Raw genomic sequence first — 1,153,433 nt, 5'->3', positions numbered from 1 at the left:
GGTGGATTGATGGGTTGTCTACACTTGCGTATTAGCAAGCTTTTTCATATCGCTATATTTTTATCGCAGTATTTCTCCCGCAATCGCAGATTTTCATCCCTATCGCTGGATTTTACCTCGCCCGTTAGCGGCGTGTTGATAATACGCCGCTAACAGGGCGTTGGAATCCAGCGATAGGCAGCGATAATAAAAACCTCGCTAAACGAGGAATGCGATATTTATCTCATTTCTTTGCTAATATGCCCCTCAGTTCTTTCACAGCAGCTTGAAAATGAAAATAATCATACCATTTGTGAAGCGCATGGCTACTTCTCGCCAAGTGTCCAAGCGCTAGGAGGCTGAATACAGACAGGAGGAGCTTAACTGGAATCAGAGAACCAGGGGGCATATTACCAAGCAATAGCTATAATTATCGCTATTGCTTGGTTAGAGACAAAATTTTACCGCTGAGCTGCGGCGATTTTTATCGCAGATAAACCTTGGTATTACCAAGGTTTACCGCAAATGCGATAAAAAACGGCCGCAATGCATGAATATCGCTGAAAAGTCAGTGATATTCATGCATTACCGCGCTAATGCTCTTAGCCATGTTATCCACCTCCCATTGGATAACATGGCTAAGAGCTGCTCAGGGGCAGGTGTTAGCTTTTGGAGATATTCGCGCTTAGCGCGAATATCTCCAAAAGTTGGTAATAGGAGATAGCGATGTTAGCGACTGTTTCCAGTCGCTAACATCTTGGCACGCCCACTTTGCATGTCATGAGTGATAAATATCACTGACATGCAAAGCGGGGCCCAAGATGGTCGCTATCTCCTACTAGCTGTCGCTAACTGGTGTTAGCGACAGCTAGGTAATAGGGAGATAATTTTATCTCCGCGTTCTTGGCTTTTAAAGCCAAAAAAGCGGAGATAAACCCCCTTGATAATATGCCCCCAGGTTTTCAGTTTTTCTCCATAAAATTAGTTCAGAGCGGGCTAACCAAAGTTCCAAAGGTAATGAGTTCCAGATTTTAGGAGTAAGATAACTGAAGTCACAGCCATCAATTCCAGCTTTTTAAAATCTAGGAACGAGGCCAATTTGGCCGCGGCCGACCTCAGATTTCCGTCTGGAGCATAGAGGGTCACCACAGCCTGTAAACAGATAGGGCCTTTGCAGGACAGCGCCTTGTGACAATAACAGTGCGCCTTAAAGGTGATTCTCAGGGGCAGATTTACAAGCCTCTTGCACCTTTCTTGCGTCACTTTTATCATGGGAAAAGTGACCCAAAAGTGGCGCCAGTGGCTTGTAAATCTGAACCAGTGCAGTTTCCTCAGTATGGCGCTAATAGAGACTTGACTTGGGAGCCCGAGCAGCGTCCGAGCTGCCCTATGTTGCAAGATGTTTCTTACAGAGAGTACAGATCTTAATGTGCAAACCACGTATAAGTGGGCAGGTGTCCATGCACACTAGGGAAGGAACAAGGAATGCACGTGCACACGGGAGAAGCCACTATAGAACCAGCTCGATAGGTAGTGGAGGTTCCTAAAAATATAGCAATACAACGAGTGGCATAGCTAGGCCCTTTGCCGCCCGTGGCGGTCCCACACTTTCTGCCCAGGGTGACCAACTGGCATTGGTGCAAATTCAGGACGGTGAGTGTAAAAATTCAGGACAAAGGGTCAAAATTCAGGACACAAATTCAGGACAGGAGGTCAAAACTTCAGCACAATAGGTAAGTTTTACAGGCACATCAGAGGTCGCGCAATAGTATATAAGTAAGCCCAGCCATATCCAAACATATTCAACCATTTGCAAACCTATCCATCATGTATCCTTCCATCTATCATTTCACTCATCCATCCCTCTGATGAAGCAAGATTTCGCACATTACGCGACTTGCTGAAATCAAGAACCTCGAATCACATTATAATCCTATAATTCAATTTGTATGTTTTACTAATTTCCTTTATTTTTGATATGCATGTATCTTAGTGATGCTTGCCTATGGGTTTACTAATACGAATAACTCGTGTCCTTAATATGGCCGCCGCTTGAGGATTTGCTTCTGCGCATGCGTTAGTCACACTCACGTGACGTGACGTAGTTGCAGTTCTGGTGGGAAAATGTGCGCATGCGTGCTAGCTTCTAAAATGGCTGTTGGTGTTATAACGTGGTGAAGCTTGTGCAGATGCTCTTGTGTTATCTTTTGTTGCACTAACTATAATGCAATAGTATATTTTCTGATTTGAGAAGTATAAAGTAGCCTTTCATGGAATATGGTGAAATCATTTATTTCTATGTTTTAATTTGTTTTCGCTTACTTTTCATGTACCGCGGTATTGAGGGTCTGATGCAAGGCTCAAGACTCCATATTAAGAGGATAGTCCGCGCATGTCCAAACTCTGGCTGTGGCATTGACAAGATGCCAACTGAAGGTCCCTGCCAAGATGTGCCTGAGAAGATGCACCTTCACCCAGCCGGAGAAACAGAATTTGTACTGTATTCGCAACAATTGTATAATCTGCTATTGTATTCTGTGGAATAGGTCATGGGAACCCCAAATTCACTAGGCGGTTCCATAAAATGCAAATATGAGCTTGTAGAAGTTTGTTCTGATTGGTGTGCTGACCTATCCTACTTGGGGACCAATTGAAATTTGGGATTCTGACACTTGCAACATTTGGGGGGTGGTACACTGACCCAAAAACAGTATAACTAGCCTAGGTTTAGCTGGAGAAATTGTCCTACTTGTCTGAATAGCTGACCTGTCACTGACCCAACGCACTCAATAGGCGACTGAATACAGAGTGCTGCGGAGCACTCTGTCCGAATTTGACCATAGACTCTAAGGTTTTACTAAACCTTAAGTGCTGGCGGAGCACTTTGCTGGGGAGTTCGCTAACCCAATCGGGGTTCTGACTGATAGCTGCAGAGAGGGTGGAGCGCAGGCGTTTGCTTCCGAACTGCGGGTGCTGGTCGTGCCTTGGTGGTCCTGTCCTGATCTTAATCTGGTTTTCCTGTCCTGTCCTGGGGTGTCCAATCTGCACCTGCTGTCCCATAGATGACTGTCCTTCCTTGGGGTATTTCCCGTCCTTGACTGATCCGTGGCCAGGGTTGGTCTGCACACCTTTCTAGGTAAATATAGTGCGAAACCTCTTCACTGCATCTTCTATATTTTCTGTCTTTGCTTTAATAAAGACATGTCTTTGCATATGTTAATTTTCCATGCTTTCCGCAACCTACTATAAAAGTCACACAGTATATTTTTCTTAGCATGTTCCTGTGTTTCTCTACCTCTTAGAACACATTCTCTCCATACTGTTTATGAATCATAATTGTGATATATAATTTTCTCCTGAAAATCTGTTTTACGTAATGATGCTAGAACTATAGCGTGCTCCATTTTTTCCCCCTCCTATAGATGTATAGGATTTCCAATCCTTACCTTGCAGTATTTTCCCAACCAGTAAAGTCTAGTTCGTGATACATTTTTCCTAAAAAATCTATTTAGTAGATCGCATTATTATAACTTTCCTATAGACTCATAAATGGTTGCCCTGACACTGTTTCTCTATGGTTATGTTCTTTTCGTTATCTTGATTATTGATTGCCTTCTAACTGTAAACTTGATGATTTCCGAATCTGATTTCTAGATAAACTCTTAAAACTTCCCAGTTGTCTGTGATCATTTAATGCAAAGGAATATAAGTTGGGTTTGGTATTTTTGCCTGCTTTTCTTTTACAGCTAGCTCCCTGATCCATTGTGGATCTTAGGTACCTGTAACGGTGGATTGGTAAGTCAGGTACAATAGAAATCAATAGGAAGGAACCAGGGTTACTGGTAGTAGAAATTGTTAGGTCACCCGATTAATGTATATGATAAATTGGAAAAATATGGGCCTGGTACGTGTATGGTGAAAATTATTGGCCGGGTGACCTGCGATCTCTATCAGTAAATTTTCTGGTAGCAGAGATATGGTTAGGGACTAGTTAAAATTAGGTAGGACTAGTTAAGCTAGATAGGTTGGATGCTGCTAATTGAGAAAATTATTTGCTGCTAAAAAGGTAAACATTTTTCGTGAATTGATCACTCACGTGAAATGTTTGCTTTGAAAAATTATGAAATGTTTTAAATTGTTTTTCTTATTATTGTTCTGATATATGTATTAACCCACTCGTTAGTAAAGTGTTTATATGTTTGTTGGGAATCCCCGGGTAATTGAATAGCGAGTGGTGAAGAGAATCCACTTCGCGTTGAGGTCACGGGCCTAAGGAAGGTTAGTGCAGGTTAGGCAGAACTGGAAGCACTAACTAGGGTTTTTCTGAATGTATGTTTGAATAAATGATAGCGACGAGATCACTGGCAAAACTTCTATTGTGAGAAAAACCTAGTAAGGGTCACATCGTAAGGAGTAGCAGGTTCATCGGAGCTTGGGTGATAGCAAAGGGGTTCGCTGGTGAAACTTTAGACTTAGTATATATCCCGGAAAGAAGTGGATAAGTCCAAAGAAGTAGCAGGTTCCCTAATGCTTGCGTGAAGGGTAGGCAAAAGAGATCTATCCGTAGTGAGTGAAAAGTAAATGGAAGTAGTTTACTTGCAGTGAAACAAAGCTTTGCTGTCTAGACACTTGGGTACAGTGGCGAATGTGTATTCGTTGTAAAATACCAAAAGCACTTGCACTTTTAGAGAGAAATTAAGTTTCCGTTACCTTGTGAGGGAGGGAGTTAGTTGCGGAGCTGCTCTGACGTCTTTATGTGCGGCGCTGGGATTGGTAGACGAAGCAGGTGTGTAGCGGAGCTGAAATTGTAAAGAAGGGGTGAGTGCCGAAGCGTGAGAATCTGTCTCACGAAAGGCCGCGCACCCATTGGTCGAGATTATTTGAAACCGTGCACTTTATTGGTTGCACGAAAATAAAAGACGCATTTGGATTGGGAGTGACTTGTAAACAAAGCCGCTCGCAGAAGTCGTATGTGGCACACGTATACTCCGGAGACTAGACCTGATCCAAGATACCTAGGGTTTGGAAAAGATAAGTGGAAGACTAATAGATACGACATTATGTACGGAAATAAGAGAAAACTATCCCTTGTAAACAAAGTAAAGAATTATTTTAAAAAGGACAAGCCGATTAAAACCAGAGAAGGTGTTTGTAGGAGAGTAGGGTCTGCTATCCTATGGTCACCCCAAATTTTTGCTTTTTGCTTCACTGGTTTATGACTTAATGTGGCTGTGGGCCTGCTAATCAGACACACAGCCTGCTGTTCTCTCTCTAAATTGTTACCCATGTACTTTAAGTGCATAACGAAATTGGAACTGGTTCACCTTATTGGCCCCTGTAACAGTGTACCCAGGTACCCAGGGCATAGGTGTTTCCAAGGCCTACCAGGGGCTACAGCATGTATTGTGCCACCCCTGGCCTGGCCTCCATATTTGACACAACTGGCTGATCACTCAGCTGGGGTAAGTCGGTGTAACCACCCCTTACTTAGATGTAGTATGCCTATACCTAACCTAAAATGGACACATATGTCCCTATCAGCCACTCCTATGGAAGGCCTCATCAATCCTGGAGGCAGAGTGCTTGGGAATATGTGAGATAGTGCTCTGGCATGAGCTGAGCCTGTCTGCAGCTTTCGGAACCATGTCCTTTAGCTGTTTCATGATACTGCCATACCATATACTCTTAAGTGCATTATGAACCTCGCTGTTAAATGCTATATTTGGTTTGGCTTTATCAAAACATGTCGAGTAGGTTGTCATACGAATTGGAATACTACCCCCTCGCCAGTTCTGGCGACGGGGGTAGCATTCCACCCTTCTAGAGGGACACGACATGTACCTAACCTGAACCCCGGTTAAAGTTAAACAGAGCCTCAGCATCACAAAATGGATGCTGCCACCACAGACACAAGTCTGACCTCCTGCTGCTGGGAGTCCTTCCAGCGAGGGCAGCTTGGACAAAGGGTTTCCTGCCTTGGGAGGTGCTAGCACCACCCCAGACAGGATTTTGTGTATTGGGTAGGACAGGGCTGAATAGAATCAGACATGCCTGGGGCACACAAGGTGTCCCTGTGCATAGGCCAGTTCAAACCGGTGCTGGGGCCTCCCAGCCCCAGTCCTGGCGCAAAACTGGACAAAGGAAAGGGGGTGTAACCACTCCCCTTCCTGGTCCCACCCAGAGGAGGGACCTAGTAGGTGATCCGGCCCCCCAGATACAAATAAAAGTGGGAGCTGTGTCCTGAGACTTCAGATCATCCTGAATCAACTTGAAACTAAGAAGACGACTGGACTTCGACATTCTGCTGCACAGAAGACTGAAGAGCATCTCCCTTGTGGCCTAGGAGTGGCCACCCTGTGAACACAGGCACCATCCAGCAACTCGATGTCTGCTTTGCCGCCGCCTCCCGCTGGAGCCCGAGCCCAGAGCCTGACAAGACCCTGACTCCCAGACTTCTCACAGCCCGATGCACAGTCCCTGCAAAGAAGGGACCTGTGGAGGCACCGAGAGACGTGGGACCGGACCTCTTGAAAGACCCCCGAGAAGCTGACTGCGCAGTATCCAAGGCACCCTCGACACTGTGCTTTGGGGTTTGAGAAGCCCCAACCTCGAGCAGCCCTTGCACCGAAGATCAGCCCCCCAGCATCTCCACGATCTGCGTGGGGCCCTTTTGCACTGTGCCACTCGATGCGCCATCCCAGCCACTTGCCACGTGGCTAGCGGCCATCTTGGCGACAAAAACGACAAACTATACTGCTGTCTGGTTGCTCCAGACTGGCCCTTGCTCCCCTGAAAAGGAGCACCCGCTCTGACCTTGCTGGTCCAAGTGAGAAGCTTGAATCACTTCCTGCGTTGCTTGCTTTAGCCAAGGCCTGTTTGCTCCAATCAAGTTGCCAACACCGCCATCAGCGAGCGCCTACGTGGGACAGCTCGTGACCGACTCCTGGACGTCCTTGACCTCTTCGTGTCCATGTGGCTGCAGAGACAATCTTCACGACATTACCTGTTTGCACCCGACATCGCCTGGTTCCTTCCTGGTTCCACGGTAGTCACTGGCTAGTGACTTTGAACATTGTCCCCTCTGCTTTCAGGTCTTCACCTCTTCAGATCCACCCTTGGATCCACCGGAACTCTTCACATCGAGCCGCCTGCAGCATCTTCAGCTCCAAGCACCATCGACCTGCGTGACGAAACCCGACACTACTTCGACCCTGTGCACCCGCTTCCTGTGGGTGAGGTAACTCAGCAACGCCAGTGTTCCCACACTGGTACACACCTCTAGTGCCTGTGTCTAAAGTTTCATCCTTCTAGGTCACTCGGAAGGTTCCTTAATAACTAACTTTGTAACTTTTACGCACCATTGACATTGCATTGGTATTGCGTGCACTTTATTTTATTTTATGTGCTTTTATAGCGCCTGAATAGACCCCCGAAGGGGTATCTCCGCGCTTGTTCTAGAATGGAGATTTGTCCCATGCCTGGTCATTTACAGAGGTAGTAAATCATAAACTGGTTAATTAATAGTAAAAAGGTGGGTCTTGAGGGTTTTGCGAAAGGATAAATGGTTGGTGATAAGTTTGAGTTTAAGGGGAAGGGAGTTCCAGAGAACGGGTCCTGTGTGTGCCAAAGCACGACCTCCCTGACGAGATTTTTTTATTTTAGGGACCTGTAGTAAGTGGAGATTGCACGATCGAAGTGATCGGCCTGGAACATAAGGTCGGAAAGCTTTAGTCAAATATTTGGGGCCCTTTCCTGTCAGGCATCTATGAATGGTACACAGAATTTTGAACTTCATGCGTTGCCGCACTGGCAACCAGTGAAGTTTGGCTAGTAGAGGACGGGAGGGAGTTCTAGATGGAACATTGAGGACTAACCTCGCCGCCGTATTTTGGACCACTTGTAATTTGTTTAATTGGCCTTCATTAGCTGACAAAAGAAGGCCATTACAGTAGTCCAATCTACTGATCACTAGTGCCTGGACTAGGGTTTTCCTGTGACTATCAGGTATGTAGGGAAAAACCCTTTTCAATAGTCCAATGGCCCTAAAGCATGTGCCAGCAACTTGGTTGACATGATGTTTAAAAGTCAAGGCTTGATCGAATAACACCCCCAAGTTTTTGACAGTCTGCTTAGGGACAGGAACTGGTCCTAGTTCTGTGGGCCACCACTCCCCAGACCATAATGTTGCTGCCTCCCCGAACAGTAAAACCTCCGTTTTGCCCACATTACATTGTAGGCAGTTCTTGGCCATCCATCTCGACACAGCCCTCATGCCTTCTGCAAAAGATTTTTGCAGGGCCGGTGTAAAAGTTTTAAAGGGGAACAGCAGCTGGGTGTCATCAGCGTAGGATATCGGGGTAAACCCATATGGTCTTACTAAGTCGGCCAGGGGGGCCACATACACATTAAATAATGTGGGGCTAAGGCATGAGCCCTGTGGCACACCCCTGGTGAGCTCCCTAGAGGTGGACTTATGGGAGCCCAGCCTGACTTCTTGAGAGCGACAGGAGAGGAAGCTTTCCACCCAAGACAGGGCTGCACCTCCCAACCCTACATCCCTCAGACGGTCGAGAAGCACTTTATGCGACACCGTATCGAAAGCAGCAGATAAATCCAACAGCACCAGAATCGTAGACCCCCCACTATCCAGTGTCAACCTGATGTTATTGGTCACTTCTAGTAGGGCCGATTCGGTGCTGTGGTTTGGCCTGAACCCAGATTGAGAAGGGTCCAGGCTTTCTGCTGCTTCAAGGTGATTCGATAGGTGGATATTCACGTGCTTCTCTGTCATTTTACCGATGTAGGGTAGAAGGGAGATGGGCCGGAGGTTGGAAAGATCTGTCCAGGGGGAAGCCGCCTTCTTCCTTATAGGGTTTACCGCCGCTATCTTCCATTCCCTCGGGACTTGTCCTTTCGCCAGTGAGGTATTCATAACTGACTGAATGGAGGGTCCCAGGATGGAAATCAAGGGAGCCACCATTTTAGCAGGAAGGTGATCGTTTGGGGAGCCAGTTTTCATGTGGTTAATGAGGAGTGGGAGATCTACATCACTAACTGGTGGAATAGTAAGAAAAGTATTTTCAGTGAGTGCAGAGGATACACCTGGGGGGGAGGACCAGGTTTCTGTGCCTTGGGAAGCAATGATTTTATTGTAAATCAAATTAATTTTATCCTCAAAGAACATGGAAATCTCATCGCACAGTATCTGTGAGGCATCGTCAGGGCTCTCACTAGCTGATGGCTTTACAAAACTTAGTAGGATTTTGAATAATTCCCTCGGACAGTTTCCCGCCGCATCTAGTTGTAGCGATAGATTATTTTTCCTTGCAAGTTTTATATGTCTATAATAATTTGACTGAGCTTCTAAAAACATTTTCTTTTCCTGCTCATTTTTAGATTTCCTCCACGCTTTTTCTAGCCTTCTGCATTTCTGTTTTTCTTTCCTAAGGTCAGGGGTATACCACTTTTCCTGCTTAGTAGGGGGGTACTGTTTGTGAAGTTTTAGCGGGGCGAGTGCATCAATAGCTAATTTAAGAGAATTATTATACTTTTCCAGTGCCACTTCGGCTGAGTCTAATTCAGAGAACTGAGGTTATTGCCAATGTTCACGCAGATTTTCAACTGATATTTTATGCCATTGGCGACGGTAAATAGGCGGGGGTGGTGTTCTAGGTTGTCGCTTGGTAGGTCCAGCCAGATAAAACTCAATCGAAAAGTGGTCTGTCCAGTGGACTTCTGTGGCCGGGAGGCACCTGACTTTAGTGCAGTTGGAAAATATAGCGTCAAGGGTGTGACCCGCTATATGGGTCGCCCCACTATTTTTCATCTCTAGTCCAAGATTGGACACATCTGCTGTTAATTGTATTGATTCAGGGTCTTCAGGGTTGTCCATATGTACATTGAAATCACCAAGGAGAAAGAAATCCTCCTTAGTTCTGACATGGGGGGCCAATAGTTCCAGAAGCGACAGAGCAAAATCTGGATTATGCCCAGGTGGGCGATATATTAGTGCGCCCTTCGATGAGATATTGCTTGCTAGGTTAATTTTAAATACCATAATTTCCAGGAGGGGAGTGGAGCTCTGTTCTAACATTGCTATCTTAAAGGTGTCTTTAAATATGATAGCTAATCCACCTCCTGTTTTAATTGCCCTATCCACATGTATGATTTTATAACCTGCTGGGACCCCTACTGTTATTGCAGCAGTAGTATGAGGTTTCATCCACGTTTCGGTAAAGAAACATATGTCAGGTTGCTGGGAGAAAATCAAATCCCAGATCTGAAGTTGGTGTTTAGGAAGAGACCGTACATTAAGGAGAAGACACTTAAGTTCCAGGGGAGATGCCAGTGTGGTTACATTGGCGTGGGAGCTGTTTGTTGGCACAAATGATTGAAAACGACATTGCCGACATGAAAAGCAACCCTCGAGTAGCTGACAGGATAATTGTGTCGCACAAATACTCGTGGGTTGTAACTGGCGCAGGGAACTAGCAGAGTAGGAAATACAGCGAGCACCAGAAATGGTAGGGTCCATAACACATGGGCCCTGACCCCTATGCCCCGTCCTGTCGCGGACGGGCGCAGACGAGCTGACTCTGGCGTGACTCCGGCGCTGAGGAGGCGCGTCCGCAAACGCGACCGCTAGCGCGGAGGACAACCGTTTCCTTAAGTACAGGACACTGGAGCGCTCTCACCACTCTCGCCCCCTCACTCAAGATGGCCGCCGTAGATGATGTGCTCACTGCCCCTCGATCTACAGCCCTAAAATCGGCTGGGATCGTCAGAACACTGCGAAAAAGTGCCTAGTGAGTGCCAAGTATGCTGAGTGCAAAGCAGTATGGAAATTCTACAAATTAAAATTCGGCGTTTTTAAAATCAACAAGTTGCATGCAGTCGCTCTAAATGGCTCCTAGCGTGATCTGAAGTCAAGCAGAGTTTTTAGCAAGTATTAGGAAGCGCTGCACCCGAGTCCCACGGGCCTTTCCCGACTTCTTCACTGCTAGTCCCGAACAGCTCCAGCGATTTCCCAGGCCCTAGGCCTCTTCACTTTCCCCATAGTGGTTCTTATACCACTATTTTAGTATATGGTTTAGGTGGCCCCTAGGGCTCATCCATAATTGTGCAACTTTGGTATATTTAAACTGTGTTTTGTTTTAACGCATTTGCTTCTGTGCTCATAAAGAGTATCAGGGTTATTTGTAGAAATAAATCTATATATATTTTCAATATATATCTGTGTGGTGTCCTTTCATTTGGTATTCAAGGGATTGTGTATGGTAAAACAGCTTGCTTCACATGCCTTTACAGAGTTTAGCCTAAGACTGCTTAGTCCATGCTACCCCTAGGATAGCTTGTCTATAAGGTTGACTTTACAACCTGCACCAAGGGGGTTGCTTGGCATGGTACAAGGTGATCACTAGAACTAGTGAGCATCATATACCAGGCCAACTTCTCACATTGGTGAGCAGCGGATTGGGATTTGAGCTTGCTGTTGTTTTACCATTACAATCTTTGAAAGTATCATTTGAAAGATCATACAGGTACCTGATAGGTACACTAAAACAAGACTAGTATACTTAAGTTCTACTGAACTTAGTGGTTGTAGAGGATAGGTAGTAGCACACCCTGACTACAACTACTTGATAGGTTTTGTAGGAAAACACAAGTGTAGGTAGATTGCAACACACCCACCACACTAGAGCAATGTCTGGAGCAGAGGGATCCACTGGACCCATCTCTGTTGAGAGTGACCCTCCAAGGGCACCATCCAAATTTGCTATCTTTCCTATTAAGGAACTGAGGCAACTGTGTTCCATGAGAGGAATCAAAACAGGTCCTACTCCTACAGCAGGACACCTCAGAGAGCTTTTAGACCAGTCTGAAACTCTAAAGAACTCCAAACCAGGCCCCTCAGGGACTGGTGAGGAAGGTTCTCCTTCTGAAGAAGAAAACACTGATGCCCCTGCCCCTGTTATCCACATAGATGAGGAAGACCAGGTCACTGGAGATACTCAGCCAGAGGATGAGGAAGAAGAGGAGGAGGAGGAAGAAAGTGGGTCTGATGATGAGAGAAATAGCCAGGTGTTAGTCAGCAGGCTTAACCAGGCTAACTTAAGCTTATTTGGGACTGAAGGTGGGTCCAACCCCTTCAGACCCCCAAATGGACTTAACCAGGAGCATAGGAGGAGGAGGAATCACTCAGGTGAATCCAATACTTCCCATGTTTCTAGAGGTTCTCATGGCAACTCCAGAAGGGAGCTGACTAGCCCTCAGAGAAGGGAACATGAGGCCAAAATGAGAGAGGCTGAACTTAGGATCCAGAAGCAAGAATTAGAAGTTGCCCTGGCCAAAGAGAAACTTGCTAGAGCAAGGCAGCCTAGAGAGAGTGGATTAGGATCCACTGGTGGCAGCACTATCCCTAAGGATAAAGACAGGTCCTATGACAATAGAAACCTGAGTAAGATTGTGCCCCCCTACAAAGTTGGGGATGATATCCACAAATGGATGACTGCACTTGAGAGAGCTTGCAAAGTACAGCAGGTCCCTCAAGATCAGTGGGCAGCAATCTTGTGGCTCTCCTTTGAAGGTAGAGGCCGAGACAGACTCCTCACAGTTAGTGATGGGGATTCTAGAAACTACCTGGTCCTGAAGAGTGCTCTGATTGATGGGTTAGGCTTAACCACTGAACAGTACAGGTTAATGTTCAGAGATACCCAGAAGACGCAGATTCAGGACTGGTCTGAATTTGTTGAATGTGCCACTAAGGCTCTGGAGGGCTGGTTGCTGGGAAGTAAGGTTACAGACTATGAAGGATTGTACAATTTGCTTATGAGAGAACAGATTTTAAATAACTGTCAGAACCAGCAGTTGCATCAACATTTGGTTGACTCAGATCTAACCTCTCCCCAAGAATTGGGAAAGAGGGCAGACAAATGGGTTAGAACCAGAGTTAAGCAAAAGAACCAGAACCAGAACCAGGGTGGTGACCAAAAGAAAACAGACCAGAAGGGTGGGGAGCAGAAAGCTAAAGACCAGAAGTCTTCAACAGGGCCCCAAACTAATCCTGAGGGTGGGTCCCAAACTTCCAAGAAGAAGAAGAAAGAAGGTCAAAGAAAACCCTGGTGTAGCTTTTGCAAAAACACCACTCACTGGACAAGTGATTGTAAAAAGGGTGGAGCCACCAACACTGCAGCCCCTAAGGCACCTGCACCCACTAGTACAGCTAGCAGTGTTGGACCACAGACTAAGGGGGTAGTGGGTATCACCTTGGGAACTGATGGAGATTCTGACCTAGTCAGAGTCCCCACACAGGCTGTTCTGATTTGTGATGGGGAGATTGATTTTTCCCCTACTGCCAGTCCCAATAATTTGGGCAAGTACAGACAGACACCTCTGATTAATGAAAAAGTGGCTCAAGCATACAGGGACACATGTGCCAGTGTCACTATGGTGACGCCTAGCTTTGTGGACCCTGGACAATACATACCAGGTGATAATTACCTGGTGACCAATGCCAGCAATGTCACTACTACACATAGTGTGGCAATTGTTAACTTTTCCTGGGGAGGGGTAACTGGCCTAAAAAGAGTTGTGGTTAGTGCTGATCTCCCAGTAGAATGTTTGTTGGGCAATGACCTGGAGAGCTCTCTATGGTCAGAAGTTGAGTACAGGACTCATGCAGAGATGTTAGGGATATCATCACATGTCCTTTCTGTGACCAGGTCACAGGCCAAAAAGTGCCTCTCTGAACCTCAGGTCTTGGATCCTGGAACAATGGACCAAGTACCTCCCAAGACAAGGAACAGGAGGGTAAAGGCTGTGCCTTCCCAAATGCCTACAAGTGAGGATCAGCCTTCACAGGAAGATGATTCTGAGACCCCTGAAGGAACTGTCCCTATAGAGCTCGAACCTGATCAGGTTGAGTTTCTGGGGACAGGGGGACCTTCTAGAGCAGACTTGGGGCAGGCTCAGCTATCCTGTCCCTCTCTTGAACCCCTCAGACAGCAGGCTGCTGCTGAGGCTGCTGGGAATGCTCAAGGTACCCATAAGGTTTATTGGGATGATGGGCTCCTTTATTCAGAGGGTAGAGACCCCAAGCCTGGTACAACCAGGAGGTTGGTCATACCTCTGCAATTTAGGGGCTTCCTTCTTACCTTGGCACACGATATTCCCTTAGCAGGACACCTAGGCCAGAACAAAACATGGGACAGGCTTGTCTGTCACTTTCACTGGCCTCACATGTCAGAAGATACAAAGGAGTTTTGTTGCTCCTGTGTAACCTGCCAAGCAAGTGGCAAAGCAGGTGGTACCACAAAGGCCCCCCTGATACCAATACCTGTGGTGGGGGTGCCCTTTGAAAGGGTAGGGATTGACATTGTTGGACCAATGGATCCCCCTACAGAATCTGGGCACAGATTCATACTGGTGGTGGTGGACCATGCCACCAGGTACCCAGAGGCAATTCCACTTAGGACCACAACAGCTCCTGTTGTGGCCAGGGCCTTACTTGGAGTTTTCTCCAGAGTGGGGTTTCCTAAGGAGGTAGTATCTGATAGAGGTGCAAACTTCATGTCAGGATACTTGACAGCTATGTGGAAGGAATGTGGTGTCAACTACAAGTTCACCACTCCCTATCATCCACAGTGCAATGGGCTTGTTGAAAGATTTAACAAGACCCTGAAGGGCATGATCAAAGGATTACCTGAAAAGCTCAGGCGAAGATGGGATATCCTTCTGCCCTGCCTTCTGTTTGCTTACAGAGAGGTCCCACAAAAGGGTGTTGGCTTCAGCCCCTTTGAATTTTTGTTTGGGCACCCTGAAGAGGACCCCTATGTCTGGTGAGGGAAGGATGGGAGTTACCTCTCAAAAAGCCCAAGCAAGACATAGTGGACTATGTACTTGGTCTCCGCTCCAGGATGGCTGAGTATATGGAGAAGGCATCCAAAAACCTTGAGGCTAGCCAGGAATTACAGAAAGCCTGGCATGACCAAAAGGCTGTCCTGACTGAGTACCAGCCTGGACAGAAGGTATGGGTGTTGGAGCCAGTGGCCCCAGCAGCACTCCAAGAAAAATGGTCTGGACCCCATACAATCCTTGAGAAAAAGGGAGAGGTTACCTACTTGGTGGACCTTTGAACTCCCAGGAGCCCCCACAGGGTGCTCCATGTTAACAGGCTGAAAGCATATGTTGACAGGAGAGACATGGGCTTGCTCATGGCTACAGATGAGGGGCAGGAGGAAGAGAGTGACCCTCTCCCAGACCTGCTGACTCAGAATCCTGAGTATGGCTCAGTTGATGGTGTGGCCTTAGATGGCAGCCTCACTGAACATCAGCAACATGACTGTAGGCAGGTTTTGCAGTCATACCAACATATGTTCTCCCTGACACCCAGTCAGACTAACTGGTGTACCCATGTGGTGGACACTGGTGATAGTCTTCCTGTAAAGAACAAAATTTACAGGCAGCCTGACCATGTCAGAGACTGTATCAAGGCTGAGGTGCAAAAGATGCTGGAATTAGGTGTCATTGAGCCTTCAGAGAGCCCCTGGGCTAGCCCAGTGGTTCTGGTCCCCAAACCTCACACCAAGGATGGAAAGAGAGAGATGAGGTTCTGTGGGGATTACAGAGGACTCAATGCTGTCACCAGGACAGATGCACACCCAATTCCAAGGGCAGATGAGCTCATAGACAAATTGGCTTCTGCCAAGTATTTGAGCACATTTGACTTGACAGCTGGCTACTGGCAAATCAGGTTAGCTGAGGAGTCTAAAGCCAAGACAGCATTTTCTACCCCCAGTGGGCATTACCAATTTGTGGTGATGCCCTTTGGTTTGAAAAATGCCCCTGCCACCTTCCAAAGGTTGGTGAATCAAGTCCTTACTGGGCTGGATGACTTTTGTGCAGCATATCTGGATGATATTGCTGTCTTTAGCTCCACCTGGGAGGATCACCTGGTCCACCTGAAGGAAGTGCTAGAGGCTCTGCAAAAGGCGGGCCTCACTATCAAGGCAACCAAGTGCCAGATAGGGCAGAGTAAGGTTGTGTACTTGGGCCACCTTGTGGGTGGAGGCCAAGTTCAACCACTGGAGAGTAAGATTCAGACCGTAAAGGACTGGACTCCTCCAACTACCCAGACTCAGGTCAGAGCTTTCTTGGGCCTGACTGGGTACTACAGGAAGTTTGTTAAGAACTATGGGTCCATTGTGACTCCTCTTAATGATCTGACATCCAAGAAGATGCCCAAAAAGGTTCAGTGGACAGAATACTGTCAAAACGCATTTGATGACCTGAAGAAGGCCATGTGCTCTGCACCTATCCTGAAGAGTCCTGACTACTCAAGAGAGTTTATTGTCCAAACAGATGCTTCTGAGTTGGGAGTGGGAGCTGTGCTTTCACAACTTAATGTAGATGGTCAAGACAGCCCATTGCTTTCATTAGCAGAAGGCTGACATCCCAGAGAGAAACGTTGGTCAGCCATTGAGAGGGAGGCCTTTGCTGTGGTGTGGGCCCTGAAGAAGTTGAGACCATACTTGTTTGGCACTCACTTCAAGATTCAGACCGACCATAAGCCCCTCTTATGGCTTAATCAGATTAAGGGTGAAAACCCCAAACTGCTCAGGTGGTCCATTTCCCTACAGGGGATGGACTTTACAGTGAAGCACCGCCCAGGGACTGACCATGGTAATGCAGATGGTCTCTCCAGGTACTTCCACTTAGAACATGAAGACACAACTGGTCAAGGTCAGTCTAATGTCCCTGCGTTTGGGGGGGGGGGTTGTGTAGGAGAGTAGGGTCTGCTATCCTATGGTCACCCCAAATTTTTGCTTTGTGCTTCACTGGTTTATGACTTAATGTGGCTGTAGGCCTGCTAATCAGACCCACAGCCTGCTGTTCTCTCTCTAAATTGTTACCCATGTACTTTAAGTGCATAACGAAATTGGAACTGGTTCACCATATTGGCCCCTGTAACAGTGTACCCAGGTACCCAGGGCATAGGTGTTTCCAAGGCCTACCAGGGGCTGCAGCATGTATTGTGCCACCCCTGGCCTGGCCTCCATATTTGACACAACTGGCTGATCAGTCAGCTGGGGTAAGTCGGTGTAACCACCCCTTACTTAGGTGTAGTATGCCTATACCTAACCTAAAATGGACACATATGTCCCTATCAGCCACTCCTATGGAAGGCCTCATCAATCCTGGAGGCAGAGTGCTTGGGAATATGTGAGACAGTGCTCTGGCATGAGCTGAGCCTGTCTGCAGCTTTCGGAACCATGTCCTTTAGCTGTTTCATGATACTGCCATACCATATACTCTTAAGTGCATTATGAACCTCGCGGTTAAATGCTATATTTGGTTTGGCTTTATCAAAACATGTCGAGTAAGGTGTCATACGAATTGGAATACTGCCCCCTCGCCAGTTCTGGTGACGGGAGTAGCATTCCACCCTTCTAGAGGGACACGACATGTACCTAACCTGAACCCCGGTTAAAGTTAAACAGAGCCTCAGCATCACAAAATGGATGCTGCCACTACAGACACAAGTCTGACCTCCTGCTGCTGGGAGTCCTTCCAGCGAGGGCAGCTTGGACAAAGGGTTTCCTGCCTTGGGAGGTGCTAGCACCACCCCAGACAGGATTTTGTGTATTGGGTAGGACAGGGCTGAATAGAATCAGACATGCCTGGGGCACACAAGGTGTCCCTGTGCATAGGCCAGTTCAAACCGGTGCTGGGGCCTCCCAGCCCCAGTCCTGGCGCAAAACTGGACAAAGGAAAGGGGGTGTAACCACTCCCCTTCCTGGTCCCACCCAGAGGAGGGACCTAGTAGGTGATCCGGCCCCCCAGATTCGAATAAAAGTGGGAGCTGTGTCCTGAGACTTCAGATCATCCTGAATCAACTTGAAACTAAGAAGACGACTGGACTTTGACATTCTGCTGCACAGAAGACTGAAGAGCATCTCCCTTGTGGCCTAGGAGTGGCCACCCTGTGAACACAGGCACCATCCAGCAACTCGACGTCTGCTTTGCCGCCGCCTCCTGCCGGAGCCCGAGCCCAGAGCCTGACAAGACCCAGACTCCCAGACTTCTCACAGCCCGATCCACAGTCCCTGCAAAGAAGGGACCGGTGGAGGCACCAAGAGACGTGGGACCGGACCTCTTGAAAGACCCCCGAGAAGCTGACTGCGCAGTATCCGAGGCACCCTCGACACTGTGCTTTGGGGTTTGAGAAGCCCCAACCTCGAGCAGCCCTTGCACCGAAGATCAGCCCCCAGCATCTCCACGATCTGCGTGGGGCCCTTTTGCACTGTGTCACTCGACGCGCCCTCCCGGCCACTTGCCACATGGCTAGCGGCCATCTTGGCAACGAAAACGACAAACTACACCACTGGTCTGGTTGCTCCAGAATGGCCCTTGCTCCCCTGAAAAGGAGCACCCGCTCTGACCTTGCTGGTCCGAGTGAGAAGCTTGAATCACTTCCTGCATGGCTTGCTTTAGCCAAGGCCTGTTTGCTCCAATCAAGTTGCCGACACCGCCATCAGCGAGAGCCTACGTGGGACAGCTTGTGACCGACTCCTGGACGTCCTTGACCTCTTCGTGTCCACGTGGCTGCAGAGACAATCTTCACGACATCACCTGTTTGCACCCGACATCGCCTGGTTCCTTCCTGGTTCCACGGTAGTCACTGGCTAGTGACTTTGAACATTGTCCCCTCTGCTTTCAGGACTTCACCTCTTCAGATCCACCCTTGGATCCACCGGAACTCTTCATATCGAGCCGCCTGCAGCATCTTCAGCTCCAAGCACCATCGACCTGCGTGACAAAACCCGACACTACTTCGACCCTGTGCACCCGCTTCCTGTGGGTGAGGTTACTCAGCAACGCCGGTGTTCCCAAACTGGTACACACCTCTAGTGTCTGTGTCTAAAGTTTCATCCTTCTAGGTCACTCGGAAGGTTCCTTAATAACTAACTTTGTAACTTTTACGCACCATTGACATTGCATTGGTATTGCGTGCACTTTCCGCGCTGCACCCGAGTCCCGCGGGCCTTTACCGACTTCTTCACTGCTAGTCCCGAACAGCTCCAGCGATTCCCCAGGCCCTAGGCCTCTTCACTTTCCCCATAGTGGTTCTTATACCACTATTTTAGTACATGGTTTAGGTGGCCCCTAGGGCTCATCCATAATTGTGCAACTTTGGTATATTTAAACTGTGTTTTGTTTTAACGCATTTGCTTCTGTGCTCATAAAGAGTATCAGGGTTATTTGTAGAAATAAATCTATATATATTTTCAATATATATCTGTGTGGTGTCCTTTCATTTGGTATTCAAGGGATTGTGTATGGTAAAACAGCTTGCTTCACATGCCTTTACAGAGTTTAGCCTAAGACTGCTTAGTCCATGCTACCCCTAGGATAGCTTGTCTATAAGGTTGACTTTACAACCTGCACCAAGGGGTTGCTTGGCATGGTACAAGGTGATCACTAGAACTAGTGAGCATCATATACCAGGCCAACTTCTCACAGTGTTGTCATTCCGCCACCTAATACTCCCGCATCTTTCATGATGTTTGATAAAGGGTACCACTCGTGTGTATGGTTGGAAAACTGGGCGGAGTACACCAAGGATGACGGAATTTTGGCTTTTCCGTTAGAGGGTACATTCAATGGCAGAATTCTATTTAATTTGCGAACCCGAATGAATGACTTACATCCCAGACCTAGATTAACGCAGTACGAAGCATTAGAGGAATGGGAGATCGAAGCTTTTGAGAGAGACAAGCCCCGAATGGATAAAGGGTTAACAACATTTTATCCAAAACTAAAACAAGAGACCCGTGATAAAAAAATGAAACAGTGGAGACAGAATATGATCGTAGAAGGGTTGTTTCCAATGATGCCAATGGGTGGTCCTCCTGCAGGAGAGAAGAGAACAGAAAAATGCAAACATTGGGTGCCCATGGGGGAGTCGGATGATGAATTATTGGATGACATGTTTATGAGAAGTCCGCCTCCTTATAATGAAGGACACCGACCCTCTAGTGAAGGGGATAATTCTCGGAGACCTCCTCCCCGGGAAGAGGCCAGATCAGTAAGTGTAGGAGAGGGTTGTCAAATACCTCCGTATAATGAAGGGTTAGGATCCCTAGGTGCTAGAGATATCTGTCAAAGAGTACCATTTAGTGGGGAGTCAAGATATTCGAGAGAAAGAGACTTCTGCTCTAGACCTCCCTACGAGGGTGAGGCAAGGCCCTCAACGTCAGGAATTCCGTTCTCAAGACCCGCGTCTGAGGAGGAACCAAGATCCCTAGGCACAGGAAGTTTGTTCCCAAAACCTAATTATGGTGAAGGACCAAGTGAGACACATCCCACTGCCCCAACTTTGACCCCGCAGGTATTATATGAGAATTCCTTAGACAGGATATTGGAGGACAGGGAACGAGAAGCCCTAGCTAAGCAGAGAGCCGAGATAATTCAGAAAATCTCCCAGTTAAATACAAGTCCTGAAGCCTTGACGATCCCGGTAACTATTGGACCAGTGGTTCCGCTGTATGGGGATAGACAGGGAAGTCCGAAGACTCCAGTTATTACTCCAGTTGTAGCACAGCCAAGACCGGAGCCCTTAATTGTGGATGACCAGACCAGTGAATGTGAGTCCGAGGTCTCGCTAATGGATCTGCCCATTAGGGGTGCAGGAAAAAGGTTACAGAAAAGACATATCCTTTCAACACGAGGGAGATTCAAATGGAATCGACTTCGGGTACCAACAGTGTCACGTTGGTGACTCCTGAAGAGATTGAAAGGTGGAGTCGAGAGTTAGAAAAACAAACTCCTCAGTCGAAACCTTTAGATATCTTCAAGCTTAGAATAGAAATGGAAGAGCTAATGGCAGGAAATGTAGGTTTAGACAGATTAAATACCTATTCTGAAGAAGAGTTGCTGTTTATCGGCAAGAGTTTTACCCGAAACACCAGAGTGCTCCATGAAAAATTAACAGACACTGCAGCTAGTATGGGAATCGATATTTCAAAATCAAAGCCACTGCAGAAACCCTATAGAGCTGATTTTTCAGACAAAGATCTGGAAAATATGAATGTGTCAGGAAAAAAGGCGCAGGTTAAAGAATTGTTGACTGTGTTGCAAAAATGGGGAGACGTAGAAAAGTGGAAAGCCAGATGGGCAAAGAAGAAAGATGAGGCCAGATCTAAACAGACGACTTCCGAGTTCGTTCTAAAGGAAGCTGACAAACCTGAGCAGTTATACCCTATGCGTGAAGTGCCAGGTGGAAAGTATGTGCACGTTCCATGGTCCAGGCAGGATATTGTGTCCTTTACCAATGACTTTCCAAAATTACGAGAAAAGCCTGTGGACTGGTACAGGCAGGTGTAAAGGTTTGTAAAGGTGCAAAAGTGTTTGTGGAAAGACCTGGATGGGTTTTTCGACATTGTGGTTCCTGTGGCTTTATGGACCGAATGCAAGGTTGCCATTGATTGGCCCAACAAAGAGTATGACAGGGACCCTGTAACCGGTGCTCCCTCTGATGAGGTAATGAGAAAATATGACCAGGTCATGTTACATCTGAAAAAGAAGGTGCCTGCAAAAGAAACTGATTGGACCAAAATAGATAGAACCACGCAGGAAAGGGATGAGTCTGTGCACTCATTTTATGAAAGACTGTTACAGGTGTTCAAAACTTACAGTGGTATAGATAACATCGAGATGAAGGATATGACCCACTTCATTTACAGGTTTGTAAACGGTTTAAGACCCGAAATTTGCCAGTGGATTAAAGACAATAAGATTTGTTGGCAGTCTAAGAAAATGGATGAGGTCTTACGGTATGCAAAGTACTGTGAGGACGAGATGGCAGATAAGAAAAAGACACTCAAGGACAAGGTTATGTGGGCACAAGTGAAGCTAGCAGAACAACAGGAAAAGCAATTGAATAAGATGAATAAGAATATCCAAAATCAAGGCTCTGGGGGTGGAGGGAAGCCCAAGGTAAAAATGAGCAGAGAAGAAGCTAAAAAGAAATTTCCCTGCCACCAGTGCGGAGAAATCGGGCACTGGAGAGACGAGTGTCCATATTTACAGCATGATAATACCCAAACCCCTGATTTAACTCCACAGACGCAGAATGAAAAACCAAGAAAGACTCAGCATCAGGTAAAGGCAAGTCAATTGCCCTGAGCGCCAAAACCAAATTATAAAGGAAAATTGCGATTCTCCTATTAACATGACCAGAGAATCTGGATTTCATTAAAGACATGGAGGCTAACATTATGCATACAACTTTTAATGCAACTCCAAACAGCCGCATATGTCACAAAGCAATAGTTCCAATGGAACATTACTAACAAAACAATTCTAGTAAGCACCAGGCAATCAGCCTCTTTTAAATAAGGAGTAAAGGAGATGAAGGAAATGTCCCAATGAGAAATTCAACGATGAGACTTCAAGTAAACCAAGGTAGATGAAGGCAAGAAAGAGCTCCAAGATCCGTAGGGAAGGAATCAGGAACCGGAGTTCACGAGAGGTTATCTGAAAAGAAAGAAGTGTAAATAAATCTAGAAATACGAATAAAGATAAATTTTGAAAAGGAATTGAATAAGAATTAAGATAAAACAATTTAATAATTGTAGTATGTTCATTGTTAAGGCAAGAATATTATTGCATATAGGAGAAATAAGCAGTAAGTAAAATATTAACCAACAGCCACCCAGGGAGGGTGGGAGGGATAATGTTAGCCTCCGTGTCTTTAATGAAATCCAGATTCTCTGGTCATGTTAATAGAGAATCGCAATTTCATTACAAGACCGGAGGCTACCATTATGCATGTTGGTAGCCATGTAATACAACATCAGACATATGAGTGATCGGTTTGCAATAATGATGAGCAAAAGTTCTAGAATTCGACCAATCAGCAGCTTTAAGAATATCATCCAACTTACCTCCTGACCAAAAGGACTTACTGGCCATAGCACCTCTGATAGAGTGTGGTTTGAAGATATTAAGATCAATACCAGCAAAATTCATAACAATTTTTACCCACCTTGCAATAGAAGCAGAGGAGATACCCTTATGAGGTTTAACAAAGGATATAAGCAACTGATTAACACCACAGGGGCGAAGAGCATGCATCATCAAATCATATTGTTTCATACAATCCACAACACAAAGTTTTTTACAAATATCAAAACGAGGATAGAATATGGAATCAGACATAGTTTTAGTCCTTCTGTGGAGTTCAAATTTAACTCCAAACATATCATAAGATCTATAAGAAATATCTAGAGCTTTAACATCAGAGACTCTACGACATGAAATTAAACAGAGCAGGGTAGCTAATTTAATAGAAAGATTCTTTCTGTTCAAAAGTGAACTGGCCAATTACAAAAAAGGTCAAGAATTAATTTGACATCCCACAAAGATTGATATCTAGGTTTGGGGGGTCTTTTAAGTCTGATACTTTTAAGAATTCTGCAAATTATAGGATTTTTACCTACCGTTTTATTGTTGACTAAGGAGTGACCAGCAGAAATAGCGGATCTATAGCAATTGATAGATCTATAACTTAAACCTCTGTCAAACTGATCTCCGAGGAAGTTGACTATATCAACGATAGGTGCTTCCACGGGATCCAAGTCCCTTTCCAAGCACCAACGTAACCATACTTTCCAGATGTTGTTATACCGGTAGTGTGTCCCTGGGGCCCAAGATTCTCCGAGGAGAGTTGAAGCTGTAGACGAAAGTCTTGCGAGATCGTTGGATCTCCTGACACTCTCCAAGCAAGAAGGTTCAGCTTCCCTATATGAACAAGAGGGTGAATTTGACCGTCTATGTCGGTGAGAAGGTTGTTGAGGGAAGGAATTAGGAAGGGAAGGTCGTAAGACATCTCTAGAGTAGTTGGGAACCAGGCTTGTGAAGGCCAAAAGGGAGTTATCAGAACAATGGAGGCATGTTGATGTCTCACTTTCTGGAGGAATCTCTGAATCATGGCAAAGGGAGGGAAGGCATAGGCGTTGACTCCCACCCATGACTGAAGAAAGGCGTTGACTGCTAGAGCACCCGGATCGGGCATCCAGCTGTAGTAAGGATCTAGTTGGAAGGTCAGTCTGCTGGCAAAAAGGTCTATTTGAAAGGGACCCCAGAAATGGTCGAGGGATCTGAAAACTAGGGTGTTGAGTTTCCAATTGGAATGATCTAAAAGGAATCTGGAATTCCAATCTGCAGAAAGGTTGGAATCTCCTGGAAGGTATTCTGCTCTTAAAGAAATTTTGTGTTCTAGACAAAACATCCAAAGTTTTTTGGCTAAATTTGATAAGTCCTTCGACTTTGTTCCACCCAGACGATTTATGTAAGCAACAGCTGAAATATTGTCCATTTTTAGAATTACTGATCTGCCTTGAAGAGAGTGTTTGAAGCTCATTAGAGCATAAAGGCCTGCAGTCAGTTCCAGATAGTTTATATGGTGAGAAGACTCCTCTCGAGACCAGACTCCACCAGTATTCTGATCTAGGAGACAGGCACCCCAACCATGGAGGCTTGCATCCGATTCCAGAATAAAATCTGGTGTTGAACCGAAAATTGCTCTGCCATTCCAAGCATCCAAATTCTCCAACCACCAGGTTAGTTCTGAAATGGATTCTTGATTTAGGGAAACATGGTCTCCGTACCAGAGACCTGATCTCAAGGCTTTTCCTTTTAACCTCTGGAGGGCTCGATAATTCAGAGGGCCTGGGAAGATGGCCTGAATGGAGGAAGAGAGAAGACCGAGGAGTCTGGCCAGCTCTCTTAAGGAAAGGTTTTGATGTTTGAGGACATGTCTTATTTCTTTTTTGATCTTGGAAATCTTCTTCTGAGGAAGAAGGAGGAGACAGTTGGAGGTGTCTACGGTGAAACCTAGGAATTCCATGGATTTTGAGGGGGACAGTATTGACTTTTCTTTGTTTACAATAAAGCCGAGATTTTCTAGAAGATCCATGACGACTTTGAGATCTTGAAGAATTTGAGTAAAGTCTTGGGACATGATAAAGATGTCGTCTAGGTAAATAATCATACAAATCCCTTTCTCTCTTAGAGAGGATGCAACAGCTCTCATCACTTTGGTGAAACACCAAGGGGCTGATGAGAGGCCGAAGGGAAGAGCTTGGAATTGATAAAGTCGGTTCTTCCAAATAAATTGTAGGAAGGTTTGATGTTCCTTGGCCATAGGGATGGTAAAATAGGCGTCTTTGAGATCTAGTTTGACTAAGCAGTCTCCTTCTAACAAGAGGTCTCTCAGAAGATGGATACCTTCCATCTTGAAATGTCTGTAAACAAGGAACTTGTTGAGTTCCCTGAGATTTATGACGGGTCTCCAACCCTTGTCCTTTTTTTCCACAAGAAAAAGAGTACTTACAAACCTCAGAAGTTCCATGGAGACTTGTACAATTGCGCCTTTCTGAAGCATTGAAGAAATCTCCTCTTCTATAATCACTTCCTGAGCTGGAGAAAGAGACATTACTCTTGGGAAAGAAACTTGAATTGGGGTATCTATGAAATCTATTGTAAAACCGGTAACGGTGTTCAAGACCCATGGATCTACAGTGATAAGTTTCCAATTTTGGAGAAAGAATTTCAGTCTGCCTCCCACTTTCATGGGGGGGGAGGAAGGAATTGAAACACTTACTTTGTGGGTTGTTGTCATTGGGTCCTCCTCTTGGTCTGGAGCCTCTCGAACGGAAGCCTCTTCCTCTTGGAGGATAAAATTGAGATTGGTAGGAGGATTGGTAACTGCCTCTGCTGTCGAAGCCTCTGGATCTACCGTAGGGCCTTCGATTGAAACGGCCGAAAGATTGGCCCCTTCTTCCGGCCCTGCCAAAAAGGTTATTAGTGTTGGGGTTGAAGACTTTCTTCATATTCTGGTGAGCTCTATCTAGGGCAGTAAAGGTTGACACATATCTACCTAGTGTCTTGATTAGGTCTTCACCAAAAAGTAGCCCTTTAGGATTGAGGGAGGGCTCTTTGTCAGCCAAGTCGCTCAACTTTGGGCTAATTTTAGTAAGCACGACTCTCCTTCTTTCGGAGTTAAGACCAGCATTTGCGTTTCCTAAAAGGACTAGTGCCCTTTGACTCCAACCACGTATAAGGTTAGTATCCAAGGTGGAGCCATTGATGTGACTGTCTTCAGCTGCATCTATAATTTTGGAGAGGGGGCCTAAGATGTCCAGAACTCGGTCTTGACAAATTTTAAGGGATCTCTCCATACCCTTCCTGGGATCTCTGCCGAGTTTGAAGAGATATTTTATCAACTCTGGGTCGAGATTGGGTATTTGGCAGACTTTGCCTTCAATAGAAGGTCTTGAGCATTCCATTCGTAAGAGGTTGCGAGTATTTCTCTCAAGGGGATTCCTGATCCACTTGGTGATGAATTGGCTAACGTGTTCCAAAGGAGTCCAATCATAGCTCCTAGGATGTTTAATATTGAGGGGAGAAAACATTTCTTGACCAAGAGGGTCTAAGATACTATCCTTTGAGGAGGAGGGTAAGTTATCATCAATAGATTCGAAATCTTGATCATCCTCATCTAAATCGAGGATGTATTCATCAGGAAAATCTGAGATAGTATCGTTATAATCATCGTGAACAAGGTTATAAAAATAATCATGGCTGATGGAATCATTATTTCGAGCACTAGGATAGGTGGTGCCGCTGAGGACACCTTTAAGATTTGTGCCGCGGTGGACACCTTTATATGTTGTGCCGCGATGGACACCTTGATAAGTTTTGCCGCTGGGGACACCCGAGGTACTAGGACCTAAAATAGTGCTCTTAGGGGTAGGGTCAATATTTTTACCCCTTAAATCAGTGAGGTCATTATCGAGTCCCTCTTGGAATTCATCTTCCTCTTCTGGAGAAAGGGATCTCTTGGATGCCATGACTTGGGAGAGTGTAGAGAACATGCACGATCGCATTTCTTTATGAATAAGAGATTTAAATGCCTCATTGTCAATATTAGGGAGAGAGACATTGTCTTGATCTAAGTCTGAATCAGACATTGTGGAGAGAAAAGAAGGTATAATATAAAATATATATAATAATTAATTCTCCCTTATTCTCCTCCCTTTTTTTTATATTAGATAAACAGAGGAATTAAATAAGTATATTTCCCCATTTTTTTCTTTTTTTTAATGTATTATATTGAGCAAATGGATTGACATTTGTTTAAATTAAGCTCACTATAGCTTAAATGAACCTAAAATACAAGCGGAGTGAAGCCCTACATGAGAAACAGCTGATCGCGTCGGAAAAACTCAGTTTCCCGATCGCGATCAGCCGGTTGCTTAGGAACGCTCATTGTGAGCGCGCGGTTAAAGGAAAGAGATAGGCGGGCGTAGCACGCAGCGCGTGTGTCGCCAAGGGCCTTTCCTTGGGAATGGGAACTGTAAAACGGGGCGGGCACGAAGAGAAGGGCAGCCGGGATCGGAGAAAGGCAGCCGGGATCGGAAAGTAACCGGCGCTGCTAACATAAGCGAAGGAAAGGATGGGGAGCAAAGCGAGGCATCGAGGGGGAGCCGACCTCCGTAAATTGGAGGTCGAAGGCTGCAACAGGCCGGGGGAAGGAAAACGAGGCCTTCCGGAAGGCCTGAAAGGAGAAACCTGTGGCGAGTGATGGCAGCAAATCAAGTAAACAACACAGTTTATAACAATGACATAGGGAAAAGAGCGATAGTATCAGGTTAAGACCTACCGTAATAAGGCGAATACCTAGAAGGTAAATACATGTCAAGTGGAAGTACACAATAGTAAATACAAGTTAAGAGTAATATATATACATGTCAAAGTGCTAACATTATAAGAATCAATATCGGAAGAGAGCAAGAGAAAGCATGACTTATCTGCTTGGAGCCGCATTTAAAAGAGGCTGATTGCCTGGTGCTTACTAGAATTGTTTTGTTAGTAATGTTCCATTGGAACTATTGCTTTTTGACATATGCGGCTGTTTGGAGTTACATTAAAAGTTGTATGCATAATGGTAGCCTCCGGTCTTGTAATGAAATCACCACAGGGTGATGACACAGAGATCTGGGGAGGCAATGAGAATAGAAATGCAGCAACTTCGCAGTTTTTGTTGAATGATACTTTTTTCTGTGACGACCAATACTGACGGGGCCTGAGAGGGGAGGACAAGGAGTGTGTTCTTGGCGCCTCCTTGCCGGTAGACCAGTCAGGGCCATACATTGAAGGAAAGGTTGATGGAAATGATGTCACCTTTCTATTGGACACTGGTGCTACCCGTTCTACTGTGAGAACAGCGGACGTTCCAAACCTACCCCTCTCGGGAGAAGCAATCCAAGTAGTGGGTGTATCTAATCAATTGATTAGTACCCCAGTTACCGAGCCTATGGAGATCACAATAGGGAATTTCAAAGAAATGCATAGATTTGTAGTTTGTGATACCAGTCCAGTAAACTTACTGGGACGTGATTTGTTGTGCAAAATGAACTGCACCATCTTTTGCACACCAAAGGGCGTCGAAATTCAAACCCCAGACGAGGATGGCATATACAAATTAATGTTAATTAGACCAGACTCAGAAATTAAACAAATGACTATACAGGACTTACCTGAAGAACTCCAAAAGACAGTGAAACCAGAAGTATGGGACTTTACCGGAAAGGATGTAGGATTAATGGCAAATGTAGATCCAATACAAATAGCCATGAAAGAAAAAGCAGTTTATCCTAATACCAAGCCATACAAAATGAGTGCAGAAGTGAGAGCAGAAGCTGCCATTGAAATAAAAAGACTGCTAGAAGCAAACATCATACAAGAAGTGATGAGTAGTCCGTGTAACTCACCCATAATTGGAATCAAGAAACCTAGTGGCAAGTACAGGGTAGTGCAGGACCTGAGAAAGGTAAACAAAATAGTGGTTCCTTGTTGTCCTATTGTTCCAAACCCAGCAGTGATCCTATATCAGATTCCCTGGGATGCTGAGTGGTTTACCGTGATAGACCTATGTCATGCATTCTTTTTGATCCCATTGCATCCAGATAGCAAATTTCTTTTCTCATTTGCTTTCGACAGTCACGTGTACGTTTGGAATCGGGTCCCTCAAGGGTACACCGAAAGTCCCTCTATCTTTAATCAGATTTTGAAAAAGTGCCTTGAATCTTTAGGGTTACCTGGAAATTCTGTCTTGGTGCAATATATAGATGACCTTTTGGTGGCATCTAAAAGTCATAGAGATTGTGTTGTTGACACCATTGCTTTACTGAATCACCTAGGTGAAAAAGGACATAAAGTGTCCCCTGACAAATTACAGTTCTGTACAAAATCAGTGAAATATCTGGGACACCAGATAGAAAAAGGCATCAGAAAAGTCACTTCTGAGAGAGTCAGAATAATTCGGAACATGCAGTTACCCCGTACTCAGAAAGAAATCAGAATGTTCCTTGGAGTGGTAGGTTACTGCAGGCAATGGATTGTGGGATTTGCAGTCCTGGCAAAACCTTTGATAAAAATGACAAAGAAAGGAGCAAAGGACCCAGTGGAATGGGATGATGAGGGCATAACAGCATTCACTAAATTACGAGAATGTCTGTGTACAGCACCTGCTTTAGGGATGCCTGACTATTCTAAAGAATTTGCACTATTCTGTGACACGCGAGACAATTGTGCACTGTCAGTCTTAACACAGGAGCATGGTCTGACTAGACGTCCAGTGGCATATTTTTCTGCCACTTTGGATCCAGTGGCTGCTGGATTACCCGGATGTCTGAAAGCAGTAGCTGCAACTTGCACGAGTCTAGAACAGAGTGAATCTATTGTAATGGGACATCCTGTAACTGTGTATGTTCCACATGCAGTTGTGATTTTATTGACCAGAACTAAGACACAGTATCTCACCCCTAGTCGGCTGACTAAATACGAGAGGATTCTCTTGGGTGCTGCAAATGTGGTCATTACTCGGTGTAATATCCTGAACCCAGCTACCCTGCTCCCTGACTCAATGATTATGGAAGCCGAGGGAGAGGACGAACATGACTGCATAGATCTGACAGAATTCAGTACTAAACCACGGCCAGACATTAAAGAAGTACCTTTGCCTATAGAGGATGAGGAGCTGTTCGTGGATGGCTCATGTATGAGACACGAACTTGTAGGCCTAAGTGCTGCTTATGCTGTAGTCTCTATAGACGCCATTAAAGAAGCTTCCTGTTTATATGGAGTAAAGTCTGCACAAGTAGCCGAATTGATTGCATTGATAAGAGCCTGTAAAATTGGGAAAAAAAAAGAATAACAGTATATACTGACAGTCAGTACTGTTATGGAGTTGTGCATGACTTTGGCCAATTGTGGCTACAGAGGGTGTTTCTGACTTCTTCAGGTACTCCCATCAGAAATGGGAAAGTTGTACAAGATTTACTGGAAGCAATACAATTACCAAAAGAATTGGCAGTGGTCAAATGCGCTGCTCATAAATCTGGCATTGACCATGTAACTTTGGGAAATAACTTTGCTGATGAAGTGGCCAAACATTGTGCCAGAAATCGCATGTCTGTAAATGTTAAACTGGGGGGACCTGGAAACAGCTGCCAACTTATGGTGTTTGAAGAGGTGCCTACCTGGGAAGAGTTGAGAGATTGGCAGCATGCGGTGCCAGCAAAAGAGAAAGAAAAATGGAAGAAACTTGGTTGTCGACCGAGAAGTGGGGATGGTGTCATTGTGGGCCCAAATGGTATGCCTGTGTTGCCTAGACATCTGCTTGCTTCTATGGCCAGACTGATACATGGAGATTCACACACTGGTAGGGACACCATGGTTCTGGTTTTCCAACAAACATGGTACAATCCGAAGTTCAGGAAGGTAGCAGAGTCACTCTGCCAGAGGTGCTTAACATGTCAGGAGTTTAACGCTGGGAAAAGGACAGTAGTCGAGTTGGGAAAAATTGGAAAATCAGGAGGTCCCTTTGTAAGAGTGCAGATTGATTTCATCACAATGCCTCGCTGTGAGGGAATGAGATATGTCCTTGTCATTGTCTGCCTGTTTTCAAAATGGGTGGAGGCCTACCCTGCCAAAAAGAGTGACGCCATAACTGTAGCTAAATTGTTACTACGTGAATTAATACCTAGGTTCGGGGTTCCAGTCACAATTGAATCAGATAGAGGACAACATTTTCAGAATGAGGTAATCGATCAGCTCTGTAAGGCATTTAAGATCACCCAAAAATTGCACTGTGCATATCGTCCAGAGGCTTCTGGAGTGGTGGAGCAAGTAAATGGCACTATAAAGTCAAGATTAGGAAAAATGTGTGACTCTACAGGCATGAACTGGATAAATGCTTTACCTCTTGTTCTGATGGGACTTAGAAGTATTCCAGATCGGAAAACAGGCCTGAGCCCTCATGAGATCCTGATGGGAAGAGTGATGAGACAAGCATGGGTACCAGGACATAAACTGCTAAACATTTCTGATGATTTGGTACTTGAGTACTGCAAGCAACTGGGTGACCAAGTGCGTTCTATCTCTCGCCAGATTGGGGAAGACGCCGTCGCCAATCCAACAACTCCAGTCCACAAATTGGTTCCTGGCGACTGGGTTAGAATCAAGAAACATACTCGTTCGAGTTGCCTTGCACCGAGGTGGGGAAAACAACGCCAAATAATACTGGTGACCACGACAGCGGTGAAGTGTGCCGGCATTTCAAAGTGGATCCATGCCAGCCATACAAAGAAGGTGATTCCCGACGAGAAAACTGACGCTGAAGGTTGTCCAGCTGAGGGGTCTGCAGAAGTTGGTCCTGAAGTAGCTGATGACGAACAACCGAGCACCAGTCAAGATGATTTGATACCCATAATCGAGCTGACTAATGACCCAATCCGAACAAGAAGTCAAACCTATGCAGATAGAGAGTGGGATAGAGAGGAAGAGATAGGCACAGGCGAAGATCCTCAGATTATTGAGATTCACGTCAAGTCTGAGGAGGAAGAAGGACAGACAGGGACAGAGCAAGTGATCGACACACCTCCACAAACTCCTGAAATCGAAAAGGGACAGACCAGAATTAGTGAAAAGGTTCAAGCAGAAGAAAATCAAGGGATCGAAGTGCTTGAACAGGATCAGATAGAATTAGAAGAACGTGTTCAGGACACAGAAACAGAGACGCTCGAAAGTCAAAATCAGAATACACCTGAACAAGGCCAGCTTAGTAACCAGGCAGAAGAAATAGAAGAAAGACCTGGAACTAGTCAGACAGGAAGGGAAGCATCAGAAGTGCCACAAACAAATGAAAATAAAAGAGCATTAGAAGAAAGCCAAATCACAGTGCCAACTAAAAGACTCAAGAAAAAGAAACATATCGAACCAAGATATATTAAGAGACTGAGACTGAGAATAAAAACAGTAGAGGAGAAACTTGCAGAAAGAAGGAAAAGTCCTCGTATTGCAGAGCAAGTTGGAGAAAGTTCACAAAGAAGGAGTGACCGAATAAAAAGACTGAACGAAAAATACCAAGATCCTGAATGGACATATTTAGTGTTAGAGGAATTCGAAGATCTTGATATTACTGACGAAAGTGACGAAGAACAAACAGCTGATTATTCTGCCGAGGAAGACGAACCAACCTGAAGTTGTGCAGGGTAAGCTACCTGTGCAAAGTTATAAAGAGGGGTTGAGAAATCTTCTTCTGAACGAAAATGTCTGATTCAAATGTGAATGGAAGGCCTAGACGCAGTTGTTGCAAAACATGCTGCAGAGTATGTATATGTAGCATAGCTATAGTGTTAATAATTTGGATAGGACTAACAGTTTTCATTCCTTATATGGTGAGCAAAAATACTAATATTGACCCTACTCAGACTGTGACCACTGACACTGAAGAACTGACAACACGAAGTGTAGAAAGACGTGAAAAAGCACTCAGACAAACAAAACGAGACTTAGAAGCATCAGATGAGGAAGGACTACACTATCATGGAGTTAAAAACCAGACACAGTTAAATGTTTTCGCTAATCTTTTAGTGCACTATGTAGAAACTATGGAAATAGAAGACTTATGTCTGCATGAAGTTACCTACTTCTGTAGCTGAAGGTGTGAGGTATCATCACCTACCTTTGACCTATGGAATTTCCTGTAGCATTTTAGCTAGTTTATTTTACAAAAGAGGACCGTTACAGTACTACTATTCTAACTCAGACGTGATATTTTCTGAACTTCCCATACGTGGAAATCTGAATCCTGTACATACTAAAAGTGACGTTACACGTTATATGGGAGAATACTTCCTGACAATAGGTACTATAGACTTAAATGAAGCACACAGAGATAACTTGACCTGTTCATTACATGAACAAGAAAAAATGTTTTTAAACATGGCAGAGAAAAGAAGGGAGAGTTTCCAAAGAAAGGCAAATGATAAAAGACAGAAAACTCCTAAATGGGCTGAAAACATGGAAAGCACCTCAAATGGTGGGAGTGGTCCTGCTTTGTTGCTGGATTTCGAAAGAAAAGGGAAACTCTGTCTTCATCGTGAGAAGACTAGTTATTATAATAACATTTTCATTGGTTCCAGTCAATGTGAGCATAATTACAAGGTAATTGGAGGTTGGGGTTTCAAAAATGGGTCAGAACCTGTGTTTCCCGGAATTTATTATATATGTGGAAACAAGGCTTATTTCAAATTGCCGGATCACTGGTATGGAAGCTGCTACTTTGGCATTGTCTTCCCGAAAATATACCAAGTGAAGGAAATTGCTGGAAGCAATGAAAACACTAATGGCTTAGTGCGTAGTAAAAGAGAAAGCGTAGGTGAAATAATGGGTAATATTTTTAGTGCACTGATACCTGGAGTGGGAGTGGTTCTGAACACACACAGAATTTGTAAATTATCCACAATAGTGGATGTGTTGTCTACTGACACAGCTCATGGATTCCTGCTGGTCAATACCGAAATGGTTGCGATCAGATCAATGGTTTTGCAGAACAGACTTGCGCTGGACACCTTATTAGCAAAAGAGGGCGGAGTCTGCCGGATGTTGAAAGCGCAACATTGTTGCACTTACATACCGGACAAGAGTGTACAAATCAAAAAGTACGTAAAGAACATTACTAATTTGGAAAAGGAACTCAAACCACTAGAGGTTGATATTGCCTGGAAGAGACTTACTGATGGTCTCTCCGCTGTAGGTCATTGGTTTGCTAATTTAGGTAAGGGTTTATTGTTTAAGGTACTGATGCCAATTGGAGTGATAGGTTTCATCATCTTTCTCATATTTGTCTGTTGCAAATGCCGCAAACACACAAAGAAATACGCTGTGAATAAGAGAGGTGTAAAACAGAGTATGGATGAACTTGAATTGGAAGACTTGAATAATCAGATTTACAAAAGGGTGAAGAATTCTCACCCTAACAAAGATGTGAAAGAGAAAATGAATCGTCTGTTGGAAGAGATTGAGATGCACAAAGTGTGAGAGAAGTTGGCATCTGGTTCCATTAGTTTGTGATGATAGTAAATATCATCAAAGAGCAGATTGATGAAGCAAGATTTCGCACATTACGCGACTTGCTGAAATCAAGAACCTCGAATCACATTATAATCCTATAATTCAATTTGTATGTCTTACTAATTTCCTTTATTTTTGATATGCATGTATCTTAGTGATGCTTGCCTATGTGTTTACTAATACGAATAACTCGTGTCCTTAATATGGCCGCCGCTTGAGGATTTGCTTCTGCGCATGCGTTAGTCTCACTCATGTGACGTGACGTAGTTGCAGTTCTGGTGGGAAAATGTGCGCATGCTTGCTAGCTTCTAAAATGGCTGTTGGTGTTATAACGTGGTGAAGCTTGTGCAGATGCTCTTGTGTTATCTTTTGTTGCACTAACTATAATGCAATAGTATATTTTCTGATTTGAGAAGTATAAAGTAGCCTTTCATTGAATATGGTGAAATCATTTATTTCTATGTTTTAATTTGTTTTCGCTTACTTTTCATGTACCGCGGTATTGAGGGTCTGATGCAAGGCTCAAGACTCCATATTAAGAGGATAGTCCGCGCATGTCCAAACTCTGGCTGTGGCATTGACAAGATGCCAACTGAAGGTCCCTGCCAAGATGTGCCTGGGAAGATGCACCTTCACCCAGCCGGAGAAACAGAATTTGTACTGCATTCGCAACAATTGTATACTCTGCTATTGTATTCTGTAGAATAGGTCATGGGAACCCCAAATTCACTAGGCGGTTCCATAAAATGCAAATATGAGCTTGTAGAAGTTTGTTCTGATTGGTGTGCTGACCTATCCTACTTGGGGACCAATCGAAATTTGGGATTCTGACACTTGCAACATTTGGGGGTGGTACACTGACCCAAAAACAGTATAACTAGCCTAGGTTTAGCTGGAGAAATTGTCCGACTTGTCTGAATAACTGACCTGTCACTGACCCAACGCACTCAATAGGTGACTGAATACAGAGCGCTGCGGAGCACTCTGTCCGAATTTGACCATAGACTCTAAGGTTTTACTGAACCTTAAGTGCTGGCGGAGCACTTTGCTGGGGAGTTCGCTAACCCAATCGGGGTTCTGACTGATAGCTGCAGAGAGGGTGGAGCGCAGGCGTTTGCTTCCGAACTGCGGGTGCTGGTCGTGCCTTGGTGGTCCTGTCCTGATCTTAATCTGGTTTTCCTGTCCTGTCCTGGGGTGTCCAATCTGCACCTGCTGTCCCATAGATGACTGTCCTTCCTTGGGGTATTTCCCGTCCTTGACTGATCCGTGGCCAGGGTTGGTCTGCACACCTTTCTAGGTAAATATAGTGCGAAAACTCTTCACTGCATCTTCTATATTTTCTGTCTTTGCTTTAATAAAGACATTTCTTTGCATATGTTAATTTTCCATGCTTTCCGCAACCTACTATAAAAGTCACACAGTATATTTTTCTTAGCATGTTCCTGTGTTTCTCTACCTCTTAGAACACATTCTCTCCATACTGTTTATGAATCATAATTGTGATATATAATTTTCTCCTGAAAATCTGTTTTACGTAATGATGCTAGACCTATAGCGTGTTCCATTTTTTCCTCCTCCTATAGATGTATAGGATTTCCAATCCTTACCTTGCAGTATTTTCCCAACCAGTAAAGTGTAGTTCGTGATACATTTTTCCTAAAAAACCTATTTAGTAGATCGCATTATTATAACTTTCCTATAGACTCATAAATGGTTGCCCTGACACTGTTTCTCTATGGTTATGTTCTTTTCGTTATCTTGATTATTGATTGCCTTCTAACTGTAAACTTGATGATTTCAGAATCTGTTTTCTAGATAAACTTTTAAAACTTCCCAGTTGTCTGTGATCATTTAATGCAAAGGAATATAAGTTGGGTTTGGTATTTTTGCCTGCTTTTCTTTTACAGCTAGCTCCCTGATCCATTGTGGATCTTAGGTACCTGTAACGGTGGATTGGTAAGTCAGGTACAATAGAAATCAATAGGAAGGAACCAGGGTTACTGGTAGTAGAAATTGTTAGGTCACCCGATTAATGTATATGATAAATTGGAAAAATATGGGCCTGGTACGTGTATGGTGAAAATTATTGGCCGGGTGACCTGCGATCTCTATCACCTCCATCCACCCTTTCACTCATCCATCCATTATCCATCCAACCACCCTTTCACCCTAACCATCCATCCACTCTTTTTCCCATCCATCCATTCACTCATCCATCCAGCCATTTACCCTTTCACCCATCCAGCCATCCTTTCATTTACTCATCCATCCACCTAGTCACTTATCCTTCCACCCATCCACCCACCCTTTCAGTCATCCATCCATCCTTCCTTTCTCTCTCCATCGACCCTTTCACTTATCCATCCATCCTTCCTTCCTTCCATCCATCCACCCATCCATCTACTCATCCACTCATCAATCCACCCATTGACCCTATCACTCATCCATCCTTTCTCTCATCCATCTATCCTTTCACTCCTTCACTCATCTATTCATCCTTTTGTCCATCTACCTTCCTTTTCACTCACCCATCCATCTTTACATCCACCTTTTCACTCATACGTCCATCCATTCACCTTTGCACTTATCAATTCATCAATTCATCCATCATTTCACTCATCCATCCACCCACTCACTCATCATCCACCTTTTCACTCATCCATCCACCCATTTACCCGTCCAGCTACCCTTCCACCCATACATCCATCCTTCCACTCGCTCATCAATCCATCCATCCTCTCTCATTATCCATCTATTCAGTCTCTCATTCATCCATTCACCCGTTAACTAATTCATCCAGCCATCTACCCATCCCTTCACTTACTCACTGGCCCACCTTTTCATATTCATTTTGAGCTGAGCCTTTTTGAGAAGAGGCCCATCAAGAACGTCACCCTCGCTGCAGGAGCTATTACAGGACTGGGACAGAAGCCACCCAGGGGGGAGACAGGATCCACCACAGGGGGGGACAGGAGCCATCAGAGGCGGGGTGTGGGGGTGGACTGGAGCCACCACATGGGGGGATAGGAGCCATCACTGGGGGGAGGCTTTAGCCATCACAGGAGGGGTACAGGATCCCCCAGGGTGGGCACAGGGGTGGGGCATGCAGTATTCTAGTATCATCTTGGTCTCTTCCAGGGTGGGGGAGGGCTCCTCACCCCCTCCTGGACAAGACAACGAGAAGACAGGCTCTGTTTCCAAAATGTTAGTTTTGCCCCCCCCCGACCCCCCCCCCCCCCCACACTGATGTACAGTACTGAAAGGAGATGCTCCAAGAGAGCTGATTTAACTGATTGTCATCCATACTTTGTTAATCAGTGTAGGTGCGATTGTGCCATTTCTTTATTTTATTACATTATAGACTGCATGTTTGAAGAACCGAGGTTTGCTTACAAGTTAGTGACTAATTAAGCTCTGTGAAGAGAACCACGTGCTGCCTCGATGTAATCAGATGTTTGGGGCCCTGGGCAGAAAGGGAATGTGTGAGCCCCCCTCTAGATAGCAGAGACATGACACATTCAGGGCTGTTTGCATGTGAATAGATGTCGCTGCTCCTGAACCTGCAGCCCCTCCCTCTCAGTCACCTTCAAGCACTTCTTAACAGCTCATCAAGGGCTGGAGGTGTGAGGGTTGCCATCCCGCTGTGCCTCTCCAATGCTGCTGGGTATCTGAGCTTTGGTACAGCATCGGAGTCAAGAAGGGAGGTGGGGGCAAGCTGTGCCGGCTTTAGGGTGGTGCGACCAGTGCCAGGTTAAAATTACGGACAAATGGCGTCCGTTAAAGAATTCTTCACGGACAACGGACAGACGGCCGAAATTACGGACTGTCCGTGAAATTTACGGACGGTTGGTCACCCTATTTCTGCCCCGCGGCAGCTGTAAGAGAGGCGGTGTGGGTAATTCCAGCGCTTGGTGCCTGCGACTGCCGCAGGTGGGGGGTGCGCCACCCCCAAATCTCATGCCGCCCCGGACAGACTGCCCCGCGCCCCTATACCAAGTTACTGAATACAACAGCACAACACTTATGACACTTAAGACGGCATGTGGCACGTGACAAAAGATGAAGCAGGTATGACCCCTTTCCCGACATCCAGAAGCCAACCCCTGAACAGAAGGAATACACTTATACACAGGTGCAGAAAAAGTAGTACACTTACTAGACACAAAAAGGCCAGGAGGAGTACATGGCAAGAAGACGAGAGAAACTGTTATAAGTAAACTGGCACAGACAAATAGATGAAACTGGGATGCAAGTGCAGGAGTAACAGGACAAAAGGGCAGACCTAGAGACTGACTGGAGCAGGGCAAGTACTAGTGTGAGAAGGTGAATTATTAACGGGGGTCGATGGGGATCTACCACCAGTAATAAAACCACTAACTTGTTAGGTTCACTCAGAGGGTTCAGTAAATTAACCCCTTCCCTGCGGGGCTAATTCACCCGATGTGCTGGGGGTAGGGGAGGCACGCGAGCTCGTCACGCAGCACGGTGGCGCTGTGCTCATGACGAGCTGAGCCCGTTTCAATGGAACGCTCAGCACAGCAGGGTAATTAGCCCCACGTGTGACCGCCGCGCGTGTCATGACGAGCTCAGCTCGTCATGAGCACAGTGGCACTGTGGCACTGTGACTCATTACGAGCTAAGCTCGTCATGAGCATGGAAGGGGTTAGAGGGTTAAAGCTGAGCTCAACCCCTGGTAGCTGTGGCGCAGAGCAGGCAGACCTAGCGTAGATAAAATATGAAAAGAATATAAATGTTCAAAGCAGCTAAAAAGGGGAAAATACAACACAGTAAATATCAGACAGAGTGCCCCAACAGAACCTGGTGAACAGGCATTGACACAGTGCTGACACCCACAGACAGGCAGCTGTGAAACAGGAGCAGCCCCAGATGTAACAACAGCTGGACATGGTGGATGGAGAAGCATTTTGGGAAGTTGGGGCAAGGTCTAGGGAAGGGTAGTGGCCTGGTTGTAATCTCTGGCTCTTCTGCAACCTGGGCCTCAAGGCAGCATCTCTGCTTCCAATATAGATCCTGATGTTCCAGTAGTCAGAGGTGTTGACTCAGGTTGGATCCAGACTCCTGCTACTCTCGCTTTCAATGCAGTCACCTCATCAGGGTTTCCTCGAGGGGTAGTGCTCGGTATAATCAAACGGCGACGACGCTTCTAATCTTACGTTTCTCAGGGTCATTTGAGGACACAACTCTTTGCTGAGTTTCATAGACTACGGTTAACCAAGGGGCGCTGTGTTTTGTAAATGTAATGGTTCACCACAGAAGCGCTATGAATATATTTAAAGTTCTAGCCCAGTAAAGGAAGGTACTAGGGGGCTTATTTATGACCCTTGCGTCATTTTTCCATCTCCAGTGCGTCACTTTTTGTGAGGCACCAGCAGCATATAAAATGCGCCATGTTGCGTCATATTTACAAAAGTGGCGCATCTAGTTAGATGCGTCACTTTGTAAGCTCCTGCGCCACATTATACCTGCGCCAGGTATAATGTATGCAGGGTGGGCGTTCTGACACAAGTATGCCTCGTAGAAGTGACGCAGGGAAATCTATGAGATTTCACGGCGTCACTTCTAGGACGCAAATGCGTCAGTATCTTACGCCTGCCTCACAGCAGGCGTAAGACTGATGCAGGCACATTTGAAATGACCCAATGATGGAGTTGCGTCACTTTTGTGCCTACAGATACGTCAGAAATACTGACGTATCTGTAACTCCTTGCAACATGATGCTTCATACTGTAAATATGACGCATCATTGGTGTCGCAAGGAAGGCACAATGAAAAGTGACGCATCGCTGTTTTCACGCAGCGATGCGTCACTTTTCATAAATGAGGCCCTCAATTCTTATGTTTTCATAGTGTACCTGGCTGAACTTTACTACAGATAAATGAGAAACCCACAGCCGTCACAGACATGACAGGTTGGCTGAGACTTTGACCTATATTCCCCCCCCCCCCCCACTCACCGTCTATGGGGATCTTTGTCGAATCTGCAGCCTTTGGTGCGATGGATACACTGTCAATAAAGATAAATGTGGTGGACAGACTGCGCGGGCGAAGCGAGTGGCTGTTCCACTGGTGGTCAAAATGTGCCAGTGGAACCACAATTCATCCCGCCAGACTCCAGGTGACCCTACCAATGCTTTTTTAATGAAACAAAAAGCTCTGTACATTGAGGCCGATTCTCAAAGTAATTTATGAGTATATTATGTAGTACTACAGGAGTACCATCTGCACCGTAGTATTGTCATCTGTACTACAGTAGGCATGTACTACCAGTGGCGGCTGGTGACATATGGAACTGGTCAGGCGCCAAAATTTTTTTTTACAAATTGGGAATAACAGAGCCCGTTTCAACACATGCTGCACACTATTAAAGAGGGGACTAAAGAGGGGACATGGACCACCTGCCAACAGATAAGCACATCTAAATATCTCTTGGCCGTGGCTGAACGTGCCTAACGTTTACTACCACCCTTTAGCTGAGACTTAGAGGCCTGGCTCCTCTGTTAATGTCTCCTCTTGCTTATAGTCTCCTCATTTGTTCCTTATTTTTTTTTAATTTTTTTTTTTTATTAATTATAACACAAGAGAAGAAATGTACATATCGGGTGTCATTTGGAGGAACATACTGTGATGGCGAACGGGCAAATGATTTGAGGATATACACAGCAGTTATAAACATCTGAAAGTCAACAATGCCAGCTTAGAGCTGGGGCTGAACAATGCAGTACAGATAACCTTAAGCGAACAGCATCGGAACCCGCCCGCCCAGAAGACAGGATATTAAAATCTAACATTCGACACCCAGATATGAGGAACTAAGCGGCTCAGGATAATATACCACATCTCTTGTGAAGAAGGGAAAAGGGAGAAAGAAAGGCCATAGAACATAATAAAGGAAAAATAAACCCCCCTCTTAGCCCCCCACCCTGCACCCCTCCAGATGGCTACGACCTAACCCCACTAGCAGCGTGCCTGTTGCCCACTAAACTAAACCCCAAGGAAGGGAAAAGATGGAGGAGGAAATGTCATACAATACAATACGAGCTCCCGGACTCCCCTCCCCCCCACCAAACGCGGACAGCCCCAACCGTCGTACAAAGCGAAGGAAAGCAGACTAATAAGCAAACAGATCGGGGAGTCACAAAAAAAGAGAATACCTTCCCGCCCAACCCCCGGCACAACAGAGGCAGCAAATCCCTTATCAAACAGAGCAATTGTACCAAACCCAGACGATCAGACTTCCATCTGGCCCCTACGCTCACAGACACCACCCAGCAGAGCCAAAAGATAGTCACTGTACCGAATTCAGACAGTCAAATTCAGCCCTGGCCCTCACGATCCATCGCACAAACCCCATCCGGTCGGACCGACATAGTAGCAAAAGAGTCAAAACATTGTAAGAAAAGAAGACCTATACTGCTGGAAAGGGTAAAAAATGTTAAGTCTCGAAGTCTCCCGGATACACGAAAGTCAATCAGAAAAGTATGAAAGGAGGCCTCCAGAAGCGAAGGAAAAGATGAGTCCTGCGCGGGCGATGACTCTGCCGGTCGTGCTGGTTGTTCAAGGGATCCTGCAACGTTACGCTGCACTCGTGCATAGACAAATGGCACCAGGTCTCGATTATGTTCGGGGTTCTCCTCTCGAGTTAGATCAAGCTGCACGGGGGTCACCGTATGTTGCAGGTCTGACACAGGGCTGGAGTCCGGTCTCAAACACACAGTCTCGATGCTTACGGCCAATTTGTAGAAGATAGCCTCCATTTGCAAGTGAAGAGCCCCAATGGCGGCCATTACGGTCCCCAGTGATGGTCCACACATCGTCCGATCCATCGCTGCTTGCACGATAACAGAGCAGGTCCTTAACCCCGGAGGCCGGCTACTCCGGGGAAACAAACAGGAGCAGGATGGACGGAAGCGACGGGCGACTTGTAGGTTTGGCGCTCTTTACACTGTTGCCGCGAGCGGGGGCCCCACCCGCGGACCCCGCGGGATGCTACAGGGTCCCCGGGACCTGGCCCCCCACCCACCTAAGCAAACACATCTCGTCGCCGTCTGTCTAGTATTCGCCGGGACCAGAAACCACCACCAGGATCGAAGAATAAATTTCACTCCGATGAGACCGGACTCCGCCAGGTACCCGCCGCCGATGTTGTTCAACTGAAACCCGGCAGGGTCAGTACTGAAGGCCCCGGCTTACACACTGGAGTAGGCCCAAAAATGAAAGACGGTGTAACTTCGTCAATCAGTGCGAGAAAAACTCCGGGAATGCCCCCCTGGGCTCAGCAACGATTCAGACACCCGGGAGTCGGGCAGGAGGTCAGGATTAATTGCAGGATAGGTCCGCCAGCGACGGAGGTCGACGGAGCCGGGAGCTTATGCGGCCATCTTGGTTGCTAGCGTAGCTCCTCCTCTGTGTTCCTTATTTTGGCAAATTGTGTGATTTGGTTTAATTTGAGCAAGGGGAAAACTAATAAATAAAAAGATAAGTAAATCCTGTGACGTGGGCAGACAATAATTCTGTGCTGCTTGTAGGCCCCTCTGTATCTTCACAGTAATGAAACAGAAAACAGCTGCTTGCAGCTAACGCATGCCCGGACAGAGACAAGTAGAACACAGAATGGACACCCAGCACCAGTAAAGCTAAACGCATGCCCGGACACAGACAAGCAGTATACAGAATGAACTCCCAGCTCCAGTGAAGCTGCACTCATGCCCGGGCACAGACAAGTAGAACACAGAATGGACACCCAGCTCCAGTGAAGCTGCACTCATGCCCGGGCACAGACAATAAGAACACACAAGGAACACCCAGCTCCAGTGAAGCCAAACTCATGCCCGGGCAGAGACAAGCAGAACACAGAATGAGCACCCGGCTCCAGTAAAGCTAAACTCATGCCCGGGCACAGACAAGCAGAACACAGAATAAACTCCCAGTTACAGTGAAGCTGCACTCATGCCTGGGCACAGACAAGCAGAACACACAAGGAACACCCAGCTCCAGTGAAGCCAAACTCATGCCCGGGCAGAGACAAGCAGAACATAGAATGAACTCCCAGCCCAAGGGAAGCCAAACGCATTCCCGGGAAGAGACAAGCAGAACACACAAGGAGCACCCAGCTCCAGTGAAGCCAAACTCATGCCCGGGCAGAGACAAGTAGAACACAGAATGGACACCCGGCTCCAGTAAAGCTAAACTCATGCCTGGGCAGAGACAAGCAGAACACAGAATGAACTCCCAGCCCAAGGGAAGCCAAAGTCATGCCCGGGAAGAGACAAGCAGTACACAGAATGAACTCCCAGCTCCAGGAAAGCTAAATGCATGCCCGCTGAAGAGACAAGCAGAACACACAAGGACACCCAGCTCCAGTGAAGCCAAACTCATGCCCGGGCAGAGACAAGCAGAACACAGAATGAACACCCAGCTCCAGTGAAGCCAAACTCATGCCCGGGCACAGACAAGCAGAACACAGAATGAACACCCAGCTCCAGTGAAGCCAAACTCATGCCCGGGCAGAGACAAGCAGAACACAGAATGAACTCCCAGCTCCAGGAAAGCTAAATGCATGCCTGCTGAAGAGACAAGCAGAACACACAAGGACACCCAGCTCCAGTAAAGCTAAACTCATGCCCGGGCACAGACAAGCAGAACACAGAATGAACTCCCAGCTCCAGGAAAGCTAAATGCATGCCTGCTGAAGAGACAAGCAGAACACACAAGGACACCCAGCTCCAGTGAAGCCAAACTCATGCCCGGGCACAGACAAGCAGAACACACAAGGAACACCCAGCTCCAGTGAAGCCAAACTCATGCCCGGGCACAGACAAGCAGAACACAGAATGAACACCCAGCTCCAGTGAAGCCAAACTCATGACCGGGCAGAAACAAGCAGAACACAGAATGAACACCCAGCTCCAGTGAAGCCAAACTCATGCCCGGGCACAGACAAGCAGAACACAGAATGAACACCCAGCTCCAGTGAAGCCAAACTCATGCCTGGGCAGAGACAAGCAGAACACAGAATGAACTCCCAGCCCAAGGGAAGCCAAACCCATGCCCGGGAAGAGACAAGCAGTACACAGAATGAACTCCCAGCTCCAGGAAAGCTAAATGCATGCCCGCTGAAGAGACAAGCAGAACACACAAGGACACCCAGCTCCAGTGAAGCCAAACTCATGCCCGGGCAGAGACAAGCAGAACACAGAATGAACACCCAGCTCCAGTGAAGCCAAACTCATGCCCGGGCAGAGACAAGCAGAACACACAAGGACACCCAGCTCCAGTAAAGCTAAACTCATGCCCGGGCACAGACAAGCAGAACACAGAATGAACACCCAGCTCCAGTGAAGCCAAACTCATGCCCGGGCACAGACAAGCAGAACACAGAATGAACACCCAGCTCCAGTAAAGCCAAACGCATGCCCAGGCAGAGACAAGCAGAACACAGAATGAACACCCAGCTCCAGTGAAGCTGCACTCATGCCCGGGCAGAGACAAGCAGAACACAGAATGAACACCCAGCTCCAGTGAAACCAAACTCATGCCTGGGCAGAGACAAGCAGAACGCAGAATGAACACCCAGCTCCAGTGAAGCTGCACTCATGCCCGGGCAGAGACAAGCAGAACACAGAATGAACACCCAGATCCAGTGAAACCAAACTCATGCCCGGGCACAGACAAACAGAACACAGAATGAACACCCAGCTCCAGTGAAGCCAAACTCATCCCCGGGCACAGACAAGCAGAACACACAAGGAACACCCAGCTCCAGTGAAGCCAAACTCATGCCCGGGCAGAGACAAGCAGAACACAGAATGAACACCCAGCTCCAGTGAAGCCGAACGCATGCCCGGACACAGACAAGAAGAACACACAAGGAACACACAGCTCCAGTGAAGCCAAACTCATGCCCGGGCACAGACAAGCAGAACACAGAATGAACTCCCAGCTCCAGTGAAGCCAAACTCATGCCCGGGCAGAGACAAGCAGAACACAGAATGAACACCCGGCTCCAGGAAAGCTAAATGCATGCCCGTTGAAGAGACAAGCAGAACACACAAGGACACCCAGCTCCAGTGAAACCAAACTCATGCCCGGGCAGAGACAAGCAGAACACAGAATGAACACCCAGCTCCAGTGAAGCTAAACTCATGCCCGGGCACAGACAAGCAGAACACAGAATGAACACCCAGCTCCAGTGAAGCCGAACGCATGCCCGGACACAGACAAGCAGAACACAGAATGAACACCCAGCTCCAGTGAAGCCGAACTCATGCCTGGGCACAGACAAGCAGAACACACAAGGACACCCAGCTCCAGTGAAACCAAACTCATGCCCGGGCACAGACAAGCAGAACACAGAATGAACACCCAGCTCCAGTAAAGCCAAACTCATGCCCGGGCACAGACAAGCAGAACACAGAATGAACACCCAGCTCCAGTGAAGCCAAACTCATGCCCGGGCACAGACAAGCAGAACACAGAATGAACACCCAGCTCCAGTGAAGCCAAACTCATGCCCGGGCACAGACAAGCAGAACACAGAATGAACACCCAGCTCCAGTGAAGCCAAACTCATGCCCGGGCAGAGACAAGCAGAACACACAAGGACACCCAGCTCCAGTAAAGCTAAACTCATGCCCGGGCACAGACAAGCAGAACACAGAATGAACACCCAGCTCCAGTGAAGCCAAACTCATGCCCGGGCACAGACAAGCAGAACACACAAGGAACACCCAGCTCCAGTGAAGCCAAACTCATGCCCGGGCACAGACAAGCAGAACACAGAATGAACACCCAGCTCCAGTGAAGCCAAACTCATGACCGGGCAGAAACAAGCAGAACACAGAATGAACTCCCAGCTCCAGTGAAGCCAAACTCATGCCCGGGCAGAGACAAGCAGAACACAGAATGAACACCCGGCTCCAGTAAAGCTAAACTCATGCCCTGGCACAGACAAGCAGAACACACAAGGACACCCAGCTCCAGTGAAACCAAACTCATGCCCGGGCAGAGACAAGCAGAACACACAAGGAGCACCCAGCTCCAGTGAAGCCAAACTCATGCCCGGGCAGAGACAAGCAGAACACAGAATGAACACCCGGCTCCAGTAAAGCTAAACTCATGCCCGGGCACAGACAAGCAGAACACACAAGGAGCACCCAGCTCCAGTGAAGCCAAACTCATTCCCGGGAAGAGACAAGAAGAACACAGAATGAACACCCAGCCCAAGGGAAGCCAAACTCATGCCCGGGCAGAGACAAGCAGAACACAGAATGAACACCCAGCTCCAGTGAAGCCGAACGCATGCCCGGACACAGACAAGAAGAACACACAAGGAACACCCAGCTCCAGTGAAGCCAAACTCATGCCCGGGCAGAGACAAGCAGAACACAGAATGAACACCCAGCTCCAGTGAAGCCAAACTCATGCCCGGGCACAGACAAGCAGAACACAGAATGAACTCCCAGCTCCAGTGAAGCCAAACTCATCCCCGGGCACAGACAAGCAGAACACAGAATGAACACCCAGCTCCAGTGAAGCCAAACTCATGCCCGGGCACAGACAAGCAGAACACACAAGGAACACCCAGCTCCAGTGAAGCCAAACTCATGCCCGGGCACAGACAAGCAGAACACAGAATGAACACCCAGCTCCAGTGAAGCCAAACTCATGACCGGGCAGAAACAAGCAGAACACAGAATGAACTCCCAGCTCCAGTGAAGCCAAACTCATGCCCGGGCAGAGACAAGCAGAACACAAAATGAACACCCGGCTCCAGTAAAGCTAAACTCATGCCCGGGCACAGACAAGCAGAACACACAAGGACACCCAGCTCCAGTGAAACCAAACTCATGCCCGGGCAGAGACAAGCAGAACACACAAGGAGCACCCAGCTCCAGTGAAGCCAAACTCATGCCCGGGCAGAGACAAGCAGAACACAGAATGAACACCCGGCTCCAGTAAAGCTAAACTCATGCCCGGGCACAGACAAGCAGAACACACAAGGAGCACCCAGCTCCAGTGAAGCCAAACTCATGCCCGGGCAGAGACAAGAAGAACACAGAATGAACACCCAGCCCAAGGGAAGCCAAACTCATGCCCGGGCAGAGACAAGCAGAACACAGAATGAACACCCAGCTCCAGTGTAGCCGAACGCATGCCCGGACACAGACAAGAAGAACACACAAGGAACACCAAGCTCCAGTGAAGCCAAACTCATGCCCGGGCAGAGACAAGCAGAACACAGAATGAACACCCAGCTCCAGTGAATCCAAACTCATGCCCGGGCAGAGACAAGCAGAACACAGAATGAACACCCAGCTCCAGTGAAGCCAAACTCATGCCCGGGCAGAGACAAGCAGAACACAGAATGAACACCCAGCTCCAGTGAAGCCAAACTCATGCCCGGGCACAGACAAGCAGAACACAGAATGAACACCCAGCTCCAGTGAAGCCAAACTCATGCCCGGGCACAGACAAACAGAACACACAAGGACACCCAGCTCCAGTGAAACCAAACTCATGCCCGGGCAGAGACAAGCAGAACACACAAGGAACACCCAGCTCCAGTGAAGCCAAACTCATGCCCGGGCACAGACAAGCAGAACACAGAATGAACTCCCAGCTCCAGTGAAGCCAAACTCATGCCCGGGCAGAGACAAGCAGAACACAGAATGAACACCCAGCTCCAGTGAAGCCAAACTCATGCCCGGGCAGAGACAAGCAGAACACAGAATGAACACCCAGCTCCAGTGAAGCCGAACGCATGCCCGGACACAGACAAGAAGAACACACAAGGAACACCCAGCTCCAGTGAAGCCAAACTCATGCCCGGGCACAGACAAGCAGAACACAGAATGAACACCCAGCTCCAGTGAAGCCAAACTCATGCCCGGGCAGAGACAAGCAGAACACAGAATGAACACCCAGCTCCAGGGAAGCCAAACTCATGCCCGGGCACAGACAAGCAGAACACAGAATGAACACCCAGCTCCAGTGAAGCCAAACTCATGCCCGGGCACAGACAAGCAGAACACAGAATGAACACCCAGCTCCAGTAAAGCTAAACTCATGCCCGGGCACAGACAAGCAGAACACAGAATGAACACCCAGCTCCAGTGAAGCCGAACGCATGCCCGGGCAGAGACAAGCAGAACACACAAGGAACACCCAGCTCCAGTAAAGCTAAACTCATCCCCGGGCACAGACAAGCAGAACACAGAATGAACACCCAGCTCCAGTGAAGCCAAACGCATGCCCGGGCAGAGACAAGCAGAACACAGAATGAACTCCCAGCTCCAGTGAAGCCAAACTCATGCCCGGGCACAGACAAGCAGAACACAGAATGAACTCCTGGCCCAAGGGAAGCCAAACGCATGCCCGGACACAGACAAGAAGAACACACAAGGACACCCAGCTCCAGTGAAACCAAAGTCATGCCCGGGCAGAGACAAGCAGAACACAGAATGAGCACCCGGCTCCAGGAAAGCTAAATGCATGCCCGTTGAAGAGACAAGCAGAACACACAAGGACACCCAGCTCCAGTGAAGCTGCACTCATGCCCGGGCACAGACAAGCAGAACACACAAGGAACACCCAGCTCCAGTGAAGCTGCACTCATGCCCGGGCAGAGACAAGAAGAACACAGAATGAACACCCAGCTCCAGTGAAGCCAAACTCATGCCCGGGCAGAGACAAGCAGAACACAGAATGAACACCCAGCTCCATTGAAGCCACACGCATGCCCGGACACAGACAAGAAGAACACACAAGGAACACCCTGCTCCAGTGAAGCCAAACTCATGCCCGGGCACAGACAAGCAGAACACAGAATGAACACCCGGCTCCAGTAAAGCTAAACTCATGCCCGGGCACAGACAAGCAGAACACAGAATGAACACCCAGCTCCAGTGAAGCCGAACGCATGCCCGGGCAGAGACAAGCAGAACACAGAATGAACACCCGGCTCCAGTAAAGCTAAACTCATCCCCGGGCAGAGACAAGCAGAACACAGAATGAACTCCCAGCCCAAGGGAAGCCAAACGCATGCCCAGGCAGAGACAAGCAGAACACAGAATGAACTCCCAGCTCAAGGAAAGCTAAATGCATGCCTGCTGAAGAGACAAGCAGAACACACAAGGACACCCAGCTTCAGTGAAACCAAACTCATGCCCGGGCACAGACAAGCAGAACACAGAATGAACACCCAGCTCCAGTGAAGCTAAACTCATGCCCGGGCACAGACAAGCAGAACACACAAGGACACCCAGCTCCAGTGAAACCAAACTCATGCCCGGGCAGAGACAAGCAGAACACAGAATGAACTCCCAGTTCCAGTGAAGCTGCACTCATGCCCGGGCACAGACAAGAAGAACACACAAGGAACACCCAGCTCCAGTGAAGCCAAACTCATGCCCGGGCAGAGACAAGCTGAACACAGAATGAGCACCCGGCTCCAGTAAAGCCAAACTCATGCCCGGGCACAGAGAAGCAGAACACAGAATGAACACCCAGCTCCAGTGAAGCCGAACGCATGCCCGGGCACAGACAAGCAGAACACAGAATGAAGACCCAGCTCCAGTGAAGCCGAACGCATGCCCGGGCAGAGACAAGCAGAACACAGAATGAACACCCGGCTCCAGTAAAGCTAAACTCATCCCCGGGCAGAGACAAGCAGAACACAGAATGAACTCCCAGCCCAAGGGAAGCCAAACGCATGCCCGGGCAGAGACAAGCAGAACACAGAATGAACTCCCAGCTCCAGGAAAGCTAAATGCATGCCTGCTGAAGAGACAAGCAGAACACACAAGGACACCCAGCTCCAGTGAAACCAAACTCATGCCCGGGCACAGACAAGCAGAACACAGAATGAACACCCAGCTCCAGTGAAGCTAAACTCATGCCCGGGCACAGACAAGCAGAACACGCAAGGACACCCAGCTCCAGTGAAACCAAACTCATGCCCGGGCAGAGACAAGCAGAACACAGAATGAACTCCCAGTTCCAGTGAAGCCGCACTCATTCCCGGGCACAGACAAGAAGAACACACAAGGAACACCCAGCTCCAGTGAAGCCAAACTCATGCCCGGGCAGAGACAAGCTGAACACAGAATGAGCACCCGGCTCCAGTAAAGCCAAACTCATGCCCGGGCACAGACAAGCAGAACACAGAATGAACACCCAGCTCCAGTGAAGCCGAACGCATGCCCGGGCACAGACAAGCAGAACACAGAATGAAGACCCAGCTCCAGTGAAGCCGAGCTCATGCCCGGGCACAGACAAGTAGAACACAGAATGGACACCCAGCTCCAGTGAAGCCAAACTCATGCCTGGGCACAGACAAGCAGAACACAGAATGAACTCCCAGCTCCAGTGAAGCCAAACTCATGCCCGGGCAGAGACAAGCAGAACACAGAATGAAGACCCAGCTCCAGTGAAGCCGAACTCATGCCCGGGCACAGACAAGCAGAACACAGAATGAACACCCAGCTCCAGTGAAGCCGAACTCATGCCCGGGCACAGACAAGTAGAACACAGAATGAACTCCCAGCCCAAGGGAAGCCAAACGCATGCCCGGGCAGAGACAAGCAGAACACAGAATGAACACCCAGCTCCATTGAAGCCGCACGCATGCCCGGGCAGAGACAAGCAGAACACAGAATGAACACTCAGCTCCAGTGAAGCCGCACGCATGCCCGGGCAGAGACAAGCAGAACACAGAATGAACACCCGGCTCCAGTAAAGCTAAACTCATCCCCGGGCAGAGACAAGCAGAACACAGAATGAACTCCCAGCCCAAGGGAAGCCAAACGCATGCCCGGGCAGAGACAAGCAGAACACAGAATGAACTCCCAGCTCCAGGAAAGCTAAACTCATGCCCGGGCACAGACAAGCAGAACACAGAATGAACACCCAGCTCCAGTGAAGCTAAACTCATGCCCGGGCAGAGACAAGCAGAACACACAAGGACACCCAGCTCCAGTGAAACCAAACTCATGCCCGGGCACAGACAAGCAGTACACAGAATGAACACCCAGCTCCAGTGAAGCTAAACTCATGCCCGGGCAGAGACAAGCAGAACACACAAGGACACCCAGCTCCAGTGAAACCAAACTCATGCCCGGGCAGAGACAAGCAGAACACAGAATGAACTCCCAGTTCCAGTGAAGCTTCACTCATGCCCGGGCACAGACAAGCAGAACACAGAATGGACACCCAGCTCCAGTAAAGCCAAACTCATGCCTGGGCACAGACAAGCAGAACACAGAATGAACTCCCAGCTCCAGTGAAGCCAAACTCATGCCGGGCACAGACAAGCAGAACACAGAATGAACTCCCAGCTCCAGTGAAGCCAAACTCATGCCCGGGCAGAGACAAGCAGAACACAGAATGAACTCCCAGCTCCAGTGAAGCCAAACACATGCCCGGGCACAGACAAGCAGAACACAGAATGAACATCCAGCTCCAGTGAAGCCAAACTCATGCCCGGGCAGAGACAAGCAGAACACAGAATGAACACCCAGCTCCAGTGAAGCCGAACGCATGCCCGGACACAGACAAGAAGAACACACAAGGAACACCCAGCTCCAGTGAAGCCGAACGCATGCCCGGGCAGAGACAAGCAGAACACACAAGGAACACCCAGCTCCAGTGAAGCCAAACTCATGCCCGGGCAGAGACAAGCAGAACACAGAATGAACTCCCAGCTCCAGTGAAGCCAAACTCATGCCCGGGCACAGACAAGCAGAACACAGAATGAACACCCAGCTCCAGTGAAGCCGAACGCATGCCCGGGCACAGACAAGCAGAACACACAAGGACACCCAGCTCCAGTGAAACCAAACTCATGCCCGGGCAGAGACAAGCAGAACACAGAATGAACTCCCAGTTCCAGTGAAGCTGCACTCATGCCCGGGCACAGACAAGCAGAACACAGAATGAAGACCCAGCTCCAGTGAAGCCGAACTAATGCCCGGGCACAGACAAGCAGAACACAGAATGAACTCCCAGCTCCAGTGAAGCCAAACTCATGCCCGGGCACAGACAAGCAGAACACAGAATGAACTCCCAGCTCCAGTGAAGCCAAACTCATGCCCGGGCACAGACAAGCAGAACACAGAATGAACACCCAGCTCCATTGAAGCCGTATGCATGCCCGGGCAGAGACAAGCAGAACACAGAATGAACACCCAGCTCCATTGAAGCCGCACGCATGCCCGGGCAGAGACAAGCAGAACACAGAATGAACACCCAGCTCCATTGAAGCCGCACGCATGCCCGGGAAGAGACAAGCAGAACACAGAATGAACACCCAGCTCCAGTGAAGCCGAACGCATGCCCGGACACAGACAAGCAGAACACAGAATGAACACCCAGCTCCAGTGAAGCCGAACGCATGCCCGGGCAGAGACAGGCAGAACACAGAATGAACTCCCAGCTCCAGTGAAGCCAAACTCATGCCCGGGCACAGACAAGAAGAACACACAAGGAACACCCAGCTCCAGTGAAGCCAAACTCATGCCCGGGCAGAGACAAGCAGAACACAGAATGAACACCCAGCTCCAGTGAAGCCGAACGCATGCCCGGGCAGAGACAAGCAGAACACAGAATGAACACCCAGCTCCAGTGAAGCCAAACTCATGCCCGGGCAGAGACAAGCAGAACACAGAATGAACTCCCAGCTCCAGTGAAGCCGAACGCATGCCCGGACACAGACAAGAAGAACACACAAGGAACACCCAGCTCCAGTGAAGCCGAACGCATGCCCGGGCAGAGACAAGCAGAACACACAAGGAACACCCAGCTCCAGTGAAGCCAAACTCATGCCCGGGCACAGACAAGCAGAACACAGAATGAACTCCCAGCTCCAGTGAAGCCAAACTCATGCCCGGGCACAGACAAGCAGAACACAGAATGAACTCCCAGCTCCAGTGAAGCCAAACTCATGCCTGGGCACAGATAAGCAGAACACAGAATGAACTCCCAGCTCCAGTGAAGCCAAACTCATGCCCGGGCACAGACAAGCAGAACACAGAATGAACACCCGGCTCCAGTAAAGCTAAACTCATGCCCGGGCACAGACAAGTAGAACACAGAATGAACTCCCAGTTACAGTGAAGCTGCACTCATGCCCGGGCACAGACAAGTAGAACACAGAAGGAACTCCCAGTTACAGTGAAGCTGCACTCATGCCTGGGCACAGACAAGCAGAACACAGAATGAACACCCAGCTCCAGTGAAGCCAAACGCATGCCCGGGCAGAGACAAGCAGAACACAGAATGAACACCCAGCTCCAGTGAAGCCAAACTCATGCCCGGGCAGAGACAAGCAGAACATAGAATGAGCACCCGGCTCCAGTAAAGCTAAACTCATGCCCGGGCACAGACAAGCAGAACAAAGAATGAACACCCAGCTCCAGTGAAGCCAAACTCATGCCCGGGCACAGACAAGTAGAACACAGAATGAACTCCCAGTTACAGTGAAGCTGCACTCATGCCCGGGCAGAGACAAGCAGAACACAGAATGAGCACCCGGCTCCAGTAAAGCTAAACTCATGCCCGGGCACAGACAAGCAGAACACAGAATGAACACCCAGCTCCAGTGAAGCCAAACTCATGCCCGGGCACAGAGAAGCAGAACACAGAATGAACACCCAGCTCCAGTGAAGCCAAACTCATGCCCGGGCACAGACAAGCAGAACACAGAATGAACACCCGGCTCCAGTAAAGCTAAACTCATGCCCGGGCACAGACAAGTAGAACACAGAATGAATTCCCAGCTCTAGTGAAGCCAAACTCATGCCCGGGCAGAGACAGGCAGAACACAGAATGAACACCCAGCTCCAATGAAGCCGCACGCGTGCCTGGGCACAGACAAGTAGAACACAGAATGAACACCCAGCTCCAGTGTAGCCGCACGCATGCCCGGGCAGAGACAAGCAGAACACAGAATGAACACCCAGCTCCAGTGTAGCCGAACGCATGACCGGGCAGAAACAAGCAGAACACAGAATGAATTCCCAGCTCCAGTGGAGCTAAACTCAGGCTGGTATCAGTCCTGGCTCCTCTTTTCATGCCCTATTGATGAAAGTAGTGACCAGCTGCTCCTGAAGTAGGCATGTCTGGGACAACCTAGCATATACTATAACAGGCACATACAGGACACCACAGTCTTGCAACAGGGGAGCTGCACAGTACACTAGACGCTTGGATAAATGTAATATTGGTATTATTACCATTCATGGAATTACTCCCCCGGATAGCGTCTAAACATAAACCCACAAACATAGAGACCAACTGAACAAGCACCGACAGACACCATGACCACGTTGCATCTGTATCAAACTGTGCATTCACCTATCAAATTAGGGAATCTACATCATACAACGGTTTCTCTATAAGTGGGACATGCATTTCTCACCCTATGGTGAGAAAAAGCCAGCCAGCCAGCAAAAGTTCTGGAGAAGGCGGTACAGGAGCAACTGTCCGAATATTTAGAATCTAACCAGATGCTACATGACTCCCAGTCAGGCTTTAGGCCAGACTTCAGCACAGAGTCGGCCCTACTGGAAGTGTCTGAGTCAATGCGCGAGTGTGTGGATAGGGGAGAGGAGGCCATGCTGGTCCGTCTCGACCTATCCGCAGCATTCAATACGATATCGCATGACACTTTGTTGAACCGCCTCAGCGAGGTGGGCATAGGAGGGACCTTCCTGACGGACAGAACTCAACAGGTCTTCCTCAGGCCGTTTGTCTCCACGGAGAAACCATTGACATGGGGGGTCCCGCAGGGCTCTGCACTCAGCCCTCTTTTATTTAACGTATATCTGACTCCGTTAGCAAAAGTGATCGAAACCTGGGCCGTCAGAGTGATCTTCTATGCTGATGATACTCAGCTGGTGTTTTCTTTTAAAGACCACTCTGAAAGCTCCATGGTAAATTTCCAACACTGTCTGGGGAACATCGCCTCCTGGATGTCCTCCAATAATCTCAAACTGAATACAGATAAAACAGAGGTTCTATTTTTTAATCAGAAAGCCCCAATTCCAGCCAATGTTTGGTGGCCGCCTGAGCTTAACCCCCCTCTGGAACCAGTTTTAGCTGCCCGTAATCTGGGTTTCCAATTTGATTCAGCTTTATCCTGTAAAACCCAGATTAATAAAGTTTCGTCATCTTGCTTTGGAAAGCTTCGAATGATCAAAAAAATCATTCCCTTTCTCCCATTGGATTCACGGAGGACGGTGGTTCATGCTCTAATTACGTCCCACTTGGACTACGCTAATAGTCTGTATGCAGGAGCCATGGCGTATCTCATTAGCCGTCTTCAGACAGTGCAGAATTCCGCGGCCAGGCTGATCTGTAATATTCCTGATCGCCACTCCATTACACCTTATTTGGCTAAACTGCACTGGCTACCAGTGAGGTTCCGCATACAGTTCAAGGCCCTGGTCCTTGCCTTTAGGGCTCTCAACGGACGAGGCCCTGCAAACTTGAGGCATAGACTTAAGATGATACAATCTGTACGTGATCTCAGATCAAATCATCTTCGCCTGTTATACGCCCCACGTTTTCGTCTTGCACGCACCGGGGGCCGGGCCTTTGCTGTGATCACATCCAAACTCTGGAATGAGTTACCGAAGGAACTTAGATTCACCACTTCTGAGCCTCTGTTTCGGAGGAAACTCAAGACCTGGTTCTTCTCCATGATCTAGCCCTCAGTGAATCCCTCTGGTTGCCACTCGTCAGCAGCGCTGGGACACCCCCGATGGGGGTAGACGTGCGCTTTATAAGCTTCAAAATACATAAATAAAATAAATGGCTAACAAAATGGCACCTGAGTTAATGGCCTCGCTGGTGTGTGGGCCTGTTTTCCTTCGAGACGCTATGAACCACGACAAGCTGTTACTGCCACACAGCAGGAGAGTAAATCTCGTCAGCCTTTTTACAGTAACAGGCGCAGCCATCAGTCACTCGTCTCTCCCTGTAATTATGCCGGGTGTTCCTGATTTTGATTGAGCCTGCATTGCAACCACAGGAGATGATCCAAGCATCTTCTGGGCTCCTCTTCGTACACGTTATCGGAGAGATATCATATTGTAAGACCTCGTGACTACATAGGAGCCAAATCTAGCTTCTCGTGATTATCATTCCGCTAAGTATTTCCAAAAGATCTATTCATTAAGGGGCAGAAGATATAACGCACATATTGATACACATAAATATCGCTTGTACAATTGGATTGAATTTGAAGCAAGTATATTTACTTGGTTCCAATCTGGTGCCCTCTGATTGTGATTCTTGATACACCTATCGACTCTCTGGTTTATCATACGCAGCTGAGTACATGCCCTGACGAAGTTCCATCACGGAACAAAACACGTTGGCTGTGTGTTTTACCTGGCAAATTGTCAAAATAAAGAAGATATTTGTTTGGACTATAAACATCGCCTCTGTGATATTTCAATGAGTGCGCCTTCCGCCTTTTGAAAAAGCATATTGACCGGAACTGTGCCTCGGGACGACAGGCACTGGATGTGTGCTGCACCACAACGATACTTAACTATACTGTTGTTTTGGTTGTGCTGAACCTTGGTCAGGTTGTCCTGTTCTTTTTTCTTAAATCAGTCACTCGGTGTGTCTGTCAATCAGAAAGAAGTTGGTCCTGGCACTCTAGGACACTCTCCACATGGTCACTACCAAGACGAATCACTCGAGAGGTGTGTGGTTGTATATGTAGTTTGTACTAATTTTAGTACAGTACAACAACTGTGCTTAATCAGGTAGCATAGCAGTTAGATTAACAACATCCTCAGATGCTGTGATTAAGCAATTTTATATGCTAAAAAGCATATAACCAATTCACAAAAGTGAATTTTTTCAATGAAAATATTAGGCAATGAGAAAGGTGATGATTTTGGGGTTCCCCCTAACCTAGGGGGAGGACCAAGGAGATGCCTTGAACACAAATAGCAACAACAAGCACATCTTGTTGAACTTCGGTGGTGGTCCCATCCTCTTAGGAACACCCCAAGCACAGTTATTGGCAAAAAAACAATCCCAACCAACGGCCCTGCCATATGTACTACAGGAGGCCATCTGTACCACAGGAGTGCTATCTGTACTACAAGGGTGCCATCTGTACTACAGAAGTGCCATCTGTACTACAAGGGTGTCATCTGTACTACAGAAGTGTCATCTGTACTACAAGGGTGTCATCTGTACCACACAAGTGCCATCTGTATTACAGGAGCACCATCTGTACCACAGGAGTACCACCTTCCCTACAGGAGTGCCATCTGTACCAGTAGGGCCATCTGTACTGAAGGAGTGCCATCTCTACTACAGGAGTGCCATCTGCACCACAGGAGTGCCACCTGTACTAAAGGTGTGCCATTTGCACCACAGAAGTGCCATCTGTACTACAAGGGTGCCATCTGTACTACAGGAGTGCCATCTGTACTACAAGGGTGTCATCTGTACTACAGGAGTGCCATCTGTACAACAGGAGTGCCATCTGTACTACAAGGGTGCCATCTGTACTACAGGAGTGCCACCTGTACTAAAAGATTGCCATATGTATTACAGGAGTGTCATCTGTACTACACGGGTGCCATCTGTACTACAGAAGTGCCATCTGTACTACAAGGGTGCCATCTGTACTACAGAAGTGCCATCTGTACTACAAGGGTGTCATCTGTACTACAGAAGTGCCATCTGTACTACAGGAGTGCCATCTGTACCACACAAGTGCCACCTGGATTACAGGAGAACCATCTGTACCACAGGAGTGCCACCTGCACTACAGGCGTACCATCTGTACCAGTAGGGCCATCTGTACTGAAGGAGTGCCATCTCTACTACAGGAGTACCATCTGTACCACAGGAATGCCATCTGTACTACAGGAGTGCCATCTGTACTGCGGGAGTGCCATCTGCACCATAGGAGTGCCAAATGCACTACAGGTGTGCCATTTGCACCACAGGAGTGTCATCTATACCACAGGAGTGCCATATGTACTACAGGAGGCCATCTGTACCACCGGAGTGCCATCTGTACTACAGGAGTGCCATCTGCACCACAGGAGTGCCATCTGCACTACAGGTGTGCCATTTGCACCACAGGAGTGCCATGTGTACCACAGGAGTACCATCTGTACCACAGGAGTGCAATCTATACTACAGTAGTACCATTTGTACTACAGGAATGCCATCTGTACTACAGGAGTGCAATCTGCACTACAAGGGTGCCATATATACAACAGAAGTGCCATCTGTACTACAGGAGGGCATCTGTACCATAGGAGTGGCATCTGTACTACAGGAGTGCCATCTGCACCACAGGAGTATCACCTGCACTACAGGTGTGCCATTTGCACCACAGGAGTGCCATCTGTACCTTAGAAGTGTCATCTGTACTACAGGAGTGCCATCTGTACCATAGAAGTGTCATCTGTACTACAGGAATTCCATCTGTACTACAGGAGTGCCATCTGTACTAAAGGAGTGCCATCTGCACCACAGGAGTGCCATTTGCCATCTGTACCACAGGACTCTTTGTCAGTGAAATTGCTCTCCCTCCCTCGCAGCTCCACCATTGAGTGAGGCCTGCCCCAGCCCGTGCACTCTCTATTGTGAGTGTTCGAGGCCCTCCTCCACCCCCAGATTCACATGCGCCGCATCCCTGGTGGACCTCTGTCTCCCGCTTTCCGCTCAGTTTTTTCACTTTTTCACTTGTTTTTTCACTCGTTATCACCCTTTTTCCTAATCTATTTTTCTGCACTTTTCTGCTTTGTGCTGATTTCTCTTTTTCCCTTTCTACCTACTTTTCCTCTCTTACCGCCCATATCTCCCCCGCCACTGCTGCACCCCCAGCCCCTCTCCCCCAGCACAACCAGTGCAACCAATCCAGCTCCCCTCCCTGCTCCTGTCTCCCAGCTGCAAGCTAGCATCACCAACTGACACCCACGTACCTTTCATCTGTCACTGCTGCTGGCACACCTGCAGCACCGCCAAGAACACTGATCCAGCACAACCCGCCCAAAAGAACACAACCAAACCGAAGACCCTGCAATGCATCCTCCTCAACATCCGATCCCTCCACAAACTCGCCACAGAAATCTGGAACCTCCTCGACAGCACCACCCCGGACGTCGGCTTCTGCACCGTAAACTGGACCAACACCACCATCGGACCGGACATCGCCATCGCCATCGCCATCCCCCAAGGATACAAGATCTCCAGGAAGGACCGCCCCACCAGCCCGGGAGGAGAAATTGCCATCATCCACAAGTCCACACTCTGCCTGAGCACACTCCCCGACGAGCCTACAGAACTGATGGAACACCTTCACTTCAAGATACTGGCCAGCCCCACCGCCACCCTGCGAGGAAGCCTCATCTACCGACTCCCTGGACCACGCGGACCCTTCGCCAACTCCATCATGGACATCATCTCCCCGCAGGCCTTCGCATCCACCAACTACACCCTGCTGGGAGACCTCAACTTTCACCTCGACAACCAACTGGACCCCAACACCACATCCCTCCGGGACAACCTCCACAACATTGGACTCAGCTAGATCGTGACCGAGCCCATGCACTCAGCAGGACACACCCTCGCCCCCCTCTTCACTACAGGAAACTCCATCACCTTCAGCCACACCACCGAACTCCCATGGACCAACCAACACTGTGTCCACTTCACCTTCAGAACACCCACCATCCACAGACACCAGCACCTGCTCCCACGAAGAAACTGGACCAAAATCACGGATGACCTCTGCGACAAACTGAGCACCTTTTTCCACCACAAAATCAAGAGCATCTACGACAACTTCGACAAAGACAACCAACACACTGTACCCTCACCAATCACCCCCGACACCCGGAAACCAGCGATTGACAACTGGACAGCCCTCACCTCCGAAGACAGACTTAAAACAATGAAGTCAATCCACTCAGGGGGCCCCACGGACCCCTGACCCCACCAGATCTTCAACAGAGCCGCCAACACCATCGTAACACGCCAAGGTCAACCACCTCCCAAAGAAACCCTCAGCCGACCGCACCTACCTCAAAAACTACTGACCCATCTCCCTTCGCCCGTTACCAGCGAAAGTCATCGAGAAAGCCATCAACAGCCAACTCGCCACATTCATCGAAGAACATAACATCTTAGACTCCTCCCAATCCGGCTTCAGAAAAAAACATAGTACGGAAACCGACCTCCTCGCCGCAACAGATGACATCCCCACCCTACTTGACAAAGGAGAAACAGAAGCCCTCATCCTCCTCGACCTTTCAGTGGCATTCAACACAGTCTCTCACCGCACCCTAATACGCAGACTCTATGACGCAGGAATCCAGGACAAGACCCTCGACAGGATCCGCTCCTTCCTCTCAGGCAGAACGCAGCGGGTCAGACTCTCCCCTTTCCTCTCGGACCCTACACCACCACCTGCGGAGACCCCTAGGGCTCCTCCCTCAGCCGGACGCTCTTCAACGTCTACATGGTTCCACTCGCCCCCATCGTCAGAACCTAAGGACTCAACATTGTGTCATACGCAGACAACACCCAACTCATCCTCTCCCTATCCAACGAACCCAACACCGCCAGACACAACTTTAGAGAAGGCATAGAAGCCATCGCCAAATGGATGAAAAACAGCTGCCTATAACTGAACACCAACACAACAAAAGTACTCATCATGGGCCCAAACCCCGACGCCTGGGGCGACACCTGGGGGCCCCCCGCCCTTGGTAACCCACCAACCCCCACTGACCACACACGCAACCTGGGACTCATCCTGGACTCTGAGCTCAAAATGGACCACCTGATCAACTCTGTCTCGTCTTCCTGCTTCCACACCCTCTGCCTCATTCGTAAGACCTTCACATGGATCCCCTTCAAACACCAAAAGACCATCACTCACGCCCTGGTCACCAGCAGAATTGACTACGGCAACGCACTCTACGCCGGAATAAACAAAAACCTCACCTTCAAGCTACAGAACATCCAGAACGCCGCCGCAAGAATGGTCCTCAACCGGCCAAAACACTGCCACATCTCCCAGCAACTGCGCACACTCCACTGGCTCCCAGTCGAGGCGAGAATCACCTTTAAGTTAGTCACCAATGCACACAAGGCCCTCCACGGCACTGGACCAGCATACCTAAACAGCCGACACAACTTCCACCCTCCCCCCCCCCACAAATGGACCCTACGATCAGCCCAGCACTCCTACGCCATGGTCCCCGGCACCAGAAAGACCAGATTGGGAGGCCGCTCCTTCTCCTTCCTCACGGCCAAATCATGGCACGCCCTTCCGCTCCACCTCAGACAGACAACATCGCTCCCCATCTTTGCAAGAAACTGCAAAACCTGGCTCTTCGACAGACCCCCTTCTTGAAGGGTTGGAACCTGAACCCCCCCACCCCTAGCGCCTTGAGACCCTTACAGGTGAGTAGTCACGCTTAACAAACCCCTGATTGATTGATTGATCTGTACTACAGGAGGCTATCTGTACTACAGGAGTACTGTCTGTGCTATAGGAATACTATCTGTACTATAGGAGAACTATGTCATAACCTCTTAAATACCCATGTGAACCAGACCTGGAATGTCTCAGTACCTTACACTCATGGGCAATTATTTGTGCTCTATACGATTTTCTTTTCATTTAATTTATTTTTATTTCATGTCCAAATTCTATTTGTAAACATACAAAAAGGGCATTGGCCTTTCTAATGGTGCTAACTGCATGCGTCTATTCACTGAAGTTTCCCTTTTCAGTTCAATTTAAATGTTTAGGGCTCAATTCACAAAGGCATGTAAGAGGACCTAAAGATACTACAGGAGTGCCATCTGTACTTCGGGAATGCCACTATACTACAGCATTATGATCTGTACTACAGAGTACCATATGTACTACCGGAGTATCATCTGTACTACTGGAGTACGCCTCTGCCTCACCGAGTTGATTGAGTTCCTCAACCTCGTCATCCTCCTGGGCTGTGCCTCGATCATTCGGTCCTGTGCCTTACTGAGAGTCAAGGGCTGAAATGGAGTCGCCGTGTGACACAGTTATAGTACCGTGGTACCTGAGGCTCCAGTGGTGAATGAGTCAAAACAACACTGTCGTTAAACACGGATCGTCTCAGGATCTCATGTGAGCCTGGCATCCTCACATGAAACTTCTTGGAACCTTACTTTAGCCTCACGTGTTCTAGTGTAAGGCTCATGTCAGCCTCGGGTGAACCTTCTTAGGGCCTCATGTGTACCTTCTTAGAGCCTCATGCTGGCCTCATCTGTGCCTCAAGTGAACCTTCTTAGAGCCTAATGCTGGCCTCATCTGTGCCTCAAGTGAACCTTCTTAGAATCTAATGCTGGCCTCATCTGTGCCTCAAGTGAACCTTCTTAGAATCTAATGCTGGCCTCATCTGTGCCTCAAGTGAACTTTCTTAGAGCCTAATGCTGGCCTCATCTGTGCCTCAAGTGAACCTTCTTAGAATCTAATGTTGGTCTCATCTGTGCCTCAAGTGAACCTTCTTAGAATCTAATGCTGGCCTCATCTCTGCCTCATGTGAACCTTCTTAGAGCCTAATGCTGGCCTCATCTGTGCCTCAAGTGAACCTTCTTAGAATCTAATGTTGGCCTCATCTGTGCCTCATGTGAACCTTCTTAGACCCTCATGTCGGCCTCATCTGTGCCTTGTGAACCTTCTTAGAGATTCATGCTGATCTCATGTGTGCCTCAGGTGAGACCCTTGTCCGCGTCAGGTGAACCTTTTTAGAGCCGAATGCTGGCCTCATCTGTGCCTCATGTGAACCTTCTTAGCATCTAATGCTGGCCTCATCTGTGCCTCATGTAAACCCGAATCTAATGCTGGCCTCATCTGTGCCTCATGTAAACCCGAATCTAATGCTGGTCTCATCTGTGGCTCATGTGAACCTTCTTAGAGCCTAATGCCGGTCTCATCTGACCCTTCTTAGACCCTCGTGCTGGCCTCATCTGTGCACCATGTGAACTTTTTTAGCATCTAATGCTGGTCTCATCTGTGCCTCATGTGAACATTCTTAGAGCCTCATGCTGGTCTCATGTGAGCCTCAGGTGAGACCTGTGTCCACCTCATGTGAACCTTCTTAGAGCCTAATGTTGGCTTCATCTCTGCCACCCTCCTTAGATCCTCCTGCTGGATTCATGTGAACCTTCTTAGATCCTCCTGCTGGATTCATGTGAACCTTCTTAGATCCTCCTGCTGGATTCATGTGAACCTTCTTAGAGCCTCATGCTGGTCTGTGAGCCTCAGGTGAGACCCATGTCCGCCTCATCTGTGCCTAATGTGAACCTTCTTAGAGCCTAATGCTGGTCTCATGTGAGCCTCCGGTGAGGTCTTGTCTGCCTCATCTGTGCCTCAGGTGAACCTTCTTAGATCCTCCTGCTGGATTCATGTGAACCTTCTTAGAGTCTCATGCTGGTCTGTGAGCCTCAGGTGAGAATCGTGTCCGCCTCATCTGTGCCTCATGCAAACCTCTTAGAGCCGAATGCTGGTCTCTTGTGCTGCTCGTGTGACCTCACTTGAGGCTGTCAGCCTGAACTCCGCCTCAGGTGAACCTTCTTTTAACGTTATGTTGTGTTGGACTCATGTGAGCCCTGTGAACTTTGTATACTACCCGTGCCCCTGCGTGATTTTCATATGAGCTTCAAGTACAGCAAATATGTACCTCGTGTGAACCTAATGTCAGCCTCATGTCAACCTAAGCCTCGTATCCGCTCTGGTCAGCCAATCTGGTGTGAGTCTCATGTCAGTTTCATGACAGCCTCATTGGAGCCTCGTTTATGCTTCATGTCAGCCTCACTGGTACGGTATCAAAGAAAGGAGTAAAGGGCTATTACTACTTGGTCATAAGTAGAAGGTCCAGCTACAACGTGCCCTTAAAGGATACGTATATGCAAAATTGCCGTGCTGTTCCTGGAGGGAGGAGGAGATAGATACAGTGTATAATGCGAGTGGTATTGTTAGGGTAACAAGAAGTTAATCCTGGGGATCCATTTTGTTGTATTTAATGCCCTCACACACCCTTTCAGGTGTCATGCTTCATCATTTGGGCCTGCTCCTCGTTGGGTCGGCGGTGCAATACCCAACGGGCAACACCTCATAGAGGGGCTCTTTGGCGGAGATCTTTTTCCAACAGCGTATGGATGAAGTGCGGGTATGGGGCCAGAATGGATTAGTAGACGTTGAGGCGTGAATTAAAATAAAGCTAGGGGTACCGGGAAAGATTTATTCGGATGGTCCGCTGCTTTAATTAAAAATTGATTTCTAGAGGAGAATGCTGGAATATTATGCTTCCAGAGATCCTCCAGATCGTGTTATTGTCCGGTCAACATGTTTCTCGCTGGCGTCAATTAAACAAGCGATTCTTCAGGACCTAAGGGACTATTTAGCTAGTATCTAGAAAGGTGCAAACTGTCTACTCTGATTCCCTAATGTGTAGTGTATGTACAATAGTGTGAGTACAACAAAACCTAGGGATGAAGGGAATTGGGAGGGAAATTATCCCTATATTACCCTTCCTCTGTTGAAACCTGAGTTAAGCTGTCATTACCTGAAAATTGTAATGGTCAGATAACAACAGTATCCAGCGGGTAAAGCTTCAGGTTAGATCTTCCACCGCATGGTTGGGAGTGCCTGAGCTGCGTTGCTAGCGCCTACGCCTCGCCGCTGGATCCGGTCAGCGTCACTGGAGCCTTGTGTCAGCCTCACTGGACCCTCATGTCAGGCTCATTGGTGCCTTGTGTCAGACTCACTGGCTGGAGCCTGTCAGCCTCACTGGAGCCTCATGTCAGCCTCTCTGGAGCCTCTTCTGAGCCTCACTGGAGTCTCTTGTGAGCCTCACTGGAGTCTCTTGTTAGCCTCACTGGTGCCTCTTGTCATCCTCACTTGTGCCTCATGTCAGTCTCACTGGAGCCTCCTGTCAGCCTCACTGGAGCCTCATGTTAGCCTCATTGGAGCCTCGTGTCAGCCTCACTGGAGCCTCACTAGTGCCTCGTGTCAGCCTCACTGGAGCCTCGTGTCAGCCTCACTGGAGCCTCATGTCAGCCTCACTGGTATCTCATGTCAGCCTCACTGGTATCTCGTGTCAGCCTCACTGGTACCTCGTGTCAGCCTCATTGTAGCCTTGTGTCAGCCTCACTGGAGCCTCTTGTCAGCCTCACTGGTGCCTTGTGTTAGCCTCACTGGTGCCTCATGTCAGCCTCACTGGTGCCTCATGTCAGCCTCACTGGTGCTTCATGTCAGCCACACTGGACCCTTGTGTCAGCCTCACTGGTGCCTTGTGTGAGCCTCACTGGCTGGAGCCTCATGTCAGCCTCACTGGAGCCTAATGTCAGCCTCTCTGGAGCCTCTTGTGAGCCTCACTGGATTCTCTTGTGAGCCTCACTGGAGTCTCTTGTGAGCCTCACTGGTGCCTCTTGTCATCCTCACTTGTGCCTCATGTCAGTCTCACTGGAGCCTCCTGTCAGCCTCACTGGAGCCTCATGTTAGCCTCAATGGAGCCTCGTGTCAGCCTCACTAGTGCCTCGTGTCAGCCTCACTGGAGCCTCGTGTCAGCCTCACTGGAGCCTCATGTCAGCCTCACTGGTATCTCATGTCAGCCTCACTGGTATCTCGTGTCAGCCTCACTGGTACCTCGTGTCAGCCTCATTGTAGCCTTGTGTCAGCCTCACTGGAGCCTCTTGTCAGCCTCATTGGTGCCTTGTGTCAGCCTCACTGGTGCCTCATGTCAGCCTCACTGGTGCTTCATGTCAGCCTCACTGGACCCTCGTGTCAGCCTCACTGGTGCCTCATGTCAGCCTCACTGGTGCCTTGTGTGAGCCTCACTGGCTGGAGCCTTGTGTCAGCCTCACTGGAGCCTCATGTCAGCCTCACTGGTGCCTCATGTCAGCCTCACTGAGCCTCATGTCAACCTCACAGGAGCCTAATGTCAGCCTCACTGGAGCCTAATGTCAGCCTCACTGGTCCCTCGTGTCAGCCTCACTGGAGCCTCGTGTCAGCCTCACTGGAGCCTCTTGTGAGCCTCACTGGTGCCTTGTGTCAGCCTCACTGGAGCCTATTGTGAGCCTCACTGGTGTCTTGTGTCAGCCTCACTAGAGCCTCTTGTGTGCCTCACTGGTGTCTTATGTCAGCCTCACTGGAGCCTTGTGTGTCAGCCTCACTGGAGCCTTGTGTGTCAGCCTCACTGGAGCCTCGTGTGTCAGCCTCACTGGAGCCTCGTGTCAGCCTCATTGGAGCCTCATGTCACCCTCACTGGAGCCTCGTGTCAGCCTCACTGGAGCATCTTGTCAGCCTCACTGGAGCCTCGTGTCAGCCTCACTGGCGCCTCGTGTCAGCCTCACTGGAGCCTCGTGTCAGCCTCACTGGAGCCTCTTGTCAGCCTCACTGGAGCCTTGCGTAAGCCTCACTGGAGCCTCGTATCAGTCTCACTGGAGCCTCACACTGTAGCCCTGTGTCAGCCTCACTGGAGCCTCGTGTCAGCCTCACTGGAGCCCTGTATCAGCCTCACTGGAGCCTCTTGTGAGCCTCACTGGAGCCTCGCGTCAGCCTCACTGGAGCCCTGTGTCAGCCTCACTGGAGCCTCGTGTCAGCCTCACTGGAGCCTCATGCCAGCCTCACTGGAGCCTCGTGTCAGCCTCACTATAGCCCCTTGTCAGCCTCAATGGAGCCTCTTGTGAGCCTCACTGGAGCCTCGTGTCAGCCTCACTGGAGCCTCGTGTCAGCCTCACTGAAGCCTCGTGTCAGCCTCACTGAAGCCCTGTGTGAGCCTCACTGGAGCCTTGTGTCAGCCTCACTGTAGCCCCTTGTCAGCCTCAATGAAGCCTCTTGTGAGCCTCATTGGAGCCTTGTGTCAGCCTCACTGGAGCCTCGTGTCAGCCTCACTGGAGCCTCGTGTCAGCCTCACTGGAGCCTCGTGTCAGCCTCACTGAAGCCTCGTGTCAGCCTCACTGAAGCCTTGTGTCAGCCTCGCTGAAGCCTCGTGTCAGCCTCACTGGAGCCTCTTGTCAGCCCCACTGGAGCCTTTTGTCAGCCTCACTGGAGCCTTGTGTGTCAGCCTCACTGAAGCCTCATGTCAGCCTCACGTGCCTCGTGTCAGCCTCACTGGAGCCTCGTGTCAGCCTCACTGGTGCCTCACGTCAGCCTCACTGGACCCTCGTGCCAGCCTCACTGGAGCCTCATGTCAGCCTCACTGGTATCTCATGTCAGCCTCACTGGTATCTCGTGTCAGCCTCACTGGTACCTCGTGTCAGCCTCATTGTAGCCTTGTGTCAGCCTCACTGGAGCCTCTTGTCAGCCTCACTGGTGCCTTGTGTCAGCCTCACTGGTGCCTCATGTCAGCCTCACTGGTGCCTCATGTCAGCCTCACTGGTGCTTCATGTCAGCCACACTGGACCCTTGTGTCAGCCTCACTGGTGCCTTGTGTGAGCCTCACTGGCTGGAGCCTCATGTCAGCCTCACTGGAGCCTAATGTCAGCCTCTCTGGAGCCTCTTGTGAGCCTCACTGGATTCTCTTGTGAGCCTCACTGGAGTCTCTTGTGAGCCTCACTGGTGCCTCTTGTCATCCTCACTTGTGCCTCATGTCAGTCTCACTGGAGCCTCCTGTCAGCCTCACTGGAGCCTCATGTTAGCCTCAATGGAGCCTCGTGTCAGCCTCACTAGTGCCTCGTGTCAGCCTCACTGGAGCCTCGTGTCAGCCTCACTGGAGCCTCATGTCAGCCTCACTGGTATCTCATGTCAGCCTCACTGGTATCTCGTGTCAGCCTCACTGGTACCTCGTGTCAGCCTCATTGTAGCCTTGTGTCAGCCTCACTGGAGCCTCTTGTCAGCCTCATTGGTGCCTTGTGTCAGCCTCACTGGTGCCTCATGTCAGCCTCACTGGTGCTTCATGTCAGCCTCACTGGACCCTCGTGTCAGCCTCACTGGTGCCTCATGTCAGCCTCACTGGTGCCTTGTGTGAGCCTCACTGGCTGGAGCCTTGTGTCAGCCTCACTGGAGCCTCATGTCAGCCTCACTGGTGCCTCATGTCAGCCTCACTGAGCCTCATGTCAACCTCACAGGAGCCTAATGTCAGCCTCACTGGAGCCTAATGTCAGCCTCACTGGTCCCTCGTGTCAGCCTCACTGGAGCCTCGTGTCAGCCTCACTGGAGCCTCTTGTGAGCCTCACTGGTGTCTTGTGTCAGCCTCACTAGAGCCTCTTGTGTGCCTCACTGGTGTCTTATGTCAGCCTCACTGGAGCCTCTTGTGTGCCTCACTGGTGTCTTATGTCAGCCTCACTGGAGCCTTTTGTCAGCCTCACTGGAGCCTTGTGTGTCAGCCTCACTGAAGCCTCATGTCAGCCTCACGTGCCTCGTGTCAGCCTCACTGGAGCCTCGTGTCAGCCTCACTGGTGCCTCACGTCAGCCTCACTGGACCCTCGTGCCAGCCTCACTGGAGCCTCATGTCAGCCTCACTGGTATCTCATGTCAGCCTCACTGGTATCTCGTGTCAGCCTCACTGGTACCTCGTGTCAGCCTCATTGTAGCCTTGTGTCAGCCTCACTGGAGCCTCTTGTCAGCCTCACTGGTGCCTTGTGTCAGCCTCACTGGTGCCTCATGTCAGCCTCACTGGTGCCTCATGTCAGCCTCACTGGTGCTTCATGTCAGCCACACTGGACCCTTGTGTCAGCCTCACTGGTGCCTTGTGTGAGCCTCACTGGCTGGAGCCTCATGTCAGCCTCACTGGAGCCTAATGTCAGCCTCTCTGGAGCCTCTTGTGAGCCTCACTGGATTCTCTTGTGAGCCTCACTGGAGTCTCTTGTGAGCCTCACTGGTGCCTCTTGTCATCCTCACTTGTGCCTCATGTCAGTCTCACTGGAGCCTCCTGTCAGCCTCACTGGAGCCTCATGTTAGCCTCAATGGAGCCTCGTGTCAGCCTCACTAGTGCCTCGTGTCAGCCTCACTGGAGCCTCGTGTCAGCCTCACTGGAGCCTCATGTCAGCCTCACTGGTATCTCATGTCAGCCTCACTGGTATCTCGTGTCAGCCTCACTGGTACCTCGTGTCAGCCTCATTGTAGCCTTGTGTCAGCCTCACTGGAGCCTCTTGTCAGCCTCATTGGTGCCTTGTGTCAGCCTCACTGGTGCCTCATGTCAGCCTCACTGGTGCTTCATGTCAGCCTCACTGGACCCTCGTGTCAGCCTCACTGGTGCCTCATGTCAGCCTCACTGGTGCCTTGTGTGAGCCTCACTGGCTGGAGCCTTGTGTCAGCCTCACTGGAGCCTCATGTCAGCCTCACTGGTGCCTCATGTCAGCCTCACTGAGCCTCATGTCAACCTCACAGGAGCCTAATGTCAGCCTCACTGGAGCCTAATGTCAGCCTCACTGGTCCCTCGTGTCAGCCTCACTGGAGCCTCGTGTCAGCCTCACTGGAGCCTCTTGTGAGCCTCACTGGTGCCTTGTGTCAGCCTCACTGGAGCCTATTGTGAGCCTCACTGGTGTCTTGTGTCAGCCTCACTAGAGCCTCTTGTGTGCCTCACTGGTGTCTTATGTCAGCCTCACTGGAGCCTTGTGTGTCAGCCTCACTGGAGCCTCGTGTGTCAGCCTCACGTGCCTCATGTCAGCCTCACTGGAGCCTCGTGTCAGCCTCATTGGAGCCTCATGTCACCCTCACTGGAGCCTCGTGTCAGCCTCACTGGAGCATCTTGTCAGCCTCACTGGAGCCTCGTGTCAGCCTCACTGGCGCCTCGTGTCAGCCTCACTGGAGCCTCGTGTCAGCCTCACTGGAGCCTCGTGTCAGCCTCACTGGAGCCTTGCGTAAGCCTCACTGGAGCCTCGTATCAGTCTCACTGGAGCCTCACACTGTAGCCCTGTGTCAGCCTCACTGGAGCCTCGTGTCAGCCTCACTGGAGCCCTGTATCAGCCTCACTGGAGCCTCTTGTGAGCCTCACTGGAGCCTCGCGTCAGCCTCACTGGAGCCCTGTGTCAGCCTCACTGGAGCCTCGTGTCAGCCTCACTGGAGCCTCATGCCAGCCTCACTGGAGCCTCGTGTCAGCCTCACTATAGCCCCTTGTCAGCCTCAATGGAGCCTCTTGTGAGCCTCACTGGAGCCTCGTGTCAGCCTCACTGGAGCCTCGTGTCAGCCTCACTGAAGCCTCGTGTCAGCCTCACTGAAGCCCTGTGTGAGCCTCACTGGAGCCTTGTGTCAGCCTCACTGTAGCCCCTTGTCAGCCTCAATGAAGCCTCTTGTGAGCCTCATTGGAGCCTTGTGTCAGCCTCACTGGAGCCTCGTGTCAGCCTCACTGGAGCCTCGTGTCAGCCTCACTGAAGCCTTGTGTCAGCCTCACTGAAGCCTCGTGTCAGCCTCACTGAAGCCTCGTGTCAGCCTCGCTGAAGCCTCGTGTCAGCCTCACTGGAGCCTCTTGTCAGCCCCACTGGAGCCTTTTGTCAGCCTCACTGGAGCCTTGTGTGTCAGCCTCACTGAAGCCTCATGTCAGCCTCACGTGCCTCGTGTCAGCCTCACTGGAGCCTCGTGTCAGCCTCACTGGTGCCTCACGTCAGCCTCACTGGACCCTCGTGCCAGCCTCACTGGTGCCTTGTGTTAGCCTCACTGGCTGGAGCCTCGTGTCAGCCTCACTGGCTGGAGCCTCGTGTCAGCCTCATTGGAGCCTCATATCAGCCTCACTGGTACCTCATGTCAGCCTCACTGAACCTCTTGTGAGCCTTACAGGAGCCTAATGTCAGCCTCACTGGAGCCTAATGTCAGCCTCACTGGTCCCTCGTGTCAGCCTCACTGGAGCCTCGTGTCAGCCTCACTGGAGCCTTTTGTGAGCCTCACTGGAGCCTCTTGTGTCAGCCTCACTGGAGCCTCTTGTGTCAGCCTCACTGGAGCCTCGTGTCAGCCTCACTGGAGCCTCGTGTCACCCTCACTGGAGCCTCGTGTCACCCTCACTGGAGCCTCGTGTCACCCTCACTGGAGCATCGTGTCAGCCTCACTGGAGCATTGTGTCAGCCTCACTGGAGCATCGTGTCAGCCTCACTGGAGCATCGTGTCAGCCTCACTGGAGCCTCGTGACAGCCTCACTGGAGCCTCGTGTCAGCCTCACTGGAGCCTTGTGTAAGCCTCATGTCAGCCTCACTGGAGCCTCGTGTCAGCCTCACTGGAGCCTCGTGTCAGCCTCACTGGAGCCTCGTGTCAGACTCACTGGAGCCTCGTGTCAGCCTCACTGGAGCCTTGTGTCAGCCTCACTGTAGCCATGTGTGAGTCTCACTGGAGCGTCGGGTCAGCCTCACTGGAGCCTCGTGTCAGCCTCACAGAAGCCCTGTGTGAGCCTCACTGAAGCCTTGTGTCAGCCTCACTGGAGCCTCGTGTCAGACTCACTGGAGCCTCGTGTCAGACTCACTGGAGCCTCGTGTCAGCCTCACTGGAGCCTTGTGTCAGCCTCACTGTAGCCATATGTGAGTCACACTGGAGCCTTGTGTCAGCCTCACTGTAGCCTTGTGTCAGCCTCACTGAAGCCTCGTGTCAGCCTCACTGGAGCCTCGTGTCAGCCTCACTGGAGCCTTGTGTCAGCCTCACTGGAGCCTCGTGTCAGCCTCACTGAAGCCTCGTGTCAGCCGGTCAACATGTTTCTCACTGGCGTCAATTAAACAAGCAATTCTTTAGGACCTAAGGGACTATTTAGCTAGTATCTAGAAAGGTGGAAACTGTCTACTCTGATTCCCTAATGTGTAGTGTATGTACAATAGTGTGAGTACAACAAAACCTAGGGATGAAGGGAATTGGGAGGGAAATTATCCCTATATTACCCTTCCTCTGTTGAAACCTGAGTTAAGCTGTCATTACCTGAAAATTGTAATGGTCAGATAACAACAGTATCCAGCGGGTAAAGCTTCAGGTTAGATCTTCCACCGCATGGTTGGGAGTGCCTGAGCTGCGTTGCTAGCGCCTACGCCTCGCCGCTGGATCCGGTCAGCGTCACTGGAGCCTTGTGTCAGCCTCACTGGACCCTCATGTCAGGCTCATTGGTGCCTTGTGTCAGACTCACTGGCTGGAGCCTGTCAGCCTCACTGGAGCCTCATGTCAGCCTCTCTGGAGCCTCTTCTGAGCCTCACTGGAGTCTCTTGTGAGCCTCACTGGAGTCTCTTGTTAGCCTCACTGGTGCCTCTTGTCATCCTCACTTGTGCCTCATGTCAGTCTCACTGGAGCCTCCTGTCAGCCTCACTGGAGCCTCATGTTAGCCTCTTTGGAGCCTCGTGTCAGCCTCACTGGAGCCTCACTAGTGCCTCGTGTCAGCCTCACTGGAGCCTCGTGTCAGCCTCACTGGAGCCTCATGTCAGCCTCACTGGTATCTCATGTCAGCCTCACTGGTATCTCGTGTCAGCCTCACTGGTACCTCGTGTCAGCCTCACTGGTACCTCGTGTCAGCCTCATTGTAGCCTTGTGTCAGCCTCACTGGAGCCTCTTGTCAGCCTCACTGGTGCCTTGTGTCAGCCTCACTGGTGCCTCATGTCAGCCTCACTGGTGCCTCATGTCAGCCTCACTGGTGCTTCATGTCAGCCACACTGGACCCTTGTGTCAGCCTCACTGGTGCCTTGTGTGAGCCTCACTGGCTGGAGCCTCATGTCAGCCTCACTGGAGCCTAATGTCAGCCTCTCTGGAGCCTCTTGTGAGCCTCACTGGATTCTCTTGTGAGCCTCACTGGAGTCTCTTGTGAGCCTCACTGGTGCCTCTTGTCATCCTCACTTGTGCCTCATGTCAGTCTCACTGGAGCCTCCTGTCAGCCTCACTGGAGCCTCATGTTAGCCTCAATGGAGCCTCGTGTCAGCCTCACTAGTGCCTCGTGTCAGCCTCACTGGAGCCTCGTGTCAGCCTCACTGGAGCCTCATGTCAGCCTCACTGGTATCTCATGTCAGCTTCACTGGTATCTCGTGTCAGCCTCACTGGTACCTCGTGTCAGCCTCATTGTAGCCTTGTGTCAGCCTCACTGGAGCCTCTTGTCAGCCTCATTGGTGCCTTGTGTCAGCCTCACTGGTGCCTCATGTCAGCCTCACTGGTGCTTCATGTCAGCCTCACTGGACCCTCGTGTCAGCCTCACTGGTGCCTCATGTCAGCCTCACTGGTGCCTTGTGTGAGCCTCACTGGCTGGAGCCTTGTGTCAGCCTCACTGGAGCCTCATGTCAGCCTCACTGGTGCCTCATGTCAGCCTCACTGAGCCTCATGTCAACCTCACAGGAGCCTAATGTCAGCCTCACTGGAGCCTAATGTCAGCCTCACTGGTCCCTCGTGTCAGCCTCACTGGAGCCTCGTGTCAGCCTCACTGGAGCCTCTTGTGAGCCTCACTGGTGCCTTGTGTCAGCCTCACTGGAGCCTATTGTGAGCCTCACTGGTGTCTTGTGTCAGCCTCACTAGAGCCTCTTGTGTGCCTCACTGGTGTCTTATGTCAGCCTCACTGGAGCCTTGTGTGTCAGCCTCACTGGAGCCTTGTGTGTCAGCCTCACTGGAGCCTCGTGTGTCAGCCTCACTGGAGCCTCGTGTCAGCCTCATTGGAGCCTCATGTCACCCTCACTGGAGCCTCGTGTCAGCCTCACTGGAGCATCTTGTCAGCCTCACTGGAGCCTCGTGTCAGCCTCACTGGCGCCTCGTGTCAGCCTCACTGGAGCCTCGTGTCAGCCTCACTGGAGCCTCTTGTCAGCCTCACTGGAGCCTTGCGTAAGCCTCACTGGAGCCTCGTATCAGTCTCACTGGAGCCTCACACTGTAGCCCTGTGTCAGCCTCACTGGAGCCTCGTGTCAGCCTCACTGGAGCCCTGTATCAGCCTCACTGGAGCCTCTTGTGAGCCTCGCGTCAGCCTCACTGGAGCCCTGTGTCAGCCTCACTGGAGCCTCGTGTCAGCCTCACTGGAGCCTCATGCCAGCCTCACTGGAGCCTCGTGTCAGCCTCACTATAGCCCCTTGTCAGCCTCAATGGAGCCTCTTGTGAGCCTCACTGGAGCCTCGTGTCAGCCTCACTGGAGCCTCGTGTCAGCCTCACTGAAGCCTCGTGTCAGCCTCACTGAAGCCCTGTGTGAGCCTCACTGGAGCCTTGTGTCAGCCTCACTGTAGCCCCTTGTCAGCCTCAATGAAGCCTCTTGTGAGCCTCATTGGAGCCTTGTGTCAGCCTCACTGGAGCCTCGTGTCAGCCTCACTGGAGCCTCGTGTCAGCCTCACTGAAGCCTCGTGTCAGCCTCACTGAAGCCTCGTGTCAGCCTCGCTGAAGCCTCGTGTCAGCCTCACTGGAGCCTCTTGTCAGCCCCACTGGAGCCTTTTGTCAGCCTCACTGGAGCCTTGTGTGTCAGCCTCACTGAAGCCTCATGTCAGCCTCACGTGCCTCGTGTCAGCCTCACTGGAGCCTCGTGTCAGCCTCACTGGTGCCTCACGTCAGCCTCACTGGACCCTCGTGCCAGCCTCACTGGAGCCTCATGTCAGCCTCACTGGTATCTCATGTCAGCCTCACTGGTATCTCGTGTCAGCCTCACTGGTACCTCGTGTCAGCCTCATTGTAGCCTTGTGTCAGCCTCACTGGAGCCTTGTGTCAGCCTCACTGGTGCCTCATGTCAGCCTCACTGGTGCCTCATGTCAGCCTCACTGGTGCTTCATGTCAGCCACACTGGACCCTTGTGTCAGCCTCACTGGTGCCTTGTGTGAGCCTCACTGGCTGGAGCCTCATGTCAGCCTCACTGGAGCCTAATGTCAGCCTCTCTGGAGCCTCTTGTGAGCCTTACTGGATTCTCTTGTGAGCCTCACTGGAGTCTCTTGTGAGCCTCACTGGTGCCTCTTGTCATCCTCACTTGTGCCTTATGTCAGTCTCACTGGAGCCTCCTGTCAGCCTCACTGGAGCCTCATGTTAGCCTCAATGGAGCCTCGTGTCAGCCTCACTAGTGCCTCGTGTCAGCCTCACTGGAGCCTCGTGTCAGCCTCACTGGAGCCTCATGTCAGCCTCACTGGTATCTCATGTCAGCCTCACTGGTATCTCGTGTCAGCCTCACTGGTACCTCGTGTCAGCCTCATTGTAGCCTTGTGTCAGCCTCACTGGAGCCTCTTGTCAGCCTCATTGGTGCCTTGTGTCAGCCTCACTGGTGCCTCATGTCAGCCTCACTGGTGCTTCATGTCAGCCTCACTGGACCCTCGTGTCAGCCTCACTGGTGCCTCATGTCAGCCTCACTGGTGCCTTGTGTGAGCCTCACTGGCTGGAGCCTTGTGTCAGCCTCACTGGAGCCTCATGTCAGCCTCACTGGTGCCTCATGTCAGCCTCACTGAGCCTCATGTCAACCTCACAGGAGCCTAATGTCAGCCTCACTGGAGCCTAATGTCAGCCTCACTGGTCCCTCGTGTCAGCCTCACTGGAGCCTCGTGTCAGCCTCACTGGAGCCTCTTGTGAGCCTCACTGGTGCCTTGTGTCAGCCTCACTGGAGCCTATTGTGAGCCTCACTGGTGTCTTGTGTCAGCCTCACTAGAGCCTCTTGTGTGCCTCACTGGTGTCTTATGTCAGCCTCACTGGAGCCTTGTGTGTCAGCCTCACTGGAGCCTCGTGTGTCAGCCTCACTGGAGCCTCGTGTGTCAGCCTCACGTGCCTCATGTCAGCCTCACTGGAGCCTCGTGTCAGCCTCATTGGAGCCTCATGTCACCCTCACTGGAGCCTCGTGTCAGCCTCACTGGAGCATCTTGTCAGCCTCACTGGAGCCTCGTGTCAGCCTCACTGGCGCCTCGTGTCAGCCTCACTGGAGCCTCGTGTCAGCCTCACTGGAGCCTCGTGTCAGCCTCACTGGAGCCTTGCGTAAGCCTCACTGGAGCCTCGTATCAGTCTCACTGGAGCCTCACACTGTAGCCCTGTGTCAGCCTCACTGGAGCCTCGTGTCAGCCTCACTGGAGCCCTGTATCAGCCTCACTGGAGCCTCTTGTGAGCCTCACTGGAGCCTCGCGTCAGCCTCACTGGAGCCCTGTGTCAGCCTCACTGGAGACTCGTGTCAGCCTCACTGGAGCCTCATGCCAGCCTCACTGGAGCCTCGTGTCAGCCTCACTATAGCCCCTTGTCAGCCTCAATGGAGCCTCTTGTGAGCCTCACTGGAGCCTCGTGTCAGCCTCACTGGAGCCTCGTGTCAGCCTCACTGAAGCCTCGTGTCAGCCTCACTGAAGCCCTGTGTGAGCCTCACTGGAGCCTTGTGTCAGCCTCACTGTAGCCCCTTGTCAGCCTCAATGAAGCCTCTTGTGAGCCTCATTGGAGCCTTGTGTCAGCCTCACTGGAGCCTCGTGTCAGCCTCACTGGAGCCTCGTGTCAGCCTCACTGAAGCCTTGTGTCAGCCTCACTGAAGCCTCGTGTCAGCCTCACTGAAGCCTCGTGTCAGCCTCGCTGGAGCCTCTTGTCAGCCTCACTGGAGCCTCTTGTCAGCCCCACTGGAGCCTTTTGTCAGCCTCACTGGAGCCTTGTGTGTCAGCCTCACTGAAGCCTCATGTCAGCCTCACGTGCCTCGTGTCAGCCTCACTGGAGCCTCGTGTCAGCCTCACTGGTGCCTCACGTCAGCCTCACTGGACCCTCGTGCAAGCCTCACTGGTGCCTTGTGTTAGCCTCACTGGCTGGAGCCTCGTGTCAGCCTCACTGGCTGGAGCCTCGTGTCAGCCTCATTGGAGCCTCATATCAGCCTCACTGGTACCTCATGTCAGCCTCACTGAACCTCTTGTGAGCCTTACAGGAGCCTAATGTCAGCCTCACTGGAGCCTAATGTCAGCCTCACTGGTCCCTCGTGTCAGCCTCACTGGAGCCTCGTGTCAGCCTCACTGGAGCCTTTTGTGAGCCTCACTGGAGCCTCTTGTGTCAGCCTCACTGGAGCCTCTTGTGTCAGCCTCACTGGAGCCTCGTGTCAGCCTCACTGGAGCCTCGTGTCACCCTCACTGGAGCCTCGTGTCACCCTCACTGGAGCCTCGTGTCACCCTCACTGGAGCATCGTGTAAGCCTCACTGGAGCATCGTGTCAGCCTCACTGGAGCCTCGTGACAGCCTCACTGGAGCCTCGTGTCAGCCTCACTGGAGCCTTGTGTAAGCCTCATGTCAGCCTCACTGGAGCCTCTTGTCAGCCTCACTGGAGCCTCTTGTCAGCCTCACTGGAGCCCCTTGTCAGCCTCGATGGAGCCTCTTGTCGGCCTCACTGGAGCCTCGTGTCAGCCTCACTGGAGCCTTGTGTCAGCCTCTTGTCAGCCTCACTGGAGCCTCGTGTCAGCCTCACTGGAGCCTTGTTTCAGCCTCACTGAAGCCTCGTGTCAGCCTCACTGAAGCCTCGTGTCAGCCTCACTGAAGCCTCGTGTCAGCCTCACTGAAGCCTCGTGTCAGCCTCACTGAAGCCTCTTGTTATCCCCACTGGGGCCTTGTGTCAGCCTCACTGTAGACCTGTGTGAGCCTCACTGTAGCCCTGTGTCAGCCTCACTGGAGCCCTGTGTCAGCCTCACTGGAGCCTCGTGTCAGCCTCACTGGAGCCTCGTGTCAGCCTCACTGGAGCCTCGTGTCAGCCTCACTGGAGCCTCGTGTCAGCCTCACTGGAGCCTCGTGTCAGCCTCACTGGAGCCTCGTGTCAGCCTCACTGGAGCCTCGTGTCAGCCTCACTGGAGCCTCGTGTCAGCCTCACTGGAGCCTCGTGTCAGCCTCACTGGAGCCTCGTGTCAGCCTCACTGGAGCCTCGTGTCAGCCTCACAGGAGCCTCGTGTCAGCCTCACTGGAGCCTCGTGTCAGCCTCACTGGAGCCTCGTGTCAGCCTCACTGGAGCCTCGTGTCAGCCTCACTGGAGCCTCGTGTCAGCCTCACTGGAGCCTCGTGTGAGCCTCATGCCTGCCTCGTGCTGCTGTTCTATAAAGCCCCCTCCCCTCAGAACAGCCCCTCACGGAGACCTGGAGGCTCCTGTAGTGTCCTGTGTGTTTGACATCAGGGAGTCTGTGTGGCTGACCCCTCCCATCTCTAGAAGTGACCTCCTGGTGTTTGAATCCCTCTGAAGGACGCGCCTCTCATGAAGGAAGAGTGAAAGCCATGAACAGAAGAGGTCAGTCCTTCTAGCGCTTGTGATAATGCAGTGCCTAGAAGCATGGCACTGCTGCAGTGTGCACGGGCCAGTACTGACAGAAGGAGGCATTGAGAGTGACTTTCCCGTTAAGACTTTTAAGTTTTCCTGATCTTGCCGCATCCACGCCTCTCTCACATCTAATATTGCAAATGGCTCATTTGCGCAGAGCGGACACCTGGGCAGGTGATGGCTCGTGCCGCTAAGTATTTGAGCAAATGAAAGGGAAAGCAGAAGGCCGGATTGAACACTGTTTGCAGAAATATGTGCATGTATGTGTTGGCATAGGAGCTGGACTGATGCATTACTTGGGCAAACCTCAAGGGTTCACTCACTAGTGGGCAGATTTATGTCTGGGGTTGCTTCGCTCTTGCACCACACAACATGGTGCAAGTTTGACGCAAGCCCAAAATGCAATTTATGAAAACACAGAAGGCCACTTTACATGGCCATTAGTGGCTTCATAAGTCTGGGGTAACGCAGCAGAGATCACTGCGTTGCGTTACTCTTCCCTGAGTAAGCGTTCTATGGACGTTTCAGGGGAAACGGCCTTTACAACGCGGGCTGAGCCACACGTGCCGTTTCCCTAAAAGTGTGCCCCGCTTACCTGAACCCAGAATCTGCCTTAACCACGCATATGCCTGGTTAAGGCAGATAGTGCTCTACTGTCCGGATGGGCGGGGAGAGGAAGAGGAAGCACCTGTACAGGAAGCTCCGGACACAAGCAGGTAAGTGGGGCTGAGGCTAGGTTGAGGGGGGGTAATGTTTAGGGGTTGAGACAGGTTTTGGGGCTCAGAGCGTGGGGGGTGGCCGGGGTAGTTTTTGAAATGGGGTCAGGGTTTTAGGACTCAGGGAGGGGTGGGGTCGTTTTAAGGCCTGGGGCCAGGTTTCGGGGAGTAGTTTTTAAGGGTGGCAGTAGGTTTTAGGATTCAGGGTTGGGGGTCGGGCAGGCTTTTTAAAAGAGGGCAAGGTTTTAGGGCTCAGGGCGGGAGAAGGGGTCAGGTTAGTTTTATGGACTAGGGCTGGGTTTGGGGGTGAGTTTTTAGAGGTGGGGTCAGAATTAGGGCTCAGGGAGGGGGGGGTCGGTAGTTTTTAGGTCTCGCCTACGCAGCACGCATGCGTTGCATAAGAGACCTTTAGCAATCAATTCCCTTTTTCTGCCAAAAACGTGCAAGCATTGCATTGCTTTGAATGGCAACACATGCACGTTTGGCAATTCCCTTGCGGGAGTGAGCTTTGAAACCATCTGTTTGTAATTAACAGATGGTTCCTGCTCGCTCCTGCAAGGGAAACCGGTGCAGGCCCCCTCCTCCCATCCCTCCCCCTGCTGCTCTTGTCAGCGCGAGGCGCGCACGCTTGTTTACAGAGTGTGCCTGTAAAGTGGTTCTGACTATATTGACTCTTGTGCCGGTATGTATGTATGTATAGGCATTTATATAGCGCACTACTTACCCGTAGGGTCCCAAGGCGCTTCGACCGCTGCGAAACCCTTCCTGGCTTCCCTGAGAGATGGTCCCTTAATGGGTATCTCCAGGGTGAGACCAGGCATCCCCGGCGGTCTGGTGGGGCCGTTAGTGAAGATGAGGCAAGCTAATGCCCAGAGTTGCCGAGTGTGAACGCTGATCAGAGTGGGCACCGAGGCGAGAGAATTATCGAGTCCGCTGACCCTGGTCCAGAAACCTGCCGCGCCGGGAATCGAACCCTGGTCCCGGGCCGTCCTCTGCTCTCGGGTCTGCCGCCTCTAACCAGTGAGCCACACTACTTCACGGTAAGCTGCAACATTTGTTTTATTGGGGCCCTGATGCATTTGTAGCCCGTACTTCTATACTTTGGGAACGAGTCTCCCTTGTTGTCATTAGTGCGTCAGTTGAAAAGGCCTGTCACTGTCCTCAGGTGTTAAGCTGCTATTGAGGATGTGACATCTCTGCCAAGCAAGACCATGTTTTAAAATGGCAAAATAATACAGCCACAGAACGCGACATTCTAAACCACATACTTTGCCTTTTCTTGCTACATAATTTGGTTCAAACCCTCTGGTTCATCATTGCTGCAGGATTTGCATGTCCTTTATTTTGACTTTTTCAGTTGCAATCACATTGTACATTGTGTATCCTCATTTATCAATTTTGCAAATATTAGGCAGAAAAGTGGATGTGATGAAGCAGAAATCTAAGCATGGGCAGGAAATCACTAACAATGAAGGGGGACATCGGAGGCGTCCTAGAGAGGCAAATGAGGAGATGCTTCTTTAGGACTAAGAACCTGTGAAGGGTAATCGCAAGATTTCTGGCCTCCAAGGACAGAGTGATGAATGAAGGAAGGAGAAAGGGAACATAAGCATGTGTTTGTCAGGGGGTTCTTGATTTAGTTTTGATGATGTGTGTCGATGTCTCCTTGATCCACTAGGATTTGTAGGGCTCCTTCGTACAGATCCAGTTTCTTGGCAGCCCACACCGAGACAGCGAGATGGTGGGTGACTGGATGAAGGCGCACTCCCCGGACGCCTCTACTCCAAGCCTGAAAAACAGAACAGTGTCATCAGATTCTCACTGCACTGGACACATTTTTATAGTCACAAAGCTACCAATGTCTGGGAGGAAAGGCCACGGTGAACCGCAATGAGGCATGCTCAACAAACCAGAAAAGACCAGAATCGAACACTAACAATGTCACTTCCGCTTCCATGCCATTTCTATGAAGAAATAAAAAAAAAAACAGTACATCTGTACAGGTGAAAAACGGACTGTCACAGAGGTACATGTATTTCTGTTTGTCCATGAAAACTCTTTGCAAGACGTAGCCACTGGAAGTTTTAAGAGATGATGTACAAACATTCTTGACCGAGTTGCTGTTACTTTGCAGCATGAATGCCTAATAATATACAAGCAGCTTGGGTTACTCGACTTTGCACTGTGTCTGGTTTATTCATCCACGTGCACTTTAATCGCATGTTATATATAAGGGCCACTACCTTCCGATTTGTAATAACTGGAAACATACACAAAACTGAGTATAACATTTGTTTGAGCAATGGGTCAAAATCTAAACTAAGAGCTGCAGTTTGAAAATAACGCCATGGCACTCAAACTGAACACGTTCCGATAATATACTTTTAAAGATAATGGAAAGTCTAGATAACTGTTACTGGAGGATAGCATAACATTACAGCAATAGTGGGGCTAAGTAAACAAAAACTACATCCCCCAGCATCCTTTAAGCGTGGTGGCCAATCAGAACAGACTCGTAAGTGTCCACTGTAGTCTTGGGCTTTGTTATTTACCTGCAGCAATAGAACAAGCATTTGCAATGCAATAGGTCTCGCATTTACGCAAGTTTAAGCTATTGACATTGTAAATGACAATGCCTTTTATTTATGTTTTAAAAACCAAAACATAAATAAACGGCATTGTCATTAAAATGCCAATAGATCAAACTTGTGTAAATGCGAGACCTATTGCACTGCAAATGCTTGTTTGTTTTCCCGCAAGTCCGCAGATTGGTTTGAATGCACATTGCACCTGACAGGCAGTATAAATGAGGATGATCACTTCAGACTACGATCATGAAGCACCGGGTGCAACCGAGGGAATGAAAGGCTCAAAATAAGGATAGCTGTGACGTGAGGGCCTGGGTGCTGTTTCACTGTGAAGCAGGTTTCAGCAGCGTTACAAATATACAACGGGCCCTATTGCAAACAAGGGAATACTTTTTTTAAGGCACAGAGTGATTAAGTGATTTGCCCAGAATCACAGGATGTTGAGACGACGCAGAGAATCAAACCTGGTTCCCCAGGCCCTTAATCGCCAGCTCTGGCCATTATGCCACATTCTCTCCCAGCACAGGAAGCCTTCGGACCAAACATGACCATCAACAGCAGCTGTCCATGCCACAAACGCAAAAGTAAAAGCCCTTTTATAGTAAAAATACTGCCTGGATGCTGATGTGGAGAACTCGAAGGCGGGAGGAGGCAATTAAAAGCCGCAATATACAAGCGGTTTTAACTGCTTAACAGAAATAAGATGTGGATTCAGATTACGAAATTACACTAAAGTCGACCACCTAACCTTACATAAACAAGCACCACCAGGATTGCACACAAGTCACGAGCCACTAAGTGATGCAAATGTGCGCCCCTGCCTTTGCGTGAAATCCCGGCGCCAAATGAAAACAGTCGCAACCAAGGGACAGAGGGTGAACAGTAAGTATGGGCCGAAAATTCGTTCCGCTAGCGGAATTTGCGGATTTTCCGCAATTTTGCGATCCGCGAATCTCGCGAAATTGCGGTAAAATCAGCGGATCCGCGAGCGGGAAGAATATTTTCCAGGAAGCACTTACAGGGTTACAGCAGGTGCCCAAGTTGAAGCTAATTTCTTTGTAACCAAAATGGTTACAAATAAATTAACTTCAACTTGGGTACCTGCTGTAACCCTGTAAGTGCTTCCTGAGTGGCGCCGAAGCAGGGTCAGAGAATAGTTACAAGTATGGCACAATGCCCCTGTCACAAAAATTAAACCGCAACAGGAAGCACTTACAGATAAGGAAGCAGGTGCTGGACTTGAAGCTCAAATTCAGTAACATATTAACCAGCCCAAATTAATTTGTCTCGGTTGAGGCTGGCTGGGCAGGTGTGCTTTCTCCCCATAATCTACAGTGGTGAACCAGAGGGTGCTGTGTTGAACCAGAGGGTGGTAGTGGTGAACCAGAGGGTGGCAGTGGTGAACCAGAGGGTGGCAGTGGTGAACCAGAGGGTGGCAGTGGTGAACCAGAGGGTGGCGTGATGAACCAAAGGGTGGCAGTGGTGATTCAGAGGGTAACAGTGATGAACCAGAGGGTGGCAGTGGTGAACCAGAGGGTGGCAGTGGTGAAGCAGTGGTGAACCAGAGGGTGCTGTGATGAACCAGAGGGTGACAGTGATGAACCAGAGGGTGGCAGTGATGAACCAGAGGGTGGCAGTGATGAACCAGAGGGTGGCAGTGATGAACCAGAGGGTGACAGTGATGAACCAGAGGGTGACAGTGATGAACCAGAGGGTGACAGTGATGAACCAGAGGGTGACAGTGATGAACCAGAAGGGTGACAGTGATGAACCAGAAGGGTGACAGTGATGAACCAGAAGGGTGACAGTGATGAACCAGAGGGTGGCAGTGGTGAACCAGAGGGTGGCAGTGGTGAACCAGAGGGTGGCAGTGGTGAACCAGAGGGTGGCAGTGGTGAACCAGAGGGTGGCAGTGGTGAACCAGAGGGTGGCAGTGGTGAACCAGAGGGTGGCAGTGGTGAACCAGAGGGTGGCAGTGGTGAATCAGGGGGTGGCAGTGGTGAACCAGAGGGTGACAGTGGTGAACCAGAGGGTGGCAGTGATGAACCAGAGGGTGGCAGTGATGAACCAGAGGGTGGCAGTGATGAACCAGAGGGTGGCAGTGATGAACCAGAGGGTGGCAGTGGTGAACCAGAGGGTGGCAGTGGTGAACCAGAGGGTGGCAGTGATGAACCAGAGGGTGCAGTGGTGAACCAGAGGGTGCAGTGGTGAACCAGAGGGTGACAGTGGTGAACCAGAGGGTGGTAGTGGTGAACCAGAGCGTGGCAGTGGTGAACCAGAGGGTGGCAGTGGTGAACCAGAGGGTGGCAGTGGTGAACCAGAGGGTGGCAGTGATGAACCAGAGGGTGGCAGTGGTGAAGCAGTGAACCAGAGGGTGCAGTGGTGAACCAGAGGGTGGCAGTGGTGAACCAGAGGGTGGCAGTGGTGAACCAGAGGGTGGCAGTGATGAACCAGAGGGTGGCAGTGGTGAAGCAGTGGTGAACCAGAGGGTGCTGTGATGAACCAGAGGGTGACAGTGATGAACCAGAGGGTGACAGTGATGAACCAGAGGGTGACAGTGATGAACCAGAGGGTGGCAGTGGTGAAGCAGTGAACCAGAGGGTGCAGTGGTGAACCAGAGGGTGGCAGTGGTGAACCAGAGGGTGGCAGTGGTGAACCAGAGGGTGGCAGTGGTGAACCAGAGGGTGGCAGTGATGAACCAGAGGGTGGCAGTGGTGAAGCAGTGGTGAACCAGAGGGTGCTGTGATGAACCAGAGGGTGACAGTGATGAACCAGAGGGTGACAGTGATGAACCAGAGGGTGACAGTGATGAACCAGAGGGTGACAGTGATGAACCAGAGGGTGACAGTGATGAACCAGAGGGTGACAGTGATGAACCAGAGGGTGACAGTGATGAACCAGAGGGTGACAGTGATGAACCAGAGGGTGACAGTGATGAACCAGAGGGTGGCAGTGATGAACCAGAGGGTGGCAGTGGTGAACCAGAGGGTGGCAGTGGTGAACCAGAGGGTGGCAGTGGTGAACCAGAGTGTGGCAGTGGTGAACCAGAGGGTGACAGTGGTGAACCAGAGGGTGACAGTGGTGAACCAGAGGGTGGCAGTGGTGAACCAGAGGGTGGCGCTGCTAAACTGCCCGGGAGCCCTGTGGGTGTGAGCCCCCGTGCTGCTGAACTTCCCTGGAGCCCTCTCAGTGTGACGTGCTCAATTGCCTGGGTGCCCTCTGGGTGTGAGCACACATTGTGCTAAGTGCCCCCCTGCCCCCAGTACATATATACCTGTACCGCACAGCACCATTATGCTCTTGCACCATGAAGTCTGGTGCCTGGATGCTCCTGATCCGTGTAGGTGGTTCCACCGTCTGGTGCAGTCAAAATGTAAAGTCATAACTTGATACACAGCACCAATAAACATGTGTCTCCCCTGGCACCGGTATGCGCATGTACCAGGCGTGCAGCACCCGCATGCCAGTGCACCCTACTGCCCAGCGCCAGCATATGCCTGTACAGGGCAGTTTAGTATGAGATGGGACATTGTCCAGCAGCAGCAGCTGCATGCGCCTGTACCCACTGAGCAGGATCAGAATGGATTTGCACCAACACGCGCAGCAGAGCTATCTTGGACATCTGAAGGATTCTGGGGTCCTGTGCCAAACGTATTTTTGCATCCATGAGTTTCCCGAGCGCCATCCCCGTGTAGCTCCTGTGACCAGGAGGCTGCTTTCTCCTCATCTGCTGCTCTGCTCGGTCTCTGACCCTTTATAAACAAGATGCATTTGAACTCACATAGAAGCCCCGCCCGTTTGGCCCCATCCACCACACACTAGCAGAATGAAACATCTTCCCGCCCGTCCCCACTATAATGGCCAGCTCACTCAAGGGACCTCAGCGCCTTTTGGCGCGCTGGCAAAGTTACAGGCACACGTGGTCACATATTTGTGCAAATGGCACAAAAATCCGCGAGTTTGCGGGAAAATTCGCGAATTCGCAGATTTTTTTGACATTTCGTGCGAATTCGCGCACCGCGAATGATCCCAACTCAGAGGGATCGAAACGCCCATACTTAGTGAACAGCACCATGGTTCCATGGGCAAAACATGAAACTCCCTTGAAAGGGATGCATGTTGCTGATTGAGCCCCGGGTGGGTGCGTGTGTGTCCAGAGTGGTCCTGGAGGGTGTGCATGGGGCACACACTTACTTGCCAATACACAATGATAAATCCTCTTAAGCATTACGCAAACGTGACGTTTTTCGCGTAACCATGACCAGTGACGTCAGCAGGTACCACGGCGCAGTGCTTGCAGCTGGCGCCAGCGCAGCCTACAGGTTTCCGTGCAGAGTTGCCCACATCTCATCATAAATGTGGCATGTGAACGGTTCCAATGCAGATCGCATGAAGATACTCGGGCCCTTCGACTCAGCAGCAGCTTCCAGCAGCAGGGCCGGCGCTAGGCATGGGCAGCATGGGCAGCTGTCCAGGGCCCCCGTAGCTGCTGGCAGCCTTGGGGCCTCGCGCCTTTAAGGACTCCAGAGTTCCGAGGCCCAGGGGGCCCCCTAAGAGATTACATTTCTTCTTTTTTTTATCAGTCTCCCCTGCAGTTCTCTCTCTGTGGGCCTAATGGCTGCATCTGCATGTCGATGACAGTGATTAAAAAGTTAATTGAAGTTCCCTTGCCTGGGAAGTGCGCCCTGCCCCTGTATGAATGAAAGGCAGAATATCCTGCTGGCGCAGAGCAAAAGAATAGCGGCGCATCACAATGGAAACTCCTCACTAGGACAAGTGGAAAGGGAGCAGGGGGTGAATAACAGGGTTAAGATAAACAGAATAAAGTGGGGAGTGGGGGGGGTGGAGCAGATAGGTGTGAGTATGGCAACTAGACAAGAGGTGCATGCAGAGGAGCAGTATCAGCATGCAAAAGTGGATGGAACAGAGTTTAAAGTCTGCTGGGTTACTCGAGTCTTAGACCTGGTATTAAATTAATATGGACTTTGAAAAGGGGCCTTAACTTTTCCTGCAAAAACATTAATCTAGTGTCTGCAAAACAAATGAAAGTTCAGAAAAGCAGGTGATGAGACGGGCTGCTCTCCATTTTTGCAGTCATCCTCAGAGTGAAAACACAAATCTTAACTCTGCAGCAGCACAACTCTCTGCTGCCTTTAATGCAACTTCAACAACACTCGGTATAGTTCTTTCACAGTCTCATCATGTCAGAACTGGAGCATTTTCGATATTATATACAAGGAAGCCATAGATGTTGCTTATTTATCGTATGCAACTGATAATCACTGACAAAGCCAATAGTACTGGCATGTTATAGGTGTAATTTTACTTGTTGTAATATTTATCTGGAGGCAATGACAGAAGCAGCAAAATACCAGGTCGGCGGCGCACTATGCTAAGTACAGATTTATATAGCTTACACTTTTTTAAGCGACTGCCTTAACTACATTAGCCATGCCCCTTTGAAAGACCCCCCTAGTTTTTTCATCCCACTTAAAGTCCTGCTGTCAGGTCAGTATGTTGGCCATTTTTTTGGCTAGTTGTTGACCTGCTTTATGGTCAGGTGAGCCAGTTTTTACTATTGATTTTCATGATATTAAAGCTTTTATTGCCTGCAGAAAACTAAAATCAGTGTTGTGAGAAGTTGGCCTGATATGCAGTGCTCACTATTCTAGTGATCACTATGTATCAGTCCAAACAACCCTTATTGATGATTGGTTGTAAGTCAACCTTATAGACCAGCTATTCTAGTAGCATGGATACGAGCAGTCTAAGGCTAAGACTCTAGAGGGCGTGTTAAGCCAGCTGTTTTACCATCACATTACCCCTTGAACACCCAGTGAAAGGACACCACACAAGTTGTTATGAAAATAAACAGTGTATTTATTTATAACAAGACTACCCTGGCTCTTTATGAGACAGGGAGCTAAGCACACAACAAAACTCTTATAAAAATACTTCAAGTCGCACAATTTACACAAATGCCTGAGGGGCACGAAAAACCATATACTACAAAAGTGGAATGCGAATTACTAGCAGGTAAGTAACGATTCTCAGAGGCTTTGGGATCGCTAGGGCTGGACTACTGAACCTTTAGATTACTAGCAGGAGGCCTAGGGAACTCGGGTGCAGAGTGTGCACTCTCACGCGGGATGCGGGACAAAGTCTATGGAAACTAGAATTCACAAAGTTAGTGTTCTCGGGCGAACCCGACTAGGTAGGTCAAAAACGAAAGTGGATCTGGACCCTTGGATAGTGAGGCTATGCTGGGGAACCGAAATGCCGAAGTTACCTAGCCCAGGGGCTGCAGCTGCATAGGTCTGAAAAGACGTCGGGATTCTCCGTTGACGAACCAGGAGCCTGAAGGAAAGGAGTTGCTGGCAGGCGACCAGTGAAGATTGTTCGGGTGATCCAAGCCTGGATCGAAGATAGATGACACCTGAAAGCAGAGGGGACCAAGTTCGTGACTACTAGCCAGTAGTCAGGTGGCACCAGGAGGGCACCGGATGGTAGTCACCTCGACTAGGTGAGTGGGCGGCGCTGGGCTCTGTAGTCTCACGGACCAGGAGGCGTTGTCGGCGACCAGGATGGAGGTACGAGCTGTCCCACGATGGATGATGCTCTCGACGTCGCTGGACCCAGGATTGGGGCAACAAGTCTTGGCAAATTCAAGCCCACGCAGTGGACCTAAAATGGCGTCTGGAGTGGACCAGGAGGGTCCGGGGTGCTCCTCTCTTGGAAGGGAGCAAGGGCCAGTCTGGAGCAACCAGACCAGCAACAGTGATGTCGTCGGGCGTCGTTAAGAAGGCCACAAGCCAGCGGGCTAGTAGCCAAACAACGCGGTGAGCAGCAAAAAGCAGAAGGGCCCCACGCAGATCGTGGAGATGCTGGGAGGCTGAACTTCGGTGCTGGGGCTGCTCAGGGTTGGGGCTTCTCGGACCCCAAAGCACTCACCAGAGGATCCCTCGGCGGTCGTGCTGGAAAGAAGTCGTGCAGTCTTGAAGATGGCCGGTCCCTCGAGGTCTCGTCGCACCCACGGTTCTCAGCTTAGCTGTAGAGGTGGGTAGAGGTCAGAGGTGCCAGGGAAGCCGGTTCTCGTCGAGCTGGGCAGTCAGATTCCGGAGGAAGGACTTGCAGCAGACCGCAGTGTTCTTAAGATGGTGCCTGCGGATGCAGGGTGACTACTCCTTAGCCACAAGGGAGAATCTTGAAGAAGAAATCTTGATGTCCTTTCGTAGAAAGTCGTGTCTTGATTCCAAAGATGATCTGATTTGGAAGGGGGCCTGCTCCTACCTTTATCTTGGAAAAGGGGGCTGGCACGTGACTAAGTCCTGCCCTATGGGTGGGACCAGGAGGGGGGTGGTTACACCCCTCTCCTTTGGCGGGCTTTCCCCAGCTCAGGGGCTGGTGTGCCCCTGGAACTGGTTCAAGCCGGCCTATGCACAGTGAGCACCGGGGTGCCACTTGCAGTCACCTTCCTCTGTAGCCCTGCCTACCTGGAATACACAAAACCCTGTCTGGGACGGTGCTGGCACCGCCCCTGGCAGGAAACCCTTTGTCCTTGCCTCCTGCTCTGGGAGGACTCCCAGCAGCAGGAGGGCAGACTTGTGTCTCGGTGGCAGCATCCATTTTGTGGATGCTAAGGCTCTGTCTGACTTTAACCGGGGTTACAGGTTACATCCATGTCGTGTCCCTCTAGAAGGGTGGAATGCTAACCCCGTCGCCAGAATTGGCGAGGGGTTAGTATTCCAATTTGTATGACACCTTACTCGACATGTTTTGATAAAGCGATACCAGAGTTGGCATATAACCGCGAGGATTATAATGCACTTAAGAGTATATGGTATGCGATATCATGGAAACGGCTAAGGGATGGATCCCGAAAGCCGCAGACAGGCTCAGCTCATGCCAGAGCACTATTTCACACGATTCCAAGCACTCTGCCTTCAGGATTGTCAAGGCCTGCCATAGGAGTGACTGATAGGAGATCTGTGTGTCCATTTTAGGGTTAGATATAGGTATACTATATCTAAAGCAAAGGGTGATTACACCACCTTGCCCCAGCTGTCGTGCAGCCAGTTGTGTCAGATTTGGATGGCCAGCCAGAGGTGGCATAATACATGCTGCAGCCCCTGGGTACACCTATACCCTGGGTACCTAAGGTACACTGTACAGGGACCGATAAGGTGACTCAGTATCCAATTAGATATGTACCTAAGGTACATGGAATCCATTTTACAGAGAGAGCAGTAGGCCTGGGGTCCTGAATAGCAGGGCCCCAGGTCAACTAAGTCAGAAAACCAGCAAAACACCAGGCAAAAAGTTGGGGGCAACCATAGTCAGGGATCTACCTTCCTACATAACCCCCCCCCCCCCAAACGAAAGGAGATAAGGCTATCCTTGCCAGGTAAGCCTATATTGCCTGAGTGGCCATATAAGGAAGTACCAGCACTGGCATGGTTACCCCCTATCTCATGGTCCACTAAGCAATCCCTCACCCTAAGGGTATCTGAGGGTCTCCACCATAGGGAATCTCTACCTGTGGTGTGTTTTGGCAAAGGAAAAGGCTGGTGCTGAAATGGAGTACTGAAGTGAGGCTCCACTAATTTTGGGCTCAGCTTCCTCCAATCATTTTCCACCATAGAGGCCTTTCTTTCCAAGACTGAGTTGTTTTGGGCTCTCAGGGTCAACCTCTGGCTACCTACAGCTGGAGGTTGGGTCCCTCTGTTTGGCTTACTGGAGGGACAGGTCAGGTTTGGGGCCCTTAGGTCCCAGGTCTGGCTGTGCCCAACAGTGTCCATCTGTGGGAGGTCCCTAACTAAATTTAAGGGGGATCCCTCAGGAGTTGGTTTTATTTTCACTTGGCTAGGACTACTAGCTTCAGTGCCCTTAATCTGCTGATTGGAGGGTTCTTTTGGACAGGGGGCCCTTTGGGGTCCAACACTGGCCGCCCTGACCTCTACAGCCCTGGGCTGACTGAGGCAGGGTAGAGAGGGGCAGGTTACCTGCTCCAGACTGGGTCCCACCTTGGAAGGGTCCACTGACATCAGGGGTTCTGCCAGGCTAGGCCTGACTACCTCTGTGGCAGTTTCTTCACAAGGGGTCAGATCAGTTCCCTGAGGAGGCTGACCCTTTCCTAAAGTCTGGTGGGAGGGAGATTTCTCTTCCTCCTCAATGCTCTCTGTCTGAGTGGAGTGATCCATAGTTTCAGGCTTCACAACACTATCATCTGTCTGAGTTTGAGCTGTGGCCATCACAACTCTCCCGACCTTTTCAGGAGGGGGCTCAGTTTGGGTATGGGCTGTGACCATCACAGCCTTGACAACCTGTTCTGTGAAGGAAGTTGTCTGAGATTGGGCTGTGACTGGCACAGCCCTCCTGACCTGTTCAGGGAGGATATCTTGGACTGGGGCTGTGGCTATCACTGCCCCACTAACCTTACCATGGATGTTTACCATTTTAGAATGGGTTTCTTGCTCTACTTCAGCCCAGGCTGAGAGCTCTAAATCATTCCCCAGTAGGCAATCTACAGGCAAGTTTGGTGACACTGCCACTCTCTTGTGGCCAGTGACACCTCCCCAGCTGAGATTGACCACTGCCATGGGATGATCTCTCTGTACTCCATCAATATTGGTCACCTGGTATGTGGCACCAGGTAAAAGTTGCCTTGAGGGGACTAGACTCTCAGTCACCATAGTGATGCTAGCCCCTGTATCTCTATAGGCCTCAACTTTTATACCATTGATGAGGGGCTCCTGTCTGTACTTGCCCAAAGTGTTGGGACAAGTTGTGAAGTTGGCAAACCCCATGCCAGTCTCACAGACAAGAGTATCTAAGTTTGGGGACCTGGTTAGGCCAGAGTCCCCAGGAACTCCCAAAGTAAATGCACCCAAATTCTTGGGGGCACTCCCACCACCTGGGGGATTACTACTAGTAGTAACAGGAGGTTTGGGAATGTTACTTGGGGGTATGTTCTCCTTATTGTTATTCTTTGGGCAACTGCTGTCAGTTTTCAAATGACCCACCTGTTTACAGGGATAACAATAAGGTTTCTTTTGGTTATTAGAAGGATTCTGGGACCCACCCCCCTCAGAGGATTTTTGGGGCCCTGATGTGGTTTGATCTGCAGATTTATTCCCACCCTTCTCTTGAGGCTTGGTTGATTCCTTTTTCTGGTCACCACCTTGGTTCTTGGGCCTAATCCTGGTTCTGACCCATTTGTCTGCCCTCTTACCCAATTCTTGTGGAGAGGTCAGATCAGAGTCTACCAGGTGCTGGTGTAATAACTGGTTCTGACAATTATTTAAGACTTGCTCTCTCATAATAAGATTATACAATCCTGTGAAGTCAGTAACCTTGCTCCCCAGTAGCCAGCCTTCCAAAGCCTTAGTGGCACAATCAACAAAGTCAGCCCAATCCTGAGACTGAGTTTTCTGGGTATCCCTGAACAGCAACCTGTACTGCTCAGTGGTTAAGCCAAACCCATCAACCAGTGTATTTTTCAGGACTTGGTAATTGTTAGCATCCTCCACTCTTGTAGTGAGGAGCTTATCTCTACCTTTGCCATCAAAGGAGCGCCACAGTATAGCTGCCCACTGACTTTGGGGAATGCCCTGCACAGTGCAGGCCCTCTCCAAAGCAGCCATCCATTTCTGGATGTCATCCCCTTGCTTAAAGGGGGGCACTATTTTTGTCAGGTGTTTAGTGTCTAAACCCTTCTCTCTATCTCTTGGGAGATTGCTGCCACCAGTGGGAGCTAACCCACTCATCTGCTGCTCTCTAGCAAAGGCAAGCTTCTCTTTGGCCAGGGCAAGTTCTTCCCTTTCAATCCTCAGAGTAGCCTGCCTCATCCTAGCTTCATGCTCCCTTCTCTGAGGGGAAGTCAATCTCCTCTGGGGAGAGTTCCTTCTCCTCTGAGAAGAGGCATTAGAGTGCAGAGATCTATTGGAGTCCCTTGAAAGAGATCTATCTCTCCTAACTCCAAGGTTAGGCCTACTTAGGGTCAGTACTGGGGGTCCCCCAGATCCTAGCCCAAGCAAGTCTATGTTGGCCCTAGTTAGCCTTCTGACTACCTCAAGACCTTTGTCTACCTCATCCCCAGAGAGCTCCTCAGGGTCCTCCTCCTCAACTGCATTTACAGTGTTGTGGAGGTCTGGATCACCAAGGTGCCCTTCTAAGGCTGGCATATTCCCATCTCCCTGAGATGCTTTCCTAGCATCATAAGTCTCTAAGAGACCCAACAGAAAGGGAGTGGTGGGGTTAGCCCCCTGTTTCAATTTCCTGGAGGTACACAAGTGTCTCAACTCCTGGAAATTGAGAGCTGCATATCTTGAGTTGACCTGTGGAGGGTCAATAACCACAAGGGGAGTCTCTGAAGACTCTCCATGGGTAGACATGCTTTTCTAGTGAGGTGTAAGTGGTGCACTTACCTACACTATATGTTTACCTACTGATCCCTTGCTAGAGTTGTAGTTTAGGGTGTGCTAGGCCCTAGGGGCTACAACAGCTGGTTCAGTAGAACTCAGAGTATTCTAAGCTAAGTTATATGTACCTTTAGTACTTATGTGATCTTTCACAAGATATTCTTAGGATATGTGTGGTAAAACAACAGCAAGCTCAAATCCCAACCGCTGCTCACCAATGTGAGAAGTTGGCCTGATATGCAGTGCTCACTATTCTAGTGATCACTATGTATCAGTCCAAACAACCCTTATTGATGATTGGTTGTAAGTCAACCTTATAGACCAGCTATCCTAGTAGCATGGATACGAGCAGTCTAAGGCTAAGACTCTAGAGGGTGTGTTAAGCCAGCTGTTTTACCATCACATTACCCCTTGAACACCCAGTGAAAGGACACCACACAAGTTGTTATGAAAATAAACAGTGTATTTATTTATAACAAGACTACCCTGGCTCTTTATGAGACAGGGAGCTAAGCACACAACAAAACTCTTATAAAAATACTTCAAGTCGCACAATTTACACAAATGCCCGAGGGGCACGAAAAACCATATACTACAAAAGTGGAATGCGAATTACTAGCAGGTAAGTAACGATTCTCAGAGGCTTTGGGATCGCTAGGGCTGGACTACTGAACCTTTAGATTACTAGCAGGAGGCCTAGGGAACTCGGGTGCAGAGTGTGCACTCTCACGCGGGATGCGGGACAAAGTCTATGGAAACTAGAATTCACAAAGTTAGTGTTCTCGGGCGAACCCGACTAGGTAGGTCAAAAACGAAAGTGGATCTGGACCCTTGGATAGTGAGGCTATGCTGAGGCACCGAAATGCCGAAGTTACCTAGCCCAGGGGCTGCAGCTGCATAGGTCTGAAAAGACGTCGGGATTCTCTGTTGACGAACCAGGAGCCTGAAGGAAAGGAGTTGCTGGCAGGCGACCAGTGAAGATTGTTTGGGTGATCCAAGCCTGGATCGAAGATAGATGACACCTGAAAGCAGAGGGGACCAAGTTTGTGACTACTAGCCAGTAGTCAGGTGGCACCAGGAGGGCACCGGATGGTAGTCACCTCGACTAGGTGAGTGGGCGGCGCTGGGCTCTGTAGTCTCACGGACCAGGAGGCGTTGTCGGCGACCAGGATGGAGGTACGAGCTGTCCCACGATGGATGATGCTCTCGACGTCGCTGGACCCAGGATTGGGGCAACAAGTCTTGGCAAATTCAAGCCCACGCGGTGGACCTAAAATGGCGTCTGGAGTGGACCAGGAGGGTCCGGGGTGCTCCTCTCTTGGAAGGGAGCAAGGGCCAGTCTGGAGCAACCAGACCAGCAACAGTGATGTTGTCGGGCGTCGTTAAGAAGGCCACAAGCCAGCAGGCTAGTAGCCAAACAACGCGGTGAGCAGCAAAAAGCAGAAGGGCCCCACGCAGATCGTGGAGATGCTGGGAGGCTGAACTTCGGTGCTGGGGCTGCTCAGGGTCGGGGCTTCTCGGACCCAAAAGCACTCACCAGAGGATCCCTCGGCGGTCGTGCTGGAAAGAAGTCGTGCAGTCTTGAAGATGGCCGGTCCCTCGAGGTCTCCTCGCACCCACGGTTCTCAGCTTAGCTGTAGAGGTGGGTAGAGGTCAGAGGTGCCAGGGAAGCCGGTTCTCGTCGAGCTGGGCAGTCAGATTCCGGAGGAAGGACTTGCAGAAGACCGCAGTGTTCTTAAGATGGTGCCTGCGGATGCAGGGTGACTACTCCTTAGTCACAAGGGAGAATCTTGAAGAAGAAATCTTGATGTCCTTTCGTAGAAAGTCGTGTCTTGATTCCAAAGATGATCTGATTTGGAAGGGGGCCTGCTCCTACCTTTATCTTGGAAAAGGGGGCTGGCACGCGACTAAGTCCTGCCCTATGGGTGGGACTAGGAGGGGGGTGGTTACACCCCTCTCCTTTGGCGGGCTTTCCCCAGCTCAGGGGCTGGTGTGCCCCTGGAACTGGTTCAAGCCGGCCTATGCACAGTGAGCACCGGGGTGCCACTTGCAGTCACCTTCCTCTGTAGCCCTATCTACCTGGAATACACAAAACCCTGTCTGGGACGGTGCTGGCACCGCCCCTGGCAGGAAACCCTTTGTCCTTGCCTCCTGCTCTGGGAGGACTCCCAGCAGCAGGAGGGCAGACTTGTGTCTCAGTGGCAGCATCCATTTTGTGGAGCTGAGGCTCTGTCTGACTTTAACCGGGGTTACAGGTTACATCCATGTTGTGTCCCTCTAGAAGGGTGGAATGCTAACCCCGTCGCCAGAATTGGCGAGGGGTTAGTATTCCAATTCGTATGACACCTTACTCGACATGTTTTGATAAAGCGATACCAGAGTTGGCATATAACCGCGAGGATTATAATGCACTTAAGAGTATATGGTATGCGATATCATGGAAACGGCTAAGGGATGGATCCCGAAAGCCGCAGACAGGCTCAGCTCATGCCAGAGCACTATCTCACACGATTCCAAGCACTCTGCCTTCAGGATTGTCAAGGCCTGCCATAGGAGTGACTGATAGGAGATCTGTGTGTCCATTTTAGGGTTAGATATAGGTATACTATATCTAAAGCAAAGGGTGAGTACACCACCTTGCCCCAGCTGTCAAGCAGCCAGTTGTGTCAGATTTGGATGGCCAGCCAGGGGTGGCATAATACATGCTGCAGCCCCTGGTAGGCCCTGGGTACACCTATACCCTGGGTACCTAAGGTACACTGTACAGGGACTGATAAGGTGACTCAGTATCCAATTAGATATGTACCTAAGGTACATGGAATCCATTTTACAGAGAGAGCAGTAGGCCTGGGGTCCTGAATAGCAGGGCCCCAGGTCAACTAAGTCAGAAAACCAGCAAAACACCAGGCAAAAAGTTGGGGGCAACCATAGTCAGGGATCTACCTTCCTACAAGTGCAGTCTTCCATACCTTACAAAAAACTTATACAGCAGGGCTTTACAAGTTTAAAACTGCCCTAGTTTGCAAACATGAGACACTTTTCTAACTAACTCACTAATGGGGGCCCCTTTTATTTTGGTACTGGGGCCTACTTTCTTTCCCAGTCTGATGCTTCATGTTAGGCAGGGCCACTGGAATAATGAGATTGTGCAGCGATTTCTGCACAATTATGCATTTGACGCATTTGCCACATAATCCATCATCGGATTATGCCGCATAATTTGCATTTTCATGCCGCATAATTTACTCACCCTGCCACATAATTCCAGTGGTCCTTATGTTAGGGTAAAACAATGCAGTGATTTTGTTCCTGTTTATATTTCACATGCTTTAATTAATCTTGCTTTCCTCAAGAGGGCTAGCTATTTTCAGCATGTGTGTTTCTGTATTTCATTTCACAGCATATTACTCTTGGATGATGCACCCTTTGTACTGTCGCCTCCAGGTGTTTATAACAGGCTACAGTTGAGCACTTCGGAGTTGAGGATGAAGGCAGGACAACTTTCACATTATGCCTGTCTGTGGGTCAAAAAGGTGTTCAGGTTACATGATCATTCAAAATATGGCCTCTCTGCAGAGCACAAAGAGCAATGGTCCTGCATTCCATTTGTGATTGTATGCAAATGTGTGTGAAAGAGCTACTTATTGGTCAACGCAAAAAGGTGAAAAGAAAATAATTTATTGTTGTTGCTCATTTAGCTTAAACAGCTAACAACCATTGACAAAACCCAGTCAAGGGTGTGCAGTTTGGTTTAATTTTAATTATAAAAAAAAACAAAAAAACTTTCTTTAGCCGGCCCGATCCGATTCCGCGTGGTCTCTGCTTAGGGGCCTCACATATTCCTATTCTGCCTGGGGCCCCACATATCCTAGGACCGGCCCTGTCCAGCAGAACTCGGACTCCAGCAGCAATCAGTGCTCATTGTTAGGTGGACAAACCTGAGAAAGGCTGAACACTTCTGACTTCTGCAGACAAAGCTTCATAACGCAGAAAAGGACACATTCCTCTGAGCAGAGCTGGCTGTGCGTGTCCCCTGAATACAAGTTATTTAAAGTGACCCCCTCACAGGAGGTCCGGGGTGAGCTGGGATGTCACACAGATGATATAAATGCAGGTCGTCTGACCCGTCAGTCCACAGGTGGGGGCGCTTATGAAGCCCCTCATTCAGGATGCTTTGGTGTCAGCAGCGCCTCTCTCTCTGCCCCCTGCAGGGCTGTCAGCTAGAAATGGAGAGCTTGCTTGACAGCGCAGCCCCCAGCAAGGATGGAAGCCCCGTGGCGAGGGGAGGGGTCAAAGGAGCAGCCGGCAGTGTAGGGTGGACATCATTGGGCCTGGTGCAAGGAAAATAGCACCAATTTTCAGTGTTAAATGACGCCAGGGATCTCAGACCGGTGCCACTGCACCTGCTGCACAAATAGAAGTTAGGCCTCTGGGCCCACGTTTCTGCTCTCCGTTTGAGTGCACTGAAGAGGTGACATAAGGAAACAGCCGTTTGTGCTCTCTGCCTCCTGAGATATGTGAATTAGTAGGTGCAACTCAGCTCTTCATCCTAGTGAGGTCGGTAAAAATGCATCCCTGAGCAAGACAGCGCACATTATTTTTGAAGATGAATTTTACATATGAGGACTTAGAAGTAGCCTGGCTTGCGCAGGCGCTATAGAGGATCAAAATTCATAAAATTAAAGAACGAAATCTGACCTCCTTGTGAGGCCTGCAGTAGCTCCTTTTAGCGGCATATTTATATAATCTTTATTAAAAGCGGTTCTCCTTTCAAAGAGGCGATGGCACCTTTTGTGTCTGACTACCCGCCTGTGTTTCCCGTGCCCAGAGCCGGGTGCCAGGAGAGGACATCTCCGCTGTAAACAAACATCCCCTTGCATTGTTCGAGGGCATTGTGCGTGAAAGAGTCAGAAGAACTATCTGCGCTTTGATCCGCAGCCACTGAAGCTCAGCGGGCTACTGCACCTGCTGCTGCATTCTGCTTGCGATCTCCCTGTCGCTGCGTCTACGCTCAGGCGCAGCCTTTCATCTTCCAGTGGTTGATGAAAGTATGGCTAGTGGGCTGCGAAAGGGTAATGTTGCTACTGGCAGTGCTTCGACGCTACTGCGCTCATTAAAACGCGATCCATTGGCCAAGGTTCGTCCCATCAACAGCCAGCACTAAAGCAACGAAAACCTCTTCTGCAAACAGTACCCGACAGTGGCGAGAAGATATAAGCTTGGTTTGCAAACTAACAACATTGTGATTTTGTAAATGTGTGCGGACAGTTCAGCTGCTCCGCAGCACAGCGCACGTTTGATGGAGGTGCGTGACACATTAACACGCCTCCTGCATTGGAGTGTGTGTACCTTCAATAATGCGCCAACGCACCCCGTTTCAACGACTTCGTAGCGCTTTACGCAAGTTGACACAGCCGAGTTTATTATTTAAGGTGGATATCTGGAGCACTGAACTCTCCGAATTCTGCAAGGTTAAGTACAAAGAAAGCGATTATAGTTTGCACAGGATCACACGGTTTGTTCAAGTGGACGAATTAGGATCTGAGGCAATGCAGTCTTGCACAGAAATCGACCACTTTTCAACTGATATACAACTGTCTGTCTCTCAACTGTCTCTGAAATCACAGACGGGCATCTCAGCCGATACCTGACCACACCACACAGTACGTGTGTAAAAAGAAAGTTTTTGAAGAAAATCCTGTTAATATAGCGCCTAGACAGACGCATCGGTGCGGTACAGACCCTACACAGATGCACGAGGGCACTTAGAAATTACCAAAATCCATCTGATGATGTTCACAAACCACCATGATTTTGCTTATTTCTCTTTTTATTTCGATTTACAAGTTCTGTGTTTATTTATTGCTTGATGTCTATCACACATTGTTTTACTTACATTCATTATTTGCATACAATGTTACGTTTTATGAATTGTCATGCTCCATTCCCCCTTTTATTTTGTTTTCTTTTTTTCCTTCCTTGCTATTTCTTTTTTCATGATTTAGCTATAGGTGTTTATTGATTCCGTTTTATTATACCTCCTTAAATGACATTTGTATATCTCTTATGCCTCTCGTTGATCGACTGTATTACATTTTGTATTTATGCTATGTTTTTGGTTTCAATAAACTTGAACTTAAAAAACAAAAAAAAAAACAACAAAAAAAAAAGAATCTTCCTGCGGTACATTTTGGGGTGAGGGGAAACAGTGCACCGTAACTCCGAGTTCCTCATGTAAGTATGTATAGAAAGATCAGCAGGGGGCAGGAGCGGAGGAAGGGCACACAGTGGGACAGCGGGATGCGCCGGGAAAGGATGCCTGGCGGAGTGGAATGAGTGTCGTTTCAAAGAGATGGTCTCAGGACTGTCAGTCAGTGCGCAAATACGCGCCTAGGAGGGACGACGCCGGAGCTCGCACAGTTACATCTTAGACCACTTACAAGCCTGCACAACAAATATTCATTTAGTCTCAAAAAAAGGACGACAAAATGAACTAAGAGAACTCTGTCTGAGGAAATCTACTATGTGTGTATATAGAGATAACTCTAATCACTATTATATACAGTAGACCGTTGTGCTCTCTACCATTCCTTCGTGACTCTTAGTGTATATCCATTTGTATCCCTTCCCTATGTATATAGAGATAACTCTAATCACTAGTATATGCGTAGACCTTTGTACTCTCTACCATTCCTATGTGACTCTTAGAGTATATCCATCCGTATCCCTTCCTTATGTATATAGAGATAACTCTAATCACTGGTATATGCAGTAGACCGCTGTGCTCTCTACCATTCCTATGTGACTCTTAGAGTATATCCATCCGTATCCCTTCCCTATGTATATAGAGATAACTCTAATCACTAGTATATGCAGTAGACCTTTGTACTCTCTACCATTCCTATGTGACTCTTAGAGTATATCCATCCGTATCCCTTCCTTATGTATATAGAGATAACTCTAATCACTGGTATATGCAGTAGACCGCTGTGCTCTCTACCATTCCTATGTGACTCTTAGAGTATATCCATCCGTATCCCTTCCTTATGTATATAGAGATAACTCTAATCACTGGTATATGCAGTAGACCTTTGTACTCTCTACCATTCCTATGTGACTCTTAGAGTATATCCATCCGTATCCCTTCCTTATGTATATAGAGATAACTCTAATCACTGGTATATGCAGTAGACCGCTGTGCTCTCTACCATTCCTATGTGACTCTTAGAGTATATCCATCCGTATCCCTTCCCTATGTATATAGAGATAACTCTAATCACTAGTATATGCAGTAGACCTTTGTACTCTCTACCATTCCTATGTGACTCTTAGAGTATATCCATCCGTATCCCTTCCTTATGTATATAGAGATAACTCTAATCACTGGTATATGCAGTAGACCGCTGTGCTCTCTACCATTCCTATGTGACTCTTAGAGTATATCCATCCGTATCCCTTCCCTATGTATATAGAGATAACTCTAATCACTAGTATATGCAGTAGACCTTTGTACTCTCTACCATTCCTATGTGACTCTTAGAGTATATCCATTCGTATCCCTTCCCTATGTATATAGAGATAACTCTAATCACTAGTATATGCAGTAGAGTGTTGTACTCTCTACCATTCCTATGTGACTCTTAGAGTATATCCATTTGTATCCCTTCCTTATGTATATAGAGATAACTCTAATCACTAGTATATGCAGTAGACCTTTGTACTCTCTACCATTCCTATGTGACTCTTAGAGTATATCCATCCTTATCCCTTCCCTATGTATATAGAGATAACTCTAATCACTAGTATATGCAGTAGAGTGTTGTACTCTCTACCATTCCTATGTGACTCTTAGAGTATATCCATTCGTATCCCATCCCTATGAATATAGAGATAACTCTAATCACTAGTATATGCAGTAGAGTGTTGTACTCTCTACCATTCCTTCGTGACTCTTAGAGTATATCCATTCGTATCCCTTCCCTATGTATATAGAGATAACTCTAATCACTAGTATATGCAGTAGAGTGTTGTACTCTCTACCATTCCTTCGTGACTCTTAGAGTATATCCATTTGTATCCCTTCCTTATGTATATAGAGATAACTCTAATCACTAGTATATGCAGTAGAGTGTTGTACTCTCTACCATTCCTATGTGACTCTTAGAGTATATCCATTCGTATCCCTTCCCTATGTATATAGAGATAACTCTAATCACTAGTATATGCAGTAGAGTGTTGTACTCTCTACCATTCCTTCGTGACTCTTAGAGTATATCCATTTGTATCCCTTCCTTATGTATATAGAGATAACTCTAATCACTAGTATATGCAGTAGACCTTTGTACTCTCTACCATTCCTATGTGACTCTTAGAGTATATCCATCCTTATCCCTTCCCTATGTATATAGAGATAACTCTAATCACTAGTATATGCAGTAGAGTGTTGTACTCTCTACCATTCCTTCGTGACTCTTAGAGTATATCCATTTGTATCCCTTCCTTATGTATATAGAGATAACTCTAATCACTAGTATATGCAGTAGACCTTTGTACTCTCTACCATTCCTATGTGACTCTTAGAGTATATCCATCCGTATCCCTTCCCTATGTATATAGAGATAACTCTAATCACTAGTATATGCAGTAGAGTGTTGTACTCTCTACCATTCCTATGTGACTCTTAGAGTATATCCATTCGTATCCCATCCCTATGAATATAGAGATAACTCTAATCACTAGTATATGCAGTAGAGTGTTGTACTCTCTACCATTCCTTCGTGACTCTTAGAGTATATCCATTCGTATCTCCTCCTTGTGTGACTTTACATCTTGTACATTTGCAATTTTTCCCGCGTGTATCCTCTTTTTAACGCATGTAATCCTAAATGCTTATGTTTTCCAACTGGTGCTTTTGTAAAGCGCTCTGACACCTTCGGGTAAAGTTCGCGCTATAGAAAATCGCATAAATAAATAAATAAAATGAACTTTTCCAGCTCGTTTCACCACACGACCAATAAAACGTTCATTAAACGCAGACTTACCCAAAAGGACTAACAAGGAGACGGCATGCAACTTTTCATCAACTTTTCATGACAAAGACATCTTCCGCATGCGAGTGGCAAGGACAGAGAAAACTCTCGATCGGGTTATGTTGTCCCTGATCTCTGCTTCACTGCTTCAGCCCACGCCTCTACGAGACCTAAACACGCTGGGTAAGAGAAGAGTCAATGTACATGCTTTGCGTCATACTGCCACCTGCTGGATAGTCTAGGAATAATGTATCTATGTATTTGTTACCGGTGTTGACCAAAACTCTTATTATATGTGAGTAAAGAGCTCCCCCTGCTGGGCAAGCCTGTTGTCGCACACACGCGGTGCATTGACTTCAGCAGTGCTACTGGCTGCAGGGGGATAGGGTTTAAGTGTGAGAGGTTGCAAACAATAATCCATACATTGACTGCACGTGTCCGCAGTAATCCAGGGGAGTGCATGCGCGGCGGGCACAGCTTTAGGGGTGACACATTGACAATGAAAGCTGGAGAGGCTTCTTCCCTCTACCCTGCTTACTATAATATAGCATGTATCATGAATATAGTATATTTAATATACTATACATATCCATTCAGCAATCCTGCATGCATTATTAGATGTACTAATGCACTGCCTTTACCCTGGGTGTAAAAGACAACATATGTGGAATCTTCAAACTCTGCAGCCAGGGGCAGCCTTAGGCAGGTGCAAGCTGTGCACCTGCACAGGGCCGCCAAACCCCAGGGGCCGCCACGCCAATATATATCCTTAATGTAATAATCCTCTGAGGATGGATACATATTTGCGTGGCGGCCCCTGGCAGGGATTTTTTTGCAGACTCCGGCTCTGTTCCACTTCAACGTTTTATTAAAACACCTTCCTGAGCTCCGGGGGGCTCCGGGGGGCTCCGCACCGCCCGGACCCCCTCTTCTGGGGCCCCCTACCTACGCTCCCTGTCCAGGGCCGCCATGAGCCTAGAGCCGCCCCTGCTGCAGCGCCCTTTTTGGTTTCGGACCAGGGACAAAGAAAGGCAAGGAGACTTCCCCCGAAAATACACTCTAGATACATGTACATGGCCAGCAGTGGTTTACCAGTAAATGTGGTTGTTGCACTGTGAGAGCCTGGATTTCACTAACCCAGAGGAAGAGGTGATGGAAATAAAGAATAGTTATTCAGTCGGTGGTCAGCAATAGGCAAAATGGCGCTCTAAGGTCTATCACAAGTACAAATCAGTTATGGTGGGTAATCTGGCAGGGTGCATAAGGTAGGGAAAAACAACCAGATCCCCACGTGTGTGGCCAGCAGACCACTTATGGTATGGTATGGTATATATATATATATATATATATATATATATATATATATATATATATATATATATATATATATATATATATTTATATATACACACACAAATCCTCTGCACACGTTCAAAAGTAAATACATAAAGTTACATAAAATATCACAATGATGCTCGTCTTTATATTGTCAGATGTCTTTAATTCAAGATCTTTAAGCCTTCTTAACCAAAACACGTGTTTCGTCGCTGTCGCAGACTGCTGATTTGCACGGCGAACAGGCAACGGCCTGGAGATCCGAAGGGCTCTACCTAATACTGCCGGATGGGGCAGCTCTTCTAAAAGAAACTCCCTTACATTTGGAAGCATATTTAGCTTTCCCGACACAAGACAAATTAGTCTACCTCTCCAGAAGCAGAACTTATAGGAACCTCTTCTGGGTTGGAATTATCACCAGAACTGAGAGGCTACTTGACACTGACCTCAGCCCTGAAGAAGTCGCGGGGTAATTCCCTGTAACAGGGATGAAACAAATGTTGGCTAAGAAGGCTTAAAGATCTTGAATTAAAGACATCTGAAAATAAAAAGACAAGCATCATTGTGATATTTTATATAACTTTATGTATTTACTTTTAAAGTGTGCAGAGGATTTGTATGTAAGACAAAGAAACCCAAGGTGTCAAGTGGTGAATGGAATGGTCTACAATGGCTCGAACGCGCACCATGTTTAAGGTCCAGAGAATGGCGAGGTGTAGTGGGATATCACTCACGCTTCCGTCTATTGTCTGCTTAATATGGATAGGTGACACAACCCTGGAAAGAAACTTAGGGTTGGTCCTAAGGACGACCCTGTTTGCATGAACACGGACAAAGGCTTTTGTAAAGTGAGAGCCTGGAGATCACGGATGCGTCTTAGTGAGGTGTTCGCTGTAAGAAAAGCTACTTTCCAAGAGAGGAACAGCAAAGGGCAAGAATGTAGCGGCTCAAATATGGAACCCGAGAGTCTTGCAAGAACTCTGTTAACGTTCCAGAGAGGGGTGGGTGGTGCTCGGGGTGGGATAACCCTTTTAAGGCCTCCCATGAAACCTTTAATGATTGGAATTATAAAAAGGTTGAATAATGCTCCCTTTTATGCAGGAATAGCAGCAAGATGTATTTGTAAGGGAACAGACATCGACTTGGACGGATGGTTTGGGGATCTAAATGCTTGGAACTGTATTATGGGCAAAGTTTCCCACTTTGTGCCACAGCAGGCTCGAGCAGTAGGCCTGACAACTTCTTTTAAGATATCCATACATTCTTGAGGTAGACTTAGATAAGCAAACTGCCAAATTACTGCACTGAGTTTCCTGGGGTCTGGATGTCTGATCCTTGTCAGCTTCTGAGTGAGAAGGACCAGGCTATGGGGAAGCTTCTCATGAGGAATAACAGACAACTCGAGTAGCACTGGGAACCATGGTTGCCTGGCCCACGCAGGTGCTACCAGGATAAGATTGACGGAGGTTTGCTGTAGCTTCCTTACGTTTAGGAAAAGCGTAGGCCAATTTATCCATAGGTCTTTGCCCATGGGGTGTGGGTGGGGAAAGCTATGCTATTTTGCATTTTAGTAGGTGGCAAACAGGTCTATTTGTGGAGACCCTAACATCAGAAGTACTGCAGAAGGACTTGGGTGTAAAGTGTCCACTTATGGGCTTGTGGATGTGCCCTGCTGAGCAGTTCTGCAAAGCCATTGTCCACTTGTGCTCTGCCAGGAGGTTTATTCGAAACTTAATTGCCTAGTGCCAAATGTTTTGAGCCAGTGCTGGAAGCTGTTGTAAATGAGTCCCACTCTGTTACTGTGAGTAATACCTGGGGGTAATGTGGTCTCTTTTTACTAGCACTACTTTGCCATGAATGTCCTGACAGAGGGTTTTGAGAGCTTGGCTGTTGATATAGAACCCCTGTTGCTAGGGTGACCACAGACCATGGATGTGAGAGAAGTGCACCCAGCCAAAGAGGGATGCCTCCATGGTTCATGGGATCCACGTAGGGCCTGCCCTGCACCAGATTGCTGCCACTCCACCACTGCAGAGCGCGATGGGTACTGGCCTTTACCAACACTGGATCCCCCAAGTGGCCCTCTGCTTGTGACCGTTGTGTGGAGAGGCGCGTCCTGCAATGGGCGAATGTGGAATCTTGACACGGGGAACTACGAGCAAGAAAGAAGCCCTCATCCCTAGGAGGCGCATCACTGCGCTGACTAGAAGATTAATGTTTTACTGAACAAGAGGTCGCAGTTGCTGGAAATCTAGCACTCTTGCATGGTTGGGGTATCTTTTGCCGATAATGGCATAGAGAACTGATGCTAGAAAGGACTGAATCTGTAGGGATTAGAGGTGAGACTTGGTGGCACTTACTGTAAATCCCAAACTGTGGAGCAGGAAGATGGCAGATGCCGCCCGCCTGCACTCTTGGTCAACCAATCTACTGAATAGAGGAAGACACAGGTGCCTCCCCTTCTGAGGTGAGTGACTACGACTGTTATGAAATTTTGTGAACAGTCTTTGGACTGTGGTAACCCAGAAAAAAGGAAAATGCTACTTACCAGTATGCATCTGTTCTTGGCATGTAAAGCTGCAGAGTTGTACACTATGCTTTAGATCGCCACCTGGTGTTGGGCTCGGATGATTGCAGGTTGTTGTCTTGGAAGAAGTCTTTGTAGTCACGAGATAGGTGACTCCTCCCTTGGACAATACTGGGCATGGGCATCGGCTCCATCCTTAGATTGTTTTTCGCCATGATGGGAAATGATGGAGCTAGTATAAGTAAAGAGAAAGGATGTCCATGCGTGTGCATCTAAGTAAGATGAAAAGCTGGAACGGATACAAGTCGTGGGGAGGCAGGAGGGCGTGTACAACTCTGCAGCTCTACATGCCAAGAACAGATGCATACTGGTAAGTAGCATTTTCCGTTCGAGGCATAGGAGCTGCAGATTGTACACTTAGCAACGATTGTGCAGCAGTGTCTCCCGTAGCGGTGGTCAGCTGTGTCTGTTGCAGTAGTTTGCAAGAGAGTTCTAAGGACAGCCTGGCCTACTGCAGCATGCTGTTTGGCTTGCACATCAACACAATAGTGTTTGGTGAATGTGTGTGGTGTAGACCATGTTGCTGCCTTGCCTATGTCCTCTAGGGGTATGTTTCCTAAGAAAGCCATAGAGGCTCCTAGTTTGCGAGTGGAGTGTGCTCTAGGAGGAACTGTTAATGTACGTTTAGCTTTAATATAGCATATTTGTATACACTTTACAATCCACCTTGCAATCCCACCCTTTGAGATGGGGTTGCCTTTGTGTGGAGGAGAGAAAGATACAAACAGTTGTTTTGTCTTTCGAAAGGATTTAGTTCTATCTATATAGTATAGGAGAGCCCTCTTAACATCTAATGTGTGTAAAGCCCTTTCCGCTACAGAGTCTGGGTTTTGGAAAAACACCGGTAACTCTACGGATTGATTTAGGTGAAAAGGAGAGATAACCTTTGGAAGAAATTTTGGATTAGATCTACGAACCACTTTGTTAGGATGTATTTGAAAAAATGGTTCTTGTATAGTGAAAGCTTGTATCTCACTTACTCTTCTGAGAGAAGTAATGGCAACAAGGAAAGCCGTTTTCCATGTTAGGAATTGCAGTTCACATTTATGTAGCGGCTCGAAAGGGGGCCCCATGAGTCTTGTAAGGACAAGATTCAGGTTCCACACAGGAGAAGGTGGCAATCTGGGTGTGATTATTCTTTTTAATCCTTCCATGAATGCTTTGATTGCAGGAACTCTGAAGAGAGACAGATGTTGCCTGTTTTGCAATTGCTGCAAGGTGCAGGCGTTTGAAAGAGTATGCCAAATTAGACCTTTGTAAATGTAAAAGGTAACAGTTAATATTTTGGATGGAAGCATCCAGGGGATCAATTTGGTTATTGTTGCAATAAATGGCAAATCGTTTCCATTTAGCGGCATAACATGCTCTGGTAGTGGGTCTTCTAGCCTCTTTAATGATGTTCATACAATCTGGTGGTAGGTTTAGATAACCAAACTCTAAGACTTCAGGAGCCAGATCGCCAATTTCAGTTGGTTTGGGTCTGGGTGTCTGATTTCTCCATGGTTCTGTGTTAACAGGGAGGGTGTGAGCCGTAGCTTTTGATGTGGAACTAGAGAGAGATCTAGTAGTGTGGTGAACCACGGTTGACGTGCCCATGTGGGAGCTACTAGAATCAGTGTGAGAGACTGTTGTCTGCGCTTGCGCACTACTAATGGAATGAGTGGGAGAGGCGGAAAAGCGTACGCAAATCTGCCTGACCAGTTCATCCACATCGCATTGCCTTCGGACAGTGGGTGTGGAAACCTGGAGGCGAAGGCTGGGCATTTTGCATTTCCGTGTGTGGCAAACAGATCTATGTGTGGGTGCCCCCACCTTTGGAAGAATGGCTGAGGAACTTTTGGATGTAGTTCCCATTCGTGAATCTGTTGTGACTGCCGAATTAACAGATCTGCTATCTGATTGTGAACTCCTGGAAGGTGTTCCGCTAACAGATAAATGTTTTGAGGAATGGCCCATCTCCAAATGTTCTGTGCAAGTTGGGACAGTTGCAGAGAGTGTGTTCCCCCCTGTTTTTGTATATAGTACATGGCTGTCATATTGTCCGTCCAGATTAGGACAGCTTTGTTTTGTACTTGAAGTTGAAAAGTCTTGAGTGCTAAGAATATTGCTAGCAGCTCTAGATGGTTGATATGGAGCAGTTTTTGTTGGTTTTGTCCATTGGCCCTGAGTTGTGTGATGTAAGAGATGGGCTCCCCATCCTGTGAGGGATGCGTCTGTTGTGAGCACTACTTGTGGAACAGGCTCGAGGAACGGCCGCCCCTTTGTCAAGTTTTTGGTGTTCCACCACTGCAGAGAGCGATGCGTGTGGCTGTCTACCAACACCAGGTCTGTTAGTTGACCTTGAGCTTGGTTCCACTGTTGTGCTAGGCATTCTTGTAATGGGCGCATTTGCAATCGTGCGTGTGGTTCTATGAAGATGCAAGGTGCCATCATGCCTATTAGTCTCATGAACACCCTGGCTTGCAGAGATTGTTGGTATTGAAAGGCTGTGACTAAGGCTTGAATGCTCTGTATCCTGGCTGGACTGGGACATGCTAGAGCTGTAGACGTGTTTATTGTAGCCCCTAGATACTGATGTACATGCGAAGGCTGCAGGTACGACTTGGTGTAGTTTATTGTAAACCCTAAGTCGTGCAATGTTTGAATTGTCTGATGTGTGTGTTGGACACACTGATTGAATGACTTGGCTTTTATGAGCCAGTCGTCCAGATAAGGGAAGACATGTATTTGTTGTCTTCTGAGATGTGCTGCTACCACTGCTAGGCACTTTGTGAATACTTACGGTGCAGTTGTCACTCCGAATGGAAGGACTTTGAACTGATAGTGTTGTCCTCCTAGTACAAACAGTAGATACTTTCTGTGAGCAGGATGTATGGGGATATGGAAGTAGGCGTCCTTTAGATCTAGTGTTGTAAGGAAATCGCCTTGTTGCAGCAGTGGAAGCACTTGTTGTAGAGTGATCATATGAAAATGATCTGATTGTATGTAATGATTGAGGGGCCTGAGGTCGAGAATTGGCCTTAGTGTTCCGTCCTTTTTGGGAATTAGAAAGTACAGCGAGTAAACCCCTGTTCCTCGTTCTTCTAAAGGAACTATCTGAATAGCATCTTTTTGTAGAAGTGATAGAACCTCCTGTTGAAGCAGAGTCAGATGGTCTGTAGACATTGGACGCTGCCTGGGAGGTATGGTTGGAGGGGTTGCTGTAAGTTCTAGGCAGTAGCCATGTTGGATAGTCTGTCTTACCCACTTGTCTGTTGTAATGGAGTTCCAGACAGGTAGGAACAATGTTAATCTGCCCCCTCCAGGAGTGGAATGCTGTGGGGGGAGCAAAGGGAAGTCACTGTTTTGTGGCGGAAGAGGATCGGTTGTTATTGTTACCGTGACCTATTCCTTTGTTATTATTGCCTCTGTATCCTCCTCTAAAGTATCCCTTGTTAGAGGATGTTTGGGATTTGAAAGATGTTGTAGTGTCTGCTCCAGTTTGTTTGGAGCCTCCTCTGTAAGAGGAGCGACCAAAGGAGCCTCTAGCTGGTGTGAACTGTAAAGCCCCCATAGACTTTGCGGTGTCGGTATCTTTCTTCATTTTTTCCAGTGTAGTGTCTACTTCTGGGCCAAATAACTGGTTCTGATTAAATGGTTGGTTTAAAATGGTGGTTTGCACTTCTTGTTTAAACCCTGAAATGCGTAACCACGCATGTCTCCTGAGTATGACACTGGTGTTTACAGCTCTAGATGCTGTGTCTGTAACATCTAGCGCACATTTTATTGAGGCATTGGATATTAACTTGCCTTCCTGTATAAGGTCATTTGCTTGATCTTTGTACTGATCTAGTAGGTGCTCAAGTAGTTTTTCTAATTGGTCATAATGAGCCCTATCGTAACAAGAGGAGGGCTTGTGTATTTGCTATACGCCAGATGTTTGTAGCTTGTGCAGCTATTCTCTTACCTGACCCGTCAATTACTTTTGATTCTTTGTCAGGTGGGGGTGCTTCGCCAGAAGTTTGAGAGTTTGCCCTCTTCCTAGCATTGGCCACAACTAATGAGTCTAGTGGCAGATGTCCTTTAATGTAGACGGGATCTGTGGGTGCTGGTCTATATTTTTTCTCGATTCTAGGGTTTAATATTCTAGAGCCTACAGGGTCTTTAAATACCTCTGGAGCGTGTTTTATAACCCCCTTGATCATGGGAAGAATTTGAGCAGACCGCTGAGACTGCTCAAAGGTATCTAGGAGAAAATCCTCTTCTATGCTATCGGAATGCATAGGGACTGGACTCCATGGTAAACAGCATCTCTGTTTAACAGCTGACCAAAACCAATGGTATCTTCTGGAGGGGAAGGCTTTGATGGGTATGACTGCGGTTCAGGAATGTCAGGCACATTCTGTGGGTTTGTAAAGTCCCATATAGGCACATTTTTTGGGTTTGAAAAATCCCATACACCCTCATCTACATGGTATGAATCATGGTCTTGCATGTCCTCCCCTCCACCCACATTGTATTAATCATCATTCTGCTGTGGGGAATGTGATGATAATGGAGAATGTACAGAAGAGATTTGAGGTGATATGTGAGGAGGAACAGGAGAAGAAGGAAAGAAAGGTATAGGAGAGGAAGGGTGCATAGGAGATGTTGCACAGTCCTTTTTGGCAGGAACCACAGGTGTGGGTGGTGCATCTGCTGGTCTCTTCTTGTGAGGTGTAGCATCTACATGATCTGTTTTTGGGTCTATGTAGATCTTCTTTTGTCAAGGATCTGGTCTAAAATGTTCTTCCTCCTCTACAACCTTCTTGGGCGTCAATTTTATCAGTTACAGAGGAGGTTGTCGTGTGTCTTTAGCCTTGGGAGGTGTTATAACATCCTGTGGCATAGTTTTTGGTGCCGAAGGTGTTGTTTTCGGCTTTGTAGGCATGTTCGAGGATTTGGGCAACTTGGAATCAGGCTTTGAGTTCTACGGCGTCGAAGCTGTAGAAGTAGACGGCTTCGGAGCCGGTGCTTCTTTTGGTTTCGGTACGTCTTTATGTTTCGGTGCAGGTACTGGTTTAGGCTTCGATGCCGACGGGTCTTTTGGCTTCGGTGCCGAAGGGTCTTTTGGCTTCGGTGTGGAATGGTCTTTTGGCTTCGGCGCCGAGGCATCTTTATTTTGTGGTGCCCATGGAAGAGGCTTGCTCGGTGTTGAGGCACTAGAAGGCTTAGTTGGTTTCTTCGGAGCCGGGCTGGAAAGCGGGGCTTTCGAAGCAGGTATTTGGCCTCGACTGGGCACTTTGGGCGGAGTGCTGACCTTTGCCTTCGTTTGGGAAGAATATGTGGTGCAGGGGCAGTAGTACTCACGCGCTGACCCGATGGAATGGAGTCATCTGAGTCGTCTGCCTCTGATACGATCTGGAGATCAGGTAAGTTTTCTTCGGGAACGAGGGGAACCTCTTCGTCGAAGATGTCTTTCGGTACTGGAGTTGATCTCCTCATTTTGTGTCAACGTGCTCTCCGATCCCGGATGTTTTTCTTCAATCGGAAGGATGCACAAGCTGTGCAGGTCGACTCGTCATGTTCCGGCGATAGACAGAGGTTGCAGACCTCGTGGTGGTCGCTATGTGGAAACTTTGCTTGATATACCATGCATCTCTTGAACGGAGTTCTTTCCATGTGGTGTAGGCCGCACGGCGTCGGTAGGCCCAACGGCCCGCGTCAATGTCCGAAATGGAACTGATGGCGTCGAAAAGTATTGTAGTCGATGTTGAAGGGAGTTGTTGGAAGTTTGTGTGAGTTCTGCGCTTCGAAGTTGCTGAAAAGTGTTTTTCTAGCCGGAGCAGAGAAACTTTCATCCAAACCCAGTGGCGGAAAAAAAACAATCCAAGGATGGAGCCGATGCCCATGCGCAGATTTGTCCAAGGGAGGAGTCACCTATCTTGTGACTACAAAGACTTCTTCCAAGAAGACAACAACCTGCAATCATCCGAGCCCAACACCAGGTGGCGATCGAATGCATAGTGTACAATCTGCAGCTCATATGCCCCGAACACCCACCTTCCAAGTGGTAGTGTGGGCAATAACCACGAGTCGCAGGTAGCGCAGTGCGCCAGGTCGATGGCCATTTGAAAGTAGGCTTCCAGGTTTAGTGTGGTCATGAAGTCGCCTTGCTGTAGTAGGGGATAACATTCTGTAGTGCTGTCATAGGAAAAGGTCCTGAGAGGATGTATTTGTTGAGGGGTCTGAGACACAGGACTGGTCTGTGGGAGACTTCCTTTTTGAGGATTAGGAAGTGTAGGGAGTAAACCGCTTTGCCCGGGTGTTGCAAGGGCACTGGTTCTGGCCCTTTTGAGAGGGTGGGTGGGTACCTCCTCCTCTAGAAGGGGGGGTGCTCTGCACTTGGGGTGTGTGCACAGGGCTGAATGTTTGGTATGGTTGAAACTAGCTCCAGTCTGTGGTGATTTCCTCCCAATCTGCCCTCAACATGTGATGTGTGATGGGGGTGTGTGTGGCAAGTGAATGTTTAGAGATGGAGGGCCCCTTGGCTGGAGAACCTCTACCTCTACCCTTGTTGGAGTTGTGAAGCAGGTAGTACCCATATGTGCAACCTCTGCCTCCTCAAGAGTGCAGATGTTCAAGAGGCGTGGCCCTGGCTCCCCCTCTATGTTATTGTTTGTCAAAGAAGCACCTGGTTGATGATGTTTGAGGGCACCTATACATTTGGCGTTATCAGTGCTTATTTTACATTTTCTCCAGCATCTCATATGCCTGAGGGCGGAAGAGATGCTCTGCATCGAAACTTAGGTCACTGAGACGTGGTTGGACTTCGGGCTTAAAGCCGGAGACGTGTAACCACAAGTGATTGCGAAGGGCGATCAAGGCATTTACTCCTCTAGCCGCCATGTCAGTGGCATCATGGGTGCATTGCGCAGTGGCACTGGAGAAGCAGATACCCTTTGATATAACTTTCTCCCCTTTCATCCTAAGCTGCTTGGGGAGGTGCTGCAACAGGTCCTCCATTTCCTCCTACTGAACCCTAACAATGCATGATAGGAACTGATGCAATTGGAATATACCAGTGCTTTGCTGCACTACCACTACCATCTCTCGCCTGCAGCAACAACTTTTTTAACTCTCTTTATCAGGCGGTAGGGGGATCGCCTGCAGCTTTAGCAGCAGCATGTATAAGGGCTATAGGCACTATTAGTGAGTCTGAGGGGAATGTGTCCATGGATCTGAGGGAGGTGGTTTGAGCTTTTCTCCACCCTAGATATGACCCACTGTGTGCAAACACCAGTGTTTTAGCAGGCTCTTTCAAAATGGCAGGAGGAGACTTGTACTTGCCCTTTAACATGGGGTAGGGGCTGTATATAGCATTCTGCCCTAGGCAGCGTCTCCAAGGGGGAAGTCTTCCTCAGGTATAGTGCGCTTGTCTACCCTGTGCTATGTGGCAGCCCCTTCGATACATCCCACGATAAGCCACAGAGTCATCTGGGGGAGAAGCCCCTAGTGGGACTGGCTCTAGACCTAGATCACCAGGGGGCTCCACATCATAATCTTCCCATGGATAGTCTGTGGGACGTGGGTAGAAATGTGGACCATCGGGGGGCTATGACCATGGAGACGCTTGTGGAGAATCTAGAGGAGCGATGCTGATGGAGACGGAGGTAAAGTAGGTGGAGGAAGATGAGGGGCAGGTAATGGGGAGGAGGTGGAACTTAAGGAGGAGGGCAGGAGGGATGGCAGCCACATTATACGCCTTTTAGGAGGCAATAAAGGCTCTAAAGAAATGTCCTCGAAAGCCAGCCTCCTTAAAGAAATCTTCCCAGTTGAGGGATGGATGCGAACGCGTTTCTATTTTTCATCTGCTCCTCTGTAGCTTGGTGTTGTCGGAGTTGGATGTGGAAGGTGGTCAGCACTGACTCATTATTCGGTGCTGAATGCAGCAAAGATAATCGATGGGGCCTTGGGCATTAAAGGGTGCCTTGGCTTATTGGTGACAGAGGGCCAATGGTGGTCGAGGGTATTTGCTGATGCCTTTCCTCGGTGCTGCCAGAGCCCGAAGGTGGCTGAGGACCTGCACATGGCAGTGTCTTACACACAGGACTTGATGATGCCTGACTCTCTAGGGAGTGGTTCCCTGCCTTGGTGTGCCTCTTGTGAGGTTTGTGGTTAACACAGAGTTCTGCCATACTCACGTCTCTCTGTGCCAACTCTGTGCGAGGGCTGCTGCCAGTTGAGGCGAATGTACCACCTTCCCCTTCCTGTTCTTTTCAGCTCAGTGGTGCCAGAGTCAATGACATCTGAGCTGGGCTGATGAGGAAGGGTGCTCAATGATTTGCCTCCTTCTTTGGTGCCAAGCAGGTTCAGCATATCATCTGTTGACTGCCGCTGCGTCCTGATGTTCGCCCAGTATCTGTCTCTGTGGAGTAGAAAGGTCTTCTTGCACCAAATAACAGGCAGAAGGCGCACTCGCGTCCTTGTGACCCGGAGAGAAACAGATTACCAACCCTGTGGAAGTCAGCCTAGGCATACTTGCAGTGGCATTTAGGGCATTTCCTGATGGACAACTGATTTATCGCCTTCAATGCCTCTTAATTCTTTGAAGTTGATCAAGGAGATAGTGCGGAGCCCCGAGATTTGGTGATGATTTCCACAGCATTTCAGAGCTGAGGGGAAATAACCTTAGATACTGAGGAATGACTGGGTTGGAAGATTTGAGTGCATTCGACGAAGCAAGGAATGTGGAACATGTCAACTCCAAGAGCCCCACCATTACGTGCCTGGATCCGATGGCAGAGAAAACCCATCTAACAATGGAGTTGGTGCGTTCCCAACTAAGGGCGGAGTCACCGAGTGTCTTTTTTGAAGAAAACCAACTTGCACCATCCAAGCCAAAGACTAGATGTCGGAAGACAGAGCAATAAACATATTGGAGAACTGCAGGCATGCAGTTACCCAAGCGCTCCAACAACGTAGACGGCCCCTTGTGGGTGGTGACCTTACCGTTGTGGTTGAGGCCCATGAAGCACTTAGGACAGAGGTATTCTATTCATGAGTTACATTCCCAGCAGAAAATGAACGATCACAACTTTTTCATGCTTACACTGCAGGTGCAGTTCATAATAACACAGTTTACGAAGCACTAGAAATAACACGGACATACCAAGAACACCAAAATTGGTTTGAAGGTGCCCTACCACATACCACAGCTGTAGTTAGACTCGGTCCCCTTAGCAATAAAGTAGCAACATGGCCAGTCTTATTCCGGTACACAGCATTACCAAACCTAGCAACCCTGACAACATCACAACTACGTACCTTGTACGCAGGCCTAGTCAGAATATTCAGATGTTCAACACAGTTCATCATGCGAACAATGACAGTAAATTCTGCAATGACTGCTCAAGCTGTACAACCACGATTGGCTACACTGGTCATCAGCCACAGACGATCAATGCAGTCACGGGTAAAATTCCCATTAGAGGGGAGGACATTTCATTCTGGATTGCACAAAAAAACAAATCAGCTTGAAGCAGTGTTTACCCATACGCCCCACTGAGACCTGCAAATTCCAACAAGACCTCCAAACATGCCAGCTGGTACACCCCAGAACTCAGGATCACCAAGCGCAACTGCCACCAACTGGAGAAAGGATGGTGCACCACTAAGAACCCCGCTGACAGAGCAGCCCATCTTATCAGAGAATTGATATGGTATGGGTAATGCCCCCGAATGTTGCTGCATTTACTGCAGAGACCCTCATCGAGAGAAGAGATCTGGGGGCTGCCGGGAGGTCCAGAGGAATTTGGAGACCCAAGAAGGGAAGAACGTTGCTGGCTCTACTTATGGGGGTGAAACTCACTCCAGCCCATTAGCCTAAACTTTTGTGTTTGGTCCTTAGGTGTTCGGGAGTACTTACCAACATATGGGATCAGCTGTCCCCTATGCCTCGGCAGTGCTTCTGGTGTGTTGGACAACCACTCTAGGGGGTTACTTTACTGCTCAGTGAATGTCACAGTGGACAGCGGCGGCTGTGGAAACTGTGGGAGACTGCTATTCTGAGGGCTCTGTCTGGCCCTTCGGCACATTGTGATGGAAGATGGCTTACCAGGTACCCAGTTTATGACATAAGGGGCACTAACCCAGGCTGTGAGCCAGTTGTTTGGGGGCTCTTGAGCCTGAGCCATTTTTGCATGAGCTCTTTTAAACCATATTAATGTTTGGCGGGGGCAGACACTTGGTATCCTGGTGCTACAAATCGGCACGGTTCATGCGGACGCATGACTTAATGTACCTCAAGACTAGATGAGAGGCCAATATTGGCAGGTCTCTGTGAGGAAAGGAATTGGCGTAAACACTGAAATGCACTTACTCCTCCACAGGCAACATTAGATCCAAATATGCACAATTCAACTATATCCACTGCACATACCTCACTCCTCATAGACTTCATGTGATGTTGCAGACTACTGACCTGAGCTGCCCTGAATGAGCCCAAATTGATGGAGATTCCCAGCACATGGTTTGGAATTGCCCGATCATAACATTTCTGGTTGCAAATGCACTCTCAATCATGAGTGATTGCATACAGTGGAGGTCTGCCTCCTTGGGTTAAATAAAAAGTGGCCTGCACAAAAGGTGGGTAACAGATTCCTAGATTTGGCTCTGGGAATAGCACACAGGGATATTGCCTGTCAATGAAGTCCCCTCATAGCAGAGGGCGAGCTGAAGTGGGAACCTGGGCAGTGGCTGAAGGAGAGGCGCTCTGCACGGAGGACTGCAGAGGTCTCCGCAGACGACAAATTTGCAGACCTGTGCAGGGTGCGGGGAGGTGGTCTCCAGCTTCTAAAGGCTAGATTAGGGACAAACAATTTAAAGTTGAATAAGCAGCTCCTTGCTCCACCACAGTGTTCCACGGGGAACCGTGGCAATGATGGGGTGGGGCATAGGCGAAGGCTTGGATTGGCTGGGAGATGGATACAGCCCTCAGCGACACCGTCCACTTCTACCCCCGGGCTCATCTGACATACACTCTGGCTAAAGACGCCCTGGACTGCTTGAGTAGAACACTAGACAGGCCTGCAAAGAGAGACAATATACATGACACTGGGCAAAGTTAAGTTATGAGTTGTAATGCTGCTGATACTAATCAGTATGTGGTTTAGACAGGGTAGGTGTGTGCGATTCTGCGGGGTGAGATGGCTTGCACACACAGACAAACGCGACTATATGACAAAAAACTTGCCCCAACAGCGTAGATGACCAAGCCATGAGACATTGCTGAACTACGCAACAGCAGAGCCCAACACACTCACTGCTAGTTGTGAAACGTACACTATGTACCTCTGAAATGCATGGGCCATTTTATACTTGAATCTAAAAAAATATATATATAAAAAAATACAAGTTCCTGCTGTGGCTATTGTTTTACACACATCAAAGAAACTTACAATGTCCCTGTGTAGCTTTCTCCGTTCACCCAGGAAAGCACGTCTCCCCTCTTGCGAAGTCCAATCCAATAGGTCTGAGTATCAATGCGGCTTAATATGAAATTCTAAACAAAACCAAACAAAGAGAAATTCAAAAATTATTTTGACTAAACACTTGATGCCCAGCAAAATATGCATTTTTAGGTTTAGCAATTTCAAGTCGGTACTTTGATGTGTTAATTCTGAGTTTTCTGCTTTTGTCTAAGACACCAAGTTAGATAGAAAATTAAAAACACCATATTCAGAACCACAAGGACAAGTTTAGATTGACATCAGGTGGCCAAGAAACTGTCATCCAAGTATCCCGACTGTCGGTGGTGGGGAGGGGACCAGCTCAACACTTCCTTTATTAAAAAAAAATGAGTTTATGTAACATTTTTAATACAGAACATTGCATATTCTGTGCCAAGGTTTACACAGATGTAACATTTAACAATACGGTTAAACTGTTGCCACACTGAAAAATGCACAACCCTGTTTTGCAGCACTTTATGGAAGATAAATCTTGAAAACTGACCAAGAAAGAGCGAAGAGTTTGGGGTTGTGCGATTATAGAGCGACACTAATCTCGCTTAGCTGCCATCGCCAGGCGTTTCTGTACAACAGCCTGTGTTTGTGGCCCTTGTCGGCTATGTCCCACACATGCAACAAGCATGTCGAAGCGACTGTGCCCAGGGCGAGCACCGTCTTGTGCTATATGGTGCTCAAACGGAAGAAAGTGCCCTCTTGATAGAGGTCTCCCAAAGTATATATGTGCCTTGTGCCAAAAATGCAAACCATTGACTGTGTGCGATGCCTCTCGTGTCCGGGCAGCCCTTGAAGCAGGATCCCAGGGGCATGTGGGATGACATGTTACATGCGTTGGTGAACTCCCTGCGTACATGTGTTGGCTAGGATTCTAATTTCAGGTATGTGGTGAATAATTTGATCCTTGGAAGAAACAATTGGAGCAGTTCCTCTGGTGTTACTAGGCCCTGGCCTGAGCCAGTGTCACACAACATGTCACAAAGCACATAACATTCATACAAATAAAAAAAAATGATAGAATTTACAGAATATTAAAATTAAATAAAAGCAACCGCTTAAGAAAAGTTAGGCTCAGTAAACGTAAAAGTGAAGGAGACAAGAACCAGGCATGACAGACATAGATGTAAAGGGTTAATGCATCATCTATTCTTTAAGAGGGGCATCAGCTAAAAAAAGAACAAATATCCCTCAGTTAGTTACCTGGCCCGGGATGAAGCCCTCTAAACTATCTCCCGTTGTCTGAAACTCACAGAGAGAAACTATCCCAGGTATCCTCATAGGTGGATGCGACAGCCCAGGAGGAGTGGACAGACAGACGTCACAGCATGACTTGGAAAACTGAGCCTCCGGGGTCCCCGGCCAGCATTTCTTCATGCCTAGCAACCTCCACATCCGGATGTGCTCCTGCAGGTGCCCCAATGTCTGCAACTGGCATTTGAAGAAAGAGCTAAAGGTGTACTGGAAAGGCCTGCACCCACAGGGCACCCAAACTCCTTGGCGGCATGGCTCCTGCTCCCTTCGCACCAAGTCCTGGAGCAACTGATGCTTGGGGGAGATGACGTCGTGGGGGGGATGGACTGGTGCAACCTATAAACATAACACAATCCTCAATAACCTGTGTCTTCTCCTTCTGTAGATGGTGTGTGATGTTGCATGTAATGCAAAAATGGTTTCAGCACTCTATGCACTAGTATTAATCTTTCTTATCCCAATCGGAAAATCAATAAGTTTAGATGGTTTTGCACATAAGGGAAAAAAATGTATTTTCCAAATACAGAGTCTGTTAATCCTGTTCCAATGTTCTCTTTATTTTTCAAAAAGGAAATTCTTCCTTCACAAATTCATTCACCATGCCAACGCGTTTCGTCTCATTGAGAGACTTCTTCAGGGCTTTCAATGTATGGCATATAGTGTATCCTCCAATCAAACCCAGTGTTTCACAAACCGGTATGAATAAAATATTTGTACAGTGTTCAGACAATCGAAAAGCGGCCTAGTAACCGCACGCAGTCTGGTCAGTGTTCTCACTAGTTTTCGTGCACCATTAAGTTACCTAAGGACACTATCTATGTGTTGAGTGCGGACTTCATCAGCCTCTGCCCTCAGTTCTGTTGCTTATATGTGATGTTGCATGTACCTGGCCGGATTGGGACCAGACAGCCATCTGCAAGTTGACCAGCACCTAGCATCTGCACTAGGACCCATTGCAGGTCAGACAACCTACAAGCCCATGTGGTCCTCAAGTCCCTACTCAGAAACTGTGGCCATCTGTTGTCTGGGTGAGAATCACCACTGCTAGCCGGGTACAGAGCGCTTCCCTCCTCTGAACGCCACCCTTCTCCTGCCCCTGCCTTGTGCTACCGCCTAGTAATCATGCCAGAAACCGGTCCTCGGAAGCTTGTTTCCATCACCACCCCCTTTTGTACCGCTTTGGCCGCCATAAGTTGGCAGGGTATGCTCAGACGTGAGTCCCTTGCTCACTTTGCCACTGGATTCAAGCAAGCCGGGCTGAAGACGGCTGGAATGCCAGAAACCGGTCCTCGGAATCTTGTTTCCGGTCCAGGGAAGGCATGGCTTGGCAGTTCGGGCTAGACTGTTCCCATGAGGCACAGGGTCAGACTGATTTGCATATGGCCATGTCTGAACTGGGGTGGCAGAGTGGGCTAAAGAACGGTGATGGATTCAACCCAGATCTGTTGACTGGGTGTGAGTGTTTGATTGATTCAGATGCTCCGTCCATCACCACCCCCTTTTGTACTGCCTAGTAATCAGCCAAAGATGGCTCAGGCCTGGAGAATTTGAAACTTAGATGGAGTCTGGTTGAGTGCTGGTGTCCAAAGTAAGATAAGCACAGCCCCACTCAGAGTTGTTGCTGTCTGCAGTATTATCCCATCTGCATTCTTGTGATGGCTTCTGAAAAAATAAATCACTAACAAAACCAAGTCCCTGGACCTCTGTTGGATCTGTGATGCCTCAACCATGCCACATTCCAATGGCTCCTGAATTAAGTAACATTGCAATGCTGGTCTATTTGTCTCATCTCCATGGCACTACATGGCTGTTTGTCAGGATACCTTTAATGAGCTGTATATTCCCCATCATCAATCTCAGGTCTTTAGCTATCAAACCATAGCCTCCTCTCCAGAGAGCTGGCCAGATGTGAGAACTCTGATGCAAGCCCTCGCCAAACTCTGGGCTCTTCCTGGTAGGGGCGCCCTTCTCTCTAGCCAACACTTGACGAGGATTTCCTCTAACTTAGGAAAAACTTGAAATTGCAGGTTGGCTTTCATCATGTATGGGGGAGAGCATATTCTGCTCCCCTGTGCAGCTGCAAGGGGTCATATTAAGGCTGCACTTGTGAGCTGCCCACAGCTCTGAGGCATTAGACAGGTCTCCGGTGTCTCTGTCCTTGGAATGATCTGCTCCAGGTTTATGGCCCTAGTCATTCCTGGCCTGGAGATGTTTGGATTTGTGGGTGGTGGGGTTTCGTGTAGAGTAATCGCTCCAGGTAAAATGGCATCACTCGTAAAGAGGCTCTACGAGGCGACTACAGAGCGACGAGCAGCACACTGGCAAAAAGACAAATATGTAAAGATAAATAAAATCATGAACAAGGACCACTGGCTGCTCCCTACATATCAAAAATTGAGAAATATGCACACAAAAAAAGCACAAATTACAGTAAATCCCAGAACCCATTGAAAGTGGAATTTCATTCCGGTCACGGTAACTGTTCTAATGTGCTGTAAAAAATATCTTTGGAGAGGAAGATTAAATTCACATTTGAACCCTGCTGAGGTTTACATCATGCTATTGATCCACAATGCAACTTCACCATCAAATGTACTAAACAATTTCCTTTGAATAAGCCTTGGATTTTTCTATTGTTCCCCTTTATTTGGTAATTAAAACATTGTTGCTCGCCTTGTGACCAACAGAAATGGACCATGTTCAAATGTCAAGATTGTCTACCACCTGTGTCCAACGTTCATCTCAGGCACCGCCTCAATTGTGGGACAAAATATGGCTTCTTCGGTCCTCCCTCTGCCTGCTCATTCTGTTAAATACTGCCAAGTGCCAAGACGACCACGAAGAATAGGGTTGAACTGTATTCATGCTGAACCGCGCACGGCTGTGCGGATACACCATGCAGTTTATAGATGTACAGATGAACATGGCCACCACTCATGGCATGAAGGCTTCCATCCTCTCACAACTGAGGTAGGCCCTGAGGGTACACATGGAAGATAGGGAAGTGCCCAGTGGCACCTGGGTACAAACTCAATGTATGGGTTTGACTTCAATGAATACGCATCAGACAACCATGGCCTTGCTCTTGCCATCTTGGGGTTGACAAGATGCCTTTCTGAAAAACTCCTGGGAGGTTCACATTCTGCATCAGCTTTTTGTAGATGTTCAAACTGCTGCATGTACCTTATTGAGATTTGAGCCAGCCAGAGCAGATAAACCCCTAATTTGTGTGTCACTCCAAAAGGCATATTAACTAAAACCTCCTTTGCAATAGAGTTATGTACAACTAGACTGACAGACCAGTACCCTAAAAGGCACAGGGGTTGTTGACAATCTAACTAGACAGACAGGCCAAAGAATCTCATTTGAGAGGGTGAAGCAGATACAAACAACAAGTTAGGCGAGAAAGTGGAGGGAAATTGTTGGATGTATTGAATTGGCAGGATGAGTGAGAAGACAACAAGCGGGTTAAAAATATTCAATCACACAAAGAAGTGGGTACAGAAAAGAAGACCTGAAAATCAGGTACTCAAGAGATCTGAAGATTACACACTTCAGAGGTGAAGAGGTTCGCTAAAAGAAACTATCAACATGAAGATACAATTTGATAATCTTGCATTGCATACTCACCAAGGTCTCTTCATTGGGGATGACAGCAAGAGAAGCATCGTGTGATGAGCAGTCGGCGTCGCAGGCACCCCACGGCTTTGCAACATCCGAGAAGAAGAAGCAGATCTTTCTGGAGTACATCCAACCCTCGGGACATGGCTCCAGGTGAAGGGAAGCGTCAAGGACCGATGTACGTGAGACAACTAAAGAATGGAAGCCAAAGAACATCAAAGAATTCAAATCCCTCTGGAACTGTGGTGCTGCCATCAAAAGGGAAGAGGATGCTAAATGCATGGGGCAGCAAGAGAGCAGGGCATGTGCATTGTCCCCGAGGAAAGAAAAAGAAGAAGAGACATTGGAAAATAAGTATAAGAAAGAATGGCATAGATAGAGTTCCTCATCGTTATTTATTCCAGGTGGATGTACAGACACCAAAACGTAGCCTACATTATCACACTGCATGAAGAGCTACAGAACTGGGCACATCACATAGCACAAGCACTCTGGCAAGCCAAAGACCATGACCCTTGCACCCTGACCCAGAGTGAAGCAATCTGGTAGGCCCTACCCAGAAGAAGGCCACCACTGCCCGAAGAACAGGGCATACAGGCTGTTGGTCAAACAATGGTCACAGTTGTATACATTTTTCTTAGATCAACTGGAAATGGGGATTGGTGTCATTCCATAGCCAACAATGCCTCACATTAGCAATTCACCTTTCCCCTGGAAATGTCAGAGGGAAAACTATTTTATCTGATACTTCTCCCCACCACAAACATAAAATTCTGGGCAAATCTGGAGCCAAACTTTGGCGCATTAACTAAGGTGGGCTTCTAACAACATTTGTCTACTCATGACACTGAAACATATGTTATGTTTCTTATCATAGTCCGGTTTAGATTTAATGGTTAGAAGAAGAGGAAGTAGGGATATTTGCTCCGCGGTTGCTATCTTCTCTGATCACATACTTATGCAAGTGAGTTAATTATCCAGGACACAAAGAAGTGGCTTTACGAGAAACTAACAGGCAACTGTTTAACCTGCTGTTCCTAAGAGAACATTTGTGTCAAGTGTAATATACTTCAGTAATTAACCCGCCTCACGACAACAGAACCACAATATAAAGGCGCTGTATTTCTCGAGACTCGCCAACCCACTATCTTATAAAAGCAGTTTAAACACACAACTGTTGCAGAAGACCGCATATTACACTCCAACTGCAGAGGGCCTTCAAAGTTTTATTAATCAGCACCCAAAAGCTGCTGATCATCAACAAAGCAAAATAAACATAAAATGTTTCCTTGGGTCATATGCTGAAGTGTGTACCCAGCTACACATACCTTGGTATTAGCTTTGAATTTCTTTTCATGGATAAAACAAACCTGTAAGCATTGTACAGGTCCTAAATGTGTGAAGGAATCATTTAATCACAATAACTATGATGACCCTTCTGTGTGTTTGTGCACCAAAACCTTCTTTATCCAAAATTTGACTTAAGTGCTGGGTAATGTTTCTTAATTAAGGCCTTGATTACAATTACCTCCTTAATTCCTAGGCCATGCAACCCGTTGTTTTGACGGTTATTGTTATTATGCGAGTGTCAGTAAAATCGGGCAGATATTTCATCTGGTAAGTTTGGCGGGTGAAACCTGCTGAAATTTCCCAAGTGAAAAAAGACCTGGCCATGCGGATATTAGTGCAGTGAACACCAAATCTTCAGGTTATAACTAATGTTGTGAGCAAACTTTGTAATTGCCATTCTTGATTGCATCCGATAAAGGTAATAACCCCCTCTGATAAATATTGGTTCAAATATATAACATTTGTAATTAAGTCTTAGAAGCCAAATTCAAAAATGTATGTGTACACTTTAGAAATTTCTAAATGGAATTCACGACAAATTCTGCAATCATATATTTACAACTGGGTGCAGCTTGGAGGCTTTTCCAACATACAAACTTCCATAACCAAACTGGTTTCAACCCCTGGCAGCTTGACACAGAACTGATAGCCTTAACTTAGGGAAAAATGTCTAAAGTATTTAGCAGTAACAATTAAAATGTCAAATCAAATATTCAAAACATAAAAAAATTGCAACAAGAAAGTTTTTGAAAGGGAAAAAAGCACCAAGAAAAAGTAAAGCGCCAATAAGAAGTCACTGTCCGCAGTTGACGGGGATCTAGTTGGGATTGAAGGCGGACCTCAATTGTTGGATACACCTAACATCAACTCGGTCAATGTTCTTACATTCGGACTTAAGGCTCAGGTTAGAGTTTGGAGAGAAGATTCTCCGTCTCAAAACTGAGACGGCTCGCCTCATTTAGAATCTGGCAGACCTTCAGCATGTTGATGGCGGAAGCTACTCCGCCTTAGCCATTGATATACACCTCTGACGCCCGCAGGAGTAAGAGCCATTACTCATTTGTCCACCCGCTCTAGAGTGGGTGAACACATGGCAGGTTTTTACTGTGTGTTTGGCAGCAAACATCAATAAAAACTGAAAAATGACCCCCACATCGTAGAGAAAACTTCCATGGCAAGCGGGTCACTGCTTTTTTTATTTTCAAAAACAAAATCCTACTTTGGAATTTTGTTTTTGTAGGAAAAAGGTGAACACTGAAAGTATGCCTTACGGCTCCTTTATGGTCCATTTCAATGCACTGACAGGAAACGCCATGATGGCGGTTCCTGCCAATGCAAGACATGTCAGCTGGGCCCACGGACACCTCTAAATTTGAAGGGCGGGTCTCCCTCTGGGCGATGGAGTACATTACTCCGTAACTCTGACAGAGTAAATCCAGTCTGCCAAGGTCTAAATCAGGCCCTTAATATTTTCTATTTCGAAATCCTCTAATGGGGCGAGGCTATCCTATCAAAGTCGGATAGAGTTTGGGTGAGGTCTCGCTCATGTCAGTGGTGTTGGTGGGAAAAGCTCTGAGTGAGAAAATTCAGATTGGACACCTGTTTAATTCCTCTAACCACTCAGATACTTTTCACACCTTGGTCGGGTCAAGATTTCTACCTTTTGTCTAGCTTTTTTTTTTTTTATGGAGCTCAAAAGTCTCCAACTGGGCAAACCTGAAACTGTACCTGATGAAGTCACCCTTTGCTACAAAGTTCCACTGAGGCTCTGTTCATCTCCCAACCGATTTAACTGGGCAATTCAGGCATCTACTAATCTACTACCATATACTTTATTGATGGGTTTCCTAATGAAGGTGCATACCCGCCGAAACGTGTAGATAGAAGACACAGGATGACTGATAATTTAAGCCACAGCTGTTACATCTGCATAGAGTATTAATTGTTATCTGTATTATCAAAGAGATGGAAACTTGATGATCCAATTTATCATATCGATGATGTTATGAAAACTAATAATGTACGTTATGCTTGCTAGGTATCATGCAATATTGTTGTACATAACCAAAGTATGAATGTAGGAGTGAATGTTGTGATTTTCTTAGGATGATATTACACCCTCATAAAGAATTGTTGCGTTTATGTATGAAATATTGGTATTTTTTAACAATATCAGTTTAAATCACATGTTTTGTATGAAACATTCTATTTATGTTGCATGTTAATAGGCATGCTTCAACCCAATGGGCATAACCTTAAATTGAAAGTGTCCCAATGGGTGGAAAATGAAGAGCTCCGTTTGCTACCCTCAGCCAGGACAATCTGCCAGTTATCAGAGATCGAGCCAAAGGTACTAGGCAGCTCATAATTTGTCGATGAACTTATCAGCTCCGGGCATAGTGTAAGCAGCAGTTTTAGTGAGAGTGTTGAGCCCTTGTATTCCACCCAAAACTTCAGTTCTCGGATCCTCCCCTTGGGGGGTGGCTTTAGATACCAATACAATGGGACTGAACGAAGGGATGCAGAAAGGTTCGATCACCCCCAGGGACAGCATTTGGGCTACTTCCCCCTCAATGCCGGCCCTCATCTTGTCTGACAACCTGTATATTTTGTTGTTAACATGTAAGCTGCCAACAGTGTCAATGTCATGTACACACCACTGGGCCATTCCAGGTGTCAGTGAGAACAGTTGAGCAAACTAACCCAAGTAGTAACAGTCTCTTTGCTGCTGATGTTCTGACAGTAAAGAGGAGAGCCCAACTCTCTTCTCTGGACCATTGTTTGCATTCTGGGACAGGAGGCCCTGGAGTGGCTCACTCTCCTCTTGCTCATCTGAAATCTGTCAGCATTAACATGGTCCTATCCGCCCTGCAAAAGGGAGGTTTCAGGTGGCTAATATACATCAACCCTATAAGGGTTTTTTGAGAGGGTGCCTTTATCCACTGAATAGGTAACCACACCAACTGTAATGTAGAGATGGAGGCAAGGTTTCTTCTTAGTTCTTTATTTCAGATAAAGGTAAGAACAGGTGGTGCCAGGAAGCACAGCTGTACAGCAGATCAGTCAGGCTTCAACTGACTCTCACATTCAGAACACACACCATGTATAAGCATTCCAGAGATGAGCTCGCTCCTAACACGAGCCTTAAAGTAATACACAACATAATAATAAGTTACAACATAACATAACACAAAGAAACCAAAAAAAACAAAGAAGGGAAAGGGAAGGAAAACAGAAAAGGAAGGAAAAAAAACAAACCCTAAGAAGCCTACCTAACATAATCCTTAAGCCAATTAGGCAAAACTCTTTTCCTTTTTGAACCTTCCACGCCAGACGAACAAGGAACAGAGTCTGCGTCAAGATCCACGGAAGAAGGACTCTCATTTACACCCTTGTATCTTACATCATCCAGACCAGGTGAACACACACTATGACCTGGATCTTGCGAAGGCTCACCAGCCTGACAATCAGGAACACCAACCACCACTTCCCCCTCCTTCAATTGGGGAAGCGAACTCCTAGGCGCTAGCTGAGATTGCAACTCACTGTTATCAAAATAGTCTTCAATCCAATCAAAATCGCCTGATTTCTTCATCACAGGTGGCTCTTCATCATGATCTTGACAAATGTCAAAGGCAACATCCTTAAGGTTCCAAACTTTACCGTCACTTAGTCTGACTGAGTTCCTAAGAACATCAACAACCCTTTTAGGCGAATCAAATTTATTCTCCCCTTTTAAAAACTTGAAAGGTTTCTTGATCCTTACCCAATCTCCAGCTTTTATAACAACATCCTTTGCACCATGTCGTTTATCAAAGTAAGTCTTACTTCTGCAATGAACCAACTCTAAATTATTTTTCACCTCCACAGGTGACCATTCCTGAACACTGTCTTTGAAAAGCCAACCTGGATTAAATTTACATCTGGGTAATCTACCTCTCATCATTACAAAAGGGGACACACCTGTACAATTGTTTAACGTCACCTTATAAGACCAAACAGCTTTCTGTATTTCCAATTTCCAATCTAAGCCCTTGTTGTTAGCCGCCTGCAAAATGCCTTTAATCACCCTGTTAAAGCGTTCTACGGTTCCATTTCCGCTAGGATTATATAAAGAGGTTGTTTTATGTGTGATGCCACACTTTTCAAAATATTCTCTAGCAGCTTGGGACAGAAATTGTACTCCGTTGTCCGTTAGAATGTTCACTGGCAACCCTTCTACCACGAAAATCTTATCCAAGAACTTCAACACTGCTTGAGTATCAACTTTATTTACAAATTTAACCACTTGCCACTTGGTGAATAGGTCAATAGCAACCAAACCGTATTCCTTTACATCACCAATCGGACCTAAAATGTCCACAGCGATAGTTTCCCAAGGCATACTTGGAATGAGACCCTCACTCATCGCTGGTCTCAAAGTCCTCAAGGATTTATCTGCAGAGTTACAAACAGAACAATCCTTAACAAAGGTTTCTACTTCCTTATCAACCTTCGGCCACCAAAACAAATTCTTGACCGACAGTTTAGTCCTCACTATACCAAAATGTCCTTCGTGACACATCCGTAAAATCCTTTTCCTTAACCTGGCAGGTGGAACAATTCTGTCCCCCCTCATCAAAACTTCTTTCTCAATTGACAATTCAGACCGTACCTCCCAAAATGATTTCAACCCATTTGACAAAAACTTTTCTGTGGGCCATCCTTGACAAATAAATTTTGAGACTTCCACTAACTCCTTGTCCATATCATGCTCCTTTAACCAATCCTCCCTGCTGATGGCCGGAACACCAGAATCGTGTACAAACGCTACCCTGAAATTCTCCCATGGGTCATCTACACATTCTTCTAGTGGTGAAGGTAATCTTGATAAACAATCAGCTACTACATTGTCTTTTCCTGGTACATAAGTGATACTGTATATGTATTCCTTCATACGCATAGAAATCCTAGCCAACCTAGCAGAAGCAGTTGCAGTACCATCAGTAGATAAGATGTGGACTAATGGTTTATGATCTGTCCTGATGTTTACCATCTTACCCCATACAAATGCACGAAAATGTTCTAATGCCCAAGCACAGGCTAAAGCTTCCCTTTCTATAATAGGATATCTGCTTTCTGCTGGTGACAAGGCTCTAGACGCAAATAAAATAATTCTTTCTTTTCCATTCTCTCCAACTTGTGACAATACTGCGCCTAAGCCTTTATCGCTTGCATCAGTTGTCAGAACACAATCTAAATTCGGATCATAATTCGATAAGGCGTTAACTTTTTGCAGTTCCCATTTAATTTCAGCAAACTCTCTTTCACACTCTTTGGTCCATTCAAACTTTACATTTTTCTTTAACAAAGACCTGATGTTATACACTTTGGAAGCAAAATTTGTAATGAATTTGGCACAGTACTCTGCCATTCCCAAAAAGGATTTGATATCTTCCTTAGACTCAGGTGCAGGCGAAGCAACAATGCTTTCTATCAGCGATACTTTTGGCCTGACACCCTCCTCACTAATGATATGGCCACGGTATGAGACGCTTCTCTCACCAAATTTGCATTTGGATAATTCTACCGTCAACCCTGCTGAATTAAGTGTGTCAAATACCTTCCAGAGTTTAGCATCATGATCATCTTTGTCAGTACCTGCAATTAAGACATCATCCTGAAAATAACAAATGCCATTCATATCACCAAATAGTTTGTGCATTAAACGCTGAAACACAGCAGCGGCCGACGCAAGGCCAAAAGGCATCCTTATAAATTGGAAACAGCCAAACGGCGTGATAAAGGCTGTTAGGTGTCGTGACTCTGGTTCCAAAACTACCTGGTGGTAGGCAGCAGATAGGTCTATGGTAGAGAACCAAGTTGCCCCTCTTAAGGAAGAAACCATTTCGTTAATTTTAGGCAACGGAAATCGTTCAATTACAATATTTTTGTTAAGGTGGCGCAAATCAATACACAACCGAATTTTGACATTGGATTTCCTTGCTACAACCACTGGACTAATCCACTCAGAAGAATCTACTTCTTCAATAACACCTTTAGTCAAAAGACCTTGGATTTCTTTTTTAACTTCATCCCTTATCAACAGGGGGATAGGTCTGACCTTGTGCACTTTAGGTTGTGCATCACCCTTGAGCATAATTCTATGCTCAAAACCTTTCAACTCACCTAACTGTCCATTCACCACATTGGTGAATTTACTTTTTAAGGCGTCTTCAATTCTGCTACACTCATCTAAGACTAGCACCTTCTCCTTGCTGTTAGGGTCTAAGATGATGTGAAGATTCTTCTGGTCATACCAGCCTAGGACAGATGGTCCCGTTTTGGTTATGTATAATTTGCCTCTAGTTACTCTACCTTTAAAAAGGAAAGTGAGCCATCTGAATCCCAACAATTCTATCCTTTCCCCTGTGTAACTCACAGGATTAACATCTGAGGCATTCAACTTGTCTCCTATTTTATGCGTAAATTTCTTCCTCCACACTTCCTCATTAACGATCGTGTATGGAGATCCAGAATCCGCATACACATTCACTTTAATGCCACCTAAAGTTACTTCGCAAATTGGTTTACCCTCCATTGCTTCATCAGTGATATTTAGCATATAGTTCCCTCTTACATTTTTCACACAACCATCCTCATCATCACCGCTTTCACTAGGACTCACATCTTCATTCCAAATGCATTTGACATTACTGCGTTTGCGACAAAATTTGCTAAAATGGCCCATTAATCCACACACTACATTTTTTCCTCAAGGCAGGACACGACTTGTAGTAAGCCATGTGATCTTTGCTACCGCAACGGTAACACCTTCTGTCATCTACTCTGTTGTCCCTTCCTTGATTCTTGAAAGGTTGACTAAAAGTTTTGTTCTGAAACTGTTTAGTCTGAGTTTTCGTTGTTCCTTGAATCTTGAAAACAGCAGATGATGCTTTGTCCGATTCCTTTACCGTGTCCTTGACAACAGTAGCACATCTCCCTGACATTTCCGACTTCCTCATAATAGCCAGAACGTCATCTAAGGGTGCGTCACCATTTACCCAAAGACGATCCTGAATGGGTGAGTTGTCATTGTGCATAACAAGTTGGTCTCGAATGAGGTCATCGTGCAAATTTCCAAATTTACAGTCAATAGCCAGTTTTTTTTAAGTCATCTAACCGTTCATCAACCAATTCTTCTTTCTTTTGTTTCCTCTGAAAAAATGTGTGTCTCACCACTCCTATACACACCTTAGGTGCAAAGTACCTGTCCATATCTGCGATGGTGTTATCAAATTCACTTAGATCTGTATTAATTACTTTTTGGATTCGTGAATAAGTCTTTAAACCTTTAGGTCCCAAAGAATGCAAAAGTATTCTTTTCTTTTGTTCAGATTTCATTTTTTCATTTTCATCGATAGCGCAAATATAGTTGTTGAAATATTCTTTCCATTCAACCCATTTCATGTCTGGTTGAGAACCTGTAGCCCAAAAAGGTTGTGGGGGACTAATCACAAAATTTTGTTGAGCCATATCTTCTTTTAAACTTCCTTGTGGTTGATCTCCAGTATCCATATAGGTGAATACTTAAATATGAAATTGCTTCAACAATACACAATAATAAAAAAATAATATATGTGCCCCGACAATCTCACCTGTTCTCCTTGTATTTGTCTCTTGAATAAAAGTCGCTTAATTGTTTCTAATAAGTAATGCCACTTATTTAAAAAAAAAACAAAAAAAAACAAAAAAAATAATCGGTGCTACTTCGTTTTTTTTTTTTCCTCGGTAAACTGTGAAAGACAGAGAAATTTCCCGACCAATTTCCAAAATGGCTGCTACGCAGGGTCACGCAACGTGACCTTGCGCGAATGTGTCATCACGCGATAGACAACGAGACGTGACTGACGTGTGGATGGTTAGTGATTCGCGCAGCGGAGGACCGTGCATGGAACTTAGCACACGATTGAAAGATGCTAGCATGCGCCACCAACCGAAGTCAGTAAGTAAATTCTCGTGTCCTGAGACAACCAGATGTAAACGATAACAATTTTAAATGAAGTCCTTTAAATTAAGCAGACGCCGTAAAGAGGATCGTACAAAAGTTAATTACCCATTCCAGGCGTCGTTTTCTTTTCCGTGAATGGGGAGAAAAAAATGACAATAATCCTCACGAAGTTGATTGTAGTAGGATCCAGATCCCATCCTCGTCGCCAATTGTAATGTAGAGATGGAGGCAAGGTTTCTTCTTAGTTCTTTATTTCAGATAAAGGTAAGAACAGGTGGTGCCAGGAAGCACAGCTGTACAGCAGATCAGTCAGGCTTCAACTGACTCTCACATTCAGAACACACACGATGTATAAGCATTCCAGAGATGAGCTCGCTCCTAACACGAGCCTTAAAGTAATACACAACATAATAATAAGTTACAACATAACACCAACCTTCTTGGAGACAATTTAGGGGTCAGTCACCTTGACTTGGAGGTCCCTGGAAGCCACTAATCCAGCAGCCACACGTTTTGACCAGATTGGAGCTCTACCAAGGTCAACTTCCAATCATGATGCTGCTTGATCAGTTCCCAACTGGCTATTCAGCCTCGTTGGCTTTTTTCATGTAGTGAGACATTCTAGATCTCAGGCCCATTGTGCAGTCCACAATGTTGTACTTGGGTTCTTTGAGAGGTTTCTCCCACCCTTTCCTTACAGGATGATTCAAATAACCTGTGACACGGTGCCCATACATATGCTCAAGGGGCTGCAGCCCAATCCTTTCAGCGGTATCTCCCTGCAGGCAAACAATAGGAATGGAAGTAAGACGTCCCAATTCCCTATGATTTGCTCTTTGAAAACCAATGGTCTTAATAAATCTCTCAACAAACCTTTTGTTTGGGGGTGATCAGGAGTGGTGAAATTGTAAGTCACACCATGCTCATCACATATGGTGTTAAAGTATGCTGACATGAAGTTTGTCCCCCTGGTCAGAGAAAACCTGGCTAGGGAACCCTACTATAGTAAAGATATGAACCAGGACCCTAGCCACCACAGGCACAGAGACTATCCTCAGAAGTATTTATTTGGTTAACTAGTGCCATGGACCACAACTACCAGGTTGAACCAGTCTCTCAAACAGTGCCCCCGCCACTAGTTAGGGGATCAGGGGAGAAATAGGTTGTCCTCCTGTTTTGCCACTTGACAGAAAGTGCAGGAGAAAAACTCTTTCACCTTCTCAGACATCAGAATCCAGTAAAAGTGGTTTGCTAACTTTTCTAATGTTTTTATCTGCTCTAGACACTCTGGTAGTAACGGAGCGCGTTATAAAACAGCTAAATATAAAATAAATAAATAGATGCCCAGCTGGGGTGATGTCATTGGCCAAGTCCAGCAGGTGTTCCCTATCGGACAGAGGAACTATCAGCCTCGTGGCAGCCCCAGGTTTAGGGTCCCCTGCCTCGCTACATGGGACTTCATCCTCCCAGTAGATCCAATGGGATCCACATTCTCTTTCTTCTGCACCTGAGCCTGGCACTGAAGGTCGTAAGTTGGGAACTCTCTCGGCACCTTGCAGAACTCACCCTAAGATGGTTCCTCCTCACCCTACAACTCAGAGTTCAGGTTGGTCTGCCCGGATCTTGTCCTCTACCCTTTAGGCCTCAGATCCTTTCTGCAGGGTCAGACTCCCTCTAAGATGTGGTAAAAGGTGCAGCAGGTTTCCCAAATCATCTCTCTTCCTCTTGATCATGGTAACTATGTCCATTTTGCCAGACTCAAAGCCCCCCTGATGGGCAGTTTGTGCGCTGGTGGCCACACAAACACCCAACTCAGGCAGACCTAACATTTGAGCATAGATCCTTCTTTGTACCTCTGTCCAAACAGATGATTTTAGAGCTTTGCCCGACAGGCACTCCACCGGAGCAGCAGAGCTCACAGCTACCTTCTTTGGTCCAGTAATCCCATCCCACTCTAAGGGGACCATTGCCCAAGGATTTTACATCATTTCATGGTTAGCATTGACAACCTCATGAAGGACATCAGAAATGATCTGCTCCGCGGATACCAGCTTATCTAACACTGTGGTTGTGCTTCTTCGTGTGTCCCTCAGAGCCATAATATGGACCCTGATGCCCAGCGAGTGAGTGGGATGCTTGGTATATGCCGAGCATTCTTGTGTCCCAACTGTTTACAATCATAGAAAACTGCGGCATTTGAGGGAACCCAATATTTACTATTTGTACCCACTCCATTTATTTTCAGTTGTGGTTTGGGAATCCCTCCTCCTTCGCAAACTTTTGGGGTCCTTATCATCTTTGTTACTCCCCTCCATACCCCGTTAAGTGCCTGACCTTCCCTTCTTGGAGACACCCCCCTGAGGCTTCTTGGAAACCCTAGTGCAGTTCCACAACTGACTACCGTGCCACTCTTTCTGGGGTAAGTCTGATTGTAGTCTATTAGATGCAGGTATAACTCTGATAAACAATTACTTAAGATACGCTCCTTCATAATCAAATTCCGAAGCTCATCATCAATATTCACTTCACTGCCCCTCACTCTGTCCTTTAGTGCTTACAGTGAAATGTGTATAGCGCCATTCGAAGACAGTTGTGGATCTTTGGCAATGCTTCTAAATGTCTTACGGCATACTGCAGGAGTAAGACCAAACTTATTCACCACTGCATCCCTCATGTGGTGGAGGGCTATGCTACATCCTCATCTCGGGTTCGGAGTGTATTCCTTAGTTATGTAGGTACCAACCCTCACAGCAATGCTCCCCAGTGCTGTCCATCCACCCTATGCATTCTCAATGCCCTTTCATGAGAAGCAGAACATTTGTCAATGTCATCCTCCACCACAATTTTAGGTACAACATTTTAGGCAATATAAGGAGCAACAAATCCCCTGTGGACACCTCGCCCTTGCGGCCACCATCTCATGTGGACTTAAATCCAAGCTTGGCCCTCTTCTCCTCCAAAGCAAGTTTATTTTCCTCCAGAGCAATGCCCCTTTCTGCCAGGGCGATGGAATGCTTCTTGGCCTGGCAGATCCTCTCTGACCACTAGACAAAGAGCATTCTTTCTGGCATCTGCCAGCTATGAGCGGTGTCATGCTATGGGTGCACTCACTCACAGCCATGGAAGGTGCAAATATGACCTTTCTTCTGGGCAGATTATCATCTGCCTCCTCTTCTTCTTGGACACCCCCCTCTCCTCTGAGGTAGTTTGCAGCTGATGGGCCTGCAGGCCTGGAGGACTTCTGGGAAATCCTCCTTTCTGGATTCCTTGCTCAACTTCTACCCTCTGTTTGACCAGGGTGCTCAGCTCTCAGGACAGAAACTGTCCAAAGCAGAATAACATAACATAACATATAACATAGCATAACATAACATGTATATGTGTAAAGCGCACGTTCACCTCTGAGGGATGAAAGGCTGAGTGGACCCGTCAGGATTTGAACCTGTGACCATGAGGCCCCTGCAGCAGATGCATTAGTCCACTGAGCCACCAGACTTGGCTGGGTCCCAAGAGATCAATCAATCAATCAATCAATCAAAGCATTTATATAGCGCACTACTCACCCGGAGGGTCTCAAGGCGCTGGGGGGGGGAGGGGGGGGGTCCGCTACTGCTCGAACAGCCAGGTCTTGAGCTGCTTCCTGAAGGCGAGGTGGTCTTGGGTCAGGCGGAGGTGGGTCGGAAGGGAGTTCCAAGTCTTGGCGGCCAGGTAGGAGAAGGACCTTCCTCCTGTGGTGGCTCTTCGGATGCGGGGGACGGCGGCGAGGGCGTGACTGGTCGATCGAAGCTGGCGTTTGGGAGCGTAGAAGTTGAGGCGGCTGTTGAGGTATCCTGGGCCTTGGTTGTGTAGGGCTTTGTGTGCGTGGGTGAGGAGCCGGAAGGTGATTCTCTTGTTGACCGGGAGCCAGTGCAGGTCTCTCAGGTGTCCGGAGATGTGGCTGCGGCGGGGGATGTCCAGGATGAGTCGTGCTGAGGTGTTCTGGATCCGCTGGAGTCTCTTCTGGAGTTTGGCGGTGGTTCCGGCGTAGGGGGAGTTGCCGTAGTCCAGACGGCTGGTGACGAGGGCCTGGGTGACCGTCTTCCTGGTCTCGGTGGGTATCCATCGGAAGATCTTACGTAGCATGCGCAGGATGTTGAAGCACGACGAGGAGACGGCGTGGACTTGTCTGGTCATGGAGAGGGAGGAGTCCAGGATGAAGCCCAGGTTGCGTGCGTGGTCTGTTGGTTTGGGTGCACTGCCCAGGGCGGGGGGCCACCGGGAGTCGTCCCAGGCGGAGGGTGAGGATCCCAGGATGAGGACTTCAGTCTTGTCCGAGTTCAGTTTCAGGCGGCTGTTCGACATCCATTTGGCTACGTCTGTCATCCCTTCGTGCAGGTTGCCTCTGGCGGTGGCGGGGTTGTTGGTGAGGGAGAGGATCAGCTGGGTGTCGTCGGCGTAGGAGAGGATGTTGAGGTTGTGCTGGCGTGCGATGGCTGCGAGGGGGCTCATGTAAATGTTGAACAGCGTGGGGCTGAGCGATGATCCTTGTGGTACGCCACAGTTGACTTCGGTGGCCTCCGATCTGAACGGGGGGAGGCGGACTCTCTGTGTCCTTCCGGCGAGGAAGGAGATGATCCACTCCAGTGCCTTCTCCTGGATTCCGACGTTGCTGAGGCTCTGTACTAGGGTACGGTGGCAGACAGTGTCGAAGGCCGCGGAGAGGTCCAGGAGGATGAGGGCCGCTGTTTCTCCGTTGTCGAGCAGGGCTCGGATGTCATCGGTAGCTGCGATCAGGGCGGTCTCGGTGCTGTGGTTGGCCCGGAAGCCAGACTGCGAGAGGTCGAGGGAACCGTTTGTCTCGAGGAAGGCGGCCAGTTGCTTGTTGACGGTCTTCTCTATGACTTTTGCCGGAAACGGGAGCAGCGAGATGGGGCGGTAGTTCTTGAGGTCGGTGGGGTCGGCTGATGGTTTCTTAAGTAGAGCGCTGAGTTCGGCGTGCTTCCAGCTCTCCGGGAAGGTGGCGATGTCGAAGGAGGTGTTGATGATGTCCCGCAGGTGGGGTGCGATGACAGCGTCGGCCTTGTTGAAGACGTGGTGAGGGCAGGGGTCTGTCGGAGATCCGGAGTGGATGGAGTTCATAGTGCGGATGGTGTCTTCGGTGCTGATCGGGGTCCAGGCGCGGGTGGTGGTGGTGGGGGGCGGTGGTTCGGTCGTGGCGTGCGTCGGTTGAGTGCTGAAGCTGTTGTGTATGTCCGCGATCTTGTTGTGGAAGTAGGAGGCGAGGGAGTTGCAGAGGTCCTGCGAAGGGGTGATGTCGTTGTTTCCGGCGTTGGGGTTGGAGAGCTCTTTCACGATGTTGAAGAGTTCCTTGCTGTTATGTGCGTTGTTGTCCAGTCGTTCCTTGAATGCGGTTTTCTTGGTGGCGTGGATCAGTTGGTGGTGTTTTCGGGTGGCGAGCTTGAGGGCAGTCATGTTGTCCGGTGTTGGGTCTCTGCGCCAGGTTTTCTCGAGTGGTCTGCAGTTCTTCTTGGAGCTCTTGAGTTCGTCGTTAAACCATGGGGCTTTCTTGCTGCTGGGTCTGCTCGGCGGGGTCTTCAGATGAGGTGCAATATTCAAAACAAATAATTTGGTTAAAATGACCTAATCAAAGACCTTATGGCAATTAAAAAAGATTTTTCGGTTAATTATGTAGAGTTTTTTTTTAATTGCAACTTTTTAAAACTGAATGGCAACTGCTATACACAAGTTCTGGATCCCACCGCTGAACACCAATGTATGAAAATGGGATATTGATTAGCGAGAATGGGAGTCCTGTGTAAGATATATGTCCAAACCCTTGCCAGGTCCAACAGGAGTAATATATTTTCAGGCAAGAACTGAAAGATCACACACAAATTTCATAGACGTGCGTGGAAGGAAGCTTCTTGCAGTGGAAGGAAAATGTTACATTTTAAACTTACTGTTTGTAGCTTGAACTGTTGTAGGTTCACATGCTCTGCATACTCCAGCCATCTTGTGTTGGGTGTGGGAATTTCAAGTTGTTTTTCGTCAACATTTTTTTGATGTTGAGATATTTTTTTTATGCTTCCCTTAAGCCCAAAATGCACCAGGACTAAGACTCTATTTCAGATTGTTTTCCTCAGCAGGTGAGTAATGGAGGGAAGTGATGTCAAGGACCCAGATATTCCAATTCCAGTTTATGGACTGTCCCAGTTGAGGACGATTTCTTCTTGATCTAGAATGCCTTTGCACAATAAGTGTTACATGTGAAAGATAGGTGTCTGCAGGAAGGGTCGCAGTTGGAAGAAAAGACAGTGTCACAAAAATCTCCAGGAGGTGCAAGACCGCACCAAAACAAGACCTAAGACTCTCTAAAACCTCCAGAGGTCGAGGCAGTGAAAAGGAAGTTGGTCCTTAAATAGCGTATAGACAGGGAAAAAAATGACATAGAATTCATATGATAAGAGGCATTTGAGTTGGGGATAAAGAAAAGCAAATACTAGTGAGCCTCCACATTGGAACTAAAGGACAGCACATGGAAGACAAGGCCTGGACTCCATTTTCTATACAGATTCCCGTAGGCCCTTAAACAAATGACAGCCCTCCTGCCTCACGAAGGACTTGAGGTAGCTGGTGAATATTGGCACCGATACCCTCCTCCACTCAGAGTGCAAAATGGCACAGGCTAAAGGCTACTAGCCAGAACATCTACCTAGAATCCAGGAGAACACTAGGGGACTGCTGGTGAGCCGAACTTCCTGCAAAGGCATTTGCCGAATGTTGGTGATAACCCCCTGACCCACGAGACTTGTCCTCAAGACAATTTTATATTTTTTAAACTTTAATAGAGTTTCTTCAATGTTAGCGCTGCGACATAATGTCAATCAGCAATGCTACCTCCCGTGACAATCGTTTGCATGTCACAAGTTCGTGGTGGCTCAGCTGTCAAAGCCCCCAAGAGAAACCTGCCTTTTAGGTCAATCCTCCCACAAAGTGCAAGCTGACAAGCTGGAAGAGACCTATTGTCAGCTTACCAAGAACCTACAGTGGGCTTACAGCATGCTTATTGTTTACCATTTGTTTGGCTTTATTATCACTATATTTTGCTTACTTTTTATTTGATGGCTTGCCTTGCCCATTTCGTGTTAGTCCCTCCCCTGGAGCAATGCACCTTTTTACTTGTGTCCTACTGCTTACTTTTAAGGAACTACTTTTTCATTTTGATTAAGCCCTCAATGAGAGTGCATGTATTTTCCAGCTGTCTCCCACGTCTTCTTCTACCCCACCCCATGAGTTTCGTCTTACTTTCCTGTCCGTATGCTTCTCACTCGCCTTCCTCCATGTGCTTCTCCCCTCCTACTTCGTGTTGCTGATCGTTCATGTACTTCTCTTGCTCAGTGCTGCTCTCCAATTTGCCTTTCCCATCCTGCTCCTCTATTGCACTCACATCCATTGTTCTTTTTTAAATATGTTTTTTTGAAGGTCAGGCAGCAAATTGATGCCGGCCCTCCACAAAAGCGCTTTGACAGGTTTGCAATTTTTTATTGACCAACTTAAACATCACCCATTATCTTAAATTGGTCATTAAAAAATAAAAAGTAAATGGCGCTCGAGTTATTCTGTAGGTGGTGCATGATTATTAATGCATGCATGCACCTGCAAAAAGACATGACTGTCAACAGTTTTCACATCATGGCTCTTTTTTTTTTTTTTTTTTTTTTAATACCAAACAGTACCAGCAAAAAGCATTGGCAAAGTCAGTATCTCCCAAAGGTGAGATGTATTTGCTTTGCCAGTGCTTGTTGAAGATATAGCAAGTAAAAGAAAACACCCTGCACTGTCACACTAAGAAATTCCACCTGCTTACTTCTACCGTAATGGAGAAACCTTCTCATTTTGTAGCGTAACCCAGCTGTGTGATTGGCTTGCTTGCCTCAGAGGATTTGCCTACACTTCTGAGGAACTTTCAAGTAACCAAATCTAGGACCTCAGATGCTAAATTGCTAGATTCATTTCCCTGATGTTTGTCTGCAGTGACCCTGAAGCTTTATCAGTAGGTCTAGTACAAGTGGCAGCTTGCTGTGCAGATGAACTGACATTTTTCGAAGCAGTGATCCCCCTGGCTTGGAGGACTAGGGTAGGAGTCACAGATGTCCGCTTCATTGGCTGCAGCTCAGCAGTAACTATCTAAGGTGGTTCCGCAGCCAGACCCTGCAGTCCTTGAAGCATTCCCTGGCGTTGGAGTACCAGGGCTTGGTGTGGGGGGAGGGAGCCTTTGGTGGTTTTGCAACTGAGCCCTTCAATTCATGAACATTGCCCTTTAATCTATGGAGTTTGCCGTGGCGTTGCTGTACTGGGGTGGGAGGGAGCTTGGTGGGCTGGCCTTTGGTGATTACGCAGCGGGGTCCTTAAGTCTGAGAAGCTTGCCCAAGCATGGGTTTGAAGGGTGGTCAGTAGCGTGGCAGCAACCGCCTTTGCACCCGCATAGTCATGCCACTCCACTCCACTCCACTCCACTCCACTCCACTCCACTCCACTCCACTCCACTCCACTCCACTCCACTCCACTCCACTCAGGGAAGGCCATCCTGCTGTGAATCTACCAGGTGGGTGGTAGCATGGCAGCAACTAGCCTTGACTCTGTAGAGCGGAGCCCCTCTAGCCTGGGAAGCTTGCTTATGTGTGGATGTGTCGGGAGAACGGTAATCTCATTTGTCCATGCACAGCAGGGTCCCTCGATTACGGGAAGCTTGCCCTCTTGTGGGTGAACCATGTGGATAGGAACTTAGTCACAACTGCCTTTGCGGAGCCAGGATCCCTCCCATCCAGAAACCTTGCCCTGGTGGGGGTACACCTGGTGGGCTGCACAATTGCAAACCACTTTGCCCATGGGCAGCTGGACCCTTCAGTCCATGAAGCTTGCTTTAGCATTAGTGTACAAGGTGGGGGAAGCTTGCAAGTGCTGTAGACCATATCTGATTTTATGTTAGCCAGTAGGGCCTGGCTGAGAGCCTTAAAATATCTGCAAATCCTTCGGAAAAGAACATTAATCCACGCTATGTAGGTTATTTCCTATTTCTTCTTACGTTTGCTTTCTGGTATTTTCCTTCCCTTCCTCCCCTTAGGCAAATGAGGCTGTTTTATTATTAGGCATTCATTACATGTTCTGATGAGATCCGTACAATGTGGTAAATGGATCGAAACGCCGTCGACAACTATCTGCACCTTATACATATGGAATTACCTATATGCCCTTTAAAAGTGTGAAGGTGTTAATATTGTTCTGTTTCATAATCAAAACTGTGCAAATTAACAAGTTTACAGAACGCTTAGCTTTTGCCTATAAGCCCTTTTGTGTGTTCCCTTTTATTTGCTCCCCTTTGCTGATGTTTTTTGCATGATAAGCTGGGTGCAGGCTTGTGCCCTTTCTTGTATATTGTGTGGGAATTATGTCTTACATTGACTGAAAAGTAAACATTAAGACTTCTGCCCGGCTGGGTATGTCATTTACAATATAATAACGACTTCAACTATATTCATTGATTAAGTATTAATACTTGTAAGGGACCACTGTTGCCTTAATAGTATTGACTCCCAAGGTCCCTTGCTGACTTCTTTGGGTTCCCTTGTTGTCCTTAATAAAAACCCACTTGACAGATGGCACAAAACTTTCCATGAAGAAACCAAAGTGGGTGAAACTTTTGTTTGGAAAGTTTCAAAGTTCATGCCTTCCTATGGAAACTCTGACCTGACCTAACCATAACAGCTGCCAGTATAACACACACAAATATTATATATATATATAATTTGTTTCTTTTCTTACAAGGATCCAGTAGCTGCAAAGTGGTGCAAGTCCGCTTACTCCCATTTCTACCTTTTGAACAACTTGTTTTGACCTTTATTCACTTTTAAGTTATCGGTTCGATAGGACCATAGACCATGTTAGATTGTTAAAGTAAAAAATGGCCTCTAGCATCATGACGCATGTGCAAGCATCATGCTCAAGTGTGCACAAGTGTCACAAGGTAAGCATTGGATGCCATCTTGGAATGGGTCTTTTCCTTTAATTAAGAATGCATTTCAAGATTGCCAGGCAGTGGAGTGTCCATGTCCACGCATGTAATTGAAAAACATAAAAGCACTGGCAAAGCCAAGAGCTTGCCATTTTGGAGAGGAGACCTATTGGCTTTGCCAATGCATCTTCTTATACAGTTGTATTTATTTATTTAGCAACTGTAGTATTTCCAAAATGTTATCTTATGTTAAAAAGGGCTTATAATGCGTGCAGCTACTCAGCGGAGTGTCCCGGCGCTAAGACAGAAGATACGGGGACCAGAAAGGAGAACTCAGATTCTGGGGTAGCAGCCATTATGTTGTTTGTTGAAGCAACCAGGTTTTCAGTTGTTTCCTGAAAGCTAGTATGTTCGTGGCCTGCCTAAGCGGAAGTGGTAGCTTGTTCCACATTCAAGCCACTTGCACTTGAAAAGAGCGGCCGATGCTGGTGTGCTGATCTGAGGGATCTGCCTGGAACTTACCCCCAGATTCATCAAAGTAAAATCGGCTCGCAAAGGGCCAGATTCTGAGAATCTGCCCCTTTGCGAGCGCTATTTTTGCATTTGGGATTCATCATCCCAAATGCAAAAATCGCATTTGTAGAAATCGCTAAATTGCGAATAATTGCATTTAAGGAATCTCAATTTGAGATTCCTTAAATGCAATTCATGAACCATTTAAAATTTGTGAAATCGCAATCTGGGGCCGCTATTTACTGCGAAGTCTGACTTCATGGTAAATAGCAAAAACTTAGAAAAATGCACTTTAGTGCATTTTTCTTAGTTGTATGTTACACACACACATGTCCTTTGGACATGTGTGTGCGCAACACCAGTGTACATTAGCATTTCAGGGGTGCTACAGGGTGTCCTTTGGACACCCTGGCACCCTTGAAATTGCTTCCTTATTTGCGATTCGCTAATTGCTAATCGCAAATAAGGCCCATAGGAATGGCATTTAGGCCCATAGGAATGAATGGGAAAGCCATTCCTTATTTGCGGTTTGCAATTAGCGAATCGCAAATAAGGAGGCAGTAGAAATCGCAATAAATATTGTGATTTCTACATGAATGCCGTTTTGCGAGTCTTTAATAGCGATTCCTTAATAATCGCTATGAAGGACTCACAAAACATGACCATGATGAATCTGGCTGATAGTGTGAAACTCTCCTGCAGATGTAATGAGCCCCCATGCCATGCAGAGCCTGGAAATGCTGTACACAAGAATCATTTTGGTATACTGATTAAATAACGTGGTGTTAACATAGACCCAAATGTTGGGATTGAGGTGCAGATGAGAGGACAGGGAAGACAAACAGGCATGTCACATGTAGAAATTAAATGTCCCATGATAAGCATTCCAACATGGCCGTCTCGCTTACCCATCAACGTTAATGCAACGAAACCAAAAGTGATGAGTATGGAAATAGTTGCAATGAGGTGCTTGAGTCTTCTGAGCCACCGGTGCGACAAGGGTTCTAAGAAGCAAAATAGAGAGAATCGTCAATAAACGTCACCGCAAGGTAAGAGCAGAGGTCCAAGGTAAGTCATGCTGTTGGGGACATGTTCTTCTATCGTCTCTTCCCCCCCGGCTTCAAACATCTGAAGATAACTGAGCTGGTTAAATAATAATAATAATGTACAACATATAAATGGGGAAGGAGGTGGTAAATAATAAAAGTCAAGTTTAAGGGTTACTGAAAAGGGTAAGGTATAACATAAGGGGAAGTTTATGCAAAAAACTAAAAGGTAAAGGGTCCATGTAAAAAGGAAAAAGATGAGGGCCAAATTAAGTGAGGGTGAACATAGAGGGGGTCACACCCATGAAAGAAAATGCAAAAAACAAGGGACACAATGACACAAACTACAGTCTATGGTCGAAAACCCAGAACAGCTGATAGCGCTAGGAGGCAATTGTTAGAAAATGGGGTTTCTGGTTAGCTAGGGTGTGCACCCAAGCCAGGAAGAACCCGCCAATCTAGTCAGGGCAAGTCAGTTATACAGGTAAGATAACCTAGCTCACTCTCTGGTAGCTTGGCACAGAGAAGGCAGGCTTATTCTCAGAGGCAATAGGTAAAGCGTTTGTGCAACACACTCATTCCGTAACACAAGGATTACACCACAAAAAGAGATTCCAGACAGGATTATATGAAAATAGTTGTCTACATTGTTCATAATACAAGTCCAAAAAAACACACCAGTAGTGCAATTATTAGATAGTACTTATTAACCTGATCACTACAAGGCTTAAAATTACATACATCAGAAATACTTAGTAATTAATGTCGGTCTCGGGGGCAGTCTCCTGGTCCTCTCGGGGTCCCCCCACAGAGGTTTACCCCATAATGTGGAGATAGTGCAATGCCCCAAGGATCCTTCTGGGGCCTCACTAGTCACCACCAATGCACCCTAGGAGACAGATTGGTTAGGGTGCCCCTCTGCAAAAGAACGGAGGGGCCGGGACACATTTATGGCTTCCCCCAGCCCTACTCACCCTCAGTAGTCTTCAGGGCACATGAGAAGCTTTGCAGGCCACAAGGCACTTCTCTGGGGCAGAGTCAGCACTAGGAGCTAAGGGACTCCTACACGTGGCACGGACCACTACTTTAAATGCGACTCCTCGCACCCTGACGTGGAGAAATTCACTTAAAACGAAGAAATTTCAGTATGAGAGTTCCATACAATATTTGAAAACTACACAAGTTGTGCGAGTACAATCCCCCCTTTTTGTATTGTCCTGACGAAAGCTCCACAGACCCGGCTGGGCCCAGGAGAGCTGAAACATGTCGACCTACCCATAAGAGACATATGATAATCCAGTAACTCGATTATCCAATATACCCCAGTATTTTTTAACCACCAGTGCCCACCTCTTTAAAATAAATGTTGGTTTTGGTGTGACACTGCTTTTTAACAATTCCTTTTTTGACTGCTCTAGACATCATTCCTCTGTTGCTGTCCCTGAAATTCCTGGACACTTCTAATTTTACCAGAGGTTGCCTCGGGCGAGGCAGGCATATAGCACGTCACTTGACTACCTGATGACTATGCCATGACGCTGGATAAGGGGCGGACAAAAAGATACACTGCATCGTCATAATCAAAGCGTCTATGAGGGTTGTCAAATATAACCATTGGTTATAGTAGATACCAGTGTCCATTCCCAATTTTGATTGCCATACTTCTCTGGGGCAGTCAGTGATTGATGGGCCTCAGGGGCAGGGCAAAAACAGGACTTCTCAGGCCACAGGAGACCCCCCGAATGGCACTAATGATGCCTGTAGGAATACCGGCGGACCCCTGGGATTTTGTATAGAACAAGAGCCTTGAAAAGTAAATTGACTTACTTACCTTTGTATTGTAGGACCCATGGTGTGATATCTAAACTTATCACCCTGAGTAGTTGATGTAACTAAAAAGGTCAGGGTCCTTTTGAGGGGTGTCGGTGGCAGATTGAAGCGCCTACAACTGATGGTTCAGTCTGAGGTCCATCTCCCAAGCCGCTCCATGTTCCTCACTTTGGATTTTACCGGCTGGGCAGGGCTGGTGATGCATGTTGTAGGGTGTGCTAATCTGTCCACACAGGTCCTGGAAATGTACCGGCACCTGATAAAGTTCTGGATCCCCAGACACCACTGCTCCCAACCCCAAGAGAATATTCTCACCGTGCAGCATACGGGAGACTTCTTGGCACTACGGTGTAGGTGCAGTAGTGTGAAGGGTATTCTGACACTGTCTTCCCCTGGTATCCCACTGGGGAAGTAAGACCTGCTGAGGAGATCTGAACCCAATCCTGGTTAACCAGAGCTAAGCTCTGGCTGGATGTAGTGCTTGGACAAGTGCACTGATCTCCTGTCAATAAATACACATTGTTTGTGAGACAACTTTTAACTGGTTAGACTCATCTACCCACATACTGATCAATGGATATTATTCGTTCCAGGGGGCTCGGGCACAGTCCCACCCGGGGTGGGGATGGCAGAGATACGCGTCGCCATGTTCCACTTGATTTCTTTTGTCCCAGCTGACTTTTTCCAGACTCGGCCAGTGTGGCTGTCCTGGGTGCACCTTACACAGCATCCTAAGGTTATAATATGAAAGCTGCACCCAGACCCTCAGCCCATGCAGCTAATAATCACTGCCAGGCAGTGCTGGGCTCTAGGGCCCCTGTCATGCCCCTGTGGTGCACTGTAAAGCCACTGATCCAGGCCACACCGGGGTTTGTGTGTGTGCGATGAGACACACTGCAACAAAAAATAAAACAGCTCTGTCAGGGCTGCTTCCTTAAAACAAGCACTGGCACAGCCAATAGGTCTTGCCTATGAGACAGCTATTGGCTTTGCCAAGATGTTTTAGCCATGTTGCACACCAGTGTGGCTGCTGTTCAGCATGGTTAAAACTTAGTAGCCTTGGGGGAGTGTCTTAGCATAGAATGGGGAAGAATGGAGTAGAGTGTCGTGTATTGGAGTGGCATAGGGTGGAGTGGACAGGTGAAGTGTGTAGTCGTAGAGTATTTCAGACTGCAGTGATATAGAGTGCAGCAGCATCGAATTCAGCAGCGTACAATGCAGTGCCGTAGATTGAAGTGACGTCGATTACAGTGTTGCACAGTAGAGTGCAGTGGCAAAGCGTGCAGTTGTGCAGAGTGGCATAGAATACAGTGATACAGAGTAGAGTAGCGTGGAGCAGCTTAGAGTAGAGTGGACTGGTGTACAGTGCGTTGGCATAGAGTACAGTGGCATAGAGTGCAGCGTAGAGGGCAGCAGAGTACAGTGATGCAGAGTAGAGTGGCGTGGAGCGGTGTAGAGTAGACTGGTGTAGAGGGGATTGGCATAGAGTTTTGCAGAGAATACTGGCGTAAATGCAGCACCAGAGAATTCAGCAGCAAATAGTGCAGCATCATAGGAAACAGTAGAAGTGATTATAGTAGTGCATAGTAGGGTTCAGTGGCATAGATTTCAGTGGTGCAGAATAGAGTAGAGTGGAGTAGAGTGCATTGGTGTAGAATGCAGTGCTTCAGAGTGCAGTGGCTGAGAGTGGAGTGTTGCAGAGTCTAGTGTTGTAGAAGGAGGTGGTGAAGATTGACGTAGAGTACAGTGGTACAGAGTAGCGTGCAGTCGCGTATAGTGCTGTGACGTAGATTGCAGTGGTTTAGAGTAGATTGCCAAGGGTTCAGAAGACCCCACAATTGAGATCTGAAAAATGATCCGAAAGAAAGAGGCAATTCGGAGCACAGGATAAAAATACGAGCCAGCCCACTCTACGCAGTAAAGTAAAAGTAACTTCTTTCCAGCGCTTAAACCGCGTGGTTCAATGTAGCCCAGGTGCAGTGCGCTAGGCTCTCAAGATGTCACCTCGAAGGGGCTTCAGTGCTTGCTTGGGTTTCAAGGCACTTTATAATAGGGGACAGAGATGGTGCTCTTATAGGCAGACCCGAGGTCGGGCGGGGCGTGTCGGATGGTGTGCCAAGCTGCCCAGGAGTTGGCCCAATATAAGTGTGGCTGTGAGAGCGAAGATTCTCTGACCAAAGTGCATATTGGTTTACAGTGAGTATAACAAACAGACCAGCAGCTGTGCTGTGCTCTCCGAGCAGCCCAGAGGCTCCATGAGTGAGGTGGTCACAGGAGCAGTTGTCTCAGGTTTGGTGCAGCCTCATTCACCATTACCCACCCTCATGGCGGTGAGTGAATGTAGCTTGAACAAGCCTTTCTGCACCAAGCACACAATGTGTCAGGGGTCAGCTAGGCAGAGTGTGAGCCTCTATGCTGCTTTCAGCTGTCAGCGCTGTGAGGTTGATAGTGGGTATTGTAATGCCTGTCACAATGACCTTCTCTTCGAGTTAAAATACGACAACATCTGTGGGGTTCTTGGGAGCTCTGTGGACTCCCAACTAGGCACCAGGCAGAGTGCATGGGGGCAGCAGGTACTCAGCCCGGGACGCTGACTGCGACCTATGGGAAATGTTCACTATGAGCCATCAAAGACCCAAAAGAAACGTGGTCTCCAGCTCTGTTTTCGCGAGTGCCTAGGGGTGCTCCTGCACTTGTTAAAAGTTAGGCTGAAAACCGTCAACATTATCGGCGCCCTCTTGCTCTCCTTAAACCTTTTGTGCGCGTAAAACAGCCGCCATTTTTGGACACCATGGCTTCCCGGCTCTCGCCGAGAGCCAGCGCGTCTCTCTCTCCCTCCTAACTTCGCTAGCAACCCCCTGCTTGCACCTGCCTTGGGTCATAAACCCCTCTTCGGCGCTGCTCTGCCCCAGGCCCTCATCCTGTTCCCAGCGCGACACCTCCCTGTTTCCCCGTCATGACCTCCGGCCCTTTTGATGCAAACCCCTTTTCCCCGTGTGCCCGTTTGTCTTCCCCGTTCCCAGACCGACACCTAGCTCTGCCGATACCAACCTCTTGCCCCTCCCCATACAATAGGAAGCTTCCCTCCCCAAAGGATCCCCGAGATGATCAAAGCCCCCCCACCCCACGAGATCCGATCGAAACCCGCACACTCCGTGAATCGGCGGAATACCCAGCTGCGCAATGATCATCACCTGTTGTGAACGGGGCGGGGACTTCCACTATAGCCTTGCATGGGAACGGGCTGGGAAGGGGGGATTCTGAGGATGTCTTTCCGTACATCAAAGTATCAACGAGAATGTGTTACATGTAATAAAGAGATAAACTCGTGTATAAGAGGCCAGGCCTCCGGGATGCAGTTAGAGCACCTCAGAACGATACCTTCTGTCCGTTTCGTTGTGTTCTCCTCCGGAGAGAATAAAAACCCTTGTTTCCTGCCTTCCAGTCTCCAGCGCCTGCCTCTTCAATAGTTTAACTTCTGTGTGGGTTCAAGAGGCGACATCGCCGGGCAATAATTAAGGATCTTATATTCTGGTTGGTAGTGCCCCCCCAGTTTGTATTTTTCCACAATTGGCGTCCCAAGCGTGGGGCCCATCAGCGACCCATGGATCCAGTGGGAGAGGTCCTGACGACAAAGTGAACGACTGCAACGATCGGGAACGCGTCTGTCCGATAGACCCTCGTCTGACAGCCGATCATCCGAACTTCACTGGTTCCGAACAGACCTCTCTCGAGTGATCTACGGTCCTGACTGGGAACCATCAGGAGTGCCGCGAGGATAACGAAGAAGAGAGGACGATCGGGCGCTGGATTCGGAAGTCAGGAAACTGTCCATGCGGTCCGGGTAAGGTCGTGTTACCACGACAAATTGCGAAAAATTTGCTTGATTGTTAAATACTAGTATTGCTCTTTTTTTTGTTTAATTGGAGATTCACTGTCTGCAAACGGAGAAACAACAGGCTCTCTCTTTGCAAGCGGTGGAGGATAGGTAGGGCAGACAACCGTGCTTATTTTTCTCCCCCACTCAATAGTCACCTGAAACTGAGCTGTTGTTCACAAACTATTGTTTCCTGGAGATTCCCTGTCTGCAAACAGGGAAGAGACCACCCTTTTTGCAGATAGTGAAAAAGGTAGGTAACGCAAATCTTTGCGGACCTACTCACTCTCCCCATTGTTATTTGTCGGTCTTTTGTTATCTTGATCCACGAGGGATTCACTGTCTGCAAACGGAGAAACAAAGGTCTCTCTCTTTGCAAGCAGTGGAGGATAGGTAGGGTAGCAGCCGTGCTTATTTTTTTTTCTCCCTCACCCTATAATTGCTTGAAACTGAACTGTTGTTCGCAAAATTATTGTTTCCTGGAGATTCCCTGTCTGCAAACAGGGAAGAGACCACCCTTTTTGCAGATAGCGAAAAAGGTAGATAACGCAGATCTTTGCGGACCTACTCATTCTCCCCATTGTTATTTGTTGGTCTTTGGTTATTGTGATCCATGAGGTATTCGCTGCCTGCAAACAACGTAGAATAGAAATATTCTGTCCAGTCTTTGCACCTAGTGATAAGATAGGCAGTGCTGACTTTTTAGTCCCTCGTTACGAGCCGTCATGTCTGTCTTCTCCCCACTGATTGGTAGCCTGTTTAGCCCGGACCGCTTATTAGAGATGGACCATCCAGCCCCACTGGAAGGCACCCCTAATAAGGACATGTTCATGAAGCATGGATTGACCGCTATTGCCTATAGTAAACTATGGCATAAATATACAAAACAGGGTCAAGAAAGTCAATGGCCCCTGACAGGATCCTTCGATGATGATAAAATAAAAATGCTAGAAACTGCCCTGGGTAAAAACAAAACAACACCCACTATGCTTGATAGCTTCGGCATGTGGCGAAAAGAAACTGAACAGCGTAAAAAGAAAACTGAGAGTAGGTTGGAAAAAGAGCTGCAAAAAGCAGCCCACCTAGCTGCTCAGAAGCTAAAAAAGGAGATAGAGGAAAGAGAGAAAGCTAAACAGAAACTAGAAAGGGAAACGCCAAGCCAGTGTCCGGTTAGAACCCCCTCCATGCTCTACCCTGACTTGCCCTCGAAACGACAAGCCAATGAGGACCTGCTGTTAGGTCCTCCTATCATCTACATGCCCCCTCCATACGCCCCTTCTCGGCCCTTGGCGCAGCACGCGCCACCCCCAGGTACAAGCGAAGGTACCGCCGCAGCGTCGGCCCCAATGGCCTCTGTGCCAGCCGAACCCCTGGTATTAAAACCCGCATCAACGACAACGTTAGACGAGCATGAGACTCGAGGGGCTGGCCTTGCAAGAATAAACAGGCTAGACAAAGATGAGCGAGCGGGGATCGACAAAATAGCAAGGACACTGGTAGAAAGGAAGGATGATGAAGAGTACATCACAGATATGTTCAGCTCGTATACAGGGAGTCACAGACGACATTTTACCGTACGACTGTGTTATCATGTCTTGAATGCATACGAGGACCGATATCGAGACAAAGGTCCCGAGAGCCTAAGGACTCTGTACCGGAAGGTCGATATCGGGGATGAGGGCGAGTGTGATGTGTCGGACCTCTTTACGCGTACGCTTGAGGTTTTCCGCCACCTCACTGAACGAAAGCCGGGAGCTAAATCCGCGGCCCCCGTAGTGACCGAACCGCCAACCGAGCAATCTAACACCATGATGCCGATACGTGAGGCTGCCCCTTACTGGGTTCCTCCTCGGGGTACGGGGACTCACGATGATGCAAACAACCAAGATGCGAAGGGAAGGGTAGTATACAACTGGGTCTACCAGCCATGGGACCGGCAAGAGATACTGACATTCCGGAAATCTCTACCCGACCTACGTAAAAACCCCACTGCCTTCTATACTGAATTAGGTACAGCCCTGGGTTCGACTATCATGACCCTGGCTGACATCGACTTGTTCTTCGGGTTATGTCTACCAGCTGATGTGTGGAAGCAAATCCGGAAAGTCGACCACCTTGAGCTGTTCGGACATACCTGGCCACAACTCGATGACTTGGACAAACAACGGGGACCAGGACAAAAGCCGTTGAAATCCATTCTAGACCTCCCAGATAAAATTGTAGAGAAATTAAAAACCCTAATCCCAGAAAAGAAAGTGGACTGGTCGATAGTAACAGCCTGTCGCCAAAAACCCCAGGAGGATGTATCGGAATACTTCTCCCGGTTTGAAACGGTGTTCTCCGATTACAGCGGCCAGGACATGACCACTGCAACCGGACACCATCTGTTTGTCCAGAATTATGTTAAGGGCCTATCATTGGACATCTCCCAGAAACTACAGGCCAGCGAGAGTAGTTGGGCAGCCTCCAAACCTACAGCGATTCTTCAAATGGCCCAATATTATGAGCATCAGAAAAATGAAAACGATAGGGCGACAGAGAAAAAGAAGAAAGACTTAAAGGAGAGGGTGATGATTGCCAAACTGCAAGGGGTGACTATAGGACGAGACCAATACCGGGGAAACTACCAGACAAACGCCCCTAAGACTGCATTTCCCCAGGACCGCACTCTGACTCCCTACAGTGGACGCACAGACCTTAGAGATGACCAGTGCGCTTTCTGCAAAGGGACTGGCCATTGGAAATCCCAGTGCCCAGTTCTCCTGGAAATGATCAGGAACAGAGACCCCAGGGAGGTAGCAAACGGACCGAGACCTAGGGGAACACAACGAGGGCCCCCAAATGACGCGACTAATGACAGATCAAGCAGACCGAATACGTTCGATCGACCCAGACAGAACCAATATCAACAATCTGACTATGACGACACTCACACCTTTGCATAGGACAGCCAAGGGCGAGGGAGGGATCCAGTCGAGCTCTATGTTGACCAGCAGGGCCCTTATGTCACTGCTAAGGTCCTGGGTACCAAGTCTCCATTTCTGGTAGACACTGGCGCAACACGTAGTGCGTTATCTAAACGACTGATTCCAAGGGCACCCTTGTCTGGCTCACTCATAACATCGACAGGTTTCGATGGAACGCCCTCCACCAACCCTTTGTCTGCCCCGATTCTCTTTGACGTAGAAAACAACACCACCGACACCACGTTCTTGCTCTCCTCCAATAGCCCTGACGCCATTATGGGACTTGACTTACTGAAACACTTCCGAGCGACGATTAGGTGTTCTCAAGATGGAGTTCGAGTGTTTCTTTACGACAACCCCGTTCTGCTTAAACATTGTTCCCCCCGACACATGTTTTCCATCACCGACGTCGACGCGTCCCTACTTGACACCCTGCCTCCGTATCTGTGGGCCAAAGCGGATTCGGACGTAGGGCGTATGTTAATTGACCCAGTGCACATTACTGTCCGACCAGATGCAACACTCCCAAAACTCCCACAATATCGGATATCGCCAGAGGGCGAGAAGGCATTGGTAATGATTATCCAGTCACTGATAGACGCAGGGGTGGTAGAGGAAGTGGTTAGCAACGTTTGCAACAGCCCTATCTTGCCCATTATCAAGAAGCAGGGAGAGGGAGATGAGAAAGCATACCGTTTCATCATCGACCTCCGAGAGATCAACAAAGTGGTAGTACCCCAGTACCCTGTGGTCTCAGACATCACCACCATCCTGACCTTGATTCCATCCACTGCAACCACCTTTTCCGTCATCGACCTCAAGAACGCATTCTTCTCCATCCCCATCCACCCAGACAGCCGATATCTCTTCGGCTTTACCCTAAAATCCCGCTCATATAGGTTTTGCCGAGCCCCTCAAGGCTACACGGAGAGCCCTAGCATCTACAGCCAGGCCCTCAAAAGGCAACTAGATCAAGTCCGGTTACCCGACGGGGTGGTGTTGGTACAATATGTCGATGACATCCTCTTGGCAGCCGACACCACCCCTCTAGCGGTTACCGCCACCATTCAACTCTTGCACTTCCTTGCGGAAAATGGCCACAAGGTCTCCAAGAAGAAGTTGCAATTCTGCCTACCCCAGGTCACTTACCTAGGCCACCTTCTGTCCAAAGATGGAAGGAAACTCACCCCTGATCGAATCCAGACCATTCTAGACACCCCTGTCCCTAAAACCCAGAAGCAGGTTCGCTCCCTATTAGGCCTCACCTCCTTCTGCCGACAATGGTTGCCAAACTTCAGCCTCGTTGTAAAACCACTGCTCTCTCTCTTGAACAAAGACGTCCCTTTCCCACTCCCTTGGACTCCTGAGTGTCAAACCTCCTTCACAGAACTACGAGATGCCCTTTGCTCAGCCCCTGTCCTGGGTACCCCTGATTACAGAAAGCCCTTCTCCCTTTACACTCACGAAAGGGAGGGGTGCGCTTTATCTGTCCTGACCCAGGCCATCGGTCCTAAGCAACGACCGTGCGCTTACTTCTCTGCCACTCTTGACCCTGTCGCCAGAGCCTTGCCTGCCTGCCTTCGAGCTGTAGCTGCTGCTGCAGTCTCTATCCGACAGAGTGAGGGGATTGTACTCTCGAATTCCCTCACGGTACTGGTACCCCATGCAGTCGACACCCTCCTGAACCAAACCAAGACGCAACATCTGACGAGTGCACGACTGACTGGATACGAACTAACCTTGCTTGCCCCCCATATCACCCTGAAAAGATGCACCACACTGAACCCAGCAACTCTGTTACCCCTGCCAGAGAACGACCCCAATGTGCACCCCGTACATGACTGCGTGACTCTTACGGACGAACAGACCAGGAGTAGGGTCGATCTCAGAGACACAGCTTTCCCTGACCCCGACGGGGAGTTGTGGGTGGACGGTTCTTGCATCAAACTCTCCGATGGTACCACTTCCGCTGCCTATGCAGTCACCACAGCTCGAACTGTAGTAGAAACAGCCCGCATCACCCAGCGATCTGCCCAGGCAGCGGAACTGATTGCTTTGACGAGAGCCTGCATCCTGGCGACAGGAACCACGGCGAACATTTACACCGACAGCCAGTATGCCTTCGGGGTGGTTCACCATTTTGGGCTCCTCTGGAGGGAGAGAGGATACTTGACCTCACACGGCACACCCATCCTGCACGGGGATTTAGTCTCCGCCTTAATCGAAGCTGTCCTCCTCCCCAACAAACTTGCCGTTATCAAATGCCAGGCACACAAGAAGGTGACAGACATTATTGGACAGGGAAATGCACTAGCCGACATCACCGCCCGAACGACAGCAGAAAATAGAACGACAACACGTATGTACGTGACCAGGTCACAAGCAGAAAACTGGACTGACGCCAAGGACACAATTAGAGACATACAAATGGCTAGCACACAACATGAATTGACTGAATGGGCACGGGTGGGATTGAAAGACGATGAAGGCTGCTGGCGGACAAAGGATACGAACAGATGGTTGCTACCTGATTCATACTTGATTCCCATATTATCCATGGCACACTCCCCAGCCCACATAGGATCAGCCCCCATGATCGAACTTGTCTCCAGGGTTTGGCACAATGACAAGATCCCAGATTCCGCCAAACGCCTGGTCCAACAATGCTTAATATGCCTGCAACACAACCCCGGGAAGGGAACTGTAGTACCCCGGGGGGGATTTGGGGTCCCAAACCACCCATTTGAAGTCCTGCAGATGGACTACATCCAGCTAGACAGATGCCAAGGCCTGAAATATGTACTTGTCGTGGTGTGCGCATTTAGCAAATGGGTGGAAGCATATCCGACCCGTGACAACACCGCTATGGCCACTGCAAAGGTCCTGTTAAAAGAGTTTTTCCCCCGTTATGGCCTCTGTCGTGTTTTATGGAGTGATAATGGCCCCCACTTCGTAGCCAACGTTATCCAGCTCATCCTAAATGGGCTGGGTATCAAACAGAAATTCCACGCAGTCTTCCACCCTCAATCTGCTGGGCTGGTCGAACGACACAACGCCACACTAAAGCTTAAACTGGCCAAAATAGTGGCTACGACGGGCCTGAAATGGCCAGACGCCCTCCCATTGGCATTGCTATCGATGCGCTCTACCCCCACCCGACATCACTTAACCCCTTATGAAGTTGTCTTCGGCCGACCCATGAGCGTCTGGTCTGCCCCGAAACCAACGTCCATTCATGACGTTCCGGATGTCCTAATGTCTGATTATCTGTACAAATTGACTGAAACTTTGTCTGTCCTTCATCAGCAGGTGCGGCAGGCCATCCCCGATGCTTCCAGGGGTCCGGGTCACGCCATCCAGCCGGGGGACTTCGTGCTGATCCGAAACTTTCAGCGATCAAAGAGTTTGGAACCCCGGTGGACGGGCCCCTGGCAAGTGCTGATCACCACTCGGACCGCACTTCGAGTGGAGGGGAAGAAACACTGGCTGCACGCTCATCACTGCAAAAAGGTCTCTCCAGCCCTGGCCACGACAGACACCGTCAACACCCAAGAAGAGCTCCTGAACCGGGACCGACCATCGTTGAGCTGCTACCCTGATACAGAGACACTTGAACTTTCAAAACATCCTGACCCCACTGTGCCATCTCGAGAAGGGTATTTCCTGCGTCGGAAGGAGGGAGCTTCGGCTAAGTAGGCCACGGACTAAGCTTAAGAATCTCAGAACGGTGACCCAAACTACCAAGGGTTACCTGGAGAGAAGCTAAAACTGAGTCTGTGGTCCTGCCCACTACCGAGCACCTTGAAGACGAAGATGATGGAAGCGCCAGATAAGAAGATGATGGAAGCGCCAAACAAGAAGCCGACTGAGACAACAGGAAATACCCACTACAGAAATCCGAGAACAGACAGGCTCCATAGCTCAAAGACAATTGCACTCTTCATCGTAATCCTCCTCTGTTTTCTCCTCATGACTACGCTCTGGATTATGGAAGAACACGCACCTGCGCACGAAACATTCCTAACCACTGCTCAGCCTATCACCACGAAGGAACATTATCTAATTTCGCTCTCTCCTCAACTAAGAGAGAGGCGAAAGGAGTTTTGGAACAACTCTTTCGTGCAGCTACTTCACCAGCACAATCTTGCCACCAACGCCACCAACTGCTGGATCTGTGGGTTGCTACCCCATGCCACTGGACATTCAATACCATTCATCCCTTCACCCTTCTCCGTCCACGGCTCCTGCCTTGCCTGGCTGATCCTCCTGCAAGAGAGCTATACGGAAAATGCCACCTCCAGCAGAGCTGCAGCACATTCTTCTCATGGGGCCGGGCGAAACAAGACAAAGACACACTTCTGCCCGCTGACACCCAGCGACTCAATCCAAATGGACATTCCGGCCAAAGAACGAATCGAAATGCAGGTGTTCCACAATCCAACCAGACCCACCTTCTCCTATCTGCGGAAACGAACGGCTGCCACTCTGACTGTAGCCCTGACGGTCATCAACGTCACAGGCCACATGTGTGTAGAAGGACTTGGGACACAGCTGGTGGGTCACAGCGCTTGCCGCTTTACCAGAACTTTGGACTCCACGGATCCACCTTCCTTTGTGTCCTCCCCAAACATGTATTTCATCTGTGGCACGAAGGCCTACACCTGGCTCCCCAAAGGCTGGGGGGGCACTTGCTACATCTCCTTCGTCCTTCCTCCAACTTATGTGGCCCCAGCGAATCACCACAGGCAAAAACGAGCAAAAGACGTTGAGCAAGCCGACTCAACAGGAGCACAGTTCCTCGATGCTATGAAAGGACTCGTCCCCCTCTGGGGCCCGATGGCAAACAGCCGTGCCATCCGACATTTGACTCAGGCAGTCGAGACAACCATGAACATCACAGCGGGCATCCTTGCCAACAACACTGCCGAGCTCCAAGCGGTCCGTTTGGTGGCCCTTCAGAACCGCCTCGTTCTAGATGTAGTTCTGGCGGACCGTGGAGGAGCATGCCGCATTATTGGGGCCAGCTGTTGTACATACATACCGGACAACTCACCCTCAGTGTACAAAGCCATCGAACATCTTCACAGACTCTCTTCGGAAGTCCACCAAGAGCAAGAAGAATGGTCGCTTGGTGGTTGGTTCTGGGACACCGTCAAAGGCTGGGGCTGGAGACTGCTCACCATTATCCTGATTCCCGTAGTTGTAATATGTGGCCTATGCTTAGGAATTCAATGTTTGCCACCTATGTGTTCTTTATGTGCGAGTTGTATTTTTCCCAAAACTGTGGACATTGGAAACGAACATATGAGGGCATTATATGATACCGAAGTTAGGAATTTGATGAAAATTGACATTGAATAAGCAAGTTGGCTAGATATGTTGAAAAGGGAGGACTGTTAAAAGTTAGGCTGAAAACCGTCAACATTATCGGCGCCCTCTTGCTCTCCTTAAACCTTTTGTGCACGTAAAACAGCCGCCATTTTTGGACACCATGGCTTCCCGGCTCTCGCCGAGAGCCAGCGCGTCTCTCTCTCCCTCCTAACTTCGCTAGCAACCCCCTGCTTGCACCTGCCTTGGGTCATAAACCCCTCTTCGGCGCTGCTCTGCCCCAGGCCCTCATCCTGTTCCCAGCGCGACACCTCCCTGTTTCCCCGTCATGACCTCCGGCCCTTTTGATGCAAACCCCTTTTCCCCGTGTGCCCGTTTGTCTTCCCCGTTCCCAGACCGACACCTAGCTCTGCCGATACCAACCTCTTGCCCCTCCCCATACAATAGGAAGCTTCCCTCCCCAAAGGATCCCCGAGATGATCAAAGCCCCCCCACCCCACGAGATCCGATCGAAACCCGCACACTCCGTGAATCGGCGGAATACCCAGCTGCGCAATGATCATCACCTGTTGTGAACGGGGCGGGGACTTCCACTATAGCCTTGCATGGGAACGGGCTGGGAAGGGGGGATTCTGAGGATGTCTTTCCGTACATCAAAGTATCAACGAGAATGTGTTACATGTAATAAAGAGATAAACTCGTGTATAAGAGGCCAGGCCTCCGGGATGCAGTTAGAGCACCTCAGAACGATACCTTCTGTCCGTTTCGTTGTGTTCTCCTCCGGAGAGAATAAAAACCCTTGTTTCCTGCCTTCCAGTCTCCAGCGCCTGCCTCTTCAATAGTTTAACTTCTGTGTGGGTTCAAGAGGCGACATCGCCGGGCAATAATTAAGGATCTTATATTCTGGTTGGTAGTGCCCCCCCAGTTTGTATTTTTCCACACACTCCGGTCCTAACCCTTCCACTGATGACTCCCCGCCTCGACCACCGGCGTAGCGCCTAGAGAGGTTACTCCACCAGGCCATCTCTAAGCTACAGAGTCCATATTCGAGCAGCAGATCAACTACTTGATGTCAATCGTTTCCATCAGATCCCACCGATCGACTCATTACTATCACATTACACTACTGACCCATTACTGCCAATCACACCACTCTGATACAAAAATCAGAAGTCTGCCAGCTTTATGATGGCAAACTTAGGAACCAAGGGACAGGGTTATGTCCTCTTCCCACAGGAAGTGGTCATGCAGGGGGGTGTAAAGACTCCAGGAGTAGGTAGCCCATTGTCTACAACACTACACTCCCCTAAACCTAGTATTAAAGGAACCCCCGGCACCAAGAAATCAGATCCTGCCAACCTAAAAGGAGGACTGAAGAGCTGTGAAAAGCAAGAACCGTGGAAGGAGCAACTGACTTGGTGCCAAAGCTGGCAGCCTGTTCGCTGTTTCCGATGATTGTGCCAAACTCGACTCACCCTGTAAGCGGCTGTGCCTCCAAAAGCCTGGGAGAACCACCAGAACTTCTGCTAAGACTCAGGAACTCCTGTGGAGCAACGGGAATGCTTCCCTGCACCCTGCAGGTACCAAAGAAAGATCTGCAAGGACTCCAGACCATGTGAACCAGACACCGGCCAGCACCACTTCATCCGTTTCTCGAAGTCCGAGCTGAAGTGGGCTAATAATGCCAGTGTGGTCCCCCACCCCTTCAAAGACAAAGCCCACCTTGGGCTTGCCAGGAGGGGTCTACTTGACACCGTCTGCAGCCTTTTGGTGCAGCCTCCCCCCCCCCCCCCCGACTGCAAGAGACTCAGCTGTGAAAAACCCAAAGCCTCATGACACCTCTGCACTAGTCCGAGTAGAAGTGAACTGGAGATGTCCCCACATCCCAAGCATTGTGAGACCCGAGCCTCCCTGTTGGTTCACCCTGACTGGTTACCCAGTCCAAGCCTGCAGCCTCTTTTTGACCGGACCGATCTCCATTGACTAACAATGGGCAGCCAACGCTGAAAAGCACCTTTACTCCCGGCTGCCTGAGGTGACTTGTTGGTGCTATCTTGGACTTTACCCCATATTTACCATAAGTCGAGGAGATTGGTCCTGTAAGTCACTGTGAAGTGCCCGAATGCAGTACATGCTTTTCCTCCCATAGGATAACATTGGGCACCCGACGCTGAAAAGCACCTCGGCACCCGGTGCCCCAGTGCCGCCCGAAGTGACATGTTGATGCTGCCTTGAACTTTGCCCCATACTTGCCATAAGTTCAGGAGATTAGTCCCGTAAGTCACTGTTAAGTACTGGTTTGCAGTGTATGTCTTTCCTCCGTAGGATAACATTACAGAAATTGCACTGTGTTGATTTTTCAAACCTGTTAAAATTCATTACTCGAAACGTACTTACCTGATTTTGATGATCTTGGTGCCAAAAGTTATATAAAGATAAGAGTTATTTATATAAATTGGAGTGGCTCTCCTTATCGAGTTGTGTGCTTCATTTGTTGACTGTGTGTCTATTTGCAGAAGTCTAACATGCCTCTTTGATAAGCCTAAGGCTGTTCGACCACGCTAACCCAGAAGACCACCTTAGGATTGTTAGAGCAAGCCCCTGTCCACTCATAAGGGATACCTGGACTCTTTGCACGGTATATATCTCTTACTGGTATACTATATATAAAGAGCAAGCTTCCTACAGGAGTCATTACTGTCACACCACACTGCACTGACTCATTACTATCACAACACACTGTTCTGAAAAATTACTGTCACATCACACCACTGTGGCCCATTACTGTCACAGCACACTGCACTGGAATAAAGTGACCCTCAAGTTGACAAAAAGCCTAGTTTTCATCTTTCTTTTTAACAGATTGAGAGACGAGAACACTGCCCCAATGTCAGCAGTGAAAGAGTTCTACATCTTGGCAGCAGGAGGAAGGCGGACCACCGGTCCAACGGAGCTGAAAGTCAGGACTCACAAAGACGTGTCTGGGCAATCTATGTAGGAGGCGTGAAGCCAGATAGGGAATTAATCTACGGTCAAGTTACAAAGCACCTGAAGGGTTAATAAATTCAATTTAAATATAAGGCATTTGTGGGCAGTAATTAAATGAAGTTCCCTAGGATGAGCAGAGATGGAATTATGGGGTGTAAAGGTGGGAGTAAGTCATGCTGCAGCTTTCTGAATGGTCTGGGTACAGTGGGCCAAGTAAGCAGAGCAGGAAAGTACAGGGAGTTCCCACTCCAGCCTAGAGGTAATCAGTCCATCTACCACTGTCCTACAGGTGTCTAGTGGAAGGAACGTAAAGACCTTTTAAGTAAAGAGAGATGTACTACCTTCACTTCATTGACTTGATGGGACAAAGTGGGTTTATAAAAAAACAATGCAAAAAGACTAACTCTGGGAAATCCCATGGGAGGGAAGTAGAGGCGCGGAACACCGGGGCAAGCTAGCCTTCAGCCTAGCATGAACACGCAACAGAAGCTGCTACAAGTACAGTGACCGAAACGTAGGCAATGTTAACTTTAGAGAGAGCTGGCATCTCACAAAAAGTGAAGGACTGCCCTATCACACCACCTGGTGTCATGCTTCATCATCAGCAGTCCTCACTCTCTAGAAACTTGGTTTGGTAGAGAGTGGGCCTACACCTGGAGACAGGGCGGCACTTCTAAAACTAAGTGGGGGCCACAGTTTCAAAAATCAGTATAAATCGCCAGAATGCATTTATTCAGATAGAAAATTAGATGATATTAAAAAATGCAAGAACGGTAAGAAGGGGAGTTACTGCCCCATCACCGTAGTGGTTAATTTTGTCGACATGTTTCCGCCTATGTGGCCTTAGGGGTCTGCGGCATTCATCAGGACGGAAAAATGAAAGAGGGGTCCTATCTTTCCAAAATATTAGTATGAAGTACTGGGTAGGCTGACCAATGTCATACTCTACCTAAGTTGATTTCTTGAAACCCTGGTCAAGCTTCCTACACGCCCCATGGGAGGAGAGTGAAGGAGACCCATGTAGTTAAGATTTCTGATAGCTGGTGCAAAGATCAGAAGACAGCCTATCTCAGGCGGCCACCATGATAAAGTCCAGGGTGAGGGCTGATTTCCAAGTAAAAGAACTTTGGTTTTGTCACTATTCCGTTTTAAATTGCTGGGATCCATCCATTCAGTGTGGATCATATACAAGCCCAAATGGCATCCTGAGTGGCAGAGGAGTCAACCGAGAAGGTAACAATGTTTTGTGCTTCTTCGGTGTAGGACTTAACTTTAAAGCTGAGGAAAAAAACTACAGTGGCCAGAGGAGCGATAAAGAGAATATATAATGTCAGCCTTAATAACGAGCTCCGGGTATCTCAAAAGTGATGGAGGAGATATACAGAAAGGTGGAACAGAGACAGATTGAGCCGTATCAGAGAGAAAGAAACACAACCAACTGAGAGCCTGCTTGCAGACACCTAGTTTAAAGAGACTAGAAATAATAATAGGAGTGAGAAACAGTATCAACTGCAGCAGAAAGGTCCAGTGGGAACAGAGCTGCAGAGCTGCCTTCATCAAGGGTTAGTCTAAGGTCCCTGAATATCACAGTAGAACAGTTTCAGTTTTGTGTGATGGACAGAAACTAGGGGTGGGCGGAACTCGCGGAGTTTCACTCCGTGGAGTTAACAAAAACTCTGGGAGACTGATCGGAGTTCATCGAGCAGCGGAGTTTGGTACGTTAAACTGCTCGTGATTACTTTTAGTGCCGGGAGCTTGTCCTGCGCTCTAGAATCAGCACGAACGGCACCACGCAGCACATTAGAGGGTACTGCTTTTTTCTGCCACTCAAGATTTTCTACTCTAGCAGCAGCTTTCTAAACGCAAGCAGCAGTTTTCTCAATGCGAGCAGTAGTGACCTGTCGCGACCGCCCGTGTTGAGAAGTCTCGCTGAGAGCTGGTCTAGAACTTGATTTTCTCACTTGCCGACTTACCGTTGTTCAACCGCACAGCACTAACAACGGAGTTATCCGGAACTTCACACTCCAAGCGGATTGGGCAAAACTCTGTGCACTCTGCTGGAGGCGCAGAGTTTACAGCCCACCCCAATCACAAACCAGGCTCAGCAGAAAGTGAGATTCTAAGAACTGAGATGACTGTTTATTTACATGTTTTTCCGGTGCTTTGGGGGGGAAAGGGAAGAAGGGAAATGGGGCAGTAGTTACTGCAAAGCAGCGATGATCAATGGGTTACTCAAGAAGAGAATGACTAGAGCGTGCTAGAAATAATCTGGACTGTAGCAGTAGAAATCTAAGTACACAACAGCTGACGTCAGAGGCCATGGAAGGAGCAGGAAGAGGATAAGCATGAAGAGGAGATCCAGACTTGACAAAATGTTTTCTTAAATTTTGTGTAAAGCACCGTCCAAATCTTTGATAAATATCTGCACAAAGCTATTTGCAAATAGACATTTTATACCTTTTTGATGAAATTGTAATAATATTAGATACCTTGTATTTTATCTGTTAAAGAACTTGCCAAATCGTTTTATATATTTTTTTTTTTTATATAAATCTTTTATTAACATAAAGGTGGTGCAATCAGTGAGAATGATGCATACATTTGTCACATTTACGTTTGCATAACATCAACCTGGAACCATTGGCGGTAGCAATCTAATTACAACACAATCTTAATCTGTCTGCCCAATCCTCGCCGATGGAGTTCCGTACATCAATATATATTACCAATAGTGCTTAACTTGTCACGTAGCAGTGTCACGATGCCCAACCTATGAAATTGTCTAGTAACTTTCAAGAAACATATCCCCCCCATATCCCAACTTAGTTTCATCACTTCTAATTAGGTCGCATACTTCTCCTGAGCCAAGCACGCTTCTTTGCCCTTGTGTCTGAACTCAGTGCCATCCTCCCATCACGCCGGTACAATTAGTACTGAAAAGCATAAATCTCTAGTCTCATCTATCACTCCCCCTCCTCCTCAGAATCTAGGTCATCATCCTCCGGCAAGGGCTCACAGATTTCCCCCCTGTAAACATTCCAGTCTGTCCACACCTTGTTCCATTTCCTGGGGGCTGCTCGAAGGACATACACAGCTCTTTCCGTAACCATTAGGATGTCCATGTGTTCAGCCCAACCTTCCACTGTGGGCACGTCCGGAGCCCCCCACTTCTGTGCAATATCACGTTTCGCTACTGCCATGGCAAGTGTGGCCCAGATGATGCCATATCTGTTCAGGTCATTGGGGTCCCAAATGTTTAGAAGGCACTTACGCGGGTCTGGCACAGTGGAAACCCGAAGTGTCTGGGATATGGTGCGCATTACCCGTGTCCAGTATCCCCGTATTTTTGGGCAGTCCCAGAGTGTGTGGAACAGTGTTCCCTCCTCCCCGCAACCCCTCAAGCAAAAGGGAGTGGGTGCTCTGTGTATTTTGTGGAGTAGTGTCCTGGTGTAGTAGATGCGATGCAAGATTTTTAGTTGCACCAGTCTAAATTTGGCCGAAATGCCTATTTCCCTTGGAGAAGCCAAGGCCTCATTCCACTCCGATTCATCCATCATACCTATCACACCCTCCCAGCGTTCCTTAAGTTTTGTCGTGGGGTCTTTTAAGTTGTTAATTAGCTTTTTGTAGGTGAGGGACGTGGCGCTCTGCTGCATATATTCTGTTAATAGCCTGTCCTCAAGTGGCGAGGAGTCCGGCAGTGCAGTGCCCTGCGGGATCGCTTGTAGCAGTGCGTGTCTAATTTGGACATAGCGAAACGTTTCAGTGGGTCTGAGATCATATTGCTGTTGAAGTTGCGAGAATGGTATCACTGTGTCATTGTCCCAAAGGTCCCCCACCGTGGAGATACCTATGAGGTCCCACTGTGTGAATCCCTTGCATGTTCTAAGGTTCCCCAGTGACTTCGTGTCCCACAGTGGCGTCATTTTGGTAATTCTTCCTGTCCAGCCCAGTCGTGCCTGTGCTGTATGCCAGAGGGCTGCTGTGTGTCGTGTCGGGCCGTGCAGATGTTTAAGCCTTGGTTTATTATACAGTACCGACAACATGGAGTCTGCTCCTAATTGTGCCCAATCAGCCCTGTACGCGGGGTCGTTTCTCGGGGCGTGAACCCACTGGTTAATTATTTTAAGCTGAGCCGCCCAGTAATACACCTGAATGTTGGGAAGTGCGATTCCCCCCTCATACCAACTTTTTACCAATTTGTCGTAGGCTATTCGCGCTGTACCATTGCTCCAGAGGAGAGCGGAGACCAATGCCGCGATCTGTGTGAAGTATCGCGGAGGGACAAGATGCGGGGTGTTTTCCAGTACATACAGAAATCTGGGGAGTGCCATCATCTTGAATAAGGCTGCGCGCCCTAAGAGGGTGAGGGGCAGGGTTGCCCAGTGCTTAACATCAGCTCGCAGGCGGTCCAGAGGCGGCTTTAGGTTGCTAGCGAAGAAATCTGTTTCAGAATGTACAATGATAATGCCCAGGTACCTGAAGGAGGTCACCGGTTCTGCTAAAGGGCAATCGACCGGCAGTCTCGGCGCCGGTCCCTTCAAGAGGTAGATCACTGATTTCGACCAATTAAGGGTATAGCCCGAAGTCACCCCATGTGTGTTGCAAATGTCCAGAAGGGCTGGGATGCCGTTATCAGGGTCGACCATGTAAATGAGCATATCGTCGGCATATAGGGAGACCTTGTCTTCCCACCCCTCCTCCCATTGAATGCCTCGAAACAAGGGTGTGTGTCTGAGCAGGAGAGCTAAAGGCTCGAGTACCAATGCGAAAAGCAGGGGCGACAAAGGGCACCCCTGCCTGGTACCTCTGCTCAACGGGAACGCCGGCGAGACGTGACCATTAGACACCACTTGCGCCACTGGGTTAGTATAAAGTAGACGTATCCAGGCGATAAATTTTGACCCAAAGCCCATACGTGCGAGCACCTCGAAGAGGTACTCCCATTCCACTAGGTCGAAAGCCATTTTCGCATCTAGGGAAAGGATCACTGCCCTCTCAGTGAGAAGGTGTGATCTCGCCATTACCCCATGAACTCTCCTGAGGTTCAGTGCCGTGCTCCTATGGGGTAGAAAGCCTGATTGGTCGGGATGGATCAGGGCACTCAGGTGTGGCATCAGGCGGGTGGCCAGAAGTTTAGCCAGTATTTTGGCTTCCACATTTAATAATGAGATCGGGCGATATGAGGCACAGTCTTCCGGGGGTTTACCTGGTTTAGGTATAGCTACGATCGTGGCCGTGCGTTGATCCAGTGGCAGTTCAGCCCGTTCCCTACTGTCCAGATACATGTCCAGCAGGGGACCACTAAGTTCTGAGGCCATCGCTTTATACCATTCCACCGGAAGCCCGTTAGGACCCAGTGCCTTGCCTGATTGTAGTGAATGTATCGCCAATTGGATTTCCTCTTCTGAAGGGTCTGCCTCTAACTCTTGTGCAGCCTCTGGCCGTATGCCGGGGAGGGGAATGTCCACCAGCGCCGCCGCCGCCATTTGAGCAGTGACAACATGCTCTGGTGTGTATATGGTGTGAAAGTGACGTGCCAAAGCCTGCACTATGTCCTCTGGGTGTGTTAGTACCTGGCCGTCAGTATTAATGAGTCTCTGAATTCCTCTCGCGCCTCCCTCCCTCCTATCTAACCATGCCAGCATTTTCCCTGCCTTGTCGCCTACTTCATAAATTCTATGTTTAGTGTTCGCTAAGTAGCCCTGTTCGGTCGTTCTCAGGTGGGTCTGGTACTGCTGTTGCCGCAACTTTAACGCGTGTGTCGCCTCCGGGGAAGGGTTCGCCATGTGTGCCGTGTTGGCAACGTGGAGTGCCAATTCTAGCTCTGTGAGCTCCTTCCGGGAATCACGCTTGTGTCCCGTAATGGCTGCTATTGCTGCCCCTCGCAGGACGGCCTTGTAGGCCTCCCATAGAATCGACGGGGAGGTCACCGAGCCACTATTCTCCGCAAAGTATTGTGTCGTCGCTAATTTCAATTTCCGTCTCAATTTAGGGACCTTCAGATAATTCGGATAAATGGGGTAGAGCCTTGCGCATTTCTGTTCTCCAGTAGTAAGGGTGAGCGTGACTGGTGAGTGGTCAGATACGCCCCTGGGTAGAATTTCGATCGTGTCAACCGTGCCCAACCCCCCCCCCCAGGAACAGGAAGTAGTCAATGCGAGATAGGCTATTGTGGACTGCGGAGTAAAAGGTGTACTGAGTCGCTGTGGGGTGTAAATGTCGCCATATATCCACAATGCCCAATGCATCTAAAAACTCAGGAAGAGGTGAAAGTCCCCTTGAGCGGGTCCTAGTGGGAAAGGCGTCCAATGCAGGGTCCACGACGGCATTCAGATCCCCCCCAATGATCGTGTCACCCTCAGGGAGGTCCAGCAGGAATTTACCCAGTGCAGGCAATGTCATGGAGTGTAGTGCCGGGGGAATGTATACTGATACCACATTAAGCGGTCTACCCTCCCATTGGCCATGTATCGCTGCGAAGCATCCCCGGTCGTCTGTCGCATGGTGTGTGAGTATAAAGGGTGATGACTTTTTCAGTAGTATCCCCATTCCCCTGGATCCTGAAGTAAAATCTGCATGTGTCGCCATCTTGTATCCGCGCCGATCAAGCGCTTTGCATGTCGTCCCCGTAAGGTGCGTTTCCTGGAGCAGAACCACATCTGGGCTCCGCCGCTTAATAGCCTGCAGTACCAGGCCCCTCTTTATTTTGTCACCCAACCCCCTGACGTTCCATGTGAGCATGCGCAGAGGGGGCACTCCCACCGTTACCGTGGCATTCCCAGCGGGTGGAGTCTGAGGTAAGTTAGCCATGAGACCGTTGCGAGATTGTTGTTAGCAATGTGTCGGTGACCAGCGTGATGAGAACGAGGAGCATGCCATGGCCTAGGGTGGTATCAGAATGCGCGAGGTGAGTGATGAACAATATCAAAAATGTAAACAGTAAAACATTAACCCCATCCCCCCTCCCTGCTCCCCTGCTCCACGGGCCGAAACCCACCCGTATCCCCAACTTCGCAGAGTGCTTTAGTCCTTCCCCAACTATCTTACTTGCTCGTGGGGTTGGTGAGGCCCCCTCAGGCACTAAGTGTGTCCACCTTACTCAGCGGCAGCAAGTCCAAGGTCCCACGCGGCATCCCCAGGCCATCTCCTGCACAGACAATCTCCAGATCAGTGTTGGTCGCCCTGGGTCAGCGGATCTTGTGTCGAGTCGGACTCCGTTGCTGCCGTGTCCTCACGGTGAGGCGGGGGGGTCGGTCTTGTCTTCCAATGGTGTGACGTTCCGATGATTAGTCCGATCTTTGCGAGGACGATGACGCTGTCCCACCTGTCGCCAGCCCTCCAGCCAGTCGCGAGCAGTCTCCGGCTTATCGAAGAACCACGTCTTTCCATCAGCCACTACCCGTAGCTTGGCGGGGAACAGCATGGAATACGGCAATTCTCTGTCCCGCAGTGCTTTCTTCACCTCCGTGAACGATTTGCGGCGTCTGGCCACCTCCGCCGTGTAGTCCGGAAAGAAGGATAATGTCGCATTCTGAATCTTAACAGGCGGGGAGACCCTCGCTGCTTGCAGGACCGCATCCCTGTCTCTAAAATTGAAGAGTCTCGCCAACACAGGCCTCGGCGTCGCCCCCTGCTTAGGGGGCCCGCCCGGAACCCTGTGTGCTCTTTCCACCGAAAAAAAGTGGGACAGTCCTTTAGGTTTCAGCTTGTTCTTGATGAGGTCTTCGACGTAGAGGTCCATGGCCCCCTTCCCTTCTGATTCCGGAAGACCAAGGATACGCACGTTATTTCTTCGTGAACGCCCTTCTTGGTCGTCCAACTTGTCTTGCAGGAGTTTGGTGACTTTGTCCATGCGTTCCATGGCAATCTGAAGTTCGGATGTGTCTTCTATCAGTGATTTCGTGACTACCTCCACCTGGGACACTCTTTCAGCCATTTTGTGAAAGTCTGCACGTAGGAGCGTGACTTCAGAGGAAATGGAGCCCACAGTTGCCTTGACCTCCGTAAGGGTGTTCATAATGTCCTCCAACGTTATTTTCGCGGACCCTTCCGTCGCCGGGGTGGCCCCCGTGGAGTTGCGCCCACCGTGCTGAGCCTGCCCGTGTTGGCTGTAAGCAAATTTTTCCAGTCTGACCTGCGTAGTAGACCCACTCCTGGTGCCCTTGCCCGCCATGGCGTCGAGACTCTTGGATTTCGGGTCCTCCTCCTCGCCCGCTGCGGATCACTGAAGGGTAGCGTTTCTCCTCCCGATATGTACGTCAGGGGGCCGCCGGCGGGGGTGCAGTCCGACAATATATTCCAGTCCCCTCAGCGCAAGCACTTTAGTGCAGGATACCACCGGCGGGCATCCGCGCGTCCGAGTGTTCTTGCCGTCTGAAAGGCTTTGCTGTCCTCATCCACTATGTCCGGTGGGCAGAACACCGCGTTGCTGGCAGGCAGAGGTCGTGCCGTGTACAGGAGGGTGGTAATCGCAAACACCGCAGTGGGTGGTACGTTGGTAGAGCCGGCAAGGGCCCAGGCCGCACGCAGCCAGGCCGAGCACCACACTAGATACACTCAGGCTCCTCAACGCGCGAATAGAGCGTCGCGGTCTGAAAGGAGGGCAAAGGCCCAGCAAGGTGCCCCCCACTGTGAGGCCGCAGTATCAGGAGCGGGTCAGGACCGCCAGTCCATCTGCCAGTGTGCCAGGGTCGTTGGGCGCTGTTTGTATGCACCGCTGTCATACGCGGTACAATGGGTTTATGAGCCGTCCCCCGGGGGCACCAGACTCCTTTGCTGTCGGCTCCCCGCCCGCCCGCACAAGCAGATGCACGGGAGGCCAAGTCAGGTGAGGCTCTCCTGCCGGGTCCCGCAGACGTCCCCCGGGGGCACCAGACTCCGTTGCTGTCGGCTCCCCGCCCGCCCGCACAAGCAGATGCACGGGAGGCCAAGTCAGGTGAGGCTCTCCTGCCGGGTCCCGCAGACTTCCCGCACAAGTGGCCGGAGGGGGGGGGGGGGCTCACCGCCTCTCCGCGTCTCGTGGCCCTCTCGGCTCTCCTTCACCCCCGTGGATTTCTTTTCCCCGCCGCCGCCCCACGCCAACACCAGCAGGCGGAGTGGGGTTTACTGTACCCCGGCACTGGGCAGATGGTACCTCCGCTGCTCCGGTGGCAGTTCTCGCTGAGTGCAAGCCCCCAACGGGTCTCCGGGCAGCGTCCCCGTCCTCAAGCCGGTCCGGTCCCACTTCCGCCGGGGCTTGTGGGGCACGCAAGGCCGGTGCTTCTCCTCCAGCAACAGGCCTCTCACGTCAGGATTTGGTCCGGCGGGTTCCGGACCTCGGCGGCCTCCAGAATTTCACCTGGTGGATCCGCTCCGACCCCGGACCCGACCGCCGCCGCTTCAGGTGGTTGCTGACCCGGATTTATGTGCCGGATTAATGATTATTTCGCAGTGCCCGAAGGAGCTCTCAAACTAAGCTGTCGCCATGTTGGCTGCTAGCCACGCCCCCCCCCGTTTTATATTTTTTAATGAACCGAAGTGTGTGTTATATGTACTTTTATGGTTTTTTACAAATTATGGAAACCGAATAAAGTTGAAATTGAATTGAATTGAATTGACTTGACAATAAAGTTGTGGGAGATCACAGAGTCTATATGTAAGATGTTTGTGAGAGAAGATCCCGACAGGAGAACAATGGTGGATTTAAACCAGAAAAGGAGGCCAAACGTTTCTAAATGGAGAAGCTGGAGTGGATTTTGCCAGTCAAGAGTGTAGAGATAAAGGGAGGTCTGAGCGAAGAAAAGCAGCAACGACGGCACGTGAAGTAGCCTTTGAATGACGAAGGCAGTAACGGGCTAGCAGAAGGGAGCCTACCCACTGAGTTGAGGGAGAGCAAAGTATTAGTGGAGCAATGAATAATGCAGGAGGTTGGGGTGGCGTGGACCCAGGGTTTCGAACACAGAGCATGGGTTCGCTTTTGAGAAGCCCACTGCGCAGAGACAAGAAAATGCATGACAAAGGGGGGATACATAAGAGGGGGCGTGACCCGAACCAGAGTGGAGTAAGGTGCACTCAAAGATAAACTCATGGCGGTAAAAAACACGCTGGATCCCAGCAGCCCTGGTGCATCCCAGGAAGGTCCCTTCGTGGTGGCATCGGCTGGGAACCGAAGCTTAAGGAAACATGTGATAGTAAAGTGAAGTGTGCTGTTATTGTGGAGCCACACAACTCCACTACATTACTAGGAAAGAAAAGGAGAGTTGGGAAATAGTGTCCAATGCTGTCCAGTAAATGAAATAACTCGTCCAGCGAGCGTTGCTAATGGTGAGGCTCCGCACCAGCGCAAAGAAGAGACGAGTGTGACCTGGGCCAACGCTAGAGCGCTACCTTACACACAAAAAAAAAAATGAATATCTGTACACTTTTTTTCTAAAAAAATGTAATTAAAAAAAGTACTTTAAAGTACTCATCCTCTCTGCTGCTGAGCCACTGTACCCAGGTCAGGTTCCAAGCTCCTCTTTTCCTCACATTCCCTTTAACTCTGTTTAAAGTATCAAAGAGCAAGGATGGGCGGACGCTCCTTTTCTGTGATGGCGGCAGCTCTCTGGAACTCTCTGCCTGCCCCTCTTCGTTCCATCCCTGATCTGCTCTCTTTTAGGAAGGCCTTGAAGACCTTCCTATTTTCCACTGTTTAGTTCCTCCCCTTGGTCTTATTAGTTTTCGTGTTGTGTTTCTACCATATCCTAAGCGCCGGGACGCCACTTGGCTGCGGCATCTGTGCGCTTTATAAAATAAAACAACATAACATAACAAAAAGTGGTAGTTTTCACGCAGATGTGCCGTGCAACCTCTTGGCTTTAGAGTTTGTGCGCGCAGTATCCAATCTTTAGTCCCACTGCAAGTCTCACCAATGAACATCTTAGTCCTACACCGGCTTCGGTCAGGGGCCACAGCGCCTGTCTGGTTCCTCCTCCTTCTGGGAGGAAGACGCGCCAGATGCGAGTATAGCGGTCACCGGCTCAGGTATCTGGTGTAGCATCTACGGAAGCCACTCCCCGGGTCCAGCTGTTAACAGGTTTCCCCATTGCTGATGGTCTCTGAGGATCACAGGCCCTTTCCTGGACACAGGGTGAGGTAGGCGGGGGTCAGAGGTCAAGGGACCACCGTTGGTACTGCCCTAATCTACTCATGATGATGGGGCAGTGACTTAGTTCCCTTTGGGTTCAATGTTCAGCTTCACAGAAGTGCCGCCTGCCCAGACACTCTTTTGGATATGACACATTCATGGTCACAGCAGATCTGTGACTGGGGTGAGTGTCTGAAAAGTTTCAGTGCTCCGTCCATCGTCTCCTCGTGTTTGCCCTAAGTTGGCAGGGTATACCCAGACGTGGGTCCCTTGTTCACTTTGCCACTGGATTCAAGCTAGCCTGGCTGATGATGGCTGAATAGCCAGAAACCGGTCCCAGGATGCTTGTTTTTGGTCCAGGGAGGACCTGGCTTGGCAGTTCGGGCTGGACTGTTCCCATGAGGCACAGAGACTGATTTGCATATAGCTGTGTCTGAACTGGGGTGGTGAAGTGAGCTAAAGAATGATGATGGATTAAACCCAGATCTGTGACTCGGGGTGAGTGTCTGAAAAGTTTCAGCGCTCCGTCCATCATCTCCTTGTGTTTGGTTTGGAAAGTGAGAGCACGCATGACGCGCTGAATGTTGCAGGGAAGCATGTTGTGCCTGCAGTAGGAGAAACTCATTGAAGAAAATAGTGCTTACAGACTAAATACGACATGCTGTGTAACAACAGAAGTAAAAGGGCGCACAAAGTAGATACAACAGTCATGGCTGGAAAAATCCACTTTCTTTTGGGAGCCAGATTTCATCTGGACGAGCTATTTTTAGGGCCTGCTCACCCTTTCTGGCAGAAGACAAACTGACTGTTGTCCTGCGCCTCTGAAAGAGGCCCACATGTGACAAAGATCGCAAGAATCAAAAGCATCTTTATTGCTCACAAAGTGAATGAACAATAAAAATGGCTTTAAATCTTCTTAACTTGTCACTTTTGCTCACAGAGGTCGCGTGCATACAGTTAGGTCACGCAGATGTTACAAGTTACTAGGCCTGCAGGTGAATGGATGCTCATTTTGCTTATGTATTTAATATATGAAACCTCGCAAAAAATGGGGAAAACTGCCCTCCCTGAAGAGCAGCCGAGGACATTTACATTTTCACTTTTTACAAATGGGTAGACATTCGTCATCTTCTGACACACGAGTCGGCACCGTTCGAGCTACAGGGATTATTTGTGCCCTTTTGTATTCTCGAGAGAGTCGTAAATACTACGAGTGAGCGTGTGTTACTTTCGAGCACAGTCTTTCCCTGTGGCACACAGGAACTAAAGCTGCCTCCTGCCCTCTACGTGCGGGTTTGCGCAGCGCTGGCTGCAACTTTGAAGACGGCTTCAGTGAGCATCGAGCAGGACAGGGACCCGGCAGCGCCCCCGGCTGAAGCTTTATCTCACTCACCCAGCAGGGCCTGGTGGTCTGTGGGGCTCTAGCAGCCCCGTCCAGCCGGGTGACTCCCTCCTTGCGGCCCTCGGCAGCGGCTGCCGGGTCTGGCTGTCCGCACGGAGCCACAACACGATTTTATTTATTTAATGCGTTTTTCTATAGCGCGGACTTTACCCGAAGGCGTCAGAGCGCTTCACAATAGGAGCAGTAATGATACACGAGGAGAAAATTACAAGTGAACAAATTACAAAAACAAACGTTACGTTACATGAGGCAAAAGTGACAAATGTGAGCCAACAAAATACAAGAGGTGGCAAAGGTACATTACAGGAGGAACAAGTGACGTGTGCAGGTTCCAAAAGCGCACAAAGTACAAGTAGAGGTATAATACTGCAATAAATGGCAGACACTCAAGCATGTCAGGTGCTAAGAACCTGTAGAGTGCGCATGCTATTGGCGCGCTACGCAGAGACACACACGGACACCTGGCTTGGTCTTACGCGTGGTCCCGACTAACTCGGGGACAAGCCCTCTTTATTTTTATATCGTACGCGGCGTCGTGCGCCGCCGCATATGCGCACGCCTACGTGCGCCTGACAACTAGACCGCAAACGTGCGGTCTCAACATTACATTCCTTTCCACCTTTAGTAGAAAACAAAACATTGGCAGCAGTAAGGTGGCAATAGTAGTGAGATCAAACAAATAACAAAACTCACGGCCATCCGGCCTGTTACCAGTCTCTAGTCTCTCTGTGTTCCATCAGCCCACTGCATAGTCCGCCATCTGTGAGGAGGGTGCTGGATTTCTTCTCAGTCCATAGCCTGCCGCTTCACCACGGAATAGCACTCTCCTGGGTGGTTCATTGCTGGAGGTTTCGATGGCCAGGGGGCTCCGGGGGTTTCTAGGAGTAGCGGTATTGGGTGTCTCAGAGGCACGTGGTTCTTCAGCTGGGCTGCTGTTCCATTCCTGGCCTGCGCTTTCAGGAGGGCTTTGATTGCCTTCCGATCGAATGGGCGACTCCCTATTCCTCTCAGAGTCAGGCTGGTCATTCCTTGGACTGACGGCTTTTTTGAAGAATGAGATATTCCTGGTAACCGTTTCCTCTCCTCGTTGGGCAGTGACCATTGTCCCATTACGGCCAGTGACGGTCCATGGCCGTGGTTCATACGGAAGTCTGAATTTGCTCCCTGGATACCCGTCTCGGACTTAGACCCAGTCATTTTCAGCAATGGACGATTCTTTGGATTTACGCCGGAAGCTGGCATAGTCATTCGATTTCTTCCTGTTGGACACAGTCCTCCATGAATCTGCACTGGTGGGGTTCCAGGTGTGGTGATTGGGGAGTGTGTCTCGGATTATGCGTCCCATCGTGGATGGACCGGGGGCTGCATCAGTGGTGCGGTGTGGTGTAAGCCTGTACTCCCGGAGGAACGAGTATATTCCTTTTTCCAGAGATGTTCCTTCAGCATGGGCAATTCGGATGGTTTTGTTTAGCGTGCGCATAAACCTTTCCACCTCTCCGTTTGCTTGCGGCCACCGGGGTGTTATCTTCCTGTGTTGTATCCCCCATTCTGCGAGATACTCGGCGAACTCTTGGCCTTGGAAAGGGGGGCCGTTGTCAGTTTTGACCCTCTCGAAAATGCCATGGGTTGCGATGGTCTTCTCAAACTTGGCGATTACTTCCTTTGCAGTGAGGGACGTTACAATTTCCACTTCAGGGTATTTGGTGTAGTCATCCATGATGACCAGCATGTGTCTCCCGTCTGGCAGGTGACCAAAGTCAGCACTTGCATGTTCCCACGGTTTCCGCGGGCCAGCTTCTGTGATGACCGGGGGCGGGCTCTCTGGGGGTCCTGCTGCCTGGCACCATCGGCACTCCTTGACGGCTCGTTCCACTTGTGAGTCCATGTCAGGAAACCATAATTTTGCACAAAGTCTGCTCTTTGTTTTCACCACTCCCTGGTGCCCTCGATGAGCGAGTGCGATGGCTTGATGGGTGACGGTTGAAGGCATCACGATTCTGGGCCCCCTTAATACGCATCCTTGACTGTCCACCGATAGTTCTTCCTTGACCCTCAAGAATGCTTCCAGGGCTTTTTTGGCTTGCGGTGTTCTCTTGCCCAACGATGCTTGGAGTGTCTTCCAATCATTGGTGCGTATGTTGTTCGAAACGAGCTGGGAGATCTCATCATTTCTTGTGGCCTCGATGATCATGTCCAGACTCATGGGGAGTGGTCTGGATCTCTCAACCACTGCGTTCACATAGGACTCTGTATCTTCGGCGTCTTCTTCTTCTCCAGGGGTGGCCGCCCTTGGGTGTCGCGAGAGGTAGTCCGCTGGGTTGGTGGCTCCCGGTCTGAATTCTAGCTGACAGTCATATTCTTGCAGCTGCAGTATCCATTTTTCTGTCCTGGGGGTGGTTTGGATACCGATCCCCTGAATAGTGGAATCAGGGGTTTGTGGTCCGTCGAGACAGTGAACGGGTGCCCATACACATACATATGGAAATGTCTGCATGCCCAGTGGATCGCTATGGCTTCCCTCTCTATTTGGGAGTACCTTTGTTCTGTCTCTGTCAGAGACCTGCTTGCGTATGCGATCGGTGCCCAGTCATCTTCTCCTTGACGTTGTGTAAGGACAGCACCCAGGCCGAAAGGACTGGCGTCGACGGCGATGTTGGTCTGTTTGGAGGGGTCAAAGTAGGAGAGTGTTTTCTCCGCCGATAGGGCTGCTTTGGTGTTGTGGAATGCTTCATTTTGTTCATCGCCCCACTGCCAGGGTGTGGTTGATTTTGTGAGCTCTCGGAGAGGTCGGGTGAGGTTAGAGAGATCTGGGATGAAGCGACCACAGAAGTTAACCATCCCTAGAAAGCTTCGCACCTCAGAGATGTTCGTTGGGGCAGGAGTTGTCTGTACATCCCTGACCTTCTCGGGATCGGGAGCAATGCCTTTGTCCGAGAATGTGTATCCGAAGAAACTTATGGTATTTCGGAGGAATTGGCACTTCTCGCGGTGCAGGATGAGGCCAGAGTCTTTAATTCTTTTCAGTACTCCTCTCAACCTCTGGTGGTGCTCTTCCACGGATTGGGCATATATAAGCAAGTCGTCGCTGACGTTGAGTACACCCGGGAGCCCGCTGAGTACCTCTCGGATTGTATTTTGGAAGACTTCAGCAGCACTGGATATGCCAAAGTTGAGGCGGCGATATCGCCGTAGGCCCACATGGGTGGAGAAAGTGGTGATGTACCTTGAGTCCGGGTGTAGGGGCAGCTGGTGGTAACCGGAGCGGAGATCCATCTTGGAAAACCATTTGGCGCCATTGAGTTCGCCCAAAATGTCGTCGAGAGTAGGCGTCAGGTGACGCTCCCGCTTGACTGCTGCGTTGGGCAGGCGCATGTCTACGCATATGCGGACCTGCCCTGGCTGTTTAGGTTTCCTCGCTACCACGATCGGTGACACCCAGGGAGTGGGCCTGTCGACTTTCTCGATTATTCTTTGTCTCTCTAGACTTTCGAGTTCATCTTCCACTTTCTTTCGGAGGTGGAATGCTATCCTCCGGTGTCTGAGGGCCACTGGTTGGATGGACGGGTCTATGTGCAGCGACACCTCTTTCCCCTTGAGGCATCTGATGCCTTGAAACGTGTCTTCGAATTCTTCGAGATTGGCATCTAATTCATCCTCGAGGACTGCCATGGCATAGAAGATGAGTTGAAGTTCTTCGGCAGCCCCCCCACTGAGTAGCATGCCACTCCCTTCCTTCGTCACGTAGATGGTGGAGGGGACTTTCTTGTCTTGATGATAGATTTCCGTCTGGAAGCACCCAATGAGTGGTATCGGGGTTTTCTGTCCGTAGGCAAACACTCGGATTTTCGCCTTTTTCAGGGTTGGCTTGTCCCGTAGTTGATTGTATACATCCGCTGCCATCAATTCTATTGAGGCCCCCGTGTCTATGGTGGCTCTCACCTCTTGCTGGTTCACTCGGCTGTCTCTAATGAAGTGTGCTGCTTCCGGCTTCTGTTTTGAAGATCTACATACTGAGGCGAAATGATTCATCCGCCCGCACGCGCCACATTTCTTGCCGTTTGCCGGGCAATCTTTCGCACGGTGTGCTGTGCCTCCGCAGTATCCACAGTCTTTCCGCCGTTCTTGTGGCTTCTTCCCTCCGAACGGTCGTTGTTTGGGTCGGACGACATTCACTTGTTCCGCTACGTTGACTTGTTCAACCTTCACCGGCCTGTGCAAGGCCGCCTCCATGTGCGATGCTCTCGCTCGTGACAGTTCCTTGGATCGGCCTAGTTTCAGGATCTCGGCTAGGGGCTTTCCATCTTCTTGTAGGATTTTGACCCGCAGGTCGGACGAATAGCAGTTTTGAATTATTTGACCGCGTATCTCTTCCTGTTCGTCTCTAAATCCACAAGTGCTGGCGAGTTCCCTCAACCTCCCATGGAAGGCATCAAGGGATTCATCAGCCTCCTGCCGGGCCTGACGAAAGATAAATCTCTCGTAGTCCTTGCTGGCCATGGGCTCGAAATAGGCGTTGAGCGCATTCAGAAGGGTGACATAGGTGTGCGGCGTAGCCTCCGTCAATGTCTTGTAAATTCGGTGAATGTCCTTACCCCCTAGGTGAAGGAGGAGTGCTCGGCGACGGTCCCTCGCCGTCCCTGCCCCCTCAAAATAAAATTGTAGGCGCTCTGTCCAGTCTTTCCATCTGGGCGCTAGGGACGCAGGCGCTCCGTCGACCGCAAATGGCTCGATGGGAGGGATGGCTGTCATTGTGGCGCAGATGATTTCAGCCCTACCGTGGGGGCAACCAGGAGCGTTGGCTGGGACCGGTCTGGAATCCTACGCTGGAGTCCCCGGGGAAGAGCGCCCCCTGCAGCAACTACCACCGCCTCAGCGTAGGGTGTGGCACTACCGGCAGACTCGGCGCCGATGGGCACGTGTCGCGGCCTAGCGAATCCGCATGCCCACCGTGTAACACTGGCACGACCTTCCTACCTCGCTCGGCGGGACTCAGGAGAAGCTGGGCACACGTGCGGCAGCGCTCGGCGACCACACAGCGCCACAGCTGCGGTGCTGGGGCCAGGGCCTCAACAAGGCCTACAGGGAACGAAGGCAGGAGCCTGGCTGGCCCCGGAGGCTCCAGAAAGCAGGCCGGAGCATAGGGAGAGGCACAGCATGGGATCAGTTAGTCCTCGTCGCCATTATCAGGTGCTAAGAACCTGTAGAGCGCGCATGCTATTGGCGCGCTACGCAGAGACACACACGGACACCTGGCTTGGTCTTACGCGTGGTCCCGACTAACTCGGGGACACGCCCTCTTTATTTTTATATCGTACGCGGCGTCGTGCGCCGCCGCGTATGCGCACGCCTACGTGCGCCTGGCAACTAGACCGCAAACGTGCGGTCTCAACATTACATTGCACAAGAACAAACATTACGTAGGCAACGGTGGCCCTTGTGCAAGTATCGAAAGCAAACAAAATGTGAGAGGAAGCAAACAGTGTGTTACAAGAAAAAAGTGACGTGGTCATGTTACAAAAGAGAACCAAACACAGGTAGAAGGATAATACCGCAATAAATGGCAAACACTCCAACCAAAAGAACACAATGGGAAGGCATTTCCATAGTCGTGGATAGCTTGTATCTGGCATTCCACGAAGAACCGGCACACACACACACCATGTCTACGTCATCATTCACATATGAATGCTGGCTGCTCAAGGGGACACTGTCTGGACAAAGGTTTCTCAGTAGTAGCACTAGGTTAAAACACACATACACCAATATGAAGGGTCTGGAATCCAGATGTTACTCCTATTCAATGCGTCAGTCGTTCTTCACAGGGGGCCACCAGACACACTGACTGGGAGGTGTTTTGAAGTCTTTGTTACCAGACCCCGGCTTCGAGGGACTGACACGGCTAGAGCCAGCAGCCTGCATAAGCTCAGCTTGTGCTGCATTTCCATGTTCCTCTTTCTTCCTTCTCCCCATCCTATGAATGACCTGTGCGCGCATGCGCAGCACCGCACCTGCTGATGCTGAAGGAAACAAAGGCAAGTCGAGTGGGTTTGCTTTCACTTTCGAAGGGCAAGACCTATTGGCTATGCCAATGCTTGTTTCGAATCCAGCACTGGCTCAACAGTCGTTACAGCCTCCAAAGCGAGCATCTTTCTGACCCCTGCCTTTGTTTATGTTTGACAAACAGCGAGCCGGCTGCCGGAAATAAGACAACTTTTGCACTTTGAAAATTGTTCTCTTCGGCGGAGGACGAAGTTTTGGGGAAAATTTACCTCTAAAACTTTGTTTGCATTAAACAAAACAAGCTCTCGTTACAATGTAAACAATGTATTTCTCCACAACCGGCTTCCCTTCTCTGGCACTTTTGTGACTCTGTCAGGAGCGCGCGCTGGGAGCGAGGCGACCGGCCCCTGCCCCCTCCCATAAATGCCAACCCCGTCCACACCACAAGACTACAATACTCTTTATAAACAAATCTCTCACTATCCCAAGGGGGCTCGCCTCCCTCACCCAGGCCCCCAGTGGTTAACGCCTCAAATCACCATGATCGTCAGATTAGCCCCCCCCCCCTTCTAGCCCCTCGCTCAGCTCTAGGCTCATGTAGCGCCCACTCTACCCTCCCTCACCCAGGCCCCCAGCGGTTAACCTCTCAAATCGTCATTTTATTTATTTGTGCGTTTTTATATAGCGTGGTCTTTACCCGAAGGTGTCAGAGCGCTTCATAATCATGACCGTCACCTTAGGCACCCCCCCCCCCCTTCTAGCGCCTAGAGAGGCTCATGTAGCGCCCACTCTACCCTCCATCACTCCCAGCCCAGGGTCTCACCCCCAGGGGCAGGCCCCAGCCCGGGGTCTCCCTCCTCCACTCACCGTGGCCCCCCTCCGCCTCCAGGTCCTTCCACCCTTGTAGCGCCTCGCTCAGCACCCGCGCCCCGTAGCGCCCCCGGCGGGCCCCGGTCTCGGGGATGGGCCGCAGCGCCTCGGCCTCCAGCCCCCGGTACAGCTTGGGCCTCTTCGGGGTGGGGTCCGGCCGGCCCCGGGGGTCGGGATCGGGCCCTGGGCCCCTCAGCATCGCCGCGCGCGCCCAGTGTTCCGGGCCTCAAGGCGCGGTCAGACCCGGAACCGAAAGTGAAAGTAAAACCAGGAGGGTCAGGTGGAGCCGCCGCCCCGCCCCGGGGGCGGTTCCTCATATCGGCCCATGGCGGCCCTGGGGAAAGGAGCAGAGGACGGGCTGCGGGGGCCTGACGAGGGCCCCTCATCCGAGGGCCCCTCCGAGGGCTCCAGCCCGGACTCCACGCCCTCCCCGTCCCGACCGCAGCCGGACTTCAGCTGGGGCCCCGGGGGCGGCTCCACGCACGAGGGTCAATCGCTGCTGCCACAGGAGCCCGATGCCAGGCCTGGGGGCCACCGGGGAGGGGCCCCGGAGCCCCCAGAGAACAGGGACGAGCCCGGGGGCGGGGCAGGTGAGAGCTTGGGTGGGGGTGAGAGCCGAGGGCGCCTCGGGCCTCAGAGGGGTGTGTGTGGCTGTCTTTAGACCTCGGAGCTGTATCCGAGGGGTGAGCTGTAGGTCTGAGGGCGGAGGGTGTCTCGGGCCTCAGAGGGGTGAGCTGTAGGTCTGAGGGCGGAGGGTGTCTCGGGCCTCAGAGGGGTGAGCTGTAGGTCTGAGGGCGGAGGGTGTCTCGGGCCTCAGAGGGGTGAGCTGTAGGTCTGAGGGCGGAGGGTGTCTCGGGCCTCAGAGGGGTGAGCTGTAGGTCTGAGGGCGGAGGGTGTCTCGGGCCTCAGAGGGGTGAGCTGTAGGTCTGAGGGCGGAGGGTGTCTCGGGCCTCAGAGGGGTGAGCTGTAGGTCTGAGGGCGGAGGGTGTCTAGGGCCTCAGAGGGGTGAGCTGTAGGGCGGAGGGTGTCTCGGGCCTCAGAGGGGTGAGCTGTAGGTCTGAGGGCGGAGGGTGTCTCGGGCCTCAGAGGGGTGAGCTGTAGGTCTGAGGGCGGAGGGTGTCTCGGGCCTCAGAGGGGTGAGCTGTAGGTCTGAGGGCGGAGGGTGCCTCGGGCCTCAGGGGGGGTGAGCTGTAGGTCTGAGGGCGGAGGGTGTCTCGGGCCTCAGAGGGGTGAGCTGTAGGTCTGAGGGCGGAGGGTGTCTCGGGCCTCAGAGGGGTGAGCTGTAGGTCTGAGGGCGGAGGGTGTCTCGGGCCTCAGAGGGGTGAGCTGTAGGTCTGAGGGCGGAGGGTGTCTCGGGCCTCAGAGGGGTGAGCTGTAGGTCTGAGGGCGGAGGGTGTCTAGGGCCTCAGAGGGGTGAGCTGTAGGGCGGAGGGTGTCTCGGGCCTCAGAGGGGTGAGCTGTAGGTCTTAGGGCGGAGGGTGTCTCGGGCCTCAGAGGGGTGAGCTGTAGGTCTGAGGGCGGAGGGGGTCTCGGGCCTCCGAGGGGTGAGCTGTAGGTCTGAGGGCGGAGGGTGTCTCGGGCCTCAGAGGGGTGAGCTGTAGGTCTGAGGGCGGAGGGTGTCTCGGGCCTCAGAGGGGTGAGCTGTAGGTCTGAGGGCGGAGGGTGTCTCGGGCCTCAGAGGGGTGAGCTGTAGGTCTGAGGGCGGAGGGTGTCTCGGGCCTCAGAGGGGTGAGCTGTAGGTCTGAGGGCGGAGGGTGTCTCGGGCCTCAGGGGGGTGAGCTGTATGTCTGAGGGCGGAGGGTGTCTCGGGCCTCAGAGGGGTGAGCTGTAGGTCTGAGGGCGGAGGGTGTCTCGGACCTCAGAGGGGTGTGCCTGTAGGTCTGAGGGCGGAGGGTGTCTCGGGCCTCAGAGGGGTGAGCTGTAGGTCTGAGGGCGGAGGGTGTCTCGGGCCTCAGAGGGGTGAGCTGTAGGGCGGAGGGTGTCTCGGACCTCAGAGGGGTGTGCCTGTAGGTCTGAGGGCGGAGGGGGTCTCGGGCCTCAGAGGGGTGAGCTGTAGGTCTGAGGGCGGAGGGGGTCTCGGGCCTCAGAGGGGTGAGCTGTAGGTCTGAGGGCGGAGGGTGTCTCGGGCCTCAGAGGGGTGAGCAGTAGGTCTGAGGGCAGAGGGTGTCTCGGGCCTCAGAGGGGTGAGCTGTAGGTCTGAGGGCGGAGGGTGTCTCGGGACTCAGAGGGGTGAGCTGTAGGGCGGAGGGTGTCTCGAGCCTCAGAGGGGTGAGCTGTAGGTCTGTAGGGCGGAGGTGTCTCGGGCCTCAGAGGGGTGAGCTGTAGGTCTGTAGGGCGGAGGGTGTCTCGAGCCTCAGAGGGGTGAGCTGTAGGTCTGAGGGCGGAGGGTGTCTCGGGCCTCAGAGGGGTGAGCTGTAGGTCTGAGGGCGGAGGGTGTCTCGGGCCTCAGAGGGGTGAGCTGTAGGTCTGAGGGCGGAGGGTGTCTCGGGCCTCAGAGGGGTGAGCTGTAGATCTGAGGGCGGAGGGTGTCTCGGGCCTCAGAGGGGTGAGCTGTAGGTCTGAGGGCGGAGGGTGTCTCGGGCCTCAGGGGGGTGTGCCTGTAGGTCTGAGGGCGGAGGGTGTCTCGGGCCTCAGAGGGGTGAGCTGTCGGGCGGAGGGTGCCTCGGGCCTCAGGGGGGTGAGCTGTAGGTCTGAGGGCGGAGGGTGTCTCGGGCCTCAGAGGGGTGAGCTGTAGGTCTGAGGGCGGAGGGTGTCTCGGGCCTCAGAGGGGTGAGCTGTAGGTCTGAGGGCGGAGGGTGTCTCGGGCCTCAGAGGGGTGAGCTGTAGGTCTGAGGGCGGAGGGTGTCTCGGGCCTCAGAGGGGTGAGCTGTAGGTCTGAGGGCGGAGGGTGCCTCGGGCCTCAGGGGGGTGAGCTGTAGGTCTGAGGGCGGAGGGTGTCTCGGGCCTCAGAGGGGTGAGCTGTAGGTCTGAGGGCGGAGGGGGTCTCGGGCCTCAGAGGGGTGAGCTGTAGGTCTGAGGGCGGAGGGTGTCTCGGGCCTCAGAGGGGTGAGCTGTAGGTCTGAGGGCGGAGGGTGTCTCGGGCCTCAGAGGGGTGAGCTGTAGGTCTGAGGGCGGAGGGTGTCTCGGGCCTCAGAGGGGTGAGCTGTAGGTCTGAGGGCGGAGGGTGCCTCGGGCCTCAGAGGGGTGAGCTGTAGGTCTGAGGGCGGAGGGTGTCTCGGGCCTCAGAGGGGTGAGCTGTAGGTCTGAGGGCGGAGGGTGTCTCGGGCCTCAGAGGGGTGAGCTGTAGGTCTGAGGGCGGAGGGTGTCTCGGGCCTCAGAGGGGTGAGCTGTAGGTCTGAGGGCCGAGGGTGTCTCGGGCCTCAGAGGGGTGAGCTGTAGGTCTGAGGGCAGAGGGTGTCTCGGGCCTCAGGGGGGTGAGCTGTAGGTCTGAGAGTGTCTCGGGCCTCAGAGGGGTGAGCTGTAGGTCTGAGGGTGTCTCGGGCCTCAGAGGGGTGAGCTGTAGGTCTGAGGGCGGAGGGTGTCTCGGGCCTCAGAGGGGTGAGCTGTAGGTCTGAGGGCGGAGGGTGTCTCGGGCCTCAGAGGGGTGAGCTGTAGGTCTGAGGGCGGAGGGTGTCTAGGGCCTCAGAGGGGTGAGCTGTAGGGCGGAGGGTGTCTCGGGCCTCAGAGGGGTGAGCTGTAGGTCTTAGGGCGGAGGGTGTCTCGGGCCTCAGAGGGGTGAGCTGTAGGTCTGAGGGCGGAGGGGGTCTCGGGCCTCCGAGGGGTGAGCTGTAGGTCTGAGGGCGGAGGGTGTCTCGGGCCTCAGAGGGGTGAGCTGTAGGTCTGAGGGCGGAGGGTGTCTCGGGCCTCAGAGGGGTGAGCTGTAGGTCTGAGGGCGGAGGGTGTCTCGGGCCTCAGAGGGGTGAGCTGTAGGTCTGAGGGCGGAGGGTGTCTCGGGCCTCAGAGGGGTGAGCTGTAGGTCTGAGGGCGGAGGGTGTCTCGGGCCTCAGGGGGGTGAGCTGTATGTCTGAGGGCGGAGGGTGTCTCGGGCCTCAGAGGGGTGAGCTGTAGGTCTGAGGGCGGAGGGTGTCTCGGACCTCAGAGGGGTGTGCCTGTAGGTCTGAGGGCGGAGGGTGTCTCGGGCCTCAGAGGGGTGAGCTGTAGGTCTGAGGGCGGAGGGTGTCTCGGGCCTCAGAGGGGTGAGCTGTAGGGCGGAGGGTGTCTCGGACCTCAGAGGGGTGTGCCTGTAGGTCTGAGGGCGGAGGGGGTCTCGGGCCTCAGAGGGGTGAGCTGTAGGTCTGAGGGCGGAGGGGGTCTCGGGCCTCAGAGGGGTGAGCTGTAGGTCTGAGGGCGGAGGGTGTCTCGGGCCTCAGAGGGGTGAGCAGTAGGTCTGAGGGCAGAGGGTGTCTCGGGCCTCAGAGGGGTGAGCTGTAGGTCTGAGGGCGGAGGGTGTCTCGGGACTCAGAGGGGTGAGCTGTAGGGCGGAGGGTGTCTCGAGCCTCAGAGGGGTGAGCTGTAGGTCTGTAGGGCGGAGGTGTCTCGGGCCTCAGAGGGGTGAGCTGTAGGTCTGTAGGGCGGAGGGTGTCTCGAGCCTCAGAGGGGTGAGCTGTAGGTCTGAGGGCGGAGGGTGTCTCGGGCCTCAGAGGGGTGAGCTGTAGGTCTGAGGGCGGAGGGTGTCTCGGGCCTCAGAGGGGTGAGCTGTAGGTCTGAGGGCGGAGGGTGTCTCGGGCCTCAGAGGGGTGAGCTGTAGGTCTGAGGGCGGAGGGTGTCTCGGGCCTCAGAGGGGTGAGCTGTAGGTCTGAGGGCGGAGGGTGCCTCGGGCCTCAGAGGGGTGAGCTGTAGGTCTGAGGGCGGAGGGTGTCTCGGGCCTCAGAGGGGTGAGCTGTAGGTCTGAGGGCGGAGGGTGTCTCGGGCCTCAGAGGGGTGAGCTGTAGGTCTGAGGGCGGAGGGTGTCTCGGGCCTCAGAGGGGTGAGCTGTAGGTCTGAGGGCCGAGGGTGTCTCGGGCCTCAGAGGGGTGAGCTGTAGGTCTGAGGGCAGAGGGTGTCTCGGGCCTCAGGGGGGTGAGCTGTAGGTCTGAGAGTGTCTCGGGCCTCAGAGGGGTGAGCTGTAGGTCTGAGGGTGTCTCGGGCCTCAGAGGGGTGAGCTGTAGGTCTGAGGGCGGAGGGTGTCTCGGGCCTCAGAGGGGTGAGCTGTAGGTCTGAGGGCGGAGGGTGTCTCGGGCCTCAGAGGGGTGAGCTGTAGGTCTGAGGGCGGAGGGTGTCTAGGGCCTCAGAGGGGTGAGCTGTAGGGCGGAGGGTGTCTCGGGCCTCAGAGGGGTGAGCTGTAGGTCTTAGGGCGGAGGGTGTCTCGGGCCTCAGAGGGGTGAGCTGTAGGTCTGAGGGCGGAGGGGGTCTCGGGCCTCCGAGGGGTGAGCTGTAGGTCTGAGGGCGGAGGGTGTCTCGGGCCTCAGAGGGGTGAGCTGTAGGTCTGAGGGCGGAGGGTGTCTCGGGCCACAGAGGGGTGAGCTGTAGGTCTGAGGGCGGAGGGTGTCTCGGGCCTCAGAGGGGTGAGCTGTAGGTCTGAGGGCGGAGGGTGTCTCGGGCCTCAGAGGGGTGAGCTGTAGGTCTGAGGGCGGAGGGTGTCTCGGGCCTCAGGGGGGTGAGCTGTATGTCTGAGGGCGGAGGGTGTCTCGGGCCTCAGAGGGGTGAGCTGTAGGTCTGAGGGCGGAGGGTGTCTCGGACCTCAGAGGGGTGTGCCTGTAGGTCTGAGGGCGGAGGGTGTCTCGGGCCTCAGAGGGGTGAGCTGTAGGTCTGAGGGCGGAGGGTGTCTCGGGCCTCAGAGGGGTGAGCTGTAGGGCGGAGGGTGTCTCGGACCTCAGAGGGGTGTGCCTGTAGGTCTGAGGGCGGAGGGGGTCTCGGGCCTCAGAGGGGTGAGCTGTAGGTCTGAGGGCGGAGGGGGTCTCGGGCCTCAGAGGGGTGAGCTGTAGGTCTGAGGGCGGAGGGTGTCTCGGGCCTCAGAGGGGTGAGCAGTAGGTCTGAGGGCGGAGGGGGTCTCGGGCCTCAGAGGGGTGAGCTGTAGGTCTGAGGGCGGAGGGTGTCTCGGGCCTCAGAGGGGTGAGCTGTAGGTCTGAGGGCGGAGGGTGTCTCGGGACTCAGAGGGGTGAGCTGTAGGGCGGAGGGTGTCTCGAGCCTCAGAGGGGTGAGCTGTAGGTCTGTAGGGCGGAGGTGTCTCGGGCCTCAGAGGGGTGAGCTGTAGGTCTGTAGGGCGGAGGGTGTCTCGAGCCTCAGAGGGGTGAGCTGTAGGTCTGAGGGCGGAGGGTGTCTCGGGCCTCAGAGGGGTGAGCTGTAGGTCTGAGGGCGGAGGGTGTCTCGGGCCTCAGAGGGGTGAGCTGTAGGTCTGAGGGCGGAGGGTGTCTCGGGCCTCAGAGGGGTGAGCTGTAGATCTGAGGGCGGAGGGTGTCTCGGGCCTCAGAGGGGTGAGCTGTAGGTCTGAGGGCGGAGGGTGTCTCGGGCCTCAGGGGGGTGTGCCTGTAGGTCTGAGGGCGGAGGGTGTCTCGGGCCTCAGAGGGGTGAGCTGTAGGGCGGAGGGTGCCTCGGGCCTCAGGGGGGTGAGCTGTAGGTCTGAGGGCGGAGGGTGTCTCGGGCCTCAGAGGGGTGAGCTGTAGGTCTGAGGGCGGAGGGTGTCTCGGGCCTCAGAGGGGTGAGCTGTAGGTCTGAGGGCGGAGGGTGTCTCGGGCCTCAGAGGGGTGAGCTGTAGGTCTGAGGGCGGAGGGTGTCTCGGGCCTCAGAGGGGTGAGCTGTAGGTCTGAGGGCGGAGGGTGCCTCGGGCCTCAGGGGGGTGAGCTGTAGGTCTGAGGGCGGAGGGTGTCTCGGGCCTCAGAGGGGTGAGCTGTAGGTCTGAGGGCGGAGGGGGTCTCGGGCCTCAGAGGGGTGAGCTGTAGGTCTGAGGGCGGAGGGTGTCTCGGGCCTCAGAGGGGTGAGCTGTAGGTCTGAGGGCGGAGGGTGTCTCGGGCCTCAGAGGGGTGAGCTGTAGGTCTGAGGGCGGAGGGTGTCTCGGGCCTCAGAGGGGTGAGCTGTAGGTCTGAGGGCGGAGGGTGCCTCGGGCCTCAGAGGGGTGAGCTGTAGGTCTGAGGGCGGAGGGTGTCTCGGGCCTCAGAGGGGTGAGCTGTAGGTCTGAGGGCGGAGGGTGTCTCGGGCCTCAGAGGGGTGAGCTGTAGGTCTGAGGGCGGAGGGTGTCTCGGGCCTCAGAGGGGTGAGCTGTAGGTCTGAGGGCCGAGGGTGTCTCGGGCCTCAGAGGGGTGAGCTGTAGGTCTGAGGGCAGAGGGTGTCTCGGGCCTCAGGGGGGTGAGCTGTAGGTCTGAGAGTGTCTCGGGCCTCAGAGGGGTGAGCTGTAGGTCTGAGGGTGTCTCGGGCCTCAGAGGGGTGAGCTGTAGGTCTGAGGGCGGAGGGTGTCTCGGGCCTCAGAGGGGTGAGCTGTAGGTCTGAGGGCAGAGGGTGTCTCGGGCCTCAGAGGGGTGAGCTGTAGGTCTGAGGGCGGAGGGTGTCTCGGGTCTCAGAGGGGTGAGCTGTAGGTCTGAGGGCGGAGGGTGTCTCGGGCCTCAGAGGGGTGAGCTGTAGGTCTGAGGGCGGAGGGTGTCTCGGGCCTCAGAGGGGTGAGCTGTAGGTCTGTAGGGCGGAGGGTGTCTCGGGCCTCAGAGGGGTGAGCTGTAGGTCTGAGGGCGGAGGGTGTCTCGGGCCTCAGAGGGGTGAGCTGTATGTCTGAGGGCAGAGGGTGTCTCGGGCCTCAGAGGGGTGAGCTGTAGGTCTGAGGGCGGAGGGTGCCTTGGGCCTCAGAGGGGTGAGCTGTAGGTCTGAGGGCGGAGGGTGTCTCGGGCCTCAGAGGGGTGAGCTGTAGGTCTGAGGGCGGAGGGTGTCTCGGGCCTCAGAGGGGTGAGCTGTAGGTCTGAGGGCGGAGGGTGTCTCGGGCCTCAGAGGGGTGAGCTGTAGGTCTGAGGGCGGACGGTGTCTCGGGCCTCAGAGGGGTGAGCTGTAGGGCGGAGGGTGTCTCGGGCCTCAGAGGGGTGAGCTGTAGGTCTGAGGGCGGAGGGTGTCTCGGGCCTCAGAGGGGTGAGCTGTAGGTCTGAGGGCGGAGGGTGTCTCGGGCCTCAGAGGGGTGAGCTGTAGGTCTGAGGGCGGAGGGGGTCTCCGGCCTCAGAGGGGTGAGCTGTAGGTCTGAGGGCGGAGGGTGTCTCGGGCCTCAGAGGGGTGAGCTGTAGGTCTGAGGGCGGAGGGTGTCTCGAGCCTCAGAGGGGTGAGCTGTAGGTCTGAGGGCGGAGGGTGCCTCGGGCCTCAGAGGGGTGAGCCTGTAGGTCTGAGGGCAGAGGGTGTCTCGGGCCTCAGAGGGGTGAGCTGTAGGGCGGAGGGTGTCTCGGGCCTCAGAGGGGTGAGCTGTAGGTCTGAGGGCGGAGGGTGTCTCGGGCCTCAGAGGGGTGAGCTGTAGGTCTGAGGGCGGAGGGTGTCTCGGGCCTCAGAGGGGTGAGCTGTAGGTCTGAGGGTGGAGGGGGTCTCGGGCCTCAGAGGGGTGAGCTGTAGGTCTGAGGGCGGAGGGGGTCTCGGGCCTCAGAGGGGTGAGCTGTAGGTCTGAGGGCGGAGGGGGTCTCGGGCCTCAGAGGGTTGAGCTGTAGGTCTGAGGGCGGAGGGGGTCTCGGGCCTCAGAGGGGTTGAGCTGTAGGTCTGAGGGCGGAGGGGGTCTCGGGCCTCAGAGGGGTGAGCTGTAGGTCTGAGGGCGGAGGGTGTCTCGGGCCTCAGAGGGGTGAGCCGTAGGTCTGAGGGCGGAGGGGGTCTCGGGCCTCAGAGGGGTGAGCTGTAGGGCGGAGGGTGTCTCTGGCCTCAGAGGGGTGAGCTGTAGGTCTGAGGGCGGAGGGTGTCTCGGGCCTCAGGGGGGTGTGCCTGTAGATCTGAGGGCGGAGGGTGTCTCGGGCCTCAGAGGGGTGAGCTGTAGGTCTGAGGGCGGAGGGTGTCTCAGGCCTCAGAGGGGTGAGCTGTAGGTCTGAGGGCGGAGGGTGTCTCGGGCCTCAGAGGGGTGAGCTGTAGGTCTGAGGGCGGAGGGTGTCTCGGGCCTCAGAGGGGTGAGCTGTAGGTCTGAGGGCGGAGGGTGTCTCGGACCTCAGAGGGGTGTGCCTGTAGGTCTGAGGGCGGAGGGTGTCTCGGGCCTCAGAGGGGTGAGCTGTAGGTCTGAGGGCGGAGGGTGTCTCGGGCCTCAGAGGGGTGAGCTGTAGGTCTGAGGGCGGAAGGTGTCTCGGGCCTCAGAGGGGTGAGCCTGTAGGTCTGAGGGCGTCTCGGGCCTCAGGGGGGTGAGCCGTAGGTCTGAGGGCGGAGGGGGTCTCGGGCCTCAGAGGGGTGAGCTGTAGGGCAGAGGGTGTCTCGGGCCTCAGAGGGGTGAGTTGTAGGTCTGAGGGCGGAGGGTGTCTCGGGCCTCAGAGGGGTGAGCTGTAGGTCTGAGGGCGGAGGGTGTCTCGGGCCTCAGAGGGGTGAGCTGTAGGGCGGAGGGTGTCTCGGGCCTCAGAGGGGTGAGCTGTAGGTCTGAGGGCGGAGGGTGTCTCGGGCCTCAGAGGGGTGAGCTGTAGGTCTGAGGGCGGAGGGTGTCTCGGGCCTCAGAGGGGTGAGCTGTAGGTCTGAGGGCGGAGGGTGTCTCGGGCCTCAGAGGGGTGAGCTGTAGGTCTGAGGGCAGAGGGTGTCTCGGGCCTCAGAGGGGTGAGCTGTAGGTCTGAGGGCGGAGGGTGTCTCGGGCCTCAGAGGGGTGAGCTGTAGGTCTGAGGGCGGAGGGTGTCTCGGGCCTCAGAGGGGTGAGCTGTAGGTCTGAGGGCGGAGGGTGTCTCGGGCCTCAGAGGGGTGAGCTGTAGGTCTGAGGGCGGAGGGTGTCTCGGGCCTCAGAGGGGTGAGCTGTAGGTCTGAAGGCGGAGGGTGTCTCGGGCCTCAGAGGGGTGAGCTGTAGGTCTGAGGGCGTCTCGGGCCTCAGAGGGGTGAAATGTAGGTCTGAGGGCGGAGGGTGTCTCGGGCCTCAGAGGGGTGAGCTGTAGGTCTGAGGGCGGAGGGTGTCTCGGGCCTCAGAGGGGTGAGCTGTAGGTCTGAGGGCGGAGGGTGTCTCGGGCCTCAGAGGGGTGAGCTGTAGGTCTGAGGGCGGAGGGTGTCTCGGGCCTCAGAGGGGTGAGCTGTAGGTCTGAGGGTGGAGGGAGTCTCGGGCCTCAGAGGGGTGAGCTGTAGGTCTGAGGGCGGACGGTGTCTCGGGCCTCAGAGGGGTGAGCTGTAGGTCTGAGGGCCGAGGGTGTCTCGGGCCTCAGAGGGGTGAGCTGTAGGTCTGAGGGCGGAGGGTGTCTCGGGCCTCAGAGGGGTGAGCTGTAGGTCTGAGGGCCGAGGGTGTCTCGGGCCTCAGAGGGGTGAGCTGTAGGTCTGAGGGCAGAGGGTGTCTCGGGCCTCAGGGGGGTGAGCTGTAGGTCTGTAGGGCGGAGGGTGTCTCGAGCCTCAGAGGGGTGAGCTGTAGGTCTGAGGGCGGAGGGTGTCTCGGGCCTCAGAGGGGTGAGCTGTAGGTCTGTAGGGCGGAGGGTGTCTCGGGCCTCAGAGGGGTGAGCTGTAGGTCTGAGGGCGGAGGGTGTCTCGGGCCTCAGAGGGGTGAGCTGTAGGTCTGAGGGCGGAGGGTGTCTCGGGCCTCAGAGGGGTGAGCTGTAGGTCTGAGGGCGGAGGGTGTCTCGGGCCTCAGGGGGGTGAGCCATAGGTCTGAGGGCGGAGGGTGTCTCGGGCCTCAGAGGGGTGAGCTGTAGGTCTGAGGGCGGAGGGTGTCTCGGGCCTCAGAGGGGTGAGCTGTAGGTCTGAGGGCGGAGGGTGTCTCGGGCCTCAGAGGGGTGAGCTGTAGGTCTGAGGGCGGAGGGTGTCTAGGGCCTCAGAGGGGTGAGCTGTAGGGCGGAGGGTGTCTCGGGCCTCAGAGGGGTGAGCTGTAGGTCTGAGGGCGGAGGGTGTCTCGGGCCTCAGGGGGGTGTGCCTGTAGATCTGAGGGCGGAGGGTGTCTCGGGCCTCAGAGGGGTGAGCTGTAGGTCTGAGGGCGGAGGGTGTCTCAGGCCTCAGAGGGGTGAGCTGTAGGTCTGAGGGCGGAGGGTGTCTCGGGCCTCAGAGGGGTGAGCTGTAGGTCTGAGGGCGGAGGGTGTCTCGGGCCTCAGAGGGGTGAGCTGTAGGTCTGAGGGCGGAGGGTGTCTCGGACCTCAGAGGGGTGTGCCTGTAGGTCTGAGGGCGGAGGGTGTCTCGGGCCTCAGAGGGGTGAGCTGTAGGTCTGAGGGCGGAAGGTGTCTCGGGCCTCAGAGGGGTGAGCCTGTAGGTCTGAGGGCGTCTCGGGCCTCAGGGGGGTGAGCCGTAGGTCTGAGGGCGGAGGGGGTCTCGGGCCTCAGAGGGGTGAGCTGTAGGGCGGAGGGTGTCTCGGGCCTCAGAGGGGTGAGTTGTAGGTCTGAGGGCGGAGGGTGTCTCGGGCCTCAGAGGGGTGAGCTGTAGGTCTGAGGGCGGAGGGTGTCTCGGGCCTCAGAGGGGTGAGCTGTAGGGCGGAGGGTGTCTCGGGCCTCAGAGGGGTGAGCTGTAGGTCTGAGGGCGGAGGGTGTCTCGGGCCTCAGAGGGGTGAGCTGTAGGTCTGAGGGCGGAGGGTGTCTCGGGCCTCAGAGGGGTGAGCTGTAGGTCTGAGGGCGGAGGGTGTCTCGGGCCTCAGAGGGGTGAGCTGTAGGTCTGAGGGCAGAGGGTGTCTCGGGCCTCAGAGGGGTGAGCTGTAGGTCTGAGGGCGGAGGGTGTCTCGGGCCTCAGAGGGGTGAGCTGTAGGTCTGAGGGCGGAGGGTGTCTCGGGCCTCAGAGGGGTGAGCTGTAGGTCTGAGGGCGGAGGGTGTCTCGGGCCTCAGAGGGGTGAGCTGTAGGTCTGAGGGCGGAGGGTGTCTCGGGCCTCAGAGGGGTGAGCTGTAGGTCTGAAGGCGGAGGGTGTCTCGGGCCTCAGAGGGGTGAGCTGTAGGTCTGAGGGCGTCTCGGGCCTCAGAGGGGTGAAATGTAGGTCTGAGGGCGGAGGGTGTCTCGGGCCTCAGAGGGGTGAGCTGTAGGTCTGAGGGCGGAGGGTGTCTCGGGCCTCAGAGGGGTGAGCTGTAGGTCTGAGGGCGGAGGGTGTCTCGGGCCTCAGAGGGGTGAGCTGTAGGTCTGAGGGTGGAGGGAGTCTCGGGCCTCAGAGGGGTGAGCTGTAGGTCTGAGGGCGGACGGTGTCTCGGGCCTCAGAGGGGTGAGCTGTAGGTCTGAGGGCGGACGGTGTCTCGGGCCTCAGAGGGGTGAGCTGTAGGTCTGAGGGCGGAGGGTGTCTCGGGCCTCAGAGGGGTGAGCTGTAGGTCTGAGGGCCGAGGGTGTCTCGGGCCTCAGAGGGGTGAGCTGTAGGTCTGAGGGCAGAGGGTGTCTCGGGCCACAGAGGGGTGAGCTGTAGGTCTGTAGGGCGGAGGGTGTCTCGAGCCTCAGAGGGGTGAGCTGTAGGTCTGAGGGCGGAGGGTGTCTCGGGCCTCAGAGGGGTGAGCTGTAGGTCTGTAGGGCGGAGGGTGTCTCGGGCCTCAGAGGGGTGAGCTGTAGGTCTGAGGGCGTCTCGGGCCTCAGAGGGGTGAGCTGTAGGTCTGAGGGCGGAGGGTGTCTCGGGCCTCAGAGGGGTGAGCTGTAGGTCTGAGGGCGGAGGGTGTCTCGGGCCTCAGGGGGGTGAGCCGTAGGTCTGAGGGCGGAGGGTGTCTCGGGCCTCAGAGGGGTGAGCTGTAGGTCTGAGGGCGGAGGGTGTCTCGGGCCTCAGAGGGGTGAGCTGTAGGTCTGAGGGCGGAGGGTGTCTCGGGCCTCAGAGGGGTGAGCTGTAGGTCTGAGGGCGGAGGGTGTCTAGGGCCTCAGAGGGGTGAGCTGTAGGGCGGAGGGTGTCTCGGGCCTCAGAGGGGTGAGCTGTAGGTCTGAGGGCGGAGGGTGTCTCGGGCCTCAGGGGGGTGTGCCTGTAGATCTGAGGGCGGAGGGTGTCTCGGGCCTCAGAGGGGTGAGCTGTAGGTCTGAGGGCGGAGGGTGTCTCAGGCCTCAGAGGGGTGAGCTGTAGGTCTGAGGGCGGAGGGTGTCTCGGGCCTCAGAGGGGTGAGCTGTAGGTCTGAGGGCGGAGGGTGTCTCGGGCCTCAGAGGGGTGAGCTGTAGGTCTGAGGGCGGAGGGTGTCTCGGACCTCAGAGGGGTGTGCCTGTAGGTCTGAGGGCGGAGGGTGTCTCGGGCCTCAGAGGGGTGAGCTGTAGGTCTGAGGGCGGAAGGTGTCTCGGGCCTCAGAGGGGTGAGCCTGTAGGTCTGAGGGCGTCTCGGGCCTCAGGGGGGTGAGCCGTAGGTCTGAGGGCGGAGGGGGTCTCGGGCCTCAGAGGGGTGAGCTGTAGGGCGGAGGGTGTCTCGGGCCTCAGAGGGGTGAGTTGTAGGTCTGAGGGCGGAGGGTGTCTCGGGCCTCAGAGGGGTGAGCTGTAGGTCTGAGGGCGGAGGGTGTCTCGGGCCTCAGAGGGGTGAGCTGTAGGGCGGAGGGTGTCTCGGGCCTCAGAGGGGTGAGCTGTAGGTCTGAGGGCGGAGGGTGTCTCGGGCCTCAGAGGGGTGAGCTGTAGGTCTGAGGGCGGAGGGTGTCTCGGGCCTCAGAGGGGTGAGCTGTAGGTCTGAGGGCGGAGGGTGTCTCGGGCCTCAGAGGGGTGAGCTGTAGGTCTGAGGGCAGAGGGTGTCTCGGGCCTCAGAGGGGTGAGCTGTAGGTCTGAGGGCGGAGGGTGTCTCGGGCCTCAGAGGGGTGAGCTGTAGGTCTGAGGGCGGAGGGTGTCTCGGGCCTCAGAGGGGTGAGCTGTAGGTCTGAGGGCGGAGGGTGTCTCGGGCCTCAGAGGGGTGAGCTGTAGGTCTGAGGGCGGAGGGTGTCTCGGGCCTCAGAGGGGTGAGCTGTAGGTCTGAAGGCGGAGGGTGTCTCGGGCCTCAGAGGGGTGAGCTGTAGGTCTGAGGGCGTCTCGGGCCTCAGAGGGGTGAACTGTAGGTCTGAGGGCGGAGGGTGTCTCGGGCCTCAGAGGGGTGAGCTGTAGGTCTGAGGGCGGAGGGTGTCTCGGGCCTCAGAGGGGTGAGCTGTAGGTCTGAGGGCGGAGGGTGTCTCGGGCCTCAGAGGGGTGAGCTGTAGGTCTGAGGGTGGAGGGAGTCTCGGGCCTCAGAGGGGTGAGCTGTAGGTCTGAGGGCGGACGGTGTCTCGGGCCTCAGAGGGGTGAGCTGTAGGTCTGAGGGCCGAGGGTGTCTCGGGCCTCAGAGGGGTGAGCTGTAGGTCTGAGGGCGGAGGGTGTCTCGGGCCTCAGAGGGGTGAGCTGTAGGTCTGAGGGCCGAGGGTGTCTCGGGCCTCAGAGGGGTGAGCTGTAGGTCTGAGGGCAGAGGGTGTCTCGGGCCTCAGGGGGGTGAGCTGTAGGTCTGTAGGGCGGAGGGTGTCTCGAGCCTCAGAGGGGTGAGCTGTAGGTCTGAGGGCGGAGGGTGTCTCGGGCCTCAGAGGGGTGAGCTGTAGGTCTGTAGGGCGGAGGGTGTCTCAGGCCTCAGAGGGGTGAGCTGTAGGTCTGAGGGCGGAGGGTGTCTCGGGCCTCAGAGGGGTGAGCTGTAGGTCTGAGGGCGGAGGGTGTCTCGGGCCTCAGAGGGGTGAGCTGTAGGTCTGAGGGCGGAGGGTGTCTCGGGCCTCAGGGGGGTGAGCCGTAGGTCTGAGGGCGGAGGGTGTCTCGGGCCTCAGAGGGGTGAGCTGTAGGTCTGAGGGCGGAGGGTGTCTCGGGCCTCAGAGGGGTGAGCTGTAGGTCTGAGGGCGGAGGGTGTCTTGGGCCTCAGAGGGGTGAGCTGTAGGTCTGAGGGCGGAGGGTGTCTAGGGCCTCAGAGGGGTGAGCTGTAGGGCGGAGGGTGTCTCGGGCCTCAGAGGGGTGAGCTGTAGGTCTGAGGGCGGAGGGTGTCTCGGGCCTCAGAGGGGTGAGCTGTAGGTCTGAGGGCGGAGGGTGTCTCGGGCCTCAGAGGGGTGAGCTGTAGGTCTGAGGGCGGAGGGTGTCTCGGGCCTCAGAGGGGTGAGCTGTAGGTCTGAGGGCGGAGGGTGTCTCGGGCCTCAGGGGGGTGAGCTGTATGTCTGAGGGCGGAGGGTGTCTCGGGCCTCAGAGGGGTGAGCTGTAGGTCTGAGGGCGGAGGGTGTCTCGGGCCTCAGGGGGGTGAGCTGTAGGTCTGAGGGCGGAGGGTGTCTCGGGCCTCAGAGGGTGAGCTGTAGGTCTGAGGGCGGAGGGTGTCTCGGGCCTCAGAGGGGTGAGCTGTAGGTCTGAGGGCGGAGGGTGTCTCGGGCCTCAGAGGGGTGAGCTGTAGGTCTGAGGGCGGAGGGTGTCTCGGGCCTCAGAGGGGTGAGCTGTAGGTCTGAGGGCGGAGGGTGTCTCGGGCCTCAGAGGGGTGAGCTGTAGGTCTGAGGGCGGAGGGTGTCTCGGGCCTCAGAGGGGTGAGCTGTAGGTCTGAGGGCGGAGGGTGTCTCGGGCCTCAGAGGGGTGAGCTGTAGGTCTGAGGGCGGCGGGTGTCTCGGGCCTCAGAGGGGTGAGCTGTAGGTCTCAGGCGTCACTGCTAGGAGGCCTAGAGGAGAAGGACGGGGCCAGGGCAGGTGAGAGCCGAGGGTGTCTGACCTCGGAGGGATCCGTGTATAGGGCTCATTTTAGACATCAGGCGTGTTTCTGTAGATCTGAGGGACTGAACATGCCTTTAGCGCCCGAGCGATGAGCCTGTAGGTCTGAGGGCCGAGGGTGTCGCACAGTACACCCCATCTGAGTCTCTGGGCGCACAGTATACCCCATCTGTGTCTCTGGGCGCACAGTATACCCCATCTGTGTCTCTGGGCGCACAGTATACCCCATCTGTGTCTCTGGGTGCACAGTACACCCCATCTGTGTCTCTGGGCGCACAGTACACCCCATCTGTGTCTCTGGGCACACAGTACACCCCATCTTTTGCATCTAGGTGCACAGTACACCCCATCTGTGTCTCTGGGCGCACAGTATACCCCATCTGTGTCTCTGGGCGCACAGTACACCCCATCTGTGTCTCTGGGCACACAGTACACCCCATCTGTCTCTCTGAGCGCACAGTACACCCCATCTGTGTCTCTGGGTGCACAGTATACCCCATCTGTGTCTCTGGGCGCACAGTACATACACCCCATCTGTCTCTCTGAGCGCACAGTACACCCCATCTGTGTCTCTGGGTGCACAGTACATACACCCCATCTGTGTCTCTGGGCGCACAGTACACCCCATCTGTCTCTCTGAGCGCACAGTATACCCCATCTGTGTCTCTGGGCGCACAGTACACCCCATCTGTCTCTCTGAGCGCACAGTACACCCCATCTGTGTCTCTGGGCGCACAGTACATACACCCCATCTGAGTCTCTGGGCGCACAGTACACCCCATCTTTTGCATCTAGGTGCACAGTACACCCCATCTGTGTCTCTGGGCGCACAGTACACCCCATCTGTGTCTCTGGGCGCACAGTACACCCCATCTTTTGCATCTAGGTGCACAGTACACCCCATCTGAGTCTCTGGGTGCACAGTACGCCCCATCTTGTGTCTCTAGGCGCACAGTACACACCATCTTTTGTCTCTAGGCGCACAGTACGCCCCATCTTTTGTCTCTAGGTGCACAGTACACCCCATCTTTTGTCTCTAGGCGCACAGTATCTTTGTCTCTAGGTGCACAGTGCACCCCATCTTTTGTCTCTAGGCAAACAGTACAAACCATGTTTTGCCTCTAGGTGCACGGTACACTCCGTCTTTGCCTCTAGGTGCATGGTACACACAGTCTTTGTCTCTTGGCGCACACTACACCCCTTCTTTTGTCTCTAGTCTCTCAGTACACAGCATCATTGTCTCTAGGCACACAGAACACATCATCTTTTATCTCTAGGCGCACAGTACATAGCATCTTTGTCTCTAGGTGCACAGTGCACCCCATTTTTAGTCTCTAGGTGCACATTACAACTCAACTTTGTCTCTAGGTGCACAGTACACAGCATCTTTGTCTCTAGACGCACAGTGCACCCCATCTTTTGTTTCTAGGCGTATACTGCACCATATTTTTTGTCTCTAGGTGCACAGTACACAGCATCTTTGTCTCTAGGTGCACAGTACATTTCATCTTTGTCTGTATGTGCTCAGTACACAGCATCTTTGTCTGTAGGCGCACACTACACAGCATCTATGTCTCTAGGTGCACAGTGCACCCCATATTTTGTCTCTAGATGCACAGTACACAGCATCTTTCTCTCTAGGTGCACAGTACACAGCATCGTTGTATCTAGGTGCACAGTACACAGCATCTTTGTCTCTAGGCGCACAGTACACCCCATCTGTGTCTCTGGGCGCACAGTACAACCCATCTTTTGTCTCTAGGCGCACAGTACACCCCATCTTTTGTGTCTAAGTTCATAGCATATTTGTCTCTAGGCTCACAGTACAAACCATTTTTTGTCTCTACACGCACAGAACAGTTCGTGTTTGCCTCTAGGTGCATGGTACACACAGTCTTGGTCTCTTGGTGCACAGTACACCCCATCTTTTGTCTCTAGTCTCACAGTACACCCCATCTTTTGTCTCTAGTCTCACAGTACACCGCATCTTTGTCTCTAGGCGGACAGTGCACCCCATCTTTTGTCTCTAGGCGCACAGTACACAGCATCTTTGTCTCTAGGTTCACAGTACACGGCATCTTTGTCTCTAGACGCACAGTGCACCCCATCTTTTGTTTCTAGCCATATAGTGAACCATATTTTTTGTCTCTAGGTGCACAGTACACAGCATCTTTGTCTCTAGGTGCACAGTACACAGCATCTTTTGTCTCTAGGCGCACAGTATACAGCATCTTTTGTCTCTAGATGCACAGTACACAGCATGTTTGTTTATAGGCGCACAGTACACAGCATCTGTGTCTCTCGGCGCACAGTACACCCCATCTGTGTCTCTCGGCACACAGTACACCCCATCTGTGTCTCTGGGCGCACAGTACAACCCATCTTTTGTCTCTAGGCGCACAGTACACCCCATCTTTTGTGTCTAGGTGCACAGTACACAGCATATTTGTCTCTTGGCGCACAGTACACCCATTTTTGTCTCTACAGTTCGTGTTTGCCTCTATGTGCACAGTACACACCGTCTTTGCCTCTAGGTGCATGGTACACACAGTCTTGGTCTCTAGGCGCATAGTACACCCCATCTTTGTCTCTTGGCACACAGTACACCCCATCTTTTGTCCCTAGGCGCAAAGTACACCCCATCTTTTGTCTCTAGTCTCACAGTACACCGCATCTTTGTCTCTAGGCGGACATTGCACCCCATCTTTTGCCTCTAGGCGCACAGTACACTGCATCTTTGTCTGTATGTGTACAGTACACAGCATCTTTTCTGTAGGCGCACAGTACACAACCTCTTTGTCTCTAGGCGCACAGTACACATCATCTTTGTCTGTAGGCGCACACTACACAGCATCTATGTCTCTAGGTGCACAGTGCACCTCATCTTTTGTCTCCAGGTGCACAGTACACATCATATTTTGTCTCTAGGTGCACAATGCACAGCATCTTTGTCTCTAGGCGCACAGTGCACCCCATATTTTGTCTCTAGGTGCACAGTACACCTCATCTTTGTCTCTAGGTGCACAATACACAGCATCTTTGTCTCCAGGTGCACCGTACACATCATCTTTTGTCTCCAGGCGCACAGTACGCAGCATCTTTTGTTTCTAGGCGCACAGTGCACCCCATTTTGTCTCTAGGTGCGCAGTACTCAGCATCTTTGTCTCAGTACACAGCACATTTGTCTGTAGGCGCACACTACACAGCATCTTTTGTCTCTAGGTGCACAATGCACCCCATCTTTTGTCTCTAGATGCACAGTACACAGCATCTTTGTCTCTAGGTGCACAATACACAGCATCTTTGTCTCTAGGTGCACAATACACAGCATCTTTGTCTCTAGGTGCACAGTACAGAGCATCTTTGTCTCTAGGTGCACAATACAGAGCATCTTTGTCTCTAGGCGCACAGTACACATCATCTTTTATTTCTAGGTACACAGCATCTTTGTCTCTAGGCGCACAGTACACAGCATCTATGTCTCGGCGCACAGTGCAACCATCTTTTGTCTCTAGGTGCACAGTACACCTCATCTTTGTCTCTACGTGCACAGTAAACAGCATCTTTGTTTCTAGACGCACAGTGCAGCCCATCTTTTGTTTCTAGGCATACAGTGCACCCCATTTTTTGTCTCTAGGTGCACAGTACACAGCATCTTTGTCGGCACACACTACACAGCATCTATGTCTCTAGGTGCATAATGCACCCCATCTTTTGTCTCTAGATGCACAGTACACATCATCTTTGTCTCTAGGTGCACAGTACAGAGCATCTTTGTCTCTAGGTGCACAGTACTCCGCATCATTGTCTCTAAGCGCACTGCACACAGCATCTTTTGTCTCTAGGCGCACAGTATACAGCATCTTTTGTCTCTAGGCGCACAGTACACAGCATCTTTGTCTCCAGGCGTACAGTACACAACGTCTTTGTCTCCAGGCGCACAGTACACAGCATCTTTGTCTCTAGCCGTACAGTACACCCCATCTGCGTCTCTGGGTGCACAGTACACCCCATCTGTGTCTCTGGGCGCACAGTACACCCCATCTGTCTCTCTGGGCGCACAGTACACCCCATCTGTGTCTCTGGGTGCACAGTATACCCCATCTGTGTCTCTGGGCGCACAGTATACCCCATCTGTGTCTCTGGGCGCACAGTATACCCCATCTGTGTCTCTGGGCGCACAGTATACCCCATCTGTGTCTCTGGGCGCACAGTATACCCCATCTGTGTCTCTGGGCGCACAGTATACCCCATCCGTGTCTCTGGGCGCACAGTATACCCCATCTGTGTCTCTGGGCGCACAGTATACCCCATCTGTGTCTCTGGGCGCACAGTATACCCCATCTGTGTCTCTGGGCGCACAGTATACCCCATCTGTGTCTCTGGGCGCACAGTATACCCCATCTGTGTCTCTGGGCGCACAGTATACCCCATCTGTGTCTCTGGGCGCACAGTATACCCCATCTGTGTCTCTGGGCGCACAGTATATCCCATCTGTGTCTCTGGGCGCACAGTATACCCCATCTGTGTCTCTGGGCGCACAGTATACCCCATCTGTGTCTCTGGGCGCACAGTATACCTCATCTGTGTCTCTGGGCGCACAGTATACCCCATCTGTGGTCTCTAGGTGCACAGTACACCCCATCTTTTGGCTCTAGGCGCACAGTGCACCGCATCTTTTGTCTCTAGGCGCACAGTACACAGCATCTTTTGTCGCTAGGCGCACTGTTCACAGCATCTTTGTCTCTAGGTGCACAGTATACAGCATCTTTGTCTCTAGGTGCACAGTACACAGTATCTTTGTCTCTAGGTGCACAGTGCACCCCATCTTTGTCTCTAGGTGCACAGTGCACCCCATCTTTGTCTCTAGGTGCACAGTACACCTCTTTTGTCTCTAGGCGAACAGTACACCTCTTTTGTCTCTAGGCGCACAGTACACAACATCTTTGTCTCTAGGCGCACAATATACAACATCTTTGTCTCTAGGCGCACTGTACACAGCATCTTTGTCTCTAGGCGCACTGTACACAGCATCTTTGTCTCTAGGCGCACTGTACACAGCATCTTTGTCTCTAGGCGCACAGTGCACCTCATCTTTTGGCTCTAGGTACGCAGTACACCACATCTTTGGCTCTAGGTGCACAGCACACAGCATCTTTTGTCTCTAGGCGCACAGTGCACCCCATCTTTTGTTTCTAGGTGCACAGTGCACCCCATCATTTGTCTCTAGATGCACACTACACAGCATCTATGTCTCTAGGTGCATAATGCACCCCATCTTTTGTCTCTAGATGCACAGTACACTTCATCTTTGTCTCTAGGTGCACAGTACTCCGCATCTTTGTCTCAAGGCGCACAGTACACAGAATCGTTGTATCTAGGTGCACAGTACACAGCATCGTTGTCTCTAGGTGCACAGTACACAACATTTTTTGTCTCTAGGCGCACTGTACATAGCATCTTTTGTCTCTAGGCGCACAGTATACAGCATCTTTTGTCTCTAGGCGCACAGTACACAGCATCTTTGTCTCCAGGCGTACAGTACACAACGTCTTTGTCTCCAGGCGCACAGTACACAGCATCTTTGTCTCTAGCCGTACAGTACACCCCATCTGTGTCTCTGGGTGCACAGTATACCCCATCTGTGTCTCTGGGTGCACAGTATACCCCATCTGTGTCTCTGGGCGCACAGTATACCCCATCTGTGGTCTCTAGGTGCACAGTACACCCATCTTTTGTGTCTAAGTGCACAGTACACCCCATCTTTTGTCTCTAGGCGCACAGTATACAGCATCTGTTAGACCTGGCACCTTGGCGTGAGTTTCCCTTCCACTTTTTGCTGTTGTGCCTCCAATGTTTTGATGGTGTCTGCTACTCAGGGCACTGCGCCACGGCCAACCCGTGCCGCAGTGCAAGTGCTCCCTACTGTAAAATGTACATATGATTGATGTCCATGATTGGTTCATTGGATTCACTGTTAGTCCCTAGTAAAGTGCACCAGGAGTGCCAGGGCTTGTGAATGCCAATACTGCTAGTGGGCCTGCAGCGCTGGTTGCGCCACCCACAGAAGCAGCCCTAAAATGTGTCTAGGGTCTGCCATTGCAGAACCTGCGTGCAGTCTGGTACTGTCACCCTGGCTGGGCAAGTGCACACACTTGCCAGCCCCTAAACCTTCCCTTAACCTTCATATTAGTCACCCCTATGGTAGGCCAGAGGGCAGGGTGCATTGTAAGTGTAAGGTAGAACATGCCCTGATGTGTGTGGCATGTTCTAATAGTGAATTACTGCCAAAGTCGTTTTTCACTATTGTAAGGCTACCTGTTCCCTTCTAGGCCAGATGGGCTGCTGGAATTATTACACTCTATAATCCCAGCAGGCTCAGGGAACATGGTAGAAATTCGTGTTTAGTATGCCTGAACTCAGAATAATAAAATACTTCTTTTAGTAAAGTTTATTTTAATATCCTGTGTTTGCAAATGCTACTTTTAGAAAGTTAGCATTTGCTTGCCTAACCATTTCAGCCCGCCTCTGCTTGGATGTGGATCTGACTGTCTGGTGTGTGTGAGTGACAGGGCTGGGAGTTGACAGGTAGTGATTAGCAGGAGGACCCCTTAATGGGTGGTGGGAGTTTCCCCTGAATGATGCATCAGGCTGTGCCCCTGCCACCACAATGCTGGCTCCGCCCTCCTGGGGAGCGACTGATGACTCAGCCTGCACCTGGCCCAGGAAGGACCGAAGCTTGTAAACAAAGTGCTCAGGCCACTCCTGCCCTCTCAATGCCGGCTCCGCCCCCCTGGGGAGCGGCTGATGTGCCTGCCCTCACACTGAATGCAGAAGTCATAAGTACCCACAACAAGTACTCAGAGACTGGAGCAGTTATGCAGAGGCCCCCCTGGCTTGCTAGAACAAAAGAAACTGGGTATAAAAGTAGGAGCCCTGCTCCTTGTAAACTAGATCCTGTTTGTGCTACAAGAGAAACTCTGCCCGAAGAGAAGGACCTGGAAGGACTACAAGGAGGAGTGCTGACTCTGGCCTGTGTCTGGTGCCTTGCTGCCAAAGGAGAGGAGAAGAGAAAAGACTACAAGAGACTTTTGCTTTATTTTGAACTTTGTGCCAAACTCTGCTAAAAGATCTCCAAGGGCTTGCTGCTGAACTTGCCCCCTGACCAGCGCTCCAGGAACAGTGAGCGCTAACCCCTGACCAACGCATCTGCTGTGTGTGCTGCTTATCGCTGCAGCGCTGTCTGAGGAAGACGAGAGCATCAAGCCCCCTGCACACCGTGACCGTGGGTGAGCAGATCGCCATAACAACGTGAAGCCCAGCCCGCCGCTGGCCTGAGCACCGTGACGGCATCTGCACCTGACCCCACGAGAGCAAAGTAACGGAGGACCCGTCCGGTCCAAGCACCGGAGTCTACTGGGCACAAGCGCCGTAGATTCCCCCGCAAAGACGGACTGCCGCCCTTGTCATCTCCCTCGCTATCAGCGTCTGGCCTGTTGCCCCGCCGAAGGGACATCACCGCGACCGGCACTTTGGCTGGGTACGTCCCGCACTTGGGGACCGTACTGCCACTGCGCCACACCCAGCCGCCGCCGTCAGGAAGACAGAGAAGACGGAGTAAAAGGACCTGAGCCCCCATCGAGCACCGCCGCCCTGGGTGACCCGTGACCTGCTGCCTCGAGCCGCAGCTCGCATCGCCCGTCAAGGAAGCAACGCGACGTGGGACAGCTCCCCCTTCAGCCGCCCTCTCCGAGGATCACCACAAGAAGTGAAAGGTACTGTCTTTGCCCCTCCGCGGCGCGAGCGTCCTGCAATCTGAGCTCGCACCGCGCGGTCTGATCCCAGGCACCCCGGGAGCCTCGCAGCTGCTGTTTGCTTGGCAGCGCGAGCCGCCCCAGAGTCAGAGGCGCGCTCTGCTCTTGGCCCCCGAGGCCCCGCCTGACGCTTTCCGAGGCCCGCGGCCCCCTCTCCCCGAGTCGAGCCCCGAAGGGTGACTCATTTCGAGAGCGGAGACAGCGGGAAGCGCCTTGAAGCGCTCTAAGACACTGGAACCTTTCTAACGCTGGGCAGAAGGCCCAAAAGACCGCATTTATTCAAGAACTGTGCCTTTTTCATAAAGAGTAACTGGAACCTGCATTTGAAGTAACCAAGACTGTATTTACAAGCCTGCTTGAGATTTATATAAAGAACATATATTTTTACAAATACAGTTTGGTGTCATTGTGTGGTGGGTTGGTGGCGTTGGTGTAATATTGCAAATGTTTAACCCTACATGCCCCAGAGATTAGCCTAAGACTGCTTAAGCCACACTACCTAGAGGGTAAGCAGAGGTTGTCTTGAAGGTAACCCTCAGCCCTGACGAGGAAGAGAGAGGCCCTGCTTGTCGCCAGTGTTGCACTGCGCCAACCAGAGACTCCCCCTTCCTACATTGGACGCAGCGGTGAGGATTCGCGAATTTACATTTGCAGTGTTTTACCTTAGCTACTGACCATTGCATAGTGATTACAGTCCAGTAACTTAGCCACAGACTTGTTGATTTTTTAATTTTGCTAAAGAAGAAGATCCCTAGTGTTGCAAACATGCCTGGCACAAACAGCATTGATGGAGGAGAGTCCATAGCCTCTAGTGCGCAGGGGCTAGAATGGGACGCATCAAAGCTGGATGACTACACAAAGAAGCAGTTGAGTTATTTTTGCAGGAAACTCAAGGTTCCACACGCAGGATGCAGAAACAAACCTGAGTTCTACAAGGCCATGAGAGCCTGGATTGAATCTAGGAAGGCACCTGAGGATCAGAATGCACCTGTGGATCCTGTGGGTCTGGAAAAACCAGACAGCGTTCTTAGCTTTGGCAGAGGCCTGTCGCCAGAGGAGCTGGCAGACAGACAGGCAACCAGGGATCATGAGATCAAGATGGCAGAATTGAATTTGAAGGGCCAAATGGAGCTTGAAAGCAAAAAAATGGCTCTGGAAGAAAGAAAGCTCCAGTTTGAGTATGATATGAAAATGAGGGAGATGAGTCTAAAAGAGAAAGCCTTGGATCATCCTCCCTCTGGTGGCAGCACAACGCCGGTGCAGGTAGAGTCAAGAGTGCACATCCCCAAAGATGTAGTTAAAGAGTTCTTTAAGGGGGATGACATAGGACAGTGGTTTAGGGCATATGAGGTAGCCATGCTTTCCCACCGGGTCCCTGAGAAGGATTGGGGAGCGGGGTTATGGGGAAGGTTCCTTAGCGAAGGAAGGGACACCCTGCTAGATTTGCCCACTGAAGACCAGAGATCCTATCCCCATATGAAAGAAGCTTTAATGACCAGGTATGGGCTTACCCCTGAAATGTATAGGCAGAAGTTTAGGGGGTGTAATAAGCGGCCTGGGAATACGTATGTGGAGTTTGTGACTTTTTTTTGCAGAGCACTGGATGGTTGGGTGAAGGGTAACAAAGTGAATGATTTTCAAGGTCTCTTTGATTTAATTGCATGGGAGCACTTGTCTGATCAATGTTTTCCTGAGTTACGCCAGCACCTGATTGATAGCAAGTTGTCCAACCCGAGGAAACTTGCTGAGGAGGCGGACCGCTGGCTCAGCACCAGGGTCCACAAGGGTCCAGTGGGAGACTGCGCCAAGGGTGGGCAGGGTCCCCAGCAGAAGAGTGGGGGGGACAAGGGAAAACAGAAAGGGTTCCAAAAAGGCCCCCAAAGTAATCCCCAAGGGGACCAGCAGAAAGGTTCTCAGCCTCCCCCACCCCCTAAGCAGAATGGGGCCCCGACAGGTCGACCTGTTCCAAAGGGGCCCTTCAATTGTTACAAATGTGGTGACCCGGGGCACATAGCCAGTGACCCCAAGTGTCGCCTGTTTGGAAAACCAGCACCCACTGGTGCTCCGCCCGACAAGTGACCAGTGTTCACTTAGGAGAAGAAGTGATGGTCCCGGGGGGTGGAGATCCTGTTCAGATGACCCTAGTCTCACTAGGAGACAGTGAGATGGTCCCTACAAGCTACCTGCCCTCTAACACTAAAAAATATGGGCAGGTGGTTACCATCAATGGTAAGAAAGCTGAGGCTCTTAGAGACACAGGAGCCAGTGTGACTGCAGTGAGGCATCACCTGGTGTCTCAAGAGCAGGTTGTACCCCATGCCTACTGTAGGGTTGTCAACGCTGACAATTCAGAGAGTCAGTGTCCGATGGCTCAAGTTCCCTTCGAGTGGGGGGGGGTCTCTGGTACTCTGCAGGTCTGTGTGAGGAAAGCCATGCCTGTTGACTGTTTGCTAGGGAATGACTTGGAGGACTCCCCTTGGGAAAAGGTGGAGAAAACGACTCACCTGAAGATGGTGGGTCTACCTGACTGGGCGTGCGTGACCACCCGGTCAATGGCAGCCAGTAGGGGTGATCAAGAGGTCCTGGGGCCTGACGGAGAGGCCCAGGAACCGGCCTTAGGGAGAAGGCGCAGGGCGCGCGGGAAACCGGCCCCTGAAGTTCCCACGGTCCAGGAGGAAGCAGACCTTGAGGGGGATGCCCTGGAGCCTACTGGGGAACAGATTGCCGAACTGGGGGACCTGCCTGAGCTGACCCATTGGCAGCAAGAAGGAGGCCCCTCCAGGGAGGAATTCTGCAGGGAGCAGAAAGAATGCCCTTCTCTCGTGGGTATGCGGCAGCAGGCTGCAGACCAGGCCAATGGTGTTCAGGCCAAAACACATTATGTGTACTGGGAGAATGACCTCCTGTACTCAGAGCCTAAGGCTGCTGAACCTGGGTCAGCCCGTGTGCTGGTGGTACCCCAGAAGTTCAGAGCCTTCCTACTGGGACTGGCTCATGATGTGCCTTTAGCAGGACATTTGGGGATGGACAAGACCTATGACAGGCTTGTCACCCACTTCTACTGGCCCCAAATGCACAAGAGCTCAGATGCTCATTGTAGGACCTGTCCAACTTGCCAGGCAAGTGGGAAGAGCGGAGGGAAGAACAAGGCTCCCCTCCAACCCTTCCCTGTGGTCAGTACGCCATTCCAACGAGTGGGTATTGATATTGTTGGGCCTCTGGACCCCAAGACAGCCATGGGCAACAGGTTCATCCTGGTCTTGGTGGATCATGCCACCCGGTACCCTGAAGCCATCCCTCTGAGGACAGTGACGGCCCCCGTGGTGGGGCGTGCACTAATGGGAATTTTCTCCAGAGTGGGGTTCCCTCTAGAGGTGGTGAGCGACAGGGGGACCAACTTTATATCCAAGTATATGAAGTCCCTTTGGCAAGAGTGTGGTGTAACCTACAAGTTCACCACACCTTACCATCCCCAAGGAAATGGGTTGGTTGAAAGATTCAACCGAACCCTGAAGGGCATGATCATGGGCCTGGAAGGTCCAATGAGGCGTAAGTGGGACGTCCTCTTACCATGCCTGCTCTTTGCATACCGCGAGGTGCCACAGAAGTCTCTAGGGTTCAGCCCCTTTGAGCTGCTGTATGGTCACCCCGTGAGAGGACCACTGAGTTTGGTAAAGGAAGGCTGGGAGCAATCTCCCAGGAAACCTCCCCAGAATGTATATAGCTACATGCTGGCCTTCAGAAACCAAACCAGGCGCTTCAGACAACTTGCTGAGGCAAATCTGGAAGCAAGCCAGGAGGAGATGAAGCGGTGGTACGACCAGAATGCCACTCTGGTAGAGCTTCAGCCTGGACAGGAGGTGTATGTCTTGGCCCCAGTGGAACCCTGTGCACTTCAGGATAAGTGGACAGGCCCATTTGAGGTTGTGGAGCGCAAGAGCTCAGTGACATACTTGGTGGACATGAAGACGCCCAGGAATCCTTTAAGGGTCTTACATGTCAACCGCCTCAAGCCCCACTTGAAAAGGTCCGAAGTGGGCATGCTGTTGGCCACTGATGATGGAATGGAAGAGGAGTCTGAGCCTCTTCCTGACCTCTTAGTGGCCTGTGAGAAGGATGGGTCAGTGGATGGAGTTAACCTCTCACCCACCCTGACCCCTGAGCAACAGGAAGACTGCCGCCAGTTGCTGGGGCAGTTTCCAGACCTGTTCTCCCTGGTTCCTAGTGTCACAGATTGGTGCGTCCATGATGTGGACACAGGAGACAGCTTACCTGTGAAGCATAAGGCTTACAGGGTAACTGACAGGGTCCGGGCCTGCATCAAGGAGGAGATCTCCAAGATGCTTGCTCTTAGGGTGGTTGAGTCTTCCAGCAGTCCTTGGTCCAGCCCCGTGGTCTTGGTCCCAAAGGCTGCTGCGCCGGGAGCCACACCTGAACTCCGGTTCTGTGTGGACTACAGAGGACTCAATTCAGTCACCAAGACTGACGCGCACCCTATCCCCAGAGCTGATGAGCTCATTGATCGGCTAGGGGCTGCCCGGTTCCTCAGCACGTTTGATTTAACGTCTGGGTACTGGCAGATCGCCTTAACCGATGGGGCAAAGGAGAGGTCAGCATTCTCCACACCAGATGGGCATTTCCAGTTCCGGGTGATGCCATTTGGGATGAAGAATGCCCCTGCCACCTTTCAGAGGTTGGTCAACCAGGTGTTGGTTGGGCTGGATGAGTTCAGTGCCGCCTACCTGGATGACATCGCAGTGTTCAGTGGCACCTGGCCAGAACACCTGCAGCACCTCTGGGAAGTGTTGATGGCGCTGCGCAAGGCAGGCCTCACAATCAAGGCAAGCAAGTGTCAGATTGGGCAGGGTTCCGTGGTGTACTTGGGACACCAAGTGGGGAGTGGCAAGGTGGCACCCTTGCGACCCAAAATTGAGACCATCCTGGCTTGGGAACCCCCCAAGACCCAGACAGCAGTGAGAGCCTTCCTGGGGCTCACTGGGTATTACAGGAGGTTTGTCAAGGGCTATGGCACTATTGTGACCCCCTTGACAGAACTGACTTCTAAGAAGCAGCCCAGGAATGTGATTTGGACTGACACCTGTCAGAAGGCTTTTGACACCCTGAAGACTGCCATGTGCACGGCGCCCGTGCTCCTGGCTCCTGATTTCTCCAAGGAATTCATAGTGCAAACAGACGCTTCAGAGCATGGTGTAGGGGCTGTTCTCTCACAGATGACTGAGGAGGGCTTTGACCAACCCGTAGCCTTCATCAGTAGGAGGTTACTTCCACGGGAAAGTAGGTGGAGTGCAATAGAGCGAGAAGCATTTGCTGTGGTCTGGGCGCTGAAGAAGCTAAGACCCTACTTGTTTGGGTCTCACTTCCGGGTTCAGACGGACCACAGGCCCCTCAGATGGTTGATGCAAATGAGGGGTGAGAACCCAAAACTGTTGAGGTGGTCCATCTCTCTACAGGGTATGGACTTCACGGTGGAACACCGCCCTGGCACAGATCACGCCAACGCTGATGGTCTGTCCAGATTTTTCCGCCTTAGTGATGAGGAACTCCCTGGGGAAGGGTAGTTCTCCCCACATTTCAGCTGGAGGGGACACGTGTTAGACCTGGCACCTTGGCGTGAGTTTCCCTTCCACTTTTTGCTGTTGTGCCTCCAATGTTTTGATGGTGTCTGCTACTCAGGGCACTGCGCCACGGCCAACCCGTGCCGCAGTGCAAGTGCTCCCTACTGTAAAATATACATATGATTGATGTCCATGATTGGTTCATTGGATTCACTGTTAGTCCCTAGTAAAGTGCACCAGGAGTGCCAGGGCTTGTGAATGCCAATACTGCTAGTGGGCCTGCAGCGCTGGTTGCGCCACCCACAGAAGCAGCCCTAAAATGTGTCTAGGGTCTGCCATTGCAGAACCTGCGTGCAGTCTGGTACTGTCACCCTGGCTGGGCAAGTGCACACACTTGCCAGCCCCTAAACCTTCCCTTAACCTTCATATTAGTCACCCCTATGGTAGGCCAGAGGGCAGGGTGCATTGTAAGTGTAAGGTAGAACATGCCCTGATGTGTGTGGCATGTTCTAATAGTGAATTACTGCCAAAGTCGTTTTTCACTATTGTAAGGCTACCTGTTCCCTTCTAGGCCAGATGGGCTGCTGGAATTATTACACTCTATAATCCCAGCAGGCTCAGGGAACATGGTAGAAATTCGTGTTTAGTATGCCTGAACTCAGAATAATAAAATACTTCTTTTAGTAAAGTTTATTTTAATATCCTGTGTTTGCAAATGCTACTTTTAGAAAGTTAGCATTTGCTTGCCTAACCATTTCAGCCCGCCTCTGCTTGGATGTGGATCTGACTGTCTGGTGTGTGTGAGTGACAGGGCTGGGAGTTGACAGGTAGTGATTAGCAGGAGGACCCCTTAATGGGTGGTGGGAGTTTCCCCTGAATGATGCATCAGGCTGTGCCCCTGCCACCACAATGCTGGCTCCGCCCTCCTGGGGAGCGACTGATGACTCAGCCTGCACCTGGCCCAGGAAGGACCGAAGCTTGTAAACAAAGTGCTCAGGCCACTCCTGCCCTCTCAATGCCGGCTCCGCCCCCCTGGGGAGCGGCTGATGTGCCTGCCCTCACACTGAATGCAGAAGTCATAAGTACCCACAACAAGTACTCAGAGACTGGAGCAGTTATGCAGAGGCCCCCCTGGCTTGCTAGAACAAAAGAAACTGGGTATAAAAGTAGGAGCCCTGCTCCTTGTAAACTAGATCCTGTTTGTGCTACAAGAGAAACTCTGCCCGAAGAGAAGGACCTGGAAGGACTACAAGGAGGAGTGCTGACTCTGGCCTGTGTCTGGTGCCTTGCTGCCAAAGGAGAGGAGAAGAGAAAAGACTACAAGAGACTTTTGCTTTATTTTGAACTTTGTGCCAAACTCTGCTAAAAGATCTCCAAGGGCTTGCTGCTGAACTTGCCCCCTGACCAGCGCTCCAGGAACAGTGAGCGCTAACCCCTGACCAACGCATCTGCTGTGTGTGCTGCTTATCGCTGCAGCGCTGTCTGAGGAAGACGAGAGCATCAAGCCCCCTGCACACCGTGACCGTGGGTGAGCAGATCGCCATAACAACGTGAAGCCCAGCCCGCCGCTGGCCTGAGCACCGTGACGGCATCTGCACCTGACCCCACGAGAGCAAAGTAACGGAGGACCCGTCCGGTCCAAGCACCGGAGTCTACTGGGCACAAGCGCCGTAGATTCCCCCGCAAAGACGGACTGCCGCCCTTGTCATCTCCCTCGCTATCAGCGTCTGGCCTGTTGCCCCGCCGAAGGGACATCACCGCGACCGGCACTTTGGCTGGGTACGTCCCGCACTTGGGGACCGTACTGCCACTGCGCCACACCCAGCCGCCGCCGTCAGGAAGACAGAGAAGACGGAGTAAAAGGACCTGAGCCCCCATCGAGCACCGCCGCCCTGGGTGACCCGTGACCTGCTGCCTCGAGCCGCAGCTCGCATCGCCCGTCAAGGAAGCAACGCGACGTGGGACAGCTCCCCCTTCAGCCGCCCTCTCCGAGGATCACCACAAGAAGTGAAAGGTACTGTCTTTGCCCCTCCGCGGCGCGAGCGTCCTGCAATCTGAGCTCGCACCGCGCGGTCTGATCCCAGGCACCCCGGGAGCCTCGCAGCTGCTGTTTGCTTGGCAGCGCGAGCCGCCCCAGAGTCAGAGGCGCGCTCTGCTCTTGGCCCCCGAGGCCCCGCCTGACGCTTTCCGAGGCCCGCGGCCCCCTCTCCCCGAGTCGAGCCCCGAAGGGTGACTCATTTCGAGAGCGGAGACAGCGGGAAGCGCCTTGAAGCGCTCTAAGACACTGGAACCTTTCTAACGCTGGGCAGAAGGCCCAAAAGACCGCATTTATTCAAGAACTGTGCCTTTTTCATAAAGAGTAACTGGAACCTGCATTTGAAGTAACCAAGACTGTATTTACAAGCCTGCTTGAGATTTATATAAAGAACATATATTTTTACAAATACAGTTTGGTGTCATTGTGTGGTGGGTTGGTGGCGTTGGTGTAATATTGCAAATGTTTAACCCTACATGCCCCAGAGATTAGCCTAAGACTGCTTAAGCCACACTACCTAGAGGGTAAGCAGAGGTTGTCTTGAAGGTAACCCTCAGCCCTGACGAGGAAGAGAGAGGCCCTGCTTGTCGCCAGTGTTGCACTGCGCCAACCAGAGACTCCCCCTTCCTACAGCATCTTTTGTCTCTAGGCGCACAGTACACAGCATCTTTGTCTCCAGGCGTACAGTACACAACGTCTTTGTCTCCAGGCGCTCAATACACAACGTCTTTGTCTCCGGGCGCACAGTACACCCCATCTGTGTCTCTGGGCGCACAGTACACCCCATCTGTGTCTCTGGGCGCACAGTACACCCCATCTGTGTCTCTGGGCGCACAGTACACCCCATCTGTGTCGCTGGGCGCACAGTACACTCCATCTGTGTCTCTGGGCGCACAGTACACTCCATCTGTGTCTCTGGGCGCACAGTACACTCCATCTGTGTCTCTGGGCGCACAGTATACCCCATCTGTGTCTCTGGGCGCACAGTATACCCCATCTTTGTCTCTGGGTGCACAGTATACCCCATATTTGTCTCTGGGTGCACAGTATACCCCATCTGTGGTCTCTAGGCGCACAGTACACCCCATCTTTTGTGTCTAGGTGCACAGTACACCCCATCTTTTGTGTCTAGGTGCACAGTACACCCCATCTTTTGTGTCTAGGTGCACATTACACCGCATATTTGTCTCTAGGCTCACAGTACAAACCATCTTTTGTCTCTTGGCGCACAGTACACCCCATTTTTGTCTCTAGGTGCACAGAACAGCCCGTGTTTGACTCTATGTGCATGGTACGCACAGTACACCCCATCTTTGTCTCTTGGCGCATAGCACACCCCATCTTTTGTCCCTAGGAGCACAGTACACAGCATATTTGTCTCTAGGCGCACAGTGCAGCCATCTTTCATCTCTAGGTGCAGAGTACACATCATCTTTATCTCTAGGCGCGCACAGTACACAGCATCTTTGTCTCTAGGTGCACAGTGCACCCATCTTTTGTCTCTAGGTGCACAGTACACAGCATCTTTTGTCTCTAGATGCACAGTACACAGCATCTTTGTCTCTAGGTGCATAGTACAGAGCATCTTTGTCTCTAGGTGCACAGTGCACCCCATCTTTTGTCTCTAGGTGCACAGTACACTGCATCTTTGTCTCTAGGTGCATAGTACAGACCATCTTTGTCTCTAGGTGCACAGTGCACCCCATCTTTTGTCTCTAGGTGCACAGTACACAGCATGTTTGCCTCTAGGCGCACATCACACAGCATCTTTGTCTCTAGGTGCACAGTACATAGCATCTTTGTCTCTAAGCGTACAGTACACAGCATCTTTGTCTCTAGGCGAACAGTACACAGCATCTTTGTCTCTAGGTGCACAGTACACATCATCTTTGTCTCTAGGTGCACAGTACACAGCATCTTTGTCTCTAGGTGCACAGTACACAGCATCTTTGTCTCTAGGTGCACAGTATACAGCATATTTGTCTCTAGGCCCACAGTGCACCCCATCTTTTGACTTTAGGTGCACAGTATACAGCATCTTTGTCTCTAGGTGCACAGTACACAGTCTCTTTTTTTTCCCCTCATATTCCACCAGGTTTCAAATATTACAGGTTGTTCGTGTACCATATGCTGTCTCAGTACAAGACTGGCAAGGATTATGAACTGTTCCTATTTCGCGACCCTTCAGCATAATAAAAGTACCTTAAACCTGCAATTGAAAACCATGTGCTTGTGGATGTTACTGCCAAAGAGAATGAAACCGGGGAAGTAGGATCCAGTATAACGGAGGGAAGTAAACCTTGGCAGCATAATCATTGGACCGGGAAAAAAAAAAAAACCCGGACAGCTAGTTCCATTTCAGCAAGAGCCAAAAGGATCTTTTATTGCGGTTCCCAGCTCTTGCCAAGTCCAGTTTAGACACTTGAAGGACTGAAGCTCGCCAATCAGGTAGCGACGGTGGATGCTGATCCTTCCACTTTATACAGATCTCCCTTCTTGCCAGCAAAATGGAGTAGAAAATAAGATTTTTAGCTGGACTTCGAATTCCATCACTCACTCCCAATATGACAAGAGGTAGGTCTATAGAAATTTAAAACCCAAAGAATCAGAAAGCAACTTGCTAATGGAATCCCCAAAAACTGAAATACAGGGGCATTCAAAAAACATATGTGCGTCGGTGGCCTCCAACAAGCCACATCTAGCACAGGCCACCGGGGAACCTTGGACAAATTTTGAAATCCTTTGTGGAGAATGAAATGCTCTATGAAACGTGTATAGGTGGTTTCTACGCAGCCATGCAGGCTTCACAATATCCCATAGGACTTGAAATGATATGGTCCACAAATGAGTTAGGTTAGGACATGCAAGGACAGAGCCCCACAACACCTCTGGAAGTTGGAATTCTCCTTCAGACTCCTCCAATATCCAGTTATACCACACAGATACCTCTTTTTTGCCCAATGGTTTGTCTAAAAGTAGAGCCTCAAATTGGTTGCCACCCCCAATTGGAGTTCGACTTCGGGCTGATGTTTGCGAGGTATAGTGCTGCATCCAGCTGGTAATCTGGATATATTTAAATTTGGAGAGGTTCAATCCTATTTTTATAATTAGAACTTCCCATGGTAACACGCTTCCTTCCACAAATATGTCTCCCCATACCTCCAGGCCACCAACACGCAAGGGAGCAGACAAACTGTCTTTCAGCCACTCGGGACTTCCAGGAGAATCCCAAAGCGGGGCCCTGCTAGAAAAGTAATCAAGTTTAACTAAGGTCCTCACCTTATACCATATTTTGGCCATCCCCTGCAAAACCTTCAACTTAATTTTCTTAAAGAATTTGGGGTCTCCAAATTTAAACAAAAAGCCTGATTGTGAAACCGCTTCCCCTTTGAGCATAGCTGAGAACAATAAGCCAATCCCGTGATCCACAGGCATTTTCAACAACATTCGGGTATGACTAAGTTGGAAAGCCCAAGCATATGCCTGTAGATCCGGTGCTGCCAAGCCCCCCTTCTCCCTGCGCCGCCTGAGCTTCTTCCATGCAATTCTAGGGATATGTTTATCCCAAATAAAATATGTTATGTCTCCCTGTAACTTAGAAATATCAGTTGGGTCAAAAAAAAGAGGTATAGTATTGAAAAGAAATGACACCTTTGGCAAGATAGTCATCTTAACTAAATTAACTCGTCCTAACAAAGTTAACGGAAGATGGGACCAGGTTTGCATACGATTGCGACATTCCCATGCGACATTGGTGAAATGAACTATTGCGATTTTATTAATGTCTTTGATTATATTCAGACCCAGATACCGGAGACTAGTAGTAGGCTGTACCTCCAATATACTATCAGTATCATTCCAGATCATTACCTCAATCTTGGAGGCATTTACGTCATAGCCAGATATTTCACCAAATTCTAACGCAAGATTAATGGCTGCTGGAAAGGCTGAACTTATATCTGAAGAAAATAACAAAATGTTGTCGGCATATAAAGCCACTTTCCTCTCCCACCCTTCAAAGACAAATGGCTTAATAGTCTCCTCTTCCCTCAACCGCTGAGTGAAGGGCTCTATATAAAGATCGAACAATAGAGGGGAAAGAGGGCAACCCTGACGGGCTCCCCTAGTGATAGGAAAGGGATCCGACAATTCGCCATTCACCAACACGCAGGCAGAGGGCTTAGAATATAAAAGGCTTACTGCGCGACCAAAGTTCTCTCCAATATTAAAGTTATCCAAGACCCTCGACAGGTACGCCCAGTTCACCCTGTCGAATGCCTTGGTTGCATCCAGTGTTAAGACTGCCAGAGGGAGTGAATGCGTTGCTGCTATATCTATAGCCCCTATCAAATCATAGGTTAGCTCGTACAATTGGCGGCCCTTCACAAACCCCCTCTGGTCCTGGTGCAAGACATCTGGAGCTACTAAACCTAGCGTCTTCGCGAGAACCGAAGCAAAAATTTTGTAATCCCCGTTCAAGATGGATATAGGCCTGTATGACCCACAGGTTAGGGCTGATTTCCCTGGTTTTAAAATTATGGTTATGGAAGCACTATCCCAGGAAGCAGGTGGAGATGTTCCATCCTGCAAGATTTGGTTAAATAACCTAGTTAGAAAAGGGACGACTGCTTGCTCTGGAACCCTATAGATCTCGGCTGGTAGTCCATCTGGGCCAGCAGCCTTCCCCTTACCACTATTAAGGATGGCAGCCCTGACCTCCCCCCTCCGTAATGCTAGCATTCAGAGAGGCCTGTTGCTCATCGGATAGGGATAGAAGAGACGTCTTATCCAACCAGTTGTCAATAGTTTCATTATCCAATATTGTATCCTCGTGGTAGATGTTTGAGAAAAAGTCTCTGAAGATTCTCCTAATATCCCCATCTGATGAGCACTCCGGGGAAACATGGCGGCAGCAAGGTAAGCTGCTGCGGTGCTCCATCCAATACTTCCCGTTGTTTTTCTAGTTTCGGACTAGCTTCGGGCTACGTGCACTACGATGAAGTACGCTAGATACTCTCAAAGTCGAAGGGGGCCCTCACGGACTTTGGGGTGGCTCTCAATCATAGCACAATTGTACCTGCTGAGTTTGCCGGCGAGGTGTGTTGTTGGCGTCCGACACGTTCCATTCCGGCCTCTTCCTGCTGCCGGCGGACGGATTGCGGGAGAGTTGTCGGGCTCGGAGGCTCGGCTGTTTGTTCATCCTCCTCATTGCCAGGACCGGGCTCGGTCCTTGGTCCGGGGCTACAGCGTTGGTGTAGGGCTGCCCTGGAGCTTAGGAGAGGGCGGCGGCTTCGGAGCCTTTTGCACGCTTCTTGCATTGCGAGCGGCGGCTCCAGTGGTTTCCCTGTTACTGTTGGGGGGGGGGGGGAGGAGGGGGGGGTAAGAAATACCTGCGGACACGGAGCTGCTACAAGAATCAAGCAAGTTTTTTGATGGCCTAACAGAGCCCACTTTCGAGGTTAGGAGAGATTGTGGGGATGTCGTTTTTGCTAAAAATGAAACTAAAGCAGCGAGCTTAGTGAAAGCTGTACAGACTGCCACAAAAAACAAGCATTTACAATGCAATGGTCTCGGCATCATTAAAGGTAGAGCTATTGGCATTGCTCATGACATTTCTTTTTTTTTCTTTAAATCATAAATAAATGGCATTGTCATTTACATTGTCAATACACACCACTCTGCACTCAACTGCACTCACCTGCACTGCACTGCACTCACCTGCACTGCACTCACCTGCACTGCACTCAACTGCACTCACCTGCACTGCACTCACCTGCACTGCACTCACCTGCACTGCACTGCACTGCACTCACCTGCACTGCACTGCACTCACATGCACTGCACTCACCTGCACTGCACTGCACTCACCTGCACTCACCTGCACTGCACTCACCTGCCCTGCACTGCACTCACCTGCACTGCACTGCACTCACCTGCACTGCACTGCACTCACCTGCACTGCACTCACCTGCACTGCACTCACCTGCACTGCACTGCACTCAACTGCACTCACCTGCACTGCACTCACCTGTACTGCACTCACCTGCACTCACCTGCACTGCACTGCACTGCACTGCACTCACCTGCACTGCACTGCACTCACCTGCACTGCACTGCACTCACCTGCACTGCACTGCACTCACCTGCACTGCACTCACCTGCACTGCACTCACCTGCACTGCACTCACCTGCACTGCACTACACTCACCTGCACTCACCTGCACTGCACTGCACTCACCTGCACTGCACTCACCTGCACTGCACTGCACTCACCTGCAAGGCACTCACCTGCACTGCACTCACCTGCACTGCACTCACCTGCACGCCACTGCACTGCACTCACCTGCACTGCACTCACCTGCATGCCACTGCACTCACCTGCACTCACCTGCACTCCACTCACCTGCACTCCACTCACCTGCACTCCACTCACCTGCACTGCACTCACCTGCACTGCACTGCACTCACCTGCACTGCACTGCACTCACCTGCACTGCACTCATCTGCACTGCACGCACTGCACTCACCTGCACTGCACTCACCTGCACTGCACTCACCTGCACTGCACTCACCTGCACTGCACTCACCTGCACTGCACTCACCTGCACTGCACTGCACTCACCTGCACTGCACTCACCTGCACTGCACTCACCTGCACTGCACTCACCTGCACTGCACTCACCTGCACTGCACTCACCTGCACTGCACTCACCTGCACTGCACTCACCTGCACTGCACTCACCTGCACTGCACTCACCTGCACTGCACTGCACTCCACTGCACTGCACTCCACTGCACTGCACTCCACTGCACTGCACTGCACTCACCTGCACTGCACTCACCTGCACTGCACTGCACTCACCTGCACTGCACTCACCTGCACTGCACTCACCTGCACTGCACTCACCTGCACTGCACTGCACTCACCTGCACTGCACGCACTGCACTCACCTGCACTGCACGCACTGCACTCACCTGCACTGCACTCACCAGCACTGCACTGCACTCACCTGCACTCACCTGCACTGCACTGCACTCCACTCCAGTGCAGTGTGCACTGCACTCACCTGCACTGCACTCCACTGCACTCCACTGCACTGCACTCCACTGCACTCCACTGCACTGCACTCCACTGCACTGCACTCCACTGCACTGCACTCACCTGCACTGCACTGCACTCACCTGCACTGCACTGCACTCACCTGCACTGCACTGCACTCACCTGCACTGCACTGCACTCACCTGCACTGCACTGCACTCACCTGCACTGCACTGCACTCACCTGCACTGCACTCACCTGCACTGCACTCACCTGCACTGCACTGCACTCACCTGCACTGCACTCACCTGCACTGCACTGCACTCACCTGCACTGCACTGCACTCCCCTGCACTGCACTGCACTCACCTGCACTGCACTGCACTCACCTGCACTGCACTGCACTCACGTGCACTGCACTGCACTCACCTGCACTGCACTGCACTCACCTGCACTGCACTGCACTCACGTGCACTGCACTGCACTCACCTGCACTGCACTCACCTGCACTGCACTCACCTGCACTGCACTCACCTGCACTGCACTCACCTGCACTCACCTGCACTGCACTGCACTCACCTGCACTGCACTCACCTGCACTGCACTGCACTCCCCTGCACTGCACTGCACTCACCTGCACTGCACTCACCTGCACTGCACTCACCTGCACTGCACTGCACTCACCTGCACTGCACTCACCTGCACTGCACTGCACTCCCCTGCACTGCACTGCACTCACCTGCACTGCACTGCACTCACCTGCACTGCACTGCACTCACGTGCACTGCACTCACCTGCACTGCACTCACCTGCACTGCACTGCACTCACCTGCACTGCACTCACCTGCACTGCACTGCACTCCCCTGCACTGCACTGCACTCACCTGCACTGCACTGCACTCACCTGCACTGCACTGCACTCACGTGCACTGCACTGCACTCACCTGCACTGCACTGCACTCACCTGCACTGCACTGCACTCACGTGCACTGCACTGCACTCACCTGCACTGCACTCACCTGCACTGCACTCACCTGCACTGCACTCACCTGCACTGCACTCACCTGCACTCACCTGCACTGCACTCACCTGCACTGCACTCACCTGCACTGCACTGCACTCACCTGCACTCACCTGCACTGCACTGCACATACCTGCACTGCACTCTGCACTCACTACTCTGCACTCTGCACTCACTACTCTGCACTCTGCACTCACTACTCTGCACTCTGCACTCACTACTCTGCACTCACTACTCTGCACTCTGCACTCTGCACGCACTACTCTGCACTCTGCACTCTGCACGCACTACTCTGCACTCACTACTCTGCACTTTGCACTCTGCACTCACTACTCTGCACTCACTACTCTGCACTCACTTCTCACTACTCTGCACTCACTACTCTGCACTCACTACTCACTACTCTGCACTCACACCTCACTACTCTGCACTCACTACTCTGCACTCACTACTCTGCACTCACTACTCTGCACTCACTACTCTGCACTCACTACTCTGCACTCACTACTCTGCACTCACTACTCACTACTCTGCACTCACTACTCACTACTCTGCACTCACTACTCTGCACTCACTACTCACTACTCTGCACTCACTACTCACTACTCTGCACTCACACCTCACTACTCTGCACTCACTACTCTGCACTCACTACTCTGCACTCACTACTCTGCACTCACTACTCTGCACTCACTACTCTGCACTCACTACTCTGCACTCACTACTCTGCACTCACTACTCACTACTCTGCACTCACTACTCTGCACTCACTACTCTGCACTCACTACTCTGCACTCACTACTCTGCACTCACTACTCTGCACTCACTACTCTGCACTCACTACTCTGCACTCACTACTCTGCACTCACTACTCTGCACTCACTACTCTGCACTCACTACTCTGCACTCACTACTCTGCACTCACTACTCACTACTCTGCACTCACTACTCTGCACTCACTACTCACTACTCTGCACTCACTACTCACTACTCTGCACTCACTACTCACTACTCTGCACTCACTACTCACTACTCTGCACTCACTACTCTGCACTCACTACTCACTACTCTGCACTCACTACTCACTACCCTGCACTCACTACACTGCACTCACTACTCACTACTCTGCACTCACTACTCTGCACTCACTACTCTGCACTCACTACTCTGCACTCACTACTCTGCACTCACTACTCTGCACTCACTACTCTGCACTCACTACTCTGCACTCACTACTCTGCACTCACTACTCTGCACTCACTACTCTGCACTCACTACTCTGCACTCACTACTCTGCACTCGCTCACTCTGCACTCGCTCACTCTGCACTCACTACTCTGCACTCACTACTCTGCACTCACTACTCTGCACTCACTACTCTGCACTCACTACTCTGCACTCACTACTCTGCACTCACTACTCTGCACTCACTACTCTGCACTCACTACTCTGCACTCACTACTCTGCACTCACTACTCTGCGCACTCACTACTCTGCGCACTCACTACTCTGCGCACTCACTCATCTGCACACTCACTCATCTGCACACTCACTCATCTGCACACTCACTCATCTGCACACTCACTCATCTGCACACTCACTCTGCACTCACTACTCTGCACTCTCTCTGCACACTCTCTCTGCACACTCTCTCTGCACACTCTCTCTGCACACTCTCTCTGCACACTCTCTCTGCACACTCTCTCTGCACACTCTCTCTGCACACTCACTCTGCACACTCACTCTGCACACTCACTCTGCACTCACTACTCTGCACTCACTACTCTGCACTCTGCACACTCACTCTGCACTGTGCACACCGCTGATATCACGGAATCTTCCACCACACTTTCTAAAACTCTATAGTCCGAAGCATAATAGGCACAGAACCAAAAGAAGGGTAGACATTGCTTAAAATAATCTTATTGTATTTATGAGAAGCAAAAGCGAGACTGTGAAATGTGCTGAATATCAGTTTGTTACGAATCAACAGAGTGGAGTTAGAGAACCAAGAAATAGTAATTTAGAATCCGGGTTAGAAGGAGTAGTAATCACAAGCTGAGGATCAACGGGCGCGAAACAGCGTGGTGGGCGCGCAGGAGACGCAGATCAACGGGCGCGAAACAGCGTGGTGGGCGCGCAGGAGACGCAGCGTGAGCGTGCACATCAGCTGAAGATCGCCGGAGAAGACACCGAGCCTGCCTGCTGCCGTGACTGACCCCCTGCAGAGGGAAAGAGCCCGATGAGTGGGGGTAGAAGGGGGGGGCGGCAGAGAGGGAGTGGGCAGAGAGGGAGGCTGTGTGTGTGTGTGTGTGCGTGTGTGTGTGCGTGCGTGTGTCTGTCTGTGTCTGTCTGGTGTGTGCCTGCCTGCCTTTGTGTGTGCGCGTCCACAGACCCTGGTCGGCTCGTGCACCGCTCTGTACTCCCTTGCGAGCTTACATGGCGACAATAGTTCTCGTTGCCGAGACCTAAAAAGCATTGTAAGATGTTGAAATAGAGTGCGGCGTGCCGTGTGAGAACAATGTAGTAAGGAAAACAAGGGGACTCTAATAAGTGAACCTGGGGTTGACTAATGTTTTAGAAAAACAATGGTTCTTATGTGGCCATAAAAGGTCCTTGGTAGGAAGCAGTGTCAGAATTTGTGACTGCCCTAGAGTCGAGATAGGTAATAAATATCTCAGGGACGATAAGTAATATGAACAGCCTGTGCGCCTGTAAACACTGGTGCTCACACGAGCTGCTCCTAGAACTAGTGAAACGACAAGTCCTCGAAGAGCGCACTCGGACTGGACACTGCTTTGGTGGGGAAGAGATGCAGAACATAAATCAGTTTGAAGGCCGCCCGAAACACACCAGTGCTGGTGCAAAACCGCGGTATGTTAGGAATCTGAATAAACTGCGACATACGTGCAAACCTGCACTCCAGACCACTGAATGGAAAGGCACATAGTTGTGTAGATCTCACAAAGGAACCAACTGGATAAACACGAAAAAGATGTAGAAGGTGCAGCCACCATTGTTGCTGATTAGGAGCGGCAGATGTTGAAATAGAGCTAGGCGGGCTGCGTGGCTGCCCTTGTTGAAGATTACGTGTAGCGTGCTGTACTACTGTAAAAAAATGCTAATGAATACCAAAAAAAACCCCATAAAAGCGGGCTCCTGTCAAAATATTAAGCATGGCGCCAGTGTTGTTAATATGAAAGCTGGCGCAGTGCGAAAACCTAAAGCACGACGCCCGGGGCGGGCCAGAGATGAGGAGCAGGGAGTGGAAAAGCAGGTGTCCTTGTAGGAAAGCATGTCGTATGTGCAATAGGAGAATAGGGAACACTTTCTGGGGTGACTGGTGAAGTAGCAACCCTGAATGGGGGTAGGAGGGAAAGAAGCAACACCGACCGTGGGGGGTTGGGGGTTAGGAAGAAGCAATACACACTGGGTGGGAAGGGAAGAAGCAACGCATGCAGGGGGTGGGAGGGGAAAGCAGAGGAAAGAAGACAATAAATAACAAGCAACCAGTAAACGTGTCCGTCCTAGATAAACAAACGCATTTTAAAACAAGAGGTGCTAATGCTACCTGCTGTGCGTCTGAGATGCCACGGAGTGCTAGCGGAAGAAACGATCGCTATTGTAAACAAGCTGAGGATCAACGGGCGCGCACGACGAAGCGTGGGCGTGCACATCAGCTGAAGATTGCCGGAGAAGACACAAGTCTGCCTTCTGCCGTGACTGACCCGATGCGGAGGGAAAGAGCCCGGTGAGTGGGGGGGGGGGGCAGAGAGAGTGTGAGAGTGTGAGAGTGTGTGTGTGTGTGTGTGTGTGTGTGTGTGCATGCATGCATGCATGCGTGCGTGCGTGTGTCTGTCTGTCTGTGTGTGTGTCTGGCGCATGCCTGCCTGCCTGCCTTTGTGCGCGTTCACAGACCCTGGTCGGCTCGTCCACCTCTCTGTAGTCCCTTGCTAGCTTACTAGGCGACAATAGTTCTCGTTGCCGAGACCTAAAAAAGAGGTAAGCGTAGGGGCAAAAAGAAGTCTTTGGGAGACAAGGGTGACACGGTGCGACTGGGCGAGAGTGAGAGTGAGTCAGTCTCTACATCAGGTGCGCCAGCGCCAGTTCCAACATCTTTTAAGCCTGGCAAGTCTGTTAAATCTGTGACTGGTGAACTTTTTGCTGCGCCTGTTTCTCCAAGCTTAAAGGTTCTGGGATCAGTTAGACCTAAGAAGCCCTCCTCCTATTTGTCTACAGAAAGCGGGCAAAAGGATCTAAGGCATTGAAAGGCTTTAATATACCTATAGGTGCTGGGGCTGGGGCCAAAATGACACCATCACTGCGCTCCTACTTCAAGGTCATTCCACAAGTGCTGCATCTTAAGGAGGACTTTATCCCAGATCAGATTATTCCCTTGGGGGCCAAAACGCTGGATTTAAGCGGAGCTGCCACCAACAGTATGGAGGAGTCCCCTTTTACGGCCCTTGCAGACGGTCTCTGCTTGGGCGAAGCCACGGACGCTGACATAATTGTAAGCACAAATATTGACAATGCTGTAGGGGAGGCAGAAACTGCACCGCCCTCCCAGGTTGTCGATAAAACCTCAGTACCACTAGAAGGGGCAGGTATGGGCTCAGAGGACATGGCAGCAGAGAAATTACTGGAATTGGTTGGTGCTCAGGTAGAGCCTTTGCGGGCTGCTACTGATGCTCCCACGACTCCCACTTTGCAGTCTATGTTTCTAGCATTGACCAGTGACATTAAAAATGGCTTTGAAGCATCTAAAGCTAACCAACTGGAGATAAGCAATTTCTGTGAGTCCCTTGACAACAAGATAGACGGCCTGTATGCAAGAACATCAGCACTGGAAGAGACCGTGGCGGGACTGTCATTACATCTAGATCAGGCCAAAAGTGACATCATTAAACTTAATAAAGAAGATCTGTTAATTGCTGAGAGGATGGAAATTCTCAAACAATTCTAGACGTAGTAATTTACGTATTTTGAATGTCCCTGAGGGAAATGAAGGGTCCGACATCAAGTTGTATGTGGTCTCTCTTTTGAAAGAGTCATCTAAAGACCTGGCCAAAGACATCCTTGTTGTAAATTATTTTGTCCACCCTAAGCGTGGAAGGGTATACTCAGACATGAGTCCCTTGCTCATTGCACCATCAGGATTCAAGCAAGCCGGGCCGAAGACGGCTGTAATGCCAGAAACCGGTCCCCGGAAGCTTGTTTCCTTCCCAGTGTAAGAATTGGCTTTTGTAGTTTGGTTTGCCCTGTTCCCATCATGCACTGGGACAGGAACAGACTAATTTGCATACAGCCAGGTTCTGAAACTGGGATGGTGCAATGAGCTAAAAAACGGTGTTGGATCTAGCCCTGATCTCTTGACTGGGTGAGAGTATTCTGCTTAATTCAGAGACTCTGTCCCTCACCACCCCTTGTTGTAAATAATTTTGTCCACCCTAAGCGTGGAAGGGTATACTCAGACATGAGTCCCTTGCTCATTGCACCATCAGGATTCAAGCAAGCCGGGCCGAAGACGGCTGTAATGCCAGAAACCGGTCCCCGGAAGCTTGTTTCCTTCCCAGTGTAAGAATTGGCTTTTGTAGTTTGGTTTGCCCTGTTCCCATCATGCACTGGGACAGGAACAGACTAATTTGCATACAGCCAGGTTCTGAAACTGGGATGGTGCAATGAGCTAAAAAACGGTGTTGGATCTAGCCCTGATCTCTTGACTGGGTGAGAGTATTCTGCTTAATTCAGAGACTCTGTCCCTCACCACCCCTTGTTGTAAATAATTTTGTCCACCCTAAGCGTGGAAGGGTATACTCAGACATGAGTCCCTTGCTCATTGCACCATCAGGATTCAAGCAAGCCGGGCCGAAGACGGCTGTAATGCCAGAAACCGGTCCCCGGAAGCTTGTTTCCTTCCCAGTGTAAGAATTGGCTTTTGTAGTTTGGTTTGCCCTGTTCCCATCATGCACTGGGACAGGAACAGACTAATTTGCATACAGCCAGGTTCTGAAACTGGGATGGTGCAATGAGCTAAAAAACGGTGTTGGATCTAGCCCTGATCTCTTGACTGGGTGAGAGTATTCTGCTTAATTTAGAGACTCTGTCCCTCACCACCCCTTGTTGTAAATAATTTTGTCCACCCTAAGCGTGGAAGGGTATACTCAGACATGAGTCCCTTGCTCATTGCACCATCAGGATTCAAGCAAGCCGGGCCGAATACGGCTGTAATGCCAGAAACCGGTCCCCGGAAGCTTGTTTCCTTCCCAGTGTAAGAATTGGCTTTTGTAGTTTGGTTTGCCCTGTTCCCATCATGCACTGGGACAGGAACAGACTAATTTGCATACAGCCAGGTTCTGAAACTGGGATGGTGCAATGAGCTAAAAAACGGTGTTGGATCTAGCCCTGATCTCTTGACTGGGTGAGAGTATTCTGCTTAATTCAGAGACTCTGTCCCTCACCACCCCTTGTTGTAAACAAAGACATCCAACAGCATCTTTTGTCTCTAGGCGCACAGTGCACCCCATCTTTTGTTTCTAGGCGCACAGTGCACCCCATTTTTCGTCTCTAGGTGAACAGTACAGAGCATCTTTCTCTAGGTGCACAGTACCCAGCATCTTTGTCTCTAGGCGCACAGTACACAGCATCTTTGTCTCTAGGTGAACAGTGCACCCCATTTTTAGGTGCACAGTGCACAGCATCTTTGTCTCTAGGCGCACAGTACACAACATATTTGTCTCTAGGCGCACAGTACACAACATATTTGTCTCTAGGCGCACAGTACACAACATATTTGTCTCTAGGCGCACAGTACACAACATATTTGTCTCTAGACGCACAGTACACAACATATTTGTCTCTAGGCGCACAGTACACAACATATTTGTCTCTAGGCGCACAGTACACAGCATCTTTGTCTCTAGGCTCACAGTACACCTCTTTTGTCTCTAGGCGCACAGTACACAACATCTTTGTCTCTAGGCGCACAGTACACAACATCTTTGTCTCTAGGCGCACAGTACACAGCATCTTTTGTCTCTAGGTACACAGTACACACATCTTTTGTCTCTAGGTGCACAGTATACAGCATCTTTGTCTCTAGGCGCATGGTGCACAGCATCTTTTTCTCTAGGTGCAAATTACACAGCATTTTTGTCTCTAGGTGCACAGTGCACAGCATCTTTGTCTCTAGGTGCACAGTGCACCCCATCTTTTGTCTCTAGGTGCACAGTACATAGCATCTTTGTCTCTAGGTGCACATTACACAGCATCTTTTCTCTAGGTGCACAGTACATAGCATCTTTGTCTCTAGGTGCACAGTACGTAGCATCTTTGTCTCTAGGCGTACAGTACACAGCATCTTTGTCTGTAGGTGCACAGTACACAGCATCTTTGTCTCTAGGCACACAGTACACAGCATCTTTGTCTCTAGGCGAACAGTACACATCATCTTTGTCTCTAGGTGCACCGTACACAGCATCTTTGTCTCTAGGTACACAGCATCTTTGTCTCTAGGTGCACAGTACACCTCTTTTGTCTCTAGGTGCACAGTACACAACATCTTTGTCTCCAGGCGCACAGTACACAGCATCTTTGTCTCTAGGCGCACAGTACACAGCATCTTTGTCTCTAGGCGCACTGCACACAGCATCTTTGTCTCTAGGCGCACAGTACACCGCATCTTTTGTCTCCAGGCGCACTGCACACAGCATCTTTGTCTCTAGGCGCGCAGTACACACCGTTTTTGTCTCTAGGCGCATGGTATACACCGTCTGGGTCTCTAGGCGCATGGTATACACCGTCTGGGTCTCTAGGCACACAGCACACCCCTTGTTGGACTTCTCCCTTCTGGCAGCTTCACCCCTAAAATTTTGCTTTTAATGGTGACCTGGTAATGGAGATTTTTGGTTTCTGCTCACTTTCACTGTGTCCCAGTGGAAAGTGCGTGCACACTCTGAGTGCATGTGGTGCATAGGCCTGCCCTCCCATAGGAATGCATGGGGAATGTATGTGTCCCTGGTAGTTCCTGATGCGTGGGGTGTGCAGGCTCGAGTCTGGTATGTGCGGACTCGTGTGATTGAATGCTGCGCAATGATGTATGCGGCGTGTATGTGTCTAGTGTGGAAGTGCCACTACTAGACATGGGTGTGCGTGTGCAGAGAGTGTGCTGGCATGTGATTGGCTGGAGCTGGCTGGTGAGCCTGGCTCCAGGTGTCTGGATGGGTCTGCCACGGTGGTGAGTGTCTAGATTGATGTGAGAGAGTGGTGCACCTGGGACCTGAATAGGGCTGGGCTTTCCCCACACAATGCTGGCTCCACCCCCTGTGGTGCGACTGATGACCCTAGCCTGCCTGGTGAATGGAAAGGGTGGCTGGGGAAAACAAGGTACTCCAAAACCAGGTGTGACTGGTTTCTCCCCCACCCTGCACCTTGAGACAAAGGGATTTGATGTATAAAAAGGGGCTGTGTCCCCTTGCAATTTGTTCTTATTGGACCCTGTTGCTGAGGGGGGCTGCTGCTGGGCACCAGGAGGACCGCCACTGGGGATTGCCTCCCTGCCTAGGAGGACCCTGTGAGCTGGCTCTGGGCCCAGCCTTGCCCCCCTGCCTGCCTAAAGAACTTTGCTGGATCATGCCCTTGCCTCTAGCGCTTGAGAGCGCTTTATCTTGCCTCAAGTGCTTGGGAGCGCTTTATTTTGCCACTAGTGCCTTGGGGGCGCTTTCTGTTCATAGCCGGTGCCCACCTGGCATTTTCCTCGCCTAATTGCCAAGTTTAAGCCCCTGGCAGGTGCCCACCCCGCCAGGGACCGTTTTGTGCCCCCCAAGCGAGTGCCCACCTCGCTTTATTATTGATTTTGAGGGAGCCTACCCCTCGTGTGTCTCCCCGCATCACCGCAGCAGCCCGGGACAGCCGAAAATCACCGCCCGGCCCGCGACCAGGAAGTCAGGCAGGCCGGGGGCGGGACAACTGGAAGATGACGGGAGCCCACCCCACGCTCCGGTGAGAGGGAAGTTGAAGATGCCGGTCAGGAGTCAGCTGTTCGCCCTGGGGCTCCCGAGCGGAGGGAGAGCCCCGGACTGACCTGCTGAGCAGAAGAAGCCGCCTGTCCTGCAGCGGGGCCTCCGTGGTGTGGAGAGAGCCCCGCAGCTGCAGGCAAGGAGGAGCTGCCGGCAAACAAAGAGCTAAGGCGGAAGGGGGGGCCGAGGTACATTGTCGGTACCTGCCCCGCCGCCTGTCAGCCCCGCGCCAGTGCCAGCCATACTGAGTGTCCGCCAGGAAGCCCCTGCCGAAGGAGAAGAGTCCCCCAGCAGAGGCCCAGTAAGTGCGGGTGCCTCGGAGAGGTGGGACGGAAGCTCTGACCCCATTGTAGAGCGGCCCCGGAAGGCAGCGGGCCGCTCCAATGAACCCGGGGGCATTTAGAGATTCAGAGTCCCCCGAGCGGGACTCCCACGCCCGGGGCATTCTTCGTTAGAGCCTGCGAGGCTCAGGGGGCATCATTATTTCAGAGCCCTGAGAGGCTCTTGAGGGCATTTCACCGCTTCGAGTCCCCCGAGTGGGACTCCAACGTTCCGGGCATTCTTTATTTAGAGCCCACGAAGCTCCAACGATCCCCGGCATTCCTGGTGGTAGAGCGGCCCCAGCCGGCAGCGGGCCGCTCCCCCAGTGGTGGCAGCATTGATCAGAGCCCACGAGGCTCCCAGGGGCGTAGTGTTGTGGCCACCGAGCCTGCAAGGCTCACAGGTGGTTCTTGGCCCCATTGATTGTTTGTTTAGGAGCCCCGCAGAGAGCCAGGAGGCACGCTGGTGCCAGTCTCCCTACTACAGCTGCCCAGCACTTAGTGGGCAGCTGCCACGTTTAGGCTTGTTCTTTGGCTGCCTGCAGCCAGCCCTGACATTTGGGACACAGGGCGTTCTAAGCCCCAGAGAGGTCAGTTGGCCTGGGGACAGGTTATGTATTTATGCCTAAATGTGATTTCTGCACAATTGTTCTTTCCTGCACCTCTGAATGTGTTTTGATGCGTCATGTGCCTTGTTCTTACACCGCTGAATGTATGTTTATGCATCAGGTGTTTTCCTTCCCACCACCTCTGAATGTTGTGAAGCATCATGTGTAAAGGGTTATACCTATACCCCTAAATGTATGGTGATACTTAGGTGGTTGTTTTTCTCTTAGTACAGGTGTTGCTAGTGAGGTCCTGGTTCCCTGTGTGACCTTTTCCTAAGGTGGTTAGGGTTGCGTAGGTGGTACTTACCGGTTACCAGTGATTACTGGTTGTGTGCTTTGTGTTCTATTTTGTGCTAAAGTGATTATTATTCTATGTACCAAGTGCTATTTCCAACAAGTATCCTAAGTCTAAAAGTGCATATTCCTGACAGTGGTCCATGTGGCCCTGTCTTGTACATATCCCCTGTAAATTCTGCCCGTGCCTGTTGGCACATTGTAAAGTGTGTGTTTTTATCTAATGTGTTTTGGTGTAATACAAAGGCTATTTTTATACATAACCTCGTGTGGAGTTTCCTTTGTGGTGGGCCTTGGGTGTTGTTGCTGGGTGCGCGCGCAAACACTTAACTCACATTGCCTCAGAGTTTAGCCTTACTGCTCGTGTCACGTTACCAAGGGGGTGAGCAGGGGTTATCTTGGTGTGTAACTCCCTTGCCCTTACGTGGAAGTGGTGGTCTCTGACTGACTTTGGCGCAAGCCCTGGCCAGCCAGGAATCCCATTTCTAACACCCCTTCTTTTGTCTCTAGGTGCACATTACACCCCATCTGTGACTCTGGTCGCACAGCACACCCCATCAGTGTCTCTGGGCGCACAGCACACCCCATCAGTGTCTCTGGGCGCACAGCACACCCCATCTGTGTCTCTGGGCGCACATCACACCCCATCAGTGTCTTTGGGCGCACAGCACACCCCATCTTTTGTCTCTGGGCGCACAGTACTCCGCATATTTGTCTCTAGGTGCACAGTACAAACCATCTTTTGTTTCTTGGCGCACAATACACCCCATTTTTGTCTCTACGTGCACAGAACAGCCCGTCTGTTCATGCTTGTCCTCGCACTCTCCCCGTGTTAGCCTCTTGTTACAGGCATTTCTCCTCCCCTAATTATTCACGGCCGGCCGGCCGTAGTTTCACTTTCACTGCCGCCAGGCCGTGTCTCTCGTTTCTTCTCCCCCTTACCCCCTCCCCACAGCAATGCCAAAAGCTTGCTTGTTTTCATCATGATTCCTTCTCTTTGTTTAGAGAGCTCACTCACTGATTAGTGCACAGTACAGAGCATCTTTGTCTCTAGGTGCACAGCACACAACATCTTTGTCTCTAGGCGCACAGCATCTTTGTGTCTAGGTGCACAGCACAAAACATCTTTGTCTCTAGGCGAACATCTCCCCCTTTTCCTCCCCCACTAATTAATGCCAAGACATTTGAAGCAACCCAGCAGTCTGTACAACCTGCACTGCCCCCTCCAGCGCCCAAGCACGAGTTGTTGCAACTTGGAGCAGGGACTTCGCAGCTTGTTTTACGATGCAAATAATAATTAAGAATGATAATAATGCCATAATTATAGCAATATTAAGCTGGCCCCATGTGGTCTCTTGACTTCTCTGATGCTCATTGTTTTCAGGTCAGTGGCGGACGCTCGTGAGCTGGAAGAACCTCTCAAGACTGTTGGCTGTCGCCCTGGTGATTGTTTGTGGCCTATGGTTCTACTACTTTCTAAGTAAGTGCTGATCCGGGTGAAAGTTGCCTTTTTGTAGCATTATCTATAATGTGTAGTTTCATAACTTGAGTGTAAAGTGGAGCAAGGTGAGCCCAGAAATATTATTTCTGCGCGAGACTGGAGTACCTTCAGAACTGCACATGCTCAAAATGCAAAGAAAAGTTGTGTGCAAAACAAATTCTTGTATGCAACCAACAGGAGCATTGGCAGTGCCGACGTGTTTTTTTTATGCGGTATGTTTTAGAGTGCACAGGGAGAGACATGTTTATTTATGCAGTAAGGCGGGCCCGGGGTATGGTAGAGTCCATTAATACCCAGGAAGAGACCAGTCACAAACCTTCTCCAAGGGTGACCCTTCCCGCTCCGGCCCTCAGTAGAATGAGTCTGAATAGTTCCGTGTCCAGCAGTGCTTTAAATGGAAAAAATAAGTGCAGGTACTCACCAAGTTACACTGTGGGCTAGGGGGCGGCCAGAGGGTGTGGTTTGGGGTGGAGCTAGGGGCAAACATTTAAAGGCATCCAGATTTTCTTTGTGCATATAATAGAGACATTTCTGTTCTCTTTAGACTATGCTTGTTGCTCTTGCACGTGCAAAAGGATACCTTTAATATTGATCTTTGGAATGTCAGTCAATCCCATTCTGCCCTTTTTCGGTCGAGCCTAACGTTGCAGCGCATGCGCTGTTCGCTTTGGGTGGCATGCTGCTGTAGGGTTAGAAGTGGAAGCCCTATCCATATTTTTCATTGGCTAGTGTCATTGTCTTTTGTAAAGTCTGGCTTCCGATTCAATATGAGTCTTCTTAGTCCCGCCTTTTTACCGCCCTGTCTCCTTTTATGACCGCCCATCAGGACTGGATCTTTTACTTGCAGTGTTACACAGTTTCCTTCATTAGTCGGTAAGCACTATTTTTGCAACGGTGGCCGCATGTTTATTTTTGCACGCGCTTTCACTTTAACAATAGCTGCCACCCCACAATGCGAGTGCTGTGTGGGGTGGCAGCTATTGTAAAGTGAAAGCTCAATGCAAATCTAGACAAGCGGCTGCCTTTGCGCAATGGCGACAGCTTGTTATTGTTTCCAATGCGTCAATGACAGTCAGCTGTCCAGCCTGATGTCGTTATTGTTCAGCACAGTCATTAAAAGTTTAATGTACTGCTTGTTTAAACAGTGCAACAGCATGTTTTCCTGTCTGCAAGGTACTTAGCGAGTGAATTCTTGGCTCTTGTATTAAATCGTTGATGAGTCAATCCTTCCTGCCCAAAGTATAGAATATTAGGAGTCCACTTGAGGCTTTCCACATATATTTCGTTGTTCCTCTGAAAATTGCAATCTTTGCACTCCAGTTGTTGGGGTGAGCCTTTTCAGGAGCCCACCTGGTGCAGGGGTTCGCCCTTTTGAGCACTGGTCCTTTAGACTGACAAAGTAGAGATTGGCACGGAAGCTGTACTATCAAGAAAGTATTTTATTAGGACTCCTGAGTGGAACTACATCGATACAGAACCCTCAGGCAATTTATGAGGCGGCACATGGAGTACAGAAACCATGGGCCTTTTATACTGTAGTAAGTGCAGTGTAAGCATGGAGGTTAAAAAAGAGGCAGTACAAGTGTACACACAAATAGATTTGCACATACAAGGATATATGACAATTGCTTAGTCAACAAAATGGGAGGCGCTATAACACTGCTGACATCAGTTACAATAGCCTGACCGTTAAATACATGACAGGTGCATCCTAACAGCTAAAACTTCTCTGAGCATGCGCAGTACTCGGGTTCAGTGCTGCAGGAGCTAACTATAGATGATGACTCAGGCGTAATAGAGAAGCAGGCAACAGCGAAGACTGGGAAGCACATGGCAAACACATGTCTTAACTAAAATGAATGCCATAAAACAAAATGGCTTCAGCTCATGCTAACCGTAATCTCTTCCAAGTTTCGACATACGACCCTTTTAGCATTAGCTGAAGACATCTATGATTTAGAAGGAACAAAGAGAACATCTTGTACATCAATAAACATCATTTGATTAACTTCTTGGTCTTATACATATTGGGCGTTTACACTCTTAATGTTGCGTTTGATAGGTATACAAGCAGTGATACAGAGGGACATAAACAACATAATAGTAGGATTGCAAAGAAGAAACATAAGATCATCAATAGTTTCCAGCCCCAGGTAACAAATAGTGTCCATAGCCAACCGGTTAAAGTCCATGTTCCGGTATCAGGGTGAATCTTGGTAGCGATTTTATGCAGTTTAGAGATTGCATTGAAAACTGAAGGGGCGTGATCAGGGATATAAACACAGCAACTGCTCCCGATGATGCGACATGCACCAACACGGTCAGCTAAAACAACATCAAGGACCATTCTATTCTGAAGTGCCACAATTCTTGCAATTTGCAGTTCTTCTGTGATGTTTCCAAGTGCCATAGCTGTCTGGTTGGTCACAGCCTCTACGACACGTGTTAGGCATCTGATACCTGCTGTTCAAAGCGGCACCAACAAAGAAGAACAATCCCAAATTAATGTCAACATATTGCTGCAGTGCAGTGTCAGTCTGATCCACCTCCTCATGATTTATTGTCCTCTTATATCGATTCTTGGAAATGTCATTAAACAGTCTATAGTCCTTGTGATAAGATGCATGGACTAAAAACACAGGTGGTAAAAAAAGAACACCTAGTACGTTCCTGACCATCCAATTGGTAGATGGTAGTATCCTTTCCTCCCACAGTTGAAGAAAGTATTGTGGGATGACATAAAGCTACTTTTATTCACCCCAGTAATGTTCAGTACCAGGGTACAGTCGCTCTTCCCCCCCAGGAATATTTCCAACACTGTTTACACACAAGTCTGCTCGGGCTCTAGGAACAGCTATAACAGGTGGTCCATTTCCCTTGGATGTTCATTTGTTTGGGAAAACATAGCGCATGGAGGAATTTCCTCGGCGATACTCCTCTATCTCCCATACAGTTCCTTTTGCCTGTGGATCTCCTTCCTCATCAGGGTAACACACTTAATATAGCCGGAAATTTAGTCTGCCTACAACAGCATAGGCGATATTAGCAACTTCAGAAGCCCACAGTAATGCGAACCAAGCTTGACAAGAGCCATTGTGTGAAAATAGTAGAGGAAGGAAAGGTGTACCTCCCTTTTTCTGATGAGCTGGCATCATTTTACACACCAAACAGTTGGTAGTGTTCGTAGCATTATGGGTGTGATGCAACATCTGAATGAACATATTATTGAGGTACGACATTCTTTGCTGCTGTTCATGATAGGGAAGGGAGAAATAATGGTGCTCAATGGGGGCTGGAGTAGTGGCATTCAGTGCTTGTCGAACAGGAGCCTCTACAACCCAAGCTATTGTAGCATTGATGAAGATAACAGAAGTGAGCCCAACAATAAACATGGCCTTTCTGTCACAAACTTTCGCAGCAGTCGATGTCTTCTCCATAGGTGTAGGAAGGGGGAGTCTCTAGTTGGCGCAGTGCAGCACTGGCGACAAGCAGGGACTCTCTCTTCCCCGTCAGGGCTGAGGGCTACCTTCAAGACAACCTCTGCTTACCCTCTAGGTAGTGTGGCTTAAGCAGTCTTAGGCTAATCTCTGGGGCATATAGGGTTAAACATTTGCAATATCACACCATCACAACCAACCCTCTACACAATGACACCAAACTGTATTTGTAAAAATATATGTTCTTTATATAAATTTCAAGCAGGCTTGTAAATACAGTCTTGGTTACTTCAAATGCAGGTTCCAGTTACTCTTTATGAAAAGGCACAGTTCTTGAATAAATGCGGGCTTTTGGGCCTTCTGCCCAGCTTTTAGAAAGGTTCCAGTGTCTTATAGCGCTTCAAGGCGCTTCCCGCTGTCTCCGCTCCAGAAATGAGTCACCCTTCGGGGCTCGACTCGGGGAGAGGGGGCCGCGGGCCTCAGAGAGCGTCAGGCGGGGCCTCGGGAGCCAAGAGCAGAGCGAGCCTCTGACTCTGGGGCGGCTCGCGCTGCAAAGCAACCAGCAGCTGTGAGGTTCCCGGGGTGCCTGCGATCAGACAGCGCGGTGCGAGCTCAGATTGCAGGACGCTCGCACCGCGGAGGGGCAAAGACAGTACCTTTCTCTTCTTGTGGAGATCTTCGAAGAGGACGGCTGAAGGGGGAGCTGTCCCACGTCGCGTTGCTTCCTTGACGGGCGAGGCGAGCGGCGGCTCGAGGCAGCAGGTCACGGGTCACCCGGGGGCGGCGGTGCTCGATGGGGGCTCAGGTCCTTTTACTCAGTCTTCTCTTTCGTCCTGACGGTGGCGGCTGGGTGTGGCGCAGTGGCAGTACGGTCCCCAAGTGCGGGACGTACCCAGCCAAAGTGCCGGTCGCGGTGATGTCCCTTCAGCGGGGCAGCAGGCAGGACGCTGAGAGCGGGGGAGGACAGAAGGGCGGCAGTCCGTCTTTGCGGGGGAGTCTACGGCGCTGGGGCCCAGTAGACCTCGATGCTTGGACCGGACGGGTCCTCCGTTACTTTGTTCGTGTGGGGCAGAAGGCAGACGCCGTCACGATGCTCGGGCCAGCGGCGGCTGGGCCTCACGGTGCTAGGGCGACTGGCTGACCCCACGGTCACGGTGTCCAGGGGGATGGATGCCCTCGTCCTCCTCAATCAGCGCTGCAGCGATAAGCAGCACACACAGCAGATGCCTTGGTCAGGGGTTAGCGCTCACTGTTCCTGGAGCGCTGGTCAGGGGGCAAGTTCAACAGCAAGCCCTTGGAGATCTTTCAGCAGAGTTTGGCACAAAGTTCAAAATAAAAGCAAAAGTCTCTTGTAGTCTTTTCTCTTCCTCTCCTTTGGCAGAATGGCACCAGACACAGGCCAGAGTCAGTACTCCTCCTTGTAGTCCTTCCAGGTCCTTCTCTTCGGGCAGAGTTTCTTCTGTAGCACAAACAGGATCTATTTTACAAGGAGCAGGGCTCCTTCTTTTATACCCAGTTTCTTTTGTTCTAGCAAGCCAGGGGGGCCTCTGCATAACTGCTCCAGTCTCTGAGCACTTGTTGTGGGTACTTCTGGCTTCTGCATTCAGTGTGAGGGCAGGCACATCAGCCGCTCCCCAGGGGGGCGGAGCCGGCATTGTGAAGGCAGGGGCAGCTTGAGCACCTTGTTGACAGGCTTCGGTCCTTCCTGGGCCAGGTGCAGGCTGAGTCATCAGTCGCCCCCCAGGAGGGCGGAGCCAGCATTGTGGAGGCAGGGGCACAGCCTGATGCATCATTCAGGGGAAACTCCCACCACCCACTAAGGGGTCATCCTGCTAATCACTACCTGTCAACTCCCAGCCCTGTCACTCACACACACCAGACAGTCAGATCCACATCCAAGCAGAGGCGGGCTGAAATGGTTAGGCCAGCAAATGCTAACTTTCTAAAAGTAGCATTTGCAAACACAGGATATTAAAATAAACTTTACTAAAAGAAGTGTTTTATTATTCTGAGTTCAGGCATACTAAACATTAATTTCTACCATGTTCCCTGAGCCTGCTGGGATTATAGAGTGTAATAATTCCAGCAGCCCATCTGGCCTAGAGGGGAACTGGTAGCCTTACAATAGTGAAAAACGAATTTGGCAGTAATTCACTATTAGAACATGCCACACCCATCAGGGCATGTTCTACCTTACACTTACAATGCACCCTGCCCTCAGGCCTACCATAGGGGTGACTAATATGAAGTTAAGGGAAGGTTTAGGGGCTGGCAAGTGTGTGCACTTGCCCAGCTAGCATGACAGTACCAGACTGCACGCAGGTTCTGCAATGGCAGACCCTAGACACATTTTAAGGCTGCTTCTGTGGGTGGCGCAACCAGCGCTGCAGGCCCACTAGCAGTATTGGCATTCACAAGCCCTGGCACTCCTGGTGCACTTTACTAGGGACTAACAGTAAATCCAATGACCCAATCATGGACATCAATCACATGTACACTTTACAGTAGGGAGCACTTGCACTGCGGCACGGGTTGGCCGTGGCGCAGTGCCCTGAGTAGCAGACACCAGCAAAACATTTGAGGCACAACAGCAAAAAGTGGAAGGGAAACTCACGCCAAGGTGCCAGGTCTAACACGTGTCCCCTCCAGCTGAAATGTGGGGGGAACTACCCTTCCCCAGGGAGTTCCTCATCACTAAGGCGGAAAAATCTGGACAGACCATCAGCGTTGGCGTGATCTGTGCCAGGGCGGTGTTCCACCGTGAAGTCCATACCCTGTAGGGAGATGGACCACCTCAACAGTTTTGGGTTCTCACCCCTCATTTGCATCAACCATCTGAGGGGCCTGTGGTCTGTCTGAACCCGGAAGTGAGACCCAAACAAGTAGGGTCTTAGCTTCTTCAGCGCCCAGACCACAGCAAATGCTTCTCGCCCTACTTTCCCGTGGAAGTAACCTCCTACTGATGAAGGCTACGGGTTGGTCCCAGCCCTCCTCAGTCATCTGTGAGAGAACAGCCCCTACACCATGCTCTGAAGCGTCTGTTTGCACTATGAATTCCTTGGAGAAATCAGGAGCCAGGAGCACGGGCGCCGTGCACATGGCAGTCTTCAGGGTGTCAAAAGCCTTCTGACAGGTGTCAGTCCAAATCACATTCCTGGGCTGCTTCTTAGAAGTCAGCTCTGTCAAGGGGGTCACAATAGTGCCATAGCCCTTGACAAACCTCCTGTAATACCCAGTGAGCCCCAGGAAGGCTCTCACTGCAGTCTGGGTCTTGGGGGGTTCCCAAGCCAGGATGGTCTCAATTTTGGGTTGCAGGGGTGCCACCTTGCCACTCCCCACTTGGTGTGCCAAGTACACCACTGAACCCTGCCCAATCTGGCACTTGCTTGCCTTGATTGGGAGGCCTGCCTTGCGCAGCGCCATCAACACTTCCCAGAGGTGTCGCAGGTGTTCTGGCCAGGTGCCACTGAACACTGCGATGTCATCCAGGTAGGCGGCACTGAACTCATCCAGCCCAACCAACACCTGGTTGACCAACCCCTGAAAGGTGGCAGGGGCATTCTTCATCCCAAATGGCATAACCCGAAACTGGAAATGCCCATCTGGTGTGGAGAATGCGGACCTCTCCTTTGCCCCATCGGTCAAGGCGATCTGCCAGTACCCAGACGTTAAATCAAACGTGCTGAGGAACCGGGCAGCCCCTAGCCGATCAATGAGCTCATCAGCTCTGGGGATAGGGTGCGCGTCAGTCTTGGTGACTGAATTGAGTCCTCTGTAGTCCACACAGAACCGGAGTTCAGGTGTGGCTCCCGGCGCAGCAGCCTTTGGGACCAAGACCACGGGGCTGGACCAAGGACTGCTGGAAGACTCAACCACCCTAAGAGCAAGCATCTTGGAGACCTCCTCCTTGATGCAGGCCCTGACCCTGTCAGTTACCCTGTAAGCCTTATGCTTCACAGGTAAGCTGTCTCCTGTGTCCACATCATGGACGCACCAATCTGTGACACTAGGAACCAGGGAGAACAGGTCTGGAAACTGCCCCAGCAATTGGCGGCAGTCTTCCTGTTGTTCAGGGGTCAGGGTGGGTGAGAGGTTAACTCCATCCACTGACCCATCTTTCTCACAGGCCACTAAGAGGTCAGGAAGAGGCTCAGACTCCTCTTCCATTCCATCATCAGTGGCCAACAGCATGCCCACTTAGGACCTTTTCAAGTGGGGCTTGAGGCGGTTAACATGGAGGACCCGTAAAGGATTCCTGGGCGTCTTCATGTCCACCAAGTATGTCACTGAGCTCTTGCGCTCCACAACCTCAAATGGGCCTGTCCACTTATCCTGAAGTGCACAGGGTTCCACTGGGGCCAAGACATACACCTCCTGTCCAGGCTGAAGCTCTACCAGAGTGGCATTCTGGTCGTACCACCGCTTCATCTCCTCCTGGCTAGCTTCCAGATTTGCCTCAGCAAGTTGTCTGAAGCGCCTGGTTTGGTTTCTGAAGGCCAGCATGTAGCTATATACATTCTGGGGAGGTTTCCTGGGATATTGCTCCCAGCCTTCCTTTACCAAACTCAGTGGTCCTCTCACGGGGTGACCATACAGCAGTTCAAAGGGGCTGAACCCTAGGGACTTCTGTGGCACCTCGCGGTATGCAAAGAGCAGGCATGGTAAGAGGACGTCCCACTTACGCCTCATTGGACCTTCCAGGCCCATGATCATGCCCTTCAGGGTCCGGTTGAATCTTTCAACCAACCCATTTCCTTGGGGATGGTAAGGTGTGGTGAACTTGTAGGTTACACCACACTCTTGCCAAAGGGACTTCATATACTTGGATATGAAGTTGGTCCCCCTGTCGCTCACCACCTCTAGAGGGAATCCCACTCTGGAGAAAATTCCCATCAGTGCACGCCCCACCACGGGGGCCGTCACTGTCCTCAGAGGGATGGCTTCAGGGTACCGGGTGGCATGATCCACCAAGACCAGGATGAACCTGTTGCCCATGGCTGTCTTGGGGTCCAGAGGCCCAACAATGTCAATACCCACTCGTTGGAATGGAGTACTGACCACAGGGAAGGGTTGGAGGGGAGCCTTGTTCTTCCCTCCGCTCTTCCCACTTGCCTGGCAAGTTGGACAGGTCCTACAATGAGCATCTGAGCTCTTGTGCATTTGGGGCCAGTAGAAGTGGGTGACAAGCCTGTCATAGGTCTTGTCCATCCCCAAATGTCCTGCTAAAGGCACATCATGAGCCAGTCCCAGTAGGAAGGCTCTGAACTTCTGGGGTACCACCAGCACACGGGCTGACCCAGGTTCAGCAGCCTTAGGCTCTGAATACAGGAGGTCATTCTCCCAGTACACATAATGTGTTTTGGCCTGAACACCATTGGCCTGGTCTGCAGCCTGCTGCCGCATACCCACGAGAGAAGGGCATTCTTTCTGCTCCCTGCAGAATTCCTCCCTGGAGGGGCCTCCTTCTTGCTGCCAATGGGTCAGCTCAATAATTTACAACAAGGGGTGGTGATGGACAGAGTCTCTGAATTAAGCAGAGTACTCTCACCCAGTCAAGAGATCAGGGCTAGATCCAACACCGTTTTTTAGCTCATTGCACCATCCCAGTTTCAGAACCTGGCTGTATGCAAATTAGTCTGTCCCTGGCCCAGTGCATCATGGGAACAGGGCAGACCAGACTACAAAAGCCAATTCTTACACTGGGAAGGAAACAAGCTTCCGGGGACCGGTTTCTGCCATTTCAGGCGTCTTCGGCCCGGCTTGCTTGAATCCTGATGGTGCAATGAGCAAGGGACTCACATCTGAGTATACCCTTCCACGCTTAGGGTGGACAAAATAATTTACAACAAGGGGTGGTGATGGACAGAGTCTCTGAATTAAGCAGAGTACTCTCACCCAGTCAAGAGATCAGGGCTAGATCCAACACCGTTTTTTAGCTCATTGCACCATCCCAGTTTCAGAACCTGGCTGTATGCAAATTAGTCTGTCCCTGGCCCAGTGCATCATGGGAACAGGGCAGACCAGACTACTAATTTGCATACAGCCAGGTTCTGAAACTGGGAGGGTGCATTGAGCTAAAAAACGGTGTTGGATCTAGCCCTGATCTCTTGACTGGGTGAGAGTATTCTGCTTAATTCAGAGACTCTGTCCCTCACCACCCCTTGTTGTAAATAATGGGTCAGCTCAGGCAGGTCCCCCAGTTCAGCAATCTGTTCCCCAGTAGGCTCCAGGGCATCCCCCTCAAGGTCTGCTTCCTCCTGGACCGTGGGAACTTCAGGGGCCGGTTTCCCGCGCACCCTGCGCCTTCTCCCTAAGTTCGGTTCCTGGGCCTCTCCTTCAGGCCCCAGGACCTCTTGATCACCCCTACTGGCTGCCATTGACCGGGTGGTCACGCACGCCCAGTCAGGTAGACCCACCATCTTCAGGTGAGTCGTTTTCTCCACCTTTTCCCAAGGGGAGTCCTCCAAGTCGTTCCCTAGCAAACAGTCAACAGGCATGGCTTTCCTCACACAGACCTGCAGAGTACCAGAGACCCCCCCCCCCACTCGAAGGGAACTAGAGCCATTGGACATTGGCTCTCTGAGTTGTCAGCATTGACAACCCTACAATAGGCATGGGGTACAACCTGCTCTTGAGACACCAGGTGATGCCTCACTGCAGTCACACTGGCTCCTGTGTCTCTAAGAGCCTCAGCTTTCCTACCATTGATGGTAACCACCTGCCCATATTTTTTAGTGTTAGAGGGCAGGTAGTTTGTAGGGACCATCTCACTGTCTCCTAGTGAGACTAGGGTCATCTGAACAGGATCTCCACCCCCTGGGACCATCACTTCTTCTCCTAAGTGAACACTGGTCACTTGTCGGGGCGGAGCACCAGTGGGTGCTGGTTTTCCAAACAGGCGACACTTGGGGTCACTGGCTATGTGCCCCGGGTCACCACATTTGAAACAATTGAAGGGCCCCTTTGGAACAGGTCTACCTGTCGGGGCCCCATTCTGCTTTGGGGGTGGGGGAGGCTGAGAACCTTTCTGCTGGTCCCCTTGGGGATTACTTTGGGGGCCTTTTTGGAACCCTTTCTGTTTTCCCTTGTCCCCCCCACTCTTCTGCTGGGGACCCTGCCCACCCTTGGCGGAGTCTCCCACTGGACCCTTGTGGACCCTGGTGCTGAGCCAGCGGTCCGCCTCCTCAGCAAGCTTCCTCGGGTTGGACAGCTTGCTATCAATCAGGTGCTGGCGTAACTCAGGAAAACATTGTTCAGACAAGTGCTCCCATGCAATTAAATCAAAGAGACCCTGAAAATCATTCACTTTGTTACCCTTCACCCAACCATCCAGTGCTCTGCAAAAAAAAGTCACAAACTCCACATATGTATTCCCAGGCCGCTTATTACACCCCCTAAACTTCTGCCTATACATTTCAGGGGTAAGCCCATACCTGGTCATTAAAGCTTCTTTCATATGGGGATAGGATCTCTGGTCTTCAGTGGGCAAATCTAGCAGGGTGTCCCGCCCTTCGCTAAGGAACCTTCCCCATAACCCCGCTCCCCAATCCTTCTCAGGGACCCGGTGGGAAAACATGGCTACCTCATATGCCCTAAACCACTGTCCTATGTCATCCCCCTTAAAGAACTCCTTAACTACATCTTTGGGGATGTGCACTCTTGACTCTACCTGCACCGGCGTTGCGCTGCCACCAGAGGGAGGATGATCCAAGGTTTTCTCTTTTAGACTCATCTCCCTCATTTTCACATCATACTCCAATTGGAGTTTTCGCTCTTCCAGAGCCATTCTTTTGCTTTCAAGCTCCATTTGGCCCTTTAAATTCAATTCTGCCAGCTTTATCTCATGATCCCTGGTTGCCTGTCTGTCTGCCAGCTCCTCTGGCGACAGGCCTCTGCCAAAGCTAATGACGCTGTCTGGTTTTTCCAGACTCACAGGATCCACAGGTGCACCCTGATCCTCAGGTGCCTTCCTAGATTCAAGCCAGGCTCTCATGGCCTTGTAGAACTCAGGTTTGTTTCTGCACCCTGCCTGTGGAACCTTGAGTTTCCTGCAAAAAAAACTCAACTGCTTCTTTGTGTAGTCATCCAGCTTTGATGCATCCCATTCTAGCTCCTGCGCACCAGAGGCTATGGACTCTCCTCCATCAATGCTGTTTGTGCCAGGCATGCTTGCAACACTAGGGATCTTCTTCTTCTAGCAAAATTAAGAACCAAAAAGTCTGTGGCTAAGATACTGGACTGTAATCACTGTGCAATGGTCAGTAGCTAAGGTAAAACACTGCAAATGTAAATTCGCGATCCTCACCGCTGCGTCCAATGTAGGAAGGGGGAGTCTCTAGTTGGCGCAGTGCAGCACTGGCGACAAGCAGGGACTCTCTCTTCTCCGTCAGGGCTGAGGACTACCTTCAAGACAACCTCTGCTTACCCTCTAGGTAGTGTGGCTTAAGCAGTCTTAGGCTAATCTCTGGGGCATATAGGGTTAAACATTTGCAATATCACACCATCACAACCAACCCTCTACACAATGACACCAAACTGTATTTGTAAAAATATATGTTCTTTATATAAATTTCAAGCAGGCTTGTAAATACAGTCTTGGTTACTTCAAATGCAGGTTCCAGTTACTCTTTATGAAAAGGCACAGTTCTTGAATAAATGCGGGCTTTTGGGCCTTCTGCCCAGTTTTTAGAAAGGTTCCAGTGTCTTATAGCGCTTCAAGGCGCTTCCCGCTGTCTCCGCTCCAGAAATGAGTCACCCTTCGGGGCTCGACTCGGGGAGAGGGGGCCGCGGGCCTTAGAGAGCGTCAGGCGGGGCCTCGGGAGCCAAGAGCAGAGCGAGCCTCTGACTCTGGGGCGGCTCGCGCTGCAAAGCAACCAGCAGCTGTGAGGTTCCCGGGGTGCCTGCGATCAGACAGCGCGGTGCGAGCTCAGATTGCAGGACGCTCGCACCGCGGAGGGGCAAAGACAGTACCTTTCTCTTCTTGTGGAGATCTTCAACGAGGACGGCTGAAGGGGGAGCTGTCCCACGTCGCGTTGCTTCCTTGACGGGCGAGGCGAGCGGCGGCTCGAGGCAGCAGGTCACGGGTCACCCGGGGGCGGCGGTGCTCGATGGGGGCTCAGGTCCTTTTACTCAGTCTTCTCTTTCGTCCTGATGGCGGCGGCTGGGTGTGGCGCAGTGGCAGTACGGTCCCCAAGTGCGGGACGTACCCAGCCAAAGTGCCGGTCGCGGTGATGTCCCTTCAGCGGGGCAGCAGGCAGGACGCTGATAGCGGGGGAGGACAGAAGGGCGGCAGTCCGTCTTTGCGGGGGAGTCTACGGCGCTGGGGCCCAGTAGACCTCGATGCTTGGACCGGACGGGTCCTCCGTTACTTTGTTCGTGTGGGGCAGAAGGCAGACGCCGTCACGATGCTCGGGCCAGCGGCGGCTGGGCCTCACGGTGCTAGGGCGACTGGCTGACCCCACGGTCACGGTGTCCAGGGGGATGGATGCCCTCGTCCTCCTCGATCAGCGCTGCAGCGATAAGCAGCACACACAGCAGATGCCTTGGTCAGGGGTTAGCGCTCACTGTTCCTGGAGCGCTGGTCAGGGGGCAAGTTCAACAGCAAGCCCTTGGAGATCTTTCAGCAGAGTTTGGCACAAAGTTCAAAATAAAAGCAAAAGTCTCTTGTAGTCTTTTCTCTTCCTCTCCTTTGGCAGCAAGGCACCAGACACAGGCCAGAGTCAGTACTCCTCCTTGTAGTCCTTCCAGGTCCTTCTCTTCGGGCAGAGTTTCTTCTGTAGCACAAACAGGATCTATTTTACAAGGAGCAGGGCTCCTTCTTTTATACCCAGTTTCTTTTGTTCTAGCAAGCCAGGGGGGCCTCTGCATAACTGCTCCAGTCTCTGAGCACTTGTTGTGGGTACTTCTGGCTTCTGCATTCAGTGTGAGGGCAGGCACATCAGCCGCTCCCCAGGGGGGCGGAGCCGGCATTGTGAAGGCAGGGGCAGCTTGAGCACCTTGTTGACAGGCTTCGGTCCTTCCTGGGCCAGGTGCAGGCTGAGTCATCAGTCGCCTCCTACGGGAGGGCGGAGCCAGCATTGTGGAGGCAGGGGCACAGCCTGATGCATCATTCAGGGGAAACTCCCACCACCCACTAAGGGGTCATCCTGCTAATCACTACCTGTCAACTCCCAGCCCTGTCACTCACACACACCAGACAGTCAGATCCACATCCAAGCAGAGGCGGGCTGAAATGGTTAGGCCAGCAAATGCTAACTTTCTAAAAGTAGCATTTGCAAACACAGGATATTAAAATAAACTTTACTAAAAGAAGTATTTTATTATTCTGAGTTCAGGCATACTAAACATTAATTTCTACCATGTTCCCGGAGCCTGCTGGGATTATAGAGTGTAATAATTCCAGCAGCCCATCTGGCCTAGAGGGGAACTGGTAGCCTTACAATAGTGAAAAACGAATTTGGCAGTAATTCACTATTAGAACATGCCACACCCATCAGGGCATGTTCTACCTTACACTTACAATGCACCCTGCCCTCAGGCCTACCATAGGGGTGACTAATATGAAGTTAAGGGAAGGTTTAGGGGCTGGCAAGTGTGTGCACTTGCCCAGCTAGCATGACAGTACCAGACTGCACGCAGGTTCTGCAATGGCAGACCCTAGACACATTTTAAGGCTGCTTCTGTGGGTGGCGCAACCAGCGCTGCAGGCCCACTAGCAGTATTGGCATTCACAAGCCCTGGCACTCCTGGTGCACTTTACTAGGGACTAACAGTAAATCCAATGACCCAATCATGGACATCAATCACATGTACACTTTACAGTAGGGAGCACTTGCACTGCGGCACGGGTTGGCCGTGGCGCAGTGCCCTGAGTAGCAGACACCAGCAAAACATTTGAGGCACAACAGCAAAAAGTGGAAGGGAAACTCACGCCAAGGTGCCAGGTCTAACAATAGGCATATTTATCTCGATGTTGAAACAACAAAGCAGATGGAGCTCTAAAGTCCTGGGCAGCCGTTGGCTTCTTCACCGAGATTTTAGGCTGGTGTCACTAGGAAAAAGATCACCCCCCCCTCGGCTCAGCCTTTCACTAACCCAGGACGGTTGCTCAACCAGTCTTTTTTGGCAGTGCAGTTTATCTCCGGGGTCGCAGCTGATATTGAGGCTCACCAGGGATTGTGTGGTCCGGTAAGACTTCCTCTGGTCCTTCAGGGGATCTAGCTTGGCCTCTCTCTGTGCCCAGGATGTCTCGATGGTCGGCAAGTGCAGCAGGCTCCACCAGGGTTGACGGCACTTTCTTGCAGTGCATGGAGTGGATCCAGTTTTTCCTATTGGTCACTCAAACTGCAATTCTTGTCTCCAGGAGCACCTGCTCAGGGCCATGCCACCTCGGTTCCAAGCTATTCGACCTCTGGAAGACTTTGAACATCACTTGGTCGCCGGGCCTTAGATCATGGTTTGTGAGAAGTTGGCATGACCTATGCAGTCCACTATTCTAGTGGGCACCTTGCACCAGTCCAAACGACTCTTATTGATGGTAGGTTTAAGACACCCTTTATAGAAAGTTATACTAGTGGTAGCTGTGGAGAGCAGCCTTCAGGCTAAGTCTTGAAGGAATGTAAAGCAGCTTGTTTTACCAGTCTATAATCTCATGAATGACCAAATGAAAGGAGAATCACACCAGGTATATATAATATATATATGTATTTATTTTAAACACATCCCTCTAGTCTCTTTATGAGGCTAGAGGCAAAAGTACATACAGGAAACCTAATTAGCACACAGTAAATTAGCACAGTATACTTTTTGCCCTAGGGGCCTCACAAACCATATACTAAAAAAGTGGTATAAGTACCACTACAGACATAGAGACAAGGCCTAGGGCCTGTAGAACCGCTGGGGCAACCAGGAACCACCCATGGTAGGGACGCAGGAGAACCACAGGGGACGCGTGCAGTGTCCAAACACAGCCGCGAATCACCATTGACTTCTATGGAGAAAGTTGCGGTTAGATTTTTAAAGACTAAGTACACTTAGAGTGGACTAGGAACAAACCCTTTCAGTTCTGGACACTTCGTCAAGACCCACAGGAACACCGAAGTACTCGTGTTACCTCACCCAGGGAAGCCTAGGTGTTTCCACAGGCCCGCCCCCCAATGTTGCTCAGGCACACCATTCATTCTTAATGCAATCTCATAAGAAGTAAACCAGGCATAAATATCCTCACTCCAATGGTAATTCTGTACCAGATCCTTGGGAATACATACTTTACCCCCTGCACTGGCTGTGCGCTGCCACCATTTGAACCGGAATCCACCTGCTTGGCCTTGAGATCAAGTTCTCTCATGCTCAACTCATGAGCCAAAAGCAATTTCTTTTCCTCCAAGGCACGGGCACTTTTGCTCTCCTCCTCCGCCTTTTCTTTCTCCATTTCCAATTGCTTAATCTTTAACCTCATGACTTCCAAGTCATATTCTCTCACTCTTTGATTCTCCTCTAACTCTTCTGGAGTGAAACCCCTACTGGAATGGTGACTGCCAGGCCTTGAGCCTGGTCCGCCCATAGGCAGATCTTGGGGTTGAAAACCATTCCTTCCACTTGCATCATTTCCCTCTTGGGCCTCCCAATAGGCCTTCACGATGCTCTGCAGCTCCTCTTTCCTCAAGCTGCTCTTTATGGGGCACTCAAACTTGTCGCAGAATTGTCTAAGCTGTGTAACTTTGTAAGAATATAAATCCTTAATGCAAAACTCCGGTTCGGCCTTCACACTTGGTGCCTTCCCATTCAGTCACATGATGCTTTGAAGAGTTATTCAATAATAGAACCAACCAAAAACAATAGTATGCAGTAGCGTAGTGGTCTGCACTCACTAGTGATGTACACCAATCACTGTAGGTCTACTACAAATAAAAGTTCAAATCCCACCGCTGCCACCAATGTTAGAACTGGGGGTCTCTAGTTGGCAGAGGTAGGTACCACTGTTCAAATAGGGACCCTTGCTTCTAGTCAGGGTAAGGAGGAAACCCTTGCACGAGCAGTCAAGGCTTATCAAAGGCAATGTGTAAAGTATTTGTACCAACACTCACAGTAACACAGTGATAACACCACAAACTGACTCCAGAACAGTTTAGAAAAATAAAGGTATTTAATCTAAACTACACAAGACCAAAACGACAAAAATCCAACATACACAGTTCAAGAATATGGTTTCAAATGAGTTCTTAAAGTTGCGATAAAATAATCCACAGTGGCGTGAAAAGTTAAGTTGCGTCACGTTTAGCAACCAGTACCTTTAAATGCGACAAAGTTCCAAAACAGAAGCTGGTGTGGTGGAAAACAAGCGATGCGTCACTCCTGAGACCTTGGGGAGGCGATGCGACAACCCTGCTGGATGTAGCGGGCATGTTGCGACGAATCCGGTCTGTAAGGGGAGGGAGGCAAATACCTTGTATGGATTCCGGTTCGGAGGTTCTGTAGTGAAAAAAGCTCGCAAAGGCACACGATGATCTTTGGGGCCTGCGACGATCTCTGGGGCAACGAGGTGCGGACCAGCGGTGATCTTCCTCTCGCAGCTCCTCGATGCGATGGCTCTGCGACGATGTTCGCAGTGACGTGATGCGGTCCGCAAGCAAGCGACGTGATGCGGTCCGCAAGCAAGCGGTGCGATGATCTCACCCAGTGATGACAGGCTCTGCGACGATACTCGCAGCAATGGTAATCTTCCCCCACCAGACTGGTGTGTCCCGCAAACGAAGGGTACGTCAACTCTGGCAGCAGCAATAGGCGCTGCGACGATCTCGGCCTTCGTAGCGGCGGGAATTTCCTCGCACTGACAGGGATGCGGTCCGCAAGTGAGCGACGCGATAAAACTTACAGAAAGTCTTTAAAATCTTGGTTTCCAGCATCTCAACACAGGTACAACTTCCAGAGGCACCACAACTGGCCCATGCACTCTAGGAAGGACAGAACTCTCTCAGCGGAGTTCAGGGAAGCTGGGGGTGAAGTCCTTTTGTTCCTGGGACTTCTTAACAGAGAGCCAGCTCTTCTCGGGCCCTTGGAGATTCTTTCAAGCAAGGAGACACAGCACAAAGCAATGTCCTTCCCCTCTCCTTGGCAGCAAAGCAACTGCAGGTCATTCCAGCAAAGCAACAGCAGGACAGTCTTCCTTCTTCAGTCTTCCAGCTTTCTCCTTGGCCGAGGTTCCTTCTTGAGTCCAGGATGATCTAATGTTCTGTAGTCAGGGGTCCTGTACTTAAACCCCTAAAAGTATTTGATCCCTTTGTGCAGGAGGGCTCTGAGCCCGGTCTGAACCAGTTCTGGGTGTTTCTTGAGCACTTTGTTTTCCTGGCCTCTCCTTCCCTTTCAGAGAAAGGGGCAGGGTCATCAGCCGCCCAGCAGGAGGTGGAGGCAGCATTGTGGAAGGCAGGCACAGCCCTATTCAGGCCCAGGTGCTATTCCCCTCCCACCACTCAAGATGCAGATGCAGTCATTCAGCCTAGTGCTGACTCAGCCAGCCTCCTGGGGGCTCCCAGCCTCTGTCACTTTCAAACCAGATAGTCAATTCACAAACAGGCCAAGGCACACCGAAAGGTCAGACAAGAGAACAGCAACTTTCTAAAAGTGCGGTTTTCAAACACAGAATTTAAAAACAACCTTTCCTAAAAGATGTGTTATTAAATTCTGAGTTCAGGGATACTAGACTTGTATGTCCTATCTTGCTCCTATGGGAAGATATGCTGGTAGCCACTGTAGCCAGCATTCCCCATGATAGCCTAGTAGGCAAGATAGCCTTACAATAGTGAAAAATGAAAATGGCTGTAATTCACTACCAGAGCATGTCACCTGCACTAGTACATGCTCTACCTTTCACATACACTGCACCCTGCCCAAGGGGGTACCTTGGGCCTTCCTAAGGGGTGACCAATGTGTACAGAAAGGGAAGGGTTAGGCCTGACCAGGAGGACATGGCAGTTCACAGACTGCACACAGGCACTTCGGTGGCAGGCCCGAGACACCATTTTAGGGTTACTCCTGTGGGTGGCACAATCAGTGCTGCAGGCCCACTAGTAGCATTTAAATCACCAGCCCTGGCACTCTCAGCGCACTTTACTAGGGACTCCTTGGTAATACAAATATGCCAATCATGGATAACCAATCACAATAACAATTTACCTAGAGAGCACTTGCACTTTGACACTGAACAGCAGTGGCAAAGTGCCCAAAGCATCTAAACCAGCAAAAACGAAATCCAGCACAGCATCAAAAATACAGGAGGTAGAGGCAAAAAGACAGGGGGGAAACCACGCCAAGGATGCCGGGTCTTACACGTGTCTCCTCCAGCTGAAAGTGGGGAGAACTACCCACCCTCTTGGGAGTTCTCTTCACTAAGGCGGAAAAACCTGGACAGACCATCAGCATTGGTGTGTTCTGTGCCAGGGCGGTGTTCCACCGTAAAGTCCATTCCCTGTAGGGAGATGGACCACCTCAACAGTTTTGGGTTCTCACCCCTCATCTGCATTAACCATCTGAGGGGCCTGTGGTCTGTCTAAACACGGAAGTGAGTCCCAAACAGGTAGGGCCTCAGCTTCTTCAGAGCCCAGACCACAGCAAAAACTTGCCTTTCAATTGCACTACACCTCTGTTCCCTGGGGAGTAGCCTCCTACTAATGAAAGCTACAGGTTGGTCCCATCCCTCGTCGTTGATCTGTGAGAGTACTGCTCCCACACCGTGCTTTGAAGTGTCTGTCTGCACTATGAACTAACTGGAGAAGTCCGGTGCCTTGAGCACTGGTGCTGTGCACATAGCAGTCTTCAGGGCATCAAAGCAGTTTGGCAGGCTTCGGTCCAATTCACTTTCCTGGGCTGCTTCTTGGAAGTCAGCTCTGTCAAGGGGCAACGATGGTGCCATATCCCTTGACAAACCATTTACCCGGGGAGCACTTGCACTTTGACACTGAATAGCAGTGGCAAAGTGCCCAAAGCATCTAAACCAGAAAAAACAAAATCCAGCACAGCATCAAAAATACAGGAGGTAGAGGCAAAAAGATAGGGGCAAACCACGCCAAGGAAGCCAGGTCTACCAATAATGATTTATTGATTCCACCTTCTAGGAGGAATACATCTAGTTATTAGTGCATGCATGGTGCTTGGTGGTTCGACCAACACAAGTATATTTCCTACCTGCAGTTACCCCATTACTGCTGCCCATGCACTGTGGACCCAACATCTGCACAAATGACTTCTCTCGATGGTAGTGAGGTACACCCGCTTCATGCATTCCCCAGCAGGGTGATGAGCCATGAATGTGGTCATATTTCTTCATGCCCTGGAAGATGCTTTTAAAAGCTGTCCATGTGGAGTCTGAGAGGACATAGGACCAGGCTTTCCATCCACCGGCAGGTGAGAGACATTGGTTTCTAGAAGTTGTTTCACTTTCTTTAGAAGAGCGAGCTGGTCACAGGCCATCTTGGGTGAGGTTGTTGTCTGGGGTAAATCCAAGTGACTCCACTCCACTTATTTTCTTGTCACATTGACAAAATGCAGCGAGGGCGCCCATGCCCAACTGGACCCAGTATATTCATCCAGATGGAAGGCGGGACAGATGCATCTCCTCGTCACCTCGATGCCCCCTGTTCACTGTTGCATGTCAAGATGGACTCCTTGAAAGACTCCTGTTTTGATTCAGTGCCGTAACTCAGCACATGTCGCAATCATGGTAAGTCCCATAGACCTGCTCTGTCTAAGGGACCCCCAGCTTAAAGCTCACCCACCATTGGTCCTTCAGAAAGTGAACCCCTCATGGCCACAAGAAAAACACCCCATCCTCGTACTGGAAACATCACCACCTTGTGAGATTGAGTATTCTCTATCCCCAGTCCACCCTTTATTTACCATCACAGCTCTCCCTGTTTTGTTTGCCCATCCAGTTTTTGTAATATATTTCTATCGTGATCTCTGAATCTATCCCATTTATTGTAGATGCATTTTACTTATTTTTTTATTCCTTGTTTTGCTCATATATTCAGTTTTTTAGAAAAGGTCCATTGGCCGAAATGTGCTTTTGATACAACTTGAACTAAAATGCTACCAAACAAAAGATCTAGACCTCAGGATAAACAAGACATAAACTCACTGCACTCATTACGTCGAGCCTCGACAGCGCTGGGATAGGGTGATGTTAGGCGATCTGTTGTCTGCGCTTTGTGGGGTCTGACTCCTCCCGCACTTTGGATTGGCTTTTGCATGCGTCATTAAAAAATCGCTAATGGTGGGTGCAGGTCTCACCTTTTCTGAAAAATTCACTCCCATGGAATATTGCTGTGGGCACGAGGAGCAACATGCATGCAGACCCTATGTGCAGTCGGGGGCAGTCCACCTTTTCATCCACATTATTATTTGTTTTACTTTGGCAGTGCAGCACACTTTAACTACAGTGGCTGCGTGCCTTCCTTTTGTTTTTTTGGGCAGTGAGGTATGCTTTAACCGGGCACCCTTCTTTTCCTCAGAACTTGCCCCGAGCACCTTGGTATTTGTGGGTGACCAGACGGCTCAGTAGGTTGAGCATTCACACATAACCTTCTAGTTAAATACCGGCAGGCCTGAGCCCATGCTTCAGCTGAAGAAACAAGCATTTGCAATGTAATAGATCTCGCATTACTGATAGTGTGAGGTATTGGCATTGTAAATAATGCAACGCCAATAGCTCATACTTTCATTAATGTGCGACCTAGTGCATTGCAAATGCTTGTGCAGTGAGCCAGTGTAGGAACCTGGATCTGTATATACTATACCAAAGTGTTGTATAGTGTGCACAGAGTCCAGTGGTACCCCAAAGGTAGGCAGAGGTAAAAGCAGATAGCACCTTACTCTCTATTTGTGGCAGTATGGGCGAGTAGTAAGGCTTTATCAGAGGGTAGTGTTAAGCATTTGTTGTACACACTCAATCAGCAAATGATGTCACACACTCAAAGACTGAACTCAGAACAATTTTGTTTGCATAAAAAAATATTACGTTTTTTTATTTCTTAGAACTAAGCAAGCCTGGCACAGGTAAGTGGTTTATACTTTGCAGTAACAATACAGTTGAATTGTAGTTGTATATGTATAATTTGCTTTGGTTACAGTAATAGCACTGGTATTGCAATACTTTGAAATATTGTACATATACGTTTATAATGACACGCTGACCTGACGAAATGCCCGGTGCCGCCGACTGAAACTTCCCGCCATTGCATACTTAAAGATTGTTATAAGAATAGAATTGGATGCGCCGAATACATTGAGACCAGAATCGCAAGAGTGGAATTCTTCATTCTATATTGTCGCGAATCCGTAATTGGAATTGTTGATAGTAGAGTGATTTCTCTAGAGAATACAACAGAGGTTACCGCTTGTGGGAAGGGAAGTTGAGGTCTAACCACTGATTGGAATATATATATAGATCATCAAGCACTGTCATAAATTTGTTTGACTTATACTGGAGATAGAATTGTTTCTGTGAATATTTTTCAATGAGAGCCCTGATGATGTCCGCCATCGGACGAAACGCGTCGGCTGTTTAATGTTTTGATTACTGGATGCATTTGTGGATTTACTAGAAACTTTGAAATTGATTGAAGGAGCTGTCGTCAATGTGTGTCTGATATTTGAATAAAAGCAAAACTTTGGGAATCAACAAAATTTGACCCTGTGATATTTATACGAAGTGGACGTCGCTCCCTCAAGTCATTGGAGGTTACTTTGGGCAGTTTGTGGATCTTCAGACGGTGGATCCATTTGAGGTGTTGAGCTGACTGTGGATCAAGAAAGGGCAATTTATTGTGAATTTATTTACTAATTTGGTTATTTTCTGTGCTTTAGCACCTTTACCCTCACCGTCGTTCTTGTTAGTGTTACGTTTATAATGACTTTTCAGTAGTAGTGAATATAAATTAGTTTGCAGATTACTTTTCTTATACAGTGTAGTATACCTGGATACTACACTGAGACATTTCCTAGATAAATGTAAGTAAATGCGTTTTTGTTATTTGTACACAATGGTATAAACTTTTATAGATTTTCCAACTCCACACCTAGAAACTTTTTCACAGAAAACAGTAAATGATATTGTATTGGAGGAAATAGAGTTATCGGTTAACAGGTAAGTACTTTGTTGTGGGAGTGGGTTTTCTGGGGTTAGACTCAGGGTCGAGTATGCACTCTCAAAGCACCCTCAGGAGCTTTAGGGAGGCCGGGTGCAGAGTGCTAAGGCCCAATGTTATCCAACGGGGATAGGGGGCCTCTGGTTGGTCGTTGCTGACAAGCAGGCCACAAGGTTGTGGGAGCAAAGCTCCTGGACTTTTTACCCAGGGCAAATGGGGGTTCAAGGTAGCACCAAAGGTACACCCTCTGCGACACTAGGGCGGCCGGTGCAGGGTGCTTGTTTGGCGTTGGGTGCCCTGTTACTTTCAATGGGGATTCTCTGGTTTGCAAACGCACTTCAGGCTCGAGGACGAAGGTCTTCTGGGTATGACCACCACTTGGAGAGGTAAGTTGGGATACTGGGGGTTGGCTGGACACCGTTGGTTGAGCCACCCAAGGCCGTGGGGCGTCGGGTGCAGGGGTGTCTTTTAGGGTCTGATCTTCTTACCAGCTCCTGGTCGCGGACCCTCTGGATTTGGGCTTCAGGCGTCGATTGGAGACTTGAGGCAGGTCAGGGATCACTGGATCTCGGGTCAGGATCGCCGGGGAGACCTGCTTGTGGTGTTGGGCCACTCTAACTCGGGCAGTGGGCGTCTGGTTCAGAGTGGTGCAGACTCGCGGATCCAGCCAGAGTCTGTGGCTGAGCAAATCCGGTGCTCACAGGAGACAAAGTCTTTTCTGGGAAGGCAGGGCTGTTCCTCCAGGTTCTTGGGGGCTGCTGGCTGCAGGACACACCAGAAATTTGCTGTAGCAGGTTTGAGGTGGGGACAGGCCGGTAGGGCTAGGGCCAAGTCAGTAGGCATCGTCCTCTTCTTAAACAGCACGGCTCTTTCGGCCTTCTTTTCTTCTTCTTCTTGGTCGTTTCTTGTCTGAGGGGTCAAGGTTCAGGGGTGCCCCTAAATACTAAATTTAGGGACATTACAGGTAAGTTAAGCATGGGACCAATGGGTCCCTTCCTTGGGGTAGGTACACCACTTATTATGCCACCCTCCAGTGGGAGGAAGACATATGCCTCTCTCTAGTTGGCTGGATCCCCCCATCTGCAAGAAGACAGGGACTGAGATTTGTGCTTCACCTCGACTCCCCCACTTGAGGGGTGGAGTTGGCAGAGGTAGGCACACCTCCCTTCCTCACTTGGTTTCCCCGCTGATTCTCCCACCCAAAGTGGGAGTCAGAACCGGTGGGGACCAGTTGCTGGAAGCAGCCAAGGGCCTGGGGAGGCTCACAAAGGCGGCAAGCCTTTGAAACTTCCCCTTCGTGGACCCTACCCATCCTGGGGGAGGAGGCTTGGCACCTCATGACAGGATGTGCATTGTTTCAGGCCCCCGAGAGCAGCAGGCTCTCAACCCAGGGGTCCAGAAACATGTCTGGTGGCAGCAGCTGGGGAGCAGCCACTCAGCCTGGACACTAGTGGTAGGTCGTTTTTCAGGGGGCATCTCTGAGATGCCCTCTGTGTGCATTTTTCATTAACTCTCACACTCTCATTTTACATTTAACTCTCACACAAAAAAAAAAGAAAGCGTTAGGAGAGAGCATGTCCTGCCCAACAGTAGGCAGGATAAAACAATTTAATCAAAATAATGCTTGGAGGCTGTAATTAAAGCCTACAGACTAACAATACATGTAGGATGGCCAGTCCTTATGGGAGGTGGAAACAAAAAATATTTGCAATGCAATATGTTAATGTTATGTTAATGATTTGTTTGAGCGCACAGCTGCCCCAGCCAAGGGACGTCCCGGCGCTAACCGTATCATTGTACCAGAAAAGGAGACTCCAAGAAAGAAGGACCTAAGTCAGAGGGAAAAGAAAGGTCTTAATGGCTTTCCGAAGAGGGAGAAGCTCATCGATGCTACGAATAGATACAGGCAAGGAGTTCCACAGTTTGGCCGCCAGCAGTCGGAAGGAACGACCTCCAGCACGGCAGAGTATGAACTTGGATATGTTATCCAGATGTTGACCTAAGGAACGCAAGTTACGCTGAGGAATATACGGAATGGGCGGAGTAACTCAGGGCTGGTACCTTTCAAGATTTTAAACGCTAAACAGAGTATCTTGAACTGGATTCTAGCTTGAATCGGTAACCAGAGTAAGGCTCTGATAGTGGCTCTAGCAGAACATCTGCGAGGCAGTCCGACAAGAGCTCAGGCTGCTGAGTTCTGAACTCGCTGAAGACGCAGAATCTCAGCTTTATTTGGGCCCAAAAGTAGCGCGCTAGCATAATCCAAGCGCGATAGAATTGTAGCCTGGATGATAAGCTGCCGAACAGGCGCTGAAAAAAACTTCAGAATAGGGCGGAGGCCCCTCAACACGCCCACACATGTCGCTGCCACCTTCTTCATTTGGCACTGAAAATTAAGATCTGCAACCAGCCACACTCCCAAGTTCTTGACCACTGGCTTGGAAGCAGGCATAATGCCTAAGGAGGGTGGCCACCAATGTTCATTCCATAGGGAGATGTTTTTCCCTACCAGCATCACATCGGTCTTAGTGGCATTTAATTGGAGGCAATTTTCACCCATCCATTGGGCAACAGAAGTCATCCCATCTTTGAACATCGAGGCAGCGGCAGAGGGACCTTCAGCCAAGGTGACAATCAGCTGGGTATAGTCAGCGTACGAAACTAACGTTAGGCCCCACTCTCTAGCCACAGCCGCGAGAGGTTGAACATAAAGGTTGAACAATGTTGGGCTCAACGCAGAGCCCTGCGGAACCCCTCGGCAGATGGGATGGGCTTGAGACCGAAAAGGTGGCGCCGAGACCCGGAAGGATCTATCCGTCAAAAATGCACTGAACCATTCCAGGGCCTGATCCATGTTCCCAATTGCCTCCAGACGGTACAACAAGATGTCATGAGACACCGTATCAAAGGCAGCGCTAAGATCTAATAGTATAAGCGCTGCACTCTGACCGGCGTCAAGGGTTGCTCTTAAGTACTCCGTGGAGGCCAACAAGGCTGACTCAGTACTATGACCCGATCTGAAGCCGTTTTGAGACGGGTCCAGAATGTTGTTAAGGGTCATATGGCGAGCCAGCATCTCGTTCACATGAGCCTCAGCTATTTTAGCCACCCATGGAAGCAAAGAAATAGGTCTAAAATTCTCAGGCAAAGAGGGATCAAGTGTGGGCTTTTTAAGGATAGAAGAAACTAAAGCCTGTTTTCAAGCCAGAGGTACTATCGAAGTGGTAAAAGACAAATTAAGGATCTGCTGTAGAGGTTTCAGAACAAGATCCATAGAATCCAAAAACTGTGTCGGCCTGATAGGATCAGATGGGGACCCTGATTTAACCTTATTACAGAGTCTCACAAGTTCGTCACACGAGAGCTCAGGTATCATGGTGAAAGTGGATATCCCCTCTCTGGCCGTGACAGGACCTAAAGCAGAGAAATACTGAGGAAAGGTGGCATAGATTTTCTGCACTTTGTTCAAAAAGAAAAGCGCACGGTCCTCGCATTGCTGCGTTGAGTTTACATGTGAGACTGAGGTTTTGGTGTTTTTTAGCTCCTGAACAATCTTAAAGATGTATTTCGTGGGATTCGAACTATCCCTGATTTTTTCCGCGTAGAAATTGGCGCATGTGGAGCATATCATTTTATGGTAGTTTTTTAATTTAGCCAAGTACACAGATTTAAGGTCATTGTCATAGTCCCTTCTCCACAGTCGTTCAGCTCTTTTACAAGGGTTAGAGATCGAATTTCGCCCCCTGGCCCACCTAGCTGGAATCAGAGCGTCAAGCCCTCCACTTATCCAGTCGCAAAAGACGGTATATGCGATCTCAGGATCAGCCAAATCTTCTACAGTGGTCTCTCTCAGGTAGGTGTGGAAATCATCTAGATTAAGTTTATGCCAAGGCCTTTTAAACTTCAAAGTTATCTTATTAGAATTTGGGAGTTGTGTCATCTCCAACTAACTTTGATCAGATAATGATCAGTCCAGGCCATAGGAAGAGGTTGATCAACCTGAACAGCAGGGATGTTGGAAAAAACCGGATCCAATAGATGTCCTACGACATGAGTGGCATCCCGTACCAGTAGGTCCAATTGGAAAGCTGCTAAATCAGCTATCAGATTACGGATAGAACAGTCCTGTGTTTGGTCAAAGTGGAGGTTTAAGTCGCCTAAAATAGAGAAGTTGGCGGATTGCAACACCAATGAGCCCACTAATTCTAATAAGGCTTCACAAAACTTAGAAGCATGACCAGGAGGGCGTTAGATATAAAGTCCCGAGAAAGCAAAGTGCGGGTTTATATCTGGTCTAAAGCGTGCACATTCACAGCCCCACAGCTTCTCCGCCGTAAAAGTACAGGGATACAAAGCTTTATAAATAACAGCAATCCCACCACCCCTGGAATCACGGTTAAGGGTCTTAATCAGATAGCCTTCTGGGAGAGATAAACCAGTTATTCCTGCCATATCATCCCGCAGCCAAGTCTCACAAACAAAAAGAACATCAGGGGTTTCGTCACTAAGCAACGAAGGAACTTCCATATGGTGTTTTACCAATGAGCGCACATTTAGTTGAAGGACTGTGAACACCGTTTGTGTCCCTAAGACTTCAGTACTCCGGACCCCCGAAGGAGAGGATGTTGTAAAAACACAGGACTGACACCTCAGGCTTGACTCATCTAGCTGTAATGGCAAATCCACACAAACCCCCGCATCAGGTTTTAAAAGCAAGAGTTGTTCCTTGTCATACCTGTGCACAGGAAGTAGGACCGAACCAGGGGTACTGGCGAAAGGCGATGGACAGGCGATGACGGGCGCAGACGGGCTTGCCTTTGGCGCGCGCGCCCGCTGCGCCGTCGGTTCCATATGCACATTATATAGGGAGAGGGTAGGGAGCGCAAAACAACTAGAGCGCTGTCCTGGTGTCCACCTAAAATGGCGGCAACGTTCCTGTAATCACGCTACTGCAGTGGCTGTTCCTAAGTGCAGTGCAGTCACCCACTAAATCAAGTAAAGCGCTGAGCAGTTTCAGCCCAATCAGAAGAACAATGTAAGCACAACAGATAAAAACATACGGCGGAAATGAAATAAAATAAATTCGAATGTGATTTTAAAATACAGAGGCAGGTTAGAACCCCCGGCTCACGCCTCAGGGGAGTAAGATACAATGTTACGATAGGTCTTGCATTTGCGAAAATTTAAGTTCTTGTCATTTAGAGTGTCAGTAGCTTAAACTCTCATAAATTCGAGACCTATTGCATTGCAAATGCTTGTGATTCCATGTGACATTGAACAATCCTATGTGCTCAGTTTAAGCTCTTTTAGGTCAGAGCGGAGCAGCGCGGCCTGGTGCAGGCTTTATGCATCTGTTTTGTTATTGTCTCCCTCTCAGTGAGTGACTGTGTACCGCAGCCTGCCTTGCGCCCCTTCCCTGGTGGAGACTCTGGCTGCTTCTGAGAGCGGTGTCTGGCGGCCTCTCCTGCTGCCGAAAGTGCACGTGCGCTCCGGAAGTGCGGCCCAGATTTGCTGAGAAGTTCCACCTGATTGATTTGAGTTCAAAGCCACGCTGGGACCTGGCGTCAACTGCTTCCTGCTTGACTTTTGTTTGCGTTGTTGCTTTTCGGCTTGTTTATCCGTACACACTAAACTCACCTTCATGTCTCACGTTAACACGGTAGTATCTTCCTCATTCTACACTTTAAGAATGATAAAGAAACTTCTACCTTACCTTCCAATGAATACAAGAAAAACTTTGATCAGCGCACTTATCATGGCCCGCATTGACTACTGCAATGGCCTGCTAGTCAATGCCCAAGAAGGTGTCTTAAAGAAACTGCAACTTGTGCAGAATGCCGCGGCCAGATTGATTACCGGACTTCCCAAGTACGCCTCTATCTCCGGAACTCTCCGGGAGCTCCACTGGTTGCCAGTGCAGAAAAGAGCCAAGTTCAAGGCTCTCTGTATTGCCTACAAGGCAATCCACGATCAAGGACCAACGTATCTGAAAGACTCCTTTCGTCCTTACGAACCTACCAGATCCTTACGTTCATCAACCGCTGGACTACTCCAAGTCCCGAGGACAAAAAGAGTTTCCTGGGGAGACAGATCCTTCATAGTAACTACCACTAAACTTTGGAATAGTCTACCCTCCTACATCAAAATCTCCACTTCTCTGCTCTCCTTTCGCAGACAGATAAAAACCTGGCTGTTTAAGCAATAATCTCCTCATGAGCTAATTCGTTTCACTCAGCGCCGAGATACCTAAGGGTAATTGAGTGCTTAACAAATAGCCTAAAAAAAAAAAGCCATCCAAGCTCCTTCGTCGAAAATATCTAGCCAAATATGTGAGATAACTATGCCTACAGCCAGCAGCACAATTGGAGACAAATTTTGGAGGGGGCTACTAAAAATTTTGGGACGGGCTGATACTTCCAGCAATATGCAGAGTGGAAATGCAGGGGCTCTAAGAAAAGGTGAAAACACAGCAAAGCCTTGTTGGCAAGTAAATGGACTTTTAACCCATTAGCTGCTGTCGGCCAACGGCCGTCGTGAGCACTACCTCGGTAGTGCTGCGCACGTTGTTGGCCGACGCGGCCTCGCAATGGAATGCCCGCAGCGCTGCAGATTTGCGCCACGCTAAACGGGTTAAAGACCTGTGAAGTACTCAGGTGCAGCTGTGTGTGTGCCCGGGAAGCTGTTTCAGCCCGGGCTGACCAACACAAGGGAAGGGAGTGGGGCTGAAGCCCTTTGAGCCCAATGGGCGTTGCACGCCTGCCTCCTGCAAACGTTATTTGTTGACGTACACAGCATCGAAAGCTCAGTACCACGGCGATATTTGGGCTGTACAAACAATAGTTAATTGAATGAGGCTGACCAAGACATCAAACAAAATATCCATTTAAAGTAGTTTAAGACTGGCGTCATCATTAATGTAACTTTTATGGGCTGTGTGGCATTTAAGACTAGTTATTTATATTTTGACTTTTTTGCTACTGTAACAGAATTCGTACCTTCCTCTACCCCGCTATCTGTTAACCCTCAAGTACCAGATGCTCACTTCTACCAAAGCATAAACAAACATTTGGTTCACTGACAATATGGCAGCTGAGACACATTACTTGAAGGTACATAAAAGGTGCTAAAAACAAACATCTTAACCCCTTCCGCGCTAATGACAAAGCCAGCTCGTCATGGGCGTTACCTGCGCTATGCGGATGACGAGCTGGCTTTGTCATAAACAAGCAATTTTTCAAATTCCAGCGCACAGCGGGAAAACGCGGTAGCGCGGTAGGGGTTAATATGTTACAAACATTTCCATTACAATGCCAATTTCTTAAACTCATAAAAAACTAAAAAAAAACTGCGAGACCTATTGCATTGCAAATGCTTGTTCCTGTTTGTCTACTCCGCTCTGTCCCACCTGTACACAGCCGCCTCTTCGCAGGTGGCACCGGTTTCCAGAATTAATGCCCTCTTATGTTTCAGATGATGCGGGTGGCAGCAGAGAGCCTCGTGAGCCGTGCCCTGACGTCTGGATGTACTACGCCAAATATTGCTACTACTATGCAGAAGATGAGACCGACTGGAAGAGCGCCAAGAAGTCCTGTGAGGCGAACCAGGCCTCTCTAGTCACCTTCAGAGACAAGCTGGAAATGGTAAGCAGTGTGTTCGTCGTCCTGATCCCTTTACATGACTTCTGTGCCTTGAGGACAGTGTTCTGGTGTCTGACCGGTTCCTACTCTGGGCCGGTCACCCACCAGCCTTCACATGGAGTGGACCCCAGGTCAGGGCCCTAATAGAAGCATGTGCATGTCACTTGAGTGTTCGAGCAGTGTTTTGAGCAAGCCACAGATCCTTTTCACAGCGCTATACAAGGTCTTCAGGCAGTGGCGGGTGGTGACATTTCAAAGCAGTGGGGCATAAAAGTTGATGATAAGTGTTCCGTCACGAGTGAGCAAGACCAACATAAGACGGTGTTTGAGTGGGCTAATGCTGCCTTTTTAAAACAGAGTTCAGGAAGTATGAAGGTAAATATCATGTCTGGCTATGTTTGAATTGTAATCCTGGCTCCATCACTTAGGAAATTGTGTGATCCTGTACCTCAGCTCCCTTATCTGCACATACTGGAAGCGCTTAGAAAACGGAATAATCGCATTTACTCACATTACCATACTTCACTCAGTGGCCTCTTACTTCATGTGGCTATATTTACAACTGAAGTATCACACTATAACCCATGCTCCATGGATTGTGAGAAGCTAGCCTGTCTGAAAGGAAAGGAGCAGGTCATACCAATTGGATGTACCCGTTTGGAAAACAGGATTCTTTTCGTGAGTCCCCTCACTCACCAGAGGTTGCCCTTAGGTGACATGCTTTATCATTGGGTCTTCCCAAACATCTACTGTCTGGGGCGTGCTGCGACTTGCGAAGAATACGTAGGAGCACTTTTTCTGACACTATGTGTAGTGTGGTGTATGGTGGAGTGGTGTTTTTTTTTATGTGAGTTACAAATACCTAACTAGTAAGCCTACACATTTATTCTTGCTTCTAGTTGGTATAGTAAAAAGGGGGTTAGATGTAGGGATTGGATCCTCAATGTGGTCTAAAACCTAACTATTTTGTCGACATGTTTCAAGATGTCCCCTAAACCTTTTCATCAGGACAACATGAGGACCAGCCTCATGTTTGCCACTCCGATTCAGAACCGGTAATGTGGTTTTCACAATTAAATGTAAAGACACACCTATTTTGTGTATCTAACTTGTATACATACGGTTAAAGATGAAGCCATAGTATTTAGTTTTGAGCAGTAATATGCCCCATGGTCCGCCTGGGTGGAGGGGCCTGTATACCTTTAGCTCAGCTTCCCTCCGTCATTGCAAACCTATTCGTACCTCGGGTGGCCGAAGCAAGGATAAAGGTATAGGCTTACTAGTTAGGTATTTTTAACTCACATTTAAAAAACACCACTCCACCATACACTACACATAGTTTCAGAAAAAGTGCTCCTACCTATCCTTCGCAAGTCGCAGCACGCCCCAAGCAGTAGATGCTTGGGAGGCCCCAATGATGAAGCATGACACCTAATAGCAACCTCTGGTGAGTGAGGGGACTCAAGAAAAGAATTCTCTTTTCCAAATGGGTACATCCAATTGGTATGACCTGCTCCTTTCCTTTCAGACAGGCTAGCTTCTCACAATCCATGGAGCATGGTTTATAGTGTGATACTTTAGAATTAAGAGGCCGAACCTAGCCTTAGCCTCTTTCTCCCTCCTTTTTTGGTAACTATATTTACAACTGAGCCAGAAGCAGGAGGTGAGGGCTAAAGACGAGTGGCGGCCAGTAATTTTAGCTGTAAGTGGGGACAAGCGGCCCACACATACACATTCACTCACACTCATGCGTTCACACACGCACTCACACACCCATAATTACAAAGAGCAGTCTTGTGGTTGGTGCTCGAAGCAGGTGCCACTAGGCAGTGCTCCCTAAGTTGCACATCTGTACGACTATAATGTTGCAAAATCCTTGCTTTTACTTTTTGTTTCGTTTGCCCCAAATCTGTATGATCACATGCACATACTGGCACATGCGCACTAGCACATACATGTGCCTCCTGAAATCTGCCTGGCTTTCAGACTTGTTACAAACAGAGAGTAACAGCCAGGAGGCCCAGGCAGAGTTTAAAACAATTGTGGATGGTGATTGTTCTTTGCATTCACCGTTTATATGACTCGAAGTATTGGGAGGGCAGGGCCATGACCGGGTCCTCTAACAGTCAGGAGCCGGACCCCTAGCAGCCCAGACCGCCGGACCCCTAGCAGCCCAGACCGCTGGACCCCTAGCAGCCCAGACCGCTGGACCCCTAGCAGCCCAGACTGCTGGACCCCTAGCAGCCCAGACTGCTGGACCCCTAGCAGCCCAGACTGCTGGACCCCTAGCAGCCCAGACTGCTGGACCCCTAGCAGCCCAGACTGCTGGACCCCTAGCAGCCCAGACTGCCGGACCCCTAGCAGCCCAGACTGCCGGACCAATAGCAGCCCAGACTGCCGGACCACTAGCAGCCCAGACTGCCGGACCACTAGCAGCCCAGACTGCCGGGCCACTTGCAGCCCAGACTGCCGGGCCACTTGCAGCCCAGACTGCCGGGCCCCTAGCAGCCCAGACTGCCGGGCCCCTAGCAGCCCAGACTGCCGGGCCCCTAGCAGCCCAGACTGCCGGGCCCCTAGCAGCCCAGACTGCCGGGCCCCTAGCAGCCCAGACTGCCGGGCCCCTAGCAGCCCAGACTGCCGGGCCCCTAGCAGCCCAGACTGCCGGGCCCCTAGCAGCCCAGACTGCCGGGCCCCTAGCAGCCCAGACTGCCGGACCCCTAGCAGCCCAGACTGCCGGACCCCTAGCAGCCCAGACTGCCGGGCCCCTAGCAGCCCAGACTGCCGGGCCCCTAGCAGCCCAGACTGCCGGGCCCCTAGCAGCCCAGACTGCCGTGCCCCTAGCAGCCCAGACTGCCGTGCCCCTAGCAGCCCAGACTGCCGTGCCCCTAGCAGCCCAGACTGCCGTGCCCCTAGCAGCCCAGACTGCCGGACCCCTAGCAGCCCAGACTGCCGGACCCCTAGCAGCCCAGACTGCCGGACCGTAAGCAGCCATGACCGGGACCCCAAGCATCCCAGAGCGGAATCCCTAGTAGTCCAGTGTGCAAGATCCCTAGCAGCCATGATCTGAAACCCCAAGCAACCTAGAGTGAGACCCCTTGGAGTCATAACCAGGACAGTTAGCAGCCCAGAGCAGGACTGCTAGCAGCTCAGAGCAGGACTGCTAGCAGCCCAGATTGCTGTACTACTAGCAGGACCGCAAGCAGCCCAGCATTATGGACCCCTAGCAGCCCAGCCTGCTGGACCCTTGGCTGCCATAACTGTGAAGCCTAGCAGCACAGACAGTAGGCTGTTTATAGTAATCATGAGTGTGAGGTTCATAAGTGCGCATGTGCCTGGTCCCATGATGGTGGACCATAGACATTTATAGTAATCATGAGTGCGTAGTTTATAAGTGCGCATGTGCCTGGTCCCATGATGGTGGGCAGTAGACATAGTAATCATGAGTGCGCAGTTCATAAGTGTGCATGTGCCTGGCCCCATGATGGTGGGCCGTAGACATTTATAGTAATCATGAGTGCGCAGTTCATAAGTGTGCATGTGCCTGGCCCCATGATGGTGGGCCGTAGACATTTATAGTAATCATGAGTGCGTAGTTTATAAGTGCGCATGTGCCTGGTCCCATGATGGTGGGGGATAGACATTTATAGTAATTATGAGTGCGTCGTTTATAAGTGTGCATGTGCCTGGCCCCATGATGGTGGGCCATAGACTAGTACAGTAATTATGAGTGCGCAGTTCATAAGTGCGCATGTGCCTGGCCCCATGATGGTGGGCCATAGACATTTATAGTAATCATGAGTGCGCAGTTCATAAGTGCGCATGTGCCTGGCCCCATGATGGTGGGCCATAGACATTTATAGTAATCATGAGTGCGCAGTTCATAAGTGCGCATGTGCCTGGCCCCATGATGTTGGGCTGTAGACATTTACAGTAATCATGAGTGCGCAGTTCATAAGTGCGCATGTGCCTGGCCCCATGATGGTGGGCTGCAGACATGTACAGTAATTATGAGTGCGCAGTTCATAAGTGCGCATGTGCCTGGCCCCATGATGGTGGGCCATAGACATTTATAGTACTCATGAGTGACCAGTTCATAAGTGTGCATGTGCCCAGCCTCATGATGTTGGGCTGTAGACATTTACAGTAATTATGAGTGTGCAGTTCATAAGTGCGCATGTGCCTGGCCCCATGATGGTGGGCCGCAGACATGTACAGTAATTATGAGTGCGCAGTTCATAAGTGCGCATGTGCCTGGCCCCATGATGGTGGGCCATAGACATTTATAGTACTCATGAGTGACCAGTTCATAAGTGTGCATGTGCCCAGCCTCATGATGTTGGGCTGTAGACATTTACAGTAATTATGAGTGTGCAGTTCATAAGTGCGCATGTGCCTGGCCCCATGATGGTGGGCCGCAGACATGTACAGTAATTATGAGTGCGCAGTTCATAAGTGCGCATGTGCCTGGCCCCATGATGGTGGGCCATAGACATTTATAGTACTCATGAGTGACCAGTTCATAAGTGTGCATGTGCCCAGCCTCATGATGTTGGGCCGTAGACATTTATAGTAATCATGAGTGCGCAGTTCATAAGTGTGCATGTGCCTGGCCCCATGATGGTGGGCCGTAGACATTTATAGTAATCATGAGTGCGCAGTTCATAAGTGCGCATGTGCCTGGTCCCATGATGGTGGACCATAGACATTTATAGTAATCATGAGTGCGTAGTTTATAAGTGCGCATGTGCCTGGTCCCATGATGGTGGGCAGTAGACATAGTAATCATGAGTGCGCAGTTCATAAGTGTGCATGTGCCTGGCCCCATGATGGTGGGCCGTAGACATTTATAGTAATCATGAGTGCGCAGTTCATAAGTGTGCATGTGCCTGGCCCCATGATGGTGGGCCGTAGACATTTATAGTAATCATGAGTGCGCAGTTCATAAGTGTGCATGTGCCTGGCCCCATGATGGTGGGCCGTAGACTAGTACAGTAATTATGAGTGCGCAGTTCATAAGTGCGCATGTGCCTGGCCCCATGATGGTGGGCCATACATATTTATAGTACTCATGAGTGCGCAGTTCATAAGTGTGCATGTGCCTGGCCCCATGATGGTGGGCTGTAGACATTTATAGTAATCATGAGTGTGCAGTTCATAAGTGTGCATGTGCCTGGCCCCATGATGGTGGGCTGCAGACATGTACAGTAATTATGCGTGCGCAGTTCATAAGTGTGCATGTGCCTGGCCCCATGATGGTGGGCCATAGACATTTATAGTACTCATGAGTGACCAGTTCATAAGTGTGCATGTGCCCAGCCTCACGATGTTGGGCTGTAGACATTTACAGTAATTATGAGTGCGCAGTTCATAAGTGCGCATGTGCCTGGCCCCATGATGGTGGGCCATAGACATTTATAGTACTCATGAGTGACCAGTTCATAAGTGTGCATGTGCCCAGCCTCATGATGTTGGGCTGTAGACATTTACAGTAATTATGAGTGCGCAGTTCATAAGTGCGCATGTGCCTGGCCCCATGATGGTGGGCCGCAGACATGTACAGTAATTATGAGTGCGCAGTTCATAAGTGCGCATGTGCCTGGCCCCATGATGGTGGGCCATAGACATTTATAGTAATCATGAGTGCGTAGTTTATAAGTGCGCATGTGCCTGGCCCCATGATGGTGGGCCATAGACATTTATAGTACTCATGAGTGACCAGTTCATAAGTGTGCATGTGCCCAGCCTCATGATGTTGGGCTGTAGACATTTACAGTAATTATGAGTGCGCAGTTCATAAGTGCGCATGTGCCTGGCCCCATGATGGTGGGCCGCAGACATGTACAGTAATTATGAGTGCGCAGTTCATAAGTGCGCATGTGCCTGGCCCCATGATGGTGGGCCATAGACATTTATAGTAATCATGAGTGACCAGTTCATAAGTGCGCATGTGCCCAGCCTCATGATGGTGGGCTGTAGACATTTACAGTAATTATGAGTGCGCAGTTCATAAGTGCGCATGTGCCTGGCCCCATGATGGTGGGCCGCAGACATGTACAGTAATTATGAGTGCGCAGTTCATAAGTGCGCATGTGCCTGGCCCCATGATGGTGGGCCATAGACATTTATAGTAATCATGAGTGTGAGAGAGCGCAAACTGATATAAATGTATGAGTACATCACACTTACCTATAGTAAGCACAAGTCATGATGAGAAATGCCATGAGTGCTAATAGTATCTGAAATTATATTCTAAATGTATAGCTAATATAGAGATTTAAGTAGAAGTGGAACTAATACAGAAATGTGTGACATTATATGATTTTATTAGACGTGATTATTTTGAATCTATGTCGTGTAGCTGTTAACATATAAGATGGTCTGTGGTAAAACGCAGAACGTGGTAGGCCTCAGGGCCAGAGCTGGAGCTAAAAGGGAAGGTGTTTCTTTTCACGACACAGATTGTTTAACGTTTTTGGTCATTGCATTAATGGGCCGTGATTTAGAATAATGTTTTCTAAATAATAGAATAAGAGTTTAACATGCTTTAATTAAATGAAGAATTTGAATGCTATAATCATAATGTGAAATATTGTAGGCCTGAAATGTTTTAGCAGTGATTTACACGTACATGTCTGGGCTGAGAAATGTTGCAAGCCTTTTTAGAAGTCTATGAGAGTTGGGTTCTTGGCGGCAGATATCTGTCTGCAACAGGAAAGGGGGGATCCAATTATAAGTGAATGAATAGAGGTCTGTTCAGTAGACGGCCCAGACATGGAGGAGGGTTCTGGAATGTTTAAGGGGTATCAGCGGGCCGGAGAAGAGACTGAGAAGCAAGGTCAACTCTAACGTCTGAGGCCCAATACAAAGCATCATGGAAAAAGCCTGAAGTTGCACCACGTGAGAGGCGTTTCGCAAGGGGCGTCTCAAATGTTGTTGACTGTTTTGTATTAGGGACAGCACCCCTGGGTGGAGTTAGAGCAGAGACCTGAGGACCCTTTAGAGAGCGGATGGGTAGGCAGTGAGGGGTCATGACTGGAGAACTTTAGGTTTTCACCAAGAGACTTAGAGTGGGTGACTTCCCTTGGGGGTCATTCATTGCTGACACCTTTGTTAGGTTGGGATTTGGTTAAGTAGGGATACCATCTAGAACAGGGTAGGGACGCCTAACCTGTGTTTGTTTTCCTCCAACCTAAATGAAGGAGAGATATGCGTCTATGCTGATAGCTTTGCTATTTTTAGAACTTGTGTTAGTGATTTCTGTTGCTCGTCTGAGGGCTTTTCGAGAGCACATGTATGTAATTGGACCTGTGTATCTCGTGAATCTCATTCTGAGATGCTTGTATTTGCAGCTCATTATATCTTTACAATAAACTTTTGAAACCTAGAAGTTGTCCGTGATCTTTAAGAGTAGAGTCCTTTATTGGGTGAACTAACTTGCAGATAGGTGTACTGTTTCCTTCCAAGACAGGCAATAAAGGTTCAGTCGACCAGATCGAGGTTTGGATCAATAGATATAAGGTATCGATCAAAATCTCGCCCTTTCAGTTGGTAGCTATAGAGGATGGTTGCCTTCTTGAGGACGGTGACCTAGGCCAGGTTAGCTTACCCCAAGGCCCCTAGAAATCGATGATCGGAAGAACAGCCCGCAGATGAAGATCCGGATGACGTGAGACAGAAAAAGCAGCAGTATCAGAGAGAGTGAGTATAAAGGGTTATGCGTGTTAGATTGCGGTGTTTTGTATTGTATCTATGTTGTAATGTCTGGCGGAGTTGAATGTCTGTAGAGTGACTGTGGAACAGGTTGTGAGCGCGCGCAACCGGTGGAAATCTTAAGTTCAAGGAGAGCTTAAGTGGTTCGGGTGTATCGGACACCCAGAGTAATTGTCAACTAGAGTGAAGGGGGTCATGAGGTACCATTGATCACCCGAGAGACCGAGATAGGGGGAACGTAAGAGTGAGTGCGTGAGTAACGGACGCTGGTCGGAAGTTACTGTGTGTGTAAGTAACCTATCAGAAAGACGATAGACATCTCGTCAGTTGTGTTGACAATTACAGATAGACTGTGGACGTACAGTCGAGAGAAGTGACCGCTTGGTCGGAAGTAGTCATTTTTCAGTGTATGAATGGGACGCATGCATAACCGGGAGACGAGTTGAGAAAGGAGGGGTGCTGCTGCGAAGCGGAGAAAAGAGACGTCAGGTGGTGTCGCGCAGTGATTGGCTGACCGGAGAAAGACCGCGCTGTGATAGGCCAGCTAGCGAACACGTCATACAGGGTCGCGACGTGATTGGCCAACAGGAGAAAGACCGCGCTGTGATAGGCCAAGCTAGCAAAGCCGCGACAGGATTGGTGGATTGTCATCAGGAAGTAAACAGAGTAGCGAGGCTGGATTTTGTGCGCATAATTATGAAGTGTTTTAAATGGTTGAAAGCGCTGTTTAAGAAAGAGAGGCGAGGATCGTATGAAGGGGAAGAAGCCCCGCCGGAGGGTACGCCAGCTCGTTATATGGCAGTAAATGTTGGGTTGCATACGATCCTTTGGATATCAGAGTGGAGTAAGATTACTGAAGGAAACGAGGAACTGACGTTCCCGAAGTACGGGACGTTCAGATTAGAGGTGTTACATCGATTGAAATCAGTCATGACCTCAAAGAGACCCTTGCCTAGACCAACCCAGTTTGAAGCCCTTGAGGCATGGCTTAGGGCAGCGCATGAAAGGAATATGAACAGACGACAAGAAAGGGTGAAACGCTCGGTAAGGGCAGTACAGGATGCCAGGTGGGATGCGGATGCTAAAAGATGGAGAGTGCATAATTTGGAAATAAATAAACTGTACCCAGTGTTAGAGGCGCCAGTAAATAAAAGCCCCCTAGAAGAAGATGATGAGAGCGAAACAGAGGACAGCCTGATAAACAGATTACTGACAGACAGGCCACCCCCGTATAATAGAGCAGGGGGAGAGGTCGAGAATACTGAAGGAGAAAAGGGGGGCAATGCAGGAGAGCATAGACCGCTTCCCAGTTCACAGTGGGATCCTGAGCCAAAGAAAGAGTTGCTCCAGCCTAGTCAGGTGCAACAGGTGGTCGGTAGGTTTGTGGTACAAAGAGCGCCGGAAACGGAAAGCGCCACATCCTACCCATTGCCAGATGCACTACAGGTACCTGTTACCATAGGTCCTATAATATCGATATATGACCAAGAGAGAGCAAAAGGGGAAGAACGGAAACGGAAAGACAGAGAAAGAGCAGAGCAGGCAAGGAGGAACGATACCACTAATTCCCCAAGTCAGATGCCAATACCCAGAGAGTGGAGTACCCCGATGCACACAGCAGGGGACCCAGGAGGAGATCCTGGGGGCCCTAGATGGCCAATGGATCTGAGGGGATCTGGACGAAAATCCTTTCAAGAGCTAAATGAGTACATGAAGCAGTGGGATGAGGCAGTGAAGGCTCAAAAGTGCATCAATGCTGCAGAAGCAGAAAGGGAAAGTCAGGACAGCAGAGCACGAACTCACTGCGGGGCTGGGGAGAGTAGCCCGGAGTGGGACTGTAGAGGGAGTAGGGGAGTCACCCATTGGGCCCGGAATGGAGGTAGAACAGACCTGGAAAACGGGGGCCCCGGGAGTGAAGGGGTGGCGTGCCCAATACTCAGTGAAGGGGAGAGGAGAGCGCAAGAGTACAGGAACAGCTTTAAGTGTCCACACTGTGTGCCTGGCACCAGAGAACAGAATGGGAGTTGTGAGAGGTCGCACCATAGTCCCTGTGATGACAGAAATGAGCGCAGCCCAGGGAATATGGGGAACCAGGAAGGATCGTATCGGATACTGAGCGATACGAGGCAAAGGGAGTGTAGCGACCAGAGGGAAAATAACAGAGAGATGTGCGGTGAGAGGAGAGAAGAAGACGAGAGTGGGCAGAGAGAGAGTAGGGATAAAAGGCCCGTGTTCCATCACCTTCCAAGATTGGATGGCCGAGCATGGGACCTGGAGAGATGGGAGCAAGGGAGGCCACCCATTAATTCTCCTGAGCCCAAACGCAGAGCTCGAAGTTGGGATGGTAGGGAGACCAGTGAGCCCCCTTCAAAAGACATATTGCGAGCTGAGATAAAAGCCAAGAGACTTGATGTCTCCAGCTTAAGGTCAGATCTGGATGACATGGTAGATGGTACCCTGCCTTTAGAAAGAATGGAAATGTATGAACAGGATGAAATACTGTATATGGCAAAGGACATCACACGAAAGGCGAGAGCAGTCCATGAGAAGTTAGTCGAACTAGCAGGCAAATATATGGTGGACTTGTCAAGAACCAAAGCATTACAGGGTAACCACAGGCTACATTACTCAGATCGAGATCTAGATGAGAGGAGAACGATTGGGCTGAAAACACACATAAGGGAACTGATTACTGGAATAAGGACATGGAGGGCACTAGATAAATGGGAAGAGAGGTGGTCCAAGAAAGGGACCGGCAGAAGAAGCATGATTGGTATAACACCAGGACAGCAGGGAATAGAAGCTTACCCTTTGCGTGAAGTTGCCAATGGGAGCTATGTACATGTCCCTTGGAGTAGGGGAGATTTAGCTGCTTTTACCACATCTTTCCCCAAGTTACGAGAGAGCCCCGTGGAGTGGTACAAGCAAGTCGAGAGGTTTGTAAAGATCTCAAAAGTCCTATGGATAGATCTGAACACGCTGTTTGACATTGTAGTACCAGGAGATCTGTGGACAGCATGCAAGGTTAGCGCTGAGTGGCCCACAACGGAGCCAGAGAGAGATGCTAGGACTAATGGGCCGTCCGAGATCGTGATGGCAAAATTCGAGAGAGTGATGACTTGGCTGAAAGAAAAAGTGCCAATGCAAGACATAGATTGGGTCAGAATAGACAGAACGAGACAGGAACCCAAAGAGACAGTCCATGAATATTACGAGAGATTGCTGAAGGCGTTTAAACAGTATAGCGGCTTGGATGTAATGGATCCAAAGGACATAGGGCAATTTGTGTCCAAGTTCGTCCTGGGACTGAGACCGGATATTAGTTTAATGATTCAGCAACACTCGATTTGTTGGCAAAGTAGACCCCTAGATGAAATACTGAGATATGCCAGGTACTGCTGTGATGAGGTAGACTCCAAGGCTAAGAAACTAAAAGAGAAGCTGATGGTGGTACAATTGCAGGCAGCAGGAAAGGGGGGACCGCAACAACAGCAGCAAGGGACAGGTACAGGAGGTAAGAAGCAGTACAGTCAGAACAAGGGTAATGAGGAGAGTACTACCTTCAGACCCAGAGTAGACATAGCTACCTTGAAGAAAACGACTAGGTGCCACCAGTGCAACGAGTTGGGGCATTGGAAACGCGAGTGCCCTTACAATGTAGAGATCGGAGAGCAAGAGATAGAGGAGGAAGAGGTCCAGAGCGCACCTATGAGAGGGGCGACGCCATACCAAGGAAAGGTGCTCAAAGGGGGGGGGGCTCCTCCCCGAGCCCAGTTCCCGCAACCTCCTCGAGTAGGGAGTATGGGTAAGACCTATAGACAAATGCCTCTGTTTGTGGAAGGTGAAGAATGCTATTATGTGGACCCATTAACCGGACAGAGAGTGGAAAGAGAAGACTGCACCCTTGGGGCAGCCTTAGAGGTAGATCAGAGGGGACCCTATGTGGAAGCAGAAGTAGCAGGGTGCCCTACGACATTTCTGGTGGACACAGGAGCCACTAGATCCACGATCAGATCAGCTGCAGTTCCAGACCTGCCCATGTCTGGAGAGACCATACAGGTGGTAGGGGTCGCAAACAGGAGAATAACCAGCCAATTGACAGAACCGGTACAGGTGAAAATAGGGAAGTACAGCGATGAGCACCAATTTGTGGTTTGCGATTCAAGCCCTGTGTGTCTGCTAGGAAGAGACCTGTTGTGCAAATTGAATTGTACTATATATTGTACACCCCAGGGAGTGGAGGTATTGACTAATGATGATGATGCAGATTTCAAAGTTGCAAACTCAAGAATATGTGTGGAGCTGTACCCTACTTTGACAGTAGACGAGCTTCCCTGGGATTTGAGGGAGACAGTGGCATCAGAGGTATGGGATTTCACTGGGGAAGAGATTGGATTAGTCAAAGGGGTGGACCCAGTGAAAATTGTAGTGAAACCGCATGCTGAGTTCCCAAGAACACCCCAGTATAAATTGACTCCAGAAACGATTGCAGGCATAAAACCCGTGATCGAGTCCATGATTAAACAGGGAATACTGAAAGAAATCGTGGGTAGTCCATGTAACTCCCCGATTATGGGTCTGCAGAAACCAAATGGGAAATTTCGGATAGTGCAGGACCTTCGAAAGATTAATAACATAGTCGTTTCATGTTGTCCAGTGGTACCGAATCCATCAGTGATACTGTTTCAGATTCCATTCCAAGCAGAGTGGTTCACTGTGATAGATCTTTGTCAGGCTTTCTTTTCGATCCCTTTGGACGAAGATAGCCATTTTCTTTTCGCATTTAAGCTGGAAAATCGCGTCCTAACATGGTGTCGTATCCCTCAGGGGTATACAGAGAGTCCATCGATCTTTAACCAGCTTCTGAAGAAAAATCTTGAAAGTCTAGTGCTGCCCCAGAAGTCAGTTCTGGTCCAGTACATAGACGACCTCCTTGTGGCGTCAGAAACAGAAGAAGCTTGCAGGGAAGATTCCATTGCTTTGTTAAATCACCTAGCTGCCAATGGGCACAAGGTGTCCCCGGGAAAATTGCAGTACTGCCTGACAGAAGTACAGTACTTAGGACACAGAATTGAGAAAGGCAAACGAAAGGTGTCACCAGACAGGATAGAGGCGATCATGAAAATGAACGCGCCTCAGACACAGAGAGAGGTCAGGATGTTCCTAGGGATGGTGGGTTATTGCCGACAGTGGATCGTGAACTTTTCACTGAAAGCAAAGCCCTTGCAAAAACTGACGCACAAAGAGGTGAGTGATCCGGTACCATGGGACAAAGACTGTTTGATGGCGTTCCTACAGTTGCGAGAGGACCTGTGTCGTGCTCCGGCATTGGGAATGCCTGATTACAATAAACAATTCTTTCTTTACTGTTGTGAGAGAGAAGGTTGTGCGTTGTCTGTGTTGGTCCAAATCCATGGGAATGCCCGTAGACCAGTTGCTTATTTTTCAGCTACTTTAGACCCAGTAGCCGCAGCGTTGCCCGGATGTCTCAAATCCGTTGCTGCAACGGGTGTCAGCATTGAGAGATGTGAAAATATCGTTATGGGGCACCCGTTAGAGGTGTGCGTGCCACATTCTGTTGAACTGTTGATGACCAGGACCAAAACACAGCATCTGACCAATAGCAGGCTCACGCGCTATGAGCAAGTTATTCTTGCTGCAGAGAACGTGACCCTCAAGAGATGCTCTGTTTTGAACCCTGCTACCTTAATGCCACTTCCAAATGATATTGATGATGATGATGAATATACAGACCATGACTGTCTCGATGTGACTGAACTATGCACCAAACCCAGACCCGACATCGTGGATGAGCCACTGACGGACCCAGATGAAGTTTTCTTTGTCGATGGCTCATGTGTAAGAGACGAAGTTGGGCAGTTGAGAGCAGCTTATGCTGTTTGTACAATTGAAGGAGTTGTGGAAGCTGGGTGCCTGGAAGGAGTACACTCCGCTCAGGTAGCCGAGATTATTGCCCTAACACGTGCTTGCTTAGCAGGCAATCAAATTCGAGTCACCATCTACACCGACAGCCAATACGGGTTTGGGGTAGTTCATGATTACGGGCAGTTATGGTCTCAAAGAGGGTTCATGACTTCTTCAGGCTCTCCCATTCGCAATGGAGAGTTTGTGCGCTTGTTGTTAGAAGCATTGCAATGTCCAGCAAGTATCGCAGTTGTAAAGTGCATCGCACATACCAAAAATGAGGACTTTGTTTCGAAAGGCAATAGATATGCTGATGAAGTTGCGCGGTATTGCGCAGAACAAGGTTACTCTTTCACAGAGGTGGATGTGGGTGGAATAAATGTAAGAACTGAATTAGCCATGATACTGGAAACTGTTGATACTTGGGATGAATTGTCAACCATGCAAGAAAATGCTCCTGATTCTGAGAAAGAAACATGGGAAAAGGCAGGATGTGTAATGGGTGAGACTCATTTTTGGGTCTCAGCAGACGGCAGAGCAGTGTTGCCCAATGAGATGGTGAGTCCAATGGCTAGACTCATACATGGTCCCGTACACTTAGGGAGAGATGCTATGCTGAGAGTGTTTAGACAGACTTGGTACAATCCTAAGTTTAGAATAGCAGCAGAAGCAGTGTGCCAGCGTTGTGTGACCTGCCAGCAGCTGAATGTAGGGAAAAGAACACCAGTTGCACTAAGTCACATAGGAAGGTCTGGAGGTCCATTCAACAGAATGCAGATAGATTTCATTGAAATGCCAAGATGCAACCGCCTCCGCTATGTCTTGGTGGTTGTTTGTGTGTTCTCCAGGTGGGTTGAGGCATACCCTACACGTAGGTGCGACACCCTCACAGTGGCTAAGTTACTGCTTAGAGAACTTATCCCTCGGTTCGGGGTGCCGGCCTTTTTGGAATCAGATAGGGGAACACATTTTAACAGCGAGCTTGTGAAGATGATTTGTGTTGCACTGAATATCGACCAAAAACTCCATTGCAGTTACCGACCAGAAGCCTCAGGAATTGTGGAACAAATTAATGGCACGATCAAGTCCAGAATAGCGAAGGTTTGCTCCTCAACGACCCTGAGTTGGCCTGACGCCCTGCCATTGGTACTCATGAGCCTTCGTAGTACCCCAGACAGAAGAACAGGGTTGTCACCACATGAGGTGTTAATGGGGAGAGCAATGAGACTGCCATCTATTCCAGCTACTGCACTGTTAAATATCACAGATGATATGATCCTGGACTATTGTAAGGGGCTGTCTGACGCCATGCGTTCTGTGTCCCTTCAGGTGCAGGCTGCAGAGGTTCCAGCGTGCCAGGGCCCTTGCCATGACCTGTATCCTGGGGACTGGGTCCTGGTGAAGAAACATGTGAGAAGAAGCTGCTTGGATATTCGTTGGCGTGGGCCCTACCAGGTTATCCTGATCACAAGTACAGCTGTAAAGGTGGGAGGCCTGCCCAACTGGATACACGCGTCGCATACGAAAAGGGTTCCAGCACCTCTGGAAACAGCTCCTCTCTCGGATGGACGTCCAGCTGAGGACCAAGAAGCCATAGAGGGGGCTAGCCAAGCTGTAGAGGTGCCAGTGGAAGCAGGGAACGAGTCTGACCAAGCTGAGGACGGTCAGTACAACAGCGAAACAGAAGACGCTACAGAAGGAGAAGACAGCTGGGAGTACGAGTCTGACCCTGACAGGTCTGAAAGAGAGCGAGAACAGACCAGAAGGAGAAGGAGTAGAAGGGCACGTGGAGAAGCAAATTGGCCGCAAAGAAGAAGTTCTAGCCTGAGGTCAACTCCAGAAGCAACCCTTCCTCCGATATCAGAAGACTCAGACCCAGAAGAAGGTGCTCAGGGCGCTGAAGCACCAGACCGAAGAAGGTCAAGAAGAGTGCGTGTGCCTAACAGAAGATACTCCACACCTGAGTGGACATATCTGGCGACAAATGTCTGTGAAACCGGAGACAGGGAGGATCCGAGCGGTGGTGGTGTCCAGTTCTGAGCCCATTATCACCGTGGAAATACAACTGTTGGTACCCGGTGTCGAACAAGAAGGGTCACTAACATTCGTGCTCCCCAGACCTCCCCGCCTCAGCAAGTTAAAACACATGTTTCTTACAGAATTGAAATTCCCCGACTTTGGTACCACGATAACAGCACATGAAGAGCATACTCTTCGCATGGAAATATTGAACTATGCTATTGAAGCTGCAACCACAAATCTAATAGTCGATTGTTAAAGGACTTTGTAAATAAAGCAAGCAGAAGAAAAGAAGATTACCTAGCGCCCAGGAAGCAGAGAATTTTAGGGAACCCCTTGAGTGGATGGAGAAGGGCTAGGGTTGTCTTTTTGAACTGTGAAAGGACTTTTTGCGAAAAAGGCTGTCAGCCTCCAGCTGTGTGGATTCTAAAGACAAAAAAAGGATTGAAAGAGACTGTAAAGGAACGAGAGGAAAAGAACTTTTTGCAAAGAGAAAGGGAAAGCTAGATTGTCTGACGAAATGGAGGCCGGCACCCCGAACCGCAGAGCTAAATGTATAATAGGTACACTAATAGTAGGAGTGATAATATTAATAGCTTTAGTGGTAACAATTTCTTATGTAAAGGGACATGAGGAAGAGGTAAAGGTAACTGATGCGAATTCTGTAGTAACACTTACACCCACTGTTGCAGGTGAGAAAAGGGAAAACACTCAAGAGAAAGCGTTATTGGCTGCAGAAGCCCGCAGGTTACATGTAGACGAGTCCCAAGGAGACTTTAGGTCAAATGCTTATGCTAAACTTTTGTATGAATACGTGGATGCCATGGAGGTTAAGGATTGCTACGTCTGCATGCAGTTGCCTGCGTCTGTAGATGAAGGAATTCGATATCATCACCTCCCTCTGACATATGGCATTACATGTAGCTTATTGCTTAGTATATTTTATGAGAGAGATAGTTTTGAATACTATTTCTCCAATTATGATTCTGTGTTGCCAGAAGTCCCGAATTATAAGCAGATGAATAAATGGGATTACTGGAAGAGTGAAGACAGATTGGCCAAATTCTTCATTCCTTGGATTACCTTAGATACTTCACATGCCCGTAGAAATAATCTGACATGCAAGGTGTCAGAAGTCGAGAAAAAGTTCATAGGGCAGGTGGATGATCGTTACAGGAGACAAAAGATTTTGAAAAAATCAGGACAAGGGAAATTAGATTGGACCGAGGAAGAGAAGTCACATAAGAGAAAGGGTAGTAGTGGTCCAATAGCTTTAGATAAAGCGCAGAAAGGAAAGTTATGTCTTCACCGAGCCAAAACGTATTATGAAAATGTATACGTGGGTGAAGTTGACTGTGAACATGCTTTTAATTTAGAGTACTACACTAAGGATTTCCTGAAGGGAATGCAAGTAATTCCAAATGTGTATTTTGTATGTGGAAGAAATGCTTACGTGAGACTACCTGACAACTGGTATGGATCATGTTACTTGGCAATTGTCTTCCCCAAAATATATCATGCACAAGACTTATTGATCATTGAGGGCCAGACATCATCGAGGGGAAGGAGAGATTTAGGCGATGCAGAAATGGTTGGAGATGTCTTTGGAGCTATGTTCCCTCTTTTGGGAATAATCCTTAATGATGTTAAAATTAGACGACTGGCAACAGTTGTCGACAGGTTGTCTGCCAGCACTGCTCAGTCCTTAATGCTGGTAGAAGGAGAGATGCAATCGATAAGGGCTATGGTTCTTCAAAATCGGCTTGCATTAGATGTCTTATTAGCAAAAGAGGGCGGAGTCTGTAAGGCTTTGAAGGTTCAGGAATGTTGCACTTACATTCCAGACCTTTCAAAACCCCTTGAGAAAGTTATTAAGAACATAACTAATATACACAAAGAGATCGAAGACTTGAGTAGAGAAAATGTCTGGGAAAAGGTGGGCCACGGAATGAGTACAGTTGGAGGGTGGTTTTCCACCTTAGGCAAAAGCTTTATTTGGTATATCCTAAAGCCTATCATCATAATATTGATCTGTGGGATAATATTGTGGGGATTGGTGAGGGTATTCAAATGGTACAGAGCAAGAAGGTCAGAAAGGGCCCAAAGAGAACAGTTGCAGAGATTGGCTGCCATACAAGATAATCAGTACAGGAGCCTGAGAGCTCTGGAAGCGCAGAGAATGCCAGCAATAACTGCAGTTTAAATGTTAGTGATGACCCCGAGAGGTCATCAAAGGGGGGAACTGAGAGAGCGCAAACTGATATAAATGTATGAGTACATCACACTTACCTATAGTAAGCACAAGTCATGATGAGAAATGCCATGAGTGCTAATAGTATCTGAAATTATATTCTAAATGTATAGCTAATATAGAGATTTAAGTAGAAGTGGAACTAATACAGAAATGTGTGACATTATATGATTTTATTAGACGTGATTATTTTGAATCTATGTCGTGTAGCTGTTAACATATAAGATGGTCTGTGGTAAAACGCAGAACGTGGTAGGCCTCAGGGCCAGAGCTGGAGCTAAAAGGGAAGGTGTTTCTTTTCACGACACAGATTGTTTAACGTTTTTGGTCATTGCATTAATGGGCCGTGATTTAGAATAATGTTTTCTAAATAATAGAATAAGAGTTTAACATGCTTTAATTAAATGAAGAATTTGAATGCTATAATCATAATGTGAAATATTGTAGGCCTGAAATGTTTTAGCAGTGATTTACACGTACATGTCTGGGCTGAGAAATGTTGCAAGCCTTTTTAGAAGTCTATGAGAGTTGGGTTCTTGGCGGCAGATATCTGTCTGCAACAGGAAAGGGGGGATCCAATTATAAGTGAATGAATAGAGGTCTGTTCAGTAGACGGCCCAGACATGGAGGAGGGTTCTGGAATGTTTAAGGGGTATCAGCGGGCCGGAGAAGAGACTGAGAAGCAAGGTCAACTCTAACGTCTGAGGCCCAATACAAAGCATCATGGAAAAAGCCTGAAGTTGCACCACGTGAGAGGCGTTTCGCAAGGGGCGTCTCAAATGTTGTTGACTGTTTTGTATTAGGGACAGCACCCCTGGGTGGAGTTAGAGCAGAGACCTGAGGACCCTTTAGAGAGCGGATGGGTAGGCAGTGAGGGGTCATGACTGGAGAACTTTAGGTTTTCACCAAGAGACTTAGAGTGGGTGACTTCCCTTGGGGGTCATTCATTGCTGACACCTTTGTTAGGTTGGGATTTGGTTAAGTAGGGATACCATCTAGAACAGGGTAGGGACGCCTAACCTGTGTTTGTTTTCCTCCAACCTAAATGAAGGAGAGATATGCGTCTATGCTGATAGCTTTGCTATTTTTAGAACTTGTGTTAGTGATTTCTGTTGCTCGTCTGAGGGCTTTTCGAGAGCACATGTATGTAATTGGACCTGTGTATCTCGTGAATCTCATTCTGAGATGCTTGTATTTGCAGCTCATTATATCTTTACAATAAACTTTTGAAACCTAGAAGTTGTCCGTGATCTTTAAGAGTAGAGTCCTTTATTGGGTGAACTAACTTGCAGATAGGTGTACTGTTTCCTTCCAAGACAGGCAATAAAGGTTCAGTCGACCAGATCGAGGTTTGGATCAATAGATATAAGGTATCGATCAAAATCTCGCCCTTTCAAGTGCGTAGTTTATAAGTGCGCATGTGCCTGGCCCCATGATGGTGGGCCATAGACATTTATAGTACTCATGAGTGACCAGTTCATAAGTGTGCATGTGCCCAGCCTCATGATGTTGGGCTGTAGACATTTACAGTAATTATGAGTGCGCAGTTCATAAGTGCGCATGTGCCTGGCCCCATGATGGTGGGCCGCAGACATGTACAGTAATTATGAGTGCGCAGTTCATAAGTGCGCATGTGCCTGGCCCCATGATGGTGGGCCATAGACATTTATAGTAATCATGAGTGACCAGTTCATAAGTGCGCATGTGCCCAGCCTCATGATGGTGGGCTGTAGACATTTATAGTAATCATGAGTGTGCAGTTCATAAGTGCGCATGTGCCTGGCCCCATGATGGTGGGCCATAGACATTTATAGTAATCATGAGTGACCAGTTCATAAGTGCGCATGTGCCCAGCCTCATGATGGTGGGCTGTAGACATTTATAGTAATCATGAGTGACCAGTTAATAAGTGCGCATGTGCCTGGCCCCATGATGGTGGGCCATAGACATTTATAGTAATCATGAGTGACCAGTTAATAAGTGTGCATGTGCCCAGCCTCATGATGGTGGGCTGTAGACATTTATAGTAATCATGAGTGTGCAGTTCATAAGTGTGCATGTGCCTGGCCCCATGATGGTGGGCCGTAGACTAGTACAGTAATTATGAGTGCGCAGTTCATAAGTGCGCATGTGCCTGGCCCCATGATGGTGGGCTGCAGACATTGTTGCCAACCGCTTCCCTGTCCCTCCGCTTGTCCCTGCTCTGCTCGTTCCTCCCCCAGTTCTCCGTCCAGGCCGGAGCCGCTCCAGGCACTGTATCTAGATGGGACCAGCATATCCTCACTGGAGCACAGGGGAGGTCTGGGTGTCACTCCTCCAGTCTGAGCAAGATTCAGCCTCCACCGGAGGAGAAGAAAAACTTTTCAGAGGGTGCAGAACATGCGCAGCCCCCCATCCCCTCCCGTCACCCCCTCTCGCCCTCCATAGGCATTGCTGGATCTGAGTTCTTTTCTGTGAAGAGTCAAACTGAGCTGGCTTTGAATAGTTAATTTGCACCGATCACATTTTTACTGAACTATAGGCCCTTTAAGGAACGGAAGCCATTTGTTTTAATTAGTAGCATAAACTTTACTTTCAGGTTATTGCCTGTTATTTAAGTCTCATCTGTGTCTGAAATTCTACACGGAGAACTCCAGTCTCACTCATTCTGAATTGACACGTACGCATTTGAAGTTATGTTTGCGCTTTCACTCTTAGAGGCGAAATGTCACACCTGGTGAGCACGGATCGAGTCTAAATTGTAAATGCAACTTCTCTTGTAGGGGATTTCCGTGTATAGTCATAAGCACTTGAATAGTCCTGCCCACGTGCGGGGAGCCCGGAGCACTTCTTTAGATATATCTTCTTAAGTGGATATTATTTGCCTTTCTTCAGGAAGTCCTGCAAAGAATCTTAAGAGATAAAAAAAAGACAATAATGCAGCCTAACTATCTAGGCTACACTGGCCACTACTTCATCCTGAAGTGAAAAAAGATAGCCAGTAAACTTATATTTAACAATTTTTTAGCATTTCCTATGTGGCGATTTCCTAATAGCGATTCCTCCTCTGTAGGGATCGCTATTAGGAAATCTCTAGTTTTGCTCATTCCATTTTGGAACTGCCTGAATATCGATTTCTTGGGATTCGCTATTTAGGAAATGCAAAATTCAAATTTCTGACATATGGCCCTAAACTGTCCTACCGAATTATTGTTGAATGTGCAGTTGTAGTTGGCGATCCACGCTCGAGCTGGGCGATGAAATGCTGAATCTCTTGCGATGAAGAAAACAGGAAGGCAATGGAAGGCGACTGTTCGTGGCAGACCCAGAAGCCTTTTGGTGCTCAGATATGTGCTCAAATTGTTCATGTTTGAGAATTCATTCAGGATCTGTAAAAGTGGGAGCCTCCTGTGCACCGCTCAATGAAACAAGACACCCTTCCTTTACTGCCAATGGCATCAGTCTTTGGAAGCGATAAGAACCCTGCTTTAACATCTACAGTGGGCTTGGCAGGATTTTGGCCTCCTCATCATCAACCCTTGGCTCATACCCCTTTCACTTCCTACCTGTTAAAGCCCAGAATATTTCAAGAGTCCTTTGAGACAACTGCTGGTCTAAGAGTTACCTGGGCCTGCTTGGTGTCTTGTACTCTGCTTATGGACAGATGTCTTGTCTGGATATCCTTAATGTGAGCAGAGGGGTCTGGGTTATAGCAAGTCCTCTAAGGAAGGGTCCGCCCCAGTCCTGCTGTCATCTCAGTGACACCAGTTATAGCTACCCTATTGGCTGGGGCAATAAGGAGCATGGGATGCTCCTTTTCTTTCTGTGGGTTCCTATGCTTGAATGGGAGGGGGATAGTTCTTGGGTGAATGTACATGTTGCAGAGACCTTTTGTTAAACTCTAGGTTAGGCATTTTAATCCCGGTGGAACTGACTTGCCCTTCTTTCTTTGGAAGTCGATAAAGCAAGGACTATTGTATTTTAGGTCCTCATTATGAGATGTCTGGTAATGCACTTATTATTAAAACACGTGTGTAAAGGTGCTAGGATGGATTGTCGCCAGAGGCAGCAGACCCCTCCTCCTTTACCTGATACATGGCTTGGTGGGAATATGTGAAAAGGTGCTAGAGTGGCAGTAGTGAGTGTGAGTGGTTTGCCACCAGTGACCGAGCAGATTGGAAGGAGTAAGTGTTAGTGGATTGTCACCAGTGAAAGACTAGTTTGGCAGTAGTGAGTGTGGGTGGTTTGTCACCAGTGACAGACTAGTTTGGCAGAAGTGAGTGTGAGTGGTTTGTCACCAGTGACAGACTAGATTGGAAGGAGAGAGTGTGAGTGGGTTATCTCCAGTGATAGACCAGATCGCAAGGGTTGGTAAGGTGTGTGTGAGTGGGTTTTCACCAGTGACTGACTAGATTGGGTGCAGTAGCTTTGAGTGAATTGCCACCAGTGATAGACTAGGTTGCAAGGAGTGAGCGTAAGTGGGTTATCACCAGTGATAGACTAGGCTGCAACGAGTGTGTGTGAGTGGTTTGTCACCAGTGACAGACCAGATTGGAAGGACTAAGTGTTAGTGGATTGTCACCAGTGACAGACTAGTTTGGAAGGAGTGAGTGTGAGTGGTTTGTCACCAGTGACCGACTATATTGAAAGGAGTGAGTGGGAGTGGGTTATCACCAGTGACAGACTAGATTGGATGCAGTGAGTGTGAGTGGATTGCCACCAGTGAAAGACTAGGTTGCATGGAGTGAGTGTGAGTGGTTTGTCACCATTGACAGTCTAGGAGGAGTGAGTGTGAGAAAGTGGCTCTATATATATACTGGACCAGGAGAAGGTACAGTGTGTGTAGAGTCCACAAACCCCAGAGGTATAACAGAGGTTAAAGCCAGGTGTGACCTTACTCTCTAAAGTGGTAGCTTGGTCAAGCAATAAGGCAGTACCAGAGGACAGTGTAAAGCATTTGTTGTGCACACTCAGTCAGCAAAAGGTTTCGCACACTCAAGGACTGAACTCCAAGCCAATTGTTTTTATACCCAAAGATATAGGTGTTTTATTTCTAGAACCAACAGGTATCAAGATATACTGTTTTCAATACGAGAGGTCTCAGATGAGTACTTTGCAGAAAGGCAATAAACTTTGTAAACAAAATAGGTACAGGGGTTGCAGTAGGCAACACAATTCTAAACACAATTTAGCATTGAGCTCAATGGGTTTTCCTCATATAAGTACAGTGGATTACTTTGTAGATTACTTTGGTAGTTCCTGGGCTGGATCCTAGATTCAGTACTGGGGTCTAAGCTGAAAACAATTTAGTAAAAACGTTTTAGTTATTGCAGTGATTTTTCAGGAATATAAAGCTATTTTAAAAGTTCACACTTTGAAACTTTTCAATGAAAATCTGGCAATGTTATCCAATGGGAGAAAATTCAGGTTGCAGGTAAAGTACGATCTCGTTACTTTTGTAATCCAGTACTGGGCTCCTAGGTCCAGCACTGGGGTCTCAACATAAAACAGATAAGGAATTACGTTTCAGTATTTCGTATGATTTTTAAAGAATATGTCAAGTTTTCGAAAGTACACACGTAGAAGAAATTTCATAGAAAAGCAGACAATGGGTTCCTATGGAGAAAATACAGGTTAATAGTAAACCTGGTCAGGATTACTTTTGCGATTCAGTACTGGGCTACAAGGTACAGTACTGGCTTCTCTCCTGATCCCAGGTGAGTACTTCGGAATTCGGTTGATTTTATATAAATATTTTAAGTTTCCAAAACTTCACACTTTGAAGATTTTTCAAGTCAAACCAGTCAATGTTATCCAATGGAAGGTAAGAGAGTTACCGGTTTCCAGGTGAGTACTCGACTTGTGAAGTTAGGGTTCTGGGCATAGACTTCAGGGTCCTCTAGTGTCAGGTAGGTACAGTTGGTTCATCCTCAGCGGCATAGGGGCGGCCGGGTGCAGAGGTAGTTAGGCCCAATGTTATCCAATGAGGGGCAGGGGGCCTCCGGTTGGTGGTTGCTGGCTAGAAGGCCACGCGGCTGTGGGAGCTGAGTTCCTGGTCACTTGTTCAAGACAAATGGGGAAGTAGGATAGGGCAAAGGTTGCATGGCCAGCGGTACTCGGGCTGCTGGGTGCAATGTGCTTTTGAACTATCGGGCGCTCACTGTTATTCAATGGGAAAGGTAAAAAATGGACAAAGGTTGCAGGCTCGGGGAAGGAGACTCTTCAGGGGCGACCAGCACTTTGAGAGGTAAGTTGGGATCTTGGAGCACAGGTAGGTACCCCAAAGGAAGGCACAGGGAACTGCAGGGCGCCGGGTGCTGGGGTGCCTTTTGGAGTCTGGAAAGCTTACCCTCAGCTGGTCGCGTTTAGCGGGGCCCCTGGTTCTGAGTCTGCAGGCGTCGTCTGGGTCGTCGAGGAGGGTCTTTGGGCACTGGACTTTGGGTCCCCGTCGCCAGGGGGACGTTCTCGTGGTCTTGGATCACTCGGGCACGGGCCGGGTACGGCGGGTGCAGAGTGGGCTGGTCCGGAGCTTCCTGGCTGGTACCAGGGGTGTTGTTGCAGCAGAGCCTCTGCTGATGGGAGTCCCAGTCATTAAGAGGGTCAAGGCAGGCAGGTCCTCTGGGTGTCCCAAGGTTGCTGTCCGCAGGAGTTGCTGGGATTAGGCAGGGGCAGGTTCCAGGATCGACAGGCTGGTAGGGCTAGGGCCAAGTTAGTTGTTGTTGTGCTGTTGTTAGCAGCTGCACGGCGTGTCTTCTTCCTCTTGATCTTCTTTCTTCTTTTCATATCGGGATCTGAGGAAGGAAGGTTCATGGAGCCCCTAAATACTGAATTTAGGGGCGTTGCAGGTAGGGCAAGGGCAGGGACCAATAGGTCCCTGTCCTGGGGTGGGTACACCCCCTAGCCTGCTCCTCTCCTGTGGGAGAGGGGCAGGAGCCTAGCTGTGATTGGGCAGGGTTCCCCATCTTCAAGATGGCCGGAGCCCATGGGTCGTGCTTCACCTAGTCTCCCCCACCTGAGGGGTGGGGTTGGCACAGGCTGGCACCCCCCCCCCCTTCCTGACGTAGTTTTTCCCGCCAGTCTTCCCACCAGAGTGGGGGTCAGGACTGGTGGGGGCCAGTTGCTGGGTACAGCAAATGTTCTGGAGAAGCTCACAGAGGCGGCAGGCCTTTGAAGCTTCCCTCTGCCCATCCTGGGAGGGGAGACCTAGCACCTCACCCAGGATGTGCATTGTTGCAGGCCCAGGAGAGCGGGGGGGGGGGGCTCTCCACCTAGGGGTCCAGCAACATGTCTGCTGTGTGGCATCCTAGGCAACCTCTCAGTCCCAACGTGGATTGTGGTTAGGTTTTAGGCGGCATCTCTAAGATGCCCTCCATGGTGCCTTTTTCATTAAATTCCACACTGGCATCAGTGTGGATTTAATGTGCTGAGTAGTTTGATACCAAACTTGTCAGTCTTCAGTGTAGCCATTATGGTGTTGTGGAGTTCGTAATGTCGACCTCCCAGCACCATATACTCTTAATGGCAGCACTGCACTTACAGTGCCCAGGAATGGACCTGGGTACTGTAGGGGTACAGGGCTCATGCACCTGTGCCCACACCTCTGGCATAGGGCATCCAGCTAGAGGGGTGACTGATGTATGCCAGGGCAGTGGAGTTGTGGGCATGGCACACGGGGATGTGGGACATAGCGACTCTTTTTTAGTTCTGTACTTAGACACTCAGCCTGCAAAGGCAGTGTGTGGGTGCCAGGGTACAGGGCCCCTAAGGATGGGACAATAAGTGCTGCATCCCTGAGGGGTGTCCTCTGGTCACCATGCCCTGGGTACCTAGGATACCATTTACTAGAGGCTGACAGGTGGCCAGGGATGCCAATTGGGTTTTAGTTTCAACACAGTTTTAGGAAAGGAACACAGGCCCTGGGTACCTGGTTGGCAGGAGCCCAGGGCACACTCAGTCAAAGCACATGAGCAGTTCAGAAAAAAGTGGGGGCATACCAATGCAAGAAAGATGCCACTTTCTCACAGTGAGTGTGAGTGGATCGTCAACAGTGATAACTAGATTGGAAGGAGTGAGTGTTAGTGGAGTGTCACTAGGGACAGGCTAGATTGGAGGCAGTGTGTGTGAGTGGTGTGTCACCAGTGACAGACTAGATTCGAAGGAGTAAGTGTGAGTGGATTGTCACCAATGACCGACCAGTTTGGAAGGAGTGAGTGTGAGTGGATTGTCACCAGTGACATACTAGTTTGGAAGTAGAGAGTGGCAGTGGATTGTTACCAGTGATAAGTAAATTGGAAGGAGTGAGTGTGAGTGGATTCTCACCAGTGATAGACTAGATTGGAGAGGGGGGAGGGTGTGTGTGTGTGAGTGGGTTGTCAACAGGGACCGACTAGACTCGAAGGAGTAAGTGTGAGTGGGTTGTCAACAGGGACCGACTATATTGGAAGGAGTAAGTGTTAGTGGATTGTCACCAATGACAGACTAGTTTGGAAGGAGTGAGTGTGAGTGGATTGTCAACAATGACAGACTAGTTTGGAAGGAGTGAGTGTGAGTGGATTATCACCAGTAGCATCTGACCTCCTCGTCCCTTCCTTGATTCAGGCCCAGGTGTGAATAAATAAAGAGCTGTGCACGAGGCGTGGCTGCTGATTATGGCCTTATCTCTTCCCCCTATTGTCCCAGATGGCATTCACTGGCAAAGATCAATGTACCCTCAGATGCCCCTCACGTTCATTCGTTGTATTTGGAGTCAATGCTGGCACACCCTGGGCCTGGTGAAATGTTTAGAAAGTAGTGTAAAGCAGAAATCTTAATTTGGAATACTTTATCCTGTGCTATAAACCCAATATTTAACCCTTCATGAGACCCACACCAAATAATAAATTGTTGTAGACCTGTTTTAACGGTGACAGATGTAGTGAGAGTTGTTTAAGATAAAACAGTGTTGCTAATGAAAGTTTGTTGACGCGAGAGTTAACTTTGGGTGAAGGAACCAGGGAGGGCTGCCACTTTCTCAAGGCTTTTCAACCTGCTCATAGACCTGTTGGTGGTCACCGGGGCTGCAGCCCACAGGGGAAATGCCCGGTAAATAATAGGCCTTTCCAGGCCTGATTCTAAAACAGGCCTGTGTACAAAGAGCGCCATCAAACTGTTCCTCAGTGTTTTGTCATTCAACGCTTCTTGCTATTGGCTCAAGGACACTACTCACAGCTTGCTTTCAGGGTTGGGAATCTTTCTACAAAATCCAACTGAAGGCCATGGTTTCATCTCCTTGTCTTCATGCAGGATTTCATCCTGAAGCGAGCAGGCAAGAGGAGCTACTGGGTCGGTCTGCGGAAGCGGGAGAAAGTCCTGGAGTGGATCACTGGGGATCTGTTGGACGACAGACAGTAAGTTCTGGCTTCCTTGCACCTACATCTTGACTGACGTAGTACTTGTGTATTATGTGTGTGTCTGAGGTCAAGAAGGGGAGAGTGAAGCATGGAAAACCTCACTCTCTGTCAGGTGATGTCAGCTTGGCTGCCATACTAGACCCATGCACACTGGCAGTGGTGTATGCCTACATGTATTTAGGGACAGCGAGCATCTTCTGATCCAGATTTGAGGTAAAAGCAAATATAGGGGACCTTCTTTCATTTAAGTGCTCAAATCCTCAGCCACCGTACTTCAAAATGCTTTCAAGTGCTACTGATGTCGCCAGCACCTGAAAGAGCGCCTTGAAGTACTTGAACTCAGGATGTGCTTTGTACAGGAAGGAGCCTTTGGGCATTATTTACACCACATCTACTAACATACATCCAGAAACTGAGAGATCTAAACCATTACTCCTAGAGAGGTAGCCGATAAGCCACCATCAACATGAAGCACAAAAGATATTTGGGCTCCACACTACTAAAAATAGGGCATGATTGGGATTTTATGTTGAGATTGGGTTTTCCTAATGATCGCTATTCAATGGCTGCTGTTTAAAGTCTGGTATTGTACTGCTTCTGAGGAAGGACGCTTACCAGAATCCTCCCACCTTTTTTGTGGTAAACCATTGATGTCCTTCACTGTTCTAGCTTGTAATGACTTATGCTTTCCTCCACTGATCTAGCTTGTAATGATTCCGCGCTGTCCTCCACAGTTCTAGCTTGTAATGATTCCGCGCTGTCCTCCAGAGTTCTAGCTTGTAATGATTGCGTGCTGTACTTCACAGTCCTAGCTTGTGACGATTACATGCTGTCCTCCACAGTTCTAGCTTGTAATGATTGCGTGCTGCCCTCCACTGATCTACCTTGTAATGATTGCGTGCTGTCCTCCAGAGTTCTAGCCTGTAATGATTGCATGCTGCCCTCCACTGATCTACCTTGTAATGACTTATGCTTTCCTCCACTGATCTAGCTTGTAATGATTGCGGCTGTCCTCCACAGTTCTACCTTGTAATGATTCCGCGCTGTCCTCCAGAGTTCTAGCTTGTAATGATTGCGTGCTGTCCTCCACAGTTCTAGCTTGTAATGATTGCGTGCTGCCCTCCACTGATCTACCTTGTAATGATTGCGTGCTGTCCTCCAGAGTTCTAGCTTGTAATGATTGCATGCTGTCCTTCACTGATATACCTTGTAATGATTGCGTGCTGTCCTCCAGAGTTCTACCTCGTAATGATTGCGTGCTGTCCTCCACAGTTCTAACTCGTAATGATTGCGTGCTGTCCTCCACAGTTCTACCTCGTAATGATTGCGTGCTGTCCTCCACAGTTCTACCTCGTAATGATTGCGTGTTGTCCTCCAGAGTTCTGGCTTGTAATGATTGCGTGCTGTACTTCACAGTCCTAGCTTGTGACGATTACATGCTGTCCTCCACAGATCTAGCTTGTTATGATTGCGTGCTGTCCTCCACAGTTCTAGCTTGTAATGATTGTGTTGTCCTCCACAGATCTAGCTTGTAATTATTGTGTGCTGTCCTCCACAGTTCTAGCTTGTAATGATTGTGTTGTCCTCCACAGATCTAGCTTGTAATTATTGTGTGCTGTCCTCCACAGTTCTAGCTTATAATGATTGTGTGCTGTCCTTCACAGATCTCACTTGTAATGATTGCGTGCTGTCCTTCACAGTTCTAGCTTGTTATGATTGCGTGCTGTCCTCCACAGTTCTAGCTTGTAATGATTGCGTGCTGTCCTCCACTGACCTACCTTGTAATTATTACGTGCTGTCCTCCACTGATCTACCTTGTAATGATTGCGTGCTGTCCTCCAGAGTTCTAGCCTGTAATGATTGCATGCTGTCCTCCACAGTTCTACCTGGTAATGATTGCGTGCTGTCCTTCAGAGTTCTAGCTTGTAATGATTGCATGCTGTCCTCCACAGTTCTACCTTGTAATGATTCCGCGCTGTCCTCCAGAGTTCTAGCTTGTAATGATTGCGTGCTGTCCTCCACAGTTCTAGCTTGTAATGATTGCGTGCTGCCCTCCACTGATCTACCTTGTAATGATTGCGTGCTGTCCTCCAGAGTTCTAGCTTGTAATGATTGCATGCTGTCCTTCACTGATATACCTTGTAATGATTGCATGCTGTCCTCCACAGTTCTACCTCGTAATGATTGCGTGCTGTCCTCCACAGTTCTACCTCGTAATGATTGGGTGCTGTCCTCCACAGATCTCACTTGTAATGATTGCGTGCTGTCCTCCAGAGTTCTAGCTTGTAATGATTGCGTGCTGTCCTCCACAGTTCTAGCTTGTAATGATTGCGTGTTGTCCTCCAGAGTTCTGGCTTGTAATGATTGCGTGCTGTACTTCACAGTCCTAGCTTGTGACGATTACATGCTGTCCTCCACAGATCTAGCTTGTTATGATTGCGTGCTGTCCTCCACAGTTCTAGCTTGTAATGATTGTGTGCTGTCCTCCACAGTTCTAGCTTGTAATGATTGTGTTGTCCTCCACAGATCTAGCTTGTAATTATTGTGTGCTGTCCTCCACAGTTCTAGCTTATAATGATTGTGTTGTCCTCCACAGATCTAGCTTGTAATTATTGTGTGCTGTCCTCCACAGTTCTAGCTTATAATGATTGTGTGCTGTCCTTCACAGATCTCACTTGTAATGATTGCGTGCTGTCCTTCACAGTTCTAGCTTGTTATGATTGCGTGCTGTCCTCCACAGTTCTAGCTTGTAATGATTGCGTGCTGTCCTCCACTGACCTACCTTGTAATTATTACGTGCTGTCCTCCACTGATCTACCTTGTAATGATTGCGTGCTGTCCTCCAGAGTTCTAGCCTGTAATGATTGCGTGCTGTCCTCCACAGTTCTAGCTTGTAATGATTGCGTGCTGTCCTCCACTGACCTACCTTGTAATTATTACGTGCTGTCCTCCACTGATCTACCTTGTAATGATTGTGTGCTGTCCTTCAGAGTTCTAGCTTGTAATGATTGCGTGCTGTCCTCCAGAGTTCTAGCTCGTAATGATTGTGTGCTGTCCTCCACAGTTCTAGCTTGTAATGATTGCGTGCTGTCCTCCCGAGTTCTAGCTTGTAATGATTGCGTGCTGTCCTCCCGAGTTCTAGCTTGTAATGATTGCGTGCTGTCCTCCAGAGTTCTAGCTTGTAATGATTGCGTGTTGTCCTCCAGAGTTCTAGCTTGTAATGATTGTATGCTGTCCTTCACAGTCCTAGCTTGTGACGATTACATGCTGTCCTCCACAGATCTAGCTTGTAATGATTGCGTGCTGTCCTCCACAGTTCTAGCTTGTAATGATTGTGTGCTGTCCTTCACAGATCTCACTTGTAATGATTGCGTGCTGTCCTCCAGAGTTCTAGCTTGTAATAATTGCGTGCTATCCTCCACAGTTCTACCTGGTAATGATTGCGTGCTGTCCACCACAGATATCACTTGCAATGATTGCGTGCTGTCCTCAAGAGTTCTAGCTTGTAATGATTGCGTGCTGTCCTCAAGAGTTCTAGCTTGTAATGATTGCGTGCTGTCCTCCACAGATCTCACTTGTAATGATTGCATGCTGTCCTTCACTGATCTACCTTGTAATGATTGCGTGCTGTTCTCTAGACTTCTAGCTTGTAATGATTGCGTGTTGTCCTCCAGAGTTCTAGCGTGTGATGATTGCGTGCTGTCCTTCCCAGTCCTAGCTTGTGACGATTACATGCTGTCCTCCACAGATCTAGCTTGTAATGATTGTGTGCTGTCCTCCACAGTTCTAGCTTGTAATGATTGTGTTGTCCTCCAGAGTTCTAGCTTGTAATGATTGCGTGCTGTCCTTCACAGATCTCACTTTTAATGATTGCGTATTGTCCTCCAGAGTTCTTGCTTGTAATGATTGCGTGCTGTCCTCCAGAGTTCTAGCTTGTAATTATTGCGTGCTGTCCTCCAGAGTTCTAGCTTGTAATGATTGTGTGCTGTCCTCCAGAGTTCTAGCTTGTAATGATTGTGTGCTGTCCTCCACAGATCTCACTTGTAATGATTGCGTGCTGTCCTCCAGAGTTCTAGCTTGTATTGATTGCGTGCTGTCCTCTAGAGTTCTAGCTTGTAATGATTGGGTGCTGTCCTCCACAGATCTCACTTGTAATGATTGCGTGCTGTCCTTCACAGTCCTAGCTTGTGACAATTACATGCTGTCCTCCACAGATCTAGCTTGTAATGACTTATGCTTTCCTCCACTGATCTAGCTTGTAATGATTGCATGCTGTCCTCCACAGTTCTACCTTGTAATGATTCCGCGCTGTCCTCCAGAGTTCTAGCTTGTAATGATTGCGTGCTGTCCTCCACAGTTCTAGCTTGTAATGATTGCGTGCTGCCCTCCACTGATCTACCTTGTAATGATTGCGTGCTGTCCTCCAGAGTTCTAGCTTGTAATGATTGCATGCTGTCCTTCACTGATATACCTTGTAATGATTGCATGCTGTCCTCCACAGTTCTACCTCGTAATGATTGCGTGCTGTCCTCCACAGTTCTACCTCGTAATGATTGGGTGCTGTCCTCCACAGATCTCACTTGTAATGATTGCGTGCTGTCCTCCAGAGTTCTAGCTTGTAATGATTGCGTGCTGTCCTCCACAGTTCTAGCTTGTAATGATTGCGTGTTGTCCTCCAGAGTTCTGGCTTGTAATGATTGCGTGCTGTACTTCACAGTCCTAGCTTGTGACGATTACATGCTGTCCTCCACAGATCTAGCTTGTTATGATTGCGTGCTGTCCTCCACAGTTTTAGCTTGTAATGATTGTGTTGTCCTCCACAGATCTAGCTTGTAATTATTGTGTGCTGTCCTCCACAGTTCTAGCTTGTAATGATTGTGTTGTCCTCCACAGATCTAGCTTGTAATTATTGTGTGCTGTCCTCCACAGTTCTAGCTTATAATGATTGTGTGCTGTCCTTCACAGATCTCACTTGTAATGATTGCGTGCTGTCCTTCACAGTTCTAGCTTGTAATGATTGCGTGCTGTCCTCCAGAGTTCTAGCTTGTAATGATTGTGTGCTGTCCTCCACAGATCTCACTTGTAATGATTGCGTGCTGTCCTCCAGAGTTCTAGCTTGTATTGATTGCGTGCTGTCCTCTAGAGTTCTAGCTTGTAATGATTGTGTGCTGTCCTCCAGAGTTCTAGCTTGTAATGATTGCGTGCTGTCCTCCAGAGTTCTAGCTTGTAATGATTGTGTGCTGTCCTCCACAGATCTCACTTGTAATGATTGCGTGCTGTCCTCCAGAGTTCTAGCTTGTAATGATCGCGTGCTGTCCTCCAGAGTTCTAGCTTGTAATGATTGTGTGCTGTCCTCCACAGATCTCACTTGTAATGATTGCGTGCTGTCCTTCACAGTCCTAGCTTGTGACAATTACATGCTGTCCTCCACAGATCTAGCTTGTAATGACTTATGCTTTCCTCCACTGATCTAGCTTGTAATGATTGCATGCTGTCCTCCACAGTTCTACCTTGTAATGATTCCGCGCTGTCCTCCAGAGTTCTAGCTTGTAATGATTGCGTGCTGTCCTCTAGAGTTCTAGCTTGTAATGATTGGGTGCTGTCCTCCACAGATCTCACTTGTAATGATTGCGTGCTGTCCTTCAAAGTCCTAGCTTGTGACAATTACATGCTGTCCTCCACAGATCTAGCTTGTAATGACTTATGCTTTCCTCCACTGATCTAGCTTGTAATGATTGCATGCTGTCCTCCACAGTTCTACCTTGTAATGATTCCGCGCTGTCCTCCAGAGTTCTAGCTTGTAATGATTGCGTGCTGTCCTCCACAGTTCTAGCTTGTAATGATTGCGTGCTGCCCTCCACTGATCTACCTTGTAATGATTGCGTGCTGTCCTCCAGAGTTCTAGCTTGTAATGATTGCATGCTGTCCTTCACTGATATACCTTGTAATGATTGCATGCTGTCCTCCACAGTTCTACCTCGTAATGATTGCGTGCTGTCCTCCACAGTTCTACCTCGTAATGATTGGGTGCTGTCCTCCACAGATCTCACTTGTAATGATTGCGTGCTGTCCTCCAGAGTTCTAGCTTGTAATGATTGCGTGCTGTCCTCCACAGTTCTAGCTTGTAATGATTGCGTGTTGTCCTCCAGAGTTCTGGCTTGTAATGATTGCGTGCTGTACTTCACAGTCCTAGCTTGTGACGATTACATGCTGTCCTCCACAGATCTAGCTTGTTATGATTGCGTGCTGTCCTCCACAGTTCTAGCTTGTAATGATTGTGTTGTCCTCCACAGATCTAGCTTGTAATTATTGTGTGCTGTCCTCCACAGTTCTAGCTTGTAATGATTGTGTTGTCCTCCACAGATCTAGCTTGTAATTATTGTGTGCTGTCCTCCACAGTTCTAGCTTATAATGATTGTGTGCTGTCCTTCACAGATCTCACTTGTAATGATTGCGTGCTGTCCTTCACAGTTCTAGCTTGTAATGATTGCGTGCTGTCCTCCAGAGTTCTAGCTTGTAATGATTGTGTGCTGTCCTCCACAGATCTCACTTGTAATGATTGCGTGCTGTCCTCCAGAGTTCTAGCTTGTATTGATTGCGTGCTGTCCTCTAGAGTTCTAGCTTGTAATGATTGTGTGCTGTCCTCCAGAGTTCTAGCTTGTAATGATTGCGTGCTGTCCTCCAGAGTTCTAGCTTGTAATGATCGCGTGCTGTCCTCCAGAGTTCTAGCTTGTAATGATTGTGTGCTGTCCTCCACAGATCTCACTTGTAATGATTGCGTGCTGTCCTTCACAGTCCTAGCTTGTGACAATTACATGCTGTCCTCCACAGATCTAGCTTGTAATGACTTATGCTTTCCTCCACTGATCTAGCTTGTAATGATTGCATGCTGTCCTCCACAGTTCTACCTTGTAATGATTCCGCGCTGTCCTCCAGAGTTCTAGCTTGTAATGATTGCGTGCTGTCCTCCACAGTTCTAGCTTGTAATGATTGCGTGCTGCCCTCCACTGATCTACCTTGTAATGATTGCGTGCTGTCCTCCAGAGTTCTAGCTTGTAATGATTGCATGCTGTCCTTCACTGATATACCTTGTAATGATTGCATGCTGTCCTCCACAGTTCTACCTCGTAATGATTGCGTGCTGTCCTCCACAGTTCTACCTCGTAATGATTGGGTGCTGTCCTCCACAGATCTCACTTGTAATGATTGCGTGCTGTCCTCCAGAGTTCTAGCTTGTAATGATTGCGTGCTGTCCTCCACAGTTCTAGCTTGTAATGATTGCGTGTTGTCCTCCAGAGTTCTGGCTTGTAATGATTGCGTGCTGTACTTCACAGTCCTAGCTTGTGACGATTACATGCTGTCCTCCACAGATCTAGCTTGTTATGATTGCGTGCTGTCCTCCACAGTTCTAGCTTGTAATGATTGTGTTGTCCTCCACAGATCTAGCTTGTAATTATTGTGTGCTGTCCTCCACAGTTCTAGCTTGTAATGATTGTGTTGTCCTCCACAGATCTAGCTTGTAATTATTGTGTGCTGTCCTCCACAGTTCTAGCTTATAATGATTGTGTGCTGTCCTTCACAGATCTCACTTGTAATGATTGCGTGCTGTCCTTCACAGTTCTAGCTTGTTATGATTGCGTGCTGTCCTCCACAGTTCTAGCTTGTAATGATTGCGTGCTTTCCTCCACTGACCTACCTTGTAATTATTACGTGCTGTCCTCCACTGATCTACCTTGTAATGATTGCGTGCTGTCCTCCAGAGTTCTAGCCTGTAATGATTGCATGCTGTCCTCCACAGTTCTACCTGGTAATGATTGCGTGCTGTCCTTCAGAGTTCTAGCTCGTAATGATTGTGTGCTGTCCTTCACAGTTCTAGCTTGTAATGATTGCGGGCTGTCCTCCAGAGTTCTAGCTCGTAATGATTGTGTGCTGTCCTCCACAGTTCTAGCTTGTAATGATTGCGTGCTGTCCTCCCGAGTTCTAGCTTGTAATGATTGCGTGCTGTCCTCCAGAGTTCTAGCTCGTAATGATTGTGTGCTGTCCTCCACAGTTCTAGCTTGTAATGATTGCGGGCTGTCCTCCAGAGTTCTAGCTCGTAATGATTGTGTGCTGTCCTCCACAGTTCTAGCTTGTAATGATTGCGTGCTGTCCTCCCGAGTTCTAGCTTGTAATGATTGCGTGCTGTCCTCCAGAGTTCTAGCTTGTAATGATTGCGTGTTGTCCTCCAGAGTTCTAGCTTGTAATGATTGTGTGCTGTCCTCCAGAGTTCTAGCTTGTGACGATTACATGCTGTCCTCCACAGATCTAGCTTGTAATGATTGCGTGCTGTCCTTCACAGATCTCACTTGTAATGATTGCGTGCTGTCCTCCACAGTTCTAGCTTGTAATGATTGTGTGCTGTCCTTCACAGATCTCACTTGTAATGATTGCGTGCTGTCCTCCAGAGTTCTAGCTTGTAATAATTGCGTGCTATCCTCCACAGTTGTACCTGGTAATGATTGCGTGCTGTCCTCAAGAGTTCTAGCTTGTAATGATTGCGTGCTGTCCTCCACAGATCTCACTTGTAATGATTGCATGCTGTCCTTCACTGATCTACCTTGTAATGATTGCGTGCTGTCCTCCAGAGTTCTAGCTTGTAATGATTGCGTGCTGTTCTCTAGACTTCTAGCTTGTAATGATTGCGTGTTGTCCTCCAGAGTCCTAGCTTGTGACGATTACATGCTGTCCTCCACAGATCTAGCTTGTAATGATTGTGTTGTCCTCCAGAGTTCTAGCTTGTAATGATTGTGTTGTCCTCCAGAGTTCTAGCTTGTAATGATTGTGTTGTCCTCCAGAGTTCTAGCTTGTAATGATTGTATGCTATCCTCCAGAGTTCTTGCTTGTAATGATTGCGTGCTGTCCTCCAGAGTTCTAGCTTGTAATGATTGGGTGCTGTCCTCCACAGATCTCACTTGTAATGATTGCGTGCTGTCCTCCAGAGTTCTAGCTTGTAATGATTGCGTGCTGTCCTCCAGAGTTCTAGCTTGTAATGATTGTGTGCTGTCCTCCACAGATCTCACTTGTAATGATTGCGTGCTGTCCTTCACAGTCCTACCTTGTGACAATTACATGCTGTCCTCCACAGATCTAGCTTGTAATGATTGTGTGCTGTCCTGCACAGTTCTAACTTGTAATGATTGTATGTTGTCCTCCAGACTTCTAGCTTGTAATGATTGCGTGCTGTCCACCACAGTTCTAGTCTGTGACAACTTCATGCTCATTTCCACAGATCAAGCTTGTTACAATAGTATGCTGTCCTCCAAGGTTCTAGCTTGTGACAATTAATCGATTGCATGCTGCGCTCCACAGTCCTAGCTTGTGACGATTAATCGATTGTATGCTGTCCTCCACAGTTCTAGCTTGTGAGGATTGCATGTGAATTTAGCAGACTGGATGTTGTCATTTCCATCTGATTGAGCCTTTAATCGAACCGCTGTCTTCACTGTGCACATGTCTTCACTGTGCACATGTAGTGTACTAGTACTAGACTAGATCAGTTTGAGTGTGCTTCCTGGCGCTGTGATTTTAATTTAAATTGTACTGTACAGTATATTAAACTTAATCTGCGAAATACCGCAGGATACATTCAGTGTTGGAACTGTAATCCATTTAAATTACAGGGGAGATTTCTAGGGCCCTTTTTAGGTCGAGACTGTGTAGGATGCGCGCATTCGCAGTCTTGCCAGCGAGACTTAATGTCTCAGAGTAGCGAGGGTGAACCCCGCCCCTCTTCTCCATTGGCTGGCCTCCTAAACGGCGGCCAGCCATTGGAGAAGAGGTCTCTGTGATGTCATTGTCTCGCTGTAAGCCCGTCCTTTTCGAATTGAGGGGCGTGTTTTTTTCGTTTATTTCTCTCCTTTCCTCCAGCCAGTGAAGAAGAGGAGAGAAAGAAAATCACGCCCCTCAATCCGAAAAGGACGGGGCTTACAGAGCACGGCGAGCACTTGTATCAGAGCTGACATGTTGGTTACGTGTGTTGGTACAGTTGGTGTCAAAGAAAGACCTCTTCAGTGTAACCACGTTTTCTCTACATGCTGTGAATTTCCACATACACACGTTTATGGGGGGTGGCGGGTCTGCAGGCTTTCCTGGGCGGGGTGTGCTGCAGAATGAGGTTATATCCCACATAACTCTTTCGGGGAGAGACTTCCTGCAGGTAGTTTGACATGGTGTCTTGGTTCTCAAGGGATCAACAAGTCACTTTTCCGTAGGACAGTATGAACGGAGCGAAGGGCAGTGTTTAACTACATCTACGATACCTTCCTGAGACCCAGGTTGATGCTGCCCCCTCCACTCCCAAAAAACATAATTTCTCCTCCAGACTAACTGTGCTGCATTCGTTATCGTGTTCTAAGTCAACAGAGAACGGCAGAGCAGACACAATCACACGTTTCCATCTATCGTCTTACGCTGAACACTTGACCTACATCTGGGAACATATTTTAGCCAAGCTCAGTGAACCTGTAAGCGTTCTTTTAAAACCGTCTGCTTCCACGCTGGGAGCGTCCCTCTGACCTCACCTGCTTTTCGGACCAGTGCCAGGTACAGCGTGCTTACCCAAGGTGGAAGAGATAAGAAGGCGATCGGGGCTTAAAAATATTCGGCATTGCGGTGCTGATGTGAGAGGAGCACGGGGTGGAGCCTTCTAGCTGAGGGATGTGCCTTGATAACTCCGTGAATTGGTGGCTCCATCCCTGCTCTGTCCTCCCCTGGGCTTTGGAAGCCCTACTGACCAGGGCGTCATCTTCAGGGTGGGAGTGGACTGCCGGGGGGGGGGGGGTCCGGTACTTGCAGATATGCCTTGAGGGGTTCATTGGGGTAGTTTAGGGGCAGGGTCTAGGTCTGGAGGGAGGGTGGGCCAGGGTGGGTAGGTTGATTATCTTACTGTGACTGTACTTGCATTTGTCAATCATTGTCAATGAATTTCCGCTGCTAACTGATGTGCTATGTTTTGGAGCTGGTTTTTATACAATAAAAAGATTTAAAAAAAAAAAAATATTCGGCATTCTCATGCAAAACAATATCATTCTGTAAACCCAGGATTTGCGTCAATGTCCACAAATGGCTTCGATTTTACGCTGTTAAGGGACTTATGGGAGCTATTAATGGAACGGATGTGCAATTAGTCTCTAGCGCTCTATTTTCATAATTAAAGGGCGAGGTAGCACCAACACATTCCAACTTCAAAACGGGAACATTTTGATGGGGGATATAAGGGCTGTATTAAAAGATGCACATTAACCTTATAAAAGTAATCACTAGCACAATGAAATGCTCACATGCTAGCCCTAGCGGCTGGTTTAGTTAAAACCCTCTTAGGAGCTGTGATTTAGTACCCGACAATTTGCTGGAAGGGGAGGGCACATCCCAGCTGGTGCTCTGCTTATGATTCGGATTTTACATTGCTTCTGGTGGGTGAGTGTGCAGCGCATGTGGGTGTTATCCCGCTGGCCCTCTTGTAGGTAAGAAGGACATTGTTGCAGCATTGCGGGCTGAGCAATCAGTGGCTAACAGACCCCCACGACAGGGAGCTTAATTAAGATTTCAAATTAAGGTACTCCTCGATGTGCAGCTAAAAGTGCAGTGCTTAATTTGAGCCAGTGGTTTCCGGTGCTCAGCGCTCTGTGTGTGTGTGTGACTCTGTGTGTGTGTGTGTGACTCTGTGTGTGTGAGTGGCTCTGTGTGTGTGTGTGGCTCTGTGTGTGTGGGTGGCTCTCTGTGGGTGGCTCTCTGTGTGTGGGTGCAAATGCAATAGGTCTCGTATTTGCGAGAGATTAAGCTATTGGGATTGTAAATGACGCCATTTATTTATCTGTTTTCAAAACCATCACATAAATAAAACGTTTGTCATTTACAATGTCAATAGCTCTAACTTTTCCGAACGTGAGACTGTTGCATTGTAAATGCTTGTTGTGTAGTGGTATTAGAATACTTCCAGACCAGGAAGGAGGGGTTACACCATGTTGCTAGTAATATGCGAAAAGAGGTGTGAGAAGCGTGACCAATAGAGAAGCCTCTCTCTTAATAATAGTGATGTCATCTCACCGGGCCCTATTGCCCCGAAAGATGTAATTCCCATAATTTTAACCTCAATGTCCTTCGTAGAAGGGGCACCAGATACTGCAGGAGGGGAACGAAGTTCAGGTAAAGGAATACAACTCAACTCTGTACCAGCATTACCTGAATGTAATTAATCTAGGTAAACACTCCATCCGCTTCCTTAATTGGAATACGGAGAGATAAAATAAAATCCCAAAATATTTTAACATCTTTGCAATAAGCGGCTTCTTTTAACTGATACCAATTATAGTTGTCCTTCTACTTCTTAAGGGACAATTTCAATCTCTGTCTTCTTTTTCAGGACATTGATTAATTTACTTTGTTCTGCTAAGGAAGAAAAACAAATTGACTCCTCACTATTTATCTCCATATTTTAGTGAATAACGGGGTCAAGATGTGGTCTCCTTCATGAAACTGTATTGTTTAAATTGCATATAGCTACAAGGAACTTTATACAATTTTCATACTTGTGTAGTGCCTCTGGAAACAGTTGACTTGGTACTTCAATGAGTTCTACCATTTGCTCTCTCAAACCTTAAATCTGGATCTTTGAAATTCCAGGTCCCTACTTCCTTCAATACGAAATTAATCATGCAATAAACAGTTAGTGATCACTATAAGGGTTATCATGGACATTCCTAACTGGGATCATGGTAAATATAGTAAACCGGACAATCGCATAGACGATGATTGAACAGCTGAGAGTAGAAATGTGATTGAAGTTCGTGGCAGTATCATTCTCTATTCTTCCATTTTCTATAAAAAATTATTTATTCCTTATAATTTCCAACAGCTGTTGGTCTCTTTTATCCATTCTACTATTGACAGGAACAATTGAAGGTGCACTGTTTAGAGCATCTTCTTTGTCTTCGTTTGCAAATAACCTTAAGGCATATTTGGAAATCTTACCATTATGATCACCTACCAGTACTATACACATACATTCCTTTCTCTTCATAATAGTTGCCAATCCATACTAATATTATAAAGAGAGAGCCCAAACCGTTGAGGCGGGTACGCTCCGGAACCACAGCGCCAACCGGAACACCGCATACAGATTCGGAACGGCGAGTATAAGCAGATGGACATAGGGAAAAAGACCGTTAGGGACAAAGTAGTCAGTTGTGGGCGTGGGCGTTGTGCTGTAAAGCGATGGGGGTGTGCTTGAAGTGGGCGTGTCGTGCGAGGGGATAGCGTTCTGGGGCGTTTGACGTAGACGCACTGTGTGGCGACTAAGTGCACCATGCCGTGTTTGTGGAGTGCGTATTGTGCATGCCAGGACCGAACAGGGGCGTCAGCGGGAGCGGACACACACGTCTGCCTCCCTTGTCAAGGACACAAAACCGCAGAGCACACGCTCACCTTCAGTGCCTTCAGCGCAAACAATTGACGGATTCTGAGTGCCCACACAGAAGGAACTTCTGCGCATTCATCTGCGGGTGCAGAGGCACTTGAGCATCGCTGGGGCGCTATTAAAAAAGTCACGGACTGTTGGTGACACACGCACAGCATCTCGTGACCGCTGTTGGACACTGTGAGGCCAAGGGCCAAAACTGCATCCACACACGCTAAACGTTGTCGCTGCAGAGGCACCTATCACTGTGGCGCTTCCTCACACTGGCTGGACAAGCGGAGGCACATGTTCGGCTGCAATGGACCCCTAGCGTTACCGTGTATGCACTGCTCGACTTCACAGGTAAAAAAGAACTTTCTAGACTTTCATTTTCATCCCCGGACAACGTCGGGCCGGGCCGCTAGTTGTCCATAAAGAGGATCAGGGAGGGTATATGCATTTACCACCAATATTGATTTATTCATATCCTGTCTACTCTGAATTTTATAGCCTGAATACATTTTGAGTCTTGTATAATTTCATTAAATGTCCAGCTATAAATATTACTTAACAATATTGCAACTCCCCCTTTGCGTGACCCCTCCTAGAAGGCTTTGCGGGACAACTTATAACAAAGTAACCTTCTAGCACAAAATCTGTGGTTAGCCAGGTTTCTTGGACACATATTACATCGGCTGCCAGACTGTTCAAAAAAGTCATTTTATGACTATCCGACAGTAGTCCAGCATCATTCCAGGAGACCACGTTGAGACTATTGCTAGGTGCTTCTGTTGCAGTTTGGCCCAATAGAACCCTTGGAGTTAAGGATACTAGCTACCCAACTACAACTCCCAGACTCCTCATCTGGGTTGGGGCGGTCTCTCTTCCCTTCCTACAGTACCTGGCAACCCTCCTGCCCCTCTCTCCAAACGAGACCCACAGATTATCTAACTTTTCATTTGACAAAAATCTAAGTGCAGGGAAGCCGGGGGTAGTTCCCGACGCCCGCGGTTTTAATCGGGAAATTCTAGTATTCTTCTCCTCTTGTACGGGTATTACATCAATACCACGACTAAGTAACTTGTTAACATTGTTCATTAATACTAGATTGGATACCACTTTTGAGTTGAAGATTACTCTAGCCGTGCAGTTTGTCCCTTGGTTTTCAATTTGAACCGCCAGTGAAATATCACTACTTTTAACCGTATGAAGCTCATCTATGCCACTGGAACAGCCCAGTAGGAATACCCTATTAGATTTCTTGATAAAAAATGGATGTAAATTCAAACATCAAAGGCACATTCAAAGTTTTACAGAAGATGTTCTCCCCCACTGAACCCACATTTTCCCAAATGTAAATAATATTATCCACCACAATAGAAGAGAATATTTTAGCATGAGGGAAAAGAAGGACCTCTTGTGGGGGATCCATGATGGGGGTAGCAATAGTATCCTTTGCTTGTGGGTATAACTGTAAACCTGGAGACAGTTGTGAGGGGGCTGTTACTACCCTATGCTCTTTTAAGTCATTCTCATAACTCGTCACTGTCACTCCCAAGTCAGAGTTTGAGTCAAAGTAGAGTTGTGTGCACTTTTCTATCTTTGTACAAACTATACACTGTTTCTTCTTCCTCATGGCGTGTTGTTTGTTGCCTTCCTTGCTCTTCTTATGGTTGTTACTTTTCTTCCCCGCAAGACTTGGCAATGCAGGAACTTCTTTACTCAGAAAGATCGTAAATCGATTATTTGTTTTATGCTTGCTAGTGGGGGGAGGAGAGGCAAAGTTAATTCTTCTGTAGATTTTGATTCAAACAGATTTTGCAGGTAAAAAATCTGCTTAATCTCTGACGGACTGTGGAATTTAATATTTCTTTACATACATTATGGAGAGCCATCTTGCGTTCCGGAAACCTTGCAGCGACGATCAGATTGAAGACCCCCTCCCACTAGGATTAACTTGATGAGTGCTGATTGAAGTGCCTCAGCTGAAGAGCTAATCCCACCTTCCGTACTCGAGGGTAAGGAAGAAGTAGCCTTCCCCAACCGAGATCTTTTATCCAAGGTCAAAGATTTAGATATGGTCAAGAGGGAGTCTAAGATATGATCACAATTATGAACTGATTTTTCCAGCAGAGACAATATAGAGGACAAAAGTATCTCAAGACACTGTAGGGATTCACAATACTGAATCTAATTCCTATGGAGGTTACTCAATGAATGGGAATTTACATGCTATTAATGGTCGTATTGAAAATAGTGGAGAAATTCCTGCCGGGAGTGCCACTAAAATTCTGCATCCTAGCATGCGAGATGGGACCCAAGGGAATATCCGAAAAGCCTTTTCCCGGGCCAGGAGGGCAGAGCGAGTTCAGGAGATGCTCTTTTATATTGCCTAGGGTGGATGTCGAGATCAGAGAGACTGAAGTCTTCTATGATGGGGGTATTTTCCACAGTCTTTGGACTCATGAGATCCATACGCCCAGCCATGCCATCGGACACAAAAGGCTTGGAGGCCCCTTGGCTGGATAGAGGTTCTAGTGCAACCTCCGAAATCGACTTTGCTAAAGCCAGTCTGTTAGATCCGACATCCTGTTTGGGAAAAACTGCTGAAATTGCATTAAATCCTTTCAAGGATTCATTTCACAAGGGATTTGATTTAGTTTTTTTACATGGCCGTACATAAACCAGTTTACCAGAAAGAAGTTTCTTAGCTGTCATGGCTTCTTTTTCAGAGAACTTATCTTCTCTATAAGGTCTAATGTGATAAATGCTTAATGCACTGATGGTGGGCTCAGCTTAAAGTTACTTAGGGTGCTGAAGGAAAAAACATGTTCAAATTTATATCTCCCATCCGTACGCAGGCCTCAAAAAATCTACACCCCCACTCGCTATGGCAAGTCAGATTTTATCAGGTCGGGTTACATTAAGGACCTACTCTCCCATTTTTGTGAGTTAACAAAGAACAGGTGTTCTGTTTGTGGAATTTTAGTTCGTGTACTAAACATCATCTACGCCATCTTGCCGATTCACGTATGAACATACACGACAGCCATTTTAGGTACCATGGTCTCCCTGTTCACGATCGCCCGTCAGCACACTTCCCTGAACCTTGCAAGCCTTCCCCGCGCCTCCTGGCTGCCCCCACGCTCACATGCACAAGTCATGAACCCCCCCCCCCATGACTCTGTCTCAGGGAATCTCACCCCGCGCCTGACCAACACCTCCTTTCCGTCCATGAATACCCCTCCTTTGATGACCCCTTCCTCTGAGCCCGACTGCCTGTGCGAACCGCTGGTCATCCCTTAGCCCGAGGATACAGTTTATTGCCCACTACTGTATGCACTCGCCTCTCCTGAAAGAGACCACTATTGATCATGACGTCCCCACCCCCTGAGATTCGATCAGGCGCACACATTCCAAAGGAATCGGCAGAACACTCAGCTGCGTGATAACCCCCTCCCAATCATATGAGGGGAAAGGGCTTCTACTGTTATGTGTTGGAATGGGCCGGAACTGGGGGGGTGCCGGGGATGTCGTTCTCATACTTCACAATGCCCTTGTTGTAATAAAGAGCGTTCACATGTCTTAACCCAGGGGATAAAAGACCAGGTCTCAGAGAGGTTGGGGGAGCACCTCGAGACGATACCTTGTTGTCTGATCTGATGTGTTCTACTCCGACGGAATAAACTTGTTTCCTGTCTTCCTGTCTCCAGCGCCTGCCTCTTTATTGAATAACTTCGTATGGTATTAGAGGCGTTTTACGCCGGGCAAATTTAACTTAGGAAACATCTACTGAAAGCGCCTGACCATTTTGAATTGATCTTTATCAATTGGCGTCCCAAACGCGGGGCCCATCAGCGACACGTGGATCCAGTGGGAGAGGTCCCGACGACAGAGTGAACAACTGCAACGATCGGGAGATCTCCTGTCCGATAGACCCTCGTCTGACAGCCGATCATCTGAACTTCACTGATTCCGAGCTGACCTCTCCCGAGTGATCTACGGTCCTGACTGGGAACCACCAGGAGTGCCGCGATAGCAACAAGAGAATAGAGGACAATCGGGCGCTGGAAGCGGAAGACGAGAAACTGTCCATGCGGTCCGGGTAAGGTCGTGACACACGACAAATTGCGAAATTGATTGATTGATTGTTTGAAAATACTAGTATTACTTATTGACTGTTTCTGAGAAATTCTCTATTTGCAAACAAGTACAGAATCGCCATACTCTGTTTAGTCTTTGCAGATAGTGAAGGGTAGGCAACGCAAGCCTTTAACACGTCGTGCCTATTTTTCTCCTCATTGATTGATTGATTGAATCGAGCATTGAATTGTTCGAAGTTGGTTCTCTTAAGGATCTTCTCTGCCTACAAACGGGGAAGAATAGGAATATTCTCTCTCCCTTTGCAGATAGTGAAGGGTAGGCAACGCAAGCCTTTAACACGTCGTGCCTATTTCATTCCTCATTGATTGATTGTTTGTCCAAACATTGACTGTTTGGAATTGGTTCTTTCTGGAGGTATTCTCTGTTTGCAAATAGCGTAGAATAGAATATTCTGTCCAGTCTTTGCAAATAGTGAAAAGATAGGTAGTGCAGGCTTTTGCCCCCCATTGTAATCCGTCGTGCCTATCTTCTCCCCATTGGTTAATAGTTGGGTCAACCCGGACCGCTTATTAGAGATGAACCATCCAGCTCCACTGGAAGGCACCCCTAATGAGGACATGTTTACTAAGCAAGGACTAGTCGCTATAGCTTATAGTAAGTTATGGCATAAATATACAAAAAAGGGTCCTGAAAGTCAGTGGCCACTGATAGGTTCTTTTGATGAAAATAAAATAAAAACACTAGAAGCAGCTGTAAAAATAAACAAGGCAACGCCCACTATGCTCGATAGTATTGGCATGTGGCGCAAAGAAGCAGAACATCGAAGGAAAAGAGAAGAAGCAAAAATAGTGAAAGAGTTACGAAAAGCAGCCCATCTGGCCGCAAAAGAACTAGATGAAGAAATAAGAAGAAGAGAGGAAGATAAACAAACGCAAGAATCAGGACTGGCAGGCCAATGCCCTGTCAGGACCACCTCTGCGCTCTACCCGGAGATGCCCTCCAAACAGCGGGCAAATGACGAGTTACTGCTCGGTCCTCCAATTATCTACATGCCTCCTCCTTATGCTCCCAGCCAGCCTCTAGCACAACACTCACCAGTTCAAAGTGCAGGTGTGGGTGACCCTAGCGCTAGTGCCCCGGCTCTTACGGCCTTCGCACCAGCCGCATTGGTAACAACAGCAGATGAACATGAGACTAGCAGGCACCTAACAGCCAGACCAAATAGGTTGAGCAAAGATGAGCGGGATGGAATCGACAAGATAGCAAAAACATTGGTAGAACGGAAGGAGAGCGAAGAATATACGATGAATATGCACAATTCACATGCCGGTAGTCACAGACGGCATTTCATCTTACGGTTCAGCTACCACACCCTGAACGCGTATGAGGATAGGTACCAGAATAAAGGTCCTGCTAAATTGACGGCTCTATATAGAAGGGTCGATGTTGGAGATGGAACTGAGAGCGATGTGACGGACCTCTTCATGCAAACGCTTGAGGTCTTCCGCCACCTCGCGGAACAGAAACCAGAGGTCAAGATCACAGTCCCTGAGACGATTGAGTCCTCATTAGAAGCAGCCAACACGATGATGCCTATCAGAGAAGCCGCCCCCTATTGGGTTCCCCCAAGAGGTCAGGGAACAAACGATGATATCAACCACGCAAATGCAAAAGGGAGGGTTGTGTACAACTGGGTTTACCAACCATGGGATCGGCAAGATATTTTAACTTTTAGGCAAACCCTGCCCGATCTACGAAAGAACCCTACAGCATTTTATACAGAACTAGGCACAGCCTTGGGCTCAACCATAATGACTCTATCGGACATTGATTTGTTTTTCGGGTTGTGTCTGCCGGCTGATGTGTGGAAGCAAATCCGGAAAGCCGACCACACAGACCTGTTCGGACACACCTGGAAACAACTCGATGACCTAGATAGGCAGCGAGAGCCCGGAAAGAAACCTGTAAAAGACATACTGGAACTCCCCGACAAAATAGTACAGAAGCTAAAGACGTTGATCCCAGAAAAGAAGGTAGACTGGTCGGTAGTCACGGCTTGTCGTCAGAAACCTCAGGAAGATGTATCAGAATATTTCTCCCGATTTGAAACAGTGTTCTCCGACTACAGTGGCCAAGACATGACCACCGCAACCGGACAACACCTATTCGTGCAAAACTACGTAAAAGGGCTATCGCAAGAGGTCTCCCAAAAGTTACAGACGAGTGAGAGTAGTTGGGGAGCTTCCAAACCTGCAGCTATCCTTCAGATGGCTCAGTATTATGAACACCAAAAGAACGAGAACGAGAGGGCGAATGAGAAAAAGAAAAAGGACTTAAAGGAACGAGTGATGATTGCTCAATTGCATGAAGTGACTACAGGAAGGGAACGATATAGGGGAAACTACCAGTCGAATGCCCCTAGGAATTCGGCCCCTAGAGACCGCAACCCCACACCTGGCGCTCCACGAACCGACCTCGATGAGAACCAGTGTGCATTTTGCAAAGAATTTGGGCATTGGAAGTCTCAATGCCTGGCCCTTCGGGAAATGATTAAAAATAAAGAAACAAGGGACATGACAAATGGCTCCAAAACTGGAGGGCAGGGACGAGGGCAGACCCGCGACACCACCAATGACCGATCTGGCAGACCAAACACATTTGACCGCCCCCGACAGAATCAGTGCCAACAGTCCGACTGCAACAATGCTCACGACTCTGCATAGGACTGCCAGGGGCAAGGGAGGGATCGAGCTCTGTGTTGACCAGCAAGGTCCTTACGTCACTGCTAAGGTCCTGGGTACAAAGTCTCCATTTTTGGTAGACACTGGAGCGACACGTAGTGTATTATCAAAACGACTGATTCCAAGGGCACCCTTGTCTGGCTCACACATTACCTCGATAGGTTTCGATGGAACGCCCTCCACTAATCCCCTGTCTGTACCTATCTCCTTTGACCTAGGAAACAATCCCACTGACACAACATTTCTGCTCTCCTCCAACTCCCCTGACGCCATTATGGGTATTGATTTACTGAAACATTTCCGAGCTACTATTAGGTGTTCCCCGGATAGAGTCCGAGTCATCCTGTACGACAACCCGAGCATGTCCAGACCCTACCCCGCACGACATATGTACGCCATAATAGATGCTGACCTATCCTTGCTCGATACCCTACCCCTGTACCTATGGGCCAGAAACGACTCGGATGTAGGACGAATGATGATCGATCCTGTACACATAACTGTTCGACCAGATGCAATACTCCCGAAACTCCCACAGTACCGGATATCGCCCGAAGGCGAAAAGGCATTGGTAGCGATTATTCAGTCCTTGGTAGATGCAGGAGTGGTAGAGGAAGTGGTTAGTAATGTCTGCAATAGCCCTATCCTACCCATTGTTAAGAAGCAAGGTGAGGGAGATGAGAAAGCGTACCGCTTCATCATCGACCTGCGAGAAGTCAACAAAGTGGTGGTACCACAGTTCCCCGTAGTCTCAGACATCGCCACCATCCTGACTCTCATCCCGTCCACTGCCACCACCTTCACCGTTATTAATCTTAAAAATGCATTTTTCTCTATCCCCATCCATCCAGACAGCCGTTATCTCTTCGGCTTCACTTTAAAAAACCGTTCATACCGATTTTGTAGAGCTCCCCAGGGCTACACTGAAAGTCCCAGCATTTACAGCCAGGCCCTCAAAAGACAGCTGGACGCCGTCCAGCTACCAGATGGAGTGGTGTTGATCCAATATGTTGACGATATCCTTTTGGCGGCCGACACCACTCCACTTGCAATCACAGCCACTATCCAACTCTTGCACTTTCTTGCGGAGAATGGCCACAAAGTCTCCAACAAGAAACTGCAGTTCTGCCAGCCCCAAGTAACATACCTAGGCCATCTCCTGTCCAAAGAAGGGAGGAAACTTACGCCCGACCGAATCCAAACCATCCTAGACAACCCCATTCCAAAAACACAGAAGCAAGTTCGTTCATTAGTGGGCCTTACTTCTTTCTGCCGACAATGGTTACCAAATTTCAGTCTCATTATAAAACCCCTACTTTCCCTGTTGGCCAAAGATGTTCCGTTCCCACTCCCGTGGACTCCCGAATGCCAAGCATCCTTTAAGGAGTTGCGGGATGCCCTTTGCTCGGCACCCGTTCTAGGAACACCAGATTACTCCAAGCCCTTCTCCCTCTTCACTCACGAAAGGGAGGGATGCGCATTGTCTGTTCTAACTCAGCCCATCGGCGCCAAACAACGCCCTTGTGCCTACTTCTCTGCCACTCTTGATCCAGTCGCCAGAGCTCTACCTGCCTGCCTTCACACAAGAAGGTGACAGACCTAGTCGGACAGGGAAACGCACTGGCCGACACCACTGCCCGAACCACAGCTGAGAATAGGACAACGACACGCATGTATGTGACCAGGTCACAAGCAGAAAAATGGACCGACGCTAGGGAAACAATCAGGGACATCCAATCGGCCAGCACACCACACGAACTGACTGAGTGGGCGCGGGTGGGTCTAAGGGACGATGAGGACTGCTGGCGGACAAAAGACACGAACAAATGGTTGCTGCCTGATGCATACTTGATCCCCATACTGACCATGACACACTCCCCTGCACACATAGGTTCTGCCCCCATGATTGAACTCATCTCCAGAGTCTGGCACAACAACAAGATCCCCGACTCAGCCAAACGCCTGGTCCAGCAGTGCCTATCTGCCTACAACACAACCCCGGGAAAGGAACTGTGGTACCCCGGGGAGGGTTTGGGATCCCGGACCACCCCTTTGAGGTCCTTCAGATGGATTACATCCAATTAGAGAGATGCCAAGGCTTGAAGTACGTATTGGTCATTGTATGTGCCTTCAGCAAATGGGTGGAAGCCTATCCGACCCATGATAACACTGCCATGACTACTGCCAAAGTACTACTGAAGGAGTTTTTCCCTCGCTACGGCCTTTGTCGAATTTTATGGAGCGACAATGGCCCCCACTTCATAGCTGAAGTTATCCAACTAATCCTGAAGGGGTTGGGGGTAAAACAAAGGTTCCATGCGGTCTTCCACCCCCAATCCGCTGGCCTGGTTGAACGACACAACGCTACACTGAAACTGAAACTGTCAAAAATAGTGGCCACCACAGGACTTAAGTGGCCAGATGCCCTTCCACTGGCATTACTATCGATGCGCTCCACTCCCACTAAGCACCACTTGACCCCCTACAAAGTTGTGTTTGGGCGGCCTATGAACCTCTGGACTGCCCCCAAACCGACCTCCATTCACGACGTCCCCGACGTCCTGCTGTCAGATTATTTATACAAATTAACTAAAACGTTGTCTGTCATTCATCAACAGGTGCAGCAGGCCATCCCCGATGCTTCCAGGGGTCCCGGTCACGATATCCAACCGGGGGACTACATCCTAATCCGGAACTTTCAACGAGCGAAGAGTCTGGAACCCCGGTGGACGGGCCCCTGGCAAGTACTGATCACCACTCGGACGGCTCTTCGAGTGGAGGGGAAAAAGAACTGGCTGCATGCACACCACTGCAAGAAGGTTTCCTCGACCCTGGCCACGACAGACAACGTCAGCACCCAAGAAGAGCTCCTGAACAAAGACCGACCATCACTGAACTGCTATCCTGATACCGAGGCACTTGAACTTGCAAAACACTCTGATCCCACTGTGCCATCTCGAGAAGGGTATTTCCTGCGTCGAAAGGAGGGAGCTTCGGCTAAGTAGGCCACTGACTAAGTTAAAAATCTCAGAACGGTGACCCAAAGCAACCAAGGGTTACCCGGAGAGAAGCTAAACAAAGTCTGTGGTTCTGCCCACTACCGAGCACCTTGAAGATGAAGATGATGGAAGCGCCAGATAAGAAGATGATGGAAGCGCCAGATAAGAAGACGTCGGAAGCAACAGGAAATACCCACTACAGGAACCCAAAGACTGACAATTTGCACAAATCAAAGACAATCGCTTTCTTTATTGTCTTCCTCTTCTGCCTCCTCCTCATGACTTCCTTCTGGATCTTGGAGGAAAGCACACCCTCTCACCAGATGTTGCCAACCACTGTCCAGCCAACCACCATGAAAGAGCACCACCTGATCACCCTTTCACCTCAGCTCCGAGAAAGGAGTAGGGAGTTCTGGAACAATTCCTTCGTACAACTGTTGCACCAGCACAACCTTGCTGCAAATGCCACGAACTGCTGGATCTGTGGGTTGCTCCCACATGCTACCGGACACTCCATCCCCTTCATCCCTTCTCCTTTCTCAGTTCACGGCTCCTGCCTCGCCTGGTTGATCCTCATGCAGGAAAGCCACAAGGACAACGCCGCTTCTGGTCAAACCGTGTCACACTTCTACTATGGGTTCTGGCTGAACAAAATAAAAAAGACGTCTGCTCCCTTTTGTCCTGCAATTTCAGGTTCAACCTTCCTCACGAACATCCCTGCCAAAGAAAGGGTCGAAATGCAAGTGCTCCACAATCCAGCCAGACCCACCTTCTCCCACCTGCGGAAACAAACGGCTGCCACCCTGACCGTGGCCCTGTCTGTCATCAATGTCACAGGACTCGTATGCCTCGAAGGACAAGGAACGCAGCTGGTGGGTCACAGTTCTTGTCGCATCACCAAAACATTGGTCTCAGCTGACCCCCCCTCCTTTGTTGCTTCCCCGAATATGTACTTTGTTTGTGGCACCAAAGCTTACACTTGGCTCCCAAGAGGCTGGAGGGGTACGTGCTACATCGCCTTCATTCTTCCTCCCACGTATGTGGCTTCAGCCAACCACCACCGACAAAAGCGCGCCGGAGATGTTGAACAAGCCGACTCCACCGGAGCACAGTTCCTGGATGCAGCAAAGGGACTTGTTCCTCTGTGGGGACCAATGGCAAATAGCCGTGCTATCCGACACCTGACTCAGGCATTAGAAACAACCATTAACATCACCGCTGGCATCCTCGCCAACAACACGGCTGAGCTTCAGGCCGTCCGCCTGGTGGCTCTTCAAAACCGTCTTGTTCTAGATGTGGTTCTGGCCGACCGCGGAGGAGCATGCCGCATCATCGGCTCCAGCTGTTGCACCTACGTGCCAGATAACTCACCTTCAGTCTACAAAGCAATCGAACACCTCCACAGACTGTCCTCAGAGGTTCACCAGGAGCAGGAAGGATGGTCGCTTGGAGGCTGGTTCTGGGACACTTTGAAGAACTGGGGATGGAGATTGTTCACGTTTTTATTGATACCAATCATGATACTGTGTGGGTGTTGCCTAGGTATTCAATGTTTACCACCTTTATGTGCACTCATTTCCAACTGTATGTGCCCAAAGACTTTGAACTTTAAACCTGAGCACATGAGTCCCCTATACGAGATAGAGGTGCGTGGTCTCATGGGGATCGATCCGAACTGACAAGCTGGCGAGACATGTTAAAGGGAGGACTGTGGAATTTTAGTTCGTGTACTAAACATCATCTACGCCATCTTGCCGATTCACGTATGAACATACACGACAGCCATTTTAGGTACCATGGTCTCCCTGTTCACGATCGCCCGTCAGCACACTTCCCTGAACCTTGCAAACCTTCCCCGCGTCTCCTGGCTGCCCCCACGCTCACATGCACAAGTCATGAACCCCCCCCCCCATGACTCTGTCTCAGGGAATCACACCCCGCGCCTGACCAACACCTCCTTTCCGTCCATGAATACCCCTCCTTTGATGACCCCTTCCTCTGAGCCCGACTGCCTGTACGAACCGCTGGTCATCCCTTAGCCCGAGGATACAGTTTATTGCCCACTACTGTATGCACTCGCCTCTCCTGAAAGAGACCACTATTGATCATGACGTCCCCACCCCCTGAGATTCGATCAGGCGCACACATTCCAAAGGAATCGGCAGAACACTCAGCTGCGTGATAACCCCCTCCCAATCATATGAGGGGAAAGGGCTTCTACTGTTGTCATGTGTTGGAATGGGCCGGAACTGGGGGGGTGCCGGGGATGTCGTTCTCATACTTCACAATGCCCTTGTTGTAATAAAGAGCGTTCACATGTCTTAACCCAGGGGATAAAAGACCAGGTCTCAGAGAGGTTGGGGGAGCACCTCGAGACGATACCTTGTTGTCTGATCTGATGTGTTCTACTCCGACGGAATAAACTTGTTTCCTGTCTTCCTGTCTCCAGCACCTGCCTCTTTATTGAATAACTTCGTATGGTATTAGGGCAAATTTAACTTAGGAAACATCTACTGAAAGCGCCTGACCATTTTGAATTGATCTTTATCATGTTAAGTCACAAGATAAAGGAGAAATAAAGATGCATTTAATTATTATTTGTATCTTGTCAGATTTGCTCTGTGTTTAGAGATAGAGGTCAGAAGTCAGTTTACAATTAGTGTTCCTTTTCTGACTGCAGAGTTCCATGATTTTGTAAAGTGAACTATCTGACCTGTTGTACGAAGTGTGAAATGAAAGGCTGTAGGGTATCTGGATTTCCTAACACACATATAAATAGCTATTAAGTCAACTGTACAAACATTTCAAAATAAATTTCAGTTGTTGTAAAAGCCCATTTTTTGTACTTCTGTGTGATGAAAATAGTATTTTAATAGAGTGAAAAATGCATCATAACATTTTACTTAGTTATGTGCAAATGATAAAACCCATTTTTCACAGATTATTGTTAATACACTTTTTATGAGTAAAGCTGCAAGATAGTGGGAAAGTTTGTGGCCATTTCTTTGAAATCTATTGTCTGTAAATGACAGTGCTCTACCACATCATGCTTTAGTAATATATTTACTAAAAGTTAGTGTTGAAACATCTGAGCAACACTCCTGCCCTGATGGCAATGCTATCAGTAAACTGAGAGGCGGGTCAGGTGTACCCTATACATGGGCTAGATTCTTATTACACATGGAGCAAATGTTTAGTCTGTTAAAACAAATGCATTTTGTTTTGTATAGCAGAATTGCTGAACTCAAAAATTTGAAGGTGCTCTCATATGTCAGAATGAAGAAAAAGGCAACTGTAAAATAGAATATTAGCCAATAATAACACAATTTGAGACCAATCTACAGGTCATATACATTACAGTTAGGTTGAGTCGATTATTCAAGTTACTTGACCTGCAGGTCTAGTAACATCTTTTTATTATTTTTTGAGGCCTGATATGCCCATCCAAGCCATCGGACACCAAAGGCGTAGATGCACCGAGTCTAGATAGATTCTAGTGCAACAGATCAGCAAGTGGTTGATATAAAACTGTTTGAAACTGAAGTTCTGCTGTTTGGAAGGAACACCCCCTTTTCGTGCCCAAACTGGTGGCAACAGGAATTAGGTAATCTACCCACTCCAGCAACAATAGTTAAAAACCTGGGGATCTTTTTCTGTAGCAGACTTTTATTTGAAAGTCAGTCATATTACAGCCATTTTTTTTTTCTTCAATCTGAAACTTCTAAGGGAAGTCTTCCCATTTATCCCACAAGAGTTGCAGAAAACTGTGGTATTTGCCTTCCTGGAATCCAAACTGATTTCTGCAATGCTTTATTTATGAATTTGCAGAAAAGAGTCTTAAACAAGCTTCAGATTGTGCAAAACGCGGCATCTCACTTATTGTTGAGGATCCCCAAGCCTCAATCTGCCTCTCCAGCCCTGACCAAGTTTCATCGGCTCCCGGTAAAGAAACACATTGATAGCAAAGTGCTGACTTGAGGGGATTGTAAGGGCGATAAGTTAACTCTGCTGGATAGTGCAGTTGTGGATGAGGTCAGTGTACTGTCCAGTCACTGTTGTGATTCCTCAAGTAGCACGGAATGTTAATGTACCTGCTGCAAAGCACATCATGTAACGTGCACATCACAGGTTTGTATTTTATGTAAGCAGGAAGCAGGTAAGTGGACTACTTGGTTTGTCACTCGGATCATTTTGTTACTTCCAGTTCATCAGTTGCAATCCTTCTAATATAGCACAAAGAGCTAGTCATCGGCATCAAGGAGCTGCCTAAAAAGTGTAAGTCATAGGATTAGATCTTATTGGTTTTTTTTTCTACATCTGGTGTGATTCTAGGATTGCAAAGAAGGGTTCTTCTGGGAATTAATAAAGTCTTGTTAGTGCAGACAACCCCAATCACTGTGTTATGTTTTACATCCTACCCTTGTGGTTCTCCCAACCATTCACTCTTACACCTTACAACCCCCATTGTCTTAAGTAATAATTCCTGTATGTTGGTGTACATAGTTGTATGAAATATTGTGTCTCTGTTTGTAATGTAAATTAAGCTGACATATTTTACTGGGATGAGGAGTGCTACAAAAGTATTAAATAAAAATAAATTGTAGGTGCCATTTAAATCATTATGTATGCAAGTACTCATTCACTGATATGAAGCTTTCATTCATGCAGATCACGTACATCTCCTTCATGGGGGGCGTTTGAACAAAGTAAAACACCTGCCTTTGTGTGGTAGTTTCTCTAAAGTACTTGTAAAGTGATAAGCTGCGTGCCTTTGTTTGCTTCTATTGGCACCATAGTGTTGGGATCCAGATGACTTCCAGCCAGGAAGATTCTTGAGCAAAAGAAGGGCTGATAGCCATTTAAATCAAGTTTTTGTGTAAAAAATAAGAAATAGCCCCCCCCCCCCCACACTGCCTGCAGGTTCCTGCTCTGAACGGAATGTAGACGATGTGCTGGCACTGCTGCGGGTGTCAAAAATCTCATCAAACTCGCATATTTGCCTGGGTAGACCAGATCCAACATCTGGACCAGAAATTGCTGCGGAACTTGGATCCGACGTGATCCCCCCTACTTTCCAACCCTTGTTCTATTACAGAAATAAAAAAGTTTTGCTGAGTTTTTCTTCAGTTGATAAAAGTTGACTGTCTTTTTTTCTTTTGTAGGTTTCAAACTCAAGGACATGAAGAATGTGGTTTTATTTGGTCTAAGAATGGACTTGTCATCTCCCTGTCCACCTGCTCCCTGCCTAGGAGTTCAATCTGTAAAAGGGAGCCATACAGCTGAAGAAGGGATTGGCTCATAGAACGGACCTCTACATTTATGTAAAAAAGCTTTCCTACTTTGTTTGAAGATCTCACCTTCCAATCAGCAAGAGAACTACTCAAGAATGTTCCTTTGTTTGATGTCTGCTTGGGTAGTGTTAACTCATTCACTGGGGGCCTGCAAAAAACAATAATGCTTTTCATAGATGGGAGCGGTACATGGCCTGCAAGTATACACACACGGTTTAAGAGTGTATACAACTTCAAAAAAGGAAGAAAAACTACAGTGTGCCAGTGAATCGTGGACGTTCATGGAGTCAAACATTAGTAGAGAAGGTAGAAATGATGCCCAGTCCAACCAAACAACGTCCCCTTTCTTCTTCCCATTACTATCACAAATTAGGAATAAAGAAGATTTAGGTTACCGTAGAGTTCCGTAAAGCCAATATACTCCTGTGAGAGAAGCTGGATCGCTGGGTTGGTCCTATTAATGTTTCAATTGCAAATATTCTCTAGTTTGATCCCCAGTGGTACAAACTCAACAACTGGAGGTAGGCGGATACTTGAAAAACAGAGACTGCTGAATTTATTAATTTGAAGTCCAGTAGAGCCAATTTACATCATCACATCTGCCATTGAATTGAAAAGTTTTTGAAAAGTTTTTGTTAACAAACGTGCCATTAATGAATGTATTTTTTTTAGCATTCTTGTGTAAATATGTCCATTGATGTCAGTACTAATATAATGGTAGCATTGATGCCAGCATGAGTAGAAACGAACACTTCGTGAGTTACTCTGATCAGATCTAACTTACTTTCTTCTTAGGTATATATCTATCCTCAATCTCTGCTATAAAAACCATAGGAACACCGTCTTTGGTGAGTCTTTATGAATATTTAGAAGAAGAACCACCACAGAGCTTTTCCTTTTTAAATGCTGCTTGAATAGCCACTATAATATCTACATCTATCTTTCTCTGAGGACTTGAAACTTTCTCGGTGTGTTTGTGAGCTTCTGTTGGCAAGAAATATGGTGCCAGACCTTTGATCTCACCGTATAAATCATATTCCAAAAAGAACAATTCAAGCGTTGCAATATTCGATAAGCAAAAAGTCATTGTGGCTTACCACAATTGGTAAAAACCACTTTCATGAGGCGGGACACATTTCGGATGGGGTTTTTTCTAAAGACTCCCGCATCACGGTAATGGAGCCCTTTCGGCTCTCCTGGTCAGATCATTACCCTGTTCCTTTCTCTTTCGTGATCGCTCTACCTCACACATCCTTGAAGAGAAGAAAAAGTAAGGTAGTGAAAAGAATTACAGCGGTATTAATAAGGAAGCTTTCCTTACAACCGCAAGCAATCTTCACTGGACTAGCCATTCAGATGCCAATTCGGCATCTACAGAGATCTCCAATTGTCTGTTGACAGCTGTTGATTCTCTCGCTCCCCTTGAAGAGCATTATGCAGGCAGAGGAAAGCCCACCACCCCTTGCTTTTCAGATAGGCTATGGAAGCTCACACCATCCTGCCGCCATCAAGATCTGGGGCTGAAATTGCTACCAGATTAAAATAGACCTTCATAAAAAGAAATTAGCTGAATACAAAGCTGCCATCAATGAGGAAAAGTCATCATTCTACTCCCAAATTACAGAATCTCTTAGATCCCCTAGGGAACTGTAATTACCTCTCGCTTCTACCCTTGTCTCTGCTTATATTGAGAGTTCACAGGATCTCTGTGATAAGATGGCCAAATATTTTCATTCAAAGATCGCAGAAATATATTCCTGCCTGGATAATCTCAGTTTAGATCTTAGGCTGACAAGAAACGCTATCGCTGCTAGCGCTTGGCGCTTATTTACAAGCTTCGTTTTTTAACTGACCCGTTTTGTATTTTATTTCATTTTTAGACCCGTTTTGTATTTTATTTCATTTTTAGTTTTGTTGTTCCCCTGTTCTTAGAAGCCCCCTCACCTGCACTATAATAGTGAATCCACCGCTGCTTGAGCGGGTCCGGTTCTCGGGGTAGGCTCCCTGTCCAGTCGCCATCTTGGAGTGGGGTAGTCACTGAGTTCCAGCTCCAGCGCGCACCTGAGTGCGCAGAATCCGGGGTGAGACGCCTATTTAAGGCGAGCTGCTCCCTGGTTCGCCCTGACAAGAAACGCTATCGCTGCTAGCGCTTGGCGCTTATTTACAAGCTTCGTTTTTTAACTGACCCGTTTTGTATTTTATTTCATTTTTAGTTTTGTTGTTCCCCTGTTCTTAGAAGCCCCCTCACCTGCACTATAATAGTGAATCCACCGCTGCTTGAGCGGGTCCGGTTCTCGGGGTAGGCTCCCTGTCCAGTCGCCATCTTGGAGTGGGGTAGTCTTTGAGTTCCAGCTCCAGCGCGCGCCTGAGTGCGCAGAATCCGGGGTGAGACGCCTATTTAAGGCGAGCTGCTCCCTGGTTCGCCCTGACAAGAAACGCTATCGCTGCTAGCGCTTGGCGCTTATTTACAAGCTTCGTTTTTTAACTGACCCGTTTTGTATTTTATTTCATTTTTAGGTCGAAGCACGACCTGCTTCAATGCGTAACATTGAAGCAGTGTGCTTCGACAACTATTGCTACCCGTTTTTGGGAATGTGGACAGGAGAGGGTGCACGAGCACAGATCTGCTCAGTTTTGACCTCGTGAGCGCGCACGGCGCCGTGCCCCTCTCCTGCCTCATTCCCTTGCGCAAACACTCTACACTCACGCATGCGCACATACACACACGCACCCTCCCTTAAACAGACACACGCGCACACAGACAGACAGACACACGCACAGACACACTCAAACAGACACACACGCGTACACCCCACCCCCACTCACCCCTCCTCTCCCTCAACACACTCACCTGTTCTGGCGGTGCTCGGCGGCGGTTCTGCCTCTCGGGCGGCGGTAGCGCTTTGCGGGGCTCTCTCACCACATGAGCCCCGCCTTCCCCATGCGCCCGGCCGCTCTTCACCCGGTCCCCCATCTCGGGACCGGGACTGAATCCGAAGACTTCGTGGCTCTCTCTCGCTCTCTCCGCGATGGGGCGGGACTTCCGGTTGGGGCCGCGATGGGATTCGCCGGCTGCCCAACCGCTTCCGGGTCGTCGCAGGCAGCGCGGCGGCCTGGCGGGGACTTGTTAGGTTTTTGTTTCTCCCTATTCTCCCTATTGCTCAATCATGGAAACTCCCTCTCTCCGCTGCCAGGTCCCACCGCCTCTCCCCCTTCTGCCTGCACTGCTCCGGCCAGCGGAAGGAGGCGCCCCTGCTTCTGTCCTGGGCTGCTGTGCACAGCTGTGCTCCCAGATGTGGCCAGCGCTGGACAAACCAGCAGGGAGACGGGACCCCGCCAGACCCGAAGGCCCCAGGGGCGAGCAGGGTCTGCTAGTAAAACCAACTATTAAAATAGCTTTAATCTGAGGTAATCCTACATATTGTTAGAGTGAACTCAGTTTGGGGTAATGTTTACTTTACTTTTACGGCATGTCTGTGTTTTTAGCCAGCGCGCAACTGGTCCCATGCCCTGCAAATAGACAATAATGTTGATTTTTTGTTAATAGCGCTTCGTGACGCACTTTACCAATTTAAGTGCTGCACACAGCAGGTGTCAATAATGTCCAGTCGGTCCTCTCCATCAGGAACGTTCCTGCTGGTAGAGATGCTTCGTGTAACTCGTAGGCGGCTATTTCAACGCCTAATAGGAAAGCGCTGATGCATAGAGCGCTACACAGATGTTTGTGTGAACCTTGGTCCTTTTCTCGAGAGTAGCTCAGTGGGTTGATACCTCCACGCAAAGATCAGTGAGTGACCTGCGGATAGCAGGTTCCAATTATGCTCAATAGCCCAGTGGGCTGTCACAGCGGCTGCAACATTCTGCACTGAACCTGCAGACCACACGGAGAGGCCTACTCAGTAATTCATCTTTCCAAGGCCAATAAAATACCTTTGAGGTGGATAGTAACAGAGCAGGTTAATTTAGTGCCAATGGACACCAGTTTGTCCGTGCACTTTAAGAATCTATATGTCTGTATTAGCAAAGGCTCCTTACGTCATTAACGTCGTGTTGTTTTTTGCTAATAATAATGTGTGCAATCATATTTAAGTGGCGTTTTTGCGTGGCCTCTGGAAAGCAGGTGTTTGGTTTATTTTCTTGCTGCAGCGTTTTCTATTTTGGATAGTCTCCTTTCTCTGATGTCATTATGCTGCAGGGACGTCAGTTCCACTTGCCGTTGCAGTCTGTAACATCTGAGGGAACCTGAAGTCACACTGTGAGACTGCTGCTGGCTCATGACGTCACACTGTGAAATGCCCTACAAAAACTTAGTACTAGACTATCCTACCACTGCGATGACATGACGTCAGTCTGTCCATCACTTCAGCAACCCGACGTCAGGCTGTGACATCACTGCAGACAATGGCAATAATTCTAGAATTTGCATCAGACTCAGATATTACTTCGATTATCACTTCAGGAACATACTTCTGGGCTGTGACATAACTGTAGGAACCGTGCGTTAAACTCAGATATTTTTACACAATTTTGCAACAGACTGTGACATCCCAGCTGCAGGAGCCCATTCTTACTCTGTATTTTCAGTCTAGCTGCAACATGGCGCCCGGTTGTAGCCCACCACCCAAAAGTGCTCCCCTTCAAACAGCACCTTGCGATTAGCAGGTGCTTCCTATAGTTCTGAGAGGATTTTCAGTAGTAATCTGTACTACACCTGCACACCTGTGTTTAGTTCAAAATTATTATCTCATTGATTAAAAACTTTTTATACGTTTTAGTTCATTCTTGCATAAATCTCAATATTTAACATGATCTCACATCCAGTTCATATTTTGAGATACCCCAAAGCACACTTCATAAAAACATCACAATAATAACACACGATATTTAAAACAACTAAGCATTCATGAATATATGTAACTGTTAAATATATTCATGATTGGTTTTTATTGTTAGTTTTAAAAAAAAAATAAGTGAGATCATATTTTTTAACTAATTACAGGCATGTCTTGGACCTGCCCGAATGCAGGTCCACAATATTGCGACTCCTTTAAGGGGAGGAGCGCGTAGCCTTTAAGACTGCGTGCTCCCAAGCTATTGTCTATTTTTTACTAATAAAGTTAAAGCAGCAATAATAATGCTTGACGCGGAAAAGGCTCTCGATAGAGTCCCATGGAATGTCCGCTTCACAGTCCTGAAAAAAATTGCAGTGCCATCTAAATCATGCCAGGTAGTGAAAAATGTATATTGTAATGCCAAGGAATCTATAATAATAAATGTGAATGTAGCTGGCTCAATCTTAACCTCTTCTATGCTCATGACGAGCTGAGCTCATCTGCACTCGTCGTGGCGGTTCGTCCATTGGGGGCGTTGGGGCGTTGCCCCACTAGCCATGGACGACCGTCACTGACACTGCGCAGCGCATACCAAAAATAACAAGCATTTGCAATGCAATAGGTCTCGCAGTTGTGAGAGTTTGAGTTATTGGCATTGTAAATGGCAACGCCTTTTATTTACGTGTTGGTTTTTAAAACATAAATGAAAGACATTGTCATTTACAATGCCAATAGCTTAAACTCTCGCAAATGCGAGACCTATTGCATTGCAAATGCTTGTTAGTTTTGTTGTTCCCCTGTTCTTAGAAGCCCCCTCACCTGCACTATAATAGTGAATCCACCGCTGCTTGAGCGGGTCCGGTTCTCGGGGTAGGCTCCCTGTCCAGTCGCCATCTTGGATTGGGGTAGTCTCTGAGTTCCAGCTCCAGCGCGCGCCTGAGTGCGCAGAATCCGGGGTGAGACGCCTATTTAAGGCGAGCTGCTCCCTGGTTCGCCCTGACAAGAAACGCTATCGCTGCTAGCGCTTGGCGCTTATTTACAAGCTTCGTTTTTTAACTGACCCGTTTTGTATTTTATTTCATTTTTAGACCCGTTTTGTATTTTATTTCATTTTTAGTTTTGTTGTTCCCCTGTTCTTAGAAGCCCCCTCACCTGCACTATAATAGTGAATCCACCGCTGCTTGAGCGGGTCCGGTTCTCGGGGTAGGCTCCCTGTCCAGTCGCCATCTTGGAGTGGGGTAGTCTTTGAGTTCCAGCTCCAGCGCGCGCCTGAGTGCGCAGAATCCGGGGTGAGACGCCTATTTAAAGCTCCCTGCTAAGCGCAGCGGTACCGCGCAGCGGGAACGCCTTCGCTTAGCCTGAGTCGTGCCAGAGTCCTGCCCGTCTGCGCCCGTCCGCGCTCGGTCGCGCTGGTCCGGTGAAGACTCTGTTCCCCTACACCTATGCACGATGCTCAGCTATACCAGGGAAGCTCTTTTGGCTGTCAACCACCACCTGCCCTCTTGCGACGTATCCCGCGTTTACCCCTTGTGTGGCCCTTATCGATGCGCGTGCGGCAGGTTGCTGCTTGAAACACCCTCCTCACTGGGGGCTATTGGAGCAAAGTCTGCTATCTGCAGCAACAGCCCCTTGGACCATATTACCATCTGGAACCTGAACGTAAGGTCGCTAGTCAAACACCATCACGACATAGCTGACCTTATGAGCAAGGAACCTCCTGACATATTTTGTATGACAGAGACCTGGCTTCAGGACTCCGACACAGCGGTCCTTAACTTGGCGTTTCCCCCTGAATATTCCACCTATACGCTCAATCGCTCTTCCAGGGGCGGAGGAGTAGCGCTTGCTGTAAAATCTTGCTACCCCTGCACCTGGAGAGTTCAAAACATCGCGGGCTGTGAAAGCGCCTTGTTTAAGGTGTCTGTCACGCCTCATTTTACTTTCACAGGGTTGCTTATCTATCGCCCGCCGGGCAGCGATGTGGCATTTCGAGAGGCTCTTCCTGAGGCAGTCAGTTCACTGGCAGTAGGGTGCGCCAACTTTTCCATCATCGGAGATTTGAACCTCCATTTTGACGCCTTGGCCCTACCCTCAGTGAGCAGGATGGGGGCTGATCTTGAGGCCTTTCAATTGGCCCAACTGGTCTCGGATTCCACCCATGTCGGGGGACATACTTTGGACCCCTTCTTTTCAAACTTAGTGGGGGTAAAGGTGGCCCCTTCCCTTGCCCTGGACAGATCACTCGCTGGTGACGATTCACTGCCCACTGTCAGAGGCTCCTTTTAAGTCCTTGTCGCGAGCTTTGCCCAGGCGACGTTGGAGCAAATTAAAGTTGGAAGACTTTTACCGCCTCCTTACGGAAGATCCATTGGGCTTAGTGGAGGATGTGGAATCTGGTTATGACCATTTCTGCGAATGGGTAACCAGGGCCCTTGACTCCCTTATCCCGATGATAACGAGTAAGTGCGGTCCTCGTGATCCCAGCCCCTGGTATAATGGTACTCTGCGCGCACTGAAAAGCTCCTGCAGACGTGCAGAGAGAGAATGGCGAAGAGCGTACGATCAGAGCAAAAAAACGTTCTATATGGCCACTGTCAAGGTTTATCATCGAGCTGTCTGCAGAGCCCGGGCCGCTTTTTATGCTCTGGAATTTCGCAACAGCTCGAATCCGGTCAAAACCATCTTTAAGGCTCTTAAGGACCTTGTGGCAAAAAAGCCCGCTGCTGTTACCATCAGCTCTAATGCCCATTGTGAAATGCTGGCGGCCTTTTTTCTGGAGAAGGTTCATTCCATCTACAGAGCCTTCCCTGCCGCGGGGCAGGTCGGTGTCGGGCCGCATACTGTGCCTGGACAGGTGGTGCTAGATTCTTTCCCCTGTCTTACTCCGGAGACTTTCAAGACTTTGGCTCTTCGAGTCAAATCTGGGTCGCCGGCAGACCCACTCAAGCCAGTAATGTTTAGAGACTCGACACTCTCTCACCCGGTCCGCGATTTGATTAATATCTCGCTTACATCTGGCCGGGTGCCTTCGAAGTGGAAGCAGGCAGTAGTAATGCCCATTTTAAAGAAGCCATCTCTCGACCCCAGTAAATCGGAGAACTATCGTCCCATCTCACTTCTCCCGTGGCCAGCCAAACTCGCGGAGAGGCATGTTAACATCGCCCTCACTGACCATCTGTCGCGCACCAACGTTCTGGATGATACGCAGAACGGTTTCCGAGCTGGCCACAGTACGGAGACAGCTCTCCTGTTTATGGTCGAGCATTTGAGGGCAGTGCTTGATGCAGGTCAAACGGCGGCGCTTGTTTTGTTAGATCTGAGCGCCGCCTTTGACACTGTCTCGCATGACATCCTCCTGCAGCGCCTTGAGGAGGCAGGTGTGACTGGTACTGCACTTCAGTGGTTCCGTTCATTCCTAGCGGATCGGTCCTTCTGTGTGGCTGCCCCGCCCTACCAGTCCAAATTCCATCCCTTGTCGTTTGGGGTCCCGCAGGGTTCCTCGCTGAGTCCCACGTTGTTCAATCTCTACGTGAGGCCGCTGGCTGAGGTTATGAAGCTCTGCGGTTTGACTATGGTGTCATACGCAGATGACACCCAGCTAGCGGTCACGATCAGCGGGGACCCCGAGGTGGAGGCCCCCCGATTCAGGGACGGACTTCGGGCGGTGGCCAGTTGGATGACGTCCAACTGTCTCCAACTGAACGCCAATAAAACAGAGGTGATGGTCTTCGGCAAGCGGACGGATCTCTGGGGAGATACCTGGTGGCCTTCTGAGTTGGGTCCCACTCCCACTCCGGTTTTGGAGATCAAAAATCTGGGGGTGTGGTTGGACCCCTCACTCAGCTTTGTTGGTCATACCAAAAGGACGGCAGCCTCCTGCTTTGGCATTCTGCGTAATCTGAGACCTGCACTCAAATATTTTGATGCCGCAACCCGCCAACTTGTGGTTCAGGCAACGATACTGGCTCGGCTAGACTATGCCAGCTCCCTCTTTATAGGGCTAAATCAGGCCGAGCTGACTCGTCTCCAGCGAGTGCAAAACGCAGCAGCCAGAGCAGTTGTAGGCCTCCCTAGGTTCTGCTCGGTCTCTCGCACCCTGCGTGCTCTCCACTGGCTGCCGATCAGGCAGCGGATTCATTTTAAGGTGCTTGGTTTGGCTTTTAAAATCCTAAAAGGCCCGTCTGCTCCCATATTGCAGAATCTTCTGCGCCCATATATCCCAGGCCGTTCCCTTCGCTCCTCGGATCACGAATTGGCAGCAGCTCCACGCTTCAATCGTAGTCGAGCTGGGGGATGTTCCTTCAAGGTGCGGGCAGTAGCTTTGTGGAACGCATTGCCTCCAGAAATTCGGACCCTTGCCGACCTGCTTTCTTTTCGCAAGGCCGTTAAGACTCTCCTGTTTCCTTAGCCCTGTTAAAAACTCGAATTTTTAAATAAATCTGCTCCTTGGTTATGTTGTGTGGCTACCTTGTCGGGCGCCGGGACGCTCCTTCGCTGGAGCAGCTGAGCGCATTACAAATACCATTAACATAACATAACATAACATTAATACAGCTGCAACTATCAGCTCTGCCTTCATCAACTTCCCCCTATCCAATCAGGGGGAAGCAAATCTAGATGCCTTCACCTCCTTGTCCCTAGAGATTACAGATCATCTCCGTTGGGGTATTACCCCTGACTCCCCTCTGGATTCCTGTCCCCTGAAGATCATGAAATTAGGAAGGGAGATGATTGTCCCTCACCTTACCTCTGTGCTCAATGCAGCTATCTCATCGGGGCAGAGCCCCCAACATGGAAAACAGCAGTGGTTAAACCGTTACTAAAATACGTCACATTGGATCCTTCTGAACTAAACAACTTTTGGTCTATCTCTTTGCTACCAGTACCTGCAAAGATCTTGGAGAAGCATCTAAATCTCCATCTTAGCTCCTATTAGGAGGAACATTGTCTGCTTGATGGCTCTCGGCATGGCTTTAGAAGTGGCAATAGCCCAGAGACTGCTCTAACTTCTGCTATAAATGATATACGTATTCAGGCTGATGCTGGGAACACCTCACTTTTAATTCTCCCAGACTTAACCGCAGCTTTTGATACCATCTCACCTATGAGGCTGGTTGACCGTCTCAAAGAAATTGGGGTCACATGCTCCGCTCTGATGCTTCTGTCCTCATTTCTTACGGATCGGGTACAAAAGTTGAAGCTGGATCACTTCTACGCTGATGCCACTCATACCTTTTGCGGAGTTCTCGGGATTCATCATTAAGCCGAACCTTGTTTAACATCTATGTTGCTCCTTTGGCCAAGGTAATCAGATCTGTTGGGCTGGAGTCACTGTCCTATGCGGATGACACACAAATTATTGTGTCAATCACCAACAGCATTGAGGCGTCCGCTGCAAATTTTAAGAGCTAAATGCTGGCTGTGGCCTCCTGGATGGTAGACAACAAACTGCAACTCAATGGGGACAAGACCGAGGTTTGATATTTGGCAGCCAACAAACTATATGGTCCTACTCCTGGTGGCCGGAAATGCTTGGCTCATGCCCCTGTCCAGCCTAAGCAGCGAAGAATCTTGGTGTCCTTGTTGACAGCTCTCTTTCTTTTAACCCCCAGATCAAAAGAACGGTCTCTACCTGTTTTGATATCATTAGGATTCTGAGGAAGGTCTTTCCTTTTCCGAAACCAGGCAGCGGTGGCCCTGGTTCTGTCCAGATTGACTATTGTAATGCGCTCTACCTGGACATCAATAAGGGTTCCATCCACAAACTGAAGCTTGTACAGATTGCAACGGCCAGATTTCTAATGGATCTTCCCAAATTCTAACCTGTTTTGGCATCCATTGGTAAACTGCACTTGCTTCCAATGGAAAAAAAATGCTGTTCAAGGCCCTCTGCCTTGTCCATAATGCCCTCTACAACACCGCCCCTGAAGGCATTAAACGCCTCTTCCTACGGTATGTCCCTAACAAACCACTGCGGTCTACCAACAAAAACTGGTTGGTAGTTCCCAGGTTCAGGAGAGCCAGGTGGGGGGGGAGAGCCTTTTCTGTTGCTGCTGTCGAGCTCTGAAATTCTCTCCCCCTATCGATCTCTGGGCAAGACTTTCACCTGTCGTTCAGCAAGGCATTAAAAACTTGGTTCTTCACTCTCAATTTCTAGGCGTTTTCTGTGCTTCTCCCGACCTTCCGCTCTATCCGTAGCACCTTGAGATCCTTGGGCAAAGTTTGCTCTCTCTAAGAATAATATTCATTCATTCATTCATTCTCTTTATATCTGGGTCACTATTCTGTCCATCCATTTCAAAGCAAAGCCAGTCTCTATCTTTATTTTGTCATGATCCCCTCAGAGGAGACAGGTAGCACCACTCATGTCAGTTTGTGACTTTTACGTAGACTGTTTGTGACTTTGATATTAATTTGGATGCTGAAGCTTCCCTCTCCGCTAAAATGTCTTTGCTTTCATTATATGTACTGTTTATCAGCATTATTATGTGAAAAATGTGCCTCATTTTTGATATTTGATAGGAAAAGAAACTGTGACCCTGACAAAAGTTCCTTCAGGTCAAATCTCAGACGATGCAACCAGCAGATAATGCCAAGGAAATATTCACCATTGTGAAAGACTTCACCTCACTGGCAGCAAACTCCACCAGCATCACTACCTCACAGGACCTCTGCAACCATTAATGCCATTTCTTTAGCAACAATATCACCAGCATGTTTGACCACTTGGATCCCAAAACTAACCCCTCAAACCATTGTCTGCACTTCCCTTCATTAAAAGGATTGACTGATAGAATGTTGCTATGTGTGAGTCTTTAAGGATGAGAGCCTTAAACATGGATGATGTAAACCCGGAGAATTCACAGGAAAATCCACAGAAGACAAGGTTCAAAGTACAAACCATGAAGCTTTATTGACATTTTATGAATAATTACAGGTGGCAAAAAATAATGCATAGCCAATCAATTTAAAATGTAAATGAGCATTTGTAATGGAAGCTGAACCCAAATCAAGTTAGTAGCCAGAAACTAATGCAGACTAGCACAGTCTGCTGGTTATTATGCCACGCGTGCCACATCCTCCCGTTTCAAAGTTTTGACAACTATGTGTCACCTCACTGCCATTGAAGAAATAAAGAATTATTTGTGATGCCATTTGCGATATACGACTTTCCTACGTTCATTATAACTGAGTTGGTGAGATTCTATATATATATATCAGATAAAGAGGGAGGTGCATTGCGGTGCTACATAGAGCATATGATTATTGGCTGTATCCGTGAGAGATTTTACTACACATCCTACATTTTGAGGCCTAATATATGCCCCTTGTGCTTGGATTTTTGTAATATAGCAACCCTGACGAAGTTCCCTCTGGCAAAGTTTCGGGAACGAAACGTGTTGGCTCTGTGCCAGTTTTAAGAGATTTACTGAATAAAAGGACTTTATTGTGGAACTACTCTTTACGCTGCTTCCTTGATTTCAGAAGGAGTGCACCTTCCAATTTCTGTTGTAAATTTTGGCTTTCATTTGACACCCCTGGACGGCGGGTGTTGGGAAGAGATTGCACCACCATTTGAATTGCTAGTACTTCTGGACTGGACGTGCATGGCCTTGGTCTGCCGTTTGTTCTTTCATTAACAAAGGAAATAATGGGCGAAGAAAATTTGTCATAAGAACTGCTCAGTATAATAGGAAAGTACGAACATGAAATATTTCTAAGTACAGATCATAAAACAGGCTAACGTGGAGTCTTCTCTCTAAAGAGACCGGAAAGGAACCTGAATAATCTGAGTGCAAAATTAATAAAGGCTCAACGTAAAGTCTATGTCTAAGAGCAAGGGTAATTCTTGGCTCATCTCCTAAATGAGATGTTATACATTTTTAGGCGGAGAAATTGCATTCACCGTAGTGTGAGGTAAATGATACATTCTTTGTCTAATAGTGAAACTGGAAACCTATCGTGTGGTATGATGTTTGCCTGACCTCTAGCAAACAAACTGCAACAGAAAACAACAGCACATTCCAAATATAGTCAGCACCTTCATTTGGACAAACAAAATTATGTCCAATTGAAATTTTCCTTTCTTCAGGAAAATTACCCACACTTAAAAAAAATGTTAGGGCCTTATTAGGAAGTCGGGCAGACTTGAGTCCACCCAACACCATTTCGGTGTGGGGACTGACCAACCATAGGAACGCGGTTCCTCACACCGTATTATGATGCAACCACACATGGTGCGGTCGTAAAAACTCCCATTTCTCCATGGGAGCTTGGTGCTTTGGGCGGGTTTTCGGCTGCAGCACAAGCTCTCATAGAGAAATGGGAGTTTGTGTAAATCTCTGCACCATGTGGCAGGCACCTTATGGTGCCTGCCACACATTGCAGAGATTTACAGGGGGCACCATTGGTGCCCTTCATGCCCCCAACCGGAGGCTGCAGTGTCATTTGGGCCCTGCCAGGGGCCTCCAAAGTCACTTTCCAACAGCCTTTCCATTTAGGAAAGCCAACATGAAAAGTCTGTGGGAAACCGACATCATAATCTCGATGGCGGAAACCCCGTCCGTAGGGGATTAAGTACGGCCTCCAACTGGTCGACGGGCCCCTCGAGCAGGTTCGAAGCCAGTCAATAATACCGGCCAGTTTAAACTCCGACCGCCTACATTGTAATTTGGAGGCTTTCTGACCGACTTCCTAATGAGCTCCTTAGTTGCTACATGCAAGCCGGACCTTAAATCTAACTGAAGTACGTACAATCAATTAAATATTGATGGTCACATTTGAGACTCTTCAGTGGATAGTACGAGAAAGAGAAAACATAATAGTATCACATGCATCTGAAAGTGCAGTTTAAACTCCACTAGGCCTACTCATGTCAAATAAAAAAATATTCTTATACAAAACACAGTACAAACATTGCATTTGAATTTCTTGAGTGTTAATTTAAAGTATAGAATTAATAATTGTGAAATGTACTTCCATAGCTGCCCCCTCTGATGATAATCATCTTCACAAAATCACACTACAAAACCATTTCATAAATTACTCCTCATCCCTTTCACATTGAGCTCTGCTATTTCCACTACTCATTATAGGTCTTGGCTTTGCCTTCCATATCATATTCACCCCTTTTCTTCTGTTACCTGTTGTCATTTCTTATTTCATGCACTCATAATTTAACCCTTTCTTCAACCTGTTAATCCTAAAGAACTTTAGAATACGTTTTAAACCTATTATACACAGTATGATTATATTTAGTGGTAGAGCTTTTTCAATATTCCAATACCCACATCTCCAAACCAGTCACTAAGCTTTGAAATGTCATCTACAATCACAGTAAACCATTAACCAGTTGTTTACCATGTACCAGTCTCTTCAAGAGTCTTTGCCTTCCCAGAACAGAGCATTGCTGATTTCTAGTACACCTTGTTCACGCAGAATTTGAGTGAATATTCTACAAGTCAGACCGAGGTCGGTGATAATTAATTGTACGTCACCCCCTCTTAGACAGTAACAACCGTGTGTATATATACATAATTAAATAAGTTCATAATTAGTAAGCATTTATTTAGCAAGCTAGCATAAGTGTGCTCCCTGAAATCATTAATAGGCACATCATAATGAAATATTTTGTCTCCATAATTGTTAGTATTTGTAAACGGTTTAACTTGAGACTTAGGTGAGGCATACCCATCAGAATTGTGTAGGCTAACCAGAATAACTTCCGAGATTATCAATAAAAATATAGAAAATATCTTCAGCATTAACAGCTCTTCTACAAACATTTATTACATTTGAAAAAATTAAAGTACTGACATGTTGCAAAAAATCTAATTCTTCAAATTGCTACACATCACCAGCAGAAGTTGAGTTCCAGAGAAAATGTTCATAAGAAAAATACTGTCTTTGACTGGATACATAAGGTACTCAATTGATCTTCAAAGGTAAGGAATCAGACTCTAATTATATAATATAAGATTTTGTTTTTATTTTAAGCATTTATTTTTCAGCGCTCCCTCAAACATTATTCAACATTGATTTTTTTCTGTTTCCTTTCACATGTATAGATGGTGGTTCTTCAGAAAAGGAACCGATAGTCTTTCAACTTCTTGTCTCTGTCCACTGGTTGTATATTTACCAAATGCAACCATACAGGTGCTGCATACTTCTTTTTTGGTATGCTGACTCTTGTAGATCTTCTGACCACATGTTCTCTAGGTTTTTGTCATTCAAATCACTCAAACTTTCTTCTACTGTTTCAGGTCTCCAGCCTTCTTCTGGTGCTATTTTTCTCCCTCTCACACAAACTATCTTGGGGCAAATTTTCATCTTCAGGCCCACTTATGCCCACCTTATGCATCTTCATCTCTGCTTGCCACTTGATCTGACCCATTTTCAATTGAAACATCTTGATCTGCTCTGGGGATATTTGAAAGTCCCACTTTTGTCGGCCCTCTTTCTGATGGTTGATGCTCAGTTTGCTGTTGTTCGCTGTGTGCTTCTTCTTGATTTTCTTTCACCGTCTCTGGGTCCATGTATTGAACTGGAGTTTGACACTGAATCAGTGAATTGTGTCACCACTTCTTCCTTTGCAGCCTTCACTCTCCTCGTGTGAGATGCGGGGTTCCACTGTGGCACGCCTTCAAACTACCATGGCAGCATTTGTCACAAGGATTACACCTCACACCAAGGTAGTTCTTCCTCACATGCTTATTCACTACAACCCAGACCGATGGATGTAGGCCATGACAGGCTCCTTACTTGTTGACGGTGCATTCAACTTCACCTGGTGAGAGTGATAGCATCAGCCAACCCATTACAGAAATCCAGGACAAAGTCATCAGAGATATTCACACGTGCAACTGAAGAAGAACCAGGAGCTTCCATTACTCTACCATAAATATTTCATGCTGAGAGAGACTTGTCTCTTTAGTAGAGGTGATTCTCATATTTATCAGAACCAAAGATAAGGTATCTGTCCGCATCAGTCATTCCTAATTACACATCTTGGACAACTTTGATTTACCATTAACTCTCAATAACTCCAGATGCTTATGGTTGATAACTACCATGAAACCTCTGTTCCACATTCAGAGCCATGCGCCCAACTCACTGTAGGAAATTGGGTTATTGGTTGAGGGTGGGTGGCAGCCCTGCTCCGGCACCACCACCACAATCCTTGTTAGGGTGAACTACAAAAGTAACTAAATTAACTTGTGCTTATCCCTCTGGTAGCTTGGTGCAAAAGTAATCAGGTGAAACTTAGAAGGAATGTGTAAAGTATGCAGTAGACCAGCTGTAACAAAGTAAAAATACAACACAAAAAAATCACAGACCAATTTAGAAAAATAGAGTAAACTTTAATATGTAAAATCACGCGAACTCCAAAGTTTTTAATTTTCAAACTTTAACAAAAGAAATTGCACCTAAAATATCAAGTGCCAAGCTCTGGTATCTGATAGTGCAAGGCCAGGTCAAAGTTAAGTTAAGGGTGACCGCGATGGATTGCTGGTCACATACAAGGGGTGGAATTGGCACAGTTTCTGCTTACCTTCAGACTTCAAATTCAGCAAAGTTCTTGGAGAAGGTAGTATCTTTAGAGCGACAAGGCAGCAGGCTTTGTCTCAAGCAGACTCACCGCGACCTCGTCCGTGTAGCCACTGGACGAGGTCGCAGTGAAGATTTTTACCTTTGGACTTGGATGATTTTTAGGCAGTCGATTCCTCCAGTTTGGGCAAAGCTGTAGAAAAATAAAGATCTAAAAGGCTGGATATCTTCGTCAGGAGGTCCCCATAAAAACTTTTTGGTGCATCTGAGAAGAACATAGTGGTAGCGACCAGCTGGCGATGCACGTTGGGCGGATAGGCTGGCAGATAGGTCTTGATCTTCTGTTGTTTCTCTAGGTCATTTTTTCTGAAAAGTTCTTAGTTTTTAGGGTTAGGCAGTAGTAGTACCACCAACACCGCATCCATTCGCCCAGGACCTGGGGGCACCACGTAGAGGGTTAGGAATCACTCCAATTGAGGCCAGCAGCTGGGTTCAAGGCCTCAGGAGCTTGTGTTCCTGTAGCTCAAACAGGAGGACATCCATCTAGCCCATGGGGTTACTCTGGTGGTCCTGGGTTCAAGGAGCAGGTCCAGTCTTCCTTCCCCAGGTATCAGGGCAGTCCGTCCAGCAGCAGGGCAACAGTGTAGTCCTTCTTCTGAGTCTTCCATGGGTCCACAAGTGATCTGATGAGTTGTTCTGAGGGTCCATTATTTATCCATGGTGGCAGTCTTTTTTTGTGTGGGCGGCTCCCTGTCCTACCCCTGCATCTGGATATAGAAAGTTCTTCCCTTCCCCTGACAAGGCGCCACACTATCTGCGGTGACAATGCTGCTTTAAGGTTCTTTTGTTGATTCTCCTCCACGGCCATTCTGACAGGATGGGTCGTCCTGCCCACAGCTCGTTCGCTTTGTGTCACTCCCTGGGAGGAATACACAAACCCCAACAGCAGAGCCATTCACATTCATGTGACCCAGGACACAAGTAGAAGACACAAATTGTTCGACAAGAAAATGCAACTTTTTAAAAGTTAAATTTTCAGGATCGAGACTTAAAATTCGACTTCATCATGAAAGGGATTTTAAATTGCAATTCATTTGCGTATAAACAGCATATTTCTGTCTGCTTTAATTCGAAGTTAGCACTTATTACATGGGGAGAGGATGTAGCCTTACGGCTAGAGAGGTCGACCTCGACGCTGGGGAACATGGCTGGAGTCTCAGCAACGACGCTCAATGTCCTGTGATTCTGGGCAAATCACTTAGGGCCATATATATCAACATACCCTTTTGCGATTCCTAAATAGCGATTTTTAAGGAATCGCTATTTAGAAATCGCAAAATGGTATGTATGAAGAAAATCGCTATTTTTTAGCGATTCCTTAATTGCGATTAGCAAATTGCTAATCGCAATTAAGGAATAATTTCCCATTCATTTCTATGGGCCAGGGGGCCCATAGGAATGAATGTGAAATTATACTCAATTTGCGATTCGCAATTTGCTAATCGCAAATTGAGGATATTTTCAAGGGTGCAGGGGTGTCTCAAGAACAGCCGGCTGCACCTCTGAAAATGACATGTGTGGGCATATGGTGCACATACATGCCCCAAGGGCATGTATGAGCGTCACATGGCACCTTTGGATTTTAAAAAAAATGCTTTTTGAAAAGAATTAGCAACTTACCACCAACTAGAAGTTGGTGGTAATTTGCGAATCCTTATGGGCATTTTGGAATTTATGTTTCCTTGATACATTGCATTTAAGGAATCGCAAAATTTGCGATTCCTTTAGTGCAATCGCAAATCTGCGAATTTCGGCGTTTGCGAACCCATTTGGCCTTGATACATATGGCCCTTAATCTCCCCGTGCCTAAAAAAACCGAATGTGTCCTGTAATGAAACTGGTGCTCATGTAAAGCGCTCTGATACACGATGTCTCGGGTCTAGTTCGAGCTATATAAAACTCTTGGAAAAAAACAACAAAAAAAAGAACTGTAATAAGCCAGTGTGCTAGCCAGTGAGAGAGATAAGCCTGACAACAGCAAATAACTTTAGGTGTTTTTCACTACTAGTACATGTACAACTTAAACCCACATGCCCTGCATTTTAAATACTATGCAGCCTGACTTATGAGCCCTTAGGGCCTACCTTAGGGGTGACTTATAACTACTAAAAAGGATGGTGTAGGCCTGACAAATGGTTCATTTTGGCAGGTGGAAATGGGAGTTCAATACTGCACGCATAGCTAGCAATGGCAGGCCTGAGATGTCCTAAAGTGCTACTTTAGAGGGTGGCGCAATGAGTCTTGCTGCCCACTAGAAGCATTTAATTTACTATCCCTGGACACATATACTAGGCACTTAGAAGTAAATTAAATGTTCCAATCCGGAATAGGACGATTTTTCCATGTTTTAGGAAGAGAGCACATGCATTTTAGCAGTGGTAAAGTGCATATAGTTCTAGACCCTACAACAACAAGTTCAGCAAAACAGGAGAGGTGAAGGCAAAACGTTTAAGAGTGACCCTGCAGAGAGGGCCAGGCCCAACACGGGCTCTTGAACTGAGTTTGTCTATCTGATGCTGAAGAATTTGGCAAACTGAATCTAGGGGTCAAATCCTTAACAAGAGCTTGGCTACGGTCAAGATATCACATCTCCTAGTCGAATTGGCTTCCACCCACCTGGAAAAGAGGTAAACAATCATCGGAATGTAGTGCAATCAATTGCATTTCCACAGAGTCAATCTGCAGTCTAGTCTGTGGACCCTCAGACTGACCAACGTGACTAGGAGTCACTGCAGCCTTTTTTCCAATGTTCAATTGTAACTAGCAACAGAAAGCTGATAAAGTCTTCAGCTGCAGTTCTAAAATGAGGATTAAATCAACATTTGTTAAATGTGCTTATCATAACGTCACGTCCAACATCAATAGGTCAATGCATTTGCCAAGTCATGTGCAGAATACAATTTGATCGAAACAAATTTACCTTCAGATGATTTCCATATGCCGTTCTCAACCATGGCACAACGTACTGTGACCTAGTTTTACCTTTTTATCCTCCGGCACAATATTTTGCAAATGTTTTTAACTCTTCTAACATTTGAAGTGTTGCAGATAAGAATCCGTTTACATTCTCCCTTTTTGAATTACATTTTTCACCTGATTCCAGTGCATTCTGCATAAGGGCACAGCATGTTGCAACTCCATCAGCATTTTAGTTGCCAAGTGTAATCATGCCATCTGCACTATTTTGTGCTGCACATAGTACAACCGTAGGTTCGTTAGTTAATTAATGAGCAAACAAGAAGCCCAGAATTCCAGGCCTCTTCCTAGTTGGATTGCAAAAGGATGTCAATAAACCCCTTTGTGACCATAGGTGGCCAAAATTATGAGCCACTCAAAACCGGAATGAAAGTTTCTGGCTCCTCCGTATATCACAAGTTTCTGGGCAAGAAATGCCGCGGAGTTTGAGTAAAGGGCCTTGTGCGTGATACATGCCAATTTAAGTTTGATTCCAGCCTCAAGAGGAAGCCAGTTCAGAGCTTTCAGGTGTGGAGAAATATGGTTGAATTTCCTTAAGCCTGTTAGTAGTCTGGCGGCCACATTGAGGCAGGCTTTCAGTGGGACCAGGGAGGTCTTGGGTAAACCTGAGAGGGTAGAGCAGCCATATTCCAGTCTAGAGATGACAATTGCCTGGACTGCCATTTTTAGGTCGAGAGTGTCAAGGAAAGGTTTCAGTTTCCTTAGGTAGCTCAGGTGAAATCTGGCTGATTTGGCCATCGAGTTGATGTGGTCACGCATGTTCAAACTGCAGTCAAGGGTTATTCCAAGGGATTTGGCAGAATCCACTATGGTTGGCGGGCAGTTTAGAGCTGTGATCTCCTTGATCCATTCCTGAATGTCAGGGTTGGTAATGGGTGGGAATATTAGGAGAAATAACGTTTTTTTGCGTTAAGTTTGAGCTGGTTAGAAGTGAGCCATTGGACAGTCAATTTCATAGCCTCATTCAGGGAGAGAATCTCCTCAGGAGAACAGATTTTTATGTAGATCTGGGTGACAGCATACATGTGGTAGGAGATATTTGCGGTGCGTAGTACTTTGGCTAGCGGTTCGAGGTAAAGGTTGAAGAGGGTGGGGGGCAGGTTTGATCCTTGGGGGACTCCAACCGTGATCGGAGAGGGAGCGGACAGGTTACCGTTGATTAGGAATCTCTGTGACTGGTTTTGGAGGTAGGACCTAAACCATTCAAGAACAGGGCCATCCAGTCCCATCCTGAGTTTGCGGTGTTCAAGTAGTTTTTCATGGTTGACCGTATTGAAAGACGAGGATAGATCGAGGAGGATTAGGAGTCAGGTTTTGCCTTGGTCAAGGGCTTGAAGTGCATAATCCACGACGTGAAGAATGGTGGTTTCAGTGCTGTGTCAGGCCTGAATCCGGATTGGAAGTCATCTAGTAGGTGGAAGTTGGTGATGTGTTGGCTCAGCTGCTGTTGCACACATTTCTCCAGACATGTAGCTAAGAGCGGGATATTAGATATAGGTCTAAAGTTGTCAGGGGAAGCAGGATCCAGTGACTTTTTTTTTAGGATGGGGGAGAATTTAGCCGGCTTACAGAGAATCTGGTATTGACCCCTGTAGAAGGGAGGCGTTAATTATTGCAGTCCAACTATGAATGATGGATTGAATGGCGGCAGCTAGGCAGTTGGAGGGGAGTGGGTCATTAAAGTGGTTGGTCCGGTTTAGGGAGGATAGAATTTTCAAGACGGAGTGTTCGTCATACACTTTGAAATTGGTCCAGTGCGCTTGGTTTTTTGGTGATGCCTGGGGGTGCAGCATGGAGGGAGGGGCAAATCTGGATGGGGTTTGGAGTGGGTGGCTGATCTGAATTAGTTTCCTAGGGTAGTTTGTTTGATTGGTGTTTGACCATTTTGAAAAGCTTGGCGTTCCCCAGTTCCGATGTGAAGGATTATTTTTGTTTAGTTGAGGATGTTCCTATTATAGGCAGTTCTGGCCTGGCTGGGTAGTTTTAAATTTACGGCTGAAGGGTGCTGCCTCAAGTTTCTTTCTGTCTGCCGGAGTAATCTCCTCTCGCTGTTGAGGGACCCGTTGAACCAGGGGTTTCTGGCTTTGATTTGGGTTCTTTTTAGTTTAAGCGGGGCAAGGTCATCAAGAATGTTAGTTATAGTCACTGAGTAATGTTCATTGAGGTCATTGACCGTTCTGATAAGAAGGTGGGGGGAGGTCCGACTTGCAGCGAGCCGTGATCAAGGTTCTTGGTGTCTCTAACCCAATGTTTAGGAATCACCGGTTGCGGTGCCCTTGTCTTGTGGGTGCCAGGTAATAGGAAAGTGATAGTGTGGTGGTGAGACCAGTCACATGGGTCTATAGAGATAAGCTTGACTGCTGATTTCTTAGCAATGATCCAGTCTAGAATGGCGCCTTTTGAGTGTGTTGGGAGTGAGCAAGCTTGGTCGGCCAGGAGGTCTTTGATGGCATTGACCTGAGGATCCTTGAGGTTGTTCCAGTGCAGATTTAAGTCACCAAGGAAAATGTCTTTAGAGATTGAGGAACCCTTGGCTGTGATGACTTCCATGAGGTGGTCAGTGAAGGTGTCATTCATGCCCTAGTGGTGGTAAAAGCTGTGCAAGCTGCACAGTTGGGTGGCGTTGCTACATATGCAAAGTGCAAGATATTCGCAGGAGTCTGTAGAATCTTCCAGGAGTTCAGTGATGAGGAGGTTAGAGTGGTAGATGCAGGCAATGCCTCTCCCTTTTTTGTTGTTTAGATTGACCGTCCAGCCTTGCGGGTTTATAGTTGGGCTTGACTAAGAGGTCAATATTTAAACAAAACTGGGTAACCCTGTGTCCCTCAGAACCTGGGTAGTTAATGGTTAATATAACAAACGGTTCTGTCGGGTGCGGAACATGAGTGATTCAAACAATACTGTTATTGTAGTTGAGGAACCCCCTCTATTGACAACACAGTTCAAGACCTCACAACTAATGACTCGAGGTCTTATTCATTGCTTTAAAGTCATTTACTTGACATTTCATTTAATACAGAAAAATACAGAAAAAAGACTGTCCAAATAGATTTTTGTGCAAAAATAGTGACAATAGTGAATAGTGGTCAAGTGGTGAAAAATATATACAGGTGAAGTTAGAAATCTATACAATCAATATATACATATATACACAATTGTTTTTCTGAAGGCCATTATAGATGGGTGTCTAGAGATTCTGAATATTTCTTTCAGTTTTGGAATCCTAGGGGTCAATGGCCGGTTACGGGATGTCGACGTTTCGACCCTTTTGCGCCTAGGTTTAAGGTCGCGGCGGGTCTTTTTCAAGACACGGTGGACTGCACGACAGTCCACAGGTCATATTGAATCACCTGTAGAGATGTAAGCTCAATGGCCAAGAGATCCACTTCTCAGTCGTGAATAAATGATATCTCAGGCTCAGGGGTCCACCGATCCGCTGCCATCAGTCCACCGTCAGCTGACTGATGGCAGCGGATCGGTGGACCCCTGAGCCGGCGATATCATTTATTCACGACTGAGAAGTGGATCTCTTGGCCATTGAGCTTACATCTCTACAGGCGATTCAATACGACCTGTGGACTGTCGTGCAGTACACCGTGTCTTGAAAAAGACCCGCCGCGACCTTAAACCTAGGCGCAGAAGGGTCGAGACGTCGACATCCCGTAACCGGCCATTGACCCCTAGGATTCCAAAACTTAAAGAAATATTCAGAATCTCTAGACACCCATCTATAATGGCCTTCAGAAAAACAATTGTGTGTATATATGTATATATTGATTGTATAGATTTCTAACTTCACCTGTATATATTTTTCACCACTTGACCACTATTCACTATTGTCACTATTTTTGCACAAAAATCTATTTGGACAGTCTTTTTTCTGTATTTTTCTGTATTAAATGAAATGTCAAGTAAATGACTTTAAAGCAATGAATAAGACCTAGAGTCATTAGTTGTGAGGTCTTGAACTGTGTTGTCAATAGAGGGGGTTCCTCAACTACAATAACAGTATTGTTTGAATCACTCATGTTCCGCACCCGACAGCACCGTTTGTTATATTGACTAAGAGGTCAAGGCAGGGAGATGAGGATTCTTTGAGCCATGATTCGGTCAGGATTACTAAGTAGAGTTTTTGAGATCAGCGATATCGGCGGAGTGCTTAACTGCTGAGCGGCAGTTAATTAGGAGGCCAGACAAAGGGGGGTCAGAGAGAGAGATACGAGAGTTGGGCAGACAGGGGTACTGGCCCTAAGTTGCTATCAACCACACTTCTGTTGCGAAGGGTAGCTGATCCGTTGGGGTTGATCGCGCCCGGGCGGATAGCCTGTTCGACATTCATGTCATGTGGACTGGGGGTTACTGGTGTAGATTGTAGGTGAGGAGGATGGCTAGAATTTCCTCTACTGCGAAGTCTAATGGACTTGGGGTTACAGGGGCAGAGTTGTAGGAGAGGAGGAGGGCTAGAATTTCCTTCTCTGAGAGGTGACAGGGCTGTTTGCGAGGACAACGGTGTCTCAAGGGTAGTGGTAATGGGTGATGGGGGGGCTTGGTGGGAGGGGGCGGAGTGGAGTTCCGTGGGAGCTTGGAATTTGAGAAGGAGAGTTCTGTGAGGTGAAGGAGGTTCTTTAGTTCCAGAATGGAGTTATGGATGCTCAGAGTTAGTTTGGCTGCTCTGTGGTGCAGAGTTTCCATATCCAAATAAGAGGAAAACGCTTGTGGGCAGGAGGTCGGTGAATCAGGCGCGATTCCATTGGTAAGTGCTGGTGGTATGGAAGAGGGGCTAAGTCGACTTGTGTTGTAGGCCCTTGGAAGCGTTTCAATCTCCAGGTCAGGGGGATGAGCTTGCGGGCAGGAGGCCAATGGCTTGGCATCGTTTCTGTTGGCAAGCACTGGTAGCATGGTAGTGGGGCTAGGTTGACCTGTATTGTGAACCCTTGGAAAGGGGATTTGTGGGTGGCTAGGCATGCTTGGCGGGTTGGTCGGGGGATCATTAGGGTGGGTGTTTGTTACCCTGCAGGTGTCTGGCATATGAGACACAGTGTAGGTGGGGGATGAACACTGGATGAAGGAGGGGGGCAGCTGGATCTCCTTGAGGGATGGCGGAGGGAGTGTAGGAATGGGAGGAGAAACCCTAGAGGAAATAAAGGAGGCATAATCACGAGAGCCGTCTGGAGTGGGGAACTGCCTGGGTTTGGTTGTTCTGGTCCTCGCCCTTGGTGGGGGTGGGCGGGGGGATCCTTATGGAATAGAGAATTTCAGGATACATTTAGCAAGCTAATGCAACAATATTTCGATTGATAATTCTGGGTCGTGGACTCATACTCCACTCTGTGGGAAGAATACAAAGTGGTGGCGAGGGGTTACTTGCAGGCCACAATAGGGGGTATAAAGAAGGGGAGCCGCTTTAAGTGCTACACCCTAGAATAGGAGATAGTGCAGCTAGAACTACACACCAAAGGTAGCGAAGTAAACACCGGTGAGCAGCACCATTACGCCTCAAGCAAAGGAACTTCGGGATTTGGAGGAGGAAATGGCCCAACATCACGCAGTGGCAGCACAGAGGCGACTGAACAACCTGGGGGATAAGGCCAAAAAATGTATTGCATGGCTTGAATGGAGAGACAATGAGAGAAACTGGGTCGCTGAGATTCGTACAGCTGACTGTGCAAAGCAGGGATCAGGAGCGGACATAGCAGAGGCATTTGCGACTTATTATGAACCGCTGTATTAATCAAGGCCAGACAAATCTGGAGATGACAGTAGAGAATTTCTTAGAGACATCTCCCTCCCAACCCTCGTTGCAGAGGACAGGGAGAACATTGATGGCGACTTAACAAAAGCCGAGGTGGAAAGGGCCATAAAAGATCTACAATCCGGGAAGGTGGCCGGGCCAAACTGACTACCTGCGGAACTCTTCAAATGTGTAGCCACAAAGGTGTCACAGCCAATGCTTGACATGTTCCAGGCAGCGCTGGAAGAAGGGCGCCTGCCTGAGGACTTGAGGCTAGCTACAATTGTAGTCCTGGCCAAACAAGGCAAACTCGCGAATGCCTGTAGTTCATAATAGCTCGTATCCCTTCTCAGTTACGAAATAAAGGTACTTGCCACCTGACTTATACCCATAATCTCCACTTTAATACACCCTCACCAGTCAGGGTTTATGCCCCACAGAAGTAGCCGACTTATTCTTAGGCGACTATATGGGGTTATCCACCCCACCGCGACACATCTGCACATACCAACCCTCATGTCGCTAGACGCCTGCATGACGTTCAACAGTATCGAATAGCCCTATCTGAACGTTGTGCTGCTCAAGCTGGGCCTCGGACAGCGCTTCTGCACCTAGGTTTGACTGCTGTACCAGTGTCCGAAGGCCCAGGTGTGCACTAACGGGTCGGCATTGAGAATGTTCACACTCCACTGGGGCATGCGACAGGGATGCCTGCTATCCCCAATACTATTCGCTCTGGCACTGGAGCCATTGGCAGCATGGATCCGACGGGACCCCTTGATGGGTATAGACATCGGCGAGGGTGGGAAGAGCGCATATTGCTGTACACAGACGACGTGCTGCTCTACTCGCATAAACCCAAGCAAACTTTTCATAAATTAATAAATATACTCCTACTCTGGGTACCATGATAAATTGGGATAAATCTCTAATTTTCACGCTCGCTGGCACTCTCCCATCACTCACGACTGACTGCGCAGCCCTAGCGCACCAAGACAAATTCTAATACCTGGGCATTTGGATCACGAAATCAGCTGAGGAATTCCTAAGCCTCAATATATATCCACAACTAATAAGGCTGCTTGGCGACATAAAGCACTGGCGAAACCTACTGATCTGCCTGATGGGAAGAGCAACACTATTTAAGATGAGGTCCCTGTCGCGATTGCTCTATGTCCTACAAAACACCCAATACAGAATCCCAGATTCCTTTTTTTTTAGAAAAATAGAGGGAGAACAACACAATCTCTTATGGGAAGGAGGCAGACCCCGAATAGCACTAGGCAACCTACAGCGCGTAATGTACGACTGTGGCCCAGCGGTTCCAGACATTCGGAGCTACTATCTAGCATCCCAGTTGATTAATATTAATGGATTGCTTTTTGAGCCAGATACGGAACCGGCGTACAGGATAGAACACGCGAAGGAAAGCGGCGGACACTTGGCAACCCTCTACGGGAAACAGCAGGGGAATTCACTACCACCACACACACACATATGATCATAAGATTGTGGCGAACCACGAACAAACTGCTGGGGTGGGATTCAAGGTTGACCCAGCAGACACCACTCTGGGCGAGCGATGGGCTGGGGCACGTAGGGAGCCTGCAGGGTTTCCGTAAATGGAGTCTGATTGGCTTAGACACTATTGGAGATGTATGGCGGGGTGGAAAAATGCTAACCTGTGAAAAATTCAAGAATGAATATCAATTGGCCGACACAAAACACTTTTGCTACCTTCAATTACGACATGCCATACACCACTACATATCAAAAGGAGACTCCATCCCCGAGTACTCTCCCTTAGAGAACAAAGCTACAACTTGATCCCATGCTAGGCAAAGCAGCATCCCTAACCTATTGAAAAATCATGAACAGCCTTCTAGACCCTCTCTTCTCCCTGAGGGCCGACTGGGAGACTGACCTGGGATTGATAGAGGATGTTGACTGGCAGGAAGCAACTCAGAGCCCGAGAGAAATTGCCATACGTGCAAGATTCCCGCTGTTTCAGTTGAGAATCCTGCGCAGATCCTACACCCCACGGAAGCTACACCACAGATTGGGCTGGGCAGACTCAGATCATTGCATCAGGGGATGTGGCGAGGTAGGCACTTCCTCACTATCTGGGAATGCCCTACAATACAACGATACTGGACTCCAATCGCCTGAGTGATGTCTGAAGTACTGGGTACACAAATACCCCTTGGTGCTCGTTGGCACTTATTGGACATCACAGGAGAATCAGCTGGCCAGCTCATGTGAAAACATGGCTAGCATTGGCCTCTGTGGTGGTGAAGCGCAACATAGCCAGATTGTGCGGGGGTGCAGGAAACAGGAACACTCACTAACTGGAAACATGACATGGATTGGTGTTGCCTGGCTGAAAAAGCTGTCTGTCGGAGCAGGGGATGCCCTAAAAATGGGAGAAGATATGGAGTCTGTGGGACAAGTATAGATCCCTGACACATGTGGGCACATTTGCGGGGGTGCAGCAGTAAAACAGTGTAAAATAACTGAGGGGGCGGTGGCCCTCCTCCCCCTTCTCATGATGTGTAAGATTGTATCCTTGACCTGAACTGCAGATGATGTAAAATGTGATTATTATGTGCATCAATGGGATGTCTACATGTTTGTCTGTTAAATAAAAATAATTAAAAAAAATATATTGTTTATTTTTTGGCTGCTTGTGTTTTTTGGAATGTAGAGAGAGAAGTAAATTTAATTTAAATTAATTAAATGTATTTGTAATTATTTTTTTAAGGCTTACATTGTATGCATTTCGTATATAAAATATGACTTAAATATGTATATAGTGTATTTTCTGTGTTTTCTATAAAATAATTCTGAGTTTAGATGGTATATGTATATCTTATGGAGTACAACACTTTTCTTACCGTTGCATGTATGGGAGTGGGAATAGTAAACCTAACCCACCAAAGTCTATCACTTTCCCAACTGCTGGTTAGACTGGAGAGGGAATAATAAATGTAAGCCCTCAGAAGTCAAGCATTTTACCCACTGTTCCATTCACTGTATTTGGAAAACGTAAATCTAACTCCTCTGAACTCCTCTCTGTGGTATGGGCATATATGGATCTCACTATAATAGTCCTCTCAAAGATTCATATTTTTGCAAAAGCTCATCAACCTTGCAAGTGAGTTTCATTTTAATGAGGATGGTTACCTACCATTCTTGGGATTCACATTTGAAGAGGACCCCTCATGCTACTCACAGGATATCCTGCTGCTGGCTGTGCCCACCCACAGACATCTAAGCTATAATGATTCCTCTGTTGATTAATGTTTTTTTTACCAAGGGCTATATCTGTATGTTCAGGGTGGAGATAGTGCAAACTTTTCTGCCTCTTGACGTAATGGGCTAAGCTATTCACTTTTATAGAAAGCAGTGCCAGAGGCTTGGATATCCCCAGCTTTGGGCAGGAAGTTGTAGCAGAATCTCGATTCTCAAAGGTTTACTGTATAGAGAATCATTATTTTATTAAAGACAAGGAGCCTTGCATTATGCATTAACCTTTTATTCACTATCTTCTGAGCAACAACTTTAAAAGTTCTGTTTTAGAACACATCATCGTCATAGTGAAATAGAACCATAACACTACATAAAAGTCCCATAGACTCCATTCTCTTTTCCTTTTGTTCTCCTTTCTCAACCAAATTTTTCTTCAACCGAGCTCGTCCTCAAACTATCCACCGTCTTTTCCATTAGTACCTCACTGTGAGTCTGAAAATTCAAAATATATAGATTTAAAATGTCCTCTCCTTTCCAAACTGAATAATATTTCAATGCAATGTATAATCGGTTAATGAACAATACACTATCACTCTTTATCTTTAAATTTGATCTTAAACTTACCTCGCTTCCAAGGGTGGGTGGGAGGGATAATGCATGCCTCCTTGCCATGTACATACTCACCTTGTCTTGTATATGATCCCACATGAACCCCCCTGAGACCTCCCTTGGGTCAACTTGTTCCATCTGCCTCTCCCTCTTTGAGGGTAGAAGTTTCCTGAGTATGTGTTTTTTCTGTAGGTTTCTCTTCCATAACTGTTCCCTTGTCTATAGAGGCCTCTGTAATATGTACAGCCAAAAATGTGGCCCCTCCTTCTGGCCCTACCATATAAATGACCTTCCCCAAAAACCTTTTGCATTGATGCGTGTGAAGGCAGTGAAGGGTTGGACATGTTTTCCTGAAGATTTTACTAAACCTTCTCCAAATAAAAGTCCCTTTGATTCCTCGCTAGATTCTTTTTTTGCTAGGACCCCTGATTTGGCATTATTTCTTAGCAATACTGCCATACATCTCTCTGCAATGAGGCCTGCGTTGGCATTGCCTAGAAAGCATGCCGCTCTCTGGCTCCAACCCCAAAACAGATTTAAATCCAATCTGTGCCATTAAAATAAAATTCTTACACCATGTCAACCATTCTTGCAACTGGGCCCATCACATCATGTTTGTCCTCACATTGTTTTAGGGACCTTTCAAATCCTTTCATAGGGACTTGGCCCAACTTAAATATGTAATAAGATCAGGCTCTAAGTTAGGGGTCATTCTTAGGGGTCATTGTCTCCTTCACTTCAATTACTATCCAAGAGTACTCAGCCCTCATGAGATTCATTTCACCCCTCTATGATGGCCTCCTTATCCAATGCTTGGTATATTCAGCAACATGATTCACAGGCCACCACTCCGAACTATATTATTTTTGATGGATTAAATAATGATCGGACCAAAGGATCTTTGACTCCTTTCTAGGTCTCGCATGAGCCAGCGCGCAAGCGCTGCTCTGTGAAGATCTGTGGTAGTTCAGTACGGAGAGAATCTTCGCCTAATCCCCCTGCCCTTATTTTTCATTGGCTTGTGTGTTTATCCTTTGTAAATTGTGTCTTCTGATTTATTATTAGGCTTGTTAGTCCTTCCTTAGTATGGCCAAGTTTTCATTTGTAACCTCCCATGGCTACTGACCCCTTTAGTTGGTTGTTACACAAGCAGGAATCTGCACGTTTGTTAGCAAAGATGTTTCCATGTGTCACCTTGGGGAAAACTGAAGATGTACATCATTTGAACATGTTCGCCGTTGAACAAAGAAGACTGATCATCAGATGTTTTTAAGTTCTGCGGGCGTATCCATTTTCTGGTACTAACATTGGTTGTCTGAAATCTCTCACCTCCAACTGCACTGACCTTTTACCCAGCGCTCTCCTATATTCTGAAAGATTCCTTCTCGCCATGGCCGGGGGCTTAGACGTTGACACCCAATCAGCTCTCATGCTGCCTGGAGTGGCCAGGAAGTCAATTTACACAGAGGCCTATCTGTTCCATTGGCACCAAGGCCTGCCTCTCCCTGCCGAGCCTTGAATCTGCCTCCGACCACAGCCCTGCTCACCACTTCACTCCTTTTTCTGCAGCTGACCCACTCCAATCGAGGCCCAAGCACTGAAAGAAATTCCATCATTAAAAAGTCGGCACCTGCAACGCCAGCATACCCATGGCTCTCAATTCTATAGACCCGGCCCTGAGAAAGATGTGCCGGTGCTTAGCACCGGCAAGCACAGACACAAATTAAGCACTGATTGAGTCTGTCTTGTGGGGCCCCGCCCATCCAGCCCTCACAACATCCCCAGGCCACACATAGCTTAGCTCCCTCATCGGGCCATAAATCTTCAAAGGTTGCCAATTTGCTTTGCTCTCACGTCCTCTCCTCAATTGTCTCTGTGTTACAAATGTTTGTTACTTAAAATGCAGAGAGTACGTTTTTGTTTGTAGTTTACCGGGGTGGATTCCTACAACCCTTTCATTTAAACCGACCCTCTCCCTTTACCTTTTAAACATAACTCTTTCCTTCCCACCTTTGCCCCATCACCCTTTGTCTGCCCCCTGCCAATGAAAACAAGCATTTACAATGCAATAGGTCTCGCAATTGCGAGAATTTGAGCCATTGGCATTGTAAACGACAATGCCTTTTATTTATGTATTGGTTTTGAAAACATAAATAAAAGGCATTGTTATTTGCAATGGCAACAGCTTAAACTTGCGTAAATGCGAGACCTAGTGCATTGCAAATGCTTGTTTTCTGATGGAAATGTTTCCTTTGAAAAGCTGCTAGTAGCCCTGACATGTTTTAGGGTTCAGCTTGACCTCATCTTCACGGTGCTCTGAACAGGGATATTCAGAATAAGAAAATGTCATTCCTCGCCCCTGTGCCTTTGGTCACATCTCAACCTGCCGCGGACAGACCGTAAGTATATTTCGTCTTGCAGGCTTTTTTCGGCTAACCGTGCTATGCAGAGCTTGGTTACTAAAACCGAGCAAGGGACAATCTCCTGGTAAGTTGGAAGACAGGAAAGGGAGGGGGATTCTTGTGGGGCCAGCTGTTTAAGGGATCCAGTCCAGAGAGGAACCCGAAAGAGCACCACCAAAGTGTCATATAGAAATCAACATGATTTGGGGCTGTGAAGAAATAATGCTCTTGTGTATTGTGATTGACTCAGAAAAGCTAAAGACGTTTTTATAGGAGTTTCTCGTTGTTCCCGTAAAACTGGCCATGCCCGCTCAGTACAGCACAAGGCTCTTATTACAATTTTTGGGCTCCTTTTAAATTCCTGCCCAGCCTGTCCAGAACCAACACGTATTTATTTTTTCTGTGTGTTTTGAGCACAACATTTTGAACGTTTATTGACAACACCGCCATACCAAGGGCCACTGGAATTAGGCGACCACGGCGATTTTCGCATAATAACAGACGTGCCGCATTTGCCACATAATCCCTCATCTGAAGATTTTGGCAAAGAAATGTTACTAGCTCAAACGGTTCAAAAGGTATTAAAAATGTACCGGCTTGTGTGATTCGCACTGTAAGGCGTTTTGCAAAGGTTGACGGGCCACCTTTCTGTTGCTTATTGCTGTATTTCGGGTATTAAACTGGTACTAATGAGGGGCACCCAGTAACCAGACAGTGTTAACAAGTGTAAAATGTACAAAATAATGATATAATACTATTAAAGAATGTGACGCATTATCCTGAGTAATTAGCCATTTCTTGCCTCATAATTTACTCAACCCTGCCACATAATTTGGCCCTCTCCTGCAGCAAAATTCCAGTGGTCCTTGCCATACCTTAAGTGGGCAACAGGCGCATTTTTCAGGAGGGCAAGCACACATTAAAGGCACAAGCTGGATCAACCACTTGTCGAATGTGCATAGACACTAAGGGTAATGCACACGCGTATTAAGGAGGGACACTTTGACACAACTAACTCTTTTAGATTGCTTACTGAAGTGACGTTATCACATGGGCACCTTCTGTTTCTAGCAATGCGGATAGATTGTATTATGTGAGCGGGTACTCATTTAGACCCTCAATATTGTACTGTGCATAGTTCATGCATTCCCTTACTTGTTCAGTGTCCATGCCCTCATACAATTGATAGAGCGCGCGAGGTCACCCAACCAATAATTTCGCCGCTTCCGGCCCATATATTTCAATTCACCATATATATTGACCGGGTGACTTCACGGGCTGCTACCAATTTGTGTGAATTCCCTACTGTTATTCCTCAGTGTACCCGACTTACCATCCACCGACACGGGTACCTATGACCACAATGGATCAGGGAGCTAGCTGTAAAAGGAAAGGCAGCAAAATACAACTCAAAATGACATTCAATACTTTTGTAAAATGACCACGGACAACTGGAAGTTTTAAAGTCTTTATCTAAAGTTTGTTCTCAGTAAGCATTAGATTTACAAGAATAAGACAATCAATAATCAAGATAATAAAAAGTACATAACTATAGAGAAATAAAGTCAGGGTAATCATTGAAATGCAAATATGGGATGCAGTAGGAAAAGCTATGCATTTAGGGCAAAAGTTCTTTGGACAGTTTAAGTAAGGACGTTCTAGACCATATCAGAAAATGACAAACTGCAATGCAAAATACGATTTCTAACAGGCAGGGTAACATGGGAACACGTTATGAGAATATGCAATGACTTTACGTTTCAATGGGTTGCGGCAAAAGCATGGAAAAATTAACATGTGCAAAGGTGTGTCTTTATTGAAGCAAAAGACAGAAAAATAGAAAGGTGCAAGTTTTAAAGATTTCAGAGCAATATTTACCTAGACTGGTGTGGAAACCAAACCCTGGCCACGGGTCAGTTAAGGACAGGAAACCCTCAAGGAAGGATACCCCTCAGTGGACAGCAGGTGCAGAATGGACACCCAGGACAGGACAGGAAACCCTCAGATTAGGAATCAGGACAGGACCTCAGGACAGGACCCTCAGGACAGGACCAGCACCCGCAGTTCGGAAGCAACGCCTGCGCTCCACCCTCTCTGCAGCTATCGATCAAGACCCCGATTGGGTCAGCGAACTCCCAGCAAAGTGCTCCGCCAGCACTTTAAGGTTCAGTAAAACCTTAGTCTATGGTCAATTTCGGACAGAGTGCTCCGCAGCTCTCTGTATCTTCAGTCACCTATTGAGTGCGTTGGGTCAGTGACAGGTCAGCTAAACCAGACAAGTCGGACAATTTCCCTAGGTGAACCCAGGGTAGATATACAGTTTGGGATGGTGTACCACCCCCAAATGTTGCAAAGTGTCAGAATCCCTCAATTTGGATTGGTCCTAAGATAGGATTTGGGTAACACACCAATCAGAACACACTATTTGGATGCCTACTTTGCATCTCTGGGTACCGCCTAGCGAGATTGGGGTTCTCATGAGAAAGTCCAGGGAAATACAATGACATTATAACATTGTTTCAGAATAGGGACACATGACTCCGTCCTGCTGGGTTCGCAGGTCAGTTTCTCAGGAGCATCTTGCCCATCCCTGCCAGCTGGCTGAGTTCCACCAGCCAAGGTTGACATTTCCCCAGACGGACGGTCCTGCGCAGAAAGGACCTCCAAGATGGCTTTCGGCTCAGTCAGACCCCCATTTCCCGCGGTACATGAAAAGTAAGCGAGAACAAATTAATACATAGAAATAACGATATGAAAACACATCATTGGTTTTGTACTTTCAACTTATCACTATAAAATTATACTATGCAGTCTAAATGTTAGCTACATATACACAGGCACAAGAGCAACTGCACGAGCAGTACCACGTTATTACCAAAGCTATGTATTACGCATGCGCATCTTTTCCCTCCAAGCCTGCAAACACGTCAGGACACGTGAGTGTGACTGACGCATGCGCAGAAGCTATTTCAAAGCAGCGGCCATTTTATAGACTTGAATTAATCGTATTAGAAATACACATGTGCAAGCTTCATCTACCTCGTTCAAACATGAAATAAAGGTTAGTAAGACGTACAAATTATTAATTGATTACACATGAGCGAGGTTCATGACTGAAGCAAGTCGCAAATGCGAAGCTTTGCTTCATCAATCCCCTCTTTGATGATATTTACTATCATCACAAAATAAATGGAACCAGATGCCAACTTCTCACACTTTATACAGCTCTATCTCTTCCAACAAGCGATTCAGCTTTTCTTTCTCATTTTTGGTAGGGTGAGAATTTTTCACCCTTTTGTATATCTGATTATTTATTTCCTCCAGTTCAAGCTCATCCACACTTCGTTTCACTCCTCTCGCATTCACTTGATGCTTTCTGGTGTGCTTACGGCATTTGCAACAGACAAATATGAAGAATAGGATAAGACCTATAATTCCAATTGGCATCAGTACCTTAAACAATAAGCTTTTGCCTAAGCTAGCAAGCCAATGACCTACATTTGAGAGACCATCTACCAGTCTCTTCCAGGCACTGTCAACCTCGAGTGGTTTGAGTTCCCTTTCCAAATTAGTAATGTTTTTCAACTATCTTTTGAGCTGTACACTTTTGTCCGGAATATAAGTGCAACAATGTTGTGCCTTCAACATCCGGCAGACTCCGCCCTCTTTTGCTAATAAGGTGTCAAGAGCAAGTCTGTTCTGCAAAACCATTGATCTGATCGCAACCATTTCGGTATTGACCAGCAGGAATCCATGAGCTGTGTCAGTAGACAACACATCCACTATAGTGGACAATTTGCAAATTCTGTGCGTGTTCAGAACCACTCCCACTCCAGGTATCAGTGCACTGAAAATACTACCCATTATTTCACCTACGCTTTCTCTTTTACTACGCACTAAGCCATTAGTATTTTCACTGCTTCCAGCAACTTCATTCACATGGTATATTCTCGGGAAGACAATGCCAAAATAGCAGCTTCCATACCAGTGATCCGGCAATTTGAAATAAGCCTTGTCCCCACAAATATAATAAAATCCAGGAAACACCGGCTCTGACCCATTTTTGAAACCCCAACCTCCAATTACCTTGTAATTATGTTCGCATTCACTGGAACCAATGAAAATGTTATTATAATAGCTAGTCTTCTCGCGGTGAAGACATAGCTTGCCTTTCTTTTCAAAATCCAGCAACAGAGCAGGACCCGCCCCACCAGTTGAGGTGCCTTCCATGTTCTCTGCCCATCTTGGCCTTTTCTGTCTTTCGTCATCTGCCTTTCTTTGTATTTTTACTCTCCTTTTCTCTGCCATGTTCAGGAACATCTTTTCCTGCTCACGCAAAGAACAAGTCAAGTTATCTCTGTGTGCGTCACCTATGTCGATATTACCTATAGTCAGAAAGTATTCGCCCATATAGCGAGTAACGTCACTTTTGGTATGTACAGGATTCAAGTTCCCACGTATAGGAAGTTCAGAAAAGATCACGTCATTGTTAGAGTAATAGTACTGTAACGGTCCTCTTTTGTAAAATAAACTGGCTAAAATGCTACAGGAGATTCCATATGTCAGGGGCAGGTGATGGTATGTCACGCCTTCAGCTACAGAGGTAGGTAGCTTCATGCAGACATAGCAATCTTCAATTTCCATAGTCTCTACATAGTGTATTAACAAGTTTGCGAAAACATTTAAATGTGTCCTGTTCTTAACTCCATGATAATGTAGTCCTCCCTCATCTGATGCTTCTAAGTCTCGTTTTGTTTGTTTCAGTGCTCTCTCATGTCTTGCTACAGTCTGTGTTGTCAGCTCCTCACTGTCAGTATTTACAATTTCAGTAGGGTAAATTTTAGTATTTTTGCTCACTGCAAAGGGAATGAACACTGTTAGTCCTATCCAAACTAATATCAGTATAACTATACTACATACACATACCTTGCAGCATGTTTTGCAACAACTGCGACTAGGTCTACCATTCACGCTTGAATCAGACATTTTGGCTCAGAAGAAGTTTTTCGACCCCTCTTTGTGTCTTCACACAAGTAGCTTACTTTGTGCAAATTCACGGTGGCTCGTCTTCTTCTTCGGCAGAGTACTCGGGGACGGGTTCTCCGTCGCTTTCGTCAGTTATATCAAGATCTTCAAATTCTTCCAAAACGAGCGTCCATTCAGGTGACTTGTACTTTTTGTTTTGTCTCTTTATTCGATCACTCCTTCTTTTGGAGGTACCTTCTTGTTGCTCAGCTATGCGAGCACTTCTCCTTTCTTCAGCACGTTTTTCTTCCACCGTTTTTATCCTTAGCCTCAATTTCTTGACAAATCCAGACTCAATGTGCTTTCTTTTCTTAAGTCTTTTAGTTGGCACTTGGACTTCGTTTTCTTCTCTTGCCCTCTTGTTTTCCTTAGTCGGTGGCAATTCTGCTTCAGTTTCTCCCTCTTCTATCTGACTAGTTCCAGGGCTAGCATCTATTTCTTCTGCCTGGTTACTAATCTGGCCTTGTTCAGGACAGTTTTGTGTTTGCCTTTCAAATGTCTCTGTTTCTGTTTCCTGAACACGTTCTTCTAATCCTATCTGATCCTGTTCGAGTACTTCGATCTCTTGATTTTCTTCTGCTCGAACTATTATTCTATGTCTAGTCTGTCCCTTCTCGACATCAGGAGTCAGTGGAGGAGTATCAATCACTTGTTCTGTCCCTGTCTGACCTTCTCCTTCCTCAGTTTTGATGTGAATCTCAAAAGTCTGAGGTTCTTCGCCTGTGCCTTGCTTTTCCTCTCTAGTCCACTCTCTACCTTCCAAAAGTCGCTCTCTTGTTCTAATGGGGTCTTCGGTGAGATCAATCAATGGTATCCACTCCTCTGGCCATATGCTCGGCAGCTCGTCTTCAGCTACTTCTGGCTCAGCTTCTTGGACCCCTTCAGCAGGCTGGACTCTTGGTAGTCCGTCATCAACTATTCCTGAGCCAACGTCTGCTGATCCCGCAGCTTGACTGGTACTGGGCTGTACGTCGTCAGCTACTTCTGGTCCGGCTCCTGCAGAGTCCTCTGCTGGACGCCCTTCTTCTTCAGGCTCTTCGTCTGGTAATACCTTCTGGGTGTGGCTGGCGTGTATCCAATATGGAACCCCTGCACACTTTACTGCTGTGGTTGTTACCAGGATCACCTGACGCTTCTCTCCCCACCTTGGCTCCAGGCAGCTCTTCCGAGTATGCTTCTTTATCTTGACCCAGTCCCCCGGGACCTGTTTGTGGAGAGGAGTCGTTGGATTGAGGATGGCGTCTTCTCCGATCTGGCGAGAGATAGAACGCACTTGGTCACCTAATCTCTTGCAGTATTCAAGCACCAAATCATCAGTAATACTCAACAGTTTGCTTCCTGGTACCCATGCTTGTCTCATCACTCTTCCCATCAGGATTTCATGGGGGCTCAGGCCTGTCTTGCGGTCAGGAACACTTCGGAGTCCCATCAGGACCAAGGGCAGGGCCTTCACCCAGGTCATGCCAGATGCATCACACAGTTTTGCTAATCTGTTTTTGATAGTTCCGTTTACTTGTTCCACTACTCCAGAAGCCTCTGGATGATACGCACAGTGAAGCTTCTGTTTGATTCCAAAGGCTTTACAGAGTTCGTCGATTACATCATTCTGAAAATGTCGGCCTCTATCTGATTCAATAGTGACTGGAACCCCGAACCTAGGTATCAGTTCTTTCAGTAAACACTTGGCTACTGTCAGCGCGTCATTTTGGGGAGTAGGGAAAGCTTCCACCCATTTTGAAAATAGGCACACAATGACAAGGACATATCGCTTCCCTTCACAACGGGGCATGGTGATGAAATCAACCTGCATTCTGACAAAGGGACCCGCTGACCTCCCAATTTTCCCCAGTTCTACCATCGTTCTTTTGCCTGCGTTCATCCTTTGACATGGCAGGCACCTCTGGCAGAGGGACTCTGCTACTTTCCTGAATTTTTTACTGTACCAAGTCTGTTGGAACACCAGAATCATGGCGTCCCTACCAATGTGTGATCCTTCATGTATCAATCTCGCCATTGTGCCAAGTAAGTGTCTAGGTAACACAGGCATACCACTTGGGCCCAAGATGACACCATCCACACGTCTTGGTCTACACCCGTCTTCCTTCCACTTCTCTCTCTCTTGCCAAGGTGCCGCCTGCTGCCCCTCTCTCACTTCATCCCATGTAGGCACTTCTTCAAACACTTGAAGTTGGCAGCTGGTTCCGGGCCCCCCTCATTTTGGATTTATGATATATCGATCTCTGGCGCACCATTGGGCCACTCGATCAGCAAAATCATTTCCCAGTGATACAGTGTCAATGCCCTTCTTATGAGCAACACATTTTACCACTGCCAGTTCCTTTGGTAACTGGATTGCCTCTAAAAGGTCTTGAACAACTTTTCCATTTCGAATAGGGGTACCTGATGAAGTCAGGAACTCCCTCTGTAGCCACAACTGGCCAAAGTCATGCACAACTCCATAACAGTACTGACTGTCAGTATACACTGTTATGCGCATGTTTTTCCCAATTTTGCAAGCTTTTATCATAGCGATCAATTCGGCTACTTGTGCAGACTTTACGTCAAATAGATAACCTGCTTCTTCAATTTTGGTTAAGGAGACTACCGCATAGGCAGCACTCAGGCCTCCTTGTTCATGTCTTAGACATGAACCATCCACAAACAATTCCTTGTCATGTATAGGCAATGGTGTTTCTCTAATTTCTGGGCGTGGTTTGGTGCTGAATTCTGTTAAATCAATGCAGTTATGCTCATCATCCTCCCCATCTTCCATATCCATTGGGTCGGGGAGCAAAGTGGTGGGGTTCAGAATACTGCACCTGACAATGTTTACATTTGCAGCACCCACAAGAATCCTCTCGTATTTAGTCAGCCGACTAGGGGTGAGGTACTGAGTTTTCGTTCTGGTCAGTAAAATTACCACTCCATGTGGAACATACACAGTTACAGGATGTCCCATGACAATGGACTCACTCTGCTCTAAACTTGTGCAGGTAGCAGCTACTGCTTTCAGACATCCTGGTAATCCAGCAGCCACTGGATCCAGGGTGGCAGAGAAATATGCCACAGGCCTTCTGGTCGTGCCATGTTCTTGTGTCAGGACTGACAATGCACAGTTATCGCGAGTGTCGCAGAACAGGGCAAATTCCTTGGTATAGTCTGGCATTCCCAACGCAGGGGCTGTACACAGACAATCCCGTAGTTTCGTGAAGGCTGTTAAGCTTTCATCATCCCATTGTACAATTTCCGGTGTTCCTCTCTTGGTCATTTTTATCAAGGGCCTAGCTAGGACTGCAAATCCCAGAATCCATTGCCTGCAGTATCCTATCACTCCCAGGAACATTCTGATCTCTTTCTGAGTACGGGGTAACTGCATCTTTTGAATTATTCTCACCCTTTCTGATGTTACTTTCCTGACACCTTTCTCTATCTGGTGCCCCAGATATTTCACTGAATTTGCACAGAACTGTAATTTCTCAGGGGCCACTTTATGTCCCTTCTCACTCAGGTGATTCAGTAGGGCAATGGTGTCAATCACACAATCCCTATGACTTTTAGACGCCACCAAGAGGTCGTCAATGTATTGCACTAGGACAGAGTTTCCAGGTAAGACCAAAGTTTCCAAACATTTTTTCAAGATCTGATTAAAGATAGAGGGGCTCTCTGAGTACCCTTGGGGGACCCTGTTCCAGACATACACGTGACCATTGAAGGCAAATGAGAAAAGAAATTTGCTGTCTGGATGCAAGGGAATGGAAAAGAATGCATGACATAGGTCTATCACAGTGAACCACTCAGCATCCCAGGGAATCTGATACAGAATCACTGCTGGGTTCGGGACAATAGGGCAGCAGGGAACCACTATCTTGTTTACCTTTCTTAGGTCCTGCACTACTCTGTACTTGCCACTAGGCTTCTTGATGCCCATAATCGGTGAGTTACATGGGCTACTCATTACTTCCTGTATGATGTTTCCTTCTAGCAATTTCTGTATTTCCAGGGTAACACCTGCTCTCACTTCTGCATTCATTCTGTAGGGTTTAGTATTGGGGTATACTGCATTGTCCTTGATTGCTATCTGTATGGGGTCCACGTTTTTCATTAACCCTACATCTTTCCCAGTAAAGTCCCATACCTCTGGCTTCACTGCTTCTTGGAGTTCTTTGGGCAAATCCTGCATAGTCATTCGTTTAATCTCTGAGTCAGGTCTGATTAACATTAATTTATAGATGCCATCTTCATCTGGGGTCTGAATTTCAACTCCCTTTGGTGTGCAAAAGATGGTACAGTTCATTTTGCACAACAAATCACGTCCCAGTAAGTTCACTGGACTGGTGTCACAAACGACAAATCTATGCATTTCTTTAAAGTTTCCAATTGAGATCTCCATGGGTTTGGTAACAGGAGTACTAATCAATTGATTAGATACACCCACTACTTGGATGGCTTCTCCCGAGAGGGGTAGGTTTGGAACGTCCACTGTTCTCACAGTAGAACGGGTAGCGCCAGTGTCCAACAGAAAAGTGACATCATTTCCGTCAACCTTTCCTTCAATGTATGGTCCGGACTGGTCCACCGGCAAGGAGGCGCCAAGTACGCACTCCTCGTCCTCCCCTCTCAGGCCCCGTCAGTACTGGTCATCACAAAGGAAGGTATCGTTTAACAAATACTGCAAAGTTGCTGCATTTCTGTTCTCATTGCTTTCCCAGACTTCTACCTCATCACCCTCTGTGGATTTTCCCTTATATACTTGCTTTGGAGCTCGGGGCACCTGAATCGTTTTTACCTGTGGTTGAGTCTTTCTTGGTCTTTCTTTCTGCGTCTGTGGAGTTAAATCAGGTGTTTTGGGGTTATCATCTGGCAAATAAGGACACTCGTTTCGCCAGTGTCCAATTTCTCCGCACTGGTGACAGGGACATTTCTTCATAGCCTCTTCTCTGCTCATTTTGGGCCGGGGCTTACCTCCTCCCCCACCCCCAGGACCTTGGTTCTGAGTGTTTTTGGCCATGTTACTCAATTGTTTTTCTTGTTGTTCTGCGAGCTTCACTTGAGTCCACATAACCTTCTCTTTGAGAGCCTTTTTCTTTTCTGCCATCTCGTCCTCACAGTATTTTGCATACCGTAGGACCTCGTCTATCTTTTTGGATTGCCAACAAATTTTGTTATCTTTTATCCACTGACAAATCTCGGGCCTTAAACCATTTACAAACCTGTAAATAAAATGCGTCATATCCTTCATCTCGATGTTATCTATACCACTGTATGTTTTAAACACCTGCAACAGCCTTTCATAATAGGAGTGCACTGTCTCGTCTCTTTCCTGCGTGGTTCTATCTATCCTGGTCCAATCAGTTTCCTTTGCGGGCACCTTATTTTTCAAATGCTGAATTACTAGTTCATATTTTTTCATCACTTCAATCGACGGTTCCCCTGTGTTAGAGTCCCTCGGGTACTCCTCACTAGGCCAGGCTATGGCTATTTTACACTCGGTCCATAGATCTACCGGGACCACAATATCGAAAAATCCATCCAGGTCTTTCCACAGGCATTTTTGCACCTTTACGAACCTTTCCACCTGCCGGTACCAGTCAACTGGCTTTTCGCGCAATTTCGGGAAATCGTTAGTAAAGGACACAATATCCTGTCTGGACCATGGAACGTGCACATACCTCCCACCTGGTACTTCACGCATGGGACATAACTGCTCAGGTTTGTCTACTTCTCTCAAAGCGAACTCAGGGGTCGCTTGTCTGGATCGAGCCTCATCTTTCTTTCGTGCCCACCTGTTTTTCCATTTTTTCACATCTCCCCACTTTTGCAGAAATGCTAGCAACTCTTTAATCTGCAACTTTTTCCCTGACACATTCAGGTTCTCTATATCCTTGTCTGAGAAATCAGCTCTGTAAGGTTTTTGCAAGGGCTTGGACCTTGAAATATCTACCCCCATACTAGCTGCAGTGTCTGTCAGCTTTTCGTGGAGCACTCTGGTACTTCTGGTAAGGCTTTTACACATAAACAGCAACTCTTCTTCAGAGTAGGTATTTAATCTGTCTAATCCCACATTTCCTGCCATTAATTCCTCTATTTCTATCCTCAGTTTGTAGAGTTCTAAAGGTTTCGTTTGCGGAGTCTGTTTTTCTAATTCACGACTCCAATTTTCAATTTCTTCCGGAGTTACCAGAGAGACACTCCTAGTACCTGACGTTGATTCTAATTTAATTTCTTTCGCATTAAAAGGATTATGCCTCTTCTGCACTCCCTTCCCGGTCTGTTTGTTTGGCAGGTCCAAGAACACAACTTCAGACTCGCACTCACTGGACTGGTCATCTACTATTATTGGTTCCTGTCTTGGTGGTGCCATGATTGGGGTAATAACTGGAGGGTTTGGACTTCCCTGATTATTCCCATATAACGGAACCACTGGTCCAATTGTTACCGGGATAGTCAAAGCCTCAGGACTGGTATTTAACTGGGAGATTTTCTGAATTATTTCTGTTCTCTGTTTAGCTAGGGCCTCTTGCTCCCTTTCATCTAGTACCCTTCCTAAAGTTCTGTCAGGTATTATCTGTGGGGTCAGGTGAGGGGTAAAGCTCGGGGCAGTAGGATGCGTTTCACTTGGTCCTCCACCATAATTTGGTTTTGGGAACAAAGTTCCCGTGCCAAATGACCTGCGCTCTTCCTCATATGGAGGCTGTAAAAAGGGCATTCCTGAACTTGATGGTTTTTCTTCGTTTTCATAAAGAGGTCTGGGGAAAAAGACTCTCTCGCGGGAATATTTTTCCTCTGGGCTCACGGGCACTCTAGGATATATATCTCTTACCTCCGCGGGTCCGGGATTCTCAAAATAGGGCGGTATCTGACAACCTCCCCCCCTACTTAGGGATCTGTCCTCCTCCTTAATAGATGGACGCTGGGGATTTTCTCCTGCACTGGAAGGTCGGGCTCCCTCATTATAAGGGGGCGGGCTTCGCGTAAAAATGTCATCTAATAATTCATCGTCTGACTCCCCAAGAGCCCCCCAATGCTTACACTTTTCTGTCTTTTTCTCTCCAGCAGAAGGGTTACATGCTGGCATCATGGGAAACAGACCCTCAACAATCATGCTCTGTCTCCACTGTTTCATCTTTTTATCCCTGGTCTCTTGTTTCAGCCTTGGGTACCACTTGGTCAGACCTTTGTCCATTCGGGGTTTCTCTCTTTCGAAAGCCTCAATCTCCCATTCCTCTAATGCCTCATACTGCGTTAGTCTCGGTCTGGGATGCAATTCATTCATTCGGGTTCTCAAATTAAATAAAATCCTACCATTGAAGGTACCGTCTAACGGAAAAGCCAATATTCCGTCATCTTTTGTGTACTTTACCCAATTTTCCAACCACACACAGGTATTGTACCCTCGATCAAACATCATGAAAGAGGCGGGAGTATTGGGTGGTGGAACAATAATGCCCTCTCTGGATTTAATCGGTTTGTCCGTTTTGAAGTAATTCTTCACCTTATTTACAAGGGACATTTTTCTCTTAGTTCCGTACATAATATCGTATCTATTGGCTTTCCACTGATCCCTTTCAAACCCTTGGTTTCTTGGATCGGGTCTAGTCTCTGGACAATACGAGTGCCACATACGATTTCTACGCTTAACTTTGTTTACAAAGTTACCTCCAATCAGAACGCGTCTTGCAATTCCGTGCGACCAATGGGGTGCACGCGTTCAAATATTTTCGACAGTTCTCACGCTTCGGCGTTCACCCCTCCTTCACAATTCCAGCCCCGCTACCCGCCCGCTGTTTCTACCAATCCCAGCGCGGCACGGAGTGACGTCAGAGACGCTTCGCGACTGACTCCCTCCCTTCACAAGGTAACGGAAACTTTCTTTCTTTCTAAAGTGCTAGTGCTTGGTTATTTTACAACGAATACAAATTCGCCACAGTGCTCAAGTGTCTAGACAGAGAAAGAGTTATTTTACTGCAAGTAAACTACTTCCATTTACTTTTCACGCGCTGCGGGTAGATCTCTTCCGCCTACCCTTCACTCTAGCATCGGTGAACCTGTTACTCCTCTAGACCCATCCACTTTTCCGGGATATATCCGAGTCTAAGGTTTCCCAGCGGACCCTTTTGCTTTCACCCAAGCTCCGATGAACCTGCTTCTCTTCCGATGTGACCCTTACTAGGTTACGCCACTATTGGAATTTTGCCAATGAACCTCGTTACTAACATTTATTCACACACGTATTCAGAAAAAACTCTAGTTAGTGCTTCCTGGTTGTACCTAACCTGCACCTAACTTTCCTTGAGCCTGTGACCTCAAGGCAAATGGATTCTATTCACCACTTTGCCATTCAATTCCCCGGGGAGTTCTGACAACACTGAACAAAACGTTTTACAAACGCATGGATTAATACATATAACAATATAAGAACAAGAATAACAATTTCCAAACAATTCATAAATTTCAAAGCAGCGTATTCTCAAGAGAATGATCAGGTCCCTCGGAACGGCCGCTCTTATAGCAGCATTAATATACTAGCAGCTACCGACTTGACTAGTCTAACTAATCCTGCCTAACCTTTAACTAGTCCCTAACCATACCTCTGCTACCAGAAAAACTGATAGAGCGCGCGAGGTCACCCAACCAATAATTTCGCCGCTTCCGGCTTCGGGCCCATATATTTCAATTCACCATATATATTGACCGGGTGACTTCACGGGCTGCTACCAATTTGTGTGAATTCCCTACTGTTATTCCTCAGTGTACCCGACTTACCATCCACCGACACGGGTACCTATGACCACAATGGATCAGGGAGCTAGCTGTAAAAGGAAAGGCAGCAAAATACAACTCAAAATGACATTCAATACTTTTGTAAAATGACCACGGACAACTGGAAGTTTTAAAGTCTTTATCTAAAGTTCGTTCTCAGTAAGCATTAGATTTACAAGAATAAGACAATCAATAATCAAGATAATAAAAAGTACATAACTATAGAGAAATAAAGTCAGGGTAATCATTGAAATGCAAATATGGGATGCAGTAGGAAAAGCTATGCATTTAGGGCAAAAGTTCTTTGGACAGTTTAAGTAAGGACGTTCTAGACCATATCAGAAAATGACAAACTGCAATGCAAAATACGATTTCTAACAAGCCGGGTAACATGGGAACAAGTTATGAAAATATGCAATGACTTTACGTTTCAATGGGTTGCGGCAAAAGCATGGAAAAATTAACATGTGCAAAGGTGTGTCTTTATTGAAGCAACATTTTTTTTTTTTTAAATGTAAAGGAGTTAGGCCCATAGAACTGTGGGGCTGGCTGGACCATATAAATCATATATCACATGAAAAAATGCCACCCCACCTTACTTTTGAACTCTTACTGATAAGCAACACCTAAATCTTAGTTAGACATGTGCGGTATATTTATTTACCTCTTTTTTAAATGTTTTTGGAAGACAATCTTTAGTCATATGTCAGAGTAAAAAACACAACATATATAATATATATACACAACAATTCGACAATTAAACAAAAGAAAAGAAACCACTACTACATAAACAGTGCAAGTTACTATATACAATCACTATACACAACAACACATATAATTCTGTTACCACTCGTTCCAAGGGGCAAGTGACAATCCATTGCCTAAATAGCCATAAATGAAATAGAATTGAATGGAACAATAGTGGAGAAACACAGTTAGAAGGAGATATCAAGCCTCATTATTTCTGGGATTCAATAATTATTAATAAAGGATTTTTAAACTCCTTCTTTGCCGACGCGTTTCGAACTCCATACAGCTGTTATGGGTTCTCTTCAGGGCCTTGTCACTTCTATCTGTATGTGTGTAAGAAAAAAGAGCACTCTTTTAGTGTCTATTTCTATAGCCTCGTATTAACATTCCGCTTGTGCCTTCTTAAAGGTCCATATTACCTTCACTGTAGCCAGTTGGGATGTTCCTATCTCTGGGGTTGGGTTTTGCGAGCTGCAATCTAGGGGACATGTAAAGATCCCATTTAGTCTCAGCTCCCACTAGTCAGCCCACAGTTACTTTCAACAATAACACTGCAAGACATACCTTCAATATCGTTTTGGGGTCCGGGCAGGGGCGTCTCCCTATGGTGCGGGGTTGTTTAGACCTACGGAGGACGCAAGATCCAGTTAACACTAGGGGACATGGGTGGAGTGGTCACTCCTAATCGTTATCCCTTATCCCTTTCTCAAGTAAGTACCTTATGGCGCACCCCGCTTGCTTCGGGGACGGTTTCAATTTCCGCCTCGCTGGAGATGTATGTCACCGTGCGCACAGCGCACTTGAGTCTGTGTAATGCCTCCGATAGCAATTCTGTCCCCCTCGCTCGTGATCTTAATCTCGCGCTCTGACTCCGGGCGCTGTTCGGGGAAGAGTTAAACAAAAGCGGGTTTTAGTTGTCCTACATGTGAGTCAGGCGGTGAAAGCGTCTCTGCGCCCCCGTCCCAACTTACCCTGTTTGGCAGCAACCTTTGCTCGTCAGTCTGTCTAATGCCTCCGGTAGCAATTCTGTCCCCCTCGCTCGTGATCTTAATCTCGCGCTCTGACTCTGGGCGCTGTTCGGGGAAGAGTTAAACAAAAGCGGGTTTTAGTTGTCCTGCATGCGAGTCAGGCGGTGAAAGCGTCTCTGCGCCCCCGTCCCAACTTACCCTGTTTGGCAGCAACCTTCGCTCGTCAGTCCTCCAGTAACTGTGGAGGGCGACGGCTGGTGTGTCAGATTGTTTTAAACGGTCACATGATACTTTGCCTTCTGGGATTTGTAGTTTTTTGTGTTTAGGACATGAAGAAACACTTTGATAGAGCCTCTTCTTCTTACAGTCTTGTCACCTCTGACAGGGCATTCAACCCCTTTTGAGTACTATTAAATTTCAAGATGAGGTACGCCTCTTTCCTGAGGAGTGTATCCTCAATGTCAATGGGACACTTGTTGCTTGGTTGCACCACAGTACATAACACGGTCCATTTGAAATCCGTTTCACTATGGTTTGAATCAATGAAGTGTTGGACCATAGGAGCGCTTATGACCTTTTTCTTAATCCTGGACCTGTGTTGGGTGATTCGACTGTTCACCTGCTGCGTCGTTTTCCCAATGTATATTTTTTGGCAGGCGCACACTACTGCATAAACCACATTACGTGTCCTGCAGTTCGAAAAACCAGTGCTTTTGCATTTCACTCCCCTATGCTCAAACCCTGATCCTTCAATTGTGGAGTCACATGATATACAGTTTCCACACTTGTGGTGCCCCTCTATTGGTTTGAGCCCCCATTTCGAGAGTAAATCGCTCTTTGGTTTGGGTGTTAAAACGTCAGCTCTTATTACACATTGGCCAATGCTCCTGTTTTTTTTATAAGCGAACAAAGGTCGCGGAAATGAGCAGTCCAGTTCCTCTAACAGGTGCCAATTTTTAAGGACCATTTGCCGTATTTTATGGGTGTCTGGTCCAAAGGTCGTGACACAGACCAACCTGTCCATGTCTTGTTTCGTTTTTCTTTCAAGTAAGCACTCCCTCGGTGTGTAATGTGCCCTTTTCTTGGAGTGACTTAATAGTTTCTTGGGGTACCCACGACTCTTCATTTCCTCACAAAATCTAGTTGCATGTTTCTCGTACTCGGGCATTTCAGAACAGTTTCTTCGTATCCGCAGAAGCTGCCCATAGGGCAAATTATCCTTCAGACTTCTGGGATGTGCGCTACGGTGGTGCAAGATCGTGTTTTTATCCGTTTTCTTCCGAAATAGAGAAGACACCAAATGCCCATCAACGCATTTTATTTCGATGTCTAAGAATGTCATTCTATCATTACTGGACTCCAATGAGAACTTAATATCTCGGTGCCTCTCGTTGATCCATAGGTGAAAGTCCATCAACTCGGAGTGGCTCCCCTGCCACAGGAGCCACACGTCGTCGATGTACCTTACCCATTGCTTGATATGTCTACTGTACGGGTTATTGGAGTAAATGAATCTATTTTCGTACTCCGCCATATACAGTATGGCCATCTCCGGCGCATAGGGACAGCCCATGGCCGTACCCTTAATCTGCATGTAAAACTTATCATTAAACCGGAAATAGTTCTTTTTTAATGTTATTTCGGCCAATTGTAAAATGAACGAGGTAGGGACTTGGTGCGGCCTGACTCTCTTTTCAAGATAGAGTTCGAGAACCTCCAATGCCTCATCTTGAGGAATTTGGGTGTACAATGACGTAACGTCCATTGTCACCATCAGATCCGTGCTTGGATCAAATTGTGTTCCCTCAATTTTTAGGAGAAAGTCGGTGGTGTCTTTCAAATATGATTGGACACCACTGACAAAGGGCTTCAAAAAGAAGTCTATATATTTTGAAAGGGATTCCAAACAAGACTCGCACCCCGAGACAATTGGTCGTCCCGGGGGTTCCTCCGGATTCTTGTGAATCTTGGGTAGAAAATATAGTATGGGCGTTCTTGGGTATTTCTTTATCAAGAATTCACTTTCTTTTTGCCCCACAAAACCACCATCTACACCACTTTTTATGATCTCACTGATTTGTCCTTGAATCGCCCGGCCGGGGTCATCAGGGAGTTCCCTGTACCATTCAGTGTTCGTCACCTGCGTTGCCCCTTCTTTGAGATATTTATCTTTGGACCAAATCACCACCGCTCCACCCTTATCTGCAGGTTTGATAACGACTGTAGGGTCGTCTTTCAAATTTTTAATGGCAATACGTTGGCCTCTCGTGATGTTCTGTTTTACATATTTCTTACCTTTCTCCAGTTTGTTAATAGACGAAAGCATGATCTGTTCAAATGCCACAACTTGCTTAGGAATATTATGATAGGGGATAAAGGTGGACTTGTTCCTCAGGCCTGTTACTTCTGTATTGGTGACAGGCGGTTGATTTGCAAAGAATGCCCTTAAGCGGATTTTCCTGCAAAAAGCAATCGTATCCAGCTTAAGTCTGGTGAAATCCGTGTTCTGGCTGGGGACAAATTTCAAGCCCAGATTGAGGACAGATTCCTCATCTCTGGTGAGTACCTTTGAAGAAAGGTTTACTACTGAGGATGGTGTTGGTTCTATGACTTGTAAAAATTTCTGCGGGTGCGCATTTCCCATTGGGGTTTGAACCGAGGTTTTGGCTGTTGGCCCTTCTCTAAAAAAGGCCCCTTCTTGTTTGGATTATTCCCTCTGTCCTCTGCCCCTGATGAATTTGAGGAAGAGGATGTATCAGAGAAGGTTTTAAATCTATTTTTCGATCGTCCCTGAAAGTTATATAGGGCTCCACGTGACTCCGTCTGGGTGTAATAATCCTCCTTGAGGAATGGGTAGGCCTTTTCTAATGTGAACGCCTTTGAGTCCCTCTCGTATTGAGCAGATTTGGAATTGATGGTTATGTCTTTAAATGTTTGGATGTCTTTCTCAATTTTTTCAAGCAGTGTTTTTGCATCGGTAACCGCTGGGCTTTCCTGGAGGCTCTTTGTGAGAACCTCAATTTCCTCTAGTTCCTTGGCACACAGTCTCTGCGCTGTCTCAATGGTGTGGACCATTAGGTCCCGGCTACACTTGGTATTGATACAACTGAAACCCTTTTTATATTCACTGTCCTCCGTAAATATTACAGGGACATTTTTGACCTGAAGGCCCCATGGGATGGTTCCACCCCTTAGGTGTTTCAGGAGAAAATGTCCATGAAGTTCCGTGCGGATCTGTTTTTTCTTAAGTCTTATAAGTTTATCCGACTCGTTCTGTTGTTGAGCGGAGGAGCTCAATGTTATATTACCAAAGGCGGATGAGGCTATTAAATTCTGAATGTGTGATTCAGAAAAGGACAGTGTATCTTTCTCCGACATTCCCTCGGACGGACCCAAGGGTCCCTCCGCGTTTCTTGTTATCAGTGGTTTAGGGGCACGATTTATAATCCCCGTTATCTACTCTCGCGAGTGTTCACCCGCCCTTAACTTTTAAATGTAAAGGAGTTAGGCCCATAGAACTGTGGGGCTGGCTGGACCATATAAATCATATATCACATGAAAAAATGCCACCCCACCTTACTTTTGAACTCTTACTGATAAGCAACACCTAAATCTTAGTTAGACATGTGCGGTATATTTATTTACCTCTTTTTTAAATGTTTTTGGAAGACAATCTTTAGTCATATGTCAGAGTAAAAAACACAACATATATAATATATATACACAACAATTCGACAATTAAACAAAAGAAAAGAAACCACTACTACATAAACAGTGCAAGTTACTATATACAATCACTATACACAACAACACATATAATTCTGTTACCACTCGTTCCAAGGGGCAAGTGACAATCCATTGCCTAAATAGCCATAAATGAAATAGAATTGAATGGAACAATAGTGGAGAAACACAGTTAGAAGGAGATATCAAGCCTCATTATTTCTGGGATTCAATAATTATTAATAAAGGATTTTTAAACTCCTTCTTTGCCGACGCGTTTCGAACTCCATACAGCTGTTATGGGTTCTCTTCAGGGCCTTGTCACTTCTATCTGTATGTGTGTAAGAAAAAAGAGCACTCTTTTAGTGTCTATTTCTATAGCCTCGTATTAACATTCCGCTTGTGCCTTCTTAAAGGTCCATATTACCTTCACTGTAGCCAGTTGGGATGTTCCTATCTCTGGGGTTGGGTTTTGCGAAAAACAAGAGTGCTCTTTTTTCTTACACACATACAGATAGAAGTGACAAGGCCCTGAAGAGAACCCATAACAGCTGTATGGAGTTCGAAACGCGTCGGCAAAGAAGGAGTTTAAAAATCCTTTATTAATAATTATTGAATCCCAGAAATAATGAGGCTTGATATCTCCTTCTAACTGTGTTTCTCCACTATTGTTCCATTCAATTCTATTTCATTTATGGCTATTTAGGCAATGGATTGTCACTTGCCCCTTGGAACGAGTGGTAACAGAATTATATGTGTTGTTGTGTATAGTGATTGTATATAGTAACTTGCACTGTTTATGTAGTAGTGGTTTCTTTTCTTTTGTTTAATTGTCGAATTGTTGTGTATATATATTATATATGTTGTGTTTTTTACTCTGACATATGACTAAAGATTGTCTTCCAAAAACATTTAAAAAAGAGGTAAATAAATATACCGCACATGTCTAACTAAGATTTAGGTGTTGCTTATCAGTAAGAGTTCAAAAGTAAGGTGGGGTGGCATTTTTTCATGTGATATATGATTTATTGAAGCAAAAGACAGAAAAATAGAAAGGTGCAAGTTTTAAAGATTTCAGAGCAATATTTACCTAGACTGGTGTGGAAACCAAACCCTGGCCACGGGTCAGTTAAGGACAGGAAACCCTCAAGGAAGGATACCCCTCAGTGGACAGCAGGTGCAGAATGGACACCCAGGACAGGACAGGAAACCCTCAGATTAGGAATCAGGACAGGACCTCAGGACAGGACCCTCAGGACAGGACCAGCACCCGCAGTTCGGAAGCAACGCCTGCGCTCCACCCTCTCTGCAGCTATCGATCAAGACCCCGATTGGGTCAGCGAACTCCCAGCAAAGTGCTCCGCCAGCACTTTAAGGTTCAGTAAAACCTTAGTCTATGGTCAATTTCGGACAGAGTGCTCCGCAGCTCTCTGTATCTTCAGTCACCTATTGAGTGCGTTGGGTCAGTGACAGGTCAGCTAAACCAGACAAGTCGGACAATTTCCCTAGGTGAACCCAGGGTAGATATACAGTTTGGGATGGTGTACCACCCCCAAATGTTGCAAAGTGTCAGAATCCCTCAATTTGGATTGGTCCTAAGATAGGATTTGGGTAACACACCAATCAGAACACACTATTTGGATGCCTACTTTGCATCTCTGGGTACCGCCTAGCGAGATTGGGGTTCTCATGAGAAAGTCCAGGGAAATACAATGACATTATAACATTGTTTCAGAATAGGGACACATGACTCCGTCCTGCTGGGTTCGCAGGTCAGTTTCTCAGGAGCATCTTGCCCATCCCTGCCAGCGGGCTGAGTTCCACCAGCCAAGGTTGACATTTCCCCAGACGGACGGTCCTGCGCAGAAAGGACCTCCAAGATGGCTTTCGGCTCAGTCAGACCCCCATTTCCCGCGGTACATGAAAAGTAAGCGAGAACAAATTAATACATAGAAATAACGATATGAAAACACATCATTGGTTTTGTACTTTCAACTTATCACTATAAAAATATACTATGCAGTCTAAATGTTAGCTACATATACACAGGCACAAGAGCAACTGCACGAGCAGTACCACGTTATTACCAAAGCTATGTATTACGCATGCGCATCTTTTCCCTCCAAGCCTGCAAACACGTCAGGACACGTGAGTGTGACTGACGCATGCGCAGAAGCTATTTCAAAGCAGCGGCCATTTTATAGACTCAAATTAATCGTATTAGAAATACACATGTGCAAGCTTCATCTACCTCGTTCAAACATGAAATAAAGGTTAGTAAGACGTACAAATTATTAATTGATTACACATGAGCGAGGTTCATGACTAAAGCAAGTCGCAAATGCGAAGCTTTGCTTCATCACAATCTTTTCATCCAACTCAACAGTATTTCCCTATTAGTCTTAGCGCTGGGCATGGATGCGCCATCTCATCACACCGTGGGGCTTATTTGCAGCCCCTTGGGCGCCGGTACATGACTCTTCGGGCCCAATTACGAGTTTGGCAGTCCGAGTACCTCCAGAATCGTGGAGGCGCACAGGTGGCGGCCTTGCGACTGCCACATTACAACCCTGGTTGTTGTGCCTGCGTGGGACCGCTGACTGCAGGGCAACCGCTGTTCCATGGTGGTTACACGGTGGTCAAGAGGCATCTATATGCTTGGCGGGACCACTGCGGTCCCGCCAAGCATATTACGAATTTCATCTCAGCCACTGATTTCATGGAGGTCTTTTCTCCATGAAAATAGTGGCGGAGCTGAAAGAAAGGTTTTGCCTCACGTCTTGTGACTGCACACGGGGGCACAACATGTGCCCTACTCTGAGCATTGTGAGCATGCACATAAGTTCCAGCATGGCATGGACTTTCGATTCTATGCCATGGCAGAACTTCCTTTGACGTTCCCATTGCTATGCCTGTTTTAAAGGATCGCCCGCCAATGAAGAAAAAAAGTAATTATTTGTCGGGTGGTTCTCATGCGGGTTTGGCAGGGTGATCCCGCCGCACACCATCAAACTCATATTGTTTGAGCTATTGGCACGGTAAATGTCCATGCCTTTTATTTATTTGTTAATTATCGAAATAGATAAATGAAAGGCATTGTCATTTACTATCCCAATAGCTTAATCTCTCGCAAATGCGAGACCTATTGCATTGCAAATGCTTGTTTAATATTTTATTTGAATTCTTAGTATTTGAAAATTCATCCAACTCATGGTCATGTCCTAGATCCAGGATATATTCATGTATGTCAGCATCTAAACCGTGCTCTATCTGAATAGGCTGATAGCCCTTCCTATTTGCAGGGTATTTCTGCCACTTGGGACACCTGAATATGAGTCGTTTGAAACTCCGCCCCCCACCCCCCCGTCCGAAATGTCTTTCTCATTTCTATGTTTTCTTTAAACATTTCCCTCCTGGCCATCTATTTAATCTTTCTTTCTGCTCCGATAATGACCAAAATTCCTCTTCTTCTACTACTTTTCCCTTTCTCTTATCTTCTTTTAACCCCTTTGCTGCTAGCCCCCCCACACGTACTAAGCCTTTTTATGGCTATTTGGGCATAGGCACCTGTAACTTTTTGGCCACCTAAGGTTCCTTCGCCAAATCTGCGTCCTATTTTTTACAACATCTTGTGGATTCTAAGGGCACCCAGGGTTTGTCGATTTCACTAGAAGGGACCAAGAAATTGCCCAAAATACAGCAAATTTTTGTTTTTTTCCAGAAAAATTGGGGGGGGGGAAAGTGCTGCAGGACGAAGCTTCTGGTTTGACCCTGCAAAAGTTAACAACAAAGGGTTTGTGGTGCTAAAATCACCATCATCCAGGAACAGGCAGACTTTTGTCACAAAACCAACATTTTCTACACGGTTACGGCATTTTACTGGAATATGGCCTATTTTTAGGTCGAAGCACGACCTGCATTCAATGCGTAAGCATTGATTGCAGTGCTTCGACAACTATTGTCACCCGTTTTTGGGAATGTGGACACGAGAGGGTGCACGAGCGCAGATTTGCTCAGTTTTGACCTCGTGAGCGCGCACGGCGCCGTGCCCCTCTCGTGCCTCATTCCCTTGCGCAAACACACTCACGCATGCGCACATACACAGCCATACACAGGCACACATACACTGCATACACACACGCAGACCCACGCGCACACACACAGACACACGCACAGACACATTCGCGTACACCCCCCCCCCCCCACCCCCTCCCTCCACCACTACTTACCGGGCTCTTTCGGCGTGTTCCGTGGGCACTCACCGGGTTGTTGCTGGGGATCGGGCTCCTCTCTGCGGCAGTCTCGTCGCGGCACCAGGGGGCGGGACTTCACTTCCGGGGCTCCCTCCAGCACCTGGGAGCCCCGGGCTGCGGAGAGGCCATCAGTCGGCCAGCTTCATTTCTTCCTCGGCGGCGGCGGCGGGCGGGACTTCCTGCCGGATTGCAGGCCCCGCCCCCGTCTCAGCCAAAAGTGCCTGACTTCTGGTTTTCACGGAGCAGGGCTGCGGCGGTGATTTCTTATTTTTTCTATTTATTTTTAGTGCTGGATTTAAATAAACAGTGTCTAGTTTTGCGTAATCTGCCGGCTCCTTTTCTCCTTTATGGGCATGAAGCCTGCCTAAGTGGTGGAGCCGTATTAATTGCTGTTCATGTGAAGTGCTGGGCGGAGGGGGCGTCTTTCTTGCAGGCTCTCTCTCCCTCCGCTGGCGGTGGCAGCCGCTTTCACGGCGTTGCTTTCTGCGTCCACAGCTCTTGTTCGCCGTGCGTGGCCTGCGAATGCCGATGATCCAGGGCTTGGGAAATGCCTATTGACGTTTACACAGCGCTCCAAAACCAACCAGCCTTTGAGATTTGTACAGACAACAAAGTAGATGCCGAAAACAGTAATTACGTTCCCGAACTACTCCGGCGTGCAAGAATGGAGCCTGGTGTGCTCCTAACCACGTTAATGATACGTCTGCCGGGTCTGTTTTCCCTGCACAGCGCTCTCAATTTCGGTCTGTGTTGTCAACCACCAAAGAGAATTCCAGCGCATCGTTCCTCACTTGGCGCCAGTTCTCTTACATTTTATACCTCCAAAGTGATGTTCAGCCGGTCTACAGCCCACTTACTTTCCTCCCTTGGCGCTATTTCTATTAGCGTTGTATAGCGCCATCCTTAGGCCATATCAGTACTCGGCCATGTCCTTCCCCCCCTTTGGTGCTGTTGGTGTTTGTCCGGAGATCCGCTCAGTGCGCCTCTACGAGGCTTGTCCTCGTAGGTTGCACGTTCTTCACTCTATTTGTTTCCCGACGATTATATTGTATGCCACAGGGCCTTCCATTGCCTCCTTTCTTTGCACTACTTGTTCTGGAGTTGCAATCCGTGCTTTCTACTTCTGTATACGTTGCATTGCTTGCTTTACCTCTACAACAGTTGTGTGGCAGGTTTCGCAAGAAATGCGTTTTCCCTGTTTGTGAGGTACATTTCATAACCCAAGCTCTTCTGGATCATTAGTCGCAATCAATACTATATCGAAACAATGGCATTTTTTGGAAAGTAGTCTCGAGGCAAAGCAAGGGAATACAAGAGCCAGAAATGTCAGCATCCACCTGCATGATTCCTTTGCCCATAAACCACAGCCACTTGAATTAAAGAGGTCGGTGGTTTAAACACCTGCTGCAGGAACGTAGATGTAGCTTGCAAGTTATTTGTGTGTTCTGTAGTCGGGTGTACCTTATGCCACTAAATGTAGTTCATCTGTCTTTTGGTGTGCCTGCTCATCCTTTAGCACGGTCACTTTCCAGCAAACTCTGCAGATTGGACTCACGTGTGCCATGGGTCAGGTGCTACAGCTACTTAGCAGATCTCACAATGTCCGTTCTTAACGGACATGCACAGACCGCATCAGACAGTGTGAGATCTGCTAAGTAGCACCTGGCACCCTCGACCATGGCACACTTGAGTCCAATCTGCAGGGTGTGCTTGAAAGGGAAGTTGTAAAAGAGCTGGGACAGGGACACCAAAGACAGAAACGACACAGTGACAGAAGGGACACCAGTAGAGAGAGCACACCAGCGCTTAGAGACCCCGGTGGTTATAACGCGCTATACAAATTAAATAAATAAATAGCTTATGTAGTGCTGTTCTCCACAGCAGATATCTTATAAGATATTGAAAGCGCAGTTTCAGTGTAATACTTTTATGTTGCACTCAAATTGCAACAGTGGCCTGCTGCTGTGCCTGATGCCGTGGGAGGCGCACCGTGCTAAGGGAGTGATTGTTTTAGCGGCCAGGAGTCTGACGTGACAGGCGGGGCGGCTGGCCATTGAATTGCTGCGGCAAGCTTCGCAAGTAAGTGACAGTGCCACTGAGACTCGGTGCCAGCCGAGTGTTCGCTTTTAAACTGCAGCGCGATCATCTGATTGCGGGTCGGTGCCTTGCATTGAGTCTCGTTTTCTGTTTTACATGAACGATACACAGAAAATGAGACTTCTGTACACTATATTGAAGTAAAATTGAAGTACTTCTATTTTTGGTAAATGTCACTTTTTTTGCCCGAAAATTCTGGTCACCCTATGTCATTGCTTCATTTTGCTCGCGAGAAAGTGTCACTCAGACATTGAAATGTCACTCGTTAGAACACAGAAATTATGAAAGTGTCACACTTAGCAATCTGAAACCTTGGCAGCTATGAGAAAAATGTTTTTAAGTGCTACTGCTCTCCCCAAAACAGTAACAGTCACGCATGATTGCGGAAATAAAAAAGATACCTCCTATTCTTTCCTTGTCTTGGTATGAGATACACATTAAGATGTAGAGAAGAGGAACAACTTCTCACAAAAGAACAAGGCAGACGGTTGTAAGTCACACTAATTCTGTTAAGCATATACAATGCATTCCAACCCAATCCCAATATATTCCAACAGCAGTCTACACTCCTATGAACTCCGTTGCAGAGACCACCCAACCGGCCTTCTAAACCTTCTACCCAAAAGCACTGTCCCCTACCTCTCCCGGCACAGTATTTTCCTTTTTCTCGTTGGCTTCTGACGAACTTCTTTTCTTAGTAGCCGGGCCAAAGAAAGAGTGAATAGTTTTCTGACCAATCATTGTCCCTATTTTTCTTTTAATTTTGATAAATGACAGTACTACCTTAAATCCCGCGCAATGCAGGTAAGCCCCGAGGTGTACCTAAAGCTAGATGAGCGAATTTGGCGCGGAAAGATCACACATGCGCATTAGACTAGTTGATTTGACGGGGGTTTGAGCTGGATCTGACTGGAAGTAAAAAGAGGACTAATGGAATGTCAGTTGAGCCACTAAATTGTTATTTGTAATATCAATACATCTAAGTCACGTAAATACAACACATATTGCATTACAAATGCGCTAGGTGTCACATTTGCGAAAGTTGAAACTATTGGCATTGCAAATGACAAAGCTATTAATTTAGCTATTTTCAAAACCAACACATAAATAAAAAAAATTCATTTACAATACCAATATCTCAAACTTTCCTAATGCGAGACCTGTTGCATTGCAAATGCTTGTTCCTATTTTTTGTGCTTTCAAACTTCTTACAGTTAGTGGTACTAATGGGTGTGAAAGCAATAATGGATCCTGGAAAACTATATATTTCTGAAGACTTAACAGAATTATGACTTCCGCAAGGGGTCGTTTGTGTAGATCCTTCAGGGTTTTTTTAAATAGAAACTAACAGTTGAAAATAAGAAATGTTGAAAATAATTTTAAAAAAACAGACAATTCTGGAATCTGCAGGAAGCTACAAACTTCCACCCACCCAGCATTTCCCAAAGTCTCCTGATAAAAATGGTACCCCACTTGTGTGGGTAAGCCTGGTGCCCGTGACCAGAAACTGCCCAAAACCCAATGTGGACACACCACATTTTTCTCACACATTAGTCTGCTCTACAATCTCCTCCAAAAATACATTATCCATTAACAACTGAAAAAAATGTATAGGCAAAAAGTTTTCAGTATCCACTCTACACGCTGGAACACCAGTAAAGCCAGATGCCTCTTGCTGCACTATCAGCACATCAATGTCCTCCTCTAAAACAGACACTTCATCTGCCCTGATAGTGTCTTCATCATCCGATGATTCCTCTCAGGCAGAAAATTCAGTGCCAGAATCTTCCACTGCCTTCTCTGCCTCAGATGCAGAGTCAGTCTTCTCTGAAGCCTGGTCAGAATAAAACTCAGAAAGCACACCAACAACCTGCTAAGCATTTGTCCTGCGGCTAGCCATAATCCTTACCAAGAAAGGAGACTTCAGAAACTAGTCAACAACAATCCACACTGTGCAAAATAGGTAATAAAGAAAGTGTGGCGTTTTCACAAAGATCTACATACTCAAAAAACTTTACAACTCACTTGCCATAGACAGCTAGACTCACCAGCACCTGCTTTGCAGAGATACAGCAAAAACCTACGATATCTCACTCACTAGAAAGAAAGAACAAAACAAATGACTTGCAAGACAACAAAATACACATCTAGCACAAATACAAAAAGATTTTCATACACAATAAAATGAAAGCTAAACATACTGCTATTATTACACCGTTTACAAAAACACATTCATGCACGGAAATGATGCTCATTTAGAGTAAATAGTACTAAAAACGATTCCTCAGCAAACACTTGCAACGACACAAACTGCAGAACTACCAGTGACGAAACTAGAACCTGGAACATCAGTCAAAAGATCGAAAGCCTTGAACTAGAATAAAAAGGAGAACTAATACATTACAATTGCAAATGACAAGAAATATAACAATTAAGATTATAACACGCTATGTCACTACCCAAATGACCAATCTGCCACCAAAGGGGATAGAAACGGCCTCATGTTAATATTAATCGATGCCCCATGCCACTGGGGCAATTCTTACCCAAGGGGCCACCTCTGAACATAAATATATTCATATCCCTGGTGCTAGTGTGCTGTCTGCCCCCACCGGGGCAGATAGGCCCCAAAATAGGGCTGATCTGCCCCCAGAGAGGGCAGAAAATGGGCAAAAGTATTTAAAATAAATGATTAGCTGAAATAGGGGTGACCATTACACAAGGGGCCACCCTGAAACATAAATGTATACATAATAATGGTGCGAGTGAGTTTTCTAACCCTCCCAATGGGCCTTCAAATTGGGCCGATCTGCCCCTGGGGAGGGCAGAAAACGGCTAGATGTATCAGAAAAAAAATGGGGGTGATCCTGTCCCAAGAGATTACCCCCATGTTCTAAATCCTTGGTGCTAGTGGTGTTTTCTGCCCCCCACCCCGGGGGCAGCTGGGCCTTAAAATCTGCCCCATCTGTCCCCAGGGGGGCAGAAAACAGCTAACAGAATTCACCCCCATAGGAGGCGACCCTTTCCCAAGGGGTCATTTCCATTTCCTAAAAAGAATAATCCCTGGTTCAAGTTGGTTTTCTACCCCCCCTCCCCCAGCTCCCCTCTCCGCCATCTGGTGGGCTGGTTGGCCTTGAAATTAGTCTGATCCACTCCCCCCCCCCCGGGGGTGGGAGAACACGCTCGATAGTATAAAAAAAATTGGGGGGGGGGGGTGATCCTTGCCCAAGAGATTGTTCGAGCACACAAATTAAAAAAATCCCTGGTGCCTAGTGGGGGCATTCCTGCTGCACGATCGCGACCCCATGCGCGATTGTGCATCAGGTATGCCCTGCAAAGAGAAATCAGGGGAGAGGAAAAACTCTTCTCTCTCCCCTGATGCCTCTGTGCAGAGATAAATCCCCGCACTTTCCTACCCTGGAGCAGGAAAACTCTACCTCTTTTTCTGGACGCCCGGAAGCAAATGGCTTGCAGCTCTTCCTAAGGCTCCTAATAATGTTGCACTGACATCATGGGATCGCCGAGGGGGCTCGGGGGTCGACTTCGAGGGTCTTCTGCTGCCATCCCTATTTGTGGGAGTTGAATGGACTGCCCATGGGGGGGACCGAACAGTTCCGTCATGAGCACACGCCCACCGTGGCTCTTAATGTAACTGTTCCATCATGAGCACCAAACAGGGTAAGTTTGGTTACTATCTCCCATCAAAATCGAAGCATTGTCTATGCACGTCTCAATGTTGTGCCCAAATTCCATCAGAAACAGATCTCTTGATCTAAACAATGTCAATAGGCGTACAATGGAAAAGTGACTTTGATACATGAGGACAAGTGCGAGATAGAGCGCACTGAAACCCAAGTTGGAAACACTCTCAAGCGCGTTACATTTGAATCTCCAAATGGTAACTCTTAAAATATTTTAATGTTATATTTCTGAAACTAATTTATGAAATGTTAAGTTCGCAAACCTACAGAGGCTCAATAAAACTTGTTTTTTCCTCATAATGACTTATTTTAACATTTCAAAATATTAAATTATTTCTGGTCACATAACAATTCATCCTTATTAAATAAATCCACTTCTTACCTGAACATTGAGTACATGTGAAAAACGAAGTCATATAATCATAAATAAGAAAAACCCAATACTTTTATCTGGTCAGAAGCAGTTAACAAAAGAGAAAGAGAATGGAGTGCATGGACCTCATAAGTAGTGGTATGGTTCTATTTCACTATGATCTTATGTTGTGTTCTACGTTAGAGCTTTTGAAGTTGTTGCTCAAAAGGTAGTGATAAAAGGTGAATGCATAATTTTAGCCTCCTGTCTTTTCCCAAAATTACAAGGCTTCTTTGTAGCAAAGTTAGGATACACACATTCCTAATGAAAAAGGGAATGCACCATTTCTGGGGCTAAGGGGTGTGGGCTATAGAAACCATAGCAGGTTATGATTCTGGGGGAAAGTTCTGGGATCATGCCCCCCCTCAGTCACCTAGGAAATTAGGATGCTGTGACATAACTTGGATCAGCCAATTAAATCTACCCAGTGGGAGGGATTGTGAGTGCAGAACGCTGGGGAGTTGGCCAATGGGAATGGTCTACCTCCAGGGGCCCTGGACCTGTTGTAAGGGCAGATCAAAGGGAACGCAAAGACTGAGTTAGCTCTTGCGCCACACGCCATCGGCTTATCTCCCTCCTCTGCCTGTAGATATATAGGATGGTCCGGGATCAATTTTGGGCCCAATATCCACTCGGCTGTAGATGAGGTAAATAAGGAACTGGATGCTATTTTAAAAACACAAAGGATCAAAGAACCCATATATGTAATCTGGCTCGGTGACTTCAATATCCACCCCTGTAAACATAGCTTGGAGAAAGTATGTGGTATGACTGATCTCATGGGTAACCCGTTACACCACTTCTCTCACAGCACCTACGGCAATAGTCTGAATCGGACACTCTCGGCTAGGGACTTGGTGATTGTGAATAAGTATTCTTCCACCACTCAATCGCTACCCAAAACTTTCTGACGTTCCGAATATGAAACAACTATAGACTTCTTTCTGATCTCAAATCACCTCAATGAGAGCTGTACCCACGCGGATGTCCAATTTACATCTTCTAGTGATCATGCCATTTTAACTTGTGAGATCCGCTCTGCCCCTAGAGAACTGCCTAGACAGCAGGAAATAGCTCCACCCTTAATTGCACGGAGAAATGGATATTCATTAAAGTGGGCCCAAATTGATAGTGCTAAAATTCTTTCTCAAACGGTCAGTAATTCGCTAGGTAGTATAGAGACATTTCTGGATCTAAATGGCTCCTTCAGTGTAACATTATTAGACTTTACAAATATATTGGATAATATAAAAAATGCATTAACACGGTAGAAGCCTGTTAGACCAAAAAAGGCCAATGTTTGTTTGATTCCCCCTGCCAAAATCCAGAAAGGCCCTTGTAACAGCATTAAAGACACAACCCGGGGATGCAACACTAATCACCTCCTTACGTAGGGACTATAAATCAGTAAGAAAATCTAGGGGGAGGGTAAGGGGTGAGGAAATCTGGGCCAGTTTGGAGGAGGCCCAGAATCAGGGAATAGCAAAGAGTTTTGGGACATAATTAATGTTCCCTACTTTAAGACGCAAGGAGACCCTGTCTTAGACTCACACATTATTGAAGAGGATTGGGTGGCACACTGCTCAAGCATTTGTTCCCTCACCTCTTCTCACCCCAGTCCTCCCATCGCAGTATGCCCTAATCCTCAAGTAAATCTAGTATTCACCCTGTTAGAGGTAAATCGTGGACTAGAGGCCTGTAGCAAAGGAAAAGCGCCCGGCCCGTATGGGGTACCAATAGACTTTTTCCAGACGGACCAATATCTTTGGGTCCCCTTGCTGACAAATGTTTTAACGAGATATCGCTATTGGGCACCCCGCCATTGTGGAAGGCGAGCCTAATTGTTCAAATTTTTTAAAAGGGAGATAAGGGTAATCCCAAAAACTACAGACCCATCTCTTTTATTGACACAACTGCTAAATGGGTCGCCTTCTTCTGTTTAGGCTTGAATCCTGGGCGCGAGACGGAAATCTTTTAATGCAGACCCAGTATGGTTTCCAACAGGGGAAGGGCACTGTTGATCATTGCCTGAATCTCTCCCTTATCATGGATAAATATGTGAGGGCCAAGGGTGGGAAACTATATTTAGCTTTTATGGATTTAACCGCAGCGTTTGACTGCGTTTCCCACCCGAAGCTCTGGGGCATTATGTTAGAGATGGGAATGGACCAGCCCCTAATGGACTTCAATCACCAACTGTATTCTGATGCCTCTGCATCTGTTCGATATGGGAGAAATGGGGAGCGTACCCGCCCCTTTAAGATCCTAGGAGGGGTTAGGCAAGGTTGCGTTCTCGTACCTCTCCTATTTATACAAATGGCGTGGAAGATGCGCTGGCGGGCAGATCCCTGGATGTTCCCTTATGTGATTCTTATCGGCTTCCTATCATGGCATATGCCGATGATGCCGTACTCCTCTCCGGAACGGTGTGGGTCTCCAGCGTCTGATAACCGCATATGCAGCTTTTATGAGTACGCTGGACCTAAAACTTAACCAAACTAAGACATTTATACTGATTGCAGGGGCAGAAAAAAAAGATAAAGTACCACACTTTCATATGGACTCCAAAAAAATCGAGGTGGTAAACACATTTTCTTATTCAGGAGTCCTTGTTGACAAGAATCAATCTTGGACACAACTGGTAGAAGGAAGAGCATTGGCGATGGATAGGAGTTTAGCGGCATTAAAAACATGCACTAAGAGGTTGGGTGCCAGTGCTCTCGTCCCCATAAAAAAAGATGTATGAGGCCAAAACAGTATCAGCTTTGGCATATGGGGCAGGTGTATGGGTCCATGGCCCCTACTGAGCCATTACAGATAGTTGAAATTTTGGGGGAGAAATCTCTAATCTCCCTTTCACAATCATACTCAAATCATCCCTCACATAGAATCGGCCCTTCTTTACGTTACCGACTCAATTTGATTGGCCCCACTCATGTTGTGTTTGTCGATTTGGCGTAGGGACACAGTCCCTCTTAACCAAAGGATAATTATAGACCTGCCGAAAATGGAGAACCGCAGCAGGAGTCGATAGTTAGGCTAGGTTGCGCAGGAACTTAGGGCCCGATGTAGATAAATCTAATTTACCGACTCCAGAATACCGAATTTTACCGATTCGGTATTCTAGATTCGGTAAATGAGATTTAGGTAAAAATTCGGTATGGGCCCGTAGGAATCAATGTCAATTACCGAATCGGTAAATACCGATTCGGTAAAATTACCGAATTGTCAAGGGGGACAGGGTGTCACTTTCACACCCTGTTGAACCCCTGATTCTGGCTTGTGTGCCATGTGGCACACATACATGCCCAAAGGGCACAGATGTGAATGTATACAGGAATTCGTTATTTATCATGAAATAGTATTTCATGGTAAATAACGAATTCTTAAGGGCCTGTGACACTGTTTTCAGTGCCACCTACATCTAGATTTACCGATTCGGTAAATCTAAATTGAAGGCCCCCTACATTTCAAAAGCCAAATACCGGTCGGTAACGGCCAAAATCGTCCGTTACCGACCGGTATTTGGTGTCCTACATCGGGCCCTAAGTGCCTTAGGCATGTTGAATCTTTTTAAGGTACCAATGACATGCCAGAACTTTTCCAAGTTGAGGTTGGCCAAGATTTTCAAGCTGAGGGCCCAATATGGCCGAAGAGAGAAGAATAATGGTACGCAGATGGTTCCGTTGTAACAACTAACACCCCCAATAGAGAAGGGTGAGTTTTCATATTTAGCAGAGGTCCCACTCTCTCATCACAAGTTTATCCTACTGCGATTTCGCTTACATCTGATCCCGTTGATGTTGGGGTATCCAGGTAGAAGTTTTAGGTACTCTGACTTACCTCTGCGCCCTTGCGATTTTAAGTCACCACAAAATGATTTGCATTTGATATTTTACTGTAGCATGTATGCTTAAGAAAGAAAGTCATTTATTGCACCAATTCTAAAAAGACATAAATTCCATCAATGGCGGGTTGCATTATATTTTTTGTAAATCGCTCCTGAACCCATTTGTCTGCTTTGCAGTTGCATCTTTTTTATGGGCATGTATGCGTAAAAGGAAATATGCAGTCCAGTAATAAATTATGAGGATCTTTCATTTAGTCACTGTTTTTACTGTTCTTTAAAATTAAAAAACATATATGTGTATAATTTTATACCAAGTAATTTTTAACTTAATGTAGTTCCTAAAATGTGTTTTATATGGAAACCCATTGTAAACCTGATTAAGGGGGACTTTTTTAAGGAAAGAATTGTGATTGGTTGTATTTTTATAGTTTTGTTTTATCTATTTTTATGTACTTTAATGATCTGAACAAAAAAAAGATTGAATAAAGTTTCTGATGAATGAACGAGGAACTAAATGTTGATCTAACCATGTTGGCAGTGAAACCTAGGTGTTTACGAGAAACCAAACACTGCTGCGTTCCATGAATGAGTCATTGCAATACAGTTTGCTTCAAGGAAGCATTTAGCAAGTATTTCATGCAAGAAAAACCTGTGTGTGAGCATTCCAGAGCGAGTAAATACAACAAGCCTAAAGGGACATGAGGCGCTGAACCTGGCTTACGCTGCCCCATAACAAGCTCTGTAAGTAATTATACAGGAATCTAGGAAAGTCCAGAAATGCCGTTACTTTCAGGTATGTGTGTATGTGACCCCACACTAGTACTTACAAGGCTTAACCATCAACGTCAGTGCTACAAAAAGGCACAAAGAAACCATTGTTTACTAGTGACACAGCCAAAAACCTAGTGAAGAGAGCCGTACATCTTAGAGCAGTCTTATACCTGGCTTAGCTGAGGGAAAGCGGAGGTCAAACTACTGATGACACTATGTGACGTGTTAGGCCAGTGCAGCGTGTAAGCGTGAGGCCCACGCGTACACTAGCGCTGCCCTGTGTCTGACTTTGTACTTGCAGGCCCGAAACTCTGTGTGTGGCCCCCAAACCACCCACAGGCCTCCCGGGGCGGGGTCTCTGCCACCTCATGGCTTGGAGAGTCAGACTCCTGGCCACAGCAAGACCCTGGTACCTGCTGGGCTCTGCGTCCACCATCAGGGTAGCAGTGATGACTGCCGTGATGTGATGGCCGCCCGCTACCCCAGGGATTCATGTGAAGTGACTGCTACCCGATGGATGCAGGTGAAGTGACTGCCACCCTGGGGATGCATGAAGGGACTGCTACCCCAGGAATTCATGTGAAGTGACTGCTACCCCAGGGATGCAGGTGAAGGGACTGCTACCCGAGGGATGCAGGTGAAGTGACTGCTACCCGAGGGATTCATGTGAAGTGACTGCTACCCCAGGGATGCAGGTGAAGTGACTGCTACCCGAGGGATTCATGTGAGGTGACTGCTACCCCAGGGATGCATGTGAAGTGACTGCTACCCCGGGGATGCATGTGAAGGGACAGTTACCCGAGGGATGCAGGTGAAGGGACAGTTACCCGAGGGATGCAGGTGAAGGGACTGCTACCCGAGGGATTCATGTGAAGTGACTGCTACCCCAGGGATGCAGGTGAAGTGACTGCTACCCGAGGGATTCATGTGAAGTGACTGCTACCCCAGGGATGCATGTGAAGTGACTGCTACCCCGGGGATGCATGTGAAGTGACTGCTACCCCGGGGATGCAAGTGAAGTGACTGCTACCCCAGGGATGCATGTGAAGTGACTGCTACCCCAGGGATTCATGTGAAGTGACTCCTACCCCAGGGATGCAGGTGAAGGGACTGCTACCCGAGGGATGCAGGTGAAGTGACTGCTACCCGAGGAATTCATGTGAAGTGACTGCAACCCCGGGGATGCATGTGAAGTAACTGCTACCCCGGGATGCATGTGAAGTGACTGCTACCCCCGGGATGCAGGTGAAGTGACTGATACCCCCGGGATGCAGGTGAAGTGACTGCTACCCGAGGGATTCATGTGAAGTGACTGCTACCCCAGGGATGCAGGTGAAGTGACTGCTACCCGAGGGATTCATGTGAAGTGACTGCTACCCCAGGGATGCATGTGAAGTGACTGCTACCCCAGGGATTCATGTGAAGTGACTGCTACCCGAGGGATGCAGGTGAAGTGACTGCCACCCTGGGGATGCATGAAGGGACTGCTACCCCAGGAATTCATGTGAAGTGACTGCTACCCCAGGGATGCAGGTGAAGGGACTGCTACCCGAGGGATGCAGGTGAAGTGACTGCTACCCGAGGGATTCATGTGAAGTGACTGCTACCCCAGGGATGCAGGTGAAGTGACTGCTACCCGAGGGATTCATGTGAAGTGACTGCTACCCCAGGGATGCATGTGAAGTGACTGCTACCCCGGGGATGCATGTGAAGGGACAGTTACCCGAGGGATGCAGGTGAAGGGACAGTTACCCGAGGGATGCAGGTGAAGGGACTGCTACCCGAGGGATTCATGTGAAGTGACTGCTACCCCAGGGATGCAGGTGAAGTGACTGCTACCCGAGGGATTCATGTGAAGTGACTGCTACCCCAGGGATGCATGTGAAGTGACTGCTACCCCGGGGATGCATGTGAAGTGACTGCTACCCCGGGGATGCAAGTGAAGTGACTGCTACCCCAGGGATGCATGTGAAGTGACTGCTACCCCAGGGATTCATGTGAAGTGACTCCTACCCCAGGGATGCAGGTGAAGGGACTGCTACCCGAGGGATGCAGGTGAAGTGACTGCTACCCGAGGGATTCATGTGAAGTGACTGCTACCCCAGGGATGCAGGTGAAGTGACTGCTACCCGAGGGATTCATGTGAAGTGACTGCTACCCCAGGGATGCATGTGAAGTGACTGCTACCCCGGGGATGCATGTGAAGTGACTGCTACCCCGGGGATGCAAGTGAAGTGACTGCTACCCCAGGGATGCATGTGAAGTGACTGCTACCCCAGGAATTCATGTGAAGTGACTGCTACCCCAGGGATGCAGGTGAAGGGACTGCTACCCGAGGGATGCAGGTGAAGTGACTGCTACCCGAGGGATTCATGTGAAGTGAATGCTACCCCAGGGATGCAGGTGAAGTGACTGCTACCCCAGGGATGCAGGTGAAGTGATTGCTACCCCAGGGATGCAGGTGAAGTGACTGCTACCCCAGGGATTCATGTGAAGTGACTGCTACCCGAGGGATTCATGTGAAGTGACTGCTACCACGGAGATGGAGGTGAAGTGACTGATACCCCGGGGATGCATGTGAAGTGACTGCTACCCCAGGGATTCATGTGAAGTGACTGCTAATCCCAGGGATTCATGTGAAGTGACTGCTACCCGAGGGATGCAGGTGAAGTGACTGCTACCCCGGGGATGCATGTGAAGTGACTGCTACCCCAGGGATTCATGTGAAGTGACTGCTACCCCGGAGATGGAGGTGAAGTGACTGCTACCCCGGGGATGCATGTGAAGTGACTGCTACCCCATGGATTCATGTGAAGTGACTGCTACCCGAGGGATGCAGGTGAAGTGACTGCTACCCCAGGGATTCATGTGAAGTGACTGCTAATCCCAGGGATTCATGTGAAGTGACTGCTACCCGAGGGATGCAGGTGAAGTGACTGCTACCCCGGGGATGCATGTGAAGTGACTGCTACCCCAGGGATTCATGTGAAGTGACTGCTACCCCGGAGATGGAGGTGAAGTGACTGCTACCCCGGGGATGCATGTGAAGTGACTGCTACCCCAGGGATTCATGTGAAGCGACTGCTACCCCGGGGATGCATGTGAAGTGACTGCTACCCCAGGGATTCATGTGAAGTGACTGCTAATCCCAGGGATTCATGTGAAGTGACTGCTACCTGAGGGATGCAGGTGAAGTGACTGCTACCCCGGGGATGCATGTGAAGTGACTGCTACCCCGGGGATGCATGTGAAGTGACTGCTACCCTGGGGATGCATGTGAAGTGACTGCTACCCCAGGGATGCATGTGAAGTGACTGCTACCCCGGGGATGCATGTGAAGTGACTGCTACCCCAGGGATTCATGTGAAGTGACTGCTACCCCGGGGATGCATGTGAAGTGACTGCTACCCCAGGGATTCATGTGAAGTGACTGCTAATCCCAGGGATTCATGTGAAGTGACTGCTACCCGAGGGATGCAGGTGAAGTGACTGCTACCCCGGGGATGCATGTGAAGTGACTGCTACCCCAGGGATGCAGGTGAAGTAACTGCTACCCCAGGGATGCAGGTGAAGGACTGCTACCCCCGGGGATGCAGGTGAAGGACTGCTACCTCCGGGGATGCAGGTGTAGGACTGCTACCTCCGGGATGCAGGTAAAGTGACTGCTACCCCGGGGATGCATTTGAAGTGACTGCTACCCTCAGGATGCAGGTGAAGTGACTGCTACCCCCGGGATGCGGGAGAAGTGACTGCTACCCCCGGGATGCAGGTGAAGTGACTGATACCCCCGGGATGCAGGTGAAGTACTGCTACCCCCGGGATGCATTTGAAGTGACTGCTACCCCAGGGATGCAGGTGAAGTGACTGCTACCCCGGGGATGCATTTGAAGTCACTGCTACCCCGGGGATGCAGGTGAATGACTGCTACCCCCAGGATGCTTTGAAGTCACTGCTACCCCCGGGATGCATTTGAAGTCACTGCTACCCCGGGGATGCAGGTGAAGTGACTGCTACCCCCGGGATGCATTGAAGTGACTGCTACCCCCGGGATGCATTTGAAGTGACTGCTACCCCGGGATGCAGGTGCAGTGACTGCTACCCCGGGGATGCAGGTGAATGACTGCTACCCGGGGGATGCATTTGAAGTGATTGCTACCCCGGGATGCAGGTGAAGTGATTGCTACCCCGGGATGCAGGTGAAGTGATTGCTACCCCGGGGATGCATGTGAAGTGACTGCTACCCTGGGGATGCACGTGGCGTGATTGCTACCCTAGAGATACATGAAGGGACTGCTGCCCCGGGGTTGTGTGTGAAGTGACTTCTACCCCAAGGATTATTGTGAAGTGACTGCTACCACGGGAATGCAGGTGAAGTAACTGCTACCCTGGGGATGCAGGTGAAGTGACTGCTACTCCCGGGATGCAGGTGAAGTAACTGCTACCCCGGGGATGCAGGTGAAGTAACTGCTACCCCAGGGATGCAGGTGAAGTAACTGCTACCCCAGGGATGCAGGTGAAGGACTGCTACCCCGGGCATGCAGGTGAAGGACTGCTGCCCCGTGGATGCCGTTGAAGTGACTACTACCCCGGGATGCATGTGAAGTGACTGTTACCCCGGTATGCATGTGAAGTAACTGCTACCTCCGGGAGCCATTTTAAGTGACTGCTGCCATGTGTATACATTTGAAGTGACTGCTGCCCAGTGGATGCATGAGAAGTGACTGCAACCCCAGAGAGTTGTGTGAAGTGACTGCTATCCCAGGGAGTCATGTGAAGTGACTGCTACCCCAAGTGACTGCTACCCCAGGGAGTCATGTGAAGTGACTGCTAACCCAGGGAGTCATTTGAAGTGACTGCTGCCCAGTGGATGCATGCGAAGTGACTGCAACCCCAGAGAGTTATGTGAAGTGACTGCTAAGGAGTCATGTGAAGTGACTGCTACCCCAAGTGACTGCTACCCCAGGGAGTCATGTGAAGTGACTGCTAACCCAGAGAGTCATTTGAAGTGACTGCTGCACTGTGGATGCAGGAGAAGTGACTGCTACCCTAGGGAGTCGTGTGAAGTGACAGCTACCCCAGTGAGTCGTGTGATGTGACTGCTACCCCATGGAGTCATGTGAAGTCGCTGCTACCCTTAGGATGCATGAAGCGAGTGCTACCCTGCGGATGCATGTGAAGTGACTGCTACCCTAGGGAGTCATGTGAAATGACTGCTACCCCGGGGAGTCATGTGAAGTGACTGCTAACCCAGGGAGTCGTGTGAAGTGACTGCTGCCCTGTGGATGCAGGAGAAGTGACTGCTACCCCTGGGATGCATGTGAAGTAACTGCTACCCTAGAGAGTCATGTGAAGTGACTGCTACCCTAGGGAGTCATGTGAAGTGAGTGCTACCCCAGGGAGTCATGTGAAGTGACTGCTACCCCAGGGAGTCATGTGAAGTGACTGCTACCCCCGGGGATGCATGTGTAGTGACTGCTACCCTAGGGAGGCATGTAAATGTAAATTGATACTTGTATAGCGCACTACTCACCCGCAAGGGTCTCAAGGCGCTTGTACGAATACCGCTGTGGAACCCATCCTGGCTTTCCCTGTGAGGTGTCCACTCCTGGACCCCCCCAAGGTGGAGGCCAGGCATCCTTAGCGTTGTGGGGGCCTCTGTGGAGATTAAGCAAGCTATTGCCCAGAGTTGCAGAGTGGGACTCCATGATTGGAATAGGCACCGAGGCGAGAATTATCAGGTCCGTGGAATTTTTTAGCCCAAGACCCGCCGAGGCGGGGAATTGAACCCTGGTCCCGGGCTAGACCTCTGCATCAGGGTCTGCCGCTCTAACCATTGAGCCACACTTCTCCACATGTGAAGTGACTGCTAACCCAGGGAGTCATGTGAAGTGACTGCTGCCCTGTGGATGCAGGAGAAGTGACTGCTACCCCAGAGAGTCATGTGAAGTGACTGCTACCCTAGGGAGTCATGTGAAGTGACTGCTAACCCAGGGAGTCATGTGAAGTGACTGCTAACCCAGGGAGTCGTGTGAAGTGACTGCTGCCCTGTGGATGCAGGAGAAGTGACTGCTACCCCTGGGATGCATGTGAAGTAACTGCTACCCTAGAGAGTCATGTGAAGTGACTGCTACCCTAGGGAGTCATGTGAAGTGACTGCTACCCCAGTGAGTCATGTGAAGTGAGTGCTACCCCAGGGAGTCATGTGAAGTGACTGCTACCCCCGGGGATGCATGTGAAGTGACTGCTACCCGAGGGATGCAGGTGAAGTGACTGCTACCCCCGGGATGCATTTGAAGTCACTGCTACCCCGGGGATGCAGGTGAAGTGACTGCTACCCCCGGGATGCATTGAAGTGACTGCTACCCCTGGGATGCATTTGAAGTGACTGCTACCCCGGGATGCAGGTGCAGGGACTGCTACCCCGGGGATACAGGTGAATGACTGCTACCCAGGGGATGCATTTGAAGTGATTGCTACCCTGGGGATGCAGGTGAAGTGATTGCTACCCCGGGATGCAGGTGAAGTGATTGCTACCCCGGGGATGCATGTGAAGTGACTGCTACCCTGGGGATGCACGTGGCGTGATTGCTACCCTAGAGATTCATGAAGGGACTGCTGCCCCGGGGTTGTGTGTGAAGTGACTTCTACCCCAAGGATTATTGTGAAGTGACTGCTACCACGGGAATGCAGGTGAAGTAACTGCTACCCTGGGGATGCAGGTGAAGTGACTGCTACTCCCGGGATGCAGGTGAAGTAACTGCTACCCCGGGGATGCAGGTGAAGTAACTGCTACCCCGGGGATGCAGGTGAAGTAACTGCTACCCCAGGGATGCAGGTGAAGTAACTGCTACCCCAGGGATGCAGATGAAGTAACTGCTACCCCAGGGATGCAAGTGAAGGACTGCTACCCCAGGGATGCAGGTGAAGGACTGCTACCCCAGGCATGCAGGTGAAGGACTGCTACCCCGGGCATGCAGGTGAAGGACTGCTACCCCAGGGATGCAGGTGAAAGACTGCTACCCCCAGTGATTGCTACCCGGGGATGCATGTGAAGTGATTGCTACCCAGGGGATGCATGTGGCGTGATTGCTACCCTGGAGATGCATGAAGAGACAGCTGCCCCGGGGATATGTGTGAAGTGACTGCTACACCGGGGATGCATGTGAAGTGACTTCTACCCCAAGGATTAATGTGAAGTGACTGCTACCACGGGGATGCATAGGAAGTGACTGCTACCCCGGGATACATGTTTATTTATTTATTTTGTGTTTTATGGAGTGCGAACCAGACCCGTGAGGGTATCAGAGCGCTTTACGGTTATAACAAGTGGGATACAATGACATAGGGGGGAGAGAGCCAAAGGGATAGGGACAGGTAGATACAATATATTGGTAAAAAAACAATCATAATACCCGGATACATTTTGGGATAAGAACAAGTCTGTGTCCCGAGTGTTGAGCAGTCTCAAACCTCGGGAGGTTTGTTCAGAAGTGCCGGGTGAATTTCATAAGGAGAAAAGGCCCAGGGATAGTGCTGTAGTGATAGATGAAGCCAGGTTACGGAGGTGACAGTAACATGAGCATTAGGAGAGGAATTTGCCCATTAGGAAAGTTTTGGCCTCCTCTTTGAAGTGTGCTGGAGATGATATTCTTCTGATGGCGGTGGGAGTGAGTTCCATATTCTTGTGGCAGCCCCAGAGAAGGCCCGATTGCACGTTCTTTTTTCCTGAAGCGTGCGGGTTGGAGCAAAAGGGCTCTGGCGGACCGGGAGTTTCTGGCTCCTCCAGATATCACGAGTTTCTGGGCGAGAAATGCTGGGGACTTGTAATAAAGAGCCTTGTGGGTGATGCAAGCCAGCTTAAATTGGATTCTGGCCTCAAGAGGAAGCCAGTTCAGAGCTTTAAGGTGAGGCGAGATCTGGTTGAACTTCTTAGAGCCAGTTAGAAGTCTGGCGGCGGTGTTGAGATAGGCTTTCAAGGGTGCCAGAGAAATCTTGGGTAGGGCTGCGAGGGTGGAGCAACCATAATCTAACCTAGAGATGACTAGAGCCTGAATTGCCGATTTTAGATCTGGGATGTTGAGGAATGGATCCAGGTTTCTTAGGTAGTTCAAATGAAATCTGGCAGTTTTGCCCATCAAGTTGATATGGTGTTAGGACACAGAACGTGGACAATGGACAGACAGCGCTGCCTTTTCGATAACCAAACTACAACCCCCATACTAACCCCGGCGGGAACTACTCTACCCAGCATGCTGAGCGCGGCGCATGCGCGAGGCATGCATGCGGAAGTGCCGGCATAAAACGGACCGGGAAGCGGAGACAGCCGTCGGATATTTCGGGTCCACAGTAGGAATCTGTGCAGCGACAGAGGTGAGCACTCATCAGGAGAAGCGGCTCTTTACCGAGACTGTCGCACTTTCGACTCTTGTCCCCCGCGCATTGAAGCGCCCCTGCACCATGTCCCCGCTCGAGGGTTTCGAGCATTTGAACCCACGCATTTGAAGCGCCCCTGCACCCTGTCCCCGCTCGAGGGTTTCGAGCATTTGAACCCGCGCATTTGAAGCGCCACTGCACCCTGTCCCCGCTCGAGGGTTTCGAGCATTGGTACCCGCGCAGTTGAAGCGCCACGGCAACCTGTCCCCGCTCGAGGGTTCGAGCTGGTAGAACAGCGTGAAACCGCGCCTCTGACCACAGTCCCCGCTCGAGGGTATTCGAGGGGTTTTGAACTCGTGCCCCAAGAGCACGCAGAGCAACAGTCCCCGCTCGAGGGTTATCGAGCGCACTGTTCCTGCGCCTAGACACCAAAGAGCCACTGTCCCCGTTCGAGGGTTATCAAACGAGCGGGATACAATCTTTTGTTTTCCCTTATGCTTTCATATTTTGCCCTCTGTTGGATGATGTCGGGACCGACATCAATGCAGAGGACGATCTAGGAAGGAAGCTGTACTCTCCCCTCTCTAACCAATTTTGCGTGGCATTGCCGGCCACTTCTTAGCACGGTGTCCTCTGTTGGGTGGCTGCCGGCAGTCGTGCTTCACCCCAACCGCTCTGGACAATGACTTTGCAGTATTTCTTGTGATCAACTTGTAAGATTAAAACTTGGTTTGTCCCAGAACAATCTGCCTTTATCCGTTTGTACTAGTTTTAAGGCCAGAGGGCTGTACCTCACTCAACCCCGGGGTAACCAGGGGGTTACATATGGCCACGCATGTTCAGGTTGCTGTCTAAGGTAATTCCAAGGGATTTAGCAGAGTCTACTATGGTAGGAGAGCAGTTTAGTGCTGTGATAGCGTTGTCCGATTATTGAATGTCTGTATTGTCTTTAGGTAGTGAAATTTAGTGGAACTCAGTTTTTTTAGCATTGAATTTAAGCTGGTTAGATGTGATCCAGTGAACAGTCAATTTCAGGGCCTCATTCAGGGAGCGAATGTCCTCAGGAGAAGAGATGTTTATATAGAGCTGTGTGTCTTCGGCATACATGTGGTAGGAGATATTGGCGGTGCGCAGCCCCTCTGAGAGCGGTTCAAGGTAAAGATTGAAGAGGGTAGGGGACAGGTTTGATCCTTGAGGGACTCCAACCGTGATCGGAGAGGGAGCGGACAGGTTGCCGTTGATCAGGACTCTGTGAGCGATTCTGGAGGAAGGACCTAAACCATGCAAGAACAGTGCCATCTGGCCCATCCTGAGTTGATGGGAAGTGACTGCTACCCCGGGATGCATGTGAAGTGACTGCTACCACTGGGATGCATGGGAAGTGACTGCTACCCCGAGGATGCATGGGAAGTGACTGCTACCCCTGGGATGCATGGGAAGTGACTGCTATCCTGGGGATGCAAGTGAAGTGACTGCTACCCTGGGGATTCAAGTGAAGTGACTGCTGCCACGGGATGCAAGTGAAGTGACCACTATCCCGGGGATGTAGGTGAAGTTACTGTTACCCCAGGGAGTCATGTGAAGTGACTGCTACACCGGAGATGCATTAAGTGACTGCTACCCGGTGGATTCATGTGAAGTGACTGCTACCCTGGGGATGCATGTGACGTGATTGCTACCCCAGGGATGCATGTGAAGTGGTTGATACCCCGTGGATGCATGTGAAGTGACTGCTACCCCTAGGATCCATGTGAAGTGAACGCTACCCCAGAGATGCATGGTGTGACTGCTACCCTGTAGATTCATGTGAAGTGACTGCTATCCCGGAGATGCATGAAGTGACTGCTACCCCGGGGATGCAGGTAAAGTGATTGCTATCCCTGGGATGCATGTGAAGTGACTGCTATCCCTGGGATGCATGTGAGGTGACTGTTACCCAGGGCATGCATGTCAAGTGACTGCTACCCCAGATATGTATGAAGTGACTGCTACCCTGTGTATGCATGTAAAGTGACTTATATCCCGGAGATGGAGGTGAAGTGACTGCTACCCCAGGGATGCATGTAAAGTGACTGCTACCCCGGGATACATGTGAAGTGAGTGCTACCCTGGGAATGCATGTGAAGTGACTGCTACACTGGGATGCATGTTAAGTGACTGCTACCCCAGGGATACAAGTGTGTGACTGCTACCCCGAGGATTAATGTGAAGTGACTGCTACCCCGGGGTGCATGTGAAGTGACTGCTACCCCGGGGATACAAGTGAAGTGACTGCTACCCCAAGGAGTCATGTGAAGTGACTGCTACCCCTTGGATATATGTGAAGTGACTGCTTCCCCGGGGATGCATGGGAAGGGACTGCTACCCTGGGGATGTAGGTGAAGTGACTGCTATCCTCAGGATGCATGAATTAACTGCTACCCTGGGGATGCAAGTGAAGTGACTGCTACCGTGGGGATGCATGTGAAGTGAATGCTACCCCAGGATGCATCTGAAATTACTGCTACCCCGGGATACATGTGAAATGAGTGCTACTCTGGAGATGCTTGTGAAGTGACTGCTACCCCGGGGATAAAAGGGAGTGACTGCTACCCTGTGGATTAATGTGAAATGACTGCTACCACGGGGATGCAATTGAAGTGACTGGTACCCTGAGATACATGTGAAGTGACTGCTACCCTGGGATACAAGTGAAGTGACTGCTACCCCAGGGAGTCATGTGAAGTGACTGCTACACCGGAGATGCATGAAGTGACTGCTACCCCGTGGTTTTATGTGAAGTGACTGCTACCCTGGGGATGCATGTGAAGTGATTGATACCCCGTGGATGCATGTGAAGTGACTGCTATGCCAGAGATGTATGTGATGTGACTGATATCCTGGAGATGCATGAAGTGACTGCTACCCCAGGGATGCGGGTAAAGTGATTGCTATCCCTGGGATGCATGTGAAGAGACTTCTACCCCTGGGATGCATGTGAAGAGACTTCTACCCCTGGGATGCATGTGAGGTGACTTCTATCCCAGAGATGGAGGTGAAGTGACTGCTTCCCTTGGGAGTCATGGGAAGGGACTGCTACCCCGGGCATGCATGTCAAGTGACTGCTACCCCAGATATGCATGAAGTGACTGCTACCCTGTGTATGCATGTGAAGTGACTTCTATCCCAGATATGGAGGTGAAGTGACTGCTACCCCGGGATACATGTGAAGTGACTGCTACCCCGGGGATGCATGAAGTGACTGCTACCCCGTGGTTTTATGTGAAGTGACTGCTATCCCAGGGAGTCATGTGATGTGACTGCTACCCCAGGGTTGCATGTGATGTGATTGATACCCCGTGGATGCATGTGAAGTGACTGCTATGCCAGAGATGTACGTGAAGTGACTGATATCCTGGAGATGCATGAAGTGACTGCTACCCCAGGGATGCGGGTAAAGTGATTGCTATCCCTGGGATGCATGTGAAGAGACTTCTACCCCTGGGATGCATGTGAAGAGACTTCTACCCCAGGGATGCATGTGAAGTGACTGCTCCATGGGGATGCAAGTGAAGTGACTGCTACCCCTAGGATACATGTGAGGTGACTTCTATCCCAGAGATGGAGGTGAAGTGACTGCTTCCCTTGGGAGTCATGTGAAGGGACTGCTACCCCGGGCATGCATGTCAAGTGACTGCTACCCCAGATATGCATGAAGTGACTGCTACCCTGTGTATGCATGTGAAGTGACTTCTATCCCAGATATGGAGGTGAAGTGACTGCTACCCCGGGATACATGTGAAGTGACTGCTACCCCGGGGATGCATGAAGTGACTGCTACCCCGTGGTTTTATGTGAAGTGACTGCTATCCCAGGGAGTCATGTGATGTGACTGCTACCCCAGGGTTGCATGTGATGTGATTGATACCCCGTGGATGCATGTGAAGTGACTGCTATGCCAGAGATGTACGTGAAGTGACTGATATCCTGGAGATGCATGAAGTGACTGCTACCCCAGGGATGCGGGTAAAGTGATTGCTATCCCTGGGATGCATGTGAAGAGACTTCTACCCCTGGGATGCATGTGAAGAGACTTCTACCCCAGGGATGCATGTGAAGTGACTGCTCCATGGGGATGCAAGTGAAGTGACTGCTACCCCTAGGATGCATGTGAGGTGACTTCTATCCCAGAGATGGAGGTGAAGTGACTGCTTCCCTTGGGAGTCATGTGAAGGGACTGCTACCCCGGGCATGCATGTCAAGTGACTGCTACCCCAGATATGCATGAAGTGACTGCTACCCTGTGTATGCATGTGAAGTGACTTCTATCCCAGATATGGAGGTGAAGTGACTGCTACCCCGGGGATACATGTGAAGTGACTGCTACCCCGGGGATGCATGAAGTGACTACTACCCCGTGGTTTTATGTGAAGTGACTGCTATCCCAGGGAGTCATGTGATGTGACTGCTACCCCAGGGATGCATGTGATGTGATTGATACCCTGGGGATGCATGTGAAGTGCCTGCTCCCCCGTGGATGCATCTAAAGTGACTGCTACCCCACGGAGTCATGTGAAGTCGCTGCTACCCTTGGGATGCATGTGAAGTGAGTGCTACCCCGGGATGCGTGTGAAGTGACTGCTACCCTGGAGATGCATGTGAAGTGACTGTTACCCCTGGGATGCATGAAGTGCCTGCTGCCCTGTGTATGCATGTGAAGAGACTGCTGCCCCGTGGATGCAGGTGAAGTGACTGCTACCCCGGTGATGCAGGTGAAGTGACTGCTACCCCAGGATGCATGTGAAGTGACTGCTACACCAGGGTGTCATGTGAAGGGACTGCTACCCCGGGCATGCATGTCAAGTGACTGCTACCCCAGATATGCATGAAGTGACTGCTACCATGTGTATGCATGTGAAGTGACTTCTATCCCAGATATGGAGGTGAAGTGACTGCTACCCCGGGGATGCATGAGTGACTGCTATCCCAGGGAGTCATGTGAAGTGACTGCTACCCCAGGGATGCATGTGATGTGATTGATACCCTGGGGATGCATGTGAAGTGCCTGCTCCCCCGTGGATGCATGTAAAGTGCCTGCTCCCCCGTTGATGCACGTGAAGTGACTGCTACCCCAGGGAGTCATGTGAAGTCGCTGCTACCCTTGGGATGCATGAAGTGAGTGCTACTCCGGGGATGCATGTGAAGTGAGTGCTAGCCCGGGGATGCATGTGAAGTGAGTGCTAGCCCGGGATGCATGTGAAGTGACTGCTACCCTGGGGATGCATGTGAAGTGACTGTTACTCCTGGGATGCATGAAGTGCCTGCTGCCCTGTGTATGCATGTGAAGAGACTGCTGCCCCGTGGATGCAGGTGAAGTGACTGCTACCCGGGGATGAATGTGAAGTGACTGCTACCCCGGGGATGCATGTGAAGTGACTGCTACCCAAGGATGCATGTGAAGTGACTGCTACCCAAGGATGCATGTGAAGTGACTGCTACACCATGGAGTCATGTGAACTGACTGATACCCGGGGCATGCATGTCAAGTGACTGCCACCCCAGATTTGCATGAAGTGACTGCTACCCTGTGTATGGCTGTGAAGTGACTGCTGCCCCGTGGATGCCGTTGAAGTGACTACTACCCCGGGATGCATGTGAAGTGACTGTTACCCCGGTATGCATGTGAAGTAACTGCTACCTCCGGGAGCCATTTTAAGTGACTGCTGCCATGTGTATACATTTAAAGTGACTGCTGCCCAGTGGATGCATGAGAAGTGACTGCAACCCCAGAGAGTTGTGTGAAGTGACTGCTATCCCAGGGAGTCATGTGAAGTGACTGCTACCCCAAGTGACTGCTACCCCAGGGAGTCATGTGAAGTGACTGCTAACCCAGGGAGTCATTTGAAGTGACTGCTGCCCAGTGGATGCATGAGAAGTGACTGCAACCCCAGAGAGTTGTGTGAAGTGACTGCTATCCCAGGGAGTCATGTGAAGTGAATGCTACCCCAAGTGACTGCTACCCCAGGGAGTCATGTGAAGTGACTGCTAACCCAGGGAGTCATTTGAAGTGACTGCTGCACTGTGGATGCAGGAGAAGTGACTGCTACCCTAGGGAGTCGTGTGAAGTGACAGCTACCCCAGTGAGTCGTGTGATGTGACTTCTACCCCAGGGATGCATGTGAAGTGACTGCTCCATGGGGATGCAAGTGAAGTGACTGCTACCCCTAGGATGCATGTGAGGTGACTTCTATCCCAGAGATGGAGGTGAAGTGACTGCTTCCCTTGGGAGTCATGTGAAGGGACTGCTACCCCGGGCATGCATGTCAAGTGACTGCTACCCCAGATATGCATGAAGTGACTGCTACCCTGTGTATGCATGTGAAGTGACTTCTATCCCAGATATGGAGGTGAAGTGACTGCTACCCCGGGGATACATGTGAAGTGACTGCTACCCCGGGGATGCATGAAGTGACTACTACCCCGTGGTTTTATGTGAAGTGACTGCTATCCCAGGGAGTCATGTGATGTGACTGCTACCCCAGGGATGCATGTGATGTGATTGATACCCTGGGGATGCATGTGAAGTGCCTGCTCCCCCGTGGATGCATCTAAAGTGACTGCTACCCCACGGAGTCATGTGAAGTCGCTGCTACCCTTGGGATGCATGTGAAGTGAGTGCTACCCCGGGATGCGTGTGAAGTGACTGCTACCCTGGAGATGCATGTGAAGTGACTGTTACGCCTGGGATGCATGAAATGCCTGCTGCCCTGTGTATGCATGTGAAGAGACTGCTGCCCCGTGGATGCAGGTGAAGTGACTGCTACCCCGGTGATGCAGGTGAAGTGACTGCTACCCAGGGGATGCATGTGAAGTGACTGCTACCCCAGGATGCATGTGAAGTGACTGCTACACCAGGGTGTCATGTGAAGGGACTGCTACCCCGGGCATGCATGTCAAGTGACTGCTACCCCAGATATGCATGAAGTGACTGCTACCATGTGTATGCATGTGAAGTGACTTCTATCCCAGATATGGAGGTGAAGTGACTGCTACCCCGGGGATGCATGAGTGACTGCTATCCCAGGGAGTCATGTGAAGTGACTGCTACCCCAGGGATGCATGTGATGTGATTAATACCCTGGGGATGCATGTGAAGTGCCTGCTCCCCCGTGGATGCATGTAAAGTGCCTGCTCCCCCGTTGATGCACGTGAAGTGACTGCTACCCCAGGGAGTCATGTGAAGGGACTGCTACCCCGGGCATGCATGTCAAGTGACTGCTACCCCAGATATGCATGAAGTGACTGCTACCATGTGTATGCATGTGAAGTGACTTCTATCCCAGATATGGAGGTGAAGTGACTGCTACCCCGGGGATGCATGAGTGACTGCTATCCCAGGGAGTCATGTGAAGTGACTGCTACCCCAGGGATGCATGTGATGTGATTGATACCCTGGGGATGCATGTGAAGTGCCTGCTCCCCCGTGGATGCATGTAAAGTGCCTGCTCCCCCGTTGATGCACGTGAAGTGACTGCTACCCCAGGGAGTCATGTGAAGTCGCTGCTACCCTTGGGATGCATGAAGTGAGTGCTACTCCGGGGATGCATGTGAAGTGAGTGCTAGCCCGGGATGCATGCGAAGTGACTGCTACCCTGGGGATGCATGTGAAGTGACTGTTACTCCTGGGATGCATGAAGTGCCTGCTGCCCTGTGTATGCATGTGAAGAGACTGCTGCCCCGTGGATGCAGGTGAAGTGACTGCTACCCGGGGATGAATGTGAAGTGACTGCTACCCCGGGGATGCATGTGAAGTGACTGCTACCCAAGGATGCATGTGAAGTGACTGCTACCCAAGGATGCATGTGAAGTGACTGCTACACCATGGAGTCATGTGAACTGACTGATACCCGGGGCATGCATGTCAAGTGACTGCCACCCCAGATTTGCATGAAGTGACTGCTACCCTGTGTATGGCTGTGAAGTGACTGCTGCCCCGTGGATGCCGTTGAAGTGACTACTACCCCGGGATGCATGTGAAGTGACTGTTAACCCGGTATGCATGTGAAGTAACTGCTACCTCCGGGAGCCATTTTAAGTGACTGCTGCCATGTGTATACATTTAAAGTGACTGCTGCCCAGTGGATGCATGAGAAGTGACTGCAACCCCAGAGAGTTGTGTGAAGTGACTGCTATCCCAGGGAGTCATGTGAAGTGACTGCTACCCCAAGTGACTGCTACCCCAGGGAGTCATGTGAAGTGACTGCTAACCCAGGGAGTCATTTGAAGTGACTGCTGCCCAGTGGATGCATGAGAAGTGACTGCAACCCCAGAGAGTTGTGTGAAGTGACTGCTATCCCAGGGAGTCATGTGAAGTGAATGCTACCCCAAGTGACTGCTACCCCAGGGAGTCATGTGAAGTGACTGCTAACCCAGGGAGTCATTTGAAGTGACTGCTGCACTGTGGATGCAGGAGAAGTGACTGCTACCCTAGGGAGTCGTGTGAAGTGACAGCTACCCCAGTGAGTCGTGTGATGTGACTGCTATCCCAGGCAGTCATGTGAAGTGACTGCTACCCCATGGAGTCATGTGAAGTCGCTGCTACCCTTGGGATGCATGAAGTGAGTGCTACCCTGGGGATGCATGTGAAGTGACTGCTGCCCACGGGATGTATGTGAAGTGACTGCTACCCTAGGGAGTCATGTGAAATGACTGCTACCCCAGGGAGTCATGTGAAGTGACTGCTACCCTAGGGAGACATGTGAAGTGACTGCTAACCCAGGGAGTCATGTGAAGTGACTGCTGCCCTGTGGATGCAGGAGAAGTGACTGCTACCCCTGGGATGCATGTGACGTAACTGCTACCCCAGAGAGTCATGTGAAGTGACTGCTACCCTAGGGAGTCATGTGAAGTGACTGCTACCCCAGGGAGTCATGTGAAGTGACTGCTACCCCAGGGAGTCATGTGATGTGACTGCTACCCTAGGAAGTCATGTGAAGTGACTGCTACCCCAGGGAGTCATGTGAAGTGACTGCTACCCTAGGGAGTCATGTGAAATGACTGCTACTCCAGGGAGTCATGTGAAGTGACTGCTACCCTAGGGAGACATGTGAAGTGACTGCTAACCCAGGGAGTCATGTGAAGTGACTGCTGCCCTGTGGATGCAGGAGAAGTGACTGCTACCCCAGAGAGTCATGTGAAGTGACTGCTACCCTAGGGAGTCATGTGAAGTGACTGCTAACCCAGGGAGTCATGTGAAGTGACTGCTAACCCAGGGAGTCGTGTGAAGTGACTGCTGCCCTGTGGATGCAGGAGAAGTGACTGCTACCCCTGGGATGCATGTGAAGTAACTGCTGCCCTAGAGAGTCATGTGAAGTGACTGCTACCCTAGGGAGTCATGTGAAGTGACTGCTACCCCAGTGAGTCATGTGAATTGAGTGCTACCCCAGGGAGTCATGTGAAGTGACTGCTACCCCAGGGAGTCATGTGAAGTGACTGCTATCCCAGGGAGTCATGTGAAGTGACTGCTTCCCTAGGGAGACATGTGAAGTGACTGCTACTCCAGGGAGTCATGTGAAGTGACTGCTACCCCAGGGAGTCATGTGAAGTGACTGCTACCCCAGGGAGTCATGTGAAGTGACTGCTACCCTAGGGAGACATGTGAAGTGACTGCTACCCCAGGGAGTCATGTGAAGTGACTGCTACCCAAGGGAGTCATGTGAAGTGACTGCTACCCCAGGGAGTCATGTGAAGTGACTGCTATACCAGGTAGTCATGTGAAGTGACTGCTACCCTAGGGAGACATGTGAAGTGACTGCTACTCCAGGGAGACATGTGAAGTGACTGCTACCCCAGGGAGTCATGTGAAGTGACTTCTAACCCAGGGAGTCATGTGAAGTGACTGCTACCCCAGGGAGTCATGTGAAGTGACTTCTAACCTAGGGAGTCATGTGAAGTGACTGCTACCCTAGGGAGACATGTGAAGTGACTGCTACCCCAGGGAGTCATGTGAAGTGACTTCTAACCCAGGGAGTCAGGTGAAGTGACTGCTACCCTAGGGAGACATGTGAAGTTGAGGTAACGGGTTTTTAGGAACCCGTTGGTGCCAGGGGATAACACCCGAAGACCTCTGAGTTCTCCCTTGTTCCGGACCACAGAAACACGGAGTCTTCTAGTCGCAGTCAAAGATCAAGTTTTATTGGTAGCTACCAAGTAACACGTGTCCCAGAAGTACACCACACGGATAGTAGGTTCTCGGGAGACTGTTCGTTTTTACAGAACCAGCCTTCTCCTTATATACAAAAATAATAGCTTCGAGCAAGAATTCTTGAGTTTATGATATGGCTATACACATATTTCTACAATAATACAAAGAGCGAAGTCATGTAAGCAAGCCCACATTTTAGATGTCCAGTTCGTTGATAGATTACCCAGTTAGGCCCGGAACTCCCATCAGATATCGATGAAACCTCAATAAAGAAGGGCACCTCCTAGTCATAAAACTGGCCATAAACAAGGAACGTGGACAGGTGCATGTTTGCAGAAAGCATGGTCTGTATGTAGTGAATGGTTTGTGGAATGTTATGCATTGATGCTATCGTATTCGGCCACTGGGCGAGGAGCTGCCCAAACAGGTCTGGCTGAAGGCAGTGGAGTCAGTTGGGACAGGTCAGGGGGAAGTCAGGGAAGGTGGACGTGTCCTTTTGGATGAAGCTCGACCTTTAATTGACTTATCATGAGGGCAAGGTACAAGATGGATGCTGCTTACAAAATGGAGTTTAAAGGGTCGGAACGGAAACTATGATTTAGGGGTGTTGGCAACCTCCGATCATGACGCAAATGCATAGGGATGATGTCCTAGTCATTATCGGTTCGTCGATACTAAATTCGTCATGGTATGTTGATGTTTTGTGACACGGGTATTGGACCTCGATATCGGGATAACAACAGGGTCCAGATTTTCAGAACCACAGACCCTCCTTTTGCCCTTATGTAAGGCAATAACTCACATTAATCTGAGTCAAAATCGGTATGGAGAAATTCGTGGAGATGCTGCTGTAGCATCATTCTGTTACTCCGTTCGTCCCTTGACACAGGCTTCCGTACACACGAAGTAGCACAGAGGCCACATAGTGCAGGAGCGCACTGTACACATAGGCAGAACATAAACAGAAGTGCTAAGATCATCCCAATGAAGATCAGTGTTTTCCATCCCCAGCCGGTGATCAGTTCTCAGAACCACCCCAGCAAGGACCAATCCCCTTTCTCAACGTGAAGGGAACCAGATATTTCATGTAGTTTAGAGATGGCCTGGTACACTGTCGGCGCATTATCAGGGATGAATATACAACAACTGGATTGGATGACTCTACACACACCACCACGATCGGCGAGTATGATATCTAGGGCAACTCGGTTCTGAAGGGTCATAAGTCGATCCGACTGAAGCTCGGTTGTCAAATTGCCAAGGGCTCCGGCCGTTCCAATCACGGCGGATTCAACTATCCTTGCTAACTGACGAATATTCCTGCTGTTCACCACAGGCCCCCAAAATGGCAGAAAACCCTTTGCAAAGTCAGCGAATTCCTGACTTGCGGTGTCGTCTTTACTCACGACACCCCTAGCTGTCCTTGTCCGATGGTAATCTGCTCTGGCCGTGTAGGTGGGAGGCAGCAGAAATGAGATGAAACATGTACCTGAGAAGTCAGGGGGCAACCACGTGTAGGCTTGGTCGTGGCAGACGAAATACGTGCCTTTGGCTGCTAAGAGTATAGGGGAAGTTCGGGAAGCGAACACATATGTTTCTGTGCAAATGCTCTTTCCTAACTGTGCCGTGGGATCCCTACCAATACCCTGTAAACATAAATGACCTCGGTGGGGCACTACCCAAACTGGGCGGCATTTCTTTGCTGCCTGGCTCTTGATCAGGTAAACCCCATGTTTGGTCACGTTCCAACGGGTGTAGGGACTGAGTTCATCTTTGGGGATTGTCAGATATGTGTCGATATCCCTACTCATATTTCTTATCCCTGCAATTAGTGCCTTGTTACTGGAATCGCTCTCAGTGGAACGGGTCGGGTATGGTTCTAGGGCGAATAGGAACATGGTCTGGAAAGCCCACAGAGAGCCATAATAACTGAATGGCAGAATGAAGTATGGGATCCCCTTATCGGTTGTGTGTGGCATGAGTCCGCATATCCAACAGTTCGAGGTGTTCATTATGGACTGGTGTTGGTGTAGAAGTTGAATGAAAGAGTTATTTACAAATTCGAGTCTTCGTGCAGACTCGTGTTCAGGTAGAGGGTGAAAGTAGTGTGGAGAAATAGTAGGAGGAGGTGGTGGCTGGGTGTCATTCAAAAAGGTAACTTTAAATACGAATAGAGTATAACCAGTCAAAAACGCAACTATGCTACATGACATTAAAACACATATTATCAGGAATCTTCTTTTGGACAGTATCGTGCATAACTGTTTTTCAAAGTTCGTGAGTCTGATAGGTCTCTCTACCCTAGGAAACTCCATCCTCTAGTTGCTGCCCGCGGTGGTAGATTGATTCTGCCAGGGAGCGCGCTCTGTTCAGTCCGGGGTAACTCCCATGGACCAACCAGAACCGTGGGCCTAAAACTTCCCCAGTTGCACTCCCCAGACTTCAACCACGACCCTAGCAGCAGAACCGGATGGCGGTTCGAAAATCAAAAATGAGCAAGTTCCCTGGGACGAGAGAGCTGAAAAATCAAAAATAGATCTTAGGGGAAAAGAAATTCACATTAGTTTGCATTTTTATTAGTCTCTTTGTCTAGACCTTAGGTTGTACCGTCGTTTCCCAGGTACGGTGTGGTCTTCAAACAATGTCTCGGGTTCGGTAGTGTCCAATTGCATAGACGGTGACACAAGTCCTTGTAAAATATGATCACTCTCCTTTTCGGTACTAGTTTCTTTCAAACGTGCATCGCTGAAAGGGATGAAGCGAGGTACGGATTCTGTCTCGGAGTCGGCAAGTCCTTTATTGACCCACCGGTCGTAAGGAAGGGGTAGAGGGACCCGTTTACAATGGGTCCCATGTACCCAGTTCTTTTTGCCTTCCACCCGAACGGCAGATCTCGTGGAAAGAAGTACCAGGTGCGGTCCGGTCCACCTCGGTTGTTCGTTGTTGGTGCGCTGGAAGTTCCGCACCAGGACCCACGTGCCGGGTTCGATGAGGTGGCCTGGATCGTCAGAGGCTGGCGGAGAGGAACTGTGAACCTGTTGGTGTAAAACACGCAATTTAGTTGTCAATTCGCACAAATAGTCAAGCAGTACGGGGTGTTCTATTTCACTGAGTTTCTTTGGTCTTGGCACGCCCCAGACGTTGGCTGGGCGGCCAAACACTATCTCGTGGGGGCTAAGTCCTAATCTGGAATGCACAGTCATTCTGGTTGACAAGAGTGCTAGAGGCAAGGCGTCGGGCCATTTAAGACCTGTACTGGCTTGGATCTTGGCTAGTTTGAGTTTTAAAGTGCCATTGTGGCACTCTACTAATCCAGCTGATTGGGGGTGATTTGCAGCGTGGAATTTTTGGTGTATGCCTAGACACTCACACACTCGCTTCATCACGCATCCTACGAATTCACTTCCATTATCACTCCAGACAATTCTAGGCATACCAAACCTCGGGAAGAACTCTTTGACAAGGGCTTTGGCAGTTGACAAGGCGGTATTGTCCTTAAGGGGGTACGCTTCCACCCACCTGGAGAAGGCGCAAACAACAACAAGCACATACTTCAGATTGTTGCACCTCTCCATGTGGATGAAATCGAGCTGCAAAACCTCGAACGGGTACATTGGAGGCGCAAAATGACCAGCTGGAGTTGGTGTTCCCCTACCGGGATTGTACTTCAAACACACCATACAGTTTCTGACCACATTCTCTGCATATTTTAGGATATTACTATTCTGCCATACTGGGGCCAATAGTTTACATATTCCTTTCGAACTGATGTGCGCAATTCCGTGAGCCATCGTTACTACTGCAAGTACGTATGCATTAGGTAATAGCCATCGCTGGTGTTCTGATAGTTCGACCCAACAACCATTAGCATCTAATCTACCTGTGCTTTCTCTCCATTCATTCACTTCGTTCTCAGTGGCCTCGGCTTGTATCGATTTCACGCTGTCAATGGTGTCCTCACACATTCCCACATCAGCAATCCATCTAGCGGGACCCACAACATACATTCGACTCATTGTGTTCCTTGCAGTTTCTTTCGCAACCTCGTCTGCAAATGCATTCCCGCGGCCAACATCATCCTGAATCTTTTTGTGTGCACTGCATTTTATGATGGCAACTTGTAGTGGCAAGGTCAGTGACTCAAGGAGCTCATTAACTAGCTGACCATGTTGTATCTTTGCACCATGTGACGTAAAGAACCCACGTTCACGCCACAATCTCCCAAAACTGTGAGCCACACCAAAGGCGTATTGGCTGTCAGTGTACACATTCACTCGCTTTCCTTTCGCCAACACACATGCTCTGGTGAGTGCAATAAGTTCTGCGGCTTGTGCAGAATTGTGGGAAATACGCGCGGTCTCTATAATGGTGTGTAATGTCGTTACGGCATATGCTGTAGTCGTATCACCATTCGGCAACTTGAAGCATGAACCATCAACCCATAAAGTATCATTGCATTCGGGAAGGGGAGTGTCCTGTAAGTCTACTCTCCCTTTTGTCTCATCTTCTGTCCTAAAGCAGCAGTCATGGTTATCAATTTTGTCTGTGTCTGTTTCTGTCGGGTTGGGAAGTAGCGTAGCGGGGTTGAGTGTATCACACCTCTTTATGTGGATGTGACTTGCTAGCAGTGTAAGTTCGTAACTGGATAGTCGAGCGCTAGTGAGGTGTTGTGTCTTTGTCCTATTTAGCAAAATGTCTACTGCATGCGGAACCATAACGATCAGAGTATTATTCATGACTAATCCAGCAGACTGTCGAATGCAGACAGCTGCTGCGGCGGTTGCTCTCAGACAACTTGGAAGGGCTTTAGCCACAGGATCTAGAGTTGCCGAAAAATACGCGCATGGGCGCTGTTTGTCCCCAAAGTATTGCGTTAAGACTGATAATGCACAACCTTCCTTTTCGTGGACATATAATGTAAAAGGCTTACTGTAGTTGGGGTTTCCCAACACAGGAGCCGAACATAATGCATCACGCAACTCGTGGAAACTCGTCTGACAATCTTCAGACCAGGGCATAGGATTGGGCGTGTCCTTACAGAGTAGTGTCAGCAAGGGTTTAGCTAGTAATGAGAAATTCGGTATCCATTGTCTACAGTACGATGTAATACCCAAGAAGGCTCGAACCTCTCTCTGTGTCCTTGGGGCACTTAGTTCTGCGATTGCCTGTATTCTTTCTGGTGTCAGTCTCCTTCCCTCCTTCGATAAGATGTGACCTAAGTAGGTTACGTCTTGTCGACAAAATTGTAGTTTGGAAAGAGAGACTTTGTGCTTCATGTCACATAAGTGATGCAATAATGACAACGTGGCTTGCTTGCAAATTTCTTCAGTGTCTGCAGCGATCAGCAGATCGTCTACGTACTGAATCAAAGTTGACCCATCTGGCAGCACAATTGTGTCTAGTTGTGTTTTCAGAGCCTGACTGAATATTGATGGGCTTTTGCAGTAGCCTTGAGGAGCGCACTTGAAGCGGAAGCTTCGTCCTCCTAAATTGAAGCCGAAAAGGTCTCTACTCTCTTCAGCAATCGGGATGCTGAAGAAAGCGTTCTTCAGGTCAATCACCGAGAACCAAGCTGCTGAAGCTGGAACCATTGTCAATAAAGCAGTAATGTCGGGGACAACTGGAAACTGTGGGATAACTACCTTATTTACTTCTCTGAGGTCAATCACAAACCTATACACAGGGGGCTGTGAAGGATCAGTACGTTTTAAGACTGGCAAAACTGGACTGTTACAAACGTTACCTGTTGTTTCTTCGATAACATCTTTATCGATCAGATCATAAACGATCGTTAACAACGCCTTTTCGCATTCGCTAGATATTTTGTATTGGGGAATACGTGGCAACCTAACGTTGGCTTTCAAAGTTATGACATACGGTGCTATCTCCAAACGACCGACATCATTAGAACCATTAGCCCAAAGTATATCAGGGAGTGATGACAATTCAGTTGGAATATTTTCCTTTGACAAATACATTGGAGAAATGACTTTCTTACCTAAAGTAAGTTGTACTCCCAAGGGGGAACAGTATAGAGCATATAACCTTTTTAGCAAATCCAAACCTAACAAATTTTCACCGCAACCTGTCGTAAGAATGAGGGGTGCTTCCAACTCGCATGGGCCAACAGAAAGTAATATAGGACTAGAGATCGGATTTCTAACAGGGGCGCCAGAGAAACCTACTGAGACATTCATTTCGCCAGACAAAGGTGCGCCAGGAAGTTTCGAGTGCATAATAGAACTTTTTGTAGCACCAGTATCCAGCAGAAATGGCTCTGACACTCCTGATGTAATTACCTCGACATAAGGTCCATTCTGATCTACTGGAACTGAAACAACTCCCTCTCTTTGTCCATGGCTGTCCTAGCAATCGTTACCCTCATTTTCGTGTTCGGTGTAATAGTCGTCAGCATAGTACTGAGCTGACTTAGACGATGCATTATTCTGTTGGTCAAAGCTATTGATGGAATTCTGAGGCGGAAAAGAAGCTGTGTTCTGGGAGAAATTTCCACGGCCCCTACCTCTAGGGGCATGTTGAACACCTCTTCCCCTTACACCTGAAACACCGTTCAAGCGTCGCGCAAGAGCCGGACAATTACTTTTGAAGTGACCCTCTTCCTTGCAATACGCACATTGATTCGGGCCATACGGAACACGCTGATGGGGAAACTCGTTTCCTTGCGCGTTTCTCGAATACTGCTGTTGTTGCTGATAATTGGGCTGACTAGCCATACGGGGCGGATAGGCCTGCTGGAGAAGAACTTTAGTTTTTAAATCTTTCGTCTTTTTGTCTGCCTTATCTAGCTCGTCTTTGCGCCTATTTTCATAGTACTGGGCTGTTGCTAAAATCTGCGCTGACGTGGAGACAGCCCAAGCACTTTCTGAATCTTTTAGTTTAGTACACAGTTCAGGAAGCAAATTATGTACAAATTTGTCCACGAACAATCTTTGGCCACCCTCGGTAGCCATGTCCTGACCACTATGGTCGGTGAAAGTTTCCTCAAATCTCGTGAAAAAGTCAGACACATTCTCATCTTTCTTATGCTTGCACGCAGAGAGTTTGTCCCAGTTTACGCGTACTTCAGGCATTATTGTCTTCATGTACGCTATAATTCTACCGGGAAGTTCAGCTATTAACGGCTCAGGTTTAAAACCACCAACTTGTCTAGCATCTGTAGTTGTAATGTTCGCCCACGAGTCACCTAATTCTTGGTCATGATCCGTATGACGGATTTTACTCCATAAAGGATGGAGAACAACGTTCCCTAACAACATGTCTATATCCGCTAAATTCATTATACATGAGCTTGCAGTTTGCGACAACTCCTTATAATACCCAGTCGGGTTTTTACGGGGATCGGGTAGTGTCTGCTTGAGTGCTAAAACTTCGGATCTTTTCCAGGGGACATGTACCCATACACGCTGGAAATGAGGCGGAATTGGCGGTACTGCATTTGCATCGCTTTCCCTCCAAACCAGAGGAACCTCTCTCATGGGGTACTGTCTCGCTCTTTTCCTACTAGATGTACCACATTCAGATGATGACCCAGAATTACCACCCGTACTTCGATGTGATAATAATATCTCAACTGCTTTTTCAACATCGGGACCTACGATCATACCCTCCCCAAATTTAAATCGTACACTACACAACTCTTGCTGGTTGCTCTTCTGACCATTATCTTCCAAATCCTCACACAGAAAAACACACATCTGCTCAAAGACGTATCTTTGCGTTGGTTCATCCCATTGACGGAAGACGTTCATGACAGACTCTACATCATATCTCGCTGTATCCATAGCCCAATTCCGTGCTAACTTATTCAATGACTCCCTTTCCTGATAATCAGGCATTTGGCTTCGTAATTGTCTTCGTTCCGTATTAGGGGTCGTTTTAGGCGACCGAAAAAGTGGTGAAGGAAAGTTAGTAACAATGCTGGCCATTTTATGCCAGACGGAAGGCGAAAGTGGAGGAATAACTGGTGGTAGAACAGAGTCACGCAGAGCAGAAACAGAAACATTCGTAGAACGAGTATCAGAGAAAATAGAAGGTGCGCTAGGCGAAGTTGTAGAAGGAACAGTAGGAGAAGTAGATGTGATCGGTGAGCCTTGAGGAGGCTGCACCAGAGAAACAGGAGCCAGCTGAAGAACAGCTGGTGGGTGCTGTGAAGGAGCCGGTATAACAGCTACCAGAGGTGCAACTAAAGGTTGCGGAGGTGCTGTGGCATTTTGTGCATAGGGTGGTGGCGAATTTAATAAGTGGGACATTAATGGATCTTTCTCGGATGTTTCCTCTTGACCTTGTCCCTTATTTGGTAGCATCGGGTAACATTTATCTACTGCTAGTTTCTTTCTCCTAAGTGTTTGTTCGCTTTCCTGCTCTTCCTCGTTATCTCTGTATGCGTACAAGCTGCCATTGCAAGACAAGACAAGCCAAGACATTCCTCTTTTATTCTTTTTTGCTAATTTTATTTCTTTCTGTTTGGCTTCTTTGCGCCATAAGCGAAAAGAGTCAAACATCGCCGGCCGGGCTTTCTTCTTGAACAATTTGACCTCTAGGTGATCTAATATTTCTGGATCAAAACTACCATATTGGGGCCATTTTAAAACACCATCCTTGCGGGTGTATTTTCTCCATGCTTCATTATATGTGATAGGACCTACGCCGTGCTTTACATAGAGCTCATATGTTGGAGTTCCAATTGGAGGAACCGGACAAGAATCCTCTAATCGGGAGTCCTTACTACAACCAAGACAAAACAAGTTTCCAAGTCTGCTAAAACCAGGCATCTTCGCTCACTAGTCTAGCTTCAAACTTCAAAGGATGATCTATTACGATACTTCTCGTGAATACACGAGTCCTTCGGCTTTGGGGCTTGCAAGTACCAAATCAAAGCGTATCTCAAGGATACCAAAAACTAAGGACAAACTAAGGACTGGGAGACGCTCCACTTATACTTAACTGAAGTATTTGAAGATCTGTAACGTCGCTAGAAGACTCGTCTATCGTTTCGCTCTACCAAGGATCACTGGGTCCAAAACAAGGCGATAGTCAGGGCAGCAGTCCTTCGTAGCCGTCGGGACGCGGGGAACCTCGCAGCAAAGACCTTCGGAACCACGTCGACATACAGGGGTCGCTGGAGTGGCTGGCCGTCCTCTGGAATTTTCACACGAAGCTCCTCACGAACATCTGGCTTGGACCGTCGCCGCTTGATATCGCCCCGAGTTGGGCGCCAACTGAGGTAACGGGTTTTTAGGAACCCGTTGGTGCCAGGGGATAACACCCGAAGACCTCTGAGTTCTCCCTTGTTCCGGACCACAGAAACACGGAGTCTTCTAGTCGCAGTCAAAGATCAAGTTTTATTGGTAGCTACCAAGTAACACGTGTCCCAGAAGTACACCACACGGATAGTAGGTTCTCGGGAGACTGTTCGTTTTTACAGAACCAGCCTTCTCCTTATATACAAAAATAATAGCTTCGAGCAAGAATTCTTGAGTTTATGATATGGCTATACACATATTACTACAATAATACAAAGAGCGAAGTCATGTAAGCAAGCCCACATTTTAGATGTCCAGTTCGTTGATAGATTACCCAGTTAGGCCCGGAACTCCCATCAGATATCGATGAAACCTCAATAAAGAAGGGCACCTCCTAGTCATAAAACTGGCCATAAACAAGGAACGTGGACAGGTGCATGTTTGCAGAAAGCATGGTCTGTATGTAGTGAATGGTTTGTGGAATGTTATGCATTGATGCTATCGTATTCGGCCACTGGGCGAGGAGCTGCCCAAACAGGTCTGGCTGAAGGCAGTGGAGTCAGTTGGGACAGGTCAGGGGGAAGTCAGGGAAGGTGGACGTGTCCTTTTGGATCAAGCTCGACCTTTAATTGACTTATCATGAGGGCAAGGTACAAGATGGATGCTGCTTACAAAATGGAGTTTAAAGGGTCGGAACGGAAACTATGATTTAGGGGTGTTGGCAACCTCCGATCATGACGCAAATGCATAGGGATGATGTCCTAGTCATTATCGGTTCGTCGATACTAAATTCGTCATGGTATGTTGATGTTTTGTGACACGGGTATTGGACCTCGATATCGGGATAACAACAGGGTCCAGATTTTCAGAACCACAAAGTGACTGCTACCCCAGGGAGTCATGTGAAGTGACTTCTAACCCAGGAAGTCATGTGAAGTGACTGCTACCCTAGGGAGACATGTGAAGTGACTGCTACCCCAGGGAGTCATGTGAAGTGACTTCTAACCCAGGGAGTCATGTGAAGTGACTGCTACCCCAGGGAGTCATGTGAAGTGACTTCTAACCCAGGGAGTCATGTGAAGTGACTGCTACCCTATGGAGACATGTGAAGTGAATGCTAACGCAGGGAGTCATGTGAAGTGACTGCTACCCTAGGGAGACATGTGAAGTGAATGCTAATCCAGGGAGTCATGTGAAGTGACTGCTACCCCAGGGAGTCATGTGAAGTGACTTCTAACCCAGGGAGTCATGTGAAGTGACTGCTACCCTAGGGAGACATGTGAAGTGACTGCTACCCCAGGGAGTCATGCAAAGTGACTTCTAACCCAAGGAGTCATGTGAAGTTACTGCTACCCTAGGGAGACATGTGAAGTGACTGCTACCCCAGGGAGTCATGTGAAGTGACTTCTAACCCAGGGAGTCATGTGAAGTGACTGCTACCCTAGGCAGACAGGTGAAGTGAATGCTAACCCAGGAAGTCATGTAAAGTGACTGCTACCCTGGGGAGACATGTGAAGTGACTGCTACCCCAGGGAGTCATGTAAAGTGACTGCTACCCCAGGGAGTCATGTGAAGTGACTTCTAACCCAGGGAGTCATGTGAAGTGACTGCTACCCTAGGGAGACATGTGAAGTGACTGCTACCCCAGGGAGTCATGTGAAGTGACTTCTAAGCCAGGGAGTCATGTGAAGTGACTGCTACCCTAAGGAGACATGTGAAGTGACTGCTACCCCAGGGAGTCATGTGAAGTGACTGCTACCCCAGGGAGTCATGTGAAGTGACTGCTACCCCAGGGAGACATGTGAAGTGAATGCTAACCCAGGGAGTCATGTGAAGTGACTGCTACCCTAGGGAGACATGTGAAGTGAATGCTAACCCAGGGAGTCATGTGAAGTGACTGCTACCCCAGGGAGTCATGTGAAGTGACTGCTACCCCAGGGAGTCATGTGAAGTGACTTCTAACCCAGGGAGTCATGTGAAGGGACTGCTACCCTAGGGAGACATGTGAAGTGATTGGTAACCCAGGGAGTCATATGAAGTGACTGCTACCCTAGGGAGACATGTGAAGTGACTGCTACCCCAGGGAGTCATGTGAAGTGACTTCTAACCCAGGGAGTCATGTGAAGTGACTGCTACCCCAGGGAGTCATGTGAAGTGACTTCTATCCCAGGGAGTCATGTGAAGTGACTGCTACCCTAGGGAGACATAGGAAGTGAATGCTAACCCAGGGAGTCAAATGAAGTTACTGCTACCCCAGGGAGTCATGTGAAGTGACTTCTAACCCAGGGAGTCATGTGAAGTGACTGCTACCCTAGGGAGACATGTGAAGTGACTGCTACCCCAGGGAGTCATGTAAAGTGACTTCTAACCCAGGGAGTCATGTGAAGTGACTGCTACCCTAGGGAGACATGTGAAGTGACTTCTAACCCAGGGAGTCATGTGAAGTGACTGCTAACCTAGGGAGACATGTGAAGTGAATGCTAACCGAGGGAGTCATGTGAAGTGACTGCTACCCTAGGGAGACATGTGAAGTGAATGCTAACCCAGGGAGTCATGTGAAGTGACTGCTACCCTAGGGAGACATGTGAAGTGAATGCGAACCCAGGGAGTCATGTGAAGTGACTGCTACCCCAGGGAGTCATGTGAAGTGACTTCTAACCCAGGGAGTAATGTGAAGTGACTGCTACCCTAGGGAGACATGTGAAGTGACTTCTAACCCAGGGAGTCATGTGAAGTGACTGCTCCCCTAGGGAGACATGTGAAGTGACTTCTAACCCAGGGAGTCATGTGAAGTGACTGCTACCCTAGGGAGACATGTAAAGTGACTTCTAACCCAGGGAGTCATGTGAAGTGACTGCTACCCTAGGGAGACATGTGAAGTGAATGCTAACCCAGGGAGTCATGTGAAGTGACTGCTACACCACGGAGTCATGTGAAGTGACTGCTAACCCAGGGAGTCATGTGAAGTGACTGCTACCCTAGGGAGACATGTGAAGTGACTGCTACCCCAGGGAGTCATGTGAAGTGACTTCTAACCCAGGGAGTCATGTGAAGTGACTGCTACCCCAGGGAGTCATGTGAAGTGACTTCTAACCCAGGGAGTCATGTGAAGTGACTGCTAACCCAGGGAGTCATGTGAAGTGACTTCTAACCCAGGGAGTCATGTGAAGTGACTTCTAACCCAGGGAGTCATGTGAAGTGACTGCTACCCTAGGGAGACATGTGAAGTGACTGCTACCCCAGGGAGTCATGTGAAGTGACTTCTAACCCAGGGAGTCATGTGAAGTGACTTCTAACCCAGGGAGTCATGTGAAGTGAATGCTAACCCAGGGAGTCATGTGAAGTGACTGATACCCCAGGGAGACATGTGAAGTGACTGCTACCCCAGGGAGTCATGTGAAGTGACTTCTAACCCAGGGAGTCATGTGAAGTGACTGCTACCCCAGGGAGTCATGTGAAGTGACTTCTAACCCAGGGAGTCATGTGAAGTGACTGCTAACCCAGGGAGTCATGTGAAGTGACTGCTACCCTAGGGAGACCTGTGAAGTGACTGCTACCCCAGGGAGTCATGTGAAGTGACTTCTAACCCAGGGAGTCATGTGAAGTGACTTCTAACCCAGGGAGTCATGTGAAGTGAATGCTAACCCAGGGAGTCATGTGAAGGGACTGCTACCCCAGGGAGTCATGTGAAGTGACTTCTAATCCAGGGAGTCATGTGAAGTGACTGCTACCCTAGGGAGACATGTGAAGTGACTGCTACCTCAGGGATTCATGTGAAGTGACTTCTAACCCAGGGAGTCATGCAAAGTGACTGCTACCCTAGGGAGACATGTGAAGTGACTTCTAACCCAGGGAGTCATGTGAAGTGACTGCTACCCTAGGGAGACATGTGAAGTGACTTCTAACCCAGGGAGTCATGTGAAGTGACTGCTACCATAGGGAGACATGTGAAGTGACTGCTACCCTAGGGAGACATGTGAAGTGACTGCTACCCCAGGGAGTCATGTGAAGTGACTTCGATCCCAGGGAGTCATGTGAAGTGACTGCTACCCTAGGGAGACATGTGAAGTGACTGCTACCCCAGGGAGTCATGTGAAGTGACTTCTAACCCAGGGAGTCATGTGAAGTGACTGCTACCCTAAGGAGACATGTGAAGTGACTGCTACCCCAGGGAGTCATGTGAAGTGACTTCTAACCCAGGGAGTCATGTGAAGTGACTGCTACCCTAGGGAGACATGTGAAGTGAATGCTAACCCAGGGAGTCATGTGAAGTGACTGCTACCCTAGGGAGACATGTGAAGTGAATGCTAACCCAGGGAGTCATGTGAAGTGACTGCTACCCCAGGGAGTCATGTGAAGTGACTGCTACCCCAGGGAGTCATGTGAAGTGACTGCTACCCTAGGGAGACATGTGAAGTGAATGCTAACCCAGGGAGTCATGTGAAGTGACTGCTACACCACGGAGTCATGTGAAGTGACTGCTAACCCAGGGAGTCATGTGAAGTGACTGCTACCCTAGGGAGACATGTGAAGTGACTGCTACCCCAGGGAGTCATGTGAAGTGACTTCTAACCCAGGGAGTCATGTGAAGTGACTGCTACCCCAGGGAGTCATGTGAAGTGACTTCTAACCCAGGGAGTCATGTGAAGTGACTGCTAACCCAGGGAGTCATGTGAAGTGACTTCTAACCCAGGGAGTCATGTGAAGTGACTTCTAACCCAGGGAGTCATGTGAAGTGACTGCTACCCTAGGGAGACATGTGAAGTGACTGCTACCCCAGGGAGTCAAGTGAAGTGACTTCTAACCCAGGGAGTCATGTGAAGTGACTTCTAACCCAGGGAGTCATGTGAAGTGACTGCTAACCCAGGGAGTCATGTGAAGTGACTGCTACCCTAGGGAGACCTGTGAAGTGACTGCTACCCCAGGGAGTCATGTGAAGTGACTTCTAACCCAGGGAGTCATGTGAAGTGACTTCTAACCCAGGGAGTCATGTGAAGTGAATGCTAACCCAGGGAGTCATGTGACGGGACTGCTACCCCAGGGAGTCATGTGAAGTGACTTCTAATCCAGGGAGTCATGTGAAGTGACTGCTACCCTAGGGAGACATGTGAAGTGACTGCTACCCCAGGGATTCATGTGAAGTGACTTCTAACCCAGGGAGTCATGCGAAGTGACTGCTACCCTAGGGAGACATGTGAAGTGACTTCTAACCCAGGGAGTCATGTGAAGTGACTGCTACCCTAGGGAGACATGTGAAGTGACTTCTAACCCAGGGAGTCATGTGAAGTGACTGCTACCCTAGGGAGACATGTGAAGTGACTGCTACCCTAGGGAGACATGTGAAGTGACTGCTACCCCAGGGAGTCATGTGAAGTGACTTCGATCCCAGGGAGTCATGTGAAGTGACTGCTACCCTAGGGAGACATGTGAAGTGACTGCTACCCCAGGGAGTCATGTGAAGTGACTTCTAACCCAGGGAGTCATGTGAAGTGACTGCTACCCTAAGGAGACATGTGAAGTGACTGCTACCCCAGGGAGTCGTGTGAAGTGACTTCTAACCCAGGGAGTCATGTGAAGTGACTGCTACCCTAGGGAGACATGTGAAGTGAATGCTAACCCAGGGAGTCATGTGAAGTGACTGCTACCCTAGGGAGACATGTGAAGTGAATGCTAACCCAGGGAGTCATGTGAAGTGACTGCTACCCCAGGGAGTCATGTGAAGTGACTGCTACCCCAGGGAGTCATGTGAAGTGACTTCTAACCCAGGGAGTCATGTGAAGTGACTGCTACCCTAGGGAGACATGTGAAGTGACTGCTACCCCAGGGAGTCAAGTGAAGTGACTTCTAACCCAGGGAGTCATGTGAAGTGACTTCTAACCCAGGGAGTCATGTGAAGTGACTGCTAACCCAGGGAGTCATGTGAAGTGACTGCTACCCTAGGGAGACCTGTGAAGTGACTGCTACCCCAGGGAGTCATGTGAAGTGACTTCTAACCCAGGGAGTCATGTGAAGTGACTTCTAACCCAGGGAGTCATGTGAAGTGAATGCTAACCCAGGGAGTCATGTGACGGGACTGCTACCCCAGGGAGTCATGTGAAGTGACTTCTAATCCAGGGAGTCATGTGAAGTGACTGCTACCCTAGGGAGACATGTGAAGTGACTGCTACCCCAGGGATTCATGTGAAGTGACTTCTAACCCAGGGAGTCATGCGAAGTGACTGCTACCCTAGGGAGACATGTGAAGTGACTTCTAACCCAGGGAGTCATGTGAAGTGACTGCTACCCTAGGGAGACATGTGAAGTGACTTCTAACCCAGGGAGTCATGTGAAGTGACTGCTACCCTAGGGAGACATGTGAAGTGACTGCTACCCTAGGGAGACATGTGAAGTGACTGCTACCCCAGGGAGTCATGTGAAGTGACTTCGATCCCAGGGAGTCATGTGAAGTGACTGCTACCCTAGGGAGACATGTGAAGTGACTGCTACCCCAGGGAGTCATGTGAAGTGACTTCTAACCCAGGGAGTCATGTGAAGTGACTGCTACCCTAAGGAGACATGTGAAGTGACTGCTACCCCAGGGAGTCGTGTGAAGTGACTTCTAACCCAGGGAGTCATGTGAAGTGACTGCTACCCTAGGGAGACATGTGAAGTGAATGCTAACCCAGGGAGTCATGTGAAGTGACTGCTACCCTAGGGAGACATGTGAAGTGAATGCTAACCCAGGGAGTCATGTGAAGTGACTGCTACCCCAGGGAGTCATGTGAAGTGACTTCTAACCCAGGGAGTCATGTGAAGTGACTGCTACCCTAGGGAGACATGTGAAGTGAATGGTAACCCGGGGAATCATATGAAGTGACTACTACCCTAGGGAGACATGTGAAGTGACTGCTACCCCAGGGAGTCATGTGAAGTGACTTCTAACCCAGGGAGTCATGTGAAGTGACTGCTACCCCAGGGAGTCATGTGAAGTGACTTCTAACCCAGGGAGTCGTCTGAAGTGACTGCTACCCTAGGGAGACATGTGAAGTGAATGCTAACCCAGGGAGTCATGTGAAGTGACTTCTAACCCAGGGAGTCATGTGAAGTGACTGCTACCCCAGGGAGTCATGTGAAGTGACTTCTAACCCAGGGAGTCGTGTGAAGTGACTGCTACCCTAGGGAGACATGTGAAGTGAATGCTACCCCAGGGAGTCATGTGCAGTGACTTCTAACCCAGGGAGTCATGTGAAGTGACTGCTACCCTAGGGAGACATGTGAAGTGAATGGTACCCCGGGGAATCATATGAAGTGACTACTACCCTAGGGAGACATGTGAAGTGACTGCTACCCCAGGGAGTCATGTGAAGTGACTTCTAACCCAGGGAGTCATGTGAAGGGACTGCTACCCCAGGGAGTCATGTGAAGTGACTTCTAACCCAGTGAGTCGTGTGAAGTGACTGCTACCCCAGGGAGTCATGTGAAGTGACTTCTAACCCAGGGAGTCATATGAAGTGACTACTACCCTAGGGAGACATGTGAAGTGACTGCTACCCCAGGGAGTCATGTGAAGTGACTTCTAACCCAGGGAGTCATGTGAAGTGACTGCTATCCCAGGGAGTCATGTGAAGTGACTGCTACCCTAGGGAGACATGTGAAGTGAATGCTAACCCAGGGAGTCATATGAAGTTACTGCTACCCCAGGGAGTCATGTGATGTGAATGCTAACCCAGGGAGTCATGTGAAGTGACTTCTAACCCAGGGAGTCATTTGAAGTGACTGCTACCCTAGGGAGACATGTGAAGTGACTGCTACCCCAGGGAGTCGCGTGAAGTGACTGCTACCCCAGGGAGACATGTGAAGTGACTTCTAACCCAGGGAGTCATATGAAGTGACTACTACCCTAGGGAGACATGTGAAGTGACTGCTACCCCAGGGAGTCATGTGAAGTGACTTCTAACCCAGGGAGTCATGTGAAGTGACTGCTATCCCAGGGAGTCATTTGAAGTGACTGCTACCCTAGGGAGACATGTGAAGTGGATGCTAACCCAGGGAGTCATATGAAGTTACTGCTACCCCAGGGAGTCATGTGATGTGAATGCTAACCCAGGGAGTCATGTGAAGTGACTTCTAACCCAGGGAGTCATTTGAAGTGACTGCTACCCTAGGGAGACATGTGAAGTGACTGCTACCCCAGGGAGTCGCGTGAAGTGACTGTTACCCCAGGGATGCATATAAAGTAGGCCTCAATCCCTGGAAGTGTGACTGCAGTGTTGGCCGCACCCCAGAATGGTGTCCGGGCTTGTGGGGAAGGAAGGGAAGGACTAAAGACTCAATGGGTTCAGCGAGGAGCTGCATCTGGGAATGGTAAGGTGATGCACACATTATTTGTAGTGTTTTTAAGCGCTAAGCATGAAATCGCGAGCACCTGCAGGCAAAGTTGGCAAAGCCAGACCCTTGTATGGTGACCCCGTTCTCCTTAGGGGTTTGAGGTCTCCATTCAGACACACTGTTAATGCTGGGACCCCGCTGTCCCCTCCGGGCCGCCATCCCCGCATTTGCTAGTTTTCACATGAGGTCACAATCTGTGTTCTGCCTCATTAATATTAATGAGTGAGGGGGGTTATGCCCTTTGTGAGATGCAAGGGGCTCCCTCCGCAAATGCAGAGGCTTGTCGCTGTTCAGTGGAATTAGCGTGCTGTAAGCCCCTTTTGGGCACCAGGCACTAGAACTGTTGTAAATGAGTGCTCTGATGCACCCTATGGCGAAGCAGCAGTGCATGGAAGTTATAAGATGTAGTCTTGTAACTTTCTTTCCAACTATATCACATCAGAACATGCAATGTGTAAATTGCTTACACGATAGCAGCTCGAGGGTTGAATTGGTGTTTTATCTGCCGTTAGCTATAAAAACTGCAACTCTTTTCAGCTGCAGGTTATCGCGATGGTTGTGTTGGGAAGTCTGGCCAATGTGCTGTGTTCTGCAAAGTCACTATATATGCCAGCAGTTTTCTTTGGCATTATTTTAGGTTTAAAGTATTTTTTCATCATTGAAAACAATACAAACAAATGAATACAGTCGTCTCTAAAGAGGTAGTGCAAAGCTTCCGCCACAGGGGCGCAACCGGCGCACTAGGCGCCGCTATTATAGCGTCCCTCAGAACATGGTACCAGGTGCGTATGCAGTGACGACAAATTCAAGAACCAACACCCCCTTCCCCAACTCCCCCCTCCCACCCCACCCCCTGCAACCCCTTCCCCCCTTACCCCCGTACTGTGCTAAAGTCGTCCTCCCCTATCATCTCTGCAAAGTGCCCACCCCTCCCACCCGACAATCCTCCCGGGCGTATTAGGTGGATGGGGTCGCCAATGTTGTTAGCCGTAGCAGACGGAGATACCGGGGACAGGTGATTTCTTTGAATTCTGATTGTAGTAAGGTATGGAACGGCAGCCACAGCTCTTTAAACTTATCCACTTCCCCCGCCACTGTGAGGGACAACTTCTCCATACCCAGGACATGCCACAGCCTATGCAACCAACCAATAGTGGTGGGGAGCGTGGTGGTGCGCCAGTAGATGAGTATGTTCTGGATCGCCGAGCCTAAGGCGATCGCTATCTGCCTACCCTTTCTAGACCTCAGAGGATACATCAGGCCGTTGGGCAAGCCCAGCAGGTCATAGGCGGAGAAGCGAGGCAGTTCAATACCAAAGCATAGGTCTATCTCATCCAAAACCTCCTTCCAATAGGGACTCAATAGAGGGCAATCCCATAGAACATGTGTAAGCGTGCCGATCTGGCCACAATCTCTCCAACAGGTGTTCACAATGTTATGATTCATTTCATGCAACCTCTCCGGCGTGTAGTACCAGTAGGTGGATATCTTAGTGAACGTTTCGGTGAGTCCGGCATGATACGCGGAGTGGCGTGCCCGGTAGGAAATGTGGTCCCAGTCCATGTGGCTCAGAGCCCTTCCCAACTCCCTCTCCCAGCGCTCCCGCCCGGGATTGTAGATATGGAAAGGGGGGGCTGTAAGAGCCTATAGAGATCTGAGATGAGTTTGGAGTCCGAGGAGCGCGTCGCCAACCACCTCTCGTAAGGCGTGAGCTTCCGGTCTGCCAGATCACGTACCTGCGGCTGAAGCGCCCAGTGACGCACCTGCATATACTGCATCCGTTCGGTCTCAGGCAGGTGGTATTCCCGTCTGAGATCCCGGAATGATATGGCTCCATCCGGGCCATACATGTGAAACAGCGCGCTGCATCTAGCCATCCGCCAGTGCGCGAATGCTCCGGGTTCCATCCCAGGATGGAAGTCCGGGTTCTCGACCAGTGGCGTAAACGGTGACGGGAAGGTAGTGAGCTCCTGCTTAGCATTCACTGCGTCCCAGACTCGCAGCGGAACTCGCGTGATAAAGGACGCGTAGAGGTTGGGGGGACGGTGAGCTCTGCGTAGGAAGGGCACCTCCTGCAGAGTCCTGCCCGCCACCGCTTGGTCTTGGAATAACCAGTGCTTATCGGATTCCCACCTGCTCCACTCCACCAGATACCGTAGTTGCGTCGCCTGAAAGTATTTGTGCAGATCCGGTATGCCAAGTCCCCCGGACTCAGGTGCCAACGTGGACAAGGCTCTCTTGAGTCTGGGTTTGCGGCCCTGCCAGACGAAGCGTGCGATATCCGCCTGAGCCTGCCTAATCCACCCCTTCGGGGGTTGAAGTGGTAGGGCCTGAAATAGATATAGTACCTGTGGCAAGAGGGTCATCTTCACTGCAGCTATTCTGCCCAGCAAGGACAGTGTTCCCTTGTTCCAGCGGGTCAATTCCTCCTTAATTTTTCTGCCTAAGGCTGCGTAGTTGGCCGTAACCATGGCAGGTAAAGAGGGCGCCAGTAGTATGCCCAGGTAGGGCACCAGGTCCTTAGACCAGCGCATGGGGAAGAGGCCCTGCAATTCGAGTCTCGTGGCGGTGGTCAGCGAGATGTCAAGGGCCGCCGATTTCCCCATATTCATCTTGAAACCCGCCACCGCGGCGAAGGTTTCCAGCTTGGCGTCGCAAGCCGGGAGCGCCTTTCCCGGCTCCTCAAGCGTCAGAATCACGTCATCCGCGTAGAGGCTAACGGTGTGGATATACCTCCCCATCCGAACACCCGATGCATCTGGATTCTGGTGAATCCTCTGGGCAAATGGCTCCATGTAAAGAGCGAAGAGTAGTGGTGACAACGGGCACCCTTGTCTGGTGCCCCGCTCTATCGCAAATTTTTGGGAGCTGCAACCATTCACTCGCACCACTGCGGATGGAAATCTATAGCAGTTGAACACCAGGGCGCGAAATTTCTCCCCCATGCCCATTTTGCATAGTACCCTCTCCAGATAGGGCCAGTGTACTCGGTCGAAAGCCTTCTCCGCATCAATCGAGAGAAGCATACGCTCCCCGGGGATTCAGGAGGCCTTCTCTAGGATGTGGACCACTCTCTTGGTGTTGTCTACTGTTTGTCTACCGGGGATGAACCCCGCCTGGTCCGGATCCACCAATCCCGGTAGATGAGGTGCCAGGCGCGCCGCTAGGATCCCGGTGTACAGCTTGAAATCCACGTTCAAAAGTGAGATCGGCCGGTAGGAGCCGCACTTAGTCCCGTCCTTTCCCGGCTTGGGGATGACCGATACCGTCGCTTGGAGTAGGTCCGGAGGAATAGCCCCCGGCTCAGAGAACAAGTTGAAAAGACGCGTCAGCGCCAATTCTGGGCAGAACGTTTTATAGAAAAGCGGGGTGTATCCGTCGGGTCCTGGGGCCTTCCCATGTTTGAGTCGGGAAATGGCCGTGATCACCTCCTCGATCCGAATGTCCCGTTCCAGGTGCTCTGCCTGTTCTGGGGCAAGGGAGGGGAGCTCAACCGAATCCAGGTAGTCAGCCTCGGCTTGTGCCGAGGAGGGCGCGCTCGCATATAAGTCGGCGTAGTATCGGCGGAAACCGTCCGCAATCTGGCTATCCTCTGTGGCCGACACTCCGTCGGAAACCGACAGCTCCTTCACCCGATGTTTTTGATGCGCTATACGAAGCTTATTCGCCAGGAGCCGGCCGCACCTATCTCCGCCGGTGTAATACGCAAGTCTCAGGCGCAACGCCGCGTATTCCGCTCTATCCATGTCTAATGCAGACAGGAGTTTCCGGGCAGCTTTAAGTTGCCTCCAGACTCTGGGGGCCCCGGTTCTCTGATGCACCTGTTCCAGCTCCCTCACCTTGCACGTGAGTTCGTCCCTCTTTTGCTGCCGTTCTCTATTCTCCGCCGAGGAGACGGCAATAAACTCGCCGCGGAGCACCGCCTTCAAGGCGGCCCATTGTGTCGCTCGAGTGGTGTCACTATTATCATTGTGCCGCCGATATTCGCAAATCGAGTCCCGCATGTGTGTCACTACAGATTGCTTATGTAGTAGGGTGTCCCGAAGGCGCCAGACCCCTCGCTAGGGAGACACCAGCGGTAGCCGGAAAGTGCCCGTTACCGGGGCGTGATCCGACAGTGAAAGAACCCCCATATCAGAGGCCGTGGCCAGTTCATAGACCGGTCCCGTCACTAGGAGATGGTCTAGTCTCGCGTAGGTCTTATGTGCGTGCGAATAGTAGGAGTAGGCTCGGGCAGTAGGGTGGAGGCGTCGCCACAGATCGTGCAAGTCGAGATCTCTCATGTGGGATTTGCTCAGTTGCGAGATCTCCCCTGCTGGCAGGCGTCGCTGCACCAATCTATCTAAGGGCGAGTCGAAGACCATATTCAGGTCCCCACCAATAATTATGTGTCTATCTGGGGTGGCTGCGACGTCCTCCAGAGCCGAGTGCAGGAACCGTTCTTGGTGGTCATTGGGACTATATATCGAGCCAATAGTAAACACTAGACCTCCCGTCTTGACCCTATAAGCTAGGAGCCTCCCTTTCTGTTCAGTCACTTTATGCAGGACCTCCCCCTTAAACTTTCTAGACACCAAGATTGCCACCCCTGCGGTTTTAGTAGCCCCGGAGGAGAAGAACTGTGTCGGAATTTCGGTGACCGCAACCTGTGGCAGTCTCTGGCTAGGAGGTGGGTCTCCTGCAGGAGACAAATGTCCGCCTGAGCGGTTTCAAGTAGGGACAGCACTGCCTTCCGCTTGATCGGGTTATTCAGCCCTTTCACATTAAGGGTAACAATCTTAAGGGCCATCAGCGGTAAGGGTAAGGGCAATGCTGAATGTGCCAATCGCGGCCTTGGCGGGGCGTCGCCAATGTCAACAACATGAAAAAGTGGTGTGAGGTCAAAGCAAATGCAACAACAGTACAGTACGGTCCCTGAACCCCCCCCTCCCCCTCCCTTAGAACTACCCTCCAACATCCCAACTCCACTCCTCCCCCCACCCTTCCTTGCGACCCTCCGAACCCAAAACCCCCCCAGCCCTCCCCCTCTCCCTCCTCCCTCACACCCAACCATTCAAAGAACATCATTGTCCCAGTCTGGTCCGTAATGGACAAGTCCGTGGAAAGTTATTTAAGTGGACGTCCAGCCACAACACACGCCCTCCCGCCGCCCCCCATCCCCGGAACCCTCGCACCTGCAATGATGATGAGGCCAAAACGATCTCCCCCCGGAGTATGCTCAGGCCATCAAGGCCATATCACCAGACGACGTGTCCCTGGTCACCTCCCGTATTGCACTGTCCATTTCCGCACGGACAGTGGGCGAGTCGCGAGGGCGGAGGCAGGGATCGCCGCCTCCAGAGCGTCTGCCAGCCATCCCTGGTGCTGCGTCGACGGCGAGGCGTGGGAGCGTCTTCATCTGTCGCGGTGATTCCCAGCACTCCGCAAGTGTTCTGGAGGGACCGAAGCTGATGGAGAGTCCCGTTCCAACGAAAAATGAGCCGGAAGGGGTGGCCCCAGGAGTACTGCGTGTCATTCTCGCAGGAAATCCGTGGCTATTTTGAATGTCTTGCGTTTCTGCAGCGTGATCGCCGATAAGTCTTGAAACAGGGCCCCTTGGTGACCCCGGAAACGCAGGGGCTGCTGTTGACGTGCCTCGCGGAGAATCCGCTCCTTCAAAGGGAAGTCCGGCAGGAAGGCCAGGATATCCGGGGGTGGAGCCGAGGCCCTCTGTGGCAGGCCCACTCTATGCGCCCTATCAATTCTCACAGGGAAGTCTCCAGGTTCGCCCAGTATTTCGCGAAACAGGTCCCGCAGGTAGGCGGCTGTGTCTTCACCTTCTTCTTGAGACGGTACGCCCCGGACCCGAATGTTGTTGCGTCTGGACCTGTTCTCGAGATCCTCAGCGTGGGCCTGGAGATCGATCTGTTGATCTCTGAGCCGCAGGACCTCCTGCTGCAGGTGCGCGATCTCCTCGTCTCGGGAGTGGCCACTCTTTCTCCAAGGGAGTCGACCTCCCTCCTCACCTCGCGGACCTCTCCGGCCACCTCCTGCTTCAGCGTTTGGAAGTCCTCCCTGAGGGAGCTGAATAGCTACTCCAGGAAAGATCTGGTTACCGGAGGTTCCCCCCCTTCCGCGCCTCGAGAGCTGTTCGAAGGGCTCGGGGCAGGCTGACCCCTATCCTGTCTCGGGGCGCCCCTGCCTAGCATTTCCGGCAAGGTGCGGTCTCCTTTCTTACCCCCTCTGTTGCCTGACATCGTGGAGGTGGGGATGTGCAGCAAGTGGGACGACACCCACAAAGGTCTGCGTGATGTGGCGTTGTCAGGGGCCGAGATGTCCTGCAAGGTCCGGGCACAGCGGCACTCCCACGGGTATCGTTTCTCAGTCTCACCCCACCCAGCAGGCCCTCAGGACAGCGAGAGTGCCGACGCAAGGGGGGCAATAGTGGTCCGCTGCCAGTAGAAGGTCGCCTCAACTGTGTCGTGGAACAGGAGTAGAGTTCTTGTGGTGTTGACGGCAGAGTAATCCTCCCCCTCTCCGCGGGTGAACCACAGCGTGTTCAGGGCACTAACCTCTCCTCCAGGCCGACACTCAGGCAGCGCCACTCCCACTGGAATCAGGGTCGCCCTCCACAGTACGGTAGTGAGAGGTGTTACGAGTCAGCCCCCCTCTCGGCTTCTGCCGGCCACTTCGATCACCGTGCTTTGTAGTGCGGAGTTCAGGGGCGCCCTACGTCCTTAAGGGGTGCACCAGAGGAACTCCCGCTTCAACAGCTGGGCATCGGCTCCGTAGGGGGAGGGCGAGCAAGCAAAGGCCTACTTCCGGTCGGGGCCGCGGGCTTGCGCGGTGACTCTGCGCCACAGGCCTAGTGGAGAAGTCCACTCGGGAGCCAGGCCAAGGCGGGGGTCGATCGTCGCGCCTCCGGCAGTCGAGGCATCCACAGGCGCTCCCTGGCACACACTCGTCCTCACCCCCCAAATGGGGCTTCTGAAAGGGGGGTCGGGGGCCGGCGCGCAGACACGGGCCTTCTGGTCTGCCTGATCCCCTGTCTGGCGCAGCGGCCTTTCGCCGGCTCCTCCCCCGTCTCACTCCGGCCGAAGCCCCGCACGTTCCGCTCAGTGCCTCCGACTCCGGGTCTCGCCAGTGGTTCGTGCTGGGTTCACTTCCGTCCCGCAGGTCTCCGCTGCGACGCCGATGCCGGTCTCTGGCGCTCCGGCGGGCAGCGGCCGCAGGCCCTCCGGGTCTCCGCTGGCTACCCCGCCGGCCCTCGCTCCGGGGTCTTTCCGGTGCTGCGCTGCTGTTTTTGCGGGGCTACAAGAGGCTTCGGGCAGTGCCGCTGCGTGCCCAACTGCACCAGGCGCCGTTACCGCTCGATCCAGGGGAGATCAGCGCTACAGAACGGTGCAGGGGCTCCGGGATCACGGGAGCTCACAGAGAGAGCGTCCTCTCAGCCCGCCATCTTGGCCAAAACATAATATAAACGGCAGGAACAAATTGTGCTAATGTGCTGCTTGCATATCCATGAATGAGGAATAACAATTTGCTATTTGTGTTATTCTCTATTCCCATGTATGAGTTTGCTCACCCATTGACTGGCGAAGCCTATGCTCTTGCTTGTTTGTGATTGTACAACTTACCGTCGCAATAGCATTTCCAGCACGAATAGGGCCTTGGGCAGATTTGTCATTTTTAAGCGCTATGCCGCATTGCTGCGTTGTGTTGCGTATGGCAAGGAAAGAAACAGAGCCATATTTATTAAAACTGCCCCCCTGCCGCTGCTCTGACGTACACAATTTCAGTAAAAGGCTGGAGAGAAGATGTGATATTTAAGACCATTCTTATAAAGTGGGCTGCCCTTGAGAACGGGGTTTGTAGTGTCCTCGGGCGCAGGGTAGCGGTGCAGCCTACCCGTGCCGACGAGGTCACGCTAGCGCTGGCGTGTGTCGTCACACGCCAGCTATAAAATAAAGGAGGCGTGGCCGACAAAGACAGTCGGAGCAACGCAGCAACCAGATATCTGTGTCTCGACTATTCTTAGTAATACGGCGCCGCTATGTATCGCGCTAGCGCCTAGTCACTATTACACTGGCGACGAGGGGTTAAAAGAACCCATGCTGTGCTCGTGGTGCCTCCAATGACTGGTGGTGCGCTGTCCGGGTGGCACTAGCTCTGGGCCCATGATTTCACGCCCGACCTCGTGGTCACCTGCTGAGGGCCCCAAGACCGGCGTGCTGCAGCTGAGGCGATCCCGGTAGCCTCTGCCAGTGAGTGAGTAGGAAACAGCCCCGGGGGTGTGTGAGTGCGACCAATCCCGGGAAGAAGACCCCAGTGACATCATAGCCCCCAGCAATATCGGAGTCACCCTCGGCCAGGCCAATACCATTGCGCCCAGGAGGGGAGTAGCGCACGTGTCGCGAGAAGTGCTCACACATGCGCCAAGATGGCGTCGATACCCGCCATTGAGCCTTTTGTGGTGGATGGGGCTCCATCGTCCCTTGTTCCGCGTTGGAGAGACTGGACTGATCGTCTCCAGATCTACTTCGAAGGGGCGGGCATAGTCCGTGAGAGGCGCAGAGCTCTATTTCTCCACCTAGGGGGCAAAGACATCCACTGTATCTACAAAACATTGGTAGAAGCTACGCCCAAGTCATATCACACCCTCCTCAGCGCCTTAAACGCACATTTTGAACCAATGGCGAACAGAGACTATGAGAGATTCATCTTTCGCCAGGCCAAGCAGGAAGCAGAGGAGTCGTTGGACGCTTTCCATGGAAGGTTAAAGGAGTTGGCTAGCAAGTGAGGATTCCGTGATGAGCAGGAAGAAATCCGAGGGCAGATAATCCAAGGGTGTTACTCATCCAAACTCAGAGTCACCATCCTTCAGGAAGATGGCAAGCCACTAGCGGACATCCTCACCCTGGGCTCCAAGGAACTGTCGCAGTCCAGAGCCTCCCACATGGAAGCAGCCCTCCACCGGCCCGTCAAAACGGAGCAAGTCAACATGGCGGAGAAAGCAAATGTGGTGAGGCCAAAAGAGCGCCAATTTGCCGGGAAGAAACAGCAGGACAAGAGGAAGGAATGTGGGTACTGCGGAGGCCCGCCCCACCGCATGCAAGACTGCCCGGCGAGAGGAAAGAAGTGCAGTGCGTGTGGGTGGATGAACCACTATGCGGCGGTATGGCGGTCGGCAAAAGCAAAGAAAGAAGCTGCTCAAGCAGTAGTATAGAAACGAGACAGCGAGGACATGGATGATGACATTGACGATTACCCGGTCCACTATGTGTTCGCGATTGATTAGCCGCGACGGAAGAAGCGACGTCTTCCAAAGTGTCGAATCAAAATTCACCAGCAGGAGGTGAGAGCCACTATCGACACTGGAGCATCCATTGAGCTGATGGCCGCTAACGTATACAACCAGCTTAGTAATCGGCCCCCCCTACGCGAGGCAAGGATCAGAGTGTTTGCGTATGGCCAGAAGACACCCATTCCGCTGATAGGATGTTTCAAGACTGAGCTGCAACACCAAAGCCTTAAAATCCTCACCACCGTGTATGTCACGAAAGAAGGCAGTGGTATGCTGATAAGCAGACAGTCGGCGGAAGAGCTGAGACTCATATCGTTCACCATGGCAGTACTAGAAGAGGAGCTAGAGGCCATCTTGGAAGAATTTGGAGATGTTTTCGAAGGCATCGGATGCCTGAAAGGGAAAGAGGTCTCCCTCCATATTGACCCGTCGGTCCAACCAGTGGCACTCCACCTGAGGAAGAAGGTTGAAGAAGAGCTAGAGGCGCTGGAGAAACAAGGTATTATCGAAATGGTCAGTGGGCCCACCCCGTGGGTGTCTCCGATCGTAGTGGCCCAGAAACCGAAACAGCCGTGGCGAGTCCGCATCAGCATGGACATGCGCCTTCCAAATGCAGCGGTGAAGAGGGAACGGCACCTAACCCCAACCATCGATGACATACTGGGAGAATTGAACGGCGCGAGATGGTTCTCAAAGATGGACCTCCGGCACGGTTATCACCAACTACCACTACATCCGGACTCTCGATATATAACCACCTTTTCCACGCACGTAGGCCTCAGAAGATACCGACGCCTCAATTTCTGAATCTCGAGTGCCGCTGAGGTGTTTCAAAACAGCATCCGTGAGGTCCTCAGCGGACTCCCAGGGGTTCTAAATGTAAGCGATGATTTACTCATCTACGCATCATCGATAGAAGATCACCATCAGAGATTGAGAGGAGTCCTCCAAAGGATCAAGGAATCCGGTCTGACCCTCACCTGGAGAAGTGTCAGTTCTTGAAAAACAAGATCAGCTTCTTCGGCTACACCTTCTCCGATCAGGGAATAGCCCCGGATCCCGATAAAGTGAGGGACGTCCAAGAAGCCCCAGCCCCATCCAACATCTCGGAAATAAGGAGCTTCCTGGGGATGGTGAACTTTTGCCGACGCTTCGTCCCTGACCTCTCCAACCTCACAAAACCCCTCAGAGAGCTGACGAAGTCCACCACCACGTGGCAGTGGGGCCCGGAACAGGAACAAGGTTTCAAAGCCACAAAATCAGCCCTATCGGCGGACACGACCCTGTCCTACTTTGACCCTACCAGATCCACCAACGTTGCAGTGGACGCCAGTCCCTATGGACTAGGGGCAGTCCTAACCCAGCTACAGAGCAATGGAGAATGGGCACCAATTGGGTACGCCAGCCGTTCCCTAACGGACACAGAGCAGAGATATTCACAAATAGAGCGGGAGGCAATCGCCATCCACTGGGCCTGCCGTCACTTTCACGTATATGTATATGGTCATCCCTTCACGGTATCCACAGACCACAAACCACTCATCCCCCTGTTTTAAGGTTCAGTATCCAAACCTCCACCGAGAATCGAGAAGTGGATTCTTCAGCTGCAAGTGTATGACTATCGGGTAGAGTACAAGCCGGGCTCATCAAATCCAGCAGACTACCTCTCGAGACACCCCAGAGCAGCCACAAAAGCAGAGAGAGAGGATGCAGAGGACACTGAAGAGTATGTCCAGCTCGTACTGGAAAGGTCACGGCCTCTGCCCATGAGTCTTGAAGCCATCATCGAAGCCACCCAAGGAGACGAATGCCTACAACTTGCCACTGATGCCGTCCAATCAAATGATTGGCTCCCTGTTCAAGCCACCCTGAGCAGGCGGACGCCGCAAGCCAAAGCGACACTAGAGGCGATGATGCGGGTGAAGGAGAAACTGTCCATTGACAGCCAAGGCTGGCTATTACGAGGACCACGACTGGTGATGCCATTTAGCCTGGCCCAGCAAGCTGTAGACCTGGCACACCGAGGTCACCAAGGCATGGTAAAAACCAAGAGCCGGCTGAGGGCCAAGGTGTGGTTCCCAGGAATGGACACTATGGTAGAGCAGACGGTCAGAACCTGCACCTGGTGTCAAGCAGCCGGACAGCCGGAACGCCCTCACCCAGTCATCACTGAAGACAACTCCCAAAGGTTGTGGGAATGTGTAAGTGCAGATTTTGGACACCTCCCCGATGGACGCTATGCATTAGTAATCATCGACGATTTCACAAAGTACCCAGAGGTGGAGATTGTCGGAAGTCAGACAGCCACCGAGGTCATCACCAAGTTCGAAAAAACCATTGCCACACACAGAATATTTGAGGTGATCAAGACAGACAACGGCCCACCCTTCCAGGGACAGGAATTCGCAGACTACCTAAACAGCTGGGGAATCCACCACCGGAAGGTAACTCCATGCTGGCCACAAGCCAATGGGGAAGTGGAGAGATTTATGCGCACGCTCAATAAGACGATACGCATTGCGCATGCGGACGGGTCCCCACTGTAGAGGGCCATCTACAGTTTCTTGAGGGAGTACCGGCTGACGCCCCACCTAACAACCGAAGCAGCACCAGGGCCGGCAACCATGGGACGAGTGGTGGGAGACACTATCCAGTTTCACCCAAACTGGACTCCTGCCCAAGTGGACGCGGAGAGAACCCTGGCTATCGGACCAACTCCAATGACCAAGCCAGTACACGGAGATGAGCCAAAGAGTCCGACTTCCGTTTGAACACAGGCTTTGGACAGTCCTTCGCCGAACTGGTACCATGGTGACAGCACAGAGGGGAACAGAAGTAGTCACTCGCAACATCTCATTCTTCAAGAAGGTAAACCCCAGAACACCCGATCGACAGGAGCCAGAGCTCTCGAGGACCAGGCCAAGTCAGCCGACAGATGAGGATGGCTTCGAACTGCAAGAGCAGTACCCCACTGAAGATGAGAACGCAATGAACCAGGACACTCAACCAATGCTGACAACTCCAGGGGAGAGCCTTCCGAGCTCTCCGGTAAGATCCCAGGCAAACGGAACCCCGCCCGGAATGACACCGCCGGTGCCATTGTCATGGCAGGAGCAATCCAGGTACGGGTTGCGCAAGAATCCAGCACCATCCTCCCAGCTAGTTGATTTCCTGGTGTGATCCAGGGACTGGAATTCTAGTGACTGGTAACAGATCTGCATTATATCTAGTGTTTTCTATTTTGTTTTATTCAATAAAGGTTAGAAGGAATGTAGTGTCCTCGGGCGCAGGGTAGCGGTGCAGCCTACCCGCGCCGACGAGGTCACGCTAGCATTGGCGCGTGTCATCACGCGCCAGCTGTAAAATAAAGGAGGCATGGCCGCAACCAGATATCTGTGTCCCGAGTATTCATAGTAATACGGCGCCGCTATGTATGGCGCTAGCGCCTAGACACTATTACAGGGTTAACTGCTGCGAGCAGAGTGATTAGACAAGCTTCGGATGGAAGAGGCTTACTGTTTAGTGGCCCCAGTAACTGGCAGATACGGGACCCGGGTGCTTCACTAGCACGGTTGGTTGCAGCTGGTGGTCGAAATGCATGAAAAAAGTATGAGAAACCATGTTCCCTCGCACGTCTTACTCCCACAATTCACAGGCCGTTCGCGCGGGAAAGCGCAGGGTGTCTGGGACTGCACTTGACCTACTGGGCTCCCTCCAGGTATCTGTGACCATGTAAAGGTCAAAGGATGAAGGTGATGTCACGGAGTCCACTCCCGCCCTCTGCCCTTTCTTTGTGCTGTGACCCCCCAGCAGGTATCTGACGTCACCTCGTCCCACTCTGGCCTGTCCACAGCTGCCTGCGGGCTGCACCTGTCAGGACAGAGGGCGAGAAACCGGTCTGTGTGGGTCGCTGTCTGTATTCTGTCCGTCCTCTGCCGCCTTCAAGATGCACCCTGAAGGCAACAAGACAGATTTGAAAGAGAAGGAACAGAGTCCACGAAGCCAGGCTCCAAACGCGAAATAAGAGACAAGGGAGGCATGCTTAGGATCACACCGTTAGGGGAAGCAGGGAAGCCGAGATTGAGCCGAGATGTAACTGTTTCACCATGCACTCTTCAGCCACTGGAACTGTGTCTCTTTGGGACATTTACGGTTATGTTTTTTTGTTTCTAATTTTTGAAGGGTTCTCTTAGAGCATTTTACTTAGGGCAGTTTTACCTAAAATGAATCTTATCCCGAACTTAATAGCGCTTGGTAGCAAATAGACACTCCGCGACCAGAAATCAATTTGACCCACAAACCTGGGGATAAATGTGGATGCTTACACCAATACTGTGTATGCTGTGCTTACTCTGTATTTAATGGAAGCTTGCACTAATGCAGATCCGTCTCTAATGGGAGCTTGCACTAAAGCTGATCCGTCTCTAATCGAAGCTTGCACTAATGCTGATCTGTCATTAATGGAAGCTTGCACTAATGCTGATCTGTCTTTAATGGAAGCTTGCACTAATGCAGATCCGTCTCTAATAAAAGCTTGCACTAAAGCTGATCCGTCGTTAATGGAAGCTTGCACTAAAGCTGATCCGTCGTTAATGGAAGCTTGCACTAAAGCTGATCCGTCGTTAATGGAAGCTTGCACTAATGCTGATCCGTCTTTAATGGAAGCTTGCACTAATGCAGATCCGTCTCTAATGGAAGCTTGCACTAAAGCTGATCCGTCGTTAATGGAAGCTTGCACTAATGCTGATCCGTCTTTAATGGAAGCTTGCACTAATGCTGATCCGTCTTTAATGGAAGCTTGCACTAATACTGATCCGTCTTTAATGGAAGCTTGCACTAATGCTGACCCGTCTTTAATGGAAGCTTGCACTAATGCTGATCCGTCTTTAATGGAAGCTTGCACTAATGCTGACCCGTCTTTAATGGAAGCTTGCACTAATGCTCTTCCGTCTTTAATGGAAGCTTGCACTAATGCTGATCCGTCTCTAATGGAAGCTTGCACTAATGCTGATCCGTCTTTAACGGAAGCTTGCACTAATGCTGATCCGTCTCTAATGGAAGCTTGCACTAATGCTGATCTGTCTTTAATGGAAGCTTGCACTAATGCTGATCCGTCTTTAATGGAAGCTTGCACTAATGCTGATCTGTCTCTAATGGAAGCTTGCACTAATGCTGATCTGTCTTTAATGTAAGCTTGCACTAATGCTGATCCGTCTTTAATGGAAGCTTGCTCTAATGCTGATCCGTCTCTAATGGAAGCTTGCACTAATGCTGATCTGTCTTTAATGGAAGCTTGCATAATGCTGATCTGTCTCTAATGGAAGCTTGCACTAATGCTGATGTGTCTTTAATGGAAGCTTGCACTAATGCTGATTCGTCTTTAATGGATGCCTGCACTAATGCTGATCTGGCTTAAATGGAATCTTGCACCAATGCTGATCCGGCTTCAATGGAAGCTTGCACTAATGCTGATCCGTGTTTAATGGAAGCTTGCACTAATGCTGATCCGTCTTTAATGGAAGCTTGCACTAATGCTGATCTGTCTTTAATGGAAGCTTGCACTAATGCTGATCTGTCTCTAATGGAAGCTTGCACTAATGCTGATCTGTCTTTAATGTAAGCTTGCACTAATGCTGATCCGTCTTTAATGGAAGCTTGCTCTAATGCTGATCCGTCTCTAATGGAAGCTTGCACTAATGCTGATCCGTCTCTAATGGAAGCTTGCACTAACGCTGATGTGTCTTTAATGGAAGCTTGCACTAATGCTAATTCGTCTTTAATGGATGCTTGCACTAATGCTGATCTGGCTTAAATGGAATCTTGCACCAATGCTGATCTGGCTTCAATGGAAGCTTGCACTAATGCTGATCTGTGTTTAATGGAAGCTTGCACTAATGCTGATCCGTCTTTAATGGAAGCTTGCACTAATGCTGATCTGTCTTTAATGGAAGCTTGCACTAATGCTGATCTGTCTTTAATGGAAGCTTGCACTAATGCTGATGTGTCTTTAATGGAAGCTTGCACTAATGCTGATCCATCTTTAATGGAAGCTTGCACTAATGCTGATCCGTCTCTAATGGAAGCTTGCACTAATGCTGATCTGTCTTTAATGTAAGCTTGCACTAATGCTGATCCGTCTTTAATGGAAGCTTGCTCTAATGCTGATCCGTCTCTAATGGAAGCTTGCACTAATGCTGATCCATCTCTAATGGAAGCTTGCACTAATGCTGATCCTGGCTTTAATGGATGCTTGCACTAATGCTGATCCGTCTTTAATGGAAGCTTGCACTAATGCTGATCCGTCTTTAATGGAAGCTTGCCCTAATGCTAATCCGCCTTTAATGGAAGCTTGAACTAATGCAGATTCATCTCTAATGGAAGCTTGCACTAATGCTGACCCGTCTTTAATGGAAGCTTGCACTAATGCTGATCCATTTTTAATGGAAGCTTGCACTAATGCTGATCCGTCTTTAATTTAAGCTTGCACTAATGCTGATCTGTCTTTAATGGAAGTTTGCACTAATGCCGACCCGTCTCTAATGGAAGCTTGCACTAATGCAGATCCATCTCAAATGGAAGCTTGCACTAATGTTGATCCTGTCTTTAATGGAAGCTTGCACTAATGTTGATCCTGTCTTTAATGGAAGCTTGCACTAATGGGGATCCGTCTTTAATGGAAGCTTGCTCTAATGCTGATCCGTCTTTAATGGAAGCTTGCACCAATGCTGATCCGTCTTTAATGGAAGCTTGCACTAATGCTGATCCGTCTTTAATGGAAGCTTGCACTAATGCTGATCCGTCTTTAATGGAAGCTTGCCCTAATGCTAATCCGCCTTTAATGGAAGCTTGAACTAATGCAGATCCATCTCTAATGGAAGCTTGCACTAATGCTGACCCGTCTTTAATGGAAGCTTGCACTAATGCTGATCCGTTTTTAATGGAAGCTTGCACTAATGCTGATCCGTCTTTAATTTAAGCTTGCACTAATGCTGATCTGTCTTTAATGGAAGCTTGCACTAATGCCGACCTGTCTTTAATGGAAGCTTGCACTAATGCAGATCCATCTCTAATGGAATCTTGCACTAATGCAGATCCATCTCTAATGGAAGCTTGCACTAATGTTGATCCCGTCTTTAATGGAAGCTTGCACTGATACTGATCTGTCTTTAATGGAAGCTTGCACTAATGCGGATCCGTCTTTAATGGAAGCTTGCTCTAATGCTGATCTGTCTTTAATGGAAGCTTGCACTAATGCTGATCCGTCTTTAATGGAAGCTTGCACTAATGCTGATCCGTCTTTAATGGAAGCTTGCACTAATGCTGATCCATCTCTAATGGAAGCTTGCACTAATGCTGATCTGTCTTTAATGGAAGCTTGCACTAATGCTGATGTGTCTTTAATGGAAGCTTGCACTAATGCTGATCCGTCTTTAATGGAAGCTTGCACTAATGCTGATCCATCTCTAATGGAAGCTTGCACTAATGCTGATCTGTCTTTAATGTAAGCTTGCACTAATGCTGATCCGTCTTTAATGGAAGCTTGCTCTAATACTGGTCCGTCTTTAATGGAAGCTTGCACTAATGCTGATCTGTCTTTAATGGAAGCTTGCACTAATGCTGATGTGTCTTTAATGGAAGCTTGCACTAATGCTGATTCTTCTTTAATGGATGCTTGCACTAATGCTGATCTGGCTTAAATGGAATTTTGCACTAATGCTGATCCGGCTTCAATGGAAGCTTGCACTAATGCTGATCAGTCTTTAATGGAAGCTTGCACTAATGCTGATGTGTCTTTAATGGAAGCTTGCACTAATGCTGATCCGTCTTTAATGGAAGCTTGCACTAATGCTGATCCGTCTCTAATGGAAGCTTGCACTAATGCTGATCTGTCTTTAATGTAAGCTTGCACTAATGCTGATCCGTCTTTAATGGAAGCTTGCTCTAATGCTGATCCGTCTTTAATGGAAGCTTGCACTAATGCTGATCTGTCTTTAATGGAAGCTTGCACTAATGCTGATCCGCCTTTAATGGAAGCTTGCACTAATGCTAATCCGTCTTTAATGGAAGCTTCCACTAATGCTGATCCGTCTTTAATGGAAGGTTGCACTAATGCTGATCTGTCTTTAATGCTGATCTGTCTTTAATCGAAGCTTGCCCTAATGCTGATCCGTCTCTAATGGAAGCTTGCACTAATACTGATCCTGTCTTTAATGGAAGCTTGCAGTAATGCTGACCCGTCTTTAATAGAAGCTTGCACTGATGCTGAGGTGTCTTTAATGTAAGCTTGCACTAATGCTGATCCGTCTTTAATGGAAGCTTGCTCTAATGCTGATCCGTCTTTAATGGAAGCTTGCACTAATGCTGATCTGTCTTTAATGTAAGCTTGCACTAATGCTGATCCGTCTTTAATGGAAGCTTGCTCTAATGCTGATCCGTCTTTAATGGAAGCTTGCACTAATGCTGATCTGTCTTTAATGGAAGCTTGCACTAATGCTGATCCGCCTTTAATGGAAGCTTGCACTAATGCTAATCCGTCTTTAATGGAAGCTTCCACTAATGCTGATCCGTCTTTAATGGAAGGTTGCACTAATGCTGATCTGTCTTTAATGCTGATCTGTCTTTAATCGAAGCTTGCCCTAATGCTGATCCGTCTCTAATGGAAGCTTGCACTAATACTGATCCTGTCTTTAATGGAAGCTTGCAGTAATGCTGACCCGTCTTTAATAGAAGCTTCCACTAATGCTGATCCGTCTTTAATGGAAGCTTGCACTAATGCTAATCCGTCTTTAATGGAAGCTTCCACTAATGCAGATCCATCTCTAATGGAAGCTTGCACTAATGCTAATCCGTCTTTAATGGAAGCTTCCACTAATGCTGATCCGTCTTTAATGGAAGCTTGCACTAATGCTGATCTGTCTTTAATGGAAGCTTGCATGATGCTGATCTGTCTCTAATGGAAGCTTGCACTAATGCTGATGTGTCTTTAATGGAAGCTTGTATTGATACTGCCCTTTTCTGTGTGCAAAATTCAGCCTGGCGCAGAGTCACCTACTCCTTCTCTGCTCAGTCAGTGTGGGAGACTTGTATGGGAAAGCCTGTAGCATTAAGACATAAACTCTGTGATCTCTGCTGAATTTCATGGCGAGCACATAAGACCCTTTGTTTACTACAAATCTTAATCTGGCCCTTCTGGTCCATGATTCATCCACTAAAGGTACTGAGGCTTTGAAAGGTTTAGAGACGTCTAGAGGCTTTCATCATATCTTCCCCATCTCTGGCCCTTCATTCAGCTCCAGTTTGAATGTTGGTATCAACAACGCCTACCCCTCCTATCCATGCCAGCCGGGCCTTTTCTGTTTTTAAGTGAAAATGCAATCCAGTTATATGTTTACATACATGTGATATCTACTCATAGCCAGTGCCACTGAAAATCTGTGATTCTGCAGGGTTTTCCGCATAGTTATAGATTTGCTGCATTTGCCACATATTCCATCATCTTCTGCATAATCTGGAGAATTTAAAAAATTTTTTTTTTTTAGTTCAAACAGATCAAAAGTTACTAAAAACACGGCAACCCGTGTTGCCATGCAGCGGTAGGCCTCATGCAAAGGCTGATTGGTCATTTTTCAGTTGCTTATTACTGTATTCGGATGTTCAAATAGTATTAATGAGGCAAAACGTATTCACATACAGTGGTAACAGATGATAAAATTGCAAAATTATGAATAAGTACTATCACAACGTGTGTTGCATTAGGCCGCATACTTGCCCTTTCTGGGCACATCATAATGTAGTCAATCCTGCTACATAACTTGGTCCTCCCAGTCACATAATTCCAGTGCCCTGCTCATAGTGAACCGGATGTACCTTATTATGCAGACAAGACACAAATCACCAGCCTAAGTGCGGCAGGCACAGTTCCATAAAGAGGTGGCTAAATACATGAAGCCGCCAAGTACCGCAGACAAGAAGGTGTTCAATTGTATCTATAATGCACTATTCCATAACATGTGGACAATTGTGTTTCACAAGGCCATAGTGACTCACTGACCTCTCCGTGTCTCAGTGTCTTCCATGCTATCACAAAAAGAGCATCTTCAGTCAAGCTTCTGCAAGCAATAAAGACACATCTCCAAATTTAGTAAATTTTGGGTAAATAGTATCCTCAAATAGGTCAGGGCACCAATAAATTCCCACCACCCTCCAACCCAATATAGTCCATGTTCTCACAGAAATAAACTTGTTTTTTTCTGAGCTTCTTAACATAAATCCGAACACACCAACCATACATACGCTAGGAAAAAGTGATGTCAGTGTCAATCAGGTCACTCCTTTTCTGGGTAGTCAAAACTATGCCTCAAAGATGACGTAACCATTTATATGAAACTCACGAATGTCACTTGCAAATTAATCTGCATGCTGGCCTTGAGCTAGTCCTCCACGCCTTCATTATTTTCATTGAATGCTCAATATGTTGGCTTGAATCCTTTTGGCAATAGGTATATTTGCTAGTTGTATGACCAGATTTTCACTGAAATGCTGCATGTGTAGAGTGGCCACTGTTGAAATGCGTTCAGAGACACCTCCTTCCTTGAACTTCAAAAGGCAACTTTCTACTCCAGTCTCCTGTGTATAGGGGAGTAAAAGACAAACATCTCCACCTCTTAGCTGCAGGGCTTCCTGGCTGCAAAGTGTTGAAAGCTTTTCTATAAACTATTTGGCTAAAATGTTTCTCTGAAGTTTACTTGCATTTCCAGAAGTTGTTTATTTTCTACAACTGTCAACTTCACCATCTGGGCGAGCTAAGCCAGCCCCACCCCTTCCTAGTGCTTGCAGACAAAAAAGCTACATTGCCCCTCAGCCACACACAGTGTAGTCCAAAACATGACTCTGAATTTGTTGTACACTGGCTCAATCACCACAGACAATGAGAGACAGGGTTCGCCTGGTTCCTCTGCAAAGCAGTGGTCACCACCCCCTTGCTTGGCACTAGGTACAGTCTTCTGATACAATTGTTTGATCGTTCATCTACTCAAAGTAAACTGAAAGTGATGCACTCAACATAATCTGAGCCTTATGGGGAACTTTCAATGAAACACCTATACAATAAGAGGTGTTTTTTTTTATTTGCGCCACCATACCCAGTCGAATTTAGCATGCTTTCTTTAAGAGCTGGGTCAATCCTCAGGGAGATCATTTGACCAATAGCTGGCAGCCTGGTACAAACTCTTTTGAAGAGGTCTAAGTACTGTTTGTACAGGTTTCCTACTGAGGAACTCAAATGTGTGAGAGCCTTAAAATTAGGCCTGGGTGGTAAATTTCGTTCCGCTCGCGGAATTTGCGGCATTTGGGTAATTTCGCATTCCGCGGGGAACGCAAAATTGGCAAAAATTCGGCATTCCGCGACTTTGCAAAACTTTTTGCTTGTTCGCATTCTAAAATGCGTGTTCGCGAGATATTTACCCCCAGAGCACTCAAACAGCAATTGCGAACAGCAAAAAAGCATCGCGAACCATCAATTCCGCGTGTTCGTGGAATTTCTGTATGTTTGCAGGACTTTTTTACCGTTTCGCGGAGATTAGCGTAACGAGATTATGCAAATTCCGCCCACCCCTACTTAAAATGCAGAGGTAAAAGCCAAGAACACTTGCAAAGGATGATTTAAATACAGGGTATTTTCCTCCCATATGATGTAACCCTTGAAAGGCTTCAGTGAAACCGATGGAGGACATTTCTAATACTCTCATGACACAAAAGGCTCCCCACTCGGAAAGTTCCAGTTGTCTGAGTACCTGCTATATAGACTTTGTCTCTCAAATGTACATCATTAGTAAAGAGATATGCCTGTAAATGCATTGATCTTACCCCACTGTGCAACCCCCATCACGACCTTCAGCACCTTTTCCCATATTTCCCATTTCAAAATGCAAATTCAGCGATGGAGGTCCGCTGTCCTTTGCAGGCCTGTCCCTTCATTCACAGCCAATCACAGGTCTGCTGTCCCTTGCGGGCCCCGTCCCTTCATTCACAGCCAATTATAGGTCCACAGTCCTTTGTACGCCCATCCCTGCATTTACAGCCAATCACAGGTCTGCTGTCCCTTGCATGCCCCGTCCCCTCATTCACAGCCAATCACAGGTCCGCTGTCCCTTGCATGCCCCGTCCCTTCATTCACAGCCAATCAAAGGTCCGCTCTCCTTTGCAGGCCCCGTCCCTTCATTCACAGCCAGTCACACGTCTGCTGTCCCTTGCAGGCCCTGTCCCTTCATTCACAGCCAGTCACAGGTCCACTGTCCCTTGCAGGCCCTGTTCCTTCATTCACAGCCAGTCACAGGTCCGCTGTCCCTTGCAGGCCCACTCCCTTCATTCACAGCCAGTCACAGGTCTGTTGTCCTTTGCCTGCCCCGTCCCTTCATTCACAGCCAGTCACAGGCCCGCTCTCCTTTGCTGGCCCCGTCCCTTCATTCACAGCCAATCACAGGTCTGTTGTCCTTTGCTGGCCCCGTCCCTTCATTCACAGCCAGTCACAGGTCCGCTGTCCTTTGCAGGTCCCGTCCCTTCATTCACAGCCAGTCACAGGTCCACTGTCCTTTGCAGGCCCCGTCCCTTCATTCACAGCCAATTACAGGTCCGCTGTCCTTTGCAGGCTGCGTCCCTTCATTAACAGCCAGTCCCAGGTCCGCTGTCCTTTGCGGGACCCGTCCCTTCATTCACAGCCAATCACAGGTCCGCTGTCCTTTGAAGGCCCTGTCCCTTCATTCACAGCCAATCACTGGTCTGCTGACCCTTGCAGGCCCCGTCCCTTCATTCACAGCCAGTCACAGGCCCCCTGTCCTTTGCGGGCCCCGTCCCTTCATTCACAGCCAGTCACAGGTCCGCTGTCCTTTGCAGGCCCGCCCCTTCATTCACAGCCAGTCACAGGTCCGCTGTCCTTTGCAGGCCCCGTCCCTTCATTCACAGTCAATCATAGGTCAGCAGTCCTTTGCGGGCCCCGTCCCTTCATTCACAGCCAATCACAGGTAGGATATCCCTTGCAGGCCCCGTCCCTTCATTCACAGCCAGTCACAGGTCTGCTCTCCTTTGCAGGCCCCGTCCCTTCATTTACAGCCAATCATAGGTCCGCAGTCCTTTGCGGGCCACGTCCCTTCATTCACAGCCAATCACTGGTCCGCTCTCCTTTGCAGGCCCCGTCCCTTCATTTACAGCCAATCATAGGTCCGCAGTCCTTTGCGGGCCACGTCCCTTCATTCACAGCCAATCACAGGTACGCTATCCCTTGCAGGCCCCGTCCCTTCATTCACAGCCAATCACAGGTCTGCTGTCCTTTCAGGCCCCGTCCCTTCATTCACAGCCAATCACAGGTCCGTTGTCCTTTGCAGGCCCGTCTCTTCATTCACAGCCAATCACAGGTCCGCTGTCCCCTGCAGACCCCGTCCCTTCATTCACAGCCAATCACAGGTCCGTTGTCCTTTGCAGGCCTGTCTCTTCATTCACAGCCAATCACAGGTCCGCTGTCCCTTGCAGGCCCCGTCCCTTCATTCACAGCCAATCACAGGTTCGCTGTCCCTTGCAGGCCCGTCCCTTCATTCACAGCCAATTATAGGTCCGCTGTCCCTTGCATGGCCCGTCCCTTCATTCACAGCCAATCACAGGTCCGCTCTCCTTTGCGAGCCCCGTCCCTTCATTCACAGCCAGTCAGAGGTCCGCTTTCCTTTGCAGGCCCCGTCCCTTCATTCACAGCCAATCACAGGTCCGCTGTCCCTTGCAGGCCCCGTCCCTTCATTCACAGCCAATTACAGGTCCGCTGTCCCTTGCATGCCCCGTCCCTTCATTCACAGCCAATCACAGGTCCGCTCTCCTTTGCGGGCCCCGTCCCTTCATTCACAGCCAGTCACAGGTCCGCTTTCCTTTGCAGGCCCCGCCCCTTCATTCACAGCCAATCACAGGTCCGCAGTCCTTTGCAGGCCCCGTCCCTTCATTCACAGCCAATCACAGGTCCGCTGTCCCTTGCAGGCCCCGTCCCTTCATTCACAGCCAATCACAGGTCTGCTGTCCCCTGCAGACCCCGTTCCTTCATTCACAGCCAATCACAGGTCCGTTGTCCTTTGCAGGCCCGTCCCATCATTCACAGCCAATCACAGGTCTGCTGTCGCTTGCAGGCCCCGTCCCTTCTTTCACAGCCAATCACAGGTCCGCTGTCCCTTGCATGCCCGTCCCTTCATTCACAGCCAATTACCGGTCCGCTGTCCCTTGCAGGCCCCGTCCCTTCATTCACAGCCAATCACAAGTCCGCTGTCCCTTGTTGGACCTGTCCCTTCATTCACAGCCACGCACAGGTCCGCTGTCCCTTGCAGGCCCCGTCCCTTCATTCACAGCCAATCACAGGTCCGCTGTCCGTTGCATGACCGTCCCTTCATTCACAGCCAATTACAGGTCCGCTGTCCCTTGTTGGACCTGTCCCTTCATTCACAGCCACTCACAGGTCCGCTCTCCTTTGCGGGCCCCGTCCCTTCATTCACAGCCAGTCACAGGTCCACTTTTCTTTGCAGGCCCCGTCCCTTCATTCTCAGCCAATCACAGTCCTTTGCAGGCCCCGTCCCTTCAGTCACAGCCAATCACAGGTCCGCAGTCCTTTGCAGGCCCCGTCCCTTCATTCACAGCCAATCAAATGTCCGCTGTCCTTTGCAGGCTCATCCCTTCATTCACAGCCAATCAAAGGAACCCTGCCCCTTGCAGGCCCCGTCCCTTCATCCACCGCCAATCACAGGTCCGCTGTCCCTTGTAGTCCCCGTCCCTTCATTCACAGCCACGCACAGGTCCGCTGTCCCTTGCAGGCCTCGTCCCTTCATTCACAGCCAATCACAGGTCCGCTGTCCCTTGCAGACCCCGTCCCTTCATTCACAGCCAATTACAGGTCCGCTGTCTCTTGCAGGCCCCGTCCCTTCATTCACAGCCAATTACAGGTCCGCTGTCCCTTGCAGGCCCCGTCCCTTCATTCACAGCCAGTCTTGGTCCACTGTACTTTGCGGGCCCCTTCCCTTCATTCACAGCCAGTCACAGGTCCGCTGTCCCTTGTAAGCCCCGTCCCTTCATTCACAGCCACTCACAGGTCCGCTCTCCTTTGCGGGCCCCGTCCCTTCATTGACAGCCAGTCACAGGTTCGCTTTCCTTTGCAGGCCCCGTCCCTTCATTCACAGCCAATCACAGTCCTTTGCAGGCCCCGTCCCTTCAGTCACAGCCAATCACAGGTCCGCAGTCCTTTGCAGGCCCCGTCCCTTCATTCACAGCCAATCAAAGGTCCGCTGTCCTTTGCAGGCTCGTCCATTCATTCACAGCCAATCAAAGATCACCTGCCCCTTGCAGGCCCCGTCCCTTAATCCACAGCCAATAACAGGTCCGCTGTCCTTTGCGGGCCCCGTCCCTTCATTCACAGCCAGTCACAGGTCCGCTGTCCCTTGCGGGCCCCGTCCCTTCATTCACAGCCAATTATAGGTCCACAGTCCTTTGTACGCCCATCACTGCATTTACAGCCAATCAAAGGTCCGCTGTCCCTTGCAGGCCTCCTCCCTTCATTCACAGCCAATCACAGGTCCACTGTCCTTTGCAGGCCCCGTCCCTTCATTCACAGCCAATCACAGGTCCGCTCTCCTTTGCAGGCCCCGTCCCTTCATTTACAACCAATCACAGGTCCGCTGTCCCTTGCAGGCCCCGTCCCTTCATTCACAGCCAGTCACAGGTCCGCTCTCCTTTGCAGGCCCCGTCCCTTAATTCACAGCCAGTCACAGGTCCGCTCTCCTTTGCAGGCCCCGTCCCTTCATTCACAGCCAGTCACAGGTCCGCTCTCCTTTGCGAGCCCCGTCCCTTCATTCACAGCCAGTCACAGGTCCGCTCTCCTTTGCAGGCCCCGTCCCTTCATTCACAGCCAATCACAGGTCTGCTGTCCTTTGCAGGCCCCGTCCCTTCATTCACAGCCAGTCAGAGGTCTGCTGTCCTCTGCAGGCCCCATCCCTTCATTCACAGTCAATCACAGGTCTGCTGTCCTTTGCAGGCCGCGTCCCTTTATTCACAGCCAGTCAGAGGTCTGCTGTCCTCTGCAGGCCCCATCCCTTCATTCACAGCCAATCACAGGTCCGCTCTCCTTTGCAGGCCCTGTCACTTTATTCACAGCCAGTCACAGGTCCGCAGTCCCTTGCAGGCCCCGTCCCTTCATTCACAGCCAATCATAGGTCCACAGTCCCTTGCAGGCCCCGTCCCTTTATTCACAGCCAGTCACATGTCCACTGTCCCTTTCAGGTCCCGTCCCTTTATTCACAGCCAGTCACAGGTCCGCTGTCCCTTGCAGGCCCCGTCCCTTCATTCACAGCCAATCAGAGGTCCGCAGTCCTTTGCAGGCCCCGTGCCTTCAGTCACAGCCAATCACAGGTCCGCTGTCCCTTGCAGGCTTCGTCCCTTCATTCACAGCCAATCACAGGTCTGCTGTCCCCTGCAGACCCCGTTCCTTCATTCACAGCCAATCACAGGTCCGTTGTCCTTTGCAGGCCCGTCCCTTCATTCACAGCCAATCACAGGTCTGCTGTCCCTTGCAGGCCCCGTCCCTTCATTCACAGCCAATCATAGTCCTTTGCAGGCCCCATCCCTTCAGTCACAGCCAATCACAGGTCTGCTGTCCTTTGCAGGCCCCGTCCCTTCATTCACAGCCAGTCAGAGGTCTGCTGTCCTCTGCAGGCCCCATCCCTTCATTCACAGCCAATCACAGGTCTGCTGTCCTTTGCAGGCCGCGTCAATTTGTTCACACCCAGTCAGAGGTCTGCTGTCCTCTGCAGGCCCCATCCCTTCATTCACAGCCAATCACAGGTCCGCTGTCCCTTGCAGGCCCCATCCATTCATTCACAGCCAATCATAGGTCCACAGTCCCTTGCAGGCCCCGTCCCTTTATTCACAGCCAGTCACATGTCCACTGTCCCTTTCAGGTCCCGTCCCTTTATTCACAGCCAGTCACAGGTCCGCTGTCCCTTGTAGGCCCCGTCCCTTCATTCACAGCCAATCACAGGCCCGCAGTCCTTTGCAGGCCCCGTCCCTTCAGTCACAGCCAATCACAGGTTCGCTGTCCCTTGCAGGCTTCGTCCCTTCATTCACAGCCAATCACAGGTCTGCTGTCACCTGCAGACCCCGTTCCTTCATTCACAGCCAATCACAGGTCCGTTGTCCTTTGCAGGCCCGTCCCTTCATTCACAGCTAATCACAGGTCTGCTGTCCCTTGCAGGGCCCGTCCCTTCATTCACAGCCAATCACAGGTCCGCTGTCCCTTGCAGGCCCCGTCCCTTCATTCACAGCCAATCACAAGTCCGCTGTCCCTTGTTGGCCCCGTCCCTTCATTCACAGCCAATCACAGGTCCGCTGTCCCTTGCATGCCCGTCCCTTCATTCACAGCCAATTACAGGTCCGCTGTCCCTTGTAGGCCCGTCCCTTCATTCACAGCCACTCACAGGTCCGCTCTCCTTTGCGGGGCCCGTCCCTTCATTCACAGCCAGTCACAGGTCCACTTTCCTTTGCAGGCCCCGTCCCTTCATTCGCAGCCAATCACAGTCCTTTGCAGGCCCCGTCCCTTCAGTCACAGCCAATCACAGGTCTGCAGTCCTTTGCAGGCCCCGTCCCTTCATTCACAGCCAATCCAAGGTCCACTGTCCTTTGCATGCTCGTCCCTTCATTCACAGCCAATCAAAGGTACCCTGCCCCTTGCAGGCCCCGTCCCTTCATCCACCACCAATCACAGGTCCGCTGTCCCTTGTAGTCCCCATCCCTTCATTCACAGCCACGCACAGGTCCGCTGTCCCTTGCAGGCCCCGTCCCTTCATCCACCACCAATCACAGGTCCGCTGTCCTTTGCAGGTCCCGTCCCTTCATTCACAGCCAATCACAGGTCCGCTGTCCCTTGCCGACCCCGTCCCTTCATTCACAGCCAATCACAGGTCCGCTGTCCGTTGCATGCCCGTCCCTTCATTCACAGCCAATTACAGGTCCGCTGTCCCTTGTAGGCCCGTCCCTTCTTTCACAGCCACTCACAGGTCCGCTCTCCTTTGCGGGGCCTGTCCCTTCATTCACAGCCAGTCACAGGTCCACTTTCCTTTGCAGGCCCCGTCCCTTCATTCTCAGCCAATCACAGTCCTTTGCAGGCCCCGTCCCTTCAGTCACAGCCAATCACAGGTCCGCAGTCCTTTGCAGGCCCCGTCCCTTCATTCACAGCCAATCAAATGTCCGCTGTCCTTTGCAGGCTCGTCCCTTCATTCACAGCCAATCAAAGGAACCCTGCCCCTTGCAGGCCCCGTCCCTTCATCCACCGCCAATCACAGGTCCGCTGTCCCTTGTAGTCCCCGTCCCTTCATTCACAGCCACGCACAGGTCCGCTGTCCCTTGCAGGCCTCGTCCCTTCATTCACAGCCAATCACAGGTCCGCTGTCCCTTGCAGACCCCGTCCCTTCATTCACAGCCAATTACAGGTCCGCTGTCTCTTGCAGGCCCCGTCCCTTCATTCACAGCCAATTACAGGTCCGCTGTCCCTTGCAGGCCCCGTCCCTTCATTCACAGCCAGTCTTGGTCCACTGTACTTTGCGGGCCCCTTCCCTTCATTCACAGCCAGTCACAGGTCCGCTGTCCCTTGTAAGCCCCGTCCCTTCATTCACAGCCACTCACAGGTCCGCTCTCCTTTGCGGGCCCCGTCCCTTCCTTGACAGCCAGTCACAGGTTCGCTTTCCTTTGCAGGCCCCGTCCCTTCATTCACAGCCAATCACAGTCCTTTGCAGGCCCCGTCCCTTCAGTCGCAGCCAATCACAGGTCCGCAGTCCTTTGCAGGCCCCGTCCCTTCATTCACAGCCAATCAAAGGTCCGCTGTCCTTTGCAGGCTCGTCCATTCATTCACAGCCAATCAAAGATCACCTGCCCCTTGCAGGCCCCGTCCCTTAATCCACAGCCAATAACAGGTCCGCTGTCCTTTGCGGGCCCCGTCCCTTCATTCACAGCCAGTCACAGGTCCGCTGTCCCTTGCGGGCCCCGTCCCTTCATTCACAGCCAATTATAGGTCCACAGTCCTTTGTACGCCCATCCCTGCATTTACAGCCAATCAAAGGTCCGCTGTCCCTTGCAGGCCTCCTCCCTTCATTCACAGCCAATCACAGGTCCACTGTCCTTTGCAGGCCCCGTCCCTTCATTCACAGCCAATCACAGGTCCGCTCTCCTTTGCAGACCCCGTCCCTTCATTTACAACCAATCACAGGTCCGCTGTCCCTTGCAGGCCCCGTCCCTTCATTCACAGCCAGTCACAGGTCCGCTCTCCTTTGCAGGCCCCGTCCCTTAATTCACGGCCAGTCACAGGTCCGCTCTCCTTTACATGCCCCGTCCCTTAATTCACAGCCAGTCACAGGTCCGCTCTCCTTTGCAGGCCCCGTCCCTTCATTCACAGCCAGTCACAGGTCCGCTCTCCTTTGCAGGCCCCGTCCCTTCATTCACAGCCAATCACAGGTCTGCTGTCCTTTGCAGGCCCCGTCCCTTCATTCACAGCCAGTCAGAGGTCTGCTGTCCTCTGCAGGCCCTATCCCTTCATTCACAGCCAATCACAGGTCTGCTGTCCCCTGCAGACCCCGTTCCTTCATTCACAGCCAATCACAGGTCTGCTGTCCTTTGCAGGCCCCGTCCCTTCATTCACAGCCAGTCAGAGGTCTGCTGTCCTCTGCAGGCCCCATCCCTTCATTCACAGTCAATCACAGGTCTGCTGCCCTTTGCAGGCCGCGTCCCTTTATTCACAGCCAGTCAGAGGTCTGCTGTCCTCTGCAGGCCCCATCCCTTCATTCACAGCCAATCACAGGTCCGCTCTCCTTTGCAGGCCCTGTCACTTTATTCACAGCCAGTCACAGGTCCACAGTCCCTTGCAGGCCCCGTCCCTTCATTCACAGCCAATCATAGGTCCACAGTCCCTTGCAGGCCCCGTCCCTTTATTCACAGCCAGTCACATGTCCACTGTCCCTTTCAGGTCCCGTCCCTTTATTCACAGCCAGTCACAGGTCCGCTGTCCCTTGCAGGCCCCGTCCCTTCATTCACAGCCAATCAGAGGTCCGCAGTCCTTTGCAGGCCCCGTGCCTTCAGTCACAGCCAATCACAGGTCCGCTGTCCCTTGCAGGCTTCGTCCCTTCATTCACAGCCAATCACAGGTCTGCTGTCCCCTGCAGACCCCGTTCCTTCATTCACAGCCAATCACAGGTCCGTTGTCCTTTGCAGGCCCGTCCCTTCATTCACAGCCAATCACAGGTCTGCTGTCCCTTGCAGGCCCCGTACCTTCATTCACAGCCAATCATAGTCCTTTGCAGGCCCCATCCCTTCAGTCACAGCCAATCACAGGTCTGCTGTCCTTTGCAGGCCCCGTCCCTTCATTCACAGCCAGTCAGAGGTCTGCTGTCCTCTGCAGGCCCCATCCCTTCATTCACAGCCAATCACAGGTCTGCTGTCCTTTGCAGGCCGCGTCCCTTTGTTCACACCCAGTCAGAGGTCTGCTGTCCTCTGCAGGCCCCATCCCTTCATTCACAGCCAATCACAGGTCCGCAGTCCCTTGCAGGCCCCATCCATTCATTCACAGCCAATCATAGGTCCACAGTCCCTTGCAGGCCCCGTCCCTTTATTCACAGCCAGTCACATGTCCACTGTCCCTTTCAGGTCCCGTCCCTTTATTCACAGCCAGTCACAGGTCCGCTGTCCCTTGTAGGCCCCGTCCCTTCATTCACAGCCAATCACAGGCCCGCAGTCCTTTGCAGGCCCCGTCCCTTCAGTCACAGCCAATCACAGGTTCGCTGTTCCTTGCAGGCTTCGACCCTTCATTCACAGCCAATCACAGGTCTGCTGTCCCCTGCAGACCCCGTTCCTTCATTCACAGCCAATCACATGTCCGTTGTCCTTTGCAGGCCCGTCCCTTCATTCACAGCTAATCACAGGTCTGCTGTCCCTTGCAGGGCCCGTCCCTTCATTCACAGCCAATCACAGGTCCGCTGTCCCTTGCAGGCCCCGTCCCTTCATTCACAGCCAATCACAAGTCCGCTGTCCCTTGTTGGCCCCGTCCCTTCATTCACAGCCAATCACAGGTCCGCTGTCCCTTGCATGCCCGTCCCTTCATTCACAGCCAATTACAGGTCCGCTGTCCCTTGTAGGCCCGTCCCTTCATTCACAGCCACTCACAGGTCCGCTCTCCTTTGCGGGGCCCGTCCCTTCATTCACAGCCAGTCACAGGTCCACTTTCCTTTGCAGGCCCCGTCCCTTCATTCGCAGCCAATCACAGTCCTTTGCAGGCCCCGTCCCTTCAGTCACAGCCAATCACAGGTCCGCAGTCCTTTGCAGGCCCCGTCCCTTCATTCACAGCCAATCCAAGGTCCACTGTCCTTTGCATGCTCGTCCCTTCATTCACAGCCAATCAAAGGTACCCTGCCCCTTGCAGGCCCCGTCCCTTCATCCACCACCAATCACAGGTCCGCTGTCCCTTGTAGTCCCCATCCCTTCATTCACAGCCACGCACAGGTCCGCTGTCCCTTGCAGGCCCCGTCCCTTCATCCACCACCAATCACAGGTCCGCTGTCCTTTGCAGGTCCTGTCCCTTCATTCACAGCCAATCACAGGTCCGCTGTCCCTTGCCGACCCCGTCCCTTCATTCACAGCCAATTACAGGTCCGCTGTCCCTTGCAGGCCCCGTCCCTTCATTCACAGCCAATTACAGGTCCGCTGTCCCTTGCAGGCCCCGTCCCTTTGTGGTAAATAAATAATTAATTACCGGTACTATTTTTGAATACATTGAATAAAACAGATAGCTCAATAAATAAGAGACAGGATTCGAGGTATCTGAGTCTAACAGGCTTTAATCAGGCATAAGGGAAGGGACAGGAACGGGATAGCCTGCACGGAAATAGAATGGATGGCAGCTGCAACGTCTAAGTAACAGTACAAGGTATATATACATTACAATTACATTCAATACAGTAGGCGTAGCAGTAGGCGTAGCAGTCGCGAAAAATAAGGACACATGGGCGTAACAAGAAGGCGTGTACAAGGCATATACATGGACATGTGATGTAGACGTCACAGAAGTGTCATAAGATAGGCGGAAACATGGAGGGGGCTACCTGAGCAGCTGGGACCTTTAACCTAGTGGTGCGTGCAAACGGGCTATGACGTGTGACTAGGAAGAACTGGGGGCTATGACTTCTGCACTAGAAGAGGAGACTAAAGTCTACGGTGTCAGGACGACATGTACCTATGGCATATCTGGTATCTTGTGTTTGGAGTACATGTTGATAGAAACTAAAAGTTATCAGGGTAAAGGCTACTTGACTCTAAGGCTGGTGCATGCATATATTCTTCGTGTAATGCGTGTGCTATGAATCTTCTATGAATATTAATACAGTAATTCTCTTGCATGGAGACATAAAGACTAGATTATAGCTGAAGCTGTTTATACGGTTCAGTAGCTAAGGAATGCAAAGACGAGAGGCTGGACTGATAACTAGAAGCATAACATACTCTTGGCATACAGGCAGGCAGAGCTGGGCACCGCGCTGCGCGGAAGTAAGTGAAGGGTCAGGAATGCAGGTGGGGGCTGTATCGCTCCTCGGAGCGGGTTCAGAAGACTGGAGCTTGAATCTGGCGTCCGGGCCCTTTTGAGGCCTAGAAACGGGGACAATTCAATGAATTAACGTGTACACTGTAAATCGTGGTAACATAGGCCTAATACTCGTTGCTTTCACGAGAACTGGAAACTGGCATACTAGAGTCGGACACAACTATAATTGCGTCTTTAATCGATCATAGGGGGATATATGCATATCGATCATGCACATATAACATAGGATGGGGAACACGTAGGCACATATGGCAAGGCAAAATTTACTTTTCCACATTCCCTCCTTGTGCCCTACGTTTCCATTAGGAAACATCAATATTCATGATACCATCTATCTGCTCATATAGCATCATTTGCTCGTCTCGAATTGTCTTGGAACGGGACTTAGGACTAGAAATACAGGATGTAGCACACAAGCCGCAAATCGCAGGGCCACATTGTAAACAGAGACAGCAACTGAATATGATCATTACTGCTATACCTAGAAATGACAATACTTTCCATCCCCAGGCAGATATGATACTCCAGAGCCAACCGGACCATGTCCAGGTGCCTGGATCTTGGTGTAACCGATGGGCAATTTTATGAAGTCTGGTTATAGCTGAATATACAGACGGTGCGTTATTAGGAATGAAAATGCAGCAACTAGATCCGATGACTCTACATGCTCCTCCTCTATCGGCCAGTATGACGTCAAGGACGAGACGATTTTGGAGCACGACAAATCTAATGGCAGATTGCTCTTCAGTTAAATTACCTAGAGCGGAAGTAGTCTCATTCACTACTGCTTCAAGGGTTCTGGTTAACCTACGTATTAACTTACTATTCTGGACAGGGCCTATAAAGAAAAAGAAACCTTTATTGAAGTCTTGATATTGTTCTAGAGCAGTTTCAGTTTGATCGACAATTGGGGACTCAGTCTCCCTTCTATGTCTAACGTGTACTAGATGTGTGTTTCTGTGATAATCGGATGGGGCTAGGAAAACTGGTGGTAGTAGGAAGGCAATATAACATGTTCCATCCCAATCGAGGGGCAGACGTATATATGCGGTCTGACCACACACAAAATAAGAATGACGTGAGGCTTTGAAAATAGATTTCCCACTGTCACTATACTCGACCACAGTAGTACAATCACTATGACCTACATGTGCGGAACCATTCTTTCTGACACATAATTCGCCTTTGACGGGTAGAACTGAAATAGCAGGCAAATCTGGAGTAGTTTCGGACTGAACATTCAAAACCATGAAATTCGAGGAATAATTACCTAAATCATATACTTCATTTTCTAGATCAGAACCTGTTCTGTGGGGGAAACCTTCCTTGTCTGGGAAACATGTTCTATTCAGAAGGGACATATCACTCGAAGATGACGTTAATGTGGACCATGCTCCACACGAACCATTATGTGAAAACGGATAAGGAAAGAGTGGCAGAACTCCCTTCGGTGTCTGGAAAGGGGGAAGTCGACCACACACCCAACAATTAGTGGCATTGCTGGTCTGGTGTGAATAGTGTAACATTCTGATAAATGTGTTATTACGCATAGCAAGACGATAGGATAACTCGTGAGGAGGCATGTCACTAAATGTGTGCTCTACTGTAACATTAGGAAACATATGTACATGTGAAATAGGAAAACATAAATGAAAAGCATAACTTATGCAGGTAACCATAAGACTCAGAAACATAAAAAATAACAGAGTAACGATGCATCTACTGCAAATATTCTTTTGATAGCGTATTCTCTTAGAGTTTTGACTAACTCTCTCACTATGTGGGTCTATCTCATACATGTCAGGAACCTGTCTAACCGCTTCACCCGAGAGGGACTTAAACAATTAAACTGTCTGACTTGCTAGACCTCAACTTGGCTTTATACTCCTGCTGCGGAGTTTTCTCTAACAGGGGAAGTTTAGAGTCTGTGTCTGGGCAGTCTTTGAGGACAGGGCAGTCTTTGATAAATGTCTTTGGTCGTAATCCATGGAATTTCTTGACGTGGCTGGTATGTACCCAGCCCTTGCGTCCCTCGAGCTTGACTGCGGTCCTTGTTGTTAATAACACCAACTTGGGCTCCTTCCAGCGGGGCTCCAGCGGACTTGAACGATTGAAGTTTCGAACCAACACGAGTTCACCTGGAACGACTTCGTGCGGTTTCACTTGAGTGTTGTCTGGAAAAGCAGCGGCGACCTGTGAACGACAAGAGTGTAGGGCAGACATCAAGGAAGCTAGGTAATCTGTCAGCATATTACTGGAAACGTCTGTAATCTTTCGGGGCATAGGTGTACCCCACATATTTGGAGGACGGCCGAATACGACCTCGTACGCGGACAGACCTGATCTAGAGTGTGCAACCATTCTCATATAAAAAAGGGCAACTGGCAGTGCTACCAACCAATCTACACCTTTCTCTGCGCATACTTTTGCAATGCGGATTTTCAATGTCTGATTATGTCTCTCAACTAGACCAGCTGCTTCGGGGTGCCGTACACAGTGGAACTTCCACTGGTACCCTAACAGAAGGGATACTTGTTTCATGAGTTCAGAGGAGAATGGCTGGCCGTTGTCTGAATACACGACCCTTGGCAAACCATAGCGGGGGAAAAACTCACGAACCAACTGCCTGGCAGTGGTCGCGGCAGTGTAATCTGGAACTGGATATGCTTCTGTCCATCTGGACAAAGCACATACAACTACGAGGACATACTTGAAACCTCGACATCGCTCCATCTGAATATAATCCATCTGGAGGACTTCAAAAGGGTGGTCAGGAGGATGGAATCTACCTTGTTCCACCGGGACACTTTTACCTGGATTGAACTGACAACAGATCATGCAGGTACGCACTTTCTGCTTGGCTGCTGCTCGTAAATGCTTGTTGAACCAAATGTTCTGGATACTGTCTAACATGGCCTTTTCTCCTAGGTGTACTGGACTATGTGCGGTATTAATAATGACTTGAACCATTGAGTCGGGGAGAAACCATGTGGCTTTTCCCTTCGTCAACCATCCCTGATCTGTCTGGACCCCTCCTTGTTCGGACCATTTCTTGATTTCATCAGAGGTAGCATGTGACTGGATATCTAGTACATCTTGTGTAGGGTCCTTAACTGTCATACAAGTTGTCTGATCTGGAATGTGTGTCGGTGTCGTGTTAACTGGATTGTCTGGAGTCTGAGTTGTGAGCTTGGCTGTACGATCTGCCAGGTCGTTACCCTGGGAAATGATGTCAGTAACTTTCGTATGTGCTTTGCACTTCATAATGGCAATAGCTGTCGGTAAATGTATTGCATCTAACAGAGCTTGAATGAGGAGGCCATGCTGAATCTTAGTTCCATGAGAAGTCATGAAACCTCTCTCTTGCCAGAGCACTCCAAAGTCGTGTACGACTCCGAATGCATAACGTGAATCTGTGTATATGTTAACTTTCAGGTTCTTGGCACGTATACAGGCTTGGGTCAGAGCGACAAGCTCTGCTGCCTGAGCAGACAGGGTGTCTATACGATGTGTTTCTATAACTTCAGTGTCCGTAGTCACTGCATACGCGGCTACTAGTTCTCCTGTACTTGTTCTCATACATGAACCATCCACATAAAGTGTCAGGTCAGGATCAGGTAATGCAATATCTGTCAAGTCTTGTCTTGGCTTTGTCATTGTGTTAACAACTTCCACACAGTCATGTGTGGCAGGATTTGAAGTAACTGACGGTAACAGTGTAGCGGGATTTAAAACGTTGCAGCGTCTGATTTCTATGTGTGGCTGGAACAGTGTCAGTTCATAACCTGTTAAACGTGCAATTGTCAAGTGCTGGGTCTGTGTTCGGTTCAAAAGAACTTCCACGGAGTGTGGAACTTGTACTGTCAGGGAGTGTCCTAACACTATGGAATCACTTTGTCTGAAAGCTAGAGCTGTGGCTGCAACTGACTTGAGGCACGCAGGCAGAGCCTGGGCCACCGGATCTAATGTGCTAGAAAAATAAGCACAGGGCTTGTATTGTCCTGCTTGATCTTGTGTGAGAACAGATAATGCAGTACCATCACGTTCAGTAACAAAAAGTGTAAAAGGCTTACTGTAGTTTGGTGTTGCTAGAACAGGTGCTTGGCATAAAGCTTTCTTTAACTCATTGAAAACAAGTGTATGTTCCTGGGTCCAAGGGAGGACAGTCGATACGGCTGCCTCCTGTGTCGTTAACTGTATCAGTGGTTTGGCTAGATATGCGTACTGAGGAATCCATTGTCTACAGTAAGAAGTGAGGCCGATAAAAGCTCGTACCTCCTTCTGTGTCTTGGGCTGTGGAAGACGTGCTATTAACTGGATACGGTCTGGTGTCAACTGCCTACCCCTCTTGGACAGTAAGTGTCCCAAGTAGACCACTTGCTGGACACAGAATTGCAATTTGGAAGGGGACACCTTGTGCCCCATCTCGGCCAGAAAATACAGAACTGTAAGTGACGCATGCTCGCAGTCACGTTCAGAACGGGCTGTGATCAATAGATCATCGACATACTGGAGCAGGGCAGTGTCAGTTGGCATGTGAATATTGTCTAGTTGTCTTTTAAGTGCTTGACTGTAAATGCTAGGACTTTCTGTGATACCTTGAGGAGCTCGTGTGAATTTATAGCTTCTTCCATTTAAACAGAATCCGAAAAGAAACTGGCTGTCTGGATGAATGGGGACACTAAAGAATGCGTTCTTGAGATCGATTACAGTAAAGAATGTGGCTTCAGAATCAATGGTTGTCAAGAGTGAGGAAATATCAGGGACTACTGGGTACTGGGGTATGATACACTTATTAAGTTCTCGAAGGTCAATCACTAATCGATAAACTGGAGGTGCATTTGGATCAGTACGTTTCAGGACTGGAATGATAGGAGAATTACATACATTGGAGTCAGTTTCTACAACCACTCCTTGAACAATAAGTTCGTCAATAATTTTGGATAAGGCTGCTACAGCCTCAGGTGGCAATTTGTACTGTCTGATTCGTGGTAATACAACACCTTGTTTCAGAGTGACACGATAGGGTGTAATGTGCATACAACCTACATCAGTTGGACCTTGCGCCCATAAATGCTGTGGTACATTCAATAATCTTGGATCAAAATCACGTAATACATAATGACCTTTAAAATCTCGTAGGAACAGTCTTACTCCCTCTGGGGAGCAACAAATTATGGCACCTAATTCTTTCAGTGTCTTAATGCCTAATACATTTTCTGGACATGACTTCGTAAGTAACAAGTCTGTAGTTCGGGACAATGGACCAACTTCTAGAGTAACTGGTTTCGATATTTCATTAACAATAGGCTTTCCTGAAAATCCAAGGGAAACATTTCTTGAGCCTGAGAGCGGAGCCCCTGGAACCTCGTCATGACTGATGGTAGTCCTACTTGCCCCTGTATCAATCAGAAACTTTCTGTCTTTCCCTAATACTTGACTATGTACATAGGGACCCTCTTGAGCTACAGGAATCTCGATGAGAGGCAAGCCAACCTCCCTCTCTAGGCTGTTTCATGAATACGGCTGATAATCTGGATACTCTGACTGTGCATACTGGTACATCTGCTGTGTAACGTGCTGTGTTGCAGCTATAGGCTGCGGTACTGTAACTGTCTCTTGTGCGTTCTGCGGTGGCTGGGAAGTCTGTAAAACTTGTTCTTGTCTAGGCGGACGCGGTCTCTCTTTAGTCTTACCAGTAGCTATGTTATGTTTCAGAACTGCACATTCGTTTATAAAATGACCTGGCTGTTTACAATAATTGCATGTCCCTTTAACGGGAACTGCAGGATGACTGGCTTGATTCGGACCCCTCTTCTGACTGTCTTGTGGAACAGACTGTGCAACTAATACTTTCATTTTCGTGTCTTTCATACGTCTTCTTTCATGTTCCTGCTCTTCCCTGATTCTGTTCTGGTGATACTGGAGCATCTGGAGCATCTGTGACGGAGTATTAGCTTGCCAGGAACTTTCGATTTTCAGTACTCGATTTTTAACTTGTGGACTTGAATTCTCGACTAGTTTGGTAACAAAAAGATGAGGGTACGATTCACTACTTGTTTTCAGACCACTATTAATAATGAAACATTTCTCGAATCTAGAATAAAAGTCACTAGTATCTTCATCTTGTTTCTGTTTACAGGCTGAGATGGCATCCCAGTCTTCCTTTTTCGTGGCTAGTAATCTTGGCAAGACTTGTATTAACAGTTCGGGCAAAGCTTTAGCTTTATCCCCAAGACCGGTACCTGGTACTCGTGTGTTATCTTCGGCTTCTAATGCGGACCAATCTATCTTATTCTCTCCCACCTCCCATTCTTTTTCTTTAAGTTTTTCATATATGCCCGCAGGCAACAAGACCTTTAACATTTTAATGATATCAGGATACGTGTATTCTCCCATACGGAGCATGTCTTTTAGTTCACGGTGGAACCCTGCTGGATCTTTATCATGACAGGGGATTAACTTTTTCATCTCCAAAAGTTCTATTTTCGTGATGGGGGTGTAAACAAATACTCGTTCTAGAGCACCCCCGTTGTCCTAACTGGATGTACTTCTCGTAACGGATTCTGTCTATCTATGTAGAATGACTTCCTTACTGGGGGTGGAACGGGAACAAAATGCGGAGTCAGGAACGTACTGTATTTGTGGCGCTGTTCTAGAATGACATTAATTAAATCGGTACCTAGACCTTTCCATCTGTACTGGAGTAACTCGTTCAATACATCATGTAAAGGACCTGGATCAGAATGCTGAACCTCATACAGTGTGATGAGGTGCTGGATCATATACATACCCACCAGACGCTGCTCGGCTGGGGGCAGTTTCAGGAACATTTGTGCCACTATTTCGTCTGGAAAAGTGGTAGAATCAGTAGTCCATCGGACTGCTGATCGGGCTAGTTCTTGTTCATGCATGGTATTAAGTTCACTATAACCTATTCGTGATTTCAGAATTTTATCGGTAGCTTGGAATACTTGCTCAAGAGAACATTGTTCTGGCACTGGAGGAGGAAAACTTTTCTTGTAATCTGGACGTGAATGTCTGTCGGAAAGTCTAGTTCTACCTACATACGCTATTCTGTCGGGATTCTCGCTGTCTACCTCTTCACTTGAAGAGTCATTCTCTTTCTCGGCTATTTTCCTTGCTTTCTCTTTTTTGTGTATGTCTAGAATTTCCTTACGGATTTTCCTGTACATAGCGTCTATACAATTCTGTGTCTTGTGTTTTCCCTCGGCTATATTATCACTCCACTTTGTCAGGACTTTTATCTTATCTTTATCTTTCTCAGGATAGTCTTGTTCTCTTATTAAACAGTTAATCAAAAACTGTAAAATCAGATGTTGAGTCTCGACTTTTCTGTGTGCCATAGCTTCGTGAATACTTTCTGGATCCTCCCCTGTACGGATAAAACGATATATTCTATCTAGATGGTCCTTCATGTCTGGCAGAGTAACCAAAAAGGTGGTAACTCGTCGTAAACGTACTGAATACAGTATCATGTAATCTTCACCTGGTACTGAATCATATACGCAATCAGTAAGGTATTTCTTGAGGGCTGCGTAAGTAGAGACTTTCGGTGTACGTTGTAACGCTGCTTCTCTCAGCGTCATTCGTTTCGTTTGAGGCGGGGTGGTAGGAGCGCCTCCCGCCGCCCCTCCTGGGCTAGAGTCGTCAGGTAATACCGGACGTGCGGGTGCTGGTAACGTGACTGGTAAAACGGGTGCATTTACTGTAGGCTGGGCCGGGGGTACATTAACTTGGTCCCCGGGACCAGTGGCTGGAGGAACAGGGATTACATTATTACAGGGTGCTGAGGTTGAACAGGCGGAATATGATTTGCATATTCTGGGACTGTATCGTCCAAATAGGACGAAAGAAAAATTTCAGCTGCGGTAGGTTTATGACGTAGCCTAGTCGGGACTAATGGTGGCGGAAAATTACTGGATGCTTCCGGGGTTGCCTTCGGCAAGCCCTCGGCAAGAAGAGGATACATGCCCCTTATAAGAGCATTTCTCTGTCTGTCTGACTGTTCTGCTCTAACTCGTTCACCTTCTTCCAGAAGTTCCCTTTCTTGGGCTCTCTCTGAGGATTCCCTACTTAACTCTGTTTTTCTGATTTCTTTTTCGGTTCTTCTATGAGATTCTTTGCGCCATAACTCGATGGCATCTTTCTGGGACTGTCGGGCTTTCTTTTTCCATAATGCCTCTTCTACTCGCATGATGCACTCGGCATCCCATGTACCTGTTACAGGCCATCTATATTTCTCTTCTAGATCTTTGGTATAGTCGACCCATAAATCTAAATACAATATGGCACTTAAGCCATGCTTATGATACATAAAATGTCCTGGACTGTCCCTAGGCGGGACAGGAACTGATTCTTCGAGTAACCCTTTCCGGGTTCCTATCTGACGTAACTTGGAAAACAGAGGCATTCTAGACTTGAATCCAAACACAATACAATACACGATAAACACAGTAATGAATAGCAAAACAAATCACTCATACCACGACATTGAAAACACATTAAATAACATTAATAACAGTTCGAACAGAATATTACCTGGTACATTTAAAACATAATACTCGGACTTCTCGAGAACAGACTTACTAGAATTACTGGATGCACTGCTAAAACAGTACAGACCGGTCTCATAAAGAGACACGTCGGACCGTATCCACCTAGGTGGACACTTCGGACTGGATCTGTGTACCCAAACCCATCGGACCAGAGACAAATTAATTGACCCTGTCTAGATACTACCCCAGCAACGGTACTCACCGGGCAGCAAGAACGGAAGGCCTCGGACTGGACTGGACTGCTACGACGTCGGACTACGAACTTCGGACTTCAGTTACAGGTGGGCCTCCGGATACCTCGGACCTTGTACTCTCGGCTTGGGCTCTGGTCGGGACTCGCCGCATTCCTCACCGCCTCGTCTGGATGCTGGACCGCAGTCTCCGTCTCCTCCGTGGGCCTGAGGGATACTTGAAGCAGAAATATCTGCACGTGCACGGTATGGTTCCGTCACGGCTGCAGAGGGTCAGGGGGCCTGCGTGGCTTCGCCGGCGCGTGGGGAAAGGGCAAGTCCCTATTCGGGCGCCATTATGTGGTAAATAAATAATTAATTACTGGTACTATTTTTGAATACATTGAATAAAACAGATAGCTCAATAAATAAGAGACAGGATTCGAGGTATCTGAGTCTAACAGGCTTTAATCAGGCATAAGGGAAGGGACAGGAACGGGATAGCCTGCACGGAAATAGAATGGATGGCAGCTGCAACGTCTAAGTAACAGTACAAGGTATATATACATTACAATTACATTCAATACAGTAGGCGTAGCAGTCGCGAAAAATAAGGACACATGGGCGTAACAAGAAGGCGTGTGCAAGGCGTATACATGGACATGTGATGTAGACGTCACAGAAGTGTCATAAGATAGGCGGAAACATGGAGGGGGCTACCTGAGCAGCTGGGACCTTTAACCTAGTGGTGCGTGCAAACGGGCTATGACGTGTGACTAGGAAGAACTGGGGGCTATGACTTCTGCACTAGAAGAGGAGACTAAAGTCTACGGTGTCAGGACGACATGTACCTATGGCATATCTGGTATCTTGTGTTTGGAGTACATGTTGATAGAAACTAAAAGTTATCAGGGTAAAGGCTACTTGACTCTAAGGCTGGTGCATGCATATATTCTTCGTGTAATGCGTGTGCTATGAATCTTCTATGAATATTAATACAGTAATTCTCTTGCATGGAGACATAAAGACTAGACTATAGCTGAAGCTGTTTATACGGTTCAGTAGCTAAGGAATGCAAAGACGAGAGGCTGGACTGATAACTAGAAGCATAACATACTCTTGGCATACAGGCAGGCAGAGCTGGGCACCGCGCTGCGCGGAAGTAAGTGAAGGGTCAGGAATGCAGGTGGGGGCTGTATCGCTCCTCGGAGCGGGTTCAGAAGACTGGAGCTTGAATCTGGCGTCCGGGCCCTTTTGAGGCCTAGAAACGGGGACAATTCAATGAATTAACGTGTACACTGTAAATCGTGGTAACATAGGCCTAATACTCGTTGCTTTCACGAGAACTGGAAACTGGCATACTAGAGTTGGACACAACTATAATTGCGTCTTTAATCGATCATAGGGGGATATATGCATATCGATCATGCACATATAACATAGGATGGGGAACACGTAGGCACATATGGCAAGGCAAAATTTACTTTTCCACACCTTCATTCACAGCCAGTCTTGGTCCGCTGTCCTTTGCGGGCCCCTTCCCTTGATTCACAGCCAGTCACAGGTCTGCTGTCCCTTGTAAGCCCCGTCCCTTCATTCACAGCCACTCACAGGTCCGCTCTCCTTTGCGGGCCCCGTCCCTTCATGCACAGTCAGTCACAGGTTCGCTTTCCTTTGCAGGCCCCGTCCCTTCATTCACAGCCAATCATAGTCCTTTGCAGGCCCCGTCCCTTCAGTCACAGCCAATCACAGGTCCGCAGTCCTTTGCAGGCCCCGTCCCTTCATTCACAGCCAATCAAAGGTCCGCTGTCCTTTGCAGGCTCGTCCCTTCATTCACAGCCAATCAAAGATCCCCTGCCCCTAGCAGGCCCCGTCCCTTCATCCACATCCAATAACAGGTCCGCTGTCCTTTGTGGGCCCCGTCCCTTCATTCACAGCCAATCACAGGTCCGCTGTCCCTTGCGGGCCCCGTCCCTTCATTCACAGCCAATTATAGGTCCACAGTCCTTTGTACGCCCCGTCCCTGCATTTACAGCCAATCAAAGGTCCACTGTCCCTTGCAGGCCTTCTCCCTTCATTCACAGCCAATCACAGGTCCACTGTCCTTTGCAGGCCCCGTCCCTTCATTCACAGCCAATCACAGGTCCGCTGCCCTTTGCAGGCCCCATCCCTTCATTCACAGCCAGTCACAGGTCCGCTCTCCTTTGCAGGCCCCGTCCCTTCATTTACAGCCAATCACAGGTCCGCTGTCCCTTGCAGGCCCCGTCCCTTCATTCACAGCCAGTCACAGGTCCGCTCTCCTTTGCAGACCCCGTCCCTTCATCACAGTCAGTCACAGGTCCGCTCTCCTTTGCATGCCCCGTCCCTTAATTCACAGCCAGTCACAGGTCCGCTGTCCTTTGCGAGCCCCGTCCCTTTATTCACAGCCAATCACAGGTCCGCTGTCCCTTGCAGGCCCCGTCCCTTCATTCACAGCCAGTCACAGGTCCGCTCTCCTTTGCAGGCCCCGTCCCTTAATTCACAGCCAGTCACAGGTCCGCTGTCCTTTGCATGCCCCGTCCCTTAATTCACAGCCAGTCACAGGTCCGCTGTCCTTTGCGAGCCCCGTCCCTTCATTCACAGCCAGTCACAGGTCCGCTCTACTTTGCAGGCCCATCGCTTCATTCACAGCCAATCACAGGTCTGCTGTCCTTTGCAGGCCCCGTCCCTTCATTCACAGCCAGTCAGAGGTCTACTGTCCTCTGCAGGCCCCATCCCTTCATTCATAGCCAATCACAGGTCTGCTGACCTTTGCAGGCCGCGTCCCTTTATTCACAACCAGTCAGAGGTCTGCTGTCCTCTGCAGGCCCCATCCCTTCATTCACAGCCAATCACATGTCCGCTCTCCTTTGCAGGCCCTGTCACTTTATTCACAGCCAGTCACAGGTTCGCAATCCCTTGCAGGCCCCGTCCCTTCATTCACAGCCAATCATAGGTCCACAGTCCATTGCAGGCCCCATCCCTTTATTCACAGCCAGTCACATGTCCACTGTCCATTTCAGGCCCCGTCCCTTTATTCACAGCCAGTCACAGGTCCGCTGTCCCTTGCAGGCCCCGTCCCTTCATTCACAGCCAATAACAGGTCCGCTGTCCTTTGCAGGCCCCGTCCCTTCATTCACAGCCAGTCACAGGCCCGCTCTCCTTTGCAGGCCCCGTCCCTTAATTCACAGCCAGTCACAGGTCCGCTGTCCTTTGCATGCCCTGTCCCTTAATTCACAGCCAGTCACAGGTCCGCTGTCCTTTGCGAGCCCCGTCCCTTCATTCACAGCCAGTCACAGGTCCGCTCTACTTTGCAGGCCCGTTGCTTCATTCACAGCCAATCACAGGTCTGCTGTCCTTTGCAGGCCCCGTCCCTTCATTCACAGCCAGTCAGAGGTCTACTCTCCTCTGCAGGCCCCATCCCTTCATTCACAGCCAATCACAGGTCTGCTGTCCTTTGCAGGCCGCGTCCCTTTATTCACAACCAGTCAGAGGTCTGCTGTCCTCTGCAGGCCCCATCCCTTCATTCACAGCCAATCACATGTCCGCTCTCCTTTGCAGGCCCTGTCACTTTATTCACAGCCAGTCACAGGTTCGCAATCCCTTGCAGGCCCCGTCCCTTCATTCACAGCCAATCATAGGTCCACAGTCCATTGCAGGCCCCATCCCTTTATTCACAGCCAGTCACATGTCCACTGTCCATTTCAGGCCCCGTCCCTTTATTCACAGCCAGTCACAGGTCCGCTGTCCCTTGCAGGCCCCGTCCCTTCATTCACAGCCAATCACAGGTCCGCTGTCCTTTGCAGGCCCCGTCCCTTCATTCACAGCCAGTCACAGGCCCGCTCTCCTTTGCAGGCCCCGTCCCTTCATTCACAGCCAATCATAGGTCCGCAGTCCTTTGCGGGCCCCATCCCTTCATTCACAGCCAATCACAGGTCCGCTGTCCTCTGCAGGCCCTGTCCCTTCATTCACAGCCAATCACAGGTCTGCTGTCCATTGCAGGCCCCATCCCTTCAGTCACATCCAATCACAGAGGATCACAAATTGTGCCCCATTTTATTAATATTCATTAGGCAGATCACTTTGTGATCCCCTGTGGGTGGATAATTTGTGAAGTGACCCATTAATATACATGTCACTTTACAAATAGCAGACCCACTCTGAAAACAGTCACTGTGTAAATTGCACTTCCAGCAAATCCAAGGTTCATCAACATGTTTTTCCCATTTCATCTAATTACCTTGTTAATTTAAATAACTATAAAGCATAATTGCGAACTGTGATTACTTGCCCGCCTCTCTCACTGTTTCACTTTGGATCTGTGCGATTGAATACCTTTCAACAATCTACCCTTTGCAAAGGCACATGAGTGAGTTCAAGAGGACAGTTTCTTGCGGCAGATGTTCCCAAAGTAACATGTTTGCGTACAGTCTTAGTAGGTGAATGGGAGCTCTCGCTATGCGATCTACGATTCATGGTTTCTCTTCACATTGCAAATTTATGAAGCTTTCAATGAAATCAGAAACAAGCAAAAGAGGAAAATGCAGGCCTAAATTAAATTTGGTTTATGAAATACAGAATCTAAAATAATAGAAAGATACACTTCATGTAGAATATTTTGGGACCTTGCAGTGGTGTAGCAAGAGTGGGTGAGGACCTGTCCTGGGTGGCCCAAGTTTTGGAGGCGGCAGACTCCCCACTCTTACCTGCGGCCACCGAGGAAATGACCAGCAGCACCCCTGCTCACACTGAAGGCCACAAGGCGGCAAATGCAGGACACTGTATATTTTCTTTCAACTTATTTACGCCCACAAAGCAATTTACTTTCATCGTAAATAGCACATGTAACTATGACATATTACTGCATTTACAAAGTACCAATGTATAAAAGGTTTTCAAAACATAAATGATTATTATTGTTTCTGGTAATTCATATTAATACATGTATGAAGGTCATACCCTGAATATTTCAGAGTACTTGTTTTTATTGTAAGCGCTCAGCACCCTTTTCTCTTTTCTCACTTGGTTCACAATTTCACCTATGCATATTATGGAAGTTTAGAATGAGGCCTTTCAATATCATATGTAAATCTCTAAAACATGTTAGATTTAATTAAATTCTTCACACACAGGATTATTTTGATAAGAATGGTTAGAAATCTTATAAAACCTGTTTAGCTCACATTTACCTTTTGATTGATACACATTGTATTAGCAACTACTTAATGTAAATTTTTCCATCTATCCTACAATTTTTCTGCATGCTTTTACGATGCAGTAACTACATTTTTTCATAACTTGTTTCTCATGATTCCTCAACGTACAGTTAGCACAGTTGGTGCACATTTGTCATTTCTCTCTCAAATGTGTCATAATCGGTTGTATATGTCAGTCAAGGGTTTCAGCAGACTATCGGCTTCATCAATCCCCCATTTGATGGCGAATTTAGCCATCACAAAAATGTCTTTGCCTACAATTCTGTATTCTTCATTATTTTTAATCTAGAAATTTCTATAGCCTTAATTTCATCGTAGTGCCCACTTTATCTCTCTTCCATTTCTATTTAATCTCTTTTCCTTTTTATTCCCCTAGTTTATTTCTTTGTTTTCAGGCGTCTGTAAACCTTAAAGATGATAATGATGGTTACTATAAAGATAGCAATTGTCTAGATGGGCTTCAAGATATTTCCCAGCAATCCACTTCCTAGGTTTGCAAACCATTTACCTACGGGGGAAAATCCTTTCCCAATTGATTCCCAAACACCATCAGCTTTTAAATCTTTCAAGCCCTTTCCAAGATGTGTACATTTCTTAATGTATCCTTTCAAGTCTTTACTTGTATCTGGAATATATCTGCTTTTGCACTTTTAACATTCATCAGACTCCGTCTTCCTTTGTAAAAAGGATGTCTAGAGCAAGACGGTTTTGATGAACCATAGATCTCATAGCAATCATTTCAGTATCTAATGCTAAGAATCCTCCAGCAGTGTCAGTAGACAGCTTGTCTACTACAGTAGGCAATTTTAGGGGCATATCATCAAGGACTGGCGATAATTATCGCTAAGCGCACTTAGAGCTAGGATAATTATCGCCGGTTAACGTGGAATTTTATCGCTGAGATAGCATGCTATTAGCAATGCTTATCTCAAAAGCGATAAAATTCCAGGCGCTAACGGCCAAATGTGAGATTATCGCTGGAAATCCAGCGATAATCTCAAAAAGTTTGGCGATAGCTTGATGATAGTGCAAGGCATACTTAGCCATGATATCTACCTTACATAGGATATCATGGCTAAGTCAGTCTTGAAGCAGGCGTAAGGAAAGTAGCGATAACAGAGTTTTATCGCTACTTTGCTTGTCGCTCTGCAGGTTAGCGTGCCCATTGATAATTGGAGAAATGTCGCTTAGCGACATTTCTCCAGTTATGTCAGGGCAGGAGCGCCCACTTTGCATTTCATTAGAGATGCAAAGCTGGGCATTCAGAAAACAGGCGCTAATGAAATGCTTCACGCGATAGTGTGACCTTGCTGATTAGGCAATTAAATTATTGCCGCTTTTCGGCCAAAAACGGATGCAAAAGCAGCAATAATTTTTTTATCTCCTCATTGATGATATGCCCCTTAGTATCACCCCAACAGATGGTATTATGGCTCCAAAAATGTCTCCCCCTAACAAATACTTGCACCTCTCTTAAGCCTTCGGTGAGTCACTTCGTTGGTTTCATCAGATTGACCCACATGATACATTTTTAGAAAAACTATTCCAATATAACAAGATCCATGCCATTTTTTAGGCAGCCTACAGTAGGCAATTTTCCCACAGATATAATAAACTCGAGAGAACACAGGATCAGCATCTACCAGAAACAATCCCCAATTTCACAGCACTTGGAATATATGGTCACATTCTCTGTAACCAGCAAAGTTTGTATCCGCTTCAGTCCTATGCCTTAATATACATAGCTTCCCTCTATGTTGCCCATATGAAGCAATAGCAGCTTGGTTTTAAATTGTTATGAGATCTGGTCCCTTAAGTGCCCAAGATCGTATCCTAGTAAGATTTTCAGCTTTAGCCATGATCTCTCTTCATCAACCCTCCATCGATTCTACAAATTCCTTTTCTACATTATGTAAAAGGCAGGTTAAATTGTGTTGTTGTGCATAAGCTGTGTCTAAAGTTAGCGTAGGCTTAAATAATTATTCCATTATTGTGGCTGTTTTAGTATCAGGTACAGGGTTTAAATATTTTCTCACAGGCACTTCGGAAATGATTAGATCATAGTTAGAATAGTAGTGCTGAAATTGTCATTTGACATAAAACTAGCTTGTTAATACTTTGCAAGAAATACCATATGTTACAGGCGGATGGTGTAAGGTCGCCCCCTCAGAAACTGATTTAATCAGAACAATTTCTAGCATTCATGGTGTCAAATTATTCATACAGACGTTTTGTAAATACGTTAATTGAAAAATCACCTGTAGATTGATCTCAATGTAATATCTTATCATATGAAATACTTAGTCTTTTTTTTTATTTTCAAGAAAAAAACTTTATCGTCACCAAGTCAGGCTTACACAGCTTCAGGCCTACAACCCGGAGGCCGGCCGCAGTTGAAATAGAATACAAGAATAATGACAAGCAATCAAAACACAGCCTTATGGCCGACAACCCTGGGGTCCGGCGGCAATGCAGCAGCCTCATAGAGGCAGATTCGAAGCAGACCTTCTAAGGGAATGACAGCCGCCCCCCTTACTAGGAAGAGAGACCTCCCTCTCCATCTGGCCATTCCCGGACTAACGAGCAGTATAGTCAAAATGAGCAACTCCTCAGTCCATTAATAAGCGCCGACTAAAAGACAATGAAAGTTAACAACCCCCCCGTCCCCCACTCTGCCATAGCCCCCCTGACCATTCCTGTGTGTTTTGCAGCGTCTATTTGCCCCTGTCGCCACTGCATCTGCAATCATGGGTCTGCGCTATCATAGCCCATCCACAGTCACTAGGCATAAAAAACGTCCCAACCATGGGAGGAAAGAGGGAGCGATCTCCCAACCTCTAGAACCTCCGCCACAGCCGCAGTCCCGGGAGAAGCAACTAGTCCGCTCCCAGGTGTAGTTCAGTCTCTGGTGCTACAGGTGTGCCTGCTCCCACCTCCCCAGCCTCCCCCCCGAGCTCATCGCATTCAAATGTGTCCGATACAACCCCCAGAAGTTCTTAGGTCGAGAAGTCGGGGGCAGCAGCTCGCTATAGTGTTCTGATTGTGTGCAGCAGTAAATCATGTCATGTGCCCATCTCTTAGTTGTCGGAGGCGGACCCCTCATCCAGCGGAACGCCACCACTCGTCTGGCCATCGAGATTCCCATGTCTTCCAGTCGTCGCAGCGCCACCGCCAGTCGTTTGGAATACCCCAGCAGCGCCAACGAAGGGTCTGGGCTGATATCTAACTCCAGAATCGCGCTCATCTCCTTAAATATACCATCCCAGTATGTCTGGATAGCAGGGCATTGCCACGCCAAGTGCAAAAAATCCGCCACCGGTGCATGGCATCTCTCACACTCCGCTGTTTGCCTCAGGCCATACCTGTGCAACCATTCCGGAGTATAATATACTCTCTGTAGAAACTTAAAGTGAATAAGTCTGTGCCTCCCATTTAGAGAGATCTTCTTGGTATTCCCGCAGCAGTACCGCCACATGGCGTCATCTATTGAAATTTGAAGGTCACACTGCTAAGATACTTAGTCCATAGTGGTTCCCAAATTTCCCAAAGATCTGGGCTTTTCCGTGGAAAATTGTGAACATGGCATCCCTGCCGTGAGGGAATAGCACCATCTCCAAACAAGAAGAGAGGCTGGGGCGTGCAACTATGTACACACCGTGAAGCACAGTGAGCCATTATGCAAATGTCTTTCCCCAACCCTTCCAGAACCTACTAAGGATTTTAATTCAGCTTTAATTGTACAGAGGCGCATGGGACCCACATAGGGTAATGAATAGCTATTGCTCTAGGGACCACGTCCCATAATGCAGCATTGAAGTAAAAACTAACTCAACCAATGAAATGAGATCACACTAAGCCAATCAAATGATGCTGCATATTTGAAAAGGTGAATGAGCGCTCACCGCGCCTTGTATGCAAACAAGCAGCCTGTGAGGAAAAGGCTTGTTAGCCTCGAAACGCGTCAGGCATCAATGCTTGCTGGAATGCTGGGGCGAGATGGAAATGAAGACCCACACGGGAGGCAAGCTATTGTGTGCATTCCCAAAGATCTGGGCATTTGGTAGAAAAATATATTTATATATATTTATGTGTATATATATATATATATATATATATATATATATATATATATATATATATATATACACACACTCACACACACACACACACGGTTAGCCCCGATGAGAGAAGCCAACAGGTACGTGATTAATACTCAATTTATTTCATGGCAGCTTGGATGCAGACACAGGACAAAAAAGTTAATCTAATGTAAAAACACACCAGATACATTTCAGGAACGAAGTTCCCTTTCTCAGTGACAATGTTCTTGTAAACACCAAGCAGCATTACCTGCCAATCTTTGTACAAAGAACCTGCCCCAGTGGGCGGGACCATTCCCATGGCCTTCTGGTCCTTGTAGTGCAGGATAAAATGAAAACTCATGTGAGTCTGTTCGGTGTACAGTGAAATGAAAAGTACTTGATACCTCAGTGGGTGGATAAAATTTAAGTTTTCAATGCTGCCGCGTTTCATAAGCTGCCATGTCGTGCACCACCTCCCGTTATCCAGATGAAGCCACTGTAGCTCCACTAGGGGCCCGCATTCATGCAGTGAGCTTCCCTCGCTGCTGGGCTCAGCCGCTCAATATCCATCAACAAGGTTAGCCCCGATGAGAGAAGCCAGCAGGTACATGATTAACCCCTTCAGTGCTAATGACAAGGGTAACTCGTCATGTAGGGCCCATTGATTTCAATGGAAAGTCAATGGACCTACATGCACACCCCTTAGCAGCCAAGTGGTTAATACTCGATTTATTTCATGGCAGCTTGGATGCAGACACAGGACAAAAAAGTTAATCTAATGTAAAAACACACCAGATACATTTCAGGAACGAAGTTCCCTTCCTCAGTGACAATGTTCTTGTAAACACCAAGCAGCATTACCTGCCAATCTTTGTACAAAGAACCTGCCCCAGTGGGCGGGACCATTCCCATGGCCTTCTGGTCCTTGTAGTGCAGGATAAAATGAAAACTCATGTGAGTCTGTTCGGTGTACAGTGAAATGAAAAGTACTTGATACCTCAGTGGGTGGATAAAATTTAAGTTTTCAATGCTGCCGCGTTTCATAAGCTGCCATGTCGTGCACCACCTCCTGTTATCCAGATGAAGCCACTGTAGCTCCACTAGGGGCCCGCATTCATGCAGTGAGCTTCCCTCGCTGCTGGGCTCAGCCGCTCAATATCCATCAACAAGGTTAGCCCCGATGAGAGAAGCCAGCAGGTACATGATTAATACTCGATTTATTTCATGGCAGCTTGCATGCAGACACAGGACAAAAAAGTTAATCGAACGTAAAAACACACCAGACACCCTTTGTCAGTGGTAATGTTTTTGTAAACACCAAGCAGCGCTTCCTGCCATACTTTATACAAAGAACCTGCCCCATTCCTATGGCCTTCTGGTTCTCGTAGTGCAGGACCAGCAAACTTAGCGAACCACTATAGATATATAGCTTGTAGCGAATGCAGAGTTCTCATAAATTGCAATATTTCTTCAACACAACGTGACTCAGTTCTTGTATTTGGAATTCTATTTCAAGAATTTCAATTGTAACACAACGTTCTCTCAAGGCGGCTCATGTGCACTTGGATTGTAGTAGCAAAAAGTGTGATATGCTTTTTCCCAATCATTCAGTGCTAAGTAAAGCCATTCAGGTGCAGCGTATTTTGGACTTTGTATCTTAGCTCTTTTGAATCTTCTCACTCATGGTCCTTCTTCATCACTGTCACTTTCTTAGACTGACAAGAGACCTCTACAATTGTTCATGGTACTCTTCCTTCTTTTAAAATGCGTCTCAATCTGTTGTGTCTTCTGGGCTAATAGTCTCTGGGTGTTACTTGCATTTCAGATGTACTGTTCCCTTCGATGAGATCAAAATCACACCTAGTCAGTCACCCAGGCACCTAGTCAGCCCTTCCTCTCGTGATCCTTTGGTACCTACAAGAGCCGAATCGCCACCTCCCTCAGGACTACTGCATGAAGTCCCAGTAGGTGGAGCCCTCTCTATAATTTGGCTAACCTGAGTTGGTTGTTTCTCTGTAACCACTGGGACATCCGTAACAGGTGCTGTATCTTCAAGAGGACTTGGGACTCTGTGAGTATCGGCAGTATGCACCCTATTCGGAAGACCAACACATTTAACAGCAGTTGTGGTTACTAGGATCACTTGAACCGGCCCACGCCAACCAGTTTCCAAACGAGACTTGCGTACGTGTTTCTTTACCAGGACCCAGTCACCTGGACTGAGGTTGTGGCACTGCTCTTGCTGAAGCGAAGTAGCAGCTTCCCTAACTTGCTGACACACAGATTTCCTTTTCCATCATCCAAACAAGATCCATCAACAAATAGCACACAATCTGATTCTGGCAAAGGGGTGTCTAGGATGTCTAACCTCGGTTTCGTGCACAGCTCAATCACATCAAGGCAATCTCCTTACTTTTAGAAGAGAGCTAAAAACGTGGCTTTTTACTAAATAAACGTGATCCTTCTCTTGTGTCTGCTTTTAAGTTGTTGTGTTGTTGTTTACTAGCTGCTCTTTCTTCACCAAAGCGCCGGGATGCTCCTCGGAGTAGCCGAGCGCTATAGAAGAAATAAATTAACAATAAATTAACATGATCAGCCTCATCAATCACAACCTCATGTCCAGGAAGGGGCATCAAAGTTGCAGGATTCAAACTTGTGCATTACATCAAAGTCACATTCTCAGCTCCTATGAACATTCCTTGTAAGGCGGATGTTTGCCAGGTGTTGCATTTGGGTATGCGTAAGCAAGACATCAACTGAGTGTAGCACATATGCCCTAAGCAGATGACCCATCACAATGCTCTCACTCTGCTCCAAACTCACATGCATTGCTGCAACAGATTTCAAACACCTAGGCGGTTCGTCCATTGGGGGCGTTGGGGCGTTGCCCCACTAGCCATGGACGACTGTCACTGTCACGCATTCGTGCACCAGTCAAAAAGTAAAATTATGAGCGCACTCACACAGTCTACAATACAACAGCCCAACACTGTCGACAGAATCATGATTGGAGTCACAGTGGACATCATCGCGATCGCGTAAGGGTGTGGGGGGCGGGCCTGCGGCAGTGAGTGGCAGCGTGTGCACAGCCAGCTGAGCAGAAGAAATAGCAGCGTGGCAGGCAGGGCAGCAGCAGTGTGCATATTTTGGACAAGTCATTTGTATGACTTGCCCACGCATGCGCACACACGCAGTAGCCCCTTCCCTCTTCCTCCTCCCCTAGCACTCAGACAGGCAGAGACGTCTCCAGTCCTGCCAATCATCACACGCAACAGGTGTGACGCTCACGCATTTCAGTGCGGTGATCCAACACAGGTGAATTAAGGAGCGAGACCTTCTGTCACAGACTACGGGCACCCTGGCGAGCGCCAGTTATGTTTCTTTGCGCGCCACTGAATGTGCTGATAGTTTGGTGCCTCACAGAGTCACAGTGCCATGCTGCAAGACTCGTCTCGGGTGCTCTCCGGTCTGTGAGTATTATTCATGGCTGACATGTTCTTGATATATGTATTGATAGTATTAATAGCGTTCATTTAATTTAGCAGCCTGCAAGTAGACGTTACCTGCTCACCTCGGTCTCGGTGCCGAGACGGGCCGGGCTCAGCTGACTTACTGTTGTGATTAGCAGCTGAGTTGGCCCCGCAGCCCCACAGGTGCTGTCTGTAATGTGCCCGTAGTTCCTTGCATCAGTAAAATAAATACATCCAGGATGGCACCTTCCCTGTTGCTGAGTGTTTTTCCAGCAAATCACGTGCTACCCCCAGTGTCACTCCACTGACCTTTCGGCAGCACGGCTTCTTTGGGCATTCTAAATGCGGGAGAATCACTGTGAATGCGCAATGGGACTACCTGTGTGCAGTTTTTTCAATATTATCCAGCGCCAGAATGGGTCCGCTTTTGCCTCTGAAGTCGATCGGCTGGTTACACTCTGTCAACAATTAATAATACTATTGTGGCAACAATGATCCAACATAACAGATACCAAGGACGACGGACTAGCCCCTACAGGCGCAGGATGATTTTAATTTCTTGCAGGCCCATGCCCCCAGGAATTGTTGCAGCCGCCTGCAGCACAGTTAAATTAGGACAACACTATTTGACCTGGACAAGTGCTGCTGTGGGTTCGGGTTCTGTCCGGTCAGTGAGTCCGAGAGCAGGTGCTGTCAGTGTCTTTTAAAGGCACAAGGAACTGCTCTCAAAGCTCTTCTCACTGTCCGTCGTCTCATTCAGACTTTAATCTCGTCTACACTACAACACCTCAGTCTGCAGCCAGTCAGTGTGACAGAGACACTTCAGCAACAACACATCGGCAGAAGACTTTTTTCCCCAGCTAGACGCAGCAGTAAGTAGAATTGTTGTGGCTCAGTACTTCTGTAAGCAAGTCAAAACCTAAGGCTGCTGTAAATAAATATATCTGTTCAAAAGTCGGAAATGTGTCAACTGGCAGTTTTCTCTGCATGTTTTATCGCAGACGATTCATATCCCTGCAGCAGAGAACGCCACTCTACAATGCAAATCGCAAAACTGTTTATGAGGATCTCTCTGAGTTACTGGATGCTATGTTATTGCCCTTCCATTTCTAGTACTGGGCAGCAGTTTCAAGCTCTGAGAGTTCCTTGTTGCTCAAATGGGTGTAACTTCTTATATGTATGTGTTTCCCTCATCTTCATGACTTAATTTTGATAGGGAGAAAGTGTCACTCATAGTCATTGAAATGTCACTCATAATTACACCGACATTTTAAAAATGTCACACATAGCAATCTGAAACCTTGGCAGCTATGCGTCTCATTATGGGCAGTATTAGCCCTGCTCTTAGCCAATCCTGGTGCAGTGGCGCTGTTAATGCTGCGCCAGGATTGGCTGAGTTACCGCACAGACTGAGTTCAGGATGGTGGTGCCGCTGCGCGTGGGTGGGTGGCTGTGCTCAGTGCTGCCGCACTGTATGGCCAATCACTTGTGGCCATTGGAAAGCCATGTAGTGTGATTGGCCGCTGTGGGGACGTCACCGCGCCTGGCGTGCACAGTGGATTGGCTGAGAGGGCCAGTGATGCGGGGGTTAGGCGCCAACGAACGGACCCAAGGCGGCAGGTAGGATCGAATTTTACATTTATCTTTAACCCCCCCCCCTCCCGCCCCCCATCACCCGGCCCCGCGCGATTCGTATCCCCTTCCGAGGCCTCCGCTAACGGCGCCAAGAGGGCAGACCAGTGTAATAGATAACGCAGTATAGTTTCCTGTTCAAGTCTAAAAAAGTGGAAACTGTGCCTTTCCTCTACTTTTAAAATGTGAATACGGGTCGGTGTCTGAGACAAAATAAGTTTGCCTGTGTTTTGCCAAAGAAAATGAGTATTTTGAAACTAGGATATATTTGTTAAAATCCCTTTTTTTTTTCTTTTAAAATTATTTATGAACAATCGCGTTGCAATCGGTTTTATAATCCGTTTTATCCGTTTTTACCGCTGTGCAGACGTGGTTTGCACCAATTAAGCTAAATCTGTCGGCTGCATTGCAGTCTGCACAAAGACCGGAAGTGGTGAGGAAGAATGTGTCCTATAAAGTTTCCGTCAGTGTCGCCAATTCACAAAAATCATAGAAGAGACCTGTCACGCGTCTGATGACCTCAGTGACAGGAAGTGACATGCCACCCCCTGCGGTCACATCAAAGGCCCCTGTACCGCGCGCAAATACAATTCTGTGTTGAAAACTCCAACTCGAGGCTGCAGTAGGAGGTACAACAGGCTTTAAAGCTGCATCAGCCACGGGAGGTAAAACACAGGCGGCGGGAGTCTTAGACCGCAACTACTAGCAGGAGCATTGACCTACTGAGCTGCCTATCCTTTTTTAATTTTTAAAATGCTGTCTCTAAGAGCTTTGCTATGGGGTGGGGGCACGATGGGACAGGGGAGGCGGCTCTCGGCTGGAATTGCAAGAGCGCAACAATCAATCCTGGGTCAAAGGCAGTTGTATTGTCCCAGCAGACGGGAGACAACTCTTACTATTATAGTTTCATTTGTTTCCGATGTAGTTGTTGATTGGGCAAGTAAGGAGTTGGTAAAGTACTTACATTCTCGATATTTGAGCACTTTTCAATTAAAATAGGAAATGTGCATTTTTACAAACCGAATAAACTTCAATTCCAGTTTCCCTTACTCTTCTTTGCTTGTCTCCCTTTACCATTCTCGGTGTTTCTAAACGCCCTCTCGTTCTGTCACCGCTTTCCCCCCTTCTCTCAGTGTCAGCATGCCCACCCCAGGGGCCTTTATTTGTAGATAATCCGTTTTGCCCATCTGTTAGCATGTCACCCCTCCCTCTCAGCTTGATACTGCTTTTCACTCCCCACTCTGTTTGTCACCCCACATCTACACCTCTCGGAGATTGTAACCTCTATCCCTTTATCAGCCTGACAGACTCTAATTGCCTTTTCTCAGTGCCATCCACACTCCCAGCATGTAATCTCTCCCCCTGTCCCACCTTGCACACTCATTTTCGTCATATAAGAATCCCACCCTGATTTCATTCAGATTCACCCACTAATTTCAGATAGTAACCTCTCCTCCCTGCCTGTATTATATCTTCCTGAGTCGAGTGAACCCTCTCCAGTACCTTCACCAGCCTGTCACACTATCTTTCGGTTTGCTTTTTTTAATTCAGAATATATTTTTCACACAACTGCACTACATATGATGTTTGCAATTTTGTTTTGGGCTAATTCACTAATTATGATGATAACCATACTTGGCCCTTTGACTTTTGCGGTTGAATACGTTTCAGTCGAGCATCTACAGACAATTTGAATATTAGTGTAGTGTGTGCTACGTAGTCACTAGTAATTTGCTTGAAAATGCACCATTTATCCAGTCTTTTTTTCAAAAAATTCTCGGTCCCCCCCCTCCCCAAACCCTCCGTAGATTGTTCGGGCTGGCTCGCTGAGCTTACTGGCTGCAGTGCAGTACATTAATTATTTTACGCCTCCCCACTTTCAAATCTCACCAGCCGCCACTGATATGGGGGGAACAGGATCAAGAGCTGCTGAAAAATATGCTACAGGTCTGCGTGCAGTAGCTTGCATCTGAGCGTGTACCAATAATGTGCAACCCTTGCGCTCACTACAAAACAGAATAAAGCTTTTGTTAAAGTCAGGTATTCCCCAAGCTCGAGTTCGGTAAAGACTATCTTCCAGTTCAATTAAAGAGTGCATGCAATCATCATCCCAAGGTACCACTTTTGACGCGTCTTTGTGTTTCAACCTCTGAAAGGTTTGTCTGTCGACAAAAATTGGGAATCTATTATCGACAGTTGCCAACCATTCCCAAAAACATGCTGACTTTTTTTTGAGTACTTGGCAGACTCATGTTCAGAATCACAGTGTTCCTGTCTTGAGACACTTTCCTTGCTCATTTCTCAATATGGTATCCAAGATACAGAACATCCCTCTTGCAAAACTACAATTTTGGCAGTGACAACTTATATCATTCAAAGCCAATTTAACAAATTCAATTTACGCATTTGAGTTTACTCTTATTGTAAAAAATTCTAATAATCTTTCAAAAGATTGAAAACAGAGAATGCAATGGTAGGGATTAAATAGTGCTTGGAAAGAGACTTCTAACTATTGTCAATACTTTGAAAGTAACTTAAATTATTTCTCTGTCTGTTTCCCTAATTGTGTCTGCAGCCTCCTTTTTAGAATATGTCTGTTCTATGTTTTCCCAGATTTGGCCCCAGATGAACATAGTATAAGTCCATATCTTCACTGATATTTGACTGGTGTTTGTGTACTGCACTAAAATTAGTTTGGGACAGCCATCTTTTTACAATTTCCCTATACTATAAGCAGTTATAGTTCTGGAAGAAGATGTGTTGTATCTAGGATCTGGTCTGTTTGCAAATGACCCAAAAGCTTCAGGCAGGAATCTAATCACACATGAGTATGGGGTATAAGGCTATATCATTTGAGCCAAACAATGGCCAATTATATGTCTGATTATGCAAAATTTAATTTAATCACACATGAGTATGGGGTATAAGGCTATATCATTTGAGCCAAACAATGGCCAATTATATGTCTGATTATGCAAAATTTAATTTAAATCTATATCAGTGGGGCTTGCCTTCCATTTCCCACCTGTACAGTTTTTCAAATTAATCTTTGCAATTGATGATGTTTTTAGGTCTTTAAAAGAAACCAAGCTCAAGCACTTGCATGCTGCACAGTCTGGTTTGAGATCCTCAAACACTTCTTTCCAATACCTATAACCTACTACTGAATACAAACCAACAAACTGAAGTGAATAAATAAATCTGTGATTATTAATGTCTTGTTCAACATTTCAGGTTCTTGAAATCAATAAAATGCAGAAATGTTATCACTATTAAAATAAAAAAACCCTATTCTAAAATGTTTAAGGGTGTTTATTAAAAGGGACTTGCAATGATCCCACCATTTCAAATTATATGTTTTCCTTGTCGTAGTGGGCCTATAAATATATTGATGCCCCAGGTGAAAACCGAACCACTCCTGATGAATTTCTTCGAGGAGTTGATCTTTGTCTTTTTATATCTGAAAATCATTAAACATGTTTGCAAAGAAATGGATCTTTATCTTCCAGTCAAACATGTGAACCCAAGTCAATCATCAGTTGCTTTCCAGCATTATGTCCCATGAACCTGCAAAAGGACTGGCATAATACGATTATCTAAAGTAATTCTTAAAACATTTTGAATCTGGATAAATTATATAGGCCCTAAAATTTCATTGGGAGCTATTCCCCAAACAACTTCATCAAGCACTGGATATGCAGTAATGTTAGCCACATTATGACACCTTTTGTCTCTGTGTGAAATTGCAATTCCTGAACCACAGGAGGCAACATCAACTTTTCAAGAATATAGTGCCTATTTATTAATAACAAAGTGATGAACTGCATTATAGAACACATGAGGATGAAAGATATTGCAGTGGATATTCAGACATATGACAAAGGTAGTGAAATTACACCTGGCATAGAATCGACAACAGGCAATGCACCATCTGTAGCATTGATAAATTGGAGAAATTATTATTTCTTTTGAGCTTTGTACCTCACCAGCTTCAAAATGTGGATCAGATTCGTTTTCTTGCCATGTCGTTTCTTGCAGACAACACCCAGCTCATCCTTTCCCTTTATGACAAAACATTTAACACCCAGACCAACTTCTCCACCTACATGTCAGAAGTCGCCAGATGGATGGAAACCATCAGCATCAAACTCAACACCGGTAAGATGAAAGTAGGCGTCTTTGGCAAAGACACCTTTGATGGGACTTCATCTGAAGTCTGCCAAATTCAGAACCTCTGTGAAGAACCTCAAAACTGTAGTCAATAACTAGCTCTAAAGGACAGATCAAGCGAACGCAGTCTCTGCCTCCTGTTTTCCCACACTCAAGATGTTTTTGAAGTGGTTTCTCTACAACACTTACAGACCCGTCACAACAAGCTACTTAGAGTACAACAATGTATTCCACATAGGATTCAGGACGCGACTAAACAGAAGACTTCAGACTATACAGAACTCAGCTAATAAAATCACACTGAAGGGGGCCCCTGACACTGATAACTAGTACTACTACTACAGTTAGACTTTGGTCTAAGTTAGACTCTTGGTCTAAACTCAGACCAAAAGTCTAACTTTACTGCTAGTAAAGTTAGACTTTAGGTCCAAACTTGGACTTTGGTTCTGAACTTAATATTTTCGTCTACGTTTACCATTGTCAATTGGGCCCATAGTATCTAATTGCATCATGTGTCGCTCTACAGTTTGATCTAATGGAACCAGACTTTAGGTACTTTTTTCTGTAGCACAGTGGCTTGGGGCATATAGATACAATGGGCCCAATTAACAAAGGTAATCTGAGATCGAAAGTCTAAGTTCAGACCTGAAGTCTAAGTGTAGACCTAAAGTTTAACTTTACTACTAGTAAATTAGACATTCGGCCACAGTTAGACTTTTGATTGAAACTTAGCCCAATACTCTAACTTTACTACTAGTAAAATTAGACTTTTGGTATAAGTTAGACTTTAGGTCTAAATTTAGACTTCAGGTCTAAACTTAGACGTAAGGTTTAAACTTCAATTTTTTTTCCCTGAGTTTACCCTTATGAATCGGGCCCAATATGTGCTATTGATTATGTCTTGTAACCACAAAGTCAACATGATTTGGGTGGCACTTACTCTTCCACAATCTATCAAATCCAAGCGAATGTGCTTAAGGCGAAATCTAAGATATTTGGTTTTACAGCCAGACAACCTTGTTGCATCCATACCTAGCCAGGAATGGGCATCAAGTGCCTAGAAGATGTGTGTGTTGTAGTAAAAGTACATCTAGTGCATGCCGTTTGGCAAAACCCAGGATGGCACTTCACTTGATGTGGTTGTTGAAGCCATCTTTCAGAAACTCTGTCCATCACCACCCCCTTTTCCAAAATCGATTTTATCCACACTATGTGTGGGAGGGTATACTCAGACGTGAGTCCCTTGCTCATTGCACCATCAGGATTCAAGCAAGCCGGGCCGACGAAGGCTGTGATGCCAGAAACCGGTCCCCGGAAGCTTGTTTCCTTCCCAGTATAAGAATTGGCTTGGTAGTTTGGTTTGCCCTGTTCCCATCATGCACTGGGACAGGAACAGACTAATTTGCATATAGCCAGGTTCTGAGCTGGGATGGTGCAGTGAGCTAAAAAACGGTGATGGATTAAAACCATGATCTCTTGACTTGGTAAGAGTATTCTGCATCATTCAGAAACTCTGTCCATCACCACCCCCTTTTCCAAAATCGATTTTATCCACACTATGTGTGGGAGGGTATACTCAGACGTGAGTCCCTTGCTCATTGCACCATCAGGATTCAAGCAAGCCGTGCCAACGAAGGCTGTGATGCCAGAAACCGGCCCCCGGAAGCTTGTTTCCTTCCCAGTATAAGAATTGGCTTGGTAGTTTGGTTTGCCCTGTTCCCATCATGCACTGGAACAGGAACAGACTAATTTGCATTTAGCCAGGTTCTGAGCTGGGATGGTGCAGTGAGCTAAAAAATGGTGATGGATTAAAACCATGATCTCTTGACTTGGTAAGAGTATTCTGCATCATTCAGAAACTCTGTCCATCACCACCCCCTTTTCCAAAATCGTTGTTGAAGCCACTGACATTCCATACCATCAATTTAAAGGCCATTGTACTTCACACATTTGTCTAGGGGGCCATGGAGTGCTCACTGAGATTTTCGATGAGTAAAAGGGAACAACGGTCACAGCCTGCCTAAACCAAAAGCAAACTTGTGGCCCAACAGGCAAAAACACCCAAAACATTTCCACAACCACTGCCACCCCACACGACCAGCCAAGGAGCATCTGTCACCCCAATACAGAAGATCACATACAGAAGAAAACAAACTGTGTGAGCAATGCAATCTACGCCCCTCCTGGACTCCCTTATCAGAAAGGATTCAGTGCTGCTGGCTAAAGAATATAGAAAAGGCAGAGGGTTGTCAAGAAGACCTCAAAAGATTTCCATTGATTCTGTACCAGGCGAGCACAATTAGGAAACACCAGGATCTGATCTGATTGAAAGTGTGTAGGAGCTAGGTCACGGGACGGTTGGAGAACCACATCCCTGTCTTTCAAGTTAAGTATGTTTACAATGAATGGACTAGGGGGTGCTCCAGGGGGGGAAGAGCAGCCACCAACGACCTTTGTGCCCGCTCCACCACAAAACATGAGTAGAGATACCCCTCAGGGATCCATGACTGGATCAGTTTCTCAAGGAAGTCCTCAGGCACCATTCCCTGGATCTCCATGCTCTAGGATGCTATGGTCAAGTGAGAAGCCTCTGCCTTTAAGGTTGACATAGAGTCCTTTAGGTCTGATAACTGGCCTTCGGTGCCGGCGACTCGCTCTGCAACATTGCATATAACCTAGCAAAAGAAGTGCAACATGCACCCCGCCTCCCCAATCCTGGACTCCAGCGCAGAGAGGGACACCTGAATGGGAGAAGATTGGAGGTGCTGGGTGGACTCATCTGTGGCAGGAGAGGTGCCGCAGCAGAATCCTGGCTGGCCACTGGGGCCTGAGAAGCCTTACGTTTATCTATTTTGGACTGGCTTTGTTCAGGGGTAGTCCCCCTCAACCCATGCTGGAAACTGCGCTAGTCTAGGAGCAAGAGCTCAGTGCAAAGTCCACAGCCACCCTGTGGGAGGCACAGCGCCCGAGGAAAAAGCAGCCAAAACATAGACCTGGTCCCTCAACACACTGAGGGGTTCAAGCAAGATGAGGCTAAACCAGTGGTGGGGGGTACACAGGTCCTAACCAACTTGCACTGGGGAAGGTCCCAACCACGGTAGCACAAGCAGTCGGATACATCGCCTAGCTCATGGAGCAGTGGCTGATAAAGCAATCAATGGGCAATCTGCCCAAACGTACCCCCCAACAAGAGGGTCCTCCAGTGGACCATTGATGTCAAGGATGGGGGCCTAAGTGAAAAAAGAATCAGCTGTGAGCCCTACCTGACTCCGTCAATTGCCGCTGTAAGGAATAGGGCTCAACATGGCCCACAGCGTCTCTAGGGCTGGCCCGGTGTCACTTCCCCCTGCAGTGGGTCTCTTTTGAGTCAAGTTTAAGCCCTTCGTGGGCGCAGCCAATCATGTGCAGGAGCCACCAGGGGCCCAGGTTCAAATGTCCCAGGTGGGCCCCCGATCCGTAACAACCACATCTAAGCCTGGTTCTACCAGTGGGATGTCCTCAGTCGGGGGTCTGTTTTTGCCTGCCCACAGGGCCCAAAAGGGTTAAGGTACTGGAGTCTGCAACTCGGCACCCCCTCCAAACCACTAGTGAGTCTCCTGTTCAACGCAGCTGGGGTGGTGGGGGCCTAAGGGCTGGGGACAGAATTTGTGCTCTGCCGCCCCAAAACCTCTCAGGCCCTGCTCCAGGCAGCAATGCCTCCGAAGAGCTGCTTGGTCAGGAGCGGGAAAAGGTGACGTCTATGGGTCCCTTGGCGTCCGTAGGGACAAGATGGCCCTGGGGAGGTCAGTCAGTCAACAACAGCAGCAGGATGGAAGAGAAGTCTCTTCTGGACAGCAGAAAGCTTACAGAGAGACATCTACACTCTTGGCTGACCAGGCTACTCCTGTACTCTACTTTTTTTTAACTGGGGTGAATTAACACACCTTTCCAAGACAACAGCATTTGGCCTGTTTGAAGAACATGTGAAAATATGGAGAGCAATAATTCAGACCAAAGGAGGACATCTTTAAAAAATGTCCATGGGATCCATAGGATTCCAGTTCGGCCCTGCAGCTTTTGAGGGATGGGAGCTTTTTAATCTATGCTGTTTTTAATTCAAAACTAAAGTTCATTTCTGTTTTAAAGTAGACAGGTATATGACAAATGAGTAAAGATTTATTTTTCGAACGGGATATGGTGCCATTTGTTGGTCAATAGGACCCGAGTCCATTTTCAACCAGAGACCAGAATTGCTTAGAGTTGTTGTATTTTATTGCAAGAAGTAATTGCGTATCTCCAATAATTTTCACTTGTAGCACTCTTTTATACATTTTAATTGTAAGTTCTGGGATAAAGAAGGTTATTGTTTTAGGAGTCACCAAAGTTATTGCCGGTACTCCTCTTTTGCTATTACAATCCTATGATTACTCTTTCAACCAGCAGACTTACTCATCATTTCTAATATTGTCCCCAATCTTCAGTATTTTAATTATAAAATCCTGTTTCCCAAGTTGCTTTATATTGACCTGAGAAGCTTTGTTCCATCTAATTGTTCTATTTTTCACTGAGATCAAGGAACCTTTTATGAGAGCGTCTGGTTGAGATGTGAAGCAAATATTTGTGGATTACGGCCGCTTTGCCTTTGTGCAATGACCTTGTAGTTAGTACAAGTGTACTAAGATATAATTGATCATAAACTCTTTGAGTTACGTGGAACACATGTAGGCCAGACCCGTTGATCAGTTGAGAAACTCCCATTTAATATCTGATAGCATCAATTAATATGTAGCCGGCACATGGGCTTATTTTTGGACAATTATTAATTCACCAGTTAACTATTGCGACCAAAGGGACATTAAAGAACGTGTTGGAAAGATCCCCTGGTGATATCGTAGCCAAGAAATGCAATAGTAAATTGTTGTTAAAGTCACCGGTACTCATTACATTGGTTGGTGTAATATAGCCTTATGCCCTGCTGCTGAGGGGTGGAGGTGGTTAAAGGCCCTGACCAAGACTAGTGCCTATAACAAGGGTGAGGGCCTTTAATAACAGGTATAGCTTGAGGCAGAAGGACTATAAGAACATTCCACCAACTGATGATAGAATGTTCTTAATTAATAAGGGGGAAACATGAAGAAAACCATTGGAATGTTGGAGCTCTGGGCTTCTACCAGCCATTATACGCCCGTAGCTACTTCATTGTCTTCAAGGGAACACTCAACCTTCCAATGTTCTAATATTTCAAATGTCCTGAATTTACCGGACAGCATTTGAGATTTGTGCTTTGTTCTCTACTGAAAATACGCGTTCAGTATGAACAATTGTTTCTGACCATTATTGGCCAATAATCCTGGTAGTACATAGTTTGATTGTTTTCATTATAAATCGGAAACATTGGTCCTTCGGATGGTTTGCCATTTGAACTAAAAGTAGCGCATGTTTCATAGGTGAGAACGTATTTAGTGTAAAGGGAATGGTTCGTCACGGTTCATGCAGACAGACAATAGTGATGCTTAGAAAGAAAAGAGACAAGACTTGCTCCACTAGGTGCTAAATGACATCAACATTGGCAGTGTTTCAGGAGCAAATTGCTAAGTTGCAGTGAACTGATTCAGAAATATTTGACTGATCTTAAGGTATTCAGTGAAAGTTTTAAAACTGACCTAGGGCAGCTTGCTGTTGAGTCTGCACACATCGGTCGATAGCATATAGTCAAGTTTTTTCAGATGTATATATTTCGGTTCCAAGCAATTGTTTATCTTATATGTAGAATCTTGTAATCGGTCCTGGTTTCTGTTTTGTTTTTACAATAGGTGTGAATTGTTTGAGGTAATCAGTGTCGATATAGCAATTCCCCAATCAGTTACATCTTTTTCGAAAGAATTGCTTGCACTTTTGAGTTAAGGACCCACATGGTTCTGGAGATCTTTGGATTCCCCATCTGTTCCTGATGAAACTTTATTCCAAACAAATCTGATGAGTTAATTTTTTGCAACTCGAGAAAATAAGTTAGTAGTTTTAAAGTATTCTGACAGTTTAAGAAGTCATGGGGACCTCGTGAGACATAGGGCCTGATTTAGCAACGGAGTGGGTTTATTTGGTGGTCTGCCTACCGGGCGGTCTGCCTGCCCAAGTTAGATGCAGGAGTGCAATGGTCTAGAAGACCACCTCAATGACCAATGAGAGTGTACTTGGTAGGCTCCAAGTGGTGCAAAACACTGCTGCTAGGCTGGCCTTGAATGCCCCTCCTAGATCTCCCTCTCGTCCCCTGCTGGAGAAGCTGCACTGGCTACCGATCCACCAAAGGGTCAAGTTTAAAACCTGCTGTGTGGTCCACAAGGGCCTACACGGCCTGGGCCCTTCGTACCTGGCTGAAAAATTCAATCCGTATACGCCAGCACGTACCCTCTGGTCCAGTAACCAGTTCTTCTGCAAGTACCTACAGTAAGGAAGGTGAGGCAGGGGGGAAAAGCCCTATCTTTTATTGGCCCCATTCTATGGAATAAACTTCCCATCTCTCTTAGACGGTGTACGGACCATCTGACCTTCAGGAAAAGGCTGAAAACTTTTTTGTTTCAGTCTTAGCACCCAAATCAGTTCTCTTTGTTTCCACCCTTGATTCTCACTAGTGTTGGGGGCGGAGATACTCCTTCGGGAGTCGATTCCAGCGCGGTACAAACTCACAAATAAATCCTGCAAACTTAGGGCGTACCCTGACCCTTTGGTGGGGTGAGCTGCAGCAGGCGCCGGCGGGACTCCAGCCAGGATTCTTGCCATCACTATTTGGTTCTAGCTTGCTTCGAAGCGAATTGTGAAGGGAATCCCCACTACTTCTAGTCAGCAGAAAAAGAAAAATGGGCTAGTAAATCACCTTTGTTTGGGGGTACAGGCTGCAGTCCCTCCTGTCCTGGCGCACCCTTAACACAAGAGACCGGCACCTTGTTTTGACGGAGTCAAAGGTAAGTGTGTGGGTATACAGTGCATGGTGTGTATTTTGGTGTGGTACCGTGCATGGTGTGCATGTTTGCGAGGTGCAGTGCAGAATGTACAACATGGAGTCACCCAAAACCAAAACAGAGGAGAGCCCTTCATATACCAAGGGAACTGGGTCTGTGGTGGTGAGCCTCAGCAAGGCCTACCAGTACAAGGGATTCGCCCTTCTCTCCACAGAGTCCTCAGACCAATAGGAAGAAGTTGGCACAGAAACTGAAATAGAAAATACAGAGTTTATTAAACCTCATGAGGTGGAACTACATTCACACAACACCCTTCGGTAATGTATGACGTAGTATACTGAATGGAAGGAGCTTGGTTCTTTTATACCCACACAGGGGCTCAAATGAAGGCGGTAAAAGTACAGAATGCTGGTTTTAGGTACATATAAGTTCATACAGAAAGTGTACAGGCAACAAGTGGGAGGAGCTAACCGTTAGCTAATTCTGGTGGACACATCCTGACAGTTACAGACTACAGCAGCTGCAAGCTCAACTGAGCATGTGCAAAGGTGGAAGATGCTAAATATATCTCGTCTCTAGGCAGATTTCAAGAGCAGTTAACAGAAAGGCAGGACAGAGCACATAGCAAGCACATGGCAAACAAAATGGCTTACAGAAATACAAAATGGATTCCACAAAACGGACAAGATAGTCTCTAAATCAAGGATGTCTTCTGCTAATGCTTAACCTAATTGCTGCCAAATTACAACAGATGACCCTTTCAGCATTAGCTGAAGACATACGTTCATCTGGGATAATCTAGATATGCGTCCTGTACATTGATGCTCATCATCTCAGCTACTTCTTTATTTAACATTTGTTGTGCTTTTATATCTGCAACATTCCTTTTGGCAGGTGTACAAGCAGTGATGCTCATGGAGCAAAGCATAGGACCACATTGTATACAAGTACAGCATGTAAATACTATCACCAGTAGTATACGTAGAATAGTCAGTAGCTTCCAGCCCCAAGTAATAAAGAGTGTTCATATCCTGTTCGAAAATGTCCATGTACCAGTCTCTGTGTGAATTTCTGCAGCAATCTTATGCAGTTTTCAGATTGCATCATATACCGAAGGTGAGTGATCCAGAATGAAAACACAACAGCTGCTACCGATGATGCGACATGCAACCACCTCGATCAGCCAAAATCACATCTAATACCATGTGATTTGATTTTGGAGTGCTACAATCCTCGCAATTTGAAGTTCCTCTGTAATGTTCCCAAGTGCCATAGCTGTTTGATTGGTGACAGCTTCCACAACACGAGTCAATCGCCTTATCTTTCTGCTATTCAATGCAGCACCCACAAAGAAGAACAAACCCAAATTGAAATCGACATATTGCCAAGTAGTATCAGTTTGGTCAACTTCATCAGCACTTATTGTTCGTTTGTATCTATTCTTGGAAATGTCATTATACAACTTTAAATTCAGGTGATATGATGGAGGGGCCAAGAACACAGGTGGTAACAATAATGATATGTAACATACCCCGGACCACCCAACAGGTAATTGATAGTATCCTTTATTACCACACACAAAACACGAATTATGTGAAGACGTAAAACTGCTGTTATTAGCACCTTCAATAGTCAATGTCAAAATACATTCACTCCGTCCCACTGGAATTCTTCCAACACTACTTATACACAATTCTGCTTTAGCTCTGGTCACAGAAATTACAAAAGGTCCATTGTCTTTGATGTTCCTCATATTCGTGAAGACATATGGTGTCGCAATATTGTCCGGTTGATACTCTTCCCATTCCCATTTAGTCCCTTTAGCTTGAGGATAACCATCTTTATCTTGATAGCATACTTTATTCAGACGAAAGATAATTCCTCCTCCTGAAGGTTTTCCGAAAGCAAACAGAAGAGCATACCAAGCTTGACAAGAACCATTATGGGAAAACGGTAGAGGAATAAAAGGTGTTCCTCCTTTCTTTTGGTGTGCAGGTATCATTTCACACACCCAACAGTTGGTAACATTCGTGGCATTGTGTGTATGATGCAACATCTGGATGAATGTGTTGTTTAGGTAAGATTGTTGATGCCTCTGCTCATGGTAGAGAAGCGTAAAATAATGATGCTCCACTGAAGCTGGAGTAGTGGCAACAAAAAGCTGTCGAGCAGGAGCCACTTTCTCAACAAACCAGGTGATTATTGCCATAACCACCAGAGTAACAACAAACCCTACAGCACAAATGATTCTTTTGTTATTATTTTCAGCAACAGCGAAAAACAATCGTTGTAGCTCTTATCCCTGGGCAGTCGCTGATTTCTTCACCACGGGCCAAGACGGGTGTCACTACACTACGCAGGGCTGATCCTCCCCCTTACCACATCGCCTCTCCGTTTCACTAACCCAGGGCGGTAGCTCAACCAGTCTTTTTCGGCAAAGCGTATTCTTTCCTCGGTCTCAAGTGGTATCGCGATGCTCCAGGAATCGTGTGATCCGGGAAGACTTCCGCAGATTCGTCAGGTGAGATAGCTTGACCTTTCTCCGTCTCCAGAATCTCTCGATGGTCGGTCACCACAGCAGGTTACACCAAGGCAGGCGACACATGCTTACAGTGTGTGCTATGGACCCAGTTCTTCTTGTTCGTCACTCGAACTCCTGTCTTTGTAGCCAGGAGCACTTGCTCTGGTCCTCGCCACCTCGGTTCCAAGCTGTTCGATCTGTCGAAGACCTTGACCATCACGTGGTCACCAGGACGGAGTTCGTGGGCCTCACCTGTAGATCTGTCAGGAAGCGCTTCTCGAACCTGTTGATGAATAGAGACCAAACTGTCGGTTAACTGTGCCAAATAATCATTCAACAGAACACAAGGAACATCATGTATGGGGCGTGGCTTAGGAACTCCCCAAATGTTCATCGGTCTCCCAAAGACCACTTCATACGGGGTGAGACTAGATCGTGAATATGGCAACGATCTTATGGACAACAATACCAAGGGTAATGCATCTGGCCATTTTAAAGACGTGGAAGCTAGTATTTTTGCCAACTTCAGTTTTAAAGTAGCATTGTATCTTTCCACTAATCCTGCTGATTGCGGGTGAAAGACTGTATGGAATTTCTGTTTGATCCCTAAGCCTTTCAGGACATATTCAACAACTTGCCCAATAAAATGAGGTCCGTTGTCACTCCATAAAAATTTACAAACACCATATCTAGGGAAAAACTCTTTCAGAAGCACCTTTGCTGTGGTGAGAGCAGTATTATCCTTTGTAGGGTATGCCTCTATCCATTTGCTGAAGGTACATACCACTAGGACATATTTCAGATTATTGCAGCGTTCAAGTTGGATGTAATCCATCTGCAAAACTTCAAAAGGTACGATTGGTGTAGCAAACCCTCCTGTAGGAGTCCATGTCCCTTTTCCAGGATTATACTGCCAACAGATCAAACAGGATTGTACTAATCTTTTAGCTGTGCTGGCAATTTCAAGATGCTCCCAAACTTGCGTAGGGAATTTAGTTATTGCTAGAGCTCCAACATGTGCCAGCCCATGTACCATTTGGACCATAGGTTGTAAATAGGCTGCAGGCAATTTCTATTTATTCATTTCTTTGTTAAGCCAACAGCCCTCATCGTCTAACATTCCTTCTTTAGACCATTGTTCAAGCTCTTCCACAAAGGCAGATCTCTGTATATCCAATACTTCCTCTCTAGCGTCATGCCAACGCTCAGCTTGAGACTTCACTACATACATGGAAGTAGTGCTTCGTTGCATTGCATCTCACGAGCTACGCGGTCTGCAAAGGCATTGTCTTGTCCTATTCTGTCGATGACTTTCTTGTGTGCGCTACACTTCATAATAGCAATTTTCTTTGGGTATGTAAGTGCAGTCGAGATTATGCACTAATTCTCTGTGCATTATATGCATCCCGTGGGATGTAAGAAATCCTCTTTCCTTCCAGAGTAGGCCAAAATCATGAACCACTCCAAAAGCATAGCGGCTATCCATGTAAATGTTCACACACAAGTCAGTGCTAAGTTCACATGCTCGTGTCAAAGCTATTAGTTCAGCTGCTTGAGTCGACTTCTGAGGTATGAGAGCTGTTTCCACTACTGTCTCAAGTGTGGTAATTGCATAAGCAGCTGAAGTTGTGCCATCTGGTAACTTCAAACAGGACCCATCAACCCACAGTTCCCCATCTACATCTGAAAGGGGCGTATCTGGCAAATCGAAGCGACCCTTTGTCTGTTCCTCAGTAAGGAATATACAATCGTGAAGCTCCTTTGACTGAGACTGAGTCGCAGGATATGGCAACAAAGTGGCTGAGTTCAGTGTCGCACACATCTTCAAGGTGATATGAGGAGCTAACCGTGTCAATTCGTATCCTGTCAGACGAGCACTAGTTAAGTGTTGTGTCTTAGTCTTATTTCAAAAGGGCATCTACTGCATGGGGTACTAGCACCAACAGTTTGTGTGACAAAACTATCCCTTCACTCTGACTTATGGACACAGCTGTCGATGCAACTGAAAGAAAGCACCCAGGCAATGCACGAGCAACAGGATCAAGGACTCTAGAAAAGTATGCACAGGGACGCTGCTTGTCCCCGTGTGTCTGTACTAAAACTGACAATGCACACCCATCTTTCTCATGTACATATAGTGTAAAAAACCTTTGTGTAATCTGGTGTGCCTAACACTGGTGCAGAGCAAAGAGCTTGTCTTAACTGACGAAAAGCATTTTGACATTCATCTGTCCATGGAAGGTGGATCGGAGTGTTTTTAGTCAAAAGCGCTAGCAGGGGTTTAACAATGTGTGAAAAGCCCAATATCCATTGCCTACAAAACGAAGTTAAACCAATGAATGCACGAACATCGTTCTGTGTGGAGGGTCCTGGGGTGTCTAAAATTGCTTGAATGCGATCTGGTGTCAATGCACGGCCCTCCTTAGACAGAAGGTGACCAAAGTAAGTTGCCTTCGGTCTACAATATTGCAATTTCTTTCGTGACACTTTATGATGGTGTGTAGGTAGCAAGAAAAGAAAGCAAAGACAAAGTACACTCTTCACATAGTTCAGGAGTATCGTCTGCCAGCAAGATGTCATTGACATATTGTATGAGAGCCACCCCTTCAGGCAAAGTTAAGGTATCAAGCTGTCCCTTCAATGCTTGATTATAAATACTAGGACTCTCAGTATAGCCTTGAGGAACTCTACAGAATCTCTACGATCGATTATTCAAAGTGAAACCGAACAAATATCGGCTATCAGAATGAATAGGGATCGAAAAGAAAGCGTTCTTCAAGTCTATCACAGAATGTAGTTGCTGTCGGAGGAACCAAAGAAAGTAGTGTCGTTATGTCAGAAACCACAGGATATTGTGGTAATACAATCTTGTTCACTTCTCTTAAGTCAATGATGAATCTGTAAATCCTAGTGTCAGTATCTTCTTTCAAAATAGGAAGAATCTGACTATTGCAAACATTGTAAAGAACTTCTTCCATGACCCCTACTTTAATCAAATCATGTACAATGCGAGTGAGTGCTTCTTCTCCTCGAGAAATCTTATACTGAGGCAGTCTTGGCAATGAAGCACCCTCCTTGACACTAATATGCACTGGTGGAATAACCATTTGTCCTACATCAGGGTCTGAAGTAGCCCACAAAGTACTAGGGAGTGAAGCTAACGGTGGAAATGGTAAATGAATACACCTACCTAGGAAGAATCTTCACCAAGTCCTTACAAAATAAGTCCCATACTCTGAATTTGACCCGGAAATCTGATGTTCACGTAGGAGCACTCTTACGGCTATATGCTGCATCTGGACAGAGACATTTTTCTGCAATGCTTAAGGTATATAGTGCTAAAGTACCACCAGTACTGTCGTACGCACTTGAACACATACCAATAAGTCCGTGGTCTTTTTTAGATTTAAAAGAAGGAAAGATCCTACGGAAACTAATGAAGTTTTCCCAGTCGGTTCCAGTGCAAGCTCTCCGTCTTGAGTTTTCATTAACTAGCTCCTATTCCAGAGGTATCGCCAATATCATCAGGTGGGCGTATAATCTCCTCCATGCTGAAGAAGGAACGCTCCGATCCCTGTTTAAAAATTGAGACATTTGAACGTGAATCATCAAACTATGTATTTTTAAGAAATGCCCTATTTGCTTTTAAACTATCAGAGGTTAACATTAAGCTGTTACTTTCATGGACTCCTGCCCAATTGAAACTTTTCCTAAAGCACTTTACTACAAGACTAAGTTTTGACCTTGACTCTCAACATTGTCTTAAACTGTCTGTATATAAAAATATTACTGAAATAATTGAATATAAGAAACCCCAACAATATATAAATTTTAATCTGTATCATGGGGCTAGGAGATCGATTGTCCTGCTCCGACTTGGAATACTCCCTGTAAAAACTCTTACATCTAGATGGTATTTAGAAGAAAACCCTATTTGTAATTTGTGTAACGATGGAGAGCAGGACTTGGAACACTTATTGTCTACTTGCACTAACTTGTCAGTAGTAAAGGCAAGGAAAAGATTTTTACTACCTGTTTATTTAAAATGCAGAATTAATTCAATACAAGAATTGATTGGTTTATGTAAATTTCCACCAAACGAATTGGTATGTTACAATTTTTACAAATTTTTAAAACCTTTTTTAATTTTGTATTAGTATGAAAATTTTATCAAAATTGTTTAAATTATTACATTGTGTATTCAATATTTGTGGTTCTCAGTAGAGAACCAAATCAAATACAATAAACTTGAAACTTGAAACTGCTAATGCAATGTCCTCTTTGACAATACAGGATCTCTCAGTCACAGGGTAGTTGTCATTCAAAATAACCCGTACTCCTTCCGGAGAACATCGTATCGTAGCCCTGAAATATTTGAGCATATCAAGACCCACAGTATTGTCTGGTGTGTTTGGAGAAAGCAAAAATGGACATGGAGCTTTAAACTTAACAACATGGAATGCAAGTGGTTGTGACAATGGGCGAAGGGAAGGTGTTCCATCGAAACCTATTGATGTAATCGTTAAGCCAGACAGGGGAGCCCTTGGAACCAGTTGTTTAGACAAGGCGCTACGAGTAGCTCCTGTATCAACCAGAAACTGATCAGTAGAACCCAAAACATGTGCTGTAACATAGGGACCCCTCTGATCTACTGGAACTTCAACTGATTCCTTACCCCATCCTAGGCAAACCCATGCATAAGCAGAATCTTGTAAATCAGATGGCACATAGTCAGACATTTGATATTGGTTTCTTCTATCAAAAGTGTTAAACCCATTCTGCCCACGTGCATTAGCATCAAACCTAGCACAATCATTCATACTTCCTCTAGTGTTAAAAGTAAAATGACGATCGTGAACATTGCCTGCGCCATCTTGTTTAATGGGTGCCCCCATGTGCGCGTAAGCTGCAGCCATTTTAGCCATCACCGCCATTTTGTACTCAGCTGGTCTCCTTCATATCACCCTGTCCTTGCTAGCATCCTTCCGACTCTCTGACCAAACTGAAACATGTGCTGGGGGCTGTAAAACCTTATTGTCACGACAAAACCTCAGTGCCACTTGCCGCCCCAAAATCGTTTGTCCTTTCATCTCTGTGTACAGACAAACCTTTTGACAATCTCCCCTTCACCGCACCTGGTTACTCAATCCGGTCCCAGGCACTAAACTGACCCTTGCGGACAGTTTATTACATACAAACAGCGAGACTAGTTTTGCTAACAATGGGACCTGTTTTAGTCAACCGAACAGACTCTTCGATCTGGCCGGTCTCACGTGTTTTAGACCCTAAAGGAAGGTCCAGCTGCGAGATAACGAGTGTTTGTTAGATCTGGATGGGGGATAATCACCGTAGGGTTTGTGTGGGAACCTGCCCGGGGCGGGGATTCCGAGGTTGTGTAACCATGCTAATAAAACTGATGCATTGTGTCTAAACTGTATAAAAGACAGAGCCACGGAGATGCGTTGGAACACCTCCCTGAGATATCCCGGTGTCTGAGTTGACGTGTTCTCCTCTGGAGTAATAAACCTTTTTTCTTGCCTTCCAGTACCAGCGCCTGCCTCGTTATTTTGATAGCAAATCACAAGTGAATCAAAGGTGCCCCTGAGCCAGGCAGCATTGGGGGTCTTAGGAGACTCGCTGCTTTTCACAATTGGCGTCCCAACGCGGGGCCCATCAGCGACACGTGGGTCCGGTAAGAGAGGTTCTAACGATGGAGTGAACATCTCAATGATTGGAGTGCACCTGCCTGAAAAAGACCCTCGTCTGGATGCAGATCAACTGAACTTCACCAGTTCCGAACGGACCTCTCTCGAGTGACCTGTGGTCCTGACTGGGACCTGACAGGAGTTCCGCGTTGATATTGGAGTGAGAGGAAAATCCGGTGCTGGAAGGGGAAGAAAAAGAACCGAGCACCGGGTTTTGTGCATGCTTCCAATCATCAACTGGACGTTAGACATTTGTATAATTTATACCAAAAATGTTTTTTAACATGGTGTATCATTTCACGTTCTTTTACAATTGCAAAAAATATTTTTTCATAAATTCATTCTTTTTTTCCAATGTGTAAATATCAAATATGCATCCCGTGGGATGTAAGAAATCCTCTTTCCTTCCAGAGTAGGCCAAAATCATGAACCACTCCAAAAGCATAGCGGCTATCCATGTAAATGTTCACACACAAGTCAGTGCTAAGTTCACATGCTCGTGTCAAAGCTATTAGTTCAGCTGCTTGAGTCGACTTCTGAGGTATGAGAGCTGTTTCCACTACTGTCTCAAGTGTGGTAATTGCATAAGCAGCTGAAGTTGTGCCATCAGGTAACTTCAAACAGGACCCATCAACCCACAGTTCCCCATCTACATCTGAAAGGGGCGTATCTGGCAAATCGAAGCGACCCTTTGTCTGTTCCTCAGTAAGGAATATACAATCGTGAAGCTCCTTTGACTGAGACTGAGTCGCAGGATATGGCAACAAAGTGGCTGAGTTCAGTGTCGCACACATCTTCAAGGTGATATGAGGAGCTAACCGTGTCAATTCGTATCCTGTCAGACGAGCACTAGTTAAGTGTTGTGTCTTAGTCTTATTTCAAAAGGGCATCTACTGCATGGGGTACTAGCACCAACAGTTTGTGTGACAAAACTATCCCTTCACTCTGACTTATGGACACAGCTGTCGATGCAACTGAACGAAAGCACCCAGGCAATGCACGAGCAACAGGATCAAGGACTCTAGAAAAGTATGCACAGGGTCGCTGCTTGTCCCCGTGTGTCTGTACTAAAACTGACAATGCACACCCATCTTTCTCATGTACATATAGTGTAAAAAACCTTTGTGTAATCTGGTGTGCCTAACACTGGTGCAGAGCAAAGAGCTTGTCTTAACTGACGAAAAGCATTTTGACATTCATCTGTCCATGGAAGGTGGATCGGAGTGTTTTTAGTCAAAAGCGCTAGCAGGGGTTTAACAATGTGTGAAAAGCCCAATATCCATTGCCTACAAAACGAAGTTAAACCAATGAATGCACGAACATCGTTCTGTGTGGAGGGTCCTGGGGTGTCTAAAATTGCTTGAATGCGATCTGGTGTCAATGCACGGCCCTCCTTGGACAGAAGGTGACCAAAGTAAGTTGCCTTCGGTCTACAATATTGCAATTTCTTTCGTGACACTTTATGATGGTGTGTAGGTAGCAAGAAAAGAAAGCAAAGACAAAGTACACTCTTCACATAGTTCAGGAGTATCGTCTGCCAGCAAGATGTCATTGACATATTGTATGAGAGCCACCCCTTCAGGCAAAGTTAAGGTATCAAGCTGTCCCTTCAATGCTTGATTATAAATACTAGGACTCTCAGTATAGCCTTGAGGAACTCTACAGAATCTCTACGATCGATTATTCAAAGTGAAACCGAACAAATATCGGCTATCAGAATGAATAGGGATCGAAAAGAAAGCGTTCTTCAAGTCTATCACAGAATGTAGTTGCTGTCGGAGGAACCAAAGAAAGTAGTGTCGTTATGTCAGAAACCACAGGATATTGTGGTAATACAATCTTGTTCACTTCTCTTAAGTCAATGATGAATCTGTAAATCCTAGTGTCAGTATCTTCTTTCAAAATAGGAAGAATCTGACTATTGCAAACATTGTAAAGAACTTCTTCCATGACCCCTACTTTAATCAAATCATGTACAATGCGAGTGAGTGCTTCTTCTCCTCGAGAAATCTTATACTGAGGCAGTCTTGGCAATGAAGCACCCTCCTTGACACTAATATGCACTGGTGGAATAACCATTTGTCCTACATCAGGGTCTGAAGTAGCCCACAAAGTACTAGGGAGTGAAGCTAACGGTGGAAATGGTAAATGAATACACCTACCTAGGAAGAATCTTCACCAAGTCCTTACAAAATAAGTCCCATACTCTGAATTTGACCCGGAAATCTGATGTTCACGTAGGAGCACTCTTACGGCTATATGCTGCATCTGGACAGAGACATTTTTCTGCAATGCTTAAGGTATATAGTGCTAAAGTACCACCAGTACTGTCGTACGCACTTGAACACATACCAATAAGTCCGTGGTCTTTTTTAGATTTAAAAGAAGGAAAGATCCTACGGAAACTAATGAAGTTTTCCCAGTCGGTTCCAGTGCAAGCTCTCCGTCTTGAGTTTTCATTAACTAGCTCCTATTCCAGAGGTATCGCCAATATCATCAGGTGGGCGTATAATCTCCTCCATGCTGAAGAAGGAACGCTCCGATCCCTGTTTAAAAATTGAGACATTTGAACGTGAATCATCAAACTATGTATTTTTAAGAAATGCCCTATTTGCTTTTAAACTATCAGAGGTTAACATTAAGCTGTTACTTTCATGGACTCCTGCCCAATTGAAACTTTTCCTAAAGCACTTTACTACAAGACTAAGTTTTGACCTTGACTCTCAACATTGTCTTAAACTGTCTGTATATAAAAATATTACTGAAATAATTGAATATAAGAAACCCCAACAATATATAAATTTTAATCTGTATCATGGGGCTAGGAGATCGATTGTCCTGCTCCGACTTGGAATACTCCCTGTAAAAACTCTTACATCTAGATGGTATTTAGAAGAAAACCCTATTTGTAATTTGTGTAACGATGGAGAGCAGGACTTGGAACACTTATTGTCTACTTGCACTAACTTGTCAGTAGTAAAGGCAAGGAAAAGATTTTTACTACCTGTTTATTTAAAATGCAGAATTAATTCAATACAAGAATTGATTGGTTTATGTAAATTTCCACCAAACGAATTGGTATGTTACAATTTTTACAAATTTTTAAAACCTTTTTTAATTTTGTATTAGTATGAAAATTTTATCAAAATTGTTTAAATTATTACATTGTGTATTCAATATTTGTGGTTCTCAGTAGAGAACCAAATCAAATACAATAAACTTGAAACTTGAAACTGCTAATGCAATGTCCTCTTTGACAATACAGGATCTCTCAGTCACAGGGTAGTTGTCATTCAAAATAACCCGTACTCCTTCCGGAGAACATCGTATCGTAGCCCTGAAATATTTGAGCATATCAAGACCCACAGTATTGTCTGGTGTGTTTGGAGAAAGCAAAAATGGACATGGAGCTTTAAACTTAACAACATGGAATGCAAGTGGTTGTGACAATGGGCGAAGGGAAGGTGTTCCATCGAAACCTATTGATGTAATCGTTAAGCCAGACAGGGGAGCCCTTGGAACCAGTTGTTTAGACAAGGCGCTACGAGTAGCTCCTGTATCAACCAGAAACTGATCAGTAGAACCCAAAACATGTGCTGTAACATAGGGACCCCTCTGATCTACTGGAACTTCAACTGATTCCTTACCCCATCCTAGGCAAACCCATGCATAAGCAGAATCTTGTAAATCAGATGGCACATAGTCAGACATTTGATATTGGTTTCTTCTATCAAAAGTGTTAAACCCATTCTGCCCACGTGCATTAGCATCAAACCTAGCACAATCATTCATACTTCCTCTAGTGTTAAAAGTAAAATGACGATCGTGAACATTGCCTGCGCCATCTTGTTTAATGGGTGCCCCCATGTGCGCGTAAGCTGCAGCCATTTTAGCCATCACCGCCATTTTGTACTCAGCTGGTCTCCTTCATATCACCCTGTCCTTGCTAGCATCCTTCCGACTCTCTGACCAAACTGAAACATGTGCTGGGGGCTGTAAAACCTTATTGTCACGACAAAACCTCAGTGCCACTTGCCGCCCCAAACTCGTTTGTCAAAAGGTTTGTCTGTACACAGAGATGAAAGGACAATCTCCCCTTCACCGCACCTGGTTACTCAATCCGGTCCCAGGCACTAAACTGACCCTTGCGGACAGTTTATTACATACAAACAGCGAGACTAGTTTTGCTAACAATGGGACCTGTTTTAGTCAACCGAACAGACTCTTCGATCTGGCCGGTCTCACGTGTTTTGGACCCTAAAGGAAGGTCCAGCTGCGAGATAACGAGTGTCTGTTAGATCTGGATGGGGAATAATCACCGTAGGGTTTGTGTGGGAACCTGCCCGGGGCGGGGATTCCGAGGTTGTGTAACCATGCTAATAAAACTGATGCATTGTGTCTAAACTGTATAAAAGACAGAGCCACGGAGATGCGTTGGAACACCTCCCTGAGATATCCCGGTGTCTGAGTTGACGTGTTCTCCTCTGGAGTAATAAACCTTTTTTCTTGCCTTCCAGTACCAGCGCCTGCCTCGTTATTTTGATAGCAAATCACAAGTGAATCAAAGGTGCCCCTGAGCCAGGCAGCATTGGGGGTCTTAGGAGACTCGCTGCTTTTCACAATTGGCGTCCCAACGCGGGGCCCATCAGCGACACGTGGGTCCGGTAAGAGAGGTCCTAACGATGGAGTGAACATCTCAATGATTGGAGTGCACCTGCCTGAAAAAGACCCTCGTCTGGATGCAGATCAACTGAACTTCACCAGTTCCGAACGGACCTCTCTCGAGTGACCTGTGGTCCTGACTGGGACCTGACAGGAGTTCCGCGTTGATATTGGAGTGAGAGGAAAATCCGGTGCTGGAAGGGGAAGAAAAAGAACCGAGCACCGGGTTTTGTGCATGCTTCCAATCATCAACTGGACGTTAGACATTTGTATAATTTATACCAAAAATGTTTTTTAACATGGTGTATCATTTCACGTTCTTTTACAATTGCAAAAAATATTTTTTCATAAATTCATTCTTTTTTTCCAATGTGTAAATATCAAATAAATAATTCTACCTACAATTGTTCTCTTGCAAATACATAAAATTTAAATATAAACACAATACAAATTACATGAGGTTACAATGCACACCATCAGCACCACTTGAAATACACTGTGGCTAGTGGTCTACCTCGGAAATCCATCTCTGCACCATCACTTGATGGATTGGGCGAGACTTGGATCCACCATCCGTATCCCACGTGATGATATTCCGCCGCTACGGTGGGCTGATGGGAGTTTTTCAGCCTAGTGTAATTTCATGTTGTTGTCGGATGATCCCTGTTTGTTCTTAGTTTCAGAACAGCACACATTTTTTCTGTGACCAGACATCTCCTGTTATTTGTTGTATGCGTGATTCCTACAGGATATAACAAACACTAGCACATTGTCGAGTTTCTTATCTATTGTTCTGACATATGTCCCCTCTTTCCCCCCAAGGATTTTGGCGCCGACTAAGACCTCCCTGTTATTCAGTTTTTAAACTAACCGCCCCGCTAAGCTGTTATCTATAACGGTATCCTGCTATAACGCAGGCATTAGCGCGAGACTAACCCGGGTATTTTCTCTCTCAAAGTCCGATTCTCATTAACTCTTTTAACTAGTGTTGCTGACTACATTACGCACAATAACTTACTAACTCTCTAAAGGATCATATTGTAAGATCACGCATGACCCAAAGAACAGCAGTTTGCCAACAAGCCCTGACCAGTTTGCAGCCAGTACAAGGAACATATAAGTGTTCCAACTGCAAATCATGTGATACAGCAATACAGTGCCCATCTCTACAGTTCAATAAACAGACAATTAGACCTCAGGATTTAAATAACTGTAGAAGTACTAATGTTATTTATTTAATCATCGGCCCCTGCCAAGGGGTATGTAGGTCAAACAGGTCGAGCAATGAATGTCAGACTGACCGAACACCGGTCAGCAATAAGGACCCGTAAAATGACAGCTCCTATGGTTAGTCATTACTCAGAACAGAATCATGCACCAGAAGATATGACCTGGTACATCCTGGAAAGGATACATCAGAAAACAGGGTTAGATCCAGAGAAGATATGAAAGATGCGGGAGGTGTATTGGATTTTTGTTCTGGGCACGGCGGTCAGTGGATTGAACATGGAAATCCCATGGGATCAGGCAATAATGTAAGCAATCGAATCTTGACTCCCGATGTCCCATTTAGATTCCCAATAACGACATGTATGAATGGGTTGTAATTTCACATTTTCTAATAAGGTCCAATTTTTTATGGCTAAAGGTTCTATTTTATATCCGATATTATGGTCTCTCTTATTACATTAAACACCACACTAAGCACCGCTCTGACCTATCTAGTTACTGGCATGGTATTAAAACAAATAAAAGGACTCCATTTCAACATGGCGGAACCCCCAGACATAACCCGTAAGCTGAAGTCAGTTGTATACACAGGTTTCACTGTTATCGCGATATTTAGAAATGGTTGGCGCGAAAACGGTTCACCTTTAAAAAGAGTAAGTTCATGTAGGAGTCACAACCAAGGAGGTCATACGCAGGGGAGTCTTTTTGACGCGATATTGAAAATACCAAGTAAGTTATTGTGCGTAATGTAGTCAGCAACACTAGTTAAAAGAGTTAATAAGAATCGGACTTTGAGAGAGAAAATACCCGGGTTAGTCTTGCGCTAATGCCTGCGTTATAGCAGGATACCGTTATAGATAACAGCTTAGCGGGGCGGTTAGTTTAAAAACTGAATAACAGGGAGGTCTTAGTCGGCGCCAAAATCCTTGGGGGGGAAGGGGGGACATATGTCAGAACAATAGCTAAGAAACTCGACAATGTGCTCGTGTTTGTTATATCCTGTAGGAATCACGCATGCCCCAGAAGGTGATCAGAGAAGCCGTATAAACAGAAGTACGAGCCAAGAAGGTCAATACGTGCTAATGGCAAGGAAAAGGTACTAAGAGTAATTTAAATACCAAACATTGTAAGGAACACATAAATAACTAGAGTGTATCCTTTACTGACAATAGTTTGTCTCCCGTTATGTAGAAACTAATGAAAATAAAGACAGCAAAAGAATCCCGAAATATCTCGTCCCATAGAGTTGAGGCCAGAATACTAACTCCTAGGTATGTATAAGCAAATCAATAACACAAAAATCAAAGCCAATTTAGTCTTGGTGTTTATAGTAGAATTTATACCTTTACTCATTATGCAATTTTTCTCTCCGCTTGTGTTACACACATAGGAAGTACGCACTTTCTGTTGAAGTCATCTCGCGCCTTTTAAACAACCTAAGTCTGGGTGCGTTTATTCAGAAACTAATACAGGTACATGTATGGCGAGATACATGATAAATAGTTAGTTGCGAGTATCATAACAATTATGGCCTATAACCCCACTGTAAACAAGGGAATAAGAAATATAGGATATATAAATAGGATGAGGACACCCAACAACATGTTAGTCCTAGACTGCAAGGACATAGGAAAGAGATAAGTCTACTAGCGAATTGTAGTGGCCGCTTGCAAATTGCTGCAATATATAGAAGTTCTGGATCATGATCAGGGATAAACGATTAAGAAGGACTATCTCTGTTCATAAACCAGGAGGATAGAGGTACTATAGCCGTGTATGCTTAAAAGCAAATGGACAACATTATTGACCCCTAGAGATCTATGTGAATAATGTATAGATGAATGTTTCTGAAAATATGAATTAATTGTAATTAGGACACTGTAATTTATGTATAGCACTGTAGAGGGAATTAGGTAGCATAAGTAGGTGGCGGAGCTAGACCCAGTCCCTTTGGTGGGTAGGATGTCCCTGTTGTAAAAAGTGAATGCACAGATTAGATAGATAGGAAAAAATTGTAATCTGTTAGACGTTGACATTTGAAGAAAGAATACATTAATTGATATCTTTTATTTTATAGTTCACGCTCATGAGAAATATACAGAATTCCTGAGGAAGGCATAGCCAAAACGCGTTGAAATGAATTTTGGTTCTGTATGCAAACATGTACTACTGTATTGTAACCTCATGTAATTTGTATCATGTTTATATTTAAATTTTATGTATTTGCAAGAGAGCAATTGTAGGTAGAATTATTTATTTGATATTTACATATTGGAAAAAAAGAATGAATATATGAAAAAATATTTAAAAAAATTTTTAATTAAAAAGAACGTGAAATGATACACCATGTTAAAAAAAACATTTGGTATAAATTATACAAATGTCTAACGTCCAGTTGATGATTGGAAGCATGCACAAAACCTGGTGCTGAGTTCATGTTTTACTAAATAGTAGTTTCCTTACCAGGGTGTATCCTTTTTTGGTAGGGGCCCCGTTCTTTCACACTAATGAAGACAAAGAACTGTCCATACGGTGCGCGCAAGGTCGTGAAAAATGACTTTAATTGATTGAGTGATTGTTTGAATACTAGTATTCCCTTTTCAGAATATTCCCTGCTTGCAAACCACAGAGAATGGGAATACTCTCTCACTTTGCAGACCGCGAAGGACAGGTAGTGCAGGTTTTTTGCCTAAAATTGTTTGATTGAGATATTCATTTTGACCGCTAAATACGTCATGCCTGTTTTGTAGTTGTTTTGGACCGGACCGTTTGTTAGAGGTCAGTCAGCCTGCGCCGCCGGCACAAGGACATGTACGTGAAATATGGATTAGCCACCGTAGCTTATAGCAAACTATGGCATAAAGCCACTAGGAAGGACCGGGTAAATCAGTGGCCATTGACTGGATCTTTCGATCTCGCTAAAATAGAAACGTTAGAAATAGCTCTCAACAAAAAGAAAACTATGCCAGCCATGCTTGACAGTTTTGGCCTATGGCGGAAAGAGGCAGATCAACGAAAGAAAAGAGACGAAGCTAGACTAGATAAGGAAATGCGAAAATCAGCTTACCAAGCCTGTAAAAAGTTAGAAGAAGAAATAAAAGAAAGAGAACCCGATAAAAAGGAGCAGGAATCAAAAATATCAGGTCAATACCCTGTTAGAACGCCCTCGACTCTTTACCCCGAGTTACCGGCGAAACAAAGAATAGACGATGATTTATTATTAGGTCCCCCAATCATATACATGCCACTCCCTTATGCCCCTACTCATCCTGTAGTGCAATGCAAGTAACCCTAAAGCCTAGCCGGAGATAGCACAATTGTCTCGGTCTCCACCCCCTCTGCGCCAACCGAGTCTCTTGCACCAAATCCCCCATCAAAAGATACCGTAGCAGAAGTAGGATCAAAGGAAAGAGGGTTGCATAGGGTCCCGCGATTAAGTAAAAACGAACAAGCAGGCATTGATAAAATAGTCGAAACCCTCATAGATAGGAAGGAGACAAAAGAATACTTAACCGACATATGCAACTCCTATGTCGAAAACCACAAACTATACTTTATTGTACGTCTCTGTTACCACACTCTTACCGCCTAGGAAGAGAAGTACCAGGATGTAGGGCCTGAGCGACTAATGGCTCTTTATAGGAGAGTAGACACTGGAGATGAAAGCGACAGCGATGTGGCAGAACTTTTCTCGTCAAGTCAAGTCAAAATTTGTATAGCGCACTACTCACCCAGAGGGTCTCAAGGCGCTTGAGGAGGGTGGGGGGTGGGGTTAGCTATTTATCAAATAGCCACGTTTTGAGTTGTTTTCTGAAGGAGAGGTGGTTCTGTGTAAGGCGGAGGTGGGTGGGGAGAGAATTCCAGGTTTTGGCCGCTAAGTAGGAGAATGATCTTCCTCCCATGGTGGCTCTTCGGATGCGTGGAATTGTGGCGAGGGCTTGATTGGACAATCGTAGTTGGCGGGTGGGGGTGTAAAAGGTCAGGCGCGTGTTGAGGTATCTGGGTCCTAGGTCGTATAGGGCTTTGTGTGCGTGGGTGAGGAGACGGAACGTTATTCTCTTGTTGACAGGGAGCCAGTGAAGGTGACCGGATATGTGATTGTGGCGCGGTATGTCTAGGATGAGTCAGGCGGAGGCGTTCTGAATACGTTGGAGTTTTTTCTGTACTTTGGCTGTGGTTCCGGCGTAGAGGGTGTTTCCGTTGTCCAGTCGGCTTGTGACAAGTGCTTGGGTGACCGTCTTTCTTGTTTAGATGGGGATCCATCGGAAGATCTTTCGGAGCATGCGTAAGATGTTAAAGCATGATGATGAGATGGCGTTGACTTGTCTGGTCATCGAGAGGGAGGAGTCTAGAATGAATCCCAGGTTGCGGGCATGGTCTGTTGGTTTGGGTGCGCTGCCCAGGGCCGGTGGCCACCATGAGTCGTCCCATGCAGAGGGGGATGATCCTAGGATTAGAACTTCCGTCTTGTCTGAATTCAGTTTTAAGCGGCTGTTCTTCATCCACTCGGCTACGTCTTTCATCCCTTCGTGTAGGTTGGTTTTGGCGGTGTTTGGGTCTTTGGTGAGGGAGAGGATCAGCTGGGTGCCGTCGGCGTAGGAGATGATGTTGAGGTTGTGCTGGCGTGTGATGGATGCGAGGGGGCTCATGTAGACGTTGAAGAGGGTGGGGCTGAGAGATGATCCTTGTGGTACGCCGCAGATGACTTCAGTGGCCTCTGATCTGAAAGGGGGGAGGCGGACTCTCTGGGTTCTTTCGGCGAGGAACGAGATGATCCAATCCAATGCTTTTCCTTGTATCCCAACGTTACTGAGGCGTTGTACAAGGGTGCTGTGACAGACCGTATCAAACGCTGCGGAGAGGTCCAGGAGGATGAGGGCAGCTGTTTCCCCGTTGTCGAGTAGTGTTCGGATGTCGTCTGTGGCTGCGATGAAGGTGGTTTCGGTGCTGTGTTTGGCTCGGAAGCCAGACGGTGAGGGGTCGAGGGAACCGTTAGACTCGAGGAAGGCGGCGAGCTGACTGTTGACGGTCTTCTCTATGACTTTGGCAGGGAATGGGAGGAGCGAGATGGGGCGGTAATTCTTAAGTTCAGTGGGGTCTGCTGTAGGTTTCTTCAAGAGGGCACTCAGTTTGGCATGTTTCCAGCTTTCTGGGAAGGTAGCGGTGTTGAGGGAGCAGTTGATGATATCCTGGAGATGGGGTGCGATAATGGAGTCGGCCTTGTTGAAGATGTGGTGGGGGCATGGGTCGGTTGGTGATCCGGAGTGAATGGAGTTCATCAGGCGGATGGTGTCTTCGGTGCTGATCGGGTTCCAGGCGCAAAGGGTGGTGGTGGGGGGCTTCAGTTCGGTGGTAAGGGGGGTAGACTGGTCATCGAAGCTGTTATGTATGTCAGCGATTTTGCTGTGGAAGAACGAGGCAAGAGAGTTGCAGAGGTCTTGACAGGGAGTTATGTCGTTGGTGCCGGCGCTGGGATTGGTAAGCTCTTTGACGATGCTGAAGAGTTCCTTGCTGTTGTGGGCGTTGTTGTCGAGTCGATCCTTGAAAGCTGATTTCTTGGTGGATCGGATCAACTGGTGGTGATTGCGAGTAGCATCTTTGAGAGCGATCATGTTGTCTGTGGTTGGGTTTTTTCGCCAGGCTTTCTCGAGGGTGCGGCAGTTCTTTTTGGAGTTTTTGAGGTTGTCATTGTACCAGGAGGCTTTTTTGCTTCCTGGCTTGCTGTGATGGTTTTTCAAGGGTGCTAATTCGTCAGCGCAGTGGGTGATCCATTGTGCGAGATTGATGGCTGCTTGATTTGGGTCCGATGATTTGGCGGGAGGGTTTTGGTTTAGCGATGTGGTGAGCTGGTCGGTGGTAATTTTGTTCCAGTTTCTGCGGGGAACTTGTTGTGGGTGGTGGTGGGTCGTGGTCTTTCTGAAGTTGAAGTGGACGCAGCTGTGGTCCGTCCAGTGGAGACCTGTGGCGTGATTGAAGGAAACTTGCTTGCTGGAGGAGAAGATTGGGTCGAGCGTGTGTCCAGCGTAGTGGGTGGGGGTGTATACCAGTTGTTTGAGTCCGAGGTTGGCCAGAAGGGTGGTGGTGTTCCTATCGTTGTTCTTTTCCAGGTGGAAGTTGAGGTCTCCTAGGAGACTGTAGTCCTCGGAGGGGAGGGCGTGTGGGCTGATAAAGTCAGTGATGTTTTCGCTGAATTGTGTGCGGTTCCTGGTGGTCTGTAAATGAGGGTGCCTCTAAGTGTGGTCTTGGGGTCGGTGTGTATCTGGAAGTGAAGGTGTTCGGCGGCTGTGAAGGTGTCGTCGAAGCTTGTCGTGATGCGGATGGTGTTCTTGTGGACGATGGCGATGCGTCCACACTAGAAGTATTCAGTCACCTAATAGAACAAGGGCGGGTAAATAAGGATAGGACGTCTAAAATAGCAGGACCCCGATAGAAAAACCAGATAGCATGACGCCGATCAAGGAAGCTGCCCCTTATTGGGTTCCTCCTAGGAGACAAGGTGCTAATGACGATATAAACCATCAGGACACTAAGGTAAGGGTGGTTTACAATTGGGTGTATCAGCCATGGGACAGACAAGACATTTTGACGTTCCATAAATCTTTACTGGATTTACGAAAGAACCCCACCGTCTTTTACACCGAGCTAGGTACTGCTTTTGGATCGACAATAATGACACTCGCCGACATAGGCTTGTTCTTTGGGTTATGTCTGCCAGCAGATGTGTGGAAACAGATTAGGAAAATAGACCACACAGAACTGCTCGGTCATACCTGGGAACAACTCAGCAAACTAGATAAACAACAGAACACTGGTCAGAAACTGGTTAAAGCAATATTGGACCTCCCTGACAAAATAGTGCAGAAAATGAAAACGCTGATCCCAGGGAAAAAGATAGACTGGTCCATAGTAACCGTGTGCTGCCAGAAACCACAATAGGATGTCTTGGAGTATTTTTCCCGATTCGAAACAGTGTTGTCCGATTACAGTGGACAAGACATGTCCACCGCAACCGGACACCACTTATTTGTGCAGAACTATGTAAAAGGACTGCTGCCAGAAGTATCACAGAAGTTACAAACTAGCGAAAGTAGTTGGGCAGCATCTAAACCGGCGGCCATCCTCCAAATGGCCCAGTACTATGAGCATCAGAAAAAACAAAAATGATAGGGCTACAGAAAAGAAAAAGAAGTACTTGAAGGAAAGGGTAATGATAGCACAACTCCAAGGGGTGAATACAGGAAGGGAGCAATATAAGGGAGGATACCAGCAGAACGCCCAGAGAGTACAGCCACCTAGAACCAATTCATCGACATCATATGCAGGACGTCAAGACCTAGGACAGGATCAATGCGCATTTTGCAAAGATTATGGACACTGGAAAGCCCAATGCCCGGCTTTGTTAGGAGCTGGTAGGGGCAGAGGGGCGAGGGAAATAGCAAGTGGACAGAGAGGAAGAGGACTTGCGACACTCGCCGACATAGGCTTGTTCTTTGGGTTATGTCTGCCAGCAGATGTGTGAAAACAGATTAGGAAAATAGACCACACAGAACTGCTCGGTCATACCTGGGAACAACTCGGCAAACTAGATAAACAACAGAACCGTGGTCAGAAACTGGTTAAAGCAATATTGGACCTCCCTGACAAAATAGTGCAGAAAATAAAAACGCTGATCCCAGAGAAAAAGATAGACTGGTCCATAGTAACCGTGTGCCGCCAGAAACCACAATAGGATGTCTCGGAGTATTTTTCCCGATTCGAAACAGTGTTGTCCGATTACAGTGGACAAGACATGTCCACCGCAACCGGACACCACTTATTTGTGCAGAACTACGTAAAAGGACTGCTGCCAGAAGTATCACAGAAGTTACAAACTAGCGAAAGTAGTTGGGCAGCATCTAAACCGGCGGCCATCCTCCAAATGGCCCAGTACTATGAGCATCAGAAAAAACAAAAATGATAGGGCTACAGAAAAGAAAAAGAAGTACTTGAAGGAAAGGGTAATGATAGCACAACTCCAAGGGGTGAATACAGGAAGAGAGCAATATAAGGGAGGATACCAGCAGAACGCCCAGAGAGTACAGCCACCTAGAACCAATTCATCGACATCATATGCAGGGCGTCAAGACCTAGGACAGGATCAATGCGTATTTTGCAAAGATTATGGACACTGGAAAGCCCAATGCCCGGCTTTGTTAGGAGCTGGTTGGGGCAGAGGGGCGAGGGAAATAGCAAGTGGACAGAGAGGAAGAGGACGTGCGAGAGGGTACACGAGTGAAGCAAGCAAAGAAAAGGCCAGGAAGAGTGAATGCATTTGACCACCCCAGACAGAATCAGTACCAACAGACAGATTACGACAATACGTACAACTTTGCATAGGACAGCCAGGGGCAAGGGAGGGATCCAGTTGAGCTCTATGTTGATCAGCAAGGCCCTTATGTTAGCGCAAAGGTCCTGCGCACAAAGTCACCATTTTTAGTAGACACGGGAGCAACACGTAGTGCACTATCCAAACTACTGATTCCAAGGGCACCCTTGTCTGGCTCGCATGTGACCTCAATAGGATTTGATGGTACGCCCTCCACCAACCCTTTGTCCAGACCAATCCCTTTCAACCATGACAACAATATTGTCGAAACAACATTTCTTCTATCTTCCAATACCCCAGACGCCATTATGGGTCTCGACCTGTTGAAACACTTCCATGTGACCATCAGATGCTCACCGGACGGAGTGCGTGTCATCTTATATGACCATCGCCAAAACACTATAGAGATAAGCCTTCCCAGCACATGTATCCCATCTCTGAGACTGACGCATCCCTACTGGACACTTTGCCATCACACTCATGGGCTAGGGCTGATTCAGATGTAGTACGAATGATGATCGACCCAGTACACGTAACAATACGACAAGACGCAACCCTACCGAAAGTACCGCAGTACAAAATATCGGCAGAGGGTGAGAAGGCTGTAATGAGGTAGGAAGGCATATCCCTCGGGAATGGTGGAGTCCTTGCCCTGCTGACTGTACATCGCCTCCTTCTTTGCAGACTGACCAGTGGAAGGACGGTCCGATCGGCCATGACGACGAGGAAGAACATAGCGGTTCCTTTAACTGGGCGTTCGTATCTGAGGAGGAGGAACCGCCCCCGAAGGACGTCAGCGAGACCAGATTGGACAAAAGTCGGGAAGTGATGTACGCGGGGTGTGTGATCACCCCGGAGGAGCGGAAGGCGGAAGCAACCACGGAGCAGAGCAGAGGAAGCGGAGGAGACGAAGATAGAGACATCCCGAAGGAACATCGCAGAGAAGACGGAGAGGCGGAGAAAGGAGGAAAGCCAGGAGGCCAACGACCCTGTGAACCGCCGTGCCACACTCCCGAGGGAGGAGTGTGGCTGTCACAGGTACGGCGGCGTTGGGCAGCCTGGGTGGGGAGCCGGAGTGCTCGAGTGTGAATAGTGTATAAAGTCCCGGTTCGTCCCTCACCTCTGTTGTTTTTCCCGTCCCTTCCATTTCCCTTTTCCTCCCCTGTACCTCACCTCCAACCCCCCCACCCCCTTCATTCACCGTGCACTGTATAAGGATTGAGCACGTTACACTGGGTCTGCCCTCACATTACCCAGTCCCTCTAGGTGCACCTCTTCTAGAGGACTTGAACTAACGGCCTCCCTCTTGTTGGTCTCTTGCATGTCACGGAGCCGGCGTTATCCAAAGAGGCGACCCACCGAAGCCCCACCAACAGACGGGAGAAGACCACCGCCACGGACCCAAGCGCATTCTCCCGCGATCGATTGACCCAGCGGAGGCGAAAGACTTTTATGTACAAAAGAACTATAAAAATAAAACCCTCTTTACCCTCACTACCTGGTGTCACGGTCGTCCCTACTCCCACAAGGCACTGACAGAGATCATACACTCTTTGGTAGAAGCAGGGGTGGTAGAGGAAGTAGTAAGCAACGTTTGTAACAGTCCCCTACTGCTGATTGTAAAGAGACAGGTTCCTCATTTACCTGCGGGAGATAAACAACATCATAGTACCACAGTATCCAGTAGTTTTCGACATCACCATCATTTTGACCTTAATTCCCTCCACTGCCACCACCTTTACCGTAATCGATCTCAAAAACGCATTCTTCTCCATACCTATTCACAAGGACAGCCGCTATATTTTCGGATTAACCCTAAATTCTCGCTCGTATAGATTTTGTAGAGCACCCAGGGGTACACAGAGAGCCCGAGCATCTATAGCCAGGCGCTCAAAAGTCAGTTGGATGCCATACAATTGCCAGACGGAGTGGCGCTAATACAATATGTTGACGATATCCTTCTAGCAGCAGACACCACGCCAATAGCAGTCACAGCCACCCTCAAACTACTCCATTTCCTTGCTGAGAATGGTCACAAAGTCTCCCGAAAGAAATTACAGTTCTGCAAATCACAAGTGACTTATTTAGGTCACCTTTTATCAAAGGAAGGGAGATAACTTGCACCCGACGGGATCCAGACAATTCTAGGCACTCCTGTTACCAAAAATCAGAAGCAGGTCCGCTCTTTGATAGGTCTCACCTCATTTTGTCGACAATGGTTGCCGAACTTTAGCCTCATTCTCAAACCCCTTCTCTCCCTCCTAGCTAAAGACATCCCCTCACCCTTCCTCTGGACCACCAAATGCCAATCAGCCTTCAAAGAATTACGCAATGCCCTTTGTTTAGCACCTGTTCTAGGAACCCCAGACTACTCCAAACCATTCTCCCTCTACACACGCGAAAGGGAGGGATGTGCATTGTCCGTCCTAACACAATCAATCGGTCACAAACAACGCCCTTGTGCATATTTCTCTGCCACCCTCGATCCAGTAGCCAGAGCACTGCCAGCGTGCTTGCACGCGATGGCAGCCACAGCAGTATCCATACGTCAGAGCGAAGGAGTAGTGATCTCCAACCCAATCACTGTGTTAGTACCTCTCGCAGTCGACACACTACTAAACCAGACCAAAACCCAACACCTGACTAGCGCCCGACTGACAGGATATGAGTTGACCCTGCTAGCGCCACACATTACCCTGAAACGATGCACCACCCTCAATCCTGCCACACTGTTACCCCTCCCCGAAAATGATCCTAGTGTGGCTCCACTACACGACTGTGTGACACTAACCGACGTACAAACAAAGAGTAGAGTAGACCTCAGAGACACTGCCTTTTTATAACCAGATGGAGAACTATGGGTGGATGGCTCGTGCATCAAACTCCCCGACGGCACCACCTCAGCCGCTTACGCTGTCACCACAGCCCGAACCATTCTAGAAACAGCCCGTATTGCCCAGCAGTCTACCCAGGCAGCAGAACTCATTGCCCTCACACGAGCATGTATTTTAGCAGCTGGAACAACAGTTAACATATACACCGACAGTCAATACGCCTTCGGTGTGGTTCACCACTTTGGGCTTCTGTGGAGAGAGAGAGAGAGAGGGTTCCTGACTTCATACGGTACACCCATCCTGTATGGAGATTTAGTCTCGGCCTTGACAGAAGCAGTCCTCCCCCCCAAAAACAGCTAGAAGTGATTAAATGCCAAGCACCTAGAAAAGTGACAGATCTCATTGGACAGGGAAATGCACTAGCCGACGTTAATGCCTTAGCCACGGCAGAAGACAGAACTACGACATGAATGTATGTGACCGGGTCACAAGCTGAACAATGGACTGACGCTAGGACCACTGTTAGGGACATACAGACGACAGGTACACAAGACGCACTAACCGAGTGGGAAAGGGTGGGACTAAAGGTCGAGGAAGATTGTTGGAGAACTAAAGACGAGAATAAATTGCTGTTACCAAATGCCTATCTGATCCCCATATTGACCATGGCACATTTACCAGTACACATAGGCTCCACCCCCATGATTGAACTAATCACCAGAGTATGGCATAATATCAAGATAACAGAATCTGCAAAACGCCTAGTACAACAATGTATAGTCTGCCTACAACACAACCCAGGGAAAGGGACAGTAGTACCACGGGGAGGGTTTGGAGTCCCTGACCACCCCTTTGAAGTCCTTCAAATGGATTACATCTAACTAGAAAGATGCCATTGTCTAAAATATGTCCTGGTGGTTGTGTGCGCTTTTAGCAAATGGGTGGAGGCATAGCCCACCCGCGACAATACCGCCTTAGCAACTGCAAAAGTATTGCTGAAAGAGTTCTTCCCCCGATATGGCCTTTGTAGAATTTTATGGAGCGACAACCCCCCCCCCCCACTTCATAGCCTAGGTGATACAGAACATACTAAGAGGGTTAGGGGTAAAACAAAAGTTCCATGCCGTCTTCCACCCCCAATCAGCGGGCCTGGTAGAAAGACACAATGCAACCTTGAAATTTAAACTGGCCTCAATACACGACCGGGTTGAAATGGCCCAACGCCCTCCCATTGGCATTGCTATCAATGCGCTCCACCCAAACCAAACACAGACTGACCCCATACGAGGTGGTCTTAGGCAGGCCTATGAGCGTTTGGGCGGAGCCAAAACCGACCTCCTTTAACAATGTCCCGAACATATTAATGTCAGATTATTTGCATAAATTGACAAACGAGCTAACCATTATCCACCAACAGGTGCAGCAAGCCTTACCAGACTCATCCAGGGGCCTGGGACATAAGATAAGGCCTGGTGACTACGTCCTTGTCAAGAATTTCCAGTGGACGAAGAGTCTGGAGCCCAGGTAGATGGGCCCCTGGCAAGTCTTGATCACCCCCCGAACTGCCCTTCGAGTTGAAGGAAAACGAAATTGGATGCACGCACACCATTGCAAAAGAATCCCTCCAACCCTGGCAACTTGTGAAGAGGTAGAGGTGCAAGAAGAAATACTATCAAAAGACCGAGGCTCTGAGTTTTTACCCGCAAAAAGAGACAGTTGAATTGAAGAGTTTCCCGACCCCACGGTGCCATCCAAGAAAGGGTACAACCTAAGATCGACGAAAGGAGGGTATTTCGACGACCAGGCCACTAACTGAGTCAAGGTCTCAGATTGGTAGCACAATCAACAAATGCTACCAGGAAAAGTGCTAGACAAAAGTCTGTGGTCCTGCCAGTCATTGAGCCCCTTGAAGATGATGGAAGAAACCGAGCACCTGAAGAACAACAGCAAAGACCCCAAGACTGCCAACCTGCACAACACAAAGACAATTGCACTTGTAGCAGCATCTCTCACCTGTCTCCTGCTAATGGTCACATTCTGGATCATTGAAGAGAATGCTCCGGCATACAGAACAATGTCACCCACCATGCAACCGACCACCAAGAAAGAACACTATCTGGTATCACTATCGCCACATCTCCGAGAACGACGCAAAGAATTCTGGAATAATTCTTTCGTACAGCTACTGCACCAGCACAATCTTGCCGCAAATGCCACCAACTGTTGGATCTGTGGGCTGCTACCACATGCCACTGAACATTCCATCCCTTTCATCCCTTTACCCTTTTCTGTTAATGGATCTTGCCTTGCCTCGATGATGCTCCTACAGGAAAGCTACAAAGACAATGCCACTTCCGACGAGACAATCGCTACGTTCTACAACGAGTTCTGGCTCAACAAAACAGGAAGAACAGCTGCTCCCTTTTGCCCTCACACCTCCAATGCGACATTCCCAATGAATATTCCCTCCAAAGAACAAGTGGAAATACAAGTGTTCAACAATCCGGTCAGACCCACATTTTCCTACCTAAAGAACAGAACTGCTGCAACATTGACTGTGGCCCTATCTGTGGGGAACGTCTCTGGCCTTGTATGCATGGAAGGCCATGGGACTAAGAACGTGGGTCACAGCACTTGCAACATTGTAAGGACTTTGAACACTGCCAACCCTCCAGCATTTGTTGAATCACCCAACATGTACTTTGTCTGTGGAACCAAAGCCTACACCTGGCTCCCAAGAGGCTGGGGAGGCACGTGCTACATCGCCTTTGTTTTGCCACCAACCTACACCGCCCCCGCTGAGCATCATCGAGAAAAGCGTTCTAAAGACACTGACCAATCCGACTCTGTCGCATCACAGTTCCTTGACGCAGCAAAAGGACTCAACACACTATGGGTTCCGATGGCAAACAGTCGAGCCATCAGACACCTGTCTCAAGCAGTAGAAACCGCCCTGAACGTCACAGCTGGCATCCTCACCAACAACACTGCTGAGCTCCAAGCGGTCCGCCTGGTGACCCTACAAAATCGAATAGTTCTGGACGTGGAACTAGCGGACCGTGGAGGAGCATGTCGCATCATCCGAGCTAGTTGCTGCACATACATCCGTGATAATTCACCTTCTGTCTATGAAGCGATCGAACATCTCCATAGACTGTCTTCAGAAATTCATCAAGGATCAGAGACTTGGACAATTGGAATTTGGCTTTAGGGCATTTTGAAGGAGTGGGGTTGGAAAATATCAATGATTCTCTTGTTTCCCGTATTGACAATATGTGGTTGTTGTTTGGGTATACATTGCATACCACCTTTGTGTTCTCTTTGCCTAAACACCTTGCGCCCTAAGACTATGGACACTCAGATCACAAAAATGAGAGTAATGTATGATCAAGAGATACAGGACATTATGGACATCGAAATAGACTGACAAGCTGGCTAAATTATGTTCAAAGGGGCCACTGTTAAAAGTAAAATGACGATCATGAACATTGCCTGCGCCATCTTGTTTAATGGGAGCCCCCATGTGCGCGTAAGAGGCAGCCATTTTAGCCATCACCTCCATTTTGTACTCTGCTGGTCACCTTCGTATCACCCTGTCCTTGCTAGCATCCTTCCGACTCTCTGACCAAACCTGAAACATGTGCTGGGGGCTGTAAAACCTTATTGTCACGACAAAACCTCAGTGCCACTTACTGCCCCAAACTCGTTTGTCCTTTTATCTCTGTGTACAGACAAGCCTTTTGACAATCTCCCCTTCACCGCACCTGGTTACTCAATCCGGTCCCAGGCACTAAACTGACCCTTGCAGACATAGTTTATTACAAATAGCTAGACTTGTTTTGCTAACAATGGGACCTGTTTTAATCAACAGAACGGACTCTTAGATCTGGCCGGTCCCACGTGTTTTAGACCCTAAAGGAATGTCCAGCTGCGAGATAACGAGTGTCTGTTAGATCTGGATGGGGGATAATCACCGTAGGGTTTGTGTGGGAACCTGCCCAGGGCGGGGATTCCGAGGTTGTGTAACCATGCTAATAAAACTGATGCATTGTGTCTAAACTGTATAAAAGACAGAGCCATGGAGATGCAGTTAGAACACCTCCCTGAGATATCCCGGTGTCCGAGTTGAGGTGTTCTCCTCTGGAGTAATAAACCTTTTTTCTTGCCTTCCAGTGTCCAGCGCCTGCCTCGTTATTTTGATAGCAAATCACAAGTGAATCAAAGGTGTCCCTGAGCCGGGCAGCATTGGGGGTCTTAAGAGACTTGCTGCTTTTCACACTAGGCCCTGAATATCCCGAGCGATTTCTCATTTGTCCCCGACCACGCGGACAGTGCTGAGCACGCAGTACTGGAAATCAGAAAGCCAATGTCCAAATTTCTTGCGGTACGCACAGTGGTCAACAGACCAATTCGAACGAGAATAGGAAGGAAAGGACGAACCATAAGAACCACGTCCGCCTCTATCATTACCTCTTGAAGGCGGGCCATAAGCTTGAGCCACCATAACCTTTGTGTTCAACTCTTTAGACTTATTATCCTCATTACCTATGGCTTCTAATTCTTGTCGTTCATAATACTGAGCCATAGTTAGGAGAGAAACTGGAGAAGAGGTAGTCCATGAACTCTCACTGGCCTTTAGACGACTAGCTATTCCTGGCAAAAGGTTTGCGACATATTTATCGACAAACAGATGCCCCCCTTTTGTACCGCTTTTGGCCGCCATAAGTGTGGCAGGGTATGCTCAGACGTGAGTCCCTTGCTCACTTTGCCACTGGATTCAAGCAAGCCGGGCTGAAGACGGCTGGAATGCCAGAAACCGGTCCTCGGAAGCTTGTTTCCGGTCCAGGGAAGACCTGGCTTGGCAGTTCGGGCTGGACTGTTCCCATGAGGCACAGGGTCAGACTGATTTGCATATAGCCATGTCTGAACTGGGGTGGCAGAGTGGGCTAAAGAACGCTGATGGATTAAGCCCAGATCTTTTGACTGGGTGTGAGTGTTTGATTGATTCAGATGCCCCGTCCATCACCACCCCCTTTTGTACCGCGTACCCGTGTCATCTGTCAATGACTGGCCTCTAAAATCGGGAAATGCCTCTTCAAAGTGTGTAAAGAAATCTGAAACCGATTCATCTGCCTTTTGCTTACACAATGCTAATATAGTCCAATCTATCTGTTTAGGGGGAATAATCGTCTTTAATTTAACTAATATAGCTGCCGGAAGATTTAAATTTAACTGACACGGTTTCTGTGCAGGTTCTCTGTCTTCATCTAACTGCTCTAAATCTTTCCATTATGCTCCAAATGTCACACGATCATCAACTCTACGCACAGTTCTCCTCATATCAGGCAGTAATATTAGTCCAAAAAGCAAATCAATATCAGGCAAAGTCATAGTACAAGAGCTAATGGCACCCTCAACTTCCTCATAAAAGGCTGCTGGATTCTTTCGCCGATCAGGCAATGCATTTTTAAGGGCCATAACATCTGCTCTATTCCAAGGAGTGTAAACCCAAATATAAATAAAATAACCTTTAGCATCTGTAGAAGTCTTATCATCATCTGTACCCGTTCCTTTAGGAGTAACATATAAAGGCGCGGCTTCCCGCATGAGTTTCACATTAATTACAACATTCTTATTTGTTTCAGGAGTAGAAGTTCGTGCCATGCTGATTTGGGATGTTTGTGCAGCTGCATCTGCTGCCATTTCTCCTCTCGCAAACTGACTGCGTCAATACGCACTTTAACCAAGTGTCTGATCGTGTCAGGCACCTGGGAGAAGACAAAAAGACCTTCACGTAATTGTCTACAATCAGCTGCTATATCATCGGGCTCCATTTCTACCGAATGTTTCCTAAATCGTTCAATAACCCCTGCGGCAAATGTATCGGTAAAATATATTTGCTCCCTTTCCTGCCAACCTTTTATACTATCTAAAAGTTCAGAAGCAGTGGCAGTACTACGAACGGCTTTACGCGCAGCAGATCTAATGTCTGATGCACACCCAGCAGATAACATTAAGCAAGTTTCTCGAGCTTCGTCCTGGTCTGTAGGAGAGTCCTCATCTGACTCATAAGGAGCAGAAGGAAGAGTATACGGAGGTGGACAGCGATCTAATAAAAGAGAATCATCTTGGGGTTTATTAAGAATAGGATAAAGAGGTCTACGAACAGCGTATTGGCCATTTACCTGTAAATGACGCTCCCTATCTTCCCTCTCTTTAATTTCTTTAATTTCCCTATTTTTCATTTTCAATGCTTTCGCATGAATGGTCTTACGTTGTTCTTTTTCAATCAAGGCTTGCTCACGCTTCATTCGCTCATGCACTTCTTTCTCCCACATTCGCACACAGTCAAACATATCTTGCCTAGCCTTTCGCTTAAACATTCGTTGTTCCACATACTGAATCTTGCGCAAATCAAATGACCCATGCATAGGCCAACGCAACTCAGGATCTTTACAAGTGTATTTATTCCATAATGTGCTGTACATTATGGAAGAAATACCATATTTAATATACATGTCCCTATTAGGCGTCCCCTCTGGGGGGGGGGGGGGGGGGGGGGCAGTGCTTTGTCGAGTTGAAATCTGGTACCACTACAAAAGCAACACATCCTACGAAGTGTGCTGGAAATAGGCATGCCAAAAATAGTGCAGAATATGCAGTATTATAATCAAAGTAGCGCTTAAAGTACTCTTCGTACGTTGTGCCGTTCAAACAAATTCAAATAGAGAAAAATCTCATTAACGGTCTATATGAATTGCAATGCATATATAGTTCAAACAAATACTAATATTGACCAATCTTACAAACAAAAGCCGCAGTAAGTGTTATTAAATGACCTTACTAGTCAAAGGCATCAAAAACCAACAGCAAGTGCCGCAGAATGGCTCTTACCAATCAAATGGTGTCCAGGTTCCAACTGCTAAGTTCTCAAATCGACCAAATGGTCACTACACGGCGAATCAACAGAAGAGATCTCAGTCGAGGACCGGCGCAACCTGGATGGTCAGATCAGAAAGAAAGGAAGAACTCTGTGGGTGCCAAGACTCTGGTCTCCTCAGGCAGCGATAGCGTCCAAAGCGAGATTCCAATCCTTCGTCTCGACCACTCCTTTGGGCATCCGAGTCGCCGATGAGCCCCAGGTTGGAAGCGCTAATTTGTGGTGGTGAGCCTCAGCAAGGGCTACCAGTGCAAGGGATTCGCCCTTCTCTGCACAGAGTCCTCAGACCAATAGGAAGAAATTGGCACAGAAACTGGAATAGAAAGTACAGAGTTTATTAAACCTCATGAGGTGGAACAACATTCACACAACGCACTTCGGTAATGTATGACGTAGCACACTGAATGGAAGGAGCCTGGTCCTTTTATACCCACACAGGGGCTCAAATGAAGGCGGTACAAGTACAGAATGCTGGTTTTAGGTACATATTATGCCATACAGAAAGTGTACAGGCAACAAGTGGGAGGAGCTAACAGTTAGCTAATTCTGGTGGACACATCCTGACAGTTACAGACTACAGCAGCTGCAAGCTCAACTGAGCATGTTCAAAGGTGGAAGATGCTAAATATATCTCGTCTCTAGGCAGATTTCAAGAGCAGTTAACAGAAAGGTAGGACAGAGCACATAGCGAGCACATGGCAAACAAAATGGCTGATAGAAATACAAAATGGATTCCACAAAACGGACAAGATAGTCTCTAAATACAGGATGTCTTCTGCTAATGCTTAACCTAATTGCTGCCAAATTACAACAGGTTCAATAGCACCAATAACCAATGAGTGTTTCCTATGTAATTCTTCTTCAATTATCAACACAAATAATAGCTCATACTCATTCATATATTTAAAGCATACAACTAAGAAGCCTTGTTTTTAGCAAAAGAAATATATATCCTCCTTTATTTTCCAAAACAGATAATGCAAATCTTTGATAAAAAAACTTCATGAATACATGTTAATATCCCATTTATATAAAAACACAATAGTTTATAATTAATTTCTCCTCCAAAGGACAATCCTTAGTTTTTATCCAAGTGTAGAAGTTAGTTCAACAACTTTTGAGGTACTGGGTTTTTAAGAACCGGCACAGAACCGGTAACCCAGCGGTGTCAGGGAATCAACACCCAGAGACCTCGGGTTCTTCCTGATCCAGACCACAGAAACTCAGAGTCTTCTAGGTGAAGTCAAAGATTAGTTTATTGGCTGCAACCAAGGTAACAAGTGTCCTAGAAGTACAATAAGGGTATATTCTCAGGAGACTGCACACCTTTACAAAGTCAGGCTTCTCTTCTTATACACTGTTTTAGGCCTCGGGCAAAACATTCTTGGTTGTAAAGTAAATCGTTAACATATTTCTAATATAAAGAGAAAGCAGAGTCATGATGACATGTCCATATTTCACTTCGTGCTGCCTACAACAAATCATTTGGCAAGGCCCAACATTTCATCAGATATCGCTTGACCCCCCAATAAAAACGGGCACCTCCCCACCATAAAGTAAGTGAAGCAAAAGAGTGGAGATAGATGTGAGCGAGATATGGCAGGTGTGCGCGCTGAAATGGTTTTATGGTTTGTTGAGCCTAGATGCTATCTTGCTTGGCCACTGGGAGGGAACTGACCTAACGAGTTCGGCCTGGGGCAATGGTTCCAACTTGTACAGATCATGGAAAAGTCGATTAAGGAGTATGTGTCCTTGTGGAATTGAAATCAACTGGATTAAGGCCTATGTAAAGGGCAACATATAAATGAAGCCAAGGGTTCAGAACGCAAATGACGATTTCGAGGTGAAACCGTCACCCAAATGTGCTGAAAATACATGTACATGTTGTGCTCGTCATTCTCGGTCTTTTGATACCAAATTCGTGAAACTTCGATGAAGTTTTAATTCTCGAGTTTCAGAACGATTTATATGAATTCTGAATTTTAAGAACCACATACCCTCCTTTTGCCCTTACATAGGCAATTAATCTATCCTCATGTTAGTCTGAGTCCAGATCTATATTCCTAAAGTCATTGAGATGTTGCTGTAACATCATTCTAGTACTTAGTTCATCTCTTGACATAGGCTTCCTTACACATGATGTAGCACAGAGGCCACATATTGCAGGAGCACACTGTATGCACAGACGGAACAGGAAAAGAATGGCTAAGACCATCCCAATGACCATTAGAATTTTCCATCCCCAGGCAGATATCAGTTCCCAGAACCATCCCATTACCGACCAATCTCCTTTATCCACATGAATAGATTCGGAAATCTTATGTAGTTTGGAGATGGCCTGGTACACCGTTGGAGCGTTATCTGGGATGAAAATGCAACAGCTAGATTGGATCAATCTGCATACCCCACCTCGGTCTGCGAGTATAACATCTAAAGCGACCCGGTTCTGAAGGGTCATAAGTCGATCCGACTGGAGCTCAGCAGTCAGGTTACTAAGGGCACCAGCAGTTTCGGTCACGGTGGACTCAACTACCCTTGTCAACTGCCTTAGGTTCCTACTGTTAGCCATGGATCCCCAGAACGGCAGAAAACCCTTTGCAAAGTCCCCAAATTCTTGACCTGCAGTGTCTTCTTCACTCAAAACACCTCTAACTATCCTTGTCCGGTGGTAGTCTGCCGCTGCTGTGTAGGTGGGAGGCAACAGGAATGAAACAAAACATGAGCCCGAGAAGTCAGGGGGCAACCATGTATAGGCTATATCATGGCAGATGAAATAGGTACCCTTAGCTGCTAAAAATGCAGGGGAAGTCTGAGACCCAAAAACATACGTTTTTGTACAGACACTTTTCCCTAACTGTGCTCCGGGATTCTTGCCAATACCTTGCAGACACAGGTTACCCTGATGGGGTACAATCCAGATCGGGGAAGACCTCTTTGCTTGCTGTTTCTCACTTAAGGTAGCTCCATATCCAGTCACGTTCCAACCTACATATGCCCGTATCTCATCATCCGAAGTATCTTCATAAGAAATTACTTCCTTGATCATGTCGACTATACCTTTTACTAGGGCGCTAGTCTTGAGGTTGTCTTTTACAGAACGTAGGGGCTGGATTTCTCGTGCATATATGAACATTGTTCTGTATGCCCACACAGAACCATTGTGGCTGAAAGGCAGAACTAAATAAGGGATACCTTTATCCGTAGTGTGAGGCATAAGGCCACAAACCCAACAGTTAGTTGTGTTCATTACCAGTTGGTGTTGGTGTAAAAGCTGAACAAAGGAGTTATTAATGAACTCTAACCGTCTATTGGACTCGTGGTCAGGAAGGGGGTGAAAAGAATGAGAGGAAACAGTAGGGGGAGGTGAGCAGTGGGTGCAAATGTTACACGAAAAGAGAATAAAGCGTAACTTATTAAAAATGTCATCATACTCAATAACACAAAAATGCACAATATTATAAAACTTTTCTTTGTCATTACGGTGCACATTTTGTTCTTAAAATTCGTTCGTTTGGCAGGTCTCTCCACATCGGGAAACTCCATCCTCTCTAGAGTGCTGCCCGCGGTGGTAGGTTGATTCTGCTAAAGGATGCTTCTGTCAGTTCAGGGCAACTTCCTTAGGCCAACCAGAACTACCGACCTAACGTCGTTAGCTGCACCCAAAAGACTTTTTGGGCAACCGCGGCCCTAGCAGCGGAACCCGGATGGCGGTTCGAAAAACAAAAAATGAGCAAGTTTCTTAGATGTGACAGCTGCGCTTTTCAAAAATAGTATTTTTACTTGTCCATAGGTTTTGGTCTCAAATTGCAAAAAAACAAGATACTTTCATTAGTTCGTTTTTCTCGGTCTCAGGTCGTACCGTTGTTTCCCAGGTATTGTCTGGTCCGGAAACAACAAGTCAGGTTCTGCAGTGTTCAATAGCTTGGACGGTGACACAGCCTTGTGCGAAATGTTCTCACTTTCTCAGGGGTGAGGAATTCATACCTCCCGACGCCCGAGACATGTTGTTTTCTGTCAAGGGCAAGAAGATTTAATGTGTATTTTGCCCGACGGACAACTAGATATTTACTAACCATAAGCAGGATAAAGCTCTGGTTCTCACAGCCAGTCACAAAGTCATAATGAAATGCTATCACCATGGGAAAAGTATCACAACCTGTAATAGACTAGAAACCCAATATTTTAGCCTGGTATTGGCCAAAGAAATATTTAAACCCATTATGCAGGAAACTGCATTCTTGCTGCGAGGGTGTGTTTAGGGCCAGACAATGTGTTGCTATTGGCCGCGAGGCGCCACACACTGTTTGTGAGGCTGTGAAGGAGAGAAAATACAATCCAGTTTCGTAGAATACATCTTCAGAAGCAGCTGGTACGAGGTTGGGGGGATGGGAGGGGTTCTCGCAACACCTAATCTCTTTGCTCTCCCCTGGAATGTTTATGACCAAGTCTCCTGCGGGCCTCTATTGTGGCAGCTTGCTCCTGGTTCTGACGTCTGTGCCCCTGCCCGGGCTATTAGCTCCCCCAGGGCCTCTGAGACCTGTCTTCGTTCGTCCTTCTGTTGGTGTTTTCTCCCACTCGGGCTCCAATATCTGCCCCAGGCCTGCTGGAGGTGTTTCTCTCTTTCCCTCCCCATCAGGCTTTTTATTATCATGGCTCGTGTCACATAACGCTCTTGCGCTCATTCTTTCCCCTCAAACCCACGCTCTCACATATATGTCCAATATTCAGAGTCCAATATTCAGACTATAAGGGGAGCTGGGAAATTTGGACTGTCCCAGATCGATTTATTTATTTACATTTATGTACTTAGGGGCCTAGGATTGTGTGAGGGGCCTAGTTTTGGGTGCAATGGTATATGAAGAGAGTCACTGCTGCACAGTGTCACTCGCAAACCGTCTTTGTAAAGCGATTTATTATTTTTGCAAGCACCAAAATTAGTGAATGCCACTACTTGCAGTAAAACAGTCGTAAACCAGCAGGGCACCGGCGGTAAACCAGCCGTAAAGCGGGCCAAAAGCTCCAATATAGGCTACATTGCTCTATCCCTGAACACAGAGCGTGTCGAACCTGTCTGTTTTTGTTCCCATATGTTGAAGCCTTCTTAATGACACTTAGTGCAACTGCTTAATATCATGCACCTCCCAGGCAACAGGATAAATAAACCATTTGGGAAGTGTTTTGCTGGACAGGATACCTGCTGAATGTGTTTGTTGCAGTGTGCCTGTGTGTCTGCAAGTTGTGTGTGTGTATGTGTGTTTGTTTACAGGGTTCGCATATCTGTAAGGTATGTGCTAACAGCAGATTGTGCAGGGTGGAATTGTGCGCGTTTGGAAGGTGCCTGTGTTTATCATTGCAGGGCTGAGTGTATGTGCGCGGGGGTGTACATGTATCTGCATTGGGTTGTGTGTACCAAAGGGGGAAGGTGTGCGCATGTGTGTACCTCAAAATCTGTCTCTGTAAGTATGTGTCTGCAGGGACTTTCTCTGCATACTCTGTGTGTCTGTGCAAGGGGGTTTGTGTTTCTTTTCAATAATGTGTTCTCTGTTCCAGGGTGTGTGCATCAGAGCCAGTCTGTGTGGGTGTCACTGCCAGTGTGTCTCTGTCTCTGCAGGGAGGGTTTGTGTGTCTGCCAGGGAAACTGTGTCTGTAGTAGGGATACTGTGTCTTAAGGAGTGTGTGTGTGTGTGTGTGTGTGTGTGTGTGTCAAGTAGTTTGCATCTGCAATGTTGTATGTGCAGGGTTTCATGTGTGTCTGCACTAATGTGTATGTCTCTGACGGGCTCGTGCATCTGTGCAGTGGCAGTGTGTGTTTGTTTAGTGGACTTGTGTGTCTGAGCAGTTGGTTTGTGCGTGCAGTCCGAGGGATACTGAGTCACAGTGCTACTTCTGGTCTAAGGCAGGACTACAAATGGACTTTGATTTTATTGCAGACATAATTTACCAATGTTCCTTAGGGCTGGTGAATAAAATTCACCCATAATCAAGCTCTTCACATTTTGTCCCGATATATTACTCTGAAGCAAAATGGCTTCAATGTACCCACATATTTTGCTGTGAGAAAAGGGGAAACTCATGAATTGGAAAATAAGTTGCTTCAAAATCATATTGCAGAGATCATAGTTTAAAAAATGCATTAAGTGCTGTGAGCTATCTTCAGGCTCTTCAATCACTGACTAACAGAGACAACTCAATTTAATGATTAATTCCAAAATTGTTATATATATATATTTTTGCTTTGACTGGTCCTCACCTACATCATTTATTTCTCTCTATTTGTTCTACTATTGCAAAATGTTACTGAAAAAAATCTATATTAATAAAATGTATTAGCTACTCCTGAAGTAACCTCCCTCAGTCGTATTAGTGACTACAAGAGGGGTTATTTTTTCCCTTATAGAATCTCCATATGCTTTTCTTACAGCTGTGAGCGTTATAGCCATCATTCAGAGAACCTTCTCCTAGCGATGGGGATGAAAAATATTTAATCTCCGGGGGAGGGAATTCATCTATGTAGACAAGGTGTGAGAGACCTTCAACTTTGCCAATAAGCTCCTCCGCTGTGAGGGAGCTTTTAGCAGCTCCCCTTACAGTAAAGAATGACTGCGAGGTGATGGATCCTCCCCTATAAGCCCTCCATTTCTCTAGGTGGCTTTAAAGGAGAACCTTCCATTTCTCTTAGAGTGATCCCAACATAACGGATGCCTGGGAGGGAAATTTTCTAGTACCTCTGCAGTGAGCCCCCCTATATGGCATGTATGGCTGAGTGAGATAATTAAATGATTATTGGTTCCTCCTCCTCATCTTCCTCATGCAGTTTCAACTGGCAAGGTTAAGTCAAAGTATTTATGCAGGTTACTTTCCGTCTCAGCCTGTCCTTTTTGTGAAATCACTGATGACACTTAAGTGATGAGAGAGATGAACAGTTGCTTTGTATCTTAGGTTCTAGGCGGCACAGGGCTTAGGTACCCCTCCTCAGCAGGGAGGTCCTGCATGTCATGCTTTCTTGCTTTAAATGCATCACTGCATTTCATTGTTCTACTTCTGTGGATGTCGCAGGCCAAATCAGAAAACAGCAAGGGGATCTGGTCATCTGACCGTGGAGGTTACATTCTTCTGTCTGTGCCTTGTTACAACTAACATCCCTACATACACCAATCCCCTCATTATATCAGCAGTACATATTAGACACGACTCCTAGCACCATCCTGTGCATAGCATGGTACCAGGTAATTCAGTTGTTTCAGTATTTTCTCTTTAGCAGCACATCCAGAGTGAGCTATGTGAGTACATCAACTTGTAGTACATGTTTGAACCTGGCCCAATCATGCCCACAACACAGCTTTGTAATGTACCACTTTAATGGTGCATGCATTGAATCTATGGTGCATCTATATCCACTTACCAATCTACATATAAACCATACTGAAAACATTAACTTAAACTTACCACACCCAAATACAGATAGGCTATTAAAGCTACATACTGCGCAAAGGTTTTTGTTTTGGCCCTTGTGATTGATGTTATCTATAGGTGGGACAAGTAGATTTTGTTTTAGGACAAGTAGATTTGAGTTGCATTTCGTCCCTAGGACAAGCAGTTTACTTTATAAATTCCACACCCCTGCTTTCTGGTTCAGAGTCAGTTCTTTTTGTGTGCAAATCTTTAAAAGGGGTGGCATGTGGCAATGTGTCAGGTTCTGGATCAGTGACACCTTTCTGGACCCATTGGTCATGGGGCAGAGGAAATTATATTTTTTTACAATGGATCCCGTGGACCCAGTTGGCCTTCCCCTCCACCCGAACTGCAGATCTTGTAGAAAGAAGGACGAGGTGAGGCCCGGTCCACCTGGGCTGGTCGTTCTTTTTTCTTTGGAAGTTTTTAACGAGAACCCAGGATCCAGGATCAATGGAGTGACCGGGAGTCTCAGAGACCGGAGGCAGGGTGTTGTGAACCTGTTGATGCAAAACACGCAATTTAGCCGTCAATTCATACAGGTAATCAAGCAAAATAGGGTGTTGTAGCTCGCTGAACTTCGTGGGTCTAGGCACTCCCCATATGTTGGCTGGCCGGCAAAGACAATTTCGTAAGGGCTGAGTTTCACTCGCGAATGCACAGTCATTCTGGTGGACAGGAGTGCTAAGGGTAGAGCGTCAGGCCATTTAAGACCTGTGCTCGCCTGGATTTTGGCCAATTTAAGTTTAAGCGTGCCATTATAACATTCTACTAATCCAGCTGATTGGGGGTGATTTGCAGCGTGGAACTTCTGCCTAATGCCTAGCCCTTCACACACTCTTCATCACACGACCCACAAATTCACTTCCATTATCAGACCAGACCATTCTAGGCATTCCAAACCTGGGGAAGAACTCTTTCACAAGGGCTTTTGCTGTGGACAAGGCAGTATTGTCTTTTAGGGGATAGGCTTCTACCCATCTTGAGAAAGCACAAACAACCATGAGCACGTATTTTAAGTTGTTGCACCTCTCCATATGTATGAAATCTAGCTGCAAAACCTCAAACGGATATGTAGGAGGTGCAAAATGACCAGCTGGAGTTGGGGTTCCCCTACCAGGATTGTGTTTCAGACATACCATGCAATTCTTGACAACATTCTCCGCACACTTGGGAATCCCTGAATTCTTCCACACTGGGGCCAACAACTCGCAAATCCCTTTCACGCTGATATGAGCCATTCCATGAGCCATTGTAACCACTGCAAGCACATATGCATCGGGTAACAACCATCTCTGATGCTCTCTCAATTCAATCCAACAACCATTTGCATCCATTCTACCTGTACTCTCTCTCCACGTGCTCAACTCTTTCTCTGTGGCTTCAGCTTGGATGGACTTCACACTTTCTATCGTGTCCTCACATATTCCAACATCACCAGTCCATCTTTCAGGGCCTGCAACATACATTCGGCTCATCACATTCTTTGCTGTCTCTTTCGCGATTTCATCAGCAAATGCATTTCCACGACCTACATCATCAGTCACCTTCTTGTGAGCACTACATTTCACAATCGCCATTTGCAGGGGCAAGGTCAGTGATTCAAGAAGCTCATTCACCAACTGACCATGCTGAATCTTAGCTCCATGCGAAGTCAGGAACCCACGTTCTCTCCACAATCGTCCAAAACTGTGAGCCACGCCAAAAGCATACTGGCTGTCGGTGTAGACATTTACTTTCATTCCTTTGGACAATACACGTGCTCTCGTGAGTGCGACTAATTCTGCAGCTTGAGCTGAACCATGTGGTACTCGTGCGGTTTCAACAACTGTGTGCAAAGTTGTGACAGCATATGCTGCAGTAACGTTCCCATTTGGGAGCTTAAAGCATGAACCATCCACCGATAATGTACCATCACATTCAGCGAGAGGAGTGTCAAATAAATCCACTCTCCCTTTTGTCTCTTCCTCTGTTGTGAGGAAACAATCGTGCTGTTCTACAGCATCTGATTCTTCTGCAATTGGTAACAACGTGGCTAGATTTAAGGTACTACACCTTTTTATGTGCACATGGCTCGCTAGCAGCGTTAATTCATAACTGGACAGTCGAGCACTAGTTAAGTGCTGTGTCTTGGTCCTATTTAACAATGTGTCTACTGCATGCGGGACCATCACGATTAGTGTATTATTCATTACTAGACCAGCAGACTGTCGAATAGAAACAGCTGCTGCTGCTGTGGCCCTTAAACAACTTGGCAATGCTTTAGCTACTAGATCCAAAGTTGACGAAAAATAGGCGCATGGCCGCTGTCTACCTCCAAATAACTGAGTCAACACAGACAATGCACAGCCCTCCTTCTCGTGGACATACAATGTGAAAGGCTTACTGTAGTTGGGGGTACCTAACACAGGAGCCGAACATAATGCTGTGCGTAATTCGAGAAAACTTTTCTGACACTCTTCAGACCAAGGAATGGGATTGGGTGTATTTTTACACGTTAATGCCACCAAGGGTTTGGCCAATAACGAAAAATTTGGAATCCACTGTCTACAGTACGATGTAATGCCCAAGAAAGCACGCACTTCTCTCTGTGTTCTTGGCACACTCAATTTCGCTATTGCCTGAATTCTTTCTGGGGTCAGTTTCCTTCCCTCCTTCGATAAGAGGTGACCTAAGTAGGTCACTTCTTGTCGGCAATATTGAAGCTTGGAAAGTGACACCTTGTGATGCAGATCACACAGATGACGCAATAATGTCAACGTGGCCTTTTTACAAATTTTCTCAGTATCTGCAGCAATGAGCAAATCATCCACATATTTTACAAGAGTAGCACCTTTAGGTAAAACAATCGTGTCAAGCTGTGTTTTCAGAGCTTGACTGTATATTGAGGGGCTTTCACAGTAGCCTTGAGGAGCGCGTTTAAAGCGGAAGCTTCGACCTCCTAAACTGAAGGAAAAAATATCCCTGCTCTCCTCAGCAATTGGGATGCTGAAGAAAGCATTCTTTAGGTCAATCACCGAAAACCACGAAGCAGAGGCTGGAATCATAGTCAATAATGTGGTAATGTCGGGGACAACTGGGAATTGTGGCACAACTATCTTATTCACTTCTCGAAGATCAATTACGAATCTGTACACAGGTGGCTGAGAAGGGTCAGTCCGTTTTAAAACAGGCAGAACAGGACTATTGCAAACGTTTCCTCGCGTTTCTTCAATCACATCCTTTTCAATCAATTCGTAAACAATCGCTAGCAAAGCTTTTTCACCCTCATTAGATATTTTGTATTGGGGAATTCGTGGCATTTTGACGTTGGACTTCAATGTTACAACATATGGTGGAATTTCTAAAAGACCTACATCATTAGGACCAGTGGCCCAAAGAATATCCGGGAGAAATGACAATTCTGCTGGAAGTGCATCTCTCGACAAATACATGGGAGAAACTACTTTCTTACCTAAAGTAAGTTGTACTCCTGAAGGAGAACAGTACAAAGTCGCATACAATCTTTTTAACAAATCCAATCCTAGCAAATTTTCACCACAACCTGTTGTCAGAATGAGGGGTGCTTCTAATTCACAAGGACCAACAGAAAGAGTCAAAGGGTCAGAAATCGGATTCCTAACTGGGGCGCCAGAAAAACCTACAGAAACGTTCATTTCGCCAGACAAAGGTGCGCCAGGGAGTTTGGAGTGCATAATAGAACTCTTTGTAGCACCAGTATCCAACAGAAAAGGTTCTGACACACCTGATGTAATCACCTCAACGTAAGGTCCATTCTGATCTACTGGAACTGAAACAACTCCCTCTCTTTGTCTATGGCTGTCCTAGCAATCATTATTCTCCCACTGCTCATCTTCTGTGTAATAATCATCAACGTAGTATTGAGCTGTCCTGTCAGATACGTTATTCTGCTGATCAAACCTGTTCATAGAGTTTTGTGGTGGAAGGGGACGTGTGTCCTGAGGGGCGTTTCCACGCCCTCTACCTGCTTGCTGACTACCACGACCTCTAACACCAGAAACTCCATTCGCACGTTGTAATAGAATAGGACAATTACACTTGAAATGACCCTCTTGTTTGCAATATAAACACTGGTTGGGGCCTACAGATACACGGGGTTGAGTATACTCGAATCTTTGCGAGTTTCTCTGATACTGTTGAGGCTGCTGAGAAGTATTTTGGTAGTGATTCTGACCATTATTATTTTGATTACCACCACCACGTGGCGGATAGGCTTGTTGTAGCAAAACCTTCGTTTTTAGTTCTCTAGTTTTCTTTTCTACTCTATCTTTCTCATCTTTGTCTCTATTCTCGTAATATTGTGCAGTAGCCAATATCTGCGCTGAAGATGAGACTGCCCAGGAACTTTCTGAATCTTTTAATTTTTTACACAATTCTGGAAGCAGATTGTGCAAGAATTTATCAACAAACAATCTCTGACCACCTTCTGTGGTCATATCTTGACCGCTGTGGTCCACGAATGTTTCTTCAAATCTGGTGAAGAAATCTGAGACTGTTTCTTCTTTCTTCTGCTTGCATGCAGACAACTTATCCCAATTTACACGTACTGCAGGCATTATCGTTTTCATGTAATCTACTATTTTACCAGGGAGTTCTGCTATCAAAGGCTCAGGCTTGGCACCACCAACTTGTCGGGCATCTGCAGCAGTAATATTAGCCCATGTGTCACCTAATTCCTGGTCATGATCTATATGACGAATTTTACCCCATAAAGGCTGTGGAACAACATTTCCAAATAACATATCGATGTCGGCTAAATTCATTATACATGACCCAGCAGTTTGCGACAACTCTTTGTAATACCCTGCAGGATTTTTACGCGGGTCAGGTAATGTTTGTTTAAGTGCTAAAACTTCAGCTCGCTTCCATGGGACATGTACCCATACACGCTGAAAGTGTGGCAGAATAGGTGGGACAGCAGTCGTGTCACCCTCTCTCCATTGTGGGGGAACTTCCCTCATAGGGTATTGTCGCGCCTTTTTCCTACTAGATATACTAGGTTCAGGTGGTGACTCAGAACTGCTCCCCTTACTCCGATATGATAACAACATTTCAACTGCTTTCTCCACATCTGGACCTACAATCATACCCTCTCCGAACTTAAACCGTACACGACACATCTCTCGTGGGATGCATTCCTGATCATTGTCTTCTAAATCCTCGCAAAGGAAAACGCACATCTGTTCGAAAACATATCTCTGTGTCGCTGCTTCCCATTGATGGAAGACTTCCATGACAGACTGTACATCATATTTTACGGTGTCCATGACCCATTTCCGTGCTAAACTATTCAGTGAATCTCTCTCTTGATAATCAGGTAGTTGACTTCGCAACTGTCTTCTTCCCATGTTAGGGGTCGTAGTAGGCGACCCGAAAAGAGGTAAAAGAAGGTTAGTAACAGTGCTGGCCATTTTCTGCCGAATGGAAGGCGAAACTGAAGGACAAACAGATGGAAAAACGGGGTGAGATAAGGCAGGGGCAGAGATAGCAGAAGAGGTATCAGGGGAAATAGAGGGGGCACTAGGCAAAATCGTAGAGGGAGCATTAGGAGACGTAAAAAGTACAGTAGGCAAAATCGTAGAAAACACAGGTGAAACAGAGGTGGTCGGTGGGCCTGGAGGAGGCTGCACCAAAGAAGTAGGAGTCAGCTGAAGAACAGCTGGTGGGTGCTGTGGAGGAGCAGGAGGCGTAGTTTGCGCAACTAAAGGTTGCGGGGGCGCTGTGGCATTCTGCGCATAGGGGGGTGGTGAATTTAGTAAATGCGACATTAATGGGTCTTTTTCACGCTCTTTTGCTGCCTCTTGCTGAAGAGACGGCAAAACTGGATAACACTTATCTATTGCCATTTTACGTTGCCTGTGCAACTGCTCATTCATCTGCTCTTCTTCATTATCTTTAAACTGCACAGCAGCTTGCATTACTGAAAGTCCCCCTTCTCTCTTATTTTTCTTAGCTAATTTAATTTCTTTTTGTTTGGCTTCTTTACGCCATAAGCGAAAAGAGTCAAACATTGCCGGCCGGGCTTTCTTTTTAAAGAGTTTAACTTCAAGGTTGTCTAAGATTTCGGAATCAAAACTACCATATTGGGGCCATTTTAGAACATCATCTTTCCTGGTGTATTTAATCCATACTTCGTTGTAGGTGATGGGGCCTACCCCATGTTTCACATATAGCTCGTAAGTCGGAGTTCCAACTGGAGGAACCGGACATGAGTCCTCCAATCGGGAGTCCCTATTATTACCACCAAGACAAAACAAATTTCCAAGTCTAAGACTAGGCATCTTCGCTCTCTAGTCTAGTTCCAAATTTCAAAGGATTATCGATTACGATATTTCTCGTGAATACACGAGTCCTTCGGTTTTGGTGCTTGCAAGTACCAACACAAAACTTTGTATCCCAAAGATACCAAAACTAAGTCCAACTAAGGACTGGGAGACGCTCCACTTATACTTAACTGAAATATCGATGACGTCACCAGAAGACTCGTCTTAGTGTTTCGCTCTACCAAACTTCAAGGGTCCAAATCAGGGCGATAGCCAGGGCAGCAGTCCTTGTAGCCGTCGGGAAGCGGGGAACCTCGCAGCAAAGACCTTCGGACCACGTCGACATGCAGGGGTCGATGAGGTGGTTGGCTGTCCTCCGGAATTTCCACACGAAGCTCCTCACGATCTTCTGGCTGACTGGTACCACTGGAATTGCCCCAAACGTTGGGCGCCAACTGAGGTACTGGGTTTTTAAGAACCGGCACAGAACCGGTAACCCAGCGGTGTCAGGGAATCAACACCTAGAGACCTCGGGTTCTTCCTGATCCAGACCACAGAAACTCAGAGTCTTCTAGGTGAAGTCAAAGATTAGTTTATTGGCTGCAACCAAGGTAACAAGTGTCCTAGAAGTACAATACAGGTATATTCTCAGGAGACTGCACACCTTTACAAAGTCAGGCTTCTCTTCTTATACACTGTTTTAGGCCTCGGGCAAAACATTCTTGGTTGTAAAGTAAATCGTTGACATATTTCTAATACAAAGAGAAAGCAGAGTCATGATGACATGTCCATATTTCACTTCGTGCTGCCTACAACAAATCATTTGGCAAGGCCCAACATTTCATCAGATATCGCTGGACCCCCAATAAAAACGGGCACCTCCCCACCATAAAGTAAGTGAAGCAAAAGAGTGGAGATAGATGTGAGCGAGATATGGCAGGTGTGCGCGCTGAAATGTTTTATGGTTTGTTGAGCCTAGATGCTATCTTGCTTGGCCACTGGGAGGGAACTGACCTAATGAGTTCGGCCTGGGGCAATGGTTCCAACTTGTACAGGTCATGGAAAAGTCGATTAAGGAGTATGTGTCCTTGTGGAATTGAAATCAACTGGATTAAGGCCTATGTAAAGGGCAACATATAAATGAAGCCAAGGGTTCAGAACGCAAATGACGATTTCGAGGTGAAACCGTCACCCAAATGTGCTGAAAATACATGTACATGTTGTGCTCGTCATTCTCGGTCTTTTGATACCAAATTCGTGAAACTTCGATGAAGTTTTAATTCTCGAGTTTCAGAACGCTTTATATGAATTCTGAATTTTAAGAACCACACTTTGGAGTACACATCTCACACCTTGTTGCTTTATATTGATCTATATGATGTGTAATTTTACATATATTACCAAAGAAACATCTCATGAGAAAGTATTTTTGAAACAGACACACATATTGTGTATCAAAGAAAAAGCAATAGTAAAACTGACATTATTTAAACAATTATATTATTTAAAACCAAATTTCGATGCAGCGTTTCGGTGTACTGGTTTTAGTTGACACCACCTTCTTCAGGACAGGTTTAGGCATAACATACAATATAGTTGATTCTAAAAAATGCAAGAACACAACGTATATGTAAGCGTTTAACAAAGGTGAGTATAGCTAAAAACAGGCACTAGCATATTAGTGTAAACACATCCATTCTATTTCACTTTCATTGATGATGAAACAGATTATTCGAACGGTGTCGCCAATACTTTTTCAAAAACACCGTTCACTAAAACACATTCACTCTCCCACTCGTTCTACTTATTGACAAAAGCCTGACTTTTTTTTTTTTTTTTTTTAAGTTCAAAAGGTTTATTGAATATTGCACATGTAACAGCTACGTGCCTACAACCCAGGGGCCGGCAGCGTGTATCAAAACAACGATCTCTGGTAATACACAGCCAAGGAGCCGACATCCCGGGGGACCGGCGGCGATTCAGGAGAAGGCTCTCCTAGAGAGCGTGAAACATGATTAACAGGAATGAAATAGCATTTCCAGTTGAACTTTGATTTTCCATAATATCAATAAACAAGGGCAACATCACAGGCATGTAGAGCGACCTAACGTCGTCGGCCGCAAGGCGCACATCCAATATCAACAAGCAACACAGCACAAAGTATAGGGTACTCTCAAGTGGCAGGTGGCCAAGCAGTAGGGCAAGCGGCATGTAACTCCGCAGAGACCAAAAGTACTGCATAGGCATTGTACGTCTCAGCAATCGCAGCAGAGGGGGCAGAGGCATAGGGGAGGAGGGGCACCCGTCTCAGTCCAGCCCTCACAGCGACACATCTCACCCGTATCAGAATAGAGCCTACGTGTATGACTCAACATCCAGTAGGGCATCCGTCTCGGCATCAGAAGCCTCCCCCGCGGGGCCATCCCGCACCTCATCCTCAGCTCCGTCAGCCCCAGCAGTCGCATCCGAAGTGAACGCACCCTCCAGTATTCTCGCCCAGAAGTTCTTAGACCTATTCTTGGGGGGCATCAGTTCACTATACAGCTCAGTTTGGGTGCAGCAATAAACCAGTTCTCTCTTCCACACTGGCAAGACAGCGCCTGGCCATAAGGAGCGCCATATCTACAAGTCGTCTCTGGGAAGGGCGTAAGGGTTTGGAATAGCCCAGGAGGGCCAGTAAGGGTTACGGGGTCAATGTCAGGCTCGCAGTTAATCTCAGTATAAACCGATTGCCAAAAGGAGAAGACCACGGGGCATGACCATGCTATATGAAGGAAATCTGCCAGGGGGCCCTGCACCTCTCACACTCTGGGGAGTCGCAAAGCCTGTACCTATGGAGCCTCTCCGGCGTGTAGTACGTCCTGTTCAAGAATTTGAAATGCATGAGTCTATGGCGGCCATTAAGGGAGATTTTGCAGACACTGGCGCAGCAATAGCTCCAAATTTCCTCGGCCAGATCTGTGCCGAGATCGCGTTGGGCTATCCGATAGAGATTGGAAACTAATTTCTGTGGAGACTTGGCAGTAACCACATAGTCAAAGGTAGTCACCGCCACCGGCTCCGTCATGTCAGGCCCAAGAAGGCCTCGCAGAGCACTGCGCACCCTGTGGTACTGAAAGCGCGCCATCAAAGGGGGGTCCGCAACCTCGTTAGCCACCTCGTCCCATGTTTTCGTCGTGCCGCCCGAGAATAAGTCACCCATGTTATGGATACCAAGCCGTCGCACGGCAAGAATCACTCCCTTTTCCTTACAGGGACTCAGCCAGTAGCACCACTCAAGGCTCGCGCTCGGGGAATATAGCAGCGAGCATGCCTGGGCGTTCATCATGAAGTGCCAGGCGTGGGTAACCGACAGCAGAGAATCAACCAGTCCCGTACGGCGATCTCGAGATTGCATCAACAGGGCCGGCAGAGGGGGCGGAGCAGCGACTATCTGCTCAATACGGACGTATGGGGCGTCCTGCGTTCCGTGAATCCACGAATAGGCATGGGCGGACTGCGCCGCACGGTAGTAAAGTTCCAAGTCCGGGGCGTTGAGGCCTCCCGCCGCATATGGGCGTACCAGGATATGCCAAGCTACTCTGGGCTGCTTACCCGCCCATGCAAGTCGCACCAACAGGGCCTGGAGCCTACGAAAAAAATGAACAGATAGGACCATAGGGATAGTGTTGAACAGAAAAAGAAAACGTGGGAGCACCACCATCTTCATTAACGCAATGCGTCCCAGAAGAGACAGCGGGAGGGAAATCAATCTCTCCACATCGTCCTCCAGCTTTGAAACAGCACAGCCATAGTTTTCCCAGAGAACAATTTTCGAATCAGTATGGAGCCGGACACCAAGGTACCGGACCGCCTCAGTGGTCCACTGTCATGGGTACTCAGGGTCAAACTGCACCGTGCCCGCTGTAATCGGAAACATGGTCGATTTCGCCCAGTTCACTCGAATACCAGAGAGAGCACCAAACCGAACAACCTCTCGCAGCACCGGAGAGAGATGATCCTCGGGGTCCCTAACATAGAGGAGCGTATCATCCGCATAAGTGGAAAGGATAAGTCTGTACGTAGGGAAGCGGATACCTCTATGGACATGGTACTCGCGGAAGGTGCAGGCAAGGGGCTCAGCGACCAGAGCGTAAAGTATCGGGGAAAGCGGGCAGCCCTGTCTCGTGCCCCTAGCAACCTGTATGGGGTCCGAGGTCAGCGGGCCAATTCGTATACGGGCCGTCGGCATAAAATATAGGACCGATAGTAACTGCAAGAATAGAAGGCCAACACCCATCCTGCGAAGAACATGGTGCAGAAAAGTCCACTCCACCGAATCGAATGCCTTTTCCATATCCAAAAATACAGCAACCGCCGGCACCTCCGGGCGAGTGTGTTGGAAAGCAGCAAAGACCATTCTAATATTATAAATAAGATTGCGCGTAGGGACAAACCCAGACTGTTCTGGGGCCACCAGAGTAGTGACCATAGGCTGTAAGCGGTTACAGAGCAATTTAGCAAAGATTTTCGCATCCACATTCATTAGAGATAATGGGCGATACGAGGCACAGTCGTTCGGGTCTTTGCACGGTTTAAGGATTGCCACAATAATAGCCTCATGCATGGAGGGCGGCATGGAGCCCGAATTGGCCATATCATCGAACAAGCTAAGCAGATGGGGAATCAGCAGGTCGGAAAATGCCTTATAAAAGGTCACCGTGAGGCCATCACTGCCCGGAGCGCGCCCACCCTTCATGGAGGACAGCTCCAACTCTATCTCCTCTTTCTCAAAGAGGCGAGCCAAAAACTTACGGTCCATGTCAGAGAGCCACGGGAGCTCTATGTGCGACAAATAGTCTACTATTCGTTCCTCCGGGGCAGGTCCCCTCGATGCGTACAGGGCCTCGTAATAGTCCCGAAAGCGCGCAGTTATCTCGTCGCTCCGAAGCGGAAGCCCTGAGTCCCCGGACCTCATCATCGGAGCGGAAGAGCTCTCCCTGCTTTGCTTAGCCAAGCGGGCCAGTACCGCGCCTGGGTGCTCACCCTCACAATAAGTCCTGGCAATAGCATACTTCCCCAGGTGCTTAATCTCCAAGTCTGCCTCATTGTTGTATTCCCGTAGAACCCCAGCAATCTCCCGATCAACAGAATCCCCACCAGACCGTAATCGCAGCTCCTCCAAATCTCTAAGTTTCCGTTCCAAGAGTGCAAGGCGTCCCCTGATCAACCTCAGCACGCCCCCGTGTTTAGAAATAGTAACTCCCCTAGCGTAGAGCTTAACCGCCTCCCAGACCGACTGGAACGAATCGACAGCGCCCACATTAGCCTCGAAAAAAGTCTCCAGTGCCTTAAAAAGCTCCTCCTCGAACAGAGGGCCGAGCAGGGAGTAGGGGGGAAATCGCCAGGAAAAAGGTGGAATCCGCCGCACCGGCACACAGCAAGAGAGCAGCAAAGGCGAGTGGTCCGAGTAGGTCCGCGGGAAGATCTCACAGGAGCGTATGTTCCGAAAAAAAGAGGAGGACACAAACCAATAGTCTATCCTCGTATGTATATTATGAGGAGCTGAGTAGTGCGTGAATCCGCCCCGTAGCGGATAACTATGGCGCCAAGCGTCACTCAAGTCAAGGTTAGACAATTGTGTAGACAATGTGCGTGCAGAGGCCGAAGGTGTCCGCGCCGGGCCATCCGACCTATCCATCTCCGGGCGTAGAGTCAAGTTAAAATCCCCTCCCCAGAAAACGACCCTATCAACTAGCATGTGTACTTTTTGAGCCAAAGTAGTGTAGAAACTAGGGAGATCAAAGTTGGGGCCGTAGGTATTCACTATACATATGTCTAATCCTTTACCAGAACAGATCGTAATTGCAAAACGGCCTTCACTATCAGTGTTCACCGGTGTCCAAGCAAGGGAGGACCCAGGATTAAACCAAGTGAGGACCCCCCGGCCATGAGTAGTAAAACCTACAGCATGGACATTACCACGGAGCCCTCTGTAACCAAGGATGGGACTATTTGGTGGAAGGTGCGTCTCCTGTAAAATCGCAATATCCACCCTGTGCTTTGCCAAATATTGGAGAACTCTGCAGACCTTGCGATGATCATTTAAGCCCCTCACATTCCATGTAAGGAGCTGCAGCGTATCAGGAGCCGCCTCCGCATCCGTCATGGCACCTGCCATATGTAAATAGGGAACAGCGCACCTGCCACACTCCGTGCAGAAACGTGGGGAATTGTGTGCACTTCTCTGCCACCCCATCCAGCTCGCCCACATGCCTCAAACAACAGCAACTTCATACCGCAAAGCCTGAGAGAAAACCCCAGAACAGTATCCCCCATCCCCCCACCCACGCCTCCCCTACCCCAACTAGGCCGCGCTCATCCGTCCATCCCAACCAGCAGACCCCCTCCCCCTCACATCCCCCAACAACAATACAGCCACAATCACCCCCACCACCCACACAACATCCATCCCCCCACAAAAGAACCATGGTAGCAGTGGTAAGCACACAAGGGCAGAAGTAGCCGAACTAACACGTGCCAGTGGCACCCAACAAAACTAGCTCAAAAACTGCCCCCCGTCACCCCCCGTCCCAGAACCTTGAAAAAGGAAAGCGTGGCAACGACACCACGATGCGCTCATTTGGAAAACCATAAAGACATAAGAACAGAAGGGCATCACATCAAAATAGTTCACTGGGCCCAAAGGAGTATCAGTGCAACCGCAGCTATGCAACATAGAAGGGCACACTGTCAAACGTATTCCAGCAGGCAGTGATTTACAGACAAATACAATGGCAGACCCATACATAGCCCTGAGAGTGGTGCAGTGACATCAGGGGTTCAAGGCAAAATGGTTCAAGTTCAGTATAAAAGAGCTGTCAATACCTGAGGAATAGATGTTAAACACAGCAGTCTGGGGGACACCAGCTCCCCTGGGTCAGAAGGTGCCTCTGCCAGCCTAAAGTTAATAAAACATCAACCAAACCGGAGGCGTCCCATCCTACAGCAATCAGCTCGCAGCATGTCTCAATCAGTCCTGGTCCTCCAGGGAGCCCCCTTCGAGATCGTCGTCCTCCTGTCTCGGCTGTCGCTTCTCTCGCTGCCAGTCCTTCAGGGCCTTCTGCAGCGCCTTAGGGTCCGTAAAAATCAGGGACTTCCCCTGTCGATTGACGGGCAATTTTGCCGGATATAGCATCGCATAATCTGCACCCAGCTGGCGTTTCATAGGGGCAAACTGCTTCCGGGCCTCCTGGACCCGAGCCGTGAAGTCAGGATAGATGGACAAGGTGGAGCCTTCATACTGCAAAGGCTGTGTCTCTTCAGCCAGTTTAAGTGCAACATCCCGATCCCGATAGTTCAATAGCTTGGCTATAATGGGTCGCGGGGGAGCCCCTGGCTTTGGCCGTGGCCCCAAGGAGCGGTGCGCCCTCTCCACCACAAACATGTGGGAGAATGCATCATCTCCCAGCAGTTTCTTTAGCAGGTTTTCCATAAAAAGCTCCATGTTACCCGTAGGGGTGCTTTCCGAAAGGCCCGTAACGCGCAGATTGCAGCGTCGCGAACGGGCTTCCAAGTCCTCAGTTTTATCCAGGAGCGACTGCATAGCCCTGACAATCTGTCTATTGTCCGACTCCAGCGTGGTGTGGGCTTCCTCAACCTCAGTAAGGCGACGCTCCGACATATCCAGTCTCTCCGCATGCTTATCCAGCCTCTCAGCCATGCGATCCATACGATAGGTTAGGGCATCCAATTTCGTGCCAATAGCAGTCATGCCTCCCTGAAAGTTCTTTTCCATGGCTAGGAGTATCTCTCTAAGGTCCTGTTGTTGCGTCCCCTCCAGCACATCCCCATCAGTCGTGCCGCCACTCCCAGCGCCATCCGCCGCCTTCGAGTTTTTCTGCGTAAAGGAGAGCTTCGGCTGTGTTCTATCCTGTCGCCCCATGTTATGTTATGTTATATATATATATATATATATATATATATATATATATATATATATATGCTTATATAGCGCACGGCTGCCCCAGCCAAGGGGCGTCCCGGCGTTAGCTGTTCGTATCCAGGGGAGGCTGCTGCTGATGTAAACTGCAGGTGACATAACACAACTAACGGAAGAGGTGAGTTTTTATGGCTTTTCTGAAGGATAGGAGATCCTTCAGCCCACGAATCTGGGCTGGAAGTTCATTCCAGAGCTTTGCTGCCAGGTATCTGAATGAGCGACCGCCCATCCGAGCTAATTTAATGCGGGGTACAGTGGCCACATTCTGTCCCACCGACCGTAAAGTGCGTAGAGGAACATAAGATGAGAGGAGTGGGCACAGCATGGGAGGGGAGGCAGATTTCAGGATTTTAAAAGCGAGGCAAAGAGTTTTAAAATGAATCCTCTTTTCTACCGGAAGCCAGTGTAGTTTCATAAGGGTATTTGTAACAGACTTGTGGCGGGGGAGGCCCGTCGGAGCTCTCGCGGCGGCATTTTGGACTCGCTGCATTCTGGCTTTCTCAGCTACGTTAGTTCCTAGCAGCAAGGAGCTAGCGTAGTCCAGCCGTGAGAGAATGGCTGATTGTACCACCAATTGGCGGGTATGGTGATCAAAATATTTTAAGATAGGCCTTAGGTTTCGTAAAATCCCGAAGCAGGTGGCCGCCACTATTTTCGTATGATGGGTAAAGTTCAAGGCAGAGTCCACCCATACTCCTAAGTTTTTTGCAACATTTTTGGGCACAGGTGGTTGTCCCAGAGTCTCAGGCCACCAATTGTTCCCCCAAGCCGTTGTATCTTTACCTTCCAGCAAGACCTCCGTCTTGCCGGCGTTGAGTTGAAAGTAGTTTGATGTCATCCAGCTGGTGATGTCGGCGAGAGTCTGCTTGAAATTCTGCGCACTCAGGCCGCTCTCGTCTTTCAATGCTACCACCAGCTGGGTATCGTCGGCGTAGGACACTAGTGACAACCCGCTGAGGGCAGACCCCTGGGGCACTCCCTGTTCAATGGGACATTCTTTGGAGCGGTACGGCGGGATGGAGACCCTCAAGGCTCTATCTGACAGAAAAGCCTTAAGCCAGCGAAGGGCCTGGCCAGATACCCCTGCTTCCTCCAGTCTGGACATCAGCACCTTGTGTGAAACCGTATCGAAGGCAGCACTGAGATCTAAAAGGATCAGTGCTGCCGTTCCACCTGAGTCTAGTATAGTCCGAAGATGTTCAATAACACTCAGGAGGGCTGTTTCGGTGCTGTGCCCGGCCCGGAAGCCATGTTGGGATCTGTCTAGAATGGAGTTAGACACCAGAAAGTTGGTCAAGGTGGAATTAACATGGGCTTCCGCCACTTTGGCTGGCAAAGGAAGTAGAGAAATGGGCCTGAAATTTTCGGGTAGGTTGGGGTCAAGCATGGGTTTCTTTATGATGGGGGAGACCCCTGCTTGCTTCCAACTGGCGGGAATACTGGCGGTAAGAAAAGCCAGGTTTATAATGTCTCTAAGGGGGCCTAGTATTGTCTCGCCTGCTTCTCTGAATCGTTCAGGTTTGAGGGGGTCTGCAGGCAAGCCTGATTTAATGTTATTACATAGTGTCAGAAGGTTTTCTTGGCTAAGTTCCGGAATGGTGGAAAGTTTGGGCCTATTCGGGTCTGCTGTGGGAGTGAATTGAGAAGTAGCCGGAAAGGAGTTATACATTTTCTGGATTTTGTCCATGAAAAAAGAGGCCAGGTTGTCGCATAATGCGGGTGAGGTGATAGGGTTGTCTACTGTTTTTTTGGCACCAAGCTCTTTCAATATTCTAAAAATAGTTTTGGATGCATTCTGGCTATTGTTAATCTCAGTAGCGTAGTATGCTGCTCGTATCCTACATATGTTACGGTGGTAGCTTTTTTGTAGCTGGACATACAGGGTCTTGAACGTAGGATCGTAGTCCCTTCTCCATCTACGTTCTGCCTTTTTTAACTCCTTTCTTTGTAAGGTAAGCTCGTCCTTAAACCATGGGCTGGATTCATGAGATCGTGCCTTGATCCACTTCGCTGGGATCAACGTATCTAAGGCCCTGATGATCCAGTCGCAAAAACTGTCATACCCTAAGTTAGGGTCCTCACTAAGAATAGGGGGGTCAGTAGTGAGGAGAGCGTAAAATTCCTCAAGACGGAGCTTTTTCCAAGGTCTTTTCCGAACCTGCTGGACGGGATTTATGTGCGGGTCGCCCCAGTGGACAGTATCATAGTCACTAAACAGTGGTCTGTCCAAGTCATGGGATAGGCGAATCTGCAGTCGTATTGGTCAGGTTGGAGAAGATCGGGTCCAGGAGATGTCTGTCACTGTGAGTGGGGCCGCTCACAAGTTGGCAGAGCTGTAGGGCGGCTAAGTCAGTTATCAAAGTATTAATCTTATTATCGGTGGTAATATCAAAATGGATATTTAGGTCCCCGATGATAGTGAAATTAGCAGTTCCGATAACCAAAGAGCACACGTTCTCAAGGAGAGATGATATGAAGTTCGTGTCTGCTCCCGGGGGGTCTGTAGATCAGAAGACCCACAAGGGTAAGTTGGGAATTAATTTTAATATTGTATCGGGCGCATTCACAGTCTTCAATTTCTAACCTTCTGAAAGTGCAGGTGAGATGGGATTTTGCCATCATCGCTATCCCGCCGCCCCTGGTGTGTGTATTTAGGGTGTACGTCGTGTATCCCTTGGGGGTAGCTAGGTTGACAACTGAATCCATTTCATCCTTCAGCCAAGTTTCTGTTAGGAATAAAATATCTAGGGTGTGGTTGGAAAGTAGTTCGTGAATTTCCAGGTGATGTTTTTGCATGGACCTTACATTCAGTTGGCCCATCCTAATTTGTTGCCTAGTGGCTTTGATGAGAGGCGGTGGCAGTGAGGGTGTTGGCAGGGAGAAGTCACAAGGGCAGGTAAGGCGGGTTTTGTTCCGTGAAAGGTTGAGTTTAGTACAGCCACCTTTCAGACATTTGAGAGCTAGTAAGTCATGCCTAGAATACATAAGTTCACCTTTCCTAGTTTCTCCAGGGGCCCTGGCGAGAGGCGACATGTTGCAGGTAGAAGCCCCTCCAGGCCCCAAGCGCAGTTCCGCGGTCAATGCACACTTCACCAGTAAAGTTAGGGCCAAGTGAGTCGTAATGTCCCTCAGGGGGGAGAGGCGGTGCAGCAGGAGAGTTAGGAGCACCCGCAACCCCCACGTGTCCAGCAAGTCGTCAGGAAGCAGCCCGATAAAAGCTAAAGGGGGGAACAGGTAGAAGCTGCGCTTGAATATCCAAGTAAAGTTAAGCAATCCACAGGGGCGCCGAGTTCCTCCCACTATGACCACTCACAAGCCCACAAACTGAGGAGTATAATAAAGCTGGCATCAAATGGGGCCCGGGGCAGCCAATAAAAGCGCAGGCAAGGGGGTAAACCGGTCTCCTTGACACAGGCCTCGCAGGGGGTGAGGGGGTCCCCCGTCTCAATCAATAGGGAGCCGCTAATGCGTGAAAAGTATGTTCTGCTGCATCCAACCGCCTGCACAACACCAATGGGGTGCTCTAAGGAGGAAGCAAGTACTGGCGTTCACGATGCACCCAGGCAGCTCTCCCCAGTCGCAGTATATCCACCGAGGTCAGGCGTCTCTCCGCACCTCCAGGCCCCTCAGGCCCCAGCCATTCCGCACATCAGCCTCAGCGTCAGGCTTTTGAATAGTCCACACCAGGGGCAAGGGGAGAGGGAGATCCCCCGCGCCAATCACGCAATCCCGCTCACCGCCAAAGTTTGGGCCGCGTCCCCCTCCTCCGCACAGGGTCTCGCAGCTCTCCGCACCGGCGGGTGCAGTTCCAGGGGCGGCCGCCGTGGAAATCGAGACCGCGGTCTCACAGGCCTGCCACTCGCCTCCGCACCGGGCCGCAGATCTTCGTCCCCCAGGCGACGTGCTCCAGCCTCTCCGCCGCAAACGGGACCACAGCGATCACAATCACTTCTGGGCACAGATTCGCCCTGTTAAGGGTTCCAAATCAGCAGGATAAATGAAGGATGACGGTTCAGAGCGGAGGAGCTCCGGACTCAGGCAGCCATCTCGGTTGCCGGCTAGCTCCGCCCCCGACAAAAGTCTGACTTACTTAGAGATGCTCACTACTGAAATTCTTCATGTTTAATAGAGATTCATTAATTATTTGGCGGGTATTTTCCCGCTATTCAGCTGACGAATCACATATCCGTGCGGTAAGTCCCTGGGAGAATTTTTATGTAAAGTATTGTAATATGGGGCAGTGAGGTTATGTCAGATTTTGTATCCTTTTTGATTTAAACATTTGGATTCAAGCAAGCCAACTATTAAAGGGGAGTAAATATATGTATGTGACCCACTAGAGTTGCTAATAAATTGAGCTATACGAAAATGAATAGTGAACTATATGGTAGTTGTGACCAGGTGAATATTTTAAAGTGATAAATCTGGTCAAAAGTTCTTAAAAAATAATTTGATGTAAAAAATGCGTCCTCGTAAAACGACAGATGTTGCATTAATTAATATTAATAATTAATTATATATATCTAATAGACTCGATAACGAAGATATACATAAATGGACTACTGGTGATCGAAAATAAGAATTCCCGCGTTCATCTGCCATATTGCATACAAAAAGCCACGGCCCAAAGGGGTTTTTACAGATCTAATGATTAAGCAATAATATCTGGATCTAAAGGGTGAGCTTAATAAATCCCTGATGCATCCATTGGATAATGGCCTTAACTTATAAGATCTATGCACTCATTTTAGACATTATATATAGATTTTAAGCTGATAGGAGGAAAATCCCTACCAAATAATGAATGAATCTCTATGAAACATGAAGAATTTCAGTAGAGAGCATCTCTACGTATGTCAGAGTTTGGTCAATAAGTAGAACGAGTGGAAGAGTGAGTGCGTTTTAGTGAACGGTGTTTTTGGAAAAGTAGTGGTGACACTGTTCGAATAATCTGTTTCATCATAGGGTATGAAAGTGGAACAGAATGGATGTGTTTACACTAATATGCTAGTGCATGTTTTGGCTATACCCTCCTTTGTTAAACACTTACATATAAATTCTGTAAAATTACACATCATATAGATCAATATAAGTCACTAATGTGTGAGATGTGTACTCCAAATTTGTTGAACTAACTTCTACACTTGGAAAAAAACTAAGAATTGTCCCTTGGAGGAGAAATTAATTATAAATATGAACTATTGTGTTTTCAAATGAATGGGATAATAAAATGTGTTCATGAAGTGCTTTTATCAACAATTTGCATAATCTGTTTTGTAAAATAAAGGAGATATAATTTATACTAAAAACAAGGCTTATTGGTTGTATGCTTTAAATGTATGAATGAGTATGAACTATTATTTGTGTTGATAATTGAAGAAGAATAACATAGGGAACACTCTTTGGTTATTGGTGCAACATGGAGTCACTACACATAACCTACATACACATATGGATACATACACAACATATATGTGTTACATGTAAAAAATAAAATGTGACCTTTGTGGGGCCTGGCCTGGCTACCGCGAGGAACCCGCCCCCATAGTGCTTACATAGCGACCCCTACGAGAACGGTACTAGACATCTAGGATAATTTGGCAATACCTAATAACCCACCTATAGCATGTAACCCCATCTTTCCCCCTGCCCTGCAAACTCAGGCATTTGGTGCGTGGACAGAGGGTGAGTGCCGGGTTATTCAAGACCTCTTTCAGGGCAACGACTTCCGTACGATCGAGCAACGTAAGCAAACCTTCCATCTTTCATAGGGGGCATGTATGCAATACTAGCAGCTACGACATTGGCTTAGCTCCCTGACTTACACTCAGGAAGCCACCAGACAGCTTACCACCTTTGAATCCCTGGTTCATAAGTTTGAGGGTTAGAAGGGTCGGATTTCTAAAACCTACTCCGTCTTACAACACTCTCCGTGTCCCACACCTCATGGACATCAGACACAGTGGTCCATAGACCTAGACGAGGATATACCCCCAGAGGGGTGGGTTCAACTGTGGAGGGATATCCCAAGGGTATACCGGAGCACACCAAAACGCATACAAATTGATGACACAGTGGTAGTTATACCCTAACCCATCTGCATCAGATGTTCCCAAATTCCCCCCTACTTGTTGGAGGTGCCAGAGAGATAGAGGGGACTTGATTCACATTTGGTGGTCTCATGATGTTCTGGAAGCAGGTCCTCAGTCACATCAAAGAGGTGGTGGTTTTTCCTATTCCTTCCTCCCCGCTAGTCATGATTTTAAGCATTAAACCTTTAACGGTAAAAGCAAAGACACTCGCCGAATGGCACCTGATCCTCCATTTGTTAGGAGCCGCTAGACAGTCCATTTCCTTATATTGGAAGAACCGCTCCCCCATAGCCACTTGGTTTCTTCGGTTATGGGATGTCTTAGCCCTAGAATTGCTTACAGCCTGCATCGACCACACAGATGCACGATTTGACCGCATTTGGCAGCCACTCATAAACTATTTCACAATGACTAGACACTCCCGGTTGCCCCCCCCAGATTACGGGCCTTACAGTTGTTTGAAGACTCCCTGGAGCCTTTCCCTAGGGGTCAGAAACCCAGGAATGGCTCACCTGAATCAATGGGCCTGTTTTCTTATCCCCCGACCAACCTGGGATCTGGACTCTTACAACGCATCTATCTTCTCTCCCCCCTCTCCCTTGAGGGATGCTTCATCTAGTTTCCTTTTTTTGTTTCATTATCTTTATAAAATTGTTGATAGTTCTTTATTGTTCTGACAGTCTAAAGAGCTTCCTCAGATAATGTGAAGGTCTTACCTATCATGATGTTATGCATAGCATGTCCCCAACGATTTTATTGATGTCAGTGATAGAATCCCACTTGACATCCGGACTATAGAGTATCTCGTGTTCTCCAGTTCTATCTCCATGTACGCCCCTGGAAGTGGATATACTGTTAAGCTGCCTGAGGTCTTGGGGTACAGCATGCATTGTTCTCCTCTACTTTGACATACAGCGTAATGAAAGAATTGATGATATGTTGCATAGTTTCGACTATGCTCCATGTGTTTTTTTTATTATGATGTTTCACTGTGTAACATGGAATGTGAACTTATTTTGATGCTTCTCTTACAGGGACATGTGTCCTCAATTTGTTTGGCCTTTAATAATACTGGAGCTTGTATAGCGCAACAGCTACCTTAAACAGAGGTGTCCTGGCGCTGTAGTAGCACATATTACGCACACAGGGGCTAGGGCACTAAAACCAAAGCCTAGTCAACCCTAAAGAGCCAAGACGTCAAGGCCTTTCTGAAACAAGTCTCTGATTTAGCCTGGCGGAGGTTCCCAGGTAGGGCATTCCACATTATGGCCGAGCAAATTCTGAGAATTCAACCTCAACGCTCTATTTTGCAGAGTCTTTGTTTAAGATAACCGGGGCATTTTCCATTAAGAGCCCGGTTGGCCGAAGTCATGGCCTTGAATTCGATTCTTTTGGCTACTGGGAGCCAATGGAGCTCATGTAAATGCGGAGAGACATGGTGCCGAAATGGAATGCGTCTGACCAGTCTCGCAGCCACATTCTGTATCATCTGGAGGCAGCAGATGGAATATTTGGGAAGGCCAAGCTATAAGCAATTTGCGTAGTCAAGCCTAGATGTCACTGTGGCATGGACAACGGATTTGCAGCAATCTTCAAGTAGGAAATTTAGGTTTCTTAATTTGATGAAGCATGTAGCAGAGACCTGTTGAATTTGGGCCAAAAAGGAGAGATCAGCCTCCCATCTCACACCTAGATTGCTGATATTAGTGGCTGGAGAAAGCGGTGTCCCCATTTCTGATCACCACCATAGGTCTGAAGCTGGCACTGGGCCCTTTCCGAAGAACCTCTGTCTTTCCCGCATTGAGTTTTAGACTGTTGGTATTCATCCATAGTTCTATGTCTCTCAGACACCCTTTAAAGTTCTTAAAAGCATCCACCGTCTGCTCTAAAAGGGGAAAACCAACAGGGTATCATCAGCGTAGGAGCTCACTTTCACTCCCCAGTTGGCAATCAGAGAGAAGAGCGGAGCTAGGTAGAGATTAAAGAGTGAAGGGCTCAGTGCTGAGCCTTGCAGGACATCACACCAAAGGTGTTTGGGTTTAGATTCAAAAGGTTGGAAGGCCACTCTCTGGGTGCGACCTCACAGATATGATTTTAGCCAGGCTATCACCTTCCCCCCCAAAGCCCGCGTCTTGTAGTCTCTGGACCAATATGGCATGATCAACAGTGCTGAATACTGCAGGCAGACCCAGGAGCACCAGCAACGCTGATGCCCCTGAATCTAGCGTCCATCTCACTGACTCCGCCACTTCAAGGAGAGCAGTCTCCGTGTTGAAACCCGCCCTGAATCCGGATTGTGTGTCATGCAAGGAGCCATTGTTCTCAATAAAGTTAGTCAGTTGGCGTTGGGCCAGCTTCTCTAACATTTTACCGGGAGGGTGGAGCAGTGAGATTGGCCTGAGATTGTTAAGATCTCCTGGGTCACCATTTGCTTTTTTTCTTAGTGGGAGAAGCGTTGCATGTTTCCAATTGTCTGGAAATACACCAGTATCAAGAGAGGAGTTCCAAATATGAAATAGCACACCAGTAAAAGAAAGAGACATCATTTTCCAGAGTTTAGTAGGGCATGGATCATCTGGGGCGCCTGATCTGCATTTTTGAATTTCTGTTAGTGCATCTTGATGTGAGATTGGTAAAAAAGTATTAAACGGAGGAACCTCCACCACTCCCTGTGGCGTATCTAATTTCTCCATTGCCACTGGTGCAGAGAAGGAGTCATAAACCTTTAACATTTTGTTATCAAAGAAACTAGCTATATTTTCACACAGAGCTGGAAACTGTATCATTTTAGTCTCTATTGCTTTAGGCTTAAAAAAGGTCTGGACCACCTTAAAGACCTCTCTACTAGAGTGATCTGCATTGTGGATACTCGAGACAATACAATTTCTCCTGGCTACTTTAGTGACTTATGTAAATCTTTCAGTGCTTTTTTTATAGATTCCTTTTGCTAAGTCACAGTAGCTCACTCTCCACTTACACCTGCTATTTTCTTCTCTAAGGGTGTTCGGGAACCACGGAGCGGAGGGGGACAGTCTGAGAGACTTTAGCACTCTGGCCGGAGCAACAGACTCCACAGCAGCAGCAATCCAGTGATTATTGCAACAGCATCTGCATAAGGGTCAGAGGATAGAGAAGGATAGTTATCCTGACGAATGGGGCTTAGAGATGGTGCGGTCATATTTTTCCAGTTTTTTATAGTGGAACGTTTACCCTTAACTTGGCCAGGTTTGGACAGAATAACCAAAAAAGGAATTAGGTAATGATCTGACCGCACCAAAGGACAAGGAGCCTCCAGAGTGTGGCCTCCTTTAAGCGTCTTGGAAGATACCAGTTGCATAAGATTGGCCCCTGCCAGGGGCGAGAGCAGCTGAGCTGCTTGTGTACAGTTAGGATCGTTCACATACAGACTAAAATCACCAAGAGCCATAAAATTGGTATAAACTAGCGATTTTTTAGCAATAAATTCGCAAAGATCCTGGAATACAGTCGCTGCACAGTCAGTGGGTCTTTATAGTAGAAGGCCTGAGATGGAAGAGGAAGGGTTGATTTGGAGGCAGAAGCTGAGTCCTTCTAATCCCTGCATATAGAGTGGGGCAGAGGAAACTAGCTCCCATGAGTCTTTAAAAATAATTGTCACCCCACACCCTCTTTTGTTCCCCTCTCGATTGGCATCGCACAATTTAAAACCTGGCGGAATGGCCAGGGCAATCGCTGCCATTGAGTCCGTATTCAGCCAGGTTGCAGTTCAAAACATGACGTCCCACGTAGTCTCTGCTAACACTAGCCAAACATCCTCAGCATGCTTGGGCAGTGGTCTGCAATTGACCAAGCATGCCCTAATTTAATCATTGAACTCGATCGCAATGCCCCTGGGCGAAGTTCTTTCACTGCTTATATCTGTGGCATAATTCAACATTTGACCATATGAACAGCATCTGTGAGGCAGTGTAGTCTTTGCTAGATCAATCTGGTGTGTCCCGGGACAGGCAGGACTTTTAAGGAGCATCAGCTCGTCATGAGACCAATATGTAACCTCCTTGCTTCCCCAATTGGCAGCATGGCAGGTGCTGGCAGTGTTCGTGTCGTGGACGGGCACAGACGGGCTTGCCTTTGGCGTGCCAGCGGAGCGCTTGCTGCGCGCGTCCGCTGCGCAGCCAGGCAGCCATCTGACCTTAGTACCCGGGGGGCGAAAATGAGGTTGGGTTGTGGGAGAAGTCGCATCCCTCCTTTAATCCATCACTATGAGCCATGACGGACCGGGGACCGCGATACAGAACAAATGAAAGGAAACACAGGTAAACAGAATTAAAATCACAAGCTTGGAGCTTTCCAACCCCAGCGCCAGCTCCAACGCCAGCTCCAACGACATCACGCCTACACAAGAACTCTGCAACTCGCAGATCTACACGACAGCTTCGGACCCCAACCCCTGCCTCCTACCACCGAACCAGAAGCCCCCACCATTACCCTAAGCTCCTGGACCCCTATCAGCTCCGAAGAGACCATAAGCATCATGAACTCCATCCACTTCGACTCCCCCTCGGACCCTTGCCCCATCACATCTTCAACAAAGCCGATACCATCATCGCTCCCCATCTCCGGAACATCATCAACAGCTCGTTCGCATCAGCCACCTTCCCCGAGAGCTGGAAACACGCAGGAATCAACGCCCTCCTGAAAAAACCCACGGCAGACCCCAATGACCTGAAGAACTTTCGCCCCATCTCTCTTCTTCCCTTCCCAGCCAAGGTCATCGAGAAGACCGTCAACAAACAGCTGACTGCTTTCCTCGAGGCTAACAAGTTGCTCGACCCATCCCAGTCTGGATTTCGAGCCAACCACAGCACAGAAACCGCCCTCATCGCAGTCACCGACGACATCAGGACCCTGATGGACAACGGAGAAAAACCGCCCTCATCCTCCTGGACCTCTCTGCAGCCTTTAATACAGTGTGCCGCCGCACCCTAATAACCCGCCTCTGCACCACTGGAATCCTTGAAAAAGCCCGGGACTGGGTGATCTCGTTCCTCTCCGACAGAACCCAGAGAGTCTGCCTCCCTCCCTTCCGCTCAGAACCCACTGAGATCATCTGCGGCGTACCCCAAGGTTCGTCGCTCAGCCCAACCCTCTTCAATATCTACGTGAGCCCCCTCGCCGCCATCGCACGCAAACACAACATCAACATCATCTCCTACGCAGACGACACCCAGCTGATACTCTCCCTCACCAAAGACTCAGCCACGGCCAAAACCAACCTTCAGGAAGGCATGAAAGACGTTGCGGAATGGATGAAGCTCAGCCGCCTTAAACTGAACTCAGACCAGACGAAGGTCCTCCTCCTCGGACAAACCCCTTCAGCCTGGGACGACTCCCTCGGACCACGCACGCAACCTCGGGTTCATCCTGGACCCCCTCCTCACGATGACCAAGCAAGTCCACGCCGCCTCGTCATCATGCTTCAACATCCTATGCATGCTCCGTAAGATCTTCCGGTGGATCCCCGCCGAAACCAGAAATACGGTCACCCATGCCCTCGTCACAAGTCGACTGGACTACGGAAACACCCTATATGCACGAACTACCGCCAAACTTCAGAAACGACTACAACGCATTCAGAATGCCTCCGCACGCCTCATCCTCGACATTCCTCGCCACAGTCACATATCCGCCCACCTGAAACACCTGCACTGGTTCCCCATCAACAAGAGGATCACCTTCAGGCTCCTCACCCACGCACCCAAAGCCCTCCACAACAGGGGCCCCGAATACCTCAACAGCCGCCTCTCGTTCTACAGTCCCGCCCGTCAACTCCACTCAGCCAGCCTCGCCCTCGCCACCGTCCCAAGGATCCGCAGAACCACCGCAGGAGGAAGATCTTTCTCCTACTTGGCGGCCAAACCGTGGAACTCCCTCCCCACACGCCTCCGAACTACCCAGGACCATCTCGCCTTCAGGAAAACGCCTCAAGACCTGGCTCTTCGAGCAGCTGTAACCCCCCCTCCCTCCTCCAGCGCCTTGAGACCCTCTCGGGTGAGTAGCGCGCTCTACAAATGACCTGATTAATTGATTGATTGAATTCTCTTTAAAAGATGCAGAGTTACGAAATTAAAAAACACAGCCTGGTAGCTAGCCTCGCAGCACGCGTCACCTTTGCTTCTGCTTCTTGTGAGAGAGCTCGGTAACCCAAAGCCATGTAGTTCAATTATTTGTGGATTGTGGTCACTTTTTCATTGTGCAACGATCTTGCAGCTAGTACAAGCTGAAAAAGTAGAGAAGTGTAATAAGGTATAATTGATTATACTCTTTGAGCTATGTGAATCATATGTAGGCCTGTGGTAGTTTAGCAATCATTAGATTAAGCATTAGCAGAAGACATTCAGTTTCTTGATTTATCTTGCCTGCTTTACGGAATCCATTTTGTCTTTCTGTCGGCCATTTTGTATGCCATGTGCTCTGTCCTACCTTCCTGTCAACTGCTCTTGAAATCTGCCTAGAGATAAGATATGTTGTCTCTTTGAGCAGTGGGAAGATAGTGGTGGACAAGCTCGGCCCAGTGGGGAGTGGGCTAGTTAACGATGCCAACTCCAACAACAAAACACTGGGGGTAATCCAGTTTATATCGTGGAATATAGCAGGCCTATACAAAAAAACGTAGCCGACCCGGAATGGAACAAATTCATAGACAACTATGACATCATCTTGTTCCAGGATACATGGAGTTTGGTCCCTCTTTACAAACCAGGGTTCACCACATACTATATCCCCGCAACCACCTCAGGCAGGGGGCTTCCATCAGGGGGACTCATTATCTGGTTGAACATCGAGCTGAATTGGCTAGTATCCAAACATGATACCCCATCTCAGGACATTCTCCATCTATCAATTGAAGGGAATGAGGCTAATGCTCATTTGGAAATCTTTAACATCTACGCCAGAGGGTCCCCAGGTGCCCAGGTTAGCTCCACTATATCAATCCTTGACACGGAATTGTCAGCCATCACTACCAACACAGGGATCATCGTTGCTGGTGACTTCAATTGCACCTTTGAGCCCCTGTGTAGTGAAGACTTCCTGGGCACTGGTGACGAGGATTCCAGGTGGGCTATTCCTCAACTTAGTCTGGTCCCAATTAAGAGATGGTCCCAGAGAGCAGTACAAATTAATGCTCTAACACTGGAGCATAATTTACGAGCAGCCAATAGTAGAACTCGATCCGACCCCATGGGAGCATACACCTACAATAGATCTAGGTCCCCATCGCGCATCGACTACATACTATTAGATGTGGGGTTGTAGGCTGACCTTATCGACATGGAGGTGTGACAGCTACCACAACCCTCTATCTATGCAGTTGATGCGTGCACGGGATACTACTTCTATTGAGACGCCCAGCCCCACGAGGCAGCTGACCAGGGAGATAACACCCTCCAATTGCAGCCGCCGCTTGAGATGGAAAAAGGTTGCCAAGCAGGAAGCAACACTGGAAACCATAAGGGAGGTTATAGAACAGAGCATCGCAATACTCAATGGTATATCGAGTTCCATCCCAGTGGCTGCACAGGATTCAAAGCTTACAGAAGTTTACCAGGAGACCCTGGGGAAGGTAGGGGAGTTCTTCCTGGTTAAAGAAAAAGGTGGCCGTAAGGCCCCTCGTCTAAAGGCTGAAAACCCGTGGTACTCAGAGGCCTGTAGGATAAGGACGCAGGAGTTGTCAATGGCCCTAAGAGCAAAAGATCAGCCTAGCATAACTATAGCGAGAAAGATCTACTACCGGACCATCGACATAGACAAGCCTCTGTGGGAAGAAACGCATTGGCAAGAATAAAAATCCGCCGCCCAGATGAAAGACTACTAGATTCTGGGAGCTAATCCGCATTAGCACAAGGAAAGGAGTAGACCCTACAGCAAATCACATAGTAGGGCGCCAATGATTTGAGCATTTCTATGGCTTGTACTCCAGCGAGGTAGAGAATGTACCTATAGAGCAAGTGACGGGGTTGACTTTTCCTGAGTTCCATACCCAAGGGGAACAGTTTGGGCTAAGAGAGGTCTTATCGGCAATTGCAACAATCGCGCCGGGTAAGGCTGATGGTCTCCCTGGTGATCTAATGCTGTACGATTAAAAACCTCTGGGCACATTTTTTTCTCCGGATCCTTAACCTCATAGTGAGCGGGCACCCAGTGCCAGACTCCTGGAAGGGTGCAGAGGTGGTGACCATTTATAAGAAAGGGGACAGGGAGGATCCTGCCAACTACAGACCGATCAGTTTGATCGATGTAGCCCAGAAAGTGGTTGGCAGGGTCCTCCTGACGAGACTGAGGACATGGATTGATGAGCTTGGCATCTTGTTACATTTTCAGGCAGGGTTCAGACAGGGGGTTTATTTATTTATTTAGGAAATGTATTGAGCGCACAACTACCCATAGGTGTCTCGGCGCTTTGGGTCCTCTAGGCTGTGCAGAATTATTGATTAAAAAGCCAAGTTTTTATTTGCTTGCGAAAGGATAGTAAGGATGTACTAGTCTTGATTTGGGATGGGAGGCTGTTCCAAAGTTTGATGGTCGTTACTGTGAAAGACCTGTCACCCCATGAGACTCTCTTTGTTCTTGGGACCTTCAATAGACTTGCAGTGGAAGAGCGGAGAGATCTTGGCGGAATGTAAGGACAAAAAGAATCCTTTAGGAAAACAGGTCCTGACGCATGAATTGCCTTATAGGCGATACATAAAGCCTTACATTTCGTTCTATTTCTTACTGATAGCCAGTGAAGCTGTTTGATGGTATTGGAGATGGGTTTGAATTTGGGGGTCCCTGTGAGCAGTCTGGCGGCAGCATTCTGCACCAACTGTAGTTTATTCAAGACTCTTTCTTGGGCGTTAATGAATAGCCCATTGCAATAATCGATGCGAGACATAACCAGAGTACTGACTAGCGTCTTAACTGCATCTATGGGAAGATATGGAAGAAGTTTCTTAATCATTCTTATAGTATAGAATGAAGATGAGACCACTGCATTTGCGTGATGCATGAATGACAGTTTACTGTCCAACATGCCCCCCAGGTTTCTTACTTTGGCTACTGGGGAGGGTGGAGATCCAAGAGCTACAGGCCACCATGTGGGTGACCACACTGGAGAGAGATTGCCGAAAATCATCACCTCCGTTTTTTCGGAGTTCAGCTTAAGGCAGTTTGCTGTCATCCAGGCACTTATTGCGAGCATTCCCAATTGAAAGTTGCAGGCCACTTTATCTCCGTTGTTATTGATATCCAGCACAATTTGAGGTCGTCCGCGTATGATGTCACCGCCAGGTAATGGAGTTTAATGACTCTCGCCAAGTCCGACACATAGATGTTGAAAAGTGTCGGACTTAGCGAGGATCCCTGGGGGACACCACAAGGCAGAGTGAAAGGTGCCGAGTTGAATTTGCCAAAGGAGACAGATTGGACGCGATCAGAGGGAAAAGAGGAAAGGAGGGCCCTGGCACCATGTGTGATCCCCACCGCCGAGACACGGTCGATCAGAGTGACATGGTTGACCGTGTCAAAGGCGGCGGAAAGATCCAACAGTATCAAAACTGCCGCCCTCCCCCATCAAGGATCATCCTAATTTCATCCGTGGATTTAATAAGCGCAGTTTCTATCCCATGGCCTCTCCGAAATCCAAATTGCGAATCATCCAGACAGTTGTTTTGCTCAATAAAATCTGATATCTGGGTGTTCATGATCTTTTCTACAATTTTAACAGGGAATGGAAGACAGGCTATGGGTCTGTAGCTGGATACATAAGTAGGGTCCAGAGAGCTCTTTTTGATAAGGCGTTTAATAGTAGCTTTCTTCCAGATGGAAGGGAATATACTTGATGCAAACATAGTATTGAAAATCTCAGTAAGTTCGAGACCTATGATTTCTGGGAATACCTTGATGGTAGAAGGGGGGCAGGGGTCTTCTGGAGAGCCTGAATTAATAGTAGTAAGGAGTTGCAATACCAGTTCTGGAGAGACCTGGGTGAAGTTCTAAAAAGACGGGATTGCTCTGGAGTCTGAAGAGGAGATGTCCAAGTCACCCCCACTTTTAAGGTCCTTTAATGAGACTGATGATGATGCATTAGTAGTTGTGTGTGTCTTAAAGTGACTTTTCCTTGAAAGTGCCCAGCAAAGGAGTTGCAGAGATCTTGGGTGGCGACTGGAGGGGCAGATGTACCTCGACCAGATAAACACGTGACAGCCTGAAAAAGATGTTTCACTGAGTCATGTGCGAGATTGATTTGAGCACTATAGAATTTACTTTTTTCTATGATTATGAGATGTTTATATCTGGACATCATTTGTTTATAGCGTAATTTTTGATCCGGGTCATAGTCTAGTCTCCATTTACGTTCCTGACATCTACAGATTTGCTTTTCATGCCTAAGGGTTTCATTTAACCAAGGGGCAGACTTGGAGGCCCTATTGGAAGACTTTTTCTTTAATGGGACTGTCACATTGACTGTGTCCTGAATCCAGTTGGTGTAATCAATGGCTGCCATCTGGGGATCGGTCGCAGTTGGCGGCAGAGAGGCAAGTAATCTGGATTTAGATTCAACGATTTCCATGCTTTAAAGTGGTTGGGAGATGAGGAGTTAGTGGGCATAACACAGCTTGCTCTCAGTGCTATATCGAAGAAAACCACAGAATGGTCAGTCCATGATAGAGGGAGAGCTTCTCCTAACAAGAGTGACCTATGATTGGAGAAAAGGCCATCCAGAGTGTGGCCCGCAGTGTGAGTAGGAACAGAAACTAATTGACTGAGACCTACTGCTTCTAGCTCTGACAAGAGGGCTGCAGTATCGAGATTATCTAGAGCCTCCAGGTGAAAATTAAAATCACCCAGTATGGTGTAGTAATTTTCCCCTGCTAGAGGTTCAAGTAGACATCCCATGTTCATGAGGAATGTATTTCGAGGGCCTGGGTGACGGTAGAGAAGAGTACCTTTAAAGGGGGTAGAATGGGAAATTGAAATGGAGAAGCTAATTGCTTCACAAATCGTAGTGGGGCAGGTTCTGTTCGCACTGTGAGATTGTTGCGATATATGATAGCAAGACCTCCTCCCTTTTTCGGGGGAGTTCTATCGAATCTGATGTTTGTAAACCCCTCAGGGGTAGCAGTGGTAAAGTCAGGGCTACAGGAGAGATCACCCCAAGTTTCCGTCAGAAAGAGAAGGTCCCGGTTGCGATCTTCAATAAAGTTTAGAACTTCATATTTATGTTTGGGCAATGATCGTGCATTTATTAGAGCCGCCCGGATTGATTTGGGCAGTGACTCTTTACTGTGAGGTTTACCGACCTGTGGACGATGGTAATTATTTATCGAGAAGGAACAAGTGGAACAGATAACCGGGGAAAGGTGAGGTTGATCAACAAGATTGGCACGTGTACAAGAGTGATGAGGTCTGTTTAATAGAAGAATTTGTTCTGAACTATAAGTAAGACCCTTGATAGGAACATCTTGTGAGGAACAGGCAAGGGGGGTGGCCCTCCGCCTGGTCCAGGCGCAGACGGGCGCGCCTTTGACTCGCCGCCGTCACGCCCGCTGCGCGCGTCCGCTGTAGGATGCATACTGGTTAAGTAGCGAAGGGGCGGCCGACTAGCCTGCCTGGCACGATGGACCAGGTCTTCAGATTTCTTGCTCTCTATTGGAAGTCTGTTACGATCGAAAAAGGCAGCCTTTATTTGGCGTTCATTGACTCAAGAACGGCCTTTGACCTGGTCCCCCGTGCCAAACTATGGCAGACAATGTTCGATCTTTGCACTCCTGCCCCGTATCTTGGACCTCATCAAACGACTCCATGAGGGGAACTATGCCAGAGTGAGGTGGGGTAACCAGAGCCAACTGACTGAGAGGATAGCGTTCGAGAGGGGGGCCCGCCAGGGTTGTGTTATGGCCCCGACCCTGTTCTCCCTATTCGTTAATGGGGTGGTGGACCATTTGAGGGAGAACATGGCCGATGCCCCAACCCTGGCGGGGGAAAAAACGCCCACGTTACTCTTTGCGGACGATACCCTCCTGATTTAAAAAAGCCCTATGGGGCTACAAAAACTACTTGTCCGCTTCACCCAGTTTTGCGATGCTAGAGGCCTGATTATAAACACATCCAAAACAAAGCTAATGGCACTTGCCCCATCGAAACATTTAAAAAATAACATCAGGTTGAATGATTCCCCTCTGGAACTCGTTGAAGCCTTCGACTATCTAGGAGTGCGGATCAATAGCCGGATGAACTGGTCCTCCCATCTGGCTAAAATGCTGCTTAATCATAAACGCGTCTCGGGAGCTATTGCCAAGCATCAGCACCTATCCTATAGCCGACCTGTGGCTCCTGCCATTAAGGTCTACGAGGGAAAGGCCCTGCCCTCATCCCTTTATGGAGCGGAACTGTGGGGTTTCGAGAAGGTTACGGACCTAGTAAGATCAGAGAACAAGTTTCTTAGAGACTTGGTCTCGCTTCCTCCATCGACCCCACTAGTCCCGCTCCGTTATGATCTTGGGAGACATCCAATAAATGAGGTGGCAAGACTGCGCCCCTTACTGTTTTGGACACGCCTTAGAGGGTCCCCGGAACTATGTCACTACGCCTCAGCATTGACTGAACTGATACAACTAGATGTAGGCCACAAGATAGTCTGGCTATCCAAACTGAAACAGCTAGTGGGGGACATTGGATTGGGAGAGGCTTGGGTGAGCCAGAACCCGCCGCCCAAACTAGTTGTAAAGAAGGCCTATTGGGACTGGGTCGCTGTAGCTGCAATGAGAAACCAGAAGCATGGTACATTGACGGAAAACTTTTTGGATACGAAGCCTGTGCCTAAACTAGAATCCCTCTTGGATCTCATTGAGTCGCCGAAAGATAGGGCGCTGTACCTGAAGTTTTGGTTTGGTACCCTCCCATTGAATGACTTCAGAGCGGGCTGGAGACACTTGAGGGGGAGTTACTTAGGGTGTCCGGGTTGCGCCTCCCCCACGGAATCTGTTGCTCATTTTCTCTTCGCCTGCCCAGTGAATGGTCACGCGAGGAGAAAATGGTTGAAACCCGTTTGTTCCAACCTGGGTTGCAGAGACCATAAGGTGGCGCTGCGTATCCTATCATCAGAGACCTCGATCCCCAGTGTGTTTGTGGGCTGGCTAAATACCTGGGCTGTGCCTGGTTGAGGAGGACGAAGCTTTCTAGGATGACCCAAGTCCAGGTTGTGGAACTGTAGATTGCCACCCTCTAATTGGTCTGAAGACTGTGTAGAGAAGGGTGAATCCCTTGCACTAGTAGGCCTGGCTGAGGCTTGCTACCACAAATTGGCGCATCCACCGTGGGGCTCATCGGCGACTCGGATACCCGAAGGGCTGGTCGAGACGAAGGATTGGAATCTCGCTTTCGACGGGATCACTGCCGGAAGAGACACTTTCTTTCCGATCTGACCATCCAGGTGGCGCCGGTCCTCGACTGAGATCTCTTCTGTTGATTTGCCGTACAGTGACCGTTTGGTCGATTTGAGAACTTGGCAGTAGGAACCAGGACACCATTTGATTGGTAAGAGCCGTTTTGCGGCACTTGTAAAATTAACGTCTTGGATTGGTAAGGTAGTTTTTAAGAAAAACACTTACTACGGCATATGTTTATGAAGTTGGCCAAATGTTGAGTTAAGTTCTAGAAAAACTGGAATAAATATATGTGTACTGCAATACACATAGGCAGGTAATGAGGAGATTTTTCTCTGCTTTTAGGAAAACTTGAACGGCGCAACGTACGAAGAGTACTTTTAAGCGCTATTTTTTTATAATACTGCATATTTTGCACTATTTCCAGCACACTTCGTAAGATGTGTTGCTTTTGTAGTGGTACCAATTTGAGAATAGATGAAGCACAACCGCCCCCCCAGAGGGGACACCTAATTGGGAAATGTATGTTAAATATGGTATTCCGTCCATAATGTACAGTACGTTGTGGAACAAACACACTGAGTTATGTTGGCCTATGCATGGGTCATTTGATTTATGAAAGATTCAGTATGTGGAGCAATGGATGTTCAAGTGAAAGGCTAGGCAAGACATGTTTGACTGTTTACGAAAGTGGTAAAAAGAGGTGCGTGAACGAATGAAGCATGAACAGGCCTTGATTGAAAAAGAGCAGCGTAAAAGTATACATGCGAAAGCACTAGAAATGAGAGAAAAAGAAAATAAAGAAATTAAAGAAAGGGAAGATAGGGAGCATCAGTTACAGGTAAATGGCCAAAACGCTATTCGTAGGCCTCTTTATCCTATTCTTAATAAACCCCAAGATGATTCTCTCTTATTAGATCATTGTCCACCTCCGTATACTTTCCCCTCTGCTCCTGATGAGTCAGATGAGGACTCTCCTAAGGATCAGGATAAAGCCCGAGACACTCGCTCAATGCTAAGTACCGAACGTTCCTCTCAGATTAGATCTGTGGCGCGTAAAGCCGATCGTAGTACTAATACTGCTTCTGAAATTATGGATACTATTCAAACTTGGACGGAAAGGGAGCAAAAATATTTTACCGAGATATTTGCTGGAGAGGTTCTTGATCGATTTAGGAAAAATTCGACGGAAATAGAGCCCGATGATATAGCATGAAATTGTAAGCAATTACGTGAAGGTTCTTTTGTTTTCTCCCAGGTGCCTGACACAATCAGACGCTTGGTTAAACTACGCGATGAAGCAGTTCGTTTGCGGGAGGAGAAAAAGGCAGCAGACGCAGCTGCACGAACATCTCACATCAGCATGGCACGAGCTCCGACGCTCGAAACAGATAAGAATGTTATAAATATGAAACCTATGCGGGAAGCCGCACCTTTATATGTTCCTCCTAAAGGAGCAGGCACAAATGATGATAAGACTTCTGTCGATGCTAAAGAGTATTTTATTTATAATTGGGTTTACACTCCTTGGAATAGAGCAGATGTCATGGCTCTTAGAAATGCATTGCCCGATCCACGAAAGATTCCGACAGCCTTTTTTATAAAGAAATTGAGGGTGCCATTAGCTCTTGTACTATGACTTTGTCCGATATTGATTTGTTTTTTGGATTAATTTTACCGCCTGATATGTGGAGAACTGTGCGTAAAGTTGATGATCAAAGCTAAGAAGTACCTCTGATCAGACCTATATTACTTTCTCAGTGATAATCTTCAAACTATCTTTCAAAGAGGATGCTATATGCAAGAAAGAGACATTTAATTTATTTGAACATTATTTTTAATATTTTTCTAATTGTTACCATTCGATTTATATTTTTTATCATAAATACATAATACAAACAAAGACAGGACTCATTTCTTACAAAGATGCAGAAATCATATGGATACCGATAAACTGAGTTTCTCACCATATCAGACAGTTGGGGATTTTTCTCCATCGCTACTATTAAATAAAGAAATTCAAGAACCCCCTGATTTTAATTGTTGGTGTATGTAGTTATATGTTGTCTAGTTTGTTTTTGGCCCTGAAGAAGGTGATTTAAATAGCAGCAGTCACCGAAACGTACGTAGGCCGTACGCATCTAAGACCTGAAGTACTGGGTTTTTCAGAACCGGTACTGAACGGGTAACCCAGCGGTGCCAGGGACAACACCCTAAGACTTCGGGTCCTTCCTGTTTCAGACTACAGAAACACAGAGTCTTCTAGGTGAAGTCAAAGATCGAATTTATTGGCTGCAACCAAGTAACAGGTATCCTAGAGGTACAACACGGTGTATATTCTCAGGAGACTGCTCAATCTTACAAAGCCAGCCTTCTCTTTTTATACAAAATATTACGCTTTAGGCAAACATTCTTAAGTTTACAGTTGACCATTCACATATTTTCACTACAAAGAAAAAGCAGAGTCATGATGACAAGCCCATATTTCAGTTCGTCCAGCCCACAACAAATTACCCGGCAAGGCCCAGTGTTTTCATCAGATATCGGCGGACCCCCAATAAAAACGGGCACCTCCTCCTCGTAAAGCAGGTCATAAAGTAGGAAACAGGGACAGGTGTGTGCAAGATTAGGTGTGGTCTGTGTGCGATGAAAGGTTTATGGCATGTTGTGCCTTGATACTATCTCGTTCGGCCACTGGGAGAGGAACTGACCGAACAGGTTTGGCCTTGGGCATTGGAGTCAGCTTGCCCAGGTCGCAGAGAAGTCAGGGAAGGTGTACGTGTCCTTCAGGATCGTGTTTGGCTTTAATCATTGGCCTATGTGAAGGCAACTCACAAAATGGCTGCCGTACACAAAATGGAACCCGAGGGTTCAGGACGAAAAGTACGATTTCAAGGTGAAATCGTCACTCGAATATGACGAAAATGTTTGTACATAGTGTACTAGCCATTCTCGGTCTGATATCAAAATCGTCATGGTACGATGATGTTTGTAACACAGGTCCAGAATTTTCAGTACTACAGACCCTCCTTTTGCCCTTACATAGGCAATAACCTATACTCATGCTAATCTGAGTCCAGGTCTATATTCCTAAGGTCATTGAGATGTTGCTGTAGCATCATCCTATTACTTAGCTCGTCCCTCGATACAGGCTTCCTTATACACGATGTAGCACAGAGGCCACATATAGCAGGAGCACACTGTACGCACAGACAGAACAGGAAAAGGATGGCTAAGACCATCCCAATGATCATCAGAATTTTCCATCCCCAGCCGGATACCAGTTCCCAGAACCATCCCATTAACGACCAATCTCCTTTGTCTACATGAATAGATTCGGAAATCTTATGTAGTTTGGAGATGTGTGAGAAGTTGGCCTGGTATATGATGCTCACTAGTTCTAGTGATCACCTTGTACCATGCCAAGCAACCCTTATGGTGCAGGTTATAAAGTCAACCTTATAGACAAGCTATCCTAGGGGTAGCATGGACTAGGCAGTCTTAGGCTAAACTCTGTAAAGGCATGTGAAGCAAGCTGTTTTACCATACACAATCCCCTTGAATACCAAATGAAAGGACACCACACAGATATATATTGAAAAATATATATAGATATATTTCTACAAATATCCCCTATACTCTTTATGAGCACAGAAGCAAATGCGTTAAAACAAAACACAGTTTAAATATACAAAAGTTGCACGAATATGGATGAGCCCTAGGGGCCACCTAAACCATATACTAAAATAGTGGTATAAGAACCACTATGGGGAAAGTGAAGAGGCCTAGGGCCTGGGGAATCGCTGGAGCTGTTCGGGACTAGCAGTGATGAAGTCGGGAAAGGCCCGCGGGACTCGGGTGCAGTGCGGAAAGCGCACGCATGTACCAATGCAATGTCAATGGTGCGTAAAAGTTACAAAGTTAGTGTTTTAAGAACCTTCCGATGGACCTACAAGGATAAAACTTTAGACACAGGCACTAGAGGTGTATACCAGTGTGGGAACACCGGCGTTGCTGAGTTACCTCACCCACAGGAAGCGGGTGCACAGGTGCGAAGTTGTGTCGGGTTTCGTCACGCAAGTCGATGGTGCTTGGAGCTGAAGATGCTGCAGGCGGGTCGTCGAGAAGAGTTCCGGTGGATCCAAGGGTGGGTCTGAAGAGGTGAAGACCTGAAAGCAGAGGGGACAATGTTCAAAGTCACTAGCCAGTGACTACCGTGGAACCAGAAAGGAACCAGGCAATGTCGGGTGCAAACAGGCGATGAGGTGAAGATTGTCTCTGCAGCTATATTGGAATACTTTCATCAATCATTTCATAGCTACAGAGGAAGGTCATAAATCGCAGAAAATAACTTTCAAGATAATCATAGATTAAAAAACCAAATAATTCTCAATACTTCAACATTTATTAAAAAATAAGTACATATAAAATCGTAGTGTCTTATACACAAGCAAGATTAACAAAACACAGGTCCTGGACAATAATCTTGAAAACAATATTCACAATAAACTACCTATTACATATATATAAGCACACAATAAAAAGTAAAACAATTATACTTCTTAAGTCACACTAAATTAAAAAACTTAAATTGGGACATTAATAATCCGAACAGTTAGGTCTTTCAAAACATTTCATTTAAAAAGTGGCATGACATAGTATAGTCTGAGAGACTATACTATGTCATGCGATTTATGACCTTCCTCTGTAGCTATGAAATGATTGATGAAAGTATTCCAATATATCTATTGTCCCTGTCGTTGGAGTTGACAACGCCAAATCAGGGGGTCCTTGTTTGTTTGACATAAAAAAAAAAGATTGTCTCTGCAGCCACATGGACACGAAGAGGTCAAGGACGTCCAGGAGTCGATCACGAGCTGTCCCACGTAGGCTCTCGCTGTTGGCGGTGTCGGCAACTTGATTGGAGCAAACAGGCCTTGGCTAAAGCAAGCCACGCAGGAAGTGATTCAAGCTTCTCACTCGGACCAGCAAGGTCAGAGCGGGTGCTCCTTTTCAGGGGAGCAAGGGCCAGTCTGGAGCAACCAGACCAGCGGTGTAAGTCGTAGTTTTTGTTGCCAAGATGGCCGCTAGCCACGTGGCAAGTGGCCGGGATGGCGCGTCGAGTGGCAAAGTGCAAAAGGGCCCCACGCAGATCGTGGAGATGCTGGGGGGCTGATCTTCAGTGCAATTGCTGCTCGAGGTTGGGGCTTCTCAAACCCCAAAGCACAGCGTCGAGGGTGCCTCTGGTGCTGCGCAGTCATCTTCTTGGGGGTCTTTCAAGAGGTCCGGTCCCACGTCTCTCGGTGCCTCCACGGGTCCCTTCTTTGCAGGGACTGTGGATCGGGCTGTGAGATGTCTGGGAGTCTGGGTCTTGTCAGGCTCTGGGCTCGGGCTCCGGCGGGAGGCGGCGGCAAAGCAGACGTTGAGTTGCTGGTTGGTGCCTGTATTCACAGGGTGGTCACTCCTTGGCCACAAGGGAGATTCTCTTCAGTCTTCTGTGCAGCAGAATGTCGAAGTCCAGTTTTCTTCTTAGTTTCAAGTCGAGTTCAGGATGATCTGAAGTCTCAGGACACAGCTCCTACTCTTATTCGAATTCTAGGGGCCGGATCACCTACTAGGTCCCTCCTCTGGGTGGGACCAGGAAGGGGGGCGGTTACACCCCCTTTCCTTTGTCCAGTTTCGCGCCAGGACTGGGGCTGGAAAGCCCCAGCACCGGTTTGAACTGGCAAATGCACGGGGACACCTTGTGTGCCCCAGGCATGTCTGATTCTATTCAGCCCTGTCATACCCAATACACAAAATCCTGTCTGGGGTGGTGCTAGCACCTCCCAAGGCAGGAAATCCTTTGTCCAAGCTGCCCTCGCTGGAAGGACTCCCAGCAGCAGGAGGTCAGACTTGTCTCTGTGGTGGCAGCATCCATTTTGTGATGCTGAGGCTCAGTTTAACTTTAACCGGGGTTCAGGTTAGGTACATGTCGTGTCCCTCTAGAAGGGTGGAATGCTACCCCCGTCGCCAGAACTGGCAAGGCGGTAGTATTCCAATTCGTATGACACCTTACTCGACATGTTTTGATAAAGCCAAACCAAAGATAGCATTTAACCGCGAGGATTATAATGCACTTAAGAGTATATGGTATGGCAGTATCATGAAACAGCTAAAGGACATGGTTCCGAAAGCTGCAGACAGGCTCAGCTCATGCCAGAGCACCATCTCACATATTTTCAAGCACTCTGCCTCCAGGATTGATGAGGCCTTCCATAGGAGTGCCTGACAGGAACATATGTGTCCATTTTAAGTTAGATATAGGCATACTATACCTAAGTAAGGGGTGGTTACACCGACTTACCCCAGCTGAGTGATCAGCCAGTTGTGTCAAAAATGGAGGCCAGGCCAGGGGTGGCACAATACGTGCTGCAGCCCCGTGTAGGCCATGGAAGCACCTATGCCCTGGGTACCTGGGGTACACTGTTACAGGGGCCAATAAGGTGAACCAATTCCAATTGTGTATGTACCTAAGGTACATGGAGTCCATTTTAAGGAGAGCGCAATTAGCCTGGGGCCCTGAATAGCAGGATCCCAGGCCAACTAAAGTCAAAAACCAGCTAAACACCAGGCAAAAAGTTTGGGGGTAACCATAGTCGGATATCCACCTTCCTACAGCCTGGTACACTGTTGGAGCGTTTTCTGGAATGAAAACACAGCAACTCGATTGGTTCACTCTACATACCCCACCTCGGTATGCAAGTATGACGTCTAACGCGACCCTGTTCTGAAGGGTCATAAGACTGGAGCTCAGCAGTCAAGTTACTAAGGGCACCGGCAGTTTCAACCACCCTTGTCAACTGCCTTATGTTCCTGCTGTTAACCATGGGTCCCCAGAACGGCAAAAAACCCCTCACGAAGTCTCCAAATTCTTGTTCTGCAGTATCCTCTTAACTGAAGACACCTCTAACTATCCTTGTCTTATGGTAATCTGCCGCTGCTGTGTAGGTGGGAGGCAACAGGAATGAAACAAAGCATGTGCCCGAAAAGTCAGGGGGCAACCATGTATAGGCTCTATCATGGCAGATGAAATAGGTACCCTTAGCTGCTAAGAACGAAGGGGAAGTCTGGGACGTAAAAACATATGTCTCAGTGCAGCCGCTCTTCCCTAACTGAGCTCTGGGATTCTTGCCAGTACCTTGCAGACATAGGTGACCCTGATAGGGTACAATCCAAATCAGGGAAGATCTCTTAGCTTGCTGTTTCTCACTCAGAGTAACTCCAGTTAGTGTAGTGGGTGCGAATGTCACTTGAAAAGAGAATAAAACATATCCTATTAAAAACGTCATTACGCTGATCAACATGAAAATACATAATATCAAAAAACGTTTCTTGGTCATCATTCTGCAAATTGTAGTCTTAAGGTTAATTTGTTTGGCAGGTCTCTCCATCTCGAAAAACTCCATCCTCTCTAAAATGCTGCTCGCGATGGTAGGGTGTTCTATGCTAAGGAATGCTTCTGTCAGTCCAGGGCAACTCCCTTAGACCAACCAGAACTGTCGACCTAACGTCTTCAGCTGCACCCCAAAGACTTGGGCAACCGCGACCCTACAGCGGAACCCGATGGTGGTTCGAAAAACAAAAATAAAAAAGTTTCTCAGATTAGAGAGCTGCACTTTCAAAAATAGCAAAGAAAGGGAATATTTTTTATTTGTCCATAGTTCTCGGCCTCAGATTATAGCGTTGTTTCCCAGATACTGTCTGGTCTTGAAACAGGAGTTCAGGCTCTGTAGTGTCCAATCGAATTGACGGTGGCACAGCTTCTTGCAAGAGATTGTCACTTTCTTTTTCAGAACTTGTTCCTTTTATACGTGCATCACTGAAAGGCAGAAATCGAGGCACGGTTTCAGTCTCTGAGTCAGCTACACCCTCCTGGACCCACCGGTCGTACGGTAGAGGCAAAGGCACCCTCTTGCAGTGTACGCCGTGGATCCAGTGCTTCTTCCCTTCCACTCGAACGGCTGATCTTGTTGAGAGAAGAACTAGATGAGGGCCGGTCCACCGGGGCTGGTCATTCTTTGTTCGCTGGAAATTCTTGACCAGCACCCAGGATCCAGGATCGATCAGATGTCCTGGAGCTTCAGAGACCTGAGGCAGAGTATCGTGAACCTGTTGGTGTAAAACACGCAATTTAGCCGTCAATTCGTACAAATAGTCAAGCAGTACAGGGTGTTCGATCTCACTGAATTTTTTCGGCCTTGGCACTCCCCATATGTTGGCCGGGCGGCCGAACACAATCTTATTCGGACTAAGTCCCACTCGCGAATGCACAGTCTGTCACGATCTGTCTCCACAGGATCAGGGCGATGCTCAAGGGGGTCCACCTCCTGACTGCCCGAAACTCTGACAACCAAGTACACAGAGCCTCTAGGAAATCAGGCGAGGGAAAGGTAAGGGAAGGGGCTGGAACGGAAGGGACCACTGAAACGAGAAAAAAAAAAGAAAGACACAACGTTATAGCACAAATCACTGGCTACTCTCATATAATTCTCGCTAGTGGAACACCTACCCCAGTTACTCCACTGGATGCAACCCCCTCTCTGGAAAGGAAAGATCGATACGTCTCAATCCTTATACCTAATAGTCAGAAACACACAAACAATATTATTCCTGGTCGATGCATATGGAATCCAGTAAATCACCACAAACGCACCATACATACCATTCCCTCTTCCTTTTAACAACCAAAAGTAATCCCTTCTCCAGTAACCGATTATTGAAGAAAAAAGTATAAAACAAGAGAGTTCCGCTGTCAGTAAGGAACCCCAGGATGACTGACAACTCAGAAAGTTCCAATGTACCAATGTCCCAAAACAAACAAAGTCAGAATGCCCGTAAGCAGTACAAGTAAATGTTCCCAGCAATAGTTCCAGAATACTGATTATCAGCAGATCAGCCAACGTACTATATACAGTGTTACTTATCTCTTTCACCGGGAGACTTGGAAAGGAAAAAAGAAGCCGCCCGCTTCAGAGAAGAAGAGGCACCGTCTCAGCCGAGAACGTGTGCAGACATGGGCCGCCGCATCCGCTGACGGAGATTCCAAGCAGGGATCCTTCTTGAAGAAAGGCAGCCGCCCTTCTTCCGTGTAAAGAAACTGAGCGTCTCAGCCGAGAACGCTCACTGGCAATGTCCGCCGCAGCCGCAGACGGACAGTAACTCCGGAGAAAAACAGAACCCGAGAGAGAGCAGCCGCACTCTCCGAGCACACACCTCCAGCGCCTCAGCCGAGGACGCTCACAGGCGATGTCCGCCGCAGCCGCTGACGGAAAGGAGCTCCGGAAATGTTCATGAACCAAGAGAGAGCAGCCGCCCTCTCCGAGCATAAAAGTACAGCGCCTCAGCCGAGGACGCAAAACAGGGAGAATCCAGGGAAAATAACGAAACAACAAGGCAATCAGGAACTGATCCAAAGGGAATCACGTACAACTAACGTCTGCATCCCAGACGCCTATATACCGATGACTCCTCCTACTCCGCAGCCTCCTGGGAGTTGTAGTCCGTAGGCGCATCCTGGCAAACCGTGACACAGTCATTCTCGTTGATAGGAGTGCCAAAGGTAGAGCGTCAGGCCATTTAAGACCAGAGGTTGCTTGAATCTTGGCCAATTTTAGTTTTAATGTGCCATTGTAGCACTCTACTAGTCCAGCTGATTGGGGGTGATTTGCAGCGTGGAATTTCTGTTGGATGCCTAGCCCTTCACATACTTTTTTCATCACTCGACCCACAAATTCACTCCCATTTTCACTCCAGACCATTCTCGGCATTCCAAATCTAGGGAAGAACTCTTTCACAAGGGCTTTAGCTGTGGATAAGGCAGTGTTGTCTTTTAGGGGGTACGCTTCTACCCATCTTGAAAAGGCACAAACAACAACGAGTACGTATTTCAGATTGTTGCACCTTTCCATGTGGATGAAATCTAGCTGCAAAACCTCGAACGGATACGTTGGAGGTGCAAAATGACCAGCTGGAGTTGGGGTTCCCCTACCAGGATTGTATTTCAGACACACCATGCAATTCTTGACCATATTCTCTGCACACTTGGGGATTCCAGCATTTTGCCATACTGGAGCCAACAACTTACAAATCCCTTTCACACTGATATGAGCCATTCCATGGGCCATCGTAACCACTGCAAGCACATACGCATCGGGTAACAACCATCTCTGATGCTCTGATAATTCAACCCAACAACCATTTGAATCCAATTTAGCCGTACTTTCTTTCCACACACTTAATTCTTTCTCTGTAGCTTCAGCTTGAATAGACTTCACACTCTCTATCGTGTCTTCACACATTCTAACATCACCAATCCATCTTGCAGGGCCTGCAACATACATTCGACTCATCACATCCCTTGCTGTTTCTTTTGCGACTTCGTCAGCAAATGCATTTCCACGACCAACATCATCAGTCACCTTCTTGTGTGCACTGCATTCCACAATCGCGACTTGCAACGGCAAAGTAAGTGACTCGAGGAGCTCATTCACCAATTGACCATGCTGAATCTTAGTTCCATGCGAAGTCAGGAATCCACGTTCTTTCCACAATCGTCCAAAACTGTGAGCCACACCAAATGCATACTGGCTGTCGGTATATATGGTCACTTTCATTCCCTTCGACAACACACACGCTCGTGTAAGTGCAATCAACTCTGCTGCTTGAGCTGAATTATGTGGGATACGTGCAGCTTCAACAATCGTATGCAAAGTCGTAACAGCATATGCCGCAGTCGTATCTCCGTTCGGACGCTTGAAGCATGAACCATCCACCCATCAGGTACCATCACACTTTGAAAGAGGAGTGTCACTAAGATCTATTCTCCCTTTTGTTTCTTCTTCTGTTCTGAGAAAACAATCATGCTGTTCAGAAGTATCTAACTCTGTTTCAATCGGCAACAACGTAGCTGGGTTAAGCGTGTTGCATCTTTTTAAGTGAACATGACTCGCTAACAGTGTCAACTCATAACCTGACAATCGAGCACTAGTTAAGTGCTGTGTCTTGGTCCTGTTTAACAACGTGTCTACTGCATGTGGAACCATCACAACCAATGTATTATTCATCACTAAACCAGCAGACTGTCGAATAGAAACAGCTGCTGCCGCTGTGGCTCTTAAGCAACTCGGCAATGCTTTAGCTACCGGGTCTAAAGTCGACGAAAAATACGCGCATGGACGCTGCCGGTTTCCGAACAACTGTGTCAACACTGATAATGCACAACCTTCCTTCTCATGGACATACAATGTAAAAGGCTTACTGTAGTCGGGGGTACCCAACACAGGAGCCGAACATAATGCATTGCGCAATTTGGAAAAACTTTTCTGACACTCTTCAGACCATGGAAGGGGATTCGGTGTATCTTTACAGGTTAATGCCACCAAAGGTTTGGCCAGCAAAGAAAAATTCGGTATCCATTGTCTGCAATAGGATGTAATACCCAAGAAAGCACACACTTCTCTCTGTGTCCTTGGCACACTCAATTTTGCTATTGCCTGAATTCTTTCTGGGGTCAGTTTCCTTCCCTCCTTCGATAAGAGATGACCTAAGTAGGTCACTTCTTGTCGACAATATTGCAATTTCGAAAGGGACACTTTGTGGTGTAGATCAGACAAATGATGCAACAATGACAATGTTGCTTCTTTACATATTTCCTCAGTATCTGCAGCGACGAGCAAATCATCAACGTACTGAATAAGGGTAGCTCCATCAGGTAAAACAATCGTATCAAGCTGTGCTTTTAAAGCTTGACTATATATCGATGGGCTTTCACAGTAGCCCTGGGGGGGGCGCCTTTGAAGCGGAAGCTTCGACCTCCTAAACTGAAGCCGAAAATATCCCTACTCCCTTCGGCAATCGGGATGCTGAAGAAAGCATTCTTCAAGTCAATCACCGAGAACCAAGTCGCAGAAGCTGGAATCATAGTCAATAGGGCAGTGATATCAGGGACAACTGGAAACTGAGGCACAACTATTTTATTCACCTCTCTAAGATCAATCACGAATCTGTAAACAGGTGGCTGAGAAGGATCTGTGCGCTTCAAAACAGGCAGAACAGGACTATTGCAAACGTTACCTCTTGTCTCTTCAATTACATCTTTTTCAATCAAATCATAAATGATCGCTAACAATGCTTTTTCACCTTCACTAGAGATCTTGTATTGAGGAATGCGTGGCATTTTAACATTGGCTTTCAATGTCACAACATATGGCGGTATTTCCAAAAGACCCACATCATTAGGACCAGTGGCCCAAAGAATATTAGGGAGGGACGACAATTTTGTCGGAAGTTTGTCCCTCGACAAATACATTGGGGAAACCACTTTCTGACCTAGTGTAAGTTGTACTCCCGAAGGAGAACAGTACAAGGTTGCATACAATCTTTTTAACAGATCCAATCCCAACATGTTTTCACCACAACCTGTTGTCAGAATAAGGGGTGCTTCGAATTCACAAGGTCCAACAGAAAGGGACATAGGACTAGAAACTGGGTTCCTAACCGGGGCGCCAGAAAAACCTACTGAAACATTCGTTTCGCCAGACAAAGGTGTGCCAGGGAGTTTAGAGTGCATAATAGAACTCTTTGTAGCACCAGTATCCAACAGAAAAGGCTCTGACACACCTGATGTAATCACCTCAACATAAGGTCCACTCTGATCTACTGGAACTGAAACAACTCCCTCTCTTTGTCTACGGCTGTCCTAGCAATCATTAACCTCCATATTCTCATCTTCTGCATAGTAGTCATCAGCATAGTACTGAGCTGTCCTACCAGACGCATTATTCTGCTGATCAAACCTATTCATTGAATTTTGAGGCGGAAAGGAACGTGCGTTCTGGGGGAAATTTCCACGTCCTCTACTACTAGGTGCTTGTGAAATACCTCGACCTCTTGCGCTGGAAACACCATTCATGCGCTGTAATAAGGCAGGACAACTATTTTTTAAATGACCCTCCTCTTTACAATATGCACACTGATTAGGGCCTACAGGAAAACGTTGTTGAGGATATTCGGTCCTTTGCGTGTCTCTCTGAAACTGCTGAGGCTGCTGATAGTTACTCTGACCACCACGAGGCGGGTACGCCTGCTGTAAAAGAACCTTTGTTTTTAACTCTTTCGTTTTCTTGTCTGCTCTATCTTTCTCATCTTTATCTCGATTTTCATAATACTGTGAAGTAGCCAATATCTGTGCTGAAGAGGAAACTGCCCAAGAACTTTCTGAATCTTTCAATTTCTTACACAACTCGGGAAGCAAATTGTGCACCAACTTGTCAACGAACAACCGTTGACCACCTTCTGTACTCATATCTTGACCACTGTGGTCGATAAACGTTTCTTCAAACCTAGTGAAGAAATCAGACACTGTCTCATCTTTCTTCTGCTTACACGCAGACAATTTATCCCAATTCACACGCATCGCAGGCATTAAAGTCTTCATGTAATTAATGATCCTACCAGGGAGATCTGCTACTAAAGGCTCGGGTTTAGCACCACCAACTTGTTGGTCATTTGCAGCACTAATATTAGCCCATGATTCACCTAACTCTTGATCATGATCTGCATGGCGAATCTTTCCCCATAAAGGCTGGGGAACAACATTTCCAAACATGTCTATATCCGCTAAATTCATAATACATGAGCTTGCAGTCTGTGACAATTCCTTGTAATACCCTGCAGGATTTTTACGAGGGTCAGGCAATGTCTGTTTAAGGGCCAAAACTTCAGCTCGCTTCCAAGGAACATGTACCCAAACACGCTGAAAATGTGGCGGAATGGCTGGATTAGCATTTGGGTCTCCTTCTCTCCATTGTGGGGGAACTTCTCTCATGGGATATTGTCTCACCTTCTTTTTAACAGAGGAATCAGACTCAAACAATGACGAAGAAACACCTTCACTCCTGAATGACAATAATGTCGCAACTGCTTTCTTAACATCTGAACACACAATTGCGCCTTTCCCAAACTCGAACCGTATATGACATAACTCAGGTGGATTGGGCTTCAAATCATTCTCCTCTAAATCCTCACTCAGGAAAGTACACATTTTCTCAAAAACATATCTCTGTTTCGGTGCTTCCCACTGATGGAAGACATCCATAACAGACTCAAGCTCATATTTTATCGGGTCAGTAACCCATTTATGTGCCAAATAATTCAATGTTTCCTTCTCCCTAGAATCAGGCAGTTGGCTACGTAACTGTTTACGCTCTGAGACAGGGGTTGCACTTGTTGCTCCAAAGAGAGGATATAGGAGGTTAGCAACAGTGCTAGTCACTCTCTGGCGAACAGAAGGAGAAGTCGATGAAAGGACAGGCGGAAAAGCAGGGTGAGGCAAGGCAGACGCAGAGGCAGTGTCAGGAGGAATACCAGGAGTGGTAGTCGATATAGTGGTCAAAGTTGTAGGGAGTAAAGGCAGAGCAGATGTCAAAGTCGGTGGTCCTTGAGGAGGCTGCACCGGAAGAGTGGGAGCCAACTGAAGAGCAGCTGGTGGCTGTGGAAGAACAGGAGGCACAACAATCGGGGGTTGCACAACTAAAGGTTGCGCGGCTAAAGGCTGCGGGTGTGCCGTAGCATTCTGCGCATAAGGGGGTGGCGAACTCAATAAATGCGACATTAGGGGGTCTTTTTCAAGATCTTTTGCTGCATCTCGCTGAAGAGGCGGTAAAACTGGATAACATTTATCGATTACCATTTTACGTTGCCTGTGCAACTGCTCGCTCATCTGTTCTTCTTCGTTATCTTTAAACTGCATAGCAGCTTGCATTATCGAGATATCCCTTTCTCTCTTATTTTTCTTCGCTAATTTAATTTTCTTCTGTTTGGCTTCCTTACGCCATAGGCGGAAAGAGTCAAACATCGCCGGCCGGGCTTTCTTCTTAAAAAGTTTCACCTCGAGATTATCTAAAACCTCCGTGTCAAAGCTACCATATTGGGGCCATTTTAAAACACCATCCCTCCTGGTGTATTTGATCCACACTTCATTATATGTGATGGGGCCTACTCCATGTTTCACATAAAGTTCATATGTTGGAGTTCCAATCGGAGGAACCGGACACGAGTCCTCCAATCGGGAATCCTTATTACAACCAAGACAAAACAAATTTCCAAGTCTGCTAAGACCAGGCATCTTCGCTCACTAGTCTAGCTTCAAACTTCAAAGGATTATCGAATACGATATTCTCGTGAATACACGAGTCCTTCGGCTTTGGTACTTGCAAGTTCCAAATCAAAGATCCCAAGGGGATACCCAAAACTAAGAACCAACTAAGGACTGGGAGACGCTCCACTTATACTTAACTGAGGTATCGATGACGTCACCAGAAGACTCGTCTATCGTTTCGCTCTACCAATCATCAAGGGTCCAAAACAGGGCGATAGTCTGGGCAGCAGTCCTTCGTAGCCGTTGGGAAACGGGGAACCTCGCAGCAAAGACATTCGGACCACGTCGACATGCAGGGGTCGATGAAGTGGCGGCCTTCCTCTAAAATTTTCACACGAAGCTCCTCACGAACCTCTGGCTTGGACCGGTACCGCTGATATCGCCCCACGTTGGGCGCCAACTGAAGCACTGGGTTTTTCAGAACCGGTACTGAACCGGTAACCCAGCGGTGCCAGGGACAACACCCTAAGACTTCGGGTCCTTCCTGTTTCAGACTACAGAAACACAGAGTCTTCTAGGTGAAGTCAAAGATCGAATTTATTGGCTGCAACCAAGTAACAGGTATCCTAGAAGTACAACACGGTGTATATTCTCAGGAGACTGCTCAATCTTACAAAGCCAGCCTTCTCTTTTTATACAAAATATTACGCTTTAGGCAAACATTCTTAAGTTTACAGTTGACCATTCACATATTTTCACTACAAAGAAAAAGAAGAGTCATGATGACATGCCCATATTTCAGTTCGTCCAGCCCACAACAAATTACCCGGCAAGGCCCAGTGTTTTCATCAGATATCGGCGGACCCCCAATAAAAACGGGCACCTCCTCCTCGTAAAGCAGGTCATAAAGTAGGAAACAGGGACAGGTGTGTGCAAGATTAGGTGTGGTCTGTGTGCGATGAAAGGTTTATGGCATGTTGTGCCTTGATACTATCTCGTTCGGCCACTGGGAGAGGAACTGACCGTACAGGTTTGGCCTTGGGCAGTGGAGTCAGCTTGCCCAGGTCGCAGAGAAGTCAGGGAAGGTGTACGTGTCCTTCAGGATCGTGTTTGGCTTTAATCATTGGCCTGTGTGAGGGCAACTCACAAAATGGCTGCCGTACACAAAATGGAACCCGAGGGTTCAGGACGAAAAGTATGATTTCAAGGTGAAATCGTCACTCGAATATGACGAAAATGTTTGTACATAGTGTACTAGCCATTCTCGGTCTTCTGATATCAAAATCGTCATGGTACGATGATGTTTATAACACAGGTCCAGAATTTTCAGTACTACAGACCCTCACACTGAAAATCATTTTGTCATATGTACAGAGAAAGAAGCAACTATGTGTAATAGTGTTCAAATCAAAAAGTGATTAGCTCGCAGGACTTTTTTCTTTCTCAAAGTAATTCATAAGGGTCTCTCAAAAACAGCTTAGTGTCTGTTTAGTGTGTTCTTTGTAAACCATGTCCAATTTTGTCTTTTTAGACTGGGTAGTGAGTGTAGCAGTATGTTTGATGGAATGAATGATATTAGGATGAGATGATTAGTTTGGGGTTCATTCTTTCACGTATAATCATGTTTTGCTTATCTTGATTTACAGAACGTGGCAATTAAATCTTCTTTTTTATATGTAAACAAAGTATTATGTATTTATGATAAAAAATATAAATCGAATGGTTAAAATGAGAAAAATAATAAAAATAATGTTTAAATAAATTAAATGTCTCTTTCTTGCATATAGCATCCTCTTTGAAAGATAGTGTGAAGATTATCACTGAGAAAGTAATATAGGTCTTATCAGAGGTACTTCTTAGCTTTGGTTTTCCGCCTCCCTCCTCTGGACCTAAAACTATAATGGGAGAACTCTTCTTTGTTATTCATTAAAGTTGATGATCAAGCAGTATTTGGGGCACTGTGGACAGATATAGAATAATTAGATAAAGATAGAGAACCTGCACAAAAACCGTGTCAGCAAATTTTAGATCTTCCACCAGATATATTGGTTAAATTAAAGATGATTATTCCCCCTAAAAAGATAGATTGGACTATGTTAGCGTCTTGCAAGCAAAAGATAGAAGAATCAGTTTCAGATCTTTTCACGCGTTTGGAAGAAGCATTCCATGATTTTAGTGGTCAGTCTTTGACAGATGACACGGGTAGGCATCTGTTCGTCGATAAATATGTCACAAACCTGTTGCCAGAAATAGCTGGTCGCCTAAAGGCCAGCGAAAGTTCATGGACTACCTTCTCTCCGGTTTCTCTCCTCACTATGGGTCAGTATTATGAACGACAAGAATTAGAAGCAAAAAGTAAAGAGGATAAAAAATCGAAAGAATTGAAAACAAAGGTTATGATGGCTCAAGCTTATGGCCCACCTTCTAGAGGTAATAATAGAGGTGAACGTGGATCTTATGGTCTATCTTTCCCTCACAATCCTCGTGCAGATTTGTCTGTTGATCAATGTGCATATTGCAAGTAATTTGGTCATTGGATTTCTAATTGTCCGGTGCTACGTCCCCAGCAGGTTTCACGTGGTCGGGGACAAATGAGAAATCGTTTAGGATATTCAGGACCTAGAGGAAACACAAATGATCGCGCTAGGTTTGATGCTAATACACGTGGACAAGAGGGAGCTAATACTTTTGATAAACGGAATCAATACCAAATGTCCTACTATGAGCCGTCTAATTCACAAGATTCTGCTTATGCAAAGGATTGCCTAGGATGGGGTAAGGAATCAGTTGAAATTCCGGTAGATCAGAAGGGTCCCTATGTTACAGCACATGTTTTGGGTTCTACTGATCCATTTCTGGTTGATACAGGAGCTACTCGTAGCGCCTTGTCTAAACACTTGATTCCTAGGGCTCCCCTATCTGGCTTAACTATTACATCGATAGGTTTCGATGGAACATCCACCCTTAGCCCATTGTCACAACCACTTGCACTCCATGTTGATAAATTTACTGCTCCGTGTCCATTTTTGCTTTCTCCAAATACACCAGATAATATTGTGGGTGTTGACATGCTCAAATATTTTAGGGCCACGATACGATGTTCTCCGGAAGGAGTACGGGTTATTTTAAATGACAACCACCCCATGATTGAGAGATTCTGTGTTGTTAAAGAGGATATTGCACTAGCTTCACTCCCTAGTACTTTGTGGGCTACTTCAGACACTGACGTAGGGCAAATGATTATTCCACCAGTACATATTAATGTTAAGGAGGGTGCTATACTTCCAAAATTGCCTCAGTATAAAATTTCTCGAGAAGGAGAAGAAGCACTTACACGTATTGTACAGGACCTGATTGAAGTGGGGGTGGTGGAAGAAGTTCCTTACAATGTTTGCAATAGTCAGATTCTTCCCATTTTGAAAAAAGATGCTGACACTAAGATCTATAGATTTATCATTGATTTGCAGGAGGTCAATAAGATTGTAGTACCACAGTATCCTGTAGTATCTGACATAACAACATTACTTACCTTGGTCCCTCCAACTGCAACTACATTTTCCGTAGTGGATCTGAAGAATGCTTTCTTCTCGATTCCTATTCATCCTGATAGCTGATATTTGTTCAGTTTCACTTTGAATAATAGATCATACAGATTTTGTAGAGTTCCTCAAGGGTACACTGAGAGTCAAAGTATCTATAGCCAAGCCTTGAAACGACAACTTGATTCTTTTGTTTTGTTTTACCTGAAGGAGTGGCTCTCATTCAATATGTTGACGACATCTTGTTGGCAACTGATACGCCTGAGCAGTGTGAAACAGGTACTTTGTCCTTACTTTTCTCGCAACACATCACCATAAAGTATCACGAAAGAAATTGCAATATTGTAGACCGAAGGTAACCTATATAGGTCATCTTCTGTCTAAGGAGGGACGTGCATTGACACCAGATCGCATTCAAGCAATTTTAGACACTCCAGTACCCCCCACACTGAAAGATGTTTGTGCATTCATTCGGTTAACTTCATTTTGTAGGCAATGGATATTGGGTTTTTCACACATTGTCAAGCCATTGCTAGCACTTCTAACTAAGAACACTCCGATTCCTCTCCCTTGGACAGATGAATGTCAAAATGCTTTTCGTCAGTTGAAACAAGCTCTTTGTTCTGCACCAGTGTTAGGTACCCCAGATTATACGAAGGTCTTTACACTCTATGTACATGAGAAAGATGGATGTGCATTGTCAATTTTAGTGCAGATGCACGGTGACAAGCAGCGTCCCTATGCATATTTTTTTGCAGTTCTTGATCCTGTTGCTCGTGCATTGCCTGGATGTTTCCGTTCAGTTGCAGCAACAGCTGTGTCTACACGCCAGAGTGAAGGGATAGTTTTGTCACACAAATTGATGGTGTTAGTACCCCATGCAGTAGATGCCCTTTTGAATCAAACTAAAACTCAGCATTTAACTAGTGCTTGCTTGACAGGATACGAATTGACATTGTTAGCACCTCATATTACACTGAAGAGATGTGCTACACTAAACCCAGCCACTTTGTTGCCTTATCCTGCGACTCAGTCTCAGTCAAAGGAGCCTCATGATTGTATAATCCTTACTGAGGAACAGGCAAAGGGTTGCATCGATTTGCAAGATACGCCCCTTCCAGATGTCGATGGGGAGCTGTGGGTAGATGGGTCCTGTTTGAAGAATACCAGATGGCACGACTTCAGCTACGTATGCAATCACGACACTTGAGACAGTAGGGAAACAGCTCGTACACCACAGAAGTCGGCTCAAGCAGCTGAACTAATAGCTTTGACACGAGCATGTGAGCTTAGTACTGACTTATGTGTGAACATTTATACGGATAGCCACAATGCTTTAGGAGGGGTTTATGATTTTGGCCTACTCTGGAAGGAAAGAGGCTATGCATGGTATGCAGATAATGCATGGAGAATTAGTGCATAATCTTTTGACCACACTTACATATCCAAAGAAAGTTGCCATTATGAAGTGTAGCGCACACAAGAAAATCATTGATAAAATCGGGCAAGGCAATTCCTTTGCAGATCGTGTGGCTCGCGAATCTGCAATACAGCGAAGCACGACACCTATGTACGTAGTAAAATCACAAGCTGAGCGTTGGCATGATGCTAGAGAGGAAGTATTGGATATACAGAGATCTGCCTCTGTGGATGAACTTGAACAGTGGCCCAAAGATAGGACATTGGATGATGAGGGTTGTTGGCGTAACAAAGACATGAATAGGTGGAAACTGCCTGCCGCGTATTTACAACCTATGGTTCGAATGGCACATGGGCTGGCACATGTTGGAGCTCTAGCAATAACTAAATTGCTTATACAAGTCTGGGAGCATCCTGAAATTGCCAGCACAGCTAAAAGAGTGGTACAGTCCTGTTTGATCTGTTGGCAGTATAATCCTGGAAAAGGGACACAAACTCCTACAGGAGGGTTTGCTACACCAACTGCACCTTTTGAAGTTTTGCAGATGGATTCATCCAACTTGAACGCTGCAATAACCTGAAGTATGTTCTAGTAGTGGTATGTGCTTTTAGTAAATGGATAGAGGCGTATCCTACAAAGGATAATACTGCTCTTACGACAGCATAGGAGCTTCTGAAGGAATTGTTCCCCAGGTTTGGTGTTTGCAAAATTTTATGGAGCGACAACGGACCCCATTTTATTGGGCAAGTTGTAGATTATGCCTAGGCTTTCCTGTTTTCAGTTTCTATTTTTGGTAAATTCTGGTGTTTTTTTTTCAGTAATTTCAATATCTTAAAAAACAGTTGTTATCAATGGTTACACATTTGCGCGCCACTAAAAACAACAGAAACAGTGTTTTTCTGATGTGTATGCAACATTTTACTTTTATTATTGCTTGCTTTCTGCACTGATAGAACATGGTATATAGACAGTGTATCTATAGTGTATATGAGGTCCAAATAGATTCTTGCAAATTAAACTTATTGTAGTACACCATACAATACTTCTTCAGTGAATCTTTGATCATGTGCGCTCGCTCTTTCCTTCCCATGTAAACTTCTGTGAAAAGGCCCTCTCAACATTGGCACTTGAGACGGGCAACGCCAAAACAGACAGTACACAATTTGTTAATTCTGGCCACTGACATAGCTTTCCATGCCAATACTGGTGCACTTGAACATTGCGATTCTCATGGCAGGTTCTGCAACATTTTCATTGAGCTGGGCGCTCTTGCCCTCAGAGTTATTGAAGCGGTCAAAAATGAAGCAGTACTTTTGAAACAACGGAGGAAATTCCCCTTTACTGAAGGGATCTAGAACTTGTACAGAGTACCACAGTACAATTTCATTGACTTCAAATGCCATTGGTGGGGAAGGGGCATTTCTATGCATCATTTCTGCCCGCTGCCCGCTGTGCTTCTGGTGTGCCCCATAGCTGCTGAGGTCGCCAAGGATCTGGTCGTGTACATCACTTTGTTTTACTTTTCGCCCTGTATTTGAATTGTTGTGCCTGTTTCGTTTTTGCCCTGCATCAATATTGTTGTGCCACTGATTGCGTCCGACACCGCTGCCCGCTGCATTAATATTGTTGTGCCCCCTGATTGCTGCCGCCACCGCTGCCCGCTGTGCCTCCCAGGTTTAGTTTTCGGTTCTGGACTCCATTTGTTGTGCCCTGTGCCCCTCCACCCGCTCCTTGCCGCTGCTCAGCTCAATCACCGCTCCTTCCCTCCCCACTCGCCACCCCGCTCCCGCCTCCCAGCTGCTCCTCCCTCCCACTAGCTGAATAGGTCTGCTAGCCACGAGACGGGGAGCTGTGACTCGACCTGACCTGGTCAGAGCCGGTCGCTCCACCCGCCTCGTGCCTGTCCCTCGATTGCTGCCCGCTGCCTGCTGTGCTTCTGGTGTGCCCCTGAGCTGCTGAGGTCGCCAAGGATCTGGTCGTGTACATCACTTTGTTTTACTTTTCGCCCTGTATTTGAATTGTTGTGCCTGTTTCGTTTTTGCCCTGCATCAATATTGTTGTGCCCCCTGATTGCGTCCGACACCGCTGCCCGCTGCATTAATATTGTTGTGCCCCCTGATTGCTGCCGCCACCGCTGCCCGCTGTGCCTCCCTGGTTTCGTTTTCGGTTCTGGACTCCATTTGTTGTGCCCTGTGCCCCTCCACCCCGCTCCCTGCCGCTGCTCAGCCCAATCACCGCTCCTTCCCTCCCCACTCGCAACTCCGCTCCCGCCTCTCAGCTGCACCTCCCTCCCACTAGCTGAATAGGTCTGCAAGCCACGAGACGGGGAGCTGTGACTCGACCTGACCTGGTCAGAGCCGGTCGCTCCACCCGCCTCGTGCCTGTCCCTCGATTGCTGCCCGCTGTGCTTCTGGTGTGCCCCATAGCTGCTGAGGTCACCAAGGATCTGGTCGTGTACATCACTTTGTTTTACTTTTCGCCCTGTATTTGAATTGTTGTGCCTGTTTCGTTTTTGCCCTGCATCAATATTGTTGTGCCCCCTGATTGCGTCCGACACCGCTGCCCGCTGCATTAATATTGTTGTGCCCCCTGATTGCTGCCGCCACCGCTGCCTGCTGTGCCTCCCTGGTTTCGTTTTCGGTTCTGGACTACATTTTTGTGCCCTGTGCCCCTCCACCCCGCTCCCTGCCGCTGCTCAGCCCAATCACCGCTCCTTCCCTCCCCACTCGCCACCCCACTCCCGCCTCCCAGCTGCTCCTCCCTCGCTCCGCCCCCCCTCCACTCTCCACTTATGTCAGAGTGGCAAACGCGCAGCGTTCACACACAGGGGGCGCGCCAAAGGTAAGCTCGTCTGCGCCCGTCCGCGCCTGGACCGCGCCCAGCGCCAGACCCCCTGGCCCCCGCAAAGGCCATCCCTCCCGCCGAACTTACGACGCCTGAACCATCCCTGCACTCAACACCGGCCGCCTCCACAACTGCCACCTAGCCGCCCCAGGACGTACTCATGGACCCTTCTCCTGCCAATCCTGCAAGTTCTGCTGCATTAGGACCCACACTAGTACTACAAACGCCAAACAGAGCCCCGAGAACAACCACCTGAAATGCATCCTGATCGGTCCACAGACATGCCATTGAACTATGGAACCTACTCGACACCACGTCGCCGGACGTCGCATTTCTCACGGAAACCTGGATGAACGCCTCTTCAGCACCTGACATCGCCATAGCCATCCCGGTCGGATACAAGATCATCCGAAGGGACCGCACCAACCAAAAAGGAGGAGGCATCGCCATCATCCACAAGAACACCATCCGCATCTCGACCAACTCCGACGACACCCTCATAGCCCCCGAACAGACCCCCAGGACCCCGCAGACAATTCAGCGAAGACATTGCTGACTTTGTTAGCCGACACGCCCTCCCCTCCGATGACTACATTCTCCTAGGAGACCTCAACTTCCACCTGGAGAATAACAACGACAACAACACCACCACCCTGCTGGATAACCTCGCCAATCTCGGACTCAAACAACTGGTGAACACCCTCACACACTACGCCGGTCACACGCTCGACCCAATCTTCTCCTCCAGCAAACACATCTCCTTCAATCACACCACGGGACTCCACTGGACGGACCACAGCTGCGTCCACTTCAGCTTCAAAAAGACCACGACCCACCACCACCCGCAACAAGTTCCCCGCAGAAGCTGGAACAAAATTACCTCCGACCAGCTCACCACATCTCTGAACCGAAACCCCCCCGCCATATCAACGGACCCAAATCAAGCAGCCATCAACCTCGAACAGTGGATCACCCACTGCGCTAACGAACTAGCACCCTTGAAAATCCATCCCAACAAACCTGGAAGCAAAAAAGCCTCCTGGTTCAACATGAACCTCAAGAACTCCAAAAAGAACTGCCGCACCCTCGAGAAAGCGTGGCGAAGAAACCCAACCACAGATAACATGACTGCCCTCAAGAACGCCACCCGCAAACACCACCAGCTGATCCGCACCACCAAGAAATCAGCATTCAAGGATCGACTAGACAACAACGCCCACAACAGCAAGGAACTTTTCAGCATTGTCAAAGAGCTCACCAATCCCAGCGCCGGCAACAACAACATCACTCCCTCTCAAGACCTCTGCAACTCTCTAGCCTCGTTCTTCAACAGCAAAATTGCAGACATACACAATAGCTTCGGCGACCAGCCCGCTCCCCTCACCACTGAACCGAAGCCCCCCACCACCACCCTCCGCGCCTGGACCCCAATAAGCACAGATGACACCATCCGCTTGATGAACTCCATCCACTCCGGATCGCCAACCGACCCATGCCCCCATCACATCTTCAACTAGGCCTACTCCGTCATCGCTCCCCAACTCCGGGACATCATCAACTGCTCCTTCAACACCGCTACTTTCCCAGAAAGCTGGAAACATGCCGAGCTCAGCGCCCTCCTGAAAAAACCTACAGCAGACCCCACCGAACTTAAGAACTACCGCCCCATCTCGCTCCTCCCGTTCCCCGCCAAAGTCATAGAGAAGACCGTCAACAGTCAGCTCGCCGCCTTCCTTGAGTCTAACAGTTCCCCCGACCCCTCGCAGTCGGGCTTCCGAGCCAACCACAGCACCGAAACCGCCCTCATCGCTGCCACAGACGACATCCGGACACTGCTCGACAACGGGGAAACTGCGGCCCTCATCCTCCTGGACCTCTCCGCAGCGTTCGACACGGTCTGCCACCGCACACTGGTACAACGCCTCAGGAACATCGGGATACAAGATAAGGCACTGGATTGGATCATCTCGTTCCTCGCAGGAAGAACCCAGAGAGTCCGCCTCCCCCCTTTCAGATCAGAGGCCACCGAAGTCATCTGCGGCGTGCCACAAGGATCATCGCTCAGCCCCACCCTCTTCAACGTCAACATGAGTCCCCTTGCATCTATCGCACGCCAACACAACCTCAACATCATCTCCTACGCAGACGACACCCAGCTGATCCTCTCCCTCACCAAAGACCCAACCACCGCCAAAACAAACCTACACGAAGGGATGAAAGACATAGCCGAATGGATGAAGAATAGCCGCCTAAAACTGAACTCTGACAAGACGGAAGTACTCGTCCTAGGATCATCCCCCTCTGCCTGGGACGATTCATGGTGGCCCCCGGCCCTAGGCAGCGCACCCAAACCAACGGACCATGCTCGCAACTTGGGATTCATCCTAGACTCCTCCCTCTCGATGACCAGACAAGTCAACGCCGTCTCATCATCTTGCTTTAACATCCTACGCATGCTCCGAAAGATCTTTCGATGGATCCCCACCGAAACAAGGAAGATGGTCACCCAAGCACTTTGCCCATAGTGAAGCCAGCTCCTCCCCTTTGAGAGATTCTTTGTATCTCGGATCGATTTATACGCGATCCATTTTATCTTTTGAGATACACGATATTTAACATAAGCTTCTTCCAATCTAAAATACATATTGTGCTTTAAATACCCCGTTTTTTTTTCGTTTACCCGTTTTATTTCCAGCACGGGCATACAAACTTAATGTAGACGGAGTCCTTCATCTATGTCCGCCACTTTCCCTGCCTAACCTTTCTCCTGCTGCAAGCTCCACCTATCTATTAGCCTCCAGGTGAGGCAGGATATTTAAACAAACCGTCATTCAAGTGTCGGTTGATCATTACCCGACACCCGGATAGTCGCACTACCGATTCGCGGAGTGCGCATGCATCGTGCACATCCTGTTATCCTCAGGTGAGAACTGCTCCCTCTTGTCGCTCCGCTAAACGAGAGAAGTCGTTTGTAGCCTTATACTGGTGATATTTTATAGGATATATTCACACTCAATGGTGCACTTTTGGTGCGCCGCTTTGATACCTTAAATTGTATTTTGTAGGTCTATCATACCACAACGGTTCCTGGCCCTTTTATAAGTTCTTCTTTCCTGTGTATCCCTCTCAATTGGATTCACCCCATATCGGGAAAGGCGTACTAATCGCGTCACTGAGTGGGCAGCCATTGGACATATCCTGTTTTTACGAGGTGAGAATTGCCCGTCTTTTTGTCATCTCCATTCGTGAGACTTCGCATACAGGTTGCACGAGTATAGACGATGTTATCCAGTACACCCCAGCAGCGAAGGGCGCAAATATTGACAGTTTAATCTTTATTTCTTGCAGGTTTGACACTCCGTCGCCGATTTCGACCATTTTAACCGTGTATATTTCATTGGAACAGCGCAAATCCGTGGCTGAGGTAGAGATTACTAATATCATCCATAAGCATAGTCCCCATAAATAGGGCTTTAACAGAGAGACTTACACATTATGTACGCTTGTACCTAGGCACCCATGGTCTCTTTCTGCTTCTTTACTCCGTTTAATTGAATTGTTATTTTTAACGCTATGTGTCTTTTGATCCGTTTGGTAATAGTCGATAGCTGTTGAATTTTTACATCACTCAAAGTGTTGAATTATCAAGCGCAACGAATGTGTACCTATTTACAACTGACTTTTACCCATTGGTGCGATTGAGACAGACATTCAGTAATACATCTATACCTGCTTTCAGGTTTCTTCTTTTTTCGCATTGGGCAGCACGTCGTGACTATTGCCTTCGGTTGCACCCTATAAGAATTATCCAGGCATTTAGACATCAGTCTGCAGGTACATGGAATTATTTTTGTAAACCCCCCTTTTTTATATTTTAATTTTCTGTGTGTCTCACTAATCGCGACACGTCCATAGGATAGGGATTAAAATGGACTTCTTTCACTGTTTTCAGATTCGTTGGTTCATCTGGATATTTATATGAACCTCTACCTGAAAGCATATCCCTTTTAAGACTGTAATCTTCGTATACTTATATCAGGTATTTACACATAATATAAGTCAGTGTTCTTCAATCCATGTATTCCCTACAGATGTAGATCCCTGTTATTTAATAGATTGATCCTTGGTCACCATAACTATGTGATTAAAATCCAATAAATGCTTTTGGCCGTCTATATGTCATCGCTTGGGCTCAATTGATTCAATGTTCTCCCATTTTCGGGAACACTGGGATTATAACGAATTTTTCCCCCCCCCTCCCCCCCCCCTCCCTCCCTTTCCCCCCCATTATTTCGAACCCTGCTTAGATCCAACTGATCCTATTGGTCCGCATAGAACTTTACGGTTGAGCATTGACCGAACAAATCCCTGGTCTGCATGAAGTAAGTTGTTGATTGTATTAGTACCATATTTATGTATCCAGAATGCACCAAAATTGTTTTAGACAACCATGTGTCCTGCAATTATAGATTGCCTTATTAATAATACTTGTGTTGTACTCTCGGACTATTAGTTGATATGTATCAATCAGTGAATAGAAAAATAAACAAAGTTCTTATGAGATCACCTTTGACCCAAGGCACTGTATTAGCTGCTATGACGGAATGGTCTTTTTTTTAAAGTGAATCGAATTATGTATTATTTTACTGTTAATGACATCCGCAAGAATGTAAAATGTACCGTGTCTCATGCCATGTTTTTGTATTATTACTTTTAGAATGCCTTGTGGCTCCTGAAGGAGGCGTTAAGTCGCCGAAACGCGCGTCGAGTACTGTTATTGTCCTTCAGCTGGACACCGTCAGAATTGGTGTTCCTTTATAAACTGAATCTGTATTTGTTTTTAATGTAATTCCTTGGTTGTGAATTTTTTAGCATTGTGTTAATCAGACATTTTATTATTAAATTGTGTTTGTGTTATTGTGTATATTATACACACGTGTGTTTTTTATTAAAAATTGATGAACTCAGATCACCTTCTCAGCTTTTGCAACTGTCCTTGACTTGGGTTCTCTTACTTGTTTATTTTTTGTAAATTGTTGACTGCCTAGGAATTTTTTCGCATACACCCAAGCACTTGTCACCAGCCGAATGGACTACGGAAACACCCTCTACGCCGGAACCACAGCCAAATTGCAGAAAAGACTTCAACGCATACAAAACGCATCCGCTCGACTCGTCCTAAACATACCTCGCCACAACCACATAACCTGGCTCCCCGTCAACAAGAGAATCCCGTTCCGTCTCCTCACCCACGCACCCAAGGCCCTCCACAACCTAGGACCCAGATACCTCAACACCCGCCTGACCTTTTACACCCCCACCCGCCAACTACGCTCGTCCAACCAAGCACTCGCCGCGATTCCACGCATCCGAAAAGTCACCACGGGAGGAAGATCCTTCTCCTACTTGGCGGCCAAGACCTGGAACTCCCTCCCCACCCACCTCCGTCTCACGCAGAACCACCTCTCCTTCAGAAAGCAACTCAAAACCCGGCTGTTTGATCAGTAACTAGCCCTTCTCCCTTAAGCGCCTTGAGACCCTGTGGGTGAGTAGCGCGCTATACAAATCTCTGACTTGACTTGACTCATTGCAAGCCATTTCACATACATTGTAAAATAAACGTTCCTGAATTGCTCTTCAACATTGCTTTGCTTACCAAGTGGCAAGCACTCTAACATGGAACATGTTGCAGTGCCAAAGTCCCTAAAGGTGTCACCAAGCCAACTCTCAAGGAGATGTTTCACATCTACACCAATTATGCTGAACACTTGGCAGACAAGGGTTTTTTCAGACTCTAGTTTTTTTATTATGTCCACTACAGCAGTTATGTTTTCCTGTAAAAATCTAATAGTGCAGTAGAGTGTACTTTTTCACATCACTATCAATATGCGACCAAAGATCCTCACATTGCTTGCCTTTGGCATCATCACTCAGCAAACATTCTGTAAACGGTTGCCACATGGATAATATAGCATTCATAGCCCCTTGGAATGAGAATAATCAGCTAAAGGACACAGTTGGTATGACTCTTTCTTTGATGCCACACAAAGCAAGAAATGATAAATATTTGCATTTTATTTCCCGTGCATAAGAAAACAGTGTACCAGAATGGACTAAAAAGTAAACAGCATCCCTCATTAACTCTGAAGATTGTAAAGATGCTTTCAGCACACCATCTATCAAGTGGCAAGGATCTCCTACAGGGAATCAGTTCAGCTTGGGTATCAATTTTGACAGGTCATCACACAACTTTGTTATATATGTAGCTGAATCACTGCAAATACAAACAATATCACTCAAATTGTTGTTGAACTTGGAAAGAACCTTTTTTGCAGAGCATTTCAAGTGACACTGCGCTCCATGTTTACCAAACATCTAGTGTCATGTTTTCACCACTATCCCAGATGCTTGGTGATAGCGCTCTATATAAATATACTTGTCACTATACCTTGCATCGGATGTTTAAAGCCTGAGGTGTTAGCAATTCACCTACTATCAATACTGACCCACTAGAAACTGTGGGCTGATGTATTAAGGGTTTTTACCCATTCTCTGTGGGTAAATGTGATGACACATATTAGGAAAGATTCTTATGAAACCAGCCATCAGTGAAAGAATCAAACGCAGCCAAAATATCAAATATGCTTTTGATATTTCCTGATGTTCTACAATTTATAAAATAATTAAACAAGACCTAAAACTTGCTTCTAAACCCTGCATCTTTAGACCAAAGACCACAAAACTGAAAAAAGCAAAAGGAAGAAACACTATTTTAGTGGCATCCCTCAACATCAAATCTCAAGCCGAATGATGTTAGCCCAGTCTTTTTTACTGCTAGCTTGTATAACAAAGTTACATTGTATTGGCCCCTTCAGGAAGAAAAAAAAAGACTCTTTAACTCTCTTTTTCCTTTCTTTGAATGGCATTTAGTTTGTGGTTGTGCAGGTGTTTTTTCAGTGTTAATATGTTTTCACCGGTGAGGGCTATTTCTCTTTCAGTGGGGTTTTATCAGTTATTATAGGTTTAAACCTAAAACCCCACAGCCTAATTATGTCCTGAAAGGATTAGGGATCAAACAGAAATTCCAGGCAGTCTTCCACCCACAATCAGCAGGATTGGTGGAGAGATATAATGCTACTTTGAAATTGAAGATAGCGAAATTACTGGCTTCCACGTCTCTAAAGTGGCCAGACGCATTGCCTTTGGCACTATTATCTATAAGATCAGTACCACATTCACGATCAGGTCTCACACCGTATGAGGCGGTATTTGGAAGACCGATGAACATTTGGGTAGTTCCTAAACCACGCCCTATTCATGATGTACCTTGTGTTCTGTTGAACAATTATTTGGCACAATTAACTGACAGTTTGACTTCTATTCATCAACATGTTCGAGAAGCTCTTCCTGATAGATCTATAGGTGAGGCCCATGATCTCCGTCCTGGTGAATACGTTATGGTGAAGGTGACCTAGGATATAGAAGCCGATATCGTTTGGCGCCAAACTTAGGAAGACGGGAGGCAGTCGGCGTACTACAGGGTGAACGGACTAGCTCCGCCGCGATTTAACTGAAAAAAATTCGGAGCGTTTTGAATGTTCCAGAATATCCAACATATTAACAAAGGGGAGCGAAGAGCACGGTCTAGCCGACATCGTTGGGCGCAGAACTCAGGAAGATGGGATGTATTCGGTGTATCGGAGGGTGAACGGTAGCATCACTGCGGTTGAAACCTAGAAAAACTCGCATTATTTGGAGGTTCCAGAATTTCCAATACATCTAACGAAGGGCAGTGAAGAGCAAGGTCTTAGAGATTTCGTTCAAGCGATATTATACAACAGTGACCTGATTTACGATTTTCGGCAAGAGTATAGAAGCAGTGGAATTCCCAATCTTTGGTCTGTTTACATTGTAGCACTCAAGACGCGAACAGCGTGATGCAAGAAAAGGGGTTTCTACAGTCCACAGTTTTTGTGAAGTTCGAACAAAAGTCGTATTCCCGCCATTAGAAACACAGCCCCTGAGGAAGGAACCACGGTTCCGAAATGCATTGGGCCAGCAACAAATTGTGGTTTATATGAGAAATTATGATATTATAGGATTACATGACGAAATGTATAATGCAAGAATATAAGATGTTCATTTAATGTTAATGTATGCTGACCAATTGGAAATGCTTATGAATATAAGTCATATGAGTACAAGTTCCAAACAGAGAACCAAGTAAAAAAAAAAACCAAAAAAAAAAAATAGTATCAACTCAAGTTTGATTTGTTGGTATATTTAATTTAAATAAGTTTTGAAATTGGAATTCAGTGTGATATAAATGCAGTGGACTGGGTCCACTAGGAACAGTGCACACTTGAACAGGTCCTTCTGTTCTGGGTTCCCATGGTGAAGGTGTTTGGCAGATCGAACAGCTTGGAGCCAAGGTGGCGAGGTCCGGAGCAGGTGCTGTTAGCTACAGGGACAGCAGTTCGAGTGACAAACAGAAAGAACTGGCTCCACACCATGCATTGCAAGCACGTATCGCCCGCCTTGGTGGAACCTGCTGTGCTTATCGACCATCGAGAGATTCTGGAAACGGAGAAGGGTCAAGGTATCTCACCTGACGAGTCTACGGAAGTCTTCCCGGACCACACGACTCCTGGAACAGCCCACTACAATTTGAGACCGAGGAAACAATCTGCAGTTTTGCACTAGACTGGTTGAGCTACCACCCTGGGTTTGCGAAATGGAGAGCCAATGAGACAAGGGGATGGATCACCCTTGCATTAGTGTAGTGACACCCGTCTTGGCCCGTGGTGAAGATGTCAGTGGCTACCCAAAGGGATAAGAGCTCTAACGATTGTTTTTTAGGTTCTTAGAAAGATCGAGCATCGTTGTCAATTGAAGATGAATAAGAAAACAATTTGTGCTGTAGGGTTTGTTGTTGCCTTGGTGGTTTTGGCATTAACCACTTGGTTCATTGAGAAAGCAGTTCCTGCTCGACAGCTTTTTGTTGCAACTACTCCAGCTCCACTGGAGCATCTCTACTACACTCTTCCCTATCATGATCAAAAACATCGACAGTCCTATCTGAATAACACATTCATTCAGATGTTGCATCATACTCATAATGCTACAAATACTACCAATTGTTGGGTGTGTGGGATGATACCTGCACACCAAAAGAAAGGAGGAACGCCTTTTATTCCTCTACCGTTTTCTCATAATGTTTCATGTCAAGTTTGGTATGCCCTTTTGTTTGCTTATGGGACACCTTCAATAGGTGGAATCGTTTTTCGACTAAATAGAGAATGTCACCAAGATAAATATGGCTATCCTCAAGCCAAAGGGACTAAATGAGAATGTGATAAATACCAACCGGACAATGTTTCGACTCCATATATATTCACAAATGTGAGGGCAATTAAGAACAATGGACTTTTTATGATATCTGTAACGAGAGTAAAAGCAGATTTGTGTATTAGTAGTATTGGAAGAATTCCCGTAGGACGAAGCGAATTTACTACTGAATTAAACATTGAGGGGGTTAATAATAGTACCTTCATATCGTCACATAATACCTACTTCGTTTGTGGTAATAAAGGGTATTACCAATTACCTGCAGGATGGTCAGGGGTATGCTACATATCGTTTCTGTTACCCCCTGTATTTTTAGCACCTCCATCATATCACCTTGACCTGAAACTGTACAATGATATTACAAAGAATAGATATAAACGGACAATAAGTACTGATGAGATTGATCAGACAGACACTGCCCTGCAACAGTATGTTGATTTTAATTTAGGCTTGTTTTTCTTTGCGGGTGCTTTATTAAATAGTAGAAAGATAAGAAGATTGACTCGTGTAGTGGAAGCTGTCACCAATCAGACAGCTATGGCACTTGGGAACATTACAGAAGAACTGCAAATTGCAAGGATTGTAGCACTCCAAAATCAAATGGTGCTTGACATGATTTTGGCTGATCGTGGTGGTGCATGCCGCATCATCGGAAGCAGTTGCTGCGTTTTCATTCCAGACACTCGCCTTCAGTTTATGACGCAATCTCTAAGCTACATAAGATTGCAGCTGACATTCACCCAGAGACTGGTACATTGACATTTTCAAGGTGGATATGGACAATCTTTACTACTTGGGGCTGAAAACTACTGATTTTCTTGTGTATACTGCTGGTGATACTATTTACATGCTGTGCTTGTATAAAATGTGGTCCCATGATTTGCTCTATGTGCATTACTGCTTATACACCTACTAGAAGAAGTGCTACAAAAGAACAGCAACTATTAAGTAAAGAGATTTCTGATGTGATGAATATTAATGTACAGGATGCAGATCCAGATTACCCCGAACCTTCAAATGTCTTCAGCAAATGCTGAAAGGGTCGTCTGTGGTAGTTTAGCAATCATTAGATTAAGCATTAGCAGAAGACATTCAGTTTCTTGATTTATCTTGCCCGCTTTACGGAATCCATTTTGTCTTTCTGTCAGCCATTTTGTACGCCATGTGCTCTGCCCTACCTTCCTGTCAACTGCTCTTGAAATCTGCCTAGAGATATGATATGTTTAGCCTCCTTCAGTTTGCACATGCTCAGTAGAGGATGCAGCTGTTTCCAACTTGTAACTGTTAAGATGTATCCACCAAATATAGCCGATTGTCAGACCTTCCCACTTGTTGCTAGCACACTCTCTGGATGACCTTATATGTATCTGAAGCCAATACTCTGTGCCTTGTACCACCTTCATTTCAGCCCCTGTGTGGGTATAAAAGGACCAAGCTCCTTCTAGTCAGTGTGCTACCTCATGCTATGCCGAAGGGTGTTGTGTGAATGTAGTTCCACCTCATGAGGTTTAATAAACTCTGTCTTTTCTATTCCAGTTTCTGTGCCAACTTCTAGCTATTGGTCTGAGGACTCTGAGTAGAGAAGTACGAATCCCTTGCACTAGTAGGCCTGGCTGAGGCTTGCTACCACAGGCCCGATGGGTTAATCAGTTGAGAATCTCCCATTTAATGTCCTAAAGACTCCGTTAAAAAGTAGCTGCCACATGTGCTTATTTTTTGCTGCTTATTAATCCACCGGTTAAATATTGCTACTTAAGAGACATTAAAGAACATGTCAGAAAGATCCTCTGGTGATATCGTTCCCAAAAATTGAAAAGTAGATTGTTGTTAAAGTTGCTGAACATCCAAAACGCCGCCGCAAGACTGGTCCTAAACCAGCAAAGCCACTGCCACATTTCCCAGCACCTGCGCACACTCCACTGGCTTCCGATCAACGCTAGAGTCACCTTCAAGATGCTTACCCACGCTCACAAGGCCCTCCATGACACCGGACCAGCATACCTGAACAACCGACTCAAATTCCACGCACCCCAAAGGACCCTACGATCAGCCCAACTCTCCTACGCCATGGTCCCCCGCACCAGAAAGAGCAGATCGGAAGGCCCTCCTTCTCCTTCCGCGCGGTCAGTGCCTGGAACGATCTTACGCTCCACCTCAGACAGATAACATCGCTCCCCATCTTCGCAAGAAACCACAAAACCTGGCTCTTCGACAGACCCCCTTCTTGATGGACTGGAAACTGCGAACCCCCTCCCCCCACGCCCTCAGTGCCTTGAGACCCTTACGGGTGAGTAGTCGCGCTTAACAAACAACTGATTTTATTCATTGCAATGGTTGGTGTAATGCGCTTTAAAATGTCCTCAAATTCGAGGAAAGCTTTTCATATTTGAGCTTTGGTCTTTACTGATAATGGGGGAGATAGGTGCCCAATATCAGTATTTATTTCTGACCTTTATTGATCAGTAATAGTGGTAGTACAAAGCTTGGTTGTTTTAATTATTAATCAGAACCATCGATCCTCCAGATGGTCTGCCCATGTAGCCAATAGTAGCGCAGGTTACATAGGTGAGAAAGTAGAGTAAAGTAAAGGGAATGGCGCACTATGGTTCATGCAGATAGACGATATGATGCTTCGAAAGAAAAGTTACAATACTTGTTCCGCAAGACCCTAAATGACGTCAGGACCTGCAGCATTCCAAGAGCAAATTGATACATTGCTGTGACCTGATTCAGGAATGTTTGACTGATCTTTAGGTATTCAATGAAAGCTTTGAAACTGCCCTAGAGCAGATTACTGTCTATGCTGCCAAACTTTTACAATACCCTGTAGCAAGGTTTTTTTAAATGTGCATATTTAGGCTCAAGAAGTTATTTGGTCCCGAGCAATTGTTCATCTAATAGATATAATATAGTAATCGGTCCTGGTTTCTGTTTTGTTTTTGCAATACGTGTGGATATTTTGGTGTCATTGGTGTAGATATAGTGAATCCCCAATCAGTTAGATCTTTCTGGAAAGAATTGCTTGTACTTTGGAGTCCAGGACCCAGATGGTTCTTGTGATCTCTGGATTCCCCATCTGTTCCTGAAAGAACTTTATTCTGACTTAACATGATGAGTGGATTTTTTGCAACTCTGGGTAATAAGTAAGTTGTTTTAAAGTTTTCTGATGGTTTAAGATGTCAGGGGGGCCTTGAAACACAAAGTCAGGAGTGAAGTTTAGAATATTTCAATTGTGTTCCACAACAAATTAAGAATTTGGACCGATGACAGTCTTTTCGTGCATAGTGTTTGGCTAGTTTGGTTTTGTCCCTCTCTCCTACGGGATATGAGAGTTATTAGTTGATTTCATAAAGGGAGCTGTGGTCGGGTATGTTGGCAACCTTTGTTGTGGGGAGAAGTTAGGTTGAGTACTTACCATAATGGGTTTCTTGTGTTTGGAAATTTGTTAAGAAGCAGTGAAAAACGTCTGCTATCGTTTTCAACAGAATTAATGTATAAAAGGTTGTGGAATCCTTATAATAGACTGAAATTGGTAAACCTGTTCTGTTGACCATCTTAATTTCCAGTAACGTCCACATTTCTTGGATAATTAGTTCCCCCATGAGTTTTGAGGTTTCCTGTGTCTAGTGGACCAATGCACGCTTGGTTTTGAAGGGAGGCGGCGCCTTGCTCTGCACAGTAGTATATCCCATTGTAGTAAGTGGTTGTTTGAAGTCCAGTAGAGGGGGCGATGTTTATATTCAGAGGATTACCTATTGCCTCAGTTGAATTATTGTTATTCAAGTAGGTGTCAACAATCATGGGTACACGTTAAGTGTTCTCGACTCCCACATTGGACCTTTCTTTATTAAATATTGGGAAATGATTTAGGGTATTCTAGGGTGGTTTAGGAGATTTGTGAGAAGACTTTATGTCCATCTGTATAGATTCTTTTTTTTAGCCTCCTCAGTTTTTTTAAGCATCACTTACTGATATAAGGTTTAAAAGCCCCGGTCGGAGCCAGGTCTTGAGATACAATTGTAGAATCAGTGGTAGCTCCGACAGCTGTAGGAGCAATCAAATCAAGCTCGGGCAAGTGATCTAACATTTGGGGTTGATTCAGTTCTGATTTAAGGAAATTCTTCTGTTTGAGTTGTAGCACAGTCGTGCACAGTGTTTCTATCTGGAAATGGCATGTCAGACACTTGTTTAGTCAGACTAGCTGCTGTAGTAGCGGAATGGGTAGACCTATCTGGAAGAAGACGTTTGGTTGAAGTTTTTTGGCAGGGGTTGCAAGAGGTTGACTATGTCCTCATTTCTAGTCAGGTTGTCAAAATTCGATTCCATCCTTTGAAGGGTTAGATTCTTCACCTGAAGTAATGGATGGGTGGAGTTGAGCCTGTTGAACCCCAATTTAATCTTTTTTGTTCTGCCAAGGCAGTTGAGTGAGCTCCCATGGTGTCTGCCATTTTAGTAAGAGTTGCAGCAACTGCACTCATAGTCTGCAACTTCAGATAAACTGGTGGTGTGGCCATGCCCTTATGTTCTGGCCATTGGTTTGGTTAAACATGCAGCGGATTAGACTGCAGCTCCGTTGATAGGGTTTAGATCTGGAAGCTCCTCCCGTAAATCTGTGTTATCCAGTGAGCAGGCAAGTGAATTATCTGCTGATGGACGGAGGATCGTTGGCCTTCCTAGTTGAATCTCACCTGCCACATTCCACTCTTTCACATACAAAGGATCCACACCATATATAAAGTCAGTTTCCAGTTGATTAATAGATGCACTAACATTGGTTGCAGGGTCACTTATTAAAGACTGCATTGTTACGGCTTTCAGAGAATAAGAGGGTTGTTGAACGGAGGTGATCATTGTTTTAAAGCATGCGGCTGTCAGGATTGAATTGGAAGGTAAAGAACTGAAGGCAGAGACTAAGAGCTCATCCATCCTGTGGTTCCTGGATCCTGCTGGCTGTGAAGCGCCTGGTGGAAAACAGTCTCTGATGGAAGGTTGATTTATTGTATTGTATTGTAATTACATTTATATAGCGCTTACTACCCCTGACGAAGCGTCAAAGCGCTTTTTCGGCAAGTAGCACGCTACTCCGGGACCTATAGAGGATTAGTGTTGTATTGTATTGTATTGTATTTATTATTTATAACGCGCAACTGTCACCCTACGGGTATCCTGGCGCCCAAACAAGAAAGTAGTCAGATGGAACAACAATACACTAGCTGTCATGTCATATAGAACAGCCGCCGGAACTATTAGATGGAGTCAGGGGTATTAGACTTTGGCGAACAGCCATGTTTTCAGGCTCTTTCTAAATCCCAACAGGGTGTCAATTTGCCTGACGTTCTGGGGAAGTTCGTTCCACAGCCTAGATGCAGAAGTGCAGAAGGCTCTGCCTCCCATCCTTGATCTCCTGATCCTGGTTGTTACTGCCAAACCCAGGCTAGAGGAGCGCAGGGACCTGGTAGGCTTATATCAGATGAGCCTTTCTTGTAAAGGAATAGGTCCTGTGTTGTGCAGGGCTCTGTACACAATACATAGGGACTTAAAAGCGACTCTACTCCCGATTGGCAGCCAGTGTAGGTCTCTGAGCGCCAACGTAGTGGAGGAACTGCGAGGTCTTTTGAGTGCCAGCTTGGCCGCTATAGACTGGACCCTCTGGAGCCCCTGTAAGATGTATAAGGGGGCCCCTAAATATAGAGAGTTACAGTAGTCCAGTCTGGCCACTAGCGGTGTTGAATTAGTATAGTGAAACATGCAAGTACATTTAAAGTGGTGGATAGGTTAGTCAGTTATTTGGATTTGGAATGATAGCAGAAGGATAGAGGAGGACAAATGTTTGTATTTATTTAGCGCTTGTTGACGCAAGCTAGTCAGGAAGCCTATAAAGGATTATTGGTGAATTAATATGGTGAAATATAAAGTAATTTCAGTGGTGGATATTAGTCTGTTACTTGGAGTGAAAAGGATAGCGGAGGGATAAAAGGGGAAGAAAGGTTTGCATTCATATAGCACTTGTTAGCCCTGATGGGTGTTGCAGAGCTTTTCTGGCGAGTAGCACGCCACTCCGGAACCCATAAAGGATTAGTGTTGAAAATGAGTATAGTATAAATATGAAGTAATTTGAGTAGTAGATATGTTATTCAGTTATTTGGGTAGTATATTAGTATAGTTGAATATGGAATTTGAGAACTGGACTGGACTTTTGGATGAGTAAAAAGGAGTTTTGGAGGAGAGGAGTAAGAGGGGAGAGTTTAGAAAGGTTTATTTTAGGGGATCGGTATAGTAAAAAGAGGTGTCAGATGAAGCAAGGAGGGGTAGAGTAGGAGAGTCTAGAAAGGGTTATTTTGGTGATCATAGTGGTGGTATGGGGTTTGGGATGAATGAGAGAGTGGATTTAGAGGCTATATTGATAGATGTATAGGATGAGAGATAGGGTAGTGCATTGGAAAGAGTAGTAGAAAGAAGTTTGAAATGAGAAGTTTTTCGACAGAATTAATGTATCAAAAGTTGTGGAATCCTTAGCTTAGACTGAAATTGGTAAACCTATTCTGTTGACCATCTCCATTTTCAGTAACATCCACATTTCATAGATAATTATTTCCCCCATGAGTTTTGAGGTTCCCTGTGTCTAGTGGCCCAGTGCAGGCTTGGTTATTTAAGGGGGGCGGTGCCTTGCTCTGCACAGTAGTATATCCCTTTGTAGTGGTTGTTTGACGTCCAGTTGCGGGGGCGGTGTTTTTATTCAGCGGATTACCTATTTCCTCAGTTGAACGATTGTCATTCAAATTGGTCTCATCAATCATGGGTACACATTCAGTGTTCTTGACTCCCACGTTGGACCTTTCTTTAATAAATATTGGACACAGATTTAGGGTATTCTGGGGTGGTTTAGGAGATTTGTGAGAAGACTTTGTGTCAATCTGTATAGATTATTTTTTATCCTCCTCAGCTTTTTTAAGCATTGCTTACTGATATAAGGTTTAAAAGACCCGGTCGGAGCGAGGTCTTGAGCTACAATTGTATAATCAGTGGTAACTCCGACAGCTATAGGAGCGGTCGAATCAAGCTCGGGCAAGTGATCTAATGTGTTCACACTAATATGCTAGTGCCTATTTTTAGCTATATCCTCCTTTGTTAAACGTTTATATATACATTGTGTTTTTACATTTTTTAGAATCAACTATATTGTATTTTAGCCATAAACCTGTCCTGAAGAAGGTGGCGACAACTAATTCCAGTCCACCGAAACGCTGTGTCGACATTTGGTTTTAAATAATATGACAATTTTTTTTAAATGATATTAGTTTTCTAATAGTTTTTTCCTTTGATAGACAATCTGTGTGTATGTTTGAAAAAACTTTCTCATGATATGTTTCTTAGGGGATATATGTAAAATTACTCATCATATAGATCAATATAAATCACTAATGTGTGAGATGTGTACTCCAAAGTTGTTGAACTAACTTCTACACTTGGATAAAAACTAAGGATTGTCCCTTGGAGTCAAAATTAATTATAAATAAGAACTATTGTGTTTTTAAATGAATGAGATATTAAAATGTATTCATGAAGTGTTTTTATCAACGATTTGCATAATCTGTTTTGTGAAAAAAAGGAGGAGATATAATTTCTACTAAAAACAAGGCTTATTGGTTGTATGCTTTAAATGTATAAATGAGAATAAGCTACTATTTGTGTTGATAATTGAAGAAGAATCACATATGGTTATTGGTGCAACATGGGGTCATTACACATAACCTACATACACAACATATATGTGTTATATGTACAAAATAAAATGTGACCTTTGTGGGACCTGGCATTGCTACCCCGAGGAGCCCGCCCGCAGTGCTTACATAGCTACCCCTACGAGAACGGTACTAGAGATCTAGGATAAGTTGGCAGTACCTCGAGGTCTAATGGCGTTTCCCTCCCCTAGCACACCTGTAGCACGGAACACCATGTTTCGCCCTGCCCTGCAAACTCAGGCATTTTGTGCGTGGACAGAGGGAGAGTGCCGGGTTATTCAAGACCTCTTTCAAGGCAACGACCTCCGTACGTTCGAGCAATGTAAGCAAACCAAACTTCTTTTAGAGGGGGCACATATGCAATACTACCAGCTATGACATTGGCTTAGCTCCCAGACTTACACTAAGGAAGCCACCAGACAGTTTATAGCCGTTGAATCCCTGGTTCGCAAGTTTGAGGGTTCGAAGGGTCTGATTTCTAAAACCTGCTCCGTCTTACAACACTCTCAGCATCCCACGCCTCATGGATATCAGAAACGGTGGGCCATAGACCTTGATGAGGATATACCTCCAGAGGGGTGAGATTGACTGTGGAGGGATATCCCAAAGGTATACCGGAGCACTCCGCAACTCGAGTCAGCATACGAATTGATGACACAGTGGTACTATACCCCAACCCGTCTGCATCAGATGTTCCCAAATTCCCCCTGACTTGTTGGAGGTGCCAGAGATATAGAGGGGACTTGATTCACAATTGGTGGTCATGCCCCAGTCACATGATGTTCTGGATGGAGGTCCTCAGTCACAACAAAGAGGTGGTGGGTTTTCTATTTCTTCCTCCCCGCTAGTCACGATTTTAGGCATTAAAACTTCAATGCTAAAAGCCATGACACAAGCAGAATGGGATCTGATCCTCCATTTGTTAGGAGCCACTAGACAGTCCATTGCCATATATTGGAAGAACCCCGCCCCCCCAATAGCCACTTGGTTTCTAAGGTTGTGGGATGTCCTAGTCCTAGAATTGATTACAGCCTGCATCGACCACACAGATACACAATTTGAGTGCATTTGGCAGCCACTTATACACTTTCACCATGACTAGATACTCCCAGTTGGTCTCCCCAGATTACGGGCCTTACAGATGTTTGAAGACTCCCTGGAGCCTTTCTCTAGGGGTCAGAAACTGGAATCCCGGGAACGGCTCACCTGAATCAAGGGGCCTGTTCTCTTATCCCCCAACGACCCTGCTTTCCCCAACTTGGAATCTGGACTCTTACAGCACATCTGTCTTCTCTCCCCCCTCTCCCTTAAGGAATACTCCCTCTAGTTTTCTTTTTTTTGTTTCATTATCTTTATAAAAATTGTTGATAGTTCTTTATTGTTCTTACAGTCTAAAGAGCTTTCTCAGTTAATGTGAAGGTCTTGCCTAGTATGATGTTATGAATAGCATATCCCCAATGATTTTATTTATGTGTCAGTGATAGAATCCCACTTGACATCCGGCCAATGGAGTATCTTGTGTTCTCCGGTTCTATCTCTATGTTCTCCCCTGGAAGTGGATATACTATTAAGCTGCCTGAGGTCTTGGGGTACAGCATGCATTGTTCTCCTCTACTTTGACATACCGCGTAATGAAGAATTGGTGATATGTTGCATAGTTTCGACTATGCTTCTTGTGTTTTTTTATTATGATGTTTCACCGTGTAACATGGAATGTGAACTTATTTTGATGCTTCTCTTACAGGGACATGTGTCCTCAATTTGTTTGGCATGTGCTTCTGCTTTATTTTTAATAAACAGACTTTACAAAAAAAAAATCACTTTCTTGTGAGAGAGCTCTGTAACCCAAAGTCTGTGGTTGAAATGTAGTCCAATTATGTGTGGCTTGTGGATGCTTTTTCATCTTGCAACGATCCCGCAGCTAGTACAAGCTGAAAAAGCAGAGAAGTGTAATAAGGTATAATTGATTATACCCTTTGAGCTATGTGAAACATATGTCGGCCCGACCGGTTAATCAGTTGAGAATCTCTAATTTAATGTCTAAAAGGCTCCATTAAAAAGTAGCTGGTACATGTGCTTATTTTTTGCCGCTTATTAATCCACTGGTTAATTATTACTACTGAAAAGACATTAAAGAACGTGTCTGGAAGATCCTCTGGTGATATTGTTTCCAAAAATTGAATATTAAATTGTTTTTAAAGTTGCTGATACTGATTACAATGGTTGGTGTAATACGCTTTAAAATGTCCTAAAATTCCATGAGCTTTGTTCTTTACTGATAATGGGGGAAATAAGCGCTCAATATCAGTAGTTGGTTCTAACCTTCATTGATCAGTAATGCTGGCAGTACATAGCTTGATTGTTTTCATTATTAATCAAAACCATCTGTCCTCCAGATGGTCTGCCCATGTAACCAAAAGTAGCGCAGGTTTCATAGGTGAGAAAGTAGAGTAAGTTAAAGGGAAGGGTGCACCATGGTTCATGCAGATAGATGATAGGATGCTTTTGAAAGAAAAGTGACAATACTTGTTCCGCTGGACCCTAAATGACGTAAAGACCTGCAGCATTTCAAGAGCAAATTGCTACATTGCTGTGACCTGATTCAGGAATGTTTGACTGATCTTTAGGTATTCGATGAAAGGTTTGAAACTGCCCTAGAGCAGCTTACTGTCTATGCTGCCAAAATTTCACAGTACCCTGTAGCAAGGTTTTTTGAAATGTGCATGTGTAGACTCAAGAAGTTATTTGGTCCTGATCAATTGTTCATCTTATCTATATATATATATATATATATATATATATATATATATATATATATATATATATATATATATATATAATATACTAATCGGTCCTGGTTTCTGTTTTGATTTGCAATACGTGTGGATATTTTGGTGTCATTGCTGTAGATATAGCGAATCCCCAATCAGTTAGATCTTTTTCGAAAGAATTGCTTGTACTTTGGAGTCCAGGACCCAGATGGTTCCTGTGATCTCTGGATTCCCTTCTGTTTCTGAAGGAACTTTATTCTGACTAAAGCTGATGAGTTGATTTTTTGCAACTCTGGATAAAAGCTAGTAGTTTTAAAGTATTTTGATGGCTTAAGAGGTCATGGGGGCCTTGAAACGCAAAGTCGGGAGTGAAGTTTTTCAATTGTGTTCCACAACAGATTAAGAATTTGGACCGATGACAGTCTTTTCGAGCATAGTGTTTGGCTATTCTGGTTTCCTCCATGTCTCCTATGGGATATGATACTTTTTAGCTAATGTAATAAAGGGAGCTGCGGTCCGGTATGTTGGCGACCTTTGTTGTGAGGAGCAGTTAGGTTGAGTAGTTACCATAATGGGTTTCTTGTGTTTGGTAAATTTGTTAAGAAGCGGAGAAAACCGTCTCCTATAGTATTCAACAGAATTAATGTTATCAAAGGTTGTGGAATCCTTAGCATAGACTGAATTTGTTAAACCTGTTCTGTTGGCCTTCTACATTGCCAGTAACATCCACATTTCTTAGATAATTAGTTCCCCCATGAGTTTGGAGGTTGCCTGTGTCTAGTGGACCAATGCAGGCTTGGTTATTTAAGGGAGACGGCGACTTGCTCTGCACAGTAGTATATCCCATTGCAGTGGTTGTTTGACGTCCAGTAGAGGGGCGGTGTTTATATTCAGTGTATTACCTATTGCCTCAATTGAACTATTGTCATTCAAGTTGGTGTCAAAAACCATGGGTACACATTCAGTGTGCTCAACTCCCACGTTGGACCTTTCTTTGCTAAATATTGGATAAGATTTAGGGTATTCTGGGGTGGTTTAGGAGATTTGTGAGAAGAATTAGTGTCCGTCTGTATAGATTATGTTTTTTAGCTTCCTCAGCTTTTTTAAGCATCGCTTACTGATATAAGGTTTAAAAGCTCCGTTAGGAGCCAGGTGTTGAGCTACGATTGTAGAAACAATGGTAGCTCAGTCAGCCGTAGGAGCGGTCAAATCAAGCTCTGACAAGTGATCCTACATTTGAGGTTGATTCAATTCTGATATTGGAGGGAATTCTTCTGTCTGAGTTGTAGCACAGTTGTGCACAGTGTTTCTATCTATAAATTGCATGTCAGACACTTGTTTAGGCGGACTAGCTGCTGTAGTAGGGGAACAGTTACACTTATTTGGAGGAAGAAGTTTGGTTGAAGTTAACTTTATTGGCAGGAGTTGCAAAAGGTTGACTATGTCCTCGAGTCTAGCCAGGTTGCCCAAATGTGATTCCATCCTTTGAAGGGTTAGATCCTTCACTTGAAATAATGGATGGGTAGAACTGAGTCAATTGAACCTCAATTTAATCTTTATTGTTCTGCCAAGGCAGTTGAGTGAGCTCCCATGGTGTCTGCCATTTTAGTAGGAGTTGCTGCAACTGCCCCATAGTCTGCAACACCACATAAACTGGTGGTGTGGAAATGCCCTTATGTTCTGAGCCATTTCTTTGGTTAAAAGTGCAGCTCCATTGATAGGGGCTGTTTAGATTTGGAAGCTCCTCCATTAAATCTGTGTTATTTTGGGAGCTGGCGAGTGAATTACCTGATGAAGGACCAATATTCATTGGCGCTCCTAAATGAACCTCACAAGCCCCATTCCACTCTTCCTATTCTAAAATATCCACACCATATATCAAGATGATTTCTGATTGGTTAATAGATGGATTACCATTGGTTGGAGGGTCACTTATTAAAAAGCCTCTATTGTTACGGCTTTCAGAGAATAAGTGGGTTGTTGAAAGGCGGTGATCGGTGTTTTAAAGCCAGTGGCTGTTAGGATTGAATTGGAAGGTAAAATTAAAGGCTGAGACTTAGAGCTCATGCAGCCTGTGGTTCCCGGATCCTGCTGGTTGTGAAGCGCCTGGTGGAAAACAGTCTCTGATGGAGGGTTGATTTATCATCTCAACTTTAATTGATCAGGTGACAGCCGAGGAAATTGAAAGGGAAACAGCAGTTGTTCTGACGTCCTCTGGTGAAATGCTCGCGTCACAGGAGTTGTGCTTTGAAGTAGCATCACTCCCCTCCCTCCTCCACCCTGCCGCTGTAATCCTTAACGTGTCTGTATTGGAGGGCTCGCTGGTAATGATGGTAAAGCCCTCGGGTACCACAATGCAGGGACTATTGATGAATGTTATTTTCCCTTTTTGGGATCACGTTTTCCTTACGATTGAGAAAAGTCTATTCATTTTTAATTACTCCAGCAGCCCTTTGCTTGTTCAAGGACCCTTCTATGCTGTAATCTGGTTTCTGCTAAAATCCCAGCAGAGCTGCCGCCAACACGTGGGGTGAGAAGCGGAGCCAACCAGCCTCGGAAAGTGTCACCTCTCATCACACCCCGCGGACCTGCACCCAAAGCCCACACATGCACTGTCGCCCCCTACCCTAGTCCGCCACACCTTGCTGACCCCTACTACCACTCTTCTCAGTGCTTCTCTCCTCATAGCCGCACGCCTCACTCGACCTGTGCCTGGTGCTCCGGGGCGCTAGAGGTTAACACATGACTTCCCTCAGAAGGAGCTCCGCAGACTGGTCTCGGGGTTGGTCCTGCTGGTGGTCGCCGCATAAGCGACAGAGTGCTGAGGCCAAGCGGGAATGTAGACTGGGGACTGGCCACCCGGCTCGCCTCCACTGTGCCGCACCTCGCAGGAGTCAGACCGCTGGTGAACATCGGGGACTGCGCCAGAGCTTAACAAGGCCTTCGCGTGGCCTGCTGCCCTGCAGACAGCCTTGCACGAGGCACATATGCACGTGGACCGGGAGTGATGGGTGGGGCAGAGAGGGTGGTAGATGAAGGATGTTGTGTTGTAGGCTCTTGGCCCACATGCTGCTAAATGACTGACAGAGCCACTGGGGCTATGGTTATTCAACTGGCCACAAGCACGTGCGTCCGGGCCCTTTCATTGACAGGCTCAGGTCACTCGTAACGTATGTGAGGGATTGGTGTGGGGGTGCAAGTGTGTCCACTCCCACAGGGGAGTGGCTTTCAACTCTGTGTCTGTCATTCCTCCCAAATTTCAATGAAAAACAAAGTCTCCCTAGTCCAACATGTAGGGATAAACAACAATGAAATGTACATCACAGGGTCTATCATCTTCTCGGGTCCGGCATGAGGAATACAGCAGACTATAACTGGTGACTCCAACTGCAGCAGGACAACCTCGGCGGGTACTCATAATTTACCCTCGATGGCCCAGGACACAAACACTGGCATAGAGATGCCAGCTGCACTCTTGTAGTGGGCCTGTGGACACGTGTCTGTTAGTCCTAGGTGGATCCCCTTCAGTGACATTGAGGACGGTATGTGGTGTGTAGTAACAGCTTATTAAATAGGGGGCATCAATGGCATGGTTGGACTCCCTAGTGAGAGTTCACGGAGGTGTTGCAGGATCGTCTGAAGTCTCTGTTGGACTGTTGTGCTGTATCCTGTGACTTGTCGGTGAGGCAATGTCTCTTCCAACTCTCCCGCCTGGGGAGGCGCCTCATCGTGTTTGCCACGGGACTGCTTGTAGGCTGCACTGAGGCTGCTTGCGTGCAGACTGGGGGCAGCTGCAGGAGCACCTAGGAGCCAGTACCCAGTCGCTCGCACAAACCTTTAGGGTGTGTGGGTCTTGGTCATGACATGCTTTTGCTGCAGCAGGGTTTTGCTTGTCTGCAAGTTTTGGCAACAGTGTAGGACTCCAATCCATTGGCATTCGAGATGGTGTTGGTAGTAGCACTTGATGAGGACTGGCATGATGGCGTTGCCAGCCGTGTGGTGAATCTGGACAATGGCGGGTGATGACTTGCCTTGATGGTTGCAGGCTTTCAGTCTTGAGTCGGTCACTTGAGGCTGGGAGTGGCCAGGTGCCTCCCATTCCTTTGGGGTGACGGTTGCATCCCATGCACTTGAACTCCTTAGGCTGTTGGGACGTTGGTGACAGGGGAGTGATAGACACGCTAAGAAATGTGAGGCATGAGACACGGTTCGCACAGGCTTTGCTGCTTACTCTCAGCTCCCGCGGTGCTATTGCCAGTTCCTTCTCGGGTTATCACCGTCTTCCCTTGCTGTTGCTATATCAGGATTCGCTCCTTTTGTAGCTTGGGTTCTCTTCATTGTCTGGCCCGGCCACTCACGACTTCCCCTTCTGACCTAGGTCAGTAGTCCGATTCTTGGCGTGGACCCTCCGGTCACACTTCCACGTTTCTTGCTGAGTGCAGTGTCATGCACATAGCACTGATGATGTAGTTGCCAGTGGGCCTGGATGACGGGTGTAGACGTCCGGCTAGGAGAGGAGGTTTCTGGCGGGACGTCGTAGCTGCATGTCTCTGCCTTTTCTGTATCTGTACTGGCATTTGCAGTCAGGAGCAGGGATGCCGTTCGACCCCGAATGCCGACACTCGGGGCTGGACGGTCGCACTGTGAAGCGATGAGAGCAACGCGGTTTGCACTTGCTGTGGCTTACATTTGGTTCTCCCTTGGTGCTGTCTCCAGGGCCGTCGGTCCACCTTGTTGGCTGTCGGGTGTCTCTGGGGGTCCTCTTGACTTGGGGTGCTACGAGTCCTCGGGCTTCTCCTCTTGTTCTCTCTAGCGCCCCTGTGTTTTTCCAGCTCTTCCAGGTGACTGGATCGCCACTCTTCTTTCGCTTCTTCTCCGGGTGCTGTGCCATGCACCCTGTTCCTAAAAAGGTCAAAATCGCCTACTGACTTCAATGGCCTCTGGACCATGCAGGCGAGACTTCTGTCGCTCTTCGCGGCTGCGTGGCGAGCAGCCAGTCACTTCGGGTGCTTCTTCTTCAGGCAGCTTCTTGAAGCTCCTACTTCGGGTGTTCCCTTTTCTGGGAATTGCTTCCACAAGCAGTAGGGAGCTGTGATGGTGGCTGGCCACTTGTGGTGTGCAACTCTCCTCTTGCCTGTCTTGGGTCACTGACAACTCCTTCTTGAGGCTGTTTGAGGGAGGACACTGTGCTGCGTTTGGCCCCTTCCGGGCTCCGTTGCTGCTGTGGAGATGTGGGGGATCTCCCTGCTGTCTCCAGTAGTGCTTTATTTCTCTGGAGAGGTCTCCTTCCCTCCTGGGCATTTACCTGTGCCGACTTGCTTCTGGGTGCATGTGGCGTTTCTGGGTGCATGTGGCGTTTCTGGGTGCATGTGGCGCGCACCTCAGACTGCTCACCTTTCGTCTTCTATTTGGGCGCCCTCTTCTGGCACCTAGCGTGCCTGCTGGTCCTCCTTGCGGTGGTAGTCATTCACCGCTAGGGGCGTGTGGCTCGCTCTTCTCACTTGTGGTGGCGTTGGGCCTCCGCTGATGGCATGCTCTTTGCAGAGTGAGCAGTCTCTCCGTCAACCTGACAGGCAGCCCATGGGGCATGTGGCGCTATCTTGATCAGTCTATTACTGTGACGTCTTGAGAAATGCTCAGTGCCTCCCACTCTTTCCTCTTTCTTGTGGTTGGGCTGCACAGTGATCTGTTCAGTGGTGTGGGCACCTGCCCTCTCTTTTTTATTCTACTTGTTCAATTCTGTGGGCAGTGTTGTGTGACTTCATGCACTGCCTTGCTGCTCATGACCCCGGTCTCGGGGCACCGCTGGCTATCTGCTCTGGCCAGGCAGTATGTCCGTTCTTCAGCGTGCTACTTCTGTGGAGCCACCGGTGGTGCTACAGTCATTGTGGTGGCTTGCCCTAGTTGCTGCAGGTTTTGGGTGCTGGAAGGGCTGATGCAGGGCTCTGTGTGGTGCCGACACGTGGCGCTGCTTGCATGGGGGCCAACGTGGGTGTGGTGTGCAATGTTGGCCACAGGGTGGATTTTGCTTGTGAGCGAGTGAGTTAGGCTCACGGTGTGGTGCAGGCAGGCAGCCGCTAGGTGGCGCTGCTTGCAGGTTTGCCCTTTTCGCTGGCTGAGGCAGCCTCCTTCCTCGTGGGCGTTGTGGCGCTTAAATTCCCAGGCAGGCACTGTGCGGGAGCTGGGTTTGGGCTGAGGACGCCTGAGGGACTAATCAGTGATAAAATGGTAACTGGTAACGCGGTTCCTCCTACTGCCATCACTTCTTATTGTGCTGCTTCTTCTGGGACACTGTGGCACACCCAGGCGACCGCCAGGTGGCGCAGCGCGCTGCTTTCCAGCCGCTGTAGCCGTCTCTCCGATCACAAGCGTGATGTCAGAGTTAGGCGGACCTCTTCATTTAGGGGACACATCTGGGTGCATGAGGTAGAGGCACTCTCCAGGCCGTTTCCCACGGGCCAGTCGCTGCGTGGGGTTGGAGTCTTCTGCTACAGCACTTCTTTGCGCGGGCAGCTAGCATCGGGCGAGACAGCCTACACGCGCCTGAGCAGGTAAGGGGGCACGGACCTATTCCCCGCAATGGTGCTTCACTGTCACTTCCTCCCCAGCACTCACAGGGCAGTTGCTGTTTGGGGGCGCAGCGTGTCCTAACGGGGAAATTCCAGCCCTACCTCAGGTGCCACAGCTGCTCTTGTTCACAGGCATCCGCAGGCACTCTTCTGTGGCGGGGCTTGCTGACGCCTGCACTCTGCTGGGGTGCCATATGGTGGCTCACTCTCCCCACCTGTGTGGGTGCTGCAGGGGGGATGTTCAGCTGTGCCGCGATGCTTCGCTAGCTGGCCGACACTGCGGCTTACCACCACTGCACTCAGGGGTGATGCAAGCATCTCCGTGGGGGGCAGCGGGCTCTTCAGCTCATGCCATGGCAGACAGAGCGCGGCAGCAGGCTCATCACGCTCTCACCGGACTTAGGTAGCGGCGTTCCCTCTCCTTTTTTGCCCGAGCCAGTGAGGGTGGGAGACAGCCAGTCTCTGGTCGTCACTCTGTGACGGTGTCGAGCTCGCTCCTCAGGCTGTGGGAGAGTTACATCCTGGGCTAATTCCCTCCCCATGAGGGATGATGAAGCACCGAGACGCAGGACGCGCTGTCAGACCCGCCTCGTCGCCAGTGTTGTGTTGTGGGCTCTAGGCCCACATGCTGCTACATGACTGACACAGACACAGACACGGGGGCTATGATCATTCAACTGGCCACTAGCACGTTCGCCCGGGCCCTTTTATTGACAGGCTCACGTCACTCGTGGCACCTGTGAGTGATGCATGGGGGGGTGCAAGTGTGCCCACTCCCACAGGGGAGTTGCTACCAACTCTGTGTCTGTCAAGACACTAGAACATGTCTCGCAGGACGAAACAAAGGTGAGGCCCAGCGAGCAGTGGGGTAAGACAACTGCATGACCAGCAAGACTCGGTGAGAACCACCCGTAACCAGCATCTGAGTAGGGTGACCAGATTTTAAGAAGGCAAAACCGGGATGGACACAGACATAGAAATAGGACTATATATTTATATTTGTGTTCTTTCCCAAAAATATTTTCGCATTACCTCCGGTTCTGCGAAGAGCTCCAGGGTCTGGCTGCTGGTGGACCGATCCGTGCCCTTTGGCCTCTGCAGCCCTGATTCACACCTTATTAAATCCTGCTGTGCTGCTTAAATGAGGTGAAGCAGCACAGCAAGAGAGTTTATAAAAGGGATCTTCTGTCCCAGTTTCTAAGAGGGCCCGTCAAAATGTCAGCCTGCATAACACTGTGATTAACGTGCAGGTTCACCCAACCCTCCCTTAAAAACCGGGAAATTTCTTTAAATGACCCAAGCACTACCCAAAAACCGGGACATTTCTTCAATTTAGAGAAAGGTGTCGGGCCGCCGGGACACTTCTCCAAAAACCGGGACCGTCCAGGGAAATCCGGGACGTCTGGTCACCCTACATCTGAGGCGCTACCCGCATGAGCACACTGGCATGAGCACGGCAAACCGAAGCGCACATCCGCACATGCACTCAAAGAATCAGAATAAAAAGAATCAAAACCATCAATATCCATATATACATTCAATGCAGCACATCCTCACAAACATCAAAACAAACACAGACACACACATCCATAGATACAGACACATCCACACATATCCTCACCAATACAAAACAAACACATCCACGGATACAAACACACATTTACACACATCCTCAAAAACACAAAAAAACTCTATCAAATACATCCACATATACACCTAAAACACTACACCCACACATAAAAGAACACACAGTAGAGGCCGGCATGGCTCGCAGGTGGGAAGTGTGGGGGAGGTCGTGTGTGGGATGTCATAATTAAAAATAAATAAATAAATGCCTACGTTACTCCCGGGTCCCACGTCTGCTCTCCTCCTGCCAACGACAGGAACAGGAAGCAGTCAGCCAGGCTCCTTCCCCTAAGCCAATCACAGCACTGCATGCAGCGTTGTGATTGGTATGGAGCACCGTGACACAGCGCTCAGCCAGGGGCTAGAGGGGTGTGCATGTTCTCCATGCAGGCTTGAGAAGGGCAATGTGCACATGGTTTGGCCGGCCAGGGAGGGCTGACGAAACAGCATTTGCGCACTCAGGAGTGGGCAAACCACTAATCCCCTGCCCTGCTCAGAGAGCCGATCAGCCCTGCCCACCCTCAAAGCAGACATAAAATGGTAATAACTAAAAGTTATTACCATTTAATGTTTTGGCTTTTCGCACTGGGAGAAAGCAGTGGGGCGACACTCCTGCATCATAGTGGAGGAGCCGCCCCTGAGAACATACAAATACCACAAATACAACGCATAAACCAAAACACTTGCATTCACCATAACATAACACACACATTCCCCACATCCTTCCCTTATCCCATACTCAGACATACCATTTTGTCTAGCCATTCCCTCCCAACTCTGTCTCTGGATGAAACTTGCTCTACCCCCTTAAGAAATTCAGAAGATTTAAAAACCATCATAGGACTAGATGCCTGGATACCTTCAGCTCCAGAATGCATTCCCTGTCTTTGAAGACTATAATCAGACACCCCAGGATTTTGTGGCTTTAGGTGGCAAATTTCACAGCCAAAATAAGCAAAATAAGCGGCCCAAAAGCTAAAAAGGTGCGGTATGTTTGCGGTGGACAAAATATGTGCCCACCACAAAAATACTTCAACTGGTGTTTTCAAATGGCCTGCAGGATCTGCAGGGGGCACACGAAGATGTGAGGCGGCCTGCAGACTAATCTCTCAGGAAGGGGCGAGGTGCATTTCAAAGGCAGGCAACAGAGGAATTTATCACCTCTACTTCCTGTCTGTTGCTCACCCTCCCTTTAATGGCTCAGTGGTAGCACAGAGCGCCAGTAAAGAGAGGATGAATGCCAGTTTTTAAAAAATATTTTGCGGGCACTTTTGTAAAAATCTCAGCATTTTTACAAAAAAGCTGATTTTGTGATTTTTTTGCAAATCATGAAATCCTGGTGGTTCTGTATAATGTTGGTGAACATATCAAAATATAAACATGATATAAAACATATACATAATAACCTATTTATTTTGAGTCACATACATTTAGGAATCAAAGTGAAAAATCAATTCAAAAAGCATGAAAACTTACAATGCAATTAGAAGAAATTGCAGTATTAAGTGAGAGGGATGAGTAAACATTTTAAATATATATATTTTTTTAAACTTTGTTTATTAGTTTTTGAAAAAGAAAAACATAGTACAATACAAGGGTGAGGCTGTAAAGACGACAGAAAAAGCATCCAGAGTATACATCACGTACAGAATATGACTGTGTAATCACATGAATTCGACATACGGCTTAGCAATCAGGTGAGCGTCATGACGTGCTATCAGGGTGAGCACAGGTAATTGGTATAGACTAAAGGGGGAGTCACAACTCGGTATGTAACAATGGAAGGGAAAGGAATGTGTCTAGTGTGTACTAAGAGAACTGTGGCCTATTATCTATGGCCCACGACATCGGGTGGAACATGCATGCGGGAACATGCATGCGCAATGTGTGTTGGCGTGTGTAGTCGGAAGCCTCCCCGTGCGAGGCCATCTGAAGTGGGTGTGTATGTTATGTCTGGGCTTCGCCGTCATCTGGAAGATCAGTCCCAGTTTGAGCCAGTAGGTAGGTTGTAAGTGGTCCCCATATGTCCCTGGGCCTGGTAGTAATCGGAAGCAGCTCAGCAAAGGTAGTGTGTTGTTCTTGGCTGTATGTCATGTCCATGAGCCACTCCTTAAACTTGGGGGCCCTGCCACGCCCCCATCTGCATGCCACTCGTCGTTTCGCAAGTAGCAACGCAATGTCTACGAATTTCCTACATGTCGTGGGAATGTGTGGTGTGTGTCCTAGGAGCGTTAGTAATGGGTCAAAACTTATGGTTATCCCGGTCATTGACTCGAGAGCAGTCAGCACCTGCTGCCAGTAAGCATGGATCGAAGGACACTCCCAGGCGAGATGTAAAAAGCCAGCATGGTCCGCTCGACAACGTTCGCATTTGTCATTATCAGTCAATTGAAACCTAAATTTCTTCACTGGGGTATAATACAAGCGTTGCAGGAATTTAAAATGGATTATTTTGAGTCTGCTACTGGCCGATATACGGGCTGTAAGGGAACAGCAGTATGACCACTGCTCATCAGTGAGCTCAGTGGTGAGGTCAGCGGACCAGCGCGAGCGAGCTGAGGTCTCCGTCACTGGAGCACTTAACCTGATATGACGATACATGCCCGACACTAAGTGTGAGCCATCTGGGGAACAGAGCATATTATGCAAAGGAGATGTAGTCTCGGGTTCATCCGGGAAGTCAGGTAGGATTTCCCTCAGTCCCTGGCGCAGCCGCAAGTAGTAAAACACCTCGAGCGGGGTGCGACTGTGCGCAGCAAAAAAGAGGTCCGCAGTTTTAAATCGTTTAGCCGTAAATAGATCGCCCCAACATTTGATATGTAGCTTCCTGCAGAGTGTGCGGAAACCCTGTTCACATAGGAGTTCAAGTTTAGGGTGATATGCCAGGGGTATCCGAGGGGAATATAGCAAGGCACAGTCCAGCTTTTTAGCCACCCGGCGCCAGGCTTCGATTGTACATGTGACAGACGTATACGGCGTGGTGACAATTGAGGGTGGGCAATGGAGAAGCCCATTGAGGGGAAGTGGATTCGCAATCCAGTCTTCCACTGCCAACTGTGGCATAAAAGGAGTGGGGATCATCCAGTGGTAAGCAAAATGTGCTTGAGCACATAGGTAGTAGACATCAAAGTCAGGGACATCAAATCCCCCTTTGTCATACGGTTGAATCAGCGCAGACCACTTCAGTCTCGGGCTTTTACCCCCCCAGAACAACCGACAAAGTTCCGATCTCAATGTGTTGAAGAAAAACGCTCCCGGGTAGTACGGGATGTTTAAGAAGAGGTAGAGGAATCGGGGGAGCACCACCATTTTAATGAGTGATGCCCGTTCCGCCATGGAGAGGGGGAGGGATATCCAGCGATCCACCTGAGTAGTCAACTTCGTAATTGCCACACCATAGTTGGAGCGTAGTGTCTCGTCTTTGTCACGCGAGATCTGGATACCCATGTACCGAAGTTCTGATCGGCACCATTCCAGGGGGTAGTCAAGGGGGAAGTCTACCACGGCCTCCGTAAGCGGGAAAAACTGCGATTTAGTCCAGTTGATATGTATCCCGGACATCCCGCCGAAAGTGACGAACTCTCTAAGTAAGGGGTTCAGGTTACATGCAGGGTCCTTGACAACAAGTGTTATATCATCAGCGTATAACGATACACCAAGTTGACGTTGGAAGCAGCGAAGCGCGCACTCCCGATGTAGCTGACGCAGCCTGCAGGCTAGGGGTTCAACAGCTATTGCGAACAGGAGAGGGGATAACGGACACCCTTGACGGGTGCCTCTGGAAATATCAATAGAGGCGGACAGGTGACCGTTGATCAGGACTTTCGCCGTCGGTCGCGTGTATAGCAGCTGAATCCACGAGATGAAAAGTTTAGGAAAGCCCATTCGCGTCAGTACCGTGAAAAGGTACGTCCATTCGACCGAGTCGAAGGCTTTAGTGGCGTCGAGAAAGACTGCAGCGACAGGGATTTTAGGATGCACAGTGTGCAGTAGAGAAAACAGAGTGCGTAAATTATGAGAGGTGGAGCGACCTGGAACGAAGCCAGACTGATCCGGCAATACAATCCGGGTCATGAGGAGAGATAGTCTGGTGGCCAGCACTTTCGCCAATATTTTTACATCGCAATTGAGGAGCGAAAGTGGGCGATAAGAGTCGCAAATGGTGGGATCTTTTCCAGGTTTTAACAGCGACGGTATTACGACTTCGCGCATTGTTCGAGGGAGGAGTCCGTCATTCAGCGATTCCTCAAAGACTTCGCGAAGGACCGGGGCCATAATGTCAATATATGTTTTAAAAAACTCTGCAGGCAACCCATCGAGGCCGGGCGCCTTCCCATTTTGCAGTGACATGATGGCATCCCGAATTTCGTCTAGTTCAAAGGGGGCAGCCAGGAATGCCCTGTCGCTGTCACTAAGCCAACAGAGGGCAACGTCACCCAGGAATGTATCATATGATATATCCAAGGCGGCGGTAGAGGTTTATAAAGTGCGATAATGTGAAAGGAAGGCAGAAAGGAGGTCATCGGTATCTCTGAGCGTGTGCCCTTGGTCAGTTAGCAGTTCCAAGACTGTGTTGTTAGTGCGTGGCGGCCGCATAAGCAGCGCTAGCGCCTTGCCCGGCCTGTCCCCTTCACAATATCTACGCGCTCGCCAGTGTTTCCCTCTAAATTTGGCCTCTCTGTCAGCTTCCTCCTCATACTGTGTCAGTTTATCCCTAAACTCTGCATGGACGTCTGAGGCGTCACCCTCTACCATCCTAGCCTCCAGTCCCTTAAGTTCGCTCTCAAGTTTGCGGATCGTACGTAGGATATCACGTAGGACCCCAAAACTTTTCGATATGCAATAGCCTCGCACTGTGACTTTAAAGGCCTCCCAAATATTATCGACTGAATCAACAGAGCCTTTTTTGTTAGGGAAGAAGGCAGCGATCTCTTCTCCAAACTCGGTGCGGAACACGGTGTCCAGAAGGGCTGCTGGCTGCAGTCGCCATTGCGGCCTAGGAGTGTCCCACCCAGGTACCTGCAGGTGCATCAGGACGGGGCTATGGTCCGAGTATGTCCTTGGGAGGTGTTCTAGTCTGGTGACCCCCGCGCACATCTCTCTGGTGGTGAAGAAGTAATCTAGTCTTTCCCATGTGCCCGTCAGGGATGTAAAGTGTGTGCCCTCCTTTCGGTGGGGGTGCATATACCGCCAACCGTCTACTAGGTCTCCCTCCATGAGTAGGTCTCCCAGCACTTCCCTAGATCTAGGTTTGTATTGTGACACCCCGTCTGCCCGGTCCAGGTGTGGGTCCAATGCCAAATTGAAATCTCCCCCCCAAATAACATGTCGGGATCCTACATGCAGGATCTTCCCCCAGAGTGCAGTGAAGAATACGGGTGTGTCTGTATTGGGGGCATAACAGTTGACCAAAGTGACGGTATCGCGACCCAGGCGACCCCACAGCAAGGCATATCGGCCCTCCGCATCAGCCAGTTCGCCACATATATGAAAGGGTATCGCACGTTTTATTAGGATAGCGACTCCTCTCGCATATGTAGAATAGGAGGAGAATGTCCGAGCGACAGCCCATTTGCATGCAAAGGTGGGGTGTGTCCGTGGTGACAAGTGCGTTTCCTGTAGCATAGCTATCTGAACATTATGACGCTCTAAGTATGCAATCACATTGCGACATTTTTTGGCATTGTTTAGACCCCGTACATTCCATGACATACAATTCAAGCGTGCATCAACCCCTGAACCCGCCATGTCTTAAGGTCGGCATATAAGTGTTACAGTTCGTGGTCGATACAAGTCCAGTATTAGCACTTGAAAGGTGCAAATTTACGTGCCGCCCACACAGCTTCCCCAACCTCCCGCAGAACAAAACACCCCCCCTAACAACTGCCCCAGCCCCCCACCCACTACTGCATCCCAATCATGCCAGCAGCCATCCATATCCACATCCCCCCACCCTCCACCCTCCCTCAACGTATGTAACATGTATCCACAAGGGGGGTATACCCGTAGGGAAAACAACATCGAGGGCGCACAGCCACATCTCCTCCCAGTAGCCTACCATTCTGTACCACCCTCGGTGTAGGCCAGGGAGGAGATGGTGGTCCTTGTCATACTTTACCAACGGAGAGGTCTAGTAGCCCCCAGTGGCTGCGAGGAGAAAAAGCAACCTTGATCAAAAGCCATACAGAGAGTGACCTCTCATTCCTCATTGTCTACTCGAGGCGGGTCTTCGTCGAGGTCATCATTGTTTCTCCGATCTTCCTTTTGCGCTTTGCGAACCGCTTTCAAGTAGTCCTCAGCTTTCTGCGGATTGGTGAAGAATCTCTGTCGACCCTGGTGTGTCACACGCAGCTTCGCCAGGTAGAGCAGGGCATAGTCCAGCTGTGCCTCCCTAAGCTTCTTTTTAACTGCCAGAAACTTGCGACGTTCCTCCTGCACCAGGGGGGTGAAGTCAGGGTAGATAGAGAAGGTAACGCCGTTGTAATGCAAGTTCTGTTTGGTCCGGGCCGCCCGTAGCGCGACATCCCGGTCGCGATAGTTGAGTAAACGGGCAATAACCGGTCTGGGCGGAGCTCCAGGTTTAGGAATCGGTGCTAACGATCTGTGTGCCCTCTCTACTATAAATTGTGGGGAGAAGGCATCCTCACCTATCGATGCTCGGAGGAGTCTCTCCACATACAGTTCCATCCGTCCAGTGTCCGTGGACTCCAGAACACCCGTGACGCGGATGTTATTACGTCTACTTCGAGCTTCCAAGTCCTCATTCTTGGCTGCTATCACTCGCAATAAGTTGTCCATGCGGGCGAGTTGGGACGTATGGGAAGCGGTAATGTCGTCGCCGTCGGATATCCGCTGCTCCGCTGCAGTGAGTCGTTCTTCGTGCTGGTCCACTTTATGTACCAAGGCGTCCATTCTAGAAGACATCCTGTCCACCTTGTCCACCACAGTGGCGAATCCCTGCCGCATTTCTAAGAGCAGCGGGTGCATATCCAAGTCTTTAGAAGGGGAGGGCGCAGCTGCAGGATCCGCGCCACTAGGCCCCTGTTCCGCAGCCCCTGTCTTAGACCCTTTCTTTGCGCCATCAAAGCTGAGTTTCATCTGACGTTTTCGGAGCGCACCATCGTGCTCTCCCATTTCCTACGCCGCTCCGTCTTGGGAACCTCGGCGGTAGTAGGTATTTTCCGGCCAGGCAGGGCTGTGTGGGGCTGTGCAGCCAGTCGTGGAGCAATGGGCAGCGGCGGAGCCACACTCCGAGGATCAGGACTCCACAAGGCGACACCCCACTTGGGATATCCTTGGTAAAGGCGTGTGGCAAAGCGCCGGTCAGAGGGGAACAGCTAGGAGTGCACACCAAGCGGGAGCGGTCAGAGCCGCGCACCGGACGTCCACAGCGTAGTTGTGGCACACAGTTCAACGGTCCCGGTCGCCACGGGCCCAGAGCAGCACACACAGCAGAGCTCGGGCTGCGTCCAGAGGTTCACGACTACACCACCACTCAGGACCACAACCCTGACAGGAGTCCAGGATAACATGTAGAGCACCAGGGCACAAAGTAGCGGGTCGCTCACCTCCACAAATATCCCCGGGCAAGCGGGTACCAAAAGCTACGCCGCAGCCCAAGGCCTTATCTGTACAGTAGTTCCACAGGCGCCATGCGCGCCACGTCCGCCCTCAGTATCGAATATGCACAGGGACAGGAGAAGGCTCGCAGTGAGGGAAGCGTCGCAGGCCAGTTGAAGAGCAGAACGGTCCCCTCTCACCTCGGCTTCCAGCAGTGCGATGTGGTAGGTCACAGCTTGACAGAGCCTCCAGGCGCCAGCAATGGGGTTAGAAATTCAAGATGGCGTGTCCAGCGCCGGCTCCCGCGCGTCGCGGTAACCTCGGGCGATTGTCCCCAGGTGCGATGCCCCAGTCAGGCACAGGATAAAGGGCAGCGTCGGGTTTGCAGGCAGCCTCACAGCGGTCAGACAAGGGGTCCAGGCTGAAGGTTCGCGGCCAGGGGCGCCGCCGCTCGCGTAGGTCCGCTCGCGCTCAGGGCCCGCCCCCACAGGAAGCGCACCGGACTCTCGTGGCGATGAGCGGCCGGCCGCCGCAGCACAGTAGCTCCAGGGGCTGTGCCGGTGTAGATTGACCGGACGATTTCACGCCGCTGGTCGCATCCAGAGGCTCCAGAGTTGGAACGAGTGTGGGGGACAATCCACGGTACAAGTGCAGCCACTTTGGGGAGCAGCAGCCCTCCAGTAGGTAAGGATTAGGGAAGGATAAATGGTGCAAGGAACGGGAGCCACGCAATCAGGCGGCCATTCCGTGTGTGCGCCCTCTAGTGCCCCTCAAACATTTTAAATATTAATCACAGTTGTTGTGAGGGAGAACTCTTAGAGCAACTAAATAAACCTCAGCACGACTGTATAGTAGCAATGGAACAGGGCAGGCAGGCTACACTTACAGTCAATGTGTAAAGTATTTACACAGTACCAATAAAGGAATAAAGTCAAAAGACATCACAAGAAACAGCCTGAACCAATTTCGAACTTAGTAACTTTTTTTGGAGCTCGGATTTCTTCAGTGAGGCAAGGCTACAGGCGGGAGCTGAACGGGGCTCCAGTAGGCTCTATACTGTTGTGATTTGGTCAGCTGAAAAGGATTTCCTGCTGCAGAAAAGCTCTGAGCGAGAGCTGAAGGAATCTTTGGCCTGGCGGAAACAATCATTTGTTGGATAGGCCCGGCAAGCCAGTCCTGCTCCTCTGGAGATACCCAGAGCCAAAATGTTTTTATCTTCCCGGTTTTAGGATATGGAGGAGTACACTCTGACCCCACTCAGTGGTCGAGGACAATGGTGAAACCACTTGGGGGTCAAGACTCACTCTAAGAGAGGCCAGCAGCAGGGTGCAGGGCAAGTCTGGTTGGAACTGGTCAGCTGGGAAAGCTAAAAAAGGCCACTGTAGTATATTTCATTCCTGCAGCTTGGAACAGGTGATCAGCCAACTGACCCCTGGAAGTCCCTTCTTAGTCCTGGGTACAAAGAGGGAGGATCCAGACCTTAATGGGTCTTCTCAGATCTTCATGCAGCAGGTTCAGTCCTCTTCTGAATCCCCCACAGGTCCAGCAGTGCTTTCAGGAGGGTACAGTAAGTGCCACACTTGTGACCAGCACCAGCCTGTGGTTGGAGCAACACCTGGCCATTCCCTAACCTGTGGGGTAAATGCTGTGCTATTTCTTTGCTTCCCACCCCAGCCAACAATTTAGGAGAAAGACCTTAACCACCAGCTTATGGACTACGTGGAGGAACAGAGTGTTGGATAGGTCACAATTTGGCTTCAGAACCAAACATGGGACTGACACAGCTCTGGTATCAGCAACTGATACTATTAGATGTCTGGTTGATGCAGTGCAGGCTGAGATACTAATCCTTTTTTATCTGTCCACAGCTTCTGACACCATCTCCCGACCCTGCTTACAGAGTGACTACAGGAACTGGGATTGGAAGGTGTAGCACTAAAACTGCTCTACTCCTTTCTTACGGACAGATCTCAGACGGTGATTGTGAATCACTTTAAATCGGACTCTGTGTCATCTGGCTGTGTAGGGTTCCTCAGAGTTCTTCCCTGAATCCAACCCTATTTAACCTATATGTCTCTCCACAGGCCAAACTGATATGCTCCTTTGGACTACAGGTGGTGTCGTACGCTGACGACATACAAATAATTGTGTTGATCACAAAAGAAACGGAGGCCATTGCGGCTATCTTCAACACCTGCATGAAGTCAGGGGCCACTTGGATGGTTAAGAACTGTTTGAAACTTAACCCCTTCGCTGCGGGGCTCGTGACGAGCTCGGCACGTCATGCAGCATGGTGGCACTGGGCTCATGACGAGCTGAGCTCGTCATGACCACACCCGTTTCTTTGGAACGCTCAGCACAACAGGGGAATTATCCCCACGTGGGAGTGTCGCAGTGGTAATGACAAGCTCAGCTCGTCATGAGCAAAGCGCCACTGTACCTCATGGCGAGCTAAGCTCGTCATGAGCACCAAAGGTGTTAACGTTGATAAGACGGTGGTCTTGATCTTTAGGAGCCAACCGGCCATATAGAATAGCAACTGGTAGCCTTAAATGCTGGGGACACTACCCACCCCACAGACTCAGCGAAAAATATAGGGGTTATCCTGCATAGTAATTTGTCGCTTGACCATCATTTCAACCGCACAGTTGCGATTTGCCTCTGGAACATTAGGACGCTGCAGAAAGGTTTTCCCTTTATCCTTCTACTAGGGTCCAAACAAGCAGCTCTGCCTCTAATTTCTTTCAGACATGTCTGCTGTAATGTGCTTTTTTCTCGCGATTAATAGGTCGGCACAAACAAAGCTGCGAATGGTACAAAATGGAGCGGCAAGAGTGACTCTAGACATCCCTAAACATCTGTCCCTCTCTTGAGGATTAATCAAGCTCCTTTGGCTACCTGTGAAAATGCGTGTCATGCTTAAAGCATTGTTCACAAAGCCCTATACAACTCAGGGACTGGAGCAATCAGAACCATGTTCCAATGGTATGCCCCTCTTAGAAAACCTCACTCAGCAGATCAGTTAAGGTCCTCAAGTTTCGGAAAGCAAAATGGGGATGCGGAGCCTTCCTGGTGGGCGCAACCAAGCTCTGAAACTCTCTCCCTCCTCACCTGACTTGCCTGAAGACTCCTACTCCCTTCAGAAAGGCTGTAAACACCTGTCTCTTTCAGCCTGCGCACTCACCGGACCTGCACGCCAGCACGCAGCTCCTGCCCCTGGGTTGGTAACGCTGTTGGTCTCGCCGCCATCGTCCACCTTGGAGCGGCTGGAGACTACAGCTCCCAGCGGGCTTTGCGTGGACTTCCTGCCTGACACCGGCTTCGCGCCCGGAGGCGCTAGAAAGCACAGCCCACCCCTCGGTGGAGCGGGGGGTCTCATTCAGCCTGCGCACTCACCGGACCTGCACGCCAGCACGCAGCTCCTGCCCCTGGGTTGGTAACGCTGTTGGTCTCGCCGCCATCGTCCACCTTGGAGCGGCTGGAGACTACAGCTCCCAGCGGGCTTTGCGTGGACTTCCTGCCTGACACCGGCTTCGCGCCCGGAGGCGCTAGAAAGCACAGCCCACCCCTCGGTGGAGCGGGGGGTCTCATTCAGCCTGCGCACTCACCGGACCTGCACGCCAGCACGCAGCTCCTGCCCCTGGGTTGGTAACGCTGTTGGTCTCGCCGCCATCGTCCACCTTGGAGCGGCTGGAGACTACAGCTCCCAGCGGGCTTTGCGTGGACTTCCTGCCTGACACCGGCTTCGCGCCCGGAGGCGCTAGAAAGCACAGCCCACCCCTCGGTGGAGCGGGGGGTCTCATTCAGCCTGCGCACTCACCGGACCTGCACGCCAGCACGCAGCTCCTGCCCCTGGGTTGGTAACGCTGTTGGTCTCGCCGCCATCGTCCACCTTGGAGCGGCTGGAGACTACAGCTCCCAGCGGGCTTTGCGTGGACTTCCTGCCTGACACCGGCTTCGCGCCCGGAGGCGCTAGAAAGCACAGCCCACCCCTCGGTGGAGCGGGGGGTCTCATTCAGCCTGCGCACTCACCGGACCTGCACGCCAGCACGCAGCTCCTGCCCCTGGGTTGGTAACGCTGTTGGTCTCGCCGCCATCGTCCACCTTGGAGCGGCTGGAGACTACAGCTCCCAGCGGGCTTTGCGTGGACTTCCTGCCTGACACCGGCTTCGCGCCCGGAGGCGCTAGAAAGCACAGCCCACCCCTCGGTGGAGCGGGGGGTCTCATTCAGCCTGCGCACTCACCGGACCTGCACGCCAGCACGCAGCTCCTGCCCCTGGGTTGGTAACGCTGTTGGTCTCGCCGCCATCGTCCACCTTGGAGCGGCTGGAGACTACAGCTCCCAGCGGGCTTTGCGTGGACTTCCTGCCTGACACCGGCTTCGCGCCCGGAGGCGCTAGAAAGCACAGCCCACCCCTCGGTGGAGCGGGGGGTCTCATTCAGCCTGCGCACTCACCGGACCTGCACGCCAGCACGCAGCTCCTGCCCCTGGGTTGGTAACGCTGTTGGTCTCGCCGCCATCGTCCACCTTGGAGCGGCTGGAGACTACAGCTCCCAGCGGGCTTTGCGTGGACTTCCTGCCTGACACCGGCTTCGCGCCCGGAGGCGCTAGAAAGCACAGCCCACCCCTCCGCGTCGCGGGACGCGCGCGGGCGTCGCCGGGCGGAGCCCGGGCAGAGGGCGGGCCGTCTAAGGCCGTCCAAGGACGACCAGGGACGGGACGGGCCAGGTCCTTAAAATCTCTCATAATGGGTAAGCGCAAATTGACAACTGCAGCGGCGGATGAAGCTAAAGCTAAGGTGCCTAAGTATACTACAAGTATACTCACATATCTCACTTCCAAGGTTGGGGAATTATCATCTCAGATTGCTGAGTCCGAGCGCGAACTGGGCATTGTTCTAAGTTCCGGGACTGGTGAAACTTCTCATGCCTCACCCATAAACTGTATACCTTTGGAGCCTCGGGTGATCATTGAGGCTTGTAGATCCACTGTGTCACTCCCGGCTACAGTTCTTCCATGCCCGGCCATACCTGAAATTGTGGTACCTAACCCCCCTATGAACTCCGGGACTGCCGGAGGGTCGGCACCTTTGACGGCTGTTTCTTCCCAGCCAGCTCTGCTGACGGAGGAAGTCATTATGGCTTTATTGGAAAAACTGTTTACAGATAGGCTTGAGACTGCCTTAATTCAGATAGCCTCGGACATAAATGAAACCCTGAAGGACTGTGTTAAGAACCTTATATCAAAATGTGATCGTATAAATGAAGTTCTTAATGCTCGGGCCCCTGTTTTGTCTACGCCTTTGGCTCTCTGTTCCTCAATTGTTAAAGCCACCACCCCTAAAGTTGGTGACCCACCTGTAACTAGACAAGTTAATACCCCTCTTTTACCTGTGCCACTAAAAGGAAAAGTTGACAATGGTATATATATTCCCATGACAGAGGTTGTTCCTGGTGAAAGTTGTTCCACAAGGCCTAGAGGCCAGGGGGGGGCCCCGGAAAAAAAGGTACCGCCAATAAATTTACCTCCGGATGCAACACCCTTTGTTGCTATCCTGGTTAATGTACCTAAACTTGAAGATGGAGTGATAGAACAACATGAGTCTCTGCTCAGGCATGTTAAAAAATGGTGTAATGCCAACTGCACGGGAGAAAGTAACATCGCAGATCACATTGTAACAAGTAGACGGGTAAACTGGGTGGGTAAAAGTAAGAAAGAGGTATCTGGAGATTGCATCATTGTAAATTTTAAATCTAAGAACGTCGCAAGTCGACTTTTCTGGGATGACTCTCCTCTTGATCCCGTAAGTAAAGGGGTACGGGCGATGCCTCTGGGTTTTTTTTATCCTCGTCCACATAGGTTAGTTGTGAATGAGAATATTAAGTTACGGTCTAGTGCAAACACCTGGGCAGAGGATAACCTCATCTCAACCATGCCTTTTAATGTTTGGACAACTAAGCCAACTAAAGCTAATGGTGCAGTAAATGTTGCAAGGAATATACCACCTAACAATCTACCTTTGTCAAACATGTTTTCAGCACTGGTTGATAGCATAGATATTGAATGACTAGCATCTGTACCCAAAAAGGATAACTCGATTTGCCAACTTCAAGTTAATACTGATGTGACCCTACCTGTTGTTAGATTCGATTCTGTAATTAATGACCCATTTCAGCTAGGGGAAGGGTATTTACGGTTACTATCTTGGAACATTGCGGGCCTACGGGCGAAACAAGATGACTTTATCTGGCTACAAGTAGTGAAGAATCATGATATTGTAGCACTACAAGAAACCTGGACGAAAGACAAAGGTTTCTGGATAGAAGGATATACTTCCTTTTTTGTTGAGGCCCTGGGTTCTACATCGGGTAGGGACAGAGGAGGTTTGCTATTTCTTGTTTCAATTAAAATTGTTGGTAATGTCAGAGAAATCCCTAGCTTCTCCCACTATTTCCAGATGGTGGAAATTTGTTTGGCAGACAAGAACAAGATTGTATTGATCAACTGTTATAATTCCATGCAGGGTGGACCCCCTAATTTTGTTTTAGATAGTCTTTCAGACTTTTTAACTAAATACATGTCAAAACAAACCACTTTTGTCCAGTGTATAATGATGGGCGATTTTAATGTTCATCTGTGTGAGTCCCATTGCCAGATTATTGATGAAAACGCTCCTGATTACACCTCACCGCCACACTTTGAACATAGTCCAAAGGGTGTGGCAATGGAAAGCATGCTTTCATCAAATGATTTATATGAACCAGGGTTCTTAGATATATCAACCCGGGTGGTTACGTATAACGCAAGGGGTAGTGAAACGATTATAGATTATTTTTTTATGACCCCAGGGCTCCTTCGTTATGTATTATTTTATAATGCAATTGTCAGTGGGTTTAGTGACCACAACCCTGTGTTATTGGTTCTAGATACTCTCTCTGGTTTGCACAAAGGAGTAGTTAGGACTACTTCTATAAGAGATGTGAGGAGTAAAGATCAAGGCAGACGCCTTAAATGGTGCAAAATCTGCCCAGAGGATTTTTATGGTCGTATTGTGCAGGATATGGGAGTTGAATTTGGGATTTGTTTGAATAGAGAGTTGAGGGGAGGGGAAGTTGTGAGTGCTTTTGAAGACATTTGTGCTAGAGTTGAGAAAGACCTTAGAGCCAAACCAGGGAGGGGCTCGCTCCCAGTGTGTAGGTGGTTTGACCACTCCTGCTCACAGGCACACGCAGCTTTATTGAAAGGTCTCAAACAATTGCCAAGAGATAGATCATTGGTAGCAGACTTAAGAAGACAATATACTTTGGCAGTTAAATTGCGAAAAAAGGCCATTAAAGATGAAGCCTGGGACTCTTTGATGGACCCCATAACCCTTAAACATAGCTCCAAATTTTGGGCTATAATTAATAATCCCTTGTTCTCTCATACATCTAATCAGGACCTTGAAATCAATATACCGGAAGCTGATTGGATTAATCACTTTTCCAACATATATGGTTCCAATGAAACTCCGGAGGTGTTTAAAATACCTAACTCCCCCGTTTCTCCCGTGACTCTTGATTTCACCAAATCAGAAGTAGAGCTGGCTATTTTGGGCTCAGCTGCAAATAAAGCCCCGGGTCCGGATGGGGTGCCGCCGGACCTATACAAATTAAATTCTGAATTGTGGGCTGAAATTTTAGCCAATGTTTTTAATTGTGTCTATGAGGGGGGGTTGCCAAAATCATGGTCATGTGCAATTATAGTACCTATTTTTAAAAAGGGTTCAAGAAATGACCCAAAGTGTTTTCGGCCAATTTCATTATTGGACTCATCAATGAAGATTTTGGGTAAAGTCCTGCTTGCTAGAATTAACACCTGGTCCACAGAAAATAACATTCTAGTTGATGCCCAATATGGGTTTCGTGCTGGGAGGGGGACTGAGGACCAATGCCTAAATCTTCATTTATTAATCTCGAAATACACAACTGTCAAAAAAGGGTCAATTTATGTTGCATTCATGGACCTATCCACAGCTTTCGATTTGGTCAATAGAGCTAGACTGTGGACTATGCTACTAAAGCTGGGTTTGGACCCCCCCCTTGTATATTTTTTGGCAGAATTACACAAAGACCTGAAAGCATCGATCAGAATGGATCAGGAAGGTAATCGTACCGCCTGGTTCAAATCTAGTAGGGGAGTGCGGCAGGGCTGCATTCTTGCGCCCATGCTATTTACCCTGTATATTAATTCACTTGAGGAAACTCTTTTATCTGCGTCCTTGGACACTCCGCGTGCAGGGGAAACTCGTATTCCGGTTCTTCTGTACGCGGATGATGCCGCTCTAATAGCACGGACCCCCATTGGTCTACAAAAACTTTTAAATGCTTTTAATGATTTTATGTTATCCTTAGACCTAGTGATAAACAACTCCAAATCACATGTCATGGCTATAGGGACTGGTAAAAACAACTCCAGACAGTTTTACTGTAATGGCGATGTAATTACAAATGTTAAAGTCTTCACATATCTGGGCGTAATTTTTGATAACAAGGGGAGTTGGGCTCCGCAAATTGTAGCCAAAACTAAAGCGGTTAGAAGCTCAACCAATGCCATCCTAAGTTTCGCAAGGAGACTGGGAGGGAAGCCAACAAGTGCTTTACTTAATTTATACAGGGCAAAATCTTTGGCAATAGCCAGGTACGGCGCTGGTCTGTGGGGCTATGTAAATAGCGATACAATCCAAAGGGAAGAAAATAAATTCCTGCGTTCCACCCTAGGGCTCCCCCAATCCACAGCTACGTTTTCAGTCCACCAGGAAGTGGGGTTTGGTTATATATCGGATACCCTTCTTATGGCTCCTATTCTGCTATGGATAAGGCTCTGGACCAACAAAAATCTGGTTCTTAACCATAAAATTCTGGCGGATTGTTTAAATCTGGATAACCATAAAAGTATAAATTGGCTTTCACATGTAAAGAAGTGCTCTTTGGATTTGGGCCGCCCTGATATTTTCTTTTTCCCTCAGGGTCTTAAGAAATCAGATTCAGTCTGGGTGAAGGCCAATTTTGTATATAGGAAAAATGTGGAGAGGGAAGAATCCCAATTACTTAAGCCCACGGTCAGAGCCCATTATCTGACCATTACGCGTCTTACCATCCAACCGTACCTTACCATCGTCACTATCCCCTTTCATAGGTGGCTTCTGGTTAAACTTCGGTTTAACCAGATTTATACAGTTTTGTGTGACAGTCACGGTTGGTTTAAGGAGGAGGATGCCCCTGTTTGTAAATGTGATAGTCTTTCTGCACAAAACAATATGCACTTTATGCTATTTTGTGATTTTTTCAGTGAGCCCAGACAGAAATATCTTGTACCATTGTTGAAGGAAAAAGCTTTCCTTCAGGCAAAACCTGCTCTCCTGTTTCTCCAATTAATGGATTCTACGCGGGTTATGTGGAGCGTGGCTAATTATCTTGTCGCTGCGGTTAGGAGCAGGAGGAAAAGACTGAAAGATATAAATATTAGTGTTTTGTGAAGACAAATGAAATGGATGTTGTTATCATTTTTAAATGTCTATCTTACTGAGTATTTTACCCACTATGATGTATTTTTTGTATATTAATGAATTATCACTGTAGCTTTTTTAAATCTTGTATTTTTATGAATGTTTACTGAATGATGCACTTGTATTTGCTCATGAATTTTTCTGCCTTTTGATGTTTGTATGATTGTAGAATGCTTTTATGATTTTTAACTAAATCGAATAAAGTGGTTTTTGACTTGACTTGACTTGACCTGTCTCTTTACCTTATAGGGGAGGTACAAAATTAGCTGGAGCACAGAGCCAGTTACTTTGCCAAGTTTCTTATCAGGACTAACTACTAGCGCCTAACTACTGTGCGCTCCTATAAATCCACTTCATTTCATTTCGCTGGGATTGGAGACAGCCTGGCTAGACTGACCAAGGCAGGAGCAGTCCCAGGTATCTGCCTGACCTTTCAAGGTCACGTAGTTCCTGGGCCACCATCAGTCCTTCCTGCCAAAGATGGCAACTTGTCCCTTTCCTGGGAGTCGTTCACTACATACTCTTAGTGCCACAATATCTTAGACCTTGATATGTAGATCATGATTTTTTGGCCCCATATTATTCTGGTGGAGTGCCCTAATTATTACTGGACAGACACATGCCATTACGAATTTCAGGACAATCTCCCATGGTGAAGCCCTGTGAAGTGTGACATTTTATGCCAGGTGTGTTCAGCTTGTGGATATCACACAATATTAAGCTCCCTCTTGTTCATATCTTGTACATTCTAGTATCAGCCTTACTTTCAAATGTTTCACACACTTTCCTCCAAGTCACTCTAAGTTGGCCACCACGTTACCTGAGACCACTTTTTGTTCCGCTGATGTTCCTGGTGAAAGGTTCTCTGTCTACACAAAGTCGTCCAGAACATTATGAATGAATGAATGAAGTTGGATTTATATTGCGCAGACTTTGCCAAGTGGCATCAAGGCGCATAGGGTGGAAAAGCTGAAAACAGTGCAAAAACCAAGGGGGAGCCTATAAGTAGGCTTCTGTGTAGAGCCAGGTCTTTAAGGCTTTGCGGAAAGGAGCAAAGGACACAAGATCCTTGAGATGATTGGGTCGTGAATTCCAGAGCTTCGGGGCAAGGGCAGAAAAGGCCTTTCCTCCCCATCTGACCTTCACTGTCCGCGGGACTGACAAGAGGTTCTTGTTGGCAGAGCGCAAGGCCCTGCCTGGGGTATAGAAGGACACAAGAGACCTAATGTCTTCTGCGCCGGATCCATAAAGGGCACAGTGGGTGAGACAAAGAACCTTAAAGTCTATCCTGGACTGCATCGGGAGCCAGTGAAGATGTTTTCTGATAGCAGAGCCAGATGATCGTCTAGGGGCATTGACTACAAACCTGGCTGCTGCGTTCTGCACAACTTGTAAACGTTGAACCAGCCTTTTATTTATGCCCAGATAAAGGGCGTTACAGTAGTCTAGGCGGGAAGAAACAAGGGCAACCGCAAGTTGTTTCCTAGAGTCCAGGGAGAAGTAGTTAGAGAGTTTTCGCAGAATCCTTAGGACCCCACAGCAGGTGGAAACGGTCCTATTTACTTGTTTGTCGAGGGAAAGTGTGGTGTCAAATATTACACCCAAGTTGTGAGCTGCAATAGTGGGTGTAGGGCAGGTTCCAAGGGTAGATGGCCACCAGTCAGCCGACCAGATCTCATGTTTACCTCCGAAAACAAGAACCTCCGTCTTGTCCCCATTTAATTTGAGGAAGTTTTTTGTCATACAACCTGCTACAGATTCCATACAGTTCCTGAAGTTAGATGCCTCAGTCTCCACAGATTGAGTGAGGGAGACCATGATCTGGGTGTCGTCGGCGTACGATAGTACTTCCATTATTTATCTGTTCACTGGTCAAACAGTACAGATATTTTCTAATAACTGAGCGGCCGGGTTAATAGTGAAGTCTTCACTTATTGTTGCCAGTCCCAGGCAATGTAGTAGAGATGGGCGCTCTTTGGTGTCACTGTTGGCCGGATAAATAGAAGCTTCGAAATGTGTGGGCAGGGGCACAGAGTGAGGAGGAGCAGGGAGGTTTACACAGGACCTTCAGGGTACCAGCCCCCACAGCAGGACTCCATTCCCTTGGGGGGGGGGGGGAGCTTGTGGTGATCCTCACAGTGTTGTGAAGTCACAATTTCAATGTGGGCATAGTGTCAGTTGGCACCAAACAGGCTCTACTCCCAATTTACCTTCAAGCAATCAGGGTTTGTAAAGCGTGGCTACACATCTGTGATGGTTCAAGGTGCCTTGACGCCCTTGGGCAAAGTTTTGCTCTCTACAAGTTCAATATTCATTCATTCATTCTGTGTGTGTGGGGGGGGCTGCTGAACCGTCTGGGCTTTGGGGTTCGGTGGAAGAGCCAGGTCTGGAGATCTTTTCTGAACTGGGTACACTGGAGTCTAACAACCCCACTGGGGGCAGCTCTACACCCAATATATACTATAGTGTAACAACCCCACTGGGGAGCGCTTCAAAGCCATTCCAGAAATCTCCTCTACAAACATCCTTTAAATAAGATTACACCACCTCCCCAGTGCTACCATGAAACTGTCACTCTGAGACCTCAAACCTATGAACCTGTACAGCTAATTACATTAACTAGTACTTCCATTTAGGGGCATACTAAATTACAAAATGATTAAACAAGCAATCATTGCCCCAATCTCAAAAACAAAAACACATCAGATGGCCGTACCATGGTCTCCAGTGTCACAGCATTCTCTTGCCGCCACTCATCAGCAAAGCTCTTAGTGCCAATATCGGCACATTCCCCAGCCCTCCCACAGCAATAACTGTAATAACAGACACAACACAATTTTGGTGGAGAAATTTGCTGCAGGTTTATTTGCATAACAATATGCCAACATGGTGGGTTAACTTACGGGCGATCCTCGGGCAGGCAGCCCCTCACCGCCTGCCCACCTGATGAGCGATAAAAACCCGGTGGTACTAACCAAGGGGTGTTGTCATTTTGGGGGAGGGGATAGCCCCTCCCTCCGGCAGACCGCCAGTCCACCCCTTACTCACACCCCTCCCAGCTACGGGGGCGGAGACTTGCAGGCAACCCCCGGTTGCTCAGGTCCACAACCGCCCGTAGGACTAACGGGGCACCGTCGCTCCTCCAGGATCCCACGCGAGGACCTCCCTGGGGATAATTGGCTTTCGCACCCTTACTGTGCTCCTGTAGAGGGTACCCTTCTGTACTTTACAGCCTTTGGATCGCCCTGTAACTCCGCCTGCAAAACAAAGTAAAATTGATTTGTTGAAGCACCCCCCCCCTGCCCGTGAGCCGGCTTTGTGGTAGGGAGGGATAAACAGCGTCAGGGCAGCCAGGCAGGAGGGGCAACGTCAATCAGGAACAGGAAAAAAGGGCGCTCTTTGGGCGGAAGAGGTATAAGTACCTCTCCCCCACACCCTCCCTCCCCCACGGAAGTGAGGTCACATGGGGACCCACTCAGGTCACCAAACACTGAACTGCTGGTGACTGTGCCATTGTGTGGCACTGAGGGTGGCCGCCCTCTTAGGAGGGCCCCCTTTGGGGGCCCGGGGCAGCCTGGCATAGTGCCAATATCGGCACATCCCACAGCAATAACTGTAATAACAGACACAACCCAATTTTGGTGGAGAAATTTGCTGAAGGTTTATTTGCATAACAAAATGCCAACATGGTGGGTTAACTTACGGGCGATCCTCAGACAGGCAGCCCCTCGCCGCCTGCCCACCTGGTGAGCGATAAAACACAGGTGGTACTAACTAAGTGGTGTTGTCATTTTGGGGGAGGGGATAGCCCCTCCCTCCGGCGGACCGCCAGTCCACCCCTTACTCACGTCCCTCCCCGCTATGGGGCGGAGAGTTGCAGGCAACTCTCCGGTTGCTCAGGTCCACAACCGCCCGTAGGACTAACGGGGCGCCGTCGCTCCTCCAGGATCCCACGTGAGGATCTCCCGGGGGATAATTGGCTTCAGCACCCTTACTCTGCTCCTGTAGAGGGTACCCTTCTGTACCTTACAGCCTTTGGATCGTTCTGTAACTCCGCCAAAGCACTGGGTATGGCCACCATCACCCCAGGGCCCCCCACCACAATAGACCTAGTTATCTACACCCTGTTGATTCCAAGGCCTCCCCCAGATCAAGCCAGAATGGGTCAATTCACCCTTTGGACAGGTGTATCCCATCTGGATCTAAACACCCAGTGGACTTGGCGTGCAGTAACCTATACAGGCTAAAACCAAACCCCTATTCTCTGTGACTATAAGCATGGCGCTGTTCGCCCTCCTGCGCGAGGTCCCCATGGCTTCCCCTGAATGTGCCCCCTGCCACACCTGCCGGGGGTTATTTCCGACCACTAGAATACACCGGTCCCCAGTTTGATGCTCAACACACACCTGTGTCTAGCGCTCGTTGGAGCATGTCCATTGAACTAAGCCAGTCACCACCCTAGGTGACGCCTTGCCCACCAAAACTTCTGCTAGTATTCTTGGGCAATGTTTTCTAATATGTTGTTGTGCATCAGGCTTTAACCCAGAGTTTCCCTAATCTTCGGACCGTAGCACACTTGTAGGATGACAACTTCCACCCTGCATGGCTGTCAGCTAAGGCTATAGGGCGGGAGAATTCACATATGTTTAGTTATACTCAACTCCATGGTACTTGATTTATTGACCTCAGACGAAAGAAATGCTTAGTGGACCTACCAGGATCTGAACCTGTGACCAAGAGGTCGAACACAAGTCCTAACAGTTCTGCCACTCAACAGGCCTGTGAACTTGAAACCCAGGGCCGCCTTCTGGCCTCTAACACTAACTTGGACATACCTGACATCGCTTTATTACATTTCGTAGCTAACCTAGTCACAGATGGCAAAACGAGGGGCTGAACATTAGAATTCATCTGAGATGATCGTTAGCTAGACCCAATACGGAGTGATCCTATGAAATGAGGTCGGGACCACCACACCCCGCATGTGATACAGCCCAGGTTTACATTGCCATGCCCCCTCCCAAGACCTTGATATCACCATAAACCCCTGCAGTGGCCAGGCGGCATGCATCCAGCGTTACATGCCAGTCCTATTTCACACCAACTCCTTGCGGCACTCCCTGCTGCAGGAGTCTAGTTGCAACCCCTACTCGCCCCTCTTGACCGTAATGATTGCACCGCTGAAGATGTGTGGTTACCGCTCATCGGGGTCGGTGGAACGTATAACATGTGCCTTGAATGTACAATATATGTGATGTTGTGCCGGAGTAGGGGAATCAGAACCTAATAGTAACTGTGCGTAGGGCATGAGTAAATATCCAAAACTGTGAATCTTGAGAAAGCACGACCTGTGCTAGAATTCCACTGTGACATCTGGTTTACGCATGGTGCAGCACCAAATGACCCATCACATCAACTTTACAAACCCAGGAGCAAACCTGAGCTGGTTACCCCAGGTCCATGCCGCGCATGCCTAACCTAAGGAGCTCTTCCTAATGGAGCATTCGTCCCAACAGAACTGACCCATCTGTATCCAACTCGAAGTGTGTCAAATGAAGCGAACCAGGCCCCCTTACAGCTAAAAGGATGGCCTGGGCCGAAGGCAATCGTCAACCAAGATCTTGACTTACTGAGTGCCTGCTTTTGGGTCCTCCCTAAAAGCCAGACAGTGCCACCACATGGCAGACTCTCCGGGGCGCCGTTGTTGACAATGGTGACGGTGCTTCCTACCAGAAAACAACATTATTAAACCACCTAGTCAAATATAGCACAGGAGAACTCGCTGCTGACAAATCAGTGGAGGGCCCTTGCCGTGCTTACGAAGTCCAGGCTTGACTTTCTCACCTTGTGGATTTAAACAAGGTACAAAATTGACAATAGCGTTGCCTGTGACTACCTGGACAGGCCCTTTCCCCTGCTGTGTGTAAACCCCATAGTGTGTCACAAATACTGTTCTTCAGATAACTTCTGGAAAAGTCCCCTATGCACCCCACAATGAGTACCAGACAAGTCTTCTGCCCATCTACTCATGTGGTTACTCCTCTTGTCACCTATGAGCTGTGGTCAGCAGTTGCTTAAGGAATTAAGTAACAACTGGGGCTGACGTGTAAGAATGTCAAAAGCCGCCATTCTGCTCTGATCCTAGTGAGCCAAGGCAGTAATACCTTAATGGTAATTGCAAATCTGCTACACTTAATGCTTCTACTCACCCCTACAAGGTCTAAACCGGGTTGTCTCCTTGCCCCCCAATTTCAACTCTATGTGGGTGACATGGCCCCCAATCCCCTCTACCAGACAGTGCCCCTCCAAACTCAGCGGATATTTCCTCTCCAAACAATTAAAGGAAATCCACTCCAACTAGCGCGGCTCGATTTGGCTTTTCCGAACCTATTCACTTAAATCTGTCCGGGCCCTGGTAAAACGCTTACTACCTGTAAAAAGCCAAACAAAAACCCCTTGTTGTACTTCTGCCAACTTTGTCTGCCTCTCCGTTCGACAAATTGGAAATAACAATGTTTACTCAGTTGAGAAGGTTATTTGCCAACTGGTTTTCCACACACCAGGAAGTCTATCCCTAATCCAGAGCAGACAAGAGCATGGCACGCCCGCTGTCCTGACCTTGCTCCTGTTGTGTTGACCGTCAATACATATAGAAGCCCCACTGTGGAATGACAGCAACAGCTAACCCTCCACAGGCAACCGTTAACGTCAAAACAATGGAACAGCAGCTCCCTAGCAACTCCCTAGCACCTAGACTGCGCATGCACGTGTCCGCGATGCAAGCCAATGATTCGCATGGCGTAACCAATCTAGCGCTGAAAATGCCCCCATGCGTCCCTTCCTTGACTCGTATCACCAGTCGATAATGACATAGTGATGGACTTGAGACTGACTCAAAGGACATGTCGAAACACTTTGATCTATCTGCTGGAAAACATAGAGCCATACCCCTGATCGGTGTTAGTGAGTACAGACAACATGCTTTCATGTACACAAGTATGTCTCACGTCACTGTTGGTTTAATCCAAGCTACCACAAGACGTAGCGGAAATAAAATCTAATTAAAACCAATATGAATAATAAGCGCTCCATGGCACCGAAAATGCCAGGCATAGACAACATTTCAAAGCATTTCCACAGGTGAATCGCCTATAGAGCTGAAGCCTGGCCCGCCCCCTTTTTTCCACTGCCCGTGTCTCCCAAACTCTCTGAGGTGGAGGAACCGCGACAGTGGAAATCTGGACACCTCTCTCATGCTCAGGGGGCCCAAACCTCCTTGCTGATGGAGATTAGAATGGGTCCCCAGTGCGCCCGTGTCCTGTCTGATGACACGCCCCACCACCCCATGACCGCCTCAAAAGCCAAAATCGATCAGTGGAACACAATGTAGTGGTATGAAAATCGGGACTGCATGTCTCGTACAATTATTGACAAGAAAAGGGTATACCAACCATTACTCGATGCCATCACACAGCGGTGCAGACGTTGTTCTGGAAGGCAAGGGGCACTGTGTATATTAGGGACCCCGAAATAACAACCTAATTTAACTACTAGTGTGCCGCAGCATGTGCAGCACAAGAACACGCGCTAGTAAACTGTAATCAATAGCAAATACTGTCTGCAAGAAAAAGGGGGGGAGAGCCCTGGCCATCCATGCTGGTCTGACAATCCCACGAAACCTCAATCTACGGAGACACATGACGTGTCAGAACCCACTGTTTCCCCCGTGACTGGGTTGCCTCAATGACTCCAACATCTCGAGCTACTCTGCCACCATCCCGATCACAGTACTTACTTACACAGGCACGGTGTCGGACTTTTGAGATTTGGTGCGTTCGAGTGACAATACATAGTTCTGCATGCCAGAAAAGGTAGAATGTTAACAAAAGCCACAGGTGCGTCCTGCGACCCCTCCCCGGGGTGTCCAGCACCCGGCACCCCCAAGAGCACTTAACAAGGAACAGCATTCAGGCTCCGAGCCCAGAGCACAACCTGGCCATTCCTGTTTCCGTTCCCAGCTGTCTTTCTCTGAGTGGTGCCTGCGTACTTGATCCGATTGTCCTGAAATTAGAAAAAAAGGTTACACTCCATTCCTGAACGTGCTGACCCAGAACCCCACACACTGGCCCCTGTGTGCTCTTTCCCCTGTACCTGCTCCGAGCCCTGGCAGGCCAGCCTGCTAGGCGTGTTTTACCATCAGAGAACGAAACCCGTGCGTTTCTGGAAGAGAGAACAAATCCATGAAAACAGCCACTAACCAGCATTGACAGGTAAGCATATTGCTAACTCGATCGTCAGGATCAAAGCCCCTTACTTGAGCACCGGTTGCTTTACAATAGAACACATTCCATTATTGCACAAGAGATACGTGATTTGCCCCGACTCGCCAGTTGTTTAAAAAGAAAACCCATTCAAATATGCATAATTTGCCCACACTCAGCCGTTGCTTTCCAAGAGAATACACCAATTATTGCCCAGGAAATACATAATTTGCCTAGACTCATCAGTTGTTTTACAAGAGAAAACATCCAATTATTGCCCAGGAGATACCTGCTATGCTCCGACTCACCGGTTGACTACAATTGGATTACGCCCATGGGGTAGAACCTGCACATCCCCTACCAGGTGAGGCACAAGGAGAACGGCACATTCGCGCCCCCACTCGTTGCATTACAATTACATTTCTCTCATGGGGTGGGACCTGTGCGCTCCCGCACGAGGCGAGGCGCAAGGAGAACGGAACATCCGCGCGCCCCCCCCATTCACCGGCCGGCAGGGAAGAGAGCACCAGGTTGCCTGCCTAGTTTTTTATTTTTTGTGTTTCTACATAACACGGTCTCTGTCAGAGCGCCCTACAACAGGAACAGTAATGACACCTGGGGAGAAGACCACAAGTGAACAAATCACAAAAGCAAAAGCCAAGTCACATGAGGCCAAAGCGACAACCGTGAGCAAACAATACACAAGAGGTAGCAAATGGTAAATTACAGGAGGAAAAAGCGACATGCGCGGCAGCCACAAAAGCGATCTGGGAAATACCAAACCGAGAACTCTAAACGCCGGGGAGAGGACGAGCCCCCACCTCGGGATCGCCTGCCCGCCCAATCAAGGAAAGGATCAGAGAAGTTTCCCGAAGCACATCTGACCATACCTGATCCTGCCCAACTTTAGGTCCTCTCCTGCTGCTAGAAGTACTTGGTCAGGATTATTTAGGGAAATTCAAGGTCCACACAGCCAAACCGTACTGCGTTTGCATTAGTTCATCAGAACACATGACATCAAAGGGACTTTCTATCAAAACAGTCAGTTCAAAAACATGCAAGAATATGTACAATATATACAAATATACAGACATTTAAGGTGAATACTCAAGGTTTAGGTGACACCAACAAGAACACTTGAAACAAATTACATTGCAAAATAATTACGGCATGAGCAACCTTTACAGAAAAAACACAAGTTGTCAGTGAAAAGAGCCAGTCCTTTGACTAGAAAACCAGTGGACAGGCGGATCTAGGATGGATTTGCCTGCCTGTCTCACAACACCTGTGTTAGGAAATTTTATAGATTAACAGAAAGGGCCCACACAAGTGGTATTAGTTAATCCCTAGCTGCACCCTTCTTTCTTGACACAGGCTGGAAGTCAACGCGTTTCGAACCGTGATAAGTATAGGTTCTCCTCAGGACAGGGACTGGGTGAGGGTTTGCCTGAAAAAAGAATTAAGGTGTGATGTATTTCCTATGGGTACTGTATCGATCCCCCTATTCCTGACCCTTGTCTGGTTAATAAGTAACTAGCAGCCATTCAACGGTGCAAAAACCTGTTATCTGATTAAGCCACACCACGGCACAGACGCGCGTTATCTGATTAAGTCATAACGCATGCCATCTAATTAGGCAAGCGATATTCCTCCAGCCCCCTGATAGGCATACGGAGTTCTCAAAACAAATCAAACCTACAGCGACCTGGGAAATCCCCGCAGCCATTGTTTTGATTTCACCGAGAACTTCAGTAAAGAATGTGCTAACGATCAGTTCGTATGACATCCTTATTGACGTATTTATGTCCATCCTTACGTCAATCTCGGCACCTTTCAGGTATAAATATTACCGACATTGCCTTAAGCAAACACACGCGGTGGTGACGAGATTGGAGCAGCGAGACTTGCCGAGGAGCCCAGCTGAGAGCGAAGCCCACAGACGCTGCCCCTCCTTCCTGACGCGCTGAGAGAGAGAGACGCTGCCTTTCTCCTGCCGAGAAATCCAGCTCCGGCGCTTCCAAGCAGCCCTTGCAGGCAGCTGGAATATCAAGGCCTGGGATAAGAGATACCAGCCCTCAAACCTTCTAGATCCCAGGTACAGAACTGAATAACCCCTTGCAGAGAATTCTTGAGTCAGTCCCTTGGCAAAACAAACTTAACTTAAACTGCTACTTATCTACTCCCGCCCACGTATTAGGCTTAGGTCAGGTACACTGGGGTAGGCGTGGTTAGAAGCACCAGTTGAGTACGATTAGTCAATGTATGTATGTATGTATGTATATATTTTATCCATTTTAAATATCATATGGCTTAGAAACCATATCAATGCTTTTACAGTATTATTTTATAATTCTGTCTTTACTGTATGCACTTTACTTAACTATAAGTATTGCAATAATAGCGATCCAGTTCTCTTGTACGAGAAAAGAGACTGATCAATAAATAACATCTTTTATTGAACACGCCCATCTCTTCCTTTCTCTACAATCTGGTGAAACTAAGAATGCACTGAACTGACTGAGTAAAATAAGTTGTCTTTTGTTTTCACACGACTCTAGAGATACACTCTTGATTAGGGGAGAGCAAAGTTGTCATGTTCTATGGTTGTCAGAAACTAAATCCCTTCTTGTCTATCCAGGGAGGTTCGGATCCTCCTTGCCTATTCGAGAAAGTTTCTAGTGAACTCTGAGCTAGCTGGCAAACACAAAACTTTAAGTCTAATATCGTCGGTAGAAGACCTAGTTAACATCTGCCCTAGGTCTATACTATTGAAGATATTATTCCAATGCGCAGAGCCTATTGGGATAATAGGAACTACACTACATGGCGCCCAACGGTTTGGATAGGCGATAAATCTAACGTAAGACATTAGAGTAACTCAGTTGTGCTTTTTCACTCAGACCCTTTTCCCCATAATACTCCAAAGACGTCTGGAGTGGGTGAAAGGTTATATCCGCCAAACTTCGTAGGAGGAGACTCCTATGTATGGTTCTTGGTTTATTCAACGTTGAAGGATAACACTGTTCCAAAATATTGTGCATCTAATCTTTGTTTCCATAGAAACCTGATCTGCAAATAAACAAAATAACCTTCCTGTCAGTAAAATGTCAGACAGTGAAGAAGGAAGGGAGACAGCTAGAGTAGCAGCTGAACTCCTAGCAGCTGACAATAGTCTCCTACTGCAAGACCCGGACGCAATACTAATCCCGGTCAACATAAAAACTATAACTTTAAAACTTATAGAAAATGGGCTGACACCGAGAGGTGGTACAGTCATATTCGTAATTGAGGCACACGAATATCGGCAGACAGAGGTATTCTATTCATGGATAAACTTTCCAGCAGCAAACGCTGGAACAAAGGACTTCAACTATTACAAAATAGAGGAACCTCCGAATGAGTACACTCCTTTCGAGGAGGTGGAAATACCACTCAAATACCAAGAGCACCTGCTCTTGTTTAATGGCGCCCTAAAACATAATAATCACATCACCAGGCTCGGTCCACTAGGTAGACCAGGAGCAACGAGGCCGGTCCTAGCCGGATACACACCACATCCAGACATTGAAGAAATGCCTGCACCAGATCTTTTAGCACAGCTAAAACAACTAATTAAAATACATAGACAATTAGTCCAATATGTAATGCGGACTTCAACAGTCCAACCAGCAATTAAAATTCCACAGCTGACCCCTACTCAGGGGAACAGAAATAAAATTACACCACAGAACATATAGTCCTGTCTAGGTAAAGTACCCGCAAAACGGGAACAAATTCCATTCTGGTTAGCACAAAAAATCACTCAAATAGAGGCGGTGTTTCCGGATACCACCTCTGTTGAGAAACACAGGATTCTGACTATCTGTCTTCCAATGGGAATCGCACCACATGTGGAGGACTGTGACACTTGGGGTACAGTCTTTGCTTCTGTTTACACAAAAACACATGGTGTTCCATCCATGTCAGTAATACCAGATGTGCTAAAACAAATTCAAGATGAATACGGTCCAGAACCTGCTTTAACTCTTGGTATGAAATTACTAAAAGACTTCAAGCAGGTCTCAGCAATATTATTAGCCAATATAAAGGGAGAAGCAGCAAATGTGGCGATCCGCCAAAGGTTGAAAGAGACAAATATAGCAGACCAACCATTTGAAATTGCCAGAATCATAGAAAAATCCTATGAGGAACTAGGAAGAGATAGCTTGGGTGAAATACCGGTGAAACCCCAACTAATTGAAAGTCCTGAAAAGATATTTATTAAAAATAATCTAAACACTCAAAAAAAGAGCTGGGATGGAAATAAACAATCCAATTCTAAAGAAAAAAGATTCCAGTCCAGAGGAAGGTCTCCTCGGCGGAGAGAAAGATCTCCGGACCAAGGACGCAAGTCTCCCCAGAGGGAGCCCTCTGTGAAAAGATACAACCTTAGAAATAGGGATAATATAAAAAAACCTGATAGATATCAAGATATTGATACACGTCCCTCTCAATCTTTTCAGACTTCCTCGACGAAATCGGAAAGAAGAGGACGATCAGAACACAGGGAAGAGCACGTCAAGTCCAAAGACAAGGAACCTGCTCATCAAAATGAAAAATTACAATTTCCAAAGAAGAAGGTAGCCAGTATTAAAGTAATAAATCATGCCGAGAATACTGAGGACACAGCTGAAAAACGGAGAATGGGCTCAGACAATGCTAGACAGCGCAGCAGAAGTGAGCATAGCTCGCAAAGTCCTTATGAATCATCTGGAGACAGTGGACACGAATGAATATATTCAAGTGGAAACTGCAGATACCAGAGTTAGCAAACCTCATAAAATATATGAAATAACATTGCGTATAGAGGGGGATAAGACTAGAAAAATAAGGGGTCTATTTTGGGATAATCTCTCCAAGGGCTATGACATCCTTCTAGCTGAACGAGACTGGCCACCCGAGTTTGTCAGGGAGTGCCCACATGGCGAAGAAATAATTATGCCTGCCTTCTCAAATCATGTTCCAATTCATAAAAAATATACACTTGCAAGAAAGTGGGCAGTAGCTCAAGCACCTGCCTTATATAAAAATCATGTGGGATGGGATGAGGACTCTCCTCCACACAAAATCCAGTAAAAATCACAACCTACTGCACAGAGGCAGTACCCAATTAAGCAAGAAGCTAAAAAACAGGTAAAAGAGATCCTAGATCAACTTGAATACCAGGGGGTGATTGAAACTTGCACCTCACAAATGAATAATCCTTTGTTTCCTGTCTCCAAACCAGACAATTCATATCGTCTTGTTTTGGATTACAGACATCTTAACTCATGTTGCAAAACCTTTGCAGTACAAAACTCCCATAGTGCTGCACTAATGAATAACATAGTGCGCAAAAAATACAAAACAACGTTAGACATCTCTAATGGATTCTTTTGTCAAAATATAGCACCAGAGAGCAGATATTAGACGGCGTTCTCAGTAAATGGCTCGCAAAAAAAAATTCTGTCGTTTACCCCAGGGGCACAAGAACAGCCCAGGGTTATTCTCAGCGAGAGTAACAGAGTTACTACAAACATATGATGACGAGGCATTATCTTATGTCGACGACATCTATCTAACAGATGATGACTTGGATACTCACTTGAAGTGAGTGAACACCATAATACTTGGGTTCGCAGCAGAGGGTTACAAATTCAACTTTAAAAAGTCAAGAATTGCCCATCTAACAGTCCTATTTTTAGGATATGAACTATCAAGTGAAGGCAAAAGCCTGGCTGACAATTTCCTAGAGAAATGTGCTGTAATCCAAGCACCTAAAACATTAAAAAACTTACAATCAATTCTAGGCTTCCTAAATTTCGGAAGAACTTACATTATAAATTATGCAGAGAGAGTTAAACCTCTCTATGATCTAATAAAACCAGATTTTAAAAGAATCAACTGGACTCAAAAACACACAGAAATTTTGAGATCTTTACAAACAGACATGTTAGTTAAAACAAAATTACAAACACGTGATAACACACGCAACCTTGTGATTCGAGTCATCCCAGGAAGATGCGGATTCACATACCTGACCTCTAATGAGGGAGAAAAGGTACCAATTGCATACAAATCACACTTGTACACAAAAGCTGAAATGAAATTTAGCCCAACGGAAAAAATTCTGACCGCGGTACAGACTGCTGTGGCGAAGGAACGGGCCCTAGCACAAGGTAAACGAATAATCATCGTGACACCGATACCAGCCCTGGAGGCGGTAACAAAGGCAAGCATTCCGAATGCTAAAGCACTCCATCCAAGGTGGATACAGTGGGCTAACTCTCTTGCTGCAACAGACGTGGTATACGAATTTGATCCCAACTTAAAAACACAAGAATTTCTCCAATATGAATTTGAATGTCCTCCGCCAACCGAAATTCTGCCTCTAGAACATTACGGCTGTATAATATATACAGACGGATCAGCACAACCCGCAGTGGGGGGTAAACAAGCTTACAGTGCTGCGTGCGCGATTGTTAAAGGTCGCTGGCACGAAGGAAAATTTAAACCACTGGTCACTAAAACGCAATCTCTAGGAGATTGTACAGCTCAGCGGGCAGAACTACTGGCATTCAAGATGGCGCTTGAAAATACCGATCGAGAATTCCCCACACTCATAGTGTGCGATTCGTATTATTGCGTTCAATCATACAATGAATACTTGCAGATCTGGGTTCAGAATGGTTTTAAAGACGCAAAAGGTGGCACAATCAAGCATAAGATGCTTTGGGAACAAGTAGTTCTTTTACAAAAGGAACTACCAAAGACTCACGTGATACATACACTGAGTCATCAACGTGATGGCGTTCACGTTGCAGGGAATTCATTGGCTGATGAGGCCGCGAAGGCAGCTGTGCAAACGGCTTCCGTAGCTGCCATCACCCGGTCAAAAACAAAAATAGACAGCGAAATATTACAGGCTGTCAGCGCTACAGTAAAAGAAGCTATAGAAACACTCCCGAAAGGCTTTCCAGTAAAGTACACATACATAACTGATGCAAATAATGTTCCGTTTGCTCGAATCCCTGGAGTGGGGGATAGGGCAATTCCAAACATGGAACATAGGTTAGGACTCATCATAGCGGCACACGAAGGGCTTGCTTCTGCACATGCTGGCGTTTCAGCCACAGTATCATTATTAAAGCAGAGATACTGGTGGCCACAAATGAGAAGACAGATAAGGAACTATGTTCTAGAATGTGAAATATGTCAAAGAATGAAGGTATCAACAGTGAGACGACCAGCACAGACGCCCCTTCTAATCTCAGATAAACCATTAGCCTGTGTTTATCTGGACCACTGTGGTCCCTTACAAAGGGATGGTAACTATAAATATATCTTGGTCGCAGTGGATTTCATGTACGAGATTCATATGGATGTGGCCCCAGCGATCGGCTGACGCCAGAACTGTTATAAAAGATTTGCGAGTCTTTATCGCGACATACGCAATTGGCATGCTACATTCTGACCAGGGTCCTGCTTTTAGCTCTCGAGCTTATAAGGAGGCCATGACCAGCATGGGCATTGCATTGCGGTACTCTTGTCCATTTCATCCTGAGGGAAACGGAATCGTAGAAAGAAAAAACCGTGACATAAAGCAATCTATAACAGCAAAGGTATTAGGTTCGGGAGCTGGGTGGGTCAAACATTTAATAAGTGTCCAACATAGTCTAAATAACCTGCCAAGAAATTCTCTGAAAGGATTCAGTCCGTACGAACTATTGTTCGGGACTAGAATGATGATCCAAGATCTTGATAGTCAGACTTCAGTGGTTAAAGATAGATGCTTTGATATCAAAGATCGTTTGGCTATTTTACAGGACTTAAATGAAACAAGGAAAGACCTGAGCAACATAAAGTTGAAACAGCAGCCAACAACCACTGAAGAGAAACCACCTGTCCGAGCAAGGCCTGTCTGGATTCCAAAAGTCGGGGATCTAGTCAGAGAAAAGATCGCGGTAAAGAAGGAATTTGGGCCTTCTTACAGAAAAGCAGTTCCTGTCTTGTCTGTGAAGGGGACAAGATCAGTAGTACTACCGCCCCTTGCTGGTAAAAAGGAGAACCGAGTTGTATCCATCGACCTGGTAAAACCACAATCATGTGGCCGATAACAAACAGTAGGCCAAGTGGACTCCCAAGAAGTAGTAGAACACCAAAGTTTGCTACAAATTCAGAGGTTCAAACTAAGAGGCTATCACATTCGAAATGCCTACAGAACATCAACAAGGACTATGCAACAAAGCAATGGAACTTAAACCTCTAAAAACGCAAATAAAAACATTTAGTCGAGACACACCAACCTACAATGAAGTAACAAATGACTATGCTGATGAAACACAGCAAACTCCGAAAGCAAAAAGTAATCCAGAAGCAATTGGAACAATTGACAGAACAGCATCCGGCTACTTCATCAACTTCGATGATTTCTCTGAAGATCTGAGTGAATCTGAGAAACAGCCATCAACAAAAACTTTTAAAGATAAAGCTAAGGAACTTTTTCAACAACTGAAAGAAACCTATCTGATTTCTCCATGGATTGAATTTTGGGTGGCATTAGGTGCATTTATCCTCATACTTTGTCTCATCATGGTACTATGCTTGGGACATTTCATTGAGGGAAAATATGCAACAATGGACACAGCAAGCCAGAAAATCAACTTGGTCCTTAAACCACACACATCTTCACACGTCGAGAAAAGAGAACTTTCTTCAGTCAACTTCACAGCCAACCCTATACCCGGCGGGGTAGCATGGGACAATACTGATTATGAAATCTATGGTCCGGTTGAAATCCTGAAGTATCCACACCAATTCAAGATCTCATTGAGTGACTTTGTAAAACCAAGCACATTTGCTGATGATTGGGACTTTGAAAGTATTAATGATATGATGTCTGACCTAGTGATGTCTGCTAAATTTACAGAACATGATTATTTGCAGGGTTCGTCTAATTATGATCAGATGTTCTGCTACAAACACTATGGTAACCATTATCTACATAAATCTGCACAACCTAGAAATGTTTTAAATTACAACCAATGGGAACATTGTGCTACTCCTCCAAAAGGTAGCTCGAAAACATTTTATGATAAATATTCATACTTTTCAGGGTTTAACACAAGTAAAGCAGAAACATTTGATTTCAAATTGTCAAATAAGACAGGTATGAAGACCATGCTTACAAACACAAAATTGATATATTCAGATTCATTTTTTGAGCAAATGAATACAAGCCCTGCAGCCGTTATAACCAAGCAGCGAGCTGTCAGAATGTCCCCCGACAGCCGCCTCCAAGCACCGCCGTGGCCGCAGGCAAAACCGCAGCGAGAGCAGCTGTCGTCCACGCCTCCACTCCAGAGGCTCCCCACCCAGTGACTCAACGGCTCAGCCGCGTCTCAGCTGTGCCTCTCCGATGGTAATGGATAGTGAAGCTTCCAGCACGTATTCTGCTTGCCTCGGCTCCGAATACCGGCTCCAAGTAGGCGAAACACAGGTCCAGTAAGGTGGAGTATAGGCAGCGAGAAAAACAGCGAAACAAGGCTCCAGATTAACGTTTTTAGCGGACCTCCAAGCGGAGCATCTCACACACACGCCTGACGTGCAGGCGCCATCTTGCCTGGAACAATAATATTGAAGCGAAAACTATTTGGGGTACAAGAGATTGGCAAGTACAAGGTATAGAATCATTGTTTAGAGCCTGCATGATCCCAGAACAAATTATATTTTTGAATGACACTATTCAACAAACTACCTGTCTTGGCTTAGCCAAAATCAAAGATTTAAACAAACCGTCTATTCCAAAGCCAACAGTGAACAGTAATAGCTCTATAGATGTTGAGATAGACGTAAACCATATATTAAACCAAAACAGAACACATCCTGAATGGAAACAATGGTTGATCTGGCCCACAGATACAAATAACTGTCAAAACAGATTCCTGAACAAAATACAGGGGTTCACATTGACCAGGCCAGACCCTAGATATTCCCAAAGACAACATCCAGGGATAGTAACCACCTACAGTGTGGACAAGCTCTGCCTTCAATGGCTACAAACATCCACACTGGCAGAAATTAAGCAACACCTAACTTTACTTACAGAAGGTGCTGACTTGCGTGATTTCATTATGGGACCACGCAAACAGCGTCAAAAACGTTTCATAGCGGCCTCTATATATGCAGCTTATAACAAAGCCTGGAAAGAAGCTCAAATTGAGACAGCAGAGAAAATACGGGAAATTGACCGTATTAATTTGGAAAAATCACTTTCTGTGGTGGACAATGGGTTAATGACTCTGTCCTCCAGAATATATTCTCTGGACAGCATTGTGTCTTCAGCAATCGATATAATATCGCAAGACTTACTGATGTTACAACACGGTCAGTCGCAATTGCGTTCTATTGTACAGCTTGGCTGGACGTTACAAAATCTGCGTTCAGGCTATGTGCCTTGGCGTTTAATCAACACAACGTCATTATTTAATATCTTTAACCTTACTGATAAACAAATCAGTATGGCACAGAAGGGTGCTGATTATACAATTCTGAGCATTGAGAAACTCGAGAGATTACCATTAACAATGTCAGAATGACCTATCATTGAATGGATAATACATGGGATACTTAATATTCCATATCAACTTTCAGGTTTCATTACTGCCAAAAATATATACAGGCAGGCCAGTATGAAAGGTTGGGTAAAGGGTACATTAAGTCAACATGGAACTTGCCCTATACAGACGCATGTGTCAGTAATAAAGGCCAGAAAGTGTTTCTTAGTGGCAATAATTGTGCACGGTCACTAAGCGGTACACTTCTGTGTCAGGGTATTAGTTTGCATGGAGCCTGTGAAGGGACTTCAAATAACCTTTCATGTTACCAGCTAGGCACACCTGCAACACAAATAGACCCATTCTTTAGGAGGCTCTCGAACGGGAGTTACATTCTAATAGTAGATCGCAGATGTTGTAGTTTGCTGCCCGGAAAACCTTATCTCATAACTGTGACTAAGAAGGTCATGTGCTATGAACGAGTATTGTTCCCTAACGATTCTCCAGACAGGGAGGCAAGGTTATGGCCCAGCTTGAAAATTGCTTCTATTCGAATGGATACTTTAAGCAGAATGAAGACAGTGCTCCTACAGACGCCGACCAGGCTAACGTCATCTAAAGAAACGTATGATCTCCAAGTTGCAAGGACAACGGCAGAGATTCATTCATTGTTATCAACTAATTCCCCCATACATTTCGCAGAAATACTGAACGAAATCTTAAATATTTCTGATACCAGTGGTGTCTCAAGTGTAATTAAGACAGTGTTTTCAGGAGCTTTAACACCATTCAAAGCCATCCTGGGTATTTTTCCAGACTTTGTCCATTCCATTTTTGGCGGACTTCCTCTCCTATTGGGACTAGTGGCAGGCATCCTATTTTTGATCCTGTTGCTTCGCTATGGCAAACCGTGTCACAGACAAGACACCAGCGACGATGGAAGAAACGATACTAGCCATGCGCTACAGGGACCGCATAACTAAAGTCCTTGGACTAGCCCGGCTGAGAGACCTCAACATGACTTGGTTTCTTTCATTTAGACCCTTGTGGCAACGTTGTGTTATGCCTGTATTAAGGTGCTTGCTATGCGGCGAAGAATGCGTGTTGGACACCTGTCTGACACTACAATCGGATGTGCCAATGGACGCAGAAACATTGTTGGGTCCGGTAACGGCTCATGCATTGTGCTGTCCCCAGCGGCTACCAATCCTGATGACGGCATTCGTGGAGGCTTCACCACTACGATTAAAGGGTAGTGAAGTACAAGATGAAAGCAGCATCGATCAGGTACGACCTTCTGTCAGCTATGCTGGTCATAACATCAATGAAGGCAATCATGCTCAAGAATGCATGGTAACAACTTTTTCCGAGTTAGTGGAACTTTCGTAAGAAACTGTTGACAGTTTTTTCAACAGTCTAAATGATATGATGTTTTCACCCGAGCAGAAGGAATGACTTTGAGCAAGCTAGCACACGGCGTTCCTCACATCCTGAATTTGGCCTTCAAACTTTAAAAAGCGATATGAAATTTTTTTCTCATCAGTTTTTCAGACAGCGGGTACAATTTTTTTTCCAATCCAAAATATTTACAAAATTTTGGGACACTTATCTTCTGCTTAAGGTAGAACTATTCTTAGAGAACTAAATTTCTATTATTAGATACTCTAGAGACTTTTAGCTACCCTCTAGCATGTTCATAAGTATTTTATGCTTTGTGATGGAATGGTCTCGCAATTTTTCTTCTGTATTAAGAGCCATTTTCATGTGTAAATTTCGCGTTTTCATTTATGCTGATTTAGAAATATGCGTAACAGATTTGTCATTGCTTGAGTGCATATAGTAACTATTCGCATCTTTTTCGTGTATTTCACATTTCCAGTTTTCGAAATACATATGATTGTATTTTGGGGTGGTACGTTATACACATACACTACTAGTTTTTTACTATGCCTAGATTTGTAAATATGGACATAGATTACCTGGAGTGGGTGTGATGTATTTCCTATGGGTACTGTATCGATCCCCCTTTTCCTGACCCTTGTCTGGTTAATAAGTAACTAGCAGCCATTCAACGGTGCAAAAACCCGTTATCTGATTAAGCCACACCACGGCACAGACGCGCGTTATCTGATTAAGTCATAACGCATGCCATCTAATTAGGCAAGCGATATTCCTCCAGCCCCCTGATAGGCATACGGAGTTCTCAAAACAAATCAAACCTACAGCGACCTGGGAAATCCCCGCAGCCATTGTTTTGATTTCACCGAGAACTTCAGTAAAGAATGTGCTAACGATCAGTTCGTATGACATCCTTATTGACGTATTTATGTCCATCCTTACGTCAATCTCGGCACCTTTCAGGTATAAATATTACCGACATTGCCTTAAGCAAACACACGCGGTGGTGACGAGATTGGAGCAGCGAGACTTGCCGAGGAGCCCAGCTGAGAGCGAAGCCCACAGACGCTGCCCCTCCTTCCTGACGCGCTGAGAGAGAGAGAGACGCTGCCTTTCTCCTGCCGAGAAATCCAGCTCCGGCGCTTCCAAGCAGCCCTCGCAGGCAGCTGGAATATCAAGACCTGGGATAAGAGATACCAGCCCTCAAACCTTCTAGATCCCAGGTACAGAACTGAATAACCCCTTGCAGAGAATTCTTGAGTCAATCCCTTGGCAAAACAAACTTAACTTAAACTGCTACTTATCTACTCCCGCCCACGTATTAGGCTTAGGTCAGGTACACTGGGGTAGGCGTGGTTAGAAACACCAGTTGAGTACGATTAGTCAATGTATGTATGTATATATTTTATCCATTTTAAATATCATATGGCTTAGAAACCATATCAATGCTTTTACAGTATTATTTTATAATTCTGTCTTTACTGTATGCACTTTACTTAACTATAAGTATTGCAATAATAGCGATTCATTTCTCTTGTACGAGAAAAGAGACTGATCAATAAGTAACATCTTTTATTGAACACGCCCATCTCTTCCTTTCTCTACAATCTGGTGAAACTAAGAATGCACTGAACTGACTGAGTAAAATAAGTTGTCTTTTGTTTTCACACGACTCTAGAGATACACTCTTGATTAGGGGAGAGCAACGTTGTCATGTTCTATGGTTGTCAGAAACTAAATCCCTTCTTGTCTATCCAGGGAGGTTCGGATCCTCCTTGCCTATTCGAGAAAGTTTCTAGTGAACTCTGAGCTAGCTGGCAAACACAAAACTTTAAGTCTAATATCGTCGGTAGAAGACCTAGTTAACCTCGGCCCTAGGTCTATACTATTGAAGATATTATTCCAATGCGCAGAGCCTATTGGGATAATAGGAACTACACTACAAAGGAATGGTGTCACAAACTATGTATGTTGCTTGTGTTGTCATACTCGGAGAATCCTCTCTGCCTCTCTACCCAGGGGTAACAAGAAATTTACCTTATCAGCCAACACCGAGGCTGCACGGAGAAAAGTGGATTTAGCATCAGGTAAGTGTTCTGAAAAGGCAAGAGTGAAGGCAATCAGAACTGTAGGGTACATGATAGACATGTTGGCACAGACACTGGAGTGCGGGGGGGAGACCAAGTACCTGTAGGCGGTATCAAAGATGTCTGGATACAGGGCGCCCAGGATGCGGTGCGCGATTCAAGCGGAGACTCACATGATCATTTTCTTTGTTTAAGAAGGCTGGGGAGCAAAGCAAACAAAAGAGGGATGACGCTTTGAGGGGCAATTGGAATGTGGCACGTAGGTTTAGTGTTGCAGAGAGTCATGTGTCGCACAAACAGGACGTCTCCTACCTGTAACCAGATTATGCTCGTATGGAAACGGCCAGGCCGCGGAAAAATCCGGGCAGCGAGGCGGGAATCAAACTGCCGCGTATCGCTGTGGAAAAGCGGAGACCAACACGGAACAATTAGGGCGCGTTTCGCACATTGCGCCGAGAAATCAGGGCAGCCAAGAAGCTACTTACTTTGACCCCTCGAGGGAAGGAGTCTATTGTTGGTCGCGTCTGGAAACAGTCACAGAATGAGCCTCTCGCTCGTAAATCAAACGACTAGCTGCAGGGAGGGCGTTACAATGGAAAAAGGACTGTGTATCAGTCCCGAGGATCATGGTACTCGTAGTTCCATGTCTCTGATAGGTGAAGAAAAGGGAGCGCGAAGAGGTTAATAAATGACAAACCATGTCTGAATCGCTATGTTACTTCTTCGTCAGAGTGGGCATGTCTGTGAAAAAAGTTGCACACAAAATAACACTGTATTGACATATATCCAGGACTCAGACAATTATTACATATACTCCAAACTGTTCCCAATGCATGAGCCTATATCAAATGTGACACATATTAGAACGTAGAGCCCTTTTTATGAGTGATTCCCATACGTTTAAAATACACCTACGAGCCTCTGGCCGCATCTCCACCCGAGGACAGCCCGTGGTCCATCACGGATCTCTACCCAATAGGTCTGTACCTCGCTGCAGTGCCACAAAACCGGTCAATCTTAAATCCCATGAAGTTCTGTCACTCAGACAATCATTTTCCATCAGCTCCTAACAGGAAATTAAAATATCCAGTCGTAAAACTGACCTCATCACAGACATTTCATCAAAAAGGGAGGGAACCGTGAACATGCAGAACAATAAATATCATCTGTAATGCATAACACAGATAAAATAATACATCCTCATGGGTGGGATAATTGTCACGAATGTTGGAACATTTTTAATTCAATGCTTGTTTAAAGCTGAGCCACAATAGAAGCAACATCTACAATGAGTTTACTGTAGAATGATTTAAAGGTAGATTCAGCCGAACAGTCTGCCACTTTCATAATGTCAGCTAAAGTGGAACCCAAAGCTAATGATTCAGAAGCCATTGTGACACGCGCTGAGCGAGCCTCAAACATGGGCACATTAATACCAGCTTCACTCATCAGCCAACGCACCCATCTCGCAAAAGTGGCAGATGTCTCTGGAGGAAAAGGTTTTTGCAAAGCAATTGTTCCCTCATGTTAGTATTGAACTCTGCAGTACTCACCTCGTATGCTTTCAAAAATTGTACCACACAGAGCTTGTGATTATCTGGGAAAGCAGGATAAGAAACTGAGGAAGAATTGCGTTTGGTGCGTAGGGAAATGGAGGTTACTCCTTCTGGAGGAAAAAATCCATTCAACTAGATCTAGGGGCAGATTTACAAGCCCCTTGCGACGACTTTACATCACAGTTGCATCACTTCTGTGACGCAGAGGCGTCGTAAACAATGCGCCACGTTGTGACATATTTACAACGTGACTCATCTAGGGAGATGTGTCACGTTGTAAAGCCCTGCGCTACATTTTACCTGTGTCAGGTATAATGTATGCAGGGTGGGCATTCCGACGTGAGAAAACCTACTTGAAGTAGGCGCAAGGAGTGACGCAGCATGTTAGTAATAAGCATACCTAACCATTGCTGGAGTTGTGTTGTGCTTGCGACACGACTCCAGCAATGCGCTGCCCATACGCCAAAAGTTGCATCACGCATCTGTCTAGCCTTGATCCATGATGCGCCAAATTGTAAATGCAACACGTCCGTGGTGGCACAAGGGTTTTTTTACGGGACGCAAATTAACTGATGCATCTATGCTACTATGCAGAGATGCGCCAGTTCTGGTAAATCTGCCCCCTAATAACCAGACATCAGACACCCTTTTACAGGATATGAGTCAACAAGATAGTCAATTTGGCCAATAATTGTTTACGAGACATATACTTATTGTCTGGCCAGGACTCTAAAAATCTCAATACCACTGACACGTCCCACAAAATAGAATATTTGGGACGAGGAGGCCGAACCATGCAGATGCCTCTCAACAGTTTACTCACTATGGGATGTTCCCCTATGGGTTTACCATCCACAGGACAATGACCTGCAGAAATGTCAGAACAAAAGTTGGTAACTGTTCTGTATGCCACACCTGACAAAGCTAGGGATGACAAGAATTTCACCACCAGACAGAAATGTGCTCCAAAGGGATCGGTTCCTCGTTCAGAGCTACAGCCACACCAATGCTTCCAAGCTGAAGAGTATCGCTTGTGAGTGTTGGAGGAACAGGCCTGACAGATGAAGTCATTAGCCTCTTGCGAAAGTCCCGGGACACTCCATCTTCCGTGAAACCCTCCAGGACACTAGAGAGGAGTGCTGTGACAAGATGAGGGGAACCCCCCTGGATCCAGCAGTTCATTTCAACGATAAGGAATTAGAATCGGACTTGCACAGGTCAGTTCTGGGAGAACCGGAAACCAAGCCTGAGCTCTCCAAAAAGGTGTCACCAGCACCTGTTCTACTTGTTGACAGCGCAGCTGAGCCATCACCCTTGAGATCATAAAGAATGGGGAGAAGGCATATCACAGATTGGGAGTACAGTCCTGCATAAACGCATCCGTGGCCTGAGCTTTCAGATCTGAACGCCAACTGAAAAAGGTTGGAAGCTGGCAAATGAGTCGAGACGCAAAAAGGTCTACCAAAAAGGTCTACCAAACCAGGGCTCCGCAACCGATTCTTAATACAATCTGCTGCGTGAGGACCTTTAGGGGTCCTCCCACTGGTCTTGGCATGCAAAGGAGGAGTCAGCAGCCAACAGCCAACCCTGTTGTTATGCATAGCCACAGAGGTGGCGCTTTAAAGGTTCGATGGCCCTTACCAGGGCTTGGTTGACGGAGTCCTGCACCCCCTGCATCCAATGTATTTACCAGGTGTTGCTCCAAGGACCCAGTGGGATCCTCATAGTAGTAATCCTCTTCATAGTACTCTGCCTTGGTGCAGAGGTGAAAGCGTCCCAGCAGGATAAGACCAAAGACCACATACAATTATTCAGAGACAAGCTAGTCCCAAGTAGGAGCAGTAAGTAGAATCTAACCCCAAGACAGGCCAGGCAATGTCAACTGTTAAAATATGCATTATAGGGTGGAGGGAGTGCCTGTGCAATACACTAGGTGAAGCCTATGGCTACCCCTGGATACAGGGTGTCTCCTGGGAGCAAGTCATGAGGGCCTGCGGCTGGAAGATTAGTTATGATTTTCCAGATGTGAACCTTTTTAAAAAACACATTCCGGTACGTTTAAGAAACATGGGCTGCATTTCCCATTTGTAAATGTGAACGCAAACATGGTGCTTTGCAGGTCACCGTCCCTGTGCTTGTATCCAATTGTCAGGGTCGCAAATGCACACAACTAATTTGTCATTTGCATGACACCCTGTGGCTGGATGGTTTGTGATACAACTGATTAGTGCAGACGGAGCACCACAAAATTAAAGAGTGATGACAAAAATGTTGGTGGGCAATTTCTGACCACTTCCTTTTACGCAGAAGTGTGGTGCATGCTGGGAGCACAGCTTCCACTGGTAGAAGTGCGGTGCATGCTGGGAGCACAACTTCCACTGGTAGAAGTGTGGTGCATGCTGGAGGACAGCTTCCGCTGGTAGAAGTGTGGTGCATGCTGGGAGGACTGCTTCCACTGGTAGAAGTGTGGTGCATGCTGGGAGGACTGCTTCCGCTGGTAGAAGTGTGGTGCATGCTGGGAGGACTGCTTCCGCTGGTAGAAGTGTGGTGCATGCTGGGAGGACTGCTTCCACTGGTAGAAGTGTGGTGCATGCTGGGAGGACTGCTTCCGCCGGTAGAAGTGTGGTGCATGCTGGGAGGACTGCTTCCGCTGGTAGAAGTGTGGTGCATGCTGGGAGGACTGCTTCCGCTGGTAGAAGTGTGCTGCATGCTGGGAGGACTGCTTGCGCTGCTGTAAGTGTGGTGCATGCTGGGAGGACTGCTTCCACTGGTAGAAGTGTGGTGCATGCTGGGAGGACTGCTTCCACTGGTAGAAGTGCGGTGCATGTTGGGAGAACAGCTTGTGCTGCTGTAAGTGTGGTGCATGTTGGGAGCACAGCGTCCACTGGTAGAAGTGTGGTGCATGCTGGGAGAACAGCTTGTGCTGCTGTAAGTGTGGTGCATGCTGGGAGCACAGCTTCCACTGGTAGAAGTGTGGTGCATGCTGGGAGGACTGCTTCCGCTGGTAGAAGTGTGGCGCATGCTGGAGGACTGCTTGCGCTGCTGTAAGTGTGGTGCATGCTGGGAGGACTGCTTCCACTGGTAGAAGTGTGCTGCATGCTGGGAGCACAGCGCCCACTGGTAGAAGTGATGTGTGCATGCTGGGACCAAAGATTCCGCTGGTACCCAGCTGGCACAAATGTTTTAACAATACTTTTTCCAAATCTAAGCAAGACATCTCTGATTTCAGCATCATTCATTTGCTCAAGCACAAAAGTACATCACCTGCGCCCATCACGCTATGGACTTGTCACCATGAGCCATTGCTGAGTCGATGGAAACCTCTGCTGGGAGTCTGGGTTACTCGGTGACAGCAGAGAAAGAGACACATGATTGTGGCTGCAGTGACTGCAACCTCAGTGTGTCACCGCAGGTCCTGCCAGCAGAATAGTAGCAGCGAGCTGCAGCAGGGGGGATGTGCACAGGCGCTCTTTACTGGCAGGACATCAAGCGCATATTCTTCACTTCCTGCAGGCTCTGAGGCGGCTTCTCCCTTGGAATTTACCTGTGGGAACGGCAGGGTGGGCAATCAGGTGGCACCGCGGGCAGAGCCGTTCTTCTCCCTTCGAGATGCCCTCACCCCTGAGCAGGGAACCTTCAGAGGATGCTGAGGCATGCAGCTCCTCTAGTGCTGGTGCTCTGCAGATGGTCCCCAGTGCTGCACTGCAGCAGGGTCTGAGCAGGGAACCTTCAGAGGATGCTGAGGCATGCAGCTCCTGTAGTGCTGTGACAGATGGTCTCCAGTGCTGCACTGCAGCAGGGTCTGAGCAGGGAACCTTCATAGGATGCTGAGGCATGCAGCTCCTCTAGTGCTGGTGCTCTGCAGATGGTCCCCAGTGCTGCACTGCAGCAGGGTCTGAGCAGGGAACCTTCAGAGGATGCTGAGGCATGCAGCCCCTCCTCTAGTGCTGGTGGTCTGCAGATGGTCCCCAGTGCTGCACTGCAGCAGGGTCTGAGCAGGGAACCGTCGGAGGATGCTGAGGGATGCAGCTCCTCTAGTGCTGGTGCTCTGGTAGATGGTCCCCGGTGCTGCACTGCAGCAGGGCCTGAGCAGGGAACCTTCAGAGGATGCTGAGGCATGCAGCTCTCCCTCTAGTTCTGGTGCTCGGCAGATGGTCCCCAGCGCTGCACTGCAGCAGGGCCTGAGCAGGGAACCGTCAGAGGATGCTGAGGCATGCAGCTCCCCCTCTAGTGTTGGTGCTCTGCAGATGGCCCCCAGTGCTGCACTGCAGCAGGGTCTGAGCAGGGAACCCTCAGAGGATGCTGAGGCATGCAGCTCTCCCTCTAGTTCTGGTGCTCTGGTAGATGGTCCCCAGTGCTGCACTGCAGCAGTGTCTGAGCAGGGACCCTTCAGAGGACGCTGAGGCATGCAGCTCCTCCTCCAGTGCTGGTGCTCTGCAGATGGTCCCCAGTGCTGCACTGCAGCAGGGTCTGAGCAGGGAACCCTCAGAGGATGCTGAGGCATGCAGCTCTCCCTCTAGTTCTGGTGCTCGGCAGATGGTCCCCAGCGCTGCACTGCAGCAGGGCCTGAGCAGGGAACCCTCAGAGGATGCTGAGGCATGCAGCTCCCCCTCTAGTTCTGGTGCTCGGCAGATGGTCCCCAGCGCTGCACTGCAGCAGGGCCTGAGCAGGGAACCCTCAGAGGATGCTGAGGCATGCAGCTCTCCCTCTAGTTCTGGTGCTCGGCAGATGGTCCCCAGTGCTGCACAGCAGCAGGGTCTGAGCAGGGAACCTTCAGAGGATGCTGAGACATGCAGCTCCTCTAGTGCTTGTGCTCTGCAGATGGTCCCCAGCGCTGCACTGCAGCAGGGCCTGAGCAGGGAACCCTCAGAGGATGCTGAGGCATGCAGCTCTCCCTCTAGTTCTGGTGCTCGGCAGATGGTCCCCAGCGCTGCACTGCAGCAGGGCCTGAGCAGGGAACCCTCAGAGGATGCTGAGGCATGCAGCTCCCCCTCTAGTTCTGGTGCTCGGCAGATGGTCCCCAGTGCTGCACTGCAGCAGGGTCTGAGCAGGGAACCTTCAGAGGATGCTGAGGCATGCAGCCCCTCCTCTAGTGCTGGTGTCTGACAGATGGTCCCCAGCGCTGCACTGCAGCAGGGCCTGAGCAGGGAACCGTCAGAGGATGCTGAGGCATGCAGCTCCTCTAGTGCTGGTGCTCTGGTAGATGGTCCCCGGTGCTGCACTGCAGCAGGGCCTGAGCAGGGAACCTTCAGAGGATGCTGAGGCATGCAGCTCTCCCTCTAGTTCTGGTGCTCGGCAGATGGTCCCCAGCGCTGCACTGCAGCAGGGCCTGAGCAGGGAACCGTCAGAGGATGCTGAGGCATGCAGCTCCCCCTCTAGTGTTGGTGCTCTGCAGATGGCCCCCAGTGCTGCACTGCAGCAGGGTCTGAGCAGGGAACCCTCAGAGGATGCTGAGGCATGCAGCTCTCCCTCTAGTTCTGGTGCTGTGGTAGATGGTCCCCAGTGCTGCACTGCAGCAGTGTCTGAGCAGGGACCCTTCAGAGGACGCTGAGGCATGCAGCTCCTCCTCCAGTGCTGGTGCTCTGCAGATGGTCCCCAGTGCTGCACTGCAGCAGGGTCTGAGCAGGGAACCCTCAGAGGATGCTGAGGCATGCAGCTCTCCCTCTAGTTCTGGTGCTCGGCAGATGGTCCCCAGCGCTGCACTGCAGCAGGGCCTGAGCAGGGAACACTCAGAGGATGCTGAGGCATGCAGCTCCCCCTCTAGTTCTGGTGCTCGGCAGATGGTCCCCAGCGCTGCACTGCAGCAGGGCCTGAGCAGGGAACCCTCAGAGGATGCTGAGGCATGCAGCTCTCCCTCTAGTTCTGGTGCTCGGCAGATGGTCCCCAGCGCTGCACTGCAGCAGGGTCTGAGCAGGGAACCCTCAGAGGATGCTGAGGCATGCAGCTCCCCCTCTAGTGCTGGTGTCTGACAGATGGTCTCCAGCGCTGCACTGCAGCAGGGCCTGAGCAGGGAACCTTTAGAGGATGCTGAGGCCTGCAGCTCCTCTAGTGCTGGTGCTCTGCAGATGGTCCCCGGTGCTGCACTGCAGCAGGGCCTGAGCAGGGAACCTTCAGAGGATGCTGAGGCATGCAGCCCCTCCTCTAGTGCTGGTGTCTGACAGATGGTCTCCAGTGCTGCACTGCAGCAGGGTCTGAGCAGGGAACCCTCAGAGGATGCTGAGGCATGCAGCTCTCCCTCTAGTTCTGGTGCTCGGCAGATGGTCCCCAGCGCTGCACTGCAGCAGGGCCTGAGCAGGGAACCGTCAGAGGAGGCTGAGGCATGCAGCTCCTCCAGTGCTGGTGCTGTGGTGTATGGTCCCCAGTGCTGCACTGCAGCAGGGCCTGAGCAGGGAGCCCTCAGAGGATGCTGAGGCATGCAGCTCTCCCTCTAGTTCTGGTGCTCGGCAGATGGTCCCCAGCGCTGCACTGCAGCAGGGCCTGAGCAGGGAACACTCAGAGGATGCTGAGGCATGCAGCTCCCCCTCTAGTTCTGGTGCTCGGCAGATGGTCCCCAGCGCTGCACTGCAGCAGGGCCTGAGCAGGGAACCCTCAGAGGATGCTGAGGCATGCAGCTCTCCCTCTAGTTCTGGTGCTCGGCAGATGGTCCCCAGTGCTGCACAGCAGCAGGGTCTGAGCAGGGAACCTTCAGAGGATGCTGAGACATGCAGCTCCTCTAGTGCTTGTGCTCTGCAGATGGTCCCCAGCGCTGCACTGCAGCAGGGCCTGAGCAGGGAACCCTCAGAGGATGCTGAGGCATGCAGCTCTCCCTCTAGTTCTGGTGCTCGGCAGATGGTCCCCAGCGCTGCACTGCAGCAGGGCCTGAGCAGGGAACCCTCAGAGGATGCTGAGGCATGCAGCTCCCCCTCTAGTGCTGGTGTCTGACAGATGGTCTCCAGCGCTGCACTGCAGCAGGGCCTGAGCAGGGAACCTTTAGAGGATGCTGAGGCCTGCAGCTCCTCTAGTGCTGGTGCTCTGCAGATGGTCCCCGGTGCTGCACTGCAGCAGGGCCTGAGCAGGGAACCTTCAGAGGATGCTGAGGCATGCAGCCCCTCCTCTAGTGCTGGTGTCTGACAGATGGTCTCCAGTGCTGCACTGCAGCAGGGTCTGAGCAGGGAACCCTCAGAGGATGCTGAGGCATGCAGCTCTCCCTCTAGTTCTGGTGCTCGGCAGATGGTCCCCAGCGCTGCACTGCAGCAGGGCCTGAGCAGGGAACCGTCAGAGGATGCTGAGGCATGCAGCTCCTCCAGTGCTGGTGCTGTGGTGTATGGTCCCCAGTGCTGCACTGCAGCAGTGTCTGAGCAGGGACCCTTCGGAGGACGCTGAGGCATGCAGCTCCTCCTCCAGTGCTGGTGCTCTGCAGATGGTCCCCAGTGCTGCACTGCAGCAGGGTCTGAGCAGGGAGCCCTCAGAGGATGCTGAGGCATGCAGCTCTCCCTCTAGTTCTGGTGCTCGGCAGATGGTCCCCAGCGCTGCACTGCAGCAGGGCCTGAGCAGGGAACCCTCAGAGGATGCTGAGGCATGCAGCTCCCCCTCTAGTTCTGGTGCTCGGCAGATGGTCCCCAGCGCTGCACTGCAGCAGGGCCTGAGCAGGGAACCCTCAGAGGATGCTGAGGCATGCAGCTCTCCCTCTAGTTCTGGTGCTCGGCAGATGGTCCCCAGTGCTGCACAGCAGCAGGGTCTGAGCAGGGAACCTTCAGAGGATGCTGAGACATGCAGCTCCTCTAGTGCTTGTGCTCTGCAGATGGTCCCCAGCGCTGCACTGCAGCAGGGCCTGAGCAGGGAACCCTCAGAGGATGCTGAGGCATGCAGCTCTCCCTCTAGTTCTGGTGCTCGGCAGATGGTCCCCAGCGCTGCACTGCAGCAGGGCCTGAGCAGGGAACCCTCAGAGGATGCTGAGGCATGCAGCTCTCCCTCTAGTTCTGGTGCTCGGCAGATGGTCCCCAGTGCTGCACAGCAGCAGGGTCTGAGCAGGGAACCTTCAGAAGATGCTGAGACATGCAGCTCCTCTAGTGCTTGTGCTCTGCAGATGGTCCCCAGCGCTGCACTGCAGCAGGGCCTGAGCAGGGAACCCTCAGAGGATGCTGAGGCATGCAGCTCTCCCTCTAGTTCTGGTGCTCGGCAGATGGTCCCCAGCGCTGCACTGCAGCAGGGCCTGAGCAGGGAACCCTCAGAGGATGCTGAGGCATGCAGCTCCCCCTCTAGTTCTGGTGCTCGGCAGATGGTCCCCAGCGCTGCACTGCAGCAGGGCCTGAGCAGGGAACCTTCATAGGATGCTGAGGCATGCAGCTCCTCTAGTGCTGGTGTCTGGCAGATGGTCCCCAGTGCTCCACAGCAGCAGGGTCTGAGCAGGGAACCTTCAGAGGATGCTGAGGCATGCAGCTCCTCTGGTGCTGGTGCTCTTGTACATACTCCCCAGTGCTGCGCTGCAGCAGGGCCTGAGCAGGGAACCCTCAGAGGATGCTGAGGCATGCAGCTCCTCTGGTGCTGGTGCTCTGCAGATGGTCATCAGTGCTGCACTGCAGCAGGGTCTGAGCAGGGAACCCTCAGAGGACGCTGAGGCCTGCAGCTCCTCTAGTGCTGGTGCTGTGGCAGATGGTCCCCGGTGCTGCACTGCAGCAGGGCCTGAGCAGGGAACCTTTAGAGGATGCTGAGGCACGCAGCTCCTCTAGTGCTTGTGCTCTGCAGATTGTCCCCAGTGCTGCACTGCAGCAGGGGCCTGAGCAGGGAACCTTCATAGGATGCTGAGGCATGCAGCTCCTCTAGTGCTTGTGCTCTGCAGATGGTCCCCAGTGCTGCACTGCAGCAGGGCCCTGAGCAGGGAACCTTCATAGGATGCTGAGGCATGCAGCTCCTCTGGTGCTGGTGCTCTGCTGATGGTCCCCGGTGCTGCACTGCAGCAGGGTCTGAGCAGGGAACCTTCAGAGGATGCTGAGGCATGCAGCTCCTCCTCCAGTGCTGGTGCTCTGCAGATGGTCCCCAGCGCTGCACTGCAGCAGGGCCTGAGCAGGGAACCCTCAGAGGATGCTGAGGCATGCAGCTCCCCCTCTAGTTCTGGTGCTCGGCAGATGGTCCCCAGCGCTGCACTGCAGCAGGGCCTGAGCAGGGAACCCTCAGAGGATGCTGAGGCATGCAGCTCTCCCTCTAGTTCTGGTGCTCGGCAGATGGTCCCCAGTGCTGCACAGCAGCAGGGTCTGAGCAGGGAACCTTCATAGGATGCTGAGGCATGCAGCTCCTCTAGTGCTGGTGTCTGGCAGATGGTCCCCAGTGCTCCACAGCAGCAGGGTCTGAGCAGGGAACCTTCAGAGGATGCTGAGGCATGCAGCTCCTCTGGTGCTGGTGCTCTTGTACATACTCCCCAGTGCTGCGCTGCAGCAGGGCCTGAGCAGGGAACCCTCAGAGGATGCTGAGGCATGCAGCTCCTCTGGTGCTGGTGCTCTGCAGATGGTCATCAGTGCTGCACTGCAGCAGGGTCTGAGCAGGGAACCCTCAGAGGACGCTGAGGCCTGCAGCTCCTCTAGTGCTGGTGCTGTGGCAGATGGTCCCCGGTGCTGCACTGCAGCAGGGCCTGAGCAGGGAACCTTTAGAGGATGCTGAGGCACGCAGCTCCTCTAGTGCTTGTGCTCTGCAGATTGTCCCCAGTGCTGCACTGCAGCAGGGTCTGAGCAGGGAACCTTCAGATGATGCTGAGGCATGCAGCTCCTCCTCTAGTGCTGGTGCTCTGCAGATGGTCCCCAGTGCTGCACTGCAGCAGGGGCCTGAGCAGGGAACCTTCATAGGATGCTGAGGCATGCAGCTCCTCTAGTGCTTGTGCTCTGCAGATGGTCCCCAGTGCTGCACTGCAGCAGGGCCCTGAGCAGGGAACCTTCATAGGATGCTGAGGCATGCAGCTCCTCTGGTGCTGGTGCTCTGCTGATGGTCCCCGGTGCTGCACTGCAGCAGGGCCCTGAGCAGGGAACCTTCATAGGATGCTGAGGCATGCAGCTCCTCTAGTGCTTGTGCTCTGCAGATGGTCCCCAGTGCTGCACTGCAGCAGGGCCCTGAGCAGGGAACCTTCATAGGATGCTGAGGCATGCAGCTCCTCTGGTGCTGGTGCTCTGCAGATGGTCTCCAGTGCTGCACTGCAGCAGGGTCTGAGCAGGGAACCTACAGAGGATGCTGAGGCATGCAGCAGCTCCTCTAGTGCTTGTTCTCTGCAGATGGTCCCCAGTGCTGCACTGCAGCAGGGCCTGAGCAGGGAACCTTCAGAGGATGCTGAGGCATGCCGCTCCTCCGGTGCTCTGCAGATGGTCCCCAGTGCTGCTCTGCAGATGGACCTCAGTGCTGCCTGAGCAGAGAACCTTCAGAGGATGCTGAGGCATGCAGCTCCCCCTATAGTGCTGGTGCCCTGCAGATGGTCCCCAGTGCTGCACTGCAGCAGGGCCTGAGCAGGGACCCTTCAGAGGATGCTGAGACATGCAGCTCCTCCTCCAGTGGTCACCAGTGCTGCTGTGCACTATCCTGGAGCTGACCCACATTCACCTCTCAGGGCTCTCCCATCGCCAAGGAGGTCTCAAATGTTAAAGAAGCAAAATGCCATCAGCCCAGACGGCTGCCTGAGGCCCCAGTCCCTGGATGATGCGGCAGTCCTAGAGAGCCAGCTCAGCCCATTCTGCGGGGCATCAGTCTGTCTTCTCTCTGTTTCTGCTTCCATGCTCCCCTTCTTCCCATGTCACATCCAGGGGTACCAAGCATCCCTAAGAGGAAGAAAGAAGTGAAAGGGATGAAGAAAGACATTTTTAATCAATTACAAATTTTCTGGGAGATCCAACACCGCCCTTGTAAATGGAGGATTGGCATGACGTCCTCACCCTGTGCTGAATCTGTACACCCGCCACAGCTATGAGATCCTGCCCTTTGATGCAGGTTCAGCATCGATTTGTTCTTCTAGTTTTGAGTGAATCTTTACCAGCTCCCAAGGTCACAAGGCTCATCAACCTGGGCTAACCAGACGCTTCCAGGCGCTTCCCCCTCTATTTACATGCAGACATTTACAGCAACCTTCACACAAGCAACGGCCCTTCTCCCTTTGCCTGGTTATGCGCTGTCACTCACCCATGTGTGTGTGAACCAGCCAGAATCTCCAGTGTGTCCCCAGGACACAATGCACACTGGCCAGGAAGTTAGTTCAGAAAATGCCCTTGACACCTGGTTGGACACATTCCTCTCATCGCTGTGTTATGGTGGTGGATGGACCGGTTTATGTTTTACCTCAGGGCATGCAACAGAAGGGACCAGTCACTCACAGCTCTCTCCCCCCTCCCATCATGTGCCCTCCCTTGGAGCTCAGGGCACCTCCTCACCTCCCCACCTCCGCCTTCTGCAGTCACCCCTCTCTTGCTGCACTCTCACCTCAGTTACCTCCTGCAGACACTCTCTGTGGGTAGCAGTTGGACATGGCTTGGCACAGTCCAGCCCCACTCCTGGCCTTCCTGCTCATCTGGACTGCAACCACCGGGGGACAGTCCACTACAGGTAAGACAGTGCTACCAGGCTCTGGGCAGCACAAAACCTCATCTTGAGGACCGACAGGGGCTGCAGACACTCCTGTGCAAGGAGAGGATGTAATATATGCCAATAATGGCACTTCTGAAGGCATGCCACATTTAATGTATAGTTTTAGTGCTTCTGTGCAGGTATGTCATATTATTGTGCCATTTAATGTGCAGTACTGGTGCCTCTATGCAGGCATTGGACATGTAACGTACAGTTTTAACACTGCTATGCAGGCATGTGATATTTACTGTGCCTATAATGGCGCCTCTGTGCAGGGATGTAATATCTAATGGGGCAGTAGGGGCTCTCCTGTGCAGGCATGTCTTATTTGATGTGGAGTGTTAGAGCTTATTTGCAGGCATGTCATACGTGTGTCATTTAATGTGCAGTATTTGTGCTTCTCTGCGTACATTTGATAAGTACCATACAGTATTAGCACTTTTGTGCAGGCATTTAATAAGTAACATACAGTATTAGCACTTCTGTGCAGGCGTTTAACCCCTTCGGCGCTCATGACGAGCTGAGCTCGTCATGAGTCGTGCCGCTCGCACGCTGATGACGAGCTCAGCTCGTCATGTAACGCGGCTTTTGGAAAAAAGCTGTGTAGCGCAAAAATAGCTGCCGCATGCATGCGGTTAATAAGTAACATACAGTACTAGCACTTTGTGCAGGCATGTGATATTTACTGTGCTAAAAAGGGAACCTTTGTGTAGCCATGTTATGTTATGTTAGAGACATTTGGCGTAGCGCGAAACGAATCACACCTGGAGGTGTATCTCGGCGCTAGCAATCAGAAAGGGCAAGAAACCCATTCAAATAATCATGTTTTAAAAGGTTTTTAATCATAGAAAGTTCCGGCGAATTGGAATTTGCAAAGGAAGCTTGTTCCAGTGGAGCAGGGCAAGGTGGGAGAAGGATCGGCCACCAAATCTAGAGGTGCGAATGGAATGAATTTTAAACGGGTCGGCTGGTGCAAACTAAGTCTGTTATGCAAGTGCGAGGGAAGCCGTGTGGTTAATGCTGTGTGCGTTATGCAGCACAATCAAATTATAGCATGCTTTCTGATGGGGAGCCAGTGAAGGACTTTCAAAACAGGAGTAGAGGATGAGTGGGGGGGGAGGGGGTGCAGATTAGTTGGGCTGAGGTATTCTGCATCCCCTGGAGCTTGGCCAGCATTGACTCCTTTGCGGCCTCTAGCAGTGCACTCCCATAGTCCAGGCGGCTGATGATCATGGCCCGGAGTAGGGTTTTTCTTGAAGACGCAGGGAGCCGCGGGAAGGTTTTCCTGAGCAGCCGCAGAGGGGGAAAAACAGATGCCACATAGGGTGCGGATTTGCTCCTTCATAGAAAGTGCCTGATCTAGCTTGACACTGAGATTTTTTAATACTAGTTTAGGGAAAGAGGCGGATCCTATTTCGATGGGCCACCAGTCCATTGACCAAGACTCCTGAGCCTTGCCAAACAACATTATGTCTGTATTTGGCCATTTATTTGGAGACAATTGTTAACCATCCAATCGGCGATTCCCCTCATGCAGTCCGCAACCTTTGTTTTAGGTGAATCAGGAGCTTGCCCAAAAGAGTTGACTAGTTGGGTATCATCAGCATAGGACACAATCATAAAAACCTGCTTGAAATGACAATCTGCATAGGCGGGGCTATATAGACAAGAATATGTTGGGCTCAGGGAAGAACCCTGTGGGACTCCACTGATAACCTGCACAGAGAGGGAACTGAAGGAGTCTAACGTGATGGTTTGGGTACGTTTGCTAAGGAAGTCCCCGAGCCAGTGTAGTGCTCTGCCATGTATGCCCGCATCGTGCAGCCTGCAGATTAGAGTGGAATGTGAGACCGCGTCAAATGCAGCCGACGGGTTCAGCAGAACCAGCATTACCAGAATACCTGCATCCAAGGAGAGTCTAATGGTCTCTGTGACGGCCACTAGTGCGGTCTCCATGCTGTCCATTGCTCTAAAACTCAACTATGAGGGGTCCAGGATTTTGTGCTCCTCCGGATGTGCGGCCATGTAATATCTAATGGGGCATTAGGAGCACTCCTGTGCAGGCATGTTTTATTTAATGTGCAGCACTAGGGCTTCTAAGCAGACACACAACAGGTAATGTTCCAATAGTGCCTCTACTCTGTCACTCTGCATGGATGTAATGTTTAATGCGTCAGTAGTAGCTCTTCTATGATGGTGTGTATTATGTTGATGCACTGCCAATGCTTTTCTGCAGCCATATTGTATGGTATGTACCAGTAATATCAATTCTGTGCAGACGTGATATTAAATTTGCCTGTGGTAGGATTTACCCGCACTGTGTCAAAACTGAATTTGCAAGAAGTTTGTCAGATGTATTTATTGCTTTGTTTTGCTTTAACCAAAAGAGTGACCTGTGTGATAATTACATTCATCTCAGTGAATGAAATGTGATTTATTCACGCGCTACTATGCCCAGTGGGCGTCAAGGCGCCTAACTAAAAAAAAAATAAAAAAATTAGCTGCGGGCAGACAGAGACACGAGCTCACTGATAGGCTTTGGAAAAACACCAAGTTTTCAGAGCTTTCTTAAAGAGATCAAGTGAGGGCTGTAATTTGATCTCCAAGGGAAGAGTGTTCCAAAGTTGAGGTGCAAGGATGGAAAAGGCCTTGCTCCCCCATCTTGCCATCTTAGCGCGTGGGACTACCAGTTGATTAAGCTCTAACGAGCGAAGACATCTGGTTGGAACATACCTAGAGAGCAAAGAACCCAAGGCATCAATCGGGCCTGCCCTCAGGGCGCTGTAGGTAAGACAGAGAAGTTTAAAAGAGACTCTGAAAGGGATAGGCAACCAATGGAGACTCTTCCTTGCCGAGGTCGCAGAGGACATCCACGGCAGGGCCAGAACGAAGCGCGCCGCGGCATTTTGCACAACCTGCAGGCGTTGAAGAAGGCCCTTGTTGGCCCCGGCATAGAGTGAATTACAGTAATCCAGCCTTGAGCCAACAAGGGCGATCACAACCTGTTTTCGTGCCTGTGGGGAAAGATAGTACGCGATTCTTTTCAGAATCCTGATAACACCCCAACAGGTGGCCACTGTCCTGTTCACCTGCAGTTCCATGGAGAGCCGGGTGTCAAAAATGACGCCTAGGTTCCTAGCAGATTGTGTGGGTGTGGGGCAGATGCCTAAAGATGAGGGCCACCACTCACCTGACCACATTTCCTGGTCTTTGCCGAAGACCAGGACCTCCGTTTTGTCACCGTTCAACTTTAATGAGTTGAGAATCATCCAGTCTGCAACAAGTTGCATACAGGACTTAAAGTTGGACGCGGTGACATTCACGGAGTGAGTCAGGGACACCATAATCTGCGTGTCGTCGGCGTACGACACTACCTCCATCCCCTGAGATCTTACAAGTCTTGCAAGGGGGGCCACGTAGATATTGAACAGGGTCGGACTCAATGCCGACCCCTGTGGCACCCCACATTGCAACGACTTGACAGGGGAGAGGTGATCCCCAAGCATCACTCGTTGCTCTCGCTGATGTAGAAAGGAATTCAGGAGACTCAGGGCCGGTCCTGCTACCCCTGCCTCCCTTAACCTAGATGTTAAAGTACCGGGAGACAGGGTATCAAATGCTGCTGTAAGATCCAGCAGCACTAGCACGGTAGTCTGTCCAAGATCGACTTTCCGACGGATGTTATCTGCGACCTTCGTCAGTGCAGACTCAGTGCTATGTAGCTTTCTATAGCCATGTTGGGACCCATCCAAGAATCCTGATACATCCAGGAAGTTGGAAAGATGACAATTCAGATGGGCCTCCAACATCTTAGCAGGAGCCGGCAGAAGGGATATAGGCCTAAAGTTCTTCAATAGACCAGGGTCAAGGGTGGGCTTTTTAAGGAGTGGTTTTACAATGGCCCTCTTCCATGCCACCGGGAAGATACCTTGCTCCAGAGCTCCATTCATAATTTCCAACATTGGAGGAAGAATAATGTCCCTACAGTCCTTTAATATTCTCAAAGGAACCGGGTCCAAAGGAGAAGCAGATTTCATTTTGTCTAACAGGAGGTTGAGACCCCCCAATGAGAGCAAGGGAAATTGGTTCAGGACTTGGGGAGAAGTCACATCCCAGGATTCCAGATGTTTAACTCGGGAGAGGTCGGTCACTGGTAATTACTTGAGGTTACATCCCAGCCCAACTTATTTTGCCCACGGTGCCACCTCAGATTAAGCCCATCCATATGCAAATAAGCCTCGGTCCTGCTCCAGCCGGAACTGCCAAGCGAGACCCTCTCTGAACCAGAACTGACAACACAAGACTAGGTTTTCCCTAGTTGGGGGCTCTTCAGTTGGATGCAGCTTGGTTTCAGTGGCATAGTGAGCACAGGGCCCACGGCTGGGCATACCCTTGGCACAGAAGTAAAGAAAAACGTCATTTTGCGAATGCTTGGATTAATCTCAGACACTGGCAATCACTCAGGCTGCATCCTAGTCCATCGTTTTTTTTCCTACCACACCACCTCAGATTAGACTCACCCATATGTAAATCAGTCTTGGTCCTGCTGTAATAGGAAGAGTCCAGCCCAAACTGCCAGGCCCGCTCTGAGGGTACGCAAGCTAACCAGGACCGATTTCTTGTGGCCCCTTCTGGAGGAGGCCTGGCACTTCGGAGTGGACTCCTCCCATGCGGAGCGGGGTCGGTACTGATTTACATAAGGCGGTCCTTATTCCAGAGTGGCATGGGAAGTGAGTGTGATGGCCAGCGAAAGATTTATTCAATCATTCAATCCAACACAAAATAGTTGTTGTTTATTTGGTTAAAAACAACTGACCACAGAATATCAGGGTGCAAGAAAAGAGTCACACCAACAAATAGAAACACCTTTACATTTAGTATATACTTGAAGCACTCTTTCATTTATGTAATAAGACAATACAATTTCTAGATGCAAACATTTGCAATCAGTTTTATAAAAAAAAACAAATACCCATTTTTTTTTTTACAAATGACTCACCCCTAATTTGAGTTTATTATAAAATGATTGTCCTTCTTTTGTCAGCTATGATTTTTTTTTAACAGGGCCAAAGGACCATTTGCATAACAATCTTCCGAAGAAATGGTTTAAAAAAAAAACCTTTGAAAATACACTCACACCTTTCCCTAGGATAGAGGTTCTTCGCTCCCAAGCTTGGCCCAAGGGTTATGGAGGGGTGAATATGTCCTACACCCTTCCTTCTTGCACAGGGGCTGGAGGGCAGTATGTACACTGAACCAGTGTTCGGCTTCCCTGTCTGGCCCTGATGGCTTTGCTCCAGGGCCAGGAAGGTCAGTATTCAATGCCCCCATTCAGAGTCCCTCGCTTCACCCACATTTGAGTGGGTCTGGTATCAGGGGTGAGGCAGGGGTTGTTGCCAACCCTGCCTTCCATGCTAGCAGGAGGGGAATCATCTCTTTCACTCTTCTTCTGCCTTTGGGATTGGCAGAGATGGGATTTTATGGCTGCTGAACCTGCAGAAGTGAAGCAGTGCAGGGTTGTTGCACACCTCCTACCTTGCCAAAGATTCCCTTTACTGCCTTGAGTTGACCAAGAGCGAGGAAAAGAATAACCAAAAGTATGAGCATTGGCAACATCAGTGGGTCTTGATATTTTTAAAGGAGCATTGGCATTCACATGTTCTTGTACTTCAAAGTCTGGAATCACCAGTTTCCCAATGCAAGCTACGGTACTTTAAAGCTTACTGCAGGTCCCCAAAGCTAGACACAAGTTCTTTCTTTCTGTAGCTCACTTCAGTACCTTTAGACTTTGCTAGAAACTCAATAGGCATAACTTGTCCCTCTTTCATGAAACCTCCACCTTAGCTCAGGCATAAGATCTATGTACTGCAGAGGTGGATATACATTAGAAATGGTAGTTGATGAATCCACAATGACAATTACGGAGGGAGGATTTGTTTTATTGAGATTACAGAGTCTCCTATCTTTGCTTGTTCCTTCGTCTTTCACAAAAGCCTCACCATCAACATTCTAAAGCTAGCTTTATACCATCATTCCATTCAGAGACCAAAACAATACACTGCAGGGAAGGAGTGGGAGGGTGGTTTCCAGAGTAATAGGGAAGGGATTGAAACCATAACAATTCACCATAATTTGCAACAAATCTCCTGTTAGCAAACATTTCACAGAAGAAATTTCATAGGACACCTGGTACACTGTATAATCTATTTCCCAACTTGGTGGCTGGCATTTTATTAGACATATTTTGGTTATCTGTTGATTGGCTGGCCTTTGGAATCAGAGTCTCCGGCTTCCGGGCTATTCTGGCCATACTCCAAATGCAAAAAGAACAATTGATATACAGAATGCAGAACAATGTCATGCATTCACCCCTGTACAGAGATCTGGGCCTCAATCCATCGTTTATTTGCTCCCCAGGCCATTCCACTTTGAACCCAGCCATATGCAAATCAGTCTTGACCCTGTGCCCCACGGGAACATTCCAGCCTGAACTGCCAGGCCAGGTCCTCCCTGGACTGGAAACAAGCATCCTAGGACCAGTTTCAGGGTTTCACTCCTCCTCAGCGAAGATAGCTTGATTCCAGTGGCATGGAGAGCACGGGACCAACGTCTGGGCATACCGATCCCACCCAGGGAGACAAATGTTGGGGTGGTGTGGTGAGCAAAAGAATGATGAATTGAACCCAGATCCTTGTGACTCAGGGTGAATGTTTGCATTGTACAGCATTCCGTCCATCAATTGTTTCTTTTGCATATACTCCAAATTCATCCATCCTCCAAAATGATAGAATTACGTTTGACATGCTTAAATCTCACAGGTTCCTCCGTCTGCACGGAGGAAGGTGTTTTCACAACAACCCATTGTCCTATAGGCCAATCACGTTGCACAGCTCCCCTCTTATGGTCATACACATTTTTATATTTGCTTTAATGTTCATTTACCTTTTTTTAACTTTAATTCTGTCAACCCAATAAGGATCTTCACTATTAAGCCAATTGGGCTGTACGTTTGAGCCAGGATTCCTTCCCATTAACCACATCGATGCTTGAGATATTCCTCTGCTGTGCTGGACAGCAATAAAAACGGGTGTGGTCATGACGAGCTCAGCTCGTCATGAGCACACGAGCACTGTGCTGCATGACGAGCTGAGCTCGTCATGAGCATGGAAGGGGTTACAAGAAATAAAAAGAGATATGCCAGACACAGCATTAGGGGTTGTGTGGTAACATCCATCCACGGATTCCCCTGCAGAATAGGCTAATTGTATGGTCTCTTTCACCATTTTATTAACTCGCTCCACTAGCCCATTGGCTTTTGGACAATAGAGTGGGGTATTAACGTGACCAACAGACAGTATAAGGAATTGAATCGTTTCCTCAAAGGCGAACTGTACCCTATTATCTGTGTCTATGGTACTAAGAATGCCTTCATTGGAAAATGTGTCTAACAAAAACCTTATTGAGGTGGAGGTGTTCCTTTTGTTTGCTGATTTGGTTGTGACCCAAAGAGAATGAGAATCTACCATTACAAACTTTTATTTGTTTACTTTAGGTAGATTTATGGCTCTAATCCCAGTTTATCCCATGGTTTGAATGGAAGTTCTATAGTGGAAAGAGTAACCTTCCATATGACTTTGATATTGTCACTAGAGCTGCATGCCGGGCAATCCCTCACTTACTTTCCACCATAGAATCCATATTGGAAAGCCAGTAATTAATTCTAATTTAACTTTCAATTATATTCCTCAATTGGCCTTCACGGGTAATTTCAATAATGCGGTCACACATATTATCGGGTGGAACAATTTTGTTGGACCTCAAAATCAAATTATCCAGAGAATTTGTCCTTCACATACTAATAGGGTTGGAGATTCTCTTGTAAATCTTTTCTCTTGTCCGGCCAACCAATGATAATCTTGTTCCTGACTGGATATGGATAGTAGGGACTTCAATGGAAAGAACTGTTTCTTTCTGTGGGCTGACTCCCTGAACCCCGTTTTACACAGGAAATCGGGACAGACAATCAGCTAATTGGTTCTTTGTTCAAGTAACGTATTCTATGCTAAAGTTATATCCGTGTAATCTTAATACACATTTGAATATGCCCGGTGTAGCCCTCTCAATGCATTTGGTGGCGAACATGGGAATTAGGGGCTTGGGATCTGACCAAGAGTGAAAGGTAGACCCCACAGGTAAATCTTAAATGGTTCATGGACCAATAGCACACCAATGCTTCTTTTTGTAATGGTGCAGTAGTTTAATTTAGCTATGATTTTTTCCTTTCCATCAATTATCTGGGATAAGGATGCTCGTAGTCCCTGGTTATTACTGTTTTTAGTTTTACATCATAATTTCCTAAGTGGGCATTAACAATGGTTTGGCATTTCTTTGTCCACTCAAAAGTAGAAACCTTAGAGGACCCATATGGTCTGCTAAGTTTTTTTATATGCCCATTTATTCCAATAGCTGCAGGAAAGACATAAGTTCTTCTTTGCATGTGTGAGATGGTGCCAATTTAACTGTGCCTACCAAGTTACATTTGGTTTGAACCTATATTCAGTGACATTGTGCTCCAAGTATTTTACTTACTTGACACCTATCTTACACTTTTCCATCTTTATAGGGAATCCTGCCTTACTTAGCTTGCACAAAACGTCTTTGAGTATAGTATCATGTTCTCCTTCAGAGTTAACAAAAAATAATATGTCATCTTGAAAACAGAGAACCTTTTGTGTCCCTTGTAGTATATATTGCATTATGCATTAAAATACTGCTGCTGCAGATGCCAAACTGAATGGCATTTTGTAGAATTGGCAAGCCCAGAAAGGAGTTATGAATGATGTCAGAGCTTTAAAATAAGAATGGAGAGCTACCTTATGATAGGCAGACAATAGGTCCAAAACACCAAGTAAGTAACATCTTGGATGAGACTCAGTATTTCATTGATATTAGGTAGGGGATGTTTGCCTACCCATATGTTTGCATTTCAAATCTCTCTATCAACACATAACCATATGTTTTTCCATCCCTCTTTTGAGACAATTCTATTTGGTGCTAATTTTTCTGAACGCTCAGTCTTTTCAGTTACTCGTATAGCTTCAAGTTTATCAAGTTATTTTCTAAGAGGTTCTCTCAGAAGCAAGGGAATTGGACATGCTTTGTGTATCACCGGTACAGCATTAGGCTTCAGTTTGATTTTGTGAAGAAAATATTTGAGTAAACCTAATTTATAGGAAGCTCACTCTTTACATGATATATCAAAAATCTGATATGCTGTGTCAAGAGTCCAGGGGTGCCGTTAGGAGTGGACAAGGGCTTACTATGCAATCCCAAAGTGCTCTGTTAGGAGATAGTGCCGTCGAGAAACCTTAGGCTTAACCCAGAGGAGTGCAAGACAGTTGAAAAATACACACAATGGTTATTAAATGACAACACTACTCAAGAAGGAGAGCCACACCAATTTATAACAAGCATTTACAATGCAACGGTCTCGGCATTGCAAAAGTTAGAGCTATTAGCATTGTACATGAACGCGAGTTTAAGGTCTTGACATTGTAAATGACAAGGTCTTTTATTTATGTTTTAAAAACCAAAACATAAATAAAAGTCATTGTCATTTACAATACCTATAGCTCAAAGTCGCGTAATGTGTATGGCTAACTACAGTAGCCAGAGAGAGCTGAAGGGTTCTTATCGGTGACCGGTGAGTCTTTTTGCTTCTTTTTAACTGCAGGAGCGTAGGCTGAGCCTGATAGATGGTGGGATGTTGTTTATGCTCTCAGAGTAAAGTGTATGGTGTAGAGTCTTGCATCTAATTCTTGACTTGGGGCAGAGCCAATGGAATGTTTTGACATGTTTGTATTTCCAGAAAATAAAACTCGTTTATTGATTCTTCTCTCTCTGTAGTGTGAAGTGGGTAAATGGAATAAATAGTCCAGTCTACTCTTGTCGCAATTATCAATTTCAGGTGATCTATTTCGCCATGATTGGTCTAAAAGAGTCCCAAATGTTAATTGCTTGACCAATGCAATAGCGGAGGGAGCCCCCATACCAGACACATGGACAGGAGTAGAAACTATCCCCATCTTTAACAAGCCTTTTTGCAATGCAATAAGTCTCGCATTTTCCAGATTTTGAGCTATTGGCATTGTAAATGACACAGCCTTTTAATTATGTGCATAAAAACATGCAATAATAAAAGGCATTGTCATTTACAAGACCAATAGGTTAAAGTTTAATGCAAGACCTATTGCATTGCAAATGCTTTTTTTTTTAGGCGGCAGGTCTGATACACTGTCATATATGGGGTATGTTGTAACCCACGAAAACACTTAATTAGCCGAATAACACAAAGCCATAATTTCCTCGATGTTAGATGCTTGAAAAAAAATTGAAAATACATCCCGTCCAAGAAAACAGCATTTTGCAATTCTCAGCTATTCAGCCATACAACCGCTGACACGCTCCTAAAGAATCTCACTGTCTCATTCTCATCTCAATTCAAAGTAATATGTTAGGAGGTCAGGTTGTTGAGTTAGTGAGGCAGGGGTGTGAGAGGATTTTGATATGTTTTTATTTTTTGAGGTGTAGCCAGTCAACTTGATAATCAGCTTTAGCCCTATAACAAACTTATGTTTTTAAGGAATGTATATGAGTGTGTGGAGTTTTTAAAGTGGCGAAGATGATGAAGACTTGGTCATATTTCTCAGGGAGGGAGACCTGAATCTCCACACCACAGAAGGGCCAGACATAAAATGGGAGCGCCTCTTGCATTTTTCTACTGTTACTGTATCCACAGGAAACACTCAGGGAGTGCCTAGAAGCAGTTGGGAAAGTAGGAGAAACTTGATTGCAAAAGCGCAGCAGGTTTCCTGCCACACACGTACAATGCTTTCTTCCTCAGAAGAATGGACACTTGATAAAGAGACTAGACAAGTGGTAGGATACAGCCTGGGCCACTGGAATTATGCGGCATGGGAAGGCCAAAATATGCGTCAGGGTGGAGTAAATGATGCGTCAAGAAAAGGCAATATATGCAGTGTAATGCAGCATTTTTTAAAAAGAATTATTTTTCCATTTTAGCAGATTAAGCGGCAAATGATGGACTATGTGGCAAATACGGCAAAACTTTGACTGTGCAGAAATCGCTGTGGCCGCACAATAGCATAATTCCCGTGGCCCTGGAAACAGCATACGCACAGTCATTTACAGAGTTACTTCAGTTCTGATGCTAGTGTCCAAATTTTGTATAGTCATCAAAACGTTAATCTGGAGAGATCAAATCCGAACGAGTCATACCAGAAAAAGACAGCCCTTATGAATGGCGGAACTGAAGCAGGTTCAATTGTCAAAAAATAAACATGATGAAACCTGGAGGTATTTGGTATAACGTCCAGAATTAGATTCCTTCGTTTTAATACAGGGTGCTACAATTAACAGAAAAAAATAGAATAAGTGTATTAACTTAAAACAAGGAAAGCTAAACACAAGAAACAGTAAATTGTGCAAAAACACATCTAGAATAAGCCCGCCGTATGGATCTAGAAAGAGGTAACTCCAGACAGCAGAATCAGGAGGTTAAAGAGCAGTCAGAGAATGTAAGGAGGGTGATCTGGGAAAGTTGGAGAGAAAGGAGAAGCATGCAAATCTCCATTGAGAACCCTCTAAACTCAGAATGAGCGAGGACTGAACGGAGGGTGTGGAAAATAGAGCAGCACCGTCCGCGCTAGCAGGGTGTAGTGGGAAAGGGGATAAAACAATGAAAGGAGAGCATAAAGAATAAGCCGAGCCACCCCAGCCTACCCCTTTAAACTAACCAGATTATCTTCGAATGAAGGGAGAAGGGTAATCGAAAGTAAAGAAACCTTCTGCTGCTGTCAGTCCTGTCTGCATGGGCTGTAGGGATCCGTGAGTTTAGTCCAGGCAACACAACAGCTCCAACGCAGTCACATACGGAAAGCGGGTGGAAATGTTAGAAGCTACTGATAGTGGACACCGGCATTGCTAAAGTGCCATAATCTGCGGTTGTTGGGAGAAAAAAATAAAACACCACAAAAAAAATGAAGTTTAAAAGTTTATCATGGTCAGCACCATCACAAATGAAATGCGGCCACCACCATGTTAAATTAGCAGCGCCTGTTACGCACTGAAAAACAATAATGTTTTTTAAAAAAAAAATTTTTTTGCAAGAGTTTATTAAAATTTCCAGCACAGTACATGTATGCGCCTACAACCCTGGGGCCGGCTTAAAAGGTTTGCTTATAAGCGTTACATATACAGGCGTGTGGGTCGCCTCCGGTTGTTTGTAGTCTACGGCTCCGTCGACTTGCTGGGTCTCTAAAACCATTCCTTACACGGATGTAGTAACATCTTGCCTTTTGTATTTTTTTTATGAACAAAACCCAAATTGTGACTCATCAGTAGCACATACAATATTTTTTTCTCTTGTCATCATTAACACTACCCTACTAGACGTCTCCCTTTCAAGCGATACAGGAGTCCACCCCCCTCCCGACCAGGTCCCCCCCCTCCGCTCGTCATGTACCTTAAATGGTATACATGTATCATACTTGTCACTGGCGGTATCCCCCAACGATCAATCGGCATCTGCCTCATCCTCAGAACTATCAATATCGTCCTCCAGTAGTGGTTCGCAAATGTCCCCTCTGTAAGTGTTCCATGGCTGCCATATCCCATTCCACTTGCGTGGGTTGGCTCTCAATTTATACACCGCCCGCCCATACTTGCCCGGCTATTCACTACTATTCATAAGTGTATCCATATTCCTGCTCCACTGCGACAAGGTGGGGAGCTCCGCCGTCCCCCATTTTTGTGCAATGTCACGTTTGGCTGTCATGATGCCAATTGTGGTCCATAGCCTACCATAGTATGTTAAGTCAGTAGGTCCCCACACATTTAACAGGCACATACGTGGGTCTAGTGTTAGTGAGGTTTCTAACATTTGTGCAATGGTGCGGAGTACCCGCTGCCAGTATTCCACGAGACCCGTGCAACCCCAAAGTGTGTGTATGAAAGTTCCTTCTTCACCGCACCCCCTAAGACAATATGGGTGTTCTTCCCGCTGTAGTTTGTGCAGTGTAGTTCTCGTATAATATATCCTATGTAGGATTTTCAATTGTACCAGGCGGAACCTAGCCGATATGCCTGCCTCACGTGGTGATGCTATAGCCGCGTTCCATTCAGATTCGTCCATGGCCCCGATGTCCTCCTCCCATTTATCTTTTAGCTTCCCCAGCGGGTCGGGCAGGTTATTCAGCAGTTTTCGGTACGTCAAGGAAGTCGCGCCTTCCTGCATAAAGTCTATAAGGAGACGGTCCTCGAGTGGCGAGGACTCAGGGAGTGTGGTGTCCGGTGGGATAACTGTTTGAAGGGCATGCCTAATTTGTATGTATCTAAACAGTTCTGTGTGACCCATGTCATACTGCTGCTGAAGGTGCGAGAATGGGACCACCCCCTCATTAGACCACATGTCTCCCACTGTTGATATCCCAATGTTATCCCACTGGGTGAATCCCTTAGTACGTCTCAAGTGTCCCAGCGCCTTCGTGTCCCACAGTGGTGTGAATTTCGTGATGATTCCCTCCCAATGGAGTTTCGTTTGCGCCTTGTACCACAGCTGTACTGTATGTTTGGTGGGACCCAGTAATTTCGCTGCAGTACCCTTATGGTACAGTGGTGCTAGTAAGCTGTTTGTGCCCAATTGGGCCCTATCAGCCCTAAATGCCGGGTCATCCTGCGGGGCGTGTACCCATTGGTTGAGAATCTTGAGCTGAGTCGCTCAGTAGTACAACTGGATGTTAGGCAGGGCGATCCCGCCATCGTACCAACCCCTGTTAAGCTTTGCGTGTGCTATACGGGCCGGCCGGTCCCCCCATGATAAACCCGACATCATAGCAGTCACCTTCTGGAAATAACTTGGAGGTATTAAAGTCGGAGTGTTGTTGAAACCTGAGTCGGGTCGGGGACAATCGATATTTGCCCGGCGGTATTGCCTCTGTGACCCTCTAGTTATTTAATCAATGAAGAGGCAGGCGCTGGAGACTGGAAGGCAGGAAACAAGGTTTTTATTCTCTCCGGAGGAGAACACAACAAAACGGGCAGAAGGTATCGTTCTGAGGTGCTCTAGATACATTTCTGAGGCCTGGCCTCTTATACACTGTTTTATGACTTTATTGCAGATTACACATTCATGTTAAAGCTTTGATGTATGGAAAAGACATTCCAGGAACTCCCCTTTGGGCCCGTTCCCACACACATTTACAGTTGAAGTCCCCACCCTAGTCACAACAGGTGATGAGTATCACGCAGCTGGATATTCCGCCGATTCATGGAATGTGGGGGGTTTGATCGGATCTCATGGAGTGGGGGCTTTGATCAACCCGGGGATCCTTTGATGGGGGAAGCTTTCTATTGTACGGGGAGGGGCAAGGAATGGTATCGGCAGAGCTGGGTGTCGGCCTGGGAACGGGGAAGACAAACGGGCACACGGGGAAAAAGGGGGTTTGCATCTAAGGGCCGGAGATCATGAAAGGGAAGAAGGGAGGTGTCGCGCTGGGAACAGGATGAGGGCCTGGGGCAGAGCAGCGCCGAAGAGGGGTTTATGATTCGAGGCAGGTGCAAGCAGGGGGGTGGTCAGCGTGCAGGCTTAGTGAAGGCGAAGGGCTATGTCAGGGGCCAGCGGCATGCAAAAGGGTTCGTTCTGATCGGGGCATCTTAAAATGGCGGGTGCGCACGACAAAAGTGTGGCATCAGGGGAAGAGGCAAGATGGCGCAGATAATGTTCACCAAAACGTACTAATTTTCAACAGTCCTCCCTTTAACATATTCAAGACATCTTGCTGGTTCATTTTCTACTCGGCTCTATTGTGGTGGGCATGAGAAAGAAAACGGTAGGAACCCTAGATGAAAAGAGTTGTAAACAATACATTTTAACATTTCTAGTTTTTAGGAGGTGGACCTATTTGATAAACTTTGATCAATTTGTTTAGCAGGAAAGTCATAGGAATGCAATACAAAAACGATTCTGTAGCGAGAGCAGCAAGTACATTTCATAACGTGGACTGGCAGGTTATTACATATATCAGATTCGGATTGGAGCATGATCAATACATTGGCGGCTGGGAGAGAAATGAGGCATAGCAGAAACGGTGATTGAGGATGTCAAATGTTCGAAGTTTAACGAGTTCTCATTATTCTTTGTTGCCTTTCGTTGGCGCTGTGGAGCACCGGCGGTGGAGCTACAAGTCCAGCTCTATTCTAAGTTCTGCGTTGCAGGGCACGACCCTTTCCTCGCGTTTCTGGTCGGAAAGGTCCTTTTCGCCCTGTGTCCTTTGAGGTGATTGTCAGAAAGTTCAGATGGAAGAAGAGCGTACAAAACAGTCCATAGGGTAGGTCGGAGGAAAAGGGGGATGGAGCAAGGCCAAATTAGGGACAAACTAGGGGAACGAGAGACTTCAGATAGGCGGGCGTGTGACCGAATTCAGAGAGCGGGGACTTGTCGGCAAACACTGGACATCGAGCAGGGGCATCAGGTCGGCCCTTTCTCCTCATGTTGTCGAAAACAGTGCCTCGTCCTGCAGCTCTTTTCTGTCGTGGTCTCGCCTTGGCTAATGTCGCAGGTGTTCCTTAGTCTGCAGTCAGGCCTCGTGCTCCCACATCCGGTCCTTCTCTCCTCCGACAGCAGTGCCCTTAAACAAGTTTGAAAAGACAGTCTTTAGAGAATTTGCAGATGAAGATAATCAAAAAGTCTATTTCTCTCCCAGCTCCAGGCAAAGAATGAAAATGCCCGTTATATTAGTGTTCACAACTGGCATATGAATGACCGGTGACGGGCCTGTTGGATTTACTATGACTTTCCTTCACAATTATTTATTACAGTCACGACAGTTCATCTGATGGTGACCCACCTTCGTGAGACGAACCTGGCAAAGATATGCCGTTCTCTAGAGTTTTACATTTACAAAGGGTACTGTGAGTTGTCAACATGGTACTACACAGGCATTTTGCTGAGAGACGAACATGGCTAAACATTTCTTTTCTATCGATGCATCCTGCTTTTCAACTACTACGGGGTTCATTTCGATGATTTCTTTACCTTGGACTAGTCTGTTAACCTTGTAAAACATCATTCTGGATCCTACGTAACCTTTTACAGCCCGATTACTTAATTAGAAAGGACAGGGGTTTTATGGGAGACAACCAGGGACATAGGAACCTTGTGGTAAGGGCATAAATCGACCCATCTCTCACAACCGGAAATGAGGGGTAGTTTCATAACTCCAGTTTTTGGGCGGCTGATACAGGGGATGTAACAGGGGTGATCATTTTTCCTGTTTGGGTATTGCGACAATTCGGGGTGGGGAGGGTCGCGTATTCTGAGGTCCTTTCTTATACCATAGGAGCCGTTGACATGTAGTTCCCTTATTACGGGCCAGATTAGGGAACCTCTGTCGTCTTACCTGTCCTTTCCCTTACGGCCCAACCTCGATTCATTGACTTCTAGCGGAAAAGGAGAGGTAATGACACGGTCTCAGGGTGATTGTATTAAAGACAAGTTTTTGTGCAAATACTGACGGTATTTGAAGCCAATTAGGTGGTGCGCTAGGGGTGGCAGTCTGCCAATTTCGGGGCTAATCACTCGGAAGAGTGGGAGTGCAAAAATAGAGGAGAGAGAGAGAGAGAGAGAGAGAGAGAGAGAGAGAGAGAGAGAGAGAGAGAGAGAGAGAGAGAGAGAGAGAGAGAGAGAGAGAGAGAGAGAGAGAGAGAGAGAGAGAGAGAGAGAGAGAGAGCGCGCAACGGCAGGCTAAATAGTACACGTGCAACAGAGAGGGTGGCAGTGTATTCAAGAAAGGCTATTTAGTGCATTACACAGTAAAGGGCATTCACGGGTCTGCGTTAGAAGCTCGTAATCATGCAGTTTGAGCATTAGACAGGGTAGAGGGGACGTGCCTTGAGAAAAAGGAAAGAAGAAAGGAGGTACCATTTTGTCGCACTTTCTCGCATTCTCGGTCCTTCGACCAGTTGGGTCAACGCCTCAGTCACACACACACATTCTCTCATAGTTTCGCATCATACGTGACATGGGTTCATTCGTCTGGTCTGGTTTAAGGGTGATCACTTCTTATCAGGTTGTGCTAATTTTTCGGGTTTGTTCGATACGTGAGTAGTTTGCAGGCGTGCTTAGGCACCACCTTGCGGCGCTAGTCTGCTTCGTGTATTAGACATGGCAAGGCTTCGGATCTTCGCCACACTTCGGCTGTAATCTCTGATGTAACCTGCAGAGGGAAGAAAAAGGGGGTGGGGGAGACAGCATTCGCGCATATTCAGATACATGGATTCATAAGTCCTTTACTTACCTCTTACTCGTCTTTCCTCCTCGGGGCAGGGCCCCGGGGGTATGGTTTCTGGGGTCGGGAGGGGAGGGGGGGCAGTGTGCCCTTATAGGTCGTGTGCGGGGAAAACGTAAAAAGGAAACCAGAGGTGCCTAGTACGAGGTATCTAGTCAAAAGGATGTATCTCACTATCGGGATCCTTAAACCTCTTTCAACGCTGTGGCGTTCTAAGGTTCTTTGGTTCTTGGGTCAGCTCCGTTCCCTGATACCTTGGAACGTTGTACTTTATAACATTTACACCATTTCATTTCACCCTCCTTTTACATTCCCTCATTTACACCGTTCGTTTTACCCATCCGTGGAAGTCAAGGTCTTCCTCTACGCGAGAGTACATGGGTCAGTCGCGTACTTTGAAGGCAGAGTGTCGTGTTTGTCGATCCGATCCGTCCTCCAGGGCTGGGCAACCATCTTCTTTTAACCTTAAAGAGAGAGCAGAGTAGGGTGCACAGAAAAGAACTTTCCCACCGATCCCACATTTTTAAAATAAAGCATGCAATACCCGTCCATAGTTTCAAAAAAAAACAAAAACTTTATTTTGCAAAATCATTTCAGCACGTGGATTATGAGGGTGCGGTCGTATTTGGCCGGTTGTGGCAATGGCTAAAGTGCGTACGGTGGGGGGTGTCGTTTGCAGCAATAAAAACATCGGGAAGTTTTATTCATTCATTTGTAAGAAACTAAAACGTCTATTAATTGGCTGGGGGTTCGGGGGCATTTATTTTCATAATTTAGAAGCATAATCATAATAGTTGCAATCAGATTTCCTATATGTATACCGTATGTGTGCGTCGTAGATGAGGTTATACATCAGCTATAAAAAAATATAATACATTGTACATTTGTGATCAACATTTGTAACGGGATCCTTTCATACTGTTCGTCGAGTGAGCTCTCCTTGTCTTTTCTAGCCAAGTGTACAAAGGATCATATAAAGTCTCAGAACATCAAGTTTATATTAGTGCGAAGGAACACCACGAGGTGTTCGTAAGTTCCGATTGATACCAGCGCCATCTTGAGTGGGGCCGGCTCAGTCCGGAAGCAGCATCAGGGGGAAATGTTTCCCATTACTGGCAGTTGGACCAGAGTCCTTTTCGGCAGTTCTAGAATTCATGCTAACAGAGGGAGTGGCAATGTCACGTTTATTTCGTTGGCGATCAAGGCAGCCGTCCCTTACCGGAAACCTGCAGAGGCCGAAGGTTCCGCCGGGGACCTTTGTAGGATCTTCAAGGCTGCGGAGATGCTGTCGGAGATGGGGGCTCGTGCCCCAGTGGGCAAATGTTCGAGTTATATTGCTGGTCAAAGTTACTCTAGTGGCCGGGGCTCGCCTTCCAGCGGACCCAGACGCCATTTTGAGGCCCTACAGGGGCCACTCTCGTCGAGTTTGCAAGAGTGGGAGAGATCCTTCGGAGTGAAAGGAAGAGGTCCCTGTTGTGTGAAAGCGGGACGTTCAGCTGGGGTGCAGCTGTGATGCCCCCACCTGGGGGGCGAGGGAGACTCGTTCGCGCCGTCTCCTCCTCCCGGTGCACTCCATGCTGCTCCTTTTCATCGCCCCGCATGAAGGTCTCTCCACATCCGGTGTTCCCCAAGTCCTGTGCTCAGTGCTGTGGGAGTATGGCCACCTGTGGCGCGCATTCGGCGCGGCACGAGTATCAGTGCAGTCATTGCAGGTTCGGTGTTCCGAAAATATGGCCACCATTGCACGTTCGGTGCTGCGCAAGTACTGGGGTGCCACCATGGTGTGTTCGGTGCTGTGGAAGTATTGGCACCATCGCCTGGCTGGGGGTGTTCGGCGTTGGGCCGGGGGCTGGGAGACCTCCTATCGGTGGAGGTGGGAGAGGCTCGTCCGCGTCGCCTCTCCCTCCCAGCCCAACTTGGACAAATTGTTGTGGAGGTACGTGCAGGACATCCCGCCGTCCAGAGCTGCTGCGGCTGTTACGGAAGGGAAAAGAAAGAGGTGCCTCGTTCTTCTCTGGACATGTGGCGGGATTACTTAAGTCTATCCAGGCCCGTTGCGGCTGGCCGAGGAGACATGTGGCGGGACTACCTACAACTGCCCAGGCTGCTGGCTCCTTTCTCTCCTCCGGCTCTCCCATACGTTAAGATTTCCTGACCAAGAGTTGGCGGCCGGGCCCGCCTTATATGGGTTGCCGTTGGTTGGGCGTAGCCGTAACCCTGCCCTACTTTGGAAGGTTCCAGAATGGGGGGGGGGGCGAATGTTCTGTTTGACTTTCATTTTCTACAGTTTACCGTTATTATTCCTTGTTTGTTGTGCTAAATTAAAAGTTCAAGTTCATCAATGGTCTACGGATTTTGTTTTACCATTTCTTTCTTTCCAGGTTGCTTTTATGCTAAGTTTCTGCTAACAGAGGTTGAGTAACACGGAAACACGTGTAGAGGGATGACGCAGATTCGTACATTACATACACACAAACTCAGACGGGGGACAGTACAAGTACGACATACAAAGACCCAAGACGAATATAAAACAGTTATTGGTCATGATTATCTCTTTCCGTCTGTGAATTTTAAAGCGAGGCTGGGTTCCCGTCTTGACGTTGCCCGACCTAGGAGAACTTGAGCATGCCGCTGAAATTGTCCTGGCGAAATCTGTGCCATCGGGCATAATCAAACGTGGTGGTTCTATCTGGTCTGTCTATGTAAGTCGGGTTCTTCTTTGTCTCGCGCTTTTTCTCGTACTGCCGGTCTGTCGTTCCTGTCGGCCCTTTGCCTTTTCTCACGCTCAGTAGAGTCGGGCATTGGGCTTTCCAGTGTCCGACATATCTACAAAAAGCGCATTGGTCTGGCCCTAAGTCTGGTCGTCTTTTGCATAGTGTCGGGGGATAAGTTGTGGGTAGCGGTGTCCTGGGGTTGTCCTGTCGGTATATTTCTCTACTTGGTTTGTCCTCGTCTTTTCTCTGTCGTTGCATAGCCTCTCTGCGCCACATACCGAGACTGTCGAGCATAATAGGCGTTGTCTTGTTATTTCGAAGGGCTATTTCTAACGTTTCTATTTTATCAAGGTCAAAGGATCCTGCCAGTGGCCACTGTTTGTCTTGACTTTCTTTGGTATACCTGTGCCACAATTTATTATAGGCTATGGTAACTAATCCATAGTTTATGAACATGTCCTTATTAGGGGTGCCTTCTAGTGGAGCTATATGGTCCACCTCTAATACACGGTCCGGGCTGAACCAATTATCAATCAATGGGGAGAAGACAGACATGACGGCTCGTAACGAGGGACTAATAAGTCAGCAGTGCCTATCTTATCACTAGGTGCAAAGACTAGACAGAATATTCCTATTCTACGTTGTTTGCAGGCAGTGAATACCTCATGAACAAAAATAAAAAAGAGTAACCAAGAACGCGGAACAATCAAGCAATTAATGAATAAATAAATAGGATAGAAAAAGGACAATGGGGAGAGTAAGTAGGGCGCAAAAGTCTGCGTCCTCTACCCTTTCACTAACCGCAAAGAGGAAGCTGTTGTTTCCGGTTTGCAGACAGAGAATCTCCAGAAGACAATCTGTGAACAGTAGTTCGGGGTTGAAGAACCCAGTTAATCAGTGAGGGAGTGGGGAGTCTCCCAAAAACCGTTGAGAAATAATAGAGTCAGTGGGGGAGAAAGATAGGCGCGACGGTTACGTTACCTATCCTTCACCGTTTGCAAAAGAGAAGGAGCCTACTGTTTCTCCGTGTGCAGACAGTGAATCTCCAATTAGGTCAAACAAAGAGTAATACTAGTATTTTATAAATAATCAAGCAATCAAACAATCAAGCAATCATTTCGCAACTTGTCGTGATTACACGACCTTACCCGGACCATGTGGACAGTTTCTTGTCTTCCGAATCCAGCGCCCGATCGTCCTCTTTTTCTCGTATTTCTCACGGCACTCCTAATGGTCCCCAGTCAGGACCGTAGATCACTCGAGAGAGGTCTGTTCGGAACTAGTGAAGTTCGGATGATCGGCTGCCAGACGAGGGTCTATTGGGCAAGAGCTCTCCCGATCGTTGCAGTCGTTCACTCTGTCGTCGGGACCTCTCCCACTGGATCCACGAGTCGCTGATGGGCCCCACGCTTGGGACGCCAATTGTTGAAACCTGAGTCGGGTCGGGGACAATCGATATTTGCCCGGCAGTATTGCCTCTGTGACCCTCTAGTTATTTAATCAATGAAGAGGCAGGCGCTGGAGACTGGAAGGCAGGAAACAAGGTTTTTATTCTCTCCGGAGGAGAACACAACAAAACGGGCAGAAGGTATCGTTCTGAGGTGCTCTAGATACATTTCTGAGGCCTGGCCTCTTATACACTGTTTTATGACTTTATTGCAGATTACACATTCATGTTAAAGCTTTGATGTATGGAAAAGACATTCCAGGAACTCCCCTTTGGGCCCGTTCCCACACACATTTACAGTTGAAGTCCCCACCCTAGTCACAACAGGTGATGAGTATCACGCAGCTGGATATTCCGCCGATTCATGGAATGTGGGGGGTTTGATCGGATCTCATGGAGTGGGGGCTTTGATCAACCCGGGGATCCTTTGATGGGGGAAGCTTTCTATTGTACGGGGAGGGGCAAGGAATGGTATCGGCAGAGCTGGGTGTCGGCCTGGGAACGGGGAAGACAAACGGGCACACGGGGAAAAAGGGGGTTTGCATCTAAGGGCCGGAGATCATGAAAGGGAAGAAGGGAGGTGTCGCGCTGGGAACAGGATGAGGGCCTGGGGCAGAGCAGCGCCGAAGAGGGGTTTATGATTCGAGGCAGGTGCAAGCAGGGGGGTGGTCAGCGTGCAGGCTTAGTGAAGGCGAAGGGCTATGTCAGGGGCCAGCGGCATGCAAAAGGGTTCGTTCTGATCGGGGCATCTTAAAATGGCGGGTGCGCACGACAAAAGTGTGGCATCAGGGGAAGAGGCAAGATGGCGCAGATAATGTTCACCAAAACGTACTAATTTTCAACAGTGTTCTCAAGTACGTACAGAAAACGCGGAAGCGCCATCATTTTAAACAGGGCTGCTCTGCCCAACAGCGTCAACGGAAGTCCTTTCCAATGCTGTATGTCATTACGTAGACGCGTGAGAGGGGGTTGTAGATTACGGTTAATGAATTCTGTGGCGTCTCGAGTTATATATATGCCTAGGTATTTAAATGAAGTGGTAGCCTCTTCCAGAGGTCATGACTCTGGGAGGGTCGGGAGTGGGCCCCTCAACTCAAAAATTGTCGATTTCGCCCAGTTAGTAGTGTAGCCGGACACCCGTCCAAGTGTGTTGCATATAGTCAGGAGATTCGGGATACTGTTGTCCAGTTTCGTTAAGTAGATAAACATGTCATCGGCATATAGGGACACCCTATCCTCCCAGGTATCATTCCATCTAATTCCCTGCAATAATGGCGTCTTCCGAATGGCGACTGCCAAAGGCTCTAAAACCAACGCAAAGAGGATGGGCGACAGTGGGCACCCCTGCCTGGTCCCCCGTGCCAGATGTATTTCACGTGATATGTGGCCATTTGCTACTATTCGTGCCACTGGGTCGGTATATAACAACCGTATCCAGGAGATAAAATTGGGTCCAAACCCCATGCGGGCAAGTAATGCAAAGAGATAATTCCACTCCACCATATCGAATGCCATTTTGGCATCCAAGGACAATACTGCTGCCGGTTCCGTCATGAGTGGGGTTCTCGTCAGTACCCCCTGCACTCTGCGGAGATTCAATGCCGTACTTCTATGCGGCATAAAGCCAGATTGGTCTGGATGGATCAGCTGTTCTAAGTACGGCAGCAGCCTGTTCGCCAACAATTTCGCTAGTATTTTAGCTTCAGGATTAAGGAGCGAGATGGGCCTGTATGACTTACATTCGTTGGGCGGCTTGCCCGGCTTCGGAATAGCCACTATGGTCGCCATCCGTTGGTCAGGGGGCAGCGTACCTTTCTCCCTACTCTCCACATACATCTGCAAAAGGGGTTCACTCAGGGATTCGGATAGCATTTTAAACCATTCAATGGGCACCCCGTTCGGGCCAAGTGCCTTGCCCGAGTGAATCGCGTTAATAGCCAACTGAATTTCATCAGTTGTCAGGTCGGAGTCTAGGTCTTCCGTCGCCTCCGTTGTCAGTGTTGGCAAGGATATGTCGCGGAGGGCATCTAGTGCTTCCTCTTCTGTCACCACTACCGTAGGGGTGTACACCTCGCTGAAGTGATCAGCCAGTGCGTCCACTATTTTCTCAGGCCTTGTATGCACTGCCCCATGAGCGTCCGTAATTTGTAGTATACTCCTGCTGCCCCCCTGCTTCCTATCTAGCCACGCCAGGAGCTTACTAGCCTTGTCCCCTATGTCGTAGACTCTATGTTTGGTGGTTGCAATGTCTGCCATGGTCTGTCGCCTCAGATGATCATCATAAAGGCGTTGGTGTAGTTGTAGGGAATGGAGTGTGTCCTCCGATGGGTCTGCCATATGGGCTGCGTTTGCTCTATCAAGTTCTAATTCCAGCTCCAAAACCTCCCCCCCCTGAGTTCGCTTATAGTTCGCGATCACTGCAATGGCTTGTCCCCTGAGGACCGCTTTATATGCTTCCCACAGAACCGAAGGGGACTCGACCGAGGTCAGATTTTCCTCAAAGTAATGTCGGGTCGCCTTCTTTAAGTCTTTACTAATGGATGGTATTTTAAGATACCCTGGATAGATTGGGTACAGCCTCCTACGAGTCTTCTCTTGACTTGACAGTGTTAAAGTAAGCGGTGAATGATCTGAAATACCCCTCGGTTTTATCTGCGCATCATCGATGGTGAGGAGACCATTCCCTAATGTGAGGAAATAATCTATCCTAGACAGACTGTTGTGTGTTGCGGAGTAGTGGGTGTATTGCAGTTGTTCTGGGTGCATTTGGCGCCATACATCCATCAAACCTTGTGCCTCCAGGAAGCCACTGAGTCTGTTGGAGCCGTCCACGTGTGCTCGCGCAGGGAACCTATCACGTGTGCTGTTTAGTACTGCATTAAAATCTCCCCCTATGATTAAATCCCCTTCCGGGAGCTCCAAGAGGAACCTACCGAGGTCCGGCAACGCCACGGCATGAAGTGCCGGTGGGATGTAGACCGAGACCACGTTCAATGGCTTGCCTTCCCATTGTCCATGAACCGCCGCGAAGCTGCCCTGATCATCTATCTTAGTGGATTGTGTTATGAATTGGGAGGACTTTCGCAACAGTATGCCTGTGCCACGTGACCCTGATGTGAACTCCGCATGTGCTATCATGTGGTAGCCCCGTCTATCCATTGCCTGTCTAGCAGTGCCAGTTAAATGTGTCTCCTGAAGAAGGACCAGGGCTGGTCCTAATCTCTTAATCCCCTGAAGAACCAACCCCCTTTTGATCTTATCGCCCAATCCCCTGACGTTCCAGGACATGATCTGCAGTGGGGCCGTCGGGGTAGTCTGATCTATAGCGGCCATGGCGTCGGCTTGTTTCGGGGTCCCCCTATTGCATCCGGAGTCGTTCTATCTCTCACCCTATGGATGGGCCGTATCTGGGCGGGAACCCACTGTCCCCCATGCGAGGCTGTGCGACTGGCCAGAGGCGAGGTAGGTGTATTCTTAACAGTCACACTTTTGCACGGCAGTGCGTGTGGCTGGAGACGCTGTGTAGTGACAGTGCTTTGGTGTGTAGTGGTGTCATGAGTCAAACCTGTAACCTTTTCGATCAAACAGTCCAGAACAATAACCACCCCCCTCCCCGTAACTGCCCCCCTCCCTGCCCCCCTGCTATACGGACTCAGAACTGCCCGCCCCCCCAACTTAGCAGAGTGCTTGCTCCCTCCCCAAAACAGTGTACTTGCGCGCCGGGGTGAAGGACTCTCCGGAGTCAGCGGCCCCTCATTCCTCTCCCCGGAGGCCCATCGCCCAGTGTCCATTGGCGGTCCCTAGGCGTGCACCACAGTAGTTCCAGTAGCACTGCACCGGGAGGTCATTGTTCCTCGTTATCCTCGTCGCCCCGCACTCTCTCTCAAAGGCAATCTGTCCTCCAGCCCCCCTCCTGATGCTTGGGAGTTCGGGTGACATCCGTTGTTACGACCCTTCTGTGACCGGTTGGATCTTCGAGGTTGGGTGTTCGTTCTCCAGCCATAAAACCAGTCCTGTGCGGATTCCGGGGTGTCGAAGAACCACGTTTTGTTATCTGCTACTATCCGCAGTCTGGCCGGAAAGAGCATCGAGTACGGGATCTCTCTCGCTCTAAGTTCTTTCTTCACCTCGAAGAACGTCCTTCTCCTGCGTGCGACCTCCGCCGTATAGTCTGGAAAGAAGGCCAGTGTAGAGTTTTGGATTCTGACAGGGGGGGAGACTCGGGCTGCCTGTAAGATGGCGTCTCTATCCCGGAAGTTGAATAGCCGGGCAATTATGGGCCGCGGAGCCGCCCCTGGTTTCGGTTGGCCTCCCGGGACACGGTGGGCCCTCTCCACGGAGAAGAACGCGGACAGTCCTTTCGGCTGTAGTTCAGTTTTGATAAAATTTTCCACATATAAGTCCATAGCTCTCGTACCTTCAGACTCCGGTACGCCAATTATACGGATGTTGTTCCGTCTAGAGCGTCCTTCTTGCTCATCGAGCTTCCCCCGCAGTACCTTATTGTCTGTCGAAAGTCTTTCCACAGCCAACTGCAGCTCCGACACATCCTCCACTAATGATTTCGTCACAATCTCCATTGCATTGACCTTCTCCGTCATTTTATGGAAGTCGGCTCTGATTAACGTGATTTCGGTCGAGATCGAACCCACAGTCGCCTGCACTTGTGCCAATGCTTGCATCACATCATCTAGTGTGGCCTTCTTGCCCCCTGGTGCATCCACGGATTTGCCAGCTGGCTCCCTTCCGACCGTCGGAGAGGTGGTAGGCTTGTCGCACGCGTATCTGTCTATTCGGGTCTGCGTGGTACCACTCTTCGGGCCTTTCCCCGCCATGCCTGCGGCCTCCTTGGCACACGGGTACACCTGAGTTGGAGGACTGCGTCCGTCCCTCTTGAGATCGACGTAGGGCTCTGTTAATCGTGCCGGTATAATTAGCCGGGCGGGATGCTCCTCCCCCGCCCTTGGTTGAATGTGGCTGAAGAGCTGTGCAACTGCACCACCCCACGCTGACGGGACGGGTCTATATGAAGAGGGCTATAGTTTACCGCTGGTTGTTCCCCAGTTCTTGGGCCTAGGATTCAGTCTGCCATTCAGTTCCAAGGCATAGATCAGAATGTCATTGACCGCATATGGGCACAGTGTAGGGGCGCCAGACGCCCTTGTGCTCTTCCTGTCACCAACGGTGCGCACTGGATGAGTGTGGTCAGACCCACCTGCGATGGTTGACCCTTTCTGTGCGCGGCGCCTTTATGTGTTAACCCAAAAGCCAGGGTTTCCTCCACCATAAGTATACCACGTCCGTGCGGGCCACTCAGCCTCTCCTCGTCAACAACAGTGCCCCGCAATCACCAAACTGAGCTAATGTCAGAAGTGCGCCACAGTCTTTGCTCACCCCAAATGAACGTGTCACCGTGAACTCGATATAAGCCCAGGCACTGCAGTGGCCGAGTTATAATTCCATCTATATTTTTCGGCGCCAGGAGCTTATTAATACTGTCTCAGCAAGCGGGGGTTCACGATGGGGGTCGGGCGGTCGCTCCGGTGTTGCGGCGTTCCCCTACGCCAGTTGAGCCAATTGTCACTGGTGCAGCCGAGGGTGCACGCCGAGAACGGGTTGGCCCCTCCAGCAGCCGCTACCCGTAGATGCCGCGCCTCCTGGGTCCAAGCACGGTGTATGCACCCCAGGGAGCAGTCAGCGCTCCATCCGCATATTCCCGTCCACCCAACGCAGTATGGCGGCTCACCTCCTCACTCCTCGTCACCCCGGCAGCCCGCGATGGTTAGTCCAATTGTTGAGGAGAGGACGTCCCGGTCCGCCGCGTCTTCCCCACCGCCAATCTCCAGCATTACCCGCTCCGGCCGGTGTGTTCTCCGGAGATCGATACACTTTCACTGACCACAGTCTCCGGCCGGTCACTTCCGGTGCACTTCGCCCGTCGCAGCTCCACTTCCTGTCGGGCTGTGCTGGAAGGACAGTCCCCGGCTTCTCTTCACAGTGTGGGTCACGTCGCGGCTCCTTCAGAACTCCGCTCCCAGTCGGATTTTATTGCAGTTTGCCGCCACTGATCCCGCCCGGTCCTGGGCTTTGGTTCCCTCCTGCAGGGATGAAATAGAATGCCGGATCACTGGTCGGATTATAGGAGAGGCCGCCTTAACTACGGAGCCTGTCCTTTATGCTGTCGCCATCATCGGCTGCTAGCCACGCCCCCTCGAAAAACAATAATGTTAAAAGTTAAAGCAACGTGGAGATTGAACAATTTTAAAAAGCATTCCCATTTGTTAACCTGAATACGAGTGGCCTATAAAACAACCACTTTAAATGCAATAGGTCTCGCATTTACGAGAGTTTGAACTATTGGCATTTATAATGCCAACAGCTCAAACTCTTGAAAATGCGAGACCTATGGCATTACAAAGAAGGGGCCGCCATGGTCTCGGCTGCTCGGAAAGTGAAAGCGGCATAGCACGCTGGATGTAAGGAAAGTTCGTCGTGCCTACAGCAGCGCAAATCCCATTAAAGAAATTAGCGCTTACAGACTAAATAAGACATCCCGTATAACATTAGTAACAAGGTGTATGGAGGAGGTCAGTTAAATAAAACAAAATTACAAAAAAAGTTGAGTTGTAGCAACGGACGAGCTTTCAACATGAAGAGCGCTGGGGAGTGGGAAGAGTGAGGAAAAACAAGGAAGTCACTGTTACTCACGAGCCCAGCAGCCTCACCGGAAGTCAGGCAAAGTCGCCTGTGACGGGGGCGGGGCTGCGTCCGGACCGGAAGAGAAGGCGGAGTGAAAGCGTCTCGCGACGCCAGAAGGAGAGCGGAGTCCCTCAGAATTCACCTGGTAAGTTGAAAAAGGCTGCGGGGGGGGGCTCGGTTCCCTCGTTGTGTGCGCTTGTGTGTGTATGCATGTGTGCGACGGCAGGGGAGATGGGGGGTGCACTCGTGTGTGTGTGCGCGCGTGTGTGTATGTGTGCGGGGGGGTGGGTGTCTCTGTATGTATGTGCGTGCGTGGGCGCTTGTGTGTGTGTGTATGCGCATGCGTGTGTGCTTCCCAGGAGACAGCGCCTGGCCACAGCGCTCGTTCGCGTGCGCGTGTCAGTTTGAAATCGCCTCCAAGGCGATGCGCGCGGCCAGGATTGTCTCCTGGGAAGCACACACGCCGACAAAAGGTTCTCGGCGGAGACGCGCTTCGCGCGGCTAGCCGAGACCTAAAAATTCCAAGTGGCTCAGTATAATTTGGCATCAGAGAAAAATCGCACAGGTAAGTAGGTTTTCAAATATAAATTCCTTTCTCTTTAAAAAGTGGACACAGCGCAGTTTCTGAGTTTTGCAATGTTATCCTATGGAAGGAAGAACAATTTCTTTAAACAGGTCCAGTAAATTGACTTTCAGGACCAATCTAAAGGAGTTAAGGTGAGTGGTGGGCAAGGTCCATGGCAGCATGAACAGTAGATCACCAGCAGCACGAGGGCGGCCTGGTGCAGAGGGAAAATCAGCACGGGAGCCCAATGCGTTTCAATGACGATCGGTCACTGTAAAATGAGCCTCCAGGTTCTGGCTAGGAAGTTAGTCGGGCTGAGCCAGCAAGTGGACACAGGCCTTGGGATGCTCGGGAATGGGGGGACACATGTGGTCCTCTTCTCCAAGGGTGATGGGTGCAGGGTGTCCTTCGGCATTTGGATTTTATTTAGCAGAGCAGTTGCAGTTGAGGGGCCTGTGTGTAGAGGCTGTCGGGGACGTCGGGGAGTACAGGAAGGGTGAAACCATGATGCACTCGAGCTCTGGAGGGCTGGGGAATCTTGTTGGCACTGCTACCCACTTCAACTCGGGATGGCAGCAATGGGTGCAATTGTGGCTTTGGGTATGGGGTTTTGGCAGTTCCGGAGGCCTCAGAGTTTTCTCGTTTGGAGATTATTTAGAACATGTCCACTGTTCATGGGAGGACTTGAGTCCTTTTCGAAGGCAGGCAGTCCTCCCAAGTTTTGGAGTCAGACCCGCAGGATGAGTAGACTTTGGCGCCAATTCGACGAGGGATGCAGACAGGCCGGCATGGTGGATACCTGGTCAGTAGAATTACAATATAATATACGCTGTTCTGACAATATTTAAGGAAAAAAAGAGTATATTGCTCACAGTTTTCAAAATCCTTGTAAAATGTATGTGAGTATTAAATGAATAACTTTTCAATAGAAATTCTGTATTTGCTTGGTTATTGTAGCTCTGATATCAAGACATGTCACCAGCAATCTTTTTTTGAGTTGTTATTACTCTGTCAATGATGGGTGTGCATTGTAGGGTGTATAGAGGGACTGGCCTCTCTGCTGAGACCTCTCTGTAATGATGGGTGTGCGTAGCACACTGGATGTCTACACAAAATAGCCACCAGCCACATGGTCAAACAACAACAACAAGCATGCAGGTCTATGTCAAAAGCACATTGGCTGCCTATACAAAATGTCCGCCAGCCACATGATCAAACAATAAGCAGGAGGCATGGAAAACAAAGAACAAATGCAGGCCTATAGACATTGACTATACAAAATGGGCCCGGCCACATGGCAAGCGTAACAAAGAAAAATGGTGGCCTATGGTGAACACCCTCACACACTGGCCAGACAAAGGAGGCATGATAACACATGAGAAAACAGCATTAATTCAGCAAAGGCAAAAGCGAAAATTAACTGTGCTAAAAAATATTACAGCACACGTCCTCCAAAGGCATCAAATATATTACTCCATGTATACACTTTTTGTAGAAAAAAACGTGAAATACCCTTCAAAAAACGAATTTGTAAAATGTAACCTAATGCCACCCCTGGCCTAAATGATGTTTCAGTTCAACAGACACCACAGGGACAGTTGTTTCATGCACCCATGACTAGTACTGAGCCTACTGAAGGTCCATTGGCAGACTAGGCCACATAGTGAATTAAGTGACTATTGCAAATGTATTAAAAAACCTGGGGAAAATGTATTGAGCTGTGCAACATTTTCCCTTTATATAAGAAGAAAAATCACATGCAAAAAATTAATTAGGCCCCTACTAAAACTGCTGGTCACCCACCACACTAAATATTACAAATCGAATAATGTAAAAATAAATCCTGATGCATGCCCTCTATCAAACAAATAACATCTTTGCACAACAGTTTTTGAAATTTCTTTTGATATCACAAAAAAGTCCTCCAATCCAATGGTATGTATGCAGACAAACAGAGTGATACTTCCAGCTCCCTCACAAACCAAATGAGAAGTGACCAGGAGGTGGACAAAGCACTGGGAGGTGCCTGCTGGACAAGAACAGAAAGTTAGAGTCTCTGGGACACTTCTTCTTTGTTGAAAAAAAGTCCAATATAAAAGTGCTCCTCTCACAAAAAGACAATGTGAACAATCATTTGAGAAGTTTTTTAACACCAAATTTTCTTTTTGAGTAGATATAGCTGCTTCCCGGGGAGGGAATTTTCTCCAGGTTGCAACCGCAGTTGATCCCACTCGCCTACAACAAAAAAGAAGTGCCTGATGTTGGTAGCGTGGCGGCAAAATCCTGCGGGCAGCAAGCAAATCTCGTGGGCCCTGGCGAAGTGCCTTTAAAGTCTCATCTCACTCGTAAAACAATGTGACGAGCGCGTCAATAGAAAAAGAACACAGGTCCGTTGTGGAGTGAAGAGTTTATCAGGCACTCCACGCTCTCCGCGGAGCGCAAAATTGCTGAATACCAAAAACTCTGCGAGCAGAGCAGCATTTTAAGCCCAGGCCTAAACATTATCTTGCCCCTAAATGTCACAGGATGAACATAACTGGAAGTAAGAGTACTTAACCCCTTCCACGCTCATGACGAGCTGGGCTCGTCATGCAGTAGCCTCCTCGCACGCTCATGACGAGCCCAGCTCGTCATAAACCAATGAGGATCACGAAATCCCAGCACAGCAGGGGAATTCCCATAGCATCCAAGAGGTTAATACTGGCACCAAAGAAAATGGCTGTCCGCCTCATTAATTCAACAATCAGTTCATCATAGGAATAAATGCCATCACATATAACCATGAATGGGACACCTAATACTGGCAGTAAAGCCTGCAAACTTTATTCGCAAGTGGCTAATTAGTCTCATTATAGAAAAAACCATTAGCAAGAATCAATGTCTAAGCATGACTGGGAATGCGGTGTACTCATCAGAATCGTCAACATGAATAACGCAATTCAATCACATTTATAATTACAATAATGTGCAATCATAAACAGTGTCCTAGAAGGTGCTTGCAGCATACACTTTGAACATTTTCAACATACAAAACGGAATTTTGATCACAGTCTCGAAAGGACAGCATTCCGAAAATACACACATGTGCAATTACCAGATCTCACCCCTAGAGAGTTTCTTTCAACATGCATTTCCATATTGCACCATTTCAGGCCACAGGCACTGTAACCATAGTCCTTGCCCCTAGAGGACATATCACTCCAACGCTATAGATCAAAACTCCCCAGCGTAGCTACTGCTGATAATCCATTGAAACCCTTGAGGGGTTATCTTTTTTGTAGTCATCCTAAACTTAGGGCGGGGGCTGGGGAATTTCTTTTTGGGGGGAGGATGTGTTGCTCCTGCAGCACCCCCACCTTTTGGGAACAGTTTGGTGGTGATTCCAACCTCTTTGGGTTACCACAAGCCACAAATGTGTGACTTCCATTTCGTAAATGTGGCAAAATCAATGAGCCCCGCAAGGAGATATGAGGCACTCTTGTGAGCAAAGTGATTTTTTAACTGCATGCGTGCGGGCGGAATTCCGCTCGTACGCTGACTTTTGCGAAACCGCAAGTTACGTGACGAGCTGGGCTCGTCATCAGCGTAGCAGGAGGCTACCTCATGACGAGCCCAGCTCGTCATCAGCGTGCAAGTGGTTAAACAGCATCTCTCCTGCTGTGCTGGGGTTAGCCGTGATGCTGGTTTCTTTTGGTACTTTGCGCCGTTGCTTCTTCTTGGATGCCAAGGAACCCACATGCATTCACAGCAGTGGAGAGCAGCTCACAGAACCCAAACCAGCTGCTCTGGCTGGCTCCCCACATAGCCAGCACACTCACTTGCTGCTACAGGAGCCTGCCCTTTCCTCTGGTCTGCCCACACCGGTGAGCAGATGCATGCTGTTTGGCTGGGCAAGCGGGCGGCATTGGGGAGCACAGTGGTGCTCCTGTTCCTCATGTGTGTTGCCAGGGTCAGAATGGGTCCTAGGCCCTGCGACAGTCTTGGGTGGGTACAGCAGCGCTCCTCATCTCCTTCTCCTCGCCGGGGCTTAGAGATGGGGTTCTTGTGCCCCATGCGCCTTTGCAGAGGTGTTACAGCATTTTCCATCTTGGTCTTCTTCACCGGGGCACAGAGGGGGGGTCCTGGGCCCTGATGTGGGGTGCGACGGTGGTCCCCGCCTTTTTCTTCTCGCTGTAAAAACCGCAATGTAAATTATCGGAATCAAAATGATCGCGTTGTACTGTCATATATCCGGGACAATAAAGAATATGGGTAATAAACAAGGATAAGCTTACAATAATACAATTCTAATTACAACTCACCTTTCATGTAAAGAAAAGAAACAACATGCTAAAGATATCAATCTTACAAGACAACTAAACCTGCAAGAAAGAATATATAATTAGTTGCATTCAAAATCCTGAAATTTCTTTGGGCCAGTTAGATTTTCGATCCAATATACTCATTCTTGCTGAATCACCTACTTTGGAGGTAGAAGGCGATTGCTCACACCCTTCTACTCTGGAGGTAGAAGGTGATTCCCATTCTCCTCCCCTAGAAGTAGAAGGTAATTGCTATGTCTCTATTTGGACCTCACTATTATCCTCTACTTGTTGCAAACATTCAAGACTATTCCTACTTTCTTCTACTCCATCTTCACTTGACATACTGTGACTGCTATCACACAATAACCAATCATAATTCTTAGTATTCATAGCAGTGGAACCCAAATTGGTGTGCCTCATTTCTTCCTTATACAGGGAAATACACCCCAAGTGTCACACTTTTCCACCATTCAATTAAATTTGATTGCACAGTACTTTCTCCACAAGCAAAGGCTGCAAGAATTTCCCTCTACTTTTTCCATAAACATCAGTTTTTTTCTAACTCTCACCAAATCTCAAAACTGAATCGCCGTGTCCTTACATTTGTTCTTCCTATCATAATGTTTTGCACTCATCCTGTGCCTTGCACAGCTGTTTCTTGATAGCTAAAGAAGTCCACCCCTCTTCTTAGATCACTTCATCCATCCCACATTGCCCTTCTCATGAGGAGTCCTACCCCTCATTACTTCAAAAGGGCTGAAACCAGTAGTACATGGTGTAATACTGTACGACCACACAGTTATCCACACTTCTTTCACCCAAGAAATTTTAGCTACCTTAGCTGTTGAAGCACTCACCAGCTGCATTGTCCACTGGGTAGTACATAGATGTGGTCTAGTGCAAAACACCATTCTTTCTTAACAACTCCTTAAACACCACTGAACTGAATTGAGGTTCATTATCAGTTAAAGCCCCTTTAGATAACCCTTCTCTTAAAAACAACTAATCTAAAAAACAAACCACTGTTTGGGCATCAACCTTGTTAACCACCTCAATTTCATGCCCCTTTACAAAATGACAAATCAACAGAATTATACACTTAGGGGCTAATTAGGATGTCGGTTGGAACACCATCCCTGGTTTGACTTCGGACTGCCGAATTACAATCATGTCGGAATTCAAACCAGGCCAGTCAAACCGACTGACTTCCTAAGGGCTGCACAATCCCTTGAAGAAGGCATTGCAATAAAATTAATTTATTACCATTCTATTTTTTACTTTCCCCAGCCCGAGCTGTGTTTGGGGGCAGGGCCACTGCTGCTGATTGGTAGCAGGGGAGCAGTGCTCACTCCAGTTTGGAGTGCGCATGTCATTTCGGATGGCTGTTTAGCGACGGCCAGTTTAACAAGCACACTTTGATCTCTCCCACCAGCTGTCCTAGACAAGTGAAAATGAGAACAAATCTGCGGATGGAACCCTGGTCGGCTCTTAAAACTACAGTGTATAGATTGATAATTAAGTTTGATTCATCAGTTGCTAAATCTTCAATTCCCCTAAACACAGAGCCAAAGTTACTGCCAGTAAAAAAGATGCATTGGAAAGCGAGGACAAGAAAATCCAGTGAATCCAAGGCTTCGAATGGATGTTGTTGTAGGCTTCATAAGACCAATGACAATTCCCAGACAGGAAGCAAAGACTTAGTTTATGCTGTTGGAAAATATGAAACTAACAGTTTTCTGTTTCTGCTAAAGCCTGATCATGTGCTCTTACTGCTCTGAATGCAGTCCATTGGACTTGGAAGGAGGATGCTGACAGATATTGAAAAAAATACTTCCTTCAACAAATCTGGGAATATCGAAGGAACACAAGATTAGGCCTGGGCGTAGGACTAGGCTACGCTCGCGTAGTTTGCGCAGTTTGCGCAACTACGCGCTACGCGAATTACACGTAGCACAGTGCAAAAACACATAGCAGGCATTTTTTGCTTGCTCACGGTCCTTAACTTCAAGTTGGCGACTGCGAGCGAGCAAAATAACATCCCAGCGAGACTTTTTCCTAGTTTGCGATCAGCAACATCAAGTTGCCGATCGAGAGTGTGGAAAATAAACCTTCCGGCGAGATTCTCAACGCGGGGAGGTCAGGTTTCTCATTGCAAGTGGTCTCGTTTGCTCGCGACCACTCCCGATGAGAAACTACCAGTCCGCATTGAGAAAGCTACCGCTCGGGTACAAATCTACTCGAGCAGCAGAAAACAACCGATTGCACTGTGCAAGATGCGGTTTGCACTGATTGCACAGTGCAGACAAGCATCCGGCACTGTGCAATCAGTGCGAAAAACATTTTGCGCGGTGCACTTTGCAGTTTGCGTAGCTCCACGCAGCGCTACTACGCAAACTACGCTCAGGGTTACACAAGATAGGGCACCCATTGTGAGGAGTTCCACCGAGAAAAAAACTGTTCAAATGTTTGTAGCAAGTGGATAAGGTAGAAGGTACACAGCATTATTGCATTCATTTTTATTAAGTCTTCAAAAAAACCTATTTGTTTGAAGAGTTACTCATTTGACCTTCAAAGTTTCAGGTGGAGTATAAGGAAAGCTGTTCAGTGGATATGGGGCTGCAGTAAAGGGCTTGACAACCTGTTTAGTAGAGAAACCACGGTCTTCTTGGAAAAAATGGGGAAATTAGACTATAGCCTAGGGTTGTACAAGTTGTTCAAGGCCCTGAACCTGATTTATTGGCCTGAGCTCCATGGGAGGGCCTATTATGAGGGAGGAGGTCTTTAACAGCAGGTATAGTCCGAGGCAGAAGGGCTATAAGACTATTTGAACATTCCACCCACGAAGTGTGGAATGTTCTAAATTAAAAAAGGAGAAACATGAAGATAAGCTGTGGAATGTTGGAGCTCCGGTCATACACCTGGCGCTATACGCCCACAGCTATTCCATTGTCTTCAATGGAGCTGTCAACATTCCAATGTTATAATTAAGTATCTGAACTTTCTCCTGCTGAATATCCCTCAGCACTCATGGAGGAGAGGAATAAGATGAAATGCTAAAGGAGAACTGTGGCCCACACTTAGGAGAGGTCTACTATTCCCAACGCCATTGGGCATGGTGATCTGGTAAAAAATTGCGGAATTGGAGCCCCTGACTAGGATGTGAGCAGGTCCATCTGAGGAATTCCTAGTTGGAGAATCAATAACCAAAATGTGTCTGAATGGAGACGAAAGTTCAAAGAGAAGTAAAGCACTCCGTTCAGATCATCTACTAGGGAATTCTCTGTCCTGCAAGAAAAAAATGCCCTGAAAAACAGATTGAATGCTCCACGGAACCGAAGAAGTAAGCTATATTACCTCATCGTCCCTCCCTCGCTTCCAATGCTTACGTAGTCGAGGCAACCCTGCCTCACCAGACACCCATACCACGTGATTTTATCACGCAGGCGGTATAAGTAGCCCCTACCCCCCTCAAACCTCCTGTTTTCTTTTGTCTCACCTGTTGAGACACGCGTACCACGCGCTGGCCGTTTGCGGTGCTGCGGTCTTGTTGCTTCTTTGTTGGATTTCTTCTTGACAAGATTCCTTCGTGGGTGGATCTTCTCCCATGGTTTCTTCTGCCTGCGGGGCCTGACGGTGCCGGCCTGGGCAGTGCTGTGCCTTCCCTCACCGTGTCTGGGGTTTGCGGTGCTCCCTTGGCGGTGGAGTGGGCGGGTCCGGCTGACGGAGTAGCCGGCCCTGTGTGGCCGGGGCTGTCTTTCCGGGTTGGAGGCCGGAAGGGGAAGCGGCGGCAGGGGAATTCTGTTTTGCTTCCTCGGATGGCTGTTTCTGCTCCTCTTTCAAGTAAGGGCCTCGTGTGAGGCCGTTTTTGTCGTTTCTCTTGACTTTTTGATTGGTTTTTCTGTGTTTTTCAGGGGGGTTCCGCTTTTCTCCCTTTTTTGTTGGTTTTTGGCGTTCCCTCCTTGTTTTTGTGCCTGTTGATTGGTCCCTGCTGCTGGTCCACTTCCTATTTATGCTGCTTAGGCTGTGCTTCTGCTTCTGCTTCTGCTTTTTGGATTCATTATGTCGAAGTGTGCTTCCAAGCGCAGGCATGTTTTGTCCTCCTCCTCATCTGACGATGATGAGCCGATCCCTGCTCGTCGGACGAGGTCCAAGGGTCCGGGGGACTCTGCGGCCCTGCTTTCTACTTCTGAGGTCCAGGACATGATTGAGGCGGCGGTGGCTCGCGCTCTGGAGTCCAGGGTTCCTACCTAGCGCAAGTCTTCTCGTCCTGCGGTGGGTCCGGTGGACTCTCCCTATGAGGACTCTTCTTCTTCAGGTGCTGCCATTCCTTCTACCTCTTCCGGGAAGTTTGTGCGTAAGGAGGAGGTTCCTGCGATTCTCCAGCACATTAGGGAGAACTTGGGGTTTTCCCCCTTCTCTGGGCCTGAGGGGTCGGATGACATTCTCCACAGCATGTTAAACCCCCTGTTCTCGCAATGCCATTTCATGGGTGCATCAAGGACTTGATTTCTGGGGAATGGTGCGATCTGGAGCGCTCGTCAGTTCCTCGATTTTTGCAGAAGCTGTACTCCTCGGAGAAGGGGGAGGTTTCTCTTCCTCACTCTGTCAAAGTGGATGCCATGTTGGCCACCCTGATTGGTCGTACGGCGATTAATCCTGAGGATTGTTCTCCGGCTGATGCAACTGATAAAAAGGTGGATGGGGCGCTGAAGAAGGCCTTCTCTGCTGGTAACTTTTCCATGCATGCTGGCATTTATTCTGCTTATGCGGCTCAGTCGTTGGTGTCTGACTTTGGGAAACTGGCCACGGCTATCCAGGATGAGTCGGACTGCTCTGACTTGCTTGTCCACATGGAACAACAGGCCAAGCTCTTGGCTGACGTCTCTTCGGATGTGCTTCGTTCTTCTGCCATGGCTTCTGGTTCCTTAGTTCTGGCTTGGAGGAACCTATGGATGCGGGACTGGAAGGCGGATCCTTCAGAGAAGTCTTCTCTCCTTAAGATCCCCTTTGATGGCAAGATGCTTTTTGATGAGCAGCTGGACAGTATGATCACTAAGGCTTTTAAGGACCGTCAGCATGCTCTGCCTTACAAGGGCAAGGGTTCTGCATCTCGCTCTCGCCGCTTCTGGAATCCGGCTCCTTCCTCGGCCTCTTCTTTCCAGTCTTCACAGCAGTCCTCTAAGGCATTTTCGGACCGTCGCCGTAAGTTCCAGCCCAAGAAGGCGGCTTCCGTGCCTGGTCCCAGGGGTCCATCAGATGCCTTCAAGCGGAATTCCTGAGAATGTAGGCGTGGCCGCATTGAGACTTGTGGGCGGCAGGCTGTTGTTTTTCCTGGAGGCTTGGAATCTGGATGTGACGGATCGCTGGGCATTGAGTGTTATCAGGAGAGGTTATACTATCGACTTTGTTGCGATTCCTCCCGGCTGGGGCACTATCTGTACTCCTGTCCCCAAGTCCCAGGCGAAACGAATGTTACTTCTGGATGGTGTTCGGGATCTTCTGGAGAAGAGGGCGATCGTCCCTGTCCCCCTGGCTCAGCTGGGTCAGGGTTGTTATTCCATTTTGTTTCTGGTCCAGAAGGTGTCAGGGGGATTCCGGACAGTTCTGGACCTCAAGAGGGTGAATGGTTGGGTTTGGACCATTTACTTCAAGATGGTGACCTTGCGGTCCATTATTCCTTTGGTGGGGGTCCGGGACTTCATGACCTCTATCGATCTGCAGGATGCATATCTTCATGTTCCGGTGGCTCGGGGGCATCAGATGTTTTTGCGTTTTGCGATCGTCGACTCTCACTTCCAGTTTGTGGTTTTGCCATTCTGGCTGAATTCCGCTGCGCGGGTCTTCACCAAGCTTCTGGCTCCTTTGGTCACTTTGGTCCACGCCCGGGGGATATTTCTCCATCCTCACCTGGACGATTGGTTGGTCTATGCTCCTTCATTTCGGTTGGCTCTCAGTCACACGGAGGTGGTCCTGGCAGTATTGAGGGGACACAGCTTTCTTATCAATGTGGGGAAATCCTTCCTTGTTCCGTCCCAAGATCGTCTCTTCATTGGGGCTCGGTTTTGGATGGCTTTGGGGGTGGTCACTCTGCCCGAGGCTCGGGTGGTCAAGATTCAGTCACACATCTTGTCTCTTCTGTCCGGTCCAATTCAGGTGGCGGGTCGTTGGCTCCAGGTGCTGGGGGGCATGGCGGCCACGGTCTTTCTGGTTCCATGGGCCAGGTTTCATTTGCACACTCTGATGGCTCATGTTCTTGCGATTTGGTCTCCCCATTGCCTTCCCCTCTCTTCTCCGATTCCGGTGTCCCCTCTGATCAGGTCGGCTCTGGGTTGGTGGTTGGTTCGGGATCATCTAATGAAGGGGGTCTCTCTCTCTCCTCCGGACCCCGTGGTGGTCACCACGGATGCCAGCCTCTTGGGGTGGGGGTCCTGGCTGGGGGTTCATCGGACCAGAGGCTTCTGGTCCCCCTCTCAGGGCAGGAGGTCTTCGAATTAGAGGGAGTTGAAGGCAGTCCGTCTGGCTCTGTTGGCCTTCTCCTGCTTTCTGCAGGGTTCAGTTCTTGTAGTTCAGACGGACAACGTCACTGCCATGGCTTATGTGAACAGACAGGGGGGGACCCAGTCCTCGTCTCTGGCTCTGGTGGCATCTCAGTTGTTCGGTTGGGCGGAGTCTCATCTTGTGGCTCTCTCGGCTGTTCACGTTCGGGGGTGTCCAATTCCCTAGCGGATGCTCTCAGCAGGGCCATCCCGTCCTCTGTGGATTTCTGCCTCCATCAGGAGTTGTTTGTGGATCTGACGGTGCGTTGGGGTGTTCCGGTGGTGGACCTCTTTGCTTGTCCGGGCAATGCCAAGGTGGCCCGGTTTGTGTCCCACAGTCGGGAGAGTTCGGCCTGGGCGGTGGATGCTTTCTCTTGCCCCTGGCCACGCGGGCTTCTATATGCCTTTCCTCCCTTTCCTCTTCTTCTCCGCTTACTTCTTCGGGTCCGTTCCTTGGAGGCTCCAGTGATTCTGGTGGCTCCGGCTTGGCCTCATGCCTCCTGGTTTCCTCTCATGGTGGAGATGAGGTCGGAGGTGGAATGGTTGCTGCCTCTGTCTCCGTCCCCTTTGGTGTTCCCGGTGTTGCAGAGGGATGTTCTGGTCCGGATGCGCTTGGCGGCTTGGAGGTTGAACGCTTAGGTTTGCTGAGTAAGGGTGTGCCGGCTGGCTTGACCTCTGCTCTGCAGGTGGCTAGGTGCCCGTCCACCAACAAGTCTTACCTGCGGCACTGGTGTTCTTTCAGTCGGTGGTGTCGTGGCCGGGGTTTGGACCCTTCTTCCTCTTCCTTGTTTGAGGTGATGCTGTTTCTCTAGGAGGGTTCTGCTTTGGGCTTGAAGGTTTCTTCCCTTTGTTTGCAATGGGCTGTGATTAGGGCATTTCAGAGCTCTTGGGGCAATCTCTCAGATCCTGAAAGGTTGGTTAGTCGCCTTTTTAAGGTTTTAGGTCATGTTCTTTCTGCCCCTCTGTGGCATTTTCCCACCTGGGATTTGTCTCTGGTCCTGGATGCTCTAATGTCCCCTCCCTTTGAGCCCTTGCCTTCTGTGGGTCTGCGCCATTTGTCCTTCAAGACTTTCTTTTTGGTGGCCATTTCCTCTGCTCGCCGCGTGGGTGAGCAGGGCGCTCTCTCTTCCAAGCATCCTTTTTGGAGGATTTTTGAGGACAGGATTGTTTTGAGGCCTCTCCTTTCCTTTCGTCCTAAGGTGGATTCTCAGTTCACCCGGGATCAGGAGTTGATTCTTCCTTCCTTTTTTGATTCTCCTGTGTCGGAGTCTGAGGTGCGGCTTCACTCTTTGGATGTTCGGCGGGCTCTCCTGGTCTATTTGGAACGGGTTGCTCCATTCCGTTTGTCTGATTCACTTTTTGTTAATTTTGGGCCTGTGAATCGGGGTTTGCATCCTTCTACTCCTTACTTGAGTCGTTGGGTTCGGTCTCTGATTTCTTTGGCATACGAGGTGGCGGGGCGCCTTTCTCCTTTGGGGGTTCAGGGTCGTTCCACTCGGTCCATGGTGGCATCCTGTGCGGAAGTCCAAGGGACTTCCATTTCGGAGATTTGTCAGGCTGCCACCTGGGCTTCGCCGTTGACCTTTGCCTCTCATTACCGGATTGGCCAGGAGGTTGACCGTGCTGATGTTTTAGGGTACAGGGTTCTTTCCACTATGATTCCTGAATAGTGTTTTTTTCCTGCTGTCTGTGTTTTTTAATAAACTTGTTTTTTGCACACCTTATTTGGTTGTCCTGTTTGGCTTTGTTCTTCTCGACTACATAAGGAATGGAAGCGAGGGAGGGACGATGAGGTAATGTCTCAATTACTTACCGGTAATTGCATTACTCTGAGTCTTACTCCCTCGCTTCCATTACTTACATCCCTCCCTCCCTCCCTGGTAGTCTGGGCCAACCAATTGGTATGGTTTCGGTCTCTGTGGTATTACAGGAGGTTTGAGCGGGGTGGGGGCTACTTATATCCCCCGCGTGATAAAATCATGTGGTATGGGTGTCTGTTGAGGCAAGGTTGCCTCAACTACATAAGTAATGGAAGCGAGGGAGTAGGACTCAGAGTAATGCAATTACCGGTAAGTAATTGAGACATTTGGTAGGGTTGACATTGCTTTTTCCCTTGTCTGTTTACATATAAGCCAGTCAGGTGATTGTCTGAACAAACTAATACAGCTTGGCATGCCAAGAGAGGAGCGAATGCTATAAGAGCCTGAAACACTTCAACAACCCTCTGCAGCTGGATGAAGGATTTGCTTCCAACTTTAACCACTGACCTTGAAATTCAGAGAAGTACAGGGTGGCTCCTTCGCATCTGCATGATGTCTGTGGCTAAATATTCAGAGGATGAGGGCCCAGAGAGTCCTCTTTAAGCAGGCTTGAGTCCACCAACCACCATGGCCATTCCCTTCGGAGGTTCTGAGATACTGAAATCAGAAATTCCAGGTCATGAATACAGGATCCCCAATGAGACAATAGATGGTGTTTTGAAGTGGAGACAAGAACAGAGGACTTCGGCTCTTGCGGGTGATAGGAATTGCTGATTCTTTAGACACTCTTTTGCTGGAGCCCACTTCTTGGTGAACAGTTAACGCAGCAGATTTAAGGGTGGTTATCCCTTCCGATGGAAGAAAGTCCATCTCTAGATCTGTGCATCACTGTGTTCCAATGAATACTCAACTCTGAGCTGGAATCAGCTGTGATTTCATCCTAGTTAGTAGGAATCCAAGGTTTTGCACAGTCTGGCATAATGTGGATGTATCTTTTATATACTTAAAAATAGATAGAACAAGAACACAGTCATGGATGGAATGCTTGAAAATATCTCAACCACTGTTGGTTGTTTGGGCCAAATTTAGGCCATTATTTATGTCCACCATGTCACTCTAGACCGAGACCTGCCATATGCAAATCAATCTTGGTCCTGCTCCAATATGAACAGTCCAGACTAATCATCCAGGCTACATCTCCTCCAGACGGAGACCAGAGAAACCCCACAGCCTACTTAGATCCCCTCAGTGAGTTACCGCTTGAATCTGGGATTGATTGTGTTTCCTGCTGGAGGGGCCTCACCTGGGAGTGGGAATGGTCATCACATCTGGAGCAGGGCCAGTAATGTTTTGCATAAGTTGGGCTTCTCTCTGGAGTGGCACAGTAAGTAATAACTGGTGGCTTGGAATACTATCCAGAGAGAATGCCAGTAGTTTCAGCTATATACATGCATTCCTCCCATTAGCTTTGTTATTTTGGATGCAACACACTGAGAGGCCACGGGTATATCCAGACGTAGCTCCCTTGCTCACTTTGCCACAGAACCCAAGCTATATCTCACTGACGAAGCCTGACAAGGCTAAAACTGGTCTGGGTTGCTGGTGCTTTCTTCCGGAGGGGGCATAAGATAGCGTTGCGGGATGAACTATCCCCAGGAGGATCAGGGTCAGTACTGTTCTGCATAAGGTGGGTATGTGTCTAGAGTGGGAGAAAAATGATAGGTTGGAAACTTCCCCAGTGTGATTGACAGTGCTTTAACCTATTTGCAAGGATTTGAGCCTAGATTGATTGGGCTGTTAATGAACGCCGCATGAAGATTTCAAGATGGCTACTTGGGCTGTTCAAGAGGGCTGCTTGGGCTTTTCAAGACGACTGCTTGTTTTTGGGGCTCCTGCGCACAATACTAGTTGCCTGCCCATCTCTCTACTCTGGGTAGTGAAAATTGACAAGGGCATGTAGAACTGGGCTGTCCACAACATGATGTCTGCAGTACATTCATGTTGTAGGAAACATTGAAGAACTTGAACAGCAGACAGCAGAAGCTAAGGCCATAATGGATGAAACAGTTTTGCTTTTTAAAAAACTGCTATTTTGAAACTACAGCAAAGCTGAATATAAAGACTGATGATGAGGGACAGTTGACAGGGTAAAGAAAGCCTATGGACTTTCCCCAACAATGTAGAGGTGAAAGAGTGATGGCGGCACTGCGCTCTGAGGAGGTGAGGGAGAAAATACTGCAGGAAGTGACCTGGGGGAGGTCAGTGTACCCGAACCTGAATCAGGACACCCTGGTAAGGAAAACATAACACTCATTCCAGAGAAAGAAGAGTTAGTGGGCTGAGGGTTTGTGGCATCATTTGGTTTCCCTATTAGGTTTACAGTGGAATATTGTGTCCGAGGTCTGTCCCTGGATATGGAATGCCCTCAGAAGAAGAATGAGTGATTCAGTGAGAGCTGCAGGGGGAGCGCCAACATCTTCCCAGCTGCTCCCTGTATCCAGTCCCTGAGGTAGCTGCTTCCGGGTTATGTTATGTAGTGTTACATCAGTTATTTATATTGCCTACCTATTCAGTAGTTCTGAACACACGAAACACAGCAACTCTGTTGCTGAAAAGGTCAGTAATGATTTGTAGAAGGTGAACTTCTCTCCAGAGTGGCACAGAGAGTAAAAAATGATGGCTTAGAATACTATCCAGAGAGAATGCCAGTGGATTGGACTATTTGCATGCATTCCTTCCATTACCTTTGGTGTTTTTGATGCAACGCACGAGAGGCCATGGGTATACCCAGACGTTGGTCTCTTGCTCACTTTGACATTGGATCTATGCTATACCTCACTGGTGTAGCATGACTAGGCCGAAACCGGTCTGGGTTGCTTGTTCTTTCATCAGATGACATTGTGGGATTAACTATTCCCCAGGAGGATCAGGGTCAGTACTGGTTTGCATAAGGTGGGCTTGTGTCTAGAGTGGGAGAAAACAATAGGTTGGAATCCTCCCTAGTGTGATTGCCAGTGCTGTAAACTATTCATAAGCATACCTTAAATCACCTTTGGTGTGTTTGATATGATGCCGTAAGTGACAAAGTGTATGCCCAGACAGGGGTCCGTTACTTGCTGTGTCACCTCACCCTTGCTTCATTTCTCTGATGAGACATAAAACGCCATGATCTTTCTGCTGCTGTGCTCTCTTCTGTAGGGGACCTTACCTGGCACAGTTTCACTCTTCCCATGAGGAGCAGGTTCAGTACTGATTTGCATACAGCAGGTGTCTGTTTAGGGTGACACTGGGGGTGTAAATTGATAGGCTGGAATGGTTCCAGATAAACATGCAGAGCCAGTGTTAGACCTGTCAGCCCTAGGGTGGTCTTTCCCTATTTTTTTCGCCCTTGCCTCATTTTTCCCACCTTCTTTTTCTTTGGCCCTTAGGTTGCCGGGCACCTTTCCATGGCCAATCCATGTTAAGGTGCAGGTGCTCTCTACTTCAAACATGGCTGCCACTGGCCCCTGCTACTGCAGCGTGGTCTTTTTCTAGTACCACCCTAGTTGCCAGGAGCTGGCTGTGACCCCAAACATTGTTGCAAAGCCAGCCTGCCATCGCCTGCCCATAGATAGAGTGGGGAAGCTCCTGGAACCTTCCAGAGGAAAGGCGGAGCCTATTTTTGCCGCCTTAGAGAGTGGTCACCTGACCTGGGCATATATAAGGAAGGGAGGGAAACTTTTTTAGTCAGTTGGGGCATCACTGACCTGGGGGACCCACGCAGGAGATTTAGGCGGTAGGGCCTAGTCAGGGACCTATGCCACTGGGAGTGACAGTGCTTAGGTGCTGCCTTCCAAGTAGAGTGAGGAACCCTGAACCAGCCCACTGATCTGGCCCGGCGGGAGGGGAACCCAGGGACCACCTGAAGTGACCTGCTGACAAGCCTTCAACTCACCCCCCCTCAAGCAACCAAGATTCTGCTGTGACAGAAGTGCGCCAGAGACACCCCGCACCAGGAAGAAACTTCACCACCCGCAGGACTGCTGGAGGATCGTCCAGGTATTGGGCCCCGGCGCTGTCCTGCACCAGCTACCTGCCTGTCCTACCTTGCCTGAATTGCTGACTGAACTGCCTGAGATTCCAGCGCTGTAGAACTGCCCCCGAGTACTGCCCCTGTCCGGGCCTCTGCCTCCTGCTGACTGCTGCAGCGCTACTGCGATCGCAGCGCTAGCCCTTACCCCTGCTTAAGTCACCACAGTCGACTGCACTGACTCGAGCGCTCCCCCGCTTTGACTCTGAGGGAGCGCTGTGACCCCCACGAACTGCGGTGCCCTACAAGCGCTGTCTTTCGCCCCGGGCGCCGGGCTGCTCCCTGCGCCTGAAGCGCTGTGTGGCCGAGGCTGTTGCTGCCGAAGCGCCGCTTGTTCCCCCGAGGCTGCCCCCTGTGAAGCGCTGTGAGGAAGAGGAGCGCTGGCCAGCAACTCACCGCCGCAGCCCTCGCCGAACTGTCTGGCTCCGCTGTGGCCGCTGCTGTTGGGCCCGTGAACGCGTGCGGAGGCCTCGGCTGACGTCGGTATTCCCCCGGCGGCCCTCAGGGCCAGGAGAGGGCCGCTGCTGCATTCCCTCAGGCCGTGGTAGGCCTCAAAGCCGGCAACCAGCAGCACGTGACGGGGGCGTCAGTGGAAATCCCACCCCCGCCACGCACCCATTGGCTCCCAGCGCCGCGCCCCTCAAGCCGCGCTGCTATTGGCGGCTGCGGGCGCACCCTTGCTCCTCATTGGTCCCCGGGGCTCTGTAAGGCAGAGAGGGGCCCGGGACCTGCGTGAGAAGCCCCAGACCAGCCGAGAAAATTACGGAGGGGGCCTGGATAAGCAGGAGCCCCCCCTCTGTCCAGCTGCCTCCTCGGGGCCGTCCCTTCCGTCAACGAGGGCCCCGGGGAGCCCTACTGTGCCCCAAAGCCGCCCCCCGCAGTGCCGGAAACACACCGGAGGGCCCAGAGAAGAGCGAGGGCCCTCCGCTATTCCTGAGAGACGCCGCAGGGCCCTGAAGGGCCGAAGAAGAGAGGTAAACCCCCGGGGAGGAGGGCGGGAGGCCGGAGAAGGCCCCGTGTTTGCCCGTCCCCTGGGGAAAGTGTCACCGGGCCGTTGGCCCTAATTGGCCCCTGCAAGCGCTCGGGACTGGGCTAAGACATTGGTTAACCCCCGCCTGGGGTCCAGGTTCCTGCCAGTTAACGCAGGCCCTGAGGCCTGGTTTATTGTTGCTGAAGGAAGGGCTATTGCTGGATACCAGGTTACTAGTGCACTGTTTATTATAGCCTTATTGAATTGCTCATGTTGCTAGTGCACTGTTGAATACTGCCTTAATGAACTGCTTCTGTGACTGTAGGCACTGTGTGATATTGCTTAACTGAAATCTTTTACCCAGGCGGGAGGCAAGGTGTAAACTTACCTGGTGCCTTGGTCTCTTTGCATAAGGAAATGGTTATTCTTCCATAGGAAAACGTTGGTTAATTACCTACCAGAAAATGATGAAATATTCCATGCTGGTTTAATGAAATGCTGGGGTTTGTTACACTGAAATGCTTATTAGGAGGTAATGAAAAGCTAAGCCTTTATTGAGATGTGCTGCGTTGGTGAATTGCTCCCTTTACTCTACCCCAAGAAAATGTGTCGATGAAATGCTTTTACGAGAATATTGAACCCTTTGCTTCCCCTCCATGAAATATGCCAACAAGTTATTGCTACTGTGAACATTGATTGCCTTGGTTTCAAGTCTATATAAAATCAATTGTTTTAAATCAAAAACCTCACTGGTGTGGACTGTCATTGCGTGCATTTAATGTCTCAGTGGGTGTGTGCTGTGTAGTCACTTAACACCTGAGCTTTCGGGTGCCTACCTGCTCGTGCAAGGCTACCCCCGGGGAACTGGTGACCCCAGTTCTTACAGCCAGCTACAGCTCCAACTCACTGAAATGCTTATGATGGTGCATGGGACCACTAGCTCAATATCTCATACTCACCTGGGCCCATAAACATTTGTCCTTTGAACTAGTAGTCCTGCTTCTATTTACAGCCTATCAGTACTTTAAGTCCTTTTAGGACTTATACCTGTAAACCATGACTTACCAATCCTTTGTCACCTATGCTATACGTCCTAGGGATTGAAAAGGTGTTGGCATAACAGGTAGCATTTAAGTATTTACATTTCCTGTAATTACCACAGACTCTGGAGAAGTTTTAAACACGTTGTCTATGAATAATTCTATGAGTCAGGGGCCACAACAGAGTGACCAGAAATGTTAAGAATATGATTAATAGGACATAGAATTTGCAAGAATTCACAGTAACACCTTTAGACATTGGTACCTGGGAAGGGTGGAAAAGGGAAATAGTATAAGGACATACCACATGGAGTATATTTACCTAGAATGGTGTGAAGACCAACTCTGGCAACGGGTGCAAAGATAGGGCTCCCGAATAATCAGGTGCCAACAGGACAGGTGCAGAACAGGACAGGTGACCTCAGCTAAGTGCAACGCCAGCGTTACACCCCTTTCTCTATGCCAAATTAGTTACCCCGATTGGGTAATCGATAATCCTCCTCCAGCAACACCTTGATTCTTCTGACAGAGTGCTCCGCCAGCACCTCTGCTCTCGATCACCTATGGCATGCGTTGGTTCAGTGACAAGTCGGACAATTTTCTCAAACTAAGCCTACCTTAGTTATACTATTCCAGGGCAATGTACCACCCCTAAATTTTACAAATCTATATGTTCCCCCTTCAGTGATTGGTCAGAAAGATGAGGGGAGGTCATCACACCATACTAAGATGAGGTAATTTTTCAATGAATTATATTGATCAAGTTCCCGCCCATAATTTACTTTCTCACGATTTTATTCTACCCAGCAATATTATTTCATTTTAATAAACAAAGTTTTGAATCTTCTTCCTTTCCCAGGTTTATAGGTTGTGGTTCCCAGGCGCGTTGCTGGAAAGACAGTTCACTGGCATCAGTTCAATGCCATGGCTTGAGGTCTCTCAAAGTTCTTGGCGCCTGCGCAATGCTAATTCAATATGGCGATTCAAGTCACCCTTGGGTCCAAATACAAGCTATTAATAAAGTCAAAGAGAGACACTTTAGAATACACAAATAAATGAATGCACTGTAGATCACTTATCTCTACTCGAACCCCATTACTTTATTTATACTTTATTTATACTATAGCATTATTAGTTAAGCAAAACACACAAGTTTTAGTTTTGAGCATGGCATAAGCATTAGAATGTGAAATTTTAAGCAGCCATTTCTGACACTAGTGCGCAGAAGCAAGAAGTTCCCACCAAAAGCACAGATACGTCACGCCACGTAGATGTGACAGATGCATGCGGAGAAGAGTTCCTGAGTTTTCGGCGGCCAGTTTTAGGACACTCGGGTTACTGTTAGTAAAAGCACGTAGGCAAGCTTCCTCATCTTACTAGAAATGTTGTGTAATGCAGAAATTAGTTTAAAAAAATGTTGATTAATTAATTATATGTTATTTTGAGAGGACTGAGTCCAAGAAAGTTTCTGTACATATGAAACCTTGCTCCTTCACTTACAGCAAAGGCACCGGAACAAGGTTTCTTATATTAACATAATAATGTACACTTTAAACTATCATCGTTTTTATGTGTAAGAGAATGATGAATTTCCTTGTGATGGAACAGGCCTTTTAGCAGACATGTTTACTAGTGAAGAGATGTGAACTAGAGGTCAGAGTTGTGGACGTTTCCAGTGGGGAACCAAGATGTGACCCTGGCCTCATCTCAACAGGCTGAGGTTCTGAGCAAATGATTTTGCATCCTTGTGAATGAATCAAAAGCTTTAAATGTTTGGGTTTCACGTAAAATATCTGACTCTTGTGTAAAGACCTCTAGTTGCCTTGGTTCAGGTTTGAGCTATAAAACCAATAATTAAACAGCTCGCTTTGAAGACGTGGGTGGGGGAAACGGGGGGGGCTGTTGGTGGCCCCCAGGCCTTAATTGAAATCACTTGCCTTGCCCTGTCAATGGAAGGTGCGGAATGCTGGTTCAACATAGGTTCCTTTACTGTCTGTAATCATATGAAAATACCCTGCTCATTGGAATTATGCAGCATTGATGGACCAAATGATGTGCCAGGATTGACTAAATTATGCGGCATGAGAAGACAAATTATGCTGCCTAATATTCGTACCGCTTTGTTGGCCATAAGTTGGCAGGGTATGCTCAGACGTGAGTCCCTTGCTCACTTTGCCACTGGATTCAAGCAAGCCGGGCTGAAGATGGCTGTAATGCCAGAAACCGGTCCTCGGAAGCTTGAATCCGGGCCAGGAAAGGCTTGGCTTGGCAGTTCGGGCTGGACTGTTCCCATGAGGCACAGGGTCAGACTGATTTGCATATGGCCATGTCTGAACTGGGGTGGCAGAGTGGGCTAAAGAACGGTGATGGATCTGTTGACTGGGTGTGAGTGTTTGATTGGTTCAGATGCTCCGTCCATTACCACCCCCTCTCGTACCGCCTAATAATGCAGCATAATTTGTTCTACTACTACATCATTATTTTTTTTCTTTTTACATTTTAGCACAGTCTGAAAAAAGATTTCACTCCATTAGCACCAGTTTTATATCTAAATATAGCAATAGGAACAGCAAGGTGACCCTTGAACCTTTGCCAAGTGCCTTCTGCTGCACAGCAGCATTTTGCTTTGCTTTTAGTAACGTTTGATAAATGTAAGCTAGAAACATTGTTTTCCTTATGGTAAGTAGGATGGAGGTGCGTGCCCAGAGGCATGAGTCATGAATAGAGTCAAGTGTAAAAACAGACATCTGGGGAGAGGATGTGGCCTAACAGCTAGAGCGATCAACCTCGAAACACAGGACCTGGGTTCGAGTCTCGTCAGGGACCCTCAACATCCTGTCATTCTGTGCAAATCACTTAATTCCCCCGTGCCTAACAAAATGAGTGTGTTCTTGTGCAATGCCACTGGTTCTCGTGTAAAGAGCTCTGATACCTTCGAGTCGAGTTCACACTATACAAAACTGCAAAAATAATAAAGCATCTTAGGACATTCAAGACTGAAAACTTTATTGACATTTTCCTTAGAGGTGCCTGTCACAAGGGTGGGGACATCCTCTTCGTAGCTGGTATGAGGGGGTTATGCATTTGTGTACCTTTGGACGGTTACTATTTATAGCAGCAATCCTGAAGTTACAAGTAGAGGTAGTGTTGAGGCCTGTCTGCCCTCTCCTCACTGACACTGTGTGTGTGTGCTTTTAACAGGAAGCGGCTCTACAACACCGATCACAGAAACTTCGGTCCCACCGATCATCACACAGCTTGTAACAGGTACACTTTGTGTCTCGATTTCTGCTGAATGATTTCTTTGTAATAAAGTAACCTGATGTCTGCCCTAGTACTATCATTGAGGGCTTAATGTTCAAAACACAACTTCTTGTACAGAACACTGTTTTAGGACTTTAAAGGAACACTGGGTCCTTTTTTAAATGTTTCACTCTGATATTTCTTTCTAAACAATCTTTGGGTGTTGAAGTAGCATTAATTTTCAAACCACTTTGTGTTCTGGGATTTGTAGTTTCAGATTTAGCATTCCATATGTATATTTACAATTCTCAGCATGCACAGTACTTCCAGCTTACAAGAGTGGCTAAAAGTGTCACAGACAGCATGGGTAATTCAAGATCGCTGCTTGGGCTGTTCAGGTTGGCAGCTTGCGCTGTTCAAGAAGGCTGCTTGGGCTGTTCAAGATGGCTGCATAAAGTGCTCAAGATGGCTGCTTGGGCTGTTCAAGATGGCTGCTTGGGCTGTTCAAGATGGCTGCATAAAGTGTTCAAGATGGCTGCTTGAGCTCTTCAATATGGCTGCATGAAGTGTTCAAGATGGCTGCTTGGGCTCTTCAAGATGGCCCCATGAAGTGTTCAAGATGGTTGCCAGGGCCGGACTGGCCGTTGCGGGCACCGGGCAATCCCCCGGTGCGCCGCACGGGTGGGGGGCCGGTTTTGGCCCCTGGGGGCCGTTATTGTTACAGGGCTGTTTTTGCAGCATAGCTGCGAAATCAGCCCTGTAACAAAATCGGCCGAAAACCGACCCTGACAAACAGCTCGGCAGCATCCCCAAACTCGCGGAGGGGGGAGGAGGGGCCGGCCGGGCACTTTGCCAGGGCCGGTTTTGGTTCCCAGTCCGGCCCTGATGGTTGCTTGGGCTGTTCGAGATGGCTGCATAAAGTGTTCAAGATGGCTGCTTGGGTTGTTCAAGATGGCTCCATGAGGGGGAGGAGCTACGCACGCATCCGAGATGGCTGCCTGAGCACAGGGCTCCCGAGTCCCTCGATGCCCTCCGCATATATCCTGAAAGATATCCTGACTTTGACCACGGGTTCTTGAAGATGAACCTCAGCTGACACCTAAGCTGTTTCCAAAATTTCATTTGGACTTCGGGAACCGCAGATACACCCATCTGAGTTTTGGAGGCCCGCCCCACGGCGACACCGGGAACTGGCACACCAAGACGCCGGGGAGTAATCGAACAACAGCGGCCTGAGGGGCTACCCGTGTTGCCCTGAGTTGACTTTCGGTTTCGTTGCTGGGCCTCTGCCTCCTCTGATTGCGTAATTGCCTCGCGCCCCCATCGGGGTCCAGCCTAGCTCTGCTTACTGACTATATGCCAACTGTTCTGAGGGTTAGGGTGTTGGGCTGAGCTGTTGCTTTTGCCCTTTCTGCCCACCTTCGTTATTTGCAGTGGTCTGGTGGTGAGCGGCCATTTTCACCAGGTCTTGCGGGCCCCTTGGGGGCTCACCATTCAACATGACCACCAGGCCTGACAACGAGAAGCGGAAGACTAAAACGCCTCTACGCGGGGCACCGATTCAAACCAACGTCATGGATCGCTATACCCAACCTAAGGGGTCCCCCGGTGGCGCCAGTCGAGCTTTTGAGGGCCCCACTGACGATCTGACTGCGTTGACCGAATTGACTTTGCAGGATGTCATGGGCGCCATTGCCAACATGCAGGCTTCCATTGGTCAGCAATATGAGGCTCTCGCTCTCAAAATAGACACTGTAGCAGTTCATGTTACTTTGATCAGAGCTGATTTGTCGAAGACCAATGAAAGGGTCAAGTCTCTGGACCTGAAGACTTCTAGCCTCACGACCGATGTCTCTGATCTGCAGACGGAAGTTGGACGCTTGCTCTCCTCCAACGATCTCATGGTCTATCGACTGAAGGATTTTGAAAATAGGGCCCGGCGCAACAACACACGCCTTATTGGGGTCCCTGAAACCTCTGGTGCCTCGGCTACTGATCTTCTCGTGGAAGACATCGTCTTGAATCACCTGGCCCCCACAGGCCTGAGTAAATTCTTTGCCATGGAGCGTGCCCATCGAGTGCCGGGCGGAAAGCCGAAGTCGGGCGCCACACCGAGACCTATCATCGCCAGGATCTTCAATTTTCGGGACAGAGACACTATGCTACAGGCCTCGAGAGTAAGTGGCCCCGTAAAATTCGAGAACACGACGGTGAGTTTCTACCCGGACTTCACGCAGCTTGTTCAGAGACAAAGGATGGGGTTTCAGGGAGTGAAGCGAAGGCTGAGAGACTTGGGCCTGAAATATGCAATGCTATTTCCAACCAGGCTGCGTGTCGAATACGAAGACCGGACTTTCTTCTTTGATCGTCCTGATGGAGTTAGTGACTGGCTGGATACCCTCCCCAAACAGACTGATTCAACCGGGCATCCGGGTGGAGCCGAGGGCGGCGTTTCGGAACAAGAGTGACATTATGATTCCTGATTTCTGAACATTCACGTATTATTCGGCTGGGTTCGATATTTCTTCTATTACTGTGTCCTATTGCTATATACCCGAGGGCGGGGGCAGTGGGACTCTTTCCTCCTCAGGGGTTTCTTTTCGTAGACTAGTTTAATGATAGGGCGACAGGCACACTGCAAGTTGGGGTGGCTTTTGAGTCTAACGCAGGGGTGCAGGGTGGGGGGCGTTGTAACGGGTTCTCATGGGGGGTGGTGGGAGGTTCTTGGGTGTTTGTGGGTTTCTTTCAAGGCAACGTATCGTATTTCTTCTTGATTAGGTCATTGTGTTCGTTGTGGGATGGATTCTGCACTTCTTTCTGGGATGGGGGTTAGTGGGTAGAAACTGATGTGTTGGAATGTCAATGGGTTGGGGGATAGGATAAAACGGGGTGTGGTGTTGCAGCTATTGCAGCGCCTCTCCCCTGATATTGTGTTGTTGCAGGAAACGCATCTGGTTGGGAACACGTGCCATGCCATGAATCGGCGAGGGTATCGTCTGGTGGCACACTCTGGCTTCACCTCTGGTTCTCAGGGTGTGGGTATCCTCGTCAGGTCCTCCCTCCCCTTGGCAATTTATGATGTGATTCTTGATGATAGGGGGCGCTATGCTGCTCTCACTGGTAGATGAGAGGGGCGGACGGTCTCATTTGTCACTGTCTATATCCCGCCAGGGCAGACTGTATGATGTTGGGGATAAGGCGGGTAAATTGATTGCGTGGCTGGACAAGAAAGAAAGGGCGAGTCGTGTAGTTCCTGTGATTGAGAACCTGGACGGAGTGTGCGTGACTGACCCGGCTGCAATTGTTGAATGCTTTGCGGAGCACTTCCGAATTGTGTATACTCCGGTCTCTGACAGGCCGGAGGCTGACTCTCATTTGTTGCTTCACGATATTACTTTGCCCTGCCTGTCTGCGGCTGACAGAGACCTGATGGACGCGGTGCTGTCGGCTGATGAGGTGGCTACCGCCATTCGTTCAGTCCGCTCTGGCAAGGCCATGAGTCCTAATGGTCTGCCCATTGAACTGTATAAATTGTGTCCAGATAAACTGGCTCCATATCTTCGTGATATGTTTCTAGAGTCCCGCGACTCTGGCTCCCTCCCACGTGACCAGCGTCTTGCTACTATCGTAGTTATTCACAAGGAAGGGAAGCCACGGGATCGCTGTTCATCTTATAGGCCAATCTCGCTTCTAAACGCTGAACCGAAAATTCTGGCTAAGTTATTAGCTAACCGCCTGACGAACGTTATCAGCGACCTGGTCCATCCGGATCAATCCGGTTTTATCCCGCACCGTAACACGGCGCTCAACCTGCGGCGCTTGCACGGTGTTCTCGCGAGGGCGGCGTCTTTTCATGAGCCGGCCATCTTGGCTTCCTTGGATGCTTCGATGGCCTTTGATACTCTTGAGTGGCCTTATCTCTGGGCCGCTCTTGTGAAATTCAGATTCGGCCCCGGGTTCATCGGCTGGGTGAAACTTTTGTATGCGGAGCCACTGGCGCAGGTGGTTGTGAATGGTCGGGTCTCAGCGTCTTTTGTCCTTGGGAGGGGCACGCGACAGGGCTGCCCGTTGTCACCACTGCTTTTCGCGCTCGCCCTTGAGCCGCTGGCTGCCTGGTTGCGCTGGGAGCCCTCGCTTAAGGGAATCCAGTTGTCCCCGGACTTTGAGGATCGCGTCTTGCTCTACGCGGATGATATTTCATTGTACCTTACGTCCCCTCGAAAATCTCTGAATGTTTTGTTCGATGTGCTTACTTTGTTTGGGAAAAATTCGGGCCTTGTGATCAACTGGGCTAAATCCTGTGTCTACGTGCTCTCGGGCGGTCCACCTCCCTTGCCTCGCAGATGCCCCATTCGGGTCTCTCCGACGGGCTTTAAGTACTTGGGGATTTTTATATCTTTAGACCCTGTGACTCGCTACGAACATAATCTGCTCCCTTCCCTTCAAAGATTGAGACTTGACGTTGTGTGCTGGCGCGGGTTGCCGCTATCACCGCTCGGGCGCGCGGCCCTTTTTAAAATGATGGCCCTGCCGAGGTTTTTGTACGCGCTTTAGAATACGTTCGATATTATTCCGGCGAGCTACTTTAGAGAGGTTGAGAGCCTGCAGAGACGGTTAATCTGGGATGGACGTTCGCGTATTGCCCTCGCTAAACTCACTCTTCCCTGGTATGATGGGGGTATAGCACTGCCGGATATTAGGCGTTACTATTGGACCTCGCAGCTGAGTGCGATCAATCATGCGACGTATCCTCCTGCTCCTAACCCGGCGTTTGAGATGGATAAATATTTGCTACCGGGCGGGGACTACAGGAGGGCGCTCTACTCCAAGGCGGCGGGCAAGGATTTATCTGGACCTACCAAGATTGCTGTACGCGTGTGGCATGCTGCGAATGCGCCTGTGGGATGGGAAGATCGATTGACTCGTGCGACCCCCTTGTATGCTTCTGAAAGGTTGGGATGTCTCTATAAAACGAAAGGGTTTGAAAAATGGGATATGATTGGTATTAGCTGCGTGGGCGATCTTTGGGTCAAGGGCAAAATCAAGACCTTTGCGGCACTAAAGACAGAATATGAATTGAGTGACAGGGAATTCTTCCGATATGCACAGATTCACCATGCCTTGAGTTCGGTTCTCCCTGCTGGTACTGTCATCCCCGAGTCCTCCCCCCTTGAAGATAGGGTCCTTGACGGCCACGTCCCCGACAGTACCATTTCCCTGATATATAAGAAGTTGATCAACACCCGGGTGGATCTGCTGGTGCGTCTTAGGGAGGTCTGGACCGGCGATGGTTTGGAGCGGGACGACGAGGATTGGCAGGCTGCATTATCCTCACCTAAGGAAGTCGCGATTCCTGCCCGTCTCCGTCTCGTTATTCCTCAGACGGGTTATGTAAGCGTGGTCGTGGGATGCTTGGAACTTTCCTCCATATACTTTGGGAGTGCCCGGAGGTGGTGCAGTTCTGGAATAATGTGCATGCAGTCATGGGTAGGGTCACGGGGGTGGTGCTGCAGCCCGAGGCCAGACGATGCCTGTTGAATGTGTGGGAGCCGAATGATTATAGTGTGGCCCAGATGCAATGGGCGACCTTTGGGAATATGATTGCCAAAAGGGATGTAGCGCCGTTGTGGGGTTCCCAGCGACCGCCCACGGTATCGGTGTGGAAGGAGAATATGGACTGGTGTATGTTCAGAGAGAAGACTGTGTATGTGGTGCGGGGCAAACCTAGAAAATGGAATAGTATCTGGAGCCAATGGAACGCATACCGTGGAAATATATGTGCGCCTCCTTTCGTGGAAAACCCCGAAGTCCCTCTGTCCCCCTGATCCGGCATTCCATATATTGTGTGCTTTCTGTTATCCTTCATTTGTTTCCCCGCTGGCACCCTCCCCACAATATGTGCTATTGATCTGTTGTATAATATTGTGCCTAGGTGTCCTCCTATGTGAACACATGTCCATGTACACTGTTTCCTTTTCTTGCCTTGTACGTTGTTTTTCATCTTTCAATAAAAATTAAAAAAAATTAAAAAAAGATGGCTCCATGAAGAGTTCAAGATGGCTGCTTGGGCTGTTCAAGATGGCTGCATAAAGTGTTCAAGATGGCTGCTTGAGGTCTTCAAGATGGCTGCATGAAGTGTTCAAGATGGCTGCTTGGGCTCTTCAAGATGCCTCCATGAAGTGTTCAAGGTGGCTGCTTGGGCTCTTCAAGATGGCTGCATAAAGTGTTCAAGATGGCTGCTTGCGTTCTTCAAGATGGCTGCATGAGCTCTTCAAGATGGCTGCATAAAGTGTTCAAGATGGCTGCTTGGGCTCTTCAAGATGGCTCCATGAAGTGTTCAAGATGGCTGCTTGGGCTCTTCAAGATGGCTCCATGAAGTGTTCAAGATGGCTGCTTGGGCTCTTCAAGATGGCTCCATGAAGTGTTCACGATGGCTGCTTGGGCTGGAAAAAAAGCACAACAAGATGAAGGGCAGAGTGCTAAAACTTTTCATCCACTTACACTCAGTCACACATCTGGGTTTAATCCATCATTCTTTTGCTCACTTCCCCAACCCAGTTTGGACCCAACCATATGCAAATCAGTCTTGATCCTGTTCCTCATTGGAACAGTGCAGCCGACACTGCCAGGCCAGGTCCTCCCTGGAACAGAAACAAGCATCATGAGACCGGTTTTGGGGCATTACTCCACATCAGCCAGCATAGCTTGAATCCATTGGTACAGCGAGCAAGGGACCCATGTCTGGGTGTACCCTTGACCATTTAGGGTGAACATAGCAAACACAACAAGATGATGGACCGAGTGCTAAAACCTTACAACCACTCACCCCCAGTCACAGATCTGGGTTTAATCCATCAGTTTTTTGCTCACTATGCCACTCTAGTTTGGACCCAACCATATGCAAATCAGTCTAGACTGAGTGGGCTGTTCAAGAAAGGCTGCATGAACTGTTAAAGGTGGCGGGTTGGGCTGTTCTAGATGGCTGCTTGTTCTTGTTGGTCCTCCACCCAGTTCAAGCTGCCTGCCCATCTTTCCACTCCGGCTACTGAAAATCCACCAGGGCATGTAGAAGTTGGCTGTCCATAACATGGTGCCCGCAGGGCATTAGTGTTGTAGGAAACCTGAACAGCAGACAACAGAAGCTAAGGCCATAATGGAAAAAACGGTTTCCTTTAAAAACTGCTACTTTGAAACTGCCTCAAAGCTGATTATAAAAATGGACCCACCCATAGATTTGTGGGGGATCCATCTGCGATTCTGCAGGATTCGTCAATGACTGTAAATTATCATGTGTTGTGTGACCTAAAGGGCGCACAGACTGACTGTGAGGGACAGTATACGGGGTAAAGAAAGCCTATAGACTTCCCCAAAAATGTAGGGGTGGAAGATTGATGGTGGCACTCCACTCTGAGGAGGTGAGGGAGAAAATACATACTGCAGGAAGTGACCTGGAGGAGGTCAGTGTTCCCAAATCTGAATCAGGACACCCTGGTAAGGAAAACAAAACACTAATTTCAGTGAAAAGGGAGTTAGTGGGCTGAGGGTTTGTGGCATCAATAGATTTCCCTATTAAGTTTACAGTGCAATATTGTGCCCAAGGTCTGTCCCTAGACATGGGTTGCCATCAGAAGAAGAATGAGTGATCCAGTGAGGGCTGCAGGAGGTGCTCCAGCGAATATATGACGTTACAAGGCAAATAATTACAACGCATGCTTTTACAACGCGGTTTTTACATCGCAACTACCATTACATCGCATGATTTTACAACGCATTCCATTACAATGCATTTTTAAAAACTATCATTACAACTCATTCCATTACCACGCATACCATTACAACGCATACCATTACAAAGCATAATACTATTAAGGCAACAGTAGGATAAGTGCTGGATACTGTAGGGGTAAAAATACTATTCCCACTCCAGTGCGTGTAACAGTAGGGTAAGTGTTGGATAGTGTGGGGGTAAAAATTACTTTTACCACTCCAGTGAGTGCAACAGTAGGGAAAGTGTTGGATAGTGTAGGGGTAAAATTTACTATTCCCATCTACCCCAAAACCCATACCCACCATAAAACTAAAAAATCTCTATTACCTACCTTATAATGCATTGTAATGGCATGTGTTGTAATGGTATGTGTTGTAGTGATATGTGTTGTAATGGCATACATTGTAATGGCATGAGTTGTAAAGGCAGTTGCGTTGTAACAGTTGCGTTGTAAAAGCAGTGCGATGTAATGACTGAGTTGTAATGAATGTTTCCTGCTCCAACATCTTCCCAGCTGCTTCTTATATCCTTTCCCTGAAGCAGCTGCTTCCTGGTTTTGTTATGTCATGTTATGTTACGTTACATTAGAGTTGTTTATATTGCCTACCTACCCTGAAGTTCAGAACACACAAAACACAGCTGCTCTGTTGCTGAACATGTTGGCTTTCACCATCATCCTAAAACGAAGGAGAGAGTGCTCAGATTGTACAGAAAGAGTTGGAGATTTTCATCCTTTGACTTCCGCCACTGAGAAGGCGCATTCATGAAGGGAAGAGGCTCTGAGTTTTCCAACCTCCTGAATCTAAGAGGAATGGAATCCAGAAACCCTTGGAGAATGGCCTTATGTACAACAACCATTGATTTGAGGAATATTTTACTACGGATGGGAGGACAAATGAGTGGTATTAAGAGGAGTGGAAGACTATGTCTTCTTTCCACCTTACAAAGAAGCGTGGCGTCTGTGTCTTGAATAAGCTGAAGGAGATTCAAAACATTTTTGGAGGAGTTAAATGAATCGCTTTGAGATAATCAAAGTGAGATTAAACAAATGCATTCATTACAGAGGGGTAAATATTCCTATCAACAAAAAGAAGGATGTGCTGTAGAGTTTACAACTGGAAATAACAGGAACCGGCTCCCTTGACTACCTGTGCATCAAGCACCAACCTAGAGTCAAGCAGGCGTCCCAAGGTCCGAAGTACCGGGGATGAAGAGGGACAAGAATAGTGAGCGGCCAAGCAAGAATCTCAGGTGAAAAAGTCCAGCTAGACAGATCAATAGTTACACTTTTTAAGGGTTTATTTCCATACAATTCTCTGACATCCACCAACACACCAAGGCTAAGCTATGTGCCATAATGGAGAAGAGGGAGGACCCTCAAGACTGCCCAAAGATCACCTGGGTCTCTTCAGCATAGAGGTCAAAGAGCACACCCATCTGGTTCAGAAGGAGCAAGGGGAGAAAATTGGACCCTGCTGGACACCACAATCAAGAGCTTATGGCTAATAATTAAAAGTTGAGAGCAATCAAGAGCTTCTGGCTAAGAATTAAAAGGTGGTAGCTTGACAATTTATTACAAAGACAAAGACATCAGCTATCTGAGTACTCTCCCAGACATTACCACATTGCTGAATCTGGTAGGCAGAGTAGTATGGTCAATAGCAGGCTGCTAAGACATCTACTGAAACCAGGGCCTTGATTTCAATTTTGTCCACCAGCCTTTGCGGATCGCCGATGAGTGAGGCAACAACCAAAAAAGCCTTCCAGAAAAGAATCCAAGACACATGTCTGCTCGATACAACTTTGAAACTGTACAAATGGCCAATAAATATGAAGAAACATCAGTCTAAAATATTAGGATCTCTGAAGCTGCTACTTTCTTGCTTCACAAACAGATGCTTACTGGTATCGGCTTTGATGCTGCTGCTCCCTGGACCAAGATGCTTACTGGTCTCTGCTCTGATGCACCTGCTCCCTGGAACAAGAATCTATCTGGTCTCTGCTCTGATTCAAGTTCAAGTTCGGGCATTTATATAGCGCACTACTCACCCAGAGGGTCTCAAGGCGCTGGAGGGAGGGGTTCACTATTTTTTGAATAGCCAGGTTTTCAGTTCTTTTCTGAAGGAGATGTGGTTCTGGGTAAGGCGGAGGTGGGTGGGGAGTGAGTTCCAGGTTTTGGCAGCCAGGAAGGAGAATGATTCAGCTGCGCCCTGGAACAAGATGCTTACTGGTCTCTGCTCTGATGCAGCTGCTCCCTGGAACAAGATGCTTACTGGTCTCTGCTCTGATGCAGCTGCGCCCTGGAACAAGATGCTTACTGGTCTCTGCTCTGATGCAGCTGCTCCCTGGACCAAGATGCTTACTGGTATCGGCTCTTATGCAGCTGCTCCCTGGACCAAGATGCTTACTAGTCTTGGCTCTGATGGAGCTGCTCCCTGGATCAATATGCTTACTGGCCTCTGCTTTGATGCAGCTGCTCCCTGGAAAAAGATGCTTACTGATCTCTGCTATTATGCAGCTGCTCTGTGGACCAAGATGCTTACTAGTATCAACTCTGATGCAGCTGCTTCATGGACCAAGATGCATACTGGGCTCTGCTCTGATGCACCTGCTCCCTGGAACAAGAATCTTTCTGGTCTCTGCTCTGATTCATCTGCTCCCTGGAACAAGATGCTTACTGGTCTCGGCTCTGATGCAGCTGCTCCCTGGACCAAGATGCTGACTGGTCTCAGCTCTGATGCAGCTGCTCCCTGGACCAAGATGCTTACTGGTATCAGCTCTTATGCAGCTGCTCCCTGGACCAAGATGTTTACTAGTCTTGGCTCTGATGCAGCTGCTCCCTGGATCAAGATGCTTACTGGTATCGGCTCTTATGCAGCTGCTCCCTGGACCAAGATGCTTACTGGTATCGGCTCTTATGCAGCTGCTCCCTGGACCAAGATGCTTACTGGTCTCAGCTTTGATGCAGCTGCTCCCTGGACCAAGATGCTTACTGATCTCTGCTCTGATGCACCTGCTCCCTGTAACAAGAATCTTTCTGGTCTCTGCTCTGATGCACCTGCTCCCTGGAACAAGAATCTTTCTGGTCTCTGCTCTGATTCAGCTGCGCCCTGGAACAAGATGTTTACTGGTCTCTGCTCTGATGCAGCTGCTTCCTGGACCAAGATGCTTACTGGTATCGGCTCTTATGCAGCTGCTCCCTGGACCAAGATGCTTACTGGTCTCGGCTCTGATGGAGCTGCTCCCTGGATCAAGATGCTTACTGGCCTCTGCTTTGATGTAGCTGCTCCCTGGATCAAGATGCTTACTGGTCTCTGCTTTGATGCAGCTGCTCCCTGGACCAAGATGCATACTGATCTCTGCTATTATGCAGCTGCTCTGTGGACCAAGATGCTTACTAGTATCAGCTCTGATGCAGCTGCTCCCTGGACCAAGATGCTGACTGGTCTCTGCTCTGATGCAGCTGCTCCCTGGACCAAGATGCTTACTGGTCTCTGCTCTGATGCAGCTGCTCCCTGGACTAAGATGCTGACTGGTCTCAGCTCTGATGTAGCTGCTCCCTGGACCAAGATGCTTACTGGTATCGGCTCTGATGCAGCTACTCCCTGGACCAACATGCTTACTGGTCTCTGCTCTGATGCAGCTGCTCCCTGGACTAAGATGCTGACTGGTCTCAGCTCTGATGTAGCTGCTCCCTGGACCAAGATGCTTACTGGTATCGGCTCTTATGCAGCTGCTCCCTGGACCAAGATGCTTACTAGTCTTGGCTCGGATGCAGCTGCTCCCTGGATCAAGATGCTTACTGGTATCGGCTCTTATGCAGCTGCTTCCTGGACCAAGATGCTTACTGGTATCAGCTCTGATGCAGCTGCTCCCTTTACTAAGATGCTGACTGGTCTCAGCTCTGATGTAGCTGCTCCCTGGACCAAGATGCTTACTGGTATCGGCTCTTATGCAGCTGCTCCCTGGACCAAGATGCTTACTAGTCTTGGCTCGGATGCAGCTGCTCCCTGGATCAAGATGCTTACTGGTATCGGCTCTTATGCAGCTGCTTCCTGGACCAAGATGCTTACTGGTATCAGCTCTGATGCAGCTGCTCCCTGGACTAAGATGCTGACTGGTCTCAGCTCTGATGTAGCTGCTCCCTGGACCAAGATGCTTACTGGTATCGGCTCTTATGCAGCTGCTTCCTGGACCAAGATGCTTACTGGTATCAGCTCTGATGCAGCTGCTCCCTGGACTAAGATGCTGACTGGTCTCAGCTCTGATGTAGCTGATCCCTGGATCAAGATGCTTACTGGTATCGGCTCTTATGCAGCTGCTTCCTGGACCAAGATGCTTACTGGTATCAGCTCTGATGCAGCTGCTCCCTGGACCAAGATGCTTACTGGTCTCTGCTTTGATGCAGCTGCTCCCTGGACCAAGAATCTTTCTGGTCTCTGCTCTGATTCAGCTGCTCCCTGGAACAAGATGCTTACTGGTATCGGCTCTGATGCAGCTGCTCCCTGGTCCAAGATGCTTACTGGTATCAGCTCTGATGCAGCTGCTCCCTGGACCAAGATGCTTACTGGTATCAGCTCTGATGCAGCTGCTCCCTGGACCAAGATGCTTACTGGTCTCTGTACTGATGCAGCTGCTCCCTGGACCAAGATGCTTACTGGTCTCTGCTTTAATGCAGCTGCTCCCTGGACCAAGATGCTTACTGGTATCGGCTCTGATGCAGCTGCTCCCTGGACCAAGATGCTTACTGGTATCGGCTCTGATGCAGTTGCTTCCTGGATCAAATGCTTTCTGGTCTCTGCTCTGATGCAGCTGCTCCCTGGACCAAGGTGCTTGCTCAGTGGTTCCTGAGACTAAAGCAGTTATTACATGGTCACCGGCCCTTATGTAACTGCTCACCCCCGTTGCACCTGATGAAGCTGCTCAGTAGTCCATGCAACTCATGCAGATGATCCGAGGTCTTTGCCCCTAACAGCAGTTGCCTTCTAGTCCCTTCCCATGAAGAAGCTGTTCACTAGCCCCACCTCTGAAGAAGCTGCTCCCAGAGCCTCGAGAAGCCAATCTCAGGTCCGTTCCCTAAAGCAGCTGCTCTGTTACCCTTCCAGTGAAGCAGCAAGTCTGTGTTTCCTGCTGCAGACAGAGCTACTCCCTGTTGTATCTGCATAAAAGAGCTGCTCCATCCGTCCTGTGCCAGCTTCTTTTTGCTACCTCAATCAGCTGCCTTCAAGCATAACGAGCAGCGGCATCCTGGTCTCTGCATCTGATCCACAGCCACTAAAGCAGACACTCTTTAGCCTCTTAAATAGCTCCTCAGTGGTCCTTGCCACGGCAGCTGCTCCATGGTCTGTGTTTTGAATTGGCTGATTCCACATCCATGAAACAGATGTTCCACGGTCACTCAAGCAGCTGCTTCAAAGTCTCTGGTGCTAAAGCAGCTGCATCCTGTTTTCTCCTCAGATGGTCCCTAAACATAGCACTTTTGTGGAGGAGAGGCAATATAAAACAGACAAATTACATGTACATAATTAGACTGACGAAGTGGGTCTTGTGTTGGTATTCTTTTATTTTCAGACGTATTTTGGTATGCACAGGAATGGAATCAGCCAGCGCGTTTCGCCCGATAAGTGGGCTTCTTCAGGGCTGTTATGGCATATAATATTATGTGTACATCAGTATTTTTCAGAAGACGATCATACAGAAATACCAAAGAACGATGCTCTGATAGTTTAAGAGAAAGTGAGAGAGAGAGAGAGAGAAAAGAAAGAGTGAGGGTAGTGATTGTTCTTAAAATTGCGAGTGTAAAAGGTGTTTGAATTGAAAGAAAAAAATGCAAGATACTCAGTGGGTGAAGGAGTATGTGACCCAATGCGAGAGCCCTAAAGGGTCTTGTAGAAGAGCGCATTGGTTGGGAAGAGGTTGAACAAATGAACTGGAGCGTGAAAAAAAAAACACTTGAGCGTCAAAACATGCTAAAATATAATTGTGCACTTTCCTAACATAAATTGTGAAACCTAAATGAAAGAAAAAGAATGTGAAAGTAAAATAGATATGTCTATGCCAGGGGTGCTCACGAGTACCATGATAAGTGCAGTGACACAAAGTTTATCTGTTTAGCTAGTTCTAAAAACCCATGCCGCGTGCAAGTCTATCCAGTTGGTAAGCGTAGAGTAGCTTGCCAAAATAATGTCGGTATAGCAGATAGCTCTTCAAAGTTTATCCAAGAAATGCGTAGTTGGCAACGGTCTAAAAAAATAATATACAATATTCAGAAAGATGCTTGAATGAAAAGGTATTTAACAACAAGGGGTGGTGATGGACAGAGTTTCTGAATTAAGCAGAATACTCTCACCCAGTCAAGAGATCAGGGCTAGATCCAACACCGTTTTTTAGCTCACTGCACCATCCCAGTTCAGAACCTGGCTATATGCAAATTAGTCTGTCCCTGGCCCAGTTCTGAACTGGGATGGTGCAGTGAGCTAAAAAACGGTGATGGATCAAGCCCTGATCTGTTGACTGGGTAGGAGTGTTCTGCTTAATCCAGAATACTCTGTCCATCACCACCCCCTTATCTGAATCGTTTTGGCCACTACAAGTGTGGAAGGGTATGCTCAGACATGAGTCCCTTGCTCACTGCACCACCAGGATTCAAGCAAGCCGGGCCGACGACGGCTGAAATGACAGAAACCGGTCCCCGGAAGCTTGTTTCCTTTTCAGTAAAGAATTGGCTTGGTAGTTTGGTCTGCCCTGTTCCCATGAGGCACTGGGCCAGGGTCAGACTAATTTGCATGTAGCCAGGTTCTGAACTGGGATGATGCAGTGAGCTAAAAAACGGTGATGGATCAAGCCCTGATCTGTTGACTGGGTAGGAGTGTTCTGCTTAATCCAGAATACTCTGTCCATCACCACCCCCTTTTCTGAATCGTTTTGGCCACTACAAGTGTGGAAGGGTATGCTCAGACATGAGTCCCTTGCTCACTGCACCACCAGGATTCAAGCAAGCCGGGCCGACGACGGCTGAAATGCCAGAAACCGGTCCCCGGAAGCTTGTTTCCTTTCCAGTAAAGAATTGGCTTGGTAGTTTGGTCTGCCCTGTTCCCATGAGGCACTGGGCCAGGGACAGACTAATTTGCATGTAGCCAGGTTCTGAACTGGGATGGTGCAGTGAGCTAAAAAACGGTGATGGATCAAGCCCTGATCTGTTGACTGGGTAGGAGTGTTCTGCTTAATTCAGAATACTCTGTCCATCACCACCCCCTTTTCTGAATCGTTTTGGCCACTACAAGTGTGGAAGGGTATGCTCAGACATGAGTCCCTTGCTCACTGCACCACCAGGATTCAAGCAAGCCGGGCCGACGACGGCTGAAATGCCAGAAACCGGTCCCCGGAAGCTTGTTTCCTTTCCAGTAAAGAATTGGCCTGGTAGTTTGGTCTGCCCTGTTCCCATGAGGCACTGGGCCAGGGACAGACTAATTTGCATGTAGCCAGGTTCTGAACTGGGATGGTGCAGTGAGCTAAAAAACGGTGATGGATCAAGCCCTGATCTGTTGACTGGGTAGGAGTGTTCTGCTTAATTCAGAATACTCTGTCCATCACCACCCACTTTTCTGAATCGTTTTGGCCACTACAAGTGTGGAAGGGTATGCTCAGACATGAGTCCCTTGCTCACTGCACCACCAGGATTCAAGCAAGCCGGGCCGACGACGGCTGAAATGCCAGAAACCGGTCCACGGAAGCTTGTTTCCTTTCCAGTAAAGAATTGGCTTGGTAGTTTGGTCTGCCCTGTTCCCATGAGGCACTGGGCCAGGGACAGACTAATTTGCATGTAGCCAGGTTCTGAACTGGGATGGTGCAGTGAGCTAAAAAACGGTGATGGATCAAGCCCTGATCTGTTGACTGGGTAGGAGTGTTCTGCTTAATTCAGAATACTCTGTCCATCACCACCCCCTTTTCTGAATGAAAAGGTAGTCAGGCGCTTTCCTATACCCCTCAAGCAGAAGCGAGACATACCTGATTTAGAAAGCAGGAACTCTCGTGTTGGAGACTGTTCCTTGTAATAAGCAGAAAGGACCTAAAATGAAATGGACTGTGTGTCAAAAAGACCTGTAATCGCGAATATATTCAACCATAGTAATCAACATGTCAGTTAGAACAAATAGTACATCTCGCCGCAACCAACGGCGGCTGTAATGACGCGATCGGGAGGCTCCCCCCCCCACTCGCGAGCTGTATCGCTGAGACAGCCCTCCCCTTACTCAACTACATCCCAACGGGACAGCGTCCCTGCGAGAACCGACCGGAGGACTGGAGAAAAGTGAAAAGGTAAGCCGCATCCTAACACTGCACCGCCGACTGCGCGGCGGGAGCGCCCAGTCGTGCCGGAGACCGGACCGACAACACTGCCGCATCGAGGGACTTTGTGCCGGGGGGCAACAAAGAACGTGGGGGGCTGCAGCTGCCCTGTGCACCGCCGCCCCGAAACACCTACCTACGTGGGGCCGCGGCTACTGCCTGCGAAGATAGGCCTCGAGCTACGGCCTGACCATCACACCACCAGGGCCCACGCCGGCAGGGGAGAGAGACGGGACGACACCCCCTGCCTCACCCTCCCCCCGAAACGGAGCCCTTGCTCCGGACACCATATGATGAGGAGCAACCACTGCGCCTTGATGAAGTGGGAGGCTGCTGCGGCGCTGTAACGGAGGAAAGCTTGCTACCGCCGGGCAGGGGAGGCGGGTGAATGCGCTTGAAGACCACTGCAGAGGCGAGGGGCATAACGGGCCGCGGCGGGCTCCCGCCGTGACGGCTGGACGGCGAGCGGGACCGGACACGCAGGCACATTGCCAGCACCACATCCTGTGTAGCGGCGGGGCCGACAGCGGAGTGGAGACACCAGCTGGCTCCGGGGCTGAGCAGATCCACCACGGGTCCCCGGAGGCGAGGGCACCACAAATCTGAAACAACGCCTAGCTGAGCGAAGGCCCGCGGAGAGTGAACCCCACGACACCAGCGGCATCAGGACCCCAGAGAATAGCTTATTGAGGGGACGACGACCCCGGCGACACTCCGAGTTCTGCCAGGCTCCAACCCATATCCTGAACTGGAGAGAGAGGCGACCTGTGCTTGGCGGCTGGAGAGGCTCCCACCCTGACGACCGACACTCCTCTGCATTCATTAAGCCCCGGCAGTGGCCGAGGAACACGGCGTGGTGAGACAAGCTCATTTGGGAGACAAACGCGACGAACCCCCTGCAAAGACAATCGCTCCCCTGAGAACACTGTAACAGCGGAGAGGAACGGCAGACACAAGACGGTGGGGACATTTATTGAGGCGCACACCCGACCAGCCCAACAGACGCAGAACACCACTGGCCAAGCACTATCACGGACGTGGAGGTATCTCAGTGACCCGGGCTATACTCGTGGACATAAGGCTCTCGGAGGATCGCGTGATCGCCCCCCCCCCAGTGCCAAACTTGGAACCACCCTTATTGCACAGTGGGCCTGCACGACTGCTTCAACTGGCCCATGTCGGGGGGAGTGAAAATGCGGACCGGCACCGGAGGCACGTCAAATCAACGACCAGGATGGATGCGGAACAGGTGACATCAAAACTGGACAATGTACTAGCAATCATGGAACGACTGGAAGAATCTCTTCAACAGACTCGCACTTCCCTAGAAACTAAGATCGACAGTGTGGCGATAGACTTGACCCATCTCAAGGCCGATAACAAGAAACTACAGGATCGCACTACGTCCTTGGAGGGAGCGGTGGCAGCATTGGAACCCACGGTGAGCCAAGCAGACAAACACATCCGTGACCTGCTCAACCGGGTGGAGTTTCTAGAGGAAGGAGCGGAAGATGTGGAAGGACGGGCTCGAAGGAACAACATCCGTTTGGTAGGCATTCCGGAAAAATGGGAAGGGGCGGATCCCACCCGACGAATGGAAGACTGGCTGCGAGACCTACTTCCAGAGGGCGCGCTGTCACCCCACTTCGTATTTGAACACGAACACAGGGTGCCCACGAGACCCCTTCCTCCTGGCTCCAACCCCAGGCCTTTAATCCTACGTGTTCTCAACTATAGAGATCGCGACACAATTCTACGGGAATCCAGGAAACTTGGCACCGTCCAGATCGACAATGCTGCGGTGATGGTTTTTCCCGATTATACCATACAAGTGCAAAGACAACGACACTCCTTCCTAGAAGTGAAGAAGCGAGTACGACAGGCGGACCTCAAATACTCGCTACTTTTCCCTGCCAAGCTGAGAGTAGTGGTGCAAGATAAGACTCATTTCTTCACCACCCCTGAGGAAGCTGAGGCATGGCTAGATTGGGGCATGGCTGGAACGCCTGGAAGGGCACAGAGATCCACCACATCAACACGCGCAAGAGGGTTGAGGCGAGGACGCAGGCGCAGGACACCTACATCTCCCCGCGCGCAGGAGACACCGACTCACTCTCCGCCAGCAGACTTGATTCTACAGGAACAACAAGACGCGCTACGCAAAGTCACTGAAATCAGCAACTCCCCGACTCCATCCTTTGCCCCCAATGCCAGCCCGACGGCATTTCCGAGCGACGACGAGGCAATCTACGGGATACCGGACTCCCAGCAGTCTGAAGACCCCCCGAATGTCACACCACAAACAGTAGACCTTCTCGGCTGAGAGGCTCCCAGGAGCATCCTACCCCTCAGACACAGAATCATCACGGCCATGGAGACGGAACTCTGCTTTGCCGTGGGGTGAGTGATCAGCGGCCCTGGCTGCAGAACGGGTTCCCTTGCCTCGAGGACGCGAGTGGTGACGAGATACAGTGAGTAACACTTTGCTTTACATACACAACCTTCACACCTTCACCAGAGGGGCCCCATGCCCTTAAACCCAGGACTATGCCAAAGGTCCGAGTTCTGATCCCGCTATAAGCGGGACCCCCATGTGAACTATATCCCCGCCATTTGACATTGGACAGATCCTTTTCCGCTGTTTTGGGCGGGCGGCCGCCTGGCCCCGTATGTTGGCTACAGCTTCTCTGCCCGGCCCAGGTGCGGAGATATTCACTTCATGAACAATATTGCCAACCTGAACACAGCTACACCAACCAATTGACACCCCCTAGAACTGTGTAGTTCACCTTAGCTCACTTGAGTGTTTGGACGTAGGCATGTTGCGCTACCGACCTTTTGGTATTTACTGTTATGTTGCCTTTTCTTGGCTTTATGCACCCCCTTTCTTTTCTACCCATATGCACACAGAGAATGCAGTGTGTGTTGAGTTGGCGGTTGGGGAGGGTTGGGAGGCGAGATTGAGATCGGAATGCCGGGAGAAAATTCCACCTGCTGCACTAGATGTGGCTAGCGGGAGAGTGTGGTATACGAACAATGATCATGGCTGAAATACAGATCTGTACATGGAATGTCAGGGGCATGCACACCCCGGCAAGGCGTTACCAGATTTACTCCTACCTGAAAGTCACAAAATACACGTAGCATTACTACAGGAAACACACCTGAACACAGCGGAGGTACGAGCGTTACACCACAAATGGCGTGGGCAACTGTACGCCACGGCATACTCTTCCTTTGCGCGTGGAGCCCTCCTGTGGGTTCGCCCTGGGACCCCCTGGTCGGTCACGGACACACATATAGATCCTGAGGGCAGGTATGTGGTAGCTCAGGGCAGACTAGACAGACAACAGGTGGTACTGGCTTCCATATACTCCCCAAACACTAACCAGGGTGGTTTCCTCACACACCTCTCCGCGACAATGGCGACCTGGCATGCGGCCCCGTGGATAATAGGGGGTGACTATAATTGTATACTTGATGCGGCATTAGATCGCTCCTCCCCACCCCAAGACGGCACATCGACACACAGTGCCATGAAAGCATTACTCAGCTGGGCTGCACAGTGGCATCTACATGATGCTTGGCGGACTCACCACCCCACGACAAGGGAATATTCCTACTACTCAGGCGCGCACGACTTGCATGTGCGACTGGACAGATTCATGGTGACCACCGAGCTCCTCCCGCTGGTCACAGACACACAATACATGGGCCGCACACACTCGGACCATAATCCACATTTTCTGACCATTGCTTGGGAACGGCCACACCCCCCCATCCTCACCTGGCGGCTCCAACCAGCGCTGCTGCTGGACGCGGCTTTCCGGGGCTCACTTCTCAGACAAACGGCCCAATACTTTGAGGAAAATACTGATACAGCGTCCTCCCCTCAGATATAATGGGACGCCTTTAAAGCCATGATTCGCGGACATTGCCTGGGCACGCTGGGAAACATGCAGAAACAATTAGAACGTGACCTAACGCAGCTAGAGGCAGACCTACTTAGGCGAGAACAGGCCACGATCAATGGTATTGACAACACACTGGCGGAGGCTCAGGCGGAACACGCACGCCTCCTAGAAAGGTTGCGTGGTATCAACTACGCCGCCCATTCAGCGCGAACACGCCACCAAAGTGACAGACCCGGCAAACTGCTAGCTTGGCTAATCTCGCGAGAAGACCGCGCAACCCCAGTGGCGGCGATACAAGTAGACGAGAGAGGGCTGCTGCACTCACAACGCCACATCCATGAGGCGTTCACGACCCACTACAAGGCCCTATACTGCTCTCGACTCCACGATCCACTCCCTGACATAGCGGGATATCTTTCCCCCCTTCCGATGCCACAGCTGACCGCTGCGCAACAGGACGAGCTGGGAGCCCCACTTATACCGTAAGAGCTCCGCGAGGCCATCTTCCGGCTGTCCAATGGCAAGACTCCTGGCCCTGACGGACTGCCAGCTGAATTTTACAAGGCCGGCTCGGACATTCTCATTCCAGCACTCCTGAAGCTGTACACTGTGGCCACGGAGGACTCCTCCCTCCCTCCCACACTCAATGAAGCCAACTTAATATCCATACCTAAACCAGGCAGGGACAGCACGAGAATGGGCTCTTATCGCCCCCTGGCCCTCCTGAACACGGACTACAAAATACTTGCCTCTACATTGGCCCGACGACTGGCCCCTATGGTCCCACATCTAGTACACCACGATCAGAACGGCTTTGTCCCCACACGACACACCTCCTATAACATCTGTCGCCTGTTTCGCTTGCAGGAATATGCTGTCCAACGCTGGCCATCCGTGGAATGTTTAGTGTTGGACCTCGAGAAAGCATTTGATTCCGTGGAGTGGCCGTACCTGAGGGCAGTGATGGAAAAATTCGAATTGGGAGGCAACTATGAGAGCATGGTGGACCTACTCTACCAAAGACCTTCGGTACGCGTCCGCACTGGCACCCTACTCTCTGACGCTATCCGTGTACGGAGAGGCACCAGACAGGGCTGCCCCCTAGCCCCCTACTGTTCTCCTTGGCCATGGAACCCCTGGCCACAATTCTTTGGACACGAGGGGATGAGTGGGGAATCCCAATGACCGATGGCGTCAACACGATCTCAATGTATGCAGATGATCTGCTACTGTATGTCAAGGACTTAACCAACACCCCATGATCTATAGCCGACATTTTTCACACCTTCGAGAACATGTCGGGACTGCGGGTCACCTGGTCCAAGTCAAGAGCCTACTCCTTCCACCCGGACACACCTGAAAGTGATATATGTCTCGGAGGAGAGAGGCTGCAATGGTACACCACCACATTCCGCCATTTGGGAATACACATCTACCGGAACCCAACAGACGTCCTGGAAGGGAACCTGATAGGGGCGATAGCCTCCATCCGCGCCCAGATCGGCTTCGGGAAGACTCTGCCCCTGAATGTCCCTAGCCGAGTGGCATTGGCCAAGATGATAGTCCTGCCAAGGCTATTGTAATATTTAGCTAATATTCCGGTGTATGCCCCCCAACAAGATATTTCGGGACCTGGAGACCCTACTTCGTGGCCTAATCCGGAACGCGGGCCGGCCTCGCGTGGCCCTAACGAAACTATACATGACCACTGAATCGGGCGGCCTGGCAGTCCCTAACATGGAATTGTATTACTTGGCGGCGCAGATGCAGTGGGTATCGGGATGGCTGTGCGGCACGAACCTAGCAGACACAGCCACGGACGCTGCCATCTGGACACAAACACAGGTCTGCACATTGTTCCACCCCCTGGCCCGCTCAGCCTGTCCTTCTCAACTGCACCTAGCAGTGGCGCGCAAGTGCTTTCTACGATGTTTACGACTCACTCGAGCAATGAAACCATATGCTCTGATAATCCCACTACTGGGCACACCCAGAACAACGGGAGCGCTGACAGAGGCCCCGCTGGCCAACTGGACACAAGCGGGAGTGGAAACACTGGGGGACCTCTACGATGACGGGGCTCTGCTTTCCTTTGCAGATCTCACCGCAGGCACCAGTTTACCGGCCGGGCAATTCTTATTACATGGGTCTCTCATACATACGTTGTCCAACGCGTGGGGCGATATAACTGAAGAGTTGCCAATGCACCACTTCATGCAATATCTACATTTCATGGGCAACGACTCCCACATAGTGCACTGGCTGGCGCAAGCCCTACTGACCCATACACAGCCCAACACCACGCTACTACGTGAGAAGTGGACTGCCGACAGAGGACGGGACTGGACTGACAGGGAGTGGGCGATGGTGCTGGCTGGACCAACTAATATCCCACGGAACCCCCGTTTCAAGATAATCCAACTTTACATCCTGCACCGGGCCTAACTCACACCCGACAAGATCAACAGATATTTCGCAATAGCGGACACGCATGTCAGCGTTGCTCCCTGATAGGAGCAGATATCCTACATATGCTATGGCAATGCCCTAGAATTCAACCATACTGGGGCGAGGTCACCTCACTGCTCACACAAAGCACAGACGAGCATGTGCCACACACGTGGGAGGCTTGCATCCTGGGACTCTACAAACGCACGAAACTGAATAAGGTAGCTACACGGTTCTGGGACATGGGCCTGATCACAGCCAAGCGCTTGATTAACAAACACTGGAAAGCCAGCACCCCACCACATGTCAGACACTGGTATACGTCCTTCACTAACTGGGCGCGGGCGGAGAGCACAGTGCTCCTCCAAGAGAAAACGGCGGGCCTCCGGAAATTTCCCATTGTACAACTCTGGGACGATCTCCTTAAATCCTTCCAACAAATATGCCTGGAACAAGGGATAACCTGAGCTGCCTCGCCCCAAACCTCCGCAACGACACAGGATGCTGAGAGACACCACCGCACTAATCACCTCCCCCGCCCCCCCTCCCCACCCGCCACTAGACACCGCCACAGCCAAACCACCATAGGAATTCCCACTGTACTGTACTGCCACGCAAACTGGAATCACAGTGCCCCTGAACTCACACTTACACTATCAACCCTATAGCCCACACCGCACACTTAGCCATCAGGGCCAGACTGATTTCCCTTGCTCGGACCTGTCATGCTTTCCAAGCACAGAGCCCAAGATACACGGCCTAACTATGACTATTGACCTAGACGCCCCGAGGTTGGGATAGCCACGGGACACGAACAAAACCCCCGCACTCTCAAATGCCTACCCTGCCACATTCCGAATGAGGCCCTCTGATCCTTCCTCACCATGGTTGCGACAACTGCCCCCCCTCTGACCCACTGACCGACGTTCATGTTCTCCTTCTCTCTCCCTACCGCAGTTCTTTCATTGTTTTGGTTCGCATATTTGTTACCCCATTGGTCGAGTTCTCAGACCAGACCTTCTATTGCCACAGACGTCAGCAATCCACACGACGTCGTAACACTGCTGGACACTAAACTCCAGCTGATGACGCACATTCAGCCGCAGAGACATAACGCAATCCCCACCGCGCACGGTTTGCGGGACACGACTGAGATAAACACCCTTCTAGACTTAAACACCCAAACCAAGGCGATGCCTTTTGCAATCAACACCCATACTTACATAGCTGTTACTGGGGAACACCATACACGACAGATCGCTAGGCACACCGGCCATGGAATTGGCAATCCCAATTAGACACTGCTGACCCTATGAGATCACTTCCTTGCCATAGTGAGCTATGCCCCTCAATGCCTATAGCCATTATAAAGATGCCCCGAAAATACATTTATCGGTTCCCCTAATGCCAGATCTGGCACAGACACCGGGGACATATCGAAACACTGGCAGCACCACCAGCAGATTTAAAAAGGTAAAAAAGCAAACAGACCTTTTTACCAAACAGACGATTCACCGAAAGATGCATACGGATATATATTGTATTGCGCAGCCGGACCTCAGGGTTGCTGGCCGGAAGGCTGTGTTATCTAAATCGCACTTCATCTAATTGCCATTCTATGCTGCCGGCCCTCATGGGTTGTAGGCCACAAAAGCTGTGTAACTGTAATCATTTACAATAAAGGTCTTTAAATATAAAAAAAAAAAAAAAAAGTACTGATGTACACATAATATTATATGCCATTACAGCCCTGAAGAAGGCCACTTATTGGGCGAAACGCGTTGGCTGATTCCATTCCTGTGCATACCAAAATATGTCTGAAAATAAAAGAAGAATACCAACACAAAACCCACTTCATCAGTCTAATTATGTACATGTAATTTGTCTGTTTTATATTGCCTCTCATCCATAAAAGTGCTATATTTTTCCATGATCTACTGGCAGCAGGTCATTTGAGGTGGGCAATATAGGGTACTAATCCTGTGACTAAACCTGGTGGTGCTGTCTGCTAAAACCCAGTTGCATGCTCTACAAGAATTCTGGTCCCTAAACATTAAGACCTCTGACCAGATAGATGCTACTCTCTTCTTCCTATTCTTGAGGCAGCTGTTTCCAGAAACTCTACTCCATGGTCTTTGAACTAGGGTTAGGTGGGCATTCCACCGATGGAATTGGCAGAATTGTGCAACTCCTAGTTACTCTTGTAACACGAGTTTCGGCTAAATTCCGCTGGTCGCTGTGTGGTTGAATTTTTACCCGCGAGGCTACAGAGATGCGAGCACAAGCAAGATTTGTAGTCCTCTATTGCGATTTTCTAACGAGTGCATTCTTAGGTGGTTGAGAACAGTCGTGGTCAGAGGGCTGCTTCTCGAGTAGATTTGCTGCCACCCAAGTAGTGTTTTTACTCGAGCGTCAGTAAAATGAACTTGAATGGCCATCCGCTCCTGCGTACCGCATGTTGCCATTCGTGCTGATTTTCTCAGCACTGCTCGTGCTACTGGTGCTTAATTGCAGCAACAAACAGCTCAATATGTATATTTTCCGCCCGTTGATGGAGCTCCACTGAATCTCAACGGGTTTTTATGTAACTGCATATTTCTGTTGAATGAAGGTCCATGAGTTTCGCCCACCCCACTTTGAACCTGACACAGCTGCTCAGTGGCACCAGCAGTAAAAGCAGAAGCTCTGTGGTCCCTGACCCTGAAGCAGCTTTTTCATCATCCCTTCCACTAGAGCAAATACTTCATAGTCTCGTCCACTAAAGTAGCATCTTCCTTTTCCCTAAAGCAGCCTCTCACTGGTTCAGCCACTGAACCAATTGCTCCTGCTCTCTGGACAATGAAACAGATGCTACCCCCTACTTCTGAATCCTAGCTACATGGTGGTCAATTCCCAGGAAGCAGTTGCTTTGCAGTACTACCCTTTGAAGCATCCACTTCCATGGCATTCCAACTCGAGGCCCTTTAAACAGCTGATCCAAAGTTCGACCACAGAAATTACTGCTCACTCAACTTCGGCTTTATGCCTACTTAAGTAAGGTTCAATATGGCCTGCGTTAAAGTCTCTATTTTAAACCGCACATTTTTCTAAGGCTGACTTTTTGCATGTTTTGCACTTACGCAATAACATACTTTGAAATGATTTTGCATGCAGTATATTTCCTAGTAGACATATTATCAAGTTTGCCTGTACACTCTGTCCAAGATTTAGGACATTGAACATGATGCCCTTGTATTTGGTTGTCCAATTGGAGACAGCTCTAAATCTTCAGACAAACCATCACATCAGCTCTGCATCTTTGACAAAGTGCAATTGGAGCAGCATTTTTATTATAGAAACTAACTCAGTGCCACATTTCGGTAGAGGAGCACTTCTGTTGGAAATATCCTGGAACGCTGCGCACTGTGACTGAGATGCAGTCCTGCTAACTCTAAACCTCATTCAGACAATGACGATAGCTTGCTCTACACCAGATCAGCTTCCTGATGCATACAAAGGTTTGGGGGTTGGTTGTCCCAAGAGATCTGGCAGAGGGTACTCCTACTAAGCTCTTGCTGGTGCAGGTAGAATTGGATAGGAATATAAATATAATTATATAACAATATGATCACACTATAATGTTGTAATGGTTGAACTGCTTATCATCTTCACCATTCCTGTAATGCTGGTTACAATGTTATGTTTCATCCTACTAGTAATTGCAGCTCAAGCTTTGTATACAACAATATGATTGTTTCAATAAATGTTTGAAAAGCCAATTCGTATCATTCTTGTGTCTCCTTTGGGCATGGTAGATCCTGTTCCATGATTTTCTTAGAGATATCGAGTGATCGTGTTCTGAGGTTGCAGATACCATCTGGTGTCCTGGTAAGCTTAGGGGTTCAGATGTGGCACTGTGACCTAGCTAGGAATTAGGACAACATATTCTGATGATGTGCGTAAAATCAGTCCCCATTTCCTAGTGGTGTGTAAGGAATGCTTCATTCTACCCGCAGAGTTCTAGCCAAATTCCGCCAAATTGTGTGAGGCATAAATTGTTCCAATGAGGCTGCATAAATGCAAATGAGATTTGTTGGCCCCTAGCACAATTTTCTAAAGCAGGTGGTCGCAGTCAGAGGGCTTCTTCTTGAGTAGATTTGCTGCCACTCAAGTAGATTTTTCTACTCGAGCGGCAGCAAAATCAACTCGAATGGCAACACATCAGAGCACTGCCTGGCACTACTCGCAGTATGGACACTAAATTGTGGCACAAGCAACACAATCACTCAAATTTCTTGAAAAATGCGACCACTCACCCATTAGGATGTTAAGGCGCTGTGGTGGAGGATCTGCTGTTCAGTTGAAGAACCATGTCTTGAGGCCCCTCCTGAATTGAGGCAGTGATGGTGATTGCCTGTGATGTAGAGGCAGGGAGTTCCAGCTCTTCACGGCAAGGTAGGAGAAGGATCTTCCTCCAGCCAAGGTCTTTCGGATCCGTGGAATGGTGGCAAGTTGGGTGGAGCAGAGAAGGCTGTCGGTTATGCGGAAGGAGAGGCTGTGGTTGAGGTATACAGGTCTGGCGTAGTGGACGGCTTTGTAGGCATGCATGCGAAGCTTCAAGGTAATTATTTTGTTGATCGGGAGCCAGTGGAGGTCTCTCAGGTGAATGGGGATGTGGCTGCAGCGGAGGATGTTCAAGATGAGTCTGGCAGAGGCTTAATGGACGTATGGCAGATTCTTTAGGAGTTTCTGAGTGGTGCCGGCATAGAGTGCATTGCCGTAGTTGAGTCTACTGCTGATGAGCATATGGGTGACCATTTTCCTGAACTCAGTGGGGATCCTCTTGAAAATCTCTTGAACTAGGCACTGCATGTGGAAGCAGGAGGACAAGACGGCATTGATTTGATAGTTCATTGAGAGTGACGAGTCCAGGATGATGCAGAGGTTTTGTGCATGGCCCGTGGGTGTGGAGATGTTCCGATCACTGTGGGCCACGAGGAGTCATCCCAGGCAGAGGGAGTGGAGCTCATGAAGAGCACTTTGGTCTTGTCTGAGTTGAGCTTGAGGCAGCTGTTAGCATCCAGGTGAGGACTGCCTTCATCCCGTTGTGGAAGTTGTGCATGGCGGCTGTGGGTTCATCAGTGAGGGAAAGTATCAGCTGTGTGTCATTGGCGTAGGAAAGGATGTTGAGTCCGTGGCTTCTGAGGATGGCTGCTAGCGGGCTATGTACATGTTGAAGAGGGTGGGGTTCAGGGAGGAGCTCTGAGGCACTCTGCTTCTGATCTCTGTGGGTTCCGAGTAGAACTGTGGAAGTCTGATTCTCTGTGTTCGGCCAGTGAGGAAGGAGCTGATCCATTCTAGGGCTTTGCCGCGGATGCGGGCCTTGTGAAGTCTTGCACAGAAGGTGTGGTGGGAGACAGAGTCAAAGATGACGGAGAGGTCCAGGAGGACGAGGGCTGCTGTTTCATGTGTATGTTTTCTTCCTATTGCCAGAACTCTGCGCAATCTCGCAGAGTTTTTATGTAGCTCAGCAGAATTCCGCATAGTGAAACTCCACAAGTTCCACCCATTCCTCCCTTCCAGCAGCTAATCCAAAGTCTGACTAGTTTGTGGCCTCTGACTCTAATGCAGCTGCACCCTTATTTCTAGCTCAGTAGTTCCTGAGTCTAAAGCAGTGACTTCCTGATTTCTACTGCTGTGGTTCTTGACTTTGAAGCAGTGGCTCAGTATTTTCTACCCCTGAGGCAGCTTCTCATGGTGCTTAGACTCTGAAGCACTACTCCATGATCTCTGGAGATGAAGCAGCTGCTCAGAAGTCATGGCCCCAAAAATGCAGGAACTGTGTCTTCCTGTGCAGTAGCGCCCCCCCCCTTCAGTGCCTTGAGACCCTCGCGGGTGAGTAGCGCGCTTTACAAATGTATTGATTGATTGATTGATTGAACCAGCTGCTCACTAAACCCTACTTCTGGAGAAAGCACTTCATAGCACTGGCCACCCGAAGCAGCATCTTCCTAAACAATGAACAGCTTCTTGCTGCCAGCCCTTGAAGCTGGTGCTCCCTGGTCTCTGACCTGTGAAGCTGTTCTACTTGTTCTCTTTCCCCAGATGTTGAATTTTCCTAGTCCCTGAGCTTGATGAAGCAAATCTGAGGTTCTTACACAGACAACAGTGGCTTTGTAGTTGCTGCCTCTAAGGGAACTGCTTCACTTAATTTTCCACTACCTGACCTTCAAAATGGTGACAGAAAAGCAGACCACTGATGAAAGTGATTTGCGGACATTTCATTAGGTGGCAAACACCAACTCGCTCTCGATGGCGGAGTTTGCCGCACAGTGATTTGGTGCTTTGTTTTAGTTTTTATTTGTATTGTTCCCCCTTCTAGGATTCATGGGGGCCTTTCTGTCTGGGGGCTCTGTCATCCTATTTATCGCCCCACCCTAAGTTACTAAGTCCACTTCAGCTGGCTGATCCCGCCTTGTAAGCCACTGCCCATTCCGTCAAATTCTTCATCTACTGCGTCACTGCCGGGGGTTGTGTTGCCTGCCAGTGTACGGTTCTCTGGTGTCTCACCAGCACCACTCTTAATGCGAACATACTGGCCACCATCTTTGTCTGCTGCAACCTAGGGACAATGCCTAGGAGACACAGTTTAACCAAGCTCTCCGAAGCCAGTCCCGTAATCTGTGTAAAGTGCAGCACTACATCTCTCCAGAAGTCCAGTATATGAGAGCATTCCAAAGTTATGCAGAAGAAGTGAAAAACAGCCTTTACAACAAGGTTTTTATCTCATTGTGCCTTTACCATGCATTTGTCAGCAAGCATGTTTTTACTGTGAATATGCATTTACAACGCATGCCAATACCACACATTTAAGGTAGGTTGGTGGAGGTGGGGAGTCTCCCCCTACAAATACATTGTTTTTAAATCTAAAAACAATTAGTGCTATGGGCATGCGTTGTAAATGCATATTCACAGAAAAAACATGCTTCCTAACAAATGCGTGGCAAAGGCATACGATGCATTTACCTGTGTTGTACCGTAGTACAACCGGAAGAAGTCTGCTGCAACTTGGTCACATTGGCTACACATCACACGTGACTCTCAATATATCCTAGTAAGCTTCTCTGCGGTCATGTAGGGCATATGTAAAAAATGAAAGTGTATAAGCTAGAATAGTGCATTGGATTACACTTGTTTAACTTGTGCACAAGATTTTTTCCATTCTGTTAATTTCAGGTCATCTGGGTAATCCATGTTCCAGCGCTCCTGAACATGCCATGTGTCTCCCCCACAATCTGTTTCTATGGCAGCATATATGTGGGTTATCAGCTGTCTACAGCCGGCCAGTTCCAGCAACTGTCTCACTGTAGCATGTTCCTGTGACCTGGCGGGGAATGACGGTCAGATGGCACACGCAGTATGTACCATCCTAGCAAACAGTTGTAATTGCCCCGGTCCCACACCAAACAACTCTTGAGCCTGGGCAAAGGATACAAAAAGGTCACCAAGGTACAGGTCCCCAGCTGTCATGTAATCCCCCTTGTGCCATACTGCAAGCAATGTATCTTTATTTATATAATTAAAAGGCTGCAACGCCCACAGGGGGTGATCCACCGCAAACTACCTTGCACCACAAAATTGACAAATGCCAGATCGGGTATGTGAAGTCTCTTGGGGCACTCACCCCATTAGGAACACCTCACGGAGCGTGTAAGGGCTGTGCATGTCTGCCAACTGAGTTTTTTTCCAAATCCGGACCCTCGTCAAGCTAATGCACTGCATGCTCATGCTGCAAGGCTGCTTAATAAAGGCATAGGTCCAGAAGATCCAACTCTCCTTTTGTCAATCAAAGTTTTGGCATGGACAAGTATATGGGGCTTCTCTTGTCCATCCATACCAGGTCTGTCAGCAGCCTATCAACCAGTCAAATGAAGACGCTGGTACTGGGCACATCACATTTTTCAGGAAGTGCAGGCAATGTAGCAAAAACACAATTTTTATCAGGACAACACTCCCCATCATAGACAGTAGGAGCTATTTGCAGAAGTCAACAGATCTGGTCTGCCTGTATATCACTCTTCCTACATTCAGATTATATTGTTCCGGTTGGCCTCGGGTCACCCATATCTCCAAGTACTGGAACGCCTCTCGTTCCCAGCCGAGTCTAAGCTCCTCTGGCAAAGGTACTCCCTTGTGTTGCAGCTCACCCAGTAGGAATACTTTAGACTTATCTCTGTTGGTACAAACTCTAGACAATTCAACAAAGTTGTGCAGTACCTCCAACAACAGGGACACTGAATGCTCCAGGTCCCTGAGATAGAGTAGTGTATCATCTGCATACATTGAGACTACATGAGATGTATTCACTGTCCGGATGCCCTATGGTCCAAGGGGCCCCCGAAGGCAACAGGCCAACCATTCCACCGCTAGTGCAAACAGAACCAAGCCAAGCTTAAACCTCTGTCCTACATTTCGCCAAACCATGAAGCAAATTAAATGCATATGTAAGTTTTAGGCCTAAAGACCATTTCTATACCCACATTTCATCTGGAGCAAAGTGTGCTCATTGACGAAGTCTGATGAGTTTTTCCACTCACTAATAACACACTATCCGGGAAGCTCTTAAGTATAAGGCCTCCATTGGTTCTGATGAAAGCCATAGGCCCATAGGGGCTGTTCCAGGCCAAAACATGTCGACCCGACCACTAGGTTTCGCGGACCAGTGATTCATCCACTAAACACTGCTTTGTTTTTAGACTCCTCCCTATCCTACTGTTTTCCCCCTATAAAGATTCACCTAAAGGATAGGAGATAATTTAATCCACTCACCACTGTCAACATCCAGACAGTCACCCTTCTGGTGGAGATTTATAGAACAGGACACTCAAGAGACAAAACCTGATGATGACACTATCCACCAAACCACACTAAGCAGACATTACATACACCGCAGTCTGTGAACATGTGGTTGAGGGTGTCCGAGACAAAAGGTTCTGAGACTCTGGTATTGAGACTTATGTGGTTCATTCCCCCACTTTCTGATAGATAACCCATGTTGAAGCATAGACATGTCATTTTGAATGATATCAAATGCTGATAAAACAATATTATTCAATGAACAATACGCATAGGCAATGTGAATTATCCCATTAACCCCAGCTGTCAAAGCCTTTTCTAAATTGTCCTTATCAGGTTGTCGTAATGGTTAAGCAGCTCCTTGTTAAGACATTTTCAAAGTATCTTGCATGTGACATACATAAAATTCTTAGAACGAGGAGCTCAGGGGCCAAATAAAGAATCTTGTAAATCCATATTATCAGAAAGCAGTGCTAGGTGGTCTTTTATTGCGGACAACGTGGAATGTGCTACCCGGTGCTGGCATAACTTTCCTACACTATACATATTACCCACTCCTGAGTGTTGCAACTGAATATACTGGGAGTCTGCCCAGCTTGCTATAAACTCATGTGAAGAGTTTTAGAAAATGGGCTTTGCAACCCTTAATATCAATAACTATCCACCTAAATTAGAAATTGACGAGTTGTAAGTACAATTTAGCACCATCTCATTGTATAGCTTTCTGTGAAATGAATAGGCTGTCACCAATTGTCAAATTTTGCAACAAAGGGAATGCTTTGAATATTAAATTTTTTTTTATTAACAAAGCCAAGAGATGGAGTTTGATGTTCTGTTTTGTTTAAAAAGATACTTTTGGCCAAGGAATACACAAGCTCTAAATAAAGCATCAGTGTCCTAAACCTGCCAGTGTAGTGTCTTCCAAACAGATTTAAGCTCAATATTGTCCTTCCATCGTTCATAACCCTGTAGGTCTCATCGTGAAATAAATGAATTGGAATAAATCACTTTTGTTTGTGTGAGAATATTTTTCTTATTTGATGAAGGTGTAAGTTTATAAAAATACTAAGCAGGATCTCTTGGGACATGACCAGAAAAGTAAGGGAAGTTAATTTAATAGGATTTAGAAATGCCCACTGGTGATGTCATGCAGTATTCTCACAGTGTACAATTAAAAACAGCATGTGGAGTACTATCTCTGTGTAAATAGTGATGTGTATGATGATGGTAACAAAACAGATCACCATAATTTGAGTAATTCAAATTCAAATCCTCATACTCAAATGCAGTGTACGATTCAAATTCAGATAGCATAATAGACTCTGTCATAACATCCCATTCATCAGAAATAGTACCTGGGGAGAAAATCTCATCCATAGCAAAGTTAAAAACATAGAGAATTTGCAATGTTTCTGTTGGAACAAAAATGTCATAGGGAACATTATCCCAAACAATACCATCATCGAAAAGGAAGGCAGTAATGTTTTCCAGGGACAAGTCTCTTCAAAGCTTATGTGATGAAGAATTGGGTGTAAGCACCACAGCTACAGATTCTGGTGAAGTATAATCAGGAAGATAGTAATCATTCAATATTAGAAAGAAGACTTTAATAAATTTAATCCAGAGGAGGAGAAGAAACAAGGAACGAAAAATGCAATACTAGGACCATGGAGGAATCATATAAGTCTGTTTCAGCCAAAGGAAAAGTGCACGCACACTATGCAGGGAAGTATGCGACGAATCAGAAGAAAAATCATCAATGTTTACAAAATAACCATAGGCCGTCTGAGTAAAGATAGGGGCCTCATTGGTCAAAGGAGAGCAGGTGGATACCTCCAATGACAGTTGGTACTATATAACTATTGCTGGGAGAAGCAGTGATAAGCAACAAACGAATGTTAGAAACACATCCTGTGTTCTCATCATTATCTGGAGCAATTGAAATTTCTGAAGCTGAAGACCTCAGCCATGGTGTAGAAATATTTACAGGTTAGTGTATGCTGAGAGATTTTGTGCAGGGTAGGTAAAGGTGTGAAGGAACGACTCATAAACCCCTGTGGCCTACAATGGAGGACTGGCCACATTGTGTAACTTGATCGAATCAATTGAAACTAGTCGACTATATTTACAACCAGCAAACTCACTGCTCGAGTACCTTTGACATCAAGAAAGACAGAAGGCGAGGACCTGGTTTCTGCTGTTAGAAAATATGATGGTAACAGCTCTCTATTCCTCCTAAAGCCTGATCATCCACCGTTCCGGCTCTAAAGCCCCCTCCCTTTGGACTGTGAAGAAGTATACTGACAAATATTTTAAAAATTCTTCCCATAAGAATTTTGGGATTTTGGAAGTAACGAAGAAAGGGCATCCAACCCTTGTGTGGAGATAAAACAGTTCTGATGCCTGTTATACGCTAATAAAGTAGAAGGTCTGCAACATTAATGTATTCATTCTGTTACATCTTCGAAACAACCTATTTGTTAAAGAGTGAATCCCTTGACCTCCAAACTTTTAGGTAGATTCTAAGGTTTGCTGTTCAGTGACTACAGTAAAGAGCTTGACAACCTGTTTAGAAGAGAAAATTGTGGGCTTCTTTGCAAAAATGCAGCAATTAGAATTAAAATGATGTGAACCTTATCCTGCAGAATCTTCCTCAGCATCCAAGGGAGGAGGGGAATAAGATGAAATTATTGGAATGAACCCCTTTGCTTCATGAGGGCCAAAAACGTGCTACTTGTACCATTTCACCCTGGTGGGACTTCCAGTCCCAAGGTACATCGGCTGCCTTTCGCTGCTGATGGCGTCATGGGGGAGGCATGGTCATCACGCTTAAAGGGCAGCCTCTTCTCCTGTGGTGCGGGATGCTCTGCTGAACGTCTTTGCATTATGCTGCTGCTGGCGTCACAGGATAGGTGTGGTCATTGTGCTTAAAGCGCAGCCTCTTACCCCATGGTGCCGGATGCGTGTGAGCCTCACTCGGTCCTTATCCGGGCCAAGGGCGAGCCCTTCCTGCGACAGGAGGAGGTGGGGCAGGGCCACTCCACTTGACTGTGGATCCAAGCATTCTGTGTCATTCAGTTTTAGCTCAGGGGATTTTATTTGCACATTTGAACCCCTTGCCCCTGGCCCATAAGACTTGACTGAGGAGTTGGATAGCTCTTGGTAAATCCTGCAGCTGGATCTCCCAGTGGTTAGATGGACCAAGAGAGGAGGACACGTGTTGGCCTTTGCGCTGCAGCACGATTTGAGGGCCACAAACCGCAGGACCAAATCGGATCCTAAATGTGAAATGACCTTCAATAGACCTGGCTATGCTAGCAGAATAATTTACTGTCTGGTTGACCTTAGCCTACGGTACATTGTGTCCAATCTGACAGTGGTCAAAAGATTTGATAGTGAACACAATGCCTTGAACCTTTCCCTAATTAATCATGAAGAGTGTTAACCTTATTTTAGGGGCTGGATTGATTTGGGCAAGCTATCAATAACCAATAACGTGAGAACAATTAGATGTGATTCAGTGGAGAACAATCCAGGGGTTCTGGAAGTTGTTAAGTCCAAAGTGCTTGAGGATGTGGTGGTGCTATCCAAACTTTCCAGAGTGGAAATAATTCAGAAGTTGAGTAACCAGCATGAGATACTCTACACACAAATCAGGGAAACACTGGGGCAATTGAAAAAAGGGAGGGATTGCTATGTCAAAAGAGGAAGGCAAAGGCGTGTTCCTGTGGCCGACTGGTACAATCAGGAATGTAGGAATGCCGAGAGTAAGCTACTTTAGGTAGTTAAATCTAAGATCCGCCAAGGCATGGTGGCATGTAGTGCCAGATACAGACAGGCATTAGATTATGCCAAGAAACAATGGAAATGTTCTCTATGATCCTTTCTACATAGTGCCCAAGAAGCTAAGGTGAATAAGTATTTTTGGGAGAAAGCGGACCAAGAATTTTTGGGAGAAAGTGGACCTTTGTTTGAATGGACCTAAGTCTGCTCTGGAGTTTACAGTACAGCCGGAAGTGTGGGTATCCCACTTTGGTGGCCTTTATGCTCTTGGAAACAAATAGGATGAGGAGAATGTAGGCATGAGGTATATTGTTCCATCTGGCATTGTAGAAGCTCTAGAAATATTTTTTGAAGAAACACATGAAGCTATTAGCTCCTGTAACCCAGCTAGAGCTCCTGGCCCTGGTCGAATTCCTAACAATTTATATAGAAAAGATTATGACGTTTGGGTCCCCTATATTAATATGCTAACCAATGCTATCCTCTCGGGCATGGAAATTCCTCCCTCCTGGAATTAAACCGAGATCACACCAATTTATAAAAAAAGGATATATGGTCAATCGGGTTAGCTAGAGACCCCTTAGTTTAATTAACTCTGCAGAAAATTATTTTCTGCAAGCAGTTATTGGCATTTATCCAGGATTGAATCTTGGAAAAATATATCCATTCTAATTACCAGGTGGGTTTCCGTACAAATATCTGTACCTTGGACCAGATCTTCCACTTCTTTTGTATTTATTGGAAAGAAGTCTTTATTAAAGGGGGAAAGTTGTACGTCGCCTTCGTGGATCTGCGTATGGCTTTTGACTCGGTCCCTCGATGCAAACTTTGGAAGGTGGTATAGGAGTTGGGAATTCCTCAAAATTAATTGGATATACTTATTCAGCTACATTCAGCAAGTAAAGTCCAAGTTAGGTGGGGGAGGAGGGACCATTAACTGAGCCCTTCATGATATTCTGTGGAGTGAGACAGGAATGCATTCTCGCTATTTATTAATCAATCAAAGGGATTTGTAAGCGCGCTACTCACCCATGAGGGTCTCAAGGCGCTGAATGAGGGAGGGAGGATGCAGATCAGGTTCAGCCAAAAAGCCAGGTCTTGAGGGTCTTTTTGAAGGTGTTCAGGGAGGAGGCACGCCTGATGTCTGCTGGTAGCTTGTTCAAGGATTTGGCTGCCACTTGGGAGATCGATCTTCCGCCTGCTCTGGCTCTGTGGATGCATGGGGGAGTAGGTTTCCTTGACAGGGATGGGCTTGACGCCCCAAAAGTCTGGGAGAGAAGAGCACCCGCTCTACTCTTTGCAGATGACACGTTATTAATATCAAAGTCTCCCCAAGGGCTCCAACAGCTATTAAATGATTTCAAACTTTTCTGTGATGAATGCGGTTGGAGCTCAATGATGCAAAAACAAAGTATATTTTCTAATGGTACTCTGAAGCCATCCAAGAGACGTATGCATGTAGGGGACCATACTATTGAATTCGTTTCTGTCTTTGATTATTTGGTGATTTTTTTAACCCCAAATTTATGTTGGGCCCCTCGTATAGAAAACGTACGCCTGTCCTTAATCCAGCAGACTGACTACATAAATCAGATCCATAAAAGTATAGGGTCTAGGAAAGTTCCTCTATCACTAGAGATATATAATACTAAAGCCCTAGGAGCAGTTTTGTGTGGTGCAGAATTGTGGGGCAGTGGGAACACTGAATGTCTCCCCACTGAACATTGTTTTATAAGATTAGTTCTCAACCTACCAGCCAGCACTCCCCTGATTCCATTTTTTCTCGATTTGGCCCAAAGAAAATTTGTTCCCAAGCTGGCCTATAAGTACTTAATATTCTAGCATCGCCTATGGATGATTGAGTAGCTTGCTCCCTACCAAGAGGTTATTAGGGATCTTATGACATAGCCCAAGAAATGTACAATTCCCAGGTTTTTTACCATGAGGGAATTATTGAGAAATTGGGGTTGGAGGAATATTGGTCAAGACCGGAGGAGCTGTGCTTGATAACGAAGTGCTGGGTAAAAGTTGTTTGCCCTACTCTTCATTATCAAGCACAGTTAATCCTGATGAAGGGTGTGTCAAATTCTATGGGCTCACTTACTCACAGATTTCAAACCCCTCCCACTTGTTGAGGAAACTAGAAGAAATTGTTATCCCTCCCGCACAGAAATTGTTCCTCCAATTCAGATATAAGACCGTTCCAACCAAATTGTTTTGTAAGTAATGTATCCTCTGATGGTAAATGTCCGACTTGCAATGAAAGTCCGGAATCCCTAGTGCATCTGTTATTTCTTTGCCCGTACTTTGAGTATTTGTGGGCCAGGTGGATTATTCTCTTATGTAGGCACATTGGATCTGGTCACTATCTAGATGTGCTTAGAATCCTTAGTAGCGATACCTGTAGAGTAGTGGTCTTGGCCCAGCAAAATTCTTGTTAACTCTATGGATCAGGTATTCAAAGTGCATGGTATAGCAATTTTTCTACTGTAGCTTTTTTAATAATATGTATTTTATATAGATGATATTCTCATATGGCATTTGTAAATGATTATAGAATGCCTTATTATTATTTTGTCTTGTCATAATCATCTTGGTGACTGTAATTTATGCTTGTATGTATTTGGCTGCAATGTACTTTTTAAGATCTTTGTGATTGAAATAAAGTTATGATGATGATGAATGGGATGTGAAAAGCTCCATCAATGGAATCCCTAGTTGGAGAATCAAGATCCAAAATGAATTACAATGAGATGAAAGTTGAAAGCCGAGAGAAGCACTCAGCTGAGACGGTCTACTAGGGATTTCTCTGAGCCTGCCAGCGAACATGTCCTCAAAAATAGCAGATTGGACACTGCCCCAAATCCCAAGAAATAACCATTTTTTTGGTGGGGCTTGACATCGTGTTCTCGCGCATCAGTATAAGTACAAGCAAGTCACATGATTGTCTCAACAAACTAATACAGCATGGCCTGCCAGCAGAGGAGAGAATGCTATGAGAGCCTGGACAACTGCAACAACCCTCTCCAATTGGTTGAATATATTCCTTCCAATTTTAACCACTGTCCTCGAACCACAGAGTATTACAGGGGGCCCCCCCTCCCATTTGCTGGAAGTCTCTGCTTAACATCTTCAGAAGGGGAGGGTCCAGGGAATGATCTTTCATCAGGTTTGAGTCCACCAACCACCATGACCATTCCTTTCTGAGGTTCGGGGATACTGAAATAAAAAATCACAGGTCATAAATACAAGATCCTCAATGAGACAATAGGTGGCTAATGTGAACCGCTGACTTTGCAGCCACTCCTTTGCTGGAGTCCACTTCTTGCTGAACAATTTTCAGAGGCGATTTAAGGGTGGCAATTCCAAATGATGGCAGAAAGTACATCCCTAGATCTGAGCAAACTTGGGGTTCAATAAATACTCACTCCTGGGATGGAATCATGTGTGATGTCTCCCAAATTAGTAGGAATCTGAGGTTTTGCAGAGCCTGGTATGTGTATGTATTTTTTACATCCTTAAAAATAGATGATAGAAAGAACATAGTCATGGATAGAACGCTTGATTTTATCTCAGCCACTATTGGTTGTTTGGGCCACATTCAGACCATTGTTTTTGTCCACTATGTCACTCTAGACCGAGACCTGCCATATGCAAATCAATTTGAGTCCTGCCCCAATATAAAAAGGCCAGACAACTCTTCCAGGTTGTATCCCCTAAAGACGGGAACCACAAGAAATCCCAGACTGGTTTCAATCTACTTAGATCTCCATAGTGAAGTACAGCTTGAGGTTAGGATTGCTTTTGTTTCCTTCTGGAGTGGCCTCTTCTGGTTGTTCGGGATGGACTGTTCCCATGAGGAGCAGAGTCAGTAATGATTTGCAGACGGCGAGCTTCTATCTGGAGTGGCACAGTGAGTACAACATGATGACTTGGAACACTACCCAGTGAGAATGCCAGTGGATTAGACTATTTGCATGCATTCCTTCCATTACCTTTGGTCTTTTTTGATGCAACGCACCGAGATGCCATGGGTATACCCAGACCTGGGTCCCTTGCTCACTTTGCCACAATGTCCAAGCTATACTTCACTGATGAAGCATGACTAGGCAGAAACCGGTCTGGGTTCCTTTTGCTTTCTTCAGAAGGGGGCATCAGATGGTACTTTGGGATGAAGTATTCAGAGGAGGATCAGGGTCAGTACTCTGTATAAGGTGGGCTTCTGTCTAGAGTCACATAGTGGGTGGAAAATGATTGGTTGGAATCCTCCTCAGCGTGATTGCCAGTGATGTAAACTATTTGCAAGGATCAATCAATCAATCAATCAAGAGTATTTGTAAAGCTCGCTACTCACCCGCTAGGGACTCAATGCACCAGGGGGGGGTGGTTGGGGGGGGACTGCTACTGCTCAAAAAGACAGGTCTTGAGTTGCTTCCTGAAGGAGAGATGGTCCTGGGTGAGTCGTAGGTTGGTGGGGAGGGTGTTCCAGGTCTTAGCCGCCAGGTAGGTGAAGGATCTTCCTCGGGTGGTGGTTCTGCGGATCCGTGGGACGGTGGCGAGGCTGGCGGAGCGGAGCTGGCGGGTTGGCGTGTAGAACGTGAGGGGGTTGTTGAGGTATTTGGGGCCCAAGTCGTGGAGAGCCTTGTGTGCGTGGGTGAGGAGTCTGAACGTGATCCTCTTGCTGACGGGGAGCCAGTGCAGGTCCCTCAGGTGGGCGGAGATGCGGCTGTGTCGGGGGATGTCCAAGACGAGTCGTGCTGAGGCGTTCTGGATGCGCTGGAGTCTTTTCTGTAGTTTGGCTTTGGTCCCAGCGTAGAGGGCGTTCCCATAGTCCAGACGGCTGGTGACGAGGGCCTGGGTGACCGTTTTCCTGGTTCCAGTGGGGATCCAGCGGAAGATCTTCCGGAGCATGCGGAGAGTGTTGAAGCAGGAGGAGGTAACGGCGTTAACTTGCTTGGCCATCGTGAGGGAGGAGTCAAGGATGAAGCCCAGGTTGTGTGCGTGGTCCGTGGGCTTGGGTGGGGGGCCCAGAGCAGGGGGCCACCAGGAGTCATCCCAGGCGGAGATGGATGGGCCGAGGATGAGGACTTCCGTCTTGTCTGAGTTCAGTTTCAGGCGGCTGAGCTTCATCCAGTCTGCGATGTCTTTCATTCCGTCCTGGAAGCTGGCTCTGGCGGAGGTGGGGTCGTTGGTGAGGGAGAGGATCAGTTGGGTATCGTCGACGTAGGAGATGATGTTGAGGTTGTGCTTGCGTGCGATGGCTGTGAGGGGGCTCATGTAGACGTTGAAGAGGGTGGTGCTGAGCGAGGAGCCTAGAGGTACGCCGCAGATGATCTTGGTGGCTTCTGCGAGGAAGGGCGGGAGACGGACTCTTTGGGTTCTGTCGGAGAGGAAGGAGGTGATCCATTCCAGGGCCTTTCCTTGGATCCCGGCGTGCTGCGGTGGCAGACCGTGTCGAACGCAGCCGAAAGGTCGAGCAGGATGAGGGCGGCAGTTTCTCCGTTGTCCAGCAGGGTCTGGATGTCGTCGATGGCCGTGATGAGGGCCGTCTCGGTGCTGTGGTTCGCTCGGAATCCGGACTGCGATGGGTCGAGGGAGCCGTTCGTCTCCAAGAAGGCTGTCAGCTGTTTGTTGATGGTTTTCTCGATGACTTTTGCAGGGAAGGGGAGGAGCGAGATGGGGCGGAAGTTCTTGAGGTCTGAGGGGTCTGCAGTGGGTTTCTTCAGGAGGGCGCTGATCTCTACTTGCTTCCAGCTCTCCGGGAAGGTGGCAGATATGAAGGAGTTGTTGATGATGTCCCGAAGTTTGGGTGCGATGATGGAGTCGGCTTTGTTGAAGATGTGGTGTGGGCAGGGATCGGCTGAGGAGCCCGAGTGGATGGTGTTCATCGTGTGGGTGGTATCTTCGGAGCTGACCTGAGTCCAGGATTCCTCCCATCACCTTCTATGCATATGATGTAACGCTGTAAGTGGCCAAGAGTATGCCCAGACAGGGGTCCGTTGCTTGCTCAACATCATTCTGGGCTTGACTGCTTGCCTGACAGTGTTCTTAGACTGTTCCCACGAGGAGCAGGGTCAATTCTGATTTGCATATGGCAGATGTATGTTTAGAGTGGCACTCTGGGTGAACATTGATAGGTTGAAATGGTTCCTGATTTAGAGTCAGTTACAGCTGTAACCCATTTAAGTGCCTAAAACCAAGGTTTCTTTTAGTCACAAAATTAAATACATTTGAAATTATCAACATTTTTATCTGATGGAACATTCCTTTTAGTAGACACATGTTTACTAGTGAAGAGATGTGAACTAGACGTTACAGTTGACGACATTTACAACTGGGAAACCAAGATCAGGTCCTGGCCTCATCTCAACATCCTGTGGTTCTGAGCAAAATTTTTTGCATCCTTGTGCATGAATGAATTTTTTGTTATAATGTTTAGGTTTCACATAAAATGTCAGGGTCTTGTGTAAAGAGCTCTAATTCCCTTGGGCCAAGTTCATGCGATAAAACCAATGATTAGGCGGCTTGCTCTGAGGCCGGAGGGGTGCTCTTTGGTGGCCCACAGACACAGTCCCCAATTGAAAGCACTTGCTGAGCCCTGTGAATGGAAGGTGAGGAATGCTGGTTCAGCATGGGTCCCTTTACTGTCTGTCTTCATATGAACAAGATCCTGCCCTCGCTAAAGGGCCATTGGAATTATGCAGCACTGGAGGACCAAATTATGTGCCAGATTTTACAAAATTATGCGGCCTGAGAATACAAATTATGCGGCCTAATGCGCCATAATTGATTCTATTACTAAATCATTATTGTTTTCACTTTTACATCTTAACTCTGTCTGAGCAAAGGTTTCACTTCATTAGTACTAGTTTTATATCCAAATACAGCAATAGGAACAGAAAGTGACCTGTGAAACTTTGCAATGGGCCTTCAACTGCACAGCAACATTTTTCTGTGCTTTTAGTACGTTTTGGTAAATTTAAGCTAGAAACATTAATTTCCTTAAAATCTGCAGATTATGCAGCAGATGATGGATAGAAGTGGCAAATGTGGCAAATCCACATCTATGCAGAAAATATTGTGGCTGCAAAATCACGTATTTGCTGTGGTCCTGCTGATGGGTAAGGTGAGTCTGCCAGTGGACAAGAGAGGGCCACATCCTATCTCACCTCAGCAGGCTCACAGATCTGTGCCCGTCTCCAGGTGGAGAAGCATAAAAATGAAAGAGGGACGGTAAGTAAGAGGGAGGGGTGTGCCTAGAGGGGTGAGTCATGAATATAGTCAAACATCTACACATTTAATGACATTAAAGATTTAAAACATTATTGACATTTTACTTCAGATGGGCCTACCGGAATGATTGAGATCCTCCCAAGCAGTGCTACAACACTGCCCTCTACAAGCTCTGTGGACACAACAGCTGCGACCACCTTGATCATCACACAGCTTGAAACAACAGGTACACTGTGTGTCTTGATTTCTGCTAAATGGTTTATTGGTAACTCAATGTCTGCCCTCGTGCTATCCATGAGGGGGTTTAATATTCAAAACACAACTTCTTGTGCAGAAACTGTTGTAGGACTTTAAAGGAATACTGGGCTATTTTTTGTCATGTTTCTCTCTGAGTGAGGAGAGAGCATACATTGTGTGGTCTGTGAGAGAAGGCAAGTAACTCACGATTCTCTCCCTCCACCATAGGCTCCTCGGTATGCTCACTGGCATTCCTTGATTCTAACCAGGCCCTCAGCGCCTTTTGGTATTCCTCCTTTCTGGTGAGGCCTCTCCCAGAGATTTAAATTTTTCTGCAGACAGCTTTAAGTTCTGTCACGGTGTAGGTAACAACCCTCTCCTCTTCAAATTCAATATCCACAGATTCAAGTGATGCTGGTTTACTCATGGTGAAAATTGGCAGTTCTCAAGATGCAAAAAAAGTCCAAGGAAAAAAACTCTATAGTCTGCACTATACTAGTAGTGTACACCAATCACTGTAGGTAAGTCACAAATGCAAGTCCAGATTCTCACTGCTGACCACCAATGTTAGAAATGGGGGTCGCTAGTAGGCAGAGGTAGGTACCTTTGTCCAAATAGGGACCCATGCTTCTAGTCAGAGTAAGGGGGATTCGCTTCTAAAATAATCCCTGCTCACCTTCTTGGTAGCTTGGTACGAGCAGACAGGCTTATCTCAGAGGCAGTGTGTAAAGCATTTGTGAACTCTTACAGTAATACAGTGAGAACACTGCAAATGGACACCACACTGGTTTAGAAAAATAAGTAATCCTTATCTAAACCAACACAAGACCAAACGACACAAATCCACAATACAGTAGTAAAAATATGACTTTCAGATGGTAGAAATAGTTCAGTTCAAAGCAAATTGCAGATGCAACACTTTTCCCACAAAGTACCTGGGATGCGTCACGTAAACAGACAAAACGGGCCACAGGGAATGTGATGCGTTGGTTCCTTACACTCAGGGACATGATGCGTCGGTTCCTTGCTCCGGGGGAGGTGATGCATCGGTTCTTACTGCAGCGCAGGGGAGGTATTGCGTCGGTTCCTTACCGAAGAGGAAGTGATGCATCGGTTTCTTACTGTGTGTGGAGGTGATGCGTCGGTTTCTTACTGCGTCCCCCAACGATACAACAAACTAGGCATCTCAATGCGATGCGACAATCCGGGACAATGCATGAACTCCTGCAGTTGCACAGCAGGCCTTGCGTCGAACTAGGTGCGATCATCTCATACTTCGGAGATTGGTGCACTCGATGCAGAGTGCTCTGATTTCTCGAGCCGCGGCAGGAGCTGCGACGATTTCTTTGGTGATGCATCGGAAACAGGTGCGATGTGTCTCGCTTCTTTAAAGTTGCATTACTTTTCCAGGTCCCAGAGAAAAAACAGTCTCTAGAGGTCCAAAACAACAGCAGGCATCTCTTTGCAGGTCAGAACTCCCAGCAAAGAAGTTCAGGGGAGAGGGTGGTGAAGTATTTGTGCCCCTGAAACTTCAGAACAGGAGGCAAGCGCTTGAAGATCTTCTTTAAAGCAGGGTAAAAAGGAAACAGCAAAGTCCTTTTCTCCTTTCCTTGGTAGGAAGTAGCCACTGCAGGCCAACCCCAGAAAGCAAACAGCACAAGGACAGTAACTTTCCCTAGCTTCTCCACCTCTTTTCCTTGGCAAAGGTTCCTCTTTATTCCCACAAATGATCTAAAGTTCTGGGGTCTAGGCCCCAATATTTATATCACAAACCCCTTTGTTCTCTAGTGGCAGAGAATCCCTGGGCTCAGTCCAAACTGCTTCTGTCCTCTCTGGTGCAGCTTCTTGGCAGGAGGTGGTAACAGCATTGTCCTTGGCAGACCAGGCCCATTCAGGTGAAAGAAAATCTCCTCCCCCTACTCTAAATGCAACCCATGCCTATTCAACCCAGCCCTGACTAATCAGGTCCTCTGGAGCCACTGCCCCTCTCCAGCCTCTGTCATCCAAAAGCCAGACATGCAATACACACATTAAGCAGAGGCACACTGGATGGCTGACATGAAAATACCTACCTTCTAAAAGTGGTATTTTCAAACACAGAATGTAAAAATCACCCTCACTAAAAGATGCATTTTAACATTCTGAATCCAGGCATACTACATTTTATTTTCCTACCTTGTTATGTTATAAGCAAACTCCCCATTCTGTCCTTTGGTAACAGGTAGCCTTGCAATAGTCAAAAAACAAAATTGGCAGAAATTCACTATCAGGACATGCCACACACACCCGGTCATGTCATACCTTTCACATACACTTCACCCTGCCCACAGGGGTACCTTATGCCTACCTTAGGGGTGACTGATATGTAGGTAGATCCTGGCAAGTGGGTGCACTTGTCAAGTCGAGATGGCGGTACCAGACTGCATACAGGCTCTGCAATGGCAGGCCATAGTTACATTTACAGGCTACTTATGTGGGTGGCACAATCAGTACTGCAAGCTCCTTAGCAGCATTTGATTGACAGGCCCTCGGCACACATGGTACACTGTACTAGGGACTGGCTAGTAAATCAAATAGCCAATCATGGAAACACCAATCCATAACAGTAATTTACAAAGTGAGCACTTGCACTTTGGCACTGAACAGCAGTGGCAAAGTGCCCAAAGCATCTAGGCCAGCATAGTGAAAAAACAAAAGAGGCAAAGGCACAAACATGCAGGGGAGACCCACGCCAATGATGCCAGGTCTAATATAACCCGAGAATAAAACACTTCGAAGCGGCATGCTGGATCTGCTTCAACTATGAGAATAAAGGAAGCCCCCGCATTAGGGATCCCGTGCTGAGAGAATTAATTTGTAACCGTTGCCCGGCTATGCGTCGGTATAGCGACCGGTTGTGCCATGTAAAAGTGAAAAGAGCCAATAAAATAGTAGTGCAAACGGGTCGAAAAACCATTTAAACTTCAAGCTTGAATAACCCACAGAAATAGGTGTATCTTACAAATACAGGATGCGGAGCCCCCCTCCACAGACTTCTCCGGGAACTGGTGAGAGGGTATTGTGGATAAGTACAAGCGCTATTCAGGGGTCTTGTGAATATGTACCAGACCAAATGTGCCATGTTGCAGGGATTCTGCATGAACACAGAACTATGCGTAGGAATATGAGACCTTAGTGAATAGGGACTGAGTCATCCTACCACCTTAGTACCAAGGAGCGATTAGCTATAGGGTCTCACTTGCTTTCCTTCTCACTCACAGAGAAACAAATGATTAGACACCCCAAAACACAAGGCTCCAGACTCTCTCAGGAATCGCGGTTGCAAGACACACTCTTTCGCTCGCACTTTTGTACTTCTCCACAATAAGATCCGACAGAGACAAGAATACGTTTACATTTTTTATTTTAATTAACGGGCTCTAATGTGCAGTATATGTACCACAATAAGCAAGAAAATGCATAACACAAATATGGTAAGCATAGCAATTAGTCTATGAATCATGAAGGGAGCTGTCATTATGAAAATACAGTATAGCCTAACCTCTCTCCCCTTGTATAGAAGCAGAATGATTATATATCAGAGGAACTCTGGGTGTTATCTGCAGTCTGTAGATGGTAGATCTACATCACAGGTGCTGTTTTGCTCTTCTCCCTGGAAAGGTCCCGCTCCAAGTGTGTGCTACCTATTTGTGTATTCCAATAAGACCAAAGTACGTATTTCCAAACAACAGCTTCACTGGTCTGTTTTGTCTAGGTGCTAGGGCCTGACCAGAACTAAAAAACAAGGGCCATTGTTGATCAACCTTGCCCACAAATGTTCAGATTATGGGCATACGTACAAGCCCCTATCGCCATCACAACGTCACTTTTATTGACGTTTTGGAGGCGATAGGGGCTTAACGTTGCCTTGTAAATAAGGCCCCCTTTCACACTATGGTTAGCATGAAAGGGGTGGGCAGCGAATGTTGCGGTAGGCGTTCCACCGCAACACCTATTAATTTTGACACTGCCCCCTATGTACAAGGGCAGCGTACATAGGAGGCAGCGCCAACATTAAGACCAGGTAAAACCTGGTCTTAAGTTAGCAAAACGAAGAGGAATGCATTATTTCTCCTCTTTTTTACTTTTTCAGTGTGTGCTGCCTTGTGCAGCACACATGGAAAAACAAAATGTCATCGATTGTTTATGTACAGGAAGGTCCCCCTTCCTGTACATAAACAATCTTTAAAAAAATGCAATTTTGTGATTTTGCTTGTGTGCTGCATTAATCAGCACACATGAAAGTGACAAAATGGCATTTCTGGAATGTTTGTGTGCAGGAAGGGACACCTTCCTATACATAAACAATCCTCCCCTGCACACAGACGCCCTTGCACTATGGTGCAAGGGTGCAAGCTCCATCGCAGGGGGAAACGCAAGGCTGCACCATATCATTGTAAATATGGTGCAGCCTTGTGTTTCAGAAGTGGTGGAGTGAGGCGTTAAGCCATGACGGCTAACGCCTCACTCCGCCACTTCTATTGTATCTAGCCCCCTAAATCCCAGGAACCTGCAGAGTGTGAACACAGCCATAGGTTCTCATGTGAAAACGGCAAAAGAGAAATTTGCAAAATAAACTTGAGGTAAAGTGTGGAAAGCAGCTGACAGCCTACAGCGTGCTCATGCTAACTTAGAGAAGACGACAGTGTCCCCGTGGGCCATGTGACAATATCTGGAAGTCAGGAGAGAGCATAAATTGTGTGGTCTGTGAGAGAGAGCAAGTAATTCATGTTTTTTTCTAAACAATCTTTGGGTGCACAAGCTTTCTTTCTGTTTCCGGATTGTTTTATGTCAGTAGGTTTGTAAGTCAAAATGCAAGACACCAATGGAAAAAAAGAATTCATATTATGTGTGAGGTAGACAGCATTAATTTTCAAGCCAAGCACACTTTGCGTTCTGGGATTTGTAGTTTCAGATTTAGCATTCCAGATTTATACTTGCAATACTCAGCATACACTGTCCTGTTATCTGACAGGACTGCCTAAAGGTGTCACAGACAGCATGGGTCATTCAAGATGGCTGCATGAAGTGTTCAAGATGGCTGCTAGGGCTGTTCAAGATGGCTGCATGAATTATTCAAGATGGCTGCTTGGGCATTCATGTTGTCGGAAACATTGAAGAAATTGAACAGCAGGATCTGAGGCCATAATGGACGAAACTACTGTTTTGAAACTGACGCAAAGCTGATTATAAATGGATTTATATTTGTGGGGGAGCCTTCTGCGTTTCTGCAGTATTTGCCTATGACTGAAAATAGTCAGACTGACTGTGAGGGACAGTTTATAGGGTATAGACTTCCCCAAATTTAGATGGGTGGAAGAGTGATGGTGGCACTCCACTCTAAGGAGTTGAGGGAGAAAAAACTGCAGGAAGTGACCTGGAGGAAGTCAGTGATGATGGGCGAGTGTACCCAAACCTGAATCATGACACCCTGGTAAGGAAAACAAATGACTAATTTCAGTGAAATAGGAGTTTGTGGCATCAGTCGCTTTCCCTATTAAGTTTACAGTGGTATATTGTGTAAAGGTCTGTCCCATGGGATGTTGTCAGAAGAATAATAATGAGTGGTCCAGTGAGGGCAGCAGGGGGCGCTACACCATCTTCTCAGCTTCTCCCTGTATCCTGTTCCTGAAGCGGCTGCCTCCGGGTTATGTTATGTTATGTTACGTTACATCACAGTTGTTTATATTGCCTTCCTACTCTGAAGTTCAGAACACACAAAACACAGCTGCTCCGTGCTGAACCTGTTGGCTTTCACCATCATCCAAAAACAAAAGGAGCAATTGTTCAGATTGTACAGAAAGAGACAGAGACTTTCATCCTTTTACTGCTGCCACTGAGAAGGTGCATTCACAAAGGGAAGAGGTTCTGACCTTTGTAACCTCCTGAATCTAAGAGGAATGGAATCCAGAAACCCTTGGAGAATGGCCTTATGTTCAAAAACCATTGATTTGAACAATATTTTAATATGGGTGGGAGGACAAATGAGTTGTCTTAAGACGAGGGGGACACTCTGTCTTCTTTCCACCTTACAAAGAAGCCTGGCATCTGTGTCTTGAACAAGATAAAGGTGATTGAAAAAATGTTTGGGAAGTTAAATGAATGGCTTTCTGATAATCTCAGTGAGATTAAACAAATGTAACAATTACAGAGACATAAACCTTTCTATCAACCAAAGGCAGGATGTGCTGTAGAGTTTACAACTGAAAATAACAGGAACCGGCTATCTTGACAGACTGTGCTTCAAGGAACAAGCTAGAGCTAAGCATGAGTCCCAAGTGCCGAGGTGCTGAGGACGAAGAGGGGCAAGAACCAATAGCGAGTGGCCAAGCAATAATCTAATGTGAAAAATGTAGGAAACTGGCTCTATATATACTACACCAACATGAGGTATAGTGTGTAGAGAGTCCAGGGGGCATATTATCAACGGCCAGCGATAATTATTGCTGGCCTTGCTTAGCGATAATTTTATTGTCGCAGGCTATCTCTGGAATTTATCGTAGCGCGTTATCAACAACGTGTTACTCCAGGGCGATAAAAATTCCAGAGATAGCGAGGTCATTGCCGTTTTGCAGGGAACATCTCTAGTTTTCCAGCGTTGTTCCTTGCAAAACGGCGATAACCTTGCTGATACGACCCACAGGGTCGTATCAGAAGAATCCATCCCAATGTTAGGGATAGGTGAGTCTGCATTTTAGCAGACGTTAGTTTTTTGAGAAAACTGTAGTTTTCTCCAAAAACTAACGTGTGCTAAAATGCTGGGGCAGCCTTGTAAATATTGCGATGTGAACATCAGCGATATTTGCAAGGAAGTCCATCCGGGGTATGCCCAGTGACGCCCACTTTGCATCTCATTAGAGTGGCAAAGGGAGGAATTGGGAAAAAGGGTTCTAACATGCGATTATGCATGTTAGCACCCTCTTGTAAATAGGGTGGTAGTTTTATCTCCCCTTTTTTGGCTTTGTAAGCCGATAAAGCGGAGTTAAAGCCCTCGTAGATATGCCTCTAAGTGTCCCCAGAGGTAGGCAGAGGTTAAAGTTAGATAGAACCTTACTCTCTAAAGTGGTAGCTTGGGCGAGCAGTACGGCAGTATCAGAGGACAGTGTTAAGCATTTGATGTACACACTCAGTCAGCAAATGAATTCACACACTCAGGAACTGAATTCTAGGCCAATTGTGTTTGTATAAAACAATACTGTTTTATTTTTAGTACCAAGCAAGCCTGGCACAGGTAAGCATTAAATACTTTACAGTAATACATTTCTGATTGTAGAACAGTTTGAAAATGCAATAGGAATTGTACTTTGTTTGATTTACAGGGGATACAGTAGGTTGCAATACTTAGCAAATACAGTACATTGAAATGAATAGGCATTTTCAGTAAATTACAGGTGTTACTTTTTACATTACTTTTCTAATTCAGTGCTGGATACCTAGATTCAGCACTGAGACATTTCCTGCAAACAGGTAAGTGTTGTATTCTCTTATTTTGTTATAGTGTGCATTTCACTTTAAATGGAACATTCTAACTGTACTGATGTCATGATGCAACTTGGTGCTCTCGTGTTTCTAGACTGTCAGTTGCTTCTTAGCCTTTGATGGGAACACCAGTTTTACTCTGTTACTTATAATAAATAACCTCAACAATTCCAATGGTATTCTTGGCTGTTTATCTTCGGTTACATCAGTAAGTAAATATGTTTTGGTTATTCGTGCGATTTTTTAAGAATATTTTTAGGTTTCAAAACTTTACACTTAGAAACTTTTTGGGAGAAAATTGTCAATGTTGTCGTATAGAGGAAAAACAGGTTATCGATTCAAAGGTAAGTTATCGACTGTGGGGGATAAGGTTCTGGGGTTAGACTCAGGGGTCCCCCAGTGATGCACTCTTCTTACTCCCTCAGCGGCACTAGGGTGGCCAGGTGCAGAGTGTTGAGGCCCAATGTTATCCTATGGAGGATTGGGGGTCTCCAGTTAGTGGCTGCTAGCAAGCAGGCCAGACGGCTGTAGGAGCAAAGCTCCTAGGGTTTATCTCAGGGTAAATGGGGAAACAAATTAGCACCAAAACCCCCCCAGTGACACTAGGGCAGCTGGGTGCAGGTTGATGTTTCGAGGTCGGAAGCCCTGTTGTTTCCAATGGAGAACCTCTGGTTTGCAAAAGCACTGCAGGTAGGGAGACAAAGGACTTCTGGGTGCGACCACCATTTCGAGAGGTAAGTTGGGAAGTTAGGGGTTGGTTAGGCACCATCGGTTTGGGCACACAAGGCGGTGGGGCGTCGGGTGCAGGGGTGTCTTCTGGGGTTGGATCTTCTTACCAGCTCCTGGTACCGGTAAGGGGGGGCCTTCTAGATCTAGACTACAGGCATCGGCTGGAGGCTTGAGGCAGGTTAGTTGGCACCGGATCTCGGTACAGGATCACCGGGGTGACCTCCTCTTTTTTTTTTTGCAACTTTTATGCAAGGAGTAAACAAGCATCACAAATACATGAAAAAGAAAAAAGATGAAGTACATTTACATGGGGTCAGAATAAATTATGTACATTAGCCAATCCAAACAAAAACAAAGAGATCAGGTGGAGGAGACAATGTGGCTTAAATCCATTCAGTCACAGGGGCCCACAGCCTTGCCCCAAAGAGCCTTTTCCTACTCCCCTTAGTCTTATAGATGGCGCTTTCTAGATTGTACATCGCCAGCAGTCTTGCACGCCAAGGAAGAAATGAAGGAGGGTACGGAGAAATCCAGTCCTTCGTAATACAGGCTCTTACAATCACCATACAAATACATACAAAAGCAGTTTTTGTTTTAGATGTAGATAAGACAGGTTCTGTCTAAGCTCCTCTCAAGACTAGTTCCCTAATAATACACATTGGTATGCCAATTAACAATGCCAGAAAGTGTTCAATAGCCGTAAAAAAATCCAACAATTTAGGGCACGAAAAAAACATATGAAGCGAATCTGCAGCAAAAGCCCCGCATCTGCTACATTTGGTTCCAGCTCCTGTGCCCCATTTTAAGATTTTGCCAGGGGTATAATACATATCATAAACAGACATATAGTGCTGTGCCCGCATCCTACCTGTCAATAAAACTTGGTTTGCTAATACTATAGAATGGGTTAGATCTATCCCTTCTAAATTTAGTTTACTTGCCCACTTCTCTTGGCATTGCTCTAGATCTGATGGCAGTAACGATATCAGATTAGAATACAATAACCCAATAGGTGTTCGTTTCTCCAAGAGATCTATCAATGGGAATTTTCTAAATTGGGCATCTAGGTCAGGTCCCAGCGTATTCAAAAAACTTCGGACTTGCAGGTATTTAAAAAAATTCCTGTCTTGGCAAGCCGTATTGAGTTTGAAGATCTACAAAAGCTGGTAGAATGCCATGAGGACAAATATCTCCCAAACGGCGGATTCCCTTCTAACGCCACCTATATACCGTTATACCGGGGTGACCTCCTCATGGTGTTTTTCGACTCAAGTGCGGGCCGGGTTCGGTGGGTGCAGAGTGGGCTGGACTCGCGGTTTCCGGCTGTTGCCAGAGGCTGCAGTTGAACAAATCCGGTGTTCACAGGAGAAGCAATCTATGAAAGTGAAGGCAGGCAGGTTCTCCGAGGTTTTTGAGGTTGCTGGCTGCAGGACACACCGTGATTTTGCAGGAGCACCGTTGAGGTGAGGCAGGCCTGTAGGGCTGGGGCCGAGTCTGTGGGCGTTGTCCTCTTGTTAGCTCTGCACGGTTCTTCTGTCATTCTTCTTCACTTCTTTCTTGTTGTTTCTGGATCTGAGGAAGCAAGGTGCCCCCTAAATACTAGATTTAGGGGCGTTACAGGTAGGTAGAGGGCAGGGACCATTGGGTCCCTTCCCTGGGATGGGTTCACCCCCTATTGTGCCACCCTCCAGTGGTAGGAGACATGAGCCTGTCCCTGGTTGGTTGGGTCCCCTCATCCTAAAGATGGCGGGGACTCTGAGTTGTGCTTCTCCTCGCCTTCCCCATCCGAGGGATGGTGTTGGCAGAGGAGGGCACACCTCTTTCCCTCACTTGTTTTTCCTGCTGGTTCTCCAGCCCAAAGTCAGGGGCAGAACCAGTGGGGACCAGTTGCTGAAAGGAGCAAGGGGTCTGGGGAAGCTCATAAAGGCGGCATTCCTTTGAAGCTTCCCCTTTGTGAACCCTGCCCATCCTGGGGGAGGAGGCTTGGCACCTTGTCCAAGGATGTGCATTGTTTCAGGCCCAGAGAGCAGCAGCCTCTCGACCCAGGGGTCCAGAAACATGTCTGTTGATGGCAGCCTAAGCAGCCACTCAGTTGGGACACTAGAAGGTGGTCGAGTTTCAGGGGGCATCTCTAAGACGCCCTCTGTCGTGCCTTTTACAAATCATTGGCATCAGTGTGGGTTTAATGTGCTGAGAAGTTTGATACCAAACTTCCCAGTTTTCAGTGTAGCCATTATGGTCTTGTGGAGTTCGTAATGACAAACTCCCAGCACCATATACTCTTAATGGCAGCACTGCATTTACAATGCCCAAGAATGGACTTGGGCACTGTAGGGGTACAGGGCTCATGCACCTGTACCCTCAACCCTGGCATAGTGCACCCAGCTGGAGGGGTGGCTGATCTAGGCCAGGGCAGTGGGTTGTAGGCATGGAACACATGAATATGTGCCATGTCAACTCTTCACAGGCAGTGTGTGGGTGAAAAGGTGCAGGGCCTCTGAGGGTGGCACAATAAGTGCTGCAGCCCTTAGGGTCCTTCCCTGGTCACAGTGCCCTGGGTACCTATGGCTCCATTTACCAGGGGCCTACCTGTGGCCAGGGATGCCAATTGGGTTTTAGGTTTCAATGCAATTTTAGGGAAGGAACATTGGCCCAGGGTACCTGATTAGCAGGAGCCCAGGGCACACTTAGTCAAGGAACATCAGCAATTCAGCAAAACGTGGGGGCATACCATGCAGAAAGAGGGCACTTTCTCACAACAAATTCCAGCTAGACAGATCAATAGTTATACTTTTGAGGTGTTTATTTCCATACAATTCTCTGACATCCACCAACACACCAAGGGAATATTGTGCCATATTGGAGAAGATGGAGAACCCTCAGGACTGCCCAAAGATCACCTGGGTCTCGTTAGCATAGGGGTCAAAGTGCACACTCATCTGGTTGAGAAGGAGCAACAGCAGTCTGGTATAGGAAGGGGAAAGAATGGAAACCTGCTGCACACCACAATCAACAGCTCTCGGCTAAGAATTAACCCCTTCCCCGCGGCCGGAATTCCGCTCCTGTGCTGGACATTCCGATCGCAGGCGTGGTCATGACGGCCCCCAGCCGTCATCAGCACACGAGCACTGTGTGCCATGACGGCTGGGGGCCGTCATCAGCATGGAAGGGGTTAAAAGGTGGTAGCATGACAATTTGGTGATGGCTGATCACAAAGACACCAGCTATATGAGTACGCTCCCAGACATAACCGCATTGCTGGTTCTGGTGAGCAGAGTAACATTGTCAATAGCAGGCTGCTAAGAGATCCAATGAAACAAGGGCCTTGATTTCACCTTTATCCACCAGCCCCTGCAGATCGCCAATGAGTGAAGCAACCACCAAAACAGCTTTTCTGAAGAATCCAAGATTCTGGTCTGCTCGATACAACTTTGAAGCTTTATAAATTACAAATAAATAGGAATAGATATCAGCCAAAATATTAGGGTCTCGGATCTCGGAAGCTGCTACATTCTTGCTTCACGAACAGATGCTTACTGGTCTCTGATGCAGCTGTGCCCTGGACCATGCCCCTTATGCAGCTGTGCCCTGGTCCATGCCCCTTATGCAGCTGCTCCCTGGGCCATGCCCTTATGCAGCTACTCCCTGGACCATGCCCCTTATGCAGCTGCTCCCTGGGCCATGCCCTTATGCAGCTACTCCCTGGACCATGCCCCTTATGCAGCTGTGCCCTGGACCATGACCTTTATGCAGCTACTCCCTGGACCATGCCCCTTATGCAGCTGTGCCCTGGACCATGACCTTTATGCAGCTGATCCCTGGGCCATGCCCCTTATGCAGCTGTGCCCTGGACCATGACCTTTATGCAGCTGATCCCTGGGCCATGCCCCTTATGCAGCTGTGCCCTGGACCATGACCTTTATGCAGCTGTGCCCTGGACCATGCCCCTTATGCAGCTGTGCCCTGGACCATGACCTTTATGCAGCTGATCCCTGGGCCATGCCCCTTATGCAGCTGTGCCCTGGACCATGACCTTTATGCAGCTGTGCCCTGGACCATGCCCCTTATGCAGCTGTGCCCTGGACCATGACCTTTATGCAGCTGATCCCTGGGCCATGCCCCTTATGCAGCTGTGCCCTGGACCATGACCTTTATGCAGCTGATCCCTGGGCCATGCCCCTTATGCAGCTGTGCCCTGGACCATGACCTTTATGCAGCTGTGCCCTGGACCATGCCCCTTATGCAGCTGTGCCCTGGACCATGACCTTTATGCAGCTGATCCCTGGGCCATGCCCCTTATGCAGCTGTGCCCTGGACCATGACCTTTATGCAGCTGTGCCCTGGACCATGCCCCTTATGCAGCTGTGCCCTGGACCATGACCTTTATGCAGCTACTCCCTGGACCATGCCCCTTATGCAGCTGTGCCCTGGACCATGACCTTTATGCAGCTGATCCCTGGGCCATGCCCCTTATGCAGCTGTGCCCTGGACCATGACCTTTATGCAGCTGATCCCTGGGCCATGCCCCTTATGCAGCTGTGCCCTGGACCATGACCTTTATGCAGCTGATCCCTGGGCCATACCCCTTATGCAGCTGTGCTCTGGTCCCTGAAGCCAGTGTTTCATGGTCCTTAATGTTGTTGCTCAGCAGTCCCTGCCAATGAAGTGGATGCTTTATAGTTTCCTCGAACAGCTCTGTCCTGTATCCTGAGACAGATGCTTCATGGCCCCTTAGTAGTAGTAGTTGTTCGGTGGTCCCGGAGACTGAAGCAGTCATTCCATCCTCCCTGGCCCTGAATCAGCTGCTAACTCACCTTGCACCTGAGGAAGGTGCTCAGTAGTCCATGCCACTCATGCAGATGCTCTGAGGTCTTATCCCCTAAGGAAAGTTGCCTTCTTGTCCCTTCCCATGAAGATGCTGTTAACTAGTCCCCCCTTATCTGAAGGAGCTGATCCATCCTTCCTGTGCCAGCTGCTTTTTGCTCCCTGAATCAGCGGCCCTCTTACTTCACAAGCAGCAGCATCCTGGTCTATGCTTCTGATCCACAGCCACTAAAGCAGACACTCTTTAGCCTCTTAAATACGTTCTCAGTGGTCCTTGTCACTGCAGCTGCTCCATGGTCTGTGTTTTGAATTGACTGATTCCACATCTGTGAAACAGATGTTCCATGGTCCCTCAAGCAGCTGCTTCATGATCCCTGGTGTTAAAGCAGCTGTGCCCTGTTTCCTACTCAGATGGAGAGCCCTGACCATGTAGGTCCTGCCCTCTTTTTCCTACCCCTGAGGCAGCTGCTGCCAGAAACTCTAACCCATGGTCGTTGACCTAGGTTTGGGTGGGCATTCCATAGATGGAATTGGCAGAATTTCTAGGCTGCTCTTTACTCTTGTAATGCAGAGTTCTGGGCAAATTCCGCTAATTGCTGCATAGTGTGATTTTATTCCTGTTAGGCTACAGAGATGCGAGCGAGATTTAGAGTCCTCTAGTGTTGTTTTCTAATGAGTGTGTCCTTAGGGGATTGTGAACGGTCATGGTTAGAGGGCTGCTTCTCGAGTAGAGTTTCTTCTCAAGCGGCAGCATATCAACCCAAATGGCCATGCTCTCCTACATACCACCTGGCACAGTTCGTGCTAATTTTCTCAGTGCTGCTCATGCTACTGGCATTATATTGCAGCACAAGCAGCGCACCGTGTATAATTTCCGCTCTTTGAAGGAACTCCATGGAATCTCACCGAGTTTTTATAGAACTCTGCGGAATTCTGTGGAGTGAAGTTCCATGAGTTCTGTCCATCCCCACTTTGAACCTGACGCAGATACTCTGTGGTGCCAGAGCGAAAGCAGCAGCTCTGTGGTCCCTGACCCTGAAGCAGCTGCTCCATCGTCCCTTTCACTGGACCAAATACTCGTTGCCTAAAGCTGTATCTTCCTGGTTCCTTAACCTCTCACTGGTTCAGCCCCTGAAGCAGTTACTCCCTGGTCTCTGGACAATACAACAGCTGCTGTCTACCCCCAGCTCCTATCTGCATTGCGGTTCTTGCCCATGAAGCAATTATTTTGAAGTCCTTCCTTCTGAAGCAACCACTTCCATGGCATTCTAGCTCCAGGAACTTTAAACAGCTGATCCAAAGTTCGACCACAGAAACCACTGCTCACTTAAATTCAGCTTATGCCTACTTGTAAGGTTCAATATAGCCTGCCTTAAAGTCTCCATTTTAAAGCACACGTTTAACTTGACATCTTTTTCTAATGGTGACTTTTTACATACTTTGCACTTACACGATAACATCTGAAAAAACGATTCTGCATGTAGATAATTTTTTTGCAGACAAATTATCAGGGTTACTGTACACTCTGTCCAAGGCTAGGAACATTGAACACAATGCCTTCGCATTTGGTTGTTTGGTTGTCCGATTGGAGACACCTCTAAATCTTCAGACAAAGAATCACATCAGCTCCGCACCTTTGACACAGTGCAATCAGAACAAGGCTTTTATTTTATGAAGTGCCTCTGTGACACATTCCGGCAGTGGAGCACGTCTGCCGGGAATATCCTGCAACGCTGTGCAATGTGACTTCACTGAGATGCAGCCCTGCTGACTCTAACCTTCATCCTGCAAAGGACGATAGCCTGCTCAACACTAGATTGTCTTCCTGATACATCATACACAGGTATGGGGGTTGGTTGTCCCAAGAGATCTGGCAGAGGGTACTCCCACTATGCTTTTGCTAATGCAGGTAGAATTAGATAGGAGTGTAAATATAATTATATAATAATATAATCACAGAATAATGTTATTATGGATGAACTGTTTATCATCTTCACCATTCGTGTAATGCTGGTTACAATGTTATGTTTCATCCTATTAGTAATTGCAGCTCACGCTTTTCATACAACAATACGATTGTTTCTATAAATGTTTGAATAGCCAATTCGTATCATTCTTATGTCTCCCTTGGGCATGCCTGAGTAACAACAAAAGGGTAGATCCGTTTCCACGATTTCCTTAGGGACATCGAGTGATCGTGTTATGAGGTTGCAGATACCATCTGGTACCCTGGTAAGGTTGGGGGTTTAGATGGAGCACTGTGAGCGAGCGAGGAATTAGGCCAACATATTCTGATGATTTGTGTGAACTCAGTCCCTCTGTCCTGGTGGTGTGGGAGGATTGCTTCATTCTACCTGCAGAATTGGAAGAATTTGGTTAAATTTGTATTACTCTTTTAAGGCAGAGTTCCAGCCAAATTCCGCCAAATGCAGCATGACAGAAATCTTCCAAAAATGCGAACGATATTTGGCAGCCTGTAGCACGATTTTCTAAAGTGGTAGGTTGCGGTCAGAAGGCTGCTTCTTGAGTAGATCTGCTGCCACTCAAGTAGATTTTTTATTCGACCGGCAGCAAAATCAACTCAAATGGCAGTGCATTCTTGAGTTCCGCATGGTGCTGTTTGCCCAGATGTTTCATTTCTACTTGCGCTTTCGGGACTAAATTACTGCTCGAGCAATGCAAAGTGTATACTTTCCTTCAGTTGCCAGAACTCAGCTCAATCTCGCTGAGTTTTTATGTAACTCAGCAGAATTCTGAAGAGTGAAACTCCGCGAATTCTGCCCACAGCTACCTTGCTGCAGCTGCTCCAAGATCTGACTACTTTGTGGTCCCTGACCCAGAAGCAGCTGCACCCTTATTTCTACCTCACTTGTTCCTGACCCTAAAGCAGCGACTTCTTAATTTCTACCGCTGTAGTTCTTGACCTTGAAGCAGTGGCTCAGTGTTTACTGCTCCTGAGGAAGCCGATCATGGTGTTTAGACTCAGAAGCACTACTCCATGGTCTCTGGAGATGAAGCAGTGGCTCTGAAGTCATGGACCTAAAATGCAGGACTTATATAAGCCCTTCTCTCTTGAAGCAGCTCCTTACTAAACCATACCTCTGGAGCAACCACTTCAAAGCACTGGAACCCCGAAGCAGCATCTTCCTAATCCATTAACAGCTTCTTGCTGCCAGCCCATGAAACTGTTGCCCTGGTCTCTGGCCTGGAAAGCTGTTCTACTTGTTCTCTTTCCCCTAATGTAGGATGTCCCTGACACTGAAGAAGCTGCTCTGAGATCGTACACCTGCAGCAGTTGCTTTGTTGTCGCTGCCTCCAAGGGAACTACTTCCCTTATTCTTCAGTTCCATGACCTTGAAAATATGACCTAAAAGCAGCCCTCTAACAAAAGTGGTTTGCGGACATTTCATTGCGTGGCAGAAATCGACTCACAATCGATGCCGGTGTTTGCCCCACATTGATTTGGTGCTCTTTTATGTTTAATTTTTATTCCCCCCACTTCCAGGATTCATGGGGTCTTCTGCCTCGGGCCACTGTTATCCTATTGATCACCCGCCCCAAGTTACTAAGTCCACTTCTGCTGTCTAAATCCCATCTTGTAGGTCTAAGGTGTAGCTCATCAGCTTCTGCCCATTCCTCCAAATCCTTCCTCTACTGCGCCACCACAAGCATGTCATGTAACATTCTTCGTGCCATACCTCAAGCAATGGGTCTTTATATCATTAAAAGGCTACAACATATACATGGGGTGATCCACTGTAAATGAGGCTCTGCGGGAGACCACACCATTGACAATTGCCGGTTCAGGTATGGGAAGTCTCTCGGGACAATCCCATTAATATCACCTGAGGGAGGGTGTAAGGGCTGTGCATGTTTGCCAGGAGCACTTTTTCCCAATTTTGACCCTCATCCAGCCAATGCACTACATGCAAACACTACGTGGCTGCATAAGAAACTAACAGGTCCAGCAGCTCCAACCCGCCTTCTGTCAATCGGAGTTTCACCATGGACAAGTACATGTGGCTTCTTTTGGCGCCAACACCACATCTGTTAGTAGCCTATCAACCAGGCAAATGTCAATGCTGGTACCGGGCACATTACACATTTTGCAGGACGTAGGGCTCTGTAGCAAAAACACCATTTTCATCAGGGCAACCCTTACAATCATAAACAGCTGCAGCGCTTTCCACAAGTCAACAGATCTTGACTGCCTGTCCATCACTCTTCTAACATTGAGATCATATTGCTCATGTTGGCCTCGGGTCACCCATTTCCCCAAGTACTGGAACGTGTCTCGCTCCCAGCCGAGTCCAAGCTCCTGGCAAGATGAATCCCTTGCGATCCAGTCCACCAAATTGAAATAGTTTTAATTTACCTCTGTAGGTCCAAAGTCCTGACACTTCAACAAAGTTGTGCAGTAACTCCAACAGCAGGGGCAACTAATGCTCCTGGTCCCAGCAATGGAGTAATGTATTCTATGCATATATTGAGATTACATGGGACATTATCACTATCCGGATGCCCCATGGTCCAAGGGCCCCCCAAAGGCGGCTGGCCAACCATTCCACTGCCAGTGCAAAGAGGACTGGGGACAGAGGGCATCCTGTTCTATTCCCCCTGTATATGTGCCATGGTTCAGAAATTATGTTCCCTGTCCATATTCTAGACACTGGTTTTGTGTACAGTAGCTTAATCCATCCAATAAACCCTGGCCCAAAACTCATTTGATGCATAATCAACCACATGTAAGTCTTTTATATAGTTATTTTGAATATAGTACATTTTTTTATTTGAAACAACAAATTTCATATTACAGAGACAGAGGGCCTGATTTTGATCTTGGCAGACGGGTTGCGCCGTCACAATGGATATAATGGGTATATATTTTGGTGGACAGGATATCCGTCAACGTTGTCACAGAGTAACTGGTCCACAAGATCTAAATCAGACCTTTAGTCTTTTCAATATAATCAGCCAATGTTGGTCTGTTTAGCTAACTCACAATACTGTACCTAAACCCACAGAGTTATAGACGTTGTCAGTAACCTAGAACACGTCTTTCAGATTTCCAGGAAATCGTGGAAACAGACCTAACCCTTTCTTTTATTACTTCTGCATGCCCAAAGTGTCACAAAGAAAAGATACGGTATTGCATTTTCAAACGTTTATTGAAAAGCTCTAATCTTTGTAAATAAAACATGAACTGCAATTATCAAAAAGATGAGACCCATCATTGCAATAAGCATTATTGGAATGGTGAAAAACACAAACAATTCAACCATGTTCATTGTTCGTAATGTTACGAACATTACTCCTATCTATTACTAATATCTCTATGCTAAAGAGAACATCTCGAGAATATCCATCTGCCAAGCTTTTTGGAATGGCCTTACCCCATATTTTGGTATTGTACGTCAGGAAGCCGGAGTTAGTGCATATGATGCACTCGGTCTTGAGTGTCCTAACCTGCCCACTTCTTCTCGCAGAGCTATCTTCCTTCTCAGGATGAAGGTTGGGGACAGGTAAACTGCATCTCAGTCACAGCGCACCATCAGCATTCCGTGATGATTCTGGCAGGAAGTGCAGCTCTCACCAACTTCAGCATGGATGCTATTTTTATGAAAAAAAATATCATGGTTATATGACACTGGGCCAGAGGTGTGAATCAATGTTTTAATTAGACTGAAGCAGCTGACTCGTCTCCTACGAGCACAAAACAAAAAAACAAGAAAGCGTGTTCTGGGTTGCGTGACCCTGGAACTAAATGTACAGACCACAAGGCAACAAATTTTATCAAGAATAAGTTCAGTACAGGACACATTCTCGCAATAGTGAAAATATGTACAAACCACCACTAAAATCTTATGCTAGTTAAAATGATAAGCTAAAATCAAGACCAAGGGGTCCATTAGGATGGCGGGCGGACTTTGTCCGGCCGCCATCCTAACGGAGATCGGGACCGCCCGCCTGAAGGGCGGGGGTCCCACCATTGGCATTAGGATGCGCCCGCCACAGTGGCGGGCGCATTCCTCAAGTTAACATTGTGGCGGGCGGTGCTCACTGCACCGCCCGCCACAATGTGAAATACAATTGCACGCATTTGCATGATCGCAGCGGCAGGCACCGCGCGGTGCCTGCTGCTGCGATCATGCAAATGCAGGGGGGTACCACAGGTACCCCCCCGTGTGCCACCCCCCTTTGGCCGTCACTCTGGGGGCCCCGCAGCAATCACCGCCTGCCTTTCCGTGTCGGCATTGCCGCCCCGGAAAGGCCCCTAATTTCAGGCATCGTAATATGGCTGGCGGTGTCCATTGGACACCGCCACCATATTATTCCATCACCGCCGCGGTCGCCTTGCGACCGCGGCGGTAAATCGGCGGACGGTCTTTCCATCCTAATCTGGCGGAGGGGAAAACGAGAGTGCTTGTCGGGCGGATTGCCTCCGCCAGGGTGGCGGTGGCCACTGCCACCCTGGCGGAGGCAATCCGCCCGACATACTAATGGACCCCTAAGTGTAGGCTACATAACACCCTCCCCTTGGTCTGAAAGGAGACTACTCAAAATAAAAATAAGTGAATACATGTATAATGCCTTGTGATATGAATGTAAATTTCCCTGTTTTTCACATGAACAACTTAATTAGTGGAAGCAGATGATGAATTCCATACAAAATGGGAAATTAAAACCAGAGAAACTATTAAAATATTAAGAAAATAATTGTCTTAAAACAAAAAATCTATTAAAACAGTCTAGTAGGCATCTGAATTGAAATGGGGAATGTCCAACATGTCAACCACATCCAAAATTTCGGCGGGCCCAGAATTGAACCTGCATCCACAGACAATATGCCAACAGAGATCCCCTCCAGATAGGACCACAAGCAATTCCCATACCGATTTCAACCTATTTAGATTTCCTCAGTGAAGTACAGCTTGAGTCTGGGATTGATTGTGTTTCCTTCTGGAGGGACCTCATCTGGCAGTTCGGGATGGGCTGTTCCCATGAGGAGCACTGTCAGTAATGATTTGCAGAAGGTGAGCTCCTCTCCAGAGTGGCAGAGTGAGTAAAAAATGATGGCTTAGAATACTATCCAGTGAGAATGCCAGTGGGTTAGACTATTTGCATGCATTCCTTCCATTTCCTTTGCATCAAAACACCGAGAGGCCATGGGTATACCCAGAAGTGGGTCCTTTGCTCACTTTGCCACAGAACCCAAGCTATACCTCACTGATGAAGCCTGGCAAGGTTGAAACCGGTCTGGGTTTCTTCTGCTTTCTTCAGGAGGGGCATCAGATGGCACTGTGGGATGAACTACCCCAGGGGATCCGGGTCAGTACTGATCTGCATAAGATGGGCAACTGTCTAGAGTGACACGGTGGGAGGAAAATGGTAGGTTGGAATCTTCCCCAGTGGGGTTGCTCGTGCTTTAAACTATTCGGAAGCATTCCCTGATCCCCGTTTGATATAATGCCGTAAGTGGCAAAGTGTATGCCCGGACAGGGGTCCCTTTCTTGCAGTGCCACACCATCATTGCTTCATCTCTCTGATGAGACTTAAAGGCCATAATCTTTCTGCTTCTGTGCTCTCTTCTGGAGGAGGCCATGCCCGGTAGTTGCACTCTTCCCATGAGGAGTAGGGTCAGTACTGATTTGCATACAGCAGGTGTCTGTTTAGGGTGGCACTGCGGGTGAACATTGATAGGTTGGAATGCTTCCAGATAGACACAGCTACAGAGCCAGCCACAGCTGTAGCTCATTGAAATGCCTACAGCAAAGGCACCGGAACAAGGTTTCCTATATTAGCATAATAATGTACACTTTAAACTATCAACGTTTTTATGTGTAAGAGAATGCTGAATTTCTTTGTGATGGAACAGGCCTTTTAGTAGGCACATGTTTACTAGTGAGGATATGTGGACTAGGGGTTAGAGTTGTCGACTTTACAACTGGAGAACCAAAAGTGTACCCTGACCACAGGTTAACAGGTTGTGGTTCTGAGTAAATAATTTTACATCCTTGTGATTGAATAAATACAATGTATAATGTTTGGGTTTCATGTAAAATGTCAGGGGCTTGTGTAAAGCAATCTAATGCCCTTTGGCGAAGTTTGCGCTTTAAAAAATAAAATAAACACCTGGCCCTGAGAAAGTAGGGGTGCTCTTTGGTGGCTCACGGGCAAAGGCCTCCTAAATTGAAAGCACCTGCTGTGACCTGTCAATGGAAGTTGAGGAATTCTGCTTTAGCATAGGTTCCTTTACTGTCTGTCTTCATATGAAAAAACCCTGCCCATGCTAAAGGGTCATTGGAATTATGCAGCATTGGAGGATCAAATTATGTGTCAGAATCGACTGACTAAATTATGCGGCAAGAGTAGGCAAATTATACTACATCATTATTTTTTTCATTTTTGCATGTTAACACTCTCTGAGCAAAGATTTCACCTCATTAGTACGTTTTTATATCCAAATACACCAATAAACAACACCAGTCAACCTTTACATTTTGCAGCGCTTTTAGGAACTTTTGGTCAATTTAAGCTACAATTTTCTTTTATTTGAACTCTGAAGATTATGCAGCGGATGATAGATTAAGTGTTGTATGTGGCAAATCCGCATTTATGTAGAAGTGGCTGCAAAATCACATAATTCCAGTGGCCCTGCTGATGGGTCAGGTGAGGCTGCCAGCATAGAGGAGGGGATCTCAAACTGCCTCACCTCAGCAGGCTCACAATCTGTGCCCGTCTCCAGGTGGAGACGTAAAAATAAAAGCATTGGTAAATGCATTATGTTTCACTTATGTGATTAATAATAAGCTGTTTTTTGAGTAGATGTACAATATAAGTTATAGAACATATGTTAAAGTGTTATGACTTGTTTCTTTACAAAAAGGCAATATATTGTGCTGTTTCTAGTGGTATATTGCAGGTAAGTAAGAGCAAAATTTTGAAAAATGAAATGAGAGGGAAATAATAAATGTAATTGATGTAATAACAATATCATGTGTTTAGAGGAGTTCTGACAACTTTTGGGGCCGGTGTTACTGCACCTGCTGCACCATTCAAACCATGCTCCTATTGCCTGCTAGATAAATGCACTTGTGACTATCTTGCTTAGTAGTACAATTGAGCAATTATCTGGGTTTAGTGGGGTAACTAGAGCTTTTGGCCCCAGTGCCACTGCACGAGCTGCAACCTTCAAATCAGGTCCCTTTTAACTGCAAGGTCACTGCAATTGTAACTGCCTGATTAGGAACAAAATATAGTCAAATTAGGCGTTTAGTGGGATGCCTGGAGATTTTGGTCTTGCTGTCACTGCACCTGCTGCACTGTTAAATTCATGAACCTAGTACTTGCTAGATAACTGTAATTATGACTGCCTGTTTAGTAGTAAAATATAGCACTAATATTTGGTTAGTGGGGTCATGACAACTTTTGGTCCCATTGCCTCTGCACCTGCTGCACTATTTAAATCAAGACCTTTCAGCAGTATTAGGTGTTTAGAGGAGTCCTGACAACTTTTTGGCCCAGTGCCACTGCACCTGCTGCGAACAAAGAAAAACCAAAGGAAATGATGGACGGAGCGTTGACAATACAAGCACTCACCCCCAGTCAACTGATCTGGGTTTAATCCATCTCCGTTCTTTAGCCCACTCTGCCACCCCAGTTCAGACATGGCTATATGCAAATCAGTCTGACCCTGTGCCTCATGGGAACAGTCCAGCCCGAACTGCCAAGCCATGCCTTCCCTGGACCGGAAACAAGCTACAGAGGATTTGCATATGGCCATGTCTGAACTGGGGTGGCAGAGTGGGATAAAGAACGGTGATGGATTAAACCCAGATCAGTTGACTGGGGGTAAGTGTTTGTATTGTCAACGCTCCGTCCATCATTTCCTTTGGTTTTTCTTTGTTCGCCATAAGTTGGCAGGGTATGCTCAGACGTGAGTCCCTTGCTCACTTTGCCACTGGATTCAAGCAAGCCGGGCTGAAGTCGGCTCAAATGACAGGAACCGGTCCTCGGTAGCTTGTTTCCGGTCCAGGGAAGGCATGGCTTGGCAGTTCGGGCTGGACTGTTCCCATGAGGCACAGGGTCAGACTGATTTGCATATGACCATGTCTGAACTGGGGTGGCAGAGTGAGCTAAAGAACGGTGATGGATTAAACCCAGATCAGTTGAGTGGGGGTGAGTGTTTGTATTGTCAACGCTCCGTCCATCATTTCCTTTAGTTTTTCTTTGTTCACCATAAGTTGGCAGGGTATGCTCAGACGTGAGTCCCTTGCTCACTTTTCCACTGGATTCAAGCAAGCCGGGCTGAAGACGGCTGAAATGCCAGAAACCGGTCCTCAGTAGCTTGTTTCCGGTCCAGGGAAGGCATGGCTTGGTAGTTCGGGCTGGACTGTTCCCATGAGGCACAGGGTCAGACTGATTTGCATATGGCCATGTCTGAACTGGGGTGGCAGAGTGGGCTAAAGTCGGTGATGGATTAAACCCAGATCAGTTGACTGGGGGTGAGTGTTTGTATTGTCAACGCTCCTTCCATCATTTCCTTTGGTTTTTCACTACACCTGCTGCACCATTCAAACCATGACCCTAGTGACTGGAAGATAACTACGCTTATGCATGCCTCTTTAGTTGTAAAACATAGCAATAATCGGTGTTTAATGGGGTGCCTGGAGCTTTTTATCCGGGTGCCACTTCCCCTGCTGCACTATTGAAATCACAACCCTAGTGCTTGCTAGAAAACGGCACTTGTGTCTGCCTGTTTAATAGCAAAATATAGCAACATAAGGTGTTAAAAAATGTCTGATAACTTTTGACCCGGTGCCACTGCACCTGCTGCACCATTCAAATCATGACCCTGTTGTCTGCCTGTATAGTATTAAAATATAGGATAACTCCTGTATATTAACTTTATTTTTAAGGTGCAATGTTTATTACTACATTTAGAATTTGATTATAATGACCAGATAGATTAAGTTTGGAAAAAAATCCGATGAAGCCTACAAAGTGCAACAAAAGGTACCTAGGCGTGAATAGGGATTGCCACACACATTGCAAGGCTAAAGCATTTGCTTTACACAACTAAGTAATAAAAAAACAAGCATACTGTTAAAAGCTGTCTGACTTGTCCTTGGGGAGAGATCTTATCTTTATAATGAATGTGCCTTAAACAGTGTGAACAGATGGAAGAGATATAACCTTGACAGTGAATGTGTCTTAAACAGTGTGAACGAGTTTAGTAGAAGTATCATAAATTAGTGCAGCCATGGGACGAGAGCAAAAAAAAAGTTCCACACAAAAAAGAAAGAACGCAGTTATTCGGCTGTGGGAACTGATGAGAACCCCCTTTTAAGATAATTAAATGCAAGTGATTTCACAAGCACAGTGCAAGTGCTGTGCAGGCGAAACCTATAAAGAGGGACCGTAAGTAAGAGGGAGGAATATGACCAGAGGAGCGAGTCATAAATAGTGTTAAATGTCTAAGGACTCTTAGGATGTTGAAGCTGTAAAACTTTATTGACATTTTTCTTCAGCGGTGCCTGTCACACGGGTGAGGACATCCTCTTCGTAGCTGGTATGAGGGGGTTATGCATTTGTGTACCTTTGGAGGGTTACTATTTATATCAACAATCCTGATGTTACAAGTAGAGGTAGTGTTGAGGCCTGTCCGCCCTCTCCTCACTGACACTGTATGTTTCTGATTTCATCAGGAATCAGCTCTACAGGACCGCCCCCCGAAAGCGCTGAGACCACAACAGCTGTGACCACCTTAACCAGCCCAGCTGTAACAACAGGTACACTTTGTGTCTTGATTTCTGCTGAATGGTTTCTTGGTAACAAAGTAACTCAATGTCTGCCCTGGTACTATCATTGAGGGCTTCATGTTCAAAACAAAACTTCTTGTACAGAAACTGTGTTAGGACTTTAAAGAATACCGGTTCATTGTTTAGTTATGTGTCTCTCTGAGTCAGGAGAGAGCATACACTGTGTTGTCAAGTTCCTTCTAAACAATCCTTGGGTGCATGAGCTGCCTGTCTGTTTCCTGGTAGTTTCTTGTCAGTAGGCTTGTATCTAAAAATCTAAGAGACCAATGGTAAACATAAAGCATGTTATGTGTAAGCCAACCTTAATTTTCGCAGCAGGCACACTTTGCATTCTGGGATTTTTAGTTTGAGATTTAGCATTCAATGTTATATCTACAACCATTAGCATGCACAATACTGTCAGCTTACAGGAGTGGCTAAAAGTGTCACAGGCAGCATGGGGGGCTCAAGATGGCTGTTTGGGCTGCTCAAATGGCTGCATGAAGTATTCAAGATAGCTTCTTGGTCTTGGAGCTCCTGTGCACAGTTCAAGCTGCCTGCGCATCTCTCCACTCCGGATACTGAAAGCCCACCAGGCCGTGTAGAACTGGGCGGACCACAACATGGTGCCTGCAGGGTATTCATGTTGTAGGGAACATTGAATAACTAGTACAGCTGACAGCAGACTCATGAGTTTTTTGACCTGTTGGACGGCACAGACTGATGGTGAGGGGCAGTATACAGGGCTAATAAAGCCTACTGAATTCACCCTAATATGTAGGGGTGGAAGAGTCATGGTGGTGAGGAGGTGAGGGAGAAAATACTGCAGGAAGTGACCTAGAGGAGGTCAGTGATGAAGGGTGAGTGTACCCGAACCTGAATCAGGGCACCCTGGTAAGGAAAACAAAACACTCATTTCAGTGAAATTGCAGTTATTGGGCTGTGGTTTGTGGCATTAGTCGATTTCCCTATTACATTTAGAGTGGAATATTGTGTCCATGGTCTGTCCCTGGACATGGGATTCCATCAGAAGAAGAGCAATGAGCGGTCCAGTGAGAGCTGCAGGGGGCGCTCCAACACCTTCCCAGCTGCTCCCTGTATCCTGTCCCTGAAGCGGCTGCTTCCGGCTTATGTTATGTTACGTCACAATTATTTATATTGCCTACCTACACAGAAGTTCGGAACACACAAAACACAGCTACTCAGTTGCATCATCTTCCTAAAATGAAGGAGGGATTGCTCAGGTTGTACAGAAAGAGTTGGAGATTTTCATCTTTTTACTGCTGCCACTGAGAAGGCGCATTCACAAATAATAGAGGTTCTGACTTTTGTAACCTCCTGAATTTAAGAGGAATGGAATCCAGGAACCCTTAGAGAATGGCCTTATGATCAACAACCATTGACTTGTAGAATATTGTACCATGGATGGGAGGACAAATGAGTTGTCTTAAGGCAAATGGAAAACTCTGTCTTCTTTCCACATTATAAAGAAGCCTGGCGTTTGTGTCTTGAATAAGCTGAAGGTGATTCATATAATTTTTGGGAAGTTAAATGAATGCTTTGCAATAATCTAAGTGAGATTAAACGAATGCCTACATGTGCTTCAAGAAACAAGCTAAAGTCAAGCATGAGTCCCCAGTTCCGAAGTACAGGGGCCGAAGCGGGACAAGAACCAATAGTAATCATTTGTATGAGTTTGTTTTTATATCCAGTCATCTCTTTGTTAGAAATATTCCTATTTTTTCTGAGTAATCTCACTGCCTTTGATGCTCCTGGGAAAATCAGGCGTTTTCCAGCTGAGTGGTCTGTGTTTTTTTAAAAGAGCGCTTTGAATTCTGCTGGAAACAGGCCTTTGGGACCCTTCTTCAGTGACATCCACTTGATGGCTTAGTATGGGAGCTGTCTCTGAGAGAGGTCCCACATTTTCTTTGTTTATGAGATGCCATTTACAAAACGACTATTTTACTGCCATTGCTCTGAGATGAGAAGGGAAGGATACACCTGGTTAATAGGTGGACTAACCAGATGCAAGGCAGACCTGCAAGTCGGTCAGCTTTAACGTATCCCGACCAGATCAGGGGTGTGTCCCTTAGAGAGAGTTCAGGTAGAAGTGTGTTGATCTAATTTGGAGCAATTCATTAACTCCAAGCTTTCTAGTGCTTTAGGTCCTGTCCCGCCCTGTCAGTTTGGCCCAATGCTGACACCGTAGCCGGTGAGGCAGCCCTAAGATGCATCTTTGGTTAACGTTGCTCTTGTCTTTCATCTATATTAGCCTTTACCCTTTGCTGTTGACTATTGACACCTGCTTTTTAGGGATTCACTGTCTCTTTTATCCTACATTTATGATTATCAGTGAGAATTATCATTGAGGACCAGTGAGAAGGATATGCTACTTGTAATTCTACTTCTAAACATCCCTCCATCCCCCCTCATTGTCAATAACTTTACCAGTAATGATTCTTCAATGGTTTACAAGCTGACCTCAAAGGCAAACTGAGGCTAGGAGGCATACTGTCAGTACAGAGTTTGTTTGGGGTGGGCACCATGTATTTTTTAACCATATTCACACTTGATCTAGAAGCCACCCTTGATGCTCATTTTTCTCTTCTGCACCTCAAGGTTTCAGCATTGGCTATTGCTAATGTGAGACATTTAAGGCCTTGCATTGGACACAGCTGTAGCATGACCACAAGACCATTGCCTTAAAAAAATATATCCATATATAATACATGGAAAAAAAATATTATATATATATATATATATATATATATATATATTCACTGAAAAAACCATAGGTTTCACAATCGTTATAGTTAGGAATTAGCATTTAAAAAACCTTTGAAATTCACTGAAGAACCATAGGTTTCACATTTGTTATAGTTAGGAATTAGCATTTAAAAAACTTTTGAAATTCACTGGAAAAACCATAGGTTTCCCACCAGTTATAGTTAGCTGAACATTTTACTCATACAAAACCATTGAAATTCCCATGTTATAGTTAGTTGGACTCACTATAACTCGCGCTGATGATGTCACATATTACATCATTCATGACATGGTCAGTGACATCACTGATGACATCACTGATGACATCACGGATGACATCACTGATGACATCATCCAGTGAACCCCTGCGCGACATTATACCTACATCAGGTGTAATGTATGCAAAAGGGGCGTATTGACGCAAGAAAGGGTCGTAGAGGTGATGCAGTGAAATCTAAGAGATTTCACTACGTCACTTTTAGGACGCCGTTGTGTCAAAATCTTGCGCCTGTCTCACAGCAGGCGTAAGACTGATGCAGGCCCTTTCACATGGGACTTGCCCCATGTGAAAGGATGCATTGCTGGAGTTGTGTCACTTTTGTGACACACTCCAGCAATGCATCACTTTTGCGCTTACAGATACGTCAGAAATACTGATGTATCTGTAAGTACTTGCGACATAATGCGTCATAAATTAAATATGACGCATGAGTAGAAGACTGAAGGCCTCATTTATGAGGCCATGCGTCACTTTTACGCCACCGGTGCGTCACTTTTTGTGATGCACCAGTGCTGTAAAAAATGCACCTTGTTGAGTCATATTTACAAAGTGACGCATCTAGGTAGATGCGTCACTTTGTAAACCCCTGCGCCACATTATACCTACGTCAGGTGTAATGTATGCAAAAGGGGCGTATTGACGCAAGAAAGGGTCGTAGAGGTGACGCAGTGAAATCAATGAGATTTCACTGCGTCACTTTTAGGACGGCATTGTGTCAAAATCTTGCGCCTGCCTCACAGCAGGCGTAAGACTGATGCAAGCCCTTCCACATGGGGCTGGCCCCATGTGAAAGGATGCATTGCTGGAGTTGTGTCACTTTTGTGATACACTCCAGCAATGCATCACTTTTGCGTTTACAGATATGTCAGAAATACTGACGTATCTGTAACTACTTGCGACATAACACGTCATAAATTAAATATGACGCATGAGTAGAAGACTGAAGGCCTCATTTATGAGGCCACGCGTCACTTTTACGCCACCGGTGCGTCACTTTTTGTGACGCACCAGTGCTGTAAAAAATACACCTTGTTGAGTCATATTTACAAAGTGACGCATCTAGGTAGATGCGTCACTTTGTAAACCCCTGCGCCAAATTATACCTGCGCCAGCTGTAATGTATGCAAAGGGGGCATATTGACATAAGGAAGGGTCGTAGAAGTGACGCAGTGACATCTAAGGCATCTAAGAGATTTCACTTCGTCACTTTCAGGACGCCGTTGTGTTAAAATCTTGCACCTGCCTCACAGCAGGCCTAAGACTGACGCAGGGCCTTTCACATGGGGCTGGCCCCATGTGAAAAGATGCATTTCTTTAAAAAAAAAAATTACTATAAGTTTTTTACACTGTTTTTCTCTGTGTTGCGCTTCAGGGCCTCATTTATGAGGCCATGTGTCACTTTTACACCGCCGGTGCGTCACTTTTTGTGACGCACCAGTGGTGTAAAAATTGTACCTTGTTGAGTCATATTTACAAAGTGACACATCTAGGTAGATACGTCACTTTGTAAAGCCCTGCGCCACATTATACCTGCGTCAGATGTAATGTATGCAAAGGGGGCGTATTGACGCAAGGAAAAGTCGTAGAAGTAACACAGTGAAATCTATAAGATTTCACTGCGTCACTTTTAGGACACCATTGCATTAAAATCTTGCATCTGCCTCACAGAAGGCGTAAGACTGATGCAGGTACTTTCACATGGGACTTGCCCCATGTGAAAAGATGCATTGCTGGAAATTATTTGAGGGTAATAGAAAAAGACTGAGAAAAGTGGAGTGAATAAGTTAGAAGACAGAAGATTTGAGAAAAGGAGTTATTGAAGTGGAGTAAGAAGAGTAAGAGAAAGGAAAAGAATGAAAGAGCAAAGGATGGGAAGAGAGAGGAAGGAAAGTAAAGGAGAAGGTTTGAAAGAAGGTGAGTGTGGGAGTATGGCTGAGTTATAGGCAGTGAGCGTGACAGAAGAGGTGTGAGAGACTAAGTAAATGGAGAGAATGAGGCTAACAGAGAGAGAATGAGGGAAGGGGAGTGTAGAAGTAAGAGGACAGAGGGAGTAAGAGAAGGAGTTAGTGGAGTAAGGAGAGTAAGGGAAGGGAAAAGAGTGAAGGAGCGAAAGAAGGGAAGAGACAGGAAGGAAAGTAAAGGAGAAGGTTTGAAAGAAGATGAGTGTGGGAGTATGGCTGAGTTATAGGCAGTGAGCGTGACAGAAGAGGAGTGAGAGACTAAGGGGACGGAGAGAATGAGACTAACAGAGAAAGAATGACGGAAGGGGAGTGTAGAACTAAGAGGACAGAGGAAGTAAGAGAAGGAGTTAGTGAAGTGGAGTAAGGAGAGTAAGGGAAGGGAAAAGAGTGAAGGAGTGAAAGAAGGGAAGATAGAGAAAGAAAGTAAAAGAGAAGACCTGAAAGAAGGTGAGTGTAAGAGAAGAGTGTGAAAAAAGAGAGTAAATGTGGAGATTCAGAATAAGTGAGGCAAGCGCAATAAGGGAACAGAGGTGTGGGAATATCAAAGAAGAGTAGTGAGGTTATGGAAAACAGTATAGAGAAAATAAATATTGTACATCAAACTTACCTTATAAGTAATATCAACTTAGTTTTATATTTTCATTTAAATTTATATCTGTGAAAGACAAAACAAAATAAGTTACAATATTTATAATATATATTTTACAATACAAGAGACAAAGTAGAAGATTAACAAGGGTAAGTGAGGGTGAGTGAAGGGCAGGGAGGTTGATGAAAAAGGTAAAAATAAAGAGAGGATAAAAGCAAGTGAGCTTGAGACAAACGAAGTGAAGGAGTGAGAATATACAGCTAGTAAAGGAAAGAGTGACACAAAGGAACTGAGTAAGAGAGCAAAGCAAGTTAAGGAAGGGAGTGTGGGTCATTTTTAGGGAGTAAGCATGACGGAAGAGGAGTGATAGATTGAGAGGATCCAGAGACTGAAGCTAAGAGACAGGCTGTGAGGGAAAGGGAGTGAGGATGTGAGAGGATATAGGAAGTGAGAAAAGAAGTGAGTGAAGTGTAATAAGGTGAATGAGAGAAGGAGCATTATTGAGGGAATAAAGAAAAGAAACAAAGGGAAGGGGAGTGAAGTAGAGTGACTGACAGCTGGAAATGGGTGGATGGGAGAGAGGTAATGAGCCGTGAAGGAGTGGTTAATGAGAATAAGTCTGGAAAATGGAATAAGGGAACGGAGGTGAGGGAGAGTCAAAAAAGGCCAGTGAGGGTGAGTTAAGAGAAGTGATAGAGGGTGGAAATAGGTAAGTGAGCATAAGAGAATGGGATAATAATATATATTTAATAATACAAAATACAAAATAATTTCAACAACATGTTAAATGGTTTATTTTTGCTGTTCTCAGAATATATTGAATTTCACTTAAAACAGTGACTTCAAAAGTACTCATCATATAACAGCGGGCAAAAAAAAACACAATCAAAATGATTGTGTTTAAAAAACCCATTAAATAATTACTTAAATAATGTAATTTTTTAAAAACCATATCTAAACTCACTTTTGATCCATCCACTTTTCCAATAGTATATGGAAAGTCCTTTTTTATGGAAATGAGTCCACTGTTTTCGTAATGTCTCATTTACCCGACTTTCTGAAAGAAAAGCTCCAACATCTTTCACGTTATGAAACAAGAGTTTTACTTCCATCTCTAGCTTACATTTAATAAATAATTCCTATAATACTCACAGCACACTTTATATAATAAACATATACTATCTCCATGAGAACTACATGTTTTTTATTACCTTCATCACTTTCATTCAGAAAGTAATTTTGAAGAGCAAACTAAGTTATATTAACTGCTGCAATCTTCATAGGCCAATTACCTTCCCTAAAATTTCGGTTGTAAGAACACCAGGTAAGAATTTAGTAACTCAGAAGGCAAACGTTGTTTGAAAGTCAATTAAGTATCATTGCAGAGCTGCCAACCTTTTTCATATTTTAATAAGCTGTGTAATGTCATGATGTTGTTGAAGGACCATCATGGTAAATAATTGCTGCAGTTGTAAAGGTTCTTCCTGAAATTGATAATTGAGAAGCCACAACATTTTTAATTAATGTTGTCAATTTAGTCCCATCAGGTCTACATCGTTGGAACATTAAAATAACATACTGTCCATATCTTATTAAAAATAAAGTTGATAGCATTTCAGATTTACATTAACTACAGACCATGTTTTGATTTGCTGCTCTAACTAGATTATTAAAAGACACTGATTTGCAGTCTGGTAAAGTCAAATATATACATCTTTCAGTGTCTACTGTAGTACTACTTGAAGAGGAGCAATTGTCACAGTCATGTTGCCATTTATAAGAAAGGCCAAAAAGATTTTCTACATCTACTCCTTCATCTTGTAAAACAACAAGCATATACATTAGAAATTCCTGACAATCTTGCTGAATATTCTGTGAAAATTGATTTAGACCAGAACATATGTCTAAAACCTTTCGAATTTCAGAAACACTTTGTATTTTTGTTCTATCACTGCAACATTTCCCAAACACAGAATTTAATAAACAACAAAGTGTTTCATCACGATTTTCAGCAATCTGTTCTTTTACAGTTTGGAGAAAGAAAACAACATTAACCACTACATTAGCATAGCAGTTGACACCAGAACTGTTTTCAAACTGAAATCCAACAACATCTTTAACTGAATCCATTTCCTTTTTGCTTACAATTACTGGTTCATCTACTTTTTTTCTTTTTGCTACTACCTCACTGCAATTTTTCTCATTTCTTCTTTTTCGGCCTACCACACGCTTTTCAAACAGAGGATATTGAGGTAAATTTGGAGCATACTCTCTTCTTAACCTATTATATTCTTTTACACAATTTAGATCTGCATTAATCTTTGTCTCATCAAAATCAATCAAGTACAATCCAGATAAAGTTCTGACTCGAGATAAAGCAACATATGCCATGCCCTCCTTGAACACAGAATTTCGAATATTCACCAAAGCAGTATCAACACTTAAACCTTGAGATTTATGAATAGTTACTGCATATGCTGAAGAAACAGGAAACTGTTTTCTGCGGACATATAAATCTTTCACTAGCAAAAAGCGAGCAGAACAACAACTGATTTGTTGTACTTCTTCAATATCATCAAATTTAATTTTTATAATTTCAATTCCATCTCTATTTCGGTAATTCACAAAATCCACAACATGACCCATTGCTCCATTTACTAAACCTCTTTCCACATGTAAATTACGTCGTAAAATTATACGAAAATTTAAAGATGCATACAGAGTCTTTTCCATACCAGCAGTTTTGAATATTGTCTTCTCTAAAGAATCCAATTTTGTTTTCAACTTTTCTGCCAAAATAATAGTGGCTCCTTCATGTTCTATTTTATCAATAGCTTCCAGTTTCACAATCTCTTGATTTTCCAACTTTAACATTTTGGTGTTGAAGATTGAACATTCTTGCAGAGTTGGCATCAAGCATATGACAGATTTGTTTTCAGGAATTTTCTTAAAAATATTCTCTGGGAGAATATTTTCCTTTGGAAAAAAAATTGAAATTAATCGTGCATGTAAAGCTTCTTTGCCATGCTCAGTTAGTTTTCCAATTCTTACATCTTGTAGAATATTTTTTATAATCTTCATCCTTTGCCTGTCGCATATTTTGAAGCAGTTCTGCATATTTGAAATTTAGCCATATGTTAACATTTCCAATGCTTCCTAAGCACTTCCTGGTATCTTCATGCGTAAGCATTTTAAACACTGGCTGTCCTTTCACTGGAGTTAGTTGCAGTAAATCTCCAAAAACAATGATGTGTTTGCCTCCAAATAACACATCATAGTCTGTTTTAAGAGTTTCTTGCATTCTTAAATGCACAAAAGCAAGCATTACATTTGATTCCATGCTTACTTCATCAATGATAAGAAGTTTCAGTTTCTTTAGTACTCTTGAAACTTCACAACAAGCATCTCCAGATAGCTTGTGCTATTGTAATTTGTTATCATGCTCCACTGGCAGCATCAATAAGCGGTGTAAAGTAATTCCTTTAATGTTGTGTGCTGCCAACCCAGTTGGAGCAGTAACAACACAAGAGAGCAATGATTCCGTTGTTTTCTGCAAATATGTTACAATCACTTTAATCAGGAAACTTTTCCCAGTTCCTGCTTCTCCACTGACATATAGTCGGATAGGCACAAATGATGTACATGAGCACTCTTTTTTCTCATGTGATAAACCATGCTCAATTTGTTGTGTGACTTGGTCATATATTTGTCTCTGCTCAACGTTTAGTTCTTTTTCCAAATCTTCTAAATCAACTCCATCCTCCTGAGCTTGTTCCATGGCTCTTTCAACTTCATCCATGGCAGTGGCAGCTTCATTTTGTATAATTGGTCCTCCTAGTGGATCCTGACTCAATGAAGCAGAACTCTGACTGTCTTGAGAACTGTCTCTAGCAATCTCTGCTGCAATTGTAGCTTCTTGCTGTATTTCCTCGTTCAACATTTGCAGATAACTTAAAAAAACAGGACATTCTATGGTATCTTTGGTTGCATTGAACGAATCTTCATAAGTAAGAAAATCTCCAAGTAGTTCCTCTTCTCTACGCCAAGGTTTAAAGAGTTGTAAAAGTGCTAAGTAATAAAATTGTCTTTTGTCTGGAGAATCACAACTCAATTTTCGATGATTAATTAAATGGCCTTTTCTTTGTTTTACTAAACGGCCTTCACATCCAATTACAGCATATACACCTTTATTGATGTCTTCTGTGACGTTCCTTTTAAAAGGGTAGGTTTGCAAAACTTCATAGAGACAAGCGTTCTCAAGGTGAGTACTTCTATTTGGATAGTATGTATCCAACATGTTTGTCTTCAAAATATTTGTACTGTCTGGTTCTTTCTCCGCCAAATACTCAATTTCTTGTACAGATTTTAAAACTCGGTTTCGTGTTGCAGCAAGACCTAGACTCACCCAAATAATGGTTCTAGATTTGGCATATAGACTTGCTGATGACAACCGATCAGAACATTCATACGCTCCAATTTCTCGATGCGACAACATCTTTAGACTGTAACTGTATAATTTCTTGCTTAGACTCTTTTCATGTGAAATTTCTTCCCACATTTCCTTCAGTTCCGTCTTTTCTGATTTTGTGATGTAAGACGTCACATATCAAGCCACAGCAATAGAGTTGTCAGCCACATATTGAATATCCATGTTAGCATTCCACATGGATAAAATGACTGGGTTGTAGTCATTTATGAATTTGGATTCCTCATTTCTTCTTAGGTTGTATGTATTTTTGGGTGATTTTCTTGTCACAGTATGTCGCAGAGAAGACATAAAATTGTTGACTCTTCCTTTCGATGTTACTGGACGTTGAAATGCAAAACGACATTTCGTGTAGAACTTGTCTTTGGATTTGTATTTTCGACTACAGTATTTCCCACAACGATGGGTTTGAAAGCGTGAAACTTGCTGTCTTAAATTGTTTTCGTCTGTACTTTTCGGAACAGCACATGTAGAATACTGCTCAATGAAACTCATCACTTTCTCATCTGAATCTGTTCCAAATCTAGGTGCATCTTTAATCCATAGCAGCATATGTATATGAGGAGCACCTCTTGCTTGATACTCCTTTCTCCAAAAGAAATCCAACACCTCTCCAAGCGGAGAATTTTTTGTTGTTTGTAATAAAAGACATCATAGCTTCAAACCTATGATTGAAATACCTGCATACATTAACTGGATCCAAAGAGCACATTTCTCCAGGTGTCTTGAATTCAATATTTTCAATGTTTTTATTTGCCTCTCGTAGAAATTCAAGTAAGTCTTCCCAAGCATACTCAGCACAGCTAAGAGTGAGGAACCATGTATGAGTTCCTAAGTTTCTTAGCATACATTTCAATTCCCCATGACGACGGTACCAATACTCGTTAGTACCACGCTGACATGCCATGAGATTAATTAGCTGAGATTCCAAAACACTGCCTTGCAGTTTCACTTTATCCATAAAATCCCTTGCCGAAAGATTTTGTAGATGTGCTCCACTTTTCAGTATATGGTTTACTGCATAGGAAAGTCCAGACAAGTCCCTCTCAAACAGTAGATGGAACAAATATGGAATGCATTGACGAAACCTTGGATCTTCTGCATATAATCTTGAAGTCCGGTATTCAGATGCAGGAATTTGAACAGGTCGATCGTCATATCGTCCACCTTCACCTGTTGGAAATAACTGTGGAAAACAACGAGCTTCTAAACTTTCTTCCCATACACTAATGGGACTTCCTTCGGCTTTTTTCGTCTGAAACAAGTCAATAGCCTTCCCCATTACTTCTTTGGAATGCAATGGATGAACACTATAATGTTAGTAAATTTCTTCACTTCTAGAGACATCAACTTTTTCTATTTGTCCAGCAGAGACATCAGTGTCGTCTTGTACAGTTGTTTCCTCATCTCCCACATACACATGTTTATAGTACTGATTATTTTTTACCAGATACAACGTTGCCTTCTTGACTTTCCTAACATCCACTAATTCTTGCCAGATTTTCTTACTTTTTGTCGGAACACCATTAACTAGAATAACCAGAGGTTCCTCTTCTACTTTTTCAACACCAATGGTATCAATATTTTTCTTAAAATCTAGAGGCAAATAAACAACTCTTCCCTTTAATCCTCTCTGTAAATCTGAAGGAGGCAATTTCCCTGTCTTAGGCTCCATGCGAACAATAGCCTGAAAAGGATGCACACATTGAATCAGAATAGACTCATAGGTATTTAAATCCATCAATTCAGAAGGAATGTCTACCAACTCCAGATTATTATGAACAGCTCTAGCAGGCATTTTATTTTCATTTAATTTATTATAGCAATATGTACAAATACGTTGATCAGAGCCCAAATCAAAACAATTTTCAACCAGCACTGAAAACCCATCTGTTCCCCTGATTCCCCCTTCTCTCCCGCTGCTTCTCCCTCATGACTACCAGGTTCTAGCGCCGGGATGCCCCAGGGTTACTGTGCGCTCTACAAAAACCTTAACAATAACAATAACAACAAATAAGTTGCAAAATCCTTCCACTCATTATTATTTATCTTTTCGCTTTTTACATATAAATCAACTAATCTAGTCTGATGCTTATAATGAGTCCGTCGACAACAAACACAAGAAAAATTAGGCCTTTCACTTGAATTGACCTTAAACTTTATAATTTCATTTTCAAATTTTTCTGTACTTAAAATCTCTACATTCTCTTCTACATTACTTTCTATTACTGTATCAGTTTCTGCACTGACCTCTTTTTCACCAAAGTAACAAAACTCAATTTCATCACAAATATTTTTGACATCTAATTCAGTTCCATGCAAAAGAGCACTGTTTAACTGTTTTAGTTTAAGTGCTGGACTTTTTGCATAGTACAACCTTCTCACTAATTTCCTCACTTTATTATGATGCACTGCTAACATCCAAAAATGGTGAAAAGCACTCTGACATACTTTTCTTGAAAGACAAGCCAGTGAATGCCGTAGCAAACCTGTTTTTTCTCTCACTCTACAAGGATCTAACTCTTGTAAAATTTTCATTTTTTGTTTCACAGTTTTCTTAGTATATGTCCGTAAGAAAGTGCGAAACAATTCAATTGATTCCTGTCGGACACTAAAAAAACGACTACAATTCCATGTATACACTGGAGCCTTAGGACATTTCCCTAAAACTTCATCAGCTAACACCTCTTCTGTATTTCTAGGCACAATCTCTTCTTTTTCAACCGGACAACCGTCCTTCACCTCATATGCTTGACCACTGGTGTCAACTGCATGCACCAAATCATTATCCTGAAAGTACCTTTCTTCATTAAAAAATGGCTCAGAACTTGAACTATGCTTCCATTCTCCAGAAAAAACATCACAAAAATTAGTTTGATTAATTACTCTCCTCCACTTACATTTTGATTTAAACACATTGATTATCGTATCAAGTGTACGAATTCTAGTCATTACTAAACAAAACAATTTATTTTTCACTTTAAATGCTTCATCCACGATCTTAACTATGATTTTTTTTCTTGTAAAAAGCTGTCTTTTTTTATACCTTTTTATATTTTTTAATAAATTGGATATAATCCTGTTGTAAAACATTCATCTACGAATGTCAGAAAATTGTTTGCTTCTTCTATTGCTTTTCAAAATATTGACTCCTTGTACACGTCTAACAATTGTAGAAGGACATCCTGTCTTTTTCGAAATTACACGTGTTTCATTCTTCTTATTTAAAAAACTTTTTTTTTGCTTCACATTTCAATACCTTCCTGAGAAAATTTGTACTTTGCTTACCAGGAGCATTTTTCTTTTTCTCTGAAGATTTTATTTTGGTTGGTTCTTGATTTTCTTTTTCCTTAGACCTTAATTTTCTTTTATAATTTTTTTCTGATCTTCTTTTAGAAGGCATCTTTCTCTTTGTTTGTATAGATGATTATAATCTGTGGAAAACAAAAAATAACATATTATAGACCACTACAAACATATTACATAGCAATTACAATAAATAAACAATATAAACACTAGTATACAACAAAAGGCTCATATACATTACATGTGCTTTGCTTTGTGTCAAAAACGATTTACTAATTAATGTTATATCTTGTTTATAGGTGGTCTGTTTTTGGCCTGTACATACAGAGAAATAATTAGTGCAGAGACACACATAGTGCTTGCACAGACAGAGATGGTAGATTACATGTAATATCATGCACATGTGCCTCAGATCACACCAAATCTATTGCAATTTCAATACTTGTTTACCTTGCTTCCATCAAGAAAGCAGTCAGATGCGTCACACATTTGCCATAAATTTAGAATGTTTGACATTAATGCTGGTCCAGAAATAGTGTAAAGGTTTCATTGGCATACTTACAAACCGCTTCCACAATGTTAAATATAATTTACTAATTAATGTTATGTCTTGTTTATAGATAGGTTGTCTGTTTTTCGCCTGAAAATAATTTGAAAAAATATCAGCAGAAACATATATACTGCTTGCAGACAAAGAGATGGTAGATTACATGTAATATGGTACACATGTGCCTAAGATCACACCAAATCTATTGTATTTTCAATGCTTGTTTACTTTAGTTCCATCAAGAAGGTATTCAGATGTGTCACACATTTGCCATATATTCTGAATGTTAGCACTCTAGTTGCTCATTATATCAAGCTTCACTCACAGTGTGATTTTAGACAGATTAATTAGATTTTAGTTATAATGTACCATGTCTATCCCTGCCGACAGTATATGTGACTCTGCCTAACATCACAATAATGGGTGAATCAAGCTTCAAAGGTAGCACTCCCCGAATTGGGAAGTATCCCCCGGGCTCCTGATTCGTCCTTATATGAAGGTTTCACCAATATATATGAAAGGATTACCAAAGAATGTTTGTTTTGAAAAATGTTTGTATTTAATCCATGTTGTTCTATTCACAACGATATTTTCTATCTTAACACAGTCCTCCAAATTCAAATAATGCACTCAAGCAATCCCAATGCATTTCGGCATATCGTGAATGCCTTCTTCTGGGGATGTACTTTCTGTCAACAAAGAAAACAATGATTGTACTAATGGTAATATACAGAAACGCTGTATTCACTAGTGACTTATAACACAGGAGGTGCTCATAACTGACTAGGTTCAAGTGCTGTAAAGTAACAGAGAATACGTGAACATTGTGTCACGTGGATATATCTAGTGTGGATATGCTGTCGTATAGATTACTATAGTCTAAGCGACGAGAGTGTTACTGTGCCTCGAATTGGTATTAAAACCCGTGGTTGTGAATAAACAACAGTGGGTAAAGGCCAGTGAACTGACAAAGGGTGAAAGAAGGTAATGTGCCTCAAGTGCCTGTATGGACCCTTGGTTGTGAATGAACAACGACGAGTGGGTAAATAACGGAACGCGGAAATAGGCAGGAATGCCGTGACTACGTTAAACAGATTAAAAAAGTGATTAAAAAGTGCTCTAGCAAAGCTGAGTCTCAGTGAATGGTTGGCTTACCGTATGTGCACGGACGACGGGTTGTGTGAAGCTACGGCTATTCCCATGCCGGGTTAGGGCGTGTCTTGACCCCGGAAGAGATTAAGTCCGTGGATGTTGCTACGCGACGGGTTGATACGTGTTATGAACTAAATATCACAGGAATTCGGCTGCGAGTTGACAATAAATGTTATATTGTATCTAGGGAATGTAGCGGCGGAAAAGATAATTATAAAAGAATGAATTATATAAGAAAAACGATGCGTGGTAGACTGTGAATGTGAAGGACGAATCAGGAGCCCGGGGGATACTTCCCAATTCGGGGAGTGCTACCTTTGTTTATATTCATTACGCTCTCAGTCGGAGGGCGATACCCCGGAGCACCAGACATACTATTGAACTTCATTTTTGAAAAGCGCAGTGCGTCCAGTAATACCCAATTTGAATCAAGCTTCAGTCACAGTGTGATCTTAGGCACATAATCAGAATGTTAGATATAATGTACCATTTCTGTCTCTGCCAACAGTATGTGTGACTCTGCTTAAGATCACAGTGATGGGTGAATCAAGCTTCAGTCACAGTGTGATCTTAGGCACATCATCAGAATATTAGATATAATGTACCGTGTCTGTCTCTGCAATAAGTATGTGTGTCTCTGCTCATATTATTTCACTGTCGCTACTGTCAAAAACAGGCCACCTATATATATGCAACACATAACATTAATTGCTCATTACATATAACATCCTGCTCATGTGCCTAAAATAACACTATGACTGAAGCTTCATTCACCCATCAGTGTGATGTTAGGAAGATGACCAGAATGTCACATGTAATATACCATGTCTTTAAAAAACATGTACTTCCATATTTTTTAAGACATCAAGTAAGCATATTATTCAGCCAGATCCATTTCAAATGAAGCTTGACTCACAATGTCAACTTAAACACATAAGCAGCGTATTACATGTAATTTACCATCTCTGCCTCTGCAAGCAGTATATGTGTCTCTGCTCATAATATTTCACTGTCTCTACTGGCCAAAAACAGGCCACCTATATATAAGCATATATATATATATACCAGACTTTTTACCAGAAAACATTTTCCATACTAAATCGTTTTTAACACAGAGCACAACCCATTTAAATGACCACTGCAAAGCAAAGCAGAAATCCAACTCATAAACAAAATTCATTTCCATTATATGCATCATACAAAAGCACAATATGCTTCTTAAAAAGTCAATATAAATATTTATAAGGTGGACTCTCACAATGTTAACATCTCTCACAGCATTGGTGGGGAGATGCATAAACACACAACTATGTCAAAGATTGCGCACGCATATTGTAAATATGTTTCTCTTTTTTTGTATATTCTATCTCAATTTATTCCATTAAAAAAATAATTTCCAGCAATGCATCCTTTCACATGGGGCAAGCTCTATGTGAAAGGGCCTGCGTCAGTCTTACACCTGCTGTGAGGCAGGTGCAAAATTTTGACACTACAGTGTCCTAAAAGTGACGCAGTGAAATCTCATAGATTTCACTGCGTCATTTGAACAACCCTTCTTTGCGTCAATACGCCCCCTTTGCATACATTACACCTGACGCACGTATAATGTGGCACAGGGCTTTACAAAGTGACGCATCTACCTAGATGCGTCACTTTGTAAATATAACTCTATAAGGTGCAATTTTTACACCACTGCTGTGTCACAAAAAGTGACGCACCGGCGGCATAAAAGTGACGCACGGCCTCATAAATGAGGCCCTCAAGCGCACCACAGGGAAAAACAGTGTAAAAAATTGTAGTAAAAAAATAATTTCCAGCAATGCATCCTTTCATATGGGGCAATCCCATGACCTTACCTTATGTATGTGAGAGATGTTAACATTGTGAGAGTCTACCTTATAAACACACAGCTATGTCAAAGATTGTGCACACAGCTTGTAAATATACACCCAGACAAGAATATGAAATGCCGTGAGAGATCTTATCACTGTGAGAGTCTACCTTATAAACACACAGCTATGTCAAAGATTGCTTTGTCTGCCTGCATATTTACAAGCTGCGTGCACAATCTTTGACATAGCTTTGTGTTTATGCATCTCCCCACCATTTTATATGGTTTTCTATCTGCTATTCCTATCCCTCTCCAGACATTCACTCCTTCTACCCATGTTACAGGTTGCACAATGTGCTTCAAAAAATTAGCATATTTACAACTCCAATGAAACCATTACACAATTTCTAAACCAGCATTGAATCCAAGCATAAAAAACAATTTATAAAGAAGTCTAACTTATAAACACACAACTATGTCAAAGATTGCGCACACAGCTTGTAAATATGTCTCTTTTTTTGTATATTCTATCTCAATTTATGCCATTTAAAAAAATAATACCAAAAATGCATCCTTTCACATGGGGCAAGCCCTAAGTGAAAGGGCCTGCGTCTGCAAAATTTTGACACAACAGCGTCCTAAAAGTGACGCAGTGAAATCTCATATATTTCACTGCGTCATTTGTACAACCCTTCTTTGCGTCAATACGCCCCCTTTGCATACATTACACCTGACGCACATATAATGTGGCACAGGGCTTTACAAAGTGACGCATCTACCTAGATGCGTCACTTTGTAAATATAACTCAACAAGGTGCAATTTTTACACCACTGCTGTATCACAAAAAGTGATGCACCGGCAGCGTAAAAGTGACGCATGGCCTCATAAATGAGGCCCTCAAGCGCACCACAGGGAAAAACAGTCTAAAAAATTGTAGTAAAAAAATAATTTCCAGCAATGCATCCTTTCACATGGGGCAATCCCATGACCTTACCTTATGTAATGTGAGAGATGTTAACATTGTGAGAGTCTACCTTATAAACACACAGCTATGTCAAAGATTGCTTTGTCTGCCTGCATATTTACAAGCTGCGTGCACAATCTTTGACATAACTGTGTGTTTATGCATCTCCCCACCATTTTATATGGTTTTCTATCTGCTATTCCTATCCCTCTCCAGACATTCACTCCTTCTACCCATGTTACAGGTTGCACACTGTGCTTCAAAAAAATGAGCATATTTACAACTCCAATGAAACCATTACACAATTTCTAAACCAGCATTGAATCCAAGCATAAAAACAATTTATAAAGAAGACTACCTTATAAACACACAGCTAACATTATGGAAAAAGGTAAAAACATCATTCCTTAATTCACAGAGACACACACTATGATACTTGTAAAAAATCTTTAAACTCTCTATCTTTTTTAAAAGAATCATTACTCACCTTTATCTCTGAACAATGCTTCCTTCACTGGGAGCCTTTCAGTAATGGCACAGATTCTTTCTGATTTCAGAGCCATATTCTTGCACATAGCCAATAAAAATTATTCCTCCACAAATTCAAAACCAAACTACACATTTTAATTGGTTGAAGATTTCAAGACTTTGAAACTAACATAACATTCACCCATCCCCCCAGCACAGAGTTCACAAGTTCATTTTACTCTGTTGCAAAAAAACAACCTGCTTGACCTCTCAATCTACTAGCTAATAAAATGCAATGTTTCTTTAAAGGACTTTTTCTCAACCATTGAAATGACTTCTTCAAAAAAAAAAAAGCATGCAGCCTAATTTTCAGTGGAGATTTTTAAGAAAGCTCCAATCATTTCTACTTATTCATCTGCACTGATTCTCAAACACTTTTTTTCATAATCAAACTGCCATTTCATTTCCACAACTCATCTGACTAGAAGCACACCTACCTTCACACACCTACCTTCAAAATGACAAAAGTCTGGTTTGTGGGGCCTAGCTATGTCCACTGGGCTCAAAAATACGCAACTAACAGAGGTATTTACAATCTTGATTTACCAAATGTGTACATTGTATGGATTGGACAAAGAGGATTGAGAAGTCACCAATTGATACCATTGGTAAAATCCTTTATGCATTTACCACACCCTGACCGTATAATTGTGCACTGTGGTGGAAATGACTTAGGCACTTTGACCGGGGTAGGTCTGGAAATGCTTTTAAAGGACATCTTTGGGCAATTGATGTCACTTTTTCCAAAAACTGCCTTGGTATTTTCTAATATATGCCAAAGGCAAAAATGGAACTGGTCTAACCAATTTTGTCCACAGATTGAGAAAGCAAGGAAACATGTAAATAAATCTGTTTCTGCTTACCTTAGAGACTATGCTATGGGTTCCATTTACCACAACAACTTGCGTTACAACATGCAAGACATCTATAGGAGAGATGGTGTGCATTTTACAGATGAGGAGAATAGAGTTTTCCTCTTGAATATAAGACTCTGCATTGGTACCTACTTGTAGGTACAAAAAAACACCCAATGAACAAAACAGCTCTTTTCAGAGCTAACTTACCACTAAACACTCTACATTATTTTTTTACTCTATTTTTTTACACTGTTTTTCCCTGTGGTGCGCTCAGGGTGCGCGTACCGGAGAGCGTACCCGGGAACGCACCCAGCGCTTACCCCGCAAAAATTTAAAAAACAAAAACGTTTTTTTGCCCTTCAGGGTCCTTCTAGGCCCCCCTCAAAAAAACTAGGGTGTCAGGGGGTGTCAACTCTGCCCCCTTTTAATTATATCCCCCTTTCTTTTTTCACCTCTTGTGTCTCGATTCTACCGAGACACAAGATGGCGGACTCTCCGGACTGTTTAGAATGTTGACAGACACCCGACAGCCAATCAGCTTTCCGCTCGCGCACTCCCGTAGAGCGCCGGGTGCGCTCCCCAGTACGCGTACTGGAGAGCGGACGGAGCGCGCCTATAGATATATATGTGTTTTTACAGTTAATTTAAAAAAAAAAACACTGGAGCAATTTTCAGCAAACATAGCAAAGGCACATCTGCGTACCAGTCCCTACAATTTTGCCAAGTTTGGCGTAATTCCGTTCAGCGGTTCGGGCTGTAGACTTGTCAGACCGTCCTATGGAAATTAACATGGGAAAAACACGTTTTGGGACCCCCCTTTTTTCTCAGCCCCCACTTCACGAATCCCTCCGAAACTTTCAGGGAAGGAGCGCAGCAGAGCTGGCCAAAATTTTGGAAAGTTTCACACAAATTCCTCAACCGGCGCCAGAGTTATTCCCAATAGAATGTTGCGGATTTCCTATGGTAGACAATCCTAACTAGAACTACCTACTGGCGACCGCCAGTAGGTAATATATATATATATATATATATATATATATATATATATATATCGTGGAAACAGTCCCTCCCGACAAGAGAGACTCAGAGGCCGAAGGGGTTTTCTGAGAAGCCAGCTCGTATTTATTCTTCTTCTGGCAGCGGTGGCGAATGCATTTCGGCTTTGACAGCCTTCCTCAGCGCCCAACGCAGAACACACCCATCAATCCCCACCTGTGTAAAATACTGTCCAGCGCTCGCTGCTCCTCCCCTAATGAAGTTGTCACACCCATAGCAGTTTGTTGTGGATGAATAAACTACAGATCCCAGCAGGCACTGTAACGTCCAGCCTGGGTGGGTGGTGTGGCGGAGTGAGGCAAAACAATAGGTTCGCGCTGATTACAGGTAGGTTGTGTGCACATCCAAGTTGAGGAACATCCACGGTCGGCTCCCTTGGTCCCCTTACTCCGCAACTTCCAGCTCCACAGGAACACAGACGGGCAGGGGCAGTCAATGCGGACTTTGCACCAATCGGTAAAATACCTAAGTCTCCCCGGAATTCCTGTGGCTGCTGGCGGTCCAAAGGAACTGTCGATCCCTCAACGTTGTGCAGCTGCAAGCAGTCTGATGCCAGTATTTGTCCTTTGACCTTTGGTGTCGCGGGGCCTTCCGTAATGCGTCCCTGGCAGGCGCAGCAAAATCTCGTGGAAACAGTCCCTCCCGACAAGAGAGACTCAGAGGCCGAAGGGGTTTTCTGAGAAGCCAGCTCGAATTTATTCTTCTTCTGGCAGCGGTGGCGAATGCATTTCGGCTTTGACAGCCTTCCTCAGCGCCCAACGCAGAACACACCCATCAATCCCCACCTGTGTAAAATACTGTCCAGCGCTCGCTGCTCCTCCCCTAATGAAGTTGTCACACCCATAGCAGTTTGTTGTGGATGAATAAACTACAGATCCCAGCAGGCACTGTAACGTCCAGCCTGGGTGGGTGGTGTGGCGGAGTGAGGCAAAACAATAGGTTCGCGCTGATTACAGGTAGGTTGTGTGCACATCCAAGTTGAGGAACATCCACGGTCGGCTCCCTTGGTCCCCTTACTCCGCAACTTCCAGCTCCACAGGAACACAGACGGGGCAGGGGCAGTCAATGCGGACTTTGCACCAATCGGTAAAATACCTAAGTCTCCCCGGAATTCCTGTGGCTGCTGGCGGTCCAAAGGAACTGTCGATCCCTCGACGTTGTGCAGCTGCAAGCAGTCTGATGCCAGTATTTGTCCTTTGACCTTTGGTGTCGCGGGGCCTTCCGGAATGCGTCCCTGGCAGGCGCAGCAAAATCTCGTGGAAACAGTCCCTCCCGACAAGAGAGACTCAGAGGCCGAAGGGGTTTTCTGAGAAGCCAGCTCGTATTTATTCTTCTTCTGGCAGCGGTGGCGAATGCATTTCGGCTTTGACAGCCTTCCTCAGCGCCCAACGCAGAACACACCCATCAATCCCCACCTGTGTAAAATACTGTCCAGCGCTCGCTGCTCCTCCCCTAATGAAGTTGTCACACCCATAGCAGTTTGTTGTGGATGAATAAACTACAGATCCCAGCAGGCACTGTAACGTCCAGCCTGGGTGGGTGGTGTGGCGGAGTGAGGCAAAACAATAGGTTCGCGCTGATTACAGGTAGGTTGTGTGCACATCCAAGTTGAGGAACATCCACGGTCGGCTCCCTTGGTCCCCTTACTCCGCAACTTCCAGCTCCACAGGAACACAGACGGGGCAGGGGCAGTCAATGCGGACTTTGCACCAATCGGTAAAATACCTAAGTCTCCCCGGAATTCCTGTGGCTGCTGGCGGTCCAAAGGAACTGTCGATCCCTCGACGTTGTGCAGCTGCAAGCAGTCTGATGCCAGTATTTGTCCTTTGACCTTTGGTGTCGCGGGGCCTTCCGTAATGCGTCCCTGGCAGGCGCAGCAAAATCTCGTGGAAACAGTCCCTCCCGACAAGAGAGACTCAGAGGCCGAAGGGGTTTTCTGAGAAGCCAGCTCGTATTTATTCTTCTTCTGGCAGCGGTGGCGAATGCATTTCGGCTTTGACAGCCTTCCTCAGCGCCCAACGCAGAACACACCCATCAATCCCCACCTGTGTAAAATACTGTCCAGCGCTCGCTGCTCCTCCCCTAATGAAGTTGTCACACCCATAGCAGTTTGTTGTGGATGAATAAACTACAGATCCCAGCAGGCACTGTAACGTCCAGCCTGGGTGGGTGGTGTGGCGGAGTGAGGCAAAACAATAGGTTTGCGCTGATTACAGGTAGGTTGTGTGCACATCCAAGTTGAGGAACATCCACGGTCGGCTCCCTTGGTCCCCTTACTCCGCAACTTCCAGCTCCACAGGAACACAGACGGGGCAGGGGCAGTCAATGCGGACTTTGCACCAATCGGTAAAATACCTAAGTCTCCCCGGAATTCCTGTGGCTGCTGGCGGTCCAAAGGAACTGTCGATCCCTCGACGTTGTGCAGCTGCAAGCAGTCTGATGCCAGTATTTGTCCTTTGACCATTGGTGTCGCGGGGCCTTCCGTAATGCGTCCCTGGCAGGCGCAGCAAAATCTCGTGGAAACAGTCCCTCCCGACAAGAGAGACTCAGAGGCCGAAGGGGTTTTCTGAGAAGCCAGCTCGTATTTATTCTTCTTCTGGCAGCGGTGGCGAATGCATTTCGGCTTTGACAGCCTTCCTCAGCGCCCAACGCAGAACACACCCATCAATCCCCACCTGTGTAAAATACTGTCCAGCGCTCGCTGCTCCTCCCCTAATGAAGTTGTCACACCCATAGCAGTTTGTTGTGGATGAATAAACTACAGATCCCAGCAGGCACTGTAATGTCCAGCCTGGGTGGGTGGTGTGGCGGAGTGAGGCAAAACAATAGGTTCGCGCTGATTACAGGTAGGTTGTGTGCACATCCAAGTTGAGGAACATCCACGGTCGGCTCCCTTGGTCCCCTTACTCCGCAACTTCCAGCTCCACAGGAACACAGACGGGGCAGGGGCAGTCAATGCGGACTTTGCACCAATCGGTAAAATACCTAAGTCTCCCCGGAATTCCTGTGGCTGCTGGCGGTCCAAAGGAACTGTCGATCCCTCGACGTTGTGCAGCTGCAAGCAGTCTGATGCCAGTATTTGTCCTTTGACCTTTGGTGTCGCGGGGCCTTCCGGAATGCGTCCCTGGCAGGCGCAGCAAAATCTCGTGGAAACAGTCCCTCCCGACAAGAGAGACTCAGAGGCCGAAGGGGTTTTCTGAGAAGCCAGCTCGTATTTATTCTTCTTCTGGCAGCGGTGGCGAATGCATTTCGGCTTTGACAGCCTTCCTCAGCGCCCAACGCAGAACACACCCATCAATCCCCACCTGTGTAAAATACTGTCCAGCGCTCGCTGCTCCTCCCCTAATGAAGTTGTCACACCCATAGCAGTTTGTTGTGGATGAATAAACTACAGATCCCAGCAGGCACTGTAACGTCCAGCCTGGGTGGGTGGTGTGGCGGAGTGAGGCAAAACAATAGGTTCGCGCTGATTACAGGTAGGTTGTGTGCACATCCAAGTTGAGGAACATCCACGGTCGGCTCCCTTGGTCCCCTTACTCCGCAACTTCCAGCTCCACAGGAACACAGACGGGGCAGGGGCAGTCAATGCGGACTTTGCACCAATCGGTAAAATACCTAAGTCTCCCCGGAATTCCTGTGGCTGCTGGCGGTCCAAAGGAACTGTCGATCCCTCGACGTTGTGCAGCTGCAAGCAGTCTGATGCCAGTATTTGTCCTTTGACCTTTGGTGTCGCGGGGCCTTCCGTAATGCGTCCCTGGCAGGCGCAGCAAAATCTCGTGGAAACAGTCCCTCCCGACAAGAGAGACTCAGAGGCCGAAGGGGTTTTCTGAGAAGCCAGCTCGTATTTATTCTTCTTCTGGCAGCGGTGGCGAATGCATTTCGGCTTTGACAGCCTTCCTCAGCGCCCAACGCAGAACACACCCATCAATCCCCACCTGTGTAAAATACTGTCCAGCGCTCGCTGCTCCTCCCCTAATGAAGTTGTCACACCCATAGCAGTTTGTTGTGGATGAATAAACTATATATATATATATATATATATATATATATATATATATATATATATATATATATATATATATATATATATATATATATATATATATATATATATATATATATATATACACTCCAAAGCTCAAAACTTAATTTCAAGAAATACCGCACTCACAGGAGGGAAAGTGGCACACACTTCGTTTATTTGCCGATGGTCAACAAACGCGTTTCAGCTACAAGCCTTCGTCAGTGTCAATGACACCTCGCCAATCAGCATGTTATTAAAGTTTTACTTCGTGCATAGACATAGAAATGGGACAACATCCACTTTAGAAAGAGGCGTGCCATCTTGGAATATACTCACGTGAATCAGAGAGTTACATAACTCAAGGCGCACATCCATGTTGCAAAAACCCTCCATTCTACCGGGTGTTACAATCCCTTTTAAAGCAAATGTGACTGATGATATTGCCGTGGATCGGCTTATCTCCCCACAGTACCCGACTGTAGGGAGTGACAAGGCTGGCACGTTAGCTTATACATCTAACCACAAATACTATTCTTAATATTTATGGAAAACAACGCGTACGGCTTAAATTAAATTACACAATTCGCTCTCGCCGTGTATCAGCATATGTCCCATTCCCTGCTAAATTTCTATACTAGAAGCTGTGAAGCTACCAGGCCTCTTGGCAAGACGTTACCGTTCAGCAAACTTACACATTGAAATTTACATATCCACCCTACAGTGTTCAGGTCCCCACAATACAATTGTTAGACTATACGACTCTTAAAGTTTCTAAACATCATAATATCTTTCAAGGTTCACAATAGAAAAGCTCCACCCTTATTATCTCAATAACAGGTTTTCAATATTTCAAACAGTATAATTGATCAACCAAACAGAACATCCACAGTCCGCAATATCAGTTTCGGTCTTACCATTTCAGGGTGATTAACTACAGAACCTATATTTACCTTAGCTGTATCTCAGTTCGATTCTGTATCTCTCCCATACCCTAATGTGACAATAACCGGGATCAATTAGCGTTACCGGAAAGGACGGTTGGTGTTTCGGACCAGGGTGAGATGTCCATCACTTGCCCAAATGCACCGCCAGCTCCTCCCCGCTATTCAAACCTTTTGGGGATTTCGTCATCAGATCTATTATGTACCTGTATTCCAGGCGTCTGAGTTGCCTCAACCTGTCACCTCCTCTGATGCTATTCGGGACATAATCCAGTCCAAAGTACTGGAGTTTCCCCCTATCGCTCTGATGTAATTCTGTAAAATTTTTTGCGACAGGGTAAGCTAGGTCGGCTTTATCAATTGCCCTCAGGTGCTCAAGAACCTTATTTTCAACTGGTGAATAGTGCTGCTTATATAACGTGAGCCGCAAGGGCATACCAAGCAGTAGACTGCATAGGGTGTGCTACATGTGATAAACTTTTTAATGGCCTTAGATTTTAATGGTCCTGGCAGACTATATGTTAGTACCCGTTTACTACCTGCACACGCCTTGCACCTGCTGCACGGAATGAAGCCCTTCATGTCGGACAGTGTTCCAACCTTTGGCCCTACTTTTTCTAGATGACTCCTAACTAATGAATCCCGGAGGGACCTAGCCTTACGGAAAGTGATCTGCGGTCGTGATGGTATATCTCATTTGATGACTGGGTCTGTTTTCAGAATATGCCAATTTTTTGGGAACATTCTTCTTAGTTGGTTAGATTCAGACGTGTAAGGAGTAATCATACGGAACTTCCATGCTAGGTTCGATTCAACTTCTTTCGGTTTATCCTGCAGAAGTTGAGTTCTGGGTATTTTTCTAACCCTAACCAGGGTTTTGGTGAGGGAGCCTAGATCATATCCCCATCTCACAAATCTACTTATGCTCTCCTAGGCTGCCATCTCAAAAGCAGTACCGTAAAGAAGCCATAGTAATCAGGCTGCACCGAGGTGTAGTGTTGGTGTGTTTAGCAGCAGTGCCATAAAGTTGCCACAGTAATCAGGCTGCACCGAGGTATAGTGTTGGTGTGTTTTACAGCAGTGCCATAAAGGTGCCATAGTAATCAGGCTGCACCGAGGTATAGTGTTGGTGTGTTTAGCAGCAGTGGTAAAGGTGCCATAGTAATCAGGCTGCACTGAGGCATAGTGTTGGTGTGTCGCTGCTGGCCATGTTTTCATTGAACTGTATTCTCTTTTGATTGGGAATATCTAAACCATCAAACACTTTATTTGAGCCCTGAAGAAGTCTCGACAAGAGACGAAACGCGCTGGCTAAAAAGAATCAGTTTGTGACTATTTGGATTTTAATCATTTGAAATTACTAATAAAGAATACTTCTCGACTACAAGTGGACTTTGAACCTACTTTCTCTATCACTTTCTTTGGACTTACTGATCTTCAATGAATATTGATGATATTTTTTGATGGGTGCTAACTCCAATTTTGTTTCTGTTGATACTTGGGTTTTTACCCAATGGAAAGTAAAGAGGAATGTACTTCCTGGTTTTGTGAGCACCATCAAGATACAACAAAGCCATTAATAATAATAGGTGCAGATCTTTTGCCTCAACCCTCTCCTGTTCTTGTTGTCTACATCGAGGTATAGTGTTGGTGTGTTTAGCAGCAGTGGTACATGTACCAAGGTAATCAGGCTGCACCAAGGCACAGTGTTGGTGTGCTTAGCAGCAGTGGTAAAGTTGCCATAGTAATCAGGCTGCACCGAGGCACAGTGTTGGTGTGTTTAGCATCTGTGTAAAAGGTGCCATAGTAATCAGCTGCACCTAGGCACAGAGGAGGAGTTTGCACACGAAGCCCGTGAAGCTCGAAGTACGGAGCTTGAGCAGGACCAGGCATTGCAGACGCTGCTGCTTTGTTCGCTCGCTCGCTCCTGCTCGCCCGCCAGCTCATTTCCCTTTCCACACCCGTGAAAAAACCGCCGCGCTGATCCGCGGCTCAGGGTGGCTCCCGTGGCACCATGGACTCGGCGGGTCCTGGGAGAGTGGAGAGTGGACTGCAGCCCTGTGGTGAGGCCAGCAAAGAGACTGCAACTGAGTGGAGGCACGCTGACAGTGAGCAGCAGAGGAGGCTGAACAGTAGTATAGTAGCAGGAGCAAACGGTGAGAAGCTGCGGGTGCGGGTGCGTGGTGCGAGAGGTCCATGATTTCCCCCGGCCCTCCCCCGGCAGCACGTCTCTGCGCCGCTAAGCACAACCCTCCAATCCACCAAAGCCTGTTTAGACCAACAGGGCAAGAGCCCCCATTGGATGCAAGCGCGGCTGCAGCAAGCGTGAGCCCCTGGCATCAGCAGAGGCGGCCTGCCCAGACCAGGTGCAGCCTGCACTCTAGCCTCAAGAGCCCTGCTTGCCTTATCCCTGAACCTACTTTTCACCACAGTGGCATATTCATCTCAAATTTACCACAGCTCCCGTCATTCCGTCTCCCCGCTCCAGGCCGCACAGCCACAGAGTCGAGCCCGACATTATTCTGACCAGTCACAGATCCACCCCTGCCGCTTTGTAGCCCATTATTATCAGCACTCGCCAGGAAGCCGGGCAACCCCTTTCATTTGCAAATACCCCTCAAGTATGAGATCGGGCGAGAATAAAAAGCGCCAGCAAGGTCCACCAAAAGGGGCGCAAACAAGAAGGCCTTCCCCGAAGGCCTGGCAGTATCCTCAGTGGCCCTCAAGCAGCCTCAACTACCTGCAAATTCAGACCCAGGCTCTGACCCAGGGCATAAATCTCATCTTTGGTACCCCTGTTGCAAGCCCAACCCGACAACAGCCTCCTCTGCACCAGCCCGTTGTGAGGGCAGCTGTGGCCCAGGAACACCAAATCAACGAAGCATTGAAGCCAGCCGTTATAGAGTCACCAAAATCCATGAAAAAAAAGATTTAATTAAGGGACTATTTCAGGAACTCAGCACCAGCGACAACCGTGAAGAATAAACATAGTCTATCAGAAAAGTTTCAGGACCCTTCTTCTATGGTCACAGCAGTAGGGCCGCAGCAAATCCTGGCTCAACCCATGGTCCACGCAGCAGCCGGTGGATTTGACAGTGTGTTGCCATTAGGTCCCTTAACAACGACAGAATTCCTCCTCATTGATGCCCCAGCAGATCAAGACAATAGCCGATTACACCAGGCTTTATGTTTGTCACCCCTGATCAACAGCCAGCCCAAACTGAACAGGCACCCTCTCAAGTTACCATCCTCAAAGATGCCCCCCTGCCACCTCTCCAGTCTGTTTCGAATCCAAGCCAGTTTTCTCCAATGGCACTTATATCCCCAAACTCAACCTTATCCGACCACCAAAGTTCTGTCACCACAAGTTATGACCTACCCAAGTGTCCACCGCAGCAAAGTCCACCGGTTGCATTTAAAAAGTTCTCCAGATACCGCCGACACCGGTGATCAAACGGTCAACCAAGAAGGATCTCATGAGAACATAATTTACACTCCTTTAGACTTATCGTTCTTTATCAACGAGACTGAAAAGTCTACTGTTCAGGAAAATGCTCCACCAACTGACCTTAACGATCATTGGTCACAACTACTGCAAACCCTTCAAACCATTGCTGCAGCACTAACCTATCACTCAGACAAAATGGATATGCAGGTGGACCTTTTAAACACACTTGCAGTATACACTGCTAGGATTGATCAGAAACTGGAGGCCCTTAACTTATTCATTATAAAAGCTCAATATCAAGTTCAATTGGTCCAATCAGTATGCTGCTGTTCTCCCATATTCGACTCTTTATCATCCTTACCCCAATTTCTTTCCTCAGTCCTAACCGAAATTAAGAAACTACCAGTATCGGGGCCACTTGATTACCTACCCCAGGCTCTAAGCCCAGCTCAGGGATCTACCCCAGCAGAAGAACAACCCCAACCTCTTTCTCTGTACCTTACAGAGCCAGCGGAATGCAAAGAAACTCCAACCAATACATCACATCATCACAACTCGAATCGGCTGTCGAAACGAGAAAAAAAAAGACTGCGGAAGAGCTGGAACAAACATATGATGGAAGACAAAATTACAAGTGTTAGCCATTCACTAAAGATTAATAAAGAGTCACCTCAGGAACAGCCGATCATGGCAGTAGCAAACCCGAGTTCACAATTAAAAACGCTCCCATTGGTTCCTCAGACAGAACTCTCATAAATAAACAGTCAAAAAACAGGATCATCTCAATATCATGGCTCTTCTCGCAGCCACCTACTCAAGTAACATCTGGATTTAATCAAACTCCAATAGAGGCATCAGCACTCGACAAAGGACGACCAGTAACTGTAAATTCTCAGATACCACTTTTAGACTCAAGTACCATCTGCCCAACCAGAGGAAGCCAATACCCTAGCCCCGCAGTGCACAGCCAATGAGCTCTTCCCCCTGAACTTCTCAAAGTCATCAAGCCATCAACAACTGACATTAACCAAAAAAGGGTTTGGCTTATCTGCAGTAAGGCCAAGCCTTTAAATTATGAAACAACAACCGGGTGCCAATACTGCCAAATACTTTGCTTACCGTTCTATACTGAAGAAAAGAATGAAACTGTTCCCTCAGAAGCCCTGTTCATTTGAATCAATCCATTTATTTCAAGTTAATAAAAAATCACATTATTTATATCAGACAATTTTTTGTTTTTCAAAAAGGGTCTCACCTTAAGTCTACAGGAAAGAGAAAGGAAGAAAATGTAAGTGTCCTACTTGACCAAAATTATGTTACATTTAAATAGCGCATTTTCACACTCATTCGTTCATTCGTCCACAATCATACTCCTATGTACAATGTTTTAGCATCATGGGAAAAGTGTGTTGGGAAGAAAAGGAAAAAGAAAAAGGGGAAGGTCTCAACAAATTGGTGAAGTGTTTAAACAAACAGTAACAATGAAATCATATTCACAAAAAACTAATTACGATTTACATTTTCACAGGCCATCTAAAGTATTACAACCAGTTCATCACAATTTTTTTCTAGATCAACACCGATTGGCTATGATGGTCGACGCGTTTCGAGTTCCCAGTGTAAGGAACTCTCTTCAGGACCGATGATGGTTCTGAAAAATAAGCAAAAAGACTCTGTCTTATTTAATGGACTAATGAATTCATGTCTGCACCTATACTAGGTCGGCGGCAAAGAATCTCTTACCTCTGCTAAAGCTCCTTTATAAGTTTACTTCCAAAGTGGCATTCTTTCACTAGAAAATGATCTAAAGAAAAGATGAATGTGATAACACAACATGAGGGACTGATCTGTGTGACCGCACTTACAGTGAATGAAGCTTATAAGTGAAAATACCTTACTTTGAAATAGTCTCTAGTGGTTCAAAACGGAGTTATCTGGTGTCACTTTAAGGTAGATTGGTCGAAGCCTGCAACATCAATGAATAACTAAGTTGCAGTTTTTATTCTGCAGTATTGATAGCATTGCATGTCTGAGTTAACAAAAAAATTGTTCATACCTCGAAAGTTGCTCTTAGTCAAGTGTTGTATCACAAATCCTGTAGGTATAATGATCTTGCTCTGTAAGAACGAACATACAAACGGGGTTTAGATTGATCGCCAAAAAGATGAAACTTGTTTGATGTAAGTATTGGCAGTTAATGGGGAACGATGACAATCGCTTGCTGCACGTTATTGAAAAGGCTACGTTCAGCTTGTTAGTTGTGTTATAGTCGGCAAGGAGTATATGCTGGTTGAATGTGAGCACGGGCAATTCGAAAGGATGACCGAGCTGGTTAGCGTTCTTAAAGTGCTCGTAATTGTCTAAGTGAACTTTCGGGACATACACGCGATATCTTAATGGTGTTTAAAGTCGGACTAGTGCAGTGTCTAATTGTACAACCCGCTTGAGTGATAAATTACTTCTGTTGCAGTTTAACCGTGCGCTGTTATAATTCACGGTGTCTATTTGTGATTTACCTTCGAATCAGTCGGTTGTCGCGTCTCTTTCGTGCTGGCGTCTTCACAGCTCGCCTGTGCTGAACTGAGCCAAAACTCGTTACGATATTGCTGCCATACGCTTTTTCTAGGGCTTCTGGGATTTGTAGTTATAGAACTTTCATGTGAGATGTTTTTCGGGGAATATGTCAATAAAGTTGTTGACATAAATCAGACTTTATACACATCAGACTTTGCTATTCATTTATGTTTGCATCTCTACCTTAGTGGTAAAATAAAATCCTTTTGTTCAGGTTTAGGTTGATATATAATATCAGTGTGTTGAATTCCGCTGTGTGTTTCAGTGTAGTATCATTATTGATTTATGAAGGATGCGGCCAGGGCCGTTCTCGTTTTTATCTTGAGTGTTAAACGCGGTACACATGCACGTTATAGATATTAGAGGCAGCAGCGTCCATTGTTTATTTAGAGATTGAAAATCTCTGATAATTCATTTAGGCCTAGATGTAGGTAATTCCCATTTACAGACTCTTAAATACCGAATTTTACCGATTCGGTATTTAAGAGTCTGTAAATGGAAAGGGGGCAGATTTAGGCAATTCCGAATTCAGGGATACCGAATCTGCAGCCCATAGGAATCAATAGGCAACACCGATTCGGTATTTACCGAATCGGTAAATACCGAATCTTGCAAGGGTGCAGGGGGTGTCACTTTGACACCCTCTAGCACCCCAAGTACAGGCTTGTGTGACATGTGGCACACATACATGCCCTAAGGGCATGTCTGTGTGTCACATGGCACAGGTGTGCATGCACAGATGTGCATGCACACCTGAATTCGGTATTTTACCACACAATAGGATTGTGTGGTAAAATACCGACTCTTAAGGGCCTGTGGCACTCTTAGGAGTGTCAGCTACATATGTATTTACCGATTCGGTAAATATACCGATTCGGTATTTTACTGATTCGGTATAATTACCGATTCGGTAAAATTACCGATTCTTAAAATAACATGCCCCTACATCTGAAAACCGTAATACCGGTCGGAAACGGCCGAAATCGGCCATTTCCGACCGGTATTAGGTCTCCTACATATGGCCCTATGTCCTTCAGTGGCTGAGTTGAATTTGATAATTAGCATTGCTTCTTGTTTTGATAATTTCACATCCAGGTCACCTCCTCTGGCATCTGGTTCAACTTTGGAAATTACCGTCCATTGTAGTTGTTGTTCTGTGAGAGAATTTGTATGCCAGTGATTTACAAGGAGGGCAATAGAAGGAGACCTGTTTAGCCATAAAGGGGTGTTCTGGAAACACGATAACTTCACAAACTGTAAATCCAGATATGTTATTTATGCAATCCAATGCCCCTGTGCAAATATATACATTGGGAAAACATCACAAGAGATACGCCAGCGGATAGCCCAAAATAAATCTAGGATCAGGAGAAATGTACAAACTGCCCCCCTTGTAAATCACTGGCATACAAATTCTCACACAGAAATTATCAAAACAAGAAGCAATGCTAATTATCAAATTCAACTCAGTCGGTAAAATTCGGTATTTAAGAGTCTGTAAATGGGAATTACCTACATCTAGGCCTAAATGAATTATCAGAGATTTTCAATCTCTAAATAAACAATGGACGCTGCTGCCTCTAATATCTATAACGTGCATGTGTACCGCGTTTAACACTCAAGATAAAAACGAGAACGGCCCTGGCCGCATCCTTCATAAATCAATAATGATACTACACTGAAACACACAGCGGAATTCAACGCACTGATATTATATATCAACCTAAACCTGAACAAAAGGATTTTATTTTACCACTAAGGTAGAGATGCAAACATAAATGAATCGCAAAGTCTGATGTGTATAAAGTCTGATTTATGTCAACAACTTTATTGACATATTCCCCGAAAAACATTGCACACGAAAGTTCTATAACTACAAATCCCAGAAGCCCTAGAAAAAACGTATCGCAGCAATATCGGAACGAGATTTGGCTCAGTTCAGCACAGGCGAGCTGTGAAGACGCCAGCAGGAAAGAGACGCGATAACCGACTGATTCGAAGGTAAATCACAAATAGACACCGTGAATTATAACAGCGCATGGTTAAACTGCAACAGAAGTAATTTATCACTCAAGCGGCTTGTACAATTAGACACTGCACTAGTCCGTCTTTAAACACCATTAAGATATCGCGTGTCTGTCCCGAAAGTTCACTTAGACAATTACGAGCACTTTAAGAACGCTAACCAGCTCGGTCATCCTTTCGAATTGCCCGTGCTCACATTCAACCAGCATATACTCCTTGCCGACTATGACACAACTAACAAGCTGAACGTAGCCTTTTCAATAACGTGCAGCAAGTGATTGTCATCGTTCCCCATTAACTGCCCATACTTACATCAAACAAGTTTCATCTTTTTGGCGATCAATCTAAACCCCGTTTGTATGTTCGTTCTTACAGTGCAAGATCATTATACCTACAGGATTTGTGATACAACACTTGACTAAGAGCAACTTTCGAGGTATGAATTTTTTTTTGTTAACTCAGACATGCAATGCTATCAATACTGCAGAATAAAAACCGCAACTTAGTTATTCATTGATGTTGCAGGCTTCGACCAATCTACCTTAAAGTGACACCAGATAACTCAGTTTTGAACCAGTAGAGACTATTTCAAAGTAAGGTCTTTACACTTATAAGCTTCATTCACTGTAAGTGTGGTCACACAGATCAGTCCCTCATGTTGTGTTATCACATTAATTTTTTCTTTAGATCACTTTCTAGTGAAAGAATGCCACTTTGGAAGTAAACTTATAAAGGAGCTTTAGCAGAGGTAAGAGATTCTTTGCCGCCGACCTAGTATAGGTGCAGACATGAATTCATTAGTCCATTAAATAAGACAGAGTCTTTTTGCTTATTTTTCAGAAGCATCAGCGGTCCTGAAGAGAGTTCCTTACACTAGGAACTCGAAACGCGTCGACCATCATAGTGTTAGGCCAATCGGTGTTGATCTAGAATTTTTTTTGTGATGAACTGGTTGTAATACGTTAGATGGCCTACTGTGAAAATGTAAATCGTAATTAGTTTTTTGTGAATATGATTTCATTGTAACTGTTTGTTTAAACACTTCACCAATTTGTTGAGACCTTCCCCTTTTTCATTTTCCTTTTCTTCCCAACACACTTTTCCCATGATGCTAAAAGATTGTACATAGGAGTATGATTGTGGACGAATGAACGAATGAGTGTGAAAATGCGCTATTTAAATATAACATAATTTTGGTCAAGTAGGACACTTACATTTTCTTCCTTTCTCTTTTCTGTAGACTTAAGGTGAGACCCTTTTTGAAAAACAAAAAATTGTCTGATATAAATAATGTGATTTTTTATTAACTTGAAATAAATGGATTGATTCAAATGAACAGTGCTTTTGAGGGAACAGTTTAATTCTTTTCTTCAGTATAGAACGGTAAGCAAAGTATTTGGCAGTATTGGCACCCGGTTGTTGTTTCATAATCAACAACTGACAGTCATGAGTAAAAGAACTTTTGTTCTTCCTTTAACCACCCACCACCGAGAACTGTCTCTTCCATCGCCCGTAGCAGGCACAACAAAGCTGGTATCTCAAGAAAGTCTAAAGCAAATAAAGCCGTTAAGCACTGATGAGGTACCTATTCAAGCACTTAACAGCCCAGGCACCAAACTGCTGCAAACCCCAGAATACGTTTCCCGAGGCCCTCATGATATCCTCAATCGAGGGAACATTCTAAGGCTCTTGAAATCATCTCCGGACTTAAGCACCTTGCAATCGAAAGATATAATTGCCATTGAATTTATTCTAATCCCAGGATCCCAAGCAGGAGAAGCAACCCAAATAACACTAGCGTCCCCAGCTATTCGAGAACTGGTTCAGTCTAACCCTGATCAATTTACAAACTGGGGCATAATAATAACAATGCCCAGAGCCCCCCGCTACCCATTGATTCTAGAAAATAATCAGGCTCATGCACCTAGAGCAACATTGGCTCCTTTTTAGGTCTCGTGGCGTTTACAGCGCGAAGCGCTGTCTCGCCAGAGACCTATTGTTAGCGAGTCTGCTTTCCATGAGACAGCACCTGGCCGCGCGCATTTTCTCTCCAAGGAGGCGATTTGAGCGGGCCACGGGCACAAGAACGCGCGCTCCATTGAGCAGGCTGCAATTTCCTTGCAATGCGCGGTTACAGACACAGTGAACTGTGAGTGTCTAAGTTTCAGTTTCTTTTACTTTCAGTTTCCTTCTTACTCTGGCTTTGTGACTCCCTCGCCCACATGCATATAGACACGCGCTCATTTAGCAGGCTGCAATTAGGTTTTGCTTACTTTTGTGTAGCTGTGTTGTAAAAGCTGCGTGTGTTTAAGATCAAGAGGGGTCTTGCTGGCCATATTAAATGTCAACAGCGTGTCAGGCGATTGTTTGCAGTAAAATGCTACATGTTTACGTGCTTTAATATTTACAGCTTAGCTTTTTTCAGCTTCGCTTTTTGGGCCAGCGTGTCAGGCGATTGCAAATAGAAGCAGAGAACAGAGATAGGAGTGGGCAGCGTGCCCAAGGTAATGATTGCTGTGAATGGCATTTACATGCTTTCATATTTACAACGTAGCATTTTTTTTTTTGTTCAGCATGGCAGCCCATTATGTTAGCCAAAATGCTCTATATCGACGTGCTTTAATGTGTGCGGATTTTTACAATGCTTTAATACGTTAGTTAAGTAATGCTGTTTTGGTTTTTTAGTCAACGTCTCAGGCGATTACTGTATTTCTTACTGCGTGCCAGGCGGGCAAGTCACATTCACGTGCTTTATTTAGAGGCTTCACTATGTACAACATAGCCTATTTTTCAAGTACAGTGTGTTGCTTTTTTGGGGTACGGAATAGTAAACAATAGCTTTTTAGAATGGTTTAATACATCAGTTAAGTAGTATAGAAATAGATGCATCTGTGTACTTCACTACGTACTAGGAAGCCAAGGGTATGTTGGTAGTAAATGCTTTAAATGTACGCCTTTTAATGAAGGCCCAGGCTTTAAATTTACACCTTTTAATGAGGGCCCAGTAACAAGAGAGCAGCGCAAAAACTAGATCACAAGCACAACACAAAAACTTACACCCAGGCACAGGGCAGAAATACAAGCATAAAGAATAGGGGTACATGCAGAGAACAGATGCAGAAACAGGGTACATACCCACAAGCAGGATACACACACACAAGCAGTGTACACATGCACAAGCAAGGGACAGAGGAACAGGCCCGGATGAGAGACACAAGCAGAAAATACATGCAGAAGCAGGGAACGGAAGTACTGTCAGCGAACTGAGGCACAAGCAGGTAACACAGACACAAGCAGGTAACACAGACACGAGCAGGTAATACAGGCTCACTTGCCTCTTCTTTTCATGCACACATGCTCCTTTGCAGTGTTAGTAACTCACTCACCTCTTTGCATGCACACGTACTGCATTCAGTAATACTATTGCACTTGCATTTTTTGGGGGTACATTGCAGTAAATGTTAAAAATTAACTACTTTTTATAATGCTGTAATCTGAAACATCAGCTATTCGCATCTGCATGTACCTTCCCCCAAAGGTAAGCATTTTAGTACTTATGCTTAAGGAGCAGCCAGTGTCTCATTTAGTACTTCGCATGCACGCGGCTTAACCTGCACTGTTAGTATCTCACTCGCTTTTTTTCACAAGCATGACACAAAGACAGAAAAAGCACATTACATGTGAGAACAAACAAGTAGAGGGGGCATGACAGCAACTACAAACGCGTGCAGACTTGCAAGTATTGATTAGTACGTGTCGCACACATGCCATACAACTTCTCGAACATTCTGAAAGGTGCTTTACACAATACAGGCACACGCACAGTCACAAGCGTTAAAGGTGCTTAACCCAAAACAGGCACGCGCACAGTCACAAGCGTTTATTAGTACGTGTCGCGCACATGCTACATAAGAACGCGCGCAAACTCGCAAGTATTAATTAATACGTCTTGTACATAGCCACCACACAACTTATCATATACAACTTTACCTTCTCCCAAAGGTAAGCATTTTAGTACTTTTTATGCTTAAGGAGCAGCCAGTGTCTCATTTAGTACTTCGTATGCACGTGGCTTAACCTGCACTGTTAGTATCTCACTCGCTTTTTTTTCACAAGCATGACACAAAGACACAAAAAGCACATTACATGTGAGAACAAACAAGTAGAGGGGGCATGACAGCAACTACAAACGCGTGCAGACTTGCAAGTATTAATTAGTACGTGTCGCACACATGCCATACAACTTCTCGAACATTCTGAAAGGTGCTTTACACAATACAGGCACACGCACAGTCACAAGCGTTAAAGGTGGTTAACCCAATACAGGCACGCGCACAGTCACAAGCGTTTATTAGTGCGTGTCGCGCACATGCTACATAAGAACGCGCGCAAACTCGCACGTATTAATTAATACGTCTTGTACATAGCCACCACACAACTTATCATATACAACTTCTCAAAGGTAACAAGCATTAATTAATACGTGCCGCACACATGCCACATAATGGCGCACAAAGTTGCAAGCATTAATTTGTACGTGTTGTGCACATACCATACAACTTCCTACCATACAGCTTTACAAACATTGTAGAAAGGTGCTTTACAAAAAACAGGCACGCGCAGTCACAAGCATTAATTAGTATGTTTCGCATTCATTCTATATAACAGCACGCGCAAAGTTACAAGTATTAATTAGTACGTTTTGTGCACATAGCACACAACTTCATACCATACAACTTCTCAGACATTCTGAAAGGTGCTTTACACAAAATACACGCGCGCAGAGTCACAAGTATTAATTAATATGTACCACAATCATGCCACATAATGGCACGCGCAAAGTTGCAAGTATTAATTAATACGTGTCGTGCATATGCCACACAACTTGTCAACTATTCTAAAAGGTGTTTTACACAAAACAGGCGCACGCGGTCACAAGCATTTATTAGTACGTGTCGCACACCTGTACATAACTTCTCCAACATTTTGAAAACGTCTATAGCATTAATTCTACATGTACACGCAATCACAAGCATTATTGCATGTTACATACACGCCAGCTGCATACTTCTCCCCACGTATACTATTTGTGCAGGTATAAGTGCCATTGTAATAAGTACAAATGCCAGTTTCTCGTAATTAAAATAAAATGTAGCTAGTAAGCTAACTAAAAGAGCTAAACTATATGCCTAGCGCAGTGTGCTGCCCTACTTCTATTTCGCTGTATTTTGCATTGCATAAAAATATGTAATAAAATACATGTCGAAATCATACGAACAAATAAAGTTATAGCGTTTGTCAATTGTTGCTAATTACATAGGATACATATTTACAGACATTTCCAAAAGGTACAGCTGCCACGTAAGCAAAGCAGAGTGCTAGCGTTATAAGAATGCTTTCAACGCCATTACTAATACACTTATACGACCATATATAGAGCGTGCTGCAGCACGTAGCTTTTATTTTGGTGTTTGTATAATTGCGTTGAAATTTAAAATATAACAAATAAGAACACATGCATTAAGAGATTATAGTACAAGATTTGATAATAGTTGCATATTATGCATATTTATGAGGGTTTGCAAAAAAATATACTTGCCGCTAAAGTTAAGCAGAAAGATCTATATAGCGCTTACAACATATAATTGTAAGCTTAACGCAACTTTACAATAGTTGCTAATTGCATAAAAACATGTTTACACATTTTTAAAAGCGCAACTTTACAATAATTGCTAATTACATAAAAAACATGTTTACTGAAATTATTCAAAGGTACACGTGCCGCGAAAGCAAAGCAAACTGCTATCATTATAACAGCCCGTTAAATGCCATTGCCAATCCAATACATTGCTATTTGTATAACTACGTTTGAATATAGGATGCAACAATGAAGTACATATGCATGCAAGCCATTATGCTAGAAGCTTTGTTAATAGTTGCATACTATACATATTTACAAGGATTGGTAAAAACATGTACTTGCCACCAAGCTAAAGCAGAAAAAAGTAACTGCTTTATGCAATTATTACTATAAATACCCATAAACTGCACAGAAAGTTACAAAGCACATATTATGAGTTTCACATAGCAATATTAGTAAAAGTACAATTACATTTGCATTTTTTGCGCTTGCATCAACGCTTTTGCATAGCTCTTATAACTATTAGCCATGCATAGAAAGAGCATTGACATTATTACAGTGTGCTTTAGTGTCGAAAGAAAAACTTGCATGCATACAAATTACGGATGTAAGTAAATTTTACATACAAGTATTAGATTAAAATATATAGCACACAATAAAGCAAAATACGAATTATTATGTGAGTAATTATGCCATGTATCCAAATATCGGAAAGTAAAAAAAGTGTACAGTTAAAATTGGCCCGCATAAAAGAACACTACTATTATAGCCTTATAGCCCGCCGTAAAGGGCTATACCGGCTATTAAAGGCCCTCTCCACCGTTAAAGGCCCCAAGCCGAAGGCGAGGGCCTTTAACAAGGGAGAGGGACTTTAATAGCGGTATAGCCCATCTACGAAGGGCTATAAGGCTATTAGAACATTCTGTCACTAGAGGACAGAATGTTCTAACAAAAAGAACAAAGCCTTCAGGGAGCGCGAGGGGATTGGAATCCCCTCAGGTTCCCTGAAGCCTTTGTTCAAAGCCAGAGCTGTGAACAAAGAAACATTGGAATGTTGGAGCTCCAGGCTTATACCAGCCATTATAAGCCCAGAGCACTCCATTGTTTTCAATGGAGCTCCCAACATTCCAATGTTCTAATAATACATAAACACATACATACCAGGAAATTAATACCGATGTTAAAAAAACACTTACCGATCAGACGCACAGCTAAGTCGACACTTCTTCCTCGAACTCCGCAGTTACAATCTGAATATTTGACGCGCACTAATTGTTACGCTACGTAATACAACGCTGCAATTTCATTGGCTGTAGCATACGTCCATTGAAAAGTACACACACAGCAAGGAAAAAATAAACCGCATCGCCAAACAACATAATTAGCATTACAGGACATACTAGACGCCATTTTGTTCATAAGGAAAAACGCTATACACATTTAACACTCATCCACAAACACTAAAGGAATGCAACTTTACACATATACAGCACACACACACATAACAGAAGCTTTACTGGAGCCTTTGACATTAGAAAAAAAGATAATACTGGGCATTCGAGGCAACACCACAGTGCAGAAGAGAATATATTTATGAAACTATCTAGTGTAAATAATGCTGTTGGCTGTCAGTGACATGTATGCCTCAGTTGCTTAGCGCTACTTCTTGCCAAAGCAATATCGGTGCCTGTGTGTGACGGTGTCCACTAGTCAGCTGTGTTCACGGACTCTTAATTTTAAATGTAGGCCGCTCATCTGTCACGTGCTTAAGGCACAGTAAGACAGAGAGAGCGCCACACAACCCAAGGAGGGCTAGAGGTCCAGGTTAGCAGTGGTATGTTTTAAGAGGCAGAGCGGCACACACGTTCACACATGTAGCATGACCCTACATGAGTTCGTTTTGAGTGCCTGCAGCCTCGGTGTCCCCTTAGCAGTGTGAGAGGCATAATAGGATAAAGGGAGCTCCTCAGAACTCAGGATGGGCTGAAGATGCCAGGGGTCAGTGCCATGAGGTGCTTAGAAGCAGAGCACTTCGCACATTTACACCAGTAGCACAGACTGCACCTGCTCTCTCTGCCTGTGGCCTGGGTGTTCTCTTAGGAGTGCGAGTGGCAGGATAGGGCAGAAGGAGTGCCCCAGGACTTGGAGAGGGCTGGAGGTCCTGGGGGTCAGTAGCATGAGGTGCTTAGAAGCAGAGTGCTTCACATATTCCCATCTAAGTGCCCTTACATTTCTGGTGCTTTGCAGCAGTTTTAAAATCTTCTTGAATTTTCTCAGTGCCCCAATGGGTGCAATTTCTGATAATTTATATGTTTCCTCGTCTCCGTTGCTTGATTTTGATCACGAAAAAGTGTCACTCATAGTCGTTGAAATATCACCCATATTGGCACTGAAATTATGAACATGTCACACATAGTAGTCTGAAACCTTGGCAGCTATGATCCAGTCACTCATCAGCAGGCCAGACTATCAGATTGTCTCACTCCACCGCAAAAGTACAGGGACAAGAAAGGCGGCAGTGAAAGTGATACTGCAGTGTTCATAAGGCGCATAAGGCCAGCCCTGCGCCGCTGGAAGATCTGCTAATAGCAGGGGGGTGTGATTGTGAATAGCATTAGAGAACAAGGCGGGGCCCACAGGAGCTTGGCATCGAGTGGGATAGGAATCAGAAAGGAGACGACAAATGTAGCCAGAGAGGCTCAGGACACAATCAATAGCAGACTCTTGCTTGAATCTGTGGCCCGTCGTGACCTTTCAAACAATACTAATGTCCTCACATTGTTTTACAGAACTACGCTAAACAGTGAATTAATACATGACTTATCCTATCTGCCTCTCCTTAGATAAACCTCCCACCAACCTTCTTGCCCCACCCCAGACCTACTAGTTCTCCCCTGTTAACCAAGCCTACATGTCAAGTTCCGGGAATACCAGTTATTTGCAGGTATATGGCACTGAGAAGCCACTGGACATTTACCCATGTAAAATTCAATTTCTATACATGGAATTATAAAAGACAGAAATGCAACTCAAGCAAAAGGTAAAGGCATATTTTCTTCAACGAGCGTTCAGAGGTTGGTTACATGAGTGGTTGCAAAGTTGTAAACTTGCAACCCCGCTGTACGGATTTGAAACCCTGTGATTTAATTATCAAACCTCCCTAGGATGGATAACTAACTGAATTGGTATCTGTCTTCAATAAACTATGTTTACTAATAATGTATATGCATGCTTTTTTGGGAAAGCTTTTCCACGGACATTCCTCCTCCCTGGAAACGATCAGATGGCCGAACCCACTCCTTTTTGGATTTTTCCTTAGGGTGTAGGGAAGCACTCCCTCTAATTGAGAGTTATCACATCGCACCACAAGGTGAGAGCGACCATCGGCCAAAAATTATAACATTATCCGCTAACATCCCACGACATCAGGAACTTGCCCATACCCATTCAGGCTATCATACTGAGAACCTAAAGCGACTGAAATGGTCAGAGGGCTCGGCCCTCCCCTGGATGGAAAAATGCAGAGCTTTATTACACTTACCACCAGACACAGATTCCTCTGCTAGCAGTAGTTGGGCTAACTTCATAAAACAATTATTTGATGAAATTTCAACCAAGAGGTGTACACAACCACAGGTATTTCAATTTCGCATCTCCCCAGCTACAAAAAAATTAAAGGAGCACAGAAACCGAGCCCTTCGCTTGTCAAGGAAACCAAATTCAACAATTACAAGCAAGCCCAAGCAGCTTTCAAGTCCACGATAGGGAAAAACAAGTCGCCTCGGATCAATTCTGAATGAAATTTATCTACGAAAGCAAGAACCCCATGCAAAACAATTCTGGTCACTCGTAAATAGGGGCTTACAAGGCAACCTCGACCACAGCAGAGCAAAAATCAGCGCAGAGGAATGGATCCAGTTTTTATCATCTCATTTCAGAGATCATACTAAAAAGGACGACCACCTTATCCCCTCGGATTAGCCAATGCAGTGATACCATCTCCAGAAGTTAAGAGCTCAAGCCGACCTTGCCTCAGTCCTTTAGCTATTAACGCAATAGACGAACCAACAAACGAGAGCTATGTGGAAAACAACGAATCACTGTCAGAGACTATATTGACACCAGACGATCTAAAAAACAAGATCTCACCCTCAATAGAGAAAGCTAGGGCCGAAGGAGCCCCAGGGCCAAATGGTCTTACCCAGGCCTTGTTTAAATCAGAAGTTGAGCTATGGTTAGTCTACTGGACCCCGTCTTGATAGAGAAAGCAGCAGTCCAACAAACCCAAATACATTGCTGCTTGGTTGATTTTAAGGCAGCCTTCGACCGGGTGCCTTGGACCCTGCTGTGGCAAAAACTAGAGTCCTGGGGCATACCACCAGCCCTTCTACATGCTATAGTCCAACTGCACTCGAAAACATGGATTAGAATTAAGCAGGTTGAAGGCTCCCACGTCTCTAGGAAGATCGGAATCAATAGTGGTGTCAAACAAGACTGTGTGTTGGCCCCACTCCTTTTTAACTTGTTCATATCGGATTTATCCTCAAAACTTGATAGCGTTAACTGTCACCCCACTCAACTAGACAGAACCCACATCAGCAAACTGCTGTATGCTGATGATTTGGTGTTGCTAAGCCAAATAAAAGCAGGCCTAGGCCGAGGTTACTCGTTGAATTGCTCCCCTACACAACAAGAAACTCCCTCGAGTTGAACTTGCTGAAAACAAAAACAATTTCCTTTGGGAATCATAAGAGGTCACGCGGAGGGTGGTATTTTAACAATGCTAAGCTTGAATCAACACCCCACTACAAATACTTGGGAATCTTTCTTGATACTAGATGCTCATTCGTCGAGCAGAAAGAAGCATTAAAGGCCAAAGGGTTGTCACTAGAGGCCGCCGCTGCGAAACTGTCAAAACCGCTACTTGGCCCAAGACTCACCCCTATGCTGAAAGTGATGAAGGCGAAGATAACTCATTATCTGTCATATGGGCACGAGATCATGAGGGACTCAACAAGCACTTTATTGAACAATCTAACAATCAAAATTCATAAACGTGCATTCCGACTGCCAAAATCCGCTTCGCCAGCCCAAGTCCTTCTCAAACTAGGCCTAGTAGACCACCATGGCGTAGAGGCTGGCACGTTTATAAAGGTTTGCAACAGATTGCGTCACGCCCGCGAAGGCTCCTTGGAGGCCAGACTTTGGAAGGAAATATCGAAAGCCCTACTAGCCAGAAATAGCGACATCATTGGCATTCCAGCCTACAATTACTGGGAGTTAAGGAATTCTGGGAAACAAATCCCTCACAGCCGGCGCTAAAGGCGCTCATAAAGAAGAGCTGAGTCCCTATCATTCTGACAGGGCAATATTGTCAAAGACGAAGCAGGCATGGGCAGTGATTTCCACATTTAAACCAGGCGTGAGTCTCCCTACTTAGCAAGCACATTTGCACTTAACTGGAAGCACAAGTTTTTAGCACGGAGGATGGGAGGATTGTCTTTTTTGAAGAACCTTCCCAAATGGCATAGTTCCGACAATAGTCAATAGTATTAAATGCAGGATGTGCAGGTACTACTCTGAATACATTGAACACATAGTCTGTGTATGTCCCACAATACTTACAGACAGACGATCTCTATTGCGAGAAGAATGGATTAGGTTAGAAGTTCGATCATGCCTAATAGCTGCCTTATACCCGGACAGCACGAAGCTGAACATTGGCTTCACCGAATTAGTCAGTAAAGTGTCAAAACTGTTGCAAGATACTAGAGCTGCTGATTCTCTCTTACTTCAGCAGAGCGGCATTTTGTCTACAGGTCCCACAACAGAACCTTTGACTGTTAACCATTACCGATCTGAATCTGACTTTTAGCTGAATTTTAACGGCTTATATTGTTTTAGCGAATTAAAAGAATAACACAGTTTTGTAATTTTTATTGAGTTGTCTTTTTCACGAATGAACTGAACGCGTTTACATTGTGATGGTTTTAAGTAATCAAACAATAAAGTATTAACAGAGAACCTAGGCACAGTCTTGGTGTGTTTGCCAGCATTGTCATTAAGGTGCCATAATATTCATAGACTCTCTTCAAAGTTTCTGATCTGTTGTTTTGTATTATTCCAGGTGTGCCGCAGTGTAACCCTGCGTGTGCTGATAACGAGCTGTGCAAGAACATTGCAGGGTACGCCGAGTGCAAGTGTCAAAAAAATAAATACCTAAATGCAAGTAAGTATGTAAGGTGCTTATGTATTGAAGCAAACACAGCCTCAGAGTGGGTGCATTCCTATAGTGAGAACTGCATTATATTATCACTCTCCGCAGTCACATGAAACTACATAACCACAATTGAGTAAGGCAGCACAACTGTTTCACTCTATCCAGACCTAAAATACAATCCACACATGCATTTCTATAACCCGAACAGAAAGCAGCATTTTTGTAAGTAGATATAGCTGTGCCAGAGATGGACAAAGGGCAGATGGAGAAACAAAACAATAAACACAGATGACAATTATAACTTTTTTTTTGTGAAAATGTCTTTATTGCATCAATAATTAGTACAGCCATGTGTTCATTTCACAGTTACTATACCGTACATTCTACATTGTGTTTCCGACTGTACAATTATCATCTTGTCATTCAATTTTCTTTTGTATTACTCCCACTTATTCGTAACCCCCCCCCCCCACCCTGCACTCTTAGCACTTTTCAGATCTCACATCTCCGTACTTCTTTGGCAAATTCCAACACATCTATACATCTGTGTATTGTATTTTTCCCGTTAACATCTCTCCTCTCTGCTCACGTGTGTCCTCCTCTTAAATCGTGTGTCGTACTTTGACACGCCGCCCCACTGGTCCCTTCGACTAACACATTGCTTATATCCTAAATAAAACATGTAGTTTCTTGCGTGTGAACCCGCATTCTACATCATTAATCGAGAAGTGAGTCAGCACAAGCCTCAAATTCTGCTAGCATAGCATCCCATTCCAGCGAGATGTGCATTTTCCATAAGCCTCTGCGTTCTTCCCTTCGCAGTTCCATCCCTTCTGCTCTACCCCATCGCACCACCTCGCTGTGCCAGCCTTCCGCATCCGGAGGTCTGGGCGATTTCCATCGCATCGTTATTAACCTTTTCCCTAGGAGTAGTGCCAGATCAGCGAAGCGGGAGGCTGCGCTCCTCTTTTTTTCCCTGTGGCCTAAACCTAGCAAGCTGTAAAGTGGCGATGTGTAAGGTCTATCCGGAGCAACCTCAGCTAGAGTTTTTTGGACTGTTGTCCAGTAACAGCCTAACTTGGGGCAATCCCATAACATGTGTAGCAGTCCTGCATCGTCCGCTCTGCACCTGGGACATGTATTGGCTGTATCTGGGAGCATGGCATGCAGTTTATGGGGAGTGAGATATGCCCTGTGCACTACCATTAATTGGGTGAATTTGAATTTTGGATTGTGAGACACTTTTTTAGGAAACTTAAGTATCTTTTCCCAGTCCTTATCTCTGAGTACATGGCCTATATCACCCTCCCATCGTGCCCGAGTGGGTTGCAGTGTGATTGCCCTGTCTCCTCTGATGCCAGCCGTTAACCACCTCGTCAGGTGGCCGCCGGTCCCCATTAGATATTGCCTAGTAAGGAGCGAGTTCGTGGGCGGTTCTGACCCATCCCGTGTCCATGTCGAGGTTATGTAGCGTGTAACCTGCGCGTGGAGCAGAAATAACGTGTCAGGGGCCTGATGCAAATGTACAAAGTCTGCATGTGTCATGATAGCGTTCTCCACGAAAAAGTCCCCTACTTGCAGGACCCCTGCTTTCTGCCACATCCGGAGTTTTTGTTCCGTCAGGATACCGTCTCCCAGTGGTAGACCCAGTAGGGGTATAGTGGGTGCATAAAACGTCGCCGCATTATTGTACTTGACTGCTTTTTTCCAGCACTTGATAGCTAGGGTCAGGAGGTATGGCGCTGCAGCAGGTACTCTAGTGTTTGGCAACAGCAGTCGGTGTATAGTGCCTTTGTTCCTGTCCATCTCAGTCATGCCTATTTCATGTAGGTTATGCCCCGCTAGCCAGTAGGCCAGCCACTGGAGTTGACAAGCGTAACCGTAGGCGGTTAGGTCTGGCACCCCCATGCCGCCCCTGTCCGTGGGTAACTGCAACTTAGCCAGGCTGATACGGCGCCTGCCCGCACCCCATATCAATTCTGTTAACAACGTGTTCAGGGACTTGAGAAAGGGCATCGGAACCATGAGGGGCAGATTAGTAAAGAAATATATCATCCTGGGCAAGACCACTATCTTTGTAATTGCCACCTTCCCAGCTATCGACAGGGGTAGTGTGTTCCAGAATTGTATTTGCGTCTTGAGCGTGGAGATTGCCCTGCCCAGGTTACCATCCAAAAGGTCCCAGGCATTTCTGTATACCTGTATTCCTAAGTATTTGAAAGTTGTGGGTGCCACCTGCAAACAGTGCGGATCAAACCTAATATGTGTGGTTTCTAATGGAGTGTTGAAGCCGTAACCATAAGACTTCGATTCATTAATCAGTAGCCCTGATATGGTCCTGAATTCATGGAATATTGCCGGGAGTGGATCCAATCCGACCGTCATATCCTTAATGTATAAGATGATATCGTCGGCATAGGCCGATATTATATGGGGTATGGAGTGTCTCTGTATCCCTTTCGTGTGTGCTAGCGTTCGCACTTTAATTATTAATGGTTCCAGAGCGAGTATGAACAGCAACGGCGATAATGGGCACCCTTGCAGCGTGCCTTTCATTATGTCAATTTGTGTGGAGATACACTTGTTAGTTCGGACGCGTGCCGTGGGGTGAAGATATGTCTTTCAAAAAAGAGTTTGGCCCATGTGGACAGAAGTGGGGTAAGGGCCCGAATACTTTATAAAAAAGAGGAAGGAACCCACACTTCATAACATTTCGCACCATACAATTTCGGATGAAAAGGATAAACAAAAATTACTATGTTTATCTTGGCGATTAGTTGCGCCGTTTTATTCATCAATTTTGTAAAAAAAGCAACTTTTAATGAATATTATTTAAGTCAAGAGAAATACCATTGCCTTTCACGTACTGACCATAAATGTCGTGATGCCTAATCTTTACAACAAAAAGCTTCAATCAAAAATATGTGATGCATAATCTTTACGACAAAAAAACTTAAATCAAAATACATATACAGTGTAGAGACATATAACTAATAGATAATGTACAAAAAAGTGATACCATATCATACAAAAGGGAAAAATGTCAAAGTATTTTTCAATAACATCATAATGAGCACTTAATCACAAAGAACAATATTTGACCGACAAGCAGACTTCCAATGAGTCTGCTGAAAACACAACAACCTCTCGGTGGAAGTGTTAGTAGGCTTCAAATTCCTAAACGTTTTATCTATATTTCAAGACTTAGGACTTGATCCTGTTCGCCTACGCGTTTCGAGTTTGGGAGGTTTCTTCACAAACTCTCTTCAGGGCCAAATGAATTCTTTCCCCCGTTTCTTAAACCTGATGGTAAAGACATAAACAAATTGTGGACACTCGTTATAAATTGCTCCCCTCAACCTGCTCCATCCTTCTCCTATGTACAACTTTAAAAATGAAACATACCTCTGGGGACTTGAGGTAAGTTCAGTTCATCCAAAAAACTTTTCATGGATTTGTCGAGTCTGTGCGCCTTTCTAAAAAAACACACGTGTTTTCACATCAGGTACTGATTATGTGCAGTTTTTGCAAATTGAAGTACAGATAGGAAAAATACCAATTTTCTCATACCTGGATCTAAGGTAAGGGGAGAGCCTGCTGTTTTCTGCTATTTCCTGTTTTGAAGTTGTGCCACTCGTTTTTCACATAAATCACTGAAAACAAAATGAGCGGATTACTCACTTATTGGTAATCGATTCAACCTGGCTCCAAGATGTTATGTGCAGGGGCCTAAAGTCACTTACTGAATTTCTTCATAGTCATCCAAAGTTGTGGGTGTAGACAGCTCGCAGAAACCTCAAGAACGTCTTCGTTTCCTGAAGGTACCGGTGTGTGCCGGTTCCCCTTTTAGGCTGCCATCGGGTTCTGTGATCCTATCTAAAGAAACACAGGCGCTGGTTATTTGAAATGCAGTCTTTCAATGAGCTTGTGAAGGGCTTATCGTTTGTTGAAAGCCGAACACTTGCCTCGGCTTTAAATCATTGTGACAAAAGGCGCGCGCTAGATTGTTTACAAACGGCGCGGCGGCACTTTCACAGCCAGATTATGAGAATGGATTTATAAAAACTGTGGCGCTGTCTAGTTAATAAATAATATGAAGCCTGATACTCTGCTACCGAGACACAGGCGCTGTATGTTACAGCGTTACCGCTGGCTCACATTTCCTTATTCAGTCGAAATGTCTACACGTACCTTTCAATTTGGCAGCGTGTTCTACTTCCTCATTCCATCACGTGAAGTGAATCGGATTCAGTTCCACCGGCCTCTCTAAGAGGCCCGCTGTTTTCTTAACCAATCACGGGTGGGATGTATTGGTCTCCCAAAATGGTGCATTGTGGGACCTGAAGTTTGAGTAGCTATGAACCATTCTTAAAGCCTGGTGATTTCACTAATTGAGTGGAGGCCGGTATTGATGGTGTCAAAGCGAAGTATTAGGTAGGCCTCTTTGCGCAACAGTGCCTTCTCAACATTAGGCGATCTGTGCTGTGGGGTGAAGATATAGCAGCGTTACCCATTCGATGTATTCTTGTGGGATGCCAAACTTGCCCCGGATCGCAAACATATAATCCCACCTCAGAGAATCGAATGCCTGCTTTAGATCCAGAGAGATGCATCCCTCATTATTATTTCTAGTATCCTCTAGTGCCAGTAACTGACTCAACCTCCGAAGGTTCATTGTAGTACTTCTACCCGGCACAAAACCACATTGATCTGGATGTATGAGTGTCGGTATATACTGGGACAATCGGGATACCAAGATCTTGCTAAGGATCTTGTAGTCCGTGTTTAACAAGGACACGGGCCTGTAATTTTCCAGGTGCAGGGCATTCCTGCCGGGTTTTAGTAGGGATACTATTAGCGCCTGTAGTGTAGTAGGTGGTAAAGTGCGGGATTCCCTCGATATGTTGTACAGAGTGTGTAAGTGTGGGGCCAGCATGTCAATGTATGTCATGTAGAACTCGGCCGGCAGGCCATCAGTCCCTGGTGTTTTGTTCTTTGGCAGCGCCTTTATGGCTTGCCTAATTTCGGCCAGAGTTATATTGGTCGCCAACTTTTTCTGATGTGCGGCCGAGAGTCGTGGAATGGTTACGTCTGTCAGGAATGACTCCAAGGCCGCGTCCGTTAGTGGTGCATGCGAGCTATACAACTCAGCGTAGTAGTCTTTGAACGTGCTGTTGATGGCTAGTTGTGTTTGGACTACCGTCCCCATCCTGTCTCTCACTTCTACTATTGGAGTGGCCTGTGGGGCGTTGCGCACTAGTCGGGCCAATAATGGACCAGATCTATCTGCCTGCATATGTTGCCTGCATGTGTATTCTCTGTAGTCTATTACGTGGAGTTCCTCCAGTAGTTCCGCATGTTGTATGTGTGCCTCTTGAAGTTGCGTGAGACTGCCGTGCCCGCTGCCTCATTTTCAAGCATAGCTAGGCTAGCCTCTACTTCCTTGAGCTTCCCTAACAATGAGTGCTTAATGCCCACTTTTGTACCCATCGCCACCCCACGTATGGTCACCTTAAAGGCGTCCCATTCTATTTGTCTGGAACCAGTTGTGTTTTTGTTCTCAACAAAGTATTTTGCAATGGAGTCTGACACTGTCGCCCTAAAGACGGGGTCTTCCAACAATTCAGGGGATAATCGCCAGGTTGGAATCGGAGTAGGGAGCTTCCCCCATTGTATCGACAGCTCCACGAGTTATGATCCGACAGCGTCTTCGCGGGCCAACGCTTCCGCTTGTTTCTTGCTCTCTGCTGCATTCAAGGGGGGGGTGGGACTTGTCAAGACACAGATCCAACACCGCATTACAGTCTCCACCAATTATCCAAACATGCTCCGACCATTCTGAAAGCACCCCACTAATGGTGTCAAAGAATTTCGACTGCTCTGTATTGGGGGCTTAGATACAGCCTAATACCACTATAGAGCCGTCCAGCAACCCCCTAACGAACACGTATCTCCCCTCTCTGTCTATTCGGTGCTCGAGTTTTTTAAATGGGACTGTGTTTTTAACCCAAATAGCCGCCCCACGGGAGAATGCCGAGTACTCGGTGGCATAAAGCTGTCCCTTCCATTTTCTAGCCATCTTGGCGCCTTCCGCTCCATTTAAGTGTGTTTCTTGTAGGCACGCTATTACTACCTGACGCCTGTGTAGTTGAGCCAATATCCTGTGCCTTTTATGTACCGAACCCATGCCTCTCACATTCCACGTGCAGAGTTTATATGTGTTAGTTGTTGCCATAACGGTGTTCATTTGTTTCTTGTGATCTCGCCATCATTGTCAGCCCATATGTCGATGTGCGATACTGTATGTGTGTTATCTGGTGCTTAACTTCCCAACTGTAAGGTCCCTTCCTTCTAACTGTCTAGGACCAAACAACAGAACCCAACAGGGGTAAAAACACAATTCCATTTTGCCTTTTGCCTGTGGGGGTGGCCCTTCTTCCTGTCCCAGAGTCTGTTATCAAAATCTCTCCATTGTTCGCCCTGTTAGCTGAACAGAACCCATGCTATACACCCCTTTCCAAAATTCTTTAAGGCATATGCATACATTACCACCCTGCGTCTCTGAGCCAGCTTATCAAAAGTCATTTGCCATCTGCGCCGTGATTCGTGGAAATAACTGCAGGCTAGTGTCAGATTACGAAGCCATTGTGCGTGAGCTGCCTTTGCTGTTCGTTTCTGCCCTGTTTCTGGCATCATGGGCCACCAGAGCATCCATCGTCAGTGGTGCCATCTCCATCATGCCTTCCCCTCCAGTTGGCGCACAGGCTCCAGACATGTCAGCCGCTTTGTCCATTGGGTCCCCTGGGGCTGGTCTTGTATCCATATTGTCAGCCGCTTCCACTTCCATTGCATTTTCCATAGGATCCTGCGACAAGCCTGGTGAGAGCGCCACTTCAATCCATTCCGATGCCTCTTCCGGGGTGTCGAAAAAGTAGGACTTGTGCTCATGTATGACTTTGAGGCGTGCCGGAAAGAACAGGGCATATTTCAGGTTTCGTTCCCGCAGGGTGCCTTTCACGCCCAGAAAGGAGGACATTGCTTTCTGAAATGCCGGGGTGTCTGGATATATCGACACTGTTCTATTTTCGTATCATATCGGGGCCTTCTCCCTCGCCGCTCTCAGGACTGCGTCCCCGTCTTTATAGTGTAAGAGACGAGCTATCAGTGGACATGGGGGGGGGCCCTGGTTTTGGTGGCCTTGGGGGTACCCTGTGTGCGCGCTCCACACTAAACAGCGGGGTGAGGTCCTCCAGGGCCACAACCGTCTTTATCCAGTCTTCCACAAACTGCGTCGGATTAGCACCCTCACGTCGTGCCGGAACGCCAAGAATGCGTACATGGTTGCGGCGCGAGCGTCCCTCCGCATCATCCACTCTGTCCCGTAAGCCTTTCATCTGGCGTTCTAGTGCCTCTATTTTCGTAGAGTGTTCCGTCGACTGTGGGATCAGATCATCCAATGCTAGCTTATATTCCGTGACCTTGTCTGAGAGTTTTTTGTGATCGGCCTTCAACAGGGACAATCCAGTGGACATCGTATCCATTCGGGCCTCCAGTGCTTCTCTCGAGGCCCTGATTTCGGTCAGGATCAGATCTAACTTTGCCTCTTACGATTCCATGCCCGTTGGTGGGATCGCTTCATTATTGGAGGATGCCGACGGGTCCTCGGAGCTGGCTGAGCGTAATGTGGCGTGCCCCATTGCGTCCGGCTGGCGTTTTTTATTTCGCACCATATTGCTCCTCACTGTTGTGTCCCTGGTGGGTCCTTCTGCAGAAGCCCTGGGCACCCCCACGTTGTCGTGTCTCTGCAGTACTCTGTGATGCCCCCCTCCACTCTTGTATATTGCATCAAGGTTTCCGAACTGTGATGGCGTACGTCCGGTATCTGCCCCTGAGTTATGGGCTCCACAGGTATGCCTTCCTCTGAGGTAGCAGACAATGAGCCCCAGTTATAATCATAGAAGACACTTGCGACTGTGATTCCTCAGCTGAGCAAGGGCCGTTCTGCTCTCAGCGTCCCAGGGCTCCGGTCCACTGACGATCTCGCTCCTGATCCCAATATCCAGCGCACAAGATGGCGGACGCCTGTTGCAGGGCTGCAGGGGAACGTTGCACCTTATGCTGGGACCCGGGGCTCTCCGGCAGCAACCTTCAGGTATAATGTGGCTGTCCGGGTGGCTCTCCTTCAGTCCCGGCACCCCCGGCAGCGGGCGCGCTCCGTGCCACTCTCCCGTTCTCCGTTACCTGCCCCTGGACGCGTTAAGACGCGCTCCGCGAGGCGGGTGATCTTCCCTCTCTGTTCCATTTTTGTGAATCTGTGGTTTGCGAGTGGCGGGAGACACCCTTAATCCCGCTTAGCGTCCACGGCAATCACTTGGTTCTTTCCGCATCCCGAGCGGTACCCGGATGTTAGGTGATGCCGCCCGGAAGTCAGCAGCGTCCGGCCTTACTCTCCACTGTGGGCCGCTGCTTCCGACTAGATGGTAGGCCTCTCGCCTCGGGACGCCGGGAGTCGTTTTCCGTTGCGGTCGGAGTTCGCAGTCGCCACTGTTCTCTGCCCGGGTCCTCTACTCTGCGTGCGGGTGTGTTTGTGGGGGTTTTAGCAGCAGTTTGTGCAGGATAATTAGCTTATTTTCAGGGCTTTAGACGGAGCAGGCTCAGCTCACGTCTACCATTGTCGGCTGGTAGCCACGCCCCCCATGACAATTATAACGTTTCCCTTTACTCCAAGCCCAGGAGTGTTCCCCTCACGGGGCCAACCAGGCATTTAGTGCAGGTGTGGCATGTGGTAAATGGGACTCTAGGGGGTAACCATAAGCTTACGATGGTGACCTATTTGTGGGACTCAGAAGAACTGGGACCCTGAGACGTTCGGAGGGATTCGGTAAAGGGGACCTAATCGGGAATACTAAAATTGGAGACCTATGGAAAAAGGAGATGTGATCTCCTTTGCCACTTTGCAACAAGAATACGACCTAGCTCATTCAGAATATTTTCGGCATGCATTGACAACTAATCTGACATGGGGAACATCCCCTCTGGATGCTTCACCGTTAGAGGACAGATTGCTAGACGGGTCCTTACCAACTAAGGCGGTATCCCTGACGTACAAGAAACTGGTAAACAACACACTAGACCCCCTCCAGGTGCTTCGTAACCGCTGGGGAAATGATGGTTTGGAACTCGATGATGAGGAAGTGGCCTCTCCAAGGGAAATGGCTATATCATCTAGGTTATGTCTGGTGCAACTGAAGATCCTACATAGATTTTACGTTACGGGGACTCAGCTTGTCAGTATGGATAGAGGGGATGAGGGCATGTGCAGGCGACAGTGTTGGCAAGAGGGCACATTTATCCATATTCTGAGGGAGTGTGAGCATATACAGCGGTACTGGAGGGGGCTGCACGACTGCCTCGGGGAGGTCCTCGGGCTTGTGGTTGGGATGGAGATCAAGAGGTGTCTCTTGATCTCCATCCACAGATTTAGGTAGAAAAGACCACCCTTGGGTGACGTTGGGGCTAATGGTCGCAAAAAGGAACCTGGCTGGGCCCATGGTCGAAGGCTGGAAAGCAGATTTGGACTGGTGTATGTTGCGTGAGAAGTTTGTTTATGTCTCAAGAGGGTGCCGCCAATAATGGATTGACATATGGAGTAAATGGAATAACTACCATGGGAATATATGTGCACCCCCTGTTCTCTCTTTAGAAGAACCTGCAACACCATAGAAGTTGTTTTGTTATAATGACAGGAAAAGACTGTTAAATGTTGACCATTGCGTTTTTGATTATGTATTGTGAATCATTTCTACGAAACTGTGAATGGAAATGTTGTGTACATTTTTTCTATATATATCACACTTTATTGGACCTCTTTAGTCATGTGTGATCCTCATTTGAATGTTATTATGCCACCTCTGTTTTTTCCTTCACCTGGTACTCCTACTATCATGTGGGAAGATTGGTTAGAAATGCTAGAAAATTATAGTAAAGCTCTTCATGGAGCTAATTTTTCATCCGCAAGAAAGAAGGCTTTACTACTGAGTGCTTTGGGGAGTGAGGGTCAGCATGTTTTTAAGTATCTTCCTGTAGCCATGGGCCCTAACGGTCAGCCTATGGATAATGAATACAAAGAGGCTATCAAGAGGTTGGAAACAAGGTTTGCAAAAGAAGTGAATTTAGTCATGGTAAGGTACAAATGTTACACTCAACCTCAGTCTGAAGGTGAGAGTATTGACAATTTTGTAGCCAGGTTACGTGAATTGTCAGTGAGGTGCTGCTTTGGGACAATGTGTGAAGAATTGATTCATGAATAACTCATAGTACAATGTCGAGACAGGAAGATACAAGAGAGACTTTGGGCTGCTAAAAACCCATCACTCAAGGAAGCTATTGACATAGCTAAGGTAATTGAGGAGTCACAGAAATGTATAAAGGAACTAAGCAAGAGAGATAAACTTCTGTAGTAGGGGATCTCTGTGTATAGTCATAATCTAGTGAATAGTCCCGCCCATGTGCGTGGACCCCGGAGCAATCAAAAATAATCTCTTAAGGTGTCGAAAAATGCAGAACTGCAAAGACACTTAAGAGAGAATTAAAGACAGATAATGCAGCCTATTCACAGGCTACACTGTCCAGTACTTCAACTAGAAATTCCACCAAAAATCCACAAAACAGCAAAGCCTGTCCAGATTTCCCTTGCTTTAGCAGCAAACACCCTCTGGAATGATAGAGAGGAAGACCTGGACAGACAAGCCCCATAGGCTGCCATTATGTGGCTCAGAACAGGATACTGTGCCTTTAAGAGAACTTTCCAGAACTTCACAGTATCCCAGAATGCACTGCAGGTCCCATTTACTTTCAGTTCTTTTTTCCGGTTCCTGCAAGCAGGACCCTGGAGCATTGAGCTCTCCCTTTTCAAGGGTTTATTTGGTGATTTTTCACTTTTTTGTCAAGTTTAGTACTTTCTAAGTACTTTGATGCTTTTCTTCTTGCTTTCAGCACTCTTTTTATGTCAAATATGCCTGCATTATTTGACAAATGCCCGGAGTGCTCCAGGAAGAAGGCCAAATCAGATCCCCATGAGGTGTGTATCCTCTGCCTTCCCTCTTCCCACGTCCCAGAGGAGTGTGAGATTTGTCAAGGCTTCTCTGCCAGAACCCTGAAGGACAGAAAGAAGATCAGGCTTCAGGGACTTGAGGAAAGAAGACTGAAGGCGCAAGGTGGGTCTGGAGGGGCTTCCTCTGCCCGTGCTGAGGCCTCTGAGGGGCTCCCCAGGGGCAGGAAGACCAGCAAGTGTCACCATTCTCCGTCGGGGTCGGTTGCACCGACTACGACGTCGAGAGGGATGACTACAGTCTGTTCCCCGTCTCCCCAGGGCTCTGGGTCGAAGCGACGTCGATGTTCGACGTCGAGGGATCTGAACAGACCACCGTCGAAGTCTCCAGTGACGATTTCATCGTCGTCTTCGTCGGAGTCGACGTTGAGTTTTCGATGTCGAGAGGCCCGGCGTTGGCGCTCGCCGTCGAGGCGACACCGCCGTTCGCCGTCGGCGAAGAGGAGAATATCGTAGTCGAGCGGATCCTCGACGTCGAGGCGAAGATCGCCGTCGAGGCGTAGAAGGTCTCCGTCGAGACGCAGAAGGTCACCGTCGAGGTGAAGGCATCCGACGTCGAGGGATCGGCGCTCGCCGTCGAGGAGGCGCAGCTCGCCGTCGAGGGTCCGACGCTCGCCGTCTGGTCGCCGTTCTTCAACGCCGAGGAGGCACGGAAGGAGTTCTGGCGCCAGGAGTCAATCTGGCAAGCGTCAAGTGCCTGTAGAAGACTTTCCAAGGTCCCAGCCTAGTAGAGAGGGTGGTTCACGGGGCTCGGTGTACTCTGTTGTGTATACCCCTCCTAGGCCAAAGACGGTTACTCCTCCTCCTCCGTTACCGAGAGGACTTCCGCCTCCGGATCCTACCCTGCCTCCACTTCCATATCCTCAGCCTCAACCGCAACCCCAGTTGCCTGTGGACAAACCTCCTCCAATACCCCCGAGGACCGGCTCGTTACCATGGTTCCCGACTCCTCCTAAAGGGACCCCTCGGCCAAGGGCTCCATCCAAGCCAAAGTCTCCCGCCCCGGTGGAACCGGCAGGGCGACCGGAGCCTAGGAAGCCGCGATCCCACCCTGGACGGAGAGGGAGGTCGCGCATTCGTCACAGGTCCTCTACGAGGTCAAGACGGCACCACAGGAGGCGCGGATCACGGTCCCGCACGGACTCTTCCAGAACCAGGTCCTTCTCCCCGACCTTGTCAGACTCCCCGGGGACGAGGGTGTCTCCTGTGGATGACATCAGCACCTTCCAGGATGTTCTCTTGAGGGGTGCAGCAAAATTGGGAATCACGGTGACGGCTCCAACACCTACGACGTCCGTGATTTTTGAGACACTTTACAAGAAGCATTTGTCTCGCCCTCTACTACCGCTCGTGCCAGGATTGGTAGAGCCAGCGGAGGAGCTGTTTCTTACGCCTGCAGCGACGAAAGCCGCTCCGTCCCGCCTTCTTAAGAAGTACAGGTCTCCAGATTCCAACCCGGCTTTTCTGAGGATTGACCCGGTGCCGGACTCCGTTATAGTGACGGCAGCCAGAAAACAACATTCTACCTCCCCGTCCTCTACCGTGCCTCCGGATAAGGAGAGCTGATGGATCGACTCAAATGGCAGGAAGGCCTGTGGGACAGCCTCTACGTCCATGAAGGCCGCCTGCGATGCGGCTCTGCTAGGGCGTTATGATCGGGCCCTGTGGGAATCCCTCCAACAGTTTGCGGATCTCCTTCCACGAGTTCGGAGGGAGGATTTCCTGGAGATCCAGAAGGAAGGGATGCTGGTCTCGAACCAGGTCATCAGCGCGGCTGCTGATGCCTCTCTTTTGGCGGCCCATGGGTATTGTCATGGGATCAACCAGCGACGCCATGCCTGGCTTAGGCTCACGTCACTCAAACCGGAGGCCCAGCAGTGAGTGGCTAATCTGCCCTTCTCGGGGGAGACCCTGTTCGGGAAACACGCAGATGATGAGATGGCCCACATGAAGGCGGAGGCCGAGACTTTGATGGCTGTGGGCTTGGAGAAGCCCAAGGACAAGAAAACCTACCGCCCGTTCCAGAGACGGTTCAGGGCGCAGGGCAGAGGGCGAGGACAGGCTTTGGGACAGCAGCAGCAACAACAGCAGCAGTTCCGAAGGCCCTTCCAGAAGCGCCAGAAGGATAGAGGAGGCCAGCAGTCCTCTACAGCGAACAAGGGCGTGGCCGAGTCTCGACGCTGAGCTGTTACTTCCCCTTCATCCGTTACCCGCTCCGGTGGGGGGAAGCGTTCGATTTTTTCTGGCAGAGTGGAGAAAAATTACTCAGGACAAGTGGGTGCTGAATATTGTTTGCAATGGATACAGTCTTCGGTTCACCAGCCCACCTCCATCTATTCCTCCGGTCAGCTCGCAGTTTCAGCTGCGCGAGCTCCAGGCGGAGGCCGATATCCTGTTAAGGAAAAGGGCGATAGAAGACGTACCTCTGTCTCAAAGAGGAAGAGGTCTGTACTCCCGGTTCTTCCTGGTCCGGAAAAAGGACAAGAACGAGTTCAGGCCCATTCTGTTTTTGCGACAAGCAAACAAGTGGATTTGCAGGGAAAAGTTTCGCATGCTGTCGTTGCATCAGATTTATCCACAGCTGCAACGGGAAGACTGGCTGTGTGCCATAGACCTACAGGATGCATACTTCCATGTGCCCATTGCACGCAAACACAGGATGTTCCTACGATTCCAAGTCGGCACCAATCATTATCAGTACACAGTACTGCCATTCGGACTGAAGTCTGCGCCCAGAACATTCTCGAAGTGCATGGCAGTGGTAGCCGCACACCTAAGGAAGAACAAGGTGTTTGTCTACCCGTACCTGGACGATTGGTTGATCAAGGCCTCCTCCTTCTCGGAAGCTCAAGCACACTTCCAGAAGACGTGCGTTCTCTTGAACAAGCTGGGGTTGCATATCAACATGTCCAAGTCTGTCCCGACTCCGGTCCAGTGCATACAGTACTTGGGAGCCTCCATCAATACGCTGTCAGCAAGCGTGTCTCCTTTGGAGGAGCGACGATTATCACTCCTTCGGAAGGCTCAGGCTCTTATGACCACTCCATCTACAACAGTGAGGACGGTGTCTTCTCTACTGGGAACGATGGCCTCTTGTATCTTCCTCACGCCGCACGCACGACTGCACATGAGACCGTTGCAGGAGTGCTTGGAGGATCAGTGGGATCAGAGGAAAGGATCTTGGGACGACAAGATACGACTGTCTCTGCATGCTCTTCAGTCTCTGAAGTGGTGGTGTTCAGCGGAGAATCTCCTGAGAGGGGTTCCCTTCCTCAAGGACATTCCCACACAGACTATTGTGACGGATGCGTCTCTCCACGGCTGGGGGGCGCACTCCGGAGACCTACAGATTCAAGGGACGTGGTCCCAGACGGAGTCCACGAAACACATCAATTTCCTGGAACTCAGAGCTGTTCACTTGGCGCTGAAGGCCTTTCTTCCGTATTTCCAGACCAACTCTCTGCTTGTGCAAACGGACAATACGACCATGATGTATTACCTCAACAAGCAGGGGGTCTCGAGATCGCGCACCCTGTCACAGGAGGCGCAGGCGATCTGGCACTGGCTTCTGGCCAGAGGACTGACGATAACGGCTGCCCATCTACCAGGTGTGCAGAATGTTCAGGCAGACGCACTGAGCAGACTGATTCAGGAAAACCACGAATGGGTCATAAATGACGATGTACTAGGAGAAGTCTTCGCAAGGTGGGGGACTCCAGACGTAGATCTGTTCGCCACAGCCGAAAACAGCAAATGCCGAGACTTCGCCTCCAGGTACTACCAGCAAGGGACGCTGGGGAATGCTTTATGGATCAACTGGTCGAACAGCTTTCTGTACGCTTTTCCACCCATTCCCCTGATTCCGGCGGTGCTCATCAAGCTGTCTCAGTCCAGGGCGCGGATGATCCTGATTGCCCCGGAATGGCCCAGGCAGTGGTGGTTAACGGACCTGCTTCACCGGTCTCTCCTTCCTCACATACGGCTGCCGTGCAGGCCGGACCTTCTCACGAAGTTCGGGGGGTAGATGTTGCACCCCAACCTCTCGTCTTTGAGTTTGGCGGCTTGGCTCCTGAGATAGTGCAATATGGCCATTTGAATCTACCAGAAGATTGTATGGACATACTGAAGGAGGCTAAGCGACCTTCCACTCGGACTTCCTATGCTTACAAGTGGAAGAGGTTTTGCATCTGGTGCAAGTCCAAGAACTATGACCCTACGACGTGTAAGGAAGATGTCATCCTTCCATATCTTCTACATCTGGCGCAGTCTGGCCTTAATGTCCATTCCATTAAGGTTCATCTTGCTGCGCTGACTGCTTACAGTAAATGCCCTTCACAGACTTCCTTCTTTCAGATCCCTGTGATCAAAGATTTTTTGGAAGGCTTGAAGAAAGTGTTCCCTCCTGTCCGGCTTCCTTCGCCTTCATGGGACTTGAATGTGGTGCTGTCCAGGTTGATGAAGGAGCCTTTTCAACCTATTCATAAGGCTTCGTTGCAGCACCTGTCCTGGAAGGCGGCGTTCCTCGTGGCCATTACATCGGCCCGCAGGGTGAGTGAAATTCAGGCGTTGTGTTGCCAGGAACCTTATACTGTATTTCATGCTGCTAAGGTTGTCATGCGTACTCACCCTAAATTTCTTCCAAAGGTTATATCTGACTTTCATGTTAACCAGACCATAACTTTGCCTACGTTTTTTCAGAATCCTTCCTCTCCAGCGGAAAGGTCCCTGCATTCCCTGGATGTTAGGAGGGTGTTGAAATTTTATCTGGATAAGACCAAGGATATTCGTAGGTCTGACCAATTGTTTATCAATTATGGATCAGTCAGGACGGGTCTTGCTACCTCTAAACAGTCCATCTCTAGGTGGATTGTGTCCTGCATACAACTGTGATACCAAAAGGCTAATAAGACCTTAGGGGGTAAACCTAAGGCTCATTCCACCAGGGGCAAAGCTGCCACGACTGCTTTGCTCCGTAATGTTCCAATTGCAGAAATCTGCAAGGCGGCCACTTGGAAGTCGGTCCATACCTTTGCTAAGCATTACTGCCTGGACACTGATGCCAGGGCAGACGCTCAGGTTGGGCAGGCTTCGCTGCGAAATCTGTTTGCACAATAGTGGTGTTATTTCTCTTCTCTCCACCGCCGCTTTGGTGTGGGGTTGGGCCTGCCATTCTATTCACTAGATTATGACTATACACAGAGATCCCCTACTACAGAAGAAGTAGTTTCTGTCCTGTAACTCCAGTTCTGTAGTAGGGGTATCTCTGTTAAGTGCCCGCCCTCCTCCCCGGTGGAGAGAGTTATTCATGTAAGGAATGCTACAGGTCTGGCGTGTTACGCCTTCAAAAAGAACTGAAAGTAAATGGGACCTGCAGTGCATTCTGGGATACTGTGAAGTTCTGGAAAGTTCTCTTAAAGGCACAGTATCCTGTTCTGAGCCACATAATGGCAGCCTATGGGGCTTGTCTGTCCAGGTCTTCCTCTCTATCATTCCAGAGGGTGTTTGCTGCTAAAGCAAGGGAAATCTGGACAGGCTTTGCTGTTTTGTGGATTTTTGGTGGAATTTCTAGTTGAAGTACTGGACAGTGTAGCCTGTGAATAGGCTGCATTATCTGTCTTTAATTCTCTCTTAAGTGTCTTTGCAGTTCTGCATTTTTCGACACCTTAAGAGATTATTTTTTATTGCTCCGGGGTCCACGCACATGGGCGGGACTATTCACTAGATTATGACTATAACAGAGATACCCCTACTACAGAACTGGAGTTACAGGACAGAAACTACTCCTTTCCAATGATATAGCGAATATCGAAACTAGTAAGGATGATGAAGTAGATGTTAATGCTGTGTCTAAGAAAAGTGTAAAAAATGTGAATACTTTTGGTAATGTTTCCCAAAAAAAAGAATAGAGAATGTTTGAGGTGTGGTAGCCAATATAATTTGGCTGATTATAAAAATTGTTTTGCTTTAGAACACATCTGCAAGAAGTGTGGTCGCAAAGGACATTATGCACGCATGTGTAAGTCGTCTGAGAGTATGTGTAGGAGGGCAGGTCGGATATATAAACGCAGAGGCTGGATATATTGTCCAACAGTGTCTGATTTACTAGCAGGAAGTACAATGGGGCATGGTGATGTGGGAAAACAAGTATCCTCTTCTTCTGACTCCTCAGGCGTTGTCACAGGGGTCTTGATATCTTCCAGTGTGGAGCCAGTGGCCGTGGCTTGAGACTCCTCCCTCTCCGTGATGGTGTCCGAGTCCGGAGGTTGTTTAAGGAGAAAAGAAAGAATGAGGGCCGTCAGTGGCATTGCAGTATGAGGTTAGGCTACCGTCACCAATACCCGGTGGTTTGAAAGTACTATTTCAAAATGAAGTAGGGAAAACAGTGGTGTTTAGGAATAGGGGTTTGTCTTTTCCTAAAAGGTAGTGCGGGGTTTTTCCTGTTTAAGTGCAAAAGGGTTCACGTTTCTCAAGGACTTAAGGGTGATGCAGGTTGGGGGAGGTTAAGTGCATAAGGACCCAGATACCACAAGCGTCAAGCGGCAAAAATAACACCCTCCCTTGGCTTCTACAACACCTCCCTACCTCCACCCTCGATTTCGCCCTCCCCGACTGCCCGTGAAGCGGTGTGACTCACCGACCCTGCCGTAACTCTCCGGAGTTACGGCCGCTCCTCAGCTTTCTCCGGTGGACGCCACCAATCTTCAGTCCAGTGGTCGTCTTCTCCGTCTTCACCGGCGGCATCCTCCTCGCGTTCCCGTTCCTCCGACTCGCCAGGCACTTCCGCGTTCTGCTCCTCCTCTCGGGTTCCGCTTCTGCAGGATAACGCGTCTTCCTCTTTCCGACTCCTGTTTTTCAAGGAAGAGGTGTTATCGGTTCTGGGGTTAGCTCCGCCCTCCCTGGCTTCCTCACGGCTCTGCAGAGAAAGACGAAAGGTGGATGGTCTTTCTTCCTGGGTCCCGAGTGATCGGCAACTTCCCCATGTATGCAGAGTCCCGGGGAATTCTGGAGCATGTAGGATTCTTGAGGTATCATACCCCTTACTCTCACAGTATGGATACGTTTAAATCTAAAGGTAATGTGGTCCAACCAGGTCTTGACTCCAAACTAACACTAAGTCGGGCGTTAGTTTTGGGAGAAAGTTCTGATTCCTGCATGGTTGGGGAAGTTAATCAAGACTTACGAAGAATAACTAGACCTACTGCTGAATTCAATGTGTGTGGTAAGAATGTTACTCTCATGATTGATTCGGGGTCAATGTTCACTATCATACCTGAGTCACTTTTTAACACACTTTGGGAGGGTGCCCCTCTGTTGAATAAAGATATAAATCCTGTTAGTTACCAAGGTGAACCAATTGATATCTTAGGCTGTGGACCTGCTGTTTGGCGTGTGAGCGTTGGCTGTTGTATCCCTTACCTGCTTTGAGTCCCGGTCCCCCCGCCTGCCTCCCGCTGGTGTTGCCATCTGGCCGGCGCGACCGCCGAGCGGAGGCCGGGCTGGGGACTACATCTCCCTGCAACCTTTGCGGCCCCTGCATCTTCCAACAGCGCCAGGAGGCGCATAAAAGTGCTGTAAGCCCCTGATGAGCAGGGTAACGCTGTGGACCTGCTGTTTGGCGTGTGAGCGTTGGCTGTTGTATCCCTTACCTGCTTTGAGTCCCGGTCCCCCTGCCTGCCTCCCGCTGTCCCGCTGGTGTTGCCATCTGGCCGGCGCGACCGCCGAGCGGTGGCCGGGCCGGAAACTACATCTCCCGGCAACCTTTGCGGCCCCTGCATCTTCCAACAGCGCCAGGAGGCGCATAAAAGTGCTGTAAGCCCCGCCTCGTGGGACGCCGGGCTAAGCCCGGGCAAAGGGCGGGCCCTCTTAGGCCCTCAGAGGCCGAAAGAGACCGGGCTGGGCCACCCCCCCTTGGTTTCACCAAAAACTTCGGTTAAGGTAATCACTCTTGTCGATTTAGAACGAACTTATATAGGCCAATTACAGATCTGATGGAGGCTAAAAGTAGAACCACGGTCAAAAAGACTCCCATGCATACACGATCAACAACTAGGAAATTAACGCGGGCACCAACCCCACTTCCTACTTTAACTGCAATTGACAGAATGTTACAACAGACAATTGGGATTGTTGTCAATGCTATTGAAAATACAGAAAGACGCTTATCATTACCACCTAGTATGTGCCTGATAACCTACCCCTCACAAGAAGCAAATTTACCTGCAAATACCTCAATCATAACAGCCTTGTCACAGGATTCAATTCAATTTTATTACAGTCCTATGCAGGTTTGCCAGGGAATGGGTTGAACCAAGATGAAGCACCACAACAGTCACCATCTACTGTGTTTGCTGCCAGGGAGAGTAGGCTGTCACTAACCCCGAATCTGCAAATTAGCGAGATTCTTCAACCACCAATAGTGAGTGATGTGCCTAGGGTTGCAGTGGAGTTAGACGGCTGTGGCACTAATGATATTATCCCAATAGTCGATTCATCTATCACCAGTCTGTTAAGTAGTGTGAGTGATCATGGATCTAACCGGCCTAAATACAAACCTGCTCATAGTAGGAAACTGTTGGTTGTAAATAGGCTGGGGAAGAGATATAGAAGCAAAAGAAAGAAATTAACTCAATTCATATTGGAAAAAGGGAGGGGGGAGAGATATCGCAGCAGAAACATTCGAACGAAAATCACGTAACTACTCAGCAAAATTTAACCCTAACAAATATGGAGGGATTGGTTCAACAACTAGAGTGTATGGTAAAATCCCACATTACACCAGTGGCTGAAAGACTGAAGGCCTTAAGTGACAAAGTGGAGAATCTCGAAAAGCTGGGTATAGCCAATCTAGATCTACTAGAACGTTTTGGCACACAAGTTAAGTTATCAACAACTAATGTACCAAAGGGTATACCCAGCAATAACATGTCTGGCAGTGAAATAAGAACACCTAGCCCCCCGGTCCCGGTAGTAGCAGCAATTGCACCGAAAAAACTACCCACTAATATCTCTAATATAACAATGGGACAGAAACTTGATGTGGGACAAAGGGAGAAAGGGGGTTTCATGCATAATAATAAGAATAAGCCAGCACCAACGCGGCATACTAATAATATAATCCCTGCAACGATTAACCTCCCACCAGAATGTAGACCGTATGTAGCTATTCTTGCTAATGTACCAAAGCTTAAGCCCACTCAATTTGAAAATCAGCAAACCTTGAAGAATAAAACTCTGTACTGGCTTGCCCAAAACTGTGGATTCCCAATGCGTGGGGCTAATCAAATTATTTCCACGCAGAGAGTAGGATGGGTGGGACCGAGTAAAAAGGAGATTGTATAGTCATAAATTTTAGGATTCCTGATTGGGCCAGAGACTCCATTCTAAATGCACCTATACCCTCTAATAATGAATATAATACAACCCTGCTCCCCCTAGACTATTTCTATAGGAACCAGTCAGGAAGACAAGCCACAACGTGGACTTTTGACTGTCCTAGAATTGCTCATCCTAATCATTTTAATGTAGCTCATGAATCAACACCATTGTATAATCTATGGGATAATATCACAATCCCGACCTTCAACAGATTCCAGGTGTTTGGCTCATTAGATGAGAATGACTGACTGAGAGAACCAACTACGGTGCTACATCCTGAAGCTAATGTACCTGGTGGAATAGCCATAATTGAACAGAGGTTGCGGGGTATGAATAGGACAGAAGGTGACACTGTATTAAAAATTACAAACAGTGATCAGAGTAAAAATGATAAAATAATCAAGCCCAATGTAATCACTATTGCAGACATAAATTTGAATGTGAGTTCAGAGATACCGGAAGTGACCGATCATCTTGATGTATTACAAGACAACTCTGTTGATTGCTTAAAGGTCACCACCTGGAATACAGCGGGAATCGCTGCTAAAATAACTACTCCATTTTGGGATAATTTTATTACGCAAGGCCACGATATAATATGTCTGCAAGAGATGTGGCATAGAGCACAAATTCAAGTTGAAGGATACACTACATACAGTGTGAATGCAATAGCATCTTTGGCAGGTAGAGCAAAAGGTGGTTTATTGACCCTGGTATCCACTACTTTAACAGAGTTTAGCCCTGGTGGTTATGTGGAGGTGGGCCAGTATGCATCAATTTTACGTCTGGTGCACAATAAAAGTAGGGATTTAGTTATAGTTAATTTTTATAACAATATTGTTGGACCCAACCGGGGCATGATTGTATTGGATATAGAGCGGGCAATAGAGGAAATACTAGTGTTATCAAGTAACCCCCCAGCAATACTTTGGGTATGAGATTTTAACATCCAAGCATGCAGTCACGCCCAGAAGGGGATCTGTGGACATCGTGAGGAATATTTTAGTGGAGGTAGCACAGTTAATAACCACTTTCCACACACTAATTATGGGAGTGCGCTGAACAATCTAGTAGCCAAATTAGATCTGGAATTACTAGAATGTACAAAGAATAAAAATAATGAGGAATGCCCAACATTTAGAGGGAGAGATGCCCATTCTAACATCGACCACATTTTGGTATCTAATGGATCTGTCTATTCTAATGTTTGGGTAATAGAACAGCCAGTGAGCGATCATAACAGCATATCGCTGGAATTAACGGGTTGGGGGCCAAAAACCCATGTGTATGGAAGACCTATCCAAGGGATCGCGGCTGAAAGACCCAACGGTATGAGGATTAAGTGGATCAAAATTGACCCAACACAATTTATGGAGGACATAATTCTTAAATGCAGTAGTGAAGTAGGTTATTGCTTAGCATCTAATGTGACCCCGACTATTTTACTCACTAACTTTTTAAAAATAACTAAAGCAATTGAAAACTCACTTAAAGTAAGAAGTCGAAAGCCAAGGAGAGCCCAAGCGGCGTGGTTTGACAAGCACTGTGCCCAGTCTCTAAAAAAGCTTAAAAAAGCACTTGATACCAAGCCCAGAGACACAGATAAAATTAGAGAGGAGCGCCTTAATTATAAGACTGCCCTAGTAACCAGAAAAAAAGATCTGCAAAATGAAGCGTGGGTGAATTTGGATATGGCTGCAGAAACAAAAAATCATAAATTATTCTGGGAAATTGTAAATAGCCCCTTTTTAAAGAATGATAACATTCCCGAAATTACTTCTTATGTTAGTTGCCGCGCATGGATAGCCCATTTTACTGGGATTTTTAACTTTGATTTTAATCCAGATGGGCCGATTTTACTTGTAGATACAGCACCTTGTTCTAAATGGCAAAAAATGCAGTTATCCGTGACTCTAATTGAGGTTACGGAGGCAATCAGAAATAGTAAAGGCGGTAAAGCCCCTGGTCCTGATGGGGTGCCCATGGATTTTTATAAACATGAAATGACTTTATGGGCCCCAATATTGACACGATATTTTAACGCTGCCATAGAAGATAGGCTTCCAGTAACATGGGGACAGTCTATTATTGTGCCGCTTTACAAGAAAGGCTCTAGGTCAGAGGCACAAAATTACCGTCCCATCTCACTTCTGGACTCGTCAATCAAAATCCTCAGTCGAGTCCTATTAGAGAGACTGGAAGCCTGGGTCGAGGAAAATAACATCTTATCCCCAGTCCAGTACGGGCTCAGAAAGGGGATGGGAACAATGGAGCAGTGTGTGAACCTGGAACTCATAGTCAGCAAGTACACTAAAGCCAAAGAGGGTAACCTATTCTTGTGCTTTGCTGACTTGAGTTCAGCATTTGATCTGGTGGAGCACACGCTGCTCTGGCCAGTTCTGCTGGAAATGGGTGCCCCAATTGAAATCATACATTTTCTGGCCAGACTGTATGAAAACCTGTCTAGTAAAGTCAGATTTGGATCAGATGGGGAGTGCACACCCTTTTTTAGAATCAATAGAGGTATCCGACAAGGATGTGTGCTTGCCCCACTCCTATTTTCCCTTTTTATAAATCAGATAGACCAGATTTTAAGACGAACTAATGCAGATGCACCTATTATTAATGGTAACTCAATTCCAATTCTTTTATACGTGGACGACGCGGTTCTTCTCTCCAGGACCCAAAATGGTCTGCAATGTCTGATTAACAAGTTTTATACTTTCATTGAGAGTAGAAAGTTGAACATTAACAAAGGAAAGACATTTACAATGATATGTGGCAAGAAGCCAAGAAAAAGCAGGTCCTTTTATTTAGAAGGGGAGAAATTAGAATCTGTAAGGAGTTTTTGTTACCTTGGCATCACTTTTTCAGGAGATGGGAGATGGGTTAATGAACAAGATAGTGTCCACTTCAAAATGGCAAGGAACATAAGCTGTGTTTTTAGATTTGCAGCGAAATTAGGGGGTCGTAGAATCCACGAGATGCTGTCAATATATAACTCAAGATGTATAACATCAGCCCTGTATGGGGCCGGGATATGGGGATATCACTCTCAGAGTGCTAACTTAATTCAGCGCGAGGAGAATGCCTTCTTGAAAAGATTATTTTGTGCTCCGGCTGCGGCCTCAAATGAGCTAGTACATAGGGAAGTCGGCTTAAATCATGTTAATGATCTAATTGCCTTACGTCCCCTGTTCCTATGGCATTCAATCTGGTCAAAAGAAGAGACAAAATTTACTCAGGACGTGATTAATGATTGTATAAAGCTCGACCGCTGCTCAAACATCCCCTGGCTATGTCACATACAACTCTGGTATAAGACACTTTATGGCCGTGACATTTTTAAAGACCCAACAATGGGGACAGGGCTGTCAAAGCAGGAGCTTAAAGTCACTTTCCTGAGACATACAGGTAGCACCAGAATGAACAAATATGTAAAACAAAGCACGTTTAATTTTTATTCAGAGTATAATATTAATGAAGGTTTTCAAACCTACCTTACCGTTGTTAGCACTAGTTCCCACCGTTTTGTATTAACCCGCCTACGGTTGGGGATTGTGCACCATCTAGTGGCATTCCCAATAATTAAGAAACCCGGGACTTGTTTATGCCCATGTGATGGTACATCGAAACAGAGTGGCTGTCATTTTATGCTGTTTTGTAATTTTTATACTTCTTTTAGAAAATTTTACTTGAAACCCATCTTTTTAAAATATAACATGTGCAGTACAAAGAAAGCGATGCAACTGATGTTTAACCTAGAGACCCCAGATGTATGTTTTCATGTGGCCACTTATATTTTAAAATGTATTTCAGTACGGAAATCAATCATTGTATGAATTCAATACAAGACTGCGACTTATATGCACTTTATTATTGCTGGTTTGCACATGATTAATTGTTTGTATGTATTGATACACATCTTTTAATATAGCTAAATTTGCACATGTGTCAGTAATTGAGTACCTTTAGCACCTATAGCACTTTATATTGCTAATTTGCACATGTACTATTAGGTGAATGCACTAATAAGCACCTTAAGACTGTTCACTTGGATATGTCCTGCTAAATGTATATTGCACTCAAGTAAGGATGGCATTTGGTAAACCAGAATTGATATAAATGTATGATGTATCGTAATTTTACTTTGATTGTTGCTATAAGATTGTATTTATACATAACGAATAAAGCATTTTTGAAATTGAAATTGATATCTTAGGCTATATGGTTCAATTAAATTTGGTTCAAGATGTACTGAGGGAAAAGTGTACATTGCGAAAGATGGTCCACCAATCATTGGTTGGATGCATCAGTATGACTTACATATTATTATAAATCCAAGGTCTCCCAATCAGATTATGGTTGTTGAAAATGTTATACAGATTGAACACATTTTACAAGATGGACACAGAGTATTTGAGGACAAATTGGGGTGTGTTAAAGGTTATTTACATAAAATTATCCTTAAACCCAATGCTTGTCCAGTTCAGCATAAGTTAAGAAAAGTACCACTCGGGGCGTGTCCAAGATGGCGTCGGAGTAGGACGCTTCTGAGAGCCTCTCCGACGCCGACTCTGCATAGCATCGTAGAGCGGGGTCCAAAACGCCACTACAGGCGTGCGAGGAGCGGCGGAGATCGCTGGCAGCCGGGGGTACCGTCCGGTGCACTCGGCGGACTGGCGGGGTGCCTGTGGCGGCTATCGAAGCGGTGTAGAGCTGGGGCCTGTGAAGCACCGGCCTCTCGTGATCAGGGGGCCGGCCACAGTTGAGGAGGCGCCGGCGCGGATGTGGAGCAACCCGCGCGAGCACACAGGCTCTGCCCTCGCGACCCACCACTCGGCGGGAGTCGAGCCCGGCTGCCGAGGTCTGGAGGCGGGGTCGAGCTGAGGTGAAGAGCCGGCGGTGCGGGGCTGGAGCTGCGGAGAAGGTCCGGCAGGCGGTGCACCGAACCCGGAGTAGACGCCTTGCAGCGGGGACATCTGGTGAGGCTGGGACACTCTTGGACGGCGGTCCCCGCTCCCCGGGCCTGGGGGGGCGGTACGGCTGCAGGAATCGCCGCGGCCTCTGGGTCTCCGACACGGGGTCTTGCCTGGGTATTCGCAGACCCAGGATTGGCCTTGCCGCAACGGGCCCCTACTGGCCTTAACCCTTCGGCCTAGCAGACACCGGACCTTGAGTCTTGGCCGGGGGGGTCCTAACACCGCACTGACGGGCATTGACGGGACAGGCCGAGTCCTTGCCGGAGAGACCCCGGAGGGCAGTGATCAGCGGGGGAGGCCGCTGCGCCATTTTGTTCGGGCCCTTTCTGGTGGCGCCAGCCCGGCTGGGCTTTACTGCTTGAACTGTGAACTGGGGCCCTCGGGCGTTGCCGCCGAGCTTGCCTGTTGTCCTGGTGTAGCTGCTCGCCCTTACATATCTTGGAGGCCACATTGGATGCCGCACCGGCTACACTCCCTTGCAAACAACCGCTACTGGGGAGAGGGTGCTTGTGGCCGGGTGCTGACCGCTTAGGAGGGTGGACATTGTTGATTGCGGGCCCTGTCTACGGCTTCTGCGGCTCCTGCCGGGGAGTTTCTGGAAAGGTGGGCGCTACAGGCCACGTGCTGTGGTCAGTCCGTCGGGATGTCCAACGCGCTGCGCAAAGGGAGGCCCGGGAAGGATGGCGCCCCCAAGAACTCTCAGCAGCCGGCCTCACCGGGGGCTAGTGGGTCTTCGAAGCAATCGGACGACGAGGTGCCCGCTACTAAGGCCTTCATGACGGAGCTTTTTGCCTCCATTAAAGAGGACATTTCTGACCTCAGATCGCAATTGGCATCAGACCTTCGGGAGGTAAGAAGAGATGTGGATGGGATCGGCGAACGTGTGGCAGCACTGGAGGACCGCGATTTGAGTTTGGCGAATGATGTTCACCAGCTGCAACAAGACATTATCCGCCTCACGGAACAGAATTTGGACTTGCAAACACACACGGAGGACTTGGAGAACCGCTCCAGGCGGAACAACATCCGCATCAAAGCGATGCCGTGGGGCGGAGAGGCGGGGGACCTCCGTGAATATGTTCAGGCCCTGTTCGTGCAGATCCTGGATGATGAGGGCGTGCAGGAAGTGAGGATGGACCGGGTGCACAGAGTGGGGCTGCCCAGGCGAGGGGGGGGCCCGCCTCCGGATATTCTCGCCTGTGTGCACGACTATCAACTGAAGGAACGTATCTTGCGGCAGGCTAGGACCATCTCTTCCCTGCAGTTTAGAGACCACCGTCCGCTCCTTTACCAGGATCTGGCTGCGTCGACTCTTCGGAAGCGGAGGGAGTTCCGTCCGGTGACCACCTTCCTGCGGGAGAACAACATCTCTTACTCTTGGGGACACCCATTCCGGATCATCTTCCGATGGCAGAATCGACTGGCGCAGATGAGCTCTTTGCAGGCGGCGGCCGAGCTTTTGGGACTGGAGGATGTGGCGCCCACTCAAGAGAATCGCTCCTCGCCATCCAGGAGGAGGCGTCGCTCTTCCTCCTGGCACAGAGTCGGTCCTTCCCCGGATCGGGGGCGGCCGGATCGCACGGCTAGGGTGCAGGAGAGGGTTGCTGCTGTGGCGTCGGTGGCCTCCGCCACCTTGGCAGACTCTCAGGAGAGCTCTGGTGCGGCATGACCCCTTTATCGCTGATGGCGTCGGAGGGGCTCTGTCCTCTTAGGTTCCGGGGTCTATTGTACTTTGGTGAAGACACCCCGGACCGTGGCCCTGGGAGACCGTCTTGAGGTCTCTCATCCCCCTCCCAGTGACTTCATGGTGCGCTGCACTGTTCTGGGACGCTTCGTTCAAGTCACGATGAGTATCGTTCTTATTGTTCCTGTTTTGGGTTTCATTCTTCATTGTTCTTTCTTTCTGTGTGGGGTGGGGAAGGGGTCGGGTGGGATGGTGGTGGTGTGTGCCTGCTGGGTGTGTGTGGTGTTGTCTCCTCTAGAGGCGTTATTCCTTGGCTTCTGCTGCTGGTGCCACCTCCCAGGCTCAGCCGCTGTTTTTGGTCTGATCATGGCCTCTGTGCTTGCTATGGGCCACTTTGACATGGGTCTCCTGAGGCTGGAGGGGGGGCTGTGGGATGGTTCCCGGGGGTGGAGGTCGACCTGGCCGTTGCTGTTGCCGCTTCCGCTAAGTTGCTTTCCTTATGACATGTTTAGTCCCCAGATACGGGTTGGCTCTGGGCCTCTGACTGGGGGGGGTCTGGGTGCGGGTGGGGGTCCAGGAGAGGTGATCGTAGAGGGCTCGGGGGTTCCTTTCTATCATGCCTGTTAGTATAGGGTCTTGGAACGTTAAAGGTCTCAACTCACCTCAGAAGCGGCAGAAGGTGTGGAAGTATGTGATGGATCATCAGCTGGATGTTGTGGGGCTTCAGGAGACGCATTTGGCGCGCAGGGACGAGCTACGTCTCAAGCATAAGGCATATCCCCTTATATATAGGTCCTCGGCGTCAACGAAACATAGAGGGGTGGCCCTCCTCTTTAGCGCTGCATTGCACTTCCAACCCGTAGAGGTGCGGAATGATAAGGATGGCCGCTGGCTGATGGTGAAAGGGCTTGTTCAGGGGCAGCTGTGTTCCTTTGTAGTGGTGTATCTTCCTAATGCTGGTCAGAATAAGTTTCTCCAAGAATTATTACAGAAAGTGGGAGACTTTGCTGAAGGTCACTTGTTCCTCCTGGGGGACTTCAACTTGGTATGGGACAAGTCGGTGGATAGCTCTGGGATCCATAGGGCTGAGGCAGGGGTTTTTTCAGCATCTACGCAGCAGAAGGTGGGGGAGTTGGGATTGGTTGATGGTTGGCGCTTCTATCACCCCACTGCCAGGGATTACACTTACTTCTCTCACGTACATCACTCCTACTCCCGCCTGGATCACATTTTTATCAGTCAGGCCCTTAGGGGAGATATCCTGGATTCCACCATTCTTCCGCTTTCGGTATCGGACCACAGCTTGCTGGTGCTTAGCCTCCGTTGGTCGTCGACGGGCGGAGGGCAGAGGAAATGGTATTTTCCGGCTTCGGTGATCAGGGATGATGCCTCCAATAAATCCTTGCGGAGTTCTTTGAGCTTAATCCTGCTGTTGATACGTCGGTCGCTAACACCTGGGATGCATTTAAGGCTTCCATTAGGGGCACCTGTTTGGGCCTTAATGCACATCTTAATAAGGAGCGGTGTAAAGACCGGGAGGCTCTGGAAACAGAAGTGGCTCGCCTCGAACAGGCTCATAAGCTCAATCCCTCGAGGATAACCCTCCGACCATTGACTGCGGTGCGAGGGAAATTGAGGGCTCATTATAACAACAGGGCCAAGCTCACGATGCTGAGGCTGGGGCGACAGTCTTACTCCGGAGGGAACAAGGTGGGACGGCACTTGGCACGTCAATTGCGAGATAAGAGGGAACGCGAATATATTGGAGGGATACGGGATGAAGCGGGTGTATTACAACACAGGGATGAAGCGAAGGCAGCTATTTTTGGACGCTTCTATGCGGACCTCTATGCGGGAGACAGGCTCGCCACGGAGGCCCAGAGGGAGTTCCTGAAGCGACTGCCCCTCCCCCGGATTTCCGCCGAGTGGAACGGGTTACTGGATGCGCCAATTACCAGGGAGGAAGTGCTCGAGGCCATTAAGGGATTGAAGTTACACAAGGCGCCTGGGCCGGATGGCTATACGGCGGTTTTCTATAAAACTTACGCCTCCGAACTATGTGACTTCTTAACTTCCCTTTTTAATGACATGGCCGTGTCCGGCTCCTCAGCCGGCTCCCTGGCGGAGGCGGTGATTACGGTTCTGCCGAAACCCGGGAAGGATCTCGCCCATTGTGCGTCATTCCGCCCCATAGCACTACTTAATGTAGACGCTAAATTATACTCAACGATCCTGGCGCATAGATTGCAGGATCTGATGCCTGCGATCATACATCCGGATCAATCCGGTTTCATCAAGGGGCGCCAGACTCACGATAACACTCGCAGGGTGGTTCACTTACTTGAGAAGGCCGACAGGTTCCGCATCCCGGCTGTGCTGGTGGGGTTGGACGCCAAAAAGGCCTTTGACAGAGTGGATTGGGGCTTCCTATTTAACACGCTGTCAGCCTTCGGGTTCTCGGAAACATTCATCACTATGGTGAGGGCCAATTTCAGCTGCCCGAGGTCTAGGGTAACAGTGAACGGGCATATGTTGGAGTTCTTTCCGCACTCCAGGGGCACCAGGCAGGGGTGCCCCCTTTCCCCGCTCCTGTTCGCCTTAAGTATTGAGCCATTAGCGTTGGCGGTACGTAAGCATGAGGGGATTCGGGGTATTCCGTTCACGGGAGAGCAACATAAAATCTCGCTCGTCGCGGATGATATTTTGTTGTCGGTAGCTGAACCGGAGCGCTCACTGCCGTGCCTTCGGGAGGTCTTGCTGGCCTATGAGGCAGTGGCAGGATTCAAGGTTAACTATGGCAAGTCTCATATCTTGAATCTTACTCTCTCTCAAGAGGAAGTGGAGCGAGTGAGGCTTTTGACACCTTTGGCCTGGGCGGTTGGTTCACTGGTCTACCTGGGGGTTCACCTGACTCCGACGGTTGGCGGGATTTTTTCGGCCAATTTCCCACCCTTGTTAGCAAAGACCCGAGCTGAGTTGGATAGGTGGAAACCTAAATTTATATCCTGGCTGGGCAGGATCCATGCCGTTAAGATGGTTCTCCTCCCCAAATATCTATACTTATTTCAAGCCTTACCTATCCCTCTCCATAACGAATTTTTTCGGCGTCTTCGGACTCAGATACTGCGATTTGTGTGGCAGGGGGGTCGGGCGCGTCTTTCATTTACGGTGTTGCGGCAACCGAGATCCGAGGGAGGAGTGGGACTTCCTGATCTGCAGCTTTACTATAAGGCGGCGCAATTGAGAGTGCTGGTGGAGTGGTCGCAGCAGATGTCGGAGAAACATTGGCTGCATATGGACCGGAGCGTGGCTGGCAGATCGGTCTGGGACTTGGTGTGGAAACCCAAGAAGGACCGTCCGCTGAACGCCTATATCAGTACTCCTACGGGCACCACACTGAAGGTTTGGGACTCCTTAGCTGCGGATGAGCGGTGGACTACCTTCCCCTCGCCATTTACGCCTATACACTTTAATCCAGCTTTCCCGCCAGCGCTTCGGGAAGGGGCCTTTGATGCCTGGAGGGAAGGAGGCTGCAGGGCGCTGACTCATCTGTTTCATGGGCGGGCGCCCCTCACCTTTGCTAACTGCATGAGGGATTATGGGATCTCCCCCGCTGAACGATTTCATCACTTACAACTGCATCACTGGGCCACTATGCCCGGGATAATGGAGGCGGCGACGAGACCTCCGTCGCCTTTCGAGGCTTTCATATTGCGGTCATCTGTCATGAAGGGAGTCATCTCCTTCTTATACCGGCTCTTGCTTAAATCGGCGGTGACACCTAGACACCGCTACATGGGCCAGTGGGAGGTCATGTTAGGGAGAGACATCTCCGACACGGAATGGTCGGCCTTGTGGCGGGACATGACGGCGTTTAATCACTCGCTGCACTTGAGGGAAGCTCACCTCAAGACGCTCATGCAGTGGTATATGTGCCCAACTCGGCTTCACCGCATCTATCCGGCTACATCCGACCTGTGCTGGAGGGGTTGTGGACTCCTCGGTGACTTCCGCCACATCTGGTGGGACTGTCCAGTGATTAGGCCGTATTGGGAAGAGATTCTCTCACATATCAGGGACATCCTTCACTATCCCATAGAGGACGATATTGCCTCTGTTCTGTTGGGACTGCGTGAACCCGGTCTTGAATATCAAACCCGGGCCGACAAGGTGATTTTATGGCTTTGTCTGGGCGCTGCTAAGCTTACGCTGGCTGCTGCTTGGAAACGGAAGGAGGCACCGGCAATATCTCTGTGGCACGCACGACTCTGGAAGCTTCTAAGCATGGAAAGAATGGCGGACGCCTTCCTGGGTAACTTTAAGAACTTTCAGTTTCAATGGGGCCCCTTGGTTGCCTTCTTGTCCAAAGGTCTGCCCTCAGCTGTGTGTCCTGCATCCTTAAGGTCGCTGCATCTCTTTCAGGTTTAGTTTGGAGGACGACTGTGTGTGTATGAGTGTTGGGGTCACCACCATGGGGGGGAGGGGGTGGGGGGGGGAATTGTTACCTTCTCGTTCTGGTTATTCTGGGTGCTTACTGCCCACTGCTGGGTCCCTAGCCGTTTGGCTGTGATGTACTGCACATTGGATTGATGACCCTTGTCCTGGGCGTCCGCCTCGACTGCTATTGATGCGGGCTTCACCGAACCACGGGGCACTGGCTGTAATCACATGGCGCGGACTTGTTATGTCATATGTGGGGACGCAGCTCTGACTCGATGTCCGTGCAGGGCGAAATGTGTAACACCTAATTAACCTTTTGTGTTCTTTGTTTTACTTAAACATGCAAAAAAAAAATAAAAAAAAAAAAAAAAGAAAAGTACCACTCTCTGTGAGAAAAGGACTTAATGACCCTCTTCAAGAGTTGTTGAATTCAGAGGTCATAGAACCTGTGGAAGCATCACCATTGATTTCTCCAGTAGTTTTGACCCTTAAATCTGATGGCCGTTTGAGGTTTTGCATCAATTTAAGATCTCTCAACCGTGACATTGTTATGGATACTTTCCCGTTGCCCAACATCAACGAGTTGTTGCAATCTGTTGGTGGTGGTAAGTATTTCTCAAAAATTGACTTGAGAAGTGCTAATCACCAAATTAAAGTTCACCCTGATTCCAAATCACTCACAGCCTTCATTACCACAGAGGGCACTTTTCAGTTCATGCGTATGCCATTCGGTTTGGCGTCGGCTGCAAGTGTCTTCCAAAGAATGATGGCAAACTTGTTCAAAGGTTTAATGGGAGTTATTTATTTCCAAGATGACATTCTTGTCTCGGGGAAAATGGTTGCACAGCACAATGCCACTCTTAGACAGCTCCTTTGGAAACTTGAACATATGGGTTTAACAGTCAATAAGGATAAATGCACATTTTTAACCGAACAGGATAAGTACTTGGTGTATACCATATCTAGCGGGGACTTAGCTCCAAAACGTAACTTGTTGGAGGCTATAAAATATGCACCTCACCCTAAAGATAAAGATCAGCTTAGGCATTTCTTATGCCTTGTGGAATATTATTCCAAGTTTGTCAAAGCTTTTGCTGACATTTCAGAGCCTTTGAGATGTCTTTTGCGAAAACGGACCAAGTTTTTGTGGGGTAAAGAACAGCAAGAAGCTTTTTCAGACATCAAAGATAAAATTTGTGATGCTGGTATTTTACCCCCTTTCAACCCTGAGTGCAAATCTCTTCTCACGGTGGATGCTAGTCTTACTGGCATTGGTGTTGTACTTTCTCAAAATCAACAGGGTGTTGAAAGAACAATTGCTTTTGCTTCTAGAACCTTAACGCAAGCAGAAAGAAACTATTCTGTAATTGAGAAAGAGGCACTCGCTGCAGCATGGGGTGTTGAACATTTCAGGGTATATCTTTGGGGTACTAGGTTTGTTTCGAAAACAGACCACAAACCTCTTATAAAAATTTTGTCAGCTGGAGGTGCTGGTTAAGGAGCTGCACGTTTGGCTAGATTTGCTGCCAGATTGCAAGAATACTCGTATGATGTTTTGAGTTCATTCAGGGATGGGGGAACTCACAAGCTGATTGTTTATCTCGTATGTCCTTGGATTGGGAAGTTGTTGACAGAGATATTCAAAGAAGAATATTCCACAGCGGATCAAGCAACCAGCACCTCTGTTTTCCAACGTCCCTCAAAGTATTCCGTCTTTGTTGTGCTGACAACCTCCAGTACCTGCTGCGGTTCGGTCCCACTGGGATTCCAGATGAAGACTTTAGAGAAGAATGGAGGCAGCACCAAGCATGAAGTAAAACAGGACCACGTTGTATCAAAAAATATATTTTCTTTTTATTTTTTCATATTTAGGACAGCCAACGCGTTTCGCTCCCCAACCATGGGAGCTTCGTCAGGGCTGAAAACAACGTGAAAATGATACACAAATATTAATGACATATACTCACATTAAAAATTACAACAAAGAGACATACAAAATTAAAAACATCAGATCAAATTTCCGAGAGAAGAGATGACAACACCTGAGAAGGCCATAAAACCAATCCTATTTTTAGGAGAGCATGTTACCTCAAAAATGAATATACATACACAATGGTGATGTAACACGGTGAATACACAAATCACATTGTTACACGGAATAGTATACAACCATATATCAAAGATTTAAGGCAAGATAAGTAGGTAGAATGAGTGAAAATAAAGCAGAGTTCAGAAAGGGGCGGGGAGAGATATTAGAATGAGAAACTGGTAGAGAGGGAAAAGACCACTTAAGAGGAACTAGACAACGTTAGGAGTGATCACCCATTATAAAAGGCACACACATACACCCACACACAGGTGACTGGGCCCAATTGTTCAAGAATATATATAATGTAATTCTCACCAAGGATATTGGTAAGTTTTGATGCGACACCATAACGTTGACAAGCAAGCTGGCCAATGACGTGGTAGAAATGCTAAAATAACAGGGGAAAAAATATATGAAGAAATGTATAAAGAAATTGTTAATTTAACTAGAAACAATAGGTATACTGAAATTTCCAATCACCTCACCTAATATCAAGATTCCGATATTGGAAATAGAGATGTAAACAAACGTCACGGGCCGTTAGGTTGATAACATCAGTTGCACGAAGAGTAGTATCTAAATTGAGTCTAAAGATTTTTTTTTTTTTTTTAAATGTCATAAATATCGCGACTTACAGAAAGTATAACCCAAGTCCGAAATATCAGCAACTAAGTTAATACTGATCCTATCATGTGCACTTAGTGACAGGGGGGCAATTAATCACAGGTCTCAATAGGAAAGATTGTCCAAAATAACTCACATTAGTATTTAAAGTAGACTGTATGTAGAGCGATGAGCGTATGTGCAGTCCTTGGTAAGCTGCTACCACACGTGCTGCAGTAAAAAATGAAAATCAATATCAAAAGGGCATATAAATTAAACCTATGCACAGTAAAGGTGAGTAGAGAACACATGTCTGTTTTTAGGATTAGACAAACTAAAAAATTAGTCCCTAACAATCTGGTATCAAAAGCATATTAATTACAAGTGTCCAAAAGGCAGCATCTATAAGGTTATTACGCCACCCAGCATAACATGCATGTATGCATAGTGAATACTCCCTCTTCACCCTGAGGCAGTACACACCAGAAAGTTAAAGCACACTTCCAATGAATCAAATAAACATCGAAGGTATTCTTTTAAGACGAACGCATTCCCTTTACAAATGCTGCCGTCTTAAAACGTTAAGGCTCAGGAGAAAAAAGATTATACGTACAGAAACGCATTCCCATTACGAATACTGCCGTCTTAAAACGTTAAGGCTCAAGAGAAAAAAGATTATACGTACAAAGCGTATTAGCATTTGAACAAAAACGGGAGATTTTAGAATAAGCTAAGAAGAGGTTCAAAACGGGCACACATCGAGTCTGCCGACCGCAAGGTGCAAAGAAGAAAGCAACTCGGCAGAAACCGGGTTAATCAAAAGCATTTTTTCAAAAGAATAAGCGCTTACCTCCACGCTTCGTTTTGTAGCAATGGCCCGTGACGGATTCAATCGAACAGATTCTGTAAGGTCGGATCGGTTTTTAAACGCCCCGCGTGCCGGTCACATGATGCATAATTGCAAACACCTGAGTGTTCTGCAGAAGGCAGCGGCAACTAACCCAGCCCTGCACGAGGTGGAGAGCTGGAGAAAGGACAACAGTACATCCGAGTAAGGCGGCCATGATGGACTATCCAAAATTTCACATACATTGTAGTATAGACAGGATATAAACGTACGATTATAAACCACTAGTCATGCCTTGCCATAAGTACAGGGAAAATTCCCAAAGCATTAAAATAAAAACAGAAGAGTAAGTGCAATCAAAAACCAACCTAAATGAAGGATAGAAAGAAAGCAAAATCGACGCACTGCGGTGGCGGCCATGTTGGGCTGGTCACTTATCCACAGAAAGGTTGTAACAGGCTGGTTATGTAATTAATATAAACCAACCCAACACACAAGAACAAATATTATATGATTCTAAAAGAACACAAAAATGGAAAAGAGGAAATAACCTTGTGGGCTGGGCTGGTTACTACTGTATTGTAAAGACAAACCCGGTCAACAGTAAAATAAATTAAATGGTGCAAAGTAACAAGCGAAAGTACCAGCATACACAGTAGAACAATGAAGGAACAAGTCAAACCCCCAAAATCATGGAGTTGACTGGTCAACAGAACATACTTAATGAATAGGCAGCAGCCCAGGTAGATTGACACAAACATTTCCAGATGGAAAAAGCACAGAGTAAATTCAGTGAAAAGGCAGAGTACACAGTACTTAATGTAACACATCACATATCATTAGGACAGGTGTCATAAGTCCATTTTAGGTCAAACTGGGGTAGAGATATATCCATTATACCCAAAGTGAAGTCAAGAGGTAATAGAGAAAAATACCAGTTGTTAGCACCCAAAGGACAGAGATATTGTTAAGAAATTAGAATCTGAAGAAGCAGAGGCTTTGGTAAGTGAGGTATGTGATTGCAGTTTGGGTGCGTTTTTTAAAGCACAATGGGTACAAGAGATGCAATCTGATGCCATTTTGAAAGAGGTTATGTCTTTATTTGAAACTTGTTTTATTGGCATTTCATAATTTGAGCATAACAAGTCATGTAACAAGACATACAAGCAATGAAAAATACTGCATTTGTATTAGTCCATTATGTCATCAGTGATGTGTGAAACGGATCTGTAGGTTTTATGCAACGGTAGTACTTGGAACCGGGGCGTAAACTGAGGAGAGGTGCATGTAAGTACGAAGTGTGGGTTTAGGAGATATGATACGGGTCTGGGTGGTGTACGTCTCGCTGAGTTGTGCAGCAACATTGAAAGAGGTTATGTCTTTAATCAAGAATGGTGCACCTTGTGAAAACATGGTACCTATTTCCATCAGACCATTCTGGAAACTCCTATATGAATTATCTGTGTGTGGTCATGATGTAGTTATGAGAGGTGACAGGTTTGTACCTCCGAGTGGTCTTCGCTTGCATATTTTTTAACTTGCTCACGAAGGTCATCTGGGCCAAGAATGACTATTACAAGGATCAAACAAGAATTCTGGTGGCCAGGAATGCATGATTAGATTTGCAGGTGGGTTGAAAATTGTATTCTGTGTAAAGAAAGTAAAAAAAAGACTCAAAGTAGGGAATCAAAAGAGCATGGAACATATTAATGATCCTGAGAAGGCTTGGCACACTATTTGTTTAGATCGTATTGGTCCTATTTCTGAACTTGCAATTGATATGCGTTTTGCTGTGGTCATTGATGTTCATTCAAGATGGCTTGTAGTCAAGACATTACCTCACAATCTACTATTGAAGTATTAGAAAAATCTTCTAGACGCTTGTTTGAAGAAATGCTTTGGGCTTATCGTTCCATTGAGCACAGCGTTACCCATTTGTCACCTTTTCAAAGCATGAGAGGACTTATGCCTGGTTCTAGGTTAGTTTCAGCATGGTTAAAGGATTGGGTGTTATCTGATGGTGATCGTCCTGAAGATGTTTTTTTGATTCCAAGTACAGGATTGGCAATTGGGTCAAATTGAAATGTGGAAGAGTTAACGCTGGTTTGAGCAAATATTCTGGGGTCCTTGTTGGGTGATTAGTGTTGCTAAGCATTTTGTTGTCGTGGAAGGTGGTCAGAAATGGAATTTGCCCAGAGTTGTTCTCTATCAAAGGAGAGGGTTTGTCATCAAGCAGTCTAGTGACAATGATGGGTGTTCTGGTGCAATATTCATTCCTGACAAGCATTTCAATGCGGAAACAGAGAACACAGTTCATGGAAATTCTGGAAATGTTGATGTTAATTAGGATATTTTGAGTAGTTCTGGTGCTAGAATCCGCAAACCACCTTCATATTTACAAGACTATGTCACTGTGTGATTAGGAGATGTGATGGTGTAAAAGTTTGTTAGGGTTTGCACATCTGCTTCCTATTTATCTCTTCTCGTTTCTGTTTCTTTCTTTCTTTTGTTTTTTTTCTTTCGATTTATTGTTAAGAAGGAGGGTGTTTTGTGATGTTGCTTATTTATAAGTAAAGTGTAACTTACCTTATTTCCTTTGATTCTTGTTCTTCCCATAATCTTATATTACCTCATGATGGAATTGTGGATCTTTGGTGTTCTGTAGAATGTAAGACTTACCACGCTCGATCTTTGGTAGTTGCTGCTGGATCATCAAGGCTGTCGGATTCCAGGTTTCCTCCTTGAATAAATCATCTTTCAACTTCATCCAGAGTGTTGAGATTCATTTCCAGACTTCATCTCAACAGTTTCCAAATCCCGTGGCAGGAATCGATTAGCTGGTGGGAGATTGGTTGAAGGATGATGAATAACTGGAATGTGGCAGTTCAGAAGAATGGAGAGGACACTTTATAAGTTTTACTGTCATGACTATCATCTCGTTCAGCTTTTGTAAAGGAGTTGTGGAAGGGAGGTACTTCTTACCTCATATATTGATCCTCTAAATCCCATGCACTGACCTAAATTGTGAAGGCTTGCACATGGAATTACTTCCTAAAATGCACTTCTCAAGTCAGTTGAATGGCTGCCTATATATATGCATGTGAATACCTATGTTGTGTGTTGTATATTGTGTGGAGTTTGAGTGTCAGTATAAGGTATTGCCACATAGCTTATGCTGACTATAGCGAGACCTAAGGAGAGGCAGTGAAACAGTTACAAAAATACAAGTAGTCTGTTGGACCTGGGGTCTCCAATTCACATAGGGTAGCTTGGCACTAAGTAGGAAGGCCTAACTCCAAGGTACATATGTTAAGTTTGCGTCACACCCTTTAGTAACATAACGTCCATCCACTAAAAAATAAGGACACTACACCAGTCTTTGGAAAAATACAAATTGTTTTATAAAATCTCTATGTAGTTCTTTTCTTACTTTTTAGCAGTGTTACACGTATAGATCTACTTTAGTTCATTAGCAAACGCAATCACATATCTAGCATTAAAATCAGCACAGTAGGGTACACAACTCTTGTTGAGGTAATTAGTGAAATTTGAGGTTCCTTGGAATCATACACGATGATGCTTTACCCCAGAGGATTCAGTGCTATACTTGGAAGGAAAAATACAGGTTTCAGTCCCTTTTCAACACTTAACTCACTAGAACTGGGATTCACAGTGTGGTGTCTGGATTTAAACCAGCAAGGTATTTCAATAACTCACCCAGCCATAAAGCTGGGTCTACACCTCCAATGTATTCACAGTTTGTTCCAATGACTCTCCTGGTTATTTAACGATTTCTGAGGGCAAGAATCCCTTCTCAACTCAGGTTTCCCTTTTCCCAGCACAGCTCTTCGAACCTGGTAATAAATCAAAGTAACCCCACTTTACTGAAACAGTCTCAAAGGCCTTCAGTTGCACTTCTTCTAAAGTAATGCCAGAAGCGCTAGCTGGAAGTCGGTGATTGTCCCAGGCTTCACTGTCTGATTCACCAACCACGGACCGTTAGGCTACTCGGTCTCATCTCTCTCGTTTCCCTTTGGAGGCAGCCACAAGGCCCACGCAGATCCCTCTCAGCGCACCAAGCCGGTGCTTCCTCGCCTCTCTCTCCCGTCACTTCCTCCAGCTCCGTCTGAAGAGAGGGTGGGTGCTTTCGCGGGACAGCCTCTTCCGGACTCCGCCCCCTCCTCAGCTCTCGTGCGTCGGCTCCGTCTGGCTTCCGCGGCTCCGTCCTCGATGTCGAGCTGCACAGCTGTTGGTCTCCCGGTCCTTCCCACGGAGTCTACTCAGCGGAAGGCCCGCAACGAGATGGCCGGACTTCCCAAAGCCGTTATCGCGGCTCGCAGGTGGGTCTTGCTTCACGGACCCTTTTTCCTCAGACGGTTCTCAGGCTCAGCGACAGAGTCGTCGCTAGTTCCTTTCCTGCCTCTTCCGGGCTTTCTGAAGACTTCACTGAAGGGGACACGGGGGAGAAGGGACTCCCAATCAGACTCTTCTCCCAAGGAGGGTTCCCTCGCTAGCTGCCCACAGTTCTCTGCTAGCACTTTAGGGATATACCTGGCAGGCACTGCGAAGTTTAGGAAGTTAGAGGCAAATTCCCCCAGGATCGGGCTTAGTCGATAGAAGGGGGGCACGTCAACCAATAGCGCAGCCGGCCCAAAGGACGATCTTTACACTAGAAATGCGCCTTCCTCCCCACACTAACGCTTCACTCCTTCCCTAGTTCTCTCAAGTTCTCTGGTCATACTCTAAAATGGCTGCCCAGCATTCCGCCTTATATAGGCTGACCCAGGAAGGTCCAGAAGGGTCCAGAGGGTTCTGGAACGTTCCAATGCTAACCTATCGGTCCAGACTCTAAGGTGGCAGTTGTGGCAGTTAATAGTCTCCATTTTGTGTATCCCCCACTTTCTTAGTCAGAAAAGGCCCCTAGGCCTCAGGGAAAAAGGACTATGAGGTCTAAGAACACCTAACCCCTAAGCCAACACCTTAAAAATCCGGTGGACATAAAAAATAAAAAGGTTTGAGGGGCAAAAAGGGGACAAAATAAATAATTAATTAGGAGGGACTACCCAAAAGGGCAGACAGGTCTAACATAGTCCAACTCCGTTTCCATGACTTCCCCCTTGCTTTGACCACTGACTTCTGTGTCTGGTACTTAGGGGTAGTGTCTGTGATGTACTTACAACATGAGCACCATACTTTAAGAGCAAGACTTTGCTCAGTGTAAATATGCTGAAGTATGAAGCAAGAAAAACTCAGTGTGCACTTTGTGGTTATTGTGTTTGATGTGAGCATACCAATTAGAAAGTGCCTGTCTTGCAGAACTGTAAACTACAGTAGTGCTAAATAAGCTGTCCATGCATGTGATTATTTCTCAACCAGTCGTGTTTTGTTGCAGGTCGCGATGACATCGTTCCCACTGTGCAGTGTAAAGGTTCAGCAATGACATTGTCTCTCAACAAGTGCCTCCTGGAGAGGTTCAATTACAGCTTCACACAGATGCATTTTGAGGATACGAACTGTATAGCCACAACTTCTCTGCAGCTGGAGGGAAATGAACGGGTGGTCCAAATTACAGCCAATCCACAGGCAACATGGTGTGGAAATGAGATGCTGGTAAGAAAGGATACACTGTGTGCATTTCAGGCCTTTCAGTTAGTAAAGGTGACTGTTGGCCTGTTTTCAGTTTCTATTTTTGGTAAATTCTGGTGAGGTTTTTTCAGTGTTTTCAAGGGATTTCAATACCTTAAAAAACAGTGGTTATCAGTAGTTTCACATTTTTGCGCCATTAAAAACAACAGAAACAGTGTTTTTCCGGTGTTTATGGAACGTTTCGCTTTTATTATTGCTTGCTTTCTGCACTGATAGCGCATGGTATATAGACAGTGTAAATATAGTGTATATGAGGTACAAATAGATTTTTGCAAATTAAACTTATTGTAGTACACCATACAATACTTCTTCAGTGAGTCTTTGGTCATGTGTGCTCGCTCTTTCCTTCCAATGTAAACTTCTGTGAAAGGGCCCTCCCAACATTGGCACTTGAGATGGGCAACACCAACACAGCCAGTACACAATTTGTTAACACTTGCATCTGACATAGCTTTCCGTGCCAATACTGGTTCACTTGAAGATTGTGATTCTCAGGGCAGGTTTTGCAACATTTGCGCTGAGCTGGGCGCTTATGCCCTCAGAGTTATTGAAGTGGTCAAAAATGAAGCAGCACTTTTAAAACTATCAAGGAAAGTCTCCTTTATGGGATATGAACAAAGTACAACAGTGAGGTTTCATTGACTTCAAATGCCAGTGGTGGGGAAGGTACATTTCTATGCATCATTGCAAGTCATTTCTCATACATTGTAAAATAAAAGTTCCTGAATTGCTCTTCACCATTGCTTTGGTTACCAAGTGGCAAGCACTCTAACATGGAACCTGTTGCAGTGCCAAAGTCACTAAAGGTGTCGCCCAGCCTACTCTCAAGAAGATGTTTCACATCTACACCAATTATGCTGAACAATTGGCAGACAAGGGAGTTTTTTATTATGTCCACTACAGAAGTTATGTTTTCCTGTGAAAATTTAAGAATGCATTAGAGTGTACTTTTTTTCACATCACTATCAATTTGTGACAAAAGATCCTCACATTTCTTGCCATTGGCATCATCACTCAGCAAAGAATTAATTCTGTAAACGGTTGCCACGTGGATAATATAGCATTCACAGCCCCTTGGACTGAGAACCATTAGCTAAGGGACACAGTTGTGATGACTCTTTCTTTGATGACACAAAATGCAAAAAATGATAAATATTTGCGTTTTAGTTCCTGGGCATAAGAAGCAGTGCACCAGAATGGGCTAAAAAGTCAATAGCATTCTCCTTAACTCTGAAGATTGTAAAGATGCTTTCAGCATACCATCTCAGAAAAGGCAAGGATCTCTTACACGGAAGCACTTCAGCTCAGGTATCAATTTGGACAGGTCATCACACAACTTTTTCAAATACGTAGCTGAATCACTGCAAATACAAAACATATCACTCCAACCTTTGTTGAACTTAGAAAGAATCTTTTTTGCAGAGCATTCCAAGTGACACTGCGTTCCATATTTTCCAAAAGTCTGGTGTCATCTTTTCACCACTATCCCAGATGCTTGTGATAGCGCTCTTTCCACACATACTTGTCACTATACCTTGCATTTAATGTTTAAAGCCTGAGGTGTTGGCAATTCACCTACTACTAATACTGACTCACTAGAAACTGGGGGCTGATGTATTAAGGGTTTTTACCCATTCTATGTGGGTAAATGTCATAACACGTATTAGGAAATATTCTTATGAAACCAGCCATTTTACCTATCAGTGAAAGAATCAAACATAGCCAAAATATCAAATATGATTTTGATATTTCCTGATTCTCCTCAGCTAAAATAATTAAACACAACCTAAAACTTGCTTCTAAAGCCTGCATATTTAGACCAAAGACCACTAATCTGAAAAAAAAAACAATAGGAAGAAGAAACAATATTTTAATGGCATCGCTAAACAACCAAACTGAGGCAGAATAATGTAAGCTCAGACTTTCTTACTGCTAGCTTGTATAACAAAGTTATATTATATTGGCCCCTTCCGGAAGGGGGCATGGCTTAGCACGCAATGGAGACGGACGCACCCGGGTAGAGCTCCAGCTTAAGCTCCCCTACCCCGGGTCCTTTCTCCGTTAATAGTTATCCTTTCGGCCCGAAACTGCTGGCGGACCCACCCGCACCCATTCTCTACCTGCTGCTTGAATTTGGTGAACATCGGTGGCGAGACCCCACTCCGAGGACGCTGGCGGTGCTGACGCCGGCCTGCCTGCGACCCGGCTGGGAGGCCTCATTGTGCAAGACCGAGGCTTTTGGCGGGCTGCTGGGCCCTGGTGTGCGGCCTGCGGCGGGCACCATCGGAGCTGGCGCAGACCTGCGGGGGCGACTGGGCGACCCCTGTCGGTGCCGGGCTCGACCCCGCGCCCTACCCCACCCACGGCAGCGACACCTGTGACCCCCGAGGGCGCGGACGGGGGCGGCGAGGAGCCGTGGACGGCGGTAGCTCTACCCGGCAGTGGACCTGAGGAGCTCCGCGGACGCAGAGGTGAGCGGGAGCTTGGAGCCGGGGGTGCGGCGCTGGGGGGAGGACGACATCCTTCGCCGCGCGCTGCCCCCACCACGCACACCCAGGAGGAGGGACCCGCACTAGGAGGCGCAACAACCGAGGGACACCTGGGGCCAACTACATAGCCCCCCCGCACCCCCTGGACCTGGGAGCCCCCCCCCTGCGAACAGTATCTACTGGGGGGCCACAGACTGCCACAGGCGACGCCCGGACGCGGGCGGGGATGCTAGAAAGGCGCTGAGATTGCTGGAGACGCCCGCGCGCTCCCCCCCACGCTGGCGCCGAAACCAACAACATAAAAAGGCGCGAATTCCACGAGGTGCAGGGGACGAACTGGGGAGCCCTTTCGCCCATTCTGAGGCGAGCCGCCGACCCACTTCCGCTACCCACTGCTGAGCTGAACCTGCCCGCCTGGGCGCTCCAGACCTCACAAACTTAGCGGGCGTGGACCGAGCGCCCTTGCGGAGCTGCGGGCAGGCCCCACGACCCGCCTACATGACACTCGCCCCCTGAGGCCTGGAGCAGCTGCCACTACTACGGCAGGCGCCTACTGCACACCACCCGGAGGCCCGCGACCCAGACCCTTGGACAACTGCACGGACTGCACCCCTCATCACAGAAGTAGCTTGAGACCTGCAGGGCTTATCCATCCTCAACGGCTGCGCGCTACGCACCGCAGCCTCTCCTCCTCCTGATAGCGGGGATCGCTTGCACGCCCTGCCTGGCCCATGTCTGGAGGGGTGATGACACGCACTGGATCAGGCACTGCGTCGACGAAGGGGAAGCAAACGAAAACGACGCCCAAGATGGACCCGGAGCACGTGGCGTCGAAACTAGACAGTGTACTGGCGGCCATGGAAAGAATGGAAGAATCCCTCCAACAGACGCGTACTTCCCTAGAGACCAGGATTGATGGAGTGGCCATTGACCTGACCCACCTTAGGGCCGACCACAAAAAACTCCAGGAACGCACCACGACGCTGGAGGGCACGGTGACAGCCATCTAACCGAAGATAACCCAGGCGGATAAACACATACAAGATCTCCTAAACAGAGTGGAGTTTCTAGAAGACCGCGCTGAGGATGCGGAAGGACGGGCGCGAAGGAACAATATCCGCTTAGTGGGCATTCCGGAGAAATGGGAAGGGACGGACCCTGCTCGCCGAGTAGAGGACTGGCTGCGTGACCTGCTACCGGAAGACACGCTCTCACCCTATTTCGTGGTGGAACGGGCCCACCGCGTGCCCACGAGAACCCTAGGCCATTCCTCCTCCGGGTACTTAACTACAGGGACCGTGATGCGATACTACGCGAGTCCAGGAAGCTGGGAGAAGTCACCATAGACAATGCTACAGTGATGTTCTTTCCCGACTACACCGTGCAAGTACAAAGGCAGAGACACTCGTTCCTGGCGGTGAAGAGGCGCCTACGCCAAGCGGATCTCAAGTACTCACTGCTCTTCCCATCCAAACTTAGAGTGATCGCACACGATAAGACGCACTTCTTCACAAGCCCGGAGGAGGCGGAGGCCTGGCTAGATGAAGGGATGCCGGACGCACCTAGGGCAGCACGAGGAACCACCACCACGGAACGGACTCGAGGACCGAGAAGACGACGCCGCCGCAGGACACCCTCATCCTCACAGAATCGGGACACGGCAACACACTCTCCATCCATGGATCAAATTCTGCAGGACCAACGAGATGCCCTACGCAAGGTGGTGGAAATCAGCAGTTCTCCACCCCAATTGACACATCCGAACGCCAGCCCGGCCGCATCCCTAACGGATGATGAGACGGTATACGCCTACCGGACACCCAGCGCTCCGAGGAGCTTCCTGAAGTCACGCCTCAGACAGCAGACCTTTTCGGCTAACCAGGGGCCAAAAATCACCACGCCTTCGGAATACAGCACGGACACAGCCGGGCACCTGCATAGCTGCCCGCCCTTCACAGGTGACCTATGCGCCTATCTATGGACGCAGACTCCCCGGCCTGAGGGGTCAGGAATGAACCAGACACTGTGAGTAACCTTTTGCTTTTTACACTCGACCCGTCCACTCCCTGACAAGGAACCGGTGACAAGCCTGCAGTGTCGCATATACTTGCTGCCGCTGCCCTAGCTGCTCGAGGAGAGGGATCTCCCATGGGGGCCTCACCCCCACCACTGACGCTTGGGAAAAACCACTGACACTATACCGAACAGCGGGGCCTGGGCACCCGCCGGACAGCAACAACCTCTTCACCCACCCGGGAGGGATGCTACACTCCCCACAAACCACACTGTAACTACTACTCTCACACGAATAAGTCACACGATACACCCTAGAACTGTATAGTTTACGAGCTCATTAGAGCGTTTGGACGGCGACATGTTGTGCAGCCGACCTTTTGGTATTTTTGATTTTGTTGCCATGTTGAGGCTACATGTTTTCCCTCTCTTCCTTACCACTCTGTACCACTGGAGATCATTCCACACTGTGTTTAAGACTGGCAACCCTTTTGAGTTGAGGATGGGACACTGGACTTGGCGGGGAGCTGCAAGCGGGGCTTTGAGATGCGGGGAGGATGGGGGATGTTCCACGACTGATAGATATGGCTGAAATACGAATATGCACCTGGAATGTCAGGGGAATGCACACACCGGCCAGGCGCTACCAGATCTACTCATACCTGAAAAGGCACAAGATAAACATAGCACTGCTCCAAGAATCACACCGGAATAAGACAGAGGTACACGCACTACGCAGCAGATGGCGTGGCCAACTTTATGCCACAGAATACTCCTCATTTGCTCGCGGCGCACTTATATGGGTTCGTCCTGGAACCCCCTGGACAGCCACTGATACCACCATAGACCAGGAGGGTAGATTTGTTGCCGCGCAAGGCAGACTGGATGGGCAGCAGGTGGTTCTGGTGTCCCTATACTCACCTAACATAGATCAGGGAATCTTCCTGACGCGCCTCTCCACTGTAATGGCGACCTGGCACGCGGCTCCATGGATACTGGGTGGGGACTACAATTGCACACTTGACACAACACTGGACCGCTCCTCCCCACCCGCACTTAATGCACCCACACGGGGCGCCACAAAAGCATTACTTGGGTGGGCTGCGCAGTGGGACCTCCATGATGTCTGGCGATCGCGCAACCCTGGAGCGCGGGTCTACTCCTATTACTCTGGCGCCCACGATCTGCATGTCCGCCTAGACAGGTTCATGGCATCCACCGAGCTCCTACCTCTAGTAACAGATGATGCGCGATACATGGGCCGCACGCACTCGGACCATAACCCACACTTTCTATCTATATCCTGGGAATGCCCTCGCCCCCCTGTACCCACCTGGCGACTACAACCCGCGCTACTGCTTGATGCGGCCTTCCGCGACTCCCTCATCACATGCATTGCCCAATACTTTGAGGAAAACACAGACACGGCGTCCTCCCCCCAGATAGAATGGGACGCTTTCAAGGTAGTGGTCCGCGGCCACTGCTTGAGAACACAGGGGCACATACGGCACCAACTGGAAGGCGACCTAACTAGACTAGAATCTGACTTGCTCGACCGGGAGGAGGAGGCTATTGGGGGAGATGTTGACTCGTTACAGGGGGCGCAAGCAGAACATGCGCGACTAGTGGAACGACTACGCAACATCAATTACGCAGCGCACTTGGCGAGAACACACCACCTGAGCGACAGGCCTGGCAAACTCCTGGCCTGGCTGATATCGCAGGAAAATCGCTCGACCCCGGTAACGGCTATTCATGTGGAAGGAAAGGGCTTACTATACACTCAGCGCCACATACACGATGTGTTCACCACCCACTATGAAACACTATATCGCTCCCGACTACCAAGCCCCTGCCCTGACATTGCCGACTACCTCTCCCCCCTGCAGATGCCACAACTCACGACTGCCCAGCAGAACGAATTGGGAGCCACGCTTGACCCAGACGAGATCCGAGACGCTATATTTAACTTGTCCAACGGCAAATCCCCGGGACCGGACGGGCTCCCAGCCGAATTCTACAAGGCTAGCTCTGATATTCTCGTCCCGGAACTCCTGAAAATGTACACCACTGCTGCCGAAGACGTGGCCTTACCCCCAACGTTAAATGAAGCCACTCTGATCTCTATCCTTAAACCTGACAAAGACGGCACACAGGTGGGCTCTTACCGTCCCCTGGCGCTACTAAACACGGACTACAAAATACTGGCCTCCACATTAGCCCGCAGACTGGTCCCTCACATACCCCGACTGGTACACCAGGACCAGAACGGTTTTGTCCCAACGCGACACACCTCCCACAATATCCGCCGCCTCTTCCGGATTCAGAAGTATGCTGTCCAGCAATGGCCCAGAGCAGGATGCCTGATATTAGACCTGGAAAAGGCCTTTTACTTGGTTGAGTGGCCGTACCTAAGAGCGGTTACTGAGAAGTGCCAGCTGGGGATGACTACACAGCTATGGTGGGCCTCCTATATGACAAACCAACAGTTCGGGTCCGCACGGGCGCACTGCTCTCGGACGTAATCCGAGTGCGGAGAGGCACTAGACAGGGCTGCCCCTTATCGCCCATACTGTTTTCACTGGCTATGGAACCCCTAGCCACAACTCTCAGGACCCAGGGACCTGAATGGGGGATACCACTGGCGGACGGCCTACATGCAGTGTCACTCTATGCAGACGACTTTCTGCTGTACGTTAGAGACATTACTGATGTCCCTGCCTCCCTAACTGAAGTCAACTGGGCTAAATCGGGGGCCTATCCCTTCAGCCCGGACACACCTGAGTGCGACATCCGCCTTGGCGGAGGGAGATTACAATGGTACCCTACCACCTTTCGGTATCTAGGGATACGAATTTATCGGAACCCAATGGGCGTCCTGGAGGGGAATCTCCTGCGGACGATCGCCTCAATTAGGGCGCAAATCAGCTTCTGGAACACCTTGCCCCTCAATGTTCCTAGCCGAATAGCACTGACCAAAATGATTGTGCTGCCTAGGTTGCTGTACTATTTCGCCAATATTCCCACGTATGTGCCCAACAGAATATTTCGAGACCTGGAGGTCCTGCTGCGCAGCCTCATCTGGAATGCGGGCCGCCCCCGAGTGGCGTTGACCAAGCTATATATGCCCACTGATTCGGGTGGCCTAGCGGTTCCCAACATGGAGCTGTACTACCTCTCGGCACAACTGCAATGGGTGACGGGGTGGCTAAGCGGCAACCATCTGGAGGACACTACCTCGGACACCGCTGCCTGGGCACAAACCCAAATTTGCACGCTGTTCCATCCGCTAACCAGGGCCCCCTGCCCCTCCCAATTACACCTCGCGACAGCGCGCAAGTGCTTCCTGAGGTGTCTGCGACTCACCCGGGCAACGACACCATATGCCCCGATATTGCCCCTGCTGGGCACTCCCGGCCCGACAGGTGCGCTGACTGAGACACGCCTGACCGCCTGGACGCAGGCAGGTGTGGACACGCTCGGTGATGTGTATGCGGGTGGAGGGCTGCTCCCTTTTGCGAATCTAGCGGCTGACACAGGCCTTCCAGCTGGCCAGTTCCTGTTACATGCATCCCTCTTGCGCACGCTTACCACCTCCTGGGGCGACATGCAAGTGGAACCACTGATGCACACCTTTATGCAATATTTACATGTTATGGGCAACGGCTCACACATCATACACTGGCTAGCGCAAGCCCTGCAGGCACACTCGCAACCATCAACGATGCCACTACGGGGAAAATGGGCAGCGGACAGGGGACGGGACTGGACTGATAAGGAATGGGAGATGATTTTAGCCAGACCGACACACATTCCACGGCACCCCCGCTTTAAAATCATTAAATTCTACATTTTACACCGAGCTTATCTCACGCCCGACAAAATCAACAGGTACTTCGCAACCACGACCGCTGCTTGCCAACGCTGCTCTATGCATGGGGCAGACCTCTTGCACATGCTATGGCACTGCCCTGACATACGAACGTACTGGGACGAAGTCACAGCACTACTCACACACAACACTGACGAGCAGATGCCCCACACATGGGAGGCGTGCATCCTGGGATTGTACAAACGCACGAAACTTAACAAAGTGCAGGCGCGCTTCTGGGACATGGGCCTCATAACGGCGAAGCGCCTACTTACTAAACACTGGAAAGCCACGGCCCCCCCACACATTCGACACTGGTAAACCTCCTTTACCAACTGGGCGCGGGCGGAAAGCACGGTCCTCCTCCGGGAGGAAACCGCAAGACTTCGAAAATTCCCCATCGCTCTGCTCTGGGACGACCTCCTTAAGACATTCCAGCGCACCTGCCAGGAGCAAGGGATAACTTGACGCACCGAGCCCCGTCGCCACTGCGACGCTAACCAACGACCACAGTGACCACAGCTCTATATCCCCTCCCCCGTGTCCATTGCTTCGCACCACGGAACACTCTGCTGTGCCTCGCCTCACACCAGTTGACCCCCCACTGGAACCCATACTGATCTCCGTCCCCCCCCTCCCCAGACCCCACTTGCCTCCCCACTTACAGAGGTTTTTTTCTTTCCCACCGTTGTATAGACATAGGGGACAGTTAGCTCACTGGTCATGTTTCCCGACCAGACCCCCTCCCTTATTGCAGATGAAGATGACCGATGCATCATACAGCTAGCAAGGAATGATCCCCTTACAGAACTCATGACGCCTGCCGACTGCTGAGCTGCGACAGCGCCCAAAGACTGCAGTAAGATGCGGGCTCGCACCGAAACCCCACCCATATTAAGCCACGACCAGGATATACCGCACACTTACCATCACCCCCGTCTTTTATTTTGCGACCTCCTACTCACAACACTGGAGAGACGCATGTACACCACACTGCCGGATATCCTGGTCTCCATACACAATGGCTGCATGCACACCACGCCAAGCTTAACCGTTTGCTCCTATACCTCAGTGAGCTATACCGTTACACGTTTTGCCACACCCGGGTCGGCGTTATGCACGTACGTCTGAACCACCACCTATCGACAGCTCCCCCACTATTGCTTGATCACAGCGGATTCCCAGATCCTCAGTGGGGACTTGAGCGCTGAGCACAACAGTACTAATGCTTGCCTACACCTGCAATGTTTATGTTAATAATAAAAGTTAAAAGGCAGACCTATCATTTATACAACTGACTGCCAGAATGTTGTACGTACATGTTTGTGGATATCGCCGCCGCACCCCCGGGTTACCGGCTAAATGGCTGTGTCATTCAATTAAGGATCCACTTGACTATATATGGCCTGACCGGCGCTTGCATGCCACGAAATGTACACTGTAAGACAACATTGTTGTGCACCATAAAGGTCTTCCAAAAATAAAAACAAAAAAAAAAATTGGCCCCTTCAGGAAGAAAAAAATTACTTTCACACTCTTTTACCTTTCTTTGAATCGCATTTAGTTTGTGGTTGTGCAGGTGTTTCTTCAGTGTTTATATGTTTTCACTGTTGAGGGCTATTTCTCTTTCAGTGGTGTTTTATCAGTTATAATAGGTTTAAACCTAAAACCGGACAGCCTACATATAACATATTTGCTTCAGTGCAGAAAATAAATAAGAAGTAATGCATTGTGTAGTAGTGTTCTTCAACTCTTTCCTACATTGGAGCAGCATTGCGGTGGTCCTGAAGGAGACCGGGTTGCTGTTCCAGATCCTGGGTGCATGACATAAAAGGCCAGCTGTCTTCTTTTGCCTTTTTTACACTTCTAAGTCTGCAGTCTGATGGTTTCCTGGGTGCAAGTATACCTCAAATATCAAGAGATTGTGAGCTTGTCTGCAAGATAAGTGGGAGTGATGGTCATGATGGCTTTGTGAATGATACAGCTAGTTTAGAAGATAGTGTGGTTGGCAACGAGACTCAATGGTGTTTCATTAGGATGGGGGTGGTGTGATCATATTTTTTCAGGCCTTGGATGAGTCTTGCTGCGGTGCCTAGAATGCCTTTAAGCGGTGCCAGTGCAGATTCTGATAAGCAATGGAGCATTGAGTAAACACTATCCAGAGGGAAGAGCTCTACGATTCAAATAACAATTCTGATGTCACTTTCGGAGAGAGCTGGTTCCAGTCCATCCTTGGTTTTTTGACAGTGTGCTCCGTGAGGGTGACATTGATGTCCATGGTGAATTCAAGTGACTTGGCATTCGGTTAAGTTCAGATTTAAAATCATCAAGGTTCATGTTATTATCATATCATGTCATACCAGGTTTTTGACAAATAACAAGAATTCTGTCATGGTTGGGTAGAACTTCATTTTGGTGCTGAACATCCATGTCTAGATGATGTGCGGGCAATGTTTGAGGCTTTGGCTGTCTCAATAAAAGGATATTTTCAAATAAAGTTGTGTATCACCAGCATAATGGTACATTTTAATGGTTTCTAGACCACCACCAAGCTCCATGTGGGATCTAACAGCTGGTAGAGACTCAGCAGATTCAAGGCGTGTGCAGGTGAGATCTAAAAGTTGTTAGATATTCATTAGAGTCAGATCTACTTCATGTGCAATGAAAGTGCTACTAGACACTCAGCAGATGCGCGGCTGCTAAATGGGAGATCTAGCAGCTGTTAAATACACAACAGACTCACAGCTACTTCGTGTGGGATCAAATAGCTGCTAGACACTCAGCAGATGCATGGTCGCTGAATGTGGAGTCTAACAGCTGCTAAATGTTCACTACTATAGCCTTAGAGCCCACTGTAGAAGACAATACCAGCCATTATATGTTTATGTTTATGTATTTATTTTTGTATAGCTCATATGTCACCGTTCGGTCTCAGAGCGCTTGCTGAATCTGAAAGTTAGAGAGACGAGGGGCGGTGGACAGATTAAAATAGCCAGGTTTTTAGATTCTTATGGAAAGTTTTGTGGTTAGGGTCAGTTCTAATGGATAATGGTAAGGAATTCCAGGTGGTGGGGCCTATTTTGGAGAAGCTTCTGTCCCCATTTCTGACAGTCCTGACCTTTGGGACTTTTAAAAGGTGTTTATTTGATGAACGTAGAGTCCTTCCCGGGCAGTAGCTCTGGAGCTTTCTCTGAAGGTACTTTGGCCCCTGTCCATTGATGGACTTGTGCACTAGGCAGCAGATCTTAAATTTGATGCGCTTTCTAATTGGGAGCCAATGAAGAGTCCTTAGGCACGGAGCTGAAGGGGTACGGGGAGGGAGGTCAAGAATCAGCCTTGCAGCACAGTTTTGCAGGGTCTGAAGTTTAGTTAGGAGACCTTCGTTCACATCAGCCAACAGTGCATTCCCATAATCAAGGCGACTGATTATGAGGCCCTGGATGAGGGGTTTCTGGGAAGCAAGTGGAATCCACTTAAAGATTTTTCTTAGGCTTCTCATTTGCCCAATGCAGGTATGAACCACTTTATTTAGGTGTTTGGACAGAGTCAGCTTATCATCGATGATGATACCCAAGTTCCTTGCTGAATGTTTTGGAGCTGGGCAAGGGCCTAGGGATGATGGCCACCATTCTTCCGACCAGATTTTATTGGCCTTGCCAAATAGCAGAATTTCCTTTTTCGTGGCATTTAGCATTAAGTGGTTGGTCGTCATCCATTCTTGAGTGGAGATCATGCACTGTTGGAATCTCCCTTTGGCATCTGAGTGGTTTGGTCCTAGGGTTATCAGGATCTGGGTATCGTCGGCGTAAGATACCGTCTCAAAGCCATGAGCTTTGATTACTTTAGCTAGAGGTGATAGGTATATATTAAATAAGGTTGGGCTCAAAATCGAGCCCTGTGGGACACCTCTATCATTGTCCACGTAAGATGAGGAGAACGGGCCTAATTTGACCTTTGATCGCCTACCTGTCAGATAGCTCTGAATCCATCTGTGTGCTTGACCCTCGACACCAATCTCAGTTAGCCGCTTTAGTAGGACGCTATGAGAGATGGTGTCAAAGGCCGCCGACAGGTCAAGTAAAATCAGGATGGCCGATTGCTTGGCGTCCAGGGACAGCCGGATGTTATCTACAACCTCCAGGAGAGCGGTCTTGGTGCTGTGGCAAGCTCTAAAGCCCGATTGGGTGGAGTCCAGTAACATGTTGTCCTCTAGATGTTTGGCCTGTTCCAACATTAAAGGCCAGAGCACATGGCTTTTCCTCATCCTCTGGGTCTTAATTTAGAAGAACAAGTCACTTACTTTCGGTAACACTCTTTATGGTGGATGCTATTTCTAACTGCAGTTTCCTCACCTTTAAAATATCTCCAAGGGAGAGATTTTTTTTTCCAGAAATATACCTGTGAGCCACTAGATGGTGTCATATGGCTCCTTGTTGACTTCATATTACCCTGAAGAGCGGGGTATGAGCACCCGCCCGATGACTTTATTTCTTTGGGCCTGATTTAAAGTTTGATTGACAGGGTAATGTGATGGAGAACACTGCCTGCCAAATTGTTGGGCAGGCATTACGTTGACAGAGACCCTGTTGGCTAAGTCAACAGCATACTTCCTCAACTTATCGAAAGGTGAAAAAACAGCAATGACCCCTAACACCCTGGGAAACACCCATAATTGTTTTTGCGTCTTAATCAGAAACTCCTTCTTTGGGAGTTAGTTTTATAAAAACAAAAAAAATTAAAAAGCCTTCGGCCAGGCCCTGCGCCCAGCTCAACAATACTCCAAATTCCCACTGTGCATGACCTTCAGTCATGCACATTGTGATTGGCTGCAGGGTCTTGCACTCAGCCAGGTACTGTACTCAATCTAACACGAGTTGCCTATGGACACCAACCTACATTGTATTTTTTTCATATAGTTTGTATATTCTTTTCTGGTACCCCAGAACTCCCACAGGATAGGCGTGCAAGATTCACCCATATGGTATTGTGGAGCCGTGCAAGGGCAGGAAGGCCGACTGGGTCCTTGGTAGTTCTGCAGAATTCACAGCAAGAATTTTCTTTTTTCAATGTTCACCCCAAGACAAGTATTTCTAGGTCCTGCTCATAAGTGCAATAGGATCCGGGTGTCTCTAACCTGCCTATTTATATATTGCTTTTAATAGAAGTTGAGGACACCCGTATTTAGACCCTAAGTAAAGTAGTGGCAGCCACAATATTTTCCTCTGGTTTGCAGCTAGCCAATCAGATCATTCGGTACCTGGTACTGAAAGAACAGATGGGAGAAAAAGTGCCTGTGTCCAATCACAGGGCTCTATGTTTTTTTCATTAAGTAAGTAAGTAAAGGTTTTGTAGAGAGTGCAATTGTTCAGGCGTCCTGGTGCTAACAGTTACTAAGAACAAGACAAAGTACCCATTTAACGATTAATAACTGGTTATGCTGTTAGTAAAAAGCCATGTCTTTAGAGACTTTCTGAAAGAGGAGTATTTTGATTCAGATCTCAATTGCATCGGCATAGAGTTCTAGAGTTTCAAGCTAAGAAGGAGAAACTTTACTCTCTTCATCGTGCTTTATTTATTTTCTGAAGTGAGACAAGCCTTGCCATGATCATGATACATGGCAAGCAAAGATATCTTGAAATTACGCTGAACCACTTTTGTGCACAGCTTTGTGGACTATACACACAGCCTTGAATTTGATTCTTTCACTGACAGGTAGCCAGTGAAGATTCCTAATGCTCTTGCAGATAGAAGCACATTTGGGTATTCCCAAAAGCACACAGGCAGTAGCATTTTGGAGGGATTAGAGCACCAATAGCAAGCGGTTCTCGGTACTCATATACAATGTGTTACAATCATCTAACATACATAATACCAGGGCCACCACTACCATTGTCTGCATTTCTTCTGAAATGAATGGAAGTATTGCCCTCACAACTCTAAGTAGATGGACACATGCAGAGGTGAACTGTTTAATTTAAGCTGATAAATACAACTGATCGTCAAATATCACTGCCATGTTTTTGCTTTCTTAACAGGGCGGGTACGGTGACCAAGATTTGTCACCCACCTCAATTTATTCTAAAAAGATCTGATTGGCTCAAAATGAATTACTTCAGTCTTTTCTGAATTCAACTTTAGGCAGTTTTCCTGCAACCAGATGACTCTATTGGCCAATCAGTTTTGAAAGTTTCTGGCTGCCTCATCAACATCAGATGATATTGATACAAATAATTGTGTGTTATCTTCAGGATACTGCAACAAACCGACATGACCGAATGAGTTTCGTCAGAGGGGTGACATAGAAGTTGACAAGTGTAGGTGATAAAGACGATGTTTGTGGGATTCCGCTGGGTAAGGAGAAAGGGTCTGATGTGATATCTCCAAAGCAAAAATAACAGTTGATGGACAGAATGCAGAACAATGTCATACACTCACCCCTGTACAGATATCTGGGCCTAAATCCATCGGTTTTTTGCACTCCACACCACCCCAGTTCAGACATGGACTGGAATCAAGCATCCTAGGACCGGTTTCTGGCTATCAGCCGTCTTCAGCCAGGATAGCTTGACTCCAGTGGTGTGGAGAGCATGGGATTCACGTCTGAGCATACCCATCCCACTCGGGGTGACAAATGCAAAAATAACAGTTGATGGACAGAATGCAGAACAATGTCATACACTCACCCCAGTACAGAGATCTGGGCCTAAATCCATCGTTTTTTTGCCCTCCACACAACCCCAGTTCAGACATGGCCATATGCAAATCAGCCTTGACCCTGTGCCTCATGGGAACAGTCCAGCCCGAACTGCCAAGCCATGTCTTTCCTGGACCGGAATCAAGCATCCTAGGACCGGTTTCTGGCTATCAGCCGTCTTCAGCCAGGATAGCTTGACTCCAGTGGTGTGGAGAGCATGGGACTCATGTCTGAGCATACCCATCCCACTCGGGGTGACAAATGCAAAAATACCAGTTGATGGACAGAATGCAGAATGATATCTCCAAAGGACACCCTTTGCTCTATGTTGGATAGGGATAATTGTAGGATAATAAGGGCTGCACCTCTAATTCAGACACTCTCTAAACGGCTGACGAGCATTGAATGGTTCACCGTATCAAATGCAGCTGAGAGACTGAGAAGTAGTAGTACACCCTCCCTCTGTGATCCACCAATTTACGCATCTCTTCTATGGCAATCACTTGAGCTGACTCCATTGAACGTTGCAATTGTGTTGAAAGGGATCCAAAACATTGTGGGCATCTAGAAAGTAACTAGGGGTAGAGGAAGCCTGGATATGGGTCGGTAGTTTTTAGTATTTCTCCGATCCAGGGAGGCTTACTTTAAAAGGGGACATACTAACGCTTTTTTCCAATTCATTGGAAAGCGGCCTGAAACTGTGAACAGACAGAATATCGAGTTGTTTATTTCGAACTTCAACAATTTTGAGTTTGAAATATCGAGGTACAAGAATATCGACAGCAAGGTAAGAAATATTGTTTTTTTAATATCGAAGTCAGTAATATCGTTTGTAAAACTATCGTTGTTAATATTATCGATATTTATATTAGTGTTCTGTATTTTAGTATATGTGTTAAAAGTATGTGATGTAATTTTTTAGTATAAGTGTAGATTTTATTTAATATATGTGTTACATTTTTAGTAATAATTACTTTTTTAAAAATACATTTTTGCTTATTTTAGTTCTGTAGCGGGTTGTGAGTTTATAGGGGAATAGTGTGGGAAGTAATTTAATTATAATTTGTTTTTTATAAATTTGTATTTATTATTATTTTTAAATAATGTATTATTAATTATTTATTAATTTGTTATTATTATTATTAATTAATTAATTGATAATTATATTAGTTGTGTTATTTTCTTAAGAGTGGGTTGTGGGTTTATAGGTGAATAGGGTGGGAAGTAATTGAATTATTATTACTTTCGAAAACAATATTATTAATTTTATTTATCAATATTTATAAGCAATTTATTATTAATTAATTAGTAATTGGTTATTAATTACTATTAAATAATTAATTGATAATTATATTATTGGTGTTATTTCTTTAGGAGCGGGTTGTGGGTTATAGGAGAATAGGGTGGGAAGTAATTTAATTATAATAAAGTGATTATTAATATGTGTTTATTAGTACTTATAATTAATGTATTAATAATTAATTATTAATTGGTTATTTAATTTTAATAATTATTTAATTGATAAGTATGTTAATTTGAACTCTTTGGTATCCAGCACTTTCCCTACTGTTGCACTCACTGGAGTGGGAATACTTATTTTTATTCCTACACTAGCCAACACTTTGCCTACTGTAGCACTCTCTGGAGTGGGATTAGTAATTGTTACACCTACGCTATCCAACACTTTCCCTACTATTGCACTCTCAGGAGTGGGAATAGTAATTTGTACATCTTCGCTATCCAATACTTTCCCTACTGTTGCACTCACTGGAGTGGGATAAGTAATTTTTACCCCTCCGCTCTACACAACTTTCCCTACTGTTGCACTCACTGGAGTGGGAATAGTAATTTTTACCCCTATGCTAGCCAACACTTCCCCTACTGTTTCACTCACTGGAGTGGGAATAGTAATTTGTACATCCAGGATATCCAACACTTTCCCTTCTGTTGCACTCTCTGCAGTAGGAATAGTAGTTTTATCCCCTCCGCTAGCCAATATTTTCTCTACTGTTTTAATTAATGTAGTGTTAAAAGTATTTAAAAAAATTAACAAAATTATTATTTTAATTTGTTATATATGTTTTCTGTTTATTATTTATATTATTTATGTATGTGTAAATATATGTATTTTTATTTATTTTGATTTTTAACCATTTATGTTATTAAAATAATTATTTATAAATATTATTAAGTATATATATATATTTTTAGGATATATATCTGTTTAAATTTATTTTTACATTATATATATTATATATGTATTACTTATAATTTTAAGCATTTTCTAATCACTTTAACTATGTTTTTTAAATTATATATCTATTATTTACTTTATTTTACATTATTTTTTAAACATAAAAACAATATTTTTAACAAAGATATTTTAAACAACAATGTTTTTTTTCTATATATTTTTGTACTTACTATTCTGTAGATATGACTTCGATATTCTGGACATCGATATTTTTGTACCTCAATATTCTGACTGTCGCTATTCTGTCAGTGATCTGTTAAAACTAACACATTGTTAAGACGGGGAGTCAAATGCATGGAGATTTGAGACCACATGTAATACATATGGAGGACAAGGTCCATAGGAGAACCCGAATTGGTAGCTCCTAATAAACTTCTGACCCTATTTTCAGTTAAGATGGCGAAATTATCAAAGATATACGTGTCACTTTCTCCCTTGTTGGGCCCCTCCTGGGATATCCAACAGGAGCATAGTGGTGTCACAAAATGGTCAATCTTTTGGGTGCCAGAGAATTCTTTATAAATATCATTAACTGTAGCCTGAAAGAACTCGGCCAGTTCTGTACAAAATTGCGAGGGTGTAAAAATCTAGGAGTTATTGAATTTAAATAGGGGCTTCACTGTTTCAAAAATGTCACTTGAAGAGTCTTTAGCTGTACTTTTTTTTCTGTATAATATTTTGTTTTTTCTGTCTTGATCAATTTCTTTTTTGTCGTTATTGTATTCCTTCTCCCACCTACGCTCTTGAGCCCTGCAGTTTTGTTTATGTTTTTTAGTTCTTTGGAGAAATACATGGCAGAAGGTTTTTTCCTGTCCCTTTTTTAGAATTTTTTCAGGGGCTAATTTTATAGCTGCTTTGTTTATCCAATCTGTAAAAATTGGTAACCACCATACCTACCTCATTATTTAAATCAGGTGTGTGCTCTTCAGCAGAACCTCAAGCTCACCTCTGTCTATTTTCTGCCATGGGCGGCACTTTAAAAACTGCTCTGTGATCTGTCTACATTGGTGGTAAGACTTTATCAAAAATGATTGCAGGATTATTAGTAAAAATTACACCCAGTGTACAATTGGTATTATGGGTCGGTTGAGTGACAATCTGATTAAGATCAAACCTCAGTGTCACTATTATCTCTACTTTCTAAATGAAAATTGAAATTTCCTAGCAAAGTAAAATTTGGAAACTCCATGCAAAACACAACACATAACTGAATGAATTCTAAGAAGATGTCTTTGGAGCTAGGTAGGTGATATACCAATACACCATTAAAATGAATAATATTGTTGATCTTAAAGGTGAAAATTAGAGCTTATACCACTAATTGTGGGGCTTGATTAAACAGAGCTTTAAAGTGGTTACGATATACTACGCCTACCGCTCCCCCCGTTTTCCTTGTCTGTGAACTCTGAATATATTGTATCCTTCTGGTTTAGCAATGCTCAAATCGGTTTCCGATGTAAGATCTGTCCAAGTTTCCGTTAGGAACATTAGGTCAGGGCCATACAGCTCAATAAAATCTGGGAATTCATATCTATGTTTAACCAGCAATCTAATGTTAAGTAGTGCAGCTGAGTGACTCAGCTGAACACCCTGAAATCATATCATTGCCTAGAGAAGTTGTATTCTCTACTTTACTGTGGTCATCCTTAGGCTGTAAGTTAAATACAATATGGCGTTGTTCGCATCAGTAGCTGTTGAGAATATCCTGACAATTACAACATTCACAGTTAATTCACTTACCCCCATTACTGATGTCCATCAGTTGCTGTCTTGTGTAAACTTGGTTATTAAAAAGATCAGTGGTCCTAGTGGCCCTTTCGCTGTCCGGCCGCATGCGGACGCAGACAGGCTTGTGTTTGGCGCATGTTGGCAGTGGTATTTCCACAGGACTAACTGTCCTTTTTAAACCCTTTAAGCCCACCCAAGGACTTTACAAACATACATTTCTTGAAAAGGCTGAACAAATGTACACAAAACTTGTGAAAAAACCCCCACAATTACTCAGTAAATGTCAATGTTTTTTCAAATTTGGTTCTGCCATTTATTAAGAGAGCAAGTTCTCCTATGGTAATTAACGTGGGAAATCAACATTTTGGGACACCACCCCTTCTTTTTTCTTGATCCCTGCTTGATGGATCTGCTGAAAAATGTGTGGATGCATTTTTTTAGTTGAATGTTTTGAGCAGATTAATAAAAAGGCTTTAAAGTTATTCGGAAAAAAATGCTCTGACATAACTACAATAACAGAGTGGCAAACTCCACTATGTAATGCCTGTCTGTCTGAATCTGTCTGTCTGCCTATCTATTTATCCAACTATCTATCTAAACATCTAGGTAAAATATATATATAAATATACACACATATATATCCATCCATAGGTAAATTGTTTTTTGTTTTGCCAATAACTTTGGTGCCGCTTGACAAATCTCCACGAACATTTCACAAAACCTCCCAGTTTGAGTGCAGCTGCTGTGTTGAAAGTTTTGTGGGGATCCATCAAGCGGGGGCAGAGAGAAAAGGGGGTTGCAAAACAGGTTTTTGACATGTTGTGTCTATGGGGATTTTTCAATTTTTGAACATGAACTGCTCAACAGAATTACACCAACTTTGGCAGAAAGGTAGATGTTGGTTCAGAAAGCGTGCTGTCTTTAATTTGGTGTAAATCCGTTCAGTAGTTTCAGATACATTAAAGTTGAAAAAAATGTAGATATCTGGGGATGCAAGTCCTTGCAGTGGACTTGTGGATCCTACAAAAATTTGATTGGTTGCCAACACTTCAACCATGAAGTGTAGGCAGCCAGCTTGGGATTCGGCTTGAAGCCAAGTCCCGGAAAAAAGGGAAAAATAAAGAAAAGGGGGCAGGGTAGGACTCTGCAGGGGTTCATAAGCTTTTAAAAAAATATTTTGCCAATGACTTGAGTGTAGATTCGCCAATCTGTGGCAATTTTATTTTAAAATGAAGCGCGGTCTCCTGTTGGGTGGAACCAGGGCAACCACACTACAGGTCGGGCCCCGAGGGATGGGGCCTCCGGGGCTAAAACCGACACGGGAGGATTGCAGCAGGCCACGCCTCCCTTTAAATTATATAAAAAAAATGAAAGGCTGGGCTCTGGGGTATGGGTTCCAGGGGCCAAAATTGGCACAGATCCCGCCTTTGGCCTTCTATCTCTAGGAGTAAGGACGCCACAGGAGCGAGCACTCTAAATAGCTGTCCACAACATGAACAACATTTTGTGGTGGCCCTTACAAGTCTCAGTGACTTAAAGCCCTGTCCAGAAAATTTTCAAAAAATATGTCAGGGGACAGGGTAGGGATACTCTGCCTACCAGCCAAACAAAATATGATCCCCCAGGCTCAATATGCAAAATTATTTGGGGCATGGGGTAGGTATTCCAGCTCCTTGAGCCTCATAAGGTGCTGGAACCCCATACCTCATGCCTGATTTTTCAAATAAGGGGGCGGGGAGTGAGTGTCCAAAGTGTGTGCGTGTTGTATGGCATTGGCTGTCCGTGGGGGGGTGGGGCGCAGGTCCTGGCGCTTTGACTGATCCCACGCCATGCAGAGCCAAAGGCATGAGCTCGGCTTTATTTTTGACTTGACGTTGAAAAAAACATGGAAAATTACTGAAAAAACTGAAGGTCAAAGTGACGTTATAGTTATGAATTGTGGTTATATCTTACTTTACATTTTTACATTTAAAAAATGAAAAACCTTTGATATCTGCTGAAAAAAACAAAGCTTAAAGTAACAATATAGTTAGGTGACAATTTCAGTGACAACATAGCCTTTTAAACTAAAAAAACACTGACATTTACAAATTATAGTTATCCCAAGGAACTATACCTTGCATCCTAAGGTAACTATAACTCCGGCCCCACCAGACACAGTCTTGTCATCAAAAATGCAATTCCAAATGTTGCAGTCATGTTATCAGTGTTGGTATAGTACATCATGACTGATGTAATATGTTGGGTAATTAACTCTGCATGACAAGGGTGCGAGTTATAGTTACACAAGGGTGCAAGTTATTTAGGAGGTAACTATAACTGGTAAAGTTTAAACATTACATTGTCACTGATATTTTCATCTAACTAGTGTTTAATTTGAGCCGGTGGTTTCCGATGCTTGACACCGGCACTTAATTGTCACCACCCTTGTGTTTGCTTTGTTCGCCCTAAGTTGGCATGGTATACACAGACGGGGGTCGCTTGCTTTCGGGATTTAAACTAGCCTGGCTGATGACGGGTGTTACCCAGAAGTCGGTCCCAGGATGCTGTTTCGGGCTCAGGGAAGACCTGGCTTGGCAGTCAGGGCAGGACTGTTCCCATGAGGCACAGGGTCAAGACTGATTTGCTTATAGCTAGGTCTGAAGTGAGGTGGTGAAGTGAGCTAAAGAATGATGATGGAATCCACCCAAATCTGTGACTGGGGGTGAGTGTCTGAAAAGTTTCAGCGCTCCGTCCATCATCTCCTTGGGTTTGCTTTGTTCACCCTAAGTTGGCAGTGTATGTCCAGATGTGGGTACCCTGCTCACTTTGCCACTGGATTCAAGCTAGCCTGGCTGAAGAAGGGTGTTACCCAGAAACCAGTCCCAGGATGCTTGTTTCCAGTTCAGGGAAGACCTGAATTGGCAGTTCGGGCTGGACTGTTCCCATGAGGCACAGCTTCAAGACTGATTTGCATGTAGCTGGATCTGAACTGAGGTGGTAAAGTGAGCTAAAGAATGATGATGGATTCAACCCTGATCTGTCACGGGGGTGAGTGTCTGAAAAATTTCAGTGCTCTGTCCATCATCTCCTTGTGTTTGCTTTGTGCGGCCTAAGTTGGCAGGGAATGCCCAGACGTGGCTCACTGGCTCACTTTGCCACTGGATTCAAGCTAGCCTGGCTGATGGAGAGTGCTACCCAGAAACCGGTCCCAGGATGCTTGTTTCCGGTTCAGGGAGTACCTGGCTAGGCAGTTCAGGCTGGACTGTTCCCATGAGGCACAGGGTCAAGACTGATTTGTATATAGCTGGGTCTGATCTGCGGGGGCAAAGTGAGCTAAAGAATGATGATGGATTCAACCCAGAACTGTCTCTGGGGGTGAGTGTCTGAAAAGTTTCAGTGCTCTGTCCAACATCTCCTTATGTTTGCTTTTTCGCCCTATGTTGGCAGGGTATGCCGAGACGTGGGTCACTTGCTCACTTTGCCAATGGATTTAAGCTAGCATACCTGATGAATGGTGTTACCCAGAAACCGGTCCCAGGATGCTTGTTTCCGGTTCAGGGAAGCCCTGGTTTGGCAGTTCGGGCTGGACTGTTCTCATGAGACACAGGGTCAAGACTGATTTGCACAGAGCTGGGTCGGATCTGAGGTGGCGAACTGAGCTAAGAACGATGATGGATTCAACCCAGATCTGTGAGTGGGGGTGAGGGTCTGAAACGTTTCAGCGTTTCGTCCATCATCTCCTTGTGTTTACTTTGATCACCTGCGCTTGCGACAGTCTACCACAAGGTGGTGCTGTCTGGCTAATTTAGAGATGATGACAACAACAGTTAATTATTAATTCAATGTAAATAACAAATAATTATTACCTGCTGTCCAAGCCATTGAGTGTGATGGTTAGTATTATGTTGTTACTATCATTGGCAGCATGGCAAAGAGAGTGTGTGGTGCAAGGTGCAGTGGCCTCCTGATAAGAGCCCTAGCACCTATTGTTTTTGAAAAATAAACCACTGCACTAAAATATTACATAACTTTAACCTTTGTTCTTTTAGTGAATGTATCTATATGTATACTTATATATATATATATATATTCACAGAAAAAACCATAGGTTTCAGGGGTGTTATTGTTAGCTGGACATTTCACTCGTACAAAACGATAGAACTTCCTCCGTTATAGTTAGTTCTGCTAACTACAACTTGCGCACTCGCAATGCACTGCTGTTGATGTCACATATTACATCATTCATGACATGGCCAGTGACATCACTGATGACATCACTGATGACATCCTCCAGTGATTGTGGTTTAGTTTGAAATTTAAATATGTATATTATATATATATATATATATATATATATATATATATATATATATATATATATATATATATATATATATATATATATACCAATCTGTAGTGAAGATTGAGTGGATATAAAACTGTCTGGATGGAGGATTTAGTAACAGTCTGACTGTCTGTTTAAGTGAGTAATTAAAAGTTTCTCACTTAATACATGGATTAGTAACTAAACTATCTGAATGTGTGCATCACTGTCTCTGTTGTTGTCTAACATGCTGCATCAGTTGGTCACTACCTAGAAGAGTGTGTATATTAGTTATTGATTAGTTGGGTGAGTATTTGAATGGGACACTGAGTTTGTGTGTGGTTGGATGGAGTGTGTGTAACTCTATGAATAGATGTGTGAATGGTTGATTGACTAGGTGTATAGGTTTAGGAGTGCATGTGGAAACAGTTGTTTGAGTGACTGAGTGTATTTATTTGTGTGTTGGTGAGTGAATATATGTTTTAGATGTACATATTCAACAAAGTAAAAAAATAAAAGGCATTGTATGTGAGAGTTGGTGTATATAAATAAGTATATGTAAGAGTCAATGATTGTGAGAGTAACTATATGAATGAGTGTATAATTGTAATGGTGATTTTGTAACATATTAACTATGAGTTGCTACGTGTTTGAATAAATGAGGTGTTGTGTGTATAATTGTGTAAGTGAGTAAATGTAAGTGTGATACATTTTTTTCATGAGTGAGTAGGGTGACTGCATAACAGACTAAGATGACTGCTGATGTGTCAATGCCTATATATGTGTGTAAGTGCATTTGATAGTGTTCTATTAATTAGTGACTGAATGTATAAGTGAGTCTGTTGTTGAATGGGTTGTTGTGTGTGTAGACTTAGGAATCAGTGAGTGGGTATGTAGTAACTGGTATTGGTGTGTCAATAGTTTCAAATATGGTTCTCTGTATTTTACAGTGAGTGATAAAAGGTTATACTTGTGTATGATGAGGTGTATCAGATTGTCACATGGATGATGTCATCAGTGATGTCATTTGAGATGTCATCAGTGATATCATCAGTGATGTCACTGACCATGTCATGAATGATGTAAAATGTGACATCATCAGCAGTGCATTGCGGGTACACGAGTTATAGTTAGCAGAACTAACTATAACAGAGGAATTTCTTTGGTTTTGTACAAGTGAAATGTCCAGCTAACTATAACACCCTTAAAACCTATAGTTTTTTCTGTGAATTTCTAAATTTCTTCAAACGCTAATTTCTAACTATGACGTCTCTGAAACCTGTGTTTTTTTCAGTGAATTCCAAAGGTTTTTTGGAATGCTAATTTCTAACTATAACGTCTCTGAAACCTATGGTTTTTTCAGTGACTTTCAAAGGTTTTTTAAATGCTAATTTTTAAGTGTAATAGTAGTTGTAACTATTTTTGTACTGATTTTCGACAGTTTTTTAACTGTTTATTTATACATATTTTATTCATTAAATAACATTATATATTTTTCTGAACATTGCAAAAAACATTTTTTTAATTCAAACTGAAATATTGTTTTATTTTTCTGTTTTATTTTTTTGTTTTAATATATTTAAATTATTTTCTTTTTTTCCAATTTTTTTTCCGGAATTGCGCACCCAAAGCGTACAAATCATGGTGGGTGCGCGGATTCTAGCCGCCATTTTAGAAAAGTTGTGAAGGATCCGCGTACAGTGTGCGACGACTGCGTGTTTATCAGTTACATCATATACATTTAATATTACGTGATGTGTGGGATTGGTATGTGACCAGTCTGGGACTCCTGCTCCCACGCATTCGTGACACATGCGCATTACAGTACGCTTGTGCGGTGGAAGGTCCCGCGTGACATCATATACGTGCTGGGGCGCGCTGGGTGCCCGACTTCCGCAAAATGTTTTTATGTTCTAAAATTATATGTATGTGTCTTTAGTATACCTATTAGGGCAAGAGATTATCTAAGATAGTCATAACAATAATATATTTGTACTTATAATAAACTTATATTATTTTTAAATATATTTTTGCGAAGTCGCTTCAGGTGCATGCTTCGTGAGCGCAGAGTGCGCAGCTCCCATGTGACCTCAAGAAAATAGATTTCATTGGTTCATAACATTTCCCACTGTACCTATTGAAGGACCCCACCCATTTTAATCATTCTTGTTAGAGTATCTTTAGAGAGACATCTCTTTTTCTACAGAACCCTTTTTGCTTGTTTTTGTGTTGTTTTTGAAAAAATATGAAACAAAATGGCATGTGGACAGAATCAGCAGGAGGAAATAGCTTCTGAAGAAGAATTCTTGCAGGAGGCATCACGTCCACAGAGGCCGGAATCTGTCGTGTGGAAATTCTTCACTTTTCCACCTGGAGAGAAGAAAGTAAATGCGTGAAAGGTGACGTGCAAAATTTGTGACCAAGTCCTGTCAAGAGGCAGTGAAATAATATACTCTTGTGGCACTGCTTCTAAGTACAAGGATCTCCGGACCACACATCCTCTCAATCTTGCTCTGGAAGAAATGAGGCGAGCTGCTTGAACCCCTCACCTGCTGTGGCAAATACATCTGGAGTGCCCTCAGGAACACCTGCAATGGACATTAGGCCAAAATTCGCCTTTCTCGAGCAACACTGCGTGAAGTGTATGAAACTTATATGCTTCGGTGAGCAGTCGGTGGATACAGTTTGTGCTGCGCAACGCAACCATCATTGTTAATTTTTTCTTTTTTTTTGTTGTCTTTGAAATGATAAGTAATTCCAAAAGTTTCCTGTTTTATTCGTTCTTTTTTTTATTCATTTTTTGAAAATGGTTAAAGAAAGAACTATTATTGCAAGGTTTTGTGTGAAGGTTTGGTTGAATATATGAATACAGCATGATTGACTGAAATAATGCATTAGTAGTGTATGGTAAATTTATAGGTGAAGATTTATGAGGAAGTACTGCAGCGTGACACTGCAAGCTCTTTTGCTGCACTGCACTGTGGCACTTCCGAAGCATAGGGATGTGATATATGTACATGAATAAGTTGCAACTCTGTGCTTCCCTCTGCACTGCTGCACAAACTGCAGTCATGCTGTGACACAGGTGCAAGGATGTCTGTGTCGTGCGGCTGTATCGTGCGGAGATTGTTTTTTGTGCAGGAAGGTACACCTTCCTGCACAAAAACAATCAGTAAAGGCATTTTCCTCTTTTAACGTATGCTGTGCAATGCAGCATGCATTTAAAGAGGACAAAATAAGGAGAAATGAAAACAATTCTCCTCGTTCCGCTTTACTACACCAACTCTTGGATGGCGCAGCATCAACACACATCTCCAGATTTACGATTTCTCATGAATCTGGAGATGTGTCTTGTTCTATGGGTGTTGCGTGGGAACACCAACAGCAACACCTATGGAACGCCCCTTCAACGCAAAGTTCTGTGTATGAAGGGGTCATATTTACAAGGATAGGAAAAACCATGCAGGGTGGCTTTTTTCTCTCCTTGTAAATATAAAGGAGTGCCTGGCGCCATCACTAAGGTACAAAAAGTGACGTACTGGTGGCGCAGGGTGTTTGTAAATCTGCCCCATAAGTGCTTAGGTATTGGCAGACTGATACAATAAGAACATAGTGCTGGATGGGTGATTGAAGAATTGCATGAGAATGACAGGAGGTATCCTATGCTGCATGGGTACTACTTCAGTAGTGAATGGAGTGGATCAATAGTATGTATCTGCTTAGAGATTTGTAGGGATTATGCACAGAATATTTTATGTGTACTTGTGTTGGTGCCTAGGTCATTTTATAAGAATGCCATTAGTAACTGCAATGATGACAGTGCTGCAAACAGAGTGAACACTTAATTTATAAGTGCTTACATATTGGTGGAGTGACAGGATAAGTAGATAGTGGTAGATAAGTGATTAAAGAAGTGCATGGGACAGACGGGACGATTCCTACACTGCATGAGTACTAACTGGGTATTTAGAAGAGTGTATCAATAGTATTTAGTTAGTTACAGGTCTGCTTGGATAGTGCGCACAATATTATAGCTGTACTTTTGTTAGTAGCTAGGCCATTCCATAAGTTCATGACTAGTAACTAGAACAATTACAGTATTACAACCAGAGTGTATATTGAATGTTTAAGTGCATAGGTATTGGTGGAGTAATAAATAGTAGAGAGTGCTGGATGGGTGATTGGAGAAATGCATGGGACAGACAGGAGGATTCCTACATTGCATAGGTACTAACTGGGTATTTAGAAAAGCGTATCAATAGTTTGTAGCTGGTTAGAGCTGTGCATGGATAGTGTACAAAATATTGTACCTGCCCTTGTGGTAGTGACTAAGCCATTCCTTAAGTATACGACTAATAACTGGAGTAATTTGAGTGTTGCAAAGAAAGTGCGTGCTGAATTGATAGGTGCTTAGGTATTGGTGGAGTGATGGAATCCGTAGAGAGTGCTGGATGGGTGAATGGAGAAGTGCATGGGACAGACATAGGGATTCCTAGACTGCATAGATAGTAACTGGGTATTTAGAAGAGTGTATCAATAATATGTAGCTGGTTAGAGGTCTGCATGCATAGTGCACAGAATATTGTAGCTGTACTGGTATTGGCGTGTCTATGGCTTCGAGAATGTTAGTCTGTATTTTAGGGTGTTAGGAGGTGCATCAGATGATCATGTGGATCAGTGATGTCATCAGTGATGTCACTGACCATGTCATGAGTGATGTGATATGTGACGTCAATAGCAGTGCCTTGCAGGGGCACGAGTTATAGTTATCACAACTAACTATAACGGCCGAATTTCTCTTGTTTTTTACGAGTGACATGTCCAACTACCTATGATGTCCATGAAACCTGTGGTTTTTTCAGTGAATTTTTGAGGTTTTTTAAATGCTAATTTCTAACTATAATGTCACTGAAACTTGTGTTTTCTTCAGTGAATTTTATATATATGTATTTAATCTCCTCTCACTCTTACAAGGAAGGAATCAGCACTCAGGTTGTAGTTTGGAAGTATTTAATCTGCAAAGGAAGTGACCCACGCGTTTTGGCTCATCCGAACCTTGATAACGATACACGACGTCATTGTAATTTCCATATTTAAATGTTCAAATGCCTAAAGTTGCCAACATTAACAAAGGACTACATATTACATTAATCCAAAAAGCTGGCAGCCATATTGGCCTAGTCACGATGTGAAAATTCAGGAATTGATTTAATAAAGAAAAGAAAAAAAGTGTTAATATGCACACAATGTCGTATCAGCATATCTTGCCCCGTGACTGCCATACCTGTATGTTTGTCAACGTGACTTATTCATAATAAACATACTTAGGATTGCAAACATCAACATAAACAATGGACTACACATTACTTTAAAGTGAAAGGCTATCGGCCATATTAATCTGGGCACGTTGCATATTCTAAAGGTTCTTACACGAAAGAAAAGAAAAAAGGGGTGTTAATATGCACACACTATCCCTAAATAAAGTTCTAGCGATTATAGTTCCATTCTATTCACAGCTCATTTAGGATGTCATGAGTGATGTCATGAGTGATGTAACTGACCATGTCATGAATGATGTCATTAACAGTACATTTCGGGGGCGTAAGTTATAGTTAGCTCAGATAACTATAACTGCTGAATTTCACTGGTTGTGTATGAGTGAAATTTGAGTCTAACTATATCACCCCTGTAATCTGTTCAGCAAATTTCTAGTTTTTTTAAAACGTTAAGTAAGATGCATATCACAATGGAAGGTGGGGGGTTGGAAGCAGGGCCTGACATTTTGCTGCCCCCACCCACGCTTGCTGCTCCTGCCTTCCCTCCTCCTAGCCATCCATTGTCCAAGTTCATGTCCCTGCTCCCTTATGCGCCCTGTGTGGCCATTGTTCTGCCACTGGCCTTCCCGCCTTCTCTGAAAAGTTAGCTTGCTGCCCCCTCCACCTCCTCCCTATCCTCTGTTGTCTGAATCAATGGACTAGCCTCCTGCCATGCATGGTCTGATGTGCTGCCACTGCCCTCCATTTAGCATGATGTACCAGTCCACTCCTCCTGCCCTCCATTGTCCAATTCTGTGCCCCATCATTGACCTCCTGCTTAGCCTCTGTACTTAGATTACTGTCCCTATTCTCCTTCCCCTGCCCTCCGATTTCTGTGTGCATGACCCTGCTCCATCCTTTTTGCCCACCATGTTCCATGGATCTTCCACTCCTATCTACTTTGAGTGTTCTGTTGAGCTGCCACTCCCCTCCCACCTGCCTAGCATTGTCAGATGACTGTAACCTGCCCCTAACACCTCCACCCTGCCTGTCCACATTCCATGCCCCTATCCCGTTCCTCCTGTCCTCCACGGTCCATTTTACTGCCACACCCTTCTGCCCTCCCTGATCTGTTGCGCTGCAACTGCTCCTCCTGCCTGCCCTGCGTGGTCTGTTGTGAGGCTCCTTCCCCTGAACTCTTTTGTCTGTGCCGAAGTCCTGACCCTCCCTTCTATCCTCCATGGTCCTTTGTGCATGCCCCTGCACCCTCCTTCTTGCCCCTCATAGCCATTGTGCTGCCACTAACCCTCCCGCTTGCCATGCATGGTCTTCTGTGCTGCCACGACACCTCCCACCTTCCCTGTGTGGTCAGCTAGCTTCCCCTGACCCCCTCCCACCTTCCCTCCATGGTCTGTGTGTATGCCATTATAGTCCCACAGTTGCTCTACATGGTGTGTCTTGCTTCTAGTGCCCATACTGCCTGACCTCCATGGTCATCTTGCTGCTCCTGCCCTGCCCCCTTCCCCCAGCCCTCTGTTTCCATGTGCAGACCCCTATTCCCTCCCTCCTGTCTCGTCTGTTCCATTGTAATGCCCCTGATAAGTCCCTCCTGCCTTTATGGTCCGTTATGCTGCAACTTTATCTCCTGTCTGTCCATTATGGTCAGCTAGCTACCATTGCCTCTCTCTTCCCTCTGTTCTCTGTTGTCCATGTGCATGATCCTTCCCCCTCCCTATTACTTTCTATGGATTGTTGTGCTGCACCCCCGTCCTGCATGCCCTGTGTGGTGTATTGTTCTGCTGCAAACCCTGATGCCTGCCCTGTAGGGTCAGTTTGGTGCACCTCTCCATGTTCCTCCTGTCCTCTATTATCCGAGTCCATGTCCCTACCCCAATTCCTCCTACCTTTCATGATCCAATGTACCATACTTGCTAACATTTTGAGCTTGATAAGAGGGAGATTTTGAAAAAAAACTGGGGTATTGATTTTCCCCTTTGACTTATATTGAAAAAGAGGAGATTGTAGTCAGGAGACAGATCAAATAAAGCCTTGGGCATAAAAACATTGGATGTTTCCTGGCTGAATTGGGTCTGTTGTCATGTATGGTTATACTACCACTGCCTCTTCCTTCTGCCCAAAATGGTCTATTTATATTGCCGCAGCTTCTCTTGCCAGTCCTGTATTGTTGGTTTGTTGCCCCTGCCCCCCTTCCCACTGCCCTCCATAGTCTGTTGTGCTGCCACTGCCCTTCTTGCCTGCCCAGTGTGGTCAAATTGTTGCCTCTGCACCCTCCTACCTGCCTTCAATTTTCAGAGTCCATGCCCCTGGCCTCTGCCTCTCAACAGTATCCTAATGAACCCAAGGGTAGGTCGCTACCCCTGCCTCGTGCAGCGCCACCAGTGCCTCCGCCATCTTCCCCCAGTCTTTCACTGTTTTCTCCCCACTGATTCCCCTTCGTTTTTTTCCATCTTTGTCTGTCTCTGCTCACTGTTTTTTCTCCCCACAGATTCCCCTTCGTTTTTTGCCATCTTTGTCTGTCTCTGTTCACTGTTTTTTTCTCCCCACAGATTCCCCTTCGTTTTTTGCCATCTTTGTCTGTCTCTGTTCGCTGTTTTTTCTCCCCACAGATTCCCCTTCGTTTTTTGCCAGCTTTGTCTGTCTCTGTTCACTGTTTTTTCTCCCCACAGATTCCCCTTCGTTTTTTGCCATCTTTGTCTGTCTCTGTTCACTGTTTTTTTCTCCCCACAGATTCCCCTTCGTTTTTTGCCATCTTCGTCTGTCTCTGTTCACTGTTTTTTCTCCCCACAGATTCCCCTTCGTTTTTTTCCATCTTTGTCTGTCTCTGCTCACTGTTTTTCCTCCCCACAGATTCCCCTTCGTTTTTTTCCATCTTTGTCTGTCTCTGTTCACTGTTTTTTCTCCCCACAGATTCCCCTTCGTTTTTTGCCATCGTTGTCTGTCTCTGTTCACTGTTTTTTCTCCCCACAGTTTCCCCTTCGTTCTGTTTCGGTCCATCCCGCCACCCTTTTCCCGCCGTTTTTTGACCGCAAATCGGTCTTTTCCCCGCCTACCCTCCCGCCGCCCACCCCCCAGCTGACCCCTCCTCCCCCAGCTACCCCATAAATGGCGTCCGCTGCGAGGCCGCGCAGCGGGCGCGCCGCTGGCGCGCCAAAGTCCGCGCCTGGACCGCGCCCAGCGCCACAACCCCTGGCCCCCCCGAAGCGAGCCCACGGACCTTTCTCCTGCCGCAACTGCCGTTTCACCTGCCTACGAACACCCAACGCACCCAACAAGACCAACTCCCCCGGAAACAAACTCGAATGCATCCTGATCAACACCCGATCCGTCCACAGGCACGCCATCGAAATATGGAACCTCATCGACTCCACAACCCCGGACATCGCCTTCCTCAATGAGACCTGGATGAACCCCTCCTCGGCACCCGACACCGCCATAGCCATCCCCGACGGCTACAAAATCATCAGGAGAGACCGCACTAACCACACCGGAGGAGGCATCGCCATCGTTCACAAGAGCTCCATCCGCATAACGACCAGCACCGACAACACGCTCCCCGATGCCGAACACCTCCACTTCTCAATCCACAGTGACCCCAAGACCACCCTTAGAGGCACCCTCATCTACAGACCACCGGGACCTCGCACAAAATTCAGCGAAGACATCGCAGACTTCATCAGCCCACATGCACTCCCCTCCACCAACTACATACTCCTAGGGGACCTCAACTTCCACCTGGAGAACCACGCCGACAACAATACCTCGACCCTACTGGACAACCTCGCCAACCTCGGACTGAAACAGCTGGTCAACACCTCCACCCACTACGCCGGACACACACTCGACCCGATCTTCTCCTCCAGCAAACACATCTCCTTCAGCCACACCACCAAACTATCCTGGACGGACCACAGCTGTGTCCACTCCAGCTTCATAAAAACCGCCGTACACCACCACGCCCAACAACCACCAAGAAGACAATGGAACCGAGTCACCACCGAACAACTCACCACAGCCCTCTCCCAGAACCCACCCACCAGCACCGCAGACCCCAACGAAGCGGCCTCCAACCTCACGAACTGGATCTCAGACTGCGCCAACCTCCTGGCCCCCCTGAAGACCCAGGTACACAAAGACAACCACAAGAAAAACTCCTGGTTCACCCCCACCCTCAAGGACTCCAAAAAAGAATGTCGCACCCACGAAAAAACCTGGCGCCTCAATCAGACCGACGAGAACATGTCTGCTCTCAAGAACGCCACCCGCAAACACCACCAACTACTCCGCGCAGCAAGAAAATCATCCTTCAAAGACAGGCTCGAAAACAACGCCCACAATAGCAAGGAACTGTTCGGCATCGTCAGGGAACTCTCTAACCCGGATGCTGAAAACAACGCCATCCCCCCCTCTCAGGATCTCTGCGACTCCCTCGCGGCTTTCTTTCACCACAAGGTCACCGATATTTACAACAGCCTCTCCACATCCAACACGAACCCACCTCCGGAATCCGACACTGACAACACCACCATCCACACCTGGAACCCAACCACCACCGAGGAAACCACCCGCATCATGAACTCCATCCACTCAGGATCCCCATCCGACCCATGCCCGCACCACATTTTCAACAAAGCCAACAACATCATCGCACCCCACCTACGAGACGTCATCAACTCATCACTCACCACCGCCACCTTCCCCGAAAACTGGAAACACGCCGAACTCAACGCCCTCCTAAAGAAACCTACAGCAGACCCCACCGAACTCAAAAACTTCCGGCCCATCTCGCTCCTCCCATTCCCCGCCAAAGTGATTGAGAAGATCATCAATATTCAACTCACCACCGCCCTAGAATCCAATGACTCACTCGACCCCTTACAGTTCGGTTTCAGAGCTAACCACAGCACCGAGACTGCCCTCATCGCAGCCACAGACGACATCAGATCCCTGACAGACAAGGGAGAGACCGTGGCACTCATACTCCTTGACCTCTCCGCAGCCTTCGGCACGGTATGCCACCGTACTCTAATACGGCGCCTCAACAACGCCGGCATCCGAGGCAAGGCCCTGGAATGGATCACCTCTTTCCTCTCCGGAAGAACACAGAGAGTCTGACCCCCCCTTCAGATCTACAGCTACTGAAGTCATCTGCGGCGTCCCACAAGGATCCTCCCTCAGCACCACCCTCTTTAACATTTACATGACCCCCCTGACGAACATCGCACGCAAACACGGACTCAACATCATATCCTACGCCGACGACACTCAGCTCATCCTCTCCCTCACCAACAACCCCACCTCAGTAAGAACCAGACTACACGAAGGCATGAAGGAAGTAGCAGACTGGATGACAGACAGCCGACTTAAACTCAACACCGATAAGACGGAGGTCCTAATCCTCGGCCCTACTCCCACTGCCTGGGACGAATCCTGGTGGCCCCCCGCCCTGGGCAGCACTCCCCAACCCACCGACCACGCCCGCAACCTCGGCTTCATCCTGGACTCGTCCCTCTCCATGAACAGACAGGTCAACGCGGTGACATCTGCATGCTTCAACACCCTCCGCATGCTCCGCAAAATCTTCCGCTGGATCCCCACCGACACCAGGAAGACCGTCACCCATGCCCTCGTCACCAGCCGCATGGACTATGGGAACACTCTGTACGCCGGCATCACTACCAAGCTACAGAAGAAACTTCAACGAATCCAGAACGCAGCTGCACGACTCATCCTGAACATCCCCCGCCACCACCACATCTCCGGACACCTGAAGAAACTTCACTGGCTCCAAGTCAGCAAGAGGATCACCGTCAGGCTCCTCACCCACGCACACAAAGCCCTTCACAACCTCGGACCAAAACTCATCAACCACCGCCTCTCCTTCTACTGTCCTCCTCGCACCATGCGCTCGACAGGACAAGCCCTGGCAGCCGGGGGCAGGTCCTTCTCCTACCTGGCAGGGAAGACCTGGAACTCTCTTCCCAGCCACCTGCGCGCCACACAGGACCACCTCTCCTTCAGAAGGCAGCTCAAGACCTGGCTTTTTGAGCACTGACCCCCCCCCCCCCCCCCAGCGCCTTGAGACCCCAGCGGGTGAGTTGCGCGCTTTACAAATACAAATGATTTGATTTGATTTGATTAATGAACAACTAGATTGCTAACATTCTATATTTATTACAAAAGTGTGGAACACCTGACGTCATCTTTCAAATTACATATATGAGAGGGTCTTATTGCATCAAAATCATGATTAGTGCTATAAAAAACTAAAATAAGGACATATTTTCTGAGTTTTCAAATAGAGACAAAGCACTATAAAATATTTGTTATCTTTATGTTTTTTTATCCAGTTGACCACTTGATTAAATGTTGCACTCAAGGGAGATGATGTGGTGTTACTTCCAGAGCTGCAGACTTTGCAACTGGGAACCAGGTTGGAGTTTCTGCTTCAGCTCGACATTCTGTGATTCTGGTCAAATCACTTAATCTCCCCATATCTACAAGCAAAATGAAAGTGTTCTTGTGTGATGTAACCAATGCTCATGCAAAGCACTCCAATACCTGAAAAGTGCATGTTTCAGTCTGCATGTCGGAATTTTTAAAATGAATTAGAAGAGGATTTGAGAAGTAACTCAAAATGTGCCCTAATTTTTCTTTCTTCAGCACTAATCGTAATTTCTATGGCAAAATGAACCCCCTCGATGTGTTACCAGTTTATTCCAATCAAGATGGCTTCAGTTGTGCCATACTTTTGTCATAAGTAAGACAGTAAGCGCTCTAGTTGTTCTTAAGAACACTCTGGGACATTCTGTCATTGAGCTATACGTGGGCTACATCTGGATAATATTTCTGCTACATTTGGGCTCTTTTGTCTCTGGTGGCCATCTTGGGAGACTTATTTGTTATGAAATTTCCTCATTTCCTCATTTACTGCAGTCTCCTCAGAAGGCATTCAGATGTGTCACACATTTGCCATAAATTCTGAATGTTAGCATTCTAGTTGCTCATTAGATCACTGTAGTAAAGCTACTGCTCACCAGGGAAGTCTGCTACTGGTATTCAAAGTGCAGTTTTCAGTCTCCATGTCAGAATATTTTTATGAAATAGAAGAGGATTTGAGAAGTTAAATGTGCCCTAATTTTTCTTTCTGCAGCACTAATCATACTTTCTATGGCAAAATGAACCCCCTCATGTTGTTCCTTTTTAAATTAAATGTTTTAAGAGTTGCCACTTTATTCCAATTAAGATGGGTTCAGGTGTGCAATGCGTTTGTCATCAGTAGGACTGTTAGCGCTCTAGTTGTTCTTTAGTATTAAATGTTTTTTTATTGATGAACATAAAAGGACAAAATACAGTAGGACTTTACAGTCCAATGGCTGACCCGATGCTCATCAACAGGAAAGGTACAAGACTCCAGCCATCTCACAGGGAGACATTGTTATACACAGCAAGCCGCCTACAACCCAGAATGGGCCGGCCGCGTTATCAATACATTGTGACTTGAAAACATCCCCCATGTACGTCATCATGTGTGCCAGCTGGGGAGTATCTTAACCATCAGCCGCAATTACACAGTCTGAGTGCAACCATCCTCCCCTCCCGTACCTTCCCGTCGCCATGGCGCCCCGAAGTCCTCTTAGGGTACAGCGCACCCCAGGCACCTGAATTAGTCCAAAGTAGAAAAATCCCTCCCAAACAGTCCCCCCATACCCAAATCCCAATACTCCCTGTACCCCACCCCGTTACGCCCCTCCTCCCCACCACCCCCACCCGCCTCCCCTATTGTCCATGGTTCTCATCTACTCTCTCCGTTGGTCTCCTCCCGTCTTCATAGCGGGTTAGTCCCTCCCTCCTCGGGCTCGGCCTCCGTTAACCTCAACAGTCGGAGGTATCTCGGACAAGTTACTTCCGTGAACTCAGAAGCCAGTAAAGATAGAAATGGCTGCCATAGCTTGGCATAGCGCGCCCCCTCTCCTGCCCTAGACAGCGATAACTTTTCCATGCCCAAAACCATCCAAAGGCGGTGAAGCCATCCCTGGCGTGTGGGTATTTGGTTCGTCCGCCAGTGCGCAGCAATGTTCTGTACAGCTGACCCCAGTGCAATGGCTATCAGGCGACCCCTCCGGGATTTTAAGGGATAGGTCAGTGCATTAGGTAGCCCAAGGAGGATGTAGGCGGAAAAGCGTGGGATATCTGTGTCAAAATGTTCGTTTACTTCCGTCAAGATCTGGTCCCAGTACCCCTGCAGCAAAGGACACTCCCAGAGCACATGAACCAGTGTGCCAACTTGCCCACAACCACGCCAACAAAGGGGATCTCTGCTGCTGTCCATCTCATACAGACGTTCGGGAGTGTAGTACCAGTAGGTCGCTACCTTCGTTAGCGTATCTGTAAGTCCCATATGATAGGCTGAGTGACGTGCTCTATAGTACACCCCTCCTACTCTTTGTGTGTAAGGGATCTCCCCAGCTCTCGTTCCCATCGTGCCCTACCTGAGTGGTATTGGTGAGAAGTTGGCCTGGTATATGATGCTCACTAGTTCTAGTGATCACCTTGTACCATGCCAAGCAACCCTTATGGTGCAGGTTGTAAAGTCAACCTTATAGACAAGCTATCCTAGGGGTAGCATGGACTAAGCAGTCTTAGGCTAAACTCTGTAAAGGCATGTGAAGCAAGCTGTTTTACCATACACAATCCCCTTGAATACCAAATGAAAGGACACCACACAGATATATATTGAAAATATATATATATTTATTTCTCAAAAGATACCCTATACTCTTTATGAGCACAGAAGCACAAGCGTTAAAACAAAACACAGTTTAAATACACAAAAGTTGCACGAATATGGATGAGCCCTAGGGGCCACCTAAACCATATACTAAAATAGTGGTATAAGGACCACTATGAAGAAAGTGAAGAGGCCTAGGGCCTGGGGAATCGCTGGAGCTGTTCGGGACTAACAGTGATGAAGTCGGGAAAGGCCCGCGGGACTCGGGTGCAGTGCGGAAAGTGCACGCAATACCAATGCAATGTCAATGGTGCGTAAAAGTTACAAAGTTAGTTATTAAGGAACCTTCCGAGTGACCTAGAAAGCTGAAACTTTAGACACAGGCCCTAGAGGTGTGTACCAGTGTGGGAACACCGGCGGAGCTGAGTTACCTCACCCACAGGAAGCGGGTGCATAGGGTCGAAGTAGTGTCGGGTTTCGTCACGCAGGTCGATGGTGCTTGGAGCTGAAGATGCTGCAGGCGGCTCGATGTGAAGAGTTCCGGTGGATCCAAGGGTGGATCTGAAGAGGTGAAGACCTGAAAGCAGAGGGGACAATGTTCAAAGTCACTAGCCAGTGACTACCGTGGAACCAGAGTGGAACCAGGCGATGTCGGGTGCAAACAGGCGTCGAGGTGTAGCTTCTCTCTGCAGCCACGTGGACACGAGGGGTCGAAGACGTCCAGGAGTCGGTCACGAGCTGTCCCACGCAGGCTTCTCGCTGTTGGCGGTGTCGGCAACCGGATGGAAGCAAACAGGCCTTGGCTAAGGCAAGCCACGCAGGAATCAAAAAAGGCTTGTTACTCGGACCAGCAAGGTCAGAGCGGATGCTCCTTTTTACAGGAGCAAGGGCAAGTCTGGAGCAACCAGACCTGCAGTGAAAGTTGAAGGTTTCGTCGCCAAGATGGCCGCTAGCCACGTGGCAAGTGGCCGGGATGGCGCGTCGAGTGGCACGGTGCAAAAGGGCCCCACGCAGATAGTGGATATGCTTGGGGGCTGATCTTTGGTGTAAGGGCTGCTCGAGGTTAGGGCTTCTCAAAGCCCAAAGCACAGCGTCGAGGGTGCCTCTGATGCTGCGCAGTCAGCGTTTCAAGGGTCTTCCAAGATGTCCGGTCCCACGTCTCTCGGTGCCTCCACGGGTCCCTTCTTCGCAGGGACTGTGGATCGGGCGGTGAGAAGTCTGAGAGTCTGGGTCTTGTCAGGCTCTGGGCTCGGGCTCCGGCGGGAGGCGGCGGCAAAGCAGACATCGAGTTGCTGGTTGGTGCCTGTGTTCACAGGGTGGTCACTCCTTGGCCACAAGGGAGATTCTCTTCCGTCTTCTGAGCAGCAGAATGTCGAAGTCCAGTCTTCTTCTGTATTTCAAGTTGATTCAGGATGATCTGAAGTCTCAGGACACAGCTCCCACTCTTATTCGAATCTGGGGGGCCGGATCACCTACTAGGTCCCTCCTCTGGGTGGAACCAGGAAGGGGGGTGGTTACACCCCCTTTCCTTTGTCCAGTTTCGCGCCAGGACTGGGGCAGGAAAGCCCCAGCACCGGTTTGAACTGGCCTATGCACAGGGACACCTTGTGTGCCCCAGGCATGTCTGATTCTATTCAGCCCTGTCCTACCCAATACACAAAATCCTGTCTGGGGTGGTGCTAGCACCTCCCAAGGCAGGAAACCCTTTGTCTAAGCTGCCCTCGCTGGAAGGACTCCCAGCAGCAGGAGGTCAGACTTGTGTCTGCGGTGGCAGCATCCATCTTGTGATTCTGAGGCTCTGTTTAACTTTAACCGGGGTTCAGGTTAGGTACATGTCGTGTCCCTCTAGAAGGGTGGAATGCTACCCCCGTCGCCAGAACTGGCGAGGGGGTAGTATTCCAATTCGTATGACACCTTACTCGACATATTTTGATAAAGCCAAACCTAAGATAGCATTTAACCGCGAGGATTATAATGCACTTAAGAGTATATGGTATGGCAGTATCATGAAACAGCTAAAGGACATGGTTCTGAAAGCTGCAGACAGGCTCAGCTCATGCCAGAGCACTATCTCACATATTTCCAAGCACTCTGCCTCCAGGATTGAGGAGGCCTTCCCTAGGAGTGGCTGATAGGAACATATGTGTCCATTTTAGGTTAGGTATAGGCATACTACACCTAAGTAAGGGGTGGTTACACCGACTTACCCCAGCTGAGTGATCAGCCAGTTGTGTCAAATATGGAGGCCAGGCCAGGGGTGGCACAATACATGCTGCAGCCCCTGGTAGGCCTTGGACGCACCTATGCCCTGGGTACCTGGGTACACTGTTACAGGGGCCAATAAGGTGAACCAGTTCCAATGTCGGTATGCACCTAAAGTACATGGGTAACAATTTAGAGAGAGAACAGCAGGCTGTGGGTCTGATTAGCAGGCCCACAGCCACATTAAGTCATAAACCAGTGAAGCAAAAAGCAAAAATTTGGGGTGACCATAGGATAGCAGACCCTACTCTCCTACAGTATGTGTATCTGTATTTGTGCAGGAGCATTCTATAGGGGTCTGAGATCAGTTGCTTATCCATGGAGCGGGTGATCAGCCACCGCTCGAAGGCCGTCAGGCGCCTATCTGCCAAGGAGCGCACTTCGGTGTTGAGCGCCCAATGCCGGACCTGCAAATAACGGAGCCTCTCGGATTCCGGGAGACCAAATTCCTGACGGAACTGAGGGAAGGGAATCGCACCTTCTGGGCCATAAATATGAAGGAGGGCGCGACATCCGGCAGGCTTCCAGCGTGCAAAAGCTTTCCCATCCATTCCTGGTTGAAAGTTCTGGTTCCCGATGATGGGGGTGAGGGGCGATGGGCTGGTAGTGAGTTCTTAACTAACCCCGACACGGTCCCAGATTTCTAGCGGTACTCGTGTGATAGCGGACACGTAGAGATTAGGGGGTCTATGTTCTCGACGCATAAAGGGGATCTCCTGTAGGGTCTGTCCGGCGACCGCCTGGTCTTGAAAAAGCCAGTGTTTCCCGGATTCCCACCGAACCCATTCCGCTAGGAAGCGCAGCTGAGTAACTTGAAAGTAAGTCGCAAGGTCCGGGATCCCTATCCCGCCTTGTTCAGGTGCTAGCATAGCTATCCGCAGCTTCAGGCGTGGCTTCCTCCCATTCCATATAAACCGCGTCAATTCCGACTGGATCAGTTTTATCCATCCTCGCGGGGGAGCAAGGGGGATTGTGCGGAAGAGGTATAATATTTGGGGGAGAATCGTCATCTTGACCGCTGCGACTCTGCCCAGCCAAGATATAGGGTGGTACTTCCACTGCCCAAGCTCTCGCCTAATTTTCCGCCGCAATTGTGCGTAGTTAATCTCTACGGAGGTCTGTAAGGAGGGCGCCAGTTGTATCCCCAGATAAGGGACCGACTCTGATGCCCACTGTATGGGAAACGCCGCCTGCAGGTGGGTGCGAGTGTCCGCCTCTAGTGACAGGTCGAGGGCCACTGAATTAGTCATATTGACTTTGAAGCCCGAGACCCGGCTAAACTGTGTGAGGTCAGTAATACATGCTGGAAGGGAGCTACGAGGTTTTGACAGTGATATCAGCACATCGTCGGCATACAAGCTTATGGTGTGGGTGTCGCCCCCAAACTTGATCCCCTGCACCTCCGGGTCTGATCAGAGTAGTTTCGCGAGAGGCTCAATATAAAGGGCAAACAACAGGGGTGACAGCGGGCAACCCGTCTGGTTCCTCGCTCGATCTTGAACCTGGGCGACGTGCAGCCATTTACCCGAACCATAGCAGAGGGAAACTTATAGCAATTCAACACCCTGGTTCGGAATTTGGGTCCCATGCCTGCCTTCAGTAACACCTTTTCTAAGTAGGGCCAGTGTACCCTATCAAATGCCTTCTCGGCATCTATGGCCAGCATCATGTACTCACCCTCCGTGCGGGCAGCCTTTTTGAGCAGATGAAAGGCCCTTTTGGTGTTGTCAGCGGTCTGCCGGTCTGGGATGAATCCCGGTGTAAAGCTTGAGATCTACGTCTAGGAGGAAGATGGGTCTGTAAGCTCCACATTCCGCGGGGTCTTTGCCCGGTTTGGGTATCACAGCGATGGAAGCCTCCAATAGGTCTCTCGGGATCGCACCTTCCTCCGCAAACGAGGTGGAAAGTCGGGCAAGTATTGGGGCTATCTGGACACAGAATGTTTTATAGAAGCTCGCCGGGAAGCCATCCGGGCCAGGAGCCTTACCCAATTTGAGTCGTGAAATGGCCGCAATCACTTCCTCCGGGTGGATGTCCCTCTCCAAGCCCTCAGTCTTGCGTCAACGCAGGTAGGGGGATGGCTGCTAGAAAGTCTGCCTCGGCCTCCGGGTCTGGTGGGTCAGCCGCGTATAGGTCCTCATAGTAGGAGCTGAAGGCCTCCGCTATAGTGCTATCTCCTGTCACTGTTATGCCATCCAACCCTCTCAATTCCCTTACCTCCCGCTTCCGCGTGACCTCGCGTAACTTATGCACCAGTAGGCGCCCGCATTGGTCCCCACCCGTATAGTATGCGTGACGCAGCCGCAAGGCGGCGTATTCAGCCCTGTCTAGGTCTAAGGCTGCAAGCTGCTGGCGGGCCGATCTCAGTTGCCGCCATATTCTCGGGGCCCCCGTCCTTCTATGTATTTGTTCAAGCTCCCTGGTCCGTCATGTGAGCTCGTCTCTTTTGACTTGACATTCCGCGTTCTCTGCTGTCGAGACAGAAATAAACTCCCCCCTAAGGACAGCCTTCAGTGCGGCCCACTGTGTGGCCAAGGTGGTGTCAGTGTTACTGTTGTGTGTAAGATAGTCTGTTATTACACTTTGGATTTTGGCGGTCACCCCTTTCCTCTGCAGTAACGATTCTCGGAGGCGCCAGACTCTACGAGAAAGTTGCTCCGCGGGCACGGAGAGGCTGACTGTGACCGGCGCGTGATCGGAAATGGAAGCTATACCTATGTCAACGCTAGAGACAAGTGCTTGGGTAGCTGTGGAGGCGAGCAAATAGTCTAGTCGCGCGTAATTTTTATGGGCAGCTGAAAAATATGTGTAATCCTGCTCCCCAGGGTGAAACGAGCGCCATAGGTCCACCAAACCCAGATCCCTCACTCGGGTCAAGCCCACATCCGAGAGCGCTCCCACCTGTGTGGTGCGTTGACAGGACCTGTCCAGTGTGTTGTCAAAAACTAAATTCAGGTCCCCACCCAACAAGAGGTGACGGTCTGTCGTGTCAGTGATGTCGGTAAGTGCTCTGTGTAGGAATTTTTCTTGCCCTTCATTGGGCCCGTAAATCATTCCAATCGTATAAGTCACATCCTTCACTGCAAACCTATATACCAACAGGCGGCCTTGAATTTCTGCGGTCTTACCCAGTACCTTCCCTCTAAACTTTTGTGCCACCAGGATTGCCACCCCCGCCATTTTGTCAGGGCCTGAGGAGAAAAATTGAAGGGGGAATCTGCTGGATCTAAGCCGATGACAATCCCTGCCTAAAAGGTGTGTCTCCTGTAGGAGGCAAATGTCCTCTTGGGACTGTTCCAACTGCAGCAGGGTCGCTTTGCGCTTGACGGGGTTGTTCAATCCGCTCACATTTAAAGTGAGAATAGTTATCTCACCCGTCGGCATCTAGCCAAACTTGTTCGTGACCCCGCTGTGATAACCACCCTGTAAGTTCTTTTCAAGACATTTAAGACCCCAGTCCCCCGGCTGAGCCTCGAACCCCGGAGGAAGGACCAACCTTCCCATCCAATGAACCATTGACCAAACCTTCAACCCCAACCCCTCCCCACCCCTCCCCCCCACCCCCTCAAACTAATGTAGTCCTTCACCCTGAGATGAAAAGGGAAAAAAGCCCCCAGCATGGGGTAGTCTTACTTATTTGTCCGGGAGCACTCTCCCGCCAACAGCCGCTCGGATTGAACGGGTAGATCTGCCAATAGTTCTTCGTGGGTCCTCATCTTGTGGGGTCGGCACCCCCATCAACTGCTACTGCCTCCACCGCCGCTCGTTGACCGGCTGCCATTTCCGTCACTGGAGGTTTCTTCACTCTCTTCCGCCGCCGCTGCTGGCGCCATTGGGGCCTCCGCTCTTCCGTCTCCAATGTGGCTCTCCGGGCCTCGTCCTCCTCTTCTGGTTGTTCAATGCCCAATAGACGGCAGTCTTCTGAGAGCGATCGAAGTTGGTACTGTTTGTCCTCTAGCCGAAAGACCAGACGGAAGGGGTGTCCCCAGCTGTATGGGATGTTCTTCATCTGTAGGTAGGTCGAGACTGGTTTGATGAGACGGCACTTGTGTAGCGGGAGAGCTGCCAAATCTTGGAACAGCAGCGGTGACGTGCCCTGGAATGAGATCGGGTGCTTCTGTCGCGGTGACGTGCCCTGGAATGAGATCGGGTGCTTCTGTCGTGCCTTTTGTAGTATCTCCTCTTTCGTGTGGAAATCCTGGACACAGACCAAAATGTCCGGAGGGGCCGCCGCCGACGCCCGAGGAGGTCCCGTTCTGTGCGCCCTGTCAAGATGGAGCGTCGAGTCCAGCGGCCTCCCCAGCACATGGTTGAAAAGCTCTCTGCAATAGCGGAACGTGTCCTGAGTGGCGTCGGACATGGCAACATTCCGAATACGTATGTTGTGGCGCCTTGAACGATTCTCCAGGTCCTCCATGTGAAGTTGGAGATCTACCTGCTGGTCATGCAGACAAATGACTTCCTGCTGCAGGGCCGCCAGTTCGGTATCTTTATTGTCACTTTTGGTCTCGAGATCTGCCACCCGTTCTCCTATGCCATCCATCTCCCGCCGGACTTCTTTAATTTCGTTGGCAAATTCTGCCTTGAAGGTTTGAATGTCATCCCGCAGGGATGTGAAAAGGGTTTCCAGAAATGCCTTTGTGATGGGCTCCGCTCCGCTGCCTGTGCACTGCTCCATTTTCTTGGGCGCTGAAGCCGCAGTGTCTTTCTGTGGGGGGGTTTGCGTTTTCGTGAAAAGTTCTTTGACCGTTTTGCCGCGGGAGCCCCTGCCTGCCGACATTCCGTGACCCCGATATTTGATCTGCCCGGCGGCTCAGTGCCCCCGCTCTGCAGCCTTGGAAGTGCTTCCCACTGCGCCCGCAGGGTGACTCTGATTCTCCGCTGCGTCCGCGCCCCTCTTTCGCCAATTCTGGCGCGTTCGCCTCTCTCCGTCTTAGCAGCACTCACTTGTTGTAGTCTCACGCCGTCCCGTGCAGGCTCCAGGCCAGTCGGACTCTTGCACTCAACCCCTGGGGGGGCACACTTTCCACCCGGCTCCTCTAACGCCGCCGCAAACTGCCCCCGTGGCGTCCTCCTCACCTGCACTGGCTCTCAGGCCGGTGGACTTCCGACTCCGGCCTCACCGAAGCCGTGACCTTAGATGTCAGGCAAAGTCACCCAATGGCGCCTTGCCGCGCTGGGACACTCCTCAAGGCCTCGCCGACTTTGCCCGTCAGATGTGACCAAGGCCTCATGCGTCACCCCCGATCCGCCTCAGCTCTCCTGAGCAGGCCCGTCTGTGAAGGGCGCTCACTTCGCCGTTGAAGCACTTCTCTGCCCCAAGCTCAGGCCGCCTCTCACCGGCCGTGTCACAGGCCGCCTCCGCCGCACCACCGGCCGTTACTCCGGCTCCCTGGACTCCCCTCGCGGCACCGCGGCTCCGCCGCTCCTCCGGGCCTCCTATGCCCCGGGACTTCGCTGCGCTCTCCTCCCACTGCGCCCGCTGCGCCGGTGCAGCACACAACCGGACTCACCCGGGGCACACAGGCAGCAGCCCTGCACACTCAGCGCCCGGGGCCTCGGGATCCACAGCGCGGCCTCTCCTCACTTGCTCGGGGTCGGGCCTCGCTTCTGGATCGGTGGGGGATGGGCGCCTCGCAGCACTCGAGCGCCAGGCAGCCGGGCGAATGCGATTCCCCTCGCTTGGCATGATCTCGGGCCCCGTTCCACTCTGTCCACAGTCCAGGCAGCCCACGGGTCCAGCACAGAGGACTCCGGAGCGCCAGAACCGGTGCTGAGAAAATCACACCCATAAAGAGATTCACTCACCCAAACAACTATTTCCACATAAAGTCTTAACCTCATATACCTAGTAAATCAACTATTTACACATTTTTGGATAGTTGCACACCTCCCACCCAACCACACACACATTCATTCACTATTACATATAAATTCTCACTTCACTAATAATAACTAATATACACTTTAACATAGCTAGTAACCAACTTATGTAGTACTTTACACATCAAGAAATAGTGATATAGTTATTGACAAATTTTAATCATTATCGCATATATTTAATGAGACACCTTAAATTAATCACTTAGATAGTCATTCACTCTGCTAATAAATTCTCCATTCAGACACTTATACATCAATTCAGCCTTCAAGGCAGATTGCTATATATCTATCTCTATATATATATATATATATATAATTACATATTTAAATATCGAACCAAAAGTCATTCACTGGATGATGTCATCAGAGATGTCAGCAGTGATGTAATTTGAGATGTCATCAGTGATGACATCAGTGATGTCACTGACCATGTCATGAATGATGTAATATGTGACATCATCAGTAGTAGATTGCGGGCGTGTGAGTTATAGTTAGTACAACTAACTATAACGTGGGAATTTCAATGGTTTTGTACGAGTGAAATGTCCAACTAACTATAACACCGCTGAAACCTGTGGTTTTTTCAGTGAATTTCTGAGGTTTTTTAAATGCTAATTCCTAACTATAACATGTCTGAAACGTATGGTTTTTTCAGTGAATATATATATATATATATATATATATATATATATATATATATATATATATATATATATATATATATATATATATATATATATATATATGTATTAATGTCTTACCCTCCTTTCAGACATGGGGGAGTGGTAAAATGCCATTACAGAAGTTGGTCTTTTCGTAAATTAGATTAGTTATTTTTCATTTTAATGGTTGTAAATGTCATCTATTTTTGTTAAAAGTTGTTTAATTACTTTTTTTCATAATTAAAATTGTATTTTCACTCAATGGCAGGCTTTTTATTGTGATAACAAAAGAGAATAGGAACATATGTAGAAGTTTGTCTTCTATTTTTTGAAAGTCATTTTTAGTGTCTCTATTGCTGTAATTTCTGTTTTAGATATATGACAAGACAGTGACTTATTCAAATGTCCTCTATATTCCCCCTGATGATGCAAGTGGGATTATAATAAGCAGCAGCCTGAGGTTCAACTTCTCATGTACATATAACTTGACAATGCAGACCAGCCTACTCGCGACGCTACATCCTCTTCTTATGTAAGTACCCATAGGAAGTGCTGAATGCAGAAAGGAACGATTTCCACCAATCCACCAATACATCCATGAATATTGTCGATCTCATGCTTTTTGTTAAATACTTTTACTCTGAGTTTCTTTTTTGCCCTTACTTTCTCTTTCTGCTTTGTTCTGTTTTGTTTTGTTCCATTATGTTTATATGAAGCATTTTCTACAGGCACTGTGTAATATGTGGAATGGCAAGAGAGGGTCATCCCAGGAGTCTACGAACATTAGTTTTTCAAGACTGGTAGCCAATATTGCTTCTACTCAAAAATAAAAAATAAAATACAAAGGAAAATTACTGTGGTTGGTCAGTCTTAAAAGAGACAATAATAATGCATGGTCAGCATGACTCAAAAGTGAATAGAAGAAAATACAGCCTTTTTATTCAACAGATGCCTATGAAAATGCTTTGAGTTGTGGAGGTAGGTACAATGGTGAGGAATCCACAGGTAGAGTATCCACTAGGAAAATTGGTACCGCAGGGAAGTTACTTTTTATTATTATTGATACTTTTACCACAGATTGCTCCCATTCTCAATAGATACTTAGCAGCACCCTCTCCTAGGCGGTAGGTCTCGAAGAGTAGTAAGGCAAGGAAATCCTGGTTCATTTAACAATCGAAATGGCAATCCATTCACACTGTGCGATCCAAGCTGTAATGCTTTGTAAATATGTATGTGAAGGGAAGATCTGGTCACCATGCAACATATATCTGAAATGGGCTCTCATGTGGGCAGTGCTAGGGTATAAGTCTTTGCTCTATTGGAATGAGCCTGAATTCCTTCTGGTGGATCCTTTTTTATAGCAATGCAGAGGACAATCCTTTGTGGTGCACTCCTCTTCCGGAAAGTCTTGCTCTTCTTGCCCACATAACCATCAAATATCTGATCTTCAAAGCAAATGAAACAGTATTTGTAAAGTGCTGATAATCACCCGGTGTGAGGGGGTATCTAGGTGTTGATGTGTCATGGGTCTTTGTCGAAGAGCTAGGTCTTAAGTCCCTTTCTGAAGTCCGATAGTGAAGGTGCATTTCGGAGTAGTAGGGGGAAGTCGTTCCAGTACTCGGTGGCAAGGTAGGAGAAGGAATGTGGCTTTTGTGGATGCTGGGGATGTGGATAAGAGCGGGAGAGGCAGAGGGAAGTTGTCTGGAGGGTTTGCGAAAGCTCAGGATATGGTTGAAAAAAGCAGGTTCTTGGTTTGGGAGGGCTTTGAATGCATGGTGATAACATTTCGAAAAGACATCTCTTCTGGACAGGGAGCCAGTGGAGGATACTGAGTTGGGGGTGATGCTGGTCCATTTGGTAAGGTTGAGGATGAGTTTGGCTGCTGTGTTCTGTTTGGTTTTGAGTCATTTGAGAAGCTGTGTGGAAGGTCTAGTGTTGACATATTTCTGTAGTTGAGCCGGCTGCCTTGCATGACTGTTTTCCTGGTGTTGATGGGGATCCATCTGAAGATCTTATGAAGGATGTGGAAGCAGGAGGAGGATACTGAGTAGACCTGGTGCTGCATTGAGAGTTTTCCATTCAGGATGATCCAGAGGTTGCCAGCTAGGTTGATCCAGGTGGGTGTGGATACGAGTTTGGTGGGCCACCAGGTGTCACCTCACAGTGAGGTGTTCCTCCCGAACATACGCACCTCCGCCTTGTCCAAGTTCAGCTTTAGTCAGTTGGCCTTCATCCAGTATGCGACGTTTGTTATTGCGTTACTGAACTTGGTTCTGGTGGTTGCTGGGTGTTCCGTGAGCAAGAGAATTAATTGGGTGTGGTTTAAATAGGAGATGTTGTTGAGTTTGTGGCTGTGTACTATGTCGGCCAGTGGGGTCATGTCAGTTTTGAACAGAGTTGGGCTGAGGGAGGCGCTTTGGAGGACACCGCAGAGAATCCTCTTGGGCTCGGAGGTGTAGGGCGCTAGGTGGATTCTCTGAGTGGGTATGGTGGGAAAGGAGGTAATCTTTTTGAGGGCATCTCCCTGGGCGCTGATGTGCTGGAGTCTTCTGATGAGGGTGTGATGGGAGACAGTGTTGAAAGCTGCTGATAGGTTGAGGAGGATCAGGGCAGCTGTTTCTCCTCAGTCAAGGAGGGTTCTGCTGTCATCGGTTGCAGTGATGAGGGTAATGTAATGTAATGTATGTGTCTTGTAAAGCGCACTGCTGCCCTGAGGCGTCGTGGCGCGTTAGACCGCTGGGGAACCCGTCCTGGCTATCCCTGTGAGATGGTCCCTACTGGGTATCTCCAAGGTGAAACCAGGCATCCCCGGCGAATGTGGGGGGCCATTGTAGAGATGAGGCAAGCTAATGCCCAGAGTTGCCGAGTCTGATCCCTGGTTAGAGTAGGCACCGAGGCGAGAATTATCGAGTCCGCTGACCCTGGTCCACGACCCTGCCGCGTCGGGAATTGAACCCTGGTCCCGGGCCATTCTCTGCTTCCGGGTCTGCCGCCTCTAACCAGTGAGCCACTCCACTCCACAGGGTGGTCTTGGTACGATGGTTGGGGCAAAAACCAGATTGAGAGGTTGTTTCCTTCCAGAAATTGGGTGAGCTGGTGGTTGATAGCTTTCATGGAAACCAGATAGGGCGGTACTTCTTTAGGTTTCTGGGGTCAGTGGAAGGCTATTTGATGAGGGGTTTCACCTCTGCGTGTTTCCATGCGTTGGGGATTTGGACGTGGAGATGGATGCACTGAGGATGCATGTCAGTGTGTAGCTGATTTCTTCGTGCGCCAGGTTGAAGACGTGGTGGCGCAGCAGTCTGTGGGAGCTGTGGAGTGAGTGGAGGTCATGATGGCTCTGGTGTTCTGTTGCGCAAGTGACTTCCATGCAGTGAGTAGGTGAAGGTCGGAGATGCTGGTTGGTGTCAGGGAGTGGTCAAAGTCTGTGGGTTGTGCGGTTGAAGTTGCAGTAAATGTGGGTTATTTTACTGTGAAGGTGGTCTGCTCGGGTCCTGCATAGAGCTTAGGATGGAAGGATCATGTTCTCGGTGCCTGAATGGCATGAGAACTCTCTTATGATGCTGAAGAGTTCCTTGATGAGGTTGGCACTTGCTTCAATTCTGATTGGTTTCTTTGAGGTGATGGTTGTATTTGCTGAGGGGTGTTCTGAAGTTGGCAAGGTCAGTGGGGTTCCTGGTGGATCAACATCGTCTTTCTAATTCTTGCATTCCTGTTTGGACCACCGAGTTTAAGGGTGAACCAGCTGGCATGTTTGCTGGATATGCTGGTGTTGACTGGTTTTGTGGGGGTGACTGTGTCTGCCCAGTTGAAGATCCAGTTGGAGAAGTTTAGGACACCCACCTCCAGGTTGCTGATGGTGAGAGGCCTGGTGGTGTTGAGGGCAGTAGTATACTGGATCTTAGTGACTTTGTTCCATCTGTGGTGGGGGTAGTCAGGGGGTTGGTGGAGGAGCCCGGGGCACCCGCGATGTTGAAGTGGACTTTGCTGTAGTCGATTCACTTTACCTCGGAGATGTGGCTGATCTTGACTCTGTAGCGGGCTGTGAAGATGGGGGTCCAGTGAGTGTCCCGAAATGTTTGTGGGGTTAGTGATCAGCTGTATGTGTCTGATATTTCACATGCTCTACTGGAGATTGGTGGAAGTGGTGTCTGTTGGGCTGTCAAGGTGGAGTAGAGGTCTCCAAGAAGGATGTAGTACTTGGATTTGGTTTCTGGAGGGGAGATAAATTCAGAGATGGTTTTGCAGAAGCCAGGGTGGGGGCCCGAGGGTGTGTAGGAGATGGTTTCTGTGATGGTTATCTGTGGGACAGTTCAGATAAAGAAGGTAAGCTGTTCCTTGATTGGTGTGATGTCATCTTTGGTGGTCAAGCATCGGAGGGTTTTCTTGTGGATGATGGCAATGCCTCATTCATGCTTGTTGGTGGGGTCACTGTGTGTCATTTTTTAGCCCCGGAGCTTCATCCTGTCCATTTTAGAAACTGACCACCCCACAAAGATAAGCTGGTGTAACCTCTTGTCCTTTTTTGACGGATGAGGTGGATAAAAAATGTGGATTGTGTGATGGACTGCCTAATATTGAGTAGCCACTTTAGTGCTGAGAACCAGATTGTCCAAGGGACAACAAGTAACACGCGTAATGATGCACAATGACACACTGGGTTTATGTGACAGCTACACACTTTTCAGAAAGTGTCTGCTGTGTAAGAGTTCATATAGAGTCTCTATCAGAAATGTCAGAGCCAAATTAGCGTCCCTTTGGGGCAGAATACATGGTGAAAGTTTAAATGTTAAATGTAGGCTCTTACATAATCTCCCAACAATCTGGATTTCAACAGAGAATGATGGTGGGGTGCATGGCCCACGGAAAAAAACACCCCAGAACCTCCAAAATGTGGACCTTCAAAGAATCAACCCTTTTATTTGCACACCAAGCAACACTTGTCCATTGTCTTGCATTACCTAACTTTATGGAGGGGCGACAAACAAAATTAATAAAATCAACCATCTCCAATATCACTTGAAATGAGCTCAGCAGTCCCTGATCAATCTCCATGGATGGAGGTGGAGGCGCTGCATGTTGGTGACTTGCCCCTCTGTATGAGAGAACAAGCTGACTCTGAAATGCAGGTAGAGCTGGGGATGCAAGAAGAGTTTCAGAAGGACTGCATCCACATCCTCTTTTGTCAGCCCGAAGTAATCAGAATACCTTGAAACCTGCCCTGCAGCAGCTTCCTCAATATTCAAGGACTCAATGGTTTGAGGGGAAATACATTATGAAGTGGAAAAATCCTCGTCAAATGTAACATATTCCTCAAGATTGCCTGCAATGGTAACTAGAGGGCATAGCACTGTGGAGAAATAAGATGTCCTGAACCACCTCCTGATGTATATGTCACTCATGGTTGGCAAGATGACATAGACTTAGGCTGTCACCTCCTATGTTCAGGGAGCCTGCCATATAGTTTGCAAGCAGCCAGTTGCATCCACCTTCACTCAGGCCCAGAGATGCAAAGCCTCCATACAGGTAAGATAGGAACCCACGTCTCCATGTTTATTTAAATAAAAATGTGTGCTTTTATGGTCTCTAGGGAGAACTGAACCAAGCGATGTGAAGGGAGGGCAACCTTTAATCTCCAGGTGCGCACTCCACCCTAATATGGAGGCATTCATCACTACTATGGCAAGTGCTAGCGGTGGGCAGGTTCTCCCCCACCAAACACTAGACATGATCTGAAACAGTATCTGGAGAGACCATTTTGGTGTTCGTCAGAGGGACTCATGTTGGAACAACTACAGACAAAAGCACCACTGGAAAGCTCTGATGGGCCAGCATGCTTGGGTGACCAGTAGGAAGCTAGCAGGTCTAGAAGATAAAAAACAATATGGGATGGAACATAAGGTCCTTCCAAAACATTGCAATCATATCCAAAATGCCTCTTATCTTACAGGAACATAAAATACTATGAACAGCAGTGTTGAGACGACTGTAGGTGCAACTTGGGAAGGTTGATAGAACAGCCCAAGTCGAACAGCAGAGATACATTAGTCTTCAGATGGTCTGACATCAATTGCAGCATGCCCACCATGAGCAGCCAATCACCCAGGTTACTGGAAACTGAGTGCAGATGTACCATCACCATCTACTTGGTGAAGACCTTGGGGCCGTTATCAGTCCAAATAGAAACGTCGTGGGTGGATCCTTCAATGAGGTTCAGGTATCTGTTGTTCAGCTGCCAGAGCTGTAGGTGGATATACGCATCCTGAAAGTTGAGGGACACCATTCAGTCTTCCACTTTCAGAACAAAAACCATTGAAACTGGGATAGCATCATTTTCCTTCACAGGTAAAATTTTAAAACCCTGAAGTCCAGCATAATACCTAGACCAATGTCCTTCTTTGGAACCAGAAAGTACAGAGAACAGCACTCACTCCCAATTTCCTGGTCCGGGCACTACTACATCACTCCTGTCTATAATGAACTTGCCTCTCCTGCAGGTGAATTCAAGTGCTGTCCACTGAATGGAAGACCTAGGTTAGGAAAATCTTTGGAGGGATTTGTTGGAAAGAAAGCACATATCCCCTTTTTGGTGCTGCTGTAAAGCATTACAACTGTGTGTCTTCTCTCTCGACAGACAGTTCTGTGTCTACACACAATACACCCCCTGTAGATTAGAGTTACTCTGTCAGAGTTGCCTGGCACCTAACATTCATTACCTGAATAAACATAAATTGTTGTGGAGGGTGGTGAAAGAACACTTGCTCATCATCCTTGTCTCCGAATAGGGTATGCTACATATTATTCCTCTTGGGCTTAGTAGATTTTCCCACGTGTGCCTCTTCAAGATGTGAAGTTCATGACAATTTTTCTAGAAGAATTTCCAAAAATCGTACCTATTGAATAGTTCTTCCCACTTGCGGGATCCCGGAACATATATTCTGCATCATAAGATCTTCATTGAAAGCTATGAACATTAGAATTATTCCCTGCTACTTGCATGAACCCAGAACCCTTCATTTTAATTATCTTTCTATAGAATTATACACCCAGAGTTCTTTTATCCATATGTCTATAAGATGACCAGCATCCTTTAGAAGCCTATCTTAGGCCACATTTTTGTTGAAAATAAACAGTTGGGAGACCAATAAAGGTTATTTTAAAACTTATCTCTGGACTTATAGTCTTAGCATTTTGTGTTTTGAGCCATTGTGAAAAGATTTAAAGCTGGAGTTCCCCACACTTTGAAGAAATGTTGCACAACTTCATCATCCAGAATGTGGATTTCCCTCATTGAAGCAGCTGAGGAAGTCTGCTTAGACATCTAGACATTTGCCATAGACTGTCATGGATGTATATTACCATCATTGTAAGAACTCCTGCTGTAGCCCACAGCTAATTCTTTTGCCCTTTTATCAAGAATAAACTCAATGCAGTGCCTCCCTATTTTATTAGACAGTGCATGCTTCCGGTATTGTCTATCTGAATTAGTATGGTTTTCATCGCCAAAGACAGGAAGGAGGCTTTGAGTGACAGACAGATTGTCCTAATCTCTAGATAGTTGATGTGGTAAGACTTCTCCTTGGCTTCCCAATGGTTTTGCACTACCATATGTCCCAGATCTCTTGTGCGCCCCATGAGACATGCATTTGTGTCAATTGTTTGTGACAGTGTTTTCTTCTGGAAGGGAATGCCTTAGAGCAGATTAAGTCTTGTGCCCACTATTGAAGGGAATGCCTAGCTGGGAGTCTGTCGATGTTTGACTTCCCACTTGTCTTGTTTTTGTGTCCATTGATCTTTTAGGTAAGCACTGCTGCAGGAGTCTCATGTGAAGCCTTGTATTCAGGACAATGTACATTCAGGATGTTGGGGTTCTAAAAGTGGCCAAGCAGTCAGATCTGCTGACTTTACCACTGGAGAACCAAATTCAAATCGCAACCTTGACTCTATGTCTTGGGATTCTGGGCAAATCACTTCATCTCCCTGTGTAGAAATATAAAAGGTGGGGGTTGATTTATACATAGAAGATTTTCACGGGCACTGGAACTTTTGACCTTTCTGCTGAACATGTCGCATCTGTGTGTGATCTCTCAACCTTGAGGGAAATGAGAAATCTTGCAATGCATCAATGTCAAAGATTTTGATAACCTGTGGTGGTGTCCATAGTGGCGTTGATGTTGATTCACATTTGACTGGAGGCCCATAACGCCTTCGATGCCTCCCTCATGATCTTCGACATTGACTGGAAAGATTGACAGGAATGATAATGTTGATGCTTAATGACATCTATTAACTTCTGCTGTCGGGCAGTGTTTACAAGGGGCTGGATATGTAAAGACTGCCAGTTTCTACTTCTTTAAATTTTCTTGTCTCTCAAATGCCCCAGTTTTCCTCTCAACCTCAAGCGTTCCTGGTCTCTTAATGTACTTTAGGACATTTTTGGCAAATTCATATTCTTTGACAGAGTAAGTAGGGAAACCCATCACACCTTAGTAGCAATTTTCTTTCGGCCACCTAAAGGGCACTTCACAAAAAGTGAAGACAGCTGTAGAGGAATATTCCTGTAAAACAGCCAGAAATCAGGTTCACTCAGTAGAAGAGATGTAAAGACATCGAGTGAAGCTGTACAAATTAATTTCTGAGAACACTTCCTCTTTAAAAATCCTTCAAAAAACAAAAATGAATATCTTGGTTGTCTGAGAAATTTATATTTCTAAGTATTCTGAAGGTTGGCTACTGAACCTTTATTAGTTCTTTGTCTCGATGAACACCCTAAATATCGATTCAAAAATATCGAATTCCCAGAATATCGAATCGTAAATATAGAAAGGACAGAATATTGAAACATCAAAATATAGATAGGACAGAATATCAAAATTGGGCAAGGAAATATCGAATTCCACAATATCGAATTTTATAATATAGATGTACATAATATCGATTTTTTTTTAGTGTAATGTATGGTAGTATATGTGTTAAAATTATGTATTATTTTTCTAATGTATGTTTAATTTTTTTAAAGTAATGAATGTTATGTAATTACATTTTTGCGTAATTTAATTCCGTAGCGGGTTGTGGGTTTATAGGGCACTAGGGTGGGAAGTAATTTAATTATAGTTAATTAAATAATAATGTTTATTTATATGTATTGATAATTGATTGATTGATAATTAATTATTAATTGGTAATACAATTGTAATAATTGGTAATTAATTTTTATTAATTGATTCATTGATAATTATGTTAATTGTATTTTTTATTATTAGGAGCGGGTTGTGGGTTTATAGGGGAATATGGTGGGAATTAATCTAATTAATTGTATATTAAATATTAATTTTTATTTATATGTATTGATAATTAATTAATCGATAATTAATTATTAATTGGTAAATAATTTTAATTAATGGGTAATTAATTTTTATAAATTGGTTATTAATTTGTAGTCATTGATTAATTGATAATTATGTTAATTGAATTATTTATTATTTGGAGCGGGTTATGGGTTTATAGGGGAATAGGATGGGAAGTAGTTTAATTGTAATAAAGTACATATTTATTTTTATTTATATGTATTGATAATTCATTGATAATTCATTAGTAATTGGTAAAACATTTTTATGAATTGGTAAAAAATTATTTTTAATTGGTACTCAATTTTTATCAATTGGTAATTATTTTTAATGAATTTTTTATTGGTATTGATAATTAGTTTAATCTTATTTTAATATTAAATCATTTCTTTCCCTACTGTCGCACTCTTTGGAGTGGTAATAGTAATTTTTACCCCTACGCTATCCAAAGCTTTCCCTACCGTTGCACTGTTTGGAGAGGGAATAGTAATTTTTGCCCCTACACTATCCAACGCTTTCCCTACTATTGCACTCACTGGAGTGGTAATAGTAATTTTTACCCCTTCGCTATCCAACTCTCTCCCTACTGTTGCACTCATTGGAGTGGGAATAGTATTTTTTACCCCCACGCTATCCAACGCTTTCCCTACTGTTGCACTCACTGGAGTGGGAATAGTAATTTTTACCCCTACGCTATCCAACTCTCTCCCTACTGTTGCACCCATTGGAGTGGGAATAGTAATTTTTACCCCTACACTATCCAACGCTTTCCCTACTGTTGTACTCTTTGGAGTGGGAATAGTAATTTTTACCCCTACGCTATCCAACGCTTTCCCTACTGTTGCACTCTCTGGAGTGGGAATAGTAATTTTTACCCCTACGCTATCCAACACTTTCCCTACTGTTGCACTCACTGGAGTGAAAATAGTAATTTTTATCCTGACGCTATCCAATGCTTTCACTACTGTTGCATTCATTATTAATTAACATCAAAATTATTACTTTAATTATTTTAATTGTTATATAATATTTTTTTATAATATGTTTATTTATATATATATATGTGGGAATATATTTTTAATAATGTTCTAAATATTTTATAATTAAGAATAATAATTATTTTATAATATTATTAAGTAAATATATATAAAAAACATTTTTTTTACATTTCATTTGTTATTTTTACATTTTAAGCTTTTTTACATTATTTTAACTATGTTTTATTTAATTGTGTTTATTATTTATTTACTTTTATAGTGTTTTTAATACATTTAAAAAATTCGATATTTTAGTTAACTATATTTTACGTTTCTATATTTTGGAATCTATATTTTAGTACTTGCCTTTTTAGGTCTCGAGACCTATTGCTGTGGAGCTGGCTCTCAAGGGAGACAGACCTGGGCACGCGGTCGATTTCACATCGTGGACGCGCATGCCCAGCCTCCCGGAGCCGTGCACATCTCTTGCTCTACATTCCACATTCACAGCGGCAGCCTCTCACAATCACGCGCGCACACACACGCGCACCCCCCCATGGGCTCACGCGCACACACACAGCCACGCGCGCGCACACACAGCCACGCACGCACACCCCCCACTCACAGGCTCATGCGCACACACACACACACGCACAGACACACTCGTACATATCCCCCCCACACTCACCGGGCTCTTTCTGCGTGTTCCGTGTCCCTCTTTCTCTCGGCAGCCAGTTTGTCAGTCTCGGCATGGGAGCTCCACAGCGCTGGCCTTCACCTGGGTCCCGCCTGTGCTGCAGCAAGAAGCACCTGCACGTGAACTTCAAGGAGCTGGGGTGGGACGACTGGATCATCGCCCCCTTGGAGTACGAGGCCCACCACTGCGAGGGGGTGTGCGACTTCCCCCTGCGCTCGCACCTGGAGCCCACAACCATGCCATTATCCAGACCCTCATGAACTCCATAGACCCCGGCGCCACGCCCCCCCAGCTGCTGCGTGCCCACCAAGCTCACGCCAATCAGCTTCCTCTATATCGACGCCGGCAACAACGTGGTGTACAAGCAGTACGAGGATATGGTGGAGTCGTGGCCAATCAGCTTCCTCTATATCGACGCCGGCAACAACGTGGTGTACAAGCAGTACGAGGATATAGTGGAGTCGTGGCCAATCAGCTTCCTCTATATCGACACCGGCAACAACGTGGTGTACAAGCAGTACGAGGATATGGTGGTGGAGTTGTGTGGCTGCAGGTAGCAGTGGAGGTAGCTTGGATCTGACAAGGACAGGGACAGAGCGGGCTAGCCCGGGCTGAGGCCTGCACCACTCCAGTCACTGAAGGGGACCTGCCCTCGCAGGACTGGACCTGGGGGAGGAAAGGAAACCCACCGGTGTGCTACTCCAAGATGGCAGCTTGAAACACACAGTGAACCGCACACGCGTCTATATACCAATGCTTTAAAGTTTAAACGTATGAAAGTAAGCAAGTGAAGGCAACTTTCACGTCTGACCAAGCTTAGACCGCAAATCAGTTGCATCCGAGAGACAAGTCAAGGGACATATCGCAGTTACTTCAATCACATCGCTGCGCGGGTGCCTTCCATGCAGTGCCAGTGCCTACTCGGAGATAATTTAGCACACGCTGGTGATTCCCAGGGTGGTCCCAGGCTCGTGTTTTAGAGGCTATATATATCGTTCCTCCCTTGGAGGGATGGAGAGCTGAGGAGGCTCCGGGCCGCTTGCACCGCTGGAGAGCGAGAATGAGGGCGGAGAGAAAGGGGCGGCGAGCCCCGGAGACAGCACGCCAAGCAAGAGGAACCCGCTGTACTAAGGGCAGGAGGGAGGAGTGCCCATGACTGGGCGCTGAAAGGGACAGGCCGGGCTCTGGTGTCTGACCGGCGGGAGACAGGAGGCACCCGCAGGAGCTTTAAACAACAAGCCTGGGTCATACACACTCACAGACCCATGCCCTGTACCTAAAGCTGAATTACCATCTCTGATTGGTGCAAGAACTATCGCTTCTGAATTTAGCACTTTAAATACAAATCGGGTATTTTTTGTGACTACAAATCTCTGAAACAGACACAGAGTGTTCTTCTGGAACTTGGAAAGTTCACTTAGCTCCTACTGTCTATCTCTAGTGTAACTTGTGCAACAGTAGTGACGTACAAGCTCTCCCTTCTCGCGCGGTTGTGACATATGTTGATTCCAGTATCTCCTAAGGATCCGTGAGTTATTGGTTGCACGTGCTCTGAACGGGTTTGTTTACAGTCGTCGGGCTGAGGGTTGCATTTGTGTTCACTACGAGGGGGCACCAGTGTCTTCAGGGAAGGAAGGCTGAGTCTTTCACTCCGTCCCTTTAAGGGTGTAGAGTCCTGCTTGACTCACCTGCTGCCGCCACCTTTTCACACTAGATTAACGCTGTTTATAACCTAACTGTTCTCCAATTAGTAGTATCTGGCAGCAAGGGTGTGCCCAGAGCTGGCAGCCTCCTAACGAGGTGCTACGCCGTTTATACCCTGACTGTTAATCAGTTAGAGTACCTGGAGGCAAGGGAGTGCCCAGAGTTGGCAGCCTCCTAACGAGGCGCGGCACACCTTCTCCATCTATTATGATCATGTCATCCTTAGGGCCCTTGCGACATCTGTACAGCACACTGTTTTCTGTAATGTCAAAGTATTGCATATAGTGCGAACCCATCTCCGTGCAAAGTCGGTGCCTGGCAGCAGGAGCAGGCCTGCTCTGACATGCCGTGCATAGGACTGTATAATAATCTGTGCTGTCCGGTGAGACTGGACTACAAGCATGGTCAGTGCCGCCCTGCGTTCTGCAAGTTTGAACTGCACATCTTTATAAAGTGAAAGCACAGGTTACAGGTGATTTGACCAGAATCACACAATCGGTTGGTTGAAGTGCTGAAGCTGCGATTAGAACCCCGGTCTCCAGAGTGCAAGGTCAACAGCTAAGACACTGGACTCGGACCCTTCCAGGCTGTGCCAATGAAGCATCCTACCTTGAAGGAACTGGTTTCATGACCCACCTTGGAGGTACCGGTTTCATGATTCACCTCAGGCACGGGGTTGACGGAGTTATTATTCACAGAGCTCTGATGATGCACCTCAGGCACAGGGCTGACACAGTTATTATTCACAAGGCTCTGATGATGCACCTCAGCACGGGGCTGCCAGCAGTTATTATTCACACAAGCTCTGATGATGCACCTCAGGCACCGGGCTCACAGCTGTCATTATTCACACAGCTCTGATGATGCACCTCAGGCACGGGGCTCACAGCTGTTATTATTCACACCGCTCTGATGATGCACCTCAGGCACGGGGCACACAGCTGTTATTATTCACACAGCTCTGATGATGCACCTCAGGCGTGGGGCTCACAGCTGTTATTATTCACACAGCTCTGATGATGCACCTCAGGCACGGGGCTACTGGCAGTTATTATTTACACAGCTCTGGTGATGCACCTCAGGCACGGGGCTGACGCAGTTATAATTCACACAGCTCTGATGATGCACCTCAGGCACAGTGCTCACAGTTATTATTATTCACACAGCTCTGATGATGCACCTCAGGCGTGGGGCTCACAGCTGTTATTATTCACACAGCTCTGACAATGCACCTCAGCACAGGGCTGACGCAGTTATTATTCACACAGCTCTGATGATGCACCTCAGCACGGGGCTGCCGGCAGTTATTATTCACACAAGCTCTGATGATGCACCTCAGGCACCGGGCTCACAGCTGTTTTTATTCACACAGCTCTGATGATGCACCTCAGGCACGGGGCTCACAGCTGTTATTTCTCACACAGCTCTGAGGATGCACCTCAGCCACGGGGCTCACAGCTGTTATTATTCACACCGCTCTGATGATGCACCTCAGACACGGGGCTGACGCAGTTATTATTCACACAGCTCTGATGATGCACCTCAGGCACGGGGCTCACAGCTGTTATTATTCACACAGCTCTGATGATGCACCTCAGGCACGGGGCTGCCGGCAGTTATTATTCACACAGCTCTGATGATGCACCTCAGGCACGGGGCTGACACAGTTATTATTCACACAGCTCTGATGATGCACCTCAAGCACGGTGCTCACAGCTGTTATTATTCACACAGCTCTAATGATGCACCTCAGGCACGGGGCTCACAGCTGTTAGTATTCACACAGCTCTGATGATGCACCTCAGCACGGGGCTGATGCAGTTATTATTCACACAGCTCTGATGATGCACCTCAGCACGGGGCTGCCGGCAGTTATTATTCTCACAGCTCTGATGATGCACCTCAGGCACGGGGCTCACAGCTGTTATTATTCACACAGCTCTGATGATGCACCTCAGGCACGGGGCAGCTGTGATGTTGCACCTCAGGCACGGGGCTCACATCTGTTATTATTCACACAGCTCTTATGATGCACCTCAGCACGGGGCTGACGCAGTTATTATTCACAGAGCTCTGATGATGCACCTCAGCACGGGGCTGCCGGCAGTTATTATTCACACAGCTCTGATGATGCACCTCAGGCATGGGGCTCACAGCTGTTATTATTCACACAGCTCTGATAATGCACCTCAGCCACGGGGCTCACTGCTGTTATTGTTCACACCGCTCTGATGAGGCACCTCAGGCACAGGGCTGACGCAGTTATTATTCACACAGCTCTGATGATGCACCTCGGGCACGGGGCTCACAGCTGTTATTATTCACACAGCTCTGATGATGCACCTCAGGCATGGGGCTGCCGGCAGTTATTATTCACACAGCTCTGATGATGCACCTCAGGCACGGGGCTGACGCAGTTATTATTCACACAGCTCTGATGATGCACCTCAGGCACGGTGCTCACAGATGTTATTATTCACACAGCTCTGATGATGCACCTCAGGCACGGGGCTCACAGCTTTTATTATTCACACAGCTCTGATGATGCACCTCAGCACGGGGCTGACGCAGTTATTATTCACGCAGCTCTGATGATGCACCTCAGCACGGGGCTGCCGGCAGTTATTATTCACACAGCTCTGATGATGCACCTTAGGCACGGGGCTCACAGCTGTTATTATTCACACAGCTCTGATGATGCACATCAGGCACGGGGCAGCTCTGATGATGCACCTCAGGCACGGGGCTCACAGCTGTTATTATTCACACAGCTCTGATGATGCACCTCAGGCACGGGGCTGACGCAGTTATTATTCACACTGCTCTGATGATGCACCTCAGCCACGGGGCTGACGCAGTTATTATTCACACAGCTCTGATAATGCACATCAGGCACAGGGCTGACGCAGTTATTATTCACACAGCTCTGATGATGCACATCAGGCACGGGGCAGCTCTGATGATGCACCTCAGGCACGGGGCTCACAGCTGTTATTATTCACACAGCTCTGATGATGCACCTCAGCCACGGGGCTGACGCAGTTATTATTCACACAGCTCTGATGATGCACCTCAGCCACGGGGCTGACGCAGTTATTATTCACACAGCTCTGATAATGCACATCAGGCACAGGGCTGATGCAGTTATTATTCACACAGCTCTGTTGATGCACCTCAGGCACGGGGCAGCTCTGATGATGCACCTCAGACACGGGCTGACAGCTGTTATTATTCACACAGCTCTGATGATGCACCTCAGGCACGGGGCTCACAGCTGTTTTTATTCACACAGCTCTGATGATGCACCTCAGGCACGGGGCTCACAGCTGTTATTATTCACACAGCTCTGATGATGCACCTCAGGCATGGGGCAGCTCTGATGATGCACCTCAGGCATGGGGCTCACAGCTGTTATTATTCATACAGCTCTGATGATGCACCTCAGGTACGGGGCTCACAGCTGTTATTATTCACACAGCTCTTATGATGCACCTCAGGCACGGGGCTGACGCAGTTATTATTCACACAGCTCTGATGATGCACCTCAGGCACGGGCTGACAGCTGTTATTATTCACACAGCTCTGATGATGCACCTCAGGCACGGGGCTGACGCAGTTATTATTCACACAGCTCTGATGATACACCTCAGGCACGGGGCTGACGACAGTTATTATTCACACAGCTCTGATAATGCACCTCAGGCAAGGGGCTGACACAGTTATTATTCACACAGCTCTGATGATGCACCTCAGCCACGGGGCTGACGCAGTTATTATTCACACAGCTCTGATGATGCACCTCAGGCACGGGCTGACAGCTGTTATTATTCACACAGCTCTGATGATGCACCTCAGGCACGGGGTTGACACAGTTATTATTCACACAGCTCTGATGATGCACCCCAGGCACTGGGCTGACGACAGTTATTATTCACACAGCTCTGATAATGCACCTCAGGCAAGGGGCTGACACAGTTATTATTCACACAGCTCTGATGATGCACCTCAGCACGGGGCTGCCAGCAGTTATTATTCACACAGCTCTAATGATGCACCTCAGCATGGGGCTGCCGGCAGTTATTATTCACACAGCTCTAATGATGCACCTCGGGCATGGGGCTGCAGTTATTATTCACACAGCTCTGATGGTGCACCTCGGGCACGGGGCTGCAGTAGGGCGACCAACTGGCATGGGTCCAAATCAGTGTAAACATTCAGGACAAATGGTCAAAATTCAGGACAAGAATTCAGGACCCTATTGCATTGCAAATGCTTTTTTTTGTTGCAGATGTACAGCATTGGCAAAAATGATTTTGTATAAAACGCATTGGCTAAGACAGGAGTTGATGTCCAAATGTTTTCACCAGCCTGATTTTCTAAAAGTGTTTAGGATGTCTTTCCATATGCAAGTGGATGAACTGCTATTTCAGAGTAATGTTTTTCTGTGCGTGGTAGGATATGTCTGTTGTGGTGGTGTGCAGAAGTTGGTAAATGCTGTCAGACATCACATCATTTGGTGACAACTTTCATAGCTTGTGTTCCATTGTTTTTTTAGGCATTTATTGTGAATATTAGTTTGTTTTTAGTACCGGGGACAAAAAGCCAATTTGGTAATTACGACTATTATAAAACATGAAAAGCAAGTCACTGGAAGAGATGCGGTTTTAGCAGAAAAAGCATCCTTTGCTCTTGTTGCTTCTGTGTTTGTCTGGGAATATCTTGGTAGAAAGATGCCCTTTTTTTCCTCCTCCGCCTGCAAGCCAGCCATTAGTTCACTGAAGTCCTGAGCAATATGGGATAGGATGCGGAAGCAGTTTTTACAGTCCATTTTATGGAGAGCCGGCATCATTTACGTGAACATGAGCCCCGAGATAAAGTAGCCTACTGACAGATATCGGGTAGAACTGCAATTGTGTAGTGTATTGCAATGTGTTTAGTGCAGCTTGTGCGTTATTCGCTCAAGCTGCACCTGCTCTGTATATTGTTTATGTTCAAACTAAGCCCAAAGCAGTCACATCGGACATTGTCCTCGCTTCCACCGGGTATATGGCAGCCTTCGCAACGCTACTGCACAGGGGAAAAGATATAAACAGTCACTACTCACTACAGACAAACACAAGACACACTTGATAATCAATACACTACTGGCAGTACTACCATTGCTGCTATGACTATACTACTACTAATAATAATCATTGCACCAATACTAACACACAAAAACCAGCAGCAATATTTACAACCTTATTACTATTAATATTACGTAGTATTACAACGCTTAGAGACCCCTGGGTGATAAGGCGCTCTACAAATCCAATATACAAATACAAATACAAACCCATGGCAAAGTAAAAATGCAGGGAGAGAGAAGGTAATTTCAAAACTAGTACAATGCAGAGGCCTTTACTTACTTTCTGGAAACCGTGAACTGGGAGAACCTCACTCTATTTATCTATCTATCTATCTATCTATCTATCTATCTATCTATCTATCTATCTATCTATCTATCTATCTATCTATCTATCTATCTATCTATCTATCTATCTGTCTGTCTGTCTGTCTGTCTGTCTAATCTATCGCCCTCACTCTATCTGTCTGTCTATCTATCGCCCTCCCTCTATCTATCTATCGCCCTCCCTCTATCTATCGCCCTCCCTCTATCTATCTATCGCATCACCACAGCATCACTCAGGGGTACCACAGCATCACTATGCGCTACCACAGCATCACTGAACGCTACAGCATCACTCGTCGCCACCACAGCATCACTCGTCGCCACCACAGCATCACTCAGCGCCACCACAGCATCAATCTGTGCAACTATTCAACAACTGGTTCAAATATGTTCTCAATGTTTCAAGCTTTATTACAAATGTCACAAAAAGATGTTAATATTTCACTTCTGTACTTGGATTTTCGTCACAGTAAAATACACTGAACATAATCTTCACAAAAGTAATTTACTAAAGTTTAATCTATTGCCATTATAAAGTACAATAACATTTATTTAAGTATTAATTATTAAAAAAAAATAAAAGCCATTGTTATTTGTAATATCAATACATATAAGTCACGTAAATACAACACATATTGCATTACAAATGCTATAGGTGTCACATTTGCGAAAGTTAAAACTATTGGCATTGGAAATGACAAAGCTATTAATTTAGCTATTTTCAAAACCAACACATAAATAAAAAATTTGTCATTGATAATACCAATAGCTCAAACTTTCCTAATGCGAGACCTATTGCATTGCAAATGCTTGTTGTAGATAGGCATTCTATATTTTGTCTGTCTGGTTGTGACAAAGGCACCACACAACCAGAGAACGCATCCGCAGGGGACAAGCCAAAAAAGACAACAGAGACCGGCAGACCACAGAGAAACGCCAAGAAGGGGGTTCCCTCGTAATGAATATTTCAAAAAGGACATTGAGCACTGAGAAAATAAGGATTTTGAACAAAGGTACATCGTTTGTTCCCACATACACGTCGAATTCATTGGAGACTGAAATACCTTTATTCAGGTTCATGAGGAAGTTGAGATTGAATTGTTTTTTCTTCATGAATACAACACGAGAGTTGCAGGATAAACCATCAGAACCTTTTCGCCCAGAGAGCAAATTCATGCCTCCACTGTCGCATAAGACACTCGACAGCTTTGAGATTCTGGTGGAAAAAGATTTGGAACAAATCCGATACACGAAACCAAGGTACACCAACTTAACTAGTAAGGAATTACGGATCCTCAATGCACTTAAACAAGACAGGAACATAACATTTCAACCAGCGGATAAAGGGGGAGCCCTGGTCATTCTTGATACTGACTTTTATTAACTCAGTGTTAATAATCATGTTGACAACACGGATACCTATATTCAGTTGGATACAGATCCGACAAGAGAATTTATGGATCGACTGGGGTCTATCTTACGAAAAGTACTGGATAATGGTTTAATTACTAAGAGCACCAGAAAGTTCGTACAAATCATTACATCTAAGACACCACACATTTATATGCTCCCTAAAATACACAAGCATGTGACTAACCCACCATTTCGACCGATAGAAGCAGGATGCCGATCCATACATGAACCGATTGGACAATATCTAGATTACCATCTACAACCACTGGTATAATCGCGGGAAACATACATCAAGGACACCATGGATTGTCTTCTGAAATTGGAAACCATTCAACATCACTTTGATGATGATATTTTACTCCGTACCATTGACGTGGTCGCTTTATATACGTCCATTGCCCACAACGAAGGACTGGATGCAGTGGAATGGAGACTACTACAATCCTCATTATCACAAGATAAAGGCATATTTTTATTGGAACTACTTCATTTTTCATTGTATCATAGTTATTTTATTTGGAAGGACCTGTATTATTTACAGAAGATGGGTACATCTATGGGTTTTCCCGGGGCCCCGTCATACGCCAACACTTTTATGGTGCAGTTTGAGTACCAGCATATCTTACAGAACCCCAAATGGCGTGAAAATGCAGTTATCTTTCTACGGTATATTGATGATATACTTGTGATTTGGAGAGGATCCAAGACACTGCTGGATGAATGTATTCATGACTTGAACTTATGCAATCCTAGGATACAGTTCACTCACGACATTCAGTCAGAAAGAAATCATTTTCTGGACTTTGAGATTCAAAAGACCATTACAGGTCTACAAACGACAGTATACAGAAAGCCTACTGATGTAAACAATGCGCTACACTTCACCAGTGCTCACCCACATTCCCTGAAGAGGCATCTTCCAGTATCACAATTGACCAGAATAAAGAGAATAACTTCTAATGACACATCATGTGAGAAAAGTATTCAGGAACAACTCATCAGATATAAGGAAAGAGGTTATCCAGATGATGTATTGACAGAAGCAGCAAGGAGGGTAGCCCAAAATAAACGTGAAGATCTATTATCAAAAACCGAAAAACCATCAAGCCAACATGAAGTTTTTGTTTTAAAACACTCAGTACGGTCTGGGCAAATCAAAGACCTCGTTAGGAATCGTTGGGATATAATTGAACACGAAGCAGACTTTGCTGGTCTGTTTCATGATCCACCATTATTTGCACACAACAGGTCTAACAACCTGCGGGAACTATTGAAACCAGGACACTCTTTGGCCAGACAGTGCTATAAAGGAATGAGGAAGTGTTACAACTGTGGACAATGTGGCAACATCTTTCCTGGAAATACATTTGCTCACTCACAAACTGGAAAAAAGATCGTACTGTGACACAATTCAGATTGTAACACTGAGGGAGTAGTATATGCAATTCAATGCCCCTGTGGGCTTGTCTATGTAGGCAGAACTTCAAAAAAAATGTAAACGTGCATCATAGAACATAAGAGTAAGATTCGCGATAGGAATTTAAATTCCTATTTGTCTGGCAGCACACTCGGTGAATACATCACACGATACAAAAGGGGATGATGGACGGAGCGCATGAGCAAATCAAACACTCACCCCCAGTCAAATGATCTGGGTTTAATCCATCACAGTTCTTTAGCCCACTCAGCCACCCTAGTTCAGACATGGCCATAGGCAAATCAGTCTGACCCTGTGCCTCATGGGAACAGTCCAGCCCGAACTGCCAAGCCATGTCTTCCCTGGACCGGAAACAAGCATCCTGGGGCCGGTTTCGGATTCATAATCCTCATCAGCCAGGCTATCTTGAATCCAGTGGCCAAGTGAGCAAGGGACTCACGTCTGAGAATACCCTGCCAACTTAGGGCGAACAAAGCGATACAAAAGGGGATGATGGACGGAGCGCTTGAGCAAATCAAACCCTCACCCCCAGTCAAATGATCTGGGTTTAATCCATCACCATTCTTTAGCCCACTCAGCAACCCCAGTTCCGACATGGCCATATGCAAATCAGTCTGACCCTGTGCCTCATGGGAACAGTCCAGCCTGAACTGCCAAGCCATGTCTTCCCTGGACCGGAAACAAGCATCTTTGTTCACCCTAAGTTTGCAGGGTATGCTCAGACGTGAATCCCTTGCTCACTTTGCCACTGGATTCAAGCAAGACCGGTCCTGGGAAGCTTGATTCCGGACCAGGGAAGACATGGCTTGGCAGTTCGGGCTGGACTGTTCCCATGAGGCACAGGGTCAGACTGATTTGCATATGGCCATGTCTTAACTGGGGTGGCGGAGTGAACTAAAGAATGGTGATGGATTAAACCCAGATCAGTTGACTGGGGGTGAGTGTTTGTATTGTCAACGCTCCGTCCATCATCCCCTTTTGTTTTTCTTTGTTCGCCCTAAGTTGGCAGGGTATGCTCCGACGTGAGTCCCTTGCTCACTTTGCCACTGGATTCAAGCAAGCCCGGCTGAAGAAGACTGTAATGCCAGAAACTGGTCCTGGGAAGCTTGAGTCCGGTCCAGGGAAGACATGGCTTGGCAGTTCGGGCTGGACTGTTCCCAAGAGGCACAGGGTCAGACTGATTTGCATATGGCCATGTCTGAACTGGGGTGGCGGAGTGAGCTAAAGAACGGTGATGGATTAAACCCAGATTAGTTGACTGGAGGTGAGTGTTTGTATTGTCAACGCTCCGTCCATCATCCCCTTTGGTTTTTGTTTGTTCGCCCTAAGTTGGCAGGGTATGCCAGACGTGAGTCCCTTGCTCACTTTGCCACTGGATTCAAGCAAGCCCGGCTGAAGAAGGCTGTAATGCCAGAAACCGGTCCTCGGAAGCATGATTCCGGTCCAGGGAAAACATGGCTTGGCAGTTCGGGCTGGACTGTTCCCATGAGGCACAGGGTCAGACTGATTTGCATATGGCCATGTCTGAACTGGGGTGGCGGAGTGAGCTAAAGAACGGTGATGGATTAAACCCAGATCAGTTGACTGGGGTTGAGTGTTTGTATTGTCAACGCTCCATCCATCATCCCCTTTGGTTTTTCTTTGTTCGCCCTAAAATGGCAGGGTATGCTCAGACGTGAGTCCCTTGCTCACTTTGCCACTGGATTCAAGCAAGCCCGGCTGAAGAAGGCTGTAATGCCAGAAACTGGTCCTGGGAAGCTTGATTCCAGTCCAGGGAAGACATGGCTTGGCAGTTCGGGCTGGACTGTTCCCATGAGGCACAGGGTCAGACTGATTTGCATATGGCCATGTCTGAACTGGGGTGGCGGAGTGAGCTAAAGAACGGTGATGGATTAAACCCAGATCAGTTGACTGGGGGTTAGTGTTTGTATTGTCAACGCTCCGTCCATCATCCCCTTTGGTTTTTCTTTGTTCGCCCTAAGTTGGCAGGGTATGCTCAGACGTGAGTCCCTTGCTCACTTTGCCCCTGGATTCAAGCAAGCCCGGCTGAAGAAGGCTGTAATGCCAGAAACCTGTCCTGGGAAGCTTGATTCCGGTCCAGGGAAGACATGGCTTGGCAGTTCGGGCTGGATTGTTCCCATGAGGCACAGGGTCAGACTGATTTGCATATGGCCATGTCTGAACTGGGGTGGCGGAGTGAGCTAAAGAACGGTGATGGATTAAACCCAGATCAGTTGACTGGGGGTGAGTGTTTGTATTGTCAACGCTCCGTCCATCATCCCCTTTGCTTTTTCTTTGTTCGCCCTAAGTTGGCAGGGTATGCTCAGACGTGAGTCCCTTGCTCACTTTGCCACTGGATTCAAGCAAGCCCGGCTGAAGAAGGCTGTAATACCAGAAACCGGTCCTGGGAAGCTTGATTCCTGTCCAGGGAAGACATGGCTTGGCAGTTCGGGCTGGACTGTTCCCATGAGGCACAGGGTCAGACTGATTTGCATATGGCCATGTCTGAACTGGGGGGGCGGAGTGGGCTAAAGAACGGTGATGGATTAAACCCAGATCAGTTGACTGGGGGTGAGTGTTTGTATTGTCAATGCTCCGTCCATCATCCCCTTTGGTTTTTCTTTGTTCGCCCTAAGTTGGCAGGGTATACTCAGAAGTGAGTCCCTTGCTCACTTTGCCACTGGATTCAAGCAAGCCCGGCTGAAGAAGGCTGTATTGCCAGAAACCGGTCCTGGGAAGCTTGATTCCGGTCCAGGGAAGACATGGCTTGGCAGTTCGGGCTGGACTGTTCCCTTGAGGTCACAGGGTCAGACTGATTTGCATATGGCCATGTCTGAACTGGGGTGGCAGAGTGAGCTAAAGAACGGTGATGGATTAAACCCAGATCAGTTGACTGGGGGTGAGTGTTTGTATTGTCAACGCTCCGTCCATCATCCCCTTTGGTTTTTCTTTGAATACATCACACACCAGTCCCCAATTAAGGTTCACCATTCTTGAAAAAATGTAGATAACTGCAGGGACTGATTTTCACACAACCCTAGCACGTAGAGAGACCTTCTGGAGTAAGTACTTAGGTACGGTGATCCCCGGGGGGCTGAATGATAGTTATGAACTTTTGTGTTTCTTCTGAGGATGTTATTCACTTGATGCATATGTCTGTTTCACTTTGACGTGTTCATCATATCTACACTTGCACAGGATTTGCACTCACAATATACCTTTCCCTTTTTTAGGTCTCGCTCTCGAGACCTATTGTCGTCGAGATGCCTCTCAAGGGAGACAGACCGGGGCACGCATGGCGATTCTGGTCTGTGGACGTGCACGTGCAGGCCGGTGCCGTCCACATTCCCAGCAAGTCAGCCTATCGCGCGTGCATGCACACAGACACACATGCACAGACACGCGCACACACATAGGCACACACACCTACCTCCCGCAACTTTCACACATGTTTATTAATTTCCCCCAAAGTGTCCGCTTTTGTTTTTGTATGTTTCGCTCCCCACGTGTACTCCCCTCCCTCTCGGTGATCCAGGGGCCTGGCTTGCATGTATCTGTGTCTACGGATGAATGTGCATCATCTATAGGAATCCCTCTCTAGGTCCTCACAGGCACTCACCTCGCTCTTGGTGATGCGGTGTCTCGCTAGCTTCACAATGGCGAAGTTGCCCTTCCCCAGCGTGCGCTCGATGTCGTAGAAGGCCACCCGCACCAGGGTGCGCTGGGGGTGCCCCGTGGGCTGGGCCATGACCATGCTGGGGCCGGAGAGCAGCGGAGGCGACACCGGGGTGCGGGAGCCCGGGGAAGCGGCGCGAGCAGCTCTGGCGCAGAGCTCAGGCTTGGCCGGGGGGCGGGGCAGCCTCACCTCCTGCTACCTGTGAACATGCACGTGCATTTTAGTGTTGCGCGCTATTCCCATCGGGTTTGCAGTTGTACTTCCGGCTCAGTCCTGTTGCCCTGCTGGGAGTTGTAGTCATCAAGCGGCATTGGTAGATTTCTTGGTGAGGGCCGCTGGGCCCGGTTGACCAGTGGAAAAGCAACCTGAGTATTCCAAGTAGCAACAGAGACTGAGCAACCAGGGGCCCCAAACAACGTTAATCTACAAATAGCCCACCGAGACCTACACCCTACATGGCCGCCTATAATTGATCTGTGCGGTCTAGCTTTAAAAAGTCTTCGGTGACGCAATCCTGAGAACCCAAGCAAGACCCTGGAAGATTGCTATTTGCTGCTGACCCAATCCGACCTGGAGTCAGGGGTTCCATATGATGCTCTAACTGCAATTGTCTCATGTGGTATCTCGTACTACACGCATCTACCGATGTATAAGCCCCAGTTTAATTTCTGGAACTGGAAGTCGCTTTGACCCGTGTATCCTGCTTCTCTTGTTAAGGGCTGTAATGATGCCTTCGGGCCTTTTCGCGCTATGTAAATGTGCAAACAAATAACAATTGTAAAGAATAGTGTACCTTTCAGGCTTACTGTGGAGGATGCAAAGTGTCTTGAATCATTTTACATGGTCGAACACTTGCGGGTTTGCTAGAGGCGTGTCCGAGGTGGGTAAGGCGCTGAATGGGCGAGAACGACCTCTTTCTACCCAATATCTTCAGTGGCAGTTCTGGCTTTTGTAATAGACGAGCAATGCACATTATATAAAGTATTTGTACGTCTATTGTAAAATGTGGGATGGTTTTAAACGACTCAAAATGCAATGCATGGCAGACCTGGCTTACGATGTTACACATGCATTGGGTCCTTAATAAAAACAAATGTAACTGAAGTGGGTCTAAGGCACTACAACTACTTCCTCTTTTGTAATCGGATGTAAGATTCCACAGCTGTCATTAAGTGTCCCGAGGTCCTGCTGTCACGTTAATCGGATACAGGGGTTCCCTCTTCTGGAGTAGCTGAATGCTAGCCTGTACAGCAAGTCTGTGATGCGTAACATGTCTCTTGGCTGGTAGTTGGCATAGAAATTGTCGGATGTTTGCGGTGGTGACGAGGCTTCCTTTTTAATAATTGGCATGCTGGTGAGATCACTGCACAAGAGAAGGGGTCGGGCACTGTTGATAGCTAAATGTGCCAACGTTGCAAAGAGGCTCCAATAAAACTCGCTATAGAAAATTATTGGGCTGAAATATTATTTTGGACAGTCCTAACATAATGTTAAGTATTTGATAATATAAATAACTAATAATTACTACTATAAATAAACTGTAGTACATCTAAACAATAGTTACTTTAGACCTCAGTACTATAGGGCTGTCCCCTTACACACTGCCCACTCCAAACTGCCCCCTCACACTCTTCCCACTCACACTCTGCCCACTTACACACTTCTCCCTCACACACTGCCCCCTCACACTCTGCCCACTCACACTCTGCCCACTCACACACTGCCCGCTCACACACTTCCCCTCACACACTGCGCACTCACATTGCTCACTCACAGTAATGTAGTCTACACATACTGCACCCTCACACACACTGCCCCCTCACACATTGTGCACTCACACTACTTTTGGCCACACACACTGCACCCTCACACCCCGCACCCTCGCACACCTTGCACCCTCACACACTCTCATTACACTGTGCCCTCACACAATGCCCCTCACACACTGCCCCCTCACACACTGCCCCCTCACACACTACTCCCTCACACACTGCCCCTCACACACTGCCCACTCACACACAGACCACTCACACACAGCCCCCCACACACTGCCCCCTCACACACTGCCCCCTCACACACTGCCCCCTCACACACTGCCCACTTACACACTGCCCCCCACACACTGCCCCCTCACACAGAACCCTCACACACTGCGCACTCACACATTACTCACTCACACTACTTTAGGGCACACACACTGCACAATCACACCCATCACACACTGCCCCCTCACACACTGCCCCCTCACACACTGCCCACTCACACACTGCCCACTCACACACTGCCCCCACACAGAACCCTCACACACTGCGCACTCACACATTACTCACTCACACTACTTTAGGGCACACACACAGCACAATCACACCCCGCACCCTCACACACTGCACCCTCACACACTGCCCCCTCACACATTAGCCCCCTCACACATTAGCCCCCACTCGTCACCACAACATCCTCACTCAGCGCCACCACAGATTCAATCTGTGCAACCATTCAACAACAACTGGTTGAAATATGTTCTCTCAATGGTTCAAGCTTTATTACAAATGTCACAATTTTTTTTTAATATTTCACTTCCTTTCTTGGATTTTCGTCATAATAAAATACACTGAACATAATCTTCACAAAAGTTATTTACAAAAGTTTAAGCTTTTGCCATTATAAATTACAATAACTTTAATTTAAGTATTAATTATTTAAAAGAAATAAAAACCATTGTTATTTGTAATATTAATACATCTAACTCACGTAAATACAACACATATTGCATTACAAATGCTATAGGTGTCACATTTGCGAAAGGTATAACTATTGGCATTGTAAATGACAAAGCTATTAATTTCGCTATTTTCAAAACCAACACATAAATAAACAAGCATTGAAAATGCAATAGGTCTCGCCTTTGATGAAGTTAAAGCCATTTGCTTTGCTAATGGTATTGTATAGCAAAGCAAATGGCTTTAACTTAATGAAAGGCGAGACCTATTGCATTTTTAATGCTTGTTAGAGAGGGTCGGCTAAAAATGGTGGGAGGTATCTTTTTATGTTTTGCAAAGCAGGGATAGTTAGCAGCTGTTTTAAAAAGGCAGTTTATTAACAGGCATGCTTCTGGCTCTAAAAATGGCATTTTATGTTGTTATTACTGCCTCTACTGTAATTCTCTGCTAAGGAGCACTGTCATTCTTGGAGCTGGGTTGAAGTAATATTGTAGTCCTTTTTCTATTTTTGGGAAATGTCCCAGTTTTTGGCTTTAAAATTCTGTTCATCCTATTCTGTTACATACACAGATGTTCCTTACCTGCTCTGCAGTTCTGGACGCCTTTGACCTGGTTCGGTCCAGCAGCACCGCCTTGCCTTCCCTCACAGAGTTGCCCATGCCGCTGCCCCAGGGTCATACTCCCCCTGGTGTCCTGCACCTCGAGCGTGTTCGAGCCTCGGCCCTTGCTTTTCAAATGTCCGTCGTCCCCTGAACCCACGCGTAAGAAAGCATGCTGTTTGATTTTGTAAGCGTCCCAAGTTTTCTTTCCAAGGATCTTTGCCTGGAGCCTGCACGTCAGCTAGTAAATTCGGCAGAAGGCTTATTCATCTTATTCTTGAAAATAGATATTTCTGTTCAAATATTGCAGTCAAAGCAAGTTAGTTATCTGTGCTTCTAAGCAAACCTAATAACAAGCTCCTAAGCCAGCTCAAGTCAGTCCCTATTCCTCCTTCACTCTACGGATGGCTGATGAAACAAGACGTGCACGTGACGAAAAAAATGCCGTGGGGCGGGACTTCCGTTTCCTGCTGGAAGCCCGCGACCACGGAGTGGCTGGCCAGGAGAGGAGCAGTGGTGATACGGGGCTCCCATGCCCGAGGGAGAGCCCCGCGGTGGCGGCTGAAGTCCGGAGTTGCGCCGATGCGGTAAGTGGGGCTTAGTTGTAGTGGGGGTGGCGGCAGGGGAGGGAGGGAGGGGGGGAGTGGGGAGTTTGTGTGCGTGTGTGGGTGTAGCTGTGTGTGTGCGCGTGTGTAGCTGTGTGTGTGTATGTATATGTGTGACTGTGTGTCTGTTAGCTGTGCGTGTGTATATGTGGGGCTGTGTGTCTGTGTAAGTGCGTCCTGATGCATTGTGCCTGCGTGGGTGGAGATGTGCACGGCGCCGGGCTGGACGTGCGCGTCCACACACCAGAATCGACGCGCGTGCCCCGGTCTGTCTGCCTTGAGAGGCAACTCCATGACAATAGGTCTCGAGAGCGAGACCTAAAAATTTGTCAGTTACAATACCAATAGCTCAAACTTTCCTAATGCGAGACCTATTGCATTGCAAATGCTTGTCATTCTAGAATTGTGGGATTCCATATATGTTTCCTCTGAGATACTAATTGACATAGCATCTCAAGTGCTTTGGTTACAATGAGTCAGTTATGTTCTGTCTACTGGCACTTCGGCAAGTTTTTTCACTCAAGTTTTCTTTTCCTTAATTTTATTTCGTCAGTTTTAGTGTGGACGAGCGGGTCAACATGTCTTGAGTGACGCTATGGAGTACTTTTACATATTGTCGCTGTCAATCAGTTGAATTGACAATACAGTAGTTTTTTCCTCTACAAAAAGAATGGCGGTTTCTTCAAATAATGTTACATCCGTATACACGTCAGCATGCACGGTGACATCCAGTTCGGGGAATTGAGGAAGGCGGACTGCGTCGGTATAGGGTGAGCTTTTTACAAATCTCTATTTTCTAAACGCCGATTACTTACTAACGGAAACATGGATGAACGCTTCCTCCGCCCCTGACATCGCCATCGCTATCCCAGATGACTATAAGATCACACGCAAGGACCGCACCGACCATACAGGAGGTGGAATCGCTATCGTCCATAAGAAATCCATCCGCATCTCTACCAGCTCCGACGCCAACCTCGCTAACTCCAAACACCTTCACTTCCAGATCCACATCGACCCCAAGACAACTCTCAGAGGCACCCTCCTCTACAGACCACCAGGACCCCGCGCTAAATTCAGTGAAGACTTCACGGACTTCATCACCCCACACGCGCTCCCCTCCAAAGACTACATCCTTCTGGGAGACCTCAACTTCCACCTCGAAAAGATCAACGACCGCAACACCGCCACCCTCTTAGACAACCTCGCCAACCTCGGACTTAAACAACTGGTCACTTCCCCCACCCACATCGCAGGTCACACACTCGACCCCATCTTCACCTCCAGCAACCATGTCTCCTTCAGCCACACTACGGATCTCATCTGGACTGACCACAGCTGCGTTCACTTCACCTACAACAAGCCGAAACCCATCATCCACCTCCAACCAACTCTACAAAGAAACTGGAACAAAATCACCACGGATCAGATCTCCACATCGCTCCTTCGAACCTCCCCAGCCCTCTCTTCTAACGCCAACGAAGCCGCCTCCAACCTCACCCTTTGGTTATCCAAAACCGCCGACACCTTAGCACCACTGAAAAAACGTCAACACAAACTTGGCAACAAGAAGGCCTCATGGTTCAACGATGATCTCAAGAAGTCCAAGAAACTATGCCGCTCCCTTGAAAAGGCCTGGAAAAAAGACCCATCCACCAGCAACAAGGACGCCTTCAAAAGCGCCACCCGTACTCACCACCAACTGATCCGAAAAGCCAAGAAAACAGCATTCAAGGATCGACTTGACAACAACGCACACAACAGCAAGGAACTTTTCAACATCGTCAAGGAATTTTCCAACCCCTCGGCCAACTCCAACGACATCACCCCCTCTCAAACCCTCTGCGACTCCCTAGCCTCTTTTTTCCACAACAAGATTGCTGACATCCACAACAGCTTTGACAACCAACCCGGAAGCCAACCCACCCTACCATCTGCTGACCATCTTCCCCCCGTAAACACCCTTAACGCCTGGAACCCAATCTCCACTGAGGACACCATCCGCCTGATGAATTCCATCCACTCTGGATCCCCCACAGACCCATGCCCTCACCACATCTTCAACAAAGCAGACTCCGTCATAGCTCCGCACCTCCGAGACGTCATCAACTGCTCCTTCAACTCCGCTACCTTCCCAGAAGACTGGAAACACGCTGAACTCACCGCCCTTCTGAAAAAACCAACAGCAGACCCCACCGAACTCAAAAACTACCGCCCCATCTCGCTTCTTCCATTCCCGGCCAAAGTCATCGAGAAAGCCGTCAACAACCAGCTCGCCGCCTTCCTCGAAGCCAACAAATCACTCGACCCCTCACAATCTGGCTTCCGAGCCAAACACAGCACTGAGACCGCCCTCATCGCAGCAACAGACGACATTCGAACTCTACTGGACAATGGAGACACAGTCGCCCTCATCCTCCTCGACCTCTCTGCAGCCTTCGACACAGTCTGCCACAGCACCCTTTTACAACGCCTCAGAAACATCGGAATCCAAGGAAAAGCACTGGAATGGATCACCTCGTTCCTCACCGGAAGAACCCAGAGAGTCCACCTCCCACCATTCAAGTCCGAGGCCTCTGAAATCATCTGCGGCGTACCTCAAGGATCCTCACTCAGTCCCACCCTCTTCAACGTATACATGAGCCCCCTCGCGGCCATCGCCCGCCAACACAACCTCAACATCATCTCTTACGCGGACGACACTCAACTGATCCTTTCTCTCACCAAGGACCCCAGCACCGCCAAAACTAACCTACACGAAGGAATGAAAGAAGTCGCCGAATGGATGAAACAAAGCCGTTTGAAACTGAATTCAGACAAAACAGAAGTCCTCATCTTAGGTACATCCCCCTCTGCATGGGACGACTCCTGGTGGCCGGAAGCCCTCGGAAAAGCACCCATCCCGACAGACCACGCACGGAACCTTGGCGTCATCCTGGATTCTTCACTCTCCATGAACAGACAAGTCAACGCCGTATCCTCTTCCTGCTTTAACATTCTTCGCATGCTCAGAAAAACATTTCGCTGGATCCCCTCCGAAACAAGGAAAACAGTCACCCACGCTCTAGTCACGAGCCGACTGGACTACGGAAACACCCTCTACGCAGGCACCACCGCTAAACTCCAGAAGAAACTACAACGAATCCAAAACGCCTCAGCCAGGCTCATACTAGACATCCCACGCAACGAACACATCTCTGGTCACCTTAAAGACCTCCACTGGCTACCCGTCAATAAGAGGATCACTTTCCGACTGCTTACCCACGCACACAAATCACTCTACGACATCGGACCAGATTGCCTCAACTCTCGACTGTCCTTCTACACCCCCTCCCGCCAACTTCGCTCTTCCAGCCAAGCCTTCGCCACTGTACCTCGCATCAACAAGACCACCATGGGAGGCAGATCCTTTTCATACCTGGCTGCCAAAACATGGAACTCACTCCCCGCTTACCTTCGCCTCACCCAGAATCACCTAGCGTTCAGAAAGCAGCTTAAAACGTGGATATTTGACAAATAATCCTCCTCCCCTTCCTAAGCGCCTTGAAACCCTCTGGGTATGTAGTGCGCTATACAAATTTTATGACTTGACTTGACTTGACTTACTGTGGCATTTTCCGGACAGGAAGTTAGACGGCACATTTCTTTCTTTTCATTTCAGCCTACAATCCTAAAACTTGTACAAACACTGGTAAGCCTCACAAGCAGCGGGTAACGAGCGTAGCTATCGTACGCTAGTTCACTTGTAATTCGAGCGTTTAATAAGCACCACGGAGGTTTGATGGCAGAATTGTTTCTCCTTTCTCTTCCTTTTCAGCTTACAAATGCAGAACTTTAGCACATATCAGTAAGCTTCTGTTTAGAGTGGGTAGCGATTTCAGCTACTGTTTGCTTGTTTGTTTGTAGTTCGAGCGTTTAAAACATGTACCTCTCTCGCCTTGTAGCTTTGTTCGCAGCTATTGTATTAGTATCTTTTCCTTTTCTTTTCCTATTTTTTTGAGTGCAAATCCTACTTTTTAGACACCTTGAAATGTAAAGACATCTACATTCATGAGATATTTTTACTTTTGTTGTAGCTCCGAGCGGAGGACTTCATCTGCATATATCATCTGCATTACTATGTTCAAATAGCCCCTGACGAAGGGTGTATCATAATCCGAAATGCATTGGGATTAAATTTCAAATGTGCAGTTTATGTTTTTGGAAAAAATGAAACATGAGTTATTATTTGTATTATGCACCAATGATGTTTTAAATTGCGAATGTTCCATGTATATTGTTATTTGAAAATCATGAAAATATAAGAGTGTTGAAAGTAACTCTGATTTAAAATTGTGTTTGAGTTTGTTTTAAAGAAATTTCACAACATTTGAGTAAGATTGGATACTAAATGAGACCTTATGGTCTTTTGCTGTGCTTCACGCAGGTCTTGGGTTTCCCACACCTTCAGTTCACTTGTTATCAATAAGGGGGTTCAGGGCTAAACCATGTAGCGGAAAGCATGCCGTAATAGCAGTTTAAAATTGAATAACATAATTCCTTTTGCTCTAAAAATAATTTACTTTGGTGTGCAGGTCCATCTACACATATAGTATGTTTTTATATGGCCCACTTGGAATCATACTCATAAGGGAAAGCAGGAAAACCTGCTTGTAGAGTGCACTGTTCCTAAAGGGGAAAGAAACCCTTTCCCAATGCTACAATAACATATTACTAGTAATCAGTACTATACACAAATGTTCACATACACATTTAGTGTTTTATTCTAGCATATCTAAATGACATGTCTATATTCTTTCAAAATATCTTTTTGTACAAGCAATAAATGAAAATTGGTCTTTTCACAGTTCATAAGTTGAAGACCATATGTTTTGCTGACTCGTCTCTTGGTCGGATGTGGAAACAGGATTATTAATCACTCATAAAACTGTTGATGCAATTTTCACACGACATGGTGCCCAATGCATTTCGGGACCAGGAGGTACCCTTCATCAGGGGCAAATCCTATGTGGTGATATCGCTGAGGGACGTTGTCCTATACTCTCATAATACGGTTTCACCAGTCAAGCAGATTTCCGGACAGGGCTTCGCTCCAAGCATACAGATTTGGCAACGGCACGATTACATAACCCCATACTGCAACCGTCTATTTACGTGCAAACTCTCTGCACGTTACCAGCTAGCAACCATTAAGACTAGTAGTCTGGACGAGTTATTCCTTAAAGCTAACTGGTATCCTCAGATTGTCATCGGTGACTCCTTGAAACTTACGAAGCTGGTTCCTGAAAGGTTTTCCTCCCTTCTCGTATTGGATTATTGTGGGCACCTTCCAGTAACCTACCAGCATTAGGAGGATCATCACTACTCAGATTTACAGCTTACAGGCTCCTAGATTTCCCTAGGGTTTCACTTGAGAGTATAGGACAACGTCCCTCAGCGATATCACCACATAGGATTTGCCCCTGATGAAGGGTACCTCCTGGTCCCGAAATGCATTGGGCACCATGTCGTGTGAAAATTGCATCAACAGTTATATGAGTGATTAATAATCCTGTTTCCACATCCGACCAAGAGACGAGTCAGCAAAACATATGGTCTTCAACTTATGAACTGTAAAAAGACCAATTTTCATTTATTGCTTGTACAAAAAGATATTTTGAAAGAATATAGACATGTCATATAGATATGCTAGAATAAAACACTAAGGGGCCGATTAGGATGGCGGACGGACTTGCGTCCGTCCGCCACCCCTGAGTTGGAGGGACCGTCCGCATGGGCAGCGGCGGTCCCTCCATAGCAATTAGGATGTGACCGCCACCCTGGCGGTCACATCCTGTATGTTTTACATTGCGGCGGATGCTGCTTGAAGCAGCATCTGCCGCAATGCAAAAAACGAAAGGTGTGCATTTGCATGCACAAAGCGGCAGGCACCGCGCGGTGCCTGCCGCTTCGTGCACGCATGGGCAGGGGGGTACCATAGGTACCCCCCATGTGCACCCCCCACGCAACCTTCACCCAGGGGGCCCGCAACGGGCCCCCAAAGTGACTGTCCGTATGCTTTTCCACGGCGGAAAAGCCGCCGCGGAAAAGCATGACTCACCCTGCATCCTAATATGGCTGGCGGTGTCTAACAGACACCGCCAGCCATGTTATTGCTTTTCCGCCGTGGTCGCCTTCCGACCGCGGCGGAAAAGCGGCGGACGGATTGGGAGACCCACCAGCCATCCTGATTTGGAGGTGGGTCTTTCAGGCCTCCTCGGCGGATTTCCCGCATACTCCGGGCCGGCGGTGGCTTCCGCCGGCCCGGAGTATGCGGGAAATCCGCCATCCTAATGACCCCCTAAATGTGTATGTGAACATTTGTGTATAGTACTGATTACTAGTAATATGTTGTTGTAGCATTGGGAAAGTGTTTCTTTCCCCTTTAGGAACAGTGCACTCTACAAGCAGGTTTTCCTGCTTTCCCTAATGAGTATAGCCCCAGTTTGTGACAGCCAAACACAAATCTGTAGAGTAGCACCTTTGGATTAAATTCAGATTACATTGTGGTTATTATATTTTTTTGAGTGCTCCTCAATTCCCACTCTTTAGATTTCCACTTGGAATCATCCCATATACTGACGGAGGCCAACCCATACTTAAATGAGATCAAACAATGGAAGCGCTATATCGAGAACATCCTCGTCTTCTGGGCAGGAATGGAAAAAAGATGTACTGAATTCCACAACTGGATCAACATTCAGAATCCCTTCCTCAAGTTTACACTATCAACATCCACCAAGGAACTCCCCTTCCTGGATCTACTCATAACACTGGAAAACAGGAACCTCATAACTAAGACATAGCAGAAACCAACTGATTGCAAAAGCCTCCTCCACTTTAATAGTCACCATCCCAAAGCACTCAGGGATAACCTTCCCCATGGAGAATTCCTAACACTGAAAAGGAACTGCAGCAACATCTGCGCCTACGAGATACAAGCAGAAGCCCTTAGCCAAGACCTCCAGAAAAGGAACTACTCAAGGTAAGTCATCAGAAACTCAAGGAAGAAAACACACAATAATCATTCCGATGCCCTGTTAGCAAACAACACTAAAACACAATATGACATCATGACCTGTGTAACTACATTCACCCCCAACTCAAAGTGAAAAACATCGTTCTTAAACCCTGGCACATTATATAGACAGGGGATATACACTTGGACCGCCCTAGGTTTGCATTCAAGAGCACACAGAAACTATCTATAAGATTTGCTAGTACATACCAGACCTCAAATGAGACAATACACAACTCAGACTACCCTATGGGACCTCCCATTTGTAAAAAGACATTACCAATGTGGGACCTGCAATGTATGTGCCTCTGCCAGCCACTCTAAGGACCTCCAACTGGGTGACCTCACATGGACTCAACGCAAACACACTAACTGTATCACAATAAATTGTGTTTACCCTATCAGATGCATCCCTGTGTTTGGGCACTCCATAAGTTCTAAAATAGACTCCAAATGAAATTTGATATATGATGTACTTTTAATTACACTTCAATAGATATTCATTTCATATCCATTACATTCTTATTTTCAAAAACGTTTTTTATCTTTTGTATTCATAGCCAGAATTCATTTTTAAACGCTCCAATGCATTTCAGGCTTCATAGCCCTTTGTCCAGGAGCACTGTAAGCAAAAGTAAATAAAGATATCCCATGTTATTGATTTACTCCACACGTATATTCCAAATATACATATACATAGGTTAGTGTGTTTAATGTGCATGCTGTGTATAACCGGTGCTAATATGTGAAAGACATGCTTCAAAAAAATCGCGAATCGTAAAAAAGTGAGGCCGGCGTGGTTTGTGGACATAACGTTTCTAATGGCGTAGTGAGCATAGTACTTACACGAACTCAAACGTGATGAGCTGTGAAGTCCTAAAATACAACGAACAGGGGTAATTACAATCTGACCGTTTCCTAACTACCGGTCTGTGACCAAATATATCTTAGCGTGCGCAATGCTACTTACTTGGCTAATGGTTAGCGTTTGAAATCGATCAAACAAACAGTCTCCAGCGTGTTTCGCGGTGCTCTCATTCAACGAGTGGTGTGTACCGGTGATCCCGGAAGTGTCGGTATATCTCATGTGATATGGGTCATGTGATCAGCTGTTCGAATCGCGAGTTGTAGAAAAAATCAAAAACGGACTATGGCGATCGGGTGCCATTTTGGGTGTGAAGGAGTGTGATGTAATGTAAACATTCTATACGAAACAAGGATAAACAGCAGCACATATATTGAAAAAATTAATTCATATGTCAACAATATGTGTTACAACAGTATGCAGCAAAGATACAGTTAGTCAGAATACCATAATGATGGTTAAATAAAACAACTGAATTCTGTCCGATCATTGAGCCCGAAGGGCTTCATTGTTTGGAGACGGTATATCCAAGCTATCTCGCGTCGGAGTAAAGTTCTATTATTGTCTCTCCCCTCACGTTTATCAATGGTTTCAAGTACCAGGAATTTCAATTGCGCAATGTTATGTTTCTGTTCCTGAAAATGTGCCGCAACACTAGATTTCATATTTTTCGTGCGTATGTGTGATTTATGCCCATACAAGCGAACTTTTATTTTTCTTTCGGTCTTTCCAATATAGATTTTTCCACAGGGGCATTTGAGCAGGTATATGAGGTTTGATGAGTCACATGTAGCATTTACATAAAGTTTTATTGTATGACCTTTCATAGGGTGTGTAATGGAGTTGCCTTTGATAACATTATTGCAACTGTTACAGTTCATGCATGGCAAAGTTCCTCTTGATTTTTCTTCAATGGGGTTATTTTTATAAAATCTCTCTGATATTATTGCTTCTTGTGTATGCGAAGATTGGTGGTTGGCTAAAATATCATTGAATTCTGCTTCAGCTGTTAGGATTACCCAATGTCGCATAATGATTTTCCTATATGTGGAACTTGCTGTAGAGAATTTCGATACCAGGACCATCCTTTTATCTTTTGCTTTTGTTGTCCTTTTTAGTGCTTGTTCTCTGGTGATCTTGGATACTCGTTCCTCAGCTTTTAGTATGATTTCATTAGGGTATCCTCTTTCTTTGAATCTGTTACCCATCTCTTTAATTCGTGTTTTACTTTGTTCAGCATTTGAGGTGATTCGTTTAGCCCCTAAAATTTGAGAAAATGGGAGATGATTTTTTAATGCTCCCTGATGAAAACTAGTAAAGTGTAACGTGTCAGTTATCTTGCGGAAGATGTCTGTTTCAAATCCTGTGAGTGTTTTCAAAATGGAAACGTCCAGAAATGTGATGGTGTCCTCGTTTATTGACCATGTCAACTCAATCCTGTCATCTTTAGTGTTCAAGTCAGTTAATGCTTCAATGAGACTTTCTTTTGTGTTTTTCCAGATGAAAAATAAATCATCTATATATCTTACATACATTTTCAGGTTGTCGGTCCAGGTAGTGTTCCCGTATATATAGGTTTCCTCAAATTCTTTCATGTACAGGTTCGCATAGGTGGGCGCTGCACAATTGCCCATAGACATTCCAGATTGTTGCCTATACCATACCTTTTCATGCTCAAAATAGCTGTGATATAATGTAAATATCATTAACTCCATAAGAAATTGTTGCATCTGTTTCTCTATGTGGCTGTTAATAATGGTTTTCTCAATGGCTTCTATTCCCCCTCCATGGGGAATGGATGTGTATAACGCCTTCACAATTGCAGTACACATGATAAGTTGTTCATCCTCTTGTATAGTGATCTCAGATAATCTCAGTAGGAAATCAGTGGTATCTTTTATATAGCTTTTCATCCTTTGAACAAAGGGTTGTAAATATTTGTCTAGGAATTTACCTACAGGTTCATGTAGGGAACCCCTAGTCGAGACAATAGGTCTAAAAGGAGGATCATCCAGACTTTTATGTATTTTTGGAGTCATTTGTATAGAAGGGCTTTTTGGATGTTCAACCAATAGGTATTTACAAGTTCTTTCATCAATGGTGTTTATTTACAGTGCTTTCTTCAAAATTTCTTTCAAAGTATTTTTAATGGCCATTGTTGGGTTGCTTTACAACTGCATGTAGGTTTCTGGATCTTCTATATGTTCATTGATTTTGGTTACGTACATTTGGGTGTTGAGGACAACTAGAGCTCTGCCTTTGTCGGCCTTAATGCATTTTATCTCCTTGTTGTTAGCTATTTTTCTTAATGTGTCGTTATCTTTCCGAGTTAAATTAGATCTAATTTTCTTATTGAAATTGAGTTTAGCTAAATCCAATTTGACCAGAGTTTCAAAAGTGTCAATGCATTTATGACTGCATGGGGGTATGTATGAGCTAGCTGGTCGTAAACCCATAAGCTGGTCTGGTTTTGTTTCTGTTTTGGGAGGTAGAACGTTTTCAAAAAAATGGCATAACCTCAGTTTTCGTGTGAGTTTGTAGGTGCTAATTTCCAATTCTAGAAGGTTGGTTGTAGCTGTTGGAATAAAGTAAGTGCCTATTTGTAATATAGATAATTGATGTTGTGTCAGCGGTGTATCCGAAATCACTATGTGTTCCGTTTCTTGCTCTCCTTTTTCTGAAGAGTGCTTCTGGTGTTGGGTGGATTTTTCTCTTTGACTCCTCCTTGGTCTTCTTTTTCGCTCAGGCCTTCCTCTAAAAAAGGCTCAGAGATAGTTGGGATATTTTCATTTGTGGTTACTATAGCCTTATCTCTGGTTGTTTTTCTCAATGTGGATATACCAGTGGTTGTTGAGTGGCGCGCCGATGATTCACTTCCAGAGGAGGAGGTGTCCGTTTGTTGATTCTGTGGTCTATTTCTACGTCTCTGGGCATAGACGTCCGCCCAGGTGTAAACCTCCCCAAGTTTATAATCTAGAGTGTCACGTCTAAATTTACGTATTTTCCTTTCGTTGACTTCACGAGTGTGTTTATCCAATTGGGTTTTAATATCTTCAAGAATCTTCGACCAATCTTCAGGTGTTACTGTGTCTTCAAGTTCTTTTTCAATTTCTTTGATGTCTTTCTCCAATTCTATGAGTATGTTTGATAACTCTTCCACTATAAGTTGTATAAGATCCAGACTACATTTGTTAAGGATCGCATTCCATTTTTCAAGAAACGTTTTGGAGTTCTTACATAGGGATGGTTTGAGCGCTATCCTGAGTCCACGGGGAATTCTGAGTGCTATATGGTATCTTACGAGGGTATTGGCATGGAGTTTTTGATTAATTTGTCTCTTTGATAAATATAGAAGCTGTCTGACACATTGGTCCTTTCTGCTGCCTGTGCTTTCTTGGGATATATCTTCATTTATTAATGCGTAGATACGTTCTGTTTCATTAGAACCAAACGCTAAAGTGCTTGCTCTTTCTTCCGTAGATTTCGATATTTCATCGTATTGCATCTTGTTGTAGTTGGCGTGCTACCTATTCCGGGGCGGTAAACGTATATGTACTGTGAAATTTGGATGAGGTGCACAGCCCAGGGTGTCGAAAGTAGGATTATCCTTTGTGGTCTTTACTGTATAATTTTCATATGAGGGTTGGGTGCTCCAACAGGTAACACAGCCGTCCTGCTGTGTTTCTTATTGAACTAGAAGTTGTGCGTACTAACGTTGTAAACGCATCCCTGTGTTTGGGCACTCCATAAATTCTAAAATAGACTCCAAATGAAATTTGATATATGATGTACTTTTAATTACACTTCAATAGATATTCATTTCATATCCATTACATTCTTATTTTCGAAAACGTTTTTTATCTTTTGTATTCATAGCCAGAATTCATTTTTAAACGCTCCAATGCATTTCGGGCTTCATAGCCCTTTGTCCAGGAGCACTGTAAGCAAAAGTAAATAAAGATATCCCATGTTATTGATTTACTCCACACGTATATTCCAAATATACATATACATAGGTTAGTGTGTTTAATGTGCATGCTGTGTATAACCGGTGCTAATATGTGAAAGACATGCTTAAAAAAAATCGTGAATCGTAAAAAAGTGAGGCCGGCGTGGTTTGTGGACATAACGTTTCTAATGGCGTAGTGAGCATAGTACTTACACGAACTCAAACGTGATGAGCTGTGGAGTCCTAAAATACAACGAACAGGGGTAATTACAATCTGACGGTTTCCTAACTACCGGTCTGTGACCAAATATATCTTAGCGTGCGCAATGCTACTTACTTGGCTAATGCTTAGCGTTTGAAATCGATCAAACAAACAGTCTCCAGCGTGTTTCGCGGTGCTCTCTTTCAACGAGTGGTGTGTACCGGTGATCCCGGAAGTGTCGGTTTATCTCATGTGATATGGGTCATGTGATCAGCTGTTCGAATCGCGAATTGTAGAAAAAATCAAAAACGGACTATGGCGATCGGGTGCCATTTTGGGTGTGAAGGAGTGTGATGTAATGTAAACATTCTATACGAAACAAGGATAAACAGCAACACATATATTGAAAAAATTAATTCATATGCCAACGATATGTGTTACAACAGTATGCAGCAAAGATACAGTTAGTCAGAATACCATAATGATGGTTAAATAAAACAACTGAATTCAGTCCGATCATTGAGCCCGAAGGGCTTCATTGTTTGGAGACGGTATATCCAAGCTATCTCGCGTTGGAGTAAAGTTCTATTATTGTCTCTCCCCTAACGTTTATCAATGGTTTCAAGTACCTTGAATTTCAATTGCGCAATGTTATGTTTCTGTTCCTGAAAATGTGCCGCGACACTAGATTTCATATTTTTCGTGCGTATGTTTGATTTATGCTCATTCAAGCAAACTTTTATTTTTCTTTCGGTCTTTCCAATATAGATTTTTCCACAGGGGCATTTGAGCAGGTATATGAGGTTTGATGAGTCACATGTAGCATTTACATAAAGTTTTATTGTATGACCTTTCATAGGGTGTGTAATGGAGTTGCCTTTGATAACATTATTGCAACTGTTACAGTTCATGCATGGCAAAGTTCCTCTTGATTTTTCTTCAATGTTTTTTTTTGTGGATAAAATCTCTCTGATAATATTGCTTCTTGTGTATGCGAAGATTGGTGGTTGGCTAAAAATATCATTGAATTCTGCTTCAGCTGTTAGGATTACCCAATGTCGCATAATGATTTTCCTATATGTGGAACTTGCTGTAAAGAATTTCGATACCAGGATCATCCTTTTATCTTTTGCTTTTGCTGTCCTTTTTAGTGCTTGTTCGCTGGTGATCTTGGATACTCGTTCCTCAGCTTTTAGTATGATTTCATTAGGGTATCCTCTTTCTTTGAATCTGTTACCCATCTCTTTAATTCGTGTTTTACTTTGCCATGCATGAACTGTAACAGTTGCAATAATGTTATCAAAGGCAACTCAATTACACACCCTATGAAAGGTCATACAATAAAACTTTATGTTAAGGCTACATGTGACTCATCAAACCTCATATACCTGCTCAAATGCCCCTGTGGAAAAATCTATATTGGAAAGACCGAAAGAAAAATAAAAGTTCGCTTGAATGAGCATAAATCAAACATACGCACGAAAAATATGAAATCTACTGTCGCGGCACTTTTTCAGGAACAGAAACATAACATTGCGCAATTGAAATTCCTGGTACTTGAAACCATTGATAAACGTGAGGGGAGAGACAATAATAGAACTTTACTCCAACGCGAGATAGCTTGGATATACCGTCTCCAAACAATGAAGCCCTTCGGGCTCAATGATCGGACAGAATTCAGTTGTTTTATTTAACCATCATTATGGTATTCTGACTAACTGTATCTTTTCTGCATACTGTTGTAACACATATCGTTGGCATATGAATTAATTTTTTCAATATATGTGTTGCTGTTTATCCTTGTTTCGTATAGAATGTTTACATTACATCACACTCCTTCACACCCAAAATGGCACCCGATCGCCATAGTCCGTTTTTGATTTTTTCTACAATTCGCGATTCGAACAGCTGATCACATGACCCATATCACATGAGATAAACCGACACTTCCGGGATCACCGGTACACACCACTCGTTGAATGAGAGCACCGCGAAACACGCTGGAGACTGTTTGTTTGATCGATTTCAAACGCTAAGCATTAGCCAAGTAAGTAGCATTGCGCACGCTAAGATATATTTGGTCACAGACCGGTAGTTAGGAAACCGTCAGATTGTAATTACCCCTGTTCATTGTATTTTAGGACTCCACAGCTCATCACGTTTGAGTTCGTGTAAGTACTATGCTCACTACGCCATTAGAAACGTTATGTCCACAAACCACGCCGGCCTCACTTTTTTACGATTCACGATTTTTTTGAAGCATGTCTTTCACATATTAGCACCGGTTATACACAGCATGCACATTAAACACACTAACCTATGTATATGTATATTTGGAATATACGTGTGGAGTAAATCAATAACATGGGATATCTTTATTTACTTTTGCTTACAGTGCTCCTGGACAAAGGGCTATGAAGCCCGAAATGCATTGGAGCGTTTAAAAATGAATTCTGGCTATGAATACAAAAGATAAAAAACGTTTTCGAAAATAAGAATGTAATGGATATGAAATGAATATCTATTGAAGTGTAATTAAAAGTACATCATATATCAAATTTCATTTGGAGTCTATTTTAGAACTTATGGAGTGCCCAAACACAGGGATGCGTTTACAATGTTAGTACGCACAACTTCTAGTTCAATAAGAAACACAGCAGGACGGCTGTGTTACCTGTTGGAGCACCCAACCCTCATATGAAAATTTTACAGTAATGACCACAAAGGATAATCCTACTTTCGACACCCTGGGCTGTGCACCTCATCCAAATTTCACAGTACATATACGTTTACCGCCCCGGAGTAGGTAGCACGCCAACTACAACAAGATGCAATACGATGAAATATCGAAATCTACAGAAAAAAGAGCAAGCACTTTAGCGTTTGGTTCTAATGAAACAGAACGTATCTACGCATTAATAAATGAAGATATATCCCAAGAAAGCATAGGCCGCAGCAAGGACCAATGTTTCAGACAGCTTCTATATTTATCAAAGAGACGAATTAATCAAAAACTGCATGCCAATACCCTCGTAAGATACCATAGAGCACTCAGAATTCCCCGTGGACTCAGGATAGCGCTCAAACCATCCCCATGTAAGAATTCCAAAACGTTTCTTGAAAAATGGAATGCGATCCTTAACAAATGTAGTCTGGATCTTATACTACTAATAGTGGAAGAGTTATTAAACATACTCATAGAATTGGAGAAAGACATCAAAGAAATTGAAAAAGAACTTGAAGACACAGTAACACCTGAAGATTGGTCGAAGATTCTTGAAGATATTCAAACCCAATTGGATAAACACACTCGTGAAGTCAACGAAAGGAAAATACGTAAATTTAGACGTGATACTCTAGATTATAAACTTGGGGAGGTTTACACCTGGGCGGACGTCTACTCCCAGAGACGTAGAAATAGACCACAGAATCAACAAACGGACACCTCCTCCTCTGGAAGTGAATCATCGGCGCGCCACTCAACAACCACTGGTATATCCACATTGAGAAAAACAACCAGAGATAAGGATATAGTAACCACAAATGAAAATATCCCAACTATCTCGGAGCCTTTTTTAGAGAAAGGCCTGAGCGAAAAAGAAGACCCAGGAGGAGTCAAAGAAAAAGAGAAAAATCCACCCAACACCAGAAGCACTCTTCAGAAAAAGGAGAGCAAGAAACAGAACACTTAGTGATAAATATTTTGGATACACCGCTGACACAACATCAATTATCTATATTACAAAAAGGCACTTCCTTTATTCCAACAGCTACAACGAACCTTCTAGAATTGGAAATTAGCACCTACAAACTCACACGAAAACTGAGGTTACGCCATTTTTTTTTAAAACGTTCTACCTCCCAAAACAGAAACAAAACCAGACCAGCTTATGGGTTTACGACCAGCTAGCTCATACATACCCCCATGCAGTCATAAATGCATTGACACTTTTGAAACTCTGGTCAAATTGGATTTAGCTAAACTCAATTTCAATAAGAAAATTAGATCTAATTTAACTCGGAAAGATAACGACACATTAAGAAAAATAGCTAACAACAAGGAGATAAAATGCATTAAGGCCGACAAAGGCGGAGCTCTAGTTGTCCTCAACACCCAAATGTACGTAACCAAAATCAATAAACATATAGGAGATCCAGAAACCTACATGCAGTTGTAAAGCAACCCAACAATGGCCATTAAAAATACTTTGAAAGAAATTTTGAAGAAAGCACTGTAAATAAACACCATTGATGAAAGAACTTGTAAATATCTATTGGTTGAACATCCAAAAATACCTTCTATACAAATGACTCCAAAAATACATAAAAGTCTGGATGATCCTCCTTTTAGACCTATTGTCTCGACTAGGGGTTCCCTACATGAACCTGTAGGTAAATTCCTAGACAAATATTTACAACCCTTTGTTCAAAGGATGAAAAGCTATATAAAAGATACCACTGATTTCCTACTGAGATTATCTGAGATCACTATACAAGAGGATGAACAACTTATCATGTGTACTGCAGACGTCAAGGCGTTATACACATCCATTCCCCATGGAGGGGGAATAGAAGCCATTGAGAAAACCATTGTTAACAGCGACATAGAGAAACAGATACAACAATTTCTTAAGGAGTTAATGATATTTACATTATATCACAGCTATTTTGAGCATGAAAAGGTATGGTATAGGCAACTATCTGGAAAGTCTATGGGCAATTGTGCAGCGCCCACCTATGCGAACCTGTACATGAAAGAATTTGAGGAAACCTATATATATGGGAACACTACCTGGACCGACAACCTGAAAATGTATGTAAGATATATAGATGATTTATTTTTCATTTGGAAAAACACAAAAGAAAGTCTCATTGAAGCATTAACTGACTTGAACACTAAAGATGACAGGATTGAGTTGACATGGTCAATAAACGAGGACACCATCACATTTCTGGACGTTTCCATTTTGAAAACACTCACAGGATTTGAAACAGACATCTTCCGCAAGATAACTGACCGCAACAACACGTTACACTTTACTAGTTTTCATCAGGGAGCATTAAAAAATCATCTCCCATTTTCTCAAATGTTAAGGGCTAAACGAATCACCTCAAATGCTGAACAAAGTAAAACACGAATTAAAGAGATGGGTAACAGATTCAAAGAAAGAGGATACCCTAATGAAATCATACTAAAAGCTGAGGAACGAGTATCCAAGATCACCAGAGAACAAGCACGAAAAAGGACAACAAAAGCAAAAGATAATAGGATGGTCCTGGTATCTAAATTAAATTCTCTACAGCAAGTTCCACATATAGGAAAATCATTATGCGACATTGGGTAATCCTAGCAGCTGAAGCGGAATTCAATGATATTTTTAGCCAACCACCAATCTTTGCATACACAAGAAACAATAATATCAGTGAGATTTTATCCAAAAAAAAACCCATTGGAGAAAAATCAAGAGGAACTTTGCCATGCATGAACTGTAACAGTTGCAATAATGTTATCAAAGACAACTCCATTACACACCCTATGAAAGGTCATACAATAAAACTTTATGTAAATGCTACATGTGACTCATCAAACCTCATATACCTGCTCAAATGCCCCTGTGGAAAAATCTATATTGGAAAGACCGAAAGAAAAATAAAAGTTCGCTTGAATGAGCATAAATCAAACATACGCACGAAAAATATGAAATCTAGTGTCGCGGCACATTTTCAGGAACAGAAACATAACATTGCGCAATTGAAATTCCTGGTACTTGAAACCATTGATAAACGTGAGGGGAGAGACAATAATAGAACTTTACTCCAACGTGAGATAGCTTGGATATACCGTCTCCAAACAATGAAGCCCTTCGGGCTCAATGATCGGACAGAATTCAGTTGTTTTATTTAACCATCATTATGGTATTCTGACTAACTGTATCTTTGCTGCATACTGTTGTAACACATATCGTTGACATATGAATTAATTTTTTCAATATATGTGCTGCTGTTTATCCTTGTTTCGTATAGAATGTTTACATTACATCACACTCCTTCACACCCAAAATGGCACCCGATCGCCATAGTCCGTTTTTGATTTTTTTCTACAACTCGCGATTCGAACAGCTGATCACATGACCCATATCACATGAGATATACCGACACTTCCGGGATCACCGGTACACACCTCTTGTTGAATGAGAGCAACGCGAAACACGCTAGAGACTGTTTGTTTGATCGATTTCAAACGCTAAGCATTAGCCAAGTAAGTAGCATTGCGCACGCTAAGATATATTTGGTCACAGACCGGTAGTTAGGAAACGGTCAGATTGTAATTACCCCTGTTCGTTGTATTTTAGGACTTCACAGCTCATCACGTTTGAGTTCGTGTAAGTACTATGCTCACTACGCCATTACAAACGTTATGTCCACAAACCACGCCGGCCTCACTTTTTTACGATTCGCGATTTTTTTGAAGCAGGTCTTTCACATATTAGCACCGGTTATACACAGCATGCACATTAAACACACTAACCTATGTATATGTATATTAGGAATATACGTTTGGAGTAAATCAATAACATGGGATATCTTTATTTTCTTTTGCTTACAACAGTGCTCCTGGACAAAGGGCTATGAAGCCCGAAATGCATTGGAGCGTTTAAAAATGAATTCTGGCTATGAATACAAAAGATAAAAAACGTTTTTGAAAATAAGAATGTAATGGATATGAAATGAATATCTATTGAAGTGTAATTAAAAATACATCATATATCAAATTTCATTTGGAGTCTATTTTAGAACTTATGGAGTGCCCAAACACAGGGATGCGTTTACAACGTTAGTACGCACAACTTCTAGTTCAATAAGAAACACAGCAGGACGGCTGTGTTACCTGTTGGAGCACCCAACCCTCATATGAAAATTATACAGTAAAGACCACAAAGGATGATCCTACTTTCGACACCCTGGGCTGTGCACCTCATCCAAATTTCACAGTACCCTATCAGATGCCCATGCATCCTTCTCTACGTTGACATGACTACTAGACAAGTCATAACTCGAATAAATGAACATAAAAGCAATATCCGCTGCGCCGCAGCACAACAAAAATAAGCGCCCACGTCATAGAATAGAAGCATACCACAAACCAACTCCAATGGACCATCCTGGAAGCAAATACAGCTTGGAACATCTCTACCCTGATCTGTAAAGAACAACGGTGGGTGTTCAAACTATGTTTCAATGTAAATGGACTAAATGATGAGATCCCCTGGATTGAATTACAGAACGACGTATCCCTGACCACACCTTACACCTTGTCATAATACATGCCACAGCAGCAATACCGATACCCCAAATTGACAAGGATCACATTACTCTCTACCAATGCTCTCTTAGTCAACAGTATTCGGCTACCATTTACCTTACTACAATATAGCACTGAGGCCCTACAACCTTGTAGCTACACTCACTGGCCTTCAGTTATATATTTGTAAATCTCCTATGCCAATTTCGCGACAATATATTTCTGCCACCTAGCACATCTCTCGCACTATACAAACGTTCCGGTTTCAACCTTCTTTACCCAAAGGGCAACTTTCCCTTTAAGCACCTCTCTCTTCCTGTGCTACTCAATGTAGCAAAGGAGCGCACAGGCCAGTCTTCTGGTTAATATTTTACCGGCTGTAATGGAGAAGAAAGACTGTAGCACACAGACGGACAGAGTAGGGCAACCTCCTCTAGTTAGTTGTGGCCCTTCAAGTGCTCCATCTTGTCCAGCTCTAATGACTGGTGGCAATACATGGGCTTGCAGCACCACACAAGATGGAAACACTCACTCTCCTTGTGAGGAACCTGGCGTTCACCAGGTCCAAGATCGGAGGGATATTCCTTGTCCCAGGAGGCCCATCCTGCAGAATGTGAGTTCCCAACATGCTCCTAACAAAAATCCACAATACTATACTAAAAGTTGACTTAAAGATGATAAATGTTGCTTAGTTCAAGTAGATGGTAAATGCAACAAAGTTCTCAAAAAAGTACCTGGATGCATAACGCAAAGTAAACAAAAGGCTCGCAAAAGGGGAGATGCTTCGGTTCCGTGATCCGGGGTAATGGTTGCATCCTGCCTCAATGCTTGCGCAGAGTAGGAGACTCATCTGGAGCCTTACCAGTGCGGAGGTGATGCGTAGATTCTCGGCCTGCGGGCCCGTTGCAGTGCGCAAGATGGTGCCTTGATGCGATGCGATGATCCGGTTGCGATGCGAGAAGATGGCGCCCTTGATGCGGTGATGCGATGACGATTCAATGACGCCCTTGCAGCCTTGCGACGACTCTGTACTTTGGAGCCGCGACAGGCACTGCGACGTGCTTCTCCGGTGATGTGATGGCGACTCTCACGATAGTGTCACGCTTCTCCGGTGATGCGACAGCAGACAGCTTCAATGAACACACGCTTCCAGGGAGATGTGGCGAAGGCTCGCTTCTCCTGGCGATGCGATGATTTCAGCTGCGGCGGTGAAATGCTTCCTTTATAAGCGTCGCGCTTCCAGCTCCCAGCGACACGCAAATGTCTGTAGATAGAATTCCCAGCAAGGAAATTCACAGGGGGAACTGGAGGTGAAGTATTTTGGCCCTGAGACTTCAGCAGGAAGCAAGCACAGTTCAAGCCCTTGGAGAATATTCTGTAGATGATGAAAGTCCTTAAAAAGTTCCTTCTCCTTTCCCTTGGCAATGAAGCAACCACTGCAGGCCAACCAAGCAAACAGCACACTGCCAGAGGGGCAGTCCAAACTCCTGCAGCTTCCTTGGTTCTTCTCCTTGGCAGAAAGGTTTCTTGTTCCAGAAGTGATCTAATTTCTGTGGATCAGGATCCCACTATTTATACCCCAAAATCCTTTGTTCTCTGAAGGCAGAGAGGCCTCTGCCTAGTCCAAACCAGTTCCTGAGCACTTTGTTTACATGACTCTCTTCTTCCTTTCACTGTGCAGGGCAGAGACATCAGCCGCCCCACAGTAGGTGGAGCCAGCACAGGGGAAGGAAGATACAGCTCTGGAGCACTTTGTTGACAAGATTCCTTCTCTCCTTTCACAGTGCAGGGCAGAGACATCAGACAAGCTACAGGGAGTGGAACCAGCATTGTAGAGGGAAGGCCCATCCCTATTCAGTTCCCAGGTGGAACTCCTCCCTCCCATCTAGATGCAGATCTCTCTATTCACCACCGGGCTGCCCCAGCCTGTCTCCTGGAATCCCCCAGCCCTGACACTCACAAACCCAAACAAGGAATACACAACCTAGCAGAAGAAGGCCTGGACAGTTAGGCAAGAAAATACCTACTTTCTAAAAGTGGTATTTTCAAACACAGGATATTAAAACCAACTTTACTAAAAGATGTATTTTATTATCCTGAGTTCAGGCATATTAAATTCGAATTTCTATTGTGTTCCCTGAGCCAGTTAGGACTATATGGATGTAATAATCTAACTGCCGATTCTGGCCTATGGAGAACAGGTAGCCTTCAATAGTGAAAAATGAAAATGGCTGTAATTCACTATTAGGACATGCTACACACATCAGGGCATGTCCTACCTTATACTTACAATGCACCCTGCCGTGGGCCTACCATAGGGGTGTTTAATGTGAAGCAAAGGAAAGGTTTAGGGACTGGCAAGTGGGTGCACTTGGCAGTCACAGACTGCACACAGGCCCTGCAATGGCAGGTCAGAAATGCACTTTACAAGCTGCTTCTGTGGATGGCACAACCAGTGCTGCAAACCCACCAGCAGCATTTGGGCACACATGGTGCACTGTACTAGGGGCTGACAGTAAATCAAATAACCCAATCATGGAATAACCATTTAGTACATCAATTTAACATAGGGAGCGCTTGCACTAAGTATGGGCGAAATTTGTGAATTCCCAGTCCGCGAATTCGTGCGAAATTGCAAAAAAAGTCAGCGAGTTCGCGGATTTCCCCGCAAACTTGCGGATTTTTGTGCCATTTGCACAAATATCTGACCACGTGTGCCTGTAACTTTGCCAGCGCGCCAAAAGGCACTGAGGTCCCTTGAGTGAGCTGGCAATTATAGTGGGGGCGGGCGGGAAGACGTTTCATACCGTTAGTGTGTGGTGGATGGAGCCAAACGGGCAGGGCTTCTATGCGAGTTCACATGCATCTAGTTTATAAAGGGTCAGAGACCAAGCAGAGCAGCAGGTGAGGAGAAAGCAGCCTCCTGGTCACAGGAGCTACACGGGGATGGCGCTCGGGAAACTCATGGATGCAAAAATACGTTTGGCACAGGACCCCAGAATCCTTCAGATGTCCAAGATAGCTCTGCTGCACGTGTTGGTACAAAGTCATTCTGATCCTGCTCAGTGGGTTCAGGCGCATGCAGCTGCTGCTGCTGGACAATGTCCCATCTCATACTAAACTGCTCCGTACAGGCATATGCTGGCGTTGGGCAGTAGGGTGCAGTGGCATGCGGGTGCTCCACGCCTGGTACATGCGCATACCGGTGCCAGGGGGGACACTTGTTTATTGGTGCTGTGTAGCAAGTTATGACTTTACATATTGACTGCACCAGACGGTGGTACAACCTACACGGATCAGGAGCATCCAGGCACCAGACTTCATGGTGCAAGATCATAATGGTGCTGTGCGGTACGGGTATATATGTACTGGGGGCAGGGGGACACTTAGCACAATGTGTGCTCACACCCAGAGGGCTCCCAGGTAATTGAGCACGAATGATTTTCACACTGAGAGGGCTCCGGGGCAGTTCAGCAGCACGGGGGCTCACACCCACTGGGCCCGGGGCACTTCAGTAGCGCGTGGTCTCACAACCCCTGGGCAGCGCAGGGGCTCACACCCACAGGGCTCCCAGGCAGTTTAGCAGCGCCACCCTCTGGTTCATCACTGCCACCCTCTGGTTCATCACTGCCACCCTCTGGTTCACCACTGCCACACTCTGGTTCGTCACTGCCACCCTCTGGTTCACACCTGCCACCCTCTGGTTCATCACTGTCACCCTCTGGTTCATCACTGTCACCCTCTGGTTCATCACTGTCACCCTCTGGTTCATCACTGCCCCCTCTGGTTCACCACTGCTACCCTCTGGTTCATCACTGTCACCCTCTGGTTCATCACTGCCACCCTCTGGTTCATCACTGCCACCCTCTGGTTCATCACAGCACCCTCTGGTTCACCCCTGCCACCCTCTGGTTCATCACTGTCACCCTCTGGTTCATCACTGTCACCCTCTGATTCATCACTGCCACCCTCTGGTTCACCACTGCCACCCTCTGGTTCACCACTGCCACACTCTGGATCACCACTGCCACCCTCTGGATCACCACTGCCACCCTCTGGTTCATCACTGCCACCCTCTGGTTCATCACTGCCACCCTCTGGTTCATCACTGCCACCCTCTGGTTCACCACTGCCACCCTCTGTTTCATCACAGCACCCTCTGGTTCACAACTGCACATTCTGGTTCATCACAGCACCCTCTGGTTTACCACTGTAGATTGAATTTGAATTTAATTTAAAGATATTTGTAGAGCGCTCGTTCACCAGACGGTTTCATGGCGCTGTTGAGGAGGAATCCTGAGTTAGATGGCAAAGCGGTTTAGATATTAAAAGCCTGTGAAAACAGAGTAGTTTTCAGGGTGCTGCGAAACTCCAGATAGGATGGTATTGATCTCATTAGGAGAGGTAAAGAGTTCCAAAATTGCGGAGCAAGGACGGAGAACTTGGAGCCTCCCATTCTGCTCTTCTTGAACCTGGGTACCACCAAGAGGGACAATGAGGAGGAACGCTGTTGTCTGGTGGGAGTGTAGGGTTCGATTTTGGACTTAATAAAAGACGGAGCTGTTCCCGCAAGGGCCTGGAACGTAATGCATCCCATCTTAAAAAGGGCCCTTTCTCTGATAGGGAGCCAATGGAGGGATCTTAGAAGGGGAGTAATGTGATGTGATTTAGGTAAGCCGTAGACCAAGCGTGCAGCTTGGTTCTGCACCAGTTGGAGCCGCCGGAAGGCGTACGCTGGGGCGCCATTGTACAGAACGTTACCGTAATCTAAACGGGAAAGGACCATAGCCATATGGATCAGTTTAAGATCTGAAAAGGAAAAAAAACGTGAGATCTTTCGAATGGTGCGCAAAATAAAAAAACAAGAAGAAACCACCGTGCTGATCTGGGTGTGTATGGAGATTATGGGGAGAAAGCACACCTGCCCAGCCTCAACTGGGGGCTGGTTAATGTGTTACTGAATTTGAACTTCAAGTCCGGCACCTGCTTCCTTATCTGTAAGTGCTTCCTGTTGGGGTTTAATTTTTGTGAAAACCTGGAGCATTGTGCCATACTATTCTATGACCCTGCTTTGAGGGTCAGAGAATAGTTGCAAGTAGGCAACAACTCTGAAGGCGCAGCTCAGGAAGCACAGGGTTACAGCAGGTGCCCAAGTTGAAGTTAATTTCTTTGCAACCATTTTGTAAATGGTTACAAAGAAATTAGCTTCAACTTGGGCACCTGCTGTAACCCTGTAAGTGCTTCATGTACATCAGTTTTTGAAAATCCGTCCAGAACGCGATTTCGCAGATTTTTCGGCAATTTCGCGAGATTCTCAGACCTCGAAATTGCAGAAAATCCACAAATTCTGCGAACGGAACGGATTTTACGCCCATGCTTAACTTGCACGGTGGCACTCATTAGCAGTGGCACAGTGCCCAAAACATATAACCAGCAAAAACATATCAAAACAGAGGAGGCAATCCGCCAAAAATGGAAGGGAGACCTACAGCAATGATGTCAGGTCTAACAAACATCTATTTACGCCGAGTAACCTTTGCACAGGAATCCCCGACCATAGACATGCTTACCACATTTATTGAGCTAATAACCCCCAAATACTAGGATGGTGATAGGAGGAGATTTTAATTGTCCATTTGAGCCTCTAGCCCTTCCTACTGATTCTTTGCTCACTGTCGAGGATTCCCTTTGGTTAATCCCTAAACTGCAAACTCACCCGGTAAAGACCTGGACTCCTTTGATACTTCAGATTAATGCAGTAACACTAACTCATGCACTGAGGGCGTACAAAGTCAGACCAACGAGGGAAGGCTACTTTTAATAGACAGGGGCAATCATCCCTATGGGACTATATTCTAGTAGAAGCAAGCATATGGCACTGGGTAGTCGACTTCGCTGTCTTGCCAAGACACGAGTGACCAAAATACTTTGGTACTCGACCTTAAGCTTATGGAACTTCATAGTCCCCCAATTACTAGCTCCTCCCCTGGTACTAACTTAACACTAGTTGATAATAGGAGGAGAATTAGATGGGAAACCATGAAGCAATCACCAGACAAGGCTGCTGCCCTGAATTCCTTAATTATGTCACCCTTAGTAGCAACAGAGAAGGCTGCCCAGACCCTTATTTCTCATGATACCATCGCTCAACTTATGGCTATCGATGCTGATTTGACCATTAGCCTGACCAAAAACTTTAATCCCCTGATCCACTCTAAAGGCAAGAGGAGCCCTAAATCCACTTAGTTTAATAATACCTGACGAATGGCAAAGGATGCCCTCATTGACGCCATAAAATCCAAAGACAGACCCTTGATACAAACAAGGAGGGCTCTATATAGTGATAGTTTAAAGCTAGCTAAACAGAACTGGGAGTTTGAAAGATGGGATGCGATCAAACAGGCTCTCACCAACAGGCATATGAGGGCCTTTTAGATCCTGGCTCGTACAGTTAGCTCCCCAGAGAACTCACCTATTGAGCCGAACATCGCTGCAGACGCTTGGAAACTTAATTTCCAATCGCTGTATTCCACACAGGACACTATAGAACTCATCGAGGGAACTCTGCCAACTGTTCCATGGAATCCCCTTGAAGATGATGCAGGGTTCACCCTGACCGAAGTGTTGAGCACAATTGGGAAGCTCCCCATTGGAAAGTCCCCTGGACTAGACAAGATTGCGAGGGATGTATTTCGGGAACAACCCAACATCTGGGGCCCCTATCTATGTGTAAAATTTAATACCATATTAAACGGCATGAAAATCCCAGACATCTGGCTAGGGGAAGAATTTTTCCTATATACCAGGAGGGCTCACCACTCCTGCGCATTAATTACAGGCCAATCAGCCTGATTGACTTAACCCAGAAGCTGTTTGCCAGGATTGTTCTGGAGCGCCTTCAGTCCTGGGTGGACGAGCATGAGATTATGAGTTCATATCAGGCAGGTTTCCGTAAAAATATTTCTTCAATCGGCCAAATCTTCAGGATCCAACTACTATATTGGAAGACAGTGACAATAGAGGGTGGGAGGCTCTATTTGATCTTCGTTGACCCTAAATCAGCCTTCGATTTGGTACCTCGTGTCAAACTCTGGGAGGTTCTAGAGCAAATGGGCATTCCGCCCTATTTGATGCCCTTGATCAAGCGCCTGCATAATGGAAATTTTGCTCAGGTGAGATATGGGAAATATGGGGAATTAACCCCACGTTTCCCAGTGAATAGAGGTGTAAGGCAGGGGTTTGTTTTGGCTCCCACACTGTTCTGTCTTTCTATTAACGCTTTGGTGGACCGATTAAATGAGGTACCCAACAGTGATGCCCCCAAGCTGGCCCGTAACAAGGTGCCAGCAATGATGTTTGCGGATGACACCTTATTACTATCTAAGTCACCCATGGGCATCCAAAGGATCCTTGACAGCTTTTCTCGATTCTGCACAGACAGGGGGCTGGAAATCAACACATTAAAAACTAAGTATAGGGGGTGTGGCCGGGCAAGATGGCCGAGCGGACGTAACCCGTCTTGGCTCCCGGTCCATGCGCTGTTCCGGAGCACTTATCAGCGGTCTTCTGGGGCTCCGGAGGCTGGGATACTCTCATATATGGCATGGAAGATGTAGCGCACTGGCGGAGTGTATTTACCTGCTTTGCAGCCCACGGGATCAGTCATGGCAGAACCTTGAAGGGATCGAGCAGACGTGTGGCAAAATGGCGGACTCCACACCGGCCTGAGTGGAAAACCCTGCTGGTCCTCACGGGAGATGCTGTATGGGGGCCCTGGCTTTCAATCTACCTGCTATCGCCAGAAGTAAGGCCTAGACCCAGCGCGACTAACGGAGCACCCTCGTTGACATCTCCCAAAGCCCAACCTGTGCTGCTTTCACCACAACCCGCCTGCCTGACTTCAAAATGGCTGCTACTCCGTAATATTGGCACCACCGTCTGCACAACCTGATTCATGGCCCATTCCTACCTCCTGCCAAGTGCTGCTCTGAGGGGATATTATCTTGCGGCCCTCCTCCGACGCTGAGGCAGATTTACCAGCGCACCACGATCCTCCCTGCTGTTTGCTGTGCGGCCCCTGTGTTGATCGGATGGCCACAAAATGGCTCCCTTTCCTCTCCTCGCGAATGATCGCTGTCTGATACTGCTTACATCCACTGGGGTTCACAGAGGTTGAGGGTGGTGGCGGCTTCCACCTGGTTGATTGCTGTTGCTCCCTGAGCAAGGCTTCTATTCCCAGGCTACTCTGCGCCACGTACATCAGGGCAAACGGCATCCGGCACAATCCTCCTCTTCACCTTTTCTGTGGACATTACCCTCAACTCACCAGCAACAACCTCGCAACGGACCAGCTTGCCCAGTAATCTGGGATTCTTGTTCCGGCGGTGGATATGTCCGCATCTCGGGATCTGCAGCGGCTTGCACCCTCAGCCTTCGTGGTCCCGCATGTTGGCGCAGAGAATCTTTGTCCACCTTCACCGTTACGGCAGGGATCCCATCGGACCAGTCCGCATGCCGCCAAAGAAGGGGACAAACAGGAGAACCACCAAGGTCTCAGACTTCTTCACCTCGACAGATAAGTGACCGGCGTTGTGTACAGTCGACGAAGCAACCTCCATGGCCTTCACAAAGGCGGATCTCCTGGCCATGTTCAAAGACTTTAAGACGGAGCTGCACAAAGACTTTGGCCAGAACATCAAAACCTCCAAGGAACAACTGAGGACGGACTTGACCAAAAGGCTGACTACCCTCCAACAAGACGTGGACTCTGTGGGCACTAGAGTGTTAGATCTGGAGGCACATCATCAAGAACAAGAAAGATTTGCCACGGAGCTCCGGGATGATGTTCGAACTCTCCGAGACCAACTACATCAGACCCAGCTCAAGGCGGAGGACCTTGAGAATAGGGCCCGAAGAGAGAACATACGCGTTAAAGGCTTGGAGGAAGGCTTGGATGGGCCTGACCAGGGAGCCTTCATGGAGGGGCTGTTTACGGAAATCTTGAGTCCCCAATCTCTCAAAATAAAACTTGAAACGGTCCATCGAGTGGGAAGCTTGCAGACCGGTGAGAAAAGAATACCCCGTGACATCTTAGCGAAATTCCACTTCTTTAAAGTCAAAGAGGCAGTTGTCATGGCGGCTAGGTCAAGGGGGTCCGTTTCATTCCAAAATCAGACATGTGCAGTTTACCAGGGCCTAGCACCTGCCACTCTGGCATGGAGACAATTGTTCAGACCCATCACTACCAAACTAAGAGATGATAAAATCAGATATCGATGGACCTATCCGTTTGGACTCAGTTTTGAATTCCACAATAAGCAGCAACATATCTCCGACCTATGGGAAGGTCTGGCCCTTTTGGGACTTCCCACAGAGAAGAATGACTCCACGCAAGATAAAGCTAGCGAGCTTCTTAAAGGTGCGGCGAGGACGTCTGCATGGTCTACGGGCCCGCGCAGATGCCGCAGATGAGCTCCCGATGGGCGCACCTTAAAAACTGTTCTCTTTCTGCTCTTCAACCGAACTGAGTCCTGCAATGTCACAATAACTTGTTGCTCATTTGGGCATTTCTGGGGGTCAATAGGGGAGGCTGGCAGTAACCCTCTTTTATCGGCCACCCTACCCTCCCAGGACTTATGACATTACCTACTGTTTTAGTTACGCTGCACCCTGCTTCGCCCTTATGGTTGAGGACAGTGGTCTTCTCCTCTGCTGATGCCAGGTCTGATTTGATATCTGCACCATACTTGCATGTTGTTTATTCTTCTTGCTCAGGGAAAAGCACTATGTTGTCAGTTCCAGTGCAGGAGGACGGCCTTAACTCCTATCATGTGTGGGCCTGACCCATCGGCAATTCCTCAGCCGCACAAAGATGTTTCTCCCTAATTTCTTCTTGCACTGCTCTGGGAGGGGCGCGGACAGGTCCTTGGACCTGCTGTCCCCCCTTATCCCAGAGGGGCTTCATGGCCCCTGGCAGGGATCTGGTAGCATTTCTTGTATTGTATTTCTTGTTCAGATTTAGTTTCTTTTTTCTTCTGGGGTGCGAGGGGAGGGAATGGGTGGTACATGGTGGGGGCTTTTTAACATTTTGTATGGATAGGTTTATTGATCAGAATGTACTTATGGATTGCAATAGATGGTGGTGTACTAACACTTGGAGACACGTGGAGACATAGGCCATGACAAGTTGGGTGGGATCTTCAGCTGGATGCTGTTTTTTCTTCTAACATAATGGCAATCACCATTGGCACTTGGAATGTTAAAGGTCTTAACTCTCCTCAAAAACGCCAGAAGGTATGGAAGTATACTATTGATCACCATCTGGATGTAGTAGCCCTACAGGAAACACATCTAGCTAGAACTGAGGACACACGTCGCCGACACAAACACTACCCACTAATTTATAGATCCTCAGCACAAATGAAACATAGAGGAGTGGCACTCCTATTTCATTCCTCCATAAAATTCCAACCATTGGATGTACAACACGACAAAGACGGCCACTGGATTATGGTCAAAGGACGTTCAATGGGGAAACTTTGCACTTTCGTAGCGATATATGCCACCAACACTGGACAGAAGGTTTTCTTGCAAACTCTTTTGGGGAAGGACTGACGGTTCTCATGGGTGACTTCAACTTAACCTGGCATAAAGACTTAGATAGAACACACGCGCAGCACTCAGAAATTAGCTCCTTCTCCCCAGACACGTGACAACAACTTCACGACATGGGACTTTTAGATACCTGGTGCACCCTCTATCCCCACTCACGATATTACACTTTTTATTTGCATGTTCATCGTACATATTCCCGTATTGATTACATTTTTATCAGCCAGTCACTAATGGGCGCCCTAAAAGAGGCCAAGATATTCCTTCTCTCAGTGTCAGACCACAGCCTCCTCGCAATCTCTATGTCCTGAAGCAGAAATGCCTCTGCTTCTCCTAGGTGGTACTTTCCGACAGCGCTTACGCGGGACAAGGAATCCTGCACTAAGCTAACAGAAACCATCACTGAATTTTTTGACATTAACAAGCCGGAAGACACATTGGAATTTACCACCTGGAACACGTTTAAGGCGGTCTTCCGAGGGAAATGCATTTCCCTTAATTCTGCATTAAATACGCAACGCTCCAAAGAAAGGGAAATGCTGGAGAAAGAATTGTCCTCCATTAAACAAGCCCATAAACTGAATCCTACAAGGCAAACTCTTCGCAACTTGACAGCGCTCAGAGGTAAACTCCGAGCTATATAAACCAATAGGGCAGAATTTACACTCCTCAAACTACATCAGTTATCTTACTCACAGGGCAACAAGATTGGCAAACACCTCGCTAGACAGCTCAAGGGCAAGCGAGAGAGGGAATACATAGGTGGTATACAAGGAGCCCATGGGGAGCTCACCATAGAGACGAGGAAAAAGCTGAGATTTTCGGATCCTTCTGCGAAACCCTCTACTCCGAGGATCACTTAGACCCCGACACCCAACGGGATTATCTCCAGACTCTCCATTTCCCGCAGGTCTCCCCTGAATGGAAAGATTTACTCTCCCCCCATCACCTCCGAAGACGTCACCACTGCTATTAAGGCTCTTAAGGCCCGTAAAGCTCCGGGACGGACGGATATACTGCCCTTTTCTATAAAACGTTTGCTCCCGATATCACCCCGCATCTTACGCGGCTCTGTAACATGGTGGCTGAAGAGGGCGACGCCACCGGATCTATGTCGGAAGCAGTGATCTCTGTTATACCCAAACCAGGGCAGGAACCCCATGTTTGCACCTCATACCGGCCTATTGCTCTGCTCAATATTGATGCGAATCTATACTCCTCCATTACAGCTAAACCATTGAATGATCTCATGCTTGATCTCATACACCCAGACCAATTGGGATTTATTAAGGGTCGACAAACACATGATAACACCTGCCGAATTGTATATTTAATCGAGAAGACCAGACATCAAATCCCCGCTATCTTGGTGGGATTGGACGCGGAGAAAGCCTTTGACAGGTTAGACCGGACGTTCCTCTTCCATACCCTCACAGTCTTTGGTTTTGCACCCAAATTCCTTACTATGATCTGGGCTAATTCTCTTCAACCCCACTCTAAAGTTGCGGTCAATGGCGTGCACTCGTCCTCCTTCTTCCACTCCAGGGGCACTAGACAGGGGTGCCCCCTTTCACCACTACTCTTCGTCCTCAGTACTGAGCCCTTAGCGATGGCAATTATTGCAAATCCTGCAATCCAGGGGATACCTTTCACGGAGGAACAGCACAAAATTTCCCTTTTCGCTGATGATGTCCTATTGTCGCTCTCAGATATAGCCACGTCCCTTCCACCTTTACAGTCGGAACTTGTACGGTTTGAATCAGTAGCAGGCTTTAAAATAAATGTAGGCAAATCATACTTCTTCAACCTTACACTCCCTCAGATTGAACTCCATAGGCTCCAGTCTCTTACGCCTCTTCAATGGACCACTTCCTCTATTTAATACTTGGGAGTCCAGCTCACACCAAGAGTAGACGGACTCTATGCTGCCAATTTCCCCCTCATTCTTACCCGTATCCAAACAGAGCTGGTAGCCCCTCTTTTTGTCCGGCTAGGTTGAATACACGCAGTAAAGATGACACTTCTCCCTAAGCTCCTTTACTTATTTGAAGCTTTACCCATAGAATTGGAGAGAGACTTTTTTCGGCGCGTGAAGGCTATGATCTTGCACTTCATCTGGCAGGGGGGACGAGCCCGCTTTTCCCTCCTTCGCCGCTCTCGAACAGAGGGTGGGGTCGGACTCCCAGATATCCAATATTTAAAGCTGCACAATTAAGAGTCCTGACTGAGTGGTCGAAATGAGAATCCGATAAACACTGGTTACATATGGACCGCAGCGTGACGGGAAGGACTATATGGGACCTGATCTGGAGCCCCAAACAGGACAGACCTTGGAATACCTACATCAGCACTCCTACACGCACCACCCTGAAGGCATGGGGCTCAGTGGCTGGGGCTGATAGGTGGACCTCTTTCCTCTCTCCATTTATACCAATCCATTTTAATCCCGCATTCCCCCCAGGTTTACAGAAGGGACCTTTTGATGCTTGGAGGGAGGGAGGATGTTTACACACCTTTTTCATAATTTTCATCCCCTCACCTTTGACAGCTGCAAAAAGGACTATGGCCTAGAGAATACAGAAATATACCGCTACAACCAGCTGATGCACTGGGCTCTCACGCCCCAGGTGTGGGAGGCGGCTACCTGTCCTCTCACAAAATTTGAATCCTTCCTCACTAAGGCCACTTCTATGAAAAGGGTGATCTCCTTTTTATACAAGTTTCTCCTTACCACTACACTCTCTCCACGACCACGCTATATGTCCATTTGGGAAGGAATATTGCAGCGCGGCATCTCGGAAGACGAATGGGCCCATTTATGGTCTGACATCATAAGGTTCAAACACTCCATAGAACTTCGGTAAGCCCACCTTAAGACCATGATGGACTGGTACCTCCATCCTTCCAAGCTTAGACAGATCTTTCCCAACACATCCGATAGATGCTGGAGGGGTTGTGGGCTCCTGGGGGACTTTCAACATAAATGGTGGGATTTCCTGACTATACGGCCCTTTTGGGAAGAAATACTCGTACATATTAAGGATATGCTAGGATACCCCATCCCAACCACTATGGCAGGGGTTCTTCTGGGACTCCGCGACCCTTCCTTGGAACATTAGAACCAGGCTGATAAGACCATCATATTGCTCTGTATAGGGGCGGCACACTGGCGGCCGCCTCGAACAGGAGGGAAGCTCCGGCAATTTCCCTCTGGCATTCTAGGTTATGGAAACTGCTCAGCTTAGAACGAATGTCAGACATTTTCAGGGATAATTTCAAGAACTTCGAATTTAAATGGGGACCCTTGGTCACCTTTCTCTCTTGTGGTCTACCGTCGGCTGTCTGCCATTCTTCTGTCAGAGCCCTGAATCTCTTCCAGATGTGAATTGCCACCTATCAACGCAAATTGTAGAACCTGTTTTCTTCGGGCTGCCACCATTGTTGGGGAGGGGGGCTGGAGGTGGGGGGGTTGTTTCTTTTTGTTTTGTGCCTGTGTGATTCGTAGTACTCTATTTGTACCGCCTTCAGACTAGAAGGAATTAAGGACGAGCCATCACAAAAGTAAGATGGGACATTGTCTTACTTCGTTTGCCTTTTTGTACGGACCACAGGGATGTACCCTAAGCACCAGTAATGCTAGAAACTGTACCCTTTAGTTATGCACTACAGTGAGAGTGGGTCAGGGACAACCCTTAGTGTTGTGTAACTCTGTACAGTTTAAGTCCTGTCAATTTTTGCAACGCCCCCTTTGTGGGGGTAATCTGATGGTAATACCATATGCTATACTATATCAAAATGTTCAATAAAAATATGTTTGCAAAAAACAAAACTAAGTATATGGTTTTTAATCCCAGCAAAACATCTCACTCAAACCCTTGTGGTTCTGAAAATCTGGACCCTGTTGTTTTCCCGATATCGAGGTCCAATACCCGTGTCACAAAATATCAACGTACCATGACGAATTTGGTGTCGACGAACCGATAATGCTTAGGACATCATTCCTATGAATTTGCATCATAACTGAAGATTGCTAACACCCCTAAATCGTAGTTTCCGTCCCGACCCTTTAGACTCCATTTTGTAAACGACATCCATCTTACGTCTTGCCCTCATGATAAGTCAATTAAAGGTCGAGCTTGATCTAAAAAGACACGTCCACCTTCCCTGACTTCCCCCTGACCTGTCCCAACTGACTCCATTGCCTTTAGCCAAACCTGTTTGGGCAGCTCCTCGCCCAGTGGCCCAAAACGATAACATCAATGCATAACATTCCACAACCTATTCACTACATACAGACCATGCTTTCTCCAAACATGCACCTGTCCACGTTCCCTGTTTTATGGCCAGTTTTATGACTAGGAGGTGCCTTTCTTTATTGGTGTTTCATCGATATCTGATGGGAGTTCCGGGCCTAACCGGGTAATCTATCACGAACTGGACATCTAAAATGTGGGCTTGCTTACATGACTTCGCTCTTTGTATTATTGTAGAAATATGTGTATAGCCATATCATAAACTCAGGAATTCTTGCTTGCAGCTATTATTTTTGTATATAAGGAGACGGCTGATTCTGTAAAAACGAACAGTCTCCTGAGAACACACGATCCGCGTTTGTCGTGCTTCTAGGACACATGTTACTTGGTAGCTGCCAATAAAACTTGATCTCTGACTGTGACTAGAAGACTCCGTGTTTCTGTGGTCCGGAACAAGGGAGAACTCAGAGGTCTTCGGGTGTTATCCCCTGGCACCAACGGGTCCCTAAAAATCCGTTACCTCAGTTGGCGCCCAACTCGGGGCGGTATCAAGCGGCAACGGTCCAAGCCAGATGTTCGTGAGGAGCTTCGTGTGAAAATTCCGGAGGACGGCCAGCCACTTCAGCGACCCCTGTATGTCGACGTGGTTCCGAAGGTCTTTGCTGCGAGGTTCCCCGCGTCCCGACGGCTACGAAGGACTGCTGCCCTGACTATCGCCTTGTTTTGGACCCAGTGATCCTTGGTAGAGTGAAACGATAGACGAGTCTTCTAGCGACGTCACAGATCTTCAAATACTTCAGTTAAGTATGAGTGGAGCGTCTCCCAGTCCTTAGTTTGTCCTTAGTTTTTGGTATCCTTGAGATACGCTTTGATTTGGTACTTGCAAGCCCCAAAGCTGAAGGACTCGTGTTTTCACGAGAAAATATCGTAACAGATAATCCTTTGAAGTTTGAAGCTAGACTAGTGAGCGAAGATGCCTGGTTTTAGCAGACTTGGAAACTTGTTTTGTCTTGGTTGTAGTAAGGACTCCCGATTAGAGGATTCTTGTCCGGTTCCTCCAATTGGAACTCCAACGTATGAGCTCTATGTGAAGCATGGCGTAGGACCTATCACATATAATGAAGTATGGATAAAATACACCCGCAAGGATGGTGTTTTAAAATGGCCCCAATATAGTAGTTTTGACTCAGAAATTTTAGATAATTTAGAGGTCAAATTGTTAGAGAAGAAAGCCCGGCCGGCGATGTTTGACTCTTTCCGTTTATGGCGTAAAGAGGCCAAACAAAAGGAAATTAAATTAGAAAAGAAAAATAAGAGAGAAAGAGGTATTTCGGTAATGCAAGCCGCGAGAAAATTTAAAGACAACGAAGAAGATCAAATGAGTGAGCAGTTGCACAGGCAACGTAAAATGGCAATAGATAAATGCTATCCTGTTTTACCATCTCTTCAGCAAGAGACAGTAAAGGAGCGCGAAAAAGATCCATTAATGGCGCATTTGCTAAGTTCGCCACCACCCTATGCGCAAAATGCCACAGCACCTACGCAACCTTTAGTTGCACCTCTGGTAGCTGTTATGCCGGCTCCTTTACAACACTCACCAGCCGCTCTTCAGCTGGCTTCTATTTCTCTGGTGCAGCCTCCTCAAGGCTCACCGATCACATCTACTTGTCCTCCTGTTCCTCCTACAACTTCGCCTAGCGCACCTTCTATTTCTTCTGATACTCGTTCTACGAATGCTTCTGTTTCTGCTTTGCGTGACTCTGTTCTGCCACCAGTTATTCCTCCACTTTCACCTTCTGTCTGGCATAAAATGGCCAGCATTGTTACTAACATTCCTTCACCACTGTTTCGGTCGCCTAAAACGACCCCTAATACGGGACAAAGACAATTACGAAGCCAAATGCCTGATTATCAGGAGAGGGAATCATTGAATAAGTTAGCACGGAATTGGGCTATGGATACAGCGAGATATGATGTAGAGTCTGTCATGAACGTCTTCCGTCAATGGGATGAACCAACGCAAAGATACGTTTTTGAACAGATGTGTGTTTTTCTGTGTGAGGATTTGGAAGATAATGGTCAAGAAAGCAACACTCGAGAATTGTGTAATGTACGATTTAAATTTGGGGAAGGTATGATCATAGGTCCCGATGTCGAAAAAGCAGTTGAGACATTATTATCATATCGAAGTACGGGTGGTAATTCTGGGTCATCATCTGAATGTGGTACATCTAGTAGGAAAAGAGCGAGACAGTACCCCATGAGAGAGGTTCCCCCGGTTTGGAGGGAAGGTGATGCGAATGCAAATCCACCAATTCTGCCTCATTTCCAGCGTGTATGGGTACATGTCCCCTGGAAAAGATCAAGCAGACACTACCTGATCCTCGTAAAAACCCGACTGGGTATTATAAGGAGTTATCGCAAACTGCAAGCTCATGTATAATGAATTTAGCGGATATAGACATGCTGTTTGGGAACGTTGTTCCACATCCTTTATGGAGTAAAATTCGTCATACGAACCATGACCAGGAACTAGGTGACTCATGGGCAAACATTACCGCTACAGATGCTAGACAAATTGGTGGTTTTAAACCTGAGCCGTTAATAGCTGAACTTCCCGGTAGGATTATTGCGTACATGAAAACAATAATGCCTGAAGTACGCGTAAACTGGGATAAGCTATCTGCGTGTAAGCAGAAGAAAGATGAGAATGTGTCTGACTTTTTCACGAGATTCGAGGAGACTTTCACCGATCATAGTGGTCAAGATATGGCTACCGAGGGTGGTCAAAGATTGTTTGTAGACAAATTCGTACATAACTTACTTCCTGAACTATGTAATAAACTAAAAGATTCAGAGAGTGCTTGGGCTGTCTCTACGTCCGCGCAGATTTTAGCCACAGCCCAGTACTATGAAAATAGGCGCAAAGACGAGCTAGATAAGGCAGACAAAAAGACGAAAGATTTAAAAACTAAAGTTCTTCTCCAGCAGGCCTATCCGCCTCGTGTGTCTAGTCAGCCCAATTATCAGCAACAACAGCAGTATTCGAGAAACACGCAAGGAAACGAGTTTTCCCATCAACGTCTTCCGTATGGCCCGAATCAATGTGCGTATTGCAAGGAAGAGGGTCACTTCAAAAGTAATTGTCCGGCTCTTGCGCGACGGTTAAACGGCGTTTCGGGTGTAAGGGGAAGAGGTGTTCAACATGCCCCTAGAGGTAGGGGTCGTGGAAATTTCTCCCAGAACACAGTTTCTTTTCCGCCTCAGAATTCCATGAACAGCTTTGACCAACAGAATAATGCATTGTCTAGGTCAGCTCAGTACTATGCTGACGACTATTACACCGAACACGATACTGAGGGTAACGATTGCTAGGACAGCCATGGACAAAGAGAGGGAGTCGTTTCAGTTCCAGTAGATCAGAATGGACCTTATGTCGAGGTAATTGCCTCAGGAGTGTCAGAGCCATTTCTGCTGGATACTGGTGCTACAAAAAGTTCTATTATGCACTCGAAACTTCCTGGCGCACCTTTGTCTGGCGAAATGAATGTCTCAGTAGGTTTCTCTGGCGCCCCTGTTAGAAACCCGATCTCTAGTCCTATATCACTTTCTGTTGGCCCATGCGAATTAGAAGCACCCCTCATTTTGACAACAGGTTGCGGTGAAAATTTGTTAGGTTTGGATTTACTAAAGAGGTTGTATGCGACTTTATACTGTTCCCCCTTGGGAGTACAACTTACTTTAGGTAAGAAAGTCATTTCTCCAATGTATTTGTCAAAGGAAAATATTCCAACTGAATTGTCATCACTCTCTGATATACTTTGGGCTAATGGTTCTAATGATGTCGGTCGTTTGGAGATAGCACCGTATGTCATAACTTTGAAAGCCAACGTTAGGTTGCCACGTATTCCCCAATACAAAATATCTAGCGAATGCGAAAAGGCGTTGTTGACGATCATTTATGATCTGATCGATAAAGATGTTATCGAGGAAACAACAGGAAATGTTTGTAACAGTCCAGTTTTGCCCGTCTTAAAACGCACTGATCCTTCACAACCGCCTGTATACAGGTTCGTGATTGACCTCAGAGAAGTGAATAAGGTAGTTATCCCACAGTTTCCAGTTGTCCCCGACATTACTGCATTATTGACGATGGTTCCAGCTTCAGCAGCTTGGTTCTCGGTGATTGACCTGAAGAACGCTTTCTTCAGCATCCCGATTGCTGAGGAGAGTAGGGATATTTTTGGATTCAATTTAGGAGGACGAAGCTTCCGCTTCAAGTGCGCTCCTCAAGGCTACTGCGAAAGCCCATCAATATTCAGCCAGGCCCTGAAAACACAACTGGACACTATTGTTCTGCCAGATGGGTCAACTCTGATTCAGTATGTAGACGATCTGCTGATCGCTGGAGACACTGAAGAAATTTGCAAACATGCCACATTGTCATTATTGCGTCACTTATGTGACATGAAGCACAAAGTCTCTCTTTCCAAGCTACAATTTTGCCGACAAGAAGTAACCTACTTAGGTCACATCTTGTCGAAGGAGGGAAGGAGACTGACACCAGAAAGAATACAGGCAATTGCAGATCTGAGTGCCCCAAGGACACAGAGAGAGGTTCGAGCCTTCTTGGGCATTACATCGTACTGTAGACAATGGATACCGAATTTCTCACTACTAGCTAAACCCTTGCTGGCACTACTCTGCAAAGACACACCCAATCCTATGCCCTGGTCTGAAGATTGTCAGACGAGTTTCCACGAGTTGCGTGATGCATTGTGTTCGGCTCCTGTGTTAGGAAACCCCAACTACAGTAAGCCTTTCACATTATACGTCCATGAGGAGAAGTGTGGCTCACTGGTTAGAGGAGGCAGACCTGGAAGCAGAGGTCAGCCCGGGACCAGGGTTCAATTCCCGGCTTGGCGGGGTCTTGAGTCCTAAAATGTCCATGGACTCGACAATTCTCGCTCCGGTGCCTACTCGATTCACGGGTTCACACTCTGCGACTCTGGGCAATAGCTTGCTTAATCTCCACAACGGCCCCTCGCGGCGGGATGCCTGGCTTTCACCTTGCGGATACCCTGCCGGGGTTATCTCACAGGGGAATACCAGGACGGGTTCCCTAAGCAAGCGCTTAGAAACCGCTCGGTGATTTGCGCTATATAAATTCCTGTACATTTACATTTACATTTACATGAGAAGGAAGGTTGTGCATTATCAGTCCTAACACAACACTTTGGGGACAAACAGCGCCCATGCGCGTTTTTTTAGGCGACTCTAGACCCTGTGGCTAAAGCCCTACCAAGTTGTCTGAGGGCTACCGCCGCAGCAGCTGTCTGCATTCGACAGTCTGCTGGATTAGTCATGAATAATACTCTGATCGTTATGGTTCCGCATGCAGTAGACATTTTGCTAAACAGGACAAAGACACAACATCTTACTAGCGCTCGACTATCCAGTTACGAACTTACACTGTTAGCAAGTCACATCCACATAAAGAGGTGTGATACACTCAACCCCGCTACGCTACTACCCATCCCGACAGAAACAGACGAGATTGATAAACATGACTGCTGCTTTAGGACAGAAGAAGAGACAAAAGGGAGAGTAGACTTACAGGACACTCCCCTTCCCGAATGCAATGATACTTTATGGGTTGATGGTTCATGTTTCAAATTGCCGAATGGTGATACGACTACAGCATATGCCGTAACGACATTACACACCATTATAGAGACCGCGCGCATTTCCCACAATTCTGCACAAGCTGCAGAGCTGATTGCGCTTACAAGAGCATGTGTGTTGGCGAAAGGAAAGCGAGTGAATGTGTACACTGACAGCCAATACGCCTTTGGTGTGGCTCACAGTTTTGGGAGATTGTGGCGTGAACGTGGGTTCCTTACGTCACATGGTGCAAAGATACAACATGGTCAGCTAGTTAATAAACTCCTTGAGTCACTGACCTTGCCACTACAAGTTGCCATCATGAAATGCAGTGCACACAAAAAGATTCAGGATGATGTTGGCTGCGGGAATGCATTTGCAGACGAGGTCGCGAAAGAGACTGCAAGGAACACGATGAGTCGGATGTATGTTGTAGGTCCCGCTAGATGGATTACTGATGTGGGAATGTGTGAGGACACCATTGAAAGCGTGAAATCTATACAAGCCGAGGCGACTGAGAAAGAGGTGAATGAATGGAGAGAAAGTACAGGTAGATTAGATACGAATGGTTGTTGGGTCGAATTGTCGGAACACCAGCGATGGCTATTACCTAACGCATATGTACTTGCAGTAGTAACAATGGCTCATGGAATTGCACACATCAGTTCGAGAGGAATATGTAAACTATTGGCCCCAGTATGGCAGAATAGTAATATCCCAAAATATGCAGAGAATGTGGTCAGAAACTGTATGGTATGTTTAAAGTACAATCCCGGTAGGGGAACCCCAACTCCAGCTGGTCATTTTGCGCCTCCAACGTATCCGTTCGAGGTTTTGCAGCTCGATTTCATCCACATGGAGAGGTGCAACAATCTGAAATATGTGCTCGTTGTTGTTTGCGCCTTTTCAAGGTGGGTGGAAGCGTACCTCCTTAAGGACAATACCGCCTTGTCAACTGCCAAAGCCCTTGTCAAAGAGTTCTTCCCGAGGTTTGGTATGCCTAGAATTGTCTGGAGTGATAATGGAAGTGAATTTGTAGGACGCGTGATGAAGAGAGTGTGTGAGTGTCTAGGCATATACCAGAAGTTCCACGCTGCAAATCACCCCCAATCAGCTGGATTAGTAGAGTGCTACAATGGCACATTAAAGCTGAAATTAGCCAAGATCCAAGCCAGTACAGGTCTTAAATGGCCTGACGCCCTGCCTCTAGCACTCCTGTCGACCAGAATGACTGTCCATTCCAGATTAGGACTTAGCCCCCAAGAGATAGTGTTTGGCCGCCCAGCCAACGTCTGGGGCGTGCCAAGACCAAAGAAACTCAGTGAAATAGAACACCCCGTACTGCTTGACTACTTGTGCGAATTGACAACTAAATTGCGTGTTTTACACCAACAGGTTCACAGTTCCTCTCCGCCAGCCTCTGACGATCCAGGTTGCACCATTGTACCCGGCACGTGGGTTTTGGTGCGAAACTTCCAGCGCACCAACAACGAACAACCGAGGTGGACCGGACCGCACCTGGTACTTCTTTCCACGAGATCAGCCGTTCGGGTGGAAGGCAAAAAGAACTGGGTACATGGGACCCATTGTAAACGGGTCCCTCTGCCCCTTCCATACAACCGGTGGGTCAATGAAGGACTTGCCGACTCAGAGACAGAATCCGTACCTCGCTTCATCCCTTTCAGCGATGCACGTTTGAAAGAGACTGGTTCCGAAAAGGAGAGTGATCATATTTTGCAAGGACTTGTGCCACCGTCTATGCAGTTGGACACTACCGAACCTGAGACATTGTTTGAAGACCACACCGTACCTGGGAAACGACGGTACAATCTAAGATCTAGCCCAAGAGACTAATAAAAAAAAAAAGCAAACTAATGTGATTACTTTTCCCCTAAGAACTATTTTTGATTTTTCAGCTCTCTCACTCTCAGGAAACTTGCTCATTTTTGATTTTCGAACCGCCATCCGGTTCCGCTGCTAGGGTCGCGGTTGAAGTCTGGGGAGTGCAACTGGGGAAGTTTTAGGTCAACGGTTCTGGTTGGTCCGAGGGAGTTACCCTGGACTGAACGGAGCGCACTCCCTGGCAGAATCAACCTACCACCGCGGGCAGCAAGTAGAGGATGGAGTTTCCAAGGGTAGAGAGACCTGCCAAACTTACGAACTTTGAAAAACAATTGTGTACAATACTGTCCAGGAGAAGATTTTTAATAATATGTGTTTTATTGCTGTGTAGCATAGTGATGTTCTTGACTGGTTATGCTCTATTCGTATTTCAAGTTTCCTTGTTCTCGAATGACACTCGACCAACGCCTCCTCCCACTCTCTCCCCGCACTCCTTTCACCCTCTACCTGAACACGAGTCTGCCAGAAGACTCGAATTCGTAAACAACTCATTCATTCAACTCCTACACCAACACCAATCCATAATGAACACATCAAACTGTTGGATATGCGGACTCATGCCACACTCGACTGATAAGGGTATCCCATACTTCGTCCTGCCATTCAGTTATCATGGTTCTCTGTGGGCTTTCCAGACCACGTTCTTATTCGCCTTAGAACCATACCCGACCCGTTCCACTGAGAGCGATTCCAGTAACAAGGCACTAATAGCAGGGATGAGAAATATGAGTAGGGATATCGACACCTATCTAACGATTCCCAAAGATGAACTCACTCCGTACGCCCATTGGAACGTAACTAAATATGGGGTTTACCTGAGTAAGAGCCAGACAGCGAAGAAATCCCGCTCAGTTTGGATAGTACCCCACCGGGGTCACTTATGTTTACAAGGTATCGGTAGGGATCCCAAAGCACAATTAGGCAAGAGCATATGCACGGAAACATATGTGTTCGCTTCCCGAACCTCCCCTATACTCCTAGCAGCCAAAGGCACGTATTTCGTCTGCCACGACCAAGCCTACACATGGTTGCCCCCTGACTTCTCAGGTACATGTTTTATCTCATTTCTGCTGCCTCCCACCTACACGGCCAGAGCAGATTACCATCGGACAAGGACAGCTAGGGGTATCGTGAGTAAAGACGACACCGCAAGTCAGGAATTCGCTGACTTTGCAAAGGGTTTTCTGCCATTTTGGGGGCCTATGGTGAACAGCAGGAATATTCGCCAATTAGCAAGGATAGTTGAATCCGCCGTGATTGAAACGGCCGGAGCCCTTGGCAATTTGACAACCGAGCTTCAGTCGGATCGACTTATGACCCTTCAGAACCGAGTTGCCCTAGATATCATACTCGCCGATCGTGGTGGTGTGTGTAGAGTGATCCAATCCAGTTGTTGCATTTTCATCCCTGATAACGCACCGACAGTGTACCAGGCCATCTCTAAACTACACGAAATATCTGGTTCCCTTCACGTGGAAAAAGGAGATTGGTCCTTGCTAGGGTGGTTCTGGGGCCTGATCACTGCCTGGGGATGGAAAACACTGATCTTCATTGGGATGATCTTAGCGCTTCTGTTTATGTTCTGCCTGTGTGTACAGTGCGCTCCTGCACTCTGTGGCCTCTGTGCTACTTCATGTGTACGGAAGCCTGTATTAAAGGACGGACTGAGCAACAGAATGATGCTACAGCATCATCTCCACGAATTCCTTCATACAGATTTAGACTCAGATTAACATGAGTTATTGCCTTAGATAAGGGCAAAAGGAGGGTCTGTGGTTCTGAAAATCTGGACCCTGTTGTTTTCCCGATATCGAGGTCCAATACCCGTGTCACAAAATATCAACGTACCATGGCGAATTTGGTGTCGACGAACCGATAATGCTTAGGACATCATTCCTATGCATTTGCATCATAATTGAAGATTGCTAACACCCCTAAATCGTAGTTTCCGTCCCGACCCTTTAGACTCCATTTTGTAAACGACATCCATCTTACGTCTTGCCCTCATGATAAGTCAATTCAAGGTCGAGCTTGATCTAAAAGGACACGTCCACCTTCCCTGACTTCCCCCTGACCTGTCCCAACTGACTCCATTGCCTTTAGCCAAACCTGTTTGGGCAGCTCCTCGCCCAGTGGCCCAAAACGATAACATCAATGCATAACATTCCACAACCTATTCACTACATACAGACCAGGCTTTCTACAAACATGCACCTGTCCACGTTCCCTGTTTTATGGCCAGTTTTATGACTAGGAGGTGCCTTTCTTTATTGGTGTTTCATCGATATCTGATGGGAGTTCCGGGCCTAACCGGGTAATCTATCACGAACTGGACATCTAAAATGTGGGCTTGCTTACATGACTTCGCTCTTTGTATTATTGTAGAAATATGTGTATAGCCATATCATAAACTCAGGAATTCTTGCTTGCAGCTATTATTTTTGTATATAAGGAGACGGCTGGTTCTGTAAAAACGAACAGTCTCCTGAGAACACACGATCCGCGTTTGTCGTGCTTCTAGGACACATGTTACTTGGTAGCTGCCAATAAAACTTGATCTCTGACTGTGACTAGAAGACTCCGTGTTTCTGTGGTCCGGAACAAGGGAGAACTCAGAGGTCTTTGGGTGTTATCCCCTGGCACCAACGGGTCCCTAAAAACCCGTTACCTCACCCTTCCCTAGATGGTATCCAGCTAGAGAGAGTAGCTGTCTTTGACTACCTGGGTATCAAGCTGACGGAAACTTTTGGATGGGGCCGCAGCAAGAAAAGGCAGGTTTAAGGCTAGCACAGATGGCCGGGGGAATAGTAAAACTATTCTGGAACTCATCATCTAGACAACCAGGTCTGCTGACTGAGATTTACAAAGTTCAAATCAGGAGCGCTACAATGTATGGGGCTGAACTCTGGGGTCATCTTCCAGCAGGTGGACTGGTTAAATCAGAGAACAAGTTATGAGGCAGCTCTTGGGTCTACCGCTAAGCACCCCTCTCATCCACTTACGTATGGACCTTGGGATCAGACCCATAGAGGAGGAGATTGGACTGCGCCCCCTGACTTTTTGGTGTAGACTATGAGTGACCCCCGAACTAGCAACCTACCAGTCTGAACTCAAAGTGATTTTGGGGCTCCCAATGGGGAGGAAAACTATCCTGGTTTGTACACATAAAAGAACTGTGCTTTAGACTAGGTCGGCCAAACCTATGGACCCATCCTGAGGTAGTGTCCCTGACATTATCGCTGTTTGAACTAGTCACAGATTATAGACTGCCCAGATTTGCCGAAACCCACGGGAGTACACAATTAGGCCATCTAACCTCTGATTTCCTCAATTTTAAAGATCAGTATTTATTTGAGGCCTTCCTTGATGTTGTTCACCCTTTCATGGCTAGGAAACTTTATATTCAGTGGGCTGCCTGCACGTCCAGGCATTTCCAAGCAGATGGTTAAAAGCTTCTCCTATTGGATGTCCTTATTGTAAAAAGAGTCAGCCATTCATGTTTTCTTCTTTTGTCCAGGCTTTGGTGCACCTATGAGGTATTGGCTCCTACCATTATGTAGGAACTTGGGGTACATGCAGTGCCTGGAGGCCTTTAGAGTTTTGAGAACTGACACTCATCCTTCGATTGTTTTTACTGTGTCCCGCTTTCTCAACTCCATGTGGCACAGGCGCCACACATTTTTAAACTCCCCCCGCACTTAATAAATGTCCCCATTTTATCTCCTACTTTTTTGACATTGTTAACTTATGAAATCACTGTTTTTACCCTTCTTAAATTTTAATATCTTTTTTTCAACTGCCATGAAATTTGATTAACTCATTTGTACTTGGCTATATTTGGAAATGTTCATTGATGCTTTTACTGCCCTGTGATGTATGTAGTTTACCCTTTGCTTTTATGGTCCATAATGATCAAAATAAAGTTTGTAAATGGAAAATGGAATGGCTACTCAATGTCCTTTAATATGGAAAATACTCGCCATATGAAGCTATGCCTTCCTAACTCCTAACACCTTCACAGACCGGGACCTATTTTGTGACGCAAAGCACCCTCTTCTTTTTAAACAGCAGGAGAGTAAGGGTTTTCAGGTCACTCATTTACCCCTATCAATTATTAAACAACAACATATTAGTGACTCAAAGGTGCTATAATAAAAATTCACCAAAGCAACCAAGACGCTCAACCAAAATAGGAAACAAAGGAGAAGAAAAAGTGAACCAATGATGAGCTGAACAAGAAGAAAACCTTATTTCTTAGACGAACCCTCACTCACCAGCCTAGTGGTGACATGCTTCATCATAGGGTTCCCACTGGGGGAACTAAATGCCCCCCCGTGTGCTACAACGCCTGATTTACAGCGGAGCTGGTTTTTGTAATGAGATAGTGTATTGTGCTCAAGTGAGGTGAATGTGATAATTTTTAAAGATAACAGCTGTACCCTAAATAATTTATTAGATGGTCAGCTGGTATCATTAAAAACCTGTGAACAGGACACTCAGAGGTCTAGGTATTTGAACCACTGTATTCTTAAGAAGTGTAGGTCGACATGTTTCAGCTGTTAATTGCTCTGTTTAGCTCAGCTTTCTTCAGGACCAAAAATGTTTATCCTTGGTGGTCCACGCGCGCAAAGGCGTGTCCTATCCGTAAGGATATTTATGTGAAAAGAAAAAGACTCACGGTGTTATCATTAGGCAGAACAATGACCAAAATTCAGATTTCTTCTTTTTACTCATTTTCACCAAAAGATGAGAAAGGTATCTACTTTACAGCACCTTGTTCGCATCACTGTGGTCATTTATACTGCCACCTAAAATGCAATATCATGGCCATTCGCACAATGTCCCTTATCAATAGGGAATTTTGGGCTGCGGATGCGCAATGAATAGGTTGCAGGCGGGGAGCCGTTACAAACCAAGTAAGTGGGACGCTTTGATGGCGGGAGGTCTGGCACTTCACTAATGGTTATTCCAGCTATTTGGCAGTGCTCTCATTGTGACAATTCTGTTGCCTCTTAGATTGGGAGTAAAGTGAAGAATAACCCCCTTCCCAAGCCCATGGTGCATGCACGATGAACTCATGCTGTGAGTGAGCCTTGATTTTCCATACAGTTTTTAAATTGGATGTATGATTAAAAGTCTTCTTCTGCCTACACTTCTTAAGGATACAGTGGTTCAAATAACTAGACCTCTGAGTGTCCTGTTCACAGGTTTTTAATGATACCAGCTGACCATCTAATAAAATTATTTAGGGTACAGCTGTTATCTTTTAAAATGTTCCCATTCACTTTACTTGAGCACAATACACTATCTCATTACAAAAAGCGTTTTAGCACACTGGGGGGGGGGGGGCATTTGGTTCCCCCAGTGGGAACCCTATGATGAAGCATGTCACCACTAGGCTGGTGAGTGAGGGTTCTTTTAAGAAATAATAAGGTTTTCTTCTTGTTCAGCACATCATTGGTTAACGTTTTCTTCTCCTTTGTTTTCCTGTTTTGGTTGAGCGTCTTGGTTGCTTTGGTGAATTTTCATTATAGCACCTTTGAGTCACTCTTATGTTGTTGTTTAACAAAGCACCCTCTTCACACCAGTCCAGTTAGTTTACATATCATCACCTGCGCCACTCCTACGGAGCATGGCACTACCTTTTTGTCTGGTCCTATAGCTAATAAGAGGACAGTTATATGGCTGCAGATCACATGACCTCCGTACTTTCCTGTTTACACATGTGGCCCCCTGTAGATGCTACCACTGAGGTCTACTTTACTTACACCACCTTCCCTCTCATATACTTAGTTAAAACCTACTCAAAAATGGCACTGATTTCTTAATCTTCTGAATTGCACACATGACTTACATAGTGAAACCCAGTCTAAGATGGTGCTTCCCCTTTACCCCTTTGACGCGCACATGTGACACCAGCATCATGTCCAGGGCGCACACAGACACACCCACGCTTGCTTGACATAGCACAAATACAGTGGGAGCTGCAATGCACATCTTACCGAGGCAGCGAGAGGTCCGATACGTTGACAGACCTGCAGATCCTATGATCACTGTAGATATAGACCTTTCCCCACTCCATGGCCCTCGCGGACAGTCACACCCTACTCTGTACGCATTGCAGCACCTAACACTATGATTTCTTGCATAGATGTCGAGGATTTCCTCCGCTCATGGGACACTATTCTCCCTTTGATATGGTATACATACACCAACAACCACATTTGAGCACGGTGACCTGAGGTCTTGCCATCAATGGTTTACCATGAATTGTTTTACTCTTACAACACAGCGTTACTCTACAAAATACCAACCGATTTACTAGTACATCTGGTCCTTGACCCTGATCTTTGGCTAAACGTTAGGCATTGTGTATGTCTGTTTATGTCAGTATATAGACATCATGTCATGGTTTTAAGTGAGAATATTCCATGTATATATGTTTGTTTGTCCACCTGAGCGTCACCATTACACTATATATTGATTGCTCAACACCTGAATAACATGCTGGACAATCACAGAAGTTGGTTAATACCACTAGCACAAGGTCGAACAATGGGGGACCTCCTATTTCTAACTAAACCCTGCTCCAATGGTTGTATATGCTATTATATTTATCTCTTTGTTTTGTCTCTTTTGTCGTTCCACATTCTTCTTCTTTAACTAATGGCACCTCATCTAACTGAGAGGCCACTATACTACACTAGCACTCGCTGCACTTTTACATTGGTCCTGGAGAATGGCAAGGGATCTCCTCCTGAGACCACTCACTGCCTGAAACATGTTGACCTTCAACATGCCCATTATAGGTATGACACTTGACTAGCTACCAAGGGCCATTGCCACCCTCAAGCAGCACAACCTCAGTTGTTTTTTACTGATGACAGAGGAGCTATTTCTTATTAAATTTACTAGCCACCCCTCGAGCCATCTTCTAACTTCACACAAGGACATCACTGCCACTCGGACCCTCATACACCCTTATGATAAAATGTCCCTTCAGGGGACCCAGAGGGCATTGCAGCACCGGCTCGACGAGGAGCATTGCCCAGTGATGAAACATGACACCCTTCAGCGTGTGTGAGGGCACCAAGACAAGGACACACTTTCCTCAGACACTATAATTTGAGAACGACTCCAGCCTCCCACTCTGTACTCTACTTCTCGCTTAGGGGAACTTTGACTCCCATGTGCCCTGCTTCAAAAGTGGCCTCCTGAGGAGAAGAGCGGGTTGAACAGTGGTCTCTTCCCCTAAAGGAGAGGTAGACAAAAGAGCTTGCATTCTAAGATCAATTTCCGTTTTTTAACCATGAGTCAAAACCCTTCCCAGTCTCTCAGCCTCCCATAGGACATATTTTTTCAAATTCCACAATCCATGTTGGAGTGAAAGTTAGGAGTAAAAAATAAACACACCACACATTAATCGTGATCGTCATTCTTCAACATCTGCCCCCACAGGCTGGGTATTTATCTCCTGGGTAGTGGTATAAAACAGGGAGGTGAAAATACCAAAAGACAATTCAGGGGAAAAACATTAGGCCGTCCTAATACATTGAATGAAAATAAATCTAGACATTTGGTGTTAGTAGCTAAAAATACCCAATGTGAAGCAGGATTTTGTTCAGGATTTTTCTCACAGAGCAGAAAAAATGAACTGCCCAACTATCACTGGTTGGTCATGATAGGGGACACTTCAGTATGTGGCTGCCAGTAAATTCACATTGGGACCTTAGGTCCCCCATGCAGCTGAAGCACTTAAAAACACCTACTCTCTCTCTTAACATGAGAGGTGTTTGTGTGCTGCCCTGGCCACAAGCTGTCTTGCCAGTGCCTGACAGATCCCAAAGGATGTCTGGGCGCCCCTCTTGGTTTTGCACTTGTACTTGTGTCACAAATCTGTGCCAATATCCTGCACCATGGTGAAGGGGAAATCCATAGCCATCCCTAGTAAGGAGCAACCTCTAAACAGCCCAATTACTAACTTCCTAACTACTGCTATGGGGTTATTAACTTAGAGATTTTGAAGAAAAAAACTGTACATTAGCAAAAGAGCAGCACCTGAAGCCTCTAGCAATAATTCCAATCTTGATCCTGCTGTCCCACCTTGCTTCCCACAGCTGACTTTCAATTGGAGGGAGGAGGGCCATTGCATCTTTTCCAAAGGCACCACTTTCCATGGAAAGAGCAGAGGGTACAAACCTGAGTTTAGATTCACCCTTTTTACCCCCTCCCTCACCGACCAAAAACAAAAAGGACTCTGTGTGCATTCTGAAGGTGGTGGGGAAAGTAACTACAAATACAACTGTATTACCTGCCAAATCGATTTGGTGGGGGAATGGTGAAGAATACGGGTTAGACACTAATTCATGAGAAATTGCATAGTTTGGATGGATTATTATTTAAATTTATGGACCTGATCGCCTGGGCGCTTTTGAAGATAGTATTTCAGGCTTTAATGCGTGTGTACATTCTCACAAGGGGGCTCCACCTTGCCTCTAAAAGGGACCAGTTAACTTCTGTTCTGTCCATTAGACCTGTAATCACACTTAGTAACCTTTCTCCTGCAAACCCAGGTTTTGTTCCAACTGCTATTCCTGCGAGCCCCCTGGGTATCTCATTGTGTAATAAACATTCCTCACCAACCATTGGATAGCCTTTAACACTCCATCTACCACCAGAATATACACCATATGTTGTAGTTCTTAAAGGTGCCCTATTGCTTAGACCCCACAAATCAGGGATTCAAGAGCAATTAGCCAAAAAAGTAGATCATTGTCTGAAGGGTTATATCAGTTTTGGTAGCCAGATTAGTATGGTTCAGGGAGAACCATGGATTGTAAACAGTCGGAAGTCTGATAGCAATGCTTGTGTTGTAGTTAGTGATTACGTTAAATTTAGTCTTGCCTTCCCTACTAAATTCAGCACAGATGAATTTTTATTTGCCTGCTGAAAGTGGTTGAGCGTAGTAAACAATCCAAATAATACTTACAATGTAGCCATGCTTAAAAGACCACAGACTCCGAATTTCAGTTAATGGATTTTATTACAAGGCGAAAAATAATTGAATATAAACGCACCTTAAAATTAGAGTATATAGAGACATGAAAATCAATACAGAGCCAAGTCTACGAAGATAATTCATTCTGCATAAAAGGCATAATGTGATGAACTTCAAAATTAAAATACAACACAGAATTGAAGCTGAGTCAAAGTACTTTTTTATGAGGAAGGAAAACAAAAGTTAGCTTTCCCTACACTGCTCTCGCTAAGGGTCCTGCCTATTTCCCTTATATCATACCCCAAAGGTGTCAGCACGTGTTGACTTCCTAAGAAGTACTCACGTCAAATGGGTCTGATAACTTAAGGCTATGTAGCTCGCTCTAAGATGCTCCTTCTCTTCCAAAAATGAAAGAAGTCCCCCTACTCTGTCTCTGCGCATCATAAAAAAAGACAATATTCTGCCCATCATACGTCACGTTAGTCTATTTAATTGCAACATTTCAGTACTTTTTCACAGGAGCCTTGTTGTTCAGCTCCTTCTGCAGTGGCCTTGATTCCCAGCCCGGCCAGACACGAAAGGCATCCTCCCTTTTCATCTTCTTGTTTTCTTCAAAGACATTCCGGGTATCTCCTTAAATCCAAGAATAACGAGGTCAAATTCCTGCACCTGTCTTCGCATACAAAAAGGATTCATTTATTTATTTCTTGAGCAACCAAGGAGAATCAAAACTAACAACAACCTGCAGTTGGGCCTACAATGCAGGCAACTTAAACGACACGCAGTTACATTATATGAATATAATGCCATCCTGCACATTATGTATACAGAAATTATAATTGTCTCTAACACATGTAAAATCCTGCTTGAATGTGTACACAACATTTCAATACTTAAATAGTGTGAATAAATGCATCTTAATAAGAATAAAACGCTGCAAACGATAAAATATATGTGAGTGCGTTTGAACCAAGAGTATAATGCACCCATACCATTGCTGTAAGTGCTCTATCATTAGCATTAAGAATTCTGGTGTGGTACCTCATATTGTGAATAAAATATCTTCAGCTTTACTAGGTCCTAGTAGGCTTGAGGCAGAACCTTTGGTTACTGTTATAGGCCTGCAGCTCATTTCTTCTTCTGCCTGATATAGTTACCCTAGTCAGGGGTCTTCTCAACTAATCTGCTCAGTCCTGGGTACTGATAGATATACCGTATTGGCTCAGGACATTGCTGTTTTTCTACTTACTGGTAACTTACCATCTGTGTCTCCAATCTCTTCTAATCACTTGGAGTATTCTATATTCTAATCTATCTACTCACAGGTTAGTGGCTTCTATAGATTCTCTAAACTGCTTCAAGTGTGAGAGTATTGACCACTGCCCACCCCTATTACCAACCTCTAGCCACGCCTCACAAACACGTTCTTGTATTGCTCATTACCAGAACTCCAGTAGGCCCCCAAAGATTGCTTGATTCCTTTTACAAAAAAAAAAAGATTGCTTGATCATTTTACAAAATTTATGTCAGATTTAGATCTTTCAATTAACCACAGTAAGACCCTCATTATGACCTATAGAGCTAGTAAATCGAGAGATTAGGCCTTTTTCTTGAATAGTACAAAGATGAAATTGGTATGTAGGTTTCTCCATTTGGGTTTTTTATTTGATGCTTATAATTCGAAAGCACAGGGACGCATTAGGAGCTCTGAGTTTGCAAGGAGTATTGAGACCGTTTTTAGGTCTCGCCTACGCAGTGCGCAAGTGCTGCATAGGAGACCTTTAGTGATCGATTCTGTTTTGGCCCCAAAAACGTGCACGTGTTGGATTGATTTCAATGGCAACGCGTGCACGTTTGGCGATTCCCTTGCGGGAGTGAGCCTTGAAACCATATGGTTACTGCTCTCTCCCGCAAGGGAAACAGGCGCAGGCCCCCTCCTCTCTCCCCTCCCCCTGCTGCCAGCCTGAGGCGCCCCACCTTGTCTTTCTTGGATCCATTTCACAGGGAAGCAACTAAATGAAAGAAGGAAAGAGGTTGTGAACCATTTCTTCAAGTCAGTAACCTCTAAAAAACACAGATTGCCCAGGAAAGCATGAATTTCATTTAGATGACGATGAAGAGAAGGCATGCCCTCAACCATATGGTCTGCCAGTGGTAACAACCTGGGCGTCATGGTCAGGACAGGACAAGCATCTGAAGCATCCAACTGTAGCTTGGACATTGCATGTGGTCTAGAAAAATATTGAAGAGGCACAAATAGATGCACAATGACAATCTGTGATGGACTGACGTCATTAGATCCACCTGCATCTCACAACGTTATTGCACAGTTATTATAATCTACTTCCAGCCACACATACTGGATTGTGTGCAGTACTGAATAGATAATTTAGATAAATCCTATGAAACCTACAATCAGGTCCAAACTCTTGCTTCTATTATACCTTCTGCTTTTGCATAACACAGCGCCTTCGACGGACCAGCAGCCCCTCTTATGCCACCCTCCCAGCGCCTTGGGGGGGAAGGGTGATTAGTCATGCTTTAGAAACCATTGATTGATTGACAGCATTTTTCGTTTTCTTGACCTGGTGGTACAGAATAAGTGTGTGGGTTTGGTGACTGCTGTGTGCAAGCAGGAATTGCAGAAGAATATTCAGTGCTTCAAGCAAAATAGCATGTTGCCATCTTCAGCGATTCCTACACAAAAAAATGTTAATTTAAAGAATGATCAGTCTATGACGTCCTACCTTGCCTTCTGGAAGCACTTACCCTAATCATAATGTTTCCTAAAGGAGAGATCTAGAAACATGGTTTGGGGAGCAATGGAGGGGTATTAGAGGAGGGAATGGGGGTTACAGTAGAAGTCGGTGTTTCCGTACCGAGATTTCTCACCAATCCATCTTTGTGTATTTAGTGTCAGCTGCTGTAGGTTTTCCCAAAAATGAGGGTTATGAAGAGGGCGTGGTTTCGCAATGGTAATGGGGGCGTGGTTTCGGACTTGCATCCTTTCACTATTCTCAAAAGTCCCTATAGAACATTTGTATCCAATGTTAATTCCGTTAACGGAGCTTCCTTTTAAAAAATACGTCATTTTCGGACACTCACAAGGGGGTTTCTCAGTGCCATTTCTTGGGATTGCAAGGCAAACAATAGTAAAAATCCCTTCAGTACCAGCTGGCAACAACTTCCCAGCACTCAGAAGTTCTTTAATAAATTCTAAATCTGCTAAATAAAAACAAGACACAATTATGAGGAAGAATACCTTGAAATATAAAATTGCGCGTTCCCTGTGTGTGCTTCTAATCATTTTCCTTCTCTGCCCTTCCTGAACGTCCACAAAAGCAAGCAGAGCCTTTTCTGAAAGCCTTTGTTAGCCGTCTTGGGACAAAGTTTTGAAAAGAAGAAGTAGGGGAATGGAATATTATTTATTTTTAATAAATGAAGTAGGGGCACGCCGTGACCTTCCGATCCCGCCCACTTTGACCACTGTTCAAGACTGATCAAGACGAATGGTCAGACTGGCTCATCGCCTCTGCTCACACCTGCCCTTGAAATTCAAGCATGAGCCACCTCCTGTCCTAGAAGGAGTAATCCAGGGTCAGCCTCTAGCTAGCACTTTGAGCAGTTGTCAAAGTGGCCCTACTTCTTTTATTGAAAAGATTCCATTCCCCCACTTTTTCTTTTCAAAACTGTGTCCCAGGATGGCAGAAATAGCAAAGGCATTCAGATAATGCTCAGCTTGCTTTCGCGGATGCTCGGGGACGAGCAGTGAAGGAAAAGGACTCTTCCTTGCTGCCCAGAGAACTTTTCTGTGCTGGCAGCTGCCCCCCGCTTCCTATTATTCCCTTTCTTTCTGTCTTGCTCCTCACTTACTGAAAACCGTGACTTGAAGAAATGGTTCACAACCTCTCTTTCCTTCTTTCATTTAGTGATGGAGAGAAATGAAAGGTTTCAAATATGAAAAATAAACACATAACTAAATAAAGCAAGCCAGAGTGGTGGTTGCAAAGTGGCCAGATTGGTTTTTATTCACATCTAAACACATCAGCCTCACTTTACAGACTTAGCAGTGAAGCGCTACTTTTGTTTTCTCCTCTTTCTTTGAACAGAATTGTTGTCCCCAGGTGGGAAAGTGCACCATTCCTGGATGTATTGCAATAACTGGTTCATGGGTGGTTTGGAATACAAAATGGGTACCATGGCTCTGTGTTTATGGATGTAAAGCAAGCCTTGCAAGATCAAGGGGCGATTTTCCAAAATTCAAGATGCATCTGGTCTGAACAAGTAGGATGAAAATACATCAACTCAGACTTCTTTTTCACTTTCCATATCTACTGTTAAACCTTCTGATGTAGATATTGTGGGGCTTGCATAAGACTTGTGTTACCTGATGTTATAACTAATCAGTATTTAGATAAAAATGACACTTTAACAAGCTCTGCAAAAGATAACGGCATGCTGATAATGGACCAAAGGTAGACAGGCTAACTTATTTAAACAAGCATTGGCATAGACAATAGGTCTCGCCTTTGGGACCTTATAAGTGTTTAGCCATGCAACAGTTGATGTTGTTGCACTAAGCATATTGTGCTGCATAACTAAATACTCATAAGGTCCTAAAAGCGAGACCTATTGGCTATGCCAATGCTTGTTGGCTTTGCCTCCAAGTTGGGGATCAAACCGCTAAATGAGTTGATGGCAGTGCACACAGCTAAAAGTTCCCCCATTGCAACTTACAGTGCCAGACTCTGGGGAGAGCAGGAATACCCTGACTTGTAGGCATTGGAAAACATATTTTTGAGGCGGATACTTGCTGTGCTTAGAATTACCTCGAGCTATGTTTCCCTCACTGAATAGGGGCTAGGCTGTATTACCAATAGCATTTGCCTGCAACCATTGCTTCTCTGGGTTTCCATACGGACAAAGCATGAAGCTGGTTTCAATAGGATGGTCCTGTTACATTGCCTCAAATTCAACAAAGCCCTTTATAGTTCTTGATTGTCTAACAAATAGAACCTATGCCACAGTTTTGACATGGCTGAGCTGTTTAGCAAGCCACGCATGTCAGGGCTCACTTTTATGGTTTATTTAAATATGTGAGAGACAGCCGCGCAATTCCAGAATTTGACTGTCAGGAATTATCTACAAATTCAACCTCCATCTGGAATAGCACCATATATAACTTGTGTTGCAAACCTATAGCACAGATATTTCCTAATACACTTTAAACTTCAGCCTATACATTAACTGGTTGCGTCCCAACCCCAGGTCAATATTCTGATAAGCTTACACTATGTCAGTGTGGTGATTGTCCACCAAAGTGTACAATAAGTGTACAATTCATGTTATGTGATTTTGCTAATTTTATACAGCATCAAGAAAGCTGTTGCTGCCCCCTACTCTGAAGTATGCTGGCCTTAGACAGAGCAGATCGGCGTTGATTTTCTTACAGTCACTTTCCTCTATATCCGCTCACCTGGCTAAGCCAAATGTATTCAAATATCGATAAAGTTGTGAGGATAGCTGTTATAATGAGTGGATTTCAAGTTCTTGTATGGTCTTTTATCATCAACATTACATTATTGGTATGCTGAACATTGAATGTGTCTGGTCCTGCTATACAGTGTTTGGCATTGCACAATCTCTTATTTCTGCATTTTATATTTGTATTGTTTTGACATGTTTTTATGATGAGACCGATTACTGTGTTGAGTAATGTTAGTAATTTAGCATTTTCTCATCATGATGAATATTTTTACCATTTACATCTATTTTTATGATGTATTTGTTCACTGGGGTCTTAAAAATATGCTGCTGTACTATGCTTTTCTTTTATCTTGTTTCTTTTAGGGTTATGTTTTATTCAAATAAATATATTTTAATGATAGGATAATGCAGGGTTTTTGGGTTCTTAACACCTTCAGCGCGGCACGAATTTTCGCGCTGTGCTGAAAGATCTCAAAAACGGGCGTGGTTGTGACGGAACTGTTCCGTCTTAAGCACAGCCCAACCGGCGCTCATGACGGAACCGCTCCATCATGAGCGTCGAAGGGGTTAAAGATTTGGAGGTGTTGTATGCTTGTTGTACTATTTGCACTGCAACACCACTTCATGTTTTTTATTTGAAGTTGACCTTCTTAGCCAAATATACTGCTATTTTTTTATTTTGTATAATTTGTTTAAAATAAAATCTGAAAATCTTGCAGTTAGATAATGTTTCTTTTTATGTATTGGGCTAGGAAATATAAAAAATTATCTTTAAATGGTGTGTTTTCCTGGATCTTGCACATGCTCATAGAGATCCTGACATTCATGAATATCAGAAGGCATCTCATGGTGAAGAACTACTCTTTTAATATAGTGATAAGTGCTGTTCGTACCAAGCAATCGCTTACCACCAAGGACATATAAGAGCGCCATTCAAAACTGTCCTGTGATCCAGCCCTATGTTTCATAAATGCCATTGGGCATGATACAGTTCTTTAATTCCTCAGATGTATAACTTTACATTCCCTTCTGTTAACATCAGCACCAAAACCTTTCTAGAAATGTCTGTATCACCCTCTGCATCAGGCGCGTCATCTGGAGTCGCGTAAGGTGTTCTCAAGCCTCTTTCCTGAACACTAAACCAAAATAACATTCTGGGTTTATTAATCAACAATTCAATTAGATAAATCATACATTTCTTTATGGAATTTGAGCCCACTCTCTTCTATGTACCCTAAAATGTATTTTTTTATATGCAGCAACGTTACTGGACCATCGGAGGATGGCTCTGGGTCAATTACTGCCACCATGGCCGCCTTCAAGTCTAATTCCTTCAATGATCCAGTCTTAGAAAACGACACCCTGACAGTGGGCACACCGGTCTACATTGGTATTTCAACTACATTCCCTGATGGAGACACATTTACCCTAAGGGCAGAGCGGTGTGTTGCTGCCCCCAGCATCAACCTGGGTGATCTCAGCGTTGAACTAATATCAGGCGGGTAAGTGACCATTTCTGAATACGGATCTACCTGTCTCCTCCTACAATAACATAGTCGCTCCCTATGCCCAGTGGAATGTGAGCACTTCAATATGATCACAATGCAATTAATCGACAACCCTGAGTATCAGCAGAACATGTTATTGATAAATAAAAAAGAGAAAGAAATGTTGAATAAAAATAGTAGAAATCAAATGACAGTAAAATGAAGGTAAATACATTTATGCAAATATTCATTAACAACCTATGCGTTTCTTGGGTGGAATGGGAATAGACACGAGTACGTTAATATTGTATTATGTGCATGACGGCGACTCGCATGACACAGCGCCCACTTCTTAAATGATAGTGGTGAATCAATTCTTCATGGGAAATAATGGAGTAGATTTTCAATCTTATTTAATTGCAATTCCTTAAGGAAACACCATGCATGACCTCACAGACATAGAAAGATATAAAGTGTATGTAAGCCTGCCTAAACCAACTGAAAATTGTGGGGGGTGAAACCAGAAAGATGGTTTTCAACTCACATATAGGAAATTGGAGGAACATTTTGGAGATGTATATCCTGGGAGACCTATTTTCTTTGAACTTTGAAAGAAAAAATTAAAAGGTTTCTCCATATGTTGCAGAGTTAAGACAGGTATCTAATACTTGGGAGTGTGTGAATTTATGTGACACACTAATGCATGATTAGTATGAAGCACAAACAAACCCAGAATACAGGAGCACCTTTGAGTTGATAACCCTAACCTCAGGGATGTCACAGACATACTATAAGGTATAACACACACTGCATCGGGTGTAATGGAGGTGCAGCCTCCCACTGAATATTCTGCTTGTGGCAGAAAAGATCAGGCAAAGCTGCCAACATCTTGAGATGTGTCAGGAAACAAATCAAAAGCTGACAGTCACAATGCCAAGTTAACATATTTTGGATGTGTTAACAGTGGGCATTTAGAAGATATGCTTCTTCCCCATTTACAATTATTGGCAAGAGTGTTTTGCCCAACAGGGAGAATCACTAATCTGAATTACTAGAGATTGACCTTGCAGGGTTTTAGGTTTTTATTAATTAAATGGAAGAAGCCAGGGTAAGATTTACTGTATGATTAAATATTGTGTCCAGAGTTACCTGAAGTCTATTTTGGTAGAGTCACAAAGGCTCCCTATTATTATTACCTGTATTGATTGTATAAAATGATGTTTAAACTGCTTCTTTAGAAACCTGTTTACTGTTATGATCTATGTCATCTAACTAGCTCCAACAAAGTTTTATTGATTGATTGATTCATTGACCCTGCAGGGTAAAACAGGGACCCAATCCCATCGGAGAGAATGATAATTGTGCAAATTCCCTTTAGAAGGTATTTGGGATGTAAACAAAACCTGTTGTGCACAAAGTTTGCCCCACACCTAGCCTCGTGGGGAAACATTCAGAAGGAGTATTAGAACGAATAGCAGGATAAGGGGTTATAGAACCCATTCTGGTCTCCGGATGGCTTGCATCTGTAGTAGTGGCTAAAAAACTAGAATGTAGGGTAACATTTATTTATGTAGATTTACATGACCTAAATGCTGGATTGTCACCCTATACCCAAACATAATGACCTTCTTAGGATGGGGGGTGATGCTGGCTGTTTTTTTATCAATTCATGGTTCAGTCTGTACATATCAGCATGTTGATCTCCACCCAGTTCCCAGACATCTTACCCCTCAGTTGTTACACCTCTGGGGGCATACAGATTTCACTGAATACCATTTGGGTTGGCTGTGGTTGACATCACCCTAAAATACACCACACAGTGCTTATTGGGAGATCTTCTCTATATTATATTCTTTCAGGATTATATTCTTACATATTTGATATTCTGATCTACAGACTTGATATTGCTGAACACATTAACAAAGAGAAAGGTGCCAATTCACTTGAAGGCTCAGACCATTCCATTGTGAAAATTGGTGTGAGATCAGTTAACTACCTAGGAAATATGATTATCTAAGAAGGCATTACACCTAAACAGGACCTTATCTTGGCAGTCAAAGCAGCTCCTTGTTCCACTGATAAAGATCAGCTTACAACATTTTTAGGCCATGTTGAGTTCTGATGAAAAACATCCCTGATACTATTCATCGGCTGAGAGTGATGCCCCTACTTTTGGATGCTTGATATTCATAGAAATACAATGCTCACAACTGATGCTAATTCTAAAGGACTAGGTGCCATACAAACACAGAATCTAGGCAGGAAAGAATGTATAGGTGCTTCTGCATCAATGGCAGTCAAGTGATCGTAAAACACCTATTCGAATGAGAGGCCTATTCCTGGGCTATTAGACAATCCAGTTTTTTTGGGGGGGTATGCAGTTTGCCATCCCTTCTGATTACAAACTCCTTATCCATGCATTTGCCCATAAAGCGTCAGATTGTTCCACTCCTACAACAGGCAAATGTTAGATGTTTATAACTTTGTTATAGACTATATATCTGCTGTAATACATGCAGTTCCACTGTTAATAATGCTTAGCTCTCTAGGTTTTTGCTACTGAGGAGAGGAGCCGGATGAAGATGTGATTCTGAATCCTGAGTGGGAAAGATGCCTAGCTGATGGAGAGACTTTAGTAAAAGTAAAAGCCTTTAGGAGGGCAGCTCTAAGAATATTTGAGCAATTCCATGAATATGAGTGTATTTGCTTCTGGATTGTGAATAAATCAATACCAGCAAAAGGGAAACAAAAGCCAAAACATGTATTGACACGTATTACATTAATTTATTGCTTCTTCTGGGCTTACAAATAACATCCATGGCGTTCTGAAGTCAGTTATTGATCGAGGTGCTGATAAACAGTTTCACCACATACCAAGCCGTGGGCATTATAGCTCCATTCAATCGATTCTGGTTGTGTCTTGTAGCATTGCACAATTCAACCTGCCAGAACCGATTGCACTGAGTTATCATGCTCACGGCTACATATTATGACTCAGATTTACACAACTCCATGCAATGTAGCGCAGCACCCAAAGTTGCTGTGCCGAATTGCATGATAGAGAGAGAGAAGTGAACCTTTACCAACCTAGTTCTCTTCCAGGGGATCCTCATCAATAGTCATAAGCATTAGAATATTCCCGCCCATGTGCGGGACCCCGGAAACACTATATTATATGTGCCCCACATATATATATATACACTCATATATAATATATATACATACATATATATATCTGCAAAGAGAGAGTACTCCTAATAGAAATGAGGGGTGGGGGGCAGCAATCAAAGCAGATCAGTGTGCATAAACACGAAAAAAAAAATTCTTACCACGTACTTGACATTCGACAGCTTATGATATTTGCTATTAAAAAACCATTGAAATTCACTGAAAAAACCATAGGTTATAGACCATATATAGTTAGGAATTAGCATTTACAAAACCTTGAAAATTCACTGAAAAAACCATAGGTTATAGACCATATATAGTTAGGAATTAGCATTTACAAAACCTTGAAAATTCACTGAAAAAACCATAGGTTATAGACCATATATAGTTAGGAATTAGCATTTAAAAAACCTTATTTTACTCACACAAAACCATTGAAATTCCATATATAGTTAGTTGCACTAACTATATATCGCGCACCCGCAATCCACTGCTGATGATGTCACATATTACATCATTCATGACATGGTCAGTGACATCACTGATGACATCACTGATGACATCTCAAATGACATCACTGATGACATCACTGATGACATCATCCAGTGACTGTGTGTTTCTGTAAAGTTTAAATATGTTTTACATATTGAAGAATGAGTAGATGTAGAAGTGTCTGGATGAAGGATTTAGTAGGTGCGTGACTGACTGTATGAGTGAGTGATTAAATGTGTCTCACTGAGTGCATGGGTTAGTGACTAAACTGTCTTAATTTGTGCATCATTATGTCTGTTGTTCTGTAAACTGCTGCATGTGTTGATCAGTAGCTATATGAGTAACTATATGGGTTATTGATTGATTGCCCAAGTATTTGTATGGGAGACTGAGTGTGTGTGTGGCTGGCTGGGAGGTGTGTGACTCTGTGCAGATCAATGTGTACTTGTATCAATGATTGTATAAGAGAGTAATTATGTGTTAGTATATGTTTCAAAATGTAAGGTGCTCTATGTTTAACTGTATAGATTAGAAAATGGAAGTGTGATTGATTCTTTACAGGACTGACTAGGTGTGTGAGTAACTCCATGGATGAGTGACAGAGTGTGAGAGTCTGTATAGGTGTATGAGTGCATATGATAGTGTTGTAAAGATGAGTGATTGTATGTATGAATGATTGTATGGGTAAATGAGTGAATGTGTGTGTAAACATAGGAATCACTGAGTGCGTATGTAGTAACTAGTATTGGTGTGTCAATGGTTTCAAAAATTATACTCTGTATTTAACACTGGGTGTAACAGAGGTTATATTAAAGTGTGAGGAGATGCATTGTATTGTCACATGAATGATATCATCAGTGATGTGGTCATTGATGTCAAATGAGATGTCATCAGTGATGTCATCAGTGATGTCATTTGAGATGTCATCAGTGATGTCATCAGTGATGTCACTGACCATGTCATGAATGATGTAATATGTGACATCATCAGCAGTGGATTGCGGGTGCGCGATATATAGTTAGTGCAACTAACTATATATGGAATTTCAATGGTTTTGTGTGAGTAAAATAAGGTTTTTTAAATGCTAATTCCTAACTATATATGGTCTATAACCTATGGTTTTTTCAGTGAATTTTCAAGGTTTTGTAAATGCTAATTCCTAACTATATATGGTCTATAACCTATGGTTTTTTCAGTGAATTTTCAAGGTTTTGTAAATGCTAATTCCTAACTATATATGGTCTATAACCTATGGTTTTTTCAGTGAATTTCAATGGTTTTTTAATAGCAAATATCATAAGCTGTCGAATGTCAAGTACGTGGTAAGAATTTTTTTTTTCGTGTTTATGCACACTGATCTGCTTTGATTGCTGCCCCCCACCCCTCATTTCTATTAGGAGTACTCTCTCTTTGCAGATAGTGAAGGGTAGTTAACGCAGCCCTTTGCCCCCTTTGTAATCCGTCGTGCCTGCTTCTCTCTCCATTTGATTGATTGTTCTCTTTGGTTCATTCTCTATTTACAAACAAGCACAGAGTCGCAATACTCTGTTTAGTCTTTGCAGATAGCGAAAAATCGTGTAAAAAAACAAAAGGAATCGAGCAAAATCAGTAGGCCACTAATGGGATCTCTTTTGACCTCGCTAAAATAGAAACATTAGGAACAACCTGTTGAAAATAGCAATGCGTATGTATATAAGCGGCGTTCATTTGTGTTCACAGTACCCCTTGTTGATTGTTTCAATCGAGCATTGAATTGTTCGAAGTTAATTCTCTTAAGGATCTTCTCTACCTGCAAACGAGGAAGAATAGGAATATTCTATCTCCCTTTGCAGATAGTGAAGGGTAGGTAACGCAAGCCTTTAACACGTCGTACCTATTTCATTCCTCATTGATTGATTGATTGTCCGAACATTGACTGTTTGGGAATTAGTTCTTTTTGGAGGTATTCCCTGTTTGCAAATAAACGTAGGAAAATCTTTGCAAGTAGTGAAAGGGTACGTAATGCGGACCGTTCTCCCCCGTTGTAATCTGTCATGCCTATCTACTCCCCACTGATTGATGCACCTTTTTCACCCGGACCATTTACTAGAGATACGTCATCTGGCCCGACCAGAGAGCACCCCTAGTGAAAAGGACATATGCAATAATAACGAAGTGATCACTGTATCCTGTTAACAGAAACTTTACCATGAAACAACCTGGAAAGAAAAAAATAGGAAAACGAAAATCAGTAGGCCACTGATGAACATGAACTTTTATTAAACAACGAACAAAGAAACGATAACATAACGTAATGATAAAACCTATTAATGTCCTAGAAACAAGAAAACGTTAAAATATGCCAGTGGTGAGAGACCAGAAAAACAGTAAGAGAAACCAAATCACCCCTCGCTGTCCCACCGCCTGCCACGCCAAAAAAATCGATAGACTAGGGAAAATGCAAGTCAGTAGAACATCCACCCCCACTCTGGAAACTTCCAAGGTGGGGCAGGGTTCCGGCTACGCCCAGCCGGGAGCAGCCCATATAAGGCAGGTCCTGCTGCCACGCCTCGGCCAGGAGATCCTAACGTAGGGTGTAGCCGAAGGAGAGGCCGAGGCCAGCGGGACCCGGCCAGGGGATTGCCTTTACAACGCTGAACAGTTGCAGGGGGGGGGGATGTCTCCTCGACCCTCCCCTCTCTCTCCCAGTCCGGCCGCGGTGGCCCTTGAGAGTTGCAGGTAGTCCCGCCACATGCTCTTCCGGTCCGACCACCAACGGTCGGGGGGCCGAGGCCGACGGGATCCGGCTGCAGCCGATAAACCAAGAAACCCGTTCATGGGGCCAGAGCCAGGGGCGTCCGGCCGACATCCACCGGAAGCCCGGCCCGAAGACGGACGGGACACTTCTTTCTTTTATAATGGCTGCGACAACACTGGGGGGGGATGTCTTGCACATGCCTCCGACCCCCCCCTCGTCCTCATCGCCTGGTCCGGCCATAACAAATCTCAAGCGAGACGCCGTGGGGTGCACTGGGAGGGAGAGACGGTGCGAACAGGCCTCTCCCGCCTCCCCAGGTGGAGGCTTCCCAGCTGCACCCTCAGCGCTCCAGGCGCCCGGAAAAGGGTTCTTCCACTGTGGCCATGCTGCAACGTCTCGCCCGGCAGGGTGGAGCCCGTCCGCTCATGTGACCCCGCGATCGCCGGTAGCTGCCGAACTCTCAAAATGGCGGTCGACCTGGCAAGAGCGGGCCCAACATAAAGAAATGGCCCGGTCACTGGTTGACTCCACCACCGTAGTCCTCCACGACCTTGAAGATTCTAGAGGAGCCGCGGGAGTCTCCGACCCCCGATGGGGAATGACTGCCATGATCGCCCGTGGAGTGACGAAACTGTATCCGCGGGACGTCGGCGCTCCCATGCTGGCGCCAGCCTCACTTTGAATTACTAGAATCCTGCAGACCTCACTTCCGGTGAAAGCACAGTGTGACCCGGTAGGAAAAATTATTGCACCCCCTCCCCTTTTTGACTGATAGTTCAAACCACCGATCCTTTCCTTTGCCCTTTTAACGGAACTTTGGACTGCCTCCCCCTCTTTTACATTTTCTAGAGAAAACAAAACATTAACCACTACATTAGCATAGCAGTTGACACCAGAACTGTTTTCAAATTGAAAACCAACAACATCTTCAACAGAATCCTTTTTGTTTCTGCTGTGACCCTGCTACAGCACAGGCATTGTCCCCAGCAGTAATTCTGCAATGCCGGTAAGAATAGCTGTGGTGCCTACTGGACTCACTCACCCCCGCGGCACCCCACGCCGTTTTTTGCTGGGCGGCAACTTACTAGACATCACTTTCGTGCCATCTAGATTTCAGCGCGTTCTGCTGCCTTGGAACTATTCGCACAACAGACCGCTACTGACAAGAATATTTCATTATTGGTGCTGTCAATTTCAATAAATCTATTGGATAATTAAAAAGAAATTGCCACGGTCTCTTCGTTGTTTAAATGTTTTTACTGTTTTTGTTTTGTTGTATATATTTATATGTTATTAAAGTTTTATATTCCTACTACTTTGTTGGAGTGCTATATATTTTTAATGTGACACATAATTGTAAAAACTTTGATGTACAAAGAGTCATTCCTGGAATCTTCCGCTTCAGGCTCGGTCCCCTCCCCAATCACAATACAGGATGGTTTTCAGATAGTAGGAACACGTGTGGTGTGACGGATCTCATCGAGTGTGGGCCTTGATCTACTATAACTCCTTTGAAGAGGGGTGATTCTTTACAGCTGGGGCCATAAACTACATCTGCAGGGCTAGCTGATAGCCTGGACAATCGGACACAGAGAAAGAGGAGTGTCAGAGGGTGCGGTAGTGAATAGGGCGAAAGGGAGGTGTCGGGCGGGCACAGAGTGTGATTCTCAGGGAAGAGCAGCGCAGATGGGGGGAGGTTTATTGCCCATGCATAAGACAGAGAGCGGTGGTGACCAGTGCCTAGGGAAGATGCTTGCGTGGGTGAGGAGCCATGCTACGAATCGACAGCGTGCAGAGAGTGGGTCTGGTCAAGACATCTAAAATGGCTGCCGTGCACGACAAAAGTGTGGCATTTCAAAAAAGGCAAGATGGCGCAGACAATGTTTTTCAACACTTCCTCATTTCCTTCGAATCGAACGTTAACAGACGTTGGGGCATATTACCAAAGTTAAGCGATATTTATCGCTAACGATGCTTACCAACCAATTTTTTACCACTAAGCATCGTCAGAAATTATCGAAGATAAACCTTACTATTATCAAGGTTTATCGCAAATGCGATAATAAACGGCCGCAATGCATGAATATCGCTAAAAACTCAGCGATATTCATGCATTACCGAGCTAATACTCTTAGCCATGTTATCCACCTCCCATTGGATAACATGGCTAAGAACTGCTCAGGGCAGGTGTTACTTTTTGGAGATATTCGCGCTTAGCGCGAATATCTCCAAAAGTTGGTAATAGGAGATAGATATCTTGCATGTTGTAATGCAAGTTATTGTGGTATATGGAACTCATACCATAATCTCTCAGGAAAGCAGAAACTGATCCTTTTGGGACCGCCTAAAAAGGCCTAGGGGGTGAGGAGTACTCTACTTTGCCCCCTTTTCACGTTCCGAACTATTTTATTTTACTCTCTTCTGTAATTACACAAAATACCAGCGATAAGATGCATCGGAGACACACAGTGAGAGAAAGGAGGCCGGAGATGAAGAAGACATGTCAAATACACATTGGAGATAATATAGTGGCAGAAGGGAAGTAAATATGAGTAAACTTACCATGTAACATAAAAATGTTGCACTCTATACTATAAGTCTCATTTTATACTACAATCACTTCGCTACAACCTCATAAATTAAAAATAAAAATGAATAATGTCTCAAACAATTTTTGATTTCTAAATATAAATTTATTCTTCAGAATTTTCTAAATTTGAAAGAACTAGTAACATGTCCTCATCAGCAATGTCCTCATTAAAAGTCTCCAATGATGATTCTTGTAACTCTATGGTCTCCAAACACTCGATAAATTCGCCATCAAGAGATTGATCAAAAAAATCATTCAAGTCATCTCCTCCTTGTGACAATATTTCATTATTGGTGCTGTCAATTTCAATCAATGTAGTGGAATCATTCAAGTCATCTCCTCGTGACAATATTTCATTATTGGTGCTCTCAATTTCAATCAATGTAGTGGAATCATTCAAGTCATCTCCTCCTTGTGACAATATTTCATTATTGGTGCTGTCCATTTCAATCAATCTAATGGAATCATACAAGCCATCTCCTCCTTGTGACAATATTTCATTATTGGTGCTCTCAATTTCAATCAATGTAGTGGAATCATTCAAGTCATCTCCTTGTGACAATATTTCATTCTTGGTGCTGTCCATTTCAATCAATCTAATGGAATCATACAAGTCATGTCCTCCTTGTGACAATATTTCATTATTGGTGCTCTCAATTTCAATCAATGTGTTGGACAATTCAAAAGAAATTGCCACGGTCTCTTCATTGTGAGCCATTTTATTTTGAAATTGCTTGCTGTAAATTGCAGAAAAAAATAATCACTTTCATTTATCGTCTTTAGTAATACATAATATAAAACTAACTTTATCAAGTATTTAGTATAACAGAAGGACTGCAAATAAATAACAGAAAACATTTTTCAAATTATCTTCAAGTGTACAACATAGTTCCCCTTACAAATTAACAACTCACCTTTTTAAAAGTAGCAGAAGTGTTAGTACTGTGTAAATCAAACACCAGAAATTCACCACCAAAAATTCCTCACAAATGTACCTCAGACAGTAGTATCACAAAATGGCTGTGGTTTCCTGTCATTTGACATATATACATAACCAATTAACTTTCATCACACACAAATACAAAACCAAAGTAACATTTTAATTGGTTCTAAATTTCAACACTTTCAAATGTGTTTTCCCCATGCAATTTTCCATAGGACATTTACATACGTCTACAGCCTGAATGGCTGAACGGAATTACACCAAACTTGGCAAAATGGTACATCAAACCTAAGAGGTCAGGAAGGATCTACTATGCCCCCTTATGGTCATTTCCCCCTTCGCTTTGGCCTCCTCTTGTCTCTCAATCCTACCGAGGGACAAGATGGCGGCCGCTACGGACTGTTTGGAATGTTGACAGACGCCGGAGAACCAATCAGCTTCGCAAAGCTCCGTAACGCGAAAAGTACGCGAAGCGGAGCGCTGTTACAGATATATATCTTTTTTTGAACGTTAATTTCTCAAAATCCACTGGAGCACATATATTGAGACCTAGCAAAGGCACATCGGGCTACCAGTCCCTAATATTTTGCCAAGTTTCGTGCAAATCCATTCAGCCGTTCGATTATTATTATTTTTTATTTTTTTTGCCCCGCGGGGCCCTTTTAAAACCTCCACATCAAACCTAGGGGGTCAGCGAGGATCTACTATGCCCCCTTATAGTTATTTCCCCCTTTGTTTTGACCTCCTCTTGTCTCTCGATCCTACCGAGAGACAAGATGGCGGCCGCTACGGACTGTTTGGAATGTTGACAGACGCCGGAGAACCAATCAGCTTCGCTTCACAAAGCTCCGTTGCGCGAAAAGTCCGCGAACCAGAGCGCTGCCCGGTCCGCTGTTACAGATATATATCTTTTTTTAAACGTTAATTTCTCAAAATCCACTGGAGCACATATATTGAGACCTACAAAAGGCACATCGGGCTACCAGTCCCTACAATTTTGCCAAGTTTCGTGCAAATCCATTCAGCCGTTCGGGCTAAAAGTGAGGCCAACCGCCCTATGGAAAACTCAATGTTAAAAACACATTTTGGGACCCCCCTTTTTTCTCGGCCCCCCCTTGACGAACCCCCCCCAAATTTTCAAGGGCTGCTCAGAAACAAAATGTGCCATTTTCCTGAAAATTTCAGCCAATTCCGTCCACAAACGCCAAAGTTATTAGACATAGAATTTTCAAAAAACCCATAGAGAAAAAATCCTAACTATATATACCTACTGGCGACCGCCAGTAGGTAATAAAAACATGCAATAGCAGCCAAATAAAGAACAGAGCTGAAATATGCTGCAAAGAATTTCCACCATACATGAGTAATAAGCATTAGAAACCTGAGAAAACAACACAAGGTTTGTTTCAGAAAGTGTTTTAATGCTCAGAAAGCAGTAGAAATTCTCATAACTCACTGGAAGCATAGAAAGCTCCCAGGCTGCATTGCAAACACACAGTCTAAAAAGACTGAAAAGCTAACCTGTAGCTGTATAGCAATAAACTGACACCGTGCCTTTAAGGCACCCATGACCCCCAGTATCCCATCATGCCTCAGGGGTGACAGTTAGGTCAGTTGTTCTTTCCGGCGCCTTCAGAGAAGGACCCTGTTTACACAGCTCCACTATTTTTCTGTTTTTTGACAGAAAAACCGTTCAATTTTACAATTTTTTTGTTCTTACTCGACATTTTAACATCTAGTCAAGTAAGATACTGTCTTTTTCAGTCAGTTTGGTGAACATTTTCTCTTGAGAATGCCTTCACTCTTTGACAAATGTCCTTCTTGTGGCAACAAGAAGGCCAAATCAGACAACCACAACGTCTGTATCCTGTGTCTGCCTGAAGATCATGATCCAGGCACCTGTCCTCATTGTGAACACCTGTCAGGAAGAACTCTAAAGGACAGGGAGAGGATTCGCATTTATGGCCTAGCTCATAGGTCATTAAGAGGAAGATCTCCGGTGAAGAAGGGCTCCAAGAAGACTCATACATCTTCCAGAAAGAAGTCTTCACACCCTTCACCTTCAGCGTCGGGCTCGGCGCTGAGAAAAGTACCACCGGTGGATCATTCATCGTCTAAACTACCGTCGACGGCGGGCTCGCCGTCGAAGAGAAGACCAGGTACGTCGACGACGTCGAAGGATCCAGTTCCATCGTCGAAATCCCCTCCGCCGGCGTCAACCGGGCGACGTCCGACGTCGAGGAAGGGAACTCCGCCGCCGTCAACCGGGCGACGGTCGGCGTCGAGATCCAAGACCCCTCCGCCGTCGTCAACCAGGCGGCGACCGGCGTCGAGGGAGGTCACCCCTCCGCCGACGTCATCCAGACGACGACCGGCGTCGAGAAGTGTGACTCCTCCGCCGTCGTCAAAGAAACGGCGTTCGTCGTCGAGGACCAAGACCCCTCCGCCGTCGACAGGGAAAAGTCGATCGGCATCGAGGAGGCAGTCTCCGTCGGTGTCTCGTCAGCTCTTGGCGTCGAGGGTGCCCAATACCCCTCCGCCGTCGTCGCACAGACATTCGACGTCGAGGCAGAAAACTCCGTCGACGGCTGATCATCACCGTTCGACGTCGAGAGAAAGACCTCCGTCGACGACTGGACATCGTCACTCGACGTCGAGGCAGAGAACTCCGTCGACGTCGAGAGAAAGACTTCCGTCGACGACTGGACATGGTCGTTCGACGTCGAGGGAGAGACTTCCGTCGACGACTGGGCATCGTCGTTCGACGTCGAGAGAGAGAGCTCCGTCGACGGCCGGTACTCGCCGTTCGACGTCGAGACAGGGAACTCCGTCGGCGGCTGATCATCGCCGCTCGACGTCGAGAGACCATACATCCTCGCATAGACAATCAAAGACAAGATTGTTTGATCCGCCGACTCCCCGAAAGCACTCGACGACGAGGGAAGATCGCTCGACGTCGAGGTGTTCGGATGTGGTTATGGTAACGGAGTCAGCTTCCCGTCATTTCACTTCAAGGTCCTCTGGCTCCTCAACTGCGTCTTCGAAATCCATAAGTCCTGTGCGCAAATCTCCTGAGCGTCGGACAGATCCATGGGCGGATAAAGTAAGACTGTCACCTAGATAGTACAGATCTTTGGATCATTGGAGAGATTCTGGGGCTGCAAAACGTATGCAGGACTATGCCAGCTCACAGCACAGGTCTCCTCTTCAGGATCTGGTAGAGGAGATGGACAAGCATAGCCCTCCCAGGCGCAAATCTCCGGTGAGAACACCAACCAGATCTCCCAGAAGGCCCCGATCTCCCAGAAAAGAACCGGAGGATCGAGTCAGGTCTCGCTCTCCTAGACGGGAAGAGCGTTCGAAGAGATCAAAAGAGAGGAGGCACAGTGTTCACCGTAGACGTCGACGAACTCCGTCTACTTCATCTACCTCTTCTGCCAAGTCCTCCAAGAGGGACTACTCCCCTACGTTGACGGACAGTCCTACGTCCAGATCCTCCCCAGTGGATGACATTGGCACGTATCTGGATGTCTTGCAAAGAGGAGCTCAGAAGCTGAACATTGAAATGTCTGTCCCTCAGGTTACAACGACAGTCGTTTTTGAGACTTTACACAAAAAAGCGATCTCCCGTCCTCTACTGCCATTAGTCCCGGGGATTATGGATCCTGTCAAGGAGGTATTCCTAACTCCGGCGGCTATCAGAGCGGTGCCAGCCCGCATTCAGAAGAAATACAAACCGGCCTCTTCTGACCCGGTTTTTGTAAGATCTGACCCTCCAGCAGACTCTGTAATTGTGGCAGCAGCGAGGAAGACACACGCAGTTGCCGGTTCTTCTTCACTCCCACCAGACAAGGACAGCAAGACTCAAGACTCCTGGGGTCGCAAAGTTTGCAACTCAGCTGCTTCGACTCTTAAGGTTTCTAGTGCGGCTGCGCTTCTGGGTCGATACGACAGATCCTTATGGGACTCTATAGAAAGGTTCAAAGCCAAGCTGCCAAAAGAGGACCAGCAGGATTTTGAAGAGACCGTGACGGAAGGATGTCTGGTGGCGAATCAGATGATAAGCACGGCTGCGGATGGTGCTGTCCTTGCGGCGCATTCCTATTCCCATGGGGTTTGTGCCAGGAGGTCGGCATGGCCAGGAGGTGGACCTGCAAGATGCGTACTTTCACATCCCTATTGCTCTACAACATCGCAAGTACTTGAGGTTTGTCGTAGGGAACAAACACTATCAGTACACAGTGCTACCCTTCGGTCTCAAGTCCGCACCACGAGTCTTCACCAAATGCATGGCAGTGGTGGCGGCTTTTCTTCACAAGAAGGGGCTCTTCATCTACCCATACCTGGACGACTGGCTCCTAAAAGGTCCATCTCCAGTGCAGGTAAAACACGATCTACATCTGTGTCTACTCCAGTTGCACAGGCTCGGCCTCCATGTGAATCTGGAGAAATCAGTCCAGCGGCCTACACAGTCAATTCACTACCTAGGCTCCGTTCTGGACACAAAAGTGGGAAAAGCGTTTCCTTCGGAGGAGAGACTTTTTTCCATGAACCAGAAATGTGGCATCCTGCTAGAATCTCGGCTTCCAACAGCCCGACAAGTAGCATCCCTGCTGGGTTCCATGGCATCCTGCATCTTTCTCATCCCAAACGCCAGGCTGAGAATGCGTCCTCTACAGCAGGCTCTGGAGGATCAATGGGACCAGGCGACAGGTCTTTGGGAGGATCGCATCAAGCTCTCCCAAGCGACGAAAGATGCCATCAAATGGTGGACACGGAGAAAGAATTTGATGGTGGGGGTTCGGTTTCACCAGCCTCTTCCAACCCAGTCGATAGTGACGGATGCCTCTCTGTAAGGTTGGGGGGCGCACATGGGTCCGCTTCAAATTCAAGGCCAGTGGTCTGCGCAGGAGCAGACATACCACATCAATATGCTGGAACTCAGAGCGGTATTCCTGGCTCTCAAAGCTTTTTTCCCAGCGATAGAGTCCAACTCAGTCCTAGTTCAGACGGACAATACGACCACCATGTTCTATCTGAACAAAAAAGGAGGCACAAGGTCTCGCCCTCTGTCTCGAGAGGCTCAGGCAATCTGGTTTTGGCTCCTCTCTCGAGGCCTTACGGTAGTGGCAGTACACCTTCCAGGCGAGTTGAACGTAAAAGCAGACGCACTCAGCAGGCACTTCGAAGATCAGCCAGACTGGGTGCTAAACGACGAAGTAGTAGAAGAGTTTTTTCGTTGCTGGGGTCGTCCAACCATAGATTTGTTTGCAGACGACGAAAACTCCAAATGCCACGCCTTCGCGTCCAGGTTCCACCGGCCAGGGACTCAGGGGAATGCTCTACTGATGGATTGGTCAGGGACATTCGCTTACGCGTTTCCTCCCCTGGCTCTGATTCCGAGAGTAGTTTCCAAGCTCTGCAGGTCGAACATGGAAATGATCCTGATAGCTCCGGATTGGCCGCGGCAGTGGTGGTACCCGGATCTTCTTTATCTGTCTGTGTGTCCACACAGACGACTCCCTTGCAGGCCGGACCTGTTGAGCAAGATGAACGGGAGGATAATGCACCCCAACCTCCCTTCACTGAACCTAACAGCATGGCTCCTGAGGTCCTGCAATACGGACATTTGAACTTGCCTCCTGAGTGCATGAACATTTTAAGAGAGGCTAAGAGACCTTCCACTAGAGCGTCCTATGCGTTCAAGTGGAAGAGGTTTTTCTTATGGTGTAGGGATCATCACCTTGATCCGACTAAAGGACAGGAGGACGTCATCTTGCCATACCTCCTTTCCCTAGCGACTGCTGGTTTAAAATACGCTTCTATTAGGGTGCATTTGTCAGCCATAGTAGCATACAGAAAATCACCTGATCAGGTTTCTTTCTTTCAGGTTCCAGTGGTTAAGGACTTCCTCCAGGGGTTGAAAAAAGTGTATCCCCCTGTGCGAAGTCCTTCTCCTCCATGGGAATTGAACCTGGTTCTATCCAGGTTAATGTCACCGCCTTTTGAGCCCATCCACAAGGCCTCTTTGCAACATCTCTCTTGGAAGGCGGCCTTTTTGGTGGCTATTACCTCTGCTCGCAGAGTCAGCGAGATCCAAGCTCTCTGTGCGAAAGAACCTTATACTGTCTTTCATCACAATAGGGTAGTCCTACGGGCTCATCCAGCTTTCTTGCCTAAAGTCATTTCTGATTTTCATATAAATCAGTCCATTTCCCTCCCTTCGTTTTTTCCAAATCCTACGACCCCAGCCGAGCGGTCACTTCACTCCTTAGATCTTAAGAGAGTGCTCAAGTTCTATTTGGAAATGACCAAAGGGATTAGAAAAACGGATCAACTGTTTGTGAACTATGGTTCAATGCGAACAGGTTTTCCAGCGGCCAAGAGGTCCATCGCGAGATGGATTGTCTCTTGCATTAAATTGGCTTATCAGCTTGCAGGCAAGCCTTTGTTGCAGTCACCCAAAGCGCATTCCACCAGAGGGAAGGCCGCTACAGTAGCCTTCTTGCACGACATTCCAATGTCTGAGATTTGCAAGGCTGCGACTTGGAAATCAGTTCATACCTTTACGAGACATTACTGTCTCGGGTCTGATTCCAGGGCCGATACTCAAGTAGGACAAGCCTCTCTGAGGAATCTATTTGGGTAGCCTACGGCCTGTACAAGCTTAGTAGTTACTAGGCTTCATATGGTTGTTACTGTATTGTTACTCCTTTGCCCGCAGGGAGATGAGGTGAGGCTTGCTATTCTATTCTAATGCTTATGACTATTGATGAGGATCCCCTGGAAGAGAAGGATTAGTTACTTACCTGTATTCCTAGTTCTCTTCCAGGGGTATCCTCATCAAAGTCATAAGCAACCCTCCCGCCTCCCCGGGCAAAGGACATTCTTTAATAAGGAGATATTGTTAACCTATTTGTTACTGGGTTTATTTTCAGTCTCCGAAAAGAACAACTGACCTAACTGTCACCCCTGAGGCATGATGGGATACTGGGGGTCATGGGTGCCTTAAAGGCACGGTGTCAGTTTATTGCTATGCAGCTACAGGTTAGCTTTTCAGTCTTTTTAGACTGTGTGTTTGCAATGCAGCCTGGGAGCTTTCTATGCTTCCAGTGAGGTATGAGAATTTCTACTGCTTTCTGAGCATTAAAACACTTTCTGAAACAAACCTTGTGTTGTTTTCTCAGGTTTCTAATACTTATTACTCATGTATGGTGGAAATTCTTTGCAGCATATTTCAGCTCTGTTCTTTATTTGGCTGCTATTGCATGTTTTTTTATATATATGTATGTATATATATTATATATGAGTGTATATATATATGTGGGGCACATATAATATAGTGTTTCCGGGGTCCTGCACATGGGCGGGAATATTCTAATGCTTATGACTTTGATGAGGATACCCCTGGAGGAGAACTAGGATTACAGGTAAGTAACTAATCCATATGGCATTCTACTCCCCTCTCCCTAGCTCCGGTGCAGAATTATGATGCAGAGCACCACACATGCACCTTTGTACCACAGTACAAAGGAGTCTGCATGAGTCTAGCATAATCTTTGTACTGGAAGGATAGCTTTCCAGTACAAAATACTTTTGCTTAGACTGGCTTTAGAACTTTTCTTATTTTGTATGTGTGCAGTACAGTGCAGCATTTTCTCCTTTGAATGCCTGCTTTTAAGTGGCATTAATTTATGCACAAAACCATACCTACGATTGTTGGTAGATAGGACTTTGCATGACAAACTATGGTTGGTAGCGCCGGAACTCCCATGTATTACACATGGGACCCCTTCTTGACACAGAGGAACTCACAGCAGTACTTTGCAGTGGTTTGCATTCCTTTTTCTTTCTTTTTACAAATCAACGCAAATACCAATTTGCCTTGTATGTAATTCTCCAAAAAGGTTTTGCCATAGGGTCTGTGTCAAAAAAGTAATGCAAACCTCACACAAAGCCTTAGAAAGTCTCGACTTATATATGTAGTTTACCATCCATACTGTACATTCACATCAAGGGTTTAGCCAATTAGTTACTTGATACAGAAGTTTGAATTTAGTTATGGAGTATCAACCTGGTGTAAGAAATGCAGTTGCCAACTGTTTACCATGTGTACCTCTCCAGGATGTTGATACTTAGGACAGTAGCTTGGATGAAGACATGAATTTATATGTATATAATGAAAGTGCTGCTGAAAAGAGTGGGAAAGATGTCTAGGTGAAATAGCAACTTCAGTAAAAGTAGAAAGCTATGTGATGGAGGGCTGGCCTAAGAAACATGTTTTAAAAATCAATCTCAAATCCTTTTTGGAGATTCAGAATGCACTTTATGAAAGGAAACTCTGCAGGGGTGAAAAACAGATATTACTTTTCTCACTGAGATGTTAAATTATAGATTTAGCTCATGAGGGCAACATAAGAAGTCTCATCAAGAATCGAGTCACATTACTGGTGGCCAGGGCTGTATGTTGAAAAGTAAGGTTGGGATAACATCTGATGTAACTGTAGATAAAAGTAATTTATAAAATACCTCTTTCCTCCATGAGGTTCCTGCCAAACCATAGGCCAAGATGGCCATGGATATTGTGAGTCTAGTACAGGATCAATAAGATTGGTGGTGGAAACTTCTGATTTCTCAACAATCACACTGGCACATCTAGTTAAAAGGCATTATGAAAAGCAGGACATGAGGAAGGCTCAAGTGGCAGTGGAAAGAGAGAGAAGTGCAGATTTCATACTTGAAACTAACCAAGTTTTTAGGCAGAGACAAGAGAGAGAGTGTGTGTATGTGAGTGCTTCTGTCTATGTCAGCACATAGAGGTCCATGGTAAAATCTGACAGACACTTCACCATACCTAACTGAAAACACTTGACCCAACTGTTTAGTACAGCCTACATGTTTTAGGGGGGTGTATCACCCCAAACACCTCCTATCTACCTGAAGTTATGCTCCTGGTCAAGCATCTGCTAAGGGATTGGATGGTATATTTATACTAGTGATGGGGGATTGTACACAAGGCTGTGAACTGTTCTTCTATGAATGAACTAATTGAGTTTTATGAGACCTTCATGAAAAAAGGATTCCTGACATATGGACCACGGACCCCAGTCAATATCTGATGAAATGACATTTATTTTACAGACATTAAAAATGATGCATCATAAAACAGCACCATAGTGTCCTAGGTTCAATGAATTAGATGAACTTGTTAACTGTATGGTTAAAGAGTATCTATAGATGGTCTGAGTCAATGCTTACAGTGAATGGGATGATTTGCTAAATATGGTATAGAATTACACACTTCCCCCATGCTTTGACTGTTATATACCCTTTTGTATGCCTTAGAGTAAGGGAACCTAGTACTAAACTGCATCACCATTGGGTTAATAATAATTGGTAAGTGCACGTGGATAAGGACGACATAATTAAAAAAGGCAACAGAAATATAAAAGGAAGCATGGTAAACTGTAAAGTGTTAGGATGAACAACTGAAGAGTAGGGGATGTGGTTCAAGTTCAATGGTCTAAGCTTAATGGTAGCAAAGGTACAGAATCTTAAAGAAGTGCACCGAAATGAATAAAAAAGTGTAAAACCTGTTTTATTACTAGATCATGGGCAGGACTAGAGTAAATTTGCAAAGAATATTGTCTTATTCAGAAAGCTGTTGTGCTCTCCTCAGTAATGTTCTATAACTTTTAGTGTATTATGCGCCTGTGAGATACTTGAGGTGGAGTGACTTTTTTTTGCCTTAAATCTCAATAAACTCAATTTAATTTTGACAGAAACTCTGACTCTTTTTTTAATGCCCAGTAATGGGAAACCAAGCAAAATCATTTTTTCAATAAATGATGGAAACCAGAGTTAGTCCATCAATGAGAAGTCATTCTCAAACCAACCGAATATCTTATTTCAAGAACACACTCACACTAGGTTGTAGATCCAATGTAAGTCTCTATACATCCAGTTTTTTATGTATAATAAATGTTTTTTCGTCACATGTACAATACAGATTTATTTACAAAGACATAACAAAAATATACATACAAACAATACATTTATATATCTGAAAACAAAACAGAATCCTTGGGACCCTAATAATGGTAGTGCTGCGAAACAAACTTAGAAGAACAGAAAATATACAGTTAGCAGTTCACATTAATCAAGATAACCCTTGTGTCAACACCTCTCAGGGCATATGTCCTTACACCCTATTGCACGATTGACAGGTGTTACAATTATTTCTGTTCACACATAGTTCAAATAGTAAAGGGCTTCTTTTTATAATGGGAAACAGCTGGAGAATTCCAGGTCCAGCCATATACGTCCTTACATTATGAAGAACACATGGTATCTGTATCTAGAGGATGAAAAGAGAATTATCAAGGACAAAAGCTCATTCATTCTTGTGTAGGCTTCATCATGGGGCCTCTCCTTAACCCCTTAAATGCGCCCGTCGGCCAATGGCCGTCGCAAGCACTACCTCGGTAGTGCTGTGCACGTCCGTTGGCCGACGGGGCCCTGCCCTCTCAATCGAACGCCAGCACCGTGACGAAATCGCTGCCACAGTAAACGGGTTAAGTTAAACCCCTTGCAGATGATTGTGGTGTGGGGTAGGACTCCCCACTGTGTTCAGGGGAATACTTATGAGATGGTATATGTCATGGTGGTGCTATGTCAGCAGGTAACCCATATACAAAGAAAAATAGCTGATCAGACCAATCTTCACCATTTCCATCCAATCTCCACCATTCCTACACTGGCAAAACTCTTGGAGAAATGTGTTCACATCCAACTTTGTAGATATATTGAACAATTCCAACTTCTTGACAAATTCCAATCCGGCTTCAAGCAAGGTCATACCACGGAATCTGCTCTTATTCATATTGTGGTTGAAGCACTATGCATGCTGGACCTAAAGAAATCATGCCTTTTGGTCCTACTTGACCTTTTGTCAGCATTTGAAACAGACAAACCTGATACTCTCATCGGTCTACTGGAGCACATGATGGGGTTATCAGGGATGGTGCTTAACTGGTTTTCTTCTTTTCTACACAATAGATCTCAAAAGCTGAAGGTCCAACCCCTCTCCGCTCACCAGGGCTTACATAAGCTTTAGGAGGAGGTCATCGTGTGCTACCCTCTTTTTTATAATTCCTCATGCCCTCGGGACCTGGCCCACTCAGGGACTAAACAGTTTAGTAGCAGGGAAGTCTGTGCTTCTTTTTTAAATTATTTTTCAGCAGAAGCCGTGGATCTAGCATGATTACAACTGAAAAATAAATGTAAAACATTTTTTTTTCCCTATGCAGGGTCTCCAAGAGGCCTAGGGGGGTCAGGGTATTCCTACCCTACCCCCTTCTCTTTTTTAACTGTTTATTTTGAGTCCCAAGATGGCTCCCAGCACTTCCTGTTTCAAGTGTTGGCAGCCAATCACATTTCAGCATGGGCACTGTTGGATCCTCGGAGGATCCACATCCCTATATTTACAAATTCTCATTCCTTTTAATATCTCAAACTCTACTGAATGGATTTACACCAAATAACAGAAAGGATTCTTTCTGGACCAAGAGCTACCTTTATGCCAAATTTGGTGTCATTCTGTCCAGCTGTTAGGGCTGCAGTCGCGACTAAAATCTCTATGTGAATTAACCTCGGAAAAACACTTTTTTGACCCCCCTTTTCTAGGCCCCCGCTTGATGGACCACCTTGAAACTCTCCATGCACAACAAGAATCATGGTATACTTTTATGAAGATTCGTCAACCAGCATCAAAGATATAGGCAAATAAACATGGCCCTAACTATAAATACCTACCGGCAACTAGAGAGAGAAAGAAAGATTTTACTTTGTACTATATGAAGTCCATATATACATGTATAGAACAATAGTTCGAAACTCCGTCTTTCACATGTTGCTATACATAAAGATAATTTATTTCTGTATCTTGTATATTTCTTTCTTAATTTTTTGGGAAATGTTTTTTTTTAATGTGTTTACTTACATTTGTTTATTTTTATTTGATATGTTTTATATATGTTTTTGTGTGTGTATTTGTGCATAAGTATATATAATTATTTATGTATATATATATTATGCTTAGCATGTATTTAGGTCACTGAATAGTTCACATATAAGCTATTTACGGGTCTATGTTTTAGTTTATTTTATCTATCACAGTATGTGATGTTATATAGGTTATTTGATTATATGCTGTTTTATTTTATCTATCACAAGGTGTATATATGATCATAATGTTAGTATCCATAGGTGCTTCAGTTTTGAAATATTAGGGAAAATATAAAACAAAAATAAAGAACATTTTAAATAAACAAACTAATATTAAAAAAAACATTTCCCCCCAAAATAATGAAAAAAATTAAAAAGATACAGAAATAAATTATCTTTCTGCACAGTAGCATGTGAAAGTTGGAGTTTCTAACCATTCATATCATATAGTACAACATTATATCTCTTTATTAGTTTCCATATACATGTATATCTTTATATATAGTTATGTATCTATATATTCATTGCTTTACTCCTATTGTAGGAAAAAAAACGTCAACTATTTCCAATTCATTACTCTATGTCTCACCCAATACCTCTTTCAATATAGCCTCTAGCTCCACTCTCTGCCTTATCCCAAACCTCATTGTACTAATATGATCTCCCTAGTAACTAACTCTTTGTAGACTCAACCCTTATCCATCCACCCATTGACTCATCCCAAACCTCATTTTACTAATATGATCTTCCAAAAAGCACTTTTTAGACTCTCCCTTTCTCTATCCCTCCTTTATCTTAGTCAATCCCACAAACAAACTCACATGTCCACTGCTAAAATTAAAAACATAAAAAATCCCTTTACCAACCCACCACCAATCCATTTTGGGTTCCAGAGTAGCAAGCTGCTTGCTGAAAAGCACGTCAACATCGTATCAGGGGTAGTAAGCGTCATATAAATAACATTTTAATTGCAATTATATTCATAACGTTTTTATTTCAAGTAACTTGTTGGCTATTCCTATTGTGGTGAATGCATGGATGAGGGATTTGTGGTACGATATGGATTGTGATAGTGCATATACAATATGTAGCTGTGAGCATGCTAACTCAGTGCAATTGGTTCCAACAGGTTGAATGCTTTACTACTACAGGACTCAACCAGCAGTGATAGAATAAAGCTATCATGCTCACTGTAAAGTGTGGTATAATGTGAAACTGTACATCAGTACCTCTATCAATGACTGACTACACAATACCATGCATGCTATTTATAAGTCCTGAAGAAGTAAAAAATTAAGTTTCTAAACACATGTTGGCTTCTGGTTCTTTTGTGCTATTGAAGTGGAACAAGAGAAGTCGGAAGTTCATTTTGTTTTATAAATGATCCAGAAGCAATCAAGCTCATATTCAAGTATTTTCAAAAAGATGGAAAAACAAACACATCCAGGGAACTGATTACTTTGTTAAACCTAAGTTTTGTCTTTATAACAAGAACTGTATTCACACATTTGTAAAATAAAGAAATCTCACCCATCGCCATTGTAAGGCACTGATGGACACATTGAGGGCCCAATCCACAGAGGTAAAAACTTGGATTTAAGTTTAAGTGTAATACTTTTTGGAATCCACAAATGTAAATGACTAATAGTAACTTTACTACTGGCAACTTTATTACTGGTAACTTTACTTGCAATAAAGTTACTATTAGTAGCTTAGCTTTGTGAATACTAAAAACTAGTAAACGTAAGTCTAAGTTTACTACTTTTTGGTATTCACAAAGGTAATTTACAACCAGTAACTTTACTACTAGTAGGTTTAGAACTACTATTAACGTTATAGGCTTACTAGTAGAAAAGTTAGTAGTAGTAACTTTCCTTTATGAATACCAAATAGTAGTAGACTTAGACTTAAGTGTTAATTTGCTTTTGTGAATCAGGCCCTGCAAGTCGGTTGCCTTTAGGAGGCACTGTGCCTTTATATGCTGATATTGAAACCTAGACTCACAATGCTTTTCTCTTTGCAGCTGTGCAATGACACAAACCATGAATGTACAGGTAGTAGAGAATGGCCAGTCACTGCAAGTCATGTTTGAGATCGAGGCATTCATCTTTAATGGCCAGCCTGATATCTATATGTGGTGTGATGTGTCCCTTTGCCCGAAGGATCCATCAACTACCTGCCAGGTAAGTCATGAGGATTGATGCAGACAAAGAATCTAAATAACTTTTTAAACATGCAGATGTATGAGCCCTGCTAGGAGCAGGTGTGAGCACAGTCACAGTGAGTTACTGTCATGAACAGTGAAGAGCAGGTGCTAGTGCAGCGAGACACTTGAACATGCAGGTGGAATCTTCATCTAGATTACATACCACTAACCTTTATGACTACGATTCCTCCTTCTTCATCCCAGTGTTGTAGTTCTATCTAGGACCTGATTTATGCCCTTGTGTGGTTATAATAAATAATATCCTCATAAAGGCATAGGAATCATATACATATTAGTCGTAGCCCAGGCCGTCCACATTAAGCAAGGCTACTTCCCCGGACCATAGAGAGTACAACGAGTTCTCTAAACAAACCAAACCTCCAGCAACCTGTGAAATCCCCATGGCTTTTGTTTTGATTTGTCATTTTGGAAGAACACTTAAGCCCCCTGGTTACAGAACTAGTTAACCTATCACTCACTTCAGGCACTGTCCCCAAGGAATGGAAGCGAGCACTCGTCAGACCAACCAGAAAAAATACCACCATACCTTGGTCTGACTTGAGTAATTTAAGGCCCATCTCTCTGCTACCTTTCCTGGGGAAAGTTATAGAAAAACATATTAACAAACACCTGTCCAGCCACATTGAACAAGTGCAAGCCCTTGATGAATCCCAATCAGGATTCCGCCCCAGATATAGCACTGAATCCACCTTGCTGTCTGTCACCGATGACCTCCATGCCTACCAGGATAAGGGTTTCTCTGTCATACTTGTTCTGTTAGATCTATCGGCAGCGTTCGACACCGTGTCACATTCCATCTTGACTCAACGGTTGTCGAACGCTGGCCTGAAGAACAAAGCCCTAGATTGGATAAGGAGTTTCCTAACAGATCGCACCCAGACAGTCACCATGGGTGCATTTCGCTCAGCGGAAACTGAGATCTCTAAGGGGGTGCCACAAGGCTCATGCCTGAGCCCGACGCTCTTCAATATCTACGTGGCACCCCTGGCAGGAGTGCTGCGTAGATACGGGTTTGTTCCCGTATCCTACGCAGATGACACACAGCTCCTGTTTCCGTTTAGAACTCTTTCCGCTGAGGTTAGGAACTCCTTCTCATCTGGCATGGAGGAAGTGGCCAATTGGATGTCCAACAACTACCTCCAATGTAACGTCAGCAAGACGGAGATCATGCTGTTTGGGGAAGCTAAGATACTTTGGACCCCTGATTGGTGGCCAACAGAGCTGGGAGCAGTCCCTGAACCCAAACAGGTCGTGAAGAATCTTGGAATTCGACTTGATCACGACCTGTCCTTAAAACAACATGTCACCTACATTTCAGGGATATGCTTCCACACCATTGGTTTACTCCGAAAAAATTTTCCACTCTTACCCAACTCAACAAGAAAGATCCTGGTTCAGGCACTTATCCTGAGCCGGATTGATTACTGTAATGGGTTGTTACTCTCAGTCAATGAAGGGCTATTGGATAAATTGCAGGTTGTGCAGAACACGGCGGCTCGCCTGGTCCTGAATGCCCCCCCAAGAACTGCATCCAAACCCCTCTTTAAGCAATTACATTGGCTTAATGTTAGACAAAGGGCAAAATTTAAGATATGCTGCCTAATCCACAAATGCTTGAATGGACTAGGACCCGCCTACCTGGAAAGGAAATTTAGACCATATGTCCCTTTACGGTCCCTTAGATCAAGCAACAACTTTCTTCTTGTGGTGCCGCATATCAAAAAAGTTAGACATGGAGGAAGAGCCCTGTCAACTATGGGCCCCAAGATGTGGAACAAGCTTCCGTTGGCCCTAAGGTTATGCAAAGAGCATTTAACCTTCCGAAAACAGCTAAAAACTATTCTGTTTAAAAACGAAATTTAATCGTCTTCCACTGTGTAGTTGCTAATTTATTGGGCATGAAGCGCAGAGATACTCCTTACGGAGTGATTCTAGCGCTATATAAACTAATAAATAAATAATAATAATAGAACTCCTGTGAGCACTGCAAGAACGGCCAGTTCTTAGTGACATCTTTATTGACGTCTTATGTCCCACCTTACGTCAAACCCGGCACCTTTCAGGTATAAATATACCAACGTTGCCTTAAGCAAACACACGGTGGTGGTTTTGGAGCAGAGCGGATATCTACCTGCCCGAAAGCCCAGCTGATCCGAGAGCCCACGGACGCCGCCCCTCCTTTTGACGCACTGAGAGAGACGCTGTCTTTTCTCCTGCCGAGAAATCCAGCTCCAGTGTTCTCAGCCGCCTTCGCGGGCTGCTGGGATATCGAGTCCTGAAAGAGAGATACCAGACCTCCTGCTTTCTATTACCAAGGTACGGAGCTGACTAAACCCTTAAAGAGAATTCTTGATTCAGATTCTTGGCAAAACCAACTTAACTTAAACTGCTACTTACTTACTCCTTCCCACGTATTAGGCTTAGGTCAGGTACACCGGGGTAGGCGCATTTAGAAGCACCAGTTGAGTACGTTAGTCAATGTATATATGTATGTATATATTTTATCCATTTTAAAGTGTCTTATGGCTAAGAAACCATATCAATGCTTTTACAGTATTATTTCATAATACTCCTTTTACTGTACGCACTTTACTTTATATTAAGTATTGCAATTATGGCAATTAATTTCTCCTGCATGAGAAAGAAGACTGTTTAATAAATAACACCTTTTATTGAAAACGCCCATCTCTCTTTTGTCTGCACTCTGGTGAAACTAAGAATACACAATTGACTGAGTGAAATAGCTGTCTATTGTTTTCACATGACTCTAGAGATACACTCTTATTCTGAGGGAGCAAAGTTGTCATGTTTTATGGTTGTCAGAAGCTAATCCCTTCTTGTCTATCCAGGGAGGTTAAACTCCTCCTCGTTTATTCGAGAAAGTTTCTAGTGACCTCTGAGCTAGCTGGCAAATCTTAAGTCTAATATAGTCAGTAGAGACCTAGATAACCTCAGTCCTACGTCTACACTACTGTTTATATTATTCCAATGTGCAGAGCCTATTGGGAATATAGGAACTACACTACACCAGTACTTACTAAATAATTATCCTCCAGCCGCCAATGGTCACCACTTCCCAAGCTCTTTTTCATTTTCATGGATGACGCCCGCTATCCTCCTATAAACCCCTACTGCCTCTTTCTTGTGTAAATGTTAGGTCTCAGCTAGACGAATCATTCACTGTCTCTTCAAGACCTTTAGCTTTCTAACAGTGGACTTACCACTTGGCTTCACTGTCACTCTCATTTGCTTACTTTTTATTGGTATCTCGCAGTAGTCTTGATTCCTTTTCATGTGTTTATCTCTTCCTTGGAGCATTGATGCATTATTTGTGTCCTTCCACAGCTCACTTTTAGAGAGTCTTTTTCAGTTGGATTCATCTTATATTCCTCCCAGCCCTTTGCCTTCCCACACTTATTCCTGTTGCTTGCTCCCACCCATCCTGGTTCACAAAGCCCTCTATCAGATTGTTGATGGAGGTTTGAAGATAGGAAGGAATGTTGGTAGGCTTATGACTACTGAGACAAGGAAGAAAGATTACAGGTAAATATTCTAAATATTACCTCCACATCTCCTTCCTTTTACATTATTTACACGTTGAGGATATGCCCAAGCAGTATGTCATATTCACAGTCTGACAGAAACACCACACAGGACACACTACCAAGACAAAACCATCCCTGAGTGCAGAAAAAAAACTATTCTATGATTACTACACTGCATTAAAACAAAGACATGTTATGATAAGTTCAAAATCAACCTTAAAAAATGCCTGCATTACAAGGAAACCATAATTTCAAAACATAATTGAATTCACTGAATTTCATGTGAGAAACCAGAGAACAGCCCAAGTGGAAGTCTAAAGATGTCTCCAAACATGAGAAGAATACATCTCCTCTAGAACACATCTATATTGAACATAGAGGTCCTTTGTTCAAATAGTAAGAAATCAAAAATAGTGTGAACTTACAAGTAGATACAAAAAGGATACAGCCTCTCTTAGTTGATCAAAACATAATATTTAGATCTGACATCAATCATCCCCAGCTGCACCAACAGAAAATATTCATATAACCTCAAGAGTATAAATCTCAGACCTTGACTCTGAAGAGACATTGACATTCAGACTGGGATGAGAATTCCTTAGTCTCAAGTAACAGTCAAAATAACACCACACAATATTTATAATCCACAAACAAAAACAAATCTGCCCTTATACAATCTTAACTATAGATGGGAAATAGAGATGGTTTCATTCTCCATACTCCTTGATGTTGAGCATGCTACCAAGACGAAACTCATTGTAGACAGGAATGTTGCTGGGTCTCCTAAAGAAGGTAACTCTAAAAAGAGAAAACAGCATTAGTACATCCAAGGAAGGGGAAAAACGTAAACCTTTGTCCTCAAGTAGGTAAAACCTTACAAAACACAAGAGCTGTCTGCAGACCAAAAAAGACTTAAGGTTGCTTAATCTTACCAACTGATGATACACATCAGGATTCTGCCATCCTGCCACTAGATGTCACTCAAGACATGGCTTATCGACGGAGACAAGCACCCTCAGTGCCAAGATAACCTTAGGGATGACAGTGCTGTGCTATACAAATACTGGTTGACTGACTCACAAGGATCCTTTGAGAATCAGGCCTTGCATTAATATAGGAAAGAATTCACATCTCCATTTAGTATACTTCATTTCCCCCCACCTCCCAGCCCAGGTTTGTGTCTCAGTTCCCTGATGCATTATGGTTCTTGTGGTTCCCTCTTGCAGGCCCTTCATAGATCATGGCCTGGTGGCTCTTCCCTATTCTCTAACTTGGTTCCTGGATCCTATGGTTATTCTGACCCCTTTATATTTGCACTGTGGCCAATTCTCTATATCTGTCCCAATCCATACTCTGTTTGAGGTTTTCCTATTCCTTGTCTTGTGTCTCCTGGTTTCCCAGGCCTTCCCTTCATTGGTGGCTCCTTGATTCCCTACACCTGGTTAAATCCTTTCTCCTGGCTTTCTCCCTGCACCTGTGCTCCTCCTTGGAGCCTCCAACTATTTCAGCCCTGTGAATGCAGATTTGTGTGACTTGCAATTGATTTCTGCACGTCCTTGTGTTCTGTTGTGTTCCTGCTGCTAGTACAGGCTTGTTCTTTGATTCAGTATCCTTTTCACTGTACCCAATTCCTTTTTATTGCTATTCGTATCTGTTTTTTGTCCCTTGATTTCCTTCATCTTTGTTCCTGTGTTAGCCATTGATCATAGTCTCCTGTCTGCACTCTTCTTGATTTGCTCTGTTACATGCCGACTCCCTGCCTCGTGTTCTATGTTCCTGTTTTTCTACATACTTCTGGTGTGTCTTTTGTGAGTGTACATCTTTCCTAGCCTTGTTATCAGTACTTCAGTCCTGTCTGTATGCAGAATTGCTTGAAAAATCCTTTTCTTGCTCAGCAATGATTTCTTGCAAGTTAAGGGTACTGCAATGGGTTGTTCTTTTGCCCCTGTAACAGCAATACTCTTGCATTATTTTGTGTTTTACTCTTATTGTTTTGTTATGAACTGGAATCCCAAGAAGTCGGTGGTGAGTCGTATGGAGGTGGCGCCTCAGAGAAATACACAATACGTTTATTTGTTCATACTAGGGAGGAAATGAGGTGCTAATGGGGCAGGGAAAACCACCCCACTCCTTAAAATGTAGTCAAAGACAACATAGTAATAAACAAAACACCCTCAAGCACACGCTAATAAACAATATTAATAATAAAACAAAAAAATGTAACAGTTGTCTTTTTTATTTGATCTTTATTTTGGAATTCTCTTGTTTGGTTGCTGAAATCTTTTAGCCTCATAAGCCAACACGTGTTTCGTTGCTCACAGGGAAATATCCTTCACCTTTGGCAGGGCGATTTTCTCTTTCAAAATTTGCCCATGGTTAACTATTTAGCCAGCCAACGGTGTTCATATGCAGACACACCAGGGAGATCTGAGATGTCATGTAGTATGGCCAGCTGGGACATTTCATTACTTTTTAATGCATCACACTTTAACAAAAATCTTGTTCCGTTTTATTTTGTCAGTTTAACTTTCCTACTCATCACCCAGATGCTTTATTTGCTGATGCCATGATAGATCTCTCATCTAGCCTTATTCTTGCATCCTTCCATCCTCGATCCCTACTCCTGTTCAGTGTTAGTGATTTTAAGAATGCCCAGGGATGTGTAGGTGAGAAGGAGTTACCTACACTCAATAGCACTCTTTCGGGGTGGGGAGGGTCTGTAACTGCAGATTCCTTACCTTTCATATCCCCCAAGACTAGATCAGGAATGTTTTCCAGCAGTTCCTCCTGCTTACCAACAGGTAGACTCAAGGAGCTCCCTTCATATCCCTTCCGGAAGTAACACCAGAGAGCCGTATATTGGTGCCACACCTACACGCTGACTTAATTATGTGATCTTTAGAGATTCCTAAAAGTTTCCTCTGAAGAACGTTGAAGAAGTAAGGCATTGAGAAATGAGGTGTTAAATAAAGTGTCGAAAAGAGAGGAAAGTTACTTACCTACAATTCTAGTTCTCCAAGGGCATCATAAAAACCATAAGCCCTGAATAAATATACCTGTATACAGATGAACAAAGCTCTTTTTGCGAAAAGTGCACTTTACACAGAAGAAAGACTGTCTACGTAGCATGTAAGGAGGTTGCAATTGGCCAACATGCTTTTCACTTTGAAAAGGAAGTGATCAAAAACAAAATACTCCCTATTCTTTATAAAAGGAAGAAGGAAGGAGATGGAGTGCAATGGTAGCAGATAGACTGCCCTAGAAATGGAAGTAAAACTGGTGCTATGCCTGGAAGGGCCTCACCCTTCCACCTCTGTACCATCATCCCCCACGGTGATAGTTAGGTCAGTTAATTTTTATGAACCCAAGAGGATTCTAGGTGGAAGAGTCCAGAGAGCTGCATAGTACAGCAAGTCCATCCCACTAGAAAAAGACAGACTAGAGAGCAAAAACAGCATCAGCTGTCACCCAAATCAATTTAGAATGGAAGCCTGTCCTAGCTGGGCAGCAGCTGAGGAGTCCAGATGAAGACATAGGGCCTAATTACGATGTCAGTGAAAAAGCATTCCAACCGACTTCTTGTCGGAATGGTTTCTGACCGACTCGGGTTCGGTGAGTCCGACCGACCATTTACGATCTTTCCGAACACCGTTCGGTTGGACTTCCATTGAGTTCCATGGGAGCCTGTGTTCTGAGCGACAACACAGGCTCACATTGAAAAAAGGGGTGGTTCCGTAAAACCTTGCACCCTGTGGCGAGCACCCAATGGTGCCTGTCACACTGTGCATGGTTGTACAGAGCAGTCCCATGGGTACTCCTACGGGCCCCAACCTGAGGCATTTGAGTGTAGTGGGGCTGCTACTGGCCCCCAAAGTGAGTTTCGACAGCCGTTTTGTGTCAGACAGACCGATTCAGAAAAGCTGTCAGAATCTGACATTGTAATACGTCGGTCGAAAATGCATTCCATAGACCTGTACGATCCAGCTCCGATCAACTCAGAGTCTCCGAATGCCAGTCGGAACTGTGTTGGAAAGACTGAACGGTTACCATCTATTGTAACATGGTTGGTCAGAAACACGGGTTAGAAAATTCAGAATTCCATTTGGAGCCTTTCCGACCAACATCTTAATGAGGCCCATAATGTTTCATGAAAGTATGGGCGCATGTCCATGTTGGAGCCTTACAAAACTCTGGAATAGGGACATTCTTTATTGAAGACACAATAGTTATTTTCCCATGATTAAGTGCACTTTGGGTCTACCAGATACAAATGTGTTTATTAACTGGGAACATAGAAAAAACAATCACCTCCACCTGCTCATTTCTATTGTTCTGTCCAAGCAGAATTATAAAACTCTCTCTCCGCGCCCCACATGAGAAGGACTCCCTCTGCTGGTGCTGAAGGGTTAGGAAAGGAAGCTGGTAAGGCAACTGCTGAATTGATATAGAAGTCAGAAATTACTTTCGGTCGAAAACCTGGTAGAGTTCTTATCACTATTTGTTCTTAAAGACACAGTATAAAGTTCCCGGGAACCCAATGCCTAAAGTTTGCTTTCTTTGTAGGCAGAGGTGAATTGTTCCAAAGAGACAGCTTTCCAAATAAACTTGTGCTTGGTTATAGGCTCAAATGGCGGAACCATTAACTATGTTTAGCTCGCACAGTGAGGAAGAGAACTAGCAGGAGGAAATACTTTCCTAGTTCCTTCTAGGAAAACTTTCACAAATGAAATTCCAAAGTAAGAAGTTTATTCAGATTTACTATAGGCAGGGATGCTGCTGAATTTAACTCAAATGATGAAAATCGAGGAAAGGCCTTGCCAAGTGGAGCAGGTAAGGAATCTCTACTTCTTCCTGAACTCTTGAGAGATCACAGATGTTTTGGATACTTCAGATGCAGAACCTCTTCCATTTAAAAGCGTATAATGATGTTTTTGGGAACGTTATGTTGCTTCTTTTAAAACACCAATGCAGTCTTGTGGCAGGTTCAAATATCCATACTGTAAGAATTTAGGAATTTAGAAATCATGCCAAACAGTTCAACAATGGAAGGATCTCCATCAAACATGTGCAGGAGATCCAGTCACCATGGCAACCTCCTTTGTTGTCGCTCAGATAGATAAAGAAGGCCCCCTGATCCACCAATGACGTGGCTACTCGGGTGCAATCAAATCATTCTGGCTTTGCAATAGTACACTTGAGCAGCACAGTCAGGATCCACCAAATGGGAAGAAAACACATACAGAATTCTCTCTGACCTGTCTATCAAAAGGGCATTCTCAATCAACCCAAGTTGATAGTATCCTGAAGCACAGTCTGAGCATTTGTGTTTCCTGCATCTTTGAACAAGTCTATTTGATAGATGCTATGTAGCACTTTTGCACTGATAAACCACTCATGGTTGTTGGAAAGATAGGCTGTGCAAGTTTGCTTCTGCTTCCTGGATCCCTATAAGATAAGCCATCTTTTGCTGTCAGCCATCTCAGTTTTGATTGTGCTTCCAGAGACAGTAGTCAGACTCTGCCGGCTGTCTGGCTCCAAAACTAAACTTCTAGGGAGTATTCTGGGAACAGATTTGCAGAACAGACTTAAAGTGGTGCCCAAGAATTTACAACTCCTTTTTCCTGTGCTTTAGGCATTTATAACATCCACTGTTGCTCTAGTTATCTACAGCCCAAGTAGCTTTCAAAGTGGCCTAAACCAACACCACCACATTCAGAGCTCTAACCCACATAATGTTAATTGTTGTTTGTTTATCTGGGAATAGAGTTATCCAGAAGTGTCATCAGTGCCTGCACCATAACTTCCGAGGAAAGCAAGTCATCTGTCACTTTCTCATCCCACCATGTTCTTTGCATGTGCACCTCCTTTGCCCCCGCCCACTCCAGCAAGTCTTTCCTCCAATCCTGAATCAAGGGGGGCCCTAGCATTAAGTAACTGATTGCAAAAAGTATCTTAGCCACTATATGGCCCAACATCATGAACCGTCTAGTGAGTTTCTTTTTAGCACTCTCTGGGAGTAGGCCCAGCAGACATTGTTTAAGTGTGCAGGGGACCTCCCACCTCAATACAGTCTTGATTTGGCCAGTATCTCCTCCCAGTAAGTCGTAAAAACTGAGCAGTGCCACATTACATGGAGGAATTTAGCCTCAGCATGACCACATCTAGCAAATTTGGGGACCCTTTTGGGATAAATAATATGTAGTCTTGTGCTTGGGTTCGAGATCCCTTCAATTACGGAAGACAAAAGGCGTTATGACAAAACAGGAACAGTTTGCTCAATTAAATATTACAGCCGGGAGAATAGATACAGGCACATGGTCGGAGGACTGTTTCAATTTACAATCTGTAGGTATTCTTTTATACAAAACATTATGGGTTGTAAAAGTTTCAATGTATGGTGAGGAATGTTGGTTGTTGGCTTTGGAGTCCTAAATTACTTGTCTAATGGTGTCCATAGGTGGGTCTCGACCTTGCTTGGACTGGGATTACACTAGCATGTTCTGTCCTTGTGTAGTAGGTAGCCTGTGGGCAAGGTAATGTAAATAACCAAGTCTAATGTGCATCCTGGGTGAAGCTAAAATGGGTAACTATGTATAGTGTGCAAACTGGTCTGAGGATAATTTAGGTAATAATTTACTGGACAGGCAGGGGTTAATACAACCTAGGTAACCATGTGTCCTGGGTACACCAGGGTTAAGTAACATAGGTAACCTTATCTTCTGGATATACCAAGGTTAAGTAATATAGGTAACTTTGTGTATTAGGCAGCCTGTGGTTAAGGTAATCTAGGTAACCATATATACTATGCAGGCTGGTTTGTTGCTAATATAGGTAATCATATACTGTACAGAATGAGGTTATGGCAATGTAAATGCTCTTGTAGACTATGAAGCCTGAGGTTTAGGCAATGTAAGTAACCCTGTGTTCTGTGCAGACTGAGATTAAAGTAACATAGGGAACCTTGCGTTTTAGTCGATGTCAGTCTTGGATGTGAGCAGGTGCTGAGTGTGAGAGCCTGTGGATACAAGGGTACCAGCAGTACTTTTCTTGCTGGGCACAGTAGGAGCGTTGGACTAGTTTGTGTTCCAGATGTGAAGGTTGGTGTTGAGAGGAATGCCATATGTTAGGGGTGTGCTGAGTCACAATGTGGCAGTTGTGTGTGGTGTGATGGAAGTGCATAATGTGATCTGTTGGTAGTTAGCAAGGGTGCCTGGAGTGAGTGGGGTGTTTTGTGTTCTGGATGAATGAGAATTCCAGATGTGATGGAAGCTCCGGATGTGAAGTAAAAACGTAAATACTCTCTGCCTTTCTTATTCCCTTTTAGTGTTCATCTTCATCTGGTTCTGCAAGTACGGGCTCTTAACTCGTGAAATGGCTTCGATTCGGATTTCAGGTATATTTTACATATTGTCTCACTTGCACTGCTGTGGAGTATTGTTTTGGGTAATCAGTATCAGCTATATAAGAAGTCCATCCTAGAATACCCTGCTCTGCAATTATTGACTCACCGTTTTAGTAATACCTGCTTATCAAGATAGGCACCCAACCTTCCTCTGCATGCTCCATGAAAATACAATTTAATATTTAATTATGTGGTATGCTACTGGCTGGAAGAACCAGGTAGAGGCACCTGCTGGATAGGATGAGGAGCCTTGTGACCATCCCAGACCAACCTTCCCACCCTTCTGGAGCCTGCTGTGGGAGTCTTTGCTTACCTGCATGGGCTGTGCAGACAAGGCACTGGCGGTCCCAGCCTGCTCTTTGACAACAGAAAGGGGACGCAGGCCAAGGCTCAGCCTGAGCAAGAAACAGAGGTGCTGGCCCAGGCGGCATAGACACCCATGGAACTGTTGTTCTGAACTGCTGTAGAAATGTGCTGAATGGAGATGGGTAACAGGGAGGATCGTGGGGTCTGGACTGCCAGGTGGCATCCGGGACTAGTGCCACCCAACCCCTCCCTCTCTGGTCAGATTACGGGGAGAGGGGCGCAAGTTGCAGGGCTGCTTGGCCTTCGCTCTGCTGGGTGGGCTCCATGAAAGGTAGACTCTTGTGTTGAACAGTCCTGGCAGAGTGGAAGCTCTGTGTTTGAAACAAAAGCCACAGCTGGGCAAGCAGTCCATCCATAAATCCATCAGGTGTGCTCATTACGTTCAGAGTACAGTACTGGTAAACCAACTGTGACCAGTCCGTCCTCTACGTGGATATCAGCTTCACATTCCACCCTGTTCACTGTGAACGCAGGCTCTGAGAAAAGGCACTTTGGATAGGGCTAGAAAGCAGCAGCAGACCTGGGCCCCAAAGGGACTAGGGCAGGCTGTTCTGGGCCCTTGTGGAAACTAGGGCAAACAAATGGATGATAAGGTGGTTTCCTGCCTAATTTGTAATCCTTGTATCTGGAGTAACAAGAGAGGGACATTCGAAACCAACCTCCTTGAGCTCCGGCTGAACTCAAAGAGTCAAAGTAGCCCACATCTGGACTTTCAAGACAGCCTGGTCATTTGGGCGCCTATCCATTCCTATGGCATGCGTGACCAGACAGCAAGGTAGGAGTCCTCAGATTACACAGCTTGGAGGAGGGCCATCTGGTCGCACCATATTGGTTTACAGGTCTTAAGGTAATAACCCTAAGTGCTCTATGTTTGGAAGTGTGGTCGAGCAGCTTAGGCTTATCAGAGGGTAGAGTTAAGCATTTGTTGTACACATAGTCAATAAATGAGAAACATAGAAGAAAATTAGAGACCAATTTAGAAAAATGACACAGATTTGTATATAAATTCAGACACCAAGATCATCAATATCAGGAAAGTACTTTCAGAGATATGAATTTTTACAATAGGCAAAAATATTCAAATAATGGTTCTGTGGTATGAGCCTCTAACACAGTAATGTTATGTTATGGGATGAACATACACTGCATAGATACACTTATGATACGTTTTGAGGGATACCTTTAGGGGCTTAAGGTGCTTAGGAACCATGGTTTGAGAAACCATCAGCAGTTCAGGTCTACCCGCCCTGCTGAGTCTGGGAGCACAGGGCTGGTTGTGTTGGTAGCCTTGAGCACTATGCTGTAGAGTCAATGGCAAAGGTACCTGCAAAAGAAAGGTTGCAAGTGGGAACTTGGAGACAAGTCCAGCAGAACCCAAAGGGGGGTTCGGCTCTTGCGGGTCTCTGGAGCAAAGGGACGCAGTCGGTTTCTTTGAACCTGGGCTGGGTGGCTCAGGTGCAGAGTTGTTTTAGCCGGCAGTTTGCTGTAGTAAGAGGCTCTCACTTGGCTTTTGGTGACCTGGAGAGGGAGAAAAAACAGCACAGTAGGGACACTCTCTGTGCTGACTACGGCGATCCTGAAGTCCCTCATCAGCAGGTTGGTGTTAGCATCAGTCGTACCCAGACTGGACACACAACAAGCCTTGGTTGTGGCTAATGCGCGGGTACCCAGGGTAGTGGTGCTGGGCAACTCCTGGAGGGCCTGGCATCTCCAAACGAAGCAGGGAGACAGATCTAACCTCCTGGAGCAGCAGAGACTTCTTCCTAGTGAGATGCTCCCTCAGTGGACCTGATGGCCAGCAAGTCCATGTACAGGGCAAGTGTGGATAGGGCCTGCATCTTCAGGGGATGGCTCCTTCACCCCAAGTGTGATGCTACTTGATTGTTGAAGTGCTGGACAGTCTTCCACAGGCTTAGGAGGATGCACAGTTTTTGGACGAGCTTGATCGGTGCAATGGTTGAGGTACCAGCAGAAAGGCAGGATTTGGCGACAAGTTCAAGATAAGTCCTCAGTTCTTGTGGTGCCTACTCTCCTCTGTCCTTCTTTGGTTCCTAGGTAGATGAATCTAAGTTCCTGGTATCAGCAGACCTCCAAATACTGCATTTAGGGGTGTTTAGGAGTGTAGGGTAGTAGCCAATGGGCTACTTACCTCTGGGGGGACTACACCCCCTATATGAACACTTCTTCTGGAGAGAGGCCATAATCCTGACCCAGAGTTCCTAGATTCACCACAAACAAGATGATGAAATCTTCCTTGACTGTCCACTTCATGTGGCCCACCTTAATGGTGTGCCCAGCCTTCAAGTGTGACTTGCCTTCTGACTAGCTAATTGTCCCATCTGCTTTAGTGCCAAATGGGCCTCAGGGCAGGGTGTGATTTTCCCCAGGACCGTGGGAAGCCAGGGTCACATATCACAGGCAGCAGAGGCTTTGAAGCCTCTGGTCTTGGCATGATAATTCACTAGCCACCCTGTTCGATGAGGTGTGAACACCTTTGTTGGACTCAACCCTTTTTACAGGGTTATCCCCAAACTTTTTTACCATCCTCCTCCTATTTTTTCTCTTTTTGTTGGCTTTAAGACTCTGGGCACTTTTCCACTGCTAATAAGTGCTAAAGTACATGTGCTCTCACCCCTAACACATGGTATGATTGGGCTACACCTATTTGGCATATTTCATTTGCTTGTAATTCCCTTGTAAAGTGGTATACTATATACCCAAGGCGTGTAAATTAAATGCTACAATTGGGCCTGCAGTGCAGATTGCACCAACCACAGAAGTAGCCTTTCAAATCTGTCTTAGGCCTGCCACTGCAGTGCCTGCGTGCACAGTTTACTGCCGCAGTGACATGGCATTTAAAACTAGGTGCCAAACCTTGGACTCCCCTTTTACTACATATAGGTCACCTGTAAGTTATGTTTTAAGTAACCCTATGGACAGGATGCTGTGTAAGTAAAAGGTAGAATATGTGTCTTTATTTTGTGGCATGTCCTAGCAGTGACAAACACCCTATTTCATTTTTCACAACTGTGAGGCCTGCTCCTTCCATTGGCTAATATTAGGAATCCCCTCACGCGTATTTAAGTGGTAATTCCTGATCTGAAGGGAGTAGCGCTGCCATGTGTGGTATGTTTGGAATGGTAGTGAAAAATCATGCTTATTGGTGTAGGTGGATTTTAGAAATGCCACTTTTAGAAAGTGAACACTTCTATGTGCAAATAAATTGTGCTTTCAGCCTGACTTCAATTCACATCTAGGGTACAGTTCTAGTTACACTTGGTGCATACGTTCCAGACAGGGGCTGGGTGCATCTGCATATTGAAGGACCTTTCTGGGCTGGGAAAGCGGGAGGTGGGGAGCACTTACATTTTTATAGCCGGTGTCCTACCCTCGCTTAAGGGCATCGTCTGTGGCTGTGCTTCATCCAGGTTCTTCTCCAGGCCTGTGGGCATCAAAGACACAAGAAGTAAAGTAAAGCATGTATGAAGGTGTATAGCCAAGAATCCGCCTAGGAAAGAGCCAACGCCATTATCTGATGGGAGAGAATGAAGGACACCGTCTTGGTCTCAAAATGGACACTCCACAAGGGATGTCAGACCACTGCGTGCTACAGTGTCTGCGGGCAGGGACTTCAGCGTCTCGCGTCAGCATGGAAGATTGCTCTCCTCTGGTTTGCCCAGCGAAGATGTGTGCCTTATATACCCAAAGGGTACCCTCAGGGGTTCTACCTAGATGTGTCATGGTACTGTGGGCTTGTTGGCCAAGGATGATGGTAGTGGTGTCTTTTGTACAGAGTTATTATGCACCAGATGGTAATCCTGCTGTGATACTAAGAATCCTCATGCATAATAAATTACGCTAGTTTTTTAAGAAAACCATACAACATTTATTTGACACCTAACTAGGCAAAAGGTCAGCACCATGGCCGTTATGCAGAGCAAGGTAGGACAAATATAGGTAAAAGATCGTGCAACTACCTAGGCCTATTTTGGGGTACATTGGGTCTTATAACACCAACGTTTCACCTTTATTGCCTGGCCCGTCTGTTGCTGCTGCCAAGGCATGTTGGTACACTGACCCCCTGCTTCTCTACTTCCAAATTGGGAAAGCACGTGAATGGCTCCTGGTCTTCTACAGCGTCATCTGGTCCTCACAGCTGCAGCGACAATGTCACTGTCAACTTTTCTGCATCTTCCATTATCGGTGGTCATTGGTCTTCTGTGCCTCCTAGTCACTCCGGAGTGGCATAGACTCTGTCCCCTCTGCTTGCAGGTACTCCTCCTCAAAAATACATCTTTGATTCCACCAGGCTTTTTTCACCTACTTCACCTGCGGTATCTTCACTGAAGTCCTCCACTGTGGTCTACGGAGGTGTCTGAAGTCACTTTGCACCTATGCACTTGGCTTCACTGCGGTAGGTATCCAGGATTCTGGGGTATTTCCGAGTGGGTCATTCTTCCTTGCTGTTTCTTCAGGGTCCTCTGGGAAGGGTCCTTCTTGAAAACTGCAACCATGACTTTCCCATCGACCTGCATTGAGTACGCAACTGTGTTTCCACTCGGCACACAGCCTCCGTGGGGTTCCTGGTTACTTACATCAGGTAGTTCCTTGTGTCCCCTGCTATTCTGAGTCTCCTGGTTCAAGTCTCAACTTCGGTCGCAGTTCGCATTCCACTTCTTTAGTATATCATTTTGTCTCCCACTGGAGACCACTGTGTATTTGTGCTGACTTACCTGTTTTACATTTGAAGTATTGTGTTTATATCTCCGGGTAGGAGATATACCAATGTGTTAGTGAGGGTTTAGAAATGAATATGACTATTTTTAGAAGTACGCTCTTTTTCATTTAACCGACACTATATGATTAGTTCTGGTAAAACAAGCTGCTTAACACTCCTATTGGACTAAGCCTGAAGGCTGCTCTCCACAGCTACCACTTAGAGAACTTCTATGTTTGTCTAAGATTACTAAAATCACCATAGGGGTTGCCTGGATTGGTGCAAGGTGCTGCACTTAAATAAGTCTGCACCATATACTAAGACAGCCTCCTATACACACTTTAAAAATGTTCACAAGGGGGGAGCTCTCTTGTTGTGCTTTTTGTTGGACGTGGACACTGGGACTGGATGCGGCAGCCATAGATAACTGGAAGGAGGAACCCACTGATGCCCCCAGGGACTATAGACTCTGACTACAGTTGGCCTCAGGACCAACAGGTCCTTCCCAAGGACCAGGGAGGCTGGTCCCTTTACACCTTTAAAGGATAGAGGGGAGAAGAACTGCACTCCTGCTCCTTGGTGCCAAGGAGGAGAGAAGCACCAGAAGAAAAAGATGGGAAAAGTCTGGTGCAGAGAGCCAGTGGAACCAGCTCTCTGCAAAGTTTGCCACCTTAGGGGCCAGCAGGCTCACCACCAGGACCGCAGTGAACCCAAGATTGCCAAACGGTCCTACGGGGCCCAATATACTGAAGGGCAAAGGATTTGACCTTTGACCCCCCCCCCAGCAAAGACACAGATTGCAGGAAGCTCTGCCGCAAATTATGTTAAAGCCCCCAGGGTGGGACAGGGCCAAGTTGTGGCTGCAAGCGCTCAAAAGAAGCTAGAGCAACTGGCCACTACAGTTGTGGGGGCTCTTTGCTGATCACCTCCAGGTGGCCACAGATTGTATGGCTCCTTTCCCCACTGCTTCCTAAGTGATCCAGCATCTGTGGTGATGGACACTATGCCACCTGACTAGAGGGAACCAACCTGACCTCCTGCCCCTGGTCCTGAATTGTGTTAGCCCCACTTCACTATGGCCTCCCCTTGCCATTAGAGATACCAGCGAGGCATGTAGACCTCTGCTGGTAGGGGCCACCACAAGCCTGGAGATCTGAGCTGCCACTTGGTGAGAGGGGTTACACCCACGAGACACATTGGGGTTTCACCTATGGCCTGCTTCCCTCTCCAGCTTTCACCAGATGCACTGTCGTTTATCCACACTGGCTACATCTCGGTGTTGGGAGCCTGAGTTGGCCACTGAAAACTGTACCGTTTTCAGCCGGGGGATCACCTAGATACTGCTATGGTGAGACGCTGACCCTCTTGGACTACCACCGAAACTCACTTGGCATTGAGTGGCCCCAACCCCACCCTCTTATGCCACAGCACTACATCTGGGGACCCCTGCGGGACACTACGCTGCAACCCAATCCCCCCTCCTAGGGGACCCTGACTATGAGGAGGACTAATCACACTATAAATGCAAGTTTGTACTGCCCTCGAATGGTCTAATGCCCACAGATGCCCGTACCAAGGCCTCACACTTGGAAGCCAAACTAGATGCCATTTTTGCCGCCATGGGGTTTACCAAAGACTTGCTCGAGGCCAAGATTGATACGCTAGTGGTGGACCGCAAGCTTCTGCTGATGATCACTGGAAAATGGCAGACAGGATCAAATGAGTGGAGTCTGGTCTGGTGGACCTGGTCCACAGTGTTAAAGAACACTCCATGGTGTTGGGAGACCAGGCTTCCAGAGTTCAGAAACTAGAGGCCAGGATAGAAAACCCTGTGGGTAGAGTCTGAAGAAACAATGCCAGAGTAGTGAGACTGCTAGAGTGGAATGCGTGCTTGTCGAGGATCTCCTTACTCGAGGACTGGCTGCAGTAGGTGGTCACTCCAGAGAGGCTTTCCAAACACCATGCCTTTGAGCAGGTACACTGAGTTCTGGTTTATGCCCTTTTCCTGGGGGCTGCTCCCCTCCCACTGGTGGCAAGACTGTTGCACTACCGAGACTACATTTTGAAGCAGGTGTGCACTTCCAGTCCTTCCGGAACTTTACAACAGTGGTGCAATGCCAACAAGCCTCCTTCTTATCCATCAAAAAGAGACTGTGGTAACTAAGAGATAGATTTGTCTTGTTGTTCAATGTGAAACCCTGCATCCTGGCGGATAGTGTATCTTCTTTTTTCACCACCACAGAGGAGGTTTGGCACTGGATTGACTTTTATTACAAAACTGCATATTTTCTGGTGGCATGTATGAGGACAAAAAAACAAACAAAAAAAAACTGCATGAACCTACCTCTACTCCACCTCATGGCCCCCAAAACTGCAAGCGACAGTGGGCGAGAACCCAGGGTGGTGGTCGTTCTACCCAGCAATAGATTTAGGGTGTCAGGAAACTTTGCTTGTCTCTGCTGTTCCACCTTCCCTGGTAGTCTGTCTAGGGTCTCTGATCCTGTATTCTGCAATCTCCCCTCCATGCAACCATGGACCCGTGGTAAAGTGCTGCGGTACCAGGCGGCTCCTGGTTGATTCCCCAATTCAATGGTTTGGACAACACACCCAGTATAACAGTTCTTGATGGCAACAGTTGGGGATTGTATATTTTCTCACTTGTTGTCGCATGGTGGGATGTTTGTTGGACCCACCTGGTCTCCTTTGTTCCCCGGGGAGGCTGTGGGTGTGAGCCAGATGCCATGGACCCCGATACTACCCTATGTGTAGTCTCCCCTCCATGGTGGAAACTCTTAAATGGAATGTCAGGGGGCTGAACTCTCTGAGCAAGAGGTACCAACTCCAGGCATATATCAAGCTGAAAAAGGTACTGAAAGGTACACATTGACTTTCTTCAGGAGAACCACCTCACTAGGGCAACCAATGGCGATCCAGAAACGCTGGAGGGGACAGGTGTCCTACACTTCATTCTCTTCCTTCTCTAGCAGAGTACTTCTTAGGAGTTGGTCCAGGGCCTCTTTTCTATCACAATTTGCAGCTCTTGACTCAGAGGGTAGAGTTATTTCTGTGGGGGCGAACTAGAGGGTAGGGACCTTGTAGTCCTCAATCTATGTCCTGCACCTCGATCAGCAGTATTTTCTTTCCTCCCTTGCCACACACATTGCCAAGATCTCCCATATCCCCCTGGCCCTTGGGGGTGACTTCAACTGCATTACGGACATGAAACTAGATATATCCCACCCCCTCTGCTGTCCTACTCCATACATTCTGCATTTAACTTTTTCTGCCAGTGGATGTATGATGGGCTTTGATGAAAGTGTGGTATGAGCATAATCTGACACACATGGAATACTCCTACTACTCTGGTATACGTAACTCATACATCTGCCTCGATAAATTACTGTGTAACTGATTTTTGCAGGATAGGAAACTCCATCCAGAGGACTTGGCCAAGACACACTCTGACCATAACTCTGTAATATTTACTCTTGGTTGGGACTCCCCATGGCCAACAATGCCCTCTTAGAAGTTGAATCTGGCTCCTTTGGAGTACCCGGTCTTCTGAGATTCTTTGTCCCCTGTTCTCGTAACTAAATCACTGAAAACACTGACACTGAATCCCTGGTTTTGGCTGAGTGGAAAGCACACAAGGTGGTGGCACGAGGGACATTGTATATCCACATATGCAGAGATACAAACTCAACTGCTTCCTGAGATAGTGGAGCAAGAGAAATCATTGGATACTTTCAATATAGTGGGTCCCCACACAACGCTGCTCGGCAACAGGCTTGCACTGAGAGGGAAAAGCTCCTGTAGATTATTAAGGAACATAAAGCGTATGACTATGGACACTATCTCTTTAAGACTCGTAGTGAGCAAGACAGCTGGGTACCTTCACACCTAGTTAGTGAATCCTACCAGGTCCCAGTCACAGGTCCTTCCATTACTCATCTCCACAGGTTATGTCATGTACACACAAACCAAGACTAACGCCATATTCAAAGATTATTATGCTTCCCTCCACAATGGCACCCAGGGCCCTGGCACTCAAACAATATATAGCAAGCGTGATTGACGCCATGATGTGCCGCTTGGTAACGCTGCCACAGTAGGTGGCCCTGTCCCGGTGAAGGAAGTATAAGGATCAGGCCAGGGGTAAAGTACCCAGGTCTGATGGGTTAACCCATATGTTAACCCATCATCTGTTGACCTCCTCGCCCTTCTTCTCACTAAGGTCTACAATACCTAAAGGGATCGGGGATCTTTGCCTCCCACCAAGGGTGAGGCTCTGATTGCCCCGCTTTTGAAAACTTCATACCTACCCTTGTTGATCTTAAATGTAGATTACAAGAGCCTCATTAAAATATTGACTCACCGCTTGCTACCACACATTCCTAAGTGGATACACCCGGATCAATCAGTGTTTATACCATTGTGTAGTACAGTCCACAACATTAGTTAGTGCACATGCTGGCTTTCCGCCTAGGAAGAGTGCCCCAAGGCTATGGCACTGACTATTGATATTGAGAAGGCCTTTGATTCCTTCCGCTTGGTACCTTTGTTGTACCACAATGACCAGTATGAATATGGGGTGGGGCTTTCTGACTTAGACCTGGTTGCTTTAAAGCCCCCTAACTGCGAGGGTCACACTTCACGGTTGCCCTTTGCCTCTGCAGCTTTTTGCGCTGGAGTCCCTCCCACTAACTGTAAGGAAGGGGGACAGTTAGTCGGGCCTTGACTTGAGGGATTCATCCTCTACATCTCACTGTATGAATACGACATGTCACTGTTCTTGCATGAGGATCACTGTGATGTGGATGGGGCCTGTGCAGCATTGACTTGTTTTGGCCAAGTACCTGGGCTCTGGGTGAACTGGGGCAAATCTAATGCATTTCCCCTAAGAACCCTGACCACGTACGACAGGCCCCGTAAGCTTTGTAGTGAGATTCATTGGAAACCCCAAACATTTTGATTTCTAGGTGTGCAAGTATATCAAGCTGCATCACAACTGCTTAGGGGGAACATATGGATGGGCCATCCTTGCATCACTCACACAGTCTATCTCCTTTTGGACCACCCTCCCATTATCTGTCATGGGCTTATTGCACTGGAAGATAATGGAAATCTTATGACAAAAAGTTGGGAAGTCTTGGAAAAAGCTTGCATTTTTGCAGATAAAACTTTAGGCAGGGCCTGACATCCAGTGAGTGCATCCAATGAGTGAAAAACCTTTTTTTGCTGTTGTCGAATGATTTGGGAAGAAAGTTTTAGGTACTACAGACTCATTAAGATGAAAGCAGGAAGGGACTTTGGGTATGAATTTTGGATTTGTGCGGAGAAGAACTCCATCAGTCCAGAACTGCATAAACGGTTACTGTATAAAAAAATGATAGGAATTTTATGTCCACTTTGTGTTTTGGTTCAAAGGGATATTTTATCAACTGTGAGAGAACAGTGTTCAACTGCCACGAAGGAGGAGGAGGCCTTATGGAAGGAATCGTACAGAACAATCCTTTGAGGAACTATTTGATTATTCAAGAAGACCATAATTGTGGAGAAGAAAGACATCTGCTAAAATGGGAAATAGCTGCCCAAAGAACTTTCCTGGAATTATGCACCAAATGTAAAAAATATGGTAGAACAGCTTGTTGGCAGCAGAGACAAAACATATTCCACTTGAGGTGGTATGTTGTGTTTGTACTGTCAGCCGGGCCCTGGCTAGGATTTTTCTATACTCCCTTGGTATGTTCAAATGTTGAAACTCATGGAACTCACACGCAATGCCTTAAAGTGAAGGTGCCTGGGATCGGGTGTGGAATTTGTCATTGGTTCATTGTCAGATGATTGAGGAGAACTGTAAGGTGGATGTGTCGATCCGGGGATAGGAGAAGAAATTCTGTGTACCTGTGTTGATGTGGCCAGGCTGGAGCAATGAGAATCCATTTTGCAGGGTTCTACCTTCATCTTCCTAATGACTTTTGGACGGAGAGGAATTGGCGGAAAAGCTGAGGCAAAGATGCTGAACTATGCAACTGAAAAGGCACTTTCCCATGATCCCCGCTGATGATGCCAACTCACATAGAACCGGCATCTGCTGTTCTGGAGATTTGGGGACAGATCCAAGTCTGATCTGCCCCAGCGAAAGAATATCTTGTCTAAGGTCTGCTGGTGCAGTTTCCACTCATGGCATGACATTGTTAGCCAGCTGAGTGTGTCTGCCGTAGTGTTTTGTCCTGGAACGTGCTCTGCAATGAGGCAGATCTGGTGTGGTACAACCCATTCCCATATCTTTTGCGCTTCTCTGGAAAGCAGGTGAGATCTTGTGCTGCCCTGCTTGTTGTTGTAGTGCATCATCGTCATATTGTCCACATGGACAAGCACTGTTTAATGATGTATTCCTGGAAGAAAAGCCTGCAGGGCCAGATGTAGTGCCCTCAATTCCAGTAAATTTATGTCAGATTGACTTTGAGTTTGGTAACACCTTCCAGGGATGCATCTGTAGTGATCACTAAAGGGGCTGCTATCTGCTGTAGGGATTGCCCAATTGACAGATGCTTCTTGTCTGTCCACCACTCTAAGGCTTCTTATCATTTGTGGAGTAACTTTGATAATGTCGTTGAAGGAGCCGTCGGACTGTATCCACTGCTTGTCCAGTTCCTCCTGAACCGGTCATATTTTGAGGTGACAGAATGGGATGAGGGGTATGCATGATGACATGCACGCACCCTGGGAGTCATCCTGGACTCCATGTTCTCAATGACCCAGCAAGTAAACACCGTCTCCTCCTCCTGCTTCAACACCCTCTGCTTGCTCTGCAAGATCTACAGATGGATCTCCATCTGAACTATGAGCACGGTCTCCCAGGCCCTCGTCAGCAGCAGACTGGACTACGGCAAAGCTCTCTACGCAGGAACCTCAGCCAAACTCCAGAAACGACTACAACGCATACAGAACGCCTCTCCACACCTCATCCTCGACATCTCCCGCCACGGCCACATCACAGACCACCTGAAAGACCTGCACTGGCTCCCCGTCAACAAGAGGATCACCTTCAAGCTCCTCACAAAGCACTCCACAACACCAGACCAGCGTACCTCAATGAACGACTCACCTTCTACACCCCGACCCTCCAGCTTTGCTCCCCTGACCTCGCCCTTGCCACCGTCCCCCACATCCGTCGAGCAACCGCCGGTGGCAGATCATTCTCCCACCTCACCTCAAACACCTGGAACACTCTCCCCATCTGCCTACAACAGACCCAAGACCTGCTGGCCTTCAGGAGACTCCTCAAGACCTGGCTGTTCAAGCAGTAGCAGCACCCTCGCCCCACCTCCCCCCAGCGCCTTGAGACCCTCAGTGGTGAATAGTGAGCTCTACAAATGATTGATTGATTGATTGATGAAGTCTCAGTTCCCTGGTGAAGTCCCAAAAAGTCCAAAGTGCCCAGATGGTAGAAGTAGAAGTGGTTTCAGGTCTGAATCTTGTCCAATGACAAATCTGAAGAGCCACACACAAGTAAGCCCTTAAGTCCCCAAGGGAAAGGGTTGGGACGATTCAGGGATCCCTCCCAGGGGATGGGCTTGACAGAGATGCCCTTTGTCCAGTTTCACACCAGAACCGGAGCCAACGTCTCCCTGAACAGGTTCCAACTGGAGTATGCAAGCAAGGCACCCAATCTGCTCTTCAAAGCAGTCAGGTGGCGCTGGCAAGGGACCCCACCCCAGCGCAATACATTAAGTCCTGTCTGGGAGGTGGTCACTCCTCTCTGTGGCAGGAAACCTATTGTTTTACCTTCCCCTGCTTGAGCTCAGCTTAGCAGCAGGAGGGCAGAATTGAGCCTGTGCTCAGTAGCAGCTCTAGCTCGGTGTTAGACCCTGAAAAGCTGGTACCAGGAATGCAAACGGGCTCACTAGTGGAGGCCCCTTGTACATGGGATCCTGTATCCAACACTAAAATTGGTGTTGGGGGCAGGATTCCAACATGTTTGATACCAAACATGACCGGTTTCGGTGCAGACAATATATAGTTAATAATTTCGTAATTGACTTGATGCCCACTATGGGCCAGATGTATCAATCAGTTTTACTCATTCTGTGTCTATGGGAAAATGGGTTTGTACATCTGGCCCAATAGGTATCAAATGGCTGCCCGCATTTACAAACCTTGGAAAATCAACTCCGGGGTATGTAGGGGGTGTCCTTCTCATGCAGGGCACCCTCACACTTCTAACCAAGCACCCTGCCTTAACCACTTGGCTGCTAAGGGGTGTGCATGTAGGTCCATTGACTTTCCATTGAAATCAATGGGCCCTACATGACGAGTTACCCTTGTCATTAGCACTGAAGGGGTTAAGGATTGAATGGCCTGCCTTAGGAGTGACGTATATGATTTAAGTGCAGTGACCTCAGATATAAGGACACTTATATCTGTTGCAAGTGGTGCTAGCACCAGCTTACACACGCTGCAATGGCAGGACTATAATCACAATTTGAGTGGTCTCCCCTAGGTGGCATAATACATGCCGCAGCCCGTGGGGGACCCCTAGTGTACCTATGCCCTAGGTAACTTAGCACCATATACTAGGGACTTAGAAGGGTACACCAGTAGCCAATTAGGAAGGTACCAAAGAACTTACCATAGTCACATTTAGGGAGAAAGCGCATTGACTGGGGTCATGATTAGGAGGATCCCAGTCAGATTAGTCAAAAAGCAGTATAACACCAGCAAAAAGTGGGGATAAGCATGAAAGCAGATCCTACGTTCCTACTGTATCCCTGCTAGCGTGTGACGTTTTTCCTCTGCTTGATCTGACAAAAGATGATTGAAGCAGTTGTTGTTGCTGGAACTGGGGATGGTAAAAATACGTATTGAAGGCATAGGAAGTGTAACAGTACTGTTGATACCCCCCTCTGTAGAAAGGTTGTCCCTTTCCTCTGGATCTGCAAAAAGGAGTTTTCCAGAATTGCAATGTCCCCAATGTCTTGCAGGAACGGTGACCGCCTTAATGGTTTTGAGGGCCTCTACATGATTTCCAAAGAGGGCCTCTCTGTATAAGGTAGGTCCAAGATCTGTTTTTGAACTACCTGGCAGAATGTGTTGCTTTGAGGCACACTTGTCGCCTATGAACTGCCGCACCTGTTAAGTGTCTGTACCCTGTAATGGCAATATCCATGTCTGAATCTATAATCTCACTAGATGCTATTTCTCCTTCAATTAATCTTTTTAATCTCCTCTTTAGCCTCCTCAGGAAGCTGGTTGATGTAAGAGGTGGTCATACCCTCACAGTTAGCTCTGACATGGTACAAAACAGCTTGCCACTGGAATCTAGGTGCCTGCCATCCTTTTTTGGAGGAGCAGAAAGAGGTGCTAAGGATTTTTTGAGCAGCGTTGAGCAGCTTGCATGACCACTGAGTCTGGCTTAGGGAGCCCTATGAGACAAACTGGTGCATCTTCTGTAGTTTTGAATTTCTTGCCAAGGCGTGGAAGTACAGCTAGTATAGAAGCCAGGGTCTTCATGATCTTAATGCGGTCTTCCCAGATGTAGTCTATTATGGGTATGGCACTGACAGATTTACGGGACGGTTACTTATAATCATATAGAAAACAGTCAGACTCTTTAGAAGGCATTGGTAAAGGGAATCACTTTGCTGCACGTTCCAACAGATTATGGAATCCTCCTATAGCCTTTAGCGGGAAATCTACCCGAGGCAGTGTTGATGATGCAGGAGGAGATATCATATAATTGTTAAATTCTGTGGCAGAGTCACAACGCTCCCCTTCCTCTCTCTCTTCATCTGAAGAGATCGCAGTGGAATTGACTGTGGAGCATTCAGGACTGAAAGTATCGCCGTAGTACTTGTCTGTACTGCAGATCCAACTGGTGGAGATGGAAGTTTGGCAGCAGTCACTGAAGGTGGTACGAGTCGGCAGTAATCCTCTAACAAGAATTGGAGAGCAGAGAGTAAGGCTGATGGTATCATCACCATCTCTTGTTGATATTGCTGATGTCATGGCTCAGGCTTGGCATAATAGGTCTGGCCATAGTATTCCTGCTCTTCTTAATCATCATCATCATCAAGCTGACACTTAAGGTGCAAGGCAGACGGACTATAGGAATCCCTCAAAAGCACCTTCCCTTTTGGAATCTTCTGCTTCTAGGAGATGAGTGGGCAGAAGAGGTGTGATTTTACTGGGGGAAGTATGTTCTGGGGCAGTTACAATAATTTAGCATTGCTTGTCTTGCAGCAGGTGCATCAGTTTTCGTTGTCAGCGATTTGCCCGTTGACAGTGATTTTGGCAGCAACTGAGCCTTTGTCGACGGATGGGCTTCCGCTCATGGTTGTGTCATTGGAGATTGAGGTGGACTCGACAACAATGTCATTGCCTCTGGTGATACGGACAGCTTCATTGACGACATGTCTTTGTTGAAGACGATGTCTTAGTTGACGACGGTGTCTTCGTCGACGATGGCTTAACCATCAACGATGGCTTCTCCATTGATGATAATGTTTGCCAATCGTGGCTCCCCTGTCAACAGTAATTCTTCAACAAATTTTTTGTAGATGACATGGAATTTGCTGACAGCGTGTAATTTGTCCAGGGCAAAGAATCTACATTTTTTGATGACGATGACAATGGAATGGTGGACAAAATCGGGGTCTGACTCGACGACGAGAGAGATGTCATCGATAAATGGAGCAGTCAAGAATGTAGTCAATGTCTGAGAAGTTCAGCCTTTTGTTGTTGGCGGTGCTGACAAACTATTTTTCATCAGCAGGGAGCTGATCAGCGCGGTTCTCAAATAACCCTCCAGAACCATCACGGAAATACTCAGGAGCTATCACACTTCACTCGTCGGTCGGGCCCATAACACCGCGAGTCACTTATTCACACAAACACACTGCTCCTAAGATCAGTGAAGACTAGAGGATGAGCTGCAGGACAGCGGAGTACCCTTATTAAACCTACAATTTCAATTTGTATACATTATATACATATGCATTTTATGGACATCTCCATTGTCTTTAGATTCATAAGAAATAACATCGAGGCACCCCACTGTTTTGGTCGATGGACCAGCTAGTAGAAGTTAGTTGATGGAAATCAAGACCAGCCTAATTTACTATTTCTCATTTATCTTTATTTCTCTTATTATTTCAGTTATTTTGTCATGACTTTTAATTTTAAATTTCTAACTTTCATTCATAGGTTCATTAAAACATTTCTATAAGCTACATTCAGGAAAAAAGAATGCTTTCAAATATTTGACATTTATTAGTAAACGATATAGAAATACAAATTTGAATGTCATATTACCGATCTTCTTTGGAAGAAGAAAAGAACAGGAATAAAACGACACAGGTTCCCAAATCTGCCTCTCTATCTTCCTCGATGTCTACCTCCCATCAGGACTCCGCATTCAATTCTATACCCCATCAAAAGTTATAGTCTGGAAAAATGTCAAAGTCTTTTGCACCCAAAATCATTCAGTCCGACAGCATGTCGTGGTGCGAAAAACAAATTCAGGAACAGCTTTTCTCTCTCTTTTGTGCTGGCTCTTTTATACCCTTTTCACTAACTATCTAACTACATTTTGAAACTTTAGGGTCCATACTCATTTCTCATTGGTCCATTAGAGGGGTGGTAAATATCACCTCATTTCTCCATTGTCCAAATTTTGCACAGTCACTTTCACGTTTCTCATGTGGTCATAATAGTTCATTTTCCGATACTCATCATCCTGTCCTTTTTGTCGATACTTCACTCAATTTTTCCAGGCTCACAAACTCGAGCATCTCTTTGATATCAATCCGCTTTTCTGGGCCACGCTGGCCTTGACACCAGTAGCACAGGCACAGGCCATTGATACACTTCTCTGGCACAGTCGTGCATGCGTAGAGCCATACTCTTTCGGAGGCTCGCAAATCCGCCATTTTATTTTAGGCCGCATAGGCCTTAATGGGAACTGATACAGAAACAAACACAACAAATGTTAGATTTTTAAGCCCTTCTGTTTACCTCCGACCATTCTAAGATTTACCCTGTTAGAGGTTACCTAGCAGAAAGCTACAAAAAGGCATGGTTTACCTACCGAATTTGTTCATTTTGCAATGAAAATACTCACAATAAGCATACATGAATAGCTCTGCTTAATTAAAAGCATTACTGCACTATATTAGTATGATAATTTCACATGATTAATATATTACGATTTGCAACATAGGCAGTTTACTATCCCACGTGTACTTTTTCTGTGTGTGCTTTTCTTTTTGTTGATTTGTTTTACCACTCCACTCGATGAATACATGTTATGGTTATGGGAGGTCAACTTCACAAGGGGTACACAAACATTTTTGTCACTCCCCTGCTCCATCAATGCCCCCGTTTGGTGATTTTATCACCACACAACACCAAACATTTTTTAGATAATTTTCAAAGAAACATGTTTCAGGTTGTTTTCATTTAGTTAGCTTAAACTCTTGTATCTTCCATTTTTCCTCTATCATTGTACATTTTCTCTTTGTACTCTTCCAATTCTATTTCTTCTCTTTTACGTTCTCTTTCTTTACTTTCTTCAATTTTATTTTTTTATAGATTTTCTAATATTTCTCCTTCTTCTACATTTGCAAACTAGTCTTAGTATTAATATCACAATATTACTACAGTCAATGGAATTAGCACTTTCCCTATTATTGATTTACCTATTTCAAGAAACCATTTCTTTACAGCTGAAAAACTCTTACCAAGTTTCACAAGAACACTGTCAACCTCCAGTGGTGTAATTTCTTCATGTAATTCAGTATTATTTGTAATACACTTTTTAATATTTTGACTCTTGTCTGGGATATAAGTACAACAGTGCTGTACCTTTAAAATTCCACAGACTTCTCCTTCTTTTGCCAACATTATGTCAAGAGCAAGTCGATTTTGCATCACCATAGCTCTCATAGCAACCAGTATTTACCATTAAAAATCTTCCAGCCGTATCTGTGGATAAACGATCTACTATTGTTGACAATTTTTGAATTTTGTTTGCATTAACAGATATACCCACTGCTGGTATCAATGCTCCAAACAAATCACCTAATATTCCTAATACACTTTCCCTTCTCCTACGTGTTAAGGGATTACCTATTTCATGAATTCCATTAGTTCCTCTATCTACGTTGAATATTTTAGGAAAGACCAAACCTACATAACAGGATCCATACCAATGGTCCGTTAATCTATAATAAGCTTTATTACCACACAAAACTAAATTCCAGGAAAAACAGGATCATTTCCACCTTTAAATCCCCCATCCCCCTTTTATAATATATATGTCTTCACATTGACTTGCACCCACAAAATAATTGTCATATAAAGTGTTATCTCAATGAATATATAAGTTTCCTATTTGTGGTGTATCTATATTAATTGCCACATTCATATTAATTCCCTCATAATTTTCATCTTCAAAAGTCCACATTGTTGATTTGGCTTTCTTTGTAGCCGATTTTCTTTCGTATTGTATTCTCCTTTCCTCTACCATGTCCAAAAAGGCTTTCTCTTCACTACGCATTTTGCATGTTAAATTGTGTTTAAAAGCATAATAGTTCTTGTATCTCTAGAAAATATTCACCAAAAACTCTACATGGCTTAATTTTGTTCGGTTCTTGTAAAATTTTCAATGTTGCAAAAGTGTAATCAGAATAATAATATTCCAATTTACCCGTTTTGTTAAATGAACTAGATAAAACACTACAAGTAATCCCATACATCAAAGGAAGATGATGGTAAGTCACACCCTCTGATATAGATGCAGGTGATTTCATACAGACGTAACAGTCCCTCGCATCCATAGTCTTCACATATTCATACAGAAGTTTTAAAAAAGTGTTTTTCGCAAAGTCACCAATGGAACTATCTCTATGTAAGTAAGGATTATATTCACATTACTCTTTAACCCATGAACCTTTTCTTTCTCACTCCCATTTTTCTTAGCTTGTTCAAATTCAGGTCTGAAAGGAATCACAATTGCTAATATAAGCCGTATTACAATTAATAATCCTGTACATATTAGCCACATTCTACACCATTTTCTAAAAATAGCACATTTTGATTTCTGTACATCATTAGTAGGCATATATATTTTTTTTTCAATAAATCAAACACGATATCTCATTCACAGTTTTTTACCATCACTACAGTGTCTTTATCTCCTTTGTACTTGGAAAAGTGTCTTTACATCCTTTGCACTTAGAAAAGTGTCTTTAATGTCAATGTTCTAATTTGTTTCTTTATTTCTTTTTCTTTGTCCTCTTTTTGCTCCCAGTTTTATACAATTTCTTTTTTTTATCAAACTTTTACTCATTTTGATAACTCAGATTTTCTTGACTACTGTTGACTTCCTCTATTGAGGGCAATGCAACATATGTCCACCCAGGTGATTTATAATTTTGATTTGGTCTTCTTACTCTTTTCGGCCTTTGCAAGGTTTCTTTGTTTTCTCTTAACAACTCCTTTTGACTTGTTATCTCATTTACTTTTTCTTCTTTATTTCTGGTTTTATTAATCAATTTAAACTTTAGTCCATCATTTCCTTTAGGCCAATTTTCTCCTTTACGTGTTTTTTAATTTCAGGCTCTATAGTTGCACGTTCCAATTTCCAAGCTCTTTTCCGTGAACTTCTCCTTAACTTTGTTTCATCATCACTGTCTTCAGACTCAGTTTCAGACTTTTCATCACTTCTTTTTATTTTGAATTTTATGATGTCTGATTCATCCATTGAATCTGTGCTCTCTCTTCTATCAGTGCAGTCACTCTGTTAGGAACTTCTCCATAGCTGGTACTTGGAAGCACATCCTTTTCGTGAGTTCTTTCCTTTTCACCAGTTTCAAGATTCACGTTCCTTCTTTCAGAGCTTTTAACTTGTCCTTTAGAACTGATACATTTACCAGTTTTCTCTTTACTTTGATTAGTGTCCAAACTTGTACAGGGTTTTTCCAGATGTCGACTTTCAGGTCGATCTTCAAGAACTTGAACTTCAATTATTTCACTTTCTCCTTCTGATGCTGAACTAGTATCTGATATTTCCAGATGTCGACGTACAGGTCGAGCTTCAAGATCTGGATTTTGGTCTTGTTCACCTTCAAAATCAGAGTCAGTACTATTCTCTGTCTCTTCCAATTGCTGATTTACAGGTTCAGGGACTTGAATTGTGTGGCTGGCATGAAACCATTTATTTACTCCAGCACACTTGACTGCAGTGGTGCTAACTAGGATGACTTGCTTCAGCCTGTCCCAGCAAGGAACTAGACAGTTTCTTCTCCTGTGCACCTTTATCCGAACCCAATCTCCAGGAACTAGATCATGAGCTGGATGTTTCTCTTTTGTACTTGCATCAATCCCAACCTGGTGAAATACAGAAGTTACCACGTCAGTCAGGTTCTTGCAGTAATCCAGTATGATATCATCATCAATAGCCAATTGTTTGTCAACTGTTACAAATGCTTGTCTCATTACTCTTCCCATTAGTATTTCATGAGGACTCAATCCTTTCTTTCTATCGGGTGTGCTCCTCAAGGTCATCAGAACAAGTGGTAAATTTCAGTCCAGTGGCCAAATACATTTTCCCAATTTTGTTTTTATTGTTCCATTTACTTGTTCAACTACCCCAGAAGCTTCTGGTCTGAAAGTACAATGCAATTTCTGGCGAATGCCCAATGCTTCGCAAATCATCTGTATTAACTCGTTCTGGAAATGCTTTCCTCTGTCTGACTCAACCAAACCTCTGGATGATTTCTCTTAGCAAGAGCTTTGCAACAGTTACTCCATCATTGCGCCTGGTAGGAAAGGCCTCAACCCATCGTGAAAACAAACAAATGATTACAAGGACATATCTGAGTCGACTGCATGGTGGTAATTCAATAAAGTCCAACTGCATTCTAGTAAAAGGACCTCCCTCCCGTCCTATGGTTCCCAAACTTATAACCGTTTTTCTTACAGGATTCCAGGTTGTTGACAAACCAAACATCCCTGACACAGACTTTCTGCGATCATTCTGAACTTGGGATTATACCAAGTCTGTCTGAAAAGGCGAATCATCGCGTCTCTACCAACATGGGCTTGACCATGATACATTCGGGCCATGATAGAGATCATGCTATCAGGCATTACTGGTCTTTCATGTTTGTATACCCAAATTTCATCTTCTTCTCTTTGTCTGCAACCTGCTTTTAACCATATGTCTTTTTCCTCATCACCTGCCTCTTCTTGCAATTGTTTTACTTCCTGCCAAGTCTCAACCACATTAGTTAGCATCAAAGGACTTGAAACATGTTCTTCTTCCCTGCCCCAATTGATAAAAGCTACATTTTTAACACAATATTGAGCAATCAAGTCAGCAAAATGGTTACCTTCAGCTATATAGTCATCTCCATTCTTGTGAGCTGCACACTTCACAACAGCAATCTTCTCAGGCAACTGAATCGCATCAAACAACATTTTTACAAATTCAGCATTTCTAATGGGGGATCCTGCAGAGGTCAGGTATCCTCTTTGGGACCACAGTTGTCCATAGTCATGAACAACCCCAAAGCCATATTGACTGTCTGTCACTATGGTTATTTGAATCTCTTTTCCCAGTTCACATGCTCGAATCAAAGCAATTAATTCTGCTACTTGAGCAGAACAAATTCCTTACAAACAAGATGCTTCCAGAACATCTGCCACTGTACATCCAGCATACGCAGCACTCAAAGCACCTTCGTCAGTTCTCAAACACGAACTATCCACAAACATCACATAATCAGATTCTTCCAATGGTTCATCTTTAATGTCAGGTCTTGGTTTGGTACAGTACTCAAGCACATCCAAACATTTGTGATCAATGTCATCTTTCACCTCCACATCCAGGGTGTCAGGTAACAATGTAGAAGGATTCACATTTACACATCTTGCAACTGTCACATTGTCTTTTCCCAGAATTACCTTCTCATATCTGGTCAATCTGTTGTTTGTTAAAAACTGTATTTTTGTCCTAATGAGGAGAATTTCAACCGAGTGTGGTACATATACCTTCACTGGGTATCCCATCACTATACCTTCACTCTGTTCCAAGCTCACACTTGTAGCAGCAACTGCTTTCAGACATCCTGGCAATGCTCTAGCAACTGGATCCAACAGTGCTGAAAAATATGCAATTGGTCTTCTCATTTTTCCATGTCTCTGAATTAAAAGTGATAATGCACATCCTTCTCTCTCACTACAATATAGTTTGAATTCTTTCTCATAATCAGGCATACCTAGTGTTGGTGCTTCACACAGACTGGTTTTTAACTATTCAAATGCTGCCATTTCTTTCTCATTCAATACTATAGGGTCTTTCACATCTCCTCTGGTCAGTCTCTGTAAAGGCTTTGCAATCAAAGAAAAACCATGTATCCATTGTCAACAGTAACCAACCATTCCTAGGAACATTCTCACCTGTTTCTGTGTTTTCGGGGGGTTCCTTCCTTGAATAACTCTGATTCTATCTATGGTAACTTGTCTTATTCCTTTTCCAATCTTGTGACCTAAATACTGTACTTCTTTCTGGCAAAATTGTAATTTTGATGGAGACACCTTATGTCCTCCTCCTGCCAAATAATTTAGCAATGCTATTGTGTCAGAAACACATGCATCCTTAGTTCTTGATGCGACCAGTAGGTCATCAATATACTGAACCAACACAGATTGTCCTGGCATGTCTAGACTCTCTAGTGATTTCTTTAACAACTGATTAGAGATAGAAGGACTTTCAGTATACCCTTGAGGAATTCGGCATCAAGCCAAAATACGCTCTCCAAACCGGAAAGCTAATATCGGTTGGCTATCAGGGTGTAATGGAACTGTGAAGAATGAGTTACACAAATCAATAACTGGATACCATTCTGCATCATGTGGAATCTGATATAATATCACAGCTGGGTGTGGTACAATTGGACAACATGGGACAACAATTGTATTTACCTTTCTCAAATCCTGCACTATTCTGAACGTTCCATTGGCTTTTTCAGTCCCATTATAGGTGAATTACATGGACTGCTCATTATTTCTGTCAGAATTCCTTGCTCAATCATTTTGTCAATAACAGGAGTTATCCCTTCAATTATTTCTGGTGGCAATTTGTACTGTGGAATATTTAGATAAATCGCTCATTCTTTCACAGATATTTTAACAGGACTTACATCTTTCTTTAGGCCTATCTCGTCTCTGGAAAAATCCAATACTTCTTCTCTGACTGTTTCTTTTAATTCATTTGGTAACTTCTCTCTATCAAACACAGGAAACATCCCATTTCGTTCTGAATCTATCATTGACATGGTCATTTTATACAACGTGTCATCATCTGCAGTTTGAAACTCATTGCCATCTGATGAACAATAAAATGCACAATTGATCTTGCAAAGTATGTCCCGCCCAAGCAAATTACCTGGACTACTATCACATACCACAACTCGGTGCATCTCTTTAAAGTTACCAATTTCAACTTCTACTGGTTCAGTAAGGGGTTTTTTAATCTGTCTATTCGCTACTCCTATAACTTGGATGTGCTCACCTAAGAGAGGAAGGTTTTGAATTTTTACTGATCTAACAGTAGAACGGGTAGCACCTTTATCCACTAGGAAGGTAATATTTACACCATTCACCTTTCCATTCACAAAAGGACCAGATTGATCAACCTCCAGAGTTGTGCCAAGCACACACTCCACTTCCTCTCCAAGGCACCGTCAACAACTCTCAACTGACTCATTTCCATCCGACCTCAACCAATACTGCGGGATTGCATTTACACGAGGTGATCTTGTTACCTATTCTTCTCCGTAGAATCCTGTCTCTGCACTGTATTTCTGCAGATTTACACTGTTTGGGAGAGGTGGTTGTGGTACCTGACTCTGCTGGTTAACTACCGGCTGCTGTGGCGATGATTGTTGATTTACCTCATTCTGCACCTGTGGATTCAATGATTTAGTTTTAGGATTAACCTTTTGAGGTAACTTACGCTTGTTCTTCCAATGGCCTATCTTGCCGCGGTTGTGACATGGCCACTTCTTCTTTGCCTCTTCTAAATGTAACTGTCCCTTTCCTTTGTTTAGATTACCTTTAATTTTTGCTTGACTTCCGTCATTATTTTGGTTATCAAATTGAGCTCCCTGTTGTTTGGCTACTTTCACTTGTGCCCACAGAGCTTTCTCTTTAAGCCTCCTTTGTTTGGCATCAAGTTGATCACTACAATATTTTGCATATCTTAAAACTTCATCCACCGAATTGGATTGCTAGCACATCATGTGGTGTTTTATCATGTCACCTATTTCTGGTCTTAAACAAAAGACAAATATGTATATAAAATGACTCATATCCTTTTCACTCAGTTCTTCATATCCACTGTATTGTTTAAACACCTGAAGTAATCTCTCATAATAAGAGTGTACATATTCTTTAGGGTCTTGCAATGTCCTGTCAATTTTTAACCAATCTGTTTCTTTAGGGGGAATTTTTATTTTTAAAAAACATTAATACTTGATCATATTTCCTCATCACTTTAGGACCTGGAGCGCCTGGTTTAACATCCCTTGGATATTCTGTTTTTGGCTAGTCAACAGTAATTTTACATTCCGACCATAAATTTGCTGATGCAACTATGTCAAATAATCCATCTAAATCTTCCCATAACACCTTTGAAACTTTCACAAATCTATCTACTTGTCTGTACCATTCTACAGGTTTTTCTCGCAATCTGGGAACATCATTAGTAAATGACAATATATCCTGTCTAGTCCAAGGTACATGTACATAACATCCTCCCGGTATTTCTTTAATAGGAAATTCATACACTACAGGTTCTTTTTCTTTAACCGGAAATGTTAGTGACATTTTGTCACTATTTTATTCCCTTTTCTATACCCATTTGCTTCTCCATCGTTCCACATCTCCCCATTTCCTTAGTAACACAATTGATACTTTTATTTGGGTCAATCTTCCTGAAGTATTTAGATTATCTAGATCTTTCTCAGTAAAGTCTACTCTGCAGGGTTTTTGCAACATTTTAATTTTTGCAAATTCTCTTCCTAATTCATTTGCTGTTTCTTCCAATCTGTCATGCAGATTCTTAGCTCTCTTGTAATGCCTTTACACATAAACAAGAGTTCATCATCTTGGTAAGTTTTTAGTCTTTCGGTACCAATTGTTCCAATAATCAATTCTTCCATATACATTTTTAATCTAACCACATCCAAAAGTTTAGGTTCTTGATCTTTTGATTGCAAAGTTTTAACCCAATCACTCAATTCCTCTGCTGTTGGCACTACCGGAGCTTTTGTCAGATTAATTTTATCTATACTTCTTTTGGGTGTTACAGATTCTGACTCTGCACCCATAGGAATCCTATACACAGGACTTTGATTTATAGTTAATTCAGATGGTGTCATACAACTAGTATTCCTAACTTCAGTCAAATCTGGGTAAACGTTTTCTCTTACTTTTTGTAAACTCGGATTCAAAGGGATTGTTACGATGGTTCTTTTATCCTTTGATTTTCAAAAACAGGAATTACAGGACTAATTGTTACTGGCACAGTCACAGCTTCTATGTTTTAGTAAGTTTTTGTATTTTCTCAGTTAATTCATTAGTGGATCACATTAATTCAGAGGTAATTGGATTTTCCTCAGGTTTCTGTTCTCTTTTATCTGAAATACTTCTAATTTCAGAATATTGTTTTGGAGTACCAGAAAATCTAGTCTCCATTGGCGGAGCATTTGGTGTCACTACTACAGAATTTGACTGATATGCAGGGGGTCTGCTATTTAAAATCCCCTCCATCCTCCATCATCCTTTGTGTCACTGATCCCACAACTCTTTCTCTCCGTTTCCACATTTTTCCTTTTCTCCGTACATTTCCGTCCTACATCATCAACTGTTCTCACCGGATACTTTCCATCCCACATGTCAGCATTTCTCCATCTTCTCATTCTACTCTCATGAGTTGTTCCCCATAGACCTTTCACATTACACCTTTGTTCTCTAAAGCCCTCAAATCTTTCTCGCTCTAACTCATGCATCTCATCTTCCCATTCTGGTAATGCCTCAAATTGAGTCGGTCTAGGTCTTGGTTCAAGCTTTGTCATCGTTTCTCTCAAATTTCGTAAGACTGCTGTACTAAATGAACCTACTTCTGGAAATGCCAATACTCCATCTTTTTTAGTATACTTTGCCCAATTCTCTAACCAAATACAAGTGTGATAGCCATATTTTGTCATCATATATGATGCAGGCGTTTTAGGTGGATGAAGCTATTTTCCCTCTCTGGTGACTAATTCCTTGTCCTTTTTAAACAGGTTCTTAATTTTCTTAAACCATGTAGGTTTCTCACTTTCTCCTCTATAACAGAATTCCATTTTCCACAGATTTCTTGCTTCAAAACAACCGTACGCACTTCCTCAAACTGTTTCGCTACACTAACCTAATACAGTGCGAGTCACCCTAACGCACCAATCAGAATAGAGTACGTCACAGTCACTTAGACTTATGCTTGCTCAGTTCTCGCTAACGCACCAATCAGCACTCAAAAATGTTTTATTCACGTGGACCTATCCCAGCGCGACACTTTTGACGTCAGCCCTACTCCGGCTTCTGCTGACCCCTCCTTTACAGAATTTATCGGCACAATATTTCTATATTTTACACAACTTAAATCAGTTAGTTACGACATAAAACATTTCCATTTGTCTGTTTCACTAAAACCAAAGTGATAGTTTACTCAAACATACAAGAATCCTGTATTTCCAGTATGTTATGTTATGTTATGTTAAATTGTGTTTATATAGCACTCGGCTACTCTAACAGTGTGTCCCGGCGCTTTCCACAGACAGCTCAAGTGTAGAACAACATAACAAGAAAAAGCTAACTCAAGAGAAGAAGACACCCACTAAACAGAAAGATTAAAAAGCCAGGTCTTCAGATTTTTCCTGAAATGAAGCAGAATGGGGGTACTGCGTAGAGCCAACGGAAGCGAATTCCACAGCTGGGGGGCCTTAAAGCTAAAAGAGCGCCCCCCGATGCGGGCTTTCCTCACACGCGGGACCACAGCAGTAAAGAGGGATTCGGAGCGCAGTGAGCGGGCAGGGCGATAGAAAGTCAGTCTCTTCTGCAGATATCCCGCACCTGAGCCAAACAATGCTTTGTGCATCAGCGTCAGGGATTTAAACATGATCCGCTTCCGGATCGGCAACCAGTGGAGCGACTGCAGCAGCCCAGAGGCTCGTGCTCGCCTATGCAGACCAAAAATCGCACGGGCTGCAGAGTTTTGTACCACCTGCAGGCGCTGGACCAAGTAATCCGGGAGGCCTAAGAAAAGGGCATTGGCATAGTCTAACCTGGATCCGATGAGCGCCTGCACCGTGATCCGCCTGTGCTCCGCAGATAATAAAGGAAGAAACTTGCGGAGCATCTTCATAATGCCGAAACAGGTGCCGGACAGGCCAAGAACGTGCGCTCTCAGTGAGAGCTTGTTATCCAGCTTAACGCCCAGGTTCTTGGCAACAGAAGAGGATTGTGCCGGAGGACACATAGTGGCAGGCCACCATTGCCGCCACTCGGGGTCGGTGGTACAGCCAAAGAATAAAACCTCCGACTTGCTGGAGTTGGCCTTCAGACTGTTCTGCTGGAACCATCCAAAAACCATACCCAGGCACTCCCGAATTCTCTCTCCATCAAATGGCTGATCTTTACCACATGTGAAGAGGAGTTGCGTGTCGTCGGCGTAGGACACAATCTGGGCTCCGTAAGCCTCCACCGCAGCCGCCAGAGGGGACATAAAGATGTTAAACAACGACGGGCTCAACACAGAACCCTGTGGAACCCCAACTCCCAATGGCGGCATCTCGGCGGAGCTCTGGGAAACCCAGATCGTCTGGCGGCGGCCGTCCAAAAAAGATGTAAACCATTTGAGCACCGTCCCCCTTAGGCCGATGTCATAAAGCCTAACCAAGAGCGCCTCGTGGGGGACGGTGTCAAAGGCCGCCGACAGGTCCAGCATGATTGACATGGCCTTGCCACCCACATCCAAGGTCTCCCTGATGATCTCTGAGACCTCCACCAACGCCGTTTCCGTGCTAAAGTTGGGACGGAAACCGGATTGGGATGGATGGAGCACATTGTTGGATTCAAGGAAGCTCGACAAGACGCCATGAACATGCTTCTCAGTGATCTTCGCCAAAGCCGGGAGAAGTGAAATTGGCCTGTAATTGGCCAAAACCTCGGCATCAAGACCAGGCTTTTTCAGAAGGGGGATCACCATCGCCCTTTTCCAGGTGCGTGGGACACTCCCCTCCCTCAAGGAGGCATTGAGGATCGGGTTGACCAGAGGGTTCACCACCGCCGCCATCCCAGCCAAAAATTTGGCAGGGCAAGGGTCAAGTGGCGAGCCAGATTTAAGACTGGCCAACAGCGCCCGGGACGCGTCACTGGAGACCGGTGGAAAGTCTGCCAGCACTGCCATCGACGTGGACGATGTTCCATGTCCTGCCCCGGGGCCGCAACAATCCTCCTCCGAGCTCTCCAAGAAGGAGGCCTGAATCGCCTTAATCTTGTCGGTGAAAAAAGTGGCAAGGTCACACGCCCACGCATCTGATGGTACTAGCGGGGGTGAGTAGGAGCTCGGGGTCGTGAACTCCTTCACGATTGTGAAGATCTCCTTACAGGAGTTCGCCGACGCCTCAATCCTCCTGGCAAGGTATTCCCTCTTAGCACCAAGAATGTCGCGGTGATAGGCCCTCACAGCCGACCTGTAGGCAAGTTTAGCCTCCCCGTCATATTGAAGGCGCCAGGCCCGCTCAGCAACCTTGCATTGGCTACGAGCCACACGCAGCGCCTCCGTAAACCACGGCGCAGATTGCCGTATTGCCGTGGACCGGGGGGTTGCCCTAGGGGCAAGATCATCCAGCCTCTCAGTCAGCCACCGCTGCAGAGCCTCAGTGTCTCTTTCCGGATCCCCCGAGAGATGACAAGGATGTTCCATGAGCGCCTGTTCCAGCATAACAGGCGTCACTCTGTGCAGCGCTCTCGAGGCTGATCTAGGCACCGTGGGGGCGCAGTTGACGAACCGCCCATTCTCCAACACTGAGAACCTAATCAGTCTATGATCCGTCCAGAGTACTGGCAACGTTTCAATGTCAGCAATTGGAACTGACGAGAACACTTGATCGATTGTATGCCCTTTCTCATGTGTAGGTCCTGACACAAACGGTGTCAGGCCAAGCGGAGATGTCATGTCCAGCAATTTAATCACATCCGGATTGCCCGGGTCATCAAAATGGAAATTAAAATCGCCTGCCAGCAGACAATGCTGTGCAGACAGCGCCAGCTCTGAAATGGCTGTCTGTAGGTCCTCCCAAAAAGAACCCACCGGGCCGGGTGGCCTATAAACCAATAGCCCCTTAAACGCCTGACCCGGAGATAATCTGAGCAGAAAGGCAAGGGACTCAGAACCCTCAATGGGATTCACAGGAAGAACTGAGCAAGAGACGCTCTTCTTCACCACCACAGCCACTCCACCCCCCCTTCCCTTCGCTCTATCCTGCCGAAAAATTTTATATGTAGAAGGGATGGCAGTGAAGATGTCCGGGTTGGATGCCTCTCCCAACCAAGTTTCGGTCAAAAGGAGACATAGAGGATTTTCCCTGACAAGAAGGTCATGGATGTGCTGGGCATGGCTTCCTACTGACCTCGTATTGAGCAGCAGGCAGAGATGTTTCACACACGCCTCAACTGGCCTATGGACGCCACCCGGGATCCCAGTAGGCGCCCAGCCGCAGGAGGGACAGCGTCGTTTGCCCTTGTGGCGCCCCGGAAATACTGAGCGACACGAGCAAGATGAAGTACGCATGGCGCGTAACGTCGCCGAAGTGTAGTGGATCATCCTCACCCACGCCTGGCCCGACAGTAGTTCTCCGCCGCCTCCGGAACGCTGACGGGCGCAGACGGGCAGGACTCCGGCACGACTCAGGCTAAGCGAGGGCGTCCACCTGCGCGTCCCGCTGCGCGTGGGGCGCGACTTTAAATAGGCTCTCCAATGAGCCCTTGGAGCGCGAGTCCGCTCCAAAATGGCGGCCGCCGCCGGATGAAAAGCCCCAAACAAAGATGGCGCCCGAAGTGAGCCCCCAGGACCCAGACCCACCAAAGTGGTGGTGCTTTAGAGGCACAAGATGCCCTTTTTGAATGCGGTGTGGGGAGCGGGGCGCGAACTGCAGGCAGCACAGTTAAAATCAGGGGTAAGTGAACACAATTTTAACCCAAATACAAAAAACGAGGGAAGCTTAAAATTACACAGCGCTAATGCAGCGCGAGCCCAGCAGTGTGGTAGGTGGTAGAGACCGCCGCCACACGAAGGACCGCCTTAAATAGGCTCTCCGATGAGCCCTTGGCGCGCGAGTCCGCTCCAAAATGGCGGCCGCCGCCGGATGAAAAGCCCCAAACAAAGATGGCGCCCGAAGTGAGCCCCCAGGACCCAGACCCACCAAAGTGGTGGTGCTTTAGAGGCACAAGGTGCCCTTTTTAAATGCGGTGTGGGGAGTAGACAGTAGACAGTGCTTACCTCTTCTCTACCACAGAATTTGAATTTCGCCGATAAAATAGCACTTCTCTCTACTTTACTCTTCTCTCAAGCTTAGGAGAAAACTCTATTACTTTCTCAGGGATAAGTTTTAATCTGAATACTCAATTGATTCCTGTGCTTATAGGTTGCCTTTGATATAAATTCACCACTTTTACAAGTAAAATGTCCCTAACTTGTAACACATGACGATGTTACCACTTTGAAACAGACTATGTAATGTACGACTTCCCTTGCCACACGTTCCCCTCTGCCTGCAGACAGAGTAACCAGCTTCCTACTTCCCAGAAGCTTCAAAATTCCGACTACATATAACGTAATACAAACTCAGCATATAGTTTTAGTCATAATTTCTGTACATCAGAACTCTATATACATTAACCTTGTCAATCTATACATTGCTTATCCAAACTAACCTATAGGAACCAGACTCCTGCTACCAAGAAAACTGATCCAGCGCGGCTCTCAAACAACCCCCCCCCCCGAACCATCACGGAAATACTCAGGAGCTATCACACTTCACTCGTCGGTGGGGCCCATAGCACCGTTAGTCACTTATTCACACAAACACACTGCTCCCAACATCAGTGAAGACTAGAGGACGAGCAGCTGGACAGCGGAGTACCCTTATTAAACCTACAATTTTAATTTCTATACATTATATACATATGCATTTTATGGACGTCTCCATTGTCTTTAGATCCATAAGAAATAACATCAAGGCACCCCACTGTTTTGGTCGATGGACCAGCTAGTTGAAGTTAGTTGATGGAAATCAAGACCAGCTTAATTTACTCTTTGTCATTTATCTTTATTTCTCTTATTAATTCAGTTATTTTGTAAGGACTTTTAATTTAAAATTTCTAACTTTCATTTATAGGTTCATTAAAACATTTCCATAAGATACATTCAGGAAAAAAGAATGATTTCAATAATTTGACATTTTATTAGTAAACGATATAGAAATAAAAATGTGAATGTCATATTACCAATCTTCTTTGGAAGAAGAAAAGAACAGGAATAAAACGACACAGGTTCCCAAATCGGCCTCTCTATCGTCCTCGATGTTTACCTCCCATCAGGACTCCGCATTCAATTCTATACCCCATCAAAAGTTAAAGTCAGGAAAAATGTCAAAGTCTTTTGCACCCAAAATCATTCAGTCCGACAGCATGTCATGGTGCGAAAAATACATTCAGGGACAGCTTTATTCTCTCTTTCGTGCTGGCTCTTTTATACCCCTTTTCACTAACTATTTAACTAAATTTTGAAACTTTAGGGTCCATACTCATTTCTCATTGGTCCATTAGAGGAGTGGTGAAGATCACCTCATTTCTCCATTGTCCAAATTTTGCACAGTCACTTCCATGTTTCTCATGTGGTCATAATAGTTCATTTTTCGATACTCATCATCCTGTCCTTTATGTTGATACTTCACTCAATTTTCTCAGGCTCACAAACTCGAGCATCTCTTTGGCGTCAATCCACTTTTCTAGGCCACACTGGCCTTGACACCAGTAGCCAAGGCACAGGCCATTCATACTCTTCTCGAGCACAGTCGCTCATGCGTAGAGCCATACTCTTTCGGAGTCTCGCAAATCCGCCATTTTATTTTAGGCCGCATGGGCCTCAATGGGAACTAATACAGAAACAAACACAACAAACGTTAGATTTTGAAGTAAAGCCTTTCTGTTTACCTCCCACCATTCTAAGTTTTACCCTGTTAGAGGTCGCCTAGTAGAAAGCTACAAAAATGCTTGGTTTACTTACCAAATGTGTTCATTTTGCAACGAAAATACTCACAATAAGCATACATTTATAGCTCTGCTTAATTAAAAGCATTACTGCACTATATTAGTATGACAATTTCACATGATTAATTTATTACGATTTGCTACATAAGCAATTTAGTATCCCACGTGTACTTTTTCTGTGTGTGCTTTTCTTTTTGTTGATTAGATTTAACACTCTATGCAATTAATACATGCTATGGTTATGGGAGGTTAACTTCACAAGGGGTACACACATATTTGTTACTTCCCTGCTCCATCAGAGCTCATTAATGACCTTTCTGAAGAAGGGTTTTTGAGTGTCATTTTGAGCTCTGGAAGTGGTGTTGCAGGCTCAGATACAGTCTGTTCTGTTTTGAAAGACCCTTTTTTGCACTCTGTAGATGAGTCATGAAAGAATTTTTTGTTGCATTTACTATGAGGCTCTATAAATGAATGTGACAGATCCCTCTCCCTTTTGAGAGAATTTTTTGAAGAAGTAGACTGCTCGCTTTCGGAGTCTGGCACGGGATCAGACCTGGTTTTCATTTTTTGGAGCCAAATGAGAAGACTTCCTTCACGGTTCCTGAGAATTTTGCAGTCTAACACCTTGTGGGATGAATACAAGCAGCAAATGCACTCTTTGTGAGGGTCTTCTATATATAACCTCTTCTTCATGAAAGTGGCACACACCCTGAAGAGAGCCTTTTTTGCCTTGTCTGACAAAGCTTAGTAAAACTTTGAGGCAAATAAACAGATATAAGGGATGGAAATATATAGTTGTCCAAAAGTATATATCATAAATATATATATATAAATATATACTTTCCTGAAGAATGAAGTCCGGAAATCTTCTGTCAGAGGTTGTAGATAAGAAATCATGAAGAGTCTAGGAAGCCATGCCAGATACCATCGCTGTGATGGCGCGGGTGCACATTAGCACTGCTAAAAAATCATTCCATAGCACTTCTGGTGCAGCATTACTGTGCGTTCAGTATCACTATTGCATTGTTGCTTGAGTATAACTTTAGCACTGCTGGATCAATGTAGCACTACAGGCAAAATCTCTCCCAGGAGCTAGAGGTTCAGGATTATTATAGCCCAGGGCCCACTGTATTGCGATTATATTGGTAGTTCACTACGACTACAGGAAGGTCTAGTACAGTGTGGATTTACAGTTTTGACCAGAGATAAAGAAAGGAAATATAACGTTCTGCTTATTTTTTTTCCTTTTCAGTATTCATGGACACAAACAATGGATCAAACACAGGTAATCATTGTGGTTGGCTCCCTTTCTCTGTTATCATTCTCCTGGGGTTACAATTAATCCGTATAAAATCTGAAATGTGGAAGATTCTTCTTTTTGCCCGTTCACCTGATTCTGATGATACATGCTTAGTGACAATGTATTTTGAATGTGCTTTACAATAAAAATAAAAAGCATATTTTAGTGTGTGTGTGCTTTTGGTCCTTGAGTGAAGGCTTTCTCCTTGCTAAGCCCTGAGACGCTGGTCACCATCACTCAAACGTGGACACCACATATATGCCTGGTTTCACCAAGGCTTGGTATAGACAGCTGGGCATTGCCAGGCTTGGGTTGAGCTCATTGGTTTCCTCAGCTCATTCTGTATTCTGAAGCCTCCCCTACAAGGGATGCTGGGTCCTGTAAATTTTAAAGGAAAACCCTACTCAGGTGAAGTGGGAAAAGGGCTGAGGCTATAGACATCAAAGGGGAGGTTAAGGAGATGTGGCAGGTGTGTTCTGACAAACATCTATTTTCTTGTGTTCCTAAATATCACACAAGCATTATCTTTTTTGCTTCCAGATATCACCTTTTCTGCTGTGGTAGGGAGCCTCCTGTTGGTGATGCTGAGTCTCTGGTTGATGTGAGGAGGCCTAACCACACTGAAAGCTGGAAATGGACCTGCTACTGACATCTACAATTATCATTATGCAAACTGATGGGGAGGTTTCGGAGCTCCATTCCAATGTTTGTCTTCTACCCAGGATGATGTGTATGGGAATCTGCTTTATAGTCATTTCTTTTCTATAAGGTTTAGGATTAGATTCGAAGTATTAACGTGTGTAGGGACACATTTATTTTTGGAAGGTAAGAGTAAAGGCAGATAGCGGAGGTGCACTTTAAGCCCACCTATTTTGTCCTGTCCATGTTTTGAAGGTTTGACGGACAGCACAGTCAAACATGACGGGCTGCATACAAACTTTTTAAATACTTTAAAAAAATAGAGTCCCAAAACAGGTGTTTGTTTTGGGGGGGGGGGGAAGGACCGAATGGCCCACACACCATGGGACATTTCTTCTATGGTTCATTATTTTGTATTCCTGTCCCTCACCACCAGCTTTTACAAGGCAGCAATGGATAGGAAAAACACACATAACACAATTCACCCTCAAAAGGGTAGGTGGTGTCATATATATCATTTGACACGCCCCCCTCTGTCAGGCCATCAGAGTATATTAAATTAATCTGTTAGCATAAACCTGGTGGTCTGCCCCAACTCAAAATTGGGCAGATGGACAAAGCGTTTGGCAAAACTCCTCTTTCACCAAGACTCAGTCTTTCTCACACAAGGTAGGTTGAAAGATAACTTACACCTGCCTGGGAATGGATAAAGTTGAGAATCAGTTAAATGGTTATTGAACTTGGTCTATACCTGACTGCGCAGGAAGGAACATGAGAACCGATGATGTAGTTATTGAACTCCATGTCTGTGCATCGAGGAAGATGAGACCAATGATGTGGATACTGAAATCGATCTATGAAGAAAGCCTACACAATTAAGTTCTAATGAAAAGAAGAAGGCCTGTGCATTCTGGCATAGATTAACCCTCTACAGGATGATTGGGAAAACCCTATGTTTTTTTTAGATAACCTTCACCCACCAGGGTTGCCCTTGGTAGCATGCTTCATCATCGGGTTCTTCCCGTGCCACTGCGTAACGGGAACAGAGCACTGAATAGTATAATAAGATGATGAACCTGAATAGAAGTGGGAGGGGTCTTGTGTAGAAGGTTAAAAATACCTGCCTCATAGGTTGGTGAATCTTTTAAGCTATCATCTAGGTGGTATGGATGCAAAACCGGGAGAAAGTGAGATGGCTCTGTGATAATAATGCACCTGCCTTCCTATGGGTCTAGATGTTTCAAGCCTATCCAACAGGCTTTTCATCAGGACCAAGGAAATTAGCTCCATGATTCTACCCCTAAGGTAGTGCTCAAATTGCATTTTTAACCTTCTATACAAGACCCCTCCTGCTCCTATTCACTTTCATCATCTTATTATACTATTCAGTGCTCCTGCGTACTTCACGTAGGTCACAGCACGGCCCGTTCCTCTGTAGAAGGGTTTTTCCAATCATCCTGTGGAGGGTTACTCTATGACAATAATGACAGGCCTTCCTTTGTTTGTTAGAACTTAATCAGTAGGAGGAAGGCCTTTTCTTCAAGTTTACCTCTTACCTCCCCTTGTTCTTTTGATAGCCTACATGAGTCTGAGAATAAAAGTTTAAAACCAATGATTTGACTACTGACTTACACATATGAAGATAATCAGATAACAGATCATCTACACTTGTGTGAATGAAGGAAGGAGAGACACAATGAAGTAAATGTATGACGATAGTCTACACCTGTATGAAAATAGAGCACAGAGAGATGAATGATGTTGTTACCGAACAAGATATAAACAGGTAGTCTATACCCATCTGCAAATCGAGGGAGTAGAGACCAATGATGTTATTGAACTAAATTTATAAAGATAATCAACATCTGTTTGCACATAGAGTAATGAGAGAATCAATGATGTGTTTATTGAACTAGAAGTATAAAGATAGTCTACACCCACCTGCACATGGAGGATGGGGACAATAACTATATGGTAATTGAAATAAATATATGAAGATCATTTACAACCATCTGCAAATGGAGACATGTGAGAACCATTGTTTTTATTGAAGTAGATGTATGAAGATCGTGTACACAAGTCTGTGAATGGAGGCAGAGGAAAATCAATGAAGTGGCATAAAAATGGCACTAGACAGGTAATGTCATCATTGACGTCTCTCTCCAGTCATGGGCAACAGAAAAACGTTCCTTATGTCTATGGTCATTCAAGGATTTGGAGTTTGAAACTACATCTTGGGATCACAAAATTCTGTAGATAGTAACTCCAGATGTATGTACCTTTAAAAAAGTAATCTAGAGTATGTATAGGTTATGCATGTTTACCCTCATGATATTCCATTTCTCAATATTTTGGCTGTGAAGTTTTTGTAGCAGAGTATTTAAATGTATGGTAGTGTGACATTTAACTGTACTTTGTAAGTGTCTGTACTTTTGTGTGTTTTTATTGGCTGCTCTAAATACCTTGGTGGTTGTACATATATTTTTCCCTCTGCATATTACCCAGTATGTGTACCCTGTGCCCGTGTGCGCATGGATACTGTTTTTGTATGAATGCACTATGTAAAGGTCACATATATTGGCTTTATCAGATCCTGTTCTTAACTGTCTTAATTATTTAGGATACATTATACTTAAGAAATGTTTACAGCTTAGGATTCCTACTCTAGAGTTATTGAGGAATCTAGAATGTAAGTTTTTTTTAAGCATCTGTTGTTAACCAAAAACGTTCGCTTTCTTTAAATAAAAGTGCATAAATATATACAAATATACAGGACCTTTCAGTCAGTACTGTTAATAAATTGGTCTGTTCAACTGTCATTCACATTTTGCTTTTATCAACCACAGCATGCACATTGGGCTACGCTAAGCCCACTTTATTCATTGGCTGATTTCAGAGTTAGTAAAGAAATATTACTTGTGCATGATGAATGTGTACTTCTGTGTTAGAAATGGGGTTTCTGGTTGGCTAGGGTTTGCACCTAAGTCAGGCAGAACCCAGCACTCTAGTCAGGCAAGTAAGTCACATACCAAAGATACCTGTGCTTACCCTCTGGTAGCTTGGGCCAGGGCAGGCAGGCAGGCTTATCATCAGAGGCAATGTGTAAAGCGTGTGTGCAACACACTCACACAGACACACAATTAACACACCACAAAAGAGACACTACATGGGAATATATGATAACATAGTATATATTATACATAAATCATAGATGAAAACAACATAACTCATAACGTCTATGTATATTATGGAAATTCTGAAGTAATAATCGTTATCCTGAACAGTGCAAGGATCAAAACAGTATACATTGTTCACCAGGGAATGGAATGCAGAAGGTTGATCAAAATTAGCAAACACTAGAATCACCAGTGGTACAGAAATCATAAAATCTCACCATAAACACATCAGCAATAGTAAGCCCATGTAGGCAAGTGAAACCCTGTGCCCCTATTAGCAGGGTTAGGATAATCTTTATGACCACTAGTGAGAAAAATTGTTTGCTGGCATAAAAGTAGGCCGCAGAAGCACCTCAAAAAAACGAGGGTATCTGTCAAGGACTCACCCTAGAGAACCACAGTGGTTTCAGTGCCCCCACAAGGTATGGCCCAATGGGGGGGACGTGGGGGGGTGGGTGAGCGGGGGAGAGGCAAGTGCTTCTGCCCTTAAGTGCGTGGAGCATCTGCTTAACACACACTGCAGAACGCCTTTTGTGATAAGCCTAGTCTGCCTGCGAGGGAAAAACAGGATGTTGGGCTCTCTTCTGAGACGGTGAAAATTCCTCAGTTATTTCAAGAAAGAGAGTGGGGAAGCCTCATTGCTTGCCAGAGTCCATATCTAGTTTTTAGGCCCTGGTATCTGAAGGTTGGAGGTGGTCATTGGATCCCTTCAAGTTGGACTGCACACACAACAGCAGACCTTGGGAGCGGGGCCCGCATAGTTCAACAACCTGACGATCTTGGGGGGTGTGGCTAAACAATGCAGACTTCTGGTATAGGCCCAAAGAAATCATGAATGTCTGGGTAAAGCGCCTGATCAAGATGCAGCGAACAGAACCTCCCGCAGTACTCGAGCTAGAAGCTTAGCTCTCTGAGGCTCACAAAACCAGATGCCCTGCTCCCTGGGCACTCCTCTTGGAGTAAATAGAGGTTCTAGTGAAACTAGACAAGTGAAGGGTGGGACAAACCCGCGCCTTGGAGAGCACTATCAGTGGGCACAAGTAAAGGTGACAGGCCACAGACCAGCACATCCAAGTTTAGTGGCAAAGTGGAAGTCCCTATAGAAGAAGCAAAGCAGTTCATCTGAAAGGTTGTTTCTCCTGGCAGCACAACAGTCCTCTGGTGCAGGATGTAGAGCCAGAAGAATCAGGTTACAAGTATATGCAGTGTATACAATGATGGGGTCAGAGCCCCTGTAGTTATACTCCAATGTCTTTGATGTAGAGGCAACTTCAAAAGAAACCTTAGAAGTGTACAACACTCCCTTTCGACCATTGCCCTGGCTCCAGACATCATTAGGTAGTAACTCAGCCCTTTGGTGAGGGCAGGACGCAGGCTATACAAATATAAGTGCGTGCCACCTCTCTTTTTCAGCCCAGGATGACTATCAGTATGCAGATGTAACCCTGTCACACTCAACCCTTCCTGTGTGATGGCTGTCTGGAAAGTATGCACAAAGTGTAGCTAATAATAAGGCCTTTGAACGGACAGTGGTATTGAGCTGGGTGAAACAGCGCCACTCAGGAAAATCCCACATATATTAGTTTCAATAGATCCTGAATTCCGGACGGTGCTGTAAGGTGAGGAGAACCACCAACCTCCCCCAAAATTGCGGCTGAGGCCGCTAAATACTCAAAGGAAATCCTCAGCACACGTCTGTAGTGTATCTAAACATTTATCTGCACATTGTATGCATAAATATTAACACAGTTTGAGTTTCTTGTTTTTATTTCTTTATTCTTATACAGGTAGATTCATCAATGCCTCAATCTGCGATTTCTAAATTGCGATTAAAAGCGAATCGCAATTTAGAAATCGCAGAACGGCATTCATGAATTTTAGCGAGAAAAAAAAACGATTCGCAAGCGGCCGCAATCGGTGATTGCGAGTCCCAAAAAATCGGTAAATAATCGCAGAATCCGCCGAATCCCGTGTTGAAATTGCGATCTCGCAATTACCGAAATCACAAATTGCGATCTCGCAATTGCGATCTCGCTAACTGCGAGATCGCAAAAACGGGAAGTCGCATCCTGAGCACAGTGATGACATCACAACCAGGAAGTAGGCAGGTTACACCCTCATTCTGCAGTGAGAGGCTGAAGTACAGGCAGCAGTGTCAGAGCTCCCCTCCAGTGTTTTCCACATGAGTACAGCAGGAGACACCACAGTGGCAAGCATGTCACAGGATGCAGCAGGAGCTTCCACCAGTGGGAGAAAACGGAAAATTAAGTTTTCTGAGCAGGAGCTCGAATACCTCATAGAAGGAGTAGCAAAGGACCACAACAGGCTATTTGGCAGTGACTCCCGAAGGGTGCCAGAGGCCGACAAAAGGCACATATGGCAGCGCATCTGCGCCAAAGTGAACGCAGTAGGGGTGACCCAGCGCTCGGTGGACGAGCTGAAGAAGCGCTGGCACGACCTAAGAGGGCGGGCAAAGGAAAAGATTGCGGAGAGGCTGGGGGAGCATGTGGCGACAGGTGGAGGGGAGCCCACTGTCCTACAGAACACACCACTGGAGGACCGCGTGGAGGAGACCATCAATCCACAGGCCTGCGTGGGTGTGACCCATCTGGACTCCTCCCGACCCACCAAAGACACAACAGGTAAGTGCCATGCGACAGCGACCCCCTGTCCCCTAACAATGTCCATGACTCCAGTGCATCCCATAGCAAACCCCAATCATGCTGCCCAAGCACACCACTATAGCGCTATTGCATTGTGGGACATGTAGTCTGACCACAATTATCATCCTGTACCATTAAGCCTGACATGCCCAGTGTGAGTCAGTCCTGCAGCGAGTCAGGGAATGGTAGTCTGCATGCATGTAGCAAGCCTAACCGTGTACGGAACATGTCACTAATCAACGTCCACCTTAAATCACAGGTGGGGCTGATGTCCCCAGCACGGACAGCGAGGCCCTGGTGATTGATGACAACTTGGAGGACACGGAGGGAGACACACAACATACCCCACAGCCCGGACCATCAGGGCCAGCTGCTGCGCCAGCAGTCATCCCACCACCTGCCCCTGTAGACCCTACCACCCCTGTGCCAACAGGCGCTGCTGTACCACCGCGCCGCACTCAACCATCAGTGGGGCCTGCAACACCAGCAGCAGTCGCCAACCAACCCACCGCCCTGCGGCTGTGAGGAGCCAGACTAGTGGACTGGCGAGAGAGCAGCGCTCCAACACCTCCAGCGCTGGCAGGGTCAGAAACGTGCGTGCAGGTGGGCTCTCCATCGAGCGCAGGATGTTACATGTGCACCAAACTCAGGCCCGTCACCTAGCCGCCATCCATCTACAACTTGACAAGACCGCACGTAATGTGGATAGGATGACTGCAGCTCTTGAGGCCAACACACAGGCCATGTCCAGACAACGCGATCTCAATCGCTGCAGGCACCGACAACTGATGACCGCCTGTCGGCGTACACGCGCTCAAACTATGTTATGGGCAACGCCACCTCCCAGCTCTCGCGACGCTCCCTGGCCATGCAGGTCCAAATGGCCCAGTGCTGCCAGGATGTTGCGACAGCCCTGGAGCATATTTCAACAGCCATGCAGGGCATGCAGGCTACCGGCCATGGCCAGGCAGACGACACCAGCGAGGCTACATCAAGCCACAGCAGCCAGTCCCTTCCACCGGTTGTAGCACCCAGCCTCAGCAGCAGGCCCTCTGCTGCCTCACGGCAGACTCAGGAGGAGGACGTTGAGAGGAGGTCAGGGGCAACTACCTGGAGACGCCACTGAACTGTTGAACATTCACATGAGGGTACATGCTGACGCCACAAGCATGCCCTACAGACATACAGACATATGACGCAATATGTCAGTCTTGTTGAAGTTAACAGAATGACCATTTTATTGTGCAGTAACATATAAAAAAATTCAGATTAACTTAATCTGACTCATGTCATTATTAATGTTGTCATGCATGAGTTGAGTAATGGGTGTGGGGAGTGGGTGCACTAGAAATAGTTCATGCTGATTTGGTTGTGGTGCCTCTGTCCTTCAGCAGGATTCTCTCCGTGTGCGTGGCGCACATGTGCAGGTGGTTGATTGTCCCCTTCCGACTCACTACCAGAGATGTCTACAGGTATCCTGCTTGGTAGCAATGTTGTGGAGGATAGCACACACGGCCACGATGCGGCAGCAGACCTCTGGGTCGTATTTGAGGGCCACCCCAGTCTTTTGCAGTATGCGGAATCTGCTCTTCAAAAGGCCAAATGCCCTCTCAATGCAGTTTCTTGTGTGTATGTGTGCTGCATTGTAACGCCGTTGCTTTGGTGTTGCAGGGTTGAGGTATGGTGTGAGGAGGTACTCACGGAGGGCGTAGCCGCTGTCACCTGAATGATAGGAGCAGAGGGTGAGTGCCTGTGCTGCGCAGCATCATTATCACATACTTATGTTGTGGGGCATGTGTACTTACCCAGTAGGTGTCCTTCACCAAAGTCTCCCCTTGCAAGTCGTGTGTGAATGCCACTGTGCCGGAATATGAAGGAGTCATGTGTGCTCCCCGGGTACTGTGCCACTATGTCCGTGATGATTGTCTTTGCATTGCACACCATCTGGATATTGAGGGAGTGGTAGGACTTGCGGTTGCGATACATGTATTCCGTTTGTGCTGGTGGGCAGATGTGGATGTGGGTACAGTCAATGCATCCTATTACATGTGGGAATTGTGCTACATTGTAAAATTGCAGCTTGGTGTCATTCAAGTCCTGTTGGCTGGTGGGGAATGAGATGTAGTGGTGTAGGCGGGTCAGCATAGCGTCCAGGAAACTCCTTAGGCAGCGGGACATTTTGGGCTGGGATATTCCCCCTTCAACAGCGACTATCCCCTGGAAGCTTCCGGAGGCCAGTAGGTGCAGGCTGCACAATACCTGCACATGGGTGGGAACGGCATTTGTCCTCCTTGTTGGGTGCTGCAGGAGGGGGTCTAGGTCCCGGATCAGCTTCAGGATCATTGGCCCATTCAGCCGGTACTTGGCGTAGATTTGCTCCCTGGTTTGGCCCAGTAGGGTGACCCGCTGACGAAATATCCGCTCCTGGATGCGACGTCTGTTCCGTGCTGCTCGCTGTAGCCTTCGCCGCCTGACCACCATGTAGAGTCCCAGCATTGTGAGAATCCTCAGGCTCCAGCTGCATGTCCTTAAGTATGTTTGGTCAGGCCTGCACCTGTTGCTAATTAGGAAACGTTTTTTCAAAATTTTCCTTACTGGTTACCACCTGGTTTGGGTTCTCCTTAAATTGCGCGTCACAAAATGCGATTTTTGGGTTTTTTGCAATTTGCGATTTTTCATGAATTGCGATTGCGATTTATTTGTGATATCGCAGTTTCATTCGCAGAAACCGTGCTTTCTCAATATTACAGATTCGCTAATGGGCTTCTTCAAGGATTCTGCGAATTTTATTGCGATATCGCAAATAATGTTTTGCGATTTCGCTATTTCTGGATTTCAACTGTCTTGAATTCCATTTCTGGAAATTGCGATCGCAATTGCTTTTTCGCAGCTATTGCGATCGCAATTTAGCTTCATGAATCTGGCTGATAGTTTCTCTTCAGCCAACACGTGTTTCGTTGCATACACAGAGAAATTTCACACTCAAGAGTCACGGTTGTGGGCTACGTTGATGACGGAGCTGTCCTTACGAGCTCATGGATTGGTCAGATGGAGACCTTTCCTGAGTGAAGAACTGATTTTAATGTAGAAGACAGATATTTTACCCATTGTGGGTGGGAAATATCACCACATAAGAAAGGAATATACCAAATATTTTAAGAGCCTTGAAAAAGTTACGGATGATATCCCAATGTATGCTGAAGAGAACCTATAAGAATAAAGAAAGAAAAACAAGAAACTCAAATTACTGTGTTAATATTTATGCAAACAATGTGCAGATAAATGTTTAGATACACTACAGACGTGTGCTGAGGATTTCCTTATCTATCAATAAGGCCCAGAAATGGACTGGAGCCAGGCTGCAAAGCACACAGAGTTATAAGCACAGAGAAATGGCCACTTTCTAAAAGTGCCATGTACAAAATTCTAATGTAAATTCCACCTACAACAGTAAGCAGGATTTATCACTACTATTCTAAACATACCAAACATGGCAACGCTGCTCCTTTCAGATCCTGAATTACCACTTAAGCGCATATAAGAGAAATCCCAATGCTAGCCTTTGAGAGGAGTTGGCCTCTTAGTAGTGAGAAATAAAATAGGCTCTTTGTCACTACCAGCACAAGCCTCACGATAGACACACAAGTTTTACCTTTTACTTACATAACCCCCTGCCCATGGAGCTACCTAGGGCCTACATTAGTGGCCACCTACATGTAGTAAAAGAGGAGATTAAGACTTGGCAAGTAGTTTTATGTGCCAAACCAATGTGGTAGTCACTGTGCATGCAGGACTTGCAATGGTAGCCATGAGACAGGATTGAAATTCTACATGTGTGTGTGGCACAAGCAATTCTACAGACCCATTAGAAGCGTTTAATTTACAGGCCGTGGGTATATGGGATACCATTGTACAAGGAAATTACTAGTAAATTAAATATGTCAAGCAGGGTAAACCAATCATACCATGTTTAAAGGAGAGCGCATATGCACTTTAGCACTGATAAGCAGTGGTAAAATGCCCAGAGTACAAAAGCCAACACAAAAGGTTGGAAAAACAGGGGAAAGAAGGCAAAATGTTTGGGGATAACCCTGCCAAACAGGCCAGGTTCAGCAATCTGTCTTAAAGAAGGGTCCTTACAATGCCAGGGGTGGTTCATCAATGTGTTATTTTTGATAAATAAATATACATTTTTCTTTTGCCAGTATGTTTGTTCATTTTCTCTTAAGAAAAAGGAGCCAAAAGAACCTTGCCTCTGTTTTCTTCTCTGCTCAATGCTTTAAAAAAAAAAATGTATATGTTTCTAGGAAATAGTTTAAATGGTATGTGTCTGTCTACATCAAACTGCTCAGTTATTAGCACCCCTAAAGAATAGTGAGTAAGAAAATAAGTTAATTACCTGTAACTGTAGTTCTCCAGTATTGGTATCTTTCATAGATTCACAGGCTTGAATCAATCCCCAGCGTCGAAGTGGGAGTCCCACAGTACTATAATAAAGTTACAAGTTAATAAACATATCATATAATGGCACTAGTTTTTTGTCTATTTCCTTTCTTTAAAAGGACCAAACTTGACCTACATACAATCAGGCGACAACACCCTCTAGAACACACCCGTCAGATTTTGAAGCACAAGTGGGAATAAATATAGTCCCAAAGTGTGAGGGGAGCCTCTAGGGTAGGAGGGTGGGTCGCATGTGAATCTATGAAAAATACCCATAATGGAGAACTGCAGGTACAGGTAAGTAACATATTTTCTTCGGTAGTATGGAATATTTCAAAGGCTCCCATGCTTCGATCAGAAATAGTTAGCAGTAAACATGATCAAATATTAGCATACAGTAAAAATACAAATATTATCCACAGTCATAATCAGAACAATAATGATAATAATGACAATAAAACAATAGTAGTGTATGGTGGGAAAAGGAACTGATAAAAGGCTCATCTTACTGAAATAGATGGCCCAAATCAGCTTGCTGCACAGCCCCATCATCTTTGTCTGCAGCATCCTGACAATAATGGTGGGTAAAGGTATGCCTGGAGGACCATGTCGACGAGATTTGTTGGATTGGCACACCCGCAAATAGAGTTGTGGATGTAGAAACAGCTCTTGTTGAATGAGCCTTAACTCAGGTAGTTAAGGGTCGTCCTTCTGCGTTACGGCAGAATTGAATGGCTGATCAAATCCATCTTGCAATGGAAGGTTCAGAGACTGATAGTTCTTTTATGCAATTGCCATAGGCAATAAATAACAGCTCAGATTTATGGAACTTCCTTGTTCTGTGCAGATAAAACGTAATACACCTTTTAACGTCTAAGGTGTGTAGAGACATTTCAGCAACAATCTGTAGGTTTGGAAAAAAATTCTTTAAAACAAATGGTTTGTTAAGATTGAAATCCGAAGGTATTTTTGCAATGAATTTAGTATTAGTCCTTAACATCACTTTGTCTTTTTCGAATTGCATGAATGGTTGTTTTGTAGTGAATGCTTTAAATTCACTACCTCTTCTAGCTGCTTTTAATGCTAATAGTATAACCGTCTTCCAAGAAAGATATCTCGGATCTGCTTTGTGGATTGGCTCAAGAGGGGCTTTCATTAACTGATGATTAACATTGAGATGCCAAGAAGGAGGAGGTTCCGTCACAGGTGGAACATTTCTAAAATGTTCTTGAGAAACTCCTTAATTATTCTTCCAGTCAAGAGAGAAAAATAGTTTCCCGATCTCTTAAAGTGAGATATCTCTGCTAAATGTGCTTTTATTGATAAATGTGCAAGGCCCGGCTTGGCTAGATGAAGAAGATATTGTAAGATCTGCACTGGTGTTGAGAGGAACAGATGCATTTGTTTCCTTAACACCATACACAGAAGTATTTCCACTTTAGTTGATATGATTTGTTAGTGGAATCTGCTCAAGCTTTAGTGATGCTTTCTCCCTGAATCTCTGGGAATATCTAAGGTTTCAAGCTCATGGCAGTCAGTAGGCAGACTGACAAATGAAGAGAGGTCTGATTGGAATTTAGTAGCTAACCCGTGTTCATGGAGACTGACATCAGCGGGATTGTCAGAGGAATATGAGGTTGCTCCCAGAGAAGGAGCAGCTCTGTGTACCAGAATTGCCGGGGACCTTTCGAATCAAGCCTCTTTTAATTGCAATATTACTGCAATTGTGTCTGCCTGTATATTAGTAAAATATTGCAATACTAGGTGTTTATAGGTGTTCTGACAACTTTTGGGCCCGGTGCCACTGCATTTGCTACACCATTCAAATCATGACTCTGTCGTCTGCAAGGTAACCTCACCACTTGTGACTGACTGCCTGTTTCGTAGGAAAATATAGCAATTTAAGGTGTTTAGTGGGGTGTCTCGAGCTTTTGGTCCTGGTTTTGTGGCACCTACTGCACCCTTGAAATCATGACCCTGTTGTCTGCAGGGTCACTACAATTGTGACTGCCTGTTTAGTAGTAACATTTAGCAATAATATGTGTTTAGAGGTGTTCTGACAACCTTGGGGCCTGGTGCTACTGCCCCCGCTGCACCAGTGCAGTCATGACCCTGTTTTCTATAAGGTAACTGCACTTGTGACTGCCCGTTTAGTTGAAAATGTTAGCAATATTCTGGGTTTAGTTGGGTCCCTACAGATTTTGACCATGGTGCCACTTAACATACTGCACCATTCAATTCAAGTCCCTTTTAACTGTTAGGTAACTACAATTGTGACTGTCTGTTTAGCAGTCAAATATAGAATTATTATGTGCTCAGAGGAGTTCTGACAACTTCTGGGTCTGGTGCTACTGCACCTACCTCACCATTCAAATCATGACCCTGTTTTCTGCAATGTAAGTGCACTTGTGGCTGCCTGTATAGTAGTATAATATAGAATAGCTTTTGTATCAACTTTATTGTTAGCAATGTTTATTATAACATTTAGAATTTAATTATAATGGCCAAATAGATTGCTGACCAAAAAGATTACGTTGAAAAAATCAATCTGATAATGTCTACAAAGTACAAAGAAAGGTACTGAGGCATGAAAGGGAAATGCCACAAACGTTCTAAGGTGAAGCATCTGCCGTACACAACTAAGTAATACAAAGAAAATATTCCAGTATACTGATGGAAGCTGTCTGCCTGTTCAGTGGGAGAGATCTTGGGCCAGATGTAGGTAATCCCAGATTACCGATTCTTAAATACCGAATCATACCGATTCGGTATTTAAGAACTGGCAATCAGGATTTAGGTAATTTTACCGATTTCATTACCGAATCGGTATGACTCGGTAATTACCGAATCGGTAATTGCCATTCATTCCTGAATGTCAATTACCGAATCGGTAAATACTGATTCGGTAATTGGGGGAAACATTGAAGGGTGGCAGGGTGTCACTTTGACACCCTGTTGCACCCCTCAATTGTGCATGGGTGCACATGTTGCAACGATACATGCCCTTAGGGCATGTATGTCTGCAACATGGCACTGTTTAAAAAGCAAAAAAAATGCTTTTTAAAGGGTTTTCATTATTTACCACCAACTTCTAGTTGGTGGTAAATAACAAATTCTTAAACCCCTGTAGCACTGATTGCAGTGCTACCTACATGTCAAAGTACAGAATCTGTAATTTTACCGATTCGGTATTTTACAGAATCGGTAAAATAATCGATTCGGTAAAATTACCGAATCTGTATTTTAACAAGCCCCTACATCTCTATCTTCAAATACCGGTATGTAACGGCCGAAATCGGCCGTTACCGACCGGTATTTGCCTTCCTACATCTGGCCCCTTATCTTGACAGTGAATGGAGCTTAAACAATGTGAACAGCTTTAGGAGAAGTATTGTAAATGCGTGCAGTCAGGGGAACTGGAAAAAAAAGTTCCACACAAAAGCGAATGAACACAGTAATCTGGAGTTGGGAACTGACAAGAGCCCCTTTTAAGATATATTTTAAACAAGAGATTTCGAAAGCACGGCGCATGCGCAGGTGAAATAGAACAAGTTGGTGATAACAGATTGGTAAAGAGGAAGATGTCCCCATGAGTCACCGTATGCTTTGAAAATAGTGTCAGCAGCCTCACTGGAGGAGCTTTGGGGGAGGGGCGGGGGGGCAGAAGCTTGGGGAGAGGGGTAATGGGGGGTTTACACAGAAGTCCACTGCCCACTCCCTCATATGATTTTCAAAATGTGAACCTTTTTTAAAAAACATTCCAGTTGCTTTATAAAACAGGAGCTGCATTTCCGGTTTGTAAATGTAAACTCAAGGATGGTGCTTTGCAGGCCAGTGTTTGTAGCCAATTATGAGGGTCGCCAATACTCACACGACTAATGATTTCCATGACACCTTGTGGCTGGAGATTTTGCAATATGACCATAATGGTCCTCGTGTCATTCCTTCACAGAAGCACAGAAATACATAATCTACGCAGTGGCATAACAAAAACACCAGGAAGCCTGCAGTGTGGGGGCCCCTGAGCTCTGGGGTCCCCCTCTGCCACTGGCCTGAGAGCTTTGGACTGGGTCCGGAGCGTAGAGGGGGGGCTGCATGTATTTTGCAGGAGGGCCCCCTCAAGTTTCCTTACGCCACTGCATCTAAGCATATTACGGTATGGACTTGTCACTGTTGGAAGCGGCTATTTCTGGTAGGCTAAGGCTGATGCCAAAGCCAGGCAGAAACCACCATTCCAGTCAGGGCAAGGAAGTCACACGCCAAGATAACCCCTGCTCACCCTCTAGGTAGCATGGCGCGAGCAGTCTAGGCTAAACTCGGAGGCGATGTGTAAAGCATTTGCGTCAGCGCACAACAGCAACAACATACTAGGTACACCACAAAAGAGACTCCACACAAGGTTATATTAAAATAACTTTTGTATTGTCAAAGCATATCAGATAGAAATTACACATGTACATTGTGCCAACTGGCACGGCAATATTCACAAGGGATTATTTACAAGACAGGGCCACATGGACCACTGCCTGAATCAACACTTTGCAGATATAGAAATACTTGTCAGTAATTAGAATAAAAGTATATAAACTTCACTGTAACACAAAGTAACAGTTATAGAGCACATCCAGTAACTACTGGGAACAGGTAAGAACCACCTACGCAACCCTAACCCCTTAGGAGACTGTCACGCAGGGGACCAGGACCTCACTAGGACCACCTGTACTAAAAAGAACAACCGCCTAAGTATCACACAGCATTTAGGGGTCCAAGAAAGAACACATTACCCATGATGTATGAAACACATTCAGAGGAGTAGTAAAGGAAAACCACCTAAGTAGCACACAGCGTTTTAGGGGTCTAAGAAAGGACACATTACCCATGATTGTTAAAACCTGAGTCGGGTCGGGGACAATCGATATTTGCCCGGCGGTATTGCCTCTGTGACCCTCTAGTTATTTAATCAATGAAGAGGCAGGCGCTGGAGACTGGAAAGCAGGAAACAAGGTTTTTATTTTCTCCGGAGGAGAACACAACGAAACGGACAGAAGGTATCGTTCTGAGGTGCTCTAGATACATTTCTGAGGCCTGGCCTCTTATACACGGTTTTATGACTTTATTGTAGATTACACATTCATGTTAAAGCTTTGATGTATGGAAAAGACATTCCCGGAAATCCCCTTTGGGCCCGTTCCCATACACATTTACAGTTGAAGTCCCCACCCTAGTCATAACAGGTGATGAGTATCACGCAGCTGGATATTCCGCCGATTCACGGAATGTGGGGGGTTTGATCGGATCTCATGGAGTGGGGGCTTTGATCAACCCGGGGATCCTTTGATGGGGGGAAGCTTTCTATTGTACGGGGAGGGGCAAGGAATGGTATCGGCAGAGCTGGGTGTCGGCCTGGGAACGGGGAAGACAAAACGGGCACACGGGGAAAAAAGGGGGTTTGCATCTAAGGGCCGGAGATCATGAAAGGGAAGCAGGGAGGTGTCGCGCTGGGAACAGGATGAGGGTCTGGGGCAGAGCAGCGCCGAAGAGGGGTTTATGACTCAAGGCAGGTGCAAGCAGGGGGTGGTCTTAGTGAAGGCGAAGGGCTATGTCAGGGGCCAGCGGCATGCAAGTGGGTTCGTTCTGCTCGGGGCATCTTTAAAAAAATGGCGGGCGCGCACGACAAAAGTGTGGCATCAGGGGAAGAGGCAAGATGGCGCAGATAATGTTCACCAAAACGTACTAATTTTCAACAGTCCTCCCTTTAACATATTCAAGACATCTTGCTGGTTCATTTTCTACTTGGTTCTATTGTGGTGGGCATGAGAAAGAAAACGGTAGGAACCCTAGAGGAAAAGAGTTGTAAACAATACATTTTAACATTTCTAGTTTTTAGGAGGTGGGCCTATTTGATAAACTTTGATCAATTTGTTTAGCAGGAAAGTCATAGGAATGCAATACAAAAACGATTCTGTAGCGAGAGCAGCAAGCATATTTCATACTGGCAGGTTATTACATATATATCAGGTTCGGATTGGAGCATGATCAATACAATGGCGGCTGGGAGAGAAATGAGGTCTAGCAGAAACGGCGATTGGGGATGTCAAATGTTCGAAGTTTAACGAGTTCTCATCATTCTTTGTTGCCTTTCGTTGGCGCTGTTGAGCACCGGCGGTGGAGCTACGAGTCCAGCTCTGTTCTAAGTTCTGCGTTGCAGGGCACGACCCTTTCCTCGCGTTTCTGGTCGGAAAGGTCCTTATCACCCTGTGTCCTTTGAGGTGATTGTCAGAAAGTTCAGATGGAAGAAGAGCGTACAAAACAGTCCATAGGGTAGGTCAGAGGAAAAGGGGGATGGAGCAAGGCCAAATTAGGAACAAACTAGGGAAACGAGAGACTTCAAATAGGCGGGCGTGTGACCGAATTCAGAGAGCGGGGACTTGTCGACCAACACTGGACATCGAGCAGGGGCATCAGGTCGACCCTTTCTTCTCATGTTGTCGAAAACAGTGCCTCGTCCTGCAGCTCTTTTCTGTCGTGGTCTCGCCTTGGCTAATGTCGCAGGTATTCCTTAGTCTGCAGTCAGGCCTCGTGCTCCCACATCCGGTCCTTCTCTCCTCCAACAGCAGTACCCTTAAACAAGTTTGAAAAGACAGTCTTTAGAGAATTTGCAGATGAAGATAATCAAAAAGTCTATTTCTCTCCCAGCTCCAGGCAAAGAATGAAAATGCCCGTTATATTAGTGTTCACAACTGGCATATGAATGACCGGTGACGGGCCTGTTGGATTTACTATGATTTTCCTTTACAATTATTTATTACAGTCACGACAGTTCATCTGATGGTGACCCACCTTCGTGAGACGAACCTGGCAAAGATATGCCGTTCTCTAGAGTTTTACATTTACAAAGGGTACTGTGAGTCGTCAACATGGTACTACACAGGTATTTTGCTGAGAGATGAACATGGCTACCTGGTTTTCAACTACTACGGGGTTCATTTCGATGATTTCTTTACCTTGGACTAGTCTGTTAACCTTGTAAAACATCATTCTGGATCCTACGTAACCCTTTACAGCCCGATTACTTAATTAGGAAGGACAGGGGTTTTATGGGAAACAACCAGGGACATAGGAAACTTGTGGTAAGGGCATAAATCGACCCATCTCTCACAACCGGAAATGAGGGGTAGTTTCATAATTCCAGTTTTTGGGCGGCTGATACAGGGGAGGTAACAGGGGTGATCATTTTTCCGGTTTGGGTATTGCGACAATTCGGGGAGGGGAGGGTCGCGTATTCTGAGGTCCTTGTTTTATACCATAGGAGCCGCTGACATGTGGTTCCCTTATTTCGGGTCAGATTAGGGAACCTCTGTCGTCTTACCTGTCCTTTCCCTTACGGCCCAACCTTGGTTCATTGACTTCTAGCGGAAAAGGAGAGGTAATGACGCGGCCTCAGGGTGATTGTATTAAAGACACGTTTTTGTGCAAATACTGACGGTATTTGAAGCCAATTAGGTGGTGTGCTAGGGGTGGCAGTCTGCCAATTTCGGGGCTAATCACTCGGAAGAGTGGGAGTGCAAAAATAGAGGGAGAGAGAGAGAGAGAGAAAGAGAGAGAGAGAGAGAGAGAGAGAGAGAGGGAGAGAGAGAGTGCAACGGCAGGCTAAATAGTACACGTGCAACAGAGAGGGTGGCAGTGTATTCAAGAAAGGCTATTTAGTGCATTACACAGTAAAGGGCATTCACGGGTCTGCGTTAGAATCTTGTAATCATGCAGTTTGAGCATTAGACAGGGTAGAGGGGACGTGCCTTGAGAAAAAGGAAAGAAGAAAGGAGGTACCATTTTGTCGCACTTCTCGCAATCTCGGTCCTTCGACCAGTTGGGTCGACGCCTCAGTCACACACACACATTCCCTCATAGTTTCGCATCATACGTGACATGGGTTCATTCGTCCGGTCTGGTTTAAGGGTGATCACTTTTTATCAGGTTGTGCTAATTTTCCGGGTTTGTTCGATACGTGAATAGTTTGCAGGCGTGCGCAGACACCACCTTGCGGCGCTAGTCCGCTTCGTGTATTAGACATGGCAAGGCTTCAGATCTTCGCCACACCTCGGCTGTAATCTCTGATGTAACCTGCAGAGGGAGGAAAAAAGGGGGTGGGGGAGACAGCATTCGCGCATATTCAAACACATGGGTTCATAAGTCCTTTACTTACCTCTTACTCGTCTTTCCTCCTCGGGGCAGGGTCCCCGGGGATATGGTTTCTGGAGTCGAGGGGGGGGGTAGTGTGTCCATATAGGTCGTGTGCGGGGAAACGTAAAAAGGAAACCAGAGGTGCTTAGTGCGAGGTATCTAGTCAAAGGATGTATCTCACTATCGGGATCCTTAAACCTCTTTCAACGCTGTGGCGTTCTAAGGTTCTTCGGTTCTTGGGTCAGCTCCGTTCCCTGATACTTTGGAGCGTTGTACTTTATCACATTTACATTATTTCATTTCACCCTCCTTTTACATTCCCTCATTTACACCGTTCGTTTTACCCATCCTTGGAAGTCAAGGTCTTCCTCTACGCGAGAGTTCATGAGTCAGTCGCGTACTTTGAAGGCGGAGTGTCGTGTTGTCGATCCGATCCGTCCTCCAGGGCTGGGCAACCATCTTCTTTTAACCTTAAAGAGAGAGCAGAGTAGGGTGCACAGAAAAAGAACTTTCCCACCGATCCCACATTTTTTTAAAATAACGCATGCAATACCCGTCCATAGTTTCAAAAACTTTATTTTGCAAAATCATGTCAGCATGAGGATTATGAGGGTGCGGTCGTATTTGGCCGGTCGTGGCAATGGCTAAAGTGCGTACAGTGGGGGGTGTCGTTTGCAGCAATAAAAACATCGGAAAGTTTTACTCATTCATTTGTAAGAGACTAAAACGTCTATTAATTGGCTGGGGGTTCGGGGGCATTTATTTTCATAATTTAGAAGCATAATCATAATAGTGGCAATCAGATTTCCTATATGCATACCGTACGTGTGCGTCGTAAATGAGGTTTACATCAGTTATAAAAATATAATACATTGTACATTTGTAATCAACATTTGTAACGGGGATCCTTTCATACTGTTCGTCGAGTGAGTTCTCCTTGTCTTTTCTAGCCAAGTGTACAAAGGATCATATAAAATCTCGGAACATCAAGTTTATATTAGTGCGAAGGAACACCACGAGGTGTTCGTAAGTTCCGATTGATACCAGCGCCATTTTGGGCGGGGCCGGCTCAGTCCGGAAGCAGCATCAGGGGGAAATGTTTCCCATTACTGGCAGTTTGGACCAGAGTCCTTTTCGGCAGTTCTAGAATTCATGCTAACAGAAGGAGTGGCAATGTCATGTTTGTTTCGTTGGCGATCAAGGCAGCCGTCCCTTACCGGAAGCCTGCAGAGGCCGAAGGTTCCGCCGGGGACCTTTGTAGGATCTTCAAGGCTGCGGAGATGCTGTCGGAGATGGGGGCTCGTGCTCCAGGGGGCAAATGTTCGAGTTATATTGCTGGTCAAAGTTACTCTAGTGGCCGGGGCCCGCCTTCCAGCGGACCCAGACGCCATTTTGAGGCCCTACAGGGGCCACTCTCGTCGAGTTTGCAAGAGTGGGAGAGATCCTTCGGAGTGAAAGGAAGAGGTCCCTGTTGTGTGAAAGCGGGACGTTCAGCTGGGGTGCAGCTGTGATGCCCCCACCTGGGGGGGGCGAGGGAGACTCGTCCGCATCGTCTCCTTCTCCCGGTGCACTCCATGCCGATCCTTTTCATCGCCCCGCATGAAGGTCTCTCCACATCCGGTGTTCCCCAAGTCCTGGGCTCAGTGCTGTGGGAGTATGGCCACCTGTGGCGCGCATTCGGCGCGGCACGAGTATCAGTGCAGTCATTGCAGGTTCGGTGTTCCGAAAATATGGCCACCATTGCACGTTCGGTGCTGCGCAAGTACTGGGGTGCCACCATGGTGTGTTCGGTGCTGTGGAAGTATTGGCACCATCGCCTGACTGGGGGTGTTCGGCGTCGGGCCGGGGGCTGGGGGACCTCCTATCGGTGGAGGTGGGAGAGGCTCGTCCGCGTCGCCTCTCCCTCCCAGCCCAACTTGGACAAATTGTGGTGGAGGTACGTGCAGGACATCCCGCCGTCCAGAGCTGCTGCGGCTGTTACGGAAGAGAAAAGGAAAAAAAGGTGCCTCGTTCTCCTCTGGACATGTGGCGGGACTACTTAAGTCTATCCAGGCCCGTTGCGGCTGGCTGAGGAGACATGTGGCGGGACTACCTACAACTGCCCCGGCTGCTGGCTCCTGCCTCTCCTCCGGCTCCCCCATACGTTAAGATTTCCTGACCAAGAGTTGGCGGCCGGGCCCGCCTTATATGGGTTGCCGTTGGTTGGGCGTAGCCGTAACCCTGCCCTACTTTGGAAGGTTCCAGAATGGGGGGGGGGGGCGAATGTTCTGTTTGACTTTCATTTTCTACAGTTTACCGTTATTATTCCTTGTTTGTTGTGCTAAATTAAAAGTTCTAGTTCATTAATGGTCTACGGATTTTGTTTTACCATTTCTTTCTTTCCAGGTTGCTTTTATGCTAAGTTTCTGCTAACAGAGGTTGAGTAACACGGAAACACGTGTAGAGGGATGACGCAGATTTGTACATTACATACACACAAACTCAGACGGGGGACAGTACAAGTACGACATACAAAGACCCAAGACGAATATAAAACAGTTATTGGTCATAATTATCTCTTTCCGTCTGTGAATTTGAAACGAGGCTGGGTTCCCGTCTTGACGTTGCCCGACCTAGGAAAACTTGAGCATGCCGCTGAAATTGTCCTGGCGAAATCTGTGCCATCGGGCATAATCAAACGTGGTGGTTCTGTCTGGTCTGTCTATGTAAGTCGGGTTCTTCTTTGTCTCGTGCTTTTTCTCGTACTGCCGGCCTGTCGTTCCTGTCGGCCCTTTGCCTTTACTCACGCTCAGTAGAGTCGGGCATTGGGCTTTCCAGTGTCCGACATACCTACAAAAAGCGCATTGGTCTGGCCCTAAGTCTGGTCGTCTTTTGCATAGTGTCGGGGGATAAGTCGTGGGTAGCGATGTCCTGGGGTTGTCCTGTCGGTATATTTCTCTACTTGGTTTGTCCTCGTCTTTTCTCTGTCGTTGCATAGCCTCTCTGCGCCACATACCGAGACTGTCGAGCATAATTGGCGTTGTCTTATTATTTCGAAGGGCTATTTCTAACGTTTCTATTTTATCAAGGTCAAAGGATCCTGCCAGTGGCCACTGTTTGTCTTGACTCTCTTCGGTATACCTGTGCCACAATTTATTATAGGCTATGGTGACTAATCCATAGTTTATGAACATGTCCTTATTAGGGGTGCCTTCTAGTGGAGCTATATGGTCCACCTCTAATACACGGTCCGGGCTAAACAGGCTATTAATCAGTGGGGAGAAGACAGACATGACGGCTCGTAACGAGGGACTAAAAAGTCAGCACTGCCTATCTTATCACTAGGTGCAAAGACTGGACAGAATATTTCTATTCAACGTTGTTTGCAGGCAGTGAATACCTCATGGATCAAAAATAACAAAAAGACCAATAAATAACAATGGGGAGAATGAGTAGGTCCGCAAAGATCTGCGTTACCTACCCTTTTCACTATCTGCAAAAAGGGTGGTCTCTTCCCTGTTTGCAGACAGGGAATCTCCAGGAGACAATAGTTTTGCGAACAACAGTTCAGTTTCAAGTAATTATTGAGTGGGGGAGAAAAATAAGCACGGCTGCTGCCCTACCTATCCTCCACTGCTTGCAAAGAGAGAGCCCGTTGTTTCTCCGTTTGTAGACAGTGAATCTCCAAATAAATAAAGAGCAATACTAGTATTTGTAAACAATCAAACAATCAAGCAATTATTTCGTAACTTGTCGTGATTACACGACCTTACCCGGACCATGTGGACAGTTTCTTGTCTTCCGAATCCAGCGCCCGATCGTCCTCTTTTTCTCGTATTTCTCACGGCACTCCTGATGGTCCCCAGTCAGGACCGTAGATCACTCGAGAGAGGTCTGTTCGGAACTAGTGAAGTTTGGATGATCGGCTGCCAGACGAGGGTCTATTGGGCAAGAGCTCTCCCGATCGTTGCAGTCGTTCACTCTGTCGTCGGGACCTCTCCCACTGGATCCACGAGTCGCTGATGGGCCCCACGCTTGGGACGCCAATTGTTAAAACCTGAGTCGGGTCGGGGACAATCGATATTTGCCCGGCGGTATTGCCTCTGTGACCCTCTAGTTATTTAATCAATGAAGAGGCAGGCGCTGGAGACTGGAAAGCAGGAAACAAGGTTTTTATTTTCTCCGGAGGAGAACACAACGAAACGGACAGAAGGTATCGTTCTGAGGTGCTCTAGATACATTTCTGAGGCCTGGCCTCTTATACACGGTTTTATGACTTTATTGTAGATTACACATTCATGTTAAAGCTTTGATGTATGGAAAAGACATTCCCGGAAATCCCCTTTGGGCCCGTTCCCATACACATTTACAGTTGAAGTCCCCACCCTAGTCATAACAGGTGATGAGTATCACGCAGCTGGATATTCCGCCGATTCACGGAATGTGGGGGGTTTGATCGGATCTCATGGAGTGGGGGCTTTGATCAACCCGGGGATCCTTTGATGGGGGGAAGCTTTCTATTGTACGGGGAGGGGCAAGGAATGGTATCGGCAGAGCTGGGTGTCGGCCTGGGAACGGGGAAGACAAAACGGGCACACGGGGAAAAAAGGGGGTTTGCATCTAAGGGCCGGAGATCATGAAAGGGAAGCAGGGAGGTGTCGCGCTGGGAACAGGATGAGGGTCTGGGGAAGAGCAGCGCCGAAGAGGGGTTTATGACTCAAGGCAGGTGCAAGCAGGGGGTGGTCTTAGTGAAGGCGAAGGGCTATGTCAGGGGCCAGCGGCATGCAAGTGGGTTCGTTCTGCTCGGGGCATCTTTAAAAAAATGGCGGGCGCGCACGACAAAAGTGTGGCATCAGGGGAAGAGGCAAGATGGCGCAGATAATGTTCACCAAAACGTACTAATTTTCAACATGATGCATAAATATACATTCAGAGGAGTAGTCAAGAAAAACACATAATGCATAAACCTACACATTCAGCGGTGTTTAAGAATAAAGCACATGATGCAATAAAATGACATTCAGAGGTACCAGAATAATACAGTAGCGCAATAGTCACATGATGTCTAACAACATTCAGAGGTGCAGGAATAAGACCTGATGCAAAAAGTCACATTCAGAGGTGCAAGAACCATACAATTGCGCAAAACCTACATAAGCCACCACCTGTGGCAGTCCCTAGGCCAACTGGCCTTGTTGGGGCTAGAACGCCCTGAGTCTCAATGTCAGGGCCTAAACGATGCAGGGGCCCACTACTTGCTGGGCCCCTGGAAACTCTCACAAGGGCCTAAACGCTGCAGCTGGCACTAAGTGCTGCGCAGCTGTGAAGGCCGGGCACCGCTGTGCCCTCGCTGTCCCACGCAGGGACTCTCTCCTGAAATTGCGCCTAAACGGTGCAGCTGCCCACTAATTGCTGGGCAGCTGGAGATTCAAAACTGCGCCGGGGCCCTCACTGGCCCTAGAACGGACTGCGCAAAAGGTTGGAGCCACACAGGCTCTGACAATAAACTTCGCAACATCCGTTGGAGCCACACAGGCTCTGTCCACAGAAATGCCCCCTGAGCCTAGCAGGCTCTTAAAACAACTGTGGGGGTCGTTGGAGCCCTCCTCTGGGCTCGATCTCTAAAAAAAATGGCCCAGAGCCTCTCGGGGCTCTAAACAAACAAATGTGGCCCTCTCTGGGGGCTCAAACTCTCTGCAATGCCCCCGGAGCCTAACAGGCTCTAAAAGCAACTTGGCCCCGTCATTGGAGCCCCTCGGAGGACTCTGCCTCCAGAGAAAATGTCCCCAGAGCCTCTTGGGCTCTATTCAATGTTGGGGCGGTCCACTGCACCACCGGGGCCGCCCTGACTCAGTCTTATGCCCGGCGCTGCCTTACCTAGGCACCGCCACTCGCCAGGAACCTCTCCCCCCATCAGCCTCGGGACACTCACCGGCTGCTGGGGAAGGCTCCTCCTCCTTGGGCGGTGGCGCGGGACTTCTCGGCTGGGGCTCCCTCCAGGCCACAGGAGCCCCGCAGTCCCTCGGCTCCTCTCTGGGCCCTGCTAAGGACTTGCGGTGGCGGTCTCCTGGATGCAGCAGGGCTCCCTCGCATCACGGGAGCCCTGCAAGCCAGCCGCCATGCTTCCTCTGCTTCTCCGGGGCTCCCTCCGCACACGGGAGCCCCGCACCGACCCACGCAGCACCTTCCTTCTCTGCAGGGCTCCCTCGGCACACGGGAGCCCTGCCAACTGGCCGCGCTGTCTCCCTGGGGCTCCCTCAGCCGAGAGGAGCCCCGTCCACCGCCGCCATCTCCCGCGCCTTCCTTCTTCTTTTCCCCGCCGACTGCGGGGTGGGACTTCCGGCCGGCCGCGACAGGATTGGCCGGCCGGTCAATCACTTCCGGGTCGCCGCGGGCAGCGCGGCGGCCCGATTCAGACAGGCAGGCGGGCAGCTATCCAAGGGAATGATAAAGCGAGGTGGGCTCTCGTGCATTAAATAAATACGGGCGTCACCTCAGCGCGTCCAGCGCTATCGCCGAGCCTGAAGCGCTCCTAAGCGCTAGAGAGTCCAGAAAAAGCGCTCTCAAGCGCTTGGGTGAAGTGAAGCGCTCCTAAGCGCTAGAACACCGGCAGAACGCTCCCAGGCGCTCAGGGGGAAGCGCAGCGCCTCCAGGCGCTAGAAATCCAGCTCCAGCGCTCTCCCCACGAGAATGCAGCTCCTCCATGCTGCCAAGGGTCCCAGAGCTTCCCAGGGGTAAAGCCAAGTCTCCCCCTCAGCCCAGGCAGGGCGGAGGGGTCCCCCAGGAGTCCAGGCATCCAGGGGCTGGGCAGCGCCCACCCCTGATAGATTCAAGTCCAGCTAACAAGAACAAGACAAGAACATTTTGGAAGGGGCAGAGCCCCTTCTTATACACAGAAAAGGCTTTGAAGTCATTTGAAGTCTTTGTGTGAGCGAGCCCTAAGCTCTGGGTGTATCTGGTTTCCCTCTCCTGTCAGCCTCAGGTCAGAGGTGACAGGGGGCCATCAGGAGGGAGAGCCATCAAGGGTGGGTCCACAGGCACAGCCTGGCTCCACCAGACGCTCTTTCCACTCCTCCCTAACAGCAGATGGGGGCCTTTCATCTACGGCTGACTCAGACCCCCTCCTCCAGACAGTCCATCTACCAGCAGTCCCGGGCATGCCTGGGCCAGGCCCATCAGCCAATCACGTGCTAGCAGACTCACTACACAATTATGCCAACTTCTAAAAGTGGCGCTTCTGGACTAGATACAGCCATGCCGCATACACCATTCTGCAGCATTCATTCCCACGAGTTCATACATATCAAACTTGCCCCTGCACTCCCCACGCATCAGGAATCTACCATGGGCATACATATTTCCCATTCATTCCTACGGGAGGGCAGGGCGCTCACCATCCATACACAGAAAGCACACGCACTTACCACTGTACCACAGTGAAAAAGTGCGCAGAGGCCTAAAATCACCAATCCAGGTTCCAAAAACAGGCTAGGAAAAAGCAAAAAGTCACGGGGTGAACCTGCCCAAAGGACCGGGTCCAACAGTCACCATGAGGCATTACTCAGAAGATGGGAAATTCTGCCGGGAGACTGGGTTATTCGGTGGCGGCAGAGAAAGAGACATGTGCTTGTGGCTGCAACCAAGAGTGTATAACACACCTGGGGTGAAGAGGCGCACTCAAATGATACGTTAATCTTAAACTATTCTAAACAAGGGTGCGACACTTGTAACATGTGTTGGCTACACGTGTGTAAACTAAGAGAACACAGAACAGAGAGATCTGTTCAAGTGTGCACTGTTCCTGGTGGACTCAGTCCACTGAGTTTATACCACAATACATCTCAACTTCAAAACTTATTTAAATAAAATATTCCAACAAATTTAATTAGGATTGGTACTGTTTTTTTACTTAGTGCTCTATTTTAAACTCATATACTTATGTTTTGTATATATAAACGTTTACAGATCATAAACAATCAGTTACATTCAATTGGCATCTTATGCTCTCACATTATACATTACATCATGTAATAATATGTTTTGATTATTTAACATAAAAACCACAATTAGTTGCTGGCCCAATGCATCTCGGAACCTGCGTTCCTTCTTCAGGGGCTGTTTTCTGAAAATACAAAATTGCAATTACTAACGCTTATCACAACACAACGTCCTCATCCTGCTTAGGATCTAGCAATGCATCATTACTAAAAATGTCAAATGCTTCTCTTGACAACATATCATTTAAACCCTTCTAGTTCGCATTATCACATGAACTTGCCAAAGTGACTTTAATGATTATCTAGTTAAAGTCTCATATGCATATAAACAGTTGTTACTAAATTATCTCACATATGTACACACAAAAAACTAAATAAACCACTCAGTTGTAATGTGTGCTAAACAAACAAATAAATCACACAGAATGCTTTATATGATTATGATAACAGCAAGGTTGCTAACAAGCAAGGCAGTAATCTTCAGGATTCCAGTACGCAAATAGGCAGTTAACACTATGTTTAAAGCATTCTGTGTGATTTATTTGTTTGTTTAGCACACATTACAACTGAGTGGTTTATTTTGTTTTTTGTGTGTACATATGTGAGATAATTTAGTAACAACTGTTTATATGCATATGAGACTTTAACTAGATAATCATTAAAGTCACTTTGGCAAGTTCATGTGATAATGCGAACTAGAAGGGTTTAAATGATATGTTGTCAAGAGAAGCATTTGACATTTTTAGTAATGATGCATTGCTAGATCCTAAGCAGGATGAGGACGTTGTGTTGTGATAAGCGTTAGTAATTGCAATTTTGTATTTTCAGAAAACAGCCCCTGAAGAAGGAACGCAGGTTCCGAAATGCATTGGGCCAGCAACTAATTGTGGTTTTTATGTTAAATAATCAAAACATATTATTACATGATGTAATGTATAATGTGAGAGCATAAGATGCCAATTGAATGTAACTGATTGTTTATGATCTGTAAACGTTTATATATACAAAACATAAGTATATGAGTTTAAAATAGAGCACTAAGTAAAAAAACAGTACCAATCCTAATTAAATTTGTTGGAATATTTTATTTAAATAAGTTTTGAAGTTGAGATGTATTGTGGTATAAACTCAGTGGACTGAGTCCACCAGGAACAGTGCACACTTGAACAGATCTCTCTGTTCTGTGTTCTCTTTGCAACCAAGAGTGTGTCACCGCAGGTCCTGCCAGCAGTGGAGCACCAGTGAGCTGCAGCAGGGGGGATGTGCACAGGCGCCCTCTACTGGCAGGACATCAAGCGCCCACTCTGACATCTTCACTTCCTGCAGGCTCTGGGGCAACTTGTCTTCTGGAATTTACCTGTGGGAATGGCAGGTGGGCAATCAAGTGGCACCGCGGGCAGAGCCTCTCTGCTCCCTCTGAGATGCCCTCACCCCTGAGCAGGGACCCTTCAGAGGATGCTGAGGCATGCAGCTCCCCCTCTAGTGCTGGTGCTCTGCAGATGGTCCCCAGTGCTGCACTGCAGCAGGGCCTGAGCAGGGAACCTTCAGAGGACGCTGAGACATGCAGCTCCCCCTCTAGTGCTGGTGCTGTGACAGATGGTCCTCAGTGCTGCACTGCAGCAGGGCCTGAGCAGGGAACCCTCAGAGGATGCTGAGGCATGCAGCTCCCCCTCTAGTGCTTGTGCTCTGCAGATGGTCCCCAGTGCTGCACTGCAGCAGGGTCTGAGCAGGGAACCTTCAGAGGACGCTGAGGCATGCAGCTCCTCCTCTAGTGCTGGTGCTGTGACAGATGGTCCTCAGTGCTGCACTGCAGCAGGGTCTGAGCAGGGAACCTTCAGAGGATGCTGAGGCCTGCAGCTCCTCTAGTGCTGGTGCTCTGGTAGATGGTCCCCAGTGCTGCACTGCAGCAGGGCCTGAGTAGGGAACCTTCAGAGGATGCTGAGGCATGCAGCTCCTCTAGTGCTGGTGCTCTGGTAGATGGTCCCCGGTGCTGCACTTCAGCAGGCCCTGAGCAGGGAACCCAAAGAGGATGCTGAGGCATCCAGCTCCTGTGGGCTGGTGCTCTGGCAGATGGTCCCCAGTGCTGCTTTGCAGCAGGGCCTCAGCAGGGAACCTTTATGGGATGCTGAGGCATGCAGCTCCTCCTTTAGTGCTGGTGCTCTGCAGATGGTCCCCAGTGCTGCACTGCCGCAGGGTCTGAGTAGGATACCTTTAGAGGATGCTGAGACATGCAGCAGCTCCTCTAGTGCTGGTGCTCTGCAGATGGTCCCCAGTGCTGCACTGCAGCAGGGCCTGAACAGGGACCCTCAGAGGATGCTGAGGCATGCTGCTCCTCCTCCAGTGCTGGTGTCTGTCAGATGGTCCCCGGTGCTGCACTGCAGCTGGGCCTGAGCAGGGAACCTTTAGAGGATGCTGAGGCATGCAGCTCCCCCTCTAGTGCTGGTGCTCCGCAGATGGTCCCCGGTGCTGCACTGCAGCAGGGTCTGAGCAGGGAACCTTCAGATGATGCTGAGGCAGGCAGCTCCTCCAGTGCTGGTGTCTGGCAGATGGTTCCCGGTGCTGCACTGCAGCAGGGCCTGAGCAGGGAACCTTTAGAGGATGCTGAGGCATGCAGCTCCTCTAGTGCTGGTGTCTGGCAGATGGTCCCCGGTGCTGCACTGCAGCAGGGCCTGAGCAGGGAACCTTCAGAGGATGCTGAGGCATGCAGCTCCTCTAGTGCTGGTGCTCTGGTAGATGGTCCCCGGTGCTGCACTTCAGCAGGCCCTGAGCAGGGAACCCAAAGAGGATGCTGAGGCATCCAGCTCCTGTGGGCTGGTGCTCTGGCAGATGGTCCCCAGTGCTGCTTTGCAGCAGGGCCTCAGCAGGGAACCTTTATGGGATGCTGAGGCATGCAGCTCCTCCTTTAGTGCTGGTGCTCTGCAGATGGTCCCCAGTGCTGCACTGCCGCAGGGTCTGAGTAGGATACCTTTAGAGGATGCTGAGACATGCAGCAGCTCCTCTAGTGCTGGTGCTCTGCAGATGGTCCCCAGTGCTGCACTGCAGCAGGGCCTGAACAGGGACCCTCAGAGGATGCTGAGGCATGCTGCTCCTCCTCCAGTGCTGGTGTCTGTCAGATGGTCCCCGGTGCTGCACTGCAGCTGGGCCTGAGCAGGGAACCTTTAGAGGATGCTGAGGCATGCAGCTCCCCCTCTAGTGCTGGTGCTCCGCAGATGGTCCCCGGTGCTGCACTGCAGCAGGGTCTGAGCAGGGAACCTTCAGATGATGCTGAGGCAGGCAGCTCCTCCAGTGCTGGTGTCTGGCAGATGGTTCCCGGTGCTGCACTGCAGCAGGGCCTGAGCAGGGAACCTTTAGAGGATGCTGAGGCATGCAGCTCCTCTAGTGCTGGTGTCTGGCAGATGGTCCCCGGTGCTGCACTGCAGCAGGGCCTGAGCAGGGAACCTTCAGAGGATGCTGAGGCATGCAGCTCCTCTAGTGCTGGTGTCTGTCAGATGGTCCCCAGTGCTGCACTGCAGCAGGGCCTGAGCAGGGAACCTTCAGAGGATGCTGAGGCATGCAGCTCCTCCGGTGCTGGTTCTCTGCAGACGGTCCCCAGTGCTGCACTGCAGCAGGGTCTGAGCAGGGAACCTTCAGAGGATGCTGAGGAATGCAGCTCCTCTGGTGCTGGTGCTATGCAGATGGTCCCCAGCGCTGCACTGCAGCAGGGCCTGAGCAGGGAGCCTTCAGAGGACGCTGAGGCCTGCAGCTCCTCTGGTGCTGTGGCAGATGGTCCCCGGTGCTGCACTGCAGCAGGGCCTGAGCAGGGAACCTTCAGAGGACGCTGAGGCCTGCAGCTCCTCTGGTGCTGGTGCTGTGGCAGATGGTCCCCGGTGCAGCACTGCAGCAGTGTCTGAGCAGGGAACCTTCAGAGGATGCTGAGGCCTGCAGCTCCTCTGGTTCTGGTGCTGTGGCAGATGGCCCCCAGTGATGCACTGCGGCAGGGTCTGAGGAGGGAACCCTCAGATGGTGCTGAGGCATGCAGCTCCTCTAGTGCTGATGCTCTGCAGATGGTCACCAGTGCTGCACTGCAGCAGGGGCCTGAGGAGGGAACCTTCAGAGGACGCTGAGACATGCAGCTCCTCTAGTGCTGGTGCTCTGCAGATGGTCCCCAGTGCTGCACTGCAGCAGGGGCCTGAGCAGGGAACCTTCAGAGGAGGCTGAGAAGTGCAGTTCCTCCTCCAGTGCTGGTGCTCTACAGATGGTCCCCAGTGCTGCACTGCAGCAGGGTCTGAGCTGGGAACCTTCAGAGGATGCTGAGGCCTGCAGCTCCCCCTCTAGTGCTGGTGCTGTGACAGATGGTCCCCAGTGCTGCACTGCAGCAGGGTCTGAGCTGGGAACCTTCAGAGGATGCTGAGGCCTGTAGCTCCCCCTCTAGTGCTGGTGCTGTGACAGATGGTCCCCAGTGCTGCACTGCAGCAGGGTCTGAGCAGGGAACCTTCAGAGGATGCTGAGGCATGCAGCTCCTCTAGTGCTGGTGCTCTGGTAGATGGTCCCCAGTGCTGCACTGCAGCATGGGCCTGAGCAGGGAACCTTCAGAGGATGCTGAGGCAGGCAGCTCCTCTAGTGCTGGTGCTCTGCAGATGGTCCCCAGTGCTGCACTGCAGCATGGGCCTGAGCAGGGAACCTTCAGAGGATGCTGAGGCATGCAGCTCCTCTAGTGCTGGCGCTCTGGTAGATGGTCCCCAGTGCTGCACTGCAGCAGGGTCTGAGCAGGGAACCTTCAGAGGATGCTGAGGCATGCAGCTCCTCTAGTGCTGGTGCTCTGGTAGATGGGCCCCAGTGCTGCACTGCAGCATGGGCCTGAGCAGGGAACCTTCAGAGGATGCTGAGGCAGGCAGCTCCTCTAGTGCTGGTGCTCTGCAGATGGTCCCCAGTGCTGCACTGCAGCAGGGCCTGAGCAGGGAACCTTCAGAGGATGCTGAGGCATGCAGCTCCTCTGGTGCTGGTGTCTGTCAGATGGTCCCCAGTGCTGCACTGCAGCAGGGTCTGAGCAGGGAACCCTCAGAGGATGCTGAGGCATGCAGCTCCTCCGGTGCTTGTGCTCTGCAGATGGTCCCCAGTGCTGCACTGCAGCATGGGCCTGAGCAGGGAACCTTCAGATGATGCTGAGGCATGCAGCTCCCCCTCTAGTGCTGCTGCTCTGCAGATGGTCCCCAGTGCTGCACTGCAGCAGGGCCTGAGCAGGGAACCCTCAGATGATGCTGAGGCATGCAGCTCCCCCTCTAGTGCTGGTGCTCCGCAGATGGTCCCCAGTGCTGCACTGCAGCAGGGCCTGAGCAGGGAACCTTCAGAGGATGCTGAGGCATGCAGCTCCCCCTCTAGTGCTGGTGCTTTGCAGATGGTGGTCCCCAGTGCTGCACTGCAGCAGGGTCTGAGCAGGGAACCTTCAGAGGATGCTGAGGCATGCAGCTCCTCTTGTGCTGGTGATATGCAGATGGTCCCCAGTGCTGCACTGCAGCAGGGTCTGAGCAGGGAACCTTCAGAGGATGCTGAGGCATGCAGCTCCCCCTCTAGTGCTGGTGCTTTGCAGATGGTCCCCAGTGCTGCACTGCAGCAGGGCCTGAGCAGGGAACCCTCAGAGGATGCTGAGGCCTGCAGCTCCTCTGGTGCTGGTGCTGTGGCAGATGGTCCCCAGTGCTGCACTGCGGCAGGGTCTGAGCAGGGAACCCTCAGATGGTGCTGAGGCATGCAGCTCCTCCGGTGCTGGTGCTGTGGCAGATGGTCCCCAGTGCTGCACTGCAGCAGGGTCTGAGCAGGGAATCTTCAGAGGATGCTGAGGCATGCAGCTTCTCTAGTGCTGATGCTCTACAGATGGTCCCCAGCGCTGCACTGCAGCTGGGCCTGAGCAGGGAATCTTCAGAGGATGCTGAGGCATGCAGCTTCTCTAGTGCTGATGCTCTACAGATGGTCCCCAGCGCTGCACTGCAGCAGGGCCTGAGCAGGGAATCTTCAGAGGATGCTGAGGCATGCAGCTCCTCTAGTGCTGATGCTCTACAGATGGTCCCCAGTGCTGTGACAGATGGTCCCCAGTGCTGCACTGCAGCAGGGCCTGAGCAGGGAACCTTCGGAGGATGCTGAGGCATGCAGCTCCTCTAGTGCTTGTGCTCTGCAGATGGTCACCAGTGCTGCACCGCAGCAGGGGCCTGAGGAGAGAACTCTCAGAGGATGCTGAGGCATGCAGCTTCTCTAGTGCTGATGCTCTACAGATGGTCCCCAGCGCTGCACTGCAGCAGGGCCTGAGCAGGGAATCTTCAGAGGATGCTGAGGCATGCAGCTCCTCTAGTGCTGATGCTCTACAGATGGTCCCCAGTGCTGTGACAGATGGTCCCCAGTGCTGCACTGCAGCAGGGCCTGAGCAGGGAACCTTCGGAGGATGCTGAGGCATGCAGCTCCTCTAGTGCTTGTGCTCTGCAGATGGTCCCCAGCGCTGCACTGCAGCAGGGCCTGAGCAGGGAGCCTTCAGAGGACGCTGAGGCCTGCAGCTCCTCTGGTGCTGTGGCAGATGGTCCCCGGTGCTGCACTGCAGCAGGGCCTGAGCAGGGAACCTTCAGAGGACGCTGAGGCCTGCAGCTCCTCTGGTGCTGGTGCTGTGGCAGATGGTCCCCGGTGCAGCACTGCAGCAGTGTCTGAGCAGGGAACCTTCAGAGGATGCTGAGGCCTGCAGCTCCTCTGGTTCTGGTGCTGTGGCAGATGGCCCCCAGTGATGCACTGCGGCAGGGTCTGAGGAGGGAACCCTCAGATGGTGCTGAGGCATGCAGCTCCTCTAGTGCTGATGCTCTGCAGATGGTCACCAGTGCTGCACTGCAGCAGGGGCCTGAGGAGGGAACCTTCAGAGGACGCTGAGACATGCAGCTCCTCTAGTGCTGGTGCTCTGCAGATGGTCCCCAGTGCTGCACTGCAGCAGGGGCCTGAGCAGGGAACCTTCAGAGGAGGCTGAGAAGTGCAGTTCCTCCTCCAGTGCTGGTGCTCTACAGATGGTCCCCAGTGCTGCACTGCAGCAGGGTCTGAGCTGGGAACCTTCAGAGGATGCTGAGGCCTGCAGCTCCCCCTCTAGTGCTGGTGCTGTGACAGATGGTCCCCAGTGCTGCACTGCAGCAGGGTCTGAGCTGGGAACCTTCAGAGGATGCTGAGGCCTGTAGCTCCCCCTCTAGTGCTGGTGCTGTGACAGATGGTCCCCAGTGCTGCACTGCAGCAGGGTCTGAGCAGGGAACCTTCAGAGGATGCTGAGGCATGCAGCTCCTCTAGTGCTGGTGCTCTGGTAGATGGTCCCCAGTGCTGCACTGCAGCATGGGCCTGAGCAGGGAACCTTCAGAGGATGCTGAGGCAGGCAGCTCCTCTAGTGCTGGTGCTCTGCAGATGGTCCCCAGTGCTGCACTGCAGCATGGGCCTGAGCAGGGAACCTTCAGAGGATGCTGAGGCATGCAGCTCCTCTAGTGCTGGCGCTCTGGTAGATGGTCCCCAGTGCTGCACTGCAGCAGGGTCTGAGCAGGGAACCTTCAGAGGATGCTGAGGCATGCAGCTCCTCTAGTGCTGGTGCTCTGGTAGATGGGCCCCAGTGCTGCACTGCAGCATGGGCCTGAGCAGGGAACCTTCAGAGGATGCTGAGGCAGGCAGCTCCTCTAGTGCTGGTGCTCTGCAGATGGTCCCCAGTGCTGCACTGCAGCAGGGCCTGAGCAGGGAACCTTCAGAGGATGCTGAGGCATGCAGCTCCTCTGGTGCTGGTGTCTGTCAGATGGTCCCCAGTGCTGCACTGCAGCAGGGTCTGAGCAGGGAACCCTCAGAGGATGCTGAGGCATGCAGCTCCTCCGGTGCTTGTGCTCTGCAGATGGTCCCCAGTGCTGCACTGCAGCATGGGCCTGAGCAGGGAACCTTCAGATGATGCTGAGGCATGCAGCTCCCCCTCTAGTGCTGCTGCTCTGCAGATGGTCCCCAGTGCTGCACTGCAGCAGGGCCTGAGCAGGGAACCCTCAGATGATGCTGAGGCATGCAGCTCCCCCTCTAGTGCTGGTGCTCCGCAGATGGTCCCCAGTGCTGCACTGCAGCAGGGCCTGAGCAGGGAACCTTCAGAGGATGCTGAGGCATGCAGCTCCCCCTCTAGTGCTGGTGCTTTGCAGATGGTGGTCCCCAGTGCTGCACTGCAGCAGGGTCTGAGCAGGGAACCTTCAGAGGATGCTGAGGCATGCAGCTCCTCTTGTGCTGGTGATATGCAGATGGTCCCCAGTGCTGCACTGCAGCAGGGTCTGAGCAGGGAACCTTCAGAGGATGCTGAGGCATGCAGCTCCCCCTCTAGTGCTGGTGCTTTGCAGATGGTCCCCAGTGCTGCACTGCAGCAGGGCCTGAGCAGGGAACCCTCAGAGGATGCTGAGGCCTGCAGCTCCTCTGGTGCTGGTGCTGTGGCAGATGGTCCCCAGTGCTGCACTGCGGCAGGGTCTGAGCAGGGAACCCTCAGATGGTGCTGAGGCATGCAGCTCCTCCGGTGCTGGTGCTGTGGCAGATGGTCCCCAGTGCTGCACTGCAGCAGGGTCTGAGCAGGGAATCTTCAGAGGATGCTGAGGCATGCAGCTTCTCTAGTGCTGATGCTCTACAGATGGTCCCCAGCGCTGCACTGCAGCTGGGCCTGAGCAGGGAATCTTCAGAGGATGCTGAGGCATGCAGCTTCTCTAGTGCTGATGCTCTACAGATGGTCCCCAGCGCTGCACTGCAGCAGGGCCTGAGCAGGGAATCTTCAGAGGATGCTGAGGCATGCAGCTCCTCTAGTGCTGATGCTCTACAGATGGTCCCCAGTGCTGTGACAGATGGTCCCCAGTGCTGCACTGCAGCAGGGCCTGAGCAGGGAACCTTCGGAGGATGCTGAGGCATGCAGCTCCTCTAGTGCTTGTGCTCTGCAGATGGTCACCAGTGCTGCACCGCAGCAGGGGCCTGAGGAGAGAACCCTCAGAGGATGCTGAGGCATGCAGCTCCCCCTCTAGTGCTGGTGCTCTGCAGATGGTCCCCGGAGCTGCACTGCAGCAGGGCCCTGAGCAGGGACCCTTCAGAGGATACTGAGGCATGCAGCTCCTCTAGTGCTGGTGCTGTGACAGATGGTCCTCAGTGCTGCACTGCAGCAGGGCCTGAGCAGGGAACCCTCAGAGGATGCTGAGGCATGCAGCTCCCCCTCTAGTGCTTGTGCTCTGCAGATGGTCCCCAGTGCTGCACTGCAGCAGGGTCTGAGCAGGGAACCCTCAGAGGATGCTGAGGCATGCAGCTCACCCTCTAGTGCTTGTGCTCTGCAGATGGTCCCCAGTGCTGCACTGCAGCAGGGTCTGAGCAGGGAACCCTCAGAGGACGCTGAGGCATGCAGCTCCCCCTCTAGTGCTGGTGCTGTGGCTGCTGGTCCCCAGTGCTGCTCTGCAGCAGGGTCTGAGCAGGGACCCTTCAGAGGATGCTGAGGCATGCAGCTCCCCCTCTAGTGCTGGTGCTCTGCAGATGGTCCCCAGTGCTGCACTGCAGCAGGGCCTGAGCAGGGAACCTTCAGAGGACGCTGAGACATGCAGCTCCCCCTCTAGTGCTGGTGCTGTGACAGATGGTCCTCAGTGCTGCACTGCAGCAGGGCCTGAGCAGGGAACCCTCAGAGGATGCTGAGGCATGCAGCTCCCCCTCTAGTGCTTGTGCTCTGCAGATGGTCCCCAGTGCTGCACTGCAGCAGGGTCTGAGCAGGGAACCTTCAGAGGACGCTGAGGCATGCAGCTCCTCCTCTAGTGCTGGTGCTGTGACAGATGGTCCTCAGTGCTGCACTGCAGCAGGGTCTGAGCAGGGAACCTTCAGAGGATGCTGAGGCCTGCAGCTCCTCTAGTGCTGGTGCTCTGGTAGATGGTCCCCAGTGCTGCACTGCAGCAGGGTCTGAGCAGGGAACCTTCAGAGGATGCTGAGGCATGCAGCTCCTCTAGTGCTGGTGCTCTGGTAGATGGTCCCCAGTGCTGCACTGCAGCAGGGTCTGAGCAGGGAACCCTCAGAGGATGCTGAGGCATGCAGCTCCTCCTCTAGTGCTGGCGTCTGTCAGATGGTCCCTAGTGCTGCACTGCAGCAGGGTCTGAGCAGGGACCCTTCAGAGGATGCTGAGGCATGCAGCTCCCCCTCTAGTGCTGGTGCTCTGCAGATGGTCCCCAGTGCTGCACTGCAGCAGGGCCTGAGCAGGGAACCTTCAGAGGATGCTGAGGCATGCAGCTCCTCCGGTGCTGGTGTCTGTCAGATGGTCCCCAGTGCTGCACTGCAGCAGGGTCTGAGCAGGGACCCTTCAGAGGATGCTGAGGCATGCAGCTCCTCCTCTAGTGCTGGCGTCTGTCAGATGGTCCCCAGTGCTGCACTGCAGCAGGGTCTGAGCAGGGAACCCTCAGAGGATGCTGAGGCATGCAGCTCCTCTAGTGCTGGTGCTTTGCAGATGGTCCCCAGTGCTGCACTGCAGCAGGGCCTGAGCAGGGAACCCTCAGAGGATGCTGAGACGTGCAGCTCCTCTAGTGCTGGTGCTCTGCAGATGGTCCCCAGTGCTGCACTGCAGCAGGGTCTGAGCAGGGAACCTTCAGAGGACGCTGAGGCATGCAGCTCCTCCGGTGCTGGTGCTCTGCAGATGGTCCCCAGCGCTGCACTGCAGCAGGGGCCTGAGCAGGGAACCCTCAGAGGATGCTGAGGCATGCAGCTCCTCCTCTAGTGCTGGTGCTTTGCAGATGGTCCCCAGTGCTGCACTGCAGCAGGGCCTGAGCAGGGACCCTTCAGAGGATGCTGAGGCATGCAGCTCCTCCTCTAGTGATGGTGCTCTGCAGATGGTGTCCAGTGCTGCACTGCAGCAGGGTCTGAGCAGGGACCCTTCAGAGGATGCTGAGGCATGCAGCTCCCCCTCTAGTGCTGGTGCTCTGCAGATGGTCCCCAGTGCTGCACTGCAGCAGGGTCTGAGTAGGAAACCTTCAGAGGACGCTGAGGCATGCAGCTCCTCTAGTGCTGGAGCTCTGGTAGATGGTCCCCAGTGCTGCACTGCAGCAGGGTCTGAGCAGGGAACCCTCAGAGGATGCTGAGGCATGCAGCTCCTCCTCTAGTGCTGGCGTCTGTCAGATGGTCCCCAGTGCTGCACTGCAGCAGGGTCTGAGCAGGGAACCCTCAGAGGATGCTGAGGCATGCTGCTCCTCCTCCAGTGCTCTGCAGATGGTCCCCAGTGCTGCACTGCAGCAGGGTCTGAGCAGGGAACCTTCAGAGGATGCTGAGACATGCAGCTCCTCTGGTGCTGGTGCTGTGACAGATGGTCCCCAGTGCTGCACTGCAGCAGTGTCTGAGCAGGGAACCTTCAGAGGATGCTGAGACATGCAGCTCCTTTGGTGCTGGTGCTCTGCAGATGGTCCCCAGTGCTGCACTGCAGCAGGGTCTGAGCAGGGAACCTTCAGAGGATGCTGAGGCATGCAGCTCCTCCAGTGCTGGTGCTCTGCAGATGGTCCCCAGTGCTGCACTGCAGCAGGGTCTGAGCAGGGATCCCTCAGAGGATGCTGAGGCATGCAGCTCCTCTGGTGCTGGTGCTCTGCAGATGGTCCCCAGTGCTGCACTGCAGCAGGGTCTGAGCAGGGAACCTTCAGAGGATGCTGAGGCATGCAGCTCCTCTAGTGCTGGTGCTCTGCAGATGGTCCCCAGTGCTGCACTGCAGCAGGGTCTGAGCAGGGAACCTTCAGAGGATGCTGAGGCATGCAGCTCCTCTAGTGCTGGTGCTCTGCAGATGGTCCTCACTGCTGCGCTGCAGCAGGGCCTGAGCAGGGAACCTTAAGAGGATGCTGAGACATGCAGCTCCTCCTCCAGTGCTGGTGCTCTTGTAAATGGTCCCCAGTGCTGCACTGCAGCAGGGTCTGAGCAGGGAACCCTCAGAGGATGCTGAGACATGCAGCTCCTCCTCCAGTGGTCCCCAGTGCTGCACTGCAGCAGGGTCCGAGCAGGAAACCCTCAGAGGATGCTGAGACATGCAGCTCCTCCTCCAGTGGTCCCCAGTGCTGCTGTATACTATCCTGGAGCTGACCCACATTTGCCTCTCAGGGCTCTCCCATCACCAAGGAGGTCTTGAATGTTAAAGAAGCAAAATGCCATCAGCCCAGACGGCTGCCTGAGGCCCCAGTCCCTGGATGATGCGCAGTCCAGGAGAGTCAGCTCAGCCCATTCTGTGGGGCTTCAGTCTGTCTTCTCTCTCAGTTTCTGCTTCCATGCTCCCCTTCTTCCCATGTCACTTCCAGGGGTACCAAGCATCCCTAAGGGGAAGAAAGATATCAAATGAGTGAAGAAAGACATTTTAAATTAATTACAAATTTGCTGGAAGAACCAACGGCCCCCTCGCAAATGGAGCGTTGACGTCATCACCCTGTCCTGAATCTATAGACGAATGATATCCTGCCCTTTAATGAGGGTTCAGTATTGAAGTAATCATGAAGTTTTGAGTGAATCTGTATCGGCTCCCAAGGTCACAAGGCTCATCAACCTGGGCTCACCAGATGCCGCCAGGCACCTCTTCCTTTATTTACATGCAGTTATTTACAGCAACCTTCACACAAGCAACGGGCCTTCTCCGTTGCCTGGTTATGCGCTGTCACTCACCCATGTGTGTAGGTGAACCAGCCAGAATCTCCAGTGTGTCCCCTGGACACAATGCACGCTGGCCAGGAAGTTAGTTCAGAAAATGACCTTGACACATGTTTGCACACATTCCTCTCATTGCTGTGTTATGGTGGTGGATGGACCGGTTTATCTTTTTACTGAGGACGTGTGCCCTCCCTTGGAGGCCTGTGGATACGAGGAGCCCAGGACACCTCTGCAGATCTGCCCCCACACCAGCCTTCTGCAGTCACCCCTCTCTTGCTGCACTTTGTCACCTCAGTTACCTCCTGCAGACACTCTCTGTGGTTAGCAGTTGGACATGGCTTGGCACAGTCCAGCCCCACTCCTGGCCTTCCTGCTCATCTGGACTGCAACCACCGGGGGACAGTCCACTACAGGTAAGACAGTGCTACCAGGCTCAGGGCAGCACAAAACCTCATCTTGAGGACCGACAGGGGCTGCAGACACTTCTGTACAAGGAGAGGATATTATATATGCCAATAATGGCACTTCTGAAGGCATGTCACATGCAATGTATAGTTTTAGCACTTCTGTGCAGGTATGTCATATTAATGTGCCATTTAATGTGCAGTACTAGTGCCTCTATGCAGGTATTGGACATGTAACGTACAGTTTTAACACTGCTATGCATGCATGTGATATTTACTGTGCCAATAATGGCGACTCTGCGCAGGGATGTAATATCTAATGGGGCAGTAGGGGCTCTCCTGTGCAGGCATGTCTTATTTAATGTGCAGTGTTAGAGCTTATTTGCAGGCATGTCATACGTGTGTCTTTTAATGTACAGTACTTGTGCTTCTCTGCATACATTTCATAAATAACATACAGTATTAGCACTTCTGTGCAGGCATTTGATATGTAACATACAGTATTAGCACTTCTGTGCATGCATTTGATATGTAACATACAGTATTAGCACTTCTGTGCATGCATTTGATATGTAACATACAGTATTAGCACTTGTGTGCAGACATGTGATATTTAATGTGCAAAGCTAGTCCTCATTTGCAGTCATGTCAGATTTCAGATTTAAAGCTTTATTTCGACAGATTGTCATAGAAGCAACACACAAGACATCACTGTACATTACACTATAAATAATACATGGACATCAAATAAAAAATTATTAAATGCCTTATGTCTGTCATTTTTAAAATACGAATATCTTACTTAAAATGCATCATTTGACATTAATTTAAAAATTGCAGTCATGTCATATAAGTGTGTCTCATGCTTCTGTACAGTATTAGCACTTCTGTGCAGGCCTTTGATATGTAACATACAGTATTAGCTCTTCTGTGCAGGCATTTGATATGTAACATACAGTATTAGCCCTTGTGTGCAGGCATGTGATATTTAATGTGCAGAGCTAGTGCTTATTTACAGTCATGTCATATAAGTGTGTCCTTTAATGTGCAGTACTCGTGCCTCTGTACAGTATTAGCACTTTCGTGCAGGCATGTGATATTTACTGTGCCAATAAGGGAACCTTTGTGTAGCCATGTTATGTTATGCTGTAGGCATTTGATGAAGCGCTAAACGACTCACAGCTGGAGGTGTATCTTGGCACTAGCAACCAGACATGGCAAGAAACCCATTAAAACAGTAATGTTTTAAAAAGCTTTTTAATTGTAGAAAGATCTTTGCATATTCGAATTTGCAAAGGAAGCTTGTTCCAGTGGAGCGGGCGGCGTGGGAGAAGGATGGGCCACCAAATCTAGAGGTGCAAATGGGATGAATTCTAGAAGAGCTTGGTTATGCAAGTTCGAGGGAAGCAGCATGGTTAATGCTTTGTGCGTTACGCAGCACAATCATAATAGAGCCCACCTTCTGATGGGGAGTCAGTGAAGGGCTTACACAATAGGAGTGGAGGATGGGCAGGGGAATTTGCAGATTAGGCGGGCTGAGGTCAGGGCCGGACTGGGAACAAAAACCGGCCCTGGCAAAGTGCTCAGCTGTCCCCCACGGGGGGTTGTGGGTGATGCCGAGCTGTTTGCCAGGGCCGTTTTTGGCCGATTATGTTACAGCGGCCAATATTGCAGCTAAGCTGCAAAAATGGCCCTATAACAAAAACGGCCCCCCAGGGGCCCAAAACCGGCCCCCACCCTGGCAGCCCACTGGGGGAATTGCCGGTGCCGGCTACAGCCAATCCAGCCCTGGCTGAGGTATTCTGCAGCACCTGGAGCTTGGCCTGCATCGCCTCCTTTGCTGCCTCTAGCAGTGCATTCCCATAGTCCAGGCGGCTGATGATCAGGGCCCGAGTAGGGTTTTTCTTGAAGACGCAGGGAGCCACGGGAAGGTTTTCCTGAGCAGCAGCAGAGGGGAAAAACAGATGCCACATAGGATGCTGATTTGCTCCTTCATAGAAAGTGCCTGGTCTAGCTACCACCAGTCCATTGACCAAGACTCCTGAGCCCTGCTGAACTGCATTATGTCAGGTTTTATTCCATTTAATTGAGGACAGTTGTTAGCCATCCAATCAGTGATTTTCCTCATGAAGTCCTCAAACCTTGTTTTAGCCGTATCTGAAGCTTGCCCAAAAGAGATGACTAGTTGGGTATCATCAGCATAGGACACGATCATCAAAACCTGCATGATCTGACAATCGGCACGAGCGGGCCATGTGGACACTGAATAATGAAGAACCCTGTGGGACTCCGCTGATAACCTGCACAAAGAGGAAACTGAAGGAGTCTACCATGATGGTTTGGGTGCGTTTGCTAGAATAGTCCCCTAGCCACTGTAGGGCCCTACCATGAATACCCACATTGTGCAGCCTGCAGAATAGAGTGGAATGTGAGACCGTGTCAAAAGCTGCCGACGGATTCCGCAGAACCAGCATTACCAGAATACCTGCATCCAAAGAGAGTCTAATGGTTTCTATGACTGCCATTAGTATGGTTTCCATGCTGTCCATTCCTCAGAAACCTGATTGTTAGGGGCCAAGGAGTTTGTGCAGCCATGTAATATCTAAAGAGGCATTAGGAGCACTCCTGTGCAGGCATGTTTTATTTAATGTGCAGCACCAGGGCTTCATAGCAGACACACACCAGTTAAGGTTCCAAAAGTGCCTCTACTCTGTCACTCTCCATGGATGTAATGTTACATGTGTCAGTAGTAGCTCCTCTATGAAGGCGTGTATGTTGATGCACTGCCAACGCTTCTCTGCAGGCATATGTACCAGTAATATCAATTCTGTGCAGGTGCAATATTAAATATATACCAGTGATAGGATTTACCCACACCATGTCAAAATATAATTTGCAAGACGTTTGTCAAATGTATTTATTGCTTTGTTTTGGTTTAAACAAAAAAGTGACAGGTGGAATGATTACATTAATCTCAGTCCTTGGTAATGACTTGAGGCCACATCGCACCCCACCCTATTGTGCCCACGCTGCCACCTCAGATTAAGCCCATCCATATGCAAATGAGCCTTGGTCCTGCTCCAGCCCGAACTGCCAAGCGAGACCCTCTCTGAACCAGAACAGGCAACGCAAGACTTGTTTTCCCTAGTTGGGGGTTCTTCAGTCGGATGCAGCTTGGTTTCAGTGGCATGGTGAGCACAGGACCCACGGCTGGGCACACCCTTGGCCCAGAAGAAAAGAAAAAGTAATTGGGGGAATGCTTGAATTAATATCAGATACTGGCAATTACTCGGGCTGCATCCCAGTTCACCCCACCTCAGATTAGACTTAGTCATATGCAAAGCAGGCTTGGTCCTGCTGTAATATGAAGAGTCCTGCCCGAACTGCCAGACCGTCTCTGAGGGAACACAAGTAACCCAGGACAGACTCTTTGTGGCCCCTTCTGGAGGAGGCCTGGCACTAATAAGCAGACTACTCCCATGCATAGATGGTACTGATTTACATAAGGCGGTCCTTATTCCAGAGTGGCATGGGGAGCGAGTGTGACTGCCAGCGAATGAGATTAATTTAAACATTCCATCCATCACATCTTTGTTGTTGTTTGTTTGGTTAGAAACAACTGACCACAGAATATCAGGGTGCAAGAAAAGAGTCACACCAACAAATAGAAACACTCCTAAATCTAGTTTACACCTTGAACACTCTTTTAGTTACACAATAAGACAATACAAGACACAGATGAAAACAGTTGCAATCAGTTACTATAAAAACAAGTACCCATTTTAGTACAAATGACTCACTCATAATTTGAGTTTATGATCAAATTTTGTCAGCTATGATTTTTTTTAACAGGGCCAAATAACGATTTGCTTAACAATCTTCCGAAGAAATTGTTTAAAAATCTTTTGAAAATACACCCTCACCTTTTCCTGGGATAGAGAGCCTACTGTTCTTCCCTCCCAAACTTGGCCCAAGGGTTGTGGAGGGGTGAATCCTATACCCTACCATCTTGCACCCTTCCATCTTACACAGGGACAGGAGGGCAGTATGTGCGCTGAACCAGTGTTCGGCTTCCCTGTCTGACCTTGATGGCTTTGCTCCAGGGCCAAGAAGCACCCACGTCTCCTTCGACCGCACCACGAACTCCACTGGTCTGACCACCGCTGCATCCACTTCACCTTCTAGAAACCGACCACCCACCACCGCACCCAGCTGATGCCTTGCCGCAGCTGGAGAAGATCACCTAGGACCAGCTAACCACCACCCTCACCCAGAGCCCACTCGCAGACCTGACCGACCCGACGCCACAGCCCGCAACCTCAGACAATGGATCGACATCTGCACCAACACCCTCGTCATGCTCAAGAAACCCCCCAATATCTGGACTAGCAAGAGAGCCAACTGGTTCACCGAAGACCTGCAGACCTCCAAGCGAACCACCCGAAAACTGGAAAAAAACTGGACCCGCGAAAGAACGCCAGAAAGCTACACAGCCCACAGGAACACCACCCGCCGACACCACCAACTCATCAGATCCGCCAAAAGGACGACCGCCAGAGACCGCATAGAAAACAACGCACACAACAGCAAAGAGCTCTTCAGCATCGTGAAGGAACTCTCCAACCCCAGTTCCAACACCAACGATATCCCACCGTCACAAGACCTGTGCGACTCACTGGCCACCTTCTTTTATCGCAAGATCGCAGACATCCACGACAGCTTCGACACCATCATCACCCCGGCAACCGCCGGCACCCCTGCTCCCAAGACCACCACCTGCACCAACCGCCTGCTCGCCTGGACCAACATCAACAACGACGACACCATCAAGATCATGAACACCATCCGCTCCGGATCCCTTCAAGACCCCTGCCCACCCACACCACATCTTCAACAAAGCCAGCAGCACCATAGTACCCCACCTCTGGAAAAAAACATCAACATCTCCATCAAGACAGCAACCTTCCCGGAGAGCTGGAAACATGCAGACATCAACGCCTTACTCAAGAAACCCAAGGCGGATCCCAAGGACCTAAAGAACTTCCGACCCATCTCCCTGCTCCCGTCCCGGCGAAGGTCATCGAAAAGGCTGTCAACAAACAACTGACCACCTTTCTCAAAGAGAACAACATCCTGGACCCGTCCCAGTCCTGGTTCTGTAGCAACCACAGCATGAATACTCCCCTCATCGCCTCCACCGATGACATCAGGATCCTGCTCGACAATGGAGAAACCGCAGCCCTCATCCTCCTGGACCTGTCAGCCGCTTTCGACACAGTCTGCCACCGCACACTAAAAGCACGCCTCCAGGACGCCAGAATCCAAGAGAAGACCCTGGACTGGACCACCTCCTTCCTCTCCTGGAGAACCCAGAGTGTCCGCCTCCCCCCTTCTGCTCCAAAGTCACTGAGATCATCTGCGGCGTACCCCAAGGATCATCCCTCAGCCCAACGTTGTTCAACGTAAACATGGCACTGCTCACCCACGTCGCCCAACGGCACGACCTAAACATCATCTCCTACGATGACGACACCCAGCTGATCCTCTCGCTCACCACGGACCCCCACACCACCAAAACCAACCTCCATGAAGGAATGAAGGCCGTCGCCGACTGGATGAGGAACAGCCGTCTGAAGTTGAACTCGGACAAGACGGAGGTCCTCATCCTCGGTTCCACTCCCTCAGCCTGTGACTACTCCTGGTGGACGACTGCACTAGCAGCACCCCCTACACCCACCGACCACACAGAAAATCTGGGGGTTATCCTCAAATCCACACTCTCCATGACAAAGCAGGTCAACACCGTCTCCTCCTCTTGCTTCAACACCCTCTGCATGCTTTGCAGGATCTTCAAGTGGATCCCCACCACAACTAGAAGAATGGTCACCCAGGCCCTCGTCAGCAGTAGACTGGACTACGGCAATGCACTCTATGCAGGAGCCCCGGCCAAACTCCTGAAACAGCTCCAACACATCCAGAATGCCTCCGCACGCCTGATCCTCGACATCCCGCGCCGCAGCCACATCACACCCCACCTGAGAGACCTGCACTGGCTCCCCATCAACAAGAGGATAACCTTCAAGCTCCTCACTCCCGCACACAAGGCACTCCATGACACCGGTCCAGCGTACCTCAACAGCCAAATCAGCCTTTACACCCCGTCCCGCCTGCTCCGCTCTGCAGACCGCGCCCTCGCTACTGACCACCAGCGGCAGATCATTCTCCCACCTCGCCGATAAAACGTGGAACACCCTCCCCATCCTAACCTTCAGAAAACTCCTCAAGACCTGGCTCTTCGAACAGTAGCAGTGTTCCGCCCCCTAGCGCCTTGAGACCCTCACGGGTATGTCGTGCGCTTTACAAATGCTATGATTGATTTATTCTCCAAGGCCCAGGGGTGACGGGTGCAGGGTGTCCTTTAGCATCTGGGTTTTCTTTACCAGAGAAGTTGTCATTGAGGGAGCCTGTGTGTAGAGGCTTCAAGTGATGTCGAGGAGTCCAGTGGGGGTGAAACCATGATGCACTTGAGCTCTGGAGGGCTGGGGAAACATATTGGCACTGGTACCCACTTCAACTTGGGCTTGCGGCGATGGGTGCAAATGTGGCTTTGGGTGTAGGGTTTTGGCAGTTCATGAGACCTCAGAGTTTTCTCTTTTGGAGATTATTTTGAACAGGTCCTCTGTTCATGGGAGGCCTTGAGTCTTTTTCGAAGGCAGGCAGTCCAACCACGTTTCTGAAGTCAGACCTGCAGGATGAGTCGACTTTGGTGCCAATTTGACGAGGGATGCAGACAGGCCGGCAGGGTGGATACCAGGTCCGCTGCTTCTTCTCTCTCCTCTGCTTTTGTGGCTCTTCACTGTCCTCTATCTTCTTAGTTTATCTGGATCTGCTTCTCTGGTGACAGGAACTCTCCATAATACTGAATTTAGTGGCATTAGGGGAGTGTAAGGTAGAAGCCAATTGGCTACTAACCCTTGGGGTCATGTGACCTATGTGACCACTGCCTGTAAAAAGTGGGGATAACTGTGTCCCATCACAAAGATTGCCAAATATTGAGTCCACCTCACAATAGGCCACCTTAGGGGTGGTACTAGCCTGGAGGTGGCCCGCCAACTTGACTAGCTAATTTTCCCGCCTGTCCAGGTGCCAAGTGGATTCTGGATTGGGGGTGGGGGAGTGGTGTGGCTTGCTCTCTTGTGAGGAGAACCAGATTCGCATTCCAAAGGTGTCGCTCGCTGGTCCAAGCAGGCTAATCAGCAGGTCAGGCTGTGGGGGGGGGGGGGGGTGTTACACACTCTTCCATGACAGGCTTGTGTTCTGGGTCTCCTGCGAGCGAAGGCTCTCACCCTAGGAGGTCAGAATAGCATCTCAGGTGGAAGGCTGGCAGAAACCAGTCAGCAAGGACAAGAGGCTGGTAGGTTTTCAGGGGGCACCTCTTAAGTGCCCTCTGGGTGCATGTATTGGTAAATATGACTGGCATCAGTGTGGGTTTACCAATCTGGGATATTTGATACCAAACATCCCTATTTTCCGTGCAGACATCATGTAGCTGGGGAACTCATTTTCACCAGTGTTCAGCACATGTTTTAAAATGGCTTCCCTGTCCACCTGCCCTGCCAGTAATAAGACTGACCAGCCTAAGGCCATATCTGCTCATGAAGGTATGCCCTCCCATGTTATATTCAGCACCCTGCCATAGGGTTGTTAGGTCTGCTGATTGGTTGACTTACAAATATAACATGCAGTGGTAGGGGACAGGCACTCGGGGATGTGTGACATGGCGTGATTTCACTTTTGTCTGCATCAATACTCGTAGTCTGCAATGGTAGTCCTGCATGTGCTTGTTGAGGGGACCCTTAAGGTGGAAAAGGTTGTGCTGCAGCCCTTAGGGGCCCTGTTTAGGAACTCAGGACCTAGGTACCAGGATACCATTTACTAGGAACTTACAGGGGATCCTAAGGTTTTGCAAACTGAGGGAAACAACTGTACAGTTTTGGGAAAGCTCTGCCACTGGGGACCTGGTTAGCAGGAACGCTGTGCACTTTCAAAATTACATCATTTATCAGGCAAAAAGCAGGGGGGAACATGTCAAAAAGGGGCGCTTTCCTACATAAGTCCTCTGTGAAGAGTGCTTTCAACCTAAAAGATTTGACACTTGTTTGGTAATATATACCTTTCCTAAGGTGGTTCTACCTTTGAAGGTTTTGTACATTATCAACATACCTGCCAAGGAAACAAGATCTTTATTATATCTTCCGGGGTTGATACCTGGAGGCAATAAGCATATTCTTTACTGTGAAATTTTACTTTAAATCACAGCTAATCAGTTAGAGTATATTGACTGTATGCTCTTGGAAACAAATAGGATGAGGAGAATGTAGGTGTGAGATAGTTTCATCTGGCACTGTACAAGCTCTAGACATTTTTCTTGAAGAAACCCATAAGCAATTAGCTCCTGTATCCCAGCTAGAGCTCCTGGCACTGATCGAATTCCTAACGATTTATACAGAAAAGACTAAGTCGTTTGGGTCACCTATATTAAAATGCTAACCAATTCTATCCTCTCAGGCATGGAAATTCCTCCCTCCTGGAATTCAGCTGAGATCACACCTATTTATAAGAAAGGATATATGGCAAATCTGGGTAGCTAAAGACCCTTTAGTTTAATTGACTCTGTGCAGAAAATTATTTTCTGCAAACAGTTAGTGGCCTGTATTCAGGATTGGATCTTGGAAAAATATATCCTTTCCAATTACCAGGCGGGTTTCCATACCAATATCTGTATCTTCCACTTCCTTTGTATTTATTGGAAATAAGTCTTTATTAAAGGGGGAAAGTTGTAAGTCACCTTCGTGGATCTGCGTATGGCTTTTGACTTGGTCCCTCAATGCAAACTTTGGAAGGTGGTATAGGAGTTGGGAATTCCTCAAAATGTATTGGATATTCTTGTTCAGCTACATTCAGCAAATAAAGTGCAAGTTAGGCGGGGGAGGAGGGACCATTAACCGAGCCCTTCATGATATACTGTGAAGTGAGACAGGGGTGCGTTCTCGCTATTTATTAATCAATCAATCAGGGATTTGTATGCGCGCTACTCACCATGAGGGTCTCAAGGCGCTGAGGGGGGAGGGGATATGCAGATCCGTTTCAGCGGAAAAGCCAGGTCTTGAGGGTATTCTTGAAGGTGTTCAGGGAAGAGAGCATCTGATGTCTGTTGGTAGCTCGTTCCAGGATTTGGCTGCCTCGTGGGAGAACGATCTTCCGCCTGCTCTGGCTCTGTGGATACCTGGGGGAGTAGGTTTCCTTGACACGGATGGGTGTGACACCACAAAAGTCTGGGAGAGAAGAGCACCAGTTCTACTCTTTGCAGATGACATGTTATTAATATCAAAGTCTCCCCAAGGGCTCAAACAGCTATTAAATGATTTCAAACTTTTCTGTGATGAGTTCGGTTGGAGCTCAATGATGCATAAACAAATATATGATATTTTCCAAGGGTACCCTGAAGCCATCCAAGAGACGTATGTATGTAGGGGGCCATACTATTGTATTCGTTTCTGTATTTGATTATTTGGGGATTTGTTTAACCCCAAATTTATGTAGGGCCAGTCATATAGAGGAAGTATGTCTGTCCTTAACCCAGCAGACTGTCCACATAATTAAGATCCATAAAAGTACAGTGTCTAGGGAAGTGCCTCCATCACTGGAAATAGATAATACTAAAGCCCTAGGAGCAGTTTTGTATGGAGCAGAATTGTGGGGTAGTGTGAACACTGAATGTTTCCCCTACTGAACATCTTTTTATAAGATTAGTTCTCAACGTACCAGCCAGCACTCCCCTGGCTCCTTTTTTTCTCAATTTGGCCCAAAGAAAATGTGTTCACAAGCTGGACTATAAGTACTTATTGTTCTAGCATCGCCTATGGACGATTGAGGAGCTTTCTCCCTACCGAGTGGTCATTAGGGATCCTATGACATAGCCCAAGAAAGAAAATTTCCTGGTTTTGTACCTTGAGGGAATTATTGAGGAAATTGGGGTTGGATGAATATTGGTCAAGACCGGAGGAGCTGTGCTTGATAATGAAGAGCAGTGTAAAAGTTATTTACCCTACTCTTTATTATCAAGCACAGTTTATCCTGATGAAGGGTGTGTCAAATCAAATCCTATGGGCTTACTTGCTCTAGAGTTCACAGATTTCAAACCCCTCCCGCTCTTTGAGGAAACTGTAGAAGAAATTGTTACCCCTCCCGCACAGAAACTGTTCCTCCAATTCAGATATAAGACAGTTTGAACCAAATTGTTTTGTAGCAAGTGGCGAAGTAATGTATCCTCTGATTGTAAAAGTCCGGCCTGAAAAGAAAATCCGGAATCCTAAGTCCATCTGTTATTTCTTTGCTTGTACTTTGAGAATTTGTGGCACAGGTCGATTATTCTCTTCTGTAGTCACATTGGACATGGTCACTATCTAGATGTGCTTAGAATCCTTAGTAGCGATACCCGTAGAGTAGTGGTCTTTGGCCCAGCATAATTCTTGTTTGCTCTATGGATCAGGCGTTCAAAGTGCATGGTATAGCAATTTTTCTACTGTAGCTTTTTTAATAATATATATTTTATATAGATGATATTCTCATATGGCATTTTTAAAGGATTATAGAATGCCTTATTATTATTTGGTCTTGTCATAATCATCTTGGTGCCTGTAATTTATGCTTGCATGTATTTGGCTGCAATGTACTTTTTAAGATCTTTGTGATCGAAATAAACTTATGATGATGATGATGAATGGGATGTGAAAAGCTCTATCAATAGAATCCCTAGTTGGAGAATCAAGAACCACAATGGATTACAATGAGATGAAAGTTGAAAGCCGAGAGAAGCACTCAGCTGAGGCGGTCTACTAGGGAATTCTCTGAGCCTGCAAGTAACATGTCCTCAAAAATAGCAGATTGGACACTGCCCCAAATCCCAAGAAGTAACCAATTTTTGGTGGGGCTTGACATTGTGTTCTCGCACATCAGTTTCAGTACAAGCATGTCATATGATTGTCTCAACAAACTAATACAGCATGGCCTGCCAGGAGAGGAGTGAATGCTATAAGAGCCTGGACAACTGCAACAACCCTCTCCAATTGGATCAATGGTTTGCTTCCAACTTTAACCCCTGCCCTCGAACCACAGAGTAGTAAAGGATGCCCCCCTCCTATTTGCATGATGTCTGTGCTTGAAATCGTCAGAAGGAGAGGGGCCTGAGAGTGATTTTTCATCAGGCTTGAGTCCACCAACCACCATGAACATTCCTTTACGAGGTTCTGAGATACTGAAACCAGAATTTCCAGATCATAAATACAGGATCCCCAATGAGACAATAGATTGTGGTTTGAGGTGGAGACAAGACCATAAGACAATGGCCCTTGTGGCTGATATGAATCCCTGACTCTGTACCAACTTGTTTGCTAGATACAACTTCTTGGTGACTAAAGCTATTGGAAGAGATGTAAGGGTGGCTTTTTCTTCTGATGGAAGAAAGCCCATTCCTAGATCTGTGAGGAACTTGGCGTAATGAATGTTCAAACCTGGGATGGAATCAGCTGTGATTTCTCTCAAGTTAGTAGGAATCTGAGGTTTTGCAGAGCCTTGTATATGTGAATGTATATTTTATATCCTTAAAAATAGATGGAACAAAGAATATAGTCATGGATGATTTAATCTCAGCCACTGTCGGTTGTTTGGGCCACATTCAGACCATTATTTATGTCCACCATGTCACTCTAGACAGAGACCTGCCATATGCAAATTAATCTTGTTCCTGCTCCAATATGAACAGTCCAGACCAATCATCCAGGCTACATCTCCTCCAGACGGGGATCAAAGAAACCCCAGACTGGTTTCAACCTACTTAGATTTCCTCTGTGAATTACCGCTTGAGGTTAGGATTGATTGTGTTTCTTTCTGGATGGCCTCGCCTGGGAGCCGGGATGTTCATTGCATGAGCATGGCCAGTAATGATTTGCATAAGGTGAGCTTGTCTCTGGGGTGGCACATTGAGGAAAACATGATGGCTTGGAATACTATCCAGAGAGAATGTCAGTGGGTTAGACTATTTGCATGCATTTCTTCTATTACCATGAGTGTTTTTTTATGCAACGCACAAGAGGCCATGGGTATACCCAGACACTGGTCTCTTGCTCCCTTTGGCATAGGATCTAAGCTATACCTCACTGATGAAGCCTGACAAGGCTAAAACCAGTCTTAGGTTTGCGTGTATTCTCTTCAGGAGGGGGCATCAGATGGCACTGTGGGATGAAGTATCCCCAGGAGGATCAGGGTCAGTACTGGTTTGCATAAGGTGGTCGTGTTTCTAGAGTGGGAGAAAATGATAGGTTGGAATCTTCCCCAATGTGATTGCCAGTGCTGTAAACTATTCGTAAGCATTCCCCAATCATCTTTTGTGTGTTTGATATAGCGCTATAGGTGGCCATATCTATGCCTAGACAGGGGTCCCTTGCTTGCTGTGCCACCTCACCCTTGCTTCACCTCTCTGAGGAGACATAAAGGACATACTCTTTCTGCTGCTGTGCTCTCTTCTGGAGGGGACCTCGCCTGGCACAGTTTCACTCTTCCCATGAGGAGCAGGGTCAGTACTGATTTGTATGCGGCAGGTGTCTGTTTAGAGTAGCACTGTGGTTGTATATTTATAGATATAGCTACAGCTGTAACTCATTGAAAGGCTTACAGCAAAGGCACCGGAACAAGGTTTCTTATATTAACATAATAACGTTTTTATGTGTAAGAGAATGTTGAAATTATTTGTGATGGAACAGGCCTTTTAGTAGACACATGTTTACTAGTGAACAGATGTGACCTAGAGGTCAGAGTTGTTGAATTTACAACTAGGGAACCAAGTCGGATCCTGGCCTCATCTCAACAGGCTGAGGTTCTGAGCAAATTATTTTGCATTCTTGTGAATGAATAAAAAACTTCACAATGATTGGGTTTCACGTAAAATATCTGAGTCTTGTGTAAAGACCTGTAATGCCCTTGCACCAAGTTTGCGCTATAAAATCAATAATTAAGCATGTATGAGTGAATCTATAGGTAATTGATCAGATGTGTGTGTAGATCTATACATCACTGAGTAGGTTTTTAGATACTTGTATTGGTGTGTCAATGGATTCAACTATGATACTCTGTATTTTCAGTGAGTGATCAAAGGTTATACTAGTGTATGATGAGGTGTATCTGATTCTCACTTGGATGATGTCATCAGTGATGTCATTTGAGATGTCATCAGTGATATCAACAGTGATGTCACTGACCATGTCATGAATGATGTAATATGTGACATCATCACCAGTGGATTGCGGGCGCGAGAGTTACAGTTAGTACATTCAACTATAACGGAGGAATTTCAATGGTTTTGTATGAGTGAAATGTCCAGCTAACTTTAACACCCCTGAAGCCTGTGGTTTTTTCAATGAATTTCTAATGTTTTTTAAATGATAATTCCTAATTATAATGTTGACCACTTCCCCATACTTTCAACAAGAAACCAAATCTGCAATGCTACGTAAAAAAGCAGGCAATAGTTCTACTTATCACTAACAAATTAACATCAACATTTAACTAATGTAAGGACGTCGACTATGTACTGCATGAATTACATCCAACTCACACCCATATTTAAAGAGCAATATGTGATAGAGGTTCTAATTATACACTTCCAACACCAAACAAAATCACAATACCCAGCGCCATCACCACTACAATCACCCTCCTAACCCCTCCCCATCTACTACTTCACAGGCAGCGCAAAACAGGACAACGAACCTTCCCAAAATAATATATCCCCTCAACAGCACACTAGCTCAATGTTCAGAGATGTGGCAATCAGCTATGTATAAGGGAAAGAACTTGCACATCAACAATAATGTACACAAGGCCAAGACTACCGGTGAAATGCTATACACAATTCACCATACAAACCAAAAACATTTCCGTGTGTAGATATACCATTGATACGTGTAGTGTACTGCATAGCGAATGCAACCATATTATCTCAGACACTGGGGAATATTTCGGTCATGTAGCTGTGCCCCCCGCCCCCCTTTGAAGCAGAAGCGGAGTGGGCTGGTCCAACTTACACAACGTCAGCGTAAGACTATAAATAATTAGGCTATGCCTTGGGCGTGGTTCACTTCTGCAAAGAGAAGAGACTCCACCACAGCAAATGTCCTCACCCTGCCACAAAGCTGCCGCCATGACCACGTGCCTCCTCAATACAGGCCCATTACGAACTCAGCGCCATACCACCGCAGACTTATGTTTATATCAACTACTGCCTTCCATCTACAGTGCGGACAGCTGGATTCACAACTTAAATTCAGCTTTGGATCTACACTGCCGGCAGCATTGAAATTATGTAAGACAGAGACAATTGTACTCTATGTCCTCAGACTTTGCTAAAATAAGTGACAAACATTCTTTGTCGATATCTGTGGTCACTACTGATTTACAGTGCGGTCAGTAGAGTTTACAACTTGATACCAATTGCGGATAAGCAATACAGACAACATTGAATTCAGTCTTGATTTATTTAAGGCAGGGATAATTGTACTATGTCGTCAGACTTTGTTAAAGTATGTGACAAAAAAGCATTCCTCAATATCTATGTCAACTACTTCCTTCAATCTACACTGCGGACAGCAAGGTTCACAACTTGAATGCGGCTTTGCATCTACACTACGGACAGCATTGAAGTTAGCCTTGATTTATGTAAGGCAGAGACAATTTTGTTAAATGATGCAACAAAAAACAATCCTCAATGTCCTGTACTGAGAACTGCCTTCAAATGTACACTACGATCAACAGAGTTCACTGCTTGATACCAGAAGCGCATCAGCACTACAGACAACATTAAATTCATTCTCGATTTATTTAAGGCAGAGACAATTGTACTGTATCCTCAAATTTTGTTAACTGTGACAAAAAAGCATTCATCGATGTTTGTGTCGAGTACTGTCTTCGATCTACACTGCGGACAGCAGGGTTCACAACTTGAATTCATCTTTGCATCTACACTACGGACAGTAGGGAATTTACCCTTAATTTATTTAATGCAGAGACAATTGTACTGTATGTGTTCAGCTTTTGTTAAAATAAGAGTCAAAAATATCTGAGCTCAGTTCTGCCTTCGATCTACAGTGCAGACAGCAGGGTTCACAACTTCAATTCAGCTTTGAATCTATACTATGGACAGCATGAAATTTAGCCTACATGTATTTAAGGTAGAGAAAATTATACTTTATGTCCTCAGATTTTGTTAAAGGATATAACAAAAAGAATTTCTTGATGTTTGTGATGACTACTGCCTTCGATCTACATTTTGAGGGCTCACAATTCAGGTGGAATGGCGATTGCACATGACACATTCCAGTAGGCAACACGACCCACCCGAACCACAAATCATCGCAGGGTGCGCAAACGCTGAGTTCTTCAGGTTCCACTAACTCACTGCACCACAAGTCATCTCCGCGTGGCCTTATTAAGACAGAATTCACAAGGCAAAAAACATTACTCCCAGTGCGGCTGGCCCACACCACGCATCATCGCTGGCGGCATAGGTGCTGAGAGCCACACCTACCACTAACTCTATACAGCTCAAGTCAATGCCACATGGCTGTGGGCCCTTCATGACGACTGCCTCCGGTCCATACTGCGAACAGTAGGGCTCACAATTCAAGATTAGTACTGATGCAAATTGTGTAAGAGACTATAATCGGTTAAGGAAACCAAATGCTCCCCATCTGCAACACCGCCACCAGACATACGCCCCCATTTTGAGAAAGTTAGAATGCTCTGCGTGAAGTGCAATCGTTTAATTTGTTATGGGGAGCAATCAGTAGAACTAGTTTGCAGAACAATTGATAACCAATGATGGTAGGTTTTTTTCCCCCCTCAAAGTACATGCAATCGAGTATGCAACATTCAATGCTTCGAGTGCAACCCGTTCAGACCACGCATCATCGTAGGGAGAGCACACGCTAAACACCAGACATACCACTAATTCAGTACACCATAAATAATCGCCCTGAGGCTTTATTAAGGGAAAATTAAGTAGTCAAAAAACATTACCCCCAGTGCGGCCTGTCCGGACCACGTATCATCCCAGGTTAAGTACACGCTCAGTCCAAAAGTTACTACTAACTCAGTGCACCATAATACATTGCCACGTGGCCGTATTCAGGCAGAATTCAACTGACTCTTCATTCATTATTTGCAGAGTGCAGTACCAAACCCTATACAATATCCCTTTAGTAGTCTTCCCTCAAAAACCTCTTTTATATCAGTTCTAGGTTTAGTTGAAAAACAAAATTCACGCTGCAAGTGCAAAGGCACACTCAATGGCAGTCTACACTGCGGACAGCACAGGTCACAACTTGAACTATAATGTCCCTGAAACATACACATTTTGACAATGTATTCCATACATGTTTCATCTTTTATTTCAATTGTGATTACAGATTATGCAATCCAGTAGGCAACACTCTAACTACCAGACGTACCACTAACTCAGTGCACCATAAATAATCACCACGTGGCCTTATTAAGGCAAAATTCAGTAGCCAAAAGACATTCTTAGCTGTGCGGTCTGCCTGAACCACACATCATCGCAGGTCCCACACAAACCGACCCTACCATAGTGCACCACAACTCATGAACCCTTTACGATAGAATCTTCTGTGTATTATTTCACATGTAGCACATGTAGTGCTCCTACCTTTGTACAGCAGAAGTCATAAACCATTTACGATTGAATATCTGTGTATGATATCATGATTACTATTCTACTTGTTACCAACAGCAATGTAATAAAATGGAGTCGAGCACACGTGCCCGTACACACTTCATCTATCTATTTGTGTCTGTGCATTTATTATGTTTGTAAAATGCTGCTCCTGTGCCCTACCACACTATATTGTGATATAAATAGCGTATACAACCATCTTACCTCTGACAGTAAGTGTGGGCTATTCGTTTTTTTAATTTATTTTTTTAGCATATTTATATAGCGCAAAATCAACCCAAAACTATATCAGCAATTTACATGAGCACCGTATTTACAGTACATTTTCAGGCACGCGTAGATTACGTCATTACTCAACAATAACAGGATGTGGACGCAACTACGAGCCTTGAACACTGATTTCCAGCACCAAGTTCAACAGTATACCTGAATGACCACACACGTATAAATATCATCTGCCTTTCATGTGCCAAAAACTGCAACTTAAACCTTTCACAGCCCTGTATTACTACAGCTACAACACTTCACTAAATGTACAACAAACATTTATAATTGCAGAAATTCATCATGTCCACCATCTTTTATGTATGCAACTATGAATGAATATAGAGTCAGTGACCTTCCATGTTGGCCATGTTGTGGAACTTTACAGATATAATGACACATTTGCGTTTAAGACCCAGTTGGCGTCAGCACTACAAGATGGACACCGAATGAATTGATTTCTCATATAGCTCACGACGGAACCACGCCCATAGCTCCGGAATCATGGTTCAGAGCCTCACGCAGCACTGGCATACGTCAGGCAAGCCCACTCCGTTTAAGCTTCCAGGACAAAAAAACAAAAACGCAACATTGCCCAGATTTCCATTGTACTTATTTCTTAGTTCCAGGTCCAGTTGTCAGAACGGCACACACACACTCCCTCATGCCTGGTATAAACCCATACCACACCAATCCGGCCAATGCGTCACTACACACCTGACCTACCAATAAAAAAGATGGGGCGCACGTGCCCTACGCCATTTTAGAGTTGCTCCCACCGCAAGCGCTGTTGTGGCCCGTCCTAGTGGTTCGGACGCCTCATGTAGGCCCAAACCACCGAGTACAAGGGCCCACCACTACGTGCGTGGCCACTTTAGTCACTGAGTTAGTGGTACCGCAAGGACTGAGCGAGTGAGGAACCTGCGATGAAGCTAGGTGCAGGAGTATGTCCTTTCCCATAACGATATCAAGACTTCTTGGTGGCAGAGCCGGACTGCATGATGTAGAAGGTGTCCTGTCCACAAAAAGGTGAGCAATGAGGCCTGGGTGCGCATCGGAGGGAGTCGATGGGGTGCAGCAGACTGGATACAAAAAGGCGATACAGCGATTTAGGCGTACGCAGTCTATATATAGTATCTGATTGCATTTATATATTTTTTTCCAATAGCATCAACGTTTTTATAATCGGTCAAATGTCCGACGCTCGTGATGATTGAAACCATGTGTATCACTTCGCACCATTTGCTTTCACAACCAGATAAAAACATTACTACTATAGTATTTTTTCAAAAATCGAAGCCTATTAAACAAGTTGGAACTGTACAAATAGTTGTTTTTAAATGCGGGAGGGAAAGTGTGTGAAAGGGCGATGTAATTCTACTCCACATTAAGATAGTAACAATTACCAATCATAACATCTTTTTTTTACTATCTTTTAGATGTAGAGCTTCATGGTGTCCCGGCACGTGGTGAAAAACACACCGGTGACAGAAAGTTGAGCTGCGAATATTCTTAGCGTTGTTGTATTTTATTGCAAGAAGTAAATGTGTATTGCCAATAATTTTCACTTGTTGCACTCGTTTATGTACTTTAATTGTAAGTTCTGGGATAAAGAAGGTTATTCTTTTAGGAGTCACCATAATTGTTGCCGGTGCTCCATTTTTGCAATTACAATCTTATATGATTACTCTTTCAACCGGCAGACTTACTCATCATCTCTATTATTGACCCGAATCTTAAGTGTTTTAACTATAAAATCTTGTTTCCCAAGTTGCTTTATCTTGACCTGAGAAGCGTTGTTCCAGCTAATTGTTCTATTTTTCACAGACATCAAGTAACCTTTTATGTGAGCGTCTGTGGTTGAAATGTGAAGCAAATATGTTTGGATTACGATTGCTTTGCCTTTGTCCAATGATCTTGTAGCTAGTACAAGCTGAAAAAGTAGAGAATTGTAATAAGATATAACTGATTATAGATTTTATGAGCTACGTGGAACATATCTAGGCCAGACCCTTTGGTCAGTTGAGAATCTCTATTGTATTATCTGATAGCATTAATTAAAATGTAGCTGGCACATATGCTTATTTTTGGCCAATTATTAATCCAGCAGTTAACTATTGCAACCAAAGGGACATTAAAGAACATTTTGGAAAGATCCCCTGGTGATATCTCACCCCAAAAATGTAATAGTAAATTGTTGTTAAAGGCACTGGTACTCATTACAATGGTTGGTGTAATATAGACTTATACCCCGCTGCTGAGGGGTAGACCGTTGGTAAAAGGCCCTGACTGTGACTAGTGCTGAGTATAGAATGTTCTTAATTAATAGGGGGAAGCATGAAGATAAACATTGGTATGTTAGAGCTCTGGGCTTCTACCAGCCATTTTACGCCTGTAGCTACTTCATTGTCTTCAAGGGAGCCCCCAACCTTCCAATGTTCTATTATGATTTCAAATGTCCTGAATTTACTGGCCAGCATTTGAGATTTGTGCTTTTTTCTCCACTGAAAATACACGTTCAGTATGAACAATTGTTTCAGACCATTGTTGGTCAATAATACTTGATTGTTTTCATCATTAATCAGAAATATTGGTCCTCCAGATGGGTTGCCATTTGAACTAAAAATAGCGCATGTTTCGTAGTTGACAAAGTAATTTAAAGTAAAGGGAATGGTGTTTCACGGTTCATGCAGACAGACAACAGTGATGCTTAGAAAGAAAATAGAGAAGAATTGTTCCACTAGGTGCTAAATGACGTCAGCATTGGCAGTGTTCCATGTGCAAATTGCTAAGTTGCAGTGAACTGATTCAGGAATATTTGACTGATCTTTAGATATTCAGTGAAAGTTTTGAAATTGACCTAGGGCAGCTTGCTGTTGAGTCTGCAGAAATCTGTCAATAGCCTATATTCAGTGTTTTTCAGATGTGTATATTTAGGTTCCTAGTCCTCCTGGTTCCAAACAATTGTTTATCTTATATGTAGAATCTTGTAATCGGTCCTGGTTTCTGTTTGTTTTTAGAATATGTGTGGATTTTTTTGTGTTATTAGTTTCGATATAGCAATTCCTCAATCTGTTACATCTTTTCCGAAAGAATTGCTTGTACTTTCGAGTCCCGGACCCAGATGGTTCTCGTGATCTTTGGATTCCCCATCTCTTCCTGATGAAACTTTACTCCAAATAAATCTGATGAGTTGATTTTTTGCAACTCGAGAAAATAAGTTAGTAGTTTTAAAGTATTCTGACGGTTTAAGAAGTCATGGGAACCTTGTGAGACATGGGGCCTGATTTCACAACGGACTGGGCTTATATGGTGGTCTTCCCGTCTGCCTACCTGGTGGTCTGCCTACCCGAGTTAGATGCTAGAGTGCAATGGTCTAGAAGACCGCCTCAATCCCGCAAACTCCGCCAGGGCTTCGTTCCCTGACCCTTTGGTGGGGTGAGCTACAGCAGGCGGCGGCGGGACTCCAACCAGGATTCCTGCCATCACTTTTTGGTTCTGGCTTGCTTCGAAGACAATTCTGAAGGGAATCCTTGCTACTTCGTGTCAGCAGAATGCGACAAAAAGGGGTGATAAATCACCTTTTTTCGGGGTATAGGCTACCGTCCCTCCTATGCTGGAGCACCTTGAACACGACAGACTGGCACCTTGTTTTGACAGACTCAAAGGCAAGTGTACGCAATGTGTGTGGGTATACAGTGTGTATGTTGGTGGCGTACAGTGCATGGTGTGTATGTTTGAGAGGTGCAGTGCAGAATGTACATAATGGATTCACCCAAAACCAAAACAGAGTGGAGCCCTTCAGATACAAATGGAACTGGGTCAAGTAGCACCAATAACCAATGAGTGTTCCCTCTGTGATTCTTCTTCAATTATCAACACAAATAATAGCTCATACTCATTCATAGATTTAAATCATACAACCAATAAGCCTTGTGTTTAGTAAAAATGATATCTCCGCCTTTATTTTATAGAACAGATTATGCAAATCGTTGATACAAATACTTCATGAATACATTTTAATATTCCATTCATTAAAAAACACAATAGTTCTTATTTATGATTAATTTCTCCTCCAAAGGACAATCTTTAGTTTTTATCCAAGTGTAGAAGTTGGTTCAACAACTTTGGAGTACATATCTCACACATTAGCTCCCAGACAGTTTCCCTGGCTAAGGAGAAACTGTACGAATAGAGGGGATTTTCAGAATCATGCTAACAATTTGAGAACAGAGATTAACCTAAAGGAATATTTAAGCAGCCATACAAAGGAGCAAAAATACTATAATAGAAAACTACTATTTGAAGAGAACAATAAAAATAAGAGCAGAGAAAAGATAGTACATGTGATGAACTTTTCAGTTATTAGTAACAAATTAAAAGGCCCTCATTGTCTATCAAAGGAAAAAACAATTAGAAAGCTAATATCATTTAAAACAATTATCATATTATTTAAAACCAAATGTCGACGCAGCGTGTCAGTGGACTGGAGTTAGTTGACACCACCTTCTTCAGGACAGGTTTATGCGTAAACTACAATATAGTTGTTTCTAAAAAAGGCAAAAACATAATGTATATTTAAGTGTTTAACAAAGGAGGGTATAGCTAAAACAGGCACTAGCATATTAGTGAGAACCCATCCATTCTATTCCACTTTCAGACCCGGTGATGAAACAGATTATTCGAACAGTGTTGCCACTACTTTTCCAAAAATACTGTTCCCATATTGACTGAGAGGCCAGGAGAATTTTCTAGATATTAAAATAATAGCCAAAGAAAAAATCTGGAAGTATAGTTGTACACCAAACCTACAGATAGGTACTATACTTCGTTACGAAAGCAACCACCCTAGATGCCAGAAGGATAATATACCTTTTGGCCAGTTTCCTTGGCTAAGGAGAAACTGTACAAATAGAGGGGATTTTCAGAATCATGCTAAAAATTTGAGAACAGAGGTTAACGTAAAGGAATATTTAAGCAGGCATACAAAAGAGCAAAATACTATAATAGAAAACTACTATTTGCAGAGAACAATAAAAATAAGAACAGAGAAAAAATAGTACATGTGATGAACTTTTCAGGTATTAGTTACAAATTAAAAAGCTGATCAATAGAAACTGTTATCAGGAAATGAGTAAGAACCACTAGATAAACCACTCTTCTCCTTTCGTAGGAATAAAACTATAAGACATGGATTTTACAGATCTAAGGATTCAGCAATAATATCTGGATCTAAAGGGTGAGCCTAATATATCCCCGATGCATCCATTGGAAAATGACCTTAACTTATAAGACCTATGCACTCATTTTAGACATTATATATAGATTTCAGACCGTCAGCTGAATAGAAGGAAAATCCCCTCCAAATAATAAATGAATATCTATAAAACATGACTAATTTCAGTATTGAGCATCTCTAAGTCAGTTTGGTCAATAAGTAGAACGGGTAGGATAGTTAATGTGTTTTAGTGAACAGTGTTTTTTGAAAAGTAGTGGCAACACTGTTCAAATAATGTGTTTCATCACAGGGTCTGAAAGTGGAATAGAATGGATGTGTTCAAACTAATATGCTAGAGCCTGTTTTTTGCTATACCCTCCTTTGTGAAATGCTTACATATACATTGTGTAAAATTACACATCATATAGATCAATATAAATCCCTAATGAGTGAGATGTGTACTCGAAAGTTGTTGAACTAACTTCTATGCTTGGATAAAAACTAAGGATTGTCCTTTAGAGGAGAAATTAATTATAAATAAGAACTATTGTGTTTTTAAATGAATGGGATATTAAAATGTATTCATGAAGTGATTTTATCAATGATTTGCATAATCTGTTTTGTAAAATGAAGGAGGAGATATAATTTCTACTAAAAACAAGGCTTATTGGTTGTATGCTTTTAATGTATAAATGAGAATGAGCTACTATTTGTGTTGATAATTGAAGAAGAATCACATATGGAACACTCATGGTTATTGCTGCAACATGGGGTCATTAAACATAACCTACATACACAACATATATGTGTTATACGTAAAAAATAAAATGTGACCTTTGTGTGACCTGGCATGGCTACCCCGAGGAGCCGGCCCACAGTGCTTACATAGCTACCCCTACGAGAACGGTACTAGAGATCTGGGATAAGTTGGCAATACCTCGAGGCCTAATGACGCTTCCCTCCTCTATCACACCTGTAGCACATAACCCCATGTTTCCCCCTGCCCTGCAAACTCACGCATTTGGTGCTTGGACAGAGGGAGAGTGCAGGGTTATTCAAGACCTCTTTCAAGGCAACGACTTCCGTTTGTTCGAGCAATGTAAGCAAACCTTCAGTCGTTTAGAGGGGCCACATATGCAATACTTCCAGCTACGACATTGGCTTAGCACCCAGACTTACACTCAGGAAGCCACCAGACAGCTTACAGCCTTTGAATCCCTGGTTCGTAAGTTTGAGGGTTTGAAGGGTCTGATTTCTAAAACCTGCTTTGTCTTACAACAATCTCAGCATCCCACGCCTCATGGATATTAGACACCGTGGGCCATAGACCTAGATGAGGATATACCTCCAGAGGGGTGGGTTTGACTGTGGAGGGATATCCCAAGGGTATACCGGAGCACTTCGCAACTCGAGTCAGCATACGAATTGATGACACAGTGGTACTATACCCCAACCCGTCTGCATCAGATGTTCCCAAATTCCTCCTGACTTGATGGAGGTGCCAAAGAGATAGAGGGACTTCATTCACATTTGGTGGTCATGCCCCAGTCACATGATGTTCTGGAAGGAGGTCCCCAGTCACAACAAAGATGTGGTAGGTTTTCCATTCCTTCCTCCCCGCTAGTCATGATTTTAGGCATTAAAACTTCAACGCTAAAAGCCATGACACACGCAGAATGGGATCTGATCCTCCATTTGTTAGGAGCCACAAGACAGTCCATTGCCTTATATTGGAAGAACCCCCCCCCCAATAGCCACTTGGTTTCTTTGGTTGTGGGATGTCCTAGCCCTACATTGCTTACAGCCCGCATCAACCACACAGATACACAATTTTAGTGCATTTGGCAGCCACTTATACACTATTTCACCATGACTAGATACTCCCAGTTAGTCCCCCAAGAATACGGGCCTTACAGATGTTTGAAGAATCCCTGGAGCCTTTCTCTAGGGGTCGGAAACTGGAATTCCCGGAACGGCTCACCTGAATCAATGGGCCTGATCTCTTATCCTCCAATGACCCAGCAGTCCCCAACTTGGGATCTGGACTCTTGCAGCACATCCGTCTTCTCTCCCCCCTCCCCCGTAAGGAATGCTCCCTCTAGTTTTCTTTTTTTTTCATTATCTTTGTAAAATTGTTGATAGTTCTCTATTGTTCTTATGGTCTAAAGAGCTTCCTCAGATATTGTAAAGGTCTTACCTATTATCATGTTATGCATAGCATTTCCCCAACGATTTTATTGATGTGTCAGTGATAGAATCCCACTTGACATCTGGACTATGGAGTATCTTGTGTTATCCAGCTCTATCTTTATGTACGCCCTTGGAAGTGGCTATACTGTTAAGCTGCCTGACGTCTTGGGGTACAGCATGCATTGTTCTCCTCTACTTTGACATACCACGTAATGAACAATTGGTGATATGTTGCATAGTTTCGACTATGCTCCTTGTGTTGTTTTTGTTATGATGTTTCACCATGTAACATGGAATATGAACCTATTTTGATGTTTCTCTTACAGGGACATGTTTCCTCAATTTGTTTGGCCTTTGCTTCTGCTTGATTTTTAAGAAACAGACATAATATACAAAATATAATGTCACTTTCTTGTGAGAGAGCTTGGTAAACCTGACAAGCAAAAGGAGCTCTAGGGGGAAAGAAGGGAGGAAGCCGCCCCCCACTCAGTCAATATTCAACAATCAAGTCCTCCCCCACCTAACACCAATTCATGTGCACTCGGTAGCGGGGGCCACATTTTAAATTGCGCAACCAGCGAACACGTGATCTTTCGACACGTTGGTCAATGCCTGTGATGGTTGCAGGTATGCAGTAGCTGGCAGCCATCAGGTCGAGTGAACTGAGAAAAGCAAAAATTGAAATCAGAACCCCAAGTTTGCCTTGACGAATTTGCTGAAGTTATAGCAATGAAACATGTCGGCATCATGTAAATATATATGGTACAATAGGAACCATTTTTAATTGGGACTACTTGCAGCAGCAGAATAAAGTCATTAAGCTAGCAAGTTGCTCCACATTTTAGCAGTGGTGGCCATTTGCTTGTGGCTTGTGGCTATCACAGGGGTTCTAGGTGCACATACTCACTTTTCCACTTTTAATTTAGATGAGTGGACAGATAGGTTGTTAATTTTTTGCACAGCACCTATATTAGTTGGGTATTTACTATTTCTGTGCTTTTCTTTGTCCTTTATTCACAACAAAGAGAGAGTGACCAATGATGAGAAGTGGGTAAACTGTCAATTGTCTGCCAGGAATCCCCTTGGGTGTTGCTACTGTGAGGCACTCTCTCTTTGTCACCATGACCCGACAGACTAGTGTTAAGTAACGCATCTGGGGCAGCAGTACAATAGACCATTTAACTCTGCCATCGGTCGCACATGAATTGGTGTAGGTGGGGGAGGCCTAGAGAGCTTGGTAACCCAAAGTCTGTGGTTGATATGTAGTTCAATTATTTGTGCATTGTTAGTGGTTTTTCATCCTGGTTGCATGATGAAAAAGCACCAACAATGCACAAATAATTGAACTTACAATTACAAGCTGAAAAAGCAGAGAAGTGTAATAAGGTATAATTGATTATACTCATTGAGCTATGTGAAACATATGTATGCCCGACCAGTTAATCAGTTGAGAATCTCCCATTTAATATCCAAGCCTCTATTAAAAAGTAGCTGGTACATGTGCTTATTTTTTGCCGCTTATTAATCCACTTCAGAGACAGTAAAGAATGTGTCAGGAAGATCCTCTGGTGATATTGTTCCCAAAAATTGAATATTAAATTGTTGTTAAAGTTGCTGACACTGATTACAAAGGTTGGTGCAATACGCTTTTAAATGTCCTAAAATGTCAGCTTTGTTCTTTACTGATAATGAGGGAAATAGGCTCTCAATATCAGTAGTTGTTTCTGACCTTCATTGACCAGTAATGCTGGCAGTACATAGCTTGATTGTTTTCATTATTAATCAGAACCATAGATCCTCCAGATGGTCTGCCCATGTAACCAAAAGAAGCACAGGTTTCATTGGTCAGAAAGTAGAGTAAAGTAAAGGGAATGGTGCACCATGGTTCATGCAGATAGATGATAGGATGCTTTTGAAAGAAAAGTGACAACACTTGTTCTGCTAGACCCTAAATGAAGTCAAGACCTGCAGCATTCCAAGAGCAAATTGTTACATTGCTGTGACCTGATTCAGGAATGTTTGACTGATCTTTAGGTATTCGATGAAAGGTTTGAAACTGCCCTAGAGCAGCTTACATGTTTATGCTGCCAAAATTTCACAGTACCCTGTAGCCAGGCTTTTTGAAATGTGCATTTGTAGGCTCAAGAAGTTATTTAGTCCTGATCAATTGTTCATCTTACCTATATATAATATAGTAATCCGTCCTGGGTTCTGTTTTGTTTTTGGAGTACGTGTGGATTTTTTGGTGTCATTGGTGTAGATATAGCGAATCCCCAATCAGTTAGATCTTTTTGGAAAGAATTGCTTGTACTTTGGAGCCCAGGATCCAGATGGTTCTTGTGATCTCTGCATTCCCCTTCTGTTTCTGAAGGAATTGTATTCTGACTGAATCTGATGAGTAGATTTTTTGCAACTCTGGGTAATAAGTAAGTCGTTTTAAAGTATTCTGATGGTTTAAGATGTCATGGGGACCTTGAAACACAAAGTCAGGAGTGAAGTTTAGAATATTTCAATTGTGTTCCACAACAAATTAAGAATTTGGACTGATGACAGTCTTTTCGAGCATAGTGTTTGGCTAGTCTGATTTCTTCCCTGTCTCCTATGGTATATAAGAGTTATTAGCTGATTTAATAAAGGGAGCTGCAATCGGGTATGTTGGCGACCTTTGTTGTGGGGAGCAGTTAGGTTGAGTAGTTACCATAATGGGATTCTTGTTTTGGTAAATTTGTTAAGAAGCAGAGAAAACCGTCTGCTATCGTTTTCATCAGAATTAATGTATCAAAGGTTGTGGAATCCTTAGCATAGACTGAAATTGGTAAACCTGTTCTGTTGACCATTATCATTTCCAGTAACATCCACATTTCTTAGATAATTAGTTGCCCCATGAGTTTTGAGGTTTCCTGTGTGTAGTGGACCAATGCAGGCTTGGTTTTGAAGGGAGACGGCGCCTTGCTCTGCACAGTAGTATATCCCATTGTAGTGGTTGTTTGAAGTCCAGTAGAGGGGGCGGTGTTTATATTCAGAGCATTACCTATTGTCTCAGTTGAATTATTGTTATTCAAGTAGGAGTCAACAATCATGGGTACACGTTCAGTGCGCTCGACTCCCACGTTGGACCTTTCTTTACTAAATTTTGGAAAAAGATTGAGGGTATTCTGGGGTGGTTTAGGAGATTTGTGAGAAGACTTTTTGTCCGTCTGTAGAGATTTTTTTTTTAGCCTCCTCAGCTTTCAGCTTTTTTAAGCATCGCTTACTGATATGAGGTTTGAAAGTCCCGGTAGGAGCCAGGTCTTGAGCTACAATTGTAGAAACAATGGTAGCTCAGTCAGCTGTAGGAGAGGCCAAATCAAGCTCTGTCAAGTGATCCTACATTTGGGGTTGATTCAAATCTGATATTGGAGGGAATTCATCTGTCTGAGTTGTAGCACAGTCGTGCACAGTGTTTCTATCTGGAAATGGCATGTCGGACACTTGTTTAGTCAGACTAGCTGCTGTAGTAGCGGAATGGGTAGACCTATCTGGAGGAAGACGTTTGGTTGAAGTTTTATTGGCAGGAGTTGCAAGAGGTTAACTATGTCCTCATTTCTAGTCAGGTTGTCAAAATTGGATTCCATCCTTTGAAGAGTTAGATTCTTCACCTGAAGTAATGGATGGGTGGAGTTGAGCCTGTTGAACCCCAATTTAATCTTTTTGGTTCTGCCAAGGCAGTTGAGTGAGCTCCCATGGTGTCTGCCATTTTAGTAAGAGTTGCAGCAACTGGCCCCATAGTCTGCAACACCAGATAAACTGGCGGTGTGGCCATGCCCTTATGTTCTGGCCATTGGTTTGGTTAAACATGCAGCGGATTAGACTGCAGCTTCGTTGATAGGGTTTAGATCTGGAAGCTCCTCCCGTAAATATGTGTTATCCAGGAAGCAGGCAAGTAAATTATCTGCGGATGGACGGATGATCGTTGGCCTTCCTAGTTGAATCTCACCTGCCACATTCCACTCTTCAACATCCAAAGGATCCACACCATATATGAAGTCAGTTTCCAGTTGATTAATAGATGCACTAACATTGGTTGCAGGGTCACTTATTAAAGCCTGCATTGTTACTGCTTTCATAGAATAAGAGGGTTGTTGAAAGGGGGTGATCAGTGTTTTAAAGCCTGCAGCTGTCAGGATTGAATTGGAAGGTAAAGAACTGAAGGCAGAGACTAAGAGCTCATCCAGCCTGTGGTTCCTGGATCCTGCTGGCTGTGAAGCGTCTGGTGGAAACAGTCTCTGATGGAGGGTTGATTTGTTGTATTGTATTGTATTGTAATTGCATTTATATAGCGCTTACTACCCCTGACGAGGCGTCAAAGCGATTTTTCGGCAAGTAGCACGCTACTCTGGGACCCATAGAGGATTAGTGTTGAATTAGTATAGTGAAACATGCAAGTACATTTTAAGTGGCGGATAGGTTTGTCAGTTATTTGGATTTGGAATGATAGCAGAAGGATAGAGGAGGACAAAGGTTTGTATTTATGTAGCGCTTGTTGGCGCACGTTTTTCAGGAAGCCTCTAAAGGATTAGTGGTGAATCAATGAGGTGAAATATGAAGTAATTTCAGTGGTGGATATTAGTCTGTTACTTGGAGTGAGAAGGATAGCGGAGTGATAAAAGGAAAAGAAATATTTGCATTCATATAGCACTTATTACCTCTAATGGGTGTTGAAGCGCTGTTCTGGCGAGTAGCACGCCACTCCAGGACCCATAAAGGAGTAGTGTTGAACATTAGTATAGTATAAATATGAAGTAATTTGAGTAGTAGATATGTTATTCAGTTATTTGGATAGTATATTAGTATAGTTGAATATGGAATTTGAGAAGTGAACATGTTAGTCTGTTAATTTTGATTGAAAAGGATAGTGGAGGGATAAAAGAGTAATGGTTTTTTTTTCCGATCTTAGCAGTAGGAGGACGCTTTTGGATGAGTAAAAAGGAGTTTTGAAGGAGAGGAGTCAGAGGGAAGAGTTTAGAAAAGTTTGTTTTAGGGGATTGGTATAGTTAAAAGAGGTGTCAGATGATGCAAGGAGGGGTAGAGTAGGAGAGAGTCTTGAAAGGGTTATTTTGGCGATCATAGTAGTGGTATGGGGTTTGGGATAAATGAGAGAGTGGATGTAGAGGATATATTGATAGATGTATAGGATGAGAGATAGGGTAGTGAATTGGAAAGAGTAGAAGAAAGAAGTTTGAGATGAGTCATACGGTTGGGCTAGAAGATATATTGAGCGAAGTATAGGCTGAGAAATAGGGTAGTGCATTGGAAATGCTAAATTAGAAGAAAGTGATAAATATATAGATCCATAAGTACAATGAAAGTATATAGATACATAAAGGAAGTAAGTATATGTCGATTAAAGATATTGATAGAGGCACAGAATGAGAAATAGGGTAGTGCATCGGATATGCTTTTTCAGGAGAAAAGTAACAGACACACAGATCGAAGTACATGGAAGGTACATAGATGCACAATGGAAGTATGTACATGTAGACCAAAGATGATTTTTATTTATTTATTATTATTATTATTATTATTTTTTTCTCTCTTAACAACATAATTATTTTACATGTTTATACAAAGTAATACACAAAGATAGGTACATAGCTATAGTGAAAACAAATGTTTATATACAGAGGGATATGCTGTAAATTTCTGTTTGCTTATGGTGCTTATGTAGGGAAGAGCCAAATCTTGAGTAGTTTTCTGAAGATAAGGTGGTTGTCAGTGGATCTTATGTTGGGGGGCAAAGAGTTCCATAGTTTTGCTGCTTGAACAGAGAAGGATGTGCCACCCATGGTTTTTTTCTTGTATGGTGGGCTTTTGAGGCGAGGTGCTCCTTTAGAGCAGAGGTTCCTTTGTTGAATGTGTTTGGTGATTTTATTCCTGATGAAGAGTGGTCCTATTCCATGTATTGCTTTGTGGGTGATACAAAGCAGCTTGAACGTGGATCTTCTGGCAACCGGTAACCAATGCAGGGCTTTCAAGACAGGGGAGATGTGATCTCGCTGTTTGATATGCAAGAGTAGTCTGGCAGTCGAGTTCTGAATCTGTTGTAGTCTTTTCATGGTTGTTAAAGGTGATCCGTGGTAGAGGCTATTGGTAATTGAGTTTGGACAGAACAAGGGAGATGGTAGCTTGGACCTTGTGTGGAAATCCCAAATGAGGGAAAATTTGTCGCAGTGTTTTTATAGTACCAAAGCTTGATCTTGCTAGCTTATCCACCTGGGCATTCAACAACAGCTTGGAATCCATGGTCATTCCAAAGTTTCTTACTTCCTTCAATACTTTAGGCAGTGATCCCAGTTCATCAGGCCATGCGGCAAGTGGGTTGTAATTTCTTCCAATTGCCACACGTGAGTATTTCAGTTTTTGAAGCTTTAAATTTGAGATGGCTCCAAGTCATTCACTGATCCATGGCTCTCAGACAGCTGCAAATGTGTGATTTTCCAATGTCTTTGGGGTATTCCAGTTGAAGGAGTATTTGCGTGCAATCTTCATTGTTGTAGCACGTGAGGTAAAATGTATTTATCAGTACTGGTAATGACTTCATGTAGATGTTGAAAAGCATGGGCGAGATGATAGAACCTTGAGGGACCCCTGCTTTTGTGGAGTACGGTTTGACGAGAAAGGTGGGGTATGGATGACATTAGTTCTGTTTCGAAGGTAGGACGTGATCCAGTCTAGACCTGTTCCCTCTATGCTGGCTTCATAAGGTCTTTGTTTCAGAGTGTCATAGTCAACCGTGTTAAAGGCAGCTGAGAGGTCCAAGAGGAGTAGCGCAGCAACCCCGTTGCGGTCAACTGCATCCCAGATGGTGAGGAGGGCAGATTCAGTGCCTCCTCCCGGACGGAATCCTGTTTGGAAGTCTGAAAGTATGTCATTCTTTTCAATGAATTGTGACATCTGGGCAAAAGCTGCTCTTTCTATCAGTTTGTCCAGGAAAGGTCCATTTGTAATTGGTCTGTAGTTGTCAGGGTTCAGCAGGGCCAAGTTTGTTTTCTTCAGTAAAGTGCGTATGTAGGACTTTTTGAGTTCTTCTGGAAATATTCCAGTAGTTAAGGAATCGTTGATTCTTCTTACTGGAGTGGCAGCAGAGGTTGTTAAAAGAATTGTCTTGAAAGTTTGTGGTGGACAGGGGTCAGAAGGGCTTCCGGCAGCCCTTCTTGTTTTCACTAGGTCCATAAATTCATCGTGTGAGATGTGTTGGAAGGAACAGAGAGGCTTGATTAGAGCATTCTTGGATTGTTTTTTTGTACAAGGGTTAGTGCTGGTGCTTTGTTTCTGTTTTAAGTATGAGTCCAACATGTCTGCTTTGTCCCTGTAATGATTTGCCAGTTTGTCTGTGAAATCTTGAGTAACAGGAGGAGTTCCTTCTAGGCAACTGTAATCAATCGGGTGACAGCCGAGGACATAGAAACAGAAACAGATGTCCTCAGGTAAAGTGTGCAAAACCATCATGGGACTAGGTGCCTCGATACCTCCAGCTCCAGAATGCATTCCATGCCTTTGAGATTTTAATGTCGGAGAGCATATCAAAATATAAACGTGATATAAAAAACATATATAATAACCTATTTATTTTGGGTCACATACATTGAGGAATCAAAGTAAAAAGAAATAATTAAAAAGCGTGAAAATGTATAATGCAATTAGAAGAAATAGCAGTATCAAGCGAGGGGGGCGATTACCCATTTTAAATCATAATCACAGTTCTTGTGAGAATGAACCCCTAGAGTAAGTAACTAACTAAACCTCAGCTCAACCCTATGGTAGCAATGCCACAGGGCAGATAGGCTACACTTACAGTCAATGTGTAAAGTATTTACACATTACCAATAAAGGAATAAAGTCAAAAGACATCACAAGAAAAATCCCAAACCAATTTAGAAACTGCCAACATTTTAGTAAATAATGTGACACCAAAAAAACTAAAACAAATTGATGAGTTTTTAAAATTTGAATTTAAAAATAGTTCCAATATGCTTTAGGAAACAACTGTGGGTATATGCTAATGCCTGACCAGTACCTAGGTGCAAGTTAAGGCAGGCGGTGATGGAGCGTGGGTCAGATACAGACACCAGGTTCAACACTGTTACCATTTTTACTTGAGACTTTGGGCCCAATTTATACTTTGGGTGATGGAGTAATCTCAGTTGGCCTGGCAGAGGACCTAACGTCTGCCAGGCCGAGACTACTCCCCCCACCAAGTTCATAAATTACTGGCACGGTGAAGGTCCTTTCTAAAGCAGGTCATGGTGGTTCCTTTCAATGCTATGTAAAGTCTGGTGCAGGGCTAGATTAACATAACAGAGCCCTGCAAAAAGCTTTTCTTTTTTCTTTTCAGAAAGAATCTCCCACAAAATGCTACCCTCACCATGGCAAGGGGAACATTCAGCAGTTTTCAATGCCCCTCACCTGGGATTTTGGCCAGTTAAAAACTGACCTCTATTTCTGCCCACCTAAATTTGTCCCCCTACTCCTTTGCAACAGTACAGAGTATCAGCAAGATATAAATCGCCTCCTAAGTCTATCGGAAGATAAAAATCTTTAGCGGGGTAAATTACCAAGTTGTGGCTGAGGAGGGCTCTATGATATCAAGTACCTCCTACATAAGCCGCGCTGATTGACAAAGCCCGCAGTCAGAGGTCACAACACTCCTGAGGCGGAAGCCGGGAGCACGCTCGAATTTTAAAAATGTATTTGTTGGAACTTAAAATTGTTTTACCTGTTCTTCACTTTCACCCTGCGCACTCTCCCGCCCTAATCACTGCAAAACCGTTGCGCAGCCAATATTAACGCTGCCACGGCACTGTGATTTTCGCCACCATTCTTCTTCCTGAGCCCACAGGCCACGCCCACGGCCCTGAGGCCATGCCCACTCTTTAACCTCCTACATAAGCCGCGCTGATTGACAAAGCCCGCAGTCATAGGTCACAACACTCCTGAGGCGGGAGCACGCTCGAATTTTAAAAATGTATTTGTTGGAACTTAAAATTGTTTTACCTGTTCTTCACTTTCACCCTGCGCACTCTCCCGCCCTAATCACTGCAAAACCGCCACGCAGCCGATATTAACGCTGCCACGGCATAGTGATTTTCACCGCTATTCTTCTTCCTGAGCCCACAGGCCACCCCCACGGCCCTGAGGCCACGCCCCCTCCTCCCATACAAAAACAATGTGCCTTCACCGGACGCGCAGCAGACGCGCGCAACGGGCGCGCTGCCTGCGCGCTGAAGGAGCGCCTAAGGCAAGGCCGTCTGCGCCCGTCCACGCCAGGCCGGGCCCAGGGGCCAGCCAGGCCGGCTATTCTATCTTATACTCGGCTGACTCCTTCAGGGACCTACAACTCCCCCACCTCACACCCTCCCCTTCCACGATCAGACGTATCATCACAGCCGGCATCATCCCATCTGATCCAGTCGGAGCGCTCCCCCCGCCAAACTGGCCGAGAGTGATACTACCATCCGGGTGTGTTATCTCAACACCCGCTACTTGGTAAAACATCATGCCAACATCTTCATCCTTCTCTCCACCGAGAAGCCTGACGTACTCCTGCTCACCGAAACCTGGCTGACTGCAGATTCTCTCCCTGACATCCTTGCGGCCCTCCCCCCAGACTATTACATCCTCCGTGCCGACCGTCCGGGTAACCGCCCTGGGGCGGGGTGGCGGCTATAATATCTAAACGCCACAATTTCAACTCCACATCCTCCCTCACCCTCCCGGAAGTAGACAATCTAATCTTCAGCTTAAAAACAGACATAGGAGCCTTAACACTCGTTCTCCTCTACCGACCCCCCCACCCTATGCCATCTTTCGCGGCCACCTTGACCGACCAGCTGATCAACCTACTCACCTCTAACCCCAGACTCGCCCTTTTCGGCAACCTCAACTACTGGTTCAACGACGCGAACGCCGGGCCCCATGCCACAGAGCTCTTCGAGGCTCTCACCAGCCTCAACCTGGTCCAACAAATCACCTCGCTTACCCACATCAAAGGCCACATTCTGGACCAGATCTGGACACAAAATCTCACTCTCTCCCTTCCTTCCGTCTCCCCCTGCACCTGGTCAGACCACTACTTAATTGAAACCACCCTCACTGTCACTGGTAGAACCTCCATCCCTCTGATGGCTGGCAGCCTCTCACGCAAATGGAGCTCCTACGACTCCCAAGGTTTCCTCGCGACCCTATCCGACACCCGGCCAGCCCTCAACCCGCCAACTAACATCGACAAGTTGGAAAGCGACATTGGTACCTGGCTTAAATCTGCCAGTGACCAATTTGCCCCCCTAACCAAATTCCCCCCGACCAGACACCTCAACTCCCATAGATGGTTCTCGGATGACCTCAAAAAACTCAAATTGAAGGTACGCCAGCTGGAAAGGACATGGAGACGCAACTACACCGAATCAGACAGACTGCAATACACCTCAGCCCGCAGAGATTACAAAATCGCAATCTCCTCAGCTAAATCAGCCCACTTCTCAAACCGAATTTTGTCTGCGGACAACAAATCAAGAGAAGTTTTTAAAATCATGAATGAACTCACCTCTGACGATAGAACTCTTCCAGGTCAGACGCCCACCCAAGGAACTTGCGATGCTCTCAATCTCTTTTTTGTTGAGAAAATCATCAAAATCAAGGCCTCCATTCACCCCCCCGCAGATTACCGCTTCCGACATTCCCCTCACCAACTCATCCGTCTTCACCGATTTCCCTACCCTCAACCCTGCCTCCCTAGTGGAGCTCACGTCCCGGGTAAAATCGGGTTCCCCAAATGATGGCTCTCCTCCCTCGGTCCTATGGAGTCACTCTCTTCCCGAATGCATCCTACCTCTGCTGAATGGATCGCTCAGCACAGGCATCATCCCCAACACTTTCAAAGAGGCCATCCTAGTACCTCTTCTGAAAAAACCTGGCACTGACCTGGCAGAATTGTCCAACTACCGTCCCATATCGCTCCTGCCATACTTCTCTAAACTACTCATTTCATTTCATTTCAAGAATCTTTATTCGGTGTTTAGAAAACACCATAAAAGCACACACATATATACATAAATGAGAAAAACATTAAATCTTAATCGAAAACATGACACCATAGAAACACACAAATATATACACAGCTAAAAGAAGCATTAAATCTTTGTCAAGATCCTTGTACATGAATACAATAAAAATCCCAACATACAGGGCCATAAATTTAAAATATAAAATCCCTGGTCGTTCATTCCTCTCCCTTCGTCATCCTTAAACGAACCGCCACCTTGATAAAATTCATAATACAACATAAGGTTAGCGGATCAGAGGCTTGTTGCAAATAAACTAAAGCATCCATAGCATGTTCCAATTTAGCTTTTTTTAGTATGTCTACTAAAAATCTGCGCCTGGGCATAGAAAAATAGGGGCAAAGCAAAATAAAATGAAGGGAATCCTGCGGAGACCGATTGTCGCAGCCGCAGGGTCCCTTCTGCTCAATAGACATGGTAAAACCTGGTGGAGAGGCCAACAGAAAAGGAAGTAAGTTCAGTCTGAAACGACACATAAGGAATCTGTCCTGTACATTATGTACAAGATACAGATAGGGCTCCATACCCTCCACACTCTTGATCAAGTTATAAGCCCTCACAGACTTTTTCTCTCCTTCAACCTCCGCACGACATTGGGTTTTCCGCTCTAGGAAAATTTCCCCTACTTGTTTTTTGTGCTGTGCTAAGATGGTTGTGGGGTTCCTGAAAAAATTTCCGAACCCTAACTCTTCAAGAGTGTTTCTCACATATTTGAGCCAGGGGATACGCATACAATGAGTCCTACTCAGGCAATCCAGTAGAATTTCTCTGGTTAAATATGCGTCTGGATTTGCCCAAATTTTTAGCCATGCCACAATTGGCCTCAATTTTAATGAGTCCCCCAGGTATGGCCTCCCTAGCTCCCTATGAGCAATATATCCAACAGTACTGGGTGGTACCCTCAGGATAGATTTCATGTGTCTATTCTCTTCCTGTTCAATACTAGCCGTATTCACAAAGCCCCAGACTTCTGCCCCATAGCTTACTTTGGAACATGTTACAGAGTCGTACAGGATCATCATCTGTTCCGGGCTCCACCTGCCCAGCCTCCTGCCATAACCAGCTATGGCCCCATTGGAGGCGATCATTTTATTACAGCGTTCTTCCACCAGGGACTTAAATTGGAGAAGACCATCAAAGGTTACTCCAAGATAGGAGAACGTTTTAACCTCCTCTAGGCGGTGGGTGCCTATTGTATAAACTGATTTCGAGGAGGGTTTTTTGCCTGCCAGGAGCACATAAGACTTGCTTAAGTTGACAGATAGGTCCAAGTCACTCATAAAGTTGACGAACCCATCTATCAAAATTTGCAAACTTCGGGGTGTGCGCGCGAGCAGAACCGCGTCATCTGCATAAAGCAGGACAGGGATTTGCCGCGACCCAATCCTTGGAGAATCTGCTTTTAGACCCAAGAGTGATTGTTCTAAATTATTAATATAAAGGGAGAACAAAAAAGGGGCGAGGATGCAACCCTGTCTGACTCCACTTTTGCATGGAAAGGACTCAGACAATCCCCCCTCCCTATTAAATCTTACTGTGGCCGTGGTGTCAGTGTGTAGCTCTCTTAAGATGGTAATTAGACCGCTCTCAATCCCCAGACCTGTCATCATGTCCCACAACTTCCCTCTATTGACGTGATCGAATGCTGCTGCCAGGTCCATGAAACCCATGTAAATGGGCTCATCACTGGCCAGAGTGTATTTGGCAGTCAGCATATATAGGTTCAGGCATTGATCGCTGGTGGACCTCCCTGCCCTGAACCCGTATTGGGTATCAGAAAAGATGTTATTCTCTTCGGTCCACTCTGACAATCTGTTCAAAATTGCCCTTCCCAAAAGTTTTGCTGAGACGTCGATCAGGGAAATAGGCCGATAACAACTAGGCTCGTCCTTATTGCCCTTTTTAAAAATTGGCACAATAATTGCTTTGGACCATGATGGGGGGAGACCACAGGAGATGGCGGCATTTAAAACCCTAGTCATCAAGGGGGCCCATAGGTCTATATTACTAAGAAAGAGGTCAGGGGGAATTCCATCTGGACCTGGGGCTTTATTCTTGGTTAGGCTTTCCATCCCTACAGTGATCTCTTTAAGAGTAAACACTGCCGGTAGTGCATGGCTTTGGGATGCTGGTAGTTCTACAGAGTTACCTGAATCATGATTGTATAGACTCCTAAAATGGGTAACCCACTGCTCCGGTAGGATATTGGTCCCTATTTCTGGAGAATCATTTTCTAAAAAGGTCGGATTATTAATGATTCTCCAGAACCCCGCTAGGTCCCTTCTTTCCCCAGCCTCTCTCAGATCTGCCCAGGCATCTGCCTGCAAAGCAAGTTTCCTCCTTTTGGTCTCTTTTCTATATTTATCTCTGCTTGCCCTGATTTTTTGTGGGTCCCGTGGTTTTAACTTAAGAGAGCATTTCAATTCCCTCAGTGCTTTAGAGCAATTCTGGTCAAACCACCGGGGATTGACCAGGTTACGTATGGGCACATTGGTCCTCAATAGCCCATCTATCAGATTTGCAATGTGCTCAAACTTTTCTAATAATCTTGCGCCCTGTACTTCCAGATCCAAGCAGTCATTTATGGCCCGGAGACCCATGTTGCTCAAGTTTTTATAAAATTTTGCCCCGTCTATTCTAGACCACTTCAGTCTCCTGCCTTGGTCAGTGACCCTCTCCCCTATTAAGTGGTGGACATTAGGTCCTCGTCCCGCCCTGTATATGAACGTTAAAACAAGCGGGTTATGATCACTGAAGCTGTTCCAATCTATCCCTGCGCTAATTACTTTGTTGACCAGGGATCTCGAGACCAAAATATAATCTATAATAGATGAACAGCCCCTGCCTTTAAAAGTTGGTGGGAGTGTGCCGTCCGGCTGTGGGCCTATCATATTGATGGTATGCTCTAGGTCATACTTCAGCCGGAGTGACCTAAGAGTGTCTCCAATAAGTGAGTGAGAAAAATGAGGCCCCTTCTGAATTGGGCATTGCTCCCAATCTGTATTTACTTTAACTAATGCAGGACAGAGATGGCAATTAAAATCCCCCGCCACCACCAACCCATGGGATGGGCCCTTGTTCTGAGATGCGATTTCTTGTCCCAGCCTTTGTTCGAGTTCAGTCAGTACCGGGGTGAGGTTATTTGCTGACTCGGTATTATACAAATTAAAGACAGAAAACCGTAGCCCCTTTCCATGAAACCGAACTGCCTGGATCCCGTGTGAGGACCAATCTGGGAAGGACCAAGTGCCTGGAAGATCTAGATCTACATAGAGAGACAGGCCACCCATAGCTCTCCCAGAACTAGACTTTCTCGCAGGTACAAAAAAACACTTGTAACCCTGCAAGTGATAGTTATTCTCCACTGCCCATGTCTCCTGTACACATATAATATTAAATTTCCTAATGTACTCAGCCCATTCCTTGTTGTGAAATTTACCCGCTATGCCAGCTATGTTCCATGAGATAAGTCTCACCTCCGCTCCCCTCCGTTCCACTCCCTCCTGATCCCTTGATCTTAATTCCAACAATTGCCCTTGAATTTCCTTTTCAGGTACCCCTCCTATGTTGTTTTTAACTGTTGCCTCCGATTCAACACACATTAAATCCCCCATGCCAATCGCCGAAATTTGTACAGCCTTTAAACTTAGCTCCTCCCATGTTTCTGCTAGGTCGCCCTTTTTAAAACAGCCATGGGAGGTATTATCTGTATGTCAGTCGACCCCCTCTAGTCCATACAAACAGTTGAACTGGTTATGAGTATAAAAGGGTTGTTCCGGTCGGCCGACTATCGGTCTGGGGTGTGAGGCCTGATGTCTCCCCCTCCTCCCAACCCTCTCCCAAGTATCATGGGTTTGGGGTTGCTGAAATGGGCCCGGGTTAATTGGGAAAAAGAACGACACATGGAGGGTCTGGATGGTAGATTCCCTCGAGCTATTTTTTCCCTGACATATAAACTCCACCGTGCCTGTATCCCTAAAACTCACTAATATACAATCCCCTTTTATAGATTTTTGTGTTCTCCCCACCCATGGTACCCTTCTTACCATTATTATTTCACTATTGAAATGTGTCGGAAGGGGTCTGTTTGTATTTAACCACTTAATTACCCTACTTTTCAGGGCACAAAAGTCCTCCCTTTCCCCTTCCTCAAGTGGGGGGACACCCGCCATGACTACCGTAAAAGCGTTAGTCTCTGGGGGTAAGTTAGGTCTGCGTGGTCTCAGGGTGAGCTTCATTAATGGGGTTGGGATAGTATTACCTACCGGCAATGCCGGGGGAACAGGTCCTGGCGGATGGGTGGGCATATTGGCAGGGGGAGGTTTAAATGTGACAGGCTTTTGTCTTAGGAGTTGTTGTTGTGAGGGAGCCACATTCACGGCTTGTGAGGGGGCTGGAGTAACAACACTATTTGCCGTCAAATGGGGCACTACGGTAGGGAGAATGGGATCAGATTGCGCTCCCTGTCGACCAGCTTGAGTTTTCAGACTACCTAATGTCGCCTCCAAAATGGTTAGTCTGATCTCTATCTTTTTAATGCTTTCGCTGATCGGCAATAGCAGGGACCTTAGCAGGAATTCTACATTTCCAAGCGGGACAACAGACAAGGGAATGTTAGCAATAACCGCTCCTGTGTCTTTTATCGTGCCAGGAGCTGAATCCTTAACAATGGGTTTTGGGTCTAAGACCACCGGTGGTTTTCCTACCGGCATTGGGGTTTTTAGGGACTTGCCAAAGTCCGAGTGTAAAAGCTTTGGTTGGCTCTTCCCTTGGTTACCCTTAGTTTTCCTCCTGCGCTTATTGGGGGGGGGTCCAAAAACTACTTGAATGTTAGACGGTTTAGATGTGGCTTTCCTCGGTTTAGGGGCCGGGGGAAGTTGGGACACTAAATCAATTCTCGACCTAATAGGACTCGGGCTATTGCCTGGCGCTGAGCTTATAACTGCCCCTGGTGAGATATTAGTACAATCCCTCAACAATAATGGGACATCATCAATTCTAGACAGCTCTTCCCTGGGAGTAAGGACTTGATCTCCCAGGAGGGTGTTTTTCATATTATCAATTGAGCGTCTCCGTTCAGCCCTTAGCCTAGACAGGTTACACTCTTTATCCCCCTCCCCTGCTTGCCGAGTAAAGTATTTTTCAAGAGTCCGGTTTTTGGCTACAACTGGTTTCAATGGGGTGCTCTCTCTTACCGGGGATGGCATGGTCTTCGTAGTGAGTTCCACTCTACCGGGGGATCTGAGTCAATAAATAAACTAAAAAGTAATAGTCCCGAACCAAAAAATCCAAGAGAGTGGGCCCAGCCCGGCCTCCTTCGGCCCCTGACGGCCACAGACGGTCCCGCCCTTGTCCCGGGCTTCTCCCGGGCGCTCCCGCGCGCTCCCGCGCCGCGGGGAGTAATGCTTGTAATTTATGGGCAGGCTGCTAGGCTGATGTGGGGGCGTGGCTAGCAGGGAGAGCGGCCAGGTGGCAATCGGCTCGGGTTACCAGGACTCCTGGGATATGGAGTCCGGGTCCCACGCTCGCAGCCCTGCGCCCGCACACACACACCCAAAAAACAGTTCCAAGGTCAGGAGCAGGGAAGGCTGGATGGCGCTGCGGGACCCGCGAAGCGGGTTCCGCGAGGAGTAGAGGTGAGCGCTGAGTCCGTCAGCAACAGAGTCCGCAGCAAAGTCCAGGTAGTGTCCCAACCTCCGTTTGCCAGCTGGGTCTTTTCACGCTGATGTGGGGGCGTGGCTAGCAGGGAGAGCGGCCAGGTGGCAATCGGCTCGGGTTACCAGGACTCCTGGGATATGGAGTCCGGGTCCCACGCTCGCAGCCCTGCGCCCGCACACACACACCCAAAAAACAGTTCCAAGGTCAGGAGCAGGGAAGGCTGGATGGTGCTGCGGGACCCGCGAAGCGGGTTCCGCGAGGAGTAGAGGTGAGCGCTGAGTCCGTCAGCAACAGAGTCCGCAGCAAAGTCCAGGTAGTGTCCCAACCTCCGTTTGCCAGCTGGGTCTTTTCACGCTGATGTGGGGGCGTGGCTAGCAGGGAGAGCGGCCAGGTGGCAATCGGCTCGGGTTACCAGGACTCCTGGGATATGGAGTCCGGGTCCCACGCTCGCAGCCCTGCGCCCGCACACACACACCCAAAAAACAGTTCCAAGGTCAGGAGCAGGGAAGGCTGGATGGCGCTGCGGGACCCGCGAAGCGGGTTCCGCGAGGAGTAGAGGTGAGCGCTGAGTCCGTCAGCAACAGAGTCCGCAGCAAAGTCCAGGTAGTGTCCCAACCTCCGTTTGCCAGCTGGGTCTTTTCACGCTGATGTGGGGGCGTGGCTAGCAGGGAGAGCGGCCAGGTGGCAATCGGCTCGGGTTACCAGGACTCCTGGGATATGGAGTCCGGGTCCCACGCTCGCAGCCCTGCGCCCGCACACACACACCCAAAAAACAGTTCCAAGGTCAGGAGCAGGGAAGGCTGGATGGCGCTGCGGGACCCGCGAAGCGGGTTCCGCGAGGAGTAGAGGTGAGCGCTGAGTCCGTCAGCAACAGAGTCCGCAGCAAAGTCCAGGTAGTGTCCCCTAAACTACTCGAAGCTCATGCCACCCGATGCCTCTCCAACTTTGTCGAGACCTCCTGCTACCTGGAGCCTAATCAGGCCGGCTTCAGAAAAGCCCACTCCACTGAGGCCGTCATCCTGGCTGTCCTTGACACGCTGAGGAAGAACGCTGATTCTGGGACCCCCCAGGCCCTCGTACTCCTGGACTTGTCGGCCGCGTTCGACACGGTTGACCATAACATCTTGCTTCACCGTGTCGAACAGGCTGGCATCCAGGGTCCTGCCCTCAGCTGGATCCAGTCTTTTCTGACTGGCAGAACACAGGCCGTCCGCTTGGGTCCCTACACCGTGCCCAAAACCCCTACGACCTGTGGAGTCCCCCAGGGCTCCTCCCTATCACCTCTACTATTCAACCTTTACCTTCGGCCCCTGATCCACTCTCTCCGAAACTGGGACGTCACAGTATATAACTATGCTGACGATCTGCAGATCATTTTTCCACTCAACTCCCCGAACGCTGTGGACAACTTCCATTCCGTCATGTTACACATCCAGGAGTGGATGAACTGCAACCAACTGAAACTAAATCCTGGAAAAACCGAGCTTCTTCTTCCTGGCTCCAGCCCTTCTTTTTGAGGAGCCCAGTTCTGGCCCACTGAACTGGGCCTCCCGCCGACCCCTGCGAAATCTGTAAAGAGCCTCGGCGTGACCATCGACGCCAAACTCTCCCTCGGACCTCAAATTGGCACCGTGTTATCATCCTGCTCGTTCCAACTCCGGAAAATTCGGAAAGTCAGCCACCTACTACCACCAGCTGCTCTGATCCAGGTAGTCATCTCCTTGGTACTCTCTCGCCTGGATTTTTCCAATTCCATCTATCATGGACTCCCTAAATCACTACTCCACCGCCTCCAGGTAGTGCAGAACCAAGCAGCCCGCCTCATTTACAAAACTCCCAAATGGCAGTCGGCCAAACGCCTGCTGCACAAACTGTATTGGTTGCCTATAGAACAAAGGGCGGCCTTCAAACTGGGCTGCCTCACGTTCAAAGCTCTCCACTGCACCAGCCCCATTTTCCTGACTTCACTCATCAACCCATACTGCCCAAATCGCAACCTACGCTCAGCTCATCTTCACATGCTTGTCATTCCAAAAACAAAACTAATACATTCGGCGGCCGTAGGTTCGCCCTTCTGGTCCCGAAACTTTGGAATCCTCTCCCCCTGTTCATCAAATCCAGCTGCTCCCTCCTCCACTTCATGAAGCTGCTAAAAACCTTCCTCTTCCCCCCACCCTGCTAATCCCGCATCTCCCAGCCTGTGTCTTACCTCTGTTCTATAGCGCCAGGAAACCCATGGTGTCAGTGCGCTCTACAAATTTCATATAACATAAAATAACATAACAAGTAGCCGTTGGACGATGTCACTGTGAAAATATTTAAGTGGGAAAAGCTCCAAGCAAAACAAATTAAACATTCGCAGCCAGGAAAGTCCTCGCATCGTTTAGGTACTCTCAGCTTCTTTGTACGTTTGGACTCAGTCACATTTTTCGGAGCTTGGATTTCTTCAGTGAGGCAAGGCTACAGGCGGTAGCTGAACGGGGCTCAAGAAGGCTGTATACCGTTGTGATGTGGTCCGCCGAAAAGGATTTCCTGCTGCAGAACTGCTCTGAGAGAGAGCTGAAGGAATCTTTGGCCCAGCGTAAACAAACATTTGTTGGATAGGCTAGTGAAGCCAGTCCTGCTCCTCTGATCCAAAAAAAGTTCATGTCCCGGGTTTTAGGATATGGAGGAGTACTCTCTGACCCCACCCAGTGGTCGAGGACAATGGTGACACCACTTGGGGGTCAAGACGCACTCCAAGAAAGGCCAGCAGCAGGAAGCAGGACAAGTCTGGTTGGAACTGGGCAGCTGGGAAAGCTAAAAAAGGTCTCTGTAGCATACTGCATTCCTGTAGCTTGGAACAGGAGATCAGCCAACTGACCCCTGGAAGTCCCTTCTTAGTCCTGGGTACAAAGAGGGAAGGTCCAGACCTTAATGGTTCTTCTCAGATCTTCAGGCAGCAGGTTCAGTCCTCTTCTGAATCACCTACAGGTCTAGCAGTGCTTTCAGGAGGGTACAGTTAGTGCCACACTTGTGCCCAGCATCAGACTGTGGTTGGAGCAGCACCTGGCCACTCCCTAACCTCGAGCGTAAAAGCTGCCAATGGTGACCCTACACACTTTTGCAGCTCTTCTTGTGTGCTCTACTGCGAACATTCCCACACTGCCCCTCTCTCCCTAAAACCAGCATGGTAGGACCCTTCTTTGTCTGTGCAGAGCTCCCGTGCCTACCGCAGATGTTTGGCCATGGAATGGAGCAACCCTTCCTCTCTGGCCACTCTAAACTGTTCCTGAGGCAGCTCCCCTCCCGCTGTCCTTCTTCCTTGCTTCCCATCCCGGCCAACATTTTGGATCAGGACCTTGTCCACCAGCTAATGGCCTACGTGGAGCAACATGGAGTGCTGGAAATGCCACAAATTGGCTTCAGAAGCAACCAAGGGACTGCAACAGCTCCGGTATCAGCAACTGATAGTATCGGATGTCTGGTTGATGCCGCTTAAGCTGCGGCACTGATCCTTTTGGGTCTGTCTGCAGCCTTTGACACCATCTCCTGACCCTGCTTACAGAGTGACTACAGGGACCGGGATTGGAAGGTGTAGCACTAAAACTGTCCCTCCTTTCTTACGGACAGATCTCAGATGGTGATTGTGAGTCACCTCAAATCTGACTCTTTCATCTGGCTGGGTGGGGTTCCTCAGGGTTCTTCCCCGAGTCCAAACCTATTCAACCTATATGTCTCCTCACTGGCCAAACTCACGTGCTCCTTTGGACTACAGGTGGTGTCGTATGCCGACGACATACAAATAATAGTGCATGAAGGCAGTGGCCACTTGGATTGTTAAGAACTGTTTGAAACCGAACGTTGACAAGACGGTGGTCTTTAGGAGCCAACCGGCCATATAGAACAGCAACTGGTGGCCTGAAATTCTGGGCACACTACCCACAGACACAGCAAAAGATATAGGAGTAATCCTGCATAGTAATTTGTCTCTTGACCATCAAGTCAACCACACAGTTGCCATCTGCCTCTGGAAGATTAGGACGCTGCAGAAAGGTTTTCTTTTTATCCTTTTACTAGGGTCCAAACAAGCAGCTCTGGCTTTAGTTTCTTCTATGTCTACTGTAATGTGCTTTTTTCTCGAGATTAATAGGTCGGCACAAACAACTTTTACCATGTTTTTTTATATATATATTTTTTTTTTTTGCTACAAACCTTCGCGGGAGTGTACTCAACAACTTCCCAAAGTTTCATGCCGATCGGATGAATGGTGTAGTAATGCATAAAGCACAAACGGACATACTTTAGTTTTTATATATATAGATATGTTCAATTACCAACTCACCGTCCCTATCGCCTCTAAGTGACTCCAGAAGGAACCAAATTCAGTACCATTTAGCACACCTGAATATTCAGTACTTGGGGCACCATAGACGCCAGCTGTGTTCTATTAACCATGCTAGTAGCGTCATCAACGTGCCGCAACTTTCACCTCAATGATGGAAAATGCAACGGGGTGCAGTCTTCAAACTGTGGACCGGAACGCCAGTGTAATGTTAGAAAAAAACAACTTTATAGTCTCTTACTCGAAAATGATACTCCAACAATGGTGCACACAATGTCCTCGCACA

General features: G+C 47.4%; 3 protein-coding genes across 4 annotated transcripts; 2 read left to right on the top strand and 1 right to left on the bottom strand.

Annotated features, from left to right (window-relative positions):
- Positions 1-80,623: 80,623 nt before the first annotated feature.
- LOC144828318 (C-type lectin domain family 2 member D-like) lies at positions 80,624-180,152 on the bottom strand. The gene is made up of 5 exons (XM_078686408.1): positions 179,884-180,152; positions 143,381-143,476; positions 122,638-122,819; positions 117,691-117,794; positions 80,624-81,103 (listed from the first exon to the last, which is right to left on the bottom strand). The coding sequence occupies exons 1-5, from the start codon at positions 180,083-180,085 to the stop codon at positions 80,989-80,991; spliced, it is 699 nt and encodes a 232-aa protein (XP_078542534.1). The 5' UTR covers positions 180,086-180,152; the 3' UTR covers positions 80,624-80,988.
- A 23-nt stretch (positions 180,153-180,175) lies between these two features.
- On the top strand, positions 180,176-328,414 carry LOC144828317 (C-type lectin domain family 2 member L-like). The gene is made up of 6 exons (XM_078686407.1): positions 180,176-180,476; positions 230,620-230,715; positions 260,783-260,952; positions 288,116-288,219; positions 316,661-317,694; positions 326,230-328,414. Exons 1-5 carry the CDS (start codon positions 180,212-180,214, stop codon positions 316,779-316,781), a joined length of 756 nt encoding a protein of 251 aa, XP_078542533.1. The 5' UTR covers positions 180,176-180,211; the 3' UTR covers positions 316,782-317,694; positions 326,230-328,414.
- Positions 328,415-473,705: 145,291 nt separating this feature from the next.
- Positions 473,706-1,070,951, top strand: LOC144828316 (uromodulin-like). 2 transcript variants are annotated; one of them, XM_078686406.1, is made up of 12 exons: positions 473,706-473,777; positions 712,591-712,656; positions 755,072-755,188; positions 779,979-780,062; positions 825,176-825,277; positions 865,791-866,008; positions 912,585-912,742; positions 998,389-998,631; positions 1,022,576-1,022,735; positions 1,033,649-1,033,717; positions 1,067,446-1,067,478; positions 1,068,034-1,070,951. In XM_078686406.1, the coding sequence occupies exons 3-10, from the start codon at positions 755,086-755,088 to the stop codon at positions 1,033,685-1,033,687; spliced, it is 1,107 nt and encodes a 368-aa protein (XP_078542532.1). In that variant the 5' UTR covers positions 473,706-473,777; positions 712,591-712,656; positions 755,072-755,085; the 3' UTR covers positions 1,033,688-1,033,717; positions 1,067,446-1,067,478; positions 1,068,034-1,070,951. The 2 variants fall into 2 exon arrangements, with proteins under 2 accessions (XP_078542532.1, XP_078542531.1); XM_078686405.1 differs by lacking the exon at positions 473,706-473,777 and adding an exon at positions 661,819-661,898.
- Positions 1,070,952-1,153,433: the final 82,482 nt, after the last annotated feature.

Source organism: Lissotriton helveticus, chromosome 4_1, assembly GCF_964261635.1.
Source record: "Lissotriton helveticus chromosome 4_1, aLisHel1.1, whole genome shotgun sequence".
In the NCBI taxonomy this organism is placed as follows: domain Eukaryota; kingdom Metazoa; phylum Chordata; class Amphibia; order Caudata; family Salamandridae; genus Lissotriton; species Lissotriton helveticus.
The sequence above is the reverse complement of the archived record's forward strand: the minus strand, read 5'-3'. Positions and strand labels throughout refer to the sequence as shown.

Excerpts from the sequence above, each read along its gene's own strand:
- LOC144828318 (XM_078686408.1), bottom strand. The coding sequence starts at position 180,085 with ATGCTGAGGGGCCCAGGGCCCGATCCCGACCCCCGGGGCCGGCCGGAC. Across the intron at positions 117,795-122,637 it reads TCCCCAATGAAGAGACCTTG|AATTTCATATTAAGCCGCAT; the intron begins GTGAGTATGCAA and ends GGTTTTGTTTAG. Across the intron at positions 81,104-117,690 it reads GAAAGCTACACAGGGACATT|GCTTGGAGTAGAGGCGTCCG; the intron begins GTAAGTTTCTTT and ends TCTGTTTTTCAG.
- LOC144828317 (XM_078686407.1), top strand. The coding sequence starts at position 180,212 with ATGGCGGCCCTGGGGAAAGGAGCAGAGGACGGGCTGCGGGGGCCTGAC. Across the intron at positions 180,477-230,619 it reads CGAGCCCGGGGGCGGGGCAG|GTCAGTGGCGGACGCTCGTG; the intron begins GTGAGAGCTTGG and ends CATTGTTTTCAG. Across the intron at positions 288,220-316,660 it reads GATCTGTTGGACGACAGACA|GTTTCAAACTCAAGGACATG; the intron begins GTAAGTTCTGGC and ends TTTCTTTTGTAG.
- LOC144828316 (XM_078686405.1), top strand. The coding sequence starts at position 661,820 with ATGGCTTGGCACAGTCCAGCCCCACTCCTGGCCTTCCTGCTCATCTGG. Across the intron at positions 780,063-825,175 it reads CAGCCCAGCTGTAACAACAG|GTGTGCCGCAGTGTAACCCT; the intron begins GTACACTTTGTG and ends GTATTATTCCAG. Across the intron at positions 825,278-865,790 it reads AAATAAATACCTAAATGCAA|GTCGCGATGACATCGTTCCC; the intron begins GTAAGTATGTAA and ends GTTTTGTTGCAG.